The following is a 1153433-nucleotide window of genomic DNA, read 5'->3' on the forward strand; positions in this document are numbered from 1 at the left end:
GTTTCAATCTACGACGAATGAATATCGATCCTTAAAAAATATAATTGTATTGTAAAATAATTTTATTTCGTGACTTATCACAAGCACTGTTTACATTTTACATTATTCTCTTATTTGAACAGTTGTTAACTATTTCTTTTGAAAATTATGTAATATGCAACAGTTTATATAATTCATGCAATTTAGATTCGAAATGAAATGAAAGCATTATTTTTGGCAATGTAACAGAAAGAAAATATGTAAAAATGCATTTCTGTTCCAATAGACGCGATATATTCGTAGTTCATTAACATATGTAGAAACGACGTATAGAAATCTCAATAAGATTTTCATGTTCACCATTTTCAATCGGTTAATTACACGCTCCAAATGACAATGACCAGCTTCATCTTGCGTAAGGGGAAAGCAGCGTGCGCCATACGGGTGTTTAGGTATGGATTTATGAGCGGCCGTGACCGAGGAACGTTGGAGATGTTCACGTGCGAGCGTCTGTTCGCTGAGAAAAGTTCATCACGGGTTAATCCTGAAATACGGCGATCGGACATCGGACAGCGCGGAGAAAATGCTAAGCCGTGTTAAACGATCGATCGTGGTTAACTGCCGGTGCATACGTTGGACGAGTCTTTGCGCGGGAATTGTGCCGTGAAAATACAACTAATTTATCGTGGCATTTTGTAGAAGCACGTTTGTGTGCGGCATCGTTCAGGTGTATGTGTCACTTGATTATCTTTGACAGGGTGTAATTCAATTGTGACAGGATGAAGAAAAGAACTCCGGGTGATTATACTCTTTTTGCTGTCACTGTTATTGTGTAGAATATAATGACACGACAAAATTGATTTTTAGAACTAGTAACGTAATAACAAAAATGAAATTCATAAGTATCGAACGTCGTGCAATTGCTTGGTTTTGTAACATGTCTGTTACTTTAAAAGTAAAGACTACCGCGATTGATTCAAATAGCGATATCGCAAATTGACAGCTACTTTGATGAATTGTGCGTAACTTTCACACGCGTACACTATCGCCACACGTTTTTATGTATGATCGAAATTTATAACACGTTGCTTCGATAAGAATATGACAAGCATAGCCTCTGGTTATTACATAATTCGTTAGTAAGTTACATATCAGAACTATCCTTGTGCCATTACTGCGAATCAACAAAAATATCTACAAATATCATATCCAAAGTCGATTGGTTTTAATTTCTTCAAATTAGTTCTTCTCCTTTTTGCAACTGCCTTGTTCTTCTTTCCTCCACGTGTACTGATTCAAGTTTGTCAGATTCTACAGTCCAAATAAAAGATCATATTCTTTTCCTTTCACCGCTTTAATTTTCTATGTTTTGACAATCCAAACATCGCACGCTAATCCAAAAATCTTCGAAATATATTAGCAAATGAAGGGAATTATTCCAAGTTTGAAAAAACTTTTTAAATTCAGGAGTAAAAATCCATGCTCTTCTATCCCTTCGTTTGCATCGTTCCCCTATTTCATACCGGTTCAATCTCCGGACGTTATAAGCAAACTCATCGTTGAACGCAAATGGTCTGCGGTAACTACAGGTCCGAGCAGAAGCGTGATGTCTGCTCGCGATCGATTCGCTGGCCGAGCTTCGGATGAATGGAAATCGCGTGAATGACCGAGGGAACGCCCTGGGTGATTGGGGTGATGCCAGAATGAGCGGCGAGCCGACATGCGTGATCGAGGATGATCGGTCGACTCTCCGGGAATCGTTGGGTCCTCCGGTTTGCTCGCGCAGCGGCTCCGAGAAATCGTCGTTGAAATAATCCTCCTGGAGGCATGCGCGCGAGCGAGTACACGTGTGCCGTGGAAACGAGAGAAAGACGCAGAAGCCGGGAAACGGACAGCGAACCTCCGACGAACGGCAGAGAAAAAGAGAAAAGAAATAGCCAAGTGGAAAGTGGCAGGCCACCGTTATTGGCCGGCCGAAAACGCGCCGCCTCGAGGCGCAATATGCAAACGACGCTTTAAAACGGGATATTTGCGCTTCGCGCGCTCTCCGCCGGATAGCCATGCACACGAACGCGCCAAACTCTAGCTCATGCGAGTAACCGCGGTTTTACTGTTTTCTTCATTCACGCGTCTCGCCGACGCGGGTCCAGATGCGTGGGCTTGACACGGCGGCGTCGATGAAAAAAAAATCGTCAAGCACCGACCTGCCGGACATGCGACCTGTAATCAGTCCGGGACCAAAGGGAGGAAACGAGATGGACGCGCAACCGGCTGATTAGGATTTACATTTAATCGAGATCGTCCTTTGGCGAGCTACCGCCCGTAAAATTGATAAAGATTAGGTCGGACGAGTAGTCTTTGGTCGATCGCTATTCTGTTAAGGGTGTAATAGTTTCGTTGCAGCGAGATTCCTGATTTACGCGAAAAGAGAATTGCTTAAGGAAGAAACGCGTCTCCCTCAGCGGTAGTTGACCTGGTTCAAACACCTGGATCACCAATTGGCACGGTAAAATAATATTCCTCGAATACGTTCAGGAAAAAAGCGGACCACCTGTGTAATCTTACTCGAAGCTCGATCACCGAACCGAACGTTCTTGGACCTTTGAAAATGCGTCTCGTTACTGATTCCAGAAGGGTTCCGTTACGACTGGGCCGGTGTGCACGAGGTTTGACGAAGCGGCGTCCGAGCCTTGGGGGAGGACCGCGGCGGAAGAAAGAAAAGAGAGTAGCGAGATGCTGGGACGCGGGACAGGTTGCGGGGAGGTGGTTGCTCCACATATAAAAGAGCCGTAGCCCGAGGCGCGACTCTGCTACCGACGTTCCTCCGTGGTGCTACGTGTATAAGACTCGGAAGAGGAGCGGCAGAAACAGCAGCGGAAGAAGGAGAAGAAGAAGAAGAAGGAAGAAGAGAAGAAGAAGAAGAAGAAGAAGAAAGAAACGAAGTGGGAGACGAGAGGGGAGAGGCGAAAGGAGGGAACGTCCATCTCATCCATCCTCCTACCGTCCCCTCATTCTTGCTTCTCCTAATGATAGCGTGCACGTTGTGCCCCCTTCGATGCACCGCGTCGACTGCACCAGCAACAACAACAACAACTACGACGGCCGACAACAACGCGACCGACCGCTGCTCGACGAATATATACACCGAGAAACGACGGTGAAGGCGAACCTAACTACCAGAGCACGCCTCCGCCTCCGTGCACTAAAACATTACCACGCCGCCAGCGTCGGCTGCCGTTCCTGCTACCTTGTAGGGTATCATCCGAGGCACGTATAGGGCCCTAAGTGCTATTCCAGGGCCCCGAACCAGAGCCACCCTTTCCTCGTTCCTCTCCTTCCAGCCAAACATTCTGCTCCTTTCTATCGTGCCCGAGAGGGAGAGACGGGTAATCGAGCGAGACCCGTGATTACCCATTGAGGGTGGAATTCATTATAGCGAAATCCAGGCTTGATACGCTAACCCCCCTCCCCTCGTGTCCGTTTCTCGTCCCTGCTCTCCCCAATTTCATCTCTGTCCTCGTCTTTCACTTTTCTTATCGTTTCTCGACGCGTTTCTTCTTCTTCTTCTTTCGAGTCTTCTTCTGTGCTGTTCTGCTCTCTATATTCTTTTTCTTTGTTCCATTTTTGGTTTTCTTTTTGCAATTGATCCACCTCGTGTTTCTCTTTCGCGCTTTCTGCGCTCTTAGCGCGGACCAATTAATTTTAGCAGCGGTGATTTAAGAGCGCAGCGTTCGTTCGGTAGATTGAGTTTTGATTCGAATAAGTAGCATCTTTGAAATATGGTTTCTCCGTATTTCACTTTCTTTTCTTTTTTTTTTTTATTTTGTCGCGCGTGAGAAACGCGACAGCGCCGATTTGTTTTGTTTCGAGCGGTATGGGAAAACGATGCAACACGAGAGGCAGAGCGACAGTTGTTCGACGATCCGTGCGATTTCAGTATCGTGTCGCTGCAATTCACCCCAGAGATGGCAGAATTCCTTCTTAACGACGTATCCGTTGCTTGTTTCCAGGATGACCCGCGCAGGATCGCGACATGACTATCTGTGACCACGTCCTCGGAGCGAACTTCAATTTCGCGAAGTGGAAAACACCGTTGCTTTCCTTTCCCGATTGCCGATTTTCGTGACATTCGAAGATATGCACCAATAAATACGGAGAACACGTGACGCGAACAGAATTTTAATGACGCCGAGTTAATAACCTTCTCTCCCCAATCTTCTTTGCCACGAAGCAAGACAGATTTCCAAGGAATCCTCTGGTCGACATTAATTCACGATTTCACAGAAACGCGTGAAAGAAAGCACGACATGCACGGGTCACCGGCGGTGACTAACGAATCCGCGAAACGTGTATCGAATGCCGGATATAAAAACAAAATTAATCAAACATCCGAGTCGAAGCGAGGAGACGCGAGTCGAATCGGTAACCCGCGCCACGAAGACGAATCGAATACCCCAAAGCAGTGACCGCGCATGGAACGCAATCTCCGGGTAAAATTAGTCGAGTCGAATGCTCGAATCAAACCGAGGAAGCGCCTCTAAATCGACCATTAAACCAAAACAGACTTGAAAAACCAAAAAAAAAAAAAAGCCAAGAATAGAAATAAAAGCAATTTCATCCTCTAACTCCGACTGTCTCGAAATTCAATTTATCGAAACGGAAACGACGGACGTTCCGTGATGGGGACTTGCGTTCTCTTCTGGTCGTCCCGTCCTTTTCTTCAGTTTTTGCGCGTCGCTTCTCCCGGGCGGAGTTTTTGCGACCGCTGGGCCAAGGCTCGTTTCTCGAGCACTCGCGGACCAACGACGCGGAGTACGTGACAACGATAATCAGCGAGCTTAAGTGGGGTTTAATTTCCCTTGGCGCGGGCGGTGGAGAAAGGTGCCGGTGAACCAAGGGGAACGGAGAGGGGATTGGGGCAAGGGGTAGACGGTCGTGGGGCGAGGCGACGGAAGGGAAATGCGTGTATACACCTGCCAAGAAACATGCAGACTCGTACACGGCATAGGCGGACCTTACGGTCTCGAGAAAAGGAGAGGAACCTCGACGAACGGACAGAAAGAGAAGGGGTAGGTGAACGAGGAGAGAGAGGATGGTCGGACGCGAGCTGCGCCTCGGACAGGGACACAAGAACGTCCTGAGCACGCCCGCGCCACCTGTAATTGGGTCCAATCATCGTGGTTCTCATGCCGACCGATCGTTTCGATCGCCAACCGGTAACCTGCTGACCACTTGGTTCAACGTAGATCTAATCTACAAGGATCGCAATTGGAATTCTTGTTGCACTTTTTGTTCTCGCTTCCTGTTTTATGGGTGTTGCTTGAAGGAGTGAGTTTCATCGCTGGAGGAACAGAGTGGTGTGACAAGTGTTCGCTTTTATTTTTACTTTGTTTGTACGATTATCTTGGATTTTGAAAGGAGAGGTAGAAATTTGGTGGCAAGTTTGATCGATGGTGGTTTGACGTGGTTACGAAGAATAAATTGATTTCGACCGTTTCGGTTGGTTTCGCAACCTTTTGACAGTTTAATGTCAATACGGAATGAGAGTTGCTGGTTGGTTGCGCGTACAGGAGCCACGTCGCATCTCCGGAGGCAGCTGCCTTGACTCCTTTGCCTTGCCTACACGGACTGCATCTATCCTCCGACTGGACGTAGCGCTGGATTAGAACGATACTCGAACCTGTTCAAAAGTCTCTCACACCGTCTCCGCTTCTCTCATCGAATTTAGTAAAGTGTAAGGAATACAACGAAAATGCGATATAAATTAACGTATGCAAAGACAAATCATAAAAACCGATCACAGGTATCGTGAATGTCTTGTCCTCGATCCATTGCGATCTAGCGCTGGTAGTTTTCTCATATTTCGGATTAACAGCGTACATCGATCGCGACGGTCTTAATTACATTTATTCATTTGCTTCTACATAATCTGTCACGAAATAAAATTCATAGAATTCGTTTCGTACTTGTGAAAATGATTTCCGAATAAATTAACTACCCATCTCCTATGGATTCGACGCATTAAAATATTCATAATTTTACCGAAACTCTTGAATGACTTCGAACGTTGATACAAGAGGAGAGAAAAATTACAAATCATTCGATAATTATATGATCTCGAAACTCTCAACGAAACAATGCAATAAGCTCACGTTCCGAATCAAATTATCCCTTCGTCGCTGCGGATCAGCGCAGACAGCCGCTCTAAAAACAGCCCGAAGTCAACCGCGTTGCTTCCGCGCTTCCATAAATCGGCGATTCGAAGCAATCGTCGTACCGGCGCGTAACGGCCCGCGAACATCCTCGGGAAAAAAAAAGAAGTTCGATCGGAAAAATCCACATACCGGCGGTCCTCCTCTCGCTCGGTAAAGATTATCTCAATTATGAACGCGTAAAAGAAGCAGACTCATGCCGGCGTGCTCGATCATCATCGTCGTGAGAGCGCAATCGCAATGCCTCCTATGTCCGTGCGTGCGCGGTATAAACCGCTTCTCCACCTTTTCCTTTTCCTTCTCCTCCTCCTCGTCCTCTTCCTCCTTTCCTTTTTTCTTCCCGTTGGTACGCGCGAACACGTACATATACGCCTCCACCTGCCACTCGACGATGAACCGCCTATAAAACCCCGACGAAGGGAACAACTTTTAGCTCGTACCTCCGTAGACAACGTCCACGCTTCTTCGTTTCCACGAGAGGGAAGACTCTCTCTTGCTCCGCTTGAAAAATTTCATCCAACAGGGAGACGCATTATGGTACCTTTACGACCGCGCTCAATGGCACCTGAATCGACGAGATGAAGACGGAGGTTCTCAGGAATCGAAGTCGATTTCAAGTAAATTCACGAGACCAATGTAATGATTTAATGACTTCGTGGTTAAACGTCCGATGCGAAAGATGAATCGGCAATGGGAAGAAGTGATTATTCTCGGCTGATAAGGAGATGATAAATTATTGGGGTATGAAATTTGAATTTTATTGAAGACGAGCTTTAGGAGAGATTAAGCTCTATGATTTCTTTGGTTAATATATACGCGTTAGCTGTTCGCAACACGTTAAATTTAGTATATAATTAATGTGTTTAGAAAACATAATTAATGTTCCAGCTGAGATTAACCTCTTACCATATGTTTTGTCTAATTGATATACACATACGTGTTAGCTGTTTGCAATATTAAATTTAGTACATAATTAATGCGTTTAGAAAACTTTAATCTGTAGTTACAAAGAATTGACATTGAGGTTAGAGTTCAAATTAGAATTTGTTGCACGTACAAATTATCTCTTATGGTTGGAAAATTGACTAGCGGAAGGAACGCAAATCTGAATAACTTTTAACATATTAATGTCATTTTCTATTGCACGATCTCAAAAATAAAGCATAAATCGCACAGATCGCAGGAATGGCCAGTTGATACTTTTCTTTCATCCGTATTCCGCTAGCTATCTTGTCAGCCATGCGTAATACTTCCATCGAATGGCCATCGCTATTCTAGTTAAAAAAGTAACAGGATATTGCAAGCCATGCCATGAAAAACTAATTCCGATATAAATCGTCGATCTTCGATCTTCGTTCATACAGGATGCCTGATACAATTTATTGCAACAGAAGCGATCTAATCATGAATACGAAACAGCAACTATTTAGAAAATATCAATAAATAATCAAAAATACTCCAAAGATGTAAACTCTAATTAATGGAAAGCTGACGGGAAATCGCTACAGGTAACGTTGGCAATTAGACGAGGACCGAATCAGTTGGTGGAGATGGCGAGCACGAGGGTACGATTATTTTTCTCGCGTTAGGCGCGCGCGAATGCTTTCGATTCTCGACGGCCCTTTTCGGTCCCGCGCTACTGGCTTGATATCAGCTGGCGTAATCGCTTGGCATTCTCCGTGTACACCGCGAAAGAAACGAGCGAACGGGCTGGAACTTATGGCGGCGCCGTGCAATGACATCAGTAAGCTGGAACGGGTCCGTACGTCATCGTCGCGTACGCGAGATTCCATAGATGAACGCCCGATACGCGCTTATTAATGCAACAACGCCGAGGATCGTCCGCCGCCCAACCTCGGTCGATGGTGGGCGAGAAAAAAAAAGAGAAGGAAAAGAAAAGGGCGAGAAGAAAAGTAAAAAAGGGCAAGCGGAAAAAAAGAATGGAACGAATGGCTCGTTGAACAACTTCTTCGAGCGGTGAGGCGCCGATAAAGTTTCACCTCGCGGTGCAATCGCCGGCCAGGATCGCCAGTTGTCGCTGTTACTTCTTATTCGTGCGCGGGGGCGAGCTTATCTGCGCGAACGACACCCTTTCTCCTTGTCTACCTGCCTCGTTGCCTTGTCGCGCTTTTTATTCCCTTCCGGTTCCCAGAATATCTCCGTCTCGCGATCTTGTCACGTTCGGCAGAAGCTTGCCGGTTTCTTGGAAACGATTAGTCCGCGAGACTTTCAATTCTGGTAGCATGAGGTAAGCATCCTTTGTAGACATTCAAAGTAGTAACCCGTAACCGATAGTTCCAATTCGTTTAAAAATTCTCACTTTACGATACTAGTTATTTTTCATTTATTTATAATCGTCGTGCAAGGGTTTTAGATCAGACGCAAGTAGTATATAAATAGCGTTTATCAAATAGTATTTATCGATATGCGTCAATACAAAGTATTAGGTTGCCCGGAAAGTGTCTTTCTCTTAGACGCACGTCTTTTACAACAACGCATCTTTATACAAACATGAAACCTAATCCGTCGAACGCTGTAATCCTTATCTTGATTGAACAAAATGGATCATACGTAATTCGACAAAATAATGTAAAACGAAAAACGTTGTGCATCCTTATTTCCTGATAAAACGAAAAAAACGTTTTGGACGACCTGATAGTAAATACCTCGGTATCTCATTCACCACGATGTGAATTGTTAATATGTATATTACGCTACGAAATATCGCGGGAGTTTTATCGAATATTGATAAGTGAGTAATCATTTACTAAATTCACACGTATTTAGTTTCACACAAGACATTATGCATTTAATTATACAAAGTACATTCACACATACGTGTTCGTATCTTCTGCATAATAACAGGATATTTCAATCTCTATACAATAACATCTAACCAATTCTTTAATAAAGCAAGAAAGATGGGTGTTTTAAAAATACGCGACACATACTCCGAGCTTATCTATTGAACATCTCACCCCTTTCCATGCTGTCTATTTCTTTTACACCAATAAGAAAATCCCATTCACCCTTAATTCACCGTCGCTTCACCGTTTATTCATCTTTCCTCCCCCCAAACCCCTGTATCCATTTTCTTCCTTTTTTCGGGCGTATCCAAAAGTCGTTGGAACTGTCTTTGACGAACGGTCCGTACGGTTCGCCGCGCATTCCCCGATAGTTTCGCAGCCGCGTTAAAAATACCGTGGCCGTCGTGCGGAAGGTCAAAGGCACGCGGGGGTCATAAAGTGTACGCGGTGCCGCCACCCGCGTGCAGCGTATAATAATAATTAAAGCCGCTTAATTACCGGCACGTTGGCGGCAAGGATTCAGACGGGCGATAATTCAGCGGCGGCCGAAGAATCCCGGAGGGTTGGCGCGTCGCCGTAGCGCGTGCACCGCGAATTCGACGCGGGGTGGACGGTTGTCGGTGTCGCACAGGGCAAGGATAGCCTGCAGAAGCACGAAGCAGTTAATATTGTCCTCTGAGGGCATATTTTACCGAAGATACGATCTTCGGGATGCCTTGCTAAAAGCTACACGTGTTTATCAGCGTAAGTTCCTCCTTTCTATCCTCTTTCGCCCGGTCCGTTCCTTTCTCTCACCCGACCATCGCAACTCTGACTTGGTCCAGTCGCCTGTTTTCGGGTAACGTCGCGTCGAACGTTCCATTCACCTTCCTGCGTCTCCTTTTTTATCGAATCTGCATCTTCCGAAGTGTTCCTTGTACCCACGACATCGAGTTCGCGTCGATACGCAACGGTATAAGTACACTTCCATTCATGAGTATTGGTGTACACATGCTGGTGTGCGAAACGTGATAATTGATTTAGCTTGTTAGAATTTTTAGCAGCTGCAAGATAAGGAGCGAAAGTATATGATAAAATTTGCCAGTAATTATTTGCTTCATCAAGCTTTCCGATCTATTATATATAGTCTTTAGCTATCTTCTTATTGATTGTAGATAGACTGAAACGCATTGTAGTAGGTAGCAGCGATCTCACAAAGTGATAGCTCACTCATTGTGTTCTTTGACCTATATATTGCCAAAATAGATGGTTGCGGTTAAGGAAACAAACTAAGAAAATAACGAGAAATAAAAATGCTAAAGTATCTTTCTTTCACACCTGGAAATCTTTTATATCTCTTCACTTTTAAAATCGGATACTTAGGAGCATTCTAGAATTACGTTGCCATCGATCATAACCGTCGATCGACGATTATACAATAGATTTGAGCCTCTCGCAATTTGACATCGCGCTGCTTTTAACAGTATCGAAAAATCCATACGTGTATTCTCCATACGTGTCTTGATTTATGAATAATCTCGCTTATATCGATACTCATAGTGTGCGGCACCAGGAGCAGGCAACAAAAATAATAACCTATCATCAACCGCGGTGGGGACACCTCAGAAGTGGTTCGTTTCTGATCGATGCAACTCGTTTACGGTCGCAATGGTTGCCGATGATAAAGCTCCTCGCGGGGGTTCTAGATGTCGTAGGAACCGGGCGATAACGAGCCGTTTCGATTACCAGCGGTGCCCTCCGGTACCACGGCACTGTGCACGCGAGATAAATGCGCCAGATAGGAAAGTACAAATGATCGAGGGCCGCGATTGAACGGCGCAATAGCCGGTACTGAGCGTGCCGCGAAATGGCTCGCGTCGTTTGACCGTATGACGGATTTCTGTGGAAGCGGCAATCAGCCAGTTAGGAGCAGTATACGATACGCAAGGTGTTGCCACTCAAGATCGATCTTTGCCGGAATTCCTCTCCTTTTATCCCTCGTGATTAACTTGTTTGATGATAGAACGTTTTCGCCAGAATTATTATCCATAGAAGCTTCAGCCGGATAATCAGCGAGAATTCCAAGTTGAAACCCAATAATCAGTGCAACATTGACGAATCTTTTTCAACTTTCTTCCGCTGGATTGCTCGCCAGTCGTAAATATGAAATTACATTAAACGACAAGCTATTAGGCATCTATACTATAGCATTTACTTACAGTCGATTCTTTCACGACGTTACGAAGTATGTCGAGACAGATTAATAAAAAATTTCATAGTTTCTAGTTAAAGACACGGCTAGGGAAACCGTTGCGCCGATACTTTGATCGGATCTCTGGAACGAATCTCGTCAGTATCCTAGATAGATGCGGCGCGTATTAAATCCCTTTCCAATATTATAAGCTACGTGGAATTTTTTGCACCAGCCTGAAAACGCGAGCAGAATAACGTGTTATTAGATGGATTATACTGTTTAACTTTATTAACGAATTTTTTACCACGGCCGGCTGTTTGGTCTCGTAGCGCGCGTGCGCCCCATTCGTTCTGACGCCAGACTAAGAGAACGCAGTGAAAAAAGGAAACAGATCGTTCCATTAAGGAACGAAACAGCCGAAAAACGGCGAATTATAACTGAGAAAACTGACAACCTGCTTGTCCGAGTGAACGAACATAAAATTACACGAAAATCACTGTGATTAAGCAATATAATTCATTATTTCGATCCTCCGTTACGCTGAAATAATTTTGTTCAAATAATGCTGGAATTTGTAAAGTACATATGGGATGATCGTAAGTACACATATATCGTCGTGGTAATGATACCTTCGGAAAAACGATACGCATCTATCATTGCTATCAGCGTCCACTCCCGATAGCCACCGGTTCGATAAAAACCGAACCGTTGCATCGGTAGCCAAATTTTTACATATATTATCGTGGTTCGACGCGACGACTACGCCCATATCACGATGTTCCGCCAAACTAATTGTTTATAATCTGCTTACCTAATTTCACCGATAAGATTGCACGTTAGCCGCGTTGCGCACGGTGACCGAACGTTATCGTATATTTTTTAACGCGCTCGAAAATTATCCGACGAACCTAAAATTTCGAGCCGTGGATCGGGAGCTCGCTCGTTCCGTAGCCTGACGGCACTTTTATTCGGCTTGTGCGATCCTCCGTGTGTTGTTTCGTCTGAGAATACGGGCCTGCGACTCTCTTTGATGATACGGTATGATGTGACTACTATCCTGAGCGTTGTGAATATTCAGATATGCGGCAATGCGCGTCTCTTTCGAAGAAGCGGGCTGTATTTCGTCCACCTTTTTTCATTTTGTAGAGTTTGCTTTGGCACGGTGCCCGCAAATTTGAAAGATAGGTGGTAGCTATTTAGGAAATTTTATCGGAGAAGTCGTGTGGTATCAGAGTAAAAATTTGTGATATGGCTGGTGGTGAACTGTATTAAAAAATGTATATTTCCAAATTTTTTATTTCTATCCTCGCGTTATTTGTTTATATTCTTCGTTTGTTTATTTACAATTTGAATCTATTTACCTATATCCTCGATCTGTTTAATTACGGTTTTTTTATCGTTTGTTTCCATCATTGGTTCGTTTACCTATTATCTACAATTTATTTACGTATTTTCTTCTCATACTATATCGTACACAAAAGTTTGTTTTATTTCTGTCGCCTTTCTAAAACTATAATAAAATCCCCTTATATAGTTGATGTAATCCTATTCAGCATGTTTAAGTCTCGTAATGCTTCAAACCTATATCTTCACTGTAGCGTTTAGCAAGAATTTCTAGAAAATTATTCAACTCATAGCCGCATGTCATAATCGTGTGTCAAAAATATACCGATAAAATATAACGCCTGGCTCAATCGATTTCGTAGTGAAATCTCTTAATGACGCTCTCAATCGAGTGTTCTTCGTGTTGTCTCGATCGTTAAGCAACCGCCTTGACCGCACCATGAATGAATTATCGTCATAAACGACAGCCGTTAACGCGCGAAACTTCAGAAAAAAGGCAACAATCAGTCGCGCGTGAAAGAGAAACGCGTTTAATGGTCTTCTCATTAAGCACTTCTAGCAGGTTATAAAATATGAACGATAAAACGGAGAAATGATAATCGTTAAGGTCAAGAACGACGATTGCATAAATGATAGGCAGGAAGAAATCGCTAGACCGTGCAATTAATCGTGCGTGCAGAACGAAGCACGTAGAGCAAGGAAATCGCCAGGAGGTGCCAAAACGAAATCGAAGGTCGCGGCTGGCCAACAGGTAAAACCAAAAGGGATCGTTCGTTCGCGCACGTGGTTCTCCGTTTCATTTGCATATTCAGCTCTCGCCGCGTTACAACAATAAAATGCCGGTAAACACGTGTTTCACGGTACATTACAGTCTGATTTTCGATAGTCCAGTCACATTTTCAGCCTGTTCTTCGCCGTTTGTGTCTTTTCACGGACGGCCAACACGAACGCTACCGCGACCGTAATCGCAAATTATCCTTGTATCTGGTGATCTCCTTTCGTATCTTCCTCCTTCTTTACGTTATTTTATTTTTTAAATTATTGCCACGTAATGCTTTTTATTGGATCCAATAATACATAAGATCCAAATAGAGAGCATGCAAAATTTAAGATGACGCTCTGATACTTTCGAAAGAGTATCATTGTACAAGAATATTCAATGTACTTAAAACGATAGGCTCAAAAGCAATAAGATAACATTTAACAACGATACGGTGAAACTTTTGTCATACAAACTCTACAATTCCCATTCGCAATCATAATTTATGGCAATCATAATCATATAGATGAAATCGACATTTGTTCGTATATGTGTAGTTAGCAACATCTTTTTTCAATAGCGCTGTAATATTTTCTGCGTGCGTAGGATACGCGTCTTATACAAATCAATACCTACTCTAAATAACTAAACATATTAAACGACATTACGCGAAACTTGGCAGATCTAAAGCTAAAACCAAACCTTACCCTCGACACATCTCGAGCCGCTATAAACCAATTTACAAAGGGGAACTATCTAAACAGTGCAGTAGCCTGGTCACGATATTCGTACCTGCTTCCTAGAAACTGCCCGCTAAATCAATATTACACCCTCGTAAGTTCTGCGCAACGACGTGATCCCGGATAAACGTCCAATTATCAAAATCGTAGCTAGCGTGCCACCGACAGGATAAATATGTCGGTGACACGAAGGATCGCGGGTCCGACAAGGATCCTGCGTGGCAGCTCTGCGCATAGGTGTTCGAGTTGCGTGGGCGAGCAGACAATCGCTTGGCCTGCGTTCCTTTTTGCACCTAGATAGCTCACGGCAAAAATCAGAATAGCTCGAGTTCTCGCCGCGAGCTAAGCCGAGCAGAGCCGAGTTCTCTTTCGTCCCGGGAGCCTACACGAAAGGGTAGGCAGCGGCGCGTTCGCGCGTTGGATACGCGTGTATCCCGCGTCCAACGTGAACGCGTCGCCTTAATCCACCAGGTTGATTTACGCACTGATTTACACTCTCCACCGGGTGGCAAGCGAATACCAGCGCGAGCGGGTTAATACCGCGACCCTTTTGTCGCTCCCAGTGTGTACAAGGTGTAAACCCGCTTGTCGTCTCCTGCAAGCTTGTTCTACGGTGTCGAGGAGAGGCGAAAAGTCGCGAGTTATGCGACCTCGAAGAATAACCGCCTCGAGCAACGTCGTGTTATAGAGGGAGGTGTTTGTAGAAGTTGTTGTAGAAGTAAGGGTTCCTTTCCATGGAATGGAAATAAGGAATGAGCATGAGTTGACAATGGGGATTTTTCTATTGCTTGTTTGCGATCATTGAAACAGTTTGTGAAAGATGTAGTTAGTTAATCCATTCGCTATTGCCGATGTATATGGCGCAATCTTTTTTGGTTTTGTACGTTTCAATAGGAAGACTTAGCAACGTAGACACAGATCGTCACTTAGGTTTTACAGCATTTTAGTAATTGAAACTCTTTTATCTGTTGTTCATTAAATCGTGTAAGTACAATGATAAATTTGATACAGTTGAGATTACATTTATTAAGAGAGTATTTGGCATATGTTCGTAGCTAAGTAAAATAGTAAATTCAGCAGAATCATCCAATAGAATATTTTGTCAAATTTCTTCCTTCAAAATGTCTCAATATTTGACAACCAAATTGATCATTTAAATATTCCCACCTTAATAAAGAAGGTAACCACTTTCTCTTTCATTTTCAAATATAACAAATTAAGATACAATCCCATCTCATACCATGCACAAAACACGATCCATAAAACACGACCCGCAAAACAAGCAGAACAGTAGCCGCCACTCACGCGAACTCGCTGCAAGGCGCTGCAGCTTTCGTCATAAACTCCTTTGCACGCGTCACGTGCATAATTCGCGCATATTGTCGTTTGTACGCGACGACATTTCGCATTGGGCGTCTTTATGCGTGCAACGTAACACGGCCACACGTTGATACAACGCGTCACGACGCTCGCCGATACCGTAGAAACGCGGACCGATCGTCGACATTTTCGAAACCGGTCTTCGAGGTCCCGGAACGACTCCTACGCTCTACTCTCGCGGATCGGCTGCGATTCGCGCGCGACCGGATCGATCGACGTGCGTCGAATTTTGCCGACGCGGCGATTTCCATACAGGCGGCACGTGTAACGAAGATAAGGATCGATATTCGTTGCAAATGCGTTTCCTTTCCACGTCCCGAAAAGATACCGCGGCGATAACGAGAAGCTTCGCGCTCGACAGAACGAGAGGGCGAGTTTCATACGGAATCGTCCCGGCAATTTCTTCTGGTTTTTGCTCTTTAGGGAAGCCGAACGGTTCGGGGGCTGTTTTTAAAGTACACACACGGAGCGCATCGTGTTATTACGGTGGCGCGGTAATGATAATAATTATGGAGCATAAAGTACGTAAGTTGCCGTGATCTTTCGCGATTCCAGATAATACCAACACGTTCGGCAGCCGATGGGAAGTTTCTTTCGGAGACGATCGTTTCTCGGTCGCTGTCGAACCGGAATGACCGCAAAATTTCCCAATACGAGTCCAAGTTTCGCGAATCGAATCGATAGACCGACACGGGTTTGTTTGTCCTGCGAGACATGAATTCTCACTGGGCCACGATCTTCGAACAGAAAGATATCTCCTTTTCCATTCTCCTTCACCTTTTTATTTCTTTCCTGTTTTTCTTTTCTCTTCTTGTTCTTCGTTCCTGTTGCTCTTGCACGCGCGTACGCGAGACCGAATCAGTTCGATGCATTACCATCTTGACATGGGCGCCGTCGTCTTAATTCCCATCAAGCTTTTCGTTTCTGATACTAATCTGGCAGCCGGCCGATTGCCATACGATCACGATGACTCGCGTGTCTTTCTCTCCGCCTTCTTCTTCTCACGTTTTTTCTTCCCTCTACTTTTACCGATGCCTTGTTCCATTCGGTTGTTCCGAACGAAATTCAAACGTCTTAATCTGACGTATAAATGAATGCCAGGGTGGTTTCTTTCGTCCCAACACGCAATCACGAATTTCACGAGCGTCCCTTCTTCTACAGAGTTCTATCCTCCCGGTTCGATGTCCACAAATCCTCGAGTCGATCTTGCCGCGCGAATCGGACCACCCCTTACGTCTACTCTGCGATCGATCCACTCGCCATGCATGACTTATCCTCCGATGAAATCTTGTTTCTTCGTTAAACGAGGACCGATCGAAACGATCGCCGTGTCCACTGGCTTAGGTGTACATATTCGATTTTGCGATTTTCGGAGTCTCTACATGTGGGGCGACAACGTGTCCAGTTGAGTCTCCGCAGTTGAGCGTAGTTCTAATGTTTTGTGGCTGATTAACGAAGATCTTGTAATCGCAAGATGATCTACTATTTTTGTACTTGGGATGTGATAATATTTCGTGAATGTAATAATAAGGGTTATACTAGTACTGTCCTAAAGAGTTAAGTTTTTTTCTAACTACTAAAGATAGTAGAAGAAAGAAGATAAAGGTCAAAAAGAAGGAAAAGATGAGAAACATAGGAAATACATTGCTTACAATAATCGAAACATATTTCTTACGCGTCATACAAATTTTTAGACACGTTCTTTGCACTTGTACATTTTTTAATGAAGGTTTTAAAGACAATCTTCGTTACAGCATCGTACGAATAACATTTCGATCTATCAAATCTATACTTCGGTTGATCGGTGCAATAACTAATATCTTTTATAGTAGCAATTTTCCAATTTTTTGTAGCAATGTAAATAATTGGAATGATAAATAAGCCTATCAGGGGTCAATCGACAATTCCACTTATTACGAATATTTAAATCTCATTACATAAGTACACGATTAGCGATCGATTCTCAATAAACAAGTGGTAAATTCTGTGGTAAATGTGAAAACAGCGTTTGTAGCGTCATAACTTTTCTGTACCTTCTAATTTGTAGAGTTGATATAATTTCTAAATTGCTCGAACAATTAACGTAACAATAATTAAGAATACTTGATTCTGTAATTGTACAAAATCGATAACCAAGCGATGAACGATTAGTATTGGAGGAAAAGCTCCCAGTGTAGAAGCACTGTGTGTCACTGAATTTCTCGACTTCTCACATCTCGTGTATCTTTGAACGTTATCGCGGATGATACGCGTGGGAAGGTAAAGATTGAAGATAAGCCGGAACTTCGCGCGACTCAATCGAACCCCAGTAAATGCTGCTATACAGAGGCTATTGTGCCCGATTCGATAATCGACGGTTGAATGAAAGAGTCGATAGACGGGTAATCCACGTGCAAGCAGAAAGGTGCAAATAAGGGAGATTTTTTTCGGCTGCAACAAGTCGCCTGGATTTTTCAGTTCTCGCTGGCTTCTCTTTTCTCCCTCTTTTCTCCCTGCTTTCTTCCGTGATTGCTTTCGACTGGACGTGCGAATATACTCGATACCAGCTCGCTATTGTATTCTCACTATTGTACAAATATGTGTATTTATTTGGCGATGCCGATGTCGATAAATTACTGCAAATGTAACGTCACTACAAGATTATTAGGCGAGCTTGTGAAACTTGAATAAAATTTGATCAAAAAATATTGTGAAATACAAAAATACAACAATATTTAGAAAATTTGTGAAGGAATATTTTCGAATATTTTCGATAAAATATGTATGGACATTTGTACTAGTCATTGTCTCTGATGGAACAGTGAGCCGAATTCCTGAATATTTTAGTATTTTCAAATAGATTAGATTCGTACAATATTCTATTTTATTCCAAAATATTCTAATTTAATTTTCACTTGAAATATTCGGCGATAGAATAACAGTCTACGGTTCGAGTGTGCTATAGAAATCTCGTTTGACCCACAATGAGTCACATAATTTTTACTATGTTTTTGGAAATTCTCGTCAACCTAATATAGCTCCAAATGTACCGTTCGATAGTTCAAATGGCACGTCTCTGCCGCTATTTTCACCGCAACGTACTCGTAGATTGATCGACAGATACCAAGTCTTCCTCGAAGAATTCCTCTCGTTCGTCTTCGTCTTCGTCTTCGGGGATGTTCTCTCGATTAACGTCTTATGCGAGTGCAACGTCCATCGAGGATGAATTCAAGACGCATGATAACGAGCGGATAATGGACACGGAGTCTGTTTAAGGACAGGAAGATGCAGCTCGAGAAAGCGAGAAATTCCCAAATCAAGAAATGCCAGCGAAGACCGTCTTCACGAACGTATCTCGATGACCTTTCGAGAGAAAAGTTCAGGCAGAGAAGAATACGCCGATTGTACTTCGTCCAGCGATAACTACCGTGTATAGTGCGGGTAAAAATTGTCAGTCGTGAGCTTCAAAGAGAAGTATCGTTTGAAGTATAGTGAGAAAAGTCACTTTAGATACGTAGGAAATTTTATAAGATAATAATATTCTTATTTTAGAACTCACTAGTGTGTAATGTTTTTCCTCTCATCGATTTTCCTTCGTCCCTTAATATCTTCTCTTTTCTACTTCACGCTGCCATGTTTCTTCCTCCTCCGCGTATTCTTTTGAAGTTATTTTTTATTGTCGTTCCATTGATTGTCTTAGTTGATTTAATATTTCGTGAAATCCCTTGAACGCAGTTTCCAATGTATTCCAAAGTATTATTAGCGTATTTTCTTATTTTTAGATATTTATTTCATTACTACTATTACCTTTTTCTTAACTAGTTCCTTCAGTCACCACTTCCTCAAACATGATGTTTCAAGAGAGTAAAGAAAGAAAACACTTTTGTTATTCAATTTTTCGGCATATAGTCTCAAATCATCTAACCTGTACAATTAATAAATTATATAATAAAATTATATATAATATAAAATATATAATATAATAAAATAAACAAAACATATCATTGAATTAGAAAATTTCCAACAAATAGGAATACACAATGACATCTTCGATTACTCATTTAGATCTGTCCATGAAATTATCTTTCTGTCTTTGAATTCTTTGACAACCTTATTTATTACACCGAAGATGGCCAACTACGGTAGAAAAATAGTTGTCCGTTAAATTCACGAACGACCAACTGATCCAGTCGCGAAAATACTCGTGACACTGTCAACCGCGTGTGGCCACCGCGAGAAAGAGAAGGAAAGGAGAACAGCGGAAGAAAAGTGGACACGGGGTGTCAATCACTTGACCGCCTCGGGATCGGTCGTTTCCTCCGAGAAATGAATCGAAACGGCGTTCGAATCCGCTTTACGAGCGCAATTTCGCGAGGGGAATTACGGCCCTGGCGAAACGAGGCACTTCCGTTATATTTTTCTCGGTATTACACGGGCGGCGCGTGAGCCGTGCCGCGCCGAGAGGTGACTAAAACTTTTCACCTCCGCCTTAAACGGGATAATTAACCGTCTCCGGCTCGGGTTAACGGTAAAAACGCAATATTTCAGTCGGCTTCGGCCCTCGGCGTCGTCGGTACGCCACGGCCACGGTACCGTACGCGTCGTTTCTCCGCTTCGAAACGCTCTTTCCACACGCCCCTGCAAGCACCTTACGCACCTTGTAATTTCGTCCAATTAAAAACGCCCGATAGACGCGGCGTGAACGCGCCCCTGAAACCATCCTAGAGCAAGCGTTAACTATTAGCGCCAATAATTACCAGCGGAGCCGAGCGAGAAAAATTGATCGTGCCGCGAGTACAAGGGGAAGAGTTTCATGCCGCGATATACCTGTAATCTGCACCGTTTAACCTTAATGCCGCGTGCTCGCGTTTGAAGCTCGGCCGCGCTGTGAATTAAGCGTACGAGGTCACGAATGCGCGCCTTCCGGCGTACAGCGTGCTGGTTTTTATGGGTTTCGAGACGGTGTCATGGAATGGATGTCATCGTCGTTTGTTGAACGTTAGGATGATCGTTACAGAAGATAATTACAGTGAAATTCCACTTATGGGAACGAAATATTCATTGGGACGAAATTTTACTTCGTGTCTGACTTTTGATGAATGAATTCACTTACACGAGCGTAAATGTTTATTATTTCGTGGATTGTGTCATAGAGCGGATGTTATTATACGGCTAATTATAGTGAAATTTCATCTATTCGAGTTCTATATTTTGAAACTAAATGTTACTTAGCGTCTGACTCTTGACGGATGAATCTACTTGTATGGATGATATACTGTTATTTGCCGAAATGCGCGAAATTGTAGCGATTCTTATCGATTCAACAGAAGGAATAATGGTAATAATTGGTGTTCGAGCTATTGCAGAGAATTTGTGATCTGTCTGATATACCAATATATACCGAACACTGTAACAAGATTCTGTACCGTTAGCGTAAATCAAGTAGCCCACAAGTCGATATTACTATACTATTAATATTCTTCAAAAATACATACCCGATCAGCTTCTACTATCAAGATGATCTCCTTTCAAGATGCGGTTCAAGATGCATGTTCCGCGGTTAAAGCGAACCAAGCTAAAAATAGGTATAAATTACCACAATGATAATCATCTACCCAAGATTCTAAGATCGAAGGAAAAATGGTCAAACAGCAAATCGAAAAGGAATGGAAATTATTGCCACTATATAGTGTCGTATAGCTTATAACCAACTAACAACTATGTAGGCATTTCAGAATGATTTACCGACTATCACAACTCATTGGGGTATCGCACTTGAATCGATTCACAAGGAATTGCCAATTCTTTAGAGGTAGACCAGGATAGTTGGTTGTACCGGCGTATTTTACATTATGTATATATACCGTTAATAAAATTCAGTAGTCAAAGCAGCTGGTCAATTACGTCAGCCCCGGGACATAATTCTGACAGTACGATCAATTCCGGTGAGCGATTGGTGCTCCCGATGACTACAGAGTTACGGCGAAAATTATCATGCTCTCGTCTATACTGGCGGCGGTGCACCTGCGTTCATTATGTGGCGCGGCTACCTCGAAACGCGAGCACGATAAGAATATCCAATTTATACGATCGTTTCATAATTCTGATATCGTTGGATCGGTAACCGGAGAATTAAATTTCCACTTAACCTGTCCAGTTAACCGGGGTAAACAAGGAAACGCGTTGCATCGACGACCATTTCTATTTCATATCCTATAGAATCAACGTGGCTAGCAGCTTGAAACTTTCGTAGATTTTGCAGAAAGAACACGATCCAATGCCCGGCCATAACACTTCGATGATTACCAGTCATAATTCCGATACCAGTTGCAGAAATAGCAACTTTCTTGCGGATAGTTGCAGAGCTCAAGTGGAGTGAATGTTACTGGCTATGATATAATGGGTAACTGGTGAGGCGTAGGCCAATCGAGTAAGAACCGATAGCCTTGGGTCAAACGAAAACCGATTGGGTCTAGGATAACGCGTTTTTGATCAATAACGAAACAGTAGGTTTAGAGTTTGGAATTTTGATTAACGTTTGCAGTAAAATTTGATCAGTTACCGCTTGTCTTATTTTAGTAGATTAGATTAGCGTAGATTATTTTAATGCTGAGAAATATTATTACAATCGCGATGGAGAACATTAAGGCGTACTCGTAGAATTAAACTACTTAATAAAGTAAAACTAATAGAATGAAATAACTTAAATTCAAGCGATTTTATATAGAAAGTGTTTCGACTAATGAATATGAGAATGGAAACTCGAAGAGACATATATCACGTAAAGTAAATAATAGATTTACGCTTGAACGTGATGACTCGAATTCAAGTAACCCGACTAATTTGAACGAGGCTTTACTTCATTATAGTTCTAACGTTAAATCATAGTTTGTTATTCCAAACGAGTCACAGAGCATTTTTCGAAGTACGGGGGGAGAAACTGAGAGAGTCACACGTAGTGCTCATTAATAACGCGATTATTAGGCGCCGCGCCAGCCTCGTTACGCTATTCGGATCCTAACCTAATTGGCATGGACAATCGGCCACGCCGTGAGCCGTTTCGTGCACCGATGAATTTATCTTCTTCCCCGCGGGCCGCGATGCGAACCATAATTCTCCGCTGTTCCGTCGCTCCTTCGACGAATAAATTTTTCCCCGTCTGGATAGGCGCCGCTATGTTACGCCCGCGCCCGACGAAGCTATGAATGACCCCGGCTATTTACTAAATGATCCCGATGGAAACACCTCCGGGGAAATTCTTTCAAACCGAGGACTCTGAGTTTCGAGAATTTCATGGAAACTTTCTTTTTTTGTGGAACAAATTTCACTCGCGACTAAGATTACATTTATTTCGGTAAAAATTTAAAATCCACCCAATAACAATGTCGAGGAAGCGTACTCGCGAATCGTGCGTTATTCAAACAGAATTAATCAGTCATAAAGCTACAAAGATTCGTACACGATAGAGTCGCGACGATACTTCTCTTCGCTCGAATCTTTCGCGAAAACCGACGACACCTGTACGAGTAGCTTCCATGAACCACGTTGATTTAGACGAAAATTTATACCCATCCGAACAACGGTCGTCTCGTTGATCATCGTGGCGTTCCTTTTGCGGCTCGTTTCTCATTGTATCGGGCCAAAAGTTAGCCGGCAAAAAGTCGTCACCTGGTCAGAATGAAAGGGCTTTCTCTCTCTGTCGTTGGCGTACGATCTCGCATCCAGGGCGGTGTGCCCGGAATGCCGGAAAAGGGATCCATGGATCATTGTTTTTGCGGCGGGACGAGAGACGGGACAGAAACGGAGGGCATAAATCCCTCGAGAGACTTTCATTGAACGTAATTGGATCGTGGCCAATCGGCGTGGTCGGTTGGTATACTCGACGAAAGTTTTCCCCTCTTGTCAAAAATTGAATGGCGGCCAGGAATCGCGGCTATCGTCCAACAAGCCGAATACTTACTTACGTATACTCGTATAAACTGGCGATATCGATTATCAGCGAAAGAAATCGCGCGTATGTCCCAGTGGCTTCCGGAAACGCGGATGGAAAGGCTAAGAAGTTTGCAGAGCGAATTCTATTCTAGCGATTGGATCTCGCGTGGTAACGAGCTTCCGGTCGATCGCGGCTCGTTCCATGGTCTTATAATTACAAACTGGTACGGTTTCTCGGGGAACGGCCACGGTGAGCATCGAGAGCCGGTTATCACGGCGCTGTCTTGTTAGGACCGTATACATTTCCGATGATAACGATTGCGATTAAACCGCTGGAATTAATGTTCGCGACGGGCCAGTGCCGCGAGCAGATAATCGCACGGAAAAACGCGTCGCGTTCTCTGTTACTCACGCGCCTGGAAAGTTTCTAGTTGCCGCGGCTAATTCCGTTTCCGGCGCCTCGCGACCGGCGACTTAATTCACCACTCTTGTCCTACGTGCGCTTTAAATTATCGGTAATTTACTTGGGAAATGAAATTATTTATCATCGTTGAATGGAACAAAGTTTATGTCTTCTGTCGTATGAAGAAAGATGATATTAACATTGTTCGATAGATAACATCTTCTAATATCATGGTGATAAAGAAATGGCAATAAAGTTTGGTAACTCTGTTAAATATCTTACAACTCTTTTACATTTTGTATACAATTTGTGTGAATTAATACTTATATATTACAATAGTATGTATCACTTGAATTACTATAACATCTACTTCGTAATAATTCATGCGAGGTATCAAATACTCGCGTTTCGTTAAAAGATATTAATTCTTCAAGAAATGCGAAGGATTGTTTTCGAATATAACGATATATTATTTTCTTTTTCTTAATCAAATTGATCAAGACACGGGAAATAATTATCATAAAAAGAAATCAGAAAATAGAATCGCGTTTTTCTTCTCAGATTCTACATTTTCATAGTATCAAATTTCCCTAGTCATAGGTACAAAATTTAATATACCTGGACCTAACTAATTAGTACATAAACGTTACGATAAATACAATGGTATGAAGATACATTTTGTAGCCACTGTACGTAACATCTTTACGTAATGAAAACTCAGTCAATAACAGTAAACGCGTTAAAGCACTTAAGCCGTATAATCACCGTAACAACAAACTCTAACACGACCATTAACGTCCCGTTTCTCAATTTGCGTGCAACGTGAGCCGGAATCGCGGCTCTATTTTCCGCGTTACAGATGTTAGAAATATATCGGGGCCGCCGTTATTCAGAGGCCATTTCCAGTCACGTATTCCTCGTCTAATAATCGGTTGATCGCGGCGCGTCCGCGCGCAACACGCCTCGCACTACCGCGAACGTTGACGCGATTTGCATACAATCGCACGTCGCATGGCTTCGACGTATCGTTTCGCGCGTTTTCAAGACTTCTTCTCTCTACACGCGCGCACGTACCCCCATCGCGTTTAACCGGCCACCTTGCGTCCCACGAACCAGATACAACGCGTGCAAGCGGCTGCCAGTCATTTATTTTTATCGACCTGTTGAAAAGTGCCGATGATTGTACGCGACGCCTGTTTCATGCTCGCGTTACGATACAGCTATTATTATTTATTGCCGCGTTACGATATACCGCCCCATTCGACGCCAATTTGATCGAGTGTTAAATCAATCATGTATAATATGGCTTGCTTTTTGCTTCCTTCTTTTCGCACTCAATGGGATTGTTATGTGCGGCTTTATGTAGTGGTAATTGTAATTGTGGTAATTGTGGTAACATTCTGTACTTTGCAGAAGCAGGAGATCGGCATCTGTTATTAGCAACCAGAATATCGGATCCTATCATTTTGTATTCAGAGTTAAATTATCGGTGATAGGAAAAAATTCCGAGAGAAAGTGTCGTTTTTTAAATGAAATTTCATTATCGAAGTACAAAACTCAAAGGGAAATAGAACATCTTTTATTTGGTAAAATATAGGAAATATTTTCTAAAGACACGTTATGTAGATATAACGCTTTGAACAAATTTAAGGACGAGTAGATAAAGCAAGGGACCACGCGGAGCGAAGAATTACTTATTCATACAAGACTTTCGACGCGAAATTGATTACGATCGATAAATCAATCAGCTCGCGCTCCAGAAGGAGCTAAGGAAGATCAGGACGAGAGGAGCAACACGATCTTTACGTCAAAATTAATATATCGATATAATTGATTTAATAAGTTCATCGATTTATGGAAGCAATCAGTGTCGATGGGCAGATTTATTGCGGTAAAATCGTTTGCCAGCGTAACGGTCCGCGAAAATGAAGCATCACGAACCTTTTCTATCCTTCTTCTAAAAGGGCTGTATATCGTAGTATTCCCGAAAAATATTTCGCATTGAACGAGCTCGTAGTAATTGCGTAAACGATAGAATCATTAATGAAGCAAGTCTATATCGTGAGTGTCGTGCTTGGACCGTACTGCTACTCGCGAGCAGCATAATATTTATACAGGAGGATTCAGAAGTAGAGGTGCAAATTAATTTTTACGTATCTTAGCGTAAAAAAATAGAAGGCTTTCGATTATACGTTTATCGAAAATATTTTTTCTTTCAAGATATAAAATACCTACAATATAAAAGATTTTATGATTTATGACTTTTGAATAATTACGCACTTGCAAAATTTGTATCTCAACGAAAATTCGATCAAGCACTTAAATCTCGCTAAGTACGTGAAATATGTGTCGCACTGTAAACGTTCATATTCACCAGTCACATCAATTAGACGTGTTCGCGTTTCCGCGGTGTAATTCACGAGCGATCGTTCGAGCTATGGATACAACGGCGGGCCGCATCGATCATTCGGACTATCGCACGTCGATCGTGCGTTTCTCGAAAGCATCAAAATCTTATGACTTCTAGATTGACGTTCTAAAAAGAAAAAGAGGATAGAGAAAGAAAGAAAGCTCCGCCATTCGTTGGATATTTCGGCGATCTTATCGATTCCCTCGCCCCGGGCTGTTTGTATATAATACATGCGCATCGATCTTGATCTTACGTATCGATCGTTTATCGATGCAAAGATAACGAGGACGTTTAGCGCGATACTGTAGCCATGGTTTCCGTTGTCATCCTCGCTGCTGGAAGCGTGGATTCCTGTCGATGTCTATCTGAATGGCACCCGACTGTCTTCGAGTGCTCCAATTTGTTTTCTGGCACACACGAGTGCCACCTCATTCGACCTCCCGCCGTCATTCGCTACTTAAGTCGCATTCAAAACTCTTAACTCACGACCCCGTATCGATGCCAACGTATCCTTCTCAATATTCTACCGGAGCATGTTTCAGCGACTTGATTTTTAAATGGCACCCTGGTGGGTCCAGATACATGATAATGATATAATGAAGGAGTCTAGAGCGTTTGATCGTCGAAGATTTTGTTTCTTTTAGAGAAGGATCGATTAAAAGATATAATTTATTGCCAACATTTAACAAGGATCGTTGTTAAAATGTCGCATGAATGCCAAGCAAATTTCCGTAGTTCTTACGTGCTTAATAAGAAGTATGTAAATCAGAAATAGGTAAAACATGAACATTGTAGTTAACTTCCACGTTGTATATAAAACAATGTAATAGAAATGTATGATGTAGGTATATCATTTTCAGTCTTTGTTTTTTTTTGAAGTTCTTTAAAAAAGGGAACATTTAAACATGTATTTTATCGTCAATATTTAGAGTAACAAGTACCTACGTCTTACTAAATTATCGTTTTTATAATATTTCATTATTTTTCAAAACTCATGAAACGTGATTATCAATAAGCAAGCTGATTTTCCAACTTTTAATCTCCTTCATGATAAACCTAATAATTGGAAATAAATCATAGACGAATGTTAGTTTTCCACGTTGCCAACTCGTCAGAAACGTGGTAAAAAGGAAACAAGGTTGAATACAGTAGAATCACAGTGATTCTCCGATTCACCTGATACGATGAAAGCAGATGGATTCGAAAATAGCGGTCACTGTGAACGCACCTTGAAACGTCGGTCCCTGCCAACTCCGTGGGATGCCATGCTTCGAGTCAAGCATTCCTGACACCCTGAAGTGGCTGTCGGAACCAGAAATGGAAAGAGGGAGAAGCAGCAACAGAAGAAGACCGATAGTCGATTCGCAAAGCCGAGAAAATATCTAGAGTTCCGAGATAACGAGAGAAACACTTTTCACTTTTTCTCATAGTCAAAACTCGCAGGAAAATCGTAAAAAATGCTAACGTTGTCTTCTTTGGTTCCTTTGTTAGTCTGTTGCTTTCGGCTGGTTACGAGCGACCCAAAGGAGAGTAATAACGGAAGATAACGTAATTGAAAGATATGAACTGGCGCGTGTGGTTGCTCTGTACCACTTTATGAATCGTTACTTCACCCTGACGCAGATTGAACGAGACCGAAAGGGAGAACGACGGTAGAGGGGCGCGCGAGGAGGACGAATCTCATGGGAATGCAATGCGGAAATTTCAGGCTGGAACTCCTCCCCCTCTTCTTTTCCTCCATCCTTTTTGGCCATCTTCGCCTGTTCCTTCTCGTAGGTTGGAACCTCGCGATGCTCCGAAGTAACCAACTGGTGTCAAGATCTAATACGACACTCGAGGGAATGTAAGGGAATCTTACGATACAAAATCATTTCTCTCACAATGCTTCCAATACTCTTCGTCCTTTTTGATGAATTGGTAGCGTTGAGAAATTTGACGAAGAGTATTTAATTTTACAAAACTTGTACGCGATTCCGTTAATCGATATTGAGACTAAGCTAGAGCAGAGCATTTAATTGATTGAAAATTCTAATTCTATTGATATAACCATCATTTTAGACAAGTTCAACAGACATAAATAACAAAGAGCTGCCATCCTTCGGAAATACTTGAATCAGAAATGAGTTCGCCATGCTACGAATGTATTTGTAGTAGTTAGTAGTTCATGATTTCTTTCCTTCTTATCAAATCATTCCGTTTTATGATTTCTCAAGCAATTTTGAACATGAACATATAATACTTTATTCAATACGTGGTTCCACATGCCAATCCAGTAGGTAATGAAATAACATTTCGAACCCCGAGAACACCTCCCTATTAATAGCGTAAAAAAGAACGTGAACCACGTTGCGCACAGGAGGCAAAAATAATAGTCAGACGACAGACGGAGTCTTGTTGCGCGATATTTTAAGTGATATCGAGTTATTAATATCGAGCGTTAGGTGTCCCGCACCTAAATATACATTTTTGGCGCGGACCCAAGTGATCGCTGGCTGGTTTTATCGCGGGGGGATAATGTTTTACCCGATAATTAGAAACCGTAGATCTCGGTAGGCGGGGTCTGTGGACCGTTCGATAACTTTTAATTGGGACCGAACCGGTGTACATAATACGTCTCCTTGCCGTGGCCGCGTACTTTCAGCATTCCTCACGGAACAGCCGCGAGACCAGCCTCAGATATCTTAACAAATCGGTCCGAGCTCCCCCCGTTCGACTCTTTTTTTCCATTCCACGCTCTCTGCTCTCTGTGTGCCCCTCTTTCATTCCCGTCGTCGGAGAACTTCGTTCTCGATCCAACCTGGACCCGGAGTGATCTCTTCGGTTTCCACGGGAACTCATTAGTGCTGCCAGGCTGCCCTCTTCGAGACGGAAGATCCGAGATCCTCGATCATTAAGACAATGTTTATTAGCGAGCTTTGCATAAAGATATTTATTGCCTGGCGTCTACGGTTCTCGGCGTTCGTTTCTAGATAGAAACGACGACGTCTTGTTCCTTGAAAACCGTGTGAATTCGTTGATTCTATGCTTCTCTAAGGCATCGTGCGATTTTGTAGCGATCACGCTATGCTATTCGGCAGATTTACATTTAAATGGTAAAAGATAGGTGTTTACAAGTACGGTGAAAAATTTAGCCATTAGGCTTATCCTTCTATCGTGATAGGGGTATAATTTTGAATTCTGAATAGACAGTGGTTGCAAAAGATGGAAATATATTATAGAAAGAAATTAATTTAATCAATCTCATAGTATTCGTTGTCGTTTATTTTCCTTCCATGTCTATGAAGCTATGTCTATAAACGTTGAAGCTGAAGATTCCACACTGTCATTACTGGAAACTAGTAGAAAGCATACCACCTAATCTAACAAATTGGCAATATTTATAGGAAATTTAACAGTACAGAAATGTACAGAATGCAATAATACGTAAAAGCACATGCAAGATATCTAAAATTGACTGCTCATTATAATATTTAGCGAGTGAAACAAGTCTCTAATTAAGTTTCATTTCTTTACTTACAGTAGTAAAAATCTAAATTTGCATACTTATGCAAAAGTATCTACAATCTAATAAAATATTGATATCAACAGGTGTATATACATGCACTATATTAACTGTGATTTACGGCCTACATTCGCTGCTCTACGACCAATTAACAGAACCTACTATGTTCGGGAAATGACTCCATTTTACTACTTGTAATTATATAGGTGCTCAAAATACTTCCGTCAGCCTACCTGTACACGTATATCGCTACATATGCACATAGTTGGGAAAATTCGTCCGGGCAGAGCATGATCTTGGAACAAATGCGAAAGGGCCATCAAGTCCCACGAAGAGAAGTGATCAACGTCGAAAAAAGGATTCCGTGGATCGTGTGCGAATCGCGCACAGTTCCCGTTCTTTTCGTCGTGCGTCGTTCCTTCTCCTTTCTTCTTTATCTCGGCCCCTTCAAACTCGACTTACCGGACCCACGATCTCGACGACTCATTAGTGCTGTCAAGCTGTTGAGCCCGCAACAGAAATCAAAGCTAACTAGGGTGCTCGATCACTCAGACTTGTATTAAGGGTATTTGCATAAAGAACGCTTTTATCGGTATTAGAAATTCCATTCGAAGAGACAAGGGGTGGCTCGCCGCTTCTTCCTTCTTCTCTTTCTGCGTATCTCCGCGAACCACCAAGTCTTTTGTCTTTGCGTATCTACTTACGCTTGGCGCGCGTCTAATTTTCAAGGGACATGTTACCGATTAATGGGACTCAATTAACTCGGTTTCTTCATCAACGTCTAAACCACGATTACACCGAGGTAAAGAAGAGGGGAAAAAAGAAGGAAACGAGGAGACGCTACCAGCAGACCCTTTCAAGTAGACGAAGGTTAATGGTCTAGCGAAAGATGCTCGAAGAAGAGGTTTCTGTGACAGGTCCGATAGAGAGCGGTAAGAGAGACGAGCAACAGACAGAGATGGTTGTTGGTAACCGAAGAAGCGTCTGTTAACGCCTGGTATTCACATGTAAATCGACGCACCAACGAGAACGAGAAATATATTAAAGCGAATGAAAAAAAAGAGAAGGAAGAACAATCTGACGGCAGTTACAATACGAGAACCCGTGGCCACGCCGCGTAAGAGAGAGAAAGAGATGCGAAAGAAAACGATGTTAAGTGTCGGTTATGATGAACGCATAGGTGCTTCCTGACTGAAACGATCGGTTCGAAACGAGAGTTGTCTTTCGGTCGATCGACCAATCCTCTTCGTAATAGTATTCCCATTCGGTAGCGTCGATCGTCGATACGCGGATTGATTTTTCTCAGGCCTACACGTCTTGGGAACAGTGACAGCCATCGAGTGCACGCTTCACTCCAAGTAAAATGATGGATCTGATGTTCAAAGCGCTCGAGATACCACTGCACAGGGTTGGAATTGGCGGCTTGATCTCGATCGGCAACGATTCAAAACGCATTTTTGAGGCCAGACGGTGAGCGAAGTTTGAGGAACGCTGCTTCTTGGTCAGCAGAAACGAAAGTAGGCACGATTGAACAGTTGGCGAATGATTCCTGACGGAGGGTGTTAAATTTAAATCTTGGTTGGGGAGGTTAATCTTTTTCGTAAGATTTATCTTGATTTTGAAGTGTCGAATAGTGACTATTTTAAAATAGAATAAAAATTGTAATAAGTTGTTTGAATTGTAATGAGAATAAGAATTGTAAAGAATATTGAATATTGCGTAGAGATTAACTGAATCCTCCCTTAATTTTTGGGAGGATAGAACATTTCATTATAAACGAAGCCACGCCTAATTAAAATCCTCGAATACATAGGTTAAGAATACACAGGTTCACGTTTTTGACGTCTGCAGAAAATCCCACTTCCATCGATGAATCCAATAACAGACACCTTCACCTTCCGCTGCTTCATCCTTCCATTTTCCTTTCTACCTTCTACTTTCATCGTACAACCACATCCTCCAAACCAGAAACTCTCTTCACCTCCTCCAATACATCAGCCCACAAAGTACCTGAAAAGCTCCCATGACCCCGCTACAATGCATCAATATCGTGCTCTGAAGTACCATCGACATTCAATTACGCAATATTCCCAAACATCGATCTCGACCCCGAGGCACGCGTTATTGACCCCTGCAGTCCGGGTCTCTCTCACGAGGTTTGCCTTGGCGAAACGCGATAACGCGCAATCATGATCGCGGCGTGACGAAACCAACCAACAAAACAAAGGGAAAGAAAAAGATCGAGACAGGAAGGTGGGGAGACGATCGTTGACGATAATTGCCAGGGCGAGGTTACGTGGGCGTAGAGGAAAATGCGGACGAGTAAGGGTGCATCTGTAAACGAAGGTGTAGGAAAGCGCGCGCGCACGCGAGCGTACCCTTGCCTGTTACTTGCATTACAGGAACGTGCACCGCTTTCGTGCCGCGTTCAGATAAGTGGTGTATGATTTGGCGATGATTGATGGGGTCGTAGGTCAAAGTGATCAGCGGCGCTCTGGGCGCCTCGGCTCACCTGACTGCGCCGGACCCGAGCCTCGAATACCGGGGGCCCCCTGGCCGTGTAATACGCCCTCGACCCGACCCTCCTCCCACTCGTACGCTCCTCACAGTCTGTTGGTATTGCCCACGCGCGGTTCACTCCAGGAACTCGCTGTTCCGTTTCTTAAAGGGAATTTGGAGGCAGATCTAATGGCTCTTAAAGAGGGTGGTTGGTTCGTTGATTATTGGTATTGTAGCATTTGCGAGGCAGCGATCGAGGGGTTTTAAAAGAGAAGAAGACAGTGGGAATTTTCGGGAGATCGTTTAAGAAAGTTCTTACAATGTTTTGATAGCACTCCTTAAAGACTGGAGAAGTACGAACGTTGACACATAATATGGCTATCCATCCTTGAAGGTGCATTCTGTTTCTTATCAGATATGTATTATCGAGCGATAATGTTTATGTCATTACGTATGTTTCTTGCTGCTTTGTTTCTCTTTAGCATTCTGTCGTCAAAAGTGAAATATAGTAGGTTTAACATTCGTATTACTTAAATAATTAAATCAGTCACAATCCGATGGCATAGAGCATGGTTTCAATTCAACAAAGTATGTTTCCTTACTTATGTAACCATAATTTTGTAAAACCTTAATTTCAATTTCAATTGCCTAGTAACAATTGATATACACAACTAATTTAGAATGTTTCAATATCTCGTATCGTAATAAAGTTCAAGTACGACTACTTAAGATGTAACTACTTAAGATGAGGAGTTAATGCAATTGACCCACTTCCAATCCAGACCCGAAATTTCCACATTATGGCGATCACAAACAATCAGTGGCACAATTATGAGAGCTACGTACGGTGGATGTGTGCCCACTAAGTCAACGAAAATCATCGCCGAGGTCTTCCGGATCTTCCGTCGCGTTCGCGTAGTCGATACAACTTCCGAGAAGCTTCTCTGTCTACGACAAATTGGTATATCCAACCGCCCCTCTAGAGATCTTTCTCTCTCCCTTTCTCTCTCTCTCTCTCTCTCTTTCTTTCCACCCTCTCTGGCCATACCCTGACGTAGCACGGTGAATATAAAGCAGCGCCATTAGTCAAGCTTCTAACTAATTCGGGCAATTAAGATTGGAACGGAGACCAGGCATGAACCAAAGTCGCCGGGATCCAGAAGTGAAAACGAGCCTCACTGCTCCCCGAGGATCCAGATGAAAGCTAGAGGGGAAGGATGCTGTGAATTTTCACTGGCCACGGCGATAATTACGTATAATTCGAGGGAGATGATCAGGAAGTTGTTGCTATTAATCTTGCTGACTGGTTGTTCGATTTGTCTTTAGAAACGTGTTACGTGGAGCGGGGTCAAGATTGATGGGAACTGTTACGACCCCGTGGAACTGAATTAAATAATTTTAAGCACCTCAAATAGAAGTAACGTGTTCTAGATCGACAGTTCTTTGTGACATCTTTGAATTTTCTCATCGTCGAGTTTGCAAGAGTCTGGTGAATTTTTAAATTTATTTGTTAAATTAGTTAATTTAGAATTAACAACTTTAACAAGTTGCAAATTTTTTATTTTGAATACAGATTTCCCTAATTCTTTCGTCGTCAAAATATTCTAATTCCCTCGCGAGAAGAAACCTACGATTTTAAGAAGACACTTTTCCTGTTTAACCTTGACTACGTACTTACGTAGCAGGAGCTTATCTCAAAGCATATACGGTAGGATGGTAGCTGTTTGAATCAGTAATAAATCTTAAGCTACTCACATCAAAGTCCAATATTACAAACTGGATTCCAAGAGTCTAGAGTTCAAGAATCCACGTAATCCATCACGTGGAAAGATTTTCCTTTACGTGGGCGAGTGGGTGCACGCGGATTCCGGTAGATCGACAGTGAGTGATCTACAGACAGTGTAGCGCGAGACACCGTTTTGTAGATGAGACGCACTCAACCATAACTAATTAACCCATTCGCGTGCAGCTATTACATCTTGTCTTTTCGAACGTCGAAATCACGATAACGCGTGAATTTACGTCGTTGGTAATTGCTGACATCCGTTCAAGCACCGAGTCGAGCTACTTGGTTCGTAATTTTCGTTACGGTGGAAGCAATGGTCGCAATCTAGAAACATCGACTGAGATCGTCGAATTATTCTGATTATCGCGAACGTCTTTTCGTTCTCGAAGGCTTTCTATTTTACGGAGCAATAAAATATAAGCCCACGTTTGACTATCTTTTGCACTTCGTCGTTTATCGACTCGGGGCTTGTCACGATATGCCTTGATCCTCGTTTAATGGTAGATCGTTGTAAGCTGTCGCTTTTGAAGTATGCTTTCTGGCATTCGATCCACGCATTTATCGATATTGTCAAACATACGGTATTGATTGGTTTAGATAGCATCCTATGTTTTTGCGAACGTTGATGATCAGTCATTGCAATAATTTTTTTAACGTGTCTACGGATAAATCAGTCTTTGACATTGGATAATGCTCTTTTGTTTCTATTTCTTTATTTGGATAACGTGATAATGACGAATTTACGGACACGATGAATCAACGTTGAAACAAGATTAGCTATCTACTATCTTTATTCTCTATAAAAATCCTTGTTCATTTTCAGTCTTGATCTTCAACCCTTATCGTCATTAACTTTACCCTAATCCTTCCCTACGTTATGAATCAAGTTCTATACAATTTTTATCAAATCTTATTCCTTTTTAATCTTCACGCTCAATCTTTATCAAAATTAACGATTCTAATTTTCCTCCCTGTCACAGACAATTGTATCTAAATCTTCATACTTATTATTATCAATTTTATTAAATCATAAATAATATGCAAACATAATTTTACAAAATTCAAATCTGCTATAATTCCGCTATAATAATATAATTCTGCTATAATACTGTAAATCCTTGCTCTTTTCCAATTTTCATACTCAATCCTTACCACGATTAATTTTATCCTAATTCGTCTCTACAACGTAATCAATATTTAAATACACTGTCACAAAAATTTACACTCAATCCCCGCCATAAATTCTAGTTCCTTTTGAATCTCCATGTTCTGCAAATCTTATCACTACCATATTATCTTCATCTCTGGCATAGTCCTTTTTTACATTTTTAAAGTATTCGACGCGGTTCCCAAAGGTTCACAACAAATCCCTTTAACGTTCGAGCTATCGATTTCACCTGGCGTAAAAAATGCTTGGAAAGAAAGAATGAACGCGGAAAAAGAGGATATTCACCGGTAAACGTTTTTCGTTCGGTGTTATCGTCGGGTTGGGCCAGCAACAAAGACGCTGGTAATCCGGGCTAATCAATTTGGGCCTAATTGGGGATTACGGCGGATCCTCGATTCCGTTTCCCGCAATTCCCCTCGTCCAGTTTCTTTCCCTCTTTTATCCTCGGTTCGGCGTGCTCGAAGCGGCGCAGAACGGGCGCGGCGCTAATAGATTAATTTATTACGCCAAAGCCTTCAAAGACACCGCCCGACATTGCAGCCCGACGACATATTAGTATCGTGTCACGACGATCGTTAAATAGACTCGAGGGAGGGGTGCAATCGTCCGGCGGCGGAATGTTAATTCCATCAAGATTCGCACGAGCGATCGCGATGTCAGCCGGAATGCAACGCGACCGCGTGGGTGAAACTTACTACCCTTTTTTCACAGCTTTCTTCTCTCTTCTCTAAACGGCAAACATTCCGATGGACCCGGTCCAGAATGGAGCTTTTTTTTGCCTGGAGAAAGGAATTTTTGCGTATGTAGGTAGTTGTATTATATATGTTTGTTGCGTTTTCGGGTTTTGGGAGAGCGGAATTTTATTTAGGAGGTCCTAGTGAAATATCGTAGTATGTCACTGGGAGCGTAGCGGAGGATAGTGATTATAAATATGTTATATTTAATAACGAAATGTAAGTATGAATCTTCTTTTTGCTTCCTTGACGTCGTTACTGAAATAAAAATTATTATTTGGGTTTGCCTTCGTCGATAAGGGAAAGTAGAACGATTATAACATTGAAACAAAGTTTTTGGTTTTTTTAAATAAAGATCGTATCAAAATATTTCGCAATTTATTTCACAATTTGCTTATCGCTTAAAAATCTCCATTCTACGATCCCTCAATCTCTCTTAGATTTTTCTAAATTAACGCTGCTATGCATTTCTTAAAGCCCATCTTTCTTACAGCTACTAACATGTCTCAGTAATAAATAAAACTGTTATAAAATTAGTCGGAGACATCTTTGAACGTCGCGACAGTTTTATGCTATGGATTCCAATAATTTACGATACCATGACAGTCTTCCATTAGAATTTTAAGTGGATATGGAATTTTTATTAATTTGTTTTCCGTAAGATTTTATGCGCACAATATTCTGATGAAATTAAAGTCATGAGAATATAAAATAGGATTCTCGGATATTCCCTCGAATGAATCTTTTAGTAGCCATTACATGGAACGACAAGACGAGTTCATTCGAGATCATTTATATACGTGATTTCGAATCTTCCGTCATATATTCCATATTAATTATGAATGGTCTCCAATAAACTTTTTAATTCGCAATCAAGCAGCTTACATTCAGTTCCCCACTCGTTAGAAATCCATTTTATAAATCCGTATATCGTGTACAAATTTCATTAGCTGAATCGAAATCTCAATTAATCAATAGAAATTTGTTTCCCACCGCTCAGAATCGCAGAGCTCGGTTATTCTGTTGCGATTAAATCGCCCAGAACATGCTACTGCTTGCGATAATTCCGGGATCGATTCAATTAGCTCTTTCGCGATCTCCAGCGCCGGTTATGTTTCGATAAATAATCGGCGCTGGATCTGGCGTAGTCGATGTATCGAGGACCCGACGTTTATTAATCGCTAGTTACTCGGCCAATGATGGCGTCATTATTGAACTATTCGCTTCTATGCTTCCTTGATCGTTCGCTATTTAGGTCTGCCACATTTTCCACGATTTTACGTAACTCGACTATTAATCATTTATAGACTGATGCATAGAACATCCCAGGAATGTTCAGGAATTTATAGATAATTCAACGAAATAAATATATACTCGTACTCATAAATATATTATGAAACTATAAAAACAAAATGTAGAGGCTAATAAAAATGAGTTTCGTTAGAAAAGAAACAAATCTCAATCTACATTTAGATCCTTTAATTCTACTGATAAAAAATACGAATTTATACAAACGTTCATAATTTGACCATAATTGACAATATGGATATAATGTAATAGAAGCTTGGTACAAAAATCAGAAGCCATTTAAACAATGATTAATCAACACTTTCTCAAGCACGGTTCGCAACCATCGCTTGGCTCGCTGCAACAAAACGGTATCTTCTTTCCCCGGTAGCAATGTATCCTCGAGGAAGAAGTGGGACCTCGAGAAAACAACAAAGAACGAGTCCCTCATCAGTCTGGAAGTCTAGGAATCAATCAATGACCGTCTTTCCATGGAATTCAACTCACTCGTAGGCGTACACTTTATGCTTCCTTTCTCGCTCTTCATCCTCTCGCTTCAATATTCGCTTCCAGCTTTGTTTTCCATCCTCGTTTCTCTGCGCAATTCCAATTATTCGAGGTGCCCTTGGTTTCCATGGAATCTACCCTATTCTAAGAGGTTTTTGCGCATCGAGGTTCAGCCAGAATCTGGCAATCGCTTCATTTCGCGCGACATTGAGGATAATGGGTGCTCATGATGGTAACGAGAATGAGGGTCCTTTCTTGGTATTCCTTGGTTTTTGGAAGATTGGAATCTCGCTCGTTGTGTTGGCCACCTGTTTGATTGGTCGTCAGAAGAACTGAGGTGACGAAATGGTTACACTTGTATCGATTTATTTTAGTCGCGTAATACTTTTTTTTCATGTGTGTTATTACCGTAATCATTTTCTTGTAAGTCTGAGGAGGATTTATTGTGGCGAGTATGTAAATAGCTGCAAATTCTTCTGACGATTTAACTGAAATTATATGTAGTTTATACACAGGTGTACTTCTGATTGAAGCGCTATGTATTTGTCGAATAACCATTACAACTTTACAAATATTAATTTCATGGTATAATGATATTAATTTAGAAATGAATATTTTACACTATTATTTTTTGGGATTATCGAAAACATAATGTCCTTATTTATACAGCTTCCAAAATCGAATAAAAATGCAAAGGTCCTCATTTACTTATTACACCAGCTATATAGTTTGTTACGAAACGTGTATTTTTAATAAAAAAAGAAGAGGAGAATTTCAAAGCACTGACCGATTTTCCAAGCAAATGTAATACGACTGGCCTGGAAAGTTGGAAGGAAAAGATCGTCGCTCGACCGTGAAGAGCTGACAGCCGCGAAAGGGAGAAAATACGCGCGGAAGATGCAAAGAGGACCGCCTCTTTATTTCTTCCAACGGTGTCTTTCACTTTTCCCGCAGCCTTAGATGCACTCGACCTTCCGCACCTTTCATCGTCCGGTTATAAAGCGCTACAGAGCTCCAGTTCCTGCAAAGATAAGAGAGAAGATGTTTACAGCAAGTAACAAGCGCGCCAACGAGCATCGCCGATAGCGAGCTGAAATCCACTGCCTCGTTTTTTCTCTGACTTCGCGGACGAAATACACGCCTGTGAATTTATTCTCCAAAGGCACGCTCTTCAAAATTGTGACGGAAAAAATACGTATCTCGTGCACTGGATTCATCGTCAATACGTTAATTTAATGTTACTCGTCGTAAAATTCTTACCTATTTGTCACATTGACTGTTACGGAGGTCAGAAATGACTAGGAAATGCCCGAATTAAATAAATATAAATTTGTATTACAAAATCTTCACCATTTTTAATGTTACGATATAAAGCAGACTGTAATCGCATCAGAAAATGTCTAATAACAAATCTGTTTTTCAATAAGATATAACGTGATATGACGTGAAAAGAGATGAATTTATACAGAAAAATAAATCCACGATGTCGAGCGATATCTTTTAATATTACATGATCTCATTTTTCCGAATGCAGTACTGTCACGTTAATCCAACAAAAATTTTGTTTTGTCAACTGGCTATTTGTATTCCCATCGAGTTCAGAAATAGGTTCCTCATGAAGTGAGTTTCTGTTGTTAGACACGTCAGCCACTTGTACTTAGCAAATATACTTGAGATTTTTTACAGATGTACCACGCTCGATAACGAGACAAATATGGTCCCAAACGGTAGCTAGTTAGTGAACTAGCACGATAGAACATACTGCTATATAATAAACTATAAAGAGAACCAATAAGATTGTAACGCATTTCATATGCATATTACAATGTATCCTACTGAAATAAACAACAGTCATAAACAGAAATAAACAACAATATGACAGTCAACATATGAAATACCAAAACCATCAAAATCCGCTTTCAGTACTCGTAATATTGCATCAGTACACAACGCGCCGTAAACATGTGAAAATGGGGCGACACATTTTTCTCAAATCGCAGTATGAGATCTCGAAATCTCGATTTACGCGGGTATCTCGCCCACGCGAATCGCGCGTGAAATTCGTGCGACCCTTAAGTCTCAACACCATAAATTCAGCGCTCGTGGCATCATTAACACCGAATAACGAGGCCGATGTTATGGTTGCTCCAGCTGGGGACCCCGACGTTGGATCCACCATCCGAAATAACGACACCCGTCGCCGGTGGAACCATGGGGTGCGTCACATTCCCGGAGATCCGAAAATAAGTAGTTTTGCCCTTCTTATACGCGGCCCATTTGCATGAAGATTCCGGGACCCGGTCTGCGCGGAATCCTCCATTCTTCAAACCGGCTATTCCTCTGGCCGTTTCACGATGTCTGTTGACTCTTAGCTCGTGAAAGGCTTGCGAAGTTGCGAGCAGCATTTAGAAAAGTTGGAGAGAGGGTACGCTGTGTTTACGAATTTTTGACCCGTTTAAAACGTTTCGTTGCATCCACCATTTGTTCTCTTGGAAATTTGGGCTGTAGAATAAGACAGAAAGAAAAAGAGGTAAATAAGTAAATAAGAAGTAAAAAATAAATACGTAAGGTTATAAGATGTTTGGTTGTTTCGCTTGCTTTCCTGAAAGTTTAAGGTGTAAAATGAGAAAAAGAAAAGAAAGCACAAGTATTGTAAGAGATGCTTGAAAACCTTTCCTGTTGATTTCAAAGACGTAAAATATTACATATTTTTTGCATGAACTTCGTTCGTACAACGAGTCAGATTCGATTTCAAGATTCGACTTCGATTTCCAATAAACTGCAATTTGTGTTAATTTTTTAATAAAGCACGGAAATACGTTCGTCGATTTACAACGAACAATATTTGCCACTCTGAACGATGGTATATGTATTTATAAAACTGCGCTTCCTACTTACGATACAAACATATCGCGGATAATCGTAAACGAGACGCGGAAAGCGTACCGAGACTCACTGTTTGTTAGGCTTTAGTCGTAACCGCGTATCTATAAATTCTCGCCGTGTTATCCTTCGTCGTGATCGCTCCCCAGGGAAGAGGAAAAGGGAGTGGAAAGAAGAAGAAGCGGGTGCACGTGCTGCGGGCTTAAATCATAAATGAGAAGGAAGGGGTGCAGCTGCAGGACAAACGCCCTGAAAACGAACGTTGCAAAACCGACTTTCTCCTGACGTACGTCACATTGTTGCATAATTTTATTGGGACTCTACCAAGTGTTTGGAATGTTTTACACGTGGGTTTTGCAAAACACAGAGTGACATTGTAGCTATCTTTTTTTATTAATGCATGACACTTTTCTTGGCTACTCTACCCTTTCAGCAAGCTACGATAGAAAATCAAATAAGAAACTTGCCTGTCTTAGTTAAAATATCCTACCTGTCATTTTAAAATTGAAATAAACCGAAGCTTTATTATTTTCTTCGTCTCGTGTTAGTTTTTCTTCGCTCGATGTAAAATGTCAGTCATTGTTTTGTAACAGCCTGTATAATTTTTCTCGTCGGACCATTTAATTTTACCAGTACAATCTTAATTACTGTCTCTTATCCAGTTTACGATCGCCGCCGTATTTACAATGTTCATAAAGAATAAAATTATTTGCAAACCTCCTTACATACAACGTTATTATATAGTAATAAATTAGAATATTGAATTTGATTAAATTATAGTGTGTCGAAAGTGAGTAAACCTTCGAACGGTAGTGGTTGGAATCAAACTGGCGAACGTACGAGCGGTAACACGCGTACCGCACGTCTTAATCATTCTTTAATTATGCCTAACACGACAGTAGCCGTGTAACTGCCGAAGGCAGTGGTCGATACCGTGGCTATTCACTGTCGAGGTTCGCGCGTCGCGTTTTCATCACGGTATCCAAGAAAACGAATCGAGTTATGAAATACGACTGAGAATGTTTACGTTAGCGTAATTAGAAGAAGAGCGAATTACGCCGCTAATTTATCTCCCTGTCACGCACGAAATAAATCACTTCGCAATGCATCGACCACTGTCGCGCATAATCATCGATAGCCACAGTGAAAGTGTATTCTCACCGCCAGATTGAATTCTGAAGCCAGTCGTCGTATTTACTCAACGGCGTCAAATTTAATAGCTTCGTTTAAAATCGAATAAAAATTTACGAAGGAAAAATAATAATGAAATATAAGAATCGCGCGGGTATAATGATTCTTTAATGAGGATTTTGACATTCAAATAAGTCATGGAAAATTTCAAACTGCCCAAAGTCGTAGTCACATTGAAAATCCAAGGGACAAACTCTTGTTTTTTCGTCGCGGTACTTGAGGAAAGAGAAAGGATTTTATCTTTTTATTAGAATATTTGTAGCCTTTTTTCAACTGAAATATTCTTTTTATTTTCCTTGGAATTTACTATTATTTATGTTATTCCCACGCGATGAATGAACTTGGAAGTATTCATCTATTTTTTGAGAATGCAACATTGGTTTTCCGGATAATAAAATTGAAGAATTTGTAAGAAATGAAGTTATTTAATACTACTTATATAAATAAATTTTATTTCTGTTAGTTATCCTCAGGGTCTATTCGCTATTATCCATTCTAAACACGTTTCGTTCGTAGCATTATGTTCGCCGCGTGATCTCGGCAGAATTAATGGTACAATTTCCAATGGAGGCCACCCCCAGAGGCGTTTGGTTCCGCGTCAGGAGACATCTTTCTCGGCAAGGTTCAATTCCGCGTATCCGGCGCGGCAATCATCGTGGAATTTTAGGCGGTCATGAAAATTGCGCGGTCGCGGTCGTAGCGACTCGGTTCGGAACGGCACCTAATCTTTTTGCGGCGTTATTACGGTAATCAAGGTAGTCCGTGCGGCCATTATCGATGCTCCACATTTCGAACCCTCCCCCGCCTCGCGGGCCCAACTAGAGCTTCGGTGTACACACTGGCACCGAAATCGTCGTGCAATTACTCGCTCATAAACGAGGGACGCTAAAGGAAGTTATGCGCTTGGCCAATAAAAGCAGCGTCAATGACACACGCACGGCCGCCAGCAAAAAGCGTTAATGGCTGACGTACCATGCCGGGGCCACGAGCACAATGTGTTCGGTTGTACAGGCCGCGTCATTTTTACCGGACCACTAGAAACACAGTTGGATGACTAGATCCATGACTAGATGTTTCAATGATTTACATTTATCCTTTGAGTATATTGATTAATACTGCGATAATAATATTATTTAATTTGATTGCAAATAATAGTACAATTACTAAAGATATACAGATTCGTTCTGTAAAATTAATGGTGATTTTTATGGGAATAGGAATACATGTAATTCTGTACTAAGTATTTATTTTCATTATATCACTATGAATAACTTGTTCGGGTATACAATACAAGTTCGTATCTAGATCAACCGAAGTCTAGTATTTTCATACTAGCTGTTACATGTATATATATGTGCATGATAATGTAATATCGAAAAATAAGTAATAATAATAAGAAAAATAAGTAATAAAATAAATAATAATAATAATGTAATATCGTTACAAGATATTAACTAACTAAATGATAATTGTATTTGATTTAGATAAAAAAAAGTGGTCCTAATTTTAATAGTTTGCCTTTTTCATGGGAACATCCAAAAATGTCTGACTCTGTTGTAAACAATAATTGATAAAAAAGGAATTTTTTCCATCGTACCTATACATTTCGAGGAATGATGCGAAAATTGTTTAAAGAATATAAATATAATCATACTGATTTATCCACGTAGCTTCATATTTTTAAGTCTTTTTGACGGAATTTGAGTTAGCATTGGGAGAAGCACGATTACAATAGCGATGAAATATTTTTAATAATCGGAGGACCGTGGAGATGAAAAAGCTGCTGTCATCGAATCATTGAATTCCAAGTGGCGTTCCAAGGATCGTCCTATACAGACACATATACACGGGCAGTTAAACCTTATCCAAAGTCGATGCCGAAGAGTACAATAACGACGAAGACGATAGCCGTGTCTTGTGTGCTGCCCATAAAAGCTTTCCAGTCGGACTACGCGGATAATACCCGCATTAATAATTTATAACTCGGCCGTTAACAGTTTTTTTATCTGTTGTTCGTACGTTTTGTTCCTCTCGAGCCGGTAGGAAGAACGTCGTCGCTGGATCTTTGTGCTTTCGTGCGACAAAAGACTCCCGTCATCGAGCATCTTCGTATCTTCGCTTTGCGTTCAAATACTTGCTGCTAATCGAGCATAACAACCAATCAATTGCATTAGAATTCACGCATTCCCATTGAGATTCTGCTTTTTTCTCTTTTACGTTATATGTAATTTACGGGATTGGCTTGATTCCGTATCGTCGATTTGTCAGAAGAACGAAGACATTTAAAAAATGACCACTTTTTAAATAGCTGTAGAAATTAATTCTAAAAGCGAACTATGTCCTTCTTATTTGATAAAATTATGCCATTAAACAATAATAATATTACGATTTAAATAATTGTTAACTAAACTGTGAAAAATTGCTTTGATTGCTAAACGATTGAATTTAGTAATTTTGCTAATTAATTGTAATTTAATATTACTATTGCGAACAAATCTCAATAACCTGACGTATTTCTTTTCCTCAATCCCTTCTCATCAATCCACGATGTGACGTATTAATATCTTTTCATATTAGCATCGATCGCTTATATAACTGTAACTGCAGATGTAAACGAAACTGCATTTGCATGCGCAAGTGTAACTTTGACTATGTCTGCAGTTGTGAACGCAAATGCAACTACACGATGGTAGCAAAACATTGAATATCCACGGGTGGACATTCGCCTGTAGATATAATTCGTATTATAACTTTTGGGCGGACTACTCCAATGACAACGCTGGTTCCGTAATCTTTATGCACCAAACGGTTCTTTCTCTGTATTCGTTCTTTCGTAACTGGCCCGAGAAATATCGGTTGGTACGATTTTTGGAACACTACAGAATGTCTGTAGGGTGCAGATTCGCGTGATTACGTATCGGTGATCAGTCATTCGAAGGGGCCTACGGTTCGTTTCGAGTCGCGGAATCACGACGATATCGTATACAGGAGAAACGAAAACGAGCGTACATCGCCTACCTTCTCGTGGTTTATTTTGTCAGATAAATCAGAACGGGCTACGCGATACTGAAGGTAATAAATTTATTTTACGTTCAGCTCCAGTGATCCATCGTCTTCTTTTTTCTGATATACACACTTAAATGTTTTTCGAGAAGACGATTGATATAATGATGAAGATTTCTCCCGGACGATTTCGTAGTAACATCTTGTTTTTATCCATCCCGATGCGGGAACATTTACATTTGTGATTAAGGTGACTGATATGGAGAAAAGATTTAATGCTCCCTTCGATCGGTCAAGGTATATAAAACACGTGGGAAATAACTCCCGAATTTCCAAAGACGTACGATCATGTGCATTATCGACGCGCTTGTTAATTTAATTTCATTATTTCCACGGTCTTAATACAGAAAAAACCATTAATCATCTTTAAGCTTTTACTTTACGATATTTTTCATATTATATACGATCTGAGGAGTCAAATTGATCGAATCCATTTCCTGCAAATTTGTTTATTTTAATGTCGATGTATGCGATTAATTAATTCAGAAATAAGATAATTAATTTTTGACGAAGTTAATCAACTTGGTTTCTGTAAGGTGGTATGTAGTATGATTTACGTTGTGTCGAAAGTAAAGTATTAAAATATTACATACAATTCATATTCAATAATATGAAATATGCGTAATAAAGCAGTGTTATAGCGTGGAATTCAAGTTGGAGTTAAGATTAAACACGCGTAATCTATCTTCATTTCATTTGCCCCCTTAATTCACGCCACAAGTGTAATTCAATATTAAAAGACAAGGAGTTGTAAATATCTCGGACAATCGTTAAAAAAACATCATCGTAAATTATTAAGAGGATCGTGACAACGAAACAGTGTTCTCGGTGTGAACAGCGCCTCAAGAGAACAAGCACCGCGCTGGCAGGTCAACAAAGGCATATTTCGTATTCGCTGGGCATAAGGAGTATTAACTCCAAGAATAGTGCGCGTGGGCAGCTCTCCCACGTACGCGTCATACGCGCGTCATACGCGGCAAAGCGGCTCTTCGAGATCCAAGCTCGACAGGTAAGAGTGGCCTGTCTGTGTCTTCGACCACGAATCCCGCGGTAGCCTGTAAAATTAACAGGTTCGTGAATTTTGAAACACAGTCTCAACTTCAAACATTTGTATTCAAATTCGTCTCAATTGCATTCTCACAAAAATCGACGAATGATCGTTATATGTGAGAAATAATTATCTGAAGATTTTTCTTCAACAAACGTTTGTGAGCCTCGGTTGAAAATTAATACGAGTGCACTTTTCCTAAATAAGATAGATATCTAACTTTCGTATTTATCTAGAAGATTTTGTTACGAAATTTCACGTTTTTTTTTTTATATTTTATGTAACGTTTGGAAGCATATAGAATTTTTCTTATTTTTTCGTCATTTCATATATTGAATCTATGTTCGAAATCTTCCTCAATCTCTTTATATTGAATATTTTTATTTTCTAAACACTATAATGGTATAAAAAAGTGATAAATAAATAATCACAAGGTAAAGATGAAAATCTGCCACAGTTTTTTTCCTAACGGCCGAGCAAGCAAATTCAATGTAGGTCAGCAACAATCCAGCTCCACGTCCGACCACCCGTCACTCAACTATTAAAGTGAAGTCACCCACAGTTTTCTCAAATCAAAGTCTTTGTCTCGTACCACTTCTCCACCGAGCTTTTCAACTGTGATAATAGACGACCTATTCGTTTCTATTAACTCGTCTATTTCTTGTTACAAATACAGTAGCTACATGCTGATCGATTCATCTACGCTCTAATGCATCTAATTTACGCAATTCGCCATAAATTTCACTTGGATATATCAATTTTCCATTATCCTGCCGTGTTAAAATGACGCAAGAAATCGTCGGTTGCTATCGATTGCGTAACGGGTCAAACCGGTGGCTGGCAGCGTTGGCGGATCGATGCTTGATTTACAACCGGTCGGATGTCTCGCGTGATCCGCGAGAGAAAATTGACCACGCAACGCGTAATTGGTTGGTCGTTGCTTATCGTGGAAGGCAACTGACTTTGTCTGTTTGATGTGGGTGTCGAGCATTTTTTATAAGAGTCCTCTTAGATTGGCTTTGCAGCACGAAGTCACGGCGCGAGATCGTTGGAATACTACAGCCATATTACGATAATAAAATTTCAAGCTGATCGCTAAACATAACGTACACGTAACAATTGGTTGTAAAACTTGCTTCTTTATTTGTCGCGTTAAACGGCAACGGCGACTTCGCAAGAATGTAACACTGTTTGTACTGCGCTTCGTCTTGTTGCCCAACGAGATAAAATTAGTATGTGTTTGTTTGTACAGATTTTATTTTTAGTAGACAGAAATATCGTACGAATGTTCTATTAGAATATGTGTAATAATATAGTCTCTCGCTAGTCGACCACTTTCAATTTCCTCGACAAAATCAAATGATTGATTAGAAAGATTATAAATGATATTCATTTTGCAGAATTTATGAAGGATTTTCTTTGGCTGTACATCTACAGCGGAAATAATATTAGATATAATTAAAAAATTGTAATTAAACGTCATTAAGTATATAAGTAGGTACATTATTCCAATCACTCTATTTTATATTTAGATCTACCAAGGACAGATTTTTATTGATTTCGATGATACTTCTACGAAGTACATAAAATTTAATGTGACGGTGAATCAGAGCACTCGATAGAGATATAAACACGTCTTGGAGAAATTGAAGTATAGCTGTAGAAAACAATGGATAACATATTACTTATAAACGAGTGGATATTACGCCTTAACATTTTGAAGTTCACACGTATTCGTATGAATTCATAATCTGATATCCTAACGATCCTAAAACTCAAGTTCCGCGTACAAAACATGTCTCCTGCTACAAGTTACATGAAGTAGTTTAAATAATCTTCCTCGTATCCAACATGAGGGAATTCTCGTATTTGGGCGAGAAAGGTGACAGAGGAGAAGGCGAAGGAGGTTTCCTGCGAATCTCTGGCAGTTCATCGCGGCAAACAGCGGTCGGCCTCGATTAGAGTCACAGAATAAATTTCTGCAGAGTGTGGGAGCGAGGCGGTCGAGGTCCGCGTCTCCAATTGACCCCACTTTGCTGCGAAACTCAGGCAACTCCGCGGGCAGATTTGTCAGTCGGGACGCGACCATGCCTAGATTTTCGCAGATTACGCGTGTTTCCGTACTCGAGACACCGACCAGGTGAACCACCTGGTGTGCTTACAGCTTCCAGTAAGATGATGTCTCCTGTGTAACTTGTCTCAGTTACTCTCGGTGCGTGTACATGCTTCGAATTTTCTCTTTGGCCCGTTTCCCACTTTCTTGGTTATACCGTGTCATAAAATATCGTCTAATGAGAATTATAAATTCTACTCCGGAGATATCTGCTAAAATTACCAAATTTTACCTTTCGTATCGAATTCTGTGTATCAACAACGCTTAACGATAAATTATTTTATAAATATGTATGAGACTGTGATGGGAATGAATGTTCTTCGTATTGAGAATACTTAAAAAATGATACAAAAAATGATATTCACCTTTTGCAAATTTCGAATCTTGAAATTACGCTGGAATCATAAATATCAATAGGATGAAACTAAATTGGAAAGAAACGCTTATACAAGTAGAATTTATAACGATTCTTATCGATGGTCGATGTCATAGTGATATATACGATATAATACAGAATATTCTCTAAAAAATATATCAATTATGTATCGTTATCCGATATCATGTAATTATGTCTATGATAAGTAAATGGAGATGTAAATGAACTTCTTCACGCGTTTCTATAGTTAAAGGGGTTTTTCCTTTTCTATTCAATGTAAACGTGAAACTTTAAGGATTTTCATTTGTAATTAAATTTTAACAAAATTGACCTGTACGATCAAGTTATAATTTTATTACGTAAATTCCACAAAATATCTCACAGCGTCATTGTGAAATTAAAGACAAATTTCAATAATTACAACGGTGAAACATTCGTTTTAGCCTATTTGGGAGAACAGGAAAGGATAAAGCGGCGTGGCAGTGTGATTTACGGGCCACCATCCTCGATCTCGACTCGCGGTTACGAACGAGCATTATTCCGCAGCGCCGTATGAATCAAGATCGGTATCGTCACTCAAGCTCTTATAAGATAACAAGCGCGACTCTTGTTACGAACAAACACAGCGTGTCGAGAGGCGTAGTGGGTGGTGGTTTCGTGTGGACGAGTCTTTAAGCGTTAATTGAGACGAGAGCCGCGCGTTGGTGGTCTAAATTCTTCGCTATTCCGGGAAGGCTATTTTCAGTTGTATCTACGACAATTCGCCAAGTCTAAGGAAATGGGGGGTGGACGATGACGTCCGCGGATGTATAAATTCTCTTCTTTTACCAGGCGACACACTTCTCCAGTGCCCATCGTGGACCTGTTTGTTGCCATCACCGTGGATTTAGTTCAGCTGCAATGAGAATTAAGGGCATCGAAGTTCCAGGGAAGCTCTATAGTCTAATAATAAGTTTTTAATCAAAAAGAAATATAGCTTTCTATTGTATAAGAGCTATTTATAGTTGATAGATAAAAGTACACAGGATGGAACTTTTCTTGTAAGACCTTTTTACTCTTTTAAATTTACCTAAAGCTATAAAAAGGTCGTACAATTTATAAAAAGACCATTTTTATTTAGATAAAAAATATAGCTACATCGTCGTGACACTTATTTTTTAACTTACCGAGCAATAATTAAACTTTCTTCAGCCATTTACTCATAGAATGATGTATACAACTATGCACTGTAATTTTGTTGCATCTTATTTTAATAAAAATGACTTTTCAAGACTTTACTCGTACCTTTTTTAATCTGAAGTTCGTTTTTTATTATTGCTCCCTCCGCTATCTGTCAACATCCTCGTCTTAGCTTCAGCTGCTATAACTTCGAGAATGAATCAAAGAACCATCTACAGAAACGCTATCATCGAAATAGCTGAAATCATCGAAATGAGTAAAATCCAAAGCCTACCATCACCGGAATAGCTAAAATCTTCATCGAAATAGCTAGAACTTGAAATCCAATTTCACCAAAATAGCTATATAAAAATTAGCTTCTTCGCTAATTATTTCACTATCCACCATGAATTCGAAGGCAAAACTGCAACGTTGTTGGAAGCTGTTGTAACGTGTAACTCATTACACATAAGGATCAGTGAAATTAAGATTCCCTTTTACGCGGATCGTCGCGCATATTTTCTCACAACTTCGGTTGTAATGGCTGTATAAGCAAGCTTATGGGATAAGTAATGTCTATCAATATTTTCCACAGTTCATTTTCCAGCTCGTTTCGAGGTAGCTGCGTGGGAGGGAGGGGTTGTAATGACCGTCAGATAATAACGAACGGATACGCATTCGATCGACCGGCGAATCAAGTACGGCTGCTTAGTATTTCACGGTTTACGGGTTACGAGCACAAGGATTATCGTTACTATTATCGTCGGACCACCTGCGTGGTCGGAGAGGCCGCTTTCACGCGAGCGCAGCCTGCAATGAGGAAGGGATTTTATTTTCGTTCGTTGAAAAGCCGCGTTTCATCACCTGTCGAGAAGATTCCCCGATGGGGGTGAACATATAATGCTTCGTAAAGAAAAGGAAGAGTATGGATGAACGGGAATTTAAGGAAGAAATTAAAATTGCTATACAATTTTTTACGTAATTATTAGTAGACTGTGGATGTTTGTGTATTTATGGGAAACTTAAATGTACAAAAATGTACAAGCCAGCAAAAGTACAGTGATTCTTTATATTTTTAGACGTGGATATTTAAGGGATGATAGAAATTTTTGTAAAAGTTCTACTTGTTTAATCGTGTTCAGAAAAATGGATTTGCAAAAACAATCGTTTGAATTCTCAGATACTAAATACTAGTCGCGTACTTCGATAATAAAATCAGATAAAATTAATTAAGCGGCTCATTTAGAAACGCAACGATAGAAATATCTAACTTTCGAATCTGTCTAACAAAATCTGAAGCAAACTATACGAAGGCTATTTAGAAAATTAATAGGAAACTTTCAAATGTCAAAAAACATCAAACACCTTCTTCCGCCGCAAAAAATGTTTCTCCCAAGCCGTAATCTCTCCTCATTAAGGTTACCAGTTAAGATAAAAGCGTTCTCTGCTCGTACGATAGCTTGGTACATAAACATTTAAGTACTCAGTTAAATTAATCGTCACGCGCGATTTAAGCAGCCGCCATGACGATAATATACGACCAAATTTCCATGGTGGATCATGCTTGATGTCGTCCCGGTCCAATATCGTTTAGATTAGCACGAAATTGTCGGGGCGAGGCGAGCTCGGTCGATTTACGTACGCCCACACGTGAAACGCCGTCGCATCTTAAGTGGACCCAATGAAAAAACGCCAGCCAGTCGTGGTCCAAGCCGGTTGCATTATAATTACTACAAATTGAATCGTTTAGCCGCTTTTAAGGTCGTGAGATAGTGTCCGGGAATGCGACGCTCGAATAAATCAATTCACGGGTTCCTCGACTGCTGCTCGCTCCTCACTTTGCGAGTTGAATGTAAGAACGACGAGTATGTTTGTTACTTTGGAAGGACAAAATCGGTATTGTTTACAATAAAGAAATCTATCGGATGGTATGAATTGCAGAAAAAAAACTTTATTTTGGTATAATTAGTTTGTCGTGATGATTCAGCTTTGAAAGATTTTTGTATTAAAGAAGTATTAATTCAATAAACGCACCACGTATTACGCAAAATCACTTATTTACAGGTATGGACGTATTAATTGATACGTAGACGTATCTCCAAACAGCGAAGTCTAAACTCTTATTAGTCGAGGCATGGATTTTCAATTTTCATTTCGTATATACTAGGATAGTAGATATTCTTACTTTTTTTTGTATTTAGCGAATGTATTTACATTCTGCATTTAGTAGAAAACCACAAATAATATTTACTAAATTATAGGTATATTTCTACTTTTACATGCATATAATATGTTACGAAAGACAAGGAATTGAAGTCGTAGCCTAGCAGAAACATATTGGAAGATTCCTCTAATCACCCTGACCACCAACAACCTCGCCTCAAGATACCAAGCGCATACGCACAAACGCATAACAATTAATCGAAAGAAGAGGCCACAGCTACGTCGTATACAATCGACAACTCCTCATACCTTCCGCGCATCTAAATTACAGAATCCAAGATATTTAAAACTAATCGCCGCTAAACAAAAAGAACTTCCCTACCTAATATTCTAAAACCAGTCGTTCTGTAACGACTCGGGAACAAGCGAGGTCTCCCGCGCTCGTCGCACGCGTTGCCATCGAATTTTGATTATTTTTATACAGGAAAAATAACTGCTTCCACCGTACGATCTTTCTTTGATCCTTTTTCCTTCGTTTATTATGCCGCTTTTTTCTTTCGCTATAACACGTCCGCGGCCAGCTTTCTAGTTTACGGTCGATGAAAGCAGCGTCGCTGGACGCGCGTTTAATCGAAGCCGCGTTCTCTCCTATGTCCTCTCTCTCCTCCGTTGAGAGACGAGCGTTTCATTTGGATATTTCGCGGCCAGGGTCATCGCCTATAAACGTCGCGGACCAGGAGATCGGTAATTTACGGCCGGTGCCCTGGAAAACGAGCGGACCAGCGATTATCGGTCTAATTGTAATTAACGTCTCCCGGCACCGAGGCCAGCGCGCCCGATCGTTTATCGTCCGCGCATATTTATGAGTGTTCGCGAATCACTTGTCGCTCGCCCTGATACGCTTCGACCAGATACATCTGTTTACGCTCTTGCAAGCCTCTACTTGCTGTCCGAGATCTCTCTGGTCCAGAGAGAAACAGGAAGAGAGAAAGAGAGAGAAAGTAGAGTGGAGATCCAGTCTTCAGCGCGGTTTATTATCGACGAACGAAGAGGCTGCCGAGCATAGTCCCGAGTGTGGGCGGTTTCGGGAGGATGGGATCGGGATTGGCGACCGAAAGTGATTGAAAGCGATCGCCTTCGGAGATATTCCGCCGAGGGTGAACCAGGAGGAGTGTAATTATGGTCGTATTAAGGCTTCTTCGACCTCTTTCGAAACGCTCCGACAATGTACAGGGTGTTCCAAATAATAACAGTTTCAAAGATTTTTGTTACGTATCTCGAAATGTGCTGAAAAATTACACTCGATCGTTAAACAAAAGCATTTACAATACAAGAATTATCTTATTGTATGAATGGAGTCGGGTTAAAATGTTGTAAAATTTAATTGTTGGTGAAATACTTTGAACTTTAGGAGCAAGGATTGTTAAAATTATTGAACTCGATAGATATTTATGCTGCGAGTACATCGTGCTATAATGTTAAATTTAGTTGTTGATTTAATATTTAAGGCCCTAGGATGAGGATTTTTTAAGAATATTTATCTTTAATTGTTATTAAGGTTGCTCAATATCAAAGAAAGTGATCTAGTTATTGATGATTACGTTCTATTTTAAGAGATCGTGTGAGAAACATTCTGTCAAGTTTCTATTCGATACAAGTTGATTAAGAACGCATACGTGAAAATAGATGACGGTGGACTCCTGGCAGTGATCAAGCAGTGAAAACGAAAAACAATTTGCCGATGCAAATTTGCGAATGTCTGAATCTTAAATGGCGATGCATATCTGTTCTAAATACCACGTATTATGAACTGTCCCGCGAAATCGTTTAATTATACACGACATTCCCGTTGCATGCGTATCACGAGCTGTTGCTTCAATTAACATTCCAATCAATTCGTAGATATCATTGATGCGCACTCAAACTTCGTAATTGCTTAAAGGTGTGCATTCTACCGTGAAAAAGATGCTATTTAATACTATTCAAATTGATTTTCCAGATTCATACTTCGATAAATTATCAACGTAGGCGTGCATGGTACAGAAAAAGTAAAAATAATACTTATTTATCGTTACATTGGACGTTTATAGTAATAGATTTGAAATAAAATTTTAACCACATTTGAATTTAAAATAGATGAAAAATGTAAAGTACGTACTGATGTTACGTGTTGGTAAAGTGATTCAACCGAGTTGGTATACATCGTATTTTTTTTTTTTTTTATTTCAGTCCTGTGTATATTGAACTTGATCCCATCGCTAGTAATTACTTTCCCTGCGGCCTTTTTCACCGCGTCCTGATGAATATTCATGTCGGTAATGACGCGAATAATTGCGCGCCCTTTAAGGAATCTTAAGAGATCTACGAGACTTGGGCCCTTCGGCAGATTCACGTAACACGGTGGTTCGTTTGGTTTCAAGCCCCGAAAGCACGTCGGTTTACAAATTATGTCGAGCTTCGACGCAGAACATGATACAACAAGCCGATGATTAATAGTCGAACGCAAATTGTACGGGAAGTATTGCTGCTTCTGTTTCTGTACTTTTCTGTCATTATTTCACTATGTATATAAAAATATATTTATATGGAATTATGATTATATAAAAGTTTACTAGAACGATCGAAATAAAATTATTGAACTTCGCGCACAGGCACTCGCATATAAAAAATCTTCCAAAAATAATTCAAATTCAAATTCAAATTTAGATTGCAATAATATTTTTCAAAAGTCATATTTCAAATTGTAAATCTCAATAAAGATCAGCTAGGAACAAAATGAAAGATACTCTAAATAATGTGCTCACATTGTTTAGGAAATATTTCGTCGAGTCAACTGCAAATCTTCGCGGTCTCTGTGAAACATTTCTCACCCCCTGAGAGAGCGGAGAATCCAACTTAAGACGTCTCGTGAATCGCGGATAATCGTATGGTGTGTCTAGGGAGGGAAACATTTGCTAAAACGTAGAGCAGAAAGACGAAGAGATCGACCAAAGTGAAACGTTTGCGGCACCCACGCGACCACCAGTCTAGATGAACTGTTTGTTGTTGCGTTTCAGTGAGTTATGACCGGACCGCTGCCCCGTGCTACGAAACCGCCGTATATTAGCGGCTGAAAGCCAGCAAATGAGATCCGGGAAACATTACAATTACCATCGCAAACAATATTCCGTCGTACGCAGCGAACCTAAGAAAACGGTAATTTACTACCCATTATATTCACGAAACAGCTTATGGTGGCGCGTGTTCATTCGACAATTTTTAGGGGAGGATCCTTGACGCTAGGACCAACGTTACTACCAGAGTTAAAATAAGCAATTAAAAATTCTTTGCAGAAATTTTGCAGGTAAATAACGGTGCATTTTTAGAGATACGAATAGAAATTAAATAAAGTTTTTGGAAATTTAATGCAGTATATGAAGCGAGGATTTATTTTTTCTCTCCATTATGTATTACATATTTTCATGTAGATTTTGATTTTTTTGAGTATTTTAACCATGGGTAATCTTCGTATTAACTTCTCAAATTAATTTAGATCGAAACATTAAAATATCGCATGAAACGTAGAAAGTTTCTATTCTAAAAACGAGAAAGAACATTTCCCCAGTGACTACTTTACGGGTAGGTGACTACATTATTTATCTCGCATCGCCTACCGTTTTGAATAACCTGAAAGCCCACAGAAACCCGATAGATTTAATCGACCCAGATCGCTGACAATGCCGCGTCAATACTCGTAAATAGCTGGCTAACAAATAAATAACAGCGAACGTTTCAATACACAATCAATACCTTTCACAATACTAACCAGATTGCATTCAGAAATTCGTTCCACCGTTTACCTTTTTCTATACGCTGTATTTGAAGTCATCCTGATTTTTGCTACCGTGTTCAACGAAGAATCGGTTTGTCGCACCGATCTTGAGATACACCTCAACCGGAAATACCAGGCGTGTCGATCGGAATCTCCGCGTGTTGGAGTTTCCTAAGCAACAGGAAAAAGAGGGGTGAGCTTTGTTGGCGTCTAGGCTGGACCTGGCGCGAGGAAAAGTCAATGTCCGGCATTAGGCGCATTCAAAGCATTCCCTAATGTTTCACCGGAGGATTTATAACATATTTAGCGAGCGGTGCCGCGATACATCGTCAGATAACGCCGACGTCCGTAAGCGTACGCGGCACACATACGCCCGTTGTTCGGAGATTTATGCGCAGCGCATGGAACGCGCCGTTGTCGCCATTGTGCCAGCATTAGGTAACCCGGCTGGCACTCCATCATCGCCGATATAATAAGCCGGCAGGGAGAAAAAAAAAAATAGTATGCGTTGGAAGCTACTCATGCAGAGACGTTTCTTCGTAAATCTTGTTTGTAGGTACTTGAAGTTTTGTGAGACGTACAATGTCGAAGTGGAGATGACGAATATCGAATTTAAGGTTCTGTAAAAGTTAGGCTTCCAGATGAGGGTGAATGTTAGGGAAGGGCTGTAGATTAGTGTTGGTAAATTAATGTCGGTGAAGTTTAGCTTTGACGAGAATTCTCCGCGAGGTTTATGATGTTATTTCTATTATACTTGCACAAAGAACGTATCGCAGTGTCATAAGCGAACTGTGGATGTCTATGAAAATTCAAATTTTTGTAAATACAACTAAAGAAACGGTACCTAAATTATTGAGAGTTATCTAAAACTATGACGGGAGACTGCGGCACGATATCTGTCTACGTATAATTGTGTAAATCAAAAGAGAACAAACAAGGATGTAAGTATGTAAATTTGTAGTAATAGGAATTACAAAGAAAAAGAAGTCACTAGCAGCCTTGGACGAAACACTCACTCTTTCTGTCTTCTCTCGTTGTGTCTAAGGTATAGGTCTGCTAGGTGAGAGCCTTACTGAGGAGTCCGCCACTAGCAAAGAAAAAGAAGTCCAAATGAAGAGGCATTGAATGGGAGAATAAAAGACTAAAGAACAGGGAATATTAAACTCTGTGCTATCGTTACCTGTCAATTATAACGAGAGGTTTTATTAATGGAATCTTTATTTATTAATTAACAAATAATTCAATATCATGTTCCCGCGAGAAAATAAAGTTCCATGCTCAAAAATCTATATAGGTAGCCTAAAAAGGACATCGTTCTATAAATTCAATTTCAACGTCCACTTGCGACGTTCACTCACTCGATCACTCGATCAAGATCTAAACTAAATCAAAAGTACGAATCCTTGCCGCATACACTGTAGGTAGGCGCGTGCCAAACAGGAATGTTGTGGTCGATCGAACAATGGAAAACTATATTGTATTCGAGTCCAGTAGTAGATCAACGGAAGTACCTGGACTTTGAGATCGAACAGTAGCAACCGATCTCGGTTACGATCGAGCTGCGTCACGAAAAAAGCTCGCTGTCGCCACAACGAAAAGAGTAGCGCGGGCGCGGTCCAACAACGACAGAGACGACCACGGGGAACACGAGAATGCGGCAGGAATCTAAATAAGACACAATCGTGGCGAACAATCGCATACCGGTGGCGCATTGGGACTTTCTAATAAGCGCTTCTCGGCGCCGCGCTGCGCCGCGTCGTGCTGCGCTGGTCGGCCTTGCTATGACTACTGCTAGTCGAATCGAAACGGGACTGTTCACGTTCAACAACCTGTTGCTCGTAAGCTATCTGTCTCACCATCTGTGCGTAGTCGCTGGCGGAAATATTAAAGAGGAAAATCGAAGCTGATTGATAGGATGAACGTTGAGAATGTGTAGCGCGTTCCTCGAGTGTCAATGAAAACTGAAGCATAGTACAAAGTAGCTACGGGAAGGGTATTATTGAAAAGGAAACGGAAGAAATCTGATTGGAGTGATGGAAGTAGTTAAAGTGTTCGAAGTTTCGGCTTTTCCGACTACCTTTATGTTAAATGCTCTCTTATGGAAACAATTTAAGGTGCAAGTGATAAAGAATTCGGAGTTTCAAAATTTAAAAGATTCAGTTTTCGATTTCATATTTTTCATTAACTTTATTAATTATCCTTTATTTAGATTTAAGCGTTTTGTATTCGTGAGATTAGTTGATTTTTGTAGGACAAGATGAATGAAGATACACTTGGATGTTTTATGTCTAAAGTAGAAAAGGTTTAAATAGCAATTTACACCTACTTAATAAATCTACAAAGTTTGTGGATCTACAGACAATAATTTTTCTGTAAGACATTAGAGTCCTCTTTTCTGCACGTCGTTTGAAAATTAACGCGAATCTTCCTATTGCAATTGTTAACTTATAGATTCTAATTTATAGATTTTTATATATAGATTTAATTTATATATTTATCATGACTACAGGTCTATCTCGTGATGGCGAAACGTTTCATGATGAAATTTATGAAATTGATATTTATAGAAATACAGCTAAAGGTGTGCGATACGTACGACGAGAAATAAAATTGAAATTAAGATACGTATGCTGGATGTTTCGCTTAATTGAGCTAAAAGGAATCGAGTATCAAAAATGATTCTTAATTTCCAGCCGAGTCATGTAAAAAATGTTAAATGGATTTTGATAGATCGTAATTCTCACACTTAATCTTTGATTAATAATTCAGAATCTCGGTGTATTCGACGTTGTACGAAATTTTCGGCTCCGTTCCGGGATAGCCTCATTCGCACTTCATAACCGCGTGGCGAATGCAAATGCGAAACAGCTGGAAGATGACTGGTGATCCGAGATCGGGTTCCACTGGTTTCGAGGGTCGCTTAATTGAATTTAAGAGGTCTGCCCATGACTGTGCGCAAACATTACAGCTCCTGGAAGTCCCCAGACAAAATTCCATTTGCTCGATTAGACATTATCTCCGGTTAATTTATTTTAAAAACAAATTTTGCAATTTCGACGTGACCTTTGCTTTTCTGTACCGACGCACCTTGCATCACTTTTGTTTTCTCACCCCTCGTTCGTAACTTATCTTGATCTAAGACATGATAAATATAAAACAACAGTATGGCTTGTACTTCGCTGCATGATCGTTGAACGATGCCGATAATCTTATGTCCGAACACAAAAAAGTCTCATTTTTCTAACAATAGTTTTAATGAAAGGAGGAAATTCAAATTTATGTACAACTATTTGTCTTCTCGTCATATTGATGCTTCTATCATTAGGTTTGATTTTAAGAAACAAATTACTTTAGGAAAGCAAAGGATGGATGAGGATTAAGAACCTTCAACAGAATCTCGTTGAAGCCACTTTGAAATAAACTTTAAAATAAAATAAATCGTTACAATGGTTGTTCTTTCCATCTTTCATAAGAATGTAAGTATTATGTCATCGTCGTCAAATATAATACACGCTCAATATGATATTAACGAGTCGTAAAAAATATAATAAAATATTTATTTAATTTAATAAATATAATTTTAAACAATTACTCACATAATCGTGTATTTCATCACTAAAATTGATAAATTCTCAGAAAGTAGAATAATATGAAGCGATATTGCTAGTAGCCAATATGAGAAACTCTGTTAGACCTATAGACGCAATAGGAGTGGCGTTTTCCACCCAAGTGTCAGGCGAAATGAACTAGGTTTCCGTGATAATTCGATATTTCAGCTGAGAAATATAAACGCGAGTGGCTGGCACGGGTTGGCTTTTTCTCTTCCACGCGACACGTCGGCTTTTTCACGCGAGCAGCTCGAATATTAGCCGAACACACGTAAACCTCGCTTGCTTTTCTCTTTTGCGACGCAACCAGTTCTCCGATGTTCGATAACACGAGTCATCGTTTTCATAAGTCAACCACCTTCCTTTTTTCCCCTTCTACCTTCAAGATCAGTACGGTCGATAGACTTAACGCGGTTAAATTGTTTTCCGAACTGCGAACAAAGGGAAAAAAGTAGAGAAATTTAAAGAGCGCTAGTTCGAAGCTTTTTAAACACCTCGTACGAGCTCTGTTTTGATTTTAATTATCGACAACAAGTCAAGGGGATAAAGGAGTAGAGCGTTGAGACTCTTAACGTTGTTTATGGGGAACCGATTAATTGCCCGCCTGACCACACAGGTCGTCCAGCGAAAATAATCCCGCAATTATGCTAAACCATTGTATGGCAACAACCTGAAACTACCCATCATCGTATTTTGCTGTTCTCGTATCTCACCCTCTTGGCAACTCTGAATTTTCTGCGATCTCACGTTGCGAACTTCATTCTGTCATGTCTATAATGTGCTTTTTTCCCCATTCTTTTTTTTCGACGTCAGCAAATTTTTTACTCGTCCTTCGGTGTCTCTGGAAAATAATTCTGTCGAGTAAGAACCATCTTGGTATACGATACGACAGTTGTATATTCTCGAGAATTAATGAAAATTGTATGAGATAATTGGCGAGGAAAATAGTAGGTAAAACATTCGTTCATTATATTACTTTCTTTATTCTCTTTTAGGTCCCTCTTCGACCTTAATGCACCTGTTGCGTCCAGTTTCAAGTTGTTGCCGCTACGCGGTACCACCGATCAACGATTTCATAAACGATGTTTCGTATAGACGAAATAAAATAAATGGAGATTCTTCTGGTAGATAAAAATTATCATAAATAGTTTTCAGAAAGAGGAATTTAATCTGATAATGGATAGATACTCCCAAACATTTAGGGAACAAATTACCCGCTATCAGTTCCTTAATCTCCTACTTTAAGAGAAAACGAACAGCAACTAAACTTGTTACTAGCGTTACGTGTTTGAGCGGAGATCGATAATTTTGAAATCATACAAGATATCCTTGGAGATAGAATAAATCGTAAATAAAACAGAAAATCTCCCTTACCAATTAAATAAAGAATTATGTATAGAAATAAAATCTAATCCAATAGGAATCTCTAGAGTTCCCACATTATCAAATCACATTCCAAAAGAAAAAAGAAAAAGGAGAAAAAGATTAAAACTATATTCCATACGTAACTTGAGAAATAATTCATTTACTGTCATTCTACCTGTTACATAAATTTTCCTTCAAAATCTTTGCTTCACAAAATTGAAACTCGCGGAAGAACTCGACGAACGTTAAGCGACGCTCTTAAACGAAGAAGCACAAACGTTCTTAAACGAATTCCAACGATCGGAATCCTCGTAGCTCTTTTTATCGGAAATAAAACACTTTCATCTGGCTCCTTCGCCCAATTATGCGGCGCGGCAGTCCGATTTTACGTTTATATCCGTGGCTGGTACCTGGCATGGCAGAGGAACGCGCACGTCATAAAATGGATCGCCGTTTGCTCGGAACTCGTCTGCGTTCAACCGCGGAATTTATTAGTTTATTAGACGAGGCGATAATACACGTTCGAAGACAAGACCGCGCCTTGTGCGTTTAGCCACGGCTAGAATTTTTATTGGGAACAAAATGGCTCGTTTCTGCTCGTGCATAGGTTACGACACGTTAAGAGTCTGGTATCGACATAGCAGGCGTTATCCAGTAGAGAAAAGGGAAATAAAGTGAAAGAGGCGAGGCGTTTTCGGTCTCTTCGCTTGTTAAAGCGTGCCAGACACCTGTCATTAATTACAAGCCTACGTGCAGCGATGCTACCTTGCGCTTTCCCGGCGTTCAGAATTTATCGCGTTCAAGCGAATCTGATCGATTCGCTGGGCAATCCTTAATTGATAATCTTCAGCTGTGATGAATAATTTGAGCGGAACGAGCCTCCTCTTACTGTTAGTCTTACGCGCTTCAGATTTACAGGACAGTGGTAACGCTTAACATTAAAACGTCGTGGGCTTTCTGTTGTCGAGGTTAACGAAGATAACTCGTTACTTGTAAACTTGCTCTGCTTGTCATCTTATATGTGATATTAGCTACCGTTTTAAATCACACTGTCACTTTGATCGGCAACTATCGCGGCTCGGCAACGAGTTTTTAAAACCAGATACGTTAGATTAGTATAAAATGTAAAAGAAAGTATAATGTGAAGAGAAACTTGGTGAACATGAGGGTAAACCTATATGAGGGCAAACTAGGTAAAAAGTAGGTAATTACATTTCGTGACGTCTTTTTGTCTGAAATGTAAATAGTGTTTCAAAGTAATTGGTTGTTTAGACAGGATACTACTTAATAGGAAAATTTTAGAAAAAGGAACACTTGGAATACAAAGATCGTAAAGTGTAGGTCTCGATATGTGCAATTATGCAACAAGATGCATATAACTAGTTTCCCTATTTTACCACATCTAGTTCTACATTATTTTATAACACACTCTCTCTATTTTGCTCTTACTCTGTAACACTCTTTCGAGAACGCAACATCCACTTTTTACTTCTCTCCACTTCTTCCACATTCACGGTATAACAAAATGCATACAACTGTCTCTACTTCCTATCAAATCTGTGTCATTCAACCACTCACATTGAACCACTCTCTTCAAACTGATCCCGCTCGGAAAAAAGAAACGAAACGTAGCCGAGTAGGACATGGTCATGGTTTAATTGACAGTAGCCGCGCTCGAGGGGGTTATGGTGGTCGGCTACCTAGCGTCCTTATTATCGTTAATTTTAATTAGAGGTTACTGCCGGGTCCGCGACGAGAGATACGCAGCGGTCACGGAAGCAGCGGGATGCCGGGAAAGGAAGGAGATTCCTAAGCCGCGGGAGGAGACGCGAAAAAGGACACGCCGGCCGATCCTGATTATAAACGACTGGCCCCGCGTGGACGCGGTGTCCCGCCGCGAAAGAACGTCCTCAGCGGCTGCGACGACCGGACGAGATTCCGGACAAGACGATCCTCCCGCAGGCCAGACCGACCCCCTGCGTGAATCTTCGACCGCGAGATATCTGATTCTGGGACCGAGGGACAGCTCCTGGATTCGTACGAGCCAGCGTGATAAGAATCCTGCGGCGAATCTAATTTCTCTAATTTCGACCTCGTGGAATCGAAGTTTCCCACGTGGAAACAGGCAGACAGAACTTTGACTCGTCGCTGGATTAAATTGGAGTTAGGAGAAATGTAAGTTTATTGGCAATGCTTGTTCTTGAGTTTGCGAGTTTCATTGGGAGCGAAGGAAGTGAATGGTTGCATGAATATTAAGTTACAATATAAATTCGTCTTGTTTATATATTGTATAATGCGTGTGTATTGTGATAGATATAAAAATGGGACGAATTTAAGTTACAACTCGATATATACATATCTTACCATTTGGCAGAAGAAAAATGAAGTTTCGCAGATGGCAACAAAGTGATACAGCGGTTTCGCAACTTGATGACTTCATATTGAATGTTTTCGTCCACGCTATTCTTCTCTACTTTCCCTCATTGATCTAGTTAATTGCGACTGTGGAACTCTTCGGCTATGGTTAAAGGGAGAAGAAGAATAATTCGCGTTTTAGAAGTTGGACAGGTCAAACATTGTATTTTGGTAAGAGAAATGGTTAGTAAGATTTTTCATGAATTCTATCGAGTATATATCACTCCAGATGATTTCTTTGTGTTAGTCCAAGCCCTTTTAGGACTATATTCTAAATCTTACATAATTTTATAGTAACTGCAAGGCAAATATTGCAACTTGATTCGCTTCTATTGAAATTAGGTTTGCATTTGTTACAAATGGAAAATAAGAATAACCCCGATCTTTCAACAGGTTCTTCTAAATGGTAAAAATACGATTGAGAAATGAACTTCTCAAATGTACAAAAAGTACGAATCTTCCTTAACTTTCTTCGCACAGTCCACTTAGCTTTCGAATTCCTTTTCCTCCCTCGCAGACAGGGGGCGTCATTCGCTGCAGGGGATTCGTCGCGTCGAACAATTAAATCTTTATAATCGTTCCGCGTAATTGGACCGAATTAGTGATGCCGTCCATCCAAGAGCGAACTCGAACACACTGATTATCGTTGGTCGCTCGGCCAAATAACAGAGAGATAAAGCAGAGGTTCGGGGACGGTCAAATGGAAAGGAGCGAGAGAAATAGGAGCGTGGCGGCTCCATGAAAAAAAAAAGGACTTTAGAACAGAGGGGGGCACTTAACGGGATACGTCCCGGTGATTATTGGCTGTGATAATGATCGAGTCGCTGCGAGTTGTCTATGGCGTGATTGTAGGTCGCAGCTCTGATCCTTAGGCCATCTGCGAGGGTGGTTATTAAGAACGACCGGTTCGAACGGAGAACACCAATGACCGTGGATTAGAGATGAGACCATAGTACCCATGGTGCGTATAACTAGTGTATTCGTCACGTTTTAATATTATCGGAAGAAACCTTTCGATTCTATTATTCGTATCTTTCTGAATTGTTCTATAGTACCATACACCAATTGTATTCAATTTGTCATCCAGGTTGCACTTTACCAGCCTATGTACCACTGTGGCAAGTGGTAACCTTGCGCGCCGATACATCAATTAATAATATCGTGAATTATAGATTTTTCTTTTATACGATATAGCATATAATATAATATGGGAATGACCCAGTGATCATCAGCGAATGACAGAACGTATTAATGGAATATGACATTTTCTTCTTCTTCTTCTGCAAAATACAAAACAGTGACAAATTATTCCGTACATGTATAGATCTTTGTTTCCTCTAACAGCAGGCACAAGAGCAGTCACGTAACTGCATGGCAAACGCATAAATTTCATTAATAACATCGCATCGCGCGGACAAGGGCGGCTAACAACTCGCCGATCCCCGATGGGAAGACGCTCGCAGTCAGTGTTTACACGCTGATGATTTCCGAGGGCTCGGATTCTTTCCGCTGACGGGGGTATTTAGTCCGACGTATTTACCCTCGAGAGACAACGTAATGGGTCGGCAATTAGACGGCGAACGATTAAAACCGACCCTTAATTGGCCACGATAGAACATACGAGAGGATTCACACTCCTGCTTCTTCATCCCTCTCGTTCGCGATGGGCCCTACCCTTCTTTCCTACTCTCTGCTTCTTCCACTATGTTAGTCGATCCTTTTTTGCTGAACGTTTAGTCGAGACGAATCCTTTTCTCGCCGCCTCCGCATGCCAAGCCCGCGGCGATAAATCACGCGAGCTCATGCAAGTAGTAACTAGTAACCGATTCGCGTTTGTACGACTCCTGTGAGATATTAGCTATTACGGAGAGTTATGGCGCGGTGCCACCCTCGCCCTGTGGCTATGGCCGCGGGAATCACCGTGATCGACCTTGATTAATTGCGACGCGAAGATTGCCCCTCGTAACCGCGCTGTGATCGCGCCTGGCACACAATGACGAGTGTTTTTAATTCCAAGCAACGATAATCGTAATAGCGTCTTTTTTTGTAAGTACATAGTTCTGAACGATTAGGAAAACGATTAGTATTTTTTTTTTTTTTAAATTACTTTTATACGTGATAGACGTTGGAATATGAAAAGTTTATAGTTAGAAAATGGACAGTTCTTATGGGTAATTACTGTTTGTGAATACATACGTCGTATTGCGTCAAGTATTTTCTTTAGTCGACGTGCATATTAATCTATATTATCCGCCTATTAGATACACATGCACGTTCAGGATGAACTACATACTCAATTGTTTCAAGTTACAGTGCATTCTTCCAATGTAATTGAAATGGAATGTTGGAGGAAGATAATAAATGATGTAGAAATTATTACGCGTGTAGAGTCATATATTTTTTTTCAAATACATAGATGAATGTTCATTTAACAATTGTATTGTTATTTTAAATGGAAATGTATAGTCTTTTCCCGGATTTTCTCGCTATTCTTCGTAAATAAGTGTTGGAGCGAGTATTATTAGTTATAATTTTTATTGAACCCAGGTCTTATTCTATGAATCATTCGCTCTACTAAAGTCACGAAATAATTAATTTTTATGAGTTGATAATTATCGTTCATTACTGTTATTTTCTAACCAGTTTCAGCACCCCTTTTTGCCGTTCCTCGTTTCATTTCGGGACGACGCTGCACGAACAGAGGTAAATTAACACCGTGATGGTTATTCGCTCTACTAAAGTCTATCAAAAGATAATCTTCTTCCGTTTTTCCATAATCAAGAAATAATTAATTTTTATGCGTTGATAATTATCGTTCATTGCTGTTATTTTCTAACCAGTTTCAGCACCCTTTTTTGCTGATTGTCGCTTCATTTCGTGACGACGCTGTACGAGCAGAGGTAAATTAACACCGTGATGGTCATTCGTCGTAAATTCATGCAAATACTTTTACAAAAATACCTATAATAATCTCGACCCGTAATCAGCCGTTTCTTTTTTTTCTTGCCCATTAAATTCCGTACTGTTTCGTCTTTTGGTCTGCACGACCATCTGTTTATCGTTCCTCGTCACGCGACGCTCTTGCTTCGCGTTCTTAATCACCGTGTTTAAAGACAAAGAAATTCGTTTTTCGCGGAAATCCTGGCGCGTGGTGATTTGAATAGGTGCGACGAACGAGCCATCACGCGAAATTATACGTGTTTCGCCGTATTATATTACAGGTAATTACATTCTTTCGGCGGTGATTTCCGTTTTTTGTCAGTTTTCAGTTAATAGCGAGTTTAAAGGCGAATCTAGAATTTCTAATGGGCCAAATGAGCTTCTATAAACAGGCACCTACCTTTTGAACAAATTTACTCTTTTACGAACTAAATTTAATTATAGTATCTACCTCTCATTATAGTATTCGATGCTCTAATCGCTTTGTAATAGATCTTAATTTAAGATTAATTCCTAGAAAAAAAAAAAACAAAGAAACAAATAGATGTGAAAAAAGCTTTGAAATGTTCAATGATAACTGTCGCAAATTACGAGCACACAAAAAGATACAGTATAATAGAACAAGGGAAAACGTAATTTATTTAATTCCTTATTAAAATCACCCAAAGGACATTTTGATTTATTTTACATAATACTTGAAATGCAACGTGACAAACTAAAGAATGTATCTGATGATGAAAGCTATTAGAAATAATAGAGAGTTTTTCAAAGAGCAATACAAAATCACGCTACGAAACAGATGAGACAACGTTCCTATTTCGTTAAAAACTCAGTACGATATGTCTGAAGGAAAGAAGATAATCGTCGCAAGGAATGGAAGAAGCGTAATAAGAGCGAATGACGAAAAAGCGTATGGCTGTTGCGGTCGTTGAAATCCCCCGCGGTCGCTGAACGTTCGTCTACGTCGAGCGCACAATCGGCAGTGGCGTTTTCCCTCGCATTTCATTCTCGGGCAGATGATCGTGTCTCTGGTGTGGCGCCCCCGGCTTCGACCCCCGGTGATTATGAATTTCTGGTTTCGTCGTTTAACTGCGGTGCCGGGACAGAGAAGCAAAGGAGGACGCGGACGAACGTCGACGAAATCATCTTAAGCGGCAAATTACACGTATGCTAAGTGGCCACGATTCAAATTATTATTATCGTCATCATCCCCCGGCCCCAGCGGACTCGCCCTTCTGAGAATGATTACACGCGCTCATCTTTCTCTCTGTTTTTTCGAAGTCTTCTTCTCGTTTTGCCTCGTCCCTTTCCTCATTTGAATGCGATCACCACTATCAGCGGTGCGCATGCATGTCTTCCCAACGTTTGTTCTGACGAGTGTTGAAAGAGACGAACGAAGACCTAAATAATATGAAGTATCGAAGACTTAAGCCAGACGTTTTTGTTATCCCTTCAGAGGGATGATCGCAAAATCTCACGCTTATTCTTAGTAGTATTGTTCACATTTAACATTATTCATCTATTTAAACGATCGGAATAATAAACAGGCGTGCAATAATAATACATTAATTATTGATTATATTTAATCTAAACCTTAAACGAAGAATGCAATTTATCTTGAAAATCGTTATAAAAAAAGAATTTATGAATATCTGGGTTAAGAATGGTAATGTTCGTGAAAATGGTATGACTTCGTGTTCGGTGCAGCCTTTAAAAACTTGTTCGATTTTTTAAAACGCTAACGTAATTTTCTTGTTGAATAGAAGTATATGTTACAAGAATGTGTGAGAATTTACATAACCAGAAATAAGGATTTATGTATCTATATTGAACAAAAAACCTCACAAGGATTTACTTCTACAAATTACTAGCGATAATAATAAATAACGATTATACGGTCCAATCTTCCCTAAACATCAACGATGGGCATCATTACGATTTAAAAAAAAAACTGCAACAATATATTAAAAGGAACGCCCAAGTTAAATGGAGAACCACTGCGGAAATGATAGAGTATACAAAGCAATGCCCGCATTCGAGCCGAATTGGAGGCGATTTCTGTAATACGTTATTAATTTGGATGCCTCGCGCCCGATGAATTATTTAACGGCGCGATTAGCCTAATGCATCGCGCGTCCTCTTCTATTAAAACACGCTGAAACGATGTTTGCGTCATGATCGACAGGCAAGGAGGATCGTCTGCTGTTCCGTAATTTTGTTTACGCTTTCCGATCCTTCGAATCGCTCTCCTCCCTCGATTCTTTTAATCGCGAGACTCTATTAGCCAAACAGAACGCAACGACTCTTCCCGGAACCGTGACCGGTTGATTATTGTTATTACATATCGGAAATTGAACGTGTCTCGTCTCGAAAATTTTACCACCGATGGAACATTTCGCGGCACGTGCCAATTACTCCCTCCGTTATTCTCTTCTAAAGTCTCCCAGTCTTCGCTCCATTACTCTCTTAGATTCTTTAGTGGAATAATTTACGCATGACGAGTTTTAAATTTGTGCCTTCGAAGAGAATTAGACGACGTTGGTCAAAAATCGTAGACTCTCACAAGTACGTCCGAAGCTTGCTTATGCGAAAGTAGCACGTTAACACCGTAGGACTCTCATACCGCTCAAATTGATATTTCAAACTCCTAATTACCTTATAATTATCGTCTGATCTACTTTATTTAAACTTCGCTCAATCCAATCGTAGCAAAGTCACGTCAACTATACGACTGCCTACGTTGAACAATTTCCAAGACCTGCAGGGTTCTGCAGAAATCATCACGGCGGTCGACATTCAGCGTCAATCCACGAATTACACGGCCGGAGGATGCTCGAGGTGCACAGACCTCGTCTGTGTCGCTCTCGTCTGTCTAAAACGTAACATTACAGGATCGTCGCAGCTCCGGGGGCATTCCTGAAGCCTGTGCAACGTTGTGGACGCGGTATGGCCCAGCCAGAGGATGGAATTCCGATCGTAGGTGGTGCTCGAACAAGAAAGGAAACGGTCTCTGTCCTCGGGGACCAACAGACCGCGTATCCATTGGCGCCCCGGCAATTAGGGTGCCTGGCCCGCGGTGAGGATTTCGAGGATATTTGTGAACCGCGAACCGACAGAGGCGAGTTCGTCGAATCGACGGATGCCGCCGCCTAAGAATTTCGTGGGTGGGTCTGTACCCCGAGTGTGTTTGTCCTCCGGCACTATCGAAGACCTGGCCTGATTCATGAGTATTAAGACACCAGCTGGTCTCGAACGAACTGTCGTAATTGACATAGATTATTGGGTGAACGATCGACTGGTCTGACTTTTGTGATCGTGCTGCAGGTAGATCTGAAATCTATTGCAAAAGTTTGTAGGAGCTATCTGTAAGCGTATATTGTGAGAAAGTAACGAATTCATAATTATATTGCTTTAACAGTTTTGTGGTCTGAACTTTAGCGAAGAAAGTTTCGACTGATCGAATAAGAAATATTGCCTCTACGATTATGTGGCTTGAACTTTAGCGAAGAAAGTTTCGACCAATCAAATAAGAAATGATGGTTCTATGATTATGTGGTCTGAACTTTAACGAACAAAGTTTCGAATTAAATAGGAAATTTTGAGAATCGAGACTCGAAGAGTCGTCTACACTATGCATGGAACCAAATAAATTAATAATGTATAATTAATAATAATAATAATGTAATAATGTAATAAATTAATATTTAATAGTGTAAATTAATAACAACAGTACAAATATCAACATTTATGAATGCGATTGTCAAGAACTGGAGCAAATATAAACGAAAGAAGAAAAAGTACAATCTCACTACACGCACATAATGGATAGAATTTTTATAACGATATTCACGGATGGATTCTTCACACTTTCTTTAGTTCTTAAGATCTAAACAAAGATTGCATATTAGAAACTATATCCTGAAAAGTTTAATAACTTTCAAGTTTACAGAAATTTCATGTAATATTCCCAAGGATATTTCCATTGTTGAAATCCTTTTTACTGAATTTCTAATAATCTAAACTTGTTCACTGAAGCGTTTACCTATAAAGGTGGCTCGTTTTAATTTTTTGCTGGGTTATGAATTTCATTTTTGCGAAATTGCTGGTTCCACAGCTCGAGGGTGTAATGAGGGTAAATCGAGATCCCCTGCCGTGGATCCGTTTGAAGTTTCGTAAACTAGAGCGTCGGTTCAGAGAATCTTGTGGTGTAGCAATGGTTATTTTGGCATGGATTTGACCGCGTAGAACGCGCGCGGGTGGAAGATTACATGATTGCCCGGTGATTATGGGAAATTTTCAAAAAGACGACGATCCAGGTACCTGGCACCCTCTCAACACTCGATGTGATCGGTTTTACCGGGCTAATTGCGTCTATTACTGGAAATCCCGGAAGGCTGATGGTCGATTAACTTTCTTCATGGTTCTTTGATCGCACCGACCAAGGAATTTATTCAGTGAAGTTCTTCTTTTACGCTCAAACGATCGATAATGTGTTTTTAACCTTGTAGATTTCGGTTCCAACCCTTTTTGCATTAATCTGAATTGCTTAAGCCTTATACTACGTTTCGCTCTCCATTGAAAAAAATATCGTAGATATTTTTATGTTCGAAATCTGAGATTATCTTCCTGTCGTCGACACATTTATAAGTTTGTAATTGTGCATTGTTTAATACGTTTTGTCTACAGATAAGATTCTACGCCATAGTACACCCTGAACGGTTAAATGTTTCAAATGATTCTTACGCGAGATACCGCGTTACAGTCGTAATCAAGCGAAAAGGAAGGAACTGCATGGCGAGAAACCACATTGTTTAATAACGTAAATTTTATTGTTTAAATTAGACGTGACAGTATTATGTCGTATCTACAGGAAAAGTACAAAGTTATAAGTTATGCTATATGTATACCATATGTATATATATATATTTATATTAGAATACGGTAATTATCATACGAGATAGCGAAGAGATTTTTCATTTTACTTCAGCATTTTATGACAGTTCGATGGGATGAAGATATTCTCAAGGATCGTCGAACGATCGTGATTTATAATATTTCGAAGCTGGTGAGGAGTGAGGCTGGGGGGGGGGGGGGGGTTGATGGAAACGAGGGAAGTCGAGGGGTGAGGACGAAAAATATAAAAATAAGTGTGAATCGTCGAAAGCAGTCACGACAGAAGGCACGACAAATTGCTACATGGAAGCAGATGCTCGCACGCGTTCTCGCGGACGCTTCGTTTCTTTCCCTTTTTTCTCTCCTCTGACCAATTAATCTCTTGATCGATTAATCACGAAGAACGCATCTTATACGTCACGAACGAAACGAAGTAATCGATTATAAGGCAGCATCGGGAACAAAATATCACTTCTGCCACGAAGCACGATAATTTTCTCCTTTCGACTGTTCACTTTTCAGATCGCTCAAACGTCTACGTCTCTAATTCCTGTGATCCATCTTTTCATTTCTTTTCAGTATGAGGCATGTGCATATAAAAGGTTCCTAGGTGCGATTTAATTGCTAGATGCGGGGATGATGAATAAGGAGAAACAGACGATGCTTGTTACCTCATCAATGTTCATTTTCGAATGGAAACAAAAGGAGAGACGCGATCACGCTTGCGCTGATCAGGTGAATAGTAGCTCGAAGAAACGTGCGTTATGTACAAGGAAAAATTGCGATTCGTTCGCTGGTATCTCGAGCAGCGCGAGACTTTCTCCCTCTTTTCCCCAATTTTCCAGAGCTAATCCGACAGCTTTGGCGATTGTGACAAGCGACAACGTAAACCGAACCTTCCTCGTCCGTGACGCTTATCATGCTACATTTATTGCGTCGTACCGGAACATCGAGTTCCTTTCTTCCGAGTGTTTCCGACACGCTCAGAGAGAATCCCGTTTCTCGTTTTATCATCATGGTAAAAAATAGCGATTAATAATGAGCGTACGTATATGTTGTTCTTTTTAATATAAGATAGGTATCTATATATTATAATATGCGTAATATGCGAATATTTGGCGTGACTTCGGGGGATCGATAAGACAGGGACGATGACTTGGTGGGAAGAAACGCTTTAAAACGATTTAAATAAGAAATAAACACAAAAGGAGAATGAAAGAACGAAAAAGATAAATAGGCAGTTGATACTTGATCGACTAAAACAGATAAGGAAAAGAAAAACAAAAGACACAAGCAAATGGTAATCAAACAATGTCGTAGATAGATTTTACAAATGTTATCCGCAGGTAAATCTAGAAATATTTGCAACGAGAAATAATAGGGTATCGAGCAAAGAGAGAGCATTCAAAATCTAAAAGTTACAGAGAGCGATTAAATATGTATCGGGAGCATACAGATTTTCGTCTCCCGCGAATCATCGCCCTTAAGCCTATACTAAACTTATGTACACCGGGACAAAACACACGACCGCGAAGAAACTCTATAAAAAAAAAAAGAAAAAAAAAAGAGACAAACGTTATACAATGAGTCTACAACGAAATACGTCCGATCTGAACGCTCACGATAGTGTTGCACTGTCGTTTGTTCTAGTCGAAAATGTTGCTTTTGAACGAAAGAATCTTCATCGAAACGATGTACGTTTCGCTATCGTGACTTGACGTATTAAGCATATATCTCGAATGACGAAGTTTTCTTGCTGGTTCTTCCGCAGTCTTATGATTCCTAACAAACGACTCATCGTCGTCGACAAATGATTAACGCCTAGAACGCTCGTTACATCGTCTCTACGCGAAAATGCACTTTCACTCTTTCTCACACGAGGCTCTCGAAGCGTGTAACGTTTACTTAGTAACGCGTTAACAATGTTGCTCGGTGTGGCTGTAATTGTTTCTCGCACGCGTCGTCGCGCGTTGAGTCTCCATTACGCTCGACTGCTGCCGCAGCCTGTACTTCAGGAAGCTTTAATTGGTCATGGTTGAATTATGCTCGTACACGCGATGAACTTTTCTTCCTGTTGTAATACGCTTCGCATCGATAACGTTCACGATCGCCCGTTCTCCCGTTTCCGGCAACGACCTTTTCCTTCGCGGATTAAAAAAATTACGTTTCAACGCTAAAAATAATATCTACTCTCGCTTGATCGTGCCATCGATCTCTTATTGTTATAAAAAAAGACAGACTCTCTGATGTTGATTTAAATAAAAGGGAAAGAACGAACGATCGTGACCGGGTTAACGAGACAGTTCCTGAAAATGAATGTTACGAATGAACGACAAACGCGTGCCATCGACGTTCGCCTGCCTAAACAGGTGGCAGAGCCCACAGAGTCGCTGTCTTGTCAGCTGAAGTACTGAGGAACGAGAATTCCGTCGGATGCCATCGGCCGGAAATCACCTTGTCTTGGTGTTGCGCCACAACTACGCTGGGCAAAGGCATCGTTAAATCACCTAAAAAAAGAATTTAAAAATTACTAATACATCATACGCATAAGCATCATTTTGTTATTAAATCGTATTAGATTATGCAGAGTGTCTTAGCCTAAACCGAACATCCAAATATCTCCCTTGTTTTTAATGAGACGGAAAAATGTTTGTAAACTGCGATAGAGAAAGATATGATCTTCCACGATATTCCTCTTTTGAGATTGTTTAGTCTACACCTCATTGTCAGACATTTTCCAGTATCATTAAAAAAAGAATATACATTTTGTTATTTAAGAGCTTGGTTTATAATGGGGAGGAAAATTTAATCTCTTAATAACTTTAGAGAAAAAATTTCATTTCTAACGGTTTCATCACGCATGATCTATATACCAAAGTAGCATAAATTTACCTTGCAGATCAGTCAGAACCAGCTTGTTATCGTAGCCACCGGTAAGCAAGTAGTATGCAGAAGGGGAGAAGCGTATGCTTCTGATATCAGCAGCGTGAGGTTTGAAGCATTGAACGGTCCGACCGCCCCGGATGTCGAAGAGGACGCAGCTGCTGTCCTCGTGACCGGATACCAAAAGACGTCCGGATGGATCGACGCAGAGAGCTGCTACCGGACTGCCAACCTGCAACGGGATCAAATGCTAATCAGATACGCGATACCGATTCCGTTCCAAATTATTTTCGAGTACGTCCGATAAAAATTCGATCCTGAGTTGAAGAGAAAGAGCAAGGGTGAACTAGAGGAAGAAAGAAATGCGATTCGTGAAGGGGGATGTATGATCGGTGCGATTCAAAAACGTGGGTCGAAATTTTATCGGACGTCGAACGAAAAAACGAAACTTAAAAAACTGAAAAGTCGATGTCGTCGATGCATGCTGGGTCCGTTATGAATCATAGAAATCCTTTTCACATTATGTACGAATTATTTATCGCTGATCGATGGATTTCTTATGAAGTGATAGAATTAACCGTATGTATTACTAATACCTTTTCTAATAACTTTTCTAATAAAGACCGATGACAGGAGGAAAGCGCTAATTGAGAAATAAATTGACGAATCTGAGAGTCAACTGTGATACAAAAATATGGACTTGCGGATCGACGATATAAAAATCTCTGTTTTAGTTCAATGAAGAGGAAGATTGAATTTAAAGATACTTCAACTTCAGGATTAGAGTCTGTTTAAAATTAAGTAGATAGTAAAGATCAGTAAATGTACATGTATAAGTTCACATATATGTATGAAAATATAATATTACATAGCGGTATTACACAACAGAGATACAGCAAACAGTTACTGTAAACGATAGGGATAATAGATTTCAAACAGACTGTCTTACAGAAAATCAGCAACTTCAACAAAATCTACTAATACCGTTTGACAATCAGATTCCTCGCTAGGTATTCTAAATACACAAGATCTCCGTTGCAGAGGAACTAAACTAACCCTGCTGCCAGGAACCGTGGCTGGTGTGACCATGTTCACGCAACCTCTCGTTCGAAGATCCCAAAATCTGACCGTCTTATCCTGCGATCCGCTGACGAACATTGCTCCACCCCAGTTGTAGAGGGTGAGCACGTGGCCACTGTGACCGCTCAGAGCCTGGAAGGGTGTACCAGTTGCGCAATCGGTGACGTAGATCTTGCAGTCGCCGGCACCACCGCTAATCAGCAGACTCGACTTGTTCGAGGTGTCCTCGAGGAAGCACAAGTCGCGAACGGTACCGTCGTGCATCGTCAGCTCCACTTCTTGTCCTGGAAGAGACACAGGGTTGTAAAGAGAACAATGTTTTAATACGTTAACATGGATCATTTTCGAATCGAACACTTTTATAATGAAATATCTCAGGAGTTAAATTGCTAAACTTCAGTTTTTGTTAATTTCGTAATTTCATTGCACGAGCACACTATTAATATTCAATTTTCAAGAAACAAACGGTTCACTTTCTTGAAAGAAGCATATAAGAAGATGCGATAAATAATCTAAATGAATTCTAAGGCCAATTAAAAAATTTTCTAACTTTCCGATTTATAAAGTGGGTCAATGTAAGTTTTACACGACCCGATTATAAAATTAAGAGTTAATAGAGACAGATTAATTTCAGTTGAATCGAGTTTAGTTTCTACAAATACGATATAGTTTATTTTTAACACAAATTATACGATGCATTAGAAGGTAGGAAATCTATAAATAAAGAAATTTTGATATGCTAGAGATTGGAAATCAAAGTAGTTTAATTCTCCCCGGTTAATAGGTTAAAGGGAGAAAGTTTTTTCAGGCCATGTTGTTACACAACAGTTATCATACACTGCGACAGAGTGACAAGTAGGAAGTTGCAAATAAATGACTGCCACTTTGAGAGCAGTTTCTGTGAGGAATCGATGTAACGAGTATCGTAGTTAGCGTGAAAGTTGTGATAAATGTTTACAAAATGAGAGAAATGTTAAAAAATTTTCGAGAACGCTTCTACATTTACCTTCGAGGTTTGATGTATCGGCATTGAAGCGCATCAATTTGACAGTCTTGTCGTTGCTTCCGGTCGCCATAAGCTGTCCATCCGGCGTCCATGCGAGACAATATATCGAGCCCTTGTGGTGTTTCGTTCTCTTGAAGAGAACCGTGGGCTGATACGTCTGATGATCCTCTCTGAAGAAAATCCATTCCAGCATTAGTAACAGTTTCTTACGTTTGTTATCCTTTTTACCGGACGATTGGAATACGTTTGTTCCATTTCACCGCGCAAGTATTACTAAAACAACTAAACCACTAAAAAGAGTCACGCAGCTTACGAGTCGTTTCACTTTTGTTTGAACTGTTTGCTCTTTCACTCTTCTTCTTCAACAAACTTTCCATCTCGACGCTATAAACTTCAGCGTGAACCACAAGCGTTTCGTTGCCTATTAAGTGGTTGATTTACACTTTAAATTAAATGCCTGATACAATATTTTATTACGAACTATACAAATATAGTACATATACTGTAAACTACTTGCTATTTGACTTGTTCAAATGTTGCCAAGTGAATTGTTATTTTAATTTATCCAATCAGATTATGGAAATAAGTTCGTGGTCAAAAGACATTTCAATAAATCGTAGCGTATTTAAAATACACTAAAAAGATAGATTTTAAACTCTTCTCATACAAACTATCTGCGAACTTTATCATATATAAGCCCCTCAGAAGCCAAATTCGGATAAATTCAATCTTCTTAAAATGTATCAATTTGCCACGAAAGTATTGATCAGTTTGGCTTCTATGTAACACACATACATATATTTGTACTTACATACGTGAGCCTAGTCGGTATACATATGTATACTATGCACACAGCTACTGCCATAAAATTAAATTAAACCAACGTCACCAAATCATCAACATCGACCTACCTCGCAAGGGAATAGAGTTCTCATCAACAGAGTCACTTTCCTTGCAACCTCGTTTCCTTCCTCGTTCCCAGCCCCGACGCGATTGCGCATCGTCCTTAATTAAAAGAGTAATACTTAACGCGGCGATCGTGTTTCGGTCGTGGAAACGAGGGAGAGGAGGATCGTCGATACGATTTTAAACAGGAGCGACGCCGCTTTCACGTCGGTCGCCTTTTTACGTCGATTTTAATTAGCCCCGAGTTTTCCCAGACACCGCGCACGTACGCTATTCGTCGATCGAACCTCGGTCCTCAAAACTCGCCTCTTTCTCGAGAGTCAGAGCTTCTCCTTCTCGCGCTTCTCTACGTTCTTTCACTTTCTTCCGTGTAAACACGAGAATCGCGTGCTGGAAATTATCGACGGCCCGGCAATCTCGCCTCCCGAAGGAATCGCGCCGCGGATTTTCAATCGCTCCATTAGAATCGTACACGCGTTACTTTCTCTGCGAAGATTCAGAGCAACGTCGAAAAGATGGCTCGATCGAGGCGTTCACGGTGAATTCGAAGAACACGCGAAATTGCTGGCTTCCTTCGTGGAAATTAGAGCGTTGTTACGATACAGTGGATACAGAGCAGGATAGCTATGTGTTTTCCTCGATATTTGATTCTCCACGATAGCAGAGCATCTTTTATTCTTTGTTTCAAAGAAGAAAACTCGACGAACCTTTTAGTTGGCGAAAAGAAGTAAGAAACGAAGAGTGGGATTTCTGGTTTCTTGTACGAAAGCTAACTGACGTCTATATTGGTTTTAACGCACAAGGATCATGAGTCTATGTTGTGAAGTAGAATAAGTAGTAGCGTAATTGTTTCCATTTGTCCGGGTCGTGTGTAACTGCAATACGAAACAGTACCATTTCCAACCATAATAACCATTATTATCGTGAAATTGAAGGAGCCATTAACGAACTTCGTGATTGGAAACTAATTGATCTCTCAAATAATTTTTTTACGCTAATACGCAAAAATTCCACGAACAGGATATTTTTCTCGTTTTCCAAATTCCTACTCTTCTGCAACGATTCGGTACATCAACGAATGAAACTCAAAAACACTGTACTTAGCGCGACAATCATAACAACCGAAGAAATGAAAGAACAGTTAAGATACTTCAACTCGTAAAAACTAGAAAATTCTTCCTCGATTATTTCTGGTAAATTGTGACGTGCGAAGACGCTGCGAACACGAGCGAACATTAGCAAGCGACTCTATCTATTTGCCACATTCCTGTATCCCAACATTAGTTCGAATGAAACCCAAGCCAAACACTAAGAAGTCGAATGGTCGGTAAACGTGTCAGTTTCGTTTACACGCATTCTCCTCTAATCCTTCCTCCAGACCCAAGATTTTGGTCGACTGACATTTCGAAAGTGGACAGATCGTTCATTGGAAACACCGACTAAAGATAATGGCAAAGAGAGTTGGTTCTGATACTGTTTTTCGAAACGCTACGCGACAGATGAAGAAGCGCGCTCTCGCTTATCAATCACCCGCTGTCACGGGGCCGAGCGTTTATCACGTTCCACATAGCCCATTTACAAGGAGAGGACAGAGTGAAACGCTTGTCGAAGCAAACACACGGAAACACGGATATCGTGACGGGTGAATCGAAAATGATAGATCGCTGCTCGGGGGTCTCAACATATTGGACCTTTGACGTATTTAAACACCTCGTCTTTTCCCCTCTGTGTTCGAGTATCACATTAGCAAAAATTTCCCTGTTGATCCTGTGTGGATTCAAAGGTGAAAGAAAGTGGCTGAGAATCGAGGAATTCGTGTTTCCAGAGAAGTTCCGGGGTAAATCGAAAGGCTTTGAGAGACGGTTTCGAGGAACAGAACTTTGGAGAAAGGTTCAAGTGTTCTCTGGTGTATTTAAGGAAATTGTATGTTTATGTACGATATACCTTTTGATACGGTTCTTGGATTAATGATAATAAGGAGGAAGTTTATGATCAGCAAGTTAACGAGTTCACTATCTCATTTGTTATGTGTTGTAATTGAAGATCATGAAGGAGAAATATAGCTACATAGTATTTTCTACTATGCTGTGAGAGAGTAATTTTTAAACTGGATATGAATAGAATTAAGATTATAGAAAATTACATGTATCACGGGAGAAGAGCGTAATTTTACATTTTTCTACGAGAAAGCAGTCTTTAGGTTGCATATAAATATAACTAGAATTATGCAAATTTGTATAGAAAATACAAGGATTAATCTTATGTTGCTCAAATTGTATCATTATTTAGGTTCATAAAGTTAAGTATAGCTTTTTAACGTGTTTGTGAACATTTAGAAAATATTCGTAAACTAACTTCATAAATGATCTTATAAGACTATCGTCTATTTTTAATATCCCAATTATGTCATACTAAAATATTCTGTCTTTATTAAAAAATTAGAAAGTCAAGAAAAAATAGGTTCGTTCTGTTGTTCACATATGATTTTCGTGTATAGCTATCAATCTAAGAAGAAATTATCACTGTCAATCGTTGCCATCGATTCGAAAACGAAAAACAAAGTCGCGCAGATCGATTTCACAGCACCTGCGTGCGAATTAGCTTTAAATTCGATTTCGAGTACCTGTCAGAGTAAATGGTTGCTGGGTAGATGATAATTGAGCGATCAGCCTGCAATCTAATGACCGACTTCGTATAAACCTTGCCTTTGACGAAGTCGTAACCTGGCATTACGTTGCAAAAATGATTTCCTGCAGTTCTGAGACTGCAGAGCACCTGAAATTCGACTATCGTGTGCAACTATCGCTCTCGATTACCTCACAAACATAAAGTTACACGTCAAACAATTTTTAAACGAAAGTCACGCGCTAATACCAGTTTACGATCTTTTTCGTCCATTTTTTACTCGTAGTGAGTTTCTTAGTATGTACTCGTAGAATGTTGATGAGAAGTAACATACTGGAGAAAAATTTTCGTAATCTACGTTCGCCACACCGTAATACTATATATATATTTTTTGTACTTTCACTCCATTTTAAATATTAATTTTACAGACAACGTAACACGTGGTCTGTTGGAAAGTGCGTTATTTCATTTGTAGCGGACGTAAATTTTCGAAAGGATTACGTAAACAGAGCTATTGTCTCGCGACTTAAATTTAACTCTCCAGCTACTAAAGGAGTCCGAGTGATTGGTTTCAGATTTCTTGTGTATTCGAAATCATCAAAAACACATGGGGATTTCTGATAAAATTAATATCGTGTTTTATTAAGACAGAAATATGACTACTACATATTTATTTATTTTTATAATTTTTATACATGCATAACACGATTAGTCACAGATCAAGCTCATATGTCGTTCTAGCGCTAAACTCTTTTGATTCTTTATGATGTCATTTAAGAACTGACTCCACGTCGTTTCACATGCACTTTTCTTACTTTTTACCTCGCTTTTTACTGCAATTAGTGCGAGTACAACTACAGGAACGTATGGGAGATATTACAGCGCGAAATGTAACAGAATTCGGTGTTGATAAAGTTCTGAGTTCAATGCCAGATATTCGATCGGAGCGAATATAGATTAATCGTTCTACGAGGCAGAAATAACGTATTATACCGAAAGTTGCTAGCCTTGATGAAGTTCCTGTAGACTATTAGAAGAATAAAAAGAAACTGAAACAAGGTGAAGATTTAAGAAATGGAATTAATCCCGAGCCGTTAGACTTTCACTTCAACTCGGATGGAAAATTCTATGAAATAATTAGAAATATTATCCATCAGCTTCTATCTGTAATCTCATCTACTAAGTGGTAAAGTCGGTTAAACCAATAAAGCAAATTGCAAGGCTATTTTCAACGATATTAATTAATTTATTTTATTATTTTTATTAGCCAGTCGTTACGATTATCAAATTACTTTCTAACCGAGAAACCTTTTCGACGTCAACCAATAAATTCTTTTTAAACAGAATTTCTCTATTATCGATTAAAATAACTGTACTTTTGCTTTCCATCGGTGTAAATTTATTAACTCGTATCCTATCATGGAGACATTATATTTGTAATAGCACTTTTGAAAAATATCATCATCATTCTTGAAAATGTTATCGTCAATGAAAAATTCGTTAACTGTACAAAATATTGTACTGCTACAAAGAGAATGTTTCAATACTATTTGATATAAAATACACACGAAATAAAAAATACATAAATCGATATTCAATTTTACAAAAATTCTGCTCCAAGAAAGCGACACACATTTTAATTTAATTTAATTCAATTTTGATACGATTTAAAATAGTTTCAGAATTTAAACGGACATTTTATGTGTTACGAACGGATATATCACTAAGTAAATGAAATGATGATTATTAAAGTGTACCGCCGAGAATTGAATGAATTCACGGTTCTGCTCTGAAATTTTGATTGAAATTCATTCAAATATAACCAAAGGAAACAAAAAAGGTAAACGGAAAGAGAAGAGACAGGGACGAGAGAGAAAGAGAGAGAGAGAGAGAGAGAGACAGAGAATCGCGAAATCGCGATAGCAGACAATAAAAGAATCGCACGAAGGATCGAGGGATGCTCCGTTTGGTATGAAGGCCTCCGTCGTTCGTTAAGTCAGCAGGCTTGCGTTAAATTAGTCCGCTCGACGACTATTCGTGTACAATCGTAAATAGCGCGCGGATTGTGATAATGACGTGTCAATTTTTTCTTTTCCTCGCGGAGAAAATTTGTGGATTTAGCGCACCGTCTAAGAATATTACGGGCAACCTCTAAAGAGAAAGAACGAACAGTAGTCAGAAGAGAAGTTTGATAAAGAATAAGAATATAGGAAAGATTTTTCACAGTTAATTTTAATCTGGAATTAAAATAAATAAATCCTCGATTAAACTAAGAGATAAAAATAGCGGAATAGAAAAGTAAATAATTGTTATCCTTTTTTAAAGGTGAAAGGGAACATAAATTAAGTGATAAAACATAGAGGTCTTAAGCAACAAATAATTGGCACCTAGTTAAGATTCATAGCTGTTCAATGTAAATTCGCGTGAACATGAATCGATCGAGTATCGAGAATCGTTTCACGTAATTACCAGTGTTGGATCATCCCAGTGTGCTCGTTAACAACGACAGCTTTATCAATAATATGTAATTTACGATTACTACTGCAACTATTTTAGCAAAATATATCGCTCGCACCCTTCACTCCTATTTCTTCGTTTCTTCACGCTAGCCAATGTAAATTTCGAAAGATTTCTCTTTGCGACATCCCATTTCGAAATACGAAATGCACGGTCCAGCTTGATTAATCGTTCAGATAAAAACATAAAAGTCTACTATCTACTATGCATTTATATTTCTGAAAACTGCTTTCTCGATTTTACGTTATGTATCCATTAAAGAGAAACATTTTATATAAAATATGAGATTAGGTGCAAGAAAGTGTGATGTCCACTGATGGAAGATACGAAATTACAAATAAATGGCGATGGGAAAGGCAACAGTTCTTAATGAATAATGTAGCGGAGAAGAAGACGTATGTTTAAAAAAAGATTAAGCTATACGCGTTGTAAAATATGAATCAATCGTTCGAGACACCGACGAATTCGTTTTACACGAAGAAGAAAAAGAAGTTTATGAAAAAATCACGTATTAAAAAGACCAAGAGGTAGAGGAATATAAAATACGAAAAAAGAGACTAAAAGATCGAAAAAATTATATTACCTGACATCGTGAAGCTTTGGATAAGAGCATATTCTCAGCGTCTTCGAGTTCGATCCCACGGCGTACAATTTTCCATGGGGGTGGAATTCCGCGCATCGAACCGCTTGCACGTCCTCGAGCGCTGTCACAGGAACGAATCTCGGTCTTCCGCCATTGCTATTTCCGTTGCTGGCATCGAGTTCCTGCCTCGGTTCTTGCTGAAAACGAGATCGAAATCCGGTTACGAATTATATCTCATATTGGCGCTTTGACGTCTGTTTACGATTAACGACTAATGAATAATTATGATCGTGACCAATGATTAACGAATAAATTTATAATGCAATAAAGAAAAGTATCGATAAGATCGATACGTTCGAGTCGTCATAAACGTCAATAAGTGGAAAATCGTGTTAGAGTGGGGGAATTTTTAAAGAGTTCCCGTACTGTAATTACCCATTGAAGTATCGTTGCGATACGATAAGAAAATTTATCATCATGTTTATACATCGATAGGCGAACTGAGTAGAACTTGTGCAATGATAGGCAAACGTTTCTAAAATTAATCCCACGTGTGCTAATTAGAAATTAATAACCGTAGAATCATTTGTGTTTCTACAAAAGGTGTATCATCTAGATTTTAGATTTTCAATATTAAATTATCATTTTGATGGGGAAATTTCAACCGGTTACGTTATGATATCCAGAAGTTTTCGATACTACAATTATGTCTTAAATAACACTCGGTACATTTTTGTTCTAAATTATATATCCGAATGGTTTCCATGCGTAACGGAACTAATTCGATACTTGAATAACTACTTTTATTTTACGTAGCCATTAAAATACTGTAACAGGTTGAATTTCACTTATTCGAGCATACTTTTTTATTCGTGACACTGTTACGCAGACCCGTAAGTCAAATTATATTTGAATGGCAATTTTACTGAAAAAAAGCGTATTTCATAGAAGTATACACGGTGTCAGAGAAAAATGAAGAATTTAATTGCAACATTCGTCAAGGCACACGCTCGTTAAGATTAATATTCCTAGCGTTTCCACGTCAAAAAAACAAGCTGGAACCTTATAATAAGCGTTAAATCTTAAAACGAGACCCGCCTTGACCCTTTCGTGTACTTCGCGCAACAAAAGTCACCGTTTAGGAGCATTTTTCTGCGCGAACTAGTTCGTTCGCGGCAGAACGAGCACCTTACCAGCAGGGAACGTAACGAGCGACGAAAACTTCAGGGGAATTAGAAAGTCAGACCTTGAAAGGATTTCAAACGCCTCTCTTTTCTACACAATCACCGTGTTTACTTGTATGCTAATCTCTGGTGAAGTTTCCTGCTCCAGGCTCTTTATCTAAAGACCCATTCATGTTGCAGTCTTGTCGATGCAATCTTCCTCTCTCATTGCCGTGGATTATTTTATTATTATTGCTACTAGTATCATTATATCATCTGTGACGAATTTTTGCTCGTTCACAATACGTATTCATTTAATTAAAGAATGTGTTTAAACATATCTTTTAACCCACTTGAACAAATCGTTAGCAACAGGTAATTACTACGGGCAATAAACGAAATGAAACACTCATGGTATTAGTTAATAGGTGAAACAAATTGCTGTTCAGGCTTCATTCCTTTGGTCAGCTCCATAGAACATTAAGTTAAATGTACTCGTTACTGTATTTAGCATATGAAACAAATTTCTATTTAAGTTCCACTTCTTTACTCGTGCTCGTAAAATATATATAATAGATAAACCGAGATGTTCAAGATATTTAATAGACGGAACAAATTTCTATTAAGGTCTCCCCTTTTTTTTAACTGCACTCGTAAAAATATGTATTTACGCAAACATCGACCATCTAGTAATCACCGATTTTCTTAATCGAACAATGACGTTATGCGGATCCTATGCAGGCTTAGTATCTAACGATCGAGAAAAAAGAAAAAAATGTAGAAAAAGAAACATTCAGGGTCTCTGAGTGGAACAACGATATTTCAAGTATCGCGTAACACATTCTGCATACTTTTTTTCAATATAGCTCGTAAAATTCTTCTGTTCTCAATCGATCTTTACTTTGATTTGTTTCTATGCCGTCATGGAATGATAGCTTGTTCTGACGTAGTAGGATTGCGAAAAAGTTTGCTATGGAAACATTCGAGGGGGGATAAGGAGCTTGAGAATGTTTTTCAAGCTCTCTCCAGAGGAAACCGAGCTGATTTAGAATCATCTTGCGACTCTTCTTGCACAATAATTTGCACGCCTCGCCACGTTTTTACTTTCAACTGCTACGAGTTTTTCGTAATTATCTAGATAAGGGCAATTAGTAAAACAAACGAGCAGCACTATTTTTCGTTATGATCGTCTAATTTTTCGTTAACTGTCTATAAATCAGACTTTAGTGTGAGGAAACAAACTGTAATTTCAAGAGTTTCTTACTTTTATCTAGTAAATACAGACCGATAATGTTATGAGCAGACTGTTTGGTATTAGAGTAACGATAATACAACGATAAACGAATAAAATATAGATAAAAAGGTACGTAAGATTCCAGTTCGTGCCGTTACAGAGGTTTAATTACCAAACTGTGTAAAATGGAAGAAAATACAGAACTTAAAAATAATGGTTTTTTTAATAACGTATTTACTAACTTGTTTTTTGCTCTCTTGTTTTATCTTTGTAGAAATATTATAAGATTAATCGAGTCGATTAATGAATTTTATTTTTAGTGTTGGAAATTACGAACCGAGCACGGATAAGTTGAAACAAATTAACTAATTGTTTGCTGAAGCTTCACATTGTTACGGCGAAAACAAATATAATTACGAAGAAGAAGGAAATTTCAAATCGACAAAGATTAGGAGTCAATAATCGGGACGACACTATGATTGACGCAACGACGATTATTTTCTCGAGCGTTGCGCCTATAGATCTTACACACAGTTAATAATTTTGTTGCACAACGAGGCAGAAGTTCGATTTGCCGCGACACTGGTAATATAAGCGTCCTGTTCGGTTGACATCGTAAACCTTTCGAAAGATTTCTATTTATATGAGAATTCTAGAAATCGAGTATTCCATTAGCTAAAAGGAAAAAGTCGATCGAAAGAATTTCAATATCTAAAAAATATTTTACAGAACGCTTTACTTTTAATACTTCGCTACATGGTATTTCGTTGTGAGAAATACTTTTATCTTTCAGAAAATCGAGGAGGGATTACCTTCGCAGTAATTTCGATGATTGCAAAATAGAGGGCCGAGGCGAAAAAAATTCGAAAGATCTAGGACGAGACAGGTGTAGAATGATCCTGAGGAATCGTGAATCAGAAACGCTCGCTGCTTAGTCACGAACACCGTTTCTCCATCGGTGTTCACCACGGTGTGTCATTCGCGAGGGGAACGCTAATAGAAATCGACTAGATCATAGGCAAAGATACACAATTAATTTCTCCTTTCTTATAAGATAAATTATACCTCTTAAAATACAGTAGAATTCCATTTATTCGTACGAAATTTTAGTTAACGACATATTGGTCCACTCATATGAACCTTAATTAATACCACGTGAACGAAAAATTATAATTATGAGTAGGTAGTATGGAAATCACTGTACTCCTATTTATGAACTGCAATTATATAAACTTTTCCTCGACAGATCCATGTAAATAGAGTCGTACCGTAGCTATGCAATCTTCTGTAAGTGAAGAAGATTAATGGAACGCGAAGATAATGGAGTTACAATCACAATACGCTTGTGTGCTGCGTCCTTTGCAACTTTTATGAGCCATCATCGGATATAACTGTCGATAAACTTTCGTGCTAAGCAATTTCTGTCTTCTTTGGTAAATTTATTTCATTTAGTATTTTCTTCGCATATCTTGAAAGAATATTGCACGATGTTTTTCTTCAAACATTGTAAAGAATTAGAAGAAATGGCGTTAAGAGGAAAAATAAATGGGTTTATGATGAAAAATGAGGCCGTCGAAAGGATTGATCGTTGATCCATTTCGAGGTAACTTCGTGAAAATTTCATCGATGATACGGCTTTCTTCCGGAGGACGTTTAACGGACCGGAAACGGCACGCCAGTAAACCATCCGGGAACGACCGATAAATTTCAATGGATCTGGCAGAAGCCTAGTTTCACCGGCGCGACGGGTCACTAAACCAATGAGTTATTGGCCGTTTTTTCTTTTCTAATTGCTTAAGTCCGGGGTTCGATAATTTTTCGATATAGCAGCTGGCCATGCAATTGTACCGTGAAAATGACATAGTTTCTGACTTTAGGAGTTAATTTGACTACTGGCAATGGCATCGATTAGGTACGTTTAAAATTATGAACCAGAAAAATAAATTGTTTTAACAATGTTCAGAAAAAAAAAATGAATAAAGATGAAATACTGGATTTTCATATTGGAACTATCAAATTTGTTTAAGTGATGGGTTTTAGATCTTTCGTTTTAGAAATTATAAAAAATTTCAAAGAAATAGTGAAATGATAAATGTATCGGAAGCATATCGAATCGAATCGATTCCATCAACAAAGAGATGATGTCTCTGTTAAATATTGGCAAGGATAGTGAAGATTGCTGAAACCAACTGAAGACTCATCAACGTTAAGAAGGTAAACGTCTCGTGAATTAATCAAACAATACCATTCTTCGAGGATTGATGCGTCGTATTTATTCGATACGTTCTCCTCGCGGGACATTTACTGCTGCCTCTATGAGAAGTAATAATCGTCGGTAAGATCGTTTTCTCGCTGTATTCATAGTTCTCAAAAGAAGATTGATAGCACCGTGGGCTACCAACTATGACTCACTGCTTACGACTTTGAGCGTCAACGGGATTTCCTGCGTGCAGCTTAAAAGCATCCGATTCATTTTCAGAATGACGAGAGTACATCTTGAAGACAATTAAACATCCATTTTCTCAAATTTAGAATCACTTGCCTCTAAAACACAAAGGTTCGTGTAATTTTTACGCCTGAGAGAGCTTCCACGTGACACAAATAACAGGTCTGGTTATTACATAGCTGTTAACTAAATAAGATATTAGACTATTGATCGTAGATAAAACGTGTAATATTTATCGGAAAAATCTGAAGAAACTAGTAAATGTTACGAACATTTACGTTGAACGAATGTTGAGTAGCGTTTTGTATTTCAGGATGAAAATTTCGCGTAGAACGCAATCTTCTGCTTTACAATGTAAATCCCACGAGTAATTCAAACGTCAAATTACCATTTTAATCGCCGATCTTCCATTGAATTGTCGAATAGAATCAAGACTCGAGCGGCAATCAACCGTCTGTTAATTTTCGACCGATGATTAGATGCGAATTACACAGAAGATTTAAATTAAAGCTCTCATGAATAATTTATCTCGGTCCGATTATCAAGTAACAAACAAAATGATTGAACGTTGCTCCCGCTTTCTATTGCAATTATTCCGTCGCAACTATTAGCGTTTTTTGCCACTTTCGATATTAAAGCGATCACGATCTTTAATCACTTTCTACGCACGTATTACCATTGATTTCGTTTACACGCTGTTACTTGCACCGATATATAATATTAGCATCTGGAGTTCGCGATCGATCTAAACGTTAGAAGATAAAAGAAGATAGAAGAACCCTAATCGATAGCATTCAAACGTATTACGAAATATTTGTTGCAAAGGATGCTGCGCGAGGAGAGACACGCTAGTGTAGAGGAAATCGCGAAGGTCTTCGATCGAGCGTCCACAAGGACTATCTAACGACCCGTGTCTCGATGAAAAGCAATTACCGATTACGAGAACCTTCGCGCAATCTTAGAAATTGCAATACGCCGAAGAGGCAAGAATCTCCATGGAAATATTCGAAACATTCGGCTCGTTCTATATCGATAAATCCGCATTATCTCGCCGTGTTTATCGCCACATAAATTTCCTACACCGTTCCCAAGTGAAATCGCTTGATAGAGATGTTCGAATTAGTTGGAAACGGTATTTATTAAGGCAGCTTTCTTATCGCATTTTTCTTCGCGAAAGATAGAGAAGCATCATAACGTTTTGAGTTTGAGACAGTTTTGTTTGTGGAGCAGAGACTTTTCACTTTTGACGAGGAACCGGTCGAGCCGGAAACTACGTCCTTTCTCTGTCTGCGGTCCAACAGATCGATCCACTCGGTGATAATCGTATGATCTATGTTTAACCAAGTCTCGAAATATGGAGAATACGTCGCGAATTCCGGTGAAACCAGTCGCAGCATCGCGGATCTGGGTTGCGACATACTTTTTCAGCGTGACGCTGTTTCAGGAAATCGAAGATGTGTGTGGACGGGGCTTAATGGCAGCGCGCGCCGTCGCAGGGTTCCTTTCGGAGGAAGGAACTTTCGAAACTTGTGCACCGGAATTTCACCGTTCGAAATTGTTCAACAGATCTCTGTTCGAGAAAGAACGAGAGAAAAATTGCTCGTTTATGATGGAAACAGGCGTGGAAAATTTATGTTAATTTGAAGATTAGTAGATAATAATTGGAGTTTCTTAAAAATTATTCTTTGTAGAAATTGTTTCTGTGCTGCAGAAGTGTTTGTTCTTCAAGAAAAGTACCATTCATTGAAAAAAGAGGAAAGATATACCTATCTTCGTTGAAATTCTGTCTTTTAACAAAATTATTTACGAAGAAGAGATGATATTCATCTTCTACAACAAGAGTTTACCATTGAAAATAAAAATGCTCGTCTTTTTAAAAGAAAAAAAGGAATAATTCGCTTCTTGATAATTTTGCTATTGTTCTGGAACCTTCCAAAAAAGTTATACATTTCCTCAGTACAGAAAGAATATTTCATCGAGTAAACGTTTCGTTCCAAATAGCAATAATTTCAAGATCAAACGATTTGACGTTACAGAAATATAGCAGAGACGGTAAATAGCAGATCAAGCTTCCGACTATCGTTAAAATATAGCGGAGATTAAAAACTAGTTTGCACGACGAATGGAAAAGAAATGAAACGCATTCGAGCCGATCCAAAATTCAGAACTGGAATACAGAAGGAACGATATTACTGTGGAGAGATTTTACAAGAGGTCACTTGCATTCAACGAGTTCTTATCGAACGCCTTGCAACCGGTGTCGGCGTAAGAGAGCGTGTAAGTACCTTGCTCGGCGAAGCTTAACATACTCGAAGATAGACTTTTTCAAAACCAGAGGCCTTTAGACCGATCGATCACGTAATAGTTCAAAGGATGGTCCCCCTCGGGCGTAAGATGTTCGATGTAACTCGCGCACGTGCCAGATTAGCCACAGCTCAACATTCTCTTCTTTCTATTTACGAACAAACTCGAAAGTCCGGCGCAGTTCAGTGGACTGAATTGCGATAGAACGTAGATCGTCTGACATATCCTTTTAAATTTATGTAAAAAACTACCATTAAATTGCGCGTGGAAATCATTTTCTTGCCTCCTAAGAAAATTTTTAATTAAAAGAAATTTCAAATGGAATATTGCATAGGTTAGAAAAACGTATATTGATGAAAGTTCAAATGGTGAAAAAGTTAATGAAATAGGAAAAACCGAGAAATTATCATTCTTACGCGAACACGTTTGTTAAACCGTAGAATATTGCTAATTAACCATTAAGATTAGAGACCTGGATAAATGGTTTAACGATTTCACGTAGGCCAACTGAAAAGCGAATACCGGCCGGTCTTTTCATGTTTCTGCGTAAGATAAAACCACTGTTTATTATGAACTAACAAGCAGGTTTGAATTGTTTGTAATTAACCATCCACCTATTGCTTGATTGAAGTTGATAACTCGATACGGATAATATTTCTTTCATGTTTCTCTATCTAATAACGTCAGACACTTCCTTTATCTCATGCCAACAACAAGAATAGAATAAAAAAAATAGCAAGGGTAATAATAAGACCAGCGATTGCAGACTGTTGCAATCGAGCCACGAACACAACGTTAATTAAGCAGCTCATCGATCGAAACGACCACTTTTCCATAAGCTACTTCCACTTTCGTTAATCCATTGGATCGCAAGACGAACAAAAACACCGAAAAATTGCGTTCTAACGGTTCACAGAAACCACCAGGCGACGTGGTGATCGCTCGTCCTTGTTCGCACCTCCATATTGCGCAACCAGCGAATTCACTTTCACCAGAAAAATGCTTTTTCGAAAGTGTCCGTGTTTTAATTGTTCCCAGCAGCTAGAGTTCTCCTTTCCGAAGAATCTCTTCGGGGCACTAAAATTTCAGCGAACGTCCTGTTTGCTCGAGCATTGAAATCGCCGATACTAAGGCGTCTGACTATGTAAGGAATCGATCTACTGTATACTATACATGAATTGTATACAGATATAGAAGAAATATAGAACAAAAGATATGAATTTTATTTTCTTTGGATAACTACGAGAACTTCTGATATTGAAATTATAGTTTTCTTTTTGGTAGTTAATTAGATAAGTATTGAAGATTTTAGATAAAGCTATATATCGAAAATTCTTGAATGAGTAAAATTCTTTCATTTTAATAAATAAAATAGATAAAATTGTAAAAGGAATATTTACAGGAAAATTTACATCGATCTAGCAAAAGGTACATACTGTTCAATGCTTTGATAGTATGTTAAAACGACCAAGAATTCAGAATGAACAATGTAGAGAATAATTATTCCATTATCTTCAACCACAGAATCACAATGTATCAGACAAAAAATATCTACTTTTAATTTTTCCTACGACATAAATACTTATCTATAATTAAGACTTGAAATTTATAGTGTCATATTTAATGGCTACACTGTGCAAGAATTAGATAATCGATCCAGTTCGACAAATTCTAGCATGGCATGTATAACTCGTTAGAAAGAACGTGTTTCTATTTTTTGTCTTCTGTCGATCATTGATCTAAGTCGTCGTACAAATTAGTCAAACTGAAACTACTCGAATTCTGTAGAAGATTTCTCCTTAATATGCTACATCGTAATAGATGGATTCAAATGTATGACTTTCTAAATAAACATCGACAATCTAAAACAATCTAAATATTCAATTATTGATTTATGGCAATTCTATTATCCAAGTGACTCAAGTTTCTAAATGCTAATGAAAATCGATCAGTGATGCCTGTAACGAGAATTCTTGATAAACAAATTTCACCGTGGTCCATCGAACGTGAAATGAAGGATTAGGTTTGAGAGAAGCTACCGAGGCGCATTGTTCCCGATGGATTCGGTTTCTTTTTTTTTTTTTTTCTCGTTTTAACGAAGAAGTAACGGTGGATTAACTCGAGGTCACCAATCGGGAACACTTTCTATCTGTGACTAGTAAAATTACGGTTCATTAATACCGGCTCGTTATTTTTTAAAAAGTATCGACCGATATGAAGATAAAACATGTAATCGAACGTTTACGAGAAAAAAGGACAAGATCGCGTGAAGACGCTTTTTCTCGGCAAATTACAGCGATTTCTGCGATAGATCCTCCAGCCAACCGTGTCATCGGTGGTATTTTTATTAATGAGTCGGAAAATCGAGGCTATTTAGAAAACAGAAGGTTAATACTTTAAGACACGTCTCATTTAAATCTTATATATCTCATTGCAAGATAAGTTTCTATCGAAAACTATAGTGACGGACGAAAGAAGCTTTAGAAAGGAAGAAGTACGAAGAAACAATTAGAGAAAATGGAACCATAATAAATAAGAGCAATGAGCAGATACAATACACATAGCACAATAACTTACTATTACCAGAGTAATGCTAAAAAAAATGTCTAATAAAAAAGTTTCAAATTTTCATATACAAAAATACCAATTTTAAATGTACTTTTGCCTGCCATTGTACTTCAATCTTTTTACTCCGATCTATTGTATCATATTTCAATCAATTTAACTATACCGAAGTGATAAAGATAATAGAGATTATGTTGCAAAATGAAATAACGCTAAAGTATAGTAATCGTATATGAAATAGTAAAATAATAGTAGAAGATAAGATTTTCCACGATAGAAGTTTGATCGGACACAATTTGATGTTTATCAAAGCGAGAGAAAAGCCGATTATCTCCTTTCTGATACAATCGTGTCCGGACCAAAGCAGGTGGTTAGATACGATTCAGCGATCGATCGTCGCGAAGGCGACCGTTTTGAAACAATTTCTATCCGGGCAATACGTATGCGTCAAATCGCGTAATTGATGCGAACGTTCGTGGACTTCCGGGATCAGGCGTTGGCACCGATTAGAAATGGCGAAACTGGAGCAATAAACTGGCGGAACACTTTCCATTAAACGCTGTTCCCGTTAATCTACATACAAGACGTGATAGGTGCAACAAATTTGCGGAATAAATCGAAACGAAATTTCCAGTAAAAGTGGTTTTACTTTTTACCAGCTAACAAATTCAGAAAAACAAGCGAGAAAACGGGATATAGAGTGGGCGGAATTTCGTATATAAAGTTCCATTTGTACGAAATTCTTTTCCTGGATTTTATCTATTTAAATCCGACTGAACAGGCAAAACGAGATTTTGAACATAAAAGTACAGCAATAATTTCAACTGTTTTAGTAATATCTATTGATACGGAGGTGGTTCCTACATATGTAATTAGCAAGAAAATTATTCCAGAAACGAGTCTAATTTCCAATGAAATTGTTACCAATCCTGAATCATTCGTCAAACCAATATCTACAAACGTCACGGTAACTAAGCTTTCTACGAGTTTAACTTCGAAAAAAATAGTTATCAATTTTACATTGGAATCCAGACGAAACATTTACTTCAACGAATCTCTATCCTACGACATTAATTTCTGTCACAGCCTGATCCTAAGATTATTATCTCTCCCCATTTATCCCCACGAAATCCCTAAAAATCAACAAACCATATAACTGCCGCGCCTTCTTCCCGGCCTCTCGTTTCTTCTCTCATCCGGTTTTCTGCAAGTTCTGCCAATTCTCTCAAACGTGTTCAGCTCATGCTGCTCAGCCGTTTCAACATCCAAAAGGTTCTCCATGGATCGTCTAACTTGTCTGCATACACCACCGTTCTTAGGGCTCTTCCTCTGCAGATGATTTCCATTTTCATCGTGATAATCCTCCCATTCGCTCACTTCGCTTCTGACGTCCTCCAAGGATCTGGTCCTGCCTACTGAACAGGTGCATGGAGGTACGCTGCTTCTACATAATCCTCCAGAGTTTTTAGTTCTACTTCTCGGTTCCATCATCATCATTCTTGGTGAAACAGCCACGGGTGGAACTTGAAGAGGTGACATGGCTTGTGGCGGTGGAATTGCATTTCGATATAAAGGCGCCAAATAATAATAATCGCGACCTTTGTTAGAATTGGATGCGCTTATTCTAGTTGGAACGTAATTGTAGTCAGCTATATGAGGTGTTACCCATTGAGTCATCGCGTCCATCGGCATAGGACGATAACAGAAGGACGGTCCTCTGGTGGCTGGATGACTACGGTACATGGGGGGCCAAGGACGAGACTGCTTGAGATCGAAGCGAGGATCCATCCGCGGATCCAGCACTCGGATGTCGCCCATGTCGTACGCCGCGATCTCTTGACCGGGTTTTGAATGACAGCTGCGTATCGATGTTGAAAGTGGCGTCAATGAACGACGTAGACGTTCATCTTGAGCTACCAGTTCTGATACTCTTGAACGATCTTCATAGCGGTCGAGTTACCGTTTTCGAACGAGTTCTTTCGATATGATACAATGTGTATGGAATATTTATGAAGCAGAAGTAGGTCGCGTTTATACTCCTGTATGATCGAATACCAGGGAGTAGTCAAGGAAAAGTCGGAAGAAAGTGAGGAAAATCGGCAACCGATGGCCTTCTTCGAACGAAGAATCGAGGAACAAAGGATGATCCAGTCGTGTTCGCACGAATACAGGATTTTCACCACTTTCCACGCACGCTGGGAAGTCTCTCGCGAGCTCAGGCCCTGTCACTTTCCTCGTGCTTCCCTTCCGACACTTTGCACTTCACCTGTGGAATATTCGATATTTCCTAGTTTCCTAATCAACTCGTACGTGTTACCCTTGTAACAAGCGCGTTACACTTATGACGTTATTACGTGCGCGCGAATGGCAAACCCGGTACCGTTACGTCTCTCACCTTTCACCCGTTTTTAGCTGAAATCGCGGTCGGAAGCGGTGCTGCTCGCCCCCGAACAAACGTACTTCCGCCGCGTTATCACGACGAACAATCAACAGAGAGGCTCGTGGATCGTGGATCGCGGATCGGAGACGACTGTGCTCAGCTGAGTGCAGCGAAGGAGTGCGTAGCCGACGCGTTCTCGTCGAGTGACTTCGCCTCTCGTTGAGAAACGACCCACTTCTCCTCACAGGATTGAAACTTCATCTCCCTACCACGATCGTGGCGCGGCTCTACAACTCATCTCTGGCTACCTCTTCAGCGTCTGTGAGTTTCCAACGAGAATGCATGCCGCGCCGGTTCCGTTCGCGGACGATGCGCGTTTAGGTGATATCGCAACAGGTGGTCCACCGAATCAAACGTGACTGATTATTATTGATACTCGAGGTATTGAAGCTGACACATGAGATACGGTTTCCTTGAGGATGACGAGTGAATTTTAAGTTTAAATTAAGATAACTATGGAACGGAACGATGTTTGAGGAAAATTAAGCATTTAAGATTCAAACAGGTTAACCCCGATTCTCCTCGAGTCTGCATCACCTGAAGCGAATATTATATTGCGATAGATTTTAGGCCTCGATATTGCTCTCATTTTAATGAAGAGAAACTAAAATGACGTAGCGAGAATAAGTTGAAATATGAAAAATGAGAAAAAAGAAGAAATAGTTTAATTTAGAATCTGGAACAACAAGAAACTTGAACTCTGTGTCACTAATAATTTAGTATGTATTTTTTAAATACTAAATAATCACTAATAATATTCAGATATTAATAATCGTGTACCTTTGTTAATCATAAAACCAGTTATTGTACAATGGAACTTAGAAGCTTCTCAATCTTCATCGCACACACACAGGAATCTCACCTCGCCGAATAATTTCGATAAAATCGATTGATGGAAAATCTAAATGCTCCGGAGGAGATTCGCGAGAGAGCTTTTGATAATCAAACACGAGGATTAAAAGGACATCGCGTTCCTTTTCTGTAAGCGCTTTCACTGAGCCACCTTGATCCAAGTCCACGACAACCGTGCCCATCCTTTCGGGTTTATTTTAGTTCGTACGGAAATCGCGCCATTATACGCAGGAAGTTGGAAACAGGTGGGTGTAAAGAACCGATTCAGTCGCTAATACGAGCCGCGTTAGCAGATTTGCATCATTAAGAACTTTAATTACGGATATAAAATAGATTTGCACGAGAACTCGAAGCATGGAAACGCTATTTTTAAGCTATCTTTTTCCTGGAAATCAATCTTTGCTCATCATTTCGGTCGATTTTACACATGTACTCCGTTTCCAATAAATAATTCATGTTTTTGGAATCGAAGATCTCTTTCGATCGAAAAATATTATTAAAATAATTTAAATATTTTATCCGAAATAATTTTCGTGGTCAACCATAAATTATTCATAGCTAAAGTTTTTAGATGTAGTTTCATATAATTGTAGCGTGGCACGATCCTGGAACGATATCAGGCGATTTATGAGATTATTCAAAACAGAATGTTTAAATCTCCTCTTTGTACCATGTAATTTTATTTTTTCTAAGTGATGACTTGTTTTTTAAATGTTGGATGCCTCAAGGATCGCCATGCTGGCGCACGATCACGCCGTCTCAATTTTCCATCTCAGCTTTCTCCGATACGCTCCGTTAATAATTCGTGGCGATGCGGCAATTCCTCTCTATTTTTTTTCCTTCCCGTATTTCTCTTTTCGCCCTCTCTTTCTTTTATTCGCGGGAAACTATCGCGTGTCGAAACCCACGCAAGATTTCCTTTCGCTAGAAACGGACCTAGCGCGATAACGACATGGAACCACTTATCGACAAGATCGTGGACAACTCAGAATTCAAAGATCGGTAGAATAAGCAACGACAGGTAATTATTGTAACTCGAACGAAATCGCGTGGAAAACTAGCCGTAAACCGGTCCAGTCGATCAGCGGAATAATTCATCTCGTTGCAATAGTTCGTCGGATGGTTCCATTATTTCCATCATTTCTATCATTTTATGGTAATAGAAAGAAATCGAGTCACTTTCACGAACTAAACGGCATCGATAGTTTTCTGCTCTGACGCGTAATAGATCGATCGTCCCGACCAGAGGAATCCGAATCGCTTTAATCGAGTAAAAGTGACGCGAAGACAATCGATTTCGTACGTTCTGATAGTCAACGAACTTTTCCTTTATCGAAGCCAAATACAGTCAGAAAATGGGTCGTAACGTATGAATGGAGAACGCAGACGTCAAATCAGACGTAAGATCGGTATCGTGCACATTTTAGAGAAAGTTCGCCGCGCGACACGAAAAGTAAATTGCTGTGATCCGGTCGTCCGCTTTTATGCCGATCGTATCTGATCAGCGTCGCGCCAAAACGACAAATGTACTCGGTCCTCGTCTTATCCGTTCGAATAAGAAGCCGCTATTCGTTTTATTGAAAATGAACGTTGCATCGGACAACTTTGATGAACGTCTTCCCATTGAACCTGTTTACCGATCCAAAAAACAGTAGCTTTATCCAACCAAACATATTTTTGGACGACGAATACATTCGCTTGAGAAAGTCACGAAATTTAGAAAGACAAATACAATAAATATCTTATAGAGGTATCTGCAATAATAAAAAGAAATATGTATATTTGATCGAAATATATAGATATACGAATCATTTAGAAACCATCGTTTTGACCAATTCTAGAAATTGAAAGGTAAAGAACGAATGATATCGTAAACAGTTCTGTTTGTACTATTTTAGAATTTACTATTAAATACATTATCGTGCGTGCCTATGTAATATTAGGTCGCCTGAAAAGTTTCTTTCGTTTTATAAGGAAATAATGGATGCACGACATTTACCGTTTTATATTATTTTATCGAATTACGTATGATCCATTTTGTTCTATCAAAATAAAGATCACAACGTTCGACAGATTAAGTTTCATGTTTGTATAAAGATGCGTGTTGTAAAAGATGTGTTTGTAGGAGAAAGACACCTTTCGGACAACCTAATACAGTTGAAAAAAATTGACAGATGATGGATATCGTAATCGATTTGATATTTGAAAAATCTTCCATATCCTTTTCATTTATTTTCGTTCATTCTTTAAGATCCATTCTTCAAAGTCCATTTATTACTTTCCGATTGTTTCTATGTTATTCTAAGTCAATTAACTTTCCATTGCGACTGTATGTGTTGCTTTTTTTCATTTCTGACATTGCTGTCTTATTTTCTAGAATCGAGCATTGCGCCAGACTTCATCCTGGAAACTGTGTCAGTGTTCTAAAAATTACGAGTATTTAAAGTGAAAGTAGATGAAAGATTTAAATTTAGAAATGTCTATTGGTTAACGATAAAATCGTAGCAAATGTCTAACGTAAAAGACTTACTTCACATATTTTACGTACTTTAACCGCGATATCGATGAATTATGAAAGTATCGTGCTGTTGAGAACAAACACAATGTACGAATACAAATTTTGCTTCGACGCTTAGTTAATTTTCAAGGTACAGTTCGTAAAGCGTACGATAAAAGCAAGTATACTTCCTAAGTGGTAGGAATAAAGCAATCGACCGTCTCTGAACAATTCGCGTTAGCTTTCTAACGTTAATAATTACGGCATTGTTCCAAGTTTCACTGTTGAAATAAAATCAACGACCTTCCAATTTAATACTCCGTATTCTTTTTCACTTTCGTATGGTACTTGGCTCGTTTATTCCTCTTCCTTATCGCTGCAATTTTACCTTACTTTTTACGTTTTGCATAATGCAAAAAGAATATCTGTAAATACAAAGATCGGGAAACTCTAAACAGAAGATCAAACAGGAATTGTACCTACTTATCCTACAAGTATTATTATATTTTCTAAGAAATAATGTCTGTATTTTCTAGTAGATGTCAAATTAATTCACTGTATATTTTATAGAATTTCTACATTCGTAAAAGTTGGTTAAACGAAATTTTATCACGTGCTTTCAGTTCAATGAAATTATCATAATAGTATATGATAATGTAGGAATACATATGTATTATAGGAAACGGTAGTTTAAACGTGTTCAATAACCTTTCTCTTTATCCGTCAAAACTTTCATCTCAGGATGTGATTTATTACTGCTTTGTATCGTAATCCACCTTCTGGCGTCACTTTCCATAAATGCAAAATTTACCTGTTCGATAATTACCTCCGAAAACTAAAAAAATCTCGAGTCTACAACAATTTAAAGCCAAGCATGAAAGTGTCTACGTAACATCGGACATGTAATATCGGTAGAACAGTGTGGCGATCGCGTAACACGTATCGATCCTGTGTCACGAGTTTATGCTATCTATTCACTCGTTTCTGGTACGGTAATTAGGTCGCGTGACACAATGAAAATCAAACAAGGATATTAAACGATCCCACGCATTACCTTGCAGAATCGTCGAAGGTCGAATGCACGCTCGATCGATCAATCTGAAAATCAGCACGATTTTTCTCTATTTCAATGTAATGCGCGTTAAACGTGTCTCATGAGGGCAGATATCGATCTTTTCGCTCCAAGAATGGACAGGTAACAGTTTCGATTAAGCGGTTCGGCTATTCGATTCAATATTAGCATTAGGTGCGATTCGTGACGCAATTTAGCTGCTCGCGAGGGCAGAACAAAATGCAACCTGCTCGTATGAGACGAAAGGCACGGTTTGACGAGAATTACGCAACAAGCTCGTACCGTTTCTTTTCGATTTTTCTTTTCCTGTCGTTCGCTGCTTGGCAAAAATCAGGTATTACCGGATCACCGTGCGGCCGCGCGAAAAATCTTAATAACAAACCCGATACGCGCGTGTGCGCGATAACAGCCAAGTGCCACGAGATCTCGGTGTGTTTTAGTTCACGTACGGCGCTACCATAATTGCTTTTCCGTCCGGTCGTGGTACGTGGACCATGACTCGCCACCGCCGAAAAACTGCGCGCGAAAGCGATGCTGAAACTCGTGTGGAAACGAGACGAATCGAGTCTTCGCACGGTCTCGCATCGTAATTATCTGGTTTTGGAAATTTTCGCTCGGAGCCCGAGGCGATCGTTTATCGATGAATGAAATACGCCGGTTGCGTAATTCTTTGGTCGTACGAACTCATACAGTAAATTTCATGTTTGCTGATTAATGAGTTTTATTAAGGGTTTTGAACCTCGTTTCAGGCGTTTCCGGTGAACTTGCGTGTTTTCAATCTCGTGTTTTCACCGCTGTTATGCTACGTGCAACGGGGCTCGTTTTGTGTGTAACAAGTTTGAGATATTGCGTATCGAACGCACGAAAGTTCGTGACGTTTCTGGCAATATTATTCAGAAGATTGCGTGCGTGTTAAAGTGGTTCGTTTTTTCCTATCCGACCAATAGAAAGTCGATCGATCGATCAGAATGCTGGTATTGTAAACGAATGTTCTGGATCATTTGGTGCATTTTAACATGGGTTTAATAAAGATCAGCAGTGAAATATCGCGTTGTGGTCGTTCCATGAAGTGATATAGGATACGAGGCAGAATATTTGGAACGATGCAACTCGATTATACACGAGTCTCGAGAATCGCAACATGAATGCGCGCTGATCTGTGACATATTTACAAGCTGACGGTTGTTAAGAAATACGAAACGCTAGCAGGATGATTGGGAGAAAAGAGTATGATCGTGAAAATCACAAAGAATTTACAAGAAAGTTGATGACCATTAGATCCGCCTGGTCGGACTTGTATCCGTTGGTGCAACGATCCTGCCCTAGATTTCTTTCACAATCCAAGTCTTAAATAATATTTTTTTTCCACTTCTCACGCGTATTCGAACGTTTACTTTCGTTGTATAATAATTAGAACGACCGGTGTTCGAACGGGAATTTGTCAGTCACAAAAGACGCAAAACGATCCCTGGTGAAATCGAAAGTCGCGGAACTGCTGCTTAACAGGTAATACAGAGTGAGTTTTAAGCGATCTTATTTGTAGTCGGTAAAACAGTATTCATTGATGCATGATTAAATAAGAAGATATGTAAATCATGCAGGACTCTGTGATCGAAAAACTGAAATACCGACCTTAAAAAGCACCAAAAGTTTGATTTTATATTTTAGACGTTGATCTAATTTTATTTTATTAAAAGCAATATTATTAATTTATTAAGACCAATAGAGCTATGCACTTAAAAAACAAACTAGTAAGAAATAAGTATAATAAATTCTGTTCATCACTTCTGAGACAGAATTTATTTTTAAGTCTCTGATCTTTTAATTTTCTACGTATATAATTATTTGATTACCTTCGCGAATATTTTTCACATTTGACAGAGACATGATACTAATTACTAATTACACTTTCTATCGACTAATGGTTTAGGTTTATAGGATTATATAATCCTACTCGACTGTCATTCAATAATTACTGCAGCTTGTCTATTCAATAAATCAACTTAAACTGTCAAATATGATCGAATTTTATAAGGAACTAGAAACTTCCTATCTTATCAATATTATACAGATTTACATTCGAGCGAAATCGATCAAAGATATGGATTTATGTACATTAAAGTTACTTATGAACTGATGATTGTAATGTGATGAAGTAACAAATAGAGATTTATATTTTATTCACCTAGATGAAGAAAGTCTTTTGAACCAACATAAGATACGGGAGTATCATAATAAACATTGATATATCGTGAACATATTACATTTACAATTAGAGAAAATCCTGCAATTTATGCTGTGAGAATATAAAGCAATTTATCTGTTCAATAAAGATAAATTATTTATCAACACAAAGATATCTCGTTACAAACCAAATTACGAGTTGGCAGATGGAACGGTAAACACTGAAAAACCGCAAAGAAATCAATGGCTGTTGCCAACTATCTTCATAAACATGTTGCGGAGCAATACCCACGCGATTTATTATAAATGGAAATCCACTGACTAGTATGTGACGAAATGAAATATGTAATGAGATAACAAATTTTTGCAAACGTGATCACAACTAAAATGTGTTTCTTATCCGATACGTAATTACATGACCATTAAAATAGATGCGTTTTCATTAGCACGAAGAAACATGGTTTAATATTATGATATGTTGGTGGGTTAAGATTTTCAGTGCAATTTATTCTGTGCAAATTTCACGTTGTGACTTTATACAATAAGCGCATAAATAATTGTTAATAACTTTAGAAAACGTTTATAATCTTCATATGTATTTCTAATTACACGCTTCGCACGATTTTAAACGAAGTGCTACACTATTTCATTAAATCAATTTCTATACAAATGTATTTTACACCTTAAAAAGATTCACCACAATTATCAGTGCAAGTCTTACGAACTCGTTTCTTAGTTTCCCTGAAATGTGAGAAATAATCATAACTTTTACGTGTCTAATTAAAGAACATCCTTTCGACTTAACGTTCCACATCTTTTCTTTTTGATTAACGTATTTTACGATGTATTGTAACCACTATGCGAATGTTTATACATTTGTGAAAAATTTATGGATGAATAATGTACCGAATACAAAATAATATTTCAATATATACAAAATATTTATGATTAGACCGTGGGTACCTAAAAGATCGGAAATGGAAAACTTAAAAGTCCAATTATGGCGTATACCAATTAACCGATTATGGCGTAATATTTCTTATCATTCTCTACCATCGTTAAAAACATTGCAACGGTGAACTTTATTTTTGCGTTGGTCCATTAAATACACAAATTCCACGACCTTTCATCTTTCCAGTTGACCAGAGATTCTGTTTGATTTAATCGACAATTGCCACGGAGCAAGTTATCATCAATAATAAGAATTTAAATAAGAAGAATAATTACCTTAAACAATAAATCGAACTGTAGCAGATGAAAATGGAAAAAGCGATCAAAGAATCACAGTGGAGGAAGATGCGATTTCACCGAAGTATAAACTCGTAGAACTTCGAACACGAGACTTTCACCTAATTGACAAAGCATGACGGTGTCACTAATCAAATTCATTTCTCTTAATTTGTGCAATGAAAAAATCCGTATTTTAAATATATCGATATACATACTTGGTAATTGATAGACATGTTCCTCTTGGCGTAATGACTCTATCGCGTCTATATGACGCTTTGATTATACTAACTGACATCGTTTCATCGATATTTGCTTCTATAGCGTGCTTATTTATTTTCCGCTAACGAGCTTCTCGTGTAATTTATGACACGATATTCAGAATTCTAAACAGCTACGTCTGGTATCGTACATTTTGCATGATACTTTTACCGAACTTATAAAAATTCAATACACTGACCGTGATAATTACGTAGTATATTTCACGAACACGTATTGCATAGAGATGTGTAGCGCTAGAAAGGATATAATCGAAGACCAGTATGCAAAATTATACTTGAAAATTACAGCTGGAATCTCAGTTAACCTAAAAAATTTCTTCCAATGTTAAGGATTCCGTAATCCGCAATAAGTCGGCAAGCTTAATTAGCTTGCTAATGATAAAAGTAGAGAAAAATTCTTGCCGGGGAAATGTCAAGGTTCGCTAGCCCTGGTTTCTAGATTTGCCGCGTGAATCACCGATTTCTTTGCACGGTGCCACTTCGAACTTGACCCTATTCGGTGTATTTACGCTCGGTACATTTCAATTTAATCATTTAGTTGAAAATTTCGCGATTTTTTGTCTCCTGGCATGCAGCTATCTCATTATCAAACGGTAATAACCGTGGGAGAAAACGTAATAGTCTTGCTTAAAACTTTTATGCAATGCAACGAAGAATATTCTTGTCACGATACAAAGAGACACGATATAAAGAACTTTAGGTGTATTTGCGTTAGTTGATACGGATAGATATAGAATCATAATGTATTCTCAAAGACGATGAATATATCTCAAGGGAAATAATATCTGATTTGTTTAAACATAATGCGGATGATTTCGAATCGTACGAGTACGATATTGACAATTATAGACACATTATATCATTGACACATGGATGATTTCAAGTAAACAGAAACTAGCCTAAAGCAATCGCAATTCGATACTAGTAATTCTAGATTCTACAAAGACACTGTCAAAAGCAGTAGACTATCAAAGCACATCTTTAAGGTATTAATGATTCCTTTGGTCTCGTTACATACAAAACCTCCTCGGGACCTCTAAGATCTCAGCAGGTTGCATAAGCTTCAACAGTATCAGTTCTGCGAATATCGAGGATCTTAATAGGTTTCAGGTGTTTCAACATTTTCTAGACTTTCAATGGACCATTAGAATGATCTAAGTTCTTAGTTACCCTAAGCTTTCAAAAGGTCCTAGAAATCTTAACATCCACTGTCATCCAGTTTCCTAATTCTATCAAATTTGTCAGATTTAAGTCTCTAATAACAGAGCAGAAATTATATGCATTAAAATTTGGAATTATATGCAAATGAATCTAATGTTATCTGCAATGGTAGCAAAACCCATAATCGATATTTTAGCTTCAGTTTTGTGAAATAGGTACTACATACACATCATAGTTAAAGTAAATTTAATGCTTTGTTACGTTATAAACCTAAATCAAATTCCACTAGCATTCGATGGAATGAAACAATAAAGCAACTTGATAGAATAAAATTTATATTCTTCGATAATAAAACCAATTCTACTACAAATGCAGAAAATATTCCTATCTTTGGTCAATCCATCAACGTACACCAACTAGTGCACCGCGAGACAAATCGTTTCGCGAGCGGACGCAGTTGTGTGCGTTCGTACGTCAATAAGACGTCAATTTTTGTTAACGGTACCGGTCTGTTTCGGCCAATCATCTCGGACGTCGTACCGTGAGACAAAGCGGTTCCGTGCAACACGGCACGAACGTGAAATGCGTGTATTCGCGGCGCAAGAACGCGACACGCGTGCAGTTGAAAGCGCATCGCGGCCGATGCACGTGCATCGTATCGAGGAAGTAAGCCGTGGCGACCGGGCAACGTCACGTGCCATTCCAAACGGAAATTGCCAGCGCCGCGATTTCAGGAATTAGACCTATTACGCGGACCGTCCGGTATAATGCCGGAAAATGACGCGTGCAACTTGTCGATTCATCCCCATTACGCGTATTTTCGAGAGCCTTTGGAAATCGGTGCTGCCGATGTTCCCGGTATCGGGTCGACGACCGAGATTGAAAGGAACCAGCGGCACGTTAATTTCTCTTTTCCTTCGGTTTGGCTCGGTTTGAACGGTGTGCGAAGTTTAAATAAAATTCACCTGCGTGGAATATTTAACGAGATTTTAATTATGGAGGAGAAGATTATGGGAGTTAACAGGAAGGATGTTATTTTTTGGTTTTGACGTAATTAACAGCCACTGATCTTAATGAAACATGATAGAAATTGAGGGATAATAACGGTATTATTTACGAAGAAAACTGTTAGGGTGTTATTATACAATTATTCTAACGCAATTAAATATCGTATATAAGTTAAAATAATTGTCTAAAGGCTTTAATATAAATTTAATATTTTCTCTTTAGCAGAATGCTGTTCACACGCAAAACGCGGAAAGGACGTTTCGCGTTGTCCGCGCTCGCACAGATTTTTATCCCGCAAACGAGCAAAAACCATCGTCTTGCTAACATATCTCGTGTCATTAAGGTGTTAGGAAGCATCTTAGAATCGAGTAATTTGTTCCGTCATCATGGTTCGATGGTACTTCTAATTGGATACGAACAACCGAATTCGGTGCTAATTAAAGCAGAATTTACATTCGATCGGTCGCTACTTTCTCGATACTAACATCTCCCAGTTCCCCTTTCCGACTCTCCAAGTATCCTTTCAATTTTTGATGCACACGCTACGAGTTACGTAAAAAAAACTTTCTTTTCGATCGCGAATCACGCTCGGATTACATAAAAGAAGTTCCTTCAAATAGAAAACAAATAATACGTTAAAAACTGCGTGTGCTATTAATTCAACATGTCTGCTTCGATTTTTGTTTCAAGCATGCAACGAGTTATAAAACTACGTTTCAATCTATATGGCTATTTATCTGACATCTTACAGTATGAAATCTTATGTTATAATAGGCGATACGATATTTGCATTTCCTTATTAGCATCAATATACAAATGAGAATTCTAACGTAAAACACCATCAGCAAATTTATTCTACCAGACCAGAAATTGTGAACATTGGAAAACAAACAATGGGCATAATATTCCACTCAAACGACTATGCACTAATAAACGCTCCAACGAATCAACGAAGAACTTAAAACTTTAGTATCCAGCGTCTATTAATAAATCCATCTCGCCAGACCATGGAGCACAAAAAAGCCAGGAAACGGGGAACATAAAATTACACCCATTAATATCAGCCTACTAAAAATAAGTAAAACAAAATAATTAGTGCAGGTAAAATTCTATCCGAATGACTATTAATAACCATTCAAAAAACGAAGCGGACCTATCAACAAATCCATTCTACCAGATTAAACATCGAGAAGCAAGAAATTCTCATTATTAATCCATTTCAACACCACTAACACCCAACATCTACCAACAAATCTAACCTGTCAGCGAACTTTAAAAAACAAACATCTCAATAAATATAGCGCTTAACGCAAATGACCATGAATAAATAATTAATCAAATCGTTAGGTTTATTATCCATATAATGACGCGATTTTTCCAGATTTTGCGAAACAGTCGAGTATCACGGCGACACAACGCGCCAAATAAGACGAACGATGGGGAACATTAAAAATACGAAACGATCGGTGGATGGATGGGATCGGGTCGACATTAATGACGCGAACGCTACTTTTAAATCGTCCTGGCGGTGTGGCCATATCGAGGAACCGCGGCGTGGGTCGCCACGCGTGATCGCTGTTTACATACAAGACGAACGCGAGGTGGAAACGAGACAAAAAGCTAAGAACGCGAGGAAAAAACGCGAGGTACAAGCGCCGTGCAGGTGAGTGTGGGCTGCTCATGGCCAAACGACGCGTAGGCCTTACCTGCGCCAATCTTGTTTCAGGAAATGCGCCACAGCATCGCGTTTCACCATCAAGACCAATGCCAATTCAGGAAGATTCAATGAAAATCACGAAAATTGTTGTTTCGTCCGAGTCACTTAAAACTTTAAAATCGAGAAGCAAAGTGATATTGTTAAAAGCATTGTATTTTTTAATTTATCTGCAAATCTGTTACTATCTATGTTATCTTTTTGCAACAAATGGGCTTTGGTTTCAGAAAATTGAACAATAAGGTTGTGAAACTTGCAAAGAGTGGGGTTGAGATTTTGGCTTCTGGGATTTACATGAGATTTACTTTTCATGATTTACAAATTGAGAAACGAATGATTTTTGTAAATGTTCTAACGAGTGAGCTATCGCGACCTGTGTCTACAATTCTACTTGTTAGGTACAGAAATTGAATGATTTGTTTCTTTTAATGGACGATGTAGTAGAATGGTAATTACGCTTGATGTATTATGTATTACGTATGCAAGGAATGCTTGTGTATCAGATAGAGGCGCGGTGAATAACAATGATTTGAACTCGCTTCTTAAATAAGCGAGTTACATATTCTCAGCGTTTCTGCTCGAGAGTTAAGGAAAACGAAAGCAATGGTGTATGCTGGAATGACGATTCCACCGCACCGATGCGAAGGAGGAATAGGAATTACGTAGCTGCGAATCTAGGCGGTATGTGTGCGCGTGTATGTGTATTCAACAGGTGAAATGCATCCAAGAGTTGTTCATACGAAAGAGGAATACAAATATTTGCTAATAGTCATAGGCTGTAAATAACCGTGACGTCTTTCCTTGGAAATAAAGCAGCAAAATTTATTACTTCGAAAGTATTATAATACAAGCAACACCAAAATCCCTGAAGTTTGAAAAACTGCGTGTCAAAATCGAATCGAAGCATTGTCATGCCCTTTCATCTATTTTTAATCAACCTACGTGTCGCGAATTATGCATTGGAAGGCATACACATTCTCGATAATGTTCACGCTTTCATAAACAGTCGATGTTATTTGATTTGTAGCAAATGTAAAAGATCAAAATCAAATCAAAAGAATTGTCACAATTTTTAGCCTATCTTTGATCAGCCTAAGTGCTACGGATTTTATCAAGAACGAGACGCATAGATATTCTCGATGCGGTGGACGCTTTCATAATCAGTCGATGACTAACAGCGTGTCCATACCGTGGAAGGCATGTCGATGACGTAAGTACGCGGCGAACACTTTGCATGTGACGGCGCCACATGGAAAGCACCTTAATGTCGTGAAACATTAAAGCCGTTGCACGATTGACACACGGTCGTAAATCAACGCTTTCGCGAAATTCAGCAGACGTTTTCTAACGACAGATGAAAGTTTTGTAAAGTATTACGCCGTCTCTATCGACGTTTCTTAGCAAAGTTTGAAATTTCATCGGGAAACCTGTCCACAACGTTAGCGTATCCTTCGGCAGAAATTTTCGTTGCGATAAACTTGCAATCGAATTGCGAATGCTTGGACTCGAGAATGGCATTCTCACGGCCGGCCGAGTGCACCTTCTAACACGGGACGATAAATTCTGTCCGCGCGTGCAACGACAATCAAGCCCCGCACGTTTCACCACGCTTCGAGATGGTTTCTCTTGTCCCTCGCGGGAAAACGCCAGAGACAATGAGACGACGTCATTCGGCTTTCTGATCCGTTGTTAATATCTGACGGAATTTTGACAGCCACAATGGCTTGAGAAGACAATTCCAGAACAAACTTTCTATGCTTCCTTCTTTCAATCAGTTATTTCTAAGCCAGGTTTTTCTTCATAATCGTTCGTAAAAGACAATTCATTTTGGAGTTCCGTATTAACAAGTTGGAATATTTTACCTGATCGACGCAATCGAAGGTTCCTTCCTCCCAAATCGGATCGTCCCATCCTCCGGATGATCCGGAAGAGCCCCTGCGACCCGGATCCCACGAGTTTCTCTTCGTATTATCCAAAGAATCTGTGGAGAGTCTTCTCCTGTCGTAAGAGCCCCTTCGACTAGAAAGCGGCGCTATGAATTTGCCGTCTTTTTTCAAGTTTCCGTTGGAACCCATCGAAAGATCAGTACTGAGCGTCACGTTTAAGTTGCTTCTTAAATTTCCACTAGATCCGGCCAAGCAGCTCTTCAGGTTCGACGTGCTTCTCGCCTTTAGATCGCTGTTCGACGAACTCAAGTTAGATTTCAGAGAATTCTGCGATATCGGAGAAGTCGCGAAAAGGCTGGCCAAATTGCTGGTGTCTCGTCGCGAGATTGGTCTCTGAAGACTCGTCATCGATTTTGCCACATAATCCCGTCTCAGAGGAGAATTGTAGCTTGACATGGTGTCTTTCTTCAAGCAGCCCATTGATCGACCTATAGGATCGCGTCTTAGCGCCGAATTAGCCAAGGTGGACATGTGAGGATCTTTCTTCGTGTGATTGATGGCACTCATCGACGAGCCCAGGTGATTTTTCCTCAATGTATTGGGAAAACTCGAAGGATGAATCTCCTTCTTCGGTGGTAGAGAACCTCTTCTACTCGGAGATGTTCCTGGATAACCGTCACGACGACCGAGCGAATCCCTCCTGAACTGATACGCAGCCCCAATGGATCCTCTACGATTCCAGCAATTCTCCTTCGCATGCTTGCCGTGGATGTCACAACAGCTCGTGTCGATTTCCACCTTCACTATCTCGGGATTATACTGCTGTTGTTCCAGCTTCACGTTTCTGAAGAGAGCCTCCAAACGTCGTATCGCTGCTTGCTGATGCGCCGCGGTAGACATGTTGACAACGGACCAATCGGTTCAATAACACGTCTGATGTTTGTTTTACCGAAATCGCTTCCTTGACTTGTCGACGCAACAGCTAGTTCCTCCGGACGCTGCAAGTATACTGAACTTCGTCGATGCACCGCATAGCTACTGCTTTCTATCGAATGCAACCTTCCTGTCACTTGTTTTCCGGTTCTTACCAGTCTTCGACGCGTGTGCTCTACGCGAAAGATCGAGTCTGAAGACTAAACGATAAATAAACAATCTAATAACAACGATCGAGTACGTTCCAAGATATCTTATCTTCTGTTTTGTATCTCTCGTTGATAGAAAAATTTGATCGAAAAATCGACTTCGAGCAGTATAGATTCCAATTTAGATTATTTTCTCTCTCTCTCGAGTCATGAAAAATGGCACACAACTCACTGACAACCTTGCGAAGAACGGTAATGTTTCCCGTTGAACGTTCCACGGACAATTTACAGGACGGAAACGTAATCGTAGTTACATGGAAACGCGTGTGCGGCGTAACACACGTCCGGTGAGGTACTGGGGAACTCCGTGAGGAGAGAGACCCGAAGGCCTCACAGGAGCTCTCCATACGGATCCCCACCCGACCGGTGGCATTCGTAAAGTCCAAGTCTCCATATTAGGTCAAACCTTATGGGTTTGTCGCGCAAAACTGCGGGAGAACACCGACACGTCCCTGACGGTCGTTGTAATCGGGCCGAGGGCCAACTCTTAACTTTGCCATTGCGAGCTTTACTTTCTTCTCTTCATGGCTTGTCTACCGCGTTCAAAGCTTTACGCTGTCATCGACACTGGCTGTGCTACGTCCGCACTGGTACTCGACGTTTCAGCCGATTGGAGACGCGTGTTTCGTTTTTCATTTATCCATTGTGCTTTTTATTGACATGAACAGATATTTCGAATGGTTTAAAGTTTAACTCTAACGGATCTATTATTTATTCAAAAGGATGCTTGTGAGATAATCTTATATTTTGTAAGTTTTATTACATTGTTTATATTGTTTAGTATCCTGTATGATGGATAGTCATTTTTTGAGTACTATGCAATTCAGTTTAAGTAAAAGAAAAGTAACATTATTTTAAAAAATATCACAGAAATATTTGGACATATCTGAATCAATTATTTTATTGGTTAGATTCTACCATTTATAAATATTGTTATCTTCGAGCTTCCTATAAAATACAGTTTTGTATATTATTATTGTAACGTGTTGCGTATTTGCCTTGATTTCTTCAAAGGAAACAAAATGAGCATGAACTATTTTATAAATAGTGTCTTACTGTTTCGTTATTCGCAACATCTTTGCAATCTCATGAATCACCTGACGATCATATTATCTCCACATAGAAACTATTATTTTTTATTTTGTCATTCAGAACAGTATCTTTGTATCAAATTCGTCCAATTCTAAGTTCATTCATCAAATTATCGATTTTATTGCGTTTAACAGCTTCTTGGATTTTATCCAAAACATATTCGATCGTAACATAAACTGAACGTTCAAGAATGTTTTCCGATTCCAACAGAATTCCATCGAATTCTCGAGATGTCTACTACAAAACTCGAATTTACGAGTGTTTAAAATCGACCAGTATTCTTGGTACACCGGTGAACTCATTCAGATGTTTCTTTTTTTCTGCCTCGTGGTTGGTATTCGAGCTAAAGAAGGCTTTGCCTTCGGCAGACAAACGAAAGGGAAAAAAGATGTTTATTGGTCATTACTAGGAACGTCTGTGAGTCACAATCGACTGTGTCGAATATAGCGCTACACTTTAATGTTTCAAGAAAATGCTTGAAATCTAAAGCAAAGTAACAATGACTTACAAAACTAACAATGGCTCTTTGAAACTTTAAAACTTTTCATATATGATATACAGTTATTGAATTCAAATAATCGAGGTAGTGTTAGAGATATAATAAAAGATATATGTCATCGTTATTCTACTAACGTTAGAAGATAATCCGATCGTTCATACAGTACATAGTTACACAACATTTCTTTTGAATATGTTTCATAGCCAGGTTACGAAAGTATTCCAATGCTTAAAGGTGAACGATGTTTACAATGTTGAAGAGATTTAATGAATGACAAATTCAGTTGATAATATCACATCGTGTTATTATCATTTAATTATAATTGTTATTGCGTATATTTTGGTGTATTTATTAAATTAGACGACATTAATACTCTATAAATAATTAATCCGTTCCTCAATTATGTAAATTGCCAACGGGGGATCTACTGCGTCGGTAAATTCATTCATGATCTGACGCGCTGATATTCTTAATTAATCCCTGCATCACCAACGAAAAGCGTTAATAGAGTAGTGATATTTGCAGAAACAAGCTCTCATGCATGTAACGAGATGGAGCTGCGATTCTATTTCACATTCTGTATGCACTGTATGCTCGACATCCAGAGCAAATGATATAAGACACCGATCAATATAAACGAACATCCCATGAATTATACATCGGTCTGTTACGTTCTACGTACAAAAAATTTTAATTCAGCTACGAGATAGATACTTATGGAAATTTTCAAATTTCCATAAAAATAATTACATAAATTGTTAAAATAACAAGGAAGTTTCATGGTACCAATTTTCAATTCTGTAATACCATGACTTCGGTGTCGTTTCCAAATATTTAGAAATTGGAACATCAAATCTTCGTCAATTCTGAATCAAACGACTGTCAACACTGCCGTTATACATTAATCATGAATACTAACGAGCACGTGCCATTATTAAGTTACTAGGCGTCTCTTCCACACCCACATGGCTGTCGATTCCAGTTCACCTTGACGGTCGAAGGTGTATCACGCTTTTAATTCAAGTAGGAAAAGGTATACCGTTTCGGAAAAGTGATACGTTGGCAGGTGTCCAGTTTCCAGCGGAACATGTGACAATTGTTGCGATTTATTAACAAACATAATACTCTGTTTTTCTCGAAAATGGCTACACGTCTATTCTCGAAAACTTTCTGCGCTTGAATAGCGACGAATTTTTTCACGGAGCTATACCCTCATGATTAGCTTGTTAAATTCTGTAAACGTTACATTGAATAAGCATTAAATCACAGACAACTGTGATATGTCTAATTAATATGACTTCTTTCCACACATATATTTTCCTTTTACTATTTACTGCGACATATGATAGTCGTAAATATTGAAATTAGAGTTTGTCACAGAGCGATCGCCAAGTTTGCAGCTCGGCAAAAATCTCGGAAAACAGTGATCACCTACGCGGAATAGCCATTTTTATCCGTGTTACGACGCGTCTTCTAATTGTGCGAGGAAAAGACGCATCAGTGCGCGACTGCATGTCGATTTGCATCCTGTAACTGCGTCATCGCGTAACATAATCCAGCGACGCTCAGGAATGAGCAATAGAATTTCGAGTGTGGGCGCTTGGACCTTGTCTTGCAATTAATTAAAAATCAAAGTACATTCCACAGAAAATTCATGTTTCTAAAGAATTTGATCGATTTTTTTTCGCTATACTTTGAATTTTTTCATTTAAAAGAGTACTTTTTATTTTTTTGTATAACTGTGTTTCTTCAATGAATAATTAAGAAATAGAATAGTTTAACAGTTGCAAACGTTTTGATAAACTAAACTATGACTTTAACTATGTCTTCTCTCCCACGCGACGTAATTTATTTTCCTCAAAGTATGCGCGACACGCACGTTTATCGATGTCGTAAGACTTCTGTACTGAAAAGTAAATCCAATATGGATCGATGAACCGGTTCGTCCGCGATACTGGAAACAGACAAAACAGGCCGTGACCCATTACGACCATCAAAGGTAGACTACATCGCCAGCAGCTGTTGTTGGCGATCGAGGTGATCACGTACGGGGACACGACGTCGAATCGGAATCTATGCATAGTTCTGAATGGACACCTGGCGAATCACTCGAATCAAGCGTTTTCGCAGTTCTACGAGATATTCTGTGTTGTATAATCGAATAATATTGATATCGTGAGTTTAATTCCAAATAGGAGATGATTAATCGATTGATCGATGTATATAATAGTAATCGATGTAGAAAATTTGAGAATGGAACAGCAAAGAAATTGTGCTTCCAATTATTTAACTAGAATTACGTAAAGGTTAAGTCGAATATCAAAACATTCGAATAATAAAGGTATAAATTTTTGCGATTAATCCGTCATGGAAGCGAGTTCTTGCTGACTAAACGATGATGTAACGTGGCGCATGAAAAGATTCAAACACCGAATAATTATTACGATGATTACATGCCATTTTATTTCGACAAATACTCTTCAACACATGGTTCATGGACATGATAATTGCCCTACAATTTTGTCAATTCTTCTCTATTCGTGGTTTTTGCGTTGATGGTGATGCGAAGGAACATTCAAATGTAAACTGACAAAATGACGTCAACGACGTATTATCTCTACGGATCTTCAACAACGGAAACATGTTACAAATAATCGTGGAAGATATTCGAAATGCGCAGCGACTTGCCTCGGTTACGTCACTGGCGAACTTTGCGGAAAAGAATTTCGACATAGTTGACGGGGGACAAGGGAAGGGGGAGGTTATGCGATCGAACGGCTAATTGCGCCGATTAAAACGTCTAATTGGCAATTCCTCGATTAACCAATCGATGATTACGGGAATTAGAGCCGATCTGGGCCTGGAACACCGAGAACGAAGTTTCTCCGAATGCTCGGCACTGTAATTTTCCAAACTCTGACACTTTCACCGGTGTAATTTGATCGCTGATTGAATTATATTAAATTGATCTTAAATCAATACAAATCGTTAACAGGCTGATAAAATGGTATCTTAAAACGAAGCATTTTTATGAGATTTAATTATTAACGGTTGGAATATTTTGAAATTACCTGTTCTTAATTTGAGAAGGAGTAGATATAGATAATTTAGACGTAATGTTTGCAACTATTCGTGGAAATTGCTGTTAAGCCAGTTTCTCTGGTGCGTTACGAGTCGAACCATAAACGAGTCACGGGTTTATGCGGGCGCTTACGGCAACAAGGAGAGACAGATAGAAAGTTGGACGTTAAATCGATCCTTTTTCCCGATTATCAGATTGTAAGTTTTTGATGCAATAAACGTACACAAGAACATCCGTTACAAGGCCACAAATATATTTTCTATTTTATGAAATCGTTTCTTAAGAAACCTATCGCTAATTACGAGTGACTGGTCGAAATTTCAAATTGGCGTGAAAAGGCCGTTGAACGGTTCGAATCGTCACGATGCGCTCGTTTGCAATTTTTCGTATTAATAACAAATTTCATCGAGCTCCCACAAGCGTTATTATCAGCAATGCGTTTGCAATTCAATCAAAAAGCGAGTATATAAAGTATAAAGAACGATTAACAACTCGAAGCGATAAACGTCTAAGTTACATGATTCAAAATAAATCAACTGTTAAACGTTGTTCTCGTCAGCTCGTTATTAAATTACATCGAGCGTCGTAACGACGATTTCGCGCCACTGCTTGCGCAGCAATCGTAAATTAATTGTATCGGTGGTCCATGAAAGCATCAATGTGGTTTAAAATAGCGACGAGTTATTTCTCGTGAATCTTGTATATTCGGTGCAATAATCGTAAATGAGTTTATCGACTTACCTTCATCGGCTTGACGGCATCGTAATGACTCTCCTGTGCTCTAACATCGTAAGCATTGCCTAGCGCCGAGTTCTGTCTCCTGCGAGGACCATTTTCAATGAAATATCATGACAAATCGTTTCCTTTCGAATCTGATATTTGAAAATTGCTGAACTTCCTACGTTACGCCATTGCGTATGCGTAGAATACACGCGAAAATATATAAAATATCTAAAGTCTAGTTTTAGTGTAGTACTCGTTACGCTAAAATAACTTTCTTATTCAATTTCCACTTTTTAGATTATCTTCACAATAATAGGAATTTATATAAATACTTATAGTTTAGACGTTACGTAAAAATGTGAATGTCTTTTTCAGAAATTTCAATTCTACTATAATTAAATGCAAATCTACGATTATAACTTCTTTCGTATAGATAATTAAGTAATGGAAAGTAGCACGACACTTACACTACAGGCTCAGATCCATTAATCGTAGGCTTTGGTGACTGGATACCAGATCGAGCAGGCGTGCTAGTGTGAACAGGTGAAGGTCCTTTACTCCCCAAAGGTTGCTTTATACTGTAATCGCAAAAGAAAGTATACGATCAGGCTCTGTCGTGACCGTGATTTTCTATAAAATCGTCGCATATTATACGCGATTGCTCTTCAATTTCGTAAAAACCATCCGTAACCAGTGAATTGATAAATTATACCGTTCGACAAAAGCGAAATTTCCATTTCGTTTAAAGTGACTATCTGACACTGAAGGATACTGTTGTTCTCGTGTTGGTAAATGTTTAGAGGCTGATCGGCAATCAAGATTTCCTTTGGAACATCATCAACGGAGTTAGGTTGGGGTTAGAAAGGTTATCCGAGGCACTGTTCATTATTCAGGCAAGACGTGACTTATGGAAACAAAGCATCCCGCATCCTTTACAAGTCGAATATGAATACAAACTCTGTCCCCAATGGACAAAGAATGCGATTTAAAATAATTGATAAGATACACAAAATATTGTAGAATCAAAATTATTATTATACTAATCTTTTTCCTAATCTTTTAAATACCTTGCACAACCAAAACAATTCCAAACGTATGTTTACAGAACGATAGACGTTTCGTTCTTATGGTACAAGTTCGTTTCTTGCAATATTTACAAACACTTTTCCACGTCAGCGTTAAAGTAACGCGAGTGAGTTTCTCAATACTTCTAAGCCTACGACTTTATTACGTTGCATTTCGTCGTTTCGTTTTCATACACAGTGACAGGTCCGAGAATCAACACGCGTACTATGCGGGCTGGCTGATGGGAACTGGAAGCGGAAGCTGTTCATAATTCAGCGTCGCATTCTAAATGAACGACACTCAACTCAGTGAAACGATCTAAAGAGAGGCTACTCATTCAGATGCTAAAATCCTTCAGAAACTACAACCACGAGTTGGTCAAAGATACATTTATAAAAATATTCTTTTTCTTTGACGACATAAAATATGAACCGCGAAATAAGAATCTACACCAGAGGTTGCAAAAAAATATCTTATCGTGTACCGATTGACACATGGTGGCGTGGAACCGGCGCTCCTCAAGCTGCACGTGCTACTGTGGTTGTTCTGTTTCGTGTAAATCGGTCGATTGCTCGGAGCCAAGCTGATACGTTCGGCAATCCGAAATCGTGGTATCGTCGGTTTGTGATAAATCATCGTTTCTTCACCAATCCAGTAAACTTCGTCGATCAAAAACTCACACTTTCATATCTCAGTTCGATTCTTCCTCGTGTCACGAGGAACGAAATCAAACTTCGTCACGACCAATCCCTTTATCCTCGTAGTCTAATTGCAAAGCGATCACCACTACACACCTGGACAAACTCGAACGATCGGATGTCTCATAGACCACGTAGACAGAAACGATCGGTTCGTAACGATTCGACCGCGCCACGGAATTCGAAGTGTTCGTACCTTATTTAGGGAGCGTGATCAAGGACCGAATGGAATGTCGAGTTCGCGACGATCCAACGTACCGTTTGTCTGTCCGTTTGTCCGTACGTATCTATGTGTATAACCGCGTCGCAGCCACAGAACCGGGGGAACGATGCTGCTGCGGAGGAAGCCCGACGTGAAGTATCGAGGGAGCCAAGCGTTGGCTACGATTTCGCCCGCCAGCGGCATTAGACTCGACTGCCCGTCGACCGACTCCGCTCGTAATAACAAAGCGTATCGCGACCTATCAGAGGCTGCTTTGATTCCCGCGGCCCTGCGCCACGTTCACGTTTGCACACGCGGTCTGCGATCAGCTGTGCCCGCAACAAACATACCGATCGAAAGATGCAGCCGCGAGCATTCGAGGAATCGTCTCGCGATTTTTCTTTGCGCATGGATATTCAGAGCGTGGTTTAAACGAAGCGTGTTTCAGCAATTGTTAGGCCTTTGTGATCGGTTTGATTGCTTTCTGATCGAGCGAATTTCGCGGTTACCTCGCTATAGAATCTTCGATAATTGGATATCTGTATGGATGTTTCGATTATAGCATTCTAAATGCGGTGCTCTTGACAGAACTTGAGAAATATTGGCAGAATATTGCATCTTTTAGTAGATATAGAGGGGAATTCTAGAGTACGTGATACGATACACGCAGAAATGTAATTTGTTATTTCTGGATATCCGTATCAGTTAAAATCTTATAGAAGTGCTAGACGGCGTGTGCAGTAGATTTTATCAAGAGCGATAAGATTCATCGATGGCCGACAAAATGCACATCACAGACTTATACAAGATGTATTTTAAATAGGTAACTAACGCTTTTCAGATGCGACAGGACTTTTAGAAGCAGTAACGTTTGGAGTTTCGCTTCTGCCTCAATAATGTACACTGGTTCTTCGACGAATTCGAAGGTTAACGAATATCTTTCACTGGAATTCACTGCAACGAGAAAGTAGTATGGAAAAGGGTGGATGACCCTTTTTGGAGGAATCAAGAGAAGAAACATCTGGCAGATGTGGTGGCCCAAGAACAGGAGGGACAACAGACGTAGCACAGTTATTTCTCGCGTAAAACTACACGCATTTTTACTCTAAGCGTGCGGCGAAGTATCCTGCACGTTACACGCGCTGTATTTCACAACAGGTTGAACGCAGAACTATACTTTCCGCCATACACCAACGTGCGAATTCCTATAAATTTTCAAACGTCGCCGTATTCGCGTATAAATTATTCATTCTACTTTCTTGAGTTATTGCTCCCATAACATTTATATTGTTGCCTTTCTTCTCTACTTGAGCCTCTCATTACACAGACACACAATTTCTTAATATTCGATTCTCAAGAAACAAATTACTTCAGAAATTTGATCATCGCAAATAAGTAAATTCCAGGGTAACACTAGAAAACAGGGTTACATTATTTTTTAATTTATGAAGTTGGCCAATGCGACTTCTGATTCGCTCATTTGAACAATGATATTATTACTGCAAAAAGAAAAACAAATATTCTCATGAATATGCAATAATTTTCAAACAAATCCTACATTATCAAACTCTAACCCTGTAAAATGCAAATTTCGTAACGAAGCATCAGTGAAAACAAACTATTGCGAAAGAATGGGACACCATCGTCCCGTCACGGCACCTGCAATCGATTCACCTTGAACCAATGCGAACTAACCTACTCCCAATGTACTTTTCCACGTAAGAACGTTTACAACACCTGCTATTCTTCGATGCTAACGAGGCGATTCGATTCGAGATGGACGCTCATTTCGCGATTCCCTCTCGTTTTAATCGAGCAAGTCTCGAACAAAGCAACGTCTGTGGCCAATCTCGGCCGGTCACGCGTACTAATTGCGTGCTGCATCTCGCGGTCGACACGCGCAAGTAGGCGGACTACCGTACTTACGCTGGTTGAAAGCTTCGTTGGCTGAGGAATTGAGAAAACGCGGTGTCGCGAGCCAAGAAAATCCACGAATGACTGGCACTGTCGACGATCTTCACGGAGAAAGCAACGTCCGTGACAATCGCACGCTGACCGCTCGACAGCTCGAACGAATCGAGAACGTGCGTGCGAGACATTCGCGAATTTCTATCTTTCTACGCTAAATCTGTCTTCCGACGTGCTTAAACTCAATGCCTCACGATTCATTCGACGACTCTGGTCACCAGAGTTATTCGAGGTAGCTGTCTCAACTTGTCTCGCGTAATTTGTATCTTTGAGAGAAGTTAATAAACTGTATTATGGATACGATTTGTGTCTGTCACGCGTGAAAGATAATACGCGGTTGGTAAGTGTGTTACCACGCAGAAGAATGCTTTATCCTGAAGTAATAGGATGGACAATAATAAAGTAATTTCTACGAAGAACGCGAGTTAACTGGGGATTGCTTCTAACTCGAAAATGTGACAGCGCGTGGCCATTTAAAGGGATTCACTGGAAAGAATCGAGCGCAGTGAATCATTAAGAACGGCCTCGTTTGTTGAGCCGGTTGAAGGATCAAGGACTACCGTACGCTCCTTATTTCAACGACCGCAAAACGTAAATTTTACTACTTCAAATATGTTCGTATTTTGTGGTTAACGAAGTGCCAGACATTTGAAATTCCTTTGGCCCGTTAATTCCACGACTTACGTCTCAGACGTGTCAACGTGATTGCTAACAAGTCTCGTTAGTATCTACACAAATGTACACTATAGAAACAGTATACCATTAAAATATACCAACTCGCTGTAATTCGATGTAAATGGATTTCACCTGCCCTTTTATTTTCATTCTTAGTTTGATTTATTTGTTAAAACTCTTTGATTATCAAGTTCAAAACAATTGAAGTGGAAAAGAGATCATTCATTTACTTATTTATTCGCGCAACAAAATTCTGTTATATAAGATATATCGTAGAAAAACATTTATCGTTCCCTTTTTTTAATACAATGAAAAGATAAAAGAATATCTGGTAAATTCAATAAAAAATTAAAGAAGATACCAGGAATAATCATTTCTGATGAAAAAGTAACTTCAGCTTAAACTGCTTGACGCGTGCAGTTTTACGCTTGTTTGCGAAGGAAATACAATATTGTCGCTAACTCTGATTTATGCAATTCTCATACAATATTACTGTAATGAAAATATGAATTACATACTTCCACACAAACAAAGAAATTTACTATAGAAAATACGATCTTTGTATGAATCGATTACTTTTAAGTGCATTCAATTCTTTACTCTCCTTTCCTTCAACTTCTAAGCTTTTAATTCTTTCACTGAAAATTCTATGAAAAATTCGTGTTTTGACAGTAATGTGAGATCGGAAAGCTCTCCATGCACAAATATGTACTAGGATCGTGAAATATGAACAGTAGCAGGCGACGGCGACAGCGTAGTGGGTAACGTAGTCGGCTATAAACGCCAAGGCGGCACTTGGATTCGATTCCTAGAACAACCATAGTCACTATTTTTCACGACTCAACAGTAATGAATGACCTGCAAATGCTCTTCTCAAATAGTTAGTAGAAAATGCTCTCCTCAAAAACAGATGGATCTGCTCCTGAGGAGCGTTATTCTTTTTTTGCATTCGATTGCTCTTCTTAAAAACATTTTTCTTTAAACTTTATTAACAGATTCGAAATATTTTTGCATCACTCCTTTGATCCTTTCAAATGTTTCGTTAAATTCTTTTGTTCTTCCTGAGTTATTCGATCGAAATTAATCCACTTGTACTGAAATAAGTTAATCGATTCTGTTAATGACTGAGTCACTCGAACGTTTTTTAAGCAGATATCACGATCTTACGGTTCCTTTCAACCGAATCATTCCATGATATCATAGATTATAGATAAGAGAAGGTATGAATCACCTTTATGATACTGAATCTAAAAACCGTCATTGTCAATAGCAAGAGCAAACAAAAGGAAAGAAGGACTAAGTAAACGTAATCTCTCTAAAAATCCTGTAATATCTAAAAAAAATTGTTATGTTGTCCGAACAATTGATGATAATATCAAATAAATGTTGAAATGGATATTTGAATAAATATTCGATGTATGTAATATCCATTCTTCATTGTTTAAGAACCGAATGCAGTCATAATACGACACTATTTGCATACGTATACAAGAAATTGAAACCGACTACCGCAAGCTCGTCACGTTGCAACCACGATATTGTCGCCTCTGAAATCAGTTAAACTTTGTTCGCCAGCAATCCACAGTAATTAGCATTTTGCAGACTGAGGATGCCCTTCAAGCCCTGTTGGTATCTGTTATTTCGCTTCATTTGCAGTTACAATTAATTTTGCTGAAACGAATTCCACATTGATACACATCGAATTACTCCTCGCTACGTATTAGGTTGAACGAAACGTTTCTTTCCTTTTATAAGGACATGATAGATGCACAACATTTTTGTTTTATATTATTTTATTGAATTATGTATGATCTATTTTATTCCATTGGAATCAGAACAAAGTGGATCATACATAATTCAATTTTGTTTCAATAAAATAAAATGGATCAATAATAAAATTAATTGAGTGCAATTCAAAGTAATGAGTACATAATTCAACGAAACAATATAAAACAAAAAATGTTGCGCATCTATTATTTCCTTATAAAACGAAAGAAACTTTTGAGACAATATACATTTAGATCTCGCTTCAATAAATTGTAGCTAAAAATAAAAAAGTTAAATATGTATAATTATTAATTTCACCTGTATATTCGAGGTAGTGAAATTATTCGTAAAATTTACGAAATACTGAATGTTTGTACGAAATAATTTACTCTTAGCTTTATCCAGAGACCGCATTTACATCGTCAAAGAAAAAGAAACGTCTAGACGATACACCGCATACCAGAAATTTGCACATTCATCTGCGTTTTATGAGGAACCGGTATACATGAATGAGACAATGAGACCATAAATATGCAGAACGAAACCATGAAGCGAGAACCTTCGATGGGGCCCAAACCAATGACGAAGCTGTATGGTCACGATTTCCCTGTGACAACGTGCGCGTACTTATTCTCATACATCCGGTATCCGGACTCGGAACAATGTCAACGATCGGTGTCAATGAACCGTGTTTGAATTCCACTTTCATTTCTTTGACGCATCGATACCGCGAACTGGCTTTTTCACGACAACGTCATTGAGAATTATTTAGGTCATTTGACGTTATCGAACCGCGTACAGACGATGACAAAAGATATGATAAAAGATCAGATATTATATGTTCTGACCCGTTACAAAATAGGCAAGGTGAGTCCATATCTAGAAATCTATGAATTTAAAAAATGGTAAAAAGAAATGGTTCATAATTCTGAATGGTAAAGTATAATGCAATGTTGCTTCTATGTAAATATCTTGATAAAGTGATGAACTAAAGCTGATAGCGTAGCGTAAAAAGTTCACGAGATCGGCGTTTAAACGCCGTTTTCAGTTATTATCACCGGATGCGACCGATATGCCTTTGCAGAAAAGATACATTGCACTTGACATCTCATGGCGATGGTAATTTTAGCTCGTTACAAGACATTTACGAGGATACAGCCGGGACCGTTTATTCGTTCGCGAAAAGGAATGTGCATGACACTTACGAGGGATGACTTCCCGCCGCTACTGATTTGTCTACGGTGAAGTTTTCGGTGTGTAAGCTCGTGGGAAAACAGAATTGCTACGATCGGCAACGTTCAAAAGAAACACGTTTTCAATGAACTATAAATAATACACGAAGGTAAAAAGAGTAAAAGAAACTTTTTTTACAAATACATATTTTTATAGCCCCTGCAGAAATTTCAAATTCATATACAGTATTGAGTACCTCTGTAAACTCTCGTCTTTTAGAAGTCGATATTTGAACAGAGAAATAGAACTGCGATAAGAGAGCAAAGGTCAAAGGGCATCGTCAAATCAACAAAATAATCCGGGGTTTCTTTTGAACGTTTCCTGTGGAGAATTGCTATTTCGATCCGTGCCACACGTTGCTGTCTAGACCGAACAAGTTATTCTCGGCCCACGCTTTAGTACCATAATAAGCGCGACAAAGGCATTCCTTTGCTGCCATCTGTTAGAGAATGTAGCCAACTACTCGGTTTGATTGACTGTGCTCTGCAGAACCTGCGAGACACCACACGGAAAACAACAGTATTTGTCTGCATTTTGTCGCATGAGCAACTCGCCGGGAAGCGAGCCAATGTTAATTCGAAGCATCGTACCACTTTTCCGTGATTGCCTCGTGGTGATAATCGTGAGCACTCCGGCCACTGAATAGCGGCGCATCGAAACGCGACAAACAATACGCTTTTGTTTCTCTGTTCTCCTATCGTTTACCGATCGGACTCTTTACATTAAAAAAACTATCAAATCAAACAGTGAATATTTATCACTGTCGAAATTATACTGGCGATATGAAAGTTAGTTATATTGGCTAACAATAAAACTTTCACTTACCCATCTCCCTGAAGTCTATTATCGACGACTTGAGAGGGTAACGGAGCCGACAACTGTCTGACCAAATCATCCCATTCCCTTTCTCTCTGTTGGAACTTCTCCTGCAGCCTTTGCTTCTGCTTTTGGTACTCTTTAAACAGGTCGCCGTTATAACTCTGCTCGAGATGCTCTCCACCTAGGGAAGCCCGAACAGGCATCGCAGTAGGTTCCGTGATCTTTGCCGCGACTCCGGTTGGTTTTTCTGCCAAGGAATCTCTTCTCGAACTTCTGGCCGTCGATGGGGCGGGAGATTCTCTGCCTGCAACTCTACGCTCTGGCGTGGAGGCTGCAGAAGGGTCAGCTTTGATACCTAAAATGAGACGCATGTAAAAGTATTAAAAATAACAATTTATGACATATTACTGTATTAATAAATAAAAATAAGAATAGGTAGGCTTACCCTCGGGACTCTTCGATTGTCCTCTCGTCCTCGGCGGAGCTTTCGGCTGGCTGTTGGTCGTTGTTTCTTGTATAGAAGGCAGTTGCTGAAATTCAGCGTAGCTCGAGCTAAGAAAGACGTCACCCTCGTTCTCAAAGAGTCTGTCCACGCTGGTGTTCATTAATTTGTTATTCTTAAAACCGGTTAGATGAAAGCTCGCGAAAGATGATCTTGACATCGGGTTTATATCACCGGTAGACAAAGCCATTAGCGCCGCAGATGGTATCGGCGTATTTTTAGGCCCGGGACTCCTTGGTCCAAGCCCAGCTTCTAAAGCGGGCACTAAACTTCGTGACATCATGTCAGCCGCGGATCTTGGCCTGGTGAACGGCATCGCGCTATGCGGGAAGGTCTTCGGCTTTATAGGGGTGATCAACATGTGTTCCGTCCAGGAGGTCTCCAAAGATGGTCTCTCGAGCCGTTCCACATCCACGTTTAACGTTCGTTGAGCGAAAGGTACGGCGAACGTTTCCGGCGGTATACTTTGTAGCCAAGAAAGCAGACTTAGGTCAGAATCACTGAAACCTACTGAGCCGTCTAACAGTCTGGAAAAATTCATTTCCACCTGTAATACAAATTTATATCTTAATTATCGTTAATTATCTTTAAACTATAAAGGGAAGTAAAGTTAATATATATCTAATAATATCTACGTACTTCAAGTACAAATATAAATATTACTCGAAGTATCTGTCCTAGTATTTCAAATAAAAAAGATAGTCGGATTAAAGATAAAATGAAAACAAATGTTACCTGTTCGCTCTCCTTCGAGCCTGTAGCTTTAGCCTGACAATAATTAACGCAAGACTCATACAAAATGCCCTTGATGATCAACTGTATGAGCCGATCGTTTTTCGCGGAGGTGACGGGATGAGCAGGGTCGGTGCTCTTTCTGTCGCCAGGCAGAAATTTCTCAACCAACGGATGCACCTCGCGAAAGCACTGAACTCTGGCATTGCTAGGATTCCAGTCCTTATATTGCAAGTGGTCCGTGAGTCGCGGTAGCGTTAGCAATAGGCACAAGCTGCTGTACTCTTCTTTCGATGGTGCGACCTTCTCGAGGTCGCTCAAAACCTTGACAACCTCTTCGACCGCATTGTCGACACTCCCGTTTGTCCCGGCGGCGATCAAGTTCGCCTCGGACTTGATACACAGCAACTCCACGTACTTGTGCCTGAGGATCGAGTAGGTGAACTTTCTCATATCGAAATCCGGCAGCGCCTCCAACGGCTGAATGAACTCGAGCACGTCGTCCCATTGTCCATCGAGGATCAGCTGACGAAGGAACAGGACGTCGTCGCTGTACTGACCATTTATCACGCCAGTTTCTCGTTCCAACGAAAGCTGCGAGATGTGAAGGTCACGGCTGTGGAGGAACTCCAAGGTTAGTCGTACCACATCCTCCTCGCGCAGCGTCAGGTGCGCCGCCGGCATCACGTACCGAATACGCAACCTGGACAGTTTCCAGAGCAGAGAATTACAGCCTCGACCTTTTGTATCGAGCGTGACGAGTTACAAGAAATTTCATTGATAAACGGTCGAATGAAATACGGCTCGACAATTTCGATGATATTGTGACATCTACCAATTTTATGCAGCTTGCATATATAGGTTATATCTGTACATTATATTGAACCAAGGGAAAAAACGATTTTCTGTTAATACAAAAACAAAAACCTACATATAGATTATGTGAGTCGAGAATGTGGGTAGGTTGATATCGAAATTGTTTTGCTCAATGCTAATTTTGCGATCGATAATACTAAGGTTCAACGCATCACGATCTGATTCACCGGGATTGCTGTTCGGACGATACGTGTTATTGCAAAACTGAGTAATGTTACGCTCGTAAGGAATGTGCGAAATCCTTGCTTTTATAAGTTCGTTGCACTTCGAGGCCACCGGCCCTGCTGACACGCCCTGATTGTCGCACGAACTGGGTGGATAGATTCGGACGTTGATTTGCTATTCCCCTACTAAACTACTCTTTCCTGTGCGTGAATATTTCAAACATAAAATCGCCCGCGTTTGCTTCCGTTTATATATCGTTTCGATGTTTCTAACTCATAGATTCACCGGTCAGACGATGAAATCGCACGAGTTGCTTCTTGAATGAAATATGCGCAGCGGGAAGGCTCGGAAACGTTTAGTAGATTGGAACGATGACATGGATTTACACGAGGGCCGTTATTATGCGGCCACCATATGACGATGATATTCCATTTCGTTGCAAAATCCTACAGACTCGATGCAGCAGGGAGAAACTTGATATTTCGAGCAACCCCGTAAAATCTCCTACTTTATATTCCTCTGGAAATCTCGTTCTATCCAACTTGCTGGGAATCGAAGCGCGAACGACGTTGGCGGAGAATATGGGTATAAGGAAAATTGTTATCGACTGCCTCCATATGGTGCCGAAAGTTTCTTTCGAAGCGGCTCTTGATCAAAGGGTGTGAATTACGAGATTTGTATTGCTTCACCGACCAGATGAAATACGACGAAACGAAAGGTGATTTCTATGGCTGAAAGATTTCACCAAAAATACATTTTTATTAAATATATATATATATATATATATATATATATATATATATATATATATATATATATATATATATATATATAGCATATGAAATCGCGATGAAAGCAATACAGGTGACAAGCGATACATGAATTTCGTAAAACAGTGACCCATAAAAGTCTTCTGCGAATTTGCTAAATTTCCCAAGTTTGTAACATGCTGGCTTGACAAAAGTGCGTGCCAGACGAAATACGTGACATCAGCACCTTCGTCCATTAATTTATGTGTCTTTAAAGCCCGCTGCGCAGATTCGATCGAACTGTTGAACGATCAACGGTAAAGTACAACAATGGGGCAATTAACGATGGTAAGATCGCAATAATTGACGTTTGAAATCGTAATATGTACACTAAATTATAAAATATCACGCTCATACTTGATAATATTTGATTTCAGTTTTTAATGGCTATTTTCCTAGTCCACTATGCGTTTGCTGACATTATGATACAACCTGGATACGAACATTCACACTCTACACAGAAATCAGATTTGGAGGAAGAACATCAGCCCATAACTCAACCTCCTGAAACTCTTCCAAATTCAGAAGACAAAGGCCATGAATCACATCCTCAATCACACAGTCCACGCCAATTAGTACAACAACGGGGATACATGGATCCAGAGTATCATTTGGAACTTTATCCAGTGTATTCGGATTCATACCATGTTCCCGCTCAAACATTGTCGCCGATGTTTCAACAAGTAATATTGCCACCTATGTCAAGAACTGCTTACAGACGACTGCTGTCTGATATGAATAGCTACGGATCAGCAGGAATTCCCGGGGCAGTTCTACCCTATTATCAATATCCTCCTACAGTGAGCACGCAAAGTTCATTATTACTTTCAGCACTGTCTCCTGTAATTATCGATTAACCGATCATTTTTTTAGGCAGCACACAATCGATACAGAAGATCTAATCCAAGCGAAGAACCCGATAGAATACAAAGGGATGAACACGATGATGTGGCCACGAAGTCGCCCTTAGATGATTCGTTATCGGTCGTTGATTTGCAAGATCAAGAGAGTAAGATAATTATTTTCAAGTACAATATTAGTGTTACATGTGGAATGTTGGCTAGTTGAATGATACAGATACTCTGATTCTTGGACGTATATATGTATAGCAGAATTTCAAACGAAATATTAGTTATGACCTTGTTCAATGAATTCTTATCGATTCCACTTACATATCTGGTCGTGAGCTCCTATTATACGAATGAAAAATCATAAAAAGAGAAAGAATCGGTGAACTTTTATGATATGCATTACAGCTATGTGAATTCTACTACAAATGATCCATTTGCAAATGTGATCATTTTGACTAATGACAAAAATATATTCGCCCCATTTTTCAAATTATGTTATAGCCCTATTATCTACTATATTACCTAGTATAAATCAATCAGACTTACATATCTTTCACTACCCAACTTTTCACCTATGAATAATCTTCATAAAAAATCGCAAATAAATTCTATCAAATAATGATGTTTCTACAGAGAAGCGCGTGAATACTCGTCAGAGTGTTTCATTGTTGGGCTTGAATCCATCGAACATGTATCCTGTGCAGCAACAATACCGTTCTGTGGAATTGAAACCATCCTATAATCCCTATCAACAAATACCAGCCGAAGTAAAGCAAGAAATGCCACAAGAAATGCCAGTTGCTAGTCCTATAAAAACCACGACTTCTTTATTAGCCAACAAAGATCTTCATCACGCATTATTATTGCAACAAACTTCCCCCCAAAAACAGCAACAGAGAAATTCCTTGGATTCCATGGTCTCTGCTTCCGTTCAATCGTCGCCAGTTGATATCGTGGGAAGTCAGCGCAAATTTAAAATTTCCACGGTAGGAATTTTTGTTTTATATACACACAATGAACCATACAAAAATTGTTTCATACAAAGAACTGTTAAATTCTAATGACTTTGTATACGTTCATTACGGATTTGATCTTATTATTACTAAACCAACTAAACTAGAACTACGAATATTTTTTTTCTGTAAACTTCTACTTTTACAAACGCAACAGAAATCTATTCCACTTACTGAATGTCATAACAGATACTATACTTTGATTAGTTCGTATTTTTATCGTATTTTTTTTTTTTTATTTTAGGAATTATGTCTTTAAATCTCGCATAAATCATTCATAGTCCATTCATTATAAATAATTTTCCAACAAATAATTTTCATACACAATGCCCGTTACTATTATTGTATAACTTTAAATTGTAAATTATTTTTTCACATTTTCGTGATTTTGCATCGCGTCTTACATAACGTATGTGATATGCATAATCTAAAAATATGTACTTTGACTCGGATCATGATAAGATATATCGTAATTGATAAACGTGTTAATTGACAAAGAGTAATGGATATGAATTTATTTGCAAATACCTGAACAGGAAAAAGCTGATAATCATAAGGATCAAGTGGGCACGAAGCTGGGGGATATCTACAAAATAAGGGTGCACCAGCACGTGCATAACCACGGGAAATTCAAGGATAATATGTCAAAAGAAAGTTACAGCATCACGATTCCTACGAACGCGCACCACGACGCTGAGCCATCGAATAATTTAACACCGATACAGCCCGCTGCAGAGCAAGTTTATAGTAAGCCAACTGACCTGGGGACAAATTATTTGCCATACACTCAGTACACCGTTGCACCTCAATCTTATCCTGTTAGCGATTTCAGTAATTATGTAGGTAATTATGTTTGGTCATGCCCATATCCGTCCCCCTATTCGCCATACAGAATTTGTTTCGATACCAATGATATACAACAACCTGTCGTATATCAGTTAGCTTAAATGAATCTCGACTTTGCAAATCAAACGACCACGCAATTTAACTACATAGCTATACTTTTTGGATTTTGTATAAAATGTTTATATCACGATATTTTATATTTTTTCACGGATATTACACGTCAATTAAGCATCTATCGAATATATATGTAAATTTCATCGTTCTTAATCGATGATTAGATGAACATTTTTCAATAAACGTATAACCATAAACGCCGTCAAGTTTATTAAAAGCTTCCCTACCCATAAAGTGTTACATCTCGTGCCGTTAACAAGGAGGCTGCACATAATCGGACCTTAATGCTCGTCTGCCAACCGGATCTCACTATCATCTCATCAATCGCTTAATCACGGAACTAATTCGAAAATACGTCTATCACTTGACACCCCTCTCGTCAATATTTATTAACTTGTCGGTTTTACGCAAACATTTCCAGAGAATAAGAAATAAGAAATAAGAAACAATTTTCCTCAATGATCCACGAGCTTTCGCAGAAAGCCAAAGATTACCTTTCATTCCGGTTCGTTTACGGTTTCTTGACTCAGCTCGTTTCCAGATCGCGTAAGATTTCCCTGCCATTAACTCGACTATTCCTTAATTAGTATATTAACGCTGAAGACGGCGAACTCTCGTCCAGGACACGTTTCACAGCCCGGACCGTGCAGCAGCGGTTGCGGCTGCGAGACAACCGAGCGACTGAACGAAAATTCAATTTCGGACAATTTGCCGGCAGCGTTAATTGACCCGAACAGAGAGGCGAGAAGTATGGCCGGTGCACGACGAGGGCATCGAGTGTCTGCAACCGGAAAAGGAGGGCAAACACTGATCGAGCAATTTCTGATTTCTCGCTCGGGACCCGAACTTTCGAACCTTGTATCCAACCCTTCCGCCCTTCGTTCATCGTGAAATGTAATTTCTTCGAAGCTGCGAAATTTCAACAGTGTTTGCCATTCGTTACGCTCGTCGAAAGTGCAAGCGACGAGATAAGGAAATTACTCTGTGTAACGAAGTTCGGAGACGTGCCTCGGAGAATACACGGGCTATGCAGATGCACTCCAGCGATTACGGGCAAGCGGATAGGCGAGGCGAGAACGTGAACCGGGGATAAATTCAGCATTTACGAGCGAGCTTCCCGTCAGCGCGTTCAGAAGCAGAACGGCGAAGGACGAGCGGGAACGAGCAAGTTTTTGGAAAGAGAACGTTTCACGGGCGCCCAGGAGATTAATTTTCACAAGGAGAGTTGCGGCTACTTCTTGCCGTGCAGCCACATTTAATTTCCCTTTAAATTGTGAAACTTGGGGAGAATTGGAAAAAATCACATGCCATGCCTTCGTAGTGGTATAATTCGCGTTGTCGATGCGGTAGTTTGAAAGGTAAAAGTTACAATCGAGATTGGAATGGAAGAAATCATACTTTTATTCGTCGATCAAGTCCGTGAGATTTAATGGTCGGTTTTAACGGTTGAATCTAGCAATCGTACAATGTTGCGCGAATAGAGGGTATCTGTCTGTTTCGCGGACAAGAGTATCGATGTCTGTGCTATGAATAGATGTTGCAGTTGACAACGAACAACGGTTAGGTATTTTTACGAAGCCATATCGTCGATCCTTTTATTTGCAATTTTTCAGCTTCGAGACTCAAAAAAAATTATAAAGAATTGCCAGTGAAAGGGAGCCAAAACGATAATTATTCAAAATCGACGACAGTGCAGCCGATTTCTTTTTTTTTTACTTTGGTGGAATACAATCAACTTTATTGAGATAAAAAATATGAAAGTCCAAAAAGTACAAGGTCGATGTAACTTAATTTAGTTTCGGAAAAGAGAAGAATACTGTCAAACGATGAAATTAATTAAGAAAAACGATCGAATAATCATTGACGATTCGTGTTATACTTTAAAATGGTCGTAAACCCACGTTGGAAACGCGATGACAATAAAAAGATGGCGAGACGTTTAAAGTGCACCGTAAAATTACAAAACACAGAACGTAAAACGCGGTATAATTTTAGCCACGCGATTATCGATGCTTCGAGGTATATAATTTAAACTAAATTTTTCAGCACTGTTCCGCTTACGTTTCAGCCGGCTCCGTCACGGGTTTACTCGGCTTTCGTTACCAGGCAAACAATTCGACTTCAATTTCGTTTTAATTACGCCGTGATCCTTGTATTTCGATCTCAAACGAGCAATTTTACTATCGACGATAGGACAGGTTATACGAATCCACGTGCTTTTCAAACGAAGCGGATTTTGTAGAAGTTTGAAAAAGCTGAAGCTCACAGCTGTTGGTCCTTTTTTTGCTACAAATCTTTTGAAAATTCCATTTATACTTTAACGAGTTTGTTCACAGAGGAAAAGCTCTCTTTCTATCATGTAGAACTCCATAGAAACTCTTGTGGAACTGTGTGATAAGTCATCTTTATTAATCCCTCTCTTTCTCTCCTTTTTATGATCTGAATGAAGAGATATATATAATTGAATTTGATTTTCAAAGAAAAGGTAGTGGACGAGAAACCTTAGACAAAGAATTCAGTAGCGAACTAAACGGTGATTACATCGGAATATAACGTTGTGTGAGAGTCAATAACCAGACACGATTGTCGATAATGGGTAAATGGAACGAAAGTTTTACCGATGAAAGTTTTTGTTTTTTTATAGCCATCGGTTCTTAGTGTACGTAATTCGCTGCGCAAACCAAGCAGCGCGCTACCAGTTATTCATAAACGTTGACCGTCTACTTATTAAAATGACTAATTGATACGAAATCGATGGGGAAGTGCGTTTATTGAGCGGAAATTGCGAATCGTCCACAAATTGTTCCACCACGTTTACCGTCCTATAACGACCTATGCAAACTCATCGTTATTCTCGTAACAAGTGACTCTAAACGACTATAATTAGATACTAGTTAAGGGGAGTCGGCATTTACCAAACAAAACTACCGGTCGATATTTCGTTTGCAAAAGAACAGTGAGTAACAATGGCACGTATTTCGATACACATATACGGCCTGCCGTTGTAAATGCGTCCAATTGTTATTTGTTTTCAAAACAGTAAATGTTCAATATGATCAAGATCGATATATTATAATCTTTATAAAACAAGATTTGTGAATAGACACGCGAAAAAACACGAAGAGCTTCATCTATGATATATTGTACATAGAAGATATACAATTTCCAGTTCCAAAAAATATAATATTTATAAAATTTCAATGGAAGGGATACTGCGATAAAGAAATAGCTCTACTTTCCAGTAATTTGAATAAACCAACAACAACCAACCACAATCAAACCACCTTTTCAAGCGTGTTATAAATTCATAGTCAACTAATATCCATAATAATAAACTTTTCCACGTTTGAATATTCCCTACAAATAAAATTTTAATATCGAAGCTGCCTCTTTATTATTGCAAACTTTTTAATTCCCAAACGGTAAAATTTCCAGACGCAAACATAGCAGAGTTTTCAAATGCAAAAAAGTACAGAAAATCGATACTATCAAATATTACAAGCTTGGTGTAAAAAAGGTTTTCCTACCAAGGCCAACATATGGAGCAGTTGTTAGACTGATAACGAAAGTAAAGAAGAAATGAACACGCCGCTGAAAGGAAGAAAAAATAGAGAAACGCTCTTTAATTTGTATTCTTGAACGAAGGTAAAAACAGGTCGGTTCTATGGAACGGTTCTATGGCTCGCGAAGCCCATTGCCCCTAGCCAAGGAGCAAAGACACAAAGAGCGAAGTTTGAAAATCTCTCGGTGGCTTTGAAAGCCCGGTCATTCCTCCATCTTTTCGATGCCGGCTGGCGGCGTTTAATGCCAGAGTCAGTCCACGATCCTTTACTATCGGTGTTTCTCGGCTCCTCGCTGCGTTCGTAATTCCGGCTTTCAGACGTCCAGACGGCCACCGTGACACTATTACGTATGCGCGATTCAAATGTCCGATTAATTTATTCGATAACATTCACGGAGAATCGATATGCGTGTGCCTCCTCTCTGATTAATAAATCCATTAGTAAAACGCATAGACGATCCAATGAAACGTCAGAAATTTCATTTTTTTCGATAGTTAGATTAGACATTCTTCGTGTAAATATAGAAATTTTATTCTTGGGTTTCGTCTTATAAAATCATATGTTATGTCGTTTCACGTAATTACAAATATACGATCAAAACGTAACCTGATCGTGCAGTAATCTTTAATTAAAACCGATTCACCAAAACTTTCACAACTTCACAAACCTCGTGTCTTCAGGTCAAAACTTGTCTCTAAGTATTCCACTCATTCTCCAGGATATTTCGTCAGAAAGTTCGGGTAACAAAGATACGATGCTAGTGGCTGCGTCTTATCTACCGACACGATTTATACCTGGAAGCTTCGAGCAGTCCGAGTTCTTTTAAAACACCACACGTATCTATCTAGCACCGAAACCATATACTCGTAAAACTCTCTGTTAAAATAATTAGCCTATTTCTCGAGTCATCTTGAAATAAGGTGGATAACTTGGTTCTCCTAGTCACGGAATATTACAACGATGTGAACCAACGGCCTCGGACACGACGTCGGACACGGTTCGATTCGGTACGTTTACCTGCATGAAGCGCCATAGCGATTTATAGAAGGGTAGTATCCGGTCTCTTCGTGGTTCAAAGCCGTGTGGCGTGCTTTCTTCATACTGGTGCACGAGTAAAGGAACCATTACCCGGCCTGTAATGGAGGTATTCAAGCAGCTCACCTTTGACCCGAAAGCTCGTGGTACCGGTGCGCGTTTACTCAAGAAGATAGCCAGCCGATGACAACTTTTTCCTCCTTTTTCACGCGACACGAATTCCTCGAGAAGGCTGCCGCCTCCGGGAAATCTCGAAAGCCTCGTTTAACCGGATGAAGACGGTGTGTGTCGTCACGAGACATTCGTTTCCTTGTAAATCTCACTGCGCGTTTACATTAACGGTTGCTAAATAAATGCGTGTCGATTACGAGACGAACAAGACGTGAAACTCGTTGTTGCATGCGTGTCACTCGCGTGATTAACACGTTTGAGAGTTTCCTATTTTCACGATGTCTTCGATGGAAACAGAATTTCCCCACGATGAGTTTGACTTTTTAAGAAAATCGATGTGCTATCGCGGATCGCCTCGAACGTTCTCGAGCTACGTTGGATGCAAATAGGTTAATCACTTTCGAAAGACTGAAAGCGAGCCAAATCGGCTCTTGTTACGCTTAAAAAATTGCTTCTCTAGAAAGTCAGTTGTAACGCAACGACGTATTATATTAGACGAGATTTGTCTTAACGATATCAACGAGAAAACTTCAATTTGGCAAGTTTTCAGTGTAATAACGCTTGTATAATGAGTTTTAGCGTTTTGGTAAAAGAATTGCTCGAAAGTGGGTGAAAAATGTGGCGATGATATTACTAGATAGGCTGCTAGAATGTATGAAGTTGTTCGTCAAGTTCGAACGAGGTAAGCAGCGATTGCAGAAGCAGGGTCGAGCGTGTGGGAAGCGTGAGATCGTGGGAAGCAGAAAAGTAGCAAGCATATTGTCGGACTGTTTCCCAATCGTTAAGACGATAAAGTGGAAAAAGAAGGGAGGAACTTTGCCAGGACAAAGTCGGAATACTAGTCGTCTTCCTGAGTAATTTTACAAAGTGGTTGTATAGGAGATCTGGCTTGCTGCTATTTCCATTGTCCGATGAACAACAAGACCAGAAAAATGATTGCACAAGCTGATCCATCGAACTACATTTCGATTCTTCTTTTATTATTATAATTGCTTCATCGTATTATCCTCGTGGTCTTTATCGTTCAGAAATAATCCATATTAAAAATTAATTGGCTTACTTCAGATTAAGTCTGTCATAGCGAACATTATTAACTCCCAATCCCTGTTTCAACAGTACCTATCGATTTATCCGTTCATCTACCACGAGTATCCTCAACACTGCTATATTATTCGACATTCATGGGACTACTTGCATGAAGGAAGAAGATCAACGACCTGTCAATCCAAAATTAACCATCATCGTTCCTCTGTACGCACAGAAGGAAGAATGACAACGTAATTCGTCAGCATCGTGGCATGCCATTCACTCTGGCGTAATCGACATTGCCCTTTTGTTTACCGAGTCCCCTGCCCACAAACTGCACGGATCATGGATTTTTTAATTGCCAGCAAGCTCTGAGCGTGGATGAGCACAGAAGGGTCTGTTCGCGGGTTAATTCTTCTCATTCAACCTCACATTTTATACATGTGAAACAATTTCTTAACTAAATCTTTTACGTATTTGAATTCCTGTAGATACCCTTTGTGTATTTAAAATTTTTTTTAAATTTTTAAATTAAAAGTTTAAATTTCATTAATACATACCAGTCGATTATTCATTATATTAATAAACCTCAATAATTAGGAGGCCCAAATTTAACACTTACATGTTTAAGATGACTACTTATATTGTATAATGGAATTTTAAACATATAACTTCGTGCATATTTGCAATAAATATTTGTTTAATAAATAAATATTAATAAATAAATATAAACGCTTAAAATATTAAAATATAAGTTTTCTATGGCAAGTGTTCATATATTTTTGTAAACCGCTACGCATATTTTTCGATATTACGAATATCTTACTGAAGTCATAGTCGATGTCAATATTCATCAAAACAGCAAAGCTCTTTCTCTTTAAAGACCCGTTTTAAGCGTGGCCTTGCTCTTGGGGTAGATCGAGGCTTACTCGAACGCGTCCATGCGGCACCCTTACTTTCTAACGAGTCCTCGCCGCCCTCGTCCATTGTCTCGCGGACGAATCAGCCCCGACGTGGTCGATAAAGCGCGAAAGTAGCTCGCCGTGATTTATCAAACCGTCGCTCTCTATAGTCGTGTGGAGAATTGAACAGAGAGGATAAAGTTCAGCTTAGGAGGTCGTCCGATAAACCTCCAGACTCATAAATTACCGCCATCGCGAAAAAGCACGATGTCTCGTCGATCGTTCATCTGTATTAGCCTTTTTAGAAAACATTTTAGTGCACCTCCAACGAACACGTAATATTTTACACCGTATAAAGAAGTTTTGTTCGTTAAAATAGTTGACGATAACTTTTTGTTCTCGTTTTAGCTTACAAAATATTTTATATTTTGCACGTTTCAAGCCACAACCATCGTAACCACCGGTCGATGCGTGTTAATTTAATTTTTCAGGCGGGGCGTGACGTTGACAAATTTCCGGAGTGACGCAACAATTCGGGAAAATTTTATACAAAATGGGTACAAGCGAATTTACACGGCACATCGTTGGAACGTTATCGTACGCTGGGGAGCGACGCGTTAGTAACAGCAACGCATGTATCAACGAAGGCATACAAACCGCGACGCTCGTGCCCCTGGAAATCCAATCTGTCGGTTCGCATCCCCTGTACGATCTTTCCACCGTTTCATGGCCGGATCGTTCCCTAATACGGTCGATAATACGTGTCGGAAACAGCTTTTCGCGACCAGTTTGAATGATTTGTGCAAAGCACGTGATTATGTAAGCGGATCGCAAGGGTGGAAAGCAGATTTCGCGGTTCGCCGTGTAAATTATGCGTATCCCACATTAGGGCGAAAAAAAGCCCTGCCTCTCACCCACATAGGAAGCCTATATCTCGATCTAGAAAATGGTAGAACGAATCCATAAAAATTGCTGGAACCTGTGAGGATAGAGTTAACACATAACACTTGCTATGTAGAGTAGAACAATTCACGCGGTGTTTCGCAGAAACTAGCCTTCATTAAAACAAATTAACCTTACATCGTCTCGTCAGGGCAGAGAATAGATCTCGTGATACTTTGTCGTTTCGCGTACGGAAATCATAATATTAGTCGAGATACGACTACCGTTGTTGTTATCTGTGATCTCTCGTTATCAGAGACCCAAGTGATTTGTTAATTCATTCGATTGATATTAAATCCACAATCTTGTAACAATGCAAATCACAAGATAAAACCTGTTAATCTTGGACGAAACAAATTTGTATAATATATCAATTTGTAATTCAAATATCCAATGTTTGATTATGAAATAACGTGATCCAATGTAAAATTAAATTTCATCGAAAGATAAATGTCTGAAACAAACTACAGGGATTGGCTTGTACAAAGAAACTACGTATTTACTTCCTCTTGATCGTCTGCTTGCACGTTGTGGACATTCACGTAACACGTAAGGAGATCGAACGACTCAGTGGAACACGCATCACAATCGCACACGAAATCTTACGGCGAACGGAAGCACAGAACCGGAAGCACGTGGCTGAACTGCACGAACGACGTCGCAAGAAACACTGACTCGACGCCTGGCGTCGAATCGCTTGTGCGACGGCGCCTGTATCTCCGAAACGCGCGTCTATACGCAGACCGTCGCACGCGTCGAAATGCCTCGCGAAAGATGAATGCTATCTCGAAACTCGAAACTGCTGAATCGCAGTGCTGTGATCGAACGCTTTGTGGACTATTCGAGCTCCTCGAACAAATGTTTCGAATGAACCGGAGTTTCATAACGATAAATCTATTTGAAGTAAGGAAATGCAAGAAACAAATTTTTATGAATTTTTGCAATTTTTATTACATTAGTATTTAAAAAAGTGTTGAAATTTATTTACTTTTATTTAATTTCGAATTTTGAAATGAGTTAAGATTTCATCAAGATTCCAATATTTAGATAATGACTTTTTTATTCCACCCTGTAATATCACAATTTTCTGTTTCAATTAAAAAACAAAATAGCAGACGTGCAATAGTTGATACTTTCGTATTAAATTTTAAATAGAAGCAGCCCACGCAACGTGGAACAAGTATACTATATGGAAGGTGGTACAGAACAGAATCGATCTCTAGAGAGTCTGGCATGGTCTAGGTGAAGGATAAAAAATGTCTCGATTACGTCACTGGAGAATTCTTGGAGTACCCTGGTCCATATTGAACGAGAAAAGAAGATGTAATTAATGGTAGAGAATAATTTGATGAGAGACGAATTTATATTGAAATGAAAGTTATACGTGGAAAATACGTAAACTTTACTTATACTCGATATAAAGAAACGAAATAAAAAAGACATAACTCCTATTAAAAAGATAATAAATAATTCATAAGCGAGTAATAACAATTAACTTCGTCCTGTTCATTAAAAACTTCATAAATAAATAATCCCAGTGTTTTTTATCTATACTTTCGAGATTAATTTTCCTTCGCGACTACTAATTTACCGCGTAAACGAAACCGTACAGATCTTTCCACTTTTGAATATAAAAAGAACATAGGAACTACAGACAGGATTTTGATCAAGATCAAAAGTTTCCAGGCGAATCGAGTAATTTAACACGTAACTCTTGTTATCTCGCAACTCTACCGCAAATGAAATTAATTTAAAGAATAAAAGTCTATTATATCATAACTTTTTTCTTTTCGAAGCATATTACACGTTCCTGCTCCAATTATATACTGTAACATATAATGCAAACGGTATAGTTGCGCTAAACTTATCAGAGCCTTGAAATATTTTTGAATAAAACCTTTTCCTCGAAGTATTGTTTCGCAATAGGGAGAGTTCGTGTCTTAATCCTATTGTTCAAGTAACGAAAGGGTTAACGAAGAAGCGTGTACTCTCGAAGAAAGGAGATTCAATTAAACGACTACCCCTCGCTCGCCATTCCATCTACTCGACCACGCCAACTACTTATGTGCCGGAAGTACTCGGCACGCACTGTTCCTTGACACTTCGATTAGCATATAACGTAGTAAGCAGAATCCATCCGTTCTCTCCACGATAATTACGATAATCGTAATCACCTAATCGCGAGCCAGCCAATTTTTCACGCCACGATTTTCACGGTTCAATTATGATACATATAAAGCCAAAAAGCTTACAAAGTGTAGATGATAGATTTAACATCTTGTAAAACCGAGCATTTACAAATCGTTAATTAAATTAATCAGTTAATTGGAACGTTCACGATTATCAGACACTAATGTTATGCAAAGTACAGATAAGGTAAGTGTGCACACAATCACGAAAGTATTCGAACATTTATAGACACCTTCTATGCACGTGTGTATTACGTGTCTCGTTATACGCAATTTCAAAATATTCTATATAGCATTATTTGCACATAAAGATTTTCTATGGTATGTGTGCAAATATTTTTGTGAGTTTACTACTACCAGTGTAGATACAAATTGCAAAATGATAACAAGTTTGCAAACATCAGTTGTGATGCGTTAATAAATATGAATGACGACGCGAGCCAATTTCTCCTATGGTGTAACGTTTACGATGAACAATAGAATTACACGGTTTGACGTATGAAATAACGTCGTATGCTAATTCGTACATACGCCACGTAGCCCCGCAAGTTTTCGCTCTGAAAGAGGATTAAATGGTGGTAGGCGATCATTTTGCATTCTATGTAACCGCACATTCCTGCGGTACGCAAACGGTGACCATCATCAAGGAATTGCAGCCTCATTCGATATAAATGACGTCTCTCAAAAGAAACGTCGAAATTCCATTACTTCGAAATTTTACTCTCAGGGAATCTTGTGACAGTAAATAAAGAGCAACGATAAAACATGACCTGACTCGACTCACGATCGATACTATTCGCAATTTCATTCACAGCGTGATATATAGCGTATCAATCGCCATCAAACGAGGAATCACCAAGTACATTCGAATTATCATGCAATTGCTGTTTGTTACTATAATCTCCGGTAATAAAGAAGAAAATATGATACTACGATAATGTTTTCAAGGTTAAAGAAGAAAAGGAGAAAGAAGTCGGGTATGTTACATAAATGAAGACACGCGAGATCTACGGAGGAAGGTTGGCTCCGTATATTCCACGAGGTTTCATGTCTGATCGTAGAAAGTCAGATTATTTGGTGTATAAAATACGTGTCCTGAAAATGTATCGACTTCCTCTCCAACCATCCCCCACCCCTTTGTCTCCGAATGAAAAGTATGTTTTATTCACACTCCCCATTCATGACAACCGAACACCACAAAAAGATTTACTATCGTTGACTCTCGTTTCGTCACGGATTTTAATCTCTCCGTGTGTCGTTCACCCGCAAGAAGAGTGATTAAACAACGAGCACCAGATATCAGAAAACGTAATAACAGCTGAGAACTAACTAACAAAAGTTCCACCAAGCAAAGACGAACAAAGTTTGAAGCCGCCCGAAAACCACAGTGCAGCCATTTCTTACTCGATGTAACGGTAGAAACTTAAATAACTCACGAGCAGAGGTCACAGTAGCGGAACCATCGACTTTTTGGTGAATCTAGAATGAAAATAAAGCTCACGTAGCTCACCGTCGGTGATACTTACGAGAGCGCTCAACGTTTAAAACATGATAAATTTAAGAGATAATTTCGAACTCCATTCTACGTTTCCTAGAAACTTAATCTGTGTATTGTATTTCGTCCGTGTGTATTATCTAGTCGCAGAGACTCTGGGACTACAGACGTATTTAGTCTCTGTGACTAATAATTCATATTAGAGACTTGTTTAGTTTCTGTGATTAAATAATGTCTACGTATCGTTATAAGAGGTTATTACATTATACACTCGGCTAATTCAGTATACATATTCTTCTTGTATACGCTTCTCGCTCAAGATGACTAGAGATGGCTATCGATTTACAGGATTTTTAGTATTATTTATTCACTGCAAGCTCTACATTCGAAAAAGCAAAGTTTACCAATGTCGACGAATTTACTGCTGAAATTTTCTCTCGACCGTCTCTCGAAGCGTTTCGTCCTTCATCCTGTGAAAAGACGGGATACTCTAACAGCCTCTCCCATAGACATATTAGCTACCGACGTAACTCGGGTCTAACTTGCATAGCGTTATCAACATCGCGATAAATATAATCTCATATTTCCTTAAACAACGTTCCATGAGATTATAAATCTTATACTGCGTTCCAGAAAACTCTAAGAAGCAGTATCGCAAAGCATAACACGTTTCTCATATAGTATACCCAATCTCTCTGACCCTTCTTTGACCTTCACCTACGCATTGAACTTTATTGCTCACGGTCAACTTCTATGTAAGCAACTTATAGGTATATACGTTTGCGTTTGACGACTTGTATTCTTTCCTCGAAATTCCACCTTGAGTGCAACTTTTACGGAATGTTTCACATCGAAGAAGGAGCAAAGGTAGAAAGTAATAACGTTCTCGTACACGATTCGCTCGATTACACTCGTGGCCTCTTTATAACCGGCGTCTGTACGCTTTTAAACGACATCCGCGCGATTATGGATGCACGAGGGCACGGAAATTATTTGCGACCAGCTGTCGGCGGCAGTTTTACGGTGAAAGTGAAACGTACGAGGCAGTCGATTAATAAACAGAGGGGGCTTCCCTCGAACCAATTTCTCGAACGCATCTGGAACTTCCTCGATGGTATCTGAACGATTTAAGAATAAGGCAGATTCGATGAAATACGTACGCGATAAACAGCAATTAGCCGAACAAGTTGCAGAGAGAAATTTCTGGATAAAAAGTCTCGACGGTTTCAAATATTCAATGGAGAAACTCTATTGGAAATATTAATCAACGAGGCGAGAAGAGACTATATTCCTCGTTCTTTATGCACTCTATTCTGAATGGGAGATATTGAATCAGTCGGAGAAATCGAATCGAACGTGTTAACAATGAAAACAAAGGGGGGGAGATGAAAGATGTTTCTACGTTTATTTACCACTCGAACAAAACCCAGGAACGAAAAGTTCAAGCTAATTACTGAAATCGAAACGATATCTGTTTAAAAGTCTTATTACGCGATTATGTCAGACATTTCTGCGCAAACATTTATTATCCATTGTTCGATCCAATTTACTTTTCGAGTTCCTCTAGGAAGATTAAAACGAAAGAAGACAATGTAAATTCGGCATCGCGCGGATGTAACCAAGAACTGCGACGATTCGCAGAGCAACGTTCGTTCCGGGCTGTGTACTTCCTTTAACTGACTGTGTGTTTTTCCTCTCCCCAACACGTTCACACGTTCCTTCCCATCTTCGAGATTTCCCCCCTTCAATATCAAAGCGTACCATACATGCAGCAAATCATGTTTCCATCAATGGAAAATCGTTGAAACGGATGGGAGAAGACAAGCGGACAGGAAACCGTTTCTGTGCCGGATATGGCACAGAATATTAATAGGTTGTAGGGTAATCGCTATACCTGTATCATTTCCGATTCCTTTTTCTTTTACCTTGTATTGTAAGCCGATATAACTCGGATGAAAAGGAACCAGGTATATCATAAAACTTTTTACGATTTAGAAATTTCCGGCTATATAGAAACTTCCTTGAAACCACGACTGAAAGTTGCTTACGCAGCTCTCAGTCTTCAAAACTTAGAAATTCGCTTAATGTCAAACTTCTCCAATTAATCTAACAAAGACTCATAACAATGAAGTATCTGAAAGTTTCATTTTCGTATCAAGATATACGGCATTCGTAAGCTTCGAGAAGTTATCGCGTATCAACAGCTAAGATTTATTCACGTTTCACGACACACAAAATAAAGTCAATAAGCAAATACGTAAACCAAAGTCAACAAGTACCTTTTCATACGATTGAATGATTCCTCAACTGTAATTTCTTCATTTAGCAAATGATATTTAAATAGTTCAAGCCAAAAGTGTACAGACTAGTTTTAGCAGACCCAGTTAAATTATGATAAAGGACACTAAGAATCGAGAAATTATCAAATACATCCAACATTGCTACTAATCCGCTCGTAATCGTTAAGTCTGCGTCGTATCAATGATTCTTCGTCGCTGGGCTTCACGTACATCGATTTTGCGTAAACATGCGTATCAGCACGATTCGTATTGAACAAATAATTCTCCCCTTCTCGCTCTTAGCAACCAGTAGTTTCGACGAAAATCGTGGAAGATAAGGCTGTGGTTACGCTGGATGCTTTTTCTGACGAAGTGGCATGAACTGAAATATATGAAGATGATAAGTACATTTTCCTCGATTTTCTGACTTTAACGTGACTTTATGACTAACAGACATTTTCATTCGTCAAAACGACAGTTCGCTAAAAAAACACATCCACTATAACCATAGTTCAAGAGCAGTTCGTCGTCTATTTACCACCTGACTGCATATAGTTCGCAAACATGTTTGCGAAACACAGTGATATCGCGTAGTGTGGATACAAAAATATTTGCAAACATCTTGCAAACGCTGTGCGCAAACAATGTTTTTGAACTGTTCACTAGCGAGTACGCGCCTTAACGAGTGCTCAAACGTTCTCGCGTACCGAATGGATTTTCAGTGACAAATGACGCGTTTGATGCAATATGTAAACTCCCGTGGAGTAATCGAGCTCGAAAGAAAAATCGACAGATTACTGTTTCGTATACACCGTTACTCATCGATTTCGAAAGAGGCAGACAATTAAAGAAACAGGCAATAGCACTTGGAAGGTCGAATCAACTGGCGCGTCGGCGCCGCGATCGATGTTTCGGAGTCGCTATCGGCTCTGTGCTTCTTGGTTGAGCGACAGACCGATAAATGAGGAACACGAGCGTGCATACGCGCGAGAACGAAAGAACGAACAAACGAACGAAAGAACGGATAAACAAACGAACGAACGAACAGACAAACGAACGAATTCAACGTGGAAGGCCAAGTTCGTGGCGACCTTCGTCTGCACGATTTCAGGTGAGATCGTGACTAAAGAGCGCAATCGAGTATACTTTCGATCGTTGTACCAGGGAATAGCATGCTGGTTTATTCACGATGGAGAAACGAAAGATCGTTGAATTTCACCGACCTAAAAAACATTCGTCCACGTTGCTTCCTGTCGTTCGAATTTCGACGATAAAACGCGCAATAAAAACAATTTCGCGTGAAATGGAATGCTCTGGAGTCGAGACACGCGTACGATTCAACTTCGTTTTTCTATCGACGATAAGTTTAGATCGGTTAGAATGGTTAGACGGTCACCTCGAAGTCATTCGAAAGAAGTTGTTCGCGCGACGCGGCAACAATACCGTGAAATAACGTTGTTTCTTGCAGTGCAGCTCCGACCGCAGAACCTCGCGTAACGTTAAGTGCGGCTTTTTTAGTCTGATCGTCGTGTCCGTTAGATTTCGTGCACCTATCGGGGTAAAGGGGGACATTAGTGTAATTCCGCGTAACTCGAGCAGGACTTTAACCCTTAACTGAAAACATCCGTGCGTTACGGTTCTATGGTAATACGAACGATTATGTCGGCTACGCTGATGTTTCTAACAGTATCGAACATTTCCGTGTATTTTTTGAAAGCTTCACTAAAAGACATAAAGACTACTGTGTTAATATTAATTATAAAACGAATTATAGAGCACATAAAGAGTAAAAGAAAATTGAATACTGTTTAAGTTTACAGAATTTAGTTAAGGCATGTCATATGAAATATATGACCATATTGTACCTTCCCAAGGTGTCTTTGGAAAAATCCTCAACCACAGTAATCGCCGACGAAGCCACGACGACCATGGTAGAGCTTCTCTCCCATATCTCGTCGCTGACCAAGTGTTTCTATTTCGAAAATCTTGTTCTCAAACCGTAACACTAATAAACAGCATCCACTATCACTTCTAATGAAAAAATTGCTGCTTCATAGACTAATGAAACACCATACGAGGGAAAAGGTATTCAAACAGTTTCTGTCCACTCTTCGATTCTCGTTTTCAATTTGCAATGCAAAAACACTAGCAGACTTCACCGTTCGAAAGCTTTATCAATCATCATTTTCGAGACACGTTTACAGGGAAGTTCGTGTAGTTAGTTGGTGGCAAAGGGCTAACGACGCTTTTAATTAACAGCGAGCGAAAGGATACGCTAATGCGAGTCAAGAGCCGACATTCGTCAGCGCCTCAACGAATCAACTCGTCACTCGATATTCATCAAGCTAGGTCAGTTACGAACTACATACTTCTCTGGTCGTCATGAAACTTCTAACGACCCGAGATACTCGTCTCACAGGAATACACGACGTTTCGCGAACATTTTCATCGACACTGCTGTCTAAAGCTCACTCGTATCGAACTCGATCGAATACTTCGTATCGTATGATCTCGATAAAGTCATACGGTCGACGATTCACACATTGAACCTTTATCGTTTCTGTGTCCGTTTGCCTCGCGCTTGCTGAGAATCTTCGAGTCACGCGAGCATTCCGTGTATTACAAAAACGTCGATCCCTCTAAATATAAAACGAAGAACGATCGAAGCTGAATCACGGTTTTGTGAAGCAGTTCGCCATACGTCTCTTTTCCTCTCCGATCCCACTTTTGGTTGCTCGACAGGTTTGGTAAACAGGAGCGTTCTCGGTGGCTGGCCTGATCAAAGGGTGATTCGTGAAACGAGCAACGACGTCTCGGAAACACGGCACGCGAGCGCGCAGAGCCGGCGATACACCGTCTGCAGTGTTGATGTGAAGAGGAAGAAGATACGACTGAAGGTGCTCAGCGGCGTTCAAGGCGCATTCACCTTGGTTCCACGCACCTGTGTGCACGCGTGAGCGAATCTGCGCGCTTTCTCTCTCTGTCTGTCTAGCGGATACACGGCGTGCACACGCTCGTAACCGCTTCGGCCCGTGTCCACGCGAATTTTACGCTCGCCCCGCGAATCGCCGGAGAGTTTCACCGCGACCGGCATATACGGCCTTGATCTTGGCTCGCGATGTCTTGGCCACCGATGCTCGGGGACACAGCTCGCGGGTCACGATCGTTGTGTCGGACGCAACCGGTTCGAGATGGTAGCAAATATAAAAATCCGAGAGTTGCGCAGATCCGTGCTGGCATTCGAGTGTCGCGAATTTTTTACGTTTGAGAGAACACATATCGTTATCGGATCTCTTATCAAATTCTACGCTTGTAGGATATTTTTTATTCCTCTTCGAAGCTAAGCTAATTATCCGCATGCTCGTTGTAGATTATCGATCATCACGCTCGTCTGCTTTTTCAACGATTTTCCACGTGCATACGTCGCCTAGTTTCTCTGAAAGTCAGAATCTTGCATACACGTGAAGATCAACAGAATAGAAGATGAGAGAGCGTGAGGCAGAAAAGAGCAATTAAGCTCATCGGAAAGAGACCAGACTGGCGGACGCAACCTTAAATACCTCCCAGTGCAATTAAAACATCGTTAATCTCAGTAATGAGAGCGCACGCGTTGACGCACCTTTAACGCAATTACAATATACCGTGCGCTGTCACAGTCTGAATGCGATGAAACTCAAGATTTAAATACACGTCTGCGATCCTGACGAGTGATACGACTTCAATCGAGTCCTCGTATAGTCTACCGATATAACCTTCCTACCAAATCCGTTAACCGTGAGCGGACCGAGGACGGAATTAATTCGCGATCGAAAGTCATTTTGCCGAACTCGTTTCTCATTGAAATTCGGCCTCTGAAACTGCCTATTTTTTCTATTCTCACTTTGTTTCTAAAATAGAAATATTCTGAAATGTTGTGTTTCTTCTCGAGGATACCATAGGTCGAGGACTTCGTGGTCGAAAGATTATTGATAATAATTCTAACTTCGAACTGTATTTCTTTAAACTTGAATTGTTTTTATTTGACTATTGTAATTTCTCAAATGCTTTTCCAAAGATATCATACTCATTAATATATAATAATATATATGCAATAAGAAATACTGCAATATTATCAGAGATTCCAGACATACCATACCATACAGATACCAGATTTTGTTTTAATTCATGGATCAACTTATTTCAGCTAAAATCCACCGTTAGATCTAGACATGTATCTCATTTATTTCTCAGTGATAAAACATTACTTGATTTTTTTAACGATAATTAATTATATTTCTGCAATAATTTTTTCGATTCTTCATCAGTATATACCAATGAATCATTTGAAAAATAATAGAAAGATTTTAGTATAAATTTCCACAAGCTTTCACGACTAAATACTAAAATAATAACGTGCCTTAATATTTGATCCATTTTATCTATATTTTCCACAAACCATATACTTCGTCACTTGTACTACTTTTTCTTATAATCACTCGTTTATCTCGAGCCATTCATCGCTGTGAGCGACATGCGTCCAATTAATGCACTGGAAGTGTCTACAGACGCATTAGTAGCGTTTTCAACTTTCTAACGCGACAAGCAGAAGATAAAGGGAAGAAAGCACGTTCACGGTGAAAATTCCGAAAGACCCCAACCACGCTTTTGAAGTTACAAATATGTGCCGTTCTGTGGAGAAATAAAACTTGCAGAAAAAAGCATCGTTAATTGGCATCGAAATATACGATTAAATCAATGATAAAGACGAAGCTTCCAGATTGTCAGTCTAATAGAGAATTTCACGGTGGATCCAATCGCGATAATTCGAGTCACGGAAGTTTCTAATTAGAAATGAAAATTATACGATGGGGAAAATGTTTGTCTATCAGATCGAATGGAGCAGAATATATGCATAGTGCGGTTAGACAAACACGCAAGCTCATAGATCTAAGCCGTTAGTGACTTGGAGGAGTATAGGAAGTGTTTAATTACAATGGACTTTAATCTTGAAGGTAAGGACGATATATGTGATGTGCATGTGAAACGTGATGTGGAAAGAGAATATTCTTGTGTAGAATTGCGGTAGACTAATTTTAGAGTGCTAGAATTTGATCTAAGAAATGGCGACGAAGGCAACGTGGTTTATGAAACGTATGAATTTGGTAATTTAGTTAATTAGGGAATAACTAAACACGCTTGCTTCTGCCTTCATTTATTACATAAACATTTAAAATAGAATAATAATGAGTAATTTATAATGTAGCCGGAAGAAGTGCAAAACTTTAAAGACAATAAGAAAAAAAATAGACATCATTTGTAGCATATATAATAAATATACACATGTTTTTCTAGTTTATTCATGCAAGTATTTCATCGTAAAGAAATTAAGGAAAGAAAATGTTCGATAAATACCAATAATAGCTGGTAAAAAAATTAGTAATACTTAATCTGAATGAATACGTCAAAAAAGTTAAAAGACATAACAGCCGTGTTTGGTAATGTCCGAATTTAAGGCCGATTTCGGTGAAAATCGTAGAAAGTATATGTAAACCTTTGGACACATAGTGCAGATATCGGCTGCGACATATGGCACTGACGCAATGCATACGATTCAGTAAAAATAACGGGACACGGTGATCTCTCGCTGAAACTGGTTTTCCGGGGTACCGGTGATGTTATTTCTTCAATCACGATGGGGCCCCAAGCAGCGTAGTAATCATAGAAATTACTGTTGCGCTAGGCATTGACTAGTAGTATTCGGATTTCACTAAACATGGGTCATCGGATTAATTGAACGCGAATGTAAACGCGATACTCTTCGCAACAGCACTTTCATTCGATCGTAAAAGACGTAATAACCAATGTGAAACTGAATGAACTATACATACCTGAGTTATACAGAAGAAAAAATATCGAAACATACTGAATATGATATAATAAATACATATGTATATATATATCACATGAAAGAAAAGCAATGAAATGCTATAAAATAACCTGCCACGGAGGTTGATCTCCAACTGGCTCACCGGCGCAAGTAATGCCATTTCCAGAGAAAACGGAAACAGACGAGAACGAGTCATTCATTGTCGCTGACAAAGTGTACTTTCTCAAATGATTGTGTGCGTAGAACGATTCACTATGAGCGACAGGCGCGTGCTCGAATGCGTGAGATGCGTGAAATGCATTAGACCGCGTGGTACGCACGTGTTTAAAACCAGTTTCACGTGAATCTAAACGACTCCCGCAAAGAGTATTTCCCATTGGAATGCCACGGTCGCAATCTTACTCAGCCGGTAGTCCTGACGACCGGCTGATTCGTTACGAACGCGTCAGATCGTGTCATAACGTATTAAAGCATGAGCACGTTCAAACTGCAGAGACCAGAACCCTCGCCATTCGACCCATTATTCTTTTATCGATAGTCGAGTCGCATGCGAAATAAAACATGCTTTGCAGTATGCTCTTCCAGTACCCTCCGTGCGAAACAATAACTTATCGCAGGCATTATGGTTACGACATTGATTTTAATCATTCATAGCACGCGGTGTTTCGTATTAAAGTTTAGTACACACCGACTGATTCTATGGCTTTCATGATATCGATAAAGAACAAATACGAATATTTTTGGTAGAATTTAGAGAATGCCCGTTAAGTATGAATTTCGAAGTAAAGTTCTATTGTATCCAGCGCTAGACGATGAAACTGAAAGGCATCGTATCTATACATTATCGACTATCCGAATTCAAGGACCACTTAGCCTCGAAAGCGTCTATAACTTGACAGCACATCGTGTTAAGTGAGCAAAGTGAGGTTAAGTATCGACACAGCAGACGACAACTTGGCAGGAATTCTATGCCCTCACAATCTAATTTCGAAGAAATATTCCGGGAACGTGAGTCAAAAGAGCAATCTACGCGCATAAGAACACTGTCTGCCCACAGTTGATCTGTCTGTTGCTTTTTATAAAGACTTTCGTAAAGAATCGATCGGTGTGTTTAAATTCATGTAAATCTTGACTGGAAGATTCTCTTTTAAACGAGGAACTTGTGTAATTTCGTTCAATTAGGCTATCGCTCGGCTTGTAATTGGCTTCAATTCGTGGTAAAAATAAACAGAGCGAGTTGACAGTAATGCTAGCAGGGTGGCACGAACGTGCGTAGGAGATCATCTCCAACCAAGCAGTTGCCCGATCGTTTCCCACCAAGAAAGCAATTTCCCGCCAAAGGCCGTTCAATGGGTGAGTATACATAACTGACGAGGTTCAGGAATTATATAACTATTGTTGCACGACTCGCAAATAAAGGCTACTTACCGCTGATCAAGGCGAAAAACGTCAGGATCGCGCGCACACACACACGTTACACCTCGAACTGCTTAAGGCAAACTGCCGTACCGTGGCGCTGTTGCTCATCGCCATCTTGGATCGATCAGTCGGCAGTCGAAAAGTGCGCAGATTTTGATTCTCGAACTGTTCTGACGCCATATTCGAATAAGAGTCGTTATGTTCGTCTTGAAATTAGAGGTGAGTAATAAACATACTTTTCTTCACGATCATTACTTTCATCTAAACTGCACTAAATCAAAGCACAAATAATAACAATCGCCGCTTTATATGTTAATTACCGTCCACACGTTTTATTTATATATGAATATACACAATGATACTATCATCTTACAAGTAGCGCATATAATACAAAGCGTTATACCGATAAATAAATAACAGCAAAGGTTTTATAGTACACGATCTATTGTAGTACACGTTTGAAAAAATATAAAAATAAACAAGAAACTGAAAAATATGATAAATGCAAATTTCATGACTATATTGAATAATAGTGCAAATGTAGTACATACAATTAGTTCATTCCGTATATCACGGATAATAATTATTCATTCAAATTTCAATTTTTTTTTTTTATTTAATTTATGTATTCTTCACAATTGAATTCTCATTTTTAAATAACACACTTCTTTCACATACATAATTTACCTACATACATAATTCATTAGGATCATTGCAGATAATAATTAAATATTTCTTAGGTGGCGTAGAGAATTATATTAGGTATTTATATATATATATATTATTTTAAACACTTATAGCTAGAATACTTTACCAAAAAATCACTACACTTTGTATGACTTATGCACGTGTGCAAGTTTTCCTTTTTTTTTTTTTATTAGCTTTGCATGGAAGTTTAATATACGCACAAATTTTCTTCCGCGTCTATGCGTTTCAGTAATTTCTATCTCAATATTTACCAATAAAAACGACTTACGTAATACTTAACAAATATAGTTTCACGCATCACCAAATCCTCACTTACAATTGTAGCTAAATTCAGTTTTGTCTGTTTGATTCCTCTTGCATCATTATATTGCATCAATTCCACTTTTGCGGTCATTATAAGAATTCTTAAAAATCAATATACACATAGCACTTTGATACACATATTCATAATTATGAGGATGGTTATATCGAACTATATATCCGTTTAGTCATATTAATATATACTGCATCGATAAGACTCAAAAAAGTTTTAAGAATCACTCTTATCGTGCCGAATGTAGCTCGTATAAGAGCTATGTCCCGTATCAAATATGTTAATAGATAGATTTTGCAGATCATAGATTTTGAAGATTTTTAGAAAGTATGCGCGTTGCGGCAAATGCCACAGCCGAGAGCAAATTCTTCTCCAGTCGGTGGATGTTTTACGTGTAATGGACATTCGTCCCCCTCGAGTTGTTTTGCTTTAGGTCCTAATAATAAAAATTGGAAAATATCTATATATGACATAAATTATATAATAACATTATGTATAATAAATTTATATTTTATATCCTTTTCTATTAATAATTTGTATAGTGTAATTTCAAAAACATATCACAGATAAAATTAAGGGGTAAAATTAGAAGCAGAAATCTACCTGCAGGGCACGAAGGCAAATTGTTCTTTGGAATGGTGGTGACTCGTTGGAAGTCGTCGTGACAGGGGTTACAGAAGTGTGTAGTTCCAAAGCAAAAGAAGACTGCCACCGAGCAACAATAACGACACTTATACTCTAGGAAGTCTGCTCCGTGCTTCGGACACATCTGAGCCCTTGCCACGTCGCTACAACCTCCACACACTAATTCTGTGGGATCGAACGTTTCTCCGCCTACTTGTGCATCGCATCGTGCTTCACCACCGTAATAGGCCTTCTGACATTTATAACAGACATAATATGCATAGCGTTCCATTGCGTATGCAGCAGAATCTTGGTGATATTTTCCACCTGATCCAAATGCTGCTTCGGTCCTGTAACAATTAATAATCGTGTAGACATGTAATCCCATATACGTTTTAATATTCAAGTATAATATTCTTCTAATATTATCTAATATTCAGTATAAACTTGTACATACTTATGCAACCCTTCGTATTCTAATCGCATTAAGGCCTTTCTTCTGACATCTTCATAAAGTTCTTTTATACTGGCCAACTGATCCGCCAAAGTAGGATGTTCCATCGGAACTTTACAAATTGGACAAAGAGAGAATCCGAAAGTTATCCTAGGCCCCACCCACCTCTTCATTAAAACATGCCTACAGCAATGCAAATGGAATACGTGCCCACATTGTAACTGAATCGCAGGCGCTGCAGATAAAGCTTCGGTAAAGCAAATCATACACATGTCGTCAGCATCTTGTTTCAGATCACTGCCTGGTAGGCATCTGTGTAGACAAGGTAGACAAATATTCTCGTTTCGAACACCTCCACAAATATGTCCACACACGTGTACTTTGCTGCACGCATTTTTACCGTGCTCTTGACAGTCATGATCTGCACAAATATTCCCTACCGCTAGCAACCCTGTATTACCAGTAGTACCACAAAATCTGCACATTCCAGATGTAGCTCCAACAGGTTTCCTTGGTGCACCATCACGAAACTCTATCAATGCTTTTAACGTTCTACTGTCGGCTAGAGCTAAAATCCAAAATAATTTTGTTCGACCACAGCCCTCGTGAAGGTCTACCCGTATCGCTTCTTCTTCTTCTTTGCAAACTTGTCTTATATGCATTCGTGTTCTCCTATGTAAATGCAAAATTTTATCACACTCTGCACATAAGTTTCCGCAAACGTTGCATTGGATAATTGCTGTTGTTTCACCATCGTCGTGATTATTACATTTTGGCTAAATAAAAAACATATAAAAAATTTTTTTAATTGGATATATCAAGATATATGCATATGTATAATGAACCTCTTAAAAATTAATTTAATATTCTCACTCTAGGCGGTGGTGGTTGTCCTTCGGTACCGCTCCATTGACCAGAAGATAATCTTTCAACATGATCAGAATCCAACACACACAAAGAAGAAAGGGCGAGCCACAAAGTTGGAGTTTTGAGACATTCTGCCGGGTCACGACTTTTTTCATCCAATCTGGTGAGATTTAGAATATTTTCTGCTATCGCTGCTTTAGTTACAGATGCCCAAGCTTCTGATAATTTTCCCTGCAAAAATATATATAATATAATTAATAAAGTATAAATATCTCACAATTTTTAATCAATTAATACATACCGACGCCATATCTTTCAAAAGTTGAATAATCACTTCTGCTAATTTTCGAGTCATACACCCTCTTAACCACCATCTTGCTCCAACATGACTTTTGGGATGAATACTAGTAGCTAATGAAGCAGTTTGCAAAGCTTTTCCATTTTCTTTCCCTTTTACTTTAACTTGAACAGTCAGTGCTTTAGCAATGCAACTTAAAAAAACATCGAGAATTCCTGGGGAATGTTCATCAAATTCAGTAGTTTGCGGTAAATCATTATTCGCCGCGGATACAATACTAAAATCTGTGGGTGGCAATCGTTTGACACTGATAACATTAGCTAATGTTTCTGGCTTAATTTTTGGTAAAATTCTCTTCAACAAAGATGTTACCTAAATGATTAAAAATATAATATTAAAAATCAGAATTTAAATATAAATATAGATAGGAACCTAGAAAGAGTAAAGTACATACTTGGCGTTGTACTCTTGCTGACCCAGTATGTAACAAACTCAACAAATCTTTCAACAATCCATACTGGTGTGACAGATAATACTGTCCTACGGAACTACCACTTAAAGCTAGTACCATAGATAACATTTCAAAGCAATATGTATCCGCTGCCTTAGGCAAATCACTGTTATCACTCAACAAACTATTAGCAGGGGTTGCAGAACATAATAGCGCCTCCCATTCTTCTCTCAGACGAAGAGTCTCTTTTTGAATAGCTTGAACAATATGTGTACAGACTTGTTTTTGTAAGTGCGTCAAATTATTTCTGCTGAACAAAATTCCAACCATGTGCTCGCGAAGATCGTTGCTATCTTGCAAGTCATCGCTAGTACATTCCGTATTATCTATTTGCTGTTGTGGTTGTTCACCTTGTATAAGCTTGCCGAATACCTGACAAATGAAACATATTAAAAATACATGTTATACCAAGAATAGTGTATAATTAACGTACTTGAGAAGTAATTAAGCGGAACACTTTTAACGTTTCTGCTTCACAATTCCTTTGTTGAATCGTTTGTGTATTCAACTGTTTTCCAATTTTCAAAGATTCCCCTTCAATTTCGCCTAGGATTCGTATTTGCCGTACTCGCAAGGAATTATCAGGACCCTTCAGTTTAAGACTAATGATAACGTGACGTGGATCTGCAAGAAATACGACAATAATATTCACAGTAAAAGATTCATATGGTAATTAAAAATACATAATATGATGTTACCAATAACTGGACAATTAATCCAACCGGCAGATCGGCTTTCAATTTCTTCAGTTCTCAATTTGATCATTTCATCTATATTATTACCTGACTGAAATGTAACACTAGAAACTTTGTGCTGTAACATAAGTATAATGAATATGAAGACATAGTGAGAAAGTTAAAGTTAATCATTAACTTACCGTTAAGTCACGACAATTATCGATATGTATGTACACCATTCGAGGGAGTGAATGAGCACCACAAATGATGGTAATCGTCTTAGTTTTGTTTCGATCTTCATCACCAGATTCCCAGAAAGTTTCTGTCGAATTATCAGTCAAGCTACCGATCATAGCTTGTCTACTCGAGGCTTTTATTTCCACACCACACGTTAAATCTTTCAAAACTTCCACGCAGCTATTAACTTGTTGAGAATGAATCGATTGATGGCTTTCATGCATGCTCACTGTAATATCTTCTTCTTCCTCGGATCTCGAAAGTATTTTACTAATGTTATTAAAAACGTGACTTCTATGAAGAAACATGTGATCCGCGGGTGAGAATTTAATGCCCCAACATCGAATAGCAGCTTGTTGTAAAGGAGAACCTAAAAATGAATCCATTAAAATTTTCTATCTTTTATAGAGAACAGCAATTCTATAGATAATATAGAAGACATACCAGGTGGTGGTAAAAGCATCAAGTCAGCTATAGTTTGCAACAAAGTATGAAATACGGTTGGTAATGGATTAACAGATTCACCTGCTATGACAAGATCGCTTAGAGGGTGTTCACATACTCCGACCATTTCCTAAAAAATGGCTAGAAGTTTATTTATGCTTGTGAAAGAAGTTAGTGAATTAAGCTCACAATGAGTTTGGTAGTTTCTCGAAAGTTCTAGTATACGGAATAGAAACTACGAAAATGTTATAATATAGAATTTAATTATTGCGTTGGTACGCTTACATGGTCATCCTTTTTATCGGTTTTGTTATCTTCATCGTTCGCATCTGGAATGTCAGACGGTACTGTGGGTCTCAGAGACGCAACAAACCACCATAATAAATCATGGAGGCAAATAGGCTGTGTTACACTCCTTAGTAGCCAGTTCAATGCTTGCATCGCATAAACTCTGCAAGCAGCATGTCTTAGCGCTTGCTTCATTGCAAATTGTAGATGTTGTAAATTGTGTTGTTGTAGGACAAACAGCATCACCGGTCTCATGAGGATTTCTATTTTATCATTACTCGTGACTTCTTCTTCACTCGACGAGACAATTGCCGATTGATTCATCGATGGTACTAACTTTTGTAGCGCGGCAGAAGGATAGCATAGAAGAGATGACCCGGCGTCTACAACAAAAAAAGGAAATATTTTTACTATTGCTAATTTAAAATTAAACTCTAACCGTGATTAGCATTCGACTGTTCACATACCAGTATTCATTTCACTACTACTATTGTTTCGTTTTCGCATCACGACGACTCTACCATCGTTCGAATTTCTGCTCCAAGGGGCACCGGTGGACATCGACACAGACCGGTGGAATACTCCACGACCTTTACCACCTTCACTGTCGCTGTCACTCAAAGGGCATTCCGACAAAGGCTATACAATAGTATATAAATACAGTCAAGAGTTAACAAGTCCTCAAACAAAGTTGGATAAAAAAATAGAAAATTTCTTACCCTTCCGTCCGTAGTATTAGCCATGACATTGCTCCCATCATACGCTGTTTGGTGTCCATTTTGGCGTCTTAAAGTCTCCTCGTAATATTTCTCATCGTGACTCTGCGAATGATGAAGCCCTAAAGCTTGCAAACACTGAAACGGTCCAGTCGGTGGGAATGGTCCAGCTGCTTCCGGAGGGCTGTAATTTTCTGCCACAGACGACAATGTCTGGGAAGGCCGTCTCTCCTGTTTTGGAATATTTAATCCGGACGCGCTAGCCAAGTCTAAGAGAAACATAGCATTGTTCTTCATGATTATATGTGTCTCAGTTGCACTAGGGCTACTAATTGGCGATACGATCTTGATAGAACCACTTTTTTTCTTCGTCATTCCAGTCAAAAACTTTTTTGCGAGCTTAAGTTTTCGGGCTCGTAGATATTTATCGCGACACGTATCACAGATGAGATACCACGAACTTCCACCAATTCCACCTTCACCACAATTCCCCGCCCAACCGATGCAGTAGTTCCCTCCGCTGTTGTAGCCTTTTCCTCCTGCGTGCCATCCGCAACCGGGATGCATCATCTTCATGTGATACGTCACAGGATGAGGAAACATCAGACCACATAATTCGCACATTGTTTCTCGTTCTATTCCTCCTAATATTTCAGGTCCATTTCCTCTGCCAACTGGTTTCCATTCTTTCTTCTTTCTACTGCTTTTCTTTTCACGTTCCTTGACTTTATCTTCCCGTGGTCGCTTTTCTGGTCGTTTCCCCAGTTTCATTGTTTGCATCTGTGATATCGGACTTGGCAATACCGAGCGTTGTTCTATTGTCTGAAGGCAATTGGTACTAAGTTCCTCCCACAAGAACACAAGGCTCTTCAGTGCCGGTGGTAATACCGTGACCGTTTGCAATTCTGGCAAAGAATCCAACTTTCCACTTTCTTGTACTTCTTCTTTAATGACTGTCTTCTGCTTCTTTCTATTTCTATTTGCATTAGCATTCGCGGCAGACCGTGTTAAAGCTTCTACAGTGCTCGGTTGTATATACAAGTAGTTTCCAGCGTTGATCACTTCGACGGAATGTCTTTGTCTGGCTTTCTGTTCCTGCTTCTGTTTATCCGTCGATTGTATCACTGTTTGCCTGGTCACAACAAGTGCGCCCTGCTTCGGTAAACTAGGATGAAACTTAAGAAAACTGGCGCAAGCCATTGCATCGTGCACGATTCCTTCGTGCCAGAGGAACGCTGCAAATACCGCTCTCAAACATTCGGCCACGGATGGACTGATGGCATCTTTCACCTTATCTTTACTTAAATTCAATGGTCTACTCGTGTTTGTACTTTGTTGAATATTAGTTGGAGACATGGTACGTTTCGTTCTGCTTTTCACTACTTTAGTGTGATCTCTTCTGACTAACTTCACTCCTTCTTTTGGTCCAGTAGAACCTATACTAAAGTGACCTTTCATAGCTGTAGTCGCGCTCTCAGGACTCGTTTGCGTTTGCGCTTGGGAAACTTTCTTTGGACTTACTTGAGAGTCCTTGAACAAAAACAAACATCCATAATCTTTATCGTACCGTGGTCTTTATATGGATAGTAAACATATGTTTGTTTACTTACTCCGCCTTCTTGTTTTGGAGTATCAGGTGGACTGGCTATACTACCCTCGGATCTCATGTGTAAAGAACTACAACTCGGGCTTGGGGAGAGGTCGCGAGTATTGGCAGTTGTGCTAACAGCACTTGGAGATTGCGAAGGATCCCTTGTTAAACTACTGACCAAGGCACTTGTGTCGCTTTGTGTTGATCCCCGTCGCTGTGACGTTATACTGTCTATCAGCCCACCAGAAACTTTAAAAAAAAAGACGAAGTCTTCGTAGACGAGAATTTTAGCTTTTTCAAAAATGTAAAACTAATAAGTTTTTCCTCTAGCAAGGATATCGTTATCTCACCTTGCTTTTCAGAAACTATAGACATAATAAAAATATGTAACAGATTTGATATAACATTCGCATAAAACTTCGTGCAATGTAACTTCGTGCGACTTTGTCGTGAAATGAATGAAAGAGCAATGAATTTATCTGAATAATGTATTATATGCGATCATGATTCGAAAAGTAATCGTTTCAATGCGACTAGACTTATGTTAGTGTAAAGTTATAGAGTATTAACGCGTGTTGTTATCCTTACCTAACGGGGAGGGACCGACACTTCGGGGGGAGCCACACAGCACAGGGCTGCTGCTAATACTATCTCCCCCTCCTATCAAACTTCTCCCACCTGACAAGTTTTTTATTAGTTGTAGAATTCATATGTAGCGTGTTATGATTTATTGCTAAACTAGGGTCTCTGTGTATTTTATTAATGTGCATTATTCGATTCTCTATCTTGAAAAGGGGTAAAAGTGTACTTGTACGTGCAACAATTGGTCAGTTTTATCTTATATATTAATCAACATACTGTAATATGCGTGCATTTAAATCATATAATGTTCGTACATCAATAAAAAGAGAAGTCTACGGTGCTATTATGTGTTTCTTTCAATAAAAATATGTAATTGGTGTTCGAAGTAATACATGTACCGAACAACATTAAACACTATACGCTATTGTTAACTGTACAGATTGAGGGTTATGTCGAGTAGGAAAGGAGCGAGTACCTGGTGCATGAGTAGCAGGAGGGAAGAGGCAATTACCAGAACCAACTGGCTGCCGACTGGACCCAGCTAAGAGCAACATTACTATTTTGTTATAACTAATCCGAGATAAAGATCTGTATATATTTATATCCTAAAGTCGTTTGTTCATTGACTAGAATAGTATTAATCGGAGAAAGGTGTGACTTATTCAAACTTAATGGTTTCATCTAATCATCATCCATTTCACGGAATAAAATAAAAAATATCTGTGAGACGATATACATAATCTTACAAGTAGCAGTTTCGGGTCTCTCAGCTTCTGAAATGTTTCCCTCCTCAGACCAGTTACGATGCCAAAAGTGTGAAGTAAGACACACGCATGAATGTATGAGATTAACAATGATATTATCAGTTAAAAAAAAGAAAAGAATAGTAGATGTAAACTGATAATATATTTGTCGTATAGCAGAGATTCGTTTTGTCTTGTAAATAGTGTATACGTACCAGGTATTGGAACCGGGCTAGAGGACGGGCTGTGAAATCTTGGTGACCCACCTTGGGGATTCTTTGGCGACGAACTTCTTGATAATCTCCTCGGTGTCTCCGGTGGCGTAGGTCCATTACCGTTGGCTCTACTTTCTCCAATAGCTTTCACCAGTTCCTTCACGGATACTCCGACGAATTCAGAGAAGTCTCTACAAATGCCAAAACTATATAACGAAACTAATCTAACTGCGCGTGCCTGGTCTTTCGTTTGGTTTAACTCACCTGCCAGGTGAGCTTCTTTTCTCCCCGTGATATTTGTCATCGCCTCTCAACCACTTTTGTAGGACGCTCAATTTCCCACCGCCCCCTTCTCTCTCCCTCTCCTTCACCACCCTTTCCTTAGAATGTGGCTTGGAAAACTTTGGCGAAACATCCGTTTTCTCCGAGGTAAATCTATCACCTCCTAAGGTGTACAATGAAAAATAGATAATATAATACATTACGTACGATGAAGCGCATTGCCTTTACGCAATACCTGGTGAATCGTGTTGATTGTATGGACCAAAAACGAATGGATTTGTATTACTACCCTCTCCAGATTCTGCTGTACCTGGTGTTAGATTTTGCGCGGTGAAATTGAAGCCCTCATGACTCACAGAAGGCACGCAGAACTCGAAGCCTTTCTGATTGGGCAACTCGGACGGATCTGCTACCACGGGTTTCTTTTCCACTGGGTCGGTTACGAAGTCTTGCTCGATCTTCATGTAAGTTATACCATGTTTGCTGACAGCGAGAGACCAGGCTTCACTCTCGGCTACTCGACCTTTCCGAAAGCAGTACTTCCGCATCGATTCGTCGTCCATGCGTACCCAAGTACCTTCGCTATTGACAAACTGCAGGAAACATCGTTTAGTCAAATATTTAAGAAATTTTTATTATATTAGCATAACAAAATAATATTAAGACGTACGTATTCTTGAACGGTCACCGTGTTACCAAGAGCTAGCTTTCCTACCGGCATAGCATTTAATCCTGGCCTACTTCTGATGTTATGGCCGGAAGCACCGCACTTTACGACGACCATATTCCTACCACCGACGAACGCTACCGTCTTCCTTTTGCTAAAACGAACAATTACGTTACGAAATCAAGTTGAACAACGATAAACAAATAGATACTCGTTGATTCCCATACTCGTCAACTATTTCGGGTCTTTTCCGTAAAATGGTTTCCTTGATTACTTGATCCAAAATTGATTTAGGCTCTTCGACGGGAAGAAGCAACGTTTTTCCCAAGTGCTGATTGTATTGCAGACACCAAGCTTCCAGATGACTGCTGTTACAATATTCCTTTATCGTCTCCGCGTTCAGTCGTAGCCAAACACCATCGTCGTTATGAATCTACGGAAATAGTATAACAAGCCACAGAGAGATAGAACGTTTTAATAAAGGTCTAAGTATAACCTTCGAGGAAATTGAAACTCCGCGAAGGAAGCAGAATTGCATACTTCGTCTATGAAGGCTATGGTATCATTAACCAAAACGATGCCAATTTGTTCGCTTTGAAGAGACGGATGCGCTCTGATCCTTAAGCCAGCGCTATTCTTTGCCACGAATTTTCTTAATCTACTCGGCTGATGCTGCGGCTTCTTCACGATGTTTTGAGTCGGTGGTTGCATACCCCGAGGAGATTCCTTTACTTCTACTTTGTATTTCTGCAAAAAAAAAAAAAAAAAAAATATTACAAAATGATTCACGAACAATTTTATGGAATTCAATACGACAAAATTTAAAGGGATAATATTTACATCTTCCATGTTGTATCCATCAACTGTGATCATAAGAGAATACCATCCTACTGACGACGGTGTCCACGTTGCGCTGTAACTCCCATCGCTATTAGGTCTAACTAGCATGCTTTCGCTTGTTCTTTTTATAGTCGGTGACATAAACCTTAACTCCTCGAAGGAATAGTTTTGATAGGCTTTCATGACTGTAATCGCGTAGAAGCAAGTCTTGTTATTTATCGTGACTTCGTACGGTACATCCAATGGTGGCTGTGGGTGACCACCGAAGGTCATTGGGTCATATTGGGAAACTTGCTCGGAATCTCCTAAATCCTTCTTGTCTATAGGTACTGCCTTTACTTCGACCTAGAAAATTACGAATGGAAGCAATTTCGGTTAGTACTAAATAATACCACGCAATTATACAGTACTAAATAATATCCACGCAGTTATCGAATGCCTCTAAAATTAGAGAAGTAATTTATGGTAGAACAGAGAATAGTTATCGTAATACCTTCAAATTGGATACATGAACAACATCTCCGTACTGGTCTCTGGTGAATATGGTAACTATGGCAGGGCATCCGCACTTCATTTCGTCCTTGGAGTAAAGTGCCTCGCATTTCGAGGGATCTACGAAACTGTCTGGCTGTAACCATCTTGCCAAACGACCTCCGCTGGTGCCAGTCGAGCAAGATACGAAGTCTCGTAGAAAGAGTCGTTCGTTCGAGTGACCACTGCGGGCAAAGAAGATTCTCCAGTTACTTTACTTTATCAGACAAAACTCTACAAAACCTGCTTAACACAGATGAAGCAAGGTAATAAATTAAGAAATTTTCACGAAGAATAATTTTAATATCTGTCATCAGTGCAATTTTTTCTCTGAAAAATTTTAATCTTTCATTTAAAAAAACCTAAAAGTAACTCTATTTTCTCGATTTTTATACATATATGTACTTAAATTCCACGTTATTCAGTTACGCAATCGACATGTCACGAAGTTGAAATCGTGAAAGTCGAAGTCTCACGAGCATTTTCGTAGGTTAAAAAGCAGTCTCGAACGAGGTCACAGTCATCACAGGTAGCCGTCTCGTTAGAACGAGTTTCCAAGTTGCGATGCCCCTAATTGGTGCTCCGTTTCGCGAATCTCGTCTGGGTAGAACACGAGCAGAGGACGATGCTCCTCTGGCAGCCAGACAATCGCTGTTTTCCCCTAGCGAGACATCGTCGGACTCATCCCTAATAAGCCGCAATCACGTCGCAATTCTGTCCACTGTGGATCGCCCGCTGCGACGTGTCCGCTACCTATACGCTATCACTGCTTCTACCGATTTTGTTCTCAACGAGCTACGAGAACTACTTCTTCGAAAGCCTCGTACTCGGTTACTTTCGAACAAGCATGCGGCCAAACCGGTATCCGCCGACAGTCACCGCGGATTTAATCGGAACATGGCTCGGCAAAGAAATTACATTCGCACCGAGTAGTATTGTATATCTCCAACTCATTCCCGTGAATCTCTAAATTTTGAACAGAGTTTCTAAAGTATTTGATATTATATGTTTGAACGATCTAATTACGATTTAAAGGCGATTAATTTAAATAGAAATATTTTTCATATGATTTTAGAAACATTGTAGAAACATGAGATTAAATATGACAAATTTTTACAATTTTCGTTTATTAGGTATATTTTTATATATGACGTAAATAACTCGATGGCATTCTTAAAAGTCTTACACATACAACACATATTCTTGCCACGCAACCACATTTTTTGAAGAACCATATCGAAGCCTATGTATGCATGGTTTCAACCAGTCTTTGCTTGCTATCTTAACATAAACATCTACTCAATTCACATTTCACATTTCCACGCTCATTTAAAATTACGTTTCTGCAACATTAAACTACAATTTTTATGGAATTAGAAGAAATGATTACAACTGAAAAAGTGATCTGATCGAGACTCAAAGGCAGAAAACTTTCACGTATCTTTAGAAATATTAAACCCCCATTTCCCAATAGGAATTCTTCAATTGGAATTAGAAAAACGATGCCGTGTATTAAATAATCCCACCTCTGTCACGATGGAATTCGGCAGAGGTAATATTAGAGAAAATTCATCCGTCATAAATGTCGATATGTATTCGCTGACACTCGAATCGTGGAATATCCTTGACGTAGATCTCGTTTTACCGATCCACGACGAGTAATGTGAGACGGAAGAAGATCGATGGAAGGAACGTGAAACGAAATCGAACAGCGAGGAGCCACTGGCATCCAAGAGGATCGTCGGTTGAAATTGGGAGGGCGGCTTTAAGGTCGTCCCGATGTGACGTATGGTCAGCACGTGGTCATTTGGGAAATGGCCACTTCGACTGGCGTCAGGTGCTTCCTGGTTTGAGAAGAGCGTTATGAATGAATGGACGTTTCGCATGTGTGATGCGGACACGACGGGACGCCAACGAGCCCGAAGTTGCACGGACACGCGCAATTTCTCATGGGAAATTAAATGGCCAGGCCTTTTGCTCATAAAGCGAAGAGCTACGATGGCATGGCGCTTTAGGGAAACGCTATCTACCATGAAAAGAGACGTGGCTATGAAGAGACGCTTCCGATCTCGTCTCGTTTTCACGCTGCGCATTTTGCGTTAGGTTTCGAGTTTTCTACGAACAGGCCAGAGAAAACGCGTAATTCGACTTTCAGTGCTTCCATGGCTCATCTATTTTTCCTCTTTGGCCATTTCTGCACGAATATCACGAGCCTTATGAGCGTAGCTTAGATTAGAGGCTCAGTTAAGACTTAAAAATCTCGGAACAAAATGATGTATAAATCTCAAATTGTTTAAAAGTTCTCGATGTCTTTCTTCCTCTAATATTTCTTGATAACCATCATAAACAACGGCCAAATTGTCCTACTTCAAACCGAGTGGATATAACTGACCTTACGAGCGAAGTTTAGACTAGATTATTGGAACTTGAAAATTTTAAAGTTGACGAAGTAAAGCTTGATACGATAATTTTTTAAATCCTCATTCTACATTTTTATATATCACGAAGTTCATATTTCCTGGTATTGCTAATTTTGTCTTCCTACTTCAAACCGATCAAAATAACACATACAGAAACCACAGAAAGCGTATTCTAACACAGGAGAAAAGGAACAAATGAGGAAAGAGCAGTAAAAAAAATATAACCCGATATCAATCGCTCGTCAACAGGTACAATTGCTCTCCCACGAACATAACTTGCTTGGCAAACCGCACACAAACACGTGTTACGTAAAGCACGGTCACGAGGACCCGTGATTCGCGATAGACAAAGCTGTTTGGCCGTAACTTGGTCAAGGTCAACCCTTGGAAGGCAGAAAGTCCGGTGACCCTGCGACCTGCACGAAAACCGGTGTCCCGATCCTACGAGCGAGCCAAGCCCTTCTCTCTTCGTCACGTCCCAAACAGGAGGAACCTCGTCGAACCGGCGTCGAACAGTGCGCCCCTCCGGCCACTCGAACACGCTTCGTAGCCTGGCTTTTATCTTTTCAAAGACCGAAGAGGGAGAGTAACGCAAGAGAGCGAACCAAGGCAAGGAATACGGTTCTTGGTGGGGAGGAGACACTGATCGTGCATGCCACCGACCACAGTTTGAAAGCAACCTCCGTCATGATCGCGTCAGCTGGCTTCTAGTTGCCCCACCTCATCGGAAACAAGCCGTCCGCGCGCGTGTTTGGATTAGCTCGCGGCGGGTATCCGCTCGAGCAGTTTTCCGTCCACTTCTGATCTCCCTGTCCTCGAGCGCGTTCCGGATCACTCGACAGAAATCCTGTTCCGAAAGGATACAGGGATAGGCGCGATCGATGCCTTTCTAGAGTCTAAAATCCAACGATCCGTGGTATTTGCCCTGACCTTTGTTCGTATCGCAGCATTAAAGCATCAAGCAGGGTGTGTCTATAAGAAGTTTTCTTTACAAGGAAAGTTTTCAAGTGTTCGATCAATCGAGACAGATGTAACCGACTTCGAAAAAGAGAAAGAGGGGTCGAGGAAGATCCAGATCGATGAAAGTGTGCCTTGCGTACGAGTAACGGTGTGCTGTAAACGATGTGAGGAAGATCTTCGCACAAGAGAATCGAAGGCGATCGATCGCGGTCGTTGAACAACGCGGCCTTTTGTTCCCTCGGAGGATCGTCTTGGATCAACGAAGATGAGCGGCAGAAGAAGAGTGTTTAGTGCCCTGAATGGGCTAAAGTGTGATCGTGCTATCGTATGGTCGGTGTTTTTGTGGTGTCTAGTATTTCTGCTTGGTAACGTGGAGAGTGCACCGCCCGGAATATGCGCGATGGACGAGTGCAACTGTACCGTCAAGGCACACCGTTGGGTTAACGTCAAGTGTGTCTTCTCCAACGATCAGGTGAATGAAACAAACAAGTACCCTCTTCGTGACTAACCTGCGATGCACGCGATGCAGACATCCTCAACGAAGATACCATCGTCACGATGTTATACGTCCCGATTCACGTTGCGTGTAGATATCTCTGTCGCTGAAATTCATGTTACACGTAGATATCTTTGTCGCTAAAATTCACAACCGCCATGATAACGATGCTGGAAACGTGCGACGCAAATGCGCGCCCGATGACTAACTCTCGGCTTCCAACTTCGCGCTCTGCGCGCTATAACTTATTGTTAGCATCTCCCGTATATACGATCTTTCTTGCGCGATCTAAAAATGGAATCTTTTCGCGGTTCCACGGTCTAGCTAAATAGTACGTTTACTCTTGCTATAGTGTCAAAACTCAAGCAGCTCCTTGTTCTTAAGAACAAAGGTTTCTTTCAAAATATTAGAAACACGTGTATCTCGTACACTTGAACTTCAACCTTAATCAGTTAACTTCTTATCTTTTGACAATATTCGATAGATAGGTTCCGAAGATATTTGTCTTGAGCTTAGAACATTTTCCAAATCTAATTTAAACTCGAATTTAACCGTAGTCTAACTAAAATTTGGCCTAACCTAAACCAAATTCAATATATAACATAACCGCAAACTCAGACCCAACCTCACCTGCACACTCGATGCTGTGATTTACTGTTTTGTAAATGTATGCTACGCCACGTGCAGTAACTCTTGTAACGAACGTAACTTTCCAACCGGATGTTTTCTAAACTTAAACTCGGTATTTCTGGATTTTATTCTTTAAAATTAAATCACATACTATTAGAAAATATGCAAATCGAAAAAACGTTTTCCAAATGTCTTACAAACGAAGTTTTAAATCATCCTTCGAATTACCAAATCTCTGCATTTTCCTCCCAAAATAAGTCGATACTGTACTCATAGTACAATTTCTGCCAAACGATTACTATTTCTAATTTAACCGTAAATTATTGAAAATCGTTACTATCCAGCATTTACGACAGTCGATGGTGAAAGTTTCTAAAAAGACAGTGTGGATCGCGCTCCATTGCAGGAATTAGCGTACAAATCATTGGTCCGTGAATATGGCGGGAATCACATAGTAACGTGCACATGGGAAACTCGAAGGCATAACGGTCTGTACAGGCGTCTCCTATGAGCACATTTTGGCGCATTATACATATCCGGAGTCCCACTTGCCGTTCCCGTTGTCAGCCTCGCTTGGCTGGATGCAGTCCAAGCGATCCACCGACCAGCAGTGGCACGGTACTCGTTGCGAGCCAACCAGGCTCGTTCTCTCACCTTCAGCTTCAAGCTGGAACTTCCGCAAGAAACTTGGAATCGAGTTAGAACGGATGCACCGGCTGCTAACCGGATAACAAATTGCTATTGTTGTTGGCCCGCGTTCTGATACGATGAAAACGCGATGTTTTCTATCGGCGATCAAAACCGTCAACTCAAAAATGGAATTACCAGCAAGAAGCAAATGGCTCGCGAAAAGTTTCGAACCGATGCTTCTAGGAAATGGAAATGCTGAACAACGTAAAATTCAATCTTACTGATTAGGTGTTATACGATGGCTCGCGAAAGTATTTGAACGTTTAACCATAGAAAACTTTTATGCGCTTTTACAAGATTTTTTGAAACTTCATTAGCACCGTAACGAGGCATGTTTGTCAAGACCATATTTGTTAAACCAATTGAGAAACATATATATAGAAATTATAAAATGAATTATATAGGAATTACAGAATGTATGTAGAAATTATAATTCATAGAAGGTACATATCTACAAGTATTCGAATACTTTCGAATGCCACTGTGTATATGTAGTATAACTGTTTCACTTCTCAGATGATCTTATTCTGAAGTTGCCAATGGTACGTATCGAAAGAAGATCGTACTTAGATGGTAATAACGCGTCGCGTAATTGATGGTCTTGATTTCTATGGTTGATAGCCGGGTTAAGTATCGATACACGCTACGCTTCTTGACTGTGAACTGGGTTCCTCATTATTGCCTATCGGTATTTCGATCAGAGTAACGCACGGCAATGCAAGGATAACCAGTTCTACATAACGTTTGCAATGCAGAAATTTATTCATGGTCCGTTAGCGATTTCTTAGATGTAGTTGAATTCATAAACGATGCTAAAACTCCTTACAGTTCTACGTATCGAAGTTCTTCGTTAAAAACTCTTGATACGAGATTGAAATATCGGTATGTTGCTATTTTGTACTTCTGTTATCATCGAAGTATAGTTTCTCTGTGAAGTGGCTGCCGAGTCGACTATGTATAGTACGATTGAAAGTAATTTCTGTCGATCCGACAAACGCCTGACGCGACACTCGTAGGCGTGACACGCATTGCAATGTATACCGGGTGTCTCGAATCAAAGAATAGAGGAACGATCGACGATTCATTTTTTCTTTGTCGCAAGTATCGTAAACCTGGTTTTAGTTCAATGACATCATTCGTCCGCGATGGCCGCCGATAAAATTTACTTGTTAATCGAATCAGATCCAGCCACGACGTCACTTATCGTTCCAGCGTAGTTAATTCTATTTACAGACCCAGTACGGTTATTTGCGTTAAATGCCCGTCAGGCTTTCTTTAATCGTGGGCTTTCGATTATGATAGTCAGTTGAATGAGATACCAATGGCGTTGCAAGCAACGGTTACATCACGATAGCGTTAAGTCGACAATTGTAATTGCGATTTAGTCCCCGTGGACTCAAATTGTATTCTTCCACGATCAATCGAAATTACTTTATCGTGGAAGAGTCAAAGATAAGATAAATCTATCTTAGGTAACACGTAGGTACCAAACTGTTCGTATACATATCTTATTCATCAAATCGTTACGTCAATGCGATCGATAATCGTATTCCTGTTGAATATTAAGCGTCGATCGTCTCGTCAGAATTCTCGATTCTCGTGCGATAGCGAGAAACCGATTGGAACACTTCCTCGACAACGCACGCGGAGTCGAGCACGTCCGTCATTCCCATCTGAACAGTTAAACGCCACGCCGGTTCGAGGAACCTCGTGGCACGAACCTCGTGTTTATACATTCAGAGAGGCACCGGAGCCGAAGGGCAAACCCGTGTAGATCGACGCGATAGGTCCCACGAAATCGTTTGCTGGTGCGTTCGCCTAAACCTAGCGTGGCTTCCGCCGCGCGCAACTTCCGGCCGAAGGGTTAACCAAGCTCTGCAAGTCGGCGGTCGTACGAGGAACGAAGAGAGACCGCCCTGTATAACATGTTGTCGTCGATTCCATCACATTTCTCCGCGTCTGACCGGCGTCATTGTTCTCCCATCAGCCCCGTAAACAGTTTGATCTTCCTACTGGTTCGTAGTTGGATTCGAAAAATCGGTGATTAACCTTATCGCCGACCGTCGGGGAGAGGACGTTGACCGCAAATTGCTGTAGCGCAACGATTCCAGTTATAGAGCATAGGCGTGTGCCATGCCGTGTTGGGTTATGCTGTTTTCCTTGATAAACGAGCAGCGTGTCGCAAATTCAATTGCTGGCCGATATCAATGGCCTGATCAGGACCGGCGTACTCGTCAATTAATAACGAGGTCAACGCGTGCCGCCGATTAATTCCATCCAACTTTCCTGGCTTTCGAACGATACGATACGATAACGATTGTGCACAGTTATGATCGTACAAGCAAGGCAAATAAAGCTGGCGATCGGATAGAACGAGCGTGCAGTCGTGCGAACGATAAAAGCAGCCAGTTACAACGGAAGCGAACGTTCCCCGGTTATAAGCGCGAGGCTGCGTATATGTACATGTATATGTGTATGTACAATGTATACAGGAGAATAATACAAGAGAATAATACATTCGACCAGTTAGTTCGTCGTCTAATTATCTGATCCAATTATCGTTCGGACGATTTCTGAAAATGGGGCGATCGTGACCTATAGATCGGACCACGGATTTCAACTAAACGACGACAATAACGACAGTTCGTGCGTTCACGAGAGCTGGTCGCACCTCTGCGAGGTCTTTCATACCCGCGCCGTCGGTCGACCAACGCGGTCGTTGGATTAATAAATTGACGGTTCACGGGGTGTCAGAGGGGGAGAGGCAGGTCGCGGTGGGAATTTCATGCGCACAAAACGGACCACGCGATGGCGAGAGAACACCGCGTCGAACCTCGCCTCTGACTGCTGCCCAATCCTTGCTCCGGCTCAATTTATTCACAATAGGCTCTTTCAACGAATTACACTTCGGTCCACGACGAATCTCTGGGTGTTACCGAGCGGCTGACGCGTAATCATGCGGGTGCGTTGTGTGGTGCGATGACGGGGCGCGGAGGGGAAAAATTATGGGTGTCGTTTATCGTCCGGACGGCGCTCACCCCGTACGCGGCCACGTTTTCCCATTTGAACCGGCTACAACCCGTTTCTTTCTCTTTTTTGTATCTCTTCTCTTTCACAGTGCTCCATTTATCGCTCGGTGAAGACTCGATAAGAGTCAGCCTCCTTCTGGAATTCGTTATCGAACATCGCGGATAATCCAGCGTCGACATTTTTGACTTTCGAGAAGAAACTAGGAGAATATTGAACCTATTACCATAGATAAAGCTTCTTGCAATAAATATCACCCATTATCTATGAAGGGCTGCTGTAACGAGAGACGATAAATCAACGTTCAGTCTCTATCGAACGTTAATCAATCTCTTCGTTTCGAAACAATTTCTTAAACAAATTTTCACCCCTTATTTCCTATTCCACGATCGAATACCGCATAGTATTCAAGCGAAGTAACGATCTTCCGTGTCTCGACGTGACTCTGCCTTCATCTTGTGTGCGTCATCGCAATTGAAACCCACGGAAATCCTTGGCGGAGCTTGACGCTGGATCTAAGCTGGTTAACGCACCAGATAACTTCGATAACCCAATAAACCGCATGGATCGAGATTGCAGCGTACGCAGCGCATTATCAGCCAGGGCGACGATGCGTTCGTGTATCCCCAGCGGGCAGATAAATTATTTTAGGACAGTCCTCGGTACACAATACGTGCACGCGCATCTGGCCCGATTGCGGTTTGCCTGCTTTGTCTGGAGAATTCGCTCGGGGGCGTAGATATAGCCGACATCCTGCTTCGTTCATTCCCGACGATAATTCTCTGTAACACCCCGCGAGCACACTCGAGTTATCGCGATTGGCCACACGTGCGAAGTGGCCCGCTTACTCCATCTCTCTCTCACTCTCTCTCACTGCTGCTCCTGTTCTTGTCTCTTCGTATGCAATTCGTCGCGTACACGTTTACAAAATCGCGCAAGAATTATTCATGAGGTATGTCGACGTCTAAAACAGTAATGAGACGATTTGGAAGATTTTTAATTGATCATAGTTCGAAGTGTCCTTTAATCCTCGGCTTCAGATTTAATACAATAGTACTATAATTCATATGATTTTTTTATACGTTTTATTCCTCACAAGAATACATGATTTATAGAATAGTATGTTTCACATAACGAGATATAGATTACTGCTTTACAATTCCGAGAAGAGATTCAATAATTGCTGAGATCATTTGTCGATCGTTGAAACACGCGATCTTGTCGAGATCTAAACGTGGCTTCGTGAAAGGAAATGTCGCAATCGAAACGTCACACTAGACATATGCGTGTTGACCGAGTCTCTCGTACCACGGCTAAAGTTCCCCACGTTTAACCAGTCGATTCGTAACAGTTTGTGTAAACAGAAGTTTCTGTAAATTACTCGATGATATACACCGAAACATTTTCGAATGAACGATATATCGATAATTTTCAGTTTCTCCAACACAGCCATAAGTTGGAATACTTTGCCAGCTTCTCTATTGTCCCATAAAGCAGATATATCACCATCTTTATATTCTAAACTTTCTTCATAATTTAAGTACGAAGTGCCGACATCATAGCAGGTGTCGCGCAAAATAATGTCACAGTAACTATAACGTATAACCTTCTCCCTTACGTTATTACGTTCATGGCGAGTGCTCATCTACAGCAGGTAACCAGTTTATATTTTAAATATATCTCGTGTCTTAAATACGAAACGTTGGCACGTTCTCAGGTGCTATGGATGGCACTGGCACGTGGCTAGCTCAGAAGAGACGTTTAAGAAAAGTTGAGGAACACTGATGAGCACGTTATTACGCTCATCTTTCTTTTTTTCTGAATATTATCCAAGTTACGTATCCTCGGAGGAAACTGGACTAATAACGGGCTTATTGTTTCGAGTTCTCAGCTGCAACCACGATGACCTTGTCAGACCCATGGCGACGTAGGTCGACCGTGTCCAGACCCAAGTTTTTTCTGTGTCTATTCCCGCATTTCCGTCTTAAACGCCGCGTTTCTCAAGTTTTCCACGGAAATAAAAATTCGTTCCGGGCTCAGTTTACCAAGGAAATGCATGAGAATTGCATTTGTATCACTCTGTCTGTCGTGATTTTATCGTACACGATCTCGTCTTACAGCTTCCTTCCGAACGTAACTATTGTTGAAATACTCGCATAAATCTTATTGCAAAAAATAGTTTAATAGTCTTCGATGTTATCGCGTTAAATGTCTAATTTGAGAGATTATCAGGATTGAAAATTAGTTGCAGTTAGACTGAAACGTCGTTGATTCGAAGGCAAAGCTGCTGACAGACGTATTATCCAAGTAGATTTAACTTTGGAACGGTACTCGACGTTTTCGAGTGTCTCAAGTAGTTCACAATCTACGACGCTATTCATGATTTTAGGTGTCGCTTACGAACTACTGCGATACGCTTGTCAGAAGCATCATATAGTTATGTTACACATTTGCTATTAATACAATTAACAGCAAGCAATATACACGAATAATATTCTATTAGAGAGTCGTAAAATTCAAATGATACTTGCTAAATTGCAGAAGAAAAAAATTGTCATTATAAATTATATTAATAACGATATTACCCCATCAAGGATCAGCGATTGCATTAAGCATTTCATTTATAATTTTGTTTCAATTAATTCACAAAAAATAATTCTACTTTAAAGTATTATCTATATTTCTCCAAAAGTTAACATTAGAAAATCACGATGCATTCGAGATCTTATGGCAACAAAGAGACGCTGTTGTGTCAATCCATCGAAGAGGAGCAGTTAGGTCCGTAGTGAAGGCTGGATGCTCGAACAATTAATCGAATTATGCGTGGACGAGAGGACGCGCCATATAATGGCGGGGGATCCGCGTATCTCTCAGTTTCGTGTGCCGGGCGACCCCACACGGATAGGGGAAAAGTAATTTCGTGCGCGGGTAGAAGGAGCAGCGGCGCATACACCATCATTCCACGAATTAACTTCCGGCATTCCTATGACGAGCACGGCGCTGCAAGCTCCGCGAAATTCATGGGACACGATATCGCGGGGGTGCACACTTTGGCGCCCCTAGCTGCACCACACGCGTGTACAAGCGTAATGCAGTGGTTTTGCGGCCCCGCTCTTGCGGTCTGCCCGCTAACGATGTTATGAAATAATACCGCTGTGGATAGAATTTAAAATCTTCCCACTTCTGGTTTTCCAAATCTGACTAATTGCATTTCGAGTACTTTGGATTATTTTCTTTCTTTTCTATTTTAGCACTTGAAAAACAAGCGCCATGCATAGGCTCACAAAGTGAAACAGAAAAGATTACGAAGCATCTGAAAACTTGTAAATACTATTTGTGAATATATTTCTTCTTTTACACCTAATATTTTGAAATTGTACTAGCACTGCAATGAGATCTAACTATCGTGATTATATCGGTAAAATTTGAAATGAATTTGGAAATGTATATAGAAATTACGAGGATTAGCAACGAAGAATCGTTGAAAGATTTGGATAAAACTTTTTCTCGCGAAGAAGAAATAGCTGAGGCTCGTTTAAGTTGCTAGGATTTTTGAAAGAACTTGATAAACGCAAAAACGTCATATAATTTCTACGACGAAAGCACGCGGCGTCGAGCACACGAAGAGAGTTGCTTGCAAGTTGATCCATCGATCGGACATTGAACCTCGACTACCTGGCGTCTCGTGTTCACGAGTCTCTCGTTTCGTACGTGCATCGTCTCGCAACATGATTCGAAGTGAACAAGAGGCAGAAGCACGCTAGCCGATCCGATCTACAGGCATCATTATCGGTTAACACCTTCGAATCATCTTCGAAAACCTATCTCGTATTCCGTGTAATTCCAAAGGCTTACGCAACGTTAGCGTGGTTTCGTTAAACGAGTAGGCTGACTCGAGTACGTCAGGTTTGAAACGGAAGTTGCTCGACACACTTTGCGGCAGATTCTTTCTTCCAAGTAAAAGTCACGTTGTTTGTGTCGCCTTGTAGACTTTTTATCTCCTACATTTCGATGGAATTCGTTGCTCCATTTTGATTACATAAATTTACTAGGAATCTTTTTCTTCTTGTCTTTTCTTTTTATGTTTAACCTAGAAGGCATCGTGCTTGATTTGAGAAAAGGAAATGAGAGAGAGAAGAAGGGATGTGACGAATTTTATAGATGTTTTATACATCTATTAAAGGGGTACATCGACTTAACCTTCCTTAATTGTTCATTTTTTGTATTCATTTTTGTATTTCACAATGAATACGTCAGCCTATCACAGGGAAATATTTATATACTGTTAAACAATATGTTGTGTTTAATAATTATAAATTATATCTACTTTCATGTAATTAGTTTTCACATATTCATATTGCTTTCATACAAAAATTGCTTCTATGGTATAGATTAAAGTCATTATATCCCTCAAATGAACCATACCAATTGGAATTTGTAAATCGTAGGGATAACAGTTTTGGGAGTATATATTGAAAATGTATATTGATAATTGGCGAAATAAAGATCAGATCTCGACTTTTACAAAATGCATTTCATACTTGTGAAATATTCCGCACCAATAGGTATTATTTGTAAACGAGCGAAGCTTAATGAATTGGAAAAACATTGGCTGTAACAATTTCACGGATGATGCTACCGATTCGATGCATGGAACGTGAAAATCGCGTGATTCTCGCTCGAACAATTTTTATCATTTTTCCCCTTGCTGTTCTCTTACATTTCCATTTGATAAATATTAAATCATGGAGCGTACATCTACATATAATACAGTTACGAGGATTAAATTTCCAAAGACATTCAGAGAGCGATTAACAAATAATGCAAGGTACGCGTCATGTTCTCAGCAGCAACGCGTTAAACGACGAAAACTAAAAGACCTCATTAGTGTCGCGCCATTTTACGAATTCAGCAGAGATTAATAACCTCGGGAAGTACGCGGTGGGAATTTTAAAATTGTTTTCGAAGTTTAAACCGCGTAACTGGTTTCCAAGAGCTAACCAGCCTCGAGAGTTTCGTGCGATGGTGAACTTTCCTTACCGTACGATACTGTGTTTTATTTTTTGAATATGCTTCGATGATTGTGATGACTCTCCCTTCCTGCGTCTACTGGAATTTTAAATTCGCCGTAGCTTCCGGTAACAGTAACCAGATCCCTTTTGCGGTTTCGTCGAGCGTTCGTTCGGTTGCAACTGTGTCAAGTAACGATCCTCCAACGCGACTTCGAGCACTTTACAAAGAGAAACTTTCGACATCTCGACGAAGGATTTACCGAGAAGTCGAACACTCGAACCCTGACTTCTTCGTTGTTGCTTCTACGACCGTGCAATTGCCAGAAGATCCTTTTCTGTTTCCTAGTTATTTCCACTCTCCTGTTCTGCCTTCCTTATCAACCTCGCTGATACTTCGCTTTTCTCTTTTCCACTCTTTTCTGTTCTACGTCACCTGAATCCTTCTCTTGCAATGTTTTTTGTTAGCTTCTTTCTCTCTCTTTACTTCTCTTTATGTTTCGTACTGCAATTCTAGTTCTTCTCATTCTTCGTCAACCTTTTCTATTTGCCTTCCTTCTTCTACCTCCTCCGTAGAATACAAACCTAATTTTCTTTTATACGCTGCTTCGAAAGGACGTTTATCGACTTCGATATACTGCTCGACGTTTTAAAATTTTCTTTCCTAAATAACATTTTCTAAATTGAGAAAGGCGTAGTCTGTCGTAAAGATGATAAAACACGTGTATAAGGAAAAACTTCGATAGTGTGATTATTCGCCTTATGTTTTAAATCATTTAGATAACGTTGTTATTTTTATTATTAAGAACCGTGTATTTCAGTGTAAATGTTAAGACACGTGAAATGCGTGGCTTCGTCAGACGAAAAAATACGTAGGAGAACAAAGTTCTCTTAAAGTGTCGTTATGGTGCGTGATAAGACGAGAAGAATGCGTTTCACCGGAAGTAGGCTTATAAGGTATATAGTTGCGGATTTTTATGCAAATTTATATTATCCTGAATATAACTTAAAGGGAAAGTAAATATTAAAATGAGCACTACACTTTGGACATTTTATATATCGTTTACATATTATATGTATTCCGTGAATTTTTCTACGTTATATACTTTTTATAAATGCATAAACATCTACTATTTATTTATAACCATTTTGTTCTCCGAATTTTATATTCCGATCTTTTTCCATTGAAAAACCATTCCACTGATGAATTATTGAAGAAGAATCGCTTAGAGTTCACACTTAAGGGACACTGTCCTCTGTCTCGTGATATATATACTGAATATGATCCAGATGAAAACAGTCGACCAAATTATGGATATTACTTAGTAAATAGTGTCATCGATTGCTATTGTTAACTTCCTCAACGAAGGCACCTGCAACACGTCGGATAGAGTTAGCCGAATTTCGAATAACTCGATTACGATTGTCTCAGGCTGAATTACAACTACAAAACACTGACTATCCTCGACGAGAAGAGAGGGTCTGTTACTAGGTCTGTTCCTAGGTTTCTTCAATTAGCCTCTGTACTCGCCGCCAAGTTCGCCACCGAGCGGAAACTTTCGAAAGTTTCATTGTTCTTAAAGCGACTCGACTTCTCTGTTGCCGATCCTATTGTCATCGCAGATCAACTCGAATTTCCATCATAAGAGAAACAACGTACGGCTAACAAGTTTTTTTAACGATGGAAACCCTTAAAAAAGTACGGTCCGCAAGTAATAAACTTGCGGCGTAAAACACGAGAAGCATATTACCGCTTATCGTCGTTTCACGTTGGAACAGTTTTTGATAAAAAGCCAAATCTGATTTAGGCCTCAATTATCCTCTCGGTGAAAACTTGTATTTTCAAATTCTATGCGATACATCGTCTTTGTGATCTTATCATTTGGTAGAGTATTTTTAAAAATACAGTCCGAATTTCAACATAGTCGAAAACCACGTAACTCAAGCTCTACATCTGTCGAATTTAACACCATTTCCACGCACGTAAATTGAGAAAGGAATAAAGAAAAAAGGAAGCAAGGGGAAAGACACAAGTACTGTTCACGTAACTCAGGCGGATTTAGCATTCAAGAACGAGCGTACAGTACCTTCTGCTCCTGTGAACGAGAAAAAATTGATTCGTACTGTCAGTTGCTGTCCGTGGATCGTACATAAAATCAAGCTACGAAGCGTTAGTTCTCGCTGGGCTGGAAGCGCACGTTATAATCCACGGGAACGCCATTGTCGGTCGTTCTTCAATTTCGATTCAGCCGGCGGATCGCCGATAGTTCGTGACTAGACGCCTTAAAATGCCAGCCAGTTGCGGCGGCGCTTTGCTCTCCGGCATTCGCGACACGCTCCTCGATACTGCTTAATTATTTATCTTCTCGATCGAGTATTTCTTCAACCGTATAATTTGGGGGTCGACGGTACTTCGAAACGCGGCTCGAAGTGCTTCGAACGCCTTCTGCTGGAAGCTCGATTCGAACTGGGCGTATTCTCGTAGTACAGATGCCTCGACGACGTTGCCAACAAACGTTCGCGTTTCCGACATAATTTCTCTCTCGTAATTTATACCGTCGCGCTTACCTTTCTTGTTTGTATCCGTAAATTTCTACGGAGATTGTAAATTTCCGCCCTTGCTTTCTCGCACGATGAAATCTTTTACGGCAAAGAATCATATCCGCGTGCTTCCATTTTTCCACAGTCTAGAGTGGTTTTAGCGATCAAAAGCTTCGTTTCGACGAAGTCGCGGTTGTCTTTCAACAACGCGGCTTTAATTCACTTCTGCTTTAATTTATCTCCGCAATTTATGAGACTTTGTTTAACGCCGTATACACGTTCCTATCTATCCGCGGTGGCCTATTTTTCCATGGCAAATAACGCCGGTTACGAGCTCCGAGCAAAGTCTGCTTAATCGCAAATTTAATTGATGGTTCGTTTGTTTCCCCGTTTACGTTCGCTGTGGATTTCGTCGTGATCTCGCGAGCACACCGTGCATTCGCCACCGTCTTAAATCGTTTATTTACCCTCAGGCAGCGAGCCACCCTTGTATAGTTTCAACTCGCACAGATTCCTTCCTCGCCTCCTCAGGGGCCAAGATCTTGGGAGACTCTGACTTCTCTTTCGTTTGTTTACCTTCTTCTCAGTCATCGCTTCTGGCGGCTAGTTCTCGTACGCAGCTCCTCCTTAACCTCCCCTTAAACGACGACATCGCGTTGTCGCGTCTATAGCTATCGCTTCACGACAGAAACCTTCGAAACGCGAAAACCCTACGGGTTAAGGGTAACATCATCCCTTTTGTCGCTTATGACCCGACTAAATTCGATTATTTCGCTAAGATTTCCTCACCACTGCTCTTCATTCCCCTATTGAAACTGTACACCATACGCTAGGCATCCTTTTAAGAATTTTTTTTTTTTTTTTTTCAAACACAGCGTACTGACGTTGCATGCTTCTCTAGTCTATCGATAACGTGCTGACAAATTTTCGACTTTTTCTTAGTTATGTTGCACGGTATATAGTTATGTAAGGGTATGTTAATGGGAAGTAAGTTTTGAGGTAATTAAGGCAATTTGGTAGTTTATTTAACATTAACATTTCATAGACAGATTGTGTCATCGATGATCCTCTGCATTTTTCGTTTTTGAACCTTTCACCTAGGTTGTGTGAAAAATATGTTTATCTATAAAGATAAACAAGTCTGTCCCATAGCTTGTTAAATATTTTTAATATTCTCTTGAATTTCGTGAAAAATAATTCTCATCTAATGATAAAGTAAGAATCTGCCATCGTTTTCAAAATTTGATATTATCCTCCTCTTGCATGAAGCAATTTAACGTTCTAGAATCCATACCGAAGATGCCACAATTAATTGAACGATGTAGAGACGATTACGACGGCGGAGTTTAAGAGCCGTTCATAATTCGACCGCTCCTCTTTGTGTTGGCAACTAGGTGCAGAAATAGCCGACGTTATCCCTGTTCCATCTTTTGAGTCAGCGTGCGAAATGGCACGAATTTTAAGAGCGGTCTTAGTCATTCATCGAGCGTAGAGAAATGCACGGGTGTCCTCGTGTATCTCTCGACTTACGCAGGGAACTGCTAGGAAGAGTTTTCCCTCCTTTTGGTGGCCCCGTTCTTCTCTTTATTTCGGAGAACGTCCCAGCTGTTCCCGTGCGATGCACCGAGCCTGACGTCACCGATGCACCCGTGAAGACACTCCGAGTCAACCATCATACATTACGGGGAATCGTGTTTATAAACTTCCAACTTTCTTTGGTTTCTTTCCTCGAGTAGAAGTGATGAAATTTTAATGACATCAACGGAATAATGGCGTGGACATTAAAATTCAGCAACAGAATAGATTTTAGTATTCTTAGCGGAACGTAATTGAGAAGATCTTTAAAAAAAGGAAAGACCTATAGATGTTATTGGTAGTCTTGTTGATATTACTACAGGTCTCTATCGTCGATTGTGATTTTAAGTATTTGCATTTAATCGTAAATTTTAACTCTTAAAAGTATCGCCCCTTTGATTCCATAATTAATTAAGTTGTAAATTTATTGAATTATTTATAGTGATAAACGACAAACGTTATTTTATGAAAAATAACAATGGACTAATTATAATCCTCAGCAGAGTGTATTTTTTAGTCAAATAGTTGAGTTATTGCGGAATTTTTAATTATTTGGCAAATAGGAAAAGAACAAAGTTCTCTAACAGCTATTATAATTGCAAGACGCAAACATGGTTAACATTTTCCAATGCTATTCCGTTTTATTAACAAACTGAAGAACTTCCTTTTTAATAAACTCGTGATAGTTCGTTTATTTTGTTTAGGTAATTTTTTTCAAGATTCTACCAACATTGAAAATTCGAATTTGAAACTTTAGTGTCTTCGGAGAGTGTCATAATCAATTTAGGATTTTATTTCATTACTTTTGAGAGTAGATGATAGCATGAAATCATCATAATGCGGTAACATCGAGGATTCCAGGGCATCCAAGGGAGATGAAATGGATAAAACGAATCACGATAAAACGGTTTACACGAGTAGTGGCTTGCGGTGCACACGGTGCTTATAATGTGAAGATTGCAGTAATAAGCGAAACAGAAGGTAATTCGACGGTTCCGTTTCGAGTTCATTTCTTAATGGAGTGACGGGTCAGGAGTGGTCAGCAGGAAGTAATTGCAGTCGCATCGCCGCACCCTGTCCTCGATCATTTCTCGTCACGCGATCGGCTTCATCTTTCACGTAAAGTGTAATGTCAGTATGATTTCATGCAGGTTCGTTCACTTGATCTGAATTTCTTCCGCTTTGCGTTTCGCTTTCCGTGAAAGAAAATCAAACACAACCGCGATACTTCCCTGGAGCCTAAAGTCTTGCAATCAGATTCTTGATACTCTAAACAAGATTTTTGCGTGACATATTTTCTTAGATTTCATTTTTCTCGGAAGATCGTCAATCCTTTGAATGGTATTGCGTTCTTCATAATAAACGTAATTAAGAGACATTTATATGCTGTTATGTTTAAACATACGTGTTGAAATATTTATCGAGAATAATACTTAGCCTCGATTCAAGACAACTCCTTATATGAATAAAATTATAACGCTTCTATATCATAGGAAAAATTACAAATAGAATAAAAGAAGTGACGGCAGTCCATTTCAAACACATCTATAAAGTTTCTTAATATAAAGGCACGATATAAAAATCGAAATCGCAGGAGAAGCGACAGTAAAACAATTCAACTTCTTCGAAACTATCTTTTTACCAACATCAAAACTACTCCATTATATGAAGACCCAACTACTTAATTCTGATACACATTTGTCTTAATCCATCCACAAACTTCCTCTATTTATTTAAATATGTATTTCTCGCTCAAACACCATGTCCACGAGTTTCCACGAAGTAGAAGTGGCGTCCCACTACTTCATAGTAACACGCGTACTCCTCTAATCAGGCTTCACAATCGAGAAACAAGTTTCGAGTAGTAATTTCAAGCGACTTGCAGACACACTAGCCGCATTGTTCTCGCGGCAGATTCTCTGACACCGTTCCCATTCCTTCGCTTGTTTCGCGTCCCGGTTCGCCCGGTCTAATTAACATTCGCGTGGGCGTTAATCCGTGCAACGAGCGTGTCGACGCGCGACAACTCGTTTCTACAAGACGTCTGATCGACGCGAGCCTTTTCCACCTGACCTCCGCCGATGCACGAGTTCAAGGTGAGCCTCGCACGGTGGAAAATTGTGACGGAGAATTGCAATAGAAATCGACGACGCGACGAGAAAAACAGATGGCGGATATGTGTTACAACGATTTAACCGTGTCGCAAGAGACGAGATCGCGAGCGTGTGGATTAAAAGCAGAGACAGAGGAGCGACTATGTGAATCATCGGTTCACTGGTGAACGCATGGAACATGGTAGCTGCGATCATTCCAGTTGCTGTCTCAGAACCGAGGAAAACTCGGGATACTTGTTGCGACACTTTGTGGTTTCGATGTTATGCGTCAGGATAATTGCAGAATTTAAATGGGAAACGATGTAGAGGCTAGAATAATTTATTTTAACCTTCAAGATTCTTTTTAATTTCTAGGATAATTTATTTTCATTTTCAGGCATTTTTATAAGTTTGAGAAAGTAAAAGACGATCTTTTTAGAAGAAAAGAATGTGAATTTTATGCTGAAGGCAGACGTAAATCTTAAATGTAAAATGCTACGATAATTTACGTATAGCTTTTAAAGCTAGTTAGTGGAAAGTAGAGTTTAAAGTCGTAGATATCTTATTTATACTATACTTTTGCTTCTTTATTCTAAATATTAACAATGATTTCTTAAGTTGAATCAGGGTAAGAGGGAAGTAATATTTTTAATGTACAAGTAGGAAGTGAAACATCGAAGTTTAAGTCTTCGTTAAAATGTTTTAAAGCAGCATTTGACGTGGTTTTCCACAAAGAAAGGCCGAAGCCTAGGGCTCGATGAGAATTTTTAGTGCAACCAGATGGCCGCGTGATTTACCAGAGCCGTGACAGAACAACAATTATTTAATTATCTCCTGCACAGGCTTTCCATGGAAGAATATCGTATTTCTTTCCGGTAGGCCACGAAACGCATTACAATGAATCAAGACGTCGCTAGGAGAAATCACTTGGGCTGCTTACTCTCCAATGGATGTTGTGATATCTCGCGAACCAAAATATCCTCAGATAACGAATTTAGCTGCGCCACGAAGGTAAAAGGGGCAGGCCTTCCTCCGAAACTCGCAGAGAAACGAAATGCGAGGATACGTACCGAGAATAGCGCGACGAGAAAGATAAACAAATTGTCGGAAATTCCGATCCGAAAAAGAGGAAGTTCCACCGTGAAAGTAGCAGAAATCGCATAATCTTCGAATGAAACCTCGATCAATCGAGTGTGCAATTTTGTTCCACAGATTTTCACGATCTTTCAGTAAATTTACAATTAACTCATATATACGCAATCAGAATTATCTATCAAACATAAGTAAGTTTGAAGCTTTAATATTTCAAATTTCTATATAAATCTCGAAATAGACATGTCCAATGGATAAAAACATATTATCACTAGAAAATAAAAAATTGCTAGAGGAAATATTGAAATGTGTTACAGCTATCTACACTAGGAGTATCCGTACCGAAGTCGACATTTTTCTTGGCGTTAGATCTCACCACAGGTTGACGATCGTTAGAATTTTTTCTCGAGTTTTTCACTATAGGCAGAACGCAAGATACGAGGGTATTAAGGGATTACAGGAATCGTCTGCCGGAGGCTTAGCCGGTGAACTGACGCGACGCCTCGATTTTCTCGTTCGAGGCTTACTAAATACCGACGCGAAGACTCCTCGAAAACAGCTTTGCTTTCCAACAGGTACAATGAATCCTCCTAACGTTCACAGTAGTAGGTTTTGGTCTTTTGTGAGACGAACTGAACTGTCTCTTTCTTTAGAAATTTCAGTAGTCTGCTTCTCTCTGTCAGTCGAAAAAATGGGCTTCTACATGTTTGTCTGATTCAACGTCACCTCTTACTCCAGTCCCGATTTCAGCGTTATCGTTCCGTCGATACACACTATACTGTTTCGTCGACGCGTTGCATTGGGGCTGCCACCGTGTTTTCTCATGTAAATTTCAAGTTCTGCTGCGGCTTACATCGTGTTCAAACGTCGGTCCAAAAGGGATTTCCTAGAGTCGACGTTTGCGCGGTCCAAGCGACGTGAAAAAGCGTTCCGAAACCTTTCCAAACTGTTACCAGATAGCTTTCTACCCCTTTTATAGTCTCTCCGTCTATTTCCTTTTTTTTCTTTTTCTGCAAAGATAAACTCTACAACGATTGGAATATAAATCACGGACGTTGCACGCGTACGGGAAATCCGAGGAAAAATGAGATACAACCAAGCCGACCGACAGACGTATTCCATTTTTCCGGCCATTTGGAAACGTTAGGAAAAACATCCTTTTGCTTGTATCCTATTTTGAGTTTGCACACCATGAATTTTTCTTGCACGACTTGTTACGAGTCGAAGGATTGACGACAGATATTTGTTTTTTTCTATTGCCTTTTTCCACGTTGATGCTTCCGAGGAAATCGATGTTCCCTGGAGGTAATTGCTCGTATACGCGACTCGTTCGGTACACAATTCAAAGAGAAGTGGGGAAACAGCGGAATTATTGCTTAGCATGGCGTTCGAACATTTCATTAAACTGGCGCGCTGACAAACGTGCAGATAGCGGGGAACAGTCAGGAAGCCGACGTCAGCGGAAGTACTTTTAAAGGTAACTCGTCGTGGGCCAACAATTTCGCTCCCCACCGTCTCTCTCTTTCTCTTTCGCTGAGAACGTGATTAGTATGTCACCGAAAACGCAAGCTTCGCGTGCATGTCTGCGTGCTTAATGATGGCGAACAAGCTAATTCAATCAACGTTCACCGGTCTCGTCGCTATCATCCAGTCGATTCATTTTCGTTTATGCTCGCAATTCGAAGAAACAAATTTACATGCGTCTCGATGAACGCACGAAGCTACTATGAAATACACTTTTTGACGATAAAGTCACTTGAAACGTGCCTCGTGGACGAGCAATTAGAGAACGAGGAGGAAACAATTGGTTCGTTCCGTTGTTTAACAAGGAACCAGGGGCAATTCGATTTCTTGCGCTGTACGAGCACATTCGAATTTCCAGACCGGTTCTTGCGTTTCATTTCATCATTGTTGGTTCAATGGGAGCAGAACGTCGTTAGCAAACCTTTTCGACACGTAAATGGCAATCCACAGAACGGCACATCGATCGTCGCCGTTTCGTTATATAATACAAATCTGACTATGGAAAAAAGATGGGTACAAAGAGATACGCAACCTTGCACGCATAACCAATGATGTAGATATTCCTAGTAACCGTACGTGTTACAGTCGCGTGATTCATTTTTCACGCGGACTCGACCCGCAGAACCATTTCCGTCTCATTATCGATTCACCTCCCGCTCGTCGAACCAAGAACTCGTTCACGCTACGTCTAACATCGATATAATATTTCCGAGGACTTCAAACATGTTGTATCGGATACAATTGCATAGCATTTTCTCTTCTGAAAAGTTTGATGCGACATATGATTTTTACCTTTGACAAAATGACATTTTGAAAATGACGCGATATCCATTTGACTGACAGAATGAAAAATATACCTTAATTATAGGTAATTGAATTTCATACACAGAAAACGAATAGTATTGAAAATTTCAAAAGAGAAGGGTAAGAGTGTTTAATTAATAATCGCGACATTAATTCGTCAGTGATTCCAGGTCGTCGAATTTCTCCTGTTCTCTCTTGTATTTTTTCTTCCTTTTTCCTTCCATAGTTGCTACGACCAGTTAGCCTGGTAATTCAGTCTGATAGAAATTCACTTGTTGATTTTAAAACGCGACAGGGCTAAAGGACTTCCGTTTCATTATGGAGATTTTTAACTATCTGATTATTATTCATCGCCGCCCGAGTCGTAACACGTAAATTATTCCGAGAAATTATTCCCGGGGGTCTATTAAAATCCCTCTGCCCAACTCCCTCAGCCATTCGTCGCCTCTCTTTTTATCGTTACGAAATTACGAAAGCAGAATCCCATCGAGAAGATGATATTTGCAATTACATAAATTTTATGACGGTTCAAATTGAACTCTTCTGTTCCCATTGCGTGGAAACCTTGACCATCTGTAGTGCCAATAAAAATGGAAATATTCTCAACCTCGCTTTGACATAGCTAATTACAGGTCATCTGAATTTCACTGCTAGTTTTTCGCAAATACCAATCATTCACCGCTCGATAAATTCTCAATTTTCCTCGCGCGTATGAAATGAGAACGAAGAGAATGAATTTTGAAAGACGTATGAAATAAGACGTTTCGAAGTGCAAAGTACCTTTACTCACAGAGCTCTCTATACGTACAGTCCACTCGCAGGTTGTGTGTATATTTATCAGATATGCATCATCAGTCAGCTCTCGACTACGATTCACAGCAAAAGATGATTTATATCCAGGATACACCTACCTACGATAACTCACGTCACTCACCCGCATTGTAACCCAAGTCCCACCTCTCTCGACTCGACACCAAACAACCCTTATAATATTGAGGATTTACAAAGTTCCTAACATCCTTTACAACCTTTCGAAACTGGCACAAAGATTAAAATACCTCTCTTCACTGTTAACGCGTCAACCAACAGGATCGACATACTATAATAACCAATTTTATTTTCTTTTTTTGTTGTTAGGACGTGGAGTTACTGGAGGGAACCATTCCATCGGATGCGATGGAGGTGGAGGTCTCTCACTGCAGGGAGTTGAGGATCCAATCGGGTGCTTTCGCGGATGGCGCTCCTTTAAAACGAGTCCACGTGTCGGGGATCTATAGTCTGGTGGCTAAGAGGCAAGCCTTTCAGAATTTGAGCGCCCCGAATACGCATCTCGAAGTGTCCGAGTGCAACAGCGTGATCCTAGAGAGCCACGCGTTCAGGAATTCGCGAGGGACACTCAGCGTTTCGATATCGAGATGTAGGAACGTTGGAATCAGACCGAATGCCTTCTCTAGGCTGCTCTGGATCACGATTAGGGAGGTGCCCACTCTGGAGCTGTCCAGCAACGCGTTCAAACTCGAAGCTTCTCAACACGGCAGACATGGACCAGCGACCAAGGTCAAGTCTACACTGATCAAATTCTTACATTAAAAAGTAGAAAGGTGACGACATTCTTTAGAATTCACTTTGGGATTCATGATCATTTATACGACTTTCTTCCGAGATAAATTCGTGGAAGTGATTATACGTTTTTTGAAAGATCGAATATTATTTATGTTTCTGGGCAATGAAATTGAAAATTTATAAAAATGGGGTCAATCAATTTGGCTTCTGTGATGCTCGTATATATTTAGGATTCCGCCGTTCTTTATCCGACAAAATTTTCATGGTGAATTTTGTGTCGTTTAATTTTAATTTTGATTTTAATTTGACGTTATACTAACTAAAATGTGATATTGCTTTTTTACCTATGTTGAATATCTGAATTGAAAATCTTAATAGAAGTTCTGGTACACGTCAACAGATAACAAGAATTATGCATTATAAAATAATAGAATTCAAACTTCTCCGACACAGTTCATTTTAATGGCTCTTATATTTCTCATTTGTTTCGACGTAACATAAATCCATCGCGATAAACGGAATACATACGCGAAATACGTTTGGCTAGAAATTGGCGATATTCCAACAGGCTAGCCGCAACAGTTTTCGACGAATTCGCTATAATCTCGATTTCTAATTCGGCTAGTGCAGATTATGTTCCAAACCGTGAGAATCATGGAGTTGCCGACAGCGGTATTCCCATCGGCGGTTGCAGAGGTTCGGATGGATGATATCTGGACAAAGGTGATCCGCAAGAATGCCTTCTGCGCGATGACGATTTTCAGTGTGACTATCAGCAACGCGACGATCTTAGAGATCGAGACCGGAGCGTTCAGCGACAGAGCGTTAATCCAAAGCCTAGAGTTCGTCGACGTCAGATTGAAGAGCATAGAGAGGGGAGCCTTCCGGGCTGGCCACGACAACCTCACGATACAATATTCAAGGTAGATCCGCTCGTTTCCCTTTGTCTCGCTTACTGTTTGATCAGGCGTGTTTGTATTCTTACTCGCGATTGTTAAGCCGTTACTCTGTTGTGCGTTACAGTTAACGAAAGCTTAGATTTTTCCAACGTTAGAAACGTAAAAATAATGTACCATCGCAATGTCGTTAAATTTTCTTTTTTTGGTAGTGAAAACGTAACGTAATTATGTGTTACGCCATTATATCGTAATATAATTTCCTCCACCTTGAATATTTATCCCATTCGGTAATGTCTCGTGTTTGCTTTGTTTCAAAGTTGACAAGCAAAATTAATTACGCCATAATTTAGTGGAGAGATTAATATCTGTAACTCGAAGCGAGATAATTCCATTTTCCATTCGTGAAAACACGCGAACGTAGTTAAAAACTTTACGTTGAAACTTCTGGAGATAAAGTTTCTGTAATGTGCAAAGTTCAAGACAAAGTTTCCTCTCGCGTTTGCAGGTTGTCCGAAGTAGAGACCGGCGCCATCGACATATCCGCTGCCACGGTCAGCTTCAACAATAACGAGTTCTTAAACCTGCACCAAGGCGCGATCGTTCTGCATCAGTGGAATCACATAGCCATCGACTACAATCTCTTCATCGATCTGGAAACCGACGCGATCATGGCAGAGGTGGACGCGACATCAGCGCCCAACTTCGAGTTCTCCTTTACGGGGAATCACATAGAGAAGGCGAGACCTGGTTCCTTGAAATTCGCGGCGATCTCGCAACGAGTGAATTCTGCCAGAGTCGGTAATAATTACTTCAAGGAGAAGTGCAGATGTGGCCTGGACAGTTGGACACGCGAAGTGACGGGGAAGAACAGCTCTGTATCCTGGATGATGGATTCGAGCTTCTGCGTAGTCGACCAACTTCTCGACAAGTGCTTCAATCTCCCACAGGGCTACATGTCCATGAGCAATTTTACAAAAATTATCTGTGGTCCTGGCAGTCATATCGTCTGTGAGAAGCCATCTGCTAAGCCAGAGCCAAGCGTCAGTCCACCAAGCGTTGGTCCACACGTGTATCCAAGGCACAAGGGTTACTTCGACGTGGAGATGAGCGACTCTGAGCAATTGCAACGCGAGAAGAGGATTATCGTAGTGATCTGTGTGGTAGCTGTATTCATCGTGCTGGTGGTCATCTTAGCTTCCGGAATTCTGTATATGCGCCGTAGCGGCGTGTGCCCAAAGTTAACGTCCGGTCATCTGATAAACTTTGCCAGCTGGTTGTCACCCAGCAGTGGAATGACCGCTGCCACTTCTGCCAGATCGATATCCAGATTAAGCGTGCACGAATACGCAGGACTTCAGCCGGAGACACGAATTCTGGAGGTTGAGACTCAAGCAGAGCCGGCGGAGGAAGACGAAGAAGATGCCGAAGGATTGTATCCTTATACCGAGAACAAAGCGACGCAAACGTTACCCGAGGAGTTAACGGAGGAGTACCTGAGGGATCTCAGAGAACGACTGAACGATCCTGACAACTACAATCAGGCAAGGGACATGATAGAACACCTGTACGATCTGATTAAAGTGGAAGAGAGCTGCAACAATAACAACGACAGACAACCATCGGGCAGGGAGGAGAACACGTACGATGTGATTCAGCCGAGACAAAGGAGACTCAGAGGTGCAGCAAAACCTTCCGTTAGTGTCGGTACTAAAGCACCGTCTTTGGAGAAACTATTGCCCAGTGGAATACAACCTAGACCACCTCTGACGGAATACACGGAGCCACGAGATCAGAGGCCTAACGAACAGAATCACTTGTACGCCGAACTACCTGGTGACGAGACGGTTCCCAGTACCAGTAGACTATCTCAACCTATCCTGGCGACTTTGGCTGGAAGAGCGCCGCAACCATTGCCGCCAGACGTCGTAAACGACCATCTAATCAATGATCACTCGAACCAAGCATTCGCTAGCTCGAAGACTGAAAACCACAGGCCTCCAGACAGTCCTAAGTTCGAAGCTCCTAGAAATCAGGGCAGACCCATGAGTTTTTTAAAGGCTCTCGGCGAAAGTATTCTCGGCGGATCGAAAACCGGCAACAACAAAAGGCCCAATTCTCTGCTCTGTGAATACGCCGAACCGTCCGATGCGACTGCCCATCTATACTCGGAACTACCCGAACCTCAAACGTCGACTCCAGCGAGCAAGATGGCCAACAGACCGCTACCCACCAAACCCGACCAAGATTCCGTGAACGTGGCGAGGGCATAACGAACGCCCATCGTCGATTGTCTGTGATAAGTGCGCGAGAGTGGCAAGACTACTACGAAGTGAATCGTGCTCTCTCGTTCTTTTTTTCCTAATAATCGTTCGTCGAACAACGATGATTTTCGTGCCTGGTGACCGAACGTGTTAGTAGAGTTTCGTCGAAGAGGAACAGTGCCAGATATGTAAGAATCGAACACTTTTTATGATTTTTATGATACTAGTTTAAGAAGCTTTTGTATAAAAAAAAGAAAGAAAGAAAAATAGGGAAATTCATAGAAAGGATGAACATTGTTCGGTTTCGTTGTAACTTTTCTTTTGTTTGTATGGAAGAAATAGTTAATTGGACGAGCGATGAAAGACGAGTTTTATTTAACGACTGGCCCCGAGACGCGAATGTATCATAGATTTATATATATATATATATATTTGCTTCGTCAGGTATTATTAAAAAAGTATTCCACATTCCTCCTCTGTCTTTCATTCGACCCGGTACGGCCAATTACGCTCTCCTCTTCGATCCGCCTTCCACGAGTTCGTGGAATTATGTAGCTGGATGCGATATCCAGTTCCGATAATTTCCAAGTTTCAGTTCTCTCGAGACTTCCGCCATACTCTTAATCGTTCCATCAGAAATTAATTTTAGACATAACGTGACGGCACTGGATAATCTGTGAGAACTATAATCGTTATGGATAACTCCCTTGAAATATTCTTCCTGGACTTGTCAGAACCATAAAAGAAACTATACGTGTAAAGTAGCTAGAAACTTCTAAGAAATTTCATTTTGCCTGTGACGAAACCATGACCATGAACCTGGTCGCTGTTGTACGTTCGCAACTTTGTCTTTCCCACGAGGAAATCTTGTAGCTACGAACCGTACAGTTGTCTTGCATCCACCGAGTTTATAAGTCGTTTTTCCCATAGGAAACCTTTGCAATTACGAACCTCGCAAATGTCTTACGCCTGTAAAGTTCCTTGCTACATTTTCCCTTTGGGTTAATCCCGTAGTTGTGGGTTGCAACACTATTTTCCCTTCACCGATTTTATCACGGAATATTTCGCAACTTCCATAACCAGATTCTTCGAAAACTCTCGTAACCGCGACACATTCACATGACCTAGAAATCCACTTTTCCACTTCTTCCATACCTCACAAAAATATAGGATCCCTATAGGTATATATCTGTAGCATATACACTTACTTCTCACTTCGGAGATATAAGGATTATCTCTTTCACTGTTCTAAGCCTAAAGAAAAACTTGCTTAATTCCCAAAATTTCGTACCACGTTACCTTATCTCGAAAAACTTTATGATTCCAGCATCGTTCAAGACTCTCGCGTCCCAGCGTTTGTCTTGCTCGAGAACGCGGGTTTTGGGTTCAGGGGTCGACACGGATATTTTTTCTCATTCTACACGGCACAGTGGTGCTCGAGTCGTACGAAACATCGTCTGGTCGTTTCGTTCACAGTAGCAAGACGACCGAAGAAAACAGTCGTTTCGACGGCCACCGAAGACCCCGAAAAAGATATTCTTAATCTCTTTCGTTCTCTCTGGGCGTAGTCGGTGTGTATATCCGCGGCGAGACCAAACTATTCCACAAAGAATGTAAGAAGAGCAAATAGAGAAGGCGGCTAGCTGGGGAGGGCTGCGATGCAGCTGTTGATGTTCAAACGGCTGTTGCCTCTCTCTCCTTGGCTCTTTCACCCTGTTCCTCCCTTTTTCCCTGTCTACTTCTTTCTTTCTTTCTTTCCTTCTTCCTCTGATCCTTACTGAAAACCAGAAAAGTTTCAGCGAAAGAGAAAAAGAGCGCGGTGACACGGGGAGAAGTCTGCGAGTCTAGCCGAGAAAAATATCGACCACTGCTGAAATGTTAAGGTAAGTAGCAGGAAAATTAATTTATACTATTTAGTAGTTTCAGAAAAATTGTAGCGTAGTATAGCGTAATTTCTATCAAATGGAACTATGTGTGTATGTTTGAAAAGTATCCATGAAAGTGAATGGAAAGGAGAAAGAACCCTTCGTCGCTCTTATTAGCAAGAGGACAGATGTTTGTTTAATTGTCCAAATTGGAGTACCATTAAAATTTAGTACCTCTTTAAATATCTCTAAAAAGATCTCCTCGCCATCTTATATTCGCACTTTTATCAGGGTAGGTAATTTTAGAATTACCAACCTGTAATGTGTACTCAGATAAATATATTAGAAACAAATTATACTACTTCATATACTTAGAATGAAACTAAATAGGTATATTATATTTTTATCTTAGTAAAAAGAGAACATTTCAACTTTGCCAAAATTCGCATATGTCGAGTAATTGTAGAAGAAAAAAAATCTAAAATCTATCGTTTTTATATATTTGGTAGTTTCAGTGTCAATTATCAGTGATTAAAATATCATATTGCCAATCACATTCATATTCATAACAAGTATCAAAGAGCTACAAAATCACATGCAAGGGAAACTAGATGAACGAAATTCACGTGAAAATCACGGAAAGCAGGTCAGCCTCGAAATTGAACGGACCGCCATTAAGGACAATGTAGCGTGAAAACGTTTTATCGAACGGTCGCTGGAAATCCAGGATAGCCGGGAGAAAACAAACGCGATATTTCTTCCATGAGCGATTCGTCGTACTTTCGTTCCGAGGGTGTGATCCTTCGCGTGTTTTATCACTCGCCACTTCGTCGACAGGCCGCCGCGTAGCGTCGTCGCGATACCAAGTCAACGTACACGGAGCAATCACCCTATCTCGCACCGATTCCTCGGATACTTTATGGGCGCCTATTTTTCAGATAAGGATGTGATTTTTCTCGACGACCGGTTGCTCTTGGCGGTAGAATTATGGGAAGCATGTGACCGGCCGATTGTTGGACGACGCGTCGTTTGTTTAGTTTCGATGCTTCTGGTATTGGGAAAAGCGTATTATGATATAATGGGTCACGTTTCGGCTACGAACTTGTCTAGTCTTGTTTAGATTAGTCAAGTTGCTCGAGTTTAAACAACCTGAAGCGAGTGAGCAAGATGAACGTGGAAATTTGAACGGATATATCAAGTCAGATGTATCACATTGGTCAATACTCTGTTTCAGTTGGAAAAATTGTTGGATCAAACTTAGTTCAAGATTAATTAAACGATTGAATCTGTTCTTCTGATCGTATTTTACTCCTTGAAGATCTAGATCCATATTCCAATTTGTTGCAAACCTTCGTAAAGTAACGAACTACTTTCTGTCAAAATTTCTGTATCTTCTGTGCGTTACCCTGAAATCGGGTAACACAAATTAATTCAGCGCATACATCGATAACATCACCATCTAACATCGTATTAGAAAGATAGAATTCTACGATAGAATCCAATAGAGAATCTCCTCAACAAAAGAAGAAATTCAATCCTTCAACTGTATCTTTCTGTTCGAACAAACGTCTTCGAAGCCCAACTACGTCCAACATTCAGTGCATTATCTCGCTTATCATAAATCTACCATCTCTCTTCTCACTAAAAAGGGAAATCTATAGCCTACAGGACCTGTAAATCTTCCATCTGAATGGGGACGATGAAGAAGAGGCAGCAAGTGGTAGGGACCACGACGAAAGGTGTATGCTAGCCGGAAGTGTATACGGGATCACCGGCACGATCCATCGCGTTACACGACAGAATAATCTGCAACGAGGCAGTCGAGGCGAGCTTCTCTATCAGGTTTCATTAGCGAGCCAATCATCTCATCACTTGGATATGGTCGTGCTACCGTCGCCTGTACGTAGGTTAACCCGTTTCTCTGGTCCCTGACCTAATCTCTGCGAGTCGGAGATCGTCCAGGAAAATCGATCGAGGATCACTTCGGTCGGCTCTCTCTCTCTCTCTCTCTCTCGGGTTATCGTAACATCGAAATCACTACTGGAGCCGGTCAACGGCTTATATTAAGCCCCAGCTTAGAACGTAAACGCGTTTTCCATTTCGTGGTCCGTGGAGAGCGAGAGAGAGTTCCGTAGTCGACGAAAACAGCTTACGTGGGATAGAATGTATCGAGACATTGTAATTGGACCGGATCTAATATATTCCACGACGCGTCAGCTAGTAATATCGTGCGATATTGTTTCTCGACCACCTGGATCCCTTCCGCCTTCCGATGGCAACCGGCTCTGAGATTAGTTTCCTAGCCGATCTAGTGGTCGCGAGGGGAGCGTCAATTACGTAGCTGGGAGTTTGTTTCGCGGAGGCTTGTTCGTTAAGCAGCTTGTTACTCGTGCGGGTAATATGCTCCAGAATGATGACGAGAAAGAACTGGATAACCGTGTAATGAGCGAAAATGAGTATACAACTTCCGCGTGTTGGAAATTCTGTCCGCAGCGAGAGATGTAATTGGAGAGTTTGGAACGAAAACTATGGACATTTGTCAATTCTTTTCTCTTTTTGAGACAGCAAGACAAGGATACCGCGGCATTTTTAATTCTCGTCCGATGTATTTCAGAATAATGATCGGGATACTGTGATAAAATAACAATTTTGCTAATAAAAACACAGGTGTAAATTCTATTCTCTCAATGAGATCTATTCTTGCAAAAAGTAGATTTTTGAGAAGCATAAGGCTTATTTTCCGGTTCATTTTCGTTTGATATTAGAATGCATTTGAAAAACCCAAAAATCTGATTTTATTGAAAGCTACTCAAGTATTTATTACTTTTGGGTATCTGGAGAAAGTAATTTAATATAATAATATGAAACGTTGGTAATACGTGAAAATTTATGCGAGTCTTAATTACTATAGTTTAATTATGATAATTTATTAAACGATGTCAAGCTAATATTAATTTTGAGAGAAACAAGTTTGCCATATCGAAACTTTTATTTTTTGGTCATGTTAATTAAATAGAAATCCATTTTGAGGGAAACACGTCTGTTGTTTGGCAACTTCTACCATTTTTCGCTCAACGAAGAGATTGTTTCGCCGCGCTCGGCACGAGTTTTACGAGGCCCGTGACGTAACTCGTGTAGTCGTTTTAAATTTTATGGGAAAATGTATAAAATCGAAACGTGTTGGAAGCATACGACCAGGTGACATACTGGCCTGATCGACGAACTGACGGCCGAACTTTCTGTTCGTGCTTTTATTTCGTCGTGCTCGTATATCGAATGGCGCGTTCTTAATATCCACCAAGTGTTCCATACGAGCCAATGTGTCACCTGCCGCCAGGATATTAGACCGTCGTCCTAATGGACCTTTAAGCCAAAGATCTTTATAGAAGCTCACGTATCACCGCGATTCTTTTCTCGAGGTAATCAACTCGAATGACAGAGCTGTCACTGAAAAATGGCAAATCCCTGTTTCGCATTTTTGGCATTTTGTATTCTTGACAGTTATTTATCCTAAAATGGCATTCTAAGACATCTGTATTTCAAATTGAAGTTAAAAGATAGTGTAAATAAATTTTTAAAATGCCTTTCAATTTTATGTTACTTTATTGATCAACTTATTGTTACTTTAGTAACAAATAATCTGTAGTTTCCAATTTGATTTGTTTCAAGCCACTACGGGTTTGCCAGTGAAACGACATGTAAAAATTGCATAAATGTATAAATAACATTATTACATATGTAAATAAAATAAGCTGTTGTTTTGTCAAGGAACAGAAAACTTATTAGAATAACATATACATTATAGAAAATCACGAGAAGCCGGCGATACAAAAGGAAGTTCTATAAATTGAAGAAAAAATAATTCATTAAGTTCCTCATAAAATTCTAGACTTTAAATGCCAGAGAAAATAGCAGGTTAAGAAGATACTGAGCAAATTTTTGATATTTACGATATTACAATATGAATTCAATAAAATTCAGTAATAAGAATTGATTAAAAAAGTTACAAATAAAACGTTGCGTTAATGTTAGTTCTTAATGGGTTAACAGGAAGATTTGACTCAAAATAATTGATCAGACACTTTCGATGAGGTGTATGGAAGAATTGCTGGTGAAGTTGATTCGCCAGCCACGGAAGGTTCGTTTGCGTTTCGTCGATGGTACGAACATCCGCGAAATGACGAAACGTTTGCCAGTCACGTGTTGACGGTCACGGGAGTCATCCAACGCGCGAGCCAAATGAAAAAAACAACGAGTTGGAGAAACAGGATGTCGCAGATGAACGGGAAAACTTGAGTCTGTGTTAATTATAAATATGAACCAGAAAACGATGTCCGTTCGGTGGGCTCTAGAAATCCAAAAATAAGATATTCCCGACTCGTTTCATTGCCTTAAGTTCATCGACGGAAGCAACAATTACAATCCTGTGTTGTAGGCTATCTGGCGCCGTGTTATAGTGAAATCGTAGTAAATATATTTGATAATAACGCTTTTACTACTTTTATTGACATTCATCGAGTACAATATACGACTCGATAAGATTACGCAATACGGAGATATAGTTCCTCAATTTTTGGTTCAAGTAACTTTTTCTTCCTCTTTTTATTACAACAATTTCTTATTCTTATTATTTTGTAATATTTTCTACTTGAAAATCCAATAAATACTTCTTGGCTAATATTCACGATGAATAATTGCAATTAAACTAAAACAAATTGATAGGTCAAACAAATCGATAAATGATATATAGTCGTACATATATAGAAAGATATCTGCAATTAGCGAAAATAAGAGAAGTTTAAAATTTTGCGTTAATAATGATTCAAAGTTCCATTGTTCGATTCTTTTCCTTCTCTTTAATTAAAAAGAGATACGAGAATCTCAGCGGAGTATCGTATCGACAAAGAAGCGAATTCCTTTATTGCGATTCATTGCCGGGGTCTCGTGTACTTTACAGACGGCGTATCGGCCGTGCAACTCGTGGCCCCGCTCTCTCTTCCCCATTGAAATCTAAATATACCCCATGATATTAATAGCGTATGGTGTGGCGGTGGCAGAAGGGTCGTTTCATACGCCCGCGTTGCACGTAGTCTTTCAGACGAATGCAGAAAACCGCATTCTCTCCACAACTACATGCACCCTCTGTCCTAACAGACGTTTCGCGATTCACGAACTGCGATTCTTTTTCTTAGCGTAAAACACTGCACTTCAATTTGTCAACATTAAATCTGTTTGAAACTTAACAGACGCGATTTATTATTATTCGATTCAGATCTTTTAATTAACGTGATTGAAGTTAGCGAAGGAAATTACACGTTGTGTCGTATATTGAAATTCTTTGAATATCGATTTATTTTGTCGCTAAATTAATAAGCTGGCCGAATTGAACGGAATTCAGGTTCGTTTGAAAGAAAGCTCGTTACCTCGTTTATGTCGAATAAAACGAAAACCTTGAGGAAAATCTTATTGTTGGCCAGCGCAGGTAATTAATTTACTTCGCTAAATGAAAATGAGTTTCCACCGACCGTTTCAGGGCAACACTATGCAATCCAATCTGTTCATCATTACCTACTTCCATTTTACTTCCATCCTCTTCGATAATTAGTTCTCTTAAAACTCTCTCAACGCGGCGTGGCACGCCGGCAACAATTATCAATGTCGAATATTTCTTTTAATTCCTGGTTAACCTTCTCTATTTGTTCCCCGCGCTTCCGCTTAAACCGCCTGAACCCTTTCGACGCACATATTTCTTTCTTCACAGAAATTATATGGTACAGGCTGAGTAATATATTCATATTGACGCAATACACACAAAATGTAAAAATAATGGGTTATCCAATTCGTCGCTATTCAAATAAAGCTATTCCACCCTTGGAAATGTACATTTATACTCCAGAAGTAGTATAATGACTATCCTAACGCACGTATCATCCAGTGTGTTGTTTAACTCTCTAATAAATTTTATGAAAACGTACGAAAAACAAAAATACAATAATTGTGTCAGTTAGAAAAATTACAACTTTCCAGCAGTCTATGTAAAAATTTCCCTTGCAACGCATTGCTCATTAATCTTAAAAAGGGTAAATTGTAACAAGTTCACTCTGTGCATTAATCTTCGTTGTACATATCTAACGAGATGTTGTGAAGATTATCGAAACCGGAAGACATTGGAGAGAGAGCGTAGAGAAGAGCACGGCGGGAATACTTCCGGAAAATCTAAACCATTCAGCACAGTGCTCAGAGATCAAAGAAATGCGCCACTGCCGTGTTAAAAAACCATCATCGTCCTGTCGAATGTTTCTCATCGTCACGGTCGTGTGAAAGAAACGCGCCGCGTGAACTATTCGAAAGATCCGACGGATCTCATGCGGGTTCCGGTACGCAGACCCTCTTGGAGCCCTTTCTTTCATCGTCGCCAGTCAAACGACACCGGCTACACATTTCCACCCTCGATTTCCTCTTCCGGATCGATTTTCCGAAAGATCGTCTCACGTTGCTTCGTGACGAATGAAGACATAAGAAATTGTAGTACGAAAAACACATGTAGCGTAATTAGTAATATTTTATGGCCCATAAAAGTTTAAAAATAAGTACTTTCTGCATTTGATCCTGGAAACTCTAGAAACGATCTATTTTATAACACTATGAAAATATTAATGCTGGAAATTTATATAATACGTGTTACGTGAGGAGTATACTAAGTATCCAAAGTAAAGCACTTAATGTATTAAGCAGGCGAAACAAATCGTTAGTTAGGTTCTATTACTTCAATTCAACTTACTTCTAAATAAAACTATGAATTTGCATAACATTCTAATATCATAATTGTACTATCGATGATAGTCATACTATAAAAGGAGGAAACCATATACGTCACATTAAATTTATAGAACTGCTAGAAAGATTTGGTCTAGATTCAAGTTACGCCCACCACACTTTAAGGTAACTTTTATTCAGTCCATTTTTCTCCGAGATAATATCGATGTAAATCAAGGCGGTAATTTCACGTATACTTTATCCCTTACATATATCCGAAAACTGTGTTCTTGCGGTTTCACGTCGTTATAGTTATTAAATCTTTCGCGTTACGTATACTCGAGATTAAATTAGTCTCTTTAAAATGCATGTTAAAGAAATGCATCGTTAAACACCATGTTACAGAAAAAACGAACAAATTATCACATTCTGTTATCTCCTTGTTGGATAACAGCATTTTGTTACTTTCTAGATTCTCTGATTGTGGCAACAAAATCTCATCGATGATCCTTTAGGCAAGAATTAGGAAAAATTAGGTAATTTTATTTCATTGACGTATTACAGTTGCAATTAACGCGGGTTTGTATTCGACCGGGAAATTCTTCGTTGTCGAGGGAACCAAGGGAACCGCATACTCGCGTGAAAACGCAATTTCCAGGCTCGTGTGGCATCGTTCTTTCAACACGATTGTATTACTTCGTTAAAATGAAACCAACTGAATATCGCGTCCACAGGGAAAAGAAGAGGACATGGTACAACCATTGTACTGGAAGTATCAACGAACTGAGAAACCGAGATTTCGTCATTGTAAATAAGCACGTGAAAATGCGAAATTTTTATTTTACTAACGAACAGTCTTCGTGAAAACCACCATAAAGAACTTTTCTATTACAAAAGCTAGACGTATTACGTCATGGAGCTTTTATGAGAGAGAAAAAACTCCTATGACTGAGATTAGTATTTTTCACATAATTCAAGCTGAAAAGAGGTGAAGGAAATATCGGAAAAACCTATTCTCTAAGCACCTGTCTAGCGTACAAATCTCGAATACGTGATCAGCTTGTTGAAATCTGGAATTAAGAATTAAGTAACTTCGGCTTAAAGAAAGGAACTATTTAAATCTTTCCTCGAGCTCGTTCCTATAGACTTCGTGGTGGTGAAAAGAGTTATGTTGGAGGATTTGAAAAAAAAAGAAGTAAAGAAGCGAGAACGAAAGGTCGCAATAGGTTCCCAATTCTCGTTAACAGATGAAAGATCTAAAGACGTTTGAGCGAAAGTTTGTTTGGGGATCGATGAAATGGGTAGAACGACTAGCTACGAACAGACATGAATAGAAATTGCTAAAAATTCCTGGAGGTAGCATAAATTCCATAGAAAGTTTTTACCTTTTTGTACTTTTATTGAATATTTAAAATTTTGTCAGGAGTTACGATCTTTTAGAACTCTTTTATTTACGAGATCATATTTGATATTAAACGGAGACCAATTTATCATTTAACATTTTTAAGTACAACTATGATAATCTAAACGAGATTATTTCAATCATAAATCCTTGTAGAAAATTTCAGGTTTTCGTAGAAATAAAGTAGCGACTAAGTTAAATGATTTAAAGTCGAGTGGAATAATTTCGTGGTCGTGATACAACGTTCAATGAAACATTTTAACGATTCATTTTACAATAAAATTGAAAAAACCTAGTGGAAAAAAAATGTTAAAAATAATGGAAACGAAGTTTCTTGAGGAGAAGTTGTGATTCCAGGGAATAAATCGTTTTAGGGATGAAATATGGAGGGAGATTTTTGAGAAGATGAAACGCACACGAGCACACACATCCACCAGGAAGCCATCCTTTCCTTCGGCATGATTTCGATAACGGGTCGAGAAGTATGGACGACTTGTATTCCGCGCTGATTGATCGCCCGGTTGTCGCGAAGACTTATCGGCCACTCCGTCGGGCTCGAACGAGTTATCGGGCCACTCGATTTTCACCAGAAACGCTCTTAATAGCTTTCCAGCCGTACCGACCCATTCCTTACGTAATGTCGCCGATTACGTCGATAAAATCGACTTTAATGAAACGACCCGGAGCTCGGATCACCGCGAGAAAAGGAACAGTGTAATCGCGACCGGTTTAACTTCGCGTTCGAGTCGTTCCACTTTGCTCGACACTTCGGTAGTTCGGGATGGGAAGGAGCCACGAATTCTTTCAGAGGACGAAATTACGTTGCGTGAGCAACTGCAAAAGAAGACGCGGTATTTCACATTTGAAATTGCAACTGACCATTTGCACTATTTAATCTGTACTACGCCGGTAATATAAGATTCAGAAAAAGTATTTGAACATTTATCGTAGAAAAATGTTGACGTTTATGGCGTATGAAACATTTTGAAATCTCATTGGTATTGTAATGAGACACGATGGTCGTGATTATATCGGTCGAAATTGAAAGGAGTATGAAAATGTCCATAGATATTGCAATCCAAAGGATTACAGTCAAACAGTCTGGAAGAGTATGAAATATGATATTAATTAAGGCAAGACGCCTTATTAAGTGATTTAGAAGCTACAGTATTGTAAAGTACGAGCTATTAGCGCGGCAATTAGAACAGACATCCAGAAGCTTCTTGGAACGTTACAGGAGGTAATCTTGGTATTTTAGAGAGTTTCATAATGTGCATATGTTGCTGAAAATATTAGTATGTTTATTAATAACGGGAACCATTAAACCGAATACGATTGACGTTGAAAATCCTTTAAGAGTTTTATAGAATTTCTTAACATATTGAACAATATATACTCGTGTTCGCATTTAAGATATTAAAATGTTTATAACATAGACAAAAGACAATTACGCTATTTTAACAACTTCATAATCAAACGAATAATATTTGTACGTTTGTATTCTTAAAATATTAAAATGCTTATTAGCGACAGAGAATTGAACCTCAGACACAAAAGATAGAAAAAGTGGATCTAATATTTAAAAATCGTCACGCATGCTTTTAATGCTCGATAATACAATAAAATGGAACGCAATGCATTAGCCCTTGATGTGTTACTTCTATAATCTTTATGATTTCAAAGGCAATCCAAAGTGGCAGTAACACGATCAGAAGAGCGTGAATATGGCGAAGGGCAAAGCCGATAAAATCGGCAGAGAGAGGACACCCTGTGAACGACGAAGACCACGGTACGGCGACTATTGTGTCTTTAATAGACTTTCCAGCGCGGAAAGAGGAGTAATTCCCCCTAATGGCAGCATGCGCACCGATCAAATTGTAGGAGGAGGGATGAGATCATCGTAGCGGAAGCGATCTTTGAATCGAGTTGAGCTGAGAACTTAATTCGTCCCGTTCCCGTGGCTGTTCGCTTTCTGTCGTTCTTCTTATCCCCCGTCGCCTTCAAACGACCGATTTCTATGCGCTTTAACGCGATCTGGAATACGCAATTTTTTAAAAGACTCATCTCGTCTAAAGATAGCAAAAGTATCGTTGTCAAAGGAGCATCGGTAGCTTTTAAGATTGAAATCCTATCAAGATAAATGAGACTTGGTATTATTCATAATTCATGAAATATTTTCTCGTGCAAACGTACTATGAAAGAATTGGAATGGTTCTTGATTTTTTACTAAGCGAGATAAGTTTGTATTTCGACGATATTCTTTTACGTACAACGATAGAGATAAAATCGGATAAAATATGTATAGTAGAAAACAAAGGATTAATGGGTCATCTGGGAATCTAACTTCAATGACGAAATAAAGTGGCAGCTCCAGAAATACATGGCGTCGGTTGAATATGTTAAAAGGCGAGGTCGATCACCGAAATTGTCGCCCTCGAAACAGAACGAGCCGCAAAAGCGAGTCAAGGTCTCTCTCGATTGCATCAATAAGGCGTTCGATAGAGGTTCGTAGATTCGTCCTGAACAGTTGTTAACCCAGCCGCAATCACGGGACGAATTTTGACGAATAAAGAGCGGCCAGCTGGAGAATCGGCCGTTTATATCGCCGCTGTGGAATGTAATTCGTCGGAGGTTCGAAATAAATTGCAATTGTCGTGGTATCAAAGTTATTGCTGCGATCGCCTCACATCGATGCAATCCAGCACGCCGCTGAAAACTCTGATACGATGATATTAACTGACGATTGAAAACTGTTTCAGGCGCTTTAAAATGATATCTTTTAAAATATCGGAAACGCATTAAACACGATAAAAAATTATACGAAGGTTCCAACGATGAATATTTAATGTGTTTTATATATAATCATCATACAATTAAAGATCGCAGGTGAAAAAGGCGATGAATCACACTTTTTGTGTTTTATAAAAGAATAATTTTTTAATTCAATATGTCAAAATTGCCTTTCTATTTCTTGATTTTCCGTCACCTTCATGAACAATAATATTCGATATACAGATTAATATGAAATAGGTTAAGCTAACGCAACTATTATATAATGTATTTATTCCCTCCTTCGATTATTTCATGTTAAAATAGTTCTTTGTAGCCATCAAATATCAATGAAAATAAAAATTAACTGTAATAAGTAGAACGCGTTAAGCTGCTTCAAAATTCTAATTATTCGAATTAATTTGAAAAATTACATAATCAAATTCTTGTCTCGAGAGATTCCATGGCCATATTTTCCTCTTCTATTTCCTCTTGAGATTATCAACGTCGTGCATCAAAGCTGCTCGGCAAGAACATGAAAGCGAAACGTTTCCCAAAGCGTGTCAGGAATTCAGCTAACCAAAGGCGACAAAATCTCGAGATCCCTTATCAACTCGCCGGCCAAGTGTATGCACTTTATACAGACAGTTCCAGAGGCTATTCGACATGGTTTACGAGGTATCGATAGAGCGGTTGAATAAAGAAAAGTTCGTGTCGGAGAGTTTAATGCCGTCTGCCTAGATGGCAACACGATGCAGCCGGTGGCACTGAACGATTCTTAGAATCAGCTGCCGGAAATCGCAGGGTCAGAGGGCCATTGGGTCACCGGTAATATAAGCTCGAAACAGTTGTCATCAAAAAATGCAATTGACGAGTTGACGAATAAACTAACGGTTAAATGAACCATGTTACTTTTTAAATGGATGTATGAGAAGGTACAGTTAGCAGATTAAAAAAAAAAAGAAAAACGGATGGATAAGAGGAAGTTACATCAATGATTTGTGGTAACGCGACATGCGATTAATATGAACCAAATTAATATTTTGATTATTAGGTGTCATTGATTATTAATATATGATAGGTTAGCGATTGTTAAATGAATTTGATAAGAAAATGAAAGAAGCACGACGACAATATCATACAATAACGATAGAAGGCTAGCTTGAATCTTCTGTAATTTTGTGATAACCGCGATTGAATTTTTCAGGTAGAATGGCTGAAAAATATCTTTTGATGGCGTATCAGAAAGAAATAACCATACGCAATTTGAAATAACAATGTCAACGTTGCATGTTGCGTTATAAATCGAGATTGCACCAATCATCCGCTAACTAAGCTAGTAACAAGATTTCCTCAAAATTGTTTGCCACGTTCAGTTAATTTCGCGCTAATAAAAAGATTTCAAATACGTTTCCCATCGCAAAAAAATAGATAAATTGAAATACCGATAAATAAAATGAATAAACCACTGAATTGTTCCATTTATCTTCTAAAAATTTTGTTAAAAAATAAATCTTTATTTTTGTTATATATTTTATTTAACGATGTAAAATATTTCTAGAAAAAAAAGACCAGTACAAATGGAATTTTCGAAATTCATGCAAAATGGAACGATGCCGAAATGGGCGGAACAAAAAACGTCAATTTGCTATGTTAATACTTTTTGTCGCAGACGTATAATCGAGGCAGCAGCGCGCGAGAAATTGCGACCTGCCGCCAAATTTTTTTTTCACGGAAATATTTCAGCCGATTTACATTGCGATTCGCTGCGAATCCCTGCTCGCGCATATTGATGCGGCCCCCGTGTCTTCGCTCGTTTTCGCCGCTTGCAAAATAGGCCGCACCGTGCTCGACGATTATATTCGTTTACCGCGCACACGTTCGCCTGCCAAAATTCTGTTTTCATGGACTTTCGGACAGTCGGCAAACGGACCGAAGATAAATACGCGAATGTTTGCTAAACTCTTGTATGGCAATTCTTTAACAAAATACGGGCGCATAATGGTAAATACGTAAAATATTCCGTCATGTCATGGTTTGTTGAATCGTCTCGCTGGGTGGGTTTTAATTGGTCGCTTTGGTCGCTGAAGAATTTTTCTCTTCATTTCTGTCCTTTTATTCTTTTCAAGTACTTCTTTTTGGATCATAAAAAGAAGTTTGTTTTATCCGTTAATAAGAATAGAAACACGTTCCCTGATGTTCTGTAAAGAAGACACACTATGCTAATATTTAATACCAGTTATACTGAAAATAAAAATACATTCATTGTTTAATTAGCTATATGATAATTTTGATAAGTCAGGCACTGAAAAAATTAGACAGCGTCATGTTATTTAAGATCGTTGTCATAGGAAATCAATCGACATTTTCTTATGTCGGATAATGTGCTTCAAGATGATTATAGTCCACTTTTTATCAAATCATCCCTTTTCAGCATCACCTATGATTTTTTAAGTAAAAGTATCATACATCGCCTTACAAACAGCGAACTGGAAGAGTCGTTGTTTTTCTATACAGCGTTTGTTTAACTCTACAAGTGACGATGATCCAAACTGAAACGTGATCGTATTATAAATATAAATATTGTTTACTGAATTCGTCAAAAAACTGATTAACCGTATTTTCACTGGAAGTTGCGGGTTACTTGCTGAATGCGAGATGCAGCTTGAAACAGAGAATACTCAGGGTACACGGACATCGATCGATCAGCGCAATACGTGTGAAGAATGAAAATCTAATATATACGTTACCACGAACTTGTTCGTTCCGGAAATGTTCCCATTGATACCGAATAGAAACGCGTTTCTATAGATTCTCGATTATTTGAATTTTAATTAAAAAGAAAACTGCAATAGACGATTCAAACGTTGCGGAAGGGCCGCCACTGCCCTTTTGCTTCATCTGGTTTTATCGAACTGCAAGATTCGTATAAAATACGGTATACAAAGAATGCATTATATTCGGTATTCTCTTTTGTGAAATATCGAGGACGATTCGCATGCTGATTTATTGACGTTAAAGCAACCCCTGTCATTGGATGACGGATTGTTGATGACGTCAACTACAAAGATTTTCATAATTAGTTAATTTTCATAACTAGTTAATGATTCCCCTTTATATCGGAATTTGTACCATTTTTGAAATATTTTACTTTCATTTTTGCATACGGAAAATTATCCGCGACACGGAAGTTTCCGTTGAGTAGTTCTAGTAGTTCTAGAGAAGTTTCGTTGAGAGAAGAGAAAAGAAAAGATTGAATAATGTGATAAAAAGATGATGCTGTCTTATTTTCAAGCGATAACTAAATAAAATGCAATGTGTCTGTAACTGCACTGTTCGTTAAATCTAATTGTTAATCTTCTATGCAACAATTGGCCTATTACATCGTTGCATCGAATATTCCACGAGTAATTCAATTTATAAAAATCGCAACTCCATATTGTAATTAAATTACCTGTCACGAATCTACGTTGAACCGTTTAACCTTCTTCCTACCAATTATATTCATTTTTATCCTCCGAAATAAACCAGAATTTTCGTACGTAAAAATGTCTACGTAGTTTGTATATTGTAACGCGAAATTATCAAACAGGTACAAGAGAGAATTATCAAAGAGATACGATCTGCACGGTTCGAAACTGGCGGCGGCGATTTGTTATTTATTTAGCTCGACCGGCGTTCGTTTGCACGAGATTTTCTACTGCAAGGCAAATAGAATCAATTCTGTGTGGTTTATAAGAGGGAATAATGCATCGAACATCGTTCGATTCATTATTTAACCCCGACGATTATGACGAGCTATGAAGGACACTGAATAATGCAAAGCCACGCCAGCTAGCTGTATTCCGTACAATGGAAAATGAATGCATAATGCGCGTGTGGATTCTGGAAATTACGTTTGCTAATCGTAGAACGCGGATGCACGATTATATCGACTGGTTAGAAAATCGACGAATCGTCACCAACCAGACGGAAACAGGCTTCGCTATTATTTAAAAACTTCGACTAACCTGAACGAGCTTGTTCGTGACAAATTCAAACATTTATAGAAACATATTTTACGATGAAATACGCGATCATTCATTAATTGTAGTGACAAGCACGAAAGAGAGTTGAAACTTTTTAAATTCAAATATCTTTCGTTTCATCGTGTCTTTCTGTGTACGAAATTATTTCTAGACGTCGTTCTTGAAATCACACAACTTCGAAAGAAACGGCTTGTCCTTGTTATTAAAAACAACAGGAATGTTTCAGGAGAATAGAGCTAGCGCGGGGAGGTTCCGCACGCGAGATCCGCATGCACAGTGTATTTTCAAAGTATTAAAGCGGAAAAAAAATTCCAAGTTTTTAATCTGGAATAACTAAAACGGAATTTTAACCAGAAATAAGATAGAACCACGTTAATTGGTTAATGACTTATAAATTGCTCGACGATTCTCCAGTACCACGTCTTACTTCGTGTTACGATAATTAGCACAGAGAACGGTAAAACGGATAGCGCAAATACTTCTACTGGTCGTTGTACTTAACAAGAGTTAAAGAAACACACAAAGTCCGTTTAAAAAGTATTTAAAGAATGCCTAGAACATCACCGTACGATATTCGTTAAAAAGATAGTAAGGAAAGTTTTACGGCGTGCACGGTCTAACCGTGTAACCACAGAAAGTAATAAGAGCTTGCGTTCTTATTAGAATCTTGCGAGAATCTCGCGGCTATGTGGAAATCAAATCTTCGAAAGCGGTGGTATCCATTCGAAAGCGGGCTTCGTCGTTCCATTAACGTAATCGCGCGGCGTACAGGCTACAAGAAAGATCAATTCAATTCTACGGACCTCTTAGTCCGCCACGATTGCCTCGTTTCTCCCCCAGGGAGACTCTCATCCTACTCATGACTACAAACCTGCCGCAATTTCACGAAAAAGTCACCCTCGAAGAAAGGGGGCGCGGCAGCAACTTCTTCCGCTCGCGAGTTGGTCTCGTAACGCGCGCAAAAGAATCGTGAGATTCATTATTCACAGCTTTTTCCCGGTTCCGTCGATGCTCCTAATGAAAGATAAACATAATCAATCCCACCGTGGCCGAAAGAGGGAATATTATATCGGATGGCCATGTAATTTCGTGGCCTTCTCCCTCCGTCGCCACTCGCCCCTCGTGTTTTCGTTTCATTATACCGCGCCCGGCGATGCACGCCACCGGTCATCATCTCGCTAATTATCCGTTCAAAGGGTCGAATCATACAGCCCTCGATCCTTCGTCAAACGACCCTCACGAATTTACGCGCGAATTTTTCGGAGGTCGAAACAATCGTATTCGTATGGGTTTGATAGGGTACCGCGGGGATACAATAAACGAACCGCCTCTGGCTGCTGGATAAATTACAACAACGGAGAATTGTGTTACTGTTTGCGTAGAATCCGCAATAGGTAGAATTGTAACAGGGTTAGCGAGCGAATCTGGTTAATTTCCTTTTTTATTGCTTATTATTCGAACTTGCTAATTAGTTAGGTGGTTTAGCGAATGGCATATTCCTTCGGGATTCTGAATAGTACGAGTTGCTAATATTATAAAACTATAAAAAAAATTCGCGTAATGTTTTACATTGTTATATGTTTGGATGAAATGTAGCACGATGTAATTACAGGTTGTTAATCAAAAAACTAATTAGCTTTAAGTACAAAGAGATAGGTGCTTTTCAAGAACACAGAGGCTGTTTCATCGAACGAGGGGAAAATTTCATTGGCGCGATACGCAGGTGAATTTTACGAAATCGGTCAGCTGCGAATGTTAATAATTTTGGTGCACGCAGGCCTGAAACGTTTTCCGGGCCTGATATACGTTCGCCACGATGTGAAATGAATGACGTTAATATTGCATTACCAGCCCTTTGTCTATCGGGTGGCTGTCCATGTTTGTTGGATTTCCGAGTGGCCGATCGAAAAATCATCCGACACCAGGCTACGGTATTACCGAATCCACGTCATATCCCGTCATAAGCATCGAACTCGCGGCTCCACAATAAATGGACGCTCGAACGCCGCTACATTTGTTCAATGTCCTCTAATTAACAGTGCTGCCCGGTCGAATAGAAAATTACACGATCGAGGAGCCACCTGCGAGTGACGTTTCTACGGGGCTAATGATGTCCGGCGTGGACATGATGAAATTAACGACTGAAGGGCGCCCAGGTGACAGACCGCGTCCAAAAACGTGCTGGACAATTTTTAAGAAGTGAAATTTATGTTTTTGCAAAGCTTAATCGAGTGATATATTACGAACAGTTTTAGCTGAAATTTTACGCGTTAACCAACGGGATGTAACATAACACGCGCATGCCCCTTTTACACTTTCTATTTATTTTCCTTCCTGACACTTTTGTGTCATATTTTCTGTCGTTTTGAATAATATTTGTACGTATTTAAATGCGATATTTATTGCGGCTAATCGAACGTAACCACGATGGTACTATTATATATCGTAATTAATCCATCGCAATCCGAATATTCTTCGCAAGATGGTTTTATCGATCGGAATACGTAATGCGATAGCGGGATTCATTAAAAATCGGTAAACTGTTTCTGGGAGTTTCGTCGGTACTAAACTCATCTGATGGTAAAATAATTCTCGTTTGATTTTTCTTTAACGACGTAATTAATGTCGAGCGCAAATACGAAGTAGAAATTGTATACCAACACACTTTGGTGAAAACGCCAAACAGCGAGGAAAGGGAAGATAGCAGAGAGAGGGAGGAAGAGAGAGGGAGATGAAAGTAACAATTAACAAACCCGAGAGAAAGAGCGGTTCGAATCTCACCTAATTCACATTTCCGCAGCGGACGGGAGCTCCTGGAAAACGCGAATCCCTTAATTTACCCTTCCGCCGCTGGTCTCATGCCACGGATTCGCGGCAATTTATTTATCGGAACGAGAACAGTCGCCGCTGGCTGTAGCACGAACGTAACATAAATCACCGGCGAGTATAAAGCGCACAGTGCAGTTCGGGTAACGAGGAAACAGAAGAGCAAAAAAGTAACAGCGACAACAAGAAAATAAGAAACCGATAGATATGGCGTAAAAACGAGGTCATGAAGACTTGTTACGCTTCCCTCTAGTTCAGCCAGTTCCTCAATGAAACCAACATTTGGACCGTCTGTTCTTTCTACTTTCGATCAGCAACCATTTTCTCCAGGCTCCTTTTTAGCCCGACGAAGTAAAATGAACAGGAATGAGAGAGAGTCGTGAGGGTTTTAAATGTACAAAAGGGTGAAATAGACAGCCACGGACCATTAACAACGACGACACGTTCATTGGCACTGCACGACAATCGTAGAATCGTTTTGACAAACGCAAAAATTCGTTCGAATGAGCCGGTGGTGACCTGTGAGTGTATTTATCCTCGCATCGTTCGTCACCGGAGGGCACACGAAAAATGACAAAACTATCAAAATAGCAATGGCTCGGGGAAAATCAGGAATAAAGTGGCTCGGATTGACGGTGTTCAAGCCCCTTTTAACGACGAAATTTTGCCCCGCGGATCGTTAATGTCGATAACGTTGGCCACGTCGCGCTACAACGAAGCCTGGTGAACATTTCCTCTACGGCTATCTGTGTTCCCCATCGATGAGCACGCGGCGAAACTTCGGCCGCGCGAAAACAACAGGTGACAGGAGGGTGGAATCGGCTTTTTGCGGGCAAGATCGCTGCCAGCGCTTTTCATAGCGCTGATCCATTTAGCGTGGCTTTTTTTTCTTTGTATCAAACGAATGGAAAGGGGATGAAAGTGCGATGGATTAGATCCTTCCTATTCGGAGCTGGTTATTCCAGTATCTTCCGAAGCTTTTGTTTATTCGATGGATCTCGCGCGACTTTGCTTGGACGTCTATCCGTTCCTTCGTGCATTTCGTCCTTTCAAGAGAATAATCGTGGTTTTTTCAGTTTCGTATTTTATCTCGGTGAATTGGATAATGGGCTTAAAAAGGAAGGAATGGAGACGAGGCAATATCTGGAAAAGTGCAACGGAGAACTAGAATGACGAGGAGTGCGCTTGAACTACGGAGCGAAAGCATTTGCTTTCGAGAAAAACATTTAACAGTCGAGGTTGATACATTAGAATATTCAAAAGAAAGATTCATAACGCGGCTGTAGGTTAAGAACTGGGTCAAGCAGGCTACACGTCCGTATAAACTTTTTTTATTATGCGTTCAACCCGTAATTTGAAGCCTTCATCTTGCACACAGATATAACCTGGTGGAAATTCTTTTCAACCCTCGTATTCTTATCGTATGACGCGTACAGAATGATAAAACAATTGGTAATCCAGCCGAATTATACCAACTTTCATGGCTTTTCGTTCCTAACAAAACTCATCCTTAAAAAAGACGTTTGTTCTACTATCTGCGAAATTCTTTTAGATCCGCCGACTGGGATACGCCTATTATATTCCACGGTTCTAATTAAGGACACACCCATGAAAACACGTCGGGTCTGCAGAGACAAAGACGTCCATTCAATTCGAGGCTAAGTACTGGCATAATTTTTTTAAAAATACGCCTGAAACTTTCATCCGAAACCCTCGACGTCCCAACAGCTCTATCGCGCTTTTGCAACTCTAGTGGCTAAATATTAATAAGTATAATTATGTCGGGAGTAGAGATGCATTTCCCCTTCGTTTACTCCTCGCTCAAACCCCATTATTCAAACCCCAACCCTCACGGCCATTGTCCAGTTTCCCCTTAGGTTTTTACCAAGCCGCCCGTGCTTCCCTTCACAGTTTCGCGGTTTTCTCCGCGTCCACACATCCACTTGTTTCTCCTTCCACGTTCTTCGGTATGTTCGAAGCGGCTAAAAACCGTATTAACTACCGCTTTAATTACCGGAGGCGAGGCACGATGTTTTACGACGTTTTCGAGGCGAGCGTTTAATTCGAAAAGCGAGCAGACCGGCAACGATAATTTTCGATATTACCGGGCGGAATCGCGCGCTCGTCCCCGTTTTTCACCCCGGCCTGATAAATCGCCGCTTGTCAATTAATTTTCTAATTAGAGCGTGGCACGTTGCCCGAGATCGGCCGCCACCGCTTCCACGGAATGCGGCTTCTTAGCCGGGAATTCACGTCGGTCCCTCACACCCCTTCCTGCCTTTTATCTTCTTTCACTTCTTCCGTCGAAGCCCGTTTCTCTGCTCTCCCTTTTTCCATGCCGGATTCCTGTCGGATTGCTTCCTCTTTTGGGTCACGAACCACCCGTAATTAGAATACGTTGCAGCTCCGCAGTTGGAAGGTTAATTGCATCGTTTAGTCACAACCGGGGATGGAACGTTTCAGAAATTTTGTTTGATTTCTCATGAATTTTCGATCGGAACCTCGCTTTTACGAATTCAGCCAATGTAATTCTCCTAAGCAGTAAGGAAACGTGAAAGACTTTGGATACCGCGTTGAATATCGTTGCAGTATGTGCTTTATAAATACTCGAGACTTGAATCGTTTACTCTCAAGTTTCGTCTTATCCTTATAATTCCATTATGAGTACCGATCACTTAGTAATATATACTCGCAGGAAATTAAGAGTATTTCTTCTTGTCATGCGTGTTTTCTCAATTGCATTTTCCGTGGGAGAAAGGCGTTGAAAAATTCATAGCGCCGCTACGGAACAGTGAAATTGAATGAGAAAAGAAGAAAGGAAGAAAGAGAATAGTGACACAGAAATGCTGCGATTACAGAGGCGCGTGCTCGTCAACGATCGTCCGGTTGAAACGCATTCTGCAAGATGCAAATTCTTTGTTGTTGTACATGATACATATTTATGACTCCACGGGAAAGTACGTTGAATTGTTGTTTAGTACGCGTCGCTGAACCTTTTTCAATGTATCCCACAATATATCACCGGTTTACGTGCTATCTTACACACGTACGAGTAAGATTTTAAACGTGCGTTTCGTGATTCCAATAGCGCCGTGCATTTATGTTTGTGAAATTGAAGCATTATGTTTGTAGCTTAGTTTATACTTTACGAATGGGAAATTTATTAAATTGCGAGAATTAGATCTTATTTTCGAATTTAGGTGCCTAAATTTTCTGAAATACATAGGCAGAGATCGGAATGTCCGAAGTGATTCGTGAATCTAAAACGTAGTTTCAATGCAAAAATGGGGACTCTTCGTGTATTATCGTTCAATTGATCGTTCTCGGTTATAGACAATTTATCGTTGCGGAATCGATATGCAGAACAAGCTGCGAAATAATAGATCAATTAAAAAAGCGAGGCGGCAAAATGACAAATGGAATGAGAACGAATACAGCTGCTAGATTGAAAACCAATGTAATTTGTAATACGAATATCAAAAAGTAATTACTTATTTATATCAAATTCACGTATATTGTTTCATGCTTTGCAAATGGGTTGCAACTATCAGTTGCAACTATCGACACAGATATGCCTCGAAACCATTTCATATCTACAACTTCATTTCATCAGTTACAAATTGCATCAATTTCCATCCTTATATCATCCTAAATGATAGATACTATATCAGGTATCTCGATCAGGTGAAACTATCGACATAAATACGTCTCTCGAAACTACTGAATATCTAAAACTTTGTTTTACAAGTTACAAATTAAATCGATTTTCATCCTCGTATCATCATAATACCTAATAGCCACTACTTGTTCCTCTTGATTAGTTGGACCAATCAAACAAACATGTATTTCTCAAAATTATTACGTACTTAAAAGTTCATTTTATCAGGCAAGTCGATTTTCATCTTAACATCTGGCTACATGTAACATTCTTACACAATTGATTGCAAACCAATAATAAGAAGAGACTCGATTGATATTTGACTCTCATATAAGAAATTCAAAAATTTTAATCTCTCGTCGATTCACTACCCAGTTCGATCGCAAATAATTCGAGAAAATTCGAATTCATTGCGATGCCAGTTGATACGTTAATCTGAGTCCATTAAATCGATAAATCGAATGGAACTGTTCGACGATCATCGTCCATTACGGATCTCCATCGAAATTAACGAACGTTTCTTCGCGGAGACGACATATTTCGAATATCCCTCGTCTCCGTTTCCATTCATCGGGGGCATCTTTTTTTTCACAAATTTACCAAATGGAACGACAAAAAAAAAAGGAATGAAACGCGGATGCTCTGACGACGCTTGAGCTGTAATCGTCGATGAAATTCCGCTGGTCTAACGGGCTAATTTCGTTTGGCTTAACAAAGTCGAGTTCATCGCGGCTTGTCTTCCCTCCCGCCTATCCGCTGGTTTCGTTCGATGGAATTCCAGCATTGTTCGACACGGAACATCGTCCGCTTGATTTCCGTGTTCGATTGATTGCGACGCGGAAAAATACGACTCGACGCAAAAACGGGAATCCGCCGCGGTGCAAATTAGATACACGACCACCGACTTTCCAATCGTTTCGTCTTCCTTTGAATTGCCGTTGTTCCGTGATAATCGGGAAAATATCATTAAGTAGGATTTGCGGGTAATTGCATTTTTCATGGCACAGAGGAAAAGTAAGTGCAATTTCGCGCAGAAGTTGAGAAATAGCGACTAAAAAAATTCCAAAAATTTCTTTCCATAGAAAAATATATTTTCGATTTGTTTTTTGCTAGAGGAGGTGATCGATTTATAATATATCGATACGCGTTCGTGTTTGATTTATGGGTTTAATAAATAACGGTTAAACAACGAAGCTTGATGGTCGGAAGAAGCGAAAGTGGATATATTGGCAGTAAATATTATAACGGATAGAAGAGATAGTTTAAAAGAAAATTTAAAAATCTACAAATTATTATGCATTTTTCAGTGTTATATTAATTTTCCACGATTCGCAATTTTTATACACACAGCTTCAATATTCAATTGATAATCGTTGATTAACCTCGATTTCGGTTTTTATACATTTATTATCATTTCAGAATGATAATACAAAGATATTATATTATATTTTAAGTATTCCTACTCTGATGTAATATCACTACGGAACTTGGAAAACACTAAAATCATCCTTCACGGTAACCTTGTCAAATTTTAATTATCGAAATAAATTATACAAAACATAAAACAGCGTTTTTTGGTCGACACGATCGATCATCTGTACAATCGTCAGACAAGAAAGACAAGAAAAATTTACCTTGAAGAAGAATAAAATAGGATGAACAATAAGATCATCGACGAGCCTCGAACGATGAAGTCATCGAACGAGGCACATTAAATTACAGACCACTCGGAAATCGTGGTAATTTCACGTGGTCGTGATCGCCCGAGGGAGCGATTCCCCTGACAATAAATTCATTATAAAGCCGCTTCTAATTGTCGGCTGTATCGCGGGGCCGGAATGAATTCGCCCGGATCCGCCTACGAGTGAACCGCGCCCAGTTAGCAAATTGCAATCTTCCTTCGCGGAGCAAACACGCCGGGAGGTACGCTTCTTAACCGAGTCCCTCCTTAATCGTGCGATTTATTTATGCGAGGTAATTAACGGGAGAGACGCGTAATTTTGCGATCGTTTCCGCTACCTATCTTATCCCGCTTATCCTATCTTCCGCTTCTTCCGCGCATCAAACGAGTTCCCTTCATTTTTATCTTCTTATTTCACAGCCTTTTTGGCAGCGATCACGAGGTTAAGTACAAAAATGAAGGTCTTTCGTGTAGAAGATAGAGATTAGATAAAAATATCGACATGTTTGAGCGGTTATTAGCTGCTGTAAAGCAGCCGGGAATTAATCGCGTTTCGTACCAAGTTACACATTTTATGATAATTATAAGATAAGACCTGACAAGTGTGAATCATAGTCGCAACAAAGATTGCAAGTGTATTTTTATATAATGTAATCATAGATCAGGGACATATAATTATTAAAATGATTAAAAGGCAAGGGATTAATCGCGACATTTCAAAGGTTTATGGCACCGCCGTAGGTAGTTTCACAGAGTGACTCATAAAAGTATTTGAACATTTGTTATGGAAATCTTTTATGAGTATAAATGACTATCATGATCACGTTAGTAAAATTTTTAGACAAATTTTAGACAAGATATTTGCTGCGAATATGTATGTATCGATATAGATCACAAATGCATATTTGCAAGTATCTTGTAACTTCTACACACACTTTTGGATTTGTTTCAAACTTTATCAACGTAATTCCGATAGTTATAAACTCATTAAAGCGTTAAAATTTCTTCAAATTTTTAAATGCTTTTACATATGATATAGTTCACATGATATTTCATAAATCACTTTTATATTAAGCGTTGAAATACTTTCCGCGAGATACAGTAAGCATCGATTCTACTTTCCGTATGTTTTTTGCAAAGCGTGCCAGTCACAAAGGTATAATATTCGAAGGAAATTACAGAAATTCGCGACATGAATTGTAGTCGACTGACAGATAGTAATCACTCCGGCTACGCTGATATCGCGTTACGGGCCACGTATCGGTTTGAATAATTCACGTTTGATTGCGTTTCGTTTTCCAACGACGGCGCGGTGGCCCGGTTGGCTCGCGCTCACGCTCGAAAAGTTCATTTTCCCGTTCATCGATTTCCATACCACGCTCGTAGGGTGGTGGTCCTCGTGATATCAATTTATACCTATCTTCGTGAAAATAGAAACTGCCCGGCCTGCCACTCTTTCGTGTATCTTGTCCAGTTTTTCCACAATCAGATTTCCATTACTCTCTTTTTTTTCTTTTCATCGTCGATAGAGTTTCGTTTCGCTTAGAGTCCACAAATGTGGAAAAATGGCGGTTTAAGCCAGAAACAAGAGCGAAATCGAATTCAATGCCGCGTGGGTTCGAGGAGAGATCGATCGTTTCGCGAGTGTTTTAATTTTGACGCGACCATGAATCGGTAATAACAAGCTTCTTTTAATTTATTCGACCTCTTGGCTGTGTTTAATCGATCGAAGACCGTTCTCGAAGTAACAGGCCTTAAAGCGCTTAATTAGCCCCGTCTTCCGTTATTACGACGCCATCGCTGAGACATTAGAGTTATCGTAAACATGCTAAGAATTTTAATATTCATAGCGAGAATAATTCTGCTAACCGTGTTAACGCATGATCATTTATTGCTATGATTAGACTGCAGATATTTATGTAAATTTATATTTTACCCGATATAAATAAATATTAGAACGATCATCAATATTTCGGATATTTCACATAAATCCATACAAATACACAATCGACTTATACATATGTATCAGAAAAAAAGTTAATAAAGAATCCTTGGGGTAGCTTGGAAATTTGTTTAAACAAATTGCACAGAATATTCCACTGTGTATTGTTATTGCATAACCTACATGTTAATTATCGGAATTCATTCAATAGGAATCAATTAAATCGCCACCTCGTTGACCTGGTTTTAATGAACGTGCCGGATAATGAATATCGCGAGGTTGTATGAAAAAAGCGACAAATTTCCAATGAAAAGCTGGAATGTAGAGCGTCGATATCATAAGAAATGCGTAAAATGGATTTCCACTGGCAAATACTCTCGACACCACGAGGACAGCACACTGGATTCGTGCAAAGAGACGTACAACGCACATGACGCGATTCCTGGTCAAGGAGCTTCCGTGTTACGAAACAACTCCCTAATGGATTCAAGATGCTGCCGCTGTGATAAGCTACATTCTCTCGAATGCGCTCAAAGGAGGCACCTTGCGACGACCGTCGATTCCTTTTACATATTCCTTTTGTTCGTCTTTTCCTCCTTAGACGTCAGCAAGAACTTCACTTTTCAGAAGAAATTGAGATTGTACTCCGAGAAAGAACCGAATTGGATCTTCTTTACGAATGGAATGCGTGTTTGAAATATTTGTGCAGATGGCGAATAAGTGTACATGATATAACTCAGCACAAAAGTGAAAGGCTCGATTTAATAGAATGGAGAATGCTGTACGTTAATTTCAAGTTTTATCAAAGATCAATTTGTTACTCGTGTTCTTGACGTAGACTTCTTGGAAAATAGGGAAGGTTCTTTTAATATAGGAGAAGTATGGGAAGGAGGAACATCGAATTGGAATTAAATCGATTTTTTCGATTTATTTAAATTAATTCACTGTTTCTTTCAAATATCGGCATTGTATCTTTATGAATAGAACGATAGGCTTGTTTTTCGATAGTTTTCACAAGTCCAGTCATTTCGAACGAATTATAGTTCGAAGTTATGTGAGTTAATTCATTAAGGGGGCTAACACAACATTTCACTCGCAACTTATCTCGATCAATTTACATTATTTTACTATTTCTTTTTCGCTTAGATTCTACATATTTGTGAAATCTAGAAACATTGCTAGACCCATAATGGATTAATAATAAAGTCATAAATTAATATCTAACATGCTTGGAACAAAAGAATGTCGCTGTATAGAATGAAAAGTAACGACTAGGGTGTGAATAACGGAGCTTAATTCAGAGCCATATCGAGGCAAAGCTCCTGTTGGGAAAGTACGGAAACGGCAGCGTCACGTGCACGCTCATAAATCGTGTCGAGTCGCGAGGCATTGATTTGCACGCGAATACTGAATAATTTATCCGGTCAGTTAACCGAATAATTGCACGTTATTCGACTGCTCCGAAACACTCTCCCGATGAGCCGGGTAATCGTTGTGTTTATGTTTCACTATTTAGAGAATAATTATAGGATCAACCGGTGCGGTTCAGCGATAGTGAATTATTAATCGAACACGCGCGCGCAAACATTTGTCTGGTCGGATGTATTAATTATTATCTCGACATAACAATAAAAACGAGTAACGTTATTCAGATCTTTTCATTTAGGTTGAAAAAATTTATTTATTACTTATAAGAAACGAATATCCGTATCTATAACGTTTCGAAAAATTTAAATTAAAATTGTAATTAGAATCTTTAAAAGTTTCACGCAACAATGGAGATATTTATATAATTTCGATGTTACAATAGTTTTTGTACATTAAAAAATAACTCTGCCTTTCCATTCTCCAACAATTCACGTCATGAAGTTTAAATCAACTTTTTGATATCCCAAAATTCCTTGTCTCGCAGTAAATATGTCTCTCAGTTGGTTCTTATCTCGAAATGAAAACGATTTCCCGCGAAAGCGTAGGGGAGAATAAAGTCATACAGAGATTCGTTCAGCCGGGTCAAGTTTCCAATCGATTTTTATCGACGCTCGCCGAGACTATTCGATTCTAATTCCGTTTACACGAACAGCCCTAAGTAGATCGGTCCGTGAAAGTTTGATACGCCTATCGCGGTGTAACTTCCAGGCAAAGTGCTATTCCGCCGCCACCCATGGGGCCTTATCTCCTCCGCTAACTCGAAAAGTTAACAGCTGACGATGTCCCACCGCAGGATACGTACAAATGCTACTTTGCATCCTGAACTGAACACCCCGTAACACAGAGAAACCTGGAACGATAATGACGACGCGGCGAATATCAACGCCAAACCAGATAGCGCCATCGTTCTTCGTGACGCTACTCCACTGGATTTTAATCAAAACTTCACCACTATTCTGTAAATAGCATGAAACTTCCATCCAAAAAAAAAAAAAAAGAAAAAAAAACAAATTTACTGGAACATGATAGAGAGGATTAATTCGAATGATTTTTGTTGGTCGTTGATTTTTAACTCGATGTTTACAGTGGCTAAAATTTCACTGTTTTATTTATTTTTTGACCAAAAATCGTTCAAACTGTTTGTTACAACGATGGATAGAGAACATTGATATCGAAATTTTCGTTTGGACAGTGTTTTGCTTTAGTCACTTTTTACCGTGCATAAACACGACCACGGAGTAGTTAAATAAGGCATGTGGAAAATGGAGCCATTTATTTGCTGCGCTTGAGTGCACCGTATTTTTGACTTGGAAAATTTTCAATTGCAAATAAAATTTTAAATAGACAATGTTAGTAATTATTTAATTAAATCGCTCTGTTTAATAATGCAAGTTTAGGATTGTCATTGCTGTATCAATCAAAGAGTACCTTAATCCAAAGTAATCCAAAAGAAGATTTTATTAAATTTTCCTCCGAGTATCGTCAACATCTTCGACTCTACGATTCAATTAAAAGACGCGGCCAGTAAGCTGTAGCAGGTTGTGGGGGTGAGCGATTAGCGAAATAAAACTTTCATTTCAACGGGGCAAATGATCTCGAGCATCCGATGAACCTAACCGAACCCAAGGAAATCGCTCTCTCTCTCAAAAACGAGAGAGTCGACGAAAATTAGGAAGAAAAGAATCGTCTCAATTATAAGCGTGACGAGGTGGCTCGAATTAATTTACAGGCTAACGCCGAGACCGGCTCGTGGAAATTCCATTAATACGGACCCAAGTGTCCGGGATTCGAGAGAGACGCGCCCCTTTAAAGCAGACAGGCTTGTCCATTAAAACCGATGATGAAATATTTACGTCGCCGTCACGGACAGAGACTAAAGTACACGAAAAGAAATTGCGAATTCTTCGACCGACTGATTATCGAAAAATCGGGTTCAACGACTAGGTGTAAACCAGGAAAATAAAAACGTTTACATTCTCTCTTTGAGAAATTGGAAATGTCTCGACTGAGTATTTCGACCGCTCTTTTGTTAAAAAAGGAATACGATTTTATTTAGGATGAATTCTTTCATTATTATTTATTTGGAAAAGTAAGCGATTCGATCAATTTCCGTTACATAATATGTTCGTTAATCGAATTTTTATTATTTTCGTTACATATATTCTCGCGCGAAATTTATTCGTACACATCGTATAATTTTAGAAATCCAATTAATCGTACTAATCATGGTAATGTATGATTATTTATTTTATGGTAAAAGAAAAGTTAATAAACTGGATTCTTCGATTTGCTTGAAATTATTTGAAATCAATGAATGTGAATGTGATTGATATTGTATGTGTATCTTAATTATCGAATGTCAGTTTGATCAAAATTAATTAAGTTACCAAAATAAATTAACTCAATTTACGTCTCACATTTAAATTGATATCATCAGGTACATTGTGAAAGTAACTATCAATTGCATTTTGTATTTTGTATATTTTTTGCAAACTGTTTATTTCCTTCCGATTAATGTTGCCATTTATTTGAAGAAATTGCGCACGGGTAATTTCCCTTGGAACATATTCCAGTCACATTGCTTTGAATAGGACGTGTTACACATTCGTGTACAATTCATAGGTATAACCGTTCGACTCGCAAGTTCGGAGAAGCACGAACTAAGAAATTCTAAAGTTGCTTCGCTAAATTATGATCTCGCACAATGTTTCCTTATTACCTAGCTACTTCGTGTTGCAGATTCGCACAGCTTTTGGAAATTGTTCTGAAACTGTCCTCGTCAAACTTCAACCAATTTCGTCTATGTATTCCAGTTGAATATTTCTTAATCGTTGAAATTTGTATATCTCTGACTTTAATTCATGAAATACAAAAAGATCTTAATTCAAATCAAATTAAATAGAACACGGATGTTTATATTGCATTAAAATTAAATCAATTAATTCTTACCCTGGCAATTCAGATATTAGCTTCTGTTTTGTATTTGATCGAAATGGAAGAGGATTATTTTTTAAGGAGCAGCAACAGATTATCTACAAAATATTATAGAAAAAATATTTAATAAAATACCAATTCTATAAAGACACGTTGTTTCTGAATTTTTCTTACATTTCGTTAAATACTTTCGAAACAACCTAATATTTTTCCTTATATTTTTTTATTGAATCTATATATTGGACATATTCTTTTACTGAACTAAAATCTAGTAAATTTAAATGCTTTACCTTTTTTACGGTTCTATGTACAGCAGAACGCTACAGAATTAAATTCCACCAGCTATGGAAAAGTTAATCGATATTCCTATTTGCAAATTATTTAGTCAAAATGTTAATCATGCAAATTTCTCAAAGTTAGCGCGCCATAAACACGTTCAAATTGAATAGGTACAGGGATACGAGCGAAAGAGGTAATTTTTATTAAAAATAGACCGACATTCTCAGGCTTGCACCATTGCCAGCTTTGACACAGACCAGAGTCTGGGAGTTTCAGAAGTTTCATTCTTCGTTGTCTCGGAAGTTTCGATGGAACTTCCACATCCGGGTGAGGCGTCGAACTTGTCGCCGTGTAGGCAGCTGCAAAAACCCTGGTGAAATCGACAGCGAGGTAGAAGGAATTCGTACGTAGTTAACTGCCAATCAGGATTAGCGACGGAGTCGCCGATTCCGGCGGTCGCTTCTTAACTACGTCGCGTAATTCCGTGTAAAGTTTGCGCGCGGTTAATTTCACCGCGAATAATCGACTTTCACGTTGTTGGCTGTGCCCACGGGGGAGAAACGTGGAAACGAGTAGGAAAGTAAATCCGTAATAGTTTTAAGTGTGTTAATTAATGCTCCCGTGACGAGTTTAAACGGTTGCAACCGACTAATTCGTAGTTCTTGTCGAGTTAATTAATTTGAATATAGTCGGTGTATACGTCGCGATTACGATTAGAGAATCATACTGTGTTCAGAACTACTGTCACAGTGGAACTCTGTTTACAGCAGCAAAGTTTTCTCTGAACGAGAATTTTTATTTTGTCTTTGTATGAATAAAGATTCATAGGTAAGTGATGCTTAATATGTTTGTTTCTCGGATAAATACTGTAAGTGAAACATTAATGTATCATAACTTCATTTATTTAAAAATTTCTATAATATTGCACTACGTTCGATTTGAGTGAAAAACGGGACTGTAAAATATTTTACATCTGAAAATATTGATATGTTTGTTATATCCTCGATCAAAAATAGAGAGAAATTTCCAGAGAAACTTAATGTACTATAATCACAGTACGTCAAAGTCACTGAACAAAAGCTAGAATTCCCTTGAACACGAAGCAACCCTCACGTCATCCCATTACCCCGGAAGCCACTGGGAAGCTTATAATTCTCCCAGTCATGTCACGACAGATGGAAAGTCCCAGCACCAACCGCGACAAACAGCCATCTGACGAGAGCAAGATCAAGAGATACTCGCCTGCATTAACCATATAACACCCCTAAACTCACCTACGCGTATACACACGTATGTTTACTACCCCAAACGCGTCAACCCGTGAAAATTGAACTGGCACGCAACAGTCAGGATCAATTGGAAAACAACGCGACGAATGATTCCATTCCAGGCACGATGAATTTCACTCCTATCCCTTGTCTGACGATTTCACGAGTCAACGAATCGTCCAGCAACTCGTGGCGCCGCAAATCGCATTGCAGGACACCAGGGTGTCCTAGGATGTTGAAGGGAGTTGGGTGGACGAGTGCCAGGCGATGACCGGCCTTTCTGGCTTCCAGGAACTTCATTGGAGAAAGTTAGGCAATTGGAGGCGAGGATGAAGTTGCCGGCTAGTTTTCAACCTTGGTGCAGTCCCTCGCGATTATGCGTTCGTGCAACGAGCAGACGAGCATTCGAGGTACAGGCTTTTCATCGCGAAGAGGGAAAAGAGAGCCAGCGCGCTTATTTCTCGCTGCAAATGAAAATCTCGACAGAGAATGTTTTTTATTGGCTGGAGCTTCACCGCGTTTCCGTCCGCCTCAGTAATATATCGGTCGAAAACGATCGGCCGCTAGCATTTTTTCTTTGTCGTTTGACGCACACCCGCTTTTTAACGCCGTGCTCGTTTTAAATTATTTATGGGATCCGTTCGCGAGATTTTATTTTTCACTGACGGATTTTTATTAATTTTCCCCGGATCCTTGCCTTCCGCCCAGTGTAACGTTCTGTCCAACGCCCGCTTTTTATGAAAGCTTCTTTCTTTTCGTGTTATTCGGGCTAATGAAAGCACGGCGCGCTACGAGGGAATAGTTCCTTTGGTCTTCGCGTTATGCAACCTCGTAATGCACGAAGATGTTGATGATATCCCTGTGTGTGCTGCATCGTAAATGAGAAGCTTCCTTTTATCAGATTCTTCCGAAAACATTAACTAACTGTACTTGCTATTCCGACGCGGGTAAATTCAAATCGTTCTGTGTCGGATTCGATTAAATTCTTGCCATGACATCGGATAAATTTCTCCTCCGTACCGCATTTCTGGAATTTCTGCTATTATGGAATTTTTGTACTGGCATGTTTGGAATGCTCGTACAAAATAGCATTTTTGACAGTCGATACGTTCTATCGCGTATTTTGTAAAATTTGAGGAGCAGTGTTCATTACGAACTGCTAAATAACGAAATATCGAATTCGAGATTTCTAGCTGAAAATTTAACGCAGCCGTTAGAGGAAGAGAGATAAATCCATTGTTAATATAAAAGCAGATTTTAAAGAAAAAATTAATTCTGTACACCCACGTGTGAAATATAGATATCTTGACGTACTTAGATAATTTTTCAGGCATAGTATATTATACTATCGTTTATTTTAATCTTTGCTAATTTTATTTTGATCACAAAACACTGAATATCTTAAAAATCTAATAGCAAAAAATATTCCAAAATAATAATTTTTGACAAATGTGTAACTTTCCAGAAGTCAATCACGAATCTATTTAATAAATATTAAAAGATCGCTACAAGAAACGGGTCATATAATATTCGAGAAAATCCCAGTCATATCAAATATGTTATCTTCAATTTTTCCTAAAATTCTGATACAAATTTTTCAAATAATTGATCTTTAATTTTTTTCAATAGCATTGATCTTTAACCAATGTTTTTTTTCATTACATTAGGTCAAATCTCATACCTTTACTTATTGAATTCGCCACGATCAATATACAACGACCTCTTTCATATTTAACTGTCTACACACGAACCCTTTTATCTGAAAATTCCTTCCAGAGAATATCAAATCGAATTTTGGCTTCGCCTGTCTAACTGGCATCTTATCGAATCTCGTCGATGGTAGCCGAGATTCGCTAGCAGCCCCGAGGAACTTTCTTTTCAATTTTAAGCCGTTTCGGAAGATCGCGTCGTTTCCTCTGGGAAACCTGACCCCTCTGGTCTCGTGGATAGCGCGGCAGCGTTTCGGGAAAAGGAAACCTGGCTACCCGTTGGATCGCGTTCGATTACGGAGCTCTCGTGCTTCGAGAACCAGTCAGGAACAAAGAGGCGTACTCGAAAGTTCCTTTACCCACACCTCTATCGCATTGCTATCGCTTTAAATTCTCGCGGTCGCGGCCCAGAATCGTTTCCTCTACTTCCGGTGGCCGCGAGAATCGCTGTTATAAAAGCCTGGAATTGTCCCTGACAGTTCGATTCTTCGAGTCCCTCGTACTTTCTGACTACCGTGCAGTTCCCGATGAAACGGTCACAGTTCAAACTAAACTCAAAGGACTTAAGAACTTGTCCTTGGATCGTAAAGTTTCAAACTTATGCAGGTCAAATCTGCCATATATATCGGCGAACGGGTGGAGATTCATAGAGAGGAAGAAGAGAATTGTGAAGTTGAAATGGTAATTAACGTAAGTGGAAAAAGAAAGGATAACGATTTTCTTCCAATCAGGAAACAGTTAATCTTTATTCGATTCCCTTTTTTTTTTTTTTTGTAATCTTTCAACACTCGATACTTTTAAATTTAATTTCTCCTCTATTTATGAAGGATTTAAAACTGCTAAAATGCACAGAATAGATATAATTATATTTGAAATTTCATGTATTCGTAGTTGAAAATTGTATGCATTTGAAATGAGAGTTCTGACGATTGTTGGTTGATGAGTTGCCATTACTGCAAGCACGATTACTAATACCACCATTTGGATGAAACGAGCTAGTTAGCGCATGTAGATCGATCCCAAAAGGACTACGTCTAGTTAATTACCTGATCAAGCGTGGTAATTACTCTATGAATTCGTTTGGAAAGAGGGGAAATGCAAGCTTTGTTAGCTGTTAAACGAACATGCTAAAAACACAATTATATCTCGGAAATAATAATAGTGTTAAGAATTTTTATATTTCTCTACGCTATAAAACAAACAAACTAAGAGGAAATTTTATAACTACAAAAATATTAATTACGAAATTAAAAAAGTTAGGTGAATTCCAGCTTGACTGATTAAAACTACAAATCCAACCGAATGTATTTTAAGTCGATACGACTGTTATATCATTTCACGTGCTATTTTAACTCATAGAAATAATGCATTTTATTAACATTGGTTTTGCCATCGTTAAGTTTTGTTCACAGTTCGCCGATAGATTCGAAATTAATGCAACGTAAAGTTCTTACTGAACGAAATCGCATTGAACAGAAACACTTTCAATAAATAACCGCTAGTAATTAATTATAATTAATTTTATGGATAGCAGAGACCATAAACCGACTGACTTATTGCTTATAACGATTAATCCAGAATTTCGCTTCGTTAAAGTTTACGCTTCCATGTTATTCTTTAGATCCAATTCGTTTCATCAGTTTTACTTTTCCATGAGATGCATGCAAATATAGTAGTTTATAAGCGTCCCACAACCTTTCACAAACACTTCAAACAAGAAGAATCTCTAACTTCCCCGGAAGAATTCAACGAATTCTTTAAATGTCTTGTGAGCAATAGCGAGCAATGACATAGTCATAAATGCGAGAAGAACGAGTTGTGCCTTTGTAAACCATAGTAATATCGGTCACATAGAAGAGAGACGAAGTAATTCTTCTTATTCGTTGCCAGAGACCAACTTCTCACAACGAGACCAAGTCGTTTTTCTTCATTTCCTTAAAGTGGTGCCTCGAACGTGATCCTGTCGATTCGGCAAACCGAATATGTTGAATGAATTCGGGCTGGAACATCGATCCTCTTTGCACACCTGGGTTTTACCGAGTAGAAGAAGGTTGTGCGACGAACAAACGAACAGGAGTTCTCGAGGGCGAGATTCAAGCAAGAAAAGAAACGATCGAGCCGGAGAAGACGCATCAACGAATCTTCTGTATTCTGATCTCGACGCGCAGTCGCGTTTACGCTTCATTCTGCCACGCATTGTGGTTACGGAATACAGACGCGGCGTTTTAAACAATAAGACGAGACTAGTGATTTATTGAGTGAAAGGAAAAATAAGGGAGGAAAGAAACTAAATTGATTTTGGATTCTACGTCGATCCAACAATATTTTATTCCTCTCAGTATAAGCTCTTGAAATGTACTACTACAGATCCTTATCTTTTAATATCATGTATGTATATGTCGGGTTTGTCGAGTTGGCGCTGGTTTTAGGGGCGCGTTGCGTATTTTCATTAGGACAAGCCATCGTAGTAGATCAAAGAGGTTTATATTTACAATGATATGTACAAGTTTTGATTTAACAGAGTTTAACAATTAAATGTGATTATTAGTCTCTCTTAAAGTACAGACAATGTTCTTAGGTTCTAACGAATCCACGGTCAACGGGAAAACTCTTCGTACAATTGAATATGTTTTGAAACTCAAAGTCGCGTCAGCTGTTACGTACGGTACCTTTCACACTGACTGACCCGACGTTGTGTGTAGACTCTCCAAGGTGATCATAAGAATAAAAGACTGACACGATCACACTTGTCAATTGCGTATTGATCGGGGTTATCAACAAAATTCCAGGCGCCGTAACTAGGCAGACTCGCGTAGAGCCGTCATTGCTCCTGCCCCGGGGCTTGTTTGTTAATACAGCGTGTGTCCTTCAATATTGGTACTTCTACTGTTAAGTAAAACGTCCATCCCGTGACCGTGGCTACGTTCGGTGACCAGTTATGACACCTCGATCCCAAGCCCATTGTTATAATACTATAATGAACAGCTATAATGAACAGTTTAGACCAAAGTATTGGGATCTTCCCAAAATTCCAAAAGAAAGGCCCATAAATAATATTATATTCATATATTTTTGCACCTATGGTCGCGTTAAATTCTGATTGCAATATCGCACGCATTTGCAACCAGCATTTTCTCGATTCTCCAATCCACTAAAAACCAATGGCAACAATTAATTTTATTAAAAGTCACTTTTGCACCCGTTTCTATTTAATTCAACTCGCGTTCGTTTAATCTCCTTTATCACGGTTTGCGTTCACTGTGAAATAAAAAAAATAAAAACGTGCTCGTCGATAATTCATACGCTCAAATTTTAATAGCACGCGAGTCGATGGAAACGAGATCAACAATAAAAGTTACATTGAAATTAATTTTATACTACTGACGACAAGTTGTCCTATTTCGTTATATGATAGGGATTTCTAGCGAATATGATAAAGTATACATTTACGTAATTGCTTGCACTTGATGGACAGATATGATGGAGATAACAAATATAACACCTACAATATAGTCAGCGACTAATCGATATAAATCATTTCATACAAAACGAATACACTGCTCAAACTTTCATCCTTTTTCATAACTTGTAAAGATCGTCAATGTTCCGAACTACTCGATCTTCAAAAAAGCAGCGTTCTTTGCACAACGATGTGGAACAACTTGTCATTAAAACGTCGAGTTCTCCACGCAAAATGGCCGGTTGATTGCAAAGACTCGACCCTCGTCGAAGATCCGTTCTCCACGTTACGAACGAGGGCTATTCTTCTCATGGATCGATCCGGTCTCATCCACGTAAGGAAACAGTCTAGTTACCACCATTTTCCACCGTTTCATCCTCGTCTAAAGGTGAATATCTTTACGAACTTTATCGCTAACATATAGTATCAGCAAAATTCGTTTAGAAATTTTATTTCGAGAATTTTCATCCCAACCATTAGGTAGAATTGATTTCGAGAGTTTTAATTTATATTAGCCGAGTTTTAATTTCTGCTAGCCGAGTTTTTCGAATCATTATTGATGATTACACCGGTGAATGTGTTTCGAGATTGTAAATCATACGAAGGAATTGCATTGGATAGAACGAAGATAGATGGAAGATGATGTGAAAGTGTAAATGTGGAGTTCGCTTGATTTCAAGCTTGGTAGTGAACTCATTGTTTACTTCCACCTGGCTTACCTTGCATTCAGCGAGGAAGAATCTGATTAGATGTAGGATTTGTGGAAAACAACGACTTTAGGATGATAGCGTGGTAATAGCCTGGGGTATCTTCTTTGTAGAATGTGGGAAGATTTGTAATCGTTGGATTTCTTGATTGAGGTCTTTCTTTTCCTCTATTTTCGATGGCCCGTATTTTGAGAAATATCTTTAAAGATTTTTAAAATTACCTTAATCAACTTTTGAATTTTAGTGATCCAATCTTATTTCCATTTCAAGAAGGAAATTCGTCAATATTCTAATCTATTATCTGACAATTTTATGAAATATTGATAAAGATGAATCAACTGGAATTAGGTCAGTCAAAAAAAGAAAAATTCTTAAATAACAACACCACTATATTCGAAAGATTGATAATTCGAACGACAAATTAATTCGTTAAAAAATTTCCAGAAACTTTATGATAAAATTGGATTGCTTCTCACACATTTTCTTTAAACTTACGAAATGTTATAATGAAAAAAACGTCCGGTCAGAATGGAAACGACTTGAAGTACTAAATTGGGCAATTTTGTCGCAAGGATAAGCCTCTGAAGGTACTAAATGAGAGTGCGTTTTTCAAAGGATTTGGTATCAAGATCCCTTGTACGACCAGTTCATCCAAATGATCGAGCGCGACGGAAGAAACGAATTTCGAACACAGTGTAGAAAGCACCATCGAGTTGAATTCCACGCGACCTATCGATTAATTCGCGCAGTCGATTCGCGAAGGACTACAGCTAAAACGATTACTTCGATTCGAACGGTGCTCATCATCAATTTCCTATAAAAAGCGGGACACGAGTTGGGAAGAGGTCGAAGCGGCCGTGCACCAGCACGGAACGAGTTTGTAATCGAAATTCCGCCAGGTAATCCTTGAACCAAAAAATATCGATTAAAACGACCTGAACGGCGACCGGGCGGAAAACAATATTTTTCATACGTGACTTCAAATTTAATCGTCGAAAAACGAGCGGGTGCAGCGTCGCGAAACGAGATGCCTTGATAAAATCGTCCCGTTTATTGGCTCGTTTCGCGAGATCTATAAACCTGGAGCGTGCAACGGGTACTTTATTGAGCTGTATAGAAGATTGTTATAAAGAAATGGGGTGATCATCGGTCCCAGGAAATTTGATCGTAGAACGTGTTTCTAGTTCGTAAGATTTTAAAGAAGACAAATTTCACAATTCGAAATTCTGTCAATTATTTTCATTATAATATGTTCGTAGATGATCGTGGTACGTAATTCAGGCTCATTTTTTAGAGTATTAACTGAAAACGGAAATTCACACTGTTGTGGTTTGAAATTTTGATTAGCAGGAGGAAAATAAAAAATGTTTAATAACAGATGCCGTTTGTAACAACGCTGTGCCCGATGATTCAATAAAATAAACTGTTATATTCATAACATTTTCAATGCTTTTACCGTTGCAGAGTAAAGTATTAAATAGACTAAAAAGCGCTGCCACAATTTTATCTTTTAATAAAATATGTATATATGTTATTCATAGTTTAGCAATCAGTGTAACGTATCAATCGATAACTCGAAAAATGTTCACATCGTGCAATGTCAGAGATGTCAGACTTTTGTACTAAAATAAGAGATGCAAATCTGGGAATAAACTTTCGTGTTTTACATCAACAAACTTAATTTCGGGTCTTATGTAGATTAAGAACGTCTTACTTCTTTAGATGAGTATGTACTACTATGTAAGCTTTCAAAGTCTTCTAAAGTCTGATTATGCATTTACATTGAAAGTTCGTCGGTGCGACACTCGACAAAGAAATTTCCAATTTGATACTCAATTTCCTAATCTTCTTTTATTCGAACGATTACCAAAAATAACAACAATCTACTAGATTATATTAATTTTCTAAATTTCTTTCTCCGTAAATATTTTTATCTTTGCAGATCTCTGCCATTATGGCATCATGTGAAAACCAAGAATTATCTCTTGCACATACAACTTCAGATTCTCGACATTCACATATATAAACACATCTTTCTTGGAATTCAGTGAGACGTGTATCGCTGAAAATCTAAAATTTCGTACATTATAACCTAACATCACTCTTGAAACTCATCATCGCCCTCATATTCCAGCCGCGAACGATTCAAGAACCTCGCGAAACATCCCAACATGTATATCTTGTATCACTATCGACGATGCTCGTTACAAAATTCATCGATAGGATTGCCGCACAGCGAAGTTCACCTTATCGCTCGTCCAAGCGTGGCTCGTTATCCTTTGATTCCATTACGGGGTTCGATGGGAACCGGTCCCGCGCATTGTGCCGCATTCTTGTCTCTCTAGTACCGTGGCAACGCGTCCTCCAAGATCGATCGATCGTCCAACGGCCATGAATCTTGCGCCTGTGGAATTGCTGTCCCGTTTCGCCTTTTCCGTCGCGTCTCTCCTTTTCCGTCCGGTCAGCGGACTCGTTTCACGATCAAACCAACACGAGACACACTCGTGGATCGATCGTCGACCGACATCGAAGCTTCCGCACGAATCCGAGCAATCGTTCGACCGATTAGCGGAGGCTACAAGGAACCGCCGGATTCTCCAACTGTCGGCGTTCATCTTCTCTCTGTGGCGTTGACCATTAAAAACACCTTTTTCGTCGTTGATTCGTGTTCAGCTGATCAAGCCGAGGCTCCGTTATAAGATGCAACGGAGACGAGCAAGATCAAAGGAATCCGATGGGCCACGATTTATTATGGGAAACATCTTCATTTCTTGGCATTTTGACTGGATTAACATCTCGTTGTCTACTCGTGTTTTAATAAGAAGCGTGTTCGTGGCTGGAAAGGAGGTCTAACTGGTTTAAGATACTTCGGAAATGAGAGTTAACTCTTTACGCTCTTTAGAATTATCTAATGGAAAGTTTCTATAGAATATTAACCTGAGAAATAAAGTGTCATATCCGATATGAAAGTAAGAACTTGAGCAGAAAATTTTGATGTCGATGCAAACTTGGTAGATAAAAGAATATAGGGTCAAGGAAATGCTGTTCCTAGAATAATTGATCACAAAGTCGGCAAGATAAAATGTGTTTTTTTTATGATAGAATTGCGAACAACATCGCGATCCTTCTTCCAACATTTCGAAGTAGAACGCGTATCTGACAATGAATGATTTACTTAACCACACTATAATCTGAGTAATACCGAGACAAACGTTACAGCATAAAAAAATGTCCAACACGGTGGTATCACGGATAACAGCGATTTCAGTAGATCCAGACACACATGATCAGCCTATCACGTTCCCAGCTTGCTTAAAGTCACATGTGCTGATAAATCGATCAAGGAAAGGAAAGGAAAGGAAAGAAAGGTGTTTTCATTTCGAAGCTTCACCCTTAACGCAATTAAACGCAACTGGAATCGAAACGGTTGCGATTGCACGGGCATTACACGATGGAACGAAAGTAACTTGAAGGAGATTACTTTGTCGAGTCGGCCATGCTGCGGGAAAGATTTTCCGCTGTACCAGAGTAGAACGTGACCCGATCCCTCTGTCTCCGTCTCTCCTATCCTCTCGTTCCTTCCTCTTCGCTGTTTCTTTCCCCCTTTCTTCTTCCCAGAATTTTTTCCTCGACGATGGGAGAAGAGTCTTCGCTCACGAAGGAAAGTCCCCTAGTTACGCGAGAATACTCCCGAGACTTTAATGAATTCCGATGGGAGGAATAAAGAGGAAGGCAAGAGAGGAAGGATAAAAATGGTAATTACGATATAAAGGAGCCTCCCGGATAAGAATACCAGCGTAAGAACGGCGTAAAAAGCAAGACAGAGGGGTAACAGCGGGGCTGAAAGGGGTGAGAGAAAATAAGAGAAGAGAGGAGAAGAGACTCGAGTCTCGAGAATCGCCAACTTATGAACCATTCGCAGACATTCGTGGAAAAAAAAGAAGCGCAGCTGGAGAATGCAAGGTAGAACGACAAGCAGAACGATGATGGAGGGGGATAAAAATGGACAAGGGAGTTTCTTCAGTTCGAAACTGGCTCAACGCGGATGATAGCCCGACAGTTTATTAAAAGTTGCTCATTATTCCGATCGTTTCACTCGACAAGATGGCACGAAACCACTTTCGAACAGTCGGTCACGCCTTTCAGATATTCCCGCGGAACGACCCTTCTTAATAACGACACGGTTCCGCTGAATATATTCTATATAATGCTAATTTAATTTTGTACATTGCTAGTCCAAAGTTTGGGATGTACAATGTATTTTATAAAATTGAAGAATTTGAAAGAACGTCTGCTTAAAACACTGTGTTATTTTAATCAAATAAAATAACATAGTTTCGTAAAGAATCTGTCGAATTAAAATATTTTATTTTAGATTTCAAGCTTTCACGATGGTAAGATGTCGTGAAATTGGTTTTTTCGGGAACAACCGTGTGGCTGTTGCACTTGCGTTTTGCGCCAACGTCTCGTAGACATTGCGGTATACTATTTCACGACCTGAAACAGTTTCAGTTTTTATCAAATGCAAAGTGCAACTGCAACAGCTACACGATTGCTCCCGAGAAAATAATATCATGACAAAAGAATATTTTCATTGGTATCTATAATATTAATTCTCAATTAATAATAATATTAGCAGAAGATTCAGTGTAAGTATAATTGAGAAATATTCTGACGGTAGTGTACATTGACAGTTTATATAAAATACAAAGAGAACAGTTACGAGAAGATTTACGACAACCGTGATGATTTAGTATTCATAATCGATAAAGGATACGACTAAATTGCTGGTATAATTTAATAATAAAAGTAGGTTTTGCTAGAAAAATACGTTCATTACTACTGTTTCAATTCGTTCTAATCGATTTCTAAGTGCTAAGAAGGTTTTCAAGAATTAGCTAATTCAAGAAATGAGAAGTGTATGAGACGGAAATTACCTCAGGCCAGAGTTCCGGTAATCTAATTTTTTAAGGATCCTCTTAAGGGTACTGGATATAAATCTGGATATAAATCCTAATGCGCTTTGGTCGCCATTAAACGACCAACCCTTAAAAATTGAGTTTCGAGTGGCAGCTCTTCGTTTAATCGACCATTATTTGGAAACATGCCAAACGTTGTAAATAAATGACAAGGGATGTGAAAAAATGAAAAGATATATCAGCAAATTTGTGATGAAAATTTAGAAATTGTGCATCTAGACTTATTTTTTAAATTACATCTATAAGAATATGAATTCGTATAAATATTCGCGATATATTTGTGTAATAATAGTAAAAGATAATAATAATAAAAAATCTGCTTTGTAGTTCGCTGTAATTTGTTCGCACTGGAAGATGATTCTCTGAAATCAGTCTCGTTAATTCGAAAGTATGCACTGTCTAATATATGCAATAGCAGCTAGCCAAGTGTATCGTGGTAAACGAGTTCGAAGCTTACTCAAAGGTGCACTCAATTTGGCGCGGCAGGGCGCGGTGAGAAACCACGGGGATGGTAGAAATTATTTACGGTAATCGCGTTGAAGGCAAGAAACCATCGACGCGGGATAAGCCGCAACCGTGAGCCCGACTTCCTAAAACCGAAAAGCTGTTCTCTGCCGCATCCTCCGCGCTCACCGAGTTTCTAACGGTCTAACGAATTTACTATTTTCACACGGCGAGCATCGGGCCACACAGCTCGGGAAAATCGATTTTCGCTATGTCATATCGCACCAGCGGGCTTTCACTGATACGCGGAAACGAAAACCGACTGAAATCATGCCACCTAAATTTTGCTAGCCGCAATACCGACGGACACGAGCGAAATGCACGGTTTAGAATTCCGGGTGCGTCTCTCTTATATCTAACAAGTCAATTCACGAGGTTCGTTCGATTCCTCAGACGATATCATCTATTTTCGCAAGCCTATGAAAGTAGTCGAATTTGTTATATGGAACATTAACAAATTTTTAACGCTGTTACGAGGCTTGACTATCAAAATTATATCAGCAAAATCTGAAATAAAACTGAAAGTATATACAGAAATTGCAAGATATTTAACGCAAACATATATTTAGTAAAAAATTAGTAGAAAGAAAGAAATATAATTATGTTTAAATAATGCCACTAAAAAGACAAACCAAGGATGTTTTCTGAATAACTGCAATCGTCACAGTCAAGGGAAATTTAAAACTATAGAAATACAGAGAATACACATACTGTTAAAAAAATATAAAAAGTTATCTAAAAAATAATACCGACTATAGTACTTAGTAAATACAACATTTTTCTACGTAGGTTTCATTTTTCGCGGTATTTCCTTCAAAATATGAATTTACGTAAATACTCGCACTCTATTCATAATATGCACGCGAACATAAATAATTTGCCACAAGTAAATCAAAAACGAATTGAGCGAAAATCACAACCCATCTAACGTCATAAACCCCACGCTAATTCTTCGTTTAACAAGCATTGACATTCGCTATAAACGTTATCCCGTACACCCTACCTGAAACATCAAGCAATCCAAGCAGCCTAAGCCGGCTACACAATTAATTATCGTGGTAGAAGGGTTGAAAGCCCGAGTGAAAAATCCATTCCGAGGAGCAACGAAGGATTTCGACTTCAAAGTGGGCGACGAAATCGAATCTGACTGCGCGATACGGGCTGCTGCGCTCGCTCACAGACGAAGGGTAGGATGACAGCGCGCACCCTTTAAGGCAATTACCAGAGGGAGATCATCCCTCGGTGTGTCGGGGCCGGCGGGATAAACAAGACGCTGCTCGAAAGTTAATCTAATCCGTCGTAATAAGGAGGCAAGCGAGACGAAGAGAGACTGCAGGGGTAAAGGGAATCGAGAAGGTCGCTGAAGAAAGAAGAGAAGGAAGAAGAGCAGGAAGATGTAAGGAAGGGACTGAGTTCAGGCTGGAGGAACGATTAAGATGCATCGGGTTGTAATGATATAGGCAACCACAGCGGGGTCTGTTCGCGGCGGTTTTCAGACCACGCTACTTAATTACCGTTTAATGAAAACGCTGCGCGAAATGAAATCCTTATCGGATCGAGCGACTCCCCTACGGGCGTGGTACGAGTGGCAAGCGGATACGATGGGTCGTCGAGAGCCCCGGGTCTCCTGAAACTTGCATGGCCGAACGGAGAGAGAATTGTCGTTCATTGGAGCGTTTTCGAAATTTCTACCTGCGAGTGGAAGTGTTTTTAAGGATCGTGAAAGGTTTGAGGTTCGGATTAAGTTTCGGGTTAAAGTTCGAGTTAAAACAGGGCTTTGTTATATGATACTGTGAGCGTGGTAATATTAGTGCATTTTATACAAGCATTAATAGCTAAATTGCTATAATTTAGCGTTACATATTGGCATTTCAATTTATTTCTTTCTTTATACTTATTTCTTTTTTATTTATTTCAATTATTAATGAATTTCTTTTACCAATAGCATTTTATCCGATCGTGTTACAAGAATAATTATTTCCGAATACCAATCCTTCACTTTCTAACGTCTTTTTGATATCTATAAGTATTCTGATCGCGCTTTAAGATTTTTTGGTATTTAGAATCTGGTGCGATGTTCTTACTCTGTCTTCGTTACGGTAATACAGGACGCAGATTGATGCGATATTATATCAGGGGTTGAAAGAGTAGATTTCACCCCATTCAGTGACCGTGTTTCGTTTTCATTTTATATCGCGTATCAAGTTCGATGAGACTTCAGTAGTCAATTTTCGAATCGAAAAATATTACATGTTGAGAATGCGTTCAACGGTTCGTGAATACCGTTCACGAAGCACCCGGCGATAAAAATCGCGTTTCGCGGGTAAAAAGATTCAAGCCATCGAGCTTGTACACGCGGCCGAACAGGGGTCAAATATTTTTCGATTTCCGTTCACTGGCATACTTTCGTTCGTGAATGGAAGATTACGACTGGATCGAGTGCTCTTTCAAATCGTACCAAATGCAAAATTTCGAGTACCATAGTTTTCAAAAAACCGTATAATACAAACCTCCAATAACATGCCGTTAATAGAAATAAAGTTACATCAAACATTAATTCCTTTTCCGTTCTCGTCATTTACGATTCTACGCCGAAAGGCAATGCTTTCAAAGCATACGATTCAACTGGAAAATGTATAAAATTCGAGAAGCATTCCGTGACATTGCTCGATAAAGCCAGAATATTTTACATGCTCCTAATTACTTTACACTCAGTTATGCATCTAACTAAAATACGAAAATGTATCATTATTTTTCAAACCAAATTCCAGCACAATAACTTTCAACGAATATCATATTATCAGCTAAGGCAAACTACCGAGAGTTCTCATGAATTCCCAATGAATCTTTTATATTTCGAACAATTTGCATACAACCTCTCTCTATTCCGAGCGTCGCATATTTTCGGTCGAATAATACGATCGATTTATCAAACGGAAATACGCGAGGAATTTGAATGGAGAAGGAGATGGTATAAAAAACCGGCCGATCCATTGGCGAACCGTAGGCTTAGTATCGGACGTGTTTATCGTGGGATTAGCAATTTTATTGCGGTCATCTTTATGCATACGGCATTCACAAGCGGGCACGTTCTTATTTCAATTCGCGTGCAACGTTCGAAAGTAGACCCTCTTTCCTGAAGAGGAAACCCTTTTCCTCGTCCTTCTGATAGCTCTTCTTCTTCCTTCTCTTTCTGTCCGTCTGTCTGTATCTTTCTCTCTCTCTCTCTCTCTCTCCTCTATCCTTCTCTCTTCGCTAGGTTCTGAGAGCGCACTCTCGAAACCTATCCCTGCATCTCGACACGGCCGCTTTTATTCTTATTTCCATTAGAAACGTTGGATGCCAAGAAAGGACGATGATGCTACAGCTTTCCCTGAGAGAGGAAAATTCCTTCGTGTTTCTGTGCTTCTTCGCTATTCCTCGTTTTTTCGACAGCGAGAAGATCGACACGCATGTCGCTCCTCGAGGAGATCCTCGAATGAAAAATGCTCGACTAAACTGTCGGTGGATACTCTCGCACGTTGATGAGAGCACGCATGGAGTTATTTAGGGTGAAGAAGGTAAGAAAAGCTGTCGTATGTCGGGACCACGATGTATGGTTGTTGAAAAACCGGCGAGATTGCCCTAGATTCCACAGTCCAGGCGATACGATGGACGATCGCTAGACGATGCAATCTTCCCAGAGAGCACGAATTGCGATGGTAAATTTTTAAACATCGAGATACACCGGTTCGATTTTGGTTGCAAATTTTCAAGGAAAAATCGGTTTTTCGGCAACCAGGTGATTCACATTTATTTTCCGAAATAAATGTGTAAAACTAGTTTCTGTTTTGTAAAAACTTATCAATGTCGTGACTAGGATGTTTTATTCACTTGTACAGAACGTAACCATTTCTATTCTGCACGGTTGCTTTAGCGTTTGAGTAAATATTACAAACAATATTTTAACTCTTGCATTATGCTTCAAGCACAGTGTATTGAAATTTTTAGAGATTCTTCAAATTTAAACATCGTTTTAAATAAAAAACAATATGAATTGTTTTTATATTGATTTTTAATTCGCTGATTCAATTATATCATCAGTAACTGAATCGACGTAATAGTCAGCGACATAACGTACCTTCACAAACTCCCTTCTCATCAAAATGTATCTAACGATCTCAAGATCTTAGTAACAACAGTTGTTCAGGAGACATTAACTGATTGAACGTAAATCAGACGTATATTCAAAGGTAGTAAATGTAGAAAGAGGGTTTTAGGGAAAAAGTGAACGAAATGGGATGGAGATGTCCGGGAAATTCGAGTTACTGAAGTGGAGCGAGTGTACTAATTGCGTAACAATGTGGGCTAGAGGGTAAAACGCGAGAGGATGAAAGCTTTCTCGTAATGGGGCGTATTTGACAAAGGTCACGGTCATTTGGGACCCGCGATAAAGAACTTCTCACAGGATTACAGATGATCATGAACCAAGAGAAAACCCGTGGGAATTATATGGAAACAGAAATATACACGTTATTCCTAAAAGATGAATTCTAAAGAATATAATTTGAAATTTAGTTATAAAGCAATAGGTTATTTGGTCTATTTTCTTCAAAGAATCAAATAGCACTAAACGTTAAATTAAATTGAAAAATTTGCAAACTTTTGTTTCCGTGTATAAATGACAGTTATTAAAACGCGTAATAGTAATAAATCCATATACAATATCAATAAATATAACGATAATTTAAAAACAGCAACACGATTTACAGAACCACTGATTTTATCGCCTATGATGCCAGTGAATCTTTGGTTTTACTTTAAGCTCACTCATTCATTTGTCCATTTTCCAATAAACATAGATTTTGACAGTTCTACCAATCATACACTGACACGTACATATTATGAGCAGTGTAACAATTAGAAGAGAATCAGAAAATTCGAACCATTCTCCACTTAAATCTTATTTAGACTTTCTATATATTTATTTTTGCCAAATAATACATTCATCGTTAATATCGATCCATTTATTTGAGAAATTAAGCCACGTCCTGACAACGTGAGAATTACAAACTCGTTAAATGTAAAGTCACAAATTGTGATTAACGAATGAATTGCCTTCATTTATTGCCGAAAATAATTAACGAAATTCTCTCTATTAGTATGAGAGAAATTTTCGGAAGAAATTCGACGAATCACAACTACGCGTTATATAATCCGAATATTAATTAACAATATTAAAATGAACGACAAATTACTTCAATCGAACTGCTCTATTATTTCAAAAACGTTCTCGTTCAACTAACGGGGCGCAATTAATTGAATCCATTTACGACTTTTCACGGGGCGACCAGTTGATCGTCGACCCCGAAACGTAATTGCAAAATGGGACAGGTGACAAGGAAGCCTCTGCAATCCGTGTCACTGGATGGACAGCCGAAAGATTCGCTGCACGCTGATTAAACGCACCATTTAAGGCAATTAACTCGTTCGATACAATACGATCTTTCATATTTTTCGTTTCGAAATTCAAAAATTCGTGACGCTGTAGTCGAAAAATTGTTTTTTATTGAGAAGATCATTACTGGACTCTTATTTTTGTTTTCTATATTTTTCTATTGATTATAATTACTTTATAATTACATTATTATCACATTATGAGAAAACACGAAGAAAAATTAGCATCATAGCTGCTCAACCATGTTATAATTTTCTTATCATGATTATTATGTTAATCAGAACTTTCGCTATCCTATTACAAAACTGTAATGAAAAAAATCTGTTTGCGCAACATTCAGAAAAGTGAATTTTTCCCATTGCTGTAGGATGCAACTTCGAAATTGAAGCTTTCATGGCGGTGTACACCATCCACGTCAATTCGAGCAGACTCGGAAGCGTTGACAGTGTCCGTGGAAGTACATTAGCCTTAATTAAGTAGACACTTGTTGATTTGTATGCTAGCGAAATTCAATCGTCACGCTGCTGTGAAAGATTACACATCTCTTTCTGTTCATATTAAAACAGGGATCAGAAACGTCTTTATTTTAAATAATAATGTTTGCTTCAACATACTCTTCATTACCGTTTATTTTGTCTCTTTAAATCATTGTACTAAATTACACAAAAACGAAAATGCGACAGTTTCCACGTAGCATTACCTACAATTAGATAATTAAAGCGATGCAACGTTTGCGCTAGAAACAATGAAAATGTATTAAAGAATCGACGTTGTGACATTGAAGAACGAGACTGGAAATTTTTAATAAATTTTCGAGATACTTTGTAAGCTGGATATTTCTAGGAAGATAAATCGGTATTGCTTGATGATCCCGGGAAAAATATTCTTCGCGGTGAATCGGGGAAAATACCCGCATACTCGTGGTTGCGTACAGCGGGAGCTTAGGAAGAAAATGTTTGGAGGAATCGCGAAGTAATTTCCGGTGAAAAATATCGTGTCAAGGTGTGAGTCTTACTGATTAGAAAATCAGCCGTGACACTGATAGTCGAATAGAAAAATTCGCAAATTATTTGTCCGTTACTATTTATATATAATAATGATTATTTAATATTTTATCATAGAACATTGGACATTCTATCGTACTTAAAAGAATAAAATTGAGTTCAGATTTCTTCTGTATTTCTATTCTCCACGTTTCCTTTCCTTACAATTGTGCAACTTTTGCAACGGTTACGTTTATTACTTTGAACAGTAAGAATATTTGATGTACACAGATTTGATAAGACATCTTGTATATCTAGTAGAAACTACGTACATAAAGTAAGAGCGATTACATGAGCTGGGATGGCAACGACCTGGTGATTCAAGTGCGTCTGACGAGGAATTGACTTAATCTACTTCACACACCGCTATTTAAGTAGAATCTTCACACTGAAGTAGATAATGATTGGTGGTCAGACAAAGACGATGCAAATACTAATGTTGCTGTAACATGACTATGATTTGCAATATATTTAATGTTTAAAAAATTACGCATTATTATATAAGCCTTTCAGAAACAAAAGCGATTAACTCTAATTTTCATAAATTTCACAATTTCATTACAACTGCGCAATCTGTGGAAAAAACGCAAGTTACTTGTTACTTCCATCCATAAATTTACTTATTGCCACAAGCAGATGGTATAAATAACTTTATGTTTCGCAGTAGACCAATTCATTTCTACTTTCTAATTTATAATTCATAATTCGGACAGTATCTAACTGAATTATCAAACTTGAAATTGGACTTTTTTAATCAAGCAATTAATTTACTATTTTTTTCCATACTAAAAATTATTTACAAGTTCTTGGACTACGTTCGAATGTATTGCAAAATCTCAGAATCAAACGGCGAGCATCGTAACTACACGAGGCAGTTGCATAAACAGCAGAAAGATCACGTCGAGAGAGAAGATCGTTAATCGCGATCGATCAGGCACTGGTGGAATACCAGGCGTCAGAAGATAAAGGCCTCACGTGAACGATGGATGAATAACGCTACTGATGGTTCTACTTGTGGAACTTTAGGCATTCCAATCGAGAAATTCCCGATGCACTTTGGCAAGTGCACGAGAGGAATGCACTGATATATCGATCGTAGTGCTCTGCTATCAGAGCCAATATGCATGAATATGCACGTGATTCACGTTTAGTCGACGATGAAAAGAAATGTTCCCTCTGCAAGCCGGAAGTGCATCCAACCACTGCTTCGATGTTCCAAGAAGTCTCCTTTAAAACGCATGAAGAAACATTTCGACCGGCGTGAAATTGATGCGGCTTTAAAATGTTACGGATTCTAAAGGATTTTCGGCTGGAAGTCGGAAATTTCAAATTGTTTAAGATGGTTTCATGCTTATACGCCATAAATGTGGATTACTGAAAAAATATTTTCTGAAATATTATGTAAAGAAAACGAATTGTTGAAATGTTAAAAATGAGTAGAGATGTATCTCTACTTAAATAGTTGATGTAATTTATTTTGCTGCAGAAGCTCAGAATATGCCCTACTTAAATCTGATACGATAAATGATGTTTTCCTAGCAGACATTGTCTACGAACAATTTGCATACATTACTCATGGTGTTATGTATGCAGAGTATGATATTGCGCGTCGTGTATTATAATATATCGTGTATTTATATTTTACACAACTTCGTCGACTGTCGATGAGTTATCTGGAAACATCCAGAAATCTTGCATGTAGATGCTGTATCTGCAAATATTATCTGTAAATCTATGGCCTTCTCGTGCAATTTGCAACGACTAACAGAATTTAATAGCATAAAATTGCAATGAATAGGCTAGGAAAAAGGAATACGTCAAATGGCCCAGATCTGAACGATCAGATCTTTCTTCTAAAACTTGTTCAATTTATGATTCTAAAAATACATTAATAGATCCATTCGCTTTACAAAAAATCTTCCACGCTCCTTAAACAAGAGAAACTTACTGTTTAAACATCTTCAACCAAACTTAGTCATACGCAAACCAATTATCCAAAATAAATCATGTAAAAGATATTTCTCTAAATTTCACCTAAAAAATCGTGTAGCAATCCGTGGACAATAGAATCATCCCGAAAATGCATCAACGCTAAACAAGCTTGCAAAAAATATATACAAGCATCTAACTCTCTGTCAACGAGGATCGTCGCTTGCCAAACGACGTAACAAAACGAAGCAATGGTACGAAGAATATTCACGGGCGGGCAACAGTCTGCCGGCAACGAACGACAAACATCAAAATCCAAAGCGGCTGGCAAACACAGTTCCGCGCGGATCCGCGAATCGGACAGGTAAACACCGGGCGGAAGAAAATCCCGTTCAATTTGCAGCTTCGTTAGCGCGCGAAGGTGTCGCGTTTGACGAGCCACGACGTTTCTCGGGCAAATTAGCAGTCGACATCCTAACGAGGGGATCTACGGATCCCTGGAGGATGGATGCAGCAACCCTGGTCACTTGGCTAGCTGTTTATCGACATGCATTATGGAGAACATGGCGCGCGTGGCCTGTCCCCGAATATTAATTAGGCCGATTAACCGGCCAATTAAATAGCGTGCGAGTACGAGCGTTGCGATATTTAAACCGACGCCAACGATTTATCGCGTGGATTTATCATTAGCCGATCGCAAATCCGAGCCCCGCCGGATACGGAAATCGTGCCCACTGAGCCTGGAAAAAAGACACAGCAGCCGTGGTTACAAATGGCTATGCTAAAACGAGTTTCCGGAATATTTCTCCTCTTTTTCATTTATTTACTCGCGACGTTAGTGTCTGTGAGTTTCTTGTTTATGACAGAATATAATGGAATCTCGTTGAGCGGAGTTCCTTCAAATTTGTCTCATAATTATGGCAAAAAAAAAAAAAAAAAACGGTAGAGGATAAAATGACACGAGCGATTTACACAAAAAATTGTAGAGTTCTATTTAAGAGAAAAGTGCAATTGCACTCTGTGGCTATAGGGGTGAATCCGCGAAAAAAGTTGTACAGTAGTATGATAGAAATTGCGATTCTTCTCTAATTTCACTTGGAACAGTTACAGTTAATGACAAAATCATTAACGCCTAATGACAAAATCCGCAATCACTTAGTTGCCAACCCAATAGAAACATCCTGTAGAGTTGGTAATTAAGGTACGGAACTTTGGAACTCGAAGTTGTGCAGGATTGTATTAATCAATAGAAAGGAAATTTAGGGGAGAACCTCGTAATGAGAATTTGGTGTAAATGATTATTGCCAGTGACTGAGTAGTGGGTATTAGAGATGGCTGAAATGTTTGAGAACTTAAGGTAAGGGTGAAGGAAGAATAAGATGGCTGAACCAAGTAAGAGGAACCGTAAAATACGTATAGAAAGAATAGAATATAACTCTCTTCAAAACCTCATCCATCTTTACGAAAATAATCGAATAGAAATTTCTACACTAATTAAAAATGAATAGAATTTGCTGAACAAAAAATCGATTTAGTTAGTCTTTTCACGATGCTGCTACGATATTGCCATGCGTTCTGAGAATTCCACATTCATATACTTTTCTATACATTTTTAAATACAGACCATAGAATAGGCCATTAAATAGAAGAATATAAATTTCCACGACTGATATCAAATAAAATGAAATTAGCAGCTCCGTTTTTAATTATAATTTTCGGTTGTAACTCCATAGCAATCGCAATTAAATTACAGACAACGTCATTGACTATATTTCTACGAAGACTCGCACAAATGCGAAACACGAATTGCAAAAAAGGCGACGTCCCGCGCGTTTTTTTCAAGATGGAGTATAACGTTTCGTAATTAATACTGAACGCGGTTTGCGCCGAGTATCCGTGATACGAACATCGATTCTACGCTTTTTCCCGAACGGATGTCCCGGAGTATAATTAAATTCCGGCGACGTGGGCGTGTGTTTAAGTTGGAAGAGAACGGAGAGGAACTTCAATACGGAAACTATCGGCGATACTCGTGGAAACGAGTCACTGGGGACACAATAAAAAGAGGGAAGAGGAATGGGAAATGGGGTAAAAAATGAGAATGGTTTCAGTCTTGGATTGATACGGAATTTCGATGTAGGAAAAATGGATGAGATTGAAAATATAGAATCTGCTCAAGCAAGAGATACAATCGTAAATCTATTAAAGCGTCTTTTTAATGCTGCCTTAGAAAAATGGTAAAAATACCAACTATAAATCATAAGTACCTGTAACGTTATCTATAAATCAAGAACGTTTTGCATGGAATAATAAAATATCTCGAAAAATGTGTAAAACTAGTTTGAACCAATTTGAAAGATTCAAAATTTTAGAACCACAATACATACGAGTTCTCGAAAACAACATTTTATAACACAAAAAAACAGAAAAAGAAGAGAACAAAAGGAACAGAAATTCTTCGACTCTTTCGCATCCTTTCGATCATTTTCGATTCAGTTGTATTAATCTATCGTTAAAATATATCTTTCTAATTCTTTTAATTCGTTGTTTCGATTACGTGTTGAACACTTTTTAAAAATACTAACAACCTTTTTTGCATACTAAAACGAAATATAAAGATTCAAGGATTAGGGTAAGAGATCTTAAAATTATGGAAGAAGTAGGAGCAATCAAGAGAAGAGATCAAGAGGAACAAGGGAAAGAACGGAGAAGCGTGAAAGATAGCGCGATGGAAATCAGGTTGAAGGTGGGTAGGTTCGCAAGTGGTGCCCGGAAATGCCTGCCGGATCGTGTTTTCTGGCCCTATCGGGTGCTCGGAAGCCGTTTTAAACCCCGTCATTTCCATCGGGTAAACTATGATAACGATATGTAATCACGGCTGTCGAGTAGCGACGCTCGATTATAAACCGGCCAATGCTCGTGGGACATATAAATAACGTAAATAACATCTCGCGACACGCCCCTTTGGCCCTTTCTATGCGAAAGTTTCCTTCTTGGCTGGCGCAGCTCTCTTCTCACCCCTTTGCCGTTCCATCGAGATACGCTGTCCGATAACCCGACCGCGTGGTGCTTGCCAAAGGATAAGCGAGCGAGCACCAGGATCCAACGACGAAGGTGGTCCAATATTTGTAGCTTGAGAAGTAGCAACCGTGTCAATGGGCCCGTGATATCATGGAAGCATCGTGGAATTTATCTTTGGAGTAATATACCCTATAGTAATACGAAAGCGTTAGGACAAAGGAATACCTATCACGTAATTTGTCGGTTGAAATTGGCGTGAACGTTTTAATTGAAAGGAATGAAAAAATGGTACAGTAGCAATTGAAGAAAAAAGACGGGATAAATATAGGAAGTGATATGAAAGGTGTCTTGTAACAAATGGTACAACCGGGAAGAGGATGATCCTTTTTGGCAAACTAAATTGAAAATATAGGATATATGCAATTTTTTCAGGAGGATATGCTCTAAGGAAGATTCACTTGAAATATTTGTCAGATTTTGTAACCAATTCTTTCCAAATCTTTATGAATACGCGCAGCTGTGTTTAGAAATATGCAGATTTCTCTTCAACATTTTTATTTGAGTTACATATTTTGCGAATTGTTGTAGGAATTTTGGGTTGCAGACAGATTTTTATTACAACCAGAAGTATAGTTTTGTAACGATAAAACGGTAACAATGACTAAAAACAACTCTCGATTCTCTTCAATATTCGTATAAGACTTTATTGAATCTCCATTTGGAACCGATATGACAGCACAATCATTCACTCAACCCTTAATCACTCGTCATCCCCAAAATCCTCAATTCCACGGTACAATCTTTTATCGATACTCAAAGGTAAAAGTGCACGGGAACGCTCCATATTTCATCGTAACCTTTACTAAATACGAGAGAAAATAACGAATAGGAAAGAAGAAAAAAAAGGAAACAGAAATCCTGGTAGCGTTAAAACGAGTGAATCGTTTGAAGGGATACAAGCTGATAGTTTCTGCCTTTGATAGGAGGAGAAGCCGGATTAAACGAAAAGAAGCGGACATCAAAATGTTTGATTTAATAAACGTGTAGTTTTCCAACATGAAAAAAGAACGAGATAGTGGGACATACAGATGGTAATGGAGCATTATTCAAATCTCTTTATACGTTGCATCCTTCGATGTTTCAAAGTCACTTTTCCAGCTTTTCAAATGGAAATCGTCTCTCCGTGACAAAGAATACAGACGATATTGAAATACGTTCATCCGTGTTCAAATAACGCGAGTTCCTACGCGAATACACGTGCGGCACGATCAAAGGGGTATACAGAGTGTTAATTTCATGTAAACACGGTCCTTTGAACCCGGCTACGAAGTCGTTGGAATTTCGCCGGAAATTAAATTTAAATCGATCGCGACGAGATCTTTCGAAATTTCATCCGCAAGACAACCGCATCGCGAAGCTTCTTAATTAAGAATGTCCATCCAGCGAATCGTGCCCTTCCTACCCTGAACACTTCCATAGTCTGCAAATACGCCGAATACTTCGCATATATACAAAATAGTTGTATACCTTTCCTCTGTTTTGTCACACCTTTGTCTTTCGTTCGCCGTTTCACTCTAGTTTCCTCTCGAATTTTCTGTCCAATTTCAATTTCATATTCTCTTATCCTCTTGTTTGAATCCTCTATTATTCCATAAAATGCAAATTATTCGAGTTTATTCCTCGTGTCTTCAATCTTTTCCTTTTCCGCCTTCTTCGCTCTCTGTTCTCCGTTTGAATTTGTTTCTCTCTTTACTACGATATAAAATGATAAGGCAACGTTGTTCTGGTAATAACGACGCCTTATCATATAATGACAGTCGCTTTATTTCTCCGTGAACAAGAGTTAAACACGAGGCAATTTGCGAGAAATGACGAGAACGTGTGTTAAGGAAACCACGTTCACAGAAGCTTTATGGATCACCGAATAGGTTTATAGGTTAGACCTTAAACAATTTATGGGGTAGCAGCAGTTATTAAGCAGAAACACGAACGACCAATAGAGGCGACGGTTGATGGAACCGCGGATCCCTGAAAATCCAACGCAAGACCCACTTTGCACGCGAATTTCAAATGTCTTCGGGTTAATCTCGCAGAGGTAGAAACATATTCACCAGCGAAACGTGGAAACTATTTTAAGCGGTAATTAAATTCTGAATTGTTGGGTAAAAGAAAAACATAAGGTCACGGTGTTTTAAATACACATCGACGTTTGAAATTTTCAAAGTTAATCGACATGTTGAATAATTTCTCATTTTCTGATTTTAATCGTAGAATTTTAGACATTCAATTAGATGTTATTGTGTTATTTTAATCAGTTCACAGAAGTTGCAATTTTGTACGTAATCTTCTCGTGCTTGATGTTAAGCAGATGTTACGTTGTACTTTAAAGAGTTATTAATTAAACGACATATATTTTCACTAAAAGTGTTCTTGAATCTTAGTGGACGATCTTTTCTCTTGTAAAAATATACAAAAATATGTCGTTTACTGCTAATATATTATTAATATAAATTCATCGTTACTAATTAATACGAAAGAATCTTTCTCACAGAATTGAATTCGCTAGACACCAAATTCCTCCTCCTCTAACCAATCATTCCAAAATTTCTTCGTTTCACGAATAAAATTCACGATGACCAGAAAATCCATGGATTTTGTATTCATCGTATAAATGTTGACACTGAAAACCACAAATCGTTCGACAAGCAAATTATCAGTCGAATGGTTATCTGCATTTTCCCATGTTGGACCCATCGCGAATAACGATCTTTTTACGGCAGTACAACAAGCCGGCAGCGAGTTCATAGGAATTTCACGAGCGTGATCGCACAAATTGCAAATGACATCCTTATCGATAATGTTCAAACAAAGCGAATAATTAGGATTATATATTAACGAGATTTGCGTTCGCCGCAACACGATTAAAACGGCCCGTTTAGGAACGGAGTTACGATTGTTACGGGAACAACGCGAAAAACGATAGAAATTGTCAGAGCCAGCCAATTTATTTATTGCGTTAATACGATTCGTGGATACATATGTACGCGTTCTCGCTTTGAAAATTTGTTGCTTGATCTGCGTTAGCGCGTTAGCCGGCGCATTTTATGTGATTTTATCGAGTTGTTGACGAGCTGATGGGTTTCGCAGGATTTTCTCCAGTGTTGTCATATAAAGGATCCGAGAATTTTTTTCTTTTTACTAAATTTCGTCAGAGCATTTGACAACCACAGACTATAGGCACAAATATAACAAATGTAAGATGAAAATGTGAAAGATAATTTGTGTACATATCGAGTAAAATGAACGTTTGAAGTTTTATTAAAGAAACAAAAATAGAAAATACACAGGGAGCAATCCGACCACCAAGATGTGGGAAACTTGGAGGGAAAAAGTATACCAAACATTGAATTCGCGTAGCAAACTTCTGCAAAGAATTGGTTATCGATTGGCTGAAATGAGACGAAGCTACAGACTTCCTTACAAAAAATTAGTGTTCTTGGGAATTGAACGTAATATTTGTAGAAAGATAAATTAAAGCTTTTACCTCTGTCAGTTGTGTATTTAGTAACAGAAACAAAATGTATATTTGCATTTATTAACTGTCAACTTTCCATCAAAGAAATTCAAAATATCAATATTTACGGTATAATTGTATCGACGAACCAGAGTTCCAAACAATATGTTACACTCGTCATGTTTTCTAAAATGTTTATTCACGTCATATAAAATAGTCTCGAGGAGATATAGAGCATGGGGAATCAATTTCCAGAATCCACCGAGCAAAATAGAAACAATATGTATGTTTCACGTTGCTACAATATTCCTTTCACGAAGTACATATTGTTTCTGTTCCACAGCTTCCTCCTTTAGCAAACAACCCACGGTATCTTCGAATTTTTGATAAAACCGAAGCAACGTATCAAAATCATCGGTTGAGGGTAACGAACTGCGGTATCAAAAACGTCTATCAGTATATTACTTGCGAGGAATGGCAGTCAACGGAGCTATTAGCGTATTTCCACAACGAGAACGCCACGCAGCATTTAGCTTGTCGATGATGAAACGAAGAGTAAGAACAAGAATAATATGAAGAGAGAAAAAAGAAAGAAACAAGGAAAAAATAGCGAAGACGGCGGAGACGAGGCTCCAAAAGCGACGAACATCAATGTCGGCGGAAGAAAGGAAGCGTTTGTGCGGAAGCGGAAGTAATTGCGGAAATTGCTCGACTACTTTTCCTTTTGTGCGCTCGTATATATAGCTCCGCTCACCGACGCGGATCTACATACACAAATACATAGATATACATACAGGATGTCCCAGTAATCGTGGTACGATCAGTAGGAGGGTGATTTTACGCGAAGAAATCAAATTTTTTCTTTTCCAATGACGTCTAGTTTTCGAGGAAGTCGAATTTGCAAATTTGTCAAGTGTACTTGAATTTCGTACTAATCTCGGACTCCACAGGATAATCGACACCGAAGTTATTATACGTGTGAAAATAAGCGAAACCGTGAACTCTTTTTTCTTGAAAACATGGCTTATATGCTTCTTAAACGGATAATTTTAATCTGCATTTTCGACTGTAGGTACAATTACTTCCTTTGTCGATTGTACAACGATTATTCATTTACTTGTTATTTCCACGACACCCTGTATACACAGATATACAGATATAAAAGCTTCTTTACAGAAGTCTTATCAGGAGAATAGGGATGGATTTTCGGAGGTACTTCACGGTAATGACGAGGCGAAATAAACAGAAAGACCACGCGAAATAAAAGAGCGCGATAGATAGAAGAAAGAAATGCCCCCGCTACATCAGGAAACGATCCTTGGAAATATTCGCGACGCGACGAAATTAGGATGGAGGAGGAAGAACCAACTATAGGGAACGCCCAGCGCCGGGAAAAATATGCACCGACCATTTCTCCCAGTTCACGGTCTACGAATTTCTGATTAACGTCATGGACGCCTGTTTTGTCGCTCCTAGCACCAACATATTTCGCTGATATCGCCACGTTCATATGATAAAATGCTGAAAAAACTTCTGTCGGAGAAAAACAAGAGTAATTAAAGGGATGTGATTTTTCTGGTTTATCTGCCTGCCTGTTTGGGTATTCCGATTTTATAGGACTTTTTGATTAACATAGGTTCTTTTTTCTGCTTCTATTGAGACGTTTCATGCATTTTGTTCTACTTCTTTTTATTAACGATTTTGCACAAAGTGTTGTGCTTTACGTGTAGAAATTACACATATCGGTTTTTAATTGTTTGTTCGGTTAGGGGGAATTTTAAGAAGGAGAGAGAGTTTGTGGCATAGTGCACTGTATGATTTTTATAAGAAAAATAATGCAACAGTGGTAACTTAAATTATTAATTCAGTTTATTCGCGAGATTGTCGAAAGGACTTGTGAAAGATAGTCTTCGAGATTCAGGAAAATTTTTATTAAAAGATTTAATTAAATCCTAAGTCGCAGAGATTCTATAATCCAAGAAAGAGAAAGAGTGCTGGAAAATAAAGAAGAATATGCTAACGATTTAATAATGTAATTCATGATTTTCTGTGGCTTCATGTCAGACCTTGTCGTTTGAAAGAATGACGTAACTTATAAAATGAATGAATATTTCCATTTCTGTGATATCGAAATAATAGGACGGTTGTTATTGATTCAGATAAATCATTGGTTCAGAGACATCTACAAAGAAGCTTCGGTAGCAATAAGAATTAAAGAGCCGAAGAAGACACTCGAAGACTTCAATTAGTTTCCCAAGGCTTAATTAATGACGGTTCACGTGTCCAGCTCACGTAGCCTCCTTTTTTTCACCATCATTTTTCTTCCTCCCTCTGGTTTACAGTTTTTGCTCGGTTCACCCTGCCGTTAATGTCGCGAACGATAATCGACTTTTCCGGACGAAACAGAGAAACCTAGCGAAATTCTCAATTTAACTTACCTCGAGAAGAGCTGTAAATATCAATTTCCTGCAAGTTCCAGGTCACAGTAATTTTGTCCAGTAATAACAAGATCATCGAAACGACGGAAGTTTCCGTACGAGAATAAAATCATCCCGGGGAAACACGGAGTAAAAAAGCGCGGAAAAAAGATAAATAAGGGAGGAAAGAATTTAGCGTTTCTTGCGATATACACCGTCCACCATAAGTATTAACACGTGTACTCGCAATATTTATTGAAAACTTCTAATATATTTTAACCTTATTTAGTATTTTACGTCATAACTAGACTGCGAATTTTTATGCTATTTCATATTTGTATAAATAGAACCAAAGAAATAGAATCTATGTAAGTTTCGCTTACTACAAATTGTAACGATATAAAATATTCCACTCTGTGTGTCTTATACATATTCTTTTTTTTTTATATATTCTATACGTTCTGTGCATTTTTGCACCTTTACATTTATCACAAATCTATAAATATCCACAGTCTATGAATAAGGTACATATGACGTGACTGAAAGTACAGACTTATGATAAAATAATTATAAGATAAAAGCGGTAAAAGATATTCAATTTCTACTAAACATCAATAGCTGTTGTAATACTTATGACCGGCAATGTAAATTTCCACTCACCGTAGTATCGTGTCGCGGAAGGTTGCAATACGTCTCTTACCTGAAACAGAGAAAAAGAAGGATCGTTTAAAAACAGAAGACTGCTTGCTTTTCGTGGCTGATACTCAACCACCGATCCAACCCCTCCGACTCCCGTTTCGACGAGGTTTGAGGATGAGTCGCGCCCGAAAAGTTCCCCGGCTAGAGTTTAATCGGTTCGCTAAATTATTCTCTTCTTTTTTTTACCCCCTCCCCCCCTTCCCCCGACTGTGGAATTGCCCTCCGGCCGGAAACTTTGCTCTTAATCGTCGCGAAAACTCATTCCGACGGCTGCGAAAGGGTTTAAACCGTTCCAAATAGCATCGTTGCAATTTCTTTTTCCAGAGCGATAACCGTTGGAGCGTCTTTAAGAAAAGGCCGGCACTGCGCTTCTTTTGAACTTATCGCCACGATCGTACACCGGTTAATGTGAATATGCTTCGAGAAATTATTCCGATCGTAAACAGGTGTTTGGGAATTTTTAACACTTCAACTGCCACAGGAATTTTATATATTTTACTGTAGAAGCCGTAACTGACTGAGATATATCACAGTATATCGTCGATTGTAATACCGACAATGTCGTGTAAGTCATTCACATAGCTGGCAATTTTTTAATGCTAGAAATTTATCTTATTTTGACCGCCTCAAAAATCTTAGTAAAACGCAGGTCATCGATGACCATCGATAAACATTGTCATAAATCAATGGATAGTAGAAATCCATTTATCTGAACCCGTCGGGGAATAAATAGAATTCTATAATAAACATTCGCGTTTACTTTTGTTTTTGATATAGAATATTGTTCAAGAAATTAATTCTTATCTGTGTGATTAATGAAGGAAGAAATGGTGTTAAATGTATCATTGTGATGATACTTGTACGCTTGCTATAGATCACTGCCAGAGAGATGCACATGGAAAATCATATTTGTCGAAAGTAGCTAATTTTTCAATCTCGACATTTTCTAAGTTAGTCTTCACTGTCTTAGCACCCAAAGCTATGTGGCGGCACTCGACCACGGAACTTTCCAACGGCTTCGCGACACAAAGCGCTATACCTTCAAAGCATAAGGCCGATATACCTAAAATGTACCATCCATATCCCTACGGTTCTTTCGCCGAATATTCGGAAGAACGCATACGCGGCAACCGTCGCGGACATCTAATAAACGCGCACGTAGTGGAGATATCGAGGGGCAACAAAGAAAAGAATCCGTTTGGTTTCGAACCAAAGATTCATTATGCACTGAGCTGCGAAGTGCGAAATGTTAAGCGTCGTAACGAAGCAAACACAATTAGAGATACGTGATTAATCGTTAATCGTTATTTATTGTTGATAGTTAATCGTTAATCGTAATTTATTGTTGACTGTTAATAGTTTAATAAACTTTATTGTTGAACATCAAGAGTATTTCTTGGGGCACCTTCACCAACATCCACCTCAGCTATTACTTTTAGGATGTAAATCCACTAGCTAAGATAGTCACCGATGCTAAGATAGTCACTAGCAGACTATATTAAGATAGTCACGACCAAATGCATAGTCCTCGTCCTTTCGATCTTTCTCGTTGCGGTCAACCGTTAGATGAGCTCGAATTCGTTCAAGAAGATGAGTGACAGGAACGTGCAGTTGCAAAGTGTTCCCAGATGGTATCAGGGTGATTGCATGGTGAGGAAAAGAAAAAGCGAAGAAAGGTTAAGGAGCGTAGACGAAGTGAAAGCACCGGGAAGCAGAGGTTTATAGGATGAAAGTTTAACAGAGTCGAGGAGAAAATCGAAGGATCTTATGGCACACGGACGAGATAAAAATTAAAATTGGTATACTGTGCACGAATTCTTCAAATTTAAATATGCAATTAATCGAAAGGTTAACCGATCAAGCCTATTTCCTTTTACCGCGTCGTTTCCACTATAAAATATCGAGCAAACAATCAACCAGGTCAACGTCGATGTTTCGTAATTTCCGGCTGAATGTCGGATCATATAGATGGAGTATTAGCTTTTTTCAATTCCATGGGGAATTGCTCGACCAGCTTCCCAACGGATCGATTCGACTGCACGAGATTAATATGCGGATACGATTTTTTCCTGTTTGCATGAACACGATGACCTAACAATACCACGACGTCCCTGCGCCACGCACAATACACACATTGTCTATGTGATGTACGAGCGGACAATTCATGAAACGTCAATCGACGGACGCACGCGGCACAATCCTCGTCGTCTCGAACAATGCTCAGCGTCTAGAGATATTGGATCGAGCCGGTAACCATAAACGGGGAATTAAAAGCCTATTGTAACGCTATTAACGAGCAAAACTTTCCTTTATACGTTGTTGTACATATTCGGCTCTCACTGGATTTTGATGAATTTTTTATTACATATCTGCTAGAATATTTACCTATATAATTATATTTATAGTTATAACATCTATATTATTGCAGAATGGTAGTCTTCTAAAAAAAGAAAAAAAGAAAAAAACGCAATCTCGAGACTTACTGCATTTCATCTCAGGTTTTACATAGACGCAAGTGATATTCAACAAACAAATTCTAGAAATGTAATCTACTTCATGGCTATTCACATGTAGCATTCGAAATGGTGTCATGCCATTCATATCACGGGATATCGGGAAGTCCATACATTTCCATGATGAAAACGTAGCATTTTGCTAACTTTCAATGAGATCTAATCTGCGAAGCTTCCACATCAAAATATCTAAACACGACGCCGTGTCATTTTTCTGATCACGCAAATACTTCTAACTTGTCACTCAAAGTAGAAAATATAACAGAAAGTTATCACAGAGTCGCAGCTACGTACTACATGTAAAATGCAACGAATGCTTTAGCATGTCAACCTGTCACGTAAAAGTTACATACAACGTGTTAGTTTCGGCGCGAATTGTTACACGTGCTATCTCATAACCGAATTCACGCGAGTTAATAGTCTGAAAAGCAGACAGTTTTAGTAGTAAAATGTGAAAATATGAAAATATGATTTATCATGTGCATCTCTATAGTTTTCATATCGATTTTATCATATTCTAAGTTTAGATTCTGGCTATGAGAATGCATACGACGTTATGTACAAGCTTAAAAAATTTGACAACGTTCGTTTTTGTTACGTACGAGCGCTTTCAATGAAAGCACTGCAGAAAGATCGAAGCAAAATGGACGAGCAAAGAAAGCGTTATCACGTAGAAGCGTGTTCCTTCTCGTGTCTGTTTTTGCTTTCTTTTTTCTCTTTCCTTTTCATTTCTCCGTCTCTGTCTCCTTAATGAAAGCATTAAACACGTCGTCTAAGGTCTAAGCAGACCTCGTTTCTCGGACGATCTCATTTTCATCTCCAGCCCTGGAGAACTTGTTCCCTGGACTCGGCCACGCTTTTTCGCGGGACTAAAAAGCTATCACGCCAGTGAAACGGTTTATCGTTGAAACGGCGCGGCCGGCGATTTAAGTCGTGTCCCAGGGAAAATTGTATTATCCGAGTCAGCTGCGCGAAAATTGCACTGTAAATTCGGACGGATAAAGAAAAACAATTAAGAATAGAATGGGGCTACGGAGAAAGAAGTATCTCCACTGTCTGTTTGCTATTAAATCTAGTCGGAGTGGTGTTCGCCCCGTTGGAAAAATACCTTTCGCTCGTAGTTTCGTTCGTAAACGTTCGACTACAATGGAGAATCGCGTTAGAGAGTGTATCTAACGCGAATCACTAACCTTTTCCTATTGTTCTCTTAAATTTTATGTTCCTGGAGAATTATGGAATTTAATATCACATCGTGTGCAGATGATGTAATTGAATAATTGAAAGGTGCATCGATCGAAGCTGTAGAAAGTAGATGACATTTGCAGGATGAAGTTTCGCGATAAAGGCATTTACTTGTTATAGTGTTTAGAAGATGAAAGAAAATTTTATTCGGATTTCATTGTTTAGTTGTATTCATTTTTAAATATGCATACATGTATATTACAACATATTCTACGCATATTGGTGTACTCCTATATACGTCAACATGCTATAATTACATATACATGTAATATCACCACGTTTATAATGCACAAATATCACTAAGTAATCAATCCCTTCATCAAGCATTTCTTCAACAACTTTTTTCCAAGAATCAACAGTTTTTTCGCCATTCGCAAATGTTCCTTCTTAATACACAAATCGAATTTCCCTAATATATCGCTACCCAGTGACACGGAAAAGGCAACGAGCTATCAATCTTGGCAAGAAGTAGCGCGAAAAGGGCAAGTCCTTCGATCGATTTGAACGGTGCACGAGGACAGAATTAAAACTCGCGGGAGCGCAGCGTGACGCTATTACAGATGAGCAAAAAACGAGTAAAAGGAGCAAAAGGATCGGGGAATTCGAGCAAATTAATAGATCGTGCCAGGTGAGAGGCGGCTAAGAGCGTCGCGTGTGAACGCGGCATAAGCTCTTTCTCGTGTCGACGCGCACAAGGTGAAAAAGGAACGAGAGGCGAAGTGCTGCTACGGGGCTCCGGCTGCATGTGCGCACCCATATGGCGACAGGGAAATACGTTGGCGAGGACCCGTTCACGAGGAAAATATTTTCAGCGTCGATTTCAGACCCGTGGATACGGTACGCAGCGCGATAACGCGAGACGATGGCCTCGCATTCGGAGCGTGCATTCGAACGTTCGAGCTGAACGATATACGCGATAGTTAGACGACTTCCTCGAACGTCCCGCGAATAGATCCAGCTCTGTGGGCGTATCCTATCTCATACGTGTAAATCTGAACAGTATTTTTTCTCGTCCAACTAGAAAAAACAGCGTGGAATTTAGTAGAAAATTTGGTAAGAAGAGGAAAGTTGAAAATTGTAAAAACAAACACGTGTGACCGTCTAAAAACATTCTTTTTAATAATTGAGTAACTATGATGAACGAACGTTGTTGTACTTATGAGAAGAAAAAATAATAAATTCATTGCGCATATAATACGTTAATCACCTTAACGGACATTCCTCTCGTTCTTGGCAACAATTCCACGCAACTCACGTGTCGGTTAGGTCTTTGCATCAGCCGCGAATTCATTCATCGACAACCACCATTGTTAACTGGCAGTAGTAGTTACACGTACCAATTATAACTGGCAAACGGCCGAGTTCATTGCGCTTGGCTAGCTCTGCACTGGTCCGGCCTTTCAAACCATTCTAGATGCTCGTCACGTCTGCGTGCGAATCATCGAATTGTACGCAAACCGCCACGACGCATTGGAATTTCTTCCGAGGATCTAACGATTACATCGAGACTGATTATAACGGGCGAAGTTCGCCGAACAAACGTCGTAACCATGTGCGATACCCAGAAACGTTACGCGTAAGTGGTACTAATCCAAGTTAGATACGGCACTTGAACTGCAACTAGCGTAGATTCTCAGATGTCTTGTTGTTAGCTCGAGAACTTCCTGCGACAAATGTCTAGAAGATTGCGAAAGTTGTTAAAATATCAGGACTAAAAGATATAAATCATTGCACTCTCGAATTATTGTAGAATACCGTGAAATCGTGTTCAATCTACTTCGTTCTATTAGACGTTAAGTTTGACTAACCGAATTTTCACCTTATGACCCGTGAAATTCTTTCTCGTTACATTAACAAAAATTAACTTCTAAGACAAATATCGTACGATATAAGATATGCTTTTACTTCATCGTCACAAGCTACCAGACATCCTACGTAACTTCCATTCAGAGATCTTCAATCTAAGTACAAAGTATAGAAACTAAAAATTTATCGAAGATTTCAAACTAGCCCATGCCATGAATACAATTCGCCTTTCTTCTTCACAATTATAATCCATGATCCATATCATAAGCGTGACACGACAACGTAAGGCAAGAGCATCGTACAAAAAGAGAATTCGACCAGAGAGAAGTGTCATCGATACTCGAGCGAAAGTCGAAGCGCGTAAGTAGCGCTCGGGACGCGGGCGTCAAGTGGCGCGAACTCAAACAGAAGATCCTCGTGTTCGAAATTAAACATGTGTAGTAGACGTGGACGGGACAGGGGCGAGCAATCGATAAACTTGACGCCATTTTGATGAAGCGTTAAGCCAACACGCAGCTACAAGCACAGCCACGACATAGATAGTGGGATCCCTGGATATATCTGGCCGGCTGCTAATCAACGCTTTATTGGCTATAGCCAATTAACGGCTGCAATTGGCACGCGAACAAAGCGAGCACGTTCCAATAGGTCGACCGAGGCTTTCCGTTACGCATGGGTCCTCGCGAACCGTACCATTCCGATTGTCCGCCACCGAGTATTACCGAATGCCGTGCTAAACAATTCGATTATCTGAACAGCCGTGTTCGCAGATCGACGGATTATTCCTCGGCGTCGCGACCGATCGGCTCTCAAAGCCGTCATTAGCTCTTTTATGGACGAAAGCGGAGCTATCGCGATCAATCCCTCTTCTATTCAAGGGGAAGCGGCACGTGGCAATTGGCTTTTGATGGCCTCTTGCACAATTAAATTAATATTATTAGCGAAATTTTACAAGTCGTAAATACATTATAAGTTACTGGTACAATATGTTACTAGAACGAACTAATTACCATTTATGAATTGAGTTTTTTTTAAAAAGCATTTGGAATTAATCAACTTCGTTTGTTATTGATCTCCTAATTTCAAAAAATTAAGAAATTAATTAACTACACTTTTATTGTTTTTTTTTATTTCATTATAGAAATACACGATTAACGTTCAATTTTTAAGAAACGAATGATTTATTTCCATAAATTCATTTATCGTGAGAAGATGGAATAAATATTGATGATACCTTTTTCTATTTTTCAATTTACAGAGTTGACCAATATGACTCGATTTTTATTGGATTTTCGATCGCCACATGTGTATTTTTACTCCTTCCATACGCCGATGTTAATGCACAGATCGAGATACTTGTTATTGATTGCTTCCTTAACAATCATACCGCGAAACATTATTGAAAAATACTTTCAGAGGCGAAATTTCTCACAGCTGTACCAAGTCGATCGTTTTCTACCAACAGATAACGGAATTCGCGTAGGGCCATTAAAAACCAACTTGTTCCTGCGACCTGTCGATCGATGCGAATGTGTATCGGTAAACAGCAAGTCAAACGTATGAGAATACCTCGATGGAAATACAATATTTATTTACGGCGAGTATTTCGGCAAACAGCGTGTTTGAACGCGCAAAAATACCAACAATTTTCCATGGTAAAGGATACAAGGACTACAGAAGGAAATATTCGATTGCGAATCGCTAACAATATAAATAATTACATTTCTGTCATTAAAATCAACCATTCAGACAAAAAGGAAAATTTCATACAATCTTTAACAAAGCTGAAAACGTTGAATGATCCGGTTGGTGGACGACTTTTCAAAATTTTCGCCAACGAGGAACACGAAACTGCGAAGATAAGTAGTATGACGAGCAAGGGTCCGTGGAATATTTTTCTTGTGTCCCGGGGAAGGTGGTATTGAGACGAAATAACGAGATACTCGCGCGATATAAAGTAGACGTATGAAATTTTGCAGAGCTGACGCTTGCGGCCATCGTTGTCGTCGTCGAGAAGGACACAGAATCCGATATTTTCTTTTTAAGCCTGACGGAATTACGAGACCTGTCGGTGCTGGCACGTGCATAGAAAAGCATTAAATAAGGTCCGCCTCCATAAAACTGTTGAATTTTTGAAGAATAAGTAGATTCAGCTCGTTGCTTCGACCTCGGTCAAATATTCACGAACGATGGTCTGCTAAAGAACAAGAATTTTCGTCAGCTTACTACACGGAAAATGATAAAATAGGACTCATATATGTAATTTAAAACACCGATATACTAAGTATTATACGGCATGTTTGACAAATTTTGCAGTAAAAAATAGGTTTAAAAATATTTTGATTGCTCGTGAGAACAAGGTGTTGCAATTCATTATAATCCTTCACCATAAATGGAATTCTGAGAACTAATAATTTCTATTAACAAACTCGTTTGATTTTATTCTAGAGATAAGCAAATAAAATAAAATTCAAATAGGAAACCAGAAGTTTCTACAACCAAGACGAACTATTACTAATTCAAACAAACATAAGACATGGTCCTTTTCTTACAGACGTTGATAATTAATCTATCTAATAAAACAACACTCATGAAAAACGAGATATTAGCTTCCATTAATGCGTTAACCTGTACCAATTTATAACTTCGAGTACTTTCTCACTTTCTCAAAAGACTTCGTCAAGAAGGTACGAAGAACAAAATTCATTCGGATGATTAAGCGGCAGGGAAGTCGAGTCATTTATATCACTCGGTTCCAAAGATCTTCCCTCTTGCGAGTTATCCTTTCTTGGTGGACAACTGAAAAGAGACAACGAGTAGGTTTCGAGTCGCTTGATACGGTCAGGCCAGTTGAAGGACGAGGTGAAAAGTACGGGAAACGGGGTCGAGCTTCGACCGTGCAGAGAAATGGAAGCGGTCAGACTAACCTCTTCTTGGGAAAACTGCAACCCCCGGACCAACCCTCACTATCTGCCGTAAACAATGAAAGCTCAAGTGTCCGGCTAGCCTAGAGGGGCTTCTCGAGTAGCTGCGCCGGGACTTCCGGTTGCCCGCTGGAAAATAAATTTACAGCTAAGCTCTGTGCACGTCCGCAAGCGTTGCACACGGCTCTCTCGATGCCCTGGCCCTGAAACCGACGCCAAAACATCGTCGGAATAAGAGGAAGAGGAAGATACGATCGTCGTTTGTCACCCTGCGGAACGGTCGGCGGAAAGATTAAGAAAGAAATTTCGCCCGAGTGAATTACTTCAGGGGACGTTGAGACGAATTATTTACACTGCGAAGGAGAATCAACGGAAAATAGAAAGCCCTAAAAATTGGATCGACGATAGCTAAAAGATCCTTGGATGACTAATTTGCCAACGTCGAAGGGTACGGAAGGGGTTGTTTTCTCATTTTCGTTCAAGAGACTTTTAATATCGAAACTCTCGAGGTTAACGGAGACCCTTTGACGAGTGTAATTATCTGACCGCTACTAGAGAAGGTAGAGAAAAGGCGAATAATATTGCCAGGGACGGGTAAGTAACTTCCGTCAGAAAGCGCGGAAACCAACCAACGGATTCCCTTTGTGATCTCTCTAATGACGACCCTTATCACCCTCATAAACAGGGATTTACTTTCACATATTTCTAACACTTGCTCCCTGTGGCCGGTCCCATTCTCACCCTTCCGGCATATATTCGCTCTTAAAGGCTGACGAGGGTGAAGAGGACGTTTTCGTCGCAGAACCTTTTCTTTTCTTCCCCTCTCGTGCGTTTCTCCGCGCTTTCACTTCTGCATGCTTTTCCTACTACTTCTCTCGCTCTGTCTTTTTCCACTTATACTCATCCCACTTTTCTTCCCATTGCTTTGAAACGCCGCCATTAGCTGAGAGCAACCGTGAATCAAGGGAACGCTCGACCACGAGTAGCTAAATCATCTGTGCGCTTGTTACATAGTGAGAGAAAGAAAGAAATCATGGCTCGAGTAACGTTTCCACGATCGAAAGCCGTCGTTGTCTGTTATCGATCTTCAAATGGATTTCGTCGTCCTCGCGGACGAAAGGAAAATACGCTTGATCACTTTAGCCGCTAATGGACTACCGATTAATTAAACACGGTCTGGCAAGTTTCCAAGCGTTTACAACGTTGTTTATCGTACGTACAAGTCGGTAAATGCCCGTTTTGCGTGCACTATTATAGCACACATATCGCGAACGTGAACACGATACAGAATGCGTACGCTTGCGCGGTCGCCGATAAATCCGGGACACGTTTGATAGGCTTCATATGCGGTGTAATGAAAAAAGTTTTCGTCATACGCTCATGTCCGTTGGGACTTAGTTTTTGCGACATAATCGCTTTTTCCTCTCCGTGAATTGAACATGGTATATGCTTGCCAGGTCATGTCGGTGCATTTGGTTTAGTATTGAACCCTACGGACTCTTTTTTACGATAATTAATGTTATTTATATGTATTTATATCTAGATTAATAACGTTACTAAATTTTGACAAATTACAATCCTCCACATTATATGCATCCTGTACATTTTTGCATCGGTTAAAATTTGTTACGATTGCATAAACGTGCAATTACAACGAGTATTCTACAATACATAGGATAGTTCATATATTTTTGATTATTATGTGCATTCCGTGTATTTTTGCATCTTCAAATTTCCCATAGATACATAGGAATCCACAATTTACTCACCCCCAAGTTTTCCATAATTTACTCATCCCCAAGTTTCCTTTATTTACAAAACAATCGTACACGCACGTGTATTACTAATCCACGGAAGCGTGTAGGTATTTTCGGACAACGGCCGCAGCCCCTCCCAATTGTAGACGTCCATATTTCACCCCGGTTAAATGTCTCCCAGGAGTACATCTTTGTGGGTATCGAACGCCTCTTCGAAGTTAGCCGGAGTTCACCAATCACCTCAAAGAGAACGGTCAACGTACGCGTGTTGACCCCGCAGACTAGTTTCGTACACGATGCAACACGCACCAATACACCCCTCGGGTCAACCCTAAATCAGATGGATCCGCGACAGCCTCAGGGTGAGACGGTCACACGGAATAATTATTCGACGAATTTGCATACTGATTTTGAGGTCACGTTTACTCGAACGACGGCCTACGGCTCCATCCTGTTCCTGCATTTCGATGGACAAACGAACCATTCACCAGCCTATTATATATTGATGAGGATATTTCGTATGCACGTAAACCTGGATTACAGTCAGGGCTAGGGAAGAAGTTTCGGTCAGTAGAATTTCCTCGTTGCACGAATTGTACGGTTTACGTTTGAGAGAGAAGTTTTTGAGGGGAGAGGGATAAAGGTGAACTGGTTAATTTAACACTGGAACTAGGATTCATCAAAATGAACATTCCTTGTGGAAATTTTCATGAAGTTTCTCGTAGGAATTTTGTAGATTTATAAGGTCGTGCTTGAACAAAATGCACGATCATAAATTAAATATAGATACCTATGTGTACGAATTTGAATGCATTACGATTTACGAATTTACAATCATAATATCACCAAATGTATCCTTAATTCTTGCAATTATTGAGATAAACTACAAATTTGGAAATTTCCATGTGAATTTATATTTAGAACCACCGTTACGCCACGATTATCAAGAATATAAAAATCTTCCTTCATTCTTAAAGGTGAAATCATTCTCGAAACATTCGTCAAATTTAAAACCGAATTTTCTCACCCGATAAAAAAGAAACAAATACAGAAAAACACGATTGTTCCTGATACGCGACGCGCGATAAACCTTCGAATTTCCATATTCAACCTCTTGTATTCCCTTTTACCCCTGTTCAAAGCGCGGAAATGAGAGAATGCGGAGCACATCGTACGCGTCAACCCCATACCATAGCGCTACTATTTAAAGCGAGCCGCAACGCGACGCTAAAACACGATCGAATCGGGGTCTATCGGTGTCGCGTGGCGCGAATCCGGGAACCGGTGGCCGAGTTCGCGCGATTCCTGGCCACGGCGTCATTTTCACCCAGCAATTAGATCAGGCGATAACGAATGGGAAGCGACGTTCGAGAGGTCGAGGACCGTGACACGGGAATCGTCGATCGGCGTTGGTCGCTTTTGAAAATCGAATTCGGGGCCCCGTGTTGACGCGTGTGTACAGGGCACGTCGATAATTAATCGGAAATCGAGGAAGAAAATGAATCGAAACGCGTTCTAACCACACCACGTAAACGCCTCGTTTCGTACCCTTCTACATTATTTTCGATTTTAGGTGACTCGAATTCCGGCTGACCGGTTTCGAAATCGGTGCCGCGTTCGCTTGCCGCAACGATCGCTGCGGTGATTTCGTCGCGTATCGCGGAATATACGATTACAGGAGAGAATCAATGGCCGCGGTGGCAAGTTTGCATCCAGGCCGGCTTATTTGGCCGATTACCAATCCTCGTTCGACGATATATTCGAATTGCAACGGATTTAGACTGCTACGTCGAAAATTAGACAGAGAACATTTTTTTCTTTTTCGTCACGATGTTCGTCTTTTATGGGCGGTTAAGAAATGGTATTATAAGAAATTCGAAGAATCGGTCGTACTTGATATATTCGCTATTCGCTTCTTTAATCTGCATTTACGGTAAGTACTATGAAACGAGAATGAGTCAGAGAATGTACCACCAATTGCTTTTTTATCGATCGATTGTCTTCTTTTGAATGAAACTGTCTGGTTAAAGAGGAGACCAATCGAAAGTGAAACAATAATATCGTGTTATCTAACTATCGTTCTTTTTGAAACTTTCATAACTATACCTTTTCACCTTGCCTGGAAATAAGACAATAAAACAAATTTATATAACGTTATAATGAAGAAATAGCACAGAGACAATATTTGATGTTGCTTCTATGCATAATAAACGTATAAATAATTAAGTATAATGAATGCGACAGTGAACGTGTGAACTTATTCGAATGGTGTAATTGTGACTGGCAAAACGAGAATGAATTTGCATTATTGGTTCCTGAACCTGGTTGATAGCCGAGTCACGAATTGATTGCGACCAGTGTGAAATTAAAAAACTTCCGACTCGTCGAGGTCGGAGAAGAAGATTCACGGAGTTTACACGTTATATGGCCGTATATCATAACTGTAAACATAGGCGGAGATTATTATTTATTGCAACGATGCAGCCACGCCATCCAGACTGCAGAATCCGTGCTCCACCTACGAGACTTCCAGAGAAGACACTTGTCAAATTTACTAACCATCTTCCATCTGCACTTACATGTGAAGTCGTGATTTTTATTGTTTTTGCTCTTTTCTACCGCATTATTTTAGTATTTCTGGTCCTAGAACTTTGATGTTTTATATTTCGAGAATATATTTATATGCATAAAATTTCTTAAACAATTTATGAATAAAATGTATGAAAAAAAGAAACATTTCATTCATATTATTTAGATAATTAAGAAAATTCTGTTTTCTCCTTTAAAATAGAAAAGAATGATACCAAGAAAAGAAGGAAAGCGTAATTTTATTTAATTAGAAAAAATAAATATCAAGGAATAAACTAAGGGAAATCGAAATAGTCGGTAAGAAAATTCTAGGTGCAGTGAAAGTTTCTGCGATTCAAGTACTAAGCCACGATCATCTTTTTATAAAAATAAACCGATACGAGTACAGAATAGGAAACACTTATCTCGCAACTTCGAGGCAGTTACAAAGTCTCGATGCCATCAGTTGGCCAACTTCTCCTCTTTTTATATTTGGTTGCCTTTTCTACTTTTTTTATTGTTCTCCCAAGTGGATCGTCGTGACGTAAAGTTCGTCTTGTGATGTTCCGGCTCCAGAAAAGGAGTTTGCGAGACATTAAATATACTCGTCCGCGAAAGTGCACGCTCGAGAAGGGCGACGATTTATGATCCGTCGCCGCGGATGCGGCACACCGGAAGGAAAAACGTATTCTCTCTCTATTCGCCGGTTCCGAGCGTGTTTTCTTTTGCTCGTATCGCGCCACGAGAAAGGGACCACAAGGATCGATCCATCCTTCGCGCGGGACGAATTACCTGCCAACGCGCCACCGAAACAGATATTCGCCTCTGAAAAAGAAACATTTCAGCCGTCTCGCGTCGACGTTCTTAAACGTTTCTACCGAACGAGCCCACCTGCTGCTCGATACTCGAGATGCTCAATCGCGAGCCGCGAACTTGCGACGACCCTCACACTGAATCAAATCACGATGTTGGATTAAATTACAGGATTTCGATACTTGTTTTCTTATTTTTGCTTTTATAAGTGAAGGCAATTTATAATTTTTACCCTTTTAATCTTCTTCAGTTCATTGTTTCATAGCGTTTATAATTTATGATTTTTAATTTCTAGCATTTTCTAGCATGACGAAACAATAAAAACGAATAATGACAATAATGAGAAAATGTCTTCAATTTCACGAAAAAAGATGGAGATAGTACAAGAACGATGTTACAAGATAGCAGCCTCTTTCAATTTGAAAATGGTAAATAAGGAGGATAAAATATTCATAGAATTCGACAAATAATATCTAGACTACAGAAAGAAATTTTCGACAGAAAAATCGCTAGATACGGTCGTGGAAAGCTTCGCAAGACTCATCTCTGCTGGATTACCAAATTTATGCGAATACGTGATACAAGAGCCAAACGAGACGATAGAAACGCAAGCAGTCTTGCTGTTCGTCTGGTAGACTTTACGGCATCTCGCGAAGGAGGCTTAATTTATCACCGTCGAATCATTTATCATCGAAAACGCCAAAGTTCTCTCTCTCTCTCTCTTTCTCTCCCTCCTCGTTTCCCTTCCAACCTCCATACACCTCCGTGGAAACTTTCGGCTGGCTGCTTACCCTGGTTGTGTGTTTCTCTTGCAGGGACTCAATTCAGGAACGCTGGCACGTGACGAGAAACAATGAGGCGAACAATGAGTCGGGTCGACAATGCTGTCCTCAAAATCTCTCGGCGCCGCTTGCCAAAATCCTTCGGGGCTTTCTTGCAGCAGAACAGAACCGCGTCGTCTATTCGTCCTCGTAATACCGCCATGTGTCTGACGACTATATCCGACGTAACTTGACGCAGGCTGATGCATTCCTGACGTAAACTACGAATTCGTCGGCGACTGTTTTTCTTTATTTTTTACAGAAAAAGAAAGCTTCTTTGAATTTTCCAAATTACCATCGACTGTGCGTGTGTGACGCATGCTGTAAGTCTTTTTATGCGAAGAGAGTTTCTTTGAATTTTCGTCGATTCTCTGTGCGCGACGCATCCTTCTTTATCTTTTCATACAGAGAAAGCTTCTCCAAATTTTTCTTTTTTCTTTTTTTCTTTTCTTTTTTTGCGAATCTGTCACCGACTGCGCGTGCGCGACGCATTCTTTAAATCTTTTTATACAAAGAAAGTTCATTTGAATTTTGTTTCTTTCTTTTACTTGTTGCAGAAATTGTATATTTTATCTGAATATATATTTTCTACTTCTTTATGTTATTTATAATAATCACTGTTTCCATTGGAGGTAGGATAGGTATTTTTTGAAAAAGTTTCTCTGATTATTTCGTAATCGTGTTTTTCTTAATGAGAAATAAAAGATAATGGTATTCTGCGACTCGTTATAACGCAAGGTTTCTATGTTACGTAAAATTGCATACGTTCTATTCATACGCGGTCTCGTAATGAAATTTCTTCTGGATAAAGATGAAAAAGTTTAGATAGAGAGTCAGAAACGTAGGTACGTCTCCATGGAACCACGAAGAATGTCCCCGAGGCGTATTACGAGATAGCAGAATATTACCGTGATACTCTTCGACATTTTCTGTAAATATGACTCTGCGATAACGTCGTCATTCGTCCCTAATGTACACGAAACCACTCGTCTCCTTTCAAATCTGAATTTTTAATACAAATGTCTTTCCCATTACCTTCCCACTTTCCTCAACTTGCTTCATTAATCTTCCAATCTTAGTACCAATAATCAAATCGTTCACAAAATTAAAAAATAAACTCTGCGGAATTTTCCAACACTCTTACTCAATAACTACAATTCAATTATTACTGTTCGATTGTTATTGTTGCAAATGATAGAATTAAGTAACATAATCTTAAAGTTAAATTATTCAAATTCTGTAGCACTTCATTTTAATTCATATTCTGTATTTTATTTCACAAATATCATGTTGTTACCATACTTTTCGACGAGTAATTTAACATTGTAATCTGATGATTCCATAAAAAGGTAATAAGTGTCGCTTCTAATGATTAATTTCTCATTCGCTTGTACACATTGACAAAAATCAAATACGATTACCACGAATCAATCAAAGCATCTGGATAGTTGTGACTGACAGTACACGTGGAAATGAAAAAGATTCAGTCGAGAAGAATCCACAATTCATATAATTCGGATCTTTTCCTATACGTAGACATCATCTGTTCGATATTTAATGGAGACACGAGATGGTAATTTGCAACACACACCTATGTGTGTACACACGTAGCTTGCTTAACGAGTAACTACCTCGAGATCGAGTAGCGCGAAATTAGACGACATCGCACCGCGACACGTCTCTAATGTCGGCCACGTTTCTTGCGCCGGAAGGACGGTGTCGTTGCCTCCGTTGTTTCGTGCTTGACGCGTAACGACACGCACCAGACACAACCCTCGTGTTATGCAAAGGAAAATGAAGTCACAACAGGGCGGAATCCTCGAGGGAACAGACAACAGCTGATCGAGGATAAAGAAGCTGCTGTCCAGACAGGAAATGGATGAAATTTAAAATGTTTTTTGATTTGATGGAAACTGGAGCCTGCAGGTTTGCGATATACATAATTCTGTCATTTGTGTAATTCTCTCTAGAGAAAGAATTTCTGTTATATTAGATTGTCCGAAAAGTTTTTTTCGTTTTATAACGAAATAATAAACGCACAATGTTTCTTGTTTTATATTAGTTTATTGAATTATGCACGAACATAATAATAGAAATAGAACGAAATCATGCCTAATTCAATAAAATAATATAAAACAGAAATTGTTGTTCATATATCATCTTATGAAACGAAAGAAACTTTTCGGACAACCTAATAGATACAGTTGAAAATCTTATTTCAGTTGAAAGTTGGAAAACTTGAGATTAATGGAATTAAAATTTAATTTAATTAAAGTTTAATGTAATTAGTTGAAATCTGAAATTTTGGTGACTATCAAATTCTTAATGGGTGTTAAATACAAAATTAGACATTTGGTTTCTCACTCGATTTTCAAAGTTGAAACTTCGCTTCAACGTTCAACGATCTATTTTGCCTTCGGAGAATTCATAAATCATATCAAACATCATTCCAAAAAATACATATTTAAATATTCTTAAATCACGATCGAGCAAGAATAGAGAATTAATCCCCGAAAATTTTTTAATTCCATGAGAACTTTCAGACCAGAAGATCGAATAAAACATAGTGGCATTAAAAATCCTTGAATCAGTTTTCTAGATAGACTTAAAATTCATAAATTCATAAGAAGTCGGATATCATGCGGTCCGTAAACTCTATCGATTTGGTTGTAATTGAAAGTTGCAGCCCTAAAAAGGGACGGTAAGTGAAACGACGCGCAAAATGAATTTTCCAACTTTTAGACGGTCAGGAGAGGAAAAGCAGGGTTATATCGATTGCATTAATTAGCAGGGGTTCTCTTTCTCTGTTAGAAAATGCACGGCCATTGATTATTCATCGCTTCCCTCGATCGAAAGCGTTGCTTCCGCGAAAAATTTTTGCAAATTATATTTAATTTAACGTTGTCGATGTTAATTATTAGAACTCGAAGAGAAATTCTGGCAATCTTGGGTTGTACAGCAGGCAGGAAGCCATGGCTGCGTTTAAATTAGACATAAACAAGAGCAGAAAAGCCATTTCGAGAGGCAACTCACAGGAGACTTCATATTGTGTGAGCAAACAATTTGTGTTCCCTGTGTTTGACTGACAGTCTAAATTGGAACTAAAATGTTGGCTGCTCAAGGCTATTAAACCTCCTCATTTGGCTTTGTGTACAATTTCCTTTCCCCATAGTGTCAAAATATAAACGTAGAATTGTAACTACTCCTTGTGATTATGGACAAAAGAAAAATTTCTACACACAAAATCAAAGAAGAAGAAAGTGAAATTCGATTTCCAGGATACAAAATACACACAAAGAGAACAAAGATCTAAAAAATATTTCAAAAAAGCGTACTCTGGAAAGTCAGGTTTTATTCCACATAAATTATAGCTCGTAGATCTTTACAAGTAAAATTAAAAAAATGGTCTCCCAATTTTTTCGGTGCTAATTATGCATGCACGTATGTCACATTCGTACAGGTTAATGCGTTGGTGGCTAGATCAATGCGTGAAAAGTGAAAAAACGGATTTAGAAAGTTCACGCACGGAAATTGTAGCAGAGGGACTTACATAAAGGCAAAGTGGCGCCTCGGCGAACGTAAGACGGCGAAGGAGGAAGCCCTTGCTCAAACGTAGACAAACAGTCAAGAGAAACACGACTATGACCGTTAATGGAGGTGCAGTGTTTACTGGACTCACCGACAATAAGTCCTCTTGCGAATCCCGTTGTCATAATCACCGCTATTTGCTTGATTAGCAACGGTAATTGCGTTTTATGTGTACACAAGCTAACGTGCTAAATAGTTACGTAAATTTATATCGTCAACAGCACTCGAAATTTCACTACTTCCTAAAACATTAATCTCCTAAAAACATATTAGCTAATCGGCTAGAAACCAATTAGAATAAGACTGCGGTGCACAATTTATGAGATATTTGGCAGACGAAAACGAATTTACGTCGCAAACTAATAAAGTTAGTTGCCGATTGCTCGCGTTAACGAAGATATTACACACATTATCCTCTCAAGAGAATGTTCAAAAATCCATTTTATTCAACCCATTATTTATTTGCATATCCGAACAATTTAAATCGGATACTTAAATAATTCCTCGGGAAATAGATACCGTTTTTCGATCATTTCATTAATTGAAATCTTCCCCTACTTTAATAAAATTGAAGTATAAATAGGTATTCTTTCGCCACTTGACTTCTGTTCGCCAAATCGTTCGCTCTCGCTCACCCTGAAGAAACTCCTTTGGTGTCAATATAATTGACGAACAAATGATTGGATGACTGATGTCATCAAATGAGCGAGTGGTGCTCTCCTTTTTCTTCTATGTTCTTGTTCGTTTGATCTAAAGGCACGCTCAGAATTCCGTGAGTCTCTCGACAAGGATTTGAACATATGTATAGGTACACTACTTAAGAAACGAACGAGACAGCATTGAAACTGTCACACGCTGAGAAGCAGTAATAGGGTAGACAAAACATCCTGCATGCCACAGCCATCGAAACAATAACCAGATAGTAACAGAATAGCCGTGTCTGATATACATCCGATGATAACCCCTCCAGAGGGATCAAACCTTAGTATACCAAATCAGCACTCAACACCTTTTTTGTTATAACATTCTGAACCGTCACTCTGTTTTGAATTCGTACAATAAATTTTACTACCATATTTAAAGTTCAATTTTTTACCTCATTTGTGAAACGTTCGAACTGCGACGCGAGATCACCGGTGATCTGTCAATTTCGTGATTTCTTGTGTCTCGTACATGACAAAACCAACGTCAGCCCCACGAATCATCAGACTCGCCAAGGGATCATGACTACCCGAAGCGAAGAAATCGGCGGATAAAATCACGCGATAGGGTAATAGGGATAGGGTAATCAAAATTCGATCGTTTCTGGAACGAGCCGGGTGCAGCAGCTTCCGGGAACGTGTGGGCGTTCACTCTGGATTCGCTGGTCTACTGGAATTGATCCACCTCAGGATTATAGGGAACCTGGCTGGGTCGTTAACACGAGCCCTTTACCAACATCTCCTCCCACGATCCTAACATACAATGCAGGCTACCTTGGCGGTAGTGGCGCGGCCGCGATCGTTTTATTAGAAACGCCACGTCAGCTTCCGTGGTAACGGAGACACCTCGGCAATAACGCCGACAGCTCGTTACAACGTTGATAAAGCGCCGCGTGGCGGCTAAGCCTCTACGACGCTACGACGACGACGACGAAGACGGCGACAAAGACGACAACACACGACGATCTAGCTGTGAAAACTTTGTCCCTGTTACACTGCCGATCCCTCAAGCTGAGCCACATCCAGCTACAACTTTCACAGCCCTCGTAACATTGTAGGTATACCGCCGCTAATCGATGTTATGGACACCGATCAAATTTAGTGCGATTAAATTTAACACATTGCGATCGCTCGCCTTCCTCTGTGTACCATCGATTAGAGTAGGTGAAATGATCCGATTTCATAGTGTACGGAGTTAGGATTTGATCACTCTCCACGGCTATTTTTCAAAGGTTCTTCGGCGAGAGAGAAAGCGGGATAGGTTCGAGACAAAATATAAAAAAATCATGAATGATCGCTAGAATTAACTAGTAAGGTAGAAATATATAACGAATCTTTTCAGACTTTTCATGTTCTTAATTATTGAAAATACGCGGACGTGTTTGGTAAAATTCTTGTGTGCATATTTCTTTTCGTTACATGATTTTAATTATAATTATTAATGCGTAGCATATTTATCAGAAGCTCTGGAAATGCATATCTGTAATATGTACACACTGCTTGACCTTCCTCTTTTTTGCTCATTTGCATTTCATGCAATAAAAGGAAGTAAGAGTCGCAATTGCATATTCAAAGTAGGGCACGTAATTACACCGATTCGACGGAAATACGAATATTGAACTGGCGAATCAGCACGATCTCACTTTTAGAACGTACCGATGCAAGTTCTGCGAGCACATTTCTGCCAAACATTTGCACGAGCACTGCCTCTGCGAGGACATCAAATATTTGACATTCGGATCTACATATATACAATCTGCCACCCAGCTGTACGGTCGTTATGTACGTCGTTCTATAGTCATTAATAAACAGGGGATAGAAACTTTTATCCGACCCATCTAACGTTAACGATTAATCTTTCCCTAAGGCTTTCACCTACCAAGACACACACTTTACGAAACCGTTCCCTTTAAACATTTACAACCCTCTCATCGTTCAAAACGTTGCTCTCCAGTCTTCTCCGGTGGTTGCATTAAAAAATTATCGCAAAAAAAATGCCGTGACATCGTAACTCTGCCTCTCGAGCCATTTAAAGCGGATATTCTGGCGAAAAAAAGAGGAAGAGAGGAAAGAGTAGAGGAGAAAAGAGGAAAAAAATTATACGGGAAAGTCGCGTGCGCCCAGGCCACGAGTATTACGTTAAAGTCGCTTCTTATGTCTAAAGCCTTTTTCATGGCCAATGCATGACCCTTGGAAGAGAAGTCTCTATAAGGGTACGTGGCACGCGATCCATCTTTCATGAAACGCATACCGCGGCGTGCAAACCGTCGCGCCGCAGCAATAACGACGGCTTAGAAGCATAAAGTCCGCTATCTTTCTCTCTCTCTCTCTCTCTCTCTCTCTCTCTCTCTCTTACTCGCTTTAGGCTGAGAAACGGCCAGCAAACGGGGCTGAAGGGGATCCTTACTGCCGCCGAGGTTCCCGAATTCCCGCGAGATTGAACCCAAGGTCGACTGCTTTCGAGCTATACTACCGGGAACACGAACGTGCCGCTAATATTGCATGGGAACCGCACCTATACACCCATCCAAATAACTTCCTCGTACTTCCACTTTTATATTTTCTACTGGAATTACGTGTTCCTGAAAGATACATGAACGATTGTACGAGACAAAGAGTAAGACAATCCTTTTACCAGATATATTCTGTTGAAGGATGGTTTCGTGTTGTTTGTCGTAGGATTAACGCGTTAGTTTTACAATTAGCTAGTTTTGAAGGTAACTTGCGTGGTAAGAATTAAGAGAATTACGAGAAAATTTAATAACTATGAAGAGTTAGAAAGTAAAAAGGTAGAATAAGTATGGAGAAGTTAAGTCTAGTTGGTAGTAGTTGACACTAGCCGCCACCGTCATAGCGCTAATCTCGTTCAGATTAATCGATCTAGTTGAATTTCGCAAACCCGAGTTCGAGTCTTTGATTATACACGACAAGTTACATGGCTAGCAATTGCTTCAAAATAAATACCTAAAATACACGAAACTAGAATGATATGCATCAGTTACTTAGATATCAGTTGCTTAAATTAACTCGACCTTTTCCGAACTTTATGTTTAGTTACGCTTCGTATGCAGAATATTTTTAGTATGTTTAATTAAGTACTAGTACTTATTCCATTTGCTCAGAGATACTCTCTTCGAATCAAGTTATTTGAACATAAATAACTTCAATTTAGGTGAGCGACAGAGATTGGCTGATATACTTGACTGAGATATTTCGAATTACGTAGATTCAAATAATTTAAAGTCGCCTAATCTGACTTAAGACGAGCGTACAAATTTAAAGGAATATTTCAAGTCAAGTCAAATAAATTAATAAATCTAAACGAGACTCCTAGATAGTATTAGTCCGCGATTGTGAAGTTAAGTAATTATTAAGTGTACAGGGCACATTCATAATGGCAATTTCGAATTTGCAAATTAGTTAGGATATGATCGGAGCAATTGGACGATATTGCAACCAAAGTTGATATATCTCGAACACGTTCTGTTAATTTTGAATACCAACTAAATTTTACATTAAATCTGTTCGTGTTGAAAACAAATCAAACATACACAGAGAGTATCGCGATTGTGACGATTATTATGGCGTTATTTGTACCATTTTTCCCGGTAATGTCTGGATGAAAGGAATCAATTGTGTTAATGTAAACCGGATGTTCCTAACGCCATTCAATTTACGCGACCCAACCGATTAAACGTAAATGAAGCCACTTTAATACTGTTACGCGGTCTGCGTATCCAGAATTCATTACAATTCAATTCGGGACCGGTGGCCACGTCGATGGAATTTCGAAATTTCATTGAAAAGTCAACCGCATTACGAGCTTTCTAAACGAATAGCGTTATACGAGTGTATGCCGAGAACGATAATCGACAACGTTTGTCCGACCGCGATCAGTTAATACTAACCTGAACAGCCGTTTAGTAAAACATCGAAACCTCGATAGTAAAAGCGTTATCGATTTTAAAATAACGAACGAACGTGAATCAAAATACAACGGTTGCGATTCTCGTAGGGAATACATGGAATAGCTATGGATCGGCTATTCTTTAAGCGTAAATAAAAACGACCGAGCGAATCGATATATTTCTGGATTTCATGAATCCGTTTCGTCGTATCTTTCGACGTTACCGATCGGCAAATCTGCGTGCGACGATTTGTCTGGCGACGTCAGTCGTCGATCTAACGCTGATCCAACGGGGTCTAGAGAAAAAGCTTTTCTACGCGGGGGGAAAAAGCACCGGGAATGTGATTAATCGAACCGATGGAGCTCAGCGTTATTTTGGCGGAAAAATCGAAATTAGGTTTTTCCAGTCGCCTGGTTAAAATCTAATTAACGAGCCGCATGAAACGATAATCGTCGATGGACCGCGTTCGACGAAAATTTCGCTCCATCGATGTTACAGTAAATTGGTGTATGTGTGTATGTGTGTGTGTGTGCGTGAGAAAGAAAGAGAGAGAGAGAGAGAGAGAGAGAGAAATAGACAGAAAAAGGAGAGGAAAAATGATCATATAGGTGAAGGGAAAAGTATGGGACGCAATTTGAATGCATATATCGAACTGGTAACGTTGAATTCATCAACCACGCGAAAAACGCGACAGCTCGACGAAAAATAATTGCGTGCGTTTCAGTCAAATGAGAATCCCCAGGCGGAAGTTGCGTTATCGATGAACCAGTTTCCAGCCAGAAACGAGGACAATCGGTGCTCGGGAATTAAGATTTGTCGCTCCCTCGGGAACAACCGAACTCGCGCTCCGTTGCTACGTCGTTATTCTCGATCAGCTCGTGCCGCAGCGTTTTCGTGTCACGAATCCGCCTGTATTTTACAATCATTCCGCAATGACAGCCTGTGCTACGCGTTAACCTCAATCTACGAAGATTGCATTACCGCCGAGATTGAATCATCGCTTCCGAAATATTAAGCTTTATAAGTAGAAATATTGTACGAAAACAGATTTCTTCATAACGAAATAAAAAATACCAAGTATGTTTAAAAAATATTTGGCCAATAAACGCTTCAAAATTCCTAGGAAGTGGAAAGCAAAATAAGTGATATAATATTATAATACGATTTTCTAATACTTTTTTATACTGCATAGATTAGAAGCACATTAAGAAACAGACAATGGAGAGATAGAGTAGAAGTATCCTACGTTAAGCAGACATTAGGTTGTTCTTGTGGGTGTAGTAGACCTACAGGAAGCGTCTTTTCCGTTTCTTTATTTCCTTTTCCTTCCTTAGCTGTCGTTCTGTACTATTTTCGTTTCTTTCATTCTCTTACTATTTTTTCTTTCTGCAGCTCTTTCCTTTAGACGAACGACCCTCTACATGTATAATATACATACAATGGCGGAAAGAAGAAAGTTAAACTAAGAAGCATAAAAGGTCATCATAATTCTATAAAGTTGATTTACATTTAATAAACGTAATATGCACCATAAAATAGACGACTATCACTAACACGCTAATTTTTTTTTTTTAGAAAATTTACTAAAATTCATAGTGTTCCAATTTTAAACTTTCCTTTCTTCCCATCGCAGTATCATATTCCAAAAAAAAAAAAAATCCTTCTAAAATCTTCTTGAAAACCCATTGAAACTTTCATTCGCATGCTACATCCTTCATCACCCTATGATCGAATTTCGAGGACGGTTGAAACACACGAGCGAGCAAAGGGAGAGAAGACCATCCGATAGCCATTGCAAGCGACGCGAAACGGAATGGCAGAGTGACTCTGGTACGGTGAGGATGGGGTTGGTCGATCGCGTCCGGTCACCAGGGAATCTCCTCCGGACGAAAACAAAAATCGGGTTTAGCCCGGGCACAGGCCGATCGTGCAGAAGGTACAAACTCGATTTAAAGCGCGACACGCGACACGCACCGGCGATAACCACCACGGTTAACGACATTTCCCCGTTGGCGCGTCGAGCAGCGAGTAATTTGATTGCATTGGGACAGGATGTGGGCATGGTCAGAGGCGAAAACGGAAGGGAGCTCGGACCGGGGACAACGAAACAGAGAGAGAGAGAGAGAGAGAGAGAGAGAGAAAGAGAGAGAAAGAAAGAGAGAGAATGGAAGGGGAAACATCTAGCCACGGGAAATGGGAACACCATATTCACAGGGCTGATAATACGACGAGCGTGCGACAGAATTTTCCGTTTCGCCACGTCAATTCGTAGCATACGTGTTTTCGTATCAGTGGTAACGATAGAACTGGTTGTTCGATCGAAGAAACGCGACTGTTCTTTGTTTCGAATCAATCAAGTGGTTTTCGGTATTTAGAGAGGTTTTTGAGAGATTCCGTTTGTAGGTGAATCGCAAACATTTATAACTTTCGTTTAGGGAGTTGTCATCCTTCTCGCCTCTTCCAATGTCGTACTGGAACATAATTGTATAGCCATAGTTTCGTATGTCGATTTATCGATATGGTGACTCTGTCTGGAGAAAAGAGGAGGGTTGTGATAGAGGAAGGCCGCGACGTTTAGTAGGCTGAATAGAAATACTTCATTTAAAAGAATTTAATCTAAAATTTAATCTTGTACCCTTCATAACAAAAATGTACCATAATAAAAATGTACCTGCAATTCAACAATCATATGATTAAAAAGCTTCCTATTCAACCAGTCCAAATATGTTTGAATAAATTCAATCTTTAACTCTTTTATTAAATTCCTCTTGTACCTCGGATGAAAAAGAAAGAAGTCTCCCATAATAATCCACTCCTAATTCGACAACCATGATATTCAACATTCACGGCACTTACATTCAACCCTGAACTCTGGCTGTTAATCCGACTTCAAACAAAACCTACCACCGAACAGAAAAATCGAAGCACAAGAGGCTCGTATCTCTCAGCGACTCAGAGGCGCCATTCGACTCGATAATCACGCACTTCGGTGGGCAAAAACAAGGAGCCATCGTCAAGAGTAGCAGAGGTGGGGCTTGAAAACGAGGCTCGTATCTGATTAATCGACGCTGAGGCGGTAACGTGCTCGAAATCGCACGCCTCGGCTCGACCGTATCACTTTGTCCGTTCGCCACGCGTCTTCCACACCGAAGGCGTCACGTCGACGCGTCTCCTCAATTAGGAGAATTAAAGTAATTGCACCGCGAGGCCATGCCTTTCGAACCGACGTCGTCGTCGCGTGCGTTCACGCCAAGCTAACAGATAATACCACCGTGTACACAAAGCATAAATATTTCGATTAATAACTCAAATGCACCTTGCAACTGTCGCCACAGTCGCTACCCGCTAATTTCAGTTTTAATAAAATCATTCAACGATCTGCGTGTGGTTTTAGATATTTCGATTACGTTTTTAAAATTAGACAGCTAAGTTTTAGAAAAATGAATGGAGAACTCCGGTTCTTTCGATCTTTGCGCAAAGCAGAGGATGGGTCTCTAAGAATTGAACTGTTGTTGTGCACAATATGGGGTAAGATATTGTATACACTTGCGCATAATTTATTACAAAATAGATTAGACGGTCATAATTAGTATAATAAATGAGATAATTAAAAGCAATGGATTTTGCATGGTCTTTGTGGTTTTTGTATAATAGCGCGCAGGAAAGTATATGGTGATGCATTTTTGTTACAACTGTAGTTTCTATCGTACCAATATTTTATCGTCTCAAAAAATAAATTAGTATTTAATACTAAATTTTTTATTGCCTTCAATACATTTATCAACTATGTATATATATATATATCTTAAATTGGGGAACTGACTACATATACATGTTTGGAACTGACCTATTCACAGTTTTGTTACGGCCTTTTGTTAGGATCCATAAACTACCCTCTATATCATACAAAACACAAAACTAATAATTACAACGTTACACGATCTATGAAATTCATGAGGTCATAAATCCTACTATATTGTATCCAATATTGTAATTACTCATGAACTTCAATATTATAATTAATAATAACAATTTATAATAATTAAATAACAATTATTATTATTTCTCTTTTCTATCGACCTAGCAGATTTCAATCGCTCGTTTATCACCAATTTTTTGCTGCAATATCTTTGTCGGCAATTAATTTAACGATTATTGTCTGGCAGTGCGCGAGACGCAAAACTGTCTGGATAAATGTGGATAATTGTCGATAATAATAACCATGTGGTCGATGAACGTCCTTGTTATTCCACGAGCGTCTTGCCTCCTGAAGCAAAGTTGAACGTGAAATGCTGCATTGTTCGAAATGCGAGCGGTTGCAGTGTATTATTCTTTCTCATTACGAGTTTTTCTTTTCAGATGAATTCCGTAGTCTCGTGAATGAACTCGCGTTTACCTCGCTCGGCTTCGTTTCATCGCGATTATCAGAATTACCGACATTATTTGTTCCAGCTACGAGATTTCCATCGCTTTTGTTCAGAAACATTTAATTCGAGGAAAACCTCGCGGATTTAACTGTCAATAATAAGTACAATTTGCAAAACGCGCCATGATCATAAAGTTCATTTTATAACATACAATTGACGTACAAATACGATCCTATTGAGTTATATTTATTGAATAACGCGGAAGCATGGCAAGATCCGAGTTCAGTAAATTATGTGATTTATATAGTTACGCATATATAGGTATCCAATGAGTCAAGAATATGGAATTATCACGCGTTCAATAGAATTCCAAAATTTAAAACAAAATCAATCTGAAATTACGTTATGATTTTTATACGTTAATTCTATTTCAATTTAGAAACGTAATAAGGATTGTTTCTTGCATACTCTTGTCCTGGTTACTACAACCTTTGGTCTTCTAAAGGTGTCCCGGAAACAGATTTGACCACAATCCTTGTGAAACTCTAGCTCTACTAGCGAGCCACCGTTTATTATCAACTATTAACCCTTTCGCTACTATGGAGAGTATGGTTACTCGCCGCGAAACCCTATTCATATATTAGGTGTGACTATAACCGCTTGCCATGAAACGGTCTTCGTATGCTTCTAAACGATGTACGAGGTACGCAGAGGCTAAAGGGATCAACCTCAATTTCTGCAAATTTCTCAATTTTAGCGCCTGATTAGTATTCAAATTTACAAAAGCAAAAGAATCAGCTGATCAACTTAGTTTACTCGTAAGCTTTTCAAATACCAAACTTCAGAAATTTTTCGATTCCTTTAAACATTATCGAATAACAAAGAAATTATTCCTATAAATTTATCTATAGCGAGGCAATCGCAACAAATTTGAAAATATAATGCAGAAAAATAAAATGAAATTTTTCATATTCTTTTTTTTAATTCTAACATATCTTTTACATTTTATTCCATCTAAAATCCTTGGAGATAATATAAAAAGAAAGTAAAGGAAAATATCATGGCAAGGCCAGCAAACACTATCTACGCGAAAAATACACGTTCATAATAGAGAGTACCGTCCAGCTAGCGGCCAGTTCCATACCAAAGGGGTTAAAGAAAACACCAGAGAATATCCTGCAGTCCCTATAATGGAAACCATTTAAAGTAACTCGCCAACTACGAACTCAGGAAAACTTTCCGACTTGATCCTTAATTGTTTATCAACTAATTGTTTAGTCGTTTGAAGAAATCGTAACTTCTGATCGTTTCTCTCCTTACCAGCTTCTTTCAGTCATTTCTCATCTAATTCTGTTTTTCTAACGTTAACAAATATTTTGCGTCGGAACAAAACATAAGAAAATTATTGCTGAAATTATATGATACGTCATTTTCATTTTAAACCAAACATCTTAAAATCAAAGATCGAAATATACAAATTGAAGAACGGCAGTAGGATTACATTTCCAATGATTTATCAATCGTCGGGTAGTCGTATTGAGATGTTAATATCCCAATACTTGTGGACGAACATATACGTTCGAATTACCGGCAATTAAATCAGATCCTCCATCATCCCACGACTCTTCCATTAGAACCACAAACCTAGACATTTCAGTGCGAATAAAATTCTCCAACTTCGTCGATATTTCATCGTTTCGAGCGTTCCTCCGTTGAATCAGAAGGCAACCGAGCATTCGTCCACTACGGACTCTCTATCCTCGCAATTTCTCTTCCAGCGGATGTTCTAGGCCCGCGATATCGTCGCTTTTTCTCTTTCTCTAGTGGGCATTTCCACTCGCCAACAGGTCGACAGCGGCTCGACTGGAACAACCGACCCGAGGACGAGATTAAGGAGAGTTCTCAATAGCGGCCGGACCAGTCGTCGCAGTCGGTTATCCGGATTCATCGAAATTCAGTCCGGATCGTCCGCCCTCTAGACTCTAGGCTAATCCTCGATAAGGGCCACTCGTCTCGTATTGGCCGTCGAGCTATCGCATCGGGACGCGCGTCCCTCGTTGATTTGCATCCGCGATTGCTCCTGTTCTTCCATTCTTTTCCGTACCTTCTCGACGAGCAAACTTTCTTTCCGATGTTAACAGCATTGTGGAACAATGCTTCTAACAATTTGTCCAGGATTGGCAAAGATTGTTTCCAGTATATGTTGACATGTTGGAGTGATTAGAAGAAACGATGACAATTTCGGATAGGTTTTTCCGATGATACTTATGAAACGAAAAATGATTAAGTTATTGGAGTTTGATTCATAGATGGTGAATATTATTACTTTAATGCAAGACTTCATACGCTACTTTTTTTTCAATCAGTTAACATTATCGAAGTTTGTTTGTGAAAGGGAGTTTCAAGAATTTGTCTAATACTTTTTCCATTGTTCTTGATTCGATCTAAATTCATCTAAACTGTGTCTCGTAAAAATTGAAATATTCATAGAGCTGTAATAAATTATTTCTCTTATATTTTGAAATTCCCTTAAACATTAACATATATAAAAGTTAAATTTTGTTACACGTGTGTTTTTATGTCTTTCGATGACGTTACGTTTACGGAGTAAGATGAAAGAGAATATTTTAATAATTAATTTCGAGAGCAGGTGGTAACAAGAGTAGGGATAATTGATTGCAACACTGATAGCGACATTGAATCGTTTTGCAAGTTGTTATAGAATCCTCTGAATTTGAAAGACATAAAAGTAATAGAATTTTTGAATGATTTATGCAGCAAGAGTTTAAATATGACAGTTTAGGTGAATAAAGAATGCTGATTAACTACCGTGTTAGAATTTTAATAATATAACGAGATCTGTCACGAGCTGTCGTTATATGTCTTCGATCAATTTGATAAATTACAGAGCATTTCAAGGGAACAGGAAGAGGATTATCGGCGATTCGGTAGACAAATGCGGCTACGTTCTTTGAGCTGTCGCATTCTTGTCCGTTTTTTTTTCGTTCCTGACCGATGAACTATGAAAACCAGGTCACGATTAAAATTCTAACGCCCACTGACAGAGACAAGTACAAGTTGGTCTAATTGCCGCGGACAAATGTGACAGGTGACACGGTATTATACAACCCGTCAGGTTTACGAGCAATGCTGATGTAACGTTAACATTTTGACAATAAGAAGTAATATTTCATCTTCCGAAGGAAATAAATATTTGACAATATCTGTCTTCTTTAGAAGGAACTTTTATCGTTTTGTTTTAATGTTGATTATTTGCTTCCTTTTTATTCTTAATCTTTAAAAATATACAGTATTTAACGCGGAGAATAAAAAAGATCGAATCAACTGAAGATTCCAAAAGGTCAATACTTTTAGTTTCGAAAATAATTTTCCATTTTCATTTTTGGGATATTTGAGAGAGAAAATGTGAGCATAATATACTCGTTCATGAGAAATAATGTAGTTCAATTATAATGAGTGGAAAACTAAAATGCACGTATTATATCAAACAACGAAAAAAAAAGATCAAGGACGTATTAATATAAATATACGCTCCCCATAATTTACACGTATGAATATTGTATTTAGATAGGAGAAAGACAGATGAAACATCCCATGTGGAAGAGGACACAAAAAATCAACCTTGTCGGAGGAAATTAATTTCAAATTTCATGTTTATTAAGCGTTCCTACTTCTCCCAGCCTTTAAATCCTCAAACATTCGTCTTTTAATAACCTGTAGCATCGTTCAAAACAATTATCACGTTCAAAAAGCACAGTATAGAAATTGCAAATAAAACGAATAAAAATTAGATCACGGAATATATATTCTTTAAACAAAACATTATTCACACAGTAGTCGTATAATCAACGTATTATTAATTTACTTAGTTTTCAGAATATTCTTTCTCCTTTCTCCTTCTGTACTTCTTCTTATCTTTCTGTCAGATGAGATATAGGTATAAAATTTTTTCACATGCACCATGCAATTTGCACGATACAAACGGCGCACAATAAATTGGTCATGGTTTCAGCATAAAACTCTCGACGAATGCTACACCACGCGCGAAGATTACCCCGTTTCCTCGCGTTTCCGGCGCGGATGAATTTCATCCTCGCGAGGCCTGAAATCCGGTAACGCGTCGGGCTCCGTGTCTCAGGAGCTTAAGAAAGCGCCTGGAGAGTCAGCTTTCTCTGTAATACACGGTGTCAATTTCATACACTGACCAGGCGTTCGTCCTCTTGCACGGCCACGTCTGAAACTCTTTGTATCGTCTCACGTGTCTCTGTCTTGCGGGTCGACGCCCGGGTGGACCGAGGTCGTCCACCTAAATGCTCGCTTCTCATCCCGCGATGTCACCTCGCGTGACTCCAATTCGAGATCTCCATTATTATTCTTCCCCCCAGCTTTTTTCACTAACTCTGCTTATAATTCATTAACTCGACAGAGATGGTAGAGAAAACTAAACTCGTATAACTCTCGTTGTTGTGCGGAATTTTAAAAGACTCCTTCATTATCCTGTATTAGTAAACTCGAAGTGGTATACTTTGGAGTTTGAAAATTGTTTGATCGCTCTGATAAAGGAGAGACGATGCTCGTAGGTCGGGGATTTAGATATTAACGCACGATTTATTACATTATTAATGTGATATTGGAATTTGTAACTGTTACGATATTGGGTGATGGCAAATTTTCCACTTTCGTTGATGTTATACATCGTATAATCTCATATATGTTCACTCAATATTTATACTCTACGCTGTATTTTATATTTGACTAAGAACAACAGATTAATCACTAACGGATTAAGCTTTAATCAAATTACGTATTCCCTTTAATTTAATTATACACGATCTAATTAATTATGAGTTCAGTTACTCTTCGAAGTTCCTTGATCCAACTGCTTTTGTTTAGCGTACAACGATGTGTAATTTGGCTGGTTTACATTTTTAACGATACACTGCTCAGATACTGCATAAAAATAGAAAATTACGAATCATACAACATCGTCTCTTTGAAATTACAATGACGTTGCATAATTTATTTGTATTAAATCTTGCATTAAAAAAACGTATACCAAAAGTGTATATGTACCAAAGATTTCTCAATAATGAGTTTTTTTTTTAATTTTTCGCACGATAGTTTCATGCCATTAATCGTTGCTAACCCAGAATTTTTACTATTTTCCTCCAATCCCATATCAATCACCCATATCACGAAATCGAATCGCAAATGCTCAATAAGAAGTTGTAAATCGTTCTTGGATCTTTCCAGCCGATCGACGAGATGCAAGCTTACATCGAACGTCGTATCGTGTCGTTTAACTTCTCCTTGATCGTCGAAGAGGAATGTTCATCGAATTTGAACAGAACGAAGGTTGGTACACCACTCGACATGTATACGCTGTCCGCATTGAGGGCTGCAGTTTCCCTTTGCAACCAGCTGGGGAAAGTAGCCGATGGAAAATTGATATGTATCTCGCGCGTCGCATTATGCAGTTTCGTTATCGCGTCGCACCATTGGGCAATTCGTAGCGTTGCTCGTAACTCACTCGAGCGAGTCGACGTCTCTCATCTTCGTAAATCTCGTGGAAACCGGACCGTAGGCGATGCTATCAAACGTAATTTAATTTGTCCCAGAAAACGAGCCGGCCTTCGCTCGATACATATAACACACGGAGAATTTCGCATGGAAATCAAACTCGTCGGTAAAACAACCGAGGAATATTCGCACTTTGTCCGCGAAATCTTTTGGTAACACGGTATAAGAAAGATATGGTTACTCCATTCGAATAGCCGGGTGAAGAACGGGACTCGCGGGTTGCATGTAAATTAATGTGTCCCCTGGGAAAATATTCTTCCTCCTTCGCGTACTCCAGCAAGAAAAAAAAGAATGAGGGATGTCAAAATGAAAAATTCCAGGGGCGTTCGACGAAGCACGGCGTGTGACGCCTACTTGATTCGCGCTCGAATTTTCGATTTGAGAATCCATTCTTGAAATTGAAGCGTGGAGAATCGTCGTCGATCGTTAGCAACTGTCCGTAGATGTGTTTCATACTAGGAGAAGCGGATACATTCGCGATTGTCGCGATTGTGAGCAAGCCTTAAGGCCCGTTTCTCGCAGCAAAATCGTGGCGGGGATGCAACCGTGGCCCGCGTCCGGTTCTCCAACCTAAGAGACCCGCTTCGTGCCAGTGTCGACGATGCGTTTGCAGCGTCTGCTTCTGCGCAACTTTTGTATCGGTTCGGTTTCGATCCTCAAAGACCGCGAAACTTTAAAACACCGATGCACGATCCCGTCGAATAGAATCGAATAACCAGTGCGTTTTCTCTGTCATTAAAAAAAAAAAGTAAATTTTGAGATTTATCACTTGCTAATTATAAAGTAATAAATTCATTGAAACTTTGCCACGATAAAAAATCGATATTAAAAACGTGACAATGTACGAATTTGCCCGATTCTTCAAACTGACAAAAGTGTGAAACTTCGTTGCGAAAACGATAAAATCTACAATTGCATCGAACTTGCGCGAATCCATGGACGAAGTTGATTTTCGATTCGACCAAACAAACGTGAGCAAAGCGTGTACGTCTCGTGGAGGCGTACACAAAACAACGCGTTCTCGGAGAGGATTTCACGGCTGAGTCGGAGCATCCATTGCGGTGAGTGGTTCGCTCGTCTCTTTCTCATCTACCGGTCGCACAGCATCCGCGAAATGAATACAATCAACCAGATCGAAATTCGATTTTCTTCCATTCGATGAGCTTTAGTCACCTATAACGCTACTTTGGAAATCGACCGTGTCCTAACGAATTCAGAAAGATAGAGACATATACAAGGATAGTAGTCGCGTTATGGAAATCGTTATATGAAAACGGCGGTTCAGTATATGTTTATTTTGCGGAACGTGCGTTGGCTGTACGCTATTTCGGTGTCGTGCGGTTTGAGAACGGCGACGCTTCGTCGCGTCGTTACAAAACCAGATTAGGATTTTCCTGAGAATTGTTTCTCTTCACGGTGTTGTAGGAATTACAAAAGTTTTCAGTAACTGAGCTTAGAGGTTCTTAGTATTTTGATACTTAATGAATTTCATTCTTTTCTCTTGTTGTTGGTTGAAGACATTATTTTACATAGATCGTTAGAGAACACTTTTAAAACTTCTACAACATTATAGAATTTTTTATAATTTTTAATCATTTGGCCAATCTTGACCAATGTACACTTTAAATGTTAAACATTATTTGATCGCGTTTCAAATTACAATTACAAGCTACGACCGGAGATTTCAATAGAAGTCACGTCTTGATCTCTTGCCAACATGCCAGATAGCTTCTTTTATTTGAAACCTCGAATTCTGAGAACTATATATATGTGTGCAATTTAGGACGTGAAGGCCTAAAATTCTCAGTATTTCAAGCATTATACAGAGGTAAAAAGTTGGTACGCGGAATGAATGCAGGTCTGATTGCTCATAGCGTAATAGGTCCAGGTCCTGTAATACGATTATAAAGATAGAATATGTCGATCTATTTTCACCTTAATTTTTCTGCGGACCACTCGAGCCGCGATTATTAGTTTAAAGATCTACGATTTCTTTTTTACGTTAAATTTCATTTTGTAACTGTCCTAGTTCAATCGTGCAAGACGAATCAAACGATAAAATGATCAAAAATGAAAACGACCGATCCAATCACGACCGCCACTCAAACGTTACAAGTTTGAACAGACCTAAAAATCAACACACCATACAAACCGTCAAAAAATTGGTCAAAAAATCTATCTAAAAATAAAATTGAAAGATAAATCTTTTGTTGCCTATTGGCAAGCATTTCCTGGCAATTTATATAGATCGACAGATTTTGCCGGTCGTATCTGCGTGTGCGTGGGCCTCGCGGGTTCTCCGACCAGTCTTTTATCGTGTCGCTGATTTATCGGGGTGCGCCCCGTCATGCGTGCACACGTGCATCTATTAATAGAAACCGGCGGAGACCACCGTGATCTCAACTTTTCGAGGCACTTGAAACACGCGCCCTGCTATCCCTTAACGAACCCGCCGCCGATCAATGAAACTGGAACAATATCGCTGGAGAACGATTCGTTCCAACGTTTCACGCCGCCTCTGGCTATACACTATACACGTACGAACGCATAGACGTATCACGCGTTGTTTGATTGGATTTTCATATGTTTCGCCAATCCGTTAAGCGTTGCAATTCGATGAGGATTTCGTTACGGATACATAGCAGGAATTATATGTAGTGAACCACGGACGTAAATGGTTGGATTCGCGTTGAAAATATTTATCGATACTTAGTAGTATCGAGTAACCAAGAGAGAGAGCTTCCCTCGTTATTCACTGCTTTTTTTACCCTTGTTTAAATAAAAGGCGAATTTTATAACGATGCAACGATGAAATCCTTCTAGTTCTTATTTGGAATTTTTTTTGAACAAACTATATTTTATTTTTCAAAAATGTGTACTTCCAATATTATATCGAATATATGTAAGATATATTTATAAATATAGAATTTTCTAGTGAATAGAATATTCTGGTTTATTTTTTATTGTAAATATCTGAACTGATCGCTAAGGTCATAATGGAGGACGTATTTTTAGATCCGCTCAGTACACAGAGTACCTGTTATGTTGTTGCTATCGTAGACTACGTCTAGGATCTACGGATTTAATTGCCACAATACACGAATTTATCTTGCGCGAGCAGCTTCTCCATTGGATTTAAAATATTCCTATATTTCACAAGTTGTACGATATCGTAGTAATCTTCTTCCTTGTCGAATCGCTCTTTTATTTCCTACAATTGGTCTAATTGTTTCAATGTTACTCTGTTCCAATTCCTCAGCTAATCTTCTCCCATGCTCGCTCTAAATCTTAATTTAACGATACCAACGTAAAACGTAACCATCGTTACTCGTACATCCTAACCTAATAATATCGAAGCCTGGCAGTACGATGGATCTTCCCATCTTTTCGTATTTCAAATTAACCGTACCAAGCTCGTATCCATGGATTTTTTCTTGCTCCTCCACATTTTCTCCCATTCACTTTTATTTTCACGACGCTATCTGTTTTAATTGAGATTGGAACGATTTTAATCCGCGAGAATATTGCCCGAGATAGTCGCGCAGAAAAAATAAACGAGGTCACGAACGAACCGAACGATTACGAACAGCGATATAAAACGCGATCCGATTTTAGGAGAATTTGCACGGAATCGTATACAGGGTGTTTCAGAAACTCGGTAACAAACTTCGGGAACATGTAAAGCTGATCGAAATAAGCAACTCTTAACAAATGTGGATCTAAATTAAATCATTATTTTTTGAGTTAAAAGATGTTCTCGACTGTGAACTTATAACAGCATAGAAGATTTGATTACGTTTGTATCTATATATTGTTTTATTGGCTAAATATAATAACGTGTCACATTTTGGATATTTTATACATCCTTCTGTATGATAAGCATTCTGCTCACTTTTTCTATTTTAAATTTGCTACAAACGCGTAAGTATCCGCGATCTGGTAATATTTGCATTCATGTATATTAACCTTCTATTTGAGTGTTTATTCATATTTATTCGCTCTTTCATTTGTTTCAACAAGTACCAAATACTTCTCAAATTAAATACCAACATTCTAAAACACAGTGTATATGGGGATGGATTCTGTCAAGGATGGGAATACGATGAAGCGGTTGTAAACTTGTATCGCGTATGAAATATGGACTCGCGTGGACGTACATACGCTATCCTCTCTCTAGCGCACTTTCGATTTCACGATGTGGCTGCAACGTGTTTCAGCCCCAGCGTTTCCCGCCACTTTAGCGAGAGTTTCGACCACGCGTTATACACGCAAACAAGCACTTCCATTCACTCGCTAATCGCGGACCGGGCTAAATTGAATCCCTGGACAACCGCGCATAATCTGTTTGGTCGTCCGTTCGGTCGATCGTTGGGAACCACGTTGAAAATTGGAAGAAAATTCAGCGACCAGAATTTTGGTCTAAACGCAGTGTACGTTTGCTTAGTATTGAAAATTCCAAGCTCCAAAATATAAGAGAAGATACCAGTTCCTTTTTCCTGGTATTCTTTTTTTTTAATTACGTTCTTTTATATCTGAAAATCAATAGTCAAAGAATCTATTATTTTGAGTACAATGCGAAGATCACACTTCATCTTCCTTTGCTGTTAGAAGCTTGTGAAGAATTATATTTGTTAGTGAAAATAACAAATTTTATCGATGTGTCGAGGAGTCGAGATAATCTGACTAATTCTTCTGATATTAACATTCAAATTATTAAACTCGTCGAAACTATGAGTTCTAGATACTATTAATGCAAAAAGGACTTTTTGTACGAAGCTATCTTGCATCTCTTAAATGGCATTATGTATTTTTCTTTTCATGTTCTTTCTGAATTGATTTCTTCCTTGAAAATAATATGAAAGAATATTTCTAAGAATATGGAAGAAAAGAAACAATTGATGTCATTTAAAAACGTAAGATTATTTCATTCTTTTATAAATTGTACTTTTAATCTTTCTGTGTACTTATTCACTTTAATCATATCACTATCACGTATACTTTCAAACAGATTAATTAAGCTCAGTTAGGCTAATCAATTTTAATCATAAATATAACGTTTATATATATAACATAACTGGATTATGAAATATAACGACAATAAGGTGATGTTTCCTTCGAAAAAGAATTCTCAATTGTTCTTGTAGCTGTGAAAATGGAGAATGAAAAGAAACTGTATCCTGAAGAGCTAAAGTGAAAAGTACGAGGTCCTTTGATAACGAATGAGCAAGTTAAACTTATGAGAATTCTTGGCAGAGTGAAATTCGTGGCAATGTTAAGATGAAACTTTTCTTTTAAAAACTCGGAGTAAGCCACATGTATGTCAAGAACAGAAATCTAAATTATTTCCTATACAACGAGATACAACAACTTCATAGTGGCACCTGAAAGAATTGAAAGAACTGAATTGTTAAAGCTATCGAAAAGTTCTGTATTTATACCTTTTATTCACTATCAATATACTGCTAGCCATTATATAGTACTACGTTTTCATCTACATTGATTTGTTTCTTCGTACTTTTCAATTGCCTCTTGCCCATTGTCTTCAGTTTTCAAACATTTTCCATTTACAAAGTATCGTAATGATGAAAGTAAGTGATCAGAAAGGGCCAACTCGGGCGATTGTCTCAAAAACAGAAGTTGCTTGTAACGACAGCAGCGTTACTTCTTTGATATTCATAAAGTAAACACCTGTTTTATCTATTGATTGTTCACCATTAAACTTTGAATAATAAACTAGAAGCTGCTACCAATATTCGCATTCCTGTCGTACTTCAAATTAGAATAATAAAAAGTTCTCTGCAAAATAATAAAACCCTAATTAATTTGGAGTGCTGGTATTAAAAGTCCACAATAGACACGACAACAATGAACAAAATACATTGTCACGTACGAATCCGACATAATAAAAAAAATGTAGCGCTCCAAGACTAAAGTCAAATCCGAAATAATAGAGAAAAAGGCTTCTCTAATCATGAAGTATCTCACCACACTACCTTAATAGCCGCTCTATTTCAATTAATCTCTCATTATCTGGAGATCGTTGAAAAGCCGCCAAAATTTCGACGTCGATCGGGATCGATGCATTGTTCATCAAAACCATCGAACAAGTCGATCAAACTAGTGACACAACGACGACAGAGGACAGGCGAATGTGGCACGTATTTAAAGTGGAATCGACGCGGCTGCCAGTCGCAATGTCGGCTCCAGGCCGAGCGGAATAAACGTCGCGTCGCGGCGACGTAACCGCCGATATTTCCCGTCCGAGCCTATCGGCTCGCCAGGAGACGACTTAATAGAACGATGCCGGGGCACCCTCTTAATGGAATATCGCATAAAACCACGGGTGGCATTAACCCCCTTGTGGCCACGCTGCGAGAGCAAAAAGCTGATCTCGTAGCTTTCTGCCAACCTCCCTCGTTGGATAGACAGTGGAGAATAAAAGTAAGTTTAAGATCGATATGTATTTCAATAAAAATTTTATACCAAAAATTTGTTACCCTATTGGTAACGGTCGTCTATTCGGTAGAACTATTTCTACGGTGTAGATCGTATTATTAGGTTGTCCGAAAAGTTTCTTTCGTTTTATAAGGAAATAATAGATGCACAATGTTTTTTGTTTTATATTAGTTTATTGAATTATGATAATAGAACGTGATAATAGAAACAGAACGAAATGGATCACACCTAATTCAATAAAATAATATAACACAGTAATTGTCGTTCATCTATTATCACCTTATGCAACGAAAGAAACTTTTCGGACAACCTAATATATTTCTCGAATGGGCGGGCAAAAGTGTATACAAGTCGGAATTATCAGTATTTAGTAGCAGAGAAACGTTTATAATATTTAATAGGTGCAGTGCAAGATCGAGCGTTAGATTTCGAACTTACAAAATATATCGAATTAGAAACATCCCCCCCCTTTTTTTAAATCATACTATTTTTACCAAAATTATTATTATTCTTATCATTATTATTATTATTATTGACATACATTATTAGAATTTGAAAAGATCGAGAACGAAGCGAAATTGACTCATACTATTAGAACCATGAGCAAAGGACTGCATGTATTCATCCTGGCTCAACCAAAATTTCCCCTACACCTTCTTTGTCGACCCACCAGAGATTTATTGCTTGCTCTAATTAAATTTGTAAAATTATGATGTTACTTTATACTTCTTATTTCATAAACTTTCTTTTGTCCGCCACGGTAGTTATCGACGAAGACGCGCGCCGAAAGCTCGGAATAATTGGGGCGTTGCCCTGAAAAACACGAATTCACCGTGAAATTGGCGAATCCACAAGACTGCAGGGTAGAAGTCTCTAGCGTTCGCTGGTAACCACCCGTTGAAAAGGGATGAGTTGGTTGAAAGAAGCAGTCGCTATTCGAATCGAGAAACCATGAAGTATACTCGAGGAAACTCGAAGGAAAATGAATCGCCCGGCCAAGAAAGAATCCGGTTTATCGTCCATCTTGAAATCGTGGTTCATATTCGCCGTTAACGCCGCTTCGTCCACGAGTCGACTGTTAATGAATCGATGAAATAACAACCGTGGTATACACGAAATAATTAGTCGTATCCTCGGCAAGCGACGGAACGCTCCATTTCGTCCGCTTAATGATCCGCGAAGAGATCCCCCACGCCTCTAATGTCACTCTTCCCTTCGTGAAATATCCTCGGTTCAATTGAACGATAATTAATTGCACTTGGAGGGTTGAAGGGAATACCGCGATCGCGAGCTTCTCCGGCCGATGCACTCGATTTCATTCGATCGCGCATCAGATCCAAAGAGACTCTCTCTTTCTCTATGATCGTCTTAATAGCCTCGATCCTGAATACGCTAGTATTGTGTTAATTTACGATCAACATCACGAAGCGTGACTTCATGTGGTCAGTTACAGAGGAAGGTTTGTTTCTAGGATAGTACTTTACCCCTATTTCATGTACCTTCATTTGCAATAAGACCTTTTACGAGCTACTCTAGTGCTTCAAAATTTTGTATGAAAGGATTTGACCAAGAAGAAGATTCTATACGAACGATTGTACGGATTTCAGAAATCTTTTGCCGGACTTTTTACCAAGATTTTGTATGATATTATTTCCTAAGAGTTATAGCTTTGGTTTTTTTAGAAAACCGTCAATTTGTCAGCTGATTTGTATGGTTTACACCTTTGTTTCTTTTGCCATATATCACATCATCAGGTAAGATGTATTTCCTTTCTAAATGATCAAACCTGCGAATATTGCGATTCAGTCTCAGAACTGGTAAGTGTATCAACAGTCAGCTACCGAAGCAAAATCTGAATCATCTAATTATCCTAAATCCATCCGTCTCGTGCATAGGACTAAAAAAAAGGGGGTGGTTCGTGATCCTAAGTTCGTCAGACAATCTCGCCCTTGAAATTCCTCCGTGTTGGTGTGGCAAAAGCGTCTTTCGGCTCGAGTTTCGAAACGAGCAGCTCGAACGAACACGAGAAGCCTGTCGGGAGGATAGCGCGCGTGCCGATGGATCTAATTAGCAATCAGGCTGGCGGCTTAAGAGGGTTGAAAGGGGGCCAAAGGGGCCGGAAACGTCGCGCAAAACCGTCTGCACGCCCCCATTGTCCCTGGTCCCGGTTCCAATTACACGGTGAAATTGCGGTTCGATCTGAATGCGATGCGGTCCTCGACCGAGCTCCGATCGGAGATCGTTCGACGACACCTTTGTTTCACGCTCGAACAAAGTTCGATCGGTCGTTCGACCGATTGCCAACCTTCCTCCGACGCGCTTAAGACCGCGGAAACTCTCTCCCCTTGCTTGAACATAGGCAATCTTTGTATACTCGGTCGTGCGAGTAGTTGATCGTCGTTAATTAATCTGGTAATCTCGGACGAGAATCGTCGCGGATGCTTGTTCCAGGCTTATTAATGATCAACGACCGATTCAATGGACGTGGAAAAACGCGAGAGGGAGTAATCTAAGTAGTAAGAAGCGTTTTAGGGACGCATTCATTTGCATTTTCATTAAGCTGATGAAAATCGACATGTACTGGCCGGGGATTAACTCACTGATGAGGTGAGAAATTCCAATGAGATTCAGTGGTGTATGTATGGTGTGTAACGTGTAAATTTGTTTGGTAGAAAATATCAGAAGTTCAAGCACTTGGGAAAGGTTCAGAACGAAGACGATAGAATTGATTAAATTCTATAAATTATGGTGAACAAGTCGGAATTTAGATATCATAGAGTCACAGAGTAAGGATAACGTCAGTTAAGGGATAGAACGAGATTAGCGATTTCTTTATTTTTTAGTGATTGAATTTAGAACAATAATACTTAAAAAATACATTCATTCGAAAGAAAGTACCATTACACATGGAAAAAGATGATAGTTTTATCGTATGATCGTACGATAAATATTGGATTAGATTAGACCGATTAACTCGGCAACGTTTGGTAATTCGTTTCTCTAATTGGACTTGCGGTTATGGTGTTGGCTAAATTGGATCGGCGGACTAAGAGGTTCGGCAAACAAGACTAATCTATTGCGATAGCTATTGGTCGAGTTACGTATCGTACAACGAGGTGTAATGGAGTGAGTTCGCTTAGTAGTAAGCTATTCCATTTGGTGTTTCGTTTACAAAAGTGTGAACATAAATTGCCTGTAATTTAAGATACTCTACATGGCAAATCGATAAATTCGAATGTAATAATCTACGCTGCAAACCTTCGAGGGCAATGTGATCAATCGATCGGTTTCAATTTACAAAACCAAACCCGCGATGCATGTATCGACAAAATCAACAATCGATGCATGTGCCAGTGCATAAATACCGAGAATCAAGTGTCACCTATAAACCAACGTGACCGGAATTATTCAATGGCTCTTGATACGAGACCCAAGATAGCAACACGGTGGACGTGCTTCAGTCGCTTCGTTTGTATCAACATTTCTTCGTTAACCATTCGTCGTTATCGCTGCATTTGCAGGTTATTTAATGTCTGATACAACAACTTTAAGCAAACTTGTTATATAATATAAATTACAAGGATTCAGAGATTGGAACATAGAACTGTTAGAAATCTGTTTAAGTTAAAAAGCTAGATTCGATGAAAAATAAAAAAGTTGTAAGAAAATACGTCTCAGAATCAATGTCTGACTGTGTTCGTGTATTTACGTTCTTCGAGAGATATCTGATAGGAACACGCTACGTATTTTGTATAAGAAAGCATAGGATAATAGGCAAAGGACGACGAGAGATTCCATCGCATCAACATCAAACTGCAACGAAGTGACGAGGTCCTTGCATTTTGTATCAAGGCCATTCTTTCACAAGACGACAATGCACCGAACGAAGATTAACTGGATGTTTGCAAATAGTGTCAACGTAATATATTGTACTTACGAAATAAAGGCTTTCTAAAGCGTATTTCTTACAAAGTGATTTCTAAACGTTTCATGTCGTATCCTTCCTCGCTAACAAAAATTCCTACGAAACAAAAATTATGAAACATTTATCGCATTTGAGTGAAAAAATTTGCCACATTCATAGGTCAGCAAAGTTAGAAATACCCTGGTATCGACTCGAACGCACGACTTTCTGGCTGGATGCTGAATAGCCGTGGAGATAGGAACGCGAGAGTTGAGTTAAATGATCGATCGGTTCGCGGAAACTCTCGTTAATCGTCCGTTTCCGTTCGCAGACGTCTCCACCCTTTTCGCGGAGGCGGCTTTCAACGTTTCCGACGGTTTCCGGCCTTTTCCTTGTCTCGTCCGCGCCTTCCATCGTTTTTCACATTCGACGAAACCAGCGAAGACGGATTAAGGGATCTCGCACGGACGAATTCGTTTATTTCCGATAACCGGCCGCCAGCAAAGAATTTATGACCGCTAAGGACGAGTCGTTTCGAAGTTTATCCGCGTCGTCCGGCGAACCACCCTCCACCCTGGTGGCTGGGAACGTGCCTGAAATTCCTCGGCAGCGCGCGAACATCTTCTTCTTCATCTGAGCATTTCATTCGCGGAAGAGAAGACGTGAAAGTGGAGAATATCGTAAAATAGACGTCAATCGAGGTTCTTTCCTGTTGCTTTTCTTGTATAAAATATTCTTCACTGAATGCAGATGTGTTTTTCAAGAAAATCTTCATAGTAGTATCGGATAAGTAAACACTGAGGACATAGTTTTTGCATTTATGAGAAATGCGAAGTTGCAAAAAAGAAGATAAAATATCACGGTATTGTAATATCGTGGACAAAAAGGCCTGTGGCGGCACTCGACAACAAATACCGCCACTCGACACTAACTAGTGTCGGACGACGGCAGCGCAGTGGTTAGCGCCTTAGGTTACGAACGTTTCGGGACCCGGGTTGGAATCCCGGCGACCGGAGTCTCTCCGATTTTTTTTCCACGCATCTAAATCGGAAGAAAAACCAGCAGTACCCAAACGGCGACATCTACAGCCAGCGCTACAATTATCACGGATAACACTTACACCTCAAGCATTTAACAGGAAACGCAAGAAGGCGACACATACAAGAAGTTGTGAGCCGAGTATGAGAATGAGACGTACGAAGATATTGTAGTCAGTTATTGCATTGGGTATTGCTTGTTAAAATAGAACTAAAACTTCACTTCAAATAGAACATCCTTTCTTGTCCTTACTCTAGACTATTTACGATACCAGAGTATTGTGCTCGTTATATTTCATCGACGAAACAAATCATTGGTTAGAGTTTGTTTCTTCGGTGGCAGTCATAAATACATGAAGTCTCAACAATTTTCTCAGTCGCTTACATACGAAAGTTTATTCGAACCTTATTTAAGGCCAATTCCAAGTCTGCAGTCGGAAGCAAAGTAGTAAACTCAAAGTATAGTAAACTCAGATTTCAAACCGTGGTAAATTTGTAGTCGAAGAACACGCAGCATAACTTCCACTTATACGTTAGAATGCTGGACATTTGTACACTTACACTGCATAACTGCTTAACATCAGTAAAAATGAAATTTCGCGTTATAAATTCCATCATAACACGCCCCTGATTTCCGAAATACCCAAAATCTTTGTCTTTCATATTTCAAAATTATTTTATTTGGAAACTGGAAAAAATTAATTCCAGTGTAATTGTAGACAATCTTGTTCGCATCCTGTTTCAACGATTGCCTGAAACACATGAAAAATCGTAGTAGAACGAGTGGGAAAGCAGCTCGAACGAATACGATCAGTAGCCGCGTAAAAGTCGCGGTTTATGATGTTGTTACGTACGTTTAATTCATGCGGTGGCGCAAGACGTGGTCGTAAAGCACGGAGCACGCGAGTAGAACGCAAAGAAATCGGCGACGTAAACGGCGACGAGGACGAATAGCGGACACAAGAAAAGAGACACACTTCTTACTTTTCATGAGCGATTTTTATCGCCGTTCTACGACCAGACCACGCGACGTGGTCGTCGTAAAACCGCGATGGCCGATCCATGCTCACGATCGTTCGATCACCAAGAAGCCAATATGGTCGTGAGATATCTCAACGAAGAAAAGATTTTAGAACGCGCGGAGGATGAAAGCGAAGCGTTGGTTCCCGTTGGTGAAATACTTTGGAAATTTTTTCGGCGAAGCTTGATTTACTCGCAAAAGAAATTAATTTAATACACTTGCAAAGACGATAGTCCAGTACAATTTGGAATAAAGCATTCGTTAGTGAGAAAATACAAAGAGTTTAATATCGATATATTACGATACGACGAAACTAATTTTTAAAAGCTAAATCTTAGACGCATGTTTTGTTAGTTAAAAGACCGGCACCTTGTTTTTATATTCTTTAAGTTCTTAATTATAATTCAGATCAATACTTTCGTAGTTAATGCAAGCAATAATATTATAATATTTCTGATAGACAATTTAAATTTATACTCGATTGATATCAAAGTTAGGGAATACTGCTTCTCATGGTTCATTACTTTACAGATTTTGGTAAAATTTGCATATTATTATTACAAGTTAATCGAAGTGTCTTATGAACGAATTCCTGTGAATTATAATAAAACCTAATCCCAACCGATAAAAACAAGAGAATAGTATGACATGTGCTTAAATATGTTACGAAATGATATGTGAAAATCTGACGTACCGATACATCCATCCATGAAAATGGCGAAGACACCTTTGACATACGAATATGTCATCCGTTTCGAATGGAATAATTCTATCTCCTTCGACTCGGAACGGGTTCTTGGACGAAACGATCGTTTGTAAAACGTCGTTCCCGCGAAATCGAAGAGATCGTTGAATTTTATTCTAGGAAAACTAATCGTCGAAACGGTTGCTCGATCCTGGCCAATGCTCCCTGCCTGTGCTCCAAGCTTTTATTGGCGTTGTTGGGGTTTCAAAGTCTTGCGCTGGACTCGTTCATTCGATTACTCGAAGGAAATAAAAACAGGAAGGAAGTTCTTAAAAATTGTTTTAAAAAGAGATAGGAATTGGAAGAAGATATAAAGAAACGCTCGTATGTGATGTCTCGCTAGCTTGGTAAATAAGTTGAGAATAGATCTATCCGACTGAACAGACATTCATAGTAGCTTTTATTGACTGTACACTCCGATTACCTTGTAATGCTTGATTAATATCGTTCATCATGATCACTCGACGCATGGCCTGCAATATTAAATATTTCACCTGCAGCCCGCGGAATATTCCGTATTTCCCATTCTACCGCAAATTAAAACATACATTATAATATATTACAAATAGCAAATTACAGATAATTATAATTATATGGAACCTCTGATCAGTGAACAGCTTTGTTTAATACATTTTGTGTCGCGTAGATCACTGGTTATCGATGATAGATATCAAAACCAAATGCACGTTCGTTAAGCAGAAGGAAATAAATTTCGAATTAATTTTCCAGCAAAATCCATACATATATATGAAACATTAATAACCAGAATATTAGGAATTTCGGTCGAAGAAAAGATTATTTTTTAATAAGATAACACAGTGATATAATTCAATGTTAAGAAGAGACAGTTAGTGGTGGTTTAGAAAAGAGAAATGTGCGTCTTACGAAATAAGAGCCATCTTCTTACTAGAACTTAAATCACACAGAATATTTTATTATAAACTAAAACGATATATCTAATTGAAAATAAAAATATAAGTATTTCTTTAGTTCCTAACATCAACTTTTTACTTTTTATTTCACAATTATCCTTTGTTATCCACGTTGATTTCTTTTATTAAAAGCGCCACTGTTCTAATAGAAATTTGGTCCACTGATATTTCTGTCTTTTCACAATTAAATACTCTATTATAAATTCTCAATTTTCCACCAAACTCTTCCCACCGACCGTAATTTGCTCGTGACACAGAATGTGCAAACATAACTTCCATATTATACGTTACAACAAACCCGCGTCGAGCGGTGAAATTACAAATAAAATGTACATTGAAAACGCAGTGTGAATCAAACAGCAACAGCGGAAAATTCAAGCTGGTGCGTAATAGCGTTTCGCGTGGAACATTATTGCACCGCCTGGTACTACCAATGTGTGTGCAACGGGGGATATTAAAAGAAAAATCGCGAATATCGTTGGAAATTTATCGTCAAACAGGGCTACATTATCGTAGGGTGTACGTAGCACAGCCCCTAGGGACCTAAGTTTAATATTCCCGCGTCTGTTTGACGATAAAATATTGAAAGTTGCAGGGTTATCGACAGTATACATATACACGTTGAACGTTTTCCAACGACGTGTCTTCGAGTGCAACAGTCCGTTTTCAACGTTTTCACGTGAGCTTTCGCCGGAATAACGAGAGAGCTTTCGATTTCGGATACGTCCGACGTCTCGTCGAGAAATACGCTCGTTAATCCTCAACTTTCTGGCATTCGACATGAGACCTTCGATCGGAACAGGACAAGCAGGTCTTCGTTTGATTCTTGTTGAACGCGATTGTCTTTCAACTCGGCAAAGATATCTTCTTTAGAAATTAAATAGGCAGAGACGGTACGATCAATTTGTGGGACGATCGATGTCGCATTCCTTCTGTTAATGTCAATTAAAAATAATTGAAATTAGGTGACTTTCCTTTTGGTACACGTAGTAGATCGAGCCTTGCCTAGACGAAATATCACATTTTTCCTAAATTGTCTAAGACAATCGTATTTTATTTAAAAGCAAATTAAATTATTAAAATTATTAAAATGATCAGATTCTAAGATTCAAAACTTATCTTCCATAAAATAATGAAATACCACGATAAATTTCTTCCTTATAAAATTTACAACATTAACAAGCCTTCACTTTCAGAATCATCGTCATCTACGCGTTCGAAGCAGTCAAAGAACTCTAACAGTAAACACGATCGGTCCAAAGAACGAGACTAATGGCTCCAATACCGTCCGATAAAGTCATTGTACCGCCGACCGGATAGTCGTTTTTTTGCACATCCTTCAGAAACGAAGTAAATCGAAGATCCTGCGACGGATTCGTCGAGGCTTTACGTCACGTAGAAAAGGTGTACGTGAGTCTCGACGGGTATGTAACGTACGAGAGGGGATGGCGACGCAGAAAAGAGGGATAATTAAAGTGGCAAGGCAAGCACGAAACTGGACATTGGCCATGTCTCTCGAGGGCTTCTACGAGATCCGAAAATTTCTGTGCTGCTGCTGCCGAGGCGAATGCGTGCAGATTCCCGGCCGGAATACCAAAAACCGGCCGAACGAGACGCGCGGCATGCGATTGTACGTGCACACGCTCGTCCATCGGCCTCGGAGGTTGCCAAAGAAATTTACATTTCTTGAAATAGTCGAGGAAAATCGAAACGATAGAGAGAATAGCCGGCAGGGGACGTACGAGAAAAATCGAAATGCGATGAAACGGGAATTCTGTTAGGGTAGCGGAAGAAAAGAAGAAGAAGAAGAAGAAAAGTGGTCGATGGAAAGAGAGGTTGGAACCGTTGAAAACCATTCCGACACTGTACTGTATCCCGGTGCGCAAATAAGAACAATATAAGATCAAGCCGTGCTCCTTCGGACGAACAGTCTACGAAGATAGAACCTTGAGACGATCTTTTTTTCACTACAGTCGAAAAAGTCTGGCAAGATATTTGAGAAGAGAGCCGTGGTAATTATGGAGAATTGGATATACCTCGTTGATTGGAGCGGGTTTGGTAGTTTGATGTGAACTACACAGAAGCTGAAATTATCGAGTTCATCGAAGTAATTCATCCGATTAAAGTTAATCGATCAATTGTGTACAATAGCGCAGTGAAATACATGTGAAAAAGTATACATCTAATCAATCTGATATGCACACCGATTTTAGCTATATTTCAAAATCATCGAACGTTCTATATAATTGGCAAGATCTTCTAGCTGCAATTGTATGCCTGTAAAGAATTCGGGTATTTTTGTCAGCACCGTGATACTATCGTTAACGAGACGATAAAACCGGGAAAGAAATTTCTAAGAGCGACAGATTCGTCGAGATATGCAATGCATGCAAATATTCAGACAGGCACGCAGCATTTAGCATTATTTGCAACCGGCTGCGTGAAAAATGATAATAGACAAAGCAAAAACGATAAACCAAGCTCTTCTTTCTTCGTCTTCCTCTTCAGCTTCTTCTGTGAAGCCACGCGATAAGCTGATGTATCTGAGGAAGTTGGTGCAGTTACCAGCTCGGAAAGTTGGTTAGGAAAGAAGAAGAGAGAAAAAGGGAAGATGTATATAAGAAAGAAGAAAAGGAGAAGAATGAAAAAGGGTATATAAAACATTCGGGTAACCGTGGAACCGGTGAATAATGCATAGCCGAGGAAATGGACCGCTTAGGCGATTTAAATCTCATAAATGCATCGGCCGTTTGTTCTCGAGGACACGTACCGTTTTGTCAGGACATTGGACCGATTCTACTGTGGCTACGTGTCGCGGAACGCGACCGGGACTAAGTCAAGAGAAATCGCGACTATTTTTCCACATAGAAGTGTGTACGTATCTCGAGAGAAGACTTCACCGGAGAAACTTCAAAGAGAAGACGAGATAAAGGTGTTCGAACGTGAAACCGGTCGAAGAATTAACCCGAAAGAAATCAAAGAAATCAAATGTTTAACACGTTGTCAAATTCGGCCTAATTACTCGCTAATTATTCTACGTGTTTTGTAATAGTAACGTTCTAGAATTTAAGTAGTCGTGAAGTATGCAAGCAATTTCGAATAACAAATTGTAACTTGCAAAAGACACATGAAGATAAAAATATGTTATACGATTTAATAATTGTCTGAACGGCGATGACTGAATTTGTCGATAAACTTTTCTTTCAGGCTGTGTCTTTCTGTCATCGAGGGAAATGAAATAAGCCTTTCGTTCAAAGATGATTAAAAACTAATTAACAAGAAGTACAGTATGCACGACGTGTTTCATGTAAGATGTATATACAATTCAAAGATATATTAATATGAAATAATATAACACAAGACTAATAGCGTACAGTTAATGGTAATAGCTTAATATATAATTAAAATGCAATAATCAAACAAAATGACTATCTTGAATCGCATATTATTCTCATAAATATCGCAATCATGTTTAAAACCATACTGTATCCGTTTACACTAAAACAGGGTAATATATCCTAAACGAAATGTGAAGATTACGCAAATCAATAATCGGTACATTAACTCAAATTCAACTCGAGTAAACGTATTAATTCCTGAGCCACGAGTGTAAATCTCGAGGCGACAACACAGTGGACGAAGAAGAACACGCGAGCTGACGTGAGCGGAATGTTCGTCAAATTTTTTCGCAAACTTTCGCGGGCTTGATCACAGAGCGACGTGAATTTTAATTCGCTCCACTGCTGCACGCTCAGATACCGGAGGAAAGCTTGAACACACCGGCAACGGAGAATAATAGAAAACATTTCGTAAAAGAACCGATGCCGGGTCGCGTGAAAAAGTTCAGCAGAGAGACCGAGTGGCTGATCTCGTGAGAGATAAACAGCGCAATTTAATACAATTCCGTTTCATTACGCGCCGCCGCGAGACGCTGTTAAGCCCGGTTACATCTAACTTTCATGTTCACGAAGGAAATGTTTCGTGTTCACCTTTTTCCTTCTGATTCGCTGTTCTCCTTTTTTCGTAGCTTTTTCATTCCCCTTCTTGTTTCGCGATATTTTATCATCGTCAATTTCGAGCTGCGCTACACGAATCAGATACCAGAGAAATTCGAATTAGCATGACTTCGATAACATATTTGTAGATCATTTAACGAGAAAACAGTACATTGAATTTTAGTATAACGTTCATGCAAATTCAACTTTTATGAATACGACTGAATAAACAGAACCTAGAGATTTGTTCCATCCTTCAATCCCCTTGTTTTCTTTTCATCATGTTTGACCGAAACGTATTTTTCTATCGTTAAAAAATGTCCTAAGTAAGGAAAATATGAAAGAGTCAATATTGATACGTTTGATATCTCCTTTCAATTTTATGCTAAAAATTCTCCTAGAACGCTGAAAATCCTTCTTCCGCGTGGAATGAAAACGAGATTGAGATACAAAAAATTTAAGTATCAAAGCGGAATTCAATTTTATACCGTAATATAAAACATCCACTTTGCTTTGGATATTCCATATATTCTTGTATGTATATGTCACGCGCATTCAGTGCAATTTTGCACATTTAAATTTTCCATAAATGTACAAGCATCCGTAGTCTATATGGTAATGTAATAAGATCGATTGGCGCTTCTTTCATAACGATAAGAACCGTAATCCACAATCGTTCTCGAGAAAAAGCTTCTTCTTATCAAAGAAGTGCTCGCGAATATCACGTAAAAAGGATCGTAAAGAACGTGGATGAGTATGATGAATTTTTCAGGCGTTTTAGCCCTAATAGTAACGATATATGTACTCGAGCGTGTAGCTCGAGCACTCTTTCCAATCAGAGAATTCATCGCTGCAACGCGAGATCAAACAGTACACGTTACTGGCGAACGTGTTCGTAATAACTTGGCGAGATGAACACGCCTGTTTCTTTCGATTTCAATACAAACTCGGACACTTCTTCTTCTTACGTTCCATTGTTTTAGTCTTCATTTGGTCGTCGCCCAGCTTTTCCAAACATTCGTGCGTGGTAAAACAGAGCTGAAAGTCGGATGAGATTCTTCTTTGCGGTCTAACTTTGGTTACCAGGGGTTCGAAACACGATTCACCGTGGATATCGAGATGAGAATGTCTTTGATCCAGATTAGAATGTTCGAGAAGCGAGAAAATTGTGGTTGCTTCGAAAGGAGGGGGCGTTGATCAAAGTTCCGATGAAAGAGGGAGGGAAGAGAGAGAGAGAGAGAGAGAGGACAGAGAGAGAGAGAGAGACAGGGAAGAGATAAGCAAAAGAGCGTTGTAATTTTGTTCTGATTAAATGCTGAAGAACTTTGAATAATTAAGCTTCCAACGACGACGATGAGCAAGGAAAGTACGCTCCGTGGTTACGTTAAACTTCCATGGTAATTGTTGCGAAATTGCGTTGGCTGAATTGCCGTTAACGTTAAAATTTAATCGGAAACAATCAGCGGTGTTTTCTCACCTGTGAAGAAGTATCATGATCTTTTCGTTTGACCATCTAGAAATGGGAAACATAATCGATTTTCTCGGAATGTTTTTAATTTAAGTAACACTGAGGTTTCCGAATGTCTAAATTCAAATTCCAGTTTATGCGAAAGTTCAAGTTCAAATTCAAATTCAAATAAAAACTTTCAAATTTAGGTCCAAAATTGTTAAATGTAAATCTAAGCCTTCTTAGATATACAAACTTGAAATATTTCTCTTCACCCTCACATACGTATAAATTTAACCATTCGAGTGAAAATTCATATTCGTCCGAACGACAGCAAGCAGAGACGATCAAACAGCTCTTTTATTTTTATTTTTTTTTTTTTCGCTATCGTGATTCTCCATCGCTGTCAAAACCACATAAAACTGGCGCGAAACGCCCGACAATAACAACAGCTCGAAGCCAAAGTGAATCCGCGGAAACAAAGAACACGCCAGAAGAGACCGAAAAGGGGAGAAACGGAGCCGTTTAACCGAACTGCCTCGACAGGACTCAATGGCACGACGCGACGATGTCTCGTTTTCGGTAACTCACCTTCATCGCGAAACTATTCGTCTGAAACTATTCGTGGACGCGGACAAGCCGGCCTCGGGCTTGTGTGCAACGAGGTCGACGTAGCTCGCGTGGAAACGAGTTTGCCTCGCGGAGTGCTAGCTCGCCGAGAGAGGATCGTTTGACCCGAAAGAGAAGCGGGTCGACGATGCGCCCGAGCCACCGCCGAAGAATGGAAATGAACCATTCATTCGGTAGTCGTTTGGAATGGAAAAAAACAGACAGAAGAAAAAGAAGAAAAAAGAAACGGAAGGAATTTGAGACACGAAATAGGGGACGAAGTCGTCAGGTTTGTCAATTTCACGTGACGAAATCCCATCCCCTTACCTTCTCGTCGCCTATTTTTTCGTTGCTACAAGGGGCACACGTTATTGCCACTGATGGAATGCGACACGACGAAAGCGGAACCTGCGTCGCATAGTACGAGAGAATAGAATTCCAAGATCTTGCATGAGAATGAATTTTCGCAACGAAGATCGGCGAGAGTTTTAGGAAGACGGTGGAAAAATTGGTCTGGAGGAAAAGGTTGATTAAACTAAATTAGCTACCGTCGGGATACTTTCTTATTAACCAAGATGGAATCGAATTTTCCGAATTCACAAGCTTAATCCTGCGTAGTAAAAGTGGTCATCCGCGATCCAGATAAAATTTCACCTCCCGAAAAGAATTTTTATTTATATTGGAAAAAGTTCTGATATAATATCACGAAAAAGTTGTATGAGACAATAAAAACATCGATACGTATCTCGCAATTTCTTCACATTTCTTGAAACCTAAAATGGTATCGACATTGAACTTGAAACGAAATAATTCAGTTTCCCTGCACACAGTGTCAAAAAGCACGTTTACCTATGAATAACTAACATGCTTTATCGATGAAAGCCACGATAATCATCGTATAACTCGGTCGGAGTACGTTTCATAATTTGCCAGGACGATAAAAGAAAAGGAGATCCTAAGATAATCTGTTTCGGCTTCTCCAACCGAGGTTCGTAAAAGCGTTCCGCAAGAATTACCTGACAGCGGCACGATGTAAAGCGTGCGATATAAATCGGTGCTTTCCACGAGTTCACGCTCGGTTAAACCGATATCCCCCGCGGGGCAGGCGATGGAGTTGCGTGCAAACAAACATCGCTGTTTCCTCGCATTGATTAAAACGGGCACAGCCTCTCTGAGAATCAACGAACCGCGTCGATGTTACGGGCCACGTAAACACGTTCATCTTGCCTGATAAAACTCGAGAGAAACGAAAGAGCTACTCAAGATCCAGAACGAGTGTCGTCCCGAACAGAAGAAAAACAAGTTTTCCTCTGTAAATGACTCTTTCGATGACGTACTTTCACAACGAAGAAATTTCTACCGTTGCTGAAAGAATAAGACGGTAAGGTAAGAAGAGGATGAATCTTGCTCACAGATATTCCAGCGTAGACCTTCCCCCATATTTCGTGGCCCGTGACAGGGCGAGCAGCCTCGTATAAATGGTTTAATTTCCTTATTCAGACGGCAAACCACTCGGTACGCCGCGACGAGCATACTGATGAAACAACGACGGGGAACAATCAAGAGGGTCGAGACGTTTACTACAAACAGCCCTCGTCGAGAGTGCGCTCGAAACTTCCGCCGATGACCCTTTTCTCCTGACCGGTTGCGTCACGTCGTTAGTCGACGACGACGACGAAACTTCGAGGAAAGAAAATGTTGCCAACCATGGATCATCGTTATGACACCGGCAAGACAAACTCGATGATGTCCTCGAAACTATCGAATTAATTTCCTACACAGTTTTACGCGTTTGCTAGCGATCAATCGATGATACAATTAATTTCTTTGAATTTTAATTGAGGATAGGTGCGGCATGTAGAAATTATTGCCGTTCATATCCATCTGCATAGATATGTTTGATCAATGATGCTTTGATCAATTTGTCAAGGGCAGTATACTAGCAGTGGCTCATGAAAATATTTGAACAGAAAATTTGTATGGATATGCGTGTTACGTCAAACGTTTCGAAACTTTAACGACATGTGGACAATTTTATATTACGGGTGTATTTACTAGACGATATTGTGAACACATAAGTCGATGCTATTCTACTATTTTACTTGTTGTATCATTAAATGAGTAACAACTTCCACGTTCGTGAATTTGGTATAGTGAAATTCTATCGCCCTCAATTCAACCTGGAAAACGATTATTTGAGTGTTCCGATATTTTTGGCAAGAGCACCAGGCAGCTTTCAATCGGCCAGAAAGCTCGACGCGAAATCACCGCTTCAAAGTCAAAGAAAATCTGGCGCGTTTTTCGCGTTAAAGCCAGATCTACAGACGGGCACAAAAATAAATGCACATGTAGTGAAAGCAGGTATCAACGAAATATAATTGAACTGGTACCAGTTATATACCTAAGCCTATATAAGATTATTTGATAAACAATGAAAATTAATACCCACATTTTTATCTGAACACGCTGTATTTAACGAAACTTCATTGGTACCTGTTTCCACTATTGATTTCTGTCTATTTATTTTTCTTCTCGACTGTATACGTCCGCTGTAACTCGCGGGCCAATTCCATACTCTTCTGTCCAGCATGTTCCCAAAGAGTTTAATACATCATTAGACGTGCACGGGCGCGGAACATGAGGCGAACGTATTTAACGCGACGTACGCAATACACGTTTTGTTTATCCGTTAATCAACGATAAGCCATCGACGGCGACGTGGTCGGCGGCCACGATCGATATAGGGGAGTACATAACGACTTCCCTTTATCGACGTCTACCCTTAATTAACGTTAACGAACCGAGATAGCGGACACCCCTCTGTGAAGTGGCTGCCGCGTTCTGCTTAGTTTGTATTCGTAGATGCTACAGAATTTCGCATCGAAGGCTGCGCAGGCCTCCCGTTTGTCCACCTTGTTAGCGTTATGCGCTTTGCACTGAATTTTCACCGGTAGCCAGCTAATTGCATACGATATCGACTCGCGTTTATCTTGATCGCCGTCTACTTTGAATAAAGGCAACGGGAGAAAGCGGGTTAGACGATTTGTTTCAACTAACGAATGTCGGCTATCGAGATAATTCGTCTGTTATAAAATTATAATTTTTTGCCGATTAACGAAATTATTCATTGTACGGTTGTTACTTAATAAGGGTAACAAGATTGTTAATAAACTACGGATGTTTATGCATTTATGGAGAAATTTTTAAATGCAAATATTTTCACAAAATGTATATAATATGGAAAAATATGTAAAATAATAAAATTAATGCGTTTATTATAACATATAACGAGTGAAACATGTTTCTATTTAAATTCTATTTCTTTAATTAAATTGATAAAAATATGAAATTACATAAACATTCGTAGCGTAGTTATTACCGGCTAACTGCAACGTAATATACAACATTTCGCTATTATATTATTATAATATTATTATAATCGTGTATTAACAAATATCAGAAAGTAATTCACAATTTTCCTGCTTTTTACGGTCATGATGTCACAATTGATCAAAGGTTCCAGAAACGTTTCAAATCGAATATTCGATAATATATTGTTTCACGACACAGAAATTATTATTTAACATTTCAATCAATATTCTTCTATTTGTTTGAAAGCATATTTACTGTACAAAGACCAGAATTATTCGATTTAAGATCCATTGAAATCGCTCTCTTTGGCAACGCACACGAAATACGGTGGTCCGTGAACGACTGGCAATAATCAGTTGACAAAACAGAAAACAAGAAGAGAAGATCGTAAAAGTCATGCGTTCCTGGCTAACAGCATTAAGTATCATTAGTTTCTATTTGAAAGATAGCGGCTTATACGGCCGATCAAAGATTTCATTCAACAGCTCACAAGATACAACAAATCAACTATTCTCTTTTAATCGATGTTCACCGGGGTCCAGTGTTTACACGGAACACTAATCGTATGAACGATCAAATATTTGCCAGGCTGGTTGCTGACTGTCCGTGAAACTCGCTAAGCAAGAAATAGTCGAAGGAAATTAAAAGTAAATTGAAATCGGTTGCTGGTTCGATATCGATTAAGCGGCTGAGAGGCAAAAAAGGAGGAAAAAGAGGGGTGGAAAGTGGCGAAGGTAGAAAGAGAGAGGAGAACTCGAAAACGAAACGACGAGCAACGCGATTAAATTTCGGCGAGCCGCGAGCTATTCGCCGATTCCACGTTAAAATTTCATAAATCGCATGATTGTGTTAGAGTTCAAAGGCTGTCGTCCAGAGGCAACCTACCATCGTTTAACATCGCTCCAGTCCAATCTGATCGTCATATATCGGATGTATTATCAATTTTTACCGATCGATCGAACAATACCGCTTTATTATTTCTCAAGTAAGAGATATTTTAGTTAATATATACTTTATTTTAGATTCGAAAATAATAATAAATCGAAAGAAGTATAGTGGCTACAAAACTAAGGTGTTTTCTCCTTTATCATGTTCTATTACATTTTATTTTCGTAGTATGAAACATTTGTAGCCATATGAAAGTAAATAATACTAGTACTAAATGATATAAAATTTAACATACTCAGACTTAATTAGTACGTAAATGCTACAAGAAATACAACTAGTATAATAGAAAGAAATAATGTTAAAAAAATCATAGAGGAAATGCATACATTGTGGATGAGAACCATCTTCTTTTATAGCAGAAGAATTTCTGAATTCGTTCCGTCAATCTCGCTTACATTATTAAAATTTCTTCGCATTTGAGTTTGTAATTAAATAAGTATTTTGGTCACTATTTTAAATATTAAAAAATATCGACTGTGTGGTATAATGGTAAGTTGACATTAATATTTGGTGGACTTCTAAGATTACTTTTACAAGATTAATATCTATATTTCAAAAGTATGTGTCATATCAAGATATTCTTTCCATCAACGACATCTAAATCCAGTAAACACATTCGTCATTCAGCATTGGAACTATATTAAACCGAAGAAAAATTTGTTCAAAAATTCGTTCAAAATGTTTTATTCGTTCAAACGTTATCTTCTAAATTTATTCTGCTTTCTCTATTTCGCATGTATTTATATTTGTACCCACCCTTATACACTTTCGCATATTTGCATTAGTTGAGAATACGCGAAGGTACATTTATCTAATAATTTACCATATGCAGATGCGTTAGTTATAAGAATTAGTGACTAGAAGATAGTCCTAGTTACAATCGATAGATTTAATCGATAGGCTTAAGATGCTTTTTTGTTTTTATCCCTAGTTTTTGTAAGAGCGTGCAATAAAGGATTTTTGGCTCACAACTGTGTGATAGATTTATCCATTCAATAAAATAATAACTATTGTGATCCTACCTCTGAGTATAGAAATAACAACAATAATTAAAATGAATATCGAAAAATATCTTGTAATTTCTCTACATGTTGTCAGATTGGTTTTAACGAATGTAATCATAACAGTCGTGCCTCGTTACAGTGGCAATGAAATTCCAAAACGTTTACACATGTAACACATAAAATACGAACGTGAGAATTCTCTATGACAAGTGTTCAAATACTTCGATCATAAAATGACATTATTTATTTATTTATTATATATTATTTATTAATGACGGTATTTATCGCGCTTTTCTCCTGTCACCCTCACATTTGTTCATAATTTTGCGTAAATGTAAAAACTTAAGCGTTCAATCCTTTTCTTGATACTTCACATTAATTATCACCTTGCGTACCAGTAGGCGCCGTAATACTTATGAGCGACAATGTACATACAGGCCATAAGTATACATATCAGAACACCTACTTGTTGCGATTATTGGAATACTCTAATAAATTTTTTTTATTCAGTATTAATAATATTCACAGCCGGTAATGTATATATTTTTGTCACGCGGCAGGAAATTTACGAATATTTGGGAAATTTTTGGGATCCCAGCGGAATCGTTGTAATCAAATTCCACGTGGTGAAGACACGATCTATTTTATACCGTATGAATCGATCGATCGATTCACGAGTCAAATTAGTTTAATTACGTCCCAGTCGAGACTAGACCGTACGCACGGCCCCATACCCTTTTCCGCAGCCGCTAAAAACACGATTACATTTCCTATAATGCACCGGAACGCGTCACACGCGTTAGGTTTAACGTTGAACGCTTATACGCGGAAATTGCGCGAGTGCGCTCATGCCGCTATGCTTTCCCGTTTCCATTCCGCGGAAGAACATCATGGGCGAAACGTAATTGCATCCCAATAGTCCATTCGAGGGTTAGGTTCCTGGCGAGAATAAATACGCGTGGAAAATGTGAGAATTCATTTCGCTTGGCCGACTAAACGCACCCCGATTGCACCGTTTTCTCGCTTCTTCCACGCGTAATTCAACCGCTAGATTCGTCGATCTCGATCACTTTTTTTCATCTTTCCTCGAGGTATCGCTTTCAGAGATTGATCGATTGCTGTGTTATATTCACTGTGAAAGTTTCTTCGTTCTTTCGTGTTGGAGGTTGCAGATAGGTTTTTGATGTGTCACATCTCAAATGAGAATCTAATAACTGTCTCTAATAATGGTGTAACAGGATGCTGACAATTATTGGTCAAATATTACAGATTGTTTGTATAAATTTTTCATCCCTTGCTTTTTCGAAGAACCGACACTTGCTTTAAATTCGAAGGTATAATTAACCTATGTATAAGCAGTTGCCCTAAGCATTTATCCTTGCACACGAGCTTACATTCACTCTTTCGTCAGTTTACTATTTCTATCATAAGATGCACCCGTTCCTAGAATACATTCAGCCCATTATTCTGAATATCTTGGAAGATGATGCATTCGTTCACAGAATAATCACAACTACTTCGTCCAAACACTCTTTGCTTATTCTTCTAATGCTTTCAACTAACGTTAATTTTAACATGAAATATTTCGTAAAGTATTAGGTAACTACCTAGCCCTAATACCATTATCATTAGTTTTCACTTTTCGAGCTCTATCATTATACAAACCTTCATCAAAGTGTTAGTAGTACACATAAAGATCTCTAGACTATGAAATTTAGGAATCTCTAGATTTTTTGGACATAAAAATTTGTATGTTACGAGATTTAGGAATCCCTTTATTATTAAATCCATATGATTCATACTATCTGTACTCTGTAACTTCGATCTAACAAATTTTATCTAAAGTCTATAGTTTCCATAATACTGGTATGCTTTTCCGGGATTCTAACGAAACACGTATCTCTAAAAGAGAAAACCAAATACATTTTCGGACAAATCTATACGCACGCGTTCATAGCTGAGTATCGAATCAATGGAAAAAATGAAAGAAATCATATCGACAAAGCTAGATCCCTCCGGATGCATCTCAAATAACCGTCTCCTGTAAAGGACCCGGTAGATCCGTGCATCAAAAATAGAGGATAAAAAATAGCCGTGTGAGGAATGTTGAACAAACCCCGTGTCGTTTCCCATTTTCGCGTACGTATCGAAAAGCGGCAGGAAAATACATCTCCATATTTTTCTGTGGTACGACGCGCATGGATAGATCGACAGATTGATAGACATTTCATCCAGCTTTTACCAGCCGATTGTCATCTGGTTGCATTTTTTCACCTTTTTCACTTTTTTTTCTCTTTCCCTCGTTTCTCGTTTCGCGAACTCGATCTGATCGAAATTTTATAGCGATTTCCCCCCTTAGCGCTCCTGTACGCGATTATCTCACGCGATAGAAATATAGGAAATTTAATCCAATCGAAACAGGCGATTATCGTAATACGAATCCGTATTGTGCGTTAATATCGCGTTATTAACCTCCTAGGTGCGCCACTGTAGTGATTTTCCCGGATGTCATCTTATATTACGACGCGCCACTATAGTGGCTCACTCTACTGACTCTGTTGTTTGAACTAAACGATTTTTTTCATTTATTTTGTTTCGCACTTTTCTTGTTCTCGCAACATTTTATAACAGTGTTAACAATATACAGGCAAAATATATAGTCTTTGCTTTTGATACACCTGTGTCAGATATCAATTATTGCTTTTCGTTAAAATAAATGTACCATTATTAGATGCTCTTTTTAACATGCCGATCCGTATCCTTGTAATTTTTTAGAATCTTCAAGTTCAAAATGTCGCTTCAAAATAGAAAACGAAGAGCAATTTGAAAAACACCATCGCGCTATGAATGTGAAAATTGTGACGTGGTCTATGTGTTGTACCGTGCTTTAAAATATATCGCACTCAATTGTATTATTAATTATTAAAGTAAATTATTAAAGTCCGTCACATATTGCAGTGTCGTATCGTTTACGCGAAATTCCCGTCAAACTCTGCCGTGCACAAAAGAGAAACAGCCTCGCACAAAATTCAACCTAAGAGGTTAAACTATCATAAATCAATAATTGTAATTACCGTGTTTACGTAAAGGTATTTCTTAGTCTTTTCAACGAGCAAAATAAAATACAATACAAACGTACAAGACCATCTATGATATTTTTGTCTATTATTACACATTTCTCCAAGACTCTACATATTTCTGCCTATGAATCTCGGGAAGGAAATGGCATTCGGTAGAAATGCTTGTGAAACGTATCCGGATGAATGTATCGAGTAATAGATTCATGCGCAATTGTATAGAATGCGACGATGCTTCGTGCGTTGATTCATGTTTTGAAATTTCGAAACTTAGAAAGGTTCAGTTTCCGCTCAAAAATTTGCCGGTTTCAATGTTTCAATTACCCAAGTAATTATTATACTAAAATATTAATACAGCGTTAAACGATTCTCATTCGACTCCCTAAACGAGTAGATTTTGAAAAACTGCTTGTCGTCGTGAAAGCATCCTAAATTTCCTTCTAGTTAATTATCACAAAAAAAAAGAAAATAGCGCAGAAATAAATTAGATTATATTAATGATAAAATTCATTTGAAAATTAAATCATTAGAAAATCTGACAGTTTTAAACTACGTACATTACGACAAGTAGAGACAGTAAATCTCGGCACGTTCATTCGTTACGCGAAATTTATATCGCGCAATTACTCGAAACTCGAGAGACTCACTAGTGACACTCGTTTATCTTTCCACGCGGCATAAACGTATCGCTGGATGAGAGGATCAAGTGAAACGGATGATTCACTCGGTGGTGCAGAAAAACAATGCCAGCGTCAACTACTAAATACCTTTAACCTGACACCGACGACAGGGAATTCGATTCAAGAATTCACGTGTAGACATACGCGCGTGATTCATGAAACCTTCTATTCATAGAGTATGAATATCACTGTCGACATCTAAATTCGCCAAGTAATAGAGTCGGTAATAGTTACTTTCGAATATTAGATTCAAGGATAAAGAAAAGATAAGGAATCTGTTGACCCGAATAGCTCAATCGTAAGCCACTTGATCAACTAACAATACCAGGTTCGAGTTACACTCTATCGATCTAGCTAATGCATATTGTGTACTATGATAGCCGACAAAAGCCTATTATTTTTATTCAAATTATCATCATAAATATTTTCCTACACTTTCAACCATTGAATATTTATTATTCCTTTAAACGTTACTCTTTTTTCGCCCTTAATTCGCCATTACTTTTCTATATACGAACTCGTAATAAACAAAGAAGAATATTTTATAAAAAATCGAGTGTATCTTTGGCAAATTTCTTTCTGACATTACTAGGCTATATATTCCTTTGCATAATTGCGTACACCTCGAATCGCAAATACATTTCAACCGTCACAATACGCTTGGTGCATTTCCTGGCGTCGGCCTGGTCGTAAAACTATTGTTAGGAATAAAGCAAAATTAATAATCAGAAAGTTCTACTGCCAACAGTAGTATCGAGTAACACAGCGTACGATATCGTTCGAAATTCCATCACCAACTTCGTTTCGACGAACAAATGCGTTCAAGTACCGCGAACGAAACATCAACTTGCAGCCACGCTATTCGACTCGAACGAAACGATCTGTAGAAAATCGATTCACGCCCGTAAACACGCGGCGAACTTGATCCTGCGACGCGAATATCTTGTTCTGTTTGTCGCTTATTCATAGCCCGGTCTTTTCTTCCCCTCGGAAACACAATCTCCTGGTCAGTCCAGCGATGCACTCGTCGCGATCGCGTTTTTCCTCTTGCATTCCCTGCCACAGCCAGTGTATTAACGAGACTGGTACAGTTCGAAGAACAGAAAATGTAACAAAATCGAAAAATCGGTTAGCAGTTCAAGCTGATATGCTTATAGGCTTGAAAATAATTTCAAGACGTCTTTCGTGATATAAGAACTAGACATCAAGGCTTTCTTTCAAAAACTGATTTCTTCATTATTCAATGATTACAACCTAATCTTTATTATCGGGATTTTTATCGAGCGGTGGTGATAGAGATTTAACCTTTTGCGCCTCGAAAAATTCTTACAATATGAACCTAACCCCAATCTTCCATAATTTTATCGAGGCTTTCTGAAATCAAATTTTGTTTCCAAAAAAAAAAAAAACATGTGGTTACATACGTTTAATTATACTATGGCTTTTCTATAATTTACATTAGAAAACTAATAGGAAAAACAGTAGAATATTTTCATACCGTCAATGTCACTATAGCAGCATTAATGGAATATAAAACGTTAATACCGTACAGTATAACATCGATAAATGATTTGCAGAGTGAAATTCATAAGCTTTTTATGATTCACATACGATCTTATCTAAAATCAACGAATATCGTCACTCAATCAATGTATCTACAATCTGGCTACATCGATTCCGCCAACTATACCATCCACGCGGAGGAACACGTCTTTGGCGCCAACGACGCGTTTCCATCAGTACGACTGCGACTTTTGTCGCAGAAAAGGAGAGCCAGAGTGCAACCGTGCCAGTGGAAAAAGAAGACCAGGAGCCGAAAGCAGAGAAACTGGTACAGTAAGAAGGAAGAAAGATGTACACTGTGCACCAGTCCAGGTTCGTAAAAGCGAGAAGACGAGCGAATGTCATCTTGAGCAGTGATTCCAGGGTATTCCAGGAGTTTTGGATCCCCGTGAATGCTCACGAAAACGTCCCGCAGAGAGGACCAAGCTGAAAGGACGAGACGTCACGTGAGAATTTTCTGTTTGCGCCGGGCAAATATTTCAGCCGGTATTCCCCGTCGTATTCCGGAATTTCCCTTTAATCCCTCTTTGCTCCTTCGACTCGGCCCTGGGCGTACCTCCTCCTGTTCTTTCGCCAAACGTAACGCAGGGAACATTCTTCCCTTAGAATCGTGCAGACTCGATCAAATATTAGCCATCCGCTGCCCCCGGCTACGATTGTTCGCTCGAATGGCGACAGACACGTTTTCCGAGTGGGCAACAGTAACCACCCGACTCGTCTCGAGAATCCCGCGAGGGAATAAAGCGGAAAGAAAGCGGAGAAACAGCTGCCGCGAAAGTTGCCAACTTCGAAACGCGGTATCGACATTGATGCTGTATTGTATAGTATCATACGCCTTCTACAGGGTGTCGTGAAATACACGAAGGTCATGCAGATGTACGATCGATTTCAAGCATTGAAATGACGAAAGAAGTTCATATACAAAGTCGTCGTTCCAGGCTTGTTTTTTGAGCTTTCATTTGCATTGCTGTAGTGTTAATTTGTATTCGTATTTTTCAAGCAATTTTATTTTATGCTAGGAACGTGAACAGTTCAGAAACCACATTGATGAGCTTTAGAAATTGAAGAGTACAAAAAGTAGCGTTTCAAGCACAGTCTTCTGTTTTTTAATTTACCTTAGAATTTACCATTATTCGTGTCGTCCTTTTGCGATGAATGAACTTACGAAAGTAAGTCACTTGTTTCTTAAGTATAGAATATCAGTCGAATACTTTTGTAACGAAATTAAATTTCATGTCTAGAATCGACCTTATAAATATCCACATATTTAGCGAGATACTCTGTGGTATATGTATATTCTAAGGAGTAAAGAATATTCTCCGGATGAAGATTGTTCATGGTAAATTTGTTGATTTTTCAGGGTTATAGTTAGCGAAGAAGCAGAGTGCTGGATGTAATCGTTTATCTTTCTGTGGGAAGTTTTAGTGGGAAAGATAATTTGGTTTCTGCTATCTTTAGAGCTTAGTACTTTGAGGGCACGTTTGGGGCAAAGAGTTTACCTCTTTACAGGATTTGTAGATGCTTCAGTCCGTAAATAGTATCCGGATAATATCTATTTACAAACGTAAAAGATGGAGGTAACATCTGAAAATCAAAAGGAATTATCGACACAATTACTAAAGGATGAATGTAGCTACAAAATTGATGAACTAGAGAAGCTAAAAAATTTGTAACGGTACAAACTACTTTCTAAAGGAAATTAGAGAAAAATCTAAATTGGCATCTATTGAGAATAAATAGAATGTTAAACAAAATCCGATAAATTAATCTCCGTCTGGAATTGGAATTTTATCCGTGACCAATAACACGAAGCGATCGATCAGCTGGCATTTCGATTTCATCGAGGCGCCCGTTTGCAGAACGTTCGTCTTGATTCACGAGCTTTCCACGACTCGTGTCGATCGCAATTAAAGCGATTACGATAAATTAAACGCGGCATACGGCGCAGCCGAGGAATTTACGACGAACGAACGGAGGTGGTAAAAAGCGGAAGAGAATCAGCAACGACAAATTAAGCCGGCATCGATTTTCCCCTTGCGTTCTCCGCCGGCGTTTTCCATTTAAATGAACAACATAATACGTGCACACGGCGTCGCGTCTATTCGTCTCGCCCGTTATAAATTATAATTGCGCGAAACCAGGCCGAGTATCGTTACGGCTGTCGCAGGAAGTTCATGAAATTGAATAATACCTACGATCGAGATATGGTACACCAATCACGTGCTCCGGTTCGTTCTTACCCGAAAAGATCGATTGCACGATTTACGAGTTCCGTTTATTTATCTTTTTGTATGATAAGAAAAATTCGCCGCGTGTCCCGTATCTGTTTAATTAAAATGTTTCCAGAAATCGAATCGTATCGAATTTATCTTTGACGGTATGTTTACTTGGTTGGATGTAATCGATACGAAAGATTTCATTTCTCATTATACGTATTAAGTAATTTTTCTCATTCTTTTTATTGAACACGAGACTCGTACTGTATCGGAAAAGTGACGTCAAAGGCTGAAAAGTGTAAAAATACTGCGTTATTCGGAAAATCATCTTTCTGAATAAGCCAACGTCGCGTTAATCCATACATCTGGTAGGCCGTGCAGATGCATCAACGTCGGTACGAACATTGGAATTGCTCGACTGCTCGCGGAAATTGCGTGGATAGGAAACGCCGACGCGGTAAACGTTACACTCAGGAATACATTACTGTTCCAACAATTTGCTTCGCCGGCGCGTTTGAAGAAGTTGCTATAGGCAGACCAATTACTACTATCGGGCAAACGAAAACGAAAGAATGAACAACTCGTGCGATTAATTGAAACGTGACTTGGTCCATTTCATATATCATTCAGGTTTCGTCATATTGTATAAAAACTTGCATCCTTGTTTTTACCAAAGAAAAATAGGAAGGCAAAATGAAAAATATTAAAAAGAAAGGCGTAAAAAAATGTAATGAAATGGATTAGATTGATGGGTGTGTAGGGTTCGTGTACTTCCAACGGAACCGATAAAACGGCGTCAAACGCGTTGGCATAAAAACACATCGGGTTGGAGGAAAATTGGCGGAAGCCGTTCCCTGTTCTTTGTTTATGGGGAGGGAAGATGTCGCGCCGTGGAAACCGTTTCCTTCGGTTTCCTGCGAGTCGCGCTCCTTTCTTCCGGCGTAGTTCCTTTTTACCCGGGTGACAAAACAGTTCCTGCGGGCTCGTAGAACTCGCTCTTTGACTTGGCAATAAAAACAAGAAACAGAGCGTGTCTGGTGAACAAGAGAGAGAGCAAGAGAGACGCGAGACAGAGCAGTGAGCTAGGGGGTTCGAGGTAGCCGAGTAAATACGTCTTCGCCAGCTGCGCCTCGGTTTTCGGAACTAAGAGCAGCAAGACACAACAAGCGTTCTGCAATTAAATTATCATCATCCCCTTTCAGCGTGTACCTCCCACGCTATCAGCTGCCGGCTATGCTCCTTTTTATTCCGTACAACGTGGCAATTAAACGTATTTATTAGGTAATTAAACGGATCGCTTTGGATGCTCGCGTAAAACCAACCGTACGAACCGGAATGAATCCGTTTGGACGAGAATAACGAGCTTCCGCTAGACTTAACCCATGGAAATAAGTCCCAGCTACAAGATTCAAGCCCTTTCTCGGACACGGCAAGGGTGAAACGGTTCGCTGATCGATGGGACAAAAGTCGGTAGATCGCTCGCAACACGAAATACCCGCGGTAAGTTCCAACGAAGGGTACAATTAGAAAGATTAGCAAGACGCTGCCAACGAGTCCTTCCGCGGATGATACAGGCGAAAGAATATGGATCGGAGCGTTCTATAAATCTTCCGCTTCGTTCCACCGAAGAAACCTGGCCGTTTGGTACCGAACGAAATTACCGACCTCCTTGCTCGGCCGTATTATTAACCCGCGGCTAACAACGGGACCACAAACACGTCCAAAACGTTGTACGACCAATCGAGGCTCGACCAGTCGATTCGAATTTCCTCGTAGTTCTTCCTCCCTGCGTCGTGTCGCGGCGAAACGATAAAAGCCAAAGCACCATTTTCCTCTCTTTCCTTCCTTCTTTCTTCGAGGACGCGCGACAACCATTATATTGGCTGGTCCACGGCTACCGTTCACTTATCCCCCTGTACCACTCGTTTCCCCATAGTTTATCGACACCAATAAGAGCTGAGGCAGGTCGTAGTTCTAACCTTGCTATCGAGAGCAATCCCGGCTAACCTCAACGTTCGCGAGAAGCTGCGCTAGAAAGTCGGAAGGGAAGATGGATAGAGAGTAAGATAGGGTGAAAGGAGAGAAAGGAGAGACAAAGAGAAGTTCGAACTTGAACACTCTCGCCGGGCTACTCCTGGGAACGTCGCCCGGGGACTTGCAAGCAGAAGACCTGCCAGTCGGAGGTTGCCAAGCTGTGGAGAGTATCATCCATGTGACAAGTTGATACACGAGTATACGTGTGTCTATAAGACACAGGACAGGATACCTAGGATCCTGGCTGATGTAGAATGGTTACCGAGGGTGTTTATTAGAATAAACACTGGGGGATATATCGTGGTGTAGTTATAATTGACATTTTGAAGAGAATATGGTATGGGAGAACGAGATATGTTTGAAACAGATCGCAAGAACTTCTGCTTCAAGGTGAAAAGAATATTACGGTATGTTTCTGTGTATCCTACAAATATTTTCTTCGTTCTTTTCTTATTATCCCGAACGAATCATTATTTAGTACCGAATTAAATCTGTTCACTGAATTGAAAAACTATAGGCTGAATAAAGATAGATACTGAGATGGATGCTACCCTGACTACCCAAACTTTTATTTTTAAAGATATATTTTAACATTATGCATAGAAAATAAGAGAATAAAACAGATTAAAAATAAAATACAAGTGACATGCCACTTAGAAAACACATTTATATACTGAAATAAAATCTTTTTCCGATAAATATTTCTTTGTATACGAGTGCAATACAACATAATGATGATATAGGACGAATAGTTAATAATAACGAAGCTTGTCTCATAGCAAACAATCGCAACCACCAAGTATAATAGCAAAAGGATTAATTATTTCCCTATCATTAAAAACAACATGGATGTTTGTAAATCCTGCAACATATTTACCGTACATTTCCAAAGCAAACAAGTAGAGACCACGAAATTGGCTCCGAAAAGTCTACACAACGCTTTGGTGCATCGCCGCTTTGTGTACACGTACAGAAGAAGTCCATCAAGCGAAGAGGCGTTGCGGTTGGTCGCTGGAGAGCGGCTGCACTCGAGGAGGCCGCGAAATCGCGGGGGAGATCTCTGAAGGAGCGGATGAGAAAACTCGAAACCACGAACGTCGAGGAGCAAACAGGTCGAAAGGGGAACGAACAGCCGGAGACAAAAGCGGTCTTGATATTTCACGGATAGAAGGAGCCATCGAATGAAAGAAAATGGATCACGATCGTCCCTGAAATAACATTTTCACGTAGAATAGAAATTAAGATAAAAATCAATCATTTTCTTAGGCTGCTAACCGAAAATAAAGATCGTCGACATCCCTAATCTTAAAACCGCTTTTACCTTTCAACGAAACGGATGTAATGGACAGAAGAAGTTTGAGCTACTGGTTTTATTTCCAATTAGTAAGCTGCAATGTTTGTTTATATCTAATAACAAGCAATCAAAGTGGTACACGTTTGTGAACTAAAAAAATATCTTCACTTTGGAAGAGACAAGTACGTTACACAAAAAATCAATAAAAGATCAGATGAACCAACTTTTGTAAACTTCTGCAACAGAATAACATAGAAGATCGTTCTTCAAGATGAACTATAAATTTCATCGATCGAAGATCTCGGAAGGTGACGAGAGAGAAAATCTGTGTATCGGGGGAAAAGAGAAACAATTGTCAGAAGGAAAGGTCAGGTATTATAGTTTGACAAGTTGATACCTTCCGTATCGGATTTCTCTAAAACACTATACAGGAACCTTCGAAGGATCTCACGAAGTTGTTCGTCGAAGAAGGCAACGATGCAGCAGATCGACGTGCTCCCTTTTGAAATTCTACTCCCGAGACGATTTTACAGTAGACGCGCGTACGCCAGAGGAGAAGCAAGCAAGGAGAAGAGAAACAAGGGATCTCGATTGGTCAAGTATACGATGCGCGGATACGAGATTCTTCCATGGGATCCTGTCGAGAATAGACGGGAAGCAGCGGAGTAGCCTGGCAGCAGTCGCGATTGCCTCGGTCCTCGACATTCTCGAACGATGGAAATTGCATGCCAGTCATTCTGGGAGACGATTAAAATCCTCTCCATAGCCCGAAGGGAAAACTGGTCGTGTTACTCTGTGTCGGTTTATATTCGTTTCCTCTTCCAACCTTTTGACGATTAAATCACCCTTAATCGCGAATGCATCGTTCGATCGCGTCAATTTGCAATTTCTTGTTCAATTTCGCAAAAAACGAGACAAGCCTCGAAGATTGGAAAAATAAAACAATTGTAAAAGAACGTATACGTACATGTAAAGTACAGTTCGAGCGGTTGGAAAACAGTCGTTTGATTTTCTGTTAAGATCGATGGAAACGATATAGCAAGATCGTAAAATAACGCATTAATCTTGCGACACCGCCTTCGGTGTTTTATACACGCGCAAATATCAACATTGGTTTACAAAGATATTTTATATATGTATGTTATGTATGTTATATGTTATACATTGTTATGCGTATGTTATATAAAACATTTTGAAACTTCACTAACACTGCAACGAGACACCACTGTCACGATAATATCGGAATCAATCTGGAAATGTATATAGTAATTACGAAGTATTTATTGCAAATACATATTTGATAAGAAATTAGTATACAGAACTGAATATTGAGGTTTATTCATACAGCGGATACTTTTGACTGTTTCAAATCTTTTACGAAATATAGTTATTATGGTAGAGCACAATTTTGCTCGCCAAAAGCAGTAGAATTTAGTATTATAGAACTTATACTTTTATAGTTTTACCTTTACACGATCAATCAAAAAATCATGCTGAAAAATACGAACAGGAACATAAGCTACTTAACTATATCCTTTCGTCGATCTGAACAAAGAACTCGCGGTATTTAGGTGATTCTCCTCTTGACTCTATCTGTAGTCCGTTTTCATCGTACTACGCCAACAACAACTGGAAAAAGACACGGGAACAGGCCAAGCGAAAAGAAGCAAAAAGGAAAACGAGGGAAGAAACGTTTCTTATTGCGAATTCGACTCGGTCACGGGAACAAAGTCGGTCAATCCGTAAAATCACGAGCATTACTCTCTCAAGAAGCAACTCGAGATTTACTGGAGTGTGCCGTAGAAAGAAAACTGGCATCGACCGTGAGGTAACCGAGAGGCGAATTCTGGTGAACGGCGAGAAAACGAATGGGAAACGAAAGAGGAGGAGGAAAATCGATGAATCTCAATTCGCCTACGTTCGCTTTATTATGCTCCAAGAAAGTTGTTCCAAGATTCCGTTTATAATTCCGTTAAGTTACATACAATCGATATGATCTCCTGATGGGTAGAACGGTTCGTAGTTGGAGGATTGTTAGTGTCGAGAGCGAGAATATATGAGATCGTTATTTCAATGCGGCGCAATGAAACTTTGAAAGGTTAAAGTGGTAAGGAAGTTTCATAGTTGCAAGACTTTTAGAAGAATTACGTACAATTTCTTGCTGTTTAAAAGATCTGAAAAAATTCAGGGATTATCGACACCTCTGCTTCGGTATATCATACAGTCGTTCGTATCAAAGATCACACGTTTCAGACCTTTTTAAATACAGATAAAAGTCCTTTAGACAGATAAAAGTACAATAACATCGTATAATATAACAGGAATCCATCGATTCTCCTTGTTACCCATCATTTTTTATATAAACAAAATTCTATTGTACATACCTTTATACATGAAACCACATATATATCATATATCAAACATATAACACGATATTTAAATAATTACGTTTAAATAGCCAAAGAAATAATAAAAAACAACTGCGACTACCAACGTGATAGAAAGTCTTCGAGTCATGGAAACTTAACTCGGGGAGTATCGAGAGATTTATTCGAGCGATGAAAGAGAGAACTGGGGGCTGGAGAACGGGGTTGGCGAAAGAGGACGAAGCGTGAGACCAGAGAAAAGAAAGCAGGAAGGAAGGAAGGAAACGCGAAAGAAAAGGTTAAAGATTCCCGTAGGGCGACTGCAGAGAGGGTTGGAAGGCCACCGAGAACTCGAGCAGTTTTATCGGGTGAATTGTATCGGTGTCTGACGTGCCAAGTCCCGTCGGACTGGATTCCTCGGCCCAGCGGAAATTACATTCTCCGATAGAACGTGGCGGTGCAAAAGAAACGCGGACCAGAGCCAACGAAAACGCGAGGAGAAAGGTGAAGGACAGAGGCTCTCTCACGTATTCCAGATCCTCGTAGCCGTCGGCTCTACGCTCCTCCAATGAAATTCTTCGAAACAATGCGACACTGACGGTCTAGCAATCGCTCTCCATCCATCTGTGTAACGCGGTTTGGGATGGAAAAAAAGCAGGTCGATCCTGCAGGTTTTACAGGAATTACTGAACTCCGCGATGATTTCTACGATTGTGTGGAACAGAGAAAAAAGTTTCTCGAAAAAAAAGAGCTATTTTCGTTGGATTGAATCGTTTTGGATCGGAGAACTGAACTGGTTATTAAACGATGTTGACACTCTGAGGGGAATAAATGCGGAAAGTGGACTATTTAGCGGCAGTTATACGCGTCGTGTCGCGTTTTATTCTCGATGCTTTTCAACGAGGTTCAATTAGCGAGCAAATGGAAACGAACAGAGACGATTTTTCGCCATCGGCAACAACGTTTCTCTCCCTCTTGCTCGGCGCGTGCTCCACTCAAGGAATTTTTAAACGGGCAAACAACTCGACAGAGGATATCGAGCGACACATTCGGATTCGAGCGAACGCGCGCCAATTGAAAACCAACACAGCGGACTTGGTCCTGTCTGGAAATTTTTATTCTGCCGTTGCGCCTGGCAACTTCGTGGCCGGACATCTGCGTCAGAAGTGCACTTTAATTCCGCGTAAACCGTTTACTTGGATGCCAGCAGCGCGACGTACAGCGGGCGTATATGATGAAATAAAAAAGGCAGAGAGGAAGGAAGTTGAAAAAAAGATTGGAGAGGTGAGTGAAAAACAAGAACCAAGTGGAAATAAAAATCACCGTCCGAAAAGTAACGTACTCGCCGCCTTTTTTCAAACAACCTCTGTCACATCAACCCCTTCCCACTTTCTCCCTATGTCCTGTGTACGCTGCCCGTATATATTAAAAAACGAATCGCGAGCGGCAAGCGGAAATAAAATGAACGCATTGCTCGTTCTTGCATGTACCTGTGAATGCGCAACCGGCCGCCCGAATATTTCATCGTTAAAATCGTAAGCAACGCGCGGACTATGCAACGTTTCCGAGTTACTTCTGCGGCCCAGCTATCCCACGAGAAAGTTGCGATAAACGGGAATGCTCATAACAGTTCCCGAAGACACACATTTTTTAACGTATACGACGCAAGAACATGACCCTGACTCGTAAATATTAAGATGGAATGCGAGCCTTTTCTGTCTCAGAACATGTGTGGAATAGTCAACGCCGAGAACCGTTTTGAGTACACAAGTGTCTTCGCTATTTAAATAAAATTCACATTTGTATGTAGCTATGAAAGCGTTTTACGTTAAAAGATTGACCAATATACCAATGCATTTGCTTTTTTTTTACTCTAGTTCCAAGCAAGTTATGTGTCGTTCAAAAACATGATCATCGAGATAATATCATGCCTGTCTGAATCACTTGAACATCAAAGGTCATTATGATGGTTAGTTTGCTTTAATTTGCTTTAATAAATAAATATTCGAAAATCATTGGGAGCCATTGCGACAATGTAAGGCCATAGAAGATCATTGGGATCGTGTCATTGATAGCAAAAAGACATTTAACCTATTGTTGTTTAAAATATACAAAAACTATTTTTGCTATATTAACACATTTATATATTTACCTAAGATCTGTTTCTCTAATTTATACGTACGTCTATTTCGTCAAAAATTGCGTGAGTCAGTAAATAGCTTTTGCAGACGCCACAAGTGCTGGGAAAATGCAGTCTAAAGAACCATTTAAAACTGCTCCCCACCCACGCGTAAAAATTTGAAATTCGTCCATGAATAGAATATAAAAGTTAATGGGTGGGGAAGGGGAGAAAACGAGAACAGCAGGCAAAGAGTGGAATCGTTCTTTTTGTTTCTCACGTATCTTCACGGCCGCGATTCATCGGGCTGCCCGGTTTTGTAGTATCTACTGCGGTTCTGCTCTGTCAACGTTCTATAATTCCGAAAATCCGCGGGACGGTACGTCGGTACACGGATAATGAGGATCCTCCGTCGGCCGGGCGGCAGCCAGCCAAAATTTTAGCATCCACCCGCTGTCATTTAAAGCACGGGGATGGGTAGTCGGCTGGAAAAGGCGTCCAGCCTTTGTTACAAAATTATTCCCCGGAATTATTTTCGAAATACAAGCCTTACTGGACCGGAAGTCGTCAAGAGGCTTCCCCATGGCACCATTTCGAATCGAGTTACACGTTTCAAATTTCTATAGCGACCACAGAGATGAATGGAAATTTTTCTTTTATTAATTCTATCCGGTATCTTACGTGTTATTTGAATTTTGGGCGATGTTCTGAATATAAAAAATATACGCCGAAAAAATTGAGGCGCTCTATGCTTTATGCGTGAAGCGAAGCATTTTGTACATTTTTTTTTTCTTGTTTGAAAAGTGAGAATATCGCAATTATAACTTTCATTCGTATAATTACAATGTACAATTTCGATACTACGAATGAAACATTTATTTACTCAAGGAAATCTTTTGAAATTCTAATATGCTGCAAACTTTGACGAAAGTGTAAATATAGTAAAGATAAAAGAGATAATAGACACGTTGGTCTTTTGAGATACTATTACAATATTAGTATTTTTGAATATTTGATATTCGGATATCGGATTAATAATTAGAGCAGAAAGTAATATGTGTATTTTATATATCAGATATCGCGAAAACTGATCGTTAAAACAGACCTCGTTTAACGGGCAATAGCTGTCGCTAATAATAATTTCGTTGACGAATGTAATTCTCGAATTACTAATGGAAAATATTACGCGTTCGCAAATACTATTCAAAAATTACGACACGTTTCCACAAACTGTATAATTATCATTATATAATTCTATAATTTCATTATTATTTTATTTTCTTTTATTTACGAAGAACACGCAGCGGCGGTATTTACTCGACGAACAGCAAGACAGCACTGAACTTTCCCATACAAAAGAAAATATCGTCTTGATTCAAGTGTCGACGAGGTCAACGCGAAATACAGGGCACGTGATGTCGAAATTGTAAGCAATACGAAAGTTCTTCGCAGAGCCGTGTTAAAATTCCGTGTGACATTCAGTTAGACGGACGACCTACTCCTGGAACATGACACTAGGAACCGGGAACACTATATTGGACTCCATTTATTTCGTTTCCACGATTTGCATATCTCTTTTCTACCACGGTATTAATAGCGATACTGAAAGTGACGAATACGAAAATTCCGAACGACCAAAGTCTCGTATTTCAGGAGCTGCGAACGGTAAAATAATTCAGTCTCGATTGTCATGCAAATTATACGATCGTGATCGATAACCAAACTCAACTAAATTAACGGAAACTGAAAACTACGTGGAACAGAGAGAGAAAAAATTTGATATCAGCAGATCTGCGAATTGTGAGAATCTTTTCTTCTCGTTTGAATAAACCATTTAAATGATGTATAAACGTTATTTACCTGAAAAAATATTGAAAAAGCCATGTACCGAATAATGGTACTATACGATATGAAGATCTCAGAACAAAACCGATATTTGCTCTTGTTTGTCTTTCGCGAAGGAAACAAACTATTGCAGCAAATCTTCGATTTCCATGCTATACATTTCAATCTTTTTAAACAAGTACATCTAATTGAATCCACGAAATTATGAAATCGTGACAAAGAGTTTCGTAGAACCGGTTAATTTTCATTCGACGATAAAATTAATAAGTCAAGATATTAATCATTTTTCATGGTACATTACCATCCAGTTTATTCAAACAGGATATCGTATATCTAAAGTTGATCGTTATAATGTTCTATTCTACTGTATTCACCGTGTCTTGGCTATTAGATAAGGATATTATATAAAAAGTGAAGAAAATCGATACGGGTCGTTCCTGTTATGAGCCCCTCGAATGGAACCGGAGCAAACAATCACTCTTGTCCGGAGGACGATCCTAGAGCAGTTTAGAAGGATGCTTATCGAGCGGGATGCAAATTCGCGTCGAGAGCAAGGAGAATCCATGGTAGGATGTTGCATCGTTGGGAAGACGCTTAAATCTTTGCAGTTAATTTGGAAGCATACCGCAACCGACAGTAGCAGAAATCAGCATGGCAAAAGCTCTCGGTACCGCCCAATTGTAGCTGCACGTAAGTTCGTTGTGAGTCCATCGAATCGAGCTCTTCCGGTCGACTGACCTACACCAATCCTCCATACCTCGAACATCGCTTGGCTGGTTGGTTTCTTCCATTTTTTCCGCCGATTTTCCTTCCTCTAACGAGAAATTACGAGAAAGAGCAAAAAAAAAAAAAAAAATTAAGGGAACAGAACTGGTGCATTTGCATTCGAGTATCTTCTCATTAATCCAGTAAGGTTTCACCGCCCTGATTCGAGAATCCGAAAACGACGGTCCTCCATCCTATCGCCTTTCGACGCGAATTTATACAGGCTCACGAGAAATATTGATTTTTTAATTGATTTTAAGAATATACGAAACATTTTGAGATTTTATTGACGCTGTTATGAAACTCTATCATGCTATCATGATTATTGCTGAAGTTTAAAACAAATGTTAAAATACATTTAGAAAGTACAAGTATATATTTTGCAGAGATTACAAAAGTATTTAGATAGACAGTTATTCGTTACAGTAGATTTATGATTTACATTTCCAGACTGACTTCAAATTTTACTAATATAATCATGACAGCCGTGTCTCGTTACTACGATAATGAAATCCAAAATGTTGCATACGACACATGCAATATAAACATAAAAGGTATCTACGGTAAGCATTCAAATACTTTGTACACCGGCATTCCACCTGATTTCACCATTCCGTGTTTCGCGACGCAAAATTTCGCAATTTCTCCGAGAAAATGTAACGCAGTCGCCACTATTCGCTTGGCGAAGATCGTTCTTTCTGTCTCACAGTAGAAAGCTTATTTATTATGGATGCTACTGTTTCGTTCAACGGAGAGGCGATGGAATTAACCATCATAAAAATATGGTTGATGGTAACGAATTATGAAAAGATAACTCGAACGTTGTTTCTGCGAAAAGTTCAAGGAAAAAGGAATATGATACATATTATGTATTTTCTCCTTCCATATTTCTAACAAAGACGAGGAAACAGAGGAGCGCAAAAAGAATGAGGTGGAAAAATCTATTAGAAGCCAAGAGAGAAAAAACTAGCCAATTATAACGGCGTTGCACTATGAGTCCCTAACGAACCGAGAATCGCTGTCGGTGCTTGCGCAAACGCTGGTTACGATAATACAGAGACGCGCGTTCAAAGGAAAAGCGAGCTAAACATTTCTTGACTTGAGCTTGCCTAGAGGCGGAACATGTTAGACTTAAAAAAAAAAAAAAGAAAATGAATAGTCGAAAATTTTTCAAATTAAAGTTCCCAAAGGATATTCCTTTCGACTTGGATGCCAACTATTTCCATAAATTTCTACGGTTAATTAAAAGTCGAAACAAATAGTAGAGCCCGAAGGAGAAAAAACAATTATTATCGAAAACAATTTATTATTGAAAACTAAAAAAACCTTATCTGTCAATATTAAAACGTATTACACATATACGTAGGTACCTAAAGATTTGAGAATTCATAATAAAATTTTCGAAACGAATGCGGATTTCGTGTGTCAGCCGTTGTATGTATTTATTTCGATTTTTGACAAAAATGCATTTGTACCATTTTTTTTCAGTGAATCCATCGTATATTATAGTTTTACATAGATACATTTTTTCTTCGATTTTTTCTGGCAGATGACAGTGCTGTTATGACGATCATAACTTACAGTTTATGGATATCACGCGTCCTCCTCTTCTTGTTCCTCAACAAACTCACTCAACCACACACAGAATCACTGCGATATACCATAACTTCAGAAACTTTAGTACAGTATGATAGCAGACTTCAAAATTGTTCATGCGAAAGATCCACGTTATTCACGAGTCAACTCAAATTATGAACGAAGAAAAACAAAGCGATTTAAAAAATGATAAACATTGGATCAATACTGTAACGTTAGTCCCTGATTTTGCAAAGCGTCGTGTCAATTTGCCAATTCTTGTCAAAAATCCACAGAAACGAAAGCATCACCGGCACTGCACGAATATCCCGTAGGATATAAATTCAGCGAGTGGCCAACTCATTGTGCTCGATTTTCAATGAATTTCCGTATCGTGGGCCGGTGACAAAACGAATAATTTATCGCGCGCTGCCAACGGCACACGCCTCTCCTCTTCCCGTACAACTTCCTCGAGGAATAATTCAATCTTCGCGAGGCGAGGAACGATCGGAAGTTTGGAAAAGCACGTTCTTAGAGATTTCCGCGGCGGCTATTGGCGGACGAGGCCACCAGGAGCCTGTCTCTCCTGGTGCCCGCCACCGATTCTCCCTCACACTTCTATATCATAGCAATTTTACGCCCGAGCAGACGCGCCGTTTCGAACCACGCCGAACTCGCTCGAGAACTTGGAATGATTTGTACCGCGAGATCCTGGCCCTGTACCCCTCTAACCCCTTTCTCGTCTAGCCGTGACTTTATCGCGGAACATCGTCTTAACTTAAGTTCGCTAACTCGCTCCGAGCTATGCATGGTATTTAACTTCTTGCGATCACTAGGTTGTTATGCTTCTTAGTTGGAAATTAGATAGAACAGATATGAATCCCCATGGACAACTGGTTTGTTTATAAACTTCGATGCAAGACTGTTCACTGCAATGCCATTCTATTTTTCAATTTGTCGGAATGTAACGTATACGTTGGAGATGTTCGTGCGTTTGTAGGAAATTTAAACGCGCAGAATATATAATAAATATATAAAATATTCATACACAATGGAGTGGAATATTTGTTATAATATTCAGAGAGTAAAACAAATCTCTGTAGAGTGTCTATTTTTTACATTGTGTAGTCTAGTAATAAAAAAAATTATCAGTCAAAATGTGTACGATACGCGTATCGATGGGAAAAAAATTACATGGTTTTATTTAAAATACTCAAAAAACCTGAACTGCATTTTAAATAAAAGAGGATCGCCATATATTGTTTAACCAAAAGGCAAATAGATTTTCGTTAATAACTTTCTTCTATTACACTCGCGCAACACTTGAAAAATCGTACAAAATTGATACGTTACATTGAACCTTGCATTTATAAGACATCAGAAATGAATGTCTTAACGAAAGAGCCAACTTTCTCTACGGATATCTCTACAAAATACAATTTTAGTGAAAGTGACTTTAGCTATGGCCTTCCTGCAACGTGCTCTTAAAAGAAAGCTCTGTCTACTTTCTTTCCAGCTCTTGAAGGGTGTTTGATTAAAGAAGTCTGGACGTCGGAACAGCCGCAAGACGTTGGCGTCCAGTGTTCTGTCAGGTTGAGGCCGCGACAACGGTTAATGCGGCGTAACGTAACGCGACGTAAATATTAAAGCGCGACACAGCGTGAGACGGCTGGTTCCGTATTCCGTGGTAGTCAAAGCAAAAGATCGCCTTGCGAAAGCCGTTGCTGCCACAGGGGTTGAATGTAACCGCGCGAACTTTTACGGGGCTTCTCGCGACCTGGGGAACGCTCTTGCTAAAGGCAAAAGAGAGTCGTATTGCGAGACGGGCGCAAAAAAGAAAAAACGCGTCAAAGGTAGAGAAGGAGCCTCGAAATGCAGGAGAACAACCGGAGCTCGTTGTTCCCGGCCGCGCGCTTTTCGAAAATAAGCGCACGGATTTAATGGCGGCTCGAAGAAAAGCATTTCCTTGTGCAGAATTTCTCTCTCGTCAACGAATTGTAGTTCGTTGCCCGGTTCGAGCTTTGAAGGATTAGGTTTTTTGTACAACTTTTGAACCTGTAGAATTTTTGAAGCTTGCCTGTCCGTTTGATATTAGGTTTCTAGCCTTTCACCGAGTGTTCAAGATCTGCAGAGAGAGTTTTCTGTCTCCTACGGCGTTACACAAAATGTATCACGGCTGTTCTCTTTCCTCTTTCATTAACGTGCTCCAAGAAAAGAAAATGTCGAGATAGTTTCCGATCTACGTGTCGCATTAATCTACTTGATGTTCTTTAAACGCGTCAACCAGGCTTTAAAACGTATCCTAGTTATCCTTGTAGATTAGAAATATTCCTGTAGATTCAAAGACCCCCTTTAACTCTTTTTTCCCTCGAGTACACAGTTAGCCTTTTGCTCGCATTTGCATCCGCCCGCCAGAGTCAAACGTATTCTGGAATTTTTAATCACCGTTTCCTGACAAGAACGGAGGGGAATGGAACGAAGGCGGCGGACAAGATAAAGTAGTTAGTTCTTCGTAACTTTCGGTAGAGACCACCGCACTGAAATGCAATGAAAAACGTTCGCAACTTCGTGAGACCTCTAACCACAGAAACGTAATTTTATCGACTGTCTAAATATTTAAACGCCAAGGGACGATGCTACACTGGCATAAAGGTGTAACAAACCACCGACGAAAACAAGCGCGGCGTAAAACAAGATGGAATCCCGGTAGTCGAGACTCGCGGCAGACGGTCAAATTCCATTTCCTTTACAAAATTCCGCTTTCGTTTCGACGCCCTCGGCTTCATATTACTTCGGTGTGCTCTAAATAGGACGAAGTCAAAGCGCGTTACAACGATACCTTCCGTCGAAAATTCAATTTCGGTTAAAGTCAGACGAACTCTCACTTTCACCCTCCTGCTCGCGTTCTTCCCTTATCCGTTTCTTTCCTTCTTTATTCTTTCTTTCCCGTTTTTTCTTCTCTTTATTTCTTTGTTTACCCTTCCCTTCGTAGTTAACCGAGCGTTATTAAAGATATTACGAGCAGCCAGCCGGCACCAGGTTTCTACCGTTTCTCAGCGAATGCACGGAGGATTAAAACAGGTGTAAGCTTAATACCGGATGCGCCGCCACTGGCCACGCCGATGGATCTGCTCGCACACGCCGTGCTCGCGAATAACTAGCCTCAAAGAGTATACACAGCGAACGCTTGAAAATATTCGACCTGGAGGCTACCTCCGATGTAATCCTGTTAATCTGTGAAAAAAAAACGTATATCGTTTGAATTGCTGGCAGGAGTGAGAACTTTCTGTTTCCGTTTTGTCGCGAATCAAATCTGCCAAAGTCTTGCTGATGGAATGATATGGTATAGGATGTGAGAAACCACATCTGTGAAAACATACCTTATATCATGGAATATATGGAACATGAATGGTATGTTGGTAACGACGAATACGCCCGGAATTTAGGAGATGGTAATAGAGCTCGTAGAGAAATATTTTTGTATGCAAACTTGTAAATATTTTGAAACATTATTTTTGTTATTAGTGTTGCAAGTTTCGTATCGACAATTGCATTTTACAGCGGTCAAACTAATCAGTTTCAGTTTTTCTCTGATTTCTCAACTTCGTTTCTTAGATTAGATTAGATTCTCGCGAAATTAATTACTGTTACTTATGTTTATAGTATTTTTCCTGAAAATATTTAAATCGGGAATACACTGGTACGTAAAAGTAAATATATGGATAACCTAAATTCTAGATTTCTAAGACAAATATTTATAACACAAATATCTATAACGCAATTAAAGTTTTACTCTTTATTTGGGCTTAAACTGCTCACAAATCTAAAAATACACGGAGAAAAATATCAAACGTCACGAACATGGTGCACGAAGTGTAATCCACGTCCTTTGAGCCCGCCAACCGTAATTAGACATGACTCGTTTATTTACAGACGTAATTTCATTAGTCGCGTAACTTTCGTGACAATCCTGTTCGCGCGTACGAGGGGGAAACGGAGGATTTCTCAGTGTTTAATTTTCACAGAGCAGACACCGATGAGATCACGAATATTCCCAAAACGACAGGACCGTCCCATCCGGTTGCTTCTTCTCTGGATTAAATCCGGAAGCGTACGACGCGTTTACACGCGCGATCCACGCTCCTCCTAAAAGTAAAGCCGCCGGAACTTCGATTTCTCGTGTTCGTAAACTTCGCAAACAGGGTTACTTTATCGAGCGCGCACCTCGTATAGTGCAAGTCTTCGCTTATTTTCCACAGTGATTCCATTGGTCGCTGAATCATCGAAAAATCAGGCTCGTAAAAGCTTTAGGTTTCCTTTTTTCAAGAGATTTCCTCTGAATAGAAGGATCGCATTATACGTGGGAATTTCTAGAGGAATTTAAACAACTTCCTTTCATGGCAAATAGAAAACAGAAGCGTTTCTAAGTTAATCCTGAATTATTATCGAAATTCAATTTTGTTGACATATATAACTCTACCCATCAAACCTTCGATTAAAATAAAGATAGAGTTTCAGTGGTCGAGGAACAAGATTTTGTTAACATAATATCATCACTAAGCGATTTCAAACCTCTTATGCAATAGTCTTGGTCTTTTCACATCGGGTTAACAAAAAAATACCAAATAAATGAAAAAAGAAGCTCTGGCGGCACTCGACAACAAATACCGCCACTCGACACTAATTAGAGTCGGACAACGGCAGCGCAATGGTTAGCGCCTTAGGTTACGAACGTTCGGGTTCAAATCCCGGCAACCGGAATCCGATTTTTCTTCTACGCGTCAAAAACGGAAGAAAATCAGCAGTACCCCATCAGCGACATCTACAGCCTCAGCAGCTACAATTATCACGGATACATATACACCTCAAAGCTACTGTGTCTTAGAGGTAAAACAAAATTATGTGGTTGAAGAATGCAGGATTGCAACTATGGCGTTCCAGAATTAAAAGGTTTAAAAATAACTTCCGACGAAAATAAAATTATCTACGAATAAGAAACTACCGTTCTCAATTATAAATCAACAAAATACATGAACAATCGTTTTGTTCCCCTTTCGTTCGTTGTCATACGAACTACGAATCGACTTTTCGCTCATAAGCCATGACACAAAGCTTGTAATATTAAACAAAGTGCCAAACAGGCATCCAATGTATCGAAGAGAAGTTGCCAGAGACAAGAAGTTCGAGTAGTTGTAACCAGAGAAGTTTGTGCAGTGAAATAATGTCTATTCGAGTATGTAATCTCAGGGCAAGACAGTTTCAAAATTAGTGCAACTACGTTACTCGATACGTTTAACTATGCCATATCCTCAATTAACTACATAAATTAATAGTTACGAGAATTTAACCCAATAATGATAACAACGTCGTACAGATAGATATATGTATAAGTGATAATTCTACTAAACCAGGTTAAAAATCATATGGAACGTAGGACGATCTAATTTCACCGCGAAATAATCAAAGGCGAATATAGCATGAACGACAATGGCAAATTTCCACTATTCGCGTCATTTTTCTTCCCATCACGCGACGAAGAATCATAAAAGTCCAACGGAATTGCTAAATCTTCTCGAGTGCACGGATTCCTCGGTCTGTACGGCAGTTTTAAAACTATTTGAAAAGTAAAACGCCTGGATACCATCAGCCAACCATAGAAGAGGGAGAAAAAGAGAAAGAACGTCGGGATCCATTTAACTTTTATGACGCCGTGGCGCGGCCTTTTTACCGTTTTTCGATGGACCGTGCCTTTTCTTTCTGTTCCTCCAGAAAGTGGATAGGGTAACCGTGCCGAAAACTCCACCCTCTGTCTGTTCGCGGGCAGCGACGTGCTGCGATTTCCACCGATACCGGACGCCTCTTCGACCATTTCTTTCGAGAACGAATCCAAAATAAAAAAGAGAAAAAGATAAAAGTGGAAGAAAAAGAGAGTTGGAAAAGGTAAAAGGAGAAAAAATATGAGGGGAGAAAGGAAGAAGCAAAGTGAAAAGGAAAAAGGATAGGAGAGAAGAGTAATTCCGGAGATCTGGAATCGGTATAAAGGATATCGCATACATCGACAGCCGCTGATCGGAAATTCAATCAGTGCTTTTGGGAAGCGTTTTAACTTTCGAAACCCTTGAATTTTTCCTCTCTTGTCGAACAGCGCGTTCTTGAAGTGGCGCGAGCCCGTGTCGCCGCGAGGGGAAACGGGATTTTCCTCGATGCGGAAAAAGCGCTCCGACGATTCTGCTGATCCACGTAAAAACCGAAACAGGAAGAGCCTGGCTACGGAACGACGTAAGGCGCGAAGATTGATGAATGAATCGGTGCCTGGCTACCGGCAAATGGTTCTTCGGTGTCTGTCGTAAGAAACGTCTCCAGAAATTAAATCTAAAATACAATTACGGCGGAAAGATGATCGAGTAAAAGATGCAAAAACAAGAAACCTGTGCGCAAGAACTGCGATACGTTAAACAGAGAGCGGCGTATAGAAAGAAGGGTGAATGAGAGAAATGGATAGAAGATGGGTGGAGAACAGAAGGTTTTTTGAAAATTGATTTGGTGGTCCGAATAGAGACAAAAAAAAAGGAAGCTTTATAATATTCAACGGTTTGAGAGAAGAATACAAATGTCAATACAATTTTACGCTATACCTTTGTACTTTCATATTCTACTGAATATGTACCTTTTCCCTTGAATCTTTCATATATTTTTGTATAGTTATGTGTGCACCTAAAGTTCAAAAACTGCCTCCATTCTATTGTCAAGACACATCTCTTCAAATATTCAGATATCGCCTATTCTTCAACCAGCACAATCGGATCGAACACGATGAAAAAGCTCGCAGCGCTACGTAGCGAAGATCTTTTATTTATCAGATTAGAACGTGTAATCGCGGAGAATCGAGGGAAATTTAGATTTCGCGATAAAGCGGACGCGTGAACAGCCGGAGGACACGAAAACCATACGCGAGAGCTTAGGTCTAAAGACGCGGAGAACGGTATGGAAGCAGGTGGCCCTAAATGGGCTCCGCTCGATTCCGGAATCAGTTCTAACGGTCTCACGTTTCAGTATTTATGCGCAGGCAACCCTCTTTCACACGGACCAGCCACGGTCAAGCCATCGATCCGGGCAGGTAGGTGCCATTTCGAGAGGCAAAGTTCCCGTTCGAAAACAGTTACGCCTTCGCTTTGTCCAACTTACAGACGTGGACGTTCGAACGAAACGTTGCTGGACCGAAGTTTAATATTACGAAGAGGTCGCGCGCGTGTTGAAATACGATACCGAAGTCCGCGGGATTTTTATGCGCGATTATGTAGAAACGATCCGAGCGAACGAGTAGTAGGTACCAAAAATTCGGTTCCAGACTGAATAAAATATTTTTCGAACGACACCTGCAGAAGTGACGCAAATCTCTGGAACCGAAAGACGAACTTTCGTGATCGTAAACGGAATTCACGGAGGATACGATTTCTCGAATGCGGGAAAGGAAACTGGTAGAATTGGAATTTTAAAAATGTTTTAGATCTTGTGAAATTAATTTTTTTTACTCGATTCGGAAGACGATTTCGGTGGTAGTTGCTGTGGTAAACAGAATTCGAGAAGAGTACGATTTCTCGAATAGGCAAAAGAAAACTAATGGTAATGAAATTCTAAAAAATACGGACGCATGAAAAGATGAATTCTTTGTATTTCAATAGTACCGCTACAGCAAGTTTGATAATGTGAAAATTGTTTCTTGTATTGTTTATACCGATAGAAAATGAAAAAGGGAAGATGACTGTTTACAACCATTTTCATCGAAAGAAATTTCCCGGTTTCAACAAGTTTCACTAGATGTAAAAACATGCAAAGGTTTTACCTTCTGACATTTGATGTTGCAATTGTTAACTGACGTTAACCGATGAACGTATTTGGTTTCGCAAAAAAATTGCTTTGAAACTTCAATGCATCCCCTTACATGTATGTTTTTTTATTTTATTACAAATAATTGGTAAAAATAAAACTTTCCTCGAAATTTGAAAGAAATGCAATGCGTTAAACGAGTTAAAACGTTGAAATTTCTGATTATTTCAAACACTAATTTCAAACACCATGTCTAATTCGCTACACAGTAGCTCTGAGATTGCTACAAGTCTGACACACGGCTCCGTTTGAAACGACGCGAATCTGGCTGGTTCGATATGAAAGCCAAGTGGAAGAGAAAGGAGACGGAGTCGGAGGCGTTATCGCGGGAGGACAAATTCGTGCAGGAATAGTAGTCGCGAAAACGTGATCTTCGAAGCGGGAAAACTAGCGCGGCGGATATCCCCAAACGGCTGTTCGTAATGCGAAAGTAAAACACGGAATATTAATTGGAGGATTTAAACTAATTATCGCGGTGCTCTGATCCAATTAGCGAGGTTGCGTCGAAGCCGGTGTTCTCGAGAGACTTGCCCGTAGTTAACCGAATTACAAATTCTTTGCGTCCAGAGCGCATACCGTTCGTATCGAAAATCTCCCTGGGTTTCGAACATCGTCTTTTTCAACTTCTTATTATCCACCGTCATGTCGCAAACGACGTATTTTTCGTCGAATGAAAGCAAGAAAAACAGAGGAAAAAAAATGAGAAAGAGAGAATCAAAAAGAGGAAGAAGGTGTCGTTGCGGTAAGAAACATAATTTGACGAGCTATTTGCGCGGATACAGAGATTTGCTCGTCGTTGATGTTCGACAACGTTTCAAGATCGAACGAATGCACAAAGCTATGTGTCGCCGGAATCAACACGGATCGTTTTTAATCAAAATTCTAAACGATTCCGTGTGACATTCTTGTAAATCGGATGCCTAGAACATTCAAAGCGTTCTAATTACTCGAGGCTGCCTAGTCATTAGTATGAATAAGTAAGCGCCCCCTTGCGACCGTGAGGAATTAAAGTCTTTTAATTAAAGAGCCTTTTTACGGCGAATTTAAATTGCCTGATTTCCCGGAGTTACCTACTAGGGTTCCCTTCTTTTCCATGCAGACCCCTCTTGCTCGCTCCGTTCTCTTTCACTCCGCCACCGCCACAATTATGTATACAGAGGGAAACTTGTCTGCTCGAAAAACTCGGACAATTAGTTTAAATAATCCCAATGGTAATCTGCACGCGCGACCAGTCGATTCCACCTTCGATCGTACCTTCTCGTTTTCATCGTGCGCGCCAGGATAATCACCAGGATACCACGGTTAGACGATTAAAACATTTGGATCATGATCACGCTCTCTGGAATATCCTCCGTCTCTATTTCTCTCTCCTTTGCGTTGTATCGTACGGATCTTAGGAACGGGAATGTTTCACTTTACGGGATTCCCCATGTGAAATCGATTTGTAACCTGACTTGTACCTCTTTCACGGCTATATCCTTGCACCGATATATAAAGTGGTTCGCTTTGAACGTAAAATCTGTTTAACTTCGATCGGACCTTGGCCGACGAACGAGTTTTTCTCCGATGAAATGATCAACAAATATACACAGACTGAAAGTCGTTTGCAAGCTGTAGCCGAAGCAATTATTTCATTAACCATTTCGAACGATCGAAATTGACCGACTAGCAAACGCTGTATCGCGAATTTCGTTTCGGGCGAACATTCCTACGTTCCGTAAAGCGTAATCGAAGATCGACCCAATTTCCAGCAGCGTTTGGCACGGCTTCCGCTTCCAGGTCACGGATAGTAAGCGCGATTCTTGTTGTCGCGGTTATTGTGTACGAACAATCGCAGAATTAAACGCGTATTCCCATCAACTCTTAACTTTGTACGATAGCAACTATGTCGCGACTATCCGTTCGCAATTTGGTCAACTCTGACAATAACGCGATGGTAAAGTTGTGGTAGTAACACGATCATGGTTCGCTGATGTGTCTTAAACAGACAGAATAAACGTCTATCCTGTATATCGTATACGAGCTGCACAGGTTAAACAAAATGGCGAAACGGATCAAATTTGAGCAAGGCGAAATTTCAAGGTATCGTGTGATCGTGTACGATGAACGGAACAGTGTATCATTGGAAAGCATGCATCAGACGTGGCCATGTCGCGTATGTATGTGCGTGTATACATTCGCTATTTGATCCTTCATACAGGATCAAATGTTCCGCTTCAAAGAGCCTGGCTACGTACACACGAACCGATATCTATCCTGTGTTTAAGCTACTCGATGGATCTTGTTAGTTATAGACCATCCTTGCTGGAACGTTTAGATGCCATCATGCTGTGTATTGGCAAATAAAAAGAAGTTTCGGTGCTTTTAGCTTTAGAGTTTCAGGCAGTTGCGTGGATTGAAATGTCTTGATATGTTTTAACGTGTCTCTAATGTTAGCACTTAGTTGTCGAAATATCGCCTGGTATATTATTTCTTGTTTGTAATTTAGCTGAAAAAAGAATGACGAATGTAATAGCAGTTCGTAAAAATTGGGTTACGTACACGTGTTAATAAAAATTAATATTATCTGCAAAAAGTATTTTGAAATAAGAATCATTGAATTCGATTAATTGTACGAAAGATATAGAGAAATTATTGATAGAAATGAAGTATACTCGAATGATCGAAGTCGTTCAATTTTTTTGAAAATGAAAATATAACGCGTTTACAAAGACGCACTTGGGTGTGGCATAATACGATTCGAAATATTAATCTCTACGATGGTGGTGGTGGTGAATGGTGGTGGTGGTTTATGTTAATCGACGACTAGTTAAGTTAAACGATGGCAGCATTAAAATTATCGGAGAATTTGCGAGGCACTAGAGAAATATACGAGATAAATTCAAATTTCCATAATTTAGGAAGAAATATATGTGTTCGTGATGAATATAGATGTGTTGGCATTTGTCAGTTCCGACTGAAATATTTAATGTAATCCCACTCGAGTTTGGAATATCCGTGGCAGTCAAACACTTTTTCCATCGAACGGGGTTTGAAATTCTTTCGAGCTGGAAACGACGCGCTGAACTTGGACGTGGAAACCGGGGGAGGGTACACAATCGAAGGAAAGGTCGGATGCAGACGCGGGGTAACCAACGTAAATACTGTTTCGAGGTGTTTGCCAGCAGTCTCAAAGGTAGTGCATTCGATGGCAGAGAAAATATTAAACAGCCATCGATGTTGCAACACGAACGAATCGACGAGCAGTCGCTGCTCTAACAATGGTCTTAGAAAATCTAATATCAACTCTCCTATCACCTATGAAACTTTATTATTTTTTGACAAATACAAATACAACTTCGTAACTTGATAAATACTCGATATTCAAAACCCCATCTTCTAAAAACAATACAGAAAAGTTACTCAAACGATCGTTTCCAATTCCATTCTCCGTAAAACGATACTTTGTACTCGCAACCGTTTTTCCTTTTTCTTTTTTTTTTTTTTTCAAAAAAGAGTAAAGAAGGTAAAGAGTAATCTTTGTAAAATATTGTACAAATCCCTCTGAAATGTACCTTTTATCCAAGAAACCTATCAAATCCTTTCCTAAGCTACGAAAAGGAAATTTCATTTCCCACGAAACAAGACTTTACATTCACAACTCTTTTCCTAGAAAAAAGAGAGAGAAGAAACGAAACTTATACATTCCTTTTATCCAAGGAAATCATTGGAACTATCTCTTCCTGCAGTTGAGGAACAAAAAATTTAATTTCCTGCGAAACAGAACTTTATATTCACGATCTTCTCTTTAAAAAAAAAGAAGGAAAAGGAAGGAATAATCTCTATAAAATATTTTTCTTATCCAAGAAGATCATCAAATTAATCCTCTGCTTCCAAGCGCCTGAACAGAGAATTCCGTTTCTCGCAAAACAATACTTCACATTCACAAGCCCTTTGTTATCAGAGAAGGAAAATTCTCTCCATAAAATCTCTCTCCTATCCAACAAAATCATCGAACCGATCCAATTGTCTCAAATACTGAACGGAAAACTTCATTTCCCGCGAAATACGACGTCGATGAAGTCGCAGAAAACGAATACCCAGCGAGTGGTTTTTACGTGAGCCGCTTGAAGATCGAACGAAGCTACCTTAGTGAATACGAGCTTGTTCCGGAATAGTGGTTGTTCCAATCACCGTTACGGGGTGTTTACGTATGCTTAAGACGCTCGTCGGCACTCGTTAATTTTAAGCGAACCGGAGAGACGCCGCACCGCGGCGCAGAACACCGGCTGGAAGCTGCCTCGCCTCGACAGGGAATATTCAGACTTCGACCGACTTCGAATGCCTTAATATTGCATTTCTGGTGTCCTCGTTCCGTAAGCGGCACCGCGTATATAACAGAAACCGGCAACGCCACGCGAGATTCTAAGCAACGGGCTGTCTGCACCCCAAGAGAATCTCGGATGTTACACTGGCTGGCTGGATGAAACGGATCATCCTGCGTGGGCCAATTTCGCGGATCTCAGCTGGCCTGAGGAAGATGGTGACAGTTGTTATCGAGGACGAGAGACACGAATCGTCCAAGGAAAACAGCTGCTGAAGAACCTACGTTGAATACGAGGGAAAAGTACGCGAGCAGAATGTGAAATAGAATAGAAATTTCTTTATGTTCAGGCTATGAAATAACTCTTAAGATAATGAAACAAGTAGAAGGTATAAAATTTGAAATTTTAATATGCAGCTTATAACCAACTAAAAATATAGGGTTTGTAACTAATGACTTTTTTTTTATTTGGTAGAGTTTTTACGACCAATTCTCATTGAGAATTATAAGTAAATTATTTTGGCGTGGTACTGTAACTTGGATTATAAGAGTTTGTAGTATTGATTCTAGAACTAATGACTTGACTGCGGATGTTTATGCGCTTATGGGAAATTCAATGATGCAATGATGTACGCACACGCTAAGATATATGTACGAGTAAAATATACATCCTAATCTCTTTACTCGTTATTCTTATAATTATACGAATTTGCATAAATATCCGTAACTTATCGATGGTCGATAATATTAATATTAGGATATTAATTTCGGTGAAAAACGGAGTACTCCTATGTCGGGCGTTTTTCGTAGATTCGATAACAGGGTTGAATTAAACTTGGACCAATATGAGGGTAGCTGGAGCGAAGATCGTGACTTCGATCGGGCCAATCGTTCTCGGCGTAATTAATGCCAACGGACTTACTTGGCAAGGTATCTGGGAAACGTTTTCCCTTTCTATCTTCCTTTCTCTGTCTCTCCGTCTCTCGATCGACTGAACGGGAGACCGATGAAATATCTCGTAATTCAGGGAAAGTTTCTCGCCCACGTAAGTGTAAAGAGAATGAGAACGGCTGAACCGGAGGATGATTTATGAGGGAATAAAATAGGAGAAGAGAGAACCGAAAAGGAGCGTGCGGCTGAAATGAATCAACTTATGAATTTTAAACACGCGTATACCTTCGTAATAAAAAGAACACCGTTATCCGTTCGCTGTCTATTTACCATCGAATTTATATCGACGTTAACGCAGCCGCAACGATGAATCAGTTTTCGTTACGAGCCTCACTCGATCGGATATTATCTCGATATTACTCCGATATTAGACCAATATTACACCGATAAACGCATCGAGCCGGGCGTGAACGTAATTAAAAATATTTCAGCGACTCGTAAACGAGCCTTTGAAACAGGCAGCCGTGGAATTTTGATCAAACGTCACGCGTCGCCTCACCGACGGCGCGCCAGGTTAGCCTCGTTGCGGTATGAAGCTGGAATTTACGAGGGATCGAAACAGGAGGCTGCTCATGCAGTTGCAAGCTGTCTGTAGATATCGTCTATGAAGCTCATCTATCACGATGGACGACAGTCGTATCGCGGGATACGTTCGTGTCCCCGTACACACGTCATTAACATCGTTTACGATTAAGTGATGATCGCCGTATCATCGTGTGCCGTTCGATGCGCCGTTTCATCGGTTGCCATCGAACACGACTGACGTGTCCAACGATTCTCGACATCGTAACCCTGACGAAAAACGAAACACATATAGCTCGAGATACATATTCACTCGTCATTCGAAATTCGATAACTTACTTCTTAAATGAACGATTAATCGAATAACTTATTAAATGCCACTTATTTTCAGAAGATTTTTCTACATTAAGGCTACATCACACGTACCGTTATATGATATATAGTACATTACGTCGCCGTAAAGCATGGTTAGCGTCTCTTACAATGTGTGCGACTACACATTGCCCACGCGGGAAGATCAACGTTGCGCCAAAAATCCCAGGAAACCAGAAAGTGGTAAAACGCGTGACAAAAAAAAGCAGCGCAAGATTTACAATGATGGAGAGAACGCGAGCCGCAAATTGGATTTGCAAATCCCTTTACGGAGTAACCGAGCTGGAGCGTCGTTTACTGTCGCGACGCACGGATCAAAAGTTCACCCTCTCTCGTTCATTTTGGTCTCGCGCGTCTTCGCGCACGCGCACCAAACTCGCATAAATGTAACTTCCATGAGAGAATAAAAGGAAGAAAATATTAAAAAGCAAAGGGAAAAGAGGGAAGGAAAAGGGGAGGCAACGAAACCGGAGGCGAAAAAGAGGAGGAACGGAGCACTGACGAGGATTATCCCCGAACGATGCGAATGATACCGAGAGACAGGTTAACGTCGTCGTCGCGCGACCGAGAACTCACCCTCCTAGGCAGGGAATTTTTATATCCGATCCCATAGGAGACAGTCGTCGCGATCCCACGAAATTACAAGGGACCCGTTGGCCCGCAACATCCTCGAGGCAAGAGCCGAGTAACTTCGTACCGCTGATACACGTCTCCGATAAGCCTGGCCTTCGAATTTTTCGAAAGCCCGCGCGAACTATGGCGACAATGATCTCGAGAAATTTCCCCGAGGAGCATAGATTAAGAGAACGCCGGGGAGTCTTTCCCCGGTTCGTATAAAACGCCAACTTTTCGAATCTTCGATCGATGTAGTGGAAAATGAAAGGTGGGCTGTCTCGTTTTACTTCTCCCTTCTATTTTTTCAATTTCTATGAAAGTGTAGGTTCTTATGAAGGGAGGTTGCGTACGTTTAAGAAGATGGTCGCGGTAAGACGCACTTAACGACGTATTTAACGATGTTTTTAACGACGTAGCGAATAGCAATTGCCACGACAAAGGATTTCGCTAAGAGGTATCGTCTCGTTTTAACAGAAGGGATATCAAGTTGAAGAAGCGTCTCGTAAAAGAAGAACTCGTTTATGAAGAGGCGATAAAAATGACGAGGAAAACGATCTACTTCTATTTAGGTGGATTAGAAGTTCTTGCGAGGGAATGTGCTTCGTAAATCAGTCATGTTTACATTGTCCCTCAACATTAGAAATTTCAATGACGGAAGTAAAAAAATGGAAGAGAAAGATACAAGATATTGAGACACAGATAGATAAGGAACAGTCTTCATTCGTGTACTTTACGAAATATCATTCATATCTACAAAAATGCACCGTTACAAGTCTACAGAATTTCTATGAAGCGTTATAAATTTATCGTTATCGCTACTCTATTAATTCTAGTACTAAATGAACCTCCGAGAAACTCATCAACTTCACTTTTTGTCAGTTACCCAGTTACATTACATAAGTTACATGATTAATGGCCAATCCCGAGGAAACAAATAACTTACATGCACAAGTTCATTTATCGCGAGAAGCGCGGTATAAATAATAGTAACTTCTCTAAGATATTTGTTACATCGTCGCTTGTCTCTCTTTTCTCAATTTCCGTAGCTGGTCGATGTAACTTCTAAACGATTCAGATATCCGCCTTTACAATACCGTAATACGTATTTCCCTGTTTATCGGTGTTAACCAAAATGTTGCTTCACAACGAAGAAAACTAAAAGAAGAAAGAAGAAGATTGAAAATAAGGAAAACAAAGTATAGAAACGACCGTTATATGTACCAGAGAGGCTTCGTCGCGTAGCATAACGCGTATTCGAACGTTCTTGTGTAAATTTCACCGTATTTTGTCTCCAGTTTTTCAACAATTAATAACCTTCATGAATTTCCCGCTGCGTCAGCCGACGGTGCACCGTCGGGAGCGAAAGAAGAAACGAAATAAAGTGGAATGCTAGACTATATACGACATAATAGGGTAACAGGTAGCAACACTGGCACAGGGCTCAGACGAAAGAGCTCAGGGCCGTAGTATATATCATGCGGTAATGGTCCCGTTGCGGCAAGGGTGACAGCCCTCTCGCGCTAAAATATCTGCGAGGTCCCCGTTTTGCAGACACGCAGCGCATCCTGCTGCCAAAATAATAACTTCCACGAATTAAACCTCATCATTCTGCAATTTGGCTGCCTTCCGAAATCATCGCTTTGCGCTTCTGACATCAACGCGTCGTGTCGTCGTGACTGGTAAAGGCATTGGGTGATGGTACGATGATTAAAGGGGTTACTCGTGTTACGTGAATAGGGCAAAATTACTTTATAGCTCTAGAGGGAGCTGGAGCCGATGTACGTATCGTGTTGTACATACGGGATCGCATTACGTGTAGTTGTTGTTGCAGTTGTGTCGCATTAACGAGAAAATGACGAGGGACGAGTGGTTTTAATCAGTTTTGGAAAACTTAAGAGAGTCGTATATTGGTTTGTGGAAGATTGTACGGTACCTTATTTCGATTACCGGCCTCTTGAATATTTATGGTCGGTGATAAAACCTGGCGAGATTTAATCGGTCTTTTATACGCAGCGGTACTTTCGAAGGAAGCCGAGAGTCTGACAAAAAGCAGACCTCCTCGGAAGTGGGACACGAAACACATTGTCGGTAACCTAGTGGGATATTGGTCTATCGGCTGGTGCAAGAGTAACGTGAAATCGTAAAAAAATACACGTGTACACGATAGTCGTACAACATTTTGTCAACCGCTAACGGTCCATCGAACGATCAAATATGTACGAACTCGATATTACTTGAATCCTCGGTCTGCCTACGAAATGTTTCAACGGAATCGATGGTTCTCCAAACGATACCGTAAACGAACAAATCTGTTGCACGCCGAAGAGAAAGAAAAAAACGCAATTCCAGGGCATAAATCAAAGATAAACTAAGCGACCGTTTTCCACGAGTACGCCTCGGACGATACGATCTAACGGAGCAAGCACGATGCAAAAATCGAAGGAAATAGCGAGGCACGAGGAGATTTGGTTCGGGTGTGCGATGCGAGGTATCGAGCGCACTGGGTCATAAACTGTTAACCAACCGTACGATTTTCCAAGCGCGTACACGACCATATACGAATTTCGAGGCGATAAGTGTAAAGTGTAAGAGTGACGATGAGAGTCGCTCGGAAGCCGATTCGAAGCTTCGAGTTTCGAGTCATCGCACGAAGGCGAGACGTGGAACCGCGCTGTTACAAACTCGAACCAGCTTCCACGAAGCGAGCCCACATACGGCGCGTATGTACTCCTCTCTATTTCTCTACCATCCTGACTCTCTCCCTTCCTCTCTCTCTCTCTCATATCCTCTCTGCTTCTCTTCTTTCGCTGCTATTTTATCGACGATTCTTGCGGTAACCACGCCAAACCAAGCATTCTGCACCGCCACGTGTGCACCGCACAAGAGCAAAACGCGAGTTATACGCGAGCAAGGAGCAGCATTTTGCTACGGCCAGAGACCACCTGCGCGCAGAAACAAACGAGAACAAAACGACGCGAGTCGCGTGAATTGAGATCGCCGCGGAACACGACTCGAGGAATAAAGCGATATCGAGTAGAAGAAGGTGAACACGTTTTATTAAAACGAGAGAGAACCGGCTGTTGAGACTGCGTGAAACGCATGACTGCAGCTTGACTGGAAACTGAATGGTAGACATTGTGCAGGCGGCACGTTGAAAACGCGCGAAATCTAGGCTATGAACTTCTTTCGCCGTTTCGAGCTTAGCTTCCTCGAAGGCGGCGTGGCTCGACGCGAAACTTCCGCGACGAGTATCGCGACGAACAGGCGCAAACAAAAGTTGGTAATTACTCTTCGCGAGGGGAAGTTTTCGGCGCTGGCCGGCGCCAAGGTAAATAACAGGCTCCGAGAAGCGCGAGTGAACTTCGGGGGAGTGCCTTCTGCTTCGATACCTCGCGAAACGCGATCGATGCTAACCCTCTCGACGAGTTTCTCCGTCCAACTAATAGTTGGTATACATGAAATGACTTCTTTTTTCAAGTAAAAGTTTAACCACACAGAGTTCATTTGGAGCATCGTGTATTTAATCAGAGTAATCCAATGCACTTCGTCGACGACTAATTAGTTCTATTATGGCAGATTGCAGAATTCAATTTTCAATTTCGCTCGTAAAATAATTTATGTATTAAATAAATCTCAGTCTCAATCAAGCTTTTTCCACATTTATATTCACATAAGAAAATCATACGAATATATGATTATCCACAATGTTCGATAACAAGGTTTTAATATCTCCGTTGTAAATCTTCGTGACTGATACGAAATTTCTCTCGCACAGTGTTTACTGTATCATCGTGGTTTTCTATTTTTCGATTTACGAAGATCAATTTACAAAATTCAATAACTCGATCGAGTGCGGAGAAAAATTTAACGAATGACATTAACCAATCATCCTTAAACTACATAGAGCGAAACATTTCATACACACCATCCCAATGAAAACATTCTCTCGTCCTCCTCCATCTTCGAAGCTCGAAGTAATCCGCGAGGAGGGTGATCGAGCGAAAAGCGATGAAAACTCTTTTTTTTTTTAATTCCCGCAGCAGATAGATCCACGTACAAGATTAAGCAAGTGTACAACAACTTTCGCGACGATGGCCAATTACGAGAGTCTTGCAAGCGAGATAAAGTTCCAACGCCGATAACCACCGACGATAAACACGCGTTTGCGGCTACATAGTAACATTGCGAATCGTCAGAAATTCAGCAAGGGACGCGACGTGTTCGCGTTTCCTCGCTCGTTCTCCCTTCAAAGGGAAGTCGGCTTTGCATCGACCGGGATACAGTGATGCTTGATGCGTGCAATAATTATATGCACAGACTGAATTCCCCCCAGAGGCGGAACCATCATCGAGGAATCTCGTTGACCCGTGACGACGTCGTCTCTCCTCTCTCCCTCGCCAATGCGAATAGAAGGGAAAACTGGTCTCGAACAACATTCTGACGGGCGCGCGTGATTCCATATGCAAACACAGAGACACGAGACCCAGCCTCTCCGCACAATGGGCTTATGTCATATTATTCTCCCCTCTGTCTAACTTTCCTACGCCGCCTCTTGACTCTGTCACCCTTCTACGCGTTCCACCATACTCCACAGTGTTCTCCGCATCGGCGATCCTCGATTTCCACTCTCCTTTCTCCGACTACGGTCCACGGTCTGACTCTGTTTTCTCAATGAACAGCGGCCGACCAGCTGCATCGACGTTCCACGGTCTATTTTCGGAGAGCGTCGTCATTCGTGTCTCTGAGCCGCTCGTAAAGTAGTAGTTCAACGGCATGACTGGTGCCGCTGATTGAATCTGGACCACCACTCGAGGTGGACTTGCTCCGTGATTTTGCTTCGTAGTGGTGATGGGCGTGATCAAAGCACAACCGAGATTCGCGAAAGTCGTATACTGGTATATACTACGAACAGCTCTGTATGTTTGGCTCGAATAACACTGCGATAATGGAGAATTATCGGTGGTATTATTTGTGTTGTTCGTTTGTTGGAAGATTTTCTTAGGTCCGGAGTGTGAGAACTGTACTGTGCTTCTTAGAATGTTAGAGATAGAGACTCTTTTATTTTTAACGTAATCATTGCGTCAGCGTTGAATCGGTCCCAATTCCTATCTCAAACAGATTCGTTAGCGTCGTTCTCAAGGTCTGTCGAGGAAAGCGAACCGCACTTGAAACCCGCTAAAGGTTCTTTAATGGGTTGAGGACTTTAGCTAGCAGCGACAATAAATATTCGAGTATGTCATCATCGTAACAAGCGCCGTAATATTTACTCATGAGCAGTTATACAAATAAAACAGATTCGACGTCCAGTAAAACTTCTTTCTTATTTTTTAGTCGTATATCTATATATCTGTATAGCACTTGTATGTCGATCAAACAAACGATGGCAAAAACAATAAACTGTTTGCTTAACGGTAGACACCACCTACGACGCCTCGTAGTCTCTTCAGAAATTTCTTTTTCGTCGAACTGTTCGTCATCTCTTGAGACGATCGCAGGCAACCAGACTTTTATCGGCTGGAATAAATCTCGTCGGTCGGTTCGACTTGCATCGGCCGAACTCTGCCGGAGAGATATGGAAAGGAACGATGCTGTAAAACTAATAAACGACGCGGCTATCGATCGACGACGTTTATCGAGTCGGCGTGCCGCGAAGAATTCCAACCGTTCCAACGATTTTCCACTGGCCAGGCCGCGGGATGTCTGCGGCCAGAAATTCGCACGAAACCATCGTCACCTCGTAAAACGCTGTATAACGTCGTTAACACCACGAACGGGGAAAGCTGTGTTTTATAAATAACGAAACTACGATTCTCCAATGCGAATTTGTTCGATTCTTCCTGTATGGTCGTTCGTTCGATACTTTCGATATGAAGGATGATTATAGTAATCTACTGTACTATCGATATCGAGTAATCGCTAACAATAAGCAAGTTAACGATGAGTTTTGCCAGAAGACAAACCGATCTACTTCAATTTGTATTAATTTCCTGTTCGATTACCTTCTTCGAATCGCAACAATTCTTATACGATACGTACTACTTACACGTGTTAAGTCATTCGATAAGCAGTGCAGTTTTTTTCAATGTAAGAAGATGAATTGTAATTAGCAAGTAGCGTGTTTACCCTCATTTTCTAGAACCATTCGTTATCTTACTATCAACAATCAATTTTCCAGTTCTGTTTCGCAAAACTTCTATTATATACCGTAAGTTTTATCATTTTAAACGCCGCGTTTGAAAACTCTCTGTTACTTATGTAATCCAATATTCATCAAAGAAACGGCAGATCGCAGGTCGTTAATCTTGAGCCCCACATTAACGCGATATTAATATCGTTGAACGTACAAACGATTTTCGCTTAGACCCCGATTCCCCCGTTCGCTACTAAAGGGGATAACGATGCTCCGTCTATACATACAAGCACGTCACCCTCTACCGCGTACGATCAGCATCTTCTCACCCCCGTTTGTGGCGCGTATGTCGCCGCATTCCCAGGAACAAGGGTTTCGCATCGCGCCGTAAATTATAATCGCGAAAATATGGCTTTTCGGGACATTAAGCGGGGATCTCGCTTTGAATAAAGTGGCGAGAGAGTGTAGTAGCAGGCGGTCGAACCCGGGGAACCGGTCACAGGGTGAGCACGAAAGAGGGGGTTAATGCAGCGCGAAGAGGTTGCGGAGCGAAGCAACCAACCGCGGAGCCAGCCTATAATTTCTGATCAGCATAAATCTCCTTTCACCTTGTGGCATCCCTCCGTGTGGCCGCTTCCTTCCGCCGGCTCACGGTCAAAGTTAAACCATCACCCTCTAGCTCGGCAACACCCCTTTCGCGCGCAGTGAATATCATCCCCCGTAGGGATTCTGGAGAACCGCTCCCTCGCGGGATACCACCCCGCTGCCACTTTGAGGCGGCGGCCAATGGGAAGCGACAGAGGATCAAAAGTGCCTTCGAGATAGCACGAATTGCAAATTAGACCGCCTAATATCGCGTCGAAGGGTCGATTGAACCCACGGTGCATAATATCCGGTTGGAACGCGTAATGGACGGGCACCAACCCCACGAAATTCTGCGTGGATGTCGGGTAGGCAACGAGATCAGAGGGACGCATCATCGCGATTTCTGTCGGATGCGATTTACACGAGGAAAAATATGGCAGCCTGCCCCGCTGCCGGCGAGACGACACTTGTCGTGTCATGTGTGGAATTTCTTTTCCCTTTCTTGTTGTTCGGTTCGCTCGTTATGGCCTGGGACGAAAGCAGCGTGTTCTAACGCTTTACGACTGCAGAATATTATGAACAGTTTTGGAATTTAATGAATGATCTTTCGACAATTGAGAGGTTTACAGCGATAAGGGGCCAGCTGCAATGTCTAAGTTCTATTTATCGGAACAGAAAGAAAGGTACAGATTTCATATTCACAGCTTTCGTATTCAAAAGCGCAAAAGTTTGTTACTACGAATATTGGAAAAGTGATTTGAGTTTGACTGATTTTGACTTGGTTTTCCGTAAATTATTCCAGTTTCCCTTAGTTTTCCCGTTATTGAAGAGCGAAGGTGCCTGCATATTGCAACAGTCGCTTCAGATTTTTTAATTTTCTCTCGTTTCGTGACTTAAGAAATAGGTGTGTATAAGAGAAACGTCTCTTTCACACGAAAGACAAAATTTAGATTCGGAAATGTTATCGACGAGAGACTTAATACAGCGCGCTTGTAAATGTAAAATATATGCTGATAAACGGAATAATGATAGTAATTCATCGCATAAAACACGTGATAAAATCTGGAAGAAAAGAAGGTGTAAATGGGATCTAATAAACGACACTTTAGACCTATCGAATTAATGGGTACGCGAAGCCGGACCGCAGCGTGGGCAAAATCAAAACATGGTAATAACGATAATCCAGTCGGGAGAAAAGTCAGGTAGCAAGAATATCAGCTTCTCGAGTCATAAACACGTACCAAGATAAGTAGATAAAACCGGTTCGCGTCTGTGCAACGAGAACCGGGTAATCTAGCTGCAAAGCGACCGTAAAGATTTAATAAATACTAAAGCTCGATGAGACAAGATAAATCGAAACCCAAAAGAAAATAAAAGTCTATGGAAAACTTAACCCAAACCGCTAAACCACAACATAATCGATAATACAATTCTAAAAAATGAAAAAAACGAAATACACAGAAATAAGATGTTCGTCTTCTTAATTTAGACTGAACAGAGACAAAAAGAAACTAGTCTCGAACGACGCGGCAGATCCAACAAATGTTGAAGAAAGTCAAAGAACGGCAGTGGCAGAGTGAGTTTTTTTTCAGGTTACAGCGAAAGAAACGGTGGCATCTGTTGGAATCTCGGTGGAAGGGTGTGACGGATCGCACGGCGGATGTGGGCACCATTATTTAGTCGGGATGCCAGTCGCAGAGGACTCAGCGCCTGCGGGTGTGCCGCGCGATTCCGGCAACGGCTAGAGGTCTCCGCGCGTATCAAACGGGGCACATCGAACGAAATACAGTGATCCGGTCAAAGAGATTCCCAGACGGCTAAGGGTACGAGTCGAAAACAAGTATAGCGACGTACGGTCATCTCTGTGTCCCCCTGGCCGATTCCATCCGCGTTTCCATCGGCGTCCATCGTGGTAAATCCCTTGTTTGCCCGAGCTCCTTTGCCTCGAGAGATTGGAAAGCTTTTTCGCTTTGAAAACCGCGACTCTCCTCTCTTTCCTTTCCCGAGGCTGTTCCACAAAGGAGGAAATAAATTAGATTCCTCTCCGGCCGGTGTATGCCCCTCGTGTGTGTCGTTAAATCACCGAACCTTCTCATCAAAGTCCCTCGCGAACCTACTCTCTGTCCAACCGTGCACTTGTAACGCGGGATGTGAGCGTGTGCAACGTTTGTTTGCGTCGTATCTACCGCGAAATGAGCATTCATCGCGATGCCTATATCCGCTGTCGATCGACACAGTGATCCAAAAGAGTGACTACGAACGATGTACTTGATTTTTCTTAGGTAGAACCTGTCTATTCTGCTGTTTTAATTGTAATAAATATTTTCTTCTTTCCTAAACATATGTCACATGAGACGAGTAAGGCTATCCTTACGTAAAAACAGCATATCGCTCCCACTTCTACTTTCTAAATCCATAGAATGTTAGCATTCTTCAGGTCAAAAAAAAAAAAAAAAGAAAAAAGAAAAAAGAAAGGAAAAGGTTACATTCAAATCATTCTACATTCAGTTAATGTACGTATCTTCAGTATGACATAACTCGATTGTATAGAGCCACTCGGAAGAATGGAACATTCTCTATCGCGTCTAAGAAATTTACGATCCAAGTGACGGATTAACCGGTCTTCTTGGTTAACAAAATAAAACTACGTCGAGAGAAACCATTCAGTACCTGAAGCTCTCGGTGTGCATTACGAAGCCGGGAAAGTATCTCGATTTGGTTTCCTTTTTCTTCGAACGAGACGGAATGAAACGAGCGTAGCCGATTTCTGTGCCGCCTTCGAGCGAACGCTAATTATTCGACGAATTACGCCATTAACCGAAGTTCGACTTGCCAGGTCGGAATAAGTACGAGGAAAGCGCGGGGAGGGACTGTGGTCCCGAACAGTTCGCAGACTCGTTATGTACGTTTCACGTCGAGTGTCAAATCGAATTTCTGCGGTGGCATACGAATTCAAATTACTTCGGCGAACTTGCCGAACCGGCCCGATTCGCTGATTCTTTTCGCCTCTCTCGCCCTTTCTCTCCTCGATAATTACGCGAAAGTACAGTCAGCGTGTAGGAAGTTTGAGAAACCATGACATCTGGCCCCCTGCCATTAGCTTCCTGTCGACGCTCGAATTTGATAATGCCGATCAACGTACGCGACCGGCGAACGCATCCGGCTCCAGTCGAGAAATTAATCGATAACCGTTTCCAACAGACAGCGTGTCATCCAGCGACAGCATAATAGATGATAATTAGAATGAAAGGTGTGTAAACGTGGAATGATTGTATGATAACGAGGGAACCCGTGTGGTTTCGGCTATCTGCACGTAATAACTGATTATTTATAGGGGACGAGGCTTTGGAGAAGCGAATACGTAACGTTTACAGGTGTCAGTGCAGCGAAATTTTGGTCGAAGAAGAATTCTGCTTATTAAAACCAAATTTTAATTAGTCGTAATTAGTCATTATCTGCTTATCTGAACATGAAGGAAAAAACAACATTAGTAGTAAGGGGAATCAACGAACTTGAGAATGAACAAAAATCCCAGAAAAATGACTGCTACGATAGTGTAATAATAGTGAAACAATGTACAAGATGCCTTACGAAACTAGGACAAACTATAGACACACATGCAGCAGGTGATACACGATTTCATTCTCCTTAATGAAATTTTCTCCTACCTCCTACCATTTCCAATCTAACTTGGATCGCTTACACGTAATACTTTTTTATATTATTAACTGGCGATTATTTTATCCCTATAATTAACCAACACAATGTACTAATCCTTTTATATTTTTTGCTATCATATACTTAACTACCTATTTATCTCACCACCATCTTAAACTTATTTTCACAAATGCCTACGAAAACCCTACTAAACACGAAGCGTATATCTTTCACTTGCCAGTCCAGGTACAAAGCTGTCTCTCTAGCAAGCAAGATCGGTGACTCGATAATTATCGCCGCGCAGAAAATCGGTGTTTCCCTTGTACCCGGGCGTGTAGTTAACCAGCAGCCGGGTATTAGAGGTGCGTTATCACCGGGCGAGTAGCTGCATTAATGAAATCCGATGAAAAGGCAAGATTAATGCGCATAAATATCTCAGTCTGACGGTATAAACGCAAGCTGTTGGTACAGCCGGAGAGGGGGAAGGGTTTCGAGGAGTGTACTTTACGCGGGTAATTATGTAAGAAATATGCACATAGATAGCGTAGTCATTAGATTTCCACGGCGAGAGCACGGCCAAGCCATTTTCCCCGGTTTCACGTCGCGCGTTGCGCCTGACGAGCCGAGAAAGAGGGCTGAAAAGAGAGGAGAATTCCACGCAATTAAGCAAAAACGAGACAGCCAAGCTACCACAGGTTTAAAGGGAGAAGAGTAAAAGTAAACTGCGCTGACGGCCGGTCGCCCCGGAACCAGTCGGCGATAATGCACGCTCAGGATAACAAAATTCACCGGCGATATTAATCGACTAATGGGCCGCTCGCGTGATACTTGAATTCCTTCAGTCTTCGGAGATAGGATTATCGCCAGTCAAAGCGCAATTAACCGGACGAAAAGGATTATGACGTTAACTCTGATCGATCTCGTTCCTCGCTCTCTATGCATCATTTTAACCTGCCTTTCTCTTCCCTCGATATACGACGGATAACGAGAATAACTCTTGGAACCCGATAGCAAACTAGTCGCAGAGATATCTAAAATATTTTGAAACTACGGTAGATACGCGGGTATCGCGTTGCTCGTTTATGCTGAGAGCGAAAACAGAATGCTAACCGAATTCCGAAACTTCGGAGAACGTTGCCCATCTCGACGATGAATTTTCAGAAGGAACGTGTATTTGCCGGCAAGATCGCGATAAATTAAAGCATTGATCACATCCAGAACTATGTACATCTTATAGAAACGCGTCTTGAAATTCAAGCTGCAAAAGTCCTTTATGAGTTGACAAATTATTTTTATAATACGTATAAACTGCGTGAAAAATAATACTCCACACTCGATACTGCAACATTATACTTCAATAAGTTATTAATCGATTAAACTGTAAATATATTTATTTCTCACAAAACTGGTCTCAAATTCTAGTTCATCGTATCTTCTTTACAAAACCATCCAAAAGAAAGTCTGCTTTTGCTATGAATAAATAAAAGACAATTTTTCTCGCACAGGTTAAAAAGTTTGATCCTGAAAATGATAAATAGATACTACGAAAAAGCAACTGATTTTGAATCGATATAGTGTCATCCCGAACAAGCTCTCCGACTTCTTATACTTCCGATATATGCCTTGAATTTCCATTTGGTCGAAACGTATAAAGTTCTACGTCTGACCAGTTTTATGATCTCCTTCGCAATATCTGTCCATCAAAGTACCTGTCCGCAAACAACGACTAGGAAACGCGTGGAAATTGCTGCTGCCAAGCATTTATTTACTGTGCGCCGGGTTGAAAACGTAGTATCCAGACGAGACGACCGACAGGCGATAATTAACTTACGATTTCCGAACGGCTTTAGTTGCGCAAGTCAAACATCGGGGCTGACCAGCCCTGAAATCGGGAGTCCGTGTTCGCATCGGCAAACAATTAGGCAAACGTCCCTGACGAGTCGTCGACTCCGTGTCAACAACAAGTTCGTGCAGCGCATAGTATCGATAGTTTGCGGCATCGGAATTATATCGAGAAAGAAAAAAAGGCTTAGGTCAACCCTCCGACGTCTTTCGTTAGAAACGTTTTTCCTTTGAAAAGGGTACTTCGACAGGGATCTTCAAGTTTTCGACCACACCTCGATAACAAATCGATTGGAGATTTAGGGCAGAATGCCGGAGCCGAAGTTCTCGCGGAAGTTGGACATTTATAATTAATAGCCCGGCTGCGGCGCACCTTCGTTTCCCGTCGCTAATTAACCAGAGAAGATGATTATATCCGTAGCCCTGGTTTAGTGCATCCGAAAACGGCTACCACGACTATCGATCAGGCTTATTACACCCTAAAATCTTTTACCCAGTTTCTCGAATACTTCTTTGCAAAGGGTGAGGTACGAATTGGGATACTATCGTTGGGAACATTGTGTCTCGACAATCGATCGCATGAGTTCAATGAGTGAGTAAGTAAGGAAGCAATTGTAAAATAACTCTTTTCGCTGCTCACTATTACTAAGCTGTACATTTGACGCAGATGTTGCTGAATTCTTTGCAAATAATTTTCTCTCCCTTCCATTTGGAATTTAAATTGATCCATTTATTGTTCCAACTGTTTAATCGAGAGAATTAATTTGGTAAAATCTTTCAGAGTACCTATATGTGTCAACGATAGAAATACATTATACGCAGATATCGTATCTCAGTCAGAATCAAACAGTGTACTCTTAACCTTCACACTGTAATTAAAAACACGTTGTAATTAATTTCTGCAACTACCATTAAAAACCGTCGATCTTGAAAGAAAAAAGGAATTTCTAGCTCTTCAATTTTCCTAGAATTTATTTACGTAACTAACATATATATCTTTATCAATTCTCAGAGCGAAAAAAAATAAATTAAATGCCACTTGGGTTAAAGTAATATTCCCCAGTGAACGCATTAGCAGTCGACCATATATGGCACGTGGCAGTATAAAAAGTTAAAACGCAACATACACCGACGCAACGATATCAAGTTAATCGCTACTCACGTATACCTGGCTCCTCCAAAAATAGCAGAAACTCTGACTCACCTGGAACAAACAGAGAAGCAAATGGTTATCACAAAACGCCGCTGTTAATTCACCTTAATTACGGTCTATCGTGACAATATAATATCCTGCTCCTTCTCGAGAGAAAGCCTTTTGTACACAGATGAAACTCTCGATTTCAGCTGTCGCTTGCTTGAGCGAGTGCTTAAACTTCCGGAAATACAGCGGACGTATCCGTTAATACACTGATAGTGTATGCGAAGCGCCTTGGAGTCGTGCCTTGTCCCATAATTGGGAACGTCGACGTCGTCTCTCGCTACAAGATAATTCGGAAAGTTCTGTCGACGAGCGAGAGGAAGAACGCTGCCGTGATGTTAGGACCAGGTTAAGTGCGACGGGGATAACAGGCGCGGGGGTCAGGTGAACGAGGCGGGGTAAAAGTCGCGAGGGTGGGACCTAGGGTACGGGGATGAAATTTGCATCTACACGACGCAACCTGTATAATGGAATTAAAACGAGGTGGTGCTGCAATTAGCTTTCTAACTAATACTACAGGCGTGTCATACGTGGCGCGCACGAGTACTGCCACGCGTGTCTGTCGCGGGCGGAGAAGGAAAAAAGTAGAGACAGACTTTACGAGACATAGTTTACATGTTCGGATTTTCTCAACTACGCGAGCGACGCGTACGAGCTTGGAAATCTGTAGCGTTTCGACGGTACCGTGTCGTGTGCCTCGATGCATCCAGAGTTTATCTTCGTTTAGGTAGAGACGAGCCAAACGAGGGATAAAATGGCTTGTCTGTGACGCAGCTCTCTTTCCTTGTTTCTTTTTGCTCGTTCTTTCCGCTGGTCCGTGAATATTGTAAAATTAGAAAAGTCTGCCACTTTGTGTATTCTATGAGAATTTAGACACTATGGGGGATTATTAAAAATAATTAACAGACAGCTATCAGAAAGAATTCTATTATACTAAGGGAACAGATGCGAGCAAGTTCTGATAAATTTGCATATTATTCGTAGGATACAGTGACAAAGAGGAACATTAAGACAATCGTTAAAACAAGATATAAGGACACCACAAGTGCGAAGAACAATCGTAGCGGTACAGAAAATAACCCACTAATAGTCTCTTAAAATACATCTCTTCTGAAATTTTTATCAAATTTAAATCTGTAAAGATATTTGCATATAATCCCGGAAGAAGCTCGAATCTAAAAAGAGTAACCATCGCGTTAACGTAGCGTAACGCTTCTAACAATAATTTTCTCGTTAACGTTAATATCGGTACGTCCGTTCCTTGTACGGGCGACGATAAGTGAAACGCAAATTGAACGCGACTGGTAATAGCGTTCCCGGAGTATTACTTTTAATTCGAGCAGCGCGTCGCCATGCGACTGAATCTCGTCGCGTTTCGCCTCGTTAATATAGCTCGGTATCGCGGCAAAAGAAACGCAAACGGTTTTAAAGACTTTGAAGCACGCGCGCGCCTTCGCTCGCGCTCAGGATCGACGATAGAGAATTTTATTAGCTCGCTGTAATGAACAAAGTTTACGAACGAGTTTACAAAAGAGTAACCGCGTGAAGAGCAAGTTTTTCGCATTGACTCTGAAGCTAAGCGCGCAACCGGATGCGCGAGAAATACTTTCCTGACTAAATAAACCGATATGTACGCAACAGTAAGAGCAACGTAATGGTAGCCGCCCCCTGCGTCTACGTCGTGGAATTAACCTCGCGTCGGATAATGAACTAGTTAGGTTCGCAAACGACAAGGGGAACGGATGAATCGGCGTGGGCGGCGACGCGGTTTCAAGAAGGTTACGAAACGGAAGTAACGTTAAAGGGGAAGGAACGACCGCGTAGAAACTCATGGACAAGTTGCGCTTCTCTACTCTGGAAACTTGCCGATCCAGACAAGTTGGCCGATAATTTATGGAAACGCGTCTCTAAATCCTCCGACTGAAATTCGATTCGTTTCGAATTCATTTCGACCAGCAAGTCTTCTCCGTGAAGTTCTATGCTCCACTTTGAGAATAGAAATTCGTTGATAGAATTCTACCCTACGATAAATTGTACGATTAACCTCTTAGGATTTTCGTTTATTACAACGTTTAACAGATTCGCCCCACATTTTTGTAGGTTACTTTATTTTATTAGGTTCTGATCTAATAATTAGGACCTAATTTAATTATTTAGGTATGAACAAAAATGTGAGATGCGAACTAAATTGTGGAAAATAATGATTTTTGATTGGAAGAATAAAGATACATTTAGCTCCAAAAGTAAATGTAAAGACAAATTTTGATAATACAAGATCGATCCTTTTTCAATCTTTCTTCTGCAATCTTCAAACGTAAAGCATTGTAAAATCGTACAAGAATTAGAAAGAACGCGTTCACTCGATTCGTAGATATTTTTCAATAAGTAACTAACTCAATGATCAATCCTTTCATCTTCCCTTGCTTTTAGCGATATTTAGTCACGTAAAGGATGTTCTCGTCGGCTACTCCATATCGTAGCATACGCTTTGCAACGCGGCCAGATTACCGGTTGTCCGATGATTTTGCACCGTTTGTGTTTCCTGGCCTCTGCAAACAATCGGCTGGTACGTCGATGACTACAGACGGTTGAAAGGATTCACCGAAGGGTGAGAGGGGAAGAGATATACCACAAGAGGGAAAGACAGGAACAAGGATAGCGAGGGGCAAAGACAAAGGATGCAGGCGCGAGAGGCTGTTTCCGTATAATTACAATACACATCTCGTCCAGGCCATTGTATGTTCTCGGAGACTGCGACAAGCTAACTAGCTAGTGGTCACCGTAACTAGCAATCCTGTATCTTCGTGTTCTGCCCCTAAGTCAGAAAGCTCGTGAACCGGTAATGATACGTTAATATCCCTGAGGCGATCTATCAACATGCCAGACGCGATCGTGAGTACACGATGATTAGGCGTAAGATGTACCGTGACGATCGGAAACGCTACGAAAAGCGATAATAACGACTTTATACGATGTAAGAAGATAAAGGAAAGATTAATCCAAGTTTGACATATGAAATACGAAATGGCTACTACAGAGTAAGTCTAGAGAAAATTTTTATCTTGATGATATATATACCACGTTCTGAACCTGCATCTTAGATCGACAAAGATATGACTTATTAAACGAGAGAAGAAGTTCATCGACTCAGGAGGTACGCTACAGTCTTGAATATTTTAAAATCAACCATCCATTGGATACTTAACTTGTTAACTTGTCGTCTCTTAAGCACGAACATGTCAAAAGTTAATAAAGTCGAGTCAATTTCAGTTAGGCCAGTCCTAGCCCTCATCAATGTAGCTGTGCCGTATAATTCATTTTTAACAAAGAGAGAACGACACGTAAGAAAGACAAAGGATAGATAAAAAAGATAAATGAAAAAATTAGTATGTCTGAAATACTGTTCGATCTTACTACAATTAGTTCATTTAATTTAGATTAAACAGGCGTTGGTTAAACAGGAAGCGATGGTTGTTTAACGTGAACTAAATACAATAACGTACTATAATTAAGGCAACTAAATAGTTAATTTGCAACTCTTGTCACCACGGTTCCAACGCTCTCTCTCACGCGGACCACGCTCTCTCGACAACGCAATTCGCACTCTCTGACTTCTCAACTAACACTGACTGTTAACTCGTCTTTCTCCCGTAGCATCCCTTTGTCTTTTGTCTTAGCCCCACCACGCACGTGTTCCGCAACCGCTCGTGGCCAGGGTCACGCAGGTCTTTTCCGCGTAACTATTCGATCGAAGGACCGACGATACATTGTTGGGCCTGTCGGCACTTAGGCTTTCTCGCGACATTGTTTATGGTTCGATCCGGTATCTCTTAGACCTTTCGTCCACGATACCACAAAGTCGACAATCTCAACAAGTTGTCGCTTCCTTTACTAAAATAGGTTAAAGAAAATAGTAACGAGGCGAAACTGGAAACTTTTAAATAGCAGAACGATAAATAACACGAACTCGCCGAACAACCTATGTTGCAACCAATTGATCCTGTACGACTATGAGTTAATTAATAATGGAACAATTGTTTGTGCATGAGAACAGAGAGAAACGATTGTTACGGGTTTCATCGCTAGTCTTTCGGAAGAAATCATGCAACAGTGGATGAGATTAATTCGATCCGATATTAGAGACGAGAAGGAGGATTATAGAGGTGGAAACAAGAAAATCGAGAGTTAGTAGCCTAGGGAGAACGTCACGGAACCGGACCAGGGAAAATGCCAGCAGCCGGCAACGGCTCTCTGTCAGTAGTGTAGCATCGAGGATATTACCTAGTGGTAGCGTGAACGGGGCAGCAGGTGATCTATTATCAAGGCTCGCGTGTAATCAAGCGAGCTTCAGACGAGCGGACGAAAACACAGACACGCGCCAACGTGGATAGGAGATGATCAGCGATTAATCTCGTACGTAAGGAACTTCGAGGGTGGTTCTCCTGTAATTTCCAGCCAGGAGAACATTTCCGTCCGCATTTAGAACGAAAACGACCGACTTGTGTTGCGTTTAGAAATTCTTTCGCCGCGATTTATTGCCCTGCCAACCACCATGTATCCGCGATCTTGCGCGAAACACCACCATTATCCTCCTTTCAAAGTATGTTCATACCTTGATATGAAAGAAAAAACAGAATTCTTAACGTCCGGAGATTAGATTAAAATGATTCAAGATATAAATTTTCGCTCGAAAGTCTTAGGCTGCGTTAGCGTTTGGCTTAAAATTGAAGAAAAAGTTAAATAATGACGGTAAAAGGTACGAATGGGCATTTACCTCGATATTTTATACGGCAAAATATGTAACATGTAAAATGATGTGTGCAATTTAATGTTTATGATCTACATAGAATACCGAAGTTTCATTAGAAACTACAGGTAATGTACATATGTATGTTTCGTTATATTCGCGTAATTTCCAGTACTCTACACACTCTACATATAATTATTTATATTAGAACAATAAGAATCAAATTCAAGACACGCAGTTGTTTACTCTTCGAGGATTAAACAACAACTGTAAATTTTATTTTTCTTACGACCAGAAACACCATCAAAAAGAGAACCTGTATATTCCTTTGATTCTATCCAACGACCGTAAGATTCCTTAATTCGTTCTTGCTTTCACGACCGTTAAACGATCCGATTCTCGGTTCGTGACAGAGAAAGACAGACTTTGTCAGCGTCGTGTTAATACCCAAAAGACAAGACAGATCGCGGTATGTTTGACGTCGCTAAGCTTTCCTGGAGCCGCCAAAGTATCAAGAAGTTTCGTTTATGCAAAAGGCTGAAAGAGACAGAACCGTGCGCGTTCTTTCGTCGTACTCTACGACGAGTTGCTTGAATAATAGAGACAAAACCTGAGACGATGAAAGAGATGGTAAAGGGAGAAAGTGAAGTGCAGAGAATGGAGACTGCGACGCGATATGAAAAGGAACAGAGAATATAGCGGGTTACAGCGACTTCTCATGGGACGTTAACTTGTCGTATACCGGCACTTTGTGTACCGACTGTTTTCCAACGATGCGTGCCGGCTCGTATATACACGCGGACGAGCCGTCAGGATGAAGGAGAATGCGATTCCGTGCATTCGGGGGCATCGAGGCGCGAGCCTCGTTCCCCATGCACTTTGCATCCGCGGTGCATAATTTGTGCCCCGTTCGCTCAGCCTGTTTTCCATGCGACTCGATCGATGCCCATCATCGGAGCTCACGGTTCGTCCACCACGTTCCCTTTTCAAACACACAGACCGGCCTGATACGCGTTCCACGTACCAATTACACTGGCTACGCAGTAGACTCTATGCGACCGCGATGCGGAAACTATAGCGGTGTGTTTGTTTCGCCGAGGGAAGATTCGACGCCGATATGAAAATGTTTGATCGAACCGTGCAGCTCGCCGAATCGCGGGGCCTCAACGAATTTTTATAACCGGGGAAACGGCCTGTCAGTAGCTTTCCAGGGGGAACATGCCAAAGGGAGGAGGTTATGGCAGGGAGCTTATTGGAGTGCTTTTACCGAGGCTGCTAGATCTTCCATTAGTGGCCGTAATAAAACGTTCCGGTACATATTACGTATGCTTTTACATCGATAAACGGGATGCTGTTTGTTAGTGTTGTTTGGAATTTGAATTTCGGATTCAACGAAATATCAAATTTGTAGCATACGAAATGTTCGCTTTCTAACGATTCGTGTTCCATTGAATTTTAGAAAGACGTGTAAGATTAGAAAATTAATTGGCAGTAGAACTAACAAACCAGTCAAAATGACTAGTTTCAAATTATTTCTTCTCGCAGTTAGTAAATACGATGTAAGAATTTTTGACGAAATTCATAGTGAATGAGATATAGATATTATCTCACTATTTTTTATTTTCTCTCTATAATGTATTTAAATATAGGTTAGAGGTTAATGAACCGGCGTTAAAATCATACCAGACAGAGAAAATCTTGTTCTCAAAAAGAGAGTAAATAAAATGTTTCCTAACGCTTTGAATTTCCGTTCCATATATATATATATATAGCTTTGATATAAAAAAAAAAGAGGGAAAAGCGAGATGAAACATCGTTACCGAGAACTTCCACTTCTCATTTGATCGAGTTATCACACGTTTCGTTGAGAAAGTAATATTTTTCCAGGACGATCGACCCGGCTGGCCAGGATCCAGCCGATGCAGCAGAATCGGAAGAAAACGAGGAAAAACATCTCTGTTGTCGACTGAGACGACTTTGATTGGCAGAATAGCGGTTATTGGCATCGGCCGTGCAACACGGAACGAGTTCGCGGTTTGGGATTCGCCAGCACTAGCCGGATCGATGAAACCGCTCAAAATATGATCGAGTGGACTCCCGGCTGCTCTTTTTAATTCGGCCGCATTCACCGGGGAAAATGGTACGTTAGTGCGTCGACTTTCTGCCGGACAGAACGTGATTCCGTGGCCGAGCAATTCGCGATCGCAAAAATTGCCTGGCATGACGAGTGGCCATAGCGAGGTTGATAGTGGAATGAAATTAAAAACAAAAAAAAAACGAGCGAGGAAAAAGAATGAAATAAAGAGAAAGAGCGAAAAGAGGGACCAATTTCATTCATAATACACTCAAAATCATTTGGATTCAGTCGCGAATCGTTTTCGCCTGGCACATATCCTTTGATTTTCCGCGCTACTTTCCGCTTAAAATGCATCGTATCAAAGCCTGAGAGTTAGATTTCAATATTTTACTATAGGAGAATGCACAGAGAGCGTCGCGAGTGTCGTGTAAAAATCAAAGACGTCTCGTGATAGAACGCGCTTGACTGTTTCCATAACGTGATCCTATATTCTCTGCATTGGTTCGCGAAAGTATTTCAACACCTACGTGGAAAATTTTTAACTCTGTATCGTACGTTTTGTACGAAACATTTTGTAATTTCATTAACGCTCTAACGAGACTGTTTACATTGGTCAACTTCGAAATAAGTCCGAAAATGTACATAAAAGTTACAAAATATTTATCGCGAACATATTTTACTGTTAAATAAATGGTCTCGCTGAATAATTTTAATGGATAATTGGCTTTTTAAATATTTTTCTGATTTCTGAAGAAAAGTGTCTTTCAGACCCGTCTTTTACAACGATGCATCTTTATACAAACATGAAACCTAATCTGTCGAACATTCTGATCTTTATTTTCATAGAACAAAATAGATCATACGTAATTCGATAAAATATTATAAAACGGAAAATGTTGTGCATCCATTATTTCCTTATAAAACGAAAGAAATTTTTCGGACGACCTAATACATATCTTGTAATTTCTACGTGTATGAATGTACATATTTTCTACATAATGAAAACTATCTACGAGTGCTCGAATACTTTCACGAGCCTGTATATGTACACGAGTACACATCGAGAAACCAGAGCTTGAGTACTTATATACGTATCGACATGGAAACATACGAAGACGCGCGCCACGATCCTACAGAGATGGTAACATATCTCAGCGTAATAAAAGATGGCGAATATCTCTGAGGCCGGTCCGATGCTATCGATAAAGCCTGTCTTTCTAGCATGCGAATAATGGACGTACGAGCGACGCATTGTTGTCGACTGGTAATATTTATCGTCACGAGCATGGAGATCGTGCATCTCCAGATGGAAATGGTTACAAGGATTTTCCGTACACCGCCATATTTTCAGTAATAAAGAGACCGACTGAGAAGTGGACGCGTCAGCGTTCAGCCTCGCTGGCATTAAAAAGAAAAGAAAACACGAGATAAAAAACAAGAAAGAGAAAAATACTAGCGGTGCTTTTGCAGTTGCAAATGAAGCCGAGTTCGTTTGACGAGAGGCGTATTTAATATTTCCATACGCAAATGTCGAAGGAAGAGTTATAAAGAGAATACCGAGGCAAAAGAATTTTACCGCTAATATCTGTGAAATTTGTGTACGTTCTTTCTTTTTTTTATATATATATATATATATCAGAACGATGGAACGTGCAGCTTTTTCACTCATAAATCGTACCCATTTAATTTGCCATCGTTTGTCGGTCAAGTAACATAAAATAAGCTACGACAAGTTACGATACTGCAATAAGTTGGAACACTTTTCATGCACAAGTTGCAGAAAAGGACATTAATCTCCAATGCTGAATGTCTTGTCAATCTTCGATTCATTCTCGTGCAACGTGGTCGAAGTATCACGAACGGCCATAAAATACGCAAACGCGATGTTACGCAAACTTTACGTGAGCCCCGCTCGAATTATTACCTCTAAACCCTCAATCGTGGTTAGAAGGAGGAACGGAAACCGCTTTAACTCCCTTCACGATCGCGAAATGATAGTCCCTGTCAAAATTATTGCTATCCATCGTACGATATATCCAGCCGACCGGATACCACACTTCGATAAAGTATAGTGCGCGAAAGTGGCCGACCTTAATTGTAAAACGGAAGTCGCGTTATCGATCGGTGCCGCGGGCATAGCCGACGATTTGCGAACCTTCAAACGTTTTGCGTATTTTATCACCGACCATTGCATTTCCGAAACGATTTCGACTGTAAAAGAACAGAACATTTTCAAACCATAGTGGTAAAATTCCAGTCATGAAATTAGGGCTCTCTGTTATTCCAAGAAACATTGATATTATTTAAGGAAAGTATTACGGGTAGAATGGTAGATCGTAGGTTCTTGGATAACTATTGGAAGATTATAACTATATAAAGTTTTCATTATTTCGTTTTATCAGAAAAATCGTGGTAGCTACAGATTTCTAAGTTTGTCCAAGTCGGAGAGTAACATCAACTGTAATTTCTAGAACAGCGTTTTTAGAAGGACGAGGATAAAATGTTGCGCTATTAGTAACTCAATCATACCTACGGCGGCAGTCGTAAAATCCAATAGAGCTCGTTCGTGTAACGAAAACAGAAGTCGTACCGAAAGTACAGAGTAAGCACGAACCGCGTGTCGCGAGAAGCGAAATGAACGCTTCCTCGTGCCTCGATGTTTGATCCTCTGTATGTAATATCTGCGACGCCCAGACGATGAAATATTTAAATTTCAAAATTTTCAAATTTTCTCTTCGAAAGTACATGATTAAATTTCCAAGTTGCCAGATTATTAATCTTCTGATTTGTACATTTATGCGTTAAATTAATGCTCGCCAAATGACAATTATGCAAAAAACGAAAGGATAAAAAATACTCTCATAATCGCGCGAATTACGACAACACCTCCGCCACCTAAAAAAAAGGTAACATTAACGCGATGATAATGGTATGTCACATTACCGCACGCCACGCGCGATGGTTCCGCCGTTACGTGAATAAATTCCATTTACCGGGATGCACGGTGGCCGCGTATAATTCTTCATTTCGTGTGTCTTACCAAGAAACAAACGACACCCGTCTCGCTTCTCGATAAACCAACAACGGCCATAAAATAATTACGCATTTGCCACGCGGCAAAAACGAGAGGGAAGAAGGAACAAGCATAGGGAGGCGTCCGAAAGGAGTAAAAAACGCGTCGTAAAGTCTTGCCAACGTTGAAATACGATCACAGGCTGCACGGAATAATCGGACCGTGTCTCGATTTATTAGCCTGGGCACGATCGATACTCGTTGCCCGTGCATGATTAAGTTTTTATCGAAATCCAAAGTCCCGCGTCACTCATAAATTCGGCAAAGCGCGAGAACTGAAATTCGCGTGCACACATTGTGTCTGTATATAGGTACATATGTACGACAGAAGCTGAACAAGAGAGGGATGAAACGCGTCCATCCTTTTCAATGAGGAAAAAAAAAGGGGCAGGGGTGTTAGAGCAACAACGGGGGCGAAGGTAGGCGCGTTTCGCGAGATTCATCGACAAGTTCAAAGCCGATTAAAACGCTGTCTCGTAACACGCGAACGGGCGCCGATATTTAATTATCGAGAGTCGCGGGCGCGTTCTGTTTGTCCGGAACGCTCGCATTATTTAACGTATTTACGGACAAATCCCTGAATACCTATGTTTCCCGATGAAAGAACGGGCCGGTATAATCCGTTGCAGGAAAAACGTGAAACAATGTTTCCTCCTCGCCAAAAATACGACAGGACACGCGCGTCGATAACAAAATACGACTGAAAAACGAAATATGTTCTCGCGGATCGAAACGGGCGAAAGGAGGGGAAAAGTAAATCGAAAAACAAAGGAAAGGATACGCAAAAACTTCTACCTGCCTCCATCTATTTCCACGCGCGTGTCGTAAAAACGCTCTTTCCCGAGCAACGGATGATCAACTCGCGAAATGCATTTTCGCGAGGTCTTGCCACGGGCACGAAATAACGTTTCGACGAAGGGCAACGAAGCACGATGAAATGAAAAAAAAGAAAAAAAGGGAAGAGAAAAGCACAAAAAAATATACGAGTCGTCGCGATGGAGGCAGTTGTCGCTCGGCCGATATTCATTAGAGAACTTTCATATTCTTTCAGCTCGGGCGATACCGATGTCGTTATTATAGCAACGCCGACCCTTATTATAATTTCTCCCCGACGTGCTTTCGACTCGGATTGATGGGAAACGAACCGCGCGCGTTCCAAGGATAAAAAAGAAAAGAGCACAGGAGAACGGAGGGAAGGGGGTGAATGTAGAAAAAAATCTCGGGACTGAACGATGCTGAGGGGGTGGCGGAAGGATGACGGGAACGGAAGAGACCATTAACGCCGATCCAAAAGATGCCTGAGCGACGTGATATTGGAAATCCTCCTTTTTACGCGAGTTCTCGTCCCTCGAGAGTGCCGAGCCACTCGATTTTTACACTGCCAACCCCTCTACATCGCCCTGTGCCACCCACGCGATTCTCTGAACGTCTATCCTGCACGATTTCGTAGTAACTATTGTCGAACGCGAGTTTCCGGCAGATATATTTCGCGGTGCTCGAATCCGGTTTACGTGCGACCCTTTACTCTCCCGCGCACATGTAAATGATCCAAAAAGATCTTCGAGAAAAAGTTCATCGTACGGAGAATGTGTTATATCGTATCGTGTGACGCCACGTGTTTCACAGTTTCGAATCTTAGACAGTAAGAGAGGAAAATACTGCGGTATACTGAAACGCGTCTTAACCTTTTGTACCTATGCTGGAAGAATAGTATTAATTATCGAAAGGGCGAGGGAAACCAGGTCGAGCATTGTACCGCTTGAAGGAACGTTCTCTCTACTTTCCATTTCTCGAGAACTACGATTCGATAAAAGGAAACACGTGTAAATGGCAGTAACCAGAGCGAAATAAAAACTAAGTTGCAAATAGGAACCTTTGAACTTTTTGGATTCTTCGTACGCATTGCAAATCGTTTTGGTCGCGGAAAGCGCGGTTTCATTTAAGTTGACATAGTCAACGAGTTTCAATTAAAACTAACTTTAAGTTCATTGCTAGTCAAATTTCCGGTACCTGTGCTATGCTTTAGTAAATAAATTTTCATAAATTTGAAAAACTTCATAATTTTTCATTTACGTTGACATCGCATGCATACAATAAAATCTCGTGTCGACGGAATTATTCGAACCTTCTCGATCGGATCTCTTTCTATATGTTCAAAGCCTTCGTATTCCACCCTCAGAACGCTTCCGCTGCACTCTTCCCTTCGATAAATCCATTTTATCCACTTTTCTGCCCTTTTCTCAATGCGAGCTTCGAAATTCGACGAACGTTCGACGCTCCACACAGCCCTCGAATCGCGACTTCGCGCCGCGAGTTGCAACTTCATCGTCGGTTCGACGTTCCGCCAGTTTGTCGGATAGTTTTCGAGCACACGAGAGGTGGAGGGAGAAGGGATAGCGATGGTGAGAGGGAAATGTTGCTGGTGTGAGCGCAGATATCGAGCTTCAAAGAGTCGTATCCATCCTTTCAACGCTCGACACTGCCGGTGTGTTCGGTTTTTTAAAAGCTCTGGCCCGGCACTCGCTCGTCGCCATCCCATCGGACCGACTTTCTCCGACATAGACGTCTCTCTCATTCTCACTCGTTTCGCCGAATCTTTTTTCCTTTCGTTCTCTTCCATTTCCTTTATTTTTTACTCCCACCTTGGCAGGACTGGCATAAATCGAGCGAAATGCACGCTCACGCGCGGCCTATCGATCGCTTCCGGGCCCCAAAAACACGTGGAAACATCAAACGATAGGTCGGTCCACGGGACAAAGATTCGACTTCGAAACGAAGACACAGAGTACCGGCACGAACTTGGTTAGACTGCAAGATGCATAAACATCATCGGTAACAGGGGAAAATGGGGGAATCTCGAGGGAAAGCTCGTGAGAACGATGAAGAGAATAAATTGGCCGATAAACAGAAGAAGACACGAGTGTTCGTAGAGAGGAAGGCGAAAAGAGAGAAAAGGGAAAGAAAGAAGGGGTAGAGATGCTAGCAAGCCGTAAGTTTCGACGTTATCCTGTTCTCTGCCGCACTGACTACTCGTCGATCTTCCATCTTCGTTCGTTTTCTAACCCCGCAGCATGCGCGCGCGCCCAGAGCGAAGGAGCGCGTTTGCAAATTACGCGCAGTCTGAGGCGACTTAGGGACTTTCAGAGTTTTAATTACTCCGTGCGAGAGCCGCCTTCTCTTTCTCCCTTTGCGCGCTCCACTCCTTCATCCCCTCGACCCCATCTCCTCCTGCTTGGGGTAGCTCTTGCATCCACTTTCGTGGCTCTTCCTCTACGCCACGTGCCGGTATTCCCGACGTACTATTTCAATTCCGCGAAAGAGTTCCGCTCTTTAACGTAAAAGGGAAGCTCGATTCCCGGCTTCTTTCCATCCGATGAGGCCGCAACACCCTGTACGTGCCGCGCCGCTTTCCAAACCAGCGCAGTTAGCAGGACCCAGATTTCGTTTCGACGATCGCGGCCAAATTCGTGAAAAGATGCCGCGAATTTCGAAAGAAAGATTTCCGTCTGTGTACGATACTTTCTCACAGAACGTGAGCTTTCGATAGAGAGTTAAGTAAATACGATCGATGTGAAGCGTTGAACGAGGTTCGACTAAACGATGGAAGCCGAGCGAACAAGGTCGCGATTCGCATTCCTCCGATGTACAACAGGCTCCGGGCTTTTTTTTTGAGTTTTCAACTTTTTCTTCTTATTTTTTTCCTCCTCTTTGTTCCGTATTTCAGACGGAATGAGTTCTTTCTTTTGTTTACTAGGCGAGCAGGCGCGTTTTATCCGTTTCACTCGCCATTCTCTGAACGCGTGTGACTTAACATGCGCGCGGCTCGTTAAACAACTAATACGCGGCACACATATCTTACAGGTCACGTTCTACCTTCGTGTAGCCCGCGTAACTTCCCCTTGTAACGTGGCCCATTAGAAAATACAAGAAAATATATGAAAATCGTTGAACCACTTACAAGCACGCCAGTTTCCTATCGCAAACGTGCCACGCGTTTTTCGCAACACGCCATACGCCTCGCGCGGAATCACCGTAGCGATAAACCCGGAAAAAAAGAATAACAAGAAAATAGAAAGAAAAAAGCTGTCGTGACGCGAGTTACAAAATCTAGATAGCAATATTGTAACGCGCAATGAACACAGTTATGAATGCCATATTTCTGTATCGATGAAAACATTCGTCCATATGCAAATTGTAGAACGAATTGCCCTACGACTTTATTTTTCCCGCTTTCTGCTTTTTATTCTTTGTTAATTTCGAACGAGTGGCTATTTTTAACACTCGACTAATAGGCAGAAGCTAGCTGGATTGATCTGTACACTTTCGAAAGCGTTACATTGGATTCGCGATAACCGAGAACATTTAACTGAAAATTCGTTTATTTCAAGTTATCGTCAAACATCAAACTTGAAGATAATAAATTCATAAAGAACACGCTAGTAACTTTTGTTTAAATATAAATTGTAATTATGACTAGAGATTGCGGTGTAATTAACAAATTGAAGAGCGCTAGGGAAACGTAGAAAAGAGAAAGATTTACAAAAACGGTCAAACATCGCTGCGATATTTTCGTTCGAATTGTTAATGCACGGTGCGTTAGCGGATGTTGGATAATTACAGGTAGTTGGGGAAAAAAATCGTTGAAAGTACAGTACCGAGCAATGCAACGTTCTAGCTATCGTTCAAGGTAATTTCCACGATCCTGGGTTTCTTGTCGAGTACGTAAGCCACGATCGAAACGATCGGTCGACAGTGATGAATGTCGCGTTACCGGTGGTCCGCTGTCGTAAAAACTCAATACCGCTAGGTGGGAAAACTTGGAGTTGGGAATTTCACGCGAGTGATCGAACACGGTCAAAACCAAAACAAGATGCACTGCAGCTGTATCGGTCATTGTCAGAACGAGTTTGGGCATAATCGTACAAATTGAATTTAGATTTGTCCTCGTAGAATTTGAATGGTCTTATAAATAATTTATAGATATGTATAGTGTCTTTTAAGAAAGTATAGGGAAAATTGTAGCAAAATTTCTATCTAATTTTGTTCCAGTGAAAATATATACTTGAAATGAAATTTTAATATATAGACGGCAAATGTTTCTGAAGATATTTTTCCGAAGAGATGTAACTTAAATATTTAGTATTTGTTTACGTACGTTTGTATATCTTCTGTCATAAATGCAAAAACATCCGCAGTTTGCTAATAACGAGGATATAGATTAAAAAAGAGAAAATTATTGAGTACATCAAGGACACGGAAAATAGTAGCAAATAAACGAACGAAATGCCTGGTATTACGAAACTAAATTTATTAAACGCGAATACTGCGACAAACAGTTAAACAGATTGATAAGGGCTATACCTAAAATTACCAAATCCATAACGAAAACAGAGGAACCGAAGTTGCTCGATAAAGAGCATTCGTAAACTATAACAACACGCTAACAGAATCCTAGAGTCGCACATAAGTCTCCAAGTCATACAACCTCGCTAGTTTCGGAACATAGTTTAAAGCAGTAATACTCGTGAAACTAGAACCAGACCACTTTGACCTCATAAGACCTTGTACCGAGTGATCACAGAGACGTAGGAGCCTGTGTACTTCGGGTTTATGAGACCTCGTATCGAGAAACCTAAAAGTGGCGTCGGACAGAAGACACGAAACTTCGTGCTAGTATCAGTATTCCGAGGTCTTGAGACTCAAATCGGACAAGAATCACGAGGCATTGCTGAGGCTAACCACAAAGTCATGAAATCTAACAAGTTAAATTATCCACAGTTCGTGGAATCTTGTGCTAGGATCCTAGCAAGTTGTGAGAATCTTATTGGACAAATTAAGAGTCGTAAAATTTCGTAACAGAATCCGGAATTTATTGAATGTAAAGTAGAATGCTTTGGAGTTAAGTCTGTCAAATTGAATTATGAATAGAATCTTGAATTAAGACGTCTTAAAGTCAACGAATTTTTATTCACGACAAATTGAGGTTCACGAAGATCTTTTAGACGCCACCAAGGATCTTGAGCTTCTTAGGAGACGTACATTTTTCTGTAGAGAAGCAGGTAAATTCTGCATGTTCCGTATCATTTCTTTCCTAGCCACTGAATTTTGTGCGGGGTTGTTTCTCCGTGCGGCAGAGTTTGACGCGAATTTCGCGTAAACGATACACCACTGCAATGTGTGACGGATAATGCTGTTTTCTACGCAAGCACATTGGAATGAAGTTTTTGATAATAAAATTATAATTTTTCTTAAAAATATGATGCATATACTTGAACTCTAATAATTTACTTTAATAATTAATAATACAATTGAGTGTGATGTATTTTAAAGCATGGTACGACACATAGACCCACGTCACAATAATTTTCAGCGCGATAGCGTTTTTCAAATTGTTCTTCGTTTTCTACTTTAAAGCAACATTTTGATTCTAAGATTCTAAAGAATTACAAGGATACGGATCGTCATATTAAAAAGAGCATTTAATAATGGTATATTTATTTTAACGAAAAGCAACAATTGATATCTGACACTGGCGTATCAAAAACAAAGACTATATATTCTGCCTGTATATTGTTAACATTGTTGTAAAACGATGCAAGGACAAGGAAAGTATGAAGCAAGACAAATGGAAAAGATCGTTTAGTTCAAAAGATGAGCGAATGAGTCAGTAGAATGAGCCACTATAGTGGCGCATCGTACTTGAGAAGTCAATCCTATACCGATGTAAGTAACGTTCGTAACATCTATCTAAATTATGCTTTTCGTGGTCCGAATTATCCGATCTACCAATAAACGCTTGCTTTCAGACTCTAATAACGACGAGAACCATCTGGAATAATTAACGAGTACGTGTGTATCCAATTGATTTAGAGATCTCCCAGCAGGCACAGCGCACAAACGTATCGTCAAAGGCCGGAACACACGCACTGGTACCGCAAATAAATATTGAAACACAAATTCACGACTGCGCGTCACGCACAACTTCTCCAAAGCGCTTCGAAATGGAAAAATTGCCTCGATGGAGTAAAAATTCAATTCGCACTTCACGACGCTATCGTTTATCCGTGTAGACGATAAGTATCTGAAATGAACTTGCACGTTCATACGGCACCGCGAGGATTTCTGATCGTACCGAGAGTACCGGAAATGAAGGGAAAGAAATAGACCACCCGGAAAAGGTTAAAGAGGCGATCTCTTTACGTTTCATTTATAGCATAAGTACGCATCATGGCAGTCGCTGAATCTACTATTATTAAACGGCTATCATAGATAGCAGGATGGAAAGAACGGCGAGATAATTCGAAGATATTTCACGAATTATCGGCAGTGGTTGGTTTACGATGACTTTTATTCGTGCAATTTACAACGCGGCCGCCGCGATCCCGCGATCGGGAAGCTGGCGCGTCTGAAATATGACGAAAAATATTAGGTTTTACGAGCGCCCAACCTATGGCTCGACGACAACGAGAGGAAGCCAGGAGAAATCGCAGAGAGGCAAAGTAGGAAGAGGCAAATTTATCGTTAGTATTTTTCTTGCGCGAAAGTGCCCGGTATCTTCGAGTTCCTCTCGGACGTGCCAATATTTTTCCCTTTCTCGAACCACACACCGGAAAACGCGTCTTGCCATCCTCTCGCTCCTCTCTTCCGGATCACGAGATTTTCCGATGGTTCGCAACGAAAAAATAATCCGTGGGGGATTTTAATTCAAGCTGTCGCGAACGATCGCGGCCGGGACGCCGGGTTTGAGTGACAGACACAGCCAGCGGAATTCGTTTTCGACCGTGTGAAACGTTCCCGGAAACGAAATTCGTTTCGCGTTCCGGGCCCGCGCTCGGCCAAAAGTAATTAGTATGCAGATATCTGCGTTTGATGAGTCGAATCCCTCGTCGCGCACCTTTTATCCGCTAGCAGCGAACGTTTCGAGGACGCTTTAAAGTGGAATCGTGGCGACAAAGAGCGCGAACGGCTGAGCTGTCAACGTGTAGAACTGACAAAAACTGTATCAGCAACAAAGTCTATGATGGAAACAAGGTGTTCACTGAAAATACCAGCAGAGAGATAGAGAAAGGAGAAATAGACAGACGCAACGTTGCACCTCCCGAGGGGATCGCGCGCGCCAGTGAAACTCGGCAAACAATTATAACTTCCGGTGAGAAACACCATAATATAGTCGAGCTGCTGGCGCACGTCGTTTCGAAACGTTACATTTATGGCCCCGTTGGTATTGCCGAGCCCTGAATTTCTGGTTTCGGAATTTCGGGTTTCACCGTTGCGGTCGCACGCCGACGATCCCTTTCGTCCCTCGTTTCACCCTCATTCTCCGCGTTTTGCACGCCAAACCCCTCTCTCTATCCCTCTCCGAGTCTCTATCTTGCTAACTTCGCCTAATTTATCTTTGTCTGGTTGCAGCTACTACATCCAACTCTTCCACCCATTTATTTATTTACCTCGAGGCGGCCGCAAGCTAACGCCCGATTCTATCGTTAAACGTCGCGTCGTCCTCTCTCATGCTGACGATTAAATAACGGGTTACCGATGTTGGCGTACGATTTTCAACTAAACATTTATTACGAGAATTTGCTACAATGACCAATTTAAATTGGTAATAGTTTCTTTTAAAAGCGGTAAGATAGGATAGAGGTGGAAGATTAGATCGACTTGAAACGAATTTGTAACAGAGATGAAGCGATACTGACACAAAGATCTAACTGCACTTTGGAAGACATATATATATATATATATGTTAGGGTACTTGTTAGTTTGTTCATGACCTTAGCCCTTAGTTGCTCAAGTCAACTGACTGTTCAAGGCCACTCTCTGAACTACAAACGTCGCTAACTTGCTCTCTCGGTGAAACTACCCAGATTCTGGATAATGCTGCATAAAATACGCCTTTGTTTCTTGCGTTTTCTCTAGGGCAACTGTCGTTACACGATTTTTTCAACAACTGCCTAAATACGTATAACATATAGAAGATACAATACAGTTATCGTTAATCATCTAATTTAATTTACCGTGATTATTTGATATTTTAAGACACAACGTCGAACGTCTTTCTAGGAAACCACTCCAATCGTATAAGGTTTTTTTTTTTATTTGATATTTCACATTCACAATTTGTCCAATTTGGACATTTGGTAGAATTTCTTAGCTGTCTGATTATCATGTGGGTGGTTACCTCCAGTGGGGTACCATCTTCGTGTTTGTTAGGTTATATCCTTTATGAGATCTGCTGGGTGTTTCCTTTTTAGTAATCGTATAAGTAAGCGTGATAAGCAATTTCAATGCCAATGCTACGGAAATATATCTTACATAAAACGAACGATATTTAGAAATACGATCACGTTCGAATTAACATTTGAATTAACATACTGACAGTATCGTTATTTTAACAATATTCTAATCTCTATAGCTACTTTAAAGGGATTCTCCAGCGTCGATTATTCCGTGCACATTATTGAAATTTCGATGAAAACACGAAAATGATTATACGCGATCGGGGAGTTTTTAACGATGCTTTCTGGGTCACGATCGACGTATTCAGTGTTTGCCGTGTCGCGTCACGTTCTCGGCGATTTTTAATGATTTGCGGCTTGAAAGCGACGCGCACGTCCCGGCGAGAATTTTTACCGCCTCCCTCTTTTTGGTCGCGCGGAAAAAACAGAGGGAAAGGTAGCTGAAAATATGATGCCTTCTAGTAAACGGGAGTCGCTTGTCGTGGGTTTCAAAAGATATACTCGCCGCGCGCGCTTTCGTCCCTCGTAAAAGGGAATGGCCTGAGTAGACGAATCCTTCCTCTATTAAACGCCGTTCGTGAACAGAACACCCGACCCACTGCCCGAGGACGTATTTCACGGCTTGTTTCCTCGTCGCCTGAGAAAAATTTCCCGCGAAATAGGAAAACTTTGCGGCGTAACCGGCCGTCGTAACCGATGCACCGTGGCCATTATTGTTGACAGATGGCCGAGCCTTTGAAAAAAAAAAAACTCAAAGATGATAGAGAACACGATGCACGCTTTGTAAAGCTTTAATGCACCAATTTTTCTTCGGTTTACTTATGAGGATGATCAAATCCTTTTAGTAATAGAATGATAATATCGGAGGACCACACGGAAAAGATATGACAGATTCATTTTTGTTCATTTCGATGCTACTTGACAGCGAAAAGATAGTTTTTCAATGTACTTATTTATACGGATGGGAAAAAAGCTCGTTAGGTTCGATGATGCAAGTCTTTTAAAAACACCTGATAGCTCTATCAAATTTTCTAATAAATCAATACCGGAATCTAAGAACAATCGATACTTTTGCATTGTTGTATATATTTTTATTATGTAAATCAAATAGGAAGCAAAGAATTGGAAATATAAAATTGATCGGCAGTTTACTGAACGATGAAATTGTTCACCTGCAAAACACGAGAAACGTGACTTGTTTTTTTCCTGCGATCTTCGTTGGAACAGTCGTCATAGGAGTAAGAACTGCAATTTGCTAATTGCGTCATACATGCATATGTATCCTTTTACAGAGCTCCAAAGTTTCGTAGTTTTTTGAATTTCCAGGTTTGGAAACTTTCCCTTGCGAGTGTACGAAAGAAAAACATAATCGAAAAGAAAATAAGAAACGAATCTGTCGCGTCGAAAAGTGATAAGAATTCACCTCCGAACAATAGACTGAACAAACGGAAACGGAAATAACGATTCCTGATCTCGTCGTGGACAACGATCCGGATCGGTAGCCCCTAGAGGACATACGACGATATCTTGGCGAAGGTCTGGGGTTATTGGACTCGTTGAGCTTGCGTCGATGGATAGAATGGCGTCGACCAGTGGTGGGAAGCAGCCGAGACGCCGCCGGTCGCCTGGCGCCCTTTCAGATCAACGCGGACCACCGCGACGATCACTCGCTGCACAAACTCCAATTCTCGTCCCGGTCGAATCACCGGAAGCTCCGTCAGCGTTCAAATTTCAGGAAATCTGATTTATATCTCATTTTTCCTTTTTCTTTACCTTCCTCCTCTTTTGTCGATCGCAGCTATGATCGGGGGTTTTAAAATGTATCGAGACATTCTGCTGTTTCATTGAATCCAAAAATCAATGGTAGTATTGTCGAAGCGAAAGATTCATTTCGTGATTTTCTATATAGATTTCTTTATATCTCTCTGTAAACTTTATTGCGCTCTGTTTACTATATTGTGTCTCTCAGGCGTGATTTTATGCGCAGATCTCTTTATATCTCTGTTTGTATTTCCTGCAGAGAGAAGATATCTCTGCAATCGTGATACAACCACAAGGAGAGGATGATTCATCGTGAAAAAATAAGTTTGAGTCGAATTATCATACATTTTTTGTAGTGTACTATTTATTTTTTATTTATTAAACGACAAATCAGTGTGCTATTTTCATCTATGACGGCGTTCCAATTAAACGCGGAATGATAGAAACTGACGATACGATTCAACAGTAAATAAGATAATATCGATGATAGGAACCTGATCATCGCATTGCCCACATTTACAAATACCAACATGGTCTACATAATCTAAATCATATCCAATACGTATCCATCAAATCGAAACCTGCAGTTAGAACGCGCGTACCTAATAAATTTTCAAACTCGTTCTTCTAAAAAACAGCTTATCCTACATTTTCGATTTATACTGCCATGAAAAATCACTTGCTTCCCTGTTACTCCGCAATTGGAAAAACATCGTGTATCAGCTCTACGACGAGGAAGAAAGGATAAACAACCCGAAATAGGTCAAACACAGTTTAATTCTCGATGTACCATCAAAGTTGCATTACGATCGATAGATATCCCGTTCTGCGGGACAACACACAAGCTGCGCTCCACGAATGTCCGCGGCACTGATTCGCGTTCCTTCGCGCGGAACTCGCGGTATTCGTTGAAAGTCTGCCAAACGTGGATAACAGAACGCTGCTTTTTTCCATTCCCTGATCCGCGTGCCCCGTCCGAGAAGTAACACTTGTTGATCGGGCCCGCGGTCTATGATTTAACGAGCGAACGTGACGCGGAATTAATCACCCGGCTGAGCTAGCGCCGTGGAAAACACGAGTGCTCGGCGAGCTCGTTTTCAAAGATGCGGGAGAAGCGCGCTCCGACCGTGTCACGGACAGAACGAGGACGTCGTGGTTCGATCGCTCGCTGGAGGAACAGTTACATAACGTGTGTATACCTGTATGCGGCGAAAACTAGGCGAATTACACGTCCGATCAATGACGCTCTGCGGAATATTTACAATCGCAAAGCTGGCCAAGATTTTGACAAACTTCGCTCGTACGATTTTTGATCGCAAAAAGAATTAAGTATCTGAGGAATAACATTGTTTATACAGGGATTTTTCTTTACAATTGGAGAATATGAGTCGTCACATGAGAATCTCACGTGGGAATTAACTAAAATATCGGCCAAATAAATGGAATTCGCCTAAACTAAATTTCGCTACTTATGTAATTAAGGTTGAAGTTCCAATATATCTAACTTTTGCATACATTTCAACGGCGAAATATCGAAAGAAAGATTACCGGACGATTTTATAGCATACTTACTAGAAAATAAAACATTGTTGAAACAAATATAGAATTTTCTACGCAGTTTTCCACGTTAGCCTTTAAATGTTGTTACGTCTGAATGTAATTTACGTACAAAAATAACACATCACCAAACTTTCCAATGCAAATACTTGACGATCGGCTAAAATCGTGCGATACGTGACGTTCCATGGAAATCGAGCGACCGATCAATTCATTGGCTGCGGTACTTTTATCCGGCCAACATCTAATTAATCACCGTAATTAACAATTTCGTGTCGACGGTAGCCGAACCAGCTGGGATTCAGCCCGAGGGAATGATGGAAATAATTACCGATGAAATCAGTCCAATTTCTCACGGCCGTGGCCACGACCGATTGGCGAACAGAAAATCGGAAATACCCGTGGACGCGATTAATTTTCGGCTAACGGGCAACACAACCCTTTCGATATTTTATCCGAGGAAACGGGGATCGGAGATGTATCAGGCAGGAAACTGACGTCACGGACGAACGAGCGGAATGACGTCTTGACGAATCGATCATCGAATGGCGCCGCTTATCAGCGGAAGTCGGCCGTCGCCGAGGTCTCCGCGAGCTTCAAGGTGAAAAATCGAGTCGCGATCATTCGCGTGAGATTTCGACCACGATCTCGCGATCGTGCGACATAATGTTATGCACGACACGCTCTGCAGACTAAAGAGGGAATGTGATATAGAAAAGGGGGGAACGCGATAGAAAGTAGAAAGAAACGAGGCAAGTGCGACGCGAAGATTTGCAGTAATGAGAAAAAGAACGGTCGAATATCAAGTAGAAATAAATATTTACATATATGCATGTGTATAGAAACTTGGAAAAAAGATTACGAGTCAACGTGTAATCTTGCATTGCTTAACATGACTAACCTCATAAAGGATACTACAAGAATATATGTAACTTTTACTGAACTTACAAATATTCTGGTTTCAAGAAATTCAACAAACAATCGTATAAAGTAACAGAGGTATTAATTAGTTTTAAACAAAGAGCTAATAAATTGGTTGCTGAAAATGTTAGAAGCAGGATATTCTAAGCTACTAGGACGCCATAAATCATCGAGCAAATAATATAAATAGCACAAACTTAAGAGACGAGCATTTCTTCAACAAAAATTACAATTGCATCTGGCAGATTCCGTGGGAGTTGGGAAAGGGCCGCGTATCATCCCTGACGTCCGGACAGAATGATAAAAGCCGTAACTTTATAGCTGTTAGAGGGCGAAGGAAGAACGGTCGTAAGACACGATATCGCATCCTTTTCCTTCAAAGCGAGGTACAGCTTATTTTGCCGGCGCGGCGGATCAAACAGACGGGGAGACGATGCTCGCGGCGGATTTCATACCGCGGGAAATACCGTGGAAATTGTTCACGCAGTCGGCGAGATTTTTCAACGAAGTGACGCACGACGTGTACGCGCCGAATTCACCGTAAAATTCTCCGAAAGTTAGAGAGACGGGACTGAGCCCCATTTGAATTAGGATTGAGAAGATCGTTTCGCGACGTCAGTTTGTCCCAAAACGCAGTTTAATTAGAATCGAATTCTCGGATGATTCTCCCCGCGGTAAAAACAGCTCTCCCTCCCTCTATGTTTTAGGGGAGATTAATCATTGTTCTCAAACTCCTCTATGAAAATAAAGACGCGTACATTTCGCTATATGGAACGATAAATCACGTCGAAGAGAGAAACAACGGCGTGCAAGCCAGGGAAAAAATCATCGATCGAATTGAAAAGGTTCAAAAACAGACGGAAAGGCCGCGATAAACGATCGTCTTGGCTGACCGGTATATCGCGATTTTACACGGTGGGGAAACTTTTTTATCTTGGCAAGCCTCCGTAATTAATCAACGGCTAATTAACGAGAGAAAATCCGAAGGAAAATACGAGGGAACCAAACGTACACGCTCTCTTTTCCCCGTATCTAATCTGTCGTGGTTGGAACGAATGGGTGCTAATTTTGAAAAAAAGACCTATACCAATGGTTTCTCTGTCTTTCTGCTCGGTCTTCTTCTAGGTCCAGTTTCACGAGTTTTTCGTATCTCGTTACGGAATACAAGGCCGACTAAATACGAAGGATTTGACGATTTCGCAGCGGTAAACATAACGATCATCATTGTGGAAAAGCGAGTTATTCGAATGCTCGTTGGTTCTCTTGCTAAAGAAAATGTTTGAAAAACAGTGTTGCTTTCAAAATAGAAGAGGGTGTAATATTTTTAGAGCGACAGATTTAAATATCCTTCGATTCTATTCGCATTAAGAGGACCGTGAACGATTCTAGACAGCATGTCAATTCGATTAGTTCGGGTTTCTAAATCCGACGTTTATATTTAGATCCTCTCGATGATGATTTTAATTTAACCGCTTCCACTCTTCGTCGTTAAAGAAAGCATCGTGACTTTTTCATTCAGCGAAAGTCAGTTTATCTGCTAACATTTAAGCAATTTGTCTATAGAATGATAGCAACGCTCCATGCGAAGCAGTAATCGCTCTAAAAAAAAAAGGACAGCATATTGATGAAATAATCGCTGAAAATAGCACTGGTGACTGGTGGCTACGAATGTTCGGCAATGTTATCAGTCGCGCCTTATCATTCGCGATAAGAAATTCGCCTGTGCGACACGGAGAAGGGATCGAACGGGGAAGAGAAAGAAAGGGAGAGCAGAGCGAATAAACAGCGAAGATTCGATCGATACACCAATAAGATAACGCGTCAACTACGCGAAACGAACCTTTGAATAAAACACCGATCCGTTTCCTCGCCGTTCCTATTCGCACGGGAATTCAACTATTAAACGCTTCAATTCATAAATTCGTTCGACTCGAACAGCGTGGATTTTGCAGCAAACGAATCGTATCGGTGGCAAGCTGACTCGGTTTCGCGTGTACCGTTTTCAACTACGGTCCTCTGCATTCACGCGTACCCGTAGAGGTTGTGCGCGAAACATTGTTGGTATGGCTCGATACGTGACCTACGTTTACGTGCAAATATTTCATGCGAGCACCCGGAGTAAGAGAGAGAGGAGAGAGAGGAGAGAGAGAGAGAGAAAGAGAGAGAGAAAGGAAGTCCAACCAACTGCCGTGTGCTGTGCAATATCTTAAAGGTGCAAGGGCGAATCGATTTGATACACGCGAAAATAGAGTCCGGCAGGGCTGGGGGCGAGAAAGAACGAAGAAATGGTACGATAACGGTGCGCCGTACAAATATAAGTTTGTTGCTGGACGAGACTTTATCCTCTCTTCTCTGTTCTTTTTCTCATTCTCCATACTCTCGAAGGACAGATACACCGAAAGGAGACGAAAACGGATAACAACGCACACCTCAAGACGGCAAAAGACCGACTGGAAAGCACGCGAGGGAGGGAAGTCCACTTGTTTCGGTGGGGGTACGATTTTCCGTGCGGCACGAGAGCAAGTGGAGAGGAGAATCATAGAGTGGGAGGTTCAAGCAGGAGGGTGGTGGGGGATCCAAGAGAAGAGGGGATACTCGTGTCGCGCGATAACCGTCGTCGAGGTGCAAACCAGCCGCGAATTCGAAAGGCGGCCAGTTGCTGTTCGCGCGTCGTCTGCGTCGCGTCGCGGGTATATCGTGTCGAGATATCGAGGTAAAGATCATCTTGTCTACGCATCATCTTTATTTTGTACTCTCGCGACGTTCAAGTCGTTCCCCACCTCTCGAACGATTCTACGCGGTTAACGTAGTTTACTACGCAACAACAGTGTGTTTCACCTTCGATCGTTTATCATACTTTAAGAATAAAGAGGAAAAAGAAAAAAAAAGAGCACAAGTCCCTTCCGGATTCGAGAAAGTGTCTAACAACAGGAGAACCTGTGAAAAGTTCACTTGATCGAGGATCACACGACGCAAAAGGTTACAGAGGCGTCGATCGCGCGCGGCTCTTTCTCTCTCGATCCTCGAGACGAACGCTTGACCTTCTATCGGTGACAATTCGTGCGAGCCGCGGGGAACATCCTCGAAAGATCGTTGCATAATTCTGACACAGCGGTAGCATAAACGATGACGTTAGAACGAACGCGTCGCGAAATCCCGATGGATTTTTCCGTAGCTGAAGCAAACAGTGGGTGTGCCTGTCCGCCTAGAGCCACGTAGATGAGAACTCGGTCAATGAGTCGCGTTATCTCGTCCACAACCATCAACGATGTCGCGGAAATAGGACTGACAGTAGATTTCGAGGACAAACCGAAACTTCGGATACTCGATGGATCGGTGTCTGATTATCGAATCGTTCCCGTAACGCATCGTTTCCCACGTGGCACATACGTGCGTGCGGTCGCGCGCGTGTCAGCCGTGTATCGTCTTCGATAGAGCTCCGCTCCGATAGAGGAATTCAATTTAATCGTCGATCAACTCGATCGTTCATCTCCCTTCCATCGCTGCGAACGTTTTCTCCTCCAACTTAGTCCCACTTTTTCACATTCTTCCTAGGAATGAAATCCTCTTGTAAAACTTCTTCGACTACTAATTCGTTGGTTTCTTCGACCAGCGACCAACAATAACTTGACACTGGCAAACCCATAAATGGAACAACGTATGGTAATTGTTCACACCAGACGCGTCGTCCGGCACGCAGCTGTCGATCCACCGAGACGTTCTGCCAACATATTTTTCCTCGCAGCTGCATAGTGTACAACACTGCACGGCGTATATATGTATAGGTTTCGCGTATCGAAGGGCAACTATATCGGTTTCCGATGCGATCGTTTAGTCGCAACTGCACGTTTAACGTCGTTCGAGGCTACGACATCGATACTTCCGTGTTTACCCTATGCTTGCGCCAAATACCGAAAGAAATTTCACCGGTGCCCACTCGGATTTCCCACGATTTTTTTTCCCAAAAACTCGACGTATGCACCGCACTCGACCTCTCGGCTGGAGCGCACTCGCGCGGTAAATTGGCTTTGCCCGATGCACGCGTTTTATCGCGCGTAACGATTTGTGTAACAGCATAATTTCTCGACAGGTTCGTTCGTAGCGGATAAAAATAACGATCGCCAGAGCTCGCTCTTCACCGCTTCGACTCTCTCTCTCTCTCTCTCTCTCTCCCCACCCTTACTTCTTTTTGTAAAATTCATGGATCTAACGGAAAATCTGTTTCCACGAGAGAAATGTTATCCGAATAATCGAAGTAAATGATCAAAATAGGTCAATGTACAAACGATAACAGTCGCGCGCTACTTATCGAAGATTAACGTATCGGGTATACGGATTGTTTCGAATCACAGATGATATTGGCTTGATACCGGGGAAACGATCGCGAATCAATCGCCACAGAATCTCTTTTCATGCCTCGTAAATCGACTTTCGTCGTCGATTCTTCTGCCGCCAAGCGAACTGTCGATAGAAACAACGGAACAACTTTGTACACATATACCTTATCCTGATAATAACGGATCGGATCGTTGGTGAAGTTCTTCGAATAAAATAACGTCCGTGGAATTCGATTGGACTGGAAAAACGATTCCCTTCTACGAGAGAATACCAGCAGCTATCCCTTGATCCGCACCACTTCCAAGAGGCCGATTAATCGAAACCCTTCAATATATATATCGGAACGATAGCTATAGCACGAGGGCCGTGATTGCGGGATTATCCGTTGTCTCACTCAACTAACGGGTAGAGTTTGACCTTCGAAATATCCCACCTTAATCCTTTAAGGGAGGACGTAAGGAAGTCTCACCCCCCGAGCGAGTTTCGACGATCGAAAGGGTGCCCTTTCCTCTTCCTCTCGTTCCCCTCCGTTATCGGTGGTTGAGAATTGCCAGCGATTTACCGGTTCGTAGAAGTCACGGCGACGATAACCGTGAAACGGAAGATAAGAAATGGAAATAAAAAACGAAAACGATTGTGGTTGAAAGTGGTTGAAGAAAGAAAAGGGGGTGTGGGAGAAACGCTGTTGAAAATCTTTCGCGTCTAGAATCTCGAATAAGATGCACCTTGCGGCACACCTCGAGCGTATTTTCCGTGCAGACTCGACGAGCAGACGGGTAGACGGTCGCGTGGGCCGCGTGTTCCCGCAAGCGTGTAACACGAAGGAACGCGACAAACCGTTCGAGTACGGGGTCGAGCGGAGGAAGAGTCACGTAACAGGAAGCGATTTACTCGTGCGTCTCGTGGTTGTCGCGTGTCGTGGAAATCGAGTGTGAGTAGAGCAACGTTACGAAAGAGGCGAGTCCTAGGATACTACAGCACAGAATCTAAGCAAATAGCCTAGAACGGGAATATATGAATATCCATTAAGGAGAAGTAAATCAGCCGCAGCGAAATGTTTAACCAGTCGACCACAAAAATCGTTCCGTGGACGAGGTCGAATAATTTCCTCGAGAGAACATCCTTCGCTGGCAAACAAAATCTATACACATACGCGCAGCTTCTCTATCGCTCCTTCCGCGAGCTAATTTTCTATCTACGTCAGCCCAGCCTTACCACTACCATCGATTCATCCATCGACTCTCTTTCTCTCCTCTCTCTTTGCTCGTTTCGTTTCACTCGTTTCGTTTTTCTCGTTACGTATGCACGTTCGATCCTGGCTAGTCTCTCTTGCTACTGTCGGTGTTTTCCAGCTGTGTCTCTGGCTGGTATACGCGTTCGTTCTTCCGAGTCTCGTCGCGGTTCGTTTGTTCGTTAGTTGTGTTGTAGCCGTGTCGCCCAGAAAGCGATGTCAGTGTGCGCCGGTGGCCAATTAATCGCTCACGCTCGATCGCACTCGCGCTCCGCGTTGTGTTGATCGGTGTCGGAGAAAAATGCGAATTCCGAGCGGAAATACGATGTACAAAGAAGCGTATCGATTCGAAGGGAAAACCGGTTGGCGCGCGCGCTCGTTACCAACTTGCGGGCGGTTCGCTTCGATCGTTTCGCGATCGTTCAACATTTTTGCCGCGTGGTACCTTTAAACGAGCGAGGGAACAGCCGATCTGGTACACAAGAAGATCCAGTTGCTCGATGTTGCACCACGTCGCCTTTAATTCTTCGCCAACGACTCTTTGAATTTTCAGCTCGAGATGCGCGAGAGAGTGCAGTAATTAGAGGGGAAAGAAATGAAAGCGTTTGTTCTCTGATGGCGTGCTCAAAGGTTCGAGAAAGACTGAATCGAACAGCAGAGGGAAATTGAATGTTCGCTAAAGAATCCAGCGTCGTACTGTCGCGGCAGTCTATCTGACAACTTTCAGTCGCGCCCCCTCGACGCGTAAACATAATTACGTTTATTACCATTCGCAGTGACAGACGGGATTAACGGAGACCTCGTCCGAGATGACGCGTAATGACGCGTTAAAATCTTTTAATTCGCCGAAGCGACGAACAAGAAAATCGACCCGTGTGCTCGTTAGATTAATCAACAAGTCGACTCGAGTTTTTGATATCGCCGTAAAGCTCGACCTGTAGAAAACAGACAGAAACAGAGACAGAGAGAGGGCTAGAAAGAACCGGAAGAAATTAAGAGCACAGCCAGTCGAGAGGAGTCAAGCTCGCGGAAAAATTCTTCTCCGACCTTTTCGAATCGGACCCGTCTTTCATTCGCGCCACCCTTTTCACGGCCATTGATGCGCTGTTTCTCTTCATCCAACCCCTCTACATCGCCTTGTATTCTCGCTCGACGAATGGAAAGTTAATTCATTAAAATCGCCTGCTACCTTCCTACAAACGAACTTTCTTTGCCGTTTTCGCGCCGAATTAGCGCAAGCTTTGCCTTTTCTCTCTGAAGAATCTTTCTGTTCGTACAACCGGCTTGACTACACTAAGCCTGTGATCTCTCATCCCGAGAGTAGTTTTGATTCCGAGCAGAATTACCAGACAAGTGAGTGTTGAGGAATACGAGTCGATGGTTCAACTTATTTTCGAAGAAGAAAAAAAGATTATTCTGCCAGGATTTAACGGTGTTTCCGAGTAAGGAACGCTGGTTCTTCGTTCGTTAAACACTGGAATATTTAAAAGCGACCGCGTCGTCGGACACGAGACTGTGACACGTGCGTTCGCGCGACACTGGCCGACCGGGTCTCGAGAATGCCGCGAAATTGCGGCTTAATGAACAGTCGTTTCACCGAGGAGCCGAAGCAAGGGAACGGTTATTTGCCGCTACCTCGATAATCCGTGCATCTTTTCTTATTTCGCGCCACTCTTGAAAATACGTTCATTCACCGGAAGATCGTTCAGATACGCCCACGCTCGTATTGTTTCGATGGAATTTTTACTCGGTAGCGAAGGATCGTAGCGAGTATTCGAGAAACACAAAGAACAGTGATCGTTTCTATGGAACTAGCTAAATGAAAAGGAAGTCAGACAGATATCGTTAACCTTTTCATAGTATAACATAAGAGAGTTGAACAAGCTGTCAAATATAGCATTATAAATTTCACGTTTCAAGCGTTATTACACGTAAGGCGATTATTGAAATTTATTGCCCGTGATAAGTGGAATGTATTAAAATGTAATTCATTTTCTGACACGATCTGACACGAATTTTTTGTTACTCTATTACATTGTCAAAGGATTAATTTCGTAATATCGATGATACGCAGACTTGTATATCTATAGGTAAAAAATTTTATTCCATTCACTCACCTATAACTTATTATATTCTATCAGGATATCACTGTACCGTAACCGAACAATCGTCACACGCTAATTATCAGTTCCTCGATTCCAAACTAACGTAAAAATCTATAACGAATTGTAATCCTTTCTCTGTCACAACCAAACAGAATTTAGCTTACAGAGAGTTGAAAAAGTTTCACCGCGATAACGAGTAGACGTATTTGAACGACCTCCTCGAAACTAGATCAAAAATTCCGCGCAATATACATACATACGTTTGTAAACAAGCTGATATTAGTAGATAGGAGACTCGGTGTCACGACAGTTTGATCCACGCAATTACGCAACGCTCGAACGATAGCAATTACAAGCAAACGTCTCGACGCGCTTTTACACGATCCGGCAACGCGTATACGACAGTGGAATACGGTAAAACCATATCCATTCCACGTTATAACGACAGCGAAAATATTCGAATAAATTCTTTTCTGAAGTAACACGACTAACTCTGTGTAAAAGTAATTATCACGCAATACGTAAAGTCCTCTTTATCGTGCAAAAGTTATTACATAACTCTAATTTTCGAGTCAATTCGATATGCATATCGCGACTTAAATTTGCAGCAAAGCACAGTGATCAAACGCAGCGAATCGATTACAAATACCGTCCTTGTTTAAACAAGATACCCTTCCACCTCCAAAATTTATTGTCACATACACACATATGTATACATATATGGAATCTTTTTAAGGAATTTTGCGATCGCGTTATACGAAAGCGCGCTAGCAATTTCCTGATCGCGTTATACGAGATTCTACTGTATTTGCCCTGGAATCGAAGTGGAATGGAGAGGCTGTTGTATGTCGTATTCTATGTTAGAGAACGTAGCAACGGTGAATTTAGTCTGCATCAGGCTGCGCTCGAGCAATCGAGAAGTACAGCGTAACTGTGTAATCGCGTTCGCGTTCCCCGAAGGGCAAAATGTTTAACTTGAAACGGCATGTGTATCGAGCGTGTGCCAGCTCGGTGCACGCGTGTCACGTGCTTTTCGAGCACCGAATCCCGTCAGGAGAGAAGTTGCGCGCCACTTGCGCGCTCCAAGCATATGTAAAAGAATAATGGCCTCGCGTATGCGTTTTCAAACGTAAATCAGTTCGGCTGGACTTGCCAGCAACTGTTTCGTATGGCTCAAATCTATGTTCTTGAAACGTTGCTAGATTCTCCGAAGTCTGTTCCTTCTTCCTCCTTTTCTATCTCTTTCTTCATTTGCTTTTTTTCGAGACGAAAACAGACGACATTGAAAGAACGATCGACCAGCAACGATTGACACGAGGAAGAAGGATCTCGCGTGGGTCGAGATTCTTTAAGTTTTTAAACACGACGACACGCGCAGTCAGGCGACGCGTCAAAGTCCCCGATAGCGACGGAATGTAGGGAGACGTTTATAATTAGTCATGCGAGAGTACACAGAGAGAAAGGAAAGCTAAAGAGAGATTATAGCGTAGTCGTGAGTAACGAGATCACGAGGATTTTTCATCGCGACGCACGCCTCTGTGATTCACTGTCGTAACGATAGCACGTGTTATTCTCTTTTCGTTCGGTGAATAAAAATCGGCCAGAAGGTAAACAAAATACGTAATAGAGGGAATTCTCGTTCACGTAGACGCAGTACCGTGAACGAGATAACGATCTTGTGGGTTAGAGTGGCTCGATTTATCAAATCGGATCACGTCGACGAGAAAGTAGAGAAAAATTCGTAGAATCTTCTCAAGAGAGAGAGCAGGCGAGGGACGTTAGAAGCACCCAAGAATTTCACCATTTTTCTATCGTTCCAGCTGGAATTTCGGACAACGTCGAATGGGAGTATAAAAATCCGTGGAAACTGGTCGTGATGCTGAACGATGTTGCACGGTATCGTGGGTGTAATTGGATGTTTCCGGTCGAACGAAGGAAAATAACGACGGAGATGACGTCGTAGTCGAACTGGAACCGTCTCGCGACAGCTCGAATGACGACCTTTCGGAGTGAAGCATCTACGAAAGTTGTCCAGAAGGAGAGATTATGATCCTGACTGCAATATGACCGACAGAATTACATAGTGGCGCGTGGCGTGTCAGACCCGACACGGGACTAGTGCGTTCTCCGCCCTTTTCGCCGAGTATCATCGTGTGATTTGTGTTTCGACGTCGACGCTATATATCGTTGAAGGGGGGGCTTTCTGGAGAGTGGTGTGATTGGATTCGTGGAAAATCCAAGACGCAAACATGTCGAGACGGCATCCAAGTCGACTCGACGTAGAATCAGCTAGTACGGACTGAGTGTAAACGCGTGAAAAAAAGAGGCTACTGGTTAAAATAAAGAGAGCAAAGACGGTATAAAAGAAGACGAGAAGAGAGGAGAAGAGGATAAGAGAAAAGAAAGAAGAGGGTGGATCGAGAACGTGAGCCGAGGCGCAAAATGGGAGCAACGAAATTCGTGTTGGGAAGCGCTATCCTCGGACTCTTTTGGTGTGGCTTGTTCAAGGGTGCCCTAACCAATTCGATGAACAGGTGCGACTATCCTCCATGCTTCTGCGATCCTCACGGCAGGCTGACCTGCGACTGTAAAGAGGAAGGAGAGGTATGTTCCCCGTAGACGTAGCCTAAGAAACTCTGCTTATCTCTCTAACGTTACAACGCGACTCGATCTTATCGTACGAGAAATATACACCTAACACGGTCGAGATCGTGGAAGGGAATAAAAGGAGAGAGACGTCCTGGGAGAGGAATTCGTAGGGACTAGCGAAGTTTACGCGGGTCGTTCTAAATCTCGGCGAGCGCCGTTCACAACCCTCCGAGAAGAAAGAAACTTCTCTCTCCCTGTTCGGTCTGGCGCGAAATAGCTCATCGCGTTTAACTTGGCCCCTTTCGTTTCGTCGATTTCATTTCGTGCCTCTGGCCCAGGAGAGCCGTCCTCTCCGGGCCAATCGTCGTCTCGAATCTTTTCTTACTGCATCCCTCCGTCCTCCGTCTTCGATCTCTCTCTCTCTCTCTCTCTCTCTCTCTCTCTCTCTCTCTTGCTTCCCTATTTTACTCCCCTTCTTTCCCACGAATTCGACGATAGACCGCAGCCAGCCGTTTTTATCTCACGAAAAATCGCAGACAATGCAACATCAGGGTCCGGCAACATCTTCTTTCTTCGCCGTGCTATATTATTCCGCGATGGCTTAAACTATCGAACGAGGAAAAGATAAAGACCTAAATCGAGTCTGCACGCAACAGAGAGCGGCCGTGTGTATAACGCTCTCGATTTTTCGAGGCACGAGACTTTTTAGCGGATAAATTACACGAACGGTCGTTATCGCGGCCGGAACCCGAGTTACGTGCGATCCGATCGTCGTTCCATCATCGCGTCGATTCCACCGGAGCCACCCCTCGACTAAAAGCGTGCCGAGCCCCAGGAAGAAATATAAAGCACGCCGCAACGAGGGGTTGTCAAAATAAAAACGGAAGACAAGGGAGAGAGGCTAATCTCAGAGGCGCGTAGGGGTTCCCGCGTAAATTGCGAGGGCGGTGCGGCCAGCTCACGCAGAGCAAAACCTCCATAAATTAAAGCGTGTTTACGCAAATCGCAGGCCAGACGTTGCTGGCAGGTAGGTAAGGTGCGCGGCCTCTTCCCACCCGTCTTCCACCCCGCCCTTCATCCTCGCCCTTCTTCTCCGATATTTATTACACCGGTCTGATTCAGGTAACAGCCCCCACCTTGGGAAAAATGCTACATGCTGGGAAAAATGACAGCCGCTCTTGACGGATCGCGGTCACGTGAAGACCTTTCTCCAGGGAAACCATCACCACCCGCTTCTTCCTTTAAACCTGCTGTTCTCCTCGTTTCTTCTTCATTTCGCAGAGTATAGTAAAAATTCATTCGTGAAAAGCGTGAAATATAAAAAGTTGGTAACATTGTATCGAACACCGAAAACAAATATTTAAAAAGTATTTACGTTTTAGTGATATCTTTCGCCAGATGTACATACCATCCATTTAGGATTATACGAATCCCAAGAGAACAACATGGTTAAATCTGTCCCTGCTTTCTTTTACATTTTCCGCTTGATCGTAATCATACTTCGAATCTTCGATATCGTATTTTTGACGAAATAAATGAAAAACCACGCAAGAAAATAAGACGGTTTCGAAGAATGGAAAGAAGCTCGCGAGATTCGATATATCTGGATCGAAATAGCTTGTATGTACGTCGTATGTTATTGAGAGGAGGAGTTGTCTCAAGGTCCCGCCTCGAATCACCTATTATTACACCTACGAATTCCAGTACACAATGAAGTTTCGTTTATCGCGCGCCCTTGGAAGCATCCCGGCGTCGTTATGGGCCGAGATAAAGCGTTCTTTATCCCCGGGGATACAGGTCGGTACGTTTCCAAGCGACGCGACGGGAGAATTACGCCGCGCGCCGTGCCACAGTCCGAGGCACAATGCCGTAAACTCGATCCGTAAAGCTCTCGTCCGTGACGAAATGTCCGCGGGAAGCAAACACCGGTTACACGTCGTGAAAACCAATCGGCTCGAACGTGCCGCCATTTGTTCCGCGAATGTTAAAAAGAAGTCGTAGAAGAATAAGATTTACCAGCGAAACGATAAATTTCCACGAGCTCCGAAGAGCTCGGTGAATTTTAAATCCGAGTGAAATCGGCGACGATACATAAACTGGATTGGTTCGAGCGGCACGATTAAATGTTACGTAATAGATAGTTGAATCTATATGAATCCTCGATCCGCCGATATTTACCAGCAGAGTAAATTCTCGAAACTGACACCTTACGAACGTTTCGCGTAGATCGGAGCTCGCATTTTTTACTTCCCGTTGATACAGCGTGAAAATGCTTGCTGCGAGAATTCGCGATATAGTCGCGATCGCGACTCGCGTAGGCGCCTCGTGTCGCGTGCGCGAATAAAGGAAGTGGTCGATCGTGGGTCGGATAAATTACGGATCGAATATCATCGGCGTCGAAGATCGCCTGGTCTGTCGTGGACAATCCAGACGACTGCTGCCGGATTCGACGAAGATCGTGGACGCTCCACGCGAGCTCTACGCGAATTTCAAGCAAGAAATGGATTTAGAATTGTCGATAATCAGGGGCATCGATTTACGATCGACAGAATACAGCGGTATTCAAAGATATCTTTGATAGAGACGTCGGCGTAACAGGAGACCAATTAGCAACGAGTTTCAAGAGGAGAATTCAAATCGACTCGGCCGTTGAATAAATGAGCGGAGCCAGCCGGCACCTTTTCGCGCGCTGTCTGCCAACTTGCCGGTAAAAGGGGTGAAACGTTGCTCGCAAAAGGACACAATGTATTCCGCGAAGGGAACTCGTTTCAGGAAAACCTTAGCTAACAACGAAGAAGAAGAAGAAGAAGAAGTAAAGGAAGAAAATGGTGGTGAAAGAGGATAGAAAAAAGCAGAAAGCAAGAAAAAGAGGCGGCAACTTCTATAACGTATAGCGGGACCGCGAGTTCTGCCGTGGATTTCGCATAATACAGCCAGCATTTCACGAACACGCTCAGCCAATTTGTCGCGCCGTCAACTCGTGACTACGAATATATCGAGAGAGACTGGACGTCTCTCTTCCTCTCTCTCTCTCTTTTTCTGTCGTTCTCCCTTACCCCGTTCGAGTCCGACCTTACCGGTCTCTGTCTCGTTTTCTTGTTCCTCTTTTCCCATTTCCGCCGAGCTCATTGGAGTTTCTTATTCAGACCCATTATCTGCTTCTTGGCAGCCTTAGCAACGAGACGCTCGCCGGTACGAGTAATACGTAAAATCATTAGGTTCGCGTAATACGTTCAAGCTCGTATTTACACGAGCGAACCAAGACGATACCAACGATCCGGATAAAAAAACTCGGCCCATTGTGTCATCGAGGAAAAGAAATTCGACGTTCCATGATCGTCTAGGAAACGATAGAAATGTCTTATCTTCTCTCTTTCTTTCGCTTTTTCTTTCTACATAGCTTCGTTTTGAAACAGGCGTGACGGTATTTTACTTTCGAGAAGAGAACACTCCTCCAGCCGTGCGTTCCGATGGCAGAGAGTCAACGGGGATAAAGTTGTCAAGCCCGCCGGCGGGCATTGAATAATTGACGATACGGTAAATAATCGAGGGAACCTTTTAGCGGGTACAGCCTTAAACTCGGCCGCATTTCCCATAACGAGAGACGTCGAAATAAGGTACGAAAGGACGAAATAAAGAACGCGAGCCGCGCTCTGTGAGGCGCGTAAAAGTAATAGCCGTAAGCACTGAGCGGGTGCAGGGAGGAGAACGTAAGGGTGCCATTTACGAGAAGGCGCTCGAATATGAAAATACTTGGAAAATGGAACCTCGATAGCGGAAACTGTCTCGAGGCACCAAACCGTAGAAAAAGGAACAACCATCTGGAACCTACCGGTGAAATTCGCCGTCGATTCGCGAAAACGATGATTACCAAGCCATTGACCTGTTATTTAATCGCCCACCACAGATGAAAGGAAATTATTTCAACACCAAAGCGCTTTCCCGATAGAGAAAATGCATACCACCGCGGTGGATGGTTAAAATGGGAGGTGTTCGTTATTCGACTAATAGAACATCTCGTATTTCTACCGTTTCTACGAACGTTATATTAAAAACGCGTTTCATTTACATTAAGCAAAAAGAGCAGCGAGTAAGAAATAAAATACAAGGGCAGAAAGTAATAACGCCCTCACAGGGGAAACTATTTCGCATAAATCCTCTACAGATTGTAAAAGGACGTCTTTGCATTCAATGGTCTCTCGCTGTTTTCCCTTTTGTTTCTCCTGCTTAGCGAGGAAGCTCGATTTACGATACGACTGTTAGCGATTCCATAATCGAAAAACCAGAACGCGTTCGAATTTAATCCTCCATGAGGCCAATTTCGTTTTCAGTCTCGTTTCATCGAATAATCTTAGTAATTGTTCCCCGATACGCGTGGCTCGTCGAAAATCGTCGAAACAGTCCCTTGCCAGATATAATTTCATTAACGTCCCTAACGCGTCTCTAATCGATGTTCGCACTCGATGCGTGTTCTAATTAAAATTACGCTCAATGTTGTTTCATTGGATTGGTAAACACCCGAGGGACGACGCGTACCATTAAACTTGATGACCGTTTTTTCTCTAAAATCGATTCGTCGAACGTGGCAAGAGAATACGCTACGGATTAATTGGCGAAAATTTACGTTTCAACCCGTCATCAGGTATCAACGGTGTAATCGAGAAACAGTCTCTCGACGCTAAGCAGTCGCGTACTTTATGCTTATTTTTGATACTCGAAAACGTCTGCAGACTATGAGAGGTTACGCTCGATAGAATTACGTGCCGCGAAAGATACGCATGGGGGTTTAAGCCGAGAGAATAAAGAGCAGACGTTAAACAGGAATACCTCGTTGTCGTTGTTTCCTCCTGGTATTCCCGTCTCAACCCCATTCCACGCTATACAGTAACTTTCGTTTCTCACGGGAGAATAAGGCCGTAAGAAAACAAAATTTAAATTCTCGTGGAATCCATTGAAACGCTCGAATCGTTTCCTAATTATTAATTTGAATTTTGGAAAGCGGAGAATATTCCATGTTGCGCGTGTCCAGAGGCTTGTGCAAGCTCGTGGTACGCCATTGTAACCACGTTTGTACGTTCAACAGCGACGAAATCGTGGAAAAAAGAGAGGTCTGTCCCTCTGTGGACTGTGATGGACGGCGAGCAAACTCCGAGAGACGGAAACGAAAACGTTGGCTGGACGAGCGTGTAATTGTTCGAACGTGAAAAACGAGCTGTAGACGCGAAGACAAGTATTTCGGCTGTGGTAATCTTTTCTATGGCCGGAGATTGTGTGTCGGGAATTGACCAAGAACAATGAGACGGGAACAAAGATCGGACAGACGGAAAGGGACGAGAGGAGAGATTGCATCGGAGGCGAGACGGAGAAACGCGCGTGCCCGCGTTCGTACCTGAGCAAAAGGGGCACAAAGGTTTCTCTTTTATCGACGACGCACTACGTGGGCCGGGCCCTTCTTTATTTTCATCCGCTTCGCGCCCTCCTTTTTCCCCATTCACCACGCACGGCCTTCTTTCCATCCTTCATTCACCGCTTGTGTCGTGGCCAACCTCGAAACTCCTTCGTTCGCCGCGAACCCGCTGAATAATATACAACCTCCGCTCGTCCGTGGCTTAATAACCGCCTTCAACCGTTTTTTACCAAAACACGTCGCTCTGCCGAAACTCCGGCACGCTATTTTACAATCGTTTTACATCGAACTTGTCAACTTTGTTTTCCTTCTCTTTGTTCCAAGAAATTCCAACGAATTATTCCAAGTAGAAGAAACTTGCGAGCGGTTGAACGTACCGTAGCTAAGATAATTCGTTTATCTGTGCGTAGATTTCCGTGGAATCTATGATTACGCGAAGAACAACCTCGTTGAATCATCGGGCAATCGATGGAACGAACGCGCAGCGCTTTCCACGAGCGACTCGTTATCAGGTGTTCGTTAGCGAGGAAAAACGCGATAATCCGATGAATCGAGTCAGTGTACGCGAACGATATCTGGATCAGTTCCACCGCTGGTCGACACAAGCAGGTATGCGCGTGGCATTTCGCCATCGATTGTTTAACAAACAAGGAACCGCAAAGTGGCAGGTGGCATCGAGTACGCTTCGTTTGCAGTAACACTGACGTGCTCTGCAAGCCGCGTGCAAATGAATTAATAAAAACGCAAAATGAATGAGCAAATAACCGGTAGAAAAACGACGCGCCTGCATCTGAGTTAACGAGGTCGTTTATCCATCGACGAATTACCCATCTCTTTCCTTTTCCAAGACCGCTTTTCCTAGCGTGCTTCCGACTAGTTGAACGTGCCCTCGCAAAAGTATCTTTTTAAAGGAAGACAAACTCGAGAAACGATTCGCTGGACGTTGATGCTTTGTTATTCATCGACGAGAATCGACGAATACGAAACACAAAGCGAGAACGTGCATCGATAAACAGTACTGATGAAACAGTGTCAACGAAGAACGCCCACTTGTAATATATAACGAAGCATTTCAATGGCAGAGTAAACTACAGAGAAAGTATAAAAATCACGATAGACGTGAGAAAAAGTACAAAACATCGGGATCCGTGACCGAGTACCATTAGGTTTGAAAATTTTCGTAGCGACGTTTACCGGTGAAAATAGGAAAACCCTGGTGGCCAACTACGGAAAAGTTAAGCCGGTGATTACGATAACGATATTGGCCTGGTTAATAGCTAAGGGCGTGCGACACTACAGTCGCGCGCGTGTTCCCAACGATTAGGGTGGTTAAACGTAAAATTGCAGCTATTCAGCCTTTTATTAAGAGCCCGCGTCTGGTGCAACGGATTGCACGAGCTTGCGCGAGAAGTTTCATTTCTTCGCTATTTTCTACGTTCATCTTCGAATTTTCTAATTGTAGAAAATGTCCTAATCGTAGAAATTTTTAACGATCGAAAACCGAACGTGTTGATTAACCTCGTTTGTCTGATTTCAGGAATTGGTGTTAACCACCGATGGTGACAAAAGATTGAGCCCGCACACCAGCAGGATAGCGGTGAGCAATTGTTCGTCCGTGATCCTGATGAACTCGAGCCTAGCCTCGATGGTCGGACTCCGTGCGGTTGACCTGATCAACGTGGCGAACTTAAGCCTAGTCAGACAGAGCTTCGAGCTGTCCCCGCAGAATACACGCACACGAATATCCGTGAGGAACTGCAGCATCGACACGATACCGAGTTTCGTCTTTCGAGGTGACGTGGAAGCGATCATCTTCGAAAATGTAAGGATCGGCCAGCTGAGCGCGTTCTCGTTCGCGAATCTGGTACACACGGAGAAGCTGAAGCTGGAAAACTGTCGTATCGAGAGCATCGAGGCACAAGCGTTCAAGAAGTTCGACGTGGGCCACCTGCACGTGATCGGTAGTAGCTTCGGGGATCAGGTGCCCAGTAGGACGATGAACGATATCGAGGTTTACCACACTTTCATGCTAGACGGTGTGAAAATGGGTACAGTGAGAAGCGAAGCTTTCATCGTGAGGAGTCCACGGACTGTGGCGATACAAAATTGTATCGTAGAGAGCTTGGAAAGCGAGGCTTTCGACGTGACCGCGAGGGGGCCGGTGATAATCAAGAACAACAGCTTCGACAGCCTCTCGATAGGTGCTTTTCTCGGTATACGAGCGGATCCCGAAGCGAGAACACCACCTTCCTCCCTACCGACCAACCTACACGACCTTATCTTTAAGAATAACAGCGTGGTCAACTTCGAGGAGGGCTCGATGATGTTCGACCGGAGTAGCTTTCGTCTCGAGCTAGACAACCTCTTGGTCGATCAACCGTGCGACTGTCAGATGTTGCCCATATGGAAGAACAACATTCTCAATTACACGAACGTCTACTCGAGGTTTTACACCAAACAGAACACCGGGCTACCCCGTACGTTATCGCCTCAGGACGCCATCAACGAAACGCCCGAAACGTTCCTTTGCTCCGATGGCGAAGTGAACGGGGTGCCAACGAGTTTCATCGAATACGAGACACGACATTGTTCACTGGGTGGATCCATACTAGTCTTCGTCCTGATCATCGCGGGCTTACTCGTGCTACTGATACTGCTCATCTGTCTGATCATCTGGTGCTGCAGAAGGCGTCGTCGAAACAGCAGGAAGAAATGGACCAGCGTGCCGATGAACGCACCTGACGTCGTGTCGAAGAAGAACGGGGTGATCGGCAGAGAAGCGGCCTCGTCGGCCGCACCGGTCGACAGCCGGATAACGATGGTCGTGCCCGATGGCAGGCTCTACAGGGAGACCGAGTTTCACGTGATCGTTGAGAAGGCCGAACCATTGACTACCGAATTGTAACGAGAACCTTCACACGGCTCGACGACGAGGGCCGTGGTAGCTCAAGTCGAAGAAGAATTCGAGTGGTCCGACACTTCGAGCCGTTTTCGCGTGTACAAGCTGTGAACCGGACCAGGACAAGACGATGTACTTTAAACCGGTGCTGGTCAACGATGTGTGACGAACACGTGCACCGGTTTCTCAGTGCGAGTTAAGAGAGTCGTGGAGAGTTTGTGTAACACGCGTATAGTGATCGATGTATATGGTGATCGTTAACGTTCAGGACTAGAGCGGAACTCTTCTAACGAAGAACGCGATCCAACGCACTTCCTCTATGAAGGAGGTTCCTCGAAGAAATTTTTCACGTACTATTATCGACAGAGCCGTGTTGCGTCTAAACGAAAATAGAACGAGAGATATCGATCTCGAATCTCTCTTGTTTTCAATTTAATCGACTATCCTCCTAGTACAAGGCAGTTCGTAAGCTTCCATAATTTACATATCACGAACGAACGCCAATTATCCAACGCGCCTCACCCTGCTCCCATTTTTTTTTTCTCTCTTCTTCGTTCTCGTCCTCTTTGAACGCAGTCACGTTCCTCTTCACAATTAAGAGTTTTTCCTCTCTTCCACGATCGAGGTCACGTGCATGGATAATCGGCGCGTCGTTGTTAGTTAAGTTTATCGTGTTAAGTAGCTTCCAAAAGAGGGCCAGTGTCGTTTCGCGAAGATTGGAACGGAGCTTCGACGAACCGATACACGCAAGGAAAAAAAAGGCAAAGAGATAACGAAAGAGAGAGAGAGAGAGAGAGAGAGAGAGAGAGGGAAGCGAGAAAGAAGAACAGGAGACGAGACGAGAAAAGTGTACAAAAGAGAGCGATCGAAGGCAAATCCTAAACTCGCTGACTTGTGTAAGATACGCGATTGGATCGACCTTTCGTACTTCGTCGTATTTAAGTTTATCGATCGATAGCACGCTTGTCGACGCACCGCGTCGCGCGTTGATCAACGTTTCAAGCGAATGCATGCTGTGTGAACCAACAACCGACAAATTATCTAACGATGATCGCGCGTTCGCTCGGAAACCAGTGCCATCCCTATACAGATGTGAGTTCGTGCATAATTCATTTAAAGACACGTTCGATCCTCGAAGCAAAAGAGAAAATACGAAATAGAAGGTAGCTGAATATTCGTAAGTTCGAAACGAACCGAGAACCAAAATTATTCACCCTCTTAACGCCCCTCCTGCCAGCCCAATCACTGTACTACCTACTTCGATTCTAATTGCGTTTCTAATCGCAATTATGCTTGTAACACAATAAAAGATATTACCTGACACCCCTTGACAATACGAAATAATGAATCGATATGCGAATATATCTGATATTACTATTAAGCGCAGAGAGAACGAAGATAGCGTACTATGAAGTGAGATAATCGAATCTTGTAATCTACGTTATCTACACGTCATAGATCAACGAAACTTACATTACGAGAGCTCGTTACATTAACGAGAAAATTTTCGTTCCGTTTCGATGTAACAAACAACGAGCATAGCTCGATTCTTCTCAAGTGTTCAAAACCCTTTCTCCCCACCCGATCCTTGCGTATTCGTTAATTTATTGTATTATTTCACTGCGACATGTTTTATTTATGAGCTTTGGACTTAACCAATAAATTGTTGTTATTGTTATCATTCCGATCGGTATCTAATTTTGATAAACGAGCGGCGAGGGACACCCTCGGCGAACCCAATCGATTCATCACGAGGCAAACGATTCGCGTTTACGAATTCCCTCGCTAATCTCGAAAGCGTGCAAGTCCCTGACTAATACGCGCATACGTTCAACGTAAAACCACAACCGACTGTCGCGCTTAAGTATCGTTCCACGCTCCTCGAGCTACCGCTTCCAGTGTGATTAATAGACCCGATATAATTCGTCGTCCTCTCTATTTCATCAAGGTAAGCACCGGTGGTATTTTACTCGTCGAAGATGAGAGCACGTGAAGCAGGTACGAGGTGAAAGGTAGCCTTTGGAATTCGAAAAACGAAGAAACGCCGCGGTATACCTATTACGTTGAACGAGAACGACTCGTAAAAGACGATTCGTTCGATGTTGAAATGGACCGTTTTGCGTTTTAAAGTACAATGCCGAAGTAGTACCGTAAGCGGAGTTCTGTGGCATCGCGTGTGCAGCTATCTCGCGCACGTGTTAGCCATGCATTATTGATATCGCCACCACTTGCTCCACACGTAACGACTCTTGCAGCGTTGTTTCTTTTTATCCTCGAGCGTCGAGCAAAAATTGGTTCTCTCTGAGTTTCTCGAGATTATTCAGCGACCTTCCCGTCGTTACCTTGAGCTTCGTCCAAGCACGCCCAATTAGAGATCGCGCGCGAAGAAGTAGCGCAAGTCCAATGGAAGCTGGACTCAACTACCAGCTCTATATGTATTCACGCGTATAAATCCACGAGCGCACGCGCGAATATACAAGTACAATTATCGTACTTTGATGAAAGATTAAGTTTTTCTAAGGACATTTTAGTTGTAATTATCGTGAGACTGTGATATAACGACAGCCGATTGTATAATTTGTTTTACATTGACAAGGACGTCGTACCATCGATAACGAGGAGATAATAAAGATGAAGTTGATGCATAGTACACGACAATCAATTAGATACCTGATATTCCTAAAATATATCTCACATATCCTACTTCAGTATATCGCTTCCTTTTTCTCTTTACGCGTAATTATAGATACGAATTCACGTAACGTGTTTATGAAAAAATTTACGATATATCGTCATTGAATCGATCATCGGTTATTTTCAGTTGCTCGCGTGCAAACATGAATGCTACCATGTCGATTAATTTTTCCGTAATAGAATAGCACCGATTCATAAGCTGCGTTTCAATAAAGCAATTATAACCGGAACTCAACGGAGGTGATTCATTTTTTATGAATCCATCACTCGATTCGCTGTTTGACACGCAGTTCTAGTTGAACGTTTCGATAGAACTGACACGGAAAAGGAAGTAACACGATAAACAAACATTTTCTATTATATTAACAACGAAGGATTTTATTCGTATCTCCTTTACTCGTTTTACTTGATAGTATTATGTGAACGACATTATGTTACCAATAAATGCATTACTCCTTTTTAACGTCAGTTCTTTAGCGACTGGTTGCATAAAATGAAGCGTTATGATTCAGCACTTACCTGAATGGAAGCACACCGTCGAGCGCCTGGGAGACCGTAGGAGGTGAAGCTAGAGCGAATCCTCGTCCAAGTAACGTTGAATGTACGGAGAAAATCCTCTTTGCAGTTTCTTGCATGAGTTCCAAATCCTCTTCCACTTCTTCGTCTGAAAAGGTACAGTCAAATTCATTAAGTAACGAAACAATTGTCAAATACGATTGTATACTTCAAACTACGTATGTATGACGGAAAGAAACGTTAATTCTCTGAATTATATGAAAGAAATATTATTACGATTAAGATAAGTAATACATACGAGACACGGGCGGTAACAGAAGATTTCTCTTCATGAGACTCGCGGCACAGGCACCACCAAGAAATGATAATTCAATTTCCAAGTTTTTCAAACCATTTCCCGATGTTATCCAGTCGTATCCAATAACCAGACATTTGAATCCGTATGTAATTGCTCTGTCGTTCCTCATGTAATCAGAAGCGGTTTCCAACGAAAACATAACTTCATTTCCTGAAATAATAAATAAATCGATTGATATCGATTAAGCATGCAACTGAAATTATTCTGCAAAACGATCGCTTACCTGGTAATACGATCGCGTTTTGAGGCCATTGACTTGGTACATTACTCAATTTATGCAATACAGGCCAATGTAGGGGTACATCTTCTGTTGATGTGCCTATCCTAAAAATATATATATATCCACAAAATAGATGATATTACGTAATTGTTTTTCGCTGTGAAACTTGTGGACGATATGAATTAATTATGCTTACCCCATAAGAGAAGGAGAGATTATGTTTGGAATATACAATTGTAAATAATCTTCTGGTTGAGCTGTGCCACATTCTGGTGTGAATTCAATGGTTAACCACTTGACCGTTTCTGGGAAGGTGACCTTATAGTGAGACACGGTAGCAGGTTTATAAGGATGATCGCTTTCCAGCCAAGTATAATGATGACTAGAAGTAATGGGTGTGGAAACATGAGATTGAGCTTCACTTTCTTGGGATATTTCAGACGATCCCATTGCAGACAGCAAGTTAAGTGCCGCAACATGGGGTAACATTTCTTGAATTAAAGTAAGAATTTGTACACCACTCTATAAAAAAAATAATTTGTTAAAACTGGAACGGAAAATAATAATAATTAAAAAAAAAATACAAGACTGTTAGTCTTACCCTAGGGTCCGATGTAATCAGAGGACTTATATGTGCCATAACCAATGGTAGAAGAGTTGTCACAAATGTCGCATTTCCAAGAACTTCAGTAGCTACCATTTCTTCCGCCCTTTCCCTCGCTAACGTAAAAATTTCGTTTGATCTTTGAATAATCGTAGCTGTCATAGCAAGAGCACATTTCCTTGCTTGTGCCTCAGCCATTGCTTTACTTGTATGCTGACCGTCAGAGTCTTGGGGATTTGAATGATAAAGTATGTGCGGTATTTGACCTCTGGTCTGTGTTGTACCTACAAAGATAATATATGTTATTATTCCTATTTAAAGAAACACAATATGTTTTACGTATAACAATATACCATTGAAGCTTAAGGAGCAAGCCGTGAAGGTAAACGTAGTTCCATCAGGTCCTTTAACGACGCTTAAACCAGCATCGCCATTACTTGTACGACCTCCACGATTCCTCAGTCTAATAGCGTACTTTACATTTTCCTTAATGGGTACAGGTTTATCAAATTTTAACTCTACTATATCATTAACAGAATCATCTGGTCCAAAAGATCCTCGTGTAAAATCCAAACTACTCCAACGTTGAGTGTGAGATGGATCATTGCCTGTGTTATTTTGCTACAACATGTACGGTACGATAATGTTTACGACAATAAAACAATTAGTTTTATACGAGAGTTTAAGATAATACTCACATCATCAAGTAGTTCTAATTCATAGTCATACATTCCAATACCTCCATAAATACCCACTCCAGCGATAACGATACCAGGTCTGTCGACTGAAAAACAAATTGCATCTGGAGAGCCATTACCGGTATTCCACGATCTTGTTTGATTTACTCGGGTAAATCTTGAAGGTGTAGTATATATAAGTCTGCCGCAGGCTGCTTGAAGTTCATCCTCGTTCCCACTAGATTGTGCCGCTAATTCAGCAATCACTCGCGCTAACAAATAGCAACAATGAAGTACCAGTCCTGGCAGTGATTGTGTCTTTTTTCTACAGAGACTTTTTTTCACAGGAACTAGAGTCAAATCTAACAGTCTATCAAGAACATCACGAAATGACCAGTTTAAAGTTTCTTTGCCAGAATTTTCCACTTGAGATTTATAACTAATTTGTTCGACTAAAATTGGGTATTGATGACTTTCGATCGAATTTATCATTAGTAAGCTCATATTGTCGGATAGACTAAGTTGCCGTTTTATACTATCACTGCTATCCATGATGTTACTTAGAATTGGGAATGTACATCGAAGACGAATAATAGGATTGCACAGTGCTGCTAAAACAGCCGATAACAATCGATCTTTTGTGGATTGCCCTTCCTCCTGTAAAATACCGTAAATTATATAATAAATACCCTTTAATTCATAAAATTGCGAAATGTATACATACTCTGTCAATTTCTGATAGTAGGTCGCATAAAGATGTCCACTTCAAAGACGCTGTCGGATAAAATGCATGATAACAGGCTACGAATGTTCTGTGACATTCGTCTAATATACTATTTGTCATCTTACTATTTATGGCACTAGAACCTATACAAATTATTTCATTATAAAAATGAAAAACAATATTTAAAATAAAAAATTCTATTGCACGTAAACTTACTTTTGCTTAGTCGCGTCTTTCCTTTGCTTTTCGTATTTAATGGTACAGTATCGGATAAAATTTGATGTAACAATGCACGTACTTCACCAATACATTCTGCTAGTCGTACTGATTCAGCTGGAGTTTTCTTTCCCACTACAAGTCATTAACATTATTTAAAAATAATACTTAAGAATTTGATATAAAATTCACTACATACCTTGATTAGGATAAATCTCATTGGTGTAGGTTCTAAGTAACCGTAAACTAGCTTTACTAATGTAAACTAAACGTTCCACTTCAAGGAGCGCGTGAAATGAAGTGGCATGAGCCACGCTATCATTTAATGTTGCTTTTAATGTATTCCAGCTCCACTGAAGGAGAGATATTAATGATTGGAAACATTCCTAAAAAAGGAACACCTTTATTTACATTACTCTGCATTTAATATTAGAACTAGATACGTACTTTAGTGACTGTTCTGCTGAAATCTCTTTTTAAGATATAAACGGGTTCAATTCGATCTCTTTGCCTATTAGAAGTTGGATTATCGGGTGTAACAATTCGATACAATAATTGTGGAATTTGACCGGCATTTACATCGGATCCATTATTGGATCTCTTCGAAGATTTAAAATAAAACATAACTCTAGTGGAAGAAACAATTAAAAAACGTAATATTCATCATAAATTTACATTCTTTGGAGTAAAAAGGTTGTTTTTACTAACTGATCTTCTGTTGTGACCATTCCTTGACCACCAGAACCACAATCGCTAGAAGGGCCGCTAATTTTAGCCCACGCAACGTACCATCTATTTGCTATTACAGGAACTGGTTCATAAAATAAAATAGAATATTTCTGTCTCGGTCCACATTCGTATGGTATTTCCTCAGATTCTGCCAGAAGCTCGCCATCATTTTCTTGATCTCCTCCATCCAATCCAATATCAAAGATCTAAAATGATTTTTAATATAACTCTTGGCATAATATCTCATAATGTATTAAGAGACTATAATATTAGTACTTTTATTTTTGCCATATATTCTCCTCGACCTCCAAACAATCCGTATCCTCCTAACATGATATCAGTGTCAGACATAAATCTAATAGCCTCGATGGAATGTGCAGAATACCCCCAACCACCACCATGGCCTAAAGATGCCCAGGATATATACTAAATAAATATTAAAAAATATTTATCTTTTTTCATCTTTTTTATACTCACTTTCAAATCTATTAACTGTAACAAAATCTTCACGACTACACGGTTTTCCGTATGCTGATTGGTTACATTCATCTTCTTCTACTATAGACAAATTTTCATCTTGTGCTTGTGTAAGAGTATCCAAACAACCCAATAAATGCATTGCAGCCTGAGAACGTGTTACAAAACAGTTTGAAACTACCGGTAATGCTAAACCTGGATTCAAAATGGATTCTTCCAATCCAGGAATTGTTCTAGCTTCTGTTGATATAATATTATATAAACTTATTTCACTATTTATAGGATTAAAAGTCCAAATCACATTATACAAAGGATCTAAACACGTCGCACAATTATTGAAATCAACTTGATCTGGTCCACTGTAACTGTTACAAGTACCATCTCTTTTGCTTATAACTAAACATTTGAAAGAATTTGCATGATCAGTTTGATGTGGAATTAAAACTGAAACAAGTTTTTATAATTAGATGCATTTGGCAATGTAATAATGATGGAAATATAATTTACGAAAGAGGACATACTTATGCAATTTTTATTTGCCATAACAGTACTCCTTGTTAAACTAATAGAATTTATTTCATCAATTTTGATATAAGTTTGATCTCCACTTGCACCAATCCATGTTGCTCTTCTACCCCATTGTGGACCAATATTTGGAACTACATTAGGATAACAATGTCGGGGCTGTGTTCTATCAGAACGACGGCTAACTTGCGGAGGAGAATTTGAGAGTTCATTTTGTCCATTCCACCAATTTATGCCCAGTTGTCCTTTCTATGTAAAAAAAAATATATATGTATATTGCACTGCTTTTTTTGTTATCATGAATAACATGGTTCTCAATACAAACTTGATAAGCTCCAAATGTAAACACTTCCCCCTTTGATGTAAGTACAACGGTGTGATTGCTACCAGCAGCAACTTGTGTTGCAATTCCTGGTAGCTTAACATGAACTGGACCAGCATGTGATACCAAATCTCCTACACCTAACTGACCATATATGTTACTACCAAATGTATAAACTTCTCCATTTTGTAAGAGTACCACTGTATGTAACACAATATAATGGTTAAACTTCATTCTATAAATTTACTGAAAGAACTTAATATACATTTTGAAGCATTACCTGTATGATGTAAGCCACATGATACTTGAACCACAGGACTTTCACTAGGTATAGGAACTCTAGCTGGTGATATACTAGCAATTCTTGTAGCATCACCGCGTTCAATGTCACTTCCGCTAATACCTTCCTCATTTGTTAAATTAGTACCTAATCCTAATGCCACTTTTCCAGCAATTTTTTGAATCACACTTGGCCCAGCTACTTTGCATGAAATTTATTGTTATATTAACCATAATAATTCTACTTAATTTTAAAATATATCCACTACATCTATTTTATACAGACATCTTTCATTATTCGGACCTTTTATCTTCAATCCATACTTCGCAGTACTCGGGCCTGCTTTCGTTCTCTGTTTTTGCTTTATTTCTCCTAAGCATCTTTGTAAATATTCTCTAAAATTTGAACTTGATCTACCTACAATGTGATATAAATAATTTTTTAAAATGTTTGATTAATATTAGTTTATTAATTTCAGATCAAATTTTTACCATTGGTACAACCTTTCCTTGCACAAGTGCGGCAGCATCCACATTCCGCGCATCCACTATCCCCTTCACCACATCCACATTCCCTGAAAATATAAACTTTAATTTCTTATACTATATGTATAATTTACTATACGTACTGGCCTGGATTTCGATCTGGACGTATACTGCTTAAACATGATATACTGTAGCCAGTGCATTCTCGGCATACTGTGCAAACCATGCAAACACGATGCCTCCATTGATGTAATCCTGGTGGACACATTCCTTTTGTTTCTTCCCAGTCTTCAGTAGGTTCCATAGCAGCATCTAAACAGATATGAGAGTATTAATTTCCTTTTATATGTTATTAAGGAACATTAGAAATATATAATTTCTACGTTGTATATATATATATTATATAACTTCTTAATAATTCTATAACAGTTACATATAATTACCCTCTTCAGTTACTAAAAGTTCATCCTCTGTTGTACCTATTTCTACAGCAACTGAGGAGACATCTTTATTTATAGAACTATGAACTGTATTAAAATCTCTACCACATTGTCCTTTATTGTTAATTCCAAATGTGTACAAATGTCCTTTGTTAGTTAATGCTGCAGCGTGAGCTTTGCCTAATGAAACACGAACAACACAAACATCTCTGAGATCAGTAACTATTCCTGAAGCCGGATCACTATGCAATGTATCTTTGCCAAACATCAGCAAGGAACCCTCCCTTGTAACTAATGCAGTTGATCCATTATTACAGGCTGCATCCACAATAAACTGCCCTTCTACTTTTGATATCTTTTTTGGTTTAACTGGCTTAGGTTGTCGTCTAACTTTGTCTAAAAATAAAAGATATATGAAAATATATGCCAAAGCATATTATCAATTTCACGTCATAAACTAATAATATATTTACTATTATCACCGTCTTCTCCGCGCCTAGCAGTCCCAGCAAATAAAACTGAACCATCTTCCATAACCATCACCACATGTTGACCATCATGACCAGCTGCAAAATTTACAAACCTCTGTCCCCTTACAAGTGTTAGTTCTATCCATCTGTTAGGCCTTGTATTACTTTTCATACCAAGGGAAGTTCCTTTTCCACTATATAGAACCTTTAATATGCAATATAATATGTATATTTCACGTCTCTATATAATTTTTGACATATTAAAAAACATCATATTGCTTACTTTTCCAGATACAGTCTTTAGTAATGCAAATTCTTTTCCTGCAGTAACAGTAGCTATTTCATCATCACAGCCTGGATTTAATGTATGAGTGGTTTGTTCTTCATCAAAAGCAGCGTATCCAAAAACATCTACACATTTTCTTGCCAATTTTAACGGCAATTCTGATGCGACTGTTACTGGATTACTTAATGTATTTATTGTTCTGACTACAAAACCATCCTGTTAAAACGTAAAACATAAAATTTATATTCTTTTTTAGTTAATATACATTTTAGAAACACTAATTCAAAAGCAGAAACTAACATCTTTTCCAGCAGTTATCATTCCTAAACATTCACCATCAGAAAACATAACAGAGGATGACCAATCACGACCCTCTAAAACAGCAATCTCCGTAACTGAAAGAGTTTCTGCATCAATAATTAATAACTCGCTCTGTTTTCTCGGTGTATATTTAAAATACAGCGTGTTCTAAAATAAATTAATTGTTAGAAGAATATTTTTTATAGATATAATTATGCATAAAAAATTAATACTTAATTAAACTAACATTGGCATAACCAAGCCAACCCGTTTCTGTTGGATAAAAGTCTGCTTTATGAACATATGTATGACCCCAAATAGTTCCTCCATGACCACTACCAATCTTCAATAATCCTCTACATGTATGCAGATACAGGTACTTTCCATCGCTCACAAAACTTCGTCCATTTAGTATTATATTATTTATCTCATTTGGTAACTTAAGCGTAGAAGTATAAATCTCAGCACACTTAGGAACTCCATATGTAATCCAGTCTGGCCGTACAAGTTTTCCAAGTAAAACAGCTTGTACACTTCTTTGCAAGGATGTTAATACACATGGCATCTACAACATATAAATTATAATCTCTAAAAATTTAGAAAAATATTCTATAGTATTACGAATTTGGAAAAGGATTTACTTGAATATTTTGAACTGCTAATGCTCTTGGACACATGAGTAAAGCTGCTATTGCTGCCAATAAACGACCAGTATCTCCTCTAACAACCACAAGACTCAATAAACATGCACAAGCGACTGCGGTCAAATGACTGCCATCATTGGCAGCTGCTGATTCTGGGCCGTGTGAAGTTGCAAGATCCAATAATAGATCAAAAAGTGGATCTATGAAAAAAAATTTAATATGAAGTTCACTATGAAGCAATAAATTTGTATGTGTAAATGTTGACTTTTGTATATTACCAATAACATCATCTGGTTCGGATTTAAGGCCTTCAGGAAGTTGTCCTTGTAATACATCCAACAATGCTGACAGTGCTTTTGTACACAAAGCAGGTTCAATTGTTCTACTTTCTCTCATCAATGTAAAAACACTTCGTAAACCAATACCTACAATCTAAACATATTTGAACTCATATATAATTCTTCCAATGTACATAATCTATAACTCTGATGGTTACCTTTGGTAAGCTCTGTATTGATATTCTTTCCTCATCATCACTCTCAGTATCAGTAGTTTCACAATATTCTGGCGAGGGTGGACGATTATAATTTGATACGCTACAAACTTCATTTGTTTTAGTATGCCTCTCCAAAATAGCACTCCTGACGCTAGCAAATACAGCAAATGCAGAAGCATTGCAGGATAATTCTATTTCTGGTGGATTATTGTAATTTAAATCACCACTTAAGTCAATCTGTAAACATTGAAGGTACAAGTAACTTGTTACAAAAGGAAAAAAAAGAAAATACAAACATAAGAGAAAGTTAATAATACCTTCTTTTTATCCCTTTTACGTACAGATTTATTTTTTTTACATTTTTTCCATTCTTCCTTATTTCTAAAAAATAAAATATATGATGTAGTACATAAAACGCTTTATAAATAATATATTATTAACAGTTTTTTATAAGGAAAGCATTTGCATTTATAAAGTATTAAGTATTGTAAAAACAAACAAGAAAATATATTATATGTTTATTCTTTTTAATGAATGACTATAAGTATATGTTTTTGCATATTATCATGTTAGATTAGATAGATAATTAACAATGGATAAATAATTCAAAATACCAATCACAAATTAATTTATAAATTAAGTCATTTACTTCATCTGAGAACTGTCAAACTGATAACCTAACATACAGCTTTAATAAACAAACAATTTTAGGTTATTTTAAACATCTACGAAAATCATGATATAATTTCGTAGTGCGATAACATTGTATGACATATTTAAAGACAACAGGAATAGAATTATCAGAAATTTTGTTGGAATTATTGAGTTTGATAAATGACAGATGAAGTCACCGCCAAAAGCGTCAAGTAAACAAAGGTGAAAGGAGGTTATACGCAATTCGCACCTCTGTGCTTCAGCAATACTTTTGAACAAATCATAAAAACATTTCACGTAATTCTCCGGTTCAGGCAGCAATCTTTCGTGATCCCCGGACACCATGTTGTACACAAAATTTTCAACGTCCAAATCACCAATTCATTTTCGTAATACTATTGATCGTTGACATTCTCTCGCCTTTCCCATGTGATCGCATCGCACGATTTATAAAAAAGGCCATTCGACGATTTCTAACAAAGTATTTATTTATTTGACCTACGATTTTAAATTCACATATATTAAATAATTTAACGGCATATTATTTTTGTAATATTCGAAAACGGCGAAAGATTCGCTTCTGATGTATGTTAAGAAATTCGTCTTAAAAGTACCAGACGGACCGCGACTGCTTTGCGACTTCGACTCTTCGATATATATTATCACTTTAAAGCAGATTACCAGTCGATATGGCGGCTACTTTTCAAATAACCTACCTTTCATAACTGTAGTTTTATAAAGCGGTTTATTGGCTGAATTCTACAGTTCTTAGGATATTTACAAATATAACGAACTTCACACAACTGTATTATATGTAAACATAAAACAATACATGCCATAACTTTTATATATTCATTGTTTATATTTGTATTTGTATTTATATTTGTTGTTTATATGACTTTGTGAAATAAGGAGTGTCTTTAAAAGATAACGACTTTCTATTTAAAAATTTTATTTTATGAAATAATATGACTTTCGGTTATACGAATAAGAGTATAATTATTAAATTTGATTTCGTTATTAGAGCATAAAAGGCATGTCGTTATATATGAAAAATCTATATATAAGTTGTTGTTAACATTAATTCTGGAATATTATATATTTATAAAATGTATACGTTATTTAGTTAATGTTACATCCAAAATTTTGTGTTGCATAAAATTGTATTATATAAGAATTTCCATGTTCATATATTTTTTCATTATAAGAAAATAATTAACATATAGATAAATGTTTTATCGTACGTAAACTTAATTAAGTAAGCGTTAAAAAGATATACTGACGTAGAAGTCTTATCTCATATGTGATTTAGAATTGATCACCTCACGTAAAGTATAGTGTAGTATGCGTATCCTGTTATGCTGAGAATACTGTTTTGAAGATTATTGAGGACATAACCTAACGGACACGATTTAGAGTGCAATTACGTATAAATCTATATTTTATTGGAAAAGAAGCAAGATGAATGTGATTTTATAAATTATTTTATAAACGGATAATCAAGGAAAATTGCTGAAGAATTGTATAACTTCTTTCTATTCCGATAACAACATAACCAAATGACAGCCCTCAAGCACGTATGTAATATTTACACATATAACTCGATAAATTATTTGGAAAATTATCGTTAATATTTTTTTATTTATAGGCAGATTATTTTAGCAAATATATAACTATGATTGTAGACTGATTTTTGCTTGTTACATATCTTGATTGGAACTGCATTTATCTGTATATTTAAAAAAATGACAAGAAAAAACTACAAGAAAGTAAACAAAAATTTTAGTTAATTGTAATGAAGGAACGTGATTCATGTGATATATTTTTAGTATGTATCATGACAAAGCTTTGTATTTGTAAAAAAATTTAATGTTTACACATCTGTAAACATATGTTATAAATATTGTTATTTTAGAAAAGAATTACTTTTAGTTACATTGGATACAGCAGTTAATAGTACACAGGTCACTTGATTGTGTAAATATTACTTAGAAAATACATGTGATAGAATATCTTTAAAAGTATCATTATAAACGTGTGGGAATGGGTAATTGCCTTTGTAAAGATACACCAGAAGAACTTGAAACATATAATAGACAAAATCATGCGGAGACTGAAAATACCATATTACCAGAATCAAGTGTTGGCACAGTTGCATCTGGTGATATGAGCACTACAACTTTTAAATTTCCAACTTCAGCTAACATTGATAAATTGGTACTTGAAACTCTTGGAGTAATTGGTTTCCTTGTTGATAAGTAAGTGTTACATACTATAAAGTAAGTTACCTTATGTAATTATACTCTAATGAGTATTATAGCTTATATGTAAGTATAAGGCTGTTATTAGATTTATTAATTAATAATTAATTTATTTTTATGCATATCCAGTGAACAAGAGCCACCACCTGCAATGTCAAAATTACATGCTATTGCTGATAAAGAAGATGGGTGGATACAAGTTGTAAGTTCAATGGTTAACGTTATTCCTATGCATAATCCATTAGGTCCTTCAGTTATCACACTTCTATTGGATGATTGTCCATTACCATCAAAGGTATAATTTTACTTTTATATGTTACTTGTTGATGTATAATGTGCTATATGTGATGTATAACCTGTGCTATAGGTCTTCTAACTTTTTAGGAATTGGTTCTACGGTTGTCACACATGTTTCAATTATCTCAAAAATTTGGAAATGTACAGACTAGTGCAACTCAACAACGTAACATCTGCGTGGTATTGGGTTGTATAGCAGAAAAGTTAGCTGGCCCAAGTAGCATTGCTATATTATCTGATGAAACTTTGGATTATCTTATTTCAAACATTGTAAGTATAATTAATTATATGCATATAATTTGTTTGAAAAATTTCATTCATGATTTGTATGTTATTTTAGAAAGAAGATATTGATCCTTATGTAGTGTTATATGCATTAATAGCCTTGGAAAAATTTGCCCAAACTAGTGAGTATTAATTCCAGTAATTTGTACAAATATCGATATTTTTATTAACTTACATTTAATAAATCGTAATGTTTTTACTTCACTAGGTGAGAATAAAATAACTATAAAGAAACGTTTAATGGCAGAAAAGCCAAATCCATTGCTAGAATTGGAAAAATGGGCAACAGAAACTCATTATATACGTCGTCAAGTAGGTTTTTGTGCGCGATGGTGTTTGGACAATTTACGTAAGTATTAAAGTGTGTAATATAAAATATTAAAGCATACGTGATACACATGAATAGCAATGGAATTTTCATTATTCTATTTTTTATATATTTTTATATATTTCCATATATTTTCATTATTCTAGTTGTTATGGAAGGTAGAAAGTATTCTCACGATTCAGTGGATACAACTGGTATCAACGTAATGTTAAACACAAAGGATGTAAGCGAGTACCTGAAAATATCGCCTAACGGTTTGGAAGTAAGTTTTGGAAATATAATATACTGGGTAATATTTACATATCGTAAGGCTTCCTGTTATTCTTTTTATTGTATTTTTAGGCTCGGTGTGATGCATATTCATTTGAAAGTGTGAGATGTACATTTCAAGTAGACTCAGGAATCTGGTACTATGAAACACTTGTTATAACTACAGGTGTAATGCAAATTGGATGGGCTACAAAAGATAGCACGTTTTTAAATCACGCAAGTTTTTACATCCTTATCGTAACATGGACGATTACGATGTATAGATTATTTTTGCATATTTTATTTTATTTTATTTTATTTTATTATTGTAGGAAGGCTATGGTATAGGTGATGACGAATATTCTGTGTCTTACGATGGTTGTCGCCGATTAATTTGGTATAACGCAGACTGTGAAAGATATCCTGATAGACCTTGTTGGAAAGCTGGTGACATTTTAGGTTGTTTATTGGACTTGAACAAATTAGAAATAATATTTTCTATAAATGGTGTGCGACTAAGACCGTCTGTTCAAGTTTTCAAAACAGTACGGTATGTATTCTCTCTCTCTCATCTGAATAAAACATTCTTATTAATGATCATTCTAAATATTTTAGGTCAGGATTTTTTGCAGCAGCCAGTTTTATGTCGTTCCAACAATGTCTTTTTAATTTTGGGAATGTGCCCTTTAAATATCCTCCTACTGATCGCGAATATCAGAAATTTAACGACCACGCTACTTTGAAGCCTGAAGATAAGGTTGTGCTTCCTAGACACATATATCTAGATCAATTGAGGAAACTTAGTGTTAGAGAGGATTCATGTACATTGTGTTTTGACCAAAGAGCTTCAGTAAGATTGCTACCTTGCAATCACAGGTGTCCTATATAATTCTTTCACGTATCTTAATCCTTTTTTCATGATATTAACATGAAACATAAAAACGAATACTATTTCAGAGGATTCTGCCAAACGTGTTCGAATCAACTGATAGAGTGTCCAATGTGCAGAGCTACAATTGAAGAAGTAGTCACCGATAACACATGACACCACACGAGCGTACCGGCATTTTTTAATACTCTTCCACTATCTTTCTCATATTGTATGATTCTCAGGAACTGCCGCGAGGTAACCACAACTGCATGTCATGTGTATCATATATTAAATATAGTTATAATGTTTTATACATTTCTTTTCTTACAATACAGTATTTTAAATCAAGAGAAGGACTACAAATCAATCACAGAAAGAAAAATTGTATTTAAATATATCGCTCCTCTAAGATATGTCATTCTGAATGTTACATTCATATATGTAGATATAACATACAAATTATCATATTACAAATTCAAGTTACAGAAGAATATCATTTTATATCTACCGGCTGTGCAAATTACTTTCCCTAGGTTTTACCTAAGAACATCTTACGTCTAATTAGATGTTTACAGTAAAATAGCGAGATAAAAATTTAAATATTTTTTTTACTCTATACACATTAGAAAAAGAGATGAAATTTGCAATTTACATCTGAATTGCTACCAATGTTGTACATTTCCAATTTAATGTTTGTGACTGGTTCACAAATATGTAGACACTATTTTGTCTATGAACATAAAGTTCTCTTGTGTTATATTATGAAAGTCTGCATCATCTATTACTTGGCAAAACTGACAAGCAAGTAACTGAATTTGCGCTGTAATGTAAGATTGATTTTAAAAAAATGTAAAATATTATCTTGTAGCATATATGGAAAGAACATATTATATATATTGCATAAGCTTATATTATATTCTTGTGAAGATATAAAATGTTATCGTATGTATAATTTTGCAAAAGTTTTCTATAATTTCTGCCGATTTTTATTCATCATCTTCCCTATTGTTTAAGATAATTCACTGTCATTTGTATATTAAATATATATAAGTGACGTGTCTCTTTTATATATTTTTTATTTATTAACTGCAATCATTGCTTTGCAATAATTATTCATATAATAATCAATATAATTGTGCAATTTTCGGTTAATATCATAAAAGAAATTAAAAATTTTGGAAATAAAAGTTTACATATCACGCTGTATATACACATGTCTTTACATATATGAATATCCTACTTAAAATTTGTAGATTGTAATAAATATCAAGTTAATTACTTGGCAATATCGCCGAACGCCGAAGATTTGCCATCGATTTGATTCTTCATTCAACACTTCGAAGTAACTACTTTTAAATAAGATGTTATAGCAATTTTTCAAATTGAAAGAACCGTTGAAATCAGAATTAAAATTGGCAATATCGATATGTCCACGAAGAATGTCAAGAAACGATCTCTCGATTTGGAATAGTTAAGCGCGTGGCCACGGGGACGCGTTGCAGTTTGTTACAAGATGGCGGGTGAGTGAGTGCCTGTGGATCGAACGAAGCTGCCCAAAAATACGAGGGATTTTCAGCTAACCCGTGGTGTTTGTGGGTTTCAGATATATCCTACATCCAGAAAGAGAACCTGGACGATTCTGACGAAGGTGAGTACTGACACGGAAATACATTTTTGATGATCGTAAATGTTCGCGGAAAGGGTCGAGTATTCGGCACGGTGGCCCCACCATCGAAGCATGCCAGTGTCTGGCGTGCATGGCGGTGGCGTGGTCGTAAATCCATGCCCGTCTAAGTACATTTTATCTTGCATAATTTTCGGGTTGACCGGGCTTGAAAACTTCATTACCACGCATAACAACACGATTCAGACACCTTTGAACGGGTGTCACGTTTCAGTTACGACTGTAACCCGTATGTCACGCCGTGATTCTCACATGCGCGACCAAGTCATGAGAGTGCCTCGATGGCGTTTTATCGGTTAGGGGGCGCCACGAAACGTGCCGCGCTGTGTTTACCTCGACCGCAGGCTGAAAAAAGAAGAAAACAGAAAAAGGGCACGCGGTCGCTTTGCGTCCTCATGTATTGTTCCTATTCATTTTCGCTCCTTTCACGATCCGCTCGAAACATCATACATTTTTCACCGTTTCTCCAATTTTTATATATTGCGATCGTTACTCTCAACTGACGACATGCTACGACAGTTAATGAGTACACACATTGTCCTACCAATTCCTAACAGGGTTTATTTTGATTGTACTTTATGAATAGATATAAGAATGCCCGAAATGATGCGATTCTTTACATCGTTAATGTCTGTAATAAAAAAATATGTTTATTTAGGTACATCGATATGGGTTAAAAAAATAAATTAAAATTTTTTATAACGTCACAGTTTTGTAGTTTTATGCCTATGATATCGATACGTGTAATTTCTTTCGTATTCATCTAATGGTTTTTTTGAAAACCGATTAAATTGAATGGAATAAAAGTATCCTGGAGGGTTCAAGTAAACAGAGTTAATGCGCGGTTATTCGCCTATCGGGGTTACTGATCTTTCGACTTTCATGTATTTACTAGTGCCATCTGTCGCATACAAAACCGAACCACATTATTAACTTTCAATAGAACTTTTCGTGTAGGATTTTCAAACTTTTAATTGTAAGCACATGATCGAAATATATAATCGAAATTTATAGCGTTTTGCAGGCTCGATCAATAATCGATTTATCGACGATACACGTCGTGCGTGGATTTTAGATACGTTACGAAGCGTACGATGCGTAAATCCTTATCGGAGTCTGCTGGACCCTCTGGGCCGATAATGTCGGCGCTCTACGTATACATATAGGGCATCCACCTTTCTTTCTTTTTCCTCCTCGTTCCCATGCATACAACCATTCTCACCAACTGTTGCTGCTGACTAACTCGTAGTTGGTTCTAATCGACTTTATCAAACATTCCAGAGGTCGTTTATCAGCTTGGCTCGCTTATATTTCCAAGCGCGACTAGATAGAAAAATATTTAAGGCTGTGCCCTTCGATCCTCGAGGCAACGACCCGATCCGAGATCGCATCGATCATGAGACTGTCACACGAATTCCTATCAATGAACTATTCTATCAATTTGAACGATTCATGAAATTTGTTCGATTTTTTCTCCTCGATCTCGCGGTGTTAGTCACGAACCTAATTAAATAATTCGTCTTATTTCATTCATATAATGATTCATATTCGGGGATCATTTAACGATTCATCTAGGATCCTGAGAAATCGTTATAGTAAGTGTTTATCGATTTAACCTCGCACAAGTTTTTTTACGTGAGTAATCCTTTGCGATTCATGACTCGTGTATCCTATTTGGTGACGTGCAACATTAGCACGTGACACACCGCTTCCTGATTCATACTTCCGACTTGAGCGTTCGTTCGATCATCAACTTAGCGCACGTAGAATTTTTGTATGACTTTCGCGTGTCGCCCACCTCGTTTTAGTCAATTTTGTCCGATTCACGTTTCCTCGAAAACTGTTTTCCCTGAATGACGTCGGATTAACTTTGACCATCGACGAAGGAAAGAATAGACATGACATCTTATGGGATTCCGCATCTCATGCTCTGAAATACCGACCTCGAAAAAAATCAGTATTTCTTACGCCCTCTACAATTTACTACGGCGAACATAGTAATTATGTTCAACTCAAACGTCGAAGACGATAAAATCAATAGTTAGGAAAAGATTTTCATTTGTTACATTCTTAAAGGGAGATCTGTCCCGCAATTGATAACAGCTGGCTGTGGTAGGTTACCTGTATCAGACAAATTTCTACCTTGTTTCTATATAGTATCTTCTGGTTTAAATGTATTAATATTGAACATACGCTCTGATCTCACAGAGATTGTAACTCAGTGTAACGTTTAGAACTTTATCTTATATATTGATCATATCAATATTTTCTCCTTTCTATGGATGGTTTTTTTTTTAATTAAACATATTTAACAGTAGCACGAAACGCAGTAAAATGTAACGATCATTTCAAGTTGTTATTATTCGATTCATTTATTTTCATCATTTTCATTTTATTATTCATCTGCGGTTCAATAAAAAAAAAAGTGTTCGAATAGACTATCAATTATAATGGAATTCGTCGAAATCATATTTACATCCAATGATCTATATCATAGAATTATATACGTATTTGTAATTTCATAGGAAAATTTAGTTTTAATTGTTACCACTACTAGCGTTCTTCTTTTATTCTATATTGAATCGATAATGTCGCATGTTGCACGAAAAGGGTAAGGGAGTCACCTAACCCCCCCAAATCGTAGGACATGAAAAAGCATAGCATGTCAGGTCTATCTTGTCTTTCGTCGGTGCCTTGACTTATTTCCGAGCGTCGATAACAATGGTTCCCGGCGTTCGACGTGCATCGTTCTTACACGATCGAACGAAACACGTTCGCCGAATTTTTCAAAGTCTGACATATGGCGATGACTACGTACGGGAACCACTACGAGCGATAGTAATCAGTCGCGATTATGCAAATGATTCGGTGACTGGCTGTGACAGCTAGCGAGTCGGACGTTTCTCGGGTATCAATGAATCCCTCTTTTCATTCCTGCTATGATACATCATCGCGTTTACGAGTTGCTTCGAGATTATTTACTAACTACGAAACACCTTTGAATTTTAGTACATAAGTAACGTGTAACGGTCGAATTGATGGAAAGTGTACTTTGCGATCTCATTGAAATTTTTTTTTTTTTTTTCACTTTTAACCGGTATCTTTAGATCATAAGTGACTGCATAAATAATTTATGTCTGAATCGAGTTAGGTGAATTAATTTCGGAGTATTCGATTTTCATTTTCTTCTATTCTGCATTATGGTACGTTACATACGGTACTTATATGTAGATACTATTGACCTCTATCACGTAAAACATAAAACAGGAATTAAATAAAGTAGACTGAAATTAATTGACTTAACCTAAACTCGTATAGGTAACTTACCATCCGATACTAATCGAGGATTAAACTCGTAGAAATGAATGCAACGTTTCCAAACGATTTACAGCTTGTCTAAAGCTTCTCGTAGAAGGTATATACAGGATGACCGATCATAACCATAGACGCAACGAGATCGATCGAACTCCAACAGGTACAAGAGTTCAGCGAATCCTTGCGAAACATTTGCCGCGAAGAAAGAGAGCAGTCTATTTAACTGGCGCGTACGTTGCTCCCCATTCTGTGTTTGCGTTTATCGGCAAAGTGATCTCTTTCTCTCTTTTCTTTTTCCTTTCTTTTTTTCTTTTCTCCCTGTACCGGTACGACGTAGACATCGGACGAAGAGGATAGGAAACGGATAAAAAAAAGAAGGAATGGGAGAGCCATAGGACGAATATAGGTGGATATACAGAGAAACTTTAATTTCTTGGCATTGTGAAGAGTTCCTTGCCCTTTCAGCCTTTTCAGTTCGGTGGTCTGTTTTTGATAGGAGGCCACGTCGTCTAGACACACCGGGGGTTGCCCAGCTTTTATAATCGCAACGAAATGCACCCCTCCGTGCTCGACGCAAAAATACCGGTTTTTTTCTCCCTGATTCTGTCTCTTTCTCTCTTTCGCTCTATCTTTTCCCCGCTCTAACGTTGAATTTCTCTACCCCCTTAGCCTCGTCACCCCTTCGTTCCGTAGCGTCGTGCCGCCGCGTTACATTAAAATGATTTATTCTCTTTATTAAATTCACATTCGAGGCTACGAGAGCACATTCTCGACTCGCGTGAATCGAATCTCGAGACCGGATGCAACCAACGATATGTGTCTCCTCCGGTGGCGGCGACCTGCCCGTGTGTCTCGACCGTGCACAGGATAGGCTTCCCTTTTTCTCGGTCGAGAGGGGTAGTCAAAGGTCACGGAGGGGCATAAATTTTTGTCCTTTTTATCCGAGAAGATACTGTATCTCGTTAGCGATCGTAACCGTATTTACTCTTGCACCATATCGGTTGCCTCGTTTAATCGTCGACGTTTACCCTCCGTTTATCTGCAGTTATGGATTGTTGGCAGATAATTCGTTGAAACGGATCGTATTTGACTTGCACGTTGTTTAAGGATACCTTCAGACACTTTACCGAACGATAAGGTTGCTTGATTAGGATAAATACACGTTTAGGATAAATACGGTAATATACACGTTTTTAAGGCCCCTTACCACTACGCGTAAACCGCTTGCTTAAAACTACACGTGCATCTTCTCTTCTCTATTATTATAATGTCTAACATAAAACGTTGAAACATCCCTCAAAGAGTATTGGTAGTTTGGTTAACTAGGAAATATCGAGCACGTTCAAACTACGTGATTCTAATTATTATCGATGAATTCTTTTCACAGGGCGATTTAACGATCGAAAAGTTCATTCGTTATTCAGCGACTGTCCAACGAATATCGAAACACCCCGTATAATACATTGATCGAAATTACTAATATCATGAATTAGGAAGCGTCGAGTACATTCAAGTACCTAGGAGTAATTTACTATTATCGAAGAATTTTTTGACAGGACGATCTAATCTGAAAATGTTCGTGATCCGCCTATTCTAAGGCTGTGCAAATTCACCCCCTGTTCCGGCGGATGCGACGAGCAAGACGAGTGAAACCGAGCCGAGCGGTGGCGCCTCCTGTCGTCAGAACGGACGCTCGAATGGCGGCCCGATTATTACATGACATTCCTCGAATACCATCCAGACCTCCCTCGTCTCCGCCGGCAAGCAGTGGAGGCTCCTTCTTCTCCTTTGCCCGTTCCCCGCCACCTCCCTGAATTTCTTTCTCTCTGTCTTTTACATCCCCATACGTGGCTACACTAAGCCTTCCTGTCTCTTTCTCGCGTCTATCACGTTCTAGAGAACCGAGAGTAGATCTCCTAAGAGGCAAAAGGCTTCGGGCTCCAAAATAGGCCCGCGATACGAATGATAAAAGCACCCCCTTCTGCCTTCCTCCACAGGCCACTGCCTCCACCCACGCCATCTCTTCCCCTCGACAGCCCCTCAGCCCCTCTCACCGAGGCGTCTTCGTTTCCTTTACATCCTGCCGTCGCGGAGGAAGCACGATCGAGAATCAGCCGCGCCCTGTCGAGAGGGAAACACGCCCGGACCGCGATATTCCGGCTCGACGATTCCGTGAAAAAATGGCCGTAGGATCGTACAAGAGGCTATAGGAATCTTTGTGCCGCGACGATTCCTCAACGTATTTTCTTTCTCTCGTCCTAATTCATGCCTTTACACTTTCACGATATTTCTGAAAATATCATAGAATCTTTGTTACGTCGCGATCGATTCTGAGGGATAATATATCTTCGGACAAGCAGACGTTTAATCGTCAGTTTGATCGAGTTTAATTATTGCGAGTAGACTATCGTTCAAGGTTAGCTTCGTTCGACGAGCATGATTTTTCTTAATCGTAATGACGTTTTCTTTTCGTAACGATTAAGGTGATGGTAAAAGACCAAATGCGTTAGTGCAAATAGACGGCAGCAGTGACGACGACGACGACGACGACGACGACGACGACGACGACGACGACGACGACGACGACGCCGGACGCGGTGGCGGTTGCGAGCTATACGATCGATTCGTGGCCGCCTTCTATTGTCGCTGGCTCTGTATGTAAGGGTTTGCAGTAACCCCCGGAGAAGGACGTTGGCTGACACCCCGTTTAGAGAAAGGGAAAAGACAGCGAGAGAGAGAAAGAGAGAGAGAGAAAGTAGTGGTAGTAGAGATAGTACGATTCCTCGTAAGCCACGAGCGAACCCATTCATAAAGACGGGGCCGTGACTAACGAGTAAGGAGAAACGAGCGCGAGCCTGCGTCTCTCTGTCTTCCCTTTCCCCCTCTTTCTTTCTTTACTTTCATCTTCGGCCTTTCTCTCTCTTTTTTCGTATCGATTTCCTTTGCTCCATCGGCTTCTTTTCTGCCGGGTGTTATTGCACCCGGTAACGAGTCGAATTTTTCCCTTCGTTCCTCTCCTCTTTTCCGTTTCCTGGTTACTCTCTCGCGTTACTCTTCCGCCCTCTCCTCTCGCCTCTCGCCGCTTACCCCCGCGATTTCACGCTGGTGGTTAATTAAAAACGCTTTGCCGCGACGAGATCCGCCGACGAATTTGATAAACGAGCCCACGCTTCCACGAATCGATCGCGAGACCGTGTACGGGGAAAAAAGAGGAGAACACGCGCAGAAAAAGTCACCCCTAGCTTGGATTTATCGATCGGAATGGATTACACGAGGTTGGGCACGCGCGCGCTCGAATTCGATTTCCCCCGGAAGCGATCGGTCGCGGCCCTTCGTTCCGTCGCGGTTTTTGCGGCACGTCACGGGAAACCGTTGTTGCGTTACGTTCGTCCGCAAGAAACCGTGTAAATTGTAGGCACGCAACGGGCGGTAGAAAAGAGGACTCTCGCGAAGTGATGACAACGAGAAACGTCGTCAGCCTTTCTGGTCTTTGTGCGGACGCTTCCGCGTTCCATCACGTGGACCGACCTCCGGGAAGGACGCGACATCATCGATAACGACCGCGATGGTGCTAGGTTCTTTTTCATCCGTCTCGTTCTCAGAGAAGAAGCTTCCCAACGTCGTTGTGATGGCATTGTTCCGAGCTATCGGTAACGACCGGAAGATTCTGCCTTAAAAGCGGAGTGAGTCTTCTCACCGGTGGCTGACTCGCGGTACATAGATGGCAAACGAGCGTGTTTTTCCTCGCGTCGCGATAGCCCTGATCGCTGGATCGCCTCCTTCTCCTACCTTGTATCGCCATGTTTTCTTGTATTTTGATGGCGAGAATGTCGCACGCTGTCGAGCCACTTAAGAGACTGTTTAAGGTTTTTTTTTGGGGGTAATCCACGGTTCGAGAAAAAAGTTTTCAGAGGGCGGTTCCGTGGGATAGCCAGGAAGATAGTAGGAACGCGAAACGTCTTACCTGATCGGGCAATATCGAGATAACCCTTCGAGAGGGACTTTATTACGACGCTAGGGAAAGTTTTGATTGGGTTACAAAACTCGTTCGCTGAGGGATCGATGGATACCTCGGAAACGGAAAAGCTCGATGTAAACGCAACCCTCCTCTGGTCGCTACGTCCTCTTCCGTCTCTCCTCGTCCTCCGGCAACCCCGGCCTTGGCCCAACGTTCGATGGAAACCAACAGCCCTTCGCTCGCTTTCGGCCATTGCACGGGGGAACAGAAGAGGAAAGAAAAAAAAAAAAAAAAAACAGAGGGCGAAAGAGGAAAAAACAATCTAGCTAATTTTTCTACCGCATACAAGGGCACTGGGACAACCACTGCGAGACTAAAGCGTCACCCCACCTTTCGTCCATTCAGTCGTCCTTCAAAGGGATCAAAGGTACACGTCCAACCTTTATCTCGCTGAAATCGTCGAGCCACGCGTATCTACGAAAGTACTTACTTTCGTAGCATCAGAATTTCCTTTCCGTATTGTTTCTAATTTCCTCGCTCTCTTTCGCCGTTACTTCTCCGTTTCTACCTGTAAACTAGCCAATTCGTTTCTTTAAAATCGTTTAAACTTCGCACGATAATTTCCAATTCTCCATCATTGAATTTTATTCTTTCCTTTGCCTTCTCTGTAGTCCGTGTTGTTGCACCCTTAGTATACTACTTACTTGCAGCCACACCTTGGTTGCATTTTACAGTTTCGTCTTCTTCGATGGAATATCTAGTTACCGATACGTGATCGCGTAATTATTACCGTATACGTGACTTTCGAGGATTGTCGGTGAACCTTATGCTCACGTAGGCGACTCGTACATCCGATTTCGCTATCGAACGAGCGTGCTGAAGAAACAAAATCGGCTAGCCAGGTTAGCCGGTTAAGGGACAAACCGGAGAGCTCGGGTGGTAGCTGGAATCGCGACGATAACGCGTATTGATAACACCGAGTTTATTCAAAGAACGACTAGACGAGGTGTCCCATTAATCAAATCTAAATGGTGGAGAATGGTAACGTAAATGCAACGTGAATGTAACGTAAAAGTACGGTCACAACCTTAAAGTATAGGAGCGTGTACAGCTGGTGCGTTATCAGGTACCTTTACATGGGCAGGCAGGGAAGAAGGGAATAGATAACGAAGAAGGATGTCGTAACACCTTCCTCCTTGTCACCCTCGGTTCCCTCACTGTTCTCTTCTCGTTCCTTCTTGAATACGAAAATAGGGACGCGACGACGCACACGAGCCGGCTTTTGTCTTCGTTTCCTTTTTCTCCCTTCGGAGCCGGTCGGCCGATTAGGCAGCGCGTGTAAATGTGGAAACTAGCTTCTCAATGGACGAGCCTGGCATTCTTCGCCTCTTTTTTAGGCACGTGTCGTTTGTGTGTCGCACATATATGCATTCCACACGTGGGTGCGTAAAGTGTAAATAAAATTCCAGACGCTGGCGTACCTAACGGCGACCAACGACGTAGTCGAGGAAAATTCGTGTCTCGCGTTACTCTGGTGACGTGCGCGGCAGCACATACACGCTACGACAACGGAATTATCGTCGCGTTAAAGTTTTAATGGTACGGGTCTCTATGCTGGTGTTGGTAGATCGTGCGAGAGAACGTTCCGGTATTTTGGAACGATGACGAACGTGGAAAACACGATCGGTCAAAGAGTCGCGAATAAAATACACCGGTGGCGAGCGTATTTCGTCACCGGGAAGTAATTACGTCACTGTCGGGCGCGTCGGGCTCTCGTGTGCCGTACAGGCAGAGAGAGAGAAAATCGATCGGCGCCGTACGAGTCGAACGTCATTTCATGTATTTTTAAAGCTTTTCCCCCCTGACGATTTAAGCGGCGGGTGGCAAGTGACGAAAGAGAGCCCGGACGATGAGATCGAGGTCAAAGCTCGAAGCGGCACGAGAAATTTCGTCCCTGGAATGTGCCGGTTCCCGCGCAATTGTTGCGACAATTTAACGCCGTTGTCTCCATCTCCTCCTTCGTTATCTCGCCAACAAGTTAATCTTTATAAATAGCTCGAGCCACGGTTATATTTAATCCTGACCCTCGTGGTCCGTGTTTCTGCGTTGATACCTCTCTTTCTCTATCTCCGCTTGTCTCCCGTCTCGCGTCTTTAACGTTTTCTGGAAAATCGGAACGCGTTCGATAACTACGAGATTTTCTACGCTCGAGTGGGAATTTCTAAGACGAATGGAATCTCCGGTAAATCATCCAGCGGAAGGATAAGGTCGTGAATGACGCGAGATTGAACATTCATTAAGAAAGAGTAATTACGTGCAACGTCTTCGTTATACGAGGCAATAATTTATTAAAATTTCTCTGTGACCTTTCCACGATATCTGACCCGGTTCACCGAAATATCATGTACTCGCGGAACTAGCGCGCCTTTCTGAATAATAGAAGAGCTTCGCGCGAATATCCATCCATCCAATGTCCCAGCCGAAAGCCGTTTTTATCATCGTTACCGTTTCTCGCTTGCTCTCCTTACCGACATCGTTTCTCGTGGTCCTTCGGTTAACCTAAATTCAGACACGACTGCTAATCGATCGGCCTTACACGCCTCTCTCCCTCTTCTTTCGTTTTTTCTTTTATCATCCCTTTCTCGCGTTCCAGCAATACCGGCTTCTCTGTCGCTCTCTGTCGGCCAGAAAATTTCGCGCGATCGATCGATCCACCGTTCTAATTTCGATTCGGGGCTGTGGGCCTCGAGCGCAACCCCGCAGGCCTTCCAAATCAACGTTACCTGTATGAATTTTATTTCACGAGGACGATCGTGTTTCCACGGTGTTGGTATCGGTCGAACCGAAGTCGATTCTCGGTTCACGAAACGTTTTCTGACGAGCGGACTAGAAAAGTCCACGCGAATTAATCTTGGAGCTCGACCGACAATAAAACCGGACTGTCCTTACATTCCTGGGCAGTGTGTCGCCCGCTATTTTAAGCCCGGAGTTTAATAAACTTACGTCTCTTAATTAGACCTACTTCTCTCCTCCTCTATCGTCTCCTCTCTCGTTTCTCCTGTCTACATCTGATTGGTAAACGGGTTGAACCAACCGCCTCGATCCAATCGTTATCTCTTATTGTTAGCGCGTACTGTTAAATGTTCTAAACAAAACTCCAGTCTCTCTCAACTTTTGTGATATACCGTTTAAAACAATTATATTTCTATCGTATCAAAACATGGATTTTTTATACTCGTTAATCGTATTCCTACATTTCTTTTTTTTTTCATGATAAAAATCAATTTTTATAAGAATATATATGTAACTCCCTTTGCTTGTGTTCGCTTGATCGGTGCAATGAAATTGGATCATGGCAGTAATCTACTAATTGTTTCGACTAATATGCATGCGTTTTCCCACAGTGGCTCTACACGAATTTATCTTTATCCCTGTGCGTAGAGGAAGAACGTAGTTCAGATTTTTATATTTCAAGAGTGGTTAGATACACTGTTGAGACGCACGAGATTAGATTAGGGACTTACTTTTCAACGAGAAAAATTGTTCGTTGGGTTTTAATCGTACGATACGAAACGCGCGTCCTTCGGATTATTCTATTCCTTACTTTATTTTCTTCTATTCGTAAGGACGTAGAATTTCTTTCCTTCGTAGTTTTTTTTTTTTTTTTTTTTTTTTGTAATATCTGTTACCGCATCGTCTCCCGTATTCGATATATGGAACGGAGAAAATAATTAAAGACACAGCGACCCAGTGGGAACGAGCGCGTAATGATAACTATCTCGTTGCAGTTTCAAACAAAATATTACTGCTCCTCGCTGATTAATCATCGGTACGTGGGATCGAGTGCTCCGAGAAATCATTCGCAATATTTGCTCGGCAGAGTACTCGCGAGGTATTCCGTCCTCTCGTTTTTTCTTTTTTTTTTTTCTTCCTTCCTCTTTTCTCTGTTCCGCTCGCAACGCCACGCGAGTTTACGTGTACGTCGTATTACGGCACTGCGCAGCGTACGCTCACTATTCTATGATACAATCAATGAATGACTGACTGCGTGCCGTGACGTGGCTGAGCTGGTGACCGTGATGACTTATCTCGAGCTCTTTCCCTTTTACTTCCCCGCTCGTACATTCATTTTTTCGTCCTCTGTTTTTTTTTTTACACGAAAAACGTCGGTTGTGTATCTAGGCGTAATTAAAATTCAAATGGAAATTGAAATTGATATTTATTGCATACGCTGTACAGTTGTACAAATTTCTCGATAACATTTCGATATTCCGATAGCGAGGCGAAGTAATTAAAAATTTTAATATACAAAACAGGAAAGGTAGAAACGTACGATGGAAAAATTTATCAGTGAACGAGTATCGTATCCTTCTTTGGCTAATCTCGAATTTGGTTGCAAAAGGGCGCAATTTCTGTGGAGTAGCCGCTGTCGGTTTTCATGCCACGATGAATTCTTCGCGCGAACCGTTTAACCGAGTCTGGTTTCACCGCTAGCGAACGGCGGAGAAAATGAGCGAGATAAAGAGAGAAGAACCTGCCGGGCACATGGAAAAAGAGAAAGAGAAAGCCGAATATACGTTGCCGGCAAAGTGTGCCTTCCTACTCCCGGTAGTTTTCTCTGCTTCCCCTCGCTTCTATATTCGTCCGTTTCTTCTCCCTTTCTCCTTTCATCCGGTGCACATTAGCGACGTGAAACGTACGTTCTCCACGGCAGACCGCACGCCACGATGCAATCAATGAATGACGGTGTGGCGCGGCGCGCGCACTGACCGTGATGACTTTTCTTATCTATCAGTAGTCTCTCCCTCCGTTTTTCCTCTTTCTCTCTCTCTTTCCGAACCCTATTCCCTTATCCGTTCTTTCACGTAATTCGTCTCTTTCCCTTCGTTACGACCTCGCTGCTCTACATCTGTTTCTTCTTTCTCTGTCTACCTCTCTGCCTCTCTTTTTAAAAGTCTTTCTCGGTCGCTCCCCTTTTACGTTTATACTCGCCTCCTTCTCACTGAAGCTCCCTTTTTTCCCTCCTAGTCTCTCGCACGCTCTACCTCCTCCGTGTTCTTTTCCCTTTTTTTTCTTTTTTTCTTTTCTCGTTTCTTTTTTTTTCACTCTCGTTCACTCTCTTCCTGGCCTCCCACCCCTTCATCCGGTTCACATTACGCACGATGCGTACGCTGACGGGAGTACGAGAAGGAAGCGCCTCCACCCTTATCGCGGCAACAGTGCTCGCCCGAGGCGCACTTAAAAGGTGTTCCTAATGACGGTCCTGCGACCGTATTTTAAGGCGCCGCTCGCTCGCTCGTTTCGCGAATGGACAAGCCCTGCAACGTCTAGAGACGTTTTACGGACACTTTCGTGAAATCGTGAGCAAAACACGGCAAATTGATAACGATGAGTATCGAAGGCGTGGTCGTAAAGGTGCAAATATAGATGGAAAGCTGTGCGACTTGTTTATATTTATAGAATACGTGCCGTCACCACCAAGTCTTCGTTTCCTATAACAGATGTAATGTTTGAAAGCCGGATCGATAGGGTATTGATAGTTCGAATAAATATGAACGTCTCTTGGAGACTCTTTCCTCGTTACTTTGCTGCGTAACGAGAAATTATAGTACAAAGTGTTATTTTCTTAAGGAAGTAAGCAAATAAAATACACTCCGAGTTCAGTTTTAAGTATTTCAATATTTAGCTATGTATCATTAGGCAAACAACCCTCTATGAGATAATCCGATGATTATTTTTCCATCGAAGGGAAGACACATACCATATAAATTTATCATGATCATAGAATATCATGCTGCTCGTACCACGAAATAACAGCTATCCTAATTACGAACTAGGAACGCTCAATGTCCACGGATATTTCATTCGTCAAAACGTTCAAATATGTAACTTCTTATCGTCGTATATATTTCGATCTGCGGATGTTCCAGTCATCAGAACACTCGTCAGAACACGTATACAGTGTGAGATTAGACTACTAATAGGCTATAAGTTAGGCTATAGGGTATAACTGAGAAGTGCAATGAGACTCAAGCAAGAATTAGTTTGAAAAATTCGGAATAGGACCGAAACAAAGTATACGCGGTGGTGAAGACTTGAAACAAGCAGCGGAGCCAAAACGTCGACTGCCATGCGAATTTTATATATTTTGCTTTGGGTGCCGCAATAGCCCGAAATACATTACACCAAAACATTTAACTTCTGCAAAATATTATAACGTATTTACACACTGTTTTTTGACAATGTTACCTAAATCGTTCACGTTCTTGAATATTCCTCGGTTTATGAAATTTATATATATTTTACCTCGATCGTCCTAGAAAACCGAATAACGAGATAGCCGATATGTTAACGCCCACGCTGTATAATCGTAACTAACGAACGACTAACATGTAGTGAGATTTGATCAAGATTCGATCGAAAAGTCGGGAGCGGTGCCGAAAGTACACGCATATTACTGTAAACAAGTAGCGGGGCCGACTAACCGGAGTGCAATAGTAGTATAGCGGTTCCGTGGCGTAGTGGTGGTGGTTGGCGGCGTCGTCATCCTCGTCGTCGTTGTTCTCATCGTCGTCGTTCTCGTCGTCATCGTCGTCGTCGTCCTCAGCGTAGTCCTCCTCATCGTCGTCTTCGTCGTCTTCGTCGTCGTCGTCGTCGTTGTCGTCGTCGTCGTCGTCATCGTCGTCGACGGTCGGTGACTATCGATCGGTGGCGGGCGTCGGCGTCGGTGCCGCGCGGTGGCGCCCCCGTCGTTGTCGGAGGACGGCGACGGCGCTCTGCCTCGGTTGTCCGCCCCTGGGGGGCGGAGGAGGGGGCGGCGGGGGCACCGACACGCAGACCAATCATGCCTTTGGTGGAGCCGGCAAGAGCCCGGCGTGTACGTGAGTCCGCTACACTAAATGCGGATTTATCAGTCGACGAGCCGCGTTCTTGCTGTAAAACTTTTCATTCCCGATCCACCTTGGCTTTTTTCCACGATCGCGATCGACACGGTGAGAGTCGCGCCGACCGTGAAACAGTGTCGACGTTCACGTCGAAACGATCGAGCGATTCGCCAAGGCGTTCCCGCTGCGGCGCCCCTTTTTTTATTCCGTGGGGGGCGTTGGAGAACGCGAGAACAAGGATGCTGCTTCCTTCGTGCGGTTATCTCGTCGGATCGTCGATGAATCACGTTGTTCGCGAGTTCTTCGCTATGACGGAGTTGGACGATCGAGAGGCTGACACTGGTACACAGACGAGGAACGGATAAGTGAAAAAGTGGCATACTAGTCGGACATCGAGGAACCCCGCACGATGTGAACGACGGAATTCGGATAATTTCGGTTGATTTTGAAAGTAATTTTTGGCACACGGTTTGTACGAGGAAGAGATTCGTCGAATACGACGAACGTACAAACGAAAGAATTTGTATACAATAACGCACGCTTTAAGATAGTAGAGTGTGCTTTGATATAGTAGAGTGTAAAAAAGTCTCCGAGTACGTGACGCATCATGGAAATTCCGATGCGTAACGGTAAGGAAAAAATGAGACGCGTGGGAAAGAGGCGGAAAAGTATGGTTGGTTTTATTTTTGGAGCGAGCGAAAAATGGCATTGTAACACAGCCTTAAACGCGGAAAAGGTGGCGAGGATCTCGCCGGCCACGCATGGCCGTTTCGCCCGAAGGATGTCATAAAATGCCGGCGTAAGGATCCATCTCGACGGCCAGTAACCATTTTCTATCGTCCATAATGCGATCGTAGCTCTTTTCGACGAGACGCAGAGACTAGAAAAACGAACGAAGGAACGACGGTGAAAATGCTGCGAAACCAGGATAATAAAAGAGATTTCGCATAGAGAAATCGCAGGCTGTCGTGACTACGCCAGCAGCATCTCTCTTGCCTGTAGTTTCGTACCTTGTGATAATCGGATTGTGTTACTTTACGAGGGACAGACGTGTGATTGACGCGAGTGCGCGGTCTTTTCTCTCGAAAAACTCACGCAACGATGTTTATAGTGAGGATGCCTGCAATGACACGTGGATACATGAAGAAATCGTCAGGTTGTTTCACAGGATCGGAAAGGTGAGCGAATATTACTCGAGTAAAGAAATTAAACTCGTAGTTTTCCACTTTGAAATAAGAAACGTAAAACGCCGCACGATGTGCTATGCCGAATCGCCTATAGCGAGATTATATAACACCGTAGAGAATCGAAAAGTACGCGTCAAACGTGCATCACTGTACACACGAATCGATGAATCGTTCTTGCTACTGTAACTCGCGTCACTATTTGCCACATATTCCATATATGAACATACGTGTAAAAATCCAATTGCTATAAGAAATTGGTGATCGACCCACGGTTGCGCAATAATCGCGATATTTCTGCACGAGTAACAGAAATTATAGAGGAGATTAAAGTAAAAACAAAGTTTACCTGCGCTTTCATAACAGCCGGTCGATTAATCGAGTAAGTGGTCGAAATACGACTCGTTACCGTTTTTTTCCTCTCGGTGGGGATAGGTACGCGTGAAAAGAGGAGCGAAAATCGGTGAGAGAGAATGTGCATGGTGTGGTGGATAGCGAGAGGAGCGAGAAAGACAGAAAGGAAGTGGAGGAAGAAAAATAAAAAGGGACAAGCTACCGCGAAACATCGACAAAAACAAATGTTCTCGTCGCGGCTAATGAAACGCCTCCGGGAGCGAGAGAAGAGAAGCGAACAAGGAAAAAAGGTCGGGAGGGCGAAACCGAGGAAAATCGATGTAAAACGTACCGGAAAAGGGGTTAAACAATCAGTCGCCGGCCGAACGAAATGGGTTATTTCGCGGTGGACGATGTTTTAGGTGTGGCGAAAGGGAAAAACCTGTCGATTCCTTTTGTTTCCCGTCCCGAGCCGGATAGTCCGCCAAGAAGATGCTCTCTCTCTCTCTCTCCCTTCTTGATTTATCGATCTGTCCGCTTTGTCGTGCCACTTTCCTTTCGTTTTTCTTTCTTTTTTCTTCCGCGCGAGACAACGATAATTAGCAAGAGGATTGATTCAAGGGTTGAAGCGACCGAGCAACTTCTCTCTGCACTTGGTCGCTTTGAAGCCTCGACGAGAAAGCAGTCGCAAGAGGGAGAGAAAGATAGCTCGTAATGGTTTGTTATTGATCTATCTCGAAGACTTACGGTTTTCCTTCTTTCTTTCGTTGTTCGTTTCCCAACGTTTTACGATTGCATGACGGGGATTGGTTCGTAAGGAAGAGAAATATCTTCGATAGCAGGGAGAGAACGTATCGGGGGGAAACCGCGTACGAATTTTCTCCGCCCCTTTCTTCTAATTGCGTGTCTCGAAAGGGCGAAACGAAAAACGTAACGTCTGTTTGCTCCTATTGCTGATTTTCACACGGGGAACTCGACGATAAAACAGAGTTTCAAGAAGAGAGAAAAAGAAAGTGGAGGAGCCGCTGTGAAATCTTTCGTGGTCACAAGGCTCGATTACGGGGAAAGCTACTTTGCCAAAAAATTGAAGCTAATTGGGACCTCGTTAAGCGCGAGAAAACGAGAGAATTCGTTACCACTAAATTCAAACTTTTTATCCATTTTTTCTCTCCTCGACTTTGCTTATTTGTTTCACGTTTTCTTTGCTTTCTTCTTGTTTCTTTTCCTTTTTTTTCTTCTTTTTTTTTTTGTTAGCGTCGTAAATACCAAGCGTAATAGGCAGACTTACACACCCTTTTGACCTTTTCGTTGTTTATCCTATTTCTCCGGCTGCGGAGGCTCTGATTCCAATGTTACAGACTCATCGTTATATCTACAAAGCAGTAATTATACCGCGACGTAAACGGAAACCTGACGGTTACTCTGGTAGCGCGTATATATTATCGTTAGGCGGTCCAAATATACGCCAAACGCATGCTTAATCGCTTTCTTCCGCTTTTGCCTTGAATACCGTTGTCGTTCGTTAACGTAATTAAGAAATTTCGCGAACTATGTATAGAATACCGCGTAACGATCGTACGATTGTCACGGACACGTACGTTCGTTCCAATAAATCTTTTCGCTGTTCTAGGACACCGAGCGTTAATCCTGCTCATTGTTTTACCGCGTTCCACGTGACCATTAACGGTCACGTTATTTTAACGAGCGTCGGAAAATGAGCGTTATATAATTGCATGTATCGATACGAGAGGCTGCGTGTATCGTTATCGCATCTGTGACCGACTTATTTTAAATCTATCCACAGTCAATCTTTGAAAATAAAATATTCATCGAAAGGTGTGCCTCGCGAATAGATGCTGTCTCTATCTTTCGACGGCTATTCCGGTCGTGCGTAGACGTCACCGAGAAATTCGATTATCCGATCGGGAACATCCATCGGGGAATCGTGGGAAACTGACGCGCTTGACGTCATCCACTACCGATATCGTGCGCAGACCTACTCAGATATCAACCGTAGAAACATTCAATTCGATTCGCCTTAATTAATTGGAATTTAACGAGATTCTCTCTTACCTGCTTTTCAACGAAGCGTCACCAGCGTTTCGCGGTTGTCAATTTTTAATTTCAAGAAATAACAATACCAATTTCCCTCGCCCGATCCTTCCTCTTCCTACGATCTTACTATTTTCCGATAAGCAGTATGTTGAATGGAAACCCGTCCACCATCGAATAGTATCGGACAAGTGTGGATAACTCTTATATCGGTAACCTACTTAGGGAAGTTTCCCTTCTTCACGAGCGGCAGTGGCACACGCTTCTCATTAACGTCTTTAACCGAGGGTCGTTGGATCGCGTCGAAGCTCACCTTACACGGTGCATGAATTATAAATCATAAGCGGTACAAGTTGGTGGTTCGCTCAGTGCGCTCACCTGCATTACCGAGTCGTTTCTCTAGATATCCCCAGCGTAGAGATTTACGTTTCCTGTGCGGGAATCGATCTGGTAAATGGTATAGTAGTCTTCCCTCTCTTTCTTCGTCTCGCGCGTCACGGCGATTCGTCAATGGTCTGTAAATGTTAGACATACCGGCGTTGGAAGCATGCACATCGAGTGTGAAACATCACGGAAAATTTCAAAAGAAAACTTTCGCTTTCCGATCGGCGTGCTCTAGTCGTTAAACCTATCATTACGTCAGTTGTCGTACCACCTGTTATTACGATATATTGTGGTGGTTCTCCCATCGCATTTCATGCGCTGCTTATAACGGAAGGTGAACACACTCGCCACACTGCCTTCCTGATTACACTCCTGCTCGAGGCGTTGCGCACAGAAATTGCTACTAATTACGTAAAACGTTGCTCGGTGTTCCCGGGGTGCCGTCCTTCACTGCGTGTACCTTGCGTGTACAGGTTGGTAGCGCGTTAATTTCCGATGCTCGACGATTAACCAGGTTCACAGAACCGATATAAATATTAAATGAAAATAGCAGGAAAGAATTATTTTTCTCAGGTAGGCGATCGTACGACAGCGTGTCACGGTTGGAGTAATTAGAAGTTCGTACAAAGTATTACAAGGGTCTCGGTTGGTCGGACGGTAACGACCGTGAAAAGAACATTTTAATCCTGGAAGCTTTTAAAAAAGAAAAACTAGCGTCGACCAGCATGCAGAATGTTATTTCAGACGGTCGTTCCGTCATATTAAGCTCGCAGAACAAGAGAGCCGGTAATTACTTTTCGCGGGACTGTCACGTCGGTCGAGACTCGCTTCCAGTGCACCAACCGTGCTTCGGTTATTAATATTGTCGGCTGGCGCCCGGTTAATCGACCGTGTACGCCGATTCCACGATTTCACGATATTTTCTATTCCAACGGACGAGTCGGCTTGCCGCAAACGAAAGATAACTCGAAACGATGTTCGTTTCACGATCGTGTGACCCCGAACTCAGGGGATTCAAAGGATCCGTGACGAACAATCGACGATTCATCGTCGTTCCGCGACGATCTGTCGGTCGATAAGAGAAAATCCTTCCATTTATTCCACTGCGCGAAATCATGAGACGCACGTCCTGCACAGGGTGCAAATTGTCCCGCCGATCGTGACGGCCATCGGATGCTCCGGCTCGTCGTTAATTCAGACACGTAGCCAAGGTGAAATTAATGTAACGAACGCGGCGTATATGGAATACGTTTTAAAGGTTGGCGCATTTCCACGAACCGCGTCGCCACAATCGAACGTTCTCAGACGCGCGCGTAATGTTCTGCAAATACTAGATTAGCGGCACCAGTAACGAGGCACTCCGACCTCGGTGTGCGCTGCTACGCGCGATAAACGGATACAGGTTTCCAGCGCGACCGTGTGCTCGTTGCCGATTCGAACGCACGGTGTATGCCGCTCTAGTTGTATCGAGATCGTTCCAACGTCGAATGTGGGTCCCGTTGTCGTCGTCGACGTCGTTGTCATCGTTGTCGTCGTTGTCGTCGTTGTCGTCGTTGTCGTCGTTGTCATCGTATCTTCCTCGTCGGATGGTTTTCGGGAGGGCGAAGGGTAAAGGGTGCGCGGAGCTTACAAGGAGAAGGTTCATTATACCGACGTCCAAGAGATCAGGATTTATCCTTTCTGGCAGGGGCCACGGCGGCGTGGCAACGCGACACGCACACCAGGGGTACGTTGGGCGCCGAAAATGTCGTTGATCTCTCTCACAGTGGTAGAACTGGTCGGCGACCGTTTGCCTTGTATCGGGGTGAGAGAAAGGAAGAGAGGGAGAGAGCAAACGATCTCTCCTCTCTGGGTTCTTCGACTTCGATCCAGGCCGGAGCAGGCTCTCTCCCTTTGCAAAAGGAAGGAAGGAAGGAAGGAAGGAGCCGACACACAGGCGAAAGGGGTGCACGCATGACCCTGAACCTAACCGGTGCGCCACCCGGTATAGGGGTGCGAAACTCCGACAGCGAGCGAAAGAGAAGTAAAGAGAGATAGAACGACCACGGAGGAACACGGTGGAGAAGAGAACGGGAAAGGGGAGGACGCGCGTATATATGCCGAAGTGAGAGAGGGATGTGGAGAGAAAGAGAGAAACAGTCAGAGCACAGTCCCCGGGATCAATACTCCCGCGTCTTGCGATCATTCATCTTGCCACGCCCCTCTGCTCTCTCCACACTCTCTCTTTCTCTTTCTCCTCCCATTCCTTCTATTTCTCACCCCCTCCCACTATCTGTCTCCATCTCTCGTCCTTTGCTCCACCATCTTCATCCCCGTAGCGTCGGCACCCCTCGTAATCGCGCTCGTCGTCGTTTGCCGCCCAATCCTGATATCCATTACGAACGAACGGTCGAATAAAGAGAAATTTCGAAGGGCAGACAACCGACGAAATACGGTGGAAACGGTATCAAATGCGAACGACAGAAGAAGAATGAAAAGAAACGAGAACGCGTGAATAATAGGTTTCGGAAGCAAGGGATCCGATACTCTGTCCGATATTGCTGTAAGACGGGTGAAAAAGTAAGGGAAAGTGGGGAAAATAAGGGACGAGAGAAAAAAGGACTCGAAGGTTGAGACGAACATGGAACACGCGGCACGACGACACGGTTACGGATGTTGAGATCAATAAATAGCCGGAATCGCGAGGCTAAGGACGAGCGAATGCGAAACTTGGCAGAGAGAGAGAGAGAGAGAGAGAGGGTGGGGGGGGGAGAGAAAGGGAGAAAAAGGAGATCGTTAGTAACTACATAGTAGCGCGCGTATATACGTCGGCGTAAACGCGTAGTACGGCTGCACTTGACTCGTCGTTGCACGTGATTCAAATGAGTTTCTGGAGCCCAGCCCCTACCTCCCACACGGTGATGCCAGAAGGCCGATAGAGGGGGCTGTACTAGGCCGGACGACGAGAAAGGGTGGTCTCGAGAAGAGAGAGAGCAGGAGAAAAGAGGGTGGGCGCTTGTTTCAGATAGAAGGGCTCGTCGGCGGAACGGTCGATCCGATCGAGCGTTACGATAAAAGAGAGCCTAGAATCGGACAGACGGAAGTCTCGTGAGATCGATATGTTGCTCTCGTTCCACGCTTCTCTCCTTCCATTCCCATCTATCTGCCTTCTTTATGTACCTATTATCTTCCTCTTTCGCTCCTTTTGCTTCCATCTTCTTGCATCCAACGTGGCTCGTGCGCCGCAGGAGTGGCCGAACCATCGACTACAATCTCTTCCTTCCACTGTCTCCTCTTCCTTTTCTCTCTCATTTCCTATCCTCTACTCCGTTCCCCTCCAATGCCTGCTAAGAATGCTGAGAAAAATATCTCGAGGGAGACCACGAGATCCGCGAATCTCCTATAAATTATCGTTTTGCTGCTGAGACGGAGGTAATTCTCATGCTGTCCCGAGAAGCGTAAAAACCGGGACAAAATTAATTTTGCTTCGTCGAAACGGAATGGAATTAGACCTGGCGGAGAATTAAAATAATTCTTTATGACCTTAAGAAGCCCGCTGGTGAGAAAGACGCGGAAAAAAATCCTCTCACCTCATCGCGTACGGAAACGTGCATACTCGGGGTCTCATTCGTTCGTTTGTAAGAAACGACACCGTGTCTTTTTCTTCTTCTTGCTTTTCCCTCCTTCTTTCTTCCTTTGTATGCTCTTCCTAGCCTCTAAAATTCAGCGGAGTTTTCCGCGCGATGACGAAATAACATGGCTGAACCGACCTCCCCATCCCCCCTCCGCCCTCCCCCCGGCCAGTGGGAAAAAAGAGAGAAATCGGAGGAAATTCGCGTTAGTAGAAAATACGAGACACGCGGAGGGAAATGGAAGAAATGTAGGGAGGCGGAGGAAGGTGAACACAAGGGGACGGTGGAAAGCAGACTTGGAAGCAGGAACTGCTCCGTTTAAAGCGTCCGGTTATCCCTGCTGCCTTCTCCTTTGAATCTCTATCTCGTTCTTTGTCACGAGTCGTTACGGACACGCTAGTTACACACGGGCAACCTTCTATCGTGTGCGCGATAGCCGTGGATACAGGGAAATTGTCTCAGCAGAAATACAGGGAAACGAATGTTCACGATCGGTGCAACGAACCGGCTGAATTCGAGCGAACCGGTTCGAATAACATTATTTGTCGTCATATTCCTTCGAGCCACTTATCTTAATATCGTTTAGCAATTTACGTAACTGTACAACTGTTGACATATTTTCGTTTTCTTTTCTTTTATTTTTTAATCTGTTTATCAATAAGGGACGAAAGTTGTGCAAATGTAACGTCATTGAAACACGTAGGTAAACAGAGTAAGTTATACTGTTCCGACGAAGCATAATTGTAAGAACTATGCAAAACAAAAAACGCATTATTATAAGAAATACGTTACGTAAGTGTAGAGGACTGGTATATAGTACGTTTGACCGTGAGATTTATTAGATGTTATTGCTTGTTGTCGCAACCGTCGAATATATTTAAAAATAATAAGTAGATATACAGGCTATATTCGCTGAGTCGCTCGTACACAGTGTAAATCGCAAAGTAAAATTGCTAATTAATACTCAATAAATGCTCGCTAGATACTTGTCAAAAACAGAAAGATACTCGTAGATACTACTCTTTTCGGTTGCGTCGGTTCATTTATTCTGGTCGGGAGGGAGTCGGAAAATTCAAATTCGTCTTTGTTCGACGGTTGCGCGTAACGGCGACATTGTTTTGCTCAGAGTCTATTTATTCTTACATTACATGTCTCTTAACGATCTTGATACTCCGAGGCAAAACAACAACATGATTTCACTTGTCCTCTACTCATGTGCCGCTGCATAAGGATTATATAAATCAGAAACACGTGAAAAGGTATAGATTGATTTAAAAAAAATATATAATTTATATTTATATAAATATATAATTGAATTTGCTTGGAAATTCTTAAAATTCTAAAATCTAGACAAAAGATAAAAATTCAAATTCAATAACGTAAATTCGCTGGAAAAATGATAAATCGTCTTTAATATGTTAAGATACGTAACGAAACAGGCAGGAATATTTTCTTTTATTTTTCTAAGTTACAATAACGTATAGCAAGTCGAAATAAGTTTTACCTTTTTCCTTCCTTTTTGATTAAATATTATTACATTTCGGTTTGTACAGCAATGGGGATCGACGAAGACTGCGATGACGTTAATTATACTCTAAGTCCTACTGGGACAGGTATTTGCAATGTTGGAGGAAGTGGCGACGAAGGTGGAAGGGACGAACTTCTTCTCAAATTGCAACAGTACGTAGCATCGGACGCAAGCTTCACACGGTGAGTTTCCTCTCTTTCTCCCACCTCTAACTGTCACAACAAATATATTCCAGTCGTTAATTTGCTTGTGAATCTATCTCGATGTTGATATATCTGGATAAATCTGCGCTTATAAACCAATAGCCTGCACATATACGGAAAAATTGAAGAGTGTGACCGTATGATAAGAACGAAGTGAACTCGTTATAAAACACAGAGCTTGCTCGTCGGTGTCGTTTGCATGAAAGAGCGAAAACGAATGAAAATTCGTTTGCATACACATCGAACAAGCGTGCTGTCTCTTAATATTTTTAGCGTACCGTCTGAATCGTACAGCAAGTTGAAATCTCTTTCAAATGTTCTGCCTTACATTTGTGTCGCTCACTCGAAATTATTTACGAACATTTTCGAATTTGCCTGACTCCGTGCCGGCGTGAAATATCATCAAAACGCGAGACAAAACGAATTTCCGCGCGTTACGCGAAACATGGCAAGAAAATGTAACTATCCGTCCTTTGAAGAACCTCTCGACGTCTCCGCGAAATGAAAGGAACGATGGAACGGGATGGAGGAACGATGTTTAAGGGATGGAGATGGCGAAATTGTTGAAACATTGGAGTATGTAGAACATCGGCAAAGGGTAAGAGGAAAATATGATGTACGCGCAAGCAGACATTGAATAAGGCCGTGATGAAAGAAATGCCTGCTCATTTCCATACGGAGAAAAAGGAAATCTCTTTCGGAGGATCGGCGACTGCCGCTACACAATGTAACGCCGAAGTCCTCTCGTGCAGGTTTCGCTTTTTCTGAGCACCGCACCGGCCGGATACGCGGTACCCGACGAGAGAGAGAAAGAGAGAGGAGAGAGAGAGTAAGAGAAAGAGAAAGAAGGGCTCGTCCATAAATTCTCGAAGCGCCGGTAGTCGACGGTTGCTGTTTCTTCTGCGTACAACGAATCCTCGCGTTGCTTACCAACCCCCTCGACTTTTCTCTACTCTTTACAGTCACCCCGAACTTTTGGCTCCGAGACGCTTGCCCCGACGTTTTCCCGCCCCTCTCGTTTTGCATCCACTTCAGTTTGCTCGCGCTTGAAAACGCTACCTGAAGATAAAATCGGCTATTTTGGTAAAAGGAAAAAACTCGATTGCATTCGTTACAGATCATCTTTATCACCAGCGAGAAGATCGCTGATTATTAATTAAAATTAATGTTACGGATACAAGTAGCAACGACCCTTATCTCGATAAATTTTCTAGCGAAAAGTGTTCCAGGATCAGATATTTTTCAACCAATTTTGAAATTCTTAGATTCTATGAAACACCTGAGCCATGCTTTTGACCTAATAAGTCCGTACCATGACTCGTTTATAGTCTTCGTGACGCGAACTCAAGCTGACGAACGACCAGAATGACTAATTCCATACGAATCTAGACGATGAAAGAAAAAGCATTTGTAAATAAAAAATCCCTTCGAATTTTTACTATTCCAAAGTTAATCGGTCCATTGGTATTTAAAGAAAACTAGAGCGACGCCAAAATTGGAAGTTTCACAACGGCGAAACGATAAACATCAGACGAGTTAATAATAGTGGACAAAGATGATACGTTTGAAAATACTAGAAAATTAGAGGTGTTATCGGTGACTGACGAGACAGTTAGGTGAAAAAATAGAGACCATGAAATGGAGGTTTAAAATCGGAACAATATGACCTAGAGGATATCGAGGATAGCAGTCACTCGAGATTATCTACCGCGGAAAGAACTACTACGATCGGACGTGGCGGACCCTAGCCAAATATACACGGTGCGTCAGCGTCGCGGCGCGCGGCGTCGCGTCCTCCCTTCCTGCACCGTCCAACTGCCGGGCGCCTCGTTTGAGGTCAACGTCATTCGCCTCTCTCTCTCCTTTCTCGTTCCTTTGCTTCTTCCCTTTCCTTTCTTCTCCTATGCTCTTCTACGATCTCGCTGGCTCTCTTGCCTCATCTATTTCTCTCTTTCCCTGCCAACGTTTCGGATGAGCGAACTTTGGAACGCACGTCGAGTCGGTTTACCTATGAGTGAAATAGACCGTACATAAAAATCTGATGTCGATTCAACATCGCGGGAACACACGAACAATTGTCACTGTCTTTGCAATTCCGATCTTCTAACGCGACAAGATGATCGATGTTCTTAATTCGTTTACTACAAAACACGTACATTGTTAGACATATGTATTAGAACAGCTACTTGTTACATTTATTGGGAAATTGTAACAGATTTTTTCACCTTTTGTAGTAAAACTCCGCTTACACGAACGAAATTTTTCTTAGTACTCGATCGAACGAACTTTTCGCATGTTGAATTCACTTATCTGCACTTCGATTCTGAATTAAAAATACGATGCCAATGATATAACAGATTTATAATAGAATAACAAGGAAGTAAAGAGCACTCAATTTATATACCAACAACAAGTACGTGTGTCAGTAGGACAATTATCGAATATTCTTAGATGCACACGTTCTATGTGACATGGAACTATTTTCATTTTCGATTACACATATAATGTCATAACTATAAAGGATTAGTAGTAGCATTTAAATGTTCACACATGTATCTTCTCCCTATTAACAAAAGTTACTTCGACATGTGCACCAAAGAAGGATTCGGTTCCGAGCGTTAGCGTAGAACAAAGGTTAATTCCCAACCTCTAATCGCCCATTTCCTTCACCGAGCATAACTAACAACTCTCGAAGGCTCATCGTCATCGGTCGTTCGAACGATATATTCATAGGGCGTCACGATTTTGCAATGATTTCGAACTTGTTAATTGACACGACTGATTTATGCAGGCGGCATGGCGCGTGTGAGCGCGATACGAGCCGCAACGGAAGAAAGGAACGTAGTATCGGTATTGCGCGTCGTATTTCTTACCCTGCTCCGATTCAACTTGATCTTGATCTGACCGCGCAGAACATAATTCCCAGCTCTTTCCGAATCGACCCGTGCGATCTGTTCCTTGTGAAAAGAACGAGTGCAACGCGTTTTATCGTACATCCGTACGATTATTCGACATTTAGTCTGGTAAAGTGTATTTCCACGCGTAATATGTATGCCGCCTTGTCCAATTAATACGAGAATGTAAATACGTTAGAAGGATTGTCATCGAACGAGTATCGCAAGCGTACTGGTCATCGTCGAAAGTCTCGTAAGGCGTACGCAGGTTTCCCTGGTGAACCGTTTCACCGTTTCACAGGTGCCAAGATCACCCAGACCATGTAATTAAAAGCGTGTTTCGTAACCGTGCGCGCTCTTGCATGGTTTCCGATTACCAGCTACCGGCGACAACGTGCTCACGGGATTTCAGGTGCAATTAGAAAGTTCGTTCTTTGCGGAACGATCGTATCTTTCGATAGAGAAACGCTTTGTTTATCTGGCATGCGTCGATCGTTCAGCAAATTAACGTAATTCTGTTCGTTACAAAATAAGCTGCTCGAAACAATTAGAGGATCTATGAACGATTCTATTGCATCAATAATCTGTGCCGATGCAAAGAGGACTCTGTATCGTCCAACTGCGAAGGAAGACAGTATCCGAGAAAGAAGCATTCCGTGCAAAATATTTTACAATTTCATACGATACAATTTAAAAACGTATCACTGAGAATTTTGGCAAAATGAGATACTTCATTGTAATTTTGCGCTAAATCGTCTCGCAATACGTTCGCGATGCGTTCAGAGGTGCAAATTTCGTACGTTTCGTTAGACATGTCATTGTTCTGATACTATGACAAAGATTCTTTGTGACCAACAAGTCTACGACGCTCGTTGAATAAAACTTCTTTCAGAGTACAGCTACGGTATGCGATTCTCGAACTCTCTTACCAATTTATGTGTATTGTTATTTTTGCACCGGCTAGTTTCGTAGATATTAATCATTAGGCTTGTGAATACGCAACGGTCCGCTGGAAATCATAATTTAACACGTCGTTAACTCGATTCGATCACAAGTTTATTCTATAATAAGATCAGTGGAAAGATATCTCGCCCGCGAGAAGCGCGAACGTTCTACCATCGTTGTTATGCTCGTGCATAGTTCAGATATTGCTCGTATAGTTACGCCGTGAAAGTTTAAACAAAGTTGGAAAACCTCTTTTTGACCCGACTGCTGTTTCTCCTCGTTGGCGTGGCACGTGGGAATTTTAACGAACGAGGAAAACGGTCGGGCGGAAACCACGGCCTCGCGGTCGATGCTTCTGGCGCCATGATGCGTTTCCGCGAAGCAGAGCCTGGCTTGCGCGGTGCACGTGCGAAATATTCTGGAATACCGACGTGTTCCGGACGAGCCAATGGGTTCTTCGGCTCTCTCGTCGCGTACAACGCGAGACGCGGTCGAAACAAAATACTGCTAAAATTAATCCGGACCTTAGGTCACGTCTGCAACAAGTCTAGACGACGACGAACTCGTTGACGACATGGCCCGTCGAGACCAGCCGATTAACCGGTTATGTTATTTCTACAAATTTTCGCGTTGCTTTCTTATTCCCGGTTTATATGGATTCAGTGGCTACAAGTAAAAGTATTTGCACACCGTTGATTTATTGAAAGAAATTTAAAACTGCGAAAGTACGCAGAATGTGCGTAGTATGAATAAATACATGGAATATGCAAAGTATAGTAGTGCTTTCTGTAGTACTTGCTTTGTTTCTTGAATTATATTCTCGAAAAAAAGAATTTGCCTAAAAGTCCCCGCTTTAAGTATAGCATCTATATGGTAATTAATATAGCTACAAGTATATTAAATTTTGTATCATTTAGCTTTTGTATCATGTAGTTTTATACGACTATGAAAGCTTGACGCTATGAAAATGAAACGTAGAACTTGATAAAAAAGTGTTTCATAGGATAATACAGATATGTGCAGATACTTTTAGTGGCAACTGTAAATATAAAATCCTTTTATAAATAGCTTTAAACAATTTTTTGTGTAAACCTTGCCAAAGAATAGTAGCTGTTAGGTAACAGATTAAGTCTTTATGAGAAGGGGTGGGGAAAAAAGGGAAAAGAAGAGGGAAGATGATGTAGCGTTGGATGGAGAGAATGGAAGGTTAAGAAGGAAGTAAGAAAGGAATAAAATAAAAGAAATGGGTAAGAGTAGGAAGGACAAAAAGCAAAAAGGGAGTGAAGAAGTAAGGAAAGAAGAGGTGGAGGAAGATAAGAAGGGAACGTAAATGAAGAAACTATTGCAGCAGAGGAAGAAAAGAGAAGAAATACGACTGCAAAAAATGAAATCATTTCGCGAATAGTCATTCGTATCATCGAATGTCTAAATACATGAATATTATTCTTCCTACAAGTTACAAAACAGTTCTTCTTTTATGAGCTTAACAAATTCATCTCTGAAGAGATCAAATACATAGGAACAATTATATTTTAAAATTAAAATTTCAACATAGTCCTTAGCCCCGCACGACATCAACTTCGACACGGTCTTTTACAAAGATTACAAGAATTTCGTTCACCCACGATATTAGGATAATATCGTTTTTGTAAAACCCGCAGCAGTTGCGACCACACGTGCGGGAGAGCGAATAACGGCAGCGATTTCGTGCGGACAGTAAAAATCGCATTTCCCCGGAATTTTTCCTGTTCGGTGGAACTGGGTTCGCCATTCGAAGCGCAGTCATTCAATGACTAGTCGATTTGTCTGGTGTGCCAAGCATTTGCCACGTCATGCCTCTTCCACCGTTGCGGAGAACAGATAATGCGGACATTGTTCGGTGTGAACGCAGCCTTCGACCAGATGGCACAATTTTCCGATTGTCGTTCTCCGCTTTTTCATCGTTCGACGCTGTTCGCTCTGGCTTTCAATACGTGAATCCTGCATATACACGCGAACACACGTACACGTAGAGTCGGACAGACAGACAGACAGACAAACAGACGCACACGGCATAGGTAGAACGGAGAGGGAGGCCAATATACCGGGATTAGGGTATTACCACGGGTATTTGCGATTTCGATTTACGTCCAGGTAATTTCGTGATTCGGTTTCGACCGCTTGAAAAATAGCCGTATCAGCTATTACGGTCAGTGGGACACCGCGCCTATCATCCAAAAAGCATTCCTCGTTGTGGAATGCACTGCGAAATCTAAGGAATTTATCGAACGAATAAATTACTAGAAAATCATAGATTTCGAAAGATACTGCACGGCCATGCTTGTAATAACGAAGCGATTGCATCATATTGCGCGACGTTACACCGATCTACGTGTGCACTTTGATCAGTTTAAGGATCGCGTCACGTAGCTGTTCACTCTGTCGTACTTTCTTGCCTCGTATGTGCGAACTCGTTGATCGATCGTTATCGCTATACCCTTGCTAAATGATTCAAAATCTTACGTAGAAGTTAGAAAATCTATCGTGAGAATTGTTCTACTCTTGGAAAGGTGAAAAGTAAGTTAATTCGCGATATTCGAGGGAGCGACGTAACTTGTTTTCATCAAAACTATGATTCGAGAATAATGCAGGGTAAACGAATCGATCGTCTTAGGTCACGATTGAAAGTCGTGCTCGAGCGGCGCACGCCTAGGGAATAATCATCGTATCGTTGCTCTGTGATAAACTCCTTTATTGCATCCATGCGAATCGTTTTCGTTCCTGATAGTCTTTTTCCGAAACCTGAGGTGTGTATTTAAACCGCGATGAAGCACAGACTTTCTCAAAGTGATGTAAGACGTAAACTCGATCTACATACATCGAAGAAACTTATACTCCCTCGGTTATGGATATTGAAATTCAAGTTCACTTTATACGGAACAAAATCCATGAACATGTATGTACACATGCAACGCGAAAGGCAAATATTGACGAATTTAAAAAATATTCGAACGCAAACAGTGAAATACAATGAAATGCGAGAATCGATGCCGACAATGGTGACGTCAATATAATATAAATATTGAATATTAAAATGAACGGATTGACGTTTCTCATAGTTTCAATATAAAAACTCGATATACAATGTGTTCCAGGACACGCGATAAAGATAAGGAATTATTCATCTCTCAAAGAATTTAACAAATAAAGTTTTTTCATTCGAGATTGTTTCGAGGAAACAGCGTGACTATGTCACTACACGTACTTGATTAACACCAGGAGATTATTCACGGAAAATTATTCTACAAACAAATGTAAGTCGAAAATGTAAAATACAATTTTTCCGTATCACGTATCGTTTTCGAAAAAAAATCGAGTTTCAGATAGGTTTCGTCAGTTGGCAGCCATATCGAACACAGTCCATGAAGAATTTGTTAAATGGACGTGTACTCACCGAATTTTCAACTTTATTTTCTCGAAAACGAGGCCTTGGACGAAAAAGTTCGATTCTTCTTTTCCGACTTATCGTTACGTATAAAATATTTTTCGTTAATTAACATATAGGGTAATCTTCGCTAACTACCGGAATTATCTTATATTTAATTTATTACACTTATAAAAGATCACAGAGGAAAGCAGAAACAATATATATAGAATATATTGATATACGGAATAGAATATATTTATTAGTTTCGACATTACTGTCAAGGAACCAACTCCAAAGAATTGATATACTTGAATGTACTGTAGCCGGCTATCTGTAAGTTTAGTTTTACTTTTGCTTTACATTCGCAAACTATCTAAAACCAAGGCCGATTTTTCCAGACTAAAATCAGACTAAAATAGATAAATACAATAGAATACGGAAAAGATCATCGATTCTACGGGCAAAGAAAAAAGGCGCAGAGCGATCATTCCCCAACCAAGACGAACGTCCAACAAGATAAATTTAAAGACATCAGTTTATCACGGGCGATCGTTAAACGCTTAACGATTCCGTTTTTCGTTTCGAGCGGCGTCGAATTTAAACGTCAGCGGGACCACGAGAACGGAAGTAACCAAGAACTCGGCATAAATAGAGCAAGATAAGTAATTCCTGGTAAAGAAGGGAGTTCGAATTGCGTCGATATAACGTTGTGGAAGGGTCAGATCGATACCGAGTATCGTAATAACCGTTGGTCAGAAAAGGAAAAAAGATAAAGGGGAGGAGAAAGGAGAGAAAAGGAAAAGAGAAAGAGGTGGCGTACGCGTGTGTGGGACACCTTATCGGCTACGAGGATCTCTAATTATCTACGTCGTCGTTCAGAAGAAAAAAGAAATAATGAAATCGTAAAGCCGGTGTCTAGGGCACGTGCCCTTCGCCCTATGACCATCTGCCCGTCTTATTTCGTCTCTTTCTGCGCGCGTCGTTCTACGTTTCCTTGGTTTTCCGTTTCTTCTTCCCTTTCCTAGTCGTCGTCACGAAATGTCGTCATCGTATTCGACGGTTTGCCCATATAGTTACGCGATCGATTTACGTCACGATATTGCAGCATCTGCCACGGAAAATGGTCATTAAAGGGTCCCTCGCTTCATTAGGAGCTGCTCTAGCGAGAACGCCGTTTCAAAGTCGAAAACTCGAGAGCTGTCACACGACGCAGCGAGCAGAGTGCTAGAGGAGAGAGAACACGAACGAGAGCGAGAGAAAGAGAGCGATCAGGTCCACGCCCAGCATGGAAACTTTTAATAATGCGGTCCTCCACCAATTTCCCCCGCAGCCTGCTGTTCCGTGGCGCGAGGGACGCGTTTCGTTGCATCGCTATCGGAGCTTTGCGCTTCACGAAGAAAAGTCCGTCCATGTTACAGCCGAACAAACGAACCACCACCATCGCCACCATCAACGTCATCAGGGGGAGGCATTACACGTGTAACTTCCCTCTTGCGCGGTCACGTTCCTACAAAGCTCGTTTACCTTTGTAACTCCCCGCTTATTGGCGGCTCTCGCTATTTGCGCGTTTCTCTGAAATTAATTGGACGATTCGAACCCGTTAATCTCGCGTTTTTTGCCCGTTTCCTTCTCGCCGTTCTTCTCCACGACCTCGCGTCCATCTGGATAGTTCGTCGCGTGCCTCTCGCGACTTTCTGGTCTTCCGTGCAATTTCGAAAATGTTTCCGTCGACGACGATATCGAAGAGTCGGCGCTTCGTTAGGGAGCGGCTAAGTTTCCAGGCGGCAAGTTTCAAAGGGGCGTAAACGTCAACTTCTTCGGTGACGCGCCAACGGAAAAGGGATTAAGGGCGCATCGTTGGAATGGCAAAGTTGGCGAAGCAGAGGGCTGCAAACACAGAGAGGCTATGCATCGGAGAAACAACCACGAGAAACGGTATCGTTGCTGGCAGCAGCCGGCTCTTAGGCTTCTCTAGGTCCCTTCATCCTCTCGCTTCGCCGCCTCTCTACTGTCGTCACGACGATCTCGCGGCTGAAAGTTACTTGCAATCACGCTGTTGTGTCCTACGTAGATGAAGAATCAAAGAGACTCGCTCTTTCACCATGTGTATACTTTGTTTGTTATACGTTACGATGTCTGAAAACAATAATTGTTTCTATAGTTTGTCACAGATGTTTGATAAAAGTTTCGAAAGACTTGCTCAAGTCATAATCGTAAACTAGCTGCAGGATTCTGTATACGAGGAACTTTCATCCCTTCTGTAAACTAGGACATTTCGACGAAACTTTTGACATTGTCACGAAGAAGTTTGCCATCGACAATGCGTATGAAATTGAATTCGGACGTTAAACAAATATCATGAAACATCCTGGATACCGGTAGTACTTACAATGACGATGAATCGTAAGGTTTTGTCCATCGTTTCTTTCTAAAAAGCTTAACACACGCATCGAATCTACCGATATCTGTAACTAGAACAGATCTCCAAAAATTCTCCATTAAATTCTGCAAAAATACTGCGCTCCGGATACAAAAATCGATTATCAAGATTTACGGTTATTTCGTCATCCCGCGGCAAGTTGAACCGGTACGGTGGTTGGTCGGCATTAATGCGTCGTATACATAAGTAAGCTCGTTGAGCACCCTTTTCTTCGCGCAAAGTTTATTCACCGGTCAAAGGACCTCGACTCGAGTCAGACAGCCTCCTCTGTCTACCATCCTAGGAAATAACATGTCGGAATCGCAGCGGGCTAACTATGTTCTAGTTGCGTCGTAGCCTCCCCTCTTTCCCCTTTCTCACTCTGCTTCGTCCACTTTCTCTTTCTATCCTCCATACCACTGGCATCGCCGGGAGTAATCCGTGTGCATTTACGACCCTCGCTGCGCGCACAGTCATAGCGACGTGCATGCGTGTCGGTGAGGGGCAGGTGTGTACATTCGGGGGGGAAAACGAGACCTATCTGCACGGAGAGAACGAGTGAGTGAGTGAGAGAGAAAGAGAGAGAGAGAGAGCAGCGCGTGCCGCCATCGACCATCCGGAGGCCAGGTGTAGCCTTTATCCATTTTACTCGCGTTTGTTACCCTCGGACCTCTACGATTCCGATGCACCCTCTGGGTCCCGCTTCAGGGGCGCCCATCGACCGACTGGATGAAAAAATATATGCTGTAGCGATCGACGACCGATGCCCACAGACATCAGCTTTCTGCTACATATGTACTCTAGTCGCTCGGCAAACCTGTGATTATCGAACGTTTTTGTTGTTCCATTTTCGGACCAGGCGTCGCGCGTTCCTTATTTATTTCGTCGTTCGCCGTGCCCCGGCCGAGCAGTTTGCAGCAGCGAAGAATAGGCAAAGGAAATTTCGGTGATTAATGCTTCAGGGGAAAGTCAGGATATTTGGTGAAGGCAATGGTAGAGTATTTGTCAGAGTTTGATATATTTAAATGCGATGAGTAAACAATGAGTTACCTTAGATCATCGTTTCTGTCGACTCATTTTGTATATGAAATTTTCAGAACTATTAATTCTTGGTATTATGTATCGCTACAGTGACGTATATTAGCTGACGCATGATACCTGACGCATAATACCCACGATTCGTAAGATAATTTGTGTAAGTGACGATAAACAAAAGGAGCGAGTAAGATATGTTATATCGGGATCTCGTAAACGAAATCGATTGTCGGATTGATTAGATAATTTAATGAATGAAAACCACGTTCGACGTAAGTACACGCGGCACTCGTAGAAAGTTACGCTTTTCCATAGAAACGGCGCCATGACCAAAACGTTTGACGATAAATACTACTGGTAGAGTGGAATACCTAGCGCGAACCCTGTCGTTTATCACATTTGACATTAAATATTTCCGCTATCGATCGGCTTCCGCGTAAACGGTCCGATAAAAGCTGGATCGAAATCGACCCAACCCTCTTGCCTCGCCATGTATCGAGTGGAAACATTGTCTCGCGTGCGAATTAAAGTTCGTTTCACCCTGTCTGGCCGAGCTGGCGTCTCGGCCAACAATGTGGAGAAACAGATCGATGAAATTCCACCGGAAGACCGTAGGAAATAGGCAGCAGCTGGAATTTCAAAAATCTACCCCAGCTGTCGAGTCTGGCAATGGACGAGTCTAATCCCGAAATAGCAGAAAGGGGGTGTGCGCGGGGACCCGCGTGCTCCCTTTGACCCCCGAAGGCATACGCCCACGCGGAAATGACGTCCGCCCTTAGATAATCAGCAGGGCCCCGGTAACGACCATTTCGAAGGGCGTTCTCGCGGCAACGCTTCCGATTTTCTCCGTTCACCTCCGGCGCGGTAGAGTTCACGGGGATGGATACTGTGGCGAAAGAGAGAAATTCGCGCAGCCACCGTGTCTCTTTCGTCCGAACAATTCCTTCTCGAGTGGATATTTCGTTGCGCCGTCTCATCGAGGCGAATAAAAGAGCAGATTCTGGCAACAGATTCCCGTCCAGAGGCGCCAGCGAGTAAATCCTCGCGTTAATTCCTCGAAACCGTCTCCGAGGAAATTGACAGATGGTATATTATCCCAGGAAACCGTCCATCCAGCAAAGTGGATCGTTCTTTTGAAACGGAGCACGCTTGATTGCTTTAAATGCCGGGCATTAATACGCAGGTTAATAAGTCGCTAATGACGAGCATGAGAATAGAAAGAGGAGATGAAGAGAGAGAGAGAAGGAAGAAAGAACGCGTTAGCATTCCTAATAAAGCCCTTCTTTGTTAGCGGTTTAATACAAGAGGCGAGCTCGTTGCGCTGCATCCATTCGCTTCCGCGGACATGCAAAGCGCGAATCATGACATAAATATAACCGAGCAATGCGCATAAAGTTGCATGAAACTACGTGTTCACGGAACCGGAGCAATCCAGGGTAAAATAGTCAGGGCGGAAATATCTGGTACAGAAGGAGCCGGCTCGAGAGACTCGGATACGCGTATCCCGGCAATGCATTTGAAAAGATTCAAAGATACGCGACCTTATTTTTTGACGAACATATCTCCTTCGTGCGGAGTTACGCAATTCTACTTTATCTGGCAGTATATGTTTCGAAGGACACGTATCCTTTTCTTCTTGCGACTTGAAAACCAATCCTCGTTCGACGGATACACTCGTGAATATGTGTGGTATAGGCGCGTATACAGTCGAGAGGAAAGAGCAGCCGTCAGAACGTGTTCGGACAGGAGGGTGCGCGTATACACGTTCCGCCAACGGAACACAGACGCACGCCGGGTCGATGGCTCGTTTAAATACGTCGAGGGTGGTCAAAGGACCATCGCGACAGCGTCCATTGCCGATCCTTTTAATCCTGCTGCGCCGCCCGTGTCCTTTTACCCTACTGTCTCTGTACGACGAAGAAAAGGGGTTGCGGAGGGGGAGGGGATCGGGGGTCGATGACGTTCCGTCGAGAGACATCTCCTCCTCGTTGCTCTTCGTCGCCGAGTCTCCTCGGCTGTTAAGGCCGGCGTTTTTCATCGGTTATCTCGTTCAGGGCATCTTGAACGGCAGGGACAACGTTAAATAGCGACGAAGTACTAGAAGCCCCGATGACGACAACGACAGCCCTTTGACGTACATTAAACGCGTCACCGGCTAAGTGTTTCTCCGCAGTCACTTCTAGCCTTCCTTCGCCTCTTCCTGCCACCCGCTTTTCTCCCTCAAGCCTTTCGCCAACGAGAGAAAATGACATCGGCCCGGCAATAACCCGCGGCTACTTCTACCACCGTTCAGACACCAAAGCGAAAGAAAGAAAGGAAAAAGGCGACAGAAAGAAAGGTTAGGGTGGTACAGTATGCCTCCTGCTCGCTGACGACGGCCGACGATCCTGTAAGAAGGGCGAACAACAGGCGTAAAGTACTCTTCGAGAGCCATTCGCGTAGATAGAGAGAAGAGTTCCGAGGAATAAAGGCGATCGAGTAAACTTCGGGGCTTAAGTTCGGTTTCTAGGACACCTCGAGGCTCGAGTGTGCATTGTTCGACGTTATCGCGATCATCCTTCCATTGAATTTCGTTAAAATATTCCGAGTTCGATTAACAGGTGAACCGCCTAGGCCAATAAAGCGGCTCCAATCTCGGAGCGGTGTGCCTGTGTGATTTGTTCGTGGCACCGTGGCTGACACAGGGAAAGAGAGGACACAAAATTCGTCGACTTGATCCGTACAAAAGGAACCGTCCTGGGTCCCCTCTTTCCGTTGGTCGATGAATATTCGATAGTCGAAAATTTGATCATACGAAAGAGTCGTCGTTAGCGCTCCTTGCCTCTGTGGCCTCTTAGGGGAACACGAAAGAGCGACCAGTTATCGTGTTACGACGCGCGTCTCGTGTTAAACCTGGTAACTGAATATATCTCTCTGCCCAATAGCCGTCAAACGGCCGACAACGATCGAATTTGTCCAGCCAGCCGTGGCCCGCTGGTGCCTCTCTTGCTCTCGCGCGTTTTCTTTCTCCTTCCCACCCATCGAATTTGTTGCCCTGTTGCCAAAATATATCAACGCCACGGGGTCCTCGTTGCGCACCATACGCGTGGTACCCTTAATTGATTTTCTAGCCAAACAGACTGATTTCATGAATATTTCGTTTCGTCACTGGTCTGGCTTCTTGCTATCTCCTCATTCATTACCTCTCGCTTCGCTTCGCCACTAGGAATACATTAATAATTTCTTCCTTCTTTTAATACATATCATCATATTTAAGAAAGACATCAGAGTCTGTCAGGATGAGCGTTATCACGCCGATAATCTCCTAATCACCATCTTGCACTCGTAATTTTGGAACTTTCACGCTTGCCGGAGCCGCGTGTCCTTCCACGTCGACAGGATCAAACACGAGCCAACGTTTCTGCGTACTTTGCGAGGCTCCAGGTGCGAAGCACGCCGCGCCAGGACCCAATGGGCCCCTCTCTCGTACCCTTCCTCGAAGCGGCCTCATCCCCACTTTCGCGAGACGACGCGACGGTGGCACCCGAGCGCTTCGTCTCGCTATATCTCGACGCGCATCCGGGGCCCCACAGTGGCACGGAAAGTTTCGAGTCACAGAACCCAGAGTTGGATGGAAAGCGAAAGAAGAAGAAGAAGAAGAAGGAGGAGAAGAAGAAAAAGAATAAGTTTTGGCCCTGTGTGTTCGTAAATATGAACGTACAATTCGTTGGTTCGCCGGCTCGCTTTAAAGAAGCCAGACCCCTCTATTCCAAGTTCTTCGACTTCGTGCCCCGACTATCGTGCAGAGCCAACAAGGGTGCTGGTGAAAGAGGAGAGGTCGGGAAAGGGGCTTAAGGGGGGAGGGAGAGGCAATTTGCGGCGGTGGTGCAGGGCAGCTGCAACCTCACGAGATACGGCTTAGATCGTCGTGGCACGAGCCTTCCTGGCATGTGTTTCCTTTAGGCCCTCGACCTCCTCCTCTCCCTCCCCTCGTGTTGCCCTTCCACCGTAGATTTTTACTCGAATCTGCCTCGCTTCGGCCCTCCGTCGCCGTTCCTTCTTCTTCCTCGATACGCACATGTATATAATTCAAGCGAAACAGACGTCGCGGTCCCAAACCCTTTCTCCACAGTCAGGGGGATCCGGACATTATTTCGTGCAAACGACGACGCGCTACAGCCAGGGGTCGGCTTCGTCCAACCTGCAGGTCAGCTTTCATCGTAAGAATCCGATCGTTTGTACAGCTGGGCCATGAGATCTGTAAATATGGATTTTATGGAAAAGCATTCTATTTGGGAAAAATCGATCGTCGTTTCGCTTAATGCAGAAAGTGAACAAAAGAATTTTGGGCGGAGTTTCCAAGTTCAACGATTGGCAGTTGCTTCTGAAAAATAGAGCTCTTGTTCTCTTCGAGATTGCTTTTGGTCGATGAAGATCATCCGAAGATTACTTTATATCGTGCAGTTGCTCCAAAAACGAGGCGCTTGTCCTTTCATTCTTCCTTTCAAATCGTTCGATCGGAGGTTCTCATTGTGAAAACATGGCACTTGTACGTTCGCAACTCGTTCTATCACTAGAGCATCGTAAAATGCATCTTGCACCGTGTCGCGCAAAGATTACCTCGTACGGTGCAGTTGTCGAATGAAAAATGAAGCGTTTGTTTATTCAGAAATCTTTCGATCGAAGATAATTTTAACAAACGTCTAAGGCACAGGTTGTAGCATTACGATTCATAAGTGGGTTTTCATTTACCCTCGTCGTAATTTATTCTCTTTGGGGAACATATGTCACGCTTATCGAAGCTCGAAGCGTAAACACTCTGATCGCATTTGACGATGCCCATTGACCATTACAAAAGTACGCGCGCCTAGATTCGCTTGCACTTTCCTTAACAGTTATTTCATTGCGAAACTCATGAATATCGCGCAATCGATCGATCGATCGCGTCGCGCAAGCGAAACTGACAGCTGTTCGCCCGAGATCGTAGTGAAACGAGAATAAAATGATAATTGCACGCGTAGTAAACCGACGGTTGCTTCCTGCGTGAAATGGCACTTTACGCTTAAACGAGATCGATCGAACGCGAATCACGTATCATCAACGACGATTTCGGGCATGGTTGTCCTTATCGCGTTAAGTAACCGGCCACGTACTTTGTGTCATAGGAACTGCATTCCTATTTTAATGAGACCATTGTGCGTCGTGGTAATCCGCCAACCCTGGCGAGCAGTTTTCAAACCAGTCTTGGTCCCAGAAGCAGGGCTCGATTAAACGAAGATTAACATTCTCCAGGCGTATCCTGAGGTTTTCTGCGTCCTACCATCGGACATTTCGTGTTACGTAAAATCACGATATACCCACTTACGTATACTTACCTCGAGCTTACGAGGCGTATATCTTGCTCGGAGCGGAAAGTATCGAAAGAAAGTGGCACGTGCGGCACAGAAGGTGAATCGTGTCCCTCTCCCGGTGGACATCTGTTTGGGTCTATCAGCGCAGGGAAATTAATGCATTTTTTCCCCGGTTTCCAGCCGCAAGCGTGTGCCACAGAAAGAGAGGGGAAGGACGAAAGAGAGTAAAAAAAAAGAGGCAGGAGATGCACGGCGCTCGCTCCCTTTCTCCGAGCCTGCACAACACAACGTGCACACCTCGTGGTAGCATCTGCCGAGGCTTTCGATGAAGTGATTTCGTAGCATTGTACACCTTTTTCTTGCTGGATCGCCTCCATCCCCGCGCGTGTTCCACTGCGGGGTGCTACCCGCCACTGGGTGGTGGGATCGAAAAATTTAGATTAGACCGCGCAGGTAGCCAGAACTGTGCCGTGCGTATATCTGCTTTCCTATACGAGCGGTTTCCTGAACCCTGTTCCGCCCTTTCTTCTCTTCGACCTACGTTACGTAGTCGTGGATCGCGGTGTCGGCCTTTTCTCTTCCTTTCTTTTCTTCTCCGTTTCCTTTCTCCTTCTCGGTCTGTGCAGAGGCCGGAGCTCGTTGGTCGCGGGTTGTGCGCCGGTGTCTCGGCCCGTCGATAAAATCGCCAAAGGAGGGCCGACCATAGACAGCTTCCTTTACGCGTGCACACGCGGGATCGAGAAGAACCCAAACTCCTCGTCGTATTGCAGCTGACACGCACGTGGCACGTGGCCATGCACCGGGCACACAGATGCACAGGGCCACGTACGAGCCGAGTATATTTACCGAGAAGCCACGAGAAGGTGAGTTGGCTTCTTTCGGAATACTTTCGACCTATCGACCCCCTTGGAAAAAATAACGCTGTTGCGTCCCAGCGAAACAGATGCACCGCGAAAACCCCCGCTGGGGCGTTCAATTGGATTCGCCTTTTTTTTTTTCAGAATCTTCGATTATACCGAGATACGTTTCTACGTTCTACCGGAAGGTGGACGGATCGAAGAAACTAAGCGCGTCGGTAAAACATACGCTCGGGTGACTTCCAAGGATCTACATGACGTAACGATCGTAAGGACAACGACGCGCATCAGTCGTCGTCGTTCTATCTCGAAAGACTCTATCTCGAAACAGTATTATCTTTCGCCGGCTAGACACGAGCTAAGCACAAAAAGATTCAAGCATCCGATACAGACGCGCGTTGTATCATTGTGGTCAGCGTGTAGCGCACGTTCGTCCAGCAGTTGCAGCTCTAAGCATTCCACGAATTTTCGGTGGCTCACGCGTGGTTCCGTGGACCAAGATAAAACCATCAGCCGCAGATCCCGTTTCTACTAGTTTATCTTTTAAAGGATTGCATAATCTTAACTCTGGCATCCACTAGTCTGCCCTCGTTCCTTCTGCCTGGCTTGTTTTACTTCTTCGCCGTGTTTGTTTTCAAAGAAAGGAAAATTCATGGTAGGGTTGCTCCTTCCGGTATCACCTACATTTGGCGTCATTGGTGGCCGCCGTCGTGGCGTATTTTTACCGTTGCACCCTACAAATATTTTTTCACCGGTGAAGACGAATCGGTAACTGGCGAGAATCCCCGAAGAGCAAGGCATCTCTGAAACAGAGCACTCGGTTCTTGAAGGCGGCAGGCGGCTAGGGTCGATGGTTATCTGACTTCCTGTCCGTTCGTTCGCCCTTCGTGCCTGCGCGGCCGAACCCAAAGAAAGAACGGGGCAAAAGAGACGGACGGATAAGAACAAGCAATAAAAGCTTGGTGAAATAAATACAAAAGATAATGGACGGAGGATTGTTAGGAGTAGCGGTGCTACACTGTCGCTACACCTTTCTCTGCTTTCTGTCTCTGTTTCGCTGACATCTGTCGGCTTCGCCAACTCTCGGAAGGAAGAGAAACAAAAGGCGTTTCAAAGCACACGCGTAGTAAAGCGAGATTGGCGTCTTTAGGTTGTCCACTATTAACCGTGCTAATAATTTCGTTCTTTCGCCAACACGTTTACCCTTCTATTTATTTGGAAAAAGAAGTATTCTCTTCTCTCGAAAAACGCCGCATTTCACATTGTTCTTTTGGTGAATGACAGCTACAGTAACAAAGAGTATGGTTACGATAAAGTTGGTCGATTAATGACCGAAAGAATCGACGTATCAAGGTGTCTAAAGTGCCGAGTTATAAGTTCCCTGTAGAGTGGAGACGAAAGTAAGAGAAACGAGAGAGAATTCTACGAAGAGAAGGTTGGGTGGGGGCGAGGGGTTGAGGCTCAGGCACGTGACCGGAAGGCGGGGGGCAAAACGGCGCACGCGCCGTCGTCCTCCACCTGGTGCATCACCTGCTGCCCCCTGCTTAAGCCTCCCTGCCTTCGCCTTTCCTTTTTTCGCCTCTCTTTTTCTCTTTTATCCTGTCTTATCCTATCCTCCTTTTTCTTTACCTTTTTCGCCGTCTCCTTCTCCTCCTCATCCCCCGTTCTCTTCTCTGTACACTCGTCCTCGCCCATCCCTCGCTCATTTCACCACCTTCAACCACCTAGAAGCACTCGACGTTAAGCTGCTCGTTCGTTTACGATCCTTCTGATTCTTTCTCTTCTTTTCCGCCGGTTTTAAATTAATCCGTGGTTTCCCGCCAAACCACCTACGCGATTACACCTCTCTTGCACCAGATATTTTAAAACTGTGTCAAGAGTTGGGATTTACGCGATGCTCGTACAATATGTCGCGTTACGTGCATGGTGTCTTTCACTCGAGTTATTTCTCTGCGTTTCGCGACGCAAACTTGGCGTCGACGTCTTCGCCGATACAGACAACGATATTCCTTATCCGACAAATATCTATTCATTTTCCATGCTAGTAGAGAGATAAATTACAAGCTGTTACGCACACCGAACGTGCCGCCCGTAAACGTTTCTCGAGTCTCGAGGATTCCTGAATACCCTGGCCCACCACCTGCCACCCCCCCCCCCCTCCCCTCCCGCCTGGAACACACCATCGAGAACGTCCATCGAGAACGTATTTCGCTACGCACACCGTAGCTCTCGTGTGCTTTCTACCTGTCGGTGTTCGCACGACCACGATGTTTTCACTTTTTTAGTTATTTGTTTTTTTTTGACAGACATTTAATTAACCGGCGGTTCACGTGACTGAAATCAACGACTTTTCAAAAGACTGACGAGGATAAATCGCAATGAGGATCGCGACGATGGGCGAGCAATTATCGCCCCAGTCAAGATACCGGCGAAACACGCGGCGGCACAAGGTGGCAGATGCGGGTCCCTTTAGGCGGAGCACCCTGAGCCAAACGCTTGTTTGTGTATGCGCGTGCATGTGGCACGAACGACACAGAAAAGAAAAGAAAATAGCATGGGGATGAAGAGAGAGAGAGAGAGAGAGACGAGCGGGCTAAGATGAATTCAAGGTCCAGGTGGTGCGGCACCGTACGCGTTTCGTGACGCTTTTGTAGGATCGACAGAAAGATCTTCGGGTGTTAGGTTGGGGTAGCAGCCAGCGAGCCCAGAGATCATTGTCCTGATCGCGACAATCTGGCGCGGCCCGTTCCAACAAGGGCCATGCCAACGGTGCCCTCTGCCAAATCGACACTTTCCGCGAATGCGGACGTCTATGCACGAAAGAAAACCGTACAAATAACCGTCTCGCTGATAATGCGATGGAAAAGTCTATTCCTGGATGGCGTCAGGACTAGCCTCACTCGCCGTAATAAATCGTGTCGCGTTACCAATGGCCTTCTTCCTCTCTCAGAGGATACGATGAAGCAGTAACGTTCAACGAGTACGTATTTATATCCCTGACCCGGTCGCGATCAAGATCGGGTAAATCGAGCGATTTAAGAACGCGATGTAGGTCGCCGATGGTGCATGCGTTCCTGTTACCTGAGGTCACGACACTAACGAGCTAATTGCAAGGCTGAAACGCGAGAATTTCACCGATTTGCTAAAAATATAACGCGTGTGCTCGCACACCATTAATCGTCCTCTCTGCTCGACCGCTAATGAATGACTTTTTCGTTCTGTTGCAGGTAAGTTTATCTAAGCAACGAGATCGTGTATACACCGAAGCGACGCGTATGGCGTGAGTAACCATTCACACGTGTTATTACTATAGCAATATATCCTTCATTCTTGGAATATTTTATTACCGTTTGAATGACGCGTGTACGAACGCATACACGTAAACGCCTGCACGATATCGTACGAGAGCGGTTTGAACGCGTTTCGTGCGACTCTTATTATTCGCTGATAATCCATTCAATATTTGCACCTATCTTAGCGAATACCTCTGTTAACCGCAACGCCTTGCATCACGAGAGCAATTCATTTAACCGCGTTACACGTCGTGTAGAATCTGTTTTACGGTAAAAGCTGAAACGCGGACGAGTAATTTGAAAATGTTTGCGTGTGAACTGTGCGCGTGGGTGTTGCATCATTTTCGGATGCATCGCTGCCAATCTCTCACTTTTCCCCACCTTGATATTCCTTATTCCTATCTATCTTCAGCTTTTTTCTCGTCTCTGTGATATTCCCTCTTTTACGTGCTGTTATCTTTTGCATACTCGTTACACGTATAGTATATGGTACATTGCCGGGGTAAAGGGATACGAGTGAAAACCAGACACAGAGAATAACAGCACGAATCACGGATATTTTTCCGTGCAGAAACGCACGATACGTTTGGACCATGTAAAGCTGTAGATCTTTATCGTTCTGTTTCTTTCGCGTCTCGAGTAACTTCCGATTGACGGTCGACTAAAATTCAACAACTTTGAACTACTGGAAAGAGAAACAAATCAGGGACACGTCAGAGTTTGCCGATGATACGCGGATAATACGCATTGTGCTCGAGAATAGAATAAAGATTGGGCGAGAGGGGAATTTTTGCCCCATGTCGCGACTTCGACGCTCGACAAAGGAAATTCTCTCGCGCCCAAGTTTCCCGATCGGAAAAAGAAAAGTGAAAAGGGGAGAGACGCGTGCGCGCGTTGATTCGCGACGAAAGAATTCGCGCAGAAAATACCGCGCGTTTGCCCGATGATTCGGAAAAATTCCAATAACGCGTTAGGGATCCTGACTCATGCGTCCCGAGCTCGTCAATCGAAGCGTTACGAGTGGAAACCAAAGAGCAAACGCGAAACGAGACCCTGTGACAACACGAACATTTTCCTTGTCCTTTCACGAACAGAATTTAAAACCGGAGCGTTTGCCTTGGATTCCTTCGTCGCGTTGGCTAGTTATCGCGTAGCTTTCGGTTGAATTTCAGAGCGCATGCCGGATTCGTTAACCAGTGCGGGCTGGCTTGAATCGTGGCCGCCGCTTGTGAATGAATTCGTTATCTGAGGAAACGGTCGTGGCTCGCCAAGCTGCGTGAATCGTATCGTGTAAAGTCAGCCTGGTTAGGAGCTCGGAAAACGCAATTGAGAATCGAGCCAAAATTACACGATACGTCGATATCGATTCGATAACAAACGTACATTGCGTTTCTAATGGATTTTAGATTCGTGCAGCTGCCACGAAATGGAGAGCGAAAAGAGTACGTCCGTCGTGTCGTCATAGCGAAAGGACAATGACGCGATTGTGAGAAAGCTATTTTTCAAGAGACAAGGAAAATGAATTCTATTTTTGTAGTATTTGTTATAAAGTAATAAGAGAAACGTTTGACGAGTCTTATACTCGATGTTTGAGAACAAAGCAATTCTTCCCATGTTTTAGATATTTCCAAGTTGCATCGGTGTCTAACTTTTTTTGTATCAAACAAGAAAACAAATCTCTTTCAAATCGATCCATACGATGAATTGTTATTATAATATGATAACAAAATGAAATATAGATATATAAATGAGAACTGAAGTAGTTCTAAACGTGAAATTTGAACAAAGACGTCCAGACAAAGTATGAAACGCTTGTAATTTTGCGTGCGCTAGTTGTACACGGGTTCAGTAGATATTTTGCGACCCCACGAAAGATGTTTTCGCGAGGAGCACGCGTGTGCGTGCGGAGCGTGCGCGCAGGCCACCGCTGCGTTACTTTACAGGCTGCTCTCTCTCGCGAGCTCGCGGTTCAATGTCGCCAGAAGCAGTCAACAACAATGTGTAACCGCTAAAAATACTCTCTCCCTTTCCTCTCTCGCTCTTTCTTTGCCGGGTGTCCCCGGCGTCCTCCGTTGCTTCTCCGTCCGTTCATGACTTTTCTTCGTCTGCTTGTGTTTCTTTCTTCGTGTCACTGAGAACCGAGAGTCCATCGCCACCATCGTGCCACCCCACTTTGAATAACCGCCGCGCGCAGTAATAGTTTCCTCTTGGGACTTCGCAGCAAGTTCAAGACCTCTTTCTCCTTGTTGTTCGCGTGTTCTCGCTCTTTCTCAAAGTCTTTCTCTCTTCTCGCCGGAAACGTTTTATTCATTCCGCTCCACATTTTCCTTTCCCCCCCCCCTTTTTCTTCTCCTCTTTTTATCGTTTTCATCGGAAACTACCGCGTTCTTACTGTTTACTAAGTTCTAGGATCTATTTGTTAATAATCAAGAGACATACAAGTATGTGGTTCCTCGAATCACAGAATGTTTGCGCGACAATAGGAAAGAGGTATATATCTGGCAGATAAGAAACGAACGTCAGCGCGACACTATCAATCCGTTTATACACTGCCGCTATAGTATGATTCACGAGAGTTCGCGAATGAAAATTCCACCTACGCGAGGCTCGTTCTATCGTCGTGCTCTAGACGCCTGCTATTATCGTCGATTGATAATAGCTCGCTCGAAAATTTGTGAATCATGTTGCTCTTTGGAAATGGCCCTCATCTTCGTCACCATTCATTAGAATGACAAGACTCTGAAGTGACGATTACGTCATCATACATAATCATCATCGTCCGCTATAGCGTACGACCTTATTGTACGCAAATCAGGGATATTGGTTTCCGTTTTCTCAGTCAACAGGCAACAAGGACGTAATACCGCGAATCGCTTGTTCATCGAGTCTATGAAATCGTTCTTACGAATATGATCGCGGTGGTGGAATCTCGAGAAAATTCGTGAGTCACTCGTACTGCCTACGTAGGAACCGGTTCTTTGCACTATGAGAAATTATGACTCGAATGCTTGTGCGACGAATACCGGACGATCTCGCACGAACTTTACCTTGATCCATTCAATGGGAATTTGATCGATCGTGAATTGCTCTATTTTAGCTTTTGTCAAACGACGATGCGTAGATCTGCAGCCAGCTTCGAAACAAAGACGCTTCTAATACTATCGTACCGAATATCGCGTTATTAATTCCGTGTTAAAGGTCAGGCAAGATTACATTCTCCTCTTTTTCCTCTCTTTCTGACTGACTTTCGCGCGGATCGCTCTGTTTCCGTTATAATTTTTCAAATGTGCAGTACTATCGATCGGTCGCGCTGGTATTCACGGTTCGTTAAAGGGAGAACTGGGAGTATCGTCAGACAATTTCTCAGCGATTATTGTAAGGAGTGCTTAAGCGAATCTCGAGGCAAAATCCAGTTGAATGAGAGCGCTGCCGGGTTGATCCGTGCCGACTACTCCTCTAAAGTCCCTCTCTCCCGTTCTCTGCTTCTCTCTCTTTGCAGCGTCGTCGAGGCAAGTAGCACGAGGTAACTCGTGGCAAGTTGGTCCGCCGGCTGGCTTAATTGCTAATTAATTCTAATTGATAATTCCCTCGATAGTGTTAGGGAAGTAATCTCAAAGCATGTTTACGCGAAAGTTCCGACGAGCAATCGTCGGATCCTCGTCTGACGTCTCAGACCTCGTTGATCCGCGCGTCGCTATCTCTCGTTCCACTGCTCATCTTCTTCTTTGAGCATCAGTTTTTCGACGACCCCGGGAAATTAACGGTTTAATTTTCCATATGATAACGCGCATACGTTCCGTGTATGTTATCTGGCAAAGATTTCACCGTCCTGTCGATCGATAAGAGATGTCGTAAACGAAAATTAAAAGTATATCATATTCAGACCTGGGAGGCGCAGTAAACAGGCAGGGACACGTTTACGCGATTTGTTCGTCGCATTGATAACGCGTCATACGTATCTGGTTTTATTGCTTCCTACTCGATGCCAATTTAACGTTCAATCGCGTAATGGACACAAAATTGCTATCTGTCACGCGAGTTTTAATACCACGATCAGACTCGTGCGGTTGATAGAAAATTTCCACCGAGACGATCTCAAAGAACTCTACTCGAAGAAGCCGATTCCTTTCGTCTATCGTTGGCGAAAAGAAACAACGTAATATTTTATGCAATGAGGATATAATAGCGCAGTTGCGTGTAGCTCGAAGTAAATATTTGTGCACCAGAGTACGTTCGAATCGTGGAAAACACGGAAGCGTCTCGAAAGTCGACAGCGATACGAACCTGATAGCGTCGTGGAATTAATTAACATGAAACGGTGCTTGTCACTCAAACGTTCATTATTATTTTCCATTGTCGTGGATACCGCGTTATATAGCGTTTGCGTGCACGATGCATCATCAATGAATCTCATTTTCTTCTTGTTTGCGCCTACCTTCGCCAACCTTCTTTCTCTCTGTCTCTCTCTCTGTCTCTCCCTCTCTTTCTCGTCACTGCGCGTTTGTTCAGGTTCAAAAGATAGTCGGTCGACAATCGGTAGCAACAACGCGTGACGTTCGGCAACACGTGAAGAAACTGCAACATAGACGTCACACGTGTCACGTGACTTATCTACGTAGAAACAAGATCCGAGGGACGTTCATCGACGACTACGACGACGACTACGACGACAACTACGACGACGACGACGACGACGACGACGAGAGCGAGAATAAACGCGGAGAAACGCAACAGGAAAATGATAGCCATGATACGCGCGCAGCTTTTCGTCTCTGAACTAAACGTCAGTGGCTCGTTATCGACGCACGTCATCGGTAGCCGATGATCGGTTGAAACGAGCACGACCAGATAAATCAATATGTCGGTGGAAAATTATTTCGTGATACGCGAACGTGGTCGGTCGATTCAAAAGTTTCGCCGAGGCGGAACGTCGACGTTTCGCTAATGAAATCGATCGTCGTGAATGAAATGCTGCATCGTCGCGACGTCAACCGCCACGTGACTCTTAAACATGTGCCCGTGTACGTTTCTCTGTGAGCGTCTGTTGTACGTGCATGCAGGTAAAGTACGTATATATGGATATATGTCGGGCCGTTCGAGGTCGTTCCTCGACAGTGTCGAACGATAACACAACAAAACGTTCGTCGAGTTTTCGTCTTTATGTCAGTCAGCCGGTGATACTCGATTCGCGTGGTTAGCGTTCCGCGAAAGTTTGCGTAATTACAGTTAAGATCGCGGAGGCGCCTTTTGTTGTTTGGCGAACAGTGATTACGATTAAAATAGGAAAATAGATGTGTATAGTAAGTGTCGGGCAACGCTGGCATGGAAACGGGAGATCGAGATAAAAAGGTGATACGGCAGAAATTAGAGCTCGAGTCGAAACGTAATCGGTTTCACGTAAGTGTATGGATTTGAGCGTGATCGCGATACATTATCGCGAGTTTCGCGATATATTGACAGTTCGGTGTCAGCGATGAAACAAAGGGACCGAAAACTGTATCGTCGACGACGTTACGCGAGTCGCGAGCGCGAGGCTCTTTGTCGTTCGCACGACGAGGAAGAAAGCTTTCAACGAGTCGCGTGTTCTCACAACTGCCAGTTCAAAGGCCACGAACAAATCTAATTGGCTGATACGAGTGTGTTGGTGCGGCAGTTTCTAGAAAACCGAATGTACCAAGCGGTACATATACGGCTGACGATGTTACACAGACGGCGGATTTCCGTGCAACGATGTACTTACACACAGCGGAAAGTATAGTGACGCGCGAAGACGTACACGCGGAACGAATCGTCGTCGTTGGCGCGCATCGTGTCCTACACAATCTCTCTGTGTGTCCCTGCGTTCAGACGCTTGGATTATAAGGAATGTCGACGAACGGTGCTATTTCTGCCGCGTCTCTATTCCGTAACAATCAGGGACGTACTGAGCGAAGGCGTTTCTCTACAATGTTCCCCTACGCTAAACCATATCTACGTATCTCGCGCGATTTATCCCGGTTTAATCGGGAGCATATCGTTTGTCGCTCGATGTTCGAGCTACTTTTAGAACGACCGTGCGCTATTCTTCGCCAGTTATTGTCTCTAATTGAGCCAATATCGCGCTACTCCGTTTTAAGACGTATAATGTCAGGCATATTTTCGGAAGATCGGTTATTGCTTCTTCCAGGCGTGAATTACAGATGACTGGGTTAATGAAACAGGTAGTAGTTTCGTAACATCGCGCGCATTTCATAGTTGAATCGTTAATGACAGCGTGGTACACGGCGTTCAGTATGCCGAGTATTCGAGCAGCGGAAACGAGAGGTCCACGCGTAACAACGTAACAGTACCGGCGGCATAGAAAATATGATTTTCCGCATAGCGTGGAATTCGTTGCACTCGTATCCGTTCCGTGGCACGCGTGCGCGCGCGCTCGTTTACCAACCGGGCCTGATTCACGAACGCTTGGCAATCGGAATCACATCGTTCGTTGTATACCGATGACCATCCAAGTGCATTAAAGTTCGCCGCGCGATAACGTAACAGAAGCAGCAGGGGCAATGAATTTTTCAAGAGGCCAAACGAGGCATATGCTCGTCTCACGTGACAGCCCATATCGGTAGAATCCCAGCGACCTGTGCTACATAATTTTCCGTGTACACGATACACGGACCGATGTTGTGTCACGTTACGCTGTTCTCGCTCCACCCCGTGCGTTCTCGTACGCACGCACGCACGCACGCACGCACACACATGCACAAATGTAGCGTGCGTGTAGCGTGCGTATACATTGGGCTTTTATCGCGCACGCATACACAGAAGCGGACCAGTACAGCGCCACCCCGAATACCGGATGTGACGACACTCGCGCACTTGGCCCGACGCACTCTTGAGATGTCTCCCTTCCTCCCTGCGCCTCTCTGCTCTATTTCTCTCTTTCTCTCCGTCTCTATCCCTCGATTTCTTCTTCCCTTGCCCGTCACCGCCGTTCCCCTCGCCCTTCCCCCTCCCCCTCTCTTCGCCGTGGCCGTACACTGCTCGGTACGCGAGACTCCCTGCTCCCCCAGTACCCCCACCGCACCCGTTGCCTCCCCTCCTTAACAGGGCGCTATTTACCCTCGCAGTTCCGGCGACGGCCGAGCGTGGCGCTGTTCGCTCTTGCGTCGCATCTTGTTCGGTGTGTTGTGTCGACGTGCACGGCGTCGGACTCACGCTAGCGCGCACAGTCCCACGCGGATCTTCGCGCGTGCCTGCTGCTGCGAGTGTCATCGCGAATCGCGGTGTTTATCCGATTTTACGATGTCTTTCTTCCGCCGCCAACTACGACGTCGACAACGACAACAAAATACCGATGTCGCAGCCACGTTCCTGATTTCACGCGTACGATCGTCGTACGACGCGCGGTCACGCAACGCCGTAATCCTCGGAGATGATGCCACCGCTGTCGCAGCGCGTGTGTCAACGAATCTCGCCGTCAAGAGGAAAAGGAAAAAAGACGAGACGGGAGAGCACGACGAACGAAGAGAGAGAAAACAACATACTCGCGGCCATTTTAACTGCGCCGTACGCTAACCCGGGCCACCCAGTGTGTAGTATACGAGAGCCAGAGAACCGCCGCCACCGCCGCCGCTCTCTCCTTAGGCTTAAACTGCGTCTCTCGCGTGTGCGCTTTGCTTCTGCGCACGCGAGTCAGTACATGTTTTCTCACACATACACGGACGACAGCTTCGCGACGCTCGTGCGTTACGCGCACTTTCTCGTACACGACCGAGTTGCTTGTCGCGTTCGGGACGTCTTTCGTCACGATCCAGAGCCGAGTCGCAGAAAATTGACAGTGACGGGGGACACGCACAGCGGAGGATCGTCGATACAGTGACACACCAGCGAGAGGCGACACGCGAACGGAACGTGTCCGCTCGACCGGTATGTTTGCTCGTTTCACGACCACGAGAGAAGCGCGCCAATCGACGATTCGGTGAGAATCGACAGTATTTTGTATGGTCGTATTGTATCTCGCATCGACGTATTGTGCGCGATGAACATGGAACGAACGCGATATCGCGGAATCCCCCGTGGGAATAAACGCGAGGACGATAACAAAGGAATGATCAATCGCAGTATACGAGGAAATTTGTTCAGCCGGTAACAAAGAATTTGACAGCGACCGGGGTTACCCTATGATAACCCGTGCGGAAGAATCGGGACGCGATGGAATAATTGGAAGTGCGCGAAGCCATCGAGGAAAGGAATACGTGTCGAGGTGAAGGATCGTCGTAAACAGACCGATCGAGAGATGACGAGAGACCGAGCGAAAGTACAGGCAGCATTCGTTACGGCGTGGCGGCCTCGTGAATTCCTGCCGCGGGACGACAACAATACAAAGGAGAAAAAGAACCAAAAACGTAAGTCATACGTATGGAAAGAGGTTAAAGACGCGCTAAAAGTGGGGATGAGGAAAGTTCGACGTCCGAGGGCAGTAGCGGGACACACAGAAAGAAAGAAAAGTTATCGTGTGCGCGACGTAGGTACGAATGAAGAACCGCGTGACTCGGAATCTGCGCAGTAAATCGCGTTCACGTGAACGCGGACCCGAAGGCGCCGCGAAATTCCCTGGCGCCCAACAACGCAACCATTCGTCACGAGGAGGTGGAAACCTTTGAAACTCGATCGTGTATCACGAATATAACCGACTGTTTCGTTCCTCTCGTTTCATACGTTTCTTCCTTTTGTTTACTCCGTTTTTTTTTTCCTGTACTCTTTGACTTTCGTCTTCCGATATATATACCTTGCTCTCGGTCTCGCTGGCTTATTCCATTCGTCTCTTAGTTTTCGTTCGTCGACCAAGCACCGAAGCCCCTTCTGCGAAAGACGTGGGCGACATGGTGGCTTACGTAATGCCCCGAGCGATAAGACGGATAACGCCGCGGCGGCTCCGAGCGCGCCACCGAAGCGGCGCCTCTATTTTCGAACGCGCGAGTCACACACTGGTTACCGCCTAACCGTACGCGTCGTGACACACCCGAAAAAGTCTTTGCAGGCTGATAAAAACGTCATTCTTGTCGCATCGTCCATGATCACCGTGTTTCATGCGTTACTGCTCTATTCGTGATACTTAAACACGCGTTTAATCAAGAACGCCAACTTGTTATTTTTTGATCTATCGAACCCATCGCAAATTATCGATGACGTTCCTAAGAAAATTCAATAGTCCGGCTCTATGAAAGCAGATTGGTGCTTATAAAAGGGCAAAGGGAACCATGTACGACGTTCGAAATTCTCTCCACGCGTCTGTAGCGTGCGTGGCACCGCCTACGGAGACCGTCTGCTCGAGTCGTCGCCTTCCGATCGATCGTCAACGGTTCACCAAGGTGAAACGATCCGAATGACGAGCGGTGAGAGTTCCTTTGATCGGTGACCCCTGATTCTTCAAGGATACGTCGTTACCGTGATATCAAGGTCATTTACTAAGATGGACAAAATCGTGTTCTTTCTTCCTACATATATACCCGTTCGTCTTTTGCTTTCGAGTTGTTCGAACGATCGAATTGGCAATAGAGAGAACTATATCACCAAGGTTGTGCCATCGAGGGCCACGTGGTACCGGACGTCCGAAATCTCCATAGCGCGAACCGTGATAACGTACAGAGAGTAACAACGTGACTCATCGGCCTACGTATGCGAAACTAAACCATCCTGCACGATATTAAAATGATGCAACGTTTTGCAATTCACGCGTTAGCTCGAACGGGACGCTCCGCTTCTCGTGCGTTATAGAAAGCTATCACAGACCGAGGCTTGGCTCTCGTGATGATTCCTGGCGTATATCTCGAAACCACCGTCCTCGTCCCCGACTGTATCGTTTTTATCTGAATTGGAGATTCGCGCGACTCTACACTCTGTGTCTTTCTCTCTGTGTGTATATATTTTACCGCGCATGTGTGTATGTATGTATCGCGTCAAAGGACGATCGAGGGGAAAATATTGGAGAATAGCTTACTGCCAAATTGATACAGCGTATTCCGAAGCTTAAACAGATGGAAAACGTTCGTATAAAGTTCATATCGTATGTAAATAATTTATTATAGAATTCATTACGCGACTTCTTTTGTCCCGCCGCTCTGTTGATAATAGAATTATTGCTTCAATATATTGCTATGGAAATAACAATTGCTTTCTTATTATTATTATTATTACTGGTTAATGGTTAAGAATTCTATTAATCGGTTAATCCGTTACTATTATCAGGCACCTACTTAGACGATGTACGAAAGTAAAAACTATCGTACAACATTACTCCATAGGTAACTCTAGATAAATTTCTAGCACAGGTTCATACAAAACTTTTCCATCTGTTTAACTTCTACAATGTATTGTAACAATTTCATGCCAACCTATTAAGACGCGTTATATATTAGCCGTTTGGAAATCGTATTGATCGAGCACACATAATTGGAAGGTACAGAAAAATCGTAAAAACTGTGTACTTTAAATTTATCTTGGAATTTATTGTTACCAGTGCCGATTCTCTTGCGACGAATAAACTTACGAAAGCGAGTCGGTTATTTCTCGTGAATCGAACGTTAATCGTGCGTTCGTATGAATGGAATTGCGAAATGGAAAGTGAAATTAATCGATTTGTCTACCGAGAGACTCGCGTATGCGCTCTTCGATCTGTGCAATCTATCGATAATAATCGATCGTAACGACGTAAAAAAAGGCTTGTTTTTCACCGAGACGCGGGCAAACGACGGCAATTGGCGTATCAAAAAGTTTGCTTCGCCAACGTTGGAAGAGGGGCGACGACCAGTGGTGGGGAGATCTCACTTCGCATGGTGGACGAGCAAGATGGCGGCCCGGGTTAGAGACACGTGAGAATCGCGTTGCCGCGTCACGGAGCCCCCCAAAAATACTCGCGTACGTATCGATATCGATACGAACGATTTCCCTTCGACCAACGTGAACCCATCGACCTCGTCTCCCGATCGATCGCCGACTACGAACTCGACTCGAGCTCTTTCAACCGAGGATTATGCATCGTCCGCGTTTTCTTCGGTCGTTTCAACCTTCTCATCCGACGACGTCGTGCGTGATTCAGGATTTGAAACGAATCCACGATACCAGAGACCTACGAGGTAAGCTAATTGATGATAGAATTTCTTTCTCGTCGCCGTGGAACCGTCGTCGATCATTTCGTGGAGATCTTTACCACTTGGACCTTTTGATTAACCGGCTTAATGGGGTCTGAGGCAGTTCGGTTATACGATGACTTGGGAAGAAATTGCCTAAACTGTATCTGTAGTTCCGTTCGATGAACTTGTAATTGTGCCATCTACTAATCTCGTCTTTTTCCTTTGAACGGTTATAGGTTGAGTGGTTTTGCTTTTAAATCGCGTCGATCTCGTATACAATGCAATTGACTTGTTAGATACAACATACGTTTTATAATTTTAACGCCAGGGACGTCGAGAGTATGCACGCGTACATCGAGAGAAACGTTGCGCAAGTAATTACTACGTAGAAAAAAGGTACGTGACCCGTTTCTCGAGCGTTAATTTATGAATGAATTTTTACCCGCCAGCTTTTTGTTTAAAGATATTTTAATTGGACGACGATTGATCGAGTTGTTGATATTCACGCTCTGAGATTCTACCTTTTTGTAAATTTAATTAATACATACGCTGGTGAAAGGATAGTAAACGACCCGGACGTTTATACGTATGAAACGAGGACTAACTTGGTGTCATTAAATTCTTCCAATGAGAAGTACTCCACTTAAAGGTCATTGTTCATACGAAAAAGTGTTTAGTTATGCTACGAACTCCCGTCGACGACCATTTGTCGGAGGAAAGAAGAAACTAGGTAATATCGGTCGGCGAAGCAATAACGCGTTGCCTAGTTCCATATGCAATGTCTAAGAAACAGCTTCTAGTACTCGTAATTACCAGTTTACCACTTGGCCGTTCCGTTGCAAGTATTTGCATTTTCCTGTAATTAGAACTCTCATCCCGGTAGTATGTTGCTTGCCATCAGTTAAAGTGGTAAACGAATGTCAGTGTCCGCTGCATCCGTTTCCTTCCGCAAGGGATTCTTCCTGTCTATAAATCGCATTTTATCTGCGTTCGCTCTTCCCTTTTCCTAAAACGGTTCGCTCGATCATCGTTTACTTTTTCGCTGTCCTTTTTAACGTATTAATTTCTTTTTTCCCTTCTACCGTCACGAACGCTCGCGCAAATAAAATTACGGGCATTCGTTATGGGGCAGCGTGTCTGGTATTCACGGTTCGACCTGTCGCGACCAGTCGAGGGTTTCAAGGAAACTGGTACAACTACTTTATCGGCCGAGGAAGATCGACGCAACTGCCTGCACTGATTTTCATTTCAATGCGTGGCAAGATTGTTTGTTCGGGACGTTGAAGAACGCGTCGACGGAAAGTTAAAGATACCTGGGCCGGTCGTGCTCGAACCAACCTGTCTGCGAACTTTCTAACAAGGGAAGGGGGTCATCGCACCTTTTCTCCTCCTCTTCTCCTTCTTTATCCGTTTCTCAAATTTTGTTCGCTTTCTTTCTCAAACGTTTCAACGTTTCACGCGAAAAAGCATCGACAGAGATGATGCACGACGGTTGGTGAAAGCGTGTCGACGGTGGATGCAAAAATGGGTAACGATATTACGTGCTTAAGGGCGAATGCAGAAGGGGTGTGCCCGAGAGCGATGGCTGTCGGAAGCTGTAATGGAGATTGATGGCTGCCGCCGCGGAAAAGTCGATGTTGCGAAAGTAAATTAGTACGCGAAAAGCTAGATCGAGCCTAAAATATTGAAATCTGTGATAGAATAGTTATCGTGTCTCCTTCTTTGTCCTGGTCTCTCTCTCTCTCTCTCTCTCTCTCTCTCTATCTCGTTCGTTCGTTCGCTCTCTCTCTCTCTCTCTCTCTCTCGCTCTCGCTCTCGCGTCCCCATTCTAATTCGGCTGGCGACGTCCGCTCCGTTATCGAACCCTCGGGTTTGTACGAAACAATCCCAGCTTCTACGTCGATAACGCGTTTCGAATTGCGGACCGAAACAATCGAGGTACTCGTCGTGAACCGGGGGAAGAACGAACAGGAGCGTTTAACTAATTGACGAGAGAATTCGGTAGGTACTTACTGCTATGGATACACGCAGAGATTTCTCTTTACACGTCGGTAGATACGTGCGGTCACGATTTTGATAAAATGTTTTGATAAAAGTGAAATCACGCGGATGATTGAAAAGGTACATTCTTCCGTCGCGCGTTATATCGCTTGACAAAGAAATTACAATAATTTGTGTCCGAGGAAACGCTAAATGTCGATAATGGCGAGCGTTAATAGCTATCGGTGGCGATAAACAACAAAGGCTGAAAGCGACAAACAGGCTAAAAGCGTGCAAGGTGTGGAACGCAGTCAGGTGGGCGAATCGCATTTGGCTGCTACCATAATTGTACTTTCACGTTGCGCCATTGTTTTGTGCGGTCGCGTGGGCAGCTTCTCTGTACGCGAGCATGCGTTAAGGGTTGATTTTTCCACGAGTTGTTGTCAAGTGATACGCCGTACAGGCACTTTATTTCGTGACAAACGTCATCTAGTTCGACGCTGAGAAAGAGAGAGAGAGAGAAATAAAACACAAGGTAGAGATACAAAAAGGAAAATGAGAATCAAGATGGCACGTACGAAGAATTTTTCGCGCGAGACCTCCACCACTTGAGACAATTATTCTCGTCTTGTGAATAAAATCGAGAATGAAATAAAGAAAAAAATCGTATTTCGAAGCGGCGTGCCAACAAAACGCCTACATGACGCAGGTAAAACGGAGCGTACTCGTTTATGGCTCACGTGTCTCGATCTTAATGAGGCTGCTTTGCGTTTCTTCGCGGTTGAAACACGCGTGTACGCGTCCCACTCCTTCCGCGTGTAGGCGCCGCGGATCTTTCATCGGCTCGTTACGATTTATAATTTGTCAGAAACGGCGATACGATCGCTCGGTCATCGAACCGTTTAAGGGATCCGCACGAACGCTAATAAATAAATCGTGGCACCTCAATGGCGACCGGAGTTTCCATCGTATATCAAGATCGCGTCACTACGAGGATTTTTCGATGATTCATCGGTTCCCCGAGAACCAATCATCTACGATCTACAAATTACCATCATTTTCTCGTATCTTCTTATTTGTTTCTTCAAATTACCGCGTGGATGGCGCGTTATCGGTGTCTGGAGGCAGCTTGTTCCTCGTTTCACAGGCACGATTAGCAGCAAAGTAAATATTGTCGGCGGCAGCTACGTTTCCTCGCGTCTTTGTCGTCGATGTCGGCGCAGAGACACAGTAAGTTCGAAGGAAACCCAACGAGGGTGCAGGTGGCTCGTATGTCAAGAAGATGAAGTCTCTCGTCTTGGAACAATGGGCTATGACGTGCGCGCCAGGAAGCATACATGTCTTGCTTCCGGTGACTCGCCGTCTAATTGATTCTCAACCCTCTTGTTCGGTTAACGTCGTCTATCGAGTCTCGAGCTTTGCCGCCGCGTTCTCTTGGCCCCGTCGTCTTTGTGCGTCGACGTCGTGTTACGTCGGCATCTAGGTGAGGACACAACGGCGAACTGCGGCGCCGCCTCGCACACGCGTTCACCCGCCGCCCGTGTGTGTCGTTTTCGTTCGACGTCGACCAAACGATCCACGAAAAGTCGTAAAACACAGGTACTCTCTTCGCAGGCAAATTCTAATGCAGATATAGAGAACCGAGAGGGGGAGAAGAAACCCCGGACCTTCCTCCTTTCACGACCGATTTAAGATACGCCGACGTTTCGTAGCGCCGGTGACGACGTTTTCTTTGAACTTGGACCGCCCGTGAAATATTCACCTTCGGTGTAATATTCAACGGCGCGTCGTAAATTTCGCGTGCGCCGCCGCAAAAATTGGCCGACACAACCAGCGTCCTTGCACGAAGTCCTTGTGCTCGCTCGTTCTAAAAGCGACCCCGTGCGTCGTTCGTGCCTCCTAAAAGGAAAGAGCACGAAAAAAAGGAGGAATACCGATCGGAAAGGTCACATCGTCTCGTTATTGCGGCGAATTAATCTTCGACCGAAATAGCGTACCATTCCACGATTACGCCATTCCAGTTTCGCTTCTAAATATACGTTTTACATCGTTCCCCGGTTACAGTCGCCGATAATTCTCAGAAAACTACATTCTCGCAGAAAACTGAATTATTATTCGAATTATCGAGCTACAAACGTGTACCTATAACGCAATCATCCACATCCGATTCATTCGGTGTATCTACCACCGAAAGAGTTGCTCCAACGAAACTTCAAATTACGTCGTCATTGTACATTTCAAATTTTTCGACATCCCAAATTCGTTGCGCAAACATCTAGAAAATGAAGCGACAAGGATGAAGAACGCAAGGATATGAGAAATTTGACCGATAAGCACGAGTCGGAGACAAACTAACGGGGTAGGCGTGTACAGGCGATCACAGAGTCTGCCGGCAGACTCACGGGGGTTTGTTTTGGTGTGCGACTATCGAAAAGAGTGCGTGGTCCGCTCCCGCAGTCCGTGCCAGGCACGCAACTGCACGCACATACAGTATCATGTCCGCGCGACCGGCTACACACGCGTGGATGCAAAATGCGATGCGTGCACGCAGCCCGCCTCCATGGCCTGTACGAAAGATAGAGTACCGATAGCGGCGATTCGCCATGGCCAGCCGTGATTTAGGGGTCGCTATGGCGCCGCAATTCAGAAACAAGGGTTCGTTGAACCCGTTCGCAACCCTCGCCCGCGATCGTTACTCTAAAAGCTCTGTCAGCGTGATTACGAAAATGTAGGATGGTGTGCAGGGTGGGGCGTGCGAGATCGAGTTTTTCTTTCTCGTGTCGACGACTTTTCACTCGAAGATTCATGACGATCGCATCGCGAGAATGCAGTCGCGATCTGCATACAGAGACGAGAGAATTTTGTACGAGCGTTTCAGTAACGTTAGATTATGCGAAGATGTGCACAAAAAAGTGGTCGTGCTTAGGATAGGTAAAAATTGTCGAAAAATTACATATACCTGTATTGTGAGAAGCTGAAAAGATTTGTAAATTTTTTCTTCAATGATTCGCTACGATCGAAATTACTTGCGAGATCGAAATGGATCGAACGAAATCCGGTAGTCGTGTAGACGAATGGATCAAGCAGAGTCTCTTCTCTGCCATCCAATCGCTAGTCTTCTCTCGATTTCTTTACATCTCTGCACGCATCTCTCTAGGCGCGTGTGAAAATAAAACGTGCTCGAAATAAATTTGTTACGAATTCGAAAAAGTTGGGAAAGCGCGTAAGAAAGAGTCGCTCGTCTACATTGAACCTTTACCGAACGAAATCTTTAACAGACGCGTTGCTCATGGCGGAGGAACGATGGTTCCGATTGAAATCACCAGCTCGAAAAATTTATACGATAAACGCGCCGCGATGTGCGTAACGGACAGCGCGGCGGGTCGCCGTCAAGTGGCAGATTGTAAACATCCGGTAGCCGATGCAAATCCGCCTGCAGTGTGACGACTGTAGGCGAAACAGCTCTACAGAGAGAGAGAAAACAGCATACCGTATACGTCATTGTCCGATTGCGTGCGACTATGTATTCAGGTTCTGTTGCGATCCTCCGATTCATACGGAATACGCTGGCAGCGCATTTTCCCCGGCAAAGACTGAGATACATCTACGTCTTCTACGACGGCTTCTTTTGTACCAAGTTATTTTAAGAGCGCAGAATTTTGCACGCTCGCTCGAGTATGGCAACCGCGTCCGCGGATAAAGACAAATAAGGGAAACAGCTCGTACCGCGCTTAGAGATTCGTTAGAGCTACAACTTTATTCGACGAGTCTTCTTCGAGATCGTTTCATCGAATGATCTTTCTGTTATTATAAGTACCTACTCTTTGTTAGAGATATACACAGTTGCACGATCGACTAGCCAGCCAGTAGTCGCGCCCGAGTAAATGGAATGAACGATGGCGCCGTAAACTCGTTGAGAAACTGGACGATTCTACGAAATCTGGTCGAAAATATCTGCTCGGCTGACTAGACGATATTATAAAGCCTGGCGTTTCCTCGTTGCTGTCTTTGGTTTTTCATCTTGTCATATAGTTGCTTTACTTTATCGGGTTTACTCGGTTTGCTTTTTGACTTTTCCAACGTTTCAGTTGGTACGTCGATTTTATAGAAAAATTCGCCTATCGATAGTGTATCATATCCTAGCCTGATACAAGTGAGGATTGTTGAAAGGAAAATTAGATAAATATTTTTCTATTAACCCCGACAAAAATGATCTCGATGGTATCTTTGGCCAACTGTATTTCGTAATTTACAAACGTTAGACGTTGTTAGCCGGTTTTAGAATGTAGATTAAATATGAAACCGAACGGCAAGATGGCGTGGAGAAACAACACGTACCTACTTCTCGTCATACTCCACAAATAATCGACACAAATCACTCTGTCCTTGGCACGGTTATCTACGATATTTCGTACTGGTTTTCCGTTTCTCCATTAGAAACAACGTGGTATTTACGAAAGGAAGTCGGCAAGAAGGCCGTAAACTCGGTTTCCAGGCTGCAGCGCGTGTTCGTGCGTTCATAACGTCTGCGTATCAATGGCGGCTCTGACTTTACCGTTTACCTTACCGACCGTTCCTCCTCCTCGCACTTTAACGACTCTCTACGGTTCTCGAAATTATTTTCTTCTGCCGTGTCGGTGCCAAAACGAAACCAAACGAAACGAAACACGACGTTGAACGATTACACGCGAGATATCGAGAAATTGGGATACACGTATACCGTCGATCGGACAGCTCTCGAAGGAGAAACACGAACCGTCCCGTGAAATGTCGCGTGTTCTTGCCTCGACAGTCGGATGCCACCTTAATCGATCGCGTTCGCAGAGACGCTTTCAGCGCATAATGAGAAAGCTGCCGGCGTGGATGCGCCATTGATTTTCAACCGGAAACTAACTTCCACGGGTAGAAGCAACAAGTAATTACTTTAAAGAAATTGAATTACACGGACTATATAGTGCGAAGCGCGCGCGTCTCCTCGCGTAAGTACACTCACTGTAATCGAATCACCGAACATTTTCATGTAATCAAGATTGTTTGCGCCGCGGCTGTTTCCCGTGGAAATTTTTTCTTCTCTCTCCCTCTCTCTCTTTCTCTCTCTTTCTCTTTCTCTCCCCTTGTCCCACTTCGTTCTTAGTATTTCACAGAGTTTTTCCAGTTCGCGACCGCGAGAAAGGGAACGTTGATTATCGGCTCTCTCTCTCTCTCTCGCTCTCTCTCTCCTTCCCTCTCCCCCCTCCTCTTCTCCCTCTCCCTCTCCGTACTACGACATCGTACGGAGAAAATGAGGACCTCTCGCGGTGCCACGGCATTCATACCCTATCGGGGACGTGAGAGGGTAAAAGACGGTTTTCACAGGCCCGAAAGACGATCGTTCGTAATGTTGTTCCCCGAATGCACACGGAACCCCTTACCCACCTTCTACCCTTTGAACTTTTGAGAGACCACTCGACACTTGGAAAGATGCCTCTAAGCGTTCAATGAGGCCAATACCACGAGGGTGCGGCTCTTAACAAGGTTATGGGACTCTCCTCTCCTCTTCTCTCTCTTCCTTACTCTTAGTCTCTTTCCTCCCATTTCTCCTTCTAACATTCCCTTTAGTTGGCTGCATTTACACCATGCTTCTCTCTAACTCTCTTCTCTCTCTCTCTCTCTCTCTCTCTCTCTCTCTGCTCGTACCTCGCGCAACGGTATAGCAGCATTCGGGCGTGAGACACTCTTTCCTCTGTCTCAGTAAGGGGTGGTTGATTTGGGCGCGAAATTGCCCGACAAAATCAAATTTCATTTCGCCGAGGGCGTGTCTGGACAATCGAGCAGCCAAGTGGCCAGCGGCCAATCTGACTATCTCGTCAACCAATTTTGTCGGTGATTACTTTACTCCTCGTTGCTCATGTCCGATGACGAGCGAAGCGCGGCTTTCGACGCCGCGCGCGTTTTCCGAGCGGTCTTCGCGCTCCTGCTCGACCTTGCTTCATGATTTAAAGTCGTTTTACGAAAATTCGTTCCGTCCGACTATATTTCTCATTCTCCTTTCTGCTCCCTCTCTCTCTCTCTCTCTCTCTCTTTCTCTCTCACACCCCCCGAGTAGTCGGTCGTCTTACCCGTTTCGTCGTTTATAATACAATAATCGCAGGTTGCCACGTCGAGACAAGAAACGTTTCTCTCTTTCTTTCCGCAGCCAGCCGTTTCTGTTTCTCTCGCGGAATACCTGTCATCGCCACGCTTGTAATTTAAATTCTCTTTCGCGAAATTCATTTTTTCCCTTTGCCCCGCCGGATTCTAATTACGCGACGATGCCCTGAGAAGCGTATCCGCGGAAAGACATCTGTTACCCCCGAGTTTCTTTAATATCCGATTATATCGTTCCCGGATGGAAAGCTCCGAGAGGAAGAAACAATTACACGTACACGCACGCGTATCTTTTCTTCACCGCAATGAGGCTGGTTACAAAAGGGAGGGAACTCGATAAACTGGATGCTCGTCGACGAATACGATATTCGTAATTAAAATAACTCGTTCGCTCGTTCTCGCTCGTTATAGTCTTGCCAAGCTTCGCGAGCTTCTTATTCCCCTTCGTGGAACCACGTACTCGCGACTCTGCCGCGTTTCACCGGAACGTGTAATCACGCGCTGGCGCGCACGCGTGAAACGATCGGGCAAATTTTCTTCGCTCCGGCCTCAAGGTAAAGCGCAAAAATTTTCTCGTCTCGCTCGCGGTTTGCCACACATGTGTGAATGTGCTCCGGGGTAGCTTCCCACGCGGCACCTGCGGAGACGAAAGCTCCGCTTATCGTGGAAAAAATCTAAGAATCTACGAAAAACGCAGTGGGAGACGCGCGTGTTCGTGTTTGCCCGTCCTTTTTTCAACTGGTGTGTGCCTTTTATGTGTATATATCCGTGTTTGTATATTATGCTCGTTTCTGACTGTATACAAGAATTATTCTAGTGGATAGTACGCGTGTGCGTGCAACGAAGATCAGGTCCAAGTTTATAAGGGTTCCTGGAAGGGCGGCGACCTCCCTTGGGCCTCTTTCATCTGGACCGCGTCCTTCTCACTGTATCCCCCTTTGCCCCTTCTATCTCCTATTTTCTCTCTCTTTCCGTCCTTCCAAACGTACCCTCTCTTTTTCTCCTCCCCGTTTTTTCTCTACTCCTCTTCCCTCGTTCGTCGAGTTTCTTTTCTCACCTTTCCAGCTGAAATCCCATATCTAGCTAGCAGGCAGAGAGATACGCTCTTGTAAGTGGTCCGAATCGGACGAATTCACTTGATTCCGCGGTCTAAGCCTCCCCCGTACGTTATCGTTTTCGCGCGCGAACGATACGCGCGTTGTGTTCGTTGGTATCGATCGTTTCGATTCTGTTTGTTTTCTTTTTTTTCTTTGAGCATACGTATATGAACTAAGCAACTATTCCTATATTTCTTTGAATAATTGTCTTATTTTCTAGTAAGAATATCACAAAACTCGTTAATCTCCCGATCTTTCGTTAAAGTTTATGCAAAAATTTGAAATATCACAGCTCCGAACATAGTCGTGGTATTTTGATTGCACGGGAATATAGGTGAAAATGCGAAATGAATGAAACAAATCACGGGTCCTTCGGTTTAGAGCGTAAAAGTTGATCGGCTAGGAGCTACTGTCGAACATGGCTCGTCTATTCGTTGGACGCGGCTGTCAGTTGGAGCCTTAACGAGATTAATTAACACGCCGAACCGTAGCGGCGCGACCTGCGAGGCGTCCGACTCGAAACCGGTACAGAAGCGCGAATCCCGCCTTCGCTTCGTACAAAATAATCGAGTTTCACGAGACACCAGGCAGAGAGAAAGAGAGAGATAGAGAAAGAGTAGAAAAAGAGAAGAAAGAGGAACGTGTGCTCTCTATGGCTTTCCGGCCTCGGGCCCCCGCGTTTCATTTGCTCGTGTCAGTCTCAAATTTCCACGTTCGACGCGTACCTACCTGGTACTTGTGCCCATCTCCTCGTTTACGTCGTTCCGTACCTGTGCCCGGTTCTCCGATTCTTTTCGGCTTCTACCTGTGCAACCGTCCACAGGACGCCCGTGAAGGGATGCAAAATCGTTAATGTACGGCTCGAATGAAGGATAATCTCCTGGAATAACTTCATCGTGCTCTCGAGTAGCCGAGTATTTTATAAAAATGTAATAGAATGAACTTGCTTTTTCAATATTCCGCTCTTTTTGTGGGTCTAATATTTTTTCACACGAGAAGAGTTTGATGATTTCTATTCGAAATTAATACTTTCATACTTGTCTTAGGCTTTTATAAAATTAAGGAAATTGAGGAAAATTTTCGATAGGAATACAAAATGTACTGAACGACATTTCGATCTTGTCCATGGAGGTTTAATGTTTTAGTATCTTGGAAACGTTTTATAAGGCGAACGTCGCTGATCCTTTGCCATAGGGAATTTGGAAATAAACAAAATTGGCAGTAATTTATGACTTATTAATCGTATCGACCTATTTTTAATCGCAGCCTGTTCAACGCAATTACGCGGTTCATCGACCAAATAAATTATAGTATACGCTGGAATATATATGTGTACGGTTCGTCTATCGTTAGGACAACGATTGACCTTTTGCGGTTGAATCGCGCTGTCCAACCAGATATTGGTGATATCAAACGCTGGGATCCAACTGTGCCCGCAAGGCATATCGAAATTTAGGCTAGCGTTCTCTATAAATTTCGCTGCGTCCTGTAACTGAAACGCGTATCGACAGATAGGATACTATAGGTATTTATGTCATCACACTTTGTCTTTTTTAATATTTTGTCCTGCGCGATTAAAAAGATCGCTTTATCAACTGTTGGTCGCACAACTATCGATATGTTGTATAATTTATAGTATGCTATGTGTAGTACACTGCAACCGAGTAACCCGTTACTTTGCGCTTCGACATATTACGCTTCGTACTTAGGTACGTAACTACGATAAAATTGAAATTTAGAGAAAAAGATTGCAAATGGTAAATAAAAATTGGACAGTGCATCTATCGTGCATTTCGAGCGTCGTGCATCGCGTCTAAATTATTATCGCGAAATCGAAATATCAAGCTTCGAGTTACAAATTTAAACTCAAAGTACGAAGCTAATACTCTTATGGTAGCTGTATCTCGTAATAGCTTATAATTGCACTCAATAATAATCGTTCTCTCTGATTTCAGGTAAGTCCAGTTAAGCTCTATCCACGCTGCACGCGATTTCACCATTTCCGGTAAGTGTTCTTACCGACCGCTTCATTTGCAAACGCTTTTACCACCTAACTAGCAAAGAAAAACTAGAGAAAAAACGAAAAAAGCAGAGCGAGAAAAAAGAAAAAAACGTAAAAAAAGGAAGCAACACTGGTCGGTAGAAAAGCGGTATGCGCGGTGCGCGCGCCTGTGACGCAAAGCGTGACACATTCTTTCCCTCTCTTTTCCTCCTGGCAGCGTATACACGCCGGTGTCGTGGTTTCACGATTTCTTCGACATTCTTTGGCAGAGTAGTCGCGTATGTAGATCAGCGTCTCGGGTCAGTCGGGCCGTTGCGGTCTTTCTCTCTCGGTGTCGCGACGTTCGCCGGACAAGGAAGCGATGCGAATACACGGATCTCTTTCTCGGGAGAAGCCTACGACGCAGTTGCTCCCGCGGTAGGTACGCGCAACTGCGTCGTCGTTCGAATAAGGATCGTAGGAAGAAGAAGGGGGAGGGAGAGAGTGCGAGCGTCGCGAGAGCGCGTTTTCAAGAACGACAGAGATAGAGAAAGGGAAAGAGATTAGTGTGCGCGCGTATGTGTGTATGTGTGCGTGTTGCTTGGAGAGAAAGAAAGAGGTCGAGAGAAAGATAGGGCGAACTGTGTGCGGAGAAGGCGATGTGGATTGAACGGGGAGAAGGAGAGAGAGAGAGAGAGAACGAGAGAGAAAGAGTGAGAGAGAATGAGAGAGAGAGAGAGAGAGAGAGAGAACGAGAGAAAAAGAGAGGAGTGTACGCTGTGAAGTTACGGGCCGGTCACGTGGTCCCACGTTCGTCTCGCGTACCTTCTTAGTGTGGCCCTGCTTCGGACACGCTCGCGTACCTACGTGTGTACGTACGTAGATGGTGCGTGGATGTGTTGGCGTTTGGAGGGGGCGGGAGAGCCCGAAGGGAGGGGTGGTATGCGGGAAACGTTTTCCTCGGTTCCCACGGCGCGACGCCTCCCCCTTTGCTCCTCGCTTCTCGCCCTTCTGTTGCCCTCTGTCGGGCATACAGGCGCGCGTGCGGCCTCGTACACCTAATACCCCAGCGTGCTCACACATATACCCGTTCCAGCGAGGATCACGAGTGTACATACACTGTACACGCGCTATCCCACCACCGAAAAACTGTAGCTGTCGCGGGGGGGTGGGGAGGGCAGCGACGCCACTGGACCGCCTGAGATGCTGCGAGACTCGACAGCGCGCGATCTCTGGCCGCCCGTACCCATCCGAAGACGAAGAGGGCGGCGTACTTCTTTCTAAGCGTGTGTGCGTGCGTTGCGTAGCGAACGTTAGGACCTACGAGTGGGTGTACGTCGCGACGTGCGTGCGTGTACGTTGCGTCGTCGAACCGCTGATTGCCAGGGGAAAGGGAGAAAAACGACGCTTCCTCTTTTCTCTTTTTGCAGAGACGCGCGACACCGGGATTTTGGAATCTGTCAAAGGAGCGGTGTGTGTTCCATCGAACAGAAGGAAAAAGGTAGTCTCGATACTGCGATGGATTTTTTTTTGTGAATTTCAGCGTCGTTCGATGCACCGTGGTTGTTCGTGGTGTCGCGAGTCGATTTAGCGTCTGATGCAGCCTTCGTGGTTTTCGCTTAAATCGCGTCCAACATCCGTTAATTGACTTCGCTCGAAACGGAACGCACGAAACTCTGCTAAGATGGGTAGAAACGTTGATCCGAGAATTCGCCGGCAGATCGTATTTTTTCCCCTCGTAACGGGCTCCAATTTCAGAGGAATGCGCTCGCTCGCGAGACCTTCCGAGATAAGACAGAAGGAAGAAACTCTGGCCGAGAGACTTGACTTTCGCACACCGGTCGCGGCATACCAATGGATCGTCCGATTTGCATCCTACCGATGCAACAATTGCCAAATTACAAGCGTTTCTGTATGGGAAGAAAGTCGCGATTCTCGGTGATACGTTGACCCTTCGGACGTTCTGTCAACGCGATCGCGAGCGTGCGAGTCAGGTCGTAGTTAGTGGATGGCCACGTGGTTCGAATACCGGGGCTGCAGTCCCTGCGATTGCTTCGCCGGTCGGTATTCGAGATTCGTACTCGAGCGCGTCCAGTGTGCCCACGATGATTCCAAGTCAGGCATTTCCCTCCCTGTTTCGTTCGTTCCTCCTCCTCTCGCGGCCCTTGGCCTCCGCGCTGCCTCTTGAAACCGCTGCCACATCGCATTGACGACATTCTCTCACGTGCCGGCCACTCGTGTCGCGTCCGTCGTTCCTGGTAACAAGAGAGGAAAGATCAGGGAAGAAGGCGGGAAAAATTCCACCGCGTGCTCCTTCTGTGTTTCCAGCTAGTTGAACGAAAATAATTCGCCACGTAAACCGAGAGTAAACCGGGTGAAACTAGAAGGACGTGTTTCGAAATTTTCAAACGTTAGCTAGCTACGTAGAGATACATGCAAACCTTTGTTACGATTTACCCATCGAAAAGTCCTAGCACGATAACGAACAACGTAACCGATCTATCGGTCGATCGAAGAGCGTGTGCCAAGGGACGGTGATCCCTCAAGTTCCACGAACGGAGCACCTTTCCGGACGTTCCACGCGGGACGTGGAACTCCGCGATGGAATTTCGAGGAACCTCGGAACGAGAAAAGGAGGAGAGAGAAGGATAGAAGTGCGGTAGGTGGTGGGACGGTGGTTGTCGTTTGGTTCCTGGTGTTCTTACTGCATAGCCGGGTGCTCGGGTACCTACCTACTCACTCCCTCGTACCAAAAGGGCAGCACACCTTGGCTGGCCATTGGCTCTCCTCCGTCCTCTTCTCTCGTCCGAGAGAGAACGTCACGACCTCTCTGTCTTTCCCATCGTCGAGGTTCTCCTGTGTTCCACATAAATACACAAATACCCTGGCATAGCCGACTGGCGCGTATATACCGGGACCACGGCCGCATTCCACGACCCCCGCCCTTTCCCTCTCACCTCTGCCTCCGCCTTCCCTCTTTTTCCCTCTCCCACCTTCGTCTCTCTACCCTTGTGTGCCGTCACCACTACTACCACCGACAGCAACAGCAGCATCACTAACATCACTAGCACCACCATTGCCGCCACCACCACCGTTACCACCACCATCATCACCACCACCTCCTCCACCACCACCACCACCACCACCACTACCACCGTAACCACCACCAGCGTTGATCGTCACTATCGCGCCACCAGGGCCCATCTTTGGAGCCCTTTACCTCTCCCGGGACCGAGAAAGAGTCTCTCCCACCTTTCAACCGCGTGCACTGCCTCCTCTCCTCGTGCTCCTCACCCTCTGCGCGCTACCTTCTCGCCCTTTTCACTCGCTCGGCCGTTCGCTTGGTCGCTCGGTTGGACGCGAGCGCGGCGCCACCGAATGCCTTCGTAGTTGCTTCTCTTCTCGCCCGACTCCTCGCCCTTACCGAGGGCTCTCCCTTCTCTATACACCTTCGTTCTTCTTCGTCCTCTTCGTCTTCTTCTTACGATTCTTCGCCTCACCCTGTTATTCGTCTTCTTTCCTCTCCCGCGTGTATGTGACGAGACACACACGTAAGAAGTCGCTACAGGTTTCTGTGTGGCATACACCGACCTGTAGGAATATTTTGTTTACCTCGCTCACCTAGTCCTTTGAATTCTGCGCCGGCAACGTTCTTCTTCCTCCTCCTTGGTTTCTTCCAGCCTCTTCCTCTTAATTCCGTGACGTTCTTCTATGGACGAACCAAGGACTCTCCGCTATGCATAAAGCTATTCCTTGAATCGAAGCTGATTCGACCGTCAGCCGTTTTCATCGCTTCACCCGTTTTCGTCCTCTCGTACACTCCTCGAATTCTATTCTTTTTCACTCTACGCGTGTCTTATGATTTTACATACCTGTGTGTATTCTTGGACAGTGTACCGATTAGAGGAACGTTTCCGGTCTACTCTGTTTGCTACGGGATCACGGGCCCCGAAAGATGCTTGATTAAACACCGATACTCGGAGAAATTGAAACGGAATTAGTCAGATCAGTTACCTAACGCTCTCCGCTGCGAGTAGAAATTCCGCTGGTGGCGAACGTGAAGTCTGTGTTTATTCAAACCAGCGGTTCCCATGCTGAACGATGCCGCCGAGACGTAAGAAAGAACGAAACTTTGACAAAAGCGAAGTTCCTGGGATGAGTTGACTACAATTTTTATTGGTCCACCGACCGAATTTTCGCACTCTAGTCGCCTAACCGTGTCAATGAGAAGAAGTAAAGGAACGCGTCTTAGCGAAAAATACCTCGCTGAAAACGATCGAATGTCCGTTTTCCGTGTCATTCTTTCATTTTTATACTCGTCCGTTTTAACTAACCGTTTTAACGGTAAAGAACCAAGTATCGGTCAATTATCCTTCATCGTTTAAAACATTCTCTTCAGGAAACTTTAGGTTCGCTCGATCAAACAGTGTCTCGGAATTTTCGGCGTCGTTCACAAAAAGAACGTCCAAAAATCACCGCAAGTTTGTCGTCTTTTGAAATGGTGCCCCTAGCAGCAGGGAAGCAATCAACGGTGCACCTTTCGTACGATTAACGGCAAAGGCATCCGCTGCTTTATCGCAGTTCCTTCGACACTTTTATCTGCGTTCTCACGCTCAGATTTTTCGAGGGTAAAGAAAAGAAGAAAAAAAAAAAAAAAAAAGAAAGGAGAGGAAAGGAAAAAAACACGCGTTCGACCCTCTCGCGCGTCGTTGACCGTGGCCTGTATCGGTACGAAACGAAAAGGAACGAAGGGGGCGATCGGTGTTGGAACACCGACTCCACGCATACATCGACAGTGGGCCGCTGGCAAACGGAGTCCGTTTTCGTAAAAGCATGCACTTATTCCCAGCATCTCGAGAGGTTCTCTCTTCCCGGGCTGGGCAACAACAGAGAAAGGGAAAAGGGAAAGAGAAGGATATACGAGCAGAGGCTCCCGAATGAGATATATAGCACTGAGCAACAAATGAGGTCCTTCCGAGAATCGGGCCACCGACACAGTGCCCGAAACGCACGAGGGGGTGAGAACCACCCCGGTCGGTTCTTTTCTACGCGATGGCTACGAACGATCTCGCCGTTTGTTTCTTGTCGTCCCTGGCTTCTTTTTTCTTTGCTTCCTTTATCTCTGTTCCAGGTTTCGGTAACCTGCCTCGGAATTATCTCATTTTCGTTTTCCCTCCTTGCCTGTAAATAGTCTTGTCTTCGAGATCTTTGACGTGTTCTTATCTCTATTTTATTTTTTTGTTTCTAAAATTTTCCACGTACAATAGAGGGAAAAGGAGAGAGAGAGAAAGAAAGACGGAGAGAGAATATTATCGAATATTGAAATTTCAAAATTATCGAGTATCTCTCTTTCTTTGTACGGTAAGGAGCGAAGAATCGCTCGCTGTCTCGTGTCGATCAAGTAGAGTTAAAAATGGCACCTGTTGCCTGGACCAAAAATTCCCAACAGGAACAACGAGACGTGTAGGCTGTTTCGTTCGACGAAGGTTCGTCGACATCGCTGGGGAAACCTGCGTCGATGCTTCAACTTGCATCCCCCTCTGGCCTGGTGTAAGAGGGGGCGAAAGGGGAATGGTAAAGGCGGTGAACCGCCTGGCGCCATAGCGAGCGCACCACCCCCTCGGCCCTCTTCCTCTCTCTTCTTCGGGGTCCCCTGGACCACCACGAGTCACGTGACCGTCTGCATTCTGTGTTTTCTGTGAATGACTGGGCCCACGGACCAATCGCAGCCTTGCCGATAGAGGCAAGCCTTAGGCGCGGAGGCGCGACAAGAAGAAGCGGAAAGCGGAGCGCGAGAAGGAGGGAAAGAGGGCAGAGCGCCGCTCCGAAACGTGGGGGCGCGCGAGCGCGCGGTTTCTTGGCTTTTGCAGGTCCAAACTGGGCTTGGAATTTCTTCCGAGGATACCTCGAAACGTTCCACTTCTACCTCGTGCTCGCTGTCTGCTTCCTTCCGCGCCATCGTGTCCTCTCGCGAGACTCACTTACCTACGCGCAATCCAATCTGCGATCGCGTGACCCACGAACCGCAAGAACTCTGCATTCACACCTTCAGAGTGCACTAATCGTTCAATTTATGTTTCGCTGCATACGATATCAACGAATAAAATTTACGAACGACCTTTTTTTTCCCGCCGTTTGTTAGGGACTTTCTGTATTTATGAAAAACCTATACCTAGTTTAATGGATGCGAGAGTTGTAAATCCGTTTTGGAGCGTAACGCGGACCTTGATAGAAAGGCTCCTGAAACGACGCAGGAGAAGAAACATCGGAGGATTTTTTCGGAAAGCAGATACATCGACAGCGTGGAATAGGAGCGCCGCGTGACCTGTGCCGGTTCTCGGAAAGGCGGATGCTCCTTTCGAAAATGTAAATGCAGGCGCCGAGTCGACCACGCTCGTCCGTGTGTCTTTTGTACGAGTATTCTCTCCGCCACCAAAAACCAGAAGAAAGAAGCAAAAAAAAAAAAAGAAAAAAAAAATAGGCATACACAGAAAATCAGAGAGCCGCGATCTTTCCTCGTTTCTCCTCGTTTCCTTTATTTCTCTCGAGACCAGAAGTTTAACGAGTGGCGACTCGAATCGACCGGTGGAAAAGGAGCGAAGCGAGGGATAAAAAAGGGGGGAAAATGGACAGCTTCTAAATCGGCGAGTTTAGTAGCCGTGCGTCAAATTTACGCCGCAATTTGCGCCTCGAACAATTTAGCCGGGACGATGAAGCGCGTCCCGACGAAATTTTTCTCGGGCCACGCCGCTGCGCTCGCGCGCGATGCCATTAATTCCCGACCATAAATTCCCCTGTTTCTCTCCCGTGGAACGTGCGAGAGACACGTTCGAGAGAGCAGAGAGAGAGAGAGAGAGAGAGAGAGAGACGAACAGCCGTTGAGAAACACGGAGACGGCTTTACCTTCCTGCCTAGGATTATCTTAAATATTATGACTACCCTCTTACCCTGGCGCGGCACACAAGCAGCACGAACGGAACGACGCGTGGGAATTTTACCGGTACTACGGACCGGAGAGTTTTACCCTTGAAAATGGATCTCCATCTTCCCTTCGCCAACGATGTCAAAGGAATCGAACGATCCATTGCGCACAAGTTTCGGCAGATGGACGAATATCGGTATTTTTACAATGGAAAATCTACGATAGCTGATCGATGTTGTAAATATTCCAAGTATTGGTAGTGACCCGCCCAATGACAAAGTATCGATATCGCTTTATGTTGAAGTAATTACCTGTAGGAGAACTCTACATCTTTTTGTTTTGTATACCCGTGACCCGGACATCGTCGTTACCAAGAAAATAGGATTTAGTGAAGCCAAAAAAAGAAAAGGAGAGGTTCTTATTAGTGTATCCTTGAATATGAATGTAGTTTTGGGTTATAAGGTTTAGAAACAAAAGTGCTATAAATAGGTTCTTATTGCTGTTTGTTGTAACTTTCAGCTAGAGTTACACACCAAGGTTAATTTTTTCGTAATGTCCTTTGTTGTAAATGCACCAACGTGGTGCTTCCTATGACCTTTTATCGTAGTGTAACAGTGTTATAGTGGATCAGCATACATTACACCTGTAATTTATAATTATACTTACTTCAATGTATATTTCTATTTGACAAATTGATCCACGCGTTCCTCTATCGGATAACCTCAACACTGTACCAGTGTGAAGTTATTTAACTTGAAATACGTAGGAAAAAGATCAGGAATACATTTGGCTGAATTTTTGTTATCTCGATGTCGGTTTATGACCAAAACGGAATATTTTAATATAAAAGAACCAGTAGTAAAAAAGGTCCGATGTAAATAGTATTTTCATACCGTGGCAAGCGATATTTTTGAAGTTACGTAGTTTCGAAGCTGGAAAAGTCAAATAAAGAGACAAGTTCGTCGCGTTCTTCGCATTTTTCTTCGTCTTCGTATCCTTTCAAGCTTCAAATTATTTGACGTTGTATCGTCCGAATTCAGATAATTCGACCAATCTGTATGAATCTTCGGCTACCATCGTTTGTCATATCTAGCAATATAATTCACCTTATCGCATAGCAAGTGTAAGAAGCTGTTCGAAGGAAATGAGAAAGAAAGGTCACAAATCTATGGCTTTCGAATTCTTCGAACTGTGGAACACGATCCATCCTCTGTTTCTTAAGAAAGTAAAACCACTCTGCCTGGCCAAGTACATATTTCTTTCTCTATTTTTTCTATCTTTGACTTTTCCACGATACGCGAAGAAAGATTTAAACAGTGGGTAAAAATTTCTTCTGAAAACGTGTCTGGTGTTTCTCCTTCGAATGCAACGAAAGATAGGCAAGGAAGAAACGGCAAAGAACGCTGAAGAAACGAGAAAAGGGCCTTCGGGAGGAAAAGGGACGGGCGTACTCGAGGGGCCCATCGATTCCAGGAACCTTGGGGTAGGTCTTTTCGGGAAAAAATGTGTTGTGCTATAAAGCACGCACCGGGTCCTGGGAAAAAAGAAAAAAGACATCGTGGGACATTTTTCCAGCACGTAACTTTCTATATGTGTGTGTGTGTTCTATTGGCTAGCCGAAAGACAGGAAAAGAAAGAAAAGAGAGAGCCGATAATACGATGTTGGACGAATGAATGGCCAAAGGGGGCAGGAATAAGAAGGGTACGGAGAAAGTCGTCGAAATGGAACGAAGCCTCTCGGAAATTTATGTTGAAGTCCGCGTTTCTCGGAAACTCATTGTCGATTCCTCATATGTATGCGGACGATTCGTCTCGTTCTCGTCGTGGCGGCCGGTTTTCGACGATCGCGTACGCCGGTATGCCTCCGCTACGTGAGAAAAACTCGAATACGAAACAATTTATTCATCCGCGTGAGAGTTACCGTCTGCCGGTGGAGAACGCCAAGATTTCTCACGAAACCGAGCCGCGAGCTCGTGTTCTCGCGTTATCAGCTTCTATCGAGATCCGCGATACGTATCTCGCACACTCTGTGGATGGACGGATATCCAGGAAACAGCGGAACGAAACGAGAGAATTTCATCGATTGAATAGTCTTTGATCCTTGTTCTGACTGTCTCGGACGTGTAGGTCGATCGAAAGTTTAGACACCGCGAAATTAGGCGCCTGTGGGCTCTAGACATCTCTAATACACGAACGAGTTGCTTACAATTTTAACGAAATGATAACGAAGCGATACATATTTATTCCAAGGTATCGATGAGTGAGAATAGATTGGAGGAATGCCGATGTAGGCTAACAATGTACGAAGTTGACTGCGCGTGAAAGAGATGCGGTTGAGATACGCGGGAGTTCGGAGTTGGTCTTATTGTTAGATGAGCGCATTTACCATCGTTCGTCGTAGTATTGTTTAAAAAACTATTCCTTACTTACTACAATTAATAATTTCCCACATTAATCGCAATTATCCTTCCAAGAACGGAGCTGGCGACCGCTACTCGTCAAACGCCGGTGCATGGCGGGTTGCCCGAAGTCAGGCGCTAAAACCAAGCGCTTACAGACATCCTCTCCGCTCCGAAATGAAACGAGATCGAACATACGTTCGTTGAATAAAAACGATTTCTGTCTTCGTTATCTACTATTCCGCTCGATTTATCGATCGATGAATTCTAAAGCAACGTTTTATTCGTCAAGCAACGAGCAACATTCGAAAAATCATGGAACAGAGATTTGTCCTAAGACTGTGAGCGTAACCTCGAGCTGGCAGAAGCTCGACCACCTACTCGTACAGTTGTCACAAGACCACCTCGTTAGCGATATACGCGAAGGTCGGTCATAAAAAAGTGAGAAACCCGAGAGGCAACGGTGTTCGTGCTCGTTGTTCGATCGAAGGAGGACTAGCGCGATGGACTCGGTCTCGTCGATTCTCGGAAGGTCCCCCAACGAAATTCGAAGGTGCCGCGCTACGACCTCGGGCAAATGGAGATTTCGTGTGTCTTGACCTTCGTCAAGGGAGGAGCCGGCAGCTACGGCAGCTAGAGAGCGAGAAAAATAACGAAGAGGAGGATAGCGCAGTATGCGAAGAGAGACGCAGAACACAGGGTCGAAAGCTCGTTGCGAAAAGGAAAAAGGTATCGGTCGTCGCGTCGCGTCGCGGCGCTCCTACGCCGGCCGGCGTCTAACCTTCGGCGAACGCGCAATCTCCTTCGAAGAAAACAGTATCGATTAAGAGAGCCTTCGTCCTTCTCTCTCTCTCTCTCTCTCTCTCTCTCGCGAATCGTCCCAACATCGAAGGAGGAAGGATAGAGGACAGACACGAGCAAAGAGAGGAGAGCCTGGCAAACAGGGAGAAAGAACTTTCTTGCTTTCACTGCGCACAGACCAAACGAATTCCTGGGGATCCGCGAGACCTTTGAGATTCCGGGCACGAGAGGGCTACGGAATCAAATATTTCTCCGTTTGGATTTCATCCGATAGAGAGATAAATCTTCGTCGTTGGTTATATTAGGAATGTAAAAGGAAACGAACGAGAAGACGAACGCACGATGAACTCTCTCGAACGAGCAACCTCTTCCTTTTTTATCTTTTTGGGTTAAAATCGCGGTTACCTACGCTTTCATAAGTCCCTGTTTCGACCTGTACGAGGTGTGTCGTAGTCGTGGTAGCGATCAGCTAACGTCCAGAACGCAACATCCGCAGCTACGTCCCGCGTGTAAGCTTCTTCCGTTTCTTCTTCTTCTTCTTCTTCTTCTTCTCTCGTTTTGCTTTAAAAACATGATTACCTTTTCTTCTACAAGTCTCTGTTTCGACCTGTACACCAATTTATCGTTTCGTAGCGGTGATGACGGTACGTCCACGGGAATGCAACGGACATGGCCATCTCTCGCGGCGGTAATCATCGTCGTTAGTGATCCGCGACGCGTGGCCGCCGCGCCCGTGCGAATGCCAGAGAAAATTTGGCCGCGAGCCTGTGCATGGCCCGCGGAGTGTTAACGCAGCGCGCGCGAAGGGTATATCTCTCTCTCTCTCTCTCTCTCTCTCTCTCTCTCTCTCGGTGATGGTGGTGTGTGGTGAGAGAGCAGTTGCCCGGGGTTGAGACGAAAAGACAGAGGAGAGAGTGAAATAAAAAAAGGGGGGGAGGGGAAGAAGGAGTTGGGGGACGCAGAGGGCGAGAGGGAGAGAAACGACGAGGCCGATTGGAAGGTGAAGATAAAGGGCTACGAAGCGGCGGCACGACCAAAGAGTAGAAGCCGTAAGAGGTTCTGTGCTGCTTCTTCGACGAGGAGAGAGAAAAAGGAGAGCCACACCGTGCATGGAAAAATAAAATGAAAAGAAACGAGAGACAAAGAGAGAAGAAGGGAATATGAAGTGAAGAGACGGTGGAACGAAGAGGAGATGCTGGCTGAAACGCGATGGAGGGAGAGAAAACGAAACACGAAGAGAGATCGAACGAAGTCTGGCCCTGTTGGTATCTTGGCCAGGATCGCCGAGCTTCGGGGCCTTATTGTGTTGTATCGCCTCGGGGGCCCCGAAGGTGAAACACGGGGCTTCGTTCCGTCGAATCTACCCCTAGTTATACACCATGTTATGATACGCTTCTAACGACCGTGAGATGCCGATGATGAGAGGCGGTTTTACGCTCTCTGGCCCCTCTCTCCTTTTATCTCTAAAATACGACGGGGCCTTGTGGCCCCGATGATCCTGTCACGACAACGGCGTCGTCGACTTCACGATTTTCATCGGGTAACACACAAAGAGGGGAGGCCATCCGCCTCCGTTCCTTCCTTCCTTTCTTCTTCCCTTCCTTTCTACCCTGCTTCCTTCCTCTCTTCGTCTATTCGTTCGTTTCGTAAATTCCTATCTTAACAATTTTTCACATCGTCGTTTTATTACGCCCAATTATAACTCGAGTTCCGAAAACGAATCGTGCGCTTTCCTTAGTTCAGACACACTGTGGTCTTTTCGCTAAATTGCGTCGTAGATTTCATCCACACCGGTCCACGTCGAATATCCCGTACATTGACAAGGTAAACGGGTTCCTTTGCCCTCGACTAATACCTCGTCCGTGATAATTGACGATCGGACGGTTCTGCGTCGTGGCAGCGGCATATGTAGCGGTACGCTTGTTTATCCTCGACGGAAAAAGAAGGGAACGAAAAAAATGACGAGGAGGGGAAAATAAGAGGAAGAAGAAAGGCGGCTTGGAAGAGTAAAAGCACCTGAGTGTCCAGGCAGGCGACGCCTAGTCTGCCTCGGGTAACCTCGACACGTATATTAACATATTAGACCAGCAATGACCAGTCGGCTAACGATCTCTCCGACGAGTTCGTACGAGTCACGCGGAATCTACTCGACCGTGAATCCCAATCTCTTCGTTTGAACTCGCAAGACTAATAACCTCGGAACTCGTGTTGACCCTTGCCGGATGAAACCTGGCTCATTTTCGTCGCTGGCATCGAACGTTTTTATTTTACGGTAGTACGACGCTTGATTTGAATGAAATGTTAGTTTGCTACTCGATTAAGCGAACTCGTAGAAACGAACGCCGAAAGGAAACGAATCCCTCGCTTATCTGGACGTTGACTTCCATTACGATACACGGCTGAAGTGTCGTAAGTAGCAAAACGGATCGGCAAACCTTTAATTTCTACGAACTCCAATTACGTACGAAGGTCACAGGCGAGGAACACGATAAATTACATTGTCCATCTTTTACGAGATTTTACATTGAAAATATTTGGTCCTTTGATGTTGAAATTAAACGCGTATCTTCGTCGGCTTCTTGAACATTTAGCGATAAGCGATACGTTATTCGTTTTTGCTGTTGTATGTAAACGCGAAATGCTTGCGCGAATGAAAACCGAGTCGAATCTCCGTATTCCAAGAATTCAACGATAAAAGGAAGGAAATATCTAAATTCACGCGGCATGTTCGAGACGTATCTAATCGTATTTGAATCGACGACTGAGACAATTTTCCGCGAAACAGCGATAGCGTTTGTAGAAGCGAACTGTGCCATCGAACGATCATCCGAGGAATAGGGATAAGCGGTACCGTAGGTCCGGCTCGGCGCAGGCCGCGGGGTTGCTGGACATTCCAGAGACCCCAGGTAGCATTAAAGGAATGCAGATAGGATGAATGAGGTGGTCCATGCCACTGCCGACGGATGCATAGGAGTGAATCCTCTCTGCCCCCCTTCTTTCCTCTTCCTTCGTTCCCCCTTCTTGTCGAGCAGTTCCAGAGAAGGACGGAAGAGTCGAGCGAGAGATGAGAATAAAAGGGAGACACAGTATCGTACGGATCGGTGAGCGCGCAACAGAGAAACAACGAACGAAGGGAGAGACGAAGGGAGAGAAGAAGGAATGGGAAACCGAGGCGCATTCCACGTTACCGCGATAATTAACGGCTATATTCCAACCCTATCCCACGGGACGATCCTCGCGAAACAGGAACGAGAGTGGGGAATGCAAAGAGAGGGGAGGAACAGAGAGAAAGAGCGAGCATTTGAATAAAAGGCGCGAGTACATGAGTTTCCTTTAATCAAGGGGATTCTTCCGCGGTAGCCTGGAGAAACTGCGCGTCCAGAGAATTCCTTTCCCGAGCTCTTGCCCGGCACAAGAATGCACCGGGATGAGTTCTTTCACCCTCTTTTCCACGAGCACGCTCGAAACGCGCGTGGCCCGCTACGTTGTCCAAATTCCACGGATCCTAGTTAGCCCGCGTTCTTCCTACTCTTTTCCTTCCTTTCTACCTGCTTTCTCTTTCACTTTCTTTCTTCTCTGTCTGTCTGCAAGGGAGGATTCTTAGTGAAGAGTTGCTCGTTGCCAATGTTTTACGTTAGACAGAGCAAGTAAGATGCTTGTTCGTCGATGTTGGAAAAATAAGGAGGTCCGTGTACAATATAGAAAAAGTGCTCCGAGGTTACTCGTGACGACGAAAAATCGTAGATATGAATGGCGAGGGCTATCGTCCAGCCGATACTGGGTCACCGACTGATAATCACGGTCGTTAACTTAACAGAAGGAAAGAGAGGGAAGATACACGCAGAGAGAAGTGGAAAATAAAGCAAGCAACGATGTACACGTATGTAATATCGGTAACACGCTGGATCGTCTAACGAGTTTCTGTTTAACTCGCCGTATACCGTAACTCTTTCTCTACGGTGATGGGGAAAAAAATTAACGCGATCCTGATAACGAAACGTCGCGATCGGGAGAAGGGATCGTAAAACGATTATGTAACGATCGATCGGTACGTGACGTAATACTCGGCAGGAAGGCAGAGTTCGAGCTCGATATCGCCAGGGTGAATAATCTGTGACACGTGTGTCGACCGTGGTTTCATGGAAACACTGTTCTCTCCTCTTAGAGGAACGCGCCACTTTCATTGCCACGTTTTTCCGTGGCCGCGCCTATGCGTATAATATCGACACGCCGAGACTTTCCGATAACCGATCGCGTCTGCTATACGATACATACAGAAACATTCCTCGGTTCGTTGGGTGCTCTTCTCTCTTCTCTATTTTTTTTCTTTTTTTTTTTTTCTTTTTTCTTTCTTTTTCTTTCACGTCACACTGGTGCCACAGAGTAGAGAGTAGCGTGGTGTGTCGTTTCTTTACCAATCTCTCGCTTTTTTCCACGTTTTCACTCTTCCGTTTCGATTTCGTTCTTTTTCTACGTTTCGTGGCAAGTCTCTCGTATCTACGCGCTTCTTTTCCTCCGGCGATAAGCGCGAGGGAGGAGAGGAGCAGGGTACACATGGAAGAAAGAGCAGCGAAGAGAGGAAGCGCGGCGGCGCAGAGAGGGAACGGGTGACGCGCATTCTGCTTCCTCGGTCGATGTTTCGAAATACTCGGGCTTTCATTCATGAGCACGCCACGACGGAAACGAGTCACTCTCCGTCTCTCTCAGCCCCCGGCTGTGTAACCGAGACACGAGTCGTCGGTCTCTCTCCTGCTCGATTCAACGGAGTGATCAATGGTCGTTATCGCGGCGGATAATTTTCTAGGGCCGATAAAGAGGCGCCAGCATTTTTCACGATCGACAGCAAAGCAAACGTAGCCGCACGCGTGCTGCTCGTGTTACAAAGTGTCGTCGTCTCCTGCAGCGATGGTTCTCGCGTTTCCTCGGCATTGTACGTATCGAGAAGAGCGAGCGATTGCGGTCGCGTGTAAATTAGGGAAACGATAGCGCTGCCGTTCGTCTCGTATCGCGGTTAGAAACGATGCTACGATACGAGAACAGAGAGAGAGAGAGAGAGAGAGAGAGAGAGAGACTGTTATCTCTGGTGGAAATTTATGTATGCGTACGTCGCGCGTATTCCGGAATTCGGTAATCGGTTTTTCGGGGTTAAACCGGACGGTGCACGAGGTCAGGAATATTCGCGACCTCTATGACGCTTCCAAAACGACCAATCGAACGATTGTTCGGGGAAGATAAACGGTCCAGCCGAAATTCCGATCGATATTGGCGCGTTACGCGTACTTTATGAACGAAAGCTAAATATTTCTCGGAGACCGTCGTCGTCGTCGTCGTCGTGTCCAGCGATCGTTCCGTTTCAAATGGTCGCTGGAGGTCGATAGGTCGCGATGCCTCGTCACGAAATACAATCGCTGGGACGGATCGCATCGATCCACTCCCTTTCTCGGACCGTACCGCCGCTCTTTTCTTCTATTTTTTTCTCTTTTCCCACAGTCGACTTTCCTTTTCCCTCGCGCTACAAACCTCGTCCACGATCGTCGTTTAGATCGATCGCTCGAACATCGAATTCCAGGCCCGCGCCGCCTGTGGGACGACCTAGAAAACACGACGCCGCCAGGCCTACCGCAGGGTCCCCTCGTGGAAAATTTTTCATTAAGCCTTTCTCTCCTATACCTGGCGCCTGCGCCTAATCCGAATACCTTTACCCTACCCTTCTTGCCTCGTTTTACCCACCATTCGTCTCTCGCCCTCTCCCTCTCCTCTCTTTCTCTCTCTCTCTCTCTCTCTTTCCTTCTCCCTCTCCCTTTCTTTCACCGTTCCACGCCGTCATCCTTTTCTCTTTCTCGTTCTTCTCGTTCCTACGTCTATGAATGGGATTCTTTCGAGCCGCGTTTTACCAACACGCACACAATCTCGCGTGTCACGCGCGCGCTGCCTCTCTCTCTCTCTCTTTGGTGCGTACACTTACAATCAGAAATACGTATACTCGTACAGAGTCACGAACACAGACTTCTACAGAGTGTAAGTACGTGTACACCGCGACACAAAACGTAGTCACTCCCTGCTTCTGGCTGCTCGACTACTCTCCTCTCCTCCTGCCCCTGCTCGCGGCTTCACGACCGAGTAACGCGTTTTCTGTTGATCGTACGTATGCCGACGACGAGCACCTTCACGCATTCCAACCTACTACCATGACGAAATTCAAGACGAGTCGTCGGCCCGATAGCTCCGTTTCTCGGCCTCTGTGTGTCGACCACAGAGCAAACTTAGCACCCAGAAGACGGTTAGCAAGAGGGGGACCCGTTTTTCCGAGTTCCAGCGACCGACGTTGATTCAAGAAACTCCTAAGTGGTCCCATTTAAGACCACCACGACGCGGACCTACATAAATATAGTAGCGCTGGTAGCTGGCATTTCGAAAAATGGGGCGGATTGGGAAGACCGTTTCATGGACACGATTTTTCCTCTGTGCAACATCTGCGCACCAATATTAGGTTGTCAAAAAGTATCTTTCTTTTACAGACACGCCTTTTACAACGACGCATCTTTATACAAACATGAAACGTAATCTGTCGAACGTTGTAATCCTTATCTTGATAGAACAAAATGGATCATACGTAATTCGATAAAATAATATAAAACGGAAAATGTGCATCAATTATTTCCTTATAAAACGAAAGAAACTTTTCGGACAACCTAATACTTTTGGTTACGCGCATCCAGGATCTCGCAAAGATTTCCTATCGGTGTTGGATGTTTGTCATTAACCAAATATACTCGTAAGAATAATTTCTACGGATGTAGTCACTACATGTGTTAATTACTCGTAAACTATTTGCTATACGAAAGAATATGTGAAAGAAAAGTTGTACGATATCAACGGAGGTTTCAGTACGCTAACTGGTTTTCATAAAAACACAAATTATTACCGTTATCACTGTAATTTAGTATAATTTAGCTACAAGACTCATCCTGTATATTCCGATCGTTCTTTGAAACATCCACTGTAATCACGCGCTTACGACGTATTCTGACGATTCTGGAATTTTTCAGATTCTGAATTTTCTTCGTCTTTTATCCTTGTTGGCCGTCGTAACGGCGCAACGAAATAGTTTCGCCAGAAGATTTTATTCTGTTCGCGGAAGCAAAGCGAAAACGTTGGAGGTCTGTCTATTATGTGATAGGTTTATCACCGCTGGACCACTTCCGCATCCGGTGACATGGTTTGAACTGACGCAAATTTCCCAGCGATATGCGGCCAACTCTGGAATGTCCCCTTATCGATCATACGCGTGTCGTTCGCGGATCCTACATAATCACGTGGCCTGAACCGCTGCACGTATTCTCGGATTCCCCGCTGGCAAATTAATCGTAGGCGCATAGTTTGTTTTTCTGTGGAATTGACCGATCGATCGGTGGTCGGAAATGGTATTTCCTCGTCGCCGTTACGACCATCGAGAAACTTTTCTCTCTCTCTCTCTCTCTCTCACACACACACACACACACACACTCGATAGGGAACGACGACATATTCCGTTGTCCCTTCTTAAATAGCGACATGGCTAACGGTGCTTCGAGCGTGGTGCGCCAAGCGTGAGAATGAAACGTCGCAGCGCTAGCGATAAGCCTGTCCTACGTATTGATAAAGGAACTCGAGGCAACCAAGAAAACGTCGCGACTTTCCAACGATCTTCGAAAACTCAACAGGCGTCGATTCATCGTTCGTACGAAAGTATTACGAAAAAATGTGCGAATACTTGTAGACACATTTTACGAGTACAATATTTATACTGCACGAAACGTTTTAGAATCTCATTAGGATTATCGTGAGATTCGACTATCGCGATTATATTGGTCGAGTTTGAAACAAGTTTGAAGATACGCAGAGAAATTGCAAGATATTCGGTATAAGTATATCTTTCAGTTATTCCTTGTATTAATAAACCTGAAATATATGTTTGCAATAAATATCTCGTAGCTTCTGTACAGATTTTCAGACTCGTTCCAATTCTGATCAGTATAATGGTGACTGTTGTGTCTCGTTATAGAGCTAATGATATTTCGAGATATTTTACCAACGCACGCAACACGAACATAAATGATTTCTATTGCGTAAGCGTTCAAATATATAATATTTCCAAGTAATAGGAAATTTAATACGCTTGTACTTAATCGATTAACATGCAAATACCATAATAAACGAAATAGCGTTACCCTATACGCGATAATTTTTATAACCGCCGTATATCTCGATCGGTTAACACGTTGCGTATAGATTCGTCAGATATCTTTTCTAGCTTAGTCATTTGTTTTTCTCGTCGTACGTCGATGCGTGATTCCGATAATCGAGTATATTCGGAATTGAAATAGCGAGACTGCCGAGCAACGATAAACGAGCAGTTATTTTCAAATATCATCGCTTCCAGCGAAATTTCATTTCGCAATTACAGTTAAGGTACATGCTCCTAAAGTATTTCTTGCATTACGATTTCTTATCGATCGAAAGATTCAACAGCGTTCCGCCATTGGTACGCTCGCCTGCTTTCGGTGTCGCTCGTGGTTGATTAACGCTTACTTCTGCGCCAAGTAACATCGCATAGAATAGGTTTTCTATGTTATTTCTTACTTTTTTTCACCACGCCCGCTGATAAAAAACACCGCTAATCGCTGGAATTACACATTTTTTCATTAGGAACGTCTTTATCTTGAGTAATCATGTTTGTTCCAACACATTTATCTAGCCAAGTGATTTTGACGAAACACGAGCGAACAAAAATGCAATGGTTGTTTGTATAGTTGAAGAGGCGCAATGCATGTACGAGTGACAGCAAAAATCAAAGTGCAAGGTTTTCCGGAAAAATACGTAATGCAAGCTGTTGTCCATATGTTTTATCAAAAATCGATAAAACCTACACAAACTAGTACGGAACTAGAAAATTTCGGCAAAGAACTATGAATTTTCTCGCCTGTTCTAACATTTTCGTTCGAATATTTTGTGCAAATGATTTCGAGGTGGTGTCGGTTTCGATCGTCCGACAACGCGTCTAAGAGGTTGATTATTTTATCGCAAGCTGGTTGCACCGAAGAAAACGCGTTCGAGGGGACACGTTGCGAGCATAGAAAAATGGAAGACGGTGGCGGGCGTATCGAAGGTGCGTAGGGATGCGGCAATTACGGAACAGAAATAAAAGGAACGAGGGTAGAAAGGTGGAACGAGCCGAGCCTTCACTAGGGCGTACTGTGTCCCCGGTGTCGCGCCATTCACGGGTAATCGTACGTCATGGAAATAGCAGCCTGTCGAAATTGTTCTTTCCGCATAACGACGCGTCGAAGGTACAAGAAAATCATACGTTTCGGATGAACGACCGTGTCGCGTGGGTGGAACAGCGTAATTTCGCGGCGTTTACGTACCCTATAAACCCCGGCCGACCCCTAACGTTTCAACGATCCTCTTGTTCTTGCGAATTTCCGTCTTTTTTCCCTCCCACCAGGTCGGTTAATACTCTCGTTGCACGCGGTTAATTATCGCGAATTCGTCGCAGCTCCGGTTCACGACTTTACGCGTGCACGCCGTTACGTATTTTTAGCTTTTCCTCCGACTAGTCGAAGTTTCGAATATGATCGTCGATATTCACACAGCCGCGTGGTCTTAATTAACATCCGTACGTGGAAAATTTATATCTCGAAGCGTAGACCGATTTTCTAAGCATCGCTCGATAATATTATGAAACGAAGAGGGAAGAGTAACGACAGAAGATAATAGTTGGGAACTTAAGACATTAAGGTTAGAAAACAAATCCAAACATTTTCCATACAAATTCCATACCTCGATCGTCGCTAGTCGTATTATATATAGCGTCTGTGTGTAGTACAAATACATAGAACGTATTAACGTAGCGAAAAGACGTTGGAACGATAGCGCTATTAGCGTCGTTGTCGCTCACCATTATCCAAGCGTATAATAAAGGAATATAGCCCTGTGTGTAAAGATCATGGTCCGAACAGCAAGTTCGAACGACGTATACTATATACGCTTTACGTTCACATTTTATCGAATCCATCATCATTCGCAACACGTTGCTCCATCGCGAACGGTTAATACCGTTATTGTATCGCGAAGGTCCTCGTCTTTCCCTACGGTGGTACGGTCCCACGGTGTTGGTTTTTCTGGTGAAAAAGAATTAGGCGGGAAATTCGGGAGGTCTCGATTCCTGGAAGTTGGAAGGCGCTGGAACCAGAATGAAGAAGGGACGAGAAAAGAGCAACAGAGAGGGGCGGAGGGTGAAAGGGAGGATAGGGGAAAGACAGAGAAAGATCGATGGGTGTGAGAGAGTGGCGGGTGTGATATCCCTCCCGGGCGCTACAGCGGGTGTTACCACAGGGTGAAGGGGTGCGCGAGGGATAAAAGAGCAGAACGAGAGAAAGAGAGACGAATGGAGAGGAGAGGGCAAAGGCAGGCAGGGGCTGAGGGTTCTATAGGAATTATATGATGGGAAGGGAAGCAATTATTGGGATGATGGATGGCCCCGGGGCGCCGCTGTAGTGCTTCTCTCTAACCAAAGATCTTTCTATCCCTCCTCTCCGCCGCCTTCTCTTCGTCCTTCGTTTCGTCTCTCTTCCACAACCGCATCTTCCGTTCGTGTCCCTTCGTCTTTTTCTCTCTCCCTTATCGCCTACCATCGGCACTTACCGTCTTCCTTTCTCATTACCCTCCTACCACGAGCCCTCTCGAGCAGCCGATTCGCCCGAATCGACTCAATTTTCGCGAACATCCGATCGCGCCACGCATGCAACACCCTTTACGCGCACCAGCCTTTAGCTACCGAGGAACTCGCGGATTCGGCAAACTAACTTTGTACTCGAGAGGAATCGATCGGTTCAACGCTGTTCAAATTATCGGAGGGCAGCGTGTTTCTCTAAATATTCCTATCCGCTTCGACGAAGATATCCGTATTTCGATAACTGCGAATACGAGGTTTCATGACGATTCATTTTCGTGAATTTCGATACTTGTCACACGGTTACACGATCGTTTGACTCGTCGTCGCTGCGAATAACGCTTGCCACAACTCGAAGAAGCTTGCCAGAATTTCAGAATAGAAGCTCTCCGTTTCTAAAAATCATCTTTTACTTAAAGACATCGGCTCTCCGGCAGAAATTCCATTGGAGTTATCGTACGCGAGACGCCGATATCGCAGGAACCGCTTCATCGAGAAGCTCGCTCCTCCCAAAACCGCCCTGCTAAATGTTGATTTCGTTGCCGCCAATGCCCCAAGTCTGCCGCTTAATTCGATTTACCTAGCGAGGGGGCAGCCAAACGAAATTGCGTGGTAAAGGGCGTCTTCGTCTCGACGTAAGAGCCGAGGGGTTGCTAGCCGCGACATTCGAACGCAACCACGCACGCACGCACGCCCTTCCGAATCCGACAGCCACGCATGCGTACGCGTTCGCGTGTACAGCGACGCGCGGCGGTGTGGGTGCGTCACTTAGGACGGCCCTTAAATGGTCGCTACGACGAAGGGAAGCCGGATGATGGACGAAAGCATCGCAGACTCGCCTCCTATTGAATTAATTTCTAATCATCTTCTCTGCTACGTCCTGCGATGGAGTGTCTTCACCGAACTTCTATGCTTCCATTTCTCCCAACCACCCACCCCCATTTCCGATCTATCATCTTTTAAAAGCATTTTCACGCTATATCTAACTCTGAGAATATTTAGTAACACGGGTATAAGGTATTTTTCGTAACAAGACAGTACCCAAAACGACAGAAGATTTCGATCGATAGCTAAATGAAAACTAAGATGCAAGACCGGTGTGTTCGCAGATTTTTTCTCAGGATTTCTCGTGCTTCCATTTTTCCCAACCACCTGTCGATCTATCAGAATTTCAAAAATATCTGTAATCGGAGAAAACACGCTTCATCCAAACACAGTCGTATCGATACTTGGAACAAGTAGCCCGAAACCTCGCGACGATCTAACAGAAGAAACGAAATTTTCTTAAGCATCGTGAAATTACAGCCAGCAAATTATACTCGCAACGTACCAAAAGTTCAATCCTCGTCGAATAAACGACGTCACCGACGATTCTCCGTTCCCAACGATTCTCGCGAACGTTTTATTATCCTGTGATCGCTGGTCGGTGTCCCGGAGAAAAATACGTTCCCGTTTCAGCGGGACGTAATATGCGGCCGGTTTGGCGGTGCTCGCGCGCCACTGTCGAAGGTGAGAAAGTGAAAGAATCCGAAAAGGAAAAAAGAAGAGCGCGAGCCCGAAGGTGGAGAAAGAGGCGTAGACTGGCAAATGCCGCGAACGTATGAAAACAAATTACGAGGCGGCGTCTGTTTGTTGTGCTCCGAGAACACGTCCAGGAGAAAGAGAGACAAAGAGAGAGAAAGCCACGGTGGCTGGACGAGGACAGGTGAAGGACCATGGTGCGTTTCTCCTTCTCTCGCTCCGGTTCTTCGATCCTCGTCTGCAACGGTGCATACGTAAGAGTAGGTAGAGAGACCGTAGACGGATTCTCGAAGGTGCATTCCATTCTCCCACTTTGACTTCCTTCGTGTTCTCTTCTTCGTCGTTGTAGTGGTCTTCCTTTTCTTCTTCTTCTTCTTCTTCTTCTTCTTCTTCTTCTTGTGCATCTCCTAACCTCGCGGGATGCGTAAACTCGATCGTACTCTGGTTGTGGCCCGAAGTCGTTCCATCTTCTTCGGACCTTCTCTCCTTTCCCTTAGATCGCAAATGATTCCTCTTTTTCGTGCCGTTTCCGTGAGACCATATTGTAAAAACGTTGCCGCTTCTTTGCGCGCGGCAACCTCTTTGACACGGTAATGGCAATTAAGGCTGCCATTAAGTATTACGATGGCCAGGAATGCGTTAAGATAGCGCGAAATAGCGAAGTAGACATTTTAAGGAAATTCTTGCGGCTTCTAGTGCTCGATCACACTCGCACGAATCGTAGTCCTTCGTCGAATCGAAGCTATCGCGGCAACCAGACAGCTTTGACGTTCAAATTACGTATCTGGCAGAAGAGAAAGAATGGTATCATGGTTGAAGATTGCAAGAGTTTATTATCATTGTAGCTATACGTTTCTGGTAAGCTTGAGAGAATGATTTTCTTTCGGTCAATTCTGACTTGGTCGTGTCGATTTATTCAAATTGTTGCTTCTCGATCGTAGAAACTGTCGTCTCGTACGGTATTGAGAGTCGAAACGATTCGTGCGAGTGGAAGACCTCTACGAACGTGATAGATGCGAGAGAGGAGGGAAAAGAGGGTGGAATGTTAGAGAAGAGCGCAGGTAGAGAGACGTCCGATGGTGTTGAGACGATATGATAAAGTGGTGGCGCTAACCTCTCGAGCAAACACACCGCTATCGGCACTCTGTCCCGCGTATCGTTCTACCTAGGGTTCATGTCGTCTGTCGTTACCTTCCACGCTTGTTATTATTGCCGTCCCGGCCGATTGACCGATAAACGAATTACACGATATTAACGAGGAAAGACATTTCCATCCGCGCCAGCGTAGATAGCAAACCACTTGTTAACCCGCCGATAAGAACAATAATTTTCGGGGAAATTCACGACGGTGACCAGGAAAACATTTTCACGACGAGTAAAATGCTGTTGATGTCGAGCAAGCTATATATTCGCTCGATATATCATCCATAATTTATATGAAACATCGTACCATATTTTCGTTATTAATTGAAATATATTATACCATTTCTGTGAATAATTAGGATGTGTACACGTATAGAAAACTGGTTTGTTCTTTATGTTCTTATACGACCTCGTAATATTACGTACGACGTGTGAAATATCCATTATACTTTGTGTCAAGAGATTCATAATTTTAATTGGTCAATTGCACACTGTCGAATTACGTTTCTAACATATCGGAATATATCGTCCAAACAATTACATGATATGTAATGCACATACGTATTGTATATCGATATTCATACTCGCTATTCACTGTCTCTTCCTCTCACGCGCTTTATCTAGATTAAAACTCGATTAAAATTCCCAAAATATCGCTAAAAGATCCTATAACATCCAATATTTTATATTATTAGAATTCCTTACATTTTCCTCTGCCGTGCAATTTCATCTTCGTAGTTGGAGCCTTGAGAGGTCGACTCTCTCGTGATCAACTATTACGGCAAAACGTTCGACTCTTCCGTATCGAAATTTTACCAAAGATAATAAAATATCGATTCTCTTCTACAAATCAGCGAGGCAACGCCTGAAACCAACATTTCTATCGGCCCCATGTGTCTCGTGTATTGGCTTGGCAACTGAGTGATAGCGGATTTTGTCAATACCACCTAATGAGAAAATCCGCAGTCACTTAGCTGCTGACCCAATATATCAACGTTACACGCATTAACCTGCGAACCAGACAACACAAGCACCGATTTCCGAAATGTATTTAGAACCTGCGTATCTCGCGAGTCTTCGTATCCCGTATCGTCATAAGAGGAGACAGTTGGTTAGGAAGATTGGCGGGTAGTTTCGCGTTCGAGCCGCTAATAACTCGAAACAAAGTAACTCGTTCATCTGGGAAGGTTCGCTGGCGTGCGCTGCTCGAGTCGTGAAGCGGTCGAGCGCCTCGCGTCGTTGACGTAACACGCTGAACTGACAGTGGTAACTACATTAACCTTTGAAGGGAGGCACCGTGTCGAATGGGATTCGGCACACGCCGGTGCACCGCAGATTCGAAATTCTCTGTCCGCGCCGCGGCACTCCGCCACGGACGATGCAGCAGTCGCTGATACAAAGGGAACCGGCCGCGATTAAGCGCCGATGAGTATTTCCAGCGTATTCCGTCTTCACCGAGTTGAGAGGCGAAACGGTGCGGAGCCACGGTTAGTCGTGACGCGATTAACCCACCGACCACGGAGGCTGGGTCAGTTCTGACACATGCAGATATTTCATATTTATTATTGGGACCGTGCAATAAGTCGGTACCGTGATCTTTTTATGGTGGTCGTGGCGTGTTTTATAAATACAGAGCGATAAGTGTAATCGAATTACCGATTAATCTTTTGGGGCTTTTAATCGAGTTTAGTCTAGGGAAAGCATTCGAGAGGAGGAGATCGGTAAATACGTAGCGAGTAGGAATATCGTAAAGGAGAGAGAGCAACATTTGCTACGAACGATACTTTTGTAAAAACCGTATTTGCACACGGTAGCGGTTTATTCGAACTGGGAATGAAATTTTGATCTTGAAAGTCAAACTGGATGAAACGAGAAATCCTTTCGTGCAAGAGACGTCCAACCCCCTGAATATTGCGAAATCGATTGATCTATCTGTATTTGATAAAGATGGGAATAACGTCAAAGCTGGAATTTTTTAATTACCCATAGGATTTAATGTCTTCTTAGCTGTAAGATACAACAGTGTGTCGTATGCTCGCCAGGGACGAAAGTTAATCGACCGCCGTCATCGTCCAAGCTATCCATACACCCTAACCTTTTTTCTGCTTCTGAATATTACAAAAGTCCGTTAAATATACCTGACAGTTTCACGAGTAATGGTGCATTCTGTGTTAAATAACCAATGAAAGGTAAGAGCTTTTACTCTTTAAAGTCTTGCTTGAATATCGTTTATTCGGACGTTTAATAATAAACGTAGACCGTTAAAGGTGTATATGGAATGGTAAAGGAAAATGGAAAATTGCAGAGGATCGCTTATTAACTCTTCCCGGATGGCTTGTCCGAGCAACAAGATATCGGAGGTATCGTTAGAGTGACCAAGAATAGACAAAGGAGGACGTAACAGGTAGAAATAGGAATGCCAGCGCGATTATTGCCGTTCGTATAGCTGCGGTGGCGAGTAAAACAACTCGCGATTACCCAACGCGGCATTGAGCAATCGTAGGATGCAAGACTGCCGTCCTCGTTGCCGTGGTTCTCGGGCTTTGCACAACGATTCGACAAACTGCGCGCTTGTACATCGTCTATCCTCGTGAAAATTTCGGAACGTGTACGACAGACGTAAATCGTCCGCTGACGAGCTTAGGTTCGTTACGAAGTAGCAGATTTTGCTCGCGCGACGATTTTTAACGATACAGACGGTGTGAGTCGTCTGAGAAGGGCAACCGATCAATTCTGCTTCTCATTAATTTCGTCATTTCTATGTAAGAGAACTATTCGACCGACTCATCCATTTAAAATTAACATCTTTCGTATCCAAGTATCCAGGATATTTTGTAAGAAACGAGTAACATCAGTTTAGTGGCTGGTCGTTGGTTTATCTTAATCAATTAGCCTGCATACATAATTAATCTTATTAATATTTTTAAATATTCAAGAAAGTGACAAAATCACATTCAAATGAGAAAATAATTGGATGTAGCATGGATCGGCAACATATTGAATTTTAAAATAGACGATTTAAAGTGGATGACGGTAGAGACGAAATCGTAACGATATCATATACACGCAAACGATTATCACACGTCTGCTTATTTTATCGCTACGTATCCATCGCTTTCTCTTCGTGCCGCTGCATACCTGGTGCGAAAACGCGCGAGAAAAATCGCTCGTCCGCAACGAGCCTTGGAATAGAATGTAGTATATCTTCTCATTGTCACGTATGTTTCGTCTACCGCGAATCACAGTGTCATTCGATAGTCGATAGCGCTCGATGGTAGACCGGTTCGTGCGACGATCCATCCTGTCGTCGACGAAGGCCAGTTTCTCATCGAGAGAAGAATGGCATTAGCCGCGCTGCAGGAAATTGTGTATTCCGCGGCGTGGACGAATACGGAACGGAAGTGCGGTTCGATCGAGTGGAATCGACCGAGCGAGACGTTCTCGCGCGATTTAAATCGACCAAGGATCTACGCGATGGTAGCTTGATCGCATGGCGATCTTCGTCGCGTCCGGAAGTTTCACGCGTTTCTTAGTGAGATTCGGAAGGCTTCGAATTTGTGCGGAAACGTAGTATTGCTATGGCGAGAATCGAGATTCCTGCGAACGGAGCGAGCAGCAGCTGAATACTGCGGAGAAATAAATGGACTTGGAAAAACACGTATACGCGTTACGTATATCTATTATACGTACTTACTTACATATACTTACACGGTACGAGCGTACACTAGCGTACAGTCAGAGATAAATATATTCTTGCTGTTGGTTTATCATGGAACTGTTGCGCATTATCGAATAGATCCGGATATGCATATATATAAGGCTATATATATAGAGCCTCTGAGAAATCGAATCGACGAACTGCGATTCTTTTCTCCAGGAAATTAAGAAAAACAGGGATGAAGAGATACAGAGACGGATTTCTTATCACGAAAGCTTAATACTATTCGTACCTAATCGAATATTTGATAACGTAGAATACATTTCTCTCTTTATTTCTACGGGTACGAATACTTTCGTCTTTACTTACGCTGTACGTACGAGCTGACGACTAGTCGCATAGTTGAAACATAATGAAACAAGAGCAAACGAGGAACGGAGGAAGGACGGGTTGGCTGGAGAAGAGCGCGACGAGAAGAGAACAGAGGGACAAAAGGGTAAAAGGCAGGGCCTTTGATGTTTTCACGTACAAAGTCGATGCGGTCTCGAGGTGGTCCCGACAGTGGGAGGCTACAATGGCCACATGAAGTCCTACAAGGTGCTATGTTCACATCGTTCTCCATACTCAATTATCATATTGGGTCTGGGACCAGTTCCGTCTGCCCTCGAACCCTCCCGCCCCTTCGTCTAGCCAGGCTTTCTCTTTCTCTACCTCCTTTTCTCCGTTGAATTTTCTACAGCGAGTTCCTCCGCCACGGCGTCTACAACAACATCCCTTCTTCCTGTGCCCCCTCTTTCACGGCTTCGCCTCCTTTTCGCCCGTTCCTTCCACGTCTCTCTCTTTATCTATCCCGTTCGAAAACCTCGTACGCGCCGCGTATTTGTCCCCCCGCTCCACTCGCCCCGCTGTCTTCCATAGGCTATTGTCGGCCGCCTTCCAGCATAATGCATCTTAAACGGCGGCGCCTCAAAGATCGACGCCTCTGCCTGGCCTCATCGGAATTCTTCAATATAAATTAGATCGTTGAATGGGGATTCTAGATCGCTGCCACGACCTGGCTACGGTTCGCGTGGTTCAACGAAGGATGCGCTACGCTAGCTGGGTTGCTCGAGTCAAATATGTATTTATTTATCTATGCGATCGAATATTGGAACGTATTCTTCTTCCTCGTATTCGATAACCTCGTGTAAATAATACGCGACCTCTTTCTCCGCTTTTCGTGGAATTTCGTCCAGACACGTTTCCCACGTCCACCCGATCGTTCGCCCATTAATCGAACGACGTCGTCACCGACCGCCTGTTTCGGCCCTTCGTCCCATTGGTCACGCGTCGTCGACCAAACGAATACCTTTTCTCTCTGCGTGTACTAAGTCGCATGTAAAAGAAAGACAGAGCCCGTTGCGTTAATTAGAGCAACGTTCTAGCCACCCGATCGAGCGGCCTGATTAGCCGCGTTACGCCCCGCTGAATTCGTGTATACTTCCACGACGATCGCCGGCTTCCTGGAAGAAAGCGCCACCGCCTACGCACGCGGCCTGCCGTCGATCGATTCATCCTGTGAACGCGGCGTTATGTATACAGGCCGACGGCGTACTGTGTCTCGTTTCCTCACGTTCGCACCGGCCCCGATATCCCGCTTCGACCACCGTCATTGACGGCCTCTCGCGTACAGGGAAGTGTAGGAACGGCGCTCGCACGCGAACAAACCGAGTAACGTTTTCCTGTCACGAGATCGCCAGAGGGAGGAAAGGAGAGTAGCGTCGCTCGTAGAGAAGCCCACACGAGTCTGGCCGGATACTCATACTTCCGGTTCTACACATGGCCGCGCGCTCGCGCCTTCTCTCGCTTCGTCTCTCCGTCGTTCTTTATCCTCCTCCATTTTCTCTGTCCGCGACGCTAGCCTGCATTCGTACGTCTAGAACGCGTGTATTCGCCACGTTGCTCTTCCCCTTTCTTTCTCCCTTTCGTCTATATGCATCTGTACTCGTGACCACAGAGATACCAGCGAACGTTACACGCGACTCGCGTCGTTCTATAGTCGTACACGTATCGTATACGTATGTGGGATAACGTGTGTGTACCTCTTGTGCTGTGACGTCACCGATCGGGCACCCTACGCACGCAAATATGCGCGCACCGCACCGAGTCATTCACCAGCGTAGCCGACTCCGCTTCTTCGACTTTGGCCAGGCTTTCGTACTTCCTTCTTTGTACAGACGCGGAAGGAGTATCGCTGCAATAGCTGCGTTACGTAGCCTTTCAGCAGCCACGTTGATCGTGTCTCTATAAATTAAAAAGTATTTTTCAAATTCACCTCGGGACATCGATCGATGCACCGCGGCTAACATCGATCGTACGAGACGTTGTACGTTTCTGAAATGTTAGCATCCAAGCACTTGCGATCGTCTCGTATAATTTCGTCAGTTTCCTTCCTCTGTTTCTCTACGACGCACGACGAAGTTAACGAATTAATAAGAAAAAGTAGAATCGACGCACGACCAAGTTAACAAATTAATAAGAAAAAGTAGAATCGACGAGCTCGATGGTTCCTGCTGGCAAGTTTACACAGTTACGAACGCGAGGAACACCTTGTCGCGATAACCGCTGTCGCTGGAAGCTCCGTGTGTCCACCGAAACTTGTGTAACTCGTGGTCGCTGAAAAATTCCATAGTTCCGTGGAGAAGCTGCACGATGGTAGAGGAAGAAGGAACCAGGTTTGGCCACGGAGACAAATTAACGGCGGGGGTTTCCGTTCGTCGTCGGACGCATTTCGATGAGACAGATTTAGACGGGAGGAAAAAGTGGGTGTAGGGGATTACGTGGCCTGTTTACAGAGAGCCCGCGCCGAGTGGCAACGGCTCGCGTCACGCAGAAAAGAGGGGCTGCTGGAGGAGAAGGAGAACGAAACGAATAAGCCAAGTCGAAAGGAGGATGGATATAGAGAAGAGAAGGGGAACGCGAGGGGCAAGAGAGCAAGCGGCCACCAATTTGAGAATCGGCGACGACCCTGGGCACGGACGACTTCCGGTGGTTCCGTTGACCCCGTAGAAGTTCGTCGCTACGAACTCTCGCCGACTCGCACGACGCTCAAACAAACGGACGACTATTCGCGCCGGGCACGCTGCCCTGCTTCGGATTCCGTACCCACCACGTTTCTTCTTTCTTCTGCCAGTCTTTCTCCGCTTGGCATACGAATGTCAGAGTTTCGAACGTAAACCGTTGGTCGCAATGATTAAACGTTGCGATCGAAAACGTGTAATGGCGCTCTATCGCGCTATCGTTTAAACGGTACTCTTTAAACGGCACTTGTAACGTTGTCGTCGATCACGGACTAAGTTGTCATCTGGATGGTTAAAGAGAGCCGAAGTATCTCTGTTTCGCAGCGAGTGCCAGTAAAGTACGGGGATGCCTGACACGTTTATTTGACGCGTGTACAGAATGAAACAGAAACAGCGTGAAACAGAGAATCAGAGTTAATTAACGTGACGTTGCCTCGTGAGACACACGGAGACTCATGGAGTATAAACTGGCCGATTGCAAGACTGGTATGACGATATACTAAAATTGATAATCTCTCGGAATACGCAAGAAACTCTTAGAATCGAAACTTCGTTTTTCCCAGGTACATGATTAATAACGAAATACCGTAACGATAAAAGATTCGCTGCCGCAACGACGTTTATCGCCACGAAACGTAAATACTAAATGCGAAATGCGAATGATAAATACTAAAAACTAACGTCTGCAAGGTAATCGTCGTTCCTCGAAAAATTCGTAGCTTGCGATGTAAATTCCAAGAACCGGTGCTTTTAACACGATCACTCTCCCCTGCTAATTTACAAACATGTTTACTGTATTCCCACTGTTCTCGCTACTACTTTCGCTGCACTTTAACGACGATCGCACGGTTAATAAAGGAGGAGTAAGTGCAAGGCGCGTAAAAATACTACGCCACGCGAAACGATGCGACCAGGCAAAGTGAGAATCGGCGAGGAGGTGAGGAGAAACGATTGAATGAATCGTCGATGGTGAAGCGGCACGGCGGCGCTAGTTAGCGGATGTGAAAAGTGTGTACAGGATACGGGTGGCCGCGAGGGGGGTGGCGAGGCCGTATTAGTCGCAGGAAGGGTGGCGACGAGGAAGAAAAGAGGAAGGAGTGGCAACGAAGAAGGCGACGAACTGCGCACGCGCACGCTACGTGTCCGCCACTTTATGAATGCACGCCGCAAACGTGCGCGTCGCCGCGCCGTCGTACGTACGCGCGGCGAACGTACATTCATACGGACCGTGAACGTAGCCGTAGCCGCGTAGTGCGTAGTAAGCACTCACCACACCACACTCGCGGCCAATGTCTGCGAGCTGGCTGCGTGCGCTCTCTCTCTCTCTCTCTCTCTCTCTCTCTCTCTCTCGTCGGCCCCGAGGGATTTACTTAGAGCGTCGTTGTGTCGCGCGAATCGTTAAAACGACGCCGGCCACTCGCGAACGATGGCGCTTGGGTTTATTGACGTTGCACGGTTAGAACGTGTTACGTGTTTTCACGATAAAAGAATTTTCCTTTGTGCTGCTTGCTTCGTGGAACGATTTACTACAGTAGGGCCGATTAGAATCGAGTATGTGAGAAGCGCGGATTGCAATTCTCGATTTTCTTTCGCAAGTATTTCCGGGAATGTTGATAAAGGCGAAAAGATCGGGTCTAGCGAGATCAAACGAGAAGCGCCAATTTCTCGCGTAGTTTTATTATATTTAACGAATAGATGGGCAGCGGTCTTTGTCTTCCACAAGAACGTTGCAAGCAACGTTTACGACACGTAGAGAAATGTATAGAATGTCCAAAGTCCCTGCGATATTTGTTACAATACGTACTGGCTGAAGGAAATTTCTATCCAAGTTTCGCTTTGTTAGTTACGTTGGTGAATTTGCATAAACATTAGCGGGGTCTGGTTATTAAGCTTAGGTGGTACTGAACTGGAGATAGCGAGTAGTAGGGGAGTGCTAGCTAGGGCTGTGAGTCATTCGAATTTAGGTGAAACAAAGCAATCGTTGCTACACTATGTTTGGACGGCCTTTTCTATCGTTGAATTACGTTTGCCAGGGAGTCGCGATAGTTTGGATAGCAGTGTAGTTGAAACGTAGTTGTTTCTAATTCAGAGGAAATGGTTAGCGAGAAAAATAGCGGGCAAATTACGGTAGTTTCCAGTCCGCGCGAACACGGATGGCTTCACAAATCACCGAGCGTATCCACGCCCGCGAGTATTGACGTAACAATAACCGCACGCGTTTACAGATATACAGCATTAGTTTGCAGCCTGTAATACACCGGCCGTCCCACTTGTCTTCCCTTCGCGTTTTTTTCTCTTCCTCTCTTCTACGTACGCGTGTAGGCTTTTAGAAGCACGAAGAAGAGGAAGCACGACGCATACGTCTTTTCTCTGAACAGTTACACAATGATAATTCCACTCGTTGGTATTTTCCTCCGACTCATTCACCAAAGTCGGTGTATAAAGTCGCGTATCTTTCGCTGCATCTCATCGATCCACGCGCAACGCGAATTATTATGTCACTGCCACAACGTATCGCTCGATTAGCCACAAAAATCTCCTATAGTACGTCCCAATAACCTTTTTCCGGTCGATTGTAATTTCAAATCTTCCCAATCCGATCATCTTCGATCGACTGCATAAATTACATTTCTTCGTAAGTCAAATTTCTCTGACAATTCGCTACGTTTATATCGTCTTCTTACGACGAAGTAACTTACAGGAGTAAGTTACTTGTTTCTTGATATTTGTATATGCAGGTAACGAAATCGAGATAGACAAAGAAATGGAAGCTATCAGGATGTGGCATGTGAATTTTCTTCGAACGGTTATTCCCCGATCGTTGTACGAAAACGTAGCCAACCTCGGAAACTGCGTCATCCTGTCATCGCGATATTGTCTCGCATGCCACAACAGAATCGAAAGAAAAAGAAACGAATGATGGGAGCTCGTGCTCGCACGAGATAAACACCCCTATACGTTCACGTATAACTCGAAATCTTCTCTCGGATCTTGTATACCTTGCCTCTTTTTTTCCACCACGTCCGCGTCCCTCCGAGAGAGAAAAAGAGAGGAGAAAGCTGCGATCGCTCGTGCTACGAACGATAATTGCGCTCACGCAACTCTCGGTTCATTGACGCCCTTCTTTTCCAACCCTACCCTCGTCCGGCGCTCGGTCCATTCATCGAATCCCTCGGTTCGCGTCGAGCCGAGCTGCTAGCGATCGCGTCGTCGCACGAGGATATCTATTTGTGCGTGCCAACGCACGTTACAACGAGAAGGATACATGGGGAACGGATGGGGAAAACGAGAAAGGGAGGGAAACAGAAGGGCGGAGGAGGAGAGATACATAGGGTTCCAGAAGTCAGATGGAAAGGAAGGACGGCTCGCATAAATATGCGTAGAAGCTGGAATGTGAGAAGAGGAGCGGCGAGGGAGGAGGAATTTCCTGTTGTGAACGTCTTGGGATGCATCTGCTTCTCGCTCCGACTCTTAAGCCCGAACCACGCGTGCGAGTACCAATTAAGGCGCCACGAGTCGTCGTGATTGGCCCCGCGGGTGCAACCCATCGTTGTTTGCTGCCGCTCCCCTTTCTCTTTCTCTTTGTGTTTTCTTCTACTATCCGTGTTCGTCTGCCTGCAACAGCAACACGGCTTCTCTTAACTGATAACGCCGCGGCCCGTTTCGAATCACAAGCCGAGAGGCTGATGACGCCACGTACGACGTGTTTCTGTTGCGTTCAAAACATTCGATGGCACACCACGTATGGCTTATAAAGAAATCGATATCGATGCTATGAAAAATTGTGTCGATGAAATCGCATTGTATAGAATTGGAGCGATAGGTAGTGAATAAATAAAGCGGCCGGACATCAACATCGGTTTACGTGTTGTATTTATCGAATACAAACGGCTGAGCTTTCAGTTTAGTCTATTTAAATTTCGTTCTCTTTCACTTTGACGATCGACGATATACACCCACGAGCCATCTTACGAGTCTTCGGACTATTGCAAAGGATTGTAGATGAGTTTACGTGTGTCGTTATTTTTGTTCGTTCGTTCGATAAATAATATATCGATATATATGTCGGAGATGAAAGGACACCGGAGCCTTCCCTCTGGAACTTCGGGAAAATCCGTAAAATTGTAATTAAAGCGTACAGTCGTAATTAAACAATTTGCCGTCATTCTACCCAATTGTACTTGTTTGCGATTTGTGACGATAAACTTGGGCTCGAGGCGACTATCAGCCGCCGAACGTAGCCGCGGTCAACGGGACGGGCGCTTCATCTAACAAAGATATGGAGCGATATGGACCCTCGTTAAAAGAAATACCCATAGAGGTACTTGACAGTAAAACAGTCCAACGGTTCCTTCGGACAATGAATACCAGATGTTGAGGCACCTACACGGCACAAGTGCAGTTAGCCTGAGGACCCGCTATAAAACCTGGGGTTTTTGATAATTAAGATCGTTCAAACGGACAGGCAGCCTTTGTCCCAAATTGACCAATTGACAGCAACGTCAATTTCCCTTACTTTCGGAACGAGGGCTACACTCGACGAATCCGATGATCTCGTGTTCTTAGACATCATAGTCTTCCTCGGTGGCATCATCGGGACGAAAATTCATTCTTTCTTGCGATCTCCTCGACGAAGACAGTAACGCCTTACGATCTGTGAGTATTGTGTGAGCAAGTATATCTATCCTCCCGTTGACCGTGGATTCGTTATCGAACCTAAGACCAACGTCACTAGTATCGCCAGTGCCCAACCATCGCGGTTGATCGTCGAATCGGTAGTATCCATACTCGTATTACCAGGCCGTACCCTCGTTATAACACAGCGATGGCCAATTCCAATGAAGATCTAGCAAACGCCCACAACCCTATTCCTGACGGTTCTCCGACATATATATCGACAAGTTTATTAGAACAATGCATATAATTGAAAGTTCATAACGCGAAATATCCAAGTTTTATTAAATCTTGAGGCTTTTGGACGAAGGTATGTATGCCGACGAGACAACAAAATTAAAAAGTTCTCACTGTTTTAAAATCGAAACTTTTCAAGAATAATTAAAGAACTTAATTACACAATGTAGGTCAAATGAAACAAAGAGTAACTCCGCCCAACCTCCAACCGTTTTAACTTTCCGAGATCGTCTTATAATAATAGCCGAGGCTCGAACGAGTTAAATAACATTTCGTAACAGCCGCTGGAACGCGAACGCCTTCGACTTCCGTTCTAGCGCCAGCTTTCGCCCCTTTATCTGGGCTCGCGCTTGAAACTCGACTCGCTCCTTCACGATACGGTGGTCGTCGAACGTTTATAGATTTCGTGATGACTGCCGGTGGTTTTAACGCACTTCCTCCGGTGCCCTTTTTCTTAAATGTAGAGCTCCGCGCGCGCTAGAAACGGCCCCGTCCCATTTACGCGAGCAAAGAGGTGGCGCGGTGTTACCTGCACGACACGCGAGCGAGCAAAGCCGAGAGGCGCGAAGCGACAACGGGTCGTCGAGAAATATTGTGGCGACTGTCCGTTACGAAATCTAAGATAGCGGGCATTCGTCTTGCCTTTTGGCCGCGGATGGGTGTCGTTGTTGCCTTAAGTGCCCCGGCGTGTCAGGTGGAAGAACTGCGGAACGAAAAGGGGGAACAAACCACCAGAGAAGGAGAATGACGGCTCGCGGTGCAGTGATTCATCGGGCGAATCTCTCTCCATTCGTCGTCACGCATCCCACGGATAAATCTTTTCTCCGTGTTCTCTCTTCTGCTTCCTATTCTCTCGTTTTGTACCACGTTTTGACGAAGAGCAACTCACGATCGAAGTTCTTGCTCGGTTTTGGGCTCGTTCGACTCTCTTCTGCACGGGATACCTCGCGATGCAATTTCGTTTGCGCGTAGAAAAATATTTGCCGATACCTCGAACTGAATATTGTTTTATGGAAAAGGTGAAGCAAATTTGTTTTGGATGGAATTCCAAGTTCAAATACTTCGTTATATATATTCAACGTCGTTGACACTTTGCCGTTATTCTCTAAGATAATGCTGTTCTTCCTTTATTTGGATTATAAATCGAACGAATCTTTAAATCTGTTGAATCTAAGACGACTGTCGGATAACTTTCCTGGAGGTAGTTATCCTTTCGAAATTAAGTGCGGTCGACGTGTTCGAGTTGATGTAACTTTTTCGTAGGTACGAAGGAAATGGAAAATGTATCATTTGTTCTCCGATAATTTGAAAAATATATAACGGGATGGAAAAGAGGTATCCAATGAAACAGATTGAAAGAGATCTTAATGGTTTGACATTGATCGGAGAAGAAGAAACAATCGTAGAGTAGGATGGAAAAGTGGTATCTAATGAAATAGGTTAGAAAAGGATTATAGTCTAATGATCTGAAATTGATCGGAGAAGGAGAAATAACGTATAGTGGGATGGAAAAGAGGTATCGAATGATGAAACGATGATGCGGAGTGACGCAGGCGTTTGGTTCGCGCGCATTCCATCACGTTTCCGTGTCTCTTTATAGGTTAGGTGCGCCTCCGCGATCTCCTCGCATAGGCGTCGCAACGTAGCGCGCATAACGAGGATACACGCGTATATCGTTTTGAAACGCGAAATGGAATGGACAGCGATGCGTGGTCACGTTTACCATGCCATATTGTTGTCCGAGATGCAAATTGCACGGTTAAAACGAGCCGAATAGTTATTAAAGTCTCGATGGCGAAGCGGGATCCGATCCGTTCGCAGCGATCGCAAATTACATGCAATTCCCGGTTCGATCGTCGGCAACATCGTTTGGACACGCTGTTCGATCAGCCGTAACGACAAAGTTGCAACTTTTAACTTCGCCTTCGGGCTTAGCTTATCCCAGTTATATCTCGCGGATGAGATTTCAACCGTCTCGCGGTCCACTTTCTGCTCCCATCTCGAAGTATACGAAAAGATAAACCTATATAATAACCGACAAAATGTCTGCGAGACTTAAAAAACGTAAAATCGACAAAATTGATAAATCGATTTTTATACGCGCGGTTCCCAATTATCGAAGAAAAAACGCACGATGGAGACGTGGACGTGGACGTCGAACAACGAACCGACAGATTAATCGACCACGATTAATAACCGAAATGAGTCTCCTCGGCCGTTATTTTGCATTAGACCGCGCCGTTTCTATCGGCTCGATGGCGAAACAATCGGAACGTTGCACGAGCAAAAGGTCTACGTTATTTATAACCGTTATTATTGCCGTAAATCGATCAGTTTGAACCGGATTACGTGCGGTGCAGTGCGTCCAATTACCGTTGCATCGATTATAGTTCGAAACTATACGGTGGGAGCCGATTATGCGAAGCTGGAATAATCTTAATAATATACGTAGATATATAAATGCATATACGAAATCGGTAATCGGTGTATCTCCGGGATACGTCGCGATCGTCGCTACACCACTGACCTTAATAACTCTCGTACGTTCCTTGCGTACCTCGATGATGACGATAGAAAAGGTCTGCCGTCTAGCGGGCGAACCGTGCGCATCAAATATGTACACGCTAGTTCCTTCTCCCTCTTTTTCTCTCGTTCCTCCTGTATAACTCTTTTCTCTATCTCTCCTGTTTCTTTCCTTTTTACACACTCGACATCTATCTCCGGGATCTCTGTTCCCTCCCCGGTGTCTCTGTGTACAAGTACACCTTACGGTCGTTCACACGAGCGCGACCGATGGAATGCACGCCGGTGTACACACACGCGTGCCCACCTCCGTGCCAAGGAACCGTTAATGAATCTTGCAGTTCTTAGACCGCCCGTGTGTGTCTCGGGAATCGTCGTGAGAGAAAAGGAACGGAATGAAACGCGCGCACGAAACAAGAGTCTCGATCCCTGTGCAACGGAATTTGGTTGAAAGAATTTTACGCTTTTCAGCAGTCGTCGTCATCGGGTCGCTCCATTTCGTCGCGAGAATGTTCCGTAAAGCTATTATTTTACGAGAAAACCGTTCTATCGACGAAATTCGTTATCGATAGGAGAAAAGATCGCAGTAGCAGAGTTTGGGAATATTCTTTCGTAAGGAGAGCCGCCGAAACATCGTTAATTGTAGATCGCACAAGAGGCAACTTTCTCATTTTGCTGGTGCGCACGCTATACGTGGTGTGTACCACCCACGACGCTGCCCCCGTTCCGTGAAAGAAAGGAAATGTCGATCCCCGATGGGTATACGACCGGCCACCACTTGCCACTTTTACTCGGTAAGAAAAACTAGACGAAAGTCGAGGTCGCGTTTCGGCGAAACGTTCCCTTCCCGCCTGCATCCGATGCTTTCCCACACACGCTGCTTGTATGTAACCTTTCTTTCGTTTCTTCTTTCTTTTTTCACCCGTAGAGAGGCGATAACCGGTTTTTCTCCCAATTTCATCGACGTCGGTGTATTTACGGGCCTCGCTGCTCCGACGTTCCATCTGCTTTCTGTGAAAAACACATGACATCGGTATGCGTTCGTCACTCGAGTAAACACTTGTATCTAATCAATGGCCGGTCGGTCGGTCAGCTTGCGACAGAACTCGCGCGCCTGTTCGTTTATCGCGCTACGCGTGAATATATCCAACGCGTGGCTATAAAATAAAATATATACGTAGAGAAATAACAGAGAAGGAGACATAACGCGATGGAAATAACGACGGAGAAGATAAAAGCGAAAACATTCGAGTTGGTAATTTCGAAAATTTTCCAAATCGTGCAAGTACCAAATTCCGTCCGTGTTTCTCGCGTGTCACGAGACACGTAAGAGTAGCGAAGAGAGTAGTAGGTCCGAAAGCAAGCACGCCGGTGGTGGCAAGCGAGAGAGAACCACCACGGTCGGTACGTGGTTACAGGTCTGTTTGGCGGCGAGCGGTGGCGGTCCACTTCTGAGAACTAACGGGTCTGTTTCGTCCCCTCTCTTCGTCTTTCTTCTCTCCTTCCCCCGCCTCGTCCCTGCTCTTTCACGGACCTCTACCACCCGCGGCAACGCATCGCGTATACGTAGAAGAAGAGAAAGAGAAAGAAGGAGAGAGGAGGGTAGTTGTATGTAGAGAGCCAGGCTCGTGTGGGTGCGTGCATCGCGCATGCGTGAGTGCGTGTTAGCGAATGCGAGCGCGCATCGCGGCTGGTTGCCGCCGCGTCGTGCGCAGCAGCGTGTGCGCAGCCCGCGTCTGCGCATCGCCGTGAGCGTGACGCGCCAGCGATCACTCTCAGTGTGGTACGAGCCGTGCCGCCGTATGGTCGTGTCGTGTTCATCGTGGCGGCGCTCCGTCGCGTCGATCCACTTTCCCGTCTCTCTTTCGCACCACACACGGCCATAGTGGAACGCTGTGTACGCGTGTGCGCGAGTGTCGGCCTACGCGCACTGTATAAACATCCCGTACGGTTGGTGTCAAGGGCGAACTCGCCGAGGAAATTCGGGCCACATGTCGTATGTAGTAATACGCGGTCCGTGTTGTTTGTATACAAAGAGGGTAGCGTCCGAGCGACTTTGCTACGATAAAATGGATATATACGAGTAATGGACGGATCGGAAAGGACAGTCGCGTTACGAAGCACCACGTGGCTTCAACGGAATGGAGCTTCTTCGGTAGAACGAAGCGAGGTCGGGAGAGATATCGGAACATCGAAAACGTGAAGTAGGCGCAATGGCGGAACCTTTGGCCGGAAATCGCTCTACCGGTTTCTCTTTTCGTGTCTTACGCGCACTCGAGAACGCTTTTATTTATGGCACGAAGCGAGTTGAACGTGAACGCGTCCCTTGATATACGTTCATGGAATACCATCGCGAAATTCGTCGAAACGAGAAACGGGAACGTGTGCAAGCCATTCCTACGCGGCGAATATGAAACAACGTCGAGGAAAACAGACGAGCCGCGGCGAGTAAAATTTGTTCGCGCGAAGAAAACGCCGAAGAAATGATAGACGCGCGAGGTTCGAGGAAAAAAAGGGAAAAAGAGGAGCGGGCGGAAAGTGGAGGCGTACACACGCCTCCGAAAAACGCATTAAAGGAGTAACGACGGGCAACGTGGCTTTAACCGGTAATTGGACCATTTCTTTTTGCCATTGAGGTAGTAATGGCCCTTGTAGCGTCACGCTACACTACGGAGCGCCATAGTACTATGGAGACTTCCGGCCCGCCGCAGGAAGTGAGACACACGTGTTCAGGCGTGTGCGTTCCCATAATACGGGCCCCGGCTCCTCCTCTACAGTGTGCTCCAAGTTCGATGGCCCATACGGGAAGCAGGCACGCCACGGATACATTACCGTACGATCGAGTAAAGGTGAAGCGAGGGAAAAAAAAAGTGCGCAAACGTCACGTCCATCGAGCGAGTTCGCAGCATGCTATCCCTCGATACGAAGAGCATCACGACCAAATGTACGTACTCACACTCACGCATATATATTTAGACGTATAAATAAATATTTACTTTGTCCTTATCGATCATCTAACACGCAACAAATTGATCGTAGCGTTATAAAGTTTTCCACAGATTATCCGCGATAAATAGAATATAGAGAAAGAAAATAACCTTGTACCCGTGGTATCTATTTCTCTTCGATTTCTGTTTCGTATTTTTCATAGTTACTCGCGTTTTATACTTGGTCTTCGTAACGATTTCGGTAGAATCTCTCTATAAAAACTCTCGATCGAATCCCACACGTTGAACACACACAGTGCGGCCCACTCGAACTGCGCGCGCGTAAGCCTCTCCTAACCGGCCCATTATTCTCACGATTTAGGAAAACGACCGTGTTATTTATCGGCGGATCTCGTTAACCTCTTCTCCCCGCTTCCCCCACCGATTCTCCCCTCTCCGCGTCCAGCTAACGACCGGACCCGTAATCCGAAATTCAAATAGCACGCCCCCGGTATATTCGAGTAGCCAGATCTTATTATGAATGAATTTTCGGCGTTACATTCATATTTCCTGTGGCAGCGTACGCCCGCGCAGCCACAGCGGCCGCGCATCAGCGGTTCTCATTTCCGACAAGGCAGCGCCCTACGCTATTTTTCTCCTCGTCGTTTTTGTCAAATATCAAAGAGAGAGAGAGAGAGAGAGAGAGACCAATTTCGGGGTCGATCACATTAGACTACGATCGAACGGAACGCGAAACCGTCATTTCAACGCTGCAAATATAACTTCTTGCGTAACATATGAATAATCACGTCTCGGACGGTTGCTTTCAATGGCAGCTGCGCGCGAGCGAGCGCACATCCGAGTGCAGCCTCTGCATCATCGTATTTATCGCATTCCTGAATACCCGATGCCTGCCATTTTCGTTTTACCGCTTGACCGTATTTGTTCGACTCGCCGTGCAGGTATTTCCCAACGAATTACGCGCATCGCCGATTATTTTATCGCCGGCGTCGGATGAAAATTATTTCCGTAAAATACGATGAGAGAGAGCAGCGAAATAAAATTGTACGAGAGGAAGCGGTATGTACGTTTCCTGTTGCACGGCATGCGCGTTCTCACCGATCTCGATCTTCACGTTGGCAGGGATCGAGCACGATATACAAGCGTGTGCACGCGTGCTATTATGGTTAGGTGGGTCGATCGCAGCGAATGCGAACTGTAGGAGGCTGAGTTAAGGACAGGTACCGGTGGAATGTCGTCTTGGAAGTTGACCGCTCCAGCCCCGACCACCGTGTTTCGTGCTTCCTCGGGACAAGAACGGCGACACTTTCGTGGCTTTGTTCGCGTGGCTGTTGATACTCGAGCCGCGCGTTCGCTCAAACTGAGAAAATTATTTCTACGATATGTTTCGAAGGTTCATCTTGTTCATTTATATATCTGTGTCTGTTTCATGAAAAATGTGAGAAAGTGGCAGGACGTGGAAAACAAGCTGGGACCAAGTGTCCTGGAAGGCTGGATGAGGCGAAGCGAAGGCAAGACCTTCTTCTCAAGTTCATCGCTCCCGCGCATGTGCAAACACGAGGCATTCATGTGCCCTTTCTCCGCATTATTGTCGGCGGTCGCGCGTTAGTGGGACCCTTCTCGCCCTTCTGCCGTCTCCCCTTACGAGACGACGTTCCCGCCCTCCTGTGGGAAGATATACGATAGTACCCACGTTACTGAGCGAGGATATCCACTCGGCTTCCCTGCTCGTTCTCTTTCCTTTCGATTTCTTCTCGCTCTACGTACCTCTGTCGTTTATTCTTCCGCGTCTTTCCTATCGTTTCGGCATCGGGTTCTTCCTCATTTTCAGCCCCCTTTTTCAAAAATGCCTTTACCTAAAAACGAGAATGAAAGCTACTTGCCGCAATAAGCAGGCACAGCCATATTGAGATCGTATCATCTGGTTTACAGAAAGGTGTACAGGTTTCGTCTTCAAAAGTGCGAAATATCGTCACTATGAATATTCGTCGTGCGTATCGTCAACTTATTATAGCGCGTTCGAGAACACGAATCGATTCGGGTTGATTTTAAGTCGGTTTACGTTGCGTGTCACACGCTAAAGGTAGTAGTAACGTTACATCGAATATCCGAAACAAATATCTAAAAACTGTCCTGTATCTTAATATCCATTGGGATATAACGTTAATTTCCGGTCGTATAAAGCGAAGGAGAATCGTAAGATTGTGGTAGAGACTAGATCGGACGAAAGCGTTCTATATATCTGTTTCGAAAGAATGGCAAGGAGACGACCGCGATTTACGATCGATTTCGACGCAGTGGCGCGGCGTTTCTCGGAAACGCGTCGTTCAAAAATGGCCCCGGACTCGCGGGTATTTCGGTCCAACAAAGCCCGGGTTGATTAAATACGCGATCGTGGTTAGCATGTCGGCAATAAAAGCGTCGCGCCACGTCGTGTTTACGGCTGCTGGCCGTCCCGGACAAGTCCGACTCTCGCTTCTCGCGTAATGGTCCCGCGGCTGCGTTTGATCGCTAAATTATTTCGCGCTTCTCGCCCGAACCTATCCTCTCTGTTCATCCCCTTTTGTCCCTTTCTCCGGTCTCTATCGACTGTCTCCGTGGTCTTCAGTGCTCTTCAAACGACGATCGTAAACCGTACGCTGCAACTCGCGTTTCGCACGCTTTGTAACGTCAGGCTTTAACGGTTTAAAAGTTGAAATCGTCGCTACGAATCAACGTCTCGTTTCGGTCGATCGTGTTCAGGTACTCTCGAACAATCGTGTTCCACGCGTACTGTCGTCGTTCGAACGGAGTACGCGATCTTCGCTTTGGCGATCCTGTTTCGTTTGCATCGATTTGTGCCAATTTTTCGTCGCATTATTTCGTTACATTACGTTTTATATTTCAGTAGAGTATTTAAATTGCGCGAACATTCACGGTTTATAAACGTGGCCAACGATGTCTCGTTTACGGCTGTAAAGCAAACTGTCGATTATCAGATCGAGAAAAATCGGATTCGATCGTTGTAACGTTGTTCGACAGTGTGAAAATCGACGACGAAAATTTCGATGAAATTTTCTCATAGATATCGAGAGAAATTCGAGTCGTACGCGACACGGCGAACGTTGACGCGTTGCTTGGTATCGGGCGATGAGAGCGGCAGAGAGAGGGAGGGGGGGGCAGAGAGCGCGGCGTGGCCCTGGCTTGTTTACGTCGCGACGCAGAAGGGCCTCGGCGAGGAAAAGGGGGCCCGAAGTACGGCGAGAGAACGCGCGCGCCTTCGCCGTGGAGCATTTAACGCAGTGGGCGCTCCCCTCCGTCTTTCCCTACCCCACCCCCATTCCTACCGTCTTTTGCCATCTCCCCACAGGCCTCTTCTTCCTCTGGCACCCCTTCCTTTCGGTTCTCTTTCCTCTTTAGCCGTGTGCAACGAGGACGAACTGCACGTTGCCCCCGGAGTGCATGCACAACGAGGACAGACGAAGCGTGTCTGAGTCGCTGGCCGCCATGACAGAGCGGAATGCATGAGAACGCAGAGCTACTGACCCTCTTGTCCTCCCCTTACCCCGTTTCACTCTCTTTCTCTCTCTCTCTCTCTCTCTCTCTCTCTCTCTCTCTCTCTCTCTATCTATCTATCTATCTATCTATCTATCTATCTCTCTTTTTCTCTCGTTATATATATATATATGTGTGTGTGTGTGTGTTTGTGTATATATATATTTGGTTCTTTCCTTCTCTCCCCTCTCTCACGACGTCTCCGTTCCTCTTTAGAAACGCTTCTCTCGCTCGCACACATCTCATTCTATCTCGCTCACTCGGTCGCCGACCGATCTCTCGCTCGCAGACCCCACCCCTCCCTTTAATCTCCATATCAATCCCACTCGCCGAAACTGGCGTGTCTTTAAGCGCGCCGATTTGGAATTTTTTCGCCGGCGTGACGCCCTACGTCGTCGTCGATCAACAACGACTCGCTGGCTCGCCAGCGAAATAATCGTTCGCGTCTCTCACGCGTTAGCGACCTTTTTTCGCTTGTATATAGGAATCTTTGCATCGAAAGCACGAACCACAATCGAGAAACTAGCCTATATTTTATTCTTCGATGTAAATAGAATGAAATTCTTAGGATCTAGAATATTCGGGATATTAGGAAGAAATAGCGGAGAAGGGATTAGCAGTAAATAAAAAATTGCGTGGTGAAACAGTGGCTACCAGGAACGGTGAGGCTAGAAGCGTCTAGAATGTTAATTTCGAGTGGTATTGGCGCAACGATCGGGCGAGACACGGGACACCTCTAGCGAATCCGGACAGCATGGGAAAGCAGGAGAGTCGTCGCGTAGACAGGTGCTAGCAGTCGGCGCGGCTGTCGTGTGCCAATCGGTCACATAACGGTCGCACGGTCGTAACACGACCGTCGCCGCCGCCGCCACCGCCGCTGCTGCTGCTGCTGCTGCCGTGACGTCAAGAGATTGACGACCACACCGCGACAACGACAATCATTCATAGGATTCGAAGGAAGAGGCGGCGGCGGTTTCTCGGCCGCGCGTGCGCGTTTCGTATTCGACTGGAATCGTCGTCGAGGAACGTTTTCCACGTATCCGGTCGAGTATAGCGTTCTAGGTATCGTCAAAGAGAATCAAATAGAAAATTTCTCGGTGGACGTATAACCAGCGTGTGATGGTTACGCGGAACTTTCTTGAGTAGAAAATAGACGTAGATCGTCGTTGACTTGGTTTACACGGGTCAGAAGCGCTCGGTGGCGGCGTTAAACCTGCGCACAGCCGTGGTATTTTCCTTTCTAGCGGCGACAATGACGTAATCCAACGGCCTTGTTAGATCGGTGCAGATCTATCGTGATTTATCGTTGTTCGAACGCGCGTTCATTTTCATTCGATCACCGTCTCCTCCGCTCTGTCATTCGATAACAACGTACACGTCTCACTTCGAAATAACAAGGTCCTTCAACTTTTATTTACTCTTCCTTGGAATCGATTCCAAAGAACAAAATTAGAAGAACCACGAAGAAGATACTTCTTGGTCGTTCGCGTTTATCAGGTTCTACCACCTGTACGAGGCGCACAGGCAATGGAATTCCGCAAGGCAAACGGCCTTGATCCCGTATCAATCCGCAATAGCGGAGGTCTTTGCGCGGATTCAAGATGGAGAGAAAGAAGGACAGAGAGAGATAGAGAGAGAGAGAGAGAGATCAGAGAGGTAGAGAGTTTCGAGCGCGCCTTAACGCGGAGAGACGGCACTTCTCGTTGGGTCGTTGACTCCCCGTTTCTTCTTTCTTCGAATCCTGGGCCCGGTCCCCGTCCTCGTACCAGGTTCCCCTCCGCTCTTCGTCCTTCTTCTTCTCTCCCGTTCACATTCTCTTATACCACTCGACTCTGTGTTCACTCTTTCTCTCTCTTCCTCTCCTTCCCCTTCTTCCTCGTTTTCTTCGTCTTCGTCTTCTTCGCCACCCCGTGTTCGTCTCTTCGTTTTTCGTCGGTGCACGCGGATGCTTCTTCTTCTACTCCGTTCCTGCCAGACAGTAAACAACACCACGCCGTACCCACTCCTCTCATTCATATCTCACACGAGCGTATCCCGAATTATTTGGATGCCGGCGTATTTCGCTCAGCAGGAGCGGGCCGGCCGTGCAACGAGGGGTCCCCGTCCGGTGGATTGCTCCGCGTTGCTTACGAACCCGTCCGCTTCTCCTCTTTTATTTCTTTTCTTCCTTCCTTTTTTTTTTCTGTTCCAAGCCAACTATAAAAATACTTTGCGCCCCGGCGGAAGCGGCGAAACTAGCCGTTGCTGGATCCAGCCGGCGTGAATTGACGCGTCAATTGCCGGAAAACGCCGCGTGCATTCCTCCTTTTCGTTCGCCTTCGTTTCCAAAGGCGAAACTGTCGTAGAGCAATGGAAAAAATGGGATTGTTGGAACGTCCCTCGTATTCGAAAATATACGATTGCGTAATCAGTATAAATTGAATCTTTTGAAGTAATCGTTACTTGGAAAATCGGAGCCTTTTCCCTGCTCGTAGACGTAACCAATAGATCGAATCTTTTGAAATTCAATTAACATGCACGGACTGTGATTGCAAATCGCATAAGCGTGATTGGGACTGCATTATTCCGTGGTACAATCAGACCCGTGGTAATGGAATTTTTGAGACTCCCTTAAGGCTAACTCTCGACGACTGGCGGAGTTGTAGTAACAGCGGCGTATAAAACGGCTTGTGTAAAGTAGAACGAGGGAAATGCATGCGAACTGTATAGCACAGTGTTGAAACTATCAACCGATACGGTATAAGACTCCATGAATTTGTCATCGACATTGATGCGACCGTTTCTTCAGAAACGTTTATCCACTCGAAACCATCAATTATCTATGACTACGAGATATCATTCGCCATGACAGAAACATCACTTATTCCTATGTCCTGTAGCGGCTAGGGAACGATTAGAATCCGTATCGGAACACCTGGCAGAGGCTATCGACGGTGTCTCGGAGGCGGCAGGGAGGGAGAGGAAGAGTTCTCGGGGTCCGTTCAACAGGTGCTCGTCGTCGATCGTGTGTGAGTCGGCTGAAAAGGAAGCCGCGGAGTCAGGCGCGAGGAGAAGGCGAAAGAAGTCGAAGGAGAAAAAGAAGATGCTAATTGGAGCGGCTTGTAGCGTCCAGCAGCGCGTGTTAACACGACTTCCAGGTACTCGGTTTCTCGCCTTCTTCTTCCCTCTCGAACGAATACTTTCCAGTAGGTGCTTCCGGCTAGACTCTGGGCGGCCTCTTTCAAAGAATCTTTTGGAACTCGAAATGCAAGGTCGGTAGATAGAACGCCGGTTCTAGAGAGAACGCAGGAAAAGAGAGGGGGAGAGAGAGAGAGAGAGAGAGGGAGAGAGAAAGGTATGACAGGTATAGAGAAGGTGCGACAGAGGAGAGGAGGAAAAAATATTCGTTGACGAGTAGAGAACGGTGAAGGGAACGCTTTTCGAGAAACTATGAATGATGCTCTCTCCTCCCGCCTGTGTCTCTACTCCTACCCCGTTTTCTCTCTCGTTTCGATCCTACGTGTCTTTCGTCTGTACCCCTCCTTGCCCCCCCCCCCCCCCGCCCCCGCCACTCTTTTTCATTTCTCTTATATACACCCGTTAGTTGGACGCGCTGGACAAATATTTGCTCGAATTCAGGGCGACCGCTCGTAAATTAGAGAAAGAGCGGCCGAGAGAGGACTCTGAAATTCTTCAGGGCCGTGCCCTTGCTTGCTTCCACTCCCACTCTCCCCTTTATACCGCGTGTTTCCTCTTCTTTGGCTTCTTCTTCCCGTATTTCGCTCCTCTTCTCTTCGCTTCCCTTCTATGCTCGCGGCACGGTGGAATCTCCCTCGTGGGGCGCTCGGTTAGACAGCGAGCGTTCGGTGTCCCGGAGTCTTTGGCTTCTCGCCGCGGCAGGAAATTAAAACGGCCCCTGTGAAGTGGCCTCCGACGTTCTTCCGTCCTGGCTTTCCTGAAGATCCGTGACACGCCGCCACTCGGTTCCGCTAGATCTTGTAATCTCGTTCGCGGTTTGTAAGCAAGAATGCGTTTAAAGTCTTGTGAGACAGAGATCGTTTTGCTAGACCGTGGCCAGATCGGAGAAATCGTCTTGATGACAGTTTCTCACGGCACTCTGCTGGTATATAGCTATTACTATCAGTAAGCGTACAGCTACTACTTTACAGATCGATAGTTTACAATTTGACAGTCACATCGGATCTTATTGTTGGAGATGCTTTGAGAAATCTTAATACGGATGCGGTCCGGTTCTTGGATGGAAATTTCAAATCGTCGTACAGAGCCCTAGCCGCTGATTGCCGCGTTTCCAAACGGTTCGGTTCGACTTTCGCCTCCGATTTTCCCCAACTCTATGTATAGCCCCGTGAATCATATGATTCGCGCGGTTCTCGTCACCAACGGATTTAGAGTTCAACCAAAGTGAGTGGAATACTTGGGCGGAGTAGGAGGGCGCCGTCCGACCAAGACAACGAGTCCTGTAGGAAAAAAGTCCGGCACCTCGAGGGTCGCCGCGGAAGGCCAGCTACTAGCCCCGGTAGGCACTCGCGGAGGGAAACTCGCGACCAAATGGAGAGTTCGTCGACTATCGGACTGTACAGGGTGGGAAACGACCGATAGAGAGAAAGAGGCGACGTTGTCCATGGGATGCTGCGCGGTTCCACGTTCTTCTCGCTGTGATCTCGCGATTAGTAGGAGCGAGAGACTTCCTATAAAACGAGACGAAGATACAGGGAGAGGGAGGCAGAGCGCGCAAAAGGGAGAGAAAGAAGGAGGGAAAGAAAGAAAGAAAGACGATTACCATCCACGGGAGGGGCGGTGAGGATCAGAAACGCGACGGTCGGGGGGCAGGGGGTGCAACGTGGAAGGGGTAGAGAGTGGTGTGTGCCGAGTGGGGGTGGGGGCAGTGGCGATGTCCTAGCGAAGGTCACGGCCGGGAATGCGGTTTGCGTCCGTCGGTCCAAAGTGGCGTGCCGCGTTGCAGAGCTTCGTTGCTCTTTCTCCTTTCCCCTTGACGCTCGAGTCTCTCTCGTACGTTCTCTTCTCTCGCCTTCTTCCTTCTCTCCCGTCTCTGTCCAACGTTCTTCGGCTTGCTGGCTCTCCTGCTCTCTCCATCGCGAGCCGCAGCGGCGCAGACTACAGGAATGCACCAAATGCAGCGCACTGACCGGTGCTCGTCCCGTTCCATTGCTTCCACTTGTTTACTTCGGTCGTGCTCGCGCGCGCACGCGTGTTTCTCCCGTCCCCTGGCGCGTTCTTCTTCTACACCCCTTCTCTCCACCTTTTTCTTCGCCGCTTCTTCTTCCTCTCCTTCCTGGGACGGTGGATTCGTCTCTCTGTGTGCAACAGAGAGAGGAAACGCGCGGGTTCGCTACTCCACTCCTGCGCTTGGTCGTGTATCCTTTATCCCCTCGACGGTTCAGCGGCACCGTTCGTCGTTCCCATCGTCGCCCGTCGTCGACCTTCCATCCCCACGCCCCGCCCCACCCGTTTCTTTCATTACTCCACCCCCGTGCGAACGTTCACCCCTTCGCTCCGTGTGTTTGGACCGTGTCCTTGCGCTCGCCACGGACCCGTACGTTCTCTCTTGACTCTATATGGAGAAGCTCGTGGTATGCGCTACCTTGCCACCAAGGTGACCAGAATTCTGCGTTCTCTTTACTTAATGTTCCTTTCTTCTTTATACTCAGTTCCCTTTTTCTCTCGTATCTCGTGTAACAACATCTCGAACCGTGCTTCTCCTATGATTTCGTCTCATTTTCTTTTCTTTTCCCTTTCTTTTTTTCTTTCTTTTTTTTTTTTTTTTTCTTGCTATTTTCCCATAGCTAACTACCAAGTATCGATCCGCAAGGCAATCGGAATACAACCTCAAATTAAGATTCCATCGATCCAGGCACTCATAACGAGCAACGACATTCTCGGTGGGGTTGTAACCGCAGTCGCGTTTCACGTCGAGAATTCCACGATCGCCGGCATTCCTCGAAACGCAGGAATTTCCTGGATCCACGGTACCCTCGAAGGGCGTGCGTGTAAACGCAGCCAATATTCACGCACACGCGCGCGCGTACTCGCTGAATCTCTCTGGAGGTTTGACGAACTCTTCTTCCACTCGTCCCTTCGACCTAGCCGAATCCGGCCGCGATTCTCCGTCTCTCTGGCCCTGACCCACCCAAAGGATGCAGTCAACCCCCCTTGCAGCAGTGGTAAATGGGGTGCTCCGGTGGGAAGCGGTCTCTGAACCAAGCGGAGGGTGGGACACTGTGTACTGTATATAGGCGCTCGCGCGGTCATCGGGGACTCTCTGAAAGGGGGGTGTACCTAAGCCGTAATTGTGTATGCGACCGTCTGTGCCGCGTGTGTGCGGAATTCGTGCATGTATCTGGTCTCTATAGGGAAGCGGAGAGCGTGTACGCGCGCGGACCAGCCTGTTTAGCGGCGAGCCGACGCGCCGTGGCAGAGCCATCGTGTAACAGAGAGGGGTTGAAAGCGACGAGAGGGGAGGGGGTGCGGTGCGTTCACTCCACAAATCAATACCCATTGGCTGCCGCGTGTGTACCAGCCGTGCACAACGAGCGAAACGTGTCACCCACCGACCCAAACCCAAAGGACGATATAGCAGCTGCACGCACGACAGCCGGCATATGTCGGCCGATGGCCAAACCCGACGCTCCACGAGCGTGTTCGTGCACGTCTTCTTTCGTGCATCCTTGCGTGGCGCATACTGTGAGTGCTGTGTGCGTTGTTTTGATACGATGAAACAATTTTTATCGATCATTTTGGTAGAGGTAGAATCTCGTTCTCGTTGAAACGAAACGAGACAAGATATCGAGATTTAAACGTTTCAGGCGAACTTTGCTTTTTATCCTAAATTTCCTAATTTCGTTGGCAAGTTCGTTGCGTAAATGTGAACGTTCAATTGTCGAGAAACGCGTAATTTACTTCTGTAGAGTCCATTCGTTGGAGAAAGTCGTATCGCGTACAATGGCAAATTATAGAATGCTTTCGAATTTCGAGATTGTCCTTACAACGAGACGTTAGCAGCCACCGCAACGAGTTGCCAGAGTTGAGGAAATGAGGTTTTCTAGCGTATCGGACTTTCGGCTCGATATCTAGCGATCGTCGGATTTGTGGAAGTTGCGTGGCCGCCCACGTGCATTCGTTTCGTTAATTAGTTACACCCGGTTGTTTTTAGCGCGCAGAGAACAATAGGATATCGCCTTGGGGCAGATATTTCCGGCGCGGCGGCCAATACCGTTTCTTTTTTCGACGAGCTGCGTGCCTCGAGTCCTCCTTCTCGCTTCTACGCTATTGTTCCGAGTCTGGGGGCTTGCTGCGCAATTACTCGGCAGAGCCCGCAGTAACGAATCAAATAACAATCCTACAACCATCTCCGCCGAGCAAATTTCTAATTTCCTCTCGTAGCGCCTCGTCTCGACACACCGCCGCGCCGCGGTAAAGGAGGAAGGCGACGCGGCGGTGGTAGTAATACAGACACCGAGCGTCGTCGACGGTTCTCTGGCCGAGCGGGACGTTCGCCTGTACGCGCCGCGGATGCGGGCCAATGAAATTCGATCTTCGGCCCGTGCGAAATCCAACTAGAAATCGTTACGAGGGACCACGTTGTTACTCTTGCACGACAGAAACGAAACTGTTTTCGCGGTCCGATAATATCTACGAACTGTTACTCTGTAAAAATACGCCGCGCGAATCTCTCCGATCGAAAAACAAAACTTGTGCTTTCGAAAACTAAAAATAAGAATGGGTATCTTCCTCTGTTGATTCGTCTAATTAAAAGGCAATTCGAACAGCGGATTCAACGGCCGACAAAATCCACAAAAGCGACGTTCTTATCAAGCGAGAAGGCCGTGGGTAGGCGCCAGTCGAATTTGACAAAGTTGGAAGCCACGGACGAGCAAACACCACGGGGCTTTATCCTACTAGGCAGCCGCATCGTGTAACAGCGGCGGCGACGCGCACGGTCGCGTATATACCGTGTGTGCGTGGCCGTCGGGTGACGATGGTGGGGGCCTTCATTCAGTGCGCCTCTCGGGGTGCGCGACGCGCATGCGCAGCCCGTCGCGCGTACACACGCTACTCACGCTGTGCCTCCCTTCCTACTCTAGCGTTCCCTCACACGTACGTGTCACGCACGCGCACACTACTTCACCTACGTATATGGACTTTGTACTCGAGCCGATCTCTTTCGCGCGGCTGTCCAAGAACGAACGGCACACGGACACGCCGTTCTACGGCACACCGGCGCGGCGTGTGCGATCACGTACACCGATATTCGCGATCGCGAACCAACGCGCGCCGTTCCGAAGAGAAAGAAAATGTACGCGTGGCGGGAGGGAGAGGGGTCCGGCGGCCGTGGAGGGGAAGGGAACGCGTATGTGGGACCTAGAAGGAGAGGGGGAGGGTACGGTGCAAACGGCCAAGAGTGACTGAACTGCACGAACGACGACCACACGCCGCCAGTTCTTCGTCGTGCCGCGTGCTCGAATACGCGCGCGTTTTTTAGATTGCCCGCGTTGACTTTTCTTTGCCCCGTTCCTTTCGCTGGATTTCTTTGGTAATCGTGGAATAAGTCGATAAAAGAAAAAAGAAGCGGGTACAGACGGACGGGAGAGAACCCTGTCGTGGACGGAGAGAGGGATTAGAACGGAACGCGGTGTCTCTCCGCCTTTTTCTCTTTTTCCGCTGTTGTGTAATTTCGCGGGTCGCGCGGGCGTGCGTACGTGGGACGCGGTAAGCCGCGTGCTTTCGAGGTCGTTGCTATCTATCGTTCGCGTTGATATCTCTTTTCCCCTCGAACGATTCGAACGAATTACTTCTTTCTCTGGTCGATTTGATATTTCGACGGGCACCGTTGGAATTCCTCGGAAGGCGAACACTGTTCGATTTGCGACCCGCGCAAAACCGCGAATGTACCGTTCGAAAGCTACTTCTGCTTACATTCCCAGTTCTTACGCGGCCGTTTCCGCCGCGTGACTCGCGTGTCATTTCCTGCAAGGGGAGAACGTCGGATCTCCTCGGAGAGGGGAAAAAAAACGACCCGGGGAAATAAAGAAACGGAGTAGTCGACGAGCACGTAACCCGACAGCGGTGTACAGAAATCGTTCGGTTTCCGGAGCATAGAAACGTGTGTGTCACGTCAGATCGATACGGTCGCCGGTTGTTTACAGCCCGACAAAAGTCGGGGAACGTCGTGGCCCGAGTTTTCTTTATCGCTTTACACGCCACGCAACCAGGGCCCGCATTTAAGCGTTTCTGTGTTCCTCGTTCTCTCGGCCCGTTCCTTTTTCCACCTCCGCCACGACCTTCTCTCTTCCTACCTCCGCCTCCGGCTTTTTACCCTGTCCTGTTTAGCGAGAGAACTCGATTCTAGTCGACTCGTAACACGCGCCGCCTCGGTATGCATCGTCCCGTGATGCATTGCTTCCGAGAAGCGATAGCGCACCGGCTTCAGCTTTGCGCCGTTCTGCCTCGCCGCAACGCGCTCGCTTTCAAGCTCGGCCCCCGTGACTCGTGGGAAAGCAAGTTCACCTAGAAGCGAGCCTCGTGCAAGCGCAAGTTTCGGTTTTTAAATGCCGCTCGTTGGACAGTATTCCATGTCCGAGGTTCGTTTCGTTTAGGAATTTTGAATATCGTGAAACGCGAACAAAGATCATGAGGTACGTGGCGATCTGTACGACGAACATGGCAGGAACTGCGTTAGCCACACTTATTCGCGTTTTACTCGCACGCCACCGATTCTACCACCATGTTGTATCGTTCCCACGGTGTAGCTACACGTTCAAAATGACGAAGTAGAACTCTCGTTATTCTCGTCGGAAGCTAATCATTCCCATCTGTAAATAATCTTGACGCGTTTATGTAGATATCATGATGTTTACAAATTGCCTGCTTGTCGCGTAGGTAATATCTACGCGAAGGAATTACAGGCAAATGTTTGCCTTTATTAAATAATTTTAGGAGAGGAAAAATAAAAGGTACACCTCGCCACGAAATAGTACCAATTAACGATCTTCGAAATACACGCACGTTATCGATAGTACGGTGTCATCGACCTCAGCCTAAATCCACCGAAATAGAACGTGCCGAGAAGGTGAGAAAGTTGCAGAAAAATTGATGGAAAACATTGGTCCGCGACAAACCTCGTCTCTGCTCCATGTGCGCGAAGACGTGCGTTATCCTGCTAAGAGAATAGGGGGGAGGGGAAATTCAGAGAAAAGCGTATGCCAGAAAAAGACGTAGTCGCGTATAGTAGGCAAGACCAGCGACGACGTAGTCGTAAAGTGCGGTAGAATGCACTCTGACGTAGTAGACTCTGTGTATTGCTTGGCGCGGCGCGTTGCATTCCCCTGCGGTGCATTGACTTTGCCGCCCCTCTTGCGCCTCGAACGCCAAACTACCCCCCACTCCGCCCCGTCTCTTCTCCGTCGAATCCTTCTCCCTCTTTCTCCATCGCGTTGCATCGTCTTTCCCTCCTTGTCGCTCTTCCACCGCTTGATCCACGCCGCCGGTCGCGCCGTTGCACTCCACCGCCTCCCCGATGCAACCGCCTCCCGGCACAACAACAACATTCCTTCTCTCTGCAGTCCCTTCATGCCACGGAGACCCTGCTACCAGACTCCTTCTTCTTCTTCTTCTTCTTCTTCTGCTTCTTCTTCTTCTTCTTCTTCTTCTGCTTCTTCTTCTTCTTCTACGTCGTCGTTCTCTCAGACAGCGGCGTCGAAGCCCTGAGGAACCAACAGACGAGCAACACGCGTGTGTATACGCTTCGTCTTCCTCTCTCTCTCTCTCTCTCTCTCTGTCTTCCTCTTCGTGTAACTACGCCTCCCCGGTGGAAACTGGTCGCCCGCGAATCGCGTGTGCGATCGACCTCATGGCCACCGGACGAACAGAAAACGGGCATAAGTTTTCGGTTGCTATGTATCGGAACGATATTATATCTACCTGCTCTGCCATCGATTTATCGACTGCTTGTCGCTTCGAAGAGAAGAGACACAGAGAAACAGCGTAGTCACTGGATTCTCGTGGTCGCGTTCCAACGGAGTCGCGTTGCCTCGACGTTTCGTCGATATCGCTCGATTTTTCCCGCGAAGAAACACGAGCAAGGGTTACCTTGGTTTTCATTAATTCATGACACTCGTTGATACGTCGGTATAGATAGAATGTGAGACAACGTAGCACGGAGGTACATACGTGTGGTATACAGATATCGTGAATGTTGGATGAGAACGATAGATGGAAGAAATTAGATATCAAGCCGGTTAACGGAGAAACGCCTGTGTTTTGTAGAAAATATTGGGCGAGCGATGGCACGAGATTTGGCGGATCGACGCGCGGCAATATAGGAGGCGCGAATTACGTCGGTTTTCGCGAATTGTTTGTCTCCGTGCGTTACATCGATCTACCGCGAACACGCTGAACACCGCTAATTGGGTTATTACGCGGAGCCATACGAATCGACGCGCGTTATGCGCACGCCGTCCCTCCTGTTTTGTTCTCGTGTTTGTGAACAGTCTCGACCCAGTCTGTTTACACGGTTGATTTCGAATTTGCCGATGATGCATTATAAGAGCTGTACGACCGACTAACGAGCCGTAAAGCTGTTTCTCCCTTCGGTACCCTGGAAAAACTATCGTAATCGCGGATGCCTATAACGGAAATTACGCTTATCCTCGTCGAGTGATATAGCAATTAGACGATACCAGATGTCACGGACAGTTATTAATTTAAAAAAAGCAATCCGCGCTATTTCCTCGAGTTATCAGCCGACCATTTGTCGACGATGATTATATTCAGACAGATTTGTTCTGCATACTATCATCGGGACGCGGCGTACTCGTTTGGAAATTTGCTCGTTGTTGAGTGAATCTTCGACGCCGACGAGACAGACGAAACCATGTGGTTGATGTTTTTCCATTTCCAACCATTCGTCCTCGTGGACAGGTTAATCGTTGGTAAAACTTGCACGCAACGGCCAGACACGTTGTGAAGAAATCAGCGAAATTCGTTTGGCAAACCGTAGAACGTGAGCAATGGGCAACCTTATCAGATACGGTTATTTCTTTGGAATAGAAATTTTATTGCTATAGAATCTCGGGTTATTAGCAAAATTCCTGTTTCAACCATAGACAGTCTCGATGCTTCTAATGACAACGATACAATAAACTCCTCCAAACAACTCTATCCAGTGGAATTAGGTTGGACCGTAACTCGGGGGCGTTAGGCAGATTCCTTTCGAAGCAGAGAATCAGCCGACCCGATGTTATCAGCTATTGAAGATTTAAACCTGTGCATAACCTTTCTCGGTTTCTGGCGAAGGACGGGAATTGCAATCAAGGAAGAATCAGGGAAAACCCAGGGATGGCATTTTCTAGAAGGCAGCCACCGAAATGTTATTTGATGTTGGTAATAAAGGTAGCCGGAGAAGACACGCCACCGAGTTGCTCTTCCGTTTTACCGTCCTGTGATTCTTTTTCGTTCTTTTGTCTGCACGTCCTTCGCTTCGCAAACCTTCAACGTTTGCCGCTCTTCCGCCTGGTTAAACTGTTCGACGCTTATTTATCGTCACTGAAGAGCGTGAAACCATAAACCAATTGAATGAACGCGCGTTAATCCTCTCTGTACTTAAACCATCCTTCCTGGGTCACATCCTGTCCGTTCCTCTGTTCCTCTTCTCCCTCTCTCTCTCTCTCTCTCTCTCTCTCTCTGTTTTCCCATCACTGAATTTCACGGCTACGTTAGGCGATTGTTTGATTTCTTAGCCGTTAATCGGATTTTCAGAGCTTTTTCCCTCTGTCGAGCGAGGAAGCATGCACCAGCTTTCTCGAGTGTCACCCTCGGCTGATTTAAGTACACGCAGAGTTCACGGCAGAGTCCATCGAGCGGAAGTGGCGCGGTCATCCTTTTATCGTTTTCCGCTGCTGGAAATTAGAGGCTTTCGCTTAATTCAAGGATTAGTCCTTAGGACGTGTATAGTGTTTTGAGTAGCGCGCACCAATATGGATAGAAAAGTTGTCCGTGATACCCGAGTGCTCAGATTGTACGCACTCTCGAGAAACGGTGTTTTCTAGATTTTTCCAAGCTTTCAAAATAGTCGACTGACGTGTCGTCGTGCTTTCGACGCTTCGGTGTTTTGCGATTTTTCTCACCGTTTCGAACCTTCCGCTGAACATTGCAGCAAAAGTGCAAGAACGCGATTGATGAGAAAGGAAAACCATCGCATGGACAGTTTTTAAACGTTCGATCTTAACACTCGATGTAATTCCAACTCTTTTATATTCCAAAATTCCATGCCTGTTGTAAGTAAAGTAGACGAGACACGAAAGATAACTGAAGAGATGCACAGATTTGATGCGGACAATCGTTTTTGATATATTGGCGGATTATCGGATGAAAAAATTAGCCTCATCAAATTTTGATTGGATTTAGAAATCGTATTTGGGTATTAGGTATTATTTAGACCGACAAATTGCGGATTTTCCTTTTTGTATTCTCCGTTCGTTGACAGACCGGTATTATGGCATTGTACGAGAGATTAGATGAAACGCGTTCGAGCGACAGATGCGCACGGCCAACAAATTTTCCCCTTTCTCATTTCCACCGCCATCGTTTTTCCCCGTCTGTCCTTAGGTGCGGCGCATGTGACACGAGGTACGTGCACCTGGAGGGAGGGCGCTCCCCTAATTACAATGATCGGGGCCCAGATTTTCGCGTTCCCCTCGTGCCACCACCGTTGCGCATCTGGGAAAACTATCGCGAGTTTCGCTGCAGTTCACGTGGCTTGAAATTAATTTCCTACCTTTCACTTCCCCTTTCCACTACGATTCCCCGAATCCTACGTGAAATCCTATTTTTCCAAAATTTCTCGCATCGTAATAAATTGATCACTTAGCGGATAAAGCTGAGTCTCGCTACGATTTCGCGGTTCACCCTATCTTCTAAACGGTCGCAGGAATCAAGAGCTTGCAAGGCTTCCGCCTGTTGCCGAGATCGCCTTTTACGGCTTCCGCCACTTTTCCCGATACCAGTCTTCTGCTACTGATACTCCATCCACGCAACAACACCAACAAACGCTGTATCGTCTTTCATTACCATGTCCATGGGGAATTTTCGCCGTATAACAACCCCTCGGTGCTCTGGCCCCGTTTTATCCGCTCGTCCTTCCTTCCAACTGATTCGTTAGCGCGTTTGTCCTCGGTGAAACAACGATGGACAACCGAGGAGCGAGAAACTCGCGCGGGACAATCGAACGAGACGTGGGGATAAAGAAGCAGAGGAAGAAGAGAGAGGGCAAAGACGGAGCCTAAACGAATCCGGAGGTTAGAAAAACCGTGTGAAGACGAGCGAGTGGAAAGTCCTCCCCGTACGTGGAAGCCGGTATCTCGTAGTCATAGACACGCGAGTTTTCGAATGCGGTACCCCACAGTCTTCCTTTTTCGACCCTCGTCGCGATCCCTTTGCTACCAATGGACCCTGATGAAGGGCGAGAGGGGGGAGGGCATCGAAGGGCGACCTTCGGGCCCATGGGAATTTATCTTGTCTGGCAAAATTCTCCTGACGCTGGTCTCTTTCAGAGAACATTGCCGGACAACTGTTCGTTTGGTTCGCAGGATGGAACTTAGAAAAGAGGGTGGAAAGGGTAATTTATCTTTTCTTGTACGTTTCCTTCGGTGTTGTTCGTGGAAATTTAGATTTACTCGAGCGTTTAGATTTACTCGAGTTTGGATATTTTTCCAAGTAGATGGAAATAACGAAGTCTCGCGAGCTTATGCTTCCAATGATTTTATTTCAATTAACGTTTCACCTGGAACGATTTATTATATGAAAGTAAGCAAAATGTACAAAATTTAAGTGGCTGAATAATAATAGCGTATTAAAGGTAACGAAACCGGATGGGAGATTGCTCAAACGTTGGACAATTATTCGAATGGGATTGTTCAAGCGTGAAATGTTCGAATAAATAACGAAACACGCGTGTAAGTACCGTTCGACACGAAGAATTTTTGGAAAGCAACTTGAATTGGAAAAGCAACTTCAGTCTGCAAGTTGTTGAAAACGCGCGATGATACGTTACTTCGATATATCGATAGAGCAATGTGTAATTTATTTAAAGAATCTGGCTGTTTATAATTACACGATAATTACACGAATCTCATCCAGCAGTTTCCCTTGTTTTTTTTTTTTTTTTATATCGCGAAAGTATCCACGATGTTTTCGATGTATTCGACGTACGTACCGATCGTGAAACAACTTGGTCGTCGAATGTGGGTCGCTCGTGTCAAAGACGAGGGCTTTGTCGTTCGGTGCCGGCTAGCTTCTTGAGATAACAGCTGGCTTCCGGTGGCTAGAAAGCGCGGTCAACTTGTCCGGTAAAGTTGGTCGATCGCGGATGCGTTTGTTCAACGAACCGAAGAACATTGTGTTTGTCGAATGGTCAATTGCCGCGAATTAAGATCTCGATGCGAGTTCTCCTGCTGTTCCGGTTTCCATTTCGTTTGCCATTTTTTAACTATCGAACAGGCGATAGAAAAACACGACGTTGGTGTAAAATAGCGAAACGATAAGCTTTGGTCGAATATATGAAAACAAACGATTTTTCCGCTATCTTCGGCGATTAGAAGAACGTGGAAGTGACTTGGATTAAAAAAAAGCGCTGATTATCAAGATTTCAAATCTTCAGAAGCAGATAGCAGAGGAATTTCATTTCTACGATCGACGTGCCAACTTCGCTACGACTGATAAATTCCGCTTTTCAACAGCCACTTCAAACACTTCTCTCCTTTTTTATTGTTCTTGGTAATTGGGCAAGTGATATTCCACCATCAAATCTAATAAATAACGTTTGTCGATCAGGCTAACGCGTAATAAATTTCAAGAGGAAGACGCTCCTTCTCTTCTCGCGTCGTGATATCTGAAATTTGATCGAACTTTCGATAACCAACGTAACTTTTGTACTGAATAAAGAGAGAGAGAGAGAAAGACGTTAAAAAGAGATAGAGCAGCATCGCACGGCAATGCACATAGCTAATCCATCTTTACCGTTTCTCCGTCTCGGGGACGTGACGTTACGTCGTATTTCCACGACTCTACGCGTTCGAAACGACAAGCAAATCCACTTTTCGCCGTTCAAACGGAATACGAGAGGCGCACACGCGACTCGAATACAACGTTGTATCTGTATGAGGTGTGGAGGTTGCACGCGACATCGAAGATGCGATATATTTGGCACGCGGACGCCTTTTCCTCGTAAACGATTCCCCGGATATTGCTGGTCCTCGTGAGCGTTCCACGAGGCGGATAACAAAATTTCACGACCGATACTCGGTGAGAACGGTCCGCGCGAATTACGCACGATCGCGTAATAACGCGTTATCGTCGAAATAACGACCGTGTCCCCGTTAAAATGGGGCCATGGTTTTTCAACATCGATAATGAGAACCAAGGCACAGTGCATTTATTCTATTCGATTAATTAGCGGAACGTTCGAGATAGAAAGCAATGGCGAAGTCGTTGCAATGGAAGATCGCGAGTTTCGTTTCGGTAACAATCGTTTTAACGGGGCTCGAGTAAGTTCATTCCGAACTTTGGATATTCTATGGGTTTCTGGTTTTCTGTTATACAGAGGACGATTTGGAAAATGGAGAAAATTTGTAAAATTTAAGCAAAATCGCAGGTTCGAGGTGTTCGAAGTTCGTACTACGGAATATGTAACGTATAGGTAGCTTGGTGGAATCAGCAGGAAGTACGAGCGTACAGTTAAACGCGAAGTTTTCAGCGCGTTACATCGTTGCGAACGGTGATTCCCCCGCCCGACAAATCGACTTTCCCCTAAAATCGAAACCAGCCCCCGAAGCCCGTCGGTCACGAAACCGCCGTCTTCCCTATCGATCTTACGAGCCATCCTGAAGCACGAACATGCGCAGCAGCGCGAAGTTACCAGCGGAGTTGTACTTCAATTTTGGGCCGGAGGTGGTGCTGGGTCCGCGTACGTATTTCACACCCCATCCGCCTTTATCCGGTCTCGCGACTATCGATCATGGTAAACGCGCGAATAAAGCGGATGCTCGTTTAAATCGATCGTTTTGTGCATTCGTATAATTCCCATCGGAAGTTGATCGGCGAGAAGAAGTTCGGTGATACGCGAGCGGAATTTAGTGGCGATCCTCGTGGTCGGTGTCGTCGTCGTCGTCGTCGTCGACGACGCCGGCGGCGGCCATGTTTGCGCCGGCACGGTAGGCGTTCACGGGCGGTACCATCCCTCTACCCGTTCTCCAACGACTTTGGAGAACGGTCGCCCCCCACCTCCGATCGTCCGGTAAACTTCTGGTGGGGTACCGCAAACGATCTTCCGTTGGTGCCAGTTCTACCCCCCACCACGCGGCCGCCTCTCCTCCGTCCCCTCCACCGCTTCGGCAACCTACCGAACTCGGTCTTTATCGCTCTACGAGTTTCGCGACATAGTCTACTCGCCTCTCGGCTGCTGCCAGCGCTCTCTCTTTTGCCTTCCCCCCACCAACTCGCTTCCCCGCGTCCATCCGTTCACGCACTCGACCACAGTGGAGGGGATAGCGTTCCCCTCCACGGCGCTATTGAAGCGCGGTGGGGGGAAGTCTTGCGAGGACGCCAAACTAGAAGATCGAACTCTTCGCGTATCTTCTTGCTTTTTTCGCGTCCTTCTTCGTCTTCTTCGCGTACCTCCTCGATTTTTTGTTTCTGTTGCTCCTTTCTCGGTCCAACCATCGATTTCATTCGTTTCTATCTTAACCCCCCGTGCTCGTTTTTTCCTCTTCTTTTTCTTCTTCCTCCCTCCCTTCCATCCCCACCATACAGCCACGTTACGCGTTGCTATACTTCGCGTTCCACCTTTTCCTTTTCTCTTCCACCGCTTTCTTCCTCCGCTTTCTTTCTCCTCTTCTTTTCTTTTTTTATTTTTATTTTTTTTTTTTTTGTTTCCTTTTTTTTTCTTTTTTTTTTTTGCTACGCTCGCTTCCACTTCGATTTTTCGTCTCGAGCAGAACGCTGCCACCTTCTCCTCGACGCCGTCACGATGGCCGACTGACAACCACTGCCGACGTCCGTTCCTTTTCAGGCTTCTGTCCGCCGGTATATCCTGATTGGCCCTCGCAACCGCGCCGATCGTTAAGATTCGACCAAGTACAGCCGCTTCGCCAACTTCCTTCTCGTTGGTGTGCAAGTTTGAACGAAATTGGCTGGGGAACCGGACAGCGATGAAAGTTGCGACCGATCGTCGTCGGGAATTTCGGGGACACGCGAACGATTCCGAGACTTCGTGAACGAGGGGGCGCGTGGCCCCATCGTTCCTTGTTAAAACTTTTTTTCTCCCCGGCCAACTTCCTCTCTGTTCGCCGTTAATTATCGTCCCCTGCGCTGATATTTGCATTCGTCCGCGATTCCGCCGAGAAAATCTAATTTTCCTTAGGTAAACCTGCCCTTTCTCGCCACTTTCTTTCTTCGGCCATCCCGCGCCCTCCTTAAGCGTATCCTTCGGCCAGTTGCTGCTAGATGATTTATATTCGGGACGAGACGCGGCTCGTAAATGTCTGCTTACTTTCTCGACGTTCTGCGTGCATTGCCTTGTCGTCGATCGCGATCACCGTTGTAAAACTACGTTTCACTTGGATCGTACGGAAAATCCGTCGAAATACCGGTTACTCGAATTTTTATGAATTTACACGTAAATATATAATGTAAAAATGTAAGAGTATTTAAAATATCCATATAGCACTTATCGGGTAAAACGATTGAAGGAAACGCTTTGAATCGATGTAGCTACGATTTGCCGTATATTGGATCGTTAGAGTACGGAAAATTTGTTAAACAGGCGATGTCAAGTTTGAAAGTAACTTCGCCGTTTCAACATATTTAAATTAAAATCAATCGATTTTGTTCTTTCCACTTCCTTTTACGTGTTCAAGGCATCTCCGCTATTCTCTGTATTTCAATTGTACGACGCTTTCTTTTTAATCACAGCTGCACACCAACCAACCTTCGTACTGTTACTTCTTCTTGCAGACAGAGAATCGGCAGGATGCTGGTGGAAGTATTTCGCACTGCCGCTAACAATGGAACGAAACTTAACGTGAGCGAAGTGATGCACGTGGTGAGACAGATCGCCGACGATACCGGTAAGTTAAAAACTTATTTATCTGTTAAAATTGCACATTCGAAGATGCAAAGTGTAACCGAAGCAATTAGAAATCTATCGCGTTCCTTGTCAATTCTAAAGAAAGGAAAGAAAAAGAAGAAGGGAGATTTAAAATGAACAGGTAGAAAATGAAAACGTCGCGATCTTAGCTTGACAGTTTACTTTATGATGTGATAAAATCTAAGAATTTTAATTTGGAGATTGCCTTATGCCAGAAACAGACGACTCGAGAAACCCGATTTACTAAATGTTCGCTATACACAGTTTTATTATTCTAAACGTTGCACGTTGTTGGCGTTCGCACGTTTGTTTTATTTTACAGCTTCTAAATAAGTAACGAAAGGATTGGAAATAATTCTGAGCCAAATCCTTGACGCACCGCTTGCGCACGTAATTTATAAATTACCTTTCTTTGCTGTCAGACACTGCATCCTTGAGTGATTTTTATTTTTCCAATTTTCCCGTTTTTGCTTCCCGTTTGTACAACTTATTAGCAACCTCGTCTCGAGACGATTTAAAGCGTTATCTACGATTTTAATCTGCAATAGCCAAAGTTTATATAGCAAAGTCTACTCTTTAGATGCACGTAAGTTTTATCGTATTTACGTCTTGCATTGAATACGTGCGATTGTTGAAAGAGCGATCGATCTTTTACCAATTATCAAAAGACTATCGTATAGCATTCGCAGATTTCAACGCCTATCGCTTACTCTATCGTGTCTATAAAAAAATTCTTTCTATCTATCGGGCAACGAGAAGATCGACAATTTGTACGTTGCCATCGAATCTTCGAAACGTCCATCGTTGCAACTTGTTTCAATCTTACACAACGCTCTTGTTGTCTCTGTACTAATAATCACACCGTAGCAAAGGTTTTCTTCGAAAGAAACTTTAATTCCTGCAACCAGGTTTATTCTTCCTCGCGCGTATAGTTTCGACGAACGGATCCAAAATCCTACACCTCGTCTCGAGTTGCAATTACACCTTTTACAGAAATAATTCACCAACCGCGAACCAGACATTTTTCCCTGGTTCCCTCTCGACCATGAAAAATTGAAGTGACGCGGGATGTTCCCTAGCTTGCACACACCGGCCTGGAGAAAATTCCTTTTTAGGTGGCGCGCCATTTGTTTTTCCGGTTGCTCAGCCCCGTTTCCTCGAACGAGATACACCGAACGAGACCCGCGGGTGCGGATACGGGGGGAGTTTAAAAATAGAAAGGCCAGGACGCGTTCTTGAGAGAAGACAGAACGTGTTCCGCGTTACCGGTGGGGTAACGTGACGAGGAAGCCAGTTGGGGTTGCAGACGAGGCTGTTGCTCCGCAGTAGGTGACGACAAGATTGTCGCCGCTTCCGGTGTAGCACGCGCCTCACCGGAAGTCTGTCGTGGTTTCTCTGCGCGAGGTATTTATACGAGGACGCTCGCTACGGTTTACTTTTTCGTCTAGCCCACTTCTACGTTACATGGTATTTCGAAACGAAACACCCGACCCAACGGCGAACCTAATGACGATTTTCTTGCTCGAGATATCGCGTTCGCGGCCTGTAATTTCGATAACGCGATCCCTTTTTGTCGAAACTCGAACGAGAGATCAAAACGCATAACGGCGTTGGTCGAAGAATGGTTCATAGTTGGATTTAGAGGCAAAGTGGAGCTTAAAGAGAAGAGAAAAATTCCCTGATCACCTGCTAACGCGAGAAGACTAAAAGGGAAACACCCAGCAGATCTCACAAAGGATATATCTTAACAAACACGAAGATGGTACCCCATTGGGGGTAGCCACCCACGTGAAAATCAATGGGATAAAAAATTCTACCAAATGTCCAAGTTGGACAAATTGTAAATGTGAAATTTTAAATAAAAAAAAAAACCTGCTAACGCGTTTACCATCGCTGGAAATCACAAAGGTTACGAGTAAGGTTACTAGAAATCTTAAAAACAGGTCAAGAATTTATGTCCTGCTATTTATTCATAAGGAAACGGGCATCGGTTATTAGATTAGAAATACAGCTATTCGGCGATCGACAGCAGATACAGCAAACATCGTTAAATATGGGAAAATATGAGCGGAAGAATTGTGTCAGCGATAGGAGAAAATTTTGAGGGGCCATAAAACGCTTGAGAATGACTGGTCGTTTGAAAAATCGATTTATTACTCATCGTCCTCTGTAAAGATCGAGAACGATCGTCATTGTTCGGGGCGGTTTTCGCAGAACCGAGTGAAGTGTGTTCAAAGGTCATCTATAACGATCTATGAGTCATCTATGAGTCGATGTGTATCTTGAGCAAACGTTAGCCTAACGAAATCCGAAACACAGAAGCGAGAAAGATAGAAAAGGAAAAGATATCTTTGAAAAAGCAATAGCCAGCAACTATGGTAGGTCTTCTTACCTGACCGTTTCGAGGAAACATGGAAAATGACGCGCCACTGCGTTTTCATCCCACTAATGGCTCTTTTCTTTTCCCAGACCTTCGAAAATACTTTAAGACAGCCGACTTTTAAGACCTGCACGGGACCTCCGGTCACGTGAAAAAAATGCTCCTTTTATATTTCTGTGCCGCCGCAGCGTTCTCTTAATACGCCACCTCACCACGACAAAGGGAATCCTTCGAATTGCAAATAAACTCGCCATCGATCGTACCTGGACGCGTGATCGTTATTTCTCGAGCGTTAGCGGACCTAACGTTGGAAAAACACGTACGACCGGGCTTAGTTCGTTGGTTTCCAGCGTCATTCTACGAGACAAGCAAAACAAAGACGATGAAATTCTAGTAGGAAATTCTCTGGACAAATTTTCCGAATTCTCGATCGGTTATCTTGAAACGTGTAAACCAGCTCGCCCCTAATGTTCACGCGGCGAAACAGTTTATTTTAATGAAAGATCTACGTGATTATCGACAGGGTTCGATATTTTGTCGTTTTAATTGTATTCTTATCGTACGACAGAAATATTAAAAAATGTATAATATACGCGGCATACCTAACTGATATCGATATTCTATATACATAACGTCGGAGTACAAATCAATTATCACACATTCGCGCTACATTACTTGCGAAGAATTAAATACACGTATTTAAGTTACGAAATTTATTGAGCATTTTTTTAAGTTAATCGTGTCTCTTTCATCGTCCAATTGAATTTACCAGGAATAATATATTATACAGAAACAGTATAATATATATAATAATATATAAAATATTTACCAAAATAATCTACAATTATCCATAGCTTGATATCGAGCTAACAACGCACAATTAGTTACAGTCCTCGCTATCTATACATACTTCTCTATTTCTATTAAAATAATGGTATTGTAAACGCGCCACGTGTCCTACGAGCCATCAGGCGTTTCCCGACAGGGATGCAACTGTCGAGGAAAGGTGCATTCCCGACAGAGCATGATCCCTGACGAGTGTCACATACTGGCTGCACTATTTTTAGGCACGATCTAGACGACGATGGAACATCTTGCTCGTAACACGTGCCGGCATCGGTGTTTTTCCGTGGGCCGATCGAAGCATAGCATAGGGGAAGACACGAACGAGGAAGAAGAGGGTCGTAGGAAAGAAGATTCAAGACTCGTGACCAGGGGCAAGCGACACGCGCGCTTTTTCTCTACACGTATTTTTGGACTAGCTTCCTCGAGCAGGGACAAATATCGAAAGGGACACGCGCCCCTTTTCCTTTTCGGTAGATCGGGGAAAGAGGGCGATGCCAGTTGCGTCGACTAGTTCCCGATTTTTTCCTGCCATATGCGAGGAGGAAATACGCGAAGGCTTAACAGACAACGAAACGGATATTTCCTTTTTCTTCCTTTACCATTTATCTGCTTCGCTTTTTTTTCTTTTCTCTGGAATGACAGGATACAGCTTACGTCCGGGGGAATCTTCTTTCTTTCTTTCTTTTTTTTTTTTTTTTTTACAGTAAAATAAATTCTATCCCATACAGTTCTATTCTATACGTTGTCGAGAAATAAATAAAAATAAATTGAATAAAAAAAAAAACGTTGATTTACGCCTACCATAAAAAATGTGCTAAAATTTTAACGAAGAAACACGGAGAGTTACGTAAGTTTCATAATTGGGAATGTTCGATAAAAATGGACAAGCCGAGAATGTATCTATTTTTCTGGTGGCGAGAACGAGACAACGATGGCTTCAATAACAATGACTCTTCTAGTTACGCGTTTTCTCTCTCTCTTTCTCGATAAGAATGCAACGAAGCCAATTGTTGCCGTAAAGCGAAAGGGGTTCGAATACTTGTTGTTCCGTGAAGGTGGTTTTCATGCGGATCTTGGTGGCGTTTCTATGAATCCGTGCCACTGTTACCGGAGGGTGTCTTCTCATTATTGGCCCGATACGATCGATACCCGAGATCGATCCATTCGTCGTCGCATAACTAGTGTCACGTAAAATTTATGATAAAAAAGGAGTAACTGAGCGATAACTTAACTTGACGGTACCTTTATAATTTTGTTGGCTTTTATTCACGAAAATTCAGTATAATATTACAATGAAGTAGCGAAGTTAAAATAGTTGTTCAAATCACGGCCAAACTGTACACAAGACTCAAGACTAAAGACTAAAGACTAGAAACTAAAGACTTCTCTCGTGGTCGAATGCTTGCAGTTTTTACATGTTGCGTTTGTAGGTATTGAGGTACAAAGGGCGGATCCTAATTGCCCTACGTAATGGGCATGTGCAAAGGTCAAGTCAGAACCTAACGGTTCGCTGTCAGATAGTAGGGAATGACGTGGATTTGGGTATAGTCATTGTCACACTAGCTTCGTCTTCACGGAACTGCCCAGGGAAGAGTAACTATATGTCGGAGTCAGGTTGGAATTTTGGGGCGTTCGACGAACCTTTACTTACTTTACCGTCACGGATGTAGCAATGTTTATCGGTACAAATGTGGACACTACAAGAGGCTATGAGTAATAGCGGCGATAGGATGGTCGAGATGATGGTGACAACGAATTCAGGTTCGATAACGAATCCACGGTCCACGGGACGACCGGTATCAACGTAATACACGATTCGGGTAACTTTCTCGATAACTCAATCGACAATTCGTCCAACGACTCACTAACCAAGTAACTAACTCTAACTCTCACTCTAACTCCCTCGATCCGAAAGAGGCTGCCCTTATATAATCCTGTCCCTGCTTCTCGGGTTAATCTTTGTTTTAAGGAGAGCCATATAATCATTTCATACCTCTGTCAGGTACATGTCCCTCCCGTGACCGTGGCAACGTTTAGTATGAGTACCGCTATGTCACTTAAAGCCCGAACCCATCGTCATAAAGCCATATTGGGACATTAGAACTATTTCTTATTGTTATTACTTAAGTGCAGCTATAGTAAAAGTCTGGATTAGGGTATTGGGGTTTTTCCCAGCATTCCGGATGGGAAATCCCGATGTTCTTTCATCTCCGACATATGTAACGATCACGAACACGTTTCTAATTATCCATCGCGGACGAAGAGTTATTTCAATTAGCAGATAATAATTGTACGAGTTGCACGACGATCAATGAATTCGAGAATCGTGCATCGTGTTTCGGTTTAATTTTGACCCGAGGACGAATTTGTCGTATCTCAGTTTTGTTTTCGTTTTAATTAAGAAAAGTATTTTTAACGTTTTAAGAATATCTATAGCGTAACATTGAAGGGAGAAATCATTTATATTAATAACGAGTGCCATAATAAGAAGATAAAACTGATTAAAAGTTCGGTACTTTTTCAAAATGCGTTGTAATTAATTCATAGCCAATTAATATTCGTGAGACGTAAAACGAAGTTTCGCACCTCCGAATACGAAACTTATGCTTTTCTCTCTTTTCCGATAAATACCGACAGTCCATCGATTTACGCGGTCAGAAAATATAATCTTCGATAATCTTTGTCTGAATCAATCGTGTTGTCGACGATAACGAGATTCCCAGCGAGCGCTTTTAACCCGAAACGTTTAGGATAAAAGCGAAACAGAACTTTGAAAATAAGTCAAACGACGAATATGGTAACTTTGAGTCAATTAAAGAAAAAATTGATTGCCTGGAAATATGGATACGGACAAAGACGATGAATAGAATCTGTTTCAGCTTTTGTACGATTCTATATATCCAATTTATTTGCGAACCTATATGAAATAAATACTTTTATAACTTCGATTTCCTCTACAGTATTTTCCCTCTTTTTCTTGTATTAGCCGATTTCCTCTAGGTACGCGATTTTTATCCGCGTAAAAAGGATTATGTATATGGAACGAACACCACGTAAATCCAGAGTGTACAATTAAATATCGAAGCTGCCTGCCATCGATTCTTTCTTTTTCACATTTAAAAGGCTTTGAAACGGTAAAAAGAAATACAATTGACTAGTTGGAAAATGCCTGGGAGGAACGCAGGAATGTTACCACATTCCTAGAATCCTCTAAAAATATCGGCGCCAAAGACCTAAATCACGTGGGCCGGATAGAAACCAAAAGAAGAATCAGCTTTTCAAACACAGTGTTGGCCAGTCTTAATATCGGCTACGATCAACAATGGACCTTCGTCCCTTCGAAGAAACGATCGACGAGATGAACGAAAACGAACGTGGCTCGAAAGAAGACGAAAATGCCAGGGGTAAATAATCGGTGACGCTTAATTCTGAAGGAACGCAGTGGGATATTTTTGGCGGGATCTCGTGTCCTGGATAGAAGGCGCAAGGATGCAGTAGGCGGAGAAAAAGAAGATAAGACCCAGCGCGTGATTAATGGACTGGGGCTGCGTGGCAAAGAGAAAAATGCCAGAGGGTGGGGACAAGATCGAGCTTCTTGTTCGCGTTTCGTCGGCTAAAACCGGCGGCACGAAGGGCGGTTGCGTCAACGTGGGAGGAAACGATGGAAGAACCGATCATGGAACTCGCTGGGAAACGGGATACGAGAGGGGAGGGAAAAGCGAGCACGTGCTCGGATCGTGGGCCTCACGAAGTACGCGCGAAGCAATCCGAAAACGAACGAGCCCCGTTTTGTACGCGATCCCCTATCCCCTCTCCTACTCGCTCCCTCGTTGGGCCTTGCAGTCGAGTGGTGGGGAGATTACTACCCTTCTTGTCCTCCCTACCACTGGAAAAGTTCGACAAATGGGGAATGTGCATTTCCCGTGACCAACTAACCGACGAAACACTCAGTCTCACCCACGCTCTGCGATGGAAAGGTGTTGCTGCTGTTGCCAAGTTTTCCTCATTTTTGACGACTACGAAACAATCGAACTAATTTCTCACCATGCAGTGTCTTTCGGGTGTGTGATAGTGTTGTGTGTAAATCGCGCGTCCTCTTGGATTCCACATTTCATCTTTCTGTTTCGTCCTCTTCCGCCGGGGTTACTTTCAAAGTTTTTTCAATTTTAGTAGTCTAATATTTAACGGAAAATCGAGGTTTAGGAGTCCAGAGATTTCCAAACCGTAGCGTCGTTCATAAAATTCGAAGATAATTCGGTTTTAACAGTTTCCTATTATTTTTCCCTGTATTTTTAAACGTGGAAGGTGTTTGGAGAAATTTTAACGCGTCGAGAGTGCAATTGAAGTCGATCTGTGATAATGGCGTCGCAAGGAGCCAAGTATTTGACGATGCTGACTAATACGTAAAACAAACATGATGGTATGTACTTTCTCTCCTTCTCTATTTATTTTTCATATCTTTCTAGAATGTTTGAAATTGTACATTGAATATCCTTAGAATATGCCCGTATTCAAAATTTGAAATATACAATATATATTTCCGTAAACATTCCATCAAACGCTACTTGCAAGATACTCGGGCGACGTAATTTGTATTTATTGTACGTGACCAGTCGAGCTAATCCGATGATCATTCGACTAATAAACAAACGGGACATTTCCATTCTTCAGAAGCATATTGTTAATGGGAAGGTGCGAGGGTTTTCCTAATCAACAATAACGCTGATATGTGCCAGGCCTTTCTTTTTCGTTCAGGTATTTCTACGAAAATGCCTGTTGGGGTAATAAAAACGGCCAAGGTCGAGAAAACGCCGAAGAATGGTTTCCCTCCAGTTTTTCTCGCTTTCGACGCACGAATGGCTGATGGTTAGCGGCCGATCGTGAGTTGCAAAGAAACGATCGAATTCCTTCATAGAACGCCGGCAGTTCTTTCCTCGTCCAAAGAATCGATGGATCACAGCGCAGGTCTTCTCCCTTTTCTTTCCTACGTGTTTTTCTTCTTTCTATTTCGATAGGAATTTTTATTCCTCCCCGGGAGAAATAACGTTAGATTCGTAGAAATCCCATTCACTATTCCTGAATATTCCGTGATTAATTATTTGAGGGAAATCTAACGAATATCGCCGATTCGATCGTATCGGCGCCGATTAAAATAAATTTGCATTTGTCTGCTCAGCCTGTTCACCGTTGAATTCTTTTCAATAGGATGACGGAGGATCACGTTTGTTTCACAAACAAATTACTTCTGCCGTTTTACAAAAACGATTATACTAACGACTGTATTACATTATCGCTATTCGAGTCGCTTGTCTGCCACATAGGTCGACTCCGCGAAACAAAAAGTAGACAATAATTGATAAAATTATGTAAGATAAGCGATCGCACGAATGCTTTGACTCTGACATTTGAAAAAGCATAGTTACCCACTTTAATCTGCAATCGATTCGTGTTAATCGTAATCAACTTACGATCCAGAATTCGATCTGGACGGTGGTCGTTGTAGAGTGTTTTTTAAACAAAATGAAAATAGATGAATATACGAAAAGCAATATATAAAAGCAAAAAGAATAAAATTTAAGCGATGAAAAATTATTTCTGATTTCAGATGCGCAAATCGGACTGGACCTGATGGAGCACATACCGCACGTGGTGATGATCTGCCACGAGACACCCCACCTATTCGACAATATTTTTCACAATCATCTCCTCGACATCATTATCAGATACTTACAAGATCAAGACAACCAGGTGAATATTTTGATCACGTTTCTCTACGCGGTTGATCGTCAAAGCTTCCTTCCATCGATAAGCATCTTTTCTTCTTATGATTTACGTCGATTCAGAAATACTTTTCGATAACCGCTTCCTTCTCTTTCGAAACCTAGCGGAAATCGTGTTCTTTCCGCAGGCGGCAAAAAATTTAATGCCTCGTTAACGAATTCTAATTTTCGTTTTTTTTCTTTTTTTTTTTTTTATTGCCTCAGGTACGAATGATGGCCCAGACAGCGGTGTTGACGCTAACGAAGAAGGGTCTCATCGATAACACCACGATAGAGGGCAAGCTGTGTCCCGTTATAGAAACCCTCTGTACGTCCATCGATTTGCTTAACTCTGGCATCTCCGTAAGTTTCTATGTTTCTTTTTTTTTTTTTTCATTTCTTTCTTTCCCTTTTTTTCTTTTAAATCTTAAATTTGTTGCCGTAACCTACACCACCTAAATATGGTTACATCCATGGTACGTTATATCCATTGATATTTTTTAAGAAATATATTATGAAGGACAATAGTGATGACCGACGTCCTCTTCGATTAAAATGTCCCACCTATCATTTCGAAATAATCCGGCAAACTGCGGTTTTATTTTTCTTTCGTGTCTTTTAAAATAGTTAATTATATATTACTCGATGAACGATTTCAAACACTTCGACGTGCGTGGAAAAATGAAATCGCTAGATCGGACATTTTCGACAAACCATTCGTACGATTTCGAATTAGAAAACTCTAACAGAAATCGTGATCTCTCGTCTCGTCGCAATGTTCATAGCCCGCGATTATTGCGTGTTCGAGGTGGAATCGCGCGTTGAGAAAACGAGTGGAATGAAACCTACGCAGAATCATTGTGCAGTTCTTTCTTTACCCGTTCTATTTTAACATTCTATCAGGCACCGGTGTAGTTTAACGAGTTTTCTCATTTTAATGCGTTCAAACGAAGCGTAGCACGATCGTCGACGTCGTTTAATTAAAGAATACGTATGTAAAGAATTACTCAAGGGTAAACGTGTGTCCATTGAAAGTACGGCAGCGTGGTGAAAAACAAGGCAAGACGGGTTTCTCGCGTCTAGCATTCTTGATCCATTCGGCTCGACCACGCTTCCATCGTATGCAAGCAAGTGTATCGCCGACTATCCGGAGCAATAGGTGTATCGAGTTTGTCTCGTGTTTATGGTCGTTGGACCTTACGCCGCCCTCGTTCCAACGGATTCCGCCTGAAAGACATGGGTAGTGAGATGTTCTCACGCTATCGCGTCTCACTATCTTGTCTTTCATCCGGCGTTCGTTCTACTACGACGTTCGCCAACGACCAAACGAGACCTGATCTATACGTCCGAGGGAAATTGGGATTTTTAACGCTTTTCATTTCGTACTGAGCGTTTATCGATTCTGTCAGAGAGATCCCTAACGCTTTAGTAGGCATCGTATGTCATTGCAGAGGCTTCTCCATAGAAGATGTTTTTCGCTGAGGAATCATCTTCTTTATACACGTGATTTCATTACTCGAGTAGGTACGCGATTAGTTGTAAAAAGGAAACGACTTGCTTCTATAAGTTCGTCATTTATCGCGGATTGACAGGAATAACGATCGATTTTAAAGTAGGAATCAGTGAAGAGTTAGCGAGCTCTTCGAACGATTTTCAGGTGATATCGACGAGAAAAAGAAGAGTTTACGAGAACAAGCTGGCACCTCTTCGACGAGGACATGCTTTTACCATCAAAGTTGGTTTGTCATAGAGTTCGACTATCACAGCCAGCTTTGATGAGCAAAATCGTGTCCGTCCACGACGCACGATTCGACGGAGAAAATCGAACGAGGGGAAAAAGTAAAGGGCGAGGTGAAAGCCAAAAAAAAGGGCGGAGAAACGGAAGAGAAACGTAGAAATAATTAGCAGAGAGAACGAGAGAAAACGGAAAACTGAACGCGTCGTTTGTATCTCTCGCGGAATTGAGGGACAACGAAAACGAACGATCCGCGAGAGAGGAACACACACGTACGAAGAGAGAGAAAGAGAGAAAATCGACATGAAGAGAGAGATGGTGGAACACGAACGTTGAACCCGAGCACAGCCACCGAAATGAAAATACCTTTTGCGGTCCGATACATCAAATTGGTTGTGGAATGTTTCGAGTCATATCACAGCCATTTTGTTGAGTTTGGCCCGCAGAATCGATCGTCAGGGAGCATATTCGTGTGCGCTTTACGAGTGCACTTAGTGCCCCCGCTTAATTAATAATCACCCACGTCGTCGATGGACACCCAAAGTTATAGCGAATGAACGACGTGTGTGCATAACTTTTACGATCTTCTAATTTTTACCCTCATTTTTCCGTCTCACGTTGCATACACTCGCTCCTCTAGTACTGTTCTGGATTACGATCGAGACCGCAGCTTCTTTCACCGTACGATCGTCACGAGAAGACGAAGAACGAGGCGAAGTGACCGCAGAAGGGGCAAAACTACAGAAAAGGAGAACAACGCGATCCAATCGTCAAATTGGTTGTGGCGTGTTGCTTTTGGAAATGTCATATCACAGCCATATTTGACGATTTGGATCGCCGTTCCGTGCAACGTGTCGTGTCTTCTATTCGATGCAGCGTCCTATCAAACTGTATTGAACGTAACGGTGCTAGGAAATTATAGATATATAAAAATACTGCGTACACAGGACATATAGAAGCTTGTTTCTCGCAGCTTTTAGGATTTTAGGAAGGTTCGCAGGATAGAAATGACGCGGACGCGTCGCTCACAAAGTGGTTGTGATATGCTGATGCAAGCGTTCATATCACAGCCAGCTTTGATGAGCGCGGCGACGCGTTTCATCGACTGTTTTTTTCATGTTCAATATGATTGGAAATGTAAGATCGTCCGTTAGTCAACAACTTCTAGCGTGGATCTCGGTATCGATTTTCCTTTATCGTATCGAGGTAAAACTTGGTTTTCTGTAAAAGCAAGGGAAACGTCGTCTCACCTTTACGCTCGCAGAGATCCATTCTCGATCATCCTTGAAGCATCTTCTATGGGTGGCGTGGCCGTTTTCCCGCGAAATACAGCGTTCCATCGCGAGCCATTTTAAAGAAAAACATTTCCGATCGCCTGTCCCGATACGGAGATCGACTCCTCGCGCGTAGTTTCCACTTTCGGCAAAGTCTTTGCACTCTTTCATAGTCGACTTCCTCTCATGGGTTCACAGGATTCATGAAGGACGTGATCGCGTTTATTGAACGACGATTTCCAGATGACTTCCTTATTCGTGATCCACGATGATTGCCGTACACTACGTTTACCTTCAATTCTTTTCTTTTACCGCTTTTTAACTAAATGTAAATAATATAATTATATATATATATACATATACAGTGCCTACAGAAAAGGACTTTGTGCACAGACTTATCATTCGTTGAAACGTTTTGTTTGTTTTACACATTTCATTTTCATAAAATGTTACTAAATGTAGAAATTATAAAATTGTATAAAAGTTAATATACTTAATTGATCGGTATATAAATACAGTAAATAAATTCAGTTATGTGCAAATACTTTTCGTAGCCACTGTGGTGTATAGAAAGTGGTAAAAATTGAATAGACAGAACGACAATGAACGATAATAAAGATTTAACGATACGTACGATCCAAGGATTTGACGTACTGCTAGAAAGATACTTGATAATCTTAATCTATGAGGCTAACGCTTAACAGAAAAGAAAAATAAAGTAGGACAAAACGCAATGCGCGTACGCGGTCACGATCGTCGAACGACGATAGGATGATTCACCTCTTTCTAATTCGTTTGATCGTTGCACAATGACCTTCTGATTCGTGCAGATGCGGGCGCCAAAGGAGGTACTCGAGCATCGTCGCGAAACGATCGATCTTCCGCGGTTGTCTCGGACACGTTTGATCCTCTAGCTACCGGCCAGCATCTACCACGCTATTGATGTATGTATCGTACCTGTTGTTTTGTTTTCCAGGTATTTAAGAGGCGCGAGTTCGACTGTTCCTCCTATCAGAGTGGTTGTGATGTGGTGACTTGGACTCGTATCACAGCCAGCTTTGATGAGCGGAACGGTACGGTTTATGACTCCGTTCACTGCGATCTTAAACCACGCAGACGATGTCGCAAACACGTTTTCCTTTATTTTATGTTTCTTTTGAATTAATTAATCGTATACACACGGAAGCAACTGTAAAAAACGTGTGTGTATTTGTACATTGTTTCCTTTGATTTTCTTTGTTACCGACTTGTTTTCTATCGGATCACGTTTGCTTTGCCATCGAAAATCCGAAAATTCACCAGAGATATATCGTATTTGTATATTATTATCGCAGCTCATGTGCAAGATGGCACCGCTCATTGGCAAAGAGCTGACAGAAAAGATCTTTCTGGACAGATACATCGCCCTCTGCGAAGACAAGGAATTCTATACGAGGAAATTCTGCGCGTCGCACCTTGGAGAACTTTGCGCCGCTGTCGGCAGGAAAACTCTCTTTCGGAAATTGGTAAGTCTCTTCACACGAACCTCTCCCTCCATGTAGAAACTAACAAACGCTTGACATTTTACTTTTTAAATTCATTTGCAATTTCATTCGATCGAAAAGAATGCATGGCATGGCGATTCCCCCTAAAAAAAAACGACTTATAATTTCTTCGATGAAATTGAAATTTTCTAAAGTCTCAGGCTGTTGAGCATACGAAAAAATAAGAATTGTTCGTTCTTTTAATTTCTTCTTTCTCCCGCAGTTTCCAATATTCGTCGACCTGTGCAGCGATAAAGTGTGGGGTGTCCGGAAAGCGTGTGTAGACGTTATGATGCCAGTCTCATGCTGCATGACCCTTCAGCATCGTCGATTACTATTGGCAGAGCTTCTGGCCACGCATCTTAACGACGAGTCGAAATGGGTGCGAATGTCTGCCTTTCAAATTTTAGGACCATTCATATCCACGTTCGCGAAACAGTTTACCGAAGTAACTTATAATCAACACGGCGAGCTAGTGTTTACCAGCCAACAAGATAATCGTTTCAGGTATAAAAAGCTGAAAGTTTTTACCTTCTACTTGGTCGACTCTGTTCACAGACTCGCGTTGTAATATCCGTTTTATTTGTTCCCCTCTGTTCTTCTTATTCTGTGCTCTCGTTGCTTCCTTTTATTTTCTCGTCGACTCTCCCGCTTCGTTTATCACGCTCGCATTTCCCTTACGAACTAGAAAAAAGAAATAACGCGGATCAACGACGTGTTTTTACAGTATAAGGTACTCGTACGAGGGAATATTTCCTACTAAGTGCGCGATACGAAGTCACACGCTCGACATGGAGGACCATAATTCTAAGGATAACTTCAATTCGTCTGTGATAATACAAAAACCAATTTTAGAGGACGACGAGGACGAGTCGCAGGAGGATATCTCCACAATGAGAGCTTATAAGTCGAAGGTACGACACGTCCGTAAGTAACGAAACGACGCGGTTCGCGAGCTCATTTGCCTTTCTATTTCCTTGAAAATAGCCATTAACGTGATTCGATTTCGCTCTCCAGTTACAATGGTAACGAGTCATAAACGGGATTGTGTATTCTTAAAACGTGCTTCAGATAGTCGCCCCTTGTTCGTTCGACTATGAAATACAATCAGTACATAGTTTTTTTTTTTTTTTTAAATACACATAAAAAATGATCTCGTGAAATTTCTTTCAGATACAAAGGAAACAGTTAAAGAACGACCAAACGCTGGACCACACGGAAAACTTTAATTCGTTTCTATACTACTACGTAGAGCCAGACCTTCCACTGGACGACGAGCTCGTCGAAGCTGCCAGAAGATCCGCGGCGCAGAACAATGTAGACCGGAAGCCGTTGATCAGCACTACAGCGTCCAGTAAAGCGTCGTCGTTAGACGCTGCGCTAAAAGAAGACAAATACGCAGCAGACGATATTAAGAATTTCAACGATCAAGAGATCGTTCCTCAGCATCTGATCGATTCGTTCTTGTCGATGGCTGAGCCGGAACAATGTTCCGGAGACATGAGCCCCGGAGATATTCCTCATCATTGCGCATTTAGTTTTCCCGCTGTTGTACTCACGTTAGGAAGGGAAAATTGGCCATACCTGAAGCAAGCTTATCAGTCTTTGGCAAGCGCTAATCAATGGAAAGTGAGGCGCACGTTAGCCTCCAGTATTCACGAAATCGCCATAATTCTAGGAGAAGAACTCACTATCGCTGATCTCGTACCGATCTATGATGGATTTATCAAAGATCTGGATGAGGTCAGAATAGGTATACTCAAGCATTTAGCGACGTTTTTGAAGATACTCAAGCCTGCCGTTCGGCTCCAGTATTTACCAAAACTGAGGGAATTCCTCACCACCGATAACGAGTGGAACTGGAGATTTCGAGAGGAACTAGCCACTCAGTTGTTGGACATTGTGAATCTGTTTGATCCTGTAGACGTTACCCGGTTTATCGTGGAACTAGCTATCGATCTACTACGCGACAAATACGCTGCTGTGAGACACGTTGCTCTCTCTTTGGTACGATTTTATATACTTTCTATATACTACGTAAATTGTCTAGCCTAACGCTGCTCTATAATATTTGTCTTATGTCTTTGCTTTGTCGTATCTGTACAGGTGACACAAATAGTAGCACATCTTTCTAACGACAGACGCCTTGAAAAAGGGCTATTTCGAAAGCTCAAGTGTCTCGTTTTCACAAGGAATTGGGTTAGAAGACAGATGTTCGCCTTCGTGTGCGCCAACCTGATTTCGAAAAACGCCATTAGCGGGTATAAATTTTCGCAAGAAATGTTACCTACTTTGTTGCAAATATCTTCCGACAAAGTACCAAACGTGAGACTAGTTGTGGCGAGGACTTTGTCAAAGAACGTTATTCCTATGGGATGTAAGTATTTATTTGTAATCTTCTTCGGATAATTACGTTACGAGAGAACTTCGAATTCATATTCAATAAACGGGTGTTTCGATTTTTAGCAGAATGGTTGGGAGTGAAGCAGGCGGAAGAAGTAGAGAATAGGCTGAGAGAAATGAGATTAGATCCGGATAGGGACGTTCGAGTTATAGCCGGCGGCGAGGAAAACGTCCCATCAGATATGCTGTTGCCGCCGAAAACTAAACAGCCGTGGGACATATTTTAACGAACTCAGATTTCGTGAGAATCAAGTTGTAATTATTTCCTGCCATACGAATCAATTTTATACCGGACTGCCAAGAAAGGAAATGGGATAAAAGAAATTTCGTACGAATGTTCTTCCATACGTGAATTATCTTTGTAAATGTAAGAAGAAAATCAATTGGATGGAAGAGATAAGAATTTCGTTATACCGATAGAGAATACGAGATGCAAGGGTTTCTTTAAAGAATAAGTTGGTGTATCTATGATGTAAAAATGAGCTCAAGTTTTAAACAAAGAAACAAGACTTGTACCGTTTAGTGCAGTCAACATAGAAAAAAAGTGCAACTTAGCGTTGTCGTTACGACCAAGGGACCGACAATTTCCGCGCCCCTTTAGACTAAGACAGATTATAAGTATCAATGGTCAAAAGACATTACGCAGTTATATAAGAGTGTGTGTGCATGTTTAAAAGGAAGTGAACGTACACTGCCGCTGAATGCTAGGACACTTGTTTAATTGTAAGAAATATCTGTAAAAAGTTATGAAATCATTACTGAATTTTACTAAATTTTATGTATTCCATTTTGTACCGTGTTAGAGAATATATTTTAACAAAAATTTATTAAATTTTTCATCAATCATAATAAAAATATGATTGTTATCTATCCATCTATCCATCGAGTGCTTTTGTAACTGCATCTACAAGCTTAGTAGCTTGACTACTAATATTTTTTATTGTTTCAGGCCTAATATTATTCCATTCCATTTTGAAATGTTCCTATAAATATTCTTCCAATTTGGGATATTTTATTCGGATTTTATCTGAATGATCTCATAATTTTTCTATGGGGTTCAAATCAGGAGATTGGTGACCATTCTATTATTTACACATTAGAACTTTCCTGTAAGTGATTTTCACATATTTTAAAAAAATGTATACGATCCTTAACATGCACAAATATTCGGTATCCGAAAGGCACTAATGTGCAGGATCTTTTTTAAAATATAATTTGTTTTTAACGATTCTCCTGTTGTTTCCTATACGTACAATCTCTCCATTTGAATTCAACCATTTCAATTGTAGACTCATCAGAATCAATCTTGCGGTGTCGACTTTTCTGGTACTTAGTTTATGCCAATAGCGACTGGCATCTCTTCTTTATTATTAATGTTAGAAACACCATCTCTGAAATTATAACGGTTTATCGCTATGGAATTGTTTCCCTATCTGAAAATCGATACAAGTAGTTTAAGGTGCATATTTCATCGCAGCGGCCACGACAGACAGAATGCTGTTAATTTCACCTGTAGTTCATTCTTATCGAGGTCCATATTCCTGAAGAAATTATTGTCACTATCATAAAGGAGCGGGTTACGTTTTATCCTTAATAATAATTTTTTCACTGCCAAAATCGCAAATACCGACCTCTACAAATCGCTTTTCTTACTATTGCCATTGAAATTGTTTCATTCTTAATTGTATTTATTTCCTCAATCGTTTCGGAGGCTGTTACTTTTATTTCTCTTAAGCTTTCAATAAAGCTTTGTATATATGTTTTCTGGACCTCCCAGGTCTTTTTACAGACGGATAGTGTCCTATGCTGTTACCCGAAATTTTATCACGTTGGATAATGATTCTAAATATTTGTATAATATCTGAAGAATCTTTTTCACTATAAATGAAAGAAGAAAGTTTTAGAAACCGTCCACACGTAACATAATACAGCATAGGCACACCGCATATACTTTTAATTATTTCAGTTCCTTAAATAATATAGTTAAGTTCCTTAAATAATTAAATTTTTCAATTTTTAATACTCTTATATAAATAATACTCTACCACAGGTTCATTAAAAATGAACAAATGTCCTAATACATTCGCGTGGCAGTGTATGCGTGATTTAGTACTCGCGTGTATGTATGTGATTACCATTGTGATCAATTTGTATTTGTAAGCGGTCTCTTGGACAAACCGAATATTAATTATTAGAGATATCGAATAAAGGCGGGACCTCTTGTTCTTTAGTAAATAGTCATAGCACGTTTTCTTCAGCCTCGCAATCATTGTTATCGCCTTTTCTCCAATATTAATTTTCGCTTATCGAACTAAAAATTATTCCGAAATAATTCCTGCGATCGGAGGAATTTACTTTGTAATTTTATACCGGTTGGATGACTCAAGTTTTCGTGCTATGATTCATAAACTCTATTCATTAGTAAATACTCTTACGTTGAAGAAATGGAATGTGAGAACTTCTAGACTGTCAAGAGCAAGAAGGAAAAAAAAGAGAAGAACTTTATATTAGATCCTCTGATTATCGCGAAGTGGTAAATCGTATTGGAGTTCATTCGATTCAAATTGCTTGTATTTTGTATATATCATTGAATCGTTTCGTGGAGATACGGTGTGTAACGAAAAAAGGAACGAGGTATGCAATGGATCGTTTACGAAGCTATTTGTGGTGAGGTTATGTGGAATATTCTGCACTCTATATTCGCAATCAAAGATAGCTCTACGATGCTACAACAAAATTATTCTGAACAACAATCTGCAAATTTTAGTCTATAAGACCGCGATGTGCGCCTCTAGACACGGTGGTGCCTGATTAGACGTGAAAAACTGTGCTTACGACCGTCCCGTGTTGCGTCAATTTCACGACTCATAACTTACCGATTTGGTGCAACCGGGATGACAGTTACTGTGATCTTTGCCTACGCGTGATCACGTAGGTGAATGTATATCATCTCATTGTAGATACGTAAATATTGTAAACACAGATTTTTGTTAACCCGTTCCACCTCTCCGACATACATTAAGGATTTTTGTTAACCCGTTCCTTCTCCCCAACTTAAATTAAGGGATTACGATTTACACGAAAAATGTTTCCAGAGCCTTACATTTAGAAACTTTTTAGCGATTTGTATATTAAATACCACGAAAAGGAAATCATGTTTATACGATTTACACGATAATACTAGGTTATAAGCAACAAAATATGAACGAGGAGAAATGAGTGGTTGTTGAATAAAGGATATGTACAATAGGAGGTTTAACGAGTGTAAAAAAGAAAATACGTGTGGACCGTAGACAAAAGAATACAATGTGATCCGATGAATTATGTGATTGTACATTTGCGAAACAACTGTTATGGAATGGTACCACTAGATATTTGTGAGTAACCCCAATATTTTATCCACCGTCGCTAATATTTTGTGATGTTTTAAATTAAAGAAAAAAGCAAAAGTGAATTATTGCGTCGTAATTGACTCTTTGCGAAAACATAATGATTGAGATACAGTAAAAAGAAAAACGATCTTCGCTTAAGCAACGAAAACTCGGTACTTGTGAATACGTATGAAGAAAAGAAGTTTTGTTTAAGATATTCTATATAATATATTGTGTATTTGGTAATGAAACGGAAAAAATATACATCATGTGATTTGTTACACAACAGTGTTGATGTCGTTTGTTTCAATAATTTAACTAATGACATGACTAACGATTAAAGTTAATTAATTCAGTTCTTTATTTGAAAAAAATCTTTCCCTTTATCTTTTTACATAAAACATGCTATATAAATTATATGTATTCGACATACAAAATTACTATGTAGTCATACATTAATATAGACAAAGTAATTCTTGAATTATTGTGCTTCGATTCGTAATGAAGTCGCTAAATATTAACAGTTATTAAAATATACCAAGGAATTTTCCTGGTGGACAAGCTGGCAATTGGCAAGCTTTCTCTTCCATCTCGGTTTCTGCAGTACTACAATCGCGTAAACAATATCGCCATCTTATTTGACGACCTTTACCGCAAGTAATACTACAGCTGCTCCAGTCTGTCCATTTCCCCCATTTACGACCCGATTTTGTTTCTTCTTCATTACGAATTGCCTTTGAAGTACTCGACGATGTTTTAACAACGTGTCTAGCCACTGATCTTCTTTTTTCTACCGAATGTTTTTTTGGGATCTTAACTTCTAATTTATGTTTCTTTGTCATTTCAACTGGATTCGCTTTTCTTTCAACGATTTTGGTCGTAGATCTGTCATAGTTTGACGATACACATTTCTGGACAATTTCAGGTGCTTCTTTAAAAGCGCCACAACCACTGCTAACGTTTGAACATAAATCATCGATCGCACGTGTTTTTAATTTTGTCTCTTGTTTTTCGTTTCCTGCTGTTTCTTCAATGTTTAAGTAACTTTGTAACTCATTTACCTGAAAGGAAATTTGTTGTTAGTTTACAGAAATACACATATTATGTTAAAATACTGTTTATTATAGATAATATATACCTTTGTTACTAATTTCTTTGCGAGTTCTTTAACTTCTTCAATCGATCTTACTGCTCGATTAGGACCCATTTTATCTATCATTGAAAGTTGATTTTCATCTTCGTCATCACAATGATCCACTACAGTTCCAGGCTCCTGTATATTCTTATAATACTTCAGTTCCTCTTCCTTATTTAAGAAACCATGATTCGATTCAGTATGTTTATTTCTCTTTGCGCGTAATTTAGAATCCTGTGGTGGCATTAATTTTTCAGTTTCTACGAATGGTTTTTGCTTCTCATTTTGTACGACGAATGCATTTGAACTTTTATCCGTTCCCGCCTTAGAATCACCAGCGCCACCCGCAGCTTTCGAGTCTCTTTGCACCAATGAAAGTACGGAAATATCGTCGTCGATTTTATTCTTACTTTTTGCCTCCAGTTTTGCATGCAACGTTGATGGAACATTTTTTGAGAGATGATCGTTTTCAGAATCAGTACTATCGATGGATTTTTTCGACTTTACGGATCTACGGCGAAAATTGTTGTCATTATTTTTCTTAGCCACTACATTGACAATTCCTACTTTTAAATTACCCTCGTTTTTCGTTTCATCCATTTTTCTCTTGCGAGACACTCTCGATCGACCCATATTTTTCGAACGAACGTCTTTTATTGACCACAGAGAATTTTTTGGAAAATCATGTTTTTTCCCTATGCGTTTCTTTTTCTGTTTTAATTTCTTTATTTTGTCTCCATTATTGTTCCTCGTTTTTCTCCTGAACCGTAACAGATCTACTCTAAGATCAGCGATATTTGAACTGGGTGGATTCGAATGTTCTTTAAATGTTTCTAATTCGGGAATTGATTGTTCTTTTTCATTAGACGATTTTTCTTTTTTAGCTTGCTGATCAGATGAATTTTGCTCTTTTAAATTCTTTTTGTTATATATCTTTGAATAATCGTTTCGTTTTTTCCTAACAAGTTCTACCGCTGGTATAGGATCTGGTAAATTTTCATCTTCCGGATTTTCATATGATTTCCGGTCTATAATAACATCGCTCAATGGCTCTTGTAACGATACACTTTCCTTGCTTTTTGTTCGATCTATAAATTTTACATTGTTGTTCCCTAATGCATCTGTTCCACTAGCGGCAAACTGCGAACTAATAAAATTATTAACGTCGGATTTATCTTCACCAAAGTATGAAGGAACCGTGATTGCAGCATTCTCATCTGGAATTGCATTGAACTGTTTGTCATTTACAAAGTATTCCTGTGATTTAATTTCTCGTTTCCTATCGAACGACGCATCGTCATCGTACAAGTTTTCTCCTATTAACTCGTATGAATCTCGAGGAAAAGAGTTGGCCAAATCCTTTAAATAATCTTGTTGATATCTAAATGACGAAATGGAGTCTGATTCTGCTTTGCTTCTTTTTACTCGTACATGTGTTGTTAAAGAATCTGGATCATCGACATCATTCATGGGAACTGGTTCACCGTAATCTAATAATATCTTCCTTTTACCTATTCCTTTGTTATTTTCAAGTGGACTTCCCGTAGAATATTTGTCATTATCAGGAATTGCACATAACGTTCTCCGTCTCCATTTATAATCGACTTGGTAGCTTTGGCACTTGTTATTCCTTTTTATAGATTTGGACAGTATGTTGTTGGACACTAAAGAAAGAATTATGTAATGATTAATTGTATCTAATTGTAACTAGTAACCATTCGGAATAAATTGTAATATTTTTCAATTTATTTCTCAATAATTTTGGCAATTTCTTTACATTGCTAATTGCATCTTTTGTGTTACTACTTTCAAATCAATTTATAAGAGATAATGAGTCGTATATACGCGTGGCATTTAATAAAACGCTGATGAAGTCATGCAGAACATGTGCGAAATTTAAAAAGAAATAATTCGAATTTTTTAATGACTCACAATCTTGGGAATAATTGTAATTATGATAGTGACGCGTGGATAAGTGGGTATTAACAGTATTATATCTCTCGGTTTTAATGACAGGAGCAATTAACAGAAGGATCGTAAGAATCCAAGCGACTGTGTAAGTTGCAAATTTCAGCATTACATACACTATCTCAAACTTTTTATGTTATGTTGCTCATTAAGAAAAAAGCATTCAGTTGTTGTTATTGAAGATTTGCTAAAATAGTTTTTGCTCCAGGTTTTTGGTTACTTCAAATTTCATTACTTTTGCGATTTTGCTAACATCGATTGAATTTCGATGGATCGAAAAATACATAATAATATATCGATTTTTGTTTCAACACTGAGAACAGAGCTTTAAGTATTTAATAGTTAGTATTACGGTATCAGTATCGGTTCATAAGATACGTGTGGTGTAAGTGTGTTGATATTAACTATTATTTCTCTAAAAAAACATATGATTAATTCTGTATATATGTATTTTATGTATATATAAAATAATATAATGAAGTCATCAAGATTAGCACATATATTTTCATTTATCTTAATGGTAAGAAATGAAAGTATTGTTACTTAACCTATTAAATTTAAATTAGCATACACATACGTATTACATTTATGATATAAATTAAAAATGTTTTTGGATTGAATGGAGCTATAACATGCATCGTATTTTCATTATAAATATAATTTTTAGGTGAACATTGTGTCATCGGAATTTTCAGCTGATGATTGTAAAAGTTTAGGTTTCAATAAAGCTAATTTACTTTGTTCTACCTGTGAGGAATTTAATAAACATGGTTTAACAGAAATATTGTAAGTAAAAATAAATTTGTTTTGTTGTAATACAATATCTTATATTAACAATTAGATTAATGTTTGATAATCATAGGAGTAATTGCAAAGAATGTTGTTTGAAAGACGATGATTATGATGCATCTGGGTTAAAAAAATACCCACGTGCTGTCCTTGAAGTATGCACATGCAAGTTTGGTACATATCCACAAATACAAGGTAAATAGAGATTTATATTTAGAAATAAAAGTGTAACTGTTTACAACACACATTTATTCTGGTTTTTTATAGCTTTCATAAAAAGTGACCGACCTAGCAAATACAAAAATTTACAAATAAAATATGTTAGAGGCTTAGATCCAATAATTAAATTATTAGATGCGGATAATAAAGTTGAAGATATTTTAGATATACACAAATGGGATACTGATTCTGTTGATGAGTTTCTAGCAACTCATCTTTCGATGGATTAATATTATCATTGATAATGGTATATATTTAAGTTTTAATATTAAGTGTAAATAATCATGTTTGTTATATAATTTACGTTCAAAAAGTATTTTTAATTAGATCACTGCTCCTCCCTATCTTAAGAATTCTTTAATTCTATGATATTAAAAAAATACTTTGTAACAACACTATATAAATGGTATTCATATTAAAAAGGTGCAAAATAAAACTCATTATTTTTTAGACCATTTATTGTTTTATATTTTCTACACACTAATACAATTAGAAGAATCCAATGTTGGAATGAAAAGTTATTTAGATGATTTAAGAATAATGTTAGGTTTTTATTACATTCTAGTATAGATATAGGTTTTGCATGATACTTACATAAATAAACATGATTAATATAAAGAAATTATGAAAGTTATATATAACTTGTTATTAAAGTATCATATGGCTATTAAAGCCATTCCTTTCATGGACGCAAATTTTATTACAAATTAAATTACTCTATAGGGACTACAAAGATGAGGTGTGTGTATTGTGTGGGAATTAGAGATATCGGTATTCCATAGGACAATTGTCGAATAGTATGCATCTTTTATATTAATTCTTTTTTACAACGCCTTATGTGTCATAAAAGACATAATCCTATAATAAAACTCCTACTATATTATGATAAAGCAAATGAAAGTACGATTATTTTTCTTATTTATCAATGTAACCTTCGATTTACTACAGTTAAACATGAACCGGATAAAATTTTCATCAACATCTTAAATTTATTGCAAAGTATTTTTGGATTTTTTATTAGCATATACCTAGGAATGAATTTTTTATAATAGAGTTTCATATTACGATTGTTATTTAAAAATGATAAACATGTATTAATTAGTTGAATATTAATAGTATTTCTTAATACAGAATAGTTACAAGATAATCAATATCAATACGCAAAAGCATATCTGTTTATTTCTCCTCCATACTTCGAAAATGCATTATTTTCTTTAACAATCGTACATAGTACAGTTCTCTGTGAGTGATAATGTGTAATTAGAAAGCTTTGAATTAGCTTGGGCAAATCAATATTTATATTGGTATATTATGAATATATATAGTATATAATATATATATTCATACAAGATACATAAAAAGATACAATTTATACATGTAAAACGATAATCAAACATTTGATTATAATGATTTCTTTCATTCTGTCAAAAGACGTAATAAACCAAATTATTTAAACATTGACGTCTTGAATATATCGAGTAAATAAATGAAACCTAACAGTAGATATATTAAGGGACGTAATTATGAAATATACTCAAGCTTACTCTAATTTACGATAGAGATCACTTTATCGTCGAGCCCTTCGTGCTCTAGGAGTACCGCGTCCACGAGGAAAACCTCGACCACGTGTTAGTTTCACTTGCGGATTTAGATCTCTATCTAACTTCTGAATGGATTTTTCATGATCAACCTGTTCTTTTTCATCTTCATTATCAATTAAATTACCTATTTCCGCCTCATTATCATTATCGATATCGGCCCATATTTTATCAACTGGTGTCTTCTTTTCTGGAGTATTAACAGTATTTTGCGAAGGCTGTTTGTCGCTTTTTTCCGCTTCGCGAGTTTCTTCTTCCTCAGATTCTGCATCAGCTTCAAGCGGATCATACTTTTCATCTCCGTCAGTTTTCTTTTGAGCATTTGCATTTTCAACATTGTTTTCTTGTGCTTCCTTCATTTCCACATTATTCTCGTCTTCAGAATGTACTATTTTACGACGTTTCCAGCTCCCGTCATATTCCTTGTCATTTTCTTGAGCATCATCGTTAGTCTACACAGAAAAATTACTTATTATATTTTGTGATATATTACATTAAACCTTTTTACGTATTAAAATATACCTCAAGTTTTTCTGTTGATTTTTGTTCTGTAGTCTCCGTACTCGAAGTTAAAGCCTTTACTTCTTGTACGAAATTTCGGTAATGAGTAATACTACGTAAATGAGCATTCATATCTTCAGCTAACAGCATGAATCTTCTACATTTTTCACAATAAAATCCTTGAACTTCTTTCACCATAGATTTTCCTGAAACAACATGTGTATATATAGATAAGTGAGTTTTAAAATATTAAGTAGATAAGTAAGTAAATAAGTGAGTGGATTAAAATATAATGAGAAATAAAATGTATAAACAGTGCAATTTACCAATGGAAACTTGATTTTGTCGACAATATTTATAAGATGGAATTTTGAATTTCTTTTCATTCAAATTCTCAACAATATCCGTAATATATTCCTGTTCTTCTATAGTAGTATCTTCCTCCTTTTCATTTTTATTGTCAGAACCAACGTCTTTTTCTTCATCTTCTGCAGTACGCACTTCAGATTCTCCTTTTGCAAGTTTTTCTATAAAAATGGAAAACAACATTACATAATCTTTATTGTGACAATAGTTTCTTTTAAATATCTTTTCGTGTACCTTTCTTTTTATTTTTTCGTTGTTCTTCACACTGCACAGCTTTCTTCATGTGTCCCGGTGTTAAACAATGTTCATCATATTCAATACGCGATGGAAATTCTTTCAAACATGGGAAACATCTTGGATGCAAAAATGTTTTTAGCTGTTGATGTTTCTCACTCTTTCTATGCGTGGATAATGTTCCGTAAAAATTCAAGTCACACATTGTGCAATATTCACGTACATTCAAATCTACAGACACCTAAATAAAAAATAAAATACATATAAAACATTTTATAAGTTATTAAACTTTTACATTTGTATATATACTTACTTTCTTACCACGACGTTTCGAATTAGTCAGACTAAGTTCGCGTTGTTCTTCCGCTACTCTTAATTCGTGCCGCATGAGATCAACCTTTAATTTATATGATTCATCTAACTTTTCCATCATCAACTGATGTGCTCGCCCGCGTAAGTGATTTTCGAAAGACTATAAAAAAATAAAAAGATGATAATACCAAAGTTGACCTCGATTGAATGTACAATATATAGTGAGTATTAAGTATATACATATCCATCCCACATATGTTTGTTACAAATGTGACAGAACATATGACTCATTGGAACCTCTGCATAACGACTTTCAGCGTGTCTTGCTTCTGATTTTTTGCCTGTCAATTTTGAATCCTTCTCCGTTGTAGATGTATTTGCTTCCTTCGATGGTGTTTCTTCCGTTGCAGATTTGTCTGGCTTTTGTTCTTCATCATCTTGAGGCTTTTCTTCTGTTTCCTCAGTCTCTAAAACTTGAACATCTTCGGATTCCTTTTTAATATCCTTCCGATCAGCTTTCTTGTCATCAGATTCTTCATTCACTCCACTAGTATACAAACAAACAAAATTTTTATTATAATAACAAATGTTAATCAGATCTATATATTGTGCTTTTTTGCTTTGATATAAATATTATAATTTTTTAATATGTGTTGTAGTAAAAACACATATATACACGAACTTCTCAATTTCGATAGCCAGAAAGTAATTGGGCATAATATTAAGTTAAAAGAAGATAACTCACACTTCTAACAACTGTATACAAATTTAATCAACCTATTATTATGAACAAATATTTGGATAATGTGTATTGAAAGAAGAACGCATGGGGAGCATTTTATATGATTATGAAATACTAACGTTATGAGACTATAGGTAATCTAATTTAAATTTGAAATGTGAGTTGAGTTTAATCAACAATGACGAATGAACATATAACATGATATGTAGACATATGTATATATAAATGCATATATACGTATGTATGTAGTACTTTTTTAAAAGTCAGACAAGAGAAAGGACACAATGCTAATTCTTTAGCAATCATACCATATGTACGTAACAAACACCGTACATACAGAGATAGGTGACAGAATGAGACTTACTGAAGTTTGAAGAAACTATTCACAATCACCAGGAGCTTACCTTGTTACAGCAGGTGCTTCTGTTTTTTCATTATCAGAGGTCTTAACGTCCTGCTGTTCCTTTTTGGCAGTCTGATTTTGTTTAGAGGCAGGAATTGGTTTAGAAGATTTATCGTTGTGATGTTGAGTTTGGTTTCCATTCATACGCTGATTGCCAGACTGGGGTGCACGAGATTGTTGTGCAGATGGACCACGTCGCCCAGCAGGGCCATCACGGGCGCGATTGCCCATCTAGTCATGTAGGTCAAATGACCAAACCGTCATGAGAAGTATCTGATATATTTGTGATTCTTCTCGAATCGAATTTGATTTTAACAACCACTGGGATATTTGAGGGAGAAAAATATTCTACTCGATTCGGAAGCAGGACGTATTCAGTGTTTCAATGAACACCAAAGGTCAGTATTTCCACAGTTTAGTGGAAGGGAAAAGGAAAGTAGTAGCAAATCGTTGAAGATGCATACAATCATCGCATCATCTAACTTTGTACAGGCAATGATCTTATTGATCATATGATATTTATAAAACACATACTTTTATCCTTTGAACATAGCTCAATAAAGCTCAATGAAACATAATCAACAAGAAGAAGAAGTTAAATCAGTGATCAATGCAGCTTGTAATCAATACTTTTGAATACTATTCTTCAGATACTGTTCTTTAGCTACAATGACGAATAGAAGACTTGGGCGGATTATAAATGAACCAAATTAGAGGAGAAATATATCTGCATGTCTATACTGAAATTTGTTACACAAAATCACAGTTAACTTCCACTACTAAAAATGAGAATACACATATTTTGAAATCAATACACGTCTCATTATCGTGTTTCTTAACGAAATAACATTGCGATAGTAATTTTCTCCTATGAAAATCGTGTTTGGCATAACTAGTCCAGCACTAAGAATTGCTTATACTTAGTAACTGCACAGGGTAGCCACGTAGCATGTCATCCACTAACTGAAAGCCTCATTAATGAATCGATCAATGAATATAAAAAGGAGAATTTCAAACTTTCAAACTAAGGATTGGTGTTGTTGATGTATAAAAAAAAAAAAAAGAAGTGTAGACTAGAAATTGCCCTTACAATTTTCATTCAAAACAATCTGCATATTAAATAGGAGATATGTATTCATACCTTGTTATATGGTTGTGGTCGTTGATTCTTCATAGGATGCCTAACAGGACGATCATTAAAACGCCCAGAAGAAAAGTTCTGCTGATTTGGAAAGTTAGGTCCTGGTCCACTAAAGTTATTTCCAAGGCTGAGAAGTGATGGTACCTGCTGTAAATACAAAATGTCATATGTAACACATAATAGTATAACAAAAATGACAGATAATATACATAAAAATGAAGTCTCCTGACCTGTGGTTGTACTTCTTGCTGACTGCGAAGTAAGTTTGAAAGGAGATTGCTAGCTATTGCTAGTTGTGCTTGTGGCGATGCTAAAGATAAATTATTATTAGGTGTTGGTAAAATTCCTCTGCCAGGCATCATTCCTCCTTCCCAAGGATTCATTCCACCACTTCCACCGCTACCTCCGCCTCCACCACCTCCTCCACCCCCTCCCATTCCACCACTCATGTTGCCACCCATACCTCCACCGCTTCCTCCCATATTTCCAACCCTTCCTCCGCCACCTCCACCACCACTACCTCCTCGATTATTAAAGTTTCGATTCCCAAAGGAATCACGTTTTATTCCTCGATTGAAAGACATTGTATCTAAAAACAAGTGCATAATAAATACCTTATAATAACAGAAAATATTACTTTATTATTACAATATATGCACATGCATACATATGTATTGTATCTATTCTTTAAATGCAATTCATTTATTTATGATAAGAATTATAGTAGTTTTATTTCTCAAACATGATAATATTGTAGTGGCACAAGAGTCAAAGGACGACGCGAATCGAGAGCGACTCATGTTGTTTTGCCTCGGGGCATTGACACAACCTAGACGCAGGAAACGTAATGACAAATAAACTCCGGGCAAAACAATGTAGCCGCTACATGCAGCCGTCGAATGAAGACGAATTTGAATTTTCCGACTCTCCCCCGACCAGTATAAATAAACGGACGCGATCGCGAGCGAAACAGTATCTAACAGTATCTACAATATCACGAATATCTACCGAGTTACACGACGAGCATTAACAAGTATTTATCCGCTATTTTATTTTGCGATTTATACCTTGTACTAACGACTCGCGTATACAGGCTGTACATTAATTTATTATTTTAAATATATTCGACGGTTTCAACAACGAGCAATCTCGTCCTTTAAACCTCACGTACTAACTATCCTCTACACATAAACCTCTACAACATAAATATTTAATAATAATTGTATTATCATACTGCATAATCCTAAGTTTCTATAGAGAGAGAGAGAGAGAGAGAGACTACCCATTTTAATTTATAAATGGAGTCTGTAAGGACGTCTATTTCCGATATGAGAAGTTATATCGTTTGCAATAATTTATCTACCTACGGTTTTACATAAACAGTAAGAATTCATAATTATACATACGTGTATTAATTTTAGGTAAACGCAAGTATATAATATAAGAAGTATATAATAGAAAAATGAATTACTTAAAATTTTTTCAATTGATGTTTTACACATCAAACGACGCCGTACAATGTGACTGCTAAATTTAAAAAACTTTCATTATCGTATCAAACTTCTATTCACTTCGAACTTAAATAATCTAAATTGTATTCAAAATTTTTAATAAACAATTTTTGTTGGAATTTGATTAGAAAAATAAGCAACTACTTACCACAAAAGTAGCAACTTCGACCACAGAACAAGAAAAGGAGGCAAAATGGAAAGCTCAAGGAAATGGAGTCATCAAGCGTCTACCATGAACTAGAACAGTAAAAGCGGCATTCAAAATGGTCGATGTCAAAAGCTACTGCTTGCTTCTGATTGGTTGACACTGTAATGTAATAAATACATACAAAAAATTAAAAGTTTTATTTCCTTTCATTTATGTAATATGTGATATAAAGAAGAAAAAAATCTTTATATACTATGATATGAAAAATGTATCCCATTTTATATTTGATATTATGAAAATAAACTATAATAGTTAATTTCTATGTAACAACTGATTTTAAGCAGGTATAAATATTTTCCCTTTTTGTAAATTCAAATGTAAAATTGTTAAAGCAAATTAACTAATTTTTATGTATTTGAGTCGTGGAATTATATATATTTTATTTTTTCTTATTAAGTATTTTTATTCAAAACCAATATATGTTTATATTTATGTCTTTAATGACAATATATGTTTTCAATATTTTTTACTAACAGCACATATAGGCAACAGTGTTACACGTGCAATTGGCGTGAAGGCAATATTGCAATTTTCTTATTGTTTGTAACATTTATACATTATTGACAAACCACTGATCGATATTATTGAGGTATTTGTGCTTTAGTACAGTTATATAAAAAAATTATATGTATCACACAGTAAACTTTTTGTTAAATAATACCGATAATAGCCGGTGTTTGTAAAGTAAAATTATGATGTTCCCTAAATCTTGCTTTATATTTATAATACTTTTAGGAATCAACTTTAACGTTTAATGGTAAAACATAATGTCAAATCAAAGACCAATTTCTTGTGGTCTTGACTTTTGTGCAGTACCAGATTTGAGTAATTGTCTTTTTACGGCACATGCATCAAAGTAAGTAACAAATTATAATGTATATTTTATCGTTCACCTTTATATCGTTATTGTTATTGACTTTACTTACAGATATGAGTTTATATGCGCTCCACTTGTCCATCCATTGTTTAAAAGAGAATTTATTTCTGGAAAGGCAAAAGATCGTGCTGGACCATTTACCAGGCCAGACATAGTTTTATGCAGTTCTGGTAAGGGCAATCAGTACTGAAGAACTCAAGCAACAAAATATTATTAAAATATTATTACTTATTTTATAGATTGGAATACTTTAGTTATTGGTAAATTATCACCACATATTAAAGTTGATTCAAAAAATCCTAGCTTAAGGAAAAACAGCGAAGAAGCTTTAAAGCAAGAATTAGCTTTAGCAAGTCATTTAGGTCTTATAGGAGTTACTTTTAAATTGACAAAAGGAATAAAAGAAAATGCAAATCTTAGCCGCATTATTTGTGATAGAGTTTCAAGCATGTACAGTTTACAGGTATACTGATTAACAAAATAAATTTATCATATGCTTGTAAACTAAAGTTGTCTTAATATCATTATAGGTTTGGGTTCAAGTTCCAATGGAAAATCCAATCAAACAAGCTTCTTCTTACAGAGAAGAAGATTGCGGGGGTATAGTAGAAAGTCCATGGGAATGGTGGAATGCCTTCAGAATAGTTTGTGATTATAATAAATATGTAGGTGTTGCATTAATTGTTAGCCATGATCTTCCTGATCAAAAAGAGGTATCTCAAAAATTGTTGTTTTCTACGTATTTCATTAGTAACATGAAAATTCAAATGTAATAAAGATGATTTAATTTTAAGATTGATAGGTGGCTAGGAGAACCAGTTAAGTGTTTGATCTTTCCAACAACATTATTTATCACAAACAAAAAAGGATATCCTGTACTCAGTAAAGCACATCAGACATTAGTGAAAAAGTTTGCCATGCTAGAAGTACAATTTATACTTACAGGGCAAAATCGATATCAAAGTATTACTTATTATCATAACTATTTGGAGTACTTATGGAAGGTAGAATTTTATATATATTTAGTTTCAATTTCTTAATAATAATTTGGTTCAAATATTTCTATTTAATTATAACAATTTCGTACAGGATCGTGCATCAGATGGACCAGTTGAAAGATATGCTCGTGGTTATGAAGATTATCTGCAATGTCCTTTACAACCACTTATGGATAATCTTGAATCTCAAACATATGAAGTGTTTGAGAAGGATCCTGTTAAATATACACAATATCAAACTGCTATTTATCAAGCAATTAATATGATTGTGCAGACAATAGAAGACAAAAATAAGAAAATGTACTAAAATACAAAAATAATTATAACTATTGACAAAACAATACCATCTATTCACAAAATCCGCAATCACTTAGTTGTCAATTCAATAATTATAAAAATGTATTACCATTGCTCAAAAATGTAAAATTTTATTTTAATTTTTAGAGTAATAATGGTAGTTGGAGCTGGAAGAGGACCACTTGTTTGTGCATCTTTAAATGCAGCAGAAAAAGCAAATCACCCAGTTAAAGTATATGCTGTGGAAAAAAATCCTAATGCAGTATTGACGTAAGATTTAATAATTGTAAACTTTCTTGTGCATTATGTAGAGATATATCTTTTTAATTTATTATGCATATAGTTTACAAGCACTAGAAAAAGATTTGTGGGAGGGCAAGGTAACAGTAGTATCTTGTGATATGAGAGAATGGAACTCCCCTGAAAATGCTGATATTATGGTGTCAGAGTTACTTGGTTCATTTGGTGATAATGAACTTTCTCCAGAGTGTTTGGATGGCATTCAGCGATTTTTAAAACGTACATCATTTTATTATATTACAAATATTATTAATGAAATATTTCAACTTTCGTACTTATTTTTATAAATCATTTAATACTGTCTATCATCAGCTAATGGTATATGTATACCATCTTCGTACACATCATATATTGCGCCCGTGCAGTCGTCTAAATTGTACAATGAAGTAAGACAATACGGAGAAAAAGACAAACACTCTTTAGCGCACTTCGAGAATTCATATGTAGTTCATCTACAAAATAAATATGACATTGCAAAACCGCAACCATTATTTACTTTTAAACATCCAAATTACGGTTAGTAAATCAGCAATATTTATACACTTATTAGATGATATATGTCTTTTAAGTGTTATTACATTTTCAGCACCTTTTATTGATAATTCAAGATATGAAACAAGGGTATTTAAAGTACGTCAAAATTCTGTATTACATGGCTTCTCTGGATATTTTGATACTATTCTATTCAACAATATCACACTAAGCACAAAACCTAGTACACATAGTCCTGGAATGTTCAGTTGGTTTCCTATCTTTTTCCCAATTAGGGTAAGATAAATTTATATTATTGTATTTTAAAAGAACGTAACATAAAATACAATTTATTGTTATAGGAACCAGTACAATTAAAAGCTGGGGACGAAATAGTTGTCCATTTTTGGCGTCAGTGTAATTCTAAGAAGGTGTGGTATGAATGGTGTATTAGCGAGCCATTTCCAGGACCTATCCATAATCCTGGTGGTCGTTCTTATACTATGGGTTTATGAGTTAATGTTTATTTTCGTGACTCATTTATTTAAAAAGAAATCTCTAATATTATAAAATATCTTTCATCAATAAAACTGTAGCAAATATTCTGTTACACATTTTTTCTAATAAAAGTGATTCATTATACAACTTCTTGAATAGATTATTGGTTCTAATAAACAGAAAATATTCTTTTAATTTTGTAGAATAAATTCTTGATATATATATATAAAATATTTCGAAATTAGTATAGATATATCGAATGTTCATGCTTATTAAAGAATTGGATATATACATTTACATTTTAAAAAACATCTATCTAACATTAAGTGATATATTAATATAATTTTGTCATAAATGATATAAAATAGAGATAATTTAATAAATGTCTTAGATTAGTGTTTAACGTTTTTGTTTGTGGATTATTCATATCCAATACGGAGGTCACCGATATTGCACAAGTTTGATAACATAAATTACAAGTTATCTGCCGAGCGTGTTTCTAATGACCTTTTAACCTCACGTGATCACACACAGAATTTCAATAATATTACGTTTTGTCTAGAGCTATAAAAAGATTTTTACTTTCAAGTTAAAAAAGTAGATCTCGTTTTTGTTATCAAAATTAAGAAATTGGAACATTACTCTTTCAAGAAAATACATATTAATACTATATACTTACTTTCACATACTTTCTATAAATTTTAATCCAATTTTTTACTGAAATCATATGATGCGATTAGAAATTAATTAAAAATATTTTTCAAATAATTTATAATAATTAAGCTTTTATTTATAACAGTTAATTTATTAAGCCTTTGTTATACAAATCATAGTAACAACGAATATTTAGAATCATTATTTATTTTTATTTATATTATTTATGAAGACATGTAATTAATAATTATAATAAATAATGTGATTATTTATTATAATTTAAAATATTTATATACATATATAAGTATTTATTGAGTATATAGTATACATATGTAAGTGTACAATATTTATATGTATATTTGATTGGCAATAGTTTGAATTATGATGATGAAATATATTATACACGATAAGAATCATCGATAATCTAAGAACACATGCTACATAGAAATATATTAATTCGTTCAAATCCCGCGTTTCATTCATATTAAACTCTGCCGACATTGGGGAAACATAACAAAATTAGTTGAGAACGTAACGGTCTACACACTGCACGATACGTGTTTTATAGGTTAAAATTATCTGATTGTTTTAAAACTAAAAAATATAACTAAACATGGCAAAAGTAGTTGCACAAATGGCAAAATATACCGCGAGAACATTTTTACGTACTTCGAGAGAAAATTTATTTAACTTTCCTACTCCGAAAGTGTCATTATATGTTTCACGTTCCATCGTTACTACTCGTTGCTTAAATGCCGGTAAGTTTAAAATGTATATTAAAAACACAAAGTAAAAAAAATTATATATTTATAATAATATTCTTAGAAACAAGATCTTAATGCTGGCAGTATATTTATTGGTTATTAATTATCAATAATCTAAAGAAGAATATTGCATCACGCAAACATATCTTAATGCATTTAAAAAGAATTGCCATTCATGTACATATTTTTGTTGTTTATAATATTTAAAAGCTTAATTGTTTAGGAAAATTGGTTTATGAAATGTAGTTGAATAAAATAAAATAAATATTTTTTAGTTTATAGTAAAGTTTATTTTTTAGTAAATATTTTTTTAGTTTATAAATATGATGTATTTAAAATACTGTCTTTTTATTAAACAAGATTAATGGATATCTTTTTTATATTTAAAAATTATAAATAAAATTTTTAGAAAGATTTTATACGGAAAAACATGAGTGGATAACAATTGATGGTAACATAGGCATAGTTGGAATATCCAATTATGCACAAGAAGCACTGGGTGATGTTGTTTATGCTCAGCTTCCAGATGTTGGTTCTGAAATAGAGAAAGAAGGTTAGAACGTTTGTATTTTAGATGTCTCTCTTAAAATAAAAATTGAACTCTATTATGTTTTCTACTTGATAAAAATGAATTCCTTTACAGTTGAATGTGGAGCTTTAGAGTCAGTGAAAGCTGCTTCTGATTTATATAGTCCTGTCAGTGGGAAAGTAATAGCAAAAAATGAAGAAGTTGAAAAAACACCCAGTTTAATAAATACCTCTTGTTACGAAAAAGGATGGTTATTCAAAATAGAATTAAGTAAATCTGATGATCTAAAAAGTCTAATGAATGAGGAAGCGTACAATGAATATTTAAAGTCTGATCCATCATAAACATATTATGTTTCTGACATGTATAAAATTAGTTGATAATGATTTAATTTTTGTTATTTTCAATTGTGTCATTAGTGAAAAAGAAATGTGAATATTTTTATTTATTTTAAACCTTGTAATAATCATGCATAATCAATGAATATCATATTATTAGCAAAATAAGTATAGTTTATAATTGATTGTTTAATCAAATAGGAAGGCATTGCCTTCAAGAACACAAATTTATAAATTGTGCAATTATAATAAAGTGTTATAAACTAATATATTGTATCTTTGCAAACGTAAAACAATAAATTGTAAACATTATTTTGTATATAATAAAGATTAGGCAGTATTTTTAATGAAATAAATGTGGTGTATTATGTAAACATTGCAAATTAAGAATATGAAGCTATGTGCAGTAGTTAGCTGATGTCTTTATTAACCACTGTGCATTTTCTTATCTTGTTACCATATTTGTACAAAGCAAACAAATGTTTTAATATACATGTTATTAGGTATACGAATGACACCATTGTTACAAATTATAATAAACTTTGTGTTGTACATAAACGCATTTAAATTATAATAACTTGTATGTATAAAGAAACAATTGAATGTTTTGGAATACTATTTGTAAATTTTTGAAAATTGTCTGCTTAATAATTTACATAGTACCATCCTTTACCCTCCTGTTGAAAACTATCTTACGTCTCGTGGTCAATGCATGTATTTTTACAATAACAGCAAAGACAGGAGTGCAATAAGGGAAATATTATCATATAATAGGAGTTCAATTAGTATAATATATAAAAATAGCGCTGTCAATCCTAAAAGGAACAGTTATCAGTTAATAATAAAGATATATTTACAATCAATCATTTTTTTTCTACATAATTTACAATTGCCAACTCCTAATGGCAGTGTCAACAACGCATAATAGTTCATCATTTAATGTTAATTCCAATTATTTATTGGATCAAAAAATCACATCGATATTAAATTAGATTGTTTGCCAATTATAATTGGTAACTGTACATATTTAACACAATGCTTATAACACCACTATTATATTTCCTAATTACAATTATTAATAAACACTTTATAACAGAATCGAGCGGACGATTAAATAGGATGGACACATACAAAGATCATCGATTTGGGGACAATATTTAGAAGAGACAATTTTCATTTTTTTGAGACAGTTGTGTTTGCGATTTTTGTAAGTTGTTCCAAAATTATCAGACCGACACGTTCTACAAGAACTCTTGAAGACAGATGAATGTACAATAAATAAAATATTATTTGATTTTACCCAAACAGCAACACAAGATTAAACATGACTTTAGAGACTTTGTTGATAATTTTTAAATTTTGACTGGAATATATCGTACACATATCATAAGGAAGTATAATCTAATTTGGAATAAATATAATAATAACTAAAATAGTTAACATGGAAATATAACGGGTACAATACTTGAATGGAACTTTTATATTCTGTCGATACGCATATTACAGAAGTCGTAGATTTTAAATCTACGTAGGTAACATTCATACATTCCATTTAATTTGCTATCTGGGTGTCTATTCTGAGGTATGTGGTTTACTAAAAATGTAAAAATGTAAGACTTAATACAGTTATGAAGAGGTAGACATTTATATGCGAGTTAAATAAAGGCAATCCGTTTTGAAAGTATTATTTAAAGAGCCAATAATAATGCAAGCTAGTTTTTTTTCGATCGATCAATTAAAAGAACCAGGCGATTTGAAAATTTGGGAACATGTCAATATATATTTTGCATTTATATCGAAGATTTCAAAAATTTTTCCATGGACACAAATCTTTACTCACACGATAAGTACATGCAAGCTTCTGAAAATATATATTCTTATGTATATATATTCTTTCATGGTAGTAATACTCGCAGCTACTCCTCCTGATTTGATTCAACACTCGATTCTTAATCTAATGTGGCATCGAGTTTTCTTTTTACATACATCAATAAATCGTTTAAATCTATATTTAATATCTTATATCGAAGTCGGTGGAAAAGTGAAAGTAGTAAAATAGCATTTTTCCCAGGTACTTCTTTGATAGAGGATATAAACAGTAGGAGTTGCAAAGGGTGGTACTACCAGCCTACCAGTACGAGCAAAGATTTCTGTTCCTGTTGCCACACTTGAGCCTCGAATCTAGCACGTGTAATTACCGATGGCTTAGATACCACAGGCGTCGAAAAGACAACCTTCACAGCACTGAAAAGTTTCTGACTATTGACTAAACAATAATAATCTATTAGTGAAAAATTACTACGTTCGATCGCTATCTTAACATTCAGTAAATATTTATCTATTTAACAACTGCGATAAGACAATATTGATCTTATATACTTAATATTAATCGCTAGATAATGTAGGACCACATAAACCTTGCTCCAATGATTCTTTTATTTCTTAAAACAGAATCTTTATTATGATACAATATACAATAATAAAATATCGCAATTTGTGGTTATTCTTTTTCCGCCACCTATTTGAAAAATAATAAAAGAGAAATACATGAATAAAACTCTAAAATTAGTGAAGACATTAAGTAGCTAATGATTTTTTCTCAGTAAGCAACAGAAATATATTTATTTCATTAAACTATACACAAAATATTATAATTACATATTTAACATGATTCATACTTTACAACGTAATTGGAATGTGTTAACTAGTATTTACAATGTAGTAGCCCTGCTGTGTGCAAGTGTGACAAAATGCAGATTTTTCATAGGAAGTTCTAAGGATGCCCAGGTGGCCGTGCGACATATATGTATATATGTATATATAAGTATATCACATGAAATTTTACTGTCGTTCAAGTATGCCCATTGAATCCCTTGCAGAAGCACAATTGACTGGAGAGTCGACAATTTCTTTCGTTCGTTACTATTAGGATTATCTTTTTGTTAAAATGAGAGCAAGGCTTCAGTGGTATATGCTTAAAAATAATCGCTTCTAGTATTAGAAAAATAGCTTTACTTATTTAGACAAAAGTTGCCTGCCCTTTGACCAATATTTTGTTAACCACCCTTTGTACTGTTTTCAAGGCATCTTGCTTACTGTTTCCCTGCGCTTGTACCCATCAACAGGGGTAATAATTCTCCATGGATACATCTCTAAAACTTCAACATCAAATATAGAAAATATATGTCATTATGTTTATATATTTAGATACACTTTATAATACATATATTATGTATATATGTAAAGTATGTACGTCTATACTTGATTTGTTTGCCTAGGTATCTTTTGAACCAGACCCCCGAACTTGGTCCAATACCTAAGCAGCATTAGCTCTTAATAGGTACTTGAGGTCCACTCTGACAATAAGGGGCTCTATCTTGATTTTTTAGATATAGCAATAGACTAATTCATGGCAAAAGTGCCAAACGAATCTATCGTTTCATTTTCTTTTAGCATGAAGCATTTCCATGAGAAGAGTTTGAGTTGGTGCTCCACCGCTACAATGTTTCTGATAAAGGTGATCTTCTCCCCTGCTCGCTACCACATGGATTCCAGGTAATACTGCTAGCAGCTTGTTAAATTTATCCTGTTTGTATAAAATCTCATATATATCGAATCGTTCACTAAGCTATCAGAAATTAGAAAAAAGAAAACCTACGTACATATATATGAGATAAACATACCGGTATAGAAGGATAACATGTCAACGTGTAATCCAAAAGAGCTTGTTGGACTTGTTCGTGTCCATCTTGTACATGTTTCTTGTTAACTAACCCACGGACTTCTGCATATTTAAATAAAATTGATGCATCACAATGATTTTTGTCTAATAATAATATAATCTCATAGCGAGACATGTAAATATAAGACAAATCTAGAGAAAAAAGAAAGCGTACCATGATTGAGCAGCATCAAGAATTTCATGCATATATAGTCTGAAAGATCAAATTTGAGTTCCTGAAGTTTGGACGACAAATCATTGAAAAGGTCTGCCAAAGAAGGAACTCCAAGTAGGCCGAGGCAAAGGAGATCAAACTTTTGGCCATTATGAAGCGTAGTCTCATCAGGTAGATTATTGTGTAACCTTTGATGAAGATGGTCGAGCACCAACATATCCGACCAGGAGTGCTGTAGCAACTTCATTTGGTCATCAACCTGCCCAAAAGAACGTAAATTGTAAAAATATATATAAAATTTTGTCAGATTGAAATGTAAAAATTGTGCTAAATTTTTTAATAAGACGACTTGTAACATATATATCAAATGAATTTAATCGAGACATTGAAATTTTGAATAAAAATAATTCAAAGAAATAATTAAAACTCGAAAATTTGAATTTTGAAATATAAAATTGAAAAATAGTATAACAAAAGCTAGAATTATTTATAAAAGGAAAATTATATGTTAATTTTTAAGAAATATTATTTAATAAGCGACAAAATCTTTATATTCGTGCTCCATATTGTTCGTAAAATACAAAAGCATGGCTTGAGACTTGAGATATCGATGAAACGATGACAGAACATTTTACAGATTTCCAAAGACAAACACAACAAAAAGTATATAATCGGTTAAGTAAACGGTTTATAATTAACATGGGCCTGCTTTAGGGCAACCGCCATAACCCAGAAACGTATCTTGTTATGACCTAGATATGAGGCGATGCTTGAAATCATTCAGTGATTGTGCAATGCTGTTGGTTACCTCACATCCCCGCTCATACTACCAACAGGCCAGCGAGGAGTTATTTATCGGTAAGAACTAACTTCTCTTGAAAAAGATTCTCGACGACGGTTAAAACCGTGAAATTTTTATATCTCCTATAATAGACGCTTAATATACGCTTGTTTATCGTACAATTACAAACTGATCTAATTTCCACGAAAAGATATACGATATTTCAATAATTTGTAGATAGAAGTTGAAAGTGAATTTACGTATACCGATCAATAGAAGATTCGCTCTAACGCATTGTTCTACATTATGTTGGAGGACAAACAGTTCATATAATTGAAGTTCATACAGCTAATAGAAGTTTACTAATTCTCCTCGTCATATTTCTTACTGAAATAAGCGGAGGTAGATGTTTTCATATAAACGAATTCAATCGGTTACTTAACTAGTTAATCGCATACTAACGAAAATTTTCATAGAAAAAATAAATATAAATGAAGTTCGGATTCTAACGAAGTTCTACATTTATATACTCTTCCTATAAGCCGATGACGTTTCGATAAATTCAAGTCAACTTACACAGCGTTATATATACACGTTAAATAAGTATATTTAACCCTCCATAGGTAAACTAGGTCATTCATATCCAAGCTTAATTTTTCGCTATTCTAAACTTGCAAAGTATCTAAAAAAAAAAATTCTAGGATACCTATCGGAATATTTTTACTACGTTTTATACGTTATACACCATCGTTAAATCGAATACCTGAAACTTTGTTCAGTAAAAAATAAAAAATCAAAGGAAGGAGAGATATGAGAGATCGAAATTTCTCTTGGATCCTAAACGAGCCAATTTGCCTAGTTGAGAGGGATTAAAGTCAACAACATTGGCACCAACCTTGAGATCCTTGAAGAATACCGAATTCCTTGCCCAGTCCACTTGCGAGAACAGATTCTGATCGAGCACTTTGCACATTAATTCGAACAAGTCCACTTCACACTGATTGTACGTTTGATTTTGTAACAGTCCAAAAAGGGATGCCTGCCACTCGCGATCATCGACCGTTTGAACGAAGTCTCTTATCATCGGACTAGTTTTCAACGTGGCGGTAGAGGGTGCGGAACCAGCGGCCCCGTGAGTGGACTGTTCGCCGAAGTTGAAGGCCTTCGGGCTAGGGGTGGTGGAATTGGCAGCCCATAGCTTGCTATCCAGGCCAGGGTTGAGGTTGTGCAGGTGATTACCGCCAGAAATGTTTGGCTGGGAGGACGGTGCGATCAGTTGATGCTGACCAGCTCCGCTGCCAGCTTGTGTCGTGACCAGACCAGCGGCCACGGCTGCGGGGGATGGACTCGAATCTGGAGAAGACGTTAGACTCGAGACCTGAGGTATTTGTATTTCCTGTTTAATATGCAGGAAAGGCGTTACGGCGGAGGAATAGTTCGATGGGTCACCGAGGCTGCCGCGTATCGTTTGCAGTGCCAGCTGCCGTTGTCTCATCATTTGTAGCTTCCGCGCTCGGTCTCTCTTGTACATAGGTCCAAATTTATTCCTACCACCTCTCATTCGGTCCGCCCGCACGGCTACAACAGAATCAAACGTACAAAATATTGAAACAACAGGATCAGTTCTTCGGCTTTGGTCTGATACATCTGAAACACGAATCCAACGGTTACTCGGGCTTTGCTGGATGATCGAACGAAATGATTTTGTTAGTCTTTGCGTGTTATGTTACGTGACTTAACAATTTTGCGTCGTTCTTAATGATGTCTGAGAAAATGATCGTTGAGGCGACATTTGACGATCAAAGCTTCGGTTTCAGCGACAAATCTATCAGAAAGACGAGTCGAACTTTAGCTTTTTAGTTGAACCCAACGATCTTGTTCATTTTTCCAGCTTCCAAATAATTCTGTACGATTTTGAACAATTTTCCATGGCTGAGAAACGATAATTGAATTTGAAATTTGTTCTAGTAATTAAGCGTAGTCGTCTCCAATGTTCGAGTTTAAAGAAGCACCACGTTCCAGAAGGAGACGAGATTTAATCTTAGCCAAACGGGACAAAGCGTAAACCACTTGCGACTATCCTTGTTCTACGACTAGCGACACGTCTACTTGCTGCTTGTAAACGAGTAGCTACGTGTACGACATGGATCTCCACCTACGAAAGCTGCAGGTGTTATTTGGCACGTTAAACCCGTCATTATTGAGAGCGAACGTTAAAACTTGCCAGCGTCGATTATTTATTGTCTGTCATTAACTTCAAGGGACGACCTGTTGACATTCTTCTTTTACAACACTGCCAATGTAAATACTTCTTCGATATTTATGGGTAAGGATATCGAGATAATAAAAATTCCCTAACACGTAACGAGAAACGAAATATCGAAAGATTTTAGTACAAAGCGGCCTCTTTCGTGCGACCCAGTTGGATGTTTACGCTCGAAACTAAGTATTACTGCATCTCCGAGTTAAGATTCACATTGTAAACAACAGATTCCCAGATGTGTGGTCTCGGGGCAGGAAGTGGCCCAGCAGAGGAACTCGATATGGATCCCCCCTGACAGCGAGGGATTAAAATGTGCCTTGGTGAGTCTGCCGCATTAAAGTACCAGTGTTTCCTTAGCCAGTAAACGTGATATGAATTCGCATCTACTTAACAAAAAAAAAAAAAAAAAAAAAAAAAAAAGTAAGAAGAAGAAAAAGAAAAAAGGAAAAGAAAGAAAAGAAACGGATCTTTATCCTAAGATCAATTCAAAATTCGATTTCCCCGTTTCTAAATTTAAACTTTCGAAAGGCGAATTAAAAAGGAAAATGTCGAGACAGAAAGCCAAAAGGATTAATGGAATAAAATGAAAGAAGTCACAAGACTAATAATAATGTGGAAAGAAAAAAGAACAGTCTCGCGCCATAAAAGGTGGCCGGTTCATCCATGTGCATCGCGACGGAGAAGTTGATGGCGGTGTGGCAACGTATCCCCGAGAAGAGGTCGTGTGCCCGATGACGATCATCCGCGATCCTCAGGGTCACGGTGCTATCGAGGGAGGATTTCGTGCAGCTTTAACGATTTATAGGGCGGACACGCGGCTAAATCGGCGGCGTTGCCTATTTTCGTACGAGGTGTTTGCTATCCGTCGTCGCATGAAAACACCAGCGAACACGAACAAGCGAACGAGCGAGCGAGTAAGCGAGCAAGCGCGGTGCGCGCTCGTTGAAAGTGAAAGGAGGTTGAATCGCTTGCCCGTCCACTTCTGCCTCTGAGCCGGCCTGCCGAGGGAGGAGGGCCACCCCTCTGCCCCCACCTCCTCGCACACATATATTCATACACATACACATAGACAGGAACCGTGTCGAATACCGTCCGACACCCCGCCACCTCCTAACTCTACTTATTCCCTTCCCTCGACCCTACTACTCTCTTACCCCTCTCTGAACACCTCTCGCCTCCCGTCGATCCACATTGCCGCCTCCGCCACCCTGTGTGCGCGCGACCGCTTACGCCTCCTCTCTTTTTCTCTTCTTTCTTTCGTCTCTCGTTCTCACCGATTCCCTTTGCCTCCTCCTTCTCCTCTTCCTTCTTCTCCTTTTTCGCTACTTCTGACTGCTTGCGTTTCTTTCTCTTTTCTCCTCTCGTACGAAATCGCCACCTTTTCTCGCCTTTCCTCCGTCGATTCCCTGCCTTTTTCGAATATACTCCCGTTCCTGTTCTTTCCTGGCGCTCCTCGTCTCCCTGAAAACTCCGCATAACGCGGCCACGCACTGTCGCGGCGTCCGAACATCTGCGACTACGATTGCAACCGTGTCACAGTCTATAACTTTGTACATGTAAAATTCGCACGCACACACAGTCACGCACACACACACACATACATATATAATACAATATATACATGAAATATAATATTAAAATATAATAAATTTTATACATATATATATATTTGAATATTTTCGTTTCGCGCAATTTAGAAACTTTTAGTACGGAGCTATACGACTGGAACGAAGAAGGACATCCGTTAATTGCCTTCCCGTCAGGAGCAATTATTCTCGATAACTATTGGCCGGAAAGATAATTCCAGCATGGAGGACTGAGAGGTAGAATATCACGGCAGAGCAACGATGGATTCGCCGCCGTAAACTTGACACTCGGCTGCGAGCATTCGTTTCCCGAACTTTTCTGCCGTCAGTGCTCCGACGAATACGTACTATGCAAAGCGAGCGTCATCCATCATCCAAGGATTACGCGAACGTACTCGCGCGAGCACGCCTCCTCGTCTTTTCTGCTCCTATCCGCGACACTCTCTTTTCTCTCTTTCTCCAACATACGTGACCGACTCGCCGAGAATTCAGACAATAGCCGAGAGAGCAAGCCAATAACGAAAGTTGCTAAACTTGACTTTCAGGTTGTTGCTTTCGGCCACTTGTTCTCGATTGCTCGCTTAATGCTACGCAACGCCGCCATCGGCTATCTCGCTGACTTATTTAACACGTGTAAAAAGCTACCTCGCTGCGTGCCTCCTTTTTCGATCCTTCGTTTACGATCCTTCGTACACGCGTTTCCCCCTCTTATTCCATATTCCATCTCGCTTCAGTTTCTTTCCTTCGTCATATTCTTCTGTTTACACCGTTCGTTATTTCGTATTTCTTATATGCAAGAGTCCCATTCTTCTGAAACGAAAAGATAGATTGGATTACGATCTTTCGTGCATTTCGTTTCCTCGCCCTCTTTCACCCTGTCTTGTATATTCATTGTAACGAAGAACTCGAGAAGACTGGAAGGGTCCAAAGATCGGCGTAGATCACGGTTAAACTTGACTCTCGGTTCAGCAAGGTTTCTTTTCTCTCTCCTTATTGCCATCCTACGTTTACGATCATTCTCCCGTGGTCTTTCTTCTCCCGTGGTTTCACCGAGCGTCGTAGGTGTTACACGCTGTCAGACGTACATCTTTCTACCTTTAATTTGACGCCAGGTGCATCGTGCGCTTGGAAATCGTCCTGCCTTATGTATGTGATGTAAATACTTCTGCTGCAACGAAACTCGCGTTCAACGCGAAGACTATTCGGTCGATAAATCTATCTTAAAAACTTCATTCATATCGACGTTCGTTTAATCACATCATTCACGTAGAAATCAAAAGCGTAGAGGTTGAATTTCATTGAATTAGTTATACATGTCGTAGAATTCTAATTTTGATTAATTCTCATATTAAAGCATATGATTATTTAACGCACAATTATTTAACTGTTATCTTCCTCCATCGCGTCCGATATCTTTTAGTGCTCGCAAAGGAATTTAATTCCCAACTGTTACGGTAAAACGAGAACGTCTTATCTTTCCGATGGAGGTGAATACCTACCAATGAAAGAAATTAAATTTCAATTGTAAGTTGTAATTAAGCATCTCGATCTAATTAAAGATAATCAATTGTACGATTAAAGAGATACAACGTCATACGTTTGTTATTTATCTTACTCAAAAACTAACACGTCTTACCACCAACGATGTTATAATTGCAATTATAATTACTACAATTTCTATCTTACGATCGTAACTCGATCTGTGGTACATTAAAACGATAACGTCGAGCAACTAAAAATCTTGTACAGTGGTCTACGTAGTACATTTGTAAGTAAATACAATTGGAGATACGAGTACGAATGGAAAACTTGCAGCCAGTCGGAAACACTTACGACGCGCAAAGACACACTCGTACACTCGTGACTGGTTAACAATGTGTTAAAACTCGAGACTCTTTCACCCCGGAAACTCCGTGGAAATGATCTATCGTCTAACTTCCGACCACGTGTCACACGCGTTTCCTGTGTTTTTGTTAAACAAGCGAAGCGTGAACAACGTGAACGGAGAGATTCAACAGTTTCTGTCGCCCGGGATGGTGTCCACCGAGTGGGTGGCGGAGTTTCGCGTGGGCAGAGGACATTAGCGTATCGATATATACGGCTCGATTTGATCGGGCTCGATCGTCAAATATACATGCCAGACAGCGACACTGATGATATTTACGAGTCGAATTCCGGGGTACCCAGCGGGTTGGAACCCGCGGAAACGTGGAATCAAACCGGAGGAACAGTGTACCTCGGTGAAGTAGCAACCGGAAGTTTGAACAGGACGCGCGGAATTGCGTCGTTGTGGCGTCGAGTTTCGTGGCTGCTCTTGACTCCATTACGCGAACGAAATTATCGATAAATTACAGCGATCAGCGACGCTGGGATATAGACTTTTACGATGTAAAACGATAATATCATTAAGAATCTTGCTTGTCTATTTTCATCGATAGAAATTCTACGAGAAAAACATAGTAAAGAACAGGATTGATCACCGATAAATCAGACTAGCGGAGTAAGAAGGCTATTGAGAATTTCAGATTTCCCGGAATTTCATCTAACCCCTGTGAAAATTGTGCGAAAGGATCATGAATCGCGATACTCGTGACACGAATAAACCGAGACGATTCGATTTATGAGAGAGAATTTCTGACTCTTGGGTTGCGCAGGGATGTGGCAAGACGAGAGTCGCCGTGTTACCAAAGCGGCATATAAATGCGTTAAATACACCTCAGGACGATTTTCCATCGATCGTCAATGGCTGGAGAAACTGTGTCACGATCCTCGTGATTTGACAGAGCACGCGATCGCCGAGCGTATATCTACCGGAAAAGTTTCATTTTGTCGAGTTTAATGTGGATTTAATATAGTCTCGCGAAGGAAACGCATTCTACTTAACAATAGCGCGACACGGTATTCTCTTTTATCTTTTCCTTTTTTTTCCAGAATCAACATAGATATCGACGTATTTTGCATAAGAAGCGGTTACGTTATGAAAATATGACAGGATTATTTACAATTGAAGGTACGAAACGTGAAGCGTGGAAAACGTGTGAAACGTGCATAATAAATCGCCTTGAAGCGTACGAGCGTTCTAAAACAAGAAGCAAAATAAACTTGTTAAGAAAATGTATACCAGGAAATTTTTATTTTATTAAGTAGTCGATCTCCTGTCGTAAATAAACTAAAATATATGCGCTGTACACGTCAACGAAGATAAATATAATTACCTACATGTTTTTCCGTTTACTAATACACTTTATCAGTAGGTAGCACGTATCTATGATAAAAAGCTTCAAATATGCTTAGCGGGTTGACCTTTTCTCCTGCGCGGAACAATTGCGAGCAATTATAGTAACAACGGTAAGTGCGGACCGCGTTACGATAGCGTTTCAATAAAAACATACATTCGTAATTGAAATCGATATTTCCATCGGCGGTTCTCCGTACTTTTCTCCTGTTTATAATGAATCTGCGACAGAGTGGTCCGCGTGCATGACAGAGATCCACGTGCAATGAGGCCCGTGCAGGCCATTGAAAGAATGCAACCCACGTCCGGTTCGCAAGGTCCGCCACGACGATAAGCGTAGTAGACGCAAGAGCGCCGAACCCGAGAGCGCGTATGTCGAAAAGAAAGGGAAACCCACTTGGTGAATCTGGTCCACGGGTCCAGTGACGTCAGACCCTCCCCATAGAAATTAATGTGCGACCACGTGACCACCGTCGCCCACGGTTGGACCAATCGCGCGAGAGAAGTTCCCCCGTGACGCAGCCGACGCGACGCGCCCGACCGTTGCGTTAGTGAAGTCATCCGCGCATTGCGAAACAACATAAAACAAAAAGAAAAAATTGTAGAAAACGACGAAATCTTCGGTCAGGAAACCCTTTCGGATTTCCAGCCGAACAAAGAATCATAATTAAACTACATATTTATGCAAATTCATATTTTTGCAAAGATATAGAAAGGAATAGAACCTAAGCAGAAGTTCGTGTTACCTATTAAAAAACTATTACAACGCGTGCTAAACTTTTTGTATTTTATATATGCCTTTGTATATTATGCGTATTTTGTGTATTTTTGCACTTTCAAATTTCCCACAAATGCATACAAATCCGCAGTCTAATCATGATCTTCCAACTTCTACGAAAGACAAGCTAGCGAAAGACAGGTGCTAGATACATGCATATGAAGCGTTCTGTTTTACCAAGCGACGATACTAACTCCCTGTCGCAACCAAACTTCGAAGATATTTCGTGCGACGATAATTGCAGTAATACCTGATAATCGACTGGCAGGCTCCAAGCATTAGATTTTAGTGCTCCACTAACTGCGCGCCTGAACACTTAATCATTATAGGAACAGGTTAATATTGATGGTTCGATAATCGACCGTGTTACCGACGGTCGTAGCCGAAGCTTTTCAGGTATTCAAATATTACTCGTATCGCGGCAACGATGACGTACATAGATCGTACGCTGCGACGCGATTGCGTATCGGTGCTTAATGTATGTATATGTATGGATACAGGATACGAATTTGGACGCGCGCTGGAAGGAATGGGAAAGAAAGAGAAGGAGTCACGAGACGAGAAAGAAATAAAAGCTTCGGCGAAAAGAAGACGGTGAGGCTCCACTCAACGAGGGATTACACAATCCCCGCCTCAACCTAACCTTTCTCCCCCACCTCTGTAATGCGCGCGCGCGCGAATGACGAAGGTAGGAGTCGAGCAAGCGAGCAAGGCAGCCCAGGCAGGTAAGCAAACAGGCAAGGCAGACAGGCAGGCAGGCAGGCAACTAGCAGGCAGGCAACTAGCAGGCAGGCAACTAGCAGGCAGGCGGCCAGATATACAACTTTCTTGCAACATAATACAATAATTATGAAATTTATGAGTTTCTAAACAGAGGCGCATGCCACGATTTCCGCTGTCCTATCTGCTTTTCCAGGCTCCGTATATAATACGTATATTTACAAACGCCGAATTCTTAAACGTCCAGAAAGCTGTTTTTCAGCGATTTTGACTGCGCCATTGATCGACCGGTGACCGCTCTCACTTTTACAACGGGACACTGGCACGGGGCATGTCCCGGAATCGACAGGGACCAAATCGAACGTTCAGAGTACCCTGTGTTCGGCCATTAAACACAAACCTGCTCCACGTGGCGAACAGATGCAAAAAATGCGCCGGTTTTTCGCAGTCGTAAATGGCATATTCCTTCGTTATTACTTTTAATGCTATCCCTTTGACGAATTACTGCCACGAAATTATCCGCGTCTTACAACGTCTGTTTCGCTTCAGAATACTTCAACGCTTTTGTTAATTTCTCGTTCGTAATTCTTTCTTTCTATGTTGCAGACACGCTGCTTGCAGTAGGATATTCTCGCTGGTTCTTTAATTAGTTATATTTTACGCTACCCCATTGTAAGACTGTACTATAGTAATTAGAGTACTTAGAGAGTCTTTACATAATTCGAACGTAATATGATTAAGAAAGCTGATAAGAATGGTATCGTGGATTATCTCTCGAGGGAGCCTACATCCACCAGGAAAATAGAGTTTCGTCGAGGCATCGAAGCAGAAAAGCACGAAGCATCGCTTCAGCTCGCGCGAACAGTCATCGCCTATCTCGATTGCAAAATGCGAAAGAATTATGAGTGTATACCTATACACGATTAACAGCGCGATCCGAGCGAGCGTTTAACGGCAATAAACCGAACCTTTCTTCCGAACAATCGGTTAGTTAAGAAATTTTAATGTTACGTAAATTAAGCGGGAAATTGATAAATAAGTTCGTCGGTAATGAAACTTCGGTTCCAAGGGGCACCGCTAAATCGGCGGTCTTTTTTATATTAAGTAATACCGTTAAGTAATATTTAAGTAGCACACAAATGGCGTATCGTTTTTCGTGACTAATGAACACATACAGATGTAGGCCCGTGTGTGTCATAACCACGGAACGTGGAACTTTCGACGTCGAAAGCGACCCACGAATCTTTCCGACTCTAATTTCACCGTTGTCGCCGGTGAAAATATATTTCGACCGTCTAATAGAAATTTGTCCGGTCACCGAAAGGCTTTCTCCTGATTGTATCGTGCAGACGCGAAACAAGCTCCGAACGTCCTACCTCAAATTTCTAGATTCCATTTGCGCAACACTACCGGTTCGCCTTTGGCCATAGATGAACGTGCGCGCGCACATTGCCGCTCCTCCACGTGACAAATCTGCCTTTGTCCAAAACGAAAACTCACTGACATCGGTGGTATACCGAATTTTTTGTCAAGAATGACGCTAATGAAGAAAACGAAAGGCGAGTAAGAAGTTAGTTCTCTAAGAGAGCCACATTGAGGAAACTTTTTATATCGGCCACGCCAGATGCCTAAAACTACTAGAGCGCCATAATACACGCTATCCATCCCCTTAACGTAGCCATCTAGAGAACGTAATTATGATTAATTGTAATTATGATGGAAAAATTCTGTGTCTCTTCCAAGATAGAAAGGTAGAGTAGTTCCTTTAACGAAATTATTGTACGAGTAAGAAAGATGACAATTTCTAACTTTGCGGTGTGATTGTTACAGATATACCAGGTTCTATATCATTGAGAGGCGATTACAATTATTATTCCGTACGAAGGAGGCAATTAGAAATCCAAAATTGGATGGAAAATAAAGAAATTAATTACGATAGAATATCGTTCGTGGAACGAATAACACGAGCCTTGAGGAATAAACGTCGCTATATTTTTAGAAGTCATTAAATGCGCGTTTAATGAAAAAAAAGGGAGAAATCCAAGTGTATGTGTATTGTCGAGTTAATGTTGCATAAGTTATTTCGATTTTTTTGTGTCATTAATGTTCTTCGAATGTTACCTCAATTATTTGACTGATTATCCAATTACGTAACCTTACGTCTGCATTTCCGGAGTATCGTCAATTTTCAACAACTTTCGCTGTAAATCTTTCTAGCGAATACGGAATTACGATACACGAACCATATTTGACAATAAAAATGTTTACATTTCAGGAAGAAGTTGCTCGACTAAGATCTTACGAACGAACGTTCTTCTTTTTTCTTTTTGTTGAAATCAGACGAAAGCCTGAGACAGTTTGCCGTCTGGGTAAAATTGGATAACGCTTCGAGTTCGAATGGGACAGTCAAATTATTCGCAGCTGCGAAAATTAAGACTCCAGTGTCAATATTTGATCGCGTCTGTACACATATGGTGGCACGTTCGAAAGTGAAATTAAAAACCCAACGAACGTTTCGACCATTGTCGGTGGCCTGTCTCTGTTCGACAACGGTACGACAACTACAGCCAGCTCAGCCTTGTTTTAAAAGGTAAGACAGATTCATTTATCATTAAAGGGTAAAGCGTGGAGTAACTGACAGTCGTCGTACATCAAAGAGCTTCTTGCCATTCGGCCGACATAAAGCTTTCTTCTTGGCAGGATTCTCTGCTAATTTGCCTAATTACAATGCCAGGTAAACACGAAGAATTTAAGTTAGAAATTTAAATGCATTTGCAAGTTTTATAGGATGAGCGTGACCTCGTTCGTTACCAGAGTCTTACAGTCTCGTGAAATAAATGTGGATGCTCTGCTAGATGAGTTCACGGCTTACAGAAGAGAGTATGATTTTCAATCAGCTTTAAAGCAGTTCCCAAGTAACGTTCATTACGTTTGAACGAGGCGTGTTCTCGTATTCACGGACCACTGCAAAACGGCAGGTTTGTTGCAGAACTGTGACAGGTGTTATCGCACGATTACCGCCTATTTAACCGGTGTTTTCATCCGATGTCGACGCGCTCCTCCTTCCGCGGAGGTATTCCCATTTTTTCCACATAAATGTGTCGAAATTTGACAACGAACGACGTATATCGGAACGTAAAACAACAGTTTATACTTTAACGCTTAAACAGAAATGCGTAAACTATGTGGTAAGAAGCACCGAGATGACAGTAATAGCGGTGACAACAACCGCGAAACTTTTCTTGCCGATCGTATACAGCAAGCGTTACGAAACGATCGTCGAATTAACGTCAAGAAGCATTGTCAAGTGCACGTTCGACAATTAATGGTTGGACAATCGGTAAAACGCCAACTTTCGATAGCAATTAAAACAAATATGTATATACGTTTCGATATTTCGAAGATAGTTGGGAGATCGGCTCGTGCCACGAGAAGAAATCGGTTCTACCTAATCGGTATAAAATTTATACGTAGAAGTAGGTTTTTACATTTCTGAATAGCGTGCAAGTAAGAAACTGCTTCCTTTCGTAAACGCTCGCAAGCACACTGGAAACTTTCCGCATTAAGCAATCCGCGTTGCCGCTGTAGGAACGCCGTGGAAAACGGCGTGCAAAGGCGGCAATTGCGACAGAGCCTGTTTCGAGATTCGCTTAATCGTTGGGCCTTGAGGGCCTAGACCCAGTTACTCGAATTGCATTAGACGCTTCGTTCGAATCGTCCTCCCATTTAACTGTTGCCAAAGTGCGAAAAAGATTTTCTAAGACCGGTGGCGCCAGCCACGGCGATTGCGGTTTTGCGAATATATAACCTCGACTTTCGCGTAAAATCTGCATAATTCACGGATGGAAAGCGGATCAAAAGCTAATCGCGAAAAAGTAACGCGATACATTTAGAAAACCGGCAGCAACTATGTTGCGAATTCTTTTTGTTGCGTACATGCAAAAACGGTTTGCCTAATCGGCTGTTCGAAATGGACGTGGATCGTGTGATATCGGTGTAATTAAAATTAATGATGGAACACGGTCGCGTGAATGATATCGACGTTGAAACGAAGAAGAAAGTGTTGATCAAAATAGAAGCGTTAGAGCGTCGAAAGAATTTGCGAAGGAAGACAACGGTATCGGTTGAGCGCTTCACGCGCTGTGTAATAAGGTTAAGTTCGTAGGAGCGTAATACGAAAAGGCTCGAAGGCGAACGTATTCTGCCGAAGTTTGCCGAAAGGAATCGTGCGGTACCGAAGCGCCAATCGCTGTACACGCGTTCGCGCGCAAACCGCTTTTGACGTTCCGCAGGATGTACGTAAAGATATTGAATAAGAGATAACGCAAAAGTTGATAAGAATGCGGTAATATTAACGCACCGGTGATATCGTGAAAGTTACGCTAAACATCCGTAACTCGTAACAAAGCGGTGAAAGTAATTAGATCACAGCAGATTTCAATGGGGACGATAATGAACGCTTGCGGTATTAAATAAATGTACACATTTATACCGTCGATGTTTCGACAGAATTATTAGGCAATTTTTAGCAACGATATGATATGAAAAAATATAAATGGCATCTGTTTTATTAAGATCTTTGTTTTCTAGTAACGTCGACGTTAATATTTTTGACCGAAAACCTGTTATACGCGCAGACGCAATAGCACGCGTGTCTCACGATTATGTTGCATAACTGAACATCGAAATCTACTCGGTCGCATATACGCGTGCGCTTTCGTTCTTTTACCTTCTGCATAAAAATCGCGACGATACCCGCATGCAACGCTTTCACATCCAAAAAATGAGTACCCATATTGTCGGACAAATAAAATTCGTTTACGCAACAGTACGAAATTCTCTGTATCGTTGTTCATCTTGCGCGTCATTCCGCCCTGTTTAATCACCGAATTTTGCGATACTTGCAAAATGAAAAAAGAGAAAGAAGAAACAGAACGAAGGCACATTCCGTGGATCCATCGCGAGGGATTATCGAGAAACTATACGCGTGCATATGTATTTTTGCAAAGCGTAACGAAATGAAAAAGCGTAATAAATGGTAGATAGCCTTGGTATAATGATGCCACAATTCAACAAAAAAACTCACCCTCAAGCTTCATGCCGACTTCGAGGCACTTCTGAAAACGACAGTAGGGACACCGCTTCCGTTGTGTTTTGTCGATGTGACAGGACCTCTCGGCGACGCACGTGTAGACCTTCTTGTTTTGGACGGTGCGCTTGAAGAAACCTTTGCAGGATTCGCAGGTGAGTAGCCCGTAATGGTATCCGGAGACCTTGTCGCCGCAGACCGGACAGAGCTCTTCAATGATGATGTCCTTGGTGTCGGGGAATTCGGACGGACACGGTATCGAGCCGGTCACGACACCAACCCCGACCTGGCCCAACCCAGGATGACAGATGGTACCAGTTGGTAATGAATAGGTGGTAGTTGGTATCGCGACATTGCCGCTTACCGTAGCGGATCCGCCGCCATTTCCGCCGCTACCAGCCGCGCTACTACCGCTACCGCCGCCACCAGCAGCTGCATTCCCTGCGGTGGGCCCACTGCCGCCAGCGGCACCCGCACCACCGCCTCCACCCGCTCCTCCGCCGCCTCCAGGACCGGCGGCACCGCCACCACCGTAACTGCTACCACCGCTACTCTCGAGGGATGTCGACGTACCGCAACCACCACCTCCACCGCCATTCGCCGCGCCATTGTTGCCTCCACTGCCGCTGCCAGTGCCGCTTCCGGCTCCTGTTGGCGAGAACAGACACGTGTACACCTTCTTGTTGCCGCAAGATCCGATCTCTAACGCAGATGATGCGCCGCCGCCGCCGCCGCCGCCGCCGCCGCCGCCACAGCTACCGCTTCCACCGTTGTTACCACCGTTGCTACCGTTTCCGCCACTTCCGCCGCCTCCACCACCGCCTCCACCACCACCACCTCCGCCCCCACCTCCCCCACCTCCAGTCGGCGAGAACAAGCACGTGTATACTTTTTTACTACTGCACGGTGAGTTGTTACGTTTGAAAAAACCTTTACACGACTCGCACGTCAGCAAACCGTACTGATAACCGGACATTTTGTCGCCACACATGGGACATCGTTCTTCGAGAGCGGTGGAATCGAAGAACGCGGCATCGAAACCCGAGATACCACCCTGCGAGTGCGACTGACTGTGTACCGGCAACTGTTGCTGTTGCTGCGGTTGTTGCGACTGTGACTGATGACAGATCGTCGTCGGTGGACTTTGAGCGCAATTCCCATACGGTGACGAACCGTACTGCGGTTGCTGCTGTTGTGGTTGTTGCTGCTGTTGACCAGCCCCGGCCGCACCTTGGGGACTACCCTGTGGGCTTAGATGAAACGGCGACATATTCAGGGATATCAAGCCCGAATGCTGCTCCATCTCCAATAACATATCACCCTTGCGCAAGTGCTGCACGGAGGAACGTGCTTGTGGCGTATCGGCTCATATATGAATTGCCTGTGAATTTTCCTAGTTCTAGCCACCGTGATGAATATCACCAATTATTTCTTTTTTTTTCTTTCTTCTCTTACTTTTTCTTTTATTTCTTTTTCGCGGCTGGTGTGTATGCGACAGAACAACGGCGGTTTATCGGTTTATTGGTTAGGCTGCCCCCTTTAAGAAGCGGTAACGGTGTACGTCGTGCAAGGTCGTGGTACTCTCGTATGCTACGGTACCAACGACTGTGTACGATGTTGTCGGTAAAAATGACGATACAACGACAAGCACAACGACGATGACGACAACGATGAAGTGGAAAGCATAAGCCCGAAAGAAAACACACTATATTCCCTTGGCACGTACAATATCGATCACCAGTCACGTTTTTCTACGGCACACGTTCATAAAGAAAACCATCGCGCACCACCGCAGAAAGTAAATCCTGTTTCGGTCGTGCGTACTACGTCCGAACCATCGTAAAAAATGTGACGAAACGTGGGTCTGTGTGTGTTGCGTGAAAAAGAAAAAATTCTCAGCTGTCACTGTTGCATTCGTGTTACTCGCGAAACAACAAAACCACTGTAACGTCCCTTTTTTCTATCCTTTTTCTATCCTTTGGCAGCGTGGTCACTGATAAATCCAGCTTTTACAACGAGACACGAAACAACAGCAAGCACACATGAGGTTTAAACTGACCGTGGAAGTCGCGAGACGGGGGATGATCGTATCGACTAGGATCACAGTGCGAGCAAGACAATCGAATCGTTGTTTCACCGGGCACGCGAATCGCCGGTAGCGTTACCGAGTGATCGCACATGCGCGGATGCGAGATCAAGTTTTGATCGCGGCGTTTTGACACAAAATAATCGACACGGACGTAATTGGATAAATAAGCCGGCTATCAGGAGAACACGCACACACTGCAATCCAACTGAATACCCGTAACGTGCGAAAAGTCGAAAAAATATACAACGGTGTCTAAAGTCCGGAACAAGTAGACACACACAAACAGAGAGAGCGAGAGTAAGAAATGGAAAGAACGTTTGGAGTTCCCGTATCGTGCGACTTGACAGCGCGGCTATCTGCGTACGACTAGTTGTCTTCTCGCCTCGTTGCTTTCCCGAAGGGCCCGCTCCCTCCCCTCTGCCGCCCTACCGGCGATACATGGACGTAGGTAGAGTTGGGAGACCGTCTCGCGAGACACGGCACACGTCACGTATATCACAGCAGCAAAGACGACAACGATCACGGGCGGCGAACGCGAAAAACACGGACTGCAGGATGTCTTCCTTTTTGATCCATGCCCGGTTGGCTCTCCCCTCTCTCCAACGGGTATATCTACTGTTATTAATGTCGTTGTTGTTGTTATTGTTGTTGTTGTCGTCGTCGTTGCCGATCAGAACGACACACGAGTCTGTACACGGCGATACTGACTGCACACACCACACGACACGATGACGATCGAAACGAATACAGCACGACAACGCGGCACACGGTGGCACTCGGTGCGGCACGGCGCGGTTTCGCCCGGTATAGAGAGATACGCGCTTCACCGTGACACCGCCAGGAGTAAAATAAAATTGGCAGAACCAGGAGAATGGCGAGAGGCGCGCACACACCACCGTCGTCAGGCTCCCTTGGCTGTTTCGGTGAGTACAGAGGAGAGAAGAGAAGGAGCGCGCGCGTGTCCCTTTACCGACGGCCACGGGTCGAGTGTGAGAGCACGAGAGCGAGAGAGACGTACGGCGTATAACCAACACAGCGCACGGCATAAGTGAAAGTGATTCAGCAGCGCATGCCACAGCGCGCGACCAGGTGCCCGACGGAGAGTAGTGGAGGTGCCTCCGAGAGCTCGACCGATTGGTGGGGGGAGGGCAACACGCGGCGTCCGGGAGGAGAGGGACCGACTGAGAGAGAAGCAGAAGGATGGGGGAGGTTGGGAGGTATTGCCGTGGTCGAAGGGATTGACGCGGGAAGGGAGAAGGAGGTTGCACAGCCGATGGCGGGGATGACCTACTTACGGAACCAGGTCTATGTCGGCCGGAGAAGTATTGTCCCTGTACGCTCCCGCGCCGGTCTGCCGCCCGTTGCTGCCGCCGTCGTTTTGTCGACCGTATTTGTCGTCGGTGGTGCCGGCAAATAGCCCGACGCACGTGTACCACGGAGCCCGCACGGGTTTCGATCCCGAATCGATGCGTTCCCACCGAGTTACGACGCGTAACGATCGATATATCGCGGAACGTTCGAAAAACGTCGATCGCGCGAGAAACCGAGACGCGTTTAGGAACCGATCGAACGAATGATCAAACGCGCGCGATTGTTAAAATATTTCGATGAAGATAATACATTGCGACACGACGATAAAATAAAATTTGTCTGGCGACTCGTACGAGATACCGTTTATCCCGCAATGATTTCGCGTACGCGATACGTACTTCCATTCTTTTTTTGTCGTTACACGCGAGAAAGATGGAATGGATGCCTCGAGCCCGCTAACAACTCTTGCTTTCAAAGAGCACAGGGGAGCCAAACACAGAGAGTCGCGGTAAGCGGGCACAGGGCAGGCGCACAGGCCACATACAGGCCGTGGCTGGGTCAACAGTAACGCCGTTGGCACTCCCCGACAGTGCCAGTGCTTCTCTGTGTGTACGTCGCAGTAGATGTACGACGCGAAGCAGTGGGGAGACCCACTGACCTAGTTCGCTGAGAACATGACGCAGCCGCGACTCACTCCCTCTCATTATGTCTTTTTCTCTCTCTTTCTCCGTATCTTCCTCGCCTTCTCGCGCCCTCAGCCAGCCACCTCGCGTATCCTACCCTCCCAGCTTATCTTCCGTCTCTCTCTCAGACCCTGTCCTTACCTCTTTACATGTCCCGTCACCCTAAACGTATGCGCGTCTCTTTTTCTTCTTTCTCACTCTTCCTCCCTTCTTCGCCCTGTTTCTTTCCCTCTTTCACGCTATCTTGTTCTTTCTCGTTCTTTCTCGTTCCTACCCTTGCTCTCTCTCTCTCTCTCTCTCTCTCTCTATCTCTATCTCTCTCTTTTTCTGCTTGTGCCTAACACGTATCGCCTTTGCTCTCTCGGCCGACCAGGCTAACTATACGACGCGTTTCTTTCTCTAACGCTATCTCACACGGCTCCCCCCAAACCTCTCGACAAACGTGCCATTGCTTATACACACGCCGAACGTAATTGTCGCGCTCTTTTTCGTCTAAGTAACCGTGTGCGCCTGCCGTAATAGCGCATACATTTACGTACGACCTGTCCTACCTATATACGACACACGCATGCACGCGTTCGCGCGCACGCCGTGTCATCGATGAATGCACGCAGCAACTATTGCAAACGTGTTGTCGTCATCGTCGTTGTCGTCGTATCCAGTGCATCGGGTTTAGAGGTTAGGTGGTTAGGATTATTTCCAATAAAAAATTCGTCGACGTACATTTTCAAATGCTCGGCTGGGGTAATCGGGCTTTCTTAAGAAACTCTTTTAAATGGACATTGTAATTCGGTAATTCTCTCGTGTAAAGATGTTGCATAGAAATAATCGAGTGAGATTTTCATTTAAGTAACAGGAACATCGTGGTTTTTCAATTCGAATACATCGAGCGTATCGTTCGTGTTACGTAACAGCTTAAAAATAAATCATATTCCACATTCGTACACTTAATTACATGATATAATAAAAGCAAATAAGAAGCGTGTATACAAATGGCGTTCAGATCAACGAGTTACATACATATTACGCGTAGAAAAATAGCGACATAAGAATAGATGGGAGAAAAATGTAGCGAAAGATAGCGATAGACGCTGGCTCATGGCTAAATGTTAATTACGAAGCTCGAGCAGGAAAGTTTGTTCTGTTAATTTTACTCGTCGGAGAAGTAACGGCGCGATTGCGCGAAATCCAAATTGACATCTGCTGAATATCCCTTTAAAACTCTTTCCATTTTCGCCGGCCCTCGCTCGTTTGCGCAACAACTTGTTAACAATGCCCCTTTTTAAATAGCACTATCGATTCGATGTATTCGTTTATTCCAAAGTAACGAGAGTAACAAAAGTAAAAAAGAAACGTAATTCTTTATCCAGAACTTTGGCAATAGAAAAATAGCGAAGATATCGAGAAATACCATAGAGTATGTAATTTACGTAAAAATAAGAATCGTAATGCGTAAGAAAATCAATTTTTCATCCACTATCTATAGATAAAATGTGCATTAGAGTAAACTTGCATTTTCTAAAGAAAAATTACGACAACCAAAATATTTTGATTCTATATTGATAGCGTACCTGTTAAACCACTAATATACGGTACGAGTAACAGTGGAAGAAGCATAGGATCGATCCTACATCCTGTTCCTCATTGTGTAGCACTTTGTGCGGCGCCGAAACGCGGTTGCACACAGGTTATTTTCTCGCTTTGTTCCTTCGGGTGCAAATCGGAAACCCGTGTATATACCTGCACGGTATCGTTGTGGTGGTGCCGCGGGCACGACCATCGTGCAACACATGCAACACATTTTATTTCTACCGGCGCATTGAGAAAGAATAAAGAGGTCGGGCCTCTCTGTGTTCCATTGCATGTCACGTTAAATCACGATCATCGCTGTGTGACGGTAGAAACGAAATGAGAGGAAGGAAGAAAAAAAAGAACGAAGCAGAAGATAGACAAAGAAAAGTAAATAGCGCGTGAGCAAGAGAAAAGAAAAGAGGGAAAGGATGGAACGAAAGGGAAAAGGGCCGCCGCCGTGCTTCGGCCAGTCGAAAGGGCGGAAGAACCGACGAAAGAAAGTGAAAGCTGTGACCCAGAAACTCTGGAAATGTAAATGGCGCGCGCACCGATACGTTCGGGAATTATAAATGATTATACAGGGCTTCTATTTGATTTCGACACGCGATAAGTAGACGATTTCGTTAGATTCGAACGCTACAAAACTGTCCTCATAATTTCAATCGGAGAAGATTACGAAAATTACTTATTCAGTTTGATGTTTAATGAAATTGTCATTGAACGTGTTACGTGGGTATATATTATGAGAGAGAGAGAAAGAATGAGAGAGAGAAAGAGTTACGTTACGAACTGGTAGGTTGTGTGGTAGCTTTGTCGATTTGTAATATAAAGCTACTGGGTACACAGATGGACGAACAAGCACGAGAACGACTACGTGCTATGACAAGGCTGAAAAAGTGCGAGTCCTTTACCCGTATAAGCTGAAATTATGCGACCATTATCGGCATTATGCTATTTCTGGGTCAATTAGCATTACGCTGATCCTTTAAACGCCCTACTCGAGTAGACGAGTAGGTAGCGCGAGAATGCACGCGGAATTGCTATCGCGTTCTTGACTATCGGAAGTAATTTAACCACTGATAGACGTGTGGTTCCACGCTTTTGTAGGAATTACGTTTACCCGCTGTGCGATACATTTCTTCCTTTCAAGCAAATACGGGAAACACGTCACAGTTTTCGAATATACGGACATACAAGAAAGGATTCGAAAAACGTCAAACGTATATTTCTGTGTTGTTTGAAGAATATTCGATTTTATATTTATAATCGTATCGTATCTATGCCGATAAAGCGACGCGATGATGTTTTAGGATATTTTTAAAATTGTAAACTGGATATGTCAATCGAGGAAGAAGAAAGTTTTATCCACCTACTTTGTATCATCTTTGTTCCTCTTCGTTTAATTTGAAATATTTGCTTATTATTTCGTAAAGACTTCAATGATCCATTCGGAGACCATATCGATCATCTTCGTAAATTGAAAGGTGCGGGAAGACGATGATGTTACAAAACAATTTACCTCGCAGTTTACCGTTGTTTGTTACTTTCTTGTGTCGGACGAACTTATGCAAGTAGGATGATATCCGTTTCTCGAGAACTGAATATTAATTATGCGCCGATATAGCGAGCTTAAGAAATGAATAAAAAGCAAAGTCGATCAGTTCGGGTTTTAAGAAGATCGTATCTCGAACGAAATGAAAAATGGAACTAACTTCTTACTGACAGATTTGATGGATAAAATATTTTCTTATCGATAACATTCAATCAAGATTAATTCAAAAACAATCGTCTGCTTTTTTTAAGGCTAATGTCTTTGCGTAACGTTACGCTCGAAGCAGAAGGATAAGATGTGTGTACATATACATATAGAATATATGATTTATTTCCGTCGGATTATTTCATGATCGTATTCAGACAAGCAGTGGAAGTAATCTTCCTTTAATAGATCGAACAGTATCAGGTTGTGAAGATAGAATGTTAATAAGCATATTAAGGTCAACCTATCTCTCTGTCGGGGGGAAAAAAAAAAAGAAGAAGAAATAGAACTATCCACATCGTCTTCTAACGATTACCATCTCGATATTAACTATGCAGGTATGGTATCTGTAACTCGTAATATTCGTCGCAAAGAATATGAGCTGGTGTGATCTTTCTCTCTCTTTCCCTCGGCTCTTACTCCGTGAGCAACGTGCCTCGGTGTGTGAAGTGTGCCAAGGACCGCCCCACTCCGCAATCCCATTTTCGAAACTAAAAGTAAAATCTAACTCATTGTGCTGTGTTGTACACGTACACGTATATCCTTATACATACAGGTTTGCATACACAGGCACGTACGTAAGAAAGAAAAAGAGAGATTGTAATATATTTTTGTCATACGACCGAAACCGTCGAATTCGTTTAGGGCGACGCGGTCGCCATAACAAGGACGTGGCTATGAAATTTTCATTCCTGGAACGAGTTCGTGAAGTTTCGATATTACTTTCGCGAGGATCCTCGGCGTGGACGCGTAAGGCCGCGCGAAGGACCTTAAATCATCGAGCAGGTGGGTGGCGATATTTTCGATATCCTTCGAACGGAACCTTCGTATTCCTTGTCGTTCTCGTTTCGCGAAACCGCGCGGTCCAAACAACGTTTTTTTTATCCGTCAGTTCTCCTTTTCGCATCTTCGTTCTTGCGGCCAACATTTTGCAATAAAATTTCATTCTCTGTCAGCAGGAAAAAAACAAAACAAATCGAATAAGGGAAACCTAGGGAAAGAGAGAAAGAGAGAAAGAGAGAAAGAGAGAAAGAGAGAGAGAGAGAGATTGTTTCATCTACGAAACGCGAACTGACGTTTTGCAGGCCAGTTCGCACGTCCTTGACACACTTACCCACATGGGATATCGCGAGACCATGTGTAACTGTGTGTGCATTAATGTGTATGCGCATGCACCCACACACGTCGCTAGAGCACACACACGTATACATCGTTACATACGATCCTGTGTAAATGCATGATCTTTCTTGTATGTGTCTTGCAACGTATTACACGAACCTATGTACGTATGAAACATACACACGCGTATCGCGGTAACAAAGATGAGCGTGCGCGCGTGCACATCCATCGCGTTCTACGGCAAAGGACGCGTAGACCAGTTTCTGTGTGGAAGTTGCAAGGATGTACCCCTTCGCGCAACACGTATGCATCTTATCCGTGTGTGACCATGTATATACCCCAGACGACCCTCTCGGTGCTTGTCGTCTCCCATTTTTATTACCTTGCAACTGGGACACACGATGAAATGCGAAATGGACCTCGAGCCGTGAACGGGCAGCGAACTAACGAATCCGGGTAAAAAACGCGAGCAGATTCGGCACAGTTTCGTTGCCATGGAAAATTATCCCGTTCGGCTAACAACGTCCACGAGACGTGCTCGATCACCGTACTTCCGTTTGTACTGTGACTTTCTTTTATAAGATAAACGACGTGGAAATGAGGGAGAAAAAGGGTCGAAAAATATCGTCCTTCCAATGCGTTTCTACGCTGAACATCAAACCATTGTTTGGTTTCAAATAAATTTGATTAACGTTAGATGGGGTGCGGACAGCTGTCGACTTCTTCTCCGAGGGTTAGTTGTAGCTGTTAATAATTGAGAAATTTCTGTCCAGTGGATTTATGCAAAATACGAGAATTATAAAAAATATAAAATATAAAAAATGAAATATAAAAAAATGTTCTAACAACGACTTCTGTATTATAATAGAATCGATGAAAGAAGAAATTAATAAATGCCACGGGTAACTTTCACCATTAAATTTATTGTCTTTCTATTATCTTCTAATCTAAACTGCTTTTGTTCATTATGTATGTCATAAGTATCGGATAAAGTAAACAAACATTTGCAGGACGTTTTGTAGAGCAAAAATTATTGTTCTGTACAATAACTCAATGTTTTTCTTGACATGTTTTCGTCATATGTATGAACCTTATTCTTCTTCTGTACTTCAATTTCTTACCGTACTGTCATTCTATCATAAAACGATCATATAGATAGCTAATAAACGGAAAAGAGGGGTTCCATTGAATTCGCCTTATGCCAGATAAGAAAACTACAGAAAAAGACAATTGCGCTTTTCTAGAAAGAAACTAAATTACAGAGATGTCCTCGACTACCTGGCCAGATCTTTCTCCGAATAGTAGAGGTGATCCTGTATATCTCCCTTGAAGAGTTGCACAGAGGCGTGTTGCCGATTTCTCACCAGGTTTGTCAGTTCATAAATTAAGGATAGACGTAAATATTTGGAAATACTGTCGAAAATTATTGCGTGCTATTCGCTACAGGAGGGCCCCCCCAGTAACCCAGTGCCACGACAACAATCGTCTCTGGCGCAAGAGTGCGTTTTCTCTTTCACTGATAGATCAGTGTAACCGTCACGTGTACTTTCCACAATTTTCCGTTAAATTTTCCCTTTGGAGCGTCTTCTAGAAAAAGACGGACGACGATAGCAGTAAAACTAAAATTTCTGGCCCGTGATGCTTGACGCCCCCGAAAATTCAGCACAGCTCATCCGTGAAGAACAACCGAGAGAAAAACAGCTACTGCAGAAAAAGACTTCCGCCCGTTTCGACGCTCGCTTGTTTCTTCGAGAAGCGACACAGAGCTGAAGAGCTTGGAGACGAGCTTCGAGATGAAGAGTCACCATAGAACGAACATAAACGGGGTTGATGCTCTAGATAATATGTAAGATTTTCGTCCTTCGGTATCGTCAAATGTCAAATAATTATACCTCGTTAAAAGTATAGGGACATGTCTTTTGTAACGTTCGTCTAAATTTCTACCTGATACAGCGTAATTATCTGTTGGCCAAGTGTTGCTTTTGTTACAACCGAACAAGGATTTTTAACGTTTCGAAAAGTCTTTACCATAAAATTGAGACAAGCAATCACACATATCGGTAGCGATTCTTTTTAACGATTTTTTTAACGATAGAAAAATGCGATTCGATGGAAAATGGTCCAAAGTACTCAGCAGGATTAAGGAAAGCTTTTTCGATCTATATAGTAAAGATATAGTAAAGATTCTATTTTCGATCAGTTCCTAGGCTAGCGTCATAAAAGATTTCAAAGCTTCTATACTTGGAACGAAGATAATAAAATAATATACACGATCCATGTGACCGATCTCTTCCGTCGTTTATACACATACGTAACGCTCTCGGATAACGTATTCCATCCGTTTCTTTTTCGCTATGGTGTAATGAAAGTTTTTATCGAATCGTACACGATAATAAGTAAATACGTACGTATCTAGCCGGTTGTCACTTTTAAAATAGTCTCGTCGAGTTATCGCGAGAATGGTTAGCGAATAACGGCAGTAGATCAAAATTATTATTATTATTATTATTATTATTATAGGCATTTTTGTTTCTGTCATTAAGCTAAATAATAATTGTTCGATAAGGCTTAAATATTGGAGCGTTATTCGTCGTTGTCCTAATGTTCATTAAATATTCTCATTCTTAAACGAAGCTTAAAATAATTTCACACAAGGTTCCTCTTATTCAATGAGCTGTCTGTCTTACGAGCAAGTTACGAACATTTTATTATAATATCGTAGCTGGAGCGTCGATCGTTTCGAACGGCCAGAATCCTGGTTCCTAAAATTTTTGTATTCTACCATCACGTTAAAGGCACATGCTTTGCTTGTCGCAGATGCTCAAAAAAATATTCGAACATTTGTAGGAGCCTCTCGTGAATATATATTATACGTAACATTTTGAAATTTCATTAGCATTCGAGTAACGAGATTCGATATTACCATGATTACTATAAATTGTTAATTATCTATATAAACAAGCCTAATATTCAGCGAGGCTATTTTTAACGCTTAATATATTGCTTAAGATGACCGTTCAAACTATAAACCAATGTTTTACATATTTTTGGACGTTAAATACATTTCTGTCGCTTTCCTGAACACGTAAAAACATTAATTATGTATTTGTAGACTGATATTAATTAACATAAATTAATTAACATAAATGTTACATTAATATTGCCGATTATCTCTTATTATCTCTTAATTATATTATAATTAACCCTTTTTATATTAACACACTTCTTTGTGACCATTATGCCAGAAAATCAACAAAAACGTACGTAAAAAAAATATTAGCTCCGATACAAAATCTTTTTACGTGAATTTCGTTTGTTAAATCTTTCCTACTCGAGAAACTGCGAGCTGGAAAAAATAAGACGAAATCTCCATAACTCGAGCATTCTAGTTCTTCCCTTGAGATTCGAGTTGGCGAGGTTCGACTGTACCAACACGTGCACGCGACAACCTTACAAAGACACGATTGTTCAAACGCCAACGACGCGACGATGAAATGTGAAAGTTCGCGTTCTTCGCTGGACGATAAAGGTATTCATTGCCGTTTATTATGCTTCGTTAACAAGCGAATCATATTTATGTATTTAGTCCATTGCGAGTTTGGCTCGCGAGTTACCGTGCACGCAATTTATGTATCTGTCCGCCACATCGGGCATTGATTGTGCACACCTTGAGCTGCAACCCGGCGCTGGTCTCTTTTTTTTTATCATTGATCACGATTAAGAAAAGCCAAGGACATCAGCGACCTTGACCGAAAAATCGCTCGGTATGATTAAAAATTGGCGATCCACGCGGAACGAGCGTGCCATTGCGGCGAAAGCGATCGTCTCGTTGGAGAAGCAGAGGCTGAACGCACGATCGAGATCTTCCTCTCCCGTAGGACTATGTATCGGTCGCAAACGGGATAACGCTCAAGGTTGGAAAGCGAATCGAGTACACGAGAACGGGTCTTCGAGAAGTAAGGCCAATAATAATGATCAGTGACTGTAATGACCGGTAATTCCCGGAGAAAATAATCTCTGTCCGAGCCAGACAGTGTTGGGTGAGGCAGAACAGTGAGAACGTATACACGCGTTTGTGCCTAGAATTTCACGTATCTATCACCATGCGCGAGAACCGTTATTCATAACAGAGTCACGTGACTAAAAGATAACACAATGATACAAGTAATACTAGTTTCGTTATTAATCGTTAATTAAGCGTACAATTGCCAAAAAGATCAACGAATAACAATACCCGATAGCCATCATTGCGATGCACCATTTTCCATCTTCATACGAAGACACAGCATGAAAACGTGGTTATGTTTGCAGCATTGTTGAAACGATCGCTGACGGAGTACAAGGTATGCGCTAATAGTACCAAAGATGAGTAAACTCGCAATGCAGAAAAAGATCTGAAATGTGTGGCTAAATTTGAAAACCTAACCAATAAAACGTGGATAATAAACAGAACGTGTCACTGTCGGAAAACAGCACGCCAATGGAACAGCACGCGGAGGCATTCGTCGACGGTGGCGCGCGCGAGGTGCGCATGCGCTGTGGAACGAGCACGTAAACGCATATCCGCACGTGCCAATTCCTGCAGCCACCTCGGCTGGATGCGGCTCGTGTTCACGCCTAGCCGTGTATTTATATCGCATGTAGAAGATGGTACATTAGGCCTTAATAGTAATCCAGCAGTGTCGGTTCAAGAGCCGCGGAGACGCTGGTAGACGATAGACCGATGAATGGGCGAAAGTTCTTTCCTTCTCTTTCCTCCACGGTCGGATAGCTAGTAGGTTATTACGCTACTCGTAGAGCCATAGCTCTCTTTGTCTTTCCTTGGTTAGACAGCAGCCAGGCAGCAGCCACGGGCTCGTGACGCGCGAAAAGTGGCTCATCCGCTTTTACTTTCCACGATAGCTTTCGTTGGCAATGGTACTAGTTACGGCTGTTACGTTAAGCGGTTACGAGAGAGAGAAAGAGACGCTGGGAGCCGTTTCACGTTCGGTTAACTCGCGGCGAGTCGAAGTAAGCCAACTCTCTTATTCGTCTTGCTCTTTCCTCTCGTGCTTTCTCTCTCTCTCTCTCTCTCTTCATTCCTCCTCGCTGTTGTTTGCAGTCCCGAGATTTTTCTCTCTCTCTCTCTCCGCTCTCACTTTCGTTGGCGAGCTCGCCTACGTAATATGCCTGTCTGTGCGCGTCTCTCTTCCGCTCGACCGCGATCTTTGTTACGTTCCCTTGATACCCGCGGTAAAATTTTATTTCGTCAAAGCCCGTAAATAGTTTCCACGGCGTCTCTTTCGTCACGTAGCCGTGACGAGCCCCGGTAGAAGGGCCACCTTGCGTGAAACTCTCGTGATACCGCTCGGGTCACGCGCGCGATCATTTTTTTCTAACATAGCTTCAAAACTAATTAAGACTTGCAAATACGTATATATATCTGAGCGGTTCGTTTTTCCGATACGACGAATTAGTTAGCGAACGTCATTGTGGAGAGATATATGGACGAAGAATATGTATATATATCGTAATTCACAATGCAAGATAAAGGTGGATTTATCAACGGAGTTCCGAATATATGTACTACGATAATGTTAATTATAGAAATGAAACGGAGGTGACATGAGCGAAACTGAACGTTGTCGAGCAATTAACGCCAGTTACCATTCAACAGACCGCTACGAATAAACCAATTTCATGGAAGTAATTTGTTATCTTCAACGATGGTATCAACCGAAATATGCAGAAATACGTTTACATAATCGTGGCAATCGAACTTAACGAGTTGTAAGAAGAAAAACAGGGAGACGCAAAAAGAAGTATAGAAAAGAAATAAAAAATCACGATCTTCGAACGTAAAACGAAATATAAAATCTTGCCGCGCGTACGATAGAGATTTAAGAAGAAAAAGCGAGTCGCGACAAATCTAACGGGCAGCAATCATTTTTTCTATCCAGGTCAAGTTGAAGAGTTCGAACTGTCGAGGAAGGACGGTGGCCAGCGTGAGGTCACCCGTGTCGTTGTTGCTCGTTATTTTTAGCATGTTGGGGAGGTGTTTTTACCCCGCGTTATTATTACCGACGTGGTCGTCAGGCTATCGGGTGAAGGATACACGTAACGACGAATCGAATCGAATCGATAATCCTACCTAATCCACCATCGGTCTTTTGATCAAAGAAGGAACACCATTCGCATGCTATCTTCCAGTGAAAGAGATCGTCCAGAAGAATCACGCATGCACGTACATATACATAACATATACAGACAAATCACACACGCACGTACATACACGCAACATATACAAACAAACAGAGAGCGAGAAAGAGAGGAAGAGCAGTGGACGCCTTGAATCTTTCCCCGACATAATTGTACGTTTAATAAGCGCTTTATCAAAGGCGATAATACGGCCGATAACGGTATGTAGGTCAGTTTGATACGAGTGACCTGATTCCTGGCTGGCACCGCGTTACCAACGCTCGTAGATCCGCATGCGTGCCACCGACGTAGTACGATTTTATATGTGTGTACTTATAGAGCATAATTCTAAACTCGCGTTGTACCCACGTCCACGGCCACCCACACGTTCGCGCGGCCGTCTAATCCGGCGCGCACACACATGCGCCACCAGTGTGTGGAGAAACGCTCGGTAAGAAGGTATCGCAGTCGATTGCGTGTAAACACGAGCGTGGCTACTTTTAACCGAGCATTTCGTTTCCATCCAACATTCTCTCGTCACGCTCCGATCGAGCTTGTATCGATCCTTCAGCGAGAAGCCTCTTCTTACTCTTCTTCTTCGATCGAAGTTTCATATTTTTATAGATTCTCCATCGGTGGAATTTTATCGAATGATAAAATTGTTCGTCGTTGTAATATCGTCTCGGAGCTGACTGATTTACCGATTCGACTGCAGATGTACGGCTTCATATTGAAAGGGAAGTTCGTCGATACGATATGCCTGTCGACAGATGGCTTATTTAACAACGTCGACGTAGAAATTCAAAGGCACCTCGATATATTACGAAGCGCTTCTAACCGAAATTTAAATATTATCTTACATCCTACATATCGGACGACCCATTAAGAACTTTGTATACCGATATACTTCGAGTACGCTTCTCTCTTTTTTTTTTTGTATTTGCTTCCTCTTGCTTTCTGGTTTTTGTCCCCCTTTTTCTCTTCCATTCTTTATATTTTAGCGCGGGTTACGTTCATTACCAGGTTCGTACCACACGCCATCAACACGTTGCAATTTTACTGCCGCAATTACGGCGCGTCTCACGCGCGGCAGGGTCATTATCCACGGTATTATGATAATTAATCATTACGAGAAGTAATTTCAAAATTCATGTAGGCATGGAAGCATAAATAGCGCCTCTACGATTGCCCTGTTTATCTTCGACGATAGAGCAACGACTGTGCCGCATTTCCGGGAATTTCCATTTCGAGAAAGAAGTAGCATTGAAAAGAATAGAATTCCCTTAGGCATCGTAAATTGTATATTTTAAAAATAAACTGTTCTGATATTCGGAATTCTTTGTGTTTAATTAATTTTTCAAAAAAAAAAAAAAAAAAAAAAAAAAGAAAGAAAAAGTGAAGAACGAAGAAAGATGTATTTTCGTGAATATTTTAAATAGAATGTTTTAAACAATCGCAAGTACGGTGATGGTTATATCTACCCGTACCTTCGCGTTTTTCCTCCAAGTCTTTCCTAGCACGGTACGCCCCGCGCGACGCTTTCGTCATGCACCGAGACACAAAGTGCAGCTCGCCAACCAGAATTAATTCGCTTGACCCATTTACCCGATGCACTTGGACCACCTTGTACTACCGGTATCGATGTGTGTTAAAAGTGTGCCGATGAGTACGGGGCGACGCGTGCGCGCACATCTTCTCGTTTACGTTTACGATCCGACCGAACGCTTCGAATGCTAATATTATTGTTACAACGTGTTACGGTAAAAGCATCGAATAATTACATACGCGCGCTGCTAAATTTATACGTACGCCGGTCTTAACTAGCATAAATATCCTATTAAACAACCGTATAACTATGCTATGCGAATCAATTCAATGCTTCCACGATAACAACAAATTCTTGTACATATACGAACAATACATTCGTGCTAGCGTAATTAACGATAAAAATATTCATCCTATGACTCAACCGCAGGAAAAATGGAATCAAAATCTATATCGCGAACAATACGCTGCACGCGTTGCGTAACGCAAGCTCGAGCGTATCGTGCGCGTACGTAAGTGCATACGCTCTTCCCCCAGGGATATAAAAAGCAACGATGCGTCTAGAACGTTTTTCGATTTGCACGCGCGATCCATCGAAGAAAACGGATCATTCCTAACCACGTTCCCTGCTCTAATTCGCCAAGGTGCGTCTCGACGCGAATATCAGATCCGACGTCTGAACGGTGTCTGCGCCGGTGACACGAGACGAGCGGAAACTGCGAGGGGTTCCAACGCACACAGGAAGTTGATAACCGTAATAGCTCCTTAGCTGCGTGCCATCCGGCCGCAGAGACGACGCAACGCGACTATGCGCGCGAGGGAAGATTAAGCGAGTCAACAACGGCGAACCATTTAATGGACGGCAGCGACGAGCAGGAATATAGAACTGCGTCGAACGAACGGACGGCGCTTTCCGCCGCATCGTGCAACGTCCGACGACGGCTAGAAGAGCAGAGACAGATATACATACACACGTAGACGGGAAAGAGAGGAGAGAATAGAAAAGAGAATTCTCGCAGCGCCACGTCCATGCTCCCGCAACAACGTCGCTCTCTCGGTTCTCTCATTGACCTAGTTACCCAGTACACTTGACCGCACTCTTCGCGTCCCTCTCTCGCCACCACGCCACATCCCTTCTTCCACACCGCCGCCCTGCCCCTACTCTCTACCCTTCGAACACAGTGGCGCGCCGCCTCTGCTCGCGGAGTAACCAAGCCTCTCCCCTCCCCGCTGTCCGACACAGCTCGTTGCCGTTGCCGTCACTGACGCCGTCACCAACGTGCGCGTCGTCGTCGCCGTCGTCGTCGTCGTCGTCGTCGTGCCACGGCTCACCCTTGCCCCCACTCGACGCGCCGGTTCACTTCGCTGCTCCGCGAGTATGCTCCCTCTGGATCGCGTCGTTAACTCCCTTTTCTTTCTCCCTCTCGACTAACTTTCCCACCTTGCTTCCCTTGCACGCTATGTGTAATTTGTATATCATCTTTTTTTTCACGATCTCTTCTACTCGCATATACACCGTTTTTAGTATTCCTGTGGGTAGTATTCTAAATTGGATAATTCTACCTTGCGTTCGTACTCTGTTTGTGTTTAATGAAGTTTGTTTCTTCGATGTAAAGGAAGATTTCCTTTCGTACGGATAGTAAATCTATCAAAATCCTGTTTGTTGAGTTCGTTTGGAAGGGTAAGACTACGATCACGGTGGATATATGATTCGACGAACTGTCCGTTTTGACGAATAAAATGTTTCAGATGTCTGCCATACCCATGAAATTTCATGTCTCTCCCGGCGGTATTAGAGAAATGGAACGTAAATACAAATCCGTTTCGTTCGCCAAATATATGATAAAATGTAGTATCGTGGACAGATTGTCTAAGAAATATCGGCTGAGCTGCAGACAATGTTGCGAGGGAGCCTAAGTGCCGACAGACCGAAAGGGTCGGGAAACTTCAATGGACCAAGCGGCCCATCAATGTGTCGTCGGTCCTTCAGACGAATATTTACGCGGAAGAAGGCGTACGTGACCATGATCGCTGACGGTTACAGAACACGTACGTGGTGAGAGTATGAGAGACGACAAAGGGATGCTTAACGGAGAAAGACGATTTAATCGGCGATCGTTAATCGAGAATCGAATTGCGAGGAGTTAGTTAATTGCGAGTCGAATTGTAAGGAGTTAGTTAATTGCGAGTCGAGAATTACCGAGTTGTTATGAGTTTTGAATTATCAATCAATAGTTGTCTTAGTTATATCACATTACCGCATTATGTTCACGTTAAATAACCATCGTTTCTTGTTTGATCCACCGTATATAGATCCATCTATCACTAAATTTATCATATAGGATACAAATCATTGGAAATCTTAATTTCCAACATTTCTGAATAAATAATCCTATAATAAAGGAGTACTTCGTATTGAATATTTTATGGCTAGCTCGTATCGTGTATCCTGTACGTTTGTACTTTGAAATAACTTGTAACCGCATAAACAATCTAGTCGCGAGAATCTCTATATTCGATTGTTCTTTATGCGTTTGACGTATTCGTCAGAACGACAATTGGTCAGAACACCCACTATGTATAACCGTAACCAAACGGTGGTTGAAATAGGCAATAAAAGAAAAGAAGGGGCTGCAGCTACATAGGTTGGTGGTTGCTCGGCAATAGGCGGATCTGGACAGTTCGATGAAACGTCGATTGCAGGCATTCCAAGAAAATTGCTTGGTATCGCTATAAATATCGCGGCAGCGCGATGAGTCAAACTTGGGGAGAAAAGCGTGGATATCTCGCAGCTATTCAACGCGAAGTAACAAATTAATTCCACACGACTATTTTTTTTATTTTCGCTCGGTGCTCTTCTAACTTCGCGCGTCGATCCCTTTCGAACTGGACCTCACCTAAGATAGAAATACAAAGCAAGAAGAAAGTAGTACGGAGACAATAACGCCGTTCGCCGATCGGTTTCGTTTTCGTTGAAGAGTCGATCGTGTATTACAGGCTGGGAAACGTTTTAAAGCTCGTACCGAGCAACTGTATGCTTACTAGACTGGAATTCCGCTCACGTGGGGAACGCGGTTCGCTCTTACCATCCAATTAATGCACGTCGAATAGTAAGAAGTGCGCACTGCCGCTCTTGCACTTGCATGGAAATACGCGAATCCAGCGGCGAAGAAAAAGGGAGAGAAAGAAAATTAAATTACAATAAGAATCGCCTCTTGTTTTCATGGGACCATGAAGGCAGCTTGTAACGAAACCATATGAAGTTCTCGATCGTCGATCGGTAATCGACGTTTCAATTTACACGAGTCAAAGAAAGCTTAATGTAACGAAGAATTACAACATCGATTACAACGTCTCGTTCTCGTGGCATATTGTGACGAACGTTCTGGATCTTCGATTTTTAATCGCGTTTGAATTTACGTGACTCGAGCAGAATTTGATGGTACAGTTAACAAGATGACATAAATTATATACTCGTCGATCTTCTGCATATTTACGTAACGTTTAATAATCAAAGAGAAACATCGACTGTGCAAAGACTATCGTCGGTGATTCATTTACTGATCGTATTATAAACGTTATAGCGGAAAGAACAAGCTCGTTGAAATCGTGCAAAACATTGATTCCCCGCGATATCAGATAAGCGATAGCCTGGTGGTATTCCTAACGCAATGTCTCTGTTACTATCCGAACTTATTCTTGTTAATCAGGCTTCTGGGTTACTAGTAACACTCCGCAGTCATTTAATTACATCGGTTTAATTTGTGGAGAGCCTCCTTATCATTGCATAATTCGATATGCATAACAGTGAACGATAAAATGTCGAGGAGACGGAAAAGAAACATTTTCGAAACCGATACATTACACGTTTAATGAGGGAAGCAATTAATTTTCAACCTGTTTACCGGATCACGAGTTTACTTCTGTTGTAGTTCAATTTTCCAATGAGAAACTTCTGCTAAACCGAAAGATAAAAGTAGACGAAGGCGATGTAATTTTAATTAGGTCGAATATCGTCTTTGTCTGTATAAACATGATATAATAAAAGTACTTTTCAACGCTTCATTGACCGGACAAGCCAATTGATCTAATTAAAACTTGCGTTATCTACCAAGACCGCCAATTGGCGCCCTACGTGATACAATCACGTTGCAATGTGTAAACATCGAAAGCACTTTGGCTATCGCGAAAAAATGTTTAAATGCAACGTTCTAGGAAATATGTAGCATCGTATGCAATACCTGCTATATACCTGTGTACGTAACACACTATCAGTATCTGGATTAATTAAAAAATAGCGCCACGTCGATTCGTTAATATAAATGTTGCGATGGATCGTTCTACCGGAGCTACAGAGTAAATTAATAAAATACGTTGATACATCAAGTTCTATCAAAATAGAAAAATATACCGGTATAGTAAATACGTTACAGAAGCACGGCAATCAGAGATTTAGAAAAAAGTGGTTTGACAAGGCGCTATATTACAAAATACATCGATTTCTCCAAACTCCTTAAAATGAACCTTCTTGCGCAATTTAACGAAAAATTGATTTCATATGCCAAAAATACGAGAAATGGACAGAACTATATCGTAACGATAATCGTAACCATAATATTAAAAAGTTCGAAACTAAAATAAAATTGCATGAAAAATATCGATTTAGTAAGACGTTTGCCCTGAAAACGAACGAAACGATCGATCAATACGCGTATCGATGAGTGGCATGGAAAACGTTATACGTTGACGAGTTAACAGGTTAACAGTTGAGAACGTGGCATAATCCCACGGCAGGTGTCTTTCGACGCTAAGTGACGCGAGAGGATCTCAAAGAGATGCATCTTTCCCTGGCGGATACTCGTCGTTCTACGTCAGCGCCTCTCCGCAGCAAGTTCTCTCGATCCTATCAGATCCGATTGATCGATCACCGATCGGGAGAGCAGGTAGCAGGCCGCAGACCGGCAGTAAGCAGTAGTAGGTAGTATACCGCGAGTAGTTAGCTGCTCGATGTTGCACCGCTGCAGCCTTGAGCCTATTCCACGCACGAAAGCCCCCGCCGCACGCCTGGCTGCACGCTGCACTTCACGTTCAGATCCCAGACTGACTAAGCTAACTCGAAAAAAACCGCGTCTCTATCCGCGACATTTGTCCGGCTGACGGTAAATTTAGTTTTCGCGCATCCAACTCGATTCATAGTTCACCCGGCTTCGTCTTTATCTTTTCTTTACGACGTCGATCGAGTAGCTTATTTATTTTCGTCTGTCATTCATACGAAATCAGTTTCTACATTGATGATTTTTCTCCTCTTTTCGATCGTTTTAAAGACGATTCATCGTTCAATTATACAGGGTGGTTGGTAACTGGTGGTACAAGCGGAAAGGGGGCGATTCTGCGCGAAAAAAGAAGTCGAAAATATAGAATAAAAATTTTTCGTTCGAGGCTTTGTTTTCGAGAAAATCGACTTTGAACTTTCGCTCGGTACGCGCGCACTTTATCACGTCTCGTTATAACGGATCTCACTGTAGATCGTTGTCTCGGTGGAAAAATTAAAAAAAAAATTTTATTCTATATTTTCGACTTCTTTTCTCGCGTAGAATCGCCCCCTTTTCCGCTTGTACCGCCAGTTACCAACCACCCTGTATATGTAATTTTTTGGTAGAAAGGAAGATAGCTTGCTGGTATAAAGCGATACCAGTAAATGTTATCGATGGTAAGAAAAAGTTTTGTTATTACTCTGTATCAACTTTGATTTTAATATTAATACTAGATATTAATTATATTAAAGAGAGTAATATTGATAAAAATGGACGATAGTCGAGAGTAAGTAAACAAATTTTTCGTCATCGATATTCATCACCAGCCGTAATGATTATCGGTAACCGAAAGAATGTTAATCGTCCTAATCAAAATTACCTGAAACAAGGTATGAATTCTTTTATATCGCAACTTTTTAACTCGGGTTTCAACAACCCTGGCTAGAATTAACCGTCAACTGATATCGTCAGGCTATTCGAGACACGTAATGACTGAATTTTCGATTGCTTAATTTCAGGAGTATTATCTTTAGTTTTATTACCAGTCCTTATCATAGAGAATGTACGATATAAAACACAATTACGTAGCCCAATCTTCGATGATCTTACGTGAATTATCGTAACGTGTCGTTCAACGTTACTATAGCATTTGAGAGTAGAAATCCAAGTCATACGAAACTTAAGTAAATGCAGGGAGAGCAAAGTATTTAACGGGCCATCTTCTTCGATCCATACGCGCCCGTGACTAGCCAAAAGATACCGTTTCGAAGAAAACGTGGCAGACTCGACGTTCGCGCGCGAAGTGCATCTCTCATCTCGGTTGATCGAATGCGTTTCGAACGAAATCGGAACAATCGTTTTTTCGGGCAAACGGTTGGAACGGGGGCGTGTAGGTATCACTATTGGTGGATGGTCGATAAAGTTAGAGCGAGAGATGGGCAGTGTAAACTTGCTCCCGATTTAGAGCCGAGCCCTTTTTACACGAAGCCAAGTAGGCCATGCGCGAAGGATGATGACGGCGTGGAAAAATATAACATTTTACGAACATGCAAGCGTCGTTGGGTATATATCGCTTGCATCGGTCTTTGCGTATACAAGCAGCCGGCGAATCAATACTAGAAAATCACAGTGGGCTTCTAAAAGGAGATCGCGATCGTGTGACTACGGGGGAAGTATACTCGCGAATCGAGCGAACGCAAATAGCCGACGAGAATAACTTCTCGTGCGATCCAACTTGGAAATAATTTCTTCCATCGCGATGCTTATTTATCGTAGTTTATCCGTTAACCTTCGTCGAGCTACCCACGAACCTCGCTGGGGTTGACGAACCGACCGATAACACGTATATATTCCGTGTTAACCCGCACGATATAAAACTGCACTCTGGTGTTCCACGATCTCGAAGGTTACTTCTTTATTCCATCCATATAATATGTGATATGTTTACTGTAAAATTTGGGAAATTTTGTCAAATAAGTAAGAAACTTGCAAACATAAAACAATGAACCTATTAATCGAGAAGATCGTCGATTTCTTAGAATAATTTCTTTATTAAGATTCAAAGATTAAACTTGAAGATTTTGATTAAGATTAAAGCGTGGCAAATAAGATTGCGGATCTGTAATTTATTAGAAGAATGTCCTTCGATCCATCGGGTTATTCTCCTCTTCGCTCGTTTCATTTTGTCGAAATATCTTTAACCAGCGTGTGATATCAAAATCAGAAGTTAACTGCAGTAAACGTCATATTTTTCTCATATCTCGTGGTCTTTGATCGCAGTCGCTGAATATTCGTTGAGATATTCGAGATGCAAAAATTTTAAGAGACAGATTTAAGTCTCAACGAACAAAGAAGTTTATGAAAACGATATGGAAAAGCCAGCGATAAGGTGATCAGTGACAATGACTTACTAAACACCAATTACAATCTTTTCCAACGAATTTTTCCCTCGTTACTTAAAAATTATACAAACTGTCAGAACTATTATCGTAAGAACCTTCTATGCTTGCACAGTTGTATGAATCGAAGATTTCTAAAACCTTGGCGATTTTCCGATAACAGGGTTCGCGTAGTGGGAAGTAGGATGTGCGTTACGACGCGAAGTTTCACGGGCGTGAAACGATCGAGCAAAAAGCTGGGTTGGTGCGGTGGCCACGGCGTTAAGTGGAATGATCCAGAGCGCAACTCGGTCAGACGCGAGGCATGCATGAGCGAATATAAAGTAGTAGCTAGCGATAGCTGTACGGGCAACGCTAGGCTGCGAGGGCGACGATTTCGCAAAAATTAATCGCGGCCATAAATTTATCGCGTTCCTATCGTGAGAATCGCGGTGTTCCTCGGGGCGCGTACCTGTGGCTTGCGATGTAAAAGCGGAATCTAGGCCGATATAAATAGGCTGACACACCACGGAATAACAGGTAGCCTTAAACGCCGCATTAACAGCGTGGATACATTCGAGAAAGAGCTGGTTGCCGCATACGGGCATTTCGATGCTTAGCTGTGGTCAGTTTTCCGGGTTACGAAGAATCCTTGAATCGTGTGTCATACATAGTTAACTGTTGTTATTGGGTCATATACGAGTAGTAAGATATGATTTCGCGTATATTTCGGTTGGGTTACTTGGTAGGGTTTTGAGATGAGTATTAAAATTGTTCTATTCTGGATACGAATGAATTAGAATATAATAATTACGATATAAGCGTTTCTTACGTTTTTCATGTCAGATATAAAATATGTAATTTGATTTTCACCTCGAGTGATAAATTTTTATATTTATAGGTATAATCGAATTTGGACGTGCCTTTAATAATAAAACGTGAAATTCACAGCCATTTATTAGATTTCGACAGGCCGTGTGAATTTTTCTAGAGTTACGTCGCGAAAAATTTCATTTCAATTCTCTGCAGCCTCGTTCTTCCATTGTAATAGTAACGATCGTCACGAAGAATTGGTGTAGTTCCAATGTATCAATTAATTACGACTCGTAGGTCATGTCGATAAGCAAACAAGCAAAAAAGAATTGTTTATATATTATAAATGTATGAATATATATAATTTCCAATTGATATTTCGTATCTTATTCGAGAAATCCTTCCGATGATCTGTATCACATAAAATACAGGATACGAATTAAAGTAAAATGAAGCAACTTAACCCAAATGCTGATATGAGTCATCTACGATCTAACGAAATGAAACGAGATTCGATACAGCTATAGGAAAGGAAACGTTTAGCAAGATGTTGTAACGTTAACGAATGTGAGTCGTCGTGATTTATATTATATGAAAACAGTAAGAATATGATATGAAAACTCCGATCTTTTTCTTCTTTTCTTTCCTACCATTCGTCTTCCTGTTCTGTGTGCACGCACAACGAGCACACGTACCGAGAATTTGCCGGAGCAACGCGTTTCGCTTCGTTGCGCGCATCCACGGTAGCGTATATGCGTTGCGAGCAGAAGAAGAAAAAAGAAAGAAGCCTGCCACTATAAAACTCCCGCTGGTTATGGTCCGCGCTGTCCTAATTCTGCCGTGTACTCAAAGAGCTTCCCTTTTCAGCAGGAATGAAAAGAAAGGAAGAAAAAATTACGGTACGCTCGCGCGTAAATAATACTCAATTACGAACCAACTTGCTCCGTGTCCTTTATCATACGGGATTTTACTTAACTCTACGTTTAGCCACGGCGATTGATGAGAATCGAATAACACGGAGATTTTTTCAAATCTTGTTACGCTATAGCGAGGTTTATCGTTAGTTAAAGTAATCATATGCGTATGTAATATATAATAATAGTATATGTATTTTGCATATCAGATTAAAGAAATTGTCGGAAATGCGTAAGAAGTTTTATTGATGTTTAATTGACGAAGTTAAGCAGTTATCAATAATACGAAGCCAGTATGAATGTCCTAGAATTGATCGTTATTTATGTCATCTCGTTGCAATAAATGATCTTATACAAATATATAAACCCGCGTGAACCCTTTGTTTCTTGAAAATCGGACAATAATCGTGTGTTTGTATAATGAAATTAACTTGGACTAATCCATACGCCGAAGAAAAAAGCAAGAAGAAAAGAAAAGACAACGTGAGACAACGCGTAGCGGCACAAGAGCTAGAGGACAATTGAAATCATGTTGTTGTTTTGCCTCGGAGTATCAATATCGTTAGGATACACATAATATAATAATAAATAAACTCCGGGCAAAACAATACCGCCGCTACGTACAACCGTCAAACAAACTCGAATTCAAATTTTCTGGCTCTCCTCCGACCCAGTATAAATAAACGAACGCGTTCGCTAGGCGACCAGTTTTTGATCAATGAGTCGCGCGATTCAAGTTGAGTTACCAACGAGTTATCAGTCAGTCGTGCGAATCAATATCAGTTATCAGCGATCTTATTAGCGATATATACACTGTCTTTAGCAAATCAGTTAGTAAGAGCGTCTTAGCGAATATTGTCTGTACTTATTTATTTATTATTTTAAAATACACTTGACGCTTTTAACATCGACTTATCTCGCCGTTTAAAACACACTATCAACCATCCTCTACAAACGCGTTTTGCTCCGGTGCACTTAGCTACCTTTGTGTCCGTTTCTCTCTTCCCCTGAGTCCCCCCACCAGGGAGAGACAAAAAGGCGGACAGCATAAAACCCCTAGCACAGTGGCGTGGTCTGCCTATCGGTATATATCGGCTCTGTCCCAATTCCACAGAGTATTGTGTCACTCGATTTTACTTTGCCACACGACGACGATGACGCTCGCTCTCGTTTTTGCGTATTTTATGCGGGGCATTAATGCACCGGGAGCCGATGATGCTCGAACGATACGCACATACGTTCGTTATGGACGCATGTACGTTAACGATGGGCTCGAGTAACAAGTACATCGCAAGTAGGTTCGTACGCTGGCCGAATATATTCGCACTCTCTATAGGTATTTCGGGGAAGAGAAGTATTTTTAAACAGATGTGAACATAAACGCGACAGGTCCGATCGAACGAGTACCTTAAGAAGTGGGGTAAGCATTCGAAAGTAGAACCGAACATTTATCGAATAAGTTCGAAACTTTACGAGCATCTTGCCAGGAATTTCTCATTCTCTTCAAATCATTTCTCTTGGCTACCGTTGAAATTCTTTGTTCTGTAATAATTGGCTACATCAATCTTGTAAAGGTATAAATAGAATACATAGTGTTTTTCTGAAGCTCGTGACTCGATTAGTCACGTTGTTATTAATTATTTAGTAGTTAGTAAGAGTATCGATTCGTTTGAATGTCTTAGTGCTTGTAAGTAGATTTTTGAAACTTGCAAGTAGCCATTCTGAAGCTCGAGAACAGTTTGCGAAGATCGGATACTTGGCAAGTACAATGAATGAGCCATTACGTATTACGACTAGTACTCGAATCCTTGGGTATTGCAATTGGTTCGGTTTTATAAATACATTTTGAACTTTATCCCGTCACCAGTATATATACAACAACGAGGACCTCTATCCTCCCTTCATCGTCATCAACGTCTGTTACTGTCTCTGTAGAATCTACGTAAAAATGACTCGTGTGCTCACCGAGCCAACGAATAGACGTCTAGCGTAGGTTAATCTCCTGACTTGCCTGTTCCACTGTCGCTCACCTATCTCAACTGACCCATAACCGATGTAATTCCTACGCGTAACGCGTTACACGGCTGTGTAACTGCGCGTTACGCTGTTCTACTCGCGCGTCCTTTAATAACCACTATGTTCAGAGATGGATAACGAACCGTGCTGCTTGTTCAAACTCCAAGAATACGTTACTGAAATTTTTGACCAATAATTCTTACTCTAAAATATAGCAGAATTAAATTTTAATACTGCTACGCAACAAATAATTAACTCATTAGAGTGCTCCATGCCCCATTTCATTTGCGATACTTTTTCAATCGGTTTACATTATCGAATCCTGTTTTTTAGCATTGCAGCTGTGAAAGAAAAATCTAAGGTTTCGCTTAATACTTATCTCCTTGTCGTTCCTCCTGCCTATCGATTATTTTACAATTATGAAACAACAAATTATTTTTAACAACAAATATGAAATTTAAAGAAATTGGCGTATTTGTAGCATTATGATAAACCATTTCTTGGTCCTTGTCAGGTTCACTTCTAACATATCGAGATAGTATCGTCGGGGAATCTCAATACGATCTTTCAGCCCTTTCAGCCATTGAAAGAAAGGTATTATAGGAACGGCTTGTCTCCACGACGAATTCAAATAAGTAAAATTCTATTAGCCTCCTTCAACGATATATATACCAACGATGTATATATATATTTACATACATATAAAACAAGTATGGAAAACATTTAATCGTGGTAACCGTAATTTCGCAAGAATGTCGAATAAGAAAATGGGGCACGCATCCGATATAGAATACGATATAGAGCAAAAGATGTGTGGGTGTTGCCGGCCCATATAGCTTATTGATCGTTTAACCGCGCTTATACCACGAACGAATTATCCAAAAGGTTGGTCGACGAGAAGCTTACACGTGAAAACCGTGGATCGGAAAAAGGCTAGACACAGGAGAGCCATGCGACGAGCAACTACTCTTTTCCCTCTTGCCGTCACGCGTAATCTCTGCAGTGTATCTCGAGTTTCTCGCGAGGCGTACGTACGCGGGCGTAGGTCGTTCCGTGTGTAAGCTCCATAAAGGCGTCACGCTCCGTAAGCAGAGCCCTCCTTGATCCAAATTCCAACCTGGGGTTGGAGGTTGAGCGATTCAATCTGGCTTTAATGTGTTCACACTGGACAACGCTGCTGCTGCTGCTGTTGGTCGGTACGCGTTGAACTGTGAACCGCTTTCACCCGTTTTATTTTTTTCCATTCCCGAATCGATTAACAAAGGGAATTTTTCACGTGGCCGCTTGACGCTGGTAGGAAAGAGGAGGAAGAGGGAACGAAGGAGGAAAGAAGGTGGGGAGAGGCTGTGTGTTGCAAGCGCCGCTCACGAATCGCTCCGTGAAATATTTCACGTACTTCGAGCCACGTGTTTCCGAAGAAAGCGCCGTCCTGGATCGAATCGATTCGAAACCAGACTTCTAGTTCGGGGAAAACTACGTTTCTACTTAAACCATTAAATCGATAATAACGTTGAATTCCCCTTTCGCTATGCCATATCCTAAAAATAACTCAAAGATTCACGTTTCTTATGGTTTCTTTTAACCATGTAGAGATACGTAATCAACATGTACGTGTAGTCATTGCCGGATCGCGATTTCAATTATTTCGTAGAGGTAAAAATATGACGATATTGAGAGAAGAGAATGGAAAGAATTGGTAGAAAGAAATGTATCGATGTCGTATACTATGTATTGTATGTATAATATATAGGTGAAGTGCGATTTGGGCTCGAAGTTTGGTCACGAGAGAGGAGGAACAGAAGCCAGACAGATAGACACGGCCAGGTAAAACTCGGCTCTCTCGTTTCGTTTCGGCTCGTCACGGACCGGTGCCCTGTTAGCTCTCTGCCCTTGACACAGTTCTCCCCGCGAGAGGAGCGCTCTTGCTGTGTTACGAACTCACGACTCTCTCGGCTCCGTGTGGTGGACCGAGGGCGCCTCTGTCTCTCTGCTACACCTCGACGCATATGCCGTCCCGACGACGCGTCGCGTCGCGTCGCGTCGTATACGTTTCAAGCTCGGTTTCCACTAGCCCTCGCGGGACGCTCCAGTGACGCCAGTCCCCGCCAGCGAATGTTTTTTTTTTTTTTTTTTTATTTCTTACTGTAAGATTAAAAGATCTACAGGGTATGTAATGTGGCAACAAAATTACAAAATAAACGATGCAAATGAAAAATCACGAAATTTCGTAAAATTGTTGCATAACAATTTTCATGAAAGACTTGTGAAAGACTGATGAAATACTTTCGTAATAACGATGAAGTATATATGCAGAGATTTATTTAATACTGTTAGGTATTTTGGCGCGGACTTTGTGCGAAATTTTTTGCGACATAGTATTTTGGTGGAACAATTATCGGCATGTAACGTATCGAATGAAAAGTTCGTCACTTTATAATAAATATAAATTGTAATGACAAATTGTTTCTAATTTATGTCACGAAATGCGAACCTGCGAGTTGGTATAATCAGCCATTTGTCAAGTTAAAAATAATAGAAAAATTATTTAACGATCTTATGACAACCAATGTATTTGAAATATTCGGAAGAACTTGATGGTTCGTTTTCTGGAATATTTAACTTCAGATAAAAATGAAACCATCAAGTCAAAAAATTCTCCGATATAAAACAAGAAACATATAGCTATATGTTCCTATAGCGTTCGTCAATTTTACTATATTATATAACAAATTAAAGTTTATAAAAAAAATTGCGCCACCCTATGATCCTCAACCTAATTCTTCAAGGCTACTTCGCTGCCAAACTTCGCTGCATTCTACGTTATAACGAAGTTTGTACCATGTACGTACTTCGACGCGCTTCGAACGTTTGGATGCCGCGCCGTGCGGATCAAAGCGGACGCGAGCTCCATTATTCGACGTGCTCACGTAAGTTCACGTTCGTGCACACGCCCGGTTGCCATGCGTTGCACGGTTCTGTCCAATGAAAACGTGCACGAGATTACCGGGCCCGAAGAGAGAGAACATCGCCAGGGTCCGTGCGAGTATTTCGAAACAGGCGTAACTAAATGTTTATCCGTCTCTCTGCACCCGTTTGCCACGTTCTCTTACGTTTCTCCAAGAACAGACACGAAATCACTCACGGATTACGATTTCGGATGGATTTCATTTGAGAAAGAAGCTGACGTTCGTCCCACGATCTCGCGATGAACATTATTCCGATCGCGTCTCGTTCATTCGAACGAATTCGTTGGTCAGCATTCTTTTTATGGAATGTCTGTCTTTATTGGCCAGCCTGGGCTATTTCTTCTTTTCTCGGCCGTATTCCAGTTGATTACAATGAAGTACACCAGATAGAATATTGACGAATATTATCGTCAATCGGGTTGTGATTTTCGTCCTTGTTAACACGTGTTTGGTCATTGATACGGTGCAATTCTCTGTCTACGAAGGCTTGATCGCTTACAATAAATAAAGTTTTTCTCAGCGCGAGTAATCGCGACTTTAACGAGAAGATTTCGTTCTTATCCTCGAAATAGATTTAAGGACGATTTACTATCACACAAGGGAAGCGAAAACTTGTTCGCATCGTTCAGTCTGACTACAGTTTTAGAAATACATATTTATATCTTTATGTTTGCACATTGCGTAGATACGTCGAATCATTTTGCATAGAATCACCTTTTTTCTTTCTTACTTGCACCACGTGATTCGACTTAAGTCTGCGCGTATGTCATTTTATTATCCGCTTTGGAATACGCGAACATTTGGCTCGCAAATAGAAATCTGTCTGCGAAGCGCACGCGTTCTGCATGGTCATCTTGGTTTCTTTGATCTACCTACTTTGTTATAGCGCAGTTAGTTTAAGAATATAGTTCCGCTTCCTCGATGATCGACCGTCCGTTTAAAATAATTTGAATTAAAAGATCGAGGAACAACAAATGTTCTTATTACGAAATATTATTACCAAGTTTATGAATCGGAATAACAATAGGTCCAACTGAGGTTCACGATACTCATAAAGTATATTCTATAGACAATAGAAAATACCACCAGAGTCTGTATAGAGATTTCTGTATGTTCTTCGCGTACTTGCGTGGAGTGGCAACATTTAACTCGGAACAACGCGGTATTTAACATATAAAAAATGTATATAAAACAGGAGAATAGGGGTGCATCGTGCGTCGACACGCTTCACGCGTGAACACCTGCGTGGAGAGACGGATGTGTAAGAACGGCATATGGAGAAAAGGGGACGATCCAACAATTACCCTGGTTCTACCTGCTCGTTATTTTAACCTTAATTTTACGATTATTCCTCCTTTAATTCACTCGTTGTGGAAATTAACCCTTGTGCCCAACCCTCTTCGAATTATTTTCAATTTAATCGCGAAGTCCTTAACACATTGCGGGCCAGACGTTTTATTGCTGACCATACCCAGCAAACTTTTGCCTCAAATACTTTCAAATTATTTACAGTTTGTTAGTAGTTTCTGACTCTTCAAAAACCTTCTAACTCTTTCTACCGCGTCTTTTGTTACTGCGTTCTCAACGCTCTCGACAGATACACAGAAAACGCAAAATATCTCGTCGTCGGTCCATAATGCGTTATAATATCAATATGACGATATTAATAGCATTATTTGTCGCTTTAAATTGTACCACAAAATTTCTCTGGGAACATTAACCTTTCAACAGTCTAATAAAATAATAAGAATCCGCAATGAACGATTTTGAAAACATTTGTCGCCTTATCTTCAATGTTTACTATATTCCCGATAACTGGACACAAAGACCACATATTTTCCATTCTTATGGAACAATTATTGATAAATATTAATAACTGCGTTACGCATGATAGTATTTAAGATGTGAAATTTATAGCACGTGCTACACGTTCTACGCTGTATACTACGTATTGTATACCATATAATACGTATTATAACGTTGTATACTTGTTTGTAAAAATTCCAAGATTACAGCAGCGTTGAACGTTATAGTAGCTACCGATTACCATCCGGTGTGGTCCGATAGAAAAATGAAAAAAACTAACGCGACTCTGTGGCATAGACGATACGATTCAGGTAGTGGAAGCAAGCGGCAGTAGCACACATGTGTGGAACAACAAGTCGCGAAATTATTCAGGACAGGTAGAGTAACGTGTAATGGCTGCGTCGTGAGCAGTATTTCCCATCAGTAGATAAGTACATTCAAGGTCAGCCGCAGTGCAGCAGACCGTTTCAACGTTACACGCTTTCCCCGCCGGTGGTTCTTTATCGACTGTTTAAGTCAATAATCGGTCAACACGCGATACATACGTATGTATCAAACGCGCGCAAATATCGTGCCAACCGGAACACTCTGTTCTCATAAGGGGTGGAAACCGTCGCGTGACGTTTATTAAATTTAGACTCTGTTGTATGATTAACCCGTGCGACGTCTTTGCAAGTTTTGCATTCTGAACGCTTTGTAATTCGATGACTTTGTACGTAAGCTTGCAGTTCTGCTGTGAGAATTTTGAACTATACCAAGCTCTAATGTAATATAAATTAATTTATTATTATTTTTTTTTTTTTTTTTTTTTGAATCAATAACGTTACATGTGAGAGACGAAGTTGACCTTTGTACGTTCTTTACACTTCCACCTGTAGAAAAAGTAGTAACATCAAATTACCCACTTCTTCGTGTCATTCAACTTTTGTTCGAAACATTTTTCCACGCGTCAAGTGATCGTCGAGTTACCTGAAGTTACCAAGTTAGGAAACTCAAGCTGCACAATGTTCTCTAGTTTGACGTAACGTTTGCCTGCCACTCTATTAACAACCGCTTGATCTCACTACTCCGAGATATTCTCCCTCGAGTATACTCATAAATTCTCTGTCCAAGAGAATGACAGCTTCCCTTTTCCTGACTTTGAGTAACTTCTTGATTTCCAACATCAAGAACATTGTTTTCTTACGCCGACTCGGGGGACACTGTATTTCCAATAGCATTCGTGTCACCGTATCGTTAAAAATCTCACAGATTTACTATACTTTTTATCGCAGATTCCTGGAAACGTCACCCACGCAAACCAAAATGCTGCCACGCAAAATTACGACGAAATCGCATTATTCATCTGTACCAGCTTCCGACGCCTGTACAAGGGTCCTCTTCTTGCAAGCGTTGATGGCGCAGCCATTCAAGCGAAAATCAAGTAGAGTTACGAAACGGTGGTTGTTACAGTACCACGCTAGAATGCCGTAGGAACGATCGTGGATCGCAATTTTCACACCGTGCCGAGTCGTATCAGGAGGAAAGGGTCGAGCTGTCGTTCCGAGGCGTCGAATCGTTGCGCCCCGTCGGCGCGCAAGAATGGAACACACGATTTGTTCAATGGCTCGACGATAAGCCATCCGATTACCATGGACTATTTACACGAGCTATCGCGTCGCGAATCGACTTATTTATATCGTTCAATGTTAATTCGTTTGTTCGTCATCTCGAACAACGACACAGTCGTAACCGGGCATCTTCGTGAAAAAATTCCAACTGCTATTTATCCACAGCAGCTCGCACAATATGTGTATGTATACATATATTGTATATATATATACGTGAATATAAAAGTGTGTGTATACAGATATATGCGAGTGAAATGATGTATTTCAGGAAATTATAGGAAAAAGTTGTCACCGTATGAAAAGTTGGGCGATATAAATATACATATTATCGAGTGCACGGTTGCACAGAGGTAGAAACACGTGGCAACCCACGAACGACCTATTTCCAGGCCAGCTCGTTTTCCACTGATATAACTTGGAAAACGAATCGCTGCAGCGATCGGGCCTCGATTCTCCGCTGAGCTCGATGACAACGAGCCCGTCTCCTGAGACATTTCGTGTGCACGAAATTCGTCGATGCCCAAACGAGATTCTCGCGTTTAACCACGTATCTGGTGCTGAGAGACTCGTAGGTCACCGATGTGTGACGACCGAAATTTCTTACCATAGTTTATCGACACTTTAACCTTCCACCTGACCCTCGGCCATCGAATTAGGATTGCATGAAAGTTGTGATTTTGTGATTTGAATTATGGATACTATGTCATAAATGGCAAATTGTTCTCGGATCTGTCGATATTACTAAATATAACGTTTAGAAAAAATATTTCCACGTACTGTTATTTTCTAATGAATTGCTTTTTATCAACTTCTATATATTTTATTGCAGTGGTATTAAATTTGTGTGGCCGTAGGCACTGCTAAACGACGTGGAATTTAATATGCTTGCACCTAATTAATTAATATGTAAATGCTATAATAAATGCAATACACGTTACAACGCATGTTAGTGTGTGTATATATATTTTAATATTTCCCTATACTAAATAACTTTATTTATAATCTTCCCAACTCAAAGATTTCGTCATCCATACCACTCCCTCCCTGAGTAATCAATAAATTATCCCTCCCTACCGATCGATAAACTTTGCTATTACACAGTCCCCTCGCACCTTTCAATTTCACTAAAAATACTACAAATTTTAGTGGTCCTAATTCGATAGCCAGGGGCTGTAGTTGCGAGAGTCGGCTCGGCTCGTCTGCAGGCTTAACCGTGTCACGATTTAAAGGTCAGTCTCTTTCCACGTACAGCCAACGATCGAAGATCTTGTCTCGAGCTTTCGACTAATAACAGGCTACGAAAAGGCTTTTTCTCTAGGTTCGTCGATGCTAAACACCGCGCTGCTCCTTAACAATGCATCGTCAATGGTAAATTTAATCCTTCGTTCGTCGAGAAATTGCAGGCTCGACGATGGAAAAGCAGTGTATGCTGACGATAAAACCGCGTTTACGTACGATTCTGGTCCGCGTTTGGCCGCGCGAATAGATCGAATTTCGCGTGCAAGTGACTTTAAATCGAAGGACTCGCAGGCGATGTTAAGGGTGGAAAGCGCGGAACGAAGAAAGAGAGGAAGGAAGGTAGGAAGGAAGAAAGGAAGAAGCGATGGAATGAGGTCGTGTTAAAAGTGGGCCAGGTTTACTCGGTAACTATGTCACCGCTATTGATCTGTCATCCACCCACAACCTTCTACCGCACCACTTATCGTCGGCGTAGTCTAACAGAGCAAACTGTTGCGATAGTTTATTTTCATTTCCTGTCCATATTTCCTGTATAATCTATTCCCGTCAATTCATTTCATCATCGTCACGCTGTTCCTTTTACTCGTTTACTACAAACTTGACAAACTCAGCATTAGGCTCGACCATGAATTTTTATTATACAGCTTGGAAGCTACGTACGATTCTGTGTATATATTATTGAAATCTTATTTTATTTGCTTATTAGCCGAATGTTACACTTTAGCAACACATCTATACGTATCAATTATTTATTCGTAAATTTCAAAGTGTGTAGAGAACGCGATGTATCGTTATCCGTTTTGAGACGCGTGAAGACTTTCTTTTTTTAAACCAGTCCGCTCCTTTTACTGGTACCATCAAGTTCAATTTTTCCTTTGTAGAAACCTATTAGAAGATGGGTAAATAGTTTATGGATTTATAATAGAATGAATTAATTAATATAATATTTCGCATTTAAGCATTTATTCTATATATTCATTTTTCTCGTATTTATTAATATATTTATCTTTAGTACAGAGATTTCCCAGAGGCTTCTCGATCGTTGTACTCGTTATACAAGAAAATATACTATAATATATACATTTAAAAATAAGAAAATTAATTTGAAAACATCAATTTTTAAGTTCCCGATTCTAGTTCTAGTTAACGGATTAATAAATAATATCCTAAGAATGGAAGATACCAGCTTTAAGTAGCTACGTAAAATGTTATATCTACACGCCACGAAGTTTTTGGAAGTCCATTGTCGTACGTTCCATCTATTGGTCAACGAGCATTCGTATGTCCTGCTTACGCAACGGGCTTGGGACTCGATTTCACTATTTCGGATTAGGAACGAACTTGGAACAGCTTTGTAGCGACACATGAGCTACAAGACAATTCAAATCATATTGCTGTTTTGCCTCGGAGTATCAATATCGTTAGGATACACGTAATGTAATAATAAAACAATGTCGCCGCTACGTGCAATCGTCAAACGAAGACGAATTCGAATTTTCCGGCTCTCCCCCGACCAACATAAATAAACGGACACGATCGTAAGCAGTTGAGTATCTATCAGTTACCAACGAGTTATCAGCGATCTTATTAGCGATTTACACTGTCTTTGGCGAATGTGAACGTCTCAGAGAATATTGTCTGTATTAATTTATTTATCATTTTAAAATATATCTGACGGTTACAACAGCGAGTTATCTCGTCATTTAAATGAACACTCCACTAACTATCCTCTACAGCTTCTTTGGTAATACCGGCCGCGGTACTACGAAACACTCTTCCGACTACTTAACTATGCCCTGTAACTCTTACCTAGTTTCCTAATTGTACGACTCTCCAGCTTTCTCTATATTCCTTTTTTTTTTTTTTTTGGTCGTTGGTCATCTCGAGACTACTTCAACCCTGCCCCACCCTCGTCACAACCTATCGACCCTCGTACGACCGCTTTTCATTCTCTCTCTCGAAAACGGGTTAACGCGATAAACCGTCGAACACGGCTGCGCCGTTGTTCCGTTTATACGATACTTTGCATACATATGTATAACGCTATACGCTCGCGGATACCTACAGTCGTAGGCAAAAATAAGTGGACAGATAGTGGAAGTAGGTATCAATGAATTTTAATACGTACGATGCGACAGGATTTTTACGTTTCCTACCATCTGCCACGAAGAAGATCGAAAAACTTTCTTTACTTGATTTTACTTAGAAAATGAATAAAACGCGCGTTACATCGTTTGGAAATATTAAAAAAGAAAAACGATACATATGTCGAATATTTTCGTCTGAAAGGCTCCCTTCTTCTTGATGCACGAATCTATGCTGTATTTGTTAATCAAATTAGTACCGGGTTAGTGTTAGGTTTTATTTGTTATACATCCGTATAATACATAGGTCGTTTAAATAATCTAAACTAGTATTTACATGTTTGTAGAAACAAAGTTTAACGAAACACACGGTAACTCAGTATACTTCCGTTATCTATCCGTTTATTTTTGTCCACGACTGTATATCCTATCAAGAGGTCTTATGTACGTAACAGAGATGATATTCATTAGCAACGGTCCACGTTACTTCTCTCTGCGTGAGGTTTCTACGAGATCTGTTTTTCCAACCACGCTCAAAGTCCTCAGAATGTTAACGTGGCTAAAGATAGCGTGGACGAAGATTGAGTTGTATGTATTCAGAAGAGTGTAATATATTCCTTACTCTTTTTCTTACTTGTCCTTTCTTTAGAGTATTAGCGCGACGTAGTAGGTGTGATTTTTTGCGACGTGCGTCAGCCACAGCGGGAACACCGTTTTCCATGACATAAGTGTTCCAGTTTACATACCGCGTCCTCAACAAGTCGAGACTCGCCTTGCCGCGCGTTTGAGGCAGGTCGGTAATGTTAGCGAACGCTACATATCGCGCAAGCTGCATTACCTTCGATCCGACCGTCTCGATATGAAACGAACATCGAGAGTCGAGAGTCCGGTGACGAGCCATCGGCCTTAATGAGGGAAGATAGCGAAAACTGGTTTTCGAGTCCCGTGGAACAGAAATTGAAAGTCATCGGCGCGATTCCCAATGAGTAAGAGAATATACGAGAGACTTCGTCGTAAAATATTTCGACTGTAAGCGTGTAAGCGTGTTCCTAGCAAAACAAAAGTAATTTTTTTCCCAAGGATAATTATTTGTATATTTTCAGTATTTTTAATCCGCGTTTGGTATCGTTAGGGACAACGATATTCCCCTTCTTAGTCAAAGTGTCTTATTTACGTATATCATTTCGAACATGAAAAGAAGAAGGAAAAAGCTGACGCTTTGTCATTTTCTTTGCGACGTCTTTATTTTACTTGGTTCGATTTTAAATATTTGATGGTCATTTCGTAATAGCTTATATAATATAACTTTACTTGCGAGGAACTTGAAGCATTTCAACGTATTCTGAAAACTGGTGATAAAAGACCGAACAATTTCTGTTCATTGAGATCCTAATGCATCTCACATTCTCACGACTCGATCATTCCTAAAAGCATCTTCATCCTCGACTCGTTCCTCGCTTGTTCGAACGAACCTGACCTAAAAATCTTATTAACAGTTCACTGTATTGAAACAGCAGAAGATGCGAATAACGACGCGGAAATGTTCTCTAACAATGTTCACAAGAAATGCTTCCACAAGCAAGAAAACATTGCTCTACCTAACGATAACGATGTACGCATAATTGCAATAAAGGCAAATCACTTTGAGGCGACCATTGCAAAATAAAATAGCATTTTCTAATTCCGTTATTATCGTCGTTATGACAATGTTCTTGGTAATGGCGAGATTTCCGTATAATTGCTAAAGGTTATTACTTTGAAGGGATCATTGCGATATAAGATAACGTCTTCTTGATAATTCCAAGATCCCCAACATTTGCTCGTCCAGATCTAAATTTCGCGGGTGAAAACGTTTTGATTTGGCAGCGTGACGGACGAGCATCGGCTGGATCCTGCCCTCCACTGAGTATACACGTCTGCGTCGATTGTCTCGTGAAGCGGTCTCGTTAAAACGGCACGGCGTTAAGTGGATGTTATTTTTAGATCAGACACTCGAGTCAAACCGTTCGGGTAATTCAGTGGCAACGGTGATTTCTGTGCCGCGATTTGCATAGCACCGTGGCTCGCGTGTTCCCCCGCTAGAAAGAAATTCGCTTGACGAGACTCTCTGGCCTGATTCTTTTCCTCCGACTGCCCTCGCAGAGAGAAAAAAAGAAGGAGAAAAAGAATACACGAGAAAGAAAAGAGTACGCGATGCCGAGCACTTGCGTCAGAGATACGTATCCCACGCTAACGCCGCGATTATGACGTTGCCGGCTACTTGCTGCTACCTGATCGATAGCGTTGCAACGCGGGCCAGACGACCCAAAACTCGATCGTTTCTGGTTCTAGGTCCCGATGATTTTCGTTAAAAATTAGTCTCTTTTTTTATTTTATTTTATTATCGCAATATAATTTGGGGGAATATTAAAAGCTGCGGTATTGCAGTTCGATTCTTTAATTGTAAGGATCTTTAGGAAATAAATATCATCGAACAAAATATTTATTGTTAATTAATTATTAATTTTAATTTAATTAATTTCGTAACGCAGGGATTTCATAAATAGATAGAAAATTCGTAGTTTTTCTTTGTAATTATCGAATATACAGTAACAGGTATCTTTATTGTAGATATTAAGTATAATTTATTGAAGATACAAGGACAGTCCAATTTTAGTTTTCATTGCAGGACTATCCTATAGTCAAAGTTGTATTTGAAAACTCTTTTAAAAAAACCCAATAACTTCTTTCTCAAAAACTATATTATGAATTTCATTCTATGAAGTATCCATGAAAGTATTTGAACGCATTTTACCTTCGAAAATTCTTATGAATATATCCAACGAAATTTCAAAATGTTTCGCATAACATGCACGGTATATTCGTTTGTAGAAGCGTTCGAATAATTTCATGAGCCACTCCAATATCGTATCGCGATAGCAGTTCGTGCAATCGCCTCGAATTTCATAAAATCGTCAAAGTGCTGTTTGGAAAAAATGTTTTCTCGATATGATACACGGTAAACGCGTGCCTACGCTTGGTGTATAGCGGCTATAGCATAGTCCCGGAGGCGAAAGCGAGACCGTGGGCCCGAGCAAGACGGAAAGAGAAACGGGACCGAGAGAGAAAAGGCAGCCCGGGCACTCGGCTTTCGTTTTCACCCAGCCTACTTGTTAATCCGGTGAGTCAATAGTTGTATAACACTGGAACTACGTTGCGTAACCCAGCGTTGGTTTCCCTGGCGACCTACTTGCCTACTAAACTAGACATACATTCTTATCCACCGGTAATCCGTCTCTCCCTGACCGTTTCTAGCCTTCTCCGCTTCGCTATACCCGCCGCGAGAACCGTTTCCTCTCGTGTGCGCCGTGCACGGCCACGCTTCCATCGACGAGCCGAGACTCGATCGATGCCACCTCGAAGGGACGCAACCTGTTACGACACATGACGAAGTGGACCCTTGTCGTCTCGACCATACCAACGAAGTTTCGTCTCGGATCAACGAGAAGATATAACCCGCGTCGTGAGACGAATCTTGAAAGCTTGCGAAACCTTGAAACTGCGACCAGATCCCTCGGAAGTTAATTAGACGATTTAATACACGAAACCTGTATGAGAGCGCCACAGCGTACAATATGCATTTCGTACGACGATAGATCTTCTAACACAGATACCTTTTAACTAAACGTTTAAAATACATATTTACATGTTTTACGCAAACGAAACATCGAAGATAAGCAATCGATCGAAAGGAATTTCCGCCTTCTTTACTTTTTCACGGCAGCCGTATGTTATTGTCGAACAGATATCGAGAAGGAAAAAACGAAAGAAAAAGCGAACGCGGAAACTGTTGCGGTATCGCGGTTTATTTTCCGCGAGGTACAGCAAAAACACGATAACGTTTCCGATCTGCTGGCGATACGATAATACCATGATGGTAATCTGAATTTCATTCAGACCATGACCCAGGCTAAGAGTGAAAAATTATCAACGGCTTCCATACGTGGCGAGCAAAACTATATTCGTGGTTGGTGGCGTGCGTTGCGTATACACAGGCTCTCAAGGACCCGACGAACCGACAGCCGAGGAGCAAAAATTCGACTTCAAGGCGGCAGAGTTTAACGGGAGGAAATTTCACGACACAACCGAATATCTTCGACATGGTTTTCGATGCTTGCCCGACCTTGGGCCCGATCGATTCGATCCATTTCGCAGATATCGCACGCTCCTGAACACGCTGATTGCCACAGACGCGTCGCAAAAACCGGCATCGATACGTTATTTCGCGTTCGAACAGAGTTCGATAGTCGTGACAATCTCGCGAAGCAACCGCGTGACAAAGTTATAAGAGAGGAAAAAAAGAACAGAGTAGAAAAAGAATTACATTGACCGGCGGTGAAACTGGGACAATGTGCAAGAGCATGGAAAATGAAGTTTCTTTTGCAAATATTAGGTCGTATATGAATGGTTTCTTTAGCTCAGGTAAATGCCGGGGCATTTACTTTTCATGAGGGCAAGTTTAATAATCGAAGCACAGTAGTATATTAGTAAAGTAGATATTGAAATGGTAAAAGTTTCCTATGCACGTCCTTTGATAGACCTACCGTGAGTTTGTTTCAACTTTATTTTATCTTGCCCGTAAGTTTGCTCTGCTCTCGATTTTTAAAGTTGCCTTTGGTTAAAAGAAACTTTAGAAAACCAACGATAAGTTGGTACGTTCGTTAGTACTAACCTGCGTAAAATTTCTTCTATCCCACTGCCACCACATACGCACGTTGATAACGTGAAAATTGTACTGTTTCTATCAATAAAGCATGAAAAATGGAAAATTTACAAAAAAAATGTATAACCGTTTTAACGAAATAAAATGCTTGGTTTCGATGAATTTCACTGTAAAAGAGCAACTTTTCAACCAGCAACCAACAGGTTGATCGTTATAAAAATTTGTCAAGCATAAAGAGCCGATACAAGAATCATATGACCATATAGGCGTTCTGTCGAATGAATTCACGAATCGTGAGTCGCATGTAATAAAAAACGGATAAATAATAGAAACGTTGAGTCATTCGATCTCGGAACCGATTCACGTGGCGCCCGTGAACGTTATCTATCTTAAGCTCGCATTTAAATATAGAGTCCTCGATGTGTTCCATAGTCAATCGTCTCCGGATTTGAAAAATCGCGGTGTCACGAAATCGATCGCAGAATGGGGTCATTGTGGTCACGCAATTGAATCGGTTGGATAAGAAATAAAACGCACCGGGGTGGACGATAGAGAATATTATGAAAGCCAAATCTACCATATTTTACGAAATACCTTCGATCAGTCGGACCAATCCACTGATATCTTCTTCGTTGCGGTTAATAATGGAAAGTTCGGTCGACGTGTGGTAATCGATATAGCGAGATTGTAAATTAAAGCGCTTATTAACGATATCTATCAATGTAGTCTATGTAGTATATATGTTGTAGAGAAATTCCTTAGTTCTCGGATTATAAACATCTATGTTTGTAACGTTCTATTAAAAGTGTACGATATTAACGTATAGATAGTCGCTTTAATAACATCGAAGTCCTTTACGTTCCTTTCTGGCTGAGGTAAATTCACACGGAAGAATTATCAGTAACTCCGAGGAAAGAAGAATTTCTTATATTCATTTCAATTAATGATTCTTGGAATTCTTCTCTTACGACCCTCATAGTGTAAAGTGTTAGTAACGTCACGCGTTAAGTACGTAACGTCAACCGTACGTTTAATGTGTTAAGATTTTGTTGTCGCTTATTGATCAACGGACGTTAGTAAAATGTAATTTAGCTATTAAAAATTAAACCACATACTGTTTACAAAAAGAACAAAAAAAGACAAAATGATAGTTTGAAGTCAACATCGTCAGATGCCGGACAATGTTTGTAGAATGTCGGAAACTATACTTCGTTTATACTTATGATTCTTAATCTATTATACAATCTCGTCGTATCTTCTCCATCTATTACGCTATCTGGATAATTATAAACGCACACGCGTGTAACGCAAATCGTGGGAGGGGTATAAAGAGAAAGAAATAGAGAGTGAAAAGAAAGGAAAAGGACTCGCGTGAGTCTGCAACGGCTGACTTATTAACGCCGGTATTGAGATTAAGTTTATTCAGCAACGAGTATGCCATGACACACTAACCAAGTGGTCGAGACCCACTTAAGCTACCGGGTGACCTCCATTGAAATGGAATGGATGGGGTGATAGTGCGTGGTGTATTTAAAGCGTGGTATACGCAACACTCACGGAAAGCGTCCCGACGCGAGGCCGTCCGCGCTCGAGTGTCCTTCGATTTTCAAACGGGAAGACCATTAATTGCCTGTACGTTGTGCCAGGGCTATCCGCGATTCGCGTTGGACCTTCGAGGAAACGACTGTGTTTGCACGGCACGCAAAGTCTTCTGCAAAGGCTCGATGCATCCTTCGACCAGCATAAAGACTAATCATTATCGTATGGTATACGTTTACCGTATTAACGTCGTATATCGTTCCGAGGCGTCGTTTCACGAACATCGTGACTCTTCTTCTTGGAAATGATAAGCTGCTCTTGTTGCGAGTTCTACTGGTCGCGAACAACCAGAGAATATAAAGAAACTGATGGGACGAAAGAAAGAAAGAAAGGTAGTACGATGTAATTAGAGGACAATACGATTTTTACGAGCACAGATTACAGCTCGAAGGAGCAGAGCAGTTTCACTTTCGACCAAAGCGAAATCCGTTTAACCCGAAAATTGGCCATAGCTGGTTGCTACTCGGCTGGCCAGGATCTTTGGAACGAGAAAGTCCCGATAGTTTCGCTGTTTGAAGGCCCGAGGATATTACGATGAATTTCTGCTTTTACGTAATCTCCGTCTGGGAAGTCACGTATTGTCAAATATATACCGAGAGCCTGGTACCCGGTTCGAGTCAAACGGACGAGGATGAAAGTTACGTTACTCAAGATAATACGTTCCACGGTGTTCAAACGTTCGAAAAGATTTTTAGTAGACCGTAAAAATCAGTTGAGGAAATATTTGAGACCGACGATATCAACGTTACGACATACTTTTCGTTTCAAACGTGTTCCTTCTTTTATTTAATCGAATTGTTTTCCATCGATCGAGAATCAATTCGATAAAAGATCTTTCGCGCGAGATCCACCGTTTCGCAACTTTTCGAATTCCTTCATTCGAAGATATTCGAATTCAGAGGCAGAAAAAGAAACGAAATTAATGAATATGATAAGAAAATGTTTGCCGATTCGATAAAGGAGAGAGGGAAAATCTAAAGGGGAAGAGGAAAATCGTCTGGAATCCTTAGATATCGTGTGTCGCGAGGTACATTAGCTAACTGGGTACGTATACATTTCTTACGCAAACTAGCGAAAGTAGGCGGGTGCGAGAGCCGCTCGGCAACGGACACACCAGCCAGCCAGTCAGACGGCCAGCCACACACGTAGCACCGAGGCGAAAGATACGTGAGAGCGCGTGTATATGTTTTCGAGCCGGTTGGGTTGGGAAAAGGGTTGCGAAAGCCTGCCGAAAGCGCCTCCTTCGCACCGAAAGCGAGAGTGGAGAAGGCCTGGGCCGAGTCTCGAAACGGCCTGCCGGAGACATATCTGGGGCCTGTACGTTCCCAACAGGCCTTAATTAACACGTGCTCAGGCTACGTGAGTTATTTATATCGCTCGTGATCGAAGGGAACCGTATAATTGCCCCAAGTTCTCCTCGTCTAGGGAATTTTTCATTTGTCCCATAGAAATCACTCTGCTCGATCAGCATTTTTTTCTTTTCTTTCTTTTAGCGAATTTTTTCAGAAATATTGGTATGTTGTATAACGTACTATATGTGTGAATTTTATTTTTATTTTTACTTAATTCTTTTAGTGTTATAATAGAATTTATTTATTATATTATATTATTAAATAAATTATATTTTATTATTAATATTATTAGATAAAGCACTATTTTTATGTCATAGGAATTTAGCTGCGTGCTCTATACAAATTACCGTGGAAATTTCTTTTGGGAACATCTAACATTTTTTATTTGTGTTCCATGTAATTGTAAGTTGTTGGTATACGTAAATAACGTAGATTTGCAATAGATTCTTTGATGCAATACAGTTTCCATTGTAATAACAACGATTCCTAGTTACGAAGTTTGTATTTGTCCCCATGCAAAATTATTGTACAATATTCTCATTCTCATTTAGCACATATAAATAGATATATCTTAAACAAATAGAACAGTAGTAATTATCTCCTCTTAGTTCTAACAAATTCGCCCTTGCGAAGATTAAATTGATCGTAATGCGACTAGTAACCAAAGGAATCGCTGATCGTAAATCAACGAATGATAATAAACAATGGAAATTTTTCGATATGACAATCATTTCCATTTAAGTCTATTAGAAGAAAGGTTCGAGATTCAAAGGAAGTTTCGGTGAACTCCGGTTATTATGCATATAAGTACGTATGTTGTAAGACGAGTCGAACAGGAAACATGCCGAGGAAATTAACTGGAAGGGAATGAGACTTAATACGAGCTTGCTAAGCGTGGGACGCCGGGAACACGGTTTTTATTCTCGCTTCTTCTCCCGATTCGTAGGGGAAAAGGAAAGTTCGAGGCTGGCATTGAAGCAGGCCACGGGGAAGACCAACACGCTAGGCTGGAGAGGATGTGTAATGCGGTTTAGATCGTGGACCATGACCAAGTGATAGTGACTTCAAGAATCAGCTGGCGCGCGGCTCAATGAGGTTACGCCGCATTTAAATTGCGTTCCATTTTATGACGGTTGTACGGAAACGGTTCGCTGACGTGCTGCGCTCGAACCACGAGAACGTCGCGCCGTTGGCCAGTCGTTTCACGTAGCCGGCGCGATTCGCTTGCATAAATCATTAGAAAGTTATTGAAACGCGTCGAGGGCGAATTCACGCGACGAGTCCAGCACCAACGAGTATCATTTTGTAACGCGTGTCGTTCGTTTCTTTCGTCGAGGCGAGCGCGAGGGAGAAGAGGATTGCGCAAGAGGTAACGGTCGTGGTAATAATGCGACCGAGTCTGAGAAATCCACAGGTGACAAAAAAGACAGGCTACGAGCGTTTTTACGAGTTTCTAACTGCCCCTCGGATCTTTCAATTTCTTACGCGCCAAAGAAACCGGCCGTTTGTTTTACGCCGCTCCTTCTTTTCCCTGTTAGCACCGATCGAAATTTATCTAACGATCTGAGTCGCCTTTTGCCAACCTATATTACAGTATTTTCTCAGTTAATATCGATTAAGATGTAACCGCGATACAATCCGCTTTTCACCGGTTTCGCTTCGTTTTATCAATTACCGCCGATTGTTATCTACCTAACGACCCCACGAATTTATTTTTCATCGTTATTCTTATTACTAAAAATCTACATTTAGATAAGTGCTATCCATATTGGTCATTCAACATCGTGTTCGCAAACTAAGGACGATAATAATAAAAAAGAAATGTATAGAAGAAGATAAGACGCGTCTAGGCGTACCTTGACGCCTTTCGGGAGCGGCGTTTACGCGAAGCGTCTCCGATGGCCTTTATTTCCAATAGCACCCTGTGTTTGCATGCGCCACGTAACAATCACATCGATATATCCCTCAAAGAGATAAAAAGCATCGCGTCCTCGCCGGATTCGCGCTAAAACGCGGGACGACGCGATGCCTGCGCCGAGTGCGCGGGAGAGGTGCGAGAAGGCGCTGCTGCGTCCACGTACACGCGACCGAGGGAGTAGGACGCACGGACGTGCGGAGGGAGGGCGGGTGGGAAGGAGGGTAGGGGAGGAGGGCGGGAGGAATAGTGGGGAAGGGTGAGCCCGGTGGGAGGCAAGGATTCGTGTCATTGTCAGTGGGTAATCAGGTCAGTGGGCCAGTGGGACGACCACTTTCAATTTCAGTCCTTCTAGCTGTGCAACTCGCCGTGCCGCGCGTCGCGCGTTATCTCGCGCTCTCGCTCTCCGTCTCCCTCTTTCTCCCCGCGGCAGCGATACGTGCGTCTCTTTTGCCTCGCGATGTTCACGCGACTCTATTCGCTGTCCGTGTCGTTTCTGTGCTGTTTGTTAATATCGCGGTACATACATACGTACTGGTAGCTCCGTGGTTCCTCTCGAGGGCGTCGTGGTTACCGGTAGAGGGAGGCAAAGAGGGTGTAGTGGAGGGGGGGAAGTACAGGCGCGAAGTCGTAAACGTGGCAGAAGTATGAGTCGCGAGAAAAAGAAGAAGGATGCAAGAGGGAAGAGGGGGAAGTCCTGACACGCGCCAATCACATCATGCTTCTTCGGTTGCAAACGTGTACCGAGCAGTACGCGGTTGAACAGAAAGAAGAGAGAGAGAGTGATAGGGAGAGTGACAGGATGGCGGCATGCGGGACAAAGGGCGAGGGGAAGGATGATGCACGCGCGATCGCGCTAGCTCGCTCGCCCGACGGCGCTCGCTCGTTCTCTCGCACGGACGCCGGGAAAGATAGCAGAAAGTAGGACGCGTATTAAAAACCACAGACCGTGTCCCGTGGCGTCACTTCTCGTGCCTCGCCGCGGCGCGTCGGTATTACCCAATCGAATTCATCATAACTGGCACGAGAAACGTACGAGCGAACAAATGAACGAACGAATCGACGGACATATGGAGACATGGACGAGTTGTCGAATTGAAAAAGAGAAAGGGAGGGGGGAGAACTATACGACGTATAAAAGAGAGAGGTAATTTCGGTGATAAGCGCGATCAGCGCCAAGGCGCGGTGATCGATGGAAACACGGACGCCCAGTATCTTACGATCTATGATAAGACTTTCGATTTCGATGCGTTGATCGCGAGATCCGTGTAACGCCGCGGCCAAACACTACGGTGAATCGTGTTTTCTTATTTTCAGTGTTTAGCCGAGGAGAAGAAACGAGTCACTTCCTCTCATTATTGCATTCTCAAACGAAATTTTTGCACGCACAAGTTCCAGAGAAATATTACCCGAGTGCTAAATTTAGCGACTGATCGAAACGAGACCAACGCCGTGGTGCGGCGATCGCGGGAATTATAAAAGGTGTGAGCGCGCCTCTTCCGCTCGAATCAATGATCCTTAATTACGTTTGAAAATTAAGCTGACGCCAAAGTATCGCGCAACGAGTAAATGAATTTTCCTAAGGAATTAGGTCATACCCTTGAAGGGTTATTCGTGAAAGCTTAAGGAATGTCGGCGTCGACTATACACGCTTCATCGACTATTATTTGACGACGTTTATGTAAGTACGATCTGATCTTCCAATATAAGCTTACAAATCCACCAGGATTTCGTCTTTTCGGCGTAAACAAATTTATATCGGACAAGATCGAATCTGTGACCTAAGAAATCGATCGAAGAAACGGAGAACGTTGTCGTTTGCGTATCGAACGCTCGTAAATTTACCAAACTATATCGATAGAGGTAAACAAAAGTTAGAAAGATGGTTCCCTTCTCTTAAAACTATTACACCAGCCTATTCAACGCGCATGGCTGAATAAATCGAACGTTTCCGCGATGCTAAACATTTTAACACCCCGGCTACTTTGAATGTCGCGCGCATGCGCCCAGTAGTACGGATAGCAATTCTTATATGCGATCCTTTGGGCAAGCTTTTAGATGTTGATACCATTGGGAGGGCGCCACAAGTTAGGAGAAGCAATTTGGCGATGCGAGATATGTACACTTATATGGTCTACTTTTCGAAGTCGGACCGCGTAGACGCGACTCGAGCGCGCATTCAAATACGTCTTGCTTTGCATTTGCAAGTACAATGAAATTATGCAAGCGTGTTATATTGCAATTATATGTACTCGCAATAAATCGGTAATAACGGAATAATAGCCGTTACTAATACACCGGGAATGCGAGCTGGGATATTTCCAACGGCATACATTTAGTAACGGTGATCATAACACGAAGACTTACGATCCAATAATACAATTTGTAATACGGTACTACAGAAAAAAATGGTTTTTACAATTACTTTAAAAAGGGCACATTAAGAATAAATCTGTTATACTTATTACATATACAGAAATAAATCTGTTATACTTAGACTGCGAACGTTTATGCAATTTTATTTTATTATGGAAAATTGTAATGTACAATAACATAACGTAATATAGACGATATACATAATATAAGAGTGAGCACGATAAGAAAGAATATATGCAATAAGAAAATATGCAAAGCGATACACCTGTCGTAATATTTAAAGACCAAACCTAATTTCTCTTTACAATTTACATAAACATTTACAGTCTAGTTATAACTATTTTAGGTCTTGTCAATGAATTATGTAATTCCATACAATTAAAAGTAATAAACGCACTTTAATAAGATGAGCAGCATAGCTGAAACTGATTTGTAAAACCAGTGGAATTCGAAAAACCGGAATTCGATCGTACCATGATTACGATACAAGAGGGTAAAAGGTGACGTGGACGCGAGGGATGAAGGTTCGGCACCGATAAATTCGCCAACGTATCTGTACCGGTGTTGTAGCCCGCTGGGGACGTTGAATAATAATTATTGTTGTTGGCTCGGCTTGGGTGTTATTGAGTTATTCCAATGCGAGTTTATCAAAGTGGGTCAAGCGATTCAATAGCGACCGCCGTGGAGGAGAAACGACCCATCGTCTTAACGTGGCGTGGGAGTGTACGTATAGCAGTAGAATAACGTGCACACGATCAAACACACACCGGCAAACGCTACCGAATTGGTACACGTATAAAAAGTGACGAACAACCAGACCGTAAAATCGGCACCACTATTACGAGGAACAATTACAACGATGATATCTCGTTTCTTTATATTATTCGAAGAAAATTGGTGGAAAAGATTGGTACGTATTTATTTATATGAAATATACAACTGGTGCAAAAATAGTATAAGGCTGTCTTCTAATAACCGAATAACGTAATTCAAAATATTTCTAGAATTCTATTTGAAAAGGAATATAATACTTTGTTCTTGAATAAACGCGATCTCTTATTTCTTTTTTTTTTTTATAAACACGTACGTGTGTATCTCAAATATTTGTTTAATTCTTAAAAATCGGAATCTTTTAAAGAAGCTTTAAAAAGCATTTGTTCTTGGATAAATATTATGCTGCATTATTTTTCCAAATTTATAATTTAAATATTTTCTGATTCTACAAAACTTAAATTTCTCGTTACTAAAACAAACAATATTTTTATCTAATTCCAGGATTAATTTACTCGGAGAAAAACAGGGACGCAGGAGAAACAGAATTCGTGAAACGTAAAATCGTTATCTAATTGAAATCGTGGAAAAAACAAATGTTGATTCGGAGCTTGGTGCGAGTTATAATCTCAGTAACGATTCCGTATGTATACATTTGCTCTTCAATCCGTAAAGTCCGCTAATGACTCACTCATTCCACCTTCCGTACGCTCATTATCCGTCGCTAATTATCATAAATCCCAGCTCAATCACGAGAATAGAATGGCAATGTTAATCGACACCTTTTCGGACAAACAACGGTCACAGGTAACCAACGTAATTTCGTCACGGGATTTTCACAGGTAGACGAGAGAGAGAGAGAGACTAATTATCCGGCTTTCCATTAACAACAGGTAGAACGACGGACGAGCCATAAATTCCTGTAGGAAAGCGAGGAAACCGGATTTTCTTCGCTCTTGGTGAGAGTTGGGACAACACTGTCGATTGTTGCATAATAGGGACAACGAGGATAAGAGACGCGTGTCCTCGGTCAGACTGGCAATAAACAAACAAGGAATATTTGACTGAGATGTCACGGGTAAATAAGTAAACTGACGACAAGTAAAAATACAGCCCAAGTCCCGTGGAGAGAACCGAAGTCACGAGTCACGAGAGAACCGAAGAAAGTGAAGAAGGTCGCGTGTCTATATTGGAGGATCGCTTTCGAAGTCACCGGATGATATTGTAAAAAGAAGCGAAGAATTATTAAGGAAGTTTGCCATCATTCACGCTACGCGTGTAATTTACATGTTATTTAACCTTCCGTAAGCAAACTGGGTTGGTTATGTCCGAATGTTTTTTTACTGTTATTTATTATTATATTATTACATTATTATTTTACTGTTTCCGACTTGGAAAAGATCCTGAAGCTATCCTGAAATAGTTATCAATGTTTTTACTACGCCAAATGTTTGAAATATTCCTCAATAAAAATAGACATTCTTTTTGGAGAAATTGTAGAATGAAATTTAAATTAGATTCTCAACTACTCGGTTTGCCTACGAAAGATTAAATGTACTAAGAATACGGATATCGAAAATGAGACTTCAGGGGAAATAACTGTTTGCAGGGTATCACAGGATTATATTATTCCTTCCAAAACCGTATGGTATTGAATCGTCACAGATTCGAATATGTGTACTAAGCATACTTTCGCACTAATCAACCATTTTAGATATGGTTAGTTTCAACGTAGTTACACGGCTTAATGCAACAAGAATCAATTGTACATAACCACTTGAAGTAACCACGTAGAAAAGATTGTATTACGAAATGTCTTGTACAGAAGTTCTATATGTCTCGAAACGCATGCACGATGCGCTCGCAAAAAGGGTAGTACCTAAAGAATATGTAAAGCAGGTTAAACGATGTATCGGAGACACAGCCTTGAATATTCATGAATACTGAACAACTTTTTTGGAATGGTATCACATTTAAATTCCATTCGTCCTCTGGTACCGCGTTCTCCGCTCTATTTGTAAGCCTGCACTTTGCACTTTGCTTAACACACGCGTTTCCTATTGTTGTTACGATGTTCAAAAATTATTTCCTATCATTTTCCAAGGGAAACAATATCTAGCGTAAAAAAAAGAAGGGACCTTGGATAAAATTTGCACCTGTGCCCTGTAGGTCTATTTCGCACCCCTTACTGTGCGAATAATCGTGATTTATTGTGTGCAAACAGCGGACCCAACCTCTAACGGAAATGCAACAAGTGAATTTCGACACAGCAGGTAGATGTTGACGTGGTCTATTGTCGGGAAGGGTGTATACATCGTTGAAGGAACTGACCCCATCCACTCGACAAGGGATTGCGACGAATTCGTGCCGGCCACGTGCCGCCACGCTTACGAAACCCCGGGAAAGCTGCAATCCCTTTTTCTATAACATTTTTACTACTCGGAACGGTACATAGCAGAAGTAAAAGTGACAGTCAACTTTTATGGGACTAATACTTTACCTCTGACTAACAAGGGCAGGAGGACATCCACGACAATGGTCATTGTTACTCGTCATATTTTTTCGAGAGAAGACTCTATTCGGAGTGAAATACGATCATTATAAAATTACGAAAATTGTCACCTTGATTCTACGACGATAGAATGATACTGGTAAGGTTGCTTTTGATCCGTGGAGGAAGGAAAAATACGAAAAAATTGCGTAGTCGTATTTTCTTACACTACCACTGAAAAGTATTTGGCCACTTTTTCTTTAAAGCTTAACTAAGTAAAGGTATCGCTTATTTTTCACGTAATTTAATTAAAAAGAAATTACAAATAAAAATTACGTATTCACAAATAATGTCTACATTCTGTGGGTATTATTATTTTATCGTCACTATATATAAGGTTACCTTTATATAACCAATACATGTGCAATGAAATGTTGGCATCCACGAGAATAAACGTAACCCTAACCAAGTTATGACACAATTTTTGAACAAAATTTACGAAACATTCCGGTGAAGCTATTTATCGCCGGACTAACTTCAAGTTTCTAAAATACAGATCAGATAGATTCTTATAAACTTGTATCATATTTGACTCAAGCAATAACGTTTCAAACTAACAGATACATCGATGAATTTCGCGTTTGAAATTTTAATACATTGTCGATCGATTTTCAAACAATTGATAAAATGTATTATTTGTTGATTCGCTAAGAAGATAAATCCGTTAAAATGTCGGGAAACTATGGAAAATTTGAAAGTGGCAAAATGCACAGAATACGCATAATTCACAAGGCTATACAAAATACTTGAAATATTCGTATACGGCTAATTATAATATCTAGCGCTAGAAATAAATGAATTTGTTTAAGTCTTATCTCCTCAGTGGCATTCACAAAAATGTAAATTCGCGTAAACATCCACAGTCTAGTCGTAGGTGATAGTGTAGGTTAGATCGCAAAATCATTTTCATTTTCGTCGAAATGAACTCGACTCTCGGCCGTTTGTCCGATTTTAGAACTCTCTTTTAACGAAGCAAAGGGTCGAGATGAGTCTGTTTATAGAGAGAGAAATTTCGAGCGTTCGTGTCCCCTTTGGGTTTGTCTGGTTCGCGAAGCGTGTCGTCGGGGTCCGGATGAAAGTAAAAGTAAAAGTACCGAGAACGGGCGCCAAAGTACACGTGCACGTGTGTACCGCGATCTGGTCGCGTGAAACGCGACCGTCGAAGGAGGACGCGGCTCGCCACCCGTTTTTCCGACCTTTGAAATCGTACAGACGCATTTCTAGAATGGCACTACGACGTTCGCCGAGTGCTTTCACCAGTGTCGATGCGCGTCTTGAGCTCTCTGACGTAACCAGTTTCACTGGAACGCGTCTCTCCCATAACACAGACCTAATTTTTAATCGACGTCAACCTGTTTCCAAGCGATTACACGATGCAGCTCGTCAAGGTGACGATTAAGCAATTACCAAAATTAAGGCTTCCGGATGCAAGTTGTTCGTATTCTAATTTTTTCTAAATACTACTGTTAATATTATTATTCATATATACAGAGTATTTGTCGCGTTTTTCTCACGAATAGTAGATTTATGAACAAAGTTGAAAGAACAAAGTTTTACTATCTTTTATACAATAGTTTGAATAGATCTTCTTTCATTTTTCTTCGCTTGCACGTATTAAAGAAATTATGAATGTTCTTAAATTGCTAACGAACCTTTTTACAGTGCATCGTGAATGTAAATATGAATTTAATATTTTTCTTACAAATCTATCGTTTACGAGGTAAAGGCTAAGGCCGGGTGCGGACGAGCGACTTTTTGACGTTGCATTTTTACTGCATCGTATGTCTGTCCCCGTCATGTTTAACTGGGAAAACAAGGACAGACGTATGACGCAGCGAGAACGCAGCAGGAAAAAGTCGCCTGTCTGCACCGGGCCTAATAGCACGAACTTGTATGTATTAATGTATCATTCGATAATAATTTTGATCTCTGACGAAACTGAAACTTTCAGAATATTTCTTTGAAAAGGGTATGAAACGAGAGTCACAATTTTAAAGATTGTATGATAATTGACTATGAACGCCATGTAAAGAAGGCGATGAATTTTACAATAGGAAAGGAACGTGTGAAAATCGAAAGAAAAAAACGTTATCGAATCTTTGCAGCCGAGTCGGAAAGATATTTCCGGTTGATAATTCCATATCATTTCCTATGTTATCTGGTGCACCGCTAATTTTACAAGTATATCGCTCGCGAGTTATAGCAGATTGTGTAACTTTTTAATATCAGGAAAAAGAGAGAAAATAGCTGTTTTATATCTTTCTATCTTACTTAACGAACACTCTATTAAATCCATTCGAAATAGAACTAACTAGTCACAGATCGAGTATACGAAATTAGAAATAAAGATAGTAATTCGTATTTTAATATTACGAAAGTTTCTTAAGAATTGTTACGACGAATATACATATCCGTATTCTTATGAGCAACCTAAGCAGAAATTTATTTCGCCTATTAAACGTTATAACGAGTATTACATTTTAAATATTTTATATACGTTTGCATATTATATGCAGTTTGCAAATTTCGCAAACAATCCAATGATAACTTATGTAAAAGGCAACTGTAGCTTGACTATACGTTCGAAAGATACTTGGCAAGAGTCGCGTAACGTTTCATAGACTCTTTCCCATTCTTTTCAGGTGGTTGGTGATCAAGCTGGGCTCTGTATCGCGGACGAATTGCCACGCTCGAGTAGATTTAACACCGGCTGCGCAAGTACCGGTAGCTGTTCGAAACGGGAGCGTTAATTGTAAACGCGGCTAAAGGGGGCGCGGGACAAAGAACGAACAACGTGACGGAAAAGAAAAAAAGAAAAAAGAGAAGGCGGAGAACAAAAAGAAATGAAAGACGAGAAAAACAAACGAAATAGAACGGACGATCGTAAGCCGAGAAAATAGAGTGCAAACTGCCCTTGACGCGAACGAGAAGCAGAGCTTGTATCTTTGTAACGAGCCCGCGTAATCGCGCAATGCCGCCAATGCCACAATGCAGCTAATTATCAGCATTAATGCTGGCGAGAGTCATGAATATTCATACTTGACATCTTTATCGAGCAGCGGGAAATTGGAGTCGTTATACGCGGGCCTCCTTTTTGACCCACCTATCCACGCGAATCGATATGTTAAGGAAATTAAAACTTCTCCCCTTCTATGTATATGTATATACCTATGTACATGTACAATTTTCTTCAATCTCATGTAAAATATAGCGTGAGCCAGAATAGTTGTAGAGATTAGAAGAAAGAATGAATGTATGAGAAAGAGTGGAGGAGTGGACTTGTGCGAATGACAAAGGGGGAGTGTGCAATTAAATTATAAGATTAAATTTATATAATTAGATATAGAGTAAATAGAGTACAGTTAAGTGTAAGTTTAAGTGTATATATATATTATATATTTATTTACATTATATATTTCATATTATATACTACATTATATAAATATATAATGATCTAATGTATATAGAGACTGCATGACAGTATGAATGAGATATCTATGTAAATCAATCTCAATTTTTAACTGGCAAAAATTAATAATATGTATGTATATAAATTCCGTGAACATAAATTCGCGGTATGAGTGAAAAATAAGGCAAAAATGAAGGGTAACAAAATTGCTTTGGATACTCGGTTTTTTTAGAAAATCTAGTTTGGCAACTTGTTAACTAAATTCTAAGCCGAATCGGTATGCTACATAACTCACGTAACAGTTAAGGAAATTAGAAGTCTCCCTCTATGTATATGTGCACCCCTCGTTCATATGAATTAGACCACGTATGAAAACTTAATCGGTGGAAGATCAGTGTTGCGTTAAGGCAACATTTTATTTGTATTTTTAGTCAACTTATTGAATGTCCGGTCAGATTTTGAAGTATCCTAACTAGACTTCTCGAGGTATCCTATTTAATCCACCGTCAATTTCTTCAGCAGTATTTAGATTAGCAAACTATCGAGATCTTATAACTTACTATGCCAATGTAGTTCTTTCAATAGCTTGCTTTTTACATACGTACATTGGGTAGCAATCTTGAACGAATATAAAATCCTACGTGATTAATCGTTTCCTTGATGCTTTGAAATTTTCAAATTCGATTCTCCTCGAATGCGAACCTTAAAGGAAAAAATATTATTCTGCACCGTCGACATAACTCGAACCATAGAATCTCTCTCGTTTCAATTGCATCACGAATTTATACCCATAGTGTGAGTTTACTTTACAGTACGAGATATTGTACGTACGAGATTCTAAGATGCAACGACCTGGCTAAAGAAACCAACTGAGAGAAAGGGAGAAGCTTCTTTCGAGCTCGAATAAGGCGACTTACTTGTTTACCGAGTAATTAGATATTCTTGCTAGCCGGGGGGCACTTTGACACGGATTCGCGTGCGTCTAATGGTGCAAGAAAAAACCTCTTGGCTGCTCGCTACTAACCTACCCAGATCTCTTAAGAACCATACTACCTCAAAATGTTCTCTTTGGGTAAACATGAGTTACCAGAAGAGAGAGAACAAATTTCAAGAAAAAATCTCCATTTTATGGAGACAAGTTGAGAGCTACAGTGAGAAGTTACGATACGGTAGAACACCATTTAAAGTAATACAGGTAGAAATGGACTATTAGGTGGATCAGATAAGTAAGTGTTTCTCAAACTATTTGTCAATAATTGTCAATAATTGATCAACTAATTGCATCAGACTTAATTACCGCATCCTGTGTTTCACGTCATACTTTTGATAAATTTTAACGAGAATCGACATTTTAATTTCCGATAGCAACAATTATTTTTTGAATGATTGTAAGAGCTAGTTATTGATACGTTGTTCGATATAATTATACAGGGTGGTTGGTAAGTGGCGGTACAAGCGGAAAGGGGGTGATTCTACGTGAAAAAAGAAGTCGAAAATATAGAATAAAAATTTTTTATTTTTTTTTTTTTTTTTAATTTTTCCATCGAGACAACGATCTACAGTGAGATCCGTTATAACGTACCGCACGCGTACCGAGCGAAAATTCAAAGTCGATTTTCTCGAAAACAAAGCCTCGAACGAAAAATTGTTATTCTATATTTTCGACTTCTTTTTTCGCGTAGAATCACCCCCTTTCCGCTTGTACCACCAGTTACCAACCACCCTGTATATATCATTTTTATGAAGTGAATTTCTACAAGATATTATTACAATTCTCAGATAAAATGAATTTAGTAAGATAAAATAATTCTTGTTCGAGGATTAAGTATCGCTCGTTATAGCAAAGAATAGATGAACAACAATTTAAAATTTTATTATTCCAGTAGCTCTATATAAAGATAGTTCATTATACAAATGGAGAAACATAATATTCAATACCTTTAAAATATTTCAATTTATAATGCTTTTAAAACCAAACGTAGGATATTAGATATCTCATATCTACAATTTCAATCCCAATATCGAATACCATGCTTTCAAGACGTTCAAACTTATCAAGATTCTCAAGAATTATCAGAACTTAAAAGACTGAAGATTCAATATTTATCTAGACTTTCGAAAATCTGAAGTACATATTAAATTAACTTTGAAATAATTCCAATCTTAGAAATATTGAAAACTTCGAACGATTTTAAAATATTCAATATTCAAACGCATAATTATTAACTACGAATAGTACGCAATACGCAGGCCATAAACAAAAAACATAATAATCGATTTAAACATTCAGTAATGAATTCCATGTTAACAAAACTATTGCCTTTGTATTGCTTGTGAAATTAAATATATATCCTTGCATCCTACTGAATATTACAAAAATCATCCTTTACCTATTTACAGAATTTCACAGAGTTATTACCTATTTTTAGGAAATTTATATTTGTGAATCTACCAAATTATTTGAAATGAAGAAATTAATAAAAATGGACCTGTTTCCAAAAGATTCCTTCTGCAGTCGCTTACGATATATCATGTTAGACCAGAACTAGTGTTAAATGTAAGGGTTAGAACAGAAAGGGTGAAACATTGCGAACACAAATAAACGTCTCGCTTCATCGAATTGCTGCGTTTCGTTCGTGAAGCATCGGGACGGTGTGAGTTCATAAAGAAAACGTTCTGAAGGTTGTCTGTTCTAAATCTGAGGCGAGATGTGGCAGCGACCGGGCACACGGCTCGTTTGCATGGTCGCTACTGCGGAATTCGCGACGGAACGCCTGTTGCGCGCGAAAGCCACTCGTGACGTTCGTAGAATCGCGCGCAACCCCCGATTCCCAGTGACGACCAGCTAAATTTTATCGCGCACGCCAACAAGTACTAATACGATATCCGATTCCGTCTACTTTTCTATCTCTTATCGTTCTCCAGGTACAAACCATCGTTGCCAGGTTATTTCGCACACTCTTGCATTTTTATCGCCATCGCGTTACCTTCGTCTACTACGTTTTTGCCATAGTTTTTCCTTTCCTTCTGACGATATTTCTAGGAACTTTTCAGTGAAACTTGTTCCATATGGAATGCGGTTGAGTTTGTCTCACGCGGCGGGTAATTTAAATCGTGCATACGGTTACGCTCGATACCTTCGCGATTAACTGCTATTTATACATAGGTATAGATAAAGATTGCTAACAAGCCTAGAGGAATTAACGGGTAATAGACACGTATACTTATTAAACGGAGAATCGATAAATGAGACTCGCTTTCGTATCTATGTATTTCGTTAACAAGAATTATGATAAAAATGTGGTATGTTTCTACTTACTAGTTACATATATGTAATTGGTACTTATGCTTGCTACTTATGAGCGTAAAAATAGTCGAGTAGACAAAGTGTAAAACAGGAAAAAGATGTGACGTTTTGCTACGTCGTGCAATGAGGAAGAGCGAAATCGTATGTACCTGTAACTTCGAAGATGGACCGAATCGAACGAAAAAATGGGCAAAACGAGTACAAACAGGCGAATAATAGAGAAAAAAAAAGGGGAGAGGGAGAGAGGGAAAGCAACGTACTAGTGTTGGCGAGTAGAGGATAGATGGAAAGGACGAAAGACTATACGCACGAAGCGAGAGGTAAACGGTTGAAAGCGAAAGCGAAAGCGAGAGGCAGAAACAGCAGAGTGAGAGTGAAGCGTAGAGAGAAGGCAAAGTAGCGGGAGAAAGAAAAAGAGAGTTTGGCAAGCGGTATACTGCGGCAACAAAGAACTCGAGAGCATAAAAATGAGTGGTTGAGGTTACCTGATGTATCATTCGCTGGCAGATCAGTGACCAAGTTGATCGGTGGTCGTGAGTGCGTTTGCTGTTGTTGTTGTTGTTGTTGTTGTTGAGTTTGCTGTTGCTGTTGTACCTGATGAAGGGTCTGTTGTTGAGGTCCCGGCAAAGGTAGGTTAGTCGAGGTATTGTTTTCGGCGAGAATCGTCGGTACCGAGGAGGAGGAGGATGACGACGATGATTCCGTAAGGGCCGTCGCGGTGGTGTTCTCGAGGGCCGTGTGGCCCCCACCTTCCCCTGCCCCTGTAGCCATTCGGCCCTCGTGCATTCCAGCAGACAGACAGACGGGGGTCCCTCCTCCTGCACGTCGTCCTCGAGCGCACGCACTTCTCTCGAAACACCTACACACTCTCTTACGTGCCCTCGCTCTCTTTCTTACCCCCGTCTATCTATCTGTCTGTCCCGTTTCCCTTCCTCTTTGTCTAACCAACGGAACCGCGCGCGCTCGCTTTTCTTCCTTCTTTATTCCTCTCTCTGTATACGTTCCCTCTCTGTCTCTTTCTCTCTTTCTCCTCGTGTGCGCACGCTCTTGCTGTCCTCCTCTCTTTTTACTACTACGCTCCCCGCGCCGGCCAGCGCCGTCTGAGCGTACCGAAACTACACCGTCTCTTTCAACCAAACATCAGTATATCACATAACAGCGACATCACACACGCCCGCGGAAAAATGAGCCCCGCGCGGATTATTAACCTCCTGTCCGCCGGCTCGAAAAAAATCGAACGTTAGACAAATGTAGGTCTGTAGGCCACTTCACTTACACTTTGCATCGGGACGGGCACTCCCTTAGTCAAGCGAGCGTCCGGCGCACCGTTGCGCTCTGACAGCACGAGTTCCAGGACCGTGTGCTTAGCGCCGGTGCCCGCCGTCGATTCTCTTTATCGGTACCGCGCGCCCAAATCACGCTTTCCGTCGCCCACCTTGTTGCGATTCTTGCCATTTCTATACATCTATTAACGTACGTTTCCAAGTCTTTTCTCAACGTGTCATACGCGTTTAATTCAATCGGCAGTCAAGGTTTAATTAGAACGATCGAGGCAAAATTAGGCGCGTTATATTTATGAGATCAAAACTCGAAAAAATGTAATGCGAATTCTTTTACATTCCCTTTTTGATCTGCGATGTACGCGTTAATTGGCTTTGTTTTAATGAGCCTTGAACATTAGAGATATAAAACGTAATCTCGTATTATAAGGAAAGTTTAATTTTTGACTCATTAATTTTTAAAAATGTTATTTCGCTTTATTGAATTACGAATGTTGTTATTCAATGCTATTATTTCGCTTTATCGAATTAAATGCTTCGACGAGTGTGCAATTGTAATTTTGAACAAAATTAAAAGATACTAGTTGATTAGGCGTTAAAAAGTTATAAATTTGAATAATCATAGATAAAAGAGTCGATTGTTCGGTTTAAAATAAAAATCGAAGAATGTTAATTTTTACTATGGTATGATACATCTGTCTTGTAAGAATGAGTTAACCATTTAATTTGCGCCCAATTTTACCATTCATAGGCACGGCAGTGGATAACGAAAGGGAAAATATTAACTATACCGATCTCGTACACGCTACATGATGTAGAAAGAGCTCGGCGAAATTTAATGTATGAAGCCTCGAACATTGGAATAATCTTCCAACTGTTTACTTTCAATTGTACCACATCGAACAATAACAAAAGGGAAAGTATTTTGAGAGAAGGAACGTATCGAGCGAGGTTTTAGTGGGTACCAGAATTTGCTAGTCACGGCACTGTGTTCCAATAATGTATCACGGAAAGACGCAATTTCCGAAAGATTCCCTAGTTCCCTCGTGTTTGCAGGCAGTTAGAATCTGCAAATTGAAAGGCTGTCAGATACGTTTTTCACGTTATAAATGTTGTCAATTTACCACTGCCTTAAATATGACGATACCGTCTAAGTAGGTCAGATGTCACAATATCTGGACGTCTTATTATGGGGCGCTTTTACACCAAATGTTGCATAACTCGCCACGCACGACTTCACCAAATATAACCGTGTAAAAACTATGACCTGACGGACATAATGCGATGTAATCCCTTTTCATTGTACAATACACTTGACTAACGCTTTCGAACAACGTTTGCAGCGCTATCTAACACCGATCAGCGCGAAATATGAAATGCAAAATTCTCACGTTTCTTCTCCTTTATGTTTTCCTGTAATAAAATGTATATTTCAAAGTATTTATAAAAAATTAACAAGGTGCAAGATTTTAACGTTTAATTAATATACAAAATGTTATAACAAACATACAAAATGTTATTATAAATTTTATAAAAATATATATAATATAATACTTTTAAAGAATTAATATTTTTTATAATTGTACAAAATTCTTGTTAGAAAAATTATATATTTTTCTGAGTAGCCTCAGAAAGTAGATAACGCGAGATTATAAGTCTCTGGATTTGCGCAGTACCTTCGTAAATTTGATAAATTTTTGCATCTCGCATCAATTTTTCTACCGGATATTCGGTGTTGAATCCAGCACCACCGAAAATCTGTAAATAATTTCGAATATGAAATGATTACTTTTACTTTTTAAAAAAGACAAATATATTGTGTAATAATAATATACTTGAACAGCATCTGTTGCACATTTGTTGGCTACATCACCACCATAACACTTTGCAATGCTAGCAAGATTTGTAGCTATTGGAAGACTACGATCGGCAGCCCAAGCTGCCTTCATCCATGCAAGTCTAGCAGTCTCAACACCGATCGACATATCTGCGAGCATGAATGCTACAGCTTGATGTTCTCCTATTACTTTATTAAAAGCTTTACGTTGTGTTGCGTATTTTATAGCTTCGTCAAGAGCTCTTTGAGCTAGACCGACAGATGAAGCTGCAACCTATGAAGGGAATAAGAAACAACATTTGAATATTACAATTTATAATTGGTTATCTTTAAGGAGTATTTTCATTGTCGTACCATTGGCCTAGTTTTATCAAAAGTTTTCATAGCAATCTTAAATCCTTCGCCTTCTTTGCCCAAAACATTTTCTTGTGGAACACGAACGTCTTCGAATGTTATCATTCGAGTATCGGAAGCTCTTTGACCCATGTTTAGTTCCTGTTTCATCATAAAATAGATTTATTTTGAAATTCTAAAAAATGCAATGAAAAATAATTTATTAAGAACAAACTTTACTTTTCGACCAGGTGTTACACCTTCATACTCGCGTTCTACGATAAAAGCTGTGAAAGCCTTACCAGCTGGAGCTTTTGGATCAGGATTTGTCCTTGCTAATAGAAAATACCTATATAAATGATTATTTTATATAGTGAATATAGACATAATTTAGTGACAAATAAATTACTGATAAATTCAATATACCAATTAGCAACACCTCCATTTGTTATCCACATTTTTGTTCCATTAATGATCCATTCATTTCCTTTCTTTTCAGCCTTTGTTTTAACACCTGCAACATCTGATCCAGCTCCAGGTTCGGTAACACAATATGCCTATAATTTTTATATTGTAAATGTATTAAATTATTAGGAATTAAAATTTGATTATCTTACAGCAACAAGTGGTTCTTCGATAAGTCTTCCAAGATATTTTTTGTGTTGTTCTTTTGTTCCAAATGCAATTACAGGAGCTTGCTGTAAAAAATTTTAAATACCATTATTTTACGTAAATAGAAACATTGCAAAATGAACTTACACCTAATCCTGATCCTTCTAATGCAGTTGATATTCCTGTACAGCCATAAGCAAATTCCTCTCCAACTAAACAACCTTCAAAAGTACCAACGTTCATTCCTCCTATAATAATAGTTTATATAACCATAATTTATCCCTTAAAATTTTATATTTTTTAAATTATATAAGTCTGTAACAATACCACAATATTCAGGAATATGTTTATTTAATAAACCCAAACTCCATGCTTTCTTCACAATATCCCATGGATATTTTCCACTTCTATCATATTCAGCAGCTACTGGAATGATTTCTTCTTTTGTAAATTTGCGAGCCAATTCTTGCATTTCTCTTTGCATATCATTTAGTTCTAAAGTGGGTATTATAAAAATATATAATAAAAGATATTTTTATTCTTACAAATATAACTAAGTTATTGTCATATTCAATTTGTTATACTAACCAAAGTTATATCCTATAGCATAATCAGATGTTGATGAAAATGTTCTCATCACCTTTTGATACGTTACACTTTTCATTATCTAACAAGGCATATGATATATCATTAATATCTTTAACAGCTCAAAAAACAATTTGCAGGGTTTGCACAATAATGAAAGTTATACATATTTATATCATCTGTAGCATTATTTAACTTTTGTATAAAATTTCATGTCTTGTAAAGTACTTACCGTTCGTGAAAACATTTTGATGTTTCTTTGTTTTTACTTTTAATTTTAAGAAGTTCTTCAATTTCAAACTTTTATCGGTATTGTTACTTTTGAACGTATTGAAAATTCACGAAGTTTGTACATAAGACATTTAATTTAAACGAAATCTTTATCAGAACTTTTAACAAATGCTGCAAATCACGGTCCTTGCAGATCAAAGTACATCAGCGACTACCAACTATCATTACTTATGAAATAAATACCTAAGATAATTAGTATTTGAACAAATAAGACTATGTTCATAAATATATTATAACTTACTAATTACATACTTTATTAACACTGTATGTTGTACATAAAGCGAAAGTATATATATATCGTAAATCTAGTATAAAGCTTTGGAAGTAAATAACTGATTGGTTATTTTAATATTTGTTATAATCTTTTTCTTTTGGTAAATATATATTTGTAGACTAAGTATGTTTCACAGTTATAATTTTCTTTTTATACATGAGACTTATTTTTTAACATGAAATCTTAATATTGATAAAACTATTTAAATACTAATTTTATATACATGAGAAGGCGCGAAAATTTTGGTCACTTCTTCGACATTTAAATATTTTCGAAAGATTTAAGAATTGCGTTAAACTGGATTTAAATTACTTAATAATTTAATAAGTGTTTATTTAATTAATTTACGAATAATAAGTTGTAAAAAATATAACATTATTTATGAACAAAATAACAAACTATAATCGTTTAAATTCGCATAAGGAAGGGAAATAAATCTACCAGTCGATGTTGAATCGTCTTTGTCGACCAAGTAATTAATATTTTTATGTGAAAGGTACAACATGAACTTAAGCTAATGTATGTAGAAAAGTAGCTGTGTGTTAATTAGTGTATTATGTATACTAATTTCATTTTTTTGCTATAATAATAACTAAAATTGATAAGCGACTATTGCAATCTCTCCAGCATGAAGATAGATATTCATCCATTAACAAACAATCCTACAGCAGCTTGGCGTGAACTGTCACAGCAGCAAAAAGTGATTAAAATAAATACCAAACTTCCAACAACTGAAGCAGCAAATGATAAAGTAAAAAGTTTAAATTACTTGTCATCATTTTTATTACAAACATCCGTTGAATCTAACCTATAATAGCCAATATACAAAACTCGTATGGTATTATAATACTAAGGGTAAAAAAAACAATTTATTGTGGTATTTCATTATATTTTAGCTCCGTGTTGTTTGTATGAGTGATACTCATTCATTAACACCATTCATAAAATTCGATATACCCATGGGAGATGTGTTTATACATGCTGGAGATTTTACAAAATGTGGTAGTTTACAAGAAGTCATAGAATTTAATAATTGGATTGGTAATGTCAAATAAAAAAGCTCATTTTTTTAGCTTGATAGCATTAGTTAATAATAATCATTTTGTTGTAGGTAATTTGCCACATAAAAATAAAATCGTTATAGCTGGTAATCATGAACTTAGCTTTGATCCCACATTTACTCATCCCTTTTCTTTACAAACCAGTGGAAATCGTCAAAAACATACAGGGACCAGTATTCTTGACAATATACCTACATTAGGAATGTCTAAGGATACTCTTGCAGAAGCAATACAGACCGCGAACGTTAAAGAATATTTGACAAATTGCACTTATTTAGAAGATTCAGAAACTATAATACATGGAATAAAAATATATGGTACCCCATGGTAAGTATTTATTTCTGTATTATAAAGACATTTTATATATCATAGTTTCCTAATAAATTTTTCCTATACTTTAGGCAACCAGAATTTTGTAAGTGGGCATTTAATGTACCTCGTGGAGAAGCATGCCTTTCAAAATGGGAAATGATACCATCAGACACAGATATTCTTGTAACACACACACCTCCTGTAGGTCATGGAGATTTATGTTGTAGTGGCGTAAGAGCTGGATGTGTTGAGTTACTTTCTACAGTTCAAAATAGAGTTAAACCAAAGTATCATGTTTTTGGTCATATACATGAAGGTACAAAATAAAATTTTTTTTTATTCCAAATGAATTACATGCTTATAATTTTTAGGGTATGGCATCTCATCTGATGGGAAAATCATATATGTAAATGCATCAACGTGTGATTTAAATTATTTACCAAGTAATCCACCAGTAGTTTTTGATATAACATTACCACCTGAACATTGCAAATCATAAACAAAATTATAAAGTATAACGATAAATTTCGTTATGTTTCTTATGTACAAACATATAAAAATTTCAATTTATTTATTCGTATATTTCTATAAATTTTTTGTATTACAATCTTATCTAAAAGAACAAAAATTACAAGGCAGATATAAAAAAATTATGATTTTAAGATAGTATCGTTCACTTGAAGATATTAAAAAATTGTTGAAAGTAATATTTAGCATACATTCTTTACAGATATAAAAGTTTTATAATTATATCTTTATTTACACATAATGACATGTAAATAGAACAGTTTTGTACTTAGATAAAGTTTTAATTTATATTATTTTAAGAAGTTATCTCACAAATGTATGTCTAAACGAATTATAAAAACCTTGCGTACTATGTATTTTGAATATAGAAATTACACAATTTAATCATCATAAATTGTTGCACATAATACTATAAATTAAGTTACACATTAAATCAGATATTTCTATCATATTGAAGTGTATATAAAATCTTAGTCATATCAACAAAATATTTGGTATTGTAGTTAAGAAATATGTCATGAATAACTTCTTTACAATCGACTGTTACAATTTCAATTACAATATAACGAACAATATTTATTAGTTGTATTCCGTTCAATAGTGTATAATAATATCCGAGTATTATAATGCAACTTATATACCGTAGGTCAATATGTTATAATTAATAATAATAAACAAATCAACTTAATATTTAATTAGTGAAGTAAAAGCTTGTTTCAGTTAGATTTTATACATAATATAACTTTTGAAAAAATAAAATATTTCTAAATATTTAATCAATATATCCAAAATATTAATAGTAAATTAATAGTAAAATGATCATGTACATAATTTTTCTATTATAATAATAAAGAATTAAAATTGCATTTTTTAAAGATATTTATTATAATATCCAATTCATCAACAGGTAGCATCTTTTACTGAATTAAGAAAAATTTGCATGTAAACATTGCTGTATTTATATTGATTTATATTTTTGTATCATATTGATACAAAGTCCAACTATAAAATCACTTTCCTCTATTAAATGAGACAATCATTTTTTGCGGTAATAGAAATATATTCATATAAATAGTGACTTGCTCGTTAATTTTTAAAAATTGTAGTAGTAAAAGATACTTGAAAATAATACAATGTCTTTTTGACATCATTTTTCTATTGTATACAACATAGTACACAATGTATTAAAATATTATAATACATCATACTAGAGTTGTAAAAGTTAATTATTCTGATGTGCTTATCAGTTGATAAATTGTACATACATATTGCAAATTTTTACATGTCTGTAAAAAATGAGATATGCCTCTACGGCGTAATTAATTATATATATATATATATATATATATATCGTATAAATGGCTACTTGCACTCGTTACGATACCCTTTGTCCTCATACAGTTTTACACAACTGTTAGGATCATTACTTCATTTCATATCGCAATAACAAATTATACAATTTAAGTTAAACAATATAATAACTATATGTCCTACATGGGAAAATGATGTATTCTGCGTATTAAGTGACAATCTAGCGAAAATTTAATTATTTTTAAGCAATTTTACTCTGTAACTTCTTTTTGTATATATTACTTATTAACTTTTTTTTTCCGAAATGGACAATATAGTATGTTTTAGTTGTTTAATGTTTTGCTTTCTACACATGTCTATCGAAAAAAAGATATGTATAGTTACCAAATTAAAAACGGGATATTGGTGCTTATCCCAAGTTGATTTTATAGGCAAATTAGTTTAAACTAAACTAAGAATAACAGTAAACAGATGTAAAAAGATTACATTCTCCTTACATAGTTTGAAAGAGTATATTATCAGGAAGATTTTCATCTAATACGGTACATTTGAAAACAGGTACGATACAGATTCACCGTTATGAGTCCGCCTTACAGCCTCAGCGAACATCATTGATACATCGATACACTAAAATATACCAATACAAGAATCAAGCATACAAATATATAAATATGTTAAATATATATTATAATTATTCATCTACCTGTATCTTTGGGCAATCCTGCATATGGCCATCTTGAGGAATGGTATTTGTTACTACCACAGCTTCAAAACATGCATTGTTAATTCTACTAATTGCTGGGCCACTGAAAATTCCATGTGTTAAAATGGCATATACTTTTGTTGCTCCAGCTTCTAAAAGCTTTTCTGCTGCATGACAAATAGTGCCACAAGTGTCGGCCATGTCGTCTACTAGAATAGCAACTCTGTCTTTTACATCTCCAACTAATACCATACTAGCAACTTCATTCGCCTTTTTCCTTTCTTTATGTATAAGAGCAAATTCAACATTTAGTCGATCAGCAATAGATGTTACCCTGTTGAAATTATTTTCCTTTAATATATTTGCTTTAGATTAATGCTAATTTTAAATTTTACCTTTTAGCACCACCAGCATCTGGAGAAACAATGATGCTGTTTCGCCATTCTATAATGTTTTCTTTAATCCATTTCAAAACAGCTGGTTCAGCAAATAAGTTGTCAACTGGAATGTCAAAAAATCCTTGTATTTGACTAGCGTGCAAATCCATTGTAATAATGTGATCAGCTCCTGCTACTGACAACATATTTGCTACTAACTTTGCTGAAATAGGCGCACGACTCTGAAAAAAGAAGATAAAATCTAATTTTAATCTTATGAAATTGTATGAATCTCTGAAGTCCATTTGCAACTGGAAATATCCTGCAATTTGAAAATATTGCCATTAAAATTTTCAAGACCTTTTAGAAAGCATTTTATAAGGTCAATAAATGAAGGAGTATATAATTCAAAATATATTTTTATAAAAGATATGTTATACAATAGAAAATTCTTTCTTTGGAGGGGACAAAATATGAATACAATGGCTATGTATTGAGATATTCGTTAAAAATATATTGTATGTGTGTACATACAGATAAAAACGAAAACAATATGTTGCAAATGCATCCCAGTTAGATTCAACAGGAAAATGTAAGTCAAGCAAAATTCAAACTTATAAATTACAATACAGAACACAGTGCATTCTGATACCGTAATTTTTCATGAAAACATTTAAGGACATTTGGGAAAATAAAATAAAGTTATAGAACTCTGCAGTTATGACCAAAATATATAATAAATATATTGGTGTACCATTGATATTATAATAACAGTGAAATTCTTTAAACAAACACAAATGCATTGTGTTCAGAAAGGTAATAGTGATAAAATTATCTTAATAAACTTATCTGTAATAAATATGTTTCAAAGAAGCTAATTGATGTTAATATTTAAAAAATAATATCTGTTTGCAAATCATTTTATTGGCATAACATTCTATTGCCTAAATAACACAATCACAATTTTATCTTGTCAAAGCACTATTTCATTAAGAAGATAGGCATTTCATGATTAGTAGTATACTTGGACAACAACATATTTAGCAACATAATAATTAGTACCCATATAACATACAAGTGTGTATCCCATTATGTGTATATAGATTATTAAAAATGTATGTAGAATGCTATTATATTAATATTTTGCCCTCTCATACAGGTATCAATATGCTATGACCAAATAGTTCATTCATTCATTCATTCATGGGGATACCATTGTGCTATATAGCAATATATATGAGTTTTGTTAGTCCTACAAAGAAAATTTTGTAAAAAACTAAGAATGATATAACAACTCAAATTGTTCATCGAGTTATAATTACAAACGTTACACTCGACAAACGTTACAATCTTATTGTTCTTATACTCACTGTAGAGAGGTCGGGCACAAAATCCTGAAAATACCCAACTATTCAGAAATTTATGTAAAAGTAAAATGAATTTTTGACAAGAATTATTTTAATAATAATATTTCTTCCTCATTACAATCTATTGTATTTGGAGATTACTTATCAAAGATTACATTTTGATAACAATAATAATTGTGTTATTTTAATTAAATCTTCATTAAACCAATATGCCTCCATTGTGCTTATTTCTTTATAAAATGTTGTGGCGACTTGTTATTAACATCTTAAAAAGGATACCAGTAAATTTATTAAAATAAATTGCATTCAGTAGACAATGATGGTAAATATTATAGTATGAATGCACGGAAGGCCCCCCTCGATGAATTGCGATATTAATTTTGCAATATTCATGTGGGTTATCTAACTTCTGATAACCTTCTGATAATTACTAAATACACAGCTTCAGTTACAATATATTTGTTGTTTACAGCTTTGTTAATTACTTATTGCAAAATTATATGAAATTTTGTTTCATTAATATGTGCCACTTTGTAAAATGTAATGTTACAATATATATAAATATATTTAATATAATATATATATATATATATATTAAAATACTTGTATTTCTGAGAAATTAATTCATGCAAGAAGAATATGAGAGTTAAGTATTTGCATTAAACAATGCATATATCATTATTCCCTAGTATTTCATATCTTCAAGCAACCCCATAAAATGTATAAGATGAATGATTAATACTTTTTAACATTATATGTAATCCTTGATTTGTTGCATGCATACTATGTTATATATTTATATATGGAAAGAAATGTGCTAAACAGTGGACATACATATAGTTCCAGTGCATTGTTTCTTTAAATATGAAATTTTGCATGTATATTTACATGCAATGAATATCTAAATAAAATATTTAAAGTGTTTAGATAATATATCTGAAACTTTAAATCATTCCCTTGTAGAATATGTCAAAATTAAATATTAGTATTAATTCATGTTAGTTATGATTTTGTAGAAATAAGTATAATATAGTAAATAATGTAATCCTGCTAAACAAGACTACTATTTGGTATGACTCAATGATGTAAGCCAAAATATTATAAATATGTATATTTTGTATGATGATGAAAACTCATGTTTTGCGTTCCAAAAGTGATATTACTCCACTGGCCTGTTGCAAAGCTATTAAAAGTGAATAGAGCAAAAAAAGACCGCTACAAGTTACCCTGAATTTCCACTCGTTTGACTTCATGATAATTTGTTTCTTAGAATTTCTGTTGTCACGTCCATCACCACCCTGTGAAGATATCATATAAAAAAAATTAACTTTTTCTTTAGCAAGCCATATTTTCCTTATTATGGGGATCAAACTTTTCAGTACTCATAACTACAGAAGATATAAAATAGACAATTTTGATTAAAACCACAACTTATTAGATAAATTATTTGAAATATGTATATAATGTTATTATTATGTCAGAAGTGTTTAAGAGAAATAAGCACATAATAAATAATTATTTGAATAAAAATATATATACATGGTTAAATTAGGAATGTAACTATTATATCATTTTATAAAAATTATAAGCATAGCATTTTTCTCCCTACAGGAGTATTTACTTTATTTGCATGTGTAAAGCAATGTAATCATATTAATTGATAACATAAATCAACAAGATGACTATTATGTACCTAGAGTACCAGATTCACTAAAACATAGTTCCTAGAAGTTATTTTGTTATATAAGTGTTTTATATTTACACCTTTTTTATATGATTCATTTAAGGTAATAATTAATTGATTTTACTAATTTCTTTACATATAAATATGCATTAATATGCAAATAGGTACTTATAGATAAATCTACTGTTGGATAGTCAATAACGGCAAGACAAACAAGTATCACAGTACAGTGTAAATTAAATTTACCATCATACATTATACATCATATGTAATCTAAACAAACAAAATGTTTTGGTATAAGATTTCCACAAATATGTTTGTAAAATATAAACAGTGCATACATTTATCTTATAAGATACACCACATAATAGTAATAAAATTATAAGGCAATATAAGTAATTTAAATGAATTAAACTTTATTGATTATTTCAAAGTATTATCAGTTTTTTGTATTTTACTAAATTTCTATGCATAATACTATAATAGGTAAAAAAATAAAACACATTATCTTATCAATGTGTCCTACCTTATCCTTCTTATCTTGTCTTGCGTACGGGAAACAAGGAATTACAGCAGTTACTCGAGATGCAGAAGCAATTTTACATGCATTGATCATAATCAATAATTCCATCAAGTTGTCATTTACTTCTCCACTTCCACTTTGTACAATGTATACATCTTCTCCACGAACAGATTCTCCTATTTCCACACTAATAAGAGCATGAACAAAACAAATATAATTAATATCATATTAGTGAAACATATTATATATAAACACATATAAATATAAATTTGTGCTATATATTAGCCGACTTACATACAAATTTAGAGATATTGTTGTTTACTTTTTATTCTTAATATACCAACAAATCAGAGTTATAAATGTTCTCTAACATATGCAAGCAGAAAAGTAAAATCTATATAGTTTACTTATTTTAGTCTACATACTTGATTTCTTTTATTCTTAAAATTATTCCAATTAAAAAATTGTATACTTTATGATAAAAATCAAATATGTATAAGTACTAACATAGCAAAAAAATGTATTTATCATATGTTTACACACAAGTTAAAATACTCTATAGAATTATGTACTGTATTATGTATGTAGAAGTATACATTAATGTCAGAAATCATTAGAATGTGTATTAATAATTGTACTAGTTGACCTTCAAGTTAAACATCGCGGCTCGGTAGTATACTAGAAAACCGGCCTTGCGCGACAGGGTTGTTTGTACTCTGGTAGGGTTGATGAATTAACGGGTACATATATGGAAATGGCAATACAAGGGTGATAAAAATATTCTGCGCTTTATGGAACGATATACCAGGAAGGAGGAATTTCAATAAGATTTGAAATGACACGTGGTCGGGACTTGAGTTTAATCTAATGACAATAACGTGGTTATAGCGGTGAATGCAACCATTACCATGTTTCGAGGTTACTAAATTTCTTCGTGACAACTTTTCCAATGTCAATACCGAGTCTGTCAACGATACGTTGAGCCAAATCTGGATGCGATGTGCCACTGAAGACTTTGATGTTTGGCATTCTGCTCTGTAAAAGTCGCCCGCGAGAATTTTCTAAGTTTGCGCGTAACAAACTCTTAGCACGCACTGGCTGGGACACAGGCATCACTAAAACAGAAACCACAAAGAGACTATCCAATCAGAGAACGCTTTTAAAACCGGATGTGATGTTTACTATTATACTCCGCCCATCGAGTGTTGGACATAACCGCGCAAATGCATTTCTTATCGTATATTTTTTTCCGTTAAAAAAATAATAGACTAAGAAATATCAACAAGATTATGTTACTGCTTGATGAAAATTATGACATTTTTATAAATGTTATTCATGACGTATGTTATTATTGCAGTAATTTAACCGTACGTTTAAGGGGCATGATAATAACTAATTTTATAATGTAATAATACTTAAAATTACACATTTTACAAATCATTTAAAGATTTCAACTATATTTTTTGCTTAGTTTTATATCATGTGTAATTCGAAGTAAGTGAAGAATTAGTTTAGTTTGTTGGTAAATTTTAATTTATCTTATATATTAATTTATAATCTCGATAATTAAAATTGTTATTTTTTTACAGCATATTTCTTTTGGTGTAAATATAAAAACATGTGAGACACTTTTTTATGTTTTTATAGAAGATAAAAATAAGTTACAAATAATTGAATTATTATTAAAATTTACATTTTTCCATAATTTATAAATTGGCGCCATATCGAGCAACGACGTGAACGTAGACAAAATTCAAAAGGGTGAATACGAGCGAGTGACAGTCAACTTTTCTCATCAATGTGGCGCCGGCAGTGATTAAATGATAAATTGGATGTATCCGTGAGCGGAGATTTTAGTATAGAACACGAGTTAGAACGTTCGTTTTTCTAAGTAGAGAGAGAGAGTAAACCCAAATACTAATACCTTAAAGGTTTTGTGCACGTTGACGCATTCAGCGAACTTCGTTAATCTATTCGAATGACGATGACAGTGTACTGACTGTCTCACCGATTCGGAAGCTATGGCGAACATCGCGGCATTGAGAATCCAACGCGAATTTAAAGAGGTTATAAGAAGCGAGGAGGTGAGTGAATAATAGCTTCCTATAATTTTAAAAAGTATCGTTTGTTTTTTACTCCAGATATAATTATTAGAATTGCTAAACAACATCGTACAGTTATGTTATACTATCCCAAAGAAATTTCATGTGTGGCGTGACAAAAATGTGCCGCAATTCATTGGTTGATAAAATCACCGCGAACAAAGCGTAGGCACCTGTTGTATGGTATTCTTGACTGTCATCAGCATTTAAACTCATCGAAATTTACCAATAAAACGTTACTGTTTTGTTGCGTTCAAAAATATTTCTACCATATATTTTTGCTCGAGAAAAAAAAATTATGAATAAATTTTCTATACTTTTTAGATATTTTAATGAACTAATGTGTAACTCCAATTATGCAAAATAATGCATATTTTCTGTGTTTAAATATAAGATTAATGATTGAAACATGCTTTCATCTATGAAATCTTTTGTTTAAATACGTACCATTTCCCTTAAATTTCTGTGAGCACTGACATGTTCGTTTGCGCTTGTGTTGTTCTGAGAGATCCATTCTATGTGCCCAAGAATATTTGTTTTCATTTATCACTTCTACATGTTTATAGAGGGGCAGATTACACCAGAATGTCTCAATTTTTATGTTGTAACAATATGGTAAATTATCACTATAAAATATTACATCAATTCAGTATCAGATGATAATGTCAATAGGTCATTTGGTTATATCTTGCACACAGTTTTTGAAGAATTATTTTACATGTGTCACTGCAATACCATCTTCTGTAGAATATTGTTATTTGATAAAAACTAATATGTTTTGTAATTTGTATAAAAAGTTACATAACTGATTAAGTATTAATATACATTAGACAATTGCAGTATAATAACCCACAATTATGCTTTCATGTTATTGACTTTTGTGTTTTTATTATTCATTTGTTTATAGATCTAAAAAATGTAAGATTAATTTTGTTTCATGCAAATTGTAGCCATATTCACTCATGTAAGTATGTATCTTGTAGAAAAGGTTTAATGGTAATGTAAACTGATAATGAAAATATCAGTGCTTTTTAGTAATCTGTTTAAATTTTGTTATAGGTTGCAAAATGTGCAATCAAAGTCGAATTGGTAAATGATAGTTTTACTGAACTAAAAGGTGAGATAGCGGGCCCGCCAGATACACCATATGAGGGAGGTAATTTTGTGCTCGAGATTAAAGTTCCCGAGACATATCCCTTCAATCCTCCTAAAGTAAGCACTTTGTAAGTCAATATGATTAATATATGTTAAAGTAATAATTTTGTATTATTTAATGTTAAGACAGGCTAATATAACCTAAAACATGACAAAGCATTTTCTAAGTTCTTTGTTTTATCATATATTTCAATTTTATATTTAAAGTTTCTTTTCTACAAATACTCTGCAATCATAAGTAAAAAAATTGATTTATATATATTTCTTGGGATTTAGTTATTATATTTCAGTAAGCATATAATTTTTTTATAGGTACGATTCATAACAAAAATATGGCACCCTAATATATCTTCCGTAACAGGTGCTATATGTTTAGATATATTGAAAGACCAGTGGTATGTAATTCTGTTAAATAAGATAAAAAACAATGATTTTAATATTGCTTGAAATATATTTTATATTTCTTATACTGATTTTTAGGGCTGCTGCTATGACTTTACGTACAGTACTGCTATCATTACAAGCTTTACTATCTGCAGCAGAACCAGATGATCCACAAGATGCAGTAGTGGCTAGGCAATATAAAGAGCATCCAGAAATGTTTCGTCAAACTGCCAAACATTGGACATATGTATATGCAGGTGGTAAGTGCATATTGTAGAGAATTAATTGTAACATGTAATTGCAATTTTTCTGTAAACACTAAAATTATTTACAGGACCAGCAAAGATGCCTGATTTAGATGATAAAATAAGGCGACTAACAGATATGGGTATTGAGGAACATAATGCAAGAGTTGCTTTATCTTCATACAATTGGGATTTGGAACGTGCCACTGAGCAGCTCTTCAGTTAGTGATAACTGTATAGTTAATCTGTCATATAAAAGCACTGCTCATTTTGTCATTACAAAACTTCTGTAACACCATGCCCAATTACTGATACCATAGCAGTTTCATAATCAAATTCAGCACCTGTAACGACAATATTTCAATGGCAAAAAAATTCACAGGAAATTCATTTCAATAACCTTAAACAATACTCATTTATTTAACGTGTAAAATAGGCATGAAGAAACAGTAATTAATAAAATCTATTAAGTCCAACTTAATAGCACACTTAAAAAAAACTGTATGAAAAGTATGTCATTCTTCATCTTACGTTTATTAAAAGTTTAAAAATGTTATTTAAGCCATAATGCATTTATCATTTTTTTCTTTTTAACAAAAACATAGTTTTATATGTTAAACATTTATTAAATCTCTTTGTACAAATTACTGTATATTTCTAAATTTCTTATTGGGCGTTTCTCTTTATGTCATTGTATTTGGTGATATATTTTTTCCTTTTCAGTGAAAAAATGTTTGCATGAAATAGTACTTAGTAAACTTTTCGTTTTGTTTTTATAAATCAATATCTACTCTGTATGCTTTATTACATTAAAATGAAAACCACGATTAGCTTATACTTTTATTATTAGATTTTAGTAGATTTCTTTAAGCCACAAAGAGGTTTATCTATTTAGATCTGATTGTACATTATTGAAATAGACACCAACCTGTTAGCGTTAAAAGGGATTTGTAAAAAAAATGATAAACATAAATGCTATACTGTTGATATTTAAATTCTGTACATTTTTGGTGAAGGGTTATGTTTTAGTGATTCATAATTTACTATTACTATCATTTATAAATATCTTTTTACGTATGCATAGTTTTCTGTACTCGAAGCTGGAGATGTACATTCCACATTAAAAATTGCATTTATTACATCATTAAGAATAATGGTACAAAGCAAATTTGATTTTTAAATGAACATAAGTTGAAAGTTGATAATAAAAAGCTATCAGAAATTATGACATCGATACTTCCATATAACATTGACACTTCCAGCTTATGAAATTTCAAAAACCATTTTAGATTAAAAATATTTAATGAAATTTATAGTTATATTGTTTGTGAAGAATTGCAGGTTAAATAATTTAAGACACTAATTATTCTTAAATCTCTAATAAGATAGCAGCCTATGTAGAATATATTTGAAACTTGTTCAAAAGAACTATTTGTATAGCATTATATGTGTTATCCTCTACAAGTTACATAGATTTTTCTTAATATATTTAAACAATATTGTATTCCTGGCATAGGAATTTTAAATTTTCTTTCACATTTTCTAGTAATTTATGCGGAGGCTGTGTTAGAGGTGTACTACTAGATTATACTATTTGGTTTGTTTGATTTATAATTACAGATATAAAAAATTAATTACACATGAAGTATTTTATGAAAATAATTGGTTACAGCAGCTATATAGATTCTAAATGTAATTTAATACTTCAAAAATATCAATAAATAACATTTTTTAATAAAAATAATAGGGATACTTGTACAAAAATTTCCTTATTTTAATATCTTGATTATCTATTGAGTTCAATAAATTTGTATATTATTAGTTATATTATCTAATAGTATATAAATATATAATTATCTTTAATATTATTATCCTGTTTTGAAATAGTATGCAGGACAATTACTGAAACAGTTTTTAGATTGGTAGAAAAATATTTATATAACAAATATTCATTGTATATATGCACAGCGATAAACATGTGTATCTTTAAATGGGAAATGGTAACATAAAAATTTCCTTTTAGTATTTTTTGGTAATTCAAGTTGTGTATACAGAAATTTTTGCATTGTCGTTAATAAGAAAATTTATGTTTCATATTTACGAGTTTAGATTTTGTATCATTACTTTTTTTTGACAACACACAATTTTATATAAAATAATGTTGTTTAAATTTAATGTAAAAACAAATACGATATTATTAGTTATATCATGTATCTATTACATTATAAATGTATGATGTGTATGGAAAAAATATGAGATATTTTTATTTACTTCCATAGTAATGATAGTTATCCATGATTATAAATTCTAACTTTTTTTGAAGAGAGTGTTGCTAAATATAAATTATTACTAACATCAACTGCACACATATCCACTACAGGATCAGAAACAGGAAGACTATTTACTTGTTTTCCAGTAGATACACTCCATAATGATATACTGGTACTAGATTCTTGATATGCAGCAACTAATGTATCATTTTCAATATTTAAGTAACATGGTCGAGACAATAACTGTTGAGAATTACCAGCATGGAACGTATGTACTACATTACAAATTGTTGATTCCTCACTGTCTTTTTCTATAGTACATACTATGTGTCGTGCATGAGGCTGTCTAGCATTTGGTCGGGAAGATATTAAAGTATGATTATTCTTTTGATCGTAACACACAGATATAAACGGACCTTCAAGGAATATTTGTTTAGGTAAATATTTTGAGTCTTTCTGCTCATAAGCATAACATGTACTCAAATGGCATGCTATGAATCCACCTCGACTAATACCGCTACCCGGATTAAAAGGCACTGTTGCTAGAGAAACTACTGGTGATCTGTCGCCTGCATTGTCTAAAGTTTCAACAGCTCCAGAAGTTTGTCTAATATCAAATTGTGTTATAGATCCATTTTGTGCACCCGCAAAAAATACATTTGAATTATTGCCTGACCAACAGCAGCTCCACAATGGAGATCCTGTTTGATAAGTATGCAAAATAATGTGATTTTGAATATCCATTAATTTTGCACATTTATCAAAACCAACACTAAGCAGCAACGAATGTTGAGTTGTATTAAATGTAATATCTCTTATAACTTGATTATGTAAAAGAATAAATTGACGTGGTTGAAATTTATCCGAGTCAATTTTTTTAATACCATAACCCGAAAATAACATATTAGTTGACTTCTGAGATACAACTAGGAATCCAAACCATGGGTTGTAGTCTAATACACGGCAACCGCCGTCCTTACATATCTCTATAGATCGATCTAAATGGAACTTTTTAATCATATGTTTAGAAATCTTCTGGTAAGAATGAACATTTATTTCTGATTGCTGACTTTCTAGTTCAGAGATCCTATTCCTCATACTAGCAATTTGCTGTTCAAATAACTTTTGTCTTAAAGTATATTTTGAAAGTTCCATTTCTATACGATTTTTTTCAGAACTAACATTATTTAATTGTTCTTTTAATTTATCCAATTCGCTGGTATCTATAGACGTTAACTTTTTGGCATACAACATTCTGATATCTTTCACAGCAGCTCTCCTATTACACTGTGGACAACGACGGTTGCCACTAGTGCAAGAAGTTTGTAACCATCTTAAAATGCAACTATATCCAAACAAATGTCCACATCGTAAACAACACAAACGATGATCCCCAGAACTAGTCCATAAATCCATGCATATTGGACAAGACTGGTCAGAATCAACATCAGATTCATTTAAAGTTGTTTCTTTTGCCTTTTTTGCTTTTGTTTCATTTTCATCATTGTCTTCTAAAATATTACATGCAATATTATTTTCTAAATAATGTGATATTTATATATTTAATACAACATACATGAAATTTAAAATGAACTTACTTGTATCTTCTGTTTGAACTTGGATTTCTAAGTCGTCAGCATTATCATTATCAGATTCTTCAGAATGACCTTCTACTACATGTTCCATTTGTGCTTCTCCTTCTTCTGCTGTAATATTTTATCAAAATTAGAATGAATAATTGTACTTTTGTATATACAAATACATATATATATATATATATATACATATATATATATAAATCTCTTTATTCTTTAATTTATAACATAAAAAGTGACTAATATGGTTTATATTCTTTATAGCATAGAAAATAAAAAAATATTTTAATTATTTTTATGTTCAATCACACATGTACATGATTTTACTTGATACAACTTATCCTGTTAAGCGTTGTTTATTTGACATGCTGTTAATACTTACCCTCTATTTCCATAACCTCCATTTTATAAAAATCAAAAGCAATCTATCTATAGGTAAGTATTGGAAGTGCTTATTTTATTATAAGTAACTAGAATTTTTTAAAGATAAGAATGTACATATATTTTTCGCAAGAAACATAATAAATCAAATATGGCAATAAGTTTGTTTGTATACAACAGACATTTCGTGACCTTTCGTGAATGAATATATTACCATAAGAATCAAATATACAAAACGATTCTAAAATCGTATTACTTACAATGTCAAGCAATAAATGCTTTTTTTCTAATAATTAATGTCTTAATCTAACATTATTGCTTCGCAAACGTTTTCACCTAATCGTGAAAGATGTCATCCCAATTTTTGTAAGACCGTGTAATGTACTGTTTTTATATCAATAAAATCATGTTATTTACAAATGTTATTTACATCTATCTCAGGAGTAATCACTATTCAATTCCTTCATTACATTAGTTATTACAAACACTTTAATATACAATAAATAAAAAACTTTGTATTTTCCATTCATGCCCATGGTGTTGGCAATTCTTCCGACATCTTTAATTTGAAGAAATTTTACTTTTTTTAACATTAATGTTTAATTAATGTTTTCATTTTGTATTATTTGTCACTATTATAAATTTAGAACAATTCTGATTTTTTATACATATCTTTTGTATAAATACATAGTTAGATATACCTTGGATACAGTTGATAAGTTTAAATATGTAGCTGTGTAACATAAAAATAAAAGACGTATGCTTCATATTCGTATTTGAAGAAATTGAAGGTTTTTCCGAGTAAGTGTCATATTTTGAGTTTTATTTTACTTTCTCTGACAATTTAACAAATTTATCCATCGATTGTTACATTAATATAGCATGTATTTCAGTTTCGAGATCTATAAAAATTAAACAAAAAAAAGATAATTTCGATACAAAACTGGAGAAATCGTTCGACGCGATTTGATAGCGATACCGTTTCTTCAGTGAATAAACGAGAGGAAAGGGATCATTGTTCTTGAATCTACTATAGCTGTGTAAAGACCTTGTGTTTTTCAGCGAAGCAACGGTGTTGTATCGAAGGTAAAATAATGAAGGTAAAATATTGGTTAAATTTTTAATGTATATACTTGCAACTTTCTTTAACATCGAAGAATCATCTGTTCACGTAGAATGTATTTAATAAAAAGAAAATGTTAGATAAATTTAATTACATTTCAAAAATAGACAAATATTTAAAAATACGATTTAATTAATTTAGAAGCGGAGACCGTGTACGTGGAATATATCTCGTTCTCCAAGGAATTCACAGACACCTCCTCGTGCTCGCGAGCTCGATAATTGTCCTGTTAAAACCAAAAGTTTTCATGATTTGAAACGTTTGAAAAGAGGTAGCTCAAAATTACAAAAAAAAAGTACGGAATACAGGGAGTCTTCGTTGAAGAGAGATACGTTCAGCTCATTGGAATCTTTGTTCGATCTGAAAAAGCCTCTAAATTTACCGGACATATGCTCTTTAGCAATCGAGTATCATCAAGAGGGTCACGCGCTACCTTTTAAATCAAGAAATTCCAAGCATTCTAAAACCCTTGTAGAATCTTTATTTCTGCAACAAGTGGATCTTGAACCACACATTCTTAACCGGGTGTGATTTTGGTATTATTTGTATTCAAATTATGCAACAGTTAATAAGTAACTCCTTAGTATATTCACTAGTATTTGAAAATGGAAATCGATAGATTGTTGTAAGCTAATTTAAAATAATTTGGGTAGACTTACGAAATCGATGATTATAACGACAAATCGAAGGAGATTAAACAAAAATCGAATTTTCAACCACTAAAATTAGAAGAAATCGAGAATTCGGATCAAGCGGGAAGCGATTCACAGAAAAAGTATAAAATTATTTAGTTCTCGAGAACATTTTGTTAACATTGAATTATCTTATAATAAATTTATTCAATTATGAAGCATGGCCGAAGAAGAAAACGTTGACGAAGCTCTTCAAGATGAAGCGGAAGAATCAAAAGAAGAAGAAGAACCAATAGAAGAAGAAGAACCAATAGAAGAAGAAGAACCACAAAAGGAAGAGGAAGAAGGAACAGAATCTGTAGCAAAATCGGTATCAAGACCGGTATCAAGAATTGATACGGAAGAACTGCCTCCACCGTATCCGCTTCCTCCCGGTCTCGGTGAAGGTATGATATCGTAAATTCAGCAAAAGGTAGAAAAAATGCAATAAGATAATACAAAAAAATGTATAAAGTATAATCAATTTATGCATTGTTTAGGTGTGCCAATTAAACCTGGTGGACGACATGAATCGATATTGAGTTCATCTCCGTTGACTGATAGCGTTGTACTGTTGGAAATGAAGAAGGCGGATGAACGTTGCGTCGTTCTTGCAAGAGAAATTGATCAGCTAAAGGAAGAAATAGCCGCTCTTACAACTGTAATAGTTCTGGAAATAATAAACTAATGAAATTTGAAATTCGAAACATCGAACATCGAGATTTAAAAAGGATTGCTTTGTATTATAGAAAAAAGATTTAACCGACGAAGATACGTTAATAATACATGAGAAGCAGGACGAAGTGATGAAAAAACTGGCAGAATTTGAGCAGATAACGCGGAAAATACAACGAGTACTAGGCGTGTCCGATATCTCGAGTACTACTTTTGCTAGGATGTTCAATATGCAACCCATTATGAGACCCACCGCCGTAAGTATTCTTTATCGATCATCGAAGCAAGTAGCGCGGTGAAGTGTATAGGAAAAATAATTTCTAGATCATTACCGAAGAGGAAGAACTTGAAATAGCAAAGGAGAAAATAGATATGGTAGACGAAAAGACAGACATAGAGATAGAAAAGCTTAGAGAACGCTTCGACTTACCTCAAATAGAATATCCAGAAGATAGGTATGTTATATCATTTATTTTTTTTTTTTTTAGAATACATTTTTAAAATTTGTATTATTGTTTAACTAGGCTTCCAAGAGTGATTGTTTGCGGAACTACGGAGGATGAAATTCCAAAGATTGTTGTGGCAGATAGTAAAAAGAAAGGAAAAGATAGATGTCTTCAAAATTTAACTGGAAAGTTAACAGAATCGTTAACTATGCAGGAAAAATTGGTATTGGAAAATGCACAGCTTGAAGGTGGCAAGTAAGTTTTATGAAACAACTTCATTTTACACAGTTATGAGTTTCATAAATTATCTGTCGTTTCTCGACATAAAAAAAAAAAAAAAAATAGAAAATCGATAAAAAAAAAGTGAAAACTAATCAGTCTCCTTAACGACGATTGCATAGATTGTCGCTAATAGAAGCATGTTGACATAAACCATGTGATCTTGTCTTTGTTACAAAAATTAACTTACTGACGTGTTAGATACAAATTGGAAGAAGCATTGCTAGAAAAGGATACCGCCGTTGAAAGTCTTCAGAGGAAGGTATGCGGGTTGCAGGCTGAAATGAGAATAGTTGTGAAGGAAAATGTGGAATTGACACGTCAATTAGCTTGCTTGAATCAGCGAATCACTAGTCCTTGTTGTTACACACCTTGTTGCCCAGGTGGAATTTCGTCCGAAGTGTCAAGTCCGTCTCCTCTACGTTCGATTTCGTACACCACTACGTTACAGCAAGACGACGATTATTGTCGGTGCAAGTGTTGTCTTCAACCTCAAATCGCCGATACTTTGTCACCAATCGCAAATACTGTATGCGGTTTGTATCCCAATGACAAAGTTTTTAAGATTTTCCTTTGTATAATTTTTTTTTAATTTAATATTAAAAATAAAATTTATAATGTGTTTCAGTGAGGCCGAATCATACATATTTACCTAGCGGAGGTGAGCTATGTCTATTATAATAAAAGAAAGTACTTTGTGTATTGAAAATTAATAAATACTATTATTTTAGATTCACCGAGACTCGCGGGTGGTGCGTCAATAACAGGAGCTTGCATTACAAGTGATTCTTCTTCGCAAATCGATATGTGTTGTCGAAGTCCTGCCGCGGTTAAAACACTGTGTACAGGACCACCACCTCCTCCAAGAGGATCTTGCCCCGCTGAAATAGAGAACAAACTTGCGGCCTATGGGAACAGTACCAAACAGCTAGTACATCTTCGAAATATGCTGCAAGTTTGGTTTAATTTCTATGTTTATTTATTTGTATATTTTATAGGAACAACAATTGGGTACCATGGAATGCGAAGTACGTAATATGCAGATAGAGCTTGCTAATGTTCAACGAGAACGTCAACAATTGGAGCAACAACGCAAGTTGCTGAAATGTACTGGCCCTTGTGCGCCTTGTGGTTGTTGTCCTCCTCCATCTTTGGGCATGCAGCAGCCACCAAGCGCGACTCCTTACGTACCGTGTTCGGCTCCAATTACACAATCGCCTTCTATACCTCTTCCTAAGGTATCTATTCAATATTTCGATTAACTTGATTGTAAAGATTGGTAAACGTTCAAAGATGAAATGTCGCATGCCGATAAAATTGTTGAAATGTCACAAATAATTTTCCACGAAATAAATATATTTTTCGAAAATTTTCAGATATTTTATTTTTATTAAGTGTGATATATTACATAACATATAAGATCGTTTTTCGTCGTACGTAGATACCACCTGCTCCTTCTGCAACCTGTACTGGTCCTTGCATAAACGCTCCTATGGTAAGATTGAACTTCAGAAAAAGATTTAACATGAACTAAAGCAGCTATTTAAAAAAAGGGCGCTAGCACGTGTCCTCAGCAACAGTTACGTGACCTACGCGAACAATATGCACGTCTTCAAGATGATTACAAAAACAAATTATGCGAGGTTTCGTGTTTAAGAACAGATGCTGACAAGTTGAAACAACAAACGCGTGAATCTATCGAAGAGAAAGAAAAGTTGGAAATCAAACTCGTAGACACTCAAGAACGATTGAAGACAATGGAAGCTGAGAAAGAAAAATACGAAGGTGATTATTTGGAATGTTTCTCAATTTCAATGTTTTATATTATAACAATATAATTAATTTAAAACTAGGTTTTAAGGAACAGATGGTTGAGCAAGAGCAAACTTTGATCGTCTTCAAGCAACGTTTCCGAGAAGCTCAAGATGAACTTGAAGAATTACGATCCTTGATTCAAGATCAAGCCGCTCAGTTGGAGGACTATCGAAACAAATATTTACAGGTTCTTTTTTACCTTATATTTCCTTTAAATACGTTGTTATAGGTAAATATAAAAGTAACTGTGTAAAAACAGGCACAACAACAAGTGGAAGAACAACGGCGACAACTTGATCTAATGGAAATGGATAACGCACGGATGAATGAAAATGTCACCTTGGAAATAGGGAGAGTGAAAGTACGTAAATATTTACGTGTGCATGATTATCTTGATACATTTTACTATCTTTCGAATAGAATCAGTTCCAAGAGAAACTCGCAGAACTTGCGCCGTTGCCGGATATTCTAAAACAAACACAAGTGAAACTACAGGAAGCGCAACAGATGCGTTTGGTTGCAGAACGCAACTGCGAGGATCTTTCACGGGAAGTTATAGGTTGCAAAGATAAAATTCAAACATTGCAAAATCAATTGGACGTTTTGCGTAGCGAATATCAAGCACTGCAGGTTAATGTTTTCACATTTTTCTGCCAGTTCTGGTCTTGTAAAAAAACGGTACGTTTGTAAACAATATATGTATTTAGGATGAAAGAGGTCACGGTTCGGGACGATTCGATGAATTAGAAAGAAGAAATACTGAACTACGACATGAGAATGAACGTATGAAAAATACGCTTGCAAGATTTGAAGAGCACGAAGCACAATTGCAGAAACGCATCGATGAAAAAATGCACGAGGTTACACAGTTGACAGCAATGCTTGAACAGGTATTATTATTTATTATATTATATTATTGTATATTTCATTGGAAAATATATAGTAATTCTAATAAATATTAAAGATTCGAGAAGATTCTGCGAGACAAGTAGCAAGAACGAAAGAAAGATGTGAAACTGTAAGGAGATCGATGCAAAGCCAAATTGCGGAAATGGAACGACAATTGGCTCAGTGCAGAGCTACCGCAAGAGCTGCACAGAAAGATAGAGACGAAGTAATTTATCGTTCAAAAAGCTGACATTCCTTTCTAGACATTAATTTAACTTATCTATTGCTTTATTCCTCTTAGATAAGACAGAAAATGCAGGGTCAAATAAACAACTTAAACGAGGCGTTTGAGCAAGCTCAAGGTCGGATAAGATCACTACAAGGTCACGTAAATTATTTGAAAACATCTTACACTAATATCTTTAAGGGACAAGGAGAGATGCCGCCCGGTGTTTTGCCTGGAGAGGCTGGGACAGGATTCGATTCCTGCGACTGCAATTATTAATAGGAAATTAATATATTATCTATATCAATATTTTATTGATATAGAAGTGAAAATCGTCGCACTGACTTGTTTAAATTACATGTGAAGTATCTGTTTTCATTTCTAGAATGTAAAAAAATTGTCTAGTTTGTATTCGTAAATATATTACAAAATAGTAAAAATTTATACAATGTAAGACTGATGAAATTCACTTGTTGTTACATTAATCAATGTCGCAAAAATTGAATCATTATAATACGAATGACATCTGTTACAATGTAGCAGTTTTTTTATTTATGTATTTTATTGTAATAAATTGTTCACGTAACCCTTATATGCAATGAAGTAGAAGAGGTAAATAAGAATTTTTGATGACAGTGCAAATCGATTTAAAGAAATTAAAATAGTGATCTGTACAAGGAAAAAGCACTTATTTAGTATTATATAAGTTTCATTAGTTCGTATCCACAGAATGAAGCATATTGAGCATATCTAGGATTGCGTCTGAACGCGATCTTACTCTTTCCATTTCCAATCGAAATTCTTCAAGTTGAGATTCAATTCTACGTGCATATGCATGGCAACACCTGTAAGTAAAAGTAATAACGTATTCCATGTATATATCATGTTTTTATGATAGTGTACAATATAGTTACCTGTCATTGCATTGCGTAGAAGTGGAACATGTAGGCCCGAGTGTAGGAGAAGAAATCTTAATTTGTGGAGGATCATTTGCCATAGAAGGTGTTCCTTTTCGAAATCCACTTTTACTTAAACTAACAGTACTATTATTACGGCAATCTCCACATCCCTTTAAAAGATCCATAAGAATTCCTCTTACCCTTTTACCACTTAATCTTCGTTGTCTCGTCTGTACATAAAGAAACAAACGTTACATGAACATAAAGTTTTTGATAAATTTGTTAAGATTATATTTATGCTTTTATTATCTTACTTCAGGCGTTTCATTAGATCGTTTAATTGGAATTAGAGCCTCTTCTTCATCATCGCGTGAAGGGCTGTGATTACATATATGTTTGTCAGAATGCTCGTGAATATTTATATTGTCCAAAGATGATTTACATCTATACGAAATATCTCTAACAGGATTACAGTATTTCGAGCCTGGACTGTTATCCACTACATTTTGATGTGAACATCGACACGCATGATATTTGCAAGTTACTTTGCTCATTTCGGTAGTGGCGTCCATATAGTTTTCGTGTAAATGATTTTTCGAATCTGGGGTAAATGTATTTTTACATGAATCTCTCCGAATTCCATTACTGTGAAACTTATCTTTACAATGCTTAAGACTAACATCATGCTTTTGTGTCTCATGATATAAACCACAACTACATCCTTTATCTGTGACTCCAATATGATGTGTATAACAGGAATGTAATTTTTCTTGTGAACTCGATGCATCTTTACATGTTGGCCATTCTTGATGATATTTTGAAGAATTACAGTTTTCACAAGAAGGAACACAAATATTTGGGCTGAGAGAATTACTCATATGTCTTTTGTCATTTACATCTTCTATTGATGAAGACGCCTTTATTGAATTTAATGATAAAGAATGACAACATTGAGGAATATTGGACCTACTGAATTTGTTTGGAACTTTCTGCTTTTTATTAGTTGAACACACAAGCGGACTTCCATTAAATCTCGTTTGTGATGTATTCTGCCAAGTCTGACACATTCTCTGTTCATTTGATTTTACACAGACTTCCATATCATCTTCGTTATCGCTTATAGATTCATGACCTACCTCTTTACCCCAAACACTAATCGTTCCATTTATTTCAGACATTCTTACTTCAAGATTACCCAATAAATATGGACCACATTCTTGAATGCGATTTTTTTCATTATCTAATCCATCTTTTATAGGTTCTTCTGCTTGAATTAAGAAACTTCTATTTTTGCTATTTTCATCTTCCCTGTATATGAAACATTTTACACTGTCCTCATGATCATCTGTCTGTTGTATCTTATTTTCTGCAGATGTAGAACCATTAATATCTTTATTGACCGATGTATCTTCTATTTGTTCTGATTTTGACGTTGCATGTTCCTCAGAATATTTAAATTCTACATCAGTTGTATCAGTACTATTTTTTCTCTCAGATTCTACAGTTGTATGAGGTATTTTGAAAGGTTGAACAGAAGTAGATGTATCAAGCATTTCTGTAGCTTTTCTTTTTTTGGAACTTGATGCATGAATTGGAGAATTGTATTCTATATTTGATATCTGATCTGTAGAATTTTCATTTAATCGTTTCTTGATATTTCTTACTAAAGGACTTTCAACTTTTGTCTTCCCTTGGGTTATATTTGAAAGTGTTTGCAAAATTCGAGATGAAGTAATAAATGTTCGAGATAATGGATGTGCTAATTTTCTTGGAGTATTCCCATCAGTGAGTATAATACTATCATCAGAATTAAGAATTGGTGTCAAATCAGGAAGCTTAATGGATATAGCTGGGCTATAAGCACTATCTGCCCATTGATCAGTAGAACTTGCTGTAGATGCAACACTACTAGTAGATATTTTATTGTTTGCTTCTCCTGAAGTTACAGTATCTTGTTTAGAAGTAGATTCTGAAACTGTTTCAGTTTGTACAAATGCAGTTTTCATTTCACATGTTTTATTCTGATCCTCATATTTTGCTAAAGATTTTTTTAGATTATCCAATTCTTGTTTCATTTTTATATTTTCTGCCAATACTTTTTGGTAGGCATCTCGCAAATTAATAAATTGTGCGTCTTTCTCATTGAGTTGAGTTTTCAACTCAATTATTTCAGTGTTCTCGGCATTTATTCTATTAGTTGCATTAATTTTTGTAAAATTTAAGTTTTCTGGTTCATCTTGTATTATGCGGATACTTTTAACGTTTGCAATTTTTAAAGGACAGTTAATATTGTTATCAATTTCTTGTGAACTAATCATTCCTGTTTCATTATATATTTCTGTTTCGTTCATTTTTTCTTGTCTTTGTTCAGGTAATTCTTCTCCTTGTTCCATATTAGAGGCACTGTGCATGTATTCTTCATAGCTTAACGTACGTAAATTAATAAATGTGGGCGTTGTCTGATGTCCATTAATTAGAGAAGGTTGATTTATGCTACCAAATCTCATATTTCTATCTAAAGCATTTTGATATTCGATATGACGGATATTGACATCTACTGAACCATTTCGTTTTTCTAATTTATCATCGGAATTCTGCACTCGTTTCTCATTTGGTATATCATTATATTCAGTGTCCTTTCGAATATGTTTATAATCATTTTCAATAATTCTGTTGGAGGTTTTATTATTTTCTCCATTTTCCAATATTTGTGCTGTATTGTATATTAAATTATCATTTTCAGCTTCATCACGTTGTAAATTCTGAATAGCTTTCTCAGCATAATCTTTTATGGTTTTATTAACTCTTGCTTTCAATTGCTCAGTGTCATTGTCTATAAGCAAAAAGTAAAAGTTATAGTTTACATTGATTACGTATTTGCCTTAGAACTTGGTTATTCATTCACATACAAGAATGTCACAAACAATATTTGACTGTATCATAGCATTTAGGCCAATGCTTACTGGAGAGTATGGGATATTATTGGAAAGCTTATGAGTGGCAGAGCCCAATAAGGATGGTCACATCTTCTGAAAATGCTCCATTCAGAAAATATAGATAATATCGCCGCCAAAATTCTCTCGACGACCGTTTGCATTTGTACCGGGTCTACACATTTTAATCTATACTTTTCGAATGGGATATGTGCAGTAGCCATGACCAGTCTTGTTGGACTTCTATGCTTATAAGCTTTCATGGTGAACCATATTCTCTAGTGTTTTTTTGTCTAAATACCATAATGCAGCCCAGTACTTTATTGAATTATGTAAAGACATTTCAAATCATAACAACTATAATAGACATCGAATATATTTTCCTAATATGAATATTTCAATTCAAATATAATTCGATAAACATATTTCTTACTTTCATTGCTTGCATGATTTTTATTCATTATAAATTCTTGCTCTTTAATACGCTTTTCCATAGATCTTCTAGTTTGTTCTTTTATACCTTTTATGTACTGTTTCACTTTACTTTCCACGTGTTGATACTTAACTGACATCATTTGCTTTTTTTGTGCAATAGAATATGGCATTGGATTTTGCTGCATACCTAAATAATTATGTCTGAAAATGTTCATGCTATGTCTTTTTCTATTATGTGACAAATGAACATTGTTTTTTGAAATGCTTAAATCTTGTAATGATAAACTTCTCTCTTTATGATGTTGCTTTAATCTTTTGTTTAAGACAAAATCATCAGATACTCTATCAAAGCACTCCAGATCATATTCTGTCTCAACATCTTCATCGTCGTCATTATGTAGTCTCAAAAGGTTTCCTTCGTCATCATCATCATCATCTTCTTCTTCCTCCTCATCTATCATTGCATTTTCACGATCATTTTCAAGATCCATTTCATCCATATCTGCATACATATATGTATATACATTGCAATGTAGAAACGAGGTTTTATTATTTACTTACCTTCACTATCTGCATATTCATCTTCCTCTTCATCGTTGTATGGATGGTTACTTTCTTCATCATTGTATGGATGAGTACTTTCTTCACCAGAAGACAATACATAGATACTGCCGCCTCCTTGATCATCACTAGGATAAGGACTTCGACTGTGGTCTTCTTCTATTGGGATTCTATCCGCTTGTTTTGTATTACTGATATCTGAATCTTCGCGTTTTGATGGAGTAGACACACTGATATACGTTGGCATTTCTTCATCCTCCAACATTGGTTGTTCTGTGTCATTGTTTAACATGCTTGTTTCACATTTTGATTGTTCTTTATTGTGATTTTCTGCATGCATTTGTGACTCCGTTTCATCCGAAGTACGTTCATTTCTTTGCGACATTGTGCAAGTTGATACTGAACACAGAAAACGTATTACAATTATATAAAATTATACGAGGATAAAAAGTTTAAAATAATGCAAACGGGTATTGGATTTGCGCCACTTTGTTTTTTAGATATTTAACGCCTGCGATTGCACTTTTCCGACGACCGCCATTACAACTGCCGCTGATCACACCTGCACTTCAGTCCATCTGTACATTCTACATTTTTATCAAACACCATTATTCCATATTCGTTTAACAATAATTACATTTTTAAATATTATTTTCAACTAACAAACTTTATTTCTTTATCAATTGGTGTTAATCATGTATAACACAACCTTCACCATACAATTAAACTCATAATTATTAAGGCTAATGACCCACGAATACACAGGAGTGTACTTTGCATAGCATTTAAGAGGCACCTGCTCTACATTCTGCTTTTTACATTACGTTTGGCATAAATTTTATTTTTTGTGAATACTTGTTATTGATATTACTGATATTAATATACATATTCATAACAAGAAAATATTTTTATATCAATGGAATGATCGTTTCTTTCGATTTCTCGATGCATAATATTATAAGATTAACAATTGCGAAGATTTGTAGAAAAACTTTTGTAAATTATAAAATATCGATGAAGAGATGAAACTATTACAATGTATAACTGTTTTTTAAATTAAATTTTGAATTCGGAAATTTCTATTTTGCAACATGCATACACTACTGATCACTTGAATAGAAGGAACGTGGAACGGGGTTGTAATGTCGTTTAAGTTGTTTCTATGCGCAGTGAACGATATTTTGTTTGTAATTATATAATAATAATTAATAGTATTGTAAGGCGGCATAATTTTACGAAAAATAAAAAAAAACATGTCTATCGAAAGTAGCAGTATTCCCGTGACCATTGAATTCGGGTAATATGGAATCGATACTTAACCTAACTCTTCTTGCGATCGTAACAATATACATGTATATCGAATTATTAAATAATTTCAGAGGTGGGGCAGAATTACTTTTCGACAAAAAGAAAAAGCACTCTGTGAACTTACCTGGAAACGAATGTAAGTTCTATAAAATTTCTCCCAGTGTAAAATATTAATTCGTGATATGAAATTTTATAGGGACTATACAAAAGTTACTTTTCTGGATAAAAGATAACCTTCTAAAAGAACGACCGGAACTTTTTATGCAAGGAGACACCGTGTAAGTTATTAAATCATATATTTTTACGTTAACGGTAGAACCATTTCAAGTAATCGTTCAAAATGTTTCACCAATTGATACTCCGACACTCGTGTTGTACCTCGTACTTCTTACTATAAACACAATACGTTATTATTGTATTAATTCGCACTTGCCAATTCTATGATATATAAGATCAACATGGCACCTTACGAGTTTCACAGTTTTAATCGAGAGGGCAGCATAGTTCACATTAATGGAGTTACAACTACAGAGATAGCTCATTCATTCAAACATGTAAACATTTTTGTGTCTAGATATATATAAATAGTACATGTACACGCTTATTTTATGTACTATTTTATGTTCATAGGCGACCAGGAATTTTGGTACTTGTAAATGACACCGATTGGGAATTATTGGTAAGCATAAAATTATTCGCATCATACTTAAAAAAGTTGTTCTTAATAACATTTAAAATTAGTAGTGCATTACTGATACCAGCTATAATACCCAGACACTTTCACGTGTTACGTGAATTTTCGATTACGTGTTATGATTTTTCAATTTTTCTTTTTTATTTTCCTCCTATTTATACGAGAAACTATAAAAAGTAGTCATGTGGGATGTCAATAACGCGTTGATCGTAATCGAGATGGGGTAAGACACCTGTTTCTGTACAATTGACAAACGTCTAGCGAGAGTATTCTATCGTGGAACTTTTTGCGAGACGCATAATCGACCTACTGTGAGGTGGTTGGTTTGGACTGTAACTGGAGGATGGAAAGTAAGAGAGAAAAGATGAAAGGGCGCAAATGATCTTGAAGGCTTGCCACACCCACGGCAGAATTATCATTTTAAATTTGTAAATGTACAAAACTCGACCGCTATTAGACTCCGCTTCCTTAAGCGCGTTCGAGGAAAGAAAGAAGCCTCGAGAAGCGAGCTATGGAGGAGTCGGAGAGCAGACGCGGAAAGGATGATGGTTTCAGCCATTATTATGATAATACCGACTTTTCTCGAGGTTTCGTATGCTTCGATCGCACTGCTATTCCTTGTTCTGTCTTCTTTTCGCTCCATTTTTGCGGTACTTGCATTTATGTCGTTGCATTTTTATCGTCTTGATATACGTTTCGTCTTACATTTTTATCTTATTAAAAAAAAAAAACAAATTGCAGGAAGTAAATTACAATTTTATTAGAAGAAACGAAGAAGTTAATATCGATAACGGTAATTTTATGAAAATTTCCAGGGCGAGAGCAATTACAACATAGATTCAGGCGACACGATATTGTTTATATCCACCTTGCACGGAGGATAGGACGCATTTTTACGCAAGAAGACAAGACGGCGATTCACGAAGAGGAAATCAAAGATGGTGGTGCACGACTTGATTCGATCGCTGCGGGCAAAATGATAATTTCGCGGGACACTTGTTTGTGTAAAGTACGCGCACACGTGCACACTGTCAGAGAATAAAATGCTCATTCGCACGACGTACGTTTGAGATGTTCCACGTAACGACTATGATATTACGGCTGACACGTTGGCCGTTTCCCAAGAAACCTCGTATTATTGCCCCTTCTCTACCTTACCAATCTTTTCTCGCTTCATAGCCAATGGGCCATATCCTGTTCCCCGTTTCCACTAGTGGAGACGCGACCTGTCTATCTCGGTACTTAACCCTTACCATTCTCGTCCTGGTATACAGCTATGCCCGCGTTACTTCGTAATTAATATTGGAGAAGATCGAATGAGAAAATAGGAAGAAATTATTGATTCTTGTCTTCATAGAATTTCCCTCTTGGCGACTTTGACAAAAAAGAAGAAGAAGAAAGAAAGGAAGAAAAACGAAGAGAAAAGAGGAGAGGAATTAGCTTCCGGTAACTGCGTAGGAAAATTAGTTTCGATACAGGAGCGGAGATTATGCGCGTGCGTCGTGATCAGTTCACATCGAGAGTTAGTTGTTGGTCCCTGGTAGCTCTATTAAAAGTAACGATCGTGTTCCAACTTGATAGAAAGAAGGGAGAAAGATAAATAGAGAGGGAGTAAGAAAGAGATCTTTTCATGGAAAAAATGAGGAAACTTGGGTGAACTTCCTCTTCTGTATAATTAATTATCGGTGGTAGTAGTTCTTTACGGTACACGATAAAGATCGTATCGAAGGTTTTTCAACTTGCTCGACCGAGTGAAGTTAATCAAGCCTGCTACTCGCTGCCACGATGTCTGCGATTCCCCTTTTGCTCATCGATCGACCGTGCTCCCAGCATCGTGCCCTGCGTTCCGTTTAATATGATCCGCGAGGGCAGCGACGCGTCTCTGAACTAGATTTCCGCGATATCGTGGTCGGTCAGCCGTTGATGGAGGTCGATAGACGAGTCGCTTCATCATATAATAAACTAACGAGAAACAATGCCGCCAATTAATCACGGGCCCGCATTGCGCGGTGAAATTCGACGAAAACGGTCTAACGAGCATCGGTTGGGGAGCAATCGATGTTGCGGCTCGAAAATTTCGAGCCAGTCAGACGTTAATTGCAGGTGAGAAAGTTCGTTGACTTTCGATGAGTCACGTATCTGCTTTTCATATATATCAGAAGGGAAGAACCTTTGTACATGATATTTGTATGAAATAACAAAAGATTCTTATAAACTCCAACGAATTCGTCTAATGTATTTTCGATAAATCAGAAATTTAAACGTATTTTGTTAGTTTATATTTCCAACTGATTCTTAACTCGTTAATTTGCTTCTCATCTTTCTTTCGTTTTTTTTTTTGCCATAATGTTAGCGTAAGTGCATTCGTGTGTCGTCTGTGCCACTACGTATCTGTATTTTGCACACCAACACAATGCATTTTCAGGCATGGAGATGCGTAACCCATGCCCCCCTGTGAAACCAAGTGTCTCGATTGCTAATGGTTCGGCAGGGTTGGATGGTCCAGTGATTAATTGTGTCAGCCCTGATTACGTTACAGAGGATGCAGATCCACTATATTATATACGATCGTACATGCGTGTACCTCGCGGCCAGTCCGTAACACGTGCGTCGAACGCACTTGTGCGTGTTAGGTGGCTGTCGGAGGAGTTGCAACGTGGCCGCCTAACTGGTAGAAACGCGTCTGGTTGACGTTCGATGACGTTGCTAATACGCAATTCTGTATCACCCATATGTATAAATCCCCAAGAAATGGTAAATCATGTTAAATGTTGTATATATCGATACAATTCTAAATATAAAATATCGAAGCGTAAAATTAGAAGAACACGCGCAATGAAGAAAAGACAAGGGGAATCCTGGTCCTGTATATTAATATAATTCTATATCGTTTAACATCCTACGTCGATTGATTTATATCCAATTAAACATTTCGCCTGAAATTTACATCTAAATTTGAATAGACGTGTTGAGCATTGCTGAATATCGATGTAATTTATTAATTGATGTTCCAATTAATCTCAGCATTTCAGCTCGTAAATATTCAACTCGATAACGTCGTGGCCGCATAAATAATCCTCCAAGAGTGGAACTATTTCTCGGTAACAATTCGCTGTGCTGTGGCAGGCAGCATTACCTTAACGAGTTCCAAGTTTTAAAAAAGACGGTAACTGGACTAAAAGAAGTAATTATAGGCGGAACGGAAGGCTCAACGTCGATTCATTTGTGACTGGTCTCATTAGTGGCTTAATTTCCCGAGGGTCGGGGGATACTTGCCGCGAAATTTTCGGAATTTCTCGATGCCAGACGGTGGATTCGTATCTTTGTCCGGTCCGAAGAAATTAGGCTGGAACATGAATCCCTTTGAAATTAGGTTCCCCGACTAAAGATATTCGCGAAGATGAAATCGAGCGAGTCGGTATCGTCGCGAATTAAAGTTTCGTGTTGCTCCGCTAACGGTCGTTTCACTTTGAAAACGCGCGTATAATTTCTGTTATCTGTCCGTGCCGTGGTGCCACGAAATATAAAATAATAAAGGCAACGCGAAGCGACTAAGAACTTCGGCTATTACGATGAAACAGTTGCGCGCAAACGCGTTTTCAACTTTTAACGGCTCACCCTCGTTTCTTTTGTGCCCTCCTCGGTTTCGGTTCGCGAGCCTCTTCTGCTGCTCATTTCCTTTCCCTATCGCGAATTTACTTCTCCCGCCGGCGATCGTATTCAATTGTATTCGGAAAGGGAATCAGCCAGAAAGAGAGGATAAAAAATAATTGCCTAGGAGTATCCGTATTGGTCTGTAACGAGATTCAGATATTCGATAACTTTTAACTTTTTCCCCTTTCTGCTTCCTTTTTCTTCTATTCATACGTGTATGTATATAGTATGTGCATACTGGATGTCTCGATAGTTGCTTGGTAATAAACAAATTATTATCTTCAGAGTCAATTATTATTATCACGATTAACGGTTAATTATCATCGACTACACGGAGCTACGAAATCGAGGAACGTCGCACAGTTTAACTTACAATTGCGACTGAATCCTTCGAATAGCTCTTAATAGATCATTTTTTACCTTTTTTTATCTATCTATCTTTTAGAATACGTTGCATAAATTTGGCAGGGATCTGTCGAGACACCCTATACGTGTATATACGTACATATGCCTACACATTCTTTTCTCTTGTTGGAAATTACTAAGTGCTTAGCCGGATAATTACATTCAGCCAGTTCTCAGGCAAGCACCATATTTATTTCAGTTTACCACCATCTCGCCATTAAGCTACTAATCCACTTAATTTCTTCCTAGCCCCGGCTAGGACGGTGGTGCTCTGCTGTTTGTATTTCGATGCCTCCATCGCGCGCAGGTACATCGCAATTAACTCCCGCGGCCGAAATAAAGCCCCGCGAAATCCTGTTTCTCTTTGCCAATGCGCGGAATAAAACGCATTGCCAAATAAGAACGTAACGCGTTGAACGTCGAGGACTGCGAGACGACTGCGCGATATTAAAGCACCTTTTTTTAAGCCGCCGTTGCGGCTCGTTAAAATGATTAATTTCGCTCTCTGATTATGTGGTTCGTGGGCGAAGGGGCGGGGGGAAAGCCACGTAACATCACCGTCGATGTCTTCCTTCACGATGTATACAGTCCCTTCTACCGGTGTAATATTTCACCGAGTCTGATAATTTGCGCAACGGCGAATCCGTTATCGATTTCCCACGGCAAAGTGGCTGTAAGTAGTTTGTGGTCGTGCATGGTCGGACGTTCCCAGCGTTAGAGCCGAGAGAAGAGATTTTTGAAGGGTCGAGCCGCTTTAAAATTGCAAGCTCGCTGCCAGCCAAACGACGTTATCCAACGGCACGTAGCTACGTATTTCCCTTTCGATCGGTTCCAGCATAATCGAGCGCACAAGGAACATCGGCTACCGATCAGGGAACGATCGAATCGTTTCGCTCTTTCTCTCTCCTCATGGCGGAAACGGAGAAAATCTCGCGTGGATAACGTACCTGCCGTTTGCATTTGGCTCCCATGCCAAAATAATCTCAAGAGAACGAGCCGCATCGGCCTACACCGTTTTTTCACTTGGTCGGTCGCGCTTGCTTGGCCACCCCTCGATCGACGCTAGCGCAGCAGCCTTAGCTGTTGTAGTACTTTTCTTCGGCCAGACCTACTCCCTTTCCGTTCTCTCTTCCTCTCTCTCGCTGCTTTTCTTCGTGCCAATGTCTCCGAGACGTGCGCCATCAGCATAAAACGCGCAGTTTTATGAGCCGTAGCGAGTAGACGGTCTCGTGTTACATCTTCCTCAAATGATCCCTCTTGTTGCCTGCTCTACAATCGTCCCCGCGTTGTATTTCCCTGGCTTCATCGGTGGAGTTTTGGACGACGTGGTCGTTCTTGTCCGCAGCCCTCATCCCATTCTCTGTATCTCTTTTGATACCCACGCCTTTACTCGTACACCACTGGCAAGTTTTCCCCCGAGCCAGCCGTTTTACCTCTTGGATCTTATCGCGCTTGCTCCAAGCGTGATCGTCCGATTACGAGTAATTTTAATTTCAATCGCCAGGCATTAAAGTTATAAAGCGGATCGCCGGAGTAAATAGCGAATCGTGGCTCGTATAAAATTGTCTCGCGGAGAAGCTACACCGGCGCAGGTTCATGTCACGCGTATTCATGAAACTGGGGTTTTATTACGCGGTTACACGGCCGTTCCAGGACAAAACGATAATCCCGCAGCGGGCTAATATAAAAATTATGCGTATGGTAATGATATCACGTCACGCGTGTATCCGCGCACTAAATCATGCTTCTATAGGGTTACTACTACAATATCACGGGGAATTATTTGACCAACAGCAGGTTTACGGGAGTCAGCTCCTGTCGTAAAATGGGATTTTGTCACATGACGCGTAAACTTGCCTTAATTCGACCTATAAAGAAAATCGTTTACGTCGAGCACAGCCAGCGAGTCTGTTTCCTTTTTGCTCGCGACCTGCTATGTTTCCTAGCCTCATACAAAACAGGGAAGATAAGAAATCCGATAAGATCGCAATCTTCTGTCCTCGACGATTCTATCCACGGCTATTCGCTTTTAAAAGCGAATTCTTTTAAAAACGAACGCTATTAGGAATTAAGGAAGCCACTCGGCTCATTAAGGGCATTGTGTTTACCAAGGTTCGTTTGAGACTAAGGGAATAAGAGTTCGCCGGTGGTAATAACGATTCACCTGTGTGTACGGCCATAAGAAATCAGCCTGGCGCTCATTGGCGTGGAAGGAAAAATAGAATAGAACGTTTAAGAAGAACGAAGCAGGGAAGACGGGGAAGAAAGAAGAAAGAAGCAAAAGGAGAGAAGAGGAAGGAAATTCCTTCCCCCAATATCTTTCGATCTGCCGTCGAATGCACAACCGTGGCAAATTGGAAGGAATATATTCTTCCCCTCCTTGGAATCGGGCAGGATGAGAGGGAAGGTAGAGAGAAGAGAGGTGGACAGGGACGGGCGAAGGGAAGAGAGGCTGGATTGCACAATGCACGAGATTTCATCCAGTCCATCGGGAGTCCCATCGCGTCCCCATAGGCAACTATTAGGGCGTGGGGTTCTCGAGGTAGAAGTCCTACAGGATGGCTGGATAGCTGGATGGTTTGGAAAGCTGAGAAGGGATGAGGAAGGTGGATAATTTGTCCGGCATCCACCTCCTCACCCTCTGCAGCTGTCTCCTTGTCCCGTTAGTTTCTCTTCCCAAGCTTTGGGCTTCGTCTCGCCTCCGTAGCTAGCCAAAAGAACAGGAACAACTGCACGCCGCTGACCCGAATCCCAACGAGGTGTCCACGTCTATTTTACTTACCTACTCTGTGGAACGCACGAACACTTGAAACTCGGACTGTCGTTTGCACGCTCTTGTCGGACCTCTATCGAGGGTTATAAGTTTGAAGAAATAGGTACTTCCGGGCAGCTATGTTTCACCGCGTAAAACAAATCCTCTTAGTTGGCAGGGGAAGGCAAATGCGCGGCGTTTACCAATGTGTCGTTTTAAAGCGCTTTCTAACAGAGGTTTATGGAGAAGACAGCGAGGTCCTCCGACGGTAAGGATACTCTACAAAGGTTTATGGAGAAGAGAATTAGGAGAAGAGGAATAGGAGCGAAAAACCAAGTTACGGCCAAAGCCATCAAGCTGACTTCTTACTTTGGTAATACCCTTCTAGTGGCTGCTTTCATATAACTGCGTCTCCTGCGTGGCTTCTGCACAGGGGTTTGTCCTTCGTTGCTACCGTGAAGAAGGATGGTAAATGGTACCGACGAGAAAGAGACGCGGCGAGAGACGGAGAGAAATGGCGGAAGAGCGGGGAGTATCTAGCAATTTGTATGTACAGTAAGCCTCTGTAATTGCCAGACCACCTATCTACCACCGCGAACGCGCGCACCGAGACCCCTCGATGTTTCTGCTCTCTCGCGATTTACATATTATAATTTATAGGTCAAAGATATCGGCTTGCCTGGGATGCTGTCGACGTTGTTCTACCCTCTAGAGAGATGCGAGCATGACAACGCGATTTTTGATTGTAATTCCGTTTTAATGAAAATTGTTTCGTAGATTAGAATACCAAATAATAGAATACCACGAAGGGATCTTCAAGAGGACTTTTTTTTTTAGCAAGATTAAACAACATTCGGTCTAAAAGAATTGAAATAACCTCATCTTGCATTTAATGTTTAATTCGACTGAAACGTTACGTGATATTCGGCGATTCCGTTTGATATACGAAACGAAATGTTTCTCGCTTGATGCTAGACCGACGTTTCACGAATGATGTTTCGCCGTTGGAACACGTTGCACTCGGTGATAAAATCTAAGTGTTTAAGAAACGGCTGAGCGAATGAAGATGTACGAGCCGAAGGTATTAGGATACAGGGAGAAGGAGAGGGTCGAAACGAGGGAACGAGAGAAGGAAGGGAAGCTTTCACCGTGGGGTAACTAAAACGTACTTAGCTGCTGGGTTAAAAGGTGGAGAGTCATCGCGTGATCGTGGAACGTTATCCTAAAGCACATAACCCAGCCACCGGAGAAACAATCCGAAGGAAAAGGAAGGGTCGGTTTTCTCCAGGGTGATGGAGCCACTGCTGTAGGATCAAACCGCCCTTAGAGTAACGGGGATCTGCGATGATTCTCCATTTAGATATAGTTACATTTAATTTTCGAATGTCTTATAGGCACGCGATAGCAAATGAATTGATCACCATCTAAAGTATCCCCGATAACATCGAGTTTGAAACTTTTTCCCTGAAATACTTTTCTCGTTCTTTTAGCTGTATCTCGAGATTCGAATTACGGGTATAAGAAGAGTATTTCATTTCGAAACATTTAATATCTCAGTGAAGTATCTGAGTATTTCAATCAGATATAACTAGATACGAGTGGAAATGTCCGTTTTAATTAGTACCTGGTAAAACATGTTTTTCTTCTTTAAGCATGGAATATTAATGTACGTATTGGACGAGCACGATTGTTGGTGGAGAGGTTTTGGCACGAGTTACGATTTAACGGCGCAACTACGTCGATGTTAACGGCCCTACACCTCCGTCATTCTGGAACTTTATTGCGATTCTTATTTATCTGTCCGTGATATTTGCGCTATTCATCCTGGCGATACCAAGTCGCGTCGTGGTAGGCTAAAAATCGTGGACGAAATTTTGCGAGGATGAACATACATCGGATAGATCGGTACGTGGAGATAGAGTTGATGTTATGCGTCGGGGGAAGAAGGCGAGATGAATACGATCGCGTGTAAAACGTTTCTTCGATGGAAAAATGAGCTCGATTCTGGAAAGTAATTCAACCGTGGGAAATATAAAACGGTGGGAAAATACGACAAATGCTGGGGCAACGGGACGAGATGGTGTAGGGCGTGCAATTCCGTGGAAACACGGACGTGAAATTCCACGGAACAAGCTGGAATAGAAACTTATTATTCCTTTGGATCGGGCTCGCACAAAATTCATATGGCACGGTGCGAGACCGCCGAGAAATATTAAGGAGTTCCGCGTATAAGCAGCCGGATTCTAGGTATACGCACGTACGTGTGAAAGAATATGTGCTGAGGAATGGTTTTATCCAGCTCGGTGAAATCGATCACTCGACCCATGGACGTAATACTATTGAAAAATTGCCATGGAATCTTTTGTGTGCGCGATAAGAGCCAGAACAATCGCAAATAAGAGTGGAATAATAAAAATGAAAATGTTGAGAAAAAATTCCGTTCGATCGATAAAGCGATAAATATTATTCTACAACCTGATTTGAAGAATCTTGTCGTTTATTAGGGAGATGTTTACGTTTACCGGCAAGCTCTCGAAACAGGAAGGTACACGAATAAAGCCGAGATATTAGAGGTATTAGAGGTATTACAGCGTTTGAAAAGTCATCTCGTAAACAAGAATGTAACTGTAGGGTCTCCCAGGGAGCAGCCGGCACGTCGTTCTGGATATTCCGGGCATGGGTGTAACATTGAATATGCATTAGCGTCAGCACGTCGATGGTTGCAGCTACGCAGGAGGGATGAACGGAGTCGACGGTGACTCACATTGTGACCGGAATAAGCAAACTATCCTTTAAGGTTCACCCCTTAGATCGACGACGAGGCTTTCTGTGCCTGTTGTCGATGCGACAGCACGACGAAGATCCTCGATTGAATTATCGTAATCACGCGTTTCCTTCGGCGGCCCTTTTCCTCCTTCCAATCTCATTTACGCTTCATCGGGGGAAGGGACGTTCTTCGTGAGGTGACTACTTGAGAATTACGAGAAATCAGACTCTTCTGCCGAAGGTCTGACTCGACGAGTCCTTGAGTAATTGCTAAAATACAAATCGAGTTCTAACCTACAGATATTCGAATGATACGAATTGCTGCGTTAGATATGTGTTACTAGCAAAAAGATTTTCAATTACTAAACCTCATATTAATTCTATTGAAATTAATGTCATATTTAGTCGTCAATGGTAAGTTATTTTAGTTTGATGAAGCCTTGATTCGATACAATTCTAAATTTCGTTAAATGTCTGAAGTTTATAGAACATACAATGTGTTCTTATTAATTTTGTACATTTCCACGTAATTATTATACATGTTGCATAATCAGTTCGATTAAATGCTTACACGTATCCAGTAAATGCAAACGCATCGTCTGCTATAATAATAAATTATTTGGAAGGCCGTTCGTTAATTCGTGTCATCAATAGCGTATAATTAGGATAGTGTGTTGATGGGGAGACTAGGTAGTAGCGAAGGGAGCCAAGAGAGGGAGAGATAGGTTGGGGAGCATAAAGGAGTTAAGCCACGACGCATCAGGCTCACACGTGGGCGTGCGTGATAACGAAGCTTACCATCACGATCGACGAGTATGTCTTGCACGTGCATGTGCATATAACACGTGCACATGTAGACGCGTCCGTCTACCGCATGGATGGTTGTGGGTGGAGCTTCGAAGTTTGATATTACCCTGGCAAGTGTCCATGGCAATCTTATAACTCAAGTGTTCACTACCTATAATGCGTGAACCGTACTCTAGTGTACGTGTACATACACCTATCCGTATACACATATACGTATACGTCCATATACTTGTGCAGTACTTGCGAGTGTTAGTATAATACTAATACTATTTGAGTTACTGTCTGTGCGCATCGAGCTTTCCTCGTACGGCAACGGGCATTTAGATTGCTCGGTCAGAGTTCTCGTAATACTTTTGGCAGCTGTACGTTCCAACTGAGTAGCGAGTTAAGTTTAAGTTTAATTAATGTGCCACATTGGATTCGTTTGGAATCACTCGCCCCTTAAATTGTCACGGTATTACCCTGCGCCTAATACGAATCCTATGCGGTAATGAACCCTCGTTGTCTGTCCGAAATTTTCTCCGATTCAAACCAGGTGTCGTTTCGTTTCCGTTCCTACGGAAATTATACGGTTATTAGCTGATCACGATAAGTCATATTTTTCAAGACTAGTAATTAACTACCCTTTCAGTTTTTCTACTGGAATATTTCCATGTATCGCCGATTTAAAACACGGTAGAATAACAATGTATAAAGTACTCGTAATTATTAATGCCGGAATTTTACTGGCAGTTATGTAAAGGGGATGATTTATTAATATTCATTCCAGCGCGAACGTACGGAGATTAATGAGCTACGCGGAATATTTTGTGCCTCGTCATTTACGCGGCATTTTTAGCTTCTAAACGATCGAAATCGCGTGATCGATAGACGACGTCGTTTCGTATCGAATTTCAATACATAATTGCGCGTCGCCAGCGCCACCCAGTTACACACCGCGAGTCGATACGTTTTCATTTACTGGATTCTCGTTCCGTATTTCTCGTCACGTATATTTTTACGTATTATCGTTAAACCGGAATATATCGCGCGTTATTTTCTCTCAAACGATACGAAGCGTTACAATAAATTGTTTCGAGTGTTTATCTCAATAATGACGACGATATTTGCGATTCTAAGAGTCACATCATAATGGCAGCACAAATGACAGAATTTCTATCTTGCAGCAAGTGTCATGTATATATCAGTGTTTCGTGTTCGCGTCGTATCTCGAGAATCTCTATTTCGAAAATCGGATTTCGGTCAGGAGTATCGTAGTGTGAAAGTGGATTACTGGTTACGTATTTATGACAAAATGTGACGAACCGAGATTATGGAAGAGCTTGCGATCCATGGGGACTCTTAACGTTGGCTTTGATCATCTTACAACAAGCAACAGGTTCTCCATGTTTGTACTTCTCAGGTATGTTACGAATAATGCACGAGTTATGGAACTTTCGTCCTCTGCGTTTCTTTGTTACTTAGAGCGTAGTTGTTGAACGGAATTTAATTTAACGAAGTTACGGTTGGAAAGCAATATTCTATGGACATTAATCCTCAATCGTAACCTTGTTACAAATAACTACATTGCCTGTTTGTAGGAATTTTTTTTTATTTCTTATACATATATATTTAGCGTCCTAAACGTCTTTCAACATCTGTACATATAGCGTATTTTATACACTGTAAAATTTGTGCTCGTTAGATCAATGGATCAAAAACATATACAGAAGGAGTTATATTCTTTGAAGATTAACACAACCTTATATACAGTGATGATAAAAAGTATTTGCACAGCACTATATTTACTATTGCATTGATATATTATTTAATTAGGATCAAGTATGTTAAATTTCATATTATTTGGTAGTATTTTCACACGATGATAAAAATTCGATAATATGAAAATGAGATGTAGAATCTAATAAAAAAATGCTTCGTTGGAAAACAAAGGTATGTGGAAATACTTTTTGTAGCCACTGTAGATAACCTTATTTTCATTTCTGTCTGTTACGCCGCCATTACTATTTCCAACATTGATACATACCATTCCAATGTTTTCTATCGAGAATGAAAAGAAAACCGAGACTCCGTTATATCCGCCGTGACTCGAAAAATGTGAAGGAAGACATCGTATTTCAAACAATATGATAACGTTTTACTTGGTGACTACTTGCGTTCAGTATACGGTACGGGGATAACTTTCTTTTGGATTTCGCTTGGCTTCCGTTAGTTGTTTGCTTAAGAATACCCTTAAAATTTTCTACTGAGCTTGGAGCAAACTTTCGCATTGTTAACTTCGAAATAAGGATATCGTTAGAGACTAACTTCGACTTATGTATTTCGTACGCACTGTACAGACTGTGTGCAACAGAGACGAAGATTAGGGAGAGGGGAGTACGGAGTGGCGCAAAATGAAAAGTAGTTCTATTGCTAGGCTCAGTGCCAGAGAACCGTGTAAAGCTACCCTGCCCGCCTCATTATAATAAACCGCGAGAACCGTCATGACTTACATTGCAAACTGTTCGCGGCGTTAGACGATCGTTAGTATCTTTCCTGTAGCTCACACGTGCTTCACCGAATTTTCTCCCTATTTTATTACATAAATAAAAAAGTAAAATCTCTCTCTCTCTCTCTCTCTCTCTCTCTCTATATATATATATATATATATATATATATATATATATATATATATATATATATATATATATATATATATATATATATATATATATATATATAAGATGAGATATAAGAGAATTGATTTATAACCTATAATTTATGTAGTACCGTATGGATTCTTAGAGTAAGGATAAGAAATGATGGTAGATTTAAAGTTTAGTGTAGTTTAATAAGCGATATTCAATAACAAAAGGACCGACTATAATATCGTCGCACGTCGATTCACACTCTGTGTCCGCTCAACTCACACTCCGCTTCTCCACTGACTCTCTGGCCGTTGTAGCATTCTTTTGTCTTTTGCTAGGCCCACCGCACACGTGTTCCGCGGACGCTCGTAGCCTTTCCGGCGAAACTATTTATTTGAAAGACCGATAACACATTGATGGAGCCGACAGCGCCTCGGCTCTCGCGACATTGTCTATAGTTAACTCGATGTTTCTTAGGCCCTTTTCCCCGATACTACATTTATATGTAATATAAATATAAAATACATACAATAAAATATGTATAAAGTATTGTAACAAATATCGCAAATAAAAAAGTAAAGTAAATATCGTAACAAAAAATTGTTTTCCTAACATTTTATGACATTGTTTCTTCTTTCTTTAGTGTTTTAATCTTTGATTTTTTAGGTTATAATTTCTAACCTTATTAACGTTTCGATGAAACGTTTCGTATACGATGAAAGTACATCGAGAAGAAACTTTTTGCTCCTTTATAAAAATTATTTTCCGTCTGCAACGTTTTCTCATACCATTAAGAGCAAAAGAGAAATTTTATACTTCAATATTAGATGGTATACTTTGTATACATTTTAATTATCGTTTTTAATCGCTTATTTACTAAAAGGGTTCCTGGTGAGTTTAAGATGAGGTTTTGTCGATAGACAGGATAGAGATTTGCTAAGTAGGTTCGCTGTCAGCTAGAACACATTATCGGAAGCGATAATGTTTATAAAGTTCTTCCTTTGGTTGAACGATACGGTTACGGAGTACGTCTTCCTTCGAAGTTTGTTGCGAACGCGTGGCAAGAAACCTTTTAGTTCGTAAATTTCCCTAACTTCCAAATAACCGCAACTTCTCGCGAATTCCTAGTACATAGAGTGTGTAGGAACTGTTCAAAGTTTCACCGTCGAAGATTGGTAGAACATTTCCCCGACATTTCAATTAAATGTTTCAATTGCTTTGTCTACTCGCAGATATAGCAAACGCGCAATTCATCTTGTGACACCGTTTTCTAACAAACTGCTGCATCCGTTTGTCTTTAGATCTTACTACTTTCACCAAAATTTAATTACACTTGCATGAAAAATGTTTGTATATTGAAATGGATCGCGTTAATGTCTCGGAAATTGGATAGTTTAGATTTCGTGTTCCTATGTATTTTAAAATATATCACACGCAGGTCGAATTACGTACATTGTAATCGAATTATTCTATAACTAATATCCTAAATTTACAATTAGTTTTTGCTATTTCTTTCAATAAAAGATTATTATTCCATTCTTATTTTATTATGTCTATTACTTAACAATAGACTATTTAAATTACTCCAAATTTTCTTGTAAAACATGAAATAAATTGGCGTTCTTTAATCTTCATTCAATTTTCAACGAAAGAATTCACAAATCTAATCTATCGTTTATTTCGATCGTACTAATTTCTCGCTATTGGATTATTTTAATATCGACAAACAAAATCACTTGTAAAAGTAAGATATTGGGTTAAAATTTTATTGGTCGTGTAAAGGATTGGCCGACGAACAAAAGGTTGGTCTTCAGAGTGCTTCTCTTTGTTTTGATGTTCTTGTGTGAGAGACTTCTTAGCCGAATTCGAGTTGGCCGAGCAACGTAAGGCGTAAGGTAGATAGCAAAGATAAGGTGGATTGAAACTCAAGGTGTTGGGCGAACAGGTTGAAGTGGTATCAAGGGTGTTGCTAGGTTACTAGCCTGGTTCTGTGGATGAGAAGTAGTTGGAATTGGGCCTTAGCGTGTGTATCTTCGATAACAGAAAGGCTCGAGTAGTGGTGCACCTCGAACTTTACTTTCCTTTTACGCCTTTCGACTTCAGATCTTAATTTTCTTCTCATTTTCGATCTGTTTCGTCTTTTCTTGCCGTGATCTACTTCATCTTTTTGTGGTTTCAGTTCCTTCACACCGTCGACGGTTATTTATTTCTGAAAAGTTACGATATTCTATCATCGTGTAGAATCGTTGTAAGAGCTATCGTTTTTTTTTAACGAACAAACCCTCAAACTTTTTGATTGAACTGCTATGTCTGCTACATGGTGGTTGATCGAATGTAGCTAAGATAGAGGGGGCTTAAAAATCGAGATAAATAATTCTATGTATGAAATATGATAAATGAAATTTGTAAGAGGAGAAAGAAGAAGTTACAGCAAGCGATCTGCATATAGTAAAACTCAGTAAAGAAGAAAACAGGGATGAAAATAAAATAATGGCGACTATCTGATGTATTAGGATGATTAATGTTTTTACGGTGGTCCATTATTCGGCTCGTAACTGTATTGAAACATCATAGCGTGAAAATGTACCTTACGAAGGAAACATTTTGATAGCAATTTGCGCGGAACAATTGAGCGCTCTTCTTGTCGGCGTTAACAACCTCTTTGCTTTGCCCGTTTATCCCGAATGTTCACAAATTGATCGCAATACATTCGGTTAACAGCTGGCCGGTATACCGAGCGGTGTAGCCTAGAACACCACTCTGGTTTCGACAACGATAACCAACAACCGACCCCTTCGACCCGTGGCCGATAGATATACGCACGATCCGTTATGCCAGCCCCTCTTGTTTCAACGTTGCGGTTGCATTAAAACAACCTGTTACCTACGAACAGGTAACTCCGATGCTAGTTTTCTACTAACGAAAAACGACCCGCTGGTTAACGAGGCAAATTACACGACGTTGCTCGTCGTATAGCAGCGATCTTCTACGACAGAGCCAACGCGATTACCCGACTCTGTACTCAACGATGGTCTAGTGTACCGATACTAAACTGTTAAGCCCTTAAGTAAGCTACAGAATTCTATCGATTTATTTCTGTGAATTACGTCGATTTCGAATGGAGTATCGAAGTAGGATGGGACAAACGAATCCTACGAGCAAAGGTACAGGGAACGTTCGAGGCTCTATCTTGTTAACGCGCTGAAAGAAGGTCAAGCAGACGATTTCGTTGCCTGGAATATCTTTTTGTAAGTTTCTGACGTTTTACGAGAAGGTTTTTCAACCCCGTAGAATGTCACCCCGCAAGGAAGGTTGGTTCGACGTGATCCTACGTATCCGTTCAATTTTCATTCCTCTCCAATTTTCCACGTTGCTCTCTCCAATCGATTCGAGTGGGTACATACTCGAGTTAACGACTTCATCTGTGCTTCGCTAATCGCCCAGGTCTGTCGACGGGACAGGCATTGAGCGAGGGCTTTAAGAAAGTTCGACGAACCGGTCGTCGGCTGAGAGACATTCGTAGTCCGGTTGTTAAGTTACGCGGATCGATCGAAGCGTTGTCTTGCAGCTTTCGAAGATTAATTAATTCGTTCGTTAGAAGAATCAATATTGCCAGTAGCTTAAGATCGACGAGGTTAAAGATGAGGCAGAAGTTCCGACCTCCACCTGTCTTATCGCTCGCTGGCCTTTGCCTCTCCTATAATATCGTGGCAAACGAGCTGCTGGGAAGCATCCCCCAAGGCTATTTTAAGCGGAAACTCGTTGCAAGTTTCGGACACGCGGCCTGGGGTGGATGGATACACATCGATAAATGGACAGACAACGGTATGCGAACTGGTGTGTGCGATGGTGTGTTCATGCGAACATAAATAGACATGTATATAGAACTGATGGTCGTGAGTGGGTGAGTCGCGAAGCCGATGTACGCAGCGGCGACGTTCGAATTCAACAGCTTTGCAATATTCCGTCTAGTCGGCGCTGGCGAGTGAAACCACGCTTCGCCGACGTTACATTATTCCGCTCGCGAGAATAAGCAGATTCGATCGTGCCACGGCAAAGGAAATTCGCATTACGGGGCCAGGGCTCGATCGTCGAGACAGTGACTGGCAGCCAGACATCGTTTCCCATTAACGGCAGAGAACGCGGCACGTTATTTGCCCACGTGGCCACTCGATGCGCTATGAATTTGAAATAACCGCCGTCACCAATCTCATAATCCGAGTAATGGACTCGCTTTAAACCAATTGGAATAATAAAGGTATACGTATCTCAATTAGAACAATTTTGATCCGACTAGATAGAGTTTGATATCGTACGAAGTTAACGACCTTCTTCGAGCAGGTTTTAAGTCACGCTGATTCAAATATGGTGGAGGCGTTAGACGATCGTTAGTATCTTTTCTGTAACTCACACATGTTTTACCGAATTTTCTCCATATTTTATTACATAGATAAAAAAGTAAAATTGCTATATATATATGTATATATAAGATGAGATATAAGATGAGATATAAGAAAATTGATTTATAACCTACAATTTATATGTAATAGGATTTTACCCTAATCCGCTTTACTTCTTTCCAATTTGTCTTTTTGATCTCTTTAATCAGATGAAATTTCAACTGCAATTCGCGCCGACACGCCACAATTTACTTCGACTCGTTTCAACTCGCACCAGAGAAATATCAACTATTCTAGTTAAACTGGCAAATCTCGACTACTTTTGACCTGTTCGAAATCTAGACTAATTTGTCCTATCGTGTAACAACTCGCTGTGACTCTAACTTGCTTCGATTCAAGCTTCAAATTCGCTTCGATCCATCTTAACCCACTTCGATCCGCCCTTACGTACGTCAATCCTATTCAACTTGCTGTACCACATTCCGACACATTCTTACTTGCTTCAATTCGCTCCAATCCGCTCTGTCTCGTTTACATCCACTTCAATCCGCCTCAGCACGTCTCATTGCGCTCCAACTCGTAGTAAATCACGCTCGGCAAGAACCAGCCAGTCAAAGAACGAATTCGTAACAAAGAACTGTTCGTGACCGTCATACTAACCTCTCGACCGAAATTCTCCTATTTTGAATTGTACGATTATTATTTCGATTACGGCTGGTTTGGGATGCAGCGCGGAGATAGCGGTCGCATGAAATTCCAAGTTTGTTGCCTATCTGCGGTCTAAGCAGCCGGTAGTGTGACATGATCGTTGGGTAAAACGGGCACCGTGAAAACGCGATAAGAGACGAGAACCAAGGGAAACGACGATACTCGAGGAAAAGGGCTGCTCTGAAAAGCCTACCGCAATCATCGTAAGGGGATCGTCAGAGATCCCTTTCGGCTGTTACGTCATCCTCGGCTATCCACCTTCGCTTCGAACCATTTTTTTTTAACCATTCTTTCTCTATTCGAGAGCTACGGGTACAAGCGGAACAGAAGTCGCTTTAATGGCTCCACGGAGGACACAACAGTTGCCCGAAAAAACAATTCCAGTTCTAGAATCTCGTCGCGGTCCAACCGAGAATCGGTCAGTGTTTCCAATACTTTTCTCCTCCTCGTCTTTTCTTTTTGCTTTTCGATTTGCCCTGAGCTTCGACCGTAGCCTTTTTTCACGCTCGTACAGTTGTTCGCCGGTAAAAGAAAAGTTGGATAGAATATTTTTGTAAGCGTTTTATTCCGTGGTAATGTCGTTTACAAATATCTGGATATTTTGACTGATTTTTAGGAAGACTATGCGAATTCCAGTAGATTAGAAGTGATACTTTCTGCCAAGTTATAAATTCAAATTATCTATTAAAAGACGCGTTAATAAGATATTTTACACAAAATATAGGTTTCTAGAATTAAAATCCCTTCGTCATTGAAATCCTGCCGGAAATGCATAATAAATGTACAAAATGTTTTCGATTTGAAAAAATGTAGGAAGAAATTAAGTCAAGCGTAAAATCCAGCGTTAAAATTCCACTCTCCTGTAGATTGTAGATCACTTTGTTCAGAATTAATGGAATTTATTCAAAAGAAATAGTCTCCGTAATTCTACATCTTTTATATTAAAAGATATTAAAGATGAACTATACAATTTTTTGTTCTTTAACCCCTTTGAACGTACATCTCCTGAAGCACGTTCAATTTACGGAATACATTACTTCAGAATCTGCCGGTGAAACGTTCTCCAATGATATAATTCTCCGTGTAATCGTCTGGCTGGTAATAACTTCGGCTCGCGTTATGCATATCCGTGAGCGATAAAAACTACAATTCAGGCAATTAAGATCGCTGTCCTTCGATATCTCCTGATTAAGCTGTAATCCCACTTCTGCTCCGAAGTTTTCACACACCCTTAAGGAACCTCTTACTACGAAGAATAGCACACTGAATTTCGAGAGATAAGTTTGCGCGAGCTGCGAGAGTTTCGAGTCATGCGTTTTCCTGCAAGTGTATGGGGGATAAGGAGAATACGCGGGGTTTAGGGGCGTCGGAGGCAAAAGGAGAAAAAGAAGCGAGAGAAAAAAGAAAAAAAGCGGGAGGGAGAATGGGGCAGAAGAAGAGAGTAGCGGCGTCAGGGCTTGCCGCCGCGAACTTTCGCAGATATTGAATATCTCGGACCATCAATCACTTCGACGCGGCAATATCCGAAAGTATTGGCCCTTATATTTGTTTCTATATCGCACACCGATTTATGGTTAAAGCACATCCTTCCGTCAGGCCCGGAAATCATCGTCCTTCGATCTTGCGTATGCTACGATGATACGAACTTTATATTACAAGCTCTATCTCTATATATACGTATTATTGGGTTGGCAACTAAGTGATCGCGTATTTTAAATAAGAAGGAAAATTCGCAATTTTTGCTTAAAAATATAACTTTATTCAAGTAGATATTGTCCGTTTTTGTCGATGACCTTTTACCATCTTTCAGGCAGTGTAGTAACTCCATGCTCATAAAACTTCTGATTTTTGCCAACAAAAAACTGAATTAAATGTGATTTTACATCATCGCGTCAGTAAAAATTTTACCATTTTGACTGCCACGCCGAAATCATATGTTTTGCTCAGGACGCCACGGGAGTATTTTTTATTATTCAAAGCATATAATGGCAAAATAACAATAAATTGATAAGACAACATTCTTCCCCAATGGACCGTTTATGTTATTGATGGTCATGGGTGATCACCGTTACGCCTTGGTAACACTTGATAGTGACATATTATAACAAGGCTTCGTTTATTTCAACAAACCATTCGCATTCGTTATTTTGTCGTAAGTAAAACATCCAGAGTATATTGTTGAAACGTGTAGAAGATATTAGTAAACAATATTTGCTCATTCTATATATAAAATAGTAAGATATGTGCACACTTCTAAGTTAAATTATATAATTATAAAGCAGCGTTTACGATTATTTTTTAAGTTGTGTTTATAATAATATTCGTAGATTGCCCCTCAAAGATGTGGATGTAAACACAGTGCACCGTTAGATGCAAGATTTGTTCTCATTTTTCTTTTATTGATGTCCTAAGAAAAATGTTTAATCGTTCAATGGGACACTTTTTATTTCAAAGTATCTTCAATTTATCGGTTATATTCAAAATGCCCTAACTATCAATTTTCATTCAATTTTTATAATTGTAAGAAGTCCATGTGCTCTGGTGACCAATGATCACCGTGGCGTCACACGAGAAACCGTGGCCGATCCAACGTGGCAGTCAAAGTGTTAAGGAGTTCTACATGGAACGAAATAAATGGTAATCTGAAGGCGCAAGGTCAGAGCTATATGGTAGATTTAACAACACATCCCAACCTAGTTCCAATAATTTTTGGCGGGTGACCAAAGATGTGTGGGGCTTTGCATTATCATGCTGGAAAACGACTCCCTTACGATTTGCCAATTCTGGCCGCTTTTCTTGAACTGCATCGCTTAGTTTGGCGAGTTGTTCAACGTACACGTTTCAATTAATCGTTTGGTTTCTTGGTAAAAGTTCAAAGTACAGAATTCCTTTATAATCCCACCAAACTGACAGCATAATCTTATAGTCGATATACCTTGTAGCTTTATCTGTTACGTTCTTTACACTAAAAAGATGGATAATGCGCTAAAATTGTGGAACGTATTTTTATAAAATGAAAGAGTTTAACAAACTAGATTCGGTTAAAAATGCTCAAAATTCGTAAGATATTGACGGGTTGGTTCACAGTATCAGAAGTTTCGGCTGATGCCATACTAAATGTTAGACTCGGAGAAGAGCATCATACAACTGTAAAATTCAATTGAAGCTATATCACGTGCATTTGGTTGTGAGGAAGGGGATCACACCGTTGTACACAATGCGATTCGCCTTGCTTTTCATTTCTGGGATTTTATTTGAAACAGTTCTACAATCGCAGAGATCGTTTAATTTATCCTTGCCTTTGGTACTTCTATGTATATTCGTTACGAAAATTTGTTCAATATAGAGTAAATTATTTATCCTCGATCGTAATGGAACTGTATTTAGATATTTTTCTTATTTCTCTACGATACTTTTTAGTCCCAGCCAACCAACGTTGACGTTTTTATTTATTCAATTTTCTTTGAATTTGATCCTTTTCCTATCTTCCTTCGTGTTTAATTCCGACTAACTAAACTCTAAAAGAAAAATTCGTTTATATACAAATACAGTAAATTTTCCTACTGTATTGCTTGCACTTACACAGCTTTACGCCCTCATACACGTTTTGAAATAGTCGTATACATGGACCGTGCTCTTTCTAACTTTCTACATTTTCGCATACATTTCGCCGGAGACTCAAATTTATCGTAGTTTTTTCAACACGTCCGCTCACCTTTGCTAGCACGTTCTCTTTTATTTCTCCGCGCGTTGTGTGTCATCGTCAGTAACACGTGTGTCCGTGTGCTTGCACAGTCGAGCACGAGAAAGAATGGTTTTATTTCTTTATTTGTTCGGCCGTCGTACGTCACGGTGCCACATTGAAATTCTCGCAGTTCATCCGCTAGCGAGCCAGCCAATTGGTCATCGACTCCTCTCGTTTGCTTTCCCAGACGCGCTTCTTCCACTTTCTTTCCTCTATACATTTGCTCCTTGCACGAAGCGTCGTTCTTTCTACTTTTACGCTTTCTGTTTTCACCATCTCGTTTGTTCTTCATCCCTTAAGCGATTCACAGAGAGATCTTGGCGGAGGTGAGGAGCAACAATTGCGAGTCTCGTTGCCAGAATGCCGGGCCAGGCAGTTGGAAGCTGTTCTTCGTGGAAAGACGAGTTCCGCTGGCTCGCAAGCACAAAGACGAAGCCACGAAAACAGCATAAAGCGTCGTTGAATAGTTCATCCGTGATGAACGTGGCGACGATGTTTCGCGAAACGCATCCGCAGGGGAAGCGTTTCATTGCTTTCGTTGGGACAATAAAGAGGCGTTGAATCGCTAAAATCCGTCGTGTTATTACGCTACAAGTTTAAATCTCTTCTACCGCTTCTACGATATACCAGGGAACGGTGGGGATAAATCAGAGATAGAAGCGTTAGATATAAAGAAAATTTGGCACGATCTTATCTCGCGATATAGCACGATCTCGTTTGATATCGGTAATATGGTGCTCGATTTCGCGCCATTCTTCTTCACGATCATTGATTTCAGCCGAATATAAGAAGGGTGCGGTGAAGGGCTTGTTCCTGCAACTTGGAGAGTCGGCCCATTTCCGTCGACAGATCGCGACAAAGTGCTTCGCATGTAGACACCGCGTGGAAGACGTTGGAGCCCGATAGGGAGTCGGATCTCTCAAGATGGTTCACCTTGCCACTTTGTTGCTACGAGACTTCTCTTTTTTCTCTCCCTTTCTTTTTGTCCCTTTCGTACGTCTTTCATAGCGCATATACGGCAAGCTGTTTCTTCCTTGAGCGACTGTTAGCTAGTTCTGGCGTGGCTGGCTGCTTCTTCAAGGCAGTTCTACGCTGACTGAAAGAACACCCGTAAGAAGCAAGAGGGATGGTATAGTGGAAAAGAGCGGTCGATGGGGGAAAAATGCGAGACGGGGGAATCCGTTGAATGTTCCAAGTTTCTTTATTAGATCGGGGATGTCCATTCGTCGGAAATGGACCAAAATACCCTCGCCTTGTCCTCTTCCAGCGATCTGCAGCTTCTGTATCGTTCCTTATTCGCCTTTGTGCGTCACGTTCGCGCGAGCACAAGGGTGTTTATACTGAAATGCAAAATCCAGGGAATGGGACACGCGAGCTCTAGATTGTCGGAAAAGGGGTCGTGGAAATCTAATACGGAATAAAGATGAAATCTTGGAGAAGTTTCATCGGCCCTTGTGTATCACGGTTCCGCAGCGTGTGTGCCAAGCCAGAATGTTTTTTTTCTTATCAAATATTGCTCGATCGGCTTATTCGCAAGATCGGTGAGCCGATATTCCTGGCGCAGGCCACGGCTGCCTATGCGCCGATGGAGGATGCCTCTAACATTTTCGAAGTAAGCGCGTTCCGGCAACATGACGCCAATAAAATTCCGGGCAACTTCACGAGCATCTTCGAATATTAAGCGCCATATGAAAAAGAGGAGGCGGCGTTATGCATTTTAGAAATAAGCGGGATATCTTTCAACGTAACCATCAATTTTAAGGTTGCATTATTTCATCGAGTTTCCTATGTAGGACAGCGTATGAAATATTAAATGATCTGTACGGAATAGTTGAATATTTGATAATTAGCGTCTATAGTTTCGTCGAAAATAGATAATATTAATTTTTCACGCGTTATTTCGCTAATTTTTGTAAATTTCATTAGGATCATCTTCTGAAATTTAAAAATTTTCTAAACTTCGTTATGACAAAATATAAAAAAGTCTTCATTATTGATACATATTGTTTCTTATGTCAATATTCGGCTTGACATTTTCTCAAAATATTAAATCTTTTTGTTTATTGAAACGAAAGCGAGCTTCAAACTATATTCGTTAACTCCTGCAAAGCTTCGCACTGTTACAAGATCGTTTATCTCATATGCAACAATCTAAAGATAAAATGTAGTAGATAAAATGTACAATAAACGTATAGATCGAATTTTTACCGCAGACTGGTCATAAAATTTTTACAAATAAACATTCGATATGTGTATTTCGACACGAATCGAATACAAGGTGAAGACGACCTATTTTTCTTTGCAACATGGACGAAAGAAAGAATCCTTGGCTCGTCACGAACGACACGTACCACTCCATTTTCTTCCTTGGTATTTATTTAACCATAGTAATTCCGTTTCTTACGGGTGGCCACGGTTTAAGCCGTTGTTACGCGGTTTCGTTCAATTTCGCGTGCGGAAGGAAATACTCGTCGGAGTTTGCAAAAGTTTAAAGCCACTCTATCTGAAAGATCGGAAAAGTACCATTCCTATGCTAACAAGAGCTTCTTCAATTATACTTTGTCCTCTCGGTCTTCGCCGATTGTTATTTGTCCTCCTCTTTCCACCTTTTCTTCAGCTTGATTTCCCCGTTTTGCATAATCTAATTTCGCCTCCTTACCGGGCCTCGGGCATTTACCTTTATTATAATTAGCTTATTTCCGGAGTGGAAGTTTACGATCCCACTCATCGATAGCCCCGGCTAACTTCTCCGATTATAATGTTTTATGTATCTCTGCCGCGAGCCGTAATTTTATTTTCCGCCTCACAGTTTCGAACGGTGCTTCATTTCGTTCCTAACATCGAATCGTATATCTAATTGGAATATAATTATCGCAGAAACTGCGCTGACTCTGTTCCACTCACCTTGTTCCATTGTAACACATATCTTCGTAAAGAATTTACAACTGAGAATAGTTAAAAAAATTGCTACAACTAATGGCGAATTAATCGCGGTACTAGGAAAATATCAAGAATTTTCTTGATCTGAACTGTTGAATTAGATTTAAATGAATTTTTAAGTACTTCAGCCTTCAAGTTTGAACACTCGACAGAGTGAGATTCAGCTGCGTTTGACGGGGACATTAAAACATTATTTTCGTATTAAATATTATTCACCTGAAATTTGCTAGTCTAATTCAGTTAGAGCTTCAAATTCGATATGCTCTTCGTGGAATGATAATTTGGCGAAGCATTCTGTTTATCTTCCACAAAGAGAATATTTATTTGTTTAGTTGAATTTCAAGCATTTTGATCTTCAATCCTTCGATTTCACGCGAAGTCAGTCTTAAAAATCGAACTCTTAAGGTTGAAGTTTAAAGGCTGAAAGATTCAAAGTTCGCGTATTCACTAATTGAAAATGACGAACGATGAAGAACAGATGTGCCGGCGAACAATATAAATTGGGAATAGTATCTACCGCGTGGAACCCTATACTCGTACGTGCTTGCTCATTCTTTTCGTCGCCTATAAAGTCATGGCGTTCTGGTTGCACGGAGGGCTGAAATTTACGGTTCTTTTATGGGGATTTTTATCGGTGTGTAAACTATGCGATATCCTCCCATATCCGTTTCCGCTCTCACGGATGGCTCCGACCTTTATCCCTCGTAGAATCGAGTTAGCTTTCCCGGAGACGATGAATTCTGGATAAATCGTTCGATTCTTTCGCGGCCGTTAAACGTCGCTTTCCCCTTCATTCGCCATAATACGAAATAATATCTTCTCTACGTTCTCTCTTAAGTTTCGTTCAAATTAGTCGAGCTACTTCAATTCAGCCTTATGCTCATATAAAAGGAATTAATTGAATCGAGCTCGAACTCAATCGACTTTGTCCGTCCATGTAGCGGAGGCTTGAAAAGACGTCAAAGAAGATGAGGCTTTCTGGTAGTAGAGAAGGTGGTAGATAATGAGTGGAATTCATTTTCAGAAAGAAAGGACACTCACTTTGATCTGTTTGCTTGTAGTTCGCACTGCACGCAATTGGTGCTCTTTAAATGTTTCGATGTTTCAAGGATCATTTGAAAGAATCTTAACTTCGCTTGAAACATAAAAACATATTTCAAACTAACACGATATATTATCGCTTTGAAGATGAAATTTATTTTATTTGTTCACTTGCTAATATAAAATAACAGGTTTACATTAGTAAAATAGTTTTCAGCAAGTCAATGAGTACGAGCGTTGAAAGGATTTCGATATACATTTGTATGATTGCAATGTATTAGTGTCAAGCGTAACGAATAACAGACAGTGGCAGACAATTCACATTGGCCAAGAGCTTTCAAGTTGGTCAAGAGACTGGAATTCAAGCAATCAGGACGAGACTTTGCTCGGTGCTCTCTACGAGTAAAATTGAACTGTAGCTAATTATGCTGCAGGTTACGCGTGTACGGCCAAACCGATAAATAGCAAGCGTTCGAGGAGCGTGTTTACCGATTCGTTGAAAGTACATCGATTCCGGTGTTGGCGCGCGTAATAGTCAATAATTGCTTGATTGACTTTATTGGAATCTCAATTACGGGTCAACCGACGGAACCCGAGAGCGGTTTCACGATTTTTGTCCGCGTGTACGTTACAAGATACAGCCGTGTTAAATTGCTCGTAGACAAATAAATACAAAAGCAAACTTTTTCCTTCGTTTCCATACACATAACCTCGTGTTGATAAATATTGGGACAGCTGCTAGTCTCATATAATAATTGTAATAATTGTTGCAAATTGTCAAAGGAATGATTAATCGATTGGAAATTGTATGTTTATGCTAACGATTGAAATAGTAATAATAAACGTTTATATATCGTTCGTCTTTTAATCTGAAACCCATTGAGAAAATTTTGAAAGAACCAGATAGGAAATTAAACGAAGTTTACAAAATTTTGAATCTGACTAGTGGTAAAAAGGTCATTTACAGGAAAAATTACTACAGTTCGTCTCATTTATGAGATTTTTATTACAACATAGCATATGTGGGTTCTGCATGGACCACGTATTATTTATACGATACCATAGAGGTTTTAATAAGCTTCTCGTGACTTTTCGACGTTCATCTGATTTTCTGTGAGTGTCCTGAAACATGTGAATGGGGATTTAAATATACGCAAGCTGATGAATGTATTCGACACTCGTAAACATTTTTTATAAACATAATTATGACAGTCTTGTTTCATTACAACCCTCCTCGTAAAACTTTAAAATATAGCACATACCATATGAATAAATATTTTCCATGGTGAATGTCGAAATAGGTTTCGTGAGTCAGCATTATTACATACGCAGAGATGTATCTCTTTCTATGAATCCGAAATTCGACTGCAACAAACGTTACACATCGATAACCTGGTGCAGCTACTCGTTTCAAGTTTTCACGGAATGAAGTCGATGTTGAGAGACGCATCGACGTTTAGACAGAGACAGACGAATAGAGGCGGAAGCCGACTAACTCCCGGAACCACGCCGCTTCTGCGGCTAACAGTTGCGCCGAACTTTGATAATCTATATCGCTTATAGTCCGTGTCTCGACACCCGGCCGCCTCGACAGAAAAGTTGGAGATTTCGAGCTGGCTGCTGCTTCTTCGAATTTTCCTACCGTCGTTCCCACGGAAATCGAAGCGGGTCTGACACCCGCGATCTGACACAAACTTTCCACCATTTGTTACAAGATTGCGTATCGTTCGTACCAATCTCTCTCTTTCTCTCTCTCGTTTTGCGTTATGGTGTTGTAACGTACATATATAGAGTCCTGATATTAAATAACAAAAATGAGAAAATATAAATTTTATGATTTATAAAATAAAAATTTTCTTCGGATCTCGTATACTCACAGAAGCGTTTCTTTCTCTTTTCGTAATCCATTTATACAAACGTAACCTTGGAAACTAACAAGTACAAAGCGAAGCATACGATTTATATAGCTACATACCTTACGTTCTTTCGTTTTGATAGAACGGTGCACGCGCTAACGATCTCGAGCTAAGTATAACTCCCGAGGAAGATATTGGTGAAAAAGTAAACCTCGATAAGTCAAGCTCGTTACAATGGATCCCGCGAGCCCTGGATATCGCGTTATTCTCGATCGAATCGCGTATCGAGGAGTAATGGTAACGAGACTCGTTCGAAAATATCGGAGGAAAAATTTCAGATCCCATGTGATCCGATGGAGAACCGCGAGAGAGGCACGTAAAAGCTCTTCGTTGACGTTCCAGATCGAACATTATGGATGCTGTAACGACATTTCATTAGGAGGAAAAGTTACGCAAACGATATATAATACCATTCATCAAACGCGTACGAGCGACAGAACATTAAAGACGCTCGGTTGGCGATTCTTCAGGGACTGTTATCGAGTACTATTACTAGATTACTAGACATATTTTTATTAACACAACTAAAAACGTGGAACCTAGATGAAGATTTACTTCATCGGTTAAATCTTACAACAAGAACGTCGCTTTGAATATTTTTGTTGAGAATTGTGGATCCTAATCGCCGAAATAAATGTATAGAGACACTTAGATTACACTTAGAATTGATATCAAAATAGTTTCAGAATTATTGAATATGTGATTTACAAGATATTCGTCGATGCGTATTTGTCTCACCATCTCCTATACCATACTCAGGGCCGGTGTGACCTTTTGCGGGGCTTGAATGCACATTTAAATCCTACACTTAAATTTTACAACGAGGAATTATTTATTTGCAAATGCTGTTACATATTATATATTGTTTATAAGCAGTTTTTCAAACAAATCCAAGTAATATTTTTTCGCATCCATAATTCGCTTTCAAGGAGCCAAAAATTCAATGAAAGTACAAAATCTGTAATCATGTATGACTTTTGCAAAAAAATATTGATGTAGTTTAATTTCTCTAAAAAGTACACTTCTCTGAAAGCGCCTGGATTTTTTATCTAAGGTAGTTTCCAGGATAGGAGGACTTTACGGAGTTACACTGAGCTTCGATGATTTTTGTTACTCCTTTAAACTGAATCATCGCTACTAAAAAAATGTGTTGCATCTGTTAATGGTATCATCATTCTGTAAAAAGTTAATTAAAATCGATGTTTTTTAACTGGGTAATTTTCGTAGACCGCGGGGCCTCTCAAAACGCGAGACCGGGATCCGGCGAACGCGCTGAACCTGCCTTGCGCCGGCCCTGGCCACACTACCAACGAAACAGTTGCATTCACTGTTTTACGAGACACTGTGCACACACATACTCCATACACTCATACTCATATATATGTGTCACTACTACGCGGCTAATCTAGTGTAGAAAACTAAATTACTCATATCTCAATAATTTTTTCTATTTTCGAATATTATGCGCGTTCTTGCGTTTTTCCACTTTTAAATTTCCCGTAAATGCATAAAAATCCGCAGTCTACAGTGCTAAAAGTTGGCAGATTACGATGGCTACGAAAAGGATTTGTACGTAATTGTGTTTATTGTAGCATCTACATACTAATTAATTCGGATCAAGCGTATTAAATTTCGTATCGTTCAGCAGTATGTACTTAAGTACTTTCATACGGCTACAAAAGTTTGATACTATGAGAGAGTGAAATATGAAATCTCATAAAAAAAAAAAAAAAAACGATTCATTAAAATAACGTGAAAATACTTTTTGTAGAGTCAATAGGGATATTGCAAGGCAAAATGTGTTACGATATCTTCATCTTTGTCATATTCATCGTTGCATTTACTAGGCCGCAAAAAGTACAGTGAAAGACCGATTATATTATCCTTCTCTTTGTGAACGCGTGCGTATGATAAGAACGAAATAACGAATGGAAACTCGATTTTAATTTAGCTTCGACGGTAGTTCACCGTGCCGTTTTAACATATTTATGCGGGTCAGCGTCAGCTGCGAGCCCACTGCTACGCGGTGAAAAATACCGTCGATAAAGTATCGCGGCTTAGCATGCCGGAAAATAATTGTAACCGGTAATACGGCTGTTTCAATGCGTCTTCGTCCCTCTTTTTACCCACGATCGTTAGCAGCTATTAATGTACTTGTATATACGTAATATTATACACATGGCGAAGTTATTAATTTCCTCCCATTACCAACTTGTGTACACCTCTCCATTTATTAACTTTCAAACTACCACAATAATGAAAATGATCAATTTATAATTTTTCAGAAATCTTTCATAATATGTTTGCAAATTGAAGTGATTTTTGACAAAATATATAAGTGAAAACTTTTTCTTTCTCTATACATTTAGGTATAAGTTTTATACTTTTGTATTTGTAATTTGTAATTTTTTTTTGTAATTTGCAATTTGTATTTGTAATCTTAATTCGTTAATGAGATCATCTATTAACCAGAGATTTCTATAATTGTAGAATCAAATAAAGGAAAATCAATTTCAGTTCGGTCAATTTCAGTCTCTTCGAACGTGATTCATTTGATTGTAAGAAGAATGAAACGACGAATTCAAACATATTTAAATAAAACTCATATTTAAACAAAGAAATTGTTCTATGCAAAAAACCGAGAATCCAACTGACTTGTCCCCCGCCTCTCGTCTCAGTTAACGAATCAAACTTCAAAAAAAGAAAGAAATCGATTTTCCTATTACTTTTATATGTTCAATTCCTTGCGTGCACACATCGCATAATTCTCCAATCATTCTACTACGAATATGGATTGAATTTTAACCGGATTGAATTTTCGTTTGCCGTTTCTGTTCATTCTTAATCGTCGGCAACCAGGATTTAGCTATGTAATATCTCTTTCTGTGCGGGCTCGCGATTTCGATCGCCGATCGGATATGATGCAGCCACGAATGGCATCTGTCGGCTCGCTCTGATATCCGGTTACACGAATGCACGGGGGATTCCCCGGCTGAACTTTTTGACGGATACCCAGTTCGGTTCGCGATTCAATCGCGTGTACGTCGGCTCACCTCGAACACCGACCAACCTTATTTCTATCCGCAAAGGAAACGGTGTTCTCTGGATATTGGGAGGCGATGCAGGTCGCGTATATGCTATCCGAGAAGCAGGATGGCACGGTTCGTCCCAGTGAAATAGAGAGACATTCTGAAATCATACTAGATATCGTCGCCCAATCGCATTCTCCGTGTCCGTTTATCCTATTTCGTTGTGTCTCGTCCTAGCCAACGTTATCTTCTTCTATCCAACGTTTATCGAGCGCGTATAATACCTGCCTTTTCCATCGACCTCTGCTTTAACCCTCTCCTACTCGCCCAGTCTTCTCTTTCTCTCTCTTTTTCTTTGTTATATTCCGTCGTTTCTCAAAGTGTGTACGTATTCGTGTTCGAGCGCGATTTTGATAAAAATACGCGATGCTCCGTGCACACGACAAAAGTCCCTCTTCTCTCCTGGGAGAGATTGCGGGACGCTTTTAAAGACATAAAATGTAAGTAACCGGAAGCTTCTTCGTCTGTAGAGCACGTTACGTACGCGACAGGTTTTACCATAAATAGGGATGTCAGAAGGATGGAATTGAACGAGGCTGGACGATAAATTCACGTGTCTGCGAGTAGCAGGCTATTGTTTGGATGCATCGGTTACGCGATGCGCTGGCTCTTTTGTTTTTTTGCTATCTTTACAGGAATTTGGTACTTGTGCTCGTAGGGCTCATCGCGGTATTCGAACACACATTCTATGAATATGCTATGCGTTGTTGGAAACATTTTGGAATTTTATTAGAGAATATAATATGATAATGGGAAAATTTATTGTGGTTAATATATATATATTGGCAACGCTTGAAATAAATACAAAATCGTGTATACAAATTTCAAGCTATTTAGTATCATTTTGTTTAATCGATATTCAATACATCAGCGAACCTGGTTATTTAGTAGGATCATATTTAACATCTATCATATGCTTAAGACAATTATTTATGGCGTTTATTAATTTTTTAATAAATATATGTCTACAATAAATATCTCTATAATTAATGTAATTTCTATATTCGCTCTCAGATTGGTTTCGAATTTGACACGATATAATCATGACAGTACTAATGAAATTTCAAAATGTTTCGTGTACGATATACAATTTTTCTATGACAAATGTTCGATGAAGTGGTTCGTCGAACCATCTACCTACTTCTTTCGCCATGTTGATGAAATTTCGGCTGATGAAATTCCTTTGAACGCGTCTGGCATTTTCCGAACACATCGATTAAATAATCACTTTGTTCCAGGTTATGATTCCGGATAGATTTTATTTTCTATTTTCCCCGGCGGGCAATTTATTTGTTCGGTTTTTATATTCCGCGTGATAAATCGCGTGACGCGGGGAATTTTATACCGGGCGGGGACGTAAAAAAGTTGGTCCGAAGTTTCATCAGATTTATGGCGACCGGAGTGGCTAAGAGTCGCTTCCCGGTCCATTTTGTCGCGTAGAAACGACCAATTTTCGCCCGATTACCGAAATTAATCTGCATTAAACGCGGTTACCGCTCAGATGGATCACCATTCGCGAACTTCGTCGAGTGCCGTTGGCATCCGTGATTTCCAACGTGAAACACCGTCTGAACCTGCCTAATGGTCACGAAAGGAAAGAGTACAATTCCCGATAGCCATCGTGTATCATAAATCTGCACGACGAGGAGCATACTCACCAAAGTGGACTGACCATAACGAATCGTCGAATTATGGGTCACACGTGGGAAGATATGATGGTAAGAAGAGTTCTGTGAAGGATTTGTCGCCACAGTTGATCAACGGACTTGAAAGAACCTCAATGATCTTATATCGACTATGCATGGACAGGCGGATATCATTTTGACTTCGAGAATGATGACCTCAGTTTTAAGTAATTTTCTCGTAGTCTTCGTCCTATAGCACGTCGAATTATCGGTTAATTCTTTTCCTGCTAGAGGTACATGATTACCTAATGTGGTTTATTAAACTTTGATCAGCTTAATTGATATTTTTTGTATAGTTATTTGATTTTATTGACTAGATATGTTAAAGCTTGTAACATGATATTAGTTTTCTAAACCTTTTGTTCCTTCGATGAACATCTTTGTCGTTGCATATCTCGCACTGCGTAAGCATATCTTTTTAAAGTTTCAAATGTTCTCCTTCGTTATGATTTTAATTGTTTAATCACATACGCGTATTTTTTTCATAACGTACATTAGAAAATTACTTGGAAGGGTCTTTCGTTCTCCATTATGTTACAGTTATGTATGATAGAATACGTAATCTAAATTTTGGCTCTAATATAACCTTTAAAATGAATTGCGGCTTTGAAATAAAATCTACTTGTCGAAAAATCTGTATCATGGATTCATTATAATATTTAGGAGATGTAATTTCTATTTAAGTCTAAAAAATATGAATTTATATAAATATGTGGAATATAGACGAAAAAGGCTCAAACCTCGGTTTTAATATAATTTAAAAAATTAATTGCGGCTTTGAAACGAAATTTACTTCTAGAAAATTCATCGTAACTGTGTCACAGTTGCCGTGATATTTATTCGGCCGAAAGTTACGCTTATGTTGTAAGTGTATATATAATATGCCGCTGAGATATTTTCCTTCCTACGTTTTCGTTTACGTCTACGGTTTTCGTTTTTCCAGCGAAAGGGTTTCCAACGAAATCTTATTTCTGTGAAATTATAGACGGCACAAGTTGGTGTAGCTAAAGTTGCACGAGGAAAGGCAAGAGTTGCCGTTTCTTGAGCACTCTTTCCGGCCTCTTAAAAGAGGAAACGCAGACGTCGAGTGTAGCTGCATTTTAGTAGATTCTTTGCGCGTTTCTGTGCGAGCCAATTAATTTGTAATTAGCGCGAGATTCGCTAATGTTGTATATTTCGCCGGGAGGATGCCTTTAAAGGCGACGTTTAGGAGATGGGGAATTCGGAAACGAAAGATAATCAGCCGACGTGATTAAATTATGATTAGACTGTCTGCGATATTACGTTAAAGAGGCACGAACATGATAACACAGTGACGTTGGAACACTCGTAAAAACTTCCTATAAGTGCATTATATGCGCTATATGAGACATTTGGAAATTTTATTCTGTGATTTCGTTTTCCTCTTCTAATAATCATCAAACACGGTACAATACCATTAGCCGTAAATTCCGCGTATTATTTCGCTTTTGTCTCACATAGTTTAATGAACATGGCAAATCAGGACACTGTACAGATATTGGTCTTGTTTATATTAAGTAATTTATCGGTCTACGATAAAATTGTACCAATAAAGCAAGCTAAAAAGGATAGAGAAAATGAAAGAAACCGAAATGAAGAGATAATAAAAAAGAAAAATATGTAAAATTTGATAGAGCGGAGGGTACAATGGCGGCATTAATTTCAACGTTTAATTAAATCTCGACCGATATTCCAATCTTCGTGTTAAGGATCAGCAGGGCAGCGACGCGTGCTTGATCCAAAAAGCCAGGCAATATTTAATTTTAATGCTCGCACCTAGCGCGATCCAGCTGATATACGAGCGTGTCATTCGTGGAATGGTGTGCGCGCGACATTATACATATATACTCGCTTTCGGTTCAGTTTATTTGGCAACGTGCCCAGCGTTTTCGACCCCCTCGAACCTGGTGGAACCATAGTTCCATTCACGATCGGATGGCGCTGCCATTTTCGAACAATCGCTCACGATCCACCCTCGGTCCCGTTCTTATTTTATACTTGCATGCACGGAGACCAACCAGGGAATACGCTACTGGCCCGTGTGTACCCATATAATTTCGTTCTTTACGTATGTGCCGCGTGTTATTCGCTTATTTCGTCGTCCGTACACGTCGGAAGCTGGTCAAATTTGCAACCCGTTCGCCAACGGTGTGTGTTTTTTTGAGTCACGAAACACGAAATTGGAAGGACAATGGCGCAAGCTGCCTCCAACCGAATACACATGCCGCAAGAATACCAGGGAAATACGGGAAATCCTTTCCTAGCTTTTCTATAAGAATGTAAGAATTTGTACGTGTTCCACGGCTGGTATAAAGCACGGATAGAATCAGGGACAGGGAACCGGCGTGTCTAGATTCTATCGTAAATTGCTCGATTTAGAATCCTGGGTCTTATCACCGGGTATCAACGGTGGATCTTACATAGGGTGCAAGCGATTTTAGATATTGGAAGAATGAAAAGTGGTGATGCATAACAATTTTTTGTCCAGTTTATTTCTCATCTTCTGAATAATTAGTTTTGATACTGGAAACGCTTGCATGCGAGTACGTGACTTAAGGATCAGTTAGTGCTCAGTTGACTGAACGACGAGAGATGTTTAGTATTATCGAGCAAATCGTGTGCATGTGATTTTGTATAATAGGGTGCACTAGAAATTTCCCTTTTGTACAACGATATACGTATCTCCGATTAACCATCTCGTTAAAATTTCGATGCAGTCAATTGCGCGCTTAAGGTGATACGAGTAAGTCATCTCAAACGTTCCTGTTTCGATATCTAAAATCAACTCTCCGAGAAGCTCACATGTATACATATAATATATTATGTTGTCCAAAAAGTTTCTTTCGTTTCATAAGGTGATAATAGATAAACAACAATTTCTATTTTATATTATTTTATTGAATTAGGTATGATCGATTTCGTTCTATTTCTGTTATTATGTTCGTGCATAATTCGATAAATTAATATAAAACAAAAAACATTGTGTTTCTATTATTTCCTTATAAAACGAAAGAAACTTTTCGGACAAGCTAATATATAAGCTTTCTGTATATAAATTCTCAGAATCCTGTTTCTCTGTCTGCCCCTTGGGACTTTAGAATCTTCGACTTTAGAGAAATATTCTGGTCGCCTATAAACTGTGCTACATTTTTTGGAATTTTCATATGTCATAGAAAACTGCGGCAAGATTTTATTCGTTCGAGGAAACCGTTGTTTTTGTCTCGCGGGAGTTGCGAACGTTTTGCTCGGAGACTAGGAAGGAGAAACGAGGTGAACGTGGGGTATACGCGTAATGCTCGCTAAGATTTGTAGGATATAGGCACGACGATCGAATAACGGCAATGAAAGTTCCCTCGTTGCCGCTGGAAAAATATTATTCGCGGGGTAACTGTTTTATCGTTGCCTGAAAAATTCCGGGCAAAAGGATGACTGTCCACCGTCGAGATTCGATTGTCTTACTTCAGCTTTACTTCGCTCTTCTGTATGTGAGACGGTGGCAGAGTGGAAAAGGGGGGCAATTTAAGGGGAGAAACGAAAAGAGGGATGAAATACGATGGGCGAGCACGAACGATAAGAGCACTTCCTTCATGGACCTATGAAAACATAGTTTTCTCTGCTTTCCTACACATACCAACCTTTTCTCTATGACGTACAGGATAGCCATTAATATCGTCCCCGACCGTACATTTACTTCGATACCTTTAGCCAGCAAGAACTCTGCACTCTGTTAATGTTATTTCTATCGAAGCTTTTAGTCTATCTCAAGTACTTTTCTACTTTCACTAAAAAACATACGTATAGGTACCTTACTCTCGCTGTATCACTGTACGGTTAGGCGACCGTTTTTTAACGTCGAGCCAAGCCAATCCCCGAGCATTTTCCCTTCGATATATAGGCAAACAAAGTTTCATACGGTGGAAATGGTCGGTTAGCTCGATACCGGTCTCTACCCCGTTTCGTCTGCACTCGATATACCCTGGTATACGGGTTGATGCAGCGAAGAAGCGGAGATCCGATAAACCTCTTGCAAAAGCACGAAGGCAGCGACAACAAGCTGATATCTACGGATTACGGACACACGCTGTATATACTTTATCCTAGCTTCCTATGTGTACGTATTCACGATAGCGTTCTTCTAGGCATACGCTGTTTCCTTCGCCTAACACACGGCGAACCTGTACACGGACGAAACCTGGTGCCTGGGTCCCTCCAATACACCCGCGCCAAAGATTCTCTCTTCTCTTTCGTATATACTTTGGTATCTTTAGCCAGGGGAAGGAAGGAGCCTGGAGGAGTTATGAGACGACGGCCATCTTTAGCTAGAGGTATCCTTCCTTCCTTTCTCGTTTCCTTCCTTCTTTTCTTACGGTCGTCCAGGAGAAGCCTCGAGGCTTCCACGAGAAAACGAGGTCGTAGCACCACGAGTCCATGCGCCATAACGTCCTCTATCGTTGAGAGCCATACATCATCATCGTGTTCAACGAGAACCGGGCAGCTCTAAGTGCCTCGAATCGACCTTCGTGCCTCGGTCCTTTTATGCTGGATTCATCCTGGCTTTATCGTGCACCAACTTCGCCACGGTTCATCCTTCGTCCTAGAACTCCACACACCTTTATCTTCTTCTTTTTCTTCTTCTTCTTCTTCTTCTTCTTCTTACATAGCTCTCGCTGAGGGTTGAAAGAGCCTCTGTAGTGTCGTACCTTCTCGTTTCTTGATCTTCGGCGTTCGATGCAACGGTACGCTCATCTGCCTGCTTGTAGATGTAACTACATACATATGCTTTCACGTACAAACGCATGTACGAAAGTATATCTTCATAAATATTAGAACATTTACTAAGAACCAAAATCAACTTGACGAACAAACGAAATTATTTCTTTTTGTTGTTCTCTATATATATTTCATAAGCCTTATATTTCGACTTTCGGCTATTTAATTCGTCTGAAATTTTCAATCTCGGACTCGAATCAAAAAATTGTACAAACACCAATATTCAGTCGTAAATTCGTTATTTTCCTCTAAAACTGCTGCAGGTAATTTCAGATCGCCATTTTGTACGTTTCTGCTACTTTGTTGCGTCGAGTATCACACTCTCTGGAAGGATTCTCGAGCTTTCGGATTTAATTAAAGCGTCCGGATTCAATTCGCTTGTTGGCACGTTTGCCTTTGGATCATATCGGGCCGGACGTAATTGTCTAGCTCGCGGAAGCCAAGAAAGGGCTTTACGGTAATTGGGATCGATCTTCGGTGTGGTCTCCCCGGTATTGTTTCTCTTTAATGTATTTGTTATTTAGCTTGGATCGATATTAGGTCCTCATGGATGGGAAATCGGGCTCGATAGATAAGGGCCGGCGGATTAGAGGGTACATTGGTCGTTCGGCACGTCGCTCCTAGCACGCTGCCCGATTGGTGCACACTAATTATACCGGCCGGCGTAATTCCATTAGCGTAATCACATCGCGGGGCGGTAATTGAACGGCTAATTAGATTAATTTAAAATTTCGCTAATTCGAGTGGTCCAATTAGTAGATTATACCAGAAGGGGGGTAATTGCTATACGCGTTCAGCTGTCGAAGAAACCGTTCAAAAATCTGCTCTTGTTGCGCGAATGAGACAAAAAGGAGGAAGATGGCGGAAAGGGGGTAAAAACGAGGTGAGAAGCGTTTGTCTTCTTTCAACGCCGGCTATTTAACTATTAAACCGTCTTCTTGTAGCAATAACGTAAGTACACGGAGCCTGGTTGTCGTACAAGTTCAGGGGGTGGCAGGGTAGAAAGGGCGGGAAAATTGAATTTTGCCGCTGCGTCTCGAGGAAAGTGCGGCGTAAGGAGGACGTGCCACTCCTGCAAGTAATTGACGCTGATTAAAATTCCACGGAGAAGAGCCAGCGTCCCTTTCTCCGTGACGTACGTGTTGAACCGGAAAACCCGATCTCCGACCTTACGGTCGCCCTTTCGGAAACGCTATTATATCACCGGGGATCCTCGCGAAACCTTTGAATTTCCATCTTTCACGCGTGTTCACACATCTAAGTTTGACTATAGCCAAGTAAGAAAAGCGACGATCGCAATTTGATGTGTAAAGCCTTGTTCGAGTTTATCGGTTTATTTGGATTCAAGTGATTCGAAGCTTCTTTGCCAGTGTATGTTGCCTACTTGACTTGAAGTATCCTTGCTGGTTTCGTTGTCATTAGTCAAGTCGCTTCACTTCAAATTGATCGTGCTCGAGTAGCTTGGGACGATTCTACTAACGTGAACTTATTTCTTTGCTCGAATTAAAATATCCTTTCAAGTTTGAGGGAAAGTTGAGTTTCACCTTTAACTTCTAGTTTTATGCTCACCGATGTAAACCAGATATTTAAGGTATTCGTTTTTTATTAGAATTTGAGACAGAATCATTTGAATTTAAAAGCCTTGAAATCAAGTAAGAAAACGGATATGTAGCGTGTAACATATAATAATCTGATACGATTAAGTTGTCTATGATGTTTATAATTAATTTCATATTTACAGATGAATTACGATGAGTAACAAACACGATAGCAGAAACATGTCTCGTTTAATATAATTTCATTAGTTAATAAGTTTCTCAGAATGGAGTAGGTTGTTTGGACAGTTTCAGCATTTCTCTGTATACGGATTATGAAGTTAATATGTACGTAGTTGCGTATTTTGCGATGAATATTGCACGCGGTTCAATACTGGCAGCTCTGTGTATCTCGACTGGTTTCGTGTCTGTGTATTAATCAAACGTGTAAAGGTCTCTATAGTTAACAATAATACGTGTCCCCATCGGGTTTAAAGCATACCACGTTAATGATCTCTGTTAATTGTGCGCCGCTAAGCTTTCAATATTGCAGACTTCATTAATCATTACGTTCTCGGTAATTTAAAAATACGATGATACGTTAAAGTGTGTTTAAAGCAAGCCATGTGAACCCGGAATTCTGATTACGATTATTGTGATATATTTTTCGCCGATATTAATTAATTTGCCTCAATTTCAAATAATACTCACTAGATGACGATCGGTTCACGTAATTGTTAATAACATCGCGTTTAGACCGCTTATACTATTGTTCACAGGTAGATCAATTTGTTATAACAGAATATTAATTTTACTGGATTGTGCAAATTAATAGGAAATTACTGACTGGAAGCACACTGCTTGTTAACTTTTAATGGAATGAATACATTGTAAATTTAAATTATTATTGTAAAATTTCTGTAGTATTGGTAGAATCAAGTATGCGCGACTGATCGATGCTGGTATTGGTTATTACAATCAGGTATTTATTGATTTTAGGTATTTTAAATATTGGTATAGTTTTACTATTAGTTAGAAAAACTCCTTTGTTTAATTCACAGTTCAGAAATGAAACACCCTGAAGATAAACGTAAAACAGCAAACCAGTGTCATACGATCTGATGATTGTAAACGTTAATTTTGATATTGCACAATAACTTTAGTATGATCACGAGCTACGATGATCACAAGGAATAAGATTCTCGTTACAAATCCTTTAATTTCGTAATTAGATTACGTTCTGTCACGAATAAACCAAGACACTTTATATATACCGCGCTACAAAAATTCAAGTTGAACCACAGATATTTGCATAATCAAATATCCCTCTCGAGTAATTCAGCGTTACGTACAAAAATTTTTATAGCAGAAGAAAATCGTCAAATTCTACCAACGCTATCTTTCGGAAGTGTTCTGTCGCCCGCTAACTGAATTAATTTCCTTTGCTCGAAACCAATTCCAAACTGTCTATACATCGTTGATATGTACGTCGTTGAACGCACAACAAGATTGAAGGAAGCGATTACACCAGGCGATGGGAAGAATCGCTGTTGAAATCGCTGGTTGTCAGAGGGTTGCTGTTTTGACTCTCGAGACCTTAGCCCGTGTTCCTGGTTATATGCATAGGTAACAAGTGCATTATCCGGCATAAAATCCGGGATGCATAATGTATCCGGTGTAGGTATCTGTGTCAGCCACTAGCACGTTAAGTTGAGGCTGCGTGTTCGCACATTGCCACTATCGCGGACGCGTGTGTCGGCGTAAGTTTGCATATATTTGCGATACGCGTGTATACGCAGGCCTGGTGATGGAGAAACGCATCTCCAGTTCCCCTCTCCTCGAACATAATACATAGCTGGACTTTTATCAAGTCTTAGCTCGTCTTATTTTCGCGAAAGCGTTGTCCTGCTCCTCTTTCTCGTTGTCCTCCCCTTTTCGTCTCGCGGCGGCGGATTATCCGGCTTTCGAAAATACGTCGTACATAAAATATGATGTTGAAATAATATATGGCCCTTTCATCCGGCGTGTAGAAGGATCCCTGTAGCAATGCTCTCCTATTTCCTCGTAGGATTTACTGTTTATTACGATAACCAGGACGCAGGAATATAAAGAACTCCATGAAGGATAGCTTTACCAACCTTGGTGCGTGCTTCGAAAGAAAAATAACCGTGAAAATTTCTGGCCAGGAACAGATTTTCCTACTCATAGGTATATATCGTGCTGCTACGTTCGCGGTACAGCCGAAGTTAGACAGATTCTACGATAAAAAATAAGATGAAGATGAAGAGTAACAAGATTATGTCGGAAATCTTATTTCCCACGGAAGACCAACTTTAAGCACTCTGGTATGATTATCTGAATTTGCCTAATTACCAACAACAGTGTTCTATGTACAAGTGTAATGTACAAAGGTAATCCAAAGTCTGATTTTCAAGGAAATCGAATTTGAAAATTTGTTTATTGGTAGACTATGTCGGTTTAATTCTCCACCAACGTATTCGAGTTTTATCTTTTCCAAAATCTTATTCTCCACTTCCCACTTACTTTCACACGTGAAATAACCTGCTACCGATTGTCCTTTCCTCTGCCCATTCCGTCGGAAGTTAATTAAATGTACATGTACTTGATAAGCTTTCGAACTTGATCTTCTTGAAAACGAGGATTCCAGTGTAATTTCGTTATTCTCATTTTATTTTGCCTCAAAATCTGGCTTCACTCGTATCGTGAATTGGAAATGTGTATAATATACCACACGATAAATTTTTCTTAGTATCGTTAGTTGGATGAAAAGTCCAATCGACGTTCGCCAATATTAAGCAGGCAAAGCGCTTTTGTTTGATAAAAAGAAAGCGTGCACCGGTGTAGTTCCAAAATGACCAGAGCAAATCGGGAAAAACGTTAACACCGAGGATAATTGTTAGACGACGTCAGGTATTGTTTCTTCTCTTTCTTTCCCTTTTTCCTTCTCTTTCTTTTTATCCTTTTTGTTCTCGTCGAAAAATTATGGTCGGGTCAACAGAATTTCTCTGCCATTGTTATAGCCGAAAGCTCGTATGGTTAGACTATTGAATCCCCGGTGGATTTTTTTCGCCCGCTTTTTTACCCACTGGAACATTACACAACCCTCTACACACGCGTGTGCTCTCGTGCACACGTGAAAAGGAAAGAGAATGGACGGACCGAAGAATGGGTTCTAATTCTGTTCCTGCTGGAAACGGAGGTGCTGACGACGCCATAATTTGTCAGACCCCCGTAACTACCGATATGTACGCACAATTTCCACGTACAAATTCAAACGTGTGTAGGATGTGTTTACAGGATATCACGTGGTGAATAATGATTCCCTGTTTATCCCTTTTCACGATCAATTCGAATAATTTCTCCATCGAATCCTCTTCTCGCGTTTTCACTCGATTGGATCGTGTACACCCTCGCAACGTAAAATTCGCATCGCGAGTTTTTGAATAAATTAATATTCAAAGCGGATGTATTGCGGATATGGCTATTTTGTTTGTCATATATCGAGATATACAGAATGCGATAGAACGTGCGGTACATCTGGACAAGAGATTATTTTACATTAAAAAATAGCTCGAAATTACAATTTCTAGAATCGAGTCATGTGTGTATCGATAAATGATATTTCTATGGCAAAGTATTTTAACGCCTTAACTTGGAAGCTACATATTCAACGCTATTCCTTATTAGAACATTAACTAATTTTAATCGATCATCATTTTTCCCTGCAACGAAAATATAGACAGATAATTCTCGAACGAGTCTCACGCTATAAAATTAGTAATCGCATCTTTTTTTATTGCTCGTTGTATTTATAGCAGTGGCGTTAAGCTACAAACGGCAGTTATGAGTTAACTGTTTGTTTCCCTGCGGATAGACGTTTCATTTTTATCGAGAGCTCGTACCACCCTAGCAAATGTTATACGCGGCCACGATTGTTTTTTAACTGCGAGGTTGTCATCGAGCACAAAACATCGTTACACCATAGCAATGTGCTGTACAATTCGGAAGCAGCGAACCACGGGGAAACATTTCACTCGATACTAACACTGCTGAATGTTACACGCGCATTCGAAGGAGAACTACTTTCCCCCTGGGAAGTTTCTTCCGCTCGAATCTTGCGTTTCGAATGCAAACGCGTTATTGTTATCGTTATCCTTATTACTGTCGCAACGCCGAAGCAATAGAAGCGAAACCGAGCAAACGTAAAAAAGCGGTATAGGCGAACGTGTTAGGGCTCCCATCTTTTCTTTCTCTCTTCAGAACAAAAAGAAAAGAGAGATCGTTTAACCATTTATATTCTGAATTATGTCCATTCCTAATTTTTACTGCCATCTTTATTCTGCTTATATCTACTTAAAAATTATTCAAAGTGATGAGGTGGATATGTCGTGATAGTGATAGGAAAGAACACTTAAGTATATCCAACAATATATATGTCGGAGATGTAGGGACATCGGGCCTTTCTTTTAGAATTTTGGGAAGATCCCCAATACTTTGGTTTAAACTATTTATTATAGCTGTACTTAAATAATAGAACTTAGAAGTAGTTGTTGTGATACGATTTGATTATGTTTGCCTGAGATTTGTGACAGTGGGCTTGGGGTCGCCGAACGTAGCCACGATCACGGGATGAACGTTTTTACTTAACAGTAGAAGTACCAATATGGAGGGACACACGCTGTATTAACAAACAAGCCCCGGTGCAGGAGCAATGGAAACAAAAATCTCTAAGAAATAACATTTCCCAAGTCTCTTTTTAACATAACTTTTATTACTGTTCAAGTGCTTAGTGGTATGATCACCAACAATGTAGATACACACTATTAATTTCATTATTAACATTTATTAATTTCATTATTGACATTTATTAATTTCAAACATGTAATCCTTGACGACGTATACTTTAATCCTTGAAGGTCATTTTTAATCTTCTGACAATTGTTTTCTACAAATTAATCTCAAATAGCGTGTATATACGTACGTACTTTCCATTTGCTGCTTCGTTCAAAGACCAAAATGTATTTTAGTTGAGTCGCGCCTCGAGCGCTGATGTCCCCACACAATTCTTGATTTCGTATTGTTTAGACAAGAATTGCGTTTGGACAATCATAGCCTGAGACATTCAATTCCGTGGGGATATTCCGCGTAGCGTTCAGGGACGAGAGAGATTTCTTCGACGTGATTTTCCCCGTGGCAATCCTAGCGTGCCGCACCCTACGTTGAAGGATCGCGGCTGAAAAAAAAGAGAAGGAAGAGAGCATTATATATATTTATTTTAGATTAGTCGTTGTTGACCTAGTTTTCTTCTCGAGCGAGTACTTAGCCCACTTTGTCGCCGTTTCACGTCCTCTTGTTCGCCACGTTATTCGGAAAAAATCTGCGCAGACATGCACGCCATGCATTTAAAGTTTCCTAGAAATTAGACCATTTCCTGCATGATATGCGAAGGTACGATAAAAATTACCACGGAGACGTAATTGGCTTACATCGCCGTTTGTTCTTTTTTTATTTCTACGCTATTAAGCGTTTCGCATAAAATTTGCCATTTGTCCTGTTACGTTCTATTTAGTTGCCGACGAGAAGGTAGCGTTAACTGACTTTTAATGCAACTGGCAATAAGTTCCACTTTCGGCTAACCTGCTATGTGCGGGAATACTGGCACGGGAGACGATTAAAGTTGTTCAAAAGGAAATTAACAATATGTAATGATTTATTCAAATCTTACTTCTGATTTCGATATTGACAATTGACTGACAGACTGACGGATATAAAATTCTTCGGTTGACAAAATGATAATTAACTCTTCGATAGACAAAATAATAACTAACTCTTCGATAGACAATGGTAACAATTCGGTTGACGAACGGTAAATAATTAATAATATTCGATAGACGAACGGTAAGTACAGTACTCGATAGACGAATGATAATAATTATTATTAGCTGATAGACGAACGGTAATTATTGTTTTTCTTATTCGATAAACAAACGGTAAATATTGTTCTTACTCGATAAACGAACGGAAAATATTCTCACTGACTTCTCTGAGTCGCTCGGAGATGAAAAAAACGTCGGGGTCTTCCTTTTGAAAATGTTTGGGAAGATCCCGAACGTTTGTTCAAGTGCCGACTTTGTTTGCAATTTAAATTGTCTTAATATCGTTATAGAAACATAATTAGGTAAATATAAAAACATGGTTAGATAAGTTTTTGCAAGATATAGCTTTCAGCGGCTTCAACTGCTTTTGTAAACACGGTTTCAAATAAACGTTTTAAATTATCTTGATTTGAAAAAAATTATCAATTTTACTTTCGCGCTACGGATCGTGCGGGTCGCGGGACGTGACACACGCCATGCATTTAAAGTTTCCTAGAAATTAGACCATCTCCTGCATGATATGCATGGGTACGATACAAATTACCACGGAAACGTAATTGGTTTACATCGCCGTTTGTTCTTTTTTTTATTTCTACGCTATTAGGCGTTTCGCATAAAATTTTCCATTCGTCCACAGTTCGAATTTGCCGGGCTAATGCAGATGTGTATCTTATATTTTATTTAAGCTGCGTCTTATCGTCCATTGGATCATTCAAACGCCAAACTGGTCGACTTGATTTTTTTCTCAATCGCTGTTACACAATTATTTAATTATAAAATTATTTTCAAAGAAACTACGTCAACTTTATGCCAAGAATTTTTTAGTTTAAGACTAGTTCTTACAAATCCAGAATAATCGGAGATACGTGCTTGAAAAAATAAAATCTCATACATTGACTGATTCATGTAACACTTTGGTTGAACGTTATTTCGCAGAATTAAATCGTCGATCCTCATTGATCGGCGACCACCAAGGTCAACAAGAAACTCTGAGTTAAAAACTCTGGTAAATCGCGGGCGTGTGTACGTGCGACTATTTGGATCATCGGTATACGTAATTACATTACTTCGTCTTACTCAATCTTGATCAATCAACCGCTATTCAGAGCAAATTAAGGGGAGTAGTAGGAGGAAAGGCTGCGTCAAAGGACCTATCGCTTCCATTGCCTTCTTCTTCGCTCTTTTCCCCTTTTTCCCTTCGCCCTTCCCCTCCCGCCCGATCCCCCTTTCCACTTCGCATCTCAATAACGTCGAGTGGTGTTCAATCATACACGCATTCTGTACGGTTATTACGCGCTCCGCGGCGTGTCTCCAGGGATCGGTAATGCGAAACAATGTTACCCTAATTGGCCGTGGTACGAAATTACACAGTCGATTTGTCAACGCTCGTGGAAATTCGGCGAAAATTCAGAACACTGGGAATCACGTTTCTCTCTTGGTTTAATTTTCCATAAAAAATTTGATAGCGTAACGAGCCAGCGTTCTCGAGATCATTTCCGTTGGCCGTTTTGTTTTTCCCCGTAATGACCCTCTTTTGTATTCATAGACGACACAACGAGAAAGCCAACGACGCGAGTCACGAGGACATCTACGAGAGAAGAGCACGAGGGAAACTGCTTCCGAGACAATTGATCGACGACGAGTAAGAGGATGCAACCGTGAAGGACGGTATCCATTTGTTGCGTATCGGTGTAGGGCACACTTGCGATATAAACATCGCGATACAAGCATCATTTTTCGTCGTCACGTCAAAGGAACGATAGGCTAAGATGGAGTTATTTCAGTCAGCCAAGCTTCATCTTAAAATTCAACTTTAAATAATTGAGTTTGTTATATTTTAAGTAAGTTTGTTCTTAATACAATAACGAAAGAATGGGAAAGAACCCTGCGAGTACTTTAGGTTTAGCATGAGAAAATAACTCAAGTAACTCTATGGCAGAGTTAGCTATACGACGAGTCAAACAATCTGCATCGCCCAAAAACGCTTCATAACTAAATTTGATCACTCTATCAGGCAAATTGTTCAGCTTAACTCAAATATCCGAATTCAGAATCAATTTGGAGCGTATGATTTTTCCGTTCCTACGGGCGTGTCTTCCACGTCAAACCTTCTCTTTCCCTTTTAATACGTACATGATGGACAAAATTGTATATCGTTGTACAATGTCTTATCGCTGGATGATGCACACAACGAATATACGCAACGAATGGATACGGAACTCGAGAAGAGTGGAGATGAAGATGGTTGAAGAAGACAGCGAGGAGGCGAGCAGTTGGGTAAGTATTAAGTAGATAGATGAACAGAAAGGGTCGATACGCGAGTGGTGTGGTCGAATGATTAGGTTAGCCGCTTCGGATATAACTTCGTTACTCGCCAAATGAACAGACAAAACCGAGCTACCCTAACTCCTTCCCATCCCTCTACCACCCACCTTACATCCTTCTAGTCTGCATATCCAGCACCCCGATAGCACTTTATCCCGATCAAAGACGACGCTGTAGGCTGCCTGCAGATACCCGTTCAATCAATTTCGCTTGATCGTTCCCGCTGTTTCTCGATCAAGACGCCAACGATGAGGAGGAACCAGGCGATCGTGAATACTGCCGATAGTTTCCGAGAGAAATGGGATCTCACGGGAACGGTTTCTCTCGCGGAGCAACGATACGGATGATAAATAGCCTCTCTCTGGTAGCTTGACGAGCGTCAATTTGGATCACCGGATCCTGGTAAATCCTTTCGACGCGAATAACCGGGGATCTTAACCGTGGATCTCGGTGTCTCTTTATGACCGTCGAGCCTAAGTGTGGTTTCCATCTTTCGTAGTTCAATTTTGTCGGAGAAGAGATCACAGTTTTATGATTGCGAGATTAAAGGGCGCGAATGCCGGCCATTGTTAAGCAACAACGTAACGCTTTATCCATAGTAATGAATTAACGACGATGACAAAGGCTTGGCGATGGAACGTACTGGAGTAGCGCGAATTTTGCAATCGTGCAACTTTGTGAGCCAGGGTAGGTTTACCTCGGAGCATAGGAGTACACGCGATCGTTTCACACGCATACACGCATGAAACGTACTCTGAGAGAATCTTTCGCAGAATCAGAAATAGAATAGGATGTCTGTCTAGACTTTTGGGTGATATACAAGAGGGATACGTGATATGGGCTACAAAATGTACATACAACAAACAAATAATTTGAGGCGTTTCGAAATAGTACAGGAACGCACAGCATACTCTACAGTCGTACTATGTATAAATAACACTTAATATTAATAACAGTATATTTAAAAATGTAATTTCCTCGTTGTGGATTAAAAACTAAACTAAAATTAGAAAAGAATCCTTCCACGCGCAAAATGAGCGACGATTCTGCGAATCAAACATTCCATCACTCTGTACATTGGTCAAACGTTAGTGGTGTGAGGATTGCAAAGATCTTTCCCTTCGTGCTCCACTCGGAATATTCTCGTGTGTAACCACGCACGCCACAGTTCCTTCTGCCAGCTGTATCTCGTCTATTGTGCGAACGGTTTCAATCTGAATTGAAAGGTCCCGCGGAATATTTCGAGATATATAAATGGGCCCGGACGTGATTCGCTTTCAATAATTCACAGGCAGATTTTCAATGGTTTCCATCGAGAGATGTGTGCCGATCGGAGAAGGGCAGGGGATGGATCTCTTATTCCGCTTTGGAAAAAGGAGGGAGAAAAGGGCGATCGGGCACGATGTGAAAAGGCAGGGCTCGGATAGTACGGAGGAGAGGTAGAGGAACGCAAGAGAGAGCTGAACTTTTGCGACATCGAGAGGGTGAGCGAAGATGACGATGGTGAAGGAATGAGAGAGGGGGTGGGAAGACCGTCGTGGCATTGATCGGCCACGCCACCGCCACGGTATTCTTGCTCTGGTCTCTCCGGCACCCGATAGATGCCCTCGAGTTTCTGGAACTACATAGAATGTGACAGTATCTGATAGTTATATCAGCCTCTTAAGAGCCAAATTGATTAACTCCATTTTTCTGAATTTTTCAATTTCGTTTAATTAGACACATAATTGCCATTTAATTTCTCAAAAGAAAGGAAACACTTCTGTAAGCTCATTTGTTGAAAGAAAGTCGTATAAATAATCGTGAACAAAAGTTTTATCGTATCATCGATCTTTTGAAAAAACTTCCTGCCTATTGTTTCGGCAAAATAAATGAAATTGTTTTTATAAAAGAGCTTTAATTGACGTTCTCCCGTATCAACCTTCGTATTTGTTTCGGTGTCCAGAATCGATTGTTAGATGAGGGCGGCTGAATTTTTCACCACGTCGTGCATTTCTGCCATCATCGAAATCAATTTTTCGCGAAGCAAACGTCGCGAGAACCGAAACGAGAATATCGGATGTCTGGACGCATGGTCGCTGTTTTCTCACGATAATCGGATCGTTTCTTACCTAACCCCGTGAACCGACAAGACGTACGAAATATACGGGGCACGATAGAGGTCTGAGAGGGTTGCGTTTCCAAGCCATAGACGATTCCTTGATCCATCACGATGATTCTCTATGTCCGATATCGTCGAGTATCTCGGGTGGAAGTGACGTCGTTTGCGGCCCTCTTCGAGAATTCCGCTTGAACTCGTTGGCGACATTCTCGGTAACGAGGGAGAGACATCTTCGGGATATAAAAGGAACTGGCGGAAAAGAAACGTGCCGCGAAAAAAGGGGGTTGAAGCAGGCCTTGTGGATGGAACAAAGGGAACCAAGGGGCGGAGCAGCGGAGATGTTGGGTCGCGAAGAAAAAAGCGCTCGTGCTCGGTCGGATCGTTTCTGGTCGATTTTTCAGGAAGGGCCTGAGCTCTGTTGGCCTCTGTGAGGTGTCGTGTAACCGGAAGCAAAGAGGTTGCGGTGACTCCGCTGCGCCACTGTACGTTGGTGGTAGGTTGGGGGCATAAGAAAGGCGGAGGTGGCGCAGAGAGACGAGAAGAAAGGGGTGACAGTCGGATAGGGAAGTAGGTTTTCTCTGCGGCCAGGTTCCACCAGTTGGAAAACGAAGAAGAAGGAGGACGAGAGAATTGAAGCGTGGAGCTTGCGGCTGGTGTTCTTGGGGGGCGAGGGGAAACACTTTATAATTGAAAAGCTTCGTTTAAATGGAAACGTTTCTCTCTTTATGCTGCGCGCCATCGTGGAAAGGTAAGAGGCCGCCGACGAGCCGAGTCCCGGACGGTTGGAACCGGGCTGCGCCGGATAAACAAATTTATTAAAGGCATGTCGAGGTTTTGCAGGCAGCCGCGCGCGCCACCGAGTATTTCATTTCGTCCGCATCCGAAAACACGCCGTTTCGCCTCCGAAACTTTCACCCCGTCTCGTGAAATTTTCTGTTACACGCCTCTGCACCCGTACTCCGTACTTTCCTCTGTCCTAGATATGGAATAACGTTGTACGTAGGTTGCTGGCGAAAATTTTTCGCCCTGTTGGACTCGCGTGTGTAATTCTGATATATGGTCTTTGTGCTTGAAGACGAAACTGCGCTTTTAAAAGACGTTTAAATGTGTATCATTCTGTAAAAGTCGTAGGCTATTTTGGATACTCGTCTTGCATAGCGACAGAAATTATATTTTTTAGAAATATTTCCACGATTCACTATATAGAAACGAATCTTCGGATGTTCCTTTATTGCGTTAATTTTGTCCCTAGTGTTACGTCGCGTAACACTCTACCTAGCCGAGGCCACACACCGCAGGCAATATGGCAACCAGATGTCTTCGGATACTCGCAGCGTATCTTCCATGATGTCAAGGACCTTCCATAAATCACATAGATTTCCTAGAAAAGGTCCTTCAAACGAAACAAACATCTGGTTCGGAAGAATTTCTAGAGACTATTGTCTACCACGGCTTAACAAGGGAAAGTCAGTTTTTGTCACGCACGCTGCAACTTTCCTCCCACTAACCACTTTCTCTCGAGGGCGGTTAAGACCCTTCGTTTAACCAATTAAAAACGAAGCCTATTCCCTCACTCTCCTAAATAACATCGGCACCAACAAATCCGATGGTCCCGTGCGCTAGACAGACACTCATCCTTAGCTCTCCTCCGAGACAGCATCGTCTTCCAAGAGTACTGTTTTTGCATCCTTCGAACGGTCAACATCCTTCGAGCGGGTATACACACCCGCAGATCACTCAGTCACTCATCTCGTACATACGCACCAGTGTAACTATCCTCGTTATAAGTTGTGGAATAAACGGTGAAATATAACTTACTACTGTGTCATATTCATATCAACCACCTCTGTTATCCTAAACGAAACAGGGGAACGACTACTTCGCGGCGTCGATTCACCGAATCATAGCGAGAATTTACGCCTCTCGCTGACGCGTTTTCCTCGCGACCGCGTCTCTCCGCGAACGGTCGTAACACCTAGTTTCTTTTCACAATTTCTTTTTAGAAATACTTCGATTAAATATTACAAAACCATATGGGTCGTCTTAGTAATAAAAACGAAGTAAATTTCGTACAATACTGTACTTTTCCTCGTTTTCCGACCTAATTCTACGGATCCTCGTATTCGTGACCCGCCCAAGCACGATCACTTTCCAACCTACCAAGCATTCGCATCTTCCACTTTTGTTTCTTATTGTCATTAAATCTCGATTCATCGTGGTTCTTTGTACCTGACTCAATCATGTTCTCTCCAGTGAAAGCTTTGCTGTTCGATCCTGCAGTTTCTTGCAATCGCATTAAGAAAAGGTCGACGAGTTTCAGGCGTACAAAGAGCTGACTTTCTTTCCGCGAACCAGCACGGCGACTAATAAAATCTGTAGAAAATCATCCGAACGATAACCTTTGGAGAAAACGCTGGCAGAAAGAAACAAATCGCGCATGGTATAGGCAAGCGAGAAACGTCCGAGGAAATGAAGGAAAGGATTTTTACGAGGGAATTTGAATGGGTCGTTCGGCAAACGGTGTTTTCGACTGTTGAAATTGAAAAACTGTAGGCGCAGCTCGTGCCAGCTTGGCTGGAGCTTACCTTATGCGCAGCCAAACTGTTGGCCCCGTAAATTGCGCGTTATTGCTTTTATGGATCCAGAGGATCGAACAGAACCGGGGTTAAAAAAAGGGGAAGAAGAACGAAAATTGACGAGGAAGAAGGAGAAGACCAGGGTATAGACTTCTAATACAGCCGGGTGATAAAAATTGCGCAGTGTACGTGAAACGCATTCTGTCCACGGAGCTTCAGCAACGTAACGTTACGCGCAAGTGGCTATCAATTTGTTTTGTGTATTACAACCGTTCAGGGACATCGCCGTCGTAGTCCTGATAGCGTCTTCTCAAGATCAAATACTTTCGGTGAGCCGCGTGTTGCTCGGGTTTCATTGCATGGAAATATTGTTAGGTTACGGACAAGCCGTCAAATTCATTTCGTCTATAAAAATAAAAACGACAACGTGTAATTATCTACACGAACAAACTAAACTCATACATCAAATATTCTGGTTAGTTGTATGCGGCCGAACGTAAACATATTACGCGAAAGTAGTATTTATAGCACACGTGTAAAGCCTGTAATATATTATTGTTAAAAATCTCGCACGCAAAATACGTGTTCTTCGTGCCACCACATATTTCAAATCCCAGTGTGCATTCTTGGAATCACTCCATATCTGCCATAATCGATACTTCAGCATAAATATTCACTTGCTGAATATTTAATAACTCGTTAATAACTCGTCACCCACGCGAATTCTATTACTTGGATAATTTTCACCGAAGCTCCATCGATTCCCTCTTCGAGGACTCGCGTATTACGATGCTCAAATAAATAACAGGCGCGAATAATTATGAAAATTAGAGATTTCAGTGTGCGATTATTATCGTGGCGCGTATAAGGGGTTTATTATTGTAATCTGCGCGCGTACGGTTATTTTGTATCGGCTGTGGAACTGGATTGCTCATTGAAACGCTAAAATTACGCCTGCAACGGTGCTTAATAAAATCGAGCATTTAGTTATTGTGCCAACAGAGCGACGCCGCTGTTAATTTTCTGCATAAATATCGCCAAGACTTTATTACCGCTCCCATTGCCGATACCAACGGGAATAGTTAATGTCGTTGAATCGCTTCGGTCGTCTCTCACTTTCCCGTTAAAATCCCACCTATATATCACGTTGTTACACATTATCAATTACGTTACCCGTACACGTGTACCGTTATCCGTGTAAACGATGATTAACGCGTCGACGAATATTCTTTGACGCTGAACGCCCATTTATTAAATACTCGTTTGTATGTAGACGCGTTTGTCGCGTGCACCGAGGGCAAAGACCTTGATTGTACAATCTATATGACATACATATACTGATCCACTAAAGTATTCGAACGTTTATCATAGAGAACTTTTACGTCTTCATATCGTGTGTGTTACGTAAGACATTTCAAATAACGAAATGTTATGAAATAGCAGCTGAAAACATTGACTTGCGTCACTCGTTCCATGAATTAGTAACAATTACTAACAACAAATTTATTTATTTATGGACGCACAGCGGGGTTAGAAATATGTATGAAAATTTACTGAAAAAAAGCTATCTTACTTATAAGAGGCATTAAGGCAAATTACATTTGTGTGAAAGTTTAGTTTGAACTGCAACTTCTATTCGAATCCAGACTGGAGATTAACAAGTACAAATAATGTTTCATCGCAACGATGAATTCATTCAGCCAAGTAATTAGCGAAGAAATCGCAAGTGAGAAGTTTAAAAGATCCATCGCCTATTCTCTCAAACACGTAGACTATAAACAACTTTACTTTCGATACCACGTTTATGGAATCGAACGAGAGAGAATAGAAAAAGACATCTGCAAGGTATAAGAGGAAAAGTGAAGCGATCAACGTTCGTTCGTTTTCTTCGCGACAGTTGCCAAGTACGAACACCGTGCGGATCTTATCGTATTTGCAACTGTTTCAACCTGTTGCCAGTAGAAGGACGGCGTCGCCTGAAAATTTCATCGAAACGTAACCCGGTGTTCCCGGCGGACTCGAATTTCTAAGTTCCCAAGCTTTTGTTCAACTTGCTTTCACAACAAACCGTAACAACCAAGCCTATGTTACGTGGTGCTATGCTGGTTCTATGGATACGCGCTGCTGTATACAACGTACACGCGCATCAATACGTGTATATACGTACGCAACAGCTATATGCACGGATATGCACACAATATATGTATATGCACGGATGGTTGACCGTTATAGGGAAACAGTTGGTACACAGAAAAGGAAATATAGCTATCGACCATATTCGCCATCTAGCTGGCCCCGATCCGTCATACAAATAGGCCAGTTCGAGTACAAGCTATCAGCCATAGCAGGCCCATTTAAATTCACAGGCTGACGAAAATCAATTGAACCGTGAAATGAATTTCTGTATTACAATCGTGCTTTCATTTTAATAAACAAGCAATTGCGTTATTTTAAGAACATGTCTAACATAACATTGAAACGAGAAATTATGAATACCGATAAGAATTCTTTTATATTTTCTTCGATTTTGATATTATTGAGATATGTATAATTTTATGTGCTAGATTAGATTGACCGCGTAGTAGTGATACATGTATGTGAATATGAGTGTGTGGAAGTATGTGTGTGCGCGGCGTCTCGAAAACAAAGGAATGTAAACTGTTCAGTTAACAGTCTGGTATGGAAGAAGGTGACGTGCAGGTGTGTATCGATGAATATCTTTGAAATCGTTTGTCATAATATAATATATATCTAATATAAATGCTAAATGTAAATTTAATGTTCCCATACCATTATTTCGGCAATTAAGATCCAAAATTCTCAACAGATATAATTGATATTTTTTAATGTTTGAAGAAATTGGAAAAAGAGTGTATACTTATTGTAATATATAGCAAGTATTTATGAGAAGTATCTATAATTTTATTTAATAATTCGACGTCAAATATTCCTTCCATATTTGAGAATGAAGCTATCCAAGGATATTTATTGGCAGTTTTCGCGAAGCTAGTAGACCGATAAAAATTTCCTAATGCAAGATACTACATACTTATTACTACAGTGTACATATATATATATATATATATATTTAATGGAAAATTAAGGACCACGAGCACATCTCGATAATCTTAAAACAAAAAGGAGAAAAAGAGAAAGATAAAGGTATTTCACCTGAAAATCCCAACCGCTAGTTACAATTTTCTTACGTTCTTCTCTTCAATTAGTCTGTCTCCGATAACTCCGTTTGTCTCGGTTACACATTTCCGGAATAAGCTTTCACACTGGTGCAGACAATACAAGAGAACGCAAGCTGTGAAACAATCAGGTATCAATTAAGTTGGCTTCTGTTTGCGGGAAATGAGACAATTTGCAAAATGTTGGAGGCACGGATCGGTCTAGCGGACGAGAAAAAGGAAATTGAGAGGGAAAAGAGAAGGCGAACCCTCTGCGTGCAGACCCTCGTGACAGAGTCGACACGAGGGTCTTTAGGAGACCCGCTACTGACAGACTTCCGTGTTTCCATCAGAAATCTTACAAGCCTGGAAACGTTGTTGCTACCGCTGCCCGACAATAAGCAATTATTGCTTGTACGCGACGCACAGTCGGCTAAACATTATTCGTTTTCTCGAATTTCTCCAACGCCTGTTTCTTCTTAACACGTTTATTGCACACTATGTATTTTGCCCTGGGAGTCGCGACGTCGAAATATGCTATTTCAAAATATTCAATTCTCGCTGATTATTATATCGTATGTTGGTGTTATCCAAACGATTTACACCGTCGAAAATTTTCTTGTTCACGAAATTTCTTATTTTAATTATGCAACAAAATTTTGTTACGCGCGTGATCGATGGCCAACGTGGTGTCACTCAATAGGTTAATTTACGACGACAAGCGCGCTCGTACGGTCTATGTCGCCTTTTCTTCGCGGCTTCCTCTTTTCATCACCACGATTGGATCCGCGGAGCCGATGTTTAAGTTGCGATCTACCTTGCGCGAGACTCGCCCCGTCGATTTAATTTCGACTGAATTACCGCGGGGTTAATTGAGAAACTTAAATAACTGAACGCAAACCGAAATGGAACTTGGATATTCGAATTCCGCTGTGTGTGAAGCTGCCTCGGTTTGTCAATGGTGCTTTGATGTATACTTGATGGAAGTGTCGACAAACAGCTGCACCGTCGCGTCTGCAGGGAATTTCGGCTATATCACAGATTCCAGAGTACATATAGCGTTCGATTAAAAAGTTTCCGAGCATTATTTACAAGAGACGGTAGAAATTTGATATTTAGTGACGTTTTCGTCTCCTTCATACGAATCTTTCGTAAAAGCAATGGACATATTGGGTTGGCAATTAAGTGATTGCGGATTTTGTCATTAGGTGGCAATGACAAAATTTGTTAATCCAATAGTACGAACATAACAAGTTTACTTTTAACATAGTCGAGAGGAGGGAAACAAGCGGTCATACAAGAAAATTCCAAAAGCAAGTGCAAACGTGATTTCCATGTAAAATTCGTCGATAATGTATTGAACTTTAAAATTCCTCTTTCTTCAGTTATTATATTTTTCATCGCGTCTTACATTACCATTATCACGATTCATCACACATAAATTGCCGAACTTTCCAATCGGTAACGACACGACGATATTAATTTTTATGCTAACCAATCGAAGACCTTCTTACTGCCTTAAGAAGGCATGGCAGCTTTCATCGGTTTTCGAATCGAAGGATATTCCTAGAGTTGAAAGTGCTTGCACAGCAAACAGCCGCGATTATTTTTCTTCTGGAGGCCCGCAATGGAATATGGCGTCGACGAATTCACCGCTCTTCCGGCCATTCTACCTAAACCGAATGATTTTTCCTGATAGTTCGAACGTCGACTGCATTATCGGGAGGGGTACTCGGCCAGGAATGCAATCACCTGTAATTTCTCACACCGCTCTTTGGTCTCCAGGGGGAGATTCGATCGATAGGGGCAATGTGTTTACGGCACCGAGCCGCGTCTGATGCACCCGATGCGATTCTCGTTAAAGCCGTATGTCCCTGCTGGCAGCTCGGTGAGTTCTGCATGCGAACCTGCCGGAATCAGCCACGGCCCGGCTATGTTTCATGCTCGTAATGCCACAAATTCACATTAGCGCACGGGACACTGCCATTCTGCGACCTGTGTGCGGTTAATTTATTTTCCGCCGCCACGTTAAAGCCGTCGCGAGCCGATTTTTCCCACGAAATTACGCCATCGTTTCGATAATCCCACGAACGGGCTGCGAATCGATCGGGATTTTCATCGGCAAACAATCGACAGAAGGAAAATTCTCTCCTGATGAATTTATTAGGTGTAAAAAAGGATTTCGTGCTTTGGAGAACGAAAAAACCGATTTTTTAGGAGAGCACTTGAAAAACTGCAGGTACTTTAATTGTCGGAGTACCTACCCTCTATTCATATCAATTTTCATCCAGTTTTTGTTCGACGATTCCTGCTGTTCGTGCGATTCCAACTTTTTACCGCCGCTGCGGTGTGCTCGGTTTTCGGCTTGAAATTTTCCTTGCGCAATTTCTCATATTACTTTTTTTTGTATGGTAAGAGCGGAATCATTTTGTCTACTTCAGCGCAGCTTTTGTTGGATTGAAACGTGAACAGAATGCAGTGTTAAGTATACGAGGATTTTATTAAACGTTGTGGTATTCTAGACTATTCTTTGACTTGACTATAGACTTTATACTATTCACTTGACAGGATTATTAAGATTTTACATTTATTCAGACCAGAAGAAGATATATTTCAATATACATAATACGTATGTATTTGATCGGAAAGTATTTTGAAACGTCTACGTGTAGTCGTTGCTTCTTTTTCAATCATGCTTGAGGTAAAAATAAACTAAACCCACACGTATGTATGTAGTTGCTAATATCTTTCAACGGATTAAAGATGAAATATGCTGTAAACACTCGAAAAAACAGAAACATGTCTCAATTTAAATTATAGCTAATAGGCCGTGAAGCTAAGAACAGGAATTATTTTCTACCCTCAATTTCTGAACGAATCAATCAATTTCTTAAATCCTCTAGAATGAAACAGTTAATAAAAACAGAGCAAAGCTGAATATTGATAACAGTCGGTAGAGATTGTTAATGCCGGTAGCATAGTTAGGAAGTAAATCGGTGAATACGTTCAGCGAAGCGAATCGTGATCGAACCGGAGTGCTAATGAATCGTAAATGGAACGTTTGTCTATTCTCAACGCCCCTTTTATACTTCGAGGCTGACCTTGTTTCAAGGACTATACGCAACGATGACGGAAATTCAGAATTCTGCCTTTGTACACTCGTCACGATTACGGTGTTTAACATCTCAATTTCCTCGACGATCGACCCACACTTTAACCCTTTAAGTGCAGGTAAATTTTCAGAAATCGTTTACGTCAAACTTAAAAATGGGCAAAGCAAAATACGAACGAAGAACGTTAATACACGTGACATTTTTCATTATTTTACAAAACACCAAGTTTTTATGAATTAATCGTATGTTAATGAAAAGTGTTCCTTCGTTTGATCTGCCAGTCGAACGTGTATTTTTCCACCTTCTAGTAAGCAATTCCCGCATCTCAAATTCAATTATTGGGTTGGCAACTAAGTGATTACGGATTTTGTCATTAGGTGGTAATGACAAAATCCATAATCACTTAGTTGCCGATCCAATAAAATCTTAATGCGACGACAGCTGCGTTCGACTAAATTTTCGTTTCATCGCCTGCCGATCACAGTTATCTTTTTCTTTACAAGGGATGACGTCTTCAAAAGTAATTCGATAATCGTTAGAGTATTCCACTCTACGAGATCGTTACCGATTAATCAATCACTCGATCCGTTTTTTACGGGGATTTGGTTACGTTTAGCATTTTGGTTCAAAGGTGGAGAAACGAGAGAAGAGTCTGGTGAATGAAAAGGTGTGTGCTCAGGTATTTCACGCTGTTGACAAGAGTATTACGTGGACTTACGAGAAAGCCATATTCATAGATTTCTGATAATAATCGGGGCATTTCTTTTAACAGTGACGAATATTCCTGGCCGTAAATATCAGGATATCTACTGGTTGTATTTATTGGAAAATTCTAACAAATTTTATTTCATCTTACATTACAATTAATTATTGATATGATCAGCATTTTGTGCCATAAAGTTCGCGCGATGCGAGTGAAATAACAGATTCCTAATAAAACAGCTAGAAACTAAAATCAGTGAAGAAGATCTAGTTTATGGCAAATATCAATAGGTGTTCTGGTATTTATAGTCGGCTCACATACGACGAACATTATAAATAATAGCACTTTAATATCTCTGTTTTTCTATGTCGTTCCTGCATGTTTATTTCTTTATTTTTCGTAGCATTCGTGTACATGAATTTGGACGTGCTGATGCATAAAACGAGATGTTTATCGAATTCCTATTCGTCCGTTCTCTTGAATCTCTTTGAATTTTAATTGATTACCTGATGTGTGTGTTCGGTGAACTTTGGATGTTTGACTTGCTGAAATTTTTATAACGGGCACGCCGTTTAAACGTTTATCTTTCGGTTTGAATAAAATCGCAGGACGTCGAGGGTAAAGCACGGAAGCTTTGCTGTTCCCCCTAAAATTAAATCAGTTCGAAAATTACATTTCCCTATGAAAACGTGAGCTCGCAACAATGTCCAAACCCTATTTTACTCGACATTTTATTATTATATATAATGTCTCAACCATGGCTTTTAACCAACACGATATAATGAAATAAATACTATGAAATTGCCAATTCGTGTGTCACAAAATTGTAAAGAAATAATTTTTTAAATCTACATTTTGCGAAAAGAATAAGCGGGGCGTGGAAAATACAATAATTAGTTATTTTACCGTTTATACATATAGCACAAGTTCTAGAATATATCAGTGTAATAATAAATCTTCTAAATATAAAAGAAGACAATAGCTTCAGCTTATAAAAATAGTAAGACTAAAATTACAAAGATGATTTAACGTTCTATAATAATATATTTACATATTTCTTAACAAAATAAAAGAACAATAAGGACAACTCTTACAATGGAAGTTAGAAAATTGCACTACAAGTAGAATAGGTCATTCGTAACACAAACCTATTTTTTACATGTCCCATAATGTGGATCTAACGAGTGAGACGAACGATCCTTGAAGTTACACCTAGTCACAGAACGTATCGACTTTGCAGTGAAATTTTGTAGGATTTTAGTTCAAGTGAGACAGTCTTTTCATAACGGATATGAAATTTATACTTGATTGATTGGACGTTATCAAATAGTAAGACTGAGCATCCTCCCCATACGATTGACTCTTCAAAGGTTCTCGTGCTTCACGCTAATTAAGTGACGCGTGCGTGACTAGCACTTTGGCATCGTTACTATTGTTTAGTCACTCGTGGATTACGCGAAGGGTTTACGGTACGAAGTTTTCGATTAAGCGTACTGCCACGTATTCTCCAACTCGGGCTTGTTTAATGTCAGAAACTGATAGCAAAGTCGGTTGAAACTTGGAAATCAACGTAGTTGGATGTATCTTACGAATCGAATGCAGCGTTCGGCTTGGAACATAGACTATAGAAATTCAAGACTATACCCTAAAATCTAACAGACTGGATCTCACCGGTAACCGATGCTGAATTTATTGGCAAGTTCGTTGACCTTAATTCACCAGGAGCACGGAGGCAAAGAATTTAATAAAGTCACAGCCTGGATTCTTACGCGGATCCGACTGTGATCACGCGTTACTTTCGGGATTTGGATAATCGCTTTGCGTGGAGAACGGTTATTGAATTGATTTAATAATAATACACCGTAGGGTTCCGTGAGTTTGCCGAGAATTTCACAATCTTCTCTGTGTATTTTCGCTGGGTATTAAAACGAACGCTGTCGCTGTACGAAGGGTGGAAGAGAAGAAATGGAAATTTTTGTCATTGAGAGATTGAGATGGTAAATGCTTCGAGTGTGAGAAATAAAGAGGATGTCCATGGTCTTAGCCTACCTGAAACCTAATAAAATTATTCTAGTACTGTCACCGTTTATCGCTATATTCAGAATAGAATTTCCATTCTTTTCCAGTAAAAAATAATTTACATATGTACAGACTTTACAGTTTGAACTTTACAATTCGCCAAATAACGCTACACGAAGTTAAAGAGTCTTTAACCCTTTGCACTGTTTTGTGAAACGTGTCAAAGAAAAGTAGGATTGCATCCTGGAAATTGTTTCAAGATATATCATACACTTAAAAATTACAAAATACAACAATAGTGTGAATAAAACTGGTATTTAGGCGAATTTGTTTCTTCCTTTATTTATTTAAATTGTCTTACTTTTTAGTTAAAGTAAATTTCAAATGAAACATTTAATAGCGTTGGCAGCTGCTGGTAACGAAATTGAGATAAAATTCGCAGTGCAAAGGGTTAAATCGTGTAAAGTAAATTCAACTTCTATACTGTTACGAATGACGGTAGGAATTCCAGAGATTTTCAGTCAACGTGGTAAACACGAAAAATTGAAAATTATAATAACTGTTGCATTGGTGGTGTTTGTGAAAATCCAGGATGAGGAGGGGAATCGATAAATTAAATACACCCTGAACTCACTGCTTCTAATATCTTGGAATATACGATGCAGGTGTATGTCTAGAACCATACGTGCAATAGAATACACGTGCACTCTTTATTTCGCTCTTCGTGTACTCTGTATCTTTAACGTAGTTCCGTTCTCCCCTCTCACCCTCTCGACGACCCTTTCGTTTGGTTGAAAGGTACGAGAATCTAAGGAATGGAATCAAGTGGAGTAGGGGTTGTATCGAGCGAAATTCTGTGAGGCAAGCGGAATTGCTATTAGAGGGAAACGAGCCGAAAAATGTCCACCTGTAATAAGACCAACTATTTCTATAGTGAGCGTGATGCATTCTCAGATATACTTTGGTATTATTAGTTTGGCAATTAAGTGATTGCGGATTTTGTCAATACCGCTTAATGACCAGTTTCCAACCCAATAGTATCTGTGCCTTTGGGAAATTTTTGTCGAATTTTCTTGCGTAATTAAAACTCGTGAAAGAACATTTTTGTTATCTCACATGGTAAGTGTTACCTGTAGGATAAAGTTTTTATTGGAGTAGCAACAAAATAACCAGAGATTACTAAAAACAGTTAAAACGTCTATTGTTGCTGCGCATGCTGTTGTCTATTTGCCAAATGCATAGATGCGATGTACAAGTTACGAACGGATGGTGGATATTTATACATTTAATTGTAAATTTAATTATGTAAAAATGCATAGAGCATATATGACGTGTATAGAAAATATAGAAAATATGGAAAGTACGCGTTACGGTACCGCAGTGAAATCAATTTCTATTTAAATTTCACTTCGTTGGTTAGGTTAGTAGATGGTAAATTTACATAAATAACCATAGTTATAAACGTTGCGTAGATTAACGAATCCAAATGGAATCCAGTTGGAAAGAGTTAATCGGGCAGGTATTTTAAGCGTAACTCGCGTAATTCGTTTATTGTTGTAGTTACTCGGGCAAAGTACCGTCAATAGCACGTGCTGCGAATACCGGGCCAATTGCCGAGCCGTATCTACGCGAACATCGCGTTCGCGAGGTACGCGACGTGGCAAGGTAATAGGATCACGTTGCAAGTTATACATTAGATAAGTTAGCCTTACTATCCGACAAAAGGTTCTTCATCAGGCATAGTGACATCGGGTTAACTAATTGTAAGAGAAATTGCACTGTGCAGGTATTAAATGCTGCTGTGTAAGTTTAAGACAAATGGGTAGCTACATTTAGATTTATACCAGACACTCTATATTTGTAAGATGCTTTGCGTGTATACGTTTGTAAGCGTTTTAAAGTAAAATAGTGTTTTGTTAATCAAGTTTGCCTTCTTCATGTTAGTCGTACTTTTGAGCCTATACGTTTGGAATAAGCTAACAAGTAAGTTAACACTAGAATTACCGATAGTTAACACGAAGCTATTTCTACCAGAACCAGTCAAAATGACTGGTCTTTAAAAAATACGTAATAATAGAATATTTTTATATTTATTGATTTATTACTTTCTTACAGAAGCAATTCTATGTTACGTAGTACATTTTTGTTATTATTAATCCATCTGGGACCATGATCCCTAAACGAGAGTTGACACATTTATAAAATTGTAGAATCAATCATTTTGACTGGTGTGGTAGTTCTAGTATTAAATAGAGCTAATTAGTATCCAAATTTCAAAATTTTCAGAACAATGTATAAATATTTTTGATACTCGGTATTGGGTATTCAGTATCCAAACGTTAAAATTAAAAAAATAGCGCACAAATGCTTTTGGTATCTGTTGTACCTACTCTTGCAATTGGCTGCTTTCGGGTTACCAATTAATAAGTTTGTAGCAACTCTACGGATACTGTTAATGTTCGTGGTAAGAGTGAAACTTGAACGAGACAGAAGACAGACGATAGAGAATCACATAATTCATAGGAATAGCGTTTGCCTCGTTTTCTGTCCTTCGATCGTCGCGTTCGTACAAACGGTTTCGCGCGTGTCCAATTTGCCACGGGGTTAAATTTTACGCGGCGCAGTTTTTAATGATTTATTCAGCGAGAAATTGAAGCGAAGCTGCGTGTTGGCGCGCGCTGCTCGTGTAATGGGCGAGAAATTCAAGCGCGGCTCGATGAACGAACCGTTAAAAGCGGCCCATACGGCTTTGCACACCGTGTGCATCGCTATCGGGAAAGACGGATAGCACCGTGGAAAATAACGCGTAATGAAATCCACCTTTTAAAGGTGTCACCGACGCGTGACAATGCCTCGTCGTTTTAATATTCATTACGGTAGCCCCGAAATAGAACGAGAGCAGAGGCTCGAGCTAGAATTTTATAGTTCCAACGACATTATCGAACGTCGAATCAGACCACAATTCACGTAGCCTCGGCTTGGTTACTGCCACGAACTGACGTCGTCGCAACGAACAATTGTTTGCACGCGTGATTATTTACGCGACCGATGAATACTCGCACTTATAACCGGCGCTCATTCGTCGAAGGAACGGAACGCATGCGGCTACTGATTGGACAAATTGAACCGGTTCGATCGTGGTTCGCTTGGGAACTTTCAACGTGTGGTGGAAAAAAAGGAGCAGAGAGAAAACAGAGGACAAGAGGTTGAGGAGAGTTTGGGGCTTGCATATGCAACGCGAGCATCCATAAACATCGTGCATCCAGCGTGTTCTCTGATACCTGTTTGCTTTCAATCCGCGGCTATTGCACGCATCTAGCTGACAACACGTCGAGAACTCGATTCATCAAGCGTGCGTGCGCTGATAGTCAACTTAACGCTCGTTTATTCTCGGCGCATACGTTGTTAACTGTTTAACAGATCGAAGAAGCAGAATTTTAGCCGTTTTACGTAGGTTTCGCTTGGCTTGCGTTCAGTGAGCTTCCTAAACACGTCGCGGAATATGACAAACTTGACTACATTCTTTTTGCGATACTTTCGCGATAACGATAACGCGCATTCCTTCGTACGATGTATCATACGCGGTGTACTTGTATCGCTGATATAAAATAAATTAACGCAATAAACGAATGCACGTGTTTCGTGTATTAAAACTGAACAGAATCGAACGAAGGTAAATCGTTGATTGATTAAATTGGCCTAACCGATCGATTCATACGTGAGATTCAGCTGGGTCAAGGGCCGAAAAACAATCGAAACCAATTCATCACCGTTTCGGACGGTAGCCGGCGACGGAGGTGCACGGGGTTGATGTATACTCGCGATATAATTTCTATCTTCTGCAGCGTTGCACGTGAAATCGGCTTGCAAATAAGGCGGCGAGAAAGGGCTCGGCGCGGCGTGTGTGGCGTACAGAAGCCTGTTCGTACTGCCATTCGTCTTGGAGTTAAGCGGTCGGGTACTCTCGTACAGTGACAAGCTTTGGGACAGGGGGTTGAGAGAGGATGGGTTGGTGGTGGCGCGTCGGGACAGAAGGGATGGGTCTGTGGAAGGACTGGGAATTGGGTGGAAGGCCTCCCTCGTCTCTTCCAACCATTGTCTCCACGAGTTCCGTTGTTTCGCCTAAATCACCACTGCCGGCACTGAGAGCTTCTCTTCTTCCCCCGAATTCAACCCTCTTCCATCGGCCAGCCGACTATACCGCACACCTACTACTCTGCCGCCCCTTTTGTCCTTTCCTCCTCTTTGGTTCCATTGCGCTGGCCAAATCTGTCTCCTTTTCTCTTTCGACTTCATTTACGCTGGCAGCCAGCGAGAGGGACGTCCTAACATTTAAATACCAAAGTATCTGTGCCTCGCGGCTTATAGAACTCCCTTTAATACCGTCCCTGGGCCTGTCTTACCGAGAGAGTTTCGCTGCTCTTGTCTAGGAGAACCCAGGGACTGGAATTTATGCAGCAACGTTGCGCCACAGTGTTTCTCGTTATACCGCCCTCTTACCACCATCTTTCTACCCCCATGGCCGCGAGACCCATATTTCGTCCCCTGCCCTCTTTCTCTTCGGACGCTTAGATAACTCGGCCCAACGTCACGCCACCCGGTTCCTGGCCTTTGGTCATTTTTCTTCCCTAACGCTGCTTCTAATCCTGCCTTGATTATATTTCAGGGACCTAGATAAGGTTGAATCCTCTATAGATTGCACTTTATACCTTACATCTATTCCTTCCCTCCGTTTTTTTGTTTTTTTGCTTCTTGTGGAAGTCTCGGAGAAATTAGCGAAAGGATATGTTTTGGTTTTATCAGTGAATATTTATAAAGATATTTAATAACTTTCTTTTAGACTGTCTTTTATTCTATCAATAGCAAAAGATCTTGCGGGTGTGTCGTTAAAGAATTTTCAAATAAATTTTCGTATCGCGCGCGAATAATTTATTTATATTTTCAACTTCTCCTCTTCTCGCGATTCATTTCGAATCGTTTCAATTTAGCGTACTGTTTATCGAACTTCTACGAAACTCGTATTTCGCGAATTGTAACACGAGCAAGTGGTACCGCGAAGGAAACATTCGGACAATAAAGTTTCCTAAAAATACAATTAGTTGAGACCGTAAGATCGCTATCGTAAATGGCTTAAGTCTTTTACACAGTAGCGCAGCTTAAGAAATGAAAGAGAATTTCGCCGACACCTCTGGTTGCTTTAATATTTTATCCAACAGAATTGTTCGCAGTACGCCTTGTTTAAGGAACCTTAATTTCGCTTCTCGCTTGAAACCTTCTCTAGATAAGATGCACCAACTCCCGACTGTTTGCCATTCTTCCTCGAAATTCTTCTTGCGTTTACCGAGCTTATTAAAGTTCCGTTTTATCGTACGTGGTCGCATAAAGCAGAGACCTTGGTGTTTTCTCCAGACAGCCATACGAAATATTGCGTTCCCCTTTTTATCTCTGACTGAATGTTCCACTTAATTATTTATTTAAAAATAATTTATCTTGCAACGTTAAAAGCGGGTTAGACGGAATAGAGTTTACAATGCAAATGAGAAAAATGAAATAGCGTGGCACATTTTGCGTGGGTTACATAAAAGTATATCCTTTCGTTATTAATAGACTGCGCATGTTTATGTGCAATTTGCGATCTAAATTCGTAGAAATGTATCGAATAAGATGTACAAGAGCGAAAGTAAGGTATCTGTCATAACATTCACAAGAAAAATTCACAAAATTCGATTTACTTTTCGATATACATCAGATAACTTTAATATGTTTTTATCTAAGCCCTGTATTTCTTTACTTACCTTCGTAACATAAATTTGCATAAATACTCGCATGGTTTAGTTGCAGATCGCTATCTTTATTTTCTCTACTTATTACAATATATCGTTCAATGTTTTCAGCTTTTTAGTTCAGTAGAAAAATATCTCGACTGTTTTGTGATTTACAACAATTTTCCAAATATCACGATCTTAATTAAGAAGTCAGATTTTTACGGAGATCGCGTGATACAGCTCGAAATGTATTAATACGACGCGCGTTCCCTCTTCCTATATTTTTATTGATCTTCGTGTTAAAATTCCACGACGCTCTCTCTATGAACCTGCGACGTATCTCACAGTATTTCATGGTTCTCAAGCCGACAAGGTGGTTTTATCGTTTCGTGCATCGTTCGTAAATACATTAATCCGTAGGTGGGACAGCTCGTTCTCTTCGACTAATAGTAATAACCCCGTCTACGGTGATATTTCATACGAGCGACGTTGATTAAATTCTCGCGGAGTTTAGGTTTACGTTTCGGCTTTATGCGCCGTGAAAAGTTATGAGCGTCGCGTCGCGTCGCGTCGCGCGATTTCGATACGTTCGCCTCAGCTCGAAATTTGTTTCTATACACCCGTCATTTCTTTCTCCAGTCTTCTATCGTATCTTTTCAAAATTATACGACAAAGTGGTTTGCTTGGAAAAATAATCGCCGTCGTTCGGTGCTTCCGCTTTACGATCTCGACTTGGTGAACTATAGTTTATTATTTTGGATGAAATATACATGGAACGATCGTTCCTTTGCGAATGAGTATCTTGCTGTTCGCGACTTTAAAAACAGGAACGTGGACTACACGATTGTTAAAAGTTTACTCGTTTGCTAAGCTACTACGATGGTTGGATTGTTTATTTTGTCACGTTACACGAAGAGTCTGCAACTTGCGCCCACATTTTATTTTCCTTTATCACGAGAACCATCGTAAGAAGAAAGTTCTATTTCGGATCGGCGGTTATGCGTCGAATAATGGACAATTGGTTGAATTCTTTAGACATTGACAACATCTACGAATGATTATCGTCTTCGTTGTATTGGAGAGACGTACACGTCACCCGTGTTAACGATGATAATCGTTCGCGTAGGGATCGAGAGTTCGCAAGTTTATGGTGAGCCAGTTGCCACTGAGATGCAGGAAGAAGCTCTGAATTCTCTGTTAATCTTCGAAAATTAAAAGCTCCCTTGGTTATAAATAAAATTAAAATAAAATATGATAAAAGCGTTTGCGAAAAACTGTAGAATCGGATATAGCGAGAGAATCACACCCACGGCATAAAGTCGGATTAAAACTATTGCGAACGTGTTAAGAATGATGGTTCGTCATGAAGAAAAATACTTCTCGTCGCGTGTGAACGAATGTTTGCGTTTGGTCGGTGATTATCACGAATACGAGAGCGTAGACTGGTGTCATAATGCACTGCCTGCGGGCACGTGAATGGGGAACAAAAGCCTTCCAACCAGAAACACCTCGGACCATAGCTACATTAGACACATTACGAGCAGAAATGAACGACTGGCAGAAAGGGAGGGCACACTTTGTCGCGCGTCAGCTCGTAATAAAGTCAGCCTCGGTGTACAGAATGCGAGAAATATTGCTTCGTTGTTCGTTCCATCCCTTCTTTCTGCTGTTAGCCTTTCCTCAAAGGAAGCAGGTTGCGTGAGGTGAACCTGGTTTGTCTGCGCCAAAGTCGTAAAACGTCGTGTTTCTTTCTTCTAATTTTGAGTTGGCAAGCTTTTGTTCGGCCTTTCGAGACTGCAATTTGAAATTGTAGAGTAAAAGACGGAAGAGAAGACTTTAGTCTCGTGGACCCCACAGTGCAACCACGAATGTCCTCATGTCTGGCTAGTAAAAACTTTTGCTATTCATATTCTAACTTTTCGCTACACCATTTCAAATGATTTCCTTCTTTAACTAGAATGCTAACGAATAGAATGGTGGTGAATTTATACTAATTTAAATATCAGGTTGTCCGAAAGGTATCTTTCGTTTTATGAGGAAATAATAGACGCATAACGTTTTTTGTTTTATATTATTTTGTCGAATGATCCATTTTGTTCTGTTGGGATAAACACTGCGATATTTCACAGATTTGGTTTCATGTTTGTATGAAAGTGCACTGTTGTAAAAAACACGTTTGCAAAAGAAAGACGCTTTTCGGACAACCTAATACATGTGAATTCCAATAATAAATCAACAACGGCAAATTTCTAATAATTTTATGAATACGACTAAAGGAATGAAATGTGCGTACATTGTTGTAACTACTCGAACGTACTATACTTTGCGTATGTTACATATATTTTTATTTTATGCGTATTCTGTGGTATCCTTGTACCTTTAAATTTCTCACAGATGCATAAGCATCTACAGTTTAATAATAAATATAATAATAAATAATTTAATAATAAATAATAAATATAATAAATATAATAAATCGTAAACATACAATAATAAATTATCGCACGTTTTTTAATAAGTATATGTATCTTCGATTTATAGGCCGATAGCTGTATATAGAAAACGTATTAATTACGTATCCTAATTATTAATTTACTATTAGTCTTCCATTCGCTTTGGAAAAATTCACATATCGTTAAGAAAGGTCGATCAAAGTATCCTGTCGCTTAAAGTTGCCAAGTGTATGCCACTTTTACGTATACGTTTCGTCGTTATGGCACCAGGCAGGCAGCTATATCTACGTTCGCTTGGCTTGTAGGAAGCCGAAGGTGGCAACAGGGACTTGTTTTACGAGCAAGATGAGCGTACGTGATCGGACTGGCTGGAACTTCTAGCCAGAATGTTTTTACTCCTGAAACTTTTTTAGGGGTCATTTCGTTTCGGTGCTCGTCACGATGTCGTGGATTTGATTTCCACTGAATTTACGAGTTCCCTTGGTGCCTTAATCCTTGGGGCGAAGAGTGGTCTCAAATAGGGATGAGCTTAGGGTGACGCGTTCGTTTGACAGAATTAAAAGCGACGAGCAGAGATTTCGACGATTATGATGGTTGCAAGTTTGTCTTAATTGAAAGGAGCGTGGTAAGGTTATTATGGGGTGTCTCAAGATGTTGATGGTAAGGTGGCCGAGGGTGAAGTATACAGGGAAAGTTTGGACGATTTCGGATATGACAATGATTTGATGAGTTAGCAAGGATCAAAGGTTTGTTGTCGATCAATCGTTAGTTATATCGTTTTTAGTTATCGCCAGCCACGTTCCTAATTGACTCATATTCGACAAGGTATTTTTTAAGCGAACCTTCTTCGCCAGACTAAATTTTTATCCCAGAGAGTATATTTCCTATAATGAAAGTGAAGGGAATGGAATTTATATTACGCAATAGAAAATAGAAACTTGAGTCTAGTACGACGTACAGCTGCAAAAAAATACGTTCACGAAATTCTGAAACAGATTTTTCTCATAGATCGTACAAAGCACAATACGTAAAGTGTTCCGAACGTGTATCAGAAATAATACAAATTTTATCAGCGACAACTGTACTTTTAAACTGTACATTGAACTATGAACATTGAATTATAAACTATGCGAACAGGAAAACTGAGAATAATCGAAAGATTGGTGAAAAAGAAACTGTCTGTAAAAGAGTGTGAACAAGAATATCGGTAAAATTTGATCACACGTTGATATACGTTCTTCGAAGCACAAAATACGTATATTCTCGTTCATTTCCACGATGAATAGGCTTCTCCATAGTTAGACGTTGTCGAAATTCCAGCGCCGACAGGTAGTCCCTAGAATTTCAATTATCTCAGGCCTATCTCGTGCGGTGTGCGTTCGATCCTCGTTGCAAGGGAGCCGAGGTTCACGGTTCGTCAGGCCTGGTGAATTCGATTCGGCCGCAGCCCTATCTCGGTGCCCTTATTTTTCGTCGACAGACAGCGGAAAATGCGCGGCAGCAGGGAAATCCAGAGGTCGGACTTGGAACATGGCATGCAAACGAAAGCAATGGAGGAAGGAGAAAAGAAAAGGAGGGAAAACGCACGGCTAGTCGCCTCCTTTTCTATCGTCTTTCACCCTAGCGAACGAACGATCAGAGGGATGAAAGGAAATGGAAAATAATGCGAGGTTGGTGGAAAGGCACGCGTGCGCGCTCTAGCAGCGAAAACAAGGAACATAGGGGCAAGGAGAAGGGGAGAAGCTGTCGGAGGAAGGAAAAGATGGAAAGATGCGGAGTCACGAGCGGCAGCGTGACTTTTCAGTGGGCTAGGCGAGCCATTAAAGGCGCTCGCAAAACAAAGCTTCGTTATAAACCTCGAGAAATACCTGCCATCTTTTACTTCCTTTTTTTCCCCTCCGGTACGGTCTTTCCTCTTTTCTCTCTCCCTGACTTCTCCACGTGTACACAGAGTTGCAGCCTCGTTCCCCGTTTCTATACGCAATAATAATAAATGGAGAGTTCTTTACGGTCCTAGCCCAATAACTTTTCGCAGCAGCCTGTGAAAAAAACCTCGAAACGATGCCAACGTCTCCTCCAGATTCTGCCTTCCTTTCTTATTTTTTCCCTTTCTTTCTTTTTTGTCTCCTTTTTTTCGCCCTCGACCTCGTATGGAAAACTGTTTCACGATTTGCATCACCAAGGGAAACGATGTACTCGCGTGCAGGTACTTCTTTTCCTCGCAGAGGAAAGATTATTAAGATTGTTAATTGAACGGTAGAAATTACCGTTACCTGGAGAGCCACCTGGGATTAACGAGGGAATTTTTTAAATTTTCTTCCCGTAAAAATGAAGCGTAAAGAATTGCATCCACTCCATTCTCGCCGTCTTCTCCGCTTCTTCTATGAAGATTCTCTTCCCGGGGAGACATTACGAAGTCGCGAATGAGACACGGAAGTTTTTAAAGTCACTTTGTTCCTCGCGGGACAAAGGTCGGGCTCCCCTGAGAATAATGGATAATCGACGAGCTCCTTGATTCTCTATTATGGCGAAATAAAAGAGCAATTCGTCGAGAAGGTAGACTCGAATATCGGCTTTCCCTTCTCCTCTCAGCTGGCTGTTTCTCTCGTCGAGGGAAACGCGACTTCTTACGGTGCAAGAATATTTTTTCATAGTTAGAATTTTCTCGAGATGATTCTTAGGTTTATTGAAATTAAAAGTAGGCGAAGCACACAGTAGATTTCGTGCTTTCCCCCTTCTCCGCTACTGTTTTTAATATTATTCTATGGATTTAAGAAACTTTAGTTTCCTATTTTAATTCGATTAAACGACGAGACAATGGTATTATTGAAAAATGTAAATGAGGTGCCTTATGCGTTTTTTTTGTCAGACTCGCTACACAAATGGACGACAAGAAAATGTTACAACGAAAAAAGTACATGATCTATCGCAATGTTGTAAATACTTTTGTTTCTTTAAATCTCATGAAATTCTAGAATTTATAACAAACATCGAGGCTTATCAATGCAATTCATTTTAAACTTGGCTCAATGTAATCACGATAATCGGTCTTATCTTTCGAAATGTTTCCTACGATACACGCAATACAATGACGAACACGAAAACGACGAGTTTGTAAAACAAGACGAGTAAAAAGACGATATAATTTCATCAAATGGATTTACATTTAATAAGCGCAATAAATAGACACGAACGTTATCAATAACGTAAACGTTTTCAGTAGAAAAGTTGCTAAGATTCCTAGCGTAGCGTTTTTAAACTTTCTTTTATCTGCCACTGTACATTCGTACAAAGTTTTGAAAAACGTTGCAACATTTTCACGAGTAACTATAGTTGGTTTAAAGGATCGTCGCTTTGAAATGGACATGGTCGATGACGGTGGCCGGAACGAGGTCGATTTACCTACGAAATAATCGTCGGCGGATAGGAACGAGTTGGCGGAAAGATAAATGGGACTCGCATGTCCTGCGACGCGGAAGATTTCCCCCAGGTTTTCAGGAATACGAGAGACGTTTGACGTACGTGGCACGCCGACACCGGCGTAAATGCGAGTTCACAAGGCAACTGGGGGGATTCCCAGGCGGATTGAAACGCGACGATGTCTGTGCGCGTACTGGCCAAGATGGGATTCGGCGCCGGTCATTTTGACAAAAGCCGCAACGTTCAGGAAGCAACGAGCAACAATATACGCGAACGAGCTTCCACGGCACGTTTGGGAACAGCCGGATGCATTAAAACCATGCATCAGTAGATTAAAGTAAAATGAATCGAGTGGCGATTCGCCCTGGACACCGAACCAAATTAATTTTGTGGTAGAATTCTCGTATATCGTGTGCGGATGCAAATTATGAAAATGGTTATACCGATTTTGGAACAATGGGCTCTTATCCCACATGGGATTTTATCTCCATGTTTCTTATTCGATCGGTTCAACAATTCGTGTAGTCTTTTTCATTTTATATCGAACGCATCGTTCATAAATATTTGGATACTTGCACGTTATATCGTAGAATAAACAGGGTGTTTACGAACTATGGTGGACGGTGATGGCTGAAGCAATTCGAGACGAGGTATATCTACGTGATAAAATAAATTCAAAATGTAGCACAGCATTGTCTCACACGAAGCTTTATTCCTAAATAGATCGATATTGAAAATTTGTTGAATACATTTTCTTTAAGTCGATCAGTCAAGTTTTCTTTTTATTATGTAATTTGTACTTTACAATTTGTCCAGCTGGACATTTGGTACATTTTTCTAGCTTAATTGCTAAATAACATGTGGATGGCTATTCCCAGCCGGATACCATCTTCGAGTTTGACTATTTTATTTCTTTAGTGAGGTCAGTGGGGTGTTTTCTCTTTAGTCCTCTTTTTATGAGAGTTTTGCTCGCTTCAGCAGCTAGCTGGTTTGGATATGTTGCTGTTCTTTACTTGTATTTTTCTGCGTACCAGCCGATTTCTTCTTCGACCGTTGGTATTTTTAAGTCTTTGCGTATATCCTTGTTTCTGACATACCATGGGGCGTTTACTATTGTTCTCAGTATCTTCGATTGTAGTTCTTCTTCGACTCTAGTTTATTTATGTGGCTCACTGCTGCTGCCCCCATAGTGATATTCCGTACGTGCAAATTGGTTTTATTATCGTTTTGTAGATTTTTAGTTTATTTTCTATACTGAGTTTAGAGTTTCGACTAGTTAGCCAGTACATCTGTCTTCTTTTTATCCGTATTTTGTCTATAATTGATTTAGTATGTTGTTTTCATGTAAGTCGTGTGTTTTAAGTGGAGTCGTAGGTATTTAACTTATCTTGTTTGATGTGATGATATTTGGTGGTTTTCAATACCACCTATTGACAAAATCCGCAATCACTTAGTTGCCCACCCAATAGAATTTCTTCGCATTCTCCTTCTTGACACACTATTTTTAACTTTTTAAAATAAATTTCCACGGACCTTGGAAAAGTTCAACCCGCCACTTACCATAAACTCGGTATCACGATTTTTTTTTCACTTTTCCTTCGGTTACCGAGAACGATGGAGAAGGTGGAGGCAGTGGGTTGAACGGTCTACGAATGAGCTTGTCTCGATTTACAGCCCGCTAGGGACAGATTTCCGCTTTAAAACAATATCTTGCAGACTTGTCGCGAAACTGGATATCAGAGGCAGGAAAGAAGCACGGCAGAGGGTGTGTTATTTTTTCCAATATGCAGCCTATGGGATGGGCGGCGTTAATAGGGCGGGGGGGGTGGCTTTCAGGCCATGATACCTTGCCTGGCCCCAGGGGCATGTAAACACCGGAGCGACTCGACGCCCTGTCAATCGACTACTTTCAGCTTCTAACCTGCTTCTCTTCGCTTTCTTTGCTTGCTTTCTTTTATGTATAGTTTCGTATACAGTCATCGAGAAAAGCCTTGACTGCCTATCTTGAATGTCAGTTTCGAATTTCACGGACAATGGACTGTTTCGTTTGCCCACGTTCTCGAATTCGAGGGAAACCGGAAAGGCTTGAGAGAAACGCGAGAGAGGCGCAAACACTGGCGCGTTGCGCGTTTTGCCGCTGCTGAAAGCTTCGAGGATTGGAATTCGTGCTGAAATCTTCAAGTTGCAAGGTCCAACAAAGAGTTAGTTTTTATCGACTTTGTCCCTTTTTGATAAAAGGTAACCCTTTCTGTATTATCCGCGCGAAGATTGCCACGAATATTCGGTTGACGCGCAAGAAAAGGGTTAAAAATGAAAGGTTTTAAGGGGATCGTTGTCGACTTTGCAACAATCTGCGATGCATCGCTCTCGAGAAAGAAGTTCATGTTGAATATACTCAGTGTAAATGCTCGGAGTTAGTTTCAGAAACGTTGGTATCCGCGCTACGATCGATGGATGTATCGAGAGTAGCCGACAAAAATGAAACGTTTTGCCGCGATGCGATCATAGGCAAACTTAAACACACGCACTGCCATTTTTCCGGCGACGTATCAGCGCTCGGATATTTTGAATTGCAGATGGATTCGTGGAAATTGGCGCGCGTGCACTGTGAAATCCAACATGTTTCTGTTTTGCGGCTCCGCGAAACGGTTTCAGCAAAATTCACGCGGCAGCGTAAAAGCTTGCTGACGGATTTGGCGAGAGGAAGGTTGCCAGCGTTTTCTTGTCGAGCTGCTTTCCCCCATGGTCGCTTTAGGAAAAAGGGCGTTTGCGCTAAGGAGGAGTTTTTTTGCGGCTCGCGATAACCCACCCCTTGCCGAGCCTCTCGCAACTCAACATTTTTTCTTGATTTAATCCAGGCTAATGCAATTCTTCATTCTTCTGGGCTAAAGGCGCCTTTTTACCCGTTTCTAGCGAGTACTCGACGAAACTTGCCCCTCGAGATTACGAGCTTTCTCTCGGCTCACCCTTCTCCCTTTTTCTCTCCGTCGACTAGTCAGAAGGAGAGAGAACGAGCAGAGAAAGCGGCGACGCGAAAGGGAGAGGCGAGCAATCAGCGTTTTACAATTTGCCAACCGTCAAGTAATAAATTAAGCGAATTTTATTCGCGCCCCGTATAACCACGTTAAATATTTATATTTGTGGCCGATTGCGAATTGCCACGGGGTGCCCACCCTCTACACCTCTGGCCATCTGCTGGACTGCGTGTTAAATGCCTCGTCACACCCGTCTATCTATGGGGTCAATGTGTACGTGTGACTGAATGGACAGTTCGACAGGGATGTTGTACATGTACGTAGACGCGAGGGTGTGTACAAGTACAGTACGCAAAACCGATGTATATTGATGTTTGCAATTGTACCTTGTGTCGTTCTTTGTAGAATCACCGTTGTAATTTTACAAATATCGTTCTTTTGCTCGGTTAATAGGCCTGATGAAGGATAAATTGAAGTTAGGGGGATAAATAAGATGTAAACGAAGGTTAAAGAAAGTCAGGCGAAGAGAAATGACAGAACAACGAAGGGCAATCGGATAAAGATACCTGCGAGGTGAATGAAAGTCGAAAGAGACAAATGAAAGGCGGATAGGAATTAAATAAAGCGACCTTGATAAAAGTTGATAAAAGCTAAGCGAGGATCGAATCTAGATCGTTCGTGGTGGAAGCAAAGATCGAAAGTTAAAAACGTTTAACGTACGAACGCGAAACAAGAAGCGGTATGAAACAACACAAGTGCGACTATCTGAATGAAAATTGATTTGATTAAAACATAATACACGACAAAGCCGTTCTTCGTGTCGACCAAACAGGCTGCGTAAACGTGTATTTCCTCGAATATTTCCGCGAATACGACAGTTTGTTCGCTTAGTAAACGACAGCGGGCCATTGCGCGCGCGCCTTTAAATTTAGTTCGATTACGCGAGCACGTCGCTTCGAGTCGTTGCGCGTTTAAATTTATGCATGAAAAACTATTTGTACATAAATGTAGATGCGTGGGCGTATCATCGAGATCGATTGACGAGCGTGGCCATTGGTATTTGCGCGTGTTCCGGCAGGCTATAGGGATTGTGTATGTGTGTCAGACGTGCGGGTGACGGGAATGGGACGAGAGTCGAGGTACGGAGGGAGATGTCCAGGGTTGGTTGTCTGCGTGCAGGGGTGGTAGGGGTAGAACCCGACCTGACAGGGGGTTCATTCTATATTTTATGGCGGCCAACCCCCTGCAGTGGGATGCTACTAGCTGGGTATACCCATTGGCGATAAGGTGATAAGCTCAAATGTATTGGCTCCCATCAAATCGTGCGCTTTACTGCTATAGCCAACCCCATAAACGCCGCTCACCCTTTCCACAGCTCCGGTTTGTACGTGGAAAAATATTTCTCGCCGCTTCAGCCACGGAAATTACCGTAGAACCATTACGTAGTTTCATTATTTTCGCTAGCTTTGCTCGTTAGCCGACAAAAAGAAAAAAGAGAAAGCTAGGAAAGGAAAGAAAAGATACGAATGTTTAGAAAAGAAAGAAGAGGGAAGGCAAGGACGAGGATGGGAAAGAAAACGAACGAAATAGAATTAGCGAAACTGATACAGCTATCTCGAGTTTGATCGTACGCGAACTGGCACACTGGTACACGCGCCATGAAAACGTTACAATTTTACGACGTACCTCGATGTCTTCTATTTTCCTTCTTCTCGCTTTGTTGCACGCGTATGGATGTATATAATAGATCGCGATCCCTTCCAACGGACATTGCTCGATATTAAAAGGCGTTCTCGTAATGTTCTCTATGCTAGAGCCGAGCGCGGACTAACGAGTTTTCCACGAAAGATTCATCGTTCCGGTAGCGGATAACGCACAGAAAATTGAACTCGAGTCGCGAAGAGCGCGGCTGCGATAAAATTGCAAATAAATTACGCTTGAATTTCCATCATCGAACGGGATAGGGGGCGTGGTCGGGGGGTGGGAAGCCACGGCGAGGAGAACCACGGCCAGATAGCAGCGCGTATACTTTTCATGGAGAAAGATAGAAAGGAGCAGTGCGCGCGGAAAAAGATAAAAAGATGGTGGAAAGAGATAAGACTTGTGTCTTGCTGCTCCTCGTCCCAACGTATAATATATATATATACGCGAGAAGGAGCCTCAAGAGCCAATAATAAGTAAGCCAGCCGCTCGTTAAGGGTTGGTTAAAAATACGAAGAAGCCTTGTCTTTCTTTTCTTTTTTCCTCCACTTTTCTCTGCTCTTCCTTGCTTCTAGGGTTCTCCCTCTTGTCGGCAGAAGCCGAGAAGGGTTGGCGGGGCGCCGTGGAAAATAATGGCTGGCCGTAATCGACGGCTCTTTTTTAGCCCGGTTAGGACTCAAGGACGAACTCGCACCTCGCTCGTTTGTACTCGGCGAGTGCTCACTTCCCTAAGTACATCGTTTAATCGAACTCGTAGAACGTTGGCGGCCAATTGGCTGATTCACGAAGATCCACCATAGATAAACATCTACCTATTGGATTTTCTCTATTCCATTACACGGAATTACACCGGTGATTTCAATATTTTCAACGCCATCGACTCAGACAAAGATTCGCTAGCTCGATCACCGAGTAATCACGGGAACGCGAAGCGGTTAATGCGATAACACGAAGCATGGATAATCGCGGCGATAGGATCCGATTTCATTGCAAGAGAACTTCGATTCATGCGGAACTACGACTGATTAGGCATTAGCCTGTCACTCCTTTAATCTTCTCGTCAGGGGCAGAGCTACGCCACTCTGGTGTTCTCTGTTTGCGAAGTTGCTGGTGAAACCGCGTGCGATGATGCTTGTGTCTTCACGGTGACTTTAAGTAGCCGTAATTAAAGATGGCCATTCCGAAGGGGGCTGCGGCGCGAGATTAGGGGAGACCGCAGGTCGGATTAAACGGATGACGCGAAACGCAAACAATGGGAAGGGTCACGAATATCTCCCCTTTGTTTTCTCATTTTACCCCACTTCTTTCACGTTTTTTCACCCCACGCGCTTTTCTTCTTCTGTGTCTTTCACACCGTTTCTCTTACTTCTTCTTTTCTCTGCGTTTTCCCTTCCCTTTATTCTTTTTTATCCACCCTCTAACTTCTTTCATCGACGTTACGTGTCCCAGTTCGACGAATCCCGAGTTTCGGATTCGATTATTCGGCTCGCGGTAAAATCTGATCTCTTTGCTCAACGGCTTTAAATTACCTTCATTAAACGCTCGCGCTGTTTTTACGCGGCTGAGTGTCCGAGGAACTCGTTAAGATCGATTCGATATCGAGTTGCCGGTAAAGGTAAGCTTTTATCGGTGGCTGTTAAGAAGGAATTATTGTTAATAAAAATCTGTTTTTTTACTCTCTGCCTTCCCCTTACTCGTTTTTTCTTTCCGCTTTCTCCATTTTGCGAGATCTCGTTACCGTTTCTTTCCGATTCTTCTCGCATAATAGGATTCCTTCGATCAGCGTAATGAAATTTTTATCGCGTAGCCTACTACTACTCTCGCGAATAAATGCAAAAGTTACGATCGAGCAACGTTGGTTATTTTAATCGAAAGTCATCGGCGTGTATACTACTACCATTTCCATAAATATTTCGACACTGAACGCAATTCGGCTAAAGAATCAGTATCTTTGTTGTATCTTCAAAATTATAATGGAATCGTTGATTTTATTACGTAAGATCAAAATATAACGTAAGATCAAAGATGAACATTAAACTAAAGAGTTTCATTGTAAGTATATTTTATATATTTGCAATGATTCGGAAAGGTGGAAATATTTATAGAGGCTAACGTACTTACGTTTTCACCCGGAAAGCGTGCCACGATCGAGTCAACGAAATCCAGAAAATTCTCCTCGTTGACGAAAGGTTTGTAATCGCTTGCACCCCCCTCCCCTCCCCTCCCCCCAAATTGGATTTTTCTAGGTGCAGCTTTCAGCCGACGTGAAGTAGCGTGTTGAGCTACGGATTTATAAGGGAAAGCCCGTCCGCGATATTCGAGAACTTTCAGAACGACTTTACTTCTTAATAAGATTCAACGTTCCAAAATGAAATTCGAAGCTGTACGTACGACGAAAGTCGTTTAGTGGCAGCGCCGCACTTCCGCCAACTTTTCCAGCGAAACTTTCAAAGCTTCCTGCGTTATTTCCCCCTCCCCGTTTTCTCTCTCGCCCTCTTTCGCTCTTTATCTTCGTCTTGTTCCTGCCCCTCTGCTGCCTCTCCATTCCCTTTCTTTTCGTTTTTTAAACGTGGTTTAAGAAGAAACGCTTCGCGAACTGACGCTGAATGCATTACGATGCTTTATGCAAAACGCGCGCTCTTCCTCTTCTTTCTCGTCCTTCCTATAACGACATATTTCGTGGGATCTCACGGAAGCTTCTCCCTTAATGTTTCCTCGTTGTTGCGCCACTTCATGAACCCCCGGTTTCGCTTGCTGGAGCATCTTTTCATAAGCCGCGTTATTTTCCAGTTTACGACTCATTTGTTTGTTCAGTGAAAGAAACATAAGACGATAAGAAATCAAGAAAAACGAGATATCGTAGTTTTCAGCGAATTTTACACATCAAAATATATAGGTCGTGCGATAACCGCCGCTCAAAAGTTTCTACCACCCTTTCGTTTTTAGATGACATGACTTTTTTCCTGTCCTTTACCGAGAAACGAGAATATTATAATTACAAGCGCAATGTCTCAATTATTATCATAATTATCGATCCAAATTAATATCATAAATGGTATACTTGTTTACTTATAATCTTTTGAAATCCATTAACTTCAAGCTGTAAACTTTTGAGCGGAACTGCAATCCGTGTTAAAGTCGTATAATCGTAAAACCGTACAAAGAATTAAGACGAAATAATACGATTGTTTAAAAGATGCTGGGAACAAAAGACGAAGAACTCAGCGGAGTTACCGGTGGATAGCCTTTCGGAATCGATTTTTATTTTATGGACTTCTCTCGCTGAAAGAAAGCCAGCACGTCGGAATTCTGCACGGCACTGATAAGTATTTACTGCCCCGGGACTCTGTTCAACGACGCTTCTTCTTTTCCCGACCACCCTCGTGCACACGTAAAGTCTCGTTCTATTTTCATTTCTACGTTGTCCATTTCTTTCTCTCATTTTGTCTTGCTCTCTCGTTCGGCACACCACAGCACAAGGATCCCTTTGCCGTCGTCAGCCGGTGAGACCGTACTAACTTTACATTCAGGAACGTCTATATACTCGTTATCACTTCGTTCTACGCTGCTGCTCATAAATATTGCGATACCTATTTGTTGTATATATGTATCAGGGGATTTTAATAAATTTTACATTATTTAGTATTTTGCGTTATAAGGCATATACGGGTCAAAGTGGTTTTCATTCCACCTTTTGAAAACAATCCTGCCCACAGATGACCATAACTAATGTTCCAATTCCAAACAAAGATTCAGTCAGATATCTGGGCATGATTCTGGACAGAAGAATGGCATGGAAACGACACATCGTAGATAAATCCAAGCAACTTAAATTAAAATTACAAAAATTCTACTGGCTTATTGGCAGACGTCCCAACTAAAGCCATATTAAAAACTGTTTGGACCTATGGGATCCAACTATGGGGGACAGCGAGTTATTCCAACATAGAAATTCTTCAACGATTCCAATCAAAAACTCTAAGATCCTTAATAGATGCATGTTGGTTATGGTATTTCTAGTGTTAGCATCTAGCGATCTAGCGATCGATCTGGAATTTTCCTGATAACTGATATCATCATATCGAATGATACGCAGTAAAAATTTATAAAACGTGTGGGAAGTTCTACAAGACGAGGAAACTGGTTAATTGGGGTTCGATAAACAGGACCCTTTTATACTTTGACAAGTACTAGTCGTTTTGACTGGTATTGGTATAAGCAGCCTCGATATAAAATTATTTTCAGTTTGAATACAGAAAAAACAAAATAAAATTTATTATATTATTCCTTTAGTTATCGTTGCGAAAGTCATTGCATCATTATGGAAAAAAATTTAACATCAAGTAGGAATTTTAAAATAAAATTGTAAAACCAGTCAATTTGACTGGTGTGGTAGTTCTAGTGTTAAACAGTAGATTCAGCTAGAAGCAAACATACGATGATCATTGATTATTCACGTTATAGTACCACGCCAGAATAATTTACTTATAATTCTCAATGAGAATTGATTGTAAACTACTTACAAATAAAAAAAGAAGCTTTTTAAAATTTTACTTCCCATTGATACGTATAATTCCATCGATTTCTCTACTTTCCAAGTTAACCAACTTGGCAAACAAATATAATAAAGTAACTAAAGTTAGCAATAATTTCTGTTGTTAAGGTGGAAAGGTGTCCTAATATGGACTGACTTATGGCTGACAGCGTATATCCGGTGTCCCTGTTTCCGCAGTCGTGTCGCGCATTCGCGTAAACTTGCCCGGAATGGAAAGCCACGTCCTGCGACGTAAAATTGTCTTCTGTTCGCGGGAAAATGATCATCGATGGATTCTAGTTTCATCCGACCGATCGAGAAGCCGTGCAACAATTCCAATAACGTCGCAAGTTTCTCCATACGAGCCACTCACTTCTGTCCATTTTCCTGGCCTTCGGACAAACTTCAAGTTATCTTCTCTATGACCCCACACTGCATCTTTCGAAGTGTCTGTGCGAAAGTTTATACGTTCCAGAGTTTCGTAGGAAGATCGTTAATGTTAGACCAGTGATATACGCGATATCTCCAAAAGGTAAGATTGTTCTAATTCGGAAATTTCCTGATTTTGCATTTTCTTCCGAAGAATTTGTTTCAAATAAAACGGCGAGCCTTAATTTTCTATCTTTTGTTGGCTTCTCGCTCTGAAAAAGATCTTAAAGCGTAGAAGAAAATGGCTGGACAATTTCGTCGCCTCGAGAAAAGAACAATTTCTATGTCGTAAAATTCGCCTTTTATTCCTATAATAAAAAGCTATAGAAAAAGGAAAACAGCCATAGCTGAAGGGAAACTATTTTGATTATTTCATCGATAAATTCAAAATTCCCTGCATGCAGACGGCTATTACTTGTATGTATCGATACATCGGGCACAAAATTGCTGGAGACACGTGGTTGCTCTCGTATCTCAGGGACACGAGAGAAGCCAGCAATTTTTCTTGCTCGGTACATGAATTCCACGGAAGTATTTCCATCCGCAATCGGCCGTGGACCGTGGTCATTGAACAGGACGGTGAAAATAAAGTATCGACAAGACGATGTGGGGTGGCCACGAGGAGAAGAATCAGAGTTATCGACCTGGTACGACGCGGAAGGAAAATGAATGGAAGAAGCCCGGCCATGATAGAAAGAGACCAGACAACGTGTAGCAAGTACAATCGAATGATTCTGGTTCGCTGATCAATTTTATACGCTCGAACTTCTCCTGTCGGGTTATCCATCACGCGGGCATTTGACCCTTCGTTTCTTCCATTTTTCCTAACCTTCCGGCACATCCCTTCGTCCCGCCATTTCTGGTTTGCCACTTTTTTCCGTGTTTCTTGCTCTTGTCTTCTCGCGCTCTAATATCTTCAGAAAGTGTCACAGTTCGTTTCGCGAAGATTGTTTTTATAAATTGCCAGGAAGAAGCATCGATATCTCGTGTCCAAGGGATTTGCTATAAACGAGATAGGTCGTTTTATATTCCCAGCAGGTGTTCTTTTTCGTGGTCGTGATTGGAATATCATGCTGTCAATATGCTACGACCGACGAAAGTAGATTTGGAACTACAGTAATTCTCCTCGGACACTTTCTTCTCGGCTTTTTATGATTTATCGGAGACTCGAGGAATCGACGATTTGCAGGCGCCAAGAATAGAATAAGCAATTCTATATCTGCTCGATATATTTCCTGTCTTTCGTCGTGATTAGGATATCACGTTGTATATCAGCGTTACGTCGCTACGAACCACGACCACGAGATTCTTTCCATATCATTTTCTACCTTTCGATGAAGTTTCATACAGAAATTTTCGGTCACACTATACTTTCATACAATACACAACACACATACTCCTGTCCTTCGTTCCACTTTGCTTTTCATTCCTCATCAATATTCTGCCATAAATATTCTTGTTGAGAATTGTGGACCTTAATACACACTTAGTTACGCTTAGAATTCGTATTAAAATAGTTTTAGATTTATTTAATAAACGATTTCTTGGATCTTCGTCGATACACATTTGCACGCGTCCTCTTCACCATCCTCTTTACCAGACTACCAATGAAACAGTTACATTCATCTGTTTTTCGAGACGTTGTGCATAACTCATATTCACATAGGTGTGTCACTACCACGCGGCTAATCTAGTCTACCACACAAAATTATACATATCTCAATAATTCTTCTTCGACCTTAGCTGTTCGTAGGTCAGTATTAGCCCGAACGATTAAAAAGAAAATCTTCTCAGTCGCGTATCATCCGCAGCTCTATCGTATTCTCTCCGGTTGTTTGTCCTAACAGCAGCATAAACACTAGGGTATCCATTAGACTTAATATTTGAGTAGATGGAACAGATTTTTATTTCATTTCTATTTGCTCGGTCGTATTCGTCAAAATATAAAAATGCGTAAGAGTTCTTAGTCTACTAATAATTGACCGGTTTTAGTTATTTGGCGCTTGGCAATATGTAGAGCTTCGTTTTCGAGCAAGTAGCCAAGCGAAATCAAACTCGTCAGAAACTGGCCAGCCCGATCGAAATGATAATCCCGCGGAAATGAAGGTGCAGATGTCGGATGAAACGATTCGTAAACCGACGTGTATAACTTTTCTGGATTAAGTGACGGGGAGATTCGGGAGAAGTTTGCGGAAGAGATTAAACTTACCGGAAACTTGAACGGCTCTCTCCTCCTAACTGCTAACATCTCGCAAAAGCCACACGCCACTTCTGCAATCAGAAAAGACAAAACGTTGATCGTTGGTATGCAGAGTATGCGATGATTAAACGGCGACATCGCGATATTCTCATTTTTGAGATAGCGTTGCTATGCTATTCCCAGGGACGATGGTTGTGCGGCGGCAATACAGGAAAATAGATACGCTGTTACGTTGGAAGCGGAGGTCAGAGCGCACATGCTTGGCCAGATTCATCCCCGGGGATGTATTCGCGAACTTACGCCGCTCCTGGGGCCAATAGAATTCACGGATGCGACGCAAGCTCTCGTGTAAAATCTGTATCGCTTTAAATTGAGATTCTCCGCTGGTTTACTGCTGCATCAATTTGTTTGCTGGAATCGAGACCAGACTGACAAAAGCTTCGACAACGCGATGCGTTCTATAATCGTGATTGATTCTGTTATTATCTGTTATTATCAGGTTAGGTAGATTTATGGGAAATTCAAATGTGCTCGTAATAAGAAATAAGGTGAAGTAGCTGAGCAAAGTATTTAAAAGTTTATCGTAGAAAATTCTTACATATTATGCAGATTGTAGGTTGTATAAAACATCTCGAAAATAGCGTGATTTTATATCGTTCATGGCTTTTTAAAAGAGATACGGATATTATATTTAAAAAGATTGTCGGCCAATCAGAATTTCAAAATCTAAATCTCATTTACCACTGTCACTTTCGTATACCCACAAGAGATGCTACTTTTTCCCCACAAGAAACATCTCCTTCCTGTTTCAAAAACTCCATTATGTCATCCACTTTCATCTTCCCGCTCCGATAAGAGTCCATTTCACTAGAAATAGCGTTAGGGTGGCAATCGTGCGGAGGTTGGTTCGTTAAGGTCGTTACGTTCTGTTTGCACGGTCGGTTCACGGGTGGTAAAATCTTTTCGCGACAACAAAAGCTTTTCTTGCTCGTGTTCTTCAATCTTTCATCCCTTCTTGGTATCATTGTCCCTGCGGTTCAACAATTTCTCATTTACGTCTCATAGCAGAACAGGGTTTTTCACGGTTTTCCACGCGTGTACACGAGAGCCTTACATGCTACGTGTCTGTTCGACAATGGATTAACAAGGACTAGTGGCAAGCGTCGAAGAACGCGAGGTTCAAGCGCATGGGAGAAAAGGACGCGGATTTCTGTCGCGAGGTGGTCGACAACTTTCCGTCGAATTGAAAAATGTGCGCGAATTGTGTCGCGTTTCTCGTTAACGAGAGGAAATTTTAATCGCATTGCGATACGAACCGAAGCCGGAGTGTCGCTCAACCAGGCTGTTCATTGATCGAAGCAAATGAGCGTCGCTTGTATGGACCATGTTTTTCGCGAAACACACCGGTAATTGAAGCCGCCTCGCTTTAATTTGCAACAAACTCCTCGAAGGATTAACGGCTCTAATTGGGAGAGGGGAGAGAATCGGCGGTCGAGAGGGTCGTCGACGAGTTTCTACAAAACGGTGGTACCATGGAGTTGGAGCAGTCGTGGCAAAAATAAAGTACCAACTACGCTCGTAAACGAATCGAACTCGCTCTACTGTCGCTCGTTCGTCGTCATTACACGTCTCCAAACGTTATTCGTAGCTGTTCTTTTCCTCCTTTTTTCCTTTTCCTTTTTCCGATCGAAATCAATTTGATCAGGAAGTTAGGGACGTTCTGTCTGTCTATGCGCGTACGATCGCTACGAAGCTTTATCGTCACCACCTTTCTCCGGGGATTCGATTAGGCGCACCTGTATGCCTTTGCCTATCTGGCTCACTCGATTACGACGTCACCGTGAATTTGCCCTGGTAACCTGGTTACCGTGAAGCAACGGCGCGGGTCGAGATTGAAAATTCGCGTGGAAAAAGCGCGCGTACACAGCATCTAATAATACGAGCACTGGCATGTTGTCCGGTTACAGCGAACGCGCACTCTGGTAAACTGTCGTTCGGTAAAATTTGTCGAACGAAACTCGAAGGAAAAATGAAACACACGGAGGTCGAAATGCGTACGCTCGTAATAATCTACAGGCTGTGTCGCAGAGAAACGTTCAAGTGTGCAGTACTTGCCGATATAAGCAAGAAAAGTCGTAAGGAAGCTACAACACGTTTTCGTTGGAGAAATATTATCTGCTTAAGGACATTATACGATGATATTGTACGTAGTGATGCGGTTAGAAAATCCTGAATATTTCTCGATAACTCGCGTCGAAATTCTGTCATCCTAGTTTCCATACGAAATTCCTTATTGACTTTGAAAATATAAATATCGTGTTTGTCATCTGCGGTCTTCGTCCTTCGTTGCTCTGACATATTCGTGTTCACCAGAACGCATAACCACCGAAAGCACGATCTTAGACGCGTTAGTTTCATCCTCGTTGAAGAAGTTGGTCGCGACACGCGTCGATTGTCCATGGCAGGTATATAACAGAAGCTAAAAGAAAAAGAGGAAAAAGATGGGTGAAGAGCGGAGGAGCAGAGGGAAAGAAGAAAGCGGCTGAAGCAGCGCGCCGCGAGATCTCTGGCAATTTGTCTTATCTTCTTTCTCTGTCCCGTCTCTGTCCAACGCTCGCCACTTTTCTCTTTCTCTGCTAAAGCAGAGCGTAGTGTGCCTATCGATCCAGCAGGTCCTTCGAAGGGTGTGGTTGTGTTACTCGACGTCGCGACGCCTCTACTCCCCTTCTGCTCTCTCCCTGCTGCTCTGCCTTTTGCTCTATCCGCTCTCTTCCTCTCTTATGCTGTTCTATTTCGTTTCAATCCGTTCGATGCTCCATTGCCGGATCGAAACGAGATCGCCATGTGTCTTTCTTTCGCATGCACGCGTTTCCAAATGCGCGATTTTTCTTCGTTGCAGACCAATAACGCCATGTCATTGTTATTTGTCAATAGCGACTTCGTGTGACAGGAGGATTCATATTTTTAACGATGCGATGCACGTGAATTTTGTGATTGCGATATTGGACGCGTAAAGAGTATAGGTCTTCGCTAATATTCAGACGAACGAGTGTATTTTTAATCGAACATTTGCGTTCGTACTTATACCGAAAAAGGATCGTTCACCTATCGATCGTAGACAACTAAACGCGAATTTTATCGATTATTCATCAATAGAAAAGTACGATCGGCGAGGTCCAATATAGACAAACGATGTGACGTGGTGTAGTTGCAGCTTCGTATCAGTGTGGCTATAATTTTACAGTTTTATTTTTCTAAAGTAGAAGCACACGCAACAAAATTGCAAAATTCGTCACATTACTTGTCTTTGAATCTAAATCACGAACCAACAAAATTCGACGAATGTCTCTGTTGGAATAGTTTTACTTCATCTGTCTTCTACGCTAGATAGACTTGGCTTCCAATTATTCGAGGCGTCGAGGAGGCGAAAATTGCTCGAAGTAATCGGGAAGTTTTCGACATCGGGATATGGATTGCGATTATCGATGGCAACGAGTTCCAAACGAATTGCGATATTAAGTAAAAATGGGCCAGCCGATCGTTATCGGGCAGATTCCCTGCGGAATTTCGTTCGTCCACGTGGATTTAACGACGACGGCGGATATAATTGGAAATCGATATCCAAGAAAATTCTATCCATTCTGCACGGGTTATTATCCTATTAATTTGTTCGATTCGATTTCGACTGGAAGACAGCTGTGATTTTTCAACCTCGTTTGCTTTCCTCGGTTCTTATCTTTTAAGACAAGTATCCTCGATTCGTTTCCTCTCGTTGAGAACGTGGCCGAAGAAACTTATCATGCAAAACTCTTATCTACATGTTACGTCTGTTACGTAAAACATTTTGCAATTTTTCCCTCTTACCTACAACATTTTGAAATCTCACTAGCGCGTGAATGAGATACGCGCGACTGTTATTGTGATTATTATGGCCAAATTCAAAACCAAAAATATAATAAATTCGTCCTTCCGTTAAATATTTCGTAAACACACAGGATATTCCCGTGAAAGATTTCTACAAGCGTTCGAGTATTTTCAGTTGTATAAAGACGGGCCAATTTTCTGTGTGGTTAGAAAAAATCATGATATACGCGTGTACTTCGCTTTCAAAGAATCTTCAGTTGAATCCTCGATATTGTGCTTTCTAAAAGATGAAGCTCGCTGCGAGCATAATTTCGGTGCTGGGAAAGTCTGTTCCTCGTCCTTTCGTCTTCTTTTCATAGAGAAGAGATCGTCAAATCGAAAGGGAACACGGCTCGTATCGTTCGCGATATTCAGATACCGAGCGACGACGTTCACAAAGCGATGTCTTTCTATCAAAAAATTTACCCGAATATCTCTGAACCACCTTTGAATTTATTTCAACCGGTTAATACCACTTGTACATAGATTTCTTCTTCTTCTTTATCTTTGTATTCTTTGGTGGTTTCGATGTTTCGCGTTCTTCCTCTTGCAGCGAAAAGAGTAAACGCGTGTCAATAGTAACAAATGATCCTTAGAAAGATTTGGATGAAACTTTATAGGCTTGAAGAATGTACACAGTCGCTGTACGTTTCCAAAAAAACGTGGTCGACGCAGTTTCCTTATACATTTTGGAAAATTCTTCGTCGTCTCTAGCATTTTCTTCGGACGTATTAAAAGGCATTTAGTCTTGTAAACATTTTCTTCTATCTCCGATCATTTTTTAATTAGCTCGCAGAGTTATGAAAACTCGAGTTATCGCATCCAAGAAAAGATACGTACGATTTTTAGCCGATCTTGAAGCCTGCAGATTCTCCAAATCGAAGCCGGATCTGCTTTGTCAGTTACGTCAAACAGGCTGACGCTTTTGTAATTCCTTTGCAGATGCGAGAAAAATCGCTGGGAAGATCTGCAAGGCGGCGCTTCTCAACGTCCGCAGGAAAAATTGTGCAAGAACTCGTTATACCCGGAAGCAATCGATTCGCAAATGGCTCTTTCCCATCGATCAGTCTGGCAGCCGCGCGTCGCTCCGAAGATTGAGATATTTATGAAGGCGATCCCGGTGGACGCAAGGGAACGATGAACGCGTATGTATTTGTACGAGCTGTATCATAAAATCGAACCGGAGCAACACGTTTACATAATCGCTTTCATATACGTGTCGCCGCTGCAAAATGTTAATGAAGGAGAACTTTGAGAATATTAGGTTGTCCGATAAGTGTCTTTCTTTCGCAAACGTGTTTTTTACAACAGTGCACCTTCATATAAACGTGAAGCCAAGTCTGTGAAACGTCTGTGAATTATCTCAACAGAACAAAATGGATCGTGCATAATTCGACAAAATAATATAGAACAAAAAACGTCTATTATTTTCTCATAACGTTGTGCGTCTATTATTTCCTCATAAAACGAAAGAAACTTTTCAGACAACCTAATACATTGCAATTTAGCCTGGAAGGGCGAGCAATCACCAGAAAATGAAACTTACGAGTTTTGTAATTTCCCCGACAATGAATTACCCCATTAGGATGTTAGTATTGTAGTATCGTGGACGAGGGGCCTAGGGTGTCAGGCCAATTATAAACAAGCGGTTGTGGAACATGTGCGTGGTGAGGCTAAGACAAAAAAATAAGAGGTTTCTAATGGAGAAAAACGAATTAACGGTCATTGTGAGTTGAGAAGTCAGAGAGTACGAATTGCGTTGCAGAGGTAGTCAAGTGTGACGTCGGAGACTCAAGAAATCGCGAAACCGGTAGATCGCCGGTGATCTCCTCGCGTCGTAGTTCGAACGTTTCACGAATAAGGTGAAGAAATTGAACTTTGCATATAATAATAGAATTTGTTATGTGAATCCAATAGAGCGCCGATTCAAAGTGTTACAAGAGACTGATTCAAAATGTTTTAACAAACTGGGGCGAGCGCTTATTTTGGAGGGTTTTATACTGTGGTTTTAGTCCCTCTGGAGGGGTTGTCCTCTGGTGTATCTCAGAGGCGCCTATTCCGTTACCATTTGGTTATTGTTTCAATGGCTGTGGTATGCAGGATGTCTAGCTTATCCTATTACTATTTCTGAGCGGGTGGTCTTCTTGAGCGTGTGTCACTAGCGTGTTGTCGAGAGAGTGTCATGCGCGTGAAAGAGAGCGTTGCATCCGTGGTGACGAGAGTTGCAAATTAACTATCTAGTTGTCTTGATTATAATATATTATTGTGATTAACTCATGTTAAATAACCAACATCTGTTTAATCCATTTATTGTAAATAAACTAATTGTAGTAAAGATCTTGTAGCGGCACATGAGCTAGAGGACAATCCGAATCATGTTGTTGTTTTGCCTCGGAGTATCAACATCGTTAGGACATACATAATGTAATAATAAATAAACTCCGGGCAAAACATTGGCGCCGCTACGTGCAACCGTCAAACAACGTCGAATTTAAATTTTCCGGCACTCCCCTGACTAATATAAATAAACGAACGCGATCGTAAGGTGACCAGCTTTTCAGTCTCAGCCTCGAGCGATTTTATTAGCGATCAATACACAGTCTTTAGCGAATCAGTTAGTAACAAGCGTCTTAGCGAACATTCTCTGTATTTATTGACGGTTCCAACATCGAATTATCTCATCATTTAAACCACACGACCGACCATCCTCTACAATCCTACAGTATTGATGTTAATGTCTGATCGATGAGGATTAATATATTTATAACTTAAAGCAATGCTTGCCATAAAATCGCAGAAAATCCCGTAAAATATAGCGTCTGTGAAAAATTAGAAATTATCTGCTTTAACTTTAATAGCAATGAAAGTACCTAGAAACGAGTTATTCTCCTCGTTTCGCAATTAATCAGCGGACCAATTAAACAGCGTCCTCGATGTGCAATTACCTGGCCGCGGAAATTCTTGTTTACCTATTTTCCCTTATTACGTTCACCTCGCAAGTTATATCCGCGTAGCTGTTACTCGTTGTTCATATATATATGTATATATATATACATATATGCATATATATGCATAAACATATACGTACACAGAAATATACATACGCAAAGAGGAAGCCACGACGGGGATGAGGATTAAGGGCGCGTTTAAGGGCTGTTTACGGTTTTGCGGACGGCCGGCTATAAGCCTGCGTACGCTCGGCGTTCGTGGTGCGTCGGAATTTCGCCGCTGGTTTATGGATAGCAAGGGAAATCGGGACGGGACGAAGGGAACTGGATAAACGTTCGGCCGTTTGTTCATGCCGCTTGTGGATTGCGTAAGAGAGGAGAGAGGCAGGCGATCCGAGGAGAGGGCCTTCGTTTAGCCAGGCGGTAATTCACGGTTAAGTCATTGTAATAAGCTTTGTCTACACGCTGCTCGGATCAGAGATTCGACGCGTAATAGGATTTCGTTGCGTGTTAATTCGGCCCGATTGAAGCCGCTTCCTCTCCAAGGATTAATTTAATTATTCAATCTACGCGTATCACTTGCATCGAGATAATTTTCAATGTCGTCTCCATTGATATTGTCATCCGGTTCGCGTTTCTTATATAGTTCACGAGTATGTTTTAAGGAAACGTTCGTACACTTTTAACGCCTTATGCGTGTTATGCGATATGCTGAAATCTGACTATTATGAAACTCGACTACCGTGGTTATGTAAAGTTTGAAAGAAATTTGAAAAACATTACGACGAGATATTCGATGAATTTATGGGAGGATTATAATATTGCATTATTATTGTATGTGGTAAAATAATCGTTTTGAATTGGTTGCAGATGAAAACGAAGCATCTTACCGCAACGTAACGTAAATTTTTCTTGGAAATGGAGGTGATCTGCAGGTTTCAGCGATGGTACGTATAATTTATACTTTAAAAATTGTTTATTCCACGAATCGAAAAACGGTAAAAGTGTTGGCGTTACAAACACTATGTTTTTAATTCATCTTAGAATTTGCTATTATTCGCGTTACCTCTCACAAATGAACTCAAGAAGCTAAGTAACTCGTTGCTCGAGAATCGAACGTTAATCGCGTACTTACGTAACAAAATTGTGAAATTTGAAGAGACTTAGTTTTGTATAAAATGTATTGTTTTCTCGAGAGTAGACACGAACAAGATTAGTCTGCAAGTAATAGACAGTTGTAAGTCCCGTAAGTAATTCAAGACGATCTCTCAAATGCGGCAAATCCAGGTGAATTTGCCAGGTATTATTCGCGCTCCGTTCGATCCCTTACACCATGTTCAAACTTTGACAGACTCTTCGACTCGACGATGTCCTCTCGACAAATTCCCTCGTCGTGTTCGGCATCGTTAATTCGCGGCTGTTTTGAAAGTACACGGCCGCGTGGATCCTTAGTGGTTCGTTAAGCGCGAAAACTTCTAATTTCCACGTGTCTAACGCGAGCCAGCTGCGCACACAGCTCCTACAGTGAAGCGTCGTTGTTTGCCACTGTTTGACAACTGTATAGTAATGAGCTCTATGCCAGGTGTTTGCTGAGAAAGCAAAGAAAACGTTTGTTATCGCGTCTTGAGACAACGTTACGAAATTCCAGGATGAACTCATCGTCTTTCAGCTAAAACCTATCCTTTCGGTCGCAAAGTTTACAGGGTGTTCCAACTTTTTTCCACTCAAACTGTATTTTTCAATCTTGCACACATACTGTTCTTCTTCTTATTATTATTATCGTAGTATTATGTATTATACAAATAAGAAAATATAAATGGTCCTAAGCTTCGTCGAAAAGTTTGAAGAAAAATACGAAAAGAAGAGAACGATAACGTATTGGAGATTCCGATACAAGACGAGAATAAAACGTCGATCGATATAATTAATGTTATATAATTAATACTTCAAAATATCTATCATTCTTGTCGGTAAATACAAGATCGACAGTGGTGAAAAATTGAATTTCGTCTCAATGAATCACCAATTCTTCGTACTAATCCGCCACGTAAATTAATTCTTCTTTAATATCGTCTTTCTTCTTCCAGGTTTCTAATACACAATGGCATAAAATCGAGCCTGTGTCACAGCATCGTTCCTTTCATATTTTGTACTTAATAAATCTCCAAACGACTTATATACTTTTTCGTCTAGAAAATCGTTGCCTCGTTATATCGAGAAACTTGAACTTTCCCGAAGTATTGGGTTGATTGCGGATTTTGTCATTAGGTGGTATTGATACGATACAGAGCAGGTTAAAAAATGATAGTCCGAGGATATTGGAGCACCCGGTGTACATGGTCACTGGTAACAAGATATTACAGACTGAAATGTCTATTAACGTCGGGATCTTCGTTTTTCTCGTTTCCTTTTTCGAGCCTTCTAGCTGTCGCCGCGTCAACTTCGTACGAGCTTTCCAGACGGTCGGTCGATGGGAATTACAAAAAGGACAGGACGGAATACGTCGCCGTAGTTAAGCACTGTCACCGTTGTCCGCGGTAATTGCTTTTTATCGGATTGCCAGCGTTTTCGATTCGCTTGCTTCGGGGAAAACGAGTCGACGCACTTTTGAGATATACGCCACGCGTAATCCGAAGTTTTCCAGCGCTAACGAAGGAGTTTGCGATCGCGTGCATGGAACGCACGAATCAGATTTCCCCTTGGTCCAGAACCGTAGATTGGACCTATAACGAGCACATCGTACAGCGCCGAGTATTAAGCTCGTCCACGGTGAAATCCCTTAAGCCAATTTACCTAGCTAACCCGACTTGCCACCTTAGCCCGCTGTCAGTGTCGATAGATAACGACGAAAGAACGCGAAGAACCCTGAAAGCTTTTAAGACTTCCGCTGTATCGTTTATCTTCCGTTTTTCTATTTTTTCTTCTTGCAATGCAGCGTACTTGGTTATGGAGAAAAGGATATGGAGAAAAAGAAAGTAAAGGAATTTTGGGATTTTACGTTGAGAATATGTTGTTACTGTTGTCAGAAGAATATCGAACACGCGAAATTAGAATATCGATAACTGGTTCTTGCGTCGATTATAAATTACATTTAGCTTTTGTCTTGTCCTATACGCGTGACGAAAAATTCAAATTATCTCGTGTATGATTTTTTTAAATTACTGATGAAGCTTGGATCTGGCGTTTTGATAGATCGCGATGTCATCGTAGGTGGAGATATTAATCGAACAGTTATGTGATTGTGAAATGCATAAGTTTGTTCAAGATACGTAGCGATGAACGCTATTTGGAATCGAATATGGATACTCATATGCAAACAAATATTAGTCTTAAATACTGTGTATAAAACTAAATATTTGTTATTTTAATTATGCGAAAATTCTTTTATCCAAAGAATTTTATCTCGTTGCTAGCTATGTACATTTAAGCGCTTGATGTTTGCTCGAGGAATATCAGTAACCGAAATGTCGTATGGATTCTTGTTAGGAAAATGTGGCTGGATAAACGATAAAGTATTGTTACGGTTTTTATAGCACATCTAATATGGTAATGCCTCTTTTGTTGCATAAAAATACATCATATAAAACGTTATGGGTCATTTCGTTAGAACGTCGTTGCAACAGCGATGAAATTCACCCCGTTTCCCGAGGAACGTCGTAACGTAAATGTCTTAAACAAACCATTCCTTCGAGACATCGTATAAAATCCCTCTCTTAAACTTTGCTTAAATTAATCAAATTACTTAATGTCTCGTTCATACTAGCTAACTTACTAAAATTCGAGTCGCTTGAATTTGAATAACCTGACTTATTATTACCACGTTTGATGACTCGATTTAGGTAAATCGATATCAGTGAAAATGAAACTAGGTATAGTATCACGTTGTGTAATAATTTTCGTTGCTTTGAAGTCATGCAGTCGTTGGGAGAACTGCAGCTTCGTTTGAAAGGATACTCCGACTGAAATAACAAGTTTCCATTGACAAAGTATTTCGAATTTGAATTCAAAGAGAAGTCAAAGTGAACCCGATTGTTCGATAAAACCGACGCTAGAAACTTGTAAATACATTTAAAGCGAGCAAAAACAAGTGTACGTTGTTAGAGCATACGTTTGAATCCAAGTTACTCGAATGTAGAAATTTATCGAACCGAATCGACACGAGGTTCGATAACAGAATAACAGAGCCTGTGTATAATTAGTACAATTAACTGATATAATTACGAATAATATATTCGTAAATCTAATTGTACAATATGCAAACTAAACGACCGTGAATTATAAGGTTAGACGAAGAGGAACTGAATAGCCTTCATGCAACGCGAAGTCACCAGGGTGAGAGAACAGCAATCAAGTGTCAGTTATCTGTTGAAGTGGCTTCTCAGAAGGGATCGTAATTACTCAGAGCTTAGTCGTAATTCACGAGGCAAGCGGTAATGTGTTCGTTGCGGTGCATTACTTAATTTTGCTCAGTGGCAAGAAGAGGACAGACGGTGAAATTCCGGTCGATCCCGCGAGACGAAATTCAAGGCGGAACGCGAGAGTTTTAATTTAACGTTCGTTTAACGGGTACGCGAGGAAAAACACGCGGAATGCTCGTTGGCCGGAAACGGACGCGAAACAGAACGTTAATTGTGCCGTGATTTTCCGGCGTCGTCACGAGCGAATTATACGACGAGAAACGGCGAACGAAACGAGAGAAAGAGGGGCCAGAAGTCGTTGCGACGCGGTTTTAAACGCTGATGCCGAGTCGGGGGACGAGCGTGGCGGCGCATAAATCAGACATAAATCGACGGTGAGACGCTCAAAAAGTCCAGTTCGCAACGGCGAATACAAACGAGACGGCGGCCTCGCAAAACCGATAGGAACAAACGCGACCGGAAGCAGACTATGGACCAGAATGGCCGAGCCATCGTTGACCGAGGGAAAACGCGCAGCTGCGTCCACGGTGAATGCATAATTTGTTTACGGAGCTGGGGATCGTTTCCGGCACGTCGGTCATCGAATGGCTTCGTTGTCCCGTACTTTCTGACCCAGAAGGCGACCACGATCAATTATCTTTTCCCCTTCGTTGCGTCTTATCGTTCTCAATTTATCGTTCATCGACTTTGCGCGAGAAATTTCTCATATTTCCTTGTAAAGCGTCTGACACTACGATTTTCGACACGGTTTCGCGAGAATGTTTTTATCATCGTACAGGAATATTAAAAATTTGCATTATTTTCATATTCAAAGTAGTTCGTTCCGGGGAGTCGAGTGTCGCAGGGAACGTCGTTCACGACATATAAAATCGCGTAGGAAATTTCAAGCGGAACTGCTTTCGAAATCGTACGATCTGTGGTTCTAAGATGACAACCTCTGAGATGGGTTTTGACCTTTGAACGTAAAAGGCAGTCGTATAAATTCGGATCCAGGGCAACAGACTGTGCAACTTAACTCAAAGCTTACAATTACGTATACGATGAAAAATTAGAAGTCTACCTATTTGTCCCCACAGAATCCAACAATTTGTAGGAAACAAGGATCCTCTCACGCTGGCAATATCCTTGGGCACAGATATTCGTAATTCTATTAATTTAATTAATAAGAAAATCCGCTTAATGGAAGACCGAATAATGGTACAATAGAGAAAATCATTGCAAATATTCCACCAGTAATATACACAAGTCCGATATCGATAAGTAGAAGCTACAGTTCGAGTAATTAACCAACATCGAAGGAGAAGCTGGTCGTGTCACTGATGAGCTATTAAACGCGATAAAGCTTGTAGTAGTGCGTCGCGCTGCTTGTTATTAATTATTATCGTTGTCAAGGCTTGAGGTAGAAGAAATTTGCTCGCAGATGTAGATTTTTTGGATTTTTTTCTAATTAAGCTGATGAATACAAGGTGAGTCGCAAGAACCAAGAACGAAGAGGCATCGTCGTAGTGCATCTCGTGAAATCGTATGTCGTCCTTCAGATTGAAGTAGCCCCGTTGCATCGGAAGATTTATCTACAAAGCTTGTCCAGCGCACGAAGCACCGGCAAAAGCATTTTCGTGGAAAGAAGCGCGAGATATCGGCGCGGTACCTTCCAATGTGATTTCGTTGAAGCTTCTTTTGTGTATCCCGGTGTTTCTTGCCGGCTGACGGGATCAGATGATAGAATCGCTATAGAACGCGATAGCAGAGCGAGCTAGGACAGCTACTAGGGCCGGAAGATAAAGAGAGACAAGGAGCGGTGAGCAGAGGCGGAGATTAATCCTAAAGGACCTAAGTAAACCGCTTCTAATGGACCCTGTCACTGGGCTCCAGGACGCCTATCTCCTGTGTACTTCACTTTGCCGGACCACGGAGTGACGATAATAATGGAGAATCGAGTGCGAGAAGGGAAGAAAATGAGGGAAACGGAGGGAGCCAGGGTAGCAGCCTGAGCATTCTGTCTGGAAACCGTGAAGGCGGTGCTGGAAATTAATAGGCTCGTTCGAAAGTCTCCGACCGTCTGTGACAATGGCCAGTTTGGTCAATTGGATCGACGTCGTTTGGAACGTTAGAAGGCGAAGTAGGTGTTCGCCGTTCATCTTCCTGACACGATTTTTATTGAAACTCCAGGCCGGCTGAAACGAGCTTGGCCTAACATAATGGTTAGAGAATTTGTTAGCAGATAGGAGGGATTAGATAGGTGTTCGAATACATTCGTTTCGATGTTACGAACACTGTTCGTAATTTCCAAGTCTACTCGTGTTCATTGTGACGTCTATATCATCGATTTAACAACGCAAGAAACGACGGTTTTAGAAATTTCAATGGATAAGATCCATCCAAAGCTTGGTGTTCTTTGCTTGACTTTTACAGATGTTGAGGTTGGACTGATAGAAGAACGAGTGGATGAATTTGTAATAGAAAAATATATTGAAATAAACAAAGATATAAGTATAATGTATTAGTTTATACTGATCCAGATTATCATTCTCGTAGTGTTACAATACAATAGAATCGATAGGGAGCACGTTCATATATTTGTAGTAAAAGACATTACCAAAAAAGTTAAGCTTCTGGCTTTAGCTAAAGGCTACAAGAAACATAAATGAAAATCTATTTATTAGCTCCGTTGTTCCTAGACCCAAACATAATTTATATTCAAGGGCACAATAATATGGACCTTTCCTGATTTAGAATACTTTTGGTTTCACTAAATTCTATTTTCGGCGTAACAGCGGTCTCCAGATCACGGACATACAAAAATAAAGATGTAGAGTTTTTCATGAAGTAATTACTTCAACAAGAGATTTTCCTTGCCCGTGGATAGACGACCGAGCTTAATTTTAAAGCGTGGTCGATAATAGTAGCAACGAAGAGACACAGGGCAGAAAGATTGAAACAGGTAGTAGAAGAGATACAAATTGTGAGAATTATCTTGGACGAAAGTTGCTGCAGCTACAGTTAGTAGGAGGCTAGGCACTTGTTAGTCTACACATTATTCCTGTCGTATTTTATTTTCTTCCATGCAAGTTAACGAGCGAGTGTGACATGTTTGTTTATTAAATATTATCTACGTTTCTGCAGTCGTGTCTCGTGCGAATCGACCGAGTCGTCAGACGGCGCTGTATAAATGTGGCCATTAGAATGCGGAACGTAATTTAAGTATAATGGGCCGTATTTGTAACATATTCAAAGTTTACCTAACAACCACAGTGAATCGCGTCGCTGCTGTGCCAAAACACGGGGATATGCATGCAAATGCGGCGAATAGACAAACGGGACTGCGGCTGTCCGTGTCAGAAGTTCGTTCGAGGATTTCCTTGCGAACAGACGAATTTACCACGGAACGCCGCGAATGCGAGTAGACGCGAGCGAACGAACGCGTGTACGGGCCGCATACGGCAATCAGAGTTTGCCTGAAGTTTCGGTTTGAACGCGGGGAACGTAGTTTTGCCGCGACGAGCTGCCGAAGCATCGTTCCATTCCCCGTGTTGCCGCATTCCGTTAAAATATGAGGAAGTCCGTAACTCCCGTTACAAGAACATCGAACCTCATCTTTGATGCTTCAGAGTATTTCTTATCATTTCTGTGACTGGAAGTCTCTATTTTCGGCTTTTTCGCTGGGTTTTCACACCTATTATTTATTAATTTCTTCGACCGTGTTGTAAAACGTATTCTCAAGAAGTTTGAATGATAACGGAATAAACGGATGTTTAATTTATAATTTTTACTTGTAACAATTCTCGAAATTGCCTCATTTTTTCTTTGAATTAATTATATGGAATTAATTATTTGTTTAATTGATAAAACATCTTCGACAGAGTTAATATTATCCTGATGAAAAGTTTAAATCGTTTGATGTTCGCCAAACAGACATTTGTTAGTTTTTAAAAATATTTTTCGCTCACATCGACATTTTTCATTCCCGACATTTACGCAACTTTTAACTTTACAACTAGGTAAAACATCAAATACACGTTATTTTACAAATATAGATATTACGGTACATCATGTTGAAGCACGCAAAACCATCTTTGCTCTATAGCTAAAATATTCAACATTCTCGGAGGACACGTTCCACATATTCCACGATATATGCAGTTTGCATTCTGCATTGTTATAACACTAAACGCAGCGAAAATTCAACGAACGTTCGTTCAATTCAATCGCCTAATTTCACCAGCGTCGTGCGATGTATCTTCGTTCGCAATTTCTAAAAATTTTTCGAAAGGGTAGCCAATCAGCCTGTCACCGGTGAACGATGGCTGGCAACTCGCTGGCTCGAATGTATAGCGACGAATCAAGCGACAAATTAAGCGACGAGCAGAGAAATTGTATCGAACAGCCGAAATTGTCCAATCAGCGGCACATTCGAAATCCGCGACGGTCGGAGGCAGATCCAGGTTATCTTGCACCCTTCGCCACACGGCTGAGATCCGCTTCCACGAAGACGTTGTCGGCGGTCTCGAGACTCTGCAGCTTGTAGTCGGAATCCTCATCAGCAAACTTCCCCGTCGACAAATTACCGTCGATCCTAATAAGGCCTCGTCTCCATTGACACGAGGCAGGCAAAGGTTTCCGGGGCGTGGCTGAAGGAACACTGCCTCGAGGTGGTTGCTTCGACAAAGGCTGCGGCGTCGCGCCTCTTCCACGATTTATCCTCCCATCGCGACCCTTTGTGAAGCGAGCGTTATTGACGCCCTCCACGTCGGCCACTCCGTCTCTCTCTCTCTCTCTTCCTCTTTCTCTTCTTCCTCTTCCTTCTTTTCCTTCTTCTTTTTCCTCCGTGTCTTCCACTTTCCGGTATATAGGTACATTTGGTCTCTCTCTTTCTCCAGTTCGATTCCAGGCTGCATGAAAAGAAGACGCTGTCTTCTTGGGTGCGACTCGTAATTGGAAGGTTCTCATGCGTGGATATCTTTGATCTGTACAGTTACGGATTCCATATCCTACGTGCTTCCCCGTATTTTCCACCGCAACTTTCTCCTATCCCATTTTTATGCGAGGACACAGAGGTACGTGGTAGCTTCACGCGAATCGGTCCACATCGGTTCGAGACAAACGTCGATCGAACGGAAAGTCTAAGGTCAAGTTATCCTGCTCGAACGATTCTAATAGAACGGATAGCAACGGATGGGCGCTATCTTAAATTAAGATCAAAGTAACGAACGTTTGACAGCGCAACGCGAATACACGGAACAGAGTAGAACGCGTAGAGTATAGAAAGCGCGTAGTAGGCAACGACCATAGATACCCGGTGCAGCCGTAACAATTCATCCTATAGCTCCGCTATATATTTCTCCTTCGGTGTATCGCAAAATTATGGTGGATACCGAGCAACTAAATTTTCCCGTCGATGTATGCCCTAACTACAGACGGACCCCTAATGGGTTCGCGGTGGTTGATCGCAAGGGGCAACGATTTCATTGGGACGGTGTACTACGGGGGTTGGGGATTCGAGGCTCGCGTCGAGGTAACACAGAGTAGGGTAGCACAGAGGGCAGAGGGGTAGCAAGTATAGAGGGCTAACATAGAGACAAGGGGGGTACAAGAGAGATTGGGATATACTGGAGGGCCTCCGATCGAGCTATCAAATTGTCGCAGTGCGGTAGTGATGTAGGCAGAGGTTTAGGCAGGCTGGCTGGCCGGCGCGCTTCGCTCGGCCGGCTACTGTCAGCAATGTCCAAAGAGTGACAGAGAGAAAGATCGGAAGCGGATACGAAGAGCAGAGACGAAAGCGGGACGACACGAGTGGCTACCGGGACCGGAGAATCGTCGCTTAGGATCGCAGCTTGTTCCTGGCCTGTCCTCGTTCCTCTAATAGAATTCCGTAGTCCTCTGCAGCTGTTTCACTCGGCACAGTCATCTAGCCGAGCGCGTTCTCTTTGCCCCCGCACCGCCGTTTGCTTTCTCTTTCTCTTCTTGTTCTCCACTGTCGTCCGATCCTCTGTATCTTTCTCTCTCCATCTTTGCCACAGACAGGTACGATCTTCGCAGAGGCATCCCATTGCTCCCTTACTCTTGTATTTCTGTCGCTGTCTCGCGATTCTCCAAGCCTCCACTCTGTTCCTCTTCGCTGGAGCCTCCACTCGACTCCCAAATACTACAATTTCAACCTTGTCGCCACTACGGCACTTTAGCTACGAAATGATAAATTCCTGGCCCGTCTGGCCTTCTCTGCTTCCTCTACTCTGCTGCTCGTCGTCGACTTCCTTCTTCCGTGTCCCGATGCTCCTTCAACCACTGACGCACACACCCAAAGTCGTTTCATTCGGTAACCACTTTGTGTTTCTACCGTGGTTAAGCCGACTCGCTCGATTGCTTCGTCGATGGCTGCGTTCCTTCTGTTCTGTCGCCTCGATTAGCCGCGCGCGTCGTCGCGCCGGCTGGAAAAATTTCAAGCATCCGGCGTGTCGATCGATCCATTGCCTGCTCTGTCTCTCTCTCTCTGCTCCGTTTTCGCTCACTTTCTTTATCTCGAATCTTATTCTTGCGGGAAACCGGTTCATTCAATCGAATTAACTTTCATTCACCGATCGCTGTTTACATATCGCGTTACGTAGCTACTCTCGTACAATTTGTTAACATTATTTTTCTTACACCAACGGACTCTCCACGCAAGATACTTTCCTCACTATGCACGAAAGAGCATTTTCTGAAAAAATAGCAGAGTAACACGTTTCTTTATGGCGTAAATTTGAAGTCGATTTTTTCAAATTTTCCATCCCGCTCGCGCAGCTTCTTTGTCTGTTTGCTCGACGAATTTAATCGACGAGGATGGTAGCTCGATAGACGAATCGAGGTTAAACGAAGCCCCTCGTCCCAGCCGGAACTTCCGGACAAACAGAGCTTGTGCAGATCCAGCCTCGCGGAATTCACAGTCGAACTCGGGTACAGGATCAAGTGGATAAAAACGTCCCAGAATAGGATAGAATCGTGGTCAAGGCAGATTTCAGAGTGATATATGGACTCACGGAAATATTCCAACACTCGTTGTGTGTGTGTATGTGCATACGAAACGTTTTGAAATTTTCATAGTACCATCACGAGACTCGACTGTCGTTATTCTCGTGTTAATTAGATTTGAAACAAACCTGGAAACTTATATAGAAACTGCAAGATGCTCAATAGAAGCGTACATTTCCTACAGACGACGAAAGTGTCCGAGCAATCGATCGTATTAATTAACAATTCTCGATATTCAATGGGATCATATTTAACAGATCCATCGCTCCAGATTGGCTGTTTATGCTGTATGCTAATTTTTTGCTAAACATATATCTATCATAAATATCTTCTGACTTCTGGAAACATTTCCATGTTAATTTCCAAATGGAAATGTAATAATAAAAAGGTGACAATGTACAAAAGTAAAAATTTTTCATGGGAAGTGTTAAAGTATTTTATTGAGCCAGTGCAGAGCTTGATATAGTCAGAAGTGTGAACAGCACCGTTGTTCCATCATCGTTTCCAGGAAAGCTCATTAACCCATTTGCCTTCCGGTTGCTCGAGGGTGGTTTATGTCATCGATACGCACCTGTTCGCCAGCTCCACCGATTAGCTTATCGATACTCCGCGTCGCACTTGGAGAATTAAATTCCCTTTCATTCGAGGGAAGACACTACTCCGATCTAATTAAACGTTCTCGTCGAGGGTAGCTTTATATCTCGTGTAACCCCGAATGACGAGCGTTATTCCTGTAGGCGACGAGAAACACGAGCAAGAGCAGAGCAGAGTGTCTTCTCAACGGAATATCGAAGGAGGTATTACGTTAACAAAAGTATTACGTAGGTTTCTGTTTCGACCTGGACAGTCTCGTTTCCTTTGTACAACCGTATATCTGCTTTCCTTTCCGTCTTCCGTTGATCCTTCGGTAATGGAGGAGTTAGGAATATCGAATTTTAATTGAAAATTTGCATAATGATATAATGTAGCTATGGTAATGTACGGTTGATCAAAATTCTTATTTCGCATGGTGTTTTCAAGGAAACTTTATTAGCCCTTTAATGGCACGGTAATGTGCAAGTGTAACACTTTTTAATTCCGTGATGGGGGGATTCCAAGCAGATTATAATAAAAATACTTAAATCCGAATTTCTATGTTGTAATTTCAAGGTTTAACCTTATCGAGAGTTATGCTGACACTTACGTTTTGTTACTTCCAGCGATTCAATTTTCTTCGTGTTTACGACGCACGGGATTGTGTAGAATCCTATACTTAACACTTTACCGATCGATAGCCGATTAATCGTTTTTTTGTCGCCGACGCTCTTTTTTATTATTTGAGCAGTAATTTAGTCTTATTAGTTTCCTACGATATTTTTATTGTTTTATCTTATTATTTTCCTACGATATTTTTATTGTTTCATTGTAACCGATACAGGCACTTTGAATCGACTGATACGAAATCAGCGTACGGTTGACCGGAAATTTTTCACACACGAAACCATGTGATCCAAAGTTGTAATATATTGCAGCTATATTTTTCTTCCACGTTTGGTTTAAAAGAATCGCACGTAAGAGATGGGGAGAAAAATTTAGTAAGCCCCACGTGACGACGAATCTACTTTCCACGAGTTGTCAGGAAAGGTTGGCGAAAGTATTGCCGCTTTCGAGACGATTCGCTCGAAAACCCAGCTACGTTCGCGTCATAAATACGCGCGGCGAACTCGCGGAAATCTTCGTATATTTATAGAAACGAGCTAGTCGCGAATGCTATCGCATATAAATACGTTCATTGGCGTATAGACGAGACTGTTGAAAGTATTTGAATGTCCGTTATACCAAATTTTTATGAATATATCACACGTGTTGTACGAAAAATTCTGAAATTTCATTAACACACTGTAACGATTACATCGAAAAAGCTTAAAACAAAACCGAAATTGTAAACGGATGTTGCGATATATTTATTTTCATTTTTCCATCATAACACCAATGCGCTTTTAAAACAATTGTTTTTATTTTTATTTTTATTGATGTTTTAATAAAAATGTTGAATTGTTCAATAGGGCACTTTTTATTTCAAAGTATCTTTTGTTTATCGGTTATATTCAAAAAGCCTTGTCAATTTTCATTCAATTTTTACAATTGTAAAAAGTTCAAGCGTTCCAATCACCGATGACCTTCGTGTCGTCACAGGAGAAATCGTGGCAGTCAAAGTTTAATCGTTTCGAGTCTGAATTTTCTTACCACTGCGAGAAAAATATTTCCTATCAATTATCGATGGCGGGAACATATTTTCCTGATTTTTGTCGTTAAAGACAAGCGCATTTATCGTTTAATAATTTGTTTACGTGCAGTATCGAATACGTTAATAAGCTTGGATATATTTAACAAGATTCTATCTAGATTATTTTCGACTTCAATTTATGTATTTATTTATTTATTTAGGTCATTCGTGCTACCGGAAAATATTTTTGTACCATTTACGAAATGTATATTTACGTTAAATATCTTTTATCTCGAATTTGTTTTGTAATTTTGTAATTATGCTGGCCGTGTATCGTGTTACAGTGTTAGCGAAATTTCAGAAGGTTTCGTGCAACATACGTAATATATTCGTAAAAGTTTCCTACGATAAGTGACGGAATACTTTGGCGAGTTACTTTACGCCGAACGAGCAACGTTATTTCGCGATGGTTCCATGGAAACGGAATACATATCATCCCAGGAGGGAACATTGTACCAAACGGTTGGGGCGATGCGCGAACTTGATCAAACAAATTATAAATTTTTCTGGCGGTGCTGGACGCCCACGCAACGCTTTCATAAATTCAATTTTTTATAAAGTCGTCAAGCGCGCGGCCGAAAAAAAGCGCACCAGAGAAACCTGGCATGTTTGCTAAAAGTCCAACCGTCGACGCTATCGCTCTCTTCTCGTTTCTCTTTTTCGACGTTCCCGTGCATGCGAAATTGCGAAACTCGAAACGCATCGTAGTCGAGTGTTCGAGTAACTCGATTCGAGGCACGTGCAACGTGCTAACCAATGATAGTCTTCGTCACTGTTATGTATAAAGTAAATTACAGCCGAATGGATTTACTTTCTAAAGATCCGACTAAAAATACACATTCTCTTGCAGAACTCTAAAAATCCTCGCGATTCTTACAATACTTGGTGTTCAAATATTCTTCACGTTCGTTGGCGATTGCTGTTTCATTTGTCTCAATGTATTGGATTGGTAACTAAGTGATCGCGGATTTTGTCATTAGATGGTATGGACAATACCACCTAAACTATATGAAACTATAAAAATTCTATCCGTTTGAAATCTACGTCACAGAGGAAACTAATCTCTGAATTTCTGAAAAATCACACGTTTAGTCAGAACGTGCTCTGCCATCAGAATTAAGAAGAAATGTTAAGAAACTGTAATTGACCAATTGCTTGTACATCCTTAGGATTCAAGTTCACCAACCTCCTGCTGCATCCCTAAAAAACTGTTTCTCTAACTGTTCCTTTCTGAATACCTCTGCATGAAAGAAGAAAAATAAGGAAAACGGCAGAAACTTGCTTCCTACCACCGTTTCCTTTTCTTTTCTCGATGCTAGGTGGTCGCGTGATAAACATCGACATGACTTATAACCATTTACGAGACGCGGGAAGGTGTGGCGTACACAGGGTCGAGACAGGAAGGCTGATCTTTTTTATGCAGTTCACTTGGAACGATACTTAGAGAGGGATATGGCGGTACTTAGAGGCGCGGAGAAAGGGAGGCAGGCGAAGGAAGAAGAATCCTGTCAGGATGGCTCCATCAATCTTCGGCAAAGGGATGACGCTAATACCCACGAGGAAACGTTTTCGCGGTTCCTTTATCCGGAGAGAGAACGCTCTATACCGTGCATTAGGATGGTCTACCTGGATGAAATACGGCCGATATCCGGTGGGTACGCGATCGTCGCGAATTTATTTCGCGAAACGCCACGTCTCCTCGCGATGTTCCTCTTGCGCGCGAACCATGATGTATCCTCGTTGGCCGAACGTGGATCGTGAACGGTAATTACGATGCGATCGAGTAGGTGGAGATTCTACATGAAAAAGTAAATCGGAAATATAAAATAACATTCCTTTGACTCGGAACTTCGTTTTGGAGAAAATCGAATTTGAAAATTTGTTTCATACGAACTTGACTAATTACGAGTACTGGCCACGAGTAAACCATCGACGGGAGATGGTTCTCCGTTTCTGTATGGGAAAATGAACGGAAATGTATATTACGATCTTTTTGTTTATGGCTTCGTTTTCAAGAAAACATGTGAAGTTTGAACGTATTTTAGATTTTAAGGTTTCACACGGACGTCGATCGATGTCACGCTTTTCGTTGTTCAGGATCAATTGTGTTGTGCGTTGCATGTTTGCGTGTTCTTTTTCTTTTCTTTTTGTGTTTCGTGAAAGTTGTCGCTTTCTCGAGGGTCGACTTCTCTTCAGCCAGGTTCAAGTATACTCGACACGTTGACAAATTCCACTTTCACGTTAACGAAACATAGTATGAGAGGAGTTTATTCGAAATATATCTTCGATTTGTTTCTCGTATTGTTGTAACGCAGCGTTATGCTGTTGCTGATTGTCCTACGATCGCTGGGATAGCCTGTATGGCGCGTTAATGCCGGGACAAACGCGAATAAATGTTTAATACAGCGGTGGACGCCGGAGGCGGCTGTGATGGTGGTGGTTGGTGGCACGACGCCGCCTCTTTCATTCCTGGCATTTACATTTTATACGCTGCTGCGTTATACCGTGGCAAGAAACTCCGAATACGAGATTGTTGCCGAGGATTTGTACGTTGGAATTTACGAACATCGTGGCGGCCTTGTGTTATCGTCCCCTGGGAACCGGAGGGTGGCCTGGCGACCGCCACGGAAACGATACTCCGGCAAGATTGGATGGCAGGGATCGCGATAACGACGATAATGATATCGGCTTTAATGCGAGTTACGAGATGCACCGACGGGCAACCCGTACAGGTATAGCTTGGTTTCGTGTCTGCAGTTCCGACGTAATTTCTTAGAAAATTTCGTCTTGAAGATTGCGTTTGATCTCCTTGGTACGCGGTTATGTGAGAGAGGAATTTTTAGAGAAATTGTTCACAACTAGATAAGCAATACCAGTCTGTATCATTTTTAGTATATAAACGTAGATACGATCGTAAAATATTGGTTTAATTACATAATGCTAGGTTATAAGTTTAGGTAAACGTACGAAATTAAGTTTATATATATATGTAATAACGTAAATCCTTGGGGTAAATAAGACGATTGATTCTGGAAAATCGAGTTTATTTTGCGAATAATTTAAATCATAAACAAGCGGTTGCGAGACATGTGCGTGGTGGGGCTAAGACAAAAGACATGAGGCTAAGACAAAAGACAAGGGGTTGCTAAGGGAGATAAACGAATTAACATTCATTGCGAGTTGAGAAGTCAGAGAGTGCGAATTGCGTTGTCGAGAGAGTGTTGCTAGCGTTGTCGAGAGAGCGTTGGATCCGTGGCGAAGAGAGTTGCAAATTAACTATCTAGTTGTCTTAATTATGATACGTTATTGTGATTAGTTCAAGTTAAACAACCATCGTTTCCTGTTTAATCATCTGTGTTATCCATTTATTGTAAATAAACTAATTGTACTAAAGATACTACATTATATACAATAACAATTAATAATAAATCTACTACAAATTTTATCTGGAAAATCGATAACCGATTTTCTATGCCCTGAATTACCGTTCTTCTCTCGTGATCTAATCTATTTAATACAATTGTTACCGGTAAACCAAAGCAAAATTAAATATGTCGGTTGGCGGGTAGTTTGAATTCCATAGAATTTAGTTATTTTTATAGAATGTTATACAAATTGCTGATAGATTAAAGGCCATGCGAAATATTCGATCGTGGTTCATAGATATCTGATCATTCGGTTACATTGGTCAGCTTTGTTAAACGAGTTAAGTAAGCGGTTCATATTATTCTGTACACGTGCCATTTTGTTTTCTTATTTTTTATTAGATAAAAACATACTAAAACGTAAATACGTTTGGATTATAAACGCGTGTGGAGGTTGAACTTTTCACTTTCCGACGACTTGTTTGCGTGAAATGGATTATGGACACGCGTGGCGAAAAGTTTCCACCGCGTTCAAGTGGCTGGGTCTTTTTCGCCTTTACATCGCGTTGCACCGCTTGTGGTCTGATCACCGTCATGAATCTGGCTTCTTTATGAACCGCGATATTACAAGCGCAACCGAGAAAGCATCGAATAAATTCCATCCGACCGTTTTTAATAGAAATAAAGAAGCACTTCGTGATGGGAACCATATTAAAATTTCGCGAATCGCGATGAAGTTAACGAAGCTCTCGTTACTTACATTTTTTATAAATACGTTTTTAGATCATGTATTTTTAACGTACACTTAGACATTTCTTATGCTAAAAAATTGCTAAAAAAATTATTGGAACTAGGTTGGGATGTGTTGTCACATCCACCATATAGTCCTGACCTTGCGCCTTCAGATTACCATTTATTTCCTTCCATGCAGAACTCCTTAAATGGTAAAATTTTTAATGATAAAATTATGTATATATATATTAGTTATATATATATATATTAATTGTATATATTATTATTATATATATATTAGGTTGTCCGAAAAGTGTTTTTCTTTTACAGACACGTCTTTTACAACGACGCATCTTTATACAAACATGAAACCTAATCTGTCGAACGTTGTGATCTTTATTTTGATAGAACACAATGGATCACGCGTAATTCGATAAAATAATATAAAACGGAAAATGTTGTGCATTCATTATTTCCTTATAAAACGAATGAAACTTTTCGGACGACCTAATATATTTCCGTGTAATCTTCAATCGTCTTCAGAAAGCGTATTTCATATTAAGAAGCCGCGTCTGAGAAATACATCGTCTCTTGGTAGGATCCTAAAGAATTTACCAAGTATGATACTTGAAGAATCACGAACGGTTAAGTCGATAGGAAGAGCAAGACGCATCGACGTGCAAAAAATATTCCTTCCGCTTGGCCAAGGTAGAGGATCAAGCTGCTCTCGACGTGTAAAGTTTGCTGGCAGAATCGTTTCTATCTAAGCCCCTGTACAGGCCAGCAAGTATGCGTAAAGAAAGCGAGCAGCGGCGAAACGCTAAAAGAGAGACAGGAAGGGGCAGCAGGCCGGGATAGGATTTTGCGGCGGGGCATTAAAAGTTGCCAAGTGCAAAGTTTCTTGCGGGATGATCCCGCAACGGGTGTACAGTAGCACTCTTAATCCCGTTACCTGCAGCCAATTTTTCTTCGCGTACTCTTTTTTTCTCTCGTTCCACGATCCTCTCCAGCCTATCCAATCCCATCCCCTCGAGCGTCATAACAGCTGCTGCTCTGCCTTTAATCTTTCCATACTTAGCACCCCATTCGCCACAAAGAATACCGACGACACTTTTCACACAGGTGTCCACGTTCCTTTGCTTGGCAAAAGTAAAACAATGTATGTGTGTGTTTAAGCGACTTTGAATATATTTATATGTTTATTAAGACGCGTGAAATCATAAGCACGTTCGATACGTTTTCAAAGCTCGAAGTTGACGAGTTGTTGAGAGTCGGTTGACAAGTCGAATTAGGTAAAGTAGGAAAAGCTATAAAATTCAATCTTTTTCGGAGTTTCAGTGATCTAGCTTCTTTGTCTATGTCTCTTACGTTCTGGATGATGTCAACTAGATTTTTGAATTTTAATTGTAGCTGGGTTTCTCGCGTATTGTTTGCCAATTTTTACGTGACTCTAATCAATTTCCTCGAATTTTGAGTAGCTGCGTATTCTTCGAGGCTCGACCGATATCATCCAACGCTGCCGCGATATTTGAAACTGCGATAAAATTCTTCGAATATTCAGGCAACGTCTAATAATTTTGTCGAATGTGATTCGCTCTTGCAATCGCTTGAAAGAGAACAGTGCAGAATATATCCGATCACGTTCAGTCGAAACGTAGTAGGTTATTCCGATAGCCATATGTCGATTTAAAGACTATAATCCCACTTCTTGTTCGCAGGCCTATCGTTCGAATCTCGATCAACCGCTTAAAAAATTCATGCCAAATCTCTGATTCTGTGCACAGGTTCCTCTCGCTTCGATCGATCTCGCCTATTGCTATACGTAAATATTCAATTTCTACAGCTGTGGCAATTCTTATGCCGCTCTATTAGATTGTCCGAAAAGTTTCTTTCATTCTATAAGAAAATAATAGACGCACAGTGTTTCTTCTTTTATTTATCGAATTTTTATTAGTTTATTAGTTTATCGAATTATGCACGAACGTAATAGTAGAAATATAGCGAAATGAATCATACCTAATTCAATAAAATAATATAACACAGAAATTGTTGTTCACCTGTCATCACCTTATGAAGCGAAAGAAACTTTTCGGACAACCTAATGTACCTGCGAAAATGAAACAGAGCAAGTCAATTTCTCTCAAAATTGAAAATTGCGTTGTCAGCGACGATGCTGATGCGATTAAAATTATTAAAGCGCGATCGATATATCACGTCGTGGCATATTTCGAGCGAACAGAAGAGAAGCGCTGGAACGCTGTTGATTAACAAAAGCATCGGTTAATTAGATCGAAAGAAGGATTTCTTTGATATTCCCTTGGGGATCCTTATTCGTTGCACGGTCGCAGCATGAAACAATTTGCTGGCTGATGGTTGTTGAATTTTTGCTCAGAAGAGATTTTAATCGAACTCGGGTCGTCCCGATTCCATCGAACCGTCCCCGATTCTCGTCGAGCTTCTTCCATTCGTTTCCGCGAAGTTTCATACAGATCCCGGCCAGTTTCCTCTTCGGAATTAATTACTTACGCCGTGTTATCTAATTGACTCGGACTTTCCATTGGTTCCACGCGAACGACTTCCATAGTTTGTCGCCGAGAATTATCGTTATTTCTTTTTAAATGGAGATTTACATCGTCCCTTGTTTCAATTAGCGCTTTGCTCGTAAATTACTCGAGTTACGTTTCTTCAGCTTCGTTTTTAGAAAATAATATCGAGTAGAATCTTAGATCGAGATGGAACGATGGAACGATGGAAATCGCGTGGCTAAATGTTTATTTCAATATCAGTTGCTATAATCCATTGTATTTGTCCTGGCCGGTACGCTTGTATATTCGCCGATGCGGAACGTGACCAGTCGTTGGTTTCCAGGATCACCGAAACCGCCAGCCCCGATTATGCTTTGCCGAATTCGCCGGAAGTCCTGCAATTTGTTAGTGAAATCTTTGAAATCCACGACTACGTCGATCATACCTAAACGCGATCATCTTTCGTTGATATAGGATATTCAGGCTTTGTTTAACTCCCCGTATTATAGTTCACGCGTTTTATGGGCATCTGACAGTTCGATTTATCGAACGGTACAGTTTGCCGAAAGTTGAATCAACATTGAATCAATGGTTCTACGATCTACAATCCCTGGTGATCTTTTTAATAGACACAAGTTGTAGATATTTCGCCAGAAGGCGAAAAGTTAAACGTAAGAAGGATAGGCGTTTGAAACTTACCGAACAGTGTAGCTTAAAAACTGCATTTTTCTTTTTAAAGTGTACGAACGTGTATGAAGTCATAACCAAAGTTGGAAAATCGTTTCTTACTTGCTTTTTCTAGGAACAAATTTTCTGAAAGTATAGCAGGAAAAATTCACGACGAGATAAAACAGAGCGAATTTAAATTCAATTGCGAATAGCGTCTGGAATAGAAATTTCAAAAGCGAATCGACATCGATATATCGTGGTTCTTGTACGTTCTCTGCTTTTCTAACATAACTCTTGCTCTGGTTACGTTCAAGCTCATAGTCTCTGATATTCCAAAAATGGAAACACGCTTTTACATCGACTCCATCGAAGATGCACGTGTGTTACGTAGAGGTACGTAGCAATGCACTTTATCGGATACTCGGACGAAACTTTGCGACGACGGGCACAACGAGAGCAGAGGGAAACGTTTTTCATCGGCGTAGAAAAATCAGGCCTCTGGACGATCTATAACGTGCGAAGAGAAACGAACGATGCAATTGTGATAACAACCACATCTTAATCTACACCAGAGATAAGACATCGACTCCCCAGCTTCGGTCTCTTTTGCACACATCACCACCTTATCATCATAGCCTACACCGAGCCTATGACACACCTTAATCTACATCATTGATAAAACATCGACCCCCGACCTTCGAACTCTTTTGCATATCATAACCTACACCGAGCCCCTCAACATTCCCAAACAAAAACGCATGTAAGCTGAGACTTCAGCCAGCTCGAGCAGTTCTTGTTCAGTTCTTGTTCTTTCTCTGATTCAGTATCATTCTACTTCTGTAAAATCATTATAATCATTGTATTTATAATAAAGTTCGATAAAAGAAAGTTAATAGTTGGGTTACGGCTCAACCTTCTTTTCTTTCATAATCGAAGTCTCAAGTTGACGTGACACAATCGTCGCGTTTCGATATCGAAAAATACCGAGGCTCGCGAAAGTAGGAATTTGTGGAAGGTGTAGCTGAGTTCTGCGTTGTCGTGTCATTTTACACCGATGTATCTGACAATTATTTCGATATAATTCTTTCTTTACCTTTATTTTCATTCGAAACTCTCTCACAATCTCGTCTGTCTATAATGGCGAAGATAGCTGACCAATAAAACTTGTACGTATATTTTTATCCGTTTTTTACGCGAACGTTGTAGTTCAATCCCCAAATTAATCCGGTCTATCAAGTAATGGCGATAAAGGGACAGAAGGCTATGAAGAACGCAGGGATATAACTTTAACCCAGCCCTAAAGACACCATTACCAGTGTGCTGCTAAATGGTGTAATAAAACGAAATATAAGAATTCCGGAATTCGTTAAATTCTCTCAAACCATTTCGTTTTACGATCCCGTATAAATACGAAGGGAAGAAACTGGTCCGCAGCGAGATGTACCAAGCACAGGTGTACGGAACGAGTTCGAAATGATTGTCTCCAAACCGAACTCAACCCTCGTAAAGGGTTCGCTCCAGATTTCCTACTTTTATCGCGCTTTTTTCACAACATTCTCTTACTTTTCACCCCATCGTTCATCGGAACGTTTGAGCTTCTCCAACTTTTAAACATCATCGAAAAGGGGAAACGCAAGCTTTTGCTACGTGATTATTAGACCGCTGATTTTTAAGTATTTATGAGAAATTCAAACGTACACAATATTTATTTTGTTATCTTCCACTGTGTTCTTAAATTGTTTCCATACACTGTTTAAATTGCTTGAAATTGTTGAGAATTGTACATCTTAACACTTTACCGGTTACTAACGGTTCTATCGCTCTGCAGAACACAACGAGGACGAAGAGATACTAAAGTCCTGATATTCCCGTTCCTTCGCGTTTCCACAGATACTGTAACTTCGTCACGAGTCAGCAGTAATTGACCTCGTTCCCTACTGTGCACACAAGATATAGAAAACTTAATCATCGAATCCGAACGTCTCACAGACCAAATCGTGACAAGTAAACGTACTGGAATAGCAACTAAGCGATTGCGGATTTTGTCAATACCACCTAATGACAAAATTCGCAATCAGTTAGTTGCCAATCCAACATAATGTGCATGTTTAACCATATTCTTGCTCGATGCTAAATCTGCTTCGTGTCGCCACCTTATCGCACTTCCAGAAAAGGATAAGGTAAAAGAGGACGAAAAATGCAGTATAACAAAACTTCCTGTAAAAATAACTCCAGATTTATCGTCTTATCGATTTTTAAACTAACCGCCATCATGCGCGCGAGGTCAGGAATATAAACTCCGACCACCGTTTCGAAATCGTAGAGAATTTGAGAAATGGAATTTTCAAGAAACGTTCGCCGCAAAGTATATGCTCGCTCGAAGCTGCGGCAAGAAACGTTTCGACGTGATGTTATGCGAGCCCAGACACGGAAAAGGAGTGCTTTAAATCGAACAAAGGCTTTCAGGATAAATGGTGGCGCGTATATACTCGACGAGGAAGCGCTTTCGCCAACCATCGTCTTGAGCACGAGCCGTTCGGAAACTTCTTTACGACGGATCCCTCGAACGATGATGCGGAGAACTCGCGGCGAAACGACGCCATCCGCTCGCGAAATGACCGACCCGCAGCGTACTCGCGCGAAATCCCACAAACGTTTCGTCGAGAGCTCGGCCGTAGATTTTATTGTCCACGTTGAAGCGTTCTACGTGTCAGCAACGAGTCGTTTTTCGTCAACTTTTATGCTCGTCCCGACGCCCCATCGCGACGTTGTCATCGGGCGATCAAGAAACGCGCGAAATCGCTTCAACAATGTCGTCGCTGTATCAGTTCGCTGTCTTTCTTTCTTGAAGGAACCATCGACTGTCGTTTAGCAAACTGATAGCGATCGCCGTGTAAGCGAAGATTTTGAGAATTGAAATCTAATTTCGACTGTTAAAACTATCGTCCACGCCTTTAACTTCGTAATTGATTAAATGATGACCTGAAAAATGTACCGAGTTTCTCGACAAAAATAGACGCAGCACACTACACGAAGTAAGTTTAGACTACCAGCAGAGACTTTTATGCAAAGTAGTTGTAATAGTAGACTGACTTGCGTCGCTATAATTCCTAGCAGAGTGAAAGTAAGCGATAGTATTGGAAGAACAGTCGATACAGAAGAAAGGCAAGACCGATGTATCTTTGTAATTCAAGAAACGTTCGCTTGCTGGCACGCTGTTCCACGACGTTTATTTAACTCGGCGCACATATATACGCGTCGCCAAGATGTCGAAACGAAAGAAACAAATCGGATTAAGCGACTGTGCACTGTGCAGGCAGAGCTTGCTTATCGCTCGATGCGCAATAAGTATCGCGACGACGAACAGATTGGCCGGCCGAGAAGCCGAGGAAGCTGTCCTGGCGAGGGGTAGCCAGACGGGGAAGATAGATTGGGGAAATGAGAGAAAGACGAGGCCGATCAACGCCATGTAATTTAAAAAGTTCCCTTGTCCCCGTGAAATTGATAAATCGCGCGAACGTCTTCCTTCCTCGTTCATCCCTGCTGCTACCCTTTCCTCGTGACTTTCTTCCTTCCCTCTGTCGTTTCCATCCCGAACTTCCTTTCTCGCACAAGCGTAATCAGCGATAATCTGCTCCTACGAGCGATAAATTAAAAAAGTCCATTCGTCCGACCCGGCTACGTGTCTGCTTCTACTTCACGCGCGATAATTCTTCGCGCGTTCTGCCAGAACGAAAGGAAGATTCTCCGGTGTCTTTGTTGGAAAATGGATGAATTCGGGATTTTGAGCAGTACGTAGATAGAATGGTGGAAATTTCTCGAGTTTCTAATGACAACCCCGTTGAAGGGGATGATCGAAGCATCCTATTTCGATGATAAATCCTGCTGACGCGAGCGTTCTCGATGACAAACGACGATGCTTCGACCGATGTCTCGTCGAACGTTCTGTTCGACGTTTAAAGGGTCATTTGTTCATCGATGGATCGAATATGGAAGGAATTACGCCGTTCAATTCTACCGTTCCGTCGCTATTTCTGACTGTTTAGAACACAACACAGAATAGCAATGAGATGGATAGGTCCGTGATAGTGCTACTGCTGGTGTATAAGATTTTTGTCTTCATCCGAGTCGGGACATTTTCTTCCAACCATCGGGACCGCTCTCTTCTTCTCATTTAGGAATCGTGAAAAACAGGACTATGAGTGTCGGGATTCGAACCTGGGTCTGAAACGTTCGTAACCAATTACGCTAACCACAGCACTGCCGTCGTCCGGACCTCGTCCGGCCAAGGATAGAGTCTTTGTGTAGCAAGCCACGGGACAGAAACCGTTGGAAAATTTTGCTGTCGAGTGCCGCTACAGGAATTGTAAGAGCTACGAGTAAGCACCTGCACTTTTCAGTTAATTTTTTAACCAACATCGAATCATGGTCACATAAACGTGACGATATATAAATGTTCATTTCCGGTCGCGAAAGTGACATCGAACTAAGAAGCGTGCTTCATCGTATTTCCTCCCCTTATGACCTTCGAATAAAGAACAAAGGAAGAAATGGAAAAAAGCCTATGTTCACGAACGATAAGCGGATTTTAGAGTTTCACTGCTCTATCGATGTCCCCGAACGATTGCCTACGTACGTTGGTCTCTCCGTCGGGGAAAAACCGGAAGCGTGTGCGGCTAGAAAATCGGCCATCGTCTAATATTCGACGGAGTAACCGCATAAAAGGAGATAAAACGTGGCCGAAGGAATCTCGGGACAGATCATTTCAGGAAGGATCCCCCTAAGTACGACAAAACGCCGTCGGAGGACTTTGTAGGATCCCGTGCAAGTTTACAATAAGCGTCGCGTTACGAGCCAGGAAAATGGACGACGTGAAACGTTTCACGACCATAATCCGTGGGGAGAGAGCGGTATACGATACTAGATAGGCCCCGCAGCTTCCTCCACGATACGGGGTCTAGGGATCTAAACAATCTTCTATCCTGTGCACGAGGATCCTGCCCTCGTAGGCAATAAAGCCCGGCTTTTCGTAGCTTTGCCTTTTACCCTCTCCGTTCCCGCGGGAGAAAGTAAAAAGCCACCGACTATTTCTTTGCCGGGGTTCGTTTCCTTCTACGTGCCTCATCGCCGGGACCTCGTCTCGTTCTGCCTCGTATCTTCGATCCACCGTCATCGTTCCTCTCGCTTCCTCCTTTCCATTCTTCCTGCCATTTCTCTTTCTCGCCTTCTTTCTTTATCTACGATTGCGAAATCGCGTTCCCGATGAAACGATTTCCAACCTATCTCGTTCATGGTTTTTCCTTTCTGCCGGTCCGACTGTTAGTTAACCCTAGAGCGAGACGGGGCGGGTTTGCCAGTGGACATATCGTATTTGGAGAGGGATTTTCCAAGTGAAAAGTATGTCAAACTGTCGCTGGCTAGAATGGAACTGGAAGTGTGAACGTTTGAAACGAAACTCGTGTATGGGGAAACTGGATTTTTCGATGGTTTTCAGGCAATTGTTTGGCAAAGGACTGTAGAAATATTTACGCAGATTGGAAAGAAAAAGCTTTCATTTTATTCTATTTAGAATGTTTACAACTGTTTTAATATGGAATAGAAAAGTCGTATGCGTTTGAAAAATATAAAAGAAAATCTCCAAAACGAAGATCCAACCATTTACGTTGCACATTGTTAATAATTGAATATTCACCGATCTTTCCTTAGTGGACATTTACACATAGTATCGAGTACTATTTTTCTTCCCAAACTGTTTCTCATTTTCAATCATTACAAATATATTTGCATAAGAATTTCAATTATCTGAATGAAAAATCATAGATAACGAAAAGGATCAGTGTATTCTGATCCTATGAATTACTCAGATCCAAATAAATACTATACACAAATTTTACCGTCATTTTATCGCCATTATATCCATTAAAGGAATGAAACTCGTCTTAGTACATAACACTATTTATAAATAACACAGCAATAACGAATCGTCATTTGCAAATCTGAAAGTGTTTGAATCGTTGGTCGCATATCGTCCATATTGGATTGGTTGGTGAAAAAATCCGCAATCACTTTGTTGCCAACCCGATATAAAAGTTACAAGCTGCAAAAATATGTTTCATTCGTGAAGCGTTAAATCATTGATCAATCAATGTTTCGCTTACTGTCTTATCTAAAAATCTACGATCGTTCCTCGTGCATATTTCATAGTTATCGCTACGAAATTTTCGCAAATATTTAGCGAACAATTTTCGAGGTTTTTCCGTGCGTTGCATGAGAATTTTTATAGAGATTGGAGGAGCAAGAGAGCTTAATATACACGAGGAGAAGACGTTTTCACGATTGGGAATTATTGCATGAAATCCATCGCCGGCAATGTATTCATTTATGCGGTCGGTATGAATATCATTTATCCGACTGGGCGATATGATATTTCGCGATGTAAGGCTTCGATATTACAATTTCAAATTCCGACTGAGAGCTTGCTGGGTGTAACGCGACGCATTAAGCAGGGTCAATATCGACGGGATACCATGAGTATTCCGCAGGTGTTGCCACGTCTGTCGCGTGTGTGCAGAGGATTCCTATCGGGTGTTAAAGGAAATAGAATAGAAACGCGTGGAATTTCCGAACAAATGTATTAGTGCTTTCCCCGAGGCAAAATTTACCACAGCCACCGCTGCTACTTCTTCGGTGGAAATTTAGCAGGTAAGACAATTATCATCGAACAATTACTCTTACTATTAATTGAAAAGATCGAGTGAAAGGAACGATAGTTAGAAAATGTATCGAACATCTTTGTGACAGACACGCGACTACGATTCGAAAGACCGTCGAAAACTTTTCATTTTTCTGCGCATTGCCCGAAATTTGTTTCTTTTCAAGAAGATAACATTTGTTACGGAATATAAAATCGAATAAAAACGGCATTTCAAAAATCGTAATTCTTCTTAAATAATTCTTCGAAAAGAAGTTGCTGCTTTCTGAAATACGCTACGTTCGACCATCAAACTGTCCATTTCGTATCCACCACCTCTAAACGAATATAACACTGTAAAAAAAAAAAAAAGAAAAAACGATCGAAAGTAAACTCATGGCCAAAATTGATCCACTGCTATAACAGAACAAATATAAAATCACTGTCATTTCCAAAGAATTTCTTTCCATCTCGTATGAATCGCAATTGCATCGAACGTACAATACGAAGGGACGCCTTGCCGGCTTGTCAACTTTATTCAGCAGTGATTCGATATCCAGGACCGGTGACAGGAGGGCAAAACGACAGGATCTCCTCCTGCCGATCGATCGATGCCTCGGCCCGTGTGCATAGGACACGAGGAAACACGAGTTACGCGAATACCACGTACCGAATGTTATATGGAACGTGGATAGACGTGCACGTACACACACAATCACACGCACATACACGTATGTGTACAAGCAGCAGGACGAATTCCACAGACAGCTTGATGGATGATACCTTTGTGTCTTCGTTGCGTGTACACATCGCGCGCATCATCTACGAGGATCGCGCGTTCCAGCTCGTTCGCGTGTGCCAAAACGCGCGAGGAAGAAATTCGACCGTGTTCGACAAATATTTTCCGACGAAAGCGTGCCCTGTTGCTTTTTCATCTGCAAAAATATCGTTAAATGTTATTATGGGCCGTGCTAAAAGCTCCGTCGAGCAAACGAGAAAAACAGGATTTCGAGAAAAGGATGTATCGGTGGTGGAAGATTGATATCTCGTCTGGGTTTTTAGGGTTGACACAGCACCGATCGATCATTCGTCCTAATTCGGAAAGAAACGCTTTGTTAGGGCCATTTGCCGATTCTATACGTTGTCCAGGTAATCTTCGCTTAGGTAACTCTCGAATAAAGTCTACGAATTCTTGAAAGTCTGGTAGCGGCACATGAGTCAGAAGACAATTGAAATCATGTTGTTGTTTTGCCTCGGAGTATCAAGATCGATAGGATACACGTAATGTAAGAATAAACAAACTCCGGGCAAAACCATGTCGCCGCTACGTGCAACCGTCGAACAAAGACGGATCTGAATTTTCCGACTCTCCCCCGACCAGTAGAAATAAAGGGAAGCGATCACGGGCGAGTCAGTTATTAACAATTATTATACGAGTTTCACGAGTTATTTGAGTTATCGAGTTAACTGCGAGTGATCATACACTGTCTTTGCGAATACGTTCGTACGAGCGGCTTTGGACATTGTCTATATTTAATTTATTTAATTTATTTCAAATATATTTGACGGGTTGCAACAGCAATCTCTCGTTTCTGTTCTGTCAATCCTCTACACTTCCATCACAGTTTATTTCGGAAATTCTTACCGCGGATTAAAAAGCTCGGCGGTGACAAAGCAAGTCGCGAAGCAAACAGTGACTCAACGTGGCCGGGTTTCCTTCGCGAATTAGTAGCCTTGAGTCACGCTATTCCTACCATTTATGACCTGGCGATGACATACATCAGCCAGAATATGCAGACTGTATCTAATCTCGAATCAACAATGGAAACGGTTCAATTGCATCTAGCTATGTAACGCGCGCGGAGAAATGCGCAAGTCTCGATGAAAAGAATCGTCATACGATGGAAGAGCGAGTAATCTCGAAAAGAAAATCTTTCAGTAGTTGGAAATCTTTCAGACTTCACGGATTTTATTTTACATACACGGCCATTAATATTTTTCTTCTTTACAACAGATTTGCAGGCGAATTTTTAAGAACGATAGATATTCGAAGAAATTGAATCGTAAATTTCGAGGAAGTATAGTTTCGTTGCCTGCTTCGAGTTTCGATTGTTCGGTTATTGGAGAAGTTAACAAATATCGGTGATTTCGAGATCAGACCTCGTGATCGATATTTTATATTCTTCTTTCTCATAACTTGGAATTTTCGGAATTTTTCGAAAAGCTCTAACTTTAGCAAATAAAAAGAAGCGTAAATACGAGAACAAGGTTTGGTCTACGGTTCAAACTCTAATCATTTCGTCATTGAAGAAATTAGTTATCAAATGTAGGATTCTTTGTGTAGGATTAGATGGTATTGACAAAATTCGCGATCACTTAGTTGCCAACTCAATATATTACTGTTTGACAACTTAAGCTCAAAAGTAGCAAAATCTCAGCGATATAAAAATCTCGATTTTTGATTCCAAACGAACTACTATTATTTTCTCCTGTAATCTTCAAACTTCGTTCCGATCATCTTACTCGCATTCCACGTCGCAACAGTTTTACATCTCACTCCTAGGAGACGTGGCGTCGCGGCGTCGCTCGACTTTCCAAAGAATCTTATCTGTCTATTCGATTCGCCAATGTTTGTCCATCTCCTCTTTCTGCGAGCTGTTCCACGACATTTCTCGTTTCCTCGCGGGCCACGCGATCGTCGTGGTCGTCGTTCGTGTCCAACGAATCGATCGATGAAAAGGAGGAAACAGTCTTCTCCGATAGTTTCTTAACCTCTGCTCACCGTGATAAGAGCCGATACAGCGAACGACAATGGCGACACTCTTGTCACTTTGGTGATCGTATAGATCGGGATGAAAGGCGAAGAACGTCCCCACGATGGACGGGAAGAGCACGGTCGATGTTATTATAAAGAACGTCGACTCGTCAATGGTGGCGTTCAACGAACCTGCAGCACGTGACACGCGTAAAATAAAAAAAGTCGGTCTATTCTTTTGCACACGTAGTCTACGTTTACCTGCCGCGTTTATCGTAGCGATAATAATAATAATTCCATAAGGTATCGTTGTTAGGAAAATTGGCGATGAAATTGAAGAAAGAACGATAAGCCATGTATTTTCGTGAAATGAACGTTTTATCGCGTATATATAATATTTAGCATATAATTTTCATGAATTACTGTTACGTATCAGGTACGTAGATTTATTTCAAAAAATCATTTGTCTAGTAAATACTTCTCAAGTAAGTAATACTTTTATAACAGCTTTTATAGCTTTGTAACAATTTTAGGGGTGCTTTTTTTCATATTCGTTTGTATATGTATGGATTTTTGTTTCGCCAATTAAATATAGTTACGCAAATTAAATCGTCAGCAACGTGCGTGGAATATTCAGATGGATACGCATATCCACGTGCACGTTAATAAACTATAAACAATCATTATGAGAGATGTGATAGATATCGGCGCGTATATTTTCTTGTTCACGCGTTGGACATGCGTGATTATTTCGTAGTTTATTAAGCAAAATACAATAATTTTCAATTTGCGTCTGATGAATATGTTTCGATGTTTTAATTGCAAAATAGAGCATAATTTCGTTTGTACGTACTGTATGTGATTGTCCGTCAGAGAAAATAATTACAGACTTCGTTGTATCGGAGAATTTACATTCGACCAAATGGTATGTGAAACTCAGGAAAAGTAGGTGTATGTAGTGTACGTTTTATGCACAATATTAAAAAAAATACTCTTGAAAAAAAAAACGACCAGAGAAAAGCAGTATCATTTTTATCGCATTTTATTATATCGTATCATAGCATATAATGGTATCGTAGAACTAAATCAATGTCCGTTGTATCGCAACTGTGGATCAATTATTATAATTTTGCAAAATTACTTAAACAGACTCTCGTGCAAGGGGGATGAAAATGGAGGTGAACATTTGAATATTGCCGGAAAAATACAAATACCATTATATTTATAATTCGTAATTATGTTCTCTACGATGATACTACACTTTAATTTCGCAACTGCATAATTACCTTCAACGCTACTAACTCAAGTGATCTCGTGAATACTAATTTGGAAATTTTCGTTGAATTTTGAGGCGCGTCACGCCGGCATTGTTCATCGTGGTTGTCCGTTCGCGTCGTAATATGTTATTTCGGCCATTATAACGCGCAGAGGCGTGAAAAGGTTATGAAATTATTCAGGAGGACATCGATTTTCCATCGACAGGTGGGTACGGGCGATAAAGCAACGGGATCGGTCGATACTCGGCGGTACCGAGCGAGGAACAAAACGCGTGAGGCGTGTGTGACGGCCGATTCCAGGCCTTTGGCGCCAAGTAATTTATTCCCGCGTGATAAATCACCGTGTAGCCCGGTTGAAATTGCGCGTTAAACAATAGCCTCGCCGATAACTGTAACTGCGCGTTTGTCGAACTGGCTTGCATATAATTAGCGCACCGGTTTTTGCCTCGCAAATGCTATTATCTAATATCACGAACGTTTCGTTTGTAAAAAAAAAAAAAAAAAAAATAATATAATTCGTAGTTTAGTAATTTAGTATAGTCGATTTTCTTCGACAGTCGTCGTTCAAAATAATCTTTTGTACGGAAATACAAAGCACAAGGTACGAGGTCATTCCTTAATTTAGCGTAGTTTATTCATTTTTCAGCGTTTTTCTCTTCCAAATTATCGTTGAATAAGAAAAGAAAGAAAGAGTGAGCTTGCCATTAACTCTTTGAATATATTACGAATATACGTGTGTTTATGAATATGTTAGACGAATATACTAACGTAACTTTGCAATGGAATTATTTCACGTTGTTTTACATTATGTGTGAACAATTTCGGTTTTTAGCCGAGTTTCGTTAATATTTATCTTTCGTTGGTGCATTTTAGCTCTCGTTAGTATTCATCAAATAGGTCGATCGTGGTTGGTGAATATGTTTCTGCACGGTTTCGCTGCGATTCGGTTATTTCACGTTGACGTATATCTCTGTGCTATGTGTCACTGTGTACGGGTTTATTCAGTTTTTTATCTATGCCGTAGCGTTCAGTTATCGATATTCCTTACTTTAACGTCTCACTACCAGCGATATTTTCTTTCCGTTGTAGTGTAATTGTTATTTGACAAATCCGACAACAAAGATTTACACCAAAGCTACTAAAATCTTACGCGTTATAGTATTCTGCACCTAGCAATATAAATAATCATCTCGTTTGCATAGTTCGAAAAAAGTGGAAACTTACCGATCATTTATACGTCGTGCGATAAATTTGAAAGACTTTATCGTAGTAAATTCAATTTTCAAAAAACGCTGTATTATTTGCCAGACGACATACCAATCGAATAGTTCGAAAAAAGTCTTCAAGCATGGGCGGCGCGGCGGAGAAAAGATTGCAGATTACTCGAAACCGATCCATCACGTCGGCGTTGCATCGATAAGCGTATCCATTGGGCGGCGAATAGTGGCAGGCCATTTTCCGGAAACCACGGGGAAGGTCACGCTCTTACGATATTTCGCCCCTAGTGGAGGGCGGTGAGCCGCGATTAATCGCAGGCGCGGCATAATACGACGGTGCCGTATAAACAGCGCGGCACGATCATTTTCCAATGAACTGTTCTCAGATTAATGAACGCGTGTGTACGCACACCTACATCATCGTTATATTTATCTGTGTATGTATTATGTACATGGACGGTGCACGCTCACGTACCCACGCTTTACGCAAAATCGTGTGTGCGTACCACTCGTACGAGCTTCGTATCCGTTGGGAACAATGTAGCGTAATAGCGAACCCGGTTCCGATTCCGCCTCGACTCTCTTTTTCCACCGTTTTCTGTTTAACCAAGCTTCGATCACGCGTCCCATTTTTCTTCCTCCTTTTTCTCTTTTTTCTCTTTTTTTTTTCTGTTCGTCTCGTTAATGGCGCCGCGTGAAACGAGTTGCTGATAATTTGAATTGTAGAACCGAGTTTCGTTAGGGTGTTTTAGCAACGTTATTTGCGAAATAGTTATTCCAAGATAAATAAAATTGTTACGTTGAAAGATATAATTCGCTTGTGAAGTTTATTAAATGAACGATGATATGGCTGTAGGTGGGAATTTCGTACGATGTTCGTACGGTGCTTTGGAAAATACTGTTTGGTGTTTGCAGGTAGGAAAATCTAATTATCGCGTTGAAAAATATGGTTCTGTTGGAATTTATTAAAGAAATTATGTTGGATGTACTTAGGTGTATGGTAATGGAATTAAATTGTAAGATTATAAATTACCTTTTCAAGATTAATGTCACTGGCAGCATGCTGTATCGTGTACTTATAACCGATTTGTATAGACCATCCGTCAAAGTCGAGAACACCGCTGGTTTTTATTCATCGCTGGCCGGGCTTACTTTAACCGTAAACCATTTTATATTTCGTTTCTCTGATTCTTTCTTCCTCTCATAATTAAGCCAGCCAATCTCGTTACTCTGCCACGTAATTAATATTCTATCTCTTGCAAAACAAATCGCTTACTTTCACGCGTTTATTTATCGTACGAAGATATTTGCAGAAACAAATACGAAGCTAAATTAAAAGAAATTAATGTTCGTAATGTGCATTTCGATTCACGCAGTCGACCAACGTAATGAATAACATTCGACATATACAGATGGCAGAAAGTTGTAAGAACATTTTAACGTTATATTTCAGTTTATATTTAGTTTGTAGTTTAGGTTGGATTTTAGTGCTAAACATCTCTGCCTCGAACGAAGCTGGAGAAAATGTCAGGAAATATTATTTCGCTGCCCTTATCGCGTGTCATTTAATTAACCGCATTTTCATTGGCAAATATCGTTCACCGAAATAACCTGCTGGTCTCATCCTGTTTTACGACTTTACCCTCGCGATGGTATCGCGATGAATCTCGTTTCGAGTACGATGATGGATGTTAGGAACGTGTACGGTCTCTAGCAAGCTTTATAATCAAGTTTCGAAACATCATTCACCGATCGGTGGATCGCGGTTGCAATTGGCCCATTAGCCGCATCCAATTGGTCGTATCGCAACACACGTTTCGCTGTCTTTCCCACTACCTGCTGTTGCTTATCGTTCTATCGCCTGTGTGTACGATATTGAATTATCGGATTAATATCGCGGATCGTATCGTCGCGTCCCAAAGTAATCATGGCAGTGCATTGTGTATACGCGAGCTGTTCTAAATTCTAAGAGATTAATTCGTTGGAGTTTGAAAATTCGTATCCACCTTTGAAAATTTTGATTAACTTTTAAATGTTTTGTAGTTGTGACGTTGGGAATATTCTAAATTCTAAATTCTAGAATTCCTTTGACTTAGTTGTTGGAAATAGAAGTGTTCTTTGTTTATGATTTCAGTTAGACAGAGGACAATTTCTCTTTATTTTACATTATATTATTTACGTTTAATTTACTGCACTTTTTAGTGGAAATTATAATTTTGAAAGATGAAAGAGTTAAGGTTCCTTGTTTTTAATATCTGCCTTCTGCATCAGTTCAGCATTCTCGTTATTTTAAATTGAATTATTTGTTAACTATGTGAATAAATGTGAATAAATTCCATTGCTGCCCTGACTTTTTAAATCCATTGTGTTATATCAAAATATCAATAATCAATAATGAAAACGTAAAGATTAATAGTATAACAAAATGGACGAATATACAGATATACAATGTTTGCATGACGTATTCGTGTACGGTACATAAAAAGATAGCATCTACCATCATAAAAGTCACTTTAGTTATTTTTTCACGTTAACTTTAATTTCTTAGTATCAAAGGGGAAGATTAATCGATTAAATTTTTCCACGAGAAATTACAATAGCATTTATCATACATCATTAGCCTCGAATTCATAGAAACTGCCTTATATTTTACGCTACGAACGTTATAACAAAGCGTAGAACGAATCGCGGCGAGACAAGATTTCTACGAAATCCATGAGAATATTAAATCCTGCTTACTTGTTTCTCGTCGAGTCAGCAAGATCCGAGACACGTTTTCCATTTTCACGAGCCACGTATCTGAAACAAGAAAGACAGCGTTTAAATTCTAAAGAAATCGAAAAGGAGCCAAACAACGTCCAATAATCTTCACTTATAAAAACGCACTCGTTTAAATGTTAAAAAATCAGAATAAAAATAAATAATAATCGTTTCGACTAGAAACAACACGAACAACACATGAAGGGAACCCTCGTATATGATTTTTCGCGGCCAACTAATCAAGTCCTCCATCTGTTTTCTTTAGTTCTCCAGACTTGTACCATGAAACAAAGAATCGTCAGAGGACCATAGTTAAAGCGGCGCGCGTGTGTCCGTGTCATGGAAACGAGAATGTCCGCAACAGCTCGAAATATACACGCGCCTTAATTTTATGGCAGGTTGCTTAGCCTGTTCTCTATGTCTGTGTGTGGTCCGAGGAAGACCAAGCCGCATTCGCCCAAGCTTTACGACTTCACGGTTTCTGTGTTCGCGGCTGTGGGCTCGAATAAACACGGTACGCGGTACAGAAATGGTCAGCAGCAGTTGGCCATCCGCAATTGTATACCGCTACTATATACATACGGCGGATCGAACTCCATCGAACCTGAACAACGGATCGGTCTAATGGCTTTACTATCTGCACGGAAAGGTCGTTTAATGGGAAACGAACACGTGACTGGGCGAGAAGCTCTTTGTTGAGTGGTAGTTTGATCTTGTATCGTTTTTAAACTGACGAATGGCATATACAGTGGCAACGAAAAAATATTGCTATGCTGTTGTTTTTATCACGGCAAGCATCGACGGTTTCTAATTTTAGATTTTAAGCTTTCACGATGCGATGACTGATGGATGTCATGCGTTTGGTTACTTGGCATCAATTGTGTTATTCGTATGAAGTATTCGTTGCACTTTCGCGCTAGTGTTACGAGAATCTCACGTAGGAGACGCAAGAAATCATGAAATTGACAGATCATCGGTGATCTTGTTACACGCTCAAGAAGACCACCCGCTCAGAAACAATAATAGGATAGACTAGACGTCCTGCGTACCACAGACATCGAAACAATAACCAAATAGTAATGGAATAGGCGCTTCTGAGATACACCAGACGACAACTACTCCAGAAGGACTAAAAACCTCAGTATAAAAACCCTCCAAAATAAGCGCTTGAATCAGTCTCTCGTAACACTTTGAATCATTCTGTTGTAACATTTTGAACCGTCACTCTGTTGGATTTGCACAATAAATTCTATTATCATATACAAAGTTCAATTTCTCCACCTTATTCGTGAAACGTTCGAACTGCGACGCGAGGAGATCACCGGCGATCTATCGGTTTCGTGATTTCATGTGTCTTCTACGTGACAATCTCCTCGCAGTTCGAACGTTTCACAAATAAGGTAAAGAATTCAACTTTAGATATAGTAGTCAAATTTATTGTACGAATGCAACAGAGTGATAGTTCAGAGTGTTATAACAAAAAAGGTGTCGAGTGCTGATTTGCCAGGGTTCTTATACTAAGGTTTGGTCCCTCTGGAGGGGTTATCGTCGAGTGTAAATCAAAGGCGACTATTCCGTTTCTATCTGGTTATTGTTTCGATAGCTGTGGCATGCAGGATGTTTTGTCCACCCTATTACTGCTTCTGAGTGTGTGACAAGAACGCGTGTTGGAACGCGTTTGAACTCGAATACGCTATGTTCGTCTCATAGAAAGCAAGCGAAAAATCAAAGCGTATTCAGCCATCGATGTATATAGACCTATAAATCAATTGGAAATCAGGCCAGTTCTATCATATATTCTATAATTCCAACTATTCGGACAATTCAATTTATCCGCGGACGTGCGTCATTTCCGCGTTACAGCGATGGGTATAGCGGCTCATCAATTACCAACATTACACCGCGCGTTTACTAATGCGACCGAATCATAACTGATAACGTCTGTCGCGCAAGAACGTTCGCGAGGCAAGTAAATATCAGCGATCGACCTGATGCACCGCAATATGCTCTCGTATCAGAACGAGCATCCGTAAACAAATGATCTACATTAGCATTAAAATTACTAGAACGACCCACGTAGCCAGGTAGTTTAACACGAGGCTACACTCGCCGGATCTCTGATCCTAATTTTCAGAAATCGACCTTTATATTATAGCGAATCCTTATTGCTTTGCGTCACGATGCTCACTCCTTGTACGTGAATTTACACTCACGGTTTCCAACGGTTTGCATGCGCGTCGTCCACGAACGATAAGTAGATATGTGTTCTACTGGCTCATTGGCAGACGCTCCAACTTAAACGTGCAGAGTAAAATAATGCTGTGTAAAGCCATATTAAAACCTGTTTGGACCTATGGGATCCAGCTATGGGGAACAGCGAGTAATTCCAAGATAGAAATTCTTCAAGGATTCCAATCAAAAACTCTAAGATCCTTAATAGATGCACCTTGATATGTTACCAATGAAACAATCCATGGCGACCTTAAGATACCCACAGTTAAAGAAAAAATATCCAAATTCTGTGATAAATATAAGAGTTAACAACCACCGAAACCCATTAGTTACCCAGTTACTTGACACGACGGATCAGATCCGCAGACTAAAAAGACAATACCCTTTAGATCTAAGCATTAGATTCAACTAGAATCAAACATACTATAAACACTTATTATCCAAGTTATAGTACCACGCCAGAATAATTTACGTATAATTCTCAATGACAATTGATTGTAAAATTCTTCCAAATAAAAAAAAGAAAAAGAAAAAAGTAGATATGTAGTGGCACTCGACAACAAACTTTCCAACGGTTTCTGTCCCGTGCCTGAAAACAGGATTGCATCCTGAAAATTGTTCCAAGATATATCATATACTTAAAAATTACAAAATACAACAATAGTGTGAATAAAACTGGTATTTAAGTAAATTTGTTTAATTTAGTTTAAGTAAATTTCAAATAAAACACTTAAAAGCGTTCGGAGCTGCTGCTAACGAAATAAAAATACAATTCGCAGTGCAAAGGGTCAAGAATATTATCGAGTACCAAGAATTCGAGGTTCGTAGTAGCGTTAATTACTATACGCAACGTATATAACGTCGTATATGACAGAAGAATGAAAAGGGCAAACTCCTGAGTAACTGTGAAAACATGGAACACGAAAGATCATCGAACGTCGGGTGTACTCCGTATCTCGTCAATGACAGCACCGAGTAAAACATTTTATCAACATCCAATAAATCTACCCCTTTGTCCGATATTACATACTCAGCGTAGCGTAACCCACCCCCTTGCGTCATTTGCATCACAATTTGCCGGACACCGCGCACGCGGCGCTCGTATAATTACCCGATCATAGGCGGTTAGAGCAAAAGTATGGTGGCGCGAGCGCGTATCGCTGCGACCGATCGTTGTAATCGTTCCGGCATGGGATAAAAGCGCAGCAGGGTTGGTCGGTTTCTCCTGGCCATGAGTCGAGAGAGGGTTTCGACAGGGAACGTGGCAGCCAGGGTATGGGGTGCCGGGATTCCGGGGTTCGCAGGATAATTTCACGGTCCGCCGCGCCAGCGACTAACCGGCTGACCGCTCGACACACGCTCGCGACGCTCCTGTGCAGATTTGCGCGCCGTCGAATCGAGACTCGCCGTGTGGTTGCGATCTAACGCGGTTCCACGGCTTCGTCCAGGACCGATGTCCATGGCCGCAATCGCCTGTTCACACGCGCCGAGCGAAGCTGAAAACCTGTGAAACTCACGTACAATCTCGCTAGCTGCAGGTTGATCTCGCGAACAAGGATAAATTTGAGGTTTCAGCTGTTCAGAGATTGAAACGGTTAACTCAAAATTTTAGCAATTTTCGCGCGAATTTGGTCGCAAACGCGTTTATTCGTTCGTGTTTGCGGTGAACAAGCGGAGTGTATCGAGTTTGATACGAGATTGGTTCTCGGATTGTTCTTTCTTCTTTTAGACGATTGTTGGTCCTGTAGGTGTTTCGAGGGAATAGACAGATTTGTATCGTTTGGAAAAAATGTTTGGTGTAAAGTGAGCACGAGAGATCGTGAAATTTGTATTCTACAGTTTTGTCGAATCCTTATGTTCCAATTTTGGTTTAGTCTGTCGTAAGGAACGAGATTTTCAGTGTTTTATAGAAAGGTTTAGTGTGAAATTGAAGTGGGAAATCACATGTATATTAACAACAGCTTTTTCATTATTTCTCCAATTTTTATGCCACGATCTTAGTATTGTTTTAAGGAACGACGAGATTTTTTACGTTTCGAGGAAGAATTTAGCATAAAGTTCAAATAGAACTAGAAGTATAAAATAGTAAAAAGCTTGATCTTAGAAAGTGGCAAGAAAATTTTCTTAGTTTAAGCAACGCTTTAATATTAAGAATATATAATCGTAACTGAAGTTTCCACGCGATTATACAGGCAATTTCAAAGATTTTGCTGCGATGGCAAGCAATGAATCGGTTTAGACGATTGGTCGCAGACGAGTCGCTTATCAAGAATTCGTATCGTTCGAGTAGGAGATTAACATCGACGATTAAACCTTTGTAATTTGTGTTATTCCTCGGGACGGCGGCATAAATCGAGGGTGGCGCATAATCCGAGATAAAACGTTTGGCAAATGCAATAATCTATAAAAATGGAATCGATATTTAAACCGTACGGAGATTACGGGAAAGGCAATCACACGGTCGATCGTGAATTATTTGTCAGGGCGTTGCGTTTCGTTTCGGACCGAAAGATAAATTGGCTGAAATTCAAATTAATCGGAGAGAACGTGAAACAAAATGGCGAGTACCAATTCGAATAAAATGGCCTGCGCGTTTGACACGGCCTCGTGGGATTAAAAATCCTACCGTGTACCCGCGAATTTTCCAATCCACGGTTTAACACGACGTTTTCAACATAAACATAGCAGATAAACCTACCAGCTACAAAACTCTCAGTGGGAATAAAAATTTATTTAACCCGAGATTGAAAATATCTTCTTTTATCGTGTCTTTGTTATTCATCAAGTTGTAACATACGTTTCTTCTCGTTTCCTTCGATCGATGGTGTAACATCGGACGATGCCTGTCGATTTGATGTTCACGAATGTTGTACATACGTCACTCAGGTAATTAAAAAAAATTCATTTCAGAATTTATCGTAATCGGAGGATATTAACGTCTGAAGAAATCCAGTTGTAAAAAGAAGATTTCATTTCTGAGATAAAAGCTCGTGTCACGTGTACTCTGACAAGCAGCGCACAAGAATTTAGATATTCGATTGAATAAACAAATTCATTAACAGAACTACATTCATTAACTACGCGTATTACTTTATTTATTTTATTTATAATCGATTACCCATATTTGATTGTTTCATTAAAACAAAGTACAGTATAAACTTGTATTTACGTTTCAGCCAATTAAAATTGTTATAAAAAACGATACCTCCAATTACAATTTATCACAATATTTCATTCTTTGTTTGTAATTCTACCAAGCCGGGTTTAAATCCAAATGTTTACACAGGGCTAATGATAAGTAATAGCGTGATAAAGTTTATTTATACGTTGCATGCCTGTCCAATTTATTGTAGCAATTTTTCCTAGCGTAAAGAGGTTTAAGCGTGTGGCAATGAAACGATCGTAAAAATTCACAGAATTCAGGAGACTCGGCAATTCTCTGTTTGAATTATCTCCGACGAAATTCGAATAGAAATTCGCGCTCACGTTTTCTCGAGTATCTGTCGAGACGTTAAGAGACAATCCATAGCGGTGAGAGCACCTACGAGACTCGAGCAGGTTTACGGGACCATTAAACCGGAAATTCGTCAGCGCTGCACGATGACGACAGTAAAATTATCCCGACCACAACCGGCGGTCTGCTTCGACGCGCCAGGTATTTTCATCTACGTAGCTTTCTAAAATTAGCAAGCAGAGTTCGAAGAGTTAATCCTGGAAAAAGAGACACTGTGTCGCGATGTGTTTCGTAAGTGGATCCGTTTCGCCATCGAAAAGCTTTCACCCTGAAAATCCATTCATCCGATACTACCCTCTTCTCTGGTCCAAATTTCTCGCTCGAAGCAACACGTTTTTATTTCGTTCTAATCGCAATTTCCTTCTTCGTCGTTCGTACATCGACCACATCCGGTGCAATCGAATTCTCGATTACAACTTTCCAGTAATAAATTAATGCGATCACAGAGGCCACCTTTGATCTTTCAGAGGCCGCTATGAATTTCATTTTTCTAGTGGTGAAGTTAATCCTTTGGCAGGTTATACGCGAGTTTCTGTCTGTGTGCACAAGTGTACGATGGTAGTAGTTTAGATCTATGATGGTCGCCTTATACGCGGAAGACCGAAACAGTGGAGGGATATTTTGCAACGAGGCGACCATTTTTAAAATCGTTCAAAATCAAGGTCATCGTTAATTTAGGTACGTTGTTTAATAATTATTTAGGTTGGATACATCGGTGCGTAAAAGCACATAACATTAACTTTCACGCGAAGGAAGCTGGCTCGTCGTCAAGTGCAAAGATCTTTTCTTCTCACGTGTAAATTGAATTTGAGATAGAAATAAAGCCGTTCGCATAATTTCATAGAATAATAATACGTAAATAATATGTAGTACATAAATTAGAGATTAACAAAGGTGAAACGACAAGGATTCTTCTAAAATACTTAATTTCATCTTATAACATTGTCACCTAAAATGGAGCATTAATTGTACAGTATTTGTAGTAGTTATATCTATAAAGATATAAAAATGCATGAAAGCCTGCGACGTACTTACAATAAGATAAAATAAAAAATCAAATAAAATAATATCTTTCAAATATTCTCTCCGTTCGTCACTGTCAGTATGTGTAGGAGTATTTGAATAAATTTCGTGCCTCCACCATGGTGTATACTCGCTTTTCATCCTCACTGTATAAACAATCGCGTGATACTCCCCTGTTTCTGTTCCCATGTCCAACCAAGCTACGTGAGCCGTCCCGTTCCTTCTTGTCCAAGAACACGTCCAAGCAGCTGGATATTTAAATGCAAATTGAATATATAAAGCACGATGCTTGATCCTGCGAGTTTCACCCTTCCCACCCTTCTTCCAATGGTAGGTTACGCAGAAAATATCCTTTAGATTAGATAGAGTCACGTTGCAGACCAGTCCCACGACAGTTATAACCTGGTCACGTTTTCCACGACGTGCCGGACGTAAATAGATGTTGATCGATTCACACACGATACTGTCAAACTTATAACCACGTGCTTCATGGATCTTCCGTTGCTTTGTTTCATTTTCGGGGGATGTTGGATACTTCTCAGGGGATATTCTACGAAATATGATGGATTCTAGAAATAAGAGACGACGCGTATTTTAGAATCTTTTTCGTTGGTTTGGTGGATCAAAGTATTTTATTTTAGTAAATCTTAGAAAGTTTTTGGTTGGTTTGGAGGATAGTAATATATTGATCGAAATAAGTGGTAAATGGTTAAAGACCAAAGTATTTTATTATAGTAAATCTTAGAAAGATTTTGGTTGGTTTGGTGGATAGTAGTATATCGATTCTAATAACTGGTAGATGGTTAAAGGAGATCAAAGGCTAGATCGTGATAGTTAACGGCCTTTGGAAGTCTTTGTAAAGTTGAAGCATAGGTGAGACATTTTTGGTACGTTAGAGATTTCGATAGAAACGAAATATGGTGGCAACAGTAAGCACCTTAGGATATTTTAATAGACACAGAAAACCTACCAAGAGGAAACCTTACGAATCCATTGGTAGGTTTCGGACGAAATTTTCACGGTTTTCCCCTTTCCTCTTTGCGCTTGGGACGCCATAAATCGTTTGAAAACTCGTCTAGTTAATCAAATGTTGCTTCTTTCCATTTTACGTTACATTCCTATCATCCCAATTGGTAGAAAAAAACTAAACACTAAAAAAAAAAAAAAAAACACTAAAATCACTAACGTTAATAGTTAAATTAAAATCCTCTGTTGCCCCAAGAAACATTCTCGTTACAAAAACCTATGATCGAATCATTGCAAAATGTCAATATTAATTAAACGGTAGAAGATGTACTAAAATTAACAAAAGTTTGAGTACAAATACGATGAAGAAAGAGACCTCGAACTTTTTCTTAGCAATTGATGCATTTCACGGTACGAAGATAAAAGAATTCATAGCGGAAGACAGGAAAATTTCAGCGTTTAGTCAGAAAATACCATAGATTCTAGGAAGGTAGATAAAAGTACGGTATCACGATGGTCGAGCGATTTCCTTGTTGCAGTATGGACATCGGCCGATAACGGCTGGTGCCGCGATAATTGTCGCGGCGTAATTTTTCGTGCCGGGGCACTTTGCAGCCCGGAGCGCGGAAATCCACCGACTAAATCCCGCGACACGTTTAATACCAGCATCTCTTTCTCTCTCTCTCTCCCTCTCTCTCTCTCTCTCTCTCGAATAAGGTTCGCTTTAACTCGACGGTACAAAAGCTGGCCATCGGGCGAATGTGTCCGAATGAAAATTCTATAATTGGATCGTCTGCTCGTTAGCCTCGAATCGGCTTCCGTTAACGCTTCGAATTCGTTCTGGTCGAGCAAACGCGGCCAACCAACCCCCTCGATGGTTCAACAACGTCCAAGCGAACGAAGGAAAGGGTGAGAAACGCGACGGAAGGGTGTGTGTATTCGAGACGAGAATGGCGAAATGGCGCGGAGAAGAACGCGCGGATGGGTCGTCAGAGGAAACCGCTTATTTAAATTTGTACGAGGGACAAGTATCGCGGGTCCGACATTAGAAATTCAATGGGTCCAAGGTATTAGCATGAACGATCGACGTGGTAATCGGCGAAATGTTATTAAAGAGCGGAAACGAAGTATGGTTTGAGGAGATGATTGGTTAATGGGAGGCTGGCTCAACGAAGTCCGGGTTAAGCTGTGCAGTTTCCTTCCACAGAGATTCTTCTGCTGTCTTTCGCGGTTTCTCTTTGAAAATCTTGTCAGAGGTTGTTCTGTAGGTGGAATTACTGATCTCTTCCAAGGCGGAATTTTTGTAGCTTGCGAGCAAAATTGTCGATAATATAAACACGCACTTTTGGATAGCTTTGTAAAGAAGAATATGGTACACTGGAATTTTCAGAATATTTGTAATCTTTTTCATCATAGGATACTTGAAAGACGACAATTATTCTTACAAAATCTTAGGTTACTACGGTATTTATTTGCCAAGGAAACGTGAAATTGATACTAGTGAGAATTCCATTGGTCGAAGGAAACAAAAGAAAAAGGAAGGAAACTGAAAAGATTTGAAAAAATGTTGATAGTCCTAGACTCTGTTATTAATTAAAAAGGAAGAGAAAGAGAAGAGACGAATCGCTTGTGGTTTAAGAACAAAAGAAACGAAATCAACTTGCAAAAACGAGCAAACTAAACGCAGAAACAGAGAAATGGGTTATCATTGAAAAGGAATAGAGGGAAGATGAAAGAATTGTAAAAATATTTGCGTATGCAGTCTCTCCACTAAACAATTCTTGGCATCGAAACGCCTGCATTGTTGGAGACTGTGGCACATTCGTTCTCGACTCGGTTCGCAAACTTCAATCCCGTCTCGTAGACGCGAACATTGCAATTTCACGACGAATACCGGGCCAACACTCGAAAACTTTATTAACGAAAACGTCAACGAAATATCGTAGCCTCCAATATTCAACAACCGGTCGACACCTGCGTCGTTCTTTTTCTCGCTGCCTCGTGTCATCCCGGCCCCGGCCACGGTTTATCGGAATTTTGTTAAACGCGGAAACTCGATAGCTTCGAAACTGCAAGAGAGCGCGAGGCTTGCCGAGGTTGAAGGGTGCTAGGGCGCGACGAAGCTACTAATATTTTTCGCATAAATGGAATTCCGCGCTTCACTTTACGCCTGTCCTACGAATCGAATGTCACACAGTTGGTTATGATCGTTAGTTACGATCCACGTGAAACGGACAACAGAAATTTCGTTCTTTTCTACGGTCGAAATATTTACAGCCAGCGAAGACAAATTAAGTTCCACGAGTTATGTTTATCGCAGCGTGCATCGTATTGCGTTACATTTGCAGAAAAATTAGAGCGTATTTTAATCCTCAATTTTTATTAACGTTGGGTCATAGGTGATAGTGAACAGCTTAGGCATGGGTTTGGTTATATAATTTGAATTTTATGGAGTGAAATGTACAGAGAAGTATAGACGGTCATTTAAAATATACAATTGCAATTAATCTTGTTCCAAATTATCATGTATTTATGACTTGATGTTTTGTAGTTCAAACACATGTTGCAGTCCGACTATTATTATTGGGTTAGCAGCTAAATGATTGCGGATTTTGTCATTAAGTGGCATTGATAAAATCCGCAATCACCTAGTTGCCAACCCAATATTTCTGGGGTAACCTTTGAATAATTTGTTTGACAACTACTCGAGATACTTGGAAGTGTCGGATCGTCCATCACGTATTCGTTAAAAGCAAAGTACTGTGGAAGAATTAAAATATACGTAAAATACATTATAGGTAATCGTTCGTACGAATCGTATGGGGTATTTTTCATTTCGTATTTTGTCGTTTTCGACAGATATTACATTTGGAAATTTAATTAAAAGCCCACATTCGGAATACGAATACTTTGTAAAAGCACGCTGATAGAATTTCATTTCGGTGCAATTTCATCTGTGATGGAATTTCTTAAAGGTTCAATGAATTAATTTGCTCAGCCATTCGACGTTGATCGTCAGCTTCTTTATCAGAGACGATAAATTCTTCGAAGGTGCTTCCAATTCCTCGGATTTTACAAATCACCTACCGTGAAAAAATGATCGGAATGCTCGGAACGCTGCAAATCAGGGATAAACAATTACTCGTTACTAAAAATAACGAGCAATTTTCAACGAGAAATTACAACTTTCCGATAACAGTTCTTTCACAAATAATTGTAGTTCTTATTTTTCCCAACAAATTGTAGTTCGAACAAAGACATTCGTGTTTCAGAGAAATTCATAACATGAAGCATACAGTTTTAGTATTAAGATACACTTTACATTAGCCCCAATTTTTATCGAAACTTTAATCTTTAATTCTTAATGTCGATACATACGTGTCATACGTACGTGTCAGGATATTTGCAGAAAGGGAGGTAAATTTGAAGTTAAAATTAACGAAAGAAAACTGCAGGAAATTAACAAAATGTTCAGCGATTCTCATTTCATTCGGAATTTTGAACTTGAACCCAATTACGAGCAAAATGAAATTTTCATTAAAACTGATTTACAATTTTCACGTTTGAAACTTCGTACTTTGAAACGTGTACATTACCAGTGGTTAATTGCAAAATTTCGAAGTCTAAGAAATATCTGGCGAATCATAAACAATATTGCGGGAAGGCCTAAGTACCGTTAGGCCAAAAAGGGCCTGGTAGTTTTACCGGAGAGTCGAGTGGAGAGGAGTCGAGTTGAGTAGTCGTGAGTCGAGAGTCGAGTAGTCATGAGTTGAGAGTCGAGTTGTGAGTTGACAGACGAGTGGCGACAAGTCTACTTGCGAGGAGTCGAGAGTTGAGTTGTCGAGTTGTTACGAGTTGTAAACTATTAGTTGTGAGTTGTGAATTAACTATTTAGTTATAGCACAATACTGTATTTAATTCACGTTAAGTAACCATCGTTTCCTGTCTAATTCATTGTAAATAGATCTATCGATCAATAAACTTATTCTATATACTTATTATATAATATAGTTAACAAAATGTTATAAAATTCTCCTTATACCTTTCATTTCAATTAGGTTTTTTCATTAAATCTCGATTGAATAATTTGTACGGAAATTGCCAATAAGAACGTATCGAGTATATTTTGAAAAGCAATAACACAGACGATAATTCCATGCAACGACTCAAGACTATCGATCTTCGCCTCAGGTCTGATATCTGGCCGAACAAGTTGGTCGAGAGTTCTGGTTCATATTGCTGGACACAGGATCTGCAATTACCGCACCCTTCTACAATCGTCCTCTCCACCGTTTCCGTGTGCATCGCCATGGATTAAGTTCGCGTGCAACATAATCACTGTTCGAAGAACACCCGGACAAACGCGTGCGGCGCGTGTACTCGTACAAGTTCGAGACATTAAAGCGAACAGGGCTATTTGCAACACTTAATCCATCACAGTTATACTAAGCTTGTTCGCCAACACTGTTAGGATAGTTACGTACCTAGTGCAGTTTGCAGTCTGTTGTTGTGTGTGACTTTCGGTTAATAGATCGTGGTCTGGTTGAAGCTGACGATCGATGTGCGACGATTGGTCAAGTTAGCATATTAATTTCGTGTTTCAGATGTTTCTCTCTTTGGCCATTTTTATTGAACTATGGAAAAAAGTTGCGGTAAAACAGAATTGAGGTTGAATTTTATATTTATGTAAGCTAACGATTTGAAATTTTGCAAGATTTTGTTAAAATACACGCGAGAATTAAATTGGAGATTACGGGGAAAGAAGATGGTAGAAATAGACTGCTGATATTTATGGCAATTCATATTTTTACGGAGACAAATAACAAGATTAAATTTAAGTAGCAAATTTTCTTAGTATATATTATAACAATTATTATATTTTCAATATTTTGTATATTTTTGTATATTAGCACCTTGACTGCCACGGTGATCATTGATGACCAGAGCGCTCGAACTTCTTACAATTGTAAAAATTGAATGAAAATTGAGAGTTAGGGCGTTTTGAATATAACCGACAAATAGAAGATACTTCGAAATAAAAAATGTCCCATTGAACAATTAAACATTTTTATTAGAACGTTAATAAAAAAAATGAGAACAAATCTTGCATCTAACGGTGCACTGTGTTTAAAACACTGTGGCGTCCTGAGAGAAACATGCGATTTCGGCGTGGCAGTCAAAGTGTTAGTTGCATCTTCTTTATTTTCGCATCTTCGAATCCCAGCGTAAATATTGATTCGAAGCGTAAATATTGACAGTCTAATAATAAGTCGTGTTTTATGATTTATATGAGCTTTTTATTCAAATTCACTGTGTTGCGAGTTGTCGATCAACTGTGTGTCGCTGTAAAAATATTTCAAAACTACCATCCGCGTGACGAGAATTTCGCAAACGACCGATAACAACGTTGTGATGAAAACGTGGATCGTAGGTTGGAGCAAAAACTGTGAACAATGTGTTTGTCCAAGCAGATGTCGTAACGATACAAGCGCGACCTCGCAATGTAAATTTGTCCGGCGGGCTAATGTGTTAATAATTTCACAATATTTACGTAGCTACGTCATAAGCTATCGACAGGTCGATGCATAGGGTCGCCTCTAGCAATGGGATTTACCAGGCTAATCTCGAAGCCCTATTGAACGTTAATCAGTTGCGCTACGCTTCGCTAATCACCGACTTACAAGCTGCGGTCTCTAATGAAATAACTGTTATCCATCAGCATGGTAACTAGGAAAAAGCTGACGAAGAGAACGAAGCTTAGCCAATTTTGCTATATTTCTATCGTTAGAACAATTCCAAGCTTCATCGTAAAATACCAATTATTATATTGCTGTTTCCTCGGTAGACTCGGCGAATGTTTATGCAAAACAAAAGCGAAATAGGAATTTGTTTCATTGACTACGTATCGCCGTGTGTGCTTTGATCTTGATATTGTACATATTTTTGTGCATTCCGTAAATTGTTCCTTATTTAAATTGTCCGTAAATGAGAGAAAATGCATAACACGGAAAAATAGATAAAATATTCAAAGCGTAGTACTTATGATATTAATGGATAAAACAAATCTCTCGGCAAATTTTATTTCTCTAGTTATATTTGTAAAAATTAAAATTTGTATAAGCATTCGCAATCTACTAGCGAAAAACTGTTCAAATTCCAAACATCAAATCATCAGCGCGATGCCGATTGGTATCTGTGCATAGTGCGCGCTGGAAGCTTTAAACGCGCGAATTTCGGCGGCTGGCCATTTTCAAAATGGGAGAAAGAGAGCATAAATGTTTCACGCGACAAACGATTCGTTTTACTCGGAGTGTACGGTGCTTAAGCGGCGTCTACACCGCCACGCTCCAATACTCTGTTAGCCGCGTCGAAAATCCTCGTCGAGATTAGTGTGTGCTTTTTGCACACGCGAATACTCACGATATGAAATCGGTGTGTATATGTGTGTGTGTGTGTTCGTGTACACGTGACCGCAGTCACAATTCGCGCGGAATATGCGGAGAACCGGGAATGGCGTTTCAGGTATTTTTTTTTTTATTTTTAATTCGCGGCCTGGCCGACGTGCCCCTCGACGCTCTTTTCATTTCATTTCGCGATTTATGGCACCGCAAGCGGAGAACATCGAACAGTGGGTAACCGGTGATTTACAGACGAATCATAATCGGCGAGGAATCGAGGCGATTTATCGCGAGATATCGGAACGAAATAACTTGCCAGCTCGTCTGATCAATGCTGTCCATCTTCACTTCCTTGACGCGTCAAGTAGAAAATTCGACCGTTGTCGTATTAGACGGATTTTTATGCGCAGTCATGTTCTTTCCTTGTGTAGTTAAAGAATTGCGACTTGAATGCGAAGGAATGTTTTATTTTCTAAATATAAAACTACGTACTTTACTTTTGATGTTTTATATATATTTGCATTTGTGAACATGTTTATTTTTGCATATTCGCACTTGTCATAAATGCATACGTATTTTCTGTCTAGTTATCGCGTTAAATAAGTGCAGAGGAAAGAAACGACGAGATATTAAATATATTGTCATGATATAAATGACTTCGTGTCTCGTTTGATATTTCGTTTGAAATTTCCAAGATGTTTCGTATCGAAAATTTCACAAGCGTCGTAAGGAAAGAATTTGGTTTCACTCGATGAGAAGCAAGAATGGCAAATGCTTACGCAAAACTGCAAAAATGTTTCGTTAATAACGAGATCCCTTTCATACGGATATCTATAAATTGTTTTTCCTGGACTGAAAGTGTTCCTGCAAACTTTTTGAATGTAAATTTAACAATGGATTCTTCTAAACGTTGGAAAAACGTCAAAGAAGTCCACGTCAAAGAGGCGAAGGTACTTGACGAATTGCTAAAATGCCTGTCAACAAAAGTTCTGCGTTAATTCAGGCAAATACGCGTAGAAAATGTACGGTCAAGGCAGAAGAAAAATGCTAAAGTTCAATTACAAAAATATTTCGCTTACAATAACAAAACATGTCTCTTTTATTCTCTAGAAAATAAACAATTCTATAAAAAGGGGAATCGAGCTACTAGAAAAATCCATCTTGAATCGGTGCCGACGTATTCCAAACAAACGGCAAGCTAACGCTATAACAAAAATGAAACAATTTCGATAAATCTGAAGATTTCGATTTATTTGAACAGATAAATAGATGACACGCTCGTTTTCTTCCAATTTCATTTCGACCTTCGTGTTTAGGAATATTATGCCGGAAGGGCGTGTCTCTGCCAGAGGTTTAATCAAAGAATCTGGTGATTGATCCCGCTGGTCGGACGAAAACGGTGATCCGATGGCTGGGGTAACACGGAAAAGAGGAGTAAAACCGGGAGCAGACGGTGCGCGTAATGGAGGCAATAGCTTATCCTGATTACTTTTAACCCGAAACTTGTCTTCTTTGCCCTTCGATCCGTCCTATCTCCTCCCAGTTTCGTTGATCCTCCTCTCCTCCGTTTACCGATGCAACTCGTCCCTTTGTTGGTCACACCGGCTTTGTCGTTCAATTTCTTCGATTTTTACCTAATCTCTTGAAATTTCTATCCCGCCACCGATACTTTTTCGTCTCGGATTTTGTCGATTTTGCCCGAAATTCAAGGGAAAATGTATCCTGTTTTCGTTTCCTACGTCAGACGATATTTAGAGTATTTTCAGGTATTTCACAGAGAACCGAGATAATGTGCTTTTATCGTACGATAGATTTCAGAAATTCGCGAAGCCAGAATTTAAGAGTAACTTTTACGAGGAGAAGTCTGCCGAGTGAATAATTGACTTTGACGTTACAAGTACGCGAATGAGATCAACTGACCGAGGATCGTGGTCGCGGCATTAAGTTCGGAAGATTTAAAGCGAGGGACGTGAGTCTGGCGGCAGGATGTTAAAAAGAGTGCAAGGGTCGAAGGTAGGGGTCTCTTAAAGATAACGACAGTCGAGTAATGAGACTCTCTCGACCCAGAACCGTACGTATACTCATCCGCGTAAGAGAGTTTCCGTCGAATTTTTGAATGACTTTATTTAATCTGTTCGATAAATATAACGAACCAGAAAAAAGAAAAATCATATTGCCACGCGATGATCCTTCGGCATCGTATTATAGGTAAAAAAGAAAAAAAAAAGAATAGAGATGTAGCTAAAAAATAAAAATAATGAATTATTTAATTTTCAAACATTTGTTAAAATTCCTATTACCATTTTCGAGATATTTTTCGGCGAAGCTCATAACGCGATAAAGCCTTTGATCCAATTATTTCCATAATGAAAAATCATGTATCTCGACGATTCGATGATTACCCTGTAGAATGGAAGAACAAAGGATCCGAGAGGAACAGCCGTCGAATGGCAATTGGACGCTTTTATGGTCGATATCGGGGCAAATTTTTCGCGTAATTTGCAGCTGGTTCGTGGCTGGTTCGACGGGGGTTAATACGTGCACATTCCTACGAGATTGGCTAGGGGCGTGATATTTTACGTCCACACGATGCCGTCGCACGGATCATTGGTTATTGTTTAACGATGTTTCACGCAACGACGAATGGCATCGTCTCGTTACCGGGACCATCTGATAACGCGAAATCTTACTCTGCGAGGCGAGCCTATAAAAAAATTTTTTATAGTTGTTGTTTAATCAAGTTTTTTTTATCATTCTTGCTTGGGAAGTTTTTTATAATTCTTGCTACACTTGAGAGTGTTGTCAGCGTTGTGAGAGTGTGTGATCCGCGTGAAAGAGAGCGTTGGAACCGCGGTGACGAGAGTTGTAAATTAACTACTTAGTTGTCTTAGTTATAGCACATTAATGTATTTAGTTCACGTTAAATAACCATCGTTTCCATTTGAAATAAATAATAATAAAATCCTCCATATAGGTGCTTGGGAATTTCAAAATTGTTGAGAATTGAGGATCTTAATTGTCGAAATAAAAGCAAAGGAACACTAAGGTTACACTTAGAATTAATATTAAAATAGTTTTAGATTTATTTAATAAACGATTTCCAGGATCTTCGTCGATACACATTTGCACGCGTCTCATCTTCTATACCACACTGCCAACGGAACAGTTACATTCATCTGTTTTTCGAGACACTGTGCACACACATACTTCCATACACTCATATTCACATACGTGTGTCACTACTATGTGTCTAGTACACAAAATTATACATATCTCAATAAAAATATCTACATATATTAATAATACACTCTAATACACTCATAACCGTGGCAGACGAACCTTTGCACGACCCTCCGCCCAAAGGGCCAACCGACTCTGCCAAAATTTCATTGAAAACGCAGAGCGAAAATGATTCGCGGTACACAGTAGAACTCTTGCGCTTATTTCTTGGGTAGAACGGTGCAGGCAGGCAGACGCGCGTGAATTTTAGTGTCAGCGGGGTTATAGTACCGGCAACAAAGCCAGCCGGCCAGAGACGTTTGTATATCGTGACCACAGAAGCGTGTAGCTCTTTACCGTCGCTTTACATCCTGCTTTCCTACGCTTTGCAACGCGTAACCTTTTTGTCTCACCCACACCTTTTCACCGTTTGCCTCGCCCTTCTGTCTTTCTTCTCTTACTCCTGGCGCCGCTTTAGCATAACAATGGCGTACTAGAATCGAGATCAGGTTTGAACCGCGTTCATAAACCTTGGCCAACTCGAAACTTAACTACCGCCACGTTGGCGTAAGAGTGTTCCTGGTGTTTGAGGACAAGGTTCGAGCGCATGTAAACGCGACTACAAACGCGAGTAGCAAAGATCCTGAGAATTAAACGGGTAATCGCTTCGCTCTGAGGCTTCGTGGCTACTTTCCGCTAGGTGGAAAAGCTTGACGGGGATTTGTCGGAAGTAGAATTATGTTGATGACGTTCTTGATCTTTCGGTGTTTAAAAAGTATACGAGCGACGGTTGTAACAGATTAACGAGGGGGAACTGATCGATGGAAGTGTTAGTAGTATTTTATCAAGTGTCTCATTATGTGCATAAAATCATGCGAGTGTCTAATCATTTCCACTTCTTGTGTGTTTACTAATTTTTATTGAGTAAGTACGCGATTAATGTTCGATTCTGAAGAATTCTAAAAGAAATTTACATTACAAAATTGTATCAATCTCTAAATACGAGGATTAAGAAAGTCTTCATGAAATATTTTATTTCACAACAGTGAAGAAATCGAAGAAATTGTTATGACGAAGTGAAGTAAATCCCTGCGAGGATCTTTATTTCCTTTAAGAATTATTGAAATATATGTAATTTTGTGCGCGACTCCGGATCAGTTGCGTAGTAGTGATACACGCGTAATAGGTATCTATGATCATCTTGTAAATCACATTAAATAAATACAAAAGTATTCTATTATCATCTGTATTCGCAATGAAAATGTTTCTATTTATTTCGCCGATTACGATCCACAATCCTCAACAAGAATAATAACTATAATTATATATATAATATTAAACTATAATTAACACGACTGTTATCAAGCAAATCTCTTCGATTCATAGAATTGAAGGAAGAACACCAAAGAGACTCCTCAAGAAACGCGAAAAGTCTAAAAAGTCTTGGAATTCATCGATTTGGCGAACGAGAGCTCGTGCACGCTTCCGTTTTTAAATTTTACTAAAATACGGGAAGAACGAGCACTTGGTCGCTCCAGCTAAACCTAAACGCACTATAACAGACGACATATCAGATTGCGAGCAAAGAAGCGCCACGTTCGGACGTGGGCGTCGAGGGGAGTGCGCTGTACCTCGTGAAAAACGCGATGAAAGAGGGCAGAGGAGGGCACAACCATCGAATCTGCTGTCCCGTGAAACAACGTTAAGCAATAACCAATAGGCCGTGTGCGCATCGGCGGTGCAAATGTCAAATGCCATGCCACGTGCATAAGCGGTTGGAATCGCGGCGCCGGTTTCAAACGTGGTCGCGACTGGTTCGCGAATTACGCGAAAAATGCATCGACGTTCACGATTGACTGGATAACGCGGTTTCCAATTACCGGCTCGTCCGCGACGCTGACGCGACGTGTAATCGTCTGGACGTACCCCCGCGTAATCATCTTCCCTAATGACCCGCCCTTCTTCCCACATCAAGGGGTCGTGCTCGTTTCCGCCCCGAGGGTTGTAGACGAAGAAGCTTTCGGACCGCGAAAATGCAAATTACCCAGTACAGGATGAATAATAATCGAATGGAAAGACGACTGGCTGTTAAGGTCTCTCCGCGGGAGTAGCTTCGCTGTATGAATAACGTGGGTTGCTCTGTTTTCATTACGTTTCGCTTTTCCTGCTTTTTAATGGCGGAGCCTTCAACGATGTTTTTTGATGATTATCGCAGCTAGATTTTTAGGAATCCGATGGCGTGTAGCAGAATTTCCGAAATTGTACATTTTATTTGGGGAAAGACTCGACTGAACGGTTCTTCTGTTTTCTTTGCGTTTCGCTTTTTCTAGAGTTTTTAATGATGGAACGTGAGCCGATGGTTCTGTAGAATTATTAAAACAAGATTTGAAAAACTTGGTACTATTTGTTGGAGTTTGAAAGGTGGTAATACGAAATATGAAAATTGTCGCAGAAAGCTCTGCCACGCGATTATTTGCAAACGCGGAGCTTACGATCCGGTACTATACAGATACTTTTATAGACGTCTATGGTATAGCTGATAAAAGTTGGTACTCCAGCCCTTAGTTCCGCCTATCAATTTCTATTATCAGAGTACAACTTTCTTCGTAAACTACCATATTCTAAAACAATCGTACAACGATTCTTTCGCAGCTATCGCACTTGTTTCTTTATTAGAGTTTACTTCGAACAAAAGGATAATATTCACTGTCGTACAACAACGAGACAGAAATATATCCGCATAAAACTTTCTCGTTAATAATTCTTTTACGATTACCATCCTTGTTTCTCCCATTGGACTACGCTTCAAATAAAGACACACGCAAACATGTGACAACGTGACACGACTAACATACGCGCTCGAAAGTCTGAGATCATCTGTCACTTTTAATAAAACGTTAATATTTAACGTAGGTTATGACTTAAATCGTATACATATTTTATATAATAATTCTTAATATATTACAATAAACATACTTAATATATTAATATCGATAACGAATAAAATCTTTTTTTATCGTACGAAATATAAATGAAAATAAATTATTGTCACATGATTCATCTATAACTTTTTCTTACTTTCCGGCAAATATAATAATTTTCCACGGATTTCCTAGCGAGAATACAATATATACATAGGTAGGTAATTGAAAATTTGCCGCGTATACGTGTAACAAACTTATTTTTAACTAACACTGAAGCTGCTACTTAAGACGAAACTATTTCTACCAGTCAATATGATTGGTCTTTAAAAAATACGTAATAATAGAATATCTTTATATTTATTAATTTACTACTTACAAAATGAATTCTATGTTACGTAGTACACTTTTTGATATTATTAGCCCATCTGGGACTATGATCTCTAAATGAGAATTGGTACATTTATAAAATTGTATAACCAATCATTTTAACATTTAACATTTTATGGTAGTTCCACTATTAGCATCATGATCGATCTGGAATTTGTCTGATAACTAACACCATCGTATTGAATGATACGCGCGTATAAAAATTGTAAAAACGCGTGGGAAGTTGTACAAAACGGGGAAACTGGTTAATTCGGGTTCGGTAAACAGATTTTAGCAGCCTTTTACACTTTGACGAGTACCATTCATTTTGACTGGCATTGATATAAGTAACCATGATACAAAATTATTTTGATTTTGAATAAATAGAAAAAAATAAATAAAATTCATTATATTATTCCATTTACATAACAGAAAACACCCCACTGACCTCACCAAAGAAATAAAATAGTCGAACTCGAAGATGATATCTTGCTGGGGTAGCCATCCACATGTTAATTTGGCATAAAACTAGAAAAATTTACTAAATGTCTAGCTAGACAAATTGTAAAGTACAAATTAAATAATAAAAAAAAGAAAACACCCTAGTGACCTGATCAAAGAAATGAAATAGTCAAATTCGAAGGTGGTATCCCACTGGGGGTAGCCATCCACATGTTAATTTCTAATTAAGCTAGAAAAATCTACCAAATATCCAACTAGCCAAATTGTAAAGTACAAATTAAATAATAAAAGAAATTTACATCATAGATTATATTATCACATCATTGTGAAGAATAGATATAACGTAAAGTAAGGATTTCAAGATAAAAATATAAAAACTGTCATTTCGACTAGTGCGGTAGTACCAGTGCTAATCGCGATCAAATTCCATATTCTCGAAAAACGAATCGTCGATCGAATTATTCCAAACGTTCTATTCAGTTTCACGTGATGAATCACGCCCTTCCCACACGTAAAACGATTTCAAAGTCAGCCTGTATAAAACGAAGTAAAATTCGTAGCACGGAAGTACAATACCTGGTCGGTGGCTGAAGGGGTTTTGGACAAAGCGTTGGTCATTTCTGTGGCCAGGGACGGTCGTCGCCTAGCGGAGGAGGTTTTGTCGCGTCGGCGTTATAACGCGCGTACGCGGTATAATCCCGCGTACACGTAGCCAGATGGCGAAATAAAATATCCAAACGCGAAACGGAGACGCGGCGTGGTAAAATCGGAATTTTTCGACCGGTTCGAATTACGCCCGCTCATCCGTGATAGATTTATGATCAGCGTGGATACGCGTGTATCTCGTCACGACGTGCGCGCCGAGGTATTTGTAGTTTTTAATCGCTTTCAGAGAGCAGCACGGTGCACGCGCCTGCACAAAAACCCCTTGTGTTCATTGGTTATCACGGACCGCGTTTCCATTTCGCCGTCCATCGCCGGACGGTCATCAGGGGGCTAGTGATTCGACGATCCCTCGCCTCTCTTTCGACCATCCTAGCGGAGTGCAGTTGGTCACGCTTCGTATTGTTCTTTTTTCAACCCCCGCTCACGTTTCCTCTCTGTCCGAGATGACGAATGCCTTGACAATTTGTCAATCTCCGCGCTTCTTCCTTTTTCGTTCATGCGACATTTTTTTGCAATACGCATACGGAGGGTGGAGATATTATGTGCTTTAGCCCTATTTCGATGGTGTTGAGAGAACATTGGGAGATCGCGAGAATCGGAGAATAAATTGGAAGACGAGTCGATAGACTGCGGATCTCTATGCGTTTACGGAAAATTTACATTTTTGTTGAATATATATATGGACATTCATCCACGCGTTTGTTCTCTCTATTACAAGATACAAAATCTTAGCACTTTGTAATACCTGCCCGAATTCTCTCCATACTTTAACAATATTTTTAAATGCACGGCTACCTATTTAGCCGAATTTAGTGGAATAGCATTTATTCACAGAGGATCGTGGGTGGATCGACTCTTGTATAACAGCATATATAATTCAATAGTGCGATTTCGCTGATAAAGAGATTACGATATATGTCACGATATATAGCGTGAGATATTGATTAATATATTATTAAATACGTGATTAATTCTCTGAAAAAATTCATCCTTATTCGATGAAATACGTCTACCTGATATCTACGATATAAAAATTACATGGACAATTTCCTAAATCCAATAATCAAATATCGACGATGATCGAGCACACATTAATCCAGCACTTTCCGTTCCTTTCCCTTGCCAGCCTACGATTAAAATTCACATAATCGTTTCAATAACCACGGAAGTATCATTGAGCTGTCGATTATCGTAAAACCGTGACTCGGCTGTAATTTCAACGTCCACGCCCTCGACCACTGTTCGATATTTCGTCACGAACGTCTGCACACAGCCTACACGGTTTGATGGATCGCGTTCCACGAAATTGGGTCGTTGAACGTGCGTTACACGAGGCTATCAGCGATCGTGCAACGATCGTTACGTACTCGAAACCCTCGACGTATCGGTAGGAAACGCGCAGAAACGCGTCGATGAAATGTCTTTCGAAGGTGGCTTTATCTTCTCGTCGGTTGTTTCGTCTATCTGAGCTTTCCATTCGAATGACTTACGCGCATCGATCGCGCGTTTCGATTCTGCCCGCCTACGTCGCTCGTTTTGCCGTTATCTGCGCCACAATTCGCGATCCTGTTTGTCGAAAAAATATTCTTATCGCTTTCAAAACGTTCGACGAATACATTTTCCACGTGGATTTCTTTCTTCTTTATCTTCTTTTTCTTCCTTGTTTCGTCGAATTAGAAAATCGGACATCGCAATTTCTTACAAGCCACCTCAAACTCAAATAATAAATATGAATTGAAAATGACGAGACTCGGTGTAACAACTTGCTGAAAACTACCTGTAAAATTCCTAAAAACCAACAGAATATACGCAATTCAGAAATGACTTGTTTTTGACCTAAGAAATTATTGTAAATTACTTTAATACAGAAAAAAATTCCACCAATTCGCCATAAAATTCCAAAGAACAAACGAAATACACGCTGTAAGGAAAACGTAGTTTCGTAACTTATTGAATCTAGTTCAGATTTTCCTGCCATGTGACCGATAGAAAGGAGCGTTTTCCATGACGATTCGCATACGTTAACCGTTCGCAATTCTGCGGCGATTATCCGCATACAGCAGTGGCCGGGACGCGTTAATTAGACGGTAGACTTTAATTTCGAGCAGGCTGCGATGATTAGAATAAGCTGGCGCCAGCGACCGCGTTATTACGTTCCACAAATCCAGGGTGGCCGCGATTGTATTCGAACTGTTGGCGGTAGCACGCGAGACGCCATGCAAACTATCCACGCACGAAAAGATACTTTTCGCCGACGATCTTTTGTTGCCTTAAAGCACAAAGCATCGTAGCTGAATGGAGTGGTCGAGTGTTGTTGCTTTCGAAAAGATTTCAAGATCTTTGTCGTCGGATAGAATAACAACGTTACGTGGGAATTTAAATGTTATCTTTTGTTTCTCAAGGTTGCTGCTACGCCTTGTACATTTACGTGTTTTTATTTCAACCGAGCTTTTTCAACTTGGCGAACCTTTCTTTCGTTTCGAGGTTAAAAGAGTTTGCGTTTCAAGCGTATCTCTTTACGCTCGTTTAACTTTGTTTCTTTATCTTTCTGAGCATTGTAACGTTTTGTTGGTTTCAAGTTCTTTGCGTCGGTTTTAGTTAGAAACTAGTGCAACGATTTTCTTATGATCGAAATAATCGGAATTATTTGAGAGTGATAATAGTAATCGGAAAATCTCAGGCTAGTGAACTTTAGGAAAGCCAAGCTACGAGAAACAGTAAGGAAAGCAATTTTCATTCTCAGCTGAAAATCACTGGACACTGTATCTATAGAACAAATTTACTACATTTCTATTGTAAAAGTAGGAAGAAAAGAACGAAGATTACTTTAAAACCTAAGAGAAACTAAATGATTACATCGACGATAAAAGAGATCTTTCTCAAAACAGACTGTCTTCTTTAAAAAATTATACAAACAATTAATTAAACAAATGGCAAATAGATTTGTGGAAAGATTTTAATGATTCTTCTTGTATATTTAACGTTGTAAAGTACGTACGTCACGAGTACCAAACAAAACAAGAGAAAATTATTTTACTATTTCAACAAATCTCACGAATCTATAAAGACGCGATATCGCGATCCTCACGCGTCTTTTTTCAGAAAACTTCGTTGACGTTGTTTTCCAATTACTTCCAAATATATTATTCTCTTTCTGGCAAAAGAAAGTGACAGAGAGAGTGCGTTTCTGCTCGAGAGTCGGATGCGGTTTTACAGACACGCGTGACATCGTACGTGACTCCGTGTCTCGCATACTCGGAAACAATTGCGAGATGCAACGTGGAATTGCGGTAACTTGGTGAAATTCGGCCCGTTCCCGCATCCGGTGAACACACACGAACAAAACTATAGCACGAAACGAGAGAATAATCGGAGAATGAGCTGACAAAAATTGTTTTTCCGAAGTGCGAATGGCACTCGTGACGTTCGTTTGATTTATTCCCAATACTCGAATATTATTTGTCCTATTTTTATATTTATCGTACAAATGCAGAAAACGAGACGAATAATAGCAATAGTATGTTCCGTGGTATTTAAAAATTTGAATAAATATTTAATGACATAAGATTGAAGTTCGTACGAATCTCGATTCGAATCCTTAAATCACGCAGCGGATTTTGAAAACTGATGTTACCAGTGGCTTTTTTAAATCACTCCAACATTTAGGAAAATTAAATTTATTTTGACACTCGGATAACACGATAGTTTCTCTGTAAATTGGAATTTGAATATTCTGAAAGCATTTTCTTGTTTTTTGGCAAGCGTTCGATTTTATGTTTCGTCGCCTACTGTGGCGAAACGTCAGAAGCTAAAGGAACCTGATTCTCCTTTAAAGCGGATTGAGCCGAAATCTCTCTTCTCTTCTTCTTTTCTTTTATAGATGCTGATCTAGGGATCTTCTTCTCGGACAAAGGTCCCTTAAGGTGTCTGATTGGTTGGACGTTGGACTTCTTGAAAACGGCTGACCAATCAAGAAAACTTCGCGTCTTCATTTCGTTTCTATTGTATCTGCAACGATCTATTCGAGAAGACACTGAAGTAATTCTCGATTCTCCATGAATGAGATCACTTCAAGTACTATAGTTTCTTCAAAGTTTTCACGCTTCGTTTTCCACGTTTTACTTTTCATTGTTATTGGAATGTCTCTTGTACAGTGTAATTTCACGGTTCTTGCACGCGATTCCATGGAATCATAGCGCCCAGTTTCAATAAACAGTGACTCGATAACATTCATTAACATTCATTTTCTCTTAATTTTATCAACTTGGATAATCCTTCGAATAGTCGATGGACGTATTTGCGATAACATCGTTATGCGATATTTAAGGACGATAGACTAGCCTAATCTCAAAACTTTCACAAGCTTCTAGTATCAAATCATGCGCAAATTTTCAACCTCCGTGTCACGTCCCGCACCCCGCACTACCTATAACGCGAAAACAAAATTTGAACGGGCGATCTGCGACTCGAAAAAAAGCTATATTTTGTGATAATTTTACCTAACTATATTAAGACAGTTTAAAATTGCAAACAAAGTCGGCAGTTTGAACAAACTTTCGGGATCTTCTCAAACATTTTCAAAAGAAAGACCCCGATGTCTTCTCATCTCCGACAGATATAAATAAATGTAACGACTTAGAGCAGTTAGTAATTATCATTTGTTAACCGAAGAGTTTACATCCGTCAGTCTGTTAGGTAGTTTCAATCGAAATCGAGTTGAAAATTATAAGTATTAATTGCGTTAACTATAGAGTCGAAATAAATTTGTTAAGGTTCAATTAACCAACAATTTGTATATCTAAGAGCGATCGGCTATACGCTTATTCAAGGTGAGAATTTCAATTTTTGTATATCCTCTTCCCTGATAATTTCGCGGTTGTACGATATTTGACATCGGAATAAAATTATTCGTCGATAACTATAATTGGCGATTAAGACTATTAAGTATACGGTTAATGCGAATAGAAATTTTGTGTATTAATTATATATACATATATATATTATAATTTATATTATAATATATTGATAATTAATTTCGAACAACTTTAATCCTCCCCCGTGCCAGTATTCCTGCACATAGCAGGTTAGCCGAAATGTGGAATTTATTGCCAGTTGCATTAAACGCTAGTTAACGCTACCCATGTGCATGCAATTTGTTGATTAAATCGTATCATCACATTCAAGAAAACGCGACAATTCAATAAAACGTAACATTCCGCGTTTTCAATTTTCAATGATCCGAATGTCCAATCTTCGATGCTCGAAACCTTCATGGTTTTCGATGAAATTTTCGCGACACATTAAAAGAAGCTTAGAATTGTAGCGACACTCGACAGCAAACTTTCCAACGGTTTCTGTCCCGTGGCTTGCTACACAAAGACCCTATCCTTCGGACAAGATGATTGCCAGATATCAAAACATCTTCATAGCATATTTTTAACTAGCCTAAGGACCCGCTATAAATCTTAGGATTTCTCTAGCTAAGGTTCTTCAAACGAACAAATAGTCTTTATCTTAACAGCCCCTAAATCTATCACCTACTACGGAAAGATACGGGAAATTTGCTTTTTCTCACGTACGATGCTTCCCGCTAGCAATTTTCTCTCGAGCGAGGTTAGCATCCTTCCTTAACCACCAACCTAGGAATTAACAGCAACGTCCATTTCCCTCACTTTCCTATCGAAGGTTTTCCTCGACGAATCCGATGATGTCGTATCCTTAGACACACCCCATCATAGTTTTCCTTTGCAGTATCATCGCGACAGAAGTTCAATTGATAGTTGACTAGAGCTCCTCGACGCATCCTGAGTAATCATCATCTGAACTCGCTCCGTCTAGCAGTCGAACTTGTAACCGCGAACCGCTAAGTGCAATCACGAGCTTTACGTAAAGTATACATTGAGAGTGTTGTTAATAAATATACTGTTAATTATACTCTAGTACTTCTTCAGTACCTATCACGACCTATCCACCTCAGAATCGCTTCAAAATTTAAGTACGAGACATCCATCACTGCGCACCAGTATTCTTTCGGTTCAACGTAGACGTGTGGCAAATCCACGAAGGAAACCTTTCAACGATTGTCACTGACATTCCAGATCCAACCACTTTTCCATCCAACCAGTTGCGTGAGTCGTTACAATCGCGAAAAGGTTAAAAACGCTTGTCGCGTGCAACCGTGTACCGTTCGAAAAGCTCTCTGTTTCGGTAATTCGTTGCGGTTTGTCTGTTCCATTCCGCCGCGTAATCTCGCGGAAAAGGAAATGTTCAGCGTTGAAACAAAGAGAGCGGTTAACGACCACGGTCGCGGCATGAAAAGAATTACGCGAAATTAAAGGAGACTCGGGCGAAACGCAATTTCGTTGCTTCGTTTCCCCTTTCCACTTTTCCTCTTGCAGTTTCTATATCGGATCGCACTCTCTCTCTTTCTCATTCTCTCTTTTGCTCTCCTGGGACAAACAATTCGAGAAATGTTTAAAGCGCGTTTCATTAATTTCGCGTTAGAGTACGCGGCGACTAGAGAAGCATCGCAGTAAAATGAATCGTTCCAGACGAATTAACGCGACCGCGCGTGACGCGCGTGCTCGGAGCTTCGCAGCGTACTAATTGCAGAAACAGAGCTTAGCTTGAAGCAACAAACGCAACGCGGCGTAAGTAGTCGCAGCAACTGGCGTTAAGCAGTAACGACAATATCGCCGAGATGGCGAGGTGTTTCTACTGACGACAGTCTGACTAGCGACAGGTCTCTTCCACTGTCCTCTGTAATTGTCACCGCTGCTTTCAAGTCTACTTCCGTAGTACGCCCGTGTACGTCTGTTGAATTATAGCGACGTTCCTATCGTTATGAACGTCTAAAACATTGTCAATTAATATTTGTGAAATAATTTTCTTTTTGTAATTTAGAAGCGTAAGTAAAGGAATTGTCATATTTTTTATGATTTTCCCTCGCAAGAAAGATCGGTTTGAATCGTCTGGCAGAAAAAGAGCGGTTTGTATGAAACGTTTTATATTATTGAAATAATAATAGTAGAAATAACAAGAAAAATTGATTATTGTTTTATTAGAGTAATAAAGAAATTGATCTTTGGAATAATAAAAACGCGTGAAATAATTTAGTAGATAAAAAATATTTCGTACGAACGTTTAATATCTTCAAAATCAATTTTATTTTATTTCTTCTTTTGAAGTTCTTCTCGATGTTTAATTTTTGTTTACGCGGCAACTGTATTATTCTACAAAAATGTTTTACTACTAACAAGGTAATCAACGTGGATTAAAGTGACAAATGCTTGTTAATAAGCACAAGTAGCATCCCAAGGGAGGCATAAATATTGCAGAATTGGGCCCAATTCACGTTTAATCATGCAAGGTATTGTTGCGGTGGCTGTACAGCACTGATCATATCTTAGTTGTACATTCTACTTGCTCAACCGTATACAGTCTCTTGTACAACAATAGCTGCCTCTATTCTACTTGTTCAACAATGGACTACCTAACTATACGTAGTTCTATTATGTGTGTGTAACCGTAAACGACCTGTGGTTGTGTTACAATAGACGATGTTACAATGCCAGCCCACTTACACACGATTCTATATTACTCGTCTGACTGCCACTGTTCCATTTTACTTTCCTGGTATGTGCCCTACCACATACGGTCCCAAACTACTAGTTCACCTACAAACGGCGCGTACTACTTAGTTAAGAGTAGTTAGTGCATAGTATGTATATTTAATAGTAATAATTAGCCGAACTTCGTAGTTTTGAAGAAAAAAGATGAATTACAATTATCGAGTCTTCGACATTGATTTCGAACCAATAAGAAAATTAACAAGAGATAAGTATTCCAAAGATTCCAAGGTTTGTAATTCTGAATTCTAAGAGAAACAAATCCACGGTCCCAAATTGCTGTCTTTTCCATTTTCTAAAAAATTTTCCACAAAGATTTTTCAATTGCAGAACATCATACCATGCAATCAGTAGTATAAACCCGTATTTAAACCGACAATAACCATCCAGACACATTGTACAGATATCCAAAATGCCTTGTACCTTTCTTCGTCCTTCTCTCTCTCTCTCTCTCTCTCTATGATCCTCTCGTTCCCTGTTCCCTCGCTCCATTGCCTAGTCTCCTCTTTGCACAGTCAGTCTCGTCCAAGCAGGGCTGAATACACACGCGACCTTACTACTGCTGAGAGGCAGAGGCTTCGCGTTAACTAAGGAAAGTCAATATTTAAGCCAAACTAGTTCTCCCCTCTTAAATTAACGATTTGCGTTGGACACGTCTGAATAGTCTCCGGTTACGTTTCCGCTTTTCAAGTCGGCCCGGTTACCTGACATCTTGCTGGTTCACGCATCACGTGCCACAGGTAAAGGGACAGAGAAAGATAGCTAGTGTACACATTTGGATGTCGTTCAAAGAGCCAAGAGTCGTGAGTTACATTTCAGGCCACTACCACACTTGCCGACGGAGTTAACTTTGCTTGTTCGGAGGAAAGAACGAGCAATTTTACGGAACATGGATCGGGGCCTCTCTTGAAGGATTCGCCGCGATAATGGCGGCACCAAGGTCGTTGACGTCGTCGTCGAGATTTGCCGAGATCATACGCCGACTGCCACACGAACTTTGTATATTTTGTTCTAGAGGTTGCAATACGTTGAAGTGTAGATTAATTTTGCGAAATGTTAGACGCAATGTTAGACAGTATTTACGATAGTCATTTTTGCCAAATATAACGATAATATCGTTTTTATAAATAAAATGGTATTTGTGTACTTTTTCTCCGAACATTCCAAGTTGTCTAAGTCATTCGCATTGTTAGTCATTCGCAACACTTTTTAGTCGATGAAATTTGCATTATTTTAATCGATCTAAAAAATATAGCCAAAAAGTGGACCATTGTTAGCCCATCGTAGTAATCAAAGTGTTAAGTATGTTGAATAGTATTTGATGATTCAATATTATTCTTTAATATGTATAATTGGGCTTTTATTTGTTCGCAAATGTTTATGTGACAAGATATGTGACAAATACGCAAAAATATTTGTAACGGAATACACCAGCAGGTCTCATGAAAATTTCGGGAAACCAACCTGAGAAATGTAATTTTGCTGCGATCCGTCATTTTCAAATTTCGCGAGATCTCGTTACTAAATGCTAATCACGTTTATTTGCGACGACGTGTTAGCAACTGAAGCTTCTATGAAATTAATCATACAAACAGCATTGAAGGACAACCGTTAAACTACAACTATAATTTATAATTTAATAAATTAGAACTATACTCGTCGTCTCTTGCACGTTCCCTCGATCTCAAGGATATGTTAACGGATAGATAAAAAGATGCTGGAAACACGCAAACACGTAAATAGACGACTCTCGGATGGTTTTAAAGATATTCAAAAGAAAAGTAAAACCGTGTCAGCTAGCGCACTCCTTTGGTCTCAAAGGGGCTCGACTTTCCATCCTTTTTACTTACCTCGTTAAAACGCGAAAAGAAGACAAATTCTAAAAGGGCAAAGAACAGAAAAAAGACGAAGAACGCGTTCTCTCTTTAAGAAGAAAGACGCCTTTTCTTTTTTAACAGAAGAGAATATAAGATTCCACAGCCAGGCATCGGCCTTCAAATATACAGTTGAAAGCTTAATTCTAAGCGCGGCCGTGGTCGATTTCAAAAGAATTTCAGTCAGGCTCGGCTAATTAAAGGCGAATGGTCGGGCGAGCTTGGCGAATGACGATCCTTTAGGAAGGCAGAAACAGTCGTTGGTACGTCACGTGCAGCTGCCGAGTAACAGGAAAGTTATTGCTCGTATAGCGGGCCAGCCGGACAAATAGTGATAATAGTGGAAAGTTCGCGGCGGATGCAGCCAGGCTGACCATGCACACGGCAACTCCACTGTCTGGCTGCGACCAACCTTTACCGCTGAATTATACGGCCGACCGATTTCCCGCATACGAATGTTCATTCCGATGCTTCCACGATCTGTTTCGATCGGTCCGGATCGCCAGCCATTTTAGTTATTATCCTTCCATTGATACAGCTATGTGAGGCTAAGTACGTAGACGGCCAGGGCGCGTTTCGTAAACGCAATGTTCCGTACATCTATTTATGGGGAAGCTGTTGAGAATTTTAGGGAGATATCGGAATGATTTCGTTGATATGGGAAATTGTTCCTTTTTTTAATTTTGCTCAACGCAGCGGAATATCGAAATTTTGTTTGTATTTTCTTTCATTATTTCTACTTGTTAAGAAGATTCGATTTTATATCGTTATTCTATCGTTTGATATTTAGACTCTATTTAAATTCTATCGTGCGAGATTGTAATCGAAATGTCCCAGCGAAATGTATTTCTGAGGAAGTAGTTTTGCATGGGAATAATTTTGTTTCCTGTTGAAAATAAATTATTTCATTTTGGTTTCGAATAAGAGCGCTAGGTATCCGCATCTTTTTTATATTATTTCCTTACGTTTCTTCTCGTTAATGAAATTTTATGGAGAAGCAGTTGCACAGTTCCATAGCGCTGCCTCGGAATCATGTTTTTGCTATTGGAAATTTCTCCCAGTTTTTCTATTAGTGTCTTTCCTTCGCAAACGTGTTTTTTACAACAGTGCACCTTTATACAAACCAAGCCTGTGAAATGTCGCAGCGTTTATCTCAACAGAATAAAATGGATCTTTAGACAAAATAATATAAAACAAAAAACATTGCGTGTCTATTATTTCCTCATAAAAGGGAAGAAACTTTTCGGACAATCTAATGTAAAAGAATAGCGTTTCAAGATCTTTTCTATCCGTCTCTGCTTTTCTTTCGTCCTTTTTCTTTCTGTTAGTGAAATTTTACTTACAGGAAGGCACTTAAATAACTCGAAAGATTTAAGATAAATGGTAGTAGTTTCAAAAGACAAATTGCACCAATGAGCAGCTCAAAGAACTGGTCGGATTCTCAACTGACTGCCACTAGTGAAAACATCATCGAACGTGTCATTTCAGCAGCAGAGAAGCAAACACGTTAGCCGAGTCCTCTCGCACACTGCAATTTGAAACGGCGCGGCGTTCGCAAATTGTTCGGAAGTCAATCGTCTAATAAAACGATGCGCCGCGAGCCATGGCGTGCCTTGAGAATTGGGTAAATAGTAATAACACTGGGAAACTTTCGACTTGATGGAATTCACCAGAGTGTACATTCCCGCGCACTCACGGCATTACAGTTGAATTATGCACGTTGCCTCTCAAACGTCTTCGGAGATGTTGCTGCCATCTTCCGCCTCCGCTCGTTTCCTTCAAAACCGCCCACGAATGTTCAACCCCTGTGTGTCAGACTGGCGCGGTTTCACCTCAACGTTAGAAAGAAGCGAAGGGTGGGTGGTTCTTTCGCTGGAATATTCAACGGCGAAACGGAATGCAAACGGACGAGCCGAAACGTAAACCTCGCGACGCGCGACGTTCTACGGGGAAAAGAGGAAAGCATTTGCTTAGGTGCACTTAGCGTGTCTGTGAAACGCGTGTATCCTGTGCGCGCTGAATTTCACCGGTGACGAATTTCCACGATCCGAGCTGCTTTTCCCTGGGTTCGTGTTACGGATCGCTCTTCTCAGTCGACGAACTGAATTTTGATCTTTGGGTTCTTTATTTTCATCTTCCTGAACGATACTGGAATCTATTGTTATTTATATTATCATTTGTATAGCGACAGTATAGAAAATTTCACTTTTATGATTTTAGTACTAAATAATACTGACTTAGTTATAGTCTTAATATTAGAAGCAGCGATAGTTAACACGAAGCTATTTCTACCAAAACCAGCCAAAATGACTGGTCTTTAAAAAATACGTAATAATAGAATATTTTTATATTTATTGATTTATTACTTTCTTACATTTTTAAATTGTCCTAATCTACTAATCAGAAGTTTCTTCGAAACAGTCGTGAAGTCTATTCTAATTTAAAAGTGTGAGTGTCAAGCAGCGCGATCGCGTTGTTTAAATTTTGTATCGAAATGTCGCAGTACATTTTAACGGACGACTGACGGTATTTTGTATTTCATTGCTATCTTCTCAATAATTTTGATTGAACAAAACTTGAAATACTTATAAACTAATAATATGCAGAATATAGATGTAAATTTTATGGAATCTCGAACAACAACAGACGGTTTGACTTTCCCTGTGTTTACTGGGAGTCGGTCGAACAATATAAATAGTGAAGGACTGGGACTTAGGAGAGAGAATAAAACAGGATTTCAAGAAGCTAAGATTGAAAAAAAAGAAGGAAAGCAAGTTAAGAGTTAGAAGGGGACAGAGAAGAGAGATTAGAAGCAGAGAGTTTTTAGGAGATACAGAAGAAGACTTAGAAAATCGATTTTTGAGTTTCACGAATCGATCGCCTGATTTCCAAAAATATTACAACATTGCATAGATGTATTTCATAAAAATAACAAATATGACGAGCGTTATTGCGCCGTTTGTTTCTCTTCGCAATCGATTAAGACAAGAGCTATCGCGCTGTTGGACACTTTTCGACCATGTTTTTCCAAAGACCCCTGCGACTCAAACGGTCAAAGAATGAAAAATGTTGGAAGCTTTGAATGGTCCTAATCTACTAGTCAGCAGTTGCTAAGTCTGTTCTAATTTAATCATTTAGCTCAGTCAGACGAAAAAAGAAATCGAGTTCAGCTTCCTTTATATTTGTTCAGAATATCAGTCGCCATTTTCATAGATGTATTCTAATAATAAGAGAACGAGTACTGTGAGCTGTAAAGGATGAAACCAGAAAAGCTGGAAGAATTTTAGTACCACTCGTTGCAAAGATTAAACATCGTCTGGAAGCTTCAACATTATTATCCTTCCTTAACTGGAAAAGATCGATATTGAAACGTCAAACAGAAATTCTGTTTTCACCATTGACATCTCATGGAAGCGGAGATCGAGGAGCGCAGAAATAGGGAAACACAAAGGGAATGGAAAAGGGTGAAAAAAGGCGGAGAAAAATTGGAGAGGTTTCCACAGCGAGCAGCACCTGTGGAATTTCGCGATTCCCTTTGCCCACCGGCGGGGACTTGGAAACTCGTTTGCAGAAAGTCGCGCGGCCGCAAGTGGTTGCTACGAACAACCAGTCACTACAGTTAAAGAGATGGCTAACCGTCAAGTTTTCACCGGTGATTCGTACATTTTTCTTTCTTCTATCTTTTTGCGATTATAGTGAGCATTATAGTGAGATTCGTTGGACGTGGAATACATAGAAGTTGCTGGTATATGATGTCGATCATTACGCCATGATGATGAAAATATGGAATTTTGTTTGGAAAATATCGATGGCCTTGAAATGTCAGAAAGAAAAATGTTTGATTCTTTGTAATATTTGCTTCTTAGAAACAAACAATTCTTTTCTCTGACATTCTTTCTTACGATCAAAAATAATTGAAATATTCAAAGTGATTGGGCGGTGTTGTTCATTCTATATGTTGGATTTTTCAAGTAAAAGTCTGAGGTTTTTTTACATCAATTTCTGCGGATTCGGAGACTCTAACTGGTTTAGATAATATTTCCGATCGAATTGACTCGATGGACGACTCGCTACTTTTTGTTTAGGAATTTAATGGAACAGTTAATCTGTCCATATTTTCTAATAATTTATACGATAAGAAACTCTAAACTGTGCACCTTCGTCTTCGTCTCGTCTCACGATATTCCACCTCTCATCGCCGAGCTACCTCGCTTCACATACAAACATATGTACATAAGCAGCAAAAAGGACTCGCTTTTGGCCACAACAGGCCATTTTTTCCAAGACCAGTCTCCAGGGTGGAAGGCTTTCCTTTCATCCTCCGTGGAAAACGAATTGGAGCGAGCGGCGCAGAAATTGTCTAGTCTGAATCAGCGAAAGGAGATGGTACGAACAGAAGTGATAAAAGAAGACGAAGAGGAAAGGACATCGCAGAAAAGGAAAAGAAGGACCATCGCGGCAAAGGCGATTTCCTGCAGTTTCGTTTGTTTCTCTCGCGATGAAACGAAAGGCGGATCCTCGTAGAGCCTTTTTAGCAGGTACATCTATAACAACCGGTAGAAAGGAGCGGGCAGAGACGAGACAAAAGAGAAAGAAACTAAAGAGAAGACGAGAAAAAGAAGGAGAGTTGGTTGCGAAAGAAGGAAAAGAGGTAAAGCAGTCGGCCCCCTTGGTACGCAGATTAGGACGACGTACAGTTGCTGCAGAAAATATTGAAACAGATACAGAAACGTTTTATGAATATATCGTGTGTTTCGTACGAAACATTCTGAAATTCTCATTAAACCGATAAAAATGGAACGAGACTGTTATGTATGTATTTGTAAAGTCTGACGCACTTTCGCAAATATGTGCACGTAGAAGTTGCTAAATATTTAGCGAAGGTATATAGTACAGTAGCGAACAGAGGCTGAGAAGTATAAAAAGGACAGCCTAAATTCATAAAATAAATTTGTATTTAATGCGAGCAACGTATAATACCAGCGAGTAGATGACTGTTACCAATGGTAAGAAACTTTTATCATAAAAGTAACTAAAATTCATAGAATATGAAATTAAAACTTTTTCTTTATTCGCCGTTGTATTTGCGAAAGACGATAAAAGTGATAAAAGTTGAAAAAATTCGTAGAATACGAAGACAGGAAAGCAGCAACGCAAGGGCTTCAAAATTGAAATTTGAAAGAAGAATGCACACGATCTGCAAAAACGTATAAAATATTCAAAGAATAGCAATATATCTTATCAGTTATCAAAATCGGACGTTTCCGTTTAGATTTTGCTCTTTTAATTGTTTAGATTCTACTCATTTAAATGCACGAAAATATAAATTTCCATCGAAATCCACAATCTAATCATCGGAAATAAAATTCAACGATCACAAAGAAATGTTGGAAAGGAGTTAGGAAGTAAGAATACCGTGGAATATAGAGACGCGAATATAAAGGACAAAGCACAAAGGCTTCAAAGTGAAATTCGAACGCGTTACTAGCCATCTCAAATTCCCTCTATCCCCAGGTAATCCGCGTTATCAGAGTCTGACGTACACCGTGGAAAGCGGCCCTAAAGACGCGCATTAACATCGAGCGAACGAAACTTTCCTAGCCATTTCACTTAATTCGTACGGTGGCGTTGGCCCGTGCGGTGCGTAGCTCGCAAAAATTGTCCTCGTTGCAATTACATAAGCGACTTATCTCGACCGCTTTCCAGAAACCTTCATTTTGCTAACAAGGCTCTCGAAGGACTCGTAAAAAGTCAAACCAAGGAGGATTAAGCAATGAAAACTGTAGGACTACGCGAGTCATCTTGAAACGCACCTTTGTATTTAGTCATTCGCGGTAATCGTCCATTCCGACCGCCCATTTATATCACGTTATCCTTGTTAAGAGAAAAGTAAGAAAGGCATTCAAGTGACTAGCATTGTTCATAGAGAAACCCGAGATACAGTGGCTCGCGAAAATATTTGAATATTTAGCACAGAAAATGTTTAGGTATGTGTAATATCGTGCGTGTTATATACGAAAACATGTTGAAATTTCAGCAGATATATTCGATTGTCCGAAAAGTTTCTTTCGTTTCATAAGGTGATAATAGATGAACAATAATTTCTGTTTTATATTATTTTATTGAATTAGGTATGATCCATTTCGTTCTATTTCTATTATTATGTTCGTACATAATTCGATAAACTAATATAAAACAAAAAACATTGTGCGTCTATTATTTCCTTATCAAACGAAAGAAACTTTTCGGACAACTTAATACAAGGAAAGAATGGTAGCACATCCAAACCAGCTGGCTGCTGAAGCGAGCAAAACTGTCATAGAAAGAAAACTAAAGAGAAAACACCCCACTGCCCTGACTAAAGAAATAAAATAGTCAAACTCGAAGATGGTATCCCGCTGGGGGTAACCATCCACATGTTATTTAGCAATTAAGTTAGAAAAATTTACCAAATGTCCAGCTGGACAAATTGTAAAGTACAAATTAAATAATCAAAAAATATTTCAGCAGATTTATAATGAAACACGATTGGTACGATTATATTTGGCAGATTTGAAAGCAATCTGAAAATTCATATGCAAATGACAAGATATTGATTGCATATCGAGTACAACATTAGTATACAGCATGAACAGTCGTCTTGATCTTATAACAAATACCACAATATCAGATAATCGATAGTATAAATATTTCTGTAATCTCTACGAAATACACATTCGTGGCAAATATCTTGTAATTTCCATATGTAGTTTTAGATTTGTTTCAAACTTCGCCAGTATAACTATGGTAATCCAGTATCGTAACACTACTAATACCATTTCGAAATGTTTCGTATTACGCATCGTATATTCATAAAGGTTACGTCATTCGTATAACGCGTAATATATTCATGAAGGAATTGCAGAAATTCTTGAATGCTACTGTTCACGGTACAATATCGGATGCGGAAGTTCGTCTCTTGGACGGTTGGAAAGGAGAAAAGACGCGTGGGTCAACATGTCGAGAAACGTCCGCTGGAATTCTGACGGCTCACCTGTTACACCTTGATCTGAGGAGCGCCACAGGGATGAAGATGCAGTTACAGTCGTTTCTCTGTTCCCATCCCTTGTTCCCTGAACGACCGAAACTTTTTCAAGCGCGAAAGAATTTGTCTTTCGAAGGACTGCCTCGGAAGTTCTGCCCTCTTTAAAGAGACACAGAAACGACCTTTCGTTCCTCCTCCTTCTCCGCCTCTTTCTTTTTCAAAATTCCGACGACATCGTTGGAACTTTTCCACCAACTGGCTATTGCTCGAATATTTGTCTCCTAAGTGACCGTACCTTCTACCCGAACAAAGGAACGAGAAGAAAGAAGGAAATCCCTGGGATTCGAGGGCGATTCAAAAATGCCCTTTAACACTGTCGTCCAGTTATCTGTCTGAAGGTACTTCTTTCATTTCTTTCGTAAGGTCGCGAAGAAGAAGCGAGAATCGCCGTCTTCGATTCGATGGAAGTTAAATAAAAGTGGAAATATCCTGACTGATAAATATGTAAGCGTCGTTTAGGAATATTACGAACGTCGATAAAAAGCGATAGTTACAACTTTTGCTTCATAATTTCTATTCAAAACTCTGACGTAAACGATCGGCCATCGATGTAAAATTCAAACACAAAATACAATTTGATGAGAACAAGATTTCACTGTTTTAACGTTGAATACCGTAACGATATAGGATCTGTATAACGCGAAACTGATAGCCTCGGAAAAAGCAGAGTCGATCAACTTGTTTTCTAAGATGCTGAGATAGCTTCCGCCTAAACGTTATATTTCAGGTCGTACGAGGAAGGAAAAAGATCTCCCGAGAACTATTTCATTCGTCCCCTAGAAAATTCCATCATTTCAAAGCTTTACCACTCTGCTCTTCCAAAACGTCAGGGCAAAGGTTTTTCCGAAGCACGAATGTCCTTTTTTTCTTACCAAGGACCATTTGTTAAATCATCAAGAAAGGAAGAAGAGGAAGCAAAAGAAGTAAAAAAGAAAGGACAGGAAAGAAGCGTTTTATCGCGATCGAACAAGATATCCTTCAGGATGGTCCTCTACAGGCTTCCCTTCTCGTGTCCAGCAGCGATAGGAGGTCTCGTTTCGCATTCGAACGATTCATTGGCACCGCCGTCGTTCCACAGATCGATCGCTTTCGTTCCTCCGGCGTCAATCCACCTCGTCGTTCGAAAAAAGGGCGTCTGAACGGTTTGCTTTGGAAACGACAGACCTCGAAAGCTGCTGCCTTCTGCGTTTTGTACACGGGAATTTGTCGGCCATTGCGGTTCCCAGTCCCGTGTCTGTCTCTTCGTCGACGTTGTCTGATGTTCTTGCTCTGGATCCCGAGAACCAGGGGAACGAAACGGGGAAAATGCCAGGGATCCTTCGTGTTACGCTTTTTCAAGTTTTCTCAGACAAATGGAAACCATAGTGTCTTTTAACTTAAACGGATTATTCCTCTGGAAATTTCTTCTTCCCGCAGAGTTCCGCGAATTATACAGTTTGTGTGTTTCGCGATACTTCGCTTTAAAGATTTATTAGGGTTATTCTTCATTTTCCGCGATGATACGTACCGTGATATTGCCTTTTAAGTAGATTATTCCTTCGGAAGATTGCTTTTCTTTTTGTGCAATTGTAAAGATTCGAATTGCTGGATTTAGCTCTGTGTTTTAGGACTGCCGACGAAATTCGTTGAAATTTGTTGTGGCTGTTTTTCGATTTTTGAAATTATGCTACTACGTATACCATCGATATACCGCCCGTGTAGCGTTATTTTCTTAAGCAGGTTAGTTTCTCGAAAATGTATTTTCTCCTTGCGGAATCCTTCGATTTGCAGATCGTTCAGATTTATTACGTGTATTTGTTCTTGATATTTGACACTGTTATACACTACACGAAAAATGCAACGAAGTTTTCGTAGCTAGACAACAGGAGAAAGGACAAGATCCACGAACAAACAATATCCTGAGCGTGCCATTTTGAATACAAGCTCGATCGTCCATACAGACAAACAAATTAATCATACATACACCAACGTCAATACAAACGCTAAATACCTCGGCAAAATCAAATTACGTTTTATTATGCAAAAACGTAAATTTCACGAGTATATTTGAGCAGATGGACCGTAGAAACGAAGCTGGCAAATTGGCGTAACCAGCCTGGGCTTTTCGGTGTTTCTATCCCACTGTGGTTTATGCAGGATTTGCAATTTCTCGTGGGTAGAATGGGCTTGCATAAGCCGGCGAAAGCTTTATGGTCGCCGAGTTTATTAGTTTCTAACCTGCGGTCCAGTGTAACTGGCGTGGCGCGAGAGCTTTCCCTATTGCGACTCTTTCGCCGCTACAGATTTCACAGTTTCGAACTCTGCTACGGACGATGGTACGCAGCTACGCGGGCTTTCCACTTTTGCACCGGCCAAGTCTCGCATTGCACGAGGATCCCAGCGGACAGAAGAATTCCAATCTCGCTTTGCCGCGACCTGCATCTCCATAAACTTTCCAGTCAACGTACCGAGGTCTCCGGACTCCCCTGCCGCGCACGAAACCTCGTTCTGCATCCGTTTACGCGATTCAAACGATCCGTTTCAACGTTTGTTGAGAATCTTTCGCTGGCGTGAAACGCGAGTTTATTTTGGCGAATACTTTTACTTCCACTCTAGTCGCGCGCATAATAAAAGTTAAACAAATAGACGGTGGACTCTGTTGTTATTCCCATGGATACGTTGAAAAGGAAGGGTGGAAAGTTTATTTGCCTGTTGAACATTATGAAAACTGTACTATACTTGGGATATTTTATTGGGTTGGCAACTAAGTGATTGCGGATTTCGTCAATACCACCTAATGACAAAATCCGCAATCACTTAGTTGCTAACCTAATATATGTTTTTGCATATCTGTTTTCTATGTTTTGCGAATTTTATGAATTCTTGCGTCTTTCAATTTTCCATAATTGCGTAAAAAGCCGCGGTTTGTTATTGAAATTTGAATGAGACGTAGAGGATCGTGCGAAAATCTTAAATCATCTGTAATTTATGTTGTCTCCACCCAAACCTCGAGTTGGCGTAATATAATTCGGACCAACCTCTGACTTTATGGTATATTTAATGGTATATGCTATATTTAAGGTTTTATGTGTATTTTACAGGAGTTGTTTTGGAGACAGTAATTTGCTCAAGAAATTCAATACCAAGCTGTTATTATTTAAATTGATGATTAAATTTGGCGCTACCATTTCAGGTAATAGGAATATTAAGCGACCTATTTTTCATCTCAATTTATTGAATTTTATTCAATAAATTTATTCAAGCAACATTTCGATCTGTAATTGCTCTCTATCGGATAGCAAATGGAAATTTTGATTGTTTCATTCGCTTCATATCGGGACAGTTTATCGTTGCCACGAGCTTTATACTTATACAGTATTATCTTACGTATATAAAATTTTGGTATTTCCATTTAGATACGTACCATTACATTTGATAGAAAATTTATTGTCAAAGTTAGTGTATAATCGTTAAATTATGGTTGACATATATTCTCATTCCATTACGACACTTTATATCATCTACTTTAAATGAAACAGCAGCTCACCGACTCCTATAATTTTGGTATACGTTTCAAACTATTCAGAATATTATCTTGCTAATTGATATTCACATACAGTGGCAGATAAAAACTATAGAATAAGAAATGTAAAAAGATATTATAATTTTACAGAATGAATTTATATTTAATAAGAGCAACGAATAAATATGGCATACAGCAGAGAATAAACGACAAACAGCGGTATGGTAAACAAATGTTTAGTGTAAAAGTTAATAAAATTCATAATGTACGTTGAAGTTTCTTTCATCCGCCACTGTATATCCTAAAAGCATATTCACTGAAAATTCACACACGCACACAAGCAACGTGCTAATCACAACAGCGATTAAATCCTATCATCTGGAACCATCTCTTGTCATTTACACGTCTTTCGCGCCTAACCGTGGCAATGAGTGAAATTTTCTATGGCGACCGAAGCCTTGGAAGATTAATGGGTCGCATACGGAGAAACGTGGACAAAGAGGCGCGCGTACGTCGATTGATGGCCGCGTCATAATTTTCATCGGGCATCCCAACCGTCGATTTATAATGACAGACACGCGGCGCGCCTCGGTTCTTCAAACGTCATCGATCCTGCGTCCCGATGAATCGCACGAACCGGGCCATCTGTCACTTCCCACACCGTGAAACGGTGCGAGGATTCTTCGACACGTTCCGTGTCGGCGGATTTTTTATTCGGATTTCAGGAAACCTAGTTTTAAAGTCGGAACACGCCTAGTTTAGCGTTTCGAAAGTTAAATTTGAAAATAAATATTAGCGTGGAATGGCAAGTTCTCTTTCGTCAGACGAAAAATTATAGAAAGTTATTACACGCAGTGAATATTTAAATAATTGTTCGAACAGCTTGTCGATGTTCGGTGGAAAGTGTCGCACGTTTATTCGTGTGATTTTATTGATCTTTACGCTTCTGTGTGAGTTTCGTTCGATGGCTGTCGCAGTTTTAACATTCTGTTTGACCCGAGTATTTGTTTTTGGAAAGGATCAGTAATCGGATAAAAATAGACGAGAGTTTGGAGAACCTGGCGAATAAAAATTTATCGCCTCGGTTGCTGTTGTTATTTCTTAGTTGCTTATCAAACTATGTAATACGATAATATCGAATTTTGATATTAATCTTTTTTGAGCCCTCTTGTAATTTTCATAGTCTTTTAACACTTTGACTGTCACGCCGAAATCACATGTTTCGTTCAGGACGCCACGGCGGTATTTTTATTATTCAAAATATATAATGGTAAAGTAATAATAAATTGATGATGTAAGACAACATTCTTCCCCGATGGACCGTTTATCTTATTGGTGGTCACGGGTGACCACCGTGGCAGTCAAATTGTTTTCCTTCCCTTTCTTTCCCTTTTATGATTTGGTTTCCTATAAGTAGATTTTGCCGTGGCGATTTCCTATGATTCTCCACATTTTTTGTTTTCTATAGAAAAATCACGTTTCTGTATTCCTCGCTACGATCTTATGATATCTTCTTCCCCCTCCCTCCCTTTTTCCTGTTCTTTATTTGAAGTCTATATTATATTCACGTTACGTCTGTGTCCTCGGTTTAATATATGAAGGTTTGACGAGAAAGAACTGACGTAGGTTCATAAAGAAGAATCGAAAGAAAGAAAGATCAAAGTTATTCGTGTAAGCGCGGACTACTCTGGCAGAATGGAACCAAAGGATATTAGGAAAATGCTCCGAAATTGATTCTTGAACTCTTTCGCAATATCATAGGCTTTTTATACGTATACCGAGTAGTTTAAAGAATTGGAACAAGTGCTACTTCGCTTTTCGTTGTTACTGGGAGAAGGTGTTACAGGGAAAATGTGAGACGATACAAACAGCATATTACATGTTTTATATGAAATCAATTCGTCACTGTAAGTGCAAAATATATCTACTGTTCGTCATTTATGTTAATTTCAGAAACAAACTTAACCTTTAATTGTTTTCTAAAAAACATTCTAAAATCTAAGTGATCAAAAATTCGCGAAATTCTTCACGGAAATGTTCCTCGAATATGGCAGATTTATTTAAATTACAATGTTATCGATGTAAAAAGATGAATATTTTCTTGCAATTCGAACGTTATATCTTACGTTCTTAACACGATAAGCAATGTAAAACTCAGACGCGAAAGGAAGTAAATTTGATGATTTTATAACAACGTGGTTGCTTGTTGGGACAAAGATGATTGGCTGACTGTGTTCACGTTTCACACGTTAAAGGGTTACACGCAAGAAAGCCTCGGTTGACGAAAACACATCTCAGAATTCTAGAAATAGTTGCTGACGTTCGAACGAGTAAGCGACGTACGATCCGATACAACGTAACGATCGCGGAGAAAATAATTTTCGAATCGAATTAATCCTACCGCGCGTGAAATGCAATTGCAAAAGTTGGCGTAATGGTAACGGTGTAACGAAGTTATTTCGGGTTGGTTTGCAGCGCTAAGAGCATCGAGAAGGCCGAACTTGGGTCCATTGGGTGTAAAACATTTTAGTGGTTGAATCGAACAACAAGACGAGATTAGGTTAGACGAGGATGACGAGTTTAAAACGGAAGAACGAGCACGAAGGTTTGGCTTCTGGCTCGAGTGAAACGTCAACAACCATAATCTGATGTGAAAGGATGATGGCGGCGACGACGTCCTCGTCTCGAGTAGAACGAAGCTTAACGCCACGCGAAGGTGGTCTTAATGTGAGAAACGTTGCAGACGAAATTGCGAGCACAACGAAGACCAAAGGTTTTCATCGTGTCAAATTGGGCGCGCGAACTTTTTTAGTTTCTCTATTGCACATTTCTATTTTTAATTCTGCTCATTTTTGTCGTACGCAGTGATCCACGCAATTGCAGCAAGTTATGGATTTTTTTTCGATTACGATCCCCTCCGGAACATCTGTTTCGTGAACGTTGCTTACATATCGCGCGTTGTATACACAAATGATATTTTATTTACGAAATTCGGTAGCTCAGCTTTCGCAAAATTTCGCAGCCGTTTCGATAACAGAAGCCATAATTCCAGTTATCAGGTTCGCACGTTACATCAACATTTTCATTATTACTCTTTTTATTATTATCTGTCCAAAAAGTACAGCGTAGGAGTAGCATTTCTCTTGCACGCGAAAGAAAAGCAGCATCGAGTGTTTCTTTCCAGGATGACGGAGGCGAAAAGTTGCACAGGAGGAGGAGAATCTCCTGCTCCGTTGTCATCCAGTGTTATTTCTTACTCTTCGAGTTGCTTTCATTTCATTTCTCACCAATTTTTCGTCACTCTGCTCGAACGCCGATAGATAAATACACGTTTCATCCCTTTACCTTCATCGCGAATGCGATAACACTCGCGTGAAATACCCGGTTTCTTCGCGGAACAGACGTCAATTTTTGTTGCAATTTTGGTTTCATTTGACGAGATCGAAATCGACTTCGTTCAATGAAATAAAAGACAAATACTCTGAGAGTATTTACGTTACATTAATGGCCATTAATGAAACACGCACGATACATGCGAGCGGTTCAAAAGCAATGTATCGATCAACCCCATAAATCGAAAAGTAAAGAAAATCGACGATGTCGTAAATATTATCTCTTAAATTTACTTTAAAATTTATTATCGTTCGCGATAGACGAACTCACGGAGTACCTTTGCTTCTTAACAATCTACCATTAAAGGTGTGTAATTATTACCATTAATACTATTGAGATATGTGTAATTTTGTGTGCTACATCGGACTAGCCGTGTAGTAGTGATACACAAATATGAGTATGAACGTGTGGCAGTATGTGCGTGAGCAGCGTCTCGTAGAACAGAAGAATGCAACTGTTCCGTACGCATGGTGTTGGAAAGATGATGAGATGAAAAGAGTGCAATGAATAAACTAGAGTCGCTACAATCGAAGATACTCTGAAGAATAATGAACGCCCCATGGTATGTCAGAAACGAGGATATACGCAAAGACCTAAAAATACCAACGGTCAGAGAAGAAATCGGCAGATACGCAAAAAAAAAAAATACAAGAAAAGAATGGCAACACATCGAAACCAGGTGGCTGTTGAAACGAGCGAAACTCTCATAAAAAGAAGACTAAAGAGAAAACACCCCAGTGACCTCACTAAAGAAATAAAGTAGACAAACTCGAAGACACAAACACTGAAGCTACTACTTAAGATGAAACTATTTTTACCAAAACCAGTCAAACTGACTGGTCTTTAAAAAATACGTAATAATAGAATATCTTTATATTTATTGATTTATTGCTTACAAAAGGAATTTCATGTCACGTAGTACACTTTTTGATATTATTAACCCATCTGGGACCATGGTCTCTAAATGAGAATTGGTACATTTATAAAATTGTACAACCAGTCATTTTAACTGGTATTGTAGTTCTACTATTAGCATCATGGTCGATCCGGAATTTGCCTGATAACTAACACCATCGTATTGAATGATACGCGCTTATAACAATTGTAAAAACGCGTGGGAAGTTGTACAAAACGAGGAAACTGATTAATTCGGGTTCGGTAAACAGATTTTAGCAGCCTTTTACACTTTGACGAGTACCATTCATTTTGACTGGCATTGATATAAGTAGCCATGATACAAAATTATTTTGATTTTGAATAAATAGAAAAAAATAAATAAAATTCATTATATTATTCCATTTACATAACAGAAAACACCCCACTGACCTCACCAAAGAAATAAAATAGTCGAACTCGAAGATGATATCTTGCTGGGGGTAACCATCCACATGTTAATTTGCAATAAAGTTAGACAAATTTACAGAATGTCCAGCTGGACAAATTGTAAAGTGCAAATTAAATAATAAGAAAAAGAGTGCCGAGAGTATCTTGTAAACCACATATTAAATAAATATGAAACTATTTTGATACCATTTCTACGTGTAATGTAAGTGTTCCTATTTACTTATTTCACCCACTAAAATCCACAATTTTGAACAAGTACAATGGTTGATCAATTTTACTAGCAAAGAGCTAGAAATATGAATTTGCATACATATCCGCAGCCTAATACGTAGGATTCGTGGCCAACCACGATGAACGAGGTCAAAGACCAGGAATGCCGTACGAAAGTAATAAAGAAGAGGGTGAATAGCGAGGGACAAGAAAGTAAGCAAGAAAATCGAAGGGTGGTAGCTGGAAGATAGAGGAGTGTGCTCGTCGACGAGAGACAAGACAGAAGGGGGAGCCGGTATAAATAAAGAGGAAAATACAAAGGGGTGGGGAAGGAGAGTGACAGAGGGATCAAAGGCAGCAACGTATCGAACAAAGGGAAGCATAGAAGCGACAAAGATCAGAGGAGGAAGAAAGAGTACCTTGGGTGAGCAAGTCGAGGGAAATTAAGCAATTAGTAACTTTGCACCGCGGTAGCTCTCGACGAGATTTGATTATGTTTTCGGTTTAAGCTCTACTGCGAAACGAGGGGGTTGGTCTGTTCCTTTTCCGCTTTATTGCGCATCTCTTCGGCAGAATTTCATGTACAGTAGATGGATGGACACAGTGCTGAGCAAAAGTCTTGGGCTACAAAATGAGTATGATATTTCAATATCGTATTGATGTTTCAAACAGAGAATTAGAATTGTCTGTGAGAGATGTTGTCGGATAATTTTCTCATAAACTCGTTTTATATAAACTCGTCTTCTGTGTAAACGTTCCTTCACATTTTTAGTTGCTCGAACAATTTATTCACATTCTTTCACTTGCTTCCTCGCGACTTGTTCTCAAAATCATTCCGTATGACTTTCAAGTATCCTGTAAGCGTCCATTCGCAAAAATAGCAATTACACGAAACGACAACATCGAAATCATTCAACTTCTTTCTCAAATCTTTCACTTCGTTCGATACAATTAACAGTTTCGAAAATATTTCGGCTTTCAGCGTCTTAACTGACTCCCCAGTGTGTGTTTCGTAACATTTGTAATTTAAGATCTTATTCATCTAAAGTGTTTTTAATATTGTAGTGTCGTGAATAAGGGGTATCGTGAACGAGAGACGAGGGGTGTCGTGCGAATTATAAACAAGCGGTTGCTGAGCATGTGCGTGGTAGGGCTAAAACAAGAGATATGAGACTAAGACAAACGACAAGGGGTTGTTAAGGGACGATAAACGAATTAACAGCAGTATGAGTTGAGAAGCCGGAGAGTGCGTTGCGTTGTCGAGATAGTGTTGTTAGTGTTGTTGAGAGAGAGTTGAATCTGTGTTGACGAGAATTGTTAATTAATTATCTAGTTGTTTTAATTATTATACGTTGTTGCAATTAGTTCATGTTAAATACCCATTGTTTTCTGTTTAATTAACATCTGTTTAATCCATTTATCATTAATAATCTAATTATAATAGTTTACGATATTACAATATATTTATGACGATGAACGCCTAAATTTAATTCCTACGTATAACAGTGTGCGAGAATATTTTCTAAAAAGCAGTTGCTTGCTATTATACGATCAATGGGAGACTGTAGGTGACCTAAGAGACTTTTGTACAGAACTGTAGATGAGGAGGAGGAGGATGGCAGCCTTTAAGAGGTGGCTTTCGCTCGGTCGACGTATATCCACAGCCGCAAACTCTAAAGGGGCAATACGTGCCTCGAGCGCTGCGTCCCGTCCGCTTCTATTTCTTCGTTTCCGCGCTTCTGTCATCCCTTATTGTTCTTCGATTCTCGCGCTCCTTATTGCATTTCCTCGATTCTTCCATGGGAACGTGGAGGTGAGAACACAAGCGTTCGACACGCTGGAAACCATGTGGCGACGATTGAAGATCGATCGTTGGCGAGGACCATTGTGCCACCACGAAAGGTCGTAGCGTACGTTAAGGCTCACAGAGGAGGAATCTGTTGGCTAGCCGGGTAATCGTGATTTTAAGCGTGAATTCAAGTGAAATTAATCGACAGATTTATTTGTAGGTCTTTTATTTCTATCCGTACCTCGCCAGACGGTTTTTCTTTAAAAAAGGGTAAAAACGTTGTTTGGTTTATTTTGTTATATGATTATTGATACGTGAACCGTGTGGATGTCTTTTGATAGAAAATGATAGAGAATTATTATTTATATTATTATTTATATTTTATGATTATATTTTATGATTTATATTTATATTTGAGAATATTTATTGTTTATTTATATTTGGAACATAAAGTTTCATACAGTAACCGAGATAATGATAATTATTAAAATACTAGAGTGTAGTAGAAAGTCCGATGAAGCTCCGATAGCTCAACTTGTTAGATTGTTTGTCCGATAATTAAGAATTTCTAGATTTAATTAAGTTTTGTCCGATTAATCTGTCTGTAGGATACGAGCAAGTTGTTTCAATATTTATTATCTATTGTACGAAATCGATATGCCGCGACTTAATAAAACTTTTACAACACATGTTTATACAATATATATAGATACACAAATATAGATACATTGCACGTACAATTTTTATAAGCAAATACTTCAAGTTATATGGAAAAGTCATTGCGTGTCTATAAATTTCCACGTAAATTTTGCCAATATTCTATGAGTGGAAGTGAGACGAAAATGTGAAATAAATATAAACTTTTAAAAGAATATACCTTTATTAAGAAGTTACGATAAGAATCTGAAATACAAAGGAAACGATAATGAATTTATTTTCAATACGATAGAAGGCAGAAATAGATAAATGATAGTTGATATTGTATTTCTGAATCAAGCATAGGAAATTAACTAATAATAAATATTAAATTGGTTTGTCGAATATATTTAATGCTACATCGAATATTATTACGTGCCTCTATTTCCACATTTCGAAGTGTTAACTTTGTCGATATAAATCTACCACCAATATACCATTAAATTAATTCAGACTTTCATTATGCGAAAGTATGAATACGCGTGCTTGATGATGCGAATCTATTTACACAGATTATTTAATTTATATACAAATGAGACATTAATTCACAATGGATTCAGATCGTATTAACACGTAACGTAATTATCATTTATCTATTTCCGCCTTCTATTGTATCAAAAAGCAAAATAATTGTTATTTCCTAGAGAACTTTATGATCAACTTTGTAATTGTTGAGTAAAATTTGCAAAAGTTTTTGTTCGTGTGTTTTTATACGTTAGCAAAATTTTGAACATGAAAGCTAAAAGGTAGAATGTCAATTAACGTCTATTTATACACAAGTTTAATACCTTGCTCTGCAAAATTATATACCGAAGAAACGACAGAACGTGAACATTTTCTGGCTTGTTCTCGCGTGTTGGGAAGATATTTTCTAAATGAAACTCGTTCTTTACTTAGTTTTCACGTGCACATAGAACTGCATTAAAACCAAATCTTTTCTCACGAGTTTCTTCTTAAAAACTTTCAGCTTCAAAAGCTCGTAATCAATTTATCATTTTCACGTTAATAAACAAGTCGTTATTTGTTTGCTGTACACACACGCCTGCAGAAACCACGTAGAAACAAACAATGCTTTTCGATTAAAATCCCAGTCACGCAATAAATTCTTGCAATACGAACAGTAAAAAAATAAAAAAGAAGCAAAGAAAGAAGAAGAAGAAAAATCCATAAAAATTAGTCTTCTCACAGTTTCCACGTTGATTTTCTCTCCACGGACCAGCGTCCCGGTTTGCTTTATCGTTCTAGTCGGCTCGTTTCGAACGTTAAAACGCGAGTCTAATACAGAAACGGACATCTCTTGTCAATTAAAAGCCCAGCCAGGCAATAAAATCTTGCAATAAGAACAAAGAGATTCAAAACCATAAAAATCGAAGTCTTTCTACAATTTCCAGTCTGATTTTATTTTCTTCCTTTCATTTATTACCATATTATAGAAACAAATAACCCTTATCGATAAAAATTCCAACCAGGCAATAAATTCTCGCGACATGAATCCGTAAAAACGAAAGTCATCTCACGATTTCTACGTTGATCCTCTTGTCTTTTATTTCTCAACAGCCAGCGTCCCGGTTTGCTTTATCGTTCTCGCCGGGCCGCTTTGGACGTTGAAACGCGAATCGCGTGGTGTTGCGTCGCGATGCAAACGGCGCGTCGCCGGCGAAAAACCAGACTGACGAACGTAAGAATTAAAGTGGCCGTCCCCTCTGAGAGGGACGTTGCTTCTGGCGTTGCTTTTAAGAAGTCACAGCACACTGTCCCCTGCAAACTTCGCCGTTAAAACGTGGCTCTAGAACGTTCCGTCAAGCTGCATTTCCTCCGCCCTCTGCCCCGTTCACGACCCTTCTTCCTCCGGCGTACTTTTGCATTATTCCCAACTCCGCCGTTTCCGACGCAGTTTGCCAGAAGACGGCAAACTTTTAAGAACGCTCGATGGAGAAGAATTTCGAATGTAATTACTAACCGTTTTCTCCTTGTTTGCCTCAGAATTGACCCAGGCTACTTCGTTTCCTGTAGCTTCTTTCTTACCGTGGTTTCCACCGGGATGGAGCAGTTCTTCCGGCCAAATGAATGAGGAAAATATGGAATAGCTTGAGAACAAGGTTCGGAGCGAATACATTCTTTTTTTTTTTTGGAGTCTGTTCAAGTAATTACTTCTAGGAAAACTCTATATCTTTTTCCTTTTGTGCACTCCCGACCTGGACACCGCTGTTACGAAGAAAATAGAATTTGGTGAACGAAAAGGAATTAAAAAAGGAGAGGTCCGTATTATTGTGCCGTTGAATATGAATGTTGTTTTGGGTTACAAAGTTTAGAAAGAAAAGAGCTATATGTAGATTTCTATTGCTGTTTCTTGTAACTTTCAGCTAGAGTTACACACCAAGGTTAACTTTACTATAAATATACGAACGTGCTCTCTATCTTCTTCCTATTGTATTGTAACACTGCTAGAGTGAGGATCTGCATCGGCATACACTATACCTGTACTTGTACTTACTTCAATATATATTTCTATTACAAATTCATTCACGCGTTTCTCTATCAGATAATCTTAAGAGAATTGATAGGTGGAAAATTAGGTGATTGACGAGTCGGTGAATTTCGCGATGAAAATAGGAAGAGTTTGGAAGAATTAGAGCAAGGATTAAAGGAAGTTACAGAATGAAGATAGATTATGATCCTTTGTAATCCAATCTTTTTTGTCTTTTATCAAAGTAGATCCCCCCTTGGTCTAATTAATTGTAGGACGATGATGGACGATTAGCAGACGAATTTGTTTATGTCGTATTTTTCATAGGATTTTTTTTAATTTATTTATTCTTCTTGAACGGTATTAAGAAAATTTATGGAATGGCTGGTATCAAGGAGAGTAGGAAAGTATTTGGGTGAGTTACGTCGCCGTTTGCCGGTCTACTTCCACAGAATATCAATTGTCTTGCGAGATGTGTATCGAACTTTTGAATTGGAACTGAAATACTGACAGAAAATTTGTAACGTTAGATTGTCATTCTTCTTTCACTGTAATGTCACTTTCAATCTAATCGTAAGAACATAAATGATCACTTGAAATATCGTTTTGAACTTGCGAGTTGACATCTAAATGGATGCAGCAAATTTATCATGCTGACAATGAGTTCAGATTCTGGAATCGTTCATCATGCTGACAACGAGTTCAAACTATAGAAAACTTGTGATGTCAAATTGAGCTTCGACTAGAGCCAGACAAATCTGTTATTAAGTATTACGAAATAACTGGATATTAATTTCATGAAATGCATCGAGTCGATCGCAACGATATTCTCAGAAGCGAAGCGTTCTTCGCCAACTACTTCCATCGATTTAAACGACAACCGTCAAAAGTTGCCAAGTTAAAACAAAAAAAAAAAAAAAAAAAAAAAAAAAAGAAGAAGAAGAAGGAAACGGACGTACAAATGCTTCAAGTAGCTACGATTAATCTTTTAGAGTGGCGGTGAACTCGACGACGAAAAAAGGAGAAATAAAAAAGGAAAGCGAAGAGGCGAGGAAAGGGAAAGGAGGCGTTCGTTGTCTTTACGAATTGAATCGAGTTCGTCGAAGCGGCGAGGCGGATTTAAATAAGGGGAACCGTCTCGCGGATGCAAATTAGAGTTTGCTCGAAAGAACGTAATCAACGTAACGAATGGAACAGCTTCTTCACCGATTCTGTTGTCTCACGCGATCGAAATTGCAACATTCTTTCGCCTGAGCCACTCGCTTTATTTCCAATTTGTTCGTTAGCTCGATTCTTTTCCTTCTTTTCTTCTATTCCTTTTTTCGTTTCTTTCTCTATATTTAAAATCGTTTTTACGTCTCCTTTAATTAAAAAAAATGGTTTAAGTTTCATAATTTCTTCTTTGGTGATTTTTTTTACCTTCGAAAATAAAACAAGAGAATGTTATCGTGTTAGTGAAGCGTAAAATTATTTTTACCTTCTGTTTAACCTTTTAATCTTTTACATTGTTAATTTTCAATTTTTTTCAATAATCTTTGATTTTTTACATTTTTCCTTTTCGCCATGTTTACGTTTGTAAGTGAAATAAGAGTATTCTTGACACGTCAGCCAACCACTTCCACATATTAATATGCAAATGCATCGACCAACCCTGTTTACGATCTCGGGAAGATTACACGCGAGGTGGGCAGTGAATTTATGTTAGGCGATCCATCTTCTTGACGTCAACGGTGCGTTCTCCACGCGTCTCACGTCCACGTGTCCCTGAACTTCCTCGCGAATGCAAGTTCTACAATCGACCTACTACTGCTCATTCAGACGAGGGAAATTCCTAGATTCTATTGAATCTAACGAACAAACATATTGAATTAAACGATACACGCCTGATCGTGCTACGTTCAAGACCATTTAATTCCTTCAAACAAATTCTCTCCCATCTTTTATTTCCATAGAATTACAGTCCTGTCCTAGTTGCACGAGACATCCTGCACATTTCCTTCTTATTCTCTCGCAACGAATCACTTTATGTTCTCTTATATATTTTATTTGGACCTCGTATAACGCGAGGAATAGAACTCGGTAGACTCGGTTAATTAACGGAACCCACATGGGACGAGTCTGTGTTCTGTTCAGGCGACTGGTCCTCCTTCCAACCTCTTTCAACCCCTTTCCACTGTCCCGCGTCATCCCTGTTGTACTTCCAAATACAGCCGTACGTAAATAACTCGCAGCGTCCCTTATCCGGGCTTTGCCTGTGCCGAACAACAAGAGGCGAAAGTTGAGGGGTTGAGGAGTCGAAAGAGGAGAGAAGGAGGACGACAGAGGGTAGTAGATAAAGTCTCGCCTGTCTGCCGAGGGAACCGGAAGAAGCAGGCACCGAAGGAACATCCGTCCGGTTGCTTAATTAAAGAAATCCTTGTTTACTGCTGGCCGACTCTCTTACTTCGTTATGTAACAGGTGTCGTGAATAAGTAATTCGGATGACGGCCCTCGTGCAGCTTCCATTTCATTACGTATTTATCGACGTTTACGGACTCCTTAAAGGGTGGCAGACGTCTCGAGAATTTGCACACTCTCGAAGCTATCCTCTGTCGGTGGTATCTGCCGTCAACGATCTTCTCTGACACTTCCTTGCTTTCTTCTTTAAAGCGACAGTCGATTAAAAAAGGTTGCACGATGAATGGTTAGAGGTTTGGGTAAGGGATTGTGAGACGCTGCAAGCAGTTTACAAATTGCTACTTGTTATCGGTATAGGAAAAATTGGTAATAAAATTGATAGCCTACGAATTGAGCAAATTAGACGACATTGCGAAATAGTAGGAATATATCGCGCATATTATATTAGGCTGTCCGATAGTGTCTTTCTTTCGAAAAGGTGTTGTTTACAACAGTGCATCTTCGTACAAACGTGAAACCAAATCTGCGAAATGTCGCGGTGTTTATCTCAACAGAACAAAATGGATCATTCGACAAAATAATATAAAAGAAAAAAACGTGCGTCTATTATTTTCTCATGAAACAACAGAAACTTTTCGGACAACCCTATATAAAAAGGATGTTAAAGAGATGTTTGTCCCTTCGTGTCCCACATCGCCGATAATTTCACGACGACGTTGCTGGAAATGGAATCGATGTTACACTCGAGTAGCCTTCGTTGTTTACAATTCTAACACGAATTGCATCTGCAATTCAGGTCGCCTATGAAAGGCGTATCGAAATCTATTCCGATACCTATTTCTACGTGAAATTCTAGAAATCTGGTGTACTGGAAGACGATAACGCGAACGAAAGCGAAGGGTTAAACCGCGAGGGGTTAATTAAACGGTTGAACTTGCAAACATTTTTGCAATTCGCTCGACGAATCTCAATATTCCGGGAACGCACTCGTTTAATCTCCGTAAGCGGAATTTCACGTTCCATTTGTCTACCTAGCGCGCAAGTTATTGGAGAGAAGGGCCGGGCGAAGTTCGTAAAGCCAGCCTGTGGATGAAGCAGCAGCAGCAGCAGCAGCGGCAATAGCAGCTCCGTGATTTTTCCCGGGTGTCCGTTTAATCCCTCGCACGGTTGGAATTAAATCGGGCGTCGCGCCGCTGACGGAATCGCGGTTTCCGGGGTGAAAAAGAGGCGGAACACGAGCAGGGGAAAACGAACGACGAAAGTGTAGCTGTACCTCGAAACGAGAGACGAACAAAGCACGGTTAACCAGGTTCGTAGTTTTGTTTCTGTTTTGTCTGTAAGATGGACGTCGTTCGATTGTATCGGCACGTTGTCGCCTAAGTATTTTTCACTGACAGCCTCGATGTAGCATTTTATCTGCGATATAACGACACGCTAGAATCGATTACCATTTTGTCTACCACGCAGAAATCACATGTTTCGTTTAGGACACCACGGCAGTATTTTTATTATTCAAAGCATATAATGGCAAAATAATAGTAAATTGATGATGTAAGACAACATTTCTCCCCAACGGTCCGTTTTCCTTATTGGTGATCACGGGTGATCACCGTGGCGTCTTGGTAACAGTTGGTAGCGACATATTATAACAAGGCTTCGTTTATTTCAACAAACCATTCGCATTCGTTATTTCGTCGCAAGCAAAACGTGTAGAGTATATTGTTGAAACATGTAGAAGATATTAGTAAACAGTATTTGCTCATTCTATATACAGGGTGGTTGGTAACTGGTGGTACAAACGGAAAGGGGGTGATTCTACGCGAAAGAAGAAGTCGAAAATATAGAATAAAAATTGTTTTTTAATTTTCTTTTTTTTATTTTTCCATCGAGACAACGATCTACAGTGAGATCCGTTATAACGTACCGCACGCGTACCGAGCGAAAATTCAAAGTCGATTTTCTCGAAAACAAAGCCTCAAACGAAACATTTTTATTCTATATTTTCGACTTCTTTTTTACCACCACCACCACCAGTTACCAGCCACTCTGTATAATAGTAAGATATGTGCACGCTTCTAACTTCAATTATATGATTATAAAGCAGCGTTTACGATTATTTACTAAGCTGTGTTTATAATAATATTCGTAGATTGCCCCTCAAAGATGTGGATGCAAACACAGTGAACCATTAGATGCATGATTTATTCTCATTTTTTCGTCATTGATGTTCTAATAAAAATGTTTAATCGTTCAATGGTGCATTTTTTATTTCGAAGTATCTTCTATTTATCGGTTATATTCAAAATGCTCTAACTGTCAATTTTCATTCAATTTTTACAATTGTAAGAAGTTCAAGCGCTCCGGTCACCAATGACCACCGTGGCGTCACAGGAGAAATCGTGGCCGGTCAATGACCAACGTGGCAGTCAAAGTGTTAAAAATGTCTAATACAATGGTATATATGTATCATAGAAATTCATTTGTCTGGATTTATAGGAGGACAAATAGTTTGTATAATCGGAGTTCACACAGTCGACAGCTCGTTGATTTTTCTTGCCAATTATTATTTTCCATTCGCTAATGGAATAATAGGAGTTTAGGATAAATCGATTCGATCGGCAGAAGCATCGATTACGTTTTTAGAAATATTCGAATACGTTCGTTTACCCATTGAAAAATTATCGCGTCGATCCGTATCGCAATTCGATGCTTCGATTCACCGGTTCGTTACATCGCGAATGTAACTGCAATAATATTGAAAGCAAAGAGCAAGCAACGTCGGCTCGTTGGTCGTCCCAGTTCGCTGACAAGACTGTTCCGTCGACGGAACAAAGATTCCAAGAGGAAATGGGGACATTTCGCGCGAAAGGGCTGTCGCGGAAGAAGCGTTACAATGTAACGTCCCCTCGGTTCCTTTAGAGATTTCGCCGCACGGCGCGCTTTTTGCGTGAAAAATTAAGCCTCCGAGGTCGCCGGCAACGTCTACTCTCCCTTTTCAACGCGAGTACCGTCCGCTTTGATCATCCTCCGCTCTGGTTATCGTGTTTGCGATGACGAAGTTCAGCACGGCACGACGCGACGCGTCACCGGGTCGGCTCGAGAAAAGAGCAAAGAAAAGATCTCCTTCGGGTTAGTGGACTTGCTCGAATTCGAGAGTCTGAAGTCTCTTGACCACCGTGAACCTGCTATTTACACGACTCGAGACATACACAGTAGTTGACGTAAGCATCAGATGTCGCGTACAATCTTCAATGAATTTATTATACGTGAATTTGTTATACCGAAACATTTTGAAATTTTATTTCCTCTGCTATGAGACTCCGCTATCCCTTTTATTTGTATTTGTTAAGAATTGTGGATCTTAATCGCCGAAATAAATGTAAAGGAACACTAAAGTTACACTTAGAATTCATATTAAAATAGTTTTAGATCTATTTAATAAACGATTTCCAGGATCTTCGTCGATATACATCTGCACGCGTCTCAGCACTTTCTTTGTCTCACCATTTTCCATACCAACTGCCAATGGAACAGTTACATTCATCTATTTTTCGAGACGCCGCGCACACACATACTTTCACACACTCATATTCACATACGTGTGTCACTACCACGCGGTCAATCTAGTCTAGCAAACAAAATTATACATATCTCAATAGTATTGAAATATGAAATTGAAGTGTGAGAGAAATTTGAAAAGGTACAAGACAGAGTACTTAATTTTTGAGGTTTTACCTTGGAATAGACAGAGGAAATGCGTGGATGAATGTATAATAGAAATATATTTAACCGTTTGTCACAAGCAGCGCGATTGCGCTGTTTAAATTTTGTGTCGAAAAGTGCCAGTACATTTGAACGCTACGCACGACTCAGGGTATTTTGTATTTCGTTGTTATCTTCTCAATAATCTTGATTGAATGAAACTTGAAATATTTATAAGCTAATAATACGCATAATACAGATGCAAATTCTATAGAATTTAGAACAACAACCGACGGTTTGACTTTCCCTGTGTTTACTGGGAGTCGATCGAACAATATAAATAGAGAAGGACTGGGTCTTAGGAGAGAGGATAAAACAGGATTTCAAGAAGCGAAGATTGAACAAAGGCGAAAAAAAGCAAGTTAAGAGTTAGAAGGGGAAAGGGAAGAGAGATTAGAAGCAGAGAGTTTTTAGCAGATACGGAAGAAGACTTAGAAAATCGATTCTTGAGTTTCACGAATCGATTGTCTGATTTCCAAAAATATTACAACATTGCATAGATGTATTTCATAAAAATAACAAATATGACAAGCTATTGTGCCGCTTGTTCCTCATTGCAATCGATTAAGACAAGCGCTATCGCGCTGTTCGCCATTTTTCGACCCCGTTTTTTCAAAGATCCCTGAGACTCAAACAGCTAGTGTTACTTTGAGACTGACAACCCTTTGAAATTAGTTTAGTGTTAAACAATACTCAATGGCCTCGAGGACTAAGGAAATGAAATATTAGAGAAGATGTGGAGTTTTCCTTGAAGTGGGACCCATTACATTATGATAAATAACGATGTATACAAACATTAATGATACTTAAGAGAAAAAACAAATATTTAGATAGCATTAAAATTGGAAAAATTGGGATTTTTTAATTTTGCAACGATGGAAATTTAAATACTTCATCTTCTGAAATTTGTATCGCTGATATTTCTCAATTTTGGAAATTTCTATTTCTAAAATTTGGAACTTTGAACTCTCAAATCTGTAAATTAATGATTTCTATTCGATTTAGAACAACGCAAAGGGAATTTGATCATTGAAAAAGATTGCAAAGCTACACGTTACTACTATGAAACTTTTACTCAAACTGCATCACACGCATCGATCTGCTATTTAATAAACGTTCTCGTCCAGCACCCACATTTTAACCTGGAAATCATTTTTCCCTGTGATAAAGGTACAATCTGCAGAGTCATTATCGTGGCTCGATCCACGAGATCGCGGCATGGCAGCTTGAACACGGGACTAAGTCGTATCGTACGCCAGCGGAAGGACTAATTTTCGATAAATTCCAGGAGCAGTCGGTCGGTGTGTAATTAACTTGGGCCGAAAATGGGGTTTCTAGCTGGCGAACGCGCGAATACATAATGCCACCAGGAAACTTGACGGCGTATCAATTATCCGCGAACTATGCGCGGCACGAAAGCGTCGATTCTCGATTATTATACACAGTGGATTTGCCACAACGTCAGCTAAAATTCGTTTGAAAGAGCACGCGTTAATTAATTACGCGGTTATTTATCACCCGACAAGATACGTAACCCTGTTTCCTATTTCCTTTATCACGTAATATTACGTAGTATTATTCATCAATTTTCTTTCGTGTGTAAGAAATGCTATAGGAATTATTGAGTTAATTAATAACTTGCAGATTGATTATTTAATAATAGAACAATTCAATAACAAAACGATTCTCACTCTATATACAAACATATATTTGAATAAATCTTCGTCAAATTGTAGGATTTTCTAACCAGAGCTTCCGGAAGCTTTCTCCGACTTCATCAAATCGTAACATGAAAATGCAAACGACTGTTCCCAAATATGACAGCGCGCTGTTTTGTTAATCAAATTTATCTATAAATTTACAAAAATAAAAAGATGCATGTACTAATTCATTCATTGATGGAGCAATGTTTCTATAACTTTATCACATACATTTTTCGAGTTGCATCACTTTGGTAAAAAGAGTGTTGCGGTATGTAAAGGCCGATATAGTAACAACATCGTGCAGTTTATTCTGTGTTACCACTTTTATACGTCGCATCGTTCAGTCGCGTTTTCACAAATCATGTTGTTCCGTAAGGAAAACGAGTTACTGTTAACCACGCGTATCATGGCGATACTGTTTTTATTCAACGACAGCTATTCACGTCGAACGACCAAGCACAGTGACGATATGCTTCCGGAAACAGCAATTTCCTGCGTTGAAGTGTATCGGAAACGTGGCAATGATTTCGTGGAAACGAGCTCCCCTTTAATTCTCGACGGAGGATAAACGGGGAAGCCACGTTCTAGTTTTCGATTCGCAGCTTTGCAAACTTTCCAGCCATTCGATTTATCGATACGCTATGAAAATGTTGAATGAAGAGACGGGAAAAGCGTTTTACACCTTGAACGATCCATGTTGAATGATCATTTAGGCGAAATAGCGTTACTTTATCAAATTAAACGAGAATACTTCTTTTATCATCTAGCAGGCGATCTTTTGTTTATCTTTTTGTTTAAAAATTCGTATTGTCTCTTTACACCCTCTTCGAATGCTTACAATTTCTCTATCCTTTGAACTTCCAAATAATCCATCGATAATCGTTGAAAATAGCAAGAAATAAAAGCTGCTATTTGTGTCTTCTCATCTTCATACGCGTCTAATACATTTTGTTTAAAATTAAGCCTCTCGTTATATATTCTCGTTCCATCACAATTTCCTTCTTTTATCTTCATCTCTGTCAGCCACTCATCGAATCTGGTCTTATTAATTAACTTACAATTAGCGACAGTAACATATAAAATTATACATAAATATTAGGTTGTCGGAAAAATGTTTTTCTTTCGCAAACGTGTTTTTTACAACAGTGCATCTTCATACAAACGTTTTCTTTTCCTTATTTGGAAGTAGTTTACAATCAATTCTCATTGAGAATTATAAGTAAATTATTCTAGCACCATAAATATTCTGGTACTATAACGTGAATAATAAATGATTATCGTATGTTTACTTCTAGCTGAATCTAATGTTTAAGTCTAGAGGGTAATGTCTTTTTAGTCTGCGGATCTGATCCATCGTGTCAAGTAATTGAGTAACTAGTGGGTTTGGGTGGTTGTTAATTCTTATGTTATATCTATTACTGAATTTGGATATTTCTTCTTTAACTGTAGGTATCTTAAGGTCGTGATGTATTGTTTCATTGGTAACATACCAAGATGCATCTATTAAGGATCTTAGACTTCTTGATTCACACAAACGTGAAACCAAATCTGTGAAATGTCACGGTGTTTATCTCAACAGAACAAAATAGATCATTCGACAAAATAATATAAAACAATAAATGTTGTGTGTCTATTATTTCCTCATAAAACGAAAGAAACTTTTCGGACAAGCTAATAAAACGAACGAATGAATAGATTGAAGTGAACTTATCAATCTGATGAAATATTCTACGTAAACAGCTGGTTGCAGCTCTATAAATTAAATTGTAGTGTATCAAGAAATTATGGTGTCTTACGATTTACTATTTTCTCAGCTGTATTGCTACATAATATGTACATTTGGCACGAACGTGTACGCGAACGACGATAGGATAAAGCTGACAGGTTTCGAAAGACAGCAAGAAGAGGGAAGGGGAGGGACACGAGCGTCGTCGACGTCGGCTGTTCTAGCGCGACGGCTGTTGAAATTAATATAAATCTCATTTCCTCGCCTCGGATACACCGGCATTGTCTTACTCCACTCGCTACCGCCTCCGACCCTCTACCCCCAAGCTGTCGCCACGACAGCCTCTGCAACTCGAGCATCCGACAAACACGTGCTCCAATCTCGATTCGCGGGTCGAGGAGAGCCTGCGAACGAAGAATGGAGGGCTGGAAGAAAGTGGATAGCACGCGAGACTTTAGACACGAGGTGCAATAAATCAGGATATAATAAACGCGGTGGTTTCATCGTGTGACTTGCGAATGGCGAGAAAATCCAATAAACCCAAACGTTAAAAACTATCTTAAACTCGAGCAATATAGGAGAAAGTTATCGATACACGCGATTTCTCCTTTCCATTTTATACTCGATATTTTTCGGAAACATTAAGCTTCCTTTTTCTTTGCTCAGACGAAATCTAGCGAAATTGAAAGCCGAGAAATAGACTTTTTTTTATTATTTAATTTGTATTTTACAATTTGTCCAGCTGGACATTTGGTAAATTTTTCTAACTTAATTGCTAAATAACACGTGGATGGCTACCCCCAGCGGGATACCATTTTCAAGTTTGACTATTTTATTTCTTTAATGAGATCAGTGAGGTGTTTTCTTTTTAGTCTTCTTTCTATGACAGTCTTGCTCGCTTCAGCAACCAGCTGGTTTCGATGTGTTGCCAGTCTTTCCTTGTATTTTTCTGCGTACTTGCCGATTTGTTCTTTGACCGTTGGTATTTTTAAGTCTGCGTAAATCCTCATTTCTGACTTACCACGGGGCGTTCACTATTCTTCTCAGTATCTTCGATTGTAGCGACTCTGATTTATTTATTTATTCAAATTGGTTTTATTATCGTTTCATTTAATCAGTACATTTGTCTTCTTTTTATCCGTATTTTGTCTATAATTGATTTAGTATGTTGCTTCCATGTAAGTTGTGTGTCTAAATGGAGTCCTAGGTATTTAACTTGCCTTGTTTGTCTTATGTGCGTGCCATTCAATTGGGTATTTGGTGGTTTCCATTTTCTTAGCGTAAATGTGATATGGTTGCATTTACTGGGACTTGCTTTTATTTTTTTTTATCTTGTAGCCATTTTTCTATTTCTGTGATGTGCTCTTGTAGTAATGTAACTGCTGTTTCTGGATTAGTGTGCCTGACTAGTATAGCTATGTCATCCGCGAATGTCAGTATTTTGCTGCCTTGTTTCTTTTTCAGAATATACATCCTTTATTTTTACTACAAAGGATACGAGAAATAGGTGTCCTGTTTTTACTAATGAGTACAGGAACATAAAGATAGACCAACGTTATTTTAAATCGTCTTAATTTAAGATTATTAGAAATTTGTTGGACGAACATCGACCAATTCATAATAATTAATATTTTCGGTATTATTCTATATCGAATAATTTTTCAATAAACCCATCTTATACCATCCTCTAAGCTTATTTAAAAATCCATTTTTATTCACTTTCTGACTCCTCGATGGTTCAGAAGAAATATCTTAACCTGAGGCAATTAACATGTATAACGCGTACAACGAAAAAAGTTTCTGCAGGTGTTGGAATATTTTCATCAGCCACTGTACGATATTTACCTGAGACGAGTCTACAGAAAGTGCAGAAAAGTTTCTAAACGATTTAAGTTGACACGACGACACCGTGAAATCTCTGGTTCGGGACGATGTCGCACAACTTTGTACAAACTGGTGTTTGTTCGTAGTATCAAAACGCAACGTTTACAGTTCGACTGGGAGATAAAGGTAAATTCATTCTCGGCGAAGAATATCGTTCGTACGCGCTCAGATTATCGACATTCTCTCGCGAAATTCTGGTTGTCTGTTTCGTAAGCGTATACAGCAGAACCATATGTTCGATACGACGAGAAAGGGGATAGGTTGGCGTCGTTATCGTTATCGTTGTTTCGAGAAACAGCAGGGTATTCGCGTGCTGCGAAGTTCGACGTTGAAACGGAAGCTCGTTCCTACTGGTGTCGAACACGGTTCGACATTCGGCATACTTTGGAGGCTTCGCGTAACGAGCCTGGCTTTCCAAACGTTTGAAACGGGTCCGTGGGTTCATCCTAGGTGACAAGAAACTGTCATCTAGCTGTTATCGCCGATAATAACATCTGGTTATCCGAATACTGCGGAATATTGTAGAGTTGCGTAACTCGTGCAGCTGTCGACAGCATAACGGAAAATTAACAAGCGCCTCGTTGGTAGCAAAACGTGTTTCGATGTTCCTAGATAAATGGAAATTTTTGCAGTTTTGTTACGGAGATAAAATGATTTCGTGTTATATGAAAATCGATGGAGATCGCTAGAAATCAGAGACAACAAGTCGAAGAAGTCTCCACGTTCGAAGATTCAACTTTCGAAAACGTAGATTTAAAGAATTCGTATTTCGAAGACTCGCATTTCAAGAATCGCTATTTCAAAGACTCAAATTTCGAGTATTGGTCTTTCGAACATTCGAATCTCAAGGGGTAGGATTTCAGACTCATGTTTCAAAGTTTCAAATTTCAAGGATTCAAATTTCCAAGGTAGAAAAATTAAAAAATGTAACGGTTCGTTGAACCGTACGGTTTCATCGATATTATGCTTCCGTTTGGCGTACGATTCTACGCTAAAATCAACGGAATTCTCTATTGCAATTTATGGAAATTGCGATGGTACAAGTAGGTCAGCTTCGGCTCATGTTTCAGCCAGGTATTCGAAGATTGTCGAGGTATCGAGAATGTTTCATTATAATTAATTAACACAAAGAGACAAGAATATTTCTATGTTCGAATAAACGATTCGTATTAATAAAGGCGAATTGATTTTGTTAATGAGCGCGATGTATCCGACCTAGTAATCAAGGATACGCATTTCTCTCTGTATCAAATACTATATCCGGTGTATGATACATTATGATAATTATCTACGCTCTCTCTCAACAATGAGGATTATTTTTTCGTAACGTTTATTTTACTAAATGCTTCTAAAAAAAGTACTTATTAATCTGTCAGAAATCACGAAAAGTACCTCACGCCACTGATATTCTCGACTACATATTCACATATTCTTTTATACGAAGCTTTATCTTCATTTCCACAGTATCCCAGTATTTACACGTTACATATAGCAGCCTGCGAACATTTCAGCATATTTAGAATCATAATCTCGCAATGGTAATATTGTGAAATATTCTAAAACGCACATGCAGCGACTTTAGAACAAATTATGAGGAGAAAAGTTATGTACTAAATATTAACGTATATTAATTTACAGAATACAGGCAGCATATCAAGACCCTTCAACAATTCCATAATTTTCAGTACACGGTATTAGCATCGTGTACGAAATATGAATAGAAACTATTGGAAAAATTGGACGAATTATGAGGAGAAAAGTTATGTACTAATTATTAACGTATATTAATCTACAGAATACAGGCAGCATATCAAGACTCTTTAACAATATGGTTACAGAGATCATCGAGCGATTCGACGATCTTCAGTAAACGCTATTAGCATCGTGTGCGAAATATCAATAGAAACTATTGGAATTCTAAATTCAACCGAAACGTGTTCCTTTCCATTTTTCTCTTTTCTTTTTTAATAAATTATTTCTACCATTATACAAATAATATTGTCTTAGGCAAGAACCTAATCTCCACGTCAGAAAATTGTAAACTTTTATTGCACTCTTTCCTCCCTGGAATCTCCTCGACACTAGTTTGGTATTCTTTCGGGTAATTTAATCCAGACTTTATTCAAACAAAACGCTATGCGTGGCAGCGACGGCGCATGGAACATTCATCGATCGAATTGAAAAATGTCGAACTAACTCAAATTTTCCCTTATAATTCTTCCCATACGGTATTAGTTGTACAATATTTCAGAGAATCTTTTCGAAATCGAAGCGGGAAAAGTTGTAATCCTCTTTGCGGAGTTTCCTCCGTGCTAACTTTGTTGCTCGTTATCATTTCAGAGAACAACCGGTTGCAAAATTAACTTAACTAGTCAGCTGTTGCGATCCCTTTGAAAAATGTGTACCTAAAACGTGTGGCAAAGAGTAAGACGAGTATACTCGTCAAACGCAGAGTATGTAGATGTTACAATATAGAATTAAGTCATAACGAAATGATCGTTATATTTCTTAATTTTATTACTCACAGGGCTTGTCATAACGCAGAATATTGTCATTTCTTTACGACGAGTATACTCGTCAGAAACAGCTAACTGCTTAAATTCAATCCAAATCTAACCCAAACTTAGCTTTAAGTACAAAATACTACATACGCGACATAGCGACGATGCATAAAACTCTACGGTAAAAGCTGGAAGATTCGATGCACCGAAAATGCATTGTGTCCACATCCGTCACGATGTTTCCATGAAGTTCCAACGAAACGCAATGTAATTGCGTGGACGATTTGGTCGCCAGACGAGGAATCTTTGGACCAGCGTGCGCCATCCCCGTGGTTCGGTCGAAGGATTCCGACACGAGGTACCTGGCAACGGCATAGCAACACCGTCTCTACCGAACTCGAGGCTAATATATGGCGTTGTCATTGCGCATTACAATAGGAGCTGTGTTGCGTAAGCCGGTCACGTGTTCTGCTTTACCGCGCACACCAACCGTTCGGATCCTGTGGCTCACGCACGTGTACGTGCGCTAGTACACCCTCGAGTCACCCCCGCGTGGATGGAATTATGGTCACGTGTTCAGGCGAGCCGCATACACGTTCATCCTGAACAAAGAACCGATTATTGTCGAGGACTTTCGCCGCTGTCAAGTGTTTTCATTCCTTTTCTGTAATGGGAATTCACAAGGATATTTTTTGCTACCAGACGATGCTGGTCATTCAATCAATTTTTAAACAAAATATAACGTGGAATCTGGTTTGAAAAAATAACCCAATAACTATCAGATGGAATTCAAGTCGAAGCAGCAATTACGTTTATTTAGAATTTGAATCTAATTTAGAAAAATCATATTCAATCCGAAGCTAATCCAACGACACTTGCATTAAGCCCTGACCTAACTCAACAAGAGTCAATTGGGAGGCAAACCAAGCCCAATAGCAATTATTAGGTTGTCCGAAAAGTGTCTTTCTTTTACAGATACGTCTTTTACAACGATGCATCTTTATACAAACATGAAACGTAATCTGTCGAACGTTGTGATCTTTATTTTGATAGAACAAAATGGATCATACGTAATTCGATGAAATAATATAAAACGAGAAATGTTGTATTTCCTTATAAAACGAAAGAAACTTTTCGGATGACCTAATACATTGAATCCTATATGGAGTCACTGAAAATTACGTTTAAATCCAACACAACAGTTACATCCAGTGCAAACTTTATTCTACGGCGAACGCGTTAAATGCAAATTTAAATCGGCGACCACATAAAGTCCGGCGGCAATAATTAATATGATAAATATTTACAGTTTAAGGGGGAATTTTGAATGTTGCATCTGATTTCGAGGGCAAGCCAGTTCAAGTATCCCCGCAAATAAAAATCGAAGTTACATTGAATGAAAACTTTTTTATTGTTTCTCGTTACTGAATTCTTCTCTCAAATATTGCCCACTTATTACGAGACACTCTGTATCTCAATCTATCGTGACTCTCAGGGCAAGATATGATGCACAAAGTTCAATTCCTGTAACGAACGACGCGCTAATCATCGAGTAACGTTGAAATTAGAAAATCGACAGACGTGTACTTTTCGGCCTTCAATCATAATAACAGCTATTGCTGATGGTTTCGAAGGATTTTTTAGCTTTCCTTTCTATTGGATCACCAGAATATTGGAAAAAGGGAAAGTTGGCGGCAGAGAACCCCTGGGAAGAGGGTTGAGGCACGATGCATGTCTAGGGAGCGAGGAGCCACGAGGGTGAGAGAAGCTTCCTGCAAAGAATATAAACAATGCGTTTTAATTAGAGCCCCTTGGCCCGATGAATGCACAATTGTTGCCCTCCGGGGCTTTGCAACCCGCCTCGACCCAGACTCCGAGCTTCCTCCGCCGCTGCTTCCGGCTGCCAAGGCTGCGTGCGCTGTATATCAGATGCCCCGACCGTAGATGAAACTAATTTTTCTAACTTCGCGCGGCGGGATGGTTTATTTTCGTGGCATACTAATCGGCACGGTATAGCGCACGGCCGCATACGTAATACGCCCTGGGAAAAACCAGTCGTATTTCATCGTAGGCCTAGTTACCAGATGACATTTGGACCTGGCTGAATCGAAATGGATGACGAACGAAGAAGAGTGTAACAGATGGAAGGGACGTACCGAGGTCGTAAAATCGGTCAGTGAGCAAAGTTTGCGATTTTCACGATATTTAACCCTTCAAACGCAACCTGGGTCATTTACGTCTGGAGCGAAACTTTACCCGCAAGTATCTTCGAAACGGATTTTTCTTTTTCTTACGGAATATTCTATACGTTTAATTTAAGAAACGATTAGCAGTAAAGACCTCGGTAAGTATTCCAGAATTTTTGCAGATTTTTTGAGAGCTTGCAATGGAAAGAAGATTAGACGTCAGCATACCCGATTCAGAAAATACACTTGTTCACAAAGGGTTAATATTTATAGTGATTCATTAAGGTACTCGGATATTAATTGTAGACTATTTTTATGTGTACATTATGCGTGTTGTATGAAATATTTCGAAATTTTATCATCACTATTTCGCGTTACTTCCATTTGATTCTGTGTTGATACGAACAATTTTTGCGAAATATTATATGGTGTTTGAACACTTTTTTCCTGAAAATATTGTCTGATTATATGCCATTTACGTACTTGAACATTTCTTAATCCATGAAATTTATCTTCTTTTAATTATTCTAAAAGACTTAGTAAAAGGAACGTGAGTCATCGATGACCCTCACAGTGAACGCGTTAAATAGGATGATTTTGATTCGACATAATTGAGAAAGAAAAAAATCCGTAAGTCTTTTAAAAATAGTTGGTAGTTGAAGAAATTCCGTGCGGTCTATTTTCCATGGATTTCCCAAAAATGTACAAAAATAATCTCACAATGGACACATTGAAATACATGATAGGCACATCTGGGTTAAAGTAGCAGTTATAGAAATATCTATCTCGCGTTTCTTCACGTTGCTACCGTTTTTATCTTTTCCAACACGTTCGTTGTTCTCTTAAGCGAGCGCCCAAGGGATAATGAACTGGGATCGTCTCGCTCCTCCAGGCGCTTGTTGTTTGCTCGCGAAAACGTTTCGCGCAAAAGGAACGCGTTCCCGAGACGTGTGCCGTATTTCGTGAACTGTTTAAAGGAAAAACAGAAGGAACGTGGAATTTCGAGTTGGAAGGTGAGAATTAGAGTGGGTTTTCTTACCGAAAAGTTGGATGCGGTTGTAACCGAGAAAATGAAGGATCTGAATATTATAACGATGAAATGCAGAACGATCTTTGGCGATGCGTTCGAGAAACCGAGGTATGTTTCATGCGATCGAAGTTTGATAATAACCGGTTTCCATGTTCTGTCGCGATCGGTTTAAACAAAAGTTCACGTATTCAAGTTAATTAATGAATTAAGTTAAGGTTTATTCCCCGCGTATTTCCTGTCGATTTTGCTGTCTGTGATATTGTTCCATAAATTTGTTCCATAATTGCATTGCTATTAAGCGTGTAGATCGATTTTGTGTGTTTTTTAATGAAATATTTTAATGAAATTTTATCCATGGATCATAGGATACATAACAAGCCTTAAAGATATATATGAAATTTGCATAAAATTACAATTAGGCGAAGAAAATAATTACGAGTTGTTATATCAGCTGGAGAATAGTTGCTACAGTTAGGTATATCTGAAGACGTTGAATTAATTTACATAGCGCTAGTATTCGCTTGCGACTAGTTTCACTCAAGAGTAATTTTACTATCATGGAAATGACCGTTATATAATGATTAACTGTGTCTGTATATTTTGTACGGGTTTTAAGTCCTCGTCATCGCTACCTTGTAGCAGGTGTTTTAAATATTAGCTTTAAATTACCTGTACTTAACTCTCTGACAGCCGCACATTTCGTGCAAGTACTCTCGTCTACCGTGGTCGTCTTCCGCGGTAGATTACACCGCCTGTCGCCAACACTTTTTACAATGTCGTTCCTAGTGTAATTACAATATACCTACCAGCAACAACATCGAAGATATCGTTATTTTAGTTCCTTTTATAATATCATCATCGTTCTACCATTTTTCATGAAATATTTCGAGATCCTCTTTCAAATATTTCAAGCTTCAAAAATTAGACGTAATTAAAGACAGCATCTTTATTATAGGCAAAATTCTCTCTTTTTTTTTATTACCAATAACAATTACCTACGATGGCATATTTTTAACTTCATCATACATGTAATAATCAGTTTTACAACTGATTTTTAATAATCAGTTTAACAATCATATTTATGCAAATTCACAGCTTTACAAACATAATTTAAGAAATTGAACCTTGGTAGAAGATCGTTAAACCCACTAAATATCGTAAGAAATGTTACTTGTGCTACTTGTGTGAAAAATCGTAGTCTCGATAGACCACACGTTGTCAAACATTCACACCAATTACATATTGGGTTGGAAATTAAGTGATTGCGGATTTTGTCAATACCACCTAATAACAAAATCCGCAATCACTTAGTTGCCAAGCCAATATTTGAGAATCCGTGTGCGTTTCAACGGTACGTTACACGACTGTGAATTACGTTGGCGCCTGAATGAGAAAAGGTGGCGGCTAAGATGGACGGGTAGAGCGAAGTGAAAGAACAAAAGCAAAGAAAAAGGGTTAGGACGTACGTGGAATCGGATTTGCCTGGCTCTTTCATTTCGCGTCTCGTAACTCGTGCTGCGCTTGACGTGCTGGACGAACGTGCCTGCCTGCTTCCACTTCCTCTTCTCTGGGAAAATTACCCTTCGATACAAATCGTAGTCGCGTTTCGAGCAGCTGGACGAAAATTGCAGCTGGTCGTTACTTTGCATTCAACCGATTCCATTCTAACTTGGTCCTGGCGATCCGATTATGGTCTTGCAACTGTACAAAAGCTCGAGATCCTTGATTTAGACCTCGTGTACGTAATGGCTTTGCGAAATTTCATGTCAGATTACACTGCTTTCTTATTTTTCCTTTCTCTCTCTCTCTCTTTTTTTTTTTTTTTTTGGCAGAAAATTAGACGTTGCTGGAATTGTGAAGTTACGTGAGATGAATTGGATAGAGTTGTAATTTCCCACTGTTTGTAATTTCGATCTTACACTTTGCTATTTCTCACCGCTTTGGTTTTTACGCTTTGTAATTTCTCGAAGACGATAAATTGTATGCATTTCGTTGCGTGCAAATTCTATTTATTTTCTTTCTCTTTCCCCGTTATTTGTTGGAAATTGAACGTTGATGAAATTTTTAGCCAGATTGCGTTACACACGTAAATTCCCAAGTTATCAGATAAATTTATAATTTGTCACGTGCAAGTTATACTTTGTAATTTGTCGAAGATAGCAAGCTGCATGCATATCGCAACTAATTTTACTTCTACTATAAAAAAAAGTGCAACGAGTTTCAATCTTCTTCGTAGATTTTTTCCTTGATTTTTTCTTGATCGATTACTGTAATTCTTTCGTGACGTAAATCTCTCATAAATGACGAATTGTATCCTTTGTGGTTACAAATTGTACACATAGGTTCTCGTTGATCTATTTGATTTATTTTACAAAGATATACCTAAAACAGATTACAGTGTTTCAAAAACATAAAAGCACGGACACCGCGACCAATCTAATAATCCAGACAAAAAGTGAGCTGCTAGTTATTTATTAGCATCGATCGCCGTTCCATTTGTCGTGAAACGTCCCTTTTACGAATTCATAAGATTCGATCGCGGTAAACGCACGACTGGCTCGAACGTTTTTGACGGAGACTCTGAATACGAAACAGCCCTGGCGTAATCGCGCCGACCCTTTCGCTCTGTTCGAAATTGCCAGCCTGCAAAATTGTACGGAACAATTCTACCTCTTTGCACGTAGGTCGCATAAAAATGTCTAAATAGCCTTCTACGAGCTAGCTGTTGCTGTCCTCGCGAAAACAGCTTGCAGCTTCTTTTGTTCTTCGATCTTTCATACGCTCATTGATCGAATCTTGTCTTGTTTACTCCTAGATTTTGTCTCTTCGTGTATTAAAATATCATATATCGCGATATACGATGATGATAGATTATCATTGTGATACAACGGAGGAAGATCGTAATAAATGTGAGAAAATTTAGGTTGAATTTGAATTTTTATATTTAACTTTCACATCGAGAATTATTGAGGATAAATTTTATATAGGAAGTTCGATCGTCAAATGTCTGGTTGACAATTTTTAGTACAAGAACAATCGAGTCACATAATATTGTTGAGAATGAAAAAGTAATCTCTTCGTTGATCCTACTCGCTTCATTTAACTTTCTATAGTGTTTTCTTGATTATTAACCTGGGAAGCTTGTCGAAAGGGGATGCTATTTTTTAATGAATTTCAATTAACACTTTGACTGCCACGCCGAAATCACATGTTTTACTCAGGACGCCACGGGAGTATTTTTATTATTCAAATCACATAATGGCAAAATAATAATAAATTGATGATGTAAGACAACATTCTTGCCCAATGGACCGTTTATCTTATTGGTGGTCACCGGTAACCACCGTCGCGGCTTGATAACAGTTGATAGCGACATATTATAACAAGGCTTCGTTTATTTCAACAAACTATTCGCATTCGTTGTTTTGTCGCAAGCAAAACGTGCAGAACATATTGTTGAAACGTGTAGAAGATATTAGTAAACAGTATTTGCTCATTCTATATATAATAGTAAGGTATGCGCACACTTCTAACTTCAATTATATGATTATGAAGCAACATTTACGATTATTTTCTAAGCTGTGTTTATAATAATATTCCTAGATTACCCCTCAAAGATGTGGATGCAGACACAGCGCGTCGTCAGATGCAAGATTTGTTTTCATTTTTTTGATTGATGTTCTAATAAAAATGTTTAATCGTTCAATGGGAAACTTTTTATTTCAAAGTATCTTCTATTTATCGGTTTCAAAATCCCCTAATTGTCAATTTTCATTCAATTTTTACAATTGTAAGAAGTTTGACCAACGTGGCAGTCAAAGTGTTAAATTTGCCACGAATTTAAATAAAATGTTCAAACATCGACATCGATTTATACCTTCTAAAGGGTATTATTATATTTTTAAAACGCTCGTTGCATTGTAGAACGCTATTTTATAACTAAAACACTACGACATGATAAAAGGTTAAACAAATAGCTTGGTCCAAGAAGCTCACAAAGAGATCGCAAACGTCAAAAACATCAAAAACCTGGCGAAAGAAAATTGAAAGGAGTGTGGCCAAATTCCAGCGAAGCTCTTTCAGCTTTTCGAATGGGCTTACGAACTCGAATCCGCGAAGTGACAAATTTAGAAAATTACACAAGGAATTAAAAAAAAGAAGAAAATAAAAGAACGCGAACTCGAGGGACGACAAGTGGATCGATAGAGCGAACTGTGAACAGAATTTCACAAATGTAAATTGGATGGAACGTTCGTCGTTAATTTGGACCAGACACGGCGTCGTAAAGCGCGAAAACCTGGCGTCCAGCGGTAAATTTTATAACGTCGATATCTAGTTTATGTTCTCTCATGATTCTCGAGCGAATTATTACGAGTTTCTCGTAATTGCGATACGATAAGCTTTGAAATTTTGCCCTGGTGAATCATTGGTCTTGGAATAATTATATTCCAATCGTTGAATCTTGCATTGACGATTGCAATCTCGAATTCTGGAATTATTCATCGTGATGATAAAATACTTCGAATGAAAATTAGAGGTGGTTGGATCGTAGATACGGTTAATGGATATGCATCGAAGAGTTTGCTGCCTAATTTATCATTCGTAACGACAAATTACATCTTGATTGTTACATTTTCACACAGTTGCTATGAAAACTATCTGCACGCGGCTTTATTTCATTTACTTTTGTTGAATTTATTTCTTACATATTTTTATACATCTTATTTTTTATATGTTTTTTCCACGATTTTATATCCTTTCTCTATTTTCTTTTCATTGTACGTCGTATCTCTTGTATCCCAGATTTTCTCTTTTATACTTTTTTTACGTTGTTACCTCTCTTCTTTATTTTAGGCGTCTTGCGAAGCGATTACATCTCGTCTATCCTTTTACCGTACAATACGACTTCTCATAGAACTTTACACAGTAACGTGTATTATTAATAAATGAAATAAAAAAAGGACAGAATATACTTCCTCATAGAATATTTCCTTTTATTTTATTCCATTATATTACAAGCTATGATATTATAAATTTAAGAAATCCTAGTACAGTTATTTAAAGAAATACTATTTAAAAAGAAAGCTAGAATACCGCATACTGGCGCTATAAATTCAAAAAATATATTTTCATGTAAATTTTACACACGTTTACTATACCTACGTACATATAATATATGTTCGCAGAGACACGGTATTACCATTTGAAAGTAGAAAAACGCGCAATTGTACGGTGTTGCAGACAGAACGGCGAATAGGACAGTTGGAAGGGGAAAGCTACACGGGCTCCTAATAAAAACTACCAACGAGTTTCTCCACGTACCTACTACCCTTTTATTCCATTTCTTTTTTACCAACATCTTGCTGCGAGCTATGCTTCTCCCTTCGCTTCCGTTTCCACCCCTTCTGCGTCGTTTCCCAACCCCTGGGTGGCCTATCGCGTTAACAAGCATATTTTACATTTCATCGCAGCCACTTAACGCGACCGGCGCCGTTTTCTTTTCCTCGAATTGGCCACGTGACACGTGTGCACGGATCAATTAGAGATCCTGGGGTGTATTGCAATTACTTAACGTAATTGAGTCGTTGGAACTCCGTGTTTAAGCTAAGCTGTTTATCTCTACGAACTGCCTTTCTCTCTTTCTTTATGCGACAAGTAAATGCGCAACCCCGGGGTTTCTTTCAATTAAACATCTTAACATCGCTGCGTCATTCACGACGGAAAATTATATCTTTCTGACAAATATCTAAACTGTGGACGAAACGTGAAAAATATCTTGTTGATATTTGGAAAAATGATTTCACGTTTGAATTTCATTCTAAACACCTTAAGATATTACGAATACTTTTCGCTTGCTAAAACACCAGCGAGACTGAAACATAAAAATTCAAGGACTATGGCAAGGGTAATACTACTCCGTTTATTTACCACTGTTATCCACGATTAATACCTAACACTATACTTAAGAAGAATCTCTACGAACTTACAGGTGGCTAAGTGTATCTCACAAGAAGAAGAAAGGTCAAGGCATCCATAGATTTTGTAGTTAGTTCTGCTATAGTCAATATAACAAATATTCTGTACTTAAACTGCTACGTAAAAGACATTCTACACTTCCTAAAGTCTTGAGAATTTTCAAACACCAGCCAGACCTCATGTCACTCCAATTCAAGTACCACACTTCCAGGAAATGTTTCAAGAACGAAAACACGTACCAGGTCCAAGAAACACGATTCAACGATCCTACGAACTTCAAAGCCGAAACAAGCAACGCGCAAATCACGTCGAGTATCGGTCAGTTTGTCTCTCGAGAGTGCACGAATCAATTACGCCAACAGAGGTTCGAATCGAGAATCTGATTGCTCAGATTCTCAATTCACGTGGACGATAGCGCGGCATCCGCTGGTTTCTGACTCACGCGTGTAATGCCGATAAACGAAGGGAAAAATCGGCTGCTGTTCTTCGACGCCATCGAGCTTTCGCCCTCGTTAATCCACCAACGCGTTGACAAGTTCCGGCGCGCGCAACGATTTCCGTGCGAGTCGTCGCGATCGAACGTCCGCGCCGATGACTCGAGAATTCCTGTATCCAACCACGAGGACTCGACTCTGGGATACGTCGGTCGAATCACGGCGGTATCGATGAAAAAGGAGTAGAAGCGGAGAAAAAAATTGCTGGATCGCTTCGACGATTGTCTTTAATCCTGCTTCCGTGCTTTAATGAACGACCGTATCCACAGTGAAAATGGAACGCCGCCACTGACGTTGCACGGCTGTCGTTCAATCTCTCCTCTCGTGTCGGTAGACACCCCGTGGGGAGAATGGCAGACGTCGGGCCGGGGAAAAAGTTGACCGAGTTCCCGGAGATTTATAAGCGAGCAACGCGACTCGGCGTCGCGCGTCGACACGTCAACCGTGAGATTCTCCGCCTGGTGCCGGTTAATTAGTAGAGAGAGTTTTCCTCTTTTCTTTTCTTTTTTTTCTTTTTCGACAGAGAGAGAGAGAGAGAGAGAGAGAGAAAGAGAGAGAGGGAAATTTGCTTTTAGATTTTAATCATGGCAGTTTGGAATCCTTTTTGATGCTGTTCTTCAGGCGAGACGTTTCTGGATCTTTTTATTAAATGACTTGTCGAGATTATTTAGAGTATCTTATCAGTTATTTGATTATGATTCTTTATCAGATTATTCGTTATTTATTTGTGAAGTTATTTTTCGTAGTCGATAAAATTTCTTTATCGAACACCCTATTTTGATTGCTATACTGTTAGTTGTTATTAGTAAAATATTGTTCGTTATTTAATTTATATTCTTTATTCCTTGATATGTTATTATATATAACATTTTCGTTGTTGTTTCTTACGCAGAAATATTCCATTCCTGTATAATTATCGATCGATCGATTCTTTTATAGTCAGGGTCGTTAATTATAATTCTGATTCATCTAAATCAGCTCTGCGATTACTTCGTCATTGTCGAATGAACTAAATATAATATATCTAAATCTAATATACCACAACACCCCAAAAACGCCCCCACAGCCACCCTAATAAACGAAGACTTTAAAATCAGTCTGCAATGTGCAGGAAACTCGTCCCAGCTGGCATCGACGAAAAAGAATCGAAATATCCGGTACGAGAAAGTCATATGTATACGGCTCTTTGGCCAAAATTCTCTGGCACGGTGATTTGGAATCTGCAGATACGGCGAAGTACGAATGTGGCCTAATGCAGTGGCTGATCCTGGTAAAGGGAAACCAAGTCTGCCAGCAAAGAGGGATGAAAAAAAGACGTGGTTAACACGACGCGAGATATCAAACCAACCACACACGTACACATACATGGACACGTGTATACAGAGGATGTGCCTGAATCGACCAATTCGAGCCACCTGCAACGAGCTTACAACCACGAGGCGTTCTTTTTCTCCGGAGAAGCCAATATAACAGAACGAGAAAAACCGCTGGACCTTTTTCAGCCTGGCTTGAATAGTAATGGGGAACTGAACTCGTTTACCAGGAATTTGTCTTTTTAGAAAAAAAACTAGGAGCCAGCTAGGCTGAAAAAAAAGCAGAGACAAATAGGAGCAATTTGAGAGGTTCCTTTTCTTGCGTGTAAAGTCGATCGATGTCTTATTCGTTCTTCATCACATTGTTCTTCATTTGCAAGTTTTAGCAGCGGAATCTGCCCTGTGGAAAATTTGTTGGCACGCGTGACTCTCACGTTTCTATCGCCTTCTGTTTTTATTTTTTCGCGAAGAATCGTTGTATACGCTCGATTCGTATCTCCACTATTCTACGTTCCTATCTTTGTTTATGGGAAATCGTTTCGTGCACGTCGATCTCGTCGATCGCTACCTTTCTTTTCTGTTTTTTCTTACGGAAAGTCTCTTCGTGAACGTAAGTCGCATTTCCACTGTTTTCTGTTTCGATTTTTATTTTCAGGTGATCGTTGATTCTACGCGAGCCAAGGTATACAGTAGCAGAAGTAGAAGACTTGCTCTTGCTGCGGATAGAATTGGTTTTGTGGTAGAACCATACGACGCAATCCTTGCAGTAGCTCACTTTATCTCGATATTCTAAGATATAATATAGTACTCTCCTATTTTCCAAGATTCGATTTGCCAGTTAATCCCATAGCACTTGGCAACTTGCTCGAGTACATATAAATTTAGGTATCTTCTCTGGAATATGTTTTCCGACCAAGTCTGGTAAATCGAGTATTTGCTATAGCGTTCGAATTGGATATTTGACTCAATGCGTAACACGATACAGTCGAATATGCTGAGCATTTTTTAAAGGAAAGTATCATTTTGTAGTATAAATTTGCCTCTCAAATGTTTTCTTTCAGTTTATCTTGTACCACTCTGTCTCTGAGAATTTCAGTGAGAAGTTTCAGAAACTCGTTCGCCAACTCCTAAACGATCATCTTCCCAATTTTCCCAAAATAAAATAAAATGAAACAAAGAATAACAAGAAAGTGAACAAACGATCGATATTCCCCCGTATCTTTCTATCATTTCGCTCCGAAATAAGACCTTCGTCGATTGCCAAACAATCGAGCGATTCCACCTCGATAAGAATACCAAAAAGAAAAAGATGAAAACAAACCAAAAAGAAGATCGAGCTTAAAAAAATATCGTCGGAAGCTCTTCTCCGAGATCACAGGAAACGGAAAAACGAAATAAGGGTAGCGAGTCGTGGGCGATGGGGCGGGCGACGAAAGTCCGTGACGGCCACGCAATATGTACACGGAACGGTTTGATTCCCGGTGGCAGAAAAGCAAAGCCCTTCGCGTATTTGCGAAACGCGCCACCGGCATACGAATGTAACCATCAGCAGTCGGCTCTACATCCACCCCTTTCTCGTTCTTCGATCCCAGCGCTGCTACAGGGACGCCAAGGGCCGTACAAATACACGCGCGTAAACGCGTACACGCTTGTACAGACACGCAACCGGCCGCGGTTTATCCACAGTCAATAAAGGCTGGCTGTCAGCATGAATACCAACAGCGTGGATCCCAGGCCGGCCAGCAACCCCCTGTACGATACTGCACACTACGTACTAACCGTTGTGAACCACCCCCGGTTGGAATCGCGCGGTTGCGGCTCAGCCCGCTGCGAGATTTACCGTGGCCCGTACATCATACGCACGTGCGTGTTTCACCGTTATCGTAAATACGTTCGCGGAGATAGCGCATCCTACTCGCAGCCGGCACGTACCGCGGAACGTACAGCCGGGGTGGATTTTCCGGGTTTTCTCTCGACGCGTCGAGCAACATCCACGTGCCTTAATATCGAATTCTAAAGAAGATCGCCTGGCTGTTGAACATGAGCAGCGAAGGATGCTTTGCAACGCGGAGAGTCTGCGCTTGTTCGCGAAATTTAGGAGATGGGGTTGAGAACTCGGTGCATTGAGAACTCATGAACGGACACGGGCTGACAACGGGACGTGGATGAGATTTTCTTATTTTTCTGGTGAATCAAAGTGTAATTTCGAGCTGGTGTTCTTTTACTTTTCCTGGATAGCGTGGGATCGTCGTTTTTTTTCTTTGTCAGCGGATAGTAGACGAGTAGAGAAGGACAGTCACAGGGTGAAAGATGAGGATTCCTGCGAAATTTTGAAGGAATTGGGAAGCTCGAAGATGAATACGAAGACGGATGAGATTCTGTAGACTTTGACTACGTCAAAAAATATATAGTTTGACGTTGGTGTCCTGTCTCTGTTGGAATCCAGTTATATTCGCTCCAATTTTAATGTTCACTTTATGAAGTACGTACACGGACCAAAGGTGAAATTTTTGATTTTAAGGTACAAACCACATAACCCCAAGATAATCCCAAATTTTATTACTCCTGGATTTTTGATCCAAATCGCGTTAATGGTAAGCGAACGTAGAAAAGGACGCTAAGTAGACGAAAGGGTGGTTTTTTAATGGCCAGCTGCGACAAGATTTGACGTAGATTGAGACGAAGGGGACACGGGCTTGGATTAAGTTATGTAGGTTGGGTTAGCTTATATGGAGTGTTACGGGAGCCTTGTTTAGAGTAGATGAAGCTTGAGTGATGGATAGTGTAGGGTTTAGGTGGATTTGTGTTGCGGCAGATTATTAGTTTCTGGCTTATATTATGTGGCATCGGAGAGTAATGGCACCAGGTGCGTGTAAAATGATATTCTGATACTTATCAATTAGCAACATTATATGTTCCTTCGTTACTCACGGATTTCACTCATTTTCCATAAATCTCTCATTTTTCACTCTCTCGTTCGATATTCCTCGATAATCTCACGTTTGAACCGATAGCACGTATTGTAAATTTTCTCTGACAATGTTATCTAACTAACGTTATCATTTGTATAGCCGAAAATCGCTTGGTCCACGAATTTTGTCTCATTTTAAACGATATAAAAAATATAAAATAAAACTTGGATCACCGATGACCACCGTGGCGTTCTACGCGTTAACCAGAGATCCACCGTTTAATCAGCTTCCAAAAATCCACTTGCTTCGACACAATCTTCCCAGAAGCCTGCTCATACCCACGAAACCACCTCCGTCCTGCCGTAACACTCGAAATCACTCAGGATCAGGAAAGCAGGTGTGTTCGTCGTTGAAATGAGAAGGATGGATCGCAAAAGAGAGAGAGAAGAGCTAGCAATTCCGAAGCGGAGAATTAATCGGATTGGCGCCGAGTGACCTGCACTTCTTTCCATTCTTACTCACATTGTCCGGATCCCGTAAGGATTATCCGACTAAGGTTCTTTTCGTTGCTCTCGTGAGGTGGGCAGCCGCAGCAGATTTCGTTCCAATCTGAAGCGAACCGCCGAAAGCTACAGGGAAAACGGGAAACCGGGAGCTGATGGTGCCGAGAAGGCAGAACCGGGATATACCGAGAGAAGAAATAAAAATGGTGAAAAAAAAGGAAGCAGGCGGTTGGAAAACAAATAAAACAGAGTGGTGACGTAGGGTGGTAGAGGAAAGACGTTTGTAATGTAAAAGCGAGACGCTACCAGCATTAGGGAAATTGAAACGGTTTTCTTTATCCGCCTGGATCTTGCAGATAGAAAGATTCTGCAAGATGGCTCGTTCCTCTGCGAGAATTCCGTTCTTGAATCATTTTAATTCGTCGATACGCGGCTCGTGCTGAGACGTATGCATTTTGAAAGCTGCGCGGGAAGATACTTGGAAAGGGGTGAGAAGATTCTTGAAACAGCAAGAAAGCTTTCTGGCTTTCATTTGATTAAGACGTTATTAACTGTTTTAGACTCGTGATATATTCCTTGCTTTTTAATGCAAGATATCGAAAATATCCTGCGAGAGATTACGAAAAATTGAATTTATTTGACTCCGTAATCAATGTTATAAGAAGATCATCGAAAGAAGACGAGATTCTTGAAGCGTTCTGCAGGTTCAATTTGGATGAGAAGCAATTTGGATGTCAAATGCAATTTGCATGCTTCAAATCGACGATATTTCTCACTTCATAAATGTAATGGACTGTAAAAGAAGCTACTTTAAATCAAAAATACGTTTGATTTTTTCTAAATCAAAAAACCGTAGAAGAAGATTAGTTTAACAAATCGCAATATGACAAAACCTAACATTTAATACGTTCGGTACGTTCTAACGTTGTATTCTAACATTAAAAAAAAAAATTAGTTTCCGGGAAACGAAAGGATAAAAAGGGACAGAAATCATGTGAACGACTTCCGAGAGCACGTTCGAGCGTAAAAGTTGAGTCGGTTGTTAACGGTTGGTAGTCTACTGGCGTGTTTCAGGGGGAGGAACATTCCCTCGTCCAGTAAAATTGATAAATTTCCAACGCGGTCATAATGAACGCACCCGCTTTCGGCCAGTTAACCAGCAATAAAGCCCGAAACTTTTGCCCCACGCTAATGAAGTGTATGCATGTAAACTGCGCGCGCCGCGCTATTACGACTTATATAAAACCGAGCGGTCGTGTCGGTAATTAAAACGCTTAATCAAAGCCGCTTTTAATGGCCGGTCGATGTTCTTCGAAAAAACGTATCGGCTCACAGTCGGCTATTCGCATGGAAAAAACGGACAGAAGCTGATTTTTAACAATTTCGCGTACGTCGTACAATTTTTTCCGCGCTGGATGATCGAATATACGAGGTACGGCGCGTCAGTATATTTTTAATTTCGCACAAGAACTATCAAAGTGATACATGTGAGATACATACATGAAAGTATGCATGTTTTAGGAAAAGTCAGAAATTATGAAGCGATATGATAAAGTTGAAATATGGTTAAATTTGTGTAGAAGTTCCGAGAGCGGTCAATTTGACCGCACCGATAGGTTTAGTGTTAAAGAAACAATCACTTCCTAAGATAGATACATATTTTATACGTGATATTACCATTTCATGTTACTGAAACTGCTATTAATTATATTAGGAATTACATCGAGCTTTAAAATATTCTTATTTTTCAAACAAAAAAAAAAATGAAACAGAGAACTCAGGATAAAATTTATGTTGTTCTAGGTTCGTGAAAGAGAAGAAGATGGATAATTGACAAGGGAGATGTAACATTCTGGGAAAATAATCGCCAGAGAACTGACACTCGCAACGATACGAACACGTCGCATCGTGATCATAGCCAAATCCGTTTCTCCTATTACGACACACGCCATTACGCTCTTGACGTATTAAACGTTCCATTTAACCGAGGTCTAAGCCCTAGCGAAGCTTATGCAACATGTTTGCAATTGAATCCCAGCGGCATTACGTAAATACTGGCGTGTACCGTGGTGAAGATTTCTGTTCGGGCTAGCTAAGTCGAGTATTTGGTTTCGTCGTGTTGTTCTTGGAGAAAGAAGAAGGACAAACCTTTGACAAAAGGCTTAACCAACTGCGTTACGAGCCTGGCACATCCTTAATTACGTTTCTCTAAACCCTCTAAACTTCCTTGTAATTCTTGCTTCGAACGAGCAGCTTGGCAAATCAATTCTTCTTCTTTGTTCTCGATGCTTTTCAACGAGCGACTAATGCTAATTGCTAATTCTGCTCAAAGCTATGTCACTTCGAAACCGCGGAAGAAGAAACTACGACGTTTTTCTGATTTTGTACATTGTCTTTTCCAAACTCCGTGTGGGTCTATGGAGATTGTCAATGGCATTTATTATCCAAGATGAAAGATAAAAATGAAAGTTAAATACTCTGATATTATTATAAGAAACAAGTTAAAATTCGATTAGGTTCGGTTTAGGTTGCGGATGAATACCTGGGTCTCGTCACCGACAGCCAGTGAACGTTCGAGCCCCATTTCGACTCCCTGATTTCGAAGATGTCTGCGGCTGCCAATGCCTTGTACGGCCTGCTGCCGAACATCGGCGGGGCGGGAGTCGCGGTGCGCCGAGTATACGAGGGCGTCGTTCAATCCCGAGTGATGTACGGGGCCCCGGTATGGGTGGACGATCTGATGGCGAGTCGTCGCAGCATCCTGCTCCTCATATAGGATAACCGCTATCAGAATCGTCAGGGGATACCGAACGGTGCCCCACGCGTCAGCGACCGTTCCGGCCGCGTCCCCCCCCCCCCCCCCCCCCCGTGGGAGCTTCGGGCACTGGCGCTCAAGAGAAGATACACCCACATGAGAGTATGGAACCCGGGAGAGAACTCCCGGCCCCAAACGACCTAGGAACCGACCTAGAACGCATGGGACCAGTGGCGATCTCAGCTGATCAACGAGGGAGGCGAACATCGAGGCGCTGAGGCGGTCCTCCCAAACTGGGAAACATAGAGAAGCCGTCGCGGCCTCCCGCTCATCAACAGGATGACCCAGGTGCTCACACAGGATGACACAGCGTGTTCGGCGAGTATCTGAAAATCGGACGGGAGACGACGGACATCTGCCACCACTGCGGGGAGGGCAGGGACACGGCGCAGCACACGCTGGAGTTCGGCGAGGGAGCTGTCCCGCTACACCTTGCGGCACGTCATAGGCGAAAGATTGGCCCCCTTCGGCGATCGTAGAAGCAATATTGAGTGAGCCCCAGGAATACGAGGCTGTCCGCCTCTTCTGCGAGCGAGTTATGCTCGCAAAGGAGCGAGCAGAAAGGGAGAGGAAGAAAAACTCTCACCCTTGTAGGATAATGCGATGGAGAGGGATGGCGGTCAGGCGGCCTAGAGCCACTTCATCGCCGTCCCAACGGACCACGACTAAAAGGGGGGACAGCGCTAGGGGCAATGCCCCCCTCTAACGCCAAATTCAACAGTCAGGAAATTATTAGGACTGGCTGGAGCAAGAGGACGCGGGAAGGGGGTGCAACAGAAGATAATTCATAAAAGATTCCTGAAGTATTCCTGTCATACGCGTAGGGTGGTCATCGTGGAGTTTTAGTCGGTAATAGTTCGACACTACTCTGCTGTTACCGATTATTAGCAGCAGCGGAGTGTCCATGAGGATTTCTCCACGTGCAAACAAAAAAAGGTTCGGTTTAGGTTCGATTTGTCGTATGGTAGTCTGTTTTACGTTTACGGTATTAAATACCATAAATTCTAATTAAATGTTAAACGTGAAATCGTTCAGAACAAAGAACAGCGTGTCCAAAAGAAGCCAAGCTCGCGATATAAATTTTTGCCTCGTAGTGCTTTCCTTCTTCGTCGGAAAAATGCGCAGAATTCACGTAACACAAAAAAACATATAAAATAAGCAAAATAGATTGCTCGTAAAACGAATTTCTATTATCATAAATCCTCGTTATACAATTGCATCCTCATTATACGATCTTCAGTTTCCAGTTTGGCAAAACCAAAGCGAAAATCCACGACCATAAAATTCTGCGAAAACGAATAAAATCCTATAGAGCGCAAAGAACGCGCGTTATGAAACGCCTGTTTCGCCTCTTGCTTTGTCCAGCGACTCGCTTTGTCCACGTGGCACAAAATTAATTTGGAAAATCAAAGTGTTTTCGTGTAACGCGGCGGTGTAATTAGCAGGAATCTCGCTGGAATGCCACAGAAATAATTCTAGCAGCTTTATTAAAACCATTTTCAATATTTCGCTGGTTTTCTGCCGATCTGAGACGCTGGTTCCATGCTTTTTAATTAAACTATGGATAGTCGGACGAAACCACTGGAGACTCTAAACAGCGGGCCAAGGAATCGGTGGGAGAAGCGGCCATCAGCGGCGAACGGATCTCAAGAAGGAGCAGCCGGAATGGTCTCGGCTTGAACGAGTTAATGCAAGAAAGTCCTTGGGCTTTCTCTACGTAAGCGATCAGGATAATCCGCGGATCAGTGCCATCGAAGCGAAATCCCCTCTGAAGTATCGTCTTTTCTTCGCGTAAAATGAGATTCCTTCGTTATAATTGCGCCAGTTGACGAGCAGCAATTTTTTTCATCGGTCCAAACGAGAATGATTGGCGGCCTCCTCGAATCTTCTTCTTTTATATCCTCTCTTTTATCCTTCATTTTCTTTTTTAATGGCCACTCTGGCTCCCGAGGGTATTCATTGGAAACTTTTATGTTCGTACTGTCTGCGCTGTACGAAATGTTTTGGAATTTCATTGGCGCTGCAGCTAGTCAGGTTTGTCATCGTCGTGTTGGCCAAATTTGAGATCAATTTAAAAAAGCTGTAGATAGAAGCTGTAATGTACTTATAGTAGGTATATTGTTACGACCGTTCGCGGAGAGACGCGGTCGCGAGGAATACGCGTCAGCGAGAGGCGTAAATTCTCGCTACGATTCGGTGAATCGACGCCGCGAAGTAGTCGTTCCCCTGTTTCGGTTAAGATAACAGAGGTGGTTAAATGAATATGACACAGTAGAGTAAGTTATATTTCACCGTTTATTCCAACAACTTATAACGAAGACAGTTACGCTGGTGCGTATGTACGAGATGAATGAGTGACTGATCTACGGGTGTGTATATCCGGTTAAAGGATGTTGACCGTTCGAAGGATGCAAAATCAGTACTGTCTTGGGAGACGATGCTGTGTCGGAGGAAAGCTAAGGATGGGTGTGTCTAGCGCACGGGACCATCGGATTTGTTGGTGATGATTTTAGTTAGGAGAGTGAGGGAATAGGCTTCGTTGTTAATTGGTTAAACGAAGGGTCTTAACCGCCCTCGAGAGAAAGTGGTTAGTGGGAGGAAAGTTGCATCATACGCGAGAAAAACTAACTTTCCCTTGTCAAGCCGTGGTAGACAATAGTCTTTAGAAATTCTTCGGACAGACGTTTGTTTGGTTTGAAGGACCTTTACTAGGAAATCTATGAGATTTATGGAAGATACTTGAAACTATGGAGGATACGCTGCGAGTATCCGAAGACATCTGGTTGCCATATTGCCCGCGGTGTGTGGCCTGGGCTAGGTAGAGTGTTACACGACGTAACATATATGTTACGTGAAAAATGATTTTCTGTTGTTTCTGCGCGCAGCATAAATAGCCACCTTAAGACTTGCAACGTTGGTGAAACTTGAGCAAGGTGAGACTTGGAGGTATTAGGTTTGTACAGCAAAATCTGGCTGATGAAATTTCTAACGACAGTTTCTAATTTCAGGTCAGGTTAGTTAAGGTGTTCGAGATGTACGTAGCTTTTGTCGCTACTTTAATTTTCGTGAATTCCTACAAAATTCTCTCATCTCGATCTTTTATTCGTTTTATTCGTTATCTTGCCTAATGAAAAATGATCAGGCTAGAATTTTAATAAATCAAAGTCGAACTGTCCCGGTAGAAAAACGTCTCATGAATCGAGATGACGAGATTTAAATAATTTCCTATTAATTCTCCAATGAGAAGTTCTTCGATGAACTTATTAAAAGATGCTATTGAATAGCAAACAATCACGGGAACGATATTCGTACTACGACAACGATGAACATTAGCAATCCTTTATGACTTTACTTTATGAACTTTATTAATTTATAGTAAATTTACCAACTTTAGGTTCATTGAAAAATTGGAGAAACCTTTCTCATAAATTTAATACTTGGCGTAGCCACTGTACCAATCTGCTAATATCAAAATATCGTTCAAGTACGCGAAACGTAGATGCCCATCATAGTTAAGGGTAGTTCCCAGGGGAACAGTGGCGGGACTCTGCTCGAGATTCGGTCTGCTCGGTGAATGGGAAACGAACGAGGGCAAAGGTAGTTTGTTCCAGTGCTCGGCCAGGTCTAATTAGAAAAGTCAATATCGACTGGCGGTCAGGCCAAGAGTCTCTCGGTGTTCATTATATTATAATATTCTCTGACGCACCCCTTGATGCCTCTAAGACCGCGACGTAGCCGGCAAGCGAATTGGCGTTGTTATCTTGGCCAATGGCAGGCCAGTCTTCTCTCTTTTTTCTTCTTACGCCTAACGCGATTAGTTTCAAATGCCTAAGAACAGCCACGTTGTTAGACACGCACCGGTCGACATCAAAGATAATGCTCGAAGTAGAGGCGAAATAAAAGAACGCGTGTTTGTTTATATTAGGTCGTCCGGAAAATTTCTTTCGTTTTATAGGGAAATAATGGATACACATTTTCCGTTGTATATTATTTTATCGAATTACGTATGATACATTTTGTTCTATTAAAATAAAGATCACAATGTTCGATAGATTAGGTTTCATGTTTATATAAAGATGCATCGTTATAGAAGACGTGTCTGTAAGAGAAAGACACTTTCCGGACAACCTAATGCATAATTAGCAGATTATAGACGTTTCTGAATTTTAAACGCGCTGAGAAAATTAAACGCGCAAGATATTATGGGTTTATGAAAATTCTGTGCATAAATATACACAGAAGATTGGAGCGAAATATTTCTCTGCAATGTTTCATGGGGAAAATGAATTTGTTTATCCTGTTTGTGAAATGTGAAATGTGAAATGTGAAATGTTTATCCTGTACGTGTTATGGGTAAATATTAGATATCTTTTATGTATTTTATTTCGCTTAGTTGTATGTACATGTAGACATTTGTTCAGAACGAATAAGTAGATGTAATTTGATGTTCGTGATGCGCAGCAAATATCAGTGATTTATCAACACTCTCGCAACTGGTAATTTCATCGCTTCTCTGAAACTAAGAGCCGCTCAGATATTAATAACTCTAAAACTGGTAGATACAAACTTCTCTTATTACCAGAATGTTATGCCAATTTCGAAAATTTCTAAACGTCTAAATCTCCGAATAACCAGATATACAAATCCAGAATTTTCCAATAGTTTCGAAATATCGACATTTTTAAATACGCGTATATCCAAATTCCCGGATTTCTCAAATATTGAAATTATTGTCTCAAACATTCTAATTTCCAAGTACGCGAATATTCAAATATCTAAGTTTCCGAATATCCAGATATCTGTATTTCGAAATTACAAAAGTACCAGGATCAAGGATATCTGGTCAAAATACGTGCCAAGAGAATAATTGGGTAGAAAAATCCAGTGTGAAAAATACATAAATCTGTTAAACAAGAAATCAAATAGTCAAAAAATAATTTTTAGCGTGACTGTAAATCTCACGCATTACCGTAACCACAATTTGGAGGCGATGATTGCACGTCTGACTGGTCGATGGACGATACGATGCAGGACATTCGCCGGCGTGTCGCGAGTTTATCGGCGACAAAACGCGGCGGGACTCGTTAACACCGTGAAATATACTGCCGTCCATAACGAACGGACTCTCTTTTGGTGCCGATATCCTCGCGACGACCGCGTCGCTTTTTACTCCCCGTTTCCGAGTCGTCCCGATGTTATGGGGCTTTAAACGAGCGTTATAATGACCGCTGGTCGACGTTGATTAAAAAACCTTCAACCGACTGACGTGGGTTCGCTCGCTGGCCGGGGGATGCTAAATCGTTCGCCACGTGCTTCCGCCCAGAGAATTCGATCAATATGCATAGCCGTCAACCTGCTCTTTTTCCTTGATTTTTTCAATTATTTTTCGAAATTCGTGGATTTTTCCTGCTTGCTGTTATACGTAATTTTATCATGCACTTTTCAAGGTTGATTCGCCGAGAAAAAAGAAAACGCGTTAATGACGATTGATATTTTTAATTACGAAACTAAATTATTCGAACGTACGAATACCAATTTTGAGAAAAGTTGCGGTATACAGTGGCTGCTAAAAGTATTCCTACTTTTAGTAAGTATGCTTATTTCTCCATTAGGTGCTTTTTGTCAGGTTTCATATTCCATTTTCACAGTATTAAATTTTCGTGATCACGTGAAGGTACTACCAAATAATATGAAACTTAATACACTTGGATAATAAATGTAATTAACGTACTGTAATGGTATACATTTATTTTTTATACACACCGTGTACACGAATATCAGTTGGCTTCATCAATATTCTTGTAGCTTCAAGATAAAGTTTAATTTCAATCGTATTGATTGCATCTGTTTGATTTTTTGAAAGGATTGTTTTCTAAGGATTTTAAGTGTCATAACGTAACGCAAAGCTCGTAGCAATGCACAAGGATCATCTGTGTCATCAAAGTCACTTGAAACTTATGATAGGTCGCGTCACTGCTAATTAGGGTTATTTAAAAATTATATTAAGTCACGAAATCATGTTCTGAACAGTAGAAAACTGTCACTTATCAGAATCGCGTCGATCACTATAGATCACTTACAGCAAAATTGATGTAAAAAAAAAAAAAAAAAACAGGAGGTGTTAAACTTCGACGAATTTATGTCGCGTCAAAGCAATCGGTTTAAAGCTCGCTACAACCGCCGGTGCAATCCATAAAAACGACTGCAATTTAAAAACAAACTGCTGGCAAACCGTCCATAAATTTCCGGTCTAAAAAAACCAATAGAAAAAGGAAGAAAGAGAATCGAAACGTTCGAAAGCGGGTGACTTCAAAACGGGAGAAATATTTAATTCGTAGAATTCCCAGAGCGGCCACTCGTTTGCAGGCCATTCGCCGTTTGGAAGATACTACGCTGTCAAGCGTAACCTGGCAAATTTGAAAACCGCGCAATCATAAAGCCACTCAGAATTCACTTGCCCTCGACGACACCCAAAACCCATCCCAACAGCCAGCGTCCTCGAAAACACCTATCTCGTTGCAACGCTGCTATACTCGCACGATAATACTACTCGCCATCCCATTCCATCCAATAATTTCGTACAAATTTAATAACCAGACCGCCACGTCCTCCTAGCCTTTAGCGATATTGCTAAACAAAGGTAAAAAAACGGAGAACAATGAGTGCACGCGTTCACTCTTACTATTTCTCGTTTTCTTGCTGCTGTATACAGGCTGTCGCAAAATATACGGCAGGATAGTTCTTGTGTTTATTCAAATCACAAATTTCAAAATATAAAATAGAATTTTCAAGATATTTCAAATTGGAGAGGCAAGAGACATCGAGGAATGTAAGTAGAATAGGTCGGCGCATAGTTGGACAACGATAAGCAACAATCGATCATAAAATTTGAGCGTCGATATTTTGCGATTGATAGATTGCAGTGTTATCAATTGCAAAATTTCCAATGAAAAATACAATTTCCAATATGAAAGAAAGAGACATCCGAAAGCAGAAGTAGAACAGGTCCGTCTATGATCAGACATCAGTGACGAACCGTAAGATATATGGACTGCAATATTTTATGGATTTTATAGTTCAGCCACTGACACACTGTTTTGATGGTAGATATTAACTAACTAAAATTCGTTTTAACATTAGAAAGGCAAGGGTACCAGAGAACTGTGGTTAACGGCACGGCAATTAGCGGAGAACTTGCAAAAAGAACACCTGCGTTTAACTGTACAGTAATTTACGTTCGTCCACGAATATTTCCACCACGCTTCTAACAAACTTTCTAACATTATTCCATCTTTTCATGCAACACCCTGTAGAAGCGTATCTTTTTAATAACATTACCAGTCCGCTGTTCGCTTTAATCCTCGCTCGTTCCCACAAAAAGCGGCTAAATCTTGGTGGCGACCGCGTAGAGACCGGATCGTCGCGCAATGGCGGTGACGCTGGCGGTTTCCACGCCGGTGGAAGGGTGTACAGGGTGGATAGGACACCGCGAGGGTGTACAGGGGGGACTTTAAGCCGGCAGGATAATCCGCGGTTTAGAGCTTTCGAGCAATAGCGCTGATACGCGACCGTTCCGCCGTTCGACCGTCCGTTTTCCTCCACCATCCCGTTCCCACCCCCTTTGCCGCTATTATATGTCTACTATGTAGCGGTAGAAAAGGGACAGAAGGAGAATCGAAGCGTGATGAACTATTGATGATGCTATTGCGTGCCTAGTATCGATGGTTTGCTAAGTAGATCCATTGCCACGATGTACGATGCCTGTCGTTTCTTTGATTTATTCCGCAGTGGTGGAATGCGACGGCGGAGATGCCCGCAGAATTTTAGGGAATTTGTAGCGGATGGTTGGAAGATTGGTCGACCGAGAGGTCGAGATAGCTTGTTTTTTGCTGTCTTCAAAGTCAACGGACTGGTAATTAGATTTATTTATGTTGAAGTAATTATTTGTAGAATAAGTCTATATCTTCTACCTTTTGTATATTCGCGACCTGGACATCGCTGTTACGAAGAAAATAGAATTTGGCGAAGCAAAAACAATTAAAAAGGGAGAGGTCCATATTATTGTGCCGTTGAATATTAATGTTATTTTGGGTTACAAGATCTAGAGACAAGAAAGTGTTGAAATAATTACTTCAAGAAAAGCTCTACATCTTTATCGTTTGGTCTGGAGGCGGTCTGGAGACCACTGTTACGAAGGAAATAGAATTTAGTGAAAAAAAAATTGAAAATAAGGAGAGGTTCATATTATTGTGTCGTTGAATATAAATTTTGTTTTGGGTTACAAGGTCTAGAAACAAAAGAGCTATAAGTAGATTTCTATTGCTGCCTTTTGTAGCCTTCAGCTAGAGCTACACACCAAGGTTAACTTTTTGGTAATGTCCTTTACTAGAAATATATGAACGTGCTCCCTATCTTCTTCCTATTGTATTGTAACTCTGCTAGAGTGAGGATCTGCATCAGTATACACTATACCTGTACTTGTACTTATATCTATACTTATTTCAATATATTTTTCTATTACAAATTCATCCACTCGTTCCTCTATCAGATGACCTCAACAATTTTAAACCAGTGATGCTGGATTTATTATTAACATTGAAGTTTAATCGATGGATACGTAATGAGAGGTTGTATTGTAGGGGCAATTAGAGAGAATGTTGTTGTAATGAACCTTGTAACGCATAATATTTACCGATAAAATATCGTAATAGTTTCTACCGCTAAATTACAAAAAGAAGCTCTGTGCCACGTCGCGATCAATTTTAACCCTGTTTTTAACTTCAAGCTTGTATCACCTGCACAACGCGGGCTCGTAAAAAGAATTCACAAGAGCGAAGTGTCCAGTAGACGTCCAAGCGGATTACGTGGCTGCAAGCTTGCAAGCCACGGAAGAAGCCACATGTGTCACCAGCTACTTCTTGCCAATCGTTCACGACCGCACACTACCTTCTTTAAAGGTATTTATCTACCCTGTGTATCTTAAAGAGAATATCAAGAATAATTTACATCAGTATTAACCCTTTGCACTCCGAATTTTATTTCAATTTCGTTACCACTTATAATACTTATAAATTATACCTATCTATAATAAGTATTAACTTATTGTAAATAAACAGCCATGTCACTGCGCCACGCCAGAAAAATTACTGAAAATTCTCAACGCGAGAATTGATTGTAATTTCAACAAATAAATAAAAAAAAAAATTTCGTTACCAGCAGCTCCCAACGCTTTTAAGTGTTTTATTTGAAATTTACTTGAACTAAAAAATTTAAATAAATAAAGGAAGAAAGAAATTCACTTAAATACCAGTTTTATCGTTGTATTTTGTAATTTTTAAGTGTATATATATCTTGAAACAATTTCCAGGATGCAATCCTGCTTTTCTTTCGCACGTTTCACAAAAAAAGGTGGACATGAAAAACTGTCGAGTGGGACTCGACAAAGGAGCTACTGAGATAAAAACTGATGTCGAGTCACACTTAACATAGGAGTGCAAAGGATTAACAAACTGTACATGTTCTCGTGGAAATTAATATTTTCATAAATACAAACTTGAATCTACGTATAGACAATTCCTTTACTCGCTAAGTATAATAACAAGTACTGTAATTTTACGTATTACACGAATTCTTCTATACTTGCAACTTTGCAAGTTTCCCATAAACACATCGAAATCCACCATCTTCGTCTTAAATAGACACAATTCATCCTTCAAAAATTTGACTGGAATAAAAATTGCTGGCAATTTACTGCAATTGCCAAATGATACTCCCCATGGAAACAACACTCGAGTACCACAGTTCATTGGCCAACAACGCACCACTTAGAAGTAGTCCGTAGAAGATAAAAAAAAATGTAAAAACAAGACGGCGGCATGGCTTCGCGACGATTATCATTGAGACGCGCTCGTAAAAAACAGGCTCTGCTGGCCGGTCGAAGGGTGGCGGTGGCGATTGCTCGTGGCGAAGGGAGTACGAACGAATCCGGTTATCGGTTATCCATAAATCGAAACTAGACGAGCTGACCGTGGTAGATGGGTCATCATAATCCGAGCGGACGAGCAACGGTGATCGAGGTTCGACGCAGTTGGACTCTGATGGCTTCGTCGTCCGTGGAACGGGTGAAAATAAAAACGTTCAGGAGAAACGAGCGAACGAGCGAGCAGAAGAGAGAGAGAGGAGAAGCGGTTCTCGTCGATGACATACGACGAGAGGGAGAGACGAGGGCATTCGGGGGAAAAGGGAGAGGAAAAGGTTGATAGAGAGGAAGAAAAATGTGGGCGATCTCGCGCGGTGAGCCACGCGAATAGCAGCTGCAAACCACGATCTCCAATTAACGACCCACTTTTTTGCGCCGGTGCTCGTCAACGCGACGCGTCTCTTGTTATTGTCGTCGTGGTCGTTATTGTTGCTTCACGTCGTTGCTTCCGTCGTCGGCGTTTTCTTTTCGGCTGATGGCGATAAAAAAAAAAAAAAAGAAAAAATACGATAGAGCAACGAGAAAGAAAGTACAATGTTGATACAAACGCTGACAGTTTGGCGAGGAAGTTTCACGACTGGAATCGTAGTCTGTTACAGTCGCGGGTTGCGGGTAGTTTTCCAGTTGCTTTTGTTTTTTAATTACTCGCGTTGCTTTGTTCGCCAAAGTTTGCCGCCGAGGTGTGCTTTCGACGTTGCGATTAAAGGGTCGTCCGGTCATTTTAAACCGCCCCAGAAAGTTTCTCTGTGATAGGAACAGCGATTTCTGTCAGAATCTTAATATCATGTCAAGAAATACTAGACGACTTTCTCGGGTATTCCAATCTCCACAAGTTTCTTTGTGTATCGAGTGACTCTGTACGTTTAAGGTTCGCGAGAGGAGGAACGTTAATATTACGCAAACTTAAGAATTTTAGCATTGAGGTGGATAGGTCGTGGTGATGCTGCTGCTATATAGGCAGATGTAGGTACTGCTGCTGGTGTACTGGTCGCTGAGAGGGATTTGAACCCGGGTCCCGAACGTTCGTAACCAAAGGCGCTAACCACTGCGCTGTCGTCGTCTGGTAGAAGACGCCGCCACAGTATTATAGTTAATGCAATTTCGAACGCAATAATTTCATCAATATGCGTGTACGCTAAACCTAATATTTTCACGCATCCTGTCAGTGTTCCCTTCTGATACGCAGTTTTTCCTATCCTCGCGCAACTCAGAAAGATTCACGACTCCATAACGCTCCACAGCACCGAAAGTGGTCATGGTGGCGCAACAACTTCCTTCGTCAGATACCAGATCCTATGAGCATCGACCACATCGATTCGGACTGTCGGAACGTCCGTGGAACGTTGAAGGTGGCCCCAACTCGTCAGAGAACAAGCGATTTAACGAGCGAAGAGGTGAAATCGGAGGACGCAGAGGCAAGAGAATCGGATGAAACGCGGCCTACGAGCGTTGACGAACGCGATACCGTTGCTCTGTAGCGAAATTTACGCGTTCTGCTGGTCTATAGACGGCCCAGTGACCGCAACAGCTGGTTCAGCCTCGCAGGAGTCGAACCGGAAGAACAGAGGACCCAGCAAAACCGCGAAAGAACCGCTTTGTTCGTGACAAAGGCGGCCGTTAATCGTTGTCTACGCGTTTCCAAGGAATTCCTGATAAAACTCGATTAAACTTCGAAGAGATATAGTGGAGAGAAAGGCGGCGGATGGATTGAAACGTTGTTTCGAAGTGGAAGCTGAGCGGAGAAACGTGAGAACCGAGGACAATGGCGGTCGCTGCGAAAGTTATTCGATTTACCTCGATAAATATCGCGGAAAACGGATCGGTTCATGGGCTTGTTAAAACGGTATCTGGAATTTGCTGCAACTGTTTCTCGTTTGGTTAAACACCGGAGTTAAGAGCCCGAGGAAAAGGGTTTGAATGGAAAGGGAAAAATTGGCAGTTGGAGGGTGAGAAATGCGAAGCTTGGAATTCGAGAGTAATTAAGTCAAGTAACGAGCACGTTGCTTTTCTCTTAAAGCAGCGCGTAAATATGTTGTTAGCAGACCATGGATTTGTTGTAAATTCATATTTCTCTGGTTATCAGCGTGAATATCACTTTTTAATTATTACGCAGCGATAGAATTTAAAGAAAATTTGTCGTGTTTATTTCTAAAGTTTTGCATTAAAAATATAAAAACGTATTTTGTAGTAAATTTTATGATTGTAACTATAATTATTTAATAGTGCGCTTTGAATATTTTATACGGCCCACTGCGTATGTTTTGTACATTTTAGTAAATACTTTTGAATTTTTTACGAGTGCGTAAACATCCGAATTGTATTTATTATTTCTATACGAAATCTATCTCTATAGTCAAAATAATAATTTTTCCTATTTTTCGGCAAATATATATCTTTCATGGAAAAATTCAGTTACTTGTATCTTCACGTTCTTCCACTAATTTTCGCGATATTGTTCGACACGCCAGTGAAACGCGAACGAGAATTACTGCGCTCCATATTTAGTCAGGTTCTTACGAACTTAACACGAACCAACTGGTTTCGCATGATTCTTGCATGCAGCGATACAAGCTCATTAAACGTCGTTAAATAATTCGAATAAAAATCAGATCTACATGAAACGAGAATTCGCTCGTTAAGAAGTTTCGTCGGAAAAATGCTTCGTTCTGTTTCGCGACTAAACGCTTAATGCACGCATCCGGTTTCTGGGGCGGCCTGTATCGTCGGACACGTTTCCCGTTTGAACGTTATATACCTAATTCCGGAATTTTCCCTCGAGTCGTCGCTGCGTAATTTTTTACAGCGCGCACTTAGTCACAGAAAAAGTTGGCCGTGGATTGCACTTGGTCGTAGCGAAAAAAAGGAGGAAAGTTTTTTTTATTGGACCTAGAAAAGTTCCTGATTCGCTTAGCCAGCGCGCCGCTTTAAAAAATAATAAAACTTTTCGCCGACCCAGTCGACCAACAGCCATTATCTCGGCAATTCTTCCACGTCCGTTTATCGCGCGTGTTCCGCGAATTATTTTAACATTGCCGCGCTTAAGCTGAACCGCGCGAACAATAAGCGGGCCAATTTCGCCCCATCGTTTCCGTGTCACGAGCACTTCACCGAAATTTACGCTTATGAAAACTCGAAAAGCGTACAATCATCTTTTGTCACCTTCGATTAAGCGCTTACCGTATACGTTTTAGCTTGTCGTTTTTCGAAAAAAAAAAAATGCTACACATGGATTGCGATATTCGTTCGTATCTTTTTAAATTGTTGGCTTCGATATATCGATCAAACTGGCGATATATTTTTTAGAATTTAGAGGCAATTATCATTACTGTCGATTAATATTTCAGCTTGCAATTAACCCTTTGCACTGCGAATTTTATTTCAATTTCGTTGTTTTTAAGTGTTCTATTTGAAATTTACTTGAACTAAAAAATAGGACAATTTAAATAAATTAAGGTGGAAACAAATTCACTTAAATACCAGTTTTATTCACATTATTGTATTTTGTAATTCTTAAGTGTATGATATATCTTGAAGCAATTGAAGCAATCTGCTTTTCTTTCTCACGTTTCAGAAAAAGAGGTGGACAGAAAGAACATCGAGTGGAACTCGACAAAAGTGCTCCTGAGATAAAAACTGATGTCGAGTCACACTCAACATAGGAGTGCAAAGGGTTAATAGTATTATATACGTGTATATGATATCGATAATATTAAATAAAAGTAGAATTTAAGGAATCTGTAGAATCCTCGGTTTTTTTAAACGCTGTTTCGCTGACCGATACGGTTCGTTGAATTTCATTCGCTGAGAAGAATTTTTCGCTGCTACACCGTCTGTGTATGTTGTTCCTTTTTTCTCTTTTTTTTCTATTAAATATGTATTTCCAGCGTTCGTGAATATTTCAGAAGTATTGGCATAAGATTAACCATACCGTCAGTTTTTACATCTACTCCACAGTTCCATAGATATCAGAATTTTGAAAAAGCTCGTATCTCTGGATTTAACAAGTTGCTCGCACGTCGTATCGAAACAGACGTTTTCAACCAGCAAGCAACATCAAAACCAGAAAATCAAGAAAAATGAACTTATCGCGTGTTTCCCGTGTAATCTCCGTTTCATACGTTGAAATTATTTCGTGATTTTTGCTTTCACGAGCAAATCACATACAGAATAGAAGATCACTCGTTGGCTGAATGAATTGTTTCAAGTATATCGAATGTGTATGTCGGTTGGTAAATTTGCCTGGAATTTAAAATATTCATGCAGTTGTAAGCGAGAGAGGGAGAGAGAGAGAGAGAGAGGAGAGTAGTTGGAATAACCTAGCTCGTTAAATCGGTTGTTTTAACAAGCCGCTTCCGTGCTCCAATAATTCTCTCGATAAACCCATTTTTCCAAATAACCGTTGTAACTTTTTCTGCACAGTTCTATGATTATTTCTGTTCCGACGAAAGGAAGGGTCGTTATAAAGTTGAAAAGAAGGTCAGGTAGCAGATATATTCGAAGGACGTTCGTTTTCCACCCTTCACGTACCGGCTACAAAGATCAAGAAAGAAAAATTCATGACTTTCGTCTCGATACGTGTTCCTTTTAACGAAACAGCCTATAAACATTTTGATGGACTATCGTCAAAGTAACGAATATGCTATTTTGAATCGGCACGGCTAAGACAGAAATTGGTCGCGTTTCAGAAACTTGACATTTCTGCACCTTTATATTAGACCATATGAGACAGGATTTTCACGTATTTATGAGAAATTCAAAAGCGTAAGAATTATTTGTCACGCGGGATGTAATTTACTTAGAATTCGTAAGCCAAAAATTTCCAAATCTACTTGCAGCGCAATGAGATTCTACGAATTTACCTTTCCGTAGTTCGATTCATTCGCTCGTGAAATCTAGTCAGCTGGCACGGAATTTCACACGTTTTCGTGTATCAACCGCAATTATTCTCCGGCTTTGCTCTAATTTATGTACCACAAATGAATCATTTAATATTTATTATTTATTTAATTTTACTATTACTATTACAAATATCATTATTGTCGCTCTAAATTAAGAAACTAAACTAAACCAGTCTGTGAACTAAAATTGCCCAAAGTTACGAACACGTGCGTTCTCTAAATGAGTTCTCTAAATTCGTAGCTTTGCGATCTCGTAATTTTCAAAATATTCGAGCTTTCCAATTTCCACGTCTATCCGAATATTCAGATTTCCAAACGTTGAAAATTCTCAACATACGTATAAGAATCACCAAATTTTCAATTCTCCAAATATCCAAATTTTCAAGTACCGATCAGTCTAAACGTTCCTCCTTCGACTTCAAATCCGCTAACATTCAAATTTCCAACTACCCAAACTTTTATCCATCTTTTTAGTTTCTCCACACCAAACGTACATCGCGAAGTTTAATCACCGTAACGCTATATTCGCAGCATGGTTCGCCAAGATCACCGCCAAATACGAAACACAAGCGAAATACATGCGAAACGCAGCTCGAAAATCACCGTGGAGCTGTGTACCTATGAAATTAAAATGTAATTTCGGCGGCCTCGTAATCTCCGCGAGCATCACCGAGTGTCGCGAATACGTGTATCGGGTTTCCTGTGGCGCCCAAAAGGGGTGAGAGGATTGTTCGCGGGGGTGGTGGCCGCAAAGGGTACCGCGACAGGTCGGCCAGCTTATTTGCATATTTTAATCTAACAGCGAAAAGCCGCAGGACGCTAGTTTTCCCATTAGTCCTGTGACGCTCAACCCTTTGCGAGGCCGTGTTGTCTCGGATTGTGAATTTTACGAGAGACGCTCTGCACTTCAATGGCTTTTGAAGATCAAGCAATGTGATGGAGCGTTTATTTTGAACGTGGTGTAAGTTGGTTTTCCTTTGTATTGAAATATTCAGGCGTTTCCGTTTCCATCGATTGAAAAACACTGATAAGGTCTATTTAGTTCTGTTCGCGTCTCTGTGCGTTTAATTGTCATTATGTTGTGTAGATGTGAGTTCATTATACGAATAGTCTTTTGGAGAATTAACTGGAAGAATAAATATTTCCAGGCTCATCAGTGAATTTGTAGCAGTTTGAATATTAGCAAATTGTAGAATTCGTGAAATTTTAATTATTTGAAATGTAAAACTATTATTAATGTAAGTATTGTTCAACTATTATTGATTATTATCAATTTAATAATAATGCTTAATAAATGTACTAATAATTTACGACAATGTTGCTAGAGCGCATTTACACAGCTTGTTCACATGCGATCGTATTGTATCGGATAGGATTACGCTCGCTATCATTTGTTTTTGATTATTGGTGTTTCGGCCAGATTACGGTAAATGAACTCACACCACTTTCAAAGTAAACGATCATGCGATTCTATTTATCAACGGAATTGCAATTGATCGAGGCAAACGAATATCTTAAAATTCAAATTATAAGTTTTCAAAGTTTAAATTCAAAATTTATTATTAAATATTAAAATATATTCGTTCAAAAATTTAAATGAACTTTACAATTGAAACAGCTTGGAGTAACATTACGGTAGATCAATGTAAAAGATTAATAGATTCTATGCAAAGAAGTTGTAGCGAAGTGATAAGAAATAACGGATATTGGACAAAATGTCGAATTTAAACGAAAATTGTGTATATTTTTTTACCAAAAATTAATATTTTTTGTGTAGACAAACTTTTGACCGACGAAATATACAGATCTCGTTCTTTTTTTAGAAGAGCTACTGAGCAAAATATCAAAATTAAATTTTTTTTCTAAGTGTATAAACAAATGTCTAATTAGATAATATGAAAAGTAGAACACTGTATTTATATTTTTTGTGCAAAGTAAATCAATTATTTATTTCTTCCATTTCGTCTTAATCTTTTGTCCGCTACTATATGAATTGTTTACAAATAGAAAGTTCGAGTTAGGGCATATGCAAATTCTTCTCAATTTTTCCACTGCTTTGCGTGGTTGTTTGTGAATTCGAAACAACGATAATTGCTTGTCGTATTAAAACGTAGAAATTTTCAAAATTTTTCTGATCGGTGGCTTTTTTACCAGTGACATGTTTTAATTATATTACAAATAGGAACGTGCGATACGATATCACTGTGGTTTCGCATCGCTGGAGCGTGAAAGATCTTTCGAAAAAAATTTCACGTTCGTCCAGCTATTGCACTAACCTGTGCAGAAAAAGACACGCGAAAGGATGATGGGGATCGGAAATCTGGTGTATTTTATCCATAGCGGCTGAGTGCTTTCGCTTGTTTCTACGTGAAATATTCTACTAAGTTGATGCACAAGCATGAAACGTCGTTTTCCGAATACATACGTAGCTTTTCTCAAACGTCATTTGTCCAATTAAAATAATTTCCACGTTCCGTGTTCAAGTTTGTATAATAAAATCAATATTAAGACAATTACAAAAAATTACAAATTGCTTGTTTTAAAAAGCTTACAAATTTGAAAATTTGCAAAATCCTGAATCCTCGAGCTTCGAAAGCTCGAATTTCTTAAACTTACAAAAGTCCAAATTACTCGGTTTATATGAAACTGAAAATTCGTAATTTCGCAAAATTCTGAATTATTCGTATCCAATAAGCCGCAATTGTTCTCCAATTTCTCCAATATTTCGAGAAAACTAGCTTATGAAGTCTCGGACGTACTGCGAGCCAACTTGCCGCGTAAATTTGAAATCCAGCAACTTCTGCCACGCCCTAAATTCCGACGTTTGGACTTGAGCTTTTAACTATATATTCTTGGAAAACTGTTTGGATGAAGTTCTCGAAACGTGGTTCTCGACTTTTTCCCTGTCATCGTGACAAAGTGGCTTTTGCGCAAGGTACATCGAAGCATTTTGAGCGAAGCACGCCGAAGGGAAGTTTCGCGATTCGACAAATTTGAGACGCGCGGAGGGATTTCCGTGGCGAACACGAGTTTCACATTTTTCAACGGACGTTTGCTCTTTCTTTCTGTTTTCCTCGTCCATTTATCGAACGGTTGTGTCGAATGAGATCGTCTCTGCGAAGAACAGGAACGTCGAAGAGTCCACGAAAGAGAAAAAGAAAGAAACACGGTGTTGTTTCGATAATGGGAACGCTTGCAGAACAAATGCGGAAGTTGGTTGTTTTTCTTGAGAACTTGTACGAATTTTCCAACTTGTACAGCCTTGTATAAAGATTAACGCTTTATTCGGTATTATTATTCACTGGATACAGTGATTTTGAAAAAATTTCATTTCATACTAATGTACGTGTATGACCAGAGATTGTGAATTATTACGTATTATGATTCATTAAAACGAGGTAGACATTTTTATTAGGCAACAAAGTATTAATTTATTCGTCGGAAATTTCATCGAGTAAAATAAGTGAAAGTTATAAAAGTTAATTATAATTTGTTATGCAGACTGGCTTCGAATATACATTCTATGAGAAAAACTATGCTCAACTCAACGTATTTTCATGTTCGATACATCGCGCGATGGTGAGTGTATATTAAATAGTTTTAACGTCGTATTCAGAAACTATGGAAACTTGGGAAAAAGTTCTAAATGGCAAAATTATCAAATATTCGCAATTTCAAAATATACAAACTATGAAACTTTCAAATATATATCTGAATTTTACTTTTAAATACATAGAAGTTATTAGAAGTGATTAGAAGCGATCAGAAGAAAACAAACAAGCAAGCGAGTAGGTTGCCGAGTCCTTTAGAGACTAACGTACATGTAAAGCGGAATAATTTGTAAAAAAATGTTTTAAATATCTAGATTCTCGAACGTTCAGATTTCCAAATACGCGAATAAATGTTACCCAAAATTTCTACTAATTATTAACACGAATTTTCAAATTTTCAATGATAAAATAAATTACACGCAACTGGATTCGCAAGACAAAAGCAGCTGCGATTTATATCTGCAGAGGAGCAGCGAGACAAGATTACGATCCCGCAGATGCAGAACGTTGCCGTAAATTTTTAATGGGTCCACGAGCAACGAGCACGGACAAAACTATGCTCATAAATAGAGAGGAAGGCGGTGGTTTGCCCTACAACGGACTACAACTTGCCCGACCGTCGAATCTAAATCCATTTTCCGCCGCGGTCCACAAATTTCCAGCAATCGGCTGCCATTAATTGCTGGAATATATCACCGGCAGACCGAGATCGCCGGCATGCTACTGGCCAGACATAATTTACGGAAACAACGTTGGAAAAAATAACGAAAATCATCTGAAACGTTCGACGTTTCGAAATCCTCCATAAACGGCTTTTTCAAGACTTTCAAATATATCGACTGCTTTCCCTCAGATTTTCTGTTCCGCACGAGAGCAAAGAAAATGGCCCAAGTTTCGTGCATACGCCCCTGACTACAACTTTTACAACGGTTATATTCGTTTCGATGAACTGGGAAAAATTAAGTAATCGTTATACAAATTTTAAGGAATATTCAACTTATTCTTAATATTTAATACTTCGTACGTATAATGAAGAGAGTAGCAAACGGATAAGAGGCTGGCATATTGAAATTTATAACATGAAATGCATGTAACTTGTGAAATTAATAATTTCACTGGCAATTTGTATGCATTCGTAGGAAATTTGAATATGCCAGAATCTGCAAAAATATATAATATATATATAATAAATATAGAAGATATGCAAAATCCGGTACTCTCTGTGATATGTAGCGAATAAAGGAATTTTCTACTTGAGTTCCATTTCGTTAATTACGTTTACAAAGAAGTGAATTCACCTAAACGTCCGCTATCTATTCATAATCCACCTACGTGTAAATACTGAAATTTTATTAGAAAATGAACGCGTGCTGAGACTTTTGAACGAGAGTAAGTAAACCCAGTTAATTTCTATACGATAACAAACGAATAATTTGATCTATTCTGTTCTTCCGCTGAAACAAAAAAATATAACGTAATCACGTTTCTTTCTTCACTCAGAGAAGAATCAAAATCTCGGGAGAAAAACTATTCCACATAGCTGTAAACGCATTTCGCAAAGCCGCTAGAAGAGCGTTTTTTCTATGCGTTTTTCATCGACTCGACGTCGCCACGAATTTTACGCGACGTGGCGCGGAATTTAAAGCGTTAAGGGGCGAATAAAGGAGGCGAAGCCCGCGAGTCGTTGCTCGTTCGCGCGATTAATATTATAATTTAATCTAATGGAATCGCGTGCCCGACCTATTTATGAGTAGCCAGGCCCCCAGCTGCGTCTATGATGAGACACACCGCGGCCATAAAATTCTGACCACGCCGGCAACGTGGGCTTCGTTTCGCTACAATTCGCCGTCTCTGCGCGTATAAATAATTCATGCGCCTCTGGCCGAGGCATAATATTTTTCTGGAGTTTTTCGTGGGCCCCGACCACCGCCAGATTTGTCCAACGAACTCCCTATGAGGAAAAATCACCCTCGTTCGGTCCGGTGGCTGAGGATGGGGGTGGTAGAGGGAGGAGTATTTACAAGGAATGTTTGGCAAGTACAAAAGCGGTTCGTGGATGCTTTGAGTTTAAAGGCGAAGTCTTTTGGTTACAGTAACTGGATATTTAACGATCGTCGCGCTAATCGATTCAGTTGCTTGCCGCTTATTTTCTTATCAAAGTCGAAGAAGGTTTGAAGCGTTAACGGCTGATGGAAACATTATGGTAACGTTTGTCTGGATATTGTGGAAAATTTATTTATTTATTTATAATATTGTGGAAAGTTTGAATAGTTGGATATTAGGTAGGTAGGTATAGATATTTGGTACATATATAGTACATATTTTATTTTATTTATATATAAATATGTAGTATTACATAATACTTATTTTATATTTACTTATTTGGGATACATTTTATGTTATAGAACTTATATTACTTGCAAGTATAAAGGGAATAATTTTTGCAGCACCGCAAAGAAAAACTCAGTGCTTTGTCAATCGATTTTACGTTGTTTTATTTGATTTCGTATGGAGTACTAAACATGTGTTGACCAAGAATGTAGGGCAAACAATATGACGAAGTTTGAACATATGAATAGACAGATATTTCTTTTTAGTGATAAAGTAACATTAAAAGCAGAATCCACTCGTCCTGAGAAGGGAAACGTTATCTCAAGTAGAATACAGTAACGTTAAAGTAAGAAAATCGATAGAAATAAATATATTTTTCAACATATATAACGTTTCTTTCTTTCTTGTTGTTGGAATATAGAGGGATGAGAGAAAGGGATGAAGTTTGCAAGGGCTAGAAGATTCTTCTTGTAGATTGTGATAGATCGCTGCATGTCACAGGTCGAAGTTCTACAGGATGTCGTAGATGGGTGAAGATAGGTGCTTCTCTCCTTTGTCTGTTTTTTAGGGGATTGGACTCGTGTCTCTTGTATCATTCTATTTACCTTAGTTCTTTAAGAACAGTATCGAGCTGAACATTTGTTACGTTTTACAGTGCAAAGAAAGAGAGACGATAGTCGTTGGTTAAGTTAAAAAATTCAAACTTTTAATGATCCGAATTATTTCTTCGCAGAGTCTTATATTCGTTAAAGTACAAAGGCAGAGAGAGAGAGAGAGAGAGAGATGTTGGTGAATTTATGTGAAATTTAACTATGCAAAAGTATATTAAATGTATCTCGTTGTAACATGCAAGAATATACAAAACATCTGAAGTAAACGCACGTTATAACATTTACAGGGCGAAGTATACATTTCCGTTTGAATTATAAAAATAAAAATAAAATTATAAAATTCTCTGTACGCGTTATAAAAAATTTGCATCGGCATAAACAATCTATTGTAATCGTATCTTCAGAATGTAAAGCGAAAGTCCATCGCGAATTATTAAGATAAACTGCAAATATGAAACTACGGATAACAAATAACTACATTGCAAAAGTAAGCCCGTAGAAGATCGCCAAAAAGGAGCTTTCAAATAAAACAGAAGTGGCTGGGAAAGTTTCTTGTAAGAGCTGAAACAAGCTAAAGGAAGAACATCCAGTTTCGAAAGTTGAAAACACCTGGCTACTTTCCTCGATCGGAAACGACGTTTTTCTACTCCTCTTAGGATCCTACGGAAAATGGTGAGAGAACACGAGTCGTCGTATGAAAGGGCTCGTGAACCGAATCGCCACCATGTCGGTGTATTAGGTTGAAAAGCAGTTGGAAAGAAATAGGCAACGTACAGGTAGAAACGCGTATTAATTAAGTTGGCTTTTAATTAATGCAGAGCCCACTTCGACCACGAAGGATCGCTTAGGACGTAGCTTCCCTTTAAGCTGTAATTACATTTGCGATACACGTGTCGGTGTACGTTCACTGGCACCTCGTGCCACGCCATCCCCTTCATCCCCTTCCTTTCCTCGATATACACGATATATAGGGTGTCCTAGTTTTATTAGACTTCAAAGTGTAACTACACTGGAATTCCTTCGAGTGAAAAAATTTCTTTAAAGAGAAATTGCAGAATTTAGGACTCGTTGGGAAGGGGAGGTGGGTTAGTTTCGTGTTATTCAGCGACCTTTAAAAAATGATTCACCAGAAATTATTTCCAGGTGAATTAAAAGCTCGTATTTTTAAACGCTTGTTACTTTAGATTCTATCTCGTTATAAGAATCTTTTAGAAGGAACATTCTTAGGAACAACGTTTATGTAACATTGTTACGATATTTTTCTTTTCTTCGTACGAGATAATAGAGTATCATGTTCTTCCAGTCCACCGATACTACAGTTAAAATTCTAAGATTGTGTTAGAAAATATCAGACTATAAGACGCAAAAGAGAGAGGAAAATATTATTTCTAGAAGCGTCGTCATATTTTTATTTAGAAAATATTCTTAGAATGCCCTTTTATGCTTAATCGAGGCAACCAGGCATCACATTCTTTCACACCGGTGATATCAGACTTGCTGAGGCTTCTTACGGAATCTAAGCAAAGCTCTCGTACACGATATCATCTGATAGAAACGGGATTACCATTGAACATATTGTTGCTATCGATTGTTAGAAGAAATACAAATATGACAGCGTTATAAGAAACAATATATTGGGTTGGCAACTAAATGATAGCGGGTTTTGTCATTAAATGGTATTGACAAAATCCGCAATCACTTAGTTGCCAATCCAATAGATACTTACAGGAGAAAGAAATTACTTTTCAAAGTATTATTACGTCTGGTTCGATGAATCAAATCGACGCACAGAATATCATAATCGTAAACGAAAAAAAGGTTTTTTTCAGAAGATTATTACGCTTTACTCGATAAATGAACTCAACACACGGAGTATAATAAATGTTAGAGGAAGGATTATTTTCCACAAAATGATCTGACATCTGATTCAACGAATAAAGCCAAAACACAGAATTATATTTCTTTCAAAACATCGTCAGATTTTATAATTACGATTGCTATAGAAAATAACAAGAAACGAAGGCTGCGATGTTTCTAAGAGAAGAAATTATTTTTCAAAAAATTTCTCCATCGACGAAATGAAGACACAGGGTATTTAGGAGAACGCGTGTAACGTGGTGTATTCGACGATGTGTACGAGACAGCTTTCGGCCAAGAGCCACAGGAATATTCATCGCCTACGAGTATCCTAAAAGTGGCGGCGGCGGATTTTCCAGCGTGTTCCGGATTACGTGCACCGATTTGGCTGTGGATCCTCGCTAACGCATCATTCAGCTGGAAATTATTTCGATTCTGATATCTTTCCATGCAAATTCCATCGGATGGGACCAGTCGACGGTGTCTGGTTTAGAGCAACCGAGAATTTCTGGCTATTCTCAATCGATGCTAAACGAATATATCGGTTGAGGAACTCGATACGTGGATATCTCAATTGGAAACCGAATTCTCTAAAAAATATATGCAGTATCGTACGACGTTAATGAATGTTGAAGTATTTTGTGAAGCATTTTCTGCTGGCGATTCTTCGAAGTATTTGACGATGTTGAAGTTGAACTATTTCACGAAGACAAGTTATTTACAAGTCTTATTTACTTTATGTTCGAGCTAGAAAAATTTACCAAATGTCCAGCTGGACAAATTATAAAGTACAAATTAAATAATAATGATAACAATAAAAAAACATTGTATTTTCTCGTATATGAAAATCTTTTTCGATTCTTGAAATTGTTCGTGCAACGACTTTTGCCTACGTTTTAGCAAATATTTCTAGATTTTCAGATCTTTTGTCCTCGATGTCAATCGATATAGTCGTTCAGAGTCAATGAAGATCGTAGATAATGAAAAAATAGTTGTTCCTTTCCTGTGTGGAAAAAGACGTAAAAATTATTCACCTCCATCTTGTAAATGTTTCACATCCATCTTTCCGAAGAACAGATTCAAAGTTTCGGGACACCCTGTACGTTATTAATTGCTTTTTCATATCCCAGAAACGTATCAACTACATCGCATCGATCGTCGAGTTATCGTTAAACGTCGACGCAAAAAGGGTCGATTTATAGCGAAGGAGAGAAAGTTACGACACCGAACCAAACGATGCCGTAAATTAATTTCAATTAAACCTAATCTACACCTCCAACTCATAATCGCAATTGATTGAGCGTCTGTCTGATGAGTAACGTTCTTATCTCCTTTGAATAGCGTTTGACTAAACGTGTTCTATTTTTATGATCTCGTGAATGCCTATTACATCGGGTTATTCAGAAAATTCGTAGTAAACTTTCAGGAAAATTCTAGTGTTCTATTTTTACAAAAAGATCTCTCCCTCTCTTTCTCTTCTCAAAAAATGCATTTCTTCGCCACGGTTTCTCTTGTGACGCCACGGTGGTGATCGGAGCGCTTGAACTTCTTACAATTGTAAAAATTGTATGAAAATTGACAGTTAGGTCATTTTGAACATAACCGATAAATAGAAGATATTTTGAAATAAAAAGTGCCCCATTGAACGATTAAACATTTTTATTAGAACATCAAAAACAAAAAAATGAGAAGAAATCTTGCATCAAACGGTGCACTGTGTTTGCATCCAAACCTTTGAGGAGTAATCTAGCAATATTATTATAAACACAGCTTAGGAAATAATCGTAAATGCTGCTTTATAATCATATAATTGAAGTTAGAAGTGTGCACATACCTAATATCTTCTACACGTTTACTAATATCTTCTACACGTTTCAACAATATACTCTGCACGTTTTGCTTGCGACGAAACAACGAAGCCTCGTTATAATATGTCGCTATCAAGGAGCAACGGTGGCCACCAATAAGATAAACGGATCAATGGGCAAGAATGTTGTCTTACATCATCAATTTATTATTATTTTTCCATTATGTGATTTGAATAATAAAAATACTCCCGCGGCGTCCTGAGCGAAACATCTCGGCGTGGCAGTCAAAGTGTTAAATTGCTACATTTCATATGCAACCGAAATCAACGCTGTTCAAGCAGCTTTTACTTGACATAAAAATATTTATTAACAAATATACAGATCATAGTACAATAAACTGATTAATCAGAAACTTTCGAATTCTGCGAACAATACCACGTTAGAAACATTAACCGATAAACAATACTCCAATTACAATTTTAAATTTCTAATTCTCCGGAAAGCTTGCAAGCTTTCCTTCCACCTTTTACAATTTCCTCGAACAACGAGCACCATACAGCAAGGGAAATTCAGGCTAAAATCCTGCAAACAGATCCCTGCACCGCACTCATCGTTTCCAGAACGTCCCGGTTTTGGAATATTCGCGGCGAGAATCGTGGCGTGGATAATAGCAGCTGCGATAACAATAACAATAATCGATAACCTGTAATCCGGCTGATAGCGCAAAGGGGTGGCTGGAGGATTGTCGGAGACGATGAAAGAATCTCCAAACGATCCAACCAGCACGTTTTCAACGTATATTGGTAGATGTGACGTGTTCGCGTGTGTAGATCGCTAGCTAACAGAAACGCGTGAAATCATCTCGTTCCTGCAAACGAGATCGCGTTAACCGCGATTATGATATCGCGATCCAAGTATCTCGTATTCCTTGGTAGCTGCTTCGAGTTACCGCGTCTGAAATTTTACGATTCCGCAGTTTCTAACTTTATTTGATCAACGCGTAGTTTGGAATTGTTGCGAGCTTCTTTCAATTTGTTTCATAAGGTTTGATTTACTTTGTTTCTTCGTTATTGCTGGCACGTTAATTAATTGTTTCTAAGATCTTTCTAAGTTTCAAGCTCTGTAACGCCACACGAGCTACCAGTTGTTACGTATTTTTTATAATTTCATTTTTTTAATTTTTCATAGTATTATTGTATCTCGTTAGTACATTGTTATACGTGGAATCGGAAAATTCATTTACTATAATTATTATTTTCTAGGTTTCGGTTGGAAGAATAAGACCGTAACAAATTACAACTCAAAAGTTAGTCTAAAAATTAAATTTTATTATCTCAATCTGATATGTAGAATTTTATTAGAAAACCTATAAATTAAATTATTATTCAAACCTACTGCTGTTTTCTTTTTTCTTTTCTTTTAGTAAAATTCTAAATATCAGATTTCAGACTAATTATAAATTAAGTTACGATGTAAGTTTTTGTAGTTTAAAAATTAAATAGAATTTCAGGTATTAAATTTTATCATCTCAATCTTCATAGGAGAACCATCAATCCCTGCTATCCATCTAAAAACCTTCCTCAAAACTCTCCAGTCTTTTTCATCGAACCTAGTCACTTCCAACTTTATCAACATAATTCCTGCAACCCTTTCCACCAACACAACCCTTTCTCTAATCATCTCAACGAAAACACTTGAAAAAAATAAAACCTTAAATTCATATAAACCAGGCTACACAAGACACGGCGTTTGAGGACGGAGAGAAGAGTGAAATGAAAGAGGCACAAATCTTCACTCACTTATTGCCCTCTCACCTTGGAGGCGGTCAGGTTCGCGTGGAAACGGGTTTCTATAAACCGTGGCAAATAGCAGGGGCGCAAAATAGACGGCGCGCCATGAGCTGCGCCTCCTGGCCGGAATGCCCTCAAAGGGCGTCATAATTGCTCGAAATGAAGGTCTTCCTGCAGGTTATATCACTTTCTTTGCATTTTTTTTGGTGGCTTGTCGCGCTATGAAACACGAGCTTCCTCGCGTGAGGGAGAAAAGGAAGAGAAACAGCCGAGGACCGTGTTATCTACAGAAGGTTTACGTTTATTTTAGTTAAGATAAAGGTAAACTATTTCAGCGTAGAATATAGGTAAATTCTATTTAGAACGCATTTGCCCTCAGAATTATTGTTCTTTTATGATTTTTTAAATGAAGTACTTGTCCAAGTTGTTGTTACGTTCGAATGTAATTTGTTTCAAACACATTGGCCGTTCATGTTAAATCGTAAAATATTAAGTAACGTTGTTAATATGGAATTACATTTTTAGCGAAAATAATATGTTCTAACGAAATAATATTGGATTGGCAACTAAGTGATTGCGGATTTTGTCATTAGGTGGTAATGACACTTAGTTGCCAATCCAATATATGTAATAGATGTTCGATTATGTTCTGGTATTGAAATTATATTCTGTACTCCTAGGCGAATGGAATCAGAAACTAATCAATAGATCGAGATATCAAGAGATATTTCTTCGAAAATAGTATTCTAATAAAATGTATAATCATTAAAAAAACAACATCCAATTAAGTAAAATAATCTGAAGCAAAATAGTATTGAAATAATAATTCCTCAAATATTTCATTTGAACAATACTCGAGTCTAATTTACAGTCGTCCCTTCTATTTCTTCCTTTTTCTTCGTTTCTCACCTGTTTCTTTTTTCTCGCATTCAAGAGACGTTTCCTCTCGCCCCATAACGACTTTTCACGAAAGACAGAGGACTAAAAAAGAAAAAGAGGCAGCAACGTTACCTTCTTTTCATCGTAGCGCGGTTTGTGCCAGTTTCAAACTGGATTTCGTGCTATGTCTCGCGCAACTGCTCTCGAGTGCTCTTGCTGGGGCAAGCCCCGTCCTCGCGCACCCCCGTTGCGCGTACACAGGCCCACACAGAGGCTGATCTGGTTCCGCTCGCGCGAGAATTGCCACTCGTGACTTTGCATACGTTGCCGCTAACGCTGCGAAAAATTTTCCACCACCGTCCCAAACACGTTGGCCCGTCTCTGTTCCTCACTAAATTTTACTAAAATGCCTTCATCGATTTTTCTGAAAAATACTATCGACGAATCTTCCGTTTCACGTAAATAAATCGAGAAGATAAAAACATTTATAAAAAGGGTACAGTGACTGGAGAATTACATCGACACATATTCTTATTTTCCAATGAAACTTTCTTTTTCCAATGAGATTCTATATATATTTATCTTCATAGTACCAAATTTTTACAGCCACGAAAGCACTGTCAAATAGTACAAAATTGACTATATCTGCATTTAATGGTCTGTAATTGAAAAAAATTGTACAGTTTGGTACAAAATTTTCTGTTTCTTATCCCTATCCCATACTTTCTTGATATATAACAAAAATAATATCGACACCCTGTATATCTCAGGTCTATGTAATATCTCTCTTTATTTCCTTTAGCGAGACTCTTGCAAACGACATTGTTATCATCTGTACACTACGAATACTTAGACAAGTTCATATTTTTCTCAGCGTAGTTAACAAAGTGAAAGTTAAATAGAAATCGAAGCCTTTGGATTTCACATAAAAATTATATATATAGCCTTGTAGAACACGAAGAAAAAGCAGAAGCACAGAGTATAAAATGGTTCAACCCTCACGGTAGGTCGAGTCTCGTTGATCGGGCAGCGGTGTCAATCGATTGCTGGCCGTGCCTTCGGCGACGTCTTCACATGCACGTGGCCTGCACGTGTGCAAGTGCGCCTCCTCCAGGTTTTTGTAACAGGTCTGACGAGGGCAAGAAGCGGTTCGGAACTGGCGCAGTCTCGGGCAATCGATCACGCCAGTCAACCCCCTAGTTCCACCTCCTAGAACCAACCTCCATTTTCATTCCTCTCTTCCTCTATTCTGCACACACCCTCTTTTCCTCGCTCTGTCTGTCTATTTGTCTGTCTGTCTGTCTCTCTCTGTCTCCTCTCTTTCACTATCCCTGTGTTCAGTTCCTCTTTCGAGAATTAAATTCCAGCAGACTGACTGCATATACGCGACGTAACCGGCCGTGAAACTTTTCTGTTCCGTCTCAGCCGCGGCCCGACGAACGATCGAAATTAGACCGAGGAATTATTGCACCGAATAATCCACGCTTTTGGCCACCCATCCCACGAATATCGCAGGCAGTCCTTTAATTTTAGGCAAGAAACTCTCAATTCTGTTTCTTTTTTCTTTTTTTTTTTTTTTATTTATTTCTTTTCTATGGTATTCGATTCTACGCTCTGCTCTTTGTTTTATAGAAATCGATCGTCTAAATACGATCAGAAGGTAGGAAATTGCTGGAAAATTCTGCCTCGTAATGAAAATATGAGAAGTATGACAAAGAATAGTAGAAATGTGTCTACACTGACAAGACTTCGAGTAAAGTAGAGCGTGCTTTCGTCATTTTCTATTTTGTATCAACTACTTACACATTTTTTCTGTTTTTTTTTTTTTTTTTTAAGTGAAATCTAATTGCAAGTAGCTATATCCGCGAAATCTTCTCCATCGTCTAAACAAGCTTCCCTTGTCTATTCCGGCGCTTTGCTCGCAGAAAATAGAGAACCACGGTGTATAGTTCGTGTAATCAGGCTATCGCGATGTTTTTCACGAGGCCGTGGAGCATCGTTGAACGTCGTTTCCCGTGCAGAATGAAAGGAAAATTAAGCGCAGGAAGCATCGAAAGAGAGAAAAGAGAGAAGCACGGAGAGGCTGTGGAGGCAGTTTCGCGAATGGGCAAAGTTTCGAGATGGTTAACGATTCCCAAGGGCCGTCGAGACGAGCTGCTGCGGTCCCGGACGACGAGCTGAACGCGCGTAATTGCACAGAATCAGAATCGTGCGGTCGATCCGCGAGCAATTAATACGTTCTCTCTGTGTACGGAACCTGTGTTTGCCGTGCGAGCGTTTACGCGGATCGAGCACGAGTATCGCGTTTAGTATCTCGATGAGTTGCTGCAACGTTTGCGGATCCATCTTGCCGATTCAAATTGCGGATAAGGGACGAAAAGTTATATAATTAGCGTAGAAGATCTTTTATCTCTGCTTATACGATAAGAAACAATCTTTTGGAAAGATACTTCAAACGAGTGTTAGACAGATACTTCGCCACTTAGTTTCATGTTAAAGTCCAATTATAAACTTTCCAAGTTTGAACTTCATAACGGTAATATGGTAAAATTATAAATTTAACGAAACTATGAAATAATGAATTTTCTTTGTAATAGTAAGTGCAATCTTGAACGATGTTCTGAGGGAATTCTACGAGGCAATTTGAAACTTATATTATTCTTGAAAGAAGACCTGTAGAAGCGCCATTTGGGAAAGAAACTTGAAAGTAAAAGAAGTAAGATAAGCATAGAATGGCAACAATAAATCAGTAAAATACTGAACATTATTTTGCAAAAGACTTTCTTTCAAAAACACTCTTCCTCCTTCGCTATTTTATTACAAAAACTAAATATCAAAAGCGTTCTCTTTCGTGTCACCAGTACGTTCCAATCATCGGTTTCTGCTATTCGTTTTTCCTTTCTCTTAACACGCTGAACTCCGAACTTTTTATGTAACTCGTCATTCAGGCTGCGTGGGCCATCGGTAGCCCACGGTATAGTAATCGTGTTATACACATTAATTATGCCTGGATCGATTATATTCTGAAGCACTTGACGATCAAGCTTTGTCTCGCACAGAGTTACTGGCACAGTCTGAATGAAAAGTACAACGTGAGCCACTGATGGTTCACGCAATTTGTGACGTGTTAACCAGACCTCGAAACGTGCCTCGTGGAACGTGAAACGCGGATTTTCCAGTTAAACTAGATAAAAAAATGAAAAAAGAAAGGAAAAACGAAGAAGAAGAGAAAAATAGAATATCCTTGCCGAGTCATTGGAAATTCTCGTGCACGCGCGTCGCTGAATTTGGCCAACTCGCGCGGATGACCCGTACACAAATGCCTAAAATCGAATTTTGCCGCTTCGTGCCGGCGGCGGATCTTCGATAGTCGAAGGGAATGAAGAGAAAGGGGGGACGAACCGAACGGGGGTGGCACGGTGATATTTCGAAAATCAAATTGCGCGGGTCGGGCCCCGTAACGAATGCAATTTAAGGCAGCGTCGCTCGAAAGTTACGGCACAGAGAATCCTCTGCAATCAACTCATTACAGACTTCGCTAAATCAATTCTTCCCGCTACTTCGCGGATCGAACTTTCTCTCGCTCGACGCAAAGCAGTAACCAAGAGAAGAGCGAATTTTTCGACGACGACAGCGGGTCGAAAGAAGAGTTTTCAACGTTAAAAGGCTCCAACCTCTGGTTCGTATCTGCGTTTTAAGGGTTGAGAAATATCGAAGAGAAAAGTGCAATGTGGAAAATTGTTTGGTCCAGATTCCACATCTACATCTTGAAAGTTAAATAATTTAAGTTAGTATCGTTGCTTGATTAGAAATTATTAGAAAGTCCATAAATCTGCGTATACATATAGTTCAGAGTAAATTATTCTTCAATATTTATAATAAAAAGCATGTTTGGTACAAGAGTTTCTAACACTCATGCACGTATATGTCGACTTTAAGTTTGCAAAGCTCAAGAGCCAACGAGTATGTTGTCACAATAATAATTATATTTTGTAAAATATAATAACTAAAGTAATAACTATATTTAATAAAATAACATTATAACACGTTCAAGAAATAATTAAACATATTATTCGATCAATGTTTACAATTGAAAAACTGAGGACTTTTACACATCTCAGATCAACCTACGACAACTGCTCGATGGAAAAACTGGACAATTATGTAAAAACTATTTTTCCTCTAAACAAATACGTGAAACTTTACTCGAGGAACGTATTAACCTAGTATCACGAAATTTCGAAATCAAATTAGCAAGTAGCTAACAAACATGGATATATCGAAGATGACCGAATTAGAATTAATCGACATGGACGCGGGTATATCTCTCGTTTCAATTATCCTTTGAAATAATTAAGAAATTCCTTCGGCTGCCTGAAATGTCAAATAAACACTCGGCCACTAAAAACACGAAGGGACAACAACCGGAAGCAAAGGTAAACGCGAAGCTTCTCCTCAGTTTACTCAGCTCCACCCTAACATCCCGGTAATTAAGCTAACTAATATCAATTTTCGCCAGTTTCTCAGTTCCTCGTAATGATTTCATAATATTTCCCTTCTAACGGTACAGAAAATTCGCATCGCGAACGGCTGAAATCCGCCAAGAGTCAAGGACCGGCGGGGCAAAATTGAAACAGACAGAGAACGAGAGGAAGACAGAAACGTAGATGGAAAAGGGATAGAGCGATGGCAAAGGTGAAAGGGTTGCCAGACGTTGGAAGGTTTGTTACGTCCGTGCGCGTTGAATTTCACCTCTCTCGACCTAGGACAACGATGAAGAGGTCAAAGGCACCGCGACGCCGAGGAATTTATCCTCGCGGTTTCCGCTCTGCCGGCAATTCACGCGTTCCCCTCGTTTACGTATTCGCAAATAGTAACTTGCAGAAAACATTTTGTTCTTCTCTTCCACCACGTTGCAAACTCTAGTCATTCAGAAGCCACGTTCATCGACTGGATAAATTGAAAAGCAGAGAAAAATGATGACTAAAGTTATTAAAACGGATATTCACGTACGTCCATATTTTTGTGGATAGGATTGAAAAGACGAATAGCAGGCGATTGTTTTATTTACTGGATAATACGACGAGCGCTATATTTCTAATATTTTTTATGTTTTGTGTAATATGAACATTTTGTATCGTTTTCTACAAATTTTCTGCAAATGCATAAAACTCTGTCTAAATCTAATAATAAACGATTAATAAATTGCGGATTTTTAATGTAAAGTGTAATACGGAAAGAGATGTTGAACGACTGAATTAGCGCACTCGTCGTTATCTGTAACAAGTGAAGGAAAGTTGCTACTTAAAATCCATTTCTTTAACGGTAGAATAACTCGTAATATAAATGTTCATCGATATGCGCGCGCTAGCGACGATATCGCGAACAGTGCTTTCTCAATTCGTGTTTTAAGGAAGAGTAAGGAATTATAAGGATTAAGGAAGAATATTAATCGTGTACTTATGTAACGACACTAAGCAATCGATAAAAAGTGGAGTCGATCAGTTGGCTTCTGAGCGGCTCGTTTAACCGTGAGAAGGTTAGAGGAATAGAAACGTTATTTAATTTCTTCTTGTTCACGTGTTTTTAACTTTTTACAGCTCACCAAGTGTATGCGTAATAACATAGATCCTTAGGGTAAATCAGACGAGCGATTCTGGAAAATCGAGTTTACTTTGGGAATAATTAAATTAAATACAATGACAGTTGATAACAAATCTACTTCAAATTTCACTTGGAAAATCGAGAATCGATTTATTATATTCGGCAAATGACTGCCGGTAAAACAGAACAAAAGTAAAAATGTCGGTTGGCAGGTAATTTGAATTCTATAGAGTTTACATTTGTATGGTGCTTCAAGTAGTATTTTATTTCAGGGAATGCGGCGGAAAAAGTCGAAGGTTTCGAATTGAGCAGAAAATATCGAGCTAGTAAGAAAATTTAAATTTAGAAATAATTGCTAGTCTCCTCGTGGTAGGTCAAAGAATTTTTCCGGTCTGCGAGCGGTGCAAGGCATCACGTGAAATCGTCTCGCAAAACGTTTCGCTGAAACTCGATGAAAATACCGATCAAATGACAATAACGAATGATTGTACACGAACAAAATGAGAATTAACTTGATCATATCAAAATGATAAAATCATTATCATAATATCGAATATGTAGGCCCTTCACAGTCTAACGATTCGAATGGAATAACAAGTCTAGAAAGTTTTCTTAATTTCCTAATGATCTTCCAAGTTTTGTCGTAAAACTTTTCGATACGAAGCTAAGAAGCTGCAGAGTCTAACTTGAAACTCTTCTTTGTCTGTTCACGCGGGAATGAATAAAGAAAGGGAAACTGCAACCTAATTTTGCGAAATCGAGTATCGTCCCCTTCTCTCGCGCTCATCCAATTCGTTTTAGCATTCTACCCTTATTCCAGAGACGCTGGAAATCTCCACTCGCGCGCTCCATGGAATTGCAAAAAGCCAAACGGTGGGATTACACGAGCGATGCAGCTGTTCGGCCAATTTGGCATACGTCGCGCCGGCTAAAGCACCCGCGGAATCTTTGAAATCTTACAAAGCAATTAGCTTCGAGAATATCGTTGACCGAAAGTTTCGAAAGAAATTCCATGAAATTTAGAAGTATATGTTATACACCTACGAATTTTTATTTCAGTATCAGGATTGGTTTTGTTTTGTGCGCCGTTTTGATGGTCTAGATATTTCTTTCGCAATTAATTAACAGAGTAACGTAATTATAGCAGAATGATAACATGACATAATAATAATAATAATAATAATAATAATAATAATAATAATAATAATAATATTAGTAATAATATGTATAATAGCATAATAGTAGAGTAACAGTATTACATTAAATAGAATATCAATTGGATAACAACAAGTCTGCAATTGATATATTAGAATATAAAATATCATTTTGATATTACATGTCTGTTTTAACTGTTTTCGATATTCCTTTGGAACAAGTCACGAGTTCCGAAATTGTCGAGAAATTTAAACGAGATAATTCTGAACACGATGGCCTAACAGCCTTTGCGTTACTATTTCCATAACAATGGAAAAGTAAATTTCAAATATTTCCTGAAATTTTCAAACTCAGGAAATTCATCGAGAAACGCGTTCCAAAGACATATTAAATTGAGTCACATTAAAAGATTTGTGGTGCAAGCTGTAACTTGAAATTATGGGAATCGAATTGGCGTTATAAGCCCCTCAAAAGCTGAAAGAAGCTAAATCATGTTCGCTCGATGAATCCACGGTTGCAAGCATCCATTTTCCAGGATTGTCCACGCCAGCTAAATTCCCAATTTACGGCTCTACAAAGGCGAGCCCGTAAAGTAGAGGAATTTCCACGGAAACTTCGAAACAAGGCCGATATTTATCGAACGATCTTAGACGCGATTGTGGGAAGATTAAGTATCGTGCTCAAGGTCTAATGACACGGTAAGGACTGCATCGTTCGAAAAATCATAGATTCTGTTATACCTGTCACGTATCGCGCGCTATATTTTTCTTTGCACAGTGTCTGTACAAAAGTATTTGAACATTTACCACGGAATTATTTAAAGCATATATTTCGTGCATTATACGAAGCTGTTTGAAATTCCGTTAGCACTGTAACGGAACATGATTGTAATTATACGAACGATTGATATAATCATATGTGTTACGTCCGGTGGACGCCAACCCCGTCTCAATCCCATCGATCCTTCCCGGAAACTCAATTTGTCGGTTGCGGCCCTTAAATTTAAATTCACTTCGATTCACCTACCGATATAATGCAGCGGCCAACTCTTGGCTGCAGCGGGTTTGCATTCGTCGTTGCAGTTTCTCGCGGGCAACTTTCATTGACGCAGTATCGGGCTGCCATAATAGGAAATCACGAGGCGCACGCTATCGCAGCCAGGCAATCACCGTCTCAAGGCGAGTTCTTACGGCGGTAGGAACTGCGAATATGAACGAATCCTTTGCGAGACGATAAAAAAGGAATCGTCGGCTCGCAGCCTGAAAAGTTTCGCGGAGACGTCTACGGCGAGGTAAAAGGAACCGGGTAATCGCGAATCACGAAAACGCTATCGTCTTTCGGTTGGTGTAATTTTCGAGGAATAGTTGGATGGGGACGGTAGACGATGGTATCTTTGATTTTTAATGATCTTTGTTTCGTGGATTAACCATGGAATGTGAATTGGACGAGGAAGTATAAAACGAAATAACGTGAGCTATGCTTGGTATTAAATTTAGGCTGTATTGCTTAATTTTTTGATAGAATTGATTTAAACTGGAGCTAAAAGTATTTGGAATTGTAGAAAATGTTTCATATGGCAGAGAGACAAGAAGGTAATTCGATCAGGCTTCATTATACTTGGACAATTAGTAAAATATTAATAAAAGGAAATATCGACTCGAAACAATACCAAGATGAGTGATCGTGACAAATATATTTAGTTCTTTTTGAAAAGTTGAAAAAAAGTTGACAAAAGTTGAGAAAAAGATTTGAATCTTAGCACCCATCCTTGGGACACCCAGTAGAGGAAAGCTCGCGTAATATCTGGTGCGACCATGGTCGAGGTGCACGAAAAACAGGTGTTAAATGTTTCAAGGTCGTGCATGCGACAACACAGTTTCCGTGCTCGAGCAGTCCAGAAGCGTGTTTCGACTAGGGACAAGTTTCGACGTTAACTCTCCGCTAAGCCCGAATAGGAAGTCATTAAGTAACGTGTATTAACGCGTGCCCCGTTAACTTGAGAAGCGAACTCGTCTAGCAAAAGTTGTACCGCTCGACGAACAAGAAGTAGAAGTAGAACAAATAGAAGAAGAAGAAGAAGGAAGGAAATTTGCAGTAAAATTGTTTTAACGAATATGACTCATTTTATCCACGTGTAAAGTAATATAGTTTTATGTAGAATTTTATCATTTCGTAAAATTAAGAATAAATTTTCTAGCGACTAAATTTTGTCGATATTTGTTTCAGTGAATTTCTTTCAATTATTATTATTATTCAAGATTATTCTTTCAAGATTACCTCAAGATCATTCAAAATTATTCAAGAATATTCAAGATAATAAAGGTAATTGTTTGAGAAAGATCGACGTTTAGGAATTGTGTAAAAGAACATAAGTTTAATTATTGCGTAGAAATGACAGTACGTTAAAATGAACAATGTACCTGCAATAATCGACAATTTTAAATTGGCAGTGAAAAGAGAAAATGCGAGTCGAGCCGTAAGTAGATCGAGACGCTCGTGCACAGACACTCCGTTCCAAGTATTGAAATCAACTTGCAAGAGATATTTTCGATTTAATCGTGGATTTTACGAATCAAATATAAATAATGCTGTAGGAAATACGATAACGAAATTCCTATAATAAACTAATCACTGAAACGATCAATCCTATAAAATACACATAGATACACACAAGTAGTACAACCTTAAAGTTGCGTGACATTATAGAAGCTTAAGTTACAAAATTGCACTAGTAAACCAACGCATTTCGCCTCTTAGTACTTCGAGCAACCATAAATAATCTCACAAAATTTGCAAATTCTTGAACAAACAAAAACAACCGCCCATAACGAGCTAAGAAAAGAGCAACGAATTCCATCAACTATAGACACACAACTAGTATAACTTTAAACCTACACGACATTATAGAATCTAAATTCATAAAACCCCATTATTATGCCAAGAAATTCCGCCTGTTACGACTTCGGACATACATAAACGATCTCTCGAAATTCTCAAAATTCTTCCAAGGAGGAAAACTGCTGCATTTAGTCGAATTTACGTGGCACTTGAATCGTAAATGGGAGCCGATAATGCAGGTAATCAGCGAGTACTTACACGTTGAACACGGCGCCACTAAATTTCCTATAAATACCTAAGCGGCGTTTGTGACACCTTGAAACATGCGCGCACACGTGAGACTCGCGGACCGGAAGTTGGGGCAACGGCGAAAGTTTATGGCGCTTTCGTGCGTCGCTGAACCACGCTCTCTCTCGCCCTCCGCGTCCCCCTTTCTTATGCTACCGTATTAATTTACATACCGGTGATTTGTACGGCTGGAAACATCTCCCCTGTGTGCTACAAAGATCTTTCAACAGCGATTAAACCGGATACTCTTGACGAAAACTTCGCGTGCGCGGAACGTTTCGCTCGTTGGTCGGACAGGCAAGTAAACGAACAGGACCAAAATACGCGAGAACACGATTCCTGAGTGAAATTAAGGGGGTTCTGAGGTAACTTGGTTCGGGAACATGACAGTTTCAGGGCTAATTCGTTCCCTGTTTTCTAATATTAGAGAATTATAAAATCGAGCAATCCTGATACGTCAGGTATAAGTAACCTCTCGTTTATAAATGTTGAAGAATTATAAAATTAAGTAATCCAGTCACGCTAACTCATAAGAGACAGTGAAGATTAAGGTAGGTTACAATAAGATTATTTATCTGAAGTGCGTTTATTTCTATCACATGGAGGAAAACTCAGACGGAGTGAAAATAATCAATGAATTTTTATTAAAGTACAGTAAGCATAAAGTATAAAGAATAAGAGGATTGTTTTTGGCTCGAATTGAAATTCTATGCACGGGAAATATTGTATTGGAAATTGTATTGGCAACCGAAAATTCACCTACCATTGCAACATTATCTTGAAGCTTTACCATTTTACGATATTCCCACAATTCTGACACGATTCATTATATTTTTAAACTTCTTTCAGATACAGCAGATAAGAAGATTCAGGCAAAAAGACAGAGGTTTTAATAAATTTTATCTTACAGCGCTATAGGATTTGGTAAATATTTATTATATAATAAATCTTGCCATTAAGCCGGATATTCTTGGCGAAATGATCGCATGGCCGAGTTATTTCGCTGGTTGGCCGAGCGCGCAAGAACCAGAACATGCGAGAACGCGATTCACGAGCGAAATTGCCAGGTTTCGAGGCTTAGCTCGAGAACATGCCTGTTTTAAGCGTAATTGGTTCCTTGTTTACGGCCAAATAGGCGTACACCGCTCATCGGTAACCTGAAAACGGTAAGAAAACGCGAACAGCCAGGAAAATGTTGGCAAATTGCGAAACCTTATTGAAAACTCTAGAACAGAGTTTAGCTGTCGAATGTTTGGTTGCCTCAAAGAATGTTCCATGGTGAAGGTTCACCTTGTAATCGCGTTTATTATAGAGCGCGGTCTCGTTCCTGCAGAGAATTTGGAAAATTTATGAAGAACGCGATGAAGAATCATTTTATGGCAAACAGTCTTGTTTCATGGAGCAATGGCGATGACGAGGGATTTCATTCACTTCTGTTGGTGACTAGCCTCGCCTCTAAAAACTTCAACTTTTCCTATTAATCTCCCTGTTACATTTACGAGCGTGTTACTAAGTAATTCGAGATACATCGCGGCACAAACAACGACCATAATTCAGAGACAGGGTCAAGTAGTTTGCACCTACGTACTTCCATTATCACGCTGCTGTGTTCTGAATTTCAGACGATGCGCTACGTAGAATCTTGTTTTGCTCTTTGTAACATTGCACTAAGTTTCAAGCAGTTTTTATCATTTTTGCTTTGTATTTAAAATTTACGTGAAATTCTTGTTGTCCGTCTTTGCTTGTTTATCTTGAAATCTGTAAGGGAATTTTCTTACTTGTCTTGGAATTTATCAATTCCTCGTGTAAACTTTTATGTGACAACTTGTTGGCAAATTGTTGTACAACGGATTTTATAGTCGTTGAAAAGAGTGATATTTTAGGAACGATGTGTATGACGATGCAGGCGATGTGTGTGGTGAAACTGACCATTCTCGTTCTAGAGTTGTTGGTTACGTAGTTTGTCACATGCAGTCGTGCATTATCGTGCAATAAAACTATACTTCGACCATCGTATTTAATTTTAAACCGCTGTGTGGAAAATGACAGACGTCACGTCATTACACGAATACAAATAATACTAAGTTTCCTCTATAAATTCTTTAAAATTCTATTATTTTTCCACGTGCAACAGGATATTCGTTCATTAATTTACGAAATACTGTGAAACTGCTACAATTTTTTTTTTTTTTAATTCTAGAGAAAAACTGTCATCTTGTCACTTAATTGGTATCATCAGATCAAAGGTAGCCATACAAACGATTACATTGAATTTACATCGCACTACTCAACTTAGGCTATTTCTAATTTTTATTTGTATTCCGCACCTTATACGAAAACGTTATCAATAATATTTATCATATAAATTTAAATATTACAAAATATATATTTAATCATAAATTGGCATTTGATGTCATGATGGCATTTTTCATTATCTCCAGCTTTTCAAATAACCAGCAACCACTCATCGTGTTTCTTTTTTTAACAGATTTTTTACAACCTCTGTTCCCACCATTGGATTTTCAGCTATTTCTGCCTGATGTTAGTCTTCCTGATGGTATTTGCCGGGATAGCGCAGCATCGATGGCAACGTTCTTCTTTTTCGCATACATTTCTTTTCCTCTGATCACTCGATCATGTCATAGGATGAAATCGACACGGGTGACTGGTTGTATTACGGTTGTAATTTTTTGCGAGCATAGTAACCGCGAGTATTTTTTATACCTGAGAGTCGTAACATTTATTTTTTTAAATGTTTATTTGTTAGTTGAGGATAGGTCTTCTTGCACATCGCGATTATGATAATGAGCCTTTTAATAGTTAGGTTAAACATATACATTTGAGAATATATTCATGGTACTTATGAATATGTATATTAGTATTCGGTGCAAATATTTGCAACAGGCAAATATCTACACGAATATACCTGTATGGCATAAATATAGTTTATCTTAAGCAATGAATTTTAGTATAAATACGAGATATGAGCATTTGTAGCGGAGAAATCGGATGTCCTGCGATTTCGTTGCTTTGGAAGATGCAATTGTCGTCTAATGACGATGCAGACAAACTAATCATCTTTTTAGATCATGATTTTCAAATTTAACCCTTTCCGCGCTCATTTTCAGGATCCCATTCACGTGTCCAGACGCTACTTGAATGGAAGAAAGACATTGAACACGATGACCAAAAATTTCTCAGCGACTGACTATGTGTTAGTGTATCGTCCACGACGTATTTTCTACATTGTGTGTGTGTGCGTGCGTGTGTGTGTGTGCGGTTAGGCCGAGGAATTGCGTCGTTTCTCTCATTCGCTACAAACTTGAAACTTTAAAAATGTTTAGATATATATTAATTCAATTTATATATCGATACAATCACAATTTGTGACAATATCATCTACACGATTAAGTGTAACCACGCTGTCAATATTTCTGCCAATTACAATTATTTATTAATTACATTTATTTTAACGATATAAACAATTAATATCGTAGCGGCACTCGACAGAAAACTTTCCAACGGTTTCTGTCTCGTGGCTTGCTACACAAAGACCCTATCCTTCGGACAAGATGATTGCCAGATGTCGAAACATCTTCATAGCATATTTTCAACTAGCTTAAGGATCCGCTATAAATCTTAAGATTTTTCTAGTATCACGACCTATCCACCTCGATATTAATTACATTTATTTTAACGATATAATTTCTTTACACACGTCTTGTCACGTTTCGGGCAATGGTCGCTTTCGTCAGTCGATTTCAGGAAAATGGTACGTAAATTAGTGTGCACGTTGTGTAATAAGCTCGAGCGTTTGTGTGAGAATCGTGGAGCGAGTGTGTTGGTGTGTTTTGCCATTTTTTTAAATATAGCGCTAGGTAGAACAGGTAGTATACTTTCTGGTGTGTCTGTTAATTAATTATGAGTAGGTAGGGCCGGACAGGTTGGTGCAGTCTCCGGTCGAGTAACCACGTTTTCGAGTGAACAACATATTTCTGGAAATTTGATTTGAAAAATCGACGGTGAAACCAGCACGAGCAGGATCTTCTGGATCATCCAGAGCATGGGAAGTCATTCTTGTTACTACTTTGTCACTATGCTCGCTTTCAGTATTTGTAGTAGTAGTAGTTTTCTTTCTTTTTTTTTTTTTTTTTTGGCCGATATATATATATATTGACCCATCATCACATTGGGCAAATCGCGGTTTTTCTTATTAGTGTCGCGAGAGATTAATTACGGGTTGAATTAGAGTTGCGAGATAATATCGCGATTTTTTATTAGTGTCGCGAGAGAATGATCACGGTTTGAATTAGAGTTGCGATAAAATGACAATCGTGTTTGCTTTAGAGTTGCAAATTATAATATCGCGATTGTCTTTTACAATTTTTATTATGAATTTTTAAACCTTCTTAGAGAATTATACATATCAGAATTTACCCTACTTTCTGTTGTTTAAAATCAAATTACAAAAATGTTAGATTTCAATTAATTTTATAATATTGTAGGTTGCAATATCAGAATATTTGAAGCAGCTTTTTCGTATAGTAAATCGTAATTTTCATTGAATTCACTGTAAGAGTTAGCGTTGCGATATTATTCCATCGCGATTTCTAATTATTCTCTCCATTTCTAGCGTTGCGACAATGAATGGTCGCGTTTTGTTAAGTAGAATTGCGTGTACAAAATTCCCAAAATCCTTCGACTGCATTTGTCGGCGACTGTTGTTTCTGCATCACTCGATGCAGTTACAAAAGCTGTACAAATGTGATCATTCATCAGCAACCACTTAAATGGTTGCACTGGGATCATTAGCTATTGGTGTTGCTTAAATACGACTGCGTAGATTAATATTTATTAGCGTTGCATATCAAATTTCGGGAATTTTTAGACTTTATTGCTATTTTTTTTCGTAAATGATAGATTAATTGATATTGCAGATATAAGAAAGCACTCCTCGCGTTCGATTTTGAGAATTTTCTGTTTCATAAATATTAATAATAAATTAGCGTTGCGAAACAAAAAGAATATTGAGTTCCACGCACGGTTTGTTAATCGGGCTTATATAAAGTGGAAGACGATTGAGTGTAGTGAGTTCTTTTTCAACGCCCCTTATTACTGCGTTTGTTACTGAAAATACTGCTATAAGACATATTTCTTTGTTAGTGTTAACGTTAACATGACTACTAAAATACAGAACTTTTTATGCAACAAAGTATTGTAATGAAATAGCTTAATGTTGCTGCGAAGACTTGAAATATTTTTTATTAAATCATTAAATTGATATTATTTTTTAAAGTATCTAGCAATTTCTTTTAAATGTCAGTTTAAACTTAATTTGTTACTATTGGAATCAGTACTAGTGATTGTTAGTTATTAGAACCATAATCTTTAGAATTTTTCTGATCATGATATTTTCAATCTATTAACAATAATGTAGAATTTGATAAATATTTGAATTTCGTTTGCATTAAATGAATTTCATACGCGATCATCGTTCATTTGTAAGAAAAATTCTGGAAAAAATGATTTATGTGCATATCTTTCGGTTCATTATGTTGAATAAGAAGTAACAGATAGTAAATGTTAAAAGACAAAGTAAGTGATTTTGAAATAATCGATTTTTCTCTAATCTTAATGTTCAGATTAAATTTCCAATTTTTAATTCAGTTCAAATTCAATTACTTAAAATTCAATTGCTCAAAATTCAATTAAAATTCAATTACACAAAATTCAATTACTTAGAATTCAATTACTTAAAATTCTTGCTTTCAATTTTCCTATTGTAGTTTTGATTGAAAAGACACAAACGATTCTCTATTCTTGTTAAAATTTAATCAACAGTAATTTAATCTAATTGATAATTAGTATTTTATTTTTCATGTATAAAATATTCTCATTTCAGAGGTGCTTGATTTCTTCTTTTTTAAATACTAATCCAGTAAATGAGTTTGTTTCAGGCTTAACAGTTTACAGAAAATACACTTCAGTTGCATATTTGAACGTTTCATGGTATTTTAAATATGTATGCAAAGGGCTCAAAAGAATGAGAGAAATAAAGGAGGTAAAGAAAATAAAATATTACGCTAAATATTATGAAATAACGTTTGAGCCTCACCAATCAGGAAATAATTATATGTATTTTATAGAATTTTACTAACCTTTGGCAGATTCAATTTGTTTCAGGGTCTCTTGTGACATCAAGCGGAGAGGATTCATACTCCATACAATATTCATCCCATTTCTCTTTATTACATTTAGATTATAACGTAGATAGACTAAGCAGACATTTAGATTTTTATGTAGATGTGATTTATAGCTAGGTAATCTAAGTAAGTAGGTAAGGTCGTGCTAGTCGTAATAGGTTGGTATAGTAGTAAGAAATATGGCATGGTAGTAAAAGCATGACATTGTAATAAAAGCATGACATTGTAGAATGCATATATTATGGTAGTAGTTAATTCTATATGGCACATATAGAATCATATTCTCTTGTCCTTTTTCTTTAACTCTTAATCATAATTAATTACTATAATTATTAATCATAATCAATTAGTTTCCACTTTCACGATAATACAAGTCGAAAATTTTAATATACATATATATATGTCGGAGATGAAAGGACATCGGGGCCTTTCTTTTGGAATTTTTGGAAAGATGCTCAATATTTTAGTCTAGACTATTTATCAAAGCTGTACTTAAATAATAAAACTTAGAAATAGTTGTTTATGATTCAATCCGATTATGTCTGCCCGAGATTTGTGACAGTGGGCTTGGGCTCGAGGTGACACAACTGGTCGCTGAACGTAGCCACGGTCACGGGATGGACGTTTTTACCTAACAGACGTATAGAGTAGTTGTATAGTTCTCCTTAAAAAAATATAGTTGTCGCGGCACACGGGCTCGAGGACAAATCAAGCCACGTGTGGTTTTGCCTCAGAAGTGTCCATATTATGGGACACACGTTGTATTAATAATTAAACCCCGGGCAGAAACAATGTGGCCGCTACGCGGTACTGTCTACCAACGGCGGTTGGAATTTTGTCGGTATCCCCCGACCAATATACAACAAACGAACGCGATCGTAAGGAGAAGAAAGTTTTCTTCAGTCTTTTATTCTTGTGATCTCCTTGGAGAGTTTCACATCGTCTTTACGTGCAGTATACGTGAAGAGCGTCACGGCAAACGCTTTTGTGCTTCAAAATATATTCTACGTTTAACAAAGAGTTACCCCGTTGACCGTGGATTCGTTATCGAACCTAAGATCATTGTCATTAACATCTCGAGTGTCTAATCACCACGGTTATTTGTCAAACTCTGTGAACACCGTACAGACGCACACCAAAAGAAGTATTTATCTGACGATGAATAAATTGTAGACTTTTTGCGAGAAAGGAGGGTGGTTGGGACAGGGCGGGTCTGCATTCGCAGCACTTCCTCGCGGTGAGAGCCGGGCAATCAGTATTATTTGACGTATAATTACTAATTGTATGATTATATAGCAAAGCAATTAACTGTATAGCTGGTACAATTATTAATTATATGGCATTAATACGAGCTAATTGGCTGCGACCCTGATTACGTGTTCATATTAACACACCTATGGCATAATTACGTCGGTGAAATATATTTCGGATATAATTTAGAAACGCTACTAATAATAAATACGTCTAGTATTTAGTAAATAAGAATGCAGTATTCTAGAATTTAATAATTCGATCCACACCATCGTAGCTGTCGATAGTAATTGAAGTTTCAGATTTGAAAGCTAAGGAAGATTCTTCAATGACCTGCACAACTTCTAAGAAGGATTCTGATGATCAGACTCAGGTGGTCGTTACAAGAGAACGAGCGCACGGAATTGCAAGCCCGTAGGACACGCGAAATTAGCAAGGAGGATCGTCAGAGGGTAAGACGTGGTTCTGTACCTTGGACTGAAATTACGCGACAAAGTTCGGTCCTTTGAAGCAACTTCGATGAACCGCCTCTCCCCATCGAACCTACTTTGCTCAATGAACACAACCCTTTGTCGTTGCATCGTAATCGAAGACGGTGTCCACGTATAGCCACACGTGAAAATATTCGATGGAATACGCGAAGTTTAGGATACACGAGCGGAAATGTAGTTGTCAGAGATTTCATACTGATAAACTTTTCTATACGAGCGATGTGAAATGAATCAGCAGCGAGAAGTTTCCCAGACGAAATTGGAAGGAAGCGTGGTTTTATGAAAATAGATGATGAATTGTGAATCTAGAAATATAACGTTGAATGAATAGGTTGTGGATTAAAACAAACGTTCACTATGCGGAAAATGGTAAAAGTAAGGGGATTTTGCAAAAAGATTTTTCTTTTCGAAAAATCGTTGATGAATGAGCATAATGGATCTCATAATGCATTTAAAAAGGAAATAAAGTAGCCAGATTTTGTTTGAAATATACGACTTTTAAAGAGAAGCATGTTTTCATAGAACTTTAAAATGTGACTTTAAAATGTGATTTAAAAACTGAAATAAGCAAATTTTCCCGCTGAATGATTCGTTAGAAAATTAGAAAAAAATTAGTGTGTGTTAGTTTATTTTTCAATTCAACCTACATGGTGGCACCAACGTAATTCAAACGTATATGTTTGTCAAAACCATTGAAAAATGCTAAAATCTTCCAAAATTCTTCGTTATATTAAAATTGTTCATATTTATGATAATAAAACTATATTATATGAATAGACGATGGTAAGAATTCGGATGAAACTACGACAATACGAACACATTAACTGCAAATATATTCATTCGTACGTATATAATTATTTATTACAGTCTTTTGCAATTAAAAATATTCGGAGAAGAATACTTGCGTAATTCTCCATTAGACCATTGCGATAAAACAGAAATACAGTTAAGAGCTATAAAATGGCACCCATTACGCAATTTCGCCATACAACAAGATAAAATTCCTCCTCTACGCTCGCTTCGTCAACCGGCAAACCCCACATTTTATAGCGGCAATTTTTCACCAGAGAAAGAATATCTTCCTAAAAAAAAAAAAAAAAAAAAAAAAAAAAACGAGAAAAAAGAAGCGAACGATTCACAGGTGAATCGCGAAAAACTGTAACAATATACAGGGGAAACGTTCCGCGCGGAACAAGCCATCGGGCTATTTACCGAACGCTGCCGGGCCGAATAACGCTTATCGATGCTTGCTAACGACTCAAAAGGAATCCGCCATCGAAAATTGACACGTGGATACATATATTGGCGATCGGACTGGGCGCGTTCGTTGCCGAACAAAACCATTGTCCGAGACAAAACGTCGAGGCAACAAAATACCACGCGAAAGCTGATCAAAAAAACGGCCCGCTTTTATCGAGCGGACGTGCGCGTTCGATGAGAATAAAAAAGGGGACGAAAGAGAGAAATGGAGAGAAGAAAGAAGAGAGGGGAAAAAATAGTAGAGCCGCGACCGATTTGGGAATCGAATTCGAAAAAAAGCGTCGACAGGGAGAAACTAGGAGTCGAGTCGCCTACTTTGCCTTTCGAATGTTTTCGCATCGCCACCTCCGTCCACGACCATTACGTAACGCGAATTAAGACGCTCTGATAGCCGACGAAATTACGTCTGGGAATTGTGGCCTTTGAAGGAATTTCCGTTGCCTCGAATACGTACGAAAATGACGCCACCAACGTTTCTCGACGGTTGAAGTTGACTGTTGAAATAAACATCAATCGCGAGCGCAGAGGATTTCAATGAGAAAGTTTGAAAGTGCTATGGATTCCTTAATTTGGGTATTTCGAGAGCTAATTTAATGTTTGGTGTCGAGAAATCAGGTGATGTCGAGAAACCAAATAGAAAGACAGGTAATTTCTTTTGTATTAGGTTGTCCGGAAAGTGTCTTTCTTTCGCAAACGTGTTTTTTATAATAGTGCACCTTCATACAAACGTGAAATGTCGCGGTGTTTATCTCAACAGAACAAAATGGGCCGTACGTAATTCGACAAAATAATATAAAACAAAAAAGGTGCGTCTATTATTTCCTCATAAAACGAAAGAAACTTTTCGGACAACCTAATACTTGCATTAAGCTTGGTACAATTTTGAAGAATTAAATGCAGAAATGTTACGATATTTATGTAAGAAATCACTGGACGAGGTTAAAGCAGACTGTCGAAATAAGCATAGCGAGTGAGCGAGATAAGATTACAACGTGAACGTTTGGAGGCACTGTGAATTGTTTGATCGTGTATTCTGAAGTTTAATTTACGCCGTGGTGAATGAATTTTTAATAAAATAAACGCGTGAGAGAGTGAAATTTTGTCTCTTTAAGTAAACGTCAAAGCTTTGACGAGGTTGAATACACAAAAATTGCGGTACAATATATCAGTCCAATTATCTTTGCTTCAAATCTCACCATATTTCGTCTGTTTATTCGTTCATTCGTCTATAAATATAAAATTTGTTAGCGCACACAGAGTTGCAGAAGCAAGAAACGGAATAAAATGCTATGGAATAGGAATAGCAATCAGAAAGAAAGATAAATAACGAAATAGAAAATCTTTTCAATTTCTATTACACTTTCTAACTTATCACCTGAAAAATAAAAAATCCTGGTATCTGACAGACCGCACTTTTTAAAATCAAATTCACGTGTTTGAAAATACAATTAGAAAGGTAGAAAATCGCTTTATTTACCACGTATTATAGAAAGAAAAATGTTATATATTTTGGATATATCGTATACCTTTTCATCTGTTCAATTTTACATTCTGTGCAATTTGACACTCTCTAATTTCCTATAAACGCACAAAAATCCACAACCTACTTACCGCTCAGCTTATCCGCTTGCTATCCATTCTCTTACCTAACCAAGCGAAATCTTAAATCCCTTTTCTAACCGTAATTTTACCAATACTCTGCGAATCTAAAATTGCGTATTGTTATTCAATTTCGCAGCGCGTTTGCAGATAAGTGGTTTTCCAGCCAAGTTTTTCCTCCAATCGGATATTCTCCCCAATCCGTTTGGCTCGTACGCGACCCTCCTTTAAATCTATTCGCGAGGAACAGTCTTTTTAAGCCGTCCCATAGAGGCGAAGGATCGACTGCAAAGAATTTACGGAACGAAAAGCATATCTAAATAATATTTTCATTGAACGGTAAGAGCCGGTGTCTTCTCGTTTCGTTTCGTCCCTTTTTTTTCCTGTTTTTTCTTCTTTTTTTTTTCGTCTATTCTATATGCTTTTCCGTTGCTTCCTGACTTCCGATAGAGTGGAAAGAAAGCTTGAAGAACAGCCTGGCGTATTTTCGCCATTCAGAAAAAGGAATAAAGCATCTCATCCTCTCCGCTGTTTCTTCGAACACGAGGGCTGAATTGTGGACTGGAAAATGGATTTGAACTGAATAGATGCTTCTTTTCTCGTTTCTTCTGGATATTCGAGTACTTTTTCATTTGTGAAACGAACGATGGCATCGAGAAATTTTCGATAATGTGTTTCGGAAGATATTTTTATTATAATAGCTGGAAGAATAATCCTATGGCTCGAGAAAGGAAACGTCTTTCGTATATTTTACATAGAAAATATATCGAGAGAATAGAAAAGACAGCGGAGAGGAGAATATTTCTTTGGTATTTTCGCAGCGGAGACTGCAATCGACATATTTGTATCTGCTTTCTATGTCCCATCATACGAAACGAAACGAACGATCCGCTTTAAATACACGAAATTGGCAGATTTAATGCTCTTGCGGGAAACGTTCGTTCTTTCTTTTTCAGAAATTTGATGGTGTGAAAACCATGTTTATCTTTTATCGGGCAAATTCTGCTAAATACACAGACGGAAAGAAATATTCCAACAATTAGTTGCTATCAATCGAGCCACTTGCGAATATCATAAAAGTAACTTTAACTATTCTGTATTTCGCAGAAATTTGATCGCACGGAAACTACGTTTATCTTTCATTAAATAAATTCTACTGAAAATATATATACTGAAAAATATTCGAACGATTAAAATCCTATCAATCGAACTACTTACGAAGACCGCGCAATTAACTTACACTCTGCTATTCCTCGCAGAAATTGGATCGTGCGGAAACTACGTTTATCTTTCAGCGGATAAGTTCTACTAAAAAAATATATAAACGCGAGAAAAAATATTCGAAGAATGAATTCCTATTAATTGAGCCACTTACACTGTAAAAATAGTAGAAAAGGACAGAAAGAAGGGAGTAAAGAGAAAGAAAGTGGGGGAAAAATGCTTGGCAGTCGACGGCGCGTCAAACGTCGATAGATCGACGCCGATCGACGATTTTCAAGAATCTTTGACTTTGAACTAACTCGGCTATAAGCGTGCCATAGTCACTGCCACAGCGACGGCGATGAAAGCTACGTTTGATCACCGACCACGAAGTAATCGACTTACCGGTTACTCGCTCTGCCAGCTCTCTTCCCTTTCTCTTCGCCACGCTGCCAGGTAACGTGTTCTTTTCTCTGCCTTTTTCTCTCCTCTTGCCGTAGGAAACACTCGCGAACTGTTCCAACCAACCACTTCCTCCCCTTATACGATTCTATTGCAAAATACCCGACAAAATTACTTTCCTTTTAACTTTATAGATTACGAATTTTCAATACGTAGGTCCTTCGATTCAGTAGAATTTACAATTATCGAGGCAATCTACTAGCGGGGAAATGTCACTGTAAAAAGTATCAAACGTAATGAAAATTCTCGTCCCGGGGTTGTTGTTCTATGAAGAAATTCCAGCACGGAAAGCGGAATTTTTAAAGTAATCGTTACGTACTAATGTGTCGAAATTTCACTATAACGTAGGAAATATAAAAGTTATTGCCCTTTCTTGAGCTTCTATAAAGAAATTTCACTATAATGTACCAGATATCTGAGTTTTCGAATGCAATTACGGTAGCAACGTATAGCTGGAGAAATTTCACTATGACTACGAAATATAGAAATTCTCGTCTCGATCCACGGACAAATTTCACCATACAGTATATACGAAATGTCAAAATTCTTATCCCTTCTTCTATTATTTGTTTCTGAATTTGCTTTTCAGAGCGCTGCCGGCGAAAAGCACGTTCGACGTCGTCGACGCGACTGAATTCCGCGAGACGGGGACTCCGCGGTTATTCCATCCCCGAGCGAAGCACGAGGGTCGAAGTCCCGCGTCAGACTGCAGGGTGTCACCCTCAGACGTAGCCTCGAACCTCCGCGATCGCCGCGGCTGCTAGTGGGCTGCGTGCTGGCGCGGCGTGCGCGCATGGGCCATGGAATCCACCCTCGCTGCAACGAGAGGGTGGGCTGCCCGTTATGCTAGTTTCGCGTGTGTACGTAGCGTACGCGCCTGTGTGGCCGCGCCTGCCTATCTGTCCGAGTGCCACGTTTTCTGTGGTGGAAGGACACGATCGTCCGTGTGTCTCCCACCATTTTTTGCTATATGTGTGTGCAGCGTTTGATTACTTAGAAATAGAAAATTTTCATGTTCGTATCGTACGTGTTAGACAAGATGTATGGTAATTGTACGACATCGCAACGAGACACGTTTATGCGTTATGGTAATGTCGGTTAGGTTTGAGAGCGATCTGATGGTGCAGGCGTATAGTAGGAAATTAGTGAAATCGGTATAAAGGATTAGTATATAGCGATCTTAAACGTGTATAATAATCGTTAACTTGAAGTATAGTATCTCTGTACCACGAATGGCACTTAAACAGTACAACAATTTAAATTCGATTTACTCGATTTCGAAATACTCGATCTTTTTGTATTCGATATTTTACACGGTGAATACCATCGGTATCGGATATTAACAATACCTTAATATTATTGTATTATTAATTTAATGTTACTGTAACGTATTATTAATAATTATATGCTACATAATTATAAAGCATTATAGCTACTGATATATCAATAACTCAACGAGACTTGAAAGAGACCAAAGTATCCAAATTATCAGTTAAAGGTGACATACAGTCCCATTGAACGTCGAAGTTTATTAATAGAATGGATAATTATGACTGTTCAAATACTTTCATAATCTCTGGGAACTCTATACGCATGCACCAAATATCTTGAGATTTTTATATAAATTTCCCAATTTCTATCAATCTCTACCAATGTAATTGCGATAGTCGAGTCTCATAACAATCTAATCGAATTTCAAAATGATTCATATAACACGCATAATATATTCATGAAAGATATCTGCGAGTATTCGAACAATTTCAGGAACCTGTGTCGATGATATACATATATATATACTTATACATTATATATATTATATACTTATACATTCACATATATATGTATATATATATATATATTATATACTTATACATTCACATATATATGTATATATATATATATATTATATACTTATACATTCACATATATATGTATATATATATATACATACATATATATATATATATATATATATATATATATATGAATGTATAAGTGAAACGCGTAGATAAACGTATTGGTCCTTGGAGCGTGTATTTTAGGTGACGGGGTTGCATCGGCCGCGTGAATCGTGTGTGCAGTGGCATTCTCTTTATTCTGTTTTCTGCTGCAGGCTGTATGATGCTTTCTCCTCTTCTTTTTTCCTTCTTTCTTTTTTCCTATGATTTCGTTGGTTGGTTTTCCTTTTGTTTTTACTCGTACCGTTTGTCGCCGTCTTCTTTTTAAGCCGTATGCTTCTTTGAGCCGGAAGTTGCTCGAAGTGGATTTTCTTTCTTCTCACTTTGAGATAGGTGAGAAGAAAGTCCTTTTCTTCTTCCGGCGGTTGTTTAGGAGGTTGGAGCGAATGTTTCGTGGATGCTACAGGGCACCCCGTGACGTTTGCGGGTGCTTTGTTTTGGCTTGCTTCTTATTTTGCCTTGTTTTCAATGCATGTTCACTCTTAGGCGTATGCTTCCTTTAATATTTAACCCATTTGCATCTAAGTGCGCGCTGCGACAGTCTTCTATCACCAAGCGCGGATTACTACGCGCGCTGTGACTAATATTTTTTATTTCCATTTTAGTCTAAATAATTTTTTTTTTTAAGTAAATAACTTTTACCTTTTTCCTCTGTTATAAAGAATGTAAGATACGATGTTTGCGAAGTAACATTGTCTACCAATCGTTTTGAACAGTAAATTTTCGATGAACTCCATGAAGAATTCGGATGTCATTTACTGCACCTACGACCGACCGCGCGCAGTGATAGGGACCAGTCGTCAGTTGAACGCCGCTGATGCCTTCAACTGTTCTCTTAAGTAGGGCCATTATGCAAATGCATTAATACGATAAAACAGTTTGAGAAAAAGCTCGTTGCCGAACAATGAGGATATACAGGGTGGTTGGTAACTGGAGGTACAAGCGGAAAGGGGGTAATTCTACGCAAAAAAAAAGAAGTCGAAAATATAGAACAAAAAATTTTTTTTGATTATTTTTTTTAATTTTTCCATCGAGACAACGATCTACAGTGAGATCCGTTATAACGTACCGCACGCGTACCGAGCGAAAATTCAAAGTCGATTTTCACGAAAACAAAAATTAAAAAAAAAATTATAATTCTATATTTTCGACTTCCCTTTTCGCGTAGAATCACCCCCTTTCCGCTTGTACCACCAGTTACCAACCACCCTGTATATAAAACAAAAAGCATTGTACGTCTATTATTTCCTTATAATACCAAAAAAATTTTTCGGACATCTTGATACAAGTGAAATGCATTTTGTCCTATAATTAGCCAACGGAAGGACATATTAAATATGTAAAATATTCAAAGTGGAATGCTCGTCTTTATTTTTCATCTAAATTCTATTTCTTCGCTCGCGTTTATTAAAATATAAACTTTCATCAATATCCACAGTCTTATTACAATGGTCGCCACTTCAATTGTTTTTGCTTGAAATTTTATAAATTCTCGAATACAGCAAGTAACGTCGAACAGTATCTATTTGTATTTTAATATATTTATTAGTGAATTTTCGTTGAAATTATGCTAATAAACCATCAATATTAATTATATGCTATATACGATAATAAATAGCATTGACAGTAGCTAACCTATTTCTATGTTATAAAATTTTACATAAATATGTAGAAAATTTCGTATTATCGTGTAATCTGGTTTGTTCGCAGTTTCATTCTAATTTGCATCCCGCATCTAATTAAGTTCCGTGTAAGCTTCGTTTTGCTTCTTTAGTCTTATAGCGTGCATTCCATTGGTAGACGGCTGACAACATTACTGAGTGGCCTGTTAAAACGAAGATTACTTCCGGTTCGAGACCGACGCTCGATTCAGCGGTGGAGTCTGTTGTTACCTGCCGGATAATAATATTCGTGCTAGCGAGCTGTCTCCAATCAATATCGCATTACCACGCAAATGTTATGTAACGCGGCGACCGCGGCCAAATTGTTTCTCCAGTCCCGTCCATAGATTTGCTACACTTCAACGTGTTGGTTATTGCGATCGATATACAGATCTAATTTAAAGAATCGCGTTTCCGTATATTTGATTCTAGATTGTGCGAAGAATTCTTAGAAACAAGTAACAACCAGCTAATGTCTGTCCGATAAGAACTGTCATATTCTACTTGTACTACGCGCGAGTCTGAAATCCGTTTTGTTACAACTCGATCATAGTTGAATTTTTTTACAAGTTTGTAATTATTAAAGCACTTTATAAAGATTGTGAATTTTGTATACAATTTAATTGCTTAATTAAAAGTATAGAAACTTAATTAAAAAGTGAAGTAGTTAATCGCGGTGCGCAGAAGTTCGAGTAGTATCAGACTTATACGTCAGACAGTTAAGGATACGAGGAATTTTAAGTGAAATATTCTCACTTTGATATTAAATAAACCGACCATCTATTCCACTTTATATTTAACAGAAACAGAATTTTTTCTTGCCAACATCATCCGATCGTCATCGGTGGATCTTTCTTTACCTCGATTAAATCGTTTCCTCGTTAAACCAGTGGAACCGTATCCTGGGCGCAACGTGAGTTTTTCCACCCCTGTCGTTCGAAAGAGTGATTCTTTTGAAAAAAACAGCGATCGAAACGCGCCAACAGCCGGAGCAGTAACGAGAGCCGATGATTGGCGCGTGTCAGCGACAGATCACCAGGATAAATCGTTTCACGGCCGGCGAAACGCCGAGTAATCCAAGGTCGTGGTTGCATAACCTAAAATCGGTCGAACCCCCGTACTCGTCGAATTTTGATTAATCATTGAACAATGGAATGATAGAACAATAGATGCAACTTTCTCTTTGTTATTATACCTTTGCATTAATTAACTTCCTATATATTTATTCCGTAGATATACAGGTTTATTGGTAAATGGTGGTACAGGGGGAAAGGGGGTGATTCTACGCGAAAAAAGAAGTCGAAAATATAGAACAAAAATTTTTCGCTTGAGGTTTTGTTTTCGAGAAAATCGACTTTGAATTTAGGCTCGGTACGCGTGTGGTAAATTAAAACGGATCTCACTGTAGATCGTTGTCTTGATGGAAAAATTAAAAAAAAAAGAAAAATTTAAAAAAAGATTATAATTCTATATTTTCGACTTCTCTTTTCGCGTAGAATCACCCCCTTTCCGCTTGTACCACCAGTTACCACCAACCCTGTATAGTATATCGTTATATAGTTTAACGTTATAACGTATTACGATATGTAGAATAACGTTATGTAGTCTAATGTGATAACGCAGTACGTTATATAGTATAACGTATACCGTTATAAGGTATTATGTTATATAGTATAATATTACGCTATATAGTACAACGTTAATACCTAATACATCATATAGTATCACGTTATATGGTACAACGATATAACGTAATACGTTATATGGTGTAACGTTATAACATATTACGTTATACAGTATAACGTTATTACGTGTTACGATATAAATTATAACATTATTACGTACTACGTTATATTGTATTACGTTACAACGTATTACATAACATAACATTATATGGTATAACATCATAACGTAATACGTTGTATGGTATAACGTTATATAACACAACGTTATATGATGTCACGTTATATAGTACAACGTTATATAGTATAACGTTACATAGTATAACGTTATATAGTATAACGATAGATAGTATTACATTATTACGTATTACGTTATATGGTATTACGTTATATAGTTTAACGATATATGATATTACGTTATACAATTTAACGTTATATGGTATTACGTTATAACGTAATCGTACATCGATGCAAACGCTATTGAAGAAAAAAGAGCCATTTTATGTTACAACTATAATAAGTAAATTTACTTGTTTAACTTGTCAGGAATTAAAAAAGAACCCGACTTTTAAGTATGTATTAAATAAAAATTGTAAATATCGCATACAGTGATGTAGGTTTTATTCAAGAAAAAGGAACATTTTATTTTGTGATTAAAACGAGTAAATGAACGAATATCAATAATATAATATAATGCTTAATATGAATTTTATCTGTCTGATTATTTAATACCTTAACTTATTTCACAGTAACGTCATCGATTGCCATTAGGCTTTTTTTCCCTTTTTGTTCAAATTAATTGATAGTAGAACAGTAGTATTAAAGAAGCGTGAATTTAGTGTTAGCTTGTAGAAACTATTAAAATGATAAAAATGGATATCGTATTAAATCGTTGAAGGCGCCAATTTACGATAAAATTAAGAAATTGTTCAATTTGATTTTGTCATAATGAAAAAACCGTCCTTTGCTATGTCAAAAGATCGTTACCGTTTGATTGACATCTCGTCACCTTGTCAAGGTATATAAGGAACACGAAAGTCGCGCGCGAGCTCTTTTCTGCCTGAAATTCCGGAGAGTGAACATCGAAGAAGATCATCGAAGAAGAACATAAATATAAGGTAAATAAAAAAAATATCTAATAACAACATTGCAACCAGTAATTTATAACGTCTAAACCATTAATTTACAACACTTAAGCTATTAATTTATAACATTTAAGCCATTAATTTATAACATTTAAGCTATTAATTTATAACATTCAAGCCATTAATTTACAACATTTAAACTGTTATTTTATACATTTAAGCTATTAATTTACAACATCTAAGCCACTAATTTACAATATTTGAACTGTTATTTTATACATTTATGCTATTAATTTATAACATTTAAGCTATTAATTTATAACATTTAAGCCATTAATTTGTAATCTTTAAATTGTTATTTTATACATTTAGCCATTAATTTATAACATTTAAACTATTAATTTATAACATTTAAGCTATTAATTTACAACATTTAAACTATTAATTTATAACATTCAAGCTATTAATTTATAACGTCTAGGCCATAAATTTGTAACTTTTAAACTGTTATTTTTTACATTTAGCCATTAATTTATAACATTTAAACTATTAATTTATAACATTTAAGCCATTAATTTGTAACATTTGAGCCATTAATCTAAAACAATTACTCGATCAATTCTTAACAACTATACCAATAATGTATAACCATATTCTCCCATTAATTCAAAGTAATTATGCTCTTAATTTATAACAGTTGTACCGTTAATCGGAAGTAACTCTACATTGATTTAAATCAATACCATCAATTCATAGTGAGTGAATTAATGATTTATTCTGTTTTATTTTATTAACGAAATCTTTCAAGCCCCTGAAGTGCTATTTTGTTTCTATATAGCATTATTTTTTAATTTTAAATACAGTATTTAATTTCTCGTTTCACTGTTTCGTATAAAACCAGTGGTAACACAGAGTGTAATTTTAAGATGTAATTTTCCATGTTTGCTCAAAACCAAGGAAATAACACCATATTCATGGAATCAAGGAAGCAAGTGCAATTTAATTGAAGACAACATCTTATCTGTAGCTGCACATGAGTCAGAGGACATTTCAAATCATGTTGTTGTTTTGCCTCGGAGTATCAAGACCGTTAGATTACAAGTAATGTAAGAACAAATACACTCCGGGCAAAACAATATCGCCGCTACAATGTCGCTTTATTATAAAATAATTTTACATCTCTGCTCCCAATGCTTAAAAACTCTTTATGTAAATGGGACCCGAGCGTAGTTACCTCCTCGTGGTGGGTCCCGGTAATTGGTATCGTTTCCCAAATAATAATAAACCAAGTACTATTTTGAATATTAGTATTATTATTTGAGAAACGATATCAAGCTAAAAACTACTTCAATATAGTCTGGTCTTGATCATCCAAAATAGTTTTGGTGATCTAGACCGGACTAAGACCCCCCCGCGGGGGCGCCGTGGGACATCGTGGGACATCGTGGGACACCATGGGACATCGCGGGACACCGTGGGATGCGAGCGTTTTAGCCTTAATTAATCTTAAGATAGATACCTATGTTATGTGCATTGTAAGCTCATTCTGTACAAAGATACTTATCTATCTTGGAATGAAAAATAAAAATCTCGTCTCTCGTGATGCCCTCGCTTACCACATTGGAAAAATTGTTCCCACGATTTATCGGTTCACGGTCGCTCAGTTCTTTCAAACCGTAGCGTGACGTACTCGCTCGCGCGTATTCCGGGTACGTGCGGGTCAACGTGCACTGGACAACTCTTTGGATTCGTAAGTCGCCCCAAGCACACCTCTGTCTTGATGACTACTCGACGACTGCTCGTCGTTTGCCTCGAATCACGGGAGTTGTCATCGCACTGGTGATACCTGCGATCCGCAATACTGTCCGATTGGTACTTCGGTACTCGGGCAGAAACCTGCATTTCACGTCCTCCGTAATCCTGTTCAAGTGACGAACCCGCGGGGGTGGGCCCCACTGTTCAGTTGGGGCCTTGCCTTCGTAATCCTGTTCAGCGGTCCCTCCCCGGGCCTTCATTTGTTCAGTTGGAGTGTGTTAAATCGCAGGCCTATTTGCTGGATCGCTAGTATCATCGGTTGGTGCCATCGACCGTGATAAGATCCAGACGACGTGACAGGAATCGGGCGAAGGTCAATGCTTGGGCTTTCCGCTGAACCTTAGGGTTATCCGGTGCACGGGGGTACGTTATGTAGGTTTGTTAGTTCTTTCGAGAGATCGTGATTTCGTTCGTTCCGAGCGCGCCGCGGTTTTTCTTTCATCGTCTGATTGTTGGGGCTCCTTTTCCGTAGTAGCCCCCTTTTTTTTCTTTCGTTCCAAGTTAGACAAATGTGTCTTTGATACGGAATGTTGCGGATAGGGTTGCGAATTATTGTACGATGTTTGTACTGATCGATGTAAGCGTTGTATGGGAGATGAGTGTTGCGTTGCGTGGGAGATAGATATTGCGTCGTTTTACGTTTGTAAAGATTCGTGTAACTGCTGCGTAGGAGATAGGTGTTTCGCGGTTAGGCTACGAAATAACTATCTCTTTACGCAGGCCCATGAAGTAGAGTCAGAACTCGACATTCTTGCCAGTAGGTTGAATGTCGAGACCGATGCATAATGTTAAATAACTCATGGGCGGGTCTCGTGCGTAGTCACCTCCTCGTGGTGAGACCTGGTAATTGGCATCCTTTTCCAAAAATTAATCAGTTGATTAATCTTTGGAAAACGATGCCAAGCTAAGAACTACGCACCAGTCCAGTTTGGATCTCCAAATGCCGCCAAAAGAATTTTGGATGATCTAGACTGGACTGCACCGTGGGACACCGTGGGATACCGTCGGTCCAGTTTGGGTCTCCAAAAGCCTCCAACAGAATTTTGGATGATCTAAACTGAACTGCACCGTGGGACACCGTGGGATACCGTCGGTCCAGTTTGGGTCTCCAAAAGCCTCCAACAGAATTTTGGATGATCTAAACTGGACTGCACCGTGGGACACCGTGGGATACCGTCGGTCCAGTTTGGGTCTCCAAAAGCCTCCAACAGAATTTTGGATGATCTAGACTGGACTTCACCGTGGGACACCGTGGGATACCGTCGGTCCAGTTTGGGTCTCCAAAAGCCTCCAACAGAATTTTGGATGATCTAGACTGGACTTCACCGTGGGACACCGTGGGATACCGTCGGTCCAGTTTGGGTCTCCAAAAACCTCCAACAGAATTTTGGATGATCTAGACTGGACTGCAACGTGGGACACCGTGGGATACCGTCGGTCCAGTTTGGGTCTCCAAAAGCCTCCAACAGAATTTTGGATGATCTAGACTGGACTGCACCGTGGGACACCGTGGGATACCGTCGGTCCAGTTTGGGTCTCCAAAAGCCTCCAACAGAATTTTGGATGATCTAGACTGGACTGCAACGTGGGACACCGTGGGATACCGTCGGTCCAGTTTGGGTCTCCAAAAGCCTCCAACAGAATTTTGGATGATCTAGACTGGACTGCACCGTGGGACACCGTGGGATACCGTCGGTCCAGTTTGGGTCTCCAAAAGCATCCAACAGAATTTTGGATGATCTAGACTGGACTGCAACGTGGGACATCGTTGGACAGCGTTGGACACCGTTGGACATCGTTGGACATCGTTGGACATCGTTGGACATCGTTGGACGTCGTTGGACATCGTTGGACATCGTTGGACATCGTTGGACGTCGTTGGACGTCGTTGGACGTCGTTGGACGTCGTTGGACGTCGTTGGACGTCGTTGGACGTCGTTGGACGTCGTTGGACGTCGTTGGACGTCGTTGGACGTCGTTGGACAACGTTGGACACCGTTGGACAACGTTGGACACCGTTGGACACCGTTGGACACCGTTGGACAACGTTGGACAACGTTGGACACCGTTGGACATCGTGGGACGCCGTGGGACATCGTGGGACACCGTGGGACACCGTTGGACATCGTGGGATGCGTACGTTTTAGTCTTAATTAATCGTAAGGTAGATACCTATGTTAAGTGCATTGTGAGCTCATTCTGTACAACGACATTTATCCACCTTAGAACGAAAAAAAGAAAAATCTCGTCTCCCTTCACTCGCTTACCACACAGTACTTATTGTACTCGCGATTTATCGGTTCGCTATCACTCAGTTCTTTCAAACCGTAGCGTGACGTACTCGCTCGCGCGTATTCCGCGTACGTGCGGGTCAACGTGCACTGGACAACTCTTTGGATTCGTAAGTCGCCCCAAGGACACCTCTGTCCTGGTGACTGCTCGACGACTGCTCGACGTTCGCATCGTATCGCGGGAGTTGTCGTCGCGCCGGTGATGCTGGCGAATCTGTTGGGGATTCAGTCGTGTATCTGCAGTCCTGTCCGATTGGTACTTTGGTACTCGGTCAGGGACCTGCAATTTCACGTCCTCCGTAATTCTGTTCGGGCCCGCGGGAGTGGACCCCACTGTTCAGTTGAGGTCAATGCCTTCGTAATCCTGTTCAGCGGTCCCTCCCCGTGAGTGGACCCCACTGTTCAGTTGAGGCCTCTTGCCTTCGTAATCCTGTTCAGCGGTCCATCCCCGGGTTCCACATGTTCAGTTGGAGTGTGTTAAGTTGCTGGCCTATGTGCTGGATCCACGGCTGAATTACCCGTGGATCACTAGCATCATCGGTCGGCGCCATCGACCGCGACTCGTGTAAGTTTCGAACGGCGAAACAGGAATCGAGTTACGGTCAATTCTTGGGCTTTCCGCTGAACCTCGGGGTTATCTCGTGTACGAGGGTACGTCGTGTAGGTTTGTTAGTTCTTTCGAGAGATCGCGATCTCGTTCGTTTCGGGCGCGCCGCGATTTTTTCCTTTATCATCTGATTCATCGGGCATTTTCTTGTTTGCCCATTTTTAAGGGATACTTACTGAGATCACGTTAGAGTTTATAACTTTTCAGTATCTTTAATATCTTACAGTGTCGCAAAAATAGAACGATAACTAGTTTAGTACAGCGACTCGTATGTCCCTTCTGCGAGACACGAAATGGTATATACAGTGTCAGTAGCTACATTTTCTTCCTTTCATTCCAAGTTAGATAAATGTGTGTTTGATACCGAATGATGCCAGTAGGGATGCGAATTATTGTACGATATTTGTACTGATCGATGTAATCGTTGTGTGGGAGATGGATGTTGCGTTACGTAGGCTTTGTTCTACGTTTGTAAAGATTCATGTAAGCGCTGCGTTGGAGATATGTGTTTCGCAGTTAGGCTACGAAACAACTATTTCCATACGCAGGCCCATGGTTAAGTAGAGTCAAAACTCGACATTCTGCCAACAGGTTGAATGTCGAGACCGATGCATAATGTTGAATAACTCATGGGCGGGTCTCGGGCGTAGTCACCTCCTCGTGGTGAGACCTGGTAATTGACATCGTTTTCCAAAAATTAATCAGTTCATTAATCTTTGGAAAACGATACCAAGCCAAGAACTACGCAACAGTCCAGTTTGCATCACCAAAAGTCTCTAAGAGAATTTTGGATGATCTAGACTGGACTGCACCGTGAGACATCGATGGACACCGTGGGACACCGTTGGACACCGTGGGACACCGCGGGACACCGCGGGACACCGCGTGACGCCGTGGGACGCCGTGGGACGCCGTGGGACGCCGTGGGACGCCGTGGGACGCCGTTGGATGCCGTGGGACACCGTGGGACATCGTGGGACACCGTGGGGTGTGCCTTGACTATGTCGAATTCTGAGCCCATTCTGTACAATGATACTTATCTGACTTGGAACGAGATATAAAAATCTATCCTTCTATTCCACTGAATCTTGCAGTTATATTGTGCACAGGAGTGCGTCAAAAGAGGCCATTGATTCTTTTAAAAGAACCCGATACATCAAATTATTCTCCTCTTTCAAATGAATTTTTAACGCATTCTATTATTGTTTCAAATTGAGTAATAACGTCATAAACTTGCAACTAAGTAACAGTTAGATTCAAATACCTCGAAATAACGTTATGTTAATATAAATAACGTTATATGGTATAACGTTATATGGTATCACGTTATATAGTATAACGTTATGTGGTATAACGCTATAACGCATTACGTTATATGGTATAACGTTATAACGTATTACGATATATAACATAACGCTATAAGGTATAAGGTTATAACGTATTACGTTATAAGGTATTATGTTATATGGTATAACGTTATCACGTATTACATTATATGGTATAACTTTATAACGTATTGCGTTACATGGTATTACGTTATATGGTATAACGTTATCACGTATTACATTATATGGTATAACATTATAACGTACTACTTTATATAATAAAGTATAACGCATAAAACGCATTAAAGTATTACGTCATACAACATAACATTGTATGGTATAAAGTTATAACGTATTACGTTACATAACATTACGATATATGGTATAACGTTATAACGTATTACGTTATATAGTATAACGTTATACGGCATAACGTTATATCGTAGTACGTTATATAGTATAACGTTATATGGTATAACGTTATAACGTAATACGATATATGGTATAACGATAGAACGTATTCTGCAGCAGTTTTCTTCAAATGGTAACAGACAATCAATGCTGTCCGCAAATCGTAGTTTCCAAGCACAAAATTTGACACGTCCAACGCTGTAACAAACTATGCCGTTCTCTGAAATTTGCATTCTTCTGAGTCGAAAATATTTGCCAGATGTCAACAAAGACTCTTGGCATCAATGACGCAGTTTAGTGATAACTACATTATCAGCTAGGGCCATCTATAGACAAATTCCGGTTTCATACTTACAGATCTGATATATAGTATAACGTTATATGGTACAACGTTATGACGTATCACGTTATATGGAATAACGTTATAACGTATTACGTTATGTGCTATTACGTTATATAACAGAACGTTATATGTTGCAACGCTATAACGTATCACGTTATATGGAGTAACGTTATATCGTATTTGGTTATATGGTAAAACGTTATAACGCATTACGTTATATGGTAGAACGCTATAACGTATTGCGTTATATGGTATAACGATACAACGTAATCTGCAGCAGTTTTCTTCAAATCATAACAGACTATCAGTGCTGTCCGCAAATCGTAGTTTCCAGGCACAAAATGTGACATGTTCAATGCTATAACAAACTATGCTGTTCTCTGAAGCTTGTATTGTTCTGAGTCGAAAGTATTTGTGAGAAGACAACAAAGACTTTTGGCATCAATGACGCAGTTTAGTGATAACTACATTATCAGCTAGGGCCATCCATAGACAATTCCGGTTTCATACTTACAGATCCGATATATAGTATAACGTTATTTGCTACTACGTTATGACGTATCACGTTATATGGTATAACGTTGTAACTTATTACGTTATATGTCATAACGTTATAACGTAATACATTGTATGGTATTACGTTATAACGTTATAACCTATTACGTTATATAACATAACGTTATATGGTACAACGTTATAACGTATCGCGTTATATGGTATAACGTTATAACGTATTACGTTATTTGTCGTAACGTTATAACGTAATACGTTACATGGTATAACGTTATAACGTATTTGGTTATATGGTATAATATTATAACGTATCACGTTATATGGTATAATGTTATAAGGTATCAAGTTATATAGTATAACGTTATATGGTATAACGATATAACGTATCACGTTATATGGTATAACGTTATATCGTATTACGTTATATAGTATTACGTTATATGGTATTACGTTATATAACATAACGTTATATGGTACAACGCTATAACGTATCACGTTATATGGAGTAACGTTATATCGTATTTGGTTATATGGTATAACGTTATAACGTATCACGTTATATGGTATAACGTTATAACGTATCACGTTATATGGTATAACGTTATAACGTATCACGTTATATAGTATAACGTTATATGGTATTACGTTATATAATATAACGTTATATGGTACAACGCTATAACGTATCACATTATATGGAGTAACATTATATCGTATTTGGTTATATGGTATAACGTTATAACGTATTACGCTATATGGTACAACGCTATAACGTATTACGTTATATAGTATAACGTTATATGGTATTACGTTATATAAGATAACGTTATATGGTACAACGCTATAACGTATTAAGTTATATAACATAACGTTATACGGTTTAACGTTATAACGTATCACGTTATATGGTATAACGATATAACGTATTACGTTATATGGTACAACGCTATAACGTATTACGTTATATAGTATAACGTTATATGGTATTACGTTATATAATATAACGTTATATGGTACAACGCTATAACGTATCACGTTATATAGTATTACGTTATATGGTATTACGTTATATAACATAACGTTATATGGTACAACGCTATAACGTATTATGTTATATAACACAACGTTATAAGGTTTAACGGTATAACGTATCACGTTATATGGTACAACGCTATAACGTATCACGTTATATGGAGTAACGTTGTAACGTATCACGTTATATGGAGTAACGTTATAACGTATCACGTTATATGGTATAACGTTATAACGTATTGCGTTATATAGTATAACTTGATATGGAATAACGTTATAACGTGTTACGTTATATGGTATTACGTTATATAACATTACGTTATATGATACAACGCTATAACGTATCACGTTATATGGTGTAACGTTATAGCGTATCACGTTAACGTTATGTGGTATAACGTTATAACGTATTGCGTTATATGGTATAACGATACAACGTATTCTGCAGCAGTATTCTTCAAATCATAACAGACAATCAGTGCTGTCCGCAAATCGTAGTTTCCAGGCACAAAATTTGACATGTTCAATGCTATAACAAACTATGCTGTTCTCTGAAACTTGTATTGTTCTGAGTCGCAAATATTTTTGAGATGACAACAAAGACTTTTGGCATCAATGACGCAGTTTAGTGATAACTACATTATCAGCTAGGGCCATCTATAGACAAATTCCGGTTTCATACTTACATATCTGATATATAGTATAACGTTATATGGTACTACGTTATAACGTATCACGTTATATGGTATAACGTTATAACGTATTACGTTATATGGAATAACGTTATATCGTATTTGGTTAGATGGTATAACGTTATAACGTATTACGTTATGTGGTATAACGTTATAACGTATTACGTTATATGGTATAACGTTATAAGGTATTACGTTACATGGTATAACGTTTTAACGTATTACGTTATATAGTATAACGTTATATGGTACAACGCTATAACGTATGACGTTATATGGAGTAACGTTATATCGTATTTGGTTATATGGTATAACGTTATAACGTATTACGTTATATAGTATAACTTGATATGGAATAACGTTATAACGTGTTACGTTATATGGTATTACGTTATATAACATAACGTTATATGATACAACGCTATAACGTATTACGTTATATATAATAACGTTATAACGTATTTGGATAGGCGGTATAACGTTATAACGTATTACATTATATGGTACAACGCTATAACGTATTACGTTATATGGTATAACGTTATAACGTATCACGTTAACTTTATGTGGTATAACGTTATAACGTATTGCGTTATATGGTATAACGATACAACGTATTCTGCAGCAGTTTTCTTCAAATCATAACAGACAATCAGTGCTGTCCGCAAATCGTAGTTTCCAGGCACAAAATTTGACATGTTCAATGCCAAAACAAACTATGCTGTTCTCTGAAACTTGTATTGTTCTGAGTCGCAAATATTTTTGAGATGACAACAAAGACTTTTGGCATCAATGACGCAGTTTAGTGATAACTACATTATCAGCTAGGGCCATCTATAGACAAATTCCGGTTTCATACTTACATATCTGATATATAGTATAACGTTATATGGTACAACGCTATAACGTACTACGTTATATAGTATAACGTTATATAGTATTACGTTATATAATATAACGTTATATGGTACAACGCTATAGCGTATCACGTTATATGGAGTAACGTTATAACGTATCACGTTATATGGTATAACGTTATAACGTATTACGTTATATAGTATAACGTTATATGGTATTACGTTATATAACATAACGTTATATGGTACAACGTTATAACGTATTAAGTTATATAACATAACGATATAAGGTTTAACGTTATAACGTATCACGTTATATGGTATAACGTTATAACGTATCACGTTACATGGTATAACGTTATAACGTATTACGTTATATAACATAACGTTATATGGTACAATGTTATGACGTATCACGTTATATGGTACAACGTTATAACGTATTACGTTATATAACATAACGTTATAAGGTTTAACGTTATAACGTATCACGTTATATGGAGTAACGTTATATCGTATTTGGTTATATGGTATAACGTTACAACGTAATACGTTATATGGCATAACGTTATAACGTATTACGTTATATAACATAACATTTTATGGTATAACGTTATAACGAATAACGTTATATGGTATAACGTTATAACGAATAACGTTATATGGTATAACGTTATAACGTATTACGTTATATAACATAACCTTATATGGTACAACGTTATAACGTATTACGTTATATGGTATAACGTTATAACGTATTACGTTATATAACACAACGTTATAAGGTTTAACGGTATAACGTATCACGTTATATGGTATAACGATATAACGTATAACGCTATAACGTATTACGTTATATAGTATAACGTTATATGGTATTACGTTATATAATATAACGTTATATGGTACAACGCTATAACGTATCACGTTATATAGTATTACGTTATATGGTATTACGTTATATAACATAACGTTATATGGTACAACGCTATAACGTATTATGTTATATAACACAACGTTATAAGGTTTAACGGTATAACGTATCACGTTATATGGTACGACGCTATAACGTATCACGTTATATGGAGTAACGTTGTAACGTATCACGTTATATGGAGTAACGTTATAACGTATCACGTTATATGGTATAACGTTATAACGTATTGCGTTATATAGTATAACTTGATATGGAATAACGTTATAACGTGTTACGTTATATGGTATTACGTTATATAACATTACGTTATATGATACAACGCTATAACGTATCACGTTATATGGAGTAACGTTATAACGTATCACGTTAACGTTATGTCGTATAACGTTATAACGTATTGCGTTATATGGTATAACGATACAACGTATTCTGCAGCAGTTTTCTTCAAATCATAACAGACAATCAGTGCTGTCCGCAAATCGTAGTTTCCAGGCACAAAATTTGACATGTTCAATGCTATAACAAACTATGCTGTTCTCTGAAACTTGTATTGTTCTGAGTCGCAAATATTTTTGAGATGACAACAAAGACTTTTGGCATCAATGACGCAGTTTAGTGATAACTACATTATCAGCTAGGGCCATCTATAGACAAATTCCGGTTTCATACTTACATATCTGATATATAGTATAACGTTATATGGTACTACGTTATAACGTATCACGTTATATGGTATAACGTTATAACGTATTACGTTATATGGAATAACGTTATATCGTATTTGGTTAGATGGTATAACGTTATAACGTATTACGTTATTTGGTATAACGTTATAACGTATTACGTTATATGGTATAACGTTATAAGGTATTTCGTTACATGGTATAACGTTTTAACGTATTACGTTATATAGTATAACTTGATATGGAATAACGTTATAACGTGTTACGTTATATGGTATTACGTTATATAACATAACGTTATATGATACAACGCTATAACGTATTACGTTATATATAATAACGTTATAACGTATTTGGATAGATGGTATAACGTTATAACGTATTACATTATATGGTACAACGCTATAACGTATTACGTTATATGGTATAACGTTATAACGTATCACGTTAACTTTATGTGGTATAACGTTATAACGTATTGCGTTATATGGTATAACGATACAACGTATTCTGCAGCAGTTTTCTTCAAATCATAACAGACAATCAGTGCTGTCCGCAAATCGTAGTTTCCAGGCACAAAATTTGACATGTTCAATGCCAAAGCAAACTATGCTGTTCTCTGAAACTTGTATTGTTCTGAGTCGCAAATATTTTTGAGATGACAACAAAGACTTTTGGCATCAATGACGCAGTTTAGTGATAACTACATTATCAGCTAGGGCCATCTATAGACAAATTCCGGTTTCATACTTACATATCTGAAATATAGTATAACGTTATATGGTACAACGCTATAACGTACTACGTTATATAGTATAACGTTATATGGTATTACGTTATATAATATAACGTTATATGGTACAACGCTATAACGTATCACGTTATATGGAGTAACGTTATAACGTATCACGTTATATGGTATAACGTTATAACGTATTACGTTATATAGTATAACGTTATATGGTATTACGTTATATAACATAACGTTATATGGTACAACGTTATAACGTATTACGTTATATAACATAACGTTATAAGGTTTAACGTTATAACGTATCACGTTATATGATATAACGTTATAACCTATTGCATTATATAGTATAACTTGATATGGAATAACGTTATAACGTGTTACGTTATATGGTATTACGTTATATAACATAACGTTATATGGTATAACGTTATAACGTATTACGCTACATGGTATAACGTTATAACGTATTACGTTACATGGTATAACGTTATAACGTAATACGTTATATGACATAACGTTATAACGTATTACGTTATATAACATAACATTATATGGTATAACGTTATAACGAATCACGTTATCTGGTGTAACGTTATAACGTATTACGTTATATAACATAACGTTATATGGTACAACGTTATAACGTATTACGTTATATAACATAACGTTATAAGGTTTAACGTTATAACGTATCACGTTATATGGTATAACGTTATAACGTATCACGTTACATGGTATAACGTTATAACGTATTACGTTATATAACATAACCTTATATGGTACAATGTTATGACGTATCACGTTATATGGTATAACGTTATAACGTATAACGTTATAACGTATTACGTTATATGGTATTACGTTATATAACATAACGCTATATGGTACAACGCTATAACGTATCACGTTATATGGTATAACGTTATAACGTATTACGTTATATAGTATAACGTTATAACGTATAACGTTATATGGTATTACGTTATTTAATATAACGTTATATGGTACAACGCTATAACGTATCACGTTATATGGAGTAACGTTATATCGTATTTGGTTATATGGTATAACGTTATAACGTATTACGTTATATGTAATAACGTTATATCGTATTTGGCTAGATGGTATAACGTTATAACGTATCACGTTATAAGGTTTAACGTTATAACGTATCACGTTATATGATATAACGTTATAACCTATTGCATTATATAGTATAACTTGATATGGAATAACGTTATAACGTGTTACGTTATATGGTATTACGTTATATAACATAACGTTATATGGTATAACGTTATAACGTATTACGCTACATGGTATAACGTTATAACGTATTACGTTACATGGTATAACGTTATAACGTAATACGTTATATGGTATAACGTTATAACGTATTACGTTATATAGTATTACGTTATATGGTATTACGTTATATAACATAACGTTATATGGTACAACGCTATAACGTATCACGTTATATGGACTAACGTTGTATCGTATTTGGTTAGATGGTATAACGTTATAACGTATTACGTTATATGGAATAACATTATAACGTATTACGTTATATGGTATAACGTTATAACGTATTACGTTATATGGTATAACGTTATAAGGTATTACGTTACATGGTATAACGTTATAACGTAATACGTTATATGGTATAACGTTATATCGTATTACGTTATATAACATAACGTTTACAATAACATAATGGGAACATATTGGTTCAATGAGGGGGTCTATTATTTTGGCATCTATGTAGATTGGTGGTAGTTTGGGATTGTGTGTTATTTGATTTGCAGGTGGGTCTGATTCCTTTTCTTCCGGCAGTGCGCTGAAGGAGTTTTGGAGAGGAATTTCTTGTAGCCATTGTTGCCCTTCTGTTTCTATAACCCTCCTAACATTTGTATTTGATATTATTTTGCGTTTTTTGCTGATACTTACAGTCTTCCAACTTTCATTCTGGTGTGATAGATCGTTGTTGATATTATTCTTATGGTCATTATTTTGTGTAATTTCCATTTCTATTTCATTTATAACTGAGCAATCCTGATCTTCGTTTGTTGATTTATTTGGGTTTGTTTTCTCTACAACTCAGTTTATAAAATATGTTTCACCTTTGTATAGTAATTTTATTGGTGGTTTTTTTTGCATGTTTTCCATCATTTAGCGGTTGATCTATTATAAGTCACTTTGTTTTCCCACTTGTCGCACTTGCGGAAGCACTGATTCACACGTCCGTATAGCTCGACTGCTCGGGCAGAACTGTACAAATAATTGAGCGGAAAAACGAAGAGGAAAGCTTTCTTTTTATAATTTAATAAATTTAATTTAATAAATTATAATTTAATTATAAGATTTTATTCTATTCTATATTGTAATTTTTTGTGATTATATCTAATTAATATATAAATAAATATATAAATGATGTATGAATTAATGTATAAATGGCGGGAAGAATGTTTTCTTAAAAAAAAATAAAAATAAAAAACAGAATTGTTTTATTACCGGGAAGAGATTACGCCGATATCATTGCAATCTTTCAAAGAAGCTTAAGAATTAAAATTTGTATATAGCTGAACGAATATTTTATTACGAATAAATAAATAATTTATGTTGCCGACAACGTAATTAACTCGTTAAGCGGGTCGCCTCTTAATTAAAAAGTTTCTTTCTGCGCGCAGTTTGAAATTAATAAAGGCAAATTGATTCGTTTCCGACTTTACAAATACGAATATGATAATGAATTTAATATAAATGTAACGAGACATTAAATAAAACCAAGGCTGCAGTTCAAATAAATTATTAATAATCCGAACGACGAGTTAGCGTACGTTAATTAATCCTTAAACTTTGCAATTAAGAGTTACCTTCAAAAAATGAATATACAAAGCAAATTGTTATAAATCAAAATATCATCAATCCACGTGACACGTTCGCTTGTTTCCCTCAATTAGCGGGCCAATTAGTCCCTCACTCTTGCCAATCAAAAACTACACAAATAAAGCATAAAAAGAGGTTGTTGAAAATTGAACGAATAATTGAAAAATGAATTATTATACTCGAAGTATCATCAATTTCAGCATGTGTTTCTAGTACAACTTACGAGAGGCTAAAATTTTGTTGAAAAAAAAGATTATAAATGTCTTTAAATTTATTCATATTGTAGTGTTCTTAACTCCTCCATTCTTTTTTTTATCCTTACACAATTTTTACATACGATACTGATTAAAGAAAATATCCAAAGTTTTGAATATTCAAGACAGGATAAACCTATAACTCTGACTCTCCAGTTGTCCAGCAGATAAATCAACAATCGAGCTTTATTAAATAAAAATGTATAGATAAATACCAAAGGAAGAATTGTAGGAAAAATGAAATTAATGTTTTGAAAGTTAATAGAGAACAGAATTTTTGTAATAATTTAGAAAGATTCTTTAAATACGATAAATACGCAAGAATTGTGTTAAAAGCAGATATTTCTGAAAACAGACAACAGATATGGAAGCTTATTGAATATCGATTCATTGGGAATCACGCTTGATCCAGCTATTCTCGAACGCAATCTGTAATAAATACCATTGTCTCAATGCGCGTTAATTAAAACGCAGCTAATTGTAACGCTGCGCACGACCGCCAGCGACAACCCAGAGATTCTACTTCGGTTATTTAATCCGCCGATAAACACGCGGACACGTCGTATCAGGGGAACGTGTGTCACGCGTATGGCAAACGTGATTCGGAGGAATCGCGGAATTACTTGCTGTTTCGCATGATTTCTTCATTTTCTGTCTGCATAAAATTGTCAGTGAAGTCGCCATGATATTTATGTCACCGTTACGTTATAACTTGTAACTTGTGATTAGTAAAATATCACTAATAACATGTAGAAAAAAGAAACATTTTGCCATGCGAAGATTTATTTTCGAAAAAGTTGACTAACGAATGTTGACGAATCTCTACTAATTTTTGATAATTAGAACATATCGCGTGAAACAAATGAAAATACCTGCGTATAAACTGTTCTCATATGAAGCTTCGTTTACGGGAAAATTCACTTTGAATACTCGTATTTCTCGGACAGATGTTAACACTAGAACTACCACACCAGTCAAAACGACTGGTTCTACAATTTTATAAATGTGTTAAACCTCGTTTAGGGATCATGGTCCCAGCTGGATTAATAATACCAAAAATGTACTACATAACATGGAATTCCTTCTGTAAGAAAATAATAAATAGAAAGACGTAAAAATATTCTATTATCACGTATCTTTTAAATACCAGTCAGTTTGACTGTTTGTGGTAAAAATAGCTTCGTCGTAACTATCGGTAGTTTTAGTATTAATAGTTAATATATACAATTTTTATTATCACGTTGGATAACGAAAAACACGTTGGTTAAAACAAACTAAAATTCTCCGCCTTAAAATCATCATCTGCTTTGCCTATGAACAAATTATGTTCTTCTGCCATAATTAAATATATTCCTTAAAGACATGATCTTCCTAACGAAAGTTGTCCGTGTATGTAGGTTGCACGTTCTCAGTGGAAACCGGAAACGAGCAACGCTGAGCAGAGCAAAACGTAGCCAAGTTTGCGTATTAATTCCCTAGAACGCGGAAAGTGTACTTTAAGGGGGCAGGAAGAGGGGTGGTTTGGCATTTCAAACAACTTTGATCGAAAAGCCAGCGAGATCGCCTTGCTTGCGTTAACATTTTCCCGATCCTCTAACTTCCTTCCATTTCAAAAATCACTCTCTTCCCTCTACTCTTCCATTAAACACACGATCAAATGAAACAAATGAAATCAAAAGAAAAATGCCCATAATCTAAAACACAAGCTCTTGGAAATATCAAAAATTAGACAAATACATGGTCTCTCGTGCACTTGCATCCTCTGGTCCTCTCAAGAAGAAATTTCATTCAAAAATCGTCCAGAGGTCTACAACCTCTCCCACGAGATCAACCCACGCGAACAACTATACACAGATGCACAATACGATATAAAGGAAGCGAGCGTTGCAATGGACGTGCTTGCACGTTCGGCCTAAAAAGAGACGATCGCGGCAACGTACATAAAATTAAACGTAGCGTCGCAGAAGGGCGAACCGCTGCCTACGACGATGTTCGTGCGCAACGAGATTCCGAGTTCGATTGAATCCGACACAGAATAGCGTTCGAGCAGGTAAGATGGACAGAGGGGTGGGAACAGGGGTGGATAGATAACGGAAGCCTAAGGATACTCCGGAGGATTCGCGCAGTTACAGCACCGTCGAGAGTATTCTAGACGCTACCCCACCATTTCCTTTCCTTTAACCCTCTCCTCCTGTCTCCTTTTTCCTTTTATCTACTTTTCTCTCTCTTTTTCTCGTTACATGCATATACAGGGTGTCGTAGCAAGCATGGTAGCAAGATGACAAGGTGTGGTGGTTGTAGGTGACAAAATTAGTGGAAGGAAATTTGTTCTCGAGGAGCATCGTTGTGAAGAAAATCGAGTTTAAAAATTCGCCAAGCACGCTTGAACTTGGCTAATTCTGGATTGGACAGGATTATAATCGACGGCAGATTGTTGTACATGTGAAAGTCAGTGGAAAATGTAGAGTAACGTTTTTTTCGTACGGCGCTTTCTTCTTGAGAAGCTTGAATTTGAACATTTTTCAAGAATGCTTGGATTTGGCTGATTCTGAACCAAGTAGACGCGAATAATCGACAGAAGGTTGTTTCAGGGAAATGAAAATTAGTCGAAAGCGCAGGACAAAGTTTATTCATAGAGGGAACGAAAGTAGAAAATTTATGAAATACACACTGCAATTCTATTTTCTTGTAAACGAGACGTTAAACGAGAGGATTTTATTCCACGCTTTCGATCTGTTTTCACGCGCAGAATAACCTGCTGCCGATGTTTCGCCGATATCCAGTCGAAAATCAGACAGATTCAGGTAGACTGGACAAATCTTAACACTCAATTTTACTCGAGAGCAAAGCATCGTATGGAAGAATTTCATTGCATATTTTCGATGTATCTTGTTACGTAGAATCATCCCGTTTGTCCCTTGCACCACGACTACTGGAACACCCTGTATGTACGTATGTATACTGTATACTGTATACTGTATACGTTTCGTCGTTTTTATTCGGGAATTCTGGCACGAGACTTTTCTAATCCTCGATGGACGAAACGATCGCAAAAAGGGAAGCAGCCACGGCACCGATACTACGGAACGAACGCGCAACGGAACGTGATCGTAAAATGGAGATCGGAAAAAAGCGACGAGAAGATAGCGGTGGAAAAAATTGCGAGTCTCTTCTTCGACGTTCTGCTTGCTTAAACGAGCGGCTTCTCGCGATTGGCGGGATTAACGGGACGTCTTAATGGATGGAAGGGAATTCTAGGATGATAGCGAAGAAGGGATGGGAATAGAGTGGATGAGAAGGAGTTTGTGAGCTTCAATTGGGTGTTTACACGCCGATTTGTGTTACTCAAATAGATTAACTTATTGTTAGAAAATGATATGAATAATGATAAATTTAAAATACAGTATTTGTGACGTCTTGCAGAAAGCGTGTAATAATTTTATAAAAATATACATATATATGTAGATCTTTATATTTTTCTAAATGTATATATATAATATATATAATAATAACTATAATAAATAAATATATATACAATAAACATATATATAATAAATATATGATATATATATACGTATCAAACAATATAACGATTAAATAAAAATATAATAATTCACACAGCATATTAGAGACAGTAATTTGTCTGTTGAGAAATAATTTCAATTAAACGTCACACTGGCAAGAATTTCACAAAATTCAGCCAAGAAAGCAAAGTTTAAATTGCTCTTAAACCGAATTCTTGCCTACCTCTGTTTCTTGTCTGTATAACACCACGATATATTCTTTTATCGATCATCTGTTGTACGACACATAAAACAAACAGTAAATAAAGAAAACCGAAGAAGGAAGAATTAAGAGAAGACTGTTGCTGAACAAGACCTCCTGTTTTTCTTCCTGCCTCCGTTCACAGGGAACACTTGCTCATTTTGCTGCAAGCTTCCTGTTAGTCTTTCCCTTATACATCCGAAGAATACACTCGTTAACCTTTCGCTAATTTTCTCCAAGCAAAGAGTGTAACTTGGCCGACAGAAATCGATAGGTTACCATCGTTGTTGGTAAAACATCAAGCGAAAAAGATTAAATCGATACGCGAATATCTACTTTTATTATGTAATAGGAAAGCTCTGCTGCAACAGAGACAATCACACGGAATTTAATTAAAGATGCTCATTAATGAAACAAGGGGAAACATGTTTCGAATGAAAAATCCAGCTTGTCTGTACTATTGTCAGCCGTATTTTCCGTTCGAGATAAAATGTTCTATCGTTCAAAGTGTAGATATACGCGAGTATATGTTTATTGTGATCCTTTCGTTTCATTTTCGTGAGTGGAATTGCCGATGCACATTTCAGAAACCATTCTGCGTGATAACATCTCCGGTAAAGAACAAACACGACGGTTTTAAATAAAACAGGTTATTTTATTATCCGCTGTGGATCGTGTCGAAGGTATCGATAAATAAATATATTGAGATATGTATAATTTTATGTGCTAGATTAGGGTAGCTGCGTAGAAGTGATACCTGTATGTGAATATCAGTGTGTGGAATGTAAACTGTTCAGTTAACAGTCGGGTATGGAAGAAAGTGCTGAGACTCGTGCAAATGTGTATCGATGAATATATTTGAAATCGTTTATCAAATAAATATATAACTATTCTAACATAAATTCTAAGTGTAAATTTAGTGTTCCTATGCATGGCATGTAATAAAAGCATGACATTGTAGAATGCATATATTATGGTAGTAGTTAATTCTATATGGCACATATAGAATCTTATTCTCTTGTCCTTTTTCTTTAACTCTTAATCATAATTAATTACTATAATTATTAATCGTAATCAATTAGTTTCCACTTTCACGATAATGCAAGTCGAAAATTTTAATATACATATATATATGTCGGAGATGAAAGGACATCGGGGCCTTTCTTTTGGAATTTTTGGAAAGATGCTCAATATTTTAGTCTAGACTATTTATCAAAGCTGTACTTAAATAATAAAACTTAGAAATAGTCGTTTATGATTCAATCCTATTATGTTTGCCCGAGATTTGTGACAGTGGGCTTGGGCTCGAGGTGACACAACTGGTCGCTGAACGTAGCCACGGTCACGGAGTGGACGTTTTTACCTAACAGACGTATAGAGTAGTTGTATAGTTCTCCTTAAAAAAATATAGTTGTAGCGGCACACAGGCTCGAGGACAAATCAAGCCACGTGTGGTTTTGCCTCAGGAGTGTCCATATTATGGGACACACGTTGTATTAATAATCAAACTCCGGGCAGAAACAATGTCGCTGCTACGCGGGACTGCCTAGCAACGGCGGTTGTAATTTTGTCGGTATCCCTCGACCAATATACAACAAACGAACGCGATCGTAAGGAAAGGAAAGTTTTCTTCAGTCTTTTATTCTTGTGATCTCCTTGGAGAGTTTCACATCGTCTTTACGTGCAGTATACGTGAAGAGCGTCACGGCAAACGCTTTTGTGCTTCAAAATATATTCTACGTTTAACAAAGAGTTACCCCGTTGGCCGTGGATTCGTTATTGAACCTAAGATCATTGTCATTAACATCTCGAGTCTCTAATCACCACGATTATTTGTCAAATTCTGTAAAAACCATATTTATACCAGTAAATATAATCTCTGTTGTACAACAACGATGGCTAGTCCAAATGGAGATTCGTAACACGCCCCTAACCCGAATGATAACTCGACATATATGTCTCACAACACAGCGTTCCGACCGACGAAACAATTTTTAACATCCCTTAATAATTAATTCCCTGACAATCGTCCCAGATTTCTAAGTAATTTATAAATCTATAAACAAAATGTATAAACTTTCAGAGAGGTATATCCACGTTACAATGTCCATTGTATTAAAAAAAAGAAAGAAAGATGAAACTATTCAAGAAATAAGAAATTTCGATTACCAAAAAATTACTCCTGAAACTCTCATAAGTCTATTATTCGTCCGCTACAAAGAATCATCGTCGAAAGCCTCGGCAAAGATCGGAACCGTCATAATCACTGTACGCTAAACATCGTAATCACTCCATTAAAATCATTTGCTCGAATCAACCTCATAATTCATACGCCGTTTCCACTGATAACCCACAGATCCGCTCGAATTCGGCCGAACTCACCCCAACTATTGCGCTCGTTTTATATACCTCGTGCCGATATTCGAAAACGTGGACCGAACCATTTCCACTTCCTGGATAGAGCGTTTCGAGGGCGGACGCGAATTAACTGGAGGCCAGATTCACTTTCTCCGGCTGGATAGGGCCGTTCTCTACGCTCGTTTCGAAACGACTTAACGCCCTGCCGGGTAAACCGCTGTCTCGTAACTTGATTCGACCCTAATACCGCGTCAGGATCCACGTGACACTCGACCAACCACCGATAGCCCGAACTATGTGTACACGCGTATCTTGAGCCTCTTCGTCTCGTAAAGGGGTTGCTTCGATCGAACAAGGTCATTGGCGTATCGCGTTACGCCGATGGTTTATCGATATTACGTCGCTCTGTCATGTTATGCAACGATCTCCTGATGGAAAGCTTGCAGGATACTTGGAGACACTCGCGGAATTTCTCAGGATGAGCATCTCTAAAATAATTGTACATCTATTCGTTTCGAAGCATCGTCTAGGCACAAATTAGGCAAAATCCTGAAGAGTTGTATTATTACAGTAGAGTGGAGATTTTTATGCACTTTTATATCTTTTACGAATGTACGTGAAGAAACGGAGATACAAACGAACAACCTCGCTGATTCTAATTATGAAATATGTGTTAATGTCAACGTTTTGAACAACTGGCCTCTGTACGTGTTACTTATCATAGTTCGCCGTTTAGTTTGCGAGATATTCGCGATAGTTTTCGCTTCGACGATGGTTACGATTTTGATATTTTATTTCGAATATTTGACGTATTTTTGCATTTTAGTACGTGCACTGTGTGGAACTTTGCGTGCTTGAAAATTTCCTACAAATGCAGAAAAATCGACAGTCGAGTTGAGTAGACGGCGGATTTCTATGCATTCATTGGGAACTTGAAAATGCAAAATTGCACAGAATGGTAGAGTGCACTTAGTATGAACAAGTATATAAAATATTCCAAGTATAGCGCTTTCCACGAAGCTTGGTAAGTAAAACAATTCTCTACCAAGCTTCTAATTATATTCACGAAAATATGAAATTATCGAGGGATCTAGAAATTATTATACAGTCAGAAGCGCGTGCCAACAAAATAAAAATTCACGCCTGCCTTGCAATTAAATCACCTGTATCTTCAACTTCTTTTTCCATGTTAACCCTATTACGATCCTCAAATTTTCATATTCCAATTTTGCTCTCGCTTTAGCAAACGAACTAAATCGATGCTATTTTAAGAATACGTTTGACATAAAATTGATACAAGGAATCATGCATACCAGTAATACCTTTTTTTTCTCCAAATCGAAGGTGTATTCCTTGACGTCAGAGAAATGTAATTGGACCGAAAATGACAGAAAGAGCGTAGCAGAGTTAATCCATTAAAAAAAGCATCGCTCCATATCTAATTCTTACACTTAATCAAGTTACATTACGAAGTAGAACTATTCTAACGTAGAATCTAATTGACCCAGCCGAAAAACCAACCCAAATTATCTTACGATCTCGAAACGTATTAAACTGCCCCGTTCCACCCTTTTCCTCTCTTCCATTCTCGTTCTTGCAGCTGCTCGTCTACACGGAGGGTAGATTCGGGGCGATGGTGTAACAGTTATCGTTTGGCAAAGGTGCCAACCGCATCGTGCGCCACTTTGACGCGACGTTTAGGTGTACGTGCAAGCCTAATGGCGCACCTTACCTCGAAACAGAGACGACAGAAGAGAATCTGCATATCGACCGCGGGTTGCGGTCGTTGCACGGCTCGCTGTTTTGGAAAACGCGCGAATAATCCTCGCCGGTCCTTTGCATATCGCGACGAAAACAACTCGCGATTCTCCGCTTGCAAACTGCCGCTAGAAGCATCGCTAATATTGCGGAAAATTCAACCGACGTTACACATCCACCGCTTTCCACCTTTTTCATACGAATTAGTTGGGCGAAGCGCGGCCAACTCTCCGCCGAGGATTTCGCGCTGCACACTCATCGAAAGGGTTAATACGAGTTCCTTTAGGTGTTGTTGAGTCACAAAGCTTGTTAGTCGAAGCTGGTTAATTTGGAACTCTAAAGGATAAAGATAGGAAAAGGGTGGTTTACGAGCTTGTTGGTGATTGTTTGATGGCTTGGATTAGGTTTGGTGGTGGAAAGGGGTTTAGATCGATTTATGTGAAATACATGGAGATTTGTTACGTGGGGAAATTGTGATTTTTTGAAACGTCGTGTATTTGATTTTTTACAAATAATTGGAGCTTTTGAATTATAATATAGTGGAGCAACAAATTTATATGTCGGGTTATCATTAGGATTTAAGGCGCGTAATGATTCTTCGTTTGAATTAGCCATTGTTTTACGAAACAGAGAATATATTTACGCGAATAAACAAGATTTTACAAAATATTATGAATAATGAGTTTAATAAATGAGAAGATTAACAAACGATAAGTTTAACTAATAATTAGATTAAAGAATAATAAGTTTAACGAACAATAAGAGGAACGAATAATATGTCTTACGAATAATAAATTTAACGAATAATGAGATTAACGATTGATAGGTTTTACGAATAATGAATTTAATTAACGCTATTAACAATGTTCCGGGGTTCAAACGAATCCACGGTCAACGGGATAACTCTTTACTATGCGTAGAATAATTTTAAACACAAAAATACGATTGCTGAGACACTCGGTAAATTGCTCGATGTATCACTTTCCAAGGCGATCACACTAATGAATATTTGATGAAAATCTTTTTCGCTATACGACTGCATTTGTTTGTTATATGCTCGCTAGAGACATCGAGAAGGTTCCAATCGTTGTTGCTAGGCAATTTCTGTCAAAAGTTTGTTGTATACTCTTTGGAAACATCGAGAAAGATCCAAACGCCGTTACTAGGCAGTTTCTGTCTGGAGATTGATTCCTAATACAACGTGTGTCCCATTATATCGACATCTCTAAAGTACAATTCTATGTGGTTTCTAGGGAGAACAATACAACCGATCCACACCTTCGTCAGGCAAAACGTTTATCCCGTGACCGTGGCTACGTTCGGCGACCAGTTGTCACCTCGAACCCACTTTCGCTTTCACAAATATCAAACAATTGCAAATGACAATTGCTTAATTACAGTTATGATAAAATCTAGGCTAAAGCATTAGAAGGCTTCCTCAAAATTGCAAAGGGAAGGCTCCGGTTTTCCTTTCATCTCCGACATATATAAACATAGACCGTGTAAGACTTTATTAAAAATACGAAATAGATAAACAGGGATACTTTGCAGTACGGTATCATACTATCGTATGATTTCCACTCTAGCATGGTCTCCGATTTCATTTCTATGTGTACACAACTAAAAAAAGAAGCTACTTCAAACAAATATTGATACATGTAGCGAGCGGGGATTTCTTCGTTCGGATAAACCAAAAAGTGTCAATGAACGCGGAGTAATGAATTGCAGCGGCGGAGAATGGAAAGTTTCTAAAATAAAATAAAATAAAATAAAATAAAATAAAAAGACGAAAGTCGGAATTCGTCTGGGATGAGGGTCGAACGTCGGCGTAAGAGACACGCCAATAGAATGTTGAGGTCGTTTGCACGACAAGACGGGAGCGATGAACGATGAACGCGGTTGATTTCGGAAGAGAGGGTGGGTTAGGCCGCCGTTTCTGTTGCCGCATTTGGTTTACGACTTCGTGACCCAGTGGACGATCTAAAAAGCGACGTTGGACGTGGCGGGACACGCGAGGGATGCATTTCCAACGGCAAGCAGGAGAAACACGCGGGCCTGACACAAATCGGAACCGGACAACGATAGCTGCTTGAGAAACTGCGACGGACACCGCCGACGCGTGGTGATTAATCGTCGTGAAACGGACACGAACGACGAACACAGATGCTCGAATATCCTGCTATAAACGCGAATCTCTCCATAGGAACGGACATCCAACTGTTCACACACAACGTCCGCGATTTCCACACTGGAATATAGAGAATGGCCTGTTTGGCCAAACTGGCTTAAATATTCGGTTGGTGCGCATGAAATGTCGTTTCAATTTGATGGATTAATCCTATCTGTTAAGCCATATCTGCTAAATCTTGTCCTATCGTCGATGTTTAATGAATTACATTAGCGAGAATGTATTATCTTAGTCCATTTTTTAACACGTTTGATGGCACAGAGTGGACTGTAGTTGGCCCATAAATCGTGTTTCGTTCTTCGTAATTTTTGTACGTATTTAGGTCGAAAACACGACCTTTATCGTCTCTGCTGCGTATATCCTACAAAAAATTGGTATTCGAACTATCGGATGTCGAAAAATACATGTGCAAAATATCTATGAAACATTACGAAACGGTCGCTTAGACCGCTCCAATAGTTTCACCTCTAACAAGTACTTGACCGATTTTGTTAAAAAGCGAACATATAACCAGCGCGAAAAAATATCAAAATCTTATTAGAAACAGTAGACGTCCTATAAACTTTGAAACAATAACAGTAACATGCAACGCCAAGATATCGCTATCGAAAGATCTTTCCCTCCAATTACCCCGCCCCTCCCCCGACCTCTTACCGATCCTTTCAAGACACAAGCCACTCCTCAGACGGCACTTATCTAACCAGTGAATTTCCACAATACGAAAAGCCTGTGCAAATTTCTATCCTATTTTTCAGAATTGAATCTTATTTCCGCTTTGCAGTTGCTTGCTTGCTTGCGAAATCTGCAAACCTACCATCGAGAAGAGGCATTCGACGTGGCCGCTAATCCGCAAAGTGCAGTTATAGTGATCACCCCGTGAAATTGCGCTGGCGTGCCGCGAGAAGAAGCAAAAGCCAGAAGTCGCGATGGGAAGGGCGCGCAAAAAAGGAAACGAGAAAGGAGAAGTGGAAGGAAAGGAGGAGGACAGACGTGTCGTATCTGTCGTGAAGGCCGGTCGTTGCTCGCGAGGGTGCGCAGCCCCTGTTACGAGGCGTCGTTCGCAGGCGGATATGTCGGCCGTAGTCGTTCCGGAATAATATTTTTTGGCTCTGTTCCCGCGATTCCTCTCGGGCCACGTGCCTACAAACGTTTCGCTGCCTCTCTACATCGGCCAGGCGAATTTCCACGGTCTAAGTAGGCCTTACGAGACGAGGTCTCTTATATTACCGCGGACTACGTGTAATGGCTGGACGTTAAGCTGGCTATTCGGTGGTCGCGTTTGCGAACGTTTGCTAACGCTCGCCAACGTCCATTTGATTCGGCGAGGACGCTGCTTTGTAGCGAGTAAAATTTCACAGCGAACGATCGCCGATTATCGCGAATTATTTGCGAACGTTGGCAGGTATTTTAGTATTTACGTAAATGTGAATCGAGACTCTTTGGATGCGGTTTGTTTGGAACAGTTTAATCGTGAAAAACGTGAAGAGCACGAGAGATAATAAGATTGTAATAAGAAGATCGAGTAATTAAAAACTGTCGTATTTCGATAATATTTGTCGAAATGTAATATCGGAGATACAGCAGGGATAACGTAAGCTACGTGATACACGTGCAAGCATTTTCTGGACAAAATTGGATTGTTTATAGCTTGGAAGATAGAATATAGGAAGGATGAATTTGTAGAAAATGGAGAGTAGTCTATTTAACATTTTCCGTGTAATACGATATTTTATACGTTTGAGAATATCTTTTTATCCTCATTGTCCCTCTGCTTGTTATATCGCAATACGGTTTAATTAACGGATATTCCCGATTTTATTTGAATAATAAATACACATTGCCATCTGCTTGTTACAAAAATGTAGAAAATTTTATCCATTTTTGTATCTGTGTGTTATAACATTCGTACGTTCGTACGTTTATTATGGAACGTAGAGATAAATTAAAATACCCTCGTCGTTCACGATAAATTCCATCGCGTCCCCGCTAATTACATATCGCGACACGATGCATCGATTTGTTAATTTAAAAAAAATATACATCTATAAGAACCGAACTTGTGATTAGGGATATTTATGCGTAACAGAAATTGCGCGAGGATTTACACGAATATATCTCGCCTACTCTGATGACAACGAACTGGTGAACAGCGTTTTTTCGCTGTTAAACGAATCACGGATCGTGCATTTGAATTGCAAATGGTCATAAAGTTCACGTTTTACGGCGATAGCGCGGAAGACCAGGTGGAAGTCACAGAACTGGTCTATTATGCAGTCATTATCGCATTAACAAAGTTCGGAAAAATGGCGACAAACGAGGATCCTGAAGAATCTGAAATTCGCTTGCTCTCTTATTTCACCCGTTTAATCATCATCTAATTATTAACTTTCTTTGCTCCCCTCTATAATCTTCGAGAATTGGCTTCTCCTTAGACGTGCAATTGTCTAAATAATACTTTAAAATTAACGATCGTTTATTTGTTCAAATAATACCTCTCTACCCTTGCGTTTCGATAAAATGATTTATAGTTTGGACAAAAATGGCCAGTGTGTTGGAACAAGTACCATTAAACCTATATTAGACGATATAATGAATTTTTGTTTCATAATATCTGAATTTTCGATTGCGCTAGATTTTAGCAACACTTAACTATCGACTTGTTTAAATTGTAATAAGAACGAACCTGTCGATGCATAATCAAAAGGAAAGAAGGAAAAATTCCACTACGTTTTTTTCATTCTACAGCAGACTTATAGATAGTACCATTTTCCTTGTATGATATTCTATTTTTCGATGGTTTCAAATTTTGCCAAGAGTTAACCAGTCATTAGCTTGGATTCGTTATACCACCAAAACCAACTGTCCATGTGTTGGTCAGATATTATTTTTTTGCCGTAGGCTAAGCGAGATAATAGTGAGCAGCGAAGCGAACGAAAACATAACTCTGTCCGATAAAAAGCTTTTATTACCGGCAATTAGGATAAGCTTGCCCTCCTCTGTCCCCTACTGCTTCTACGCATACTTTTTGCGCCCTTTTCCCTTCTCTTTCTCTGCGTCTCACGTTCGATACACGTGCGACGAAAGGCTTCCTAATTCTGTTCAAACTTTGCGTCCAACGCTTGCACGCTCTCTCCTCTTTCCTGATGTATATTTACCTTCGAAAGCGACAAATTGGAATTCCTAGAAACTGCTCAAATATCGCCAGTGGACTTACGAACGAAAAATCATTTCTTATTTCACGAACGATTCCCAAATCGTAATAATACGCTTTTAATTTCAACGGAATTAGACACGTTGGTAACACGAGGATCAAGCAAGTTTTTACGACTGGTTCATAGAAACCAATTGTTGCTGCTGTTCAAGTAACAATATATAATGTTTTATTAAATGTACAAGTTATATTTAACTGAATAACTTCTATATTCCGCTCTATGTTCTCATATACACCTCAAACAGAAATGAATTCCTTTTATTGCACGTTCGTTCAATACACACGCGATGCGCTCGTCTCATGACATTTTCCTTGTGTTTTCCTCTCTTTCGTTCCTCGCTCGTACAATACACATGTGCACGCGTCTATTTTCTAACAATCGCCGACCTGCGCGCTTACTTTATTTACCTACTCTTTATCTCCTACGTGATTACTATATCACGTACACATTGAGAAAACACGATTATTTCGAATACGCCTGTCGTCCTTCTAAGAAACCTACGAAAAGAATGGATAACCATCTGTTGCAAACTACCTAACAGGCGTTCAAAGGATACGAATGCAACTACGAAACGAAAACCTGCGTGTAGAAATCGACATATTCGATGTAGACTCCAAATGAAAAAGGAACTAAACTATTTACAAAAATATCAAGAAAAATAATTATTGGATTGTCAACAAATTGAAAAATTCCACCAACGTATCCGTCTTTGACTTGGTCGCGTTTAGAGCGATCGTTTGCCATTCGCCATGTTGCAAGATGACGATGGTAGCAGGAAGCGCTGGCTGGAATCTCGGGGCGCGAGAAGAGTTCTCGCTTCGGCGAACGACCGGTCGTTACGTGTGACACGGAGCTTAACGCGCCGGCATAACTTAGCGGGCTTTAACAACAGCCGGCGGCCACGCAGTCGGATCTAATAAAAGTTGGTCAGCGTGAAACCGCGGCTTTAACGAGACAGACAGACACCGAGGGTTGGAAAAAGAGGATCGAAGGGCCACGAAACGGAGACAGAGAGTGCGTAAGTTGGAACGAGAAAGAGAGAGACAGAGGAAGAGAGATCCTCTGGTGCAGGCGGCGGCAGAAGGCCGCTGGTTCCAGCTTATTAAAAGTGAAACGGCCTTAATAAACAAGCTTGCAAAAGGTCCGGCTGGCCAAAGAGAGGGGCGAGTTTCCGGGTTAGGCCGAAACGAGTGCGAAAAGCACTCGATACCAACGACGATTACGCTGTCGGCCTCGTATACGCCAACTATGGACCACCCTTTTTCCACTCTCTTCAAAATCAGCCAGGGAGAGCAAATGGCAATGATCGTTTAGCTGCCGCCTTTATGATGCGTTCTGCGATTTGTTTATCCTTGGTTGTGCCTTTTGTCGGGCGATTTAGCAGGCCTCGATTACGCGATCGTGTAATTGTAAATGGACAATGGCGTTCGTAGCGCGCGAGCTTTCTTCGTGAATTTCTGACTACTCGAGGAAATAGAGAGGTGACGGACTTGTCGAACTGTAGATCCAGCAATAAGACGATGTTTGCCAGTATTGGATGACAAAGGAGCTGATGGAAGCAGCGTGGAACGTAGATACGTAACGCATTGGTTCGTTGTTTTGTAATGTAAAGTATAAGGTAAGTTGATCCGAGAATTTACCGCCATGAGACTAACTGTTGCCACTTTTCTGAGAATTTCTGAAAATTAGACTCGCGTTCTCGTGACGTTGGATACGTTTCGTCTTACGGTGTCACGATAACATAAGTCGTGATTTTTGCTGTCACGTGGAAATGTGGTTGTACTGTTGTGTAGTAAAAAGATTTGGGCGAATTTGGGAAAACGGTGTACTACGAAGTATACATTTTAGATATTTGTTAAGTAAGATGGAATTGTTAAAAGTTATTGGCTACATTGAACTATTGAATTCTAAAACGTATCTGTTATATTGGATGGAAGAAATCTTCTGAATAATTGCCAGTGACTTTCTTAAAATAGTCTATGCCGAGTTCTGCTATATTTATTTTATTATGCTACAAAGGAGTTAAATCAAACTGTACGAGGACACAAAGTGTTTCGCCAGGCCTGTGTTGCTTAATCGAATCACTGAGAAGTCGTGTCACGATCAATTCGATAATTAAATATTCACGTAACCGAGACGCTAATGGGTTACGTATAAACCTAAAGTAACGAAACTATTTTCAATTTAGTCTATAGAAAATTTGAATACTTGAATTCGTTTGAACTTTCACAAGTTTAAATTTTCCATTAAAACTTCGCCCTTTAATTTAAAACTTGGTACGAGAAAATCTTCCCAACACGTAAAGAGGCAAATGTTCGAAATAATTCCTATTGTCCCTAAAAAAATGAAGATCCCTGACCCTCGACAATCACGTCGATAAACATGGAATAGAAGAAACAAGATAATGTAAAGAAGAAAAAGAGAGATTATTCCTATAATTAACGTTCATTAAAATCACTCCCCTCCCTCCCAGAAAAAGAAGAGGGAGAAAAAAATATACAGCTCGATTAGGGGAATATTATAAAACGCGTATCACATAACGAACGCAGTGTATAAAGCACAGAATGATTCTCGAAATATAAAAGTGTCGGGCAGGAGGACAGGGGGCAGCTGAATGTATAAAGGGGTCGTGCATTCTCGTTATCGGGCCGCGATTGTCGTTATTTATGCTGCTGAAGGTAATTAACTTATCTAAGTGTCCACCGTGAATGTATCCGGCTGAATTATGGCACAGACGCATCCAGGAAGCTTTTTCTGTCCATAAAATCCTCGATTCTGCGGTTATTCGCACCCCTTGAATCTAACGACGCCTACGCTACACCGTTTAACGCTTCTCCGTTCTACGTTAACTGTGTCGTCCCGTCGCACTGTACCGTTGAAACTTTTTCTACAGAAACGAACGAACGCTCCTCTGTTCGATAGAAACACGCCATAAGGTCGATCTTTGCCTCGTCGACTTTAAAATGCCGATTTTAAAGCGGCTTCTGCCCCCACCCCCCTCCCACCCCCTTTATAAGCAAACGTAATTTCATGTCGTGATTCGATGAACGAATCGGGGTCAATATGTAACACAGAATTTTTACATGTAGAATTTAGCGAACTGTGAATATCTCCATATAGAATCCCGCAAATTTGGATCTACCATTATACTGCAGTTGAGATTCTCGAAGAAAATTTCGGAAAATTAATTCTCAATGCTTGTGGGAAGAAAAATATTAAGTTGTCCGAAAAGTCTGTGAAATGTCAAAAAGTCAAGTCTGTCAAGTCTGTGAAATGTCGCGGTGTTTAACGTAGCAAAATGGACCGTACGTAATTATTTATTATTTCTCTATTATTTCCTCTATGCGTCTATTATTTCTATTATGCGTCTATTATTTTCTCATAAAACGAAAGAAACTTTCCGGACAACCTAATACATTTCACGTGTTTTATGTAAATCGTAACTCGACATTTTATCTTAGCTATCGTAATTTATGTGCTCGGTAAGTTAGTTGGCAAGATTGCTCGTCACTCGACGATATTTCTATATTTCTATTAAATGAAATATTAAAAGAAATATCTATATTTCTATATTTCTATATTTCGTGACACTCTTCTTAATTTTAGACGCAAATCCTGATCAAATATTTGCGAGACATAGGTACGTATTAAGTTTATTTATGTATATCTGTCCTAAGCATACCGGGTGTAACTTATGAATAGTAGAAATATCATCGAGCACGGTGATTTCAGAGGAAAAAATAAATATTCCTTCATCTCTCTCACTTTCTTTCCCGATTTTCCTCTTTCGCTGTTCGCAAGGAGATGCAGTCGGCTAGTCATAGCAACCCTCCGATGCGTCTCACCCTCGATGCTTCATCCCCCGCGGGCTGTTGCATGATTAAAGGACCTCACGCCGAACGAGATATGCCAGAAAGACTTTTCAGTCGCCTAGCCGCGATATTTATGACCCACGTTGGCACGGCCAACTCACGTAACCGCGTTATAAGTATTCCACTCGTACGCTCCAACCCTAGCATCTTCGTTTGCGTTCTACAGAATCGTGTAACATGCCTTCTCGAAGAAAACACAACGAATTTTTGATAAATCGCACGTATGGCGAACCAACTTGCGCAAGTTTACAAATGGGATTTTTTTCGAGGGAATTTAGCGTAGATCGATGTTCGAGATGGACGAAACTTTCTATGAAATTTTATTTTTTCCGTATCGAATTGACCGAGTTTTTTGAATTTGATAACTTGAAACTGAAGGGCAGGTTAGTTGGCTGGAAATCGTTCAGGTTTGAGTAACTTGGTTTCGAATACGTTACGAGTGAATGGGAAGTGCAATTGGCAATAGTATGTTGAGTACTTTACGAAGAATATGACTGTAGATTTAGAACTACGTAATTATAAATCGTAAGTACGATGTGACTTTGATTTGCAATGTTGAGTCGTATATACGAGTTAGTACTGGAAAAATATAGCGCATATTAAAACATATTAAATTGTGCACGACGTGTAATTTTCAAATGTATTAAATTACATAATATTATAGGATTTTTTATTTATTTAGAAATATTAGAAATTAGGGTTTCCAATGATTTCTATCCTATATGAGTTTTCAAATTCAAAAGGCGTACGATTGATTGAATATCTTTTCGAAAATCGACCAAGCGAAATAGCTGCAATTTACATAGAGTTGATTTCTCTCGATACAGCGACGACGATTTTTCTGTGAGAAGGCGGACTGCTTGAGAAACTTTTTCCGCAGTAACGTTATACTAGGACGTTTATATCGTCGATACTCGCGTCGACGAGCTTTTCATTGAACGTTTAACAGCCGCGACGAAACAAGCTACCACTGATGGAAGTCGATGATTTAATTGGTGTGTAACAGCAATTAGCTACCGCGGCACGATTATTCCTGGCTGATTTTCATTCCGCCTATGATAATTCGCCGCTTCGCTTTGACCGTGTTAATTACCAGCCAGTGTGAGACCACGCGAGCGCCCCGCATCGCTTTGAACGTTACGCGTTTAGGGTGAAACGCGTTTCCAGGAAAGAGAAACGCGCCTAGGAAACTCGTTAACATCGGAGAACGTTGGCAAACCGATCGCGTACGAAGTACGTTGTTTTCAAGAGAGTTGATAAATCAAGCGCGAACACTCGACTACAAATAATCATAATTGCATGTTTCGACATCGTTCTACAATTGCATCTAAATTAAATCGTCGTTAAATTACACACGAGTCGCTCTCGACTCGAGCAGACTTTTTCCAAATCGATAAATTAATTCTTCAAGAAAAAACGAAAAAAGAAATCCGCTTTTCAAATTAATATAGAAATTAAAATTGCAAATGATAAATTTCAAGAAATCATTTCCTTGACTCAACGTGTTACAAACGCTTGAGAACCAATTCCGACAGCCTCGACCTACGAGCACTTCGGGAAATTTAAAAAAAAATCCTCTTTCTAAATTAATACAAAAATTCTTCAATGAATTTTGCTTGCAAATCGGTACAAATATTCTTAAAAGACGCGTAAATTCGTCAAAGAATGCTTTCCTCGGATCAAAGTTACAAACGCAAATAACAAAACAAATAGCAAAGGAGAGATTTGATCGCGAATTCCAAAAGAAATCCACTGGCGGTCCATCGGTTCCTGTTTTCCGCGCGAGCAACGTCCGCGAAACGATTAGTCACGATCGTGTCTCCTCCAACGAAAACTGTCCACTGGTCATCTTCTCAAACGTTATATGACGAAAATTGCGTCGTCCTCGCGACGACGCGAGAACTGATCGAGCTGATTACTCGTTTTCAGTCGGGTTCTATCGAGAAACCGGTCGACCGACAGTCGGAGAAATGTGTGCGCGTTTCCACTTTCGTCCAGGCTGCAATATTTCCCGACGATAACCGATCGACCATAGCCCTCTCTTCTCTGCTATACGATCTAAGACCACTTTTCTCATCGCACGCACGTCGCCTCGTAAAGAGTATACCCGTGAGTATCGGGCAGGAAAAAGATAAAGTGGTAGCCAGCATCGTTTCGTATTTTCACGGTGGACAGAGGAATGTGCGAATGCGAAGAACGCGCAAATGCAAACAGTTCGAGTGATCGTTTCTGTGTGAAAGACGTAGCTGAGATACATTGGTTGGCGAAAATACTTGAACGCTTGTCGTGGAAAATTTGTGTGTGCATGTTGCGCATTGTGAAATACGAAACATTTCGAAATTTCGTTAGCGCTGTGCAAGACTTACAGAAACGTGAACATTTTGAGGACGAGCATCAATATGAGAAAATACGTAAAATATCGAAAACGAGGCACACGTTGGTTGTCTCACGTACAATTCGTGATGAGGAAATAAAAAAAGGAGGAGCTGAGCAATAGCTCAACTTCACTGTCCTTTTATATTTTTATATGCTTTATTCACAAAGGTAGTTAAGTACAACATTACAATGTTATGATGTAGCGAAGTTACAAAGTATTAAAATAGTTGTTCAAATCGCGGCCAAGACTGTGCCCAAGGCTAGTCTTGTGGTCGAATGCTTGCAGTTTTATATGTTGAATTTGTAGGAATTGAGGGGCAAGGAGAATATCCTGAGTGCCCTACGTAATGGGGAAAGTTTGGTGTTGGGCCATGTGCAAGGGTAAGGTCAAAGTCTAAAGGTTCATTGTCAAGTAATGTGGAATAACGTGGATTTGAGTATGGTCGCTGTCACAGTTGTGTCGTCGCCAGTCATCGTCCTATTAGTTTGCGAATTAGGTTCTACGAATTAAAATGACTATCTAGTCAGATACATAGTGGCACGTTGCACGTTTTGGAAAATCTTGCGGCGCACGCCGGTGCTAAAACTTCGCCAAAACGTCGTTCTCGAATATTCGTAGTGCATTCGCGATTTTCGAATTCTTCGACGTCGGAGTAAAGTTTCTGAGCCCACGAAGGGATCCAATGGCCGACGATTCTCCGTAGAAACGACAATGGAGGAAGGCAGCGTGGCGTGGTAAATGCACCGCGGTTTGCCGACTTTAAAGGAACTCGATTCTCCGTTGATTACATTATATACGTTGTTACGGTATATAGATGGAAATTACGTTCGAACGGAGCAGCACAAACGGTCGTCCCGGGTTTCGCCCTCTCGTTTCCACGGGATTGATTCTTTTCACAATCGATCACTACCCCGGCTGCGTTTTAAACTCTATCTACCAGGATGCTGCATCGCTAGTCATTGCTGTAGACGACGGAAAAATGTTTGCGTCGGTTAATGACCACGCTCGTTTGCCTTCCAGAAATCACTTGTAAATAAATTTCAACATTCCAGCGAGTTAATTATCTTCGAAAGCCAGATAGACGTTCATGGCGCAGCTTTTATTCCTCTCAAAGATTCTCTCTTTTTTATTGCGAGTTTCTCCTTTGTGTGCGTGCATGCGTGCGTGTTTAAGAGCCTTTCGTGCTCCGAGAGTTCTATATGCGGAAGTTTCTAGAAAGAGCGTCGATCGTTCGCTTTCAGAAAATCCTTAGGGAGAAAGTGGATGCCTTGTTTGTGAATTTTTGCGCACTGGCAATTTGTCAGGCGGATATGAACGCGGCTATAAATTGCAGTGCGAGCTAGATTCTCTGATGGAATTATTTTAAAAACAGTTACCTTCGACTAATAACGTGAGGCGGATGAAAAGAGAGTCGTGCGTTTCGTCCCGGGACTACCGGTGGACTCGTCAGTAAAGCTATGCCCGGTAGTCCCTGCCTTAGACTTAGAGGGAGTCTCGCTAGGTGCGGTATTTATATCAATCGCTCGTATATTCGACCGCTAGCGAGTTAGACAGACAGACTCGTTGTCGTCGTAGCCCTCTAGTGTTGGCGGTTGGTACCCGCGGATCGCCCGGGAGGTGTTGCGCCGCGTTGATGCCTCGACCTGTCGGCGTCCTGTTGATACCGATCCGCCACAAACGCGGTCAGATCAAACAAATAGCAGTGTAGTAGCACATGAGCCATAGGACGATTCGAATCGGGCATAACTCGTGTTGTTTTTCCTCGCAGTATTAACATCGTTATGATATACGCAATGTAATAATAAACAAACTCCGGACAAAACAATATAACCGCTACGCGCAACCGTGAACCGAAGCCGAATTTAAACTTTCCGGTACTTCCCCGACCAGTATAAATAAACGAACACGATCGTTAAGACAATCAGTTAGCTAGTTAGTATCGAGCAATCTTATAGCGATTAATATCAAACGAACGTACTCATTACCGTGTATCGAGCAACACTGAGCGAACGACGACTGACTCTGTACTGCAGCTAGCTTTAAATACTTTTGACTACACCAAATATCACCTCGTCTGGTCGTTAATCAACAACACGTTTAATCGTCCTCCACAGCAGTAAATGGTAGTAAAATATATGGATGGTATATATTGGTAATACGTAACACGGAAAAATGTTCGCGTAAATGTTCCTTGAACTTTGAATGAACTTTGAATGTGATTTCAAGAATTTGTAGAGGACTGATCTTATCAGATATCACGAAATACAGACTAACTGTTTGTGAGCAATTTATTAAAGATATATATATTGTGTATAAAATTTGTTAGAATTTAATCTTGGAATTAGGATTAGTATTCTGTGGAAGACACAATGTTTGTGTTGAAATAATACAATGTGATATTTATTAAACAATTATTTCAAGAGTTATAAATGTGCGTTCTGGAATGTAGATAGTTGGCTAGTTATTCACAGACTGACTGGCTTAGTGACCCATGGCCCTTGAAAAGGTTTAGAGCCCCACTCTCTATGCAGTAATGAGTGTGACCTGTATGGGTGTCTGTGTGGCGTCACATGTGGCACAGAACCTTCTAGTAGCTTCTCGACGTGCCCATCTAGAATGTTCCATCCATATCCTCACGTTTCTTCCGCCGTTTTTTGAAAAAGCATGCACGTGCTAACTGCCGTGGTGCATCTCACGAACGCACGCTAGTGGGGATGGCGCTGGGCAACGAACGGAAGAATCCGTACGATCAAACACCTTATCTGCATGCGATTGATATCGTTGTATTCCAACAAAATTAATTCGTCACAAAGCACAAGTCCAGGTATGATAACTCTTACGAAATAAATACGCGCTATCTCAAGAAACTCCGTATATACGTCTGATGCGTCTGTATGCTTATGCTGCGATCGCTGAACTTCCTCGCTCGTCATTTCGTTTGTTTATTTATACTGGTCGAGGGACAATCGGAAAGTTTAAACTCGACTGCGTGTACAAAGAAATTGGAATAATTCTACATCAACTTTATATAATCAGATTTTACGTAATACCAGGAGTTATTTTTTCTCAAACTAAAGACATTTGTTCGAAGGAAAAGAGCTACAATTTAAGAAGCTAAAAAGCCCGTAACAGGGTTAAACGGTACCCGAAAGCGAGTAAACTTCCATGACACACATTCTCACCACAAAACGAATTACCCCTATCTCCAGGAAAAGAACCCTTTTCTCGCCATTTCGCGTTTGACACCGGGCGGATCGATCCGGTTCATCTCCAACTAGCCGTCCATCAAAGAAAAGAAACGAAGCGGAAGAAACGACGAGAAAAGAAGGCCAACAAAAAAGAAGAAGACAAAGTGGGTAGAATCCTTCCAACTTTAAAACTGAATTCTTTAAAAAGGAATGAAGACAGACGCAATGGCGGATGAATTCTTTCACCGGCGATATTGGCTGCCTCGCGGTTTTCCTCTGTAAGGAATCGATCAACCCCTTGCAAATTTCACGTACATAGAAAATGATCCTTTCTTTTTTTTTTTTATTTTCTATACTAAAACCATGTCAATATCTCCAACACTTTTTTTATTACCTGAAGAAACAAGATATAGAAATTTCCATGGTAAAAAGTTAATTCGAATTTGATATAGTATTAAGTATTAGGTTTTAATATAAGTATAATGTAAGTATTATATTCATCGCAACGTGGAACAAAGTACCATACCGAATGAAGTAAAATTTATTAAAAATTCTCCTGTGGATGCAACAAATATGCCGATACTTTTCACCACATCGAAACCAGCTGGCTGCTGAAGCGAGCAAAACTCTCATAGAAAGAAGATTAAAAAGAAAACACTCCACTGACCATCTAAAGAAAAAAAATAGTCAGACTCGAAGATGGTAGCCATCCACGTGTTATTTAGCAATTAAGTTAGAAAAATTTACCAAATGTCCAACTGGACAAATTGTAAAGTACAAATTAAATAATAATAAAAATAAACTTTTCACTCTCGCCGTCTATACCACAAACTAAAAATTTGTTAATCCTTGGCTTTCGATCGTCCCATACTTTTCCATTCTAAAAATCATCTAAAAATAACGCTTTCAAATAGCAATATATTCAAATGTGTAGGCTCGTCTCGGTATCGTAACGATTATGGGGAAGGAAGAGCGCGAATTGGCGTTAGTCTGTCTGAGAAACAGACGAAACTGGCTTGCGGAACAGGCCTGGCCAATAACCACGCTACGCCTCCTAAGTCATGCGTTTAAATTACCTTATTATGAGCTGGAGCCTGCCGTAATTACCAGGGTGGCCGAAAGGGATGTTGGGAGTTGAGCGTCGTCAGTGAAAGAGAATGGTGGAGGAAGATGGGTGAATACGGGACAGAGTGATAGAGTAATTAACATCCACTCGACTTCAGGCCGTGCCAATAATATCGTAACCATCTTGCTTGACTTGGCGAAAACTGACACCTGACCATTGCGTTACTGTCGTCACACTGAAAGTATCCTGGGGAAATGTAACGATAATAACGCAGATAAAAGTAGAAACGTGTTTCGTCGACGGTAATCTGATAACGTGTCCTGTGAGATTAATTAGGAAAATTATTGTGAATAAGATGCAACTGGAGCCTCTTGGAAGTGAACTGAACTGAACAATTCTAGGTTTCGTTAATTTCTCAATTTCTCTACGCAAGTACGTTATTATCAAAGTGGTATAAATATACCATTCGCAGTAATCATATTCATCTTCGCGTTCACATTGCCATAGTATTATTTCTGCATGGTAAGATAGCAAACAAGTGGCTTACTCGTAGAAGTTCGTTTATCGCAAGCAAATGGTAGAAATAATAGCGAAGATAAATAGCTAAAGTGTACGTAAGATTATGCTGATGAAAAGTGGTTAAACGTCGAAGGATATCGGTGTATAGAAAGTAGAAGGGATGGATATCGATCGATCAAAGCCATAAAAAATTGAAACATCCCCTTCGCCAAGAGGATAACACCTCGCTTACGTAACCACGAATATATTTAGTATATTGGACAAAGAACGACATAGATTTCCGAAGAGTGAAACTCGTTTCCCCATTGGATTCTTTCATGCAACAAGGGGAACGCGACGACTTGTTTTACATGGAAAATGGCTGGTTGGAAAAAGCGTGCACCGTTGGTTGCGGTGGGTTCAGCGAACGATAAAAACGTCTTTGAAACCAACAGAGAGCCGTTTGGCACGCATTCAATCTACGAACTTTCTATGGTTGTTGCTTTAATTTTGTCCTTTCTTTCTGCAACGAATTCTACACGGACCTATGTACCGTGTTGCGTTTGTTAGGAGAAAAATAACCACGATAGCTATTGGCTTAGGGGTGATTTACGCCTTGAGAATGGAACAGGGACGTAACGTTACTGTCGGTAGTCGTGTTCGAGTGAACGTGCTTGGAAAACTTCGGTGTATCAAAGTAACGCCGCTGTCCAGTTCAAGCGGACTGCAGTTTTATAGTTTTGTCAATTTTAGAAGATATAAAAGGGACATAAGAGACGATCTCTTTCACCATAGATTCTATATCTGCGTATCTTCCTGTTCTTTTATGGAAATTACGAGACAAATTTTTGGACAGTCCAGTGGAATAATTAATCGATGGAGATGCTGGATGATATTTTCGAAGGAATATACGATGTCGTTATCTTTTATAGGAATCGTACGACAAATTTTCGTATTTCAAACGAAACGAGTCCTCTCTCTTCAGTCTCTGTAAAATCTTATGAATCTTGTGCCATAAAACCGTGTTATAATACGTTATCCTTAAGCGTAGCAGGAAAGTGGCTCAGGTATAAACTCTAAATGATACGAATGGTTTTTGCGAGTCGTCAGTATGCTAATTCCAGCCGGTCGAGAATAATACGCTGCTGGTCGTACTTTTCTCTGCGGCCGTTTCTGTTCGCTAATCCCCGCAAGTGGAAACGGTGTCACTGATATAAACGTCGTGTAACTATGTAAGTACGTGGAATTAGATACAATTACATCGTGGAAATCAACTTGTAAGCAAACGCTTGCATTCCGCAATCGGTGTCAGAAAATTTGCTTAAAATGTGAGTGAAACGAAACACAGAAAATTCTTTAACCGATACGATACTCGACGACGAATATCCAAAGAATTTCTCTCTCTCTCTCTCTCTCTCTTTCTCTCTCGACGACAAACAAAAGCTAATGCACTTCTGCCAGATAACTGGCAACACGTTTTCACGCCACATTCTCCGTGCTTTTCGCCCCTTTCCTTTTTCATTCCTTGCCTTCGCGATGCATCCTCTTGTCCTTGATTTTTTACTCTTACGTTCTTTTCATCCTCTTTAAAGAACACTGGCAGAGAAATTTTTTAAACGATCAGGTTACGGCTGCCAAAAGAAGGAATTCATTTGTTCGTGTAGAACGAAATTAAGGGAAGCTTTATGCATATATACTAGACCGAATAATTTCTGACGGAGGACAAATAGAATTATGACATACAATGTTCAGGTTTAGATCCATTAATATAGCGATATTAGAAGTTATTAAATTACTGTGCAAGACGATCCTAACGAAATTCTTAAAGAAGGCAAATTCTTAGAAGGAGAGAAATTCTCGGAAAGGAAGAATCTTAGAAGAGGATGGATCATCTTCTCTTAGAAGAAAAGAATTTTTGAAGAATTTTACTATCATGAGAGAAAGAAGAATTTGCAGAAAAGAATGTCAGGCAGTGGCGAATAATTGAAAATACAATCGCAAATAGAATAATATAGTACACAATAGAGCTACAAAATAAAATCTACGATTTTTTCACTTATCAGTTATAAATTAACCCTTTGCACTCCTATGTCGAGTGTGACTCGACATCAGCTTTTATCTGAAGAGCCCCCTTATCGAGTCCCACTCGACGTTCTTTCGTGTCCACCTTTTTTTGTGAAACGTGCGAAAGAAAAACAGGATTGCATGCTGCATCTTTGTTTAGTAACGATTGATCGTTCGTAAAGCACGTGGAACGATCTCTATCGATGCGACCGTCGAATGAGAAATCGGGAATGAAGCACGCGGTGAAAAAGCCGCGTTTTCATTGGGATCTGATGTTTACCGAATCGATTTCGTTTCTACGAAGTAATTCGAGGCGATTCGCCGCATTAACGGGCAACAATGGACGAGCAATTGATTGTAATTCTGTGCCGTTGTGTTACACCAACAATCACCTGTGTTCGACTTTTCGAAGCGAACGCTTTCCAAACGAATCCACGATCACACGCGCAATCCGTGAGTTTGAATCTTCTTTGTTTAGTAACGACAGTCGTTTTTTCTTTGCCTCTTCTCTCTTTTGTTTAGTTTTTGCATTTTGGATTTGTGGCTTCAGCTTTATTGCCCTTTTGTCTCTTTGTTTTCTTTTTTGTCTTCTTTATTTTTCACGAAGGAAGAGACATCGTGATCCTTTTATTTCATCCTTTGTTCGTGTTTTACTTTAAAAAGTAGAAATCATCGGTGGAGTCTCGTGATTTTTGAAAAGATCGATCTGAATCGTAATGTTTAGGTTTCAGTTTTCCTGGAGAAACGCGATCAGTTGTCGCGGTACGAGAAGATTGGTGCGGATATCTGTTGCACGTACGTTAGGAAAAATGAGGAAATCTCGTTGCGATACGTACATTTTTGTAAAGTCACGTGAAATTTTCCTACGCACGCTTGCCTTCTGACATTATTTTCCAATAGACTTGAATTCTTAATAATCGAATCTTTTATACATATCGCACTGAAAAAAGAAGGAAAAGTGAAAGAATGTCTTTTTCGAGCTCGATGAAATATTAACCGCGTAGTGTCGAAAAATCTGCGACAGAAAAACATCGCAATAAATTGAACTGTATTATACCATTGAGATTTATTACTATCAAAAGGAAAATCCTTGCCGCTTTGTTAAGTAGAATAAGAATGATGAAGAGGAATATAATGATTCGTTGGGCGAATACTCGGCGGAGTAATCGACACTTTCATAAAACATATTTAAACGGCATTCCGATTGCGCGTCGCGCTTGCAAAATAAATTTACGATCGACGCGAATAAAAATATACGTCGTATCAAAATTTATCGCGATATTTATCCGACTATTTTACGACCGATGCAGACAGCTACGCGGTCTCTATGTACACGGTGTCCCGGAACGATAGAAAAATAGTTTGCAATCGAATAGATATTGTTTAGATAATTTTATTAATCGTGAGATAATCTTGAAAAGTGGTATAGTTTTCGTGTCTATCAAGTGCAAACGTTCCACCTCTATTTATCGTGGCTGATATTTTATAAATATCTTACAATATTCCAAACGATCTTCTTTCTTTTATCGTTTCTTCGTAAAATAATTATACTCGGATCATTGTGAACGAAACAGCATGACGTAAGAAGTAAGAGATTACTTTTTTTTTTTTTATTGGGAAGAATAAAACGAAGTACGGGTTTAGTATCGTATATTAATTTATAACGTACTTGACGATTAAACTATTCTGTTGGCAAATAAAGAATTATACTGAAAGACACCCAGTACACCGATGAGCCGATATAGCGTAAAATTAGTTGCCACGATGGCTTTCGACGTCGACTGTTGCCGCTACGTTTTCACGATAACCAACAGCCCAACCCAAGTTTACCAACCCATAAAAAGGGAGAGAGATTCTAACTTTATACGCGATAAATCACATGAATTCCTTGTAGCAATTAATAACCAACAAACCCCTACACACTAATAAAAGTCGGTGTAACAGTAAAGAACACCGCCCAATACGTAAAATATATGTCTGAGAATGTAGAGAGTTCAAAATTTCAATGTTTAATAAATTGTACCAAATAATTTTATATGTATAATTTTGTGTGCTAGACTAGATTGGCCGCGTAGTAGTGACACACGTATGTGAATATGAGTATGTGGAAGTATGTGTGTGTGCACAGCGTCTCGAAAAACAGATGAATGCAACTGTTCCGTTGGCAGTGTGATGTAGAAGATGGTGAGACAAAGAGAGCGGCGAGATGCGTGCAAATGTGTATCGACGAAGATCCTGGAAATCGTTTATTAAATAAATCTGAAACTATTTTAATACAAATTCTAAGTGTAATCTAAGTGCTCTTTTACTTTTATTTCGGCGATTAAAATCTACAATTCTCAGCAGATTTTCATTGTCAGAATTAGGATTTTCTCGACTTTCTTTAACAAATAATTTCAATTTATCGCAGCAACAATATCATAATCTATCTTAAATCCTATTTAACTATTGTCTTAAAGAAATTTTCTTGGTTTTCGTAAACTTCTCCAAGAAAAATAAAACTGTCAACGACTCCTTTATCAATTATCAATCGACCGTGAACGTGTATGAAAATTCATCTTCTATGAACGCAAGTACAGAAATATGACTTAGACAAAGACACGTTTCGCTTTCCAAATATCACAGTGAATGTAACGAATATCTAATTGATAAGCAGATCTTAATTTGTAAATATCGTAACGAAAATTTTCTGTAACTTCCTCATTGATCCATTCCAATTAATCACAAGGCAATCGTCAAAGAGCTGCGATAATAGATAAATTCTACACACACGTTCCTATTAAAATTCTCCATAACTTCCTGAACATCTACAATCTACTTGTTAGTCCGTGGCAGTCGATTTCAAAGCAACTGAAAAACAGCTCTAAAAATAAGCGATTAACGTTCTCTAATTTTGTCCATCCAGTCTTTGATCCATCCGCTCGTCGAGCTCTAAATGATCGAAAGGAAACGAGGAAGAAGGAAGAAACGACTCGATTAGTTGATCGGCGTGTCGTTAACGCGAATTTTCATTAGCTTGCCGCGTGGAAAACCGATTTCTCGTTAAACGCTATGCAAACTATACGATGGTTGCTTTTCATTCACAGCGTTGATATCGATGTTCCTTGTTTTTCTGTATTAACGCCAGCCTCTTGCACAAGCGCATATAGACACGCGTGCAATCACCACAGGCAAAGATTAATGCTGAATCGGTGTGCTAGTGCCACCGGGATAAACGAAACGTGAAACACACTGACCGACACACCGTGGCCGATCGCAAACTAATATCGTACGACATTATTTGCTAACAGGGTCCTGTTGAGCGTGAATTTGCCAGCGGTGGCGGTTCCAGCTGGCCTTGTTTGCCAAGCTGCACAAGCTTACGCCGAAAGGAAATGCGTTTTCATGTCCCACTTGTCATTTCTGATCGATCGCGTCAAGGGCGTATTACGCGTAGAATTAAATTCGAAGAAATCTTCTGCGGGCTGCGGTGAATAATTTGCAACACAAGACAAATAAAATTGCAATTTACGATCTACGAGCGTATACACTATAGCTAGAATTGTATATGTTGAGTGTATAGCTATAGTTATCGATGTACCGATATCGTATGTTAAAGAGTATTACAGAAGACGATCGTAAAAATATGTTGCAGGGAATTGAAAGAAACGAGACGTTAATAAATTTCACGGTCAGAAAAATGAAGACAAGCAAGGTGAGAGAGGAGAAAATACGAGGAGTCAGGAAATAATTTAAACTGGGCCTGTTCGTCGAGCTACGCAAGTTTACGCAGACGGGAAACGCGTTCCTGTCCCACTTTTCAATTTCCACCGATCGATCGCGTGGCTGTTAAGCGCGTATTACGCCCTGATTAATTTTACTCCTATTTTCTCTCATTCTCTGCCACTCGTTAGTATCGTTGTATTCGAGTTCGTTGATTGGTTAATTACTCGATTTCTTCTTTTTCGTTTTGTTACATTACTTTGGATGTTGTTCGATCTCTTGTATCATTCGAATTGTATTATTTGAACGCACACGTTTCTCATTCCATTTGATTCCTTTGCTTTATTAAAACACCTTTGCTTTTTCCTTTATTAAAACACCTGTACATATCGGAAGTACTTTCCGTAGCTTCTAATTTGTAGTCCGCCAGAGGAAAACTGGTGTTCGGTAGCGCGAACCGGCTGTTTTAATTGGATTAGGTAATTTAGAAACTTGGCAAGCATTCTCTTGGTGTCTGTGAAAGTGGAAATTCAAGGACGATGGTCGTTGCAGTGGGAACCTGGCATCTTATTTAAATTTCGAAATCGATAATACAGAATCTATGTAATTGAAAATTCAGTAACTAAGATCCGAAGAATCTGTCGAAGTGATCAGTCTGCCCAATAACTGGAATATGCCAGTTGTAATTCATTACCCGCCACGCGTGTCTGATCATGGATGATCCTATTCTAATTGCACTCTCAAAATAACATCTCTCTCTCTTGTCTTTTGTATTCGATATTCTCTGCTTTTTCTTTCTTTCTTTCTTTCTTTTTGCACTCTGAAATCTTTTTACTCGAACAGATTGAATTTTCAATCGACAAAAAAAAAAAAAAAAAAAACAATCGGTAGAATTAAACGAACTGGAAATACGTATTCGTTTGATATTGGGTTCGCAACTATGTGATTGCGGCTTTTGTCATTAGGTGGTATTGACAAAATCCGCAATCACTTAGTTGCCAAGCCAATATTTTCGAAGCAAAGTAGTGGAGTGGCAGCGGTTCAAAAGCAGACGCCTAAAATTTGACGACGCGTTATTCGCCCCTTTTCCACCCTCCAGCGACGATACGAATAGTTGCGTCGCATGGGGTATAATTAATGATAGCCGTGCGATTGAAACAAAGCTGCACCGAGATACACGCGGTTTGCAACCGGTATACACGACGAAGCAGGGGAAAATCGGTCGTCGAGGCCTTTCATTAAACTCGAACCTGCCAGAATCGGCGTGCTAGCTCGCTCATAAAAACGTGAAAACAATTGCGTTGGTGTGATGGTGAAATATTCGTATTGTAAATTTTGCTATCAAAAGGAAAAAAAGAAACGAGAGTGCCCGAACATCCGACGTATACATTATCGTTGGAAAGTTTGGAAAATGGTTTGTTACGTGAGAAAAGAGCTTGAATACATTCCATCCTGCTGTGTACTTTTATATCAACGTCAATTGTACTTTACTATGATGGACGAATTTTTTAGATTCGAAAATGTCTTAATTTCGTAATGACAATCGTGAGATGCGCGACTTCTTTTTTTTTGCACGTGAAGAAATCCTCATGAACACTCCGCTGCTGCTAATAATCGGTAACAGCAGAGTAGTGTCGGACTCTTACCGACTAAAACTCCACGATGATCATCCTACGCGTATGACAGGAGTGCTCCAGGAACCTCTTATGAATTATCCTCTGTTGCACCCCCTTGCCACGTCCTCTTACTCGATTTCGATATTGACAATTGACTGACAGACTGACGGATATAAAATTCTTCGGTTGACAAAATGATAACTAACTGTTCGATAGACAAAATGATAACTAACTCTTCGATAGACAATAATTCGTCGTATAACATCTCGAATAACGAATATGGTAATTACTTGTTGTTTGAGGACTATAGAAAGAAACCGAAGTTACGAACGGATAAACGAATAAGAAATGGAAATAGAATAACGAAGGAACTGGTGAATGAACGAGGAATTGATATTGAATAACGGATGAACGAATAAATAACAAATGGACAAGGGAATAATTAAAATTGAATAATGAATAAATTTGTGGAATAACGCGCCCGATGCTAAATTTCCTAAAGTCAAGAATAATAAAATAGAAAAATCAATACCGAACGAAATTCGTTGGAATAAGCTCGGTTCATTCGTTCGATATATTTGTTGCTTGCGTTATACTAATTACTTGTTATTTAAGGACAGCAGATAGAAATTGAAGTTACGAACGAATAAACGAATAAGAAATGGAAATGGAATAACGAACGAACTGGTAAACGAACGACGAATTGATGTTGAACAACGAATGAACGAATAGACAACAAATGGATGAGTGAATAATTAAAATAGAATAATGAATAAATTTGTGGAATAACGCCGCCAATGCTGTGATAAATCTCCTAAAGTCAAGAATAATAAAATGGTAAATTCGTATTTGTTACTCGCAAGCAAGCCATAAATATTAAAAGCAATCTAAACAGAAGCAAAAAGAAATAGAAAGAAGTAAATACTAGAGGCAATCTAACTTTTTAACGTTCCTATGTATTATTGAGATATGCATAATTTTATGTGCTAGACTAGATTAGCTGTATAGTAGCGATACATGTATATGAATATAAGTGAGTAAGTCTTATATGAATATGAATATAAGAATGTAAACTGTTCAGTTAACAGTCTGGTATGGAAGAAGCTGAGACGCGTGCAAGTGTGTATCGATGAATATCTTTGAAATCGTTTATCAAATAAATATATAACTATTTTAATATAAATTCCAAGCGTAAACTTAGTGTTCCTATACCATTATTTCGGCAATTAAGATCCAAAATTCTCAACATGTATATTAGCCGCATATGCCCCTACTATACATCTACGTCGTGTAATTAAAAGGTTCTCCGATAACGAATTTCCGCTTTGCCTCAGTCAATCATCCGACTACATTTTCAATTTATTTAACCACTTGCGCGGTACGTCGTCTAGTTCTCTTCCCTTTTATTCATCGTCGCGATTCTCGTGGTCGACGTTGCAAGTGATTCCCCTAATTGATCCACCGCGAAAGCGTACCGCGATTTAATAAGCAACGTATTTAACGTCAGAGGAGAAAGAGAGGAAGAATGAAAAGAAGGAGAAATCTTATCGGTGCTCGTTAGAAGGCGAGCCATCGACGTGGCTTCTAGCCCGACCCCCAGGCTTCTCCCAATTGCCAATTAAAGATGCACCCACAAATCGGCCTTTGAAACGTCCCGGAAAGGCAAGCTACCCTTGACAGTTACGAACCAACATCCACAAGTCGACATCAGTCGCCATGAAAGTTTCGTCGCTAGCCTTCTTAATGCCACAATCGCGTCACAGGAAAATCTTAAGGGTGGCTGTTGCACCGATTCGTACGAGATTCGCAACTGTATCAAAGAAGAAGAGAGAAACAGAATGGAAAAGTCAGAAAGGAAGGTGGAAAGAAGTGAGAAAGAAGCGAGAAAGAAACGAGAGAAAAATCATAACTGCTTCGACTCGCGATAGTTTGCTGGCTCCGCCGTGCATCTTCTTTCGCATTTTCCTCGTTTCTCTTATCATTTTCTTGCTCTCGTGGATGTTCGTGGATTTGCTGATTCTTTGATACGTTCCTTTAATTCTTCGAAAGAGAAGAAGTTTTCCCTTCGATGAGTAATTAATAAGGAAATATTTTTTCGCGTCCTCTTCTTTCATCGAGAGAACCCATAAGAACTAACTTTGTATTCTACTATGTAAAATTATTGATAATTTCTTTTCATTCATTCGCTGGTTTGGAACTACTCCTCTTATAAAGCAAATGCTTAACATACTTGGCCTTTTTCTTCAATATACAGCCTTGAAGAATTTCAATATGAAAGTTGTACGATAGTATCAGGTTATACATAAAATGTTGTTTTTCCAGAGTTTGCAAATTTAGAATATTAATATTACGTGTACGATTTTATCTTTTTGGTTTAATGAATCGTATGAAGGAAGAGGGAATTTTCTTTGATAGAAATATTCTCATTGTTTTCTAGGAGTTTACATTTGGAAATAATTATACGTATCAGGTATATCGAAATTATAGGAATCTATGATTATTTTACGCAAATTAAACTTCAAATTAAAAATTATTAAATAATTAATAATTATTTTCTAAATAATTCGACCTTTAGAAATGACTCTCTACGTGTTTTTAAAACAATACCAAGGATTTAAGATATTATAGCTTGTAAAATTCTGTCAAAATTTTCGCCTAATCGATTTTTATTATACGAGGTCGAACGGCGTTATCCTAAAGGTGCATTTACGAACCTTAAAGGCGATGGGCAATGATTCAACGGTGGATCGATTGAACGTGGCGAACTTTCATTGCGAAAGTCTGATCGCGTGAAAGCTCTTTTACGAGCAGTTCGATACTAGAGAAGCCTCTTTGGATCTTCTTTCTCATTGCCAGCGGCATGCAGGCGATCCCGAACTTGAATTACACTCTCACGGTTCGCTTAAGGACTCGTAAATTTCGCGAACGCGAGCCCGCGAAGATTTAAAACGCCGCACAACGGATAGAACGAATCGGTTGTATCGTCGAGTTTCCTTTATCTTCCATCATTTTCTTGCGCTTAACTGTCGGACGTAAATGGAATTACCTCCATTACATGGAGCGTTTAGTTGCTCGCAAAGGGATATTCAAACTTCCACGCTTTGAATCACAATACGATACTCATACTAATACTCGCTACTATTTATAAACACCAGTTTACAATACATATATTGCACATATTACGTATTATAGTATGTTATATTTTAAATATAAATTCTTGAATCTTTAAATTGTACACTTAGTTACATGTTTTTTATTTTTATCGAATGATATATTTTGAGGTTCTCAAGGGACGAAATAATTAACACATTGTTAACCGGCAATTTTATTGAGAATTTATCTCACGTCATCGGCTATTATTTCGTAATTGGATGTGGAAGTAAAACAATATAAATAAACTTTAATAAATTTTATCTATTATTCAACTTTTAATATTTCTTTTGCGTATGATAAACAGTATAATCTACGTATAATGGTACACAACAGCTTTTGCAAATATTTCGCTGTGTTTTCCTTTTGAAGAGCATACTCCGCACGCTCTAGTCGGATTTTAAATAATTCTGTAAGTTTGGTGTCATATCCACTCTTCTTCCAATTCGTCGTCACTATCTAATTCTATTATGTTCCTCTTTTGATATTTTGGTGACCTAATATCAGATTCACTATCTTCTCATACAGTATCATTTTCCAAGTCACCACAATTTGATTCACAATCACTCGGACAATCAGATAAAACATCTGCGTATAATTCATTGGAAGATTCTTCATTGGTACGTGGAAATTTTGTTTACAACAAAGGACGCAATTTGACGGATCTTATAAGCGAGAGACACAGCTTGAGGTATGCCGACCAACAATTGCACTGTATGATCCCCAACAGTGGCCAGTCGGCAACGTTTGGCCATGAAAACTCGAGTTAACTCGAGTCAACAATTAACACTTTACCGACCGATAGCCTATTAATCAGCTTTTTCTCGCCAACAATCTTTCTCATTATTTGAGCAGTAATTTGTTATTTAGTACTGTTGAAATACAGCGATATCAATCGCATGCAGATAAGGTGTTTGATCGTACGGATTCTTCCGTTCGTTGCCCAGCGCCAACCCCACTAGCGTGCGTTCGTGAGATGCACCACGGCAGTTAGCACGTGCATGCTTTTTCAAAAAACGCCGGAAGAAACGTGAGGATATGGATGGAACATTCTAGATGGGCACGTCGAGAAGCTACTAGAAGGTTCTGTGCCACATGTGACGCCACACAGACACCCACACAGGTCACACTCATTACTGCATAGAGAGTGGGGCTCTAAACCTTTTCAAGGGCCATGGGTCACTAAGCCAGTTAGTCTGTGAATAACTAGCCAACTGTCTACATTCCAGAACGCACATTTATAACTCTTGGAATAATTGTTTAATAAATATCACATTGTATTATTTCAACACAAACATTGTGTCTTCCACAGATTACTAATCCTAATTCCAAGATTAAATTCTAACAAGTACTAAGGTACCTTGCTCAGTTGCGTCAGTTGCCTTGCTTCGTAAGTTTCCACAGTTTTATACCAATTTGAAAAACTTACCGTTCGCGATGAACGAAAAGAATGGTATTGGAGAGTCTCAACCGAAACAAAGCCGGCACCAAGGAGGTTAAAGTGTTAAAATAGTTCATATTAACACTTTGACTGCCACGTTGGTCATATATGACCGGCCACTTCTTCTTCTGTGACGCATGTCTGTCGCAATGGTAGAAAGATAAAGGTGAAATGAATTTTAGTTGGAAAAGTGGAAGTTTCGGGATGGAGGCATCGTGGTCATTGGTAAACTCTTAAAAAATCCGTCGTTCTCGATATTCTCTGAAATTAGCGCGACCAGATTATAGATAGGGTCTGTACGTGACACTCCTATTAATGTCGTGGAGGAGGGTGAATCAAATTTCCTTTCTTCTCCGTTTTTTCTTTTCTCCCCTTTTTGCAATATGCAGCAGAACCTTTGATAAATGCGGAATTTCCCTGTGCTCCTCGAAATCTTGTTATCTTATTATTTGGACAAAATACAGAGTTTAAAGAATGTCGTTAGAAGCCTTTGTTGGAGTAAGCAAATTGGACAATTAGCGAGTAAAGAGGATTTATTTTTGACAAGATAGAGAAAAAGGATAAATCGGTTCTCGGCTATTTATCGATAGAAAACATTCTTTTGACAGGATAGCGGCAGAATGGCGAGAAGAGACACCGAAAGACGTAGGAATAAAAAATATTTCAAGTCGGTTGGAAATATAAAAATAAAATTATTCTTTCCTAACGATTTCTTCGTTTCATTTTTAAGCAACTTCCTACGAAACGACAGATATCTTTTGCCTATTAAAATTCAATGAATAACATTGAAATTGTTGAGAATTGTGGATCTTAATTGCCAAAATAAAAGTAAAGGAACACTAAGGTTATACGTAGAATTCATAATAAAATAGTTTAAGATTTATTTAATAAACGATTTCCAGGATCTTCGTCGATATACATTTGCACGCGTCTCAGCATTTTCTTCCTTTCACGATCTTGTATACCACACTGCCAACGGAACAGTTACATTCATCTGTTTTTCGAGACGTCGCGCACACACATACTTCCACATACTCGTATTCACATATTCACGTGTGTCACTACTACGCGGCCAACCTAGTCTAGCACACAAAATTATACATATCTCAATAGAAATATAAACATTCGACCGTAAGAGGATTAATCGAAACAAAAGTCTGCCAAAAACTAATCCGATCGTTCGTAACCACCCTCTCGCCAGCCATATTTCCAGTAAACTCATCCCTAAACACAGAGATCCGGATTAAGAGCGTTAATCCAGCCACGAAGAAGTTGCCCATACAATCGTACTCCGACACCCTTCTTCGTCCTTTGCATTTTCCTTCGCTACCTGTCTCCAGGGTCGTGTGTTTCTGATACTCAGAATCCCGCGGCTCGAACAACCCCTTGCGAGGCTCGGGAATGGAAGGGTGGCAGCGCGAGTCGGAATTAAGCAGGTGAATTTATGGAGTCGTGCAACTATTTAGATAGGCGGATAGAAACGGAACGATTTCGCTTTTTCCTGCTAGTCTGAAGACTCGAGAAATCGATACACTAACCCTCGAAAGTATCCAGATATTCTGATATTTCGTTACTTTGATCATAACGTTGCTTTATTCATAAAAAGATAGAAATGTAAAATTACGACAAGAGAGATTTCCATCGGCGTACTCCAGCTACTCTGAATCTGCAAAAGAACTCCGTCTTCGGGTTCGCATAAACGCACCATCCCACAAAAATATATTATTCGAAATAACGTTATCATTTACGATTGTTGGAACGATGTTGCCTGGAATTTAGACTAAGCGCGAGTAATATGCAAGAATATTAGATGTACAAATTAAGATGTGTAAAACGACATGGATTTGAAATAGAAGTTGGAAAATCAGTGAACTTATTTACAGTGGCAAAGGGAAGCGTAAATATGAGTGGCATAAAAACTACCATAATTGTACTAAGCAGAGTTGTCAGAGTATAGAGGATCGTGAAGAACATGAAGCGAAAGATATTTAATACAAATATAGAGAAATGAATTATCTTTAAACCACTGTATCTCTCTATCTATCTATTTACGAGATTGTTGCAATCATAGTAGAACATCATGAGACGATAAAATTGTTTCTTAGAAGCCAGACGGTATCAATTTCACAAAGTATCTTTACCGCGGTTCAATTTCTTTCAACTTTAAAATCTGTATCTTCTCTTGCTTTCGTTTCTTTGAGAAGAATGATCCATACAACATGAAATATATGTATCTCATTTTTATTATTATTTGTCAAACGCGCTGTAGCAATTTTTTCATCGTCAATACCGCGCGTTGCACATAGTTTGACGATACTTCTGAAGGATTCTATACATAGCACACCGCCGATCGCGATTTCACGGGCGAAGCAACGCGAAACGAAGGAAGTTGCGCTCGCGGGACACCGGCGCGAATAACTCGACGAGCACGAGCCTCGTTTCGTGGTATTCCGTGGCTTAATTAGTTTTTCGTCGACGGATAATCCGCGGTTGGACGATTTGTCAGGTTTGGACTGGAAGTTTACGCGGTCGGAATTAAGAGGCCACGGGTTTAGGGCCCCGGCTCGCCAGATTAAGACGATATTTAAACGAGCGGCGGCCGCGATTCCGTTTCCGCTCCTCACTCACGCAAGCCTATCGTAGGATTTATTTTATCGCTCGCCTGGAAATTCGACCCGAGGCCAAGAAACTGCCACCGAAGGCTCGAAGAAACCAGGCTCACCCCTTCCATCGCATAGTCTTTGCTACTTGTTATCCTTTTCTCGTTTGCTAAAGCGGAACGTTCGAGCGGAAGTTGGAAGCGTAAAGTTGGAGCAAAGAGGGTTGAGTTAGATTGGAAGTGGAGCGCGTTCCAGAGAATGCAGCGCGGATCGAACAGCAGCAACTTGGGAAATGTTTTGTAATTGTACGGGATAGGGGATCGCTGGTGATTAATAAGGGATTGGAGCCATTGCGGAAATTTGTAAGCTGTCTCGGTTATCGCTTGCCAACTCTTGCAGATACGAATGGTGCGCAGCGTTTAAGAAATCGTTTCCAAGCTGTTCGACGCTGCTACGTTGTTTGGGTCGCTTTCCATCCAGTCGTATCTTTCGCTCGGAAAATTTCGTTAACTTTGAGAAAGACGAGAAACAGTCGTCATCGATGCGCGTGTCTCCCGTCTGAATTTTGCGTCCAAGATTTTTCACAAATATTTGAAGCTGTTCTTTCGGTTGAAACAAAAACGAAATTGAGATGTAAAGAATGGAAGAATGAAAGTCACCGGGTTGTGACGATTTTACGTTACGCTAATTACTTTTTCCTTTTTTTAACACGTTGACCGCCACGCAAATTTTATGCTTTATCCTGCGATACACGAAAATATATTACACTGGAACGTTCAATTGAAACGTATCTTCCCACTTGTTTGCTCCTGACCGTGTGTCATTTACCAAAGTCATTCGCATACTTGAAACTTCTCTAATCCATGAAATTCATCTCCTTTTGATTATCCTAGAGAATTGAATGAAACACGGGTCATCGGTGACCATCGTGACAGTCAACGTAGTGTTAAGTTTCTCTAAGTAAACGCGTATAAATTCTTCTAACCGTGAAACTAACGATTTCACCGACACATTCGCTTCTGAAGCAATGAAAAATTCACGACAAAATTATCCTCGAAAAAGGTAGTACAGAAAAGCTTCAGTTTCACATATTTAGAAAATAGCAACAATTCAGCGGAACCGCTGAAAGCGGAGAAAACTGATTTCATCGTTTACTCACGTGAACGTCCGCACGAGGAAAGGAGACGAAGATTCGAGGGAAGTTGGTAAGTGGGACAAGATCCTTGCAAGTCAGGGAAGTCGTGCAAGTCATCGAGAGCTCGGGTAAGGGTGGCCAGTCGAGGCATCGTTGTAATCTAGAAAGTTTCGATCGGGCCTGGAAGAGGTCTGGTTTAATGAAACACGAAATAATTAGACCAGAAGCAACTTCCACGGAGCTGATCGATCGTCGTAATTTCGGTTGCGTCCGTTGCTTCGTTCGTTTCCTCTGGGCTATCCTTAAACCGATTAAGATGGTCCCGTTGAACGCATAACGATAACTTGGAGATAATTAAAAAAGTAATAGGTAAGTTGAAACCTGGTGGTCGATAACCGGAAATAACGATGCCAATCGATGTGCGTTGACAGACTCTCAGTTCTTGGTGATATTCTTCCATCCTGGTTGCATCGTTCGTTTTTATTAAATACTTTTGTTATTTCAAATACCGTGTTGGTTATTTAACCAAACTGAATTCGCCAACGTTTTTGCGCCGACTGGTTTGTTTAGGTATTTTTTATTTCGTTTGCGGGAGATTGGTTTTGCGGAGGTCGCACAATTGTTGAAAATTTTTAACGAATTTTACATTTGATTTTTATATTGATATTTGTGTGCCATTTAACTCGTATTCTGCCGCTTATTTTGTTCAAACGAATCGATTTTCTCTTTTATTGGAATGACGTTTCACTCGTCGACGTGATCGTTGTATTCATTTTTTTCATTTTCTTCTTGCGGGTCGTTTCACAGGATAATGATATCAATGAACGAGTTTAAATCTTCAAGTATCAGGTTGTCCCAAGAGTCTGTCTCTCTGTCTGCACGCAGCTGCTTTATCTGGCAATGTTTATACAAACATGAAACTTAATGTGTCAAATGTAAATAGAACAGTATACTAGAACAAAATGGATCATACATAATTCATTAAAACAATTTGAATAGAACATTTTGTTCTATTACTATAGAATTACTACAGGAAGACAATTTGAATAGAACATTTTGTCCTATTACTACAAAATTACTACAGGAAAAACAATTTGAATAGAACATTTTGTTCTATTACTATAGAATTACTACAGGAAGACAATTTGAATAGAACATTTTGTCCTATTACTACAAAATTACTACAGGAAAACAATTTGAATAGAACATTTTGTTCTATTACTACAAAATGGATTACACATAATCCAGTAAAATAATATAAAAGAAACAAAGTCGTGCATCCATTATTTCCATATAAAACAAAAGAATCTTTCAAGACAAGATACTCTGATTAAGAAGTTGTAAACTAGAAGATTGGCGAAGATAGTAGGAAATGTGTTAATAAACAAACCGAAAAATATATCAAAGAGACTCATTAACAATTGTACTTGACAAAATCCTAAACAATCTGCGAACAATTAAACCGAAGCTCATCAATTCACGTGGACTTGAGATACCAACAATAACAATAGCCAACAGCTAACCGTATTCGCATCGTTCCAAATCTCTAAAACTTGAAGCTCGGTTTAACTTTTCCTTTTCCCCTTCAAAACATTCAGAATTCCCTTGGACCAACCTTGAACTGTTATTCACCAGGAATAATTAGCAAAGTCGTCTTTTCCCCGTGTCACGACCACTTAACTCGCCTCGTCCCGAAAACGAGATTAATCAGGTCGAAGGGCTGGAAGGGCTGGCATAGCCAGTCCTTTTCGTCGAGCCGGCGAGAAACTTGCTCCTTCCGGCCGGTCCAATCACGTGCCGCTTTTTCTTCGGAACAAGCTGCTTCCTGAATTCCAAACGCTGACCCCGAAGAATCGACGGAGCCCGTGTGCTCGTCCTTCGTGGCTCGTATATATTCGCGACGGGTATCTGATGACGATAACGCCGCAGAACCGGCAGCCGATCGTTCGATCGACGCCACAGGCTGAATTCCCTTACGTTTTTCCTTTCTCCTTTCTTTTCTTCCCGACGACGAAATTATTTTCAGCCATCCTTTCGTGACGACGTTAAATCAAACTTCCGAGGATCCAGCAGATAACCGTAGGATATTCGAGGATTGGGAGGATGAGTTATCTGCAATTCGTTTAGAAATTATCGATTACTTTCAGTTTGCTTTCTGTTTCAGCGACTCGCGATCATACGTCGAAGGCTAAGAAAATTCTGAATTACGCGAAATTTGTAATTTTTCGGAGTAGGATCATTTCTGAGGAAAATTCCAGCCAATTCTTCTCCTTTCTCTTTATTTTCGCAAATCGCTGTAGTTTCTCTTTCTAAGCGAAAACAAAGCGGCGACGGAGAAGAAGAGTGTTTGTAAATCAGTTAAAATTGCAGAGTATTTTGAGTTTGTGGTCTGCGTATGTATTTCAATCGGACGATTATGCATCGAAAAATATAAAGTAACGCAATTAATGTAATTTGAAAAGAAACTTTGAAACGTTTCTTCCCTTCCTTTTTTCTTTTCTGTATGTCCTTTAGGTTGATGTTTGAGAGAAATTGGGACAGATTCTCTTTTTTCTTTTCTTTTTTTTTTTTTTTTTTTTTGAACGGTGGCAATTGGGTTCCGAGAAGTTTCGGAATGTGGGATCTATGTTAGCTCGAATTCGTTTGTTGTTTGGCGCAAATTTTTGATGGACTGGTCGTGAAAACTCGTTTTGGGGTGCGCGACGGTGTTGATGGAGTTTTGCGACTGATGGAATTTGCCGCCAAGCTTGGTATGTTTTTGTGTAAACTTTCCGCTATACTACGAAATGTGTTATCCCTCTCCATATACTGATTGCAACGAAATTCTGAATTCCTCTCTTGAAAGATTTTTATCGAAATTACTTTCTAACTCGAAATTTATAAATTATTTTCTAACGTTAATTTAATTTCATTTAATTTGGTTCTGTTTCTATATTAAAAAAATAAACCTTTATCTTTGTATGTCAATTTCACGCTCTATCCATCAATGTTTCATCGAAACCATGAAATCAGTACACTTGCGATATGATTTTTCTAAAGCTTAAAATTACCACGGTAATCCTACGCTAATTGTTCGAAATTATGTTAGAAACAAGTATAATCAATTTCAAAGTGAAGTAAATGATAAAACCGCGAAGTATTTTCTCGGCATCGTCAGAAGTGACAAAGAACTCATCTGAATCTGTATATCTCGAATTATATAAAAATATTCAAAAATCATTAAATCACGTTAAAACGATAATCAGTACGAAGTAAGACATTGCAATGTTTGCATATCAATGCAACGTATTTAGAACAATTCTATAACTTTACGATCTAATTCCAAGCGATACGACAGCTTGTTCATCGAAATCAAACAATCTGACGAGTGTCGCGGACAAGAATAAGGCGCGAACATCTGCGATCCCTTTGATCGAAAACTTTTCGAACGAAGTTTCGCGATTTTCGAAGGACGACGTCGTTTCTTCGAAAGCGGCAAGTTCGTTAAAAAGTTTCCTATGGAAGGAAATCGGTGGAGGAAGAATCTTCTGTCGCGCTTTGGAAGTCCCGTCGAATTAACTCGCGAAATAAATCGAACGAGCGGCATAATCTTTATTACGATCCACGTTACAGTAACAACAATTCGTAAAACTATTTATAATCGTCAACATCGTCGAACATGTCGCGAATATTACAATTTGCTTAATCGACAAGTCCATCTTCACCATTTCGTCTCTTTTTGCAGTAGCTGCAACCATATTTCGAAAATGTTTGATTTGAACAACCGTTCTTGCGTATATTGTTGGTGGAACTGATAAAGCCAGGTCGTAAAATCGGTCAAGAGTCGAAATTTACCAATTTGAAATCATTGCACGTTCCATCGATTTGTTATACAGTTTTGATTTATGTTTGTCCGCGGAATAATCTTCTATATGTTTGTGCCACCTTTATTCGGGCGGAATTTATCCAAAGGTACAGGTGCTTGGTAAATTTAAACTCGATTTTCTCAAAAATGAATGTCTCAAACAGAAAACACTCGTCGTTTCTTCTTGTCTTATTTATGGATTAGTTGTACTATCCGTTTTAGGATGTTCATTCTGTACACGAACACGTACACAGTTAATATATTAAGAGAGTTGTTTCCTTCGAATCTGAGGAAGACACGTCTATTTACAGAGAATTAAAAACAAAGATAAGAAAGAAATTAATATAATTAACGTTTTGCTACGATCATTTGGTAGACTGTTCGCTGTAAAATATCGCCAAAGACTGTCTACCGAATTAAATCAATATCGACAGATAGCAACTTCTCTGTGAAACGCATTCTGTGTCCATAGCAATATGTACATACAACAAAATATACACAAATAATATATTTATTGATGTTCAGTCGCTGCGCGTGTCATGATTGTAATTTCTCACTCATACTCGTTACGAACACACGTAAACCCCCATAACATTCAAAATGGTTCTGTAAGACCCAACCTAGTTCCATCTACAATGGCTCGTGAAAGTGTTTGAACGCTTATTCTAGAAATCTTTTATGTGCATATTGTATGTGTAATACAAAACATTCTGAACACTGTACAACAATTCATTGAAGATTTCCACAAGTATTCGAATACTACAGTGAGCCACTGTATATCAATCAATGCCGCCACTAAATGCTTCAATTTACAACCATGCTACATTAGTTCCACCAACAGTGACAACACCCTCTGGAAATGTCCTTAGAAGATCATCACTTAAAACGATTAAATGAGTCTGTCATCCGAGAGATGCTCCGAGACGGTGCCATTTTGCGCCACTTCAAACTCCTTCTTGACCACACCAACACTCCTGTTCCTCCTTCTAGGAGGTGTAGGAACAACGTTCCTGTTCTCCAGAAGATCATCCAAGCTCCTATTCAATCTGCTCGGCTTCTCTGGCGGAACATCCAGAAAAATGCCTCCTCTGTCGCCTGTACGTCGATCATCGTCTAAACAAGGAACGTTCCTTTTCTCTAGATCCAGTGAATAATCAACAGATTCTTGCTCGTGCCGAGTCTCCATATTCGCCACAGACTCTTCCCAAGAACAAAATGAAACCTTCCTTCCTGAGACTAGCTTTTTCCCTTCTACAATCTGCTTCGCGGGTGCTGGAATTTCAAGGGCATTGGAATTCCTCATCTCTTGGTCAACTACATTTAAATCACTCGTTCTTCCTCCATTTTCATTCGACAAACTATCCATTTTTCCGTTAAAAGTATCAGAACCCCTCTGAACGTCAAGCTCTAGTTTCTTTACAACTTGTTCGTCGGTAAAGTTTGATCTATTTTCTTCTTTAGACGCTTCCTGAGAATCTTCTTTCTCTAACATGTCTGACAAAGCAGCTTCCAGTTCTGTCAGGCTTGGTGTCATTGAACTTAGGTTGCTTTCTTCTGCAATTTCTTCCTTGAGAACTTTTAACAAAGTCGAGTGATCAGCGTCTAAAATGTCAGATTTGATCTTAGGCTCAGGACTAGGAGGTGGTGTGTTGGTCTTCCAGTCGTCTAGACTTTTCCTCAGATTATTATGGACGTTTTTAGCCAGCTTAGCATCGAAGAGATCATCCAGCTGCTCTTCCTCCAGCATCTCGCGTGGCAAAGACTCCTCTGAGATGGTCCTGATCAGGTTGGTCGCGTGGCTGTGTAAATCTTTTGCTTCGTAGGTGTTCTCGTTCGGTTCGCTCTCGTTTGACAAGCTCCTGGCGAACGTCATCCTCGATTGACCCGATCGATCGGTCTCTGGCTTCCCTTCCATGGACCCAGTGAGCGTATCTGCTAAGAGGGAGCGCGTTTAACGCGTTAGTCACGTTCGAAGATAGTTGGGTCCTTTCTGCTCAATCATGCTGGTCAAGAGGAATGCTGGGTATGGACGAGTGTGATTCCTGGTTTTGGAATTGTGCTGATTGTTGGGTTTCTTGAGGTTCTCGAAGTAGTAGAGGTAATACAGGAAGTTTAAACTTTGGACTTTCGTCTTTTGATTTCAGATAATTTGTTCGTGTTTCTTCTTTGAGAATTTGATGGATATCGGATGGAATTCTGGATTCGTTCACGGTAATTGGGGTCTTTAGAGGTAACTTTATCCCATTTAGGTTTTGAAATTTAGATGCTTTATTAGGTTTGGAGGTTTAGAGACGTGATTTTCATTCTGAGCTATCATTGGGCTCTTGAAAGATTGGGTTTTGAAAACTTTTAGATTGCGGAAGCTAGATTTGCAATTCGGTTTGAAGTGACTGACATTTGAAGTTTGAGTATTTCTAGGCTCAAGAAGTCTTTGAAATATGGAATTTTAATTTCTAGATTTAGGTAGATAACTAGATTTTAGAATTCGGATGTGATATTAGGATATTTTTAATTAGAATTTTCGTGGAAATGAAAGATTTGGACTTTAAAAGGTAAAACCTTAGACGATTATAAATGTTTCTAAGAGATATTTCTATAAAAAAAAATTGATTTTTCATACGATTCTTAATGACAATGGCTTCGAAATCTTGGAAATCGTGACCTGAAACGTCACGGTTGCGCAACAGCTTAATTTCACGCATTCCACTTGATAGGTTCGACGAGGTTTTAGGATTTACGAAGGGAAGGAACATTGACAGCTTGATATATCGTGCTGAACCGTGAGTCGTATTATTACCAGGGTTATTTCTCAAAGCAGAAAGTAACGAAAGGTCGAAACAGTTTTGTTTCTCGCTTCTATTTACCCAAAGCAGAACGATGTTTCGCCTCGTCCAGGAAAAACGGCTCTTTAGACTCTGACGACTCCCGGACACACGAAACTCTGCAGCTATCCGTAAGCTTCGGTTGATCGAAGTACCTCAAGTGAGATCTATGCAAAAAAAAAGTGCAAACAAACATTATTCTCGCAAATGTATCACGATTTGTATTATTGAAAACGTGATATCTTTTTCTAATAGAAAAACATGCCTCGTTTCAATCTTCCATAGACAAACCTGATTGTTGATAACCCGCGTGAAAGTTTCATTTTAAAATTTCATTTCTGTGAATTTTTCACTTCGTGCAACAGAATTTAAAGCTATTTGTTTATCACTTAACGTACAATCCTGTGTTAATACCATAAAAACCTTAACAAGTAGACGAGTCCATTCTTGTTCAAACTTGAACAAATTTAACCAATAAAAGCATTTGAACCAGTCAAAGCAGATTTTAATTACCTTGATAATAGTCACACTCTACAGTGATACACTACAAATATCGTAACAACGCTGTAATCATCGCCTGTATAGCTTTAACAACCTCTCCTATAACTACGTCTATATATTTGCAAATCTAGCAAGTTATACTCTAACTACTAACATATAAACAAACGACTGGAATAGATATAATGTGAGTTTGGAAAGTGGCGAGCGAAGATTATACAATGGTTAAAATGTTAAGACCACGGAATATGGACTTACAACGGTTGGCATCTGGGCACCTCGATTAAACCCACTTAATCCCCGCAACACCGACCATAGATAATCTCTACCGACCTATTTTGATCCACTTCGATGTACTCCGGCTGGGCGAGCGCTGGGGACGCTGTTTTTCCAAATGCCTCCGGCTTCTCCAAGAAGATCGGAGATCTTGGAACATTCGCCAAAGGGGATCTTCTTTCGTCTTCTCGACCGGCCGAGAAATCAACGACGTCCTCGTCATCCTCGCGAACTCGTTTCTTCTCCTCGTCGTTCAGTCCCGTAATGTCCTGGAAATCCTTCTCTTGTATCTTGTATCTATTTTACAAGGACCCTAACTTCCGGTCGACGATTCTAATGCAACGTTTGCAGCAAGAAACGTAGATTTCTCTCTTTTTGTTTAACATATAAGATACTTTTTGAGGAAAAGTCTTTAAGTTATCTCGATCTGAAGTTACTTTTTATGTATACGATTATGCGGCTCGGCAAGATGATGAAGAAATTACACGTTTCAAGAATTCTGCACGCTGTTTCATTTCAAAATTATTACCAAAGTACCATGCGATTGTATCGTTCGATTGTTTGTAGTGAAAGGTGAAAAACAAATATTTTGGATGTTTATATGTGGAAGTACGGCCCATTACGATAAATTAAATTAAGGGGGTGTCCTGAATTGGAATATTCTAAAACAGCGTCTCTTTGTGATTTTGTTTAGAAGGAAAAGAAAGAGATGAAGTTATTGAATTTTGAGGTATAGTTTTATATATATTTAACGAACACAAACAAATTTTTTTTGAAGCAAAAAAAAAAAGAATTATAACAGATTTCTAAGTCTATTTCGTGGGCTGCAGTTTTCAATCGGCGAGAAAGATCCACCTCGTAATTGACCGAAACAAAAAACCAAAAAAGGATTAAATTATTATATACTTTTCTTCTCGATGAACTAACTTTTGTATTCGTTCAATATATATAAAACCATACCTCAAAATTCAATAACTTCGTTTCTTTCTTTCCCTTGTAAAAAAAAAATCACAAAAAGACGCTGTTTTATAACATTCTAATTCAGGATACCCCTTTAAATTCTACAACATTCATACAATGTTTATACGTAAATATGCGTATACATCGATGATCGATTGGATCGTACCTCGATGGAAAGACGTCGATGACGATTCAGTTCGCAGTTACCCACGTCACCTAGCTGCCAGTCTTCCGGTTTATTTGGATCGTATCTCACAAATTCGTCTGTAACCAGCCCGTTTGTACCACAGTCCAACTTCTCCAACACCTCGTACGGCGTTAGGCTATCGGACCTCGGAATGTAGTCCTCCAATCGTACGCTCGTTTTCTGTGGATTAGAATAAATTCAAGCGTTATCCAGCCGAATCGTTGTCAGCCTGGGTTTAACCCTTTCGTTGCGGGTACCCACTACCACATAAAGCATGCCATGTGGTTAACACAGTGAACCGCGCAGAATAAGAACGAATGTGTATTCTACGTCTTGGAATATCATGGAATTCGTTGCCATAAGCAATACATTTCAACGTTGAAGTATTTAGAAGTTGCGTTATTAAGAAGAATAAGACGATGTCTCGTTTTTCTTTAACGCTTGTCATCTCTTGAGACGTCATTTTTCTTTGACGATATATCGGTAACAGACTTGAACCTTATGTGCGTGCTCTAGTCGATTTAACGCGTCGACTATCTGATGCACATAATCGACTCAACGTACTTCAACTACCTGCTGCTTCTCAGCCAATCTACCAAATCTCACTTGCCTAACTCTGCTGGGTTATTTGATCTACTTAATCTACATAATCAACCCACGTATCTGAACTACTGCCCTACCAAATCTGATCTCCAATTTACCTGACTGACCTGATTCTAACGATTCACGTTATCTAGTAACCTGATCTTTCTAACTTCGCTTAGTTTGCCTTGTAAATTGACGAGATTTCCATCATTTATTCCGCTCGAATATTCAAACGCCGAAAATCCTTTGTGCAAAGCCAAACGATTAAAATTAAAGCCCCTGCAAGCATTCAATCTTTCGGTATCCCCCAAACCGAAACAACCAGGAGATTCGAATTAACATTCGAAACACCTGATCGATCGAGATTTCTCAAAGAGAAGCGCCGAACGAATCGAAACGACGTTCAAATTTTCTTTAGGCGCGAGCCTGTGGAAGACAACCGATGGCCGAAAATTCGTAGGGAAAGTTGAGTATACGTACATCTGAAAACGGCGAGAGGAAAGATTCAGCCGGAAGCGACCCGGTGCTGCTTCTGACGGGTCTCCTACACTTGCTCGTTTTGTCCTGCTGTTGTTCGTGGTCGTCGTTTTCCTTCGGCCGATGCCTAGCCACGTCCAACTCGTCGTAATTTGGCAGACTGACGGTGCTGAAGTTCTTGGCCCTCGCGTTGCCGCTCGATTTCTCCTGATCCCTCGAGGAATCGTTCGTTCGCTTCTCGATCTCCCTTTTGCTTCTCTTCTCCACACGGTTAGGAGTCGACGAGTCCTTGCTTGTCCGATTCCTTGCGAATTTCTCGTACTCGTCGCTCTCCTTACGCTGATGCTGGCTGCTCTCGAAACTCCTCTTCCCGGAAACCACGTCGCTCGATATTATCCTTCCGGTCCCGTTAACCTGCAGACCCGGAAAATCGGTTCACTCATTAGCATCGATGAAGGAAGAGCATAGATAATGCTGGCGAAAGGTAAGGTAAGGTGTTGCTTTCTTTCAGACTATTTTTTCAGCCAAGTTATCGATATACTAAGAACTTTTACGCGGCTTTTGTACGAGCAGAATTAAAGAACCTAAATAGAGATTTATTTTTTTTCCATTAAATATTGTAAATAATTACTACGTACTATTTTGAATATTTGTCTCATCCATTTTATCCTTTTCTTTTGCCAGAATTTCAAACACAAGAAACGCGCAACACGACTAAAGTAAAAATCACGAATCGAAAATATTGAGTTGGAAACTAAGTGATTGCGGATTTTGTTAATACCACCTGATGACAAAATCCGCAATCACTTAATTGCCAAACCCAATAGAAACGGAACGTTTAAAGGCGATACGTGGAAACTAGAAGAAAATCAAATTTGAAAAAAGACAACAGCGGTGATGAATAAGAATAGCAGGAAAGGAACGCTGATTCTGCAATAACGAAAGAATCCTTCGTCGACTTTATTTCAACAAAACTACAATCCTCACCCTTATCCACCCCTTGTGCCCGTAACGAACGGTTGGTTCGATTCGACCCGATTTGTAAATATTTCCTAATGTCGCGTCGATATTTGTTTCACAGATTCCCTTTTGTTTGGTGAATCGCGCGGCCCGTTTTACGCGACGGTAAATATTCTCGTGAATATCGAGTCACGAGGGAATTTCCAATGGAGATTGTCCGGGTGACTCGCCTTGTGTTCGTAAATCTCTTTCGTTCTTCTGCCATCGCGTCCTGCGTCGTCGTAAGACCGATGTTTATCCGTTTTCACCTCCTCTTCCTTCTCCTGCTCGTCTCCGCTGCTTTTCGGTGACCTGACCGATGAGTACAACGGTTCATCGCCGGTTTCTCCTCGTTTTGGACCATTGCACAAATTCTCTGCGATCTCGTCCGGTTTCGGCGGCAGGGGCCTGCCCTTGTTCCGCTTCCGGCGCCTGGGCGGTGGAATCGGCGTGACATCCTTCAGGTTCGAACCTGAATTTTGGGATTTATGACGAATTTTTAGACATTTTGCGTGTTTGTTTGCACTGAAAGAAATTTATTCGATATCATCAACGTAGAAATAAACAGCAAGCAAACAGAGCTTGAGGCCTTGGGTGGCTACGAAAATGATTCTTAATTAATTCGTAAGGTAACCTAAGGAGATTGAAGGAAAATTTAATGCGATTTATCGATATCCACGTTGATGTATCAAACGTTTGTCGACTTGTCAAAATTTTTAAATTTTAGTTTTGAATGGCACATTAAGATTTCTGGACCAGGATAAGTAGAACGCAGAATTTCTGACGAATTTTTGTGTAACTGTCACGACATGGAAGAAGACTTTACTTTGTTTAAGAAGTTCCATCATCCTCTGATCTTTCTCCTTCGTTTCTTTTCTTTTCTTTTCTCGTGTAAGGTTCGATAAAATAAAATTCGTTTCCACTAAAATTAAACTCATCCCTTGCTCCACTAATTGGCAAACTTCCACTATATCTCCTAATGAGAAAACAAATCTAAACAAAATCCTAATGAGAAATTCTGATCAGTTACATCATTCGTTGCTTATAATGAAAATCCAGTTATAACAATATAATAATAAATTATAATAATATAATAGTAATAACAATATATATATAAACAAGTTACAATACGTCGACAAAAAGGTAAACGCTAAAATTTCAAAAACACATGAACGTGCTATAATTAACTTGGCTCTATGCAGAAACTATTAAAAGGAAGATAGCGCGAGGGAAATGCTGCAGTGGAAATTTCTTGGCAAAAGCAGCAGCCAGGGGATAAACACGTAACAAGGGCCAGATCGAAAGTTTCCAACCTGCCGGCCAAACTCATAGTTTCCAGCCTATTTTTTCCTCTCACTTGGAGCTTAGAAAGCTCGAATGACGGAGAGTTAGGGTTTGGCTGTAAGGGCAGGGATGTTGTCTGCTATAGTTATTTACAAATACGTATACCGATGCAACGAAGGTGTTGCACAAGGGTTCATGATACACGCTGTTTCTATCCTTATCAGCCGACATGTCGGAACCAGCGTGTTCTCGTTAAGGATACGGCTTGCAATACGAGCTAACGATAAATTGCGAGCTTACAGCTGGACGTGGGGGTGGTGGCCGGATAGAGGCTCGTGTCGACGGTTAAATTCGTGAGAGCGGAGCTCGCCCTCGGTGTACTCGGCACTTCGAGGTTCACGTCGACCCAGTCGCTCGGTTGAAAAAGCCTGTCCACGGAATCTATGCTTCTGCCCCTGGTGAGAAGCTCCCTTGGCGGCGAACCAGCGTACCCTATTTCGGAGCTGCAAATAGATCCGAGAGAAACCGCTAAATAATACGCGCCACTGCGAAAATGTCGTCGTACCTATGGGGATGACGATGAGCGTGAAAATAAAACGTGTATGGGTGGTTGCGAAAGTTTCGCAGTTTCGGATCGTGTTAGGTGTTTGGTATAGTAATTCGCGTTAATGGGGTTTGCACTGCATCTGCCATCTATTTTACGCATTTTACGTGTTTTACTTCGCCGATGCAGAAAGCGTGTTAAATCGTACGCTAACGTAGCAGAGAACTTTACTTGCAATCTATTGGGTTGGCAACTAAGTGATTGCGGATTTTGTCATTACCATCTAATGACAAAATCCGCAATCACTTAGTTGCCAACTCAATATCTCCGACAGATATTTATCGGTCTAATTAACGGAGCAGTTTATACTTTAATTTATGATGGGGCAATTACGTTTTGAAAAGAAAAATGAAACATTGAAACGGACACTCTGGTGTAATTGTTTATGCAGATTCATATGTCCGCGTACACTGACAAATAAATAGAATCGTTAGATACGATAAATGGCAGTTCGCTTGGTCCTCGTAAATACGCTTCTGCACTTATAAATAGCCCACAGATGTATAAACATGCAGAATTTGCATGTTACCGAGAGGATACCGGGAACCAACAAACTGAAACTTTGCTATGTTCGACGAAACGATAAAACAAGAACTCGTATCCACCAAAATTCCTCGACATTCTTCAAGACAGATATCGTTGCATATGTATTTGTGAATGATTTCTATTCAACTTAAACTCGATGAACTAAAAAAAAAGGCAGAAAATAGTGTGAAATTAAAAATTTTGACGGGTTTAAAGGAAAAATGTGTTTTTTAAAAAGAAAAAATAAACTTTAAGGTGCTATAACAATTATTTAAATAAACTGTTTGACGAACTTTTTTACTTCATCGAAAAGAAAAATATATAATAATTTAATCCTTTTTTGGTTTTTCAGTCAAAAATTACGAGGTGGATCTTTCACGCCGATTGAATACTGCAGCCCATGAAATAGGCTTAGAAATCTGTTATAATTTTTTTTCTTACTTTAAAAAGAATTTTTTTGTGTTCGTTAAATATATATAAAACCATACCTCAAAATTCAATAACTTCATCTCTTTCTTTTCCTTCTAAACAAAATCACAAAGAGACGCTGTTTTAGAATATTCTAATTCAGGACATCCCCTTAAACGTGTTTCCAATCGCCAAATGGGTACAAATTATCGTTCCACTATTATTTGTTTCTCGTTATACTTAAGAATCTATTCGAAATGAATACCAAATAATTTCCATTCTGTAAATTCAGTGTGGCGAATCAAGTGCTGAGAACAACTGTGTTTCCAATTCTTCCTCGTGAAAGTCCTTTCCTCTGAAAAATGCCTCTTGGGAATTCTCGTTCTCTCATTAGCGCGGCTTTTACATTACATTTAAACGAAGAACAACGGTGCCAACTTGCCTCTTCTCGTCCCTCCATTATATTATCCAGAAACGGTTCGCACAGGGGTCCCGTCACTTCCGCCTCTTGATTCAGCTACAATTTCTGTATTTCGAAAATTTCGGCCTGACCCCGGCGAAATTATTTGGCATCGCTACAACGTGGCTCTATTATACGGTTACTCGCAAATGCATGCCGTGTTTCTTCGTGTCCCCCGAGCCATAACTCTTCCGGGGACGCGAGACGTCGTTGGAATTTCTCCCGGTGCACGCTCTTTCTCGTCCTTTTGTACGAAACTTCCTTTTAACTTCTTCCCGAGGAGGCAAAGAGAGACAGAGACAGAGACAGAGAGATTGTGACGCGCGAGGACGACTCGAGAATATCGACGAAAATCGTGGAATTCCATCGATTAACGTTTTTGTACACTCAACCCCTCCCCCACCCACCCGTAACCTGTTTCGAATTCCTTTCGTTGGAACGATTCGAGTAGCCGAGTAAAAAGCAAATTCTACCCATTCGAACGTTTCATCTTCGATTTATTCTTCCGTTGCGTTTATAGCCTGTTTTATTCGCGTGCATTGTATGGACACGCTGTCAAGAGAATGAAAAATATTTTGGGAAAAAATACCCATACGTCACACATTTTTCATGTTGTATTCTTGCAGGTTTAAGGTATTTGTTTCTTCCTCGTTTCTTCTTCTTTTTTTTTTTTTTTTTTTTTTAAAGAGAGAGAGAGATATTTCAGTTTGTTTTACAATTGATTATAAGCTTCGATAGAGCTGTTGTTGGTTTTATGGATTCTGGCTATTACGCATTCTTCCGAGAATAGCAGAGTTTTTGATAACTACTTGTTTTACGACTTTTTCATGTTTCACTTTATTATAGCATTGAATATGCGAATCTCATAAAAGTTGACTTTTATTCATCTATGCAGACAGGAATTTATTGAGCCAGAAGGGGACAATTATTTTTTAATTTTCACCTGCACTGTTTAAAAATATATTTCTAAATAGAAGCAAACAATATTGCAACACATTTGAAACTACTAAAAGAAATAACGTATATGGCTAGCGGAACAGTGCTTAAGGGGGTGTCCTGAATTAGAATGTTCTAAAACAGCGTCTTTTTGCGATTTTTTTTAAAAAAGTTCGTCTGTTTTAGAACATTCTAATTCAGGACACCCCCTTAAATGAAAGAAAACTCGAATTTAGAATGCAGAAATTGCAATTTAGAAGCTGCAGGCCCTTGGAAACGCCATCTTTCCATGTAAATAATGTGTAGAGGATAGTTGGTTTGTCAATAACGAGATAACTCGCTGTTGAAAATCGTCATGTATATTTAAAATGATAAATAAATTAATACAGACAATAATCGCTCGTACTAATAGATTCGCTAAAGACAATGTAAATCTCTAGTTGGATCGTTGATAACTCGTTGATAACTGGTAGATACTGAACTCCTTACTTATACTGGTTGGTTTTCAACAGCGAGTTATCTCGTTATTCGAACAAATCAACTATCCTCTACATTGGTGACCCCAACGTGATTGGAACACGACTAAATCCTTTACAAATGAAAATTAATTCGGTGTTGTAAATATTCGGTGCTGATACCCATCGAAAGACTGAAATTAGACGATTTCTAAGAGACTTGAATGTTCTTTCGAATTTTATCAACACGCGATCAAATCCACGCACCCACAAAGCCACACGCACAAATTGAATTTCAGAGAACAGCTTGTCCAAAGCTTATCTTCAAACGTCTCTACTTTGTATTTTTTAAATTGTCCATAATGAAGCAGCGAAACATAAATACCTATAATACAAAATACCACAAAATTTGCATTATCGATCATTCTATTAATTTTCCATGGATCTCTCTCGACGGCAATGGAACGCCATTACAACGATAAGTTTGGCGAAATTTATCGGCTCGAGAACTCGGAAATTGAAAGATTAACAACTCGCACGTTGCTCTCGTCCTACGTATCGCCGATTCGAATAGAAGTCAAACACATTATTTCGCGAGCAACCGGGCGTCGATATCGGATTTTCCATTGGCTGCCTGTTTTCCGCTATTATTAATGCACTTCGCGAGACAATCGTAAAACTATTAAAGCGTGCACCGTTATCGGAGCTTTCGACGCGCACGTACTCTCCGTTTCATTTGGATTTTTCGCCGAGTACTATCTTACCAGCGTTTCTCAAATTCAGCGTCATCTTCACCGGCATTTCCACGAAAAAATATATATATTAAAATTGTTTTAATCGTCCTTGGTATTTAAACTTCCCTAAACTGAATCTTCTACAATATTTCAACTATTCTGAACCACTTGAGAGACAAATCGATTAATCTCGTTCTCTGAAATCTTCTCTATTTTAATATTGCAATTACTGATTAACTATTTTCCAAAATTTAATTTTCTAGTATTTAATCTTCCAGAAACTTAATTCTATTCTATCTATTAATCCAGACAGAAAAATTGTCCAATAGCTAAAAACAAATCCTAGAGATACGCGTTTAAATATAAAATTCTATCGAATTAAATGGAATAATAAAATTAAGTCAAAATCTACCACGCTAATCTTAAGCTGCGTTCACCTGGATTTTGATCGGACATTTCTATGGCAGCGACTACGCGATTTGTGCAACGATCCATCGGATCAACGAATCAAATCCAATCCGTTACTGTCGTATCTTCGCGATACTTTGACAGTTTTGGCCCAGATTCGGTGAATTCGACGAGGACAACAGGAATGATGCATCGCTGATCCGTGCATGCCGCCCTGCATAAATTAGATCCTGTCGCGGATCCTATGAACCCGGCTTAACGCAGTGCATAAATAAAGTATACGTGTCGCTGGCTCTTGTATACTCGCCGATCAACCAAAATATATTGTGCACGTTAAGTCGAATGGAAACTGACATTCGAATTATTTTCGAGGAAATAATAAAACGTGCAATTTATTATTATTATCATTATCATTATCATTATCATTATCATTATCATTATCATTATCATTATCATTATCATTATCATTATCATTATCATTATCATTATCATTATCATTATCATTATCATTATCATTATCATTATCATTATCATTATCATTATCATTATCATTATCATTATCATTATCATTATCATTATCATTATCATTATCATTATCATTATCATTATCATTATCATTATCATTATCATTATCATTATCATTATCATTATCATTATCATTATCATTATCATTATCATTATCATTATCATTATCATTATCATTATCATTATCATTATCATTATCATTATCATTATCATTATCATTATCATTATCATTATCATTATCATTATCATTATCATTATCATTATCATTATCATTATCATTATCATTATCATTATCATTATCATTATCATTATCATTATCATTATCATTATCATTATCATTATCATTATCATTATCATTATCATTATCATTATCATTATCATTATCATTATCATTATCATTATCATTATCATTATCATTATCATTATCATTATCATTATCATTATCATTATCATTATCATTATCATTATCATTATCATTATCATTATCATTATCATTATCATTATCATTATCATTATCATTATCATTATCATTATCATTATCATTATCATTATCATTATCATTATCATTATCATTATCATTATCATTATCATTATCATTATCATTATCATTATCATTATTATTATTATCTTTCCTGTTCCATCTTCCTATTACATAAATATCGTATCTATTGGTATTAATATTTATTTTGCTTTATTATGGTAATGTATTTCCTACGTTAAGATATTAAGATTCTCTAAAGGATACTTTTTATCTCATTTAACACTATAACTACCATGCCAGTCAAATTAACTGGTTTTATAATGTTATTTTAAAATTCTTACTTCATGTTACATTTTTTCCGCAATGATGTAATGACTTTCGCAACGATAACTAAAAGAATAATATAATGAATTTTATTTTCCTTTTTATGTATTCAAACTGAAAATAATTTTGTATCATGGCTACTTATACCAATAACAGTCAAAATGACTGGTACTTGTCAAAGTGTAAAAGGGTTCTGCAATGTATTTATCGAATTAACCAGTTTCCTCGTTTCGTGCAACTTGCCACACGTTTTTCAATATGATGATATCAGTTGTCAGGAAAATTCTGGATCGATCGTTAGATCGCTAGATGCTAACACTAGAAATACCACACCAGTCAAAATGATTGGTTCTACAATTTTATAAATGTGTCAAGCCTCGTTTAAGGACCATGGTTCCAGATGGATTAATAATACCAAAAATGTACTACATAACATGGAATTGCTTCTGTAAGAAAGTAATAAATCAATAAATGTAAAAATATTCTACTACTACGTATTTTTTAAAGACCAGTCATTTTCACTAGTTTAGAATTTAGATAGAAATATCTTCGTGTTGACTATCGGTTGTTCTAGTGTCAACGCGAAGATATTGTATATCGTTTCTTTTTCATATCCTTGTTAATAGATGTGAAATTTATTATGAACATAATACTAGACAATCGTACTATATTATGCGCGTATCGTGTGTCGTCCGTGTTAAATATGACGTAATATGTTATAAAATAAAAATGTTCTTCGACGTGTTCGCATCATACGTCGTTGCATGAAAATATGAATATTTTCAAATATTCTCATTCTACTCAGTTTTATTTTCTTCTATTCGTTTCAGTGCGTTCCAGTGACACGTTATTTATTCTGCACGAAAACACATAGTTGATAAATTATTCTCTTTAGACGATGAAAACTTTTCCGAACCTTTAATTCGTCTATTATTTAAAAATGCATTTGGAAATTTAAGATACGCGTTGTTTTCACGTACTTTCTGTATGTACGTACATTGAGAGGAGGAAAATATAAATGTAAATGTATCTATATACTTTTCACTCGTCGTTACACCGTATATAGTGGTCCTTGATGGATTAGAGTCTGAGACTTGAAATCTTGGAAACTCTGTATCTTGTTTCTGAATCCTTTCAAAACAATCACGAGGTAGCTGTAACGCGTTTTAATCACCGATCTATCATCGAGACTCGACTCGCAACCCCGAGCATCGAGATCGCTTTCCGCGCAATTAAATGCAATCTTCGCTTTCGGGGGAACAAACGGGAAATTACGAAGCAAACGGGGGATCGACGCCGGGAAATCCCTGTTTCTAAAAGCTTCGTCCCTTCTGCTCTCGTGTTTCGTCCCTTCGTCTCGCGTTTCTCGTGATGACGCTTAATTGACGCTCGTCGAAGAATCTTTTCTACGATCACACGAACTAAACAGAAGAAAAAAAAGCTCGAAAAAGAGGAGAATTGATATGATTCGGCGGACTGACCACGCAAGATTTCTTGAAAATTCTTCGACTTTGGGAAAGATTAACTTTAGTAGAATAGAATCGGTTTCGCTTAAAGAATTGTAGTATCTTGCAAAGGGATACGATGATAATAATTCCACGAAGTTAAAATATGAAAATTGTCGCAATGATATCAAATAATTTCACGTTCTGCGGAAAGCTTATGATGGAATTGTAATTGGTAAAATAGTAACGATAAATTCATAAAACTAAATGCAAAGGTGATTACAAAGGTATAAAATAATCTTACGCTCTTAAACTGAAACTTAAAACATATAAGCTTGAAATTCAATTGGTAAAAATTTAAACGAGGAAAGATTAATGGAATTAATAACAATTGTTATCTGCATTGATGAAATACACGGAAATTCATACGGCTGAAATAGAATGAAGTAGAATGAGATAGAATTGCGATAGGAAATTTGTATGAAATTCGCAACACTGTCTCGGGTGTATTTTTCTGTTTTCTGAATTAGAGAATTCAGAGGAAGATGAGAAAAAAGGAATTTGAAGAAGAATTCGAAGAAACGAGGTCGGAGAAAGAGCCGGCAGCTCCCGTAGGGTTAATTTAACTAGAAATCATAGCGATTTATCCTAGAAACCCAGTTTTGCGGATGAAAGAGACACACAGGAGCTCGTGACACGTCTGTCTGTCGGCTGGAAAATCTTACGCGCCATTGAAAATTCTCTAAAGACAAAACGTGTCCCTCTGTTCCCGGGACGAGAAACGCTGCGAATGGATCGTGGTGTGCGTAGATCGAACGAATGTATAGGGTGATTCTAATATAATTAAGCCAGATTACATCCCTATTTTAACCCCATTGTAAGCAAACGTAGAAAAATTAAGAGAACTTCGTAGAGGAAAATTGTGTTTCATTTAATAAAGTCTATCATTCTCTGTCGAAAATGGATATTTTAGGTCGTTCCAAAAGTTGCTTTTGTTTTATAAGGAAATAATAGATGTGCAACATTTTTTGTTTTATATCATTTTATTGAATTATGTATGATCCATTTTGTAGTAATAGAGCAGTTTGAATAGAACATTTTGTTCTATTACTACAAAATGGATCATACATGATTTGATAAAATAATATAAAATAAAAAATGTTGTACGCCTATTATTTACGGATAAAAGGAAAGAAACTTTTGCGGCGACCTAATACTTTCTTATAAAAGCATCGATGCCAAGTAAAATTACAATTTCCTTTTCTTTCTTGTATTTTAAATTATACATGCTACCCTTTTTCGTATCTCGTCAACTTTACAATAATTTTCTGCTTCTAAAATACTACTTTCTGTGCGTTTCACACGATACCATCGAATACGTTAAATAGTGGAACATTTTACAATTTTTACGATTAGTACAATTGCAATATACCTAGCCTCTGTGAAATCCCGAATAAATTTCCTCGAATAATAAATCTTACCGAACAATACAAGATCTCTCAATTTTTATCATAGTACAATTCTAATAAACTTTTCAAAGTTCCAAATAAGCTCTCCTCGATGATAAACCTTACTGAATGATAAAAAGAAATCTCGCAATCTTTACGATTAGCAGAGTTGCAATAAATTTTCAAAAATTCTAGATAAAATTCCCACAATTAGTACACGTAAAAAAATATCGACGATTCGTTTCTCACGTTAGTTGAAACGAAATATTGAAATAGCCTGGCGCAGTTGTTGGAATCAGCCTGTACGCTGGCAAAAAGAACGAAAGGACAAGAGCAAAATAGGCAGGCGAGAGAGAAAGAGAAAGAGAGAGAGAGAGAGAGAGGAAGTGGAACACGAAAGCGTTGCAGGGCGAAATTAGAAAATAGAGATTTTCACCTGGGGGAAACAAAATGACAGCGGAGAATTGAAAGAAAAAGGACGGAGGGATGGAGGATTGATACGATCTGGATACGAGTGCAAATCGAACGTCGAAGGTGTGACGCGTACACCTGGATTTTTCGAATTTCGAAGCGACCGCGAAACTCGATTCCGTTTCCGTTCGACGCGACTCCACGTTGCATTTACTTCCAGCTTTACAGAACCGTTTCCCCTGCACGCCGAAACTCTGATTTAAATCTACTAACACCCTCGCAACCGAAACGATAGCCATTTCCGTTGTGAATTTTTGGAAAGATTCGGCTATGACGGATTCGTAAAAAAGAAATTACCACCTATACATTCGATCGATTTTCAACCATTTGAAAAGGCATTTTTAATTTAGGAAACAGCGTAACTCGTAGACTTTTCGCGTGTCTTCTTTTCGTTAACAGACCGCTAGCGGTTCAACACCATACGCATGTCAGGAAACAGCAGGCGCAGATTCTCTCTGGCGCCGGCTCTGTTTCGGTTTACACTCTCCAATACCATTCTTTTCGTTCATCGCGAACGGTAAATTGTTCAAATTGGTACAAAACTGTGTGGAGCTTACAAAGCAAGGCAACCGACGCAACTGAGTAAGGTACCTTAGTACTAAATAACAAATTACTGCTCAAATAATGAAAAAAGTTGTCGGCGACAAAAAGCCGATTAATAGGCTATCGGTCGGTAAAGTGTTAAATGACATTCTGTTACAAGTGGCAGAGTGATTTTATCGTGAATCTTCAAATGTTCTAGCGGCGATGAAGCCACGAAGGATACTTTAAGATTCAATGGATTTGGAACTGTGGAGAAGACGCGGCGCGTTAAAAAAGCTATGAATATGTACGCGTATTTTATATAGCTAATTTTTCTCCAGCATACTTCGATATAGAAATATATAGGTCGAACAGAAAATCGAGCTTTTCCTGTAGAATTTTTTCAGTACGTTTATGATTCGATCGGAGAATCGACGGTCAGTCACGAATTCGGTTGTTTAGCGAACTGGACTTTATGCACGTTCGCTTGTTTTATATTCCAAGCGGCGAATCTCATCTCACTGTAAGCACAGGTGTACAGTAACATGTTTATGCGTGAACGTTACGAGCATCGAGGCATTTTCGTTGAACTTTCCACCTTTCTCGTTTTCGTCGACCTTTGCTGCAACATCGACTTTTGCTTCTGCCGCGACTCTCGAAGCAGTGGAAATCTCTGCGCAAGTGGAATTGTGTCGGTTTTGTTCCACAATTTGCACGAATATCGAATCGACAAATTGTTAAGCACTTGAAAATAGAACGAATTTTTGATGTCGGTGATTCGGAAGGTTAATCACAAATCGCGAAAGATTGAAAAATATTTCAGCAATATCTCATAATTTCATGATGCAGTTCGCGGATATTTGCATCTTGAACGAAGACAAATATCAGTCTCGTGTCAAGATACGGAAATAATATTGCGCAGCAAGTGATAAATAAATTTCCCGGGAAATATAAATTTTGCTCGAAAGTTATTTGCTAGATCGTCATCCCTAAATATCTTCATCCGCGAAGAATATTTTTATCACTGGGTCATTTTTCATCCCGAAAAAAATGTAATCTTATCGCAAATAAACCACGTAAAGATGAAGTGCTTTTTACGACACTGAATATACAAATTCCCCGTCTGTCCAACGTTCTATTTATCTCTGTGCAAAGCTTCAAACAAGATATAACTATAATTATAACTAGAGAAATTGCTACATATTTCGATAATAATCTCGTGGATAATATCGAATTATTATTAATATATCTGAGTAATATTTCAATAATTTCTACAAGTATCCTAATAGTTGCGAACAAAATCGTACATATACCGCACAGAGTATCGAATCGGTAGTTGAAATAGTTTTCATTCTACGAAACTCCAAACCTATCGAATGCAATGCAACTCTCTTAACCGGACGTGGTGTAATCGTTTGCTGACTCAAACCCTATCGTGGCGACCTATACGCGATTCCGAGCAGGAGCTCGTCCAAATCGAGGTAGAGAAGGATCGTCTTATTTTTGGACACCTGCGCGACACTCGTTCCATTGACCTTAAAAAGGTATCGCGATGGAACGCGACGTGGGTGGAAAAACGAAGCTGAACGCGGCCCACGCCGTGGATTTCGTTGTCGCCATCGACTGATACAAGTCTCCGTATATAGGAACAAAAGCTGTCACGCGATCCAGATCTTAATTCACGATAGTCAGCTGTGTACCACGATCTCGCCTTGCGCAGCTACTTGTTTAACGAAGAAACACGCGTTGTCGATTTTAATGCAATTTTTTTATGCAAATTGTAGGGACACGTTTCTTCTCGATGGTAATTGTTCGTGTTAATTATTCCTATGTCTTGGAAAGTAGAAGGTATAAAGACAAATTTTACCGCCACTGAGATTTTCATTTGGAATTTTCTAAAGTTGGGTGATAAACCTTTTTCCGAGAGATTTTTTCATTCTAAAGGATACGATATTCTATGAAAAAGCGTGATCATCGTACTATCTGCAATCTTCACGGTCGTTAATAATCATAAAGGTACGCACAATCGAAGAAAGTCGACCCACTGGAATATCTTTTTGCTTGTTTTTCTCTTTTGTTAAAATATGATAATGTAGGAATTCTGTTGTAAACTGAGTTTAATTGTAGGTGATTTTGATGGTTTACAGTTTTAATTTATTATTGATCGAAACACGTCTTTCGTAACGTCATTTCAAAGGATACGAAAATCTAATTAAAAAATATATCGATACATTCTTCTTGCTCCTGCTCTATGAATTAGAATGTCAAATATCGTAGAATCTTTCTAACAAATTACAGTTACGACTTATCACAAGCCTAAACATGGAAGAAATTCTTCGTAAATCTCCACCTTGAAGGCTCTCAATCTTTAAAATATATTATTGCATTGACGCATACTCCACAAGGAAGTTCAAAGGAAACACGAAATTCTAATGAAAGAAAACGTATCAGCAAGTGCACCAACGATTCCTGCTTTTCCCCCTATTTCTGACCTAGATTTCTAAAATTCCCGCACGCGAACACGTTTAAAGGGAGAAGAGAGAAAGTGTGATTAATCGTAGCATCCGACGACGAGCTACCTCGTCGGAAATCGATTTCCTTCGACGTTTAACGGGTCAGCCTTTACTACCGGGATCGTCATTTCCTCGAATATTTCCGCGCGCGTAATCGTAGCAGACGTCGTGTCGCTGGCTCGATTCGTTCCTCTTGAAGGGAAAAAAACGAGAATCCCCGCGAGAAACCTGGGAAAACAACGAAAAAAGGAAGAGAGAGAGAGAGAGAGAAGGAGAGAAAGTAGGGAAAAAGTAGATGCAACGAATAGAAAAAGAAGGCGATGGTAGGAGAGAAATAACGCGACACGAAAACCATGGCGCGATGGAATCGCGACGTATCCAACGAAACGGGGATTTAAAGTCCCGCGAGCGACTTGCGTGCTTGTCCACCGCGATTCTCTCCGTGTAAAACCGGGCATGCGCTTGGTTCACGCGACAAAGCAAGAGGAGAAAAATAACCAAGCTGCCAGCTCGAAGCCGCTTTACCTCCTTCAACGTGTAAATTGTATTCCAACAGAAAGCTCGACTGAAAGCTGGAAAATACCAGCGTTTAGGGATGATTGGAGGATGAGTTTCGTCAGAGTCGATCGATTTTTTCCTTTTCACGATATCTGATCTTTTATTATATAAATGGTGGTTTACAATGATTTTACAGTATTTCAGAAATACGTAGATACGATCAGACGAGGTTTATTATTGTTGCTATTAATTCAAAATTATATTATCGATTATTATAATTACAAGACGAAGATGATAAAAATAAAACGCTGCTGTCTATTGTTCACCGTTTCGCGATGTTACGTTGCTTTGTAGTAATGTAAATCCTTAGGGTAGGTAAAGATCGATTCTGGAAAATCGAGTTTATTTCGGGAATAATTAAATTGAATACAATAACAGTTAATGACAAATCTACTGCAAATTTTACCTGGAAAATCGAGAATCAATTTTCTATGTCCCGTGATCTATTCTATTCGGCAAATGGCTACAAGTAAAACAGAACAAAAGTCAAAAATGTCGGTTACTGGGTAGTTTGAATTCTACAGAATTTACACGCATATGACACTTTCGACCAGTAAAAACAAGTAATCAGACCCGTACTCCTTCCAAAGTATTTCTTTTCATTTTTGCGCGGTTGAATTTAACCACTGGAAAATTGTATCGTTTAGGGAAATTCGAAAGGTTGAGTCTCATCGAAGCTATTCTTTTCGATGATGTCCGTTACTTTCTGGTTATTATTCTTTAACTGTCGACTAATTCTTTTCATCGACTGTCCAAATTTTCATTTGTTTCTTCTATTCGTGAATTTCTTGCGATTCTAGTCAGTCTAGTTAAAGAGAAGAATGCAACTGCTCCGTACGCATGGTGATGAAAAGATGGTGCAATCTACGAATATCTTGTAAAGCACATATTAAATAAATATGAAACTATTTTAATAACATTTCTACGTGTAATGTAAGTGTTTCTATACATTTATTTCGGCGACTAAGATGCACAATTGTCAAGAAATTTCATAAATATTCCTATTCTATTCCAATCAATTTCATAAATAAGTAATTAACTGTGCGAATGTAAAACGTAAGAAAACTATATGTAACGTTGAATCACATAACGCTTGGTGGTAGTTGTGCATACGAAAGACACTTTCATTTTCTGAAACAGCACGTTAGAAGGTGAATCGAAATAACGTGTCATTATACGACACAGCATAATTTCCATCTTTCCCAGGAACAACGATTTTTCCCACGGTCGACATCGTCTGGAAAAAATATCCTCGCATTCGTAATCGAGGATAGGAAATAATTCGAAGAAAATGAAGCACCGTGGCTATGATACTGTGCAACACTCGTTTACCATTGCCCTCTTAATGTTTCGTACGAATTAGCCGCTGTTACTCCAGTTTCCTCCGTGAAACATCAAATATTGACCAATTAACCGTGTACCACCGTTACATCTTAAATTACCGTTGCACTCGCGGTACAACGCAGAGAAATTATGGCGCGCTACGAAACACGCGTCTCGCCTAATTAGGAACAGTTGCCGGTTCTTATCGATCAGCCAGGGCCACGATAATTCGTCAGCGTAACGAATTTCGTGGCTCGAGACGAAACCTTCCTCAACGTTCTTTTCGTTAAAGTCTGTAGAGTCGTTTTCGTGCGTTGCCAAGAGCCTCGATGCCATAGCTCGTTAACGTTTCGAGTAAACCATTAAACTAGGCCAATATATATGAATAATTAAATATAAATGTGTAGATAAAATTTCAGTTATGCTGCAGTTACCACCAGCCGCTGTGAAACGGTATTCATCTAGCTCAACCTGTAGACCGCTGATTTATCTTATTTTTCTTTTTTTTTTTTTTTTTTATTTAGATTAAAGATGATTAGCAGCAATAAGTTAAAGTTAGGGCGGGCTATATAAAAATGCGTCAGTTGTGCTAGCGTTACCAACCGAGGGCAATCGGATATCAGTCTAAACCAATCTGTAACCTGTTGATTTACCTTTATTTATATTAAAAACGATTAACAGCAATTAATTAAGTTCGGATTGGACTATGTAAAAATGCGATCTTCTTTATGTCGAAATGGAGTGTAATGGAAATTAAATATAATTAAAGCTTTTTGTGAATATCGCGAAAACTAAGACCGACAGACGGTAACACGTAAGTAATGTAACCGTATGTATGTACAAATAATTTATTCATTTTTATAGATAGAAATCAATCTGATTCACGTCGATTTGAACTTAAATCACGTAAGATTTTAAAAGTCGAACAGACTTAATCATTAAACTTCTTCATTTAAAATTTATCTTAATTCAACATCGAGGTCGCAATCATCTTTATTAATTTCACCTTTACATTTTGCTCCGATAGAACTTTCCGGACGACCAAATAGACAACACAGGAATAACGATCAAAGTATATTGATAAGATATCCTCATAAATTTTAATGGAATTTTTATATTTTAATGTCTCGATTAACTTTAAAATTCCAATTTAAATAGAAACGTTGCTGACAATAAGATACTGGAGAAAGGAAAAGTTACCTAATAAAAATTGAAGAGACGTGTATTTATTTACTGGACGCGGAACGAAACGTAACTGGTCCACGGTCGTTTGGTAGTAGAATACGAACGGAAAGGGAAATAATAAAAGCAGGGGATTAATGGACAACGAGTCGACCTGTTCAGGATTCTTATTATCTCGACTCGTACGTCGTACATGACGTTATTAACAGTCGGCGCGATTCTAGTCCGTAGTACGGGCAACCTTCCAACAAGCTGACTCTTAAAAACCGACGCTTAAACTGTGTTACGCGGCACCGACAAACCTCTCGAACAAGTCACCCGTTTACTTAACACTAGAACTACCACACCAGACAAATTGACTGGTTCTACAATTTTATATATGTGTCAACCCTCGTTTAAGGATCATGGCTCCAGATGGATTAATAATATCAAAAATGTACTACATAACATGGAATTGCTTCTGTAAGAAAGTAATAAATCAATAAATATACAAATATTCTATTATTACGTACTTTTTAAAGACCAGTCATTTTCACTAGTTTTGTCATTTTGACTGGTTTTGGTAGAAATATCTTCGTGTTGACTATCGGTAGTTCTAGTGTTAAATGCATACGTATAAGTGATACTTGTTAAAGCTATTTACATATGTGTGTATCTATATGTACAAGTACTTACCTCGTCACTCTCTGCGTAGCGCCACCCAACACAGATCCTTCCTCCTTCAAGCCAGGATAGATCTGAAAGAGAATCGTTCGTGTTAAAGAAATTTCGAAGCAAACGGATATTCATAAGAATCTTTGTAAATATAATTTGACAAACTGATATTACATACGGAGGCAAGTCGAAAACGTAGAATAGAGTTCGTCGATTTGACGACTAGTTTTCGAAAAAATAACGCGTCGAACACGTTTAATTAAGAATTGCTTTGCAACACAGGTGTTCTATGTATTTGGTTGTACGAAAAGTGTCTTTCTTTTACAGACACGTTTTTTACAATGATGCATCTTTATACAAACGTGAAACCTAATCTGTCTAATGTTGCGATATATTGATAGAATAAAATGGATCGTACGTAATTCGATACAATAATATAAAACGAAAAATGTGCATCCATTTTTTCGAAAACTTTTCGGATCTAATACACTCTTGGCAAATGTTGAAATTTCATTTTCTTCCATAGGAAACGGAGCGTGCTATAAACAAATTGTATTCTACGTTTACCACTTGTCTTCAGAACCAGAACGAACCAAGTCTTATCTTTTAAATTCAACTCTATCGAGAACGAAGCAACATTTTTTGCGAAGAAATGTCACTCTACATCGTCACTTGTCTTTTCTACTTGTCTTTTCACGTAGAATCGCCACGATTACTAAGGTACCCTGTACAGGGATCTTCATAAAGTCAGGCCAACTTCCTGCGTACATCTCGTTGGAAGATGGTCGTTCTAAGTTTTCTTTCGTTCGACTTGAGCGTGGCAGTAACACCGGCAGCTCGTGTAATTTTCTTCCGTGTCGTTGCGTTTGAAATATTTCTCGCTTGGATCAGCTCCTCCGAGCTTTTCCCATTTGCTGCGCCAGATTACACGAGCATCGGTTGTAACCAATCCGGCGCTATGCTCGATCGGCCCTTTAAAGGATCGGCAAGCGGCGCGCGTAGACAAGTCATTAACAACATGGAGAACCGATCGTGCCTGCTCCACAAGCCCACGGGAATCCGGAGCCAATTTACTACAAACATACGACGTCGAAGAAGGATCGGACGATCCATCTTCAGGAGTCGATTAAGCTAATTCGGCTTGCTTGACTCGCCGCCCCTCCTTAACGCATCCCACGCAATGCGGTTTCACATTGTTATGGAGCGATAACGAGGGAACAAGGAGGAATTTTGTTTTCTATAAAACTGGCATGTGTTGTAGAAATCATCATTTTGTAGATGAGAAAGGAATCAAATAGGAAGCTGAATAGGAAGATAATTAAACGAAAAATTGTAGGAAAATTTGCAACGGCACTCAACAGTAAAACTTTTCAACGGTTTCTGTCCCGCGGCTTGCTACACAAAGACACTCTATCTACGACCGGACGACGGTAACGCCATTGGTCAAGACCAGGTTCAAATCCCGGCACTCTTAGTCTGTTTTTTTCTCCATGATTCCTAAATGAGAAGAAGCCAATCCGGATGAAGACAAAAATCTCAGCCTATGCAGCACACTATCCACCTCAAATTTAAATTATAAATTTACTTTTGAAATAATGTTTAAATTATAGAAAAGTTATATAAGAACGTCAAGTGTATGTACGTTACATTGATTTTTTGTACGATGCATGTACGAATTCCTCGAAAGTACATTTTTATTTATCTTCTGATTCTAACGTCACTTTATTATTAAACCGAAGAATTTTAATACGATATCCTGCTCTTCGTTGTAGGTTTCAAATTGCACCGATACGATCGTGATAGTTGGCGTCTCGTATAATGAAATTCCAAACTGTTCTATGCGATGCACGCGATGCATACACGTAAAAGTTTCGCTCTAAAAAAAATACAAGCGAATCCTACAACTAAAGTAGAAATGGAGAAACACGCGTGTCTCAGGTAAACCTACGAACGTTACGGAATATTTCTCCTATCGTTGGCAATAGCACACCGAGCGGGAACATCACAGTTGAAAAATCAGGCTCGACGTCAGAGAGAGAGAGAGAAACTACGGGTGAAGTTTACCAAAATCACGGTTTAAAAACACAGAAATAAAAAAAGTGTCGGTCGAGGAAAATTCCCTAGATTTTTCACGTTACAAACGTACGAGCAAGATGAGAATCGCTGGAGTGGTGGAATTTCGCGACAGTTACAACGGGACTACTTTAAAATTTAAATGATCCGTGTCCGTGTCCGTCAATGCCACCTGTAAGTCCAATTTAATTTGGTGCAGCCCTCTGTCCTGAAACAAGCGTCGCTCGGAGATTTAATTTTTCCACGTTTGTCAGAGACACAGTTGGCTGGCGCACGCGTGTGAAGGAATCAATTTTTGCGGGACAATGCCCGGAATTATATTCATGCCGTGGCGTAGCCTGGTCGGGCTGAATATTTCAAAGTCTCGCGCTATCGGCAATAACCGTATCTTTTACGCAACGTCGACGCTGAACTATCGAGCTGCTTTCCCGTTTTTATGGGCCACGATCGACTTTACGATCGGCTTGCCGGCCGAAATCGAAACGGCCGAATTGTTGTTATTAACATCAAGTTTCCAGATGAGATTTATAATACGACTAATTTTCGATGAAATTTATAATTCGATATTTCTAAAGAAAGTCGATAGTTCGATAATATTTTTCAATAGCTGACAGCTTTACAACGACAAGGAAGCGATTACGACGTTCGAATTGTATTTTATTGGACGAGAAAGAAAGGCATAGGTATCGCGCGAGACAGTTCCATCAACTCCACTTTGTATGAAATTTCCGATCTACTCGTACAATCTTTTTTAAATTACAAATTTTTCTTGCACGCAGAAATAATTCTCCCGTGAAACGCATCGTCGAATTCGTCCAAATTGTATCCTTTAAATTAATTTTTAATTAATCGAGTAATGGATATGGACGTCTATGTATTGCTGCGTTATTTATTTAAAATGTAGACACTAAAATGTAAGATGTTAACAAGCGAGAATTTCCTGAAGATTTGTAGAATTCGGCAAATAAAGGACAATGCTTATACAACAGGAAACATCTAGAAGACGTATGAGTTTGTCAAATTGGAAAATTACAGTTCGAATAACGATGATCAAAAATAATTCACTGGGAAGAGGAAAAAAAAGGGACAATTGGAAGTACACGAGAATTAAATTCAACGAACAGCAGAACCACAGAATTCGAAGTACACACGAAGCACTTTCTATCCCAGAGCTGTTCAACAACTGTAACACGTATTTCAAAAAGCTACAGTCTACCGAGCATGTCTCCTCGATTGCCGCTCTTGCCCGTTTGAAACCGGAAGATTCTACTTGCAGCCGCGTGCACAGGAAGGCAGTGGCAGAATGGAGTTGCGTTTGATCCCTCTCGACGATCCTGTCGCAAGCAATTGTGCAATCACTACGACTCACGCAGCTGAGTTGCACGAGTTGCATAATTCCCCTTTGTATCTGCGCGACCACGAAAACACAATTACACGAAAACCGGTGCCTGTGTCGATCTTAACAGTACACCACGTCGTATCAAAGATCGACCTTTAGAAATATTTTCACCTAATGATCGTGTATAGTCCTGACAGCAGAAGCTAAATAGCTTTTGTTCTTTACGGAGTTACAAACGCTCGTCCAATGTTGAAAATTTAGTTTCATTTAGTTTAATCTAATTTGATCTAATTTGCTTTGCTTTGCTTTAGTTTACCTTGTTCTACGTACGTGCAATATGTATCTTGAGATTTAATGGTTTGATGATTTTGACGATGGAACCGGTTAATTTTCACGGAGTAACAGGTTGTAGGATTTTTCTTTGCTCTGTGCCGAATTCTTGGTAATAAAAGATAATTGTAAGTAAAAAGGTGTAATAGGAATTGGTTGAAACTTTTTATACGTAATTTCTGGTTATTAAAGTTTGCAAAGAAACATTGAGAATTGTTTAATCCGATGTTACGAAGGTAATTTTAATGTTTCGTGGGGGGAAATATTTCGTACGCTTCAGAGACAGCTAAAGTTCTGGATTTTCAAAATATTCCAATTAATAATTCTACTATATTATAATAAGACATTTGTTAAATCAGATGTTTGAAATTTTGTTGGGAGATATAAAGATTCTGAGGGGAAGAAATTCAGAAGTGAGATTTCTCTTGGACAAACAAGATAACATCCATCTTCGATTGCAAAGAATCATTTTCACAATGCACGTGAATAATGGGAGTAATTTAGGAGTAAAAGCTTGTAAAAACTTCTCTTGCAACCCTGTGCGCCACATAATCGACCGCTTTATGCGCCTCTAGGAATCGTACACGTGTCGTTTCCGCGCGGTTTACATTGCAAATTCGTCTCGGAGAAGTCGTGTTACAGTCGACACGTTGCCCGATGCGAAAGTTATCCCGGTGATTAAATTACAGCGTCAGTTGTCTGCAGAATCAAGCGTATTGTTTCGATACTTCTACCAGAAATTGCTATCAGACACGAGTGTAACTCGTACTTGTTATCAGATTTTAATAAAAATCTACTAACTTGGAGTTTGATTAAATACGATTAAAATTACGATCTTGTCGTATCGACGATACTAAAAAATATATCACATTCTGATAAAAATCCACTGTCTTGATATTTTACCAATTACAACGTTCGCTGTATCTCCGTCAGAAAATGAAATTCTTTCCTATTCACGAAAGAAGATATTTTAAAATCGATATGAAATGGAGCAAAATTACTATTATTAGTAGAATAGAAGAATAATAATATGTAATAGAAGAAACGAGAAAAATCGCGATGGTGATAGAGGAAGGGACAATAAAATTGATAAGCAGCTCCGCGGGATTAGCGTCGGACGTTTATGGTTGACGATCCGGTGGTATGGGAGTTATTTCTTCCAGACGTGGCATTGTACAGACATTCGATGCCGAACGTCAAATTCCACCAACGATATTCCACGTTTTACTTTAGCCACCGCGGTACTACACGTTTTCCAACTGAGAAACTGACGGTACTTTCAGGCGGCGTGTTTGAAGGAATTCGCGTTCCAGCCGATGCCTGAGAAAACTACTTACACGACAGAACGTTCAAAAGCGATAAGTCGCTGGCCCGTAAAACTTTATTATTTAGCAGGAAGCGCGAAAGAAATTGTAAAACAACCAGGTAACAGGCCGATAGCCGTGAAATCATGGATGCATATCGAAAAAATTGAACTTTCGTCTCGCTGGTGATACTCGTATTATGTTTAACACTAGAACTACTGACATTTGAGACGTAACTATCTCGACCAAAGCCAGTCAAAATGACTGATCTTTAAATAATACATAATAGTGGAATATTTTCATATTTATTGCTCTATTATTATCTTATAGAAGGAACTCCATGTTCTGAGATGATAAAAACTATATAATAACAATAAGTACAATAATGAAGAATATTCAGTACCAAAACCTTTGCCAACAAGAATATTAAAGTAAATTTCCATTGGTAAATATAAGAAGTATAATAACAATATAATAATAAGCGTAATAGAATAAATAAAATACAAATATAACTGAAATTATTAGATACAAAATTGATCATTCATCACATTTCTCACAAACGTAAACTTTCTTCTGCGTGCATTTTCCGCATACATATTTTTTACAAAGATTGCAAATGGTAGTGGTCTTATTATTATTACAGTACCCTATCTGACACCATTTGCGTAAATAAGGTGAGTTCTTTAACGTACTTTGGATCTCAGATGCTCTATGTTCTATCCGTGATTTTTCATTGTCAGGGACAAGTTCATCTGCTAATTGAAACATGAAATCTTTTCTGGATATCTGCTCACCTATGGTTTCCTTATATAAAATCCAGGCATTTATGCCAGCTGAATCTAAAATATTAATATTATTGTTAGTACGAATTAGCGGCAAGAGAGAAACGTAAACCGTAACTTGCTTCCTCGTAATGCTAATTTTAATATCTTATCTAACGTTTTCTTGCATAGAACTGTGAACGTTGATCAGATTAGTGTGGCAGAATGATGTTAGCGGATGATCGAGTTTGCATCGTTCTGATAGTTTGCTTCAAGTTGATACTTTTATATTTGGTGCAAGTGGAGTTTGAAAATTTATAGAAACTCGAAGGTTGAATTGAAATTTCATTTGAATTCAATTTCAGATCAAATTGAGGTCAAATTGAGATTTCATAGTTTTGATGAGAATCTTAAAGTCTGAAATGAATTGCCGGTGCCGTGTATGTAATGAAAGTCAAAGGCAAAGTCGAATTTCTACGGCATAAAAGCACAATCCAACGATATTAACAGTAGATTTACAGTTAAAAACCATTCCTTGGGATTATTATACGACAAGGCGATTCGACCAATCTCCAGAAAATATACCATTCAATTACTATGGAATTGTGTTTAGAAGAATACTGATTTACCAACATCTTCGCGTAAATTGCATTTGTCACGTGAGCAAATTCAGCATGCTGTTTGCTGGAATAATAAGACTGACTTCCTTGAATAGAAACGATGAATTTATGTCTCAAATTTATCTCATTTCCTCCGGTGAACCACTGTTGTTCCAAGTCACGTACTTGTTGCAAATAGAGAACGTAACACTGTGACGTGTTGTCGACGGTTGAAAAGCAATTTTATTATTAAGCCGACGCGAGAAGACTATTACCGGCTATATATAAAGCTTGCTTTACGTAATCTTTGCTCAATAAAAGAATCATTACTTCCTGATGCAATTTTAATTCACGTCCAAAACGAACATAGACTGGCCCTTGCGATATTGATCGATAAAATTAGAGAAAATTTTCAAGATTTCTTCAGAAACATACGCGTGTTATTTCGTAAAGACACGTTACGATTTGAATGAAATAAAATTTAATGCAACGCGAAAAGCATTCGTCGAAAACGCAAATATAATGATCGCGATTCGTCGTTGATCAATGATCGATAAGATTAATATAGAAACATACGAAGTAAATGAAAGAAATTATTGGAGACACGTTGAGGAAAACACGCGTGTTTTCGTGAATTTGTTACAATGTTAACAAACATATTGAACATTTGAATTGGTAGAAAATGGCAGTGACTTCGCATCGTTCGTGCGCATCGAGCGTTATCAGTCACGGTTCTTCTTCGATGGCTTGGATTTGATCAATAAACTAGATATTCCAATACAAACATGTTAAGTAAATGGAGGACATTTTTCAAGACACAATCGTAAAGATACGCGCGCTCGTCGCTTTATTAACAATACCTGTGTTTCGTCTCCACTGAGCTTCGTTTCATCTGCGCATAAATTGCACTTATATTTGATTGAAGAATAATTAGCAATATAGGAATGCAAATTTGAAAGCAATCTGAAATGCGTTTGTCTTTATCAGCTTCTAATTCCATAATTATGCAAATTTCCGGTCAAGCAATATAAGCACCGTAGATGATGAACAATTTTCTGTCTACTTTCTACCTACAAAATTTTGAACCAAAATCAATCGATATGAAATCCACTCGTCTTTCAGAACGTTCAATTGCACGATTATAGAAACTTCTGACTAAAAGATGATCCGTTTAATAGATTAAAAGAGATTGGAAAATACAGCCACCACAGAGAAACGAGAATTTTTCGTTACATTTTTAAATCCCAACTGGAAAACGTTGAAGGAAAAATGGACGTATCAGTGGCGTGTTAGCGACAGAAGAAGAAAAGGGAAGAGAAACGATCGGTCGTAAGTTTCTCGCGCTTATTACCGGCGAACACGAGCATTGCGTAAACACGTACGCCGCGTATTTCTGAAGAGGTGAGCAACGCTATTCGTTTTGCACGAGAAGGTCGCAACGGTGTATCTTTTTAATGCAGAACAGACTGTGACGTCTATTTACGTTGAAGCTCGTTTCAACGAGCACATTGAAATTTTCCTGCCGCGAAATATCAAGGATATTCACTATATTAAGTGTATATACTCTTGCTCGACGTGATATTGCTAGTAGCCAGACTGGTGCACGCTGAAGAAACTTTCACAAGAAAACGATCGTTCTTCACTGGGTTTCTTTTTCCTCCCCCTGTAACCAATGACAGACACGTGTTCATTTTTATTCCATTTAATCGTTCGATGCAGTTTACTTATCGTTCGTTTCATCGTTAGATTTATTTTCGTTTTACATTCGTTAGATTTATTTTCCCTGTTGACGCAGAGGGAAAGTTACGCGCCAATTTTGTCCATAATAAAGCTTAAATCATAGTAATTATCTTGTGTTTACGTTAAATACGAGAACATTTTAGAACTTGAAGCAGAAATTTCGTCGGGTTATAATAACGATAATAAATTTTGAATCATTAGCCGAAAATTCTACTCGATGGGATTCCCCAAAATTCGGTTTCTCTCAACCTCGAATTTCCTACGATCTCAACGCCGCTTTCCTGAAAGGATTCCTGTGTCGCCTACTTTTCGCTGACGTGTCCACCAAGAAACGTAGGTGATGCCCATTTTTGGTCCACCACACGTTCCATGCCTCAATATGATATCATAAACAGATCTTCTATTGTACTTTCCTGTTCAGATCCGCCAAAAGTTAACACGTCGATATCTTTGCTATTTTTCTTTCTTTCTTTCTTTCTTTCTTCGATAAGTAATAAAATTCAGAAGAAAATAGCAGCTGATTGTTAAAAGGCGTTTAGGAAGATCTGAAGCGTCGTTCAGAGCAGAACGGAAAGAACAGCAGGGGATCAATAAAACGGAAATTGGGGCAAGCTAGCGTATGCCAACAGTTAAACGCAGGGAAATTCGAAGGAAGGTTGAACGTGATTTAGCTGATACCTTTTCAAAGGCATCGTGTACAAAGTGATGTGCGGTGGCTTTGCCACGGGTCATTGAACTTCAAACGAAACTACGTGACTTTGCCACAGACAGACCCATCGATGATTTTCGAACTCAGAGAACATCATCAAATCACAAAACTATTCAAGTAACCAATTACCCATTATATTAATAAACACTTACATAATTAATTACATATTTATTTATTATTATTACATATTTAACATTTACATAATTAATACGTCTATTAATGTTGTATACCGGTTGTTTGCTAAATAGGACAATAAATATCTTGTAATTTCTACGCACATCTTAAGATTGGTTTGCAATGTGACTAACACGATCATGACAATCGTTACAGTGTTAATAAAATTCTAAAACACGCGCGCGCCATATGAACATAAAAGTTTTCTACGATTAAGCGTTCAAATACTTACACGAACCAGCTGCTCTACAAACAAATGTCGGCAAAGAAACATCAGATTCGAATTATTGTCGTGCACATTCTAAATATTATGACATTCGTGGTTCGTATAATTCCACAGATATCAAAGTCGGTGGCCAGATGTCGAACGTTAAGCAACAATATTTACGATCCCAATTGACACTGCGATACGAACCTATCAACGTTCTGCTAATGAATCGGAAGAGGTCGGATCTCGATAGACCTTGCGAGCGTGACGAGGACACGATCCTGTTCTCCGCCAATATTATTTCTCAAGGATATAGGAACATCGAACGTGAATCACGAGATGATGTCAGTGAATCGTTCAAATAGAAGATTTACGGTTAAACACTCTGTGTTTTATTGGTGTTTTATTTTTGCGAAATCATAGCCGTCGAGAAAGCAAATGGGAAAGTTTTGGTCTTTAAACGTTTGCGATAAAATCAGATTGTATGTTTCTTGTTACACTTAATCGTGTGATTAATTCTCCATACATTGACTGCTGGAGTTTCTCTGAAGTTTATTCGAAAAGTCGATAAAACACGTTGAGAAAATAAATACGAAACGTTGTTCGACGCAGAATGTGTTTGATTAATTGCTAAAAGATTTCACCAATTTCTTTCCCAAGAGTTTGGTTTTTTCTTCTTTTTTTGGGGGGGAGGGGGGAGAGATTCTTCTGACACTGTTTCTTCTTCCATACAGATTCTACGATTTTTGAGAACAAATTTTGCAGAAATCGAAGCGTATATTGCAACGTTATAATAAAAAGTAATTTTGTTTAAACAATATAAATTTTTCTAGTTTATGTAACGTACTTATATGAAGCATTTATTGTTCTCATTAAACTTTTATCATATTGACAAAACGGTACATAAATTATTTCATTCACATTTTTGTAAAGCTCCATTACGAGACTCTTATTCGATCCTCAAACATCAACAAATAACGAACGTTCTATTCTAATTCTAAGAAAATTTCCTTGACTCTAGCATCGAAATATACCAGCAGTACGCTCAATGAAACTCGAAAATTGAAGAAAAAACGTAGATTCCAAGACGACAACTGAAGCAGACTTACGAGCCCCCAAAGGAATTCAAAAATTACAATCGTTCGGAGGAATTTTAAAATAAACTCTTCTACTCTGGTCGATCCAACGCAAAGTTGAAAAAGTGGAACACGAGGTCCTCAACCGGGGACCAGAAATTTCGACTTGCCATTTCTTCTTTCACCTGCCTGAAGCGACCTGCCGAAGTTCGAGTATACATACAGCATGTTTCAGAAAGTTAGTGAGAAAAATTCACGTGCAAGTAACGCTCATCGAAATAAGCAAAAAGGACGTAACAGAAATAGATGCAAATATCGACAAATATAAGATTTTCATCAGAGAAATAGATATTACCTACTTGGAGATATTAAACGCTGGCAGCGGATCAAATCTCTGTGATCACAGATAATAAAAAAATGGAATCTAAGCAGAAATTCATTTTACCTTAAATATGGTAATGAATGTTACACTTTTGGTATTCGATATATTTTTGCATTTTATATAAAATATTCCCAAATCTCCCGTAAATGCATAAAAATCCGCAATTTATTAATGATATTTCAAAGATTTATTTACTATTATTATTAATTATATTTATTAAGACTGTTCTGCTTGTTTCGACGAGCGATACGTGGCGAAAAAATTTAGTACAAAATTCCTGAAACATCCTGTATAGAGAAGCGTGAATCAGCGAACGTATGAAGCATAGTACGACATTTCTTACGCGTAATCGGTGTGTACGCAAGGTGCGAATCTCGGCCGCGATAAGAAAACGTAGCCGAGGACCGGAAACGGGCGCAGCCGGAAGCAATCATTGACGTTTGTATATTTCAAGCAATGTGAACTGGTGCTTCGCTGAGATAATGGGAATTAAATGCGAACGAGATAATAGCCGCGATATATCAAGTCTTGGCGAAACTGTTAAACATCATCAATGGATAAATCACATTGTCCTCTGTCGTATCGTTTCTTTCGAAATTCCGACTTTTTCGAATTCTGTTGCTTTCCAGGTCGGACAAGGGAAACAATTTCTATTGAATTGTTAAATTGCGAAATTGAAGAATCGAACTCTCCGAATAAAGTAAAAGGCGCATGTACAGGACGTACGAATGTCAGCTACGTTTTTCTTCTAAGTAGAATCGCATCTCTTTATACGTTGGTCGATGTATGAAATTATCAAGTTGCTCGTTGAAAAGATTCAAAAGCAACCTGCCACTTTTATTTCTACAAAGAAGCATTGTAACTCTCGCAAGTACCATTTCGAAGAAAAAGGAATGAAAAGGAAAGTTGGCAGTGCAACTTGCAGCGGAAAAAATTCCCAACTGTGTAAAAAATAATCAAATTCATGGCTGAAAGTAAAGTAAGATTTCATACTTCTTTTAAAGTACATTTACCAGAGACAATTAATGCGAAACGTGGAACGTGAGAACGCGGAAAATTCATCGGGAGCGGGGTGACGCGCGTAAAAACTAGCAAAGTTTGCTTGGCGTCACGAGCGAAGAAGAGAAAAAAATTGGCCAATAAACACGCGCCGGCCTCGATTTTTCCTCCTTGGTCGTCTGTTGTTGCGCAACCGTAAATCCTTGACGAGCCCGCGTTTTCTCATTTAGCAGCGCCAACTTACCGCTTCGCGTCTAATTGATCCTTCACAGATAACCAAACCAACTTATTGCAACGATCTATAGATCACCTCTTTTCTTCGATATTCTCTATATTTTCTTCATCCTTTTTTCTCTACTTCTTCCTCTTTTTTTATTCAGCTTAGAAGGATTTTAAGCTTAACGCTGTTTGTTCAGCGAGAAAATATTTAGTTGCCTTCCGGATCGATCCTTTCGTTTCTGTAAATGTTTTCTTTCTCGTAGTAAATAGCAGAAGAATGTTTCTTAGTGTTTGTTTGAGAACAAACCAAGTTGAGAGTGGCGTTTTAGGTTGATCAGTTGAAGAATAGTAATTTGTGAAGAGAGTGTAAGATTGGAATTTGGAGGAGTTCTCGTGTGTATTTTTATTTGAAAGTTTATAAGAAGATTTATAAAATGTCGTAAGTAAAAGAAGCTAAGTATTATAATATTTTATAATTAAAACAAATCTCTATTTAGATTTAATATACCTTGATCACTTAATCGTATGACCATAAATTATAGGATTGAAATATTATTTGTAAAATTTGTAGAAATATATGAGAAAAACTCAAAGACGGTGTACTTGTCGTTTACCAATTAACATGAATCATTTCTCTCGATTCTTTTCGATTATTTGACAGAAAAATCTAGAGACTCTAATTAACAAAAATCACCTATACGTTGGCGTGTTACATTTGTAAATTTATAAGTCACTTTCTAAGAATAACATTTTGCTCCCGTAATAGGAAATTGCTTTATTTGTTTCTATTTTACTGGTCGTACAACATTACGGCGACCTGTTTCGCAGAGAGGTAAAACAAAGCTGGAGAAATATCAGGCAAACAATGCTATCGTAATGGGTGTTTAACGTTTTCCAAGGGAAAATAATTAGCAAATATCGCGAGTAGGTAACTCGAGGCGTGCATTACGTGGACCTTAAACGATGAGATATTCCGCCTGTCGCGATCAAAGGACACATTGTCCTCGTAGTTAGCGCGCTTCCTTACATTTGCCGATGAGGTTTTCGCTCATCATCAATTTCCAGGTTCCCACTATACTCTGGTACTCTCATTGTTTTATTTATTCATTTATGAAAATGAATAAAACATAAATAAAGATGTTAATGAATTTCAACGGAGAATAGATTTTTCTTTATGGTGCTGAAAGCAACAATTCAAGAAATAAGAAAGTCCATCTAAATTGATAATAGTTGCTTGGAGATTAGTTAACTCGTGGAAATTTGAAATTGAAATGAATCTTTTCGTATACGTGTTTAGAATTGGAAAAGAATAATATAAAATTATGAAGCGAATGATATTACTCTGGTCAGAAACTGTAAAATCACAGACACATCGGTAAACAATAGTTACAAATCTCCAGATATCAAAATATTTTCGTGGATTTCGCATCTTGCGTCGAGCAACAGACGGACAAATTACAAACAAATATTTGTAACTGTTAAGTAATTTCCGATCGAACGATCGAAACGAAGGACAAATATTTACGTAAACGAAGGAAATAGATTCGAAACGGGACTAAATTAAAATTCTGATTCAAAAATTCCTCTGGAGGGCCGGATGTTCTAATTCATAACAAAGAGACGAGGAAGAATCAATCCGGGAAAGCGGATAAAAACGAGTTATCATTATTATTCGCGGTACGATGTGCACGCATACGATTCGCTGCAAAAAGAAACTGCGAACGGAACGCGATTCAATCGAAACGAGTCGCGCGTGAAACAGCCACTGGACTGTGTAAAACGTACACGAATTGTATTTCACGTAACCACCGCGAGGAAAGAGACATTTCGTTCTAGCAATCAGAAAAATAACGAAATAGATCGATAATGGAAGAATGATCATCGGTACGTTATGCATGCGAGAGTGAAAAGAGAAAAAAGTATAGAAAAACGAATGTTTTTTCTTGGAGCTCCGAATCAAAGCGTTACACAGGCTATAATTACATAATCAGTTTTTTGTTCAGACATCGACCAATCCACTGTGCGTTGTATACGTTTCACGATCGATTATGCAACAAGGATGGACCGTTACGCTCATTGGTTCGTTAACGTGCTCGTTATTTCTGAATTAAAGTCTTAATCGTTAATATGTAAATTATACAGTGTAAAGTGCACTGATCGTCGGATGTGAAGATAACCGTAATTAACGTTTTCACGCTTTACATGTTAAAAAGTTAAATTGAGAATTGTTTTTGGAGAATTTTCAGTCGTTTTTTTAGCAGACAATATTGGAAACAATAATAACGATTGAAATGAGTAGCTTCGTTTCTAAATTCCAGTTTAATTTTGCATCGATTCTAAGGAGAATTATGTACTTTTTATACTGAGAATTGTGTATATGAGTATAAATGAAATTCTACTGTGGAACATACAATCATATCATTCGCTCATTTCTCTTGTCGATTATAATTCAGTTTTACAGCAGATCTACGGCGTTTTCTCTCCTGTTTTACTATTTAAACTTCCTTTTTTCTGTCACCATAGATATGCATATAGTAGAGTTTTTAGGATCCCCAGACATAATAGTTGAACTTGAGTTCAAAGTGTCCAAAACTTCTCTCTCTAGAAATAATATTACCAGATTTATATACATGGTAATAACACTTCAAGATGCGAAATTACTTAGGATGCAACGATCACATCTTCCATTCCTATCTGAGAATTCTACTTCTTACCAAGCCTTACTTAGTTCTACTTTTTACCCCTTTGCTTCTGACATATGAACACAATCCAGTCACGCCAAGAATATTCAATCTGCAGCTTCTTTTTTACAGAATAATTATTACAATCTCCATTCTAGATCTTCTCACAATAATGACGCATTGCCGGGAAAATTCTCTTCGCCAGAAATTTCAGTAGCCACCTCGAACCACTAGAATCACCCTCACACATTTTACACGTCCAATCGCAATCGCTGATGAAAATAAATTTCCAAGCACGAGCGTATTGAGACTAATCGAGTTTGGTTCGGCTGACGCGAAATAGAAGAAGCTCGCCTGGTCTCGTTGGCGGTGGTATTACTTTAAGGGAGCCATGAAAATTTGATTCGACAGTGGAAACTTGAGCGTTTGCTCGGTTAACGCGGAGCACACGATCGCTGTTGATTCACGATGGGCAAGCTTCTATCGCGTTTAATAACTTTATCGTCCGGTAATCCGTCGACGGTGGATCGTGGAACGAGAGGTTACTCGAAAACTAGTTTATAACCGTGGATGGTTCACGGTATCGGGAATTTAAATAACTGATTATCGTGAGCGCACGTCGAGCACGGCCGCGCGTGCACGCGCGTGACGTGGATTTATCATGGTGCATCGGACGCGGGAACGCCGCTCTAATTTGGAATCCCAGACACGCAGATATGTGTGTAATTGCTAATTAACCGAGTGACGGTCCCTCGTAGTTGGATGATATACACGCGGCGACGTGACCAGCCTGCTGGCAAAAAGTTGCAACGAGCTATGCTGATGTACAGAAGCTCACGATAGTTGACGAACACTTTTATGAATATATTATGTATGTTATACGAAACATTTTGAAATTTCATTAACTGCGTTATGCGACTCGATTATTATGCGACCATATTGACAAAGTTTGAAACAAATTTGAAAATATAAGAATACAATAAAAAGAAAATAGATATTTGGCGCAAGTACATAAATATTTAGCAGAAATCATCTCGATTATCTGTATTATATCGGTAGGTTTCAATACTTATTGCCGGTGGAGTCATCTTTGATATTTATCATACTTTTAAGATAGCTTCTCGTAACTAGTGTATTAATTTTTTTTACCAAATATGTAGTCGCAGTAAATATCTTGTGACTTCTATATACATTTTCAGATTGATTTGAAACTTTACCAATATAATCATAAAGTATTGCTTTAAGTTTTCAGCAAAGACAGTTTTTTCAGCTGTTCCTTAATTTAAGAGAAAACAATATTTACTACACACCATGATTGCCCTTATTAAAAAGTGTAGATTAGATGTAGTAAGTGCATTATATATTTGTAACAGTAGTGTTATTCATTAGTACTATTCGTATTCATAGATTCAAGAATTCAGATTCGATTATTAATAAATAATAAATGGCAACTTTGAAATGATACATTATACATATATATCAAACTACTTATCTAGCACCATCAAAATTACATGACACATTAAAATTACACATGCAAAATACGAACATAATACATCACATATTCTATGTTCCGCTTTTACATCCTTCATTTATCATTAAAATAGGCCACATATATTACAAAGTACAGTTTGTATATCTTCATATATGTATGCAGAAAAAAAAACAAATTGAAAGTAAAAGCTAATATTTCTCCCTGGTTCTATTTCCCTTTTTTGTTCTTTTCATTTTATCGCTGTCCTATATTTCTGTTCAATTAAATCATCCACAGATGCATCATCCAGTTGGCCAATAAATAAATGTAGCAAGAAAGATCAATATAAATGAGAGAATATTTATCCACATACCCGATGCATGCAACGCACGAAAACCCGATCCAAAGAGGACTTTGAGTCCTGAGCCTTCGTGGTCTTCTCCTTACACCAAGCCTGTCCCATTTTTCTTCCTGTCCAGCTATTATCTCGACCGCTCCTCCCGCCACGTGCTTTGCCCTCCTCTCCTTGTTTCTTCCTCGACAGAACCGCCACGCCGCTTCTCTCACCGATAAGGCCGGATAATGTAGGCCATCTTAAGACCCGTTCCTCGTGACCTGCCACAACCAACACGTCTCTCACGCGTCTCCCAACGAGCGAGTAAGCGACCGCTCCACTAACGAGATACGTTGGTCGACCCTAAAAAAATTCGCAAACGTATCATATTTATTTAGATTCTTGGATCAAGATACGAGCAAATTAACAAATCATCAGTTATTAGAGCTTTGGGAGATTTGTGAATCTCTGAATCTTTGTATTTTTGAATTTCTGAATTTGTAAACTTTGAGAGCTCAAAATTTTGAAACATTCACTTTTCAAGCTTTCAGACTTTCCAAAGTATTCAAAGTACTCAAATACCAGAGATTTCGGATTCTTAAGTTACTGACTTGCCAAATTTCTGAAGTTTAAAACTGCCAAGTTTCCAAAATATTGAATTACCAAGTTCCTACGTTCCCAAGTTGCCAAGTTCCTAAATTCCTAAATCCTCGTTGGCAAATCCTCTTATTCGCTAGCTCTCAAATTCCCAATAAAATAAACTACAGAATAAACAAATTTCTGAGATTCCGAGAAATTTGCAAAAATTTCCACAAGCTTGATAAATGTACGATATGAACATTCTTAGACTGAGATTATTATGAAATTTACAAATATCCAAGCTGTTGGATACTAATTCAACTAGCTAGATGTATTGTAGTTGATCCAAAATCGATTAATCTCAAGGTCACCCCAACCTATCCAAGAATCAGCTCACCGATAATCTCTAAGCCTCGAAGCCTGGAAGCTTAGCTTGATCAATACTGATCTATGGTATTCGGCCAGTAATGTATGGATCCCCGTGATATCGTTGAGAACACGATTTACTGCTTTGAGTGGTTTGGGCAACGCATACGAAGATATCTTCCTTTTCCCCTTAATGGACTCTGTATTCTCAGTCTAAAATGCTTAGGTAAGCATCGACATTCTCAGGAAAAAGAACTTATATAACGCTAGAACCGTGGACTTTAACTTCAAAGTACACAGCGTTAAATATTTTATAGTATTAGTATATAATATTTTATAGAAAAATAAAAAATCTGCCACTAATCTTAATAGATAAAACAAGAGCGAGAAATAAGAAAAATTGTCCATCATCGAAGAATCTTTGCAAGACAAAGTAACATTCCAAGAGCAACGATACATCAATGAGACTAAGCAAGTCTGAATTTCAATATAATACCAAGGTGCATGCGCACGCCCAGGTATTCGAACCAGACTCGTATTGAATCTTTTCCCGGATGGTTGACCTTCTACCCACTATGATCATCCGAAGAATGTTAGAACACACCCCTTAACGGTGCATTAGCAAGTCCATCGTCACTATACAACGCTCCTTATTCTCTTCTTACAATGATCTAACCCCTTGTTCTCGCTATATTCACAGCTAAAACCGCCGGACCATCAAAAATCGATGATTCGGTAGAATAATTCGCGAATAAACGCCGCTCGTAAAACGATTCGAGTGTTACCTTTCGTCGTGCATCGGAGGAAGAGTGAACCGATAGCGTGAAATTACCAACGAAGGTAAGATGGAGCTTTGTGTTTGCGAAAAGTAAGAAACTGAATTAATGGGATGTTATATAGCTAGAGAATTCTCCTTTGAAAAATTGGTTTGAAGTGATATTGGGATGAGGGCGATAGAAGATATTTAAAAGAGGCTTCTGTAAAAGACAAGATTGTAAGATGAAAATAAAGAATAAAATGTTTAAGGCCTTATATATTAGTTGTTAATACTTGAAATATTATATAAAAGCTAGCGAGTTTCTTCTAATTGCAGCTTTAATTTTGTTCGTGTTTTGCATGATTCTCGAAAATGAATTTTTTTATATAATACATAATGTCTGTAACGTCATGTTACATTATTTCTATAGTCTATCACCACACATTATCATCACCTGTCACTACCTACTATTACAACAATAGATGATAGTGTGTCTGTAATTTTGAGTCTGTGAATGTTTATTTAAAATTCTTCCATTGAGACTGTATGAGGTATATTCGTGACTGAGAAGTATATTCCTACCACCTGATGTAGCTGAAAGGTCAGCAACCTGCATTGTAGTTACATTAGAATCTCTCCATTAGTGTTTCTTATATTTAAATGCGAGTACAGATCAGTATCTACTAGAATTTTAAAAATATATTTTCTCAGTTTAGTAAATTATTTAGATAAGAAGATTAGATAAGATAAGAATTGCGATGTTTTAATTCGTTATTTGTCATGTAAAGCAGAAGATTCTAAATACCATTTAGAAAACAGTCTTCCATCTTTCACGCGAGACACATAAATCGATAGAAATTCCATTTTCAGCGATAATCCAAAGCAGTTTTATCCGATCTAATCATCGCTATAACTAAAACACATAAGAACTTTCACAGACTCAAAAATTCGTAGATTCGATTGAAATCTGCAGAACCAAGCATATATATAAACTTTCAATTAATTTCCACGATAACAAAAAATATACGAACATAATTCATAAGAAATTATGCAAAGCACAAAAATAAAAACCTTGAAAAAATTGTAAAATACTAATGTTCATTAAAAAATATATAAAGTACTGATATTGCTTAAAAGAACAATTTCCTGCAGAGCAGATGGAAGTTTAGAGGCACATGGACACTGGTTTTGCACCGCAACGTCCGCACCATGAATGGACAGGCAAGTGGGCCCGCAATGGGAACACACACGTGCGTGGAACAGCACCTACGACATGGTGTGGTCGCGTCACCGCATGTACACGAGAATCGGTGAATAAGCGCGCGATTGTGTGCAACGCATAATCATGTTATTATACGCGACTCTTGTTCCCGTGGACTTGTTTCTTGCTTTTCTCCGGTGTTCACTATTCTCTGCATGTTATTTATCAGTGTCATCAGATCCTGACGGTTCGTCGGTCAACGTTTAACGCATCGTTAACACGCGGTCTTAACCGTGTCGCTTAAATAATACGATTATCGATGCTCTATTAAACCTATATAACGTCATACAGTTCCAGAGTTACATAGTTATGTAATTACATATATTTTTTACATTTTATTCTATTTTCTTATCATTGAATTATTGTATCTTTTTACCTCGTTAATACATTAACACCATGGAGGAACATTAACATACATGGAGGAACTTTTCGGGAAAACGATCTATAAGATAAAATGGTGATTTAAGTAAGTTGTTTTGGAAGTTTTAATTCTATTTATTTTAACAAAAAAAGGTACGTAACGAAATTTTGTAAACTTAATGAAAATGAAGATGTTAATTGTCACTCACTTTTGCAAATTATCAGACACGTACCGTATTATTTAAATGTTCCATCGAAGGATGTAAACTACTCGAAACGGTTAACAGGGTATTGCGTAATTTGACTCGTTCTAGTTTTTCCAAGTCGACTTTATCGCAGAGACCACGTGAAGCAATGTTCCAGACAGCGAATAGAGAGTCCGAGGTTGCGTAAACGCCATGTTGTCTTTAACGTGCCACGCGCGGGACCATGCAAATCGCTTGGAACTACCGTATCTGCATTTAATGTCTGTAGTTCTTGAAACTACAAAATTTTAGATTTAACGTTTCATTATTATTACGCTACCTTCACTCGTTTATCTTTATTTAACGTAACTCTGAATGTGAATCTAGAGCACACTTTACAGCTAGTCTAAATTGCACTTTCAATGAAATATAAGTTTACGGGCCTTGTTAAACATTAACATAATCGTAATTTTGAAATATTCTGTGATATAAATAAACATTGTTAAATAAAAGTTAAAGCTATTTCGAATTACAACGTATGATACTATATTTTTTCTTTAATATATATCCTATATAGATATATTTTTTTGGTTACGTATATGTGTATATTTAATATAATCTACTTTATATATCTATTAAAAAATTATAAATATTTCTGATCCACTGTTTGAATAAAATATCTACGAAAGAAGATCGAATATTCTAAAGCAACTTTCTAAACTTCATCGATTCTTATACACTTAACCTTAAATCTTTGTTCGAAGTTATGATTCTACCACTTACATAAAAATTAATTTCAGAATTCAACGTTATCATTATATTTCTTTAAAATCAAGCGTGTTAAAGTACCTTTCTTCATTACGTTACAAAATTCTGCCAAACTTCCTTAACCTCGCGACATTAACCTTAAACCTCCACAAGCCTTACAATTAGACGTGCAAAAGTTGATTCTATTCATTTGCAGCTTCTTGTCCTTAACTTCGTCGAAACCAGCACGAAACGAGGAGGCACGCAAAGAACAAACATAAATTAAGCACACGCGAATAACGCGAGATATCCAAACATTCTAGCGGTCTCCACGCGCGTGGTCACGTTCGCAATTACACGCAAATAAAGGAAAGGAGGAAGGAACCGCGAAACAACGCCGCGGTCGCACTTTCTAACTCCTCCGAATCGTGCATCGAGAGTTTGCACCTGTACAAACGGTCGCAGCACGAATATGATATAATCCGATAGTAAATTAAAGCACTAACGATACGTATTGCTCTGGCCGCACCCTACGCTATATACATATGTATGTAAAAACTTAACTTAACCTACACTTGTTAATCTGTTCTATCAAATAGACTTGTTGTATTAAATTTGTCTTACATATTTAATTACATATAATTAACATATACTTGTTAATCTATTGACAGAGAAAGATGTTTTAACTCGTCATTCAGACAATAATTTAGATAACTTAAACATCACCTATCTTCCTATTTTCATGTTTGTTACAAATATATCATGTTTACATTTGCAAGAGTTTCTAATCTAAACTGAGATTGATTTGTCTCTACATGATTTCATAATTCTAGAAATTCTTGATTAGAGGGCGATTCGACTAATGAGTTAAAAATTTGGACATATATATACATAGGTGTTAAAGAGATAGGAAGAAACAAGAAACAATTCTGAGTTCATATCATATAGCCTTGAAAGAAGCTTTAGATCCTTATCTAGCTAGAAATATCTCAAATTATATATATATACTTGTTTTGACGCATGAAACGTATGAACATTAGCTTGTCGTTGATTTTACGATCGTGCTATATTATTTTCAAGAAACAAGAAGTCGATAGTATAAATCGAGTACATCGAGCAGGATTTTTAATATTCAGCAATGAGTCTGTTACACAACCGTGATTCGCCGGCAACGAAACGCGTCCAACCGTGATCTCATCACCGTTCCGCGAAAAGACCGTAAATATTTTATAGAGACTGCTCGAAATACTGATGGTTGCTGGTAAGAACGTTATTCGTATACAATCGCGAGTTTACGACTTATGGGTGCGTTTTTAGTGAAAAAAATTGCTATCGAGAATATTTAGTATATACATAATTTATAAATGAGATAACCTAACTATGAATTTTGTAAATGTACTTGTTACGTACAAAGTACAAAGATATATACATAGTTTTATATGTATAGATGTACAATTAAAGGTTAGATAAAAATAGAATCGCGATTGCGAGCATAACAAGCATTACGTATATATTGGCATTTAGAATTTGCATGCAGAGTATTTGTATTCAAACACCTTGACACGCCCAGAGATTCAATAACTATATTTAAAATAGAAAGAAAGGAAGTTTTACAGCTTCACGTGGACCACACCTTTTAACAGAAGGTGTTCTTATATGTATACAATATGCGCTTCAAAATTTGAATAAATACATTTTACAATGCTAATAATTATTTCTATTTATAGTAATAATAACGTAACAGTAACTTAAATAGACTAAACACATAGACTATACTATTCTCCATAATAAAATATACCACACACTTCAGAAAGACTCAACTCTATAAATTTAACCCAATCATTACTCTAACCCATAATCATAAACATCAGCATTCTAAAGAAGAATTCAAATCTACAAACCTATCCCAAGCAGTGTCATTTCCCATAACCATAAATATTATTCATCGTAGAAGGACTCAACTCTACAATCCTAATCCAAGCATTACCATTTCCCATAATAATAAATATCACCGATCCCAAAAAGAACCTCAACTCTATAAAACGTAACCCCCAAAAGGTACCATTTACCATAACAATAAATATCATGCATCCGAAAAACATTCAGATCTGTCTACGAACCTTAGATTTCATCTGACTAAAACAAAAACATCATATAAGATAGGAATTCAACCTAGAAAACCCTAGCGAACCGCGCGAAGCATCCGAACTACGCCTGGCCGCAGTCTGGACCTGAATTCAAGTTCAGCCAGACCAGAGATAAAGTGTCAGTTGAACCTGACACCAGGACTCGCTCAATCTAAACGGAATTCGATCACGAACAAGATCAACCTTCCAAACCTAGCCCAAACTCGATCCAACGTTTCCAGACAACGCCTCAAGCACATACCTTTTCCTCTGACCCTCAATATCCAACCAGATAGTTCCCGCCAGCAATCACTGAATTCCTCGGTATGTTCGAAACAACACTTCAGCTTCCGATCTTTTAACTTAATACTCCTATAAGTAAACTGTGGATTTTTATGCATATTCATATTTTTGTGAATATAATGAAAAAGGTAGAACGTCAAAAGAAAATTATTTTACTTACCAAGTATCATAGGAAGCACTATATTTTGAGTTGTTTATGTATTCTTTCATATTATGTGCATTCTGTATAATTTTACAGTTTCAAATTTCCTATAAATGCATAAAAATCCTCAGTTTAATCATAAAATATGTAGATAGAGATATATATAAGACACTTTATGAATGATATTCACAGGATCGACAACGCGATCGCGATCCTTTGGACGAGGCGAGTACGCGCGCGCAGCTGCCTGGCTGCAGGGCAACTGGTACCGTACTGGTACCAGTCGGTCAGATGTACGGCACCGTGAGTACGCGGACACGGTGCATGCCGGACAGGTTGTGTGTATCGTTCGGCGTAGATGGTCAGGTGGTATGCGGCCGTAGCGAGCTGTGGCGCGATACTGTGGACCCGGCTTAAGGCTTTCTAACCGCAGCCTCAGAGCTACATACACTGTGCTCCTCTCGTTCGTTAACTGAAAAACAAGTTGCAGAGATAACAAATTGATATATGTATAACTACCTACATATGATCAGGAGCCGATTTCGACAAGGTTATGATACAGAGTGAATACATTTTCTGACGAACTCAATGCGTCAAAGCAATCAAATATATATATATATATATAAATTCTGTATAAATATAGATTCTTATGAATGTATGCAATCCGGCCTTCGGATGTTTTGTTCAGAATGAAACTTCGTTAAAATATCCATAGCTTTAAACACACTAATTTTAATTTGATATAATATTAGTTTGGTACTGCTTCAAGAAGAATCGATATCGATAATTGATATCGAGTATCTAGAATTTCTATACGTATCGATATTCCCTATTGTGTACTTTGGAATCGAATTAATCAAATATCGTTAATAGTATCGGTATCGATTCGATTGCTGCTTAGTATAAAAGCAACTATATATGCGCGTACATACACCTTCGCTCAAAAATCTTAATTAAAATTATAAGTGAATCTTATTGTGATTATAATTCATACTGTAAATGACAAAAGAAGATATGCTACTAATATATCAACAATTTTGTGCAAAATGTAATGCAAAATTTATAATCTATCTCAAGTATCATAGTTCTATTAAATAAGACTTTTAAGCGGGAATGAAGTGTATATGTGTATGGAATGAAAATATGTAGTGTCATTGTCAATACTGCTTTTAAGTTAGCCAACAAGAGGATCACCCGTTATACCGCATCACAATCGTCGTCATCCTCGTCGTTGTCGAAGAAATCGCTACTCGTCCACCTCCACGTTTCTTCTCTGCATCTTTGGGAAGTACATATCTTCCTTTCCTTTCCACGTGTCCCTCATGCTGGCCCCTTCTCCGCGCATCGTTTCAGTAGAAGGGGCACAGTAAAGTTAATGCCCAACAACAGGAATCCAGCTCAGGTGTGGCCAAGTTCCTTCTTTCTTCTCCTTTCAGGAGATGTTTATTGTCATCCCTATGCTCGTTTTGACGTTTTCGGATATTTTGGTGACTCTCGAGGTTAGGTTGCGTAGGCCTGCTTTTTTAACCTCTATGTCTAAGATGACGTAACGCTTTCGTTGGGTTAGAAAGAGGAGGATTTAAATGACTATATATTAGATTATGGATTAGAAGGAGATAGAGAGAGGAGATATTTGTTGGAGGTTCGATTTGTAATGGTAGGTGGAGACGCTGAGAAATTTGTTGATTGGTTTCAAAGAGGTGCTATTAATAGCATGAATAGATATGTTGGAATCATATTTTGTAAAAATAAGAAACTTAATTTTAATGGTTTCCTCCGATCTATGACCTGAAAAGGACGTTATACTTCAATACATATTATTAAAGTATAGATAGTTTTACGAGGAATATATATACAAGGGCATTAATATTCTCTAAAATAAAGGAGTTAAATATATATAAATGTTTTTGTAACAAAAGGTTTTTAACATATATCTGAAGATATATACATTCATATTTGCAACAGTTTTTATAATGTATTTACCAAAGTTGAATTAATAACAGAATTACAAGGATATTCAAGATGACTCAGTAAATGAAATAATGAAATTCTAACAATTTTATTACAGTACTTTTTGGTATTCAACACATGTATATATCATAGAAAATTACTTTTTATATAATGTAATTTAAACCACAGTATTCACATGTTAGTCTCTTTAGATAAAAAATATTTCATAAAAAAATAGAATTCAACAAATACATACCAAACTACAGGACAAAACCTCCTTTTGCAACATCTATTTAAAAAGTTTTCTAATAAGAGACACATTCCACGATGCACCTGGCGGTATACAACATTACAACGCACTACGTTTAAAGGTTGCGTGTCTTCAGGCGCTGCAACACTCCGCGCGAATAAAAGTAATTAAAATGCATTAGTTGATACTTCAAATTAAACCCTCCTTCGTGCATCTTAATTAAAAAGAGAAAAAAAATACATAGAATTAATTGAAACACCCATATTCCTTTTAAAATTAATTTAAGGGAGCGAAGTAATTTTCCACAGATATGTATATCCAAACACAAATACATGTAACTACATGCAATCAAGCATAGTAAAGGTGGCCATCGTGAAAGAAGCATTTCAGAAATGCACCTTCACATTAGCCAGCATACTCCAACCCCGCAATTAACTCGTCCACTTCAGAAACGTCCAACACACAGACACACGGCCCCATGTGACCTTTAAGGGCAATTAACGCGACGTTAGTGGCTCCTCTTAAGTGCAGTGGAATCGGTTTCGACTCAGGTATATTCGGCCCTGCTAATCGCCTGAAACATCGTCCACCTACCCGACGAAAAGGTCTCCTTGGTTACTGGTTGAGAAAATGGAGATTCTGTCTCGTGTTTTCCACATAGATCCTACTGCCTTTCCACCTATAAATAGGGCTTCTATTTGAAAAGACAGCAGTGTATTATCGAGTGTCTTGTGGACAACTTGTTACTCTCGAAATTTGTAAAGCTGTTTGTATTTTGTGTTTACCAAGACTTATCCATCTTTCCTTTTTCTTTTCATTAAAAACATGCTTTGATCTTTCAAAAGATTATCCGATTTCTTGCATTTTACTAAGGGAATCTTTAGTGTTTACTCTTTACTAAGAAGCGACTTCGACATTTTTATTTCACTTTTAAATTTTACTAACAAGAGCGTTCGATTTTTTATTTTATCAAGATCCTTTGATCTTTACGTTAAGAAACTAATATATCATCGATATCAAAAAGAACATCTTTCACCATGAGGTTTATGATCACATTGACGCTGCTTCTAACGATAATTTACGTTGCTGATGCATTGGATTTGAACCGATTTTTCTGGCAAGGGATACAACCGCAGATAACAGAGGAGGTTCAAATGATCGAAATCGTTCGATGGCGTCAACCAGTTTGCGTGGAACCTGCAAAGGGAGTATCGCCGTGTCTGGACAGTCTGCGAAAATCCCAGTCGGAGTACGAGCGTGCCACCAGCAAAGGATTGAAAGGAGAAAAAGCTGGATACTCGATATTGACCGACGTCCAGTCGAAGTCGAGCGTCTCGTCGCTGGAACAGGAAGTTTCAAGCAAATTCGAGTCTCCAGAGATGGTCGCTTCGTTTCCTCTGGAGCAACTACAGCCTTCACGTAGCTCTGAAGAATTCTTCACAGAGAAGCCAACGGAATCGAATCGAAGAACATCTACATTGACGGAGGAACAAGAAAGAAACATCAGGGAAGGGAAGCACCTTTCACATTTGGAAAAAGTGACCAAGCCAAAACAGATTTACATCACTAAAGTTCTGAATACTCCAGTCACTGCTACTTTAGTCGCTCATAATTGTCTTCCTGATATTGGCATACCGTTGTGTGACGATCAGGAAGAAAATATCGAACCTTCAAAATCGTCTCAGCATGTGAAACCTTCTCTGAGCATCACCTTGGCTAATCCGAATGAAGATGCTACCTTAGATCTGCCCAGAATAATTCACAAACCTTCGATAAAATCAATCGATGAAATGCAAGAGAAGAAGCCGGAAATCGTCATCAAGAATCCTGATTTCGTTCAAACATCCACGAGTTTTACTTTGGATCAACCTAGCACCACTCGTGCCCCTACTTTGCAACATATTGTGATTTTGAGAGACGACAAACCTGTTGTTCCGAATGTTGTTCATAAACCTGTGGTTCTTAATAATCTCCTGCCTTCTCGTGTATTTGAAGATCCATCGCAGAAAGAAAATAGTAATCAGTTTGCAGAGCTTGAGGATGGGAAGTCGGGGAAGGAGGGTGAAGTGGGCGAGGCACCGAAGAAACAAGAGATTTCCCTGGATCATGTTGAGGGTGTCGATAAATTCAATTTGGGAAAAGGCAAACCACCAGTTGAGGAAGCGATGCCTTTGGATTGGTTGAGGGTGACGGATAACGTTAAGGAGACTCAGGATGCCGCAAATCCTGATGAACAGGTCGAAGTTAAAATTGCGACGAGTGAAAAGTAAAGAGCCATATATAAAATAATACGAAGATCAAAAAATTAAAAAAAATAGATTTTCAATTTATTGTACAAGTGTTTTACGCTTTACAACCTTATTCCTTTATACTTAACTCTTACCGGTCGAACTTCTGATATAGCTCACCAATACACCTTCATCATTACGGCCATAAAGTTGGTATAGTAAGAGGAGCTGTAATAGAAATAGTAATTAACGGAGCGTGCGTTGCCCGCTGTGCGAAAATAATTCCGACCACAAGCATAATCATGAAACTCAAAACTCTCATGACCGGGAAGTGTTAACATGTAACTCTTGATTTTCTGGGCAGAATTCAGAGAATAAAAATTTAAGAAATACACGGGTTCCATTCCAATCTTTTGACCTTGATTTACCCAGTACTAATTATATTTTCTATTATATAGAAACGATATTTCTGATCCTTAAGTTACATTTTCTACCTCTGTTACTAAGTTACCAAAAAAGTTCGTAGCTTTTTTAATAATCGACGTTATATTCCATGTTATATTCAATGAGATTGAAAAGGGATTATTTATTCAGAACTTTCATAAAATACTGCTTGATAAATAGTTTCCGTTGCATATTAAACGCATCGATTAACCAACTTTCAAACGTATGAACTCGAGAATATTAAACAAAAGTCAAACGTCATTTATTCTGTAACACGCTTTATTCAAGCCGCCTTACGTTACATACAGCAGTAAATAAAATCGCAATGTCGAAACTTGCGATACCGCGTTAAGTTAAAAATTACGCTATGCCTACTCCTAGTCGATAGACAGTCGCTTAACAATTATCCCTCTATACGTTATCACTTTGTCGTCTTAGTTTACATATCACATTATATATGTACTATTAATATCATACAGTAGAACTCCATTTATTCGAACGAACTTTTAGTTAGTATCCGATTTGCATCAATTTCTTTTACCAATTATATCTATCTATCCGAACGAGAAATTCTAGATTTGTCCAACATTTTCACATAAATGTCATCCTACTGCTCTTAACATCAAAATGAAGCTTAAAAACTCTCGAACTCAGAAATTCGATTAACGAAGTCATCGCGCGTAATCTAACCTACGTTCCACGTCCGCTTCTTTGTCCGTTTCTTTGTCTCCTGAGATCAACGAAGACGAAATACGTGTACCTAATTCGAGTCGAGATTTATGAATGACACCAATAAATGCACAGTATGGATACCGACCGATCACGATCGATGAAAGGATGCGATCGAAGGTAATTGCTATCGAAGAATGCAGATCCTTATGGAAATTTATATTTTTATGAACGTGACTAAACTAACCAATGTAGAACTTTGGTTCATGCTTGCAAAAATGTTTGCAAAAATTATTTCTACGCTAGCTTATTTTCCGACGAGGCATTTTTTTCAACAGGTTTTACGTTTCATTTGCATATTACCAAATTTTCGTAATTATACGAATGTACTATTAAATGATACGGAATTTGTTACATTTGGATCTAATCAACTAGTACGTATAAAAGTGGTCTAATAAATACTTTTATAGTCTCTATCAACATCGTACCAAGTATTATACTATTTTGAATATCTATATATTTTTTATCCATATATGTTTTTTATTTGTTTTGTATATTTTTGCATATCACGCGGATTCTGTTCAATTTTATACTTTGAAATTTCCTGCGCATACATAAAAATTCGCAGTCTAGTAATTACCATTCGTATTCGCGGGATACGAGGTGAAATTCGAGGGGGAGGAAATATATTCTCATGCCTTCCGCGGTGAAAACTGGCGCGATTTATCGGAACAAGGGATCGAGTCGAGACGTTTTTCTATGCATAAACAGGATTGGAGAATGGACGAAGAGAAGAAGAAAGGAGAGGAAAGAGGAAAATTGTGAGAAGGAGAAGAAAAAAGATAAAAGAACGTCGGTATCCACGAGTCTGGCTTTAACCCTACCGCTTTTCAATCTGTCAGCTCGTCTTCGTTGACAAATTTCGTTCCAAATTTCAAGCAGGATCGAGGACAACGGATTCCTTTGGCGAATATTTACCCTATTGCTTCCGTCACGGTGAAGCTTTCTCGAGGAGGTGACTTGGGCGATTTTTACGATCTACGATTTATTTTGTGATTTTCCCTCTTGATATCGCGTCGTTGTTTGTGACATTCAACGCTTTGCCAATCGTACAGCGAAGTATAAGCACGTTCAACGATATGCTGCGGTTGTAAATTGTATGTATTAAAAATTATGTTACTGTTGACTAATTCTGTAACGATCGATGGCGGTTTCCTATTTCGCGTAAAATTGTTTAAAATGCCATGTGGATAATCAAAATATTCTATCACGTTAGCAGAATATGTTATATCATATTAACGCAATTTTACAACTTCACTATGTTGTTGGACCTACTATAATCATTATTAACGAGGGCATTATTTCTGGTTTTAATACATCATATTGTGTATACCGTATTGTTCCCGTGAAAGTTTGATATATAAGGTGAGAATATTCCAATATTGGTGTTCCGCCTAAATTTCTTATAAAAACCATGTTAGACGATTAATTTACAGATTATTTGCCGCGCAAATATTCGAATTCTTCGAGCCGTAAAAACCCCAATTGGCAAAGCGTTAATCACCACGCGACCATTCGAGGTCTCGATAGAATAAAGAGATGTAAAGCTGAATCTCCACAATTTTAATCGTCACACTTATCGAATTTATGGTAGAAATTACAGGTGCATGCATCGAAGTCTCATTTCTCATCTTCTTAATGCGAAAAACGCTTACGAAAATAAAAAGTAAAGGAAACTTTTGTCGGAATTCTGGCGAATTCAACTCAATATCGTTCAAAGTCGTTTCGTTTTACGATTCCTCGATCATTCGCGATTTCTTAATCCTTTATCGAAGAACCAGAGAACATTGTTGCCGATTGATAACGTTAATATTGTTCTTCGAAAAATAAGTTCCTACTTGACAGTTTGATCGTGCACAGTTCCGTAGTCTACTTGGAATTATCATAATCTCTTCTTACCTCTACGTTCTTCCCTCAATGTATCGTTTTAACCTAGTCTTTCGATCGAAACGTTTTCTTATTGCATACTACTGTCTTCTAAACGACGACAATTCCACGCGATTTCGATACTTCATTCTCGACGCTGTTTCTGGCGACACGGTTTTCTGCCATGTCGATTTCGAGCTATCGGTCCTACCATAAAAATCGTTATTTACAGATGCAACGTTAGATTCTTTACTGTAACTTGGAATTACTATATTCGAAACGTCTTCGCTAGTATTAATTTCGTCGTCGATAACATTTAAGCTTTTAAACTGCTTCTTTTGGCTTTTAGAAGCAGCAAACTGGTTCGTCATCGAACTCAAATTTTCTCCATTATGCCTTAATTTTTGTACGATCGTTTGACCGGCAATTCCACGAGTTTCTGTTCCATCGGTAATTTCCTGCGCCGAAGCTGATATCATTATCTCTCTCTTTCTTCTGAATGCTCCGAAAATCTTCTTCGTGACTGGAAAATCGTGAACAATTCCGCTATTATCTCTGGTCGTCCGCGCGTTAGAGATCAATTCTTGGAATTTCTTGGAATTGTCATAATTCAAAATTTCATTCGCAGGTTCCTCCATCGTCTCGCGTTCGTATACTAGCTTATCGTTCGAAATTGCCGGAATTGCTGGAGTTTCCGGAATTGCGTGTAGTCTTTGATCAGCAGCATTGACCTTCGAATGATCGTGGAATTCTTTAGACAATAATTTCATTGAGTTTATTTTGTCATGGAATTGCAGGATTGGAGGATTGTCTACACTTGCAAAAGACGACGTCTGTGACGTGTTCTCGAGTGTTCTTCGTGGCTGAACGATCGATTCGGTGGAATTAGCATTGCTGGGAATGAACGTGTTCGGTGACGACCCGTTTGTATGGCTTATATTGGCCGCAATTGCGATTGGTGTCGTTGCCTTCGTCGTGGCCGCGGTCATCAGCCCTTCCATACGATCCTGAATCGATTCCAAGAAAGCTTCCTTGAAAACGCGTTTTTCCTGAAAATGATCAATTTCACGATTAACGTGAGAAGAAGAACAAGTATCGTAGGTAAGAAAATCAAAGAAAATCAGAGAATATAATTAACATTTGTGAAGTAAGGGAAGAGTAAATGGAATTTTTTTCTAGGAAACTGAAGGAAAACGACGAAGCAAATATCAAGATTTTGCAAATGAGAAAAAGTTGAAGAAAATTTCAAAATCTTTTGAGAGAAGCTTGCAAGGAAAAATTCATTTAAAATTCTGCCGAGAAACATAATGGTATCGTGGTAAACTTGCGTTACGAAATAGGAAAGGATATTACTTCACGAATAGCCACGCCTGATTACTTACGTTTCGTGTTTTAGACGAAACATGATTCCGCAACCGCGTCATCATGCTCAGCCATCGAGAATAATTGAATTTCGGAAACACGAACGGTGGCTTTGTCACTCCTTTCACGGTGAAGGGACGGAATTTCTGTACATCTACGATTCTGTCCAGGGAAATTCCCTCGCAGGAAGGCATTGAAAAGGGTATCCTGTTTAACGATTCGATAATTGCGTCATCATAATGTAATTCTAACATATTAATTCCGTCAACACTGTTGGATGAATAATAACATGCAACATAGTATTATATATATGCGATACCTATATTATTATATATTTAACGATATTGATGGAATTCTAACATGACAATGTTAATGGAATCTGAATTTTAATTGTTGTAAATTGAATTTTTACATTTTAATTGTTGTATCTCTATAGAATTGGAAAGAATTATTTATACCTCGTGCATCCTTGAGTCACTTATGTTTTATAATACTATTAAATTATATGATAAATTTATAATATTATATTGTATATAATATATACGATGCACGAAATATACACAATCTTTCCTGACTTTATAAAGATACAAAAACTAAAATACAGATTCCATTAATATTGTTAAACAAATAACGATGCGTGGTGTAAGAGTGCTGTTCAATTCAATGAAAAAGATAAGAAACTAGAAATCGAAATCCATCGACATTTTTGAGTTAGATTTCAATAAATATTGTTAAATAAATGAATAGTATAAGCGACACGGAACGGGTTTTTTAATTCGATGGTAGTAGGTGAGATTAAAGTCCAAAAAGGCGGAATAAAAATATTATTTTCTTCTGTTGCTGAATATCTTATCGATAAAAGATTGGAAGTAGGGAAGTAAAAATTTTACCTAGGTGGTAAACAGCCCTCGATAGTATAAACTACGACGTCCATCGTGGATGGAATATCGACGTTTCTTCTCGAGCGTTGCGTTGTATCTTTGTTGAAAGAATTTCGACTACTCGTTGGATCCTCGGTCGAATTTAGCATCCTAAAAAATGAAGACTAATTTTTAATATCGCTATATTTTACGTTATCAAAGTTAAGGATGAACGATTAACAATAAGAAGTGGTTTTACAATTTCGAAATACTTGATAACAATACAATCAGGCTTCCAACGTGATACTGAAGATCAGATTACTTCTTGCATATTAATATTTACCATCTATGACAGTGATTTCATATTTTGAGATTTATTTTCTCGCGATACCTTTTTCTCAATATTTTTTTAATTAATCTCTTTTAGATACATGTATTTACATATGGAGATTTTTCTGAACTTTTTAACTAATATTCTTTATTTATTTCCTCCTTTTATTTTCTTTGTTTAAGGAGAAAATTCCCATTTGGATGGAATCATGATCGATGCTTTGAAATTTATACAAACACCACTTTATGATTCTCCAGCGAGGCCGCGCCAGCTAATGGTTTAATACTATTCCATCTATCAGTGTCAAAATCCTGATATTCCATTCAAAAATTAATATAAAAATTCTGATATCGAAGTAACTCACCATTTAACGTCGCAAGCTGGTAGATCGGGATCAACGAACAGGCATTCGTAGATTGTGGAGGATGTAGATCGCTGTTCGAGGGTTAAAGCGCCGGGCAGACTGTTTCTCTTGAAGGAATTTCCGTTTGTGCCGCGTAGCGAAAGGGATTGACTCGTCGAGTGCATCAGGATGTGGAGCACAAAGACTGCCGCGAAATTGTTCCTCATTGTTCCCATTGTCCGTGAAAAAGTCTCCTCGCGTCTGCGGAAAGTTCTGCAACGTCGGTGATTACTCTTAATAACGTTAAGATATTGCTGCCAAGGAATTTTCGTCGTCCACCGTACGACCACCTTGTTAACTCTATTTGTCTATGGTTTAGAAAATAAGAAGTCGTTTATCTTCCTATAAAACTTGAAAGATACGCAATCCTTTCTGTCTGCTTCTTTCAACTATTGTATTTTTTTACTCTCCTCACTGTGTATCTTTATTTTATTACGCTATCGTTAGTCTACAGATTTTTATGCAAATTCTCATCTTTGAGAATATAATAAAAAAAAGTAGAACCTCGATAGAAAATTGAGTTACCTACCTATATATAATACTTAATATACTTCATGTTTCTCGATATTACGTGTACTCTGTGCAATTTTACAATTTTACATCTCCTATAAATGCAGAAAAATCTGCATCTCTATCGCGTATTAGCACAGCGGTAAAATAAAGTTATAGAATCAAATGTTAATACCATAAAATAGCGCGTAGCTCGTAAGTAAATTCTTTGCTCAAAAATATCAATCACGCTGAAGTACAGCCAGTCTCTCTGAGTAAAGAAAACACGCGACAAGATTAAAAGGTATACACTTCGCAGCCGTTTGAATCATGGCTGTGGATAACGACAACCACTTGGTAATCTTTTCGAGATCAAAGAGGCCCGAAGATTCGAAAGGACCTCGTTACGAAAAGATTGCGAACCCGTGAAAATTCCCTCATAAATCGTAACACCGAGGGGAAGGACGACGAAGCTCAGGGTCAAACGTGAACCAACAAATTCTAAGAAATTGCCGGATATCGCGCAACTTCCACTAGAAATATCGCAGAACGTCTACCAAGCATTCAGCCATCTCTGTAGAGGAAAACAGACCAAGAAGCTACAATATTCTCGATAAAGTGACTCGTAAATAATTTTCATAATTCGAAAGAGAAGATTGCAGCTTGAATCTTAGTACTAAATAATGTTAATAAATTTTCTCGTACGTATAGAGAGCTGCGAATCATAGTAGTACACATTAGTCCACTACTGTTTCTCATGAAATTGTATTCTGTTTGTTATCGTAAACAATCCATTACATTCTCTCGAGTCGTGGAAATGCGTCGCGACAAAGGACGAAGTCGTAACTTAATTAATTATGAAACTAAAGGTAACCGGTACTTTTACGAATTAATGTACGCGATTAAATCCAAATCTTTAGTTACTTTGTCATATTGTGCAAAAGGAGGAAAAAATGTCCTCTCACCTCTCCTCTAAAAATGTTCATTTCGAAGGTATATGGTGCTATCTAAAAAACCACGTCCGTAACTCAGAAACTACAGGACATAAAAATATCAAAACGCATCCCCATACGTCCAGCCCTCTGCAATACAATAAATTTCATTTGAAATATTTCTTCGTGAAATCGATAGATATCAAGTTATTTCGGATGATCATTCATTCTTACTGACTCACTCCGTATCATTGTCAGAGATAATATTTTCCAACGAATAAGTTACATCAATTACGTTATATTTTGCGTAATCGTAATTATTCGAATATCTTATATTCAGCAAGCACGAGTCCGATGAAATTTTACGATACCCATCGGCGATACTTAACGCGCATACGCAAAACGGTTGAATAACAATTTTCGGGGTCGAGGGCGGTTTGTCTTTCTCAATGTGACGCCGCCAACCGATTGAATTTAACCCGTTCAATGTTTCAAGGGGGTCATCATTACTCGCCGATGGAAACGGTTTGCCTCGGCACCCATTTTCCTACGATCTATCTGCGCTGTACCACTTTGACCAGCGATAACAGCCGAATTATCATTGTTAACCAGCTATTAGCGGGTCTGGTGTCGTTGCATTAGCGTATCGTCTAGCCCGCATTTATTCAAGCGCTCGTTTCGTCGACCGCGATCTCTCACGCCTGTTTAATTGTCGGAATTAATAAAGCATCGAGGCCACTGCGTTTCTATCTGTTATACGCGATAAATAATCGGAACGTTCGCGCGGTTAAAAATCGACAGAACGGATATGACGCGAAACTAATTGACGTTGATCGCCCACTTCTTTCCTATCGTTAAACCATTCCTTCGCTATTTGGAACGATGTAACGCGATTGTAACGTTTCAAGAATTTCCGCACGACGATGGAATTTATTGCTGTTACTTGTTGGTGCCTCGTTATTTAAAGTCGCATTTCCTCATATATTATTAATAGACTGGGATATTTATGTATTTATGGAAACCTGTAAAAAGGCAAACATAATACACGATATTCTAAAGTACAAAATATTGAAATAGTAGTACTCATTATAATATTTAATACGTGGAAAATATCTCTGTCGAGTTTCTATTTATTTCTTTAGCAGAGTTTATAGAGGCATAATTTGCACGGATATCTCATCTAGACATTAGAAATTACTTTTTGTTAAATAACGCACACGTATGTTTTCAATCTTTGCTCTAGGCTCTTAGTAGCCTGAGTCTGCTGGAAAAGTATTGCTTCAGATAATCATTGTATTTTTTTTTTTTTTTTTTTTTAGATTGCAATTGATTTTAAGACTGTAACAGTTGCAGATGAGGTTAATCTGTTGAATATACGATACATTAAAAATTATAGTGGTGTAACTTCTTTTAATAAATCATCCCTTTAGTTTCACGACTAACCAAGTTATAATTTTATTAATTCTATCTCGCAATGCATTTTCATGACTTGAACAAGCATGATGAATTTTCTTTTTTTTTTTTTCTTCTTTTAAGTAAATGCAGAACGATATTCTATGAAAACTAGCAATTACACTTCTAGAAAAGGCATCGATGAATAGATATGTTTCATGAATAGATATCCTATTCATTATCGTAATTTACATCCACCGCGTGATTATATGAAACGACAGATAACCGCACAACTAACCATAAAACCATAGAAGCGTAACGAATGACAAGATTTATATTCGCTTTATAATCCGTTATATTGACTTTATAATCCTGTGTTACTCTATTTAAATGCATATTAGTACATATACAGGGTGTCGATAAAATTTTCTATTTAATGGCTTAGGCACAAATATACCCTTTGTTCTTCAATTTGTATTTACTTCCCTCCGACTATAGATACGTATACTTGTACTATGTACACTTTCTATAATGCAATTTCAAATTTGTTAATCGCTGTTCAAATCATCTGTCGTAATAATTATCAAATATCATCTTTAAATTTTAATCATCAAATTATCAATAGACTATGGATTTTTATGCATTTATAAAAAGAATTGAAAGTGAAAATTTACACAAATTGCACGTAATACGAAAAAATATATAAAATGTGTCCAAAGCGTAGAGTTGTCTTAACGCTTGGTAGGAAAAACAATTTATACACGGAGTGTATACTTTTTTAATTGTACTCTGAAAAATACAAATTTGCATGAGAACTCGCAGTCTTCTGGTCATTGATGGCATCTCCGCGATTTTTTCCAGATTCTTTCTGCTTCGAGCAAAAAGCAGAAGCGACGCGAGCTTCGTTACGGCGGGTTCTCTCGTCACGAACTCGAGCGTAGCAATCGAAAACCGGGATTGTTCCGCTCAGTTTGCTGGTAAACAGAATCATTATGTCATCTACGACTGGTTAGCGTGATAACGACACCATCAGCATGTTCCTTCGTTCACGTGTCGGTCTCTCTCTTCTCACGTGTAAATGATTTTCATGATCGTGCCGGTTAATAGGATTCGTCGATGTCGGTCAACTATTTCCGCCACGTGAAAATCGTGTCTTTCCACGCCATAAATCGTTCTGCGTTTCTTCTCGCTGATCCTCCAGGGAACACAGAATCGTTCTGTGAAATATAGAAGCCGCGAACCGAATCGAGTGATCGATACGTTTCTGTTAAAGATCATCTGGTTGCTTTCGCGAAATTCATCGTGTACACGGAACAAGAATCGAGTAATTCTTCTGGATCTCCGATCTACGTTCTCGTTTGCTCGAATTGTTGTTCGTCGTCGCTTGATTAACGTTCACAACTACGCACGATTAAAATACGAAAGTTGTGTGAAAGCAATGGAAGTAAATAAATAGTTCAAGGCAAGATTTTTATCCATATATCATGTAAAGAATCGTTCAAAATCTGCGAAATGCGCCCTTGTAAATCTATGAAATTACCATGAAAAACAAATGTTGCTCGTCTTGATCATTCTACTAGTTCTAGCGTTAAAGCGTTATTAGGTTAAAGCGCTAAGTTTATAACAAATCCTCAGATCGTTTTCTACTCTCGGAGGAAAGAATACTACGGGAACGATGAAAATTTGCCGCAGGCAAGAAATATAATGTCGCAATGAAACCATTCGTTAAGACGATAAAGATTACCGTTTTATATATATATATATATATATATATATATATATATATATATATATATATTTCTCTATTTTTTCTCTATTATTTCTCCATATTTCCAGGGAAGAGCTCTTTAATTAAAAGTGAGTAGAGTGGAAGACAGGAAGAGTCGATGCTTCTAATTTTTAATAGAACGCGTTCGTAGAAACGGCTGCGTTCTATGGACGCCGCCACATCACGTAGAATTAATTCTCCACTTGGCTAGATCCATCTATGAGTCTGCCTACGAGCCGTATCTCTTGATCGACTATGCGAACGATTATTTGCGAACGAGTCAAAGATCAAAGCCAGAAGCGATTAACAGCTGGGATTCTTCGACCACGACCCATGCTCTCGTGAAATTCGAACGATTTACAAATCTCTGTTCCCTTTCTTCTCCCCTCTGTCTTTCTTCCTCTTTTTTTTTCTTCTATGTTACTCTTGTATTATAAACTATGAAGTATAAACCGATGGATTTAACTGGATTACGAACTATGAAACAAAACGATAGGAGATCAAACTACGAGGTCGCCGACGAATTAGAAAAATCGGAGAACGCGAGAACGACCTGCCATTGTATCTGACGGGGATATTCCTCGAATAACAAGATCGTGTTTACGCGCGATCCGCGCGCGACGAACTCAAGGAGGAAGCGTCGTCGCGACCATGATAAAAAGGAGACTCCGTATTTTAAAATAGGAGTACACGAGTTTAGATACTTATTGTATACGGCTGGTCGTTATCGACGCTCACAGAAACACGGAGTGGCAGCATGAATCGTGGCGGCACCGATCGTTGATCCACGAATCCCACACTTCGCAAGCCAATAAGACAAATTTAGAATTAGACGTACATAGATCTGAACGAATTTCTTGGTAATTTTATCGATGGCACACTTGTAGGCGGTGTCGATAGGCGACTATTTCAGGCTTCGAACGTACGTTTTACAATTTCATCTGGTCTATCGCAATGCATATTTGAAGAAGGAAATACGAATAAAAAGCGAGATTAGAACGAGTGGTAATCTTAAAGAGAGACGCGATCACACATTTTGACATACTTATTGATAGCATAAACGAACGTCGATAAACGTTTCATAATACGACCCCGTGTATCGTAATATATTTTTCAAAATTTGTAACAAATCAACTCATGGAACAGAGTAATTTGTTCGTTTCGCAGATGAACATTAATCTTCTACTTGTGCAATGAAACCGAGACAGAAAACGAAGATTATCAGTTTCGTATACAGATTAACTCTATCCTTCTTTCCAACCAACCTACAATAGCGATTCAAAACGTTTGATCTGTAGTGTATCTCCATTAAGAGAGCAAATAGTTCGCATCAAACGATTCATCGAATCGTGTCAACGGTTCTCTTTATCCATTCTCTTCAACCAGAGAACAATACTATATTACGCGGTGGCTGGTATTTCCCTTTAAATCGAAATCCCTCGGATCTCGTCAGATGTTTAGTCAGACTGTTTGCAAGGAATCGTCATCGTTTAATCGCGTCCATTCTACACATCGTCTACGATGGTATGTCAAACTTGTTGTGAACGCCAACGTGCACCTGATTTCGAAGCGTTTAGTACCACGTTGCATCCCTCTGTGCCTGGCCTCCGTGCCACAGATTGCCGCACGTCACCTTACATCATTGCCACCGTGTTCGTCGTAATAATGCCATTACACTACGATACCAGCCGTCCTCGGTTAGACGATCGATTATTCTAATTGCGTTAATAACCGTGGACAACCGTTTATTGGCAGACATGGCCAATGCTAGCCGGAAACAGCCGTTCACTGCTGCGAATCCGCGTGATTTCGGATCCGATCCTCTTGTGATTAATCGTTTTTAGGGTATCGGAGGATGGATGGAACGTTCGATGAGAGGATACTGATTGATTGCTCGCATTCTTTCGTTTTTATTTTTCTTTCCTTTTTTTTTTTCTTTCGTGGTTCTACGGTCGAGTTTATTTATTGGATCTAACGACGCGAACAGCTTTTTTGTTGTTTTTAATTTGAGAGCAGAGAGAAGACGTATCATGGGAATAGGTTTACGGTGGATTTTATCGCGGATTCGATTCTACGAGTAAAGTTTTTCGGTAATCTTAGATTTAAAAGGAGAAAAGGAAACTGCTACGGATGTTGGTCTATGGTTAGTTTTATTTTGGGTTTAATGAAGCGAGTAACTTTTTAGGAGTTTTTTGTGCAACGAGAGAGAAAGGGGGAAGATAATGAAGAAATACAGATAGAAGAATAGTTTGTTAACTATCGAAGAAAATGGTTGCAATTGAAGAAAATGTTTGAGAGAATAAGATGGATGGTTTGAAATAGAATACGCTATCTTTGTAAGTAGAGCGATAAACAGAGTTGCACAATTTTTTTAATTTTCGACTAATCAGATGATTAGTTATCCTGTATAAAAAAGAACTATTAAAGTAGAAGAACGATTGAAATAAACAACTTTTTTCTGATAGGAATAAAATGTTAAGATAAGCGCTAAAATAGCTATGTATAAAAATCACTTGAAAAATCTCACTACTATCATCGCATCGACATTAGCGTGGTATCGATACTCTTGGTAGTATCAAGTACCAAATAATAGACGCAGAGAAAATTCCACCTTTTGCGAATAAACTGAAGCATTTTCCCCCAAAATCGTGAGTCATCGAGAAAGATCTAATTTGTCGTTTTATCGCGGTAGGTCGGTTTCTCGTTGTGCGGTTGCACGCCTCGCTAATTGTTTATACTCGAATGGTCGTCCGATATAAATTGCATCGCGTCGAGACGTATTTTTAATGGTTCGTGGGCGCGCGTATAAATAGTATACCGTGCCGATAACCCGTTCTTTCTTTCTCTATCTCACTCTCTTCCTCTCGTTCCTCCACTTGTCACGATCGAACGTTTCTGCTCGCGTTCTGATCGCACTGCCGTGACCCTAGTATTTACTACTCTCTCGTTGCTACTATTGCGTTTACTACAGATCTTGTTGGTATTACCGGGTTACTTCTTAACCCGCCATCAAACCAATTTTTCTTCCAACCACGAACGTACTAATAAAATAATACAAGTTACGACACTCTTACGTTTGGAGAAAGTAAGAAGCTGAGCATAATTTGAAAAGTAACGATAGATAATGTTACAGATTATAGTAGACTGTAATCGCAATTTGAAAAAAATCGCTCGAGTTTCATTGTTTTCGTTGAAACTTACACTGGCTGCAATACTCTTAATTTCTCTTAAAAGAGCGCGGTAAATGTAATTTAAAAAATGGAATATTTAGATCTTTGTTTCAGCAATAAACCTGATGATATCATAGCACGACCTATGATACACTGTTTTCTGGTTTTTGCTTGTTAAGGAAGCGATATTTGACGAAGAGTATTTTTGTGAGTTTTGTTGCGAAGGCTATTAATGTTACATATTCATATTGGTGCTGATTATGAAGAGTATTTAATCAATTAGCTGTTGAGATCTCTTTGAAAAATGTGTAGCTAAAACGTGTGGCAAAAGGCAAGCGATGACAAGTATACTCGTCAAGCACGGAGTATGCCTGGCTGTTATAATGCTGTTAAAATTAAACTGTAACAAAATGACTGTTTTAGTTTTTCATTTTATTATTCACAGGGCTCGTCATAACGCAAAATATTGCAATTTCTTCATAAAGAGTATACTCGTTAAAAACAGAGCTAACGGGTCAGAGAAGGCTATTTGCATTCTACATAGAGTGCAACTTTTTGTTCTTTCATGGTTAAAGGAATAATATTTTATATGACAGGTAAGGAAATATCTTATAATATTTATATCGGCGAAGTAATTGGCAAACAATGTCAGAGCAATGAGCATCGAGTTACACAAAATGCTACTTAGGTTTAAAGATTTCATCGTCACTTTCTAATTACAATATTCTTCTCCTACTATTTCCGTACAGAAATTTCCTTCGCTGTCTTCGTGTCCAAAATCGACCTCATAAATATCTACACATATTTTGAACACCCTATACACTTCCTTTAACAATACTATCGAACCACCAAAGAAAATAATCTTAGAGTGAAATTTTCTATACTACCAAGCAATGCACGAATCTTTCGTGATCTACATTAAACGATCCAAGACCTCATCCTTATTACACAAGGAATCGTCGACCTAGTTCTTAACTGTTCTAAGTGCATTTTTTAAAACCGTAGAATTAACCAACCCACATATGTCTCGTTGTTACAAAGATTACAAATTCTCGATAATAGAATGAAAATTCTACTCGGAAAGCATGAAATATTCAACAAGTATTCTTCATAGAGTCCTAACTCCACACAATGCTATTATACCTCGCAAACTTTAAACTCAGTTCTCTCGGTTTACAAACTAGCGTAGTAAAGTAGAATAGTTAAAAATTAGAGCAACGAAATGTTACACGCGTCACTCCTTCCTCTGATTGGAAACAATTGGAATATATTATCGATTGCCCTAAGAGCAAAACACCGGCTACATAGCACGATATCTGAGAATCTCAGCGAAGGTTCTTAGTCGTCTTGTAAAGGAATATTCTATCGTCGTGAAAACAACTCGCTACTACGTCTAATGTCTTTCTATTTCTTTCCACTAATACTGATATCAATGATGGAATACGAAAGAGGCGGCGACGACAGAGCAAAACAGAGAATAAATTGCTAGCTGATTGAACGCGAAAGCCGGGGCAAGCGTTGAAAGAAATTTTCAAATTGCCACTGGTCTCACGCTGAATGAAAAGTAAATTGGATCAGCGTTCCTCCGAGGGCCGCGGCGGCCGTCACTTAATAGAAATGCAGCATGGAGGAGGTTAAGGAACACCAACTTTTCCACGAGTTCTTATCGAGCACATTTTTAATCGGACCTCGTGTACGGCATTCTGTGCCGAGCTTGTCAGTTTGGGGTCAGAAAAATATTCCCAGCGTCTCGGTAAGGTTACCGAGCGTCGCGAGTGGATTTTTCTTTCTTCCCTTACGCTACTTTCAGTCCCCTGAGTCGCCGCCGCTTCCTCCGTCATTTCTTCCCGTGATTTGCATTTTCTATATGTACCAGTGTGTTTGCGAATTCTTACGATTTTAGTAGATTTTTGTTGACATGATTTTAATTTTTTTTTTTTTTTTTTTTTTTTGGTAAATGACGTTCATTAAGCGTTTTTAATAAAATGATATTAGAGTTATTTCTTGAAAGATCGGGGAGTGAAATAGGAAACCTTTTTGGCGTTTTCTGTAGTAATAGAGATGGTGTTAGAAATATTCCTTGAAAAATCGCAGAGTGAAGTAATAAATTTGCCTGGTTTCTTCCATTTTTTTAACAATAGAAATAATAGAAATGGAAATAATATTAGAAATATGCTTTGGAAAATTGGCTGTAAAAAGCGATGTTAAAATGTTTTTGGGGTGGAATACAATGTATCGGATGATTCGAATCAGTCAGACAGGTCGCAATTTCAATAGCCAAAACAATAGGTAAAACCTTGCAAACCCAACTTTCATCGTTTTGATTGTAAATCAATGGAAATACACAAAGTCTTCTTACCCGAAAGTCGCTCAAGCAGAGAAGAACCCTCCAGAATGAGTGTCGCGATTAATTAACTCACTGCACATCGACGTTCTTCCGCGTCTCGCGTACGTGTCGATGTCCACGTTCGAAACAGAAACGATCACTAACCGATCACTCAACAGTTCCACGAAAACACGGTATCTCGACGTTCGTACGATCACGACACGTATAACTCCAAATAATACTAGCTTATGGTAAACGTGAAGCAATTGAATGATAGCCAAGAGCAGAAGCAGAATTTGATATTTCCAATGATTTTTAATATCAAATTCAAGAAAAAGTGATATTAAATATTAAATATAAAATTTAATATTAAATACAAGAGAGATTAATATTAAACATTAGATATTATAAATTTAATATTAAATAGGAGAAAAATTAGTATTAAATACAAGGAACTGGTTACTACTATAATTCCAAATTAGACGAGTTTGACGGAATACTCGAAGGATAAGTTTGATATTAGATTATTTAATATTAAATACAAGGAATAAATATGGTTATCGCGATTCTGAGTGGACGAGCAACTAATTATAGGGAACGTAGGGAGTGGAAGGATGGGAAAAACACGTCGCAGGAATCGAAGAGATTCGAGAGGAAACGTCGAACGTCCACGCTGACGTCGAGCGTACTACTACGCGGTTCCACTCACGATATGCCAGTCGAAAGAGATTAGAACAGCTGGTTCCAGGTCCCTACCACGAGTTTCCCCTAACTGCATCATGTCATTCGCGATACCATCGAAAATGGTGAATCATTGTGATCTTTTCATTCGATCGGTCGGACCGATCGCTCTATCGATAGAGAGGATAATTTTCTCTGAGCTTAAAAGTAATTTACTCCTCTTCCCTGTTGGGAGATTCCTATTTTCGTGAGAGACTCTGAACACAGATTTTTACTTTTCTTGTAAGACCAGGGGATTCGAATGTTTATTTGTAAATTATTAAATTTACTAATTCGAAGATAGTGGATCGTACAACGTGATAGGAATATTGCTGATCGTTTCAGAATTTTTTCAGATTTTTTGGAAGGCTGAAATAGTAGAAAAAAAAGTGGGGTTTGGTCTAGATTATTAATCTTATTTTTGAATCTGTATTTTCAAAGTAATAATTAAAATGTAGATATATGATAATACGATGATACAAAGTATATATTATTTTTCATGATTATCAAAGCTATGTATAGTGAAGTATTAAAACACGATAAAATTGATTTCGACGTATTAATCGGCGTATATGCATTTTAATTATTACGTTATTTATTACTTTATTAATTAAGTGCGTTATTCGATGTGCACGAATGCACCAAGCTTGTTATTACTACAAAAGGTGCAAAATTATATATTTCATATGAGAAGTATCAATTTTGTAACTTTTCGATGTTAATTAAGTATTTTTTATTTCCCTTGATTATCGATTTATCATTTCTCTTATACGATTACTTCTCAACAGAGAAAGTCGCAGAAAATGGCCTAGCTTGTTACAATTATTTCTGAATAAACGCGGTGAAAATTAATATCTGGATCGGTAAATTCGTAAGAGTATAAGTCTCGATTAGAATTAATAATTTCTATCGATAATATGTAACACGATAAATCAATAATGTTTCAGTCATAAACCGAATGCTTGTCGTCGTGATGTCAGTGAAATTAAAAATCCTCCGCCAACGTAATCGTTTGTATATTAATTTCTTTAATAGTTACTCAGACTCGGAGTTATAAATACGCTGAATATATAAAAATTCGATAAACGCACGTAGTAAGGAAATTGCAGTCGGTTTCAGCGTACAGTAAAAGCCAATGAAACGAAACTTTCGTGTCGACACGATGACGACAAATTTCTGCAATATCGTATCGAAATATTAATAAACAGAAAATAAAAAAGAAAAAAAAACGAGAGTAAGAGCTAAAAAATGCGCACACGAGCTGCTTTCTATCGTACTGATGACCTAGAGGTCGATCCAGTCGACCACCATTGATTTTATCTGAGGTCAAGAGACAGTATGAGTGTTTTACCGTAATACTTCTACGTAATCGAAGATCGTCGTTTTTCCAGATAAATAATACACGAGCCAACAACAATCACGTTCGATAGGCAGGTAGGATCAAAACGAACGTGTTTCTTTAGCTTGAAATTAAACGTTGTTCCTACATGAAGAACTTGCATAAATCATATACGCCTTAGGTATCGTTTTATATGGCTCCTAATGTAATCGAGTAAGAATATATCCATTTACAGTCTGTAGTTCTAACTGAAATAGCAATTTGTATCTGATAAAAATAAAAATATATTGTAAAAATGAGAATTTTGTATAGCGAAAACATTTCTATCGTATTTCTTTGATTTGAACTTTTTTTATCGATATGTATGAAATTGTATTTCATAATACAGTCTTTCGATACAACACGAAAAATACGTATTCTAATTCGTTTAATTTTTGTTTTGTCTAACGACTGTCGGAAGACGTAGATAAAAGACGACAGAGGTTGAGAAATGTCTCCGTACCGAAGAAACACTTATTCGAAACGAGTTGAAAAACTTATACAGACGATGAAATCTAGACGAATAAAAAATCATATCATAGATGATGAAATTTGTATAAAAAATAAATATCTATCTAATATTTAAATTACAGGAGGATAAACATTAATCTATTAATCACAAAAATGGCCATTATCAGATTTCCTTGCGCTGCCGCTGTACAAGAAGTCATCTCAACTTAGAAAAACTAATCGAGGAAAATTTAACTCTACGAGCCTCTTTTTATAAATAAACGTGTCTATTTTCAGAAATAAAAATACATTAGAAGTGCCCAACGATCGTGGCAAAATCTCGCGGGATAATCGAAGCTGCTTTCAAGTACTTGGCACGTGATCGGTGAGCAATGCACGTGCAGTCAGCACGTGATCGCGAATGTAAAAGCTCGGTACACGTGCGTCAAACACGCACACATCATTCCAGAAAACGACGAAATTTCGACTAAACTCGGGCAAATTAGCGATGCGTGATCGTAATTAATCAACGCACACAGGACTCGTGAATTATTAGCCGCGTCATTAGCCCTCGTGATCCGGCAGAAATTACACGAACTTCCAGCGACTTCTTTTTTTTTCTCCATTAGGGTCACTTTCAGGCTTGAGACATCACAGTTAAAAAATGAACGAAAGCTTTTGTGCGTTGTTTCTGTTGTGATGTAGATCGATATTTTTTTTTTTATTAATTTGCAACTGTGTACGATCAAATCTCGAGATGAGTTAGTGAACGCAAATACGATTTCCCCCGTAAGGTAAGATGCACATATACATATTTCCATTGTTCTTATGGAAATAATGGAAGCAAATCTATTTCGGAGACAAAAATCCTGTTTGTTCCGATTGAAGCGATTGTTTGAAGAAGATACGAATGGATTTTACCGGAGGCTAAGACGAAACTCTTCGAACTCTTCGACGAAAAGCCATTGTTTCGATATGGCGAAGATAGGAGTTTTAAGGTTTGTTCCTGATCGCAAATGTTTTCATTCTTGTTATTAATAATTATCGATGAAAAGTATTTCTACCATTCTATTCTACTTGCTGGTAGATTTAATCAACGAAATTATGTGTTATTACATAATTTACATATTGTGTTATTGCATATTAAATTATATATATTATATGAAATTATGTGTGATTTTCTTTTAAATTGGCAATTTTGACTTACGTCACTTTTTAAGGAATAATACTTCTATAATAATAATAATATTATTATTATTTATATATAGGAAATCTGAAACAATTCAGAAAACAAATATATCAACGAGGAAGAACGAAGATGGCGAATTAAACGAAGCTCCTAATAAACTGATTAACCTACGAATCAAACTCCTTAGCCCGTTGCTTATTGATATTAATGGTCAGCCTTCAAACACGTGCGCATCGATTGTTCAAATTGTATCGAGATCTATTCGAATTTATCAGGTCATCTATTAGAACACTTGCTCGGAAACTACGTTTAATTAACTCTTCTTCTATAATATCTTTATAATTCGCAACATTAATACCTAGAAAGTTGCTCGTAGAGACACTCATTGATTAATCATCCTCTATTGCATTACCCTTATTCGTCTTAAAATTGGAAACTTTCCAGGGAAACGTTCGCAAACGCGACAAACGAAACGACTTCTTCCTCGTTGCATTACGCCTCTTCCCTTTCTTCTCTCAGCTTTAGAGCTGACTTTTCACCCATAATTATGTTGAGTTATTCTTCTGGAATGGTAGGAAGTTTCTGAACTTGACAATTACTTTCTCGAATGACGAAAAAATGTGTTACTAAGGGAACATTTATAAATAATTCACAACAACCTATATATTAGTTTAATAATAATCTTTCGCCTTGGTTGAAAGGGTTGAGGAAAAAAGTACATATTTAGCCTACGTAATAACCGGCTGTGGTCATCCTCGAATTCTTTACCTTTACGAAATAAGTCAGTAAGCACATGTTTGATAAATAATTGTTGAGCGACAATATACACATAGAAGTAAATTAAGTAAATTAACATAAAATAACAGAACAACATAAATTAGTAGAAAATGTTGTAATAAATATTAAAAATTTATATAATATAGTAAATTTCTGAAAAATCTGTAATTATTATAAATTTAAATAGCACGTCGACTCTTTCCTCTTTGCAGGATGTAATATCGCAATCTTAATTTTATACAAAGCAGCATTTTTGTATCACGCTTGATTAACGACCCCTGGTCAACTTAATGTTTGACTACTGGATGTTATCATTATTATTATTATTCACAGGTATACAGCCCTTTAGTATACAACTCCGTTACAAATTATAACGTTAAATAATACAAACTTATGGCTGACAATGTTCTATTAATATTGTACTTGAAGAAGGATTGTGAACAGGAAAAATCCTTTACTATTACGCGGTTAAATTGACTACAGATCGTATGGTGAGCTAATTGATGCAACGAACTGCTTGATTTCGTCCGAATAACGCTGACGTATTTAACTGGAGAGGAGACAGCATATCAGGGAACACAATGGTGTCATTTAGATGTACCATATCTCATGAAGCGGAAGTCGTTTACTATAGAAAAATCCTACTGGTTTAACTAATTCGTCTTAAAAAATGACAAATAATCGACGAACCATGCGAGTCTCGACAGGAAATCAAATTTCTCTAAGACAATTTTATATTCGCTGCTCGATGGGAAATCCGTTTTAAAGCGAATCTCGGATTATGAAAGCCGCCGCGGAATACGGCCGCGTTCCCGTAGTCTCCAGTCAATAAATATAATCCAGAAATCGCGTTACCAGCCGGTACGCTAATCCGGATAATTAGTTCAATATCAACCCGAGCCAAATTCACCCTACGCGGGCTAACGTCTCTCGCTTCTCCTCGTACAGAATTCGTATTATCGGTTCGATCCGGTCGCGCTGTTTCCTTGTTACCAGTGACGGTTTTTACGAGATTGGCCACCTACGAGCTTCGAATAAAGTTCCTGCACTCCTCTTTTCTCCGGTTTCGCCCTCATCTTTCCCTTTTGTTGTGTTTTTGCTTCGCATACACGGTGGTCACCTCGTCGTTCGTATGACACTTTTATTCAGCGTTTTGCCTTAACTCTTTCGGCTACAATTCTTGTGCCACTTCTATCTCGCTATTCTGCTACGGCCAACAACATCGTACAGCATAAATATCATAAACTCGAAGTATTGTTAGATGTAAATATTTTTAAACCAGATTTTCTGCCCCATTATTTCACCACTCTGTTGCCTGCGAACAACTGTTCCGTGTACATTTTATACATACGAATGTTTCTAGGTTATTAGAAATGATCTATTTTTTAAAATCCTGTAATAGTAAATAGCTGTTAAATAATTCTTGGGTGAATTACTCTGAAAAGTGATCAGAACATCCTCGACGATCATTCTAACGTTACGTGCATGAAATAAAGTATCTTAGCAGATTTAATAAACAGGAACGAAAGGAACAATAGCGCGTGTATTCTTCGACGGTGATCGTAAATGCGAAAATAGGAAACAGAATGAGGAAGCTGTTCGCTCGAATGCGTTTCTCTATTACTGGCAGCTTTTATGGGATGTTTTGAATAAAGCTTCTCTTTTTGTTAGTCGAGCCGCGTGTTTCTTTATCCTTGTTTCGTTTACCTCCTGTTTCTGCTACCTCTTTCCTTCCTCTTTTCACGCGTTTCTCTCGTTTTCCGCTTTGTACCGCGTCATTTTCTTTTTTTTCATCCCCTCTCGCTTTCCTCATCCTTCTTCTCACCTTTCATCAATCTCGCTTCCCGAATTCTCTTTCATCGGGTTTTTCTTATTTTCCTTTTATTATAGCGTTACCTTTTCCACATTCCGCCTCTTTTTTCGCCCTCTTTCGTTCCCCTAATCCCCTGTTTTATCCTTTCTCATTCGTACGTACGTTAGACTTCTCCGTGCCTCGTCTTCTATTTGGTTCTAGTTCTCTATCAGTGTCTCTTATCCCGTCATCCCTCTAAAACGAACGTTTACGACCCAGTTCTCGCCGTTTATCCCTCTTTTATCTTTTTTCTTCCCCCTCGTCCTTATATCATTTCCTCGCTTTCCAATCCGCTTCATTCTTTCTTTTATCCTCTTTTTTAATCGATCGTATTTTCTTCCTTTCGCTTGCCGTTTTATTGTGTCCTTGTTTCTTTTCTTCTGCCCCGAATCGAATATCTGCCGATCCAATTCCTGCTGTGTTCGTTTCCCCAATTCTTATCCGTCTTTCTTACTTTTCACTCGAAACAAGACGTTACTCGTCGTTGACTTGCTCCGTAGAAAATTGCACAACTTTAATGTGAAAATTAGCAAACGCTATTTATCAATCGTCGAAGACTAAAAACACGATCTCTTGCTATCCTTAAGATTTACCAAAAGCTTTAACAAAACGAGGGACACCGACCAAAACAGCCAATAACACGTTAGAAGAGAAGGAATTGCAAATAGTTTGGACCGTTCAGGTGTGCCTAACCACCAAAGTCTCCGACACTGCGTCCTTGGCAAAATACCAACGTTCCCCCACAACGTGTACATCCGCGTCAGGTTATCCGGATTATCAAGAAATAGTCGTAACCTGCCCCTTTCTCGAGAGGAGGGATGGATGATACGAAAGGGTAGTTGCATCTCGTTCCGGGCAGCTGCACCAACTACGACCCGGCGTTAATAGCGCAATAATGCCGCACCAGCTAAGCCTTACGGTCTAAAAAGAAACTAAGTCGGCGTCTGGCTTGGCTAGCAGTCAAATGGCACCCGCGCGCGCCACAATTCCTGCGAACTTTATTCCGGTCGAGTCTCTTGATTTCGAGCGGCTTTCCTCGTTCGTGTCGCAACCAAAGGAAGTCTAATCGTTTTTCTACCTGGGACCCACGGTGAGCGTATATATTGCCTGCTATGCAAATTTTATTTCATATATGTATCTTGTTCTGAAAGCTGCAATAGATTGAAATATATACTGCACCATTACATTTAACGTTCGCGAAATATTATATTGCGCTTGCAAATTTTTCTCTGGCAATGTTATTCTTGCTACTCTCGTAGTCGAGAATTTTCTGGCCCATGAAATTGATCTTATTTTAATCACGTTCAAAAATTTGGTAAAACGTCACCGATCAACACCGTGCCGTGATTGGAAACATCTTTTAATTCCCAATGTAAGTAGCGTAACGAATGGTTAGACTTTGAATATTTCTGCTAACTCATATTTTATATATATATGTCGGGTTATCATTAGGATTTAAGTCGCGTAATGATTCTTCATTTGAATTAGCCATTGTTTTACAAAACAGAGAATATATTTACGCGAATAAACAAGATTTTACAAAATATTATGAATAATGAGTTTAATAAATGATATGATTAACAAATGATAAGTTTAATTAATAATTAGATTAAAGAATAATAAGTTTTAACGAACAATAAGAGGAACGGATAATATATCTTACGAATAATGAATTTAACGAATAATGCGAATAACGATTGATAGGTTTTACGAATAATGAATTTAATTTACGCTATTAACAATGTTCCGGGGTTCAAACGAATCCACGGTCAACGGGATAACTCAAAATAATTTTTGTAACACAAAAATACGTTTGCTGAATCACTCGGTAAATTACTCGATGTATCACTTTCCAAGGCGATCACACGAATGAATATCTGATGAAAATCTTTTTCGCTATACAACTGCATTTGTTTGTTATATGCTCGCTGGAGACATCGAGAAGGTTCCAATCGTTGTTGCTAGGCAATTTCTGTCAAAAGTTTGTTGTATACTCTTTGGAAACATCGAGAAAGATCCAAACGCCGATACTAGGCAATTTCTGTCTGGAGATTGATTCCTAATACAACGTGTGTCCCATTATATCAGCATCTCTAAAGTACAATTCTATGTGATTTCTAGGGAGAACAATACAACCGATCCACACCTTCATCAGGCAAAACGTTTATCCCGTGACCGTGGCTACGTTCGGCGACCAGTTGTCACCTCGAACCCACTTTCGCTTTCACAAATGTCAAACAATTACAAATGACAATTGCTTAATTACAGTTATGATAAAATCTAGGCTAAAGCATTAGAAGGCTTCCTCAAAATTGCAAAGGGAAGGCTTCGGTTTTCCTTTCATCTCCGACATATATATATATATACATACAATAATAATAATGTAAAATATGGAACTTAAATAGAAAATAGTTTTATCTAATAAATATGGTAAAAGGTATACTTTCGATGTTTTATACGTTTTCGCGCATTACAAATTTCTTTTATTGTTACATATATTCAAGGTAAAACGTTCGTTCTAACGTTTAACGAGCTTGGCAACAAATATCTATTTAGGAACCACTTCTTTACTTCCATTCATAGAAATATGAAATTGCATAAACATGCCCAGATATAAGGGCCACGAGGTCGCGTCACCTGTACTGATATACTACTGGCTGGAAATATAGTCAGGTCGCGATAAGCGATGTAATATATTTCTTCAGCGCGGAAAGTCCGCGTCGCGGGACGGATAAATCGTTCTTCTGCGCGATTTGATGCGGATAAATTATTTCTTTCGGGGAAATCATCGCCGCCGGGGTCATTTCCCGTGATACACTGCGCGGATGAATCGGCAACTCGCTCGTCTACGTATACGTGATCTATCTCATATACGCGATCGATTTCCTGAAATTAATCAAACATTTAAAAAAACGTAAGATTCACGTACAACCGGAAATTTGAACATGAAAGTCGGAAGAAAAATTTTACACGGATCTATAGTTTTGCTAAGATAGCGGTTTAACCGATTTTACACTCTTCTTACCGTGCAATACCTGTAGATAATTTTTAATTTGCATGAAGAAGAAATTAATTCGAGCGAATACACGGTGATTTGAGTGTCCCAGTTTTTCTTGATAAAAAGAGGTCTTTTTATTCCTTGCATTTTTACGTCGCTTTTTCGTGATATCTCTATTTTTACGTTTTCCAACGCTCTCTGTGTTTTCTACTATGTTTTCTCTGTTTCTTTCTTTTGTTCAAGAATATTTGTTACATCTCGCTGAACTTTTATTGATTCTTTCTAAACAGTACACGTATCAGAAGTGTTCCTTGGAATTTTTGCACTTTTAGTTGATAAGTTACCTTAATTATTAGATATCTTTACAGATTTAAGGTAACGATAAATTTTGCCGAATAAATATGCGTGCGTACGTGTTCACCGGAGCAGAAAACATCAAACGTTACAGTTTTATCGCATATCTCGTAAAATTGTTCAAGTTATTTAACGAGTTTAGCACTTTCATGCTTTGCGAGAACGCGAATATCGTTAATCGTTAACGGGACTCTCAATCTTTTTTTTAAACGTAATACCTTTACGTTCTTCCTTTTCTATTCTTTCCATCCCTTTAGGCGAATGAAAGGATCGCGTTGGAAGTCCCTCGAGTTTTTTACATTCTCTCACCAGAGAGAAGAATGGATAAAGTGAAGAGGCGCAAGGTGGGAAGTTCGTTTCGCGCGTCACTCGTTAATATGTTAATCTTACGAGCAAAAATCTTATTTTATTGACCGACGCCGGACGCTCTGTCGCAGGCAGAAAACGAAAACGTAAACGATTATTGCGACTTGATAAAAACACGGGATGAATAGGGTGTCGGTGTTTTCAACCCTTCCGTCCCGTCAGCTTTTTTGCTCGTTCCATTTCGGCAATCGCGACGAATAATAACTTTTTGTCTGACATTCTCAAACAGATATTTTCAAATAGGACCGTACATTCATAAATTCTTAATACTCCCATCAGTGAAGATACGCGTTGCCTTTAATACTTTTGTGTCACTTTTTCTCATCTAACATCATTTTCTAACGATAGCAGAAAAATTTATGTCATGTTCAAATTTTAAATAAATAAGTAAAACTATATATCTATATATATATTTTTTTTAGATAGAGACGAAAAAGAAAAAGAAAAATGGAGAAAGAGGAAAATGTTAATTCGGTTTATCACATTTGGATTCTGAGTAAACGAGAAAAGATATTATATTGTCCAAAAAGAAAATAAAAAGAACAAAAATGTTCGTTTAATTTATCTCGTTTGGATTTTAAACAAGTAAGAAATAACCTATGTTGTCGAATAGAAATAAAAGAGAAAAGTGGTATCTGACTATCTCTGTTTCTATTCAACGAACTTTTTTGTGAATTTTTGCAACGTTCTTGAGAATACTTTTATGAAGAAAGCTGTATGATTTAACGAGTACGTAATTCGCCGATTATCAACGTCCAATTCGTCTGAATCTCAATTGGAGAGACTCATTTCATTCGAAAAACAAATGAGTAACAACATGGGAATTCGTTGCATCTCGCATATTTTGGATCGAAGAACAGGAAGTTTATAGAAGTCGTGAGCAATTGTTATATTTTTATTCGAAATTACTTGTCTTCATTAATATAAAAAATATTGTCGTCATGCTTTGATAAAATTCATATGTCGTTATAGTAAGAATGGACAAAAGTGTCAGGATATATTATTATTCAGTATACGTTATTATTCTGGATATCGAGATCAACGTAGGACAGTGTGTTAGAAATTTTCTCCGGAACGAAATGATTCTGAGGAAAATGTAACGTGGGAGATTCTGTTGATACTTCGAATAATTGTGTCTTTGGCTGAGTCACGTTTAGAAAAGAAACGATGAGGTAACGTAAGGGGTAGCATTTAGGCGGAACGTCTGAGTAAATTTAGTTCAAAATAAAAGCTAAAAGCAAGCGTGAGTAACAGGAAGACTGTTCGAGTTTTGAGTGAAGGAAGTTGATTCATTGGTAAATTTGAAAATTGACTGTAAGAGAACAGATTAAATTGTAAGCAGTAACGAGTTTAGGATCTATCGTTAGACCTGTATCAGCCAATAAATTTACAAAATTCCATATCGTATGACTGTAGATACGTGTTTTACGTGAATTACTATTGAAATTTATATTATGTGAACTACATAAATAAAGAATATAAAATAGTATTTTCCTACCATAAAAAGTCCCTTAAGTTTACAAAGAATACGAGAGAACCGTCGTTCAAACACGATTCATACATCAATATTTTTCTTGAGCCACCGAAAATTTGCTTATTCGCTGAAACGGGAGCGCGATTGAGAGATAAAAATTCGAGAACAGTAACGGCGTTAAAAAACAAAGCACCTTGGGTAGGTTGAAATATATGGCAAATAATAATACAACCGTGTGTAGAAGCATTCCTTTGGATTAATTTTAAACGCAGAAATCATTCCATCATAACCATAATAGCCAAGTCTGATACCACGCGGTATATACTAATAAAATTTCAAAATGCTTCGTATAATGCACGTAATATATTTGTAAAAGATGTCTACGAATGTTCTAATACTTTCGCGAGCTTATGTATATACATATATTTAACTCAATATAATATATTTGACCCATAATGACTGAACCGCGTAAAAAGTTCATAATCGACGCATGCTTAATCGCGTACACGTGTTAAAGAAGCGAGCCAATAGCATAGCGTGGCGCGTACGCGTTCAAATGATGACTCGACTCGACCCGACCCGACCCAACACGACTCTATACGATTCGGTGCCGCGTAGGCCGACTCGACTCGATTCCACACGACTCGACCCGAGTCAACCATCGTCACACAGCCTTCGCGGTTCACCTAGTCATTTCGTAGTAGCATTCAGTCGTGGACGCGGACGTATAGGCTCGCTCGACTGCGCAGCAAATCCGACCGACCAGTCCGAGACCGGCTGTGACGGACATAATAGGATGAAGGATATCCGCTCGCAGGTGAGTTAGCTGCTCACGACTCCGTTACCTTGTTTCGAACAGAAGTCAAGGTCCGACAGACAAGGTTCGCGCCATAGCGACCACGTGGAACTTTGCCGCGTTTAAATTCTCCGATATTCCGACAGTCGCTTCTTATCTTGTCAGTTACATATATTTTGAAAATCATTTTTCTTCCTGTCAGTCGTTAATTTTTTTATCTTTGCATTTTATCTTGTTTGTATTTTTGTTAGAATTTGTAGGTAAAGAGAAAATTTATTAACGATAGTATACAGTGAAATTTGTATTTTTTTGATTAGAAGATAGATATTGTGTTCGTGAAGTGAATGTAATATTTTTGTTGGCTCTTCTTGTGGCTTTGTTCGTGAAACTTGGCAGGTACAACGTAAGATCAGATAAGATCGTATAAATTCAGCTCGTGTTTTTAAACGACTTACCTTGCCTCTTAATAAGCGTTCTACCTTTTTTAGCGTTGAGATTATTCGTTTAAATTCAGTTCGTGCCGCCGACATTTTAAGTACTTCTCCACAAATTCAATCTTTATTCCTAAAACAATATTCCATATTTACTAATCAAAATATATCTCAGAAAAGCAAATTTCGTATAATTAATGTAGAAAATTACAATCTCCTCCAAGTTCAACCATCCAATTTTTCTATCGGAAATCAAACTCCCATTCGAGATACCATGGAACGCGAACACACTGTATCAAAAAATTACGCTCGATATCATAAATCGTCTCGACGACACATCGAAGTTTAGAATAAAAGCGACGAAGACTCGGTATTCTCGTTTCGTCTATCTACGAGCATTGAAATATTCTTTGGCTTGTTTACAAGTAGCGGCCGCGTCGCGAAAGAAAAACAAGTAGCAGTCGATCGATCGCGATCCTTAATCGCACTATCAAAGGTCACCAGGCCTCGTTCGCCGATCGAATGATCCGGTGTACGATCACGACGCTATATACGGGCTCGCTAAAAGCGAATCCCAACGACACAGTGTCTCTGTCGAAAGGGAAGAGACGACGAAATCAGAGCTGAGAGACCAATGGCCGGTGCCGTTATCGGAGAAGACTGGCATAATCGAGCCCGACCTATCGTTTCAGGGAGGTCAGCATCCTTCTACTATGGACCACGTCCCAAACAAATCGATATAGAATAACGTTAACCGTTCTTATATATTCGTGAAAGTATTTGAACGCTTGTAAATATTTTTTACGTGTATATTGTATATGTTATGCGAAATATTTTGAAATTTCATTAATATTATGAGTCTCAACTATCATAATTATTTTGGCAATGTTTGAAATAAATCCGAAAATGTATATAGGAATCACAAGATATTTAATGCAAGTAGATATATAGTTAGCAGAGATCACAAAAGGATTTAATAAAAGAAATAAATTCTTTTGTAGATGATTGCACGTTGAAATGAAATTGTTGATATCTACTGAATAATGGTAATATTTAAGTAATTAACATTTTTAAGACATTTGTATTATTAATCCTTCGTAACTAAGATTTCATTCGATCACAAGAAATTATTCATTTGTATACTACGCAACGTTATTGATATATCTTCGTAGAATCACTGTTACGCTTAGGTTTTACGCGTATAATTGATCGATTTGAAATATTCCATTGCGGAAAGAAGTATCAATCTGCGTTACTAGTATTTGTTTTCTGTACCTATTCAGAGCGTCTGACAATTGAATAAATTGTTTTCATGGAAATCCTTCGGAAGAATGATGACATTCGGAATGTTGCACAAACAATAACGAGTGAAATAATTTACCTAAATTGTGATCGTTGCATAATTTATGTCACTATTATTAACAGACGACTTTCCGGCGGATTCATCGCAATGTTTGTTGGTAGAAGTGTTTAAGTAGTTAACTAACTGTTTGTCTTGATAATATTACGATAATATTCAATATTTGTAATAATGAAACGATCTGTCAATTTATTCAACGTTTTACCAACACACAGTTATTATCTCTGCAATTAATACGCTTGTTAAGTACATCATCGTTACTTCTGGCTTTATTTCACTAATGCTCGAAATTCGCAAATCGTGTAAATTGTGTCCAAATAATTTTGTACCAAGTTAAAGTCGCGTTAGCGCATAATTATTCTTTATGGAAAAATGTAGCAACTCATTTTATCACAACTTTATTTTACATAGGTAAATTGTACATTATATATGTACACATAATCATGAATACAAAAATACATCATGATTTAGAGTAAAATTTTAACAGTGGCAGACAAATACGACCGCTAGATTGCAGATATTTATGCAAAGTCGTATTTTTGTCAAACACGATTGAAACAACAGAATCTAGACAAAAGTTTATTTCACCTAATATCACGATGAGAACTCTACTTTATAACCCTGCGCATTTTTTCATCTTTAAATTTCCCTTTAAATAAATGCATAAAAATAATTGCATAGTCTAATTATTATATATATATATATATATATATAATATTAATATATATATATATATTAGACATTAATATCGTTATTAACGACAATATAGTCGGTCAAACAATTTCCAATCGCTGATCGAGACATATATAAGTCGTATATATAATAATCGGATGCACGTGGTCAACGCTGTGATCCGGCGATCCATTTTTAGATTCCGGTTAAGGTGACGATTAAACGACCAAGGGAGGCCAACGCGTATTACATCCGTGTTCTTGGACGACGAAACGTCATTCTTGGTCCTCCCACGCGATCTCTTGAAACGGAAATACCACGATGCCTCTAGCAAAGAGAAAGAGAACAGCTAATTTCTTTAATGGGATGTCACGCTCGGTTTAAGAGACTTGTTCACATTCAATGTCCTTTTACTAAATACATTAATAATTACCCATGCAATCGTTCTTCTCTTTAATGATGCGTTTAATCCTTTATAACAACGGAAGATCATTTATCACACTAATTGTAACATCACCTATGAGAACATGAATTTCCAACGAATAAAAAAGTTTCTGAAACATTTATTTAAGTATTTAACTACGAACAGTCTACTTGCCTGTTCGAAAACAAATTTTTAAAGCTTGTGAAACGATAATTACGATAATCATGGACAAAGTTACAGAGATTTGTTATACAATTACATAGTGGCAATCAAAATAAATGAATGGTACTTAAATTTGATAGGAAATACATCGATCCAACGTATATTGAAATACGGCGATTAAGGAATCAATAATATCGTGATTCTAGTAATCGGTGAATGAATAGTTCGGCGTGAAAATACAAACGTCCCGCATTCCCGCCACGTTGCGCATTTCTAATTGCCACTTGGCGCATCGAGCGGCAATTAAAAGTGACGCGCGCTTTCTACAAACTAGAAGATTAATACGCGCATTCTCTGCTCTACATACGCCTTGTTCGTTAAAACGCCTCTCCTTACTCTCTCGTCTCGCTGCAGCGTCTCGTTCAAACGCTTACAAACCCACTCTTTTCCTCCGTTTCCTCCTCCTCCTCCCTCGCTAAGATGCAGCCGAAAGCGAAATACTACGTGCATCTTCGTGTGAACTGTAATCGCAAGCAACGCCTTTCAAAAATCCGATTCACAATGGTATTGAAAACGTGAATCTTAAAGAATAACGTTTGCACCGTTGTCTGATCTTTTTCGAATTTGTGGAGTTGATCAATGTGAAACTCTTTTCCTGAGCGGTTTATATTTCATCGGTCTGACGCACTCGTCGTATAGAAAGTTCGTGGGAACACGAATTCATTGTAATCGTAACTTTAATTGTACGTTATCAAAGTGGTGAATGGTGGACGAAGGGAAAGTTCAGATACGGTCTCTCGCGAAAGAACAACTGGGTCCTGGGGTCTCGACCTTACTTTGGTCTAATGACCACATAAAACGCAGACTCGCGGACCCGTGAAACACGAAAGGCTGCACTGTGTCCATTCACGAAGAAGAATGAACGCCTACGCGCGCGCCTTTCTATTCTGGGCCGGACGAATCATGCTCATTCGTCTGATTCAGCCGTGACATGGGATGAGATTTTTCCACGGGCCCCTGAATCTATCCGAATTATTCGATTCCTGTATAGGGAAAGAGGAAAGGTGGGAAAGTCCTGAAGTAAAAAAGAAATTTTAGTTTCGATCAAATCGTTAGTTTTTTGAAAAGAACTTCTATGTTTTTCCTTGTCTTATTATACAGGATGCGGTCGAATAACATGTACAAGCGAGCACGAGGTGATTCCTTATGAGAAAGTGAGAACAAACTATGCAATAAAATTTTATTCATTTAAGGCATATTTTAAAAGAAAATCGAGTTTGAAAATTTATCAAGTATATTTATAAATTATACATAAGTGTAAGTCGAAAATTAGTAATATATATAATATATAAATAAATAATAAAATTCTTGCGTTCGGGACTTCATTTTCCAGAAAATAAAATTCGAATATATTTAGTTAAGAATCGACCTAGTGCACGCGTATGATAAATCTTTAAATTTATTTTCCTTAGAAACAAAGCGTCTTGAGAAAAAATATTATTCTGCATTTTCGACTTATTTTCATACGTAGAATGATCTCCTGTTGATTATTTAGTCCTATCGAGTCCGGAATTAATCATGTTCAAGTATACTTGATAAATTTTCAAACTCGATCTTCTCGTAAACTATATCTTAAATTAAACAATTTTATTGCATATTTTGTTCTTATTTTATGATAAGGAATCACCTCGTGCCTGATTATATATGTTATTCGATCGCATTCTGTATTTATTATCCTTGAAATTAAATTTTAAATAGCTGGAGAATGAAAAATGTCGTCAAATAGATTACCTATCAAACTTGAAAAATAATTAGGAGTAAATTAAAAACTAAACAGGGAAATGGAAATGTTTATGTATATAATTGTTGTTGTTGACGTTCGAATTAAATATTTGGAAAAGAAATATACATGCTAAGTTTAGTTGAATTCGTATGTGAAGTCACGTTATTTATATATTTCGGAAATAAATAAATAATTTAGAAGAGAATATAATGACAAAAATAGAAAGTTTTTCCACGCCTTCCTTATTCTTCCTGTAAATTTTGTTACTAAGAAATCATAAACGAAAAATACCATAAATAATATGAATGTAATTTAATATCAAAAGTGAATAATCGAATTGGTAATGCTTCGGGAGCTCGTTTACAAACTAGAGCCAAGCCAAGCTTGATTTATGTACAAAACAGTTTATGTCCAATGTTATGCTCGTATAAATTATATCAATAGTATTTAGTGCCAAACATATCGTGTTCTTTCGAAAGATACAGACGAAAATGAATCATCCGAACTCGTCACTATTAGCATGATTAATAACGAGATAAAACATTTTCATGTCCACAGTTTGAGAAAAATGGCTTCGTCGTCCTGGAAGATTTCTTTCAACCGGAAGAGATCGACGAACTCAAATCTTGCGGAGAAGAATTCACTACCAACTTACCTCCGGAAAATGAGAGGAAAGTTTTCAATACGATAGAATTGCAACAGGTACGAGTTGAATTAAGGAAATGTCTTATTTATTTAAGTATCATCGACACGACGCTTACATTTCGAATTTATCTATTATTCAGAACAAAGATAAATATTTTCTGGACAGTGGTAACAAAATCAGTGTGTTCTTTGAGACTGAAGCTTTAGACGATAATGGAAAATTGAAAGTTCATCCTCGAGTGTCCTTAAATAAGGTAAAATAGAAGATACTAATTTGAAATAATAATAAACATTTACAATAATTACTTATATAAATATCAAATGTTTCCTTTGACAAAATTACAGGTAGGTCACGCCCTGCACTGGCTTCACCCTACATTCAAAAAATATACTTTTGATGAAAGAGTTAAAGAAGCAGCTTTCCAATTGGATTATCAAGAACCAGCCATTTGTCAGTCGATGTATATTTACAAAAATCCAGGAATTGGATCAGAAGGTAAAGAGAAACAAATATTTCTTACTTTTTTTTTTGTATTCGTTAAATTAATTTAATTTTCAACATCTAAATATAAATTAATTTCATAATAGTAATAATGCACCAAGATGCAACATATTTGTACACGGAACCAGTGAAGCTTGTTGGTTTCTGGATCGCTTTGGAAGATGCCACGCAGGAAAATGGATGTCTATGGATTGCACCAGGTTCTCACAAGAGCGGTGTTCATCGACGTTATGTAAGGAATAAGGATCCAGAATCCAAGGAACTGTTAGTCTACGACAGAGCCGCACCTTGTTATCAGCTTAGTAATTTTCGACCAGTCCCAGTTAGCAAAGGAACCTGCATTCTCATTCACGGACAAGTAGTACATTTTTCACATCCAAACAAAAACGATAAATCAAGGCACGCTTACACGTTTCACGTAATCGAGACACAACACACCACCTATTCGAAAGAAAACTGGCTGCAACCACCTCCAGGAGGATTTCCAAAGTTGTATAGAAATTAAATTTACAGAGATAATGCTCGATCGGTAGAGCACTGTCAAATTATTTTATTACAAATTGCCAGGGAACATTATTTAATATCTATTGCTATTCTGGCTGTGCATTTTTATTTTCCACCTTGTACAAAAGTTATTTCTTGTATTATAATATAGAAATATTAGTAAAAGTGTTTGTGGTGTTAATACTTTACGTGAAAAAACACCATGCACCGTACAAACAATATTACATTATGTTATACATATGTGATATCTAAAACACTGAATTGAACAAAAGCTTGTATATATACATTATGTAAAACGGATGTAGCTGAATTCAGAAGAATTTTAGTCGGTTTATAAATATACATCTATGTACATCAGTAGTTTGCTAATCTACTAAAATGAATATTGAGTTCTTGGAGCTGACGTAGACCTCTATTCAGTACGTCCTCCTTTCGTTTCACGCAACAATATACATCAAGAGGCTCTATTTTAACATCGTTTAACTTCAGTGCTATTAATGCATTCTCAGGAAGAAACGTTATCAATGTCTGATATAAATGTATCAGTGTTCGATAATCCGTACAAGAATTTTTGACTTGTTCTATTACACTGCAATAAAATATGGTTGTTACTATGTATACATATAAAAGAGTGGTTAAATAATTTATTAATAAACAACTTACGCGCTTAGATTGCGTTCTAATTTATTTACATTCGTTGCAATTTCTGGTATTGTTTTTTTTATAAATTCTACAGATGGAACTGGATTAGGAACATTGTAATGCAAAGTGCAAGGCATTCCTATTGTTTTGGCTGTTATACCACTGTACATATAAATGAATAAATATCAATAATACATCATAAACAAATATAATTAGAAAACTTACGTCATATCCCGGGCGTAAACATATGCTGCTTCAAAATACTGAAAAGCTTTCTGTGCTCTTCGTTCTTGTTCCTCGACATCATCTTCAACTCCGATAACATTACATAGTTTGTGATTATTTATTTGAGATTCATATTCACGACATTTGTCTTTTAACTCCTAAAAAATGATACCGTTAAGAAAATGCAAATTATTTCAGAATACTTTACAATGATATTAATAGAAGAAATTGTGAGAATAATTACATCAATTTTTTTAGATATTCGTAACATTAAAACTGAATGTTTATCTATATTAACCATTTGTACCAAATCATTAAATTTGTCTAAGATATAACTATTTTCCTTCAAAGTCTTTGGGCCTTAAAGAGAAAAATATTTAAACATTAATAAAAATCTCCAAAACGATGATCTTTTTCAAAATATAGAAACAGAATTACCAGATATATCTTTAAATATCTGTAATAATTCTTTCAAAATATATTCTGCTGCTCTTCGAAATGATTCACTTGTAGCAGCTATCCAATGTTTTACAGCACACTGTAAAACAGTCACAGTTGTCCAAGGTGGTTTTATAATAACATATTTTTCCCAAGATGATCCATATAAAGCATACATTTCTTTACTGACTATCTGTAAAAAAATTACTATTAATTCATATATATACAGGCTGGTTGGTAACTGGTGGTACAAGCGGAAAGGAGGTGATTCTACGCGAAAAAAGAAGTCGGAAATATAGAATAAAAATTTTTCGTTTGAGGCTTTGTTTTCGAAAAAATCGACTTTGAATTTTCGCTCGGTACGCGAGCACTTTATCACGTCTCGTTGTAACGGATCTCACTGTAGATCGTTGTCTCCATGAAAAAATTAAAAAAAAAATTTTTGTAAATTTTATTCTATATTTTCGACTTCTTTTTTCGCGTAGAATCACCCCCTTTCCGCTTGTACCACCAGTTACCAACCACCCTGTATATATGTCGGAGATGAAAGGACACCGGAGCCTTCCCTTTGGAACTTCGGGAAAATCCGTAAAATTATAATCTAAAGTCTACCATAGCCATAATTAAACAATTGTCGTTATTCTATCCAATTGTATTTGTTTGAGATCTGTGATAATGAGCTTGGGCTCGAGGCAACAATCAGTCGCCGAACGTAGCCGCGGTCACGGGATGAACGAGTGTACGAGTTCATTGATGAGTTAACTAACGCCTTACTATCTGTAATTACTCCACGTTTGATATAAATTCCAACTTAGACTTTGACGAAAAATTAAACCAACTATCCCATTGACCGCGGGTTCGTTATCGAGTCTTAGACCAGTGTCACTAATGCCTAATCATCGCGATTCCTTGTCAACTCTGTAATATCCTTATTTGTGTTAATAAACGTCACTTCAACTGTGTAAGAAGATGGATAGTTTCAGTGAAGGTTCATCGCATACCCCAAATCCTTACTCCGATATCAGCCCGGACCCGTATTACGACGATGGTTTGACATATATAATATATTTCTCTTATATTACCTAATTATAACATATATCATTTTTATGCTTACCACTGTTAGAAAGTCTCTTATAACACTTTTTATGTCCTCATATATTTCATCAGATAACTGCAATTCCTCACACATAATTGATGTGGAATTCAAACTGATTCTTTCTCGATTTCCATTATTAGAAATAGACAATGGTTTATTTACATTGGTGGCATTAAGATAGTCGACTTTTTCAAGGGGATCATTTCTTCCAAGTGTCACAATATCATAAATCATCGCTTTATTACAAAGATTTACGTCATAAGATAATAGTACCTGAATAATAAAGAACCAAAATATAAAGTCACATTTAAATATTTTGATAACAGTATGTTATATTATAACTTACCACGGATTTCCCTAAATCACGAATTTGTAAACAAGTCTGTAGAATTTCATCATCTGGACAGTCGATAGAAAATCTTTCTTTATTTTTTGCAACATCTTCTGGTGTTTGACCAATTACGTAAGATTGTTTAGAAGAGAAAAGTTTATTAATGTAATTGATGGCTTTCCTTGCATTGAAACATAATGATATTGGTCTTGATTTACCATTATCGTCTTTAATATAATCAAGCTCCTGTAATAGATTATTTATGAAAGCTACAAATGTTAGGAAATAGCAAAATAAATAAAAAAATATGGAATCTTACACGTATAACAGTCCATGGTATTGTAATTATTGAATGATCATAAGTTTTAAAAATAGCTTCCCTTGCCAATTCAACAGCATCAATATTCGACAGAAAAACATTTGTATCAACAACAATATACAAATGCCTTTTTGCTTGTTGTTCTGATAATAAGGGATATTTCGAAGTATTACTAGGGATATTGCAAGTTGTATTTACATTGTTTTCTGTACAAAGTTGAGTTCTAACAGCTTGAACCTAAATAATGTAAATATAAGTCATACTTTAACATTTGTATATCTATTATTCATTATAATAATCTATATATGACAACTGAATAAAATTTATAAAAGTACTTGACATTACTTCAAACATAATTTTTTCATCTTCCAATGGTTCCCAGTCCATTTCCTCACAAAAAGCATCTTCATAGGCTGACTTTACTAAATCATCTGAAGTTGTTATTAGATTTTTAGATGCATTTGCTGTTTCTTTTACTTTGGGAGGACTCAAATTTGTATTAGTGGCAATCTTATCATTCGAACATCTCTCCCTCAAGCGTTCCAATCTAACTTCCGCGTCTTTATAAACACTTGGCATGGGCATTTCTTCACAAACAGAATCTTCATAGGCCCATTTTATTATATTATCTACAGTTGTTATTGGATCTTTAGATGCATTTGCTGCTCCCTTTATCTCACGAGTATATACACTTTTATTATTAGCAATCTTATTATTTACACGTGTCTCCTCCAAACGTTCCAATCTAACTTGTGTATTTTTAAAAATGCATGGCATGTCTATAATTGTTCAAGAAATTAAATACTAAGAATAAACTTTAATTTATGACATCAAAAACATTGTTACAACACTTACTAAATTTCTTTGCAGGAGTAGAACTTGTAGGACTATTATGACTCAGATTATCATCACACTGCTGTGATGATAGGCTTGTTTTCAATCTTTCCATACGTTCTTTTCCTAAATTTGTTTTCAAAGACTTTTGACCTTGCACTTTTGGAATATCTTCACCCGAATTGCTGCTTTTTCTTTTGCCTACCAATATTTTTTCTATTACTATATGATATTAATTTATTATAATATGATGATATTAATTATTATTAATATATGATTTACATTAGTATTTTTTGACTTTAACTTTAACCATGTACATAAAAAGACTATAGAAAATAACATAGTATAACTTTTTCTTCCACATACTAACCAACTTTTGGACCTTTTTGTACTTCTCTCTGGCTTCTGCTTTCTGAGGGAGATGAAACCTCTGAAACACTTTTTTGCTTAGATACATTTTGATTTCTTAACCGTGTCTTAATTGGATTTTCTCCTTTATCTATCACATTGCTTCTGTCTTCCTCTGTCTTTTTTTTAGGATTGCTTTTTGATGTCCTTCCCTGTCTTTTTTCTAAAAGTATTTGCATTTGTGGCGTATAAGATTCTTTTGAGTATGTATAAACATCAGTTTTTTGTGACAGTGGACTAATTTTGCCAAGCCTTGAAGGTGGTGATTTTGAAACATCTTTAGTTGATTTGGAACTCTGAGGACTTCTAGGAATAATTTTTTCCCTTTTTTTTAACATTTTCTGACGAATTTCTTTCATTTGAGGTGTTTCCTTTCCTTCATTAGCTTTAGTTTGTGTTTGCCTATGGAAACGTTTAGCAGTAAGTATATTTCTTCTTGTGATCTCTTTATCAGATGCACTCCCTTCAGATGGATTTCTTTCAGAAACAGTAAACTGTGCTTCATTATCTTCATCATTTTGTAAGTTCATTTTTTGTGATTGTTTACGTTTTTTAGCAGATCGACCTAATTTCTTTTCAACCTAAACAAATAATTTTTTACGTTATAATTATAACAGAGATTATGAATTATAATTAAATTATATATGAGAAGTATTACTAGCTAAAAATATGCAAAAATATATAATAAAGATAACTTACTATAATCTATAGGTTAGAACAGGCAGTACAATTTTAAAAGGGCTAATAAAATATCATCCACTTCCTATTACCATTAGTATTAATTAAAAATAAAAGAAAATGAAATATCAAATTACTTGTTCTGTCTGATCTTCTGTCGGGATATCCCAAGATGATTGCTTTGTTTTTTCATTAAAATAATATATTTTATGCGGATATCTCTTTGAATTCCGTATACTCCAATTTTCCGGTAACTTATGTTTCATCATGTTTGAAATAGTCGAAAACCATGTAAACACTACTTTCAAGAAAAATTAAGTCGTCATTAGAGGGCACAAATTTTTTGTTACGTTTCATTACATTCTCACTTATAAGCTTCAATGATATCATATGCCAATAGGCGGTGACTGATCATAAACAAAATACAGATGATGTCAATCATGTGTTCCAAAATTATGAATTTTAGAATTATAATAATTGTCTTAATAATGAGAATATTTGCAAAATGTTCTCTTTTTCATATTTTATTTATGATTCGATACATACATACACTCTATTTAAAATTTGAAAAAAAATTATGAAAAAAAGTAAATAAAATAATTACAGAAATTGGGCCGTGTAGGGAATTTTAATGTTATCGTTTTACTTCGTGTATATAACAATCTAACTATCGAAAACTTGAGAAATGTGTCTTTCCTGTCGACGTCTATGCGAAACATTGACATAACGTGTCGATACAATTGTTTTTTACCAAGTTTTGTGCTAATCTGAAAGAATACAGACCACAAAATACTTTAGTTTTATTACGTTTTTCGATATATTGTTAGTATATATCAATGCAAGCAATGTCAGGCTCAGTTTCAGAATCTAAAAGTAATGATGATTTATTATCAACGATAGAATTTTTGTCCGCAAAAAATGAAAAAGATTTAACATTTTTTTCAAATGTGGACAAAGCTACACAAGAATGGCTCAAATCTTTAGAATCTATATGGCAATTATGTAAGTGACAATTATATACTGTAACAATAAAATTTATTAATGATTATTAATTTATTTGTTACATATTTTTACAGGGAAAAAGGGTGATGTTATAAGCAAAACATTAATAGAATATTTTGACAGCGCACCTGATCCATATTTAAGCACAATACGATTATTAGTAAACACTTCAGATTTTAAACATATAAAAAAGAATTCATCATTAGCATTTACAGGTTTATTTACATATAATATAAATGAAATGACATTACTAAGTTATATTTATTATGTGCAAGTATATAGGGAAATAGTATTAAAATTGAGTACACAGTTTTTATACATAGTTATATAGATACTGTTGTGCAGATTACTGTAAAAATTCTGTGATGTTAAAGATAAATTAATATCTCTTTATGGGTTATAGTCATAGAAGAATTTGCTAACTGGTTGAAATTGGAGAAACCAATACGTAAACTGTTCCTAGATGTAGAAATAAAATTAGCAACATTTCAATTAATTATTAAACAAAAAAATATGGAATTCATTAAAATGGTTGCTGTTACATATGAATTCATAGAACACAAGGAGGAATTTCTTCCTATAATTAAGGTATTATTTAGACTACAATATTTAACTTTCCAATTATTATATAACATATTATTTAATTAAAAAATTGTATATTCTTGTAGGAAGTCATTAAGGAAAAGAAATACAAAGAAGCAGCACAATATGCAATTGTATTGGAATTACAAGATTATTTTGCCAATCCAGAAACATTACTATTACCACTTATTCTGCAGAATAAGTTAATAGTTGTAGAAGATTTTTTAGCAAATTATCCTCATTTGCAGAAGGTTCTAGTCTTGTATTTGGATAATTTAATTGGACCTGAAAATAACATGACTGCCATGTTAAATGATATAATTATGTAAGTTTCAATAATGAACTAATAAAAGAAGTTTTAAGCATAATATCTTTAATATATTATAGAAAACATAATATACCAGACGTAAAGATGGCAACAATAAATATAAAACCCATGACAAAATTAATAGCACGTTTTATCAAAGTATATAATCTTCCACCAGAACTTTGTTCTAATTTAAATAAAAAAAGATGCGAAGGTGGTTTACAGTTCCTCATGTATAAACGTTACGTGGAATCTAGTTTAAGTATGTTAATTTTTTACATAATATAAATCACGGAATAGTGTGAATAAAAGATTAACTGTTTTTAAATCAAGGTACTGCTAGCTGGAGGGAAATGGTACAAGATGCAGTAGGAAATGATCATACATTACAACTTGCTACAATAAAGATGATAATGAATGCCAAAGATGCAGCTGAAGCTTTATATTGGGCTAAAAAATTTAACGTACCTAGAGAAAAGTGGCCATGGGCACTTATATATGAAGAGGAACAAAATGAATGTGAGAGCAATAATAACTCTTCTTTAATATTATATGTTGTTTCAATTATTTATAAGATTTCATTATGTAGGTATAAATGAAGGACCTTCAACTAGCAAGATGAATGATTTGAATATTGACAATGATCCTATGAATTATCATGAATTGAAATTATCAAGAGATTCTATTAAAGTAGTAAATGATCTTTGTAGTTTTACAGAATTTCTTGATAATGGATTAAGAGATGTCTCTATTGTTGGTATTGATTTAGAATGGAAACCATGCTTTGGTAATATTTGAAGTTAATGGTTTAATTTCTTTCAGTAGAATGTAATAAAAAATAATTACAAAATTTATTGTAATTATTAGGTACGAAACAAACAGAATTAGCTTTAATACAAATAGCTACCAAAGCTAATGTATACATCTTAGATGTAACCACAATAGGAAACAAGTTAACAGAGTTATGGATTAAATTATCCAAAGCTCTATTTGAAAACAGAAACATTTTAAAGCTTGGTAAGCTTCTTCTAGTTAATAAATGTATATTCTAATTATTATTTCTATTCGTGTATATTTTCATGAATTTATGATATAGGATTTGGAATAGCACAAGATATAACAGTTATACGCAATAGTTTGCCTGCATTTTCAAAAATAAAAATGTGTGGACAAGGTTATTTAGATATTGTACACTTATGGAAAAAGTTAGTAGAAGATTATAAATTTGTTTTTCCACATGAAAATGATGAACAATTTACTAAAAAAAATTTGAGTAAACTTGTAGAACTTTGTCTTGGACAGAAACTAAATAAATCTGATCAGTTTTCTAATTGGGAACAGAGACCTCTAAGAGAAAGCCAAATAATATATGCTGGTTTGTAATTTTTTTTGCTGTTGTTTTTATTATAATATAACATATTGGGTTGGCAATTAAGTGATTGCGGATTTTGTCAATACCACCTAATGACAAAATCCGCAATTACTTAGTTGTCAATCCAATATATTCTCTTTATTATAATACAATATATATTTACATACAAGAATCAAATATAATAATTATATATTATTATATTACAGCATTAGATGCATACTGTTTGTTAGAAATATATGCAACATTAGAAATTCAATGTGAACATTTGGACATACCGTTTTATGATGTGTGTTCGGAAGTGCAACATATACCACATCAATCACCAGAACAAAATACGAGGAAACCTGCACAAAAGGTAGTTCCATAATTTACTGTATTTCTAATAAAGTAGAACTTCTGTCAAATAAATAAATTTATTCTCCATAGTACTTTATAAACATTTTATTATAGTCCCACTCCTTCCAAAATAAAGAATTCAGTTATGGTAAACAAAATTTTCAAAGAGATTCGCCGCAAAGAAGATTGAGGAATAATTTCTGGAAATCAAATAATCAAGATCATCATTCTTTTCACAAAGCAATACAATTACCACGAAGAATAGGGTCCATGAATTTAAACAGGCAACATTACAAACAAATAATTAAACGTGAATCCATACCAGTGCATCAATGGCGTGTAGTTTGTGATTCAATGTTAGGTGGGTTAACAAGTAAATTACGAATGTGTGGATGCGATTGCGTTCATTTTGCATTTGATCAAAGAGGAGAACGATCTGTTCAAGCAGCACTTTATGAAAAAAGGGTGCTTCTGACGCGTAATAAGGAATATTTAAGAGTAGGTTCATTCATTAGATTCATTATTATTGGTAATTCATTATTGTTAATTCTTAATTATTTTAATTACATTATACAGTTTTCACAGTATATACCACCTGAGGATTGTTATTTTGTAATGGCAGCTAATCCTGATGCTCAGCTAAGAGAAGTATTAAAGTACTTTAAAATTATAGTTACACATAGAGACATATTTAGTCGATGCCAAGATTGTAACAGTGATGAATTTGTGAAAGCTTCAAAGCAATTAATGGATAAACTTTTAAAAAGGTTCATTACACATTTTTTCTTCTTAAAACTATGCATTAAATATTGGTAATAATGTTAATAGGATTTTATCTTCTTTTAGTTATGTTAAAATAACACGTAAAAATAATTATAGAATTGATACAAATCCATCAGATCATGTAAACAATACATATCAGTCAGCTATAGCAACGAATTCAAGCAGTAACGATTTACAATACGATACTTTTATGAACAACCAATTGGAACGCGAGGATCGTACATGGATACTTAGTACGAATTCTATGGATGTTGATACATGTTCAACGAAATACCAAGCAAGAATACAAATTGACAAAGTACCAATGAAGGTGTTACAGGATATAGAAGTTTTTTACATTTGTGAACAATGTGGAAAGATATATTGGAATGGTACACATTTAGATCGTGCGCTCAATGGTGCTATTAAGGATCTCATTGTTCCATCTGAGTTTTAATTATTATTACATGTGATATAGTGTTTAAAGAAGTTCAGACTTTGAAAGCACAAATCAAAAGTGTTTTTATTTATTTGAGTCAATAAGAATTATACCTATAATGTGGAATCACAAAAACAAAGATATGTTTAATGTATTTCATCTATTTTAAAAAGTATTTTAATATTATTGAATACATATATAAGTTATCTTAACCTTTTACGTTCGTTTATTTTTATTTCATATCGAAAAATTGATACATTTCATATAGCCTTTGTTGAAATATCAAAAATGGTATGTTATATGCGTTGTATTGTAAAAGTAACACTTCATACTTATTTCTATTAGTTATGGAAAATAACGTACAGTAAACAATGAAATAATTATCTATATATATATTCTTTTTTTATTTTCCCTTTTATTCTTTATCTTTCCCATATACAGCACAAAATTTTAAATAATAAAGGAATAATTTTATATATTGAGTTGATTTCGTAAAATATTTTGTAAAAGTTTTGTCACTAAGTTGTAGTTATTGTTTTATTATTTCTAAAAGTAAACATTACATATGTTATACAAGTGAATCGTTATTACAGAAATTAACATAATAAAACATAATAATAGCATTTCTTCTGTTACATATTAGTACTGTAGAGATATTTTGGAAAACGTCGTATATTTTATTAACATTTATTTATTCCACACCTGAATTATACTCCTCCAATTCTGCAATATCTTTTTTCCCAAAAGGTGGAGGTCCAATTAATGCTTCTATGTCCTTGTATGTCAAGGTTTCTTTCTTTAGAAGTTCTTCAGCCAACTATAAATTCAGGAAAGGAAATTTATTAGATATTTAAGGAGATTAACATAGTTCTATGTGCTGTAGTAGAATAATACTAAATACTCATCAAGCAGAAGGCTGTAATATTTAGTAATTATTGAAACGGTGTCTAAAAAATTATGAAAACTGCTTAGGTATATTATATATATAGTAATCATACATACAGTTATCAATTTATCTTTATTATCTTGTAATAACTTCTCAGTTGTTTTATATGCTTCAACGATTATTCTTCGTACCTCCGCATCCATTAAACTTCCTAGCTTCTTGCTATATGGTTTTTTAGTTTTCTAGTTGATAATTTCAATTGGAAATATAAATCAGTGGTATACTACTACCATTTGGTAAATTATAAATATATCTTACCGTACTCGTTAGTTCTTTATCAAAAGAAAGCAAACCCACAGAAGGACTCATTCCAAATTGTTGAACTTGGAGATATGCCATATCAGTTACTTTTTGTAAATCATTTTGCGCACCAGTTGAAATTTTGTTAAACATTATATTTTCTGCAACTCTACCGCCTAATAGTACACACATACGTTCAAAAAGGTGTTTTGAACTTAGAAGTTTTAGATTTGAATCAAAATACTGAGAAAAACCCAATTGTTTATTTGTTCTTGGTACTACTGTTATTTTAATTAAAGGATTTGCATATTCCAACATCCATGCTGCTACTGCATGACCAGCTTCATGATAAACAATAACTTCTTTCTCAGGAGGTGTCAATGTACTAGATTTTTTCACTGAACCACCCAATACTTTATCAATTGCATACATGAGATCATTATTATCGATTTTAACTTTTTTTTCGTTTGCTGCGTGTAATGCAGCCTCGTTACAGACGTTTGCTATCTCAGCTCCTTCAAAAATACCATTCAAAACAAGAGTATTAAAATAAAAGTAAGATTCAAATAATTTATTGAGAATTACACACATACCACTAAAACCGGGAGTAAGATGAGCTAAATATTTAGCATACTTCATTGGAGTGCCTTCCAATGATAACGACTGAAGATGATAATCAAAAATGTCTTTTCTTTCTTCTAAAGTCGGAAGATCAATTAAAATATGTCTATCAAATCTACCACACCTCAATAAAGCTCTATCTAGAACTTCTGCTCTATTTGTTGAGGCTAAAATAATAATATCCTTTGCTTCTATCATTCCATCCATTTCTACTAAAAGTTGATTTAATGTTCTCTCGGATTCACTGTTAGCAGGTTCGCTATACGAATCTTCTCGTTTCTTCCCTATTGCATCAATTTCATCTATATAGATGATACTGGGCGCTCTTCCGAAACAGATAACATAACAATAAGTTTAAATATATTAATAACTGCTTTGTTTGTCAAAATAAAAATCAGTGAAACCTTCTTTTAGCTTCTGCAAATAAATCCCTTACACGCGCAGCACCTAGTCCCCCTATTACTTCAGTGAATTCAGATCCATTCATTGATAAGAATGGAACATTTGACTCAGTTGCAACAGCTTTAGCTAAAAGTGTTTTACCGCAACCAGGTGGTCCTAAGAGTAAAGCTCCTAAAATCAATTTCAATGAATTACAAGAAAAAATATTTCAAAAGAATTATAGATATTAGAGTTATACAAATATAGAAAACCTTTAGGCACTTTAGCACCAAGCTTTGTATATCTTTCAGGGTTTTTAAGATAATCAACAAATTCCATAACTTCTATTTTGGCTTCTTTCAAACCAGCAACATCTTTAAAACGAACACCTTTACCAGAAAAAGGTTCCACTAATGTATATTTTGCTCTTTTCAGAAAGGAAAAACTGGTAAATTTCTTTTTTATTATTGGATTACGGAAGAATATAAAAAAGAACCCAATTATCAATAATATCTTAATTATCTCTGTTATAGCCATTTCTTCATTCATGTGAACATATCTAATTGAAATTCCATCCTCTAAAAATTATTCAATGAATTTCAGTATAAAAAAATGGTTTATAGATTTATTAAATATGTATGATAATTATACCTGATCTAATGCCAATGCGTTTTTCTATTGCCCTAATTTTTGCTTCAACATCATCAGGAGCATTATAAAAAGTAAGCCTTTTAAACAGGATTCTTCCTTTATAAGTAGCACCTGTTCTTACTGTAGCTTGTACATCATCTGGATAAATCCTAATTTCTTGAACTTGTCCTTTTAAAAGTACTTCATTTATAAAATCGTCCCAGTCCATTCCCATGACCTGGCATAAAATAATAAGTCTTATGAGTAAATATTTTGAACTGTTAATTATTCATTCACGAACTTACTATTGTGTCAAAGATTCCAGACATAATTAAGTAATAGAGGGCACATGTCAAGATCATTAGAGCAAATTTCAGTAGTAGCATATTTAATTCGGATTTTTTAGAGTCTTTATTAGAATTGTCAGATTCATTGGAACTGCGTTGATGATTACTAGAGTTTGTGCTGAAACTTCTTGCGTTACACAACTTTGAAAAATAAATTCTAAACGACTCATTTTTTGAAAGCAGCAATTTCGTCCCACTCAATCCCGTGTGTTTTGTTCTATACGACTAAAACAAATTTTCTAATAATCATACCAGTGTAACATTAATTCATTGAAATAATTACCTGATGTGATAATAGAAAACATAACCCATTCCGTCGGTTATTAAAACTAATATTTCTGGAGATAATGTTAAATACATTGTGTTTCTTTAAATTATATTTGAACAAATATCCAAGAAGTTTTCGTGAAACGACGTACTGTCGTTCGGAATATATTATCGAACTCTGCATATTTGTATCATGCAATATGAGATCACATGTGTTAACCCATTTGTAAACCTAATATATAAATCACAACTGTAAATTCATTGCAAGTTAATTATATAGTAATTATTTTGGCGAAATTCCAATATTTAGATTAACAGATGGTATTCATTTTATAACTTGTTCATAGAGTTATATATATATACATGAGTTGTTATGTGCTTTAAAAGTTTCGTAATATCTTGCAATATTGCAAAAACCAGATGAGAAAATTGGATATTTTAGGTAGATTCTTTTATCTACTGTTACATTTATTAATAAATTTTACTTAATTGACTTTAAATGTAATGATTCACTGATATAAAAATATACTAATCGCTAAATAATTAACATGTTAAAGTTATTATAAATAAATTATAAAAGATGCTACGACCATTAAAAAACAATTTTGCAAATACATTAATTAATATATAATCAAAATTATCTAAAAATAATTTATTAGATTAATGACATTGCTAAAATGAACAAAATCAAAATTATCCTGTCTATGACAACGACAATATATTATCTATATAATCTATCTATATTATCGACGGAAATCGAATTCCATATTATCGACGAAGACAGAAATTTATATTATCGATAAACTTACATACATATAATTGATATAAGTCGGTAATATATCAATAATAGGTAATATTCATATAAAATATCTGTAATTTAGAAACTGATTTACCTAACACTTGCCGTGTGGTGTACTTTGTTTTATTTTTTATACAATTATTAAAAACGTACGTAATATCAGATCGTACATTAAAAAATGACTTATTAAACTTATATGGGAAATTAGTTATTAAAAGGGTATCATCTTTTAGTTATTAATTAAAGTTTGTTTTTACATATTTCAAAATTTAAATGTAAAAGATAGGAGTATATCAACAGGTTTTCAATGTTGCATGCATTAAAAATTGCGATGTTTTTGAAAGTGCCCAATGTTAAAGCTTCAAAAAAATAGTGTTTTATAAAATTTTATGTAACAAATAGATAAGCCTTAGAAAGATTCATTGTAATCACAGAGAATAAAAGAATCAAAGGTGAGAGGAGGAAAATAGGAGGGGGAGGGAGAATGAAAGAGAAAAAGAGGAAGAGAGGAAAGGGAGAATGGTGGAAGCTGGCTGAATATTTTTACCCAAGCCTGTTAACTACACTCTGTTATTTTATCTCACGTACGCAGTTTTTCCACCACTACCATGCCGTTACGCAGGAATATAAGTTTTAAGGCGTGTTTTGATAGCGTCAGGGTGTGTCAGCTGGGGCTTCCTACCTAATGGATCACTTCTTCGTTTATTCGTTCATACTTTTTGAAGTATATGACCCCATGATACCACGAACACTGATAATTTTAGTTATATCGTAATTATTTGTAGATGTATAGATTTGTGTTATTTGTAGAATTGCACATAACGAAGGAAGAAACTTACCTAAAAAGTAAAAAGTAAAATTAATTTTGATCGATTCTCGTTTATTTAATTATAAGATTTAAAAATGCACGGTTTACTTTAATTTATTAGATTGTTCCGAAAATTCATAAATTTGTAATCCAATATATTATTATCAAAAATCTATACAATTACCGAAGAAATCTTATAGAAGTGCTGACTAATTAAAATTAAATCGATGCATGCTTTCTACGATATGTTCATATTCCTGCAATTGGAGCTGGCAAAATTCTTGATGACAAAGTGCTGACAATTACAGCTCTATCGCTTAAAAGGCGTGAAAAGGAAAGGATAAAAGTGGTTCATCGCGAACGTATATTTACGTAAAACAATATTTTCGTTGGCTTTAAGAAGGTGGCGACAGAGTATTTCTCTCTCCCTCTCTTTCTATTCCGACATACTTCAGTAAAGAGTACAAGAAAGATACGCGAAGACATCGTCAATCGTCGACTTTGCATTTTACCTTTGACATACGTACAAATATCAAATTACTAGTGTGTTAATTTTTCTCCCTATTTTATATCTCAAGGCAATATGGTATATCTATAGACTTCAAATACCAATATATGTAATAAAAAAATGACATAGTGAACTTCTAGAAACTGTATTAAATACTTACTTATCATTATACGTAACATTACTTGCAATTATGAATTATTTACAAGTACTTCAAAACATCTTTTCTCTGTGAAAATCATTATTAAAAACAATAAAATTTATGCCAATAATACAATTAATGTTTTTTTCACGAATAGACAAACCGAGTCGAATGATATAACCTAAAAAAATTGTTTAAGAAGAAATAAACGTAAAGAAGAAAGGCATAGAAGGAATGATACTTACGCTGAAAAAGGAGGATGGAACCAATTGATTTGTTAAATAACAAACCATGTTGTGTTAGGTTTGCTATGATAACCAAATAACGTCACGGTTTGTGGCCAGTGTACAACTTGGTTCATTCAGTTCCTCTTACTATGCGGTATCCAATTCATTCATAAATTTCGTATACAAAAATATCAAAGGATTCAAATACTCACTAGTAATGAGTCATTACATCGTATGTAAAAATGCTTCTTCCTTAGATATCATTTTCTTTTCCTTCATTTCCGGTTCTCCAGGAAAATAATTCTCAAGGAAATATTTTTTGTCCATGAAACTATTATCGGTAATGGATCTTTCGTCGGGATTAGTGTTCCCGCGTAAATGTGGTTAATCAGAGCCTGAACGGGCTTCCAGAAATCCATTTCACGTAGCGTTCACGTAGCGACGCTACGTATAGGGAGAGCTGCAAGAACGGACGTTGTTATTACAGATGCCACTCGTTCAGAATCCCGGGGTATATTTCAAACAAAAAGAAGCCTCCTTCCAATCCGGAAGAGTGACGCCTAATTTTCGGGATCGTGAGTTCATAGTTTTCTGAAAAAAGAAAAAAGAATGACCAACGTACATTAACCAGGAATTTATTCTCTAGCCTTATTGTTATCATCAGTACTATCAAATTTCAAAATCCAATCGACACACCGCAAGATGCCACCACCGACAACAATAACAGCCTTACCTATAAAATAGAAAAAGAACCCGACAAAGTGATAATTGCGGATAAAAGGCGAGAGATGTTTTTCTTCTAGCAAAATGGCCAGATCCCGGAGCATCCAGGATAAAGACAGACGAACAAGTTTGTCGAAATGTTGAAAATAGGAGAATGAATAGAGGAAGAGGAAGAAACGATAGGAAAAGAGGAGAGAAAAATGGAAGGGGGAAACGGAGGAAAAACGAGAGAGAGAGAGAGAGAGAGAGAGAGAGAGAGAACACAATAAGAGAAAGGAAGACGGGGTGGGCAGAAGAAATTCGTACTGAAATAACACTGGATGATTGTGGTATTGTCAACCCTGGTAGTCGTGCGTGCTTTCGCGTTTCACTCCCCTTCTCCACAACACTACGTCCTTCCTCTCTCTCTTCAGCCCCTCGAATCGTGTCTTGCCACCCCTAAAACTCGTACTATCCTACCTCTAGCTCGGTTTAGGCACTAGAACGTAGGTGCTACCGGATAGAATAGACGGCGCTGCTAGAAGGGATGGAATAACACCCCGTTCCCACCGATTCTCCCCTCTTTCAGCGTTGTGGCCGCCTTTTTCTCGCTCGATCCCTTTCCTGTTCGTCGGCCTCCACTATTCCATTCCCTAAATGCAGCCAATAAAAACAACACCACGCTTTGCCACGAGAGCCACCGCAGGAGAATCGAGAATATAGTGAATTATAAAAATAACACTGCGAAACCATCGAACAATCGGTTGGTTCAATAGTCGTTCGTTTCATTTCTGTGGCTCGCGAAAAACCTTCCCATTCATGTCTGGTGACAACTGTTCGCCGCCTCCCTCTGCTTCTTCTAGCTGCTTGTTTATCTTCTTATTGTGCGCGGATCGGTGAAAATTACTGAAAAGAGCGCCGAATGAAGAATAAGGAACGTTTCGACATTTTCGACGATTCATGGCGAGTCTGTAGAAAATTCGATTTTTTAATATTTATAGCAATCTCGCTAATCTTTGTTTAATCCTTTTGCATCTGGAAAGTGGGCCGCTCTTGCGACGCTTTGAGCGAGATATTTTGTGTGTTTAATATTCGTATACAGTGGTTAAGGAAAATATCAGCAGATCCATTATATTATTTAGATACTAATTAAGTAAGTCTAAGTATGTTAAATTTCCTACCGCGTTTAGTAGTAGTTTCATGTGATTACAAAGATTATATACAATGGGAATAAAACGTATAGAATCCAATAAAAAACCGATTCATAGGAAAATAAAGGTACTATATGCTAATACTTTTTGTAACCATTGTATATAATTAATACTGAATACATATAAAATGTAAAAGTAACAACGAATGTCCATGTTCTATACATAGTAAATATCATTAATGAAACATCAAAAATATCACAAGAGATATCTCCTGAACTAATTTTTGCCGAATTTTTTTGTAGATATCTTGCATTTTAATGGAAAGACACGCCAGATATCTCGTTCATAGATGTGATAGGGTTGAAGAAAAATCTGGTCGACGTAACGGAAGCAAATTTTTCTCTAGCCAAGCCAAAATAGAAGCAATCCCTTTTCGATTTCTTCTCTTCTGTCATTCCGGCTGATGTTTTCCTTCTTTCTACCGGCATTCCACAGATTTTCTCCCAGTTTTCGCGTCCTCCTCCTCCCGCTCGTGGTGCACGCGAGTACACGAACGCCTACTCGCCTCGGCGAAGTCAAAGAGAGATAAAATCTATAAATATGTGGGAGGCGCACGCGACCCATTCCAGTGTTTGTTCAACCAAGAATAACCTCCGTTTCTTCATCGTACGCAGAACCCCGAGAAGAGGCTGGTTTTGTGGCTTGACGCAAGCCTAATCCAGGGTGATGCTTCGTTAACCACCTCCGGTGAACGACTACCAAAAGATTTTTTTCTTCGTCAATTTGTATGTTTTCTACGACGATATCGTATCGTTTTGTGAAATTACTCCAAATCAATATATACCTGACACTTTCTCCTATAACCAGAACGGAAGTTGGAATGAAACGTCATCGACGAGGAACTTCAGGATTATAAAGATTCTTCTAATGGGATAGAAACGATGATATTATAGATGATGAGAAAGAAACAGGTTTTTCTGTGAAGAAATAAGGATCTTTTAAGGTTATGTTATTAGATGTAACAAAATGAAAAGTTTAAAATAAAGCTTTTACTGTTACATTTATTCCTAACCTAATCTTTCTATCTTTTCATTATACTTCCATTTTAATGAAATGTCCTTTCTTAGATCCACACCGACGCATTTTTCACGATATTCTCGATTCCATACTCAATCATCCGTCGGTGGAATTCAAACAATTTGTCGGCGCAAATTCGGGACGCTCTTCGGGATCCTCGTTCCGCTGGGGGCAAAAGTTAGTTGGCTAGACGTGAACCGGCAGCAGACGGGAATTAGTTAGCGGTAAACACACCTCATCAATCTTCCTCGAACGTCGTCATTCTCTTCATCATCGCGACACGGTGTACCGACGATCTGAAATACCCGCGACACGTGTCTCCATTAAAGTAGCGCCCGCTAAGAACCTTGAGTATGTAATTTTCTGGTTGAATCGTTTGTTCGTTGGAAACTTGGCTTTTTTCAAGCGAATTTATAGCCTGCCTGGAAAACGTAACACTTCATCAAAAATTGAAGGCACTGAAAATGGATCATTCGTAGGAAATTAAGAGAGCTTGAACGATTTAAGAATATTATACTACACGCATTTACTATACTCTTATATAGAAGAGAGTTGTCAAAATCGTAGTAGATATTTTATGTTGTAATTTCCATTTGATAGGTATCAATTGCATAAGTTCATACTGAAAGTTAAAGTTTGATGTTCAAGGCACTTACGGATTAAGACAAGATTTATACAATTTGTTATACAGCAACTCTGTTACTTAATTCTGAACTACTATGCAATTACTTCCGATAGATATTTTTATTATCAACATAAGTATTTATGCTTAGGAAGTAAGTATTTGCAAGATCTAACTCATAAGTATCATACAACACACTACTTTAATTAATTGATATTTTCAATTGACAAAAACAAGCAGATTTCTTTTTTTTCTATCAATAATGTCAATATCAATGAATCAAAAATATTTAATACCACATACAAATATACTATGTATATACTATACCGTACTATAATTCTACTATCTGAGTATACTATAACTGAAAACAACCAAAATTAAAGTAAATATTCTATCAGCACATTCAACATCACATTAAACAAAAGAAAGAAATATAATCTACTATAACACTGTACTACACTACAACAATGAAACAAGGAACTAAATACTAAAGATTAATTACGAATGTACAATGACTCAATATTCTAAGGATCTAAGAATTACACTAACGCGTGTGAATCGCAAATCAGAAAGCTGCCTCCATTCCACGTGTCACAATTAAAGCAAAATCTTTGGTGGCGGTCGCGAGAAGACTTGAAGTGTTGTTAAGAGAAGCCGGAGGGCCACGGCGAGAAAGGTCCGCCATTCTCGACACCTGGCAACAGCCAATGGTAGGATAAAGCGGACAGGAGAGAGCTTTTGGTCCTCGAACGCCACACCCTTCATTGTGACCACATATCGACCGTCTCTCACAGCTTGGGGCTGCGTTCCCCGTACTAATTGTAAGTACTTGCTGTACTTGTGCGCGCATGTGTGAGAGTGCAACGCTTCCCAACTGGGCGCAAACACGCGCGCGCGTGTGCACCTACTTCTGTATCGTGGATTCGTGGTGATACCGGAACCGATGGACGATTTTACTCGCACAGTTCCCTAAAATTAAAATACAGAAATGAAATAGAAGAATACATAGAATCTTGATATTACAATTTACATATATTTTGAGTAGAGCTTCAATATTTGTCTACTTAGATTAAAAAACAATGTAGTGATTTTTCACTTGGTTAGAAACGAAATATAAAAATGTAGAAAACATTAATATTCGAATTTATATATATGTATTCTGAATAGAACTCTAAAATTGTATTTTTACATTGAAAAGCAACGTAGAAAATTTTCATTGGAATTAGATAAAAGATGAAACACTAGTTATATATTGTAACTTTGCTCCTCTATAATTACATATACAATGTGTATAAAGTCGACGTATTTATACAGAAGTATATTTTTCAAGATCTTGAAGAATGAATAATATTGAAAAAAATGTTATTCATAAAAATACAAATGAAATACACGTATGTTTTCTTATCTGCTGATAAAATCGATTTGTTTTCAGATGGATATGTTAAGGAGAATTCAAGAAGATTTCTTTTCGTCATCTGACACATAAATTTGATGATCATCCTGTAAGAGAAATAAAAAGAGATATCACGAATCCTTTTTTAATTCTACAAAATAAAACAAATTATTACCAAAGTATATTACAAAGTACTTACTGTCTTTTAATTTTTGCAGAATAAAATGAGAAACAACGAGATACATTCTCCTGAAAAGAGAAATACAATTATTTGTAGCGCGTTTTAATAGATAAATGATACAAATTTGAAATAAACCAAGCATGATGGATTAACCAGTGGTAAATATGAAATTCGTGTACGGCCATGAGGTAGTCGAGTGTGCCAGCCTGTGCGGTCAGGTTGAGAGCAATAACCATCCACTTTAGCTTCAACAGGGCTCCTATATGGCGCGAGAATGCGGAGCTACCCTAGGTAACCCTCGAATAATATTTTGATATCCCCCGGCCAGGACTTTTCTTCTCGTCCGATCCGCCACATATCAGCGGCAGGAAATTATTTTTCACACTCCTCGTATCCCTTGCCTCCTCCCCCACTTTGCCAAGCATCGATGCTGTCTTCCCTGAAGGAACAGAAGAAAACCTTGTATGCTCTCGCGTAAGCTGGTATTCGTTAAATATTATATTATATTCGATATAGCGATAGATTTATTTTAAGCAGATATTAAATAATTTACATTTTTGTAGGAAAGACGCAAGTAATTGCAAAGGAAGCAATATTGGAAACACTATACGTTTTCTTACTTGTGACAAGATACTTTGAATCTTGTCTAGCAAAATTCTGAACGTTGCATTTCAACGGAAATAAAAAACTTCGAAACGAAACATTGGAATTGCAGTGAAATAGAATTGGAAGTAGCGTGTATTGTGCTATTCAATGATAGAAAAGTTTGTAAAATTTTAGCGAATGAAGTAAACTGGATATCGCATTTGAACAGGAACATTGTGAGAAGCAACATTGTAAGTATTGCATTTTTCTGTAAACAAAAAATTATTGGACCTATAAAACAAAGCTCTATGCATAACAAATAAGCGTTTAAAAGTACTAAAAAATATGTCACGGGGTTTGCATAGGGACAACGACTGCACAAACGCTACCAGAATTAAATACCTGAAGACCATCTAGCTTGTACACATGAGATGAAGCTTTTACCAGACTACATTGATGGGCACTTAATAGTTCAGTAATGGGTGACCATGTGGTCCTGTGAAAGTTAGCCTTACGAAAGGACTACTTATACAAAGTGTAGGCAAAGAGACAGGTAATCCTGGTGGCGAAAATACACACAAAGTGTCACAAGAATGACTTGAAAATCTGGAAGCTTGCACAAGAAAGTCATTATTAATTCACATTAAATAATACATCCACTTCTTTGACTTTGTACCATTCCAGTTAAATGGAAAGTTTCTTATTCATATTTTCATGTTTGAATAACTTTCTAATGTTATTTTTTTCTTCTAATTTTGTGTTTATCATCGTTTCCAAATATGTTGAATACAACATTGAACGTAACATAATATTTACACGCCGTTGCATTTATTTTATTATATTTGCATACTGCTTGTTGTTTGCGGATTAATTGAATTTCAATTGTACCCATTTCCTTATTAATTAACAATACTTTTTGGAACTAAACTGATAAACATATGTGCATACAAATATTGTATACTTTCTAATAATAATAACAATTACATACCAAACAAGTGCACAATATATGTATACAAAAATCAGGCAAATCACACTGGCAATTAAGGAATGGACAGAAATAGTAAAAATAATAATCATAAAAAAGGAATAGTAACAGCAATAATAAATGAATGAAGACAGAAAAAGTAGGCAATAATAATAAAAACGAGTATGGCAACTACAAACTTCATAAAAGGAAGCACGAAGTTGGGAAGCTTTCTGCATAAACGAATAGAGAAACCAAGAAGATGTATAGCAATCTATACAGTAAATTAAGATATAGACATATTTTGATAAATAATCAAATGAGATACAACTTTAAGGAATAAACTAAGATAGAAAGAAAATATATCAATCGTGCACATACGCAGAAAAATTGTTAATAGGCATAAGCCTCAATGCAATAAACGAATACAATACAATGTTAATAATAATAAAAATAGCACAGAAACGAAGATGTAGGATAAACATAACACTTATTAAATATTTTTCATGCTCACAGGAACTAAAAGCATTCTAATCATAAGTAACGATATTAATTAGAAGACATGTAGCATACTAACCGATTACATTGAAACAGAGAATCATTTTGATTCCAGGACACTTGCACAGAAGCTGGCGTAACACAGGTATACTTGCAGATAAAATAGGATGCAGTGGACCAGACAGTCCGGCCTAAATGTTATTTCATGCGACAGAGATTGCTTCTTCAGGTAACACGCTACCGACCTAGACGTTGGACCTGCACGAGAGGAGTTCGTCAAATATGTATGCGGATAAACACGGGCAACGTTGACAGAAATAATATCCGCGGGTGAAAGCGATTGCACCTGTCGGTCTGAGTAGAAAAAGAATTCTTTGGGTCGAACGATCGACCACTTTCGATGGTTCCTTTGCAACTTGACGCGTCAACTTTCGACACCCGTCACTTTGCAGTAGGTACATATTGGCAAGTAATTATGAATATTCTTGCCTGGAATCAAGGTTTTGTACTTTGCAATGGTAAAAAAGTTTCTTTTCCAAATTGTTTCCAAATAAGAAAATAGTGGGAAATTTAAATTTCAGAATTTAGATTTATTTATTATACATTTGCAAATCTAGATACTCGAAATTTTGTATACTTAAAATTTAGAAAACTCAGATATTCGAATATTCAAATTGAAATATTTGGAATTTTAGAATCTCAGATATTAAAATTTCAATATTTAACATTCCAAAAATTCAAATCTTAAGTTAACTTTCAATTCAGAAAATTGATTTCAGATTTTTAAATTGCAAAGATCCGAAATTTGAGGCTTGTTGCTTTTCCTTGTACAGATCTGAAAAATTGATTTCTGAAATAAGTTTGTAGTAGTTTCAGTAGATTTGATCGATGAAGTTGGATATGTTAATTGTTTGAATCTCCTTAGGTATTATGAATAATCCTGAAGATTGGCAGTGATTCCTTTGATCTGTTTGACGTAGAATGTAATTACAATGAACGTGTTGTAACTTGGTCTGTGGCCACCTCATTCTATTGAATTATCCACACTGATTCGAGTTCATCGAAACCCAATGACCTGTTTACACAACCACGCCGTTGAGCTGCATCGGATCACAAAGGGAATATTCGTGTCACGTTTACCGTGTCGAATTGAGTAAATCCGACCGAGGAATTTCTTTCCTGTATAGTTTACAACCGACAAGTGTGAGATTTACGTCAATGCTGGTAGAGGATCTTTTCCCTTGAATAGATAGCGATGAATCCGATATAGTTTCAATTATATTCAATTCTAAGATCTAAAGAAATAAATCATTTTCGCCAAGGTAAATCTTTCTTCTCATTCTTTATCTTTTGCAAATTTTACTACTTGAAAATTTTGCAATGTTCAAATCTCTAAAACTCATTGAAATTCGTTAAAAATGTTAATTCGCTTCTCTAACTTTCCAATATTCCAAAATTGATAATTGTATTAATTCTTTAAATATCCAAACAAGATTCTACGTTGAGAATTGAAATAGAAAATTTGATATATCTACAGATGCCTCGATGTTGGATGCAACAGATAAAGACACGAGTCCCATCGTCGAACAATGAACGCAAGAACGATGAAATGACCGAGAAATCGTAGGCTGACGTTCGAGCATAATAGCATGGGATCTAGCGAGGATTTCGATCCTTTTCAGTGGAATAAAATCGCGCGACCACGTGAAGATTTTCGACAGGATCATTGAAATGGTCGATATTCGCCGATTCGTCTAGCATTTTCTACGCATTTTCTACGCATTGTCACATTCTTAAAGGTATACTGCTCATTCAATCGAATCTCCAGCACGGTGGTCTACCACCTCCTACCTTCTTCCATCGATCACCTGTTACAATTTTATGGAGATCTAGAATAGCCCTAGAACGGAATTCTTTTTCGTTAGAAACATTTCCAGCAATAATTTTTTGTTATCCCATAAACGTAGAAACGATTGAATATTGAATTCCGTGTGTATTTTAGAGTTACATATCTTTACACGATCCTAAATTATTAACAGAAATCCATGACGAATTTCCTATTCGCTAGAGATAAAGATATCATCCCAATTGGATCAGGAATATTTGTATCAATGGAAAAGTAATATATAGACATTTCAATTAGTCCCAAGAGTCATAGACTCACAGAAATATATTTCCCATACCCTTATCGCTTTAAAATTTTATGCTCGCGTATAATTCTAAATTAATATCCAATCGTCCTCTATGGATTATCATCAAGTAACATACATTGTTAAATTGATATTCATACTTTATTTCGATCAGAATACTAACAATCTTCTACTACTACTAATTTACTAATAATTGTTTACTAATCATCAAGGAACAGAAATGTTTTAGTACCTTATAAACGAGCGGATACGTTTTCCTGCAAAATCCCGTATTACCAAAAATTCCAGGAATTATCGCAGAAGAACAAAATCGTAGAAGCGGCAAAGCTGTTGCATTTCCTAATAATCTTTCGTCTCATCAATTTTCTTACAGAAGAGGAAGACAAGTAACTCCGGCGAGGGGTTGCTTCCGTTCGTATCGACGATGTAATAATAATAACCTGGCGCTCCTTGCCGCGGTGAACGACGGCCGTCGGTAACGATTTTAATAAATTTGGCGCTGGCTAAGCTGCAACAACAGCGTCGGGTATGAATTAAGAGAGCCCCGAAACACCGCTTGGGTAAACATCTCGAATTAGGCACCGAGATTCTTTTCCGTCCATCCGCGTGCAACGCTGGGAGCTTTACGACTTCGGTATGTTTCGGCTGACGTGACTCGATATGTATATGAGCGGTTAGAACCGCGGTGAAATTGCGGTAATGGACGAGATATTTTACAGCCGAGGGATTCCAGTTCAATGTACCACGGATTAGCCCTCGTCCATGCTTCATCGCGCCCCATAATCCCTTTAACGTGACTGTTTTGATCGATTACGTCAAAATAGAAGAGTATTTTTTTCTTTATTACAAGGAAAGATTTGAGGATTAATCGAGGGATTTAGTGGGGAAGATTACAGGGAAAAGTTGCTTGAATTATCGATACAGAGGCTGCTAGATCTTGGCAACTCTTTTCTCTTTCGATGATTTAAAAAATGTCTTTCTATACTACACGAGCGTATCCACATTTCCAAACAATTTCTTGCAAAATTTGGATATAACGTTGGAATAACCGAGCGATTAGTGGAAGATCATAGAGGTAACTTGGTTAAATAAATCGTCGATACAAAGGCTGTTTGATTTTAGAAATCTTTTTCTTCTCTGATGGTTTAGAAAATATGTATGTGTATGTGTATAGGATAGAATTTTGTAAAAATTGTACAGTGAATTCATGTTGGATGGATACGTTGGACACGTTTTAAAGATGTCTCGAACGGCAGCTATGTAAGGCCAGGAGGATGATGCGACGAAGAAAACGATTTAATGGTCGACGACTGGCGTTCGGACGGTGACGTGACATCCGAATGGAAGCTGCATCTTGTCAGTGCGAAAGAGAAGTCTCACGGCGAGCACTCAGCCTAGACGAGCGAATCGACTGCTCTCCTCTTCGATAGAACGCACACGCGTCTCATGAATCTCTCGACATTACGTCAATGAAATGTCTTTCGTTTCCCATGATTATAATGAATATCAGCAAGGAAACTGTGCAGAAACGTTCGTCTATCTAAGCGAGTCAAATAATATCTCGATTTCACTATACAACTCTCAAAGAAATCCGCTACATTACTTTAATTCCACGATCTTTCACTTACGAACTCCTTTTCTTTCTTCACAGAAGCAGCAAAGAAAAAGAAGAGGCGAACAAGAAAAAAACAGAACCGAAAAGAGATCGAAAAGTCACGCAATATCGGTGAAAAAGTAAGGAAAACAGATCAAATATACTTAGAGGAAACAGGAAAATGTATAAACGAAGAATAAAATAATGAGCTATCGGTCTGGTTCTTTTCTTATAGAAGAACGAAAAAACGAAAATACGATAAAAGATGGAAAAGTGACGCGAAAAGAACGGAAAGCAGATCAACGCAAATGTATTTACGGGAAAGAGGAAAATACGTAAACGAGTTGGGGTAGCCAGAGCGCAGTTTGGTGGAGGCAGCAGCAGCGTAAATAGAGTCCTGTGAAATTGTCCGCTGTTCGAGGAATCGTGAGTGCATCCGATGTGCAAATCGGTTTAACGAGAGGTCCCCCCGCCGGGCCAGTATTCCACCCCCATAAAATAACAACAGGCATCGTTTCCATGCGTCGCATTTTCAGCTCGACGCCATTATCTCTGCCGGCTGCCGTGGCAAACTGGCTGGTTGAATCTCGTGCGAACGATTATTCGTAACTCGCGACATAGAATTCGTTTTATAGGATCGTCGACTTCCAGACGATCGCTGGAAGATTGTAATTTTAGAACGTTGCGATTGTGAAACAACATCGTTGCGCATGGAACGTTAATAACACATTTATGTGGTATAGTGGATTCTAGTTATGGGATTCGATGGTGTAATTGTACTGGATGTTGGTGAAAAAGTATAAAATTAACTACAAAAGTGAAGAGTTTGAATTGAGATTAGAGTTGGATATGCTGAATTTATTTTGGGGGGAATTTTTATGGATTTTGAAGCTACATGAAATGTGAAATGGTTTTATTTAATTTTATATTGTAACGAAGTTTTGTTATTATAATCGTAATCTATAATTCTTGTCGCAGGGGAAAGCACTGAGATCTAATTTCGAGCTTGAAAACTTTTTCAGTTGGCGTTTCGTATTTCTTAAGTGTTGGCGACTACGTAAAATAACATCAGGACAATTATTCGTATAGGTACGTGGACAAACATGTCTTGCAAATTTTTTAATAATAAAGGTCTTGCGGTTCTAAGAGTAAAAATGGTACTCGAGTTTTTCTATGTCACGATCTCTTGAATATTCTGCCATTTAAGCATTTTTATTACTTTACACTACCTTTTTCCATAATGTGTAGTTTTCTTTCGCGTAAAAACGAGAACATTTTTAGTCAGAAAGTAAATATAAAATGAAAGCTGTGGACCAAAAGTGTAAAATGTAATATGTATAATAATCAATACATACTCTGCTGTTCTCATAAAAATATTACTTTCGTATTAAAGAAACGTTATTCTTCCTATTAAAAAAGTTAGCTCGTTTTCTAAAATTTCTATTTTAAAAGTGTTACTTTGTGTTCTCACGAGAATCATTCTTCTTGTTATAAAAAAATTATCCTGATTTTTTCACAAGAAAAGGTTATCCTTCTTATCAAAAATCAACGTTTCTACTTCATGAATGTTACTTTGTCCTTCCACGAAAAAGTATCTTTCTAAACATCTATCTAATCAAAAAAGTTATTTAGCAAACAAATTAATTTTTCAGAAAAGATAACTCTACATTCTTCATTGAAGGCAATTATTGCCTCCACATCTATCTAATGAAAAAAGTTATTTAGCAAAAAAATTAATTTTTCAGAAAAGATTACTCTACATTCTTCATTGAAGGTAATTATTGCCTCCACATCTATCTAATGAAAAAAGTTATTTAGCAAAAAAATTAATTCTTCAGAAAAGATCACTCTACATTCTTCATTGAAGGCAATTATTGCCTCCACATCTATTTAATCAAAAAAGTTATTTAGTAAAACAATTAATTTTTCAGAAAAGATTACTCTACATTCTTCATTGAAGGCAATTATTGCCTCCACATCTATTTAATCAAAAAAGTTATTTAGTAAAACAATTAATTTTTCAGAAAAGACTACTCTACATTCTTCATTGAAGGTAATTGTTGCCTCCACATCTATCTAATGAAAACAGTTATTTAGCAAACAAATTAATTTTTCAGAAAAGACTACTCTACATTCTTCATTGAAGGCAATTATTGCCTCCACATCTATCTAATGAAAACAGTTATTTAGCAAAAAAATTAATTTTTCAGAAAAGATTACTCTACATTCTTCATTGAAGGCAATTATTGCCTCCACATAAAAAGATACTCTTACTCTTATTCTCACTCTTCTTATGGAAAAAAGCATTCTACTCGTTTACAATAATATTATGCACATCCGCTCCCTATATCGCTCCGAATAATATAGCTATAGTACTCCCACGTCAACCAACTCCTATTCACCGACTACGTAACTCCCTATTCATCAGTCAAGCTGATTAAATGTTAAGAAATACGCAATATTGTGTCGACGACCGCGACGATTGCTCCAGAAATAATCACTGGGTGGATAAATGAAACGATGCTGGAGGGTTTGTCAGACGATGTTAAGGAAAGCCTTATCAAGGATGGCTACGCATACAGAGGCTGAGGCATTTACGGGTGCCTCGGCCAGGAAAAGCCGAAGGGAGGAACGTGCGCTTATGCCGGCGGTGTTTGTTCAGCCGCAACTTCTCTAAATCTTTTGTGCATCGCAGAGGGTTGCGGTTGTCTCGTGTACAGGCGGTTACATATGTGTTCTGTTACCTATGTGCCTACTTAACGTTCAGGTACTTCGTATCTTTCCGGAAACGCAATGAAAAATGTCTTCGTCCACGACGAAATAAAAAATTTTCAACCGTTTCACGCTCTGTTGACAAACTGGATATTTTGTGTCCAAATATAATATTTTTACCATTCTAAGGCTGTAAAAAATTGGAAAAAGATCAGAGATACGTGTTGATGTCTCTATCGTATTATGGTATCGTTTGTTAAATCAAGTAGCTTAATCTACAAGACACTATGATGTAAATGTAGCAAATTCTAAATCATCTTTACGAATCTTAAAATTATTCTGTACTTGCCATTGATGTTTTCCTAGTGATAAAATTCTTCCCTTAACGATCTCACCAGAGTCTATTTTGAATAAAATCGAAGCCAAGAGAAGAATACGAAGAGGAGAACAAGACAGGATGTTCGAAAATCCAAGAAAAGCAGAGAAGACGTAGTTGTAACTCTGCGTTTCCGTACGGAGTTGTTGAAGGAACTCGTGGTTGCATCTTTGGATGCGTGGACGTAGGAGAAAAGTGGGATCGGGCACGGACAACCTAATGATAGTGCGGTAACGTGGAAGATAATAGCCATAGAGAGAAGTAAACGGCGAAAGCACCGGTTTCCTCGTGGGCGGGTAACGCGGCTAATTCCGACTGTTTGGTTAGCAAGCATTTAAGGTTTGTCTTGGCTGTTGCTTCGTGTCTTTTAGACAGCCGATCTGTGTTCCGACCAAACGAAACGGAAGCTAAACGCTCCTGACGAGGTGACGAGCCGACGACTCCGCTCGTTCGACGTTCTGGCCCACTCTGATTCTGTCTGACCGATCGTCTGCCTCGAATTCGCTGTGATCTACAAACGACTTTTAACAGACTCAGCCCTCAATCCTCAACATGACTATTTCAATTAGTAATGTACACATTTATAGTACACGTGTATTGCAGATTGATATTAATATAACGATATGTAATACGAGTGTATATATATATAGTTTCTTACTAGCGTATAGTAACCTTCAGCAGTAAGTATTTATAAGAGCGTTGATTATTATACTTGAAGACCATACGAGAGGATCATGATAAGTCTAAGCTCGATGATTTTTATATCCGTTGGTGGCTGAAACAGAGTATTTTAATATGATTTCATTGGAAAGGAAAACTGTTGAAAATGACAACGTGAGTTCGTGCTCGCCATCTATATGCAGCTGCGCTAGTTACAATAAATAGTAACTAGAAGATAGTTTCTAGATACAATCGATAGATTTAATCGATAGGTTAAGATGTTCTTTTGTTTTTATCCCTAGTCTATCCCTAGATTTATCCAAAGAGTAAAATAGTAGCTATTGTGATCCTATCTCTGAATATAGAAATAACAACAAAAACGAAAAGTAGATAGTAAATCCACGAAATTTTAGATGGAACCGACAGAATAATCAGCATTGTGACAAGAAATATTAAAAAAAATTCAAGGATAGATAAATAGTAGTGTCCCTAAGTCAAATCAAATAGAAACTAAAATTGTACGATATTGAACTAGTCGACAATATATTAAATTTCAAAATTGACTTTCCATAAGGAAAAAATATTACTTCATAGAAACGAATAATCTTCAAGTTTATCCGATAGCCAACCACATTTCTACCTTAAACATATCGTCTCGATTTTTCTATGACGATAACAGTTGCTTTTCTGTTTGAATAACTGCATTGATTCTTAATAAAGAACCAAGGGAAGATTGCTTGGATTTTGGAACAGAAAGGAAGATGAAGCAAGCGTGCAAGAGGAAACGACCTGGCCCGGGACAGTCTGGCAGTAGATTTATTTCCTTAAGACAGACAATGAGGAAGGAAATGTGGCTGATACGTTTTCAAGAAAAATAAACGTCTCTCGTGGCAGGAACGGAGGGTACAGAAGGGGACAAAGTTGGACTTTGCAGACGTTTGTTTTCGTCCCAGGCGAATCGGTCGCATTATAATGTTACTAAGCTCTAATCAAAATAACGCGCATTCGATGTGACTTCCTTGAACGACTCAACGATACTACTTTGCTTTAGAAAAACCTAGGTATACGATTCTCTCATGAAATTTGATCCGTGATATTAAGTTACAATAGAAATCTTCGAACTGAGAATTCTTTGAATTTTTTGTGCAAGTTCGAGGACAACGTGAGAAGATATACATATCGAGAACGTATAAAATTACTTTAAACGGATAAAATTTTATGGATTCTGTTTGGTGAACGATTGAAAGAAAAGCGAAAGAAGATAGAAACATTTAGATACAACGTTATTTCCTAATCATATTTTTTAATTACATCGTAGATGGTAGATAACTGCGATTGGAAGTGACGAAAGTGAAAATGATGAATTTAGAAACATTTAGAATAAGAATGGAACAGATCCGAGGGAAGAGTCGAACTTGTATTCTTCGAGATATTTACAAAAAAGAAACAACCCCTTCTATACAAGAATTATTATCATAAATCGCTACTTTTTATACAAACCTCGTAGAAATTGAGTTTATTATTTTCTTGTTATGTTATGGATAATAATGGCTAGTGACATGGATTTAAGGGGCGATATCTCGTGGGGTTCATCGGCTGGTTTAACCACAGGTGGGTTAAACTTTTATTGTCTACGTTTCTGGCATCATTTTTTAATTAATTCAACGAACGACTCAGCGGCATGTTTGGTTTGATTGATTGCAAGAATTATAAAGTTTGTGTAATTCTGAGCATAGTGGCGTAGAACTTCGTAACATAACACATCGACTTCCATCGTTATTTCAATCGAACCTGCTTATGATCCGTGCGATAATCAAGAAACAACGAAGCAGACTTTTCCTAGTTACGCACAAACGGTGGAACGTAGAGTGGACTAAATCTGCGGGCAATAGAGAAGACATAGAACGCAATGGCAAAACGTGTAGATACGTGCAGGCGAAACTACGCAACCCTATCTGCCGGAGCCAACCGCAGAATATCACTGCACATCCAGATAATCCCGCTGGCCTATTGATATGCTGATGGTGAGACGTGTCGCGTGAAATTGCCACCCGGTACGTATTGTCCGCCTGAATTCCGCTTGGGCCCTTTTCAACTTCGCACCCTCGTACCAGCCCGGATTCAATCCTATCGGCGCGAGCCAGGTTCCTCGTTTTAACCGAAAAAACCGTCGATTCGTTATATCGAACAAATTAATTTAAACGACTTTAAACTGTTTCGTGAAAAATCTCCCCTTTATATTCTCCGGTTTTTGAAAATATTTGTTAATTGGCAAATACAAGGGAATACTTTGGAGTCGTTTGATTAATTTTTTCGCCAAACATCTTGCCGTATCTTGGCCAATTCGGAAAAAATATAAAAGAACTTAGAAACAGGGAGATTTGTTCGCGAAAAATTACGAACATTTAATCGCGATTTAACGTTCGATCCTCGATAAACGAGTGACCTACTCCCATAAGTTTATTTACGCTACGAAGATGACACGAACTTACAGTAAACTTTAAGATGGATCTAAAAAACCGTGCGCGTAGAAACATCATTTTTCTACACTTTTTAGTATACACGGTGGACCCTAACGTAATCGTTGAACAGTTCGATTGTAGAAGTTTATGATAAATTTGGGGAAGATGATAAAGAGATGTTTTAATGAATATGTCGGAGATGAAAGAAAATCGAGATTTCCCGTCCGAAATGTTGGGAACAACCCCAATACCCTAGTCCAGACTTTTACTATAGCTGCACTTAAGTAATAAAAATAAGAAATAGTTTTAATGTTCCAATCTGACTTATGATAGCGGGATTATGACGCAGCCACGGTCACGGGAGAGACGTGCACCTGACGGAGGTATGAAATGATTATATGGCTCTCCTTAAAAACAAAGATTGACCCGAGAAGTGGGCACAGCAGTATATAAGAGCAGTTTCTTTCGGATTACGAGGAGTTAGTTTGTTAGTTAGTCGTTGGACGAGTTATCGAGGAGTTACCCGAATCGAGTAGCACGTTGATACTTGTCCTCCCGTGGGCCGTGGATTCGTTATCGAACCTGAATTCGTTGTCACCGTCATCTCGACCATCCTATTGCCATAGCCTCTTGTAGCGTCCACCTTCGTACCGATAAATATTAGCTACACTCGCGACGGCAAAGTAAAATAAATATTGCCAAGTATGTAAACTTGTTTGGCGGAAAGTTGAGTCAACCTGAATACCAGTTCTGCCGCGAGAAATGCGAAAGAAATAAAATGTAACTCTCCCTCTGTCCATAATAAATTGATTCTCAAAGAGGCAACATCGTAACTATCGATACCGAATGGTAAACTTCGCGTGATGGTGAACAAAGAGGGAAATTTATTTCTTTAAACCGAACTTGTTCGATTGTTGATACCTACGATTTAGATCCTGAGGCGAAATCCGCGGCGAAAAATCGGACCTGGTATCGGGCCGGAAAGTGGTAATGCTAACCAGATTAGCTTTTTCTCTTAGTCGATTTGAGAAACAGCAGACACGCTGCACCGACGTGTTTGTTATCTTTATGCGCGGATCGCATCGGGCGCGCGCGCGTCATATTCTCTTGCATGAAAACGCGCGGAAACGGCGCTGCGTAAACCCTGGACGAGTTACAAGCTCGTCGAAGATACGACGCAGAATTGTTGGTTCCTGTAAAGACAAACACGAGCAACTTGCAGCAGAACAAGAACCTGCAACCTGGAAGTTTCTCCTCTTGCGGCGTGGAGAAACGTTCCAGCTATTCGATCGACTTACTACCTGCTAGATCTTTGATCAAACTGCCGGTTGCTGTTTGATTATTTTCAAGAATGCCGAAACTCTGTGAAATTTATTCCAATGAAATTGTTACGAGTATCTTACGTTCGATTCTTTATACGAAGGCCTCGCCAGCCAATCGCTGTAAGTTACTTTTAATTGAAACCGACTTGCGTCATGGAGGTACCTTGTTAAAAATCTTCGGTCCAAGGAATAGTTTGTGTTTGTTTGAATATGGACATTGTAACGTAATCCAACTAAACCGATCCGTCGACCGATAATTCTGACAATGGCAGCATATTTGCTCGATTCGTTTATTAATGGACAGTAACTCACATTGATCGGTTTCTCAACTCTTCTTTATGGGTACAGAGTAAGGTACGATTGTTTGAGCAAGCTAATCTTCAGAAGAAAATGAATATTGTTATAAATAATTGGAATTCTTGGAAATAAGAATAAATACGAATTTATAATAATATTCATTTCCTTTCTTATTTCCAAGAGTTCCAATTATTTATAATAATATTCGTTACGTCATTTGGGAATACTACGAGAAAATGTAACCGCCACCTGATCGTAGCGGCTTAAATTATAAAGCAGAAGTACATAATTCACAATGTTAGTTGAAGATTGCTGGCGCAAGACGTAATAACACACATTTTCTGTCTCTTATAGGAGAACAATTATAAAATTCAATATGTTGTCAATCGGTTCCACGTCGATTCTGTTTTATTATTTAATCAATCATTGAGATTAAATGTGCAAAATTTTAACTAAAGCCACCTTCAGTAACGAAAGGGTTAACGTATTAACTGGCACAGTGGTGGTCGGTGAGTCACGTCACTAAAATCTTTAGAACAATTAAGACAAAGTAGTTTTCATGGATTAGCAAAAGCTCAGCAACGCGAATAGCTTAGATGCTTAAGATTTTCAAAAAAGGCGTCGAGTACGACATAACATTTTGCAAAAATCGAATGTTACGGTGTAGCATACTTCAATTTGCCACAATTACATTAATATGAATGAAAATAATAATTCATATTAATTAATAATATGAATTAATAATTAATATGAATTAAAATAATAATTCATATTAAACTGACACGTAAAGTGCCAGGATATAGAGAAAGGTATTTTATGAAAATTATTTGTTAATACACAATTGTATGTTAATAAACGTTGTATGCTACGAACATGTTAAAACGAATGGAAATCGAATCCCAAGGAGCAACTCAAACACTCCCACCTATTTTTATCGCGCGAAAAAGCTCGCGTGAAGGGAACGAGTCGACATCGAGGCGCGTATGATCCGATCGGATTAACTCGTAGGAAGTCTCCGCGTATTCCGTATGCCTCTCGTCTGCTGCCAGTTGTTTATACAACGATGAAATTTAATTCTCGGGACCACCGAACTCAGGAACTCGTGTAAACCAATACTCGCGGACTAACAGCCAGCCTTCGAGCGCAAAAAACTTCAAAGAAAAACCGAAGTGAAAATCGTTCGAACGAATGTCGTCTTCGATGGCGACCTCGAATGTCACACGTTCGTCCGATTCGACAGACACTTTGACTGACGGAACGAAAAGTCGTCTAATAGACTGTTAATTAACTCGATGAGAATTCTAATCGATCAGTTGGTAACTTTCTTAAGTAAATGCCTCGTGATCATCTGACCTTATACCGTTTCCTCCGCTCGATAACTTTTCCAAATTTACACGATATATTATTCCAAAACGATATACTATTCTGTGCTTATTACTTGTTTTATATTATCCTACACTCGTGCCTAGTAATGCTCAGACTGCGGATTTTTACGCATTCCTAGAAAATTTATGGGAAACTGCAGAAGCGCGCGGAATACACACGATGAAAGATATGAAATATGCAAAGTATTGTTCAAGCTTTATTTCTTTGAATTTGCGTGAACATCGTAGCATAGTAACGAATATGCAACGATCGACATTAACGCGCGAGAGTATCATTTTTATCGTTATATCGGGTTGGCAACTAAGTGACTGCGGATTTTGTTATTACCACCTAATGACAAAATCCGCAGTCACTTAGTTGCCAACCCGATATATCTAGCTACCGCATTTTATTAGCAATTTCATGGGATAACGTAGCGTCTCAAAGTGGCAAGAGAAAGGAATTTCAAACTGAGCAAAATTAGATACCGTAGATCAGAGCACAATATTTGCCAGAATAAATCGATAAGGAGAACAGACGAATCTGATAACGATCGTCGCGTTCTGACTGAGTCAATGCGAAGTTCTGTTCAGCTGTTTCATCATTTAATTGAACATGTTTGGAATTTGACGACACCATAGGTCGCCACAGTGTCGAGAATGTAAGAAAATGAAGGTTATCGTGAATGTAAATATCGTTAATCTAAGTGGCGTTGTTCGCACAAAGAGTGTCCCGAGTTTTAAAGAACAAACATTGGAATCCTACAGGAATAGTTAACATTCTTTCTTCTACGTATCTGTCGTACCACGTGATTGTCCGCCTAATTACAATTTTTTTAAATTATATAGGTGTTCGTAAAAGTATCAATTTCCATAGTGTAATTATTAACAAAAAAGGATTACACAGAAGTGTACATTCTTGGATCACAAAGGACGGTCGTCTACTTGGGATCCAATTTTTAGCTGCACACATGAAAAATATGAATCTGCACAATCTAATAGGCGCGAAGGCTGAAATATTAAATGAAAATGATAAAAACCAATCCAACGATCTATCAATGCGAATTTCGAGATTTCGAGTTGCGAGTTTGTTTTTTCTCTTGAATTACAATTTTAGCTTCAAGAGATGGCGTTTTGCGAGGCTAGCTGACCTTATTCCGTTCAACGGAAAACAGTCACTGTTCCAGAGATTTCGGAGATTTCGAGTTTGCGTACGAGTTTATTTTTCCTCCTGGATTACGAATTTATTTCCAAGCGATGTCGTTTTTAAAGGCTATCTGCCTTTATCGTGCCCAACGTAAAACATTCCTTGCACTCGGAGATTTCAATTCCCGGCATTGAAAACGGTGCCTAAGGAACGTCATGGGACATTCGAAAAAAAGAGCACGAAACATCCGCGTAACAACGTTTTTTTCTTCTTTTTTTTTTGTGATTCGCCAACAGCATGCGTCATAAAGAAAATGTACTTTTCTTGACGAGGCTCGTGACGCAATGCTGCCGGCGAGGCCACGAAATTCCCGGTTTATTGTTTCTGCCGGGCAAAAAAGAGCCCCGGCCATATCCACGCCGATCTTATGGGATAGGTCATGGCGGTCGTTTATTTGGAAAGACCTCGAAATTTCTTAAACACCTCGCGAGAGGTGCTTGTCGACCAGTCAACGCGAAAAGGAGCATGGAAATTATTGTCTTTTTTATCGTTCATCGCAGCTTCGAGCCGCCTTTTTGCCGATTACGCTTGACAATACGAATCAGATCCACTGAAATTAAAACTTCACCGTGGTCTACTTGACAATTTTTTCTATGCACCTTGTTTAGATTCGATGGTTCTCTTCAAGAAATACCGACCTTTTTATTACTTATATCGTAGCTTGTTGTGTAATTTTCATACGTGTAACTCTTGCGCATAGCAATCAATTATTCTTCTTAAAAGGATTTATTATAACGATGCGTGTTTGGAAAAGTTAATTGTTTGGGAATAATTTGAGTTAAAATGTAAAGTGACAGCCTACAACGCTATAACACGCGTAGCATCTCTCGGTCTCTTCATTTTTCTAACTGCACAGTCTTATCAAATGGATTAGCCGTTGGAGGAGCTACAGCTGTGGCGAGCGACGAATTTAGATAGAACGCGAGCAAAAGACAATTAAACTTTGGCCGAAAGTTGGAAAGCGTTGCCTGTGTGGGTAGCCTTAGGGACTGTAGGAGGGAAGGGGTCGAAAGGGACCCGAATCGAAACACCTACAATGAACGTTGTCTCATTTAAATGAAAATTAAACGTCGCAGGTTGTGTCATCGATTTTTCCCGTTTCGGACTGAACTCGCGCTTATATGCGCGGAAAATGAAAGAGATCAGAGATAAAGACAATAGAGTCAGCTTGAGATAAATTCTCCATAGGTTTAACGAATTGGGAGAAAATAAAATAGGATCGTGTAATACCTGATACGTTCCTAAGAAATGATTATAATACGTTCTAAGAGATAATTATTCAATTTTGTCAACGAGACAGGGACGATAGTCAGTCAAAGAACGCCATCTAATCAGGCGATTATAGTATTTCGAACTAGTCGTAGTCAGTCGTAAAGAGACCGCGGAATCCAGAACACGTGAAACCATAAGTGCGAACATGTGAAATTATTGAAAGTTGTCCTAGCCGTTATTCGAGCTGCTCTAACAAATTTGAAGAAGAACAGAGAAATTAACGTTTATCGGCATTTCTCTTCTTAAGGAGTTGGAATCGCGCAAATTTCGAATATCATTTTGGCGAAGGACAACGTATTTAAAATTAGTCACATTGTTGTCTCTTATCGCGACACACGTTCGTGTTCGTCATCCGCGAAATTACAGGAACCGACGTCAAACAATTTTTATCGGCAGTACGATGAATTATTGTATGAAATGTTTTCTTAAGATAACCTTCCTTCTCGTTTTCTCCAAGACTTCCGCAATTTGCAAACTTTGCAATTGTCTGCAGACGCGCCGAAGGTTCTCAAGATCATTTGTTTTTCGCGATTTGCAACGAAAGAGAAAAAACATTTTAAAACGCCCGTTTCGAACCACATTAAACATGGAATTGTAGTCAGACAGAAAACAAATGCGAAAATAAAAAATCTCTTTGAATGGTGAAATGTTTCACCGTGTTCCATGAAACCAGAAGAATATTAACACGCAAGTACGTTTATCGAAAACAAAAGTAAACGAGATTTTGTCAACAAAAGGTTCATTCAAATGAGATTTTTCAAACAGACAAAGATAATAACCTTTTTAAACATCAAATAAAAATCACATTTTCTTTGACGATAATAGCCATAGATACTTTGAATTCTGCGTTTCTGATCGATAGATTGAGATCTTCGAAATGGTTGCAAAACGTTGCCTAAACAATCTCTACGGTTATTTTTAATTAGAATTATTCTTTAAAATAAATTATTTTCAAAGTGAAAAACTCTGGCGTGATTCGTCGCTTGTTATTCGATGTATTGATGGGTTTGAAGAATTGTCGCGGACGATGCACGTGATTTGTGGCACGCGGTTCGCGGAACTGGAAACGAAAAAGTGGAACATCGCGACGATCGAAGATATTTTGAGAACCTGGATAGAAGTTCGGGGGGAGGGATTCACGAGGAGCCCAGTGGAAACGCTAAGATGGAAGCCGAGGTGTCCTCTCGAGTGTTTTCGCAAGACTGGAGTCGAACCCTTGGAAAAACAGACGCCAAATTGAATCCCTCGTCTATAAGAACGTGATGTCTCTCCCTTATCTATATAACTCTACCACTCGAGAGCCTTTTCCCCGGGGGTTTCTAGAGTTTCTTCGTCCACGGATTACACACCTATCTGTATTTCTCGCGCAAGAACCGCGTCGTACTTCCATTCGTCGCGTCTTTCAAAACGAACGTCTATAAAATACAAGCAACTCTTATTTTCGACGGTACCACGAAGATAAAATCAATAGAATTACAATTATCAGCTCGAAGTTTCACGCAAAAACACGTATTATTAATTATTTATAAATACCAGATAGAAATTTGATGAAAAAATATTGAATTTTTACAGTTGAATAAATAGTTATGTGAAAATTAATTGAAAAATATGGACATGTATTGTCATCGAATAATTCGATTTGGAAGACAGTTCACAATAATAATTACAGTGATAAATTAATATATTCGTTGCTGGTAATTTTACGAAGACCCTAAAACAGTAAACTGAAGATTTCTACAGTTAAAGATGAGAATTTCAAAAGTTCTCTAATATCACACAAAATAATTCAATTCTCTTTCCTGTACATATAATCCTTGATAACTACCCTACCTCACTATATTTTAGTCAATTAAACAGTATCCGTTAATATACCTTAAACCACTACATATATATGTATATAGTTGCAAAACTCCGATTAGTTAAAAAATATGTCACTCAATCCCCCAGAAAATGAACACTGTTATAGGTAAGAGGAACGCGAATCGATCAGAACGAAATCACCACGTGGTCGTCACTTCTAAATTCTCCGTGATCCCGCGACCAAATCCGTCGTTATCTGTCGAACCAAACAACGTAATCAAAACTCTCAAAAACTCTCTGGACAAAGAAACTCAATAATCCAACGCCCAGCCTTCGATCTTGCAAAATCCGTCGATTGATGGGTATACGGTGTAAAAGTATCCGACGGCCGCGTAGTCGCGCGCGGAAAAATTTCGCGTGTGCTCTCACACCACACGCAGGGCGATGCTCATTGTCTCGCTTTTGTTGCGTCGGCCCTGCGCGAGTCACGAGGGCGTGACTGAGTTAGGAGTGTGGCACGATCCTTGGCAACCTAACCGTAGAGGCGTCCACGAATTTCCCTTTAATACTAGCCCTCTGATTCGTCGACTCACGTAGGTGGAGTCACATGATTGGCGGCCGGCCAATCACGTGGCCCGTTGAATAACAGGCGGCAGGCCGTCACGGGGTTTCTCGTGATTTTTCGAAGAGAAGCGGCACGTACGGGTCGCGCAGCCGTGCTGCCCGACACCGAACACTTCGTTCGCTCGCGAGGCCGAGGCCCCAGTGTGTTTTTACTCGGGGTTGAGTAAACTCTGGCCTGTTGTGTATCATAATACGCGTGCACGCGGGTTTACGGGTTAGCCTTGCATCGACCACTGGATGCACCCTTGTCTTGCACCACGCCGCGCCGCCTGTCTCTTCCTCGATCGACGGAGACCAACTTCCCAACAGACTACAGAGATATTCCGAAGCGTCAACAAAACACCATTTAAACGGTCTAACGAGTAAACGAACGCCGCCGTCTCCGTCTACCGCCGACGGAATTGATAATTCGCCGACGATCTATCGAACCGAGTGGCTACCATGCCGATTCGAAAGTTTCAGTGAGTGACTGTATCGACTTGCTCAGAAATATCTAGTGAAATTCCCTATATCATCATATATCGATTCCACCATCCAATTGTTTAGTGACTAAGTGTAAATAACTAAATGTGACTGATCGAAATCAGTGAGTGAATGTAAAAATCAAAGTTCACTGCCGTCTTTGGAGGATATATAGGACATTTAACGTATTAAATAAAAATGTCGTTACGTTGAAACTATTCTGCAAATATATATAGCCAGTGATCTAGACATACTATATAGATTCACGTATCACAGAGCAGGCGCTACTGAATCTTTTTTAAAATCACCTCCACGTGTTTAAAGTAAAGCCAAGATCAGGTGCACTTGTAAAGATGCATACGCTGTTCAGCGAGCAGAATGCATATTACAGGCACGCAACGGCGGTTCCTGTTGGGATGGGCACTCCGTCGTATCCAGGAGTGGGCGCCGCACCAGGATACTACGAACAATACCGGTACGGCGGTTACGCGACGGCGGCAGGTTACCCGGTCTCAGGCATAACCCAGCAACACATTCACCATCCCGGTAAGGATATGGTAAAACCTCCGTATTCTTACATAGCTTTGATCGCGATGGCGATCCAAAACGCTCCCGACAAGAAGATCACGCTAAACGGGATTTATCAATTTATCATGGAGCGTTTTCCTTATTACCGTGAGAACAAGCAAGGCTGGCAGAATTCGATCAGGCATAATCTCAGCTTAAACGAGTGCTTTGTGAAGGTACCAAGGGATGACAAGAAGCCCGGTAAAGGAAGTTACTGGTCGCTGGACCCGGATAGCTACAATATGTTCGATAACGGTTCTTATCTAAGGCGTCGGCGGCGCTTTAAAAAGAAGGATGCCCTGAAAGAGAAAGAAGAAGCATTAAAGAGACAAGGCTTGGTTCCCGAGAAGCAACGTAATCAGGACGAGACGAAACCTAGTAACATTGTAATAGCGCCACCGTCGGATGCGTCTACGAAGAAATTGGGCACCCTGGACACGACTTTGTGTAAACCGAAAAGGGAGCCGGTAAACGACGCTGGTAGTCATTGCATGGCTGTACAAGCGAAATACGGTCTTCACAGTCCTATTCAAGACACAAAGACAGCGGTAACGACGACGTCAGCCGTCGCAATAGCTGGCCAAAGCGTCATCCAAACTGCTCTGGGTCATCAAGTGCACCAAGCTCATCAGGTTCATCAAGACAGCATTCAAGATGTGTCTATGGGATTAGATCCTACTAGTTTTAGCGTGGATGCATTGATGACGACGAGAGAGAACAGCGCAGCTCTAATGACAAGGGATAATCCACATCATACGCATCATCCTCACGGTCTTCAACATACTCACCCTCACTCACACTCGATTATGACGAGCAGGGAGTCGATGGGTTCGGGGGTGGTCTCCAGGGACCACCTGCCCTCCGTTTGCGCGACTACAACCACGACGACGGCCGCCGTCGCGGCAATGATGGCGACTACTGGATACGGTCACAGCAGCACCGTGTCTAGGAGCAACGGCTCGCCGCCTGGAACCATGTACGCGCCTTATTGCACGCCCACGGCTGGTTACATAATGGATCATACGGAATACAATTCGAGAAACCATAACAACACCGCGGGACACTCGCAATGGTACCAGGAGGCGGCCAGTCCCGACGCCGCCGCCATTTATCAGGATACTCAATCGCCGAGCTGTCAGCTTTACAGGTAAAAACAGAAATCACTGGTGGATCCTTTCGCTGTACTACCGTCGTTTATCCTTTATCCGGGGAAGATGTCTAATGAATTGTAGTATACGAAAAGCAGAACAATTTAATTATTTAGAACTTGCAATTGTACTGTAGCGAAAGTACAATTTTTGCATATATGTATCTAGATCAAAATTATTCATTGTTTCGCTGTTTATTTTATTACCATTTTTTCTTAACTTAAAAAAAATTTTTTTGTAAGATCTCTTTCCAAAGATGTCTTTTATAAGTAAATAGGTAAATGTATAAAAGAATAAAAGGATCTAAGTACTTGAAATTAAACATTGTATTGTAATTAAAGCGATATGAAATTTTATGATATAAATAAGTATAATATAAGTAATATGAATATAATATTGAAATATAATTGTACTACAATATATGTAGATAGTGTAATGAGATTGGTGATGGCTAAGCGTATTAAGATTAATTATTTACAATTTTAAATTGTATTGCCTTAAAATGTAGCAAAAGTGCAGTTTTGTAATGTGCGAATATATAGCATAATATAAATTTTATAACGTATTCTAGCGAGAGCAGAATAGATATTTATCATTAAAAGTAAGAAACTTAATTTCCTAAACCTTTATGTTAATGTGAGCGAGAGAAAATAACTATAATGTAACATAAATTATATAACATAATTGTACCATAATATGACCTAGTGAGATATTAAATGTAACAAAATTGAATTATTTGAAAAAAATGTAATAACAGTGTTACATATATTACAAATTATTATCCATGGATGTTTTCCTTTGCAAGAACGATTTTGGAAAATGTGGTAAAGTATCCACAATTTTCAGATCCAGCCCGCCAACTCCTCTCTCATCGAGCGCAGCTCCGTCTCCACCCTTGTACCACAGATACTACCAAGACTGCAATACTGTCAACACTAGCGGAAATCTACCCATCACGTTGCATAAGTACTGAGAATACCGAAATTCAAGGCCTCATCACCGAGGCCTTGAAGAACATCACACCGAGCACTACGACCCGAGCTTGGTTTATGTGAAACAAGAGTGGATCCCGTGCACGGAAGAGCTCGCCAAAGAGTGGAATTAGATAAGTCTAGAAATCCATGATAAAACGGCGTGAAAGTAATATCAATTTGAATCTCAATTTGCCGAAACTATACGAACTAAACGATACGAAAATAGCTGTAGATATTTCATCGTTCATGTACTTGATAATAGTACAATGAATGTATAACGTAGCACGTTATAGGTGCAGTAAAAAAAGGATTTTAACGAATAGGAGAGAATTGAAGGACTCATGACAAAAACGATCCTTGTTCGTATTTATCTCCAACATCTTTTATTTCTGTTTTAATTTATTTCAGTCCCTTTAATGAAATATTCTTCGTATTAAACAACTGAATGGACTGCCATAATGAGATTGGACTGCTCTAAGAAAAAGCAATTTGAGATTAATCAAAATCAAATCACTTTCTGGAATGTGCTATATATTCATAGTCAACTAATATTCGGAATAATAAACTTTTACACTTTTTAATACGAAAGCTGCATTTCTTTCTCATCCAGAAAAATACATTTTAGGTATTGGCGCTGTCCTTTAATTACTATAAATATATTTATATTCATATTGTAGAAGAATTATATTTAATGAAATCATAAAATTTTGTATCTCTTGGCAAAGGTTGTTTTTCTTATGAGTCTGTCAATTATTAAAATGCTTGCAGTGAATTGTGCGAATAGTTCAATAACATTCGCTAATTTCCACTTCGATTAGAGACATGTTGTTGGAGTGGAACTACATATAGTTCGAGGTATTTTATACTCTATCGAATCTTATTCCGGTTCTATGTATGTATATCGATCGAGAAATAACGAACGAAGGAAATGAATCGTTGTATGCCAACTAAAGTTATACATACTTGACATTTTCAAGACATTATCGCGATCACAGTGAACACGTGTCCTTCTTCGGGGCGTAAAAAGTTTAGTACACATGTACTACTTGATCTAAGGAGATAGCAGATTGACATATAGCTTCAAAATGGCCGCTGCTGGCAGCAATAATTTTTTTTTTCATTTCTTTGTTTGTATTGAGTAAATAGCAGAAAATTCGATGATTGAAAATCTGATGGAAAGTTGAGGTTTTTGCTTTTTATAGTCTCCTTTATTCAATTACAAATATTTAATAATTGTTTCGTAACAATCTGTATAACTTTACTTAAAATGCAGAAATTGTAGCTTTAATTTACTCAAAGTGCAAGAATTAAAGCAATGGACACGGAAGACTTTAAATATTCCAACAAATTTTAAAAAATCAGAAAATACTACAGAGGACATTTTAACTACGTAAACGTATAAGGAGGGCAGTATTATACAGATTGAGGTTTCGGGATGATACTTTCGATCTCTAAATACTTACGTGATCAGTTTTATTGCATGCTGGATCATTCATTAATGAATCGGAAGAGCGAATGACGCGAGATGTGGCGTGAAAACAGATATGAATATCAGTGATGATCGTCGTCACCTGAGCAAACAAAGGCAGATCTCTTTACTGATCTACGGTAATTTTGGCCGATTCAAAATTCCTTCTTCTCGCGATGATCTTGTTTGCACTAAGATACGAACGATCCTGCACACATTGCAACTGTACAAACCTGCAGCGAATTAATGAGACAGAAAAAAATATTTCAGGCAGTGCACGTGTCCCTGTCGGAATTATCCATTTCCGATAAAAACACGAGATCAATATTCAAGATACTTAGAAACAGATTTTTAGACTATAAAATAGAAGAATTGATAAAGAAATGGATGATTATTAATGCAATTTAATATACCAGATGGTTTTAGCACTACGATGTCAATATAATTTTTAAACTGATAAATTTTATTTTAGTGATCATTTTTGATAGTTTTTAAAATCAATTTCATTAATAATATTCGCAATATGTTGGAATATTATTTATATATTTATTGATCTTCTTTATATAGCTCTTAATCTTGGACGCCATATTGGGAATGAGAATATACCATAATGGTATTTACAATCGAGGATTAATGGAATATTATTATACTTGATACAGAATAGTGACTGTAGCAAAGTCGTTTTCTCAATTGAGTTAAGAATTGATGGATGAAGAAAGTTACATCGATAATTCGCATCAAACGTTCTTGTGGCTATAATGGATACAATTGATGGGAGTGATATAGTGAGGTTATAAAATTTTTAACATTTATGTACATGTTTTGCAAGCAATTCTGTATAGTAATTCGAGACAAGCAAGGGGAGATAAGAAGCCACGAACCTCGTTCAGGATGGTAATGTTAAATAAATAACAGTAATATTTTATTACTCAATCTTTGGTAAGACTCTTAAATTATACATAGAGAGATATAAAAAAGATTGCATAAGGTTTTAGAACTAAATCATTTGTTATTTTTCAAAATTTTAAATACTGATTTACAAATAATTCTTACAGTTTGAGATTTAAACTATTTACATAAAAACAACATCGATCGGTGTTTCAATCTGAAATCTGACAATTTATAATTATAAATAGTGTTTACGTATTAGCAAGTACAAATAATACTCTATTAATACGATACAATTATGCAATAACAGGCAAATAAAAGAAATTGAAACAGAAAGAAACCTATAAGTACGTATGTTATTCTGATGTACGTACAGTAAACAAATAAATAAACAATAGTTATTTCTCGTATATCCGTCTCGGACTTAATGTTCTAATTTATAACCTCAAAATATCAGCCCCAGCCAATTATACATTCAATGAAAACGATGAAAGTTCTTTCTGCTAGTTAATTAAATGGAACGAGACAAAGGTGATAAAAATTCGTAAAAAGTAATACGATCGTTTTCGGTAGTGCGTTTGTGTGTCTCGTCATTTTATGCATTTATTCGCGTAACGTTATTCCTTGCAACCAATGCGCGCGATTTGGTTGCACGAAATTGGTAGTTTACCGAGGATTAAGATATAATATATATTTATTGCAAAACGGATCGTGTGAATAATTAAACGATTGAAACGGAAAAAATCGTATCGTAGATAGATCTCTGCGTGTATATTATTAAAAAGAGTGTATATATATATATACACACACACATATATATATATTAGATATATAGATTGTATAGATAAAGCTATATATGTATAAATAGACAGATCTATATATACAGAAAACGTATTGATATTACGAATTAGTAATAATAATCGCAAACTTATTAACGTAGGATAAGTCGTGCGAATACGAAAACCTTACGAAATAAACGTAATGAAACGTAACGAAAACACCTTGTGTTATTTTTTTGAGGTATCTTTGCACGAAATTCTCGATTTATCCAACTCTCCTTGCCCCACCAT

At 39.8% G+C, this 1153433-nt stretch overlaps 29 protein-coding genes and 5 long non-coding RNA genes across 90 annotated transcripts in view; 16 read left to right on the forward strand and 18 right to left on the reverse strand.

The window, feature by feature from the left end:
* Nucleotides 1–54606: 54606 nt before the first annotated feature.
* Nucleotides 54607–57784, reverse strand: LOC126871200 (uncharacterized). Of its 2 annotated transcripts, XR_007691557.1 has the most exons (4): nucleotides 56920–57780; nucleotides 56425–56495; nucleotides 55437–55579; nucleotides 54607–55342 (listed from the first exon to the last, which is right to left on the reverse strand). It is a non-coding gene; the product is annotated as an uncharacterized LOC126871200 (long non-coding RNA). The 2 variants fall into 2 exon arrangements; XR_007691558.1 differs by having other exon boundaries at nucleotides 54607–55579; nucleotides 56920–57784.
* A 14151-nt stretch (nucleotides 57785–71935) lies between these two features.
* On the reverse strand, nucleotides 71936–150149 carry LOC126863548 (WD repeat-containing protein 47). 3 transcript variants are annotated; one of them, XM_050613829.1, is made up of 11 exons: nucleotides 150033–150149; nucleotides 124466–125165; nucleotides 123674–124277; nucleotides 123235–123583; nucleotides 115269–115379; nucleotides 114820–114898; nucleotides 82230–82426; nucleotides 75599–75768; nucleotides 74569–74876; nucleotides 73522–73762; nucleotides 71936–73136 (listed from the first exon to the last, which is right to left on the reverse strand). In XM_050613829.1, the coding sequence occupies exons 2-11, from the start codon at nucleotides 125144–125146 to the stop codon at nucleotides 72991–72993; spliced, it is 2886 nt and encodes a 961-aa protein (XP_050469786.1). In that variant the 5' UTR covers nucleotides 125147–125165; nucleotides 150033–150149; the 3' UTR covers nucleotides 71936–72990. The 3 variants fall into 3 exon arrangements, with proteins under 3 accessions (XP_050469786.1, XP_050469782.1, XP_050469781.1); XM_050613825.1 differs by lacking the exon at nucleotides 150033–150149 and adding an exon at nucleotides 137279–137445 and having other exon boundaries at nucleotides 73522–73744; XM_050613824.1 differs by lacking the exon at nucleotides 150033–150149 and adding an exon at nucleotides 137279–137445.
* On the forward strand, nucleotides 126326–129585 carry LOC126863661 (uncharacterized). Its single transcript, XM_050614075.1, has 5 exons — nucleotides 126326–126600; nucleotides 126690–127112; nucleotides 127186–127321; nucleotides 127797–128149; nucleotides 128713–129585. Exons 1-5 carry the CDS (start codon nucleotides 126583–126585, stop codon nucleotides 129121–129123), a joined length of 1341 nt encoding a protein of 446 aa, XP_050470032.1. The 5' UTR covers nucleotides 126326–126582; the 3' UTR covers nucleotides 129124–129585.
* A 178-nt stretch (nucleotides 150150–150327) lies between the features above and the next one.
* On the reverse strand, nucleotides 150328–411829 carry LOC126863494 (E3 ubiquitin-protein ligase MYCBP2). Of its 9 annotated transcripts, none has more exons than XM_050613767.1 (55): nucleotides 411433–411829; nucleotides 410846–410909; nucleotides 410529–410765; nucleotides 410311–410464; nucleotides 410030–410232; nucleotides 409636–409953; nucleotides 409389–409556; nucleotides 409086–409304; nucleotides 408806–409007; nucleotides 408336–408728; nucleotides 408036–408204; nucleotides 407899–407981; nucleotides 407693–407824; nucleotides 407408–407605; nucleotides 407131–407327; nucleotides 406802–407054; nucleotides 406281–406724; nucleotides 406080–406207; nucleotides 405783–406009; nucleotides 405522–405702; nucleotides 405274–405460; nucleotides 405075–405209; nucleotides 404859–405001; nucleotides 404156–404791; nucleotides 403811–404078; nucleotides 403455–403741; nucleotides 403050–403375; nucleotides 402857–402957; nucleotides 402574–402783; nucleotides 402279–402423; nucleotides 161574–161796; nucleotides 161081–161425; nucleotides 160781–160987; nucleotides 160468–160673; nucleotides 160244–160394; nucleotides 159884–160166; nucleotides 159556–159736; nucleotides 159292–159497; nucleotides 159080–159106; nucleotides 158809–158874; nucleotides 158340–158429; nucleotides 157771–158000; nucleotides 156164–157690; nucleotides 155912–156083; nucleotides 155442–155827; nucleotides 155157–155286; nucleotides 154676–155082; nucleotides 154497–154611; nucleotides 154232–154422; nucleotides 153742–154170; nucleotides 153291–153659; nucleotides 152996–153220; nucleotides 152126–152898; nucleotides 151648–152018; nucleotides 150328–151480 (listed from the first exon to the last, which is right to left on the reverse strand). In XM_050613767.1, the coding sequence occupies exons 1-55, from the start codon at nucleotides 411525–411527 to the stop codon at nucleotides 151365–151367; spliced, it is 13929 nt and encodes a 4642-aa protein (XP_050469724.1). In that variant the 5' UTR covers nucleotides 411528–411829; the 3' UTR covers nucleotides 150328–151364. The 9 variants fall into 9 exon arrangements, with proteins under 9 accessions (XP_050469724.1, XP_050469697.1, XP_050469705.1 ...); XM_050613740.1 differs by having other exon boundaries at nucleotides 159809–160166; XM_050613748.1 differs by having other exon boundaries at nucleotides 159292–159482; nucleotides 159809–160166; nucleotides 411433–411828.
* Nucleotides 164687–189666, forward strand: LOC126863599 (uncharacterized). 2 transcript variants are annotated; one of them, XM_050613900.1, is made up of 4 exons: nucleotides 164687–165463; nucleotides 185610–186029; nucleotides 186666–186958; nucleotides 187440–189666. In XM_050613900.1, exons 1-4 carry the CDS (start codon nucleotides 165257–165259, stop codon nucleotides 189202–189204), a joined length of 2685 nt encoding a protein of 894 aa, XP_050469857.1. In that variant the 5' UTR covers nucleotides 164687–165256; the 3' UTR covers nucleotides 189205–189666. The 2 variants fall into 2 exon arrangements, with proteins under 2 accessions (XP_050469857.1, XP_050469866.1); XM_050613909.1 differs by lacking the exon at nucleotides 164687–165463 and adding an exon at nucleotides 182562–182719.
* Nucleotides 383083–401712, forward strand: LOC126863653 (uncharacterized). 2 transcript variants are annotated; one of them, XM_050614052.1, is made up of 3 exons: nucleotides 383083–383209; nucleotides 389991–390774; nucleotides 397704–401712. In XM_050614052.1, exons 2-3 carry the CDS (start codon nucleotides 390613–390615, stop codon nucleotides 399069–399071), a joined length of 1530 nt encoding a protein of 509 aa, XP_050470009.1. In that variant the 5' UTR covers nucleotides 383083–383209; nucleotides 389991–390612; the 3' UTR covers nucleotides 399072–401712. The 2 variants fall into 2 exon arrangements, with proteins under 2 accessions (XP_050470009.1, XP_050470019.1); XM_050614062.1 differs by lacking the exon at nucleotides 383083–383209 and adding an exon at nucleotides 387572–389777.
* A 551-nt stretch (nucleotides 411830–412380) lies between the features above and the next one.
* Nucleotides 412381–416679, forward strand: LOC126863641 (RING finger and SPRY domain-containing protein 1-like). 3 transcript variants are annotated; one of them, XR_007688936.1, is made up of 13 exons: nucleotides 412382–412759; nucleotides 412831–413010; nucleotides 413115–413440; nucleotides 413573–413738; nucleotides 413828–414010; nucleotides 414081–414147; nucleotides 414234–414374; nucleotides 414500–414615; nucleotides 414696–414843; nucleotides 414939–415152; nucleotides 415218–415478; nucleotides 415560–415728; nucleotides 415809–416679. XR_007688936.1 is itself a non-coding variant. In XM_050614039.1 (12 exons), the coding sequence occupies exons 3-12, from the start codon at nucleotides 413226–413228 to the stop codon at nucleotides 415645–415647; spliced, it is 1599 nt and encodes a 532-aa protein (XP_050469996.1). In that variant the 5' UTR covers nucleotides 412381–412759; nucleotides 412831–413010; nucleotides 413098–413225; the 3' UTR covers nucleotides 415648–416679. The 3 variants fall into 3 exon arrangements, 2 of the variants coding, with proteins under 2 accessions (XP_050469996.1, XP_050469982.1); XM_050614039.1 differs by having other exon boundaries at nucleotides 412381–412759; nucleotides 413098–413440; nucleotides 415560–416679; XM_050614025.1 differs by having other exon boundaries at nucleotides 415560–416679.
* A 292-nt stretch (nucleotides 416680–416971) lies between these two features.
* Nucleotides 416972–565951, forward strand: LOC126863571 (serine/threonine-protein phosphatase 4 regulatory subunit 1-like). 6 transcript variants are annotated; one of them, XM_050613856.1, is made up of 12 exons: nucleotides 416972–416993; nucleotides 417077–417121; nucleotides 440432–440588; nucleotides 546240–546352; nucleotides 555204–555346; nucleotides 555583–555720; nucleotides 559701–559871; nucleotides 560113–560396; nucleotides 560617–560803; nucleotides 561063–561896; nucleotides 561996–562266; nucleotides 562356–565951. In XM_050613856.1, the coding sequence occupies exons 1-12, from the start codon at nucleotides 416987–416989 to the stop codon at nucleotides 562517–562519; spliced, it is 2514 nt and encodes an 837-aa protein (XP_050469813.1). In that variant the 5' UTR covers nucleotides 416972–416986; the 3' UTR covers nucleotides 562520–565951. The 6 variants fall into 6 exon arrangements, with proteins under 6 accessions (XP_050469813.1, XP_050469822.1, XP_050469805.1 ...); XM_050613865.1 differs by lacking the exons at nucleotides 416972–416993; nucleotides 417077–417121 and adding an exon at nucleotides 432342–432492; XM_050613848.1 differs by lacking the exons at nucleotides 416972–416993; nucleotides 417077–417121 and adding an exon at nucleotides 523372–523675 and having other exon boundaries at nucleotides 440443–440588.
* LOC126863769 (uncharacterized) lies at nucleotides 428634–431219 on the reverse strand. The gene is made up of 2 exons (XR_007688976.1): nucleotides 430916–431219; nucleotides 428634–429922 (listed from the first exon to the last, which is right to left on the reverse strand). It is a non-coding gene; the product is annotated as an uncharacterized LOC126863769 (long non-coding RNA).
* Nucleotides 564509–568875, reverse strand: LOC126868667 (uncharacterized). The gene is made up of 3 exons (XM_050624399.1): nucleotides 568731–568875; nucleotides 566802–568462; nucleotides 564509–566724 (listed from the first exon to the last, which is right to left on the reverse strand). Exons 1-3 carry the CDS (start codon nucleotides 568873–568875, stop codon nucleotides 566191–566193), a joined length of 2340 nt encoding a protein of 779 aa, XP_050480356.1. The 3' UTR covers nucleotides 564509–566190.
* Nucleotides 568711–570229, forward strand: LOC126863737 (selenoprotein F). Its single transcript, XM_050614203.1, has 5 exons — nucleotides 568711–568854; nucleotides 568975–569286; nucleotides 569434–569552; nucleotides 569629–569750; nucleotides 569823–570229. Exons 2-5 carry the CDS (start codon nucleotides 569242–569244, stop codon nucleotides 570002–570004), a joined length of 468 nt encoding a protein of 155 aa, XP_050470160.1. The 5' UTR covers nucleotides 568711–568854; nucleotides 568975–569241; the 3' UTR covers nucleotides 570005–570229.
* Nucleotides 570230–570927: 698 nt separating this feature from the next.
* LOC126863612 (zinc finger protein on ecdysone puffs) lies at nucleotides 570928–576876 on the reverse strand. Of its 3 annotated transcripts, none has more exons than XM_050613946.1 (10): nucleotides 576731–576876; nucleotides 575302–575660; nucleotides 575072–575218; nucleotides 573932–574161; nucleotides 573026–573332; nucleotides 572787–572945; nucleotides 572474–572714; nucleotides 572200–572400; nucleotides 571895–572079; nucleotides 570928–571824 (listed from the first exon to the last, which is right to left on the reverse strand). In XM_050613946.1, the coding sequence occupies exons 2-10, from the start codon at nucleotides 575653–575655 to the stop codon at nucleotides 571342–571344; spliced, it is 2307 nt and encodes a 768-aa protein (XP_050469903.1). In that variant the 5' UTR covers nucleotides 575656–575660; nucleotides 576731–576876; the 3' UTR covers nucleotides 570928–571341. The 3 variants fall into 3 exon arrangements, with proteins under 3 accessions (XP_050469903.1, XP_050469912.1, XP_050469894.1); XM_050613955.1 differs by lacking the exon at nucleotides 576731–576876 and adding an exon at nucleotides 575739–575885 and having other exon boundaries at nucleotides 575072–575215; XM_050613937.1 differs by lacking the exon at nucleotides 576731–576876 and adding an exon at nucleotides 575739–575885.
* A 65-nt stretch (nucleotides 576877–576941) lies between these two features.
* Nucleotides 576942–580378, forward strand: LOC126863626 (protein arginine N-methyltransferase 5). Of its 2 annotated transcripts, none has more exons than XM_050613978.1 (12): nucleotides 576942–577074; nucleotides 577526–577646; nucleotides 577719–577837; nucleotides 577907–578130; nucleotides 578198–578380; nucleotides 578462–578671; nucleotides 578757–578965; nucleotides 579110–579232; nucleotides 579306–579481; nucleotides 579575–579778; nucleotides 579849–580030; nucleotides 580096–580378. In XM_050613978.1, exons 2-12 carry the CDS (start codon nucleotides 577558–577560, stop codon nucleotides 580246–580248), a joined length of 1872 nt encoding a protein of 623 aa, XP_050469935.1. In that variant the 5' UTR covers nucleotides 576942–577074; nucleotides 577526–577557; the 3' UTR covers nucleotides 580249–580378. The 2 variants fall into 2 exon arrangements, with proteins under 2 accessions (XP_050469935.1, XP_050469924.1); XM_050613967.1 differs by lacking the exon at nucleotides 576942–577074 and adding an exon at nucleotides 577136–577379.
* Nucleotides 580379–581194: 816 nt separating this feature from the next.
* On the forward strand, nucleotides 581195–582890 carry LOC126863729 (glycine cleavage system H protein, mitochondrial). The gene is made up of 3 exons (XM_050614191.1): nucleotides 581195–581643; nucleotides 582059–582202; nucleotides 582293–582890. Exons 1-3 carry the CDS (start codon nucleotides 581499–581501, stop codon nucleotides 582520–582522), a joined length of 519 nt encoding a protein of 172 aa, XP_050470148.1. The 5' UTR covers nucleotides 581195–581498; the 3' UTR covers nucleotides 582523–582890.
* Nucleotides 582891–584930: 2040 nt separating this feature from the next.
* Nucleotides 584931–603281, reverse strand: LOC126863606 (nuclear hormone receptor FTZ-F1). Its single transcript, XM_050613923.1, has 5 exons — nucleotides 600862–603281; nucleotides 588089–588771; nucleotides 586413–586671; nucleotides 586200–586300; nucleotides 584931–586102 (listed from the first exon to the last, which is right to left on the reverse strand). The coding sequence occupies exons 1-5, from the start codon at nucleotides 602177–602179 to the stop codon at nucleotides 585956–585958; spliced, it is 2508 nt and encodes an 835-aa protein (XP_050469880.1). The 5' UTR covers nucleotides 602180–603281; the 3' UTR covers nucleotides 584931–585955.
* LOC126863723 (forkhead box protein O-like) lies at nucleotides 602297–662551 on the reverse strand. Its single transcript, XM_050614178.1, has 3 exons — nucleotides 662385–662551; nucleotides 660443–662304; nucleotides 602297–603565 (listed from the first exon to the last, which is right to left on the reverse strand). Exons 2-3 carry the CDS (start codon nucleotides 660741–660743, stop codon nucleotides 603306–603308), a joined length of 561 nt encoding a protein of 186 aa, XP_050470135.1. The 5' UTR covers nucleotides 660744–662304; nucleotides 662385–662551; the 3' UTR covers nucleotides 602297–603305.
* LOC126863758 (uncharacterized) lies at nucleotides 621317–656670 on the forward strand. Of its 6 annotated transcripts, none has more exons than XR_007688968.1 (4): nucleotides 621317–648690; nucleotides 648861–650829; nucleotides 651195–651333; nucleotides 651533–656670. It is a non-coding gene; the product is annotated as an uncharacterized LOC126863758 (long non-coding RNA). The 6 variants fall into 6 exon arrangements; XR_007688969.1 differs by having other exon boundaries at nucleotides 621318–650829; nucleotides 651533–652409; nucleotides 655884–656670; XR_007688970.1 differs by having other exon boundaries at nucleotides 621323–649224; nucleotides 650266–650829.
* Nucleotides 662552–662699: 148 nt separating the features above from the next.
* LOC126863669 (probable medium-chain specific acyl-CoA dehydrogenase, mitochondrial) lies at nucleotides 662700–665043 on the reverse strand. The gene is made up of 10 exons (XM_050614087.1): nucleotides 664837–665043; nucleotides 664608–664686; nucleotides 664347–664514; nucleotides 664167–664267; nucleotides 664025–664105; nucleotides 663834–663964; nucleotides 663648–663756; nucleotides 663429–663569; nucleotides 663073–663348; nucleotides 662700–662995 (listed from the first exon to the last, which is right to left on the reverse strand). The coding sequence occupies exons 1-10, from the start codon at nucleotides 664849–664851 to the stop codon at nucleotides 662843–662845; spliced, it is 1254 nt and encodes a 417-aa protein (XP_050470044.1). The 5' UTR covers nucleotides 664852–665043; the 3' UTR covers nucleotides 662700–662842.
* Nucleotides 665044–665312: 269 nt separating this feature from the next.
* Nucleotides 665313–667936, forward strand: LOC126863705 (metallophosphoesterase domain-containing protein 1). Of its 3 annotated transcripts, none has more exons than XM_050614128.1 (6): nucleotides 665313–665688; nucleotides 665797–665920; nucleotides 666066–666210; nucleotides 666281–666557; nucleotides 666632–666858; nucleotides 666914–667936. In XM_050614128.1, exons 2-6 carry the CDS (start codon nucleotides 665798–665800, stop codon nucleotides 667039–667041), a joined length of 900 nt encoding a protein of 299 aa, XP_050470085.1. In that variant the 5' UTR covers nucleotides 665313–665688; nucleotide 665797; the 3' UTR covers nucleotides 667042–667936. The 3 variants fall into 3 exon arrangements, with proteins under 3 accessions (XP_050470085.1, XP_050470092.1, XP_050470101.1); XM_050614135.1 differs by having other exon boundaries at nucleotides 665313–665665; XM_050614144.1 differs by having other exon boundaries at nucleotides 665313–665920; nucleotides 666632–666829.
* On the reverse strand, nucleotides 667097–676049 carry LOC126863675 (ribose-phosphate pyrophosphokinase 1). 4 transcript variants are annotated; one of them, XM_050614100.1, is made up of 8 exons: nucleotides 675585–676049; nucleotides 673943–674150; nucleotides 673039–673222; nucleotides 672055–672126; nucleotides 670832–670855; nucleotides 669480–669703; nucleotides 669085–669418; nucleotides 667097–669008 (listed from the first exon to the last, which is right to left on the reverse strand). In XM_050614100.1, the coding sequence occupies exons 1-8, from the start codon at nucleotides 675649–675651 to the stop codon at nucleotides 668916–668918; spliced, it is 1206 nt and encodes a 401-aa protein (XP_050470057.1). In that variant the 5' UTR covers nucleotides 675652–676049; the 3' UTR covers nucleotides 667097–668915. The 4 variants fall into 4 exon arrangements, with proteins under 4 accessions (XP_050470057.1, XP_050470062.1, XP_050470058.1 ...); XM_050614105.1 differs by lacking the exon at nucleotides 672055–672126; XM_050614101.1 differs by lacking the exon at nucleotides 670832–670855.
* Nucleotides 674653–677482, forward strand: LOC126863718 (ubiquitin-conjugating enzyme E2-22 kDa). Of its 2 annotated transcripts, none has more exons than XM_050614153.1 (5): nucleotides 674653–675119; nucleotides 676197–676349; nucleotides 676605–676687; nucleotides 676773–676936; nucleotides 677011–677482. In XM_050614153.1, the coding sequence occupies exons 1-5, from the start codon at nucleotides 675057–675059 to the stop codon at nucleotides 677145–677147; spliced, it is 600 nt and encodes a 199-aa protein (XP_050470110.1). In that variant the 5' UTR covers nucleotides 674653–675056; the 3' UTR covers nucleotides 677148–677482. The 2 variants fall into 2 exon arrangements, with proteins under 2 accessions (XP_050470110.1, XP_050470120.1); XM_050614163.1 differs by lacking the exon at nucleotides 674653–675119 and adding an exon at nucleotides 676060–676101.
* Nucleotides 677119–681721, reverse strand: LOC126863630 (E3 ubiquitin-protein ligase RFWD3-like). Of its 3 annotated transcripts, none has more exons than XM_050614012.1 (3): nucleotides 681598–681721; nucleotides 680790–680897; nucleotides 677119–680702 (listed from the first exon to the last, which is right to left on the reverse strand). In XM_050614012.1, exons 2-3 carry the CDS (start codon nucleotides 680875–680877, stop codon nucleotides 679210–679212), a joined length of 1581 nt encoding a protein of 526 aa, XP_050469969.1. In that variant the 5' UTR covers nucleotides 680878–680897; nucleotides 681598–681721; the 3' UTR covers nucleotides 677119–679209. The 3 variants fall into 3 exon arrangements, with proteins under 3 accessions (XP_050469969.1, XP_050469950.1, XP_050469959.1); XM_050613993.1 differs by having other exon boundaries at nucleotides 681169–681719; XM_050614002.1 differs by having other exon boundaries at nucleotides 681428–681718.
* Nucleotides 681722–681835: 114 nt separating this feature from the next.
* On the forward strand, nucleotides 681836–687755 carry LOC126863752 (uncharacterized). The gene is made up of 20 exons (XM_050614227.1): nucleotides 681836–681968; nucleotides 682061–682267; nucleotides 682432–682815; nucleotides 682944–683065; nucleotides 683142–683368; nucleotides 683462–683622; nucleotides 683711–683893; nucleotides 683961–684091; nucleotides 684161–684337; nucleotides 684563–684897; nucleotides 684990–685022; nucleotides 685093–685292; nucleotides 685360–685599; nucleotides 685915–686146; nucleotides 686215–686363; nucleotides 686436–686537; nucleotides 686597–686806; nucleotides 686884–687066; nucleotides 687141–687290; nucleotides 687366–687755. Exons 2-20 carry the CDS (start codon nucleotides 682262–682264, stop codon nucleotides 687567–687569), a joined length of 3429 nt encoding a protein of 1142 aa, XP_050470184.1. The 5' UTR covers nucleotides 681836–681968; nucleotides 682061–682261; the 3' UTR covers nucleotides 687570–687755.
* A 60-nt stretch (nucleotides 687756–687815) lies between these two features.
* On the reverse strand, nucleotides 687816–693699 carry LOC126863530 (kinesin-related protein 4-like). 2 transcript variants are annotated; one of them, XM_050613821.1, is made up of 6 exons: nucleotides 693551–693699; nucleotides 692119–692517; nucleotides 691556–692059; nucleotides 688504–691022; nucleotides 688205–688419; nucleotides 687816–688135 (listed from the first exon to the last, which is right to left on the reverse strand). In XM_050613821.1, the coding sequence occupies exons 2-6, from the start codon at nucleotides 692501–692503 to the stop codon at nucleotides 688003–688005; spliced, it is 3756 nt and encodes a 1251-aa protein (XP_050469778.1). In that variant the 5' UTR covers nucleotides 692504–692517; nucleotides 693551–693699; the 3' UTR covers nucleotides 687816–688002. The 2 variants fall into 2 exon arrangements, with proteins under 2 accessions (XP_050469778.1, XP_050469779.1); XM_050613822.1 differs by lacking the exon at nucleotides 693551–693699 and having other exon boundaries at nucleotides 691556–692011; nucleotides 692119–693061.
* Nucleotides 693229–695199, forward strand: LOC126863745 (ubiquitin-related modifier 1). The gene is made up of 5 exons (XM_050614215.1): nucleotides 693229–693415; nucleotides 693498–693562; nucleotides 693623–693704; nucleotides 694057–694105; nucleotides 694936–695199. The coding sequence occupies exons 1-5, from the start codon at nucleotides 693372–693374 to the stop codon at nucleotides 695002–695004; spliced, it is 309 nt and encodes a 102-aa protein (XP_050470172.1). The 5' UTR covers nucleotides 693229–693371; the 3' UTR covers nucleotides 695005–695199.
* Nucleotides 695200–778366: 83167 nt separating this feature from the next.
* Nucleotides 778367–954046, reverse strand: LOC126868156 (uncharacterized). The gene is made up of 3 exons (XR_007690540.1): nucleotides 953854–954046; nucleotides 820876–820935; nucleotides 778367–778436 (listed from the first exon to the last, which is right to left on the reverse strand). It is a non-coding gene; the product is annotated as an uncharacterized LOC126868156 (long non-coding RNA).
* A 65210-nt stretch (nucleotides 954047–1019256) lies between these two features.
* Nucleotides 1019257–1067243, reverse strand: LOC126868049 (uncharacterized). Of its 8 annotated transcripts, none has more exons than XM_050623215.1 (13): nucleotides 1067013–1067243; nucleotides 1066841–1066929; nucleotides 1066640–1066749; nucleotides 1063553–1063802; nucleotides 1060036–1060359; nucleotides 1043619–1043680; nucleotides 1027922–1028124; nucleotides 1026529–1026809; nucleotides 1025342–1025752; nucleotides 1024256–1024456; nucleotides 1023187–1023398; nucleotides 1022398–1022522; nucleotides 1019257–1021468 (listed from the first exon to the last, which is right to left on the reverse strand). In XM_050623215.1, the coding sequence occupies exons 4-13, from the start codon at nucleotides 1063571–1063573 to the stop codon at nucleotides 1020423–1020425; spliced, it is 2886 nt and encodes a 961-aa protein (XP_050479172.1). In that variant the 5' UTR covers nucleotides 1063574–1063802; nucleotides 1066640–1066749; nucleotides 1066841–1066929; nucleotides 1067013–1067243; the 3' UTR covers nucleotides 1019257–1020422. The 8 variants fall into 8 exon arrangements, with proteins under 8 accessions (XP_050479172.1, XP_050479180.1, XP_050479191.1 ...); XM_050623223.1 differs by having other exon boundaries at nucleotides 1066640–1066760; XM_050623234.1 differs by having other exon boundaries at nucleotides 1019257–1021465; nucleotides 1066841–1067243.
* Nucleotides 1067244–1071932: 4689 nt separating this feature from the next.
* LOC126868106 (uncharacterized) lies at nucleotides 1071933–1105039 on the reverse strand. Of its 5 annotated transcripts, none has more exons than XM_050623352.1 (6): nucleotides 1100319–1105039; nucleotides 1100132–1100240; nucleotides 1077207–1077458; nucleotides 1076542–1076682; nucleotides 1075672–1075858; nucleotides 1071933–1075338 (listed from the first exon to the last, which is right to left on the reverse strand). In XM_050623352.1, exons 3-6 carry the CDS (start codon nucleotides 1077419–1077421, stop codon nucleotides 1074391–1074393), a joined length of 1491 nt encoding a protein of 496 aa, XP_050479309.1. In that variant the 5' UTR covers nucleotides 1077422–1077458; nucleotides 1100132–1100240; nucleotides 1100319–1105039; the 3' UTR covers nucleotides 1071933–1074390. The 5 variants fall into 5 exon arrangements, with proteins under 5 accessions (XP_050479309.1, XP_050479293.1, XP_050479286.1 ...); XM_050623336.1 differs by lacking the exons at nucleotides 1100132–1100240; nucleotides 1100319–1105039 and adding exons at nucleotides 1087356–1087563; nucleotides 1087789–1088025; XM_050623329.1 differs by lacking the exons at nucleotides 1100132–1100240; nucleotides 1100319–1105039 and adding exons at nucleotides 1087356–1087567; nucleotides 1087789–1088025.
* Nucleotides 1099530–1106519, forward strand: LOC126868140 (phytanoyl-CoA dioxygenase domain-containing protein 1 homolog). Its single transcript, XM_050623355.1, has 5 exons — nucleotides 1099530–1099697; nucleotides 1105067–1105210; nucleotides 1105294–1105407; nucleotides 1105499–1105649; nucleotides 1105742–1106519. Exons 1-5 carry the CDS (start codon nucleotides 1099677–1099679, stop codon nucleotides 1106158–1106160), a joined length of 849 nt encoding a protein of 282 aa, XP_050479312.1. The 5' UTR covers nucleotides 1099530–1099676; the 3' UTR covers nucleotides 1106161–1106519.
* On the reverse strand, nucleotides 1106247–1111552 carry LOC126868038 (transcriptional protein SWT1). Of its 2 annotated transcripts, none has more exons than XM_050623189.1 (12): nucleotides 1111268–1111552; nucleotides 1110415–1111033; nucleotides 1110066–1110245; nucleotides 1109556–1109989; nucleotides 1109211–1109447; nucleotides 1108907–1109137; nucleotides 1108579–1108833; nucleotides 1107465–1107657; nucleotides 1107271–1107386; nucleotides 1107027–1107184; nucleotides 1106823–1106963; nucleotides 1106247–1106748 (listed from the first exon to the last, which is right to left on the reverse strand). In XM_050623189.1, exons 1-12 carry the CDS (start codon nucleotides 1111397–1111399, stop codon nucleotides 1106514–1106516), a joined length of 2931 nt encoding a protein of 976 aa, XP_050479146.1. In that variant the 5' UTR covers nucleotides 1111400–1111552; the 3' UTR covers nucleotides 1106247–1106513. The 2 variants fall into 2 exon arrangements, with proteins under 2 accessions (XP_050479146.1, XP_050479152.1); XM_050623195.1 differs by lacking the exon at nucleotides 1111268–1111552 and adding an exon at nucleotides 1111152–1111254.
* Nucleotides 1111553–1111708: 156 nt separating this feature from the next.
* Nucleotides 1111709–1116321, forward strand: LOC126868081 (exonuclease mut-7 homolog). 3 transcript variants are annotated; one of them, XM_050623278.1, is made up of 13 exons: nucleotides 1111709–1112132; nucleotides 1112207–1112347; nucleotides 1112536–1112720; nucleotides 1112801–1113039; nucleotides 1113102–1113283; nucleotides 1113355–1113540; nucleotides 1113611–1113808; nucleotides 1113889–1114038; nucleotides 1114118–1114396; nucleotides 1114600–1114748; nucleotides 1114844–1115227; nucleotides 1115306–1115496; nucleotides 1115576–1116321. In XM_050623278.1, the coding sequence occupies exons 1-13, from the start codon at nucleotides 1111967–1111969 to the stop codon at nucleotides 1115946–1115948; spliced, it is 2823 nt and encodes a 940-aa protein (XP_050479235.1). In that variant the 5' UTR covers nucleotides 1111709–1111966; the 3' UTR covers nucleotides 1115949–1116321. The 3 variants fall into 3 exon arrangements, with proteins under 3 accessions (XP_050479235.1, XP_050479244.1, XP_050479254.1); XM_050623287.1 differs by having other exon boundaries at nucleotides 1115315–1115496; XM_050623297.1 differs by lacking the exons at nucleotides 1111709–1112132; nucleotides 1112207–1112347 and adding an exon at nucleotides 1112366–1112406.
* Nucleotides 1116322–1116449: 128 nt separating this feature from the next.
* Nucleotides 1116450–1119921, reverse strand: LOC126868093 (paraplegin). Of its 2 annotated transcripts, none has more exons than XM_050623310.1 (9): nucleotides 1119379–1119921; nucleotides 1119054–1119320; nucleotides 1118770–1118986; nucleotides 1118391–1118696; nucleotides 1118142–1118310; nucleotides 1117710–1118062; nucleotides 1117135–1117631; nucleotides 1116933–1117058; nucleotides 1116450–1116747 (listed from the first exon to the last, which is right to left on the reverse strand). In XM_050623310.1, the coding sequence occupies exons 1-9, from the start codon at nucleotides 1119544–1119546 to the stop codon at nucleotides 1116622–1116624; spliced, it is 2229 nt and encodes a 742-aa protein (XP_050479267.1). In that variant the 5' UTR covers nucleotides 1119547–1119921; the 3' UTR covers nucleotides 1116450–1116621. The 2 variants fall into 2 exon arrangements, with proteins under 2 accessions (XP_050479267.1, XP_050479276.1); XM_050623319.1 differs by having other exon boundaries at nucleotides 1119054–1119334; nucleotides 1119379–1119527.
* Nucleotides 1119922–1120280: 359 nt separating this feature from the next.
* LOC126865272 (uncharacterized) lies at nucleotides 1120281–1123718 on the reverse strand. 5 transcript variants are annotated; one of them, XR_007689718.1, is made up of 5 exons: nucleotides 1122577–1123718; nucleotides 1122056–1122434; nucleotides 1121862–1121990; nucleotides 1121638–1121703; nucleotides 1120281–1121481 (listed from the first exon to the last, which is right to left on the reverse strand). It is a non-coding gene; the product is annotated as an uncharacterized LOC126865272 (long non-coding RNA). The 5 variants fall into 5 exon arrangements; XR_007689620.1 differs by having other exon boundaries at nucleotides 1120281–1121000; nucleotides 1121342–1121481; nucleotides 1121638–1121990; XR_007689833.1 differs by having other exon boundaries at nucleotides 1121638–1121990; nucleotides 1122073–1122434.
* A 23243-nt stretch (nucleotides 1123719–1146961) lies between these two features.
* The window catches only part of LOC126863351 (fork head domain-containing protein crocodile), a 6725-nt gene continuing 253 nt past the window's right edge, over nucleotides 1146962–1153433 (forward strand). Inside the window, exons 1-2 of the mRNA XM_050613823.1 lie at nucleotides 1146962–1149032; nucleotides 1149880–1153433. The exon at nucleotides 1149880–1153433 is cut by the window's right edge and continues 253 nt beyond it. Coding sequence (XP_050469780.1) covers nucleotides 1147672–1149032; nucleotides 1149880–1150006 — 1488 coding nt within the window. The 5' untranslated portion in view covers nucleotides 1146962–1147671 and the 3' untranslated portion in view covers nucleotides 1150007–1153433. The remainder of the gene's footprint in view (nucleotides 1149033–1149879) is intronic.

The sequence above is a fragment of the Bombus huntii genome, chromosome 1 (assembly GCF_024542735.1).
Source record: "Bombus huntii isolate Logan2020A chromosome 1, iyBomHunt1.1, whole genome shotgun sequence".
Lineage (NCBI taxonomy): Eukaryota > Metazoa > Arthropoda > Insecta > Hymenoptera > Apidae > Bombus > Bombus huntii.

What these genes read in the sequence shown, in the direction of transcription:
- LOC126863661 (XM_050614075.1), top strand. An exon ending in ATTATCAATATCCTCCTACA is followed by an intron (nt 127,113 to 127,185) that starts GTGAGCACGCAA and finishes TCATTTTTTTAG; the next exon opens with GCAGCACACAATCGATACAG. An exon ending in TGATTTGCAAGATCAAGAGA is followed by an intron (nt 127,322 to 127,796) that starts GTAAGATAATTA and finishes ATGTTTCTACAG; the next exon opens with AGAAGCGCGTGAATACTCGT.
- LOC126863548 (XM_050613824.1), bottom strand. Translation starts at nt 137,313, where the DNA reads ATGTCCACAACGTGCAAGCAGACGATCAAGAGGAA. An exon ending in AAGCAGACGATCAAGAGGAA is followed by an intron (nt 125,166 to 137,278) that starts GTAAATACGTAG and finishes GAAACTGTCCAG; the next exon opens with GTTGCGTATTCGGTACGTGA. An exon ending in AATGGATCTGAGCCTGTAGT is followed by an intron (nt 114,899 to 115,268) that starts GTAAGTGTCGTG and finishes TGGTCCTCGCAG; the next exon opens with GAGACAGAACTCGGCGCTAG.
- LOC126863599 (XM_050613900.1), top strand. Translation starts at nt 165,257, where the DNA reads ATGAGCGGCAGAAGAAGAGTGTTTAGTGCCCTGAATGGGCTAAAGTGT. An exon ending in GTGTCTTCTCCAACGATCAG is followed by an intron (nt 165,464 to 185,609) that starts GTGAATGAAACA and finishes TTTTGTTGTTAG; the next exon opens with GACGTGGAGTTACTGGAGGG. An exon ending in CTCACGATACAATATTCAAG is followed by an intron (nt 186,959 to 187,439) that starts GTAGATCCGCTC and finishes TCGCGTTTGCAG; the next exon opens with GTTGTCCGAAGTAGAGACCG.
- LOC126863653 (XM_050614052.1), top strand. Translation starts at nt 390,613, where the DNA reads ATGGGAGCAACGAAATTCGTGTTGGGAAGCGCTATCCTCGGACTCTTT. An exon ending in ACTGTAAAGAGGAAGGAGAG is followed by an intron (nt 390,775 to 397,703) that starts GTATGTTCCCCG and finishes GTCTGATTTCAG; the next exon opens with GAATTGGTGTTAACCACCGA.
- LOC126863494 (XM_050613740.1), bottom strand. Translation starts at nt 411,527, where the DNA reads ATGGTGTCCGGGGATCACGAAAGATTGCTGCCTGAACCGGAGAATTAC. An exon ending in TTACATTTGGAGCTTATCAA is followed by an intron (nt 407,055 to 407,130) that starts GTTTGTATTGAG and finishes TTTTTTACATAG; the next exon opens with AAAGGACAACTGGGCATAAA. An exon ending in TCAGCAGAACAGTCACTAAA is followed by an intron (nt 405,461 to 405,521) that starts GTACGTATCTAG and finishes TTCCTTTTTTAG; the next exon opens with GAATGTTTCCAATCATTAAT.
- LOC126863641 (XM_050614039.1), top strand. Translation starts at nt 413,226, where the DNA reads ATGGGTAATTGCCTTTGTAAAGATACACCAGAAGAACTTGAAACATAT. An exon ending in CACGTTTTTAAATCACGCAA is followed by an intron (nt 414,844 to 414,938) that starts GTTTTTACATCC and finishes TATTGTAGGAAG; the next exon opens with GCTATGGTATAGGTGATGAC. An exon ending in TTGCTACCTTGCAATCACAG is followed by an intron (nt 415,479 to 415,559) that starts GTGTCCTATATA and finishes ATACTATTTCAG; the next exon opens with AGGATTCTGCCAAACGTGTT.
- LOC126863571 (XM_050613840.1), top strand. Translation starts at nt 469,061, where the DNA reads ATGACGAGAGACCGAGCGAAAGTACAGGCAGCATTCGTTACGGCGTGG. An exon ending in GAAGAGCATCACGACCAAAT is followed by an intron (nt 523,676 to 546,239) that starts GTACGTACTCAC and finishes TTCTTCTTGCAG; the next exon opens with ACAGAGAATCGGCAGGATGC. An exon ending in GACACGTTGCTCTCTCTTTG is followed by an intron (nt 561,897 to 561,995) that starts GTACGATTTTAT and finishes GTATCTGTACAG; the next exon opens with GTGACACAAATAGTAGCACA.
- LOC126868667 (XM_050624399.1), bottom strand. Translation starts at nt 568,875, where the DNA reads ATGCTGAAATTTGCAACTTACACAGTCGCTTGGATTCTTACGATCCTT. An exon ending in TTACAATTATTCCCAAGATT is followed by an intron (nt 568,463 to 568,730) that starts GTGAGTCATTAA and finishes TTCTTTCTTTAG; the next exon opens with TGTCCAACAACATACTGTCC. An exon ending in CAAAGAAATTAGTAACAAAG is followed by an intron (nt 566,725 to 566,801) that starts GTATATATTATC and finishes ATTTCCTTTCAG; the next exon opens with GTAAATGAGTTACAAAGTTA.
- LOC126863737 (XM_050614203.1), top strand. Translation starts at nt 569,242, where the DNA reads ATGAAGTCATCAAGATTAGCACATATATTTTCATTTATCTTAATG. An exon ending in CATGGTTTAACAGAAATATT is followed by an intron (nt 569,553 to 569,628) that starts GTAAGTAAAAAT and finishes TGATAATCATAG; the next exon opens with GAGTAATTGCAAAGAATGTT. An exon ending in TACATATCCACAAATACAAG is followed by an intron (nt 569,751 to 569,822) that starts GTAAATAGAGAT and finishes GGTTTTTTATAG; the next exon opens with CTTTCATAAAAAGTGACCGA.
- LOC126863612 (XM_050613946.1), bottom strand. Translation starts at nt 575,655, where the DNA reads ATGTCTTTCAATCGAGGAATAAAACGTGATTCCTTTGGGAATCGAAAC. An exon ending in CGAAACGTCGTGGTAAGAAA is followed by an intron (nt 572,715 to 572,786) that starts GTAAGTATATAT and finishes TTTTTTATTTAG; the next exon opens with GTGTCTGTAGATTTGAATGT. An exon ending in AATCAACAGAAAAACTTGAG is followed by an intron (nt 571,825 to 571,894) that starts GTATATTTTAAT and finishes TTTTCTGTGTAG; the next exon opens with ACTAACGATGATGCTCAAGA.
- LOC126863626 (XM_050613978.1), top strand. Translation starts at nt 577,558, where the DNA reads ATGTCAAATCAAAGACCAATTTCTTGTGGTCTTGACTTTTGTGCAGTA. An exon ending in CATAGTTTTATGCAGTTCTG is followed by an intron (nt 577,838 to 577,906) that starts GTAAGGGCAATC and finishes CTTATTTTATAG; the next exon opens with ATTGGAATACTTTAGTTATT. An exon ending in TTTTAAACATCCAAATTACG is followed by an intron (nt 579,779 to 579,848) that starts GTTAGTAAATCA and finishes TTACATTTTCAG; the next exon opens with CACCTTTTATTGATAATTCA.
- LOC126863729 (XM_050614191.1), top strand. Translation starts at nt 581,499, where the DNA reads ATGGCAAAAGTAGTTGCACAAATGGCAAAATATACCGCGAGAACATTT. An exon ending in TACTCGTTGCTTAAATGCCG is followed by an intron (nt 581,644 to 582,058) that starts GTAAGTTTAAAA and finishes TAAAATTTTTAG; the next exon opens with AAAGATTTTATACGGAAAAA. An exon ending in TTCTGAAATAGAGAAAGAAG is followed by an intron (nt 582,203 to 582,292) that starts GTTAGAACGTTT and finishes ATTCCTTTACAG; the next exon opens with TTGAATGTGGAGCTTTAGAG.
- LOC126863606 (XM_050613923.1), bottom strand. Translation starts at nt 602,179, where the DNA reads ATGTTATTGGAGATGGAGCAGCATTCGGGCTTGATATCCCTGAATATG. An exon ending in CTTGATGCTGCTCAATCATG is followed by an intron (nt 586,301 to 586,412) that starts GTACGCTTTCTT and finishes TTAAATATGCAG; the next exon opens with AAGTCCGTGGGTTAGTTAAC. An exon ending in CATGTTATCCTTCTATACCG is followed by an intron (nt 586,103 to 586,199) that starts GTATGTTTATCT and finishes TTATACAAACAG; the next exon opens with GATAAATTTAACAAGCTGCT.
- LOC126863723 (XM_050614178.1), bottom strand. Translation starts at nt 660,743, where the DNA reads ATGCACGAGGGCCGAATGGCTACAGGGGCAGGGGAAGGTGGGGGCCAC. An exon ending in GCCAGCGAATGATACATCAG is followed by an intron (nt 603,566 to 660,442) that starts GTAACCTCAACC and finishes TAATAACAGTAG; the next exon opens with ATATACCCGTTGGAGAGAGG.
- LOC126863669 (XM_050614087.1), bottom strand. An exon ending in AATGGAGGTGTTGCTAATTG is followed by an intron (nt 663,757 to 663,833) that starts GTATATTGAATT and finishes TCATTTATATAG; the next exon opens with GTATTTTCTATTAGCAAGGA. An exon ending in TTGATAAAACTAGGCCAATG is followed by an intron (nt 663,349 to 663,428) that starts GTACGACAATGA and finishes TTCCCTTCATAG; the next exon opens with GTTGCAGCTTCATCTGTCGG.
- LOC126863705 (XM_050614128.1), top strand. Translation starts at nt 665,798, where the DNA reads ATGAAGATAGATATTCATCCATTAACAAACAATCCTACAGCAGCTTGG. An exon ending in AGAATTTAATAATTGGATTG is followed by an intron (nt 666,211 to 666,280) that starts GTAATGTCAAAT and finishes ATTTTGTTGTAG; the next exon opens with GTAATTTGCCACATAAAAAT. An exon ending in AAAATATATGGTACCCCATG is followed by an intron (nt 666,558 to 666,631) that starts GTAAGTATTTAT and finishes CCTATACTTTAG; the next exon opens with GCAACCAGAATTTTGTAAGT.
- LOC126863718 (XM_050614153.1), top strand. Translation starts at nt 675,057, where the DNA reads ATGGCGAACATCGCGGCATTGAGAATCCAACGCGAATTTAAAGAGGTT. An exon ending in AGGTTATAAGAAGCGAGGAG is followed by an intron (nt 675,120 to 676,196) that starts GTGAGTGAATAA and finishes ATTTTGTTATAG; the next exon opens with GTTGCAAAATGTGCAATCAA. An exon ending in GACATATGTATATGCAGGTG is followed by an intron (nt 676,937 to 677,010) that starts GTAAGTGCATAT and finishes AATTATTTACAG; the next exon opens with GACCAGCAAAGATGCCTGAT.
- LOC126863675 (XM_050614100.1), bottom strand. Translation starts at nt 675,651, where the DNA reads ATGGATCTCTCAGAACAACACAAGCGCAAACGAACATGTCAGTGCTCA. An exon ending in GACAAGATAAGAAGGATAAG is followed by an intron (nt 672,127 to 673,038) that starts GTAGGACACATT and finishes ATATCTTCACAG; the next exon opens with GGTGGTGATGGACGTGACAA. An exon ending in GATGCTGGTGGTGCTAAAAG is followed by an intron (nt 669,419 to 669,479) that starts GTAAAATTTAAA and finishes TAATTTCAACAG; the next exon opens with GGTAACATCTATTGCTGATC.
- LOC126863630 (XM_050613993.1), bottom strand. Translation starts at nt 681,190, where the DNA reads ATGGAGGTTATGGAAATAGAGG. An exon ending in GGAGGTTATGGAAATAGAGG is followed by an intron (nt 680,898 to 681,168) that starts GTAAGTATTAAC and finishes AAAATATTACAG; the next exon opens with CAGAAGAAGGAGAAGCACAA. An exon ending in AGTTCAAACAGAAGATACAA is followed by an intron (nt 680,703 to 680,789) that starts GTAAGTTCATTT and finishes GTAATATTTTAG; the next exon opens with AAGACAATGATGAAAATGAA.
- LOC126863752 (XM_050614227.1), top strand. An exon ending in CTTCTATACCTCTTCCTAAG is followed by an intron (nt 685,600 to 685,914) that starts GTATCTATTCAA and finishes ATTTAAAAAAAG; the next exon opens with GGCGCTAGCACGTGTCCTCA. An exon ending in GCGAATATCAAGCACTGCAG is followed by an intron (nt 686,807 to 686,883) that starts GTTAATGTTTTC and finishes ATATGTATTTAG; the next exon opens with GATGAAAGAGGTCACGGTTC.
- LOC126863530 (XM_050613821.1), bottom strand. Translation starts at nt 692,503, where the DNA reads ATGTCGCAAAGAAATGAACGTACTTCGGATGAAACGGAGTCACAAATG. An exon ending in TGAATATGCAGATAGTGAAG is followed by an intron (nt 692,060 to 692,118) that starts GTAAGTAAATAA and finishes ATATGTATGCAG; the next exon opens with ATATGGATGAAATGGATCTT. An exon ending in GATCTAATGAAACGCCTGAA is followed by an intron (nt 688,420 to 688,503) that starts GTAAGATAATAA and finishes CTTTATGTACAG; the next exon opens with ACGAGACAACGAAGATTAAG.
- LOC126863745 (XM_050614215.1), top strand. Translation starts at nt 693,372, where the DNA reads ATGTCTATCGAAAGTAGCAGTATTCCCGTGACCATTGAATTCGG. An exon ending in GAACTTACCTGGAAACGAAT is followed by an intron (nt 693,563 to 693,622) that starts GTAAGTTCTATA and finishes GAAATTTTATAG; the next exon opens with GGACTATACAAAAGTTACTT. An exon ending in ACACCGATTGGGAATTATTG is followed by an intron (nt 694,106 to 694,935) that starts GTAAGCATAAAA and finishes GAAAATTTCCAG; the next exon opens with GGCGAGAGCAATTACAACAT.
- LOC126868049 (XM_050623215.1), bottom strand. Translation starts at nt 1,063,573, where the DNA reads ATGGAACATTTAAATAATACG. An exon ending in TCCTCTCGCCGTTTTCAGAT is followed by an intron (nt 1,024,457 to 1,025,341) that starts GTACGTATACTC and finishes TCTAATCCACAG; the next exon opens with AAAACGAGCGTACGATTGGA. An exon ending in ATCGAAGTGGATCAAAATAG is followed by an intron (nt 1,022,523 to 1,023,186) that starts GTCGGTAGAGAT and finishes TTTTTTGCATAG; the next exon opens with ATCTCACTTGAGGTACTTCG.
- LOC126868106 (XM_050623352.1), bottom strand. Translation starts at nt 1,077,421, where the DNA reads ATGGGAACAATGAGGAACAATTTCGCGGCAGTCTTTGTGCTCCACATC. An exon ending in GAGGGCTGTTTACCACCTAG is followed by an intron (nt 1,075,859 to 1,076,541) that starts GTAAAATTTTTA and finishes ATCGTTAAACAG; the next exon opens with GATACCCTTTTCAATGCCTT. An exon ending in TTTCGTCTAAAACACGAAAC is followed by an intron (nt 1,075,339 to 1,075,671) that starts GTAAGTAATCAG and finishes GATCATTTTCAG; the next exon opens with GAAAAACGCGTTTTCAAGGA.
- LOC126868140 (XM_050623355.1), top strand. Translation starts at nt 1,099,677, where the DNA reads ATGAAGGATATCCGCTCGCAG. An exon ending in TGAAGGATATCCGCTCGCAG is followed by an intron (nt 1,099,698 to 1,105,066) that starts GTGAGTTAGCTG and finishes TCATGTCCACAG; the next exon opens with TTTGAGAAAAATGGCTTCGT. An exon ending in CTCGAGTGTCCTTAAATAAG is followed by an intron (nt 1,105,408 to 1,105,498) that starts GTAAAATAGAAG and finishes ACAAAATTACAG; the next exon opens with GTAGGTCACGCCCTGCACTG.
- LOC126868038 (XM_050623189.1), bottom strand. Translation starts at nt 1,111,399, where the DNA reads ATGATGAAACATAAGTTACCGGAAAATTGGAGTATACGGAATTCAAAG. An exon ending in CAGAAGATCAGACAGAACAA is followed by an intron (nt 1,111,034 to 1,111,267) that starts GTAATTTGATAT and finishes TTATTTGTTTAG; the next exon opens with GTTGAAAAGAAATTAGGTCG. An exon ending in ATGAAAAAATTATGTTTGAA is followed by an intron (nt 1,109,448 to 1,109,555) that starts GTAATGTCAAGT and finishes TACATTATTTAG; the next exon opens with GTTCAAGCTGTTAGAACTCA.
- LOC126868081 (XM_050623278.1), top strand. Translation starts at nt 1,111,967, where the DNA reads ATGCAAGCAATGTCAGGCTCAGTTTCAGAATCTAAAAGTAATGATGAT. An exon ending in TGAAGAGGAACAAAATGAAT is followed by an intron (nt 1,113,541 to 1,113,610) that starts GTGAGAGCAATA and finishes TTCATTATGTAG; the next exon opens with GTATAAATGAAGGACCTTCA. An exon ending in CAGAAACATTTTAAAGCTTG is followed by an intron (nt 1,114,039 to 1,114,117) that starts GTAAGCTTCTTC and finishes TTTATGATATAG; the next exon opens with GATTTGGAATAGCACAAGAT.
- LOC126868093 (XM_050623310.1), bottom strand. Translation starts at nt 1,119,546, where the DNA reads ATGCAGAGTTCGATAATATATTCCGAACGACAGTACGTCGTTTCACGA. An exon ending in ACGCATTGGCATTAGATCAG is followed by an intron (nt 1,118,697 to 1,118,769) that starts GTATAATTATCA and finishes AATAATTTTTAG; the next exon opens with AGGATGGAATTTCAATTAGA. An exon ending in ATAAAGATAAATTGATAACT is followed by an intron (nt 1,116,748 to 1,116,932) that starts GTATGTATGATT and finishes CTGAATTTATAG; the next exon opens with TTGGCTGAAGAACTTCTAAA.